The following is a 1104860-nucleotide window of genomic DNA, read 5'->3' as shown; positions in this document are numbered from 1 at the left end:
GTCAGAGGGGCTCTGAAGACTTCGCTCTCCTTCAACTTCAGGTCAGTTGCGCACTGGAGAAGCGATGCGCTTTGTGTAACTTTCATAGCGCCAAGGTTACAAAAGCACTTTCACCTACATTTAGTCTTAACTCTGTGAAGTAATTAGCACTTTATGGATGAGGAAACGGAATTTATGTTGAATGACTTGCCCATGGCCACTAGCAGGAAGATAAGGAGAGCCCTGTACGCTGAGTAAAGACGTTTAGACCTTGTCCTTTCATGATATATATCTAATCGTCAATTAATAGGACATTTATCCCGTAACTGGTGTTTGTTTTTTCTTGAAAAAGTAATTTATGTACATGATTATTTTTTTTAAAACCCAACCTCAGACAATGTATTCATTAAGTCAAGTAATCTGTTGATTGGCTGTTATGCACCAGGCAGTGTTCCAAAAGGGAGTCATACACCAAATAAATGCAAATATTTAGTATGTCAGGTGGTACTAAAGTAAAAGGGTATTAGGGAAAGGAAGGAGTGTATTTACATACAGTATAGTCAGGGCAGTCTCCGTGTTACGGTGCCACTTGAGTAGTGATCTGAGTGAAGTAAGACAGGGAGAGAATCTGGAGGAAGAGTATTCTAGACACTAGAATAGCAAATGCGAAGGGCTTGAATCAGGAGCATACTTTGTAAGTTGGAGGAATAGCAAAAGGACAGTATGGTTGGAGAAGAAAGACCAGGGGGAGAGTAAAATATAAGTACACAGGACAACCTATATTGAAAAATGACTTTTACCCACCCATGCACAACTCCTGGTCCCTCAGCCCCTTGCTCAAAAGCAACTAGTATTAGTTTTTTATACTTTCGGGGGTATTCTATGAAAATGTGTGTGTGTGTGTGTGTATACATATATATATATAGAGAGAGAGACAGACAGGTATATATAATATTCCCTCCCTCCATCTCATTGTTAACACAGATTGAAGCAGCAGTACACACTCTTCCACACCTCAACCACATTTTTCAAAAAGGTGCTAATTGTAAAACAGTAGACATGTGAAGGGTGCGTAAGTCCTCCTCCCTGACCCATAGAAGCAACCAACTTGTAATGAAATCTGGACCTATACTATAATGATAAAACATAGACTCAGATCTTGAAAGGAACTTAAAGATCATCTCAATGAATATTTTTTTATTGTACATTAAAAATATTCAAAAGGCAAAGTTACACAGCCAGTCTGGCAAATTTAAGATCTAGAAACAAACTTCTATTTTAGGGGTCTAGTATTACATAATACCTTCATATAATAGAGAGTGAGATAATTCTGTAGTACAATTATGTAATTCTTTTACCTTTTCAAGGTGCTACACTGAGTGGGGGAGGGGCAAGAAAGGAACTCTTCTTATTGTCTCCATGCTGCCTGTTAGCCCATGTCTATCCAGGTTTTTCTCCAGGAGAGGAGAATGCTCACCCATTTGGTCAGAACTCAGGAAGTTGATTGAACTGATTTATTGGAAGTAGGATCACTGTCCATTATAACGCCTTGTGCATATGATTTCCTTGTCTGCCACAAATTCATTTGCTTGTAAGAAGGCAATGGCAACCCACTCCAGTACTCTTGCCTGGAAAATCCCATAGATGGAGGAGCCTGGTGGGCTGCAGTCCATGGAGTCGCTAAGAGTTGGACACAACTGAGCGACTTCATTTCACTTTTCACTTTCATGCATTGGAGAAGGCAATGGCGACCCACTCCAGTGTTCTTGCCTGGAGAATCCCAGGGACGGCAGAGCCTGGTGGGCTGCCGTCTATGGGGTCGCACAGAGTCGGACACGACTGAAGTGACTTAGCAGCAGCAGCAGCAGATACATTGGAGAAGGCAATGGCACCCCACTCCAGTACTCTTGCCTGGAAAATCCCATGGACAGAGGAGCCTGGTAGGCTGCAGTCCATGGGGTCTTGAAGAGTCAGACACGACTGAGTGACTTCATTTTCACTTTTCACTTTCATGCATTGGAGAAGGAAATAGCAACCCACTCCAGTGCTCTTGCCTGGAGAATCCCAGGGACGGCAGAGCCTGGTGGGCTGCCGTCTATGGGGTCGCACAGAGTCGGACACGACTAAAGTGACTTAGCAGCAGCAGCAGATACATTAAACCAGTCCTGTGCCTCAAGAAAGACTGGCTTTCTCTCTCTCCTATTCTATTTGGCTTTCTTTTTTCATGTGGCTGGTAAATGACGGTTAAATCCTAAGATTAGAATTCTGTCTTCAAAAAGATAGGACCTACTTAGGTCTCCGAACTAACTTCTAAATTTCGACCAGGTCTTACTAGATATGCCTACATGGAAAACAAAGGCTATAGTGTATTGGAGTTTGGTTGTATTTCTGAGTAGTACTGAGGAATCTCTGCTTTCTTGGATTCTCAGACTAAACAGCCAAGGCACTGTTGATTTAGAAGCTGCTTAATGGGAAGAGTTGTTTGGTATGACTGTTAATCAACAATTTGTTATGGTGTTCAGTTTGATTCATGTGCATCCATGTGTGCTAAGTCACTTCAGTCGTGTCCCACTCTTTGCAACCCTATGGACTGCAACCCTCCAGCCTCCTCTGTCCATGGGATTCTCCAGGCAAGAACACCGGAGTGGGTTGCCATGCCCTCCTCCAGGGGATCTTCCTGACTCAGGGATTGAACACGCGTCTCTTATGTCTCCTGCGTTGGCAGGTGGGTTCTTTACCACTAGTGCCACCAGGGAAGCCCCCGATCCATAGAGGACACAAATAAAACATCGAGTCTTTTGAAGTGTGTGAACTCTGGAATGCAGCAAGTTTATACTGAGAAGGAAAACTATATTCTCCTTCCACTAACAGTGAAATGGATTACTTCCTTGGAAGCATTAAAAATGTTAAGGACAATCAACAGATGAATGGATAAAGAAGTTGTGGTACATATACACAATGGAATGTTACTCAGCTATAAAAAGGAATGAATTTGAGTTAATTGTAATGAGGTGGATGAACCTAGAGCCTGTTATTCAGGGTGAAGTAAGTCAGAAAAACAAATTTTGTATATTAAAGCCTATATATGGAATCTAGAAAAACAGTACTGATGAGCCTATTTACAGGGAAGGAATGGAGACACACACACAAAAAATGGACTTGGGACACAGCAGGGAAAGAAGAGGGTGGGACGAACTGAGAAAGTAGCATTGACATATATACACTACCATGTATAAAATAGACAGCTAGACGGAAGGCACTGTATAACACAGGGGGCCCAGCCTGGCACTCTGTGATGACCTAGAGGGGTGGGATGGGGCTCAAGAGGGAAGGGATACATATATATACACACACATAGTTATGACTCATATGTGATGTTGTACAGCAGAAACTAGCACAACACTGTAAAGCAGCTGAAAGTGAAAGTGAAAGTGAAGTCGTTCAGTCGTGTCCTACTCTTTTCGACCCCATGGACTGTAGCCCACCAGGCTCCTCCATTCATGGGATTCTCCAGGCAAGAATACTGGAGTGGGTTGCCATATCCTCCAATAAAAAAATTTTTTTAAATGTTATGTTCAATGACAACCCTGATTGGTTTTATGCTGATTTGTGTTGCACTTCCCTGAAACTATGTTAGACACTGTGCTTAGGGGACCCCCTGTGTGTGAATTCCCCATATAATTCTTTTAATGGAAGACCAAGGCAATACACAGAATTACAAGGTAAATGTGTACAGCTTCTAGTAATGGGCTTTACCAATGAAAAGAAAATGTAAGCTATGCAGAATTAAGGTAATGGGCTGGGGTAAAGATAGTAACCAGAACAAAGCAAATAAACACGGAATCGGGTAGAACTATTTATTTGATCCAAAAAAAAACCAAAAACAAAACAAAACAAAAACCAAACAAACAGAGGGTGAGAATGAGGGGGAGTAAAGAAGCAAGAATTTTGACAGGGACCCTACAGAGAGTTTGGTGGCACATTAACAATGATTGGGAGCAGGGAAACCTACTCTAGCTCCTGTGTCCACCTCACCTAAGTTAACCTAAGTCTGTTCCAGTTATCCCAGCCTAGATGAGTTTAGGGCTAAGGATGCTGAAGATAAGAGGGAAATAAGGTGTGTTTAGCACAGAGAAGTTATTTTATTTCATCTATTAGGATTGTTGGAGAAAAGCACAACTAACTTGAGGGTCAGGAAATCTTCAGTTGACCCCTGGTAGGAGGTCCAAGATTGTATGATGCAGTTGATGTTGAGTGGCAGAGGATAGTGGAAAATCTTTGGGGGATTATCTAACTGTGGTGCAAAATGTACTGTATTATCATCAGGGGAATGGAAGGACAATATTAAGGTACGAAATTGAAATTTGGGACAAATGAAAATGTTATGGTGTGTGCGCACATGCCCAGTCACATCAGTTGTGTCTGACTCTTTGCAACCCCATGGAGTGTAGCCCGCCAGGCTCCTCTGTCCATGGGATTCTCCAGGTAAGAATACTGGAGTGGGTTGCCATGCCCTCCTCCAGGGGATCTTCCTGACCCAGGGATTGAACCCATGTCTCTTATGTCTTCTGCATTGGTAGGTTCTTTACCACTAGCCCCACCTGGGAAGCCCAAGTGTTATGGTAGGCAGCACCAGAATCACAATGAGGCTGAAGCTGGAGAAATAAGGTAGGAACTATCCAGTGCTTGCCATTGCCCGAATCTCTGATTAGAGTGGATGTGATGAAGTGCCTTGTCACTACTAGCTTAAAGCCATTTCTGTCTTTTAAGAGACAGAAATTTGCCCTTTTATGTGTTTTCAATTAAACATACAAAAGGAAAGCCCCGAGGACTGCTCAGACCTCCGTTTGTAGTTAATACCAGGCAGTGTCAGGTTCAGGGAAGACATAGGAAATCTCATCTCTCATTAGAAAATAATGCAAGCAGCAGTGCTAATCTCCACCAATGCCTTTTATTAATCCTCTGTGGTCCATAAGATAAGACCCTTGGAAATAACTGTTAGTGATCATGATTTAAACAAGGTAGCTGGAGAATCCCAGGGACGGGGGAGCCTGGTGGGCTGCCCTCTATGGGGTCGCACAGAGTCGGGACACGACTGAAGCGACTTAGCAGCAGTAGCAGCAGCAGCAGCTGGGACTTCCCTGATGATCCATTGGTAAGACTTCACTTTCCAATTCAGGGGGCGTGGGTTTGATTCCTGGTCAAGGAGCTAAGATCCCATAAGCTTTCAGGGTCAAAAAACCAGAACATAAACAACAGAAGCAATATTTTAACAAATTCAATAAAGACTTTAAAAATGGCCCACATTTAAAAAATGTTAAAAAATCAAAATAACCAAGGTAGTTACCATGATTTAAATTAGTGTCTGTTGTACCAAGTATTTTAAAAAACTATATAAGAGGTTCAACAAATTTTGACTGCAATATTTTTTGTGACATCTATGCAGTCTTCTTTTTTTTAACATTTATTTGACTACAGTTGATTTACAATATTGTGTTAGTTTCAGGTATACAGCTTCAGATTGTTTTCCATATAGGTTATTACAAGATACTGAATATGGTTTCATGTGCTAGACGGTAAATCCTTGTTGTTTATTATATTTAGTGGTGTGTATCTATTAATCACATACTCCTAATTTATTACTACTCTCCTTTTCCCTTTGGTAACCATAAATTTGTTTTCTATATCTGTGAGTCTGTTTTTGTTTTGCAAGTGAGTTGATTTGTGCTTATTTTTAAGATTCCACATATAAGTGATATCATATGATATTTGTCTTTGTCTGACTCACTTTACATAGTGTGATAATCTCCAGGCCCATCCATGTTGTGGTGGATGACATTAGTTTGTTATTTTTTATGGCTGAGTAATATTCCATTGTGTTTATGTACCACATCTTCTTTACCCATTCATCTGTCAGTGGACATTAGGCTGCTTTCATGTGTTGGCTGCTATAAATAGTGCTGCTATGAACATTGGTGTGTATGTAACTTTTTGTTTTCCATTCTTCCAAATGTATGCCCAGGAGTGGTAGTCTTTTTAGGAACCTCCAGACTGTTTTGCATAGTGGGTGCACCAACTGACATTCCCATCAACAGTATAGGAGGGTTCCCTTCACAGCTATGGTATCTTCTTGATCTCACTCTCAGAGTAAGATCAGTTTCCTTGTACAGGAAAAGGAATGTATAATATGTTTATGGTTCTTCCTCAACGACATCTGACCTTGGGGTCTCCAACTCACTGCTAAAATTTGGTGAGACTGTATTTAGAGATGATCACTATCAAAATGAAGTTAATTCATTATACTGATTACATCATGATCATTCCCCACCCTGGAAGGAGATACTCAGGAGATATGAGAGCTGTTACTGGTACATATGATGCACAGAATCAATCCAGTTTAGATTAAGAGCTTAGCTAAATCAGTGAAATTTCTAAAGGTAACTTAGGGCCTCTAGATGTGTTATATAAACAAACAATACATTATTCCCCCTCAAGGACTCTATCAATAAAAAGGAGTTTATTTTTGGAATATTTGACAAGCTATGAAAAATATATAATAGGTACTGGCCCAAGGCAACCCTCAGTTCTAACACACTCATACATAATTTTACATAATTCATACATAAGTTTCTGATACTATAATATATTCAAATTGGAAACTTTGAATTAAATATAACACTGCCACCTCGTGGTGACCACTGGGATTTGGGGCTCAGAAAGTTCCTGATGTTGGCACTAAGAGAGCCAGTCTGCCAGCATGCTGTTTGTGGTCTGGTATAAACAGTTCCCATGGCGCTAGTGGTAAAGAACCTGCTTGCCAGTGCAGGAGATGGAAGAGACATGGGTTTGATCCTTGTGTTGAGAAGATCCCCTGGAGAAAGGCATAGCAACCCACTCCAGTATTCTTGCCTGGAGAATCCCATGGACAGAGGAGTCTGGTGGGCTATAGTCCATAGGATTGAGAGTTAGACATTACTGAAGCAGCTTAGCACACATAAACAGTCCCCATAACTTAAGAGTGGCAAATTATATTAAGGTCTGAACTACCTGTGATATAATATGGGTGATATCAGAAAGAAGCTGCACAACAAAATTCTCAAATAAAATGAAATTCCTATCCTGAGAATTGTCTCTGTGGAGTTATAACACGTAGCAGGCAGCATCTCTGCTTTTAGACTAATTCGAAGTTCACTTCTGTTGCTAAATTGTCTAAACCTCATGACTCTTTCCACTAAAAGGGGACAACTTTCTTGGTTTATCCATAAGAGACCCTGCATAGAACAAAGCTGAATATACAAAGCAGCTACCGTTTGTTTTATAGACAGTAGAAACAGTCAGATGATGTCAAGGTAAGTTCAAGCAATGGGCCAATTGACAGCATAAAAGATGGTGGAGGGAGAACTTAGTTCTTTGCCTCAGGCAATGTTTGGACATGTTAAAAAGAGTTATAGGCAGTAACCAATAAGCGAATCTGGGTGATGCCCCCATTGGTTACTACCTGTAAGTTATATAATACTGTACATTAACTTTGTATCAGTGAAAATAAAAGTGTTTATTCTGGTCCCAGTTTCTTCTCCACACCCTTGCCCCCAATCCCCCAGTGAAATGGAAAGAATTCTAAAACCTGAGAGGAAAAGGGAGCCACACCATGGAAGGGCCTGGAATCCCAAGCAATCACATAGAAAATTGCTGGTCAATTGGTCATTATTTGAGCAAGAACAAAATGTCTACTGTATTAATCCATAGAGGTTTCGAAGTTCATGTGTTCCTGGAGCTGGTTGTTCTTTAATTAATTGGTTGTTAATATGTTTAAATCATCACTATGAAGTAAATAAATAGTGAATATGAAGATAATGTGTTTGGATTTATGACTTAGACTGTATATACATATGTGAATTATAATAGCATACAGTTTATAGTAAAATGTACAGAACTAAGCAGTAAGCTTGCCTTTTCACCATTTGGATCTAAGAGTCTTGATGCAAATACAAAGTGTTTCTACAACCGTCGATTGTATCACACAGAGCCTGGGTGTTTTGAATAAATCCATCATCCTTTTGAGCCTAGCATCATGGCCTCCTTGGGTTTTCCAACAGAGATGAACTATGTGGATAAATTAAAGCACCAGCTCTTTTTCCATAGGATATCCTGATTTGCTCGTTCCAATACCAACAAAAATCTAGTGACATTCAGAAGCATTAAGAGACATTAAGACATTAAGAGCCAAATTTAGAAAGATTCAACAATTAGAAACTCTTGGCTATTAAATCGCTTTCCTTAGTTTAGCAGGATGGAAAATAATCCTAGGACTTTTTTCTGGGCAAATGGACTTGTTCAATTAGGCCTGTTTACAGTGAGGTTTTTCTTTATATAACAGTGATGGCCTTGTAAGTTATCAACATAACTATGCCTACCAAAATTTTGTTGGGCTCTCATTGTACCCTTACCCATGAGGTTTATGTGTACAGGGTTGTTTCAGTATATTTATTGTTTATTTGGGGAAATGAGGCTCTGAAGCAGTTTTTCCTCCTGTGAGTCCCATGGTCTCCTTGGAAACAGGCCTTCAGCTTCTGCCCACAGCCAGCTCTTTTTCTCCCAGGGCTCATCTACATGGTATGGTAAAGAAGCAGGAAGCCCTCTTTTCCCAGGCATCCATGCACAAGTATTCTCTATACCATTAACCTTCTTAACCACTGACATGAATGTCTGGAAGTACATTTCTTAGGAAAATCATCAATTATTCAATCTGCTTTAAATAAATTTCTCCCTTAACCGTGGATATAACTCAGACTCATCTTGGGGATCTCTGCCCCTATAGCAAAATCAAAGGCAGATACCTGATACACTACAAGCATTCAGAGAAGTGGTCTGCTGTAGTCACATTTTGATTCATGAAACACAGAAAACTTGAGACCTTGAGAGGTGGAAAGCAGTTGAACGGTCAGGGAGGAGACTGGGCATCCTGGACTGTGGGTAAATATCAAGAGAAAAGGTACAGAAACAGAAGCGTGAACATGACATGTTCAGGACAGAATAGAGTCTGGCAGGTCCTTAAGGCATGTAAGACAATATCAGGAAATACTCTTGAGAAAGCAGAGAGCAGCCTGATGGATTGAACTTTATCACTAAGGAAGAATGGAGCTACTTAACTAAGACAGTTGACACTAGAGAACTGGTAATCTACTGGAGTAAAAAGTGGACTGCAGAGTGTAGATACTACAGCGTGGGCAGCCTGAGTATCATCATAAGAATATGGCTATTGGGGTAGTGTTAGAGCAACAGAAGTGCAGGTCTGGAAGATGAGACATTTCAAAGGAGGACTGTAAAGATTTATAAATTATGAGGCATAATGAAAAAGAGTAAATTGATCAGGACAACTATGGTGACCTTGACAAAAGTCAAATGACTGTGGGAAGATAGCTAGCTTGGGGAAGAAGTTTGAACATCATCTTTCAGGACATCCAAGAAGTGCTGAGAAGACAGTTAATGAGACACGGGAGCTCAGGTAAGAGAACAATGAAACACTGATTTGGAAATTCCTTTGTGCTGGATAGCTGGGTTCTCCCACTTCAATCTACTCTATATCTTTTCCCACCCTGCTTCATATGTCGGGAGAAAGGGTCGTATAATATAGCATATATAGTACATCAAGCTGAAGTTCCTTTTCTTTTGGTTCCCAGTAGAACTTAGCCAGTAGGAAGCACTGGCAAAAGACTGAAGGGATGCAGGAGAAGAAAGTAGAGGTATTTATTCCTCTGGGCTTCGTCTTTTTTTTTTTTTTTTTTTTTTAGAAACATAACTAGATTTATTTTTAAGCTGTTCTACACATCTTTTATTTGCTTCAACAAGATGGGCTTCCTCTTTTGGCACCTGGGTAGATCACTGCTTAACTGAAGGCCACAACTTCTAGCCTTTCACTCATGAGTAAACGCACCTTAAATAGCATCCTCACGCTGGCTTGTGTTCTAATCTTTCTCCTGTCATGGGGCCAGAAATTAGCCCAACCAGTGGTGCAGTGCTGATTTGAAGTAGCAGTAGAATGATTGCTACCAGACACTGCCAGGGAATCCCAAATAAGAAGAGAGATCAGAGCAGAGAACCCAAAAAACAAACCACATTTAACCTGCCCAGAGAGTATAACCCTACTGATGTTCTCCTAGTGTTTCCCAGTTTTGGGTAAAAATCTGAGAAGCTGATACCTTGAACTTGGCTGAGCCCAGCAAATCTCTCTTGGGCTGTTGCTCATTGTATTTACAACTTTTTTGTTTTGTTTTTTTCCCCCACAAAACTTGACTCCCTGCTCCTTTCTTTGGGGGACGGGGTACCAAAATATTTTAAAATAAAGGTAAGGGGATTAAACTGAATGTCTAGTCTTGGTCACTTCCCACACAAAAATATAAGCCTCCCAAGTCACTTGGGCATTTGACAGTTACTATTTAAGGCTGTGCTGTGTATGTGCTAAGCTGCTCAGTCCTCTGTCCATGGGATTCTCCAGGCAAGAATACTGGAGGGGGTTGCTATGCCCTTCTGCAGGTGATCTTCCCAACCCAGGATCTAACCCTTGCCTCCCACATTGCAGGCGGATTCTGTACCACCTGAGTCACCAGGAAAGTCCATTTAAGGCTAGCAAATTCCAAGTAAAGACACATATTTTCTTTAGGAAATTCTTGTCCATGTACAAAGTTTGTACTTTGTATGAGAAAAAAGGAACCGCTTCCAGCAGTGCAACTTGAAGCAAGTTGCTCAGCATATTAGGCAGATGATGTTATTTTCATTTTATACTTTTAAAAAAAGACTGAGATTTTGTGAGGACTTAATGAGGTCATACATGCAAACTGTTCAGCCCAGAGTTTGGCTAAAGCGACATCTTACAGGACAATAAAGTTATTAAGCACTCACCTGGAGTGGGAGCTTTCGCATAGTTTATTTCATTTAAAAATCAGCAGCCCTGGCAAGCGGTTCAGGATAGAAGGCCAAAACTGCTGCTGGGGGAAGGGAGCTGGATGCGTGTGTGAGTGGGTGTGTGGGTGTGTAGGTGGGTGTGTGGGTGGGTGGGTGGGTGGGTGGGGGTTGGGGGAGCTAGGTTCCTTGCGACGCCGGGGAGGGGCGCAGCGGCGCGCGCCCTGGGGGGCAGGCACAGTGCGTTGCCCATCCTTGGCCGGTGGCGGGGTGGTTGCCGTGTGCACTGCTGTTCTAGCCAAGCTGCGGGTTGTCGCCGCCGTCGAATCAGCACCATGAGGACCAGGCACGTGAACCTGCTCATCACGCTCATCGCTGTCGTGCTCTTCAGCTTCTCCTGCTTCTGCATTTCCAGGATGACTCAAACCAGTAAGCGGCGCCTGGCTTCTCCCGCCTTTTTTTCGGTTCTGGGGCTTCAGGGCTCCAAGATGACTGGAGCGGCCGTGTTGGAGAAAAGTGGGAAGATGTGGGAACATGATGGCTGTCTCTCGCTCTCGTATTAGGGTCTTTCAGATGTGACCCCCACACCCCGCCACCACCACGCCCTTAAACGGCCAGCGGTTAAACTGTAAAGAGCGCCCCTGGCTCACCGGGTGGTCGTGACCCCTGCGGGGCGCGCGCGCTAATGGTCGGTCAGCGGGGTTCCCTGGTCCCCTCACCTCTGCGGGCTGTTTTCCCCACAGAGGTTCAGGGGCCCCTTCCGTGCCCTGCATTCCACACAGTTCGTCGTTCTTTTCCCCATCGTTTTTTTTTTTTTTTTTAAATGTGAATGTCTGACTTCAGGAACTCCTTTTACACAGCCAGCCTCTTTCCTCTTTCGTATTCTATCAAAATGTCAGTTTTGAGTCACACTTCAGGGCTCCCACGCGTTTTTGGTTTTGTTTTGCTTAGGGATGAGGTGACGGGGAGAGAGACTATGAATTTAGAGTACTGGTTTAGCACCTGATCTTTCTCAAATGGACCATGTGTGTTACCACTTTGAAATGCACCAAGGTTTTTAGTTTATGGTTGTCTGTAGGGTTGCCGATTTAGCAAGTGAAAATGGAGGTTGTCCTGTTAAAGTTGAATCTCAGATGAACAATGAATGCATTAATTTGAAGTACAAAAACTGCATGGGATATATTTATACAGAAAATATTATCATTTGTCTGAAATTAAAAGCTAACTAGGTTTCCAGTATTTTTTTCTTTCAACTGTAATCCATAGTGAGTGTGTGTGTGTGTGTGTGTGTGTGTGTATATATATATATATATATAGTTGAATTTTGAATTTAAGACTCAGGAAAACTGCAAATATATTAACTCAGCCTTCCAAGATTATTCTTATATATTAACTCCACCTTCCAAGGTTGTTTTTGGTTAAATTTTAATTCTTCTTATTAAACACATTTATGTATGACTCTGGGTGCACACTAAGTAATCTTGATAGTAACCTGCTGGTTCAGGTTTGGAAGTGGCTTTGGTCCTATAATTAATGTTGATGTAATCTCACTAAAGTTAAAATTTTGTTTGTTTCCTAACGGTAAATTTTGTCATGTACATGCAATATCAACATTTTACCCCGTTTGTTTGAAAAATCAGAAATGTATATTAATTTGATTTATACTGATCTTCAGTCATTTTATACATTTTTTTCTTCTTCATTGCCTGTAAAGAACATTATCCAAATGTGTTTTTATTTATTTTAGAACAGTTAACAATGAGCACTTTCATAACAAAAAAATAGTTACTGTTAATTAGAAAGCAAAATAGAAACTTTGTTTTGTAGTAATTTTGGAAGATAATTTAAATTAGTAACCTCAGAAAGCATTTTAATACAGTTAGCATTCTTATAATGAAATGGTAGCCTTTGACATACATACAATCATTTGGATGTTTTTTTTCCAGTTTTGTCTAGGAAAATGAAGTTTGATTCCTCAAAACATCTATTAATAAATATTCCCATCATTTGTATTTTCAAGTTCAGAAAATGAGATATTGTTCTTGAGAATGCACTACTCTTAAGAGCAGATGAAACAGTTTTTTCATTTTCTAAGTATGTGTCTATATGGAACCTAGCTCTAAAATAATTAGGAAGTCAATTGTAGCACTATAATAAGATGTTCTTACATCAACAGAAGAAAACACAGACTTCACTTATTTGAAATAGTGATTTTTATAGAACACCAAAAATGGTCCCTCTGTCTTTAAACCATGATTTATGGTTATAATTCTTATCAATGAAACTTTGGGAATACTTATTTGAAAAATAGTGACTACCTAGTGCTTTATTCTTCCCTTCTTAAAATTAATTTTTATGTGTAGATAACCTTTTAGTTTCTTTTTGAAAACTCCTAGTATTACTAATTCATTGGTTTGTTCAATAAATATGTAAGTTCCATGAGGAGAGGAATTTTTTCCCTGTTTTTGCCTGTTTGCTTCACTGCTATATCCTCAAAATCTTGAAAAATGTCTGCATATAATAGATATAGGGGCTTTCATCTCATTGATGTTAACTACTCTCCTGAATTATGTGCTTATTGTTTCTTTGCTTTTGAGAATATAGTTTTCATCAATTTATACATGTCCCCTATCTATGCTGTTTAGTTTGCTTTGTTCCTGAGCTTTCTAAAACTCGCATCTGCTGACAGTCTTTATAGGCCCTTCTACATTCTTTGTCATGATCAAAACCAGTAGCCTGTTAGGTGCCCTGGCCAGCTGTGTTCTCATTCCATCTTGCCAGTGGGAGGCATTTGTGCCAGAGGGTGCACAAAGGTGGGAGTCACTTTGCTTTTCGTGGTTCCTCTGCCAAACTACTAGCCCTCACTGGAGTGTAGGGGTTCGGGCAGCAGCAGCAGGTCCAGTATTGTCAGGGATGACAGGCATGGGAGGTAGCTAGCAGATGGCCAGGGGCCCCTGCGGAGGCTGCATCACCCAATAAACACTTTCATGAAAGAGAATCTGGAATTGCTTATTTGCCTTGCTTGGGCCTGAACCCATGTCTCCTGTACTGGTAGGTGGATTCTTCACCATTGAGCCACCAGGGAAGTCCCCAAGACTCCTCTTCTTTAACATCAAGGACTCAGCCAGTGAAAAGCCATGGACTCTTTGTTTACCGTGGCCCTCCCTACTTCCTTTTCCTCTCTATTAAAGAGTGCTTCTTCCTTTGCTGCGGAGGGACTTGGCATATGGCTCACCATGGCTGTGGACTCTGAATTGCAATTCTCTGCTGATACCGAATGAACTCTTTTTTTTTTTTTCGGGAGAAATAACCAGCAATCTATTTGTTTTAGGTCATCAATACTCTTTGTAATGTTAAAATATTTCCCCATAAAACTAGGGCATAGAGGAACCACTCACAGGGAGTTTAAAGAGCATGGTACATAGTATAATTTGATTATTGCAAAGCATACATGGAGGGGTGTAATCTGAAATGTATTTACCATTTTAACTACCTCAAATATTCTTTCCTTGAAACCACAATGGGTATACAAATAAGTGGATAATAAGTTTAAAATGGACCAATACTTGAACTTAATGCTGTTTCTCCTTCTTTTCCTTACTGACTGAATCACTTGCTTTTCCCTCACTATTCATACTATTTTATACTTACGTATTTATGTTGTTGTTTGCTTAGTCTAGAATACCCTTCCCTCTCTTTGCTATATGCAAAATTAAGCACATTCTTCAAATTTTCTAATATTCCCTCTTCTCTGAAACTTTTTCCACTTTCCTCCCCCACTCTTCAGTCCTCCTTAAGAATTAGTCATTAAAAAAAAAAAGAATCATTCTTGCCTTCCTTTCCCTGTAGCACTAAATGATAATTCCATTTTAACAATTAACTTATAATTAGTTGTTTAAATATATGCTCTTTTCCCCAACCAGAGCACCCTGATTGTCAGTTATTTAGGGCAGGAACCTGGCTTTATTTGTGTTTATTTACCTATCACATAGCACAGTGAATGGTACATGGTAAGTATTAAATGGAAGTAAGTATGACTATATCAGCTTGCTTCTCATTACTGGAAATGTTTGGTGAGTGAAATAAGATGGAAAAGTCAGATCGTGGCTATATCGTATTAGACTTCCTATATTAAGATAGGGCTCCCTGGTGGCTCAGCTGATAAAGAATCTGCCTGCAATGCAGGAGACCCCAGTTTGATCCCTGGGTTGGGAAAATCCCCTGGAGAATGGAAAGGCTACCCACTCCAGTATTTTGGCCTGGAGAATTCCTTGGACTGTATAGCACCAAAGAATTGATGCTTTTGAATTGTGCTGAAGAATATTCTTGAGAGTCCCTTGGACTGCAACAAGATCAAACCAGTCAATCCTATAGGAAATCAACCCTGAATATCCATTGGAAGGACTGATGCTGAAGCTGAAGCTCCAACACTTTGGCCACCTAATGTGAAGAGCCTCTGATGCTGGGAAAGATTGAAGGTGAAAAGAGAAGGGAGTGGCAGAAGATGAGAAGGTTAGATAGCATCACTGACTCAAGGGACATGAGTTTGAGCAAAAATTTCAGGAGACAGTGGAGGGCAGAGGAGCCTGGCATGCTGCAGTTCATGGGGTGGCAAAGAGTCAGACACGACTTAGCGACTGAACAACAACGATTTAAATTTAGTAACAGAAACAGTGCAAATTCTTTCTCAATTAAGCAAATTTTGTTGTTAAGACTGCATTTACTGTAACTAATCAAAATTTAGCATCTGAATGGCTTCCCTGGTGGCTCAGACAGTAAAGTGTCTGTCTACAATGTGGGAGACCTGGGTTTGATCCCTGGGTCTGGAAGTTCCCTGGAGAAGGAAATGGCAACCCACTCTAGTACTCTTGCCTAGAAAATCCCATGGATGGAGGAGCCTGGTGTCCATGGGGACACAACTGAGCGACTTCACTTTCTTTCACTTTCTTTAAGGTGTATTGTAAAAGTATAAAATATGCACAGGATTTAGAATACTGAGCACAAAAGAATGCAAAGTATTCCATTAATTGTCAATACTTTTGTGTTGATTACATGTTGAGAAATATTTTAGATATATTGGATTAAATTTTCTATGCTATTTATAAAACTTTTTTCTTTTTAATTTTTTTCAATGTGGCTACTAGAAAGTTTTAAATTACAAATGTGACTTGCATCTTACTGTTCCTGGGGAGCAGTGCCTTGGACCTCTGCTGTACCTCTGCTGTGAGGAGCAAAGTCAGTGGTACTAAGGATTTTACCTGGACTCTTCTTATGGGTGAAGTCACTTTTGCCCAGTGTACGCAGGGACTGATGTTTGTTTTCACAATTTCACCTCAGTTAACTCAAAACATCAAATTATTCAAACTTTTGCAAAGTAATTTTGTAATGGTTCTTCCTCTAAATATGTAACTGAATATGCAGTAACATAAATGTTTTAAATAGAACATTGATGAATTGAATTATCAGGTAAGAATATACAAGGAGCAGATCCAAGAGTAGAGATTATATCCTTTAATATTTCTGTATGGTTGTTTCTAAAACTACTCTTTCCTCTGGAGAAAACTCTTTCGTTTACCAAATTAATCCCTCAAGGACTGACTTACATTGTGGAAGTATAGATATGTTGCATCATCCATGACTCCAAACACAGTATCCATTTTGCAAAGCGTATATTACCCTGGGAATCCCAATGACAGGATTATCCTGGTTAAACCCACATCCATTGTAAACAGTTAAACATCCTCAAATAGTATCCACTGTATGAATATTCAAGATTTATCTGGATAGTGGCAGTTCTTTTGATCAAAGCATAATTCACTTTTAGAGTCACTCAAATTAGTTCCTATGCTGGCCAGTCCATTTATACATTAATTTGTTCATTCATTCATTCAGCATGTGTTTGTGGAAGTGCTATGTGGCAGTCACTGTTTCAGGCATAGAGAATTTAATACTTAAAAAATCCAAAGTTCTTGCACTTCTCAAGCTTTCATTCTATGGAGCTCTAGAGAGAGACATAAAAACAGTGAATAATAACAGTAATAGGAATAATAAACATGAGTAGGAAGTCAATGATAAGTGATTTGAGGGGGGGAAAAAAAAGGACAAGGGGAGAAAGGGATGTGCTATTTCATGAAGGATGTTAGGGTAAGCTGCTCAGAGGAGGCAGCATTTTAGCAGAAAACTGAATGAAATTAGGGAGCTCTGGCCACTCAGTATCTGCAGATGAGCTGAGAAAATTTGCAGGAGTCAAAGTGTAAGGTGGGGAGAGTGGTTTGCACGAGGAACAGCATGGAGGCCAGTGTGTCTGGAGCTGCACCCCAGAATCAGGTGGGAGGGACGGGGATGAGGCCAGAGAGGGAGCCAAGGCCTGACACGTAGGGCTCCGACCTGGTGAAGGTTTGGCTCTTTGTCTGAGTGTGATGAGAAATCTCTGACGGGTTTGGAGCAGGGAAATGGCATTACCCAACCTTTGCCACAGGCTACATATATGTATATTCTTGTTTATAAAAGGCAGACAAGTGAAAAAATATTAAATGTTTCTGTCCAGATATATTACCATTACTTTTATACCTTTGCATTTTACCTTAATTTAAAAAAAAATTCCTCTGGAATTTATTGTCTTCCAAGGGGTGAATTCTCTTTTATTCCACCTCAACTGACAGCCAATTTCTATGCTTTCCTTGCTAATTAAAATATAAAATTTTCCCATATTCTTGTGTTTCTAATAGTTTTCTTATGTATTTTGATATTTGACTATATAACATAAAGACTTTGTTTGTATCATAGATTATGATGAACACATAAGCCTTTTTCAGTGTAAAACAAGCCACTTTAACTTATTGCATTTTCCCCTGTGTGATTGTTTTTGACATTTTATACTGAAGCAAAGGGAAAAAAGTAAGCACAAGTCTAGAGCTATGTAAAGCTAAACACGTAGGGTGGTTCTCTTTAAGCAGTGAAATTACAATGGGTTTTTTCCTTTTCTGTGCCTTTTTCTAAAATGCCAACCTATGTATTGCTTCTCTGTGAAGATGTTTCCATATTTCAGCAAAGTGGCCAAGACTGGAGACCACTTGGTGCCCTCATGCTCTCTGTGCCCTGTGTTTGCCATACATTTGGATGCCTCAGGAGCATCACGACTACCTCTGCCCCGCTACTTTTCCCGTTTCCCAATGCAGATTGAATACCAGGTTAGAAATCTAGGGTCAGGTTGGAATCCTGAGAGGGATTCTGTTCTCTTCTCTCGGAGCAGGCAATGGCACCCCACTCCAGTACTCTTGCCTGGAAAATCCCATGGATGGAGGAGCCTGGTAGGCTGCAGTCCATGGGGTTGCTAGGAGTCGGACACGACTGAGCAACTTCACTTTCACTTTTCATTTTCATGCACTGGAGAAGGAAATGGCAACCCACTCCAGTGTTCTTGCCTGGAGAATCCCAGGGATGGGGGAGCCTGGTGGGCTGCCATCTATGGGGTCGCACAGAGTCGGACACAACTTAAGCGACTTAGCAACAGCAGCATTCTCTTCTCTATCAGTTGAAGGTGAAAGTGAAAGGCACTCAGTCATGTCCCACTCTTTGCAACCCCATGGACTGTACAGTCCATGGAATTCTCTAGGCCAGAATACTGGAGTGAGTAGCCTTTCCCTTCTCCAGGGGATCTTCCTAACTCAGGGATCAAACCCAGGTCTTCCACATTGCGGGTGGATTCTTTACCAGCTGAGCCACAAGGGAAGCCCAAGAATACTGGAGTGGATAGCCTGTCCCTTTTCCAATGGATCTTCCTGATCCAGAAATTGAACCAGGGTCTCCTGTATTGCAGGCGGATTCTTTGCCAACTGAGCTATCAGGGAAGCCCCTCTATCAGTTAAGTCTTTGCAATAAAAGTTCTCAGATATTTCTCATATCCATCTCCTACTTCCTAATCCTTTGTGCTTTGCTGCTGCTGCTGCTAAGTCACTTCAGTCGTGTCCGACTCTGTGCGACCCCATAGACGGCAGCCCACCAAGCTCCCCCGTCCCTGGGATTCTCCAGGCAAGAACACTGGAGTGGGTTGCCATTTCCTTCTCCAATGCATGAAAGTGAAAAGTGAAAGTGAAGTCGCTCAGTCGTGCCCGACTCTTAGCGACCGCATGGACTGCAGCCTACCAGGCTCCTCCATCCATGGGATTTTCCAGGCAAGAGTAGTGGAGTGGGTTGCTATCGCCTTCTCCCTTTGTGCCCTGGTTTATTCTTTATCATCTCTCACTTGAAACTAATATCACTATAGGTTCCTTACTGATAGTTTCTCTGGCATTAGTTTTGCTTTCCTGAAACAATCTTCAATGGGGTCATCAGAATGATCTTTCTAAAACTATTAGGTAGTCATTACCTAATAGTCTTCAGTGATGCTTCACAAATGAGATAGTTGTTCCCATGATAGTCTGTAGTGGTGTTCTAAGATGTATAAAGTTACCCAAAGAAAAATGAGTGATTCCATTATCTTTATATTAAAACAAATATGTGCTGTGGAATGGGCTACACAATTTGCCCACATTTTAAAGAAATGTTACAGAAATTCCATGAATGTTGTGGGCATTTCAAGTTATACCTCCCCCTGTGTCCTTTTTCTTCAAATTCACTGCCATTAGAGGTGTTTTATTTATTTTTTAAAAATATGTATTTTTTGGCTATGTTGCATGGCATGTGGGATCTTAGTTCTCTACTGGGGATCAAACCCATGCCCCTTGTATTAGAAGCTTGGAGTCTTAACCACTGGACCACCAGGGAAGTCCTCTAGAGGTTTTATAGAAGAAAGGTTTGAGAAACACTGGTTCATATGAAAAAGTTCAAGCTCCTTATCATAGCTTGTCAAAAAGACCAGTATAATGAGATCCTTTTTTACCTTCACTATGAATTTTCCCTGTGTTGTCCTGAAATAATGAACAGCTTCTGGGTTTGTAGAGACTGTATTTTTGAATGCCTTGTTGCCTTTTCACACTGCTTTCCAACAGAGTACCTTTCCCTGTTTCCTTAACTGTCTAATAACTCTGGCTCCTTCAAGAGTCTGTGAGCGATCTCATCCTTCAGATCCTTCCCCAGCCTGCTCTCCCCTCCCATCCCTAACCTTCTCACTGCTTTCCTCTGTGCATACTATTGTCATTGCATGCCAGGGGTTGAACTTGTTCTCTGCCCATATTTCCTTAAGGGGATATCTTTCATTTCACCCTCCTAGAGAGGGCATTTGAAAGGGAACCCTTGGAACTTCGCCCAGCAGCTCATTACATTTCTCAGAAGACTGAGGGTTCTCCTGAATGGTGAGATTGTTCAGACCTAGCATCAGTGGGCCAGATTAACAACGTGGCAGAATTGCTTCCTTAAAAAGCCAACTTGGGCTATCTCTGGCTTGTCCTCTTACAATAACTGTCTGAAAGAAGGAATGGGCTTCCTCTCTACTCTTTGCTCCTGAGTAGTAGGCACACGCGGCAAGTCATCCGCTCTGTGGATGTGGCCTGACTGTTGTCCACCTCCTCTTTCAGGAGTGAGGCGAGAGCAGGGGTAACTTGGGTGGGCAAATAGGACATCCCAGCGCATCGTGCAGTATCCCATTGTCAGAGCCACGAATAAAGCTCACAGTCCCTGTTTGGAACTGATATTATCAACGCGTGTGCTTAGTTAGTTAAAATCTAAGGAGAAGAGACTCTATAATATCAGAAATAGCACACTGATTTCAGTCACTAATTTAGTTCTATCAATCAGCCTATAAACTTCCTGAAAGCCAGAGCTGACCATCTCTATTTTATATTTCTGTGGACAAGGAGTACTTGACAAATAAAAGGTGTTTAATTTTTTATTTCTTAATGTTTTGTGTGATTATAGGCACAATGAAAATGCTTTTAAGAACAAAAGAATTTTGTGAAAATAGGAAATAAAAGTGATTCAACAAACCAAAGATTATATATTAACAAAATATAAACTTGTACACTTTTTTTTTACTATATTAATGTACTTTCTTTGCTAAATGGAAATTATCATTTGCACCTGAAGGAACAAAGGCTAACAGAAATTAAGTAGCTTGCCCAGCGTCACACAAATATGCAGCCATGAGAGCCACCAGAACTCTTAAAAGGTATTCTGTAATTTATTTAGGATACTTCCATCCCTGGGTATTATGGTTGTTTTCAGTTTTTTCACAGTGATAAATAATGCTGCCTATGTTCAACATCCTTAGAGCCAAATCTGTGTATGTATTTCTGGTCATTTTCTTCAGAAAAATTCCTAGAAGTGAATTTTTTGCCTTCACTTGCTTTTCCCTCTAAGTTCAAATCTAATACATGCACAAAATGGAAAATTTGGAAAATACAGAAAAGCACAAAATAATAAAGCAAAAACTATTGATAATCTCCCCTTCTAGATATTACCATTTTTAACACTTCATTTTTTTTATGTATACATATACATATATATTATATGTATATAGCACTATATGAGCTTCTCTGGTAACTCAGCTGGTAAAGAATCCGCCTGCATTGCAGGAGACCTGGGTTTGATCCCTGGGTTGGGAAGATCCCCTGCAGGAGGGCATGGCAAGCCACTCTAGTATTCTTGTCTGGAGAACCCCATGGACAGAGGAGCCTGGCGGGCTACAGTTCATGGGGTCACAAGAGTCAGACACGACTGAGCGACTAAGCACAGCACAGCACTATATATGTCGTTACTCTTCAGTAGTTAAGTCGTGTTTGGCTCTTTTGTGATCCATGAAGCCCGCCGGGCTCCTCTGTCCATGAGTTCTCCAGACAAGAACACTGGGGTGGGTTGCCATTTCTTTCTCCAGGGACTATATACACACACACATACATATAAATGTAGTGTTATATATAATTGTATTGAAGTATATACTTTACATTTTGTTATAGAAAATTGTATGATATCGCCTAGGATCGAAACTGCGTCTTTTATGTCTCCTGCTTTGGCAGGTGGGTTCTTTACCACTGGCACCTCCTAGGAAGCCCATATATTATAGAAAATTATATGATATTGCTACATGTATAAATATCTACATGTTTTCTTTGTAGGTAATCAATTAACTAATTGTAGAAACCATATTTCGGAGTTTAAGGAAAGTATACTACGCTTAAAAAACAAAACGGAAAGAAATCGCCAAGAGTTGCTTAATGCCTTCAAGGAAATGAAGCTTGACATTTCAGAGAAAGAACGTGATGCACAAAACGCAGGTTTGCATTGTTTTTGTTTTGTGTATGGTGGTTTGTTGTGTAATGTTTTGTGTTTGGAAATTTAGATTTTATGCTTTCTGATTTTAGGGCATTTCTTTCCAGTAGATATAACTAAATCAGTACTTATTCTTTTACTATGAAATATGCAAAAGTACAGTAAGAGACATCACTGATAAATTTCCTCTCACCTGTACCTCGAAAATGGTCCTCTTCTAGTTTCTGTCTCTGTGAACGGTGCCATCCGTGATCCATCTGACAGAAGCAGCCAGAAACCTGCACATCCTCTCTGAATCCTTCCTCTTCCTCTAGCATACTTCTCCCATGACTGTCAGTGAGCAGTCCTGTTGATTCATAATCCTGTATATCTCACAGATCTATCCACATTTTTCTGTCACCAGCCCTACTACCCAAATCAGGCTCCTTTGATGCTTCATCTGAATGACTGCTAACATCTTTTTCCCCCCTGTCTCTCTCCATTCTTGTCCCCACCTGTTTATGCTCACGTTAGCCAAAGTGAAGGCTACACTGCCCTGCAAATCAACTTTCCGTGGCTCTCCATTTCTTCAGGATGGAAAGTTCTGCCTCCTGCTTCCCCTTCTGTAATCCAGTACCTCCCCTGAACTCAGCCCCTGGCAGCCGCTGATCAAGTCTTCATAGTTTTCCAGAATGCCATACAAATGGAATCACACAGTGTATAAATAACCTTTATGGACCCTTTGACTTAGCATAGATTCATCCAAGTTGTTATGTGACCAATTGTTTGTTGCCTTTTTGTTGCTTAGTAATATTCCACTGCATGGATGTGCAGTGGAGAGTTTGTTTCACCAATTAAGACACATTTGCATTGTTTTTCAGGTTTCTTTGTTTTTTGGTGATTACAGCTACCTGTTGCTATAAGCATTCGTGTACAGATTTTTTTGTATGAAGAGAATTTTCCTTTCTTTAGGATAAATATCTAGGATTGATGGGCATATGATAGGTGGATGTTTAACATTATAAGAAACTGCCAAGATGTGTATCAGAGTGGTTGTGCCATTTTGGATCAATGTATGAGAGTCACAGTCACTCCAGTTAATTATAGCCTTTCTGGTGTCATGGCCTCTCATAGTTTTAAGGTGTATTTCTCTGGTGACTAATGATGTTGAACTTTTTTATGTGCTCCTTGGCCCTCCATATATCTTCTTTGATGAGATGCCTATTCAGATATTTTACATATTTCTAATTGAGTGGTTTTTTCTTATTGTTGAGTTTTGAATATTAAAAAGCAGAAACATTACTTTGCCAATAAAGGTCCATATAGTCAAAGCTATGGTTTTTCCAGTAGTTATGTATGGATGTGAGAGTTGGACTATAAAGAAAGCATCAAGAAAATTGATATTTTGAACTGTGTGGTGTTGGAGAAGACTCTTGAGAGTCCCTTGGACAGCAAGAAGATCAAAACAGTCAATCCTAGAGGAAATCAGTCCTGAATATTCATTGGAAGGACTGATGTTGAAGCTGAAGCTCCAAAACTTTGGCCACCTGATGTGAAGAACTGACTCGTTGGAAAAGACCATGATGCTGGGAAAGATTGAAATTGGGAGGAGAAGGGGATGACAGAGGATGAGATAGTTGGATGGCATCACCCACTTGATGAACATGAGTTTGAGCAAGCTCCGGGAGTTGGTGATGGACGGGGAAGCCTGGCGTGCTGCAGTCCATGGGGTCACAAAGAACAGAACACAACTGAGCGACTGAACTGAATTGTTGAATTTTGAGAGTTGTACATATCCTGGATACATATCTCATGGATGTGTGATTTGGAAATATTTTCTCCCAGGCTGTGATTTGTCTTATTTTCTTTGTGGTGTCCTTCAGAAAGCAAACATTTTTAATTTTGATAAAGTTGAGTTTTCCTTTTATGTATTATGCCTTTGATGTTGTATCTAAGAACTCTTTATCTAACTCAGGGTCATAAAGATTTTCTTTTTTTTTTTTTTAATTTATCATTTTAGATTTTACATTTAGGTCTATGAAACTTTTGAGTTTATTTCTATAAATGGCATGAAGTATAGGTAAAGTTTCAGTTTTTATTCAGTTCAGTTCATTCGCTCAGTCGTTTCCGACTCTTTGCGACTCCACGGAATGCAACACACCAGGCCTCCCTGTCCATCACCAACTCCTGGAGTTTATTCAAATTCATGTCCATTGAGTCGGTGATGCCATCCAACCATCTCATCCTCTGTCGTCCCCTTCTCCTCCCGCCTTCAATCTTTCCCAGCATCAGGGTCTTTTCAAACAAGTCAGCTCTTCACATCAGGTGGCCAAAGTATTGGAGTTTCAGCTTCAACATTAGTCCTTCCAATAGATTTCTTTTCAGATAGACTGGTTGGATCTCCTTGCACTCCAAGGGACTCTTTAAGAGTCTTTTCCAACACCACATTCAAACACCACAGTTTTTATTATTAGAGTATAATTGCTTTACAAAGTTGTGTTAGTTTCAGTTGTTTAACGAAATGTATCAGCTATATGTATACATGTATCCCCTTCCCCTTGGACCTCTCTCCCTCCCCTCCTCCCACCCACTGAGGTTGTCACAGAGCACCAAGCTGAGCTTCCTGTGCTATATAGCGCAGCCTCCCCCTGCTGCTGCTGCTGCTAAGTCGCTTCAGTCGTGTCCGACTCTGTGCAATCCCATAGACGGAAGCCCACCAGGCTCCCCCGTCCCTGGGATTCTCCAGGCAAGAACACTGGAGTGGGCCGCCATTTCCTTCTCCAATGCGTGAAAGGGAAAAGTGAAAGTGAAGTCACTCAGTCGTGTCCGACTCTTAGCGACCCCATGGATTGCAGCCTACCAGGCTCCGCCATCCATGGGATTTTCCAGGCAAGAGTACTGGAGTAGGGTGCCATTGCCTTCTCCAAGCCTCCCCCTAGGTATCTATTTTACACATGGGTGGAAGACTAAATAGACATCTCTCCAAAGGAGATGTACAGCTGTCCAAGAATCACATGAAAAGATGCTCAACATCACTAATTATTAGAGAAATGCAAGGTTCAGTCTTTTTCATGTGAATGCCTAAGTGTTTTAGAACCATATATCAAAAAGGTTTTTCTTTCTGCAATTACCTTTGCATCTTCTTCAAAAATCAATTGGCCATATTTGTGTGGATCTATGTCTGTATCTCTGTTGTTCCATAGGTCTGTGTATCTGTTCTATAGTACTCCACCGCCTTGATTACTGTATTATGTATTATGAATTAAATTGGGTAGTATACGTCCTTCAACTTTGTTCTTTTTCAGAATGATGGGGGAAAGTTTGAATGAGTGGAGTCATTAAATGTTGAGAGGCTTGAAAATAAAGTTATAAAAAGACAGGCTTTAATGATGCGATGTTAAAGTGATAGAGCAGGCCAGTTAAAGCATGTTTCAGTTCTACTTCCTTCAGTTTGGAACCGTCTGTTCTGTTAGCCTCTGGTTGTATCACTCATAGTGTTAGATTTATATTAAATACCTTGAAAATAAATGGGCTTCCCTGGTGGCTTAGATGGTAAAAATCCTCCTGTAATGCAGAAGACCTGGGTTTGATCTCTGGGTTGGGAAGATCCCCTGGAGAAGGGGATGGCAACCTACTCCAGTATTCTTGCCTGGAGAATTCCATGGATAGAGGAGCCTGGTGAGCTACAGTCCATGGGGTCACAAAGAGTCAGACATGACTGAGTGACTAACACTTTCACTTTAAAATAAACATGAATCAATAATCTTTGAGCTGTATTTTATAGCCTTATGATGTTGTTAATTCACAGTTAATAGTATGTATCCTATATATTGAATACTTAATTAATCATGAATTAACTTATTAACTACTATGTTAAAAAATTGTACTGGAAAGAGAAGAATCCCTATAGTTGTGAACTCAAAAACCCTATCTTTTCTCTTTTTCAGTTGAGAAGAAAGTGAATGCCTCGGATACGAATGAAACAGTATCTGATGCATTTGAAGTCTTAAAGTTCTTTTTCCCTCATCTAAGGAAAGTAGATAGAATTTACCCTGATGTAATCATGGGCAGAGAGAAAACAGGCGGTAAGAAAACTTAGCATTGGAAGATCAAATACAGACATTTTGATGATTGGAAACATCCTTTTAAATTTTAAAATGTAATCAACTCATATGATATTCAGACAGACCCCCAGCCTATCTGGCATTCATTTGTATTACTGGAAATCAGTGTATTGTCTTTCAGAAACAAATTGTTCAATAAATATTTGGAGACTTGAATTTAAATCCAAGTTTAATGAAGATGCTTTGAAAATAAGTCAATGTAAGCCAGACATCATTAAGCATCTGTTACATGCTTGGCAACTCTTTTCTCCTTCGGTTTTGATAAATCTATTTCTTATCTGGTTGTCTTCCTATTTCCTCATCTTTCTGGGGAGCAAAGTCAACAAAAGCCTTATAGAAGAGATAATGCTTTAGTTAAGCCCTGAAGAATGGGTTCAATTTCACCAGGTATAGGAGAAGAGAAAAAGTATTTGCATTGGAAGCAGGGATATTAGGTTAAGTCTCAGAACACCTGCCATTCCCACCAATCTCGTTCATTCCAATGAGCGAGTCATTCCAGGTCAGAGGTCAGCAAACCCGCGCCTGCAGGCCAGATTTGCCTGTCTTTAAGAAGCTTTATTGGACCATAGTCATGCTCGTTGTTCACTTGTTGTCTATGACTACTTTTGTGCTGCAGCAGCAGAGATAAGTAGCTTCAGCAGAGATGATATGGCCCAAGAGCTGAAAATTGTACTGTCTGGCCCTTCAATAGAAAAAGTGAGCTGACCTCTGCTCTTGGCAGTTCCTTGGGAATAAACAATGTTGGTCTGTGTCACATGCCTCTAAGAAACCTGTTGTGTTGGGATGGAGGAGCCAGGTGACATTGTTTTCCATCTCCCGAATTCTGTGTCCCATATACCAAGTTAGATGTTTTCTTTCATTATCTCACTTCATTCTCACAATCCATTGCAGGAGGGCCTGTGGTTATCTTTATTTCTTAACTGAGGCCTAGAAAGATGATGGAACTCTCTGAGGTCACACTTGTAAAGGTCTTCACTTGCATCATATTCCTTCCTAGAAGTATTTTAATTGTGGCCTATAAATATGTACATACACATGTGTGAATGTATGAGAGAGTGCACACCAGACAAAACTACATCATACAGAAAGAGGAGGAGTTGAAAGACACAGCGAAGGTAAAATCAGTACCCAGTAACTCTAAGATACTGGATACCAAGGAGAAGCCCAGCCTTGATAAGCATCAGAAAAGATAAACTAAAGCCCATGATATTGAGTGAAAGGAAGGGGAGAGAGAGAGGTTGGTAACTGGGGAGAGCAATGGAATGCCTTGCGTGGGAGCTCGGGGTGTTGAAATAAACCAGTTATCAGTGCTGTATTAAATCCTGAATAATTGTCTAATTCCCCAACTGTTTCCTTCTTTACAACCATTGCTGAATATATTCATCCTTCTTTTGAGAATCCTTTTGTGGATTTCCTAGGTTCTTGGAAGGAGAGGCTTGCATATAAACCTTCATCCCCAGAAGTAATTTAAAGGGAGATTTTAGTTACCTTAAGGATGACATAAAACATTTGCAAGAGTGCTGAAGTCTGTAGCATGGCCTCCTGGGGAACCTGTCATCAGGCTTGTATCTTCTCTATTCTGATATATCTCGGATAATTTCTACTCTCTATAGCCCCTCTGTAACTATTTTTCATTCAGCCTTCTTTTCTTGCCTAGTCTATTGAAATAGACTTGTCATTTTTCTCTTGGCTTTAGTATTGTCAAAGTCAATTCATTCCTAATACTTTGCTCAGAGGTACATACTTAAGTGCATAACTCATCATGCACAACTGTTCCTTAAAATCCTTCAGTAGATGTTCAGTGCATATAGAGTGACATTAACTCCTTGATATGGTATATGCACCAAGACCAAGTGAAGTTGCTCAGTCATGTCTGACTCTTTGCGACCCCATGGACTGTAGCCTACCACGCTCCTCCATCCATGGGATTTTCCAGGCAAGAGTACTGGAGTGGGTTGCCATTTCCTTCTCCAGAGTATCTTCCTGACCCATAGATCGAACCCGGGTCTCCTGCATTGTAGGCAGACGCTTTACTGTCTGAGCCACAAGGGAAGTCCTGTGTATATGCACAGTAGTCTATATCTTTCAAAGTCTTTTAAAGTCTATATCATTCAAATCTTATTTTCTGCCACTTCCTTTTTTTGCAGCAACCCTAGACATTTCCTACAAGTTGATAATTATCAGTTGATAATTGCCTATAAGGAACATATCACCTCCTGTCAACACACAACTAACTTGTCATATCTCTTATCCAATATGACTTTTCAGCTTAACTGACAACTTCTTTGTGAAGTCTTCCACGTTTGCTCCTTTAACAAGCTTCTGCCCAGCACCAAACACTTACTCGGCTCTAGTGAGATAGTGGTGAACAGATGCGGAACTTGTCCTCTTAGAGACAAATGAGGAAACAATTTCGATAGAAATCAGTCAGTGCTCTGACAAGGATATGCAAGGGTAGAGCCAAATCTACTTGGGGATTTAGGGAAGGCCAATCTTTATGACCAACCTAGATAGCATATTAAAAAGCAGAGATATTACTTTGCCAACAAAGGTCCATCTAGTCAAGGCTATGGTTTTTCCAGTGGTCATGTATGGATGTGAGAGTTGGACTATAAAGAAAGCTGAGTGCCAAAGAATCGATGCTTTTGAACTGTGGTGTTGGAGAAGACTCTTGAGAGTCCCTTGGACTGCAAGGAGATCCAACCAGTCCATTCTGAAGGAGATCAGCCCTGGGATTTCTTTGGAAGGACTGATGCTAAAGCTGAAACTCCAGTAGTTTGGCCACCTCATGCGAAGAGTTGACTCATTGGAAAAGACCCTGATGCTGGGAGGGATTAGGGGCAGGAGGAGAAGGGGACGACAGAGGATGAGATGGCTGGATGGCATCACTGACTCGATGGACATGAGTTTGAGTGAACTCCAGGAGTTGGTGATGGACAGGGGCCTGGCGTGCTGCGATTCATGGGGTCACAAAGAGTCAGACACGACTGAGCGACTGAAGTGAACTGAATCTGTACTTGGGGAATTAGGGAAGGCTTTCTGGAGGAGGTGACATCTAAAGTGAGACATAAAGGGTAAAAAGAATTGCAATGGGATGAGTAAGGAAAAGGGCTTCCCAGGTGGTGCTAGTGATAAAGAACCTACCTGCCAATGCAGGTTTTCCTGCATGGGTTCGATGCATGGGGTGGGAAGAACCCCTGGAGGAAGGCATGGCAACCCACTCTAATATTCTTGCATGGAGAATCCCATGGACAGAGGAGCCTGGTGGGCTACACTCCATAGAGTCGCAAAGAGTTGGACGCAACTGAAGCAATTCAGTGACATGCATGCATGCAAGTAGAGAAAAGGCAGATGGTGGATAGCAGAAAAGGAGAAGAAAGAATGTAAAGGTCTAACAGCAAGAGGACTTGGAAAAAAAGATGTGGTTTGTGTGTGCAACTGGGGCTGGTGACTATTGGCAGTAAAATATGAGGCGGAGGCCAGATAATAGAGGAGTTCGGCCATGTGTTTATCCACCCCAGATTTTTGGACATTGTTATGTGGCAGTCATTATGTTAATGCTGGATTCATAATAACGGTGAACAAGAGAAGCAGAGTCTGCCCTCACTCAGCGTGCAGTCTAGGTAGGAAGACAAATGAGTAGCAACAAAAAGGACAAGTTGTATGAGAGGCGAGGTCAGAATCCATTTAGAAAGAGTGAGTAGAACTAGCACAGGCGCCTGCAAAGGAGTGTTCTGGACACCAAGGAATGGTGCGTGCAGATGCCTGGAGAGGAGCGAGGACTGAATGATCAGGCTGGGAAGCTGACAGACACCAAGGAAGACTGGTTTTGAGAGAGGGTAGATGAAACAGAAGAGGTAGGTTGGGACTGGGACACTAAGGGTCTTGCAGACTTTTGTAAATGTATTCCTTATCCTAAGACATGGGAAGCCATTCAAGAAATTGCTTTCAAAAAAAAAAAAAAAAGAAAGAAATTGCTTTCAAGAGTAGATCCCAAAATTTGAAACTTGACTCCTGCTTCACACCATTCATAAAAATCAATTCCAGGTGGATTGTAGATCTAAATATAACAGGCAGATAATAAATCAGTTAGAAGATGATCTGAAAAACATCTTTATGGATTTGAAGATAAGCAAACATTTCTCAGCAGGAATCAAAAAGCACTGGCCATAAAGGAAATGATTGATAAATTGCACACTGCTAAAGTTAAGAGCATCTTTTCTTAATTTTAAGAGGTAAAACATTGAAAAGGAAACCCGTGATGGAAGATGATATTTATAATACACATAACTGACAAAGGATTCATATTCAGAATCTATGAAGAGCATCAGTCCCTCAGTAAGGAAAATACAGACAACTTAATAGAGAAATGGACAAATCTTGAACAGGGATTTCACAAAAGAATATCCAAAGGTCAATAAACATATGAAAATATGCTTAAACACAATAGTAATCAGGGAAATACTGATTCTTACTGCTGTCACTGAAGTTCAGTAATTTTTCTTAAGTAAACACTTCTCAGTGTTTTGTATACCAAGGCTCTGATGGTTTTGACAACTTTGTTTTACAGCTTGATTATTGCTTTTTAGGGAGAGGATTTTTCTGAGTTCTTCACTGAGCCATTCTCGAAGTACTTATCTCCATTATAAAGGTGTAGAAATTAAGGCAGGACAGGACAGAAAAACATCTACTTTTGCTTTATTGACTATGCCAAAGCCTTTGACTGTGTGGATCTCAATAAACTATGGAAAATTCTTCAAGAGATGGGAATACCAAACCACCTGATCTGCCTCCTGAGAAATCTGTATGCAGGTCAGGAAGCAACAGTTAGAACTGGACGTGGAACAACAGACTGGTTCCAAATTGGGAAAGGAGTACGTCAAAGCTGAATATTGTCACCCTGCTTATTTAACTTTTATGCAGAGTACATCATGAGAAACGCTGGGCTGGCTGAAGCACAAGCTGGAATCAAGATTGCCGGGAGAAATATCAATAACCTCAGATATGCAGGTGACACCACACTAATGGCAGAAAGTGAAGAAGAACTAAAGAGCCTCTTGATGAAAGTGAAAGTGGAGAGTGAAAAAGTTGGCTTAAAGCTCAACATTCAGAAAACGAAGATCATGGCATCTGTCCTATCACTTCATGGCAAATAGATGGGGAAACAGTGGCTGACTTTATTTTTTTGGACTCCAAAACCACTACAGATGGTAACCGCAGCCATGAAATTAGAAGACATTTTCTCCTTGGAAGAAAAGCTATGACCAACCTAGACAGCATATTAAAAAGCAGAGACATTACCTTGCCAACAAAGATTCATCTAGTCAAAGCTATGGTTTTTCCAGTAGTCATGTATGGGTGTGAGAGTTGGACTATTAAGAAAGCTAAGCACAGATGAATTGATGCTTTTTAACTGTGGTATACTGCAAGGAAATTCAACCAGTCCACCCTAAAGGAAATCAGTCCTGAATGTTCATTGGAAGGATTGATGCTGAAGCTGAAACTCCAGTGCTTTGGCCACCTGATGCAAAGAACTGACTCATTGGGAAAGACCCTGATGCTGGGAAAGATTGAAGGTAGGAGTAGAAGGGGACAACAGAGGATGAGATGGTTGGATGGCATCACCAATGCGATGGACATGAGTTTGAATAGGCTCTGGAAGTTGGTGATGGACAGGGAAGCCTGGCGTGCTGCAGTCCATGGGGTCGCAAAGAGTCAGACATAACTGAGTGACTGAACTGACTGTATATCTTGACCCAACTCAAATAGCTGAGCACTGGTACAGCAAAGATTGAGTTTGGGTAGACTTCGCTGATAGAATCTTAACATCTATTGGAAATGGGGTCTGTTCTCCTAGTGCGTCAGTCATTAACTTGCAATAAAAGTCACTTAGAGGCATGGATCCATGCCTGATCGATTCCATCAGTCATTTAGAAATTACTTCATACAATTTCTTCACAGGTGAAAATATTTCAAAGTATTTTTCCTATTTTAGGTTCCAGCATCTCCTTGGGAAGAAGAATAGAAAATCAGCCAGTGTATGATGTTTTGTACCCAGTTAGATGAAAGCTGTAATAAATGGAGAATGGCTAGTTTTATTTTTTAGTACATTGAAACTCTTCACATGAGAGCATCATAGAGTCTATTTAATGTGTTTGCTAACAATCCCCTGCAAATCGAAATTTCCTCAAAAAGAAAATATGTGATAAAACTTAACAGCAGTTTGGATTATTTTTGCAATAGAGTTCCAAATACTTTTTTGATGATGACACAAGTAACCCAAACATAGTAATGAGCATACATATTCGTGCTAAAGTATGTTTTTCTCTGTGCTTTGAAATGATACCATATTCCTGTGCCTGCAGTTACCTTTGCACTGGGTATTTCCACTGTCAACAGAGGAAATGACAGTTACCTGAAGCAAACACTGACCTCTGTCCTCTCCAGGATGACTCTTCCAGAAGAGAAGGACTCTGTGGTGATTGTCTCTATCGCAGATGTATGTATGAAAATAAACAGGTCCCCTCACTCCTGACCCGTAGTCTCTAAACACCGTGGTAATCACAGTGGTAATTTCCTCTGTGGTTATCACTGCATCATTTTGAATTTTATCTTAAATTTTAAAAAGCATCTCCTAGATGCCGCCTTTGAATTACACTGTATTTAATACTTGTTTGATACCACCATCAGTTTAAGGGAAATGAAACAATTCTATATGGAGAAATATGATTATATTGTTAAATATGCTACCAGGAACCCTGTATACTATATGGCACAGAAATTATATTTAAAAACAGGACATTTAAATGGATGCTATAGTAATAAAACCTGCCCAGCCCAAGAAAAGGTTGGTATATGAATCAAGAGATAATTTATATTAAGTCACAGTAACTATTATTAATTGAGGGACTCCTTTCTATGTCTGAAGGATTGTGGACAATTTTTATATACATTATTTATAACCTGCATATAACCCTGTAAAGTAGGTATCCAGATGAAAAACCTGGATCTTAAAGAAAGTAAATAGTTTTCCCAGCACTTAGTAGAGCAGATTCAAATCTGCATCTCTCTAGTGGCCCAAAGTTTTCTGTCTTGCCTCTAATGCCATGTAAAATTGTAAAGTGTGGAATAAATATTAACACCATAAAAGGTGTTTCCGAGGGGAATTTGGCAGAAGATATCAGATTTTAAATGTGTCTATCCTTTGAATCAGAAATCTCAAGTCTTGGGAGTTATCCTAAAGAGATAATCAAGCAAGAATTTCAAAATAATCAAAACGTGACAGTAGACAGGGACAATATGTTTGTAGTACATAATATAGTGCAAAATGTGCCGATGTGATTGAGAACAGACTCTGGATCTAGATTGCCGAGGTTCAGATGCCAGCTCCTCCACTTCCTGCCTTGTGAACTTGAACTTCTGCATGCTTCGCTTTCTTTATTTGTGAATCAGTGATGATATTGCCTGTAGTATATGGATGTTTTGGGCATTAAATTAGCTAACATATGGGGAGTATTTACAGTGATGTATGTCACGTAGCAAGTGTTCAGTAAGTGGCAATTTCAAAGATTTTCAGTGCACTGTCGTTTTATAATAGCATATTAGACACAGCCAAAATAGGTATCAGTGAGAGGGTGAGTACTTTTGTCTACATTGCAATAATTTGTAACCACTGAAAGAATGAATATCCATATTCAGTGATATAGAAGATGTCCATATCATATTGTTGACTGAAAAAAGTTGTAAAGTATCATGTTTAACATTATATTATCTATGGAAACTGTGATAGAAGAATCAAGGAAAGAGAGGAAAAATAGAATACATAAAATGATAGAATACATAAAAAAAGACAATGAACAAACCTCGGAATGATGATCTTCAAAATATTAGTAATGGTTATCTCTGGGTATTGGGAGTTAAAAGGATCTCTGCTGTCCTTTAAGTTTTTTTCTCTGTTGTTTGAATTTTCTATGAAAAACATGTCTTAGTCGTTGCTGCTCGGGCTTTTCTCTAGTTTCAGAGATAGGGGCTACTCTCTCATTGTGGTGCAGAAAAACTCAAAACAAGCAGAAGAAGTATTAATAGGAACATAGAAATAAAAGATTAAATAACCATTCTATCCAAGTTTAATTTTTTAATATTGGAAGCATTTACCTAATCTTCAAAATGTTTTATCACATTACCATGTGTTACATATTACAATCTTTATTTCTTTACTGTTGGCACATCTGCCTAAAATGTTTAGACCAATAATAAAATATCAGGGGACAAATTTTAAAATGGAATATAGAATGCTTAAGAGGTATAACTTTAGTACTATGTTTCACATATGTTTCAGTGGGTAAGAAATAGCTGGTGGTTATATTTTTGGCTATCTTAAGAAACCAAAGTACTATAATAGAGTGGTCTGTATCATGGCTGATATTTTTAAACAAGTAGTTTAACTATATGCATTCAAAGTTGCCTTTCAGACTACTCAGATTTGACAGTAGTAGAACTCTAAGTATTCAAATATTCTCACAATTTTGTGTTGGGAATGCTTGTGGGCCCTGAGGCTACATCTTATAAGTGCCATAGGTTATGTTAAAAAAAATTACCTGAAACTATAAGCCATCAAAAGCTACTTACAAATGAATCTGTCACCTAACATAGCAGAGTAGATACAGTTTGCTGATGGAAGAAAATTTGGGAATCAAGCCAACAAATACTGTCTAGAAAAATGTGATGTGATTTTGCAGTAAGCTTCTTGTAGTACAATACTCGTAAAATGAAGACACTTTCAAAAAAGGGCAGTTCTTTGAAATAAGCCATCCCATTTTTAGGACAAAGCTGTTTTAGATACATAAGTTTTTGTGTGCTAATTTCTAATTGTAAATAATGTGTAGTGATATTTCATATTATGACAAAGGGAGAATAAACTGTCTTCAGTATTCCAGTCAGATCTTTCAGATGCATGAATATTTTAAATTCTTTCATAGAAAGTAAAAACACTAGAAATATTAAGACATAGTAACAGTCCACACATAAACTAGGTTTACATGTATTAGTAGAACTATGAGGCATGCTTCTTCATTTTAGTAAAATATTTCTCTCATTTTTAGAGTAACGAAAATTATGTAAAATCTGTGGTTGACATGATTACAAAAAAGTAAGTACTGTGTCATAAATTTAAAAACAACTTTTTTCATTTTTCTGTCCAATTACATGATTTTATTAGTGTCTTATTCTATTCAATGAGTGTAACTGTGCAGAAAAAAACGTGTAGTTCTATCAATGCTGTGATGAAATGTAGCTTATAATTTCCCCCCAATTCTGTACATCTTCTACCTATTAAAGTCCATATTTGTCATGATATTATTTTTATAGTATCTATTCTTCATGAAATCCATGGCCTCCGAGAGAAGCCTGCTGGATTATTTTTAAAGCATTCTTGTGTTCCTTACTGTATGAGGTTACTTCCACAGCTTCTGCTTAGAATCTCCTGCTGCGTGCAGCCCAGGAGATGCAAGCACATGCTGATGAACCAATATGAAATTTTTTATCAAGCAAGATGCTGTGGAATGGACCCAGCCATCCAAATCCTTATGCTTAAGTGGGCCATACAACTGGTGCGAAAAAAAAAAAAAAGCAAGTCCAGCAAAGAAGCTAGTGGAATGGGAAGGGCAATGTGAGAATACACCGAGTAGGAAGGATTTATCTCTAAGTTCACATACCAAGAAGGACTTTCCGGAGAACTTAATAACTGGACTGAGTCGAAGTGTAATTAGACATGTTTTGGGCAGACAGAAGGAGAAGAGAATGCCTGGCAAATAGAATTACTTGGGAAGGCAGAAGGGCCAAAGAGGGAGCATGATACATGTGGGGAAAGGACTCTAAGTACTGGTATCTCCTGAATGTAGTAGATGTTTGGAATTAAGGAGGAAAGATGGATGGAGATGAGGCAGGTCACAATGAGATCATGAAAAGCCTTATGATCGGTGCTATGGCTGTGTGCTGTTTGTGCGACAAGCTAAGGTTGCCTTCAAGCTGAATCTGGCTAACAGACATGTTTGTGTCAGCCAGCAGTGCTTTGTTTTGTTTTTCCCTCACCAAATAGCTCCAGCAGATGAAGCCAACTTATTCTAGTTAAAAGAATTCCAGCCAGTGACTGTGGAATGAATAGAATTAGCAGCTCACCATTTTGAAATGTAAGCAATTCAGGCATATTATGAAGTGACAGTTGGAGGGGAAGCTTTCAAGGAAGGTGTATCAGTCAGCAGCCCAGTCAGCAGCCAAATGGGAAACTCCTGGCGGTTCAGAGAGAGGAAATAGAGACAATTTAATACAAAAAAATTGGCCAAGGGACTCCCCTGGTGGTCCAGTGGCTAAGACTCCTTGCTCCCAATGCAGGGGGTCCAGGTTCAATCCCTGTTCAGGGAACTGTTAATAGATCCTACATACCGTGACGGGACTAAGACCCAGTGCCGCTGAATTAATAAATATAAAAAATAAAATTATAAAATTAGCCAAAAAGGTTTACAAGAGCTGAGAGAAGAAAAAGAAGAAGGAAGGAGGCAGGAGAAACGTAAGGGAAGATGGGGTTGCACCCCGAGGTCTGCGGTTGTGCGCGGGCTGCTGTGCTGTGCTCAACGCTGGGACGCAGCTCTGTCGCTCCTGCCAGCGCTGCCACGGCCCTGCACTCCAGGCCGCTGCTGGAGACTTCTCCAGAAACCAGTCATATGGAGAATCTCCTCCTCCTGCCTTCCAGGCTCTTTCCTCACTGCTTCCCATAGGACTTCCTGGAAGGAGCGGGCAAGAGGTGTTGGAATGGTGGCTTGCAGACCCCTACCCTACAATATCTGGCACAGTGGGAGTGGGGAAATGGGGGCTAAGAACAGAGGGATAATTATCAATAGCGGGAAGGGCTCAAGTTCCCCTTCCTGACCCTCTAATCAGTGGCAATGTCACTGCAAGGTACAGAGTCAGACAATTTTGCCTTCTGTTATGATGCAAAGGAGATGCACCCAGAAATAACTGTAGGCTGTACTTGGTCACCAACCTCAAAACAAAACAAAACGACCTTGAATCTGTCAATGAAAATTCAATTAACACGTTAAGGAAAAAGAGAATTTTAGTAGAGCCAAATTAGGATTAAAACCCTGGAGACAGACTTTCAGAAGCTCTGAGGACTGTTTCTTCCCCCTGGTAGAAGTCAAAGGCACAGTCAGGTACATTTTTGAGACAGAGGATCATACATCAAAATGACAGAGTGATGGTCTACCTAAAGTTCCCCAAAGATACATAGTCCAGGTAAGCACATACAAAGTGAGCAGTAAGTCACTACAAATCCTTACAGGGTTGAGAAAGGATACTAATCTTCTAAGAAATTTACGCCAGAAGAAAGGGGGGAAAAATGGATCTTTATGGATTAGCTGGCACTCCCATCTTTGAGGCGGTCTGGTTAATGTGTATGGAATGCAGAGGCACATGGTGCACTCGGGGAGAGGGTTGGAACAAAGAATTTTCTGCTTAAATTTTCTTGTCCTGCCTTAAAATATAAATTTTATCTCATCAAATTTAATCAAGCCTATGGAGCTAAGCTCCAGTTCAGAGTATACACAGTGAGAGGTGAAAGTAATCTGGAGCAAACCCCCAGGATGTGGGACCTTCTTTAGGACAGCTGACCCACTTCCTTCAAAATGACAGTTGTATGGGGGAAAAGAAAGAAAGAAAAACTAAAGTGACTGGTCTAGGTAATAAGCTTAAAAAAGAAATAGTTCAGTTCAGTTGAGTTCAGTCACTCAGTCGTGTCCGACTCTTTGCGACCCCATGAATCGCAGCACACCAGGCCTCCCTGTCCATCACCAACTCCCGGAGTTCAACCAGACTCACGGCCATCGAGTCAGTGATGCTATCCAGCCATCTCATCCTCTGTCGTCCCCTTCTCCTCCTGCCCCCAATCCCCCCCAGCATCAGAGTCTTTTCCAGTGAGTCAACTCTTCGCATCAAGTGGCCAAAGTATTGGAGTTTCAGCTTTAGCATCATTCCTTCCAAAGAAATCCCAGGGCTGATCTCCTTCAGAATGGACTGGTTGGATCTCCTTGCAGTCCAAGGGACTCTCAAGAGTCTTCTCCAACACCACAGTTCAAAAGCATCAATTCTTTGGCGCTCAGCCTTCTTCACAGTCCAACTCTCACATCCATACATGACCACTGGAAAAACCATAGCCTTGACTAGACGAACCTTTGTTGGCAAAGTAATGTCTCTGCTTTTGAATATGCTATCTAGGGTGGTCATAACTTTCCTTCCAAGGAGTAAGCATCTTTTAATTTCATGGCTGCAGTCACCATCTGCAGTGATTTTGGAGCCCAAAAAAATAAAGTCTGACAGTGTTTCCACTGTTTCCCCATCTATTTCCCATGAAGTGACGGGACCAGATGCCATGATCTTCGTTTTCTGAATGTTGAGCTTTAAGCCAACTTTTCCACTCTCCACTTTCACTTTCATCAAGAGGCTTTTTAGTTCCTCTTCACTTTCTGCCATAAGGGTGGTGTCATCTGCATATCTGAGGTTATTGATATTTCTCCCAGCAATCTTGATTCCAGCTTGTGCTTCTTCCAGCCCAGCGTTTCTCATGATGTACTCTGCATATAAGTTAAATAAGCAGGGTGACAATATACAGCCTTGACGTACTCCTTTTCCTATTTGGAACCAGTCTGTTATTCCATGTCCAGTTCTAACTGTTGCTTCTTGACCTGCATACAAATTTCTCAGGAGGCAGGTCAGGTGGTCTGGTATTCCCATCTCTTTCAGAATTTTCCAGTTTATTGTGAGCCACACAGTCAAAGGCTTTCGCATAATCAATAAAGCAGAAATAGATGTTTTTCTGGAACTCTCTTGCTTTTTCAGTGATCCAGCGGATGTTCGCAATTTGATCTCTGGTTCCTCTGCCTTTTCTGAAACCAGCTTGAACATCAGGAAGTTCACGATTCACATATTGCTGAAGCCTGGCTTGGAGAATTTTGAGCATTACTTTACTAGCGTGTGAGATGAGTGCAATTGTGTGGTAGTTTGAGCATTCCTTGGCATTGCCTTTCTTTGGGATTGGAATGAAAACTGACCTTTTCCAGTCCTGTGGCCACTGCTGAGTTTTCCAAATTTGCTGGCATATTGAGTGCAGCACTTTCACAGCATCATCTTTTAGGATTTGAAATAGCTCAACTGGAATTCCATCATCTCCACTAGCTTTGTTCGTAGTGATGCTTTCTAAGGCCCACTTGACTTCACATTCCAGGATCTCTGGCTCTAGGTCAGTGGTCACACCGTCGTGATTATCTGGGTCATGAAGATCTTTTTTGCACAGTTCTTCTGTGTATTCTTGCCACCTCTTCTTAATATCTTCTGCTTCTGTTAGGTCCATACCATTTCTGTCCTTTATCGAGCCCATCTTTGCATGAAATGTTCCCTTGGTATCTGTAATTTTCTTGAAGAGATCTCTAGTCTTTCCCATTCTGTTGTTTTCCTCTATTTCTTTGCATTGATCGCTGAAGAAGGCTTTCTTATCTCTTCTTGCTATTCTTTGGAACTCTGCATTCAGATGCTTATATCTTTCCTTTTCTCCTTTGCTTTTCACTTCTCTTCTTTTCACAGCTATTTGTAAGGCCTCCCCAGACAGCCATTTTGCTTTTTTGCATTTCTTTTCCATGGGGATGGTCTTGATCCCTGTCTCCTGTACAATGTCATGAACCTCATTCCATAGTTCATCAGGCACTCTATCTATCAGATCTAGGCCCTTAAATCTATTTCTCACTTCCACTGTATAATCATAAGGGATTTGATTTAGGTCATACCTGAATGGTCTAGTGGTTTTCCCTACTTTCTTCAATTTAAGTCTGAATTTGGCAATGAGGAGGTCATGGTCTGAGCCACAGTCAGCTCCTGGTCTTGTTTTTGTTGACTGTATAGAGCTTCTCCATCTTTGGCTGCAAAGAATATAATCAGATAACCAATTATAATGAGAGGATCTCATCCCCACCCCCCACCGTTAGACCCTGTACTTAAACTACTAGGCATTTGTGAATATCCACCAAGTATTATGTGATGTTAAATAATTACTCTTAGTTTTGTGAGATGTGATACTGTCATGTCATTACATAAACAAATGTCCTTTTACAATTTCACACTGAAGAATTTAAGGGTAAAATATGATATCTATGATTTGTTTTAAAATTCTTAAGCAAAGAGTGCGGACTGCATAGATGAACAAGTTAAAAAATTAATGGTTGTTGAAATCAGGTGATTTGGGATTTGCATATTTGGGGTAATTTTCATAATAAATTTTTCAAAAATTAGTCTCTTCTAAATGAGCTTAACTGATGGGGAGAAAAGTTAAAACTAGCTCAAGGGAGACATGTTTGGGGAGTTTTGAGATGGGAGCAACTTGAGTGTTTTTCTGTGTGCTCAGGTGAAGAAGGAGGAAGCTGATAGAGCAAGTACTGCAGAGGATTAGGTGCAAGGTACACATGGACATATAGGCAGGACTAAGTAAAAAAAGAAAAGAATGGGTGAAAGAGTAAGACAAAACTAGTTTGGACAAGGAAGGTGAAATGAAACAGTCCCCTCCCTAAAGGTAGGTCTCTCATTTCTCTATAAGAGAGGTAAAGATCATACGTTGAGAATGAGGAGTTGGCTGGCAGCATATAAACTTGAGAACAGTATGGAAGGCTTGAAAGAGCTGATATGTGTAAAAGGAGACAGAGTTGAGCAATATTAAATAAAACACCATGGATGTCTAGTTTTCCCCAAAGAAGATTTCCCAGGAAAAATGTTGCGTTATACTCAAGTCCTTAAAATGTCCTCATATCCCATGCTATCCTCTCAGTTGCTTTGTTCTGAATAATAAACCACTGTTCAGAGAAGACACGTTATCCTAAAATGACGTTAATCCATGCTAGTTTGATATCCTTATAAGCGATTCTTGACAGAAACAGCTAAAAAGAATACACAGGTTTACAAACATTTCCTGTGGATATGACTACATAATCACAAGCAATTGTTTCATGACCTTTAAACATTGGTCCAAATGTTTAATACTCTCTGACAGCTATAAATGTATAGAAAAATGAAAAATATAGTAAAGCTAATATTCATCTAGTACACTGTAATTTAAAACGTGGAGACATGAAAAATGCTAAACATCACTAATGTCAGAGAAATGCAAATCAAAATCACAATGAAATATCACCTCATGACTGTCAAAATGGCTATCATCAAAAAGTCTACAAATAATAGATATTGTTGAAGGATGTAGAGAAAAGGGAATGCTTGTGCTGTGTTGGTGGGAATGTAAATTCATGCAGCCACTAACTATGGAGAGTCCCCCAAAACTAAAAGTAGAACTGCTGTATGATCCAGCAGTTCCACTGCTGGGTATATATCTGAACAAAACGGAAACACTAATTCGAAGAGAAACATGCATCCCAGTGTTCATAGCTTTGTTTGTAAAAGCCAGGATATGGAAGCAGCCTAAGTGCCCATCAAGAGATGAATGGATGAAGAAGATGTGAGATACATGTATATAATGGAATAGTGGGCTTCCCAGGTGGCTCAGGGATAAAGAATCCACCTGCCAATGCAGGAGATGCAGGTTTGATCCCTGGGTCGGGAAGATCTCTGTGGAGTGGGAAAGGGCAACCCACTCCAGTATTCTTGCCTGGAAAATCCCATAGACAGAGGAGGCTGGTTGAGCTACAGTCCATGGGGTCACAAAGAGTCGGACAAGGCTGAGCACACAACACAACAAATGGAATATTACTCAGCCATAAAAAAAGAATGAAATTCTGCCATTTGCAACAATATGGATGGATTAGAGAGTCTTACACTTAATGAAATAAGTCAGAGAAAGACAATATCCTGTTACCACTTACATGTGGAATCTAAAAAAATAAACACACACATAACAAAACAGATGCACAGATACAGTGGGGGAAGGACAGGGGAGGAGGGAGATGGAGCCATAAACAGCTGTGTATAAAATAAATAAGCAACAAGGAAATGCTGTACAGCACAGGGAAATATAGCCATTATTTTGTAATAATTTTAAATGGACTATAATCTATAAAAATGTTGAATCACTGTGTTGTAAACCAGAAACTAATATGATATTGTAAACCAACTGTGCTTCAATTAAAAAATAAATAAATAAAACCTGGCAATCATTGAGAATAAAGTATTTCATTTAGAAAATTTATTAAGAGTAGTTTAAGCATTGTTTGCCTTTTTCCTGTCCTATAACTTAAAATTCAGAGTGAACATTTTTTTATGCCTTGACAAATTGTCATACTCCTGAGTTTGGATCAGGCACCTACATTTTATCATTTACATTTTCAATGTCATGAAACATATCTGAGTGTTCCTTTAATGTGAAGTTTTTTGCCAGCGTCATATCCTACGGGATATCCTTTCCACTACAAACATTTTCCTCATTTATGTCAGGCGAGTTCACCTTCACTAAGCAGTTGTGGAAGCACATCCCAGGTGTCTCTGGAGAGCGAAGGTGTCAACATTCCCAGGGTCTGTGGTCTTTTAGTTGCATCCAGAGAAAGTTCCGGCGTTATCACTGTCTGCACTTTCATCTGTAAGCCAGTCCCCTCTTTTGGTTATTTTCCTCAGTGTCACGTGGGTTGGTTTATTACTGGGAGACAACGATTGCGTGTTTTGCTGGCTATCAGTGACCTGAAAAACAGACGCACAGTGACCGTCACCAGCAGACTTGGAAAGAAGTGACGAGATGACGTGCATCTGTTATTTATGTAGTGATTTATGAACTGAGGAGTCGGGAAGTGAAGTTTCTACTTTATACTATATTAAGCTAATATTCCATGAAGATTCATATTTGAAAAGTGTTGGGGAAAATGTACATTATTTAATTAACATGTAGTAACTGAAATTCAAAGCGAGTACTGCCTGTTTTGCACCGAATTCAAATCCTGCATATAAATGCTGTCCTGCTTCCATTTTAATAAATAATGCCATACCTAGATTTAAATCTCATTTAAAGTCACATTGTTTTTCTCTTATGGAAAACCATTTAAAATGCTCTACCTGGTCTCTCATTATTTACCTTGATGGTACAAGATATATAGTACAGCTTTTGGAGCAGTATTTTATGCATTTTAATGATGTCCTTGTTGGTCTATAAATATTAACTTTTAAAAATAAAGAGTCTAAAAAATACTCCTCCAAAGAATTGTTGACAAGAGTCACACTTAATCCTTTCTATGACAGTCTGATTTCAGGAGCCACATTGCTATTTGGTAGGACCCTTATTAAATTAAAATTATGCATTTAAATCTTCTAACGTTCTTGCTCTTTTGCAGTTACTATATTGTGCCAACTAGTCGATTAACTTGCATCTGTTAAAGTACATATCTGATTGAAAACTTGAAAAATTCAAAGTACTTATAATTTTTATAAGAGGAAATTAATTTTATATTATATATTGTAATTTTTTACATGTGTCACTGACTTAGAAAAGAACTATTTTGGCTTAAAAAGTATTAGTTTTATGATGTCACTATCAGGTATACCGTGAAGTAATTCAGATCAAAATACTATATGGATATACATAAGGAACTTCTTTTTAATTGTGTGATTTTGGTAAATCAAATTCAATTATACGCCTCCACTTCTGTTTATAGATTCAAAAGGCAGGTGACATCTGGATCCTTAGAAGTCATTTCAATACCTGCTTATTTTTATCCAAACATATCACATGCTGCCCGATCAACTGAGGACTCAGAAAAATTAGAGAGGTATGATATATTGAAAAGTAGTGTCCTTAAATAAGTGGCTTCACCTGATGAAATGTTAGGCTTAGCATATAGTAGTTAGTACTTGATGCGCAGTGGTGTGCTGGAGCCAGCTTCTGTTGGCTGGCACCTAGATTCTATTAATATTCCCAGCTTTTCTATTTGCTGATCATCCGAGGCAGGTAATTCAGCCTTTGTTCCTTAACTTCCTCAACTTTCTAGTATGTATAATAAAATCCACGTTATGTATATGGGAAAGTCATTGTGAAAATACAGTCGTGTTTATGAAAGAATTCTAAAAAAATTAAAAGCTCTATACACATACAAAGGATTGCTATTGTTCGATTATAAATGTGGTATGTATTACAAGAAGTATAATAATTTGGTTCCTCAAAACTCAGTAGAGCAAAAGACATTAAGATTCAGAAAAAGGTCTTATCCAGGAAGCTTATTGGCACTGGGTTCTTTTTTTAAGTAATAAATGGTATGTCCGAATCTAGATACCTTTTAAGGATTTTGTTTTGCTTTTAACGACCCACATTTTACTCACTTCTTAGAGTCCTAAAGCTGGGAGACATTCTAGATCCTTGTTTTCCTTCTGCCCTTTGTGACTCCATCATCATTTCATTTTTAGATTCTCTCTCTACATTATCCCTCTCATCCCCAGTCCTCTGCCTTGGGCTTAGTTCAGACCATTGGAGATCTATTGGCTTCCCTTAATCCTAGCCTAGCCTTGCCTCCAATTCATCCTCCATATTCTAGCCAGAAGAATCCTTTTTCATACGGGATGTATAAAGTTTCCTGCACGTCATGAAAGACCCTTCATGAGCAGGTCCTCGCTGATCTCACTACCCTCCACTTCCTTTCCATCAGCTCACAGTGTTCTCGGAGGCGGCATGCTCCTTCACAATCCATGCCTTTGCAGTACTCCTCCTCCACAGTGGATGTTCTACTTCCTGCTGCTCCGCCCTCCCATCTTATTATAAGTCATCATTGTCAATGTCTTTATGTAGTACTTGTCTAATGGCTCTCGGTTTATGATTTTTCTGTCTTTCATGCTAGATTATGAGACCCAGAAAGGCAAGAACCACGCTGTGTATTGCTCGCCAGAGCTTCAGGACCTGGCCTTGTATCTGTCATTGTTTAGTTGCTATGTCCGACTCTTTGCGACCCCATGAACTGTAGCCCATGAGGGTCCTCTGTCCCTGGGATTTTCCCAGCAAGAATATTGGAGTGTTTTGTCATTTCCTCCTCCAAGGGGATCTTCTCAGCCCAGGGACTGAACCTGCATCTCCTGCACTAGCAGGCAGATTCTTTACTGCTGAGCAACCAGGGAAGCCCAGCTAGTATCTGGTTTAGTATTAAATTAGTATAATGGTTCTTTATACTTTTATTTAAACAAGACCTAAGATCAGGAAGAATATTAACTTTATTATATAGATGGTAATTTGACTAACCAAAACATAAAATAAGTAGATTATGCTTATCCTGGCTTAGCAATGGCAGACACTGTCCACTGAATAAAGTTGGGAAACCTTTTAGTATAACTTTAGTACGAGATATTCAGTTTCACTTAACGTAGATAGTATTTTCTGTGAGTAAAGTGTAAAAAAAAGTTTGTTTTTAATTACTAAGATATGCTTATAAATAAAAATTAAATAAAATTTAAAATGTTAACAAATTTTATTATTTATCTCTAGTTGGAGAATCAAACAAGTATTAGATTTTTGTTTTTTGATGCTATATGCCCAGCCCAAAGCTATGTATTATTTACAGGTAAGACCTTATTTAGATACATAATTGAAAGTGGAAGTATTATATCCTTCTTCTCTCCTTCAGTTACTTCCTTCCTCATTGTAGCCCTCCACTTGACCCTGTACTTAAAAAGTGGAAAATATCCATTATGTTAAAACGCCAAAAGGAAGCTTAACATTGATTCTGTGTCAGTTTTCTTTCTGGGTCACTGTTAACAGAGGAAATTATAATTACATGAAGCAAACTGAAAAAAGTCTCAAATTAGCAAAAAAATAAATTATATTACATTTTTTCTACTCACAAGTATATTAGATTAAGCACACATATTTTGGGCACTTATGTTAGACACTATATATATACACTTATCATTGCTATTCTGTGTTGCCCCGTGAGTAACACAGCTCTACAGTGCCTTATGTGTTTGTGAAATAAATCAACTATATATAATTTGTACCTCCTAAATTCCTGCATGGTGTTAAATAATAATACCACATTTCCCCAAAGTAAGTATATACCACACATGAGAGGGTGCACAGTTGTGACAGGAGTTGGCAGAATATCACTGGAGAATGGAGAGGGAATTTGAAAAAGGCCTGAAGCCAGATCTTCTCTTTTTACTGTAAAAAACCAAAATCCCTTCCGATTCCTGCTGCTGCTGCTGCTAAGTCACTTCAGTCGTGTCCGACTCTGTGTGACCCCATAGACGGCAGCCCACCAGGCTCCCCCTTCCCTGGGATTCTCCAGGCAAGAACACTGGAGTGGGTTGCCGTTTCCTTCTCTAATGCATTAAAGTGAAAAGTGAAAGTGAAGTCACTCAGTCGTGTCCGACTCCTAGTGACCCCATGGACTGCAGCCCAGCAGGCTCCTCCGCCCATGTGGTTTTCCAGGCAAGGGTACTGGAGTGGGGTGCCATTGCCTTCTCCGTTCCAATTCCTAGTTAGAGGCAATGTAATAGAGACATGAGATGCAGCCAATGTACTCATCCCCTTTTGGAAGAGCACGATTCTGTTGTGTGCCCTGGTGTTGTGCCTGAGGACTTGCACATCTTCCCAAATCATGTAGGAGCCCCTCTTCATCTATAGATTCCACATAATACACATTAAACTTAGAAAGGAAATTCTAAGTTCCTTTCCACCCCACCCCCTCATGGACATCTGTGCTTATTGGCACCATACTTCTAACCAGCTAGGTGGGGCCGAGAGTGCCCCTCCCTTTTGTCACCTCTTTGCCAAACACAATATTTAGCACTAGAACATGGCACTTATCAACTAAGCATAAAGCCAGTTAGTCTTAACCAAGAAACTAAATAGTTGTGAGAGTGAAAATGAATCCAGATGAATAGACTCTTCTGAAGAGGATTTAGATCGAATGTTACTTACTAGTATTTAGGAAAGAAACTGATAATCTCTGGTCTCAGAATTAGAAAATGAAAATTGACTAACAGGAAATAACCTCAACATGAATTGAACTAAAAATCAATCTACTACATCATAAAAAAATTTTTTTTCAGTGTATTCTATTGTATTTTCAATTTTCAAGCTAATTTGTTCCAAGGAAGCATCAAAGATACTAACGCCTTTTTTTTTTTTTAAGCTGGAAGATGATATCTTAGCTAACAAGATGTACCTTACAAAAATCACAGATTTTGTACATAACATCACTTCAAATAATTGGCTTTATATTGAGTTTTCAGTTCTTGGATTTATAGGTAAGCAGTGGATCTATTTTTGTGGGGTCAATTTAGTACATAATAATCTTAAAAGTTTTTAAGAACTTATCAAAGAGATTGTTACTCAATGGAAAGGAATGGCATAATTTCTATAAAGATACTATTAGTTTAGCAGAAAAATTAGATCAAGGATCTGAATTTCAGAAAATGTGTTTTTAAACCAAATTTTTTGTAGATAAACAGTATAAATAAGCAGATTGACATATATTCACATGTTATAAAAACATAAGGCAACTACTACTTATTAATGCTAGCTCTGAGTCTGACACATATTAGCACAGTGACTAAGATGTACTTCTGTTTTACGTGAAAAATATTGAAACTCAAAAAATTAAAGTTATAGAGGAAGGAATTTTAACAGGACTATTGTACTCTGAAGTCCTTTCAATTTCTAGTATGCTGAAGCTAACATGCTTAAAAAATGTAAAAACATACGAATTATACCCAGCACAGAAAACTTCCTAAAATTGTGCCCATGGTGTATTGTTTTTATAATTCTTTTATAGACCTTCCTTTTGCTTCCTTCCATTTTTTCCTTCCATCCTTCTCTCCTGTTTTCTTTTATTTAACCCTCACTGCAGGAGGCCAAGTTACCTAACTCGCTTCATATTGCATTTCATCTTTGTTTACAAGCAGGAGCCCTTTTTTATTCCTCTGTTTAAAGCCCACCCCCAACTTCTACCCACTCTCATGATAGGTTTGCACTCAATATATTTCAGTCAGATTATGCATATAAATACCAGATACCATGCAGCAAAGGATTTGGTGTTCATTGTGTTTGTACTTGTTTAAAATTTACATAAATGGTGATTTGATAAACATATTTCTATTCCTTATGTTTTTGTCCACAAAACTAGATTTTATAGCTGTCTATAGGTTGCTTTATGTTCATTTTCCTTATTGTTGCATAAGTGCTACATAATAATCTATTTGACTTGTCCATTCCCAGAGTGGTGGACCTTGACTGCTTCCAGCTGTCTGCTGCCACAAAGAAATGGAGTGATATATATGTGCCCTGGGATGGGATCACTGGGGTGAATGTAGCCAGGTCTCACAAGTACTGCCAGATTGCTCTGCAGGTTGACTGTGTAGTATATACTCTCATATGCAATGCATCTGAGTTCCTGCTTCCCCATATACTTGATAACATTTGATTTTATCCATTAAAATTTTTGTTTGCCATGGGGAGGAGAATAAAGCATTTCTCTGATTGCTAGTAAAATCCGTCTATTCTTCTATATCTACCACTTCATATACTGACCACTTTTCCCCCCAAACTTTCTGTAAAGTGGTGTGGAATCCAATTTTAAAACTCTGAAAGTTTTTTTTTTTTTTCCTCAGCTTTGATTACAATAAAGAGAAAAATTGTAGGTGACAGTAATACCCATTGAAAGCTTGGAGAGATAATTTTGTTGGTTTATTACTTTGAGAATTTTAAATTCTTTTTGCTTTTCTCAGAAAAATCAGGTAGAAGGATAGAGAGTATTCACAAGAGCACATTGAGCAAGAAACACTGTATATATGATAGTGAATTCTTATTTAAGCTTAAATCTATAAAGGCTTCATTTTCTTTGTTATAATAACAATTCTGTTTTTCAGTATTTTCTAAAAATATGCGCTTGCTAAATAGAATTTTCAGAATGCTGGCAGCAGATAAAGAAAACATGTTAAATCAACTATTTCTATCATTAAATCACTTGTTTTGGTTACTATATACATAGGTGCCTAAAATTCAAATACAACCATATACTTGAAGTGACCCATATAGACTCAAGTCCTAGTGAAAAATGAAATGCCTACATCCTAGTATCATATTTATTAGGTGGCTAGATGTGTTTTACACTGTTTAAGGTCAAAATTTACCTGAATCTTATACCTTCAGCTTTATTTTCAAGTTAAAGATGCAATATGTTAGAAATAAATAATTAGATGTAATGAAATCATACTTTAAAATACAGTAAATCTTTAAAAATCATAAATACAAAAAAATAACATTCTTATAAAATAATGTTCAAATATTGAAATAATACTCTATTTTATTCAAAATTAAGCACTAAAAGTAAAAAATGTAGTATGTTGATAATGTTCTATGTAAATAAGCTTACAAATCATAGTTTCTGAAAAACTGAGTGAAAGGTTACAGGTCCTAAACTTTCCATTTTATTTATATATCTTGCAAGTGGTTTAAACAGTTGAGCCTCCTTAGTTATCAAAGTTAATTTCCTGAGAGTATTCACGATTCTAAACTTGCTTCTTACTTGTCCCACCAAAAGTGGTAACTCTTAATACTGAAGCAGATATATGATTTTGCTTCATCATCCTCCAGCTTCATTAATGCTTTAAGCTTTGCAAGGAATAGATATATTTAATTTTTAATATTTTTGTACTCTTTCCCATGTTAATGGAATGAATAACTATATATAAGGGCTATGTTTTGGTGTGTGGTATAAACACTGAGGAGTTATTGGGCTTTGTTTATTTTTTCTCCATAGGAAAGCTATTTAAATCTGAAGATTTAATTGACTTTGTACGTTTTTTTTTAATGTTCTACAAAGATAAACCCATAGATTTGCTCTTGGGGGACATTTTTCTGGTAAAGATGTGTACCCCAGGAGAACCTCTTGTGAGTATTTCTTTACTTTGTATTTTTAGGAAAATACTCTCTGATGTAATTACCTAAATTTTATTTACAAATTTTAGTGCATCAATTTTCTTAAACTGGGTATTTATATATATTTTTAAAAAGAATTGATGTAAACATATACCTGTTACAAATATTATTTCAAAGTATATCACCTAAGTATAAAAGATAAGACTACAAAATTTTTAGAAGAAAACATGGGAAAAAAATCTTTAGGACCCAGGATTAGATGAAGAATTCTTAGACATGACATAGAATGCTTGATCCATTTTTAAAAGTTGATAAATTGGACTTCAATAAAATTAAAACCTTTTGTGTTGCAAAATTTACTGTTAAGAGAAGGCACTGCAGGATAGGAAAAGATATTTGTAAATTCCATGTCTAACAAAGACTTGTATTCAGAATATATAGACAATTTTCAAAACTCAACAACAGGAAAATAATCCAGTTGAAAAATAGGCATAAGACTTGAACGGACTCTTATCAAGGTATTTTCTCCTTTACTGCAGTAAGCAATGAATTCAGCTTTGCTTCATCAACAAGTTATTTGAGTGGTTATTTTGGGCAAGCAAGAATTTGATAATACCATCCTACTGAAACTTTTATTAATAGATTAAAGGTATTACTACATTTCCTATATTTTAAGCCCTCAACTAACTTTATCTGAACTTTAGTTTCAAATTAACTGTACATTATTTAATGACTTTACAGTTTTAAAAACAATTTTAATACAGTATTTTCCTACATGTTAACATCAGTAGAAATGAATTTAAGCCTGCTGTTTAACATTATTATGCACATAAATTTGAGATGTATTTTAATGAATTTTATATGTATACATTACATAAATAATGATAGCAATTATAATAATTTTTAAAACTATTTTATTGATGTATAGTTGATTTACAATGCTGTATTAATTTCTACTGTACAGCAGAATGATTCAGTTATACATATATATATATATATATACACATTCTTTTTCATATTCTTTTTTCATTATGGTTTCTTAAAGGATGTTGAATATAGTTCCCTGTACTATATACAGTGGGACCTTGTTGTTTATCCATTAAATATATAATAGTTTGCATCTGCTAACCCCAAACTCCCAGCCCATCCCTTCCCCACCCCGTCTCCCTCTTGGCAACCACAGGTCTGTAATCCATGTCTAGTGAGCTTGTTTCTTTTTTGTAGATAAGTTCATTTGTGTCATATTTTAGATTCCAGATATAAGTGATCGCATATGACATTTTTCTTTCTCTGTCTGACTCTCTTCCTTGGTATGATACTCTCTAGGTCCATCCATGTTGTTGCAAATGGCATTATTTCATTTTTTATGCCTCAGTCATATTCCATTGTATATATGTACCACATCTTCTCAAATGCTTGTTTTTAATAGGGGTGATAATGTCACAGGCCATCTTTCTTATTTTTATTTTTAAGAAGATTATCCAAATCTTTTTCCATGAATATAATACTGGTTTTTTAAAATCATTTTTGTTTTAAGGAGAAATTGAAGAGGGAGTAATTTAGTTTTGAAATTAATAAATGGGGAGAGAATAATGTAGACCAAGAGAAATGGATAGATGGGAAAATATTGGAAAGTTTATATTACTGGAATAGAGAGGAGAGGAAAATTATAGTTCACACAATAGACGCCTGATTTTCTGAGCTTTCCAGATGACTCAGTGGTAAAGAATCCGCCTATAACATAGGTGACGCACAGGAGACTTGTGTTCCATGCCTGGGTTAGGGAGATCCCCTGGAGTAGGAAATGGCAATCCACTCCACTATTCTTGCCTGGAAAATTTCATGGACAGAGGAGCCTGGCAGGCTATAGTCTGCGGGATCACAAAGAGTTGGATAAGACTGAACAAGCAAGCCTGATTTTCTAGTGAACTAATAGAGTTCATGAAAGAAAATACATGCTTTTGTATCTCGATTTCTTTGTTCCATTATTCTTATAAAGAAAAAGCTAAGAATTTAAATGTTTTGTTTAAATTTTAAAATAGTAATATAGAATCCAGGAAAAAACTAATAAAAGGTTCTGCCACCAGTAAATGCAATAAAAATGAGTATTTGGATTTTTACACAAGATTGTTTTTTCTCTTACAGGAAAAATGTATAGAACGAAATAAGCATATTCGTATTCGATATAAACCTTCTCTTTTCCAGCATGTGGGTATACAGTCATCATACCCTGGAAGAGAACAGTATTTCAAAGTAAGTGTTTTGAAATTTAGTTGTGTAATACACAAGGCTTCATGAGCTTATATTATTTAGAAAAGGAATGATGAGAACATGAGAGGCTATCAAAATTGTCTAAACACAATTCATCTTATGACAGAAGTATTTGTTATGAAGAGCAATCAACTTTACAAGATCCAGGTTATCTATCATAGTTAGAAAAATCCAGCCTATGTAAACTTCTATGCCTTACTCTGCTCAGCTGTATAATTTAAATAATGAAACTAAAAAGGTGTTTTGAAAATTATAGTAAAATTCAGCATTTTAGTTTAATATTCAGAATTATAAAAGAATATTTCAAAAATAAAATGCCTCTGTTATTGAATTTAATGTAGCAGCATTCTTTTTCAGATCACTGTTTACCAAATGAACAAAACTTTAGCATCATTTGATTTTTAATCATTCCTAAGTTTTTCATCATTTTCAAAAACAATGTTATTTATAATTGACTTAGCATCTTGGTGGAGTAGAAAGAGCAAAGACTTCAGAGTCAAAACAATCAATTTTTAGTTGTGATGACTTAACTTATATGCAGAGTACATCATGAGAAACGCTGGACTGGAAGAAGCACAAGCTGGAATCAAGATGCCTGGAGAAATATCAATAACCTCAGATATGCAGGTGACACCACCCTTATGGCAGAAAGTGAAGAGGATCTAAAAAGCCTCTTGATGAAAGTGAAAGTGGACAGTGAAAAAGTTGGCTTAAAGCTCAACATTCAGAAAACGAAGATCATGGCATCCGGTCCCATCACTTCAGGGGAAATAGATGGGGAAACACTGGAAACAGTGTCAGACTTTATTTTTTGGGGCTCCAAAATCACTGCAGATGGTGACTGCAGCCATGAAATTAAAAGACGCTTACTCCTTGGAAGAAAAGTTATGACCAACCTAGATAGCATATTCAAAAGCAGAGACATTACTTTGCCAACAAAGGTTCGTCTAGTCAAGGCTATGGTTTTTCCTGTGGTCATGTATGGATGTTAGAGTTGGACTGTGAAGAAGGCTGAGCGCCGAAAAATTGATGCTTTTGAACTGTGGTGTTGGAGAAGACTCTTGAGAGTCCCTTGGACTGCAAGGAGATCCAACCAGTCCATTCTGAAGGAGATCAGCCCTGGGATTTCTTTGGAAGGAATGATGCTAAAGCTGAAACTCCAATACTTTGGCCACCTCATGCGAAGAGTTGACTCATTGGAAAAGACTCTGATGCTGGGGGGGATTTGGGGCAGGAGGAGAAGGGGACGACAGAGGATGAGATGGCTGGATGGCATCACTGACTCGATGGCCGTGAGTCTGGTTGAACTCCGGGAGTTGGTGATGGATAGGGAGGCCTGGCATGCTGTGATTCATGGGGTTGCAAAGAGTAGGACACAACTGAGCGACTGAACTGAACTGAACTGACCTGTGTACCTGAGACTGGGCAAGCCCTATCACTCTTCTGAGCTTTCTTTGTCTACAGAATGAGGTTGACATGAATGAGCCTTAAGATTTCTTTCACCTCTGCAATGCTGTTGGCATTGCTATCCTTCTTAGCTTCCTCACACAACAAAGCTAATGATTGCTTTAATACTCTCAGTTGAAATGAGACAAATGCACATGTACACCCTCTCATCATTTCATTCATTATTCGTCTGCCCTCTTTCCACCTTTTCTATCATTTTGCCTGTTCATACTGTTCATGGGGTTCTCAAGGCAAGAATACTGAAGTGGTTTGCCATTCCCTTGTCCAGTGGACCACATTCCGTCAGACCTCTCACCATGACCCATCCGTCTTGGGTGGCCCCACATGATATGGCTTAGTTTCACTGAGTTAGACAAGGCTGCGGTCCGCGTATTTATTGTACTGCACCCTTTGAAACAGTACCTTAGAGTGTGAACTCAGTATACATTAGCTGTTAGCCATCAGGCAAGGTGGAATTCAGGATTTAAAGGGTTTGGTAAACAAGTGTCTGGAATAGTGAAAACTTTTATGAATCTTTATCCAGAAAGTAATATCATCAAAATGCATAAAACATAGTCACAGGTGATGCAGACAGAAATTAGTCTAGGCCTTTTTACTTGCTGATACTATTATAAAGGGATTCTTTTTTTCCTTTATATATCTATTTTACAAATAAGATATTTTAACCTATCTTTGTAAATTCATGACAGATTAAGGAGAATATACATCTAATCACTCATAGTTTGATGTTATAATCTTAACTTTTTTTTAATTCTTTATACTGCATAAAACAGAAAGAAATAGCAATTTAATGATGTGTAAAATATGATTGTATTAAATTATTTTAAAAATTTCCAACAGGATATCTATTATTAGGAATTTCAAAATTTAACACCTTCTTTAAAAATGATCAGAATCATTTGGAAAAAATGGCATATTAAGGATTAGACTATTTCTCAACTTTCTTCATAGTGGGTAAGAGATTACATCATATTACAGAAAGTTAAACCATCAATAATAAGGGTAAGTATAAAAATTGATATAAATATATAGAAAATTGTCAGTCATCAATGTGTTATTTTATATCCTTATGTTTGAAATGTTTTTAAATTTTATGCATGTAACTTTCTAACATTCACTAATACTTTGTTTCATAAGGATCAATTTCCTTTTCCCTTTTTATCATGTACTGTAAAGGGGAATATAATATCATGTACTGTAAAAGAGGAACTTCTTTTTCCCTTTTTATCATGCACTGTGGATGTACAATGAATTTGGAGACAATAGATCTGAGTTTGAAGCCACATTCTTTCAAATAGGTGCACCATTATGGATAAATCACTAAAATACTATGCTAACTGAAAAAAGCCAGGTGCAAAAGACTACATATTGTAGGATTCTATTTATATAAAATTCTAAAGCAAGCAAACCTGGCTATCTCATTATGATTTTAATTTATATATCTTTAATGACCAGTGATGTTGAGCATCTTTTCATGTAATCACATGTAATTACATTACATCTTTTTATGTAATTTTATACATAATTATGTATAATGAAATATACTTAGGATATATCCTAAGTATATTTCATTATATGTATTTTATGAAAAATCTGTTCAAATATTTGCCCATTTAAAAAATTTGGTTGTTTGTCTTTTTAGTTTTGAATTGTAATAATTCTGTTTATAGTCTGACCACAAGTCTCAGCTTTGCCTTGTTCTCTCATTTTCTTTTTTTTTTTAAATTTTATTTTATTTTTAAACTTTACAATATTGTATTAGTTTTGCCAAATATCAAAATGAATCCGCCACAGGTATATCTGTGTTCCCCATCCTGAACCCTCTTCCCTCCTCCCCATACCCTTCCTCTGGGTCGTCCCAGTGCCAGCCCCAAGCATCCAGTATCGTGCATCGAACCTGGACTGGCGACTCGTTTCATACATGATATTATACATGTTTCAATGCCATTCTCCCAAATCTCCCCACCCTCTCCCTCTCCCACAGAGTCCATAAGACTGATCTATACATCAGTGTCTCTTTTGCTGTCTCATACACAGGGTTATTGTTACCATCTTTCTAAATTCCATATATATGCGTTAGTATACTGTATTGGTGTTTTTCTTTCTGGCTTACTTCACTCTGTATAATAGGCCAGTTTCATTCACCTCATTAGAACTGATTCAAATGTATTCTTTTTAATGGCTGAGTAATACTCCATTGTGCATATGTACCACAGCTTTCTTACCCATTCATCTGCTGATGGGCATCTAGGTTGCTTCCATGTCCTGGCTATTATAAACAGTGCTGCAATGAACATTGGGGTACACGTGTCTCTTTCCCTTCTGGTTTCCTCAGTGTGTATGCCCAGCAGTGGGATTGCTGGATCATAAGGCAGGTCTATTTCCAGTTTTTTAAGGAATCTCCACACTGTTCTCCAGAGTGGCTGTACTAGTTTGCATTCCCACCAACAGTGTAAGAGGGTTCCCTTTTCTCCACACCCTCTCCAGCATTTATTGCTTGTCGACTTTTGGATCACAGCCATTCTGACTGGTGTGAAATGGTACCTCATAGTGGTTTTGATTTGCATTTCTCTGATAATGAGTGATGTTGAGCATCTTTTCATGTGTTTGTTAGCCATCTGTATGTCTTCTTTGGAGAAATGTCTATTTAGTTCTTTGGCCCATTTTTTGATTGGGTCATTTATTTTTCTGGAGTTGAGCTGTAGGAGTTGCTTGTATATTCTCGAGATTAGTTGTTTGTCAGTTGCTTCATTTGCTATTATCTTCTCCCATTCTGAAGGCTGCCTTTTCACCTTGCTAATAGTTTCCTTTGTTGTGCAGAAGCTTTTAAGTTTAATTAGGTCCCATTTGTTTATTTTTGCTTTTATTTCCAATATTCTGGGAGGTGGGTCATAGAGGATCCTGCTGCGATGTATGTCAGAGAGTGTTTTGCCTATGTTCTCCTCTAGGAGTTTTATAGTTTCTGGTCTTACGTTGAGATCTTTAATCCATTTTGAGTTTATTTTTGTGTACCGTGTTAGAAAGTGTTCTAGTTTCATTCTTTTACAAGTGGTTGACCAGTTTTCCCAGCACCACTTGTTAAAGAGATTGTCTTTAATCCATTGTATATTCTTGCCTCCTTTGTCAAAGATAAGGTGTCCATATGTGCGTGGACTTAACTCTGGGCTTTCTATTTTGTTCCATTGATCAATATTTTTGTCTTTGTGCCAGTACCATACTGTCTTGATAACTGTGGCTTTGTAAGAGAGCCTAAAGTCAGGTAGGTTGATTCCTCCAGTTCCATTCTTCTTTCTCAAGATAGCTTTGGCTATTCGAGGTTTTTTGTATTTCCATACAAATTGTGAAATTATTTGTTCGAGCTCTGTGAAGAATACCATTGGTAGCTTGATAGGGATTGCATTGAATCTATAGATTGCTTTGGGTAGTATACTCATTTTCACTGTATTGATTCTTCCAATCCATGAACATGGTATATTTCTCCATCTATTAGTGTCCTTTTTGATTTCTTTCACCAGTGTTTTACAGTTTTCTATATATAGGTCTTTAGTTTCTTTAGGTAGATATATTTCTAAGTATTTTATTCTCTCCGTTGCAATGGTGAATGGAATTGTTTCCTTAATTTCTCTTTCTGTTTTCTCATTATTAGTGTATAGGAATGCAAGGGATTTCTGGGTGTTGATTTTATATCCTGCAACTTTACTATAGTCATTGATTAGTTCTAGTAATTTTCTGGTGGGGTCTTTAGGGTTTTCTATGTAGAGGATCATGTCATCTGCAAACAGTGAGAGCTTTACTTCTTCTTTTCCAATTTGGATTCCTTTTATTTCTTTTTCTGCTCTGATTGCTGTGGCCAAAACTTCCAAAACTATGTTGAATAGTAATGGCAAAAGTGGGCACCCTTGTCTTGTTCCTGACTTTAGAGGAAATGCTTTCAATTTTTCACCATTGAGGATAATGTTTGCTGTGGGTTTGTCATATATAGCTTTGATTATGTTGAGGTATGTTCCTTCTATTCCTGCTTTCTGGAGAGTTTTTTACCCTAAATGGATGTTGAATTTTGTCAAAGGCTTTCTCTGTATCTATTGAGATAATCATATGGTTTTTATTTTTCAATTTGTTAATGTGGTGTATTACATTGATTGATTTGCGGATATTGAAGAATCCTTGCATCCCTGGGATAAAGCCCATTTGGTCATGGTGTATGATCTTTTTAATGTGTTGTTGGATTCTGATTGCTAGAATTTTGTTAAGGATTTTTGCATCTATGTTCATCAGTGATATTGGCCTGTAGTTTTCTTTTTTTGTGGCATCTTTGTCAGGTTTTGGTATTAGGGTGATGGTGGCCTCATAGAATGAGTTTGGAAGTTTACCTTCCTCTGCAATTTTCTGGAAGAGTTTGAGCAGGATAGGTGTTAGCTCTTCTCTAAATTTTTGGTAGAATTCAGCTGTGAAGCTGTCTGGACCTGGGCTTTTGTTTGCTGGAAGATTTTTGATTACAGTTTCAATTTCCATGCTTGTGATGGGTCTGTTAAGATTTTCTATTTCTTCCTGATTGAGTTTTGGAAAGTTGTACTTTTCTAAGAATTTGTCCATTTCTTCCACGTTGTCCATTTTATTGGCATATAATTGTTGATAGTAGTCTCTTATGATCCTTTGTATTTCTGTGTTGTCTGTTGTGATCTCTCCATTTTCATTTCTAATTTTATTGATTTGATTTTTCTCCCTTTGTTTCTTGATGAGTCTGGCTAATGGTTTGTCAATTTTACTTATCCTTTCAAAGAACCAGCTTTTGGCTTTGTTGATTTTTGCTGTGGTCTCTTTTGTTTCTTTTGCATTTATTTCTGCCCTAATTTTTAAGATTTCTTTCCTTCTACTAACCCTGGGGTTCTTCTTCATTTCTTCCTTTTCTAGTTGCTTTAGGTGTAGGATTAGGTTATTTATTTGACTTTTTTCTTGTTTCTTGAGGTATGCCTGTATTGCTATGAACTTTCCCCTTAGGACTGCTTTTAAAGTGTCCCATAGGTTTTGGGTTGTTGTGTTTTCATTTTCATTCGTTTCTATGCAAATTTTGATTTCTTTTTTGATTTCTTCTGTGATTTGTTGGTTATTCAGCAGCGTGTTGTTCAGCCTCCATATGTTGGAATTTTTTTTTTTAATAGTTTTTCTCCTGTAATTGAGATCTAATCTTACTGCATTGTGGTCAGAAAAGATGCTTGGAATGATTTCTATTTTTTTGAATTTACCAAGGCTAGATTTATGGCCCAGGATGTGATCTATCCTGGAGAAGGTTCCATGTGCACTTGAGAAAAAGGTGAAATTCATTGTTTGGGGATGAAATGTCCTATAGATATCAATTAGGTCTAACTGGTCTATTGTATCGTTTAAAGTTTGTGTTTCTTTGTTAATTTTCTGTTTAGTTGATCTATCCATAGGTGTGAGTGGGGTATTAAAGTCTCCCACTATTATTGTGTTATTGTTCATTTCTCCTTTCATACTTGTTAGCGTTTGTCTTACATATTGCGGCGCTCCCGTGTTGGGTGCATATATATTTATAATTGTTATATCTTCTTCTTGGCTTGATCCTTTGATCATTATGTAGTGACCATCTTTCTTTTCACAGTCTTTGTTTTAAAGTCTATTTTATCTGATATAAGTATTGCTACTCCTGCTTTCTTTTGGTCCCTATTTGCATGGAAAATCTTTTTCCAGCCCTTCACTTTCAGTCTATATGTGTCCCCTGTTTTGAGGTGGGTCTCTTGTAGACAACATATGTAGGGGTCTTGTTTTTGTATCCTTTCAGCCAGTCTTTGTCTTTTGGTTGGGGCATTCAACCCATTTACATTTAAGGTAATTACTGATAAGTATGATCCCGTTGCCATTTACTTTATTGTTTTGGGTTCGATTTTATACACCATTTTTGTGTTTCCTGTCTAGAGAATATCCTTTAGTATTTGTTGGAGAGCTGGTTTGGTGGTGCTGAATTCTCTCAGCTTTTGCTTGTCTGAAAAGCTTTTGATTTCTCCTTCATACTTGAATGAGATCCTTGCTGGGTACAATAATCTGGGCTGTAGGTTATTTTCTTTCATCCTTTTAAGTATGTCTTGCCATTCCCTCCTGGCTTGAAGAGTTTCTATTGAAAGATCAGCTGTTATCCTTATGGGTATTCCCTTGTGTGTTATTTGTTGTTTTTCCCTTGCTGCTTTTAATATTTGTTCTTTGTGTTTGATCTTTGTTAATTTGATTAATATGTGTCTTGGGGTGTTTCGCCTTGGGTTTATCCTGTTTGGGACTCTCTGGGTTTCTTGGACTTGGGTGATTATTTCCTTCCCCATTTTAGGGAAGTTTTCAACTATTATCTCCTCAAGTATTTTCTCATGGTCTTTCTTTTTGTCTTCTTCTGGGACCCCTATGATTCGAATGTTGTAGCGTTTAATATTGTCCTGGAGGTCTCTGAGATTGTCCTCATTTCTTTTAATTCGTTTTTCTTTTGTCCTCTCTGATTCATTTATTTCTACCATTCTATCTTCTAATTCACTAATCCTATCTTCTGCCTCTGTTATTCTACTATTGTTGCCTCCAGAGTGCTTTTAATTTCGTTTATTGCATTATTCATTATATATTGACTCTTTTTTATTTCTTCTAAGTCCTTGTTAAACCTTTCTTGCATCTTCTCAATCCTTGCCTCCAGGCTATTTATCTGTGATTCCATTTTGATTTCAAGATTTTGGATCAATTTCACTATCATTATTCGGAATTCTTTATCAGGTAGATTCCCTATCTCTTCCTCTTTTGTTTGGTTTGGTGGGCATTTATCCTGTTCCTTTATCTGCTGGGTATTCCTCTGTCTCTTCATCTTGTTTAAATTGCTGAGTTTGGGGTGTCCTTTCTGTATTCTGGCAGTTTGTGGAGTTCTCTTTATTGTGGCGTTTCCTCGCTGTGTGTGGGTTTGTACAGGTGGCTTGTCAAGGTTTCTTGGTTAGGGAAGCTTGTGTCGGTGTTCTGGTGGGTGGAGCTGTATTTCTTCTCTCTCCTTTCGAAGAGTTGGGTTGCTTTTCTGGGTGCCTGATGTCCTCTGCCGGCATTCAGAAGTTGTTTTGTGGAATTTACTCGGCATTTAAATGTTCTTTTGATGAATTTGTGGGGGAGAAAGTGTTCTCCCCTTCCTACTCCTCCACCATCTTAGCTCCTCCTCTCTCATTTTCTTAACAGCGTCTTTCAGTGAATAAAATTTCAAGGAACAATTGTTTTTAACTTTTTATTTATATTATGGTATAGCCAGTTTGCAATGATGTGATAGTTTCAGGTGAACAGTGAAGGGACACAGCCATAAGTATACATGTATCTACTCTCCCCGTAACTCCTCTCCCATCCAGGCTGGACACAACATTGAGTTCCCTGTGCTCCATGTATACAGTAGGTCTCAAGGAATAATTTTAATTTTGATAGAATTCTCTCCATTCAAACCTTTACTCTCTCAGTATAGTTGTATCATTCATTAGCTCAGTATTCAATGATTTTATAATTATGAAGATATGTATGTTATTTACACTAAAACTACATTGTGTAATCTTTCTACTCATCCTTTATACACAACTTGTTTTCTTTCTTTTTTTTTTTAATTTTATTTAATTTTTAGACTTTAAATAACTGTATTAGTTTTGCCAAATATCAAAATGAATCCGCCACAGGTATACATGTGTTCCCCATCCCGAACCCCCCTCCCTCCTCCCTCCCCATTCCATCCCTCTGGGTCGTCCCAGTGCACCAGCCCCAAGCATCCAGTATCGTGCATCGAACCTGGACTGGCAACTCGTTTCATACATGATATTTTACATGTTTCAATGCCATTCTCCCAAATCTTCCCACCCTCTCCCTCTCTCACAGAGTCCATAAGACTGTTCTATACATCAGTGTCTCTTTTGCTGTCTCGTACACAGGGTTATTGTTACCCTCTTTCTAAATTCCATATATATGCGTTAGTATACTGTATTGGTGTTTTTCTTTCTGGCTTACTTCACTCTGTATAATAGGCTCCAGTTTCATCCACCTCATTAGAACTGATTCAAATGTATTCTTTTTAATGGCTGAATAATACTCCATTGTGTATATGTACCACAGCTTTCTTATCCATTCGTCTGCTGATGGACATCTAGGTTGCTTCCATGTCCTGGCTATTATAAACAGTGCTGCAATGAACATTGGGGTACACGTGTCTCTTTCCCTTCTGGTTTCCTCAGTGTGTATGCCCAGCAGTGGGATTGCTGGATCATAAGGCAGGTCTATTTCCAGTTTTTTAAGGAATCTCCACACTGTTCTCCAGAGTGGCTGTACTAGTTTGCATTCCCACCAACAGTGTAAGAGGGTTCCCTTTTCTCCACACCCTCTCCAGCATTTATTGCTTGTAGACTTTTGGATCACAGCCATTCTGACTGGTGTGAAATGGTACCTCATAGTGGTTTTGATTTGCATTTCTCTGATAATGAGTGATGTTGAGCATCTTTTCATGTGTTTGTTAGCCATCTGTATGTCTTCTTTGGAGAAATGTCTATTTAGTTCTTTGGCCCATTTTTTGATTGGGTCATTTATTTTTCTGGAGTTGAGCTGTAGGAGTTGCTTGTATATTCTCGAGATTAGTTGTTTGTCAGTTGCTTCATTTGCTATTATCTTCTCCCATTCTGAAGGCTGCCTTTTCACCTTGCTAATAGTTTCCTTTGATGTGCAGAAGCTTTTAAGGTTAATTAGGTCCCATTTGTTTATTTTTGCTTTTATTTCCAATATTCTGGGAGGTGGGTCATAGAGGATCCTGCTGTGATGTATGTCAGAGAGTGTTTTGCCTATGTTCTCCTCTAGGAGTTTTATAGTTTCTGGTCTTACGTTGAGATCTTTAATCCATTTTGAGTTTATTTTTGTGTATGGTGTTAGAAAGTGTTCTAGTTTCATTCTTTTACAAGTGGTTGACCAGATTTCCCAGCACCACTTGTTAAAGAGATTGTCTTTAATCCATTGTATATTCTTGCCTCCTTTGTCAAAGATAAGGTGTCCATATGTGCGTGGATTTATCTCTGGGCTTTCTATTTTGTTCCATTGATCTATATTTCTGTCTTTGTGCCAGTACCATACTGTCTTGATAACTGTGGCTTTGTAGTAGAGCCTGAAGTCAGGTAGGTTGATTCCTCCAGTTCCATTCTTCTTTCTCAAGATAGCTTTGGCTATTCGAGGTTTTTTGTATTTCCATACAAATTGTGAAATTATTTGTTCGAGCTCTGTGAAGAATGCTGTTGGTAGCTTGATAGGGATTGCATTGAATCTATAGATTGCTTTGGGTAGTATACTCATATTCACTGTATTGATTCTTCCAATCCATGAACATGGTATATTTCTCCATCTGTTAGTGTCCTCTTTGATTTCTTTCACCAGTGTTTTACAGTTTTCTATATATAGGTCTTTAGTTTCTTTAGGTAGATATATTCCTAAGTATTTTATTCTTTCTGTTGCAATGGTGAATGGAATTGTTTCCTTAATTTCTCTTTCTGTTTTCTCATTATTAGTGTATAGGAATGCAAGGGATTTCTGGGTGTTGATTTTATATCCTACAACTTTACTATAGTCATTGATTAGTTCTAGTAATTTTCTGGTGGAGTCTTTAGGGTTTTCTATGTAGAGGATCATGTCATCTGCAAACAGTGAGAGCTTTACTTCTTCTTTTCCAATTTGGATTCCTTTTATTTCTTTTTCTGTTCTGATTGCTGTGGCCAAAACTTCCAAAACTTGAGGGGAGGAGCCAAGATGGTGGAGGAGTAGGACGGGGAGAACACTTCTCCCCCAAAAATTCATCAAAAGAGCATTTAAACGTCGAGTAAATTCCACAAAACAACTTCTGAATGCCGGCAGAGGACATCAGGCACCCAGAAAAGCAACCCAACTCTTCGAAAGGAGAGAGAAGAAATACAGCTCCATCCACCAGAACACCGACACAAGCTTCCCTAACCAAGAAACCTTGACAAGCCACCTGTACAAACCCACACACAGCGAGGAAACGCCACAATAAAGAGAACTCCACAAACTGCCAGAATACAGAAAGGACACCCCAAACTCAGCAATTTAAACAAGATGAAGAGACAGAGGAATACCCAGCAGATAAAGGAACAGGATAAATGCCCACCAAACCAAACAAAAGAGGAAGAGATAGGGAATCTACCTGATAAAGAATTCCGAATAATGATAGTGAAATTGATCCAAAATCTTGAAATCAAAATGGAATCACAGATAAATAGCCTGGAGGCAAGGATTGAGAAGATGCAAGAAAGGTTTAACAAGGACTTAGAAGAAATAAAAAAGAGTCAATATATAATGAATAATGCAATAAGTGAAATTAAAAGCACTCTGGAGGCAACAATAGTAGAATAACAGAGGCAGAAGATAGGATTAGTGAATTAGAAGATAGAATGGTAGAAATAAATGAATCAGAGAGGACAAAAGAAAAACGAATTAAAAGAAATGAGGACAATCTCAGAGACCTCCAGGACAATATTAAACGCTACAACATTCGAATCATAGGGGTCCCAGAAGAAGAAGACAAAAAGAAAGACCATGAGAAAATACTTGAGGAGATAATAGTTGAAAACTTCCCTAAAATGGGGAAGGAAATAATCACCCAAGTCCAAGAAACCCAGAGAGTCCCAAACAGGATAAACCCAAGGCGAAACACCCCAAGACACATATTAATCAAATTAACAAAGATCAAACACAAAGAACAAATATTAAAAGCAGCAAGGGAAAAACAACAAATAACACACAAGGGAATACCCATAAGGATAACAGCTGATCTTTCAATAGAAACTCTTCAAGCCAGGAGGGAATGGCAAGACATACTTAAAAGGATGAAAGAAAATAACCTACAGCCCAGATTATTGTACCCAGCAAGGATCTCATTCAAGTATGAAGGAGAAATCAAAAGCTTTTCAGACAAGCAAAAGCTGAGAGAATTCAGCACCACCAAACCAGCTCTCCAACAAATACTAAAGGATATTCTCTAGACAGGAAACACAAAAATGGTGTATAAAATCGAACCCAAAACAATAAAGTAAATGGCAACGGGGTCATACTTATCAGTAATTACCTTAAAAGTAAATGGGTTGAATGCCCCAACCAAAAGATAAAGACTGGCTGAATGGATACAAAAACAAGACCCTTACGTATGTTGTCTACAAGAGACCCACCTCAAAACAGGGGATGCATACAGACTGAAAGTGAAGGGCTGGAAAAAGATTTTCCATGCAAATAGGGACCAAAAGAAAGCAGGAGTAGCAATACTCATATCAGATAAAATAGACTTTAAAACAAAGACTGTGAAAAGAAAGATGGTCACTACATAATGATCAAAGGATCAAGCCAAGAAGAAGATATAACAATTATAAATATATATGCACCCAACACAGGAGTGCCGCAGTATGTAAGACAAACGCTGACAAGTATGAAAGGAGAAATGAACAATAACACAATAATAGTGGGAGACTTTAATACCCCACTCACACCTATGGATAGATCAACTAAACAGAAAATTAACAAAGAAACACAAACTTTAAACGATACAATAGACCAGTTAGACCTAATTGATATCTATAGGACATTTCATCCCAAAACAATGAATTTCACCTTCTTCTCAAGCGCACATGGAACCTTCTCCAGGATAGATCACATCCTGGGCCATAAATCTAGCCTTGGTAAATTCAAAAAAATAGAAATCATTCCAAGCATCTTTTCTGACCACAATGCAGTAAGACTAGATCTCAATTACAGGAGAAAAACTATTAAAAAATCCAACATATGGAGGCTGAACAACACGCTGCTGAATAACCAACAAATCACAGAAGAAATCAAAAAAGAAATCAAAATTTGCATAGAAACGAATGAAAATGAAAACACAACAACCCAAAACCTGTGGGACACTGTAAAAGCAGTCCTAAGGGGAAAGTTCATAGCAATACAGGCACACCTCAAGAAACAAGAAAAAGTCAAATAAATAACCTAACTCTACACCTAAAGCAACTAGAAAAGGAAGAAATGAAGAACCCCAGCATTAGTAGAAGGAAAGAAATCTTAAAGATTAGAGCAGAAATAAATGCAAAAGAAACAAAAGAGACCACAGCAAAAATCAACAAAGCCAAAAGCTGGTTCTTTGAAAGGATAAATAAAATTGACAAACCATTAGCCAGACTCATCAAGAAACAAAGGGAGAAAAATCAAATCAATAAAATTAGAAATGAAAATGGAGAGATCACAACAGACAACACAGAAATACAAAGGGTCATAAAAGACTACTATCAACAATTATATGCCAATAAAATGGACAACGTGGAAGAAATGGACAAATTCTTAGAAAAGTACAACTTTCCAAAATTCGACCAGGAAGAAATAGAAAATCTTAACAGACCCATCACAAGCACAGAAATTGAAACAGTAATCAAAAATCTTCCAGCAAACAAAAGCCCAGGTCCAGACGGCTTCACAGCTGAATTCTACCAAAAATTTAGAGAAGAGCTAACACCTATCCTGCTCAAACTCTTCCAGAAAATTGCAGAGGAAGGTAAACTTCCAAACTCATTCTATGAGGCCACCATCACCCTAATACCAAAACCTGACAAAGATGCCACAAAAAAAGAAAACTACAGGCCAATATCACTGATGAACATAGATGCAAAAATCCTTAACAAAATTCTAGCAATCAGAATCCAACAACACATTAAAAAGATCATACACCATGACCAAATGGGCTTTATCCCAGGGATGCAAGGATTCTTCAATATCCGCAAATCAATCAATGTAATACAACCACATTAACAAATTGAAAAATAAAAACCATATGATTATCTCAATAGATGCAGAGAAAGCCTTTGACAAAATTCAACATCCATTTATGATTTAAAAAAAAAAACCCTCCAGAAAGCAGGAATAGAAGGAACATACCTCAACATAATAAAAGCTATATATGACAAACCCACAGCAAACATTATCCTCAATGGTGAAAAATTGAAAGCATTTCCTTTAAAGTCAGGAACAAGACAAGGGTGCCCACTTTCACAACTTGTTTTCTTTGGGGTTTTAAGTTTGGTTTATTTCAGTGTACTTAAAAACCTCAGATTCTCTGTGAATTATCTAAATCTTTTCTTTATGTATTTGAACATTTCAAAAAATCATGAATGAGGGTTGAATATTGCCAAATGCTTTTCTGCATTTATGTCACTTTCACTTGACAAATTTTTCTCTCCTGGGGCCTTCTGACCGGCTCTGGGAGTTATCTCAGGATCCTCCTCTTTGTCTCTTGAGTTGATTCCCCTATTTTCTGGATTGTGATCTACATCATTCTTCATTTACTTATTTGCTTTTGTGAAGCATGCTGTGGCTGCTGCTAAGCTGCTTCATTCGTGTCCAACTCTGTGCGACCCCACAGACGGCAGCCCATCAGGCTCCCCCGTCCCTGGGATTCTCCAGGCAAGAACACTGGAGTGGGTTGCCATTTCCTTCTCCAATGCATGAAAGTGAAAAGTGAAAGTCAAGCCGCTCAGTCGTGTCTGACTCTTAGAGACCCCATGGACTGTAGCCCACCAGGCTTCTCCATCCATGGGATTTTCCAGGCAACAGTACTGGAGTGGGATGCCATTGAAGTATACCCACCAGTAATTTCTTGAAAAAGATTGTGTGAGATGTAAAGTCTTGGAGAAATAAAACATCTTTAAATGACTTCAGTCTGTTAAACTTAAATGTTAAATTAGCTGGGGAAACAATTCTGAGTTGGAAATGATTCCCCCCATTTTTGAAGGTGTTCAAGGGTATAGCTATTGAAAAGTGGTTAAAGCCATTTTAATTTCTGTTTCTTTATATAAGGTCAATTTCCCCATCTCTAAACCTTTAAAAATGTTCTTGTATTTAAATCTGGTGGGGCTTTTTAATCTGAAAATTCAGGCTTTGATTCTTGGAAAATATTCACAGATTACTCTGTTTATGAATTTTCCCCTTTCCATGATCTTTTTAAGGAACGCGTTTCCTATTTTCTCTATTTGTATTTATTTCTGGGAATGTTTCTAAATTTTATCTTTCATTCTTTGTATTAGAGCGTCTTTTATTTTTTTGCAGGGGAGGGTAGTTTTAATTGGCTGGTTGATTTGGTTGTTTTTTTTGTTTGTTTTGCTAATACACTTTTAATGTCTAAGAACCCCTTTTATTCTCCTAATGTCACTACCTCTTTTTATAACATTTGGTTGTTATTTTGTGATTGAAATTTTAGTAGTTCAACTTAATCCTCTGAGGGCTTCCCTGGTGAAGAATCTGGTGGTAAAGAATTAGGTGGTAAAGAATCTGCCTGCAATGCAGGAGACTGGGGTTCAATCCCTGTGTCAGAAAGTTCCACCTGGAGAAGGGAATGGCAACTCACTTCAGTATTCTTGCCTGAAGAACTCCACAGACAGAGGAGCCTGGCAGCCTTGAGGCTTCCCTGGTGGTTCAGACAGTAAAGAACCTTCCTGCAATGCAGGAGACCCAGGTTTGATCCCTGGGTCATAAAGATCCCGTGGAGAAGGGAATGGCAACCCACTCTAGTATTTTTTCCTGGAGAGGTCCATGGGCCGCAAAGAGTTGGACCCCACTGAGTGACTATCAACTATCTGAGAATTTTAATAGTTTTAAAAAGATTTCTTTTAGAAAATTTTTTATAGTATCTTTTTTTTGGTATAATTTTTGTATAAAATCTTTTTTGTACTTCCTGTATAGTTTCTCTTTCCTCCAGTTTTTTTTTAAAGTAAGTCCCTGTTTTCATGTTAAAGGGTTTTCTCATATATCCAGTGATAGTAGGTAGGTTGTGTGTTCAAATGCAGAGAGCGCTGATTGGAGGATGTAGCACATGGCTGGATTTGTCCCTTTCACTTTGAGAGGAGTGGATAGGTCCTTCTTTTGGGAAGTCTCCCTATGTTAGTATCTTTAGGTCTTGCTTAAATTTCTAGAGAATATGAGAGCCATGTGGGCAAAGACAGATGGAGTTTTCACTGTTCACTTTGTCAGAATTCATTTATTTACCCTGTTTTTCATTACTACCCCTACCCTGGTTTGAGTCTAGGTACCCTGTTTTCCTTTTTAGAGAATTATCCTTCAAGAGTGGAGAAAAGATAGTCACCTAAAATCAAGCGGCCAGAGATGGTCTCTAGAGCTTTAACCACCTCTCAGACAGACTTGCCAGCCACCCCCAGGGTTTTGCCCCACTTTCACCTCCATTTCTAGCAGTACGTGGCGGGTTCTGCCCTGCAGAATGCTTGTCCATTTCCTGCCGGAGGTTTGAGATACAGCTTTCTTAGACATCGTTCATTTTGTTACCTTTGTCTTCTCTCTCACTCTGTAAGATCATGCATTTTCTAAATGGCCTTCAGTGTCGTTTTAAGTGTGAGTTCAAGAAAGAGTGAAAGTACCTGTGTCTGATTCACCATTTTATTAGGCAGACTACTAGTTCATTCTTGCAGCTTTTACTTTTCCATCTCTTCATTTGTTTTTAAACTTCAGAAAACTAAATTTTAATTTCCAGGACTTCCAGTTCATTCTTTTTATGTATTGTTGTTTATTGTTCAGTCGCTCAGTTGTGTCAGACTCGGCAATGCCGTGAACTGCAGCACACCAGGCTTCCCTTTTTATGTACACAAGTATCCTATCTCTCCGAGAAAATTAATTACACTTCAAATTAGTACCTTAGTATAAATGTAATTCGTCATTTCACCTGCTTCCTTTACTTCACATCTGTCATTAATCCTGCATCATCAACCACCCTCTCTCCATTCTCTTCTGTTCTCGGGAAAAACCGAGAAGTATAGCTCACAGAAGGTCTTCAATCCAGAAAGTTCCACGTTAGATTCTGAGAGCAGAGATACTCCCATAGACAAGGAAGACAGCTGAGAAGGCGGCGGTCACCTGTGGAGGATCAGGAATCGAGGTTGCGCTTGGTGCCAGGCAGTGAGATCACTGGGGCCTCTGGCCTCCAGGGTTCCTCCCCACGTGGCCTGCTACTGCTCTGATCATCCTCCATGGCTTCCTCATGACCCGTGCACTTCCAGAGCTCCTCAAAGTGGCTTTCTGTTCCTTGTTTTATATATTATACAACCAAAAGTACGCTTTATTTATCTACAGACCACCACTTTAATGTGGGTACATGTCCATGAGTATAACTCTGCACTGGTGACTTTCAGTTAGATTTGCATCATGATGAAAGGTTTTTTTTTTGTTTTTTTTTGGTTTTTATTTTAAGTGGGACTGAGATCAGGAAAAGCTTGAAGCAAAGATGAGATATGGTAAAGCATATGTGGAGTTTTCAACATTGTAATGTTCAAAGATACCCAAACATACTATAGCTCTAAATATGATAGATCCCCAGCTGCTTTGTGGAAATAAAGTATCAATAGCTCAGGTATTGAATTTCCCAGGCACCTTTATCCATTTTCAAATCAGTCAAGTGTCTGTCTCCTTTCACAGCTCCTTTCTGAATGTTTCCCTTCTTTCATACAAGAACAACAAGCAGACCACCACCACTCCTTTTTCCCTCCCAGTTTAGGAATCTGAAGTGCTTTCAGCATCCTTTAAATCAACTTCAGGGAAATGATGGACTGTTAATTTCCTAGGACGTTTAAATACCTAAGATTAGATGTTTCCAAACTGATGAAAGGTTGCAGAATGGATTATCCCTTCCATTTTCCAAACACGGCATTTCAAAATGGAATAAAATTCAATTATATTTAAGATTCATAGCTTTGTTTCTATTTATCAAGTAATATACACACACATATAGTTAAAAGTTAATAACAAGAACATAATAAAAGGCATCAGTCCCCTCTCCCTACTTCCCCTGCTCTATCTGACTCACCAGCTGCTGCTGCTGCTAAGTCGCTTCAGTCGTGTCCAACTCTGTGTGACCCCATAGACGGCAGCCCACCAGGCTCCCCCGTCCCTGGGATTCTCCAGGCAAGAACACTGGAGTGGGTTGCCATTTCCTTCTCCAATGCATGAAAGTGAAAAGTGAAAGTGAAGACGCTCAGTCGTGTCCGACTCTTAGCAACCCCATGGACTGTAGCCTACCAGGCTCCTCCATCCATGGGATTCTCCAGGCAAGAATACTGGAGTGGGGTGCCATTGCCTTCCAGAGGCAACATTTAATCATTCCTACTTTGAATTCTCGTAGTTATCTTTCTACAGCTAAATAATATACCTGTGCTGCTAATTTTTATTTTTCCACACAATTATTTTTCCTGCAGGATAGATTAATATTAACTCAGATTCTTAGTCATTTTTATTACATCTTAGTTTGGGCTGCTATGCCCAAAAATACCACTGATGGAGTGGCTTAAATAGCAGCAATTTATTTCTGACAGTTTTGGAGGCTGGTAAGTCCAGGATCAGGGTGGCAACATGGCACGTTATGGTCAGGGTCCTCTTTCTGGTTTGCAGATAGCTGTCTTCTGGTTATATCATCACATGGCCAAGAGCAGAGAAAGCTCTGGTTTCCTGGCTCAGAGGGTAAAGCGTCTGCCTACAATGCAGGAGACCTGGGTTCTATCCCTGGGTTGGGAAGATTCCCTGGAGAAGGAAATGGCAACCCACTCCAGTACTCTTGCCTGAAAAATCCCATGGACGGAGAAGTCTGGTAGGCTACAGTCCATGGGGTCGCAAAGAGTCGGACACGACTGAGCAACTTCACTATCACTATAAAGGCACAGATCTCATTCATGAGTATTCCACCCTCATGACCTAATTATCTCCCAAAGAGCCCAGTTTCAAATACACTGGGGATTTACACTTCAAACATACAAATTTAAGAAAGGGTGACACAGATATTTAGTCCAAGGCATATTATTACTTTGATTATTTTGCCTCTCTTTTTTTTTTTTCCTAATTTTCATTTCTGAAAGTCTTAATAATCAGACATTAAACTTAGTTAGCCAATCCTCTATATGTCATAGCTTTTATCTACTATTTCCTATACTTGTTTTCCTATGTACTTGGTGGGTTCCTTGACTAACTTTTCTATTGAAGTTTTTAAAAATGTTCTTCTGTTTTTTCCTAGCATCTTCTTGTTTTGAGGATACAGTTTTCCTCAAATTTCTGAGTATTAGATCTTTTCAGTAAACAATTTTGAAGTTCTCTTCTGCATTCTGAATGAGCTGGGTTTTTTTCTATAATAAAATCAAACTATCTGCCTGTTTATTTTGACCTTTTTTCTGTCTTGTTGCACACTTTCTCAAGTATTTGGTGATTCTTGGTTGCCTGGTGGCAATATAGATAAATTTTATTTCCTTTCCCTCACCCTCAGGCTGACCCTGCATTTATCTTCATATTCCTTTAAAAAACTGAAAAGGATGAGGCTTCCTGGAAGTTTTTGGTACATTTGGAAGAATCTGTTGGTTTGCAAACAATGTTGTAGAGTGTATGAATGCCTTTTCTGTTCATTTACGCTCGCTCATTCCAGTGGAGTCTAGTTCTCCATACCTTAAACAGAGACGTGGGATATTTCATTTCAATTTTTTTCAACTTTTGATTTTGTTAAGTAAAATAAGATTTACATACATGTCCCCAGAGGAGTAAAAGTCTCCGTCTTTTCTTTAATCAAGACCATCATAGCAACACTTTCATTGCTGTGTTTTCCTTAATATTTATTCCTTTTACATCCTTTAAAAACCTTATTGTAAAATTTTTTCCTTAACCAGTTATTTCTTGTACTTCTCATATAATTCTTTTTATAAGATAAATTATATATAGTTTATTAAGCAGAAAAATAATTTAGGTTATCTCTATTCATCTAGCTTATAGTTCAAAAATAATAATCTAGTAAGATAAAAATTCACCTTCGTGATGAATTTTAGTTTGACAAATTTTAAAATTTTACCTATGTCTTCAATTTAAATGTCCTTTATCATTTCATGTTCTACATCTATAATAAACATAAAGAATTTCAACCAAAATGTCTCAGTACTAATAACTTGTGAAAACTCAAAGTACTTAAAGAGTCTCTGTTATTTGATAAGCCAGAGAACAGCGTGTTTGATAATTTGCTAGTGCTTCGTCCTACACGAAAGGTCATCTTCCTTTTACTGCAGTGCCCTGGGCTCAGGGCAGAATGTTTCAATGTGTTGCAGGCAGGGTTGCCAGATTAAATACAGGGTGCCCAAATAACTTTGAATGTCAGTTAAACAATGGCTTTTTGTGTGTGTATGACCCATTTGTTTTGTGTTAGTCCTGGTTGGAGGTGATGGAAGAAGGCATAGAAGAATAGTTCCCATCAAAATACATTAACTGTTGAATAATGACATGCAGCATGTTTGTATTTTCTTCACAATTGTTATGTAAAGTTTTATGTGTCTCTTTTATGTAAAGATAGAGCAGACGGAGGTGGTAGCAAAAGAACAGAATAAGGAAAGAGTACTGTCAAGAAACTGTCATGAAAATAATTACATCCTTATGAATGAATAATATACTATTTCTAGATGTTAACAGATTTCTTATTTTTATTACAGGAAATATGAAAAATGAAGCACAAGAAGAAGAAGCTCTGTAATACTTTAATCTTCGATCACCATGATTTCTAATGGCATCTTTCAGAAATTGTAATATTCAAAACAAATGATTATATATACAAGAGGAAGGAATAATGAACAAGCTTTGAAAATATTTAACTGCCTCTATGTCAAGAAAAATTTGCATATTTGTTTATGATACTTGTATCCTTATTATTACAAATTTTTATAAAAATAAGACAGGGAAGTTTTTAAAAATAAAGAAATCTATTTTGTTGAATTAGATAGTTAAGTAGCTATCTAAGTAGCTAAACATTTTAGCTAAGTAGCTAACATTTCAGAAACTTGCTATCATCCGGGACAGGTCCTGTGTGAACCAGTACATGCTGTTATCTATTGTGTTAAGACACCAAAAATAGAAAGCACAAGGCTGAGCAACTCTGAGGCTGGCGGCGCCACAGTATCTTCCTGTCCTTTTAACAAATGCATTTAAAACTAAAACTTCCAAGTGCCATTTGAGCTGATTAACAAACATCTTGATGTATATGTATTCTGACAGTCATTCAGTTTCTAAAGATTTCATATTTTCTCTTCTTATTGCATTCTTAACTCTTGGGTTATTTGGGAGTGTTTTTTTAATATCTTGGTTTTGCCATCTCTTATTGTTGATTTATAAATTTAATTACCTTGTTGTTAGAGAACTTTGTGTGATAAACTTTGAGAGTTAAGAATTCTTATATTTCATATGAATTACGGAAGAATGTATAGTCTTTACATACTCCCTTTCAAATATGCATTACTCATTTGCATTTTTATTGAGGTATAATTGATTTCCTTTTTTCATTTGTTTTTATAAATGTTAGTTTTGTGCTTTATAAATGTCTTCTTTAAATATTCCTATTCAATGGGTGCTGGTTTCTCTTATATCAGGCTTTTTAATTTATTTGTTAAATGCTTTTAAATCTTTATTAATTCATAAGTTTCTTATAGGAATCTATTAAAATCTATTTTTCCTCTTGTTATTCTATTGAGTTTTACTTTATTTTGAGAAATAATGAGATATTACTTCTTTCTTATCCTTCATAAAATATGAAAATCTTAATTCAAACTGCTGTATTATCCTTGACTAAAAAACTTCACACATTTACATCAATATGAACCGTGTCACATACCAAAGTGAATATGAATGATGAACTGTTCATATGCACCATTTCACTTTCTTCTTTAAAGAAAGGAGCTATATTTCAACTATTATCTCAATAAAGTTGGGAAGAAAAATAAGAATAAAAGACATGTATTTTTAAAATTTGACTTCAGTTTTGAGCTTTTAAATCTACCAGATCATATTCCAGGTTAATATGAAAAATTACAACTAATTCCAGGTAGAGCATTTCTCAAAACGAAGGCACGATTCCTTGTAAAGGTACCCACTAGGACTTCTTAGCTCACCATCCAAGATTGGCACAAAATACCCGAAGGGTTGATACAATAAACTGGAACAGTATGAAAGGAGACTGTCCAACATTCCACTGGCTGTTGTTGAAAGGCCTGAATGATTGCAGATGATTCCAAGGGAACACCGCTGTGACACCCAGAAAGAGGCATTTGAACCCTGACCCATATACCCTGGCGTGGCAGATGCTGGAAGTTATGATAAAGAGAAGGAAGTTAAAAGAGCCTTAAAGATTCAACCCAATGACTGCTGTCCTTAAGGGAATGATTCCAGAACAAGAGTGTTTCAGTGGTCAGCACAAAGCAGTTCTCAAAAATGTTTCTAATGTAGCCGGGAGAGATGCCCCCATCTTCCATTCCCATCCCCACTGCTCCCAAATGGTAGATATTTGGAGGGTCTCGTTCACCACCCACAACCTCTGGTCTAAGTGTATGGGGAAGCGGAGATTTGGAGAATCTTAGACACCTATCTGAAGTATAGCAGAGCAAATAGTGCTCACTGGTTGGTTGGGGCATTCATTTTATAACATACTAATTTTGCTTTTTAAAAATCACTTGTCTTCAAACAAATACATGAAGGCAAATTATGTATTTAAGCACCTGACTCAATATATCAGATAAGTTTGTAGAAGCCACATTCAGAACAGACTTTTTTTTTTTTTTTCAACATTACTTTTAAATGAATAGCTCTGTAAACACGGGAGGCATGGCAAGTGAAAGTCTGTTGCCAGAATGGCTCTCAAGTACTGGTAATAGCCACCATCACCTGCCTTAAATACTGTGGACGTAAATGGTTATATGGTAGTACAATTAATAGTAGTTGTAATAGTAAATGTGGTATACTCCTGGTAGAAGGGAAAGAGACACTCTCTTCTAATGTGTAAAGTATCTAGGGATTTGCTGTGTTCTGTATGGATCTTCCACCTGGTGACAGAATTGAAACAATTATGAACAAATAATGGGAGCTAGATCTGTGCAGGCATTTTCCCAAGAAGACCATCATCTTATGTTGTTTTTGTTTTTTCCTCACTAACCTGCATATATTTTTAGATGCTGTGTTGATATTAGTAGCTACTCATAGGTAATGAATGAATCATGAGATGAAAGATTTTTGTTTTACTGATATTTTCTTTCTGAATGCTTAGATAAAAATGAGTGATTTCTTAGGGTAATACAGTTTACCCAAATTGATAACAAGTAGAGACATAAAATGTCAACCATGATACCAAGAATGCCCACTTCCTTGGCTTTCATAGGGTCCAATAGTACTTCTCTGATGAAACTTTCCTTTAGGAAAAATGAATGGCAACATACTCTGTCCCAGCATTTTGTCCATTCTATTATGTAACTTATACATTATTGAATATTTAATTTGATAATAAAATTATAATGGGGTAATCTTGGATCAGGCGGAGTCATCTTGGATCAGGCATACAAAAATGGAGTTGGGTGGCCAATGAAGACCAGGTCTCAGAGAAGTCTCTGCACCACTGAGAACCTGAACTTTCTTTGAGCTATGCCAGACTCAAGACCACCACCAGCTGTATTCAAAACAACACCTGTCAGCTGCAACCTTATGGTCTCAAGTTCTCCCCTTGTAACTACACAACCATTTGGGACCCCCACCAATCCTCACTTAATAAGCACCCTTACTTCTTGCCAGCTCCAATTATAATTCTTGATAACCACTCAAGTAACTTTAAGCATTCGGTTTTTGCCTTTATAAGCCTCCCTCATTTTGTAGTCCAGCAAAACACAATTCAGGTAGTTCTTGAGTCTGTGTCTCCAGGGTGGAGTCCTAACAGACCCCAGATAAATGCCTTTTTATCTCAGTTGGGTCTCTTTCTAGAATGGTGGTCAACAGATTATATGTCTGTTTTTCTAAATATATTAGCTATTTGAAAGCAGAGCTCATCGAGTTGTGATCTTTGCATTATCAGCATTTTCATAGTTTAGCAGATAGAAGCTAAATATTCAATAAGTGTCTGATAAGCCTCTCAGTACGAGGAACATGGAAACACTTTAGCTTTTCATTCTGAATTCCTATTAAAATAACAAAATAGATAAATAGGTACTCCTTCAAACAACATTCTAAACAGAATAAGTATTAAGCATATATCTGAATCTTGAGTTTTTAAAAATCTTTACATCAATGGATCAGATTAAGGGCTCATTTAGCTCAGATTCCTTGTTCCTAAAGTTTATGCTTTCAGCTTCTTCATTGCAAACTTTGAGTGGATCCTTCAGAAATTCTTTTCTAACAAGTCAAATTCGTTACCGGTCACAGAATTATGTTGAATAACAGAAGTTGCAAAGCCTAAGAAAAGAAGAGCATAATACTGTTAAAAGTACCTGGAATAAAGTTGTCTTAAAAAGTTGTTTAAAAAACCCATAAATACCATCCAAATACCAAAAATACCATCTTTGACACAGAAGATGACAGTGTCAGAAGTCTAGATATAGTGGCCTTATCACGGATGCAATGTGAAAAATGTTCAGTGATCTTTATATCTAGCCAATAATCACATTTTATGCATGGAGCTCCATCAATTCCCTTAATCTGAGACACTTTAATAGAGATATCACAAGTTAAGTATTTTATTATTACAATAAAATTGAAAGCATGATAATACCAAAATCAAAGTCAAAATTTACTACCAAGAATAAGGAGTAAGGGCTGTATGATCCAACATCTATGGGGCGAAGAAAGTTGTGATTCAACCTGGTGGCCATGCAAGGGAGCTGAAAGTGCTCATGTCTGCTTCTTGGGGCCCGTTACCTAGGAGTGACTCAGATATTTTCTGCATTTATTTCCCCTTTCCCATGCTTAGACGGTAAAGCGTCTGCCTACAATGCGGGAGACCCTGGTTCAATCCCTGGGTCAGGAAGACCTCCTGGAGAAGGAAATGGCAACCCACTCTAGTATTCTTGCCTGGAAAATCCCATGGACGGAGAAGCCTGGTGGGCTATAGTCCATGGGGTCGCAAAGAGTCGGACACGACTGAGCAACTTGACTTTACTTTTGACTTTACTATGTTTATGCTATATTTTAACTTTTAGTGAGTTAAAATGACAGGCTTTGGAAAAGATTTGAACTCCATTTACACCATTAATACTTAAAGCCAAAGGCAAGTAATTATCTTCAGTTTTTTTCACCAGGGTTGTTGGGACGTTCGATAACATAATGGAAGTAGAACCGTTTAGAGCGCAGTAAACACAACGAAAGATTAACAATTCTTATCAGCATTTCAGAAAGAAACCATGTAGTACTCTTTATTATGTTAATATTTAATATATCTCTATCATACACTTTCAGGGAAGAATAGCTCCCTGCTGACCACAATGACCTCCCATCAGAACGTCTAGAACCCCGGGGAAGGCCTGGGGTACTAACTGGACGCTGTTAAAATATGATTTACTCAAAATTCAGGGCCCAATTATGTGCATTAGGAGGTTGAACCTCACTGCTCCCAGAGAGCAGGCGCTCTGCGGAAAGGAAGGGTCTTCGGATGGTTAGCGAGGAGTTCCTCCCAGGCCATCCGAGGAGCCGGATGCACGCAACAACCGGCCGGTGGGGGCCGCGCGGCTCGTGGTTGGGAAGGTCCCTCTGCGGCGGTTGAGTCCCTTGGTGCAGGTGCGCGCACCACGCGCCCGCGGCCGCACGCGCACGCGCGGTTAGCAGTCGCTGCTGCGCGGCCGGCGGCTGGATTGAGCTGGGGGAGACGCGGGGACCAAGTGGCAGCAGCTCGGACATCTGAGCTGCCACTCCCGAAAACGGGCCCGCAAGACAGGTGCGTGGGCAGTAGTAGGTCACTTTTCCGCGTCGTTCTGTGCTCCAGCTGGGGGTGAGGAAGCCGAGTCCTAGTTCTTCCTCGCAGGGCGGGGGTTCCTGCTGCGCCCCTTTCTTGGGCGTCCGCTGGGCGGACCGGTAGGGACCCGTGAGGAGGTGGGTGCTGAGTTTGGGGATGGGGACGCGGCCAGCGAGGTTCTCGGGAGGGCTCTCCGGGCCTCGGGGGTAGGGAGGCCGGCCCGGGCGGGCGGCGGGCGGCGGTGGGGTGATGCCCCCCTCGGGGTCGGTTGGGACCCCCGGAACTTCTATGTCCATGTCCACCTGCGGCGCTGGGGCTGGCGCGGGGAAGGCCAGGTGGCCCGTCAGCCCGGCCTGTTCCCGAGGGTTCAGAGGCCCCGGGGAGCCGAGTCCGTTACTCCAGCGGTTGCCATTTCAGCCCCGTTCCACGCTCGAGCCCCGGTGCGCGCTCCCGAGCGATGGAGAGGGGGGCCGGTCTCATTTCAGCGCAGCTCACTCCGCCCGCTACTTCGCACGGAAAGGCGAGTCAACCCCAACTAGGCTCAGTTCACGACCTCCCCGCCTCTATAGAGGCGAAGGGACCTGACCTCTCGGCGCTGGTGGCCCGCGACTCCCGGCCGCTCCCTCGACGCGCCGCCTGGAGCCCGGTGCGCGCCGCTGGGGAGGGAGGGAGAGCGTTGTGGTGAATCCCACGAAGCCCTAATGACTCGAGACTCATTATCGCCGACGGGCTGTTTACGATCAGATACTTTAGCTGATTTTATTTATAGCACCTGCCGGAGCAACAGGGCTCCGAGGCGTTTGCTGTCCAGAAGGGAGAAAGCAGATCATTCGAGAGTGGCCATGGGAAGAACTCTCGAATTAGGAAAGTTAGTTTGTATGGAATCTTTTTGATGCTTTAAAAACATCAAAACCTTGATCTAGCCCTGCGATTTTGTTTGCTTTAAAATTTTTACGTCACTCTAGGTCTTTTAATTACTGAAGGTAACCTTCCTTTTGGCAATTGTTTGACTTCTTTTCAGTTTACAGTTTTGTCTTCACATGCAATTGGTTTGATCTTCCAGTCACATTTGGAACTTAAATGTAAATCCATCGAAGATAGCCCTCATCTAGTTGATAAAGTTGATTATTATGTATGGATGGTGTATGTTAATGGATCTGTAGACACTAAACAGTGCTGTGCTTAGTCACTTCAGTCGTGTTGGATGGACTCTTTGTGACTCGATGGACTATAGCCCGTCAGGCTCCTCTGTCCATGGGATTCTCTAGGCGAGAATACTGGAGTGAGTTGTCAAGTGCTATAAATTAACCTTATTGCTTGTTCCTGATAAGTTTTAGTGCTCAAACTGGAAAGCTAGAATTGCCAACTTTAATAGACCTTAAGATCATCCCGGAGAAGGCAGTGGCACCCCACTCTAGTACTCTTGCCTGGAAAATCCCATGGATGGAGGAGCCTGGTAGGCTGCAGTCCATGGGGTCGCGAAGAGTCGGACACGACTGAGCGACTTCACTTTCACGTTTCACTTTCATGCATTGGAGAAGGAAATGGCAACCCACTCCAGTGTTCTTGCCTGTAGAATCCCAGGGACGGCGGAGCCTGGTGGGCTGCCGTCTCTGGGGTCGCACAGAGTCGGACACGACTGAAGCGACTTAGCAGCAGCAGCAAGATCATCCAGCTTAATCCTTTCACTTGATAGATGGGGGGGAAAAAAAGGTTTAGAACAGTTTTAACCCTTTCCTTTTTAGTAATAGAATATAAAACTTGATATGATGGTGCCAAACTCAGTGTACTTTCTATCATATCACTTTGTAGTTGACCTACTGAAGTTACATGACAACTAAAACTTTAGTGATTTTTCCAGCAGTACTTTTGAGGCTTAGTCGTGCTGGTGAGTCCTCAGTCAGCCATTAAAACTGAATACCAGCAACATCTTATTACAATAGCAGATAGAAAGCACGAATGTGTTAATAGGTGAGCGTCAAGAGTAAGAAATGAGTCTTAAAAGGGCAGAATTTATGCTGAGAACTGTAGACAACTGTTGAACGTTTTTATGAATAGGTAGTACAATTAGACTTGTTCTTTAGAAAATTCATGCTGGAGAGAAGGTGGCAGATAGATTGGGAAGACTGGAAGTGAAGAAGCAAAGTGGGACTTTACTGATGCTTTTCAAAAGTCATGGATTCCTAAATTAAGGCTATGGCATGGATATAGAAAGATACATTCAAAAACACCCAAACAGGTTTAGCTACCAATGATATAGAATATCAGGAAGAATAATCTTAAGATAGTGACAGAGTAACATGGCTGATTTGGTTGACCAAAGGTGCAGTTAATGGAAGAAGGGAACTGAGATTAGAGAGCCGGTTTGGGTGGAAAGATGAGCCTCAAATTAATGGAGGCTTTGATACATCCTTGAAGAAACTAAAGAGTTGTGGCTTCTGTGCTGTGGATAACATTTGGGAGTCTTCAGTTAGTCTTTAGAGGTAGAGGCCAAAAGTATATGAAATGTAAGGAGAAACCTGGGCACAGAACCTGAAGGAACAGCATCATTTACAGGAGATTAGAGAAAGAGCCCATAAAGGTGGCAGAGAAGATGAAGAGAATCAAGACTCAGGAATAGCATCATGGAAATCAAGGAAGGAGAGAGCTTTGAAGAAGCAGTCAGCAAGGTCAAGAGAGAGCAGTAGGCAATAGGACTGAAAAAGCTATTGCATTTACCAAGTAAGATTTGTTTGATGGGAACTGTTTCAAAGAAGCTAGAATCAAGTACAGGAATACTGGAAGTAGTAGTTTTTCATTGTTGCCATCATAAGTTACCATAAACTTATCAGCTTAATGCCACACATTTATTTTCTCACAGTTCTGTAGGTCAGAAGTCTGACACAGGTCTCAGTGCACTGACATCAGGTGTTGACAAGGCATCATTCCTTATTAGAAGCTCTGGGGAGATTCTTCCTTGCTCATTCAGATTGATGACAGAATTCAATTTCTTTTGGTTGTAGGACCGAGGTTCTTGTTTCCTTGTTGATTGTCAGCTGAAGGTTGTGATTTTCAGCTTCTAGAGCCCACTCACAGTCCTTGGCTCATGACCCCCCTTCCACTGTCTTCAAGATCTCTATGGTGGGTGGAGTCCCTCTCACTCTTCAGATCTCTTCTGCCCTCTCTCACTGACTTTTAAGGGCCTGTGTGATTATATTGGGCCCACCTGCATATCCAGAATAATCTATTTTAGGGTCAGCTAGGTAACAACCTCAGAGAAGGCAATGGCACCTCACTCCAGTACTCTTGCCTGGAAAATCCCATGGACGGAGGAGCCTGGAAGGCTGCAGTCCATGGGGTCTCTAAGAGTCAGACACGACTGAGCGACTTCACTTTGACTTTTCACTTTCATGCATTGGAGACGGAAATGGCAACCCACTCCAGTGTTCTTGCCTGGAGAATCCTGGGGACGGGGGAGCCTGGTGGGCTGCCGTCTATGGGGTCGCACAGAGTCGGACACGACTGAAGCGACTTAGCAGCAGCAGGTAACAACCTTAGTTCCATCTGAGAGGCCTCCTTTACCGTGTGAGGTAACACTCACAGGAACCAAGGAATCAGATGTGGACATCTTTGGGGTGGGGGTCATTGTTGTGGCTACCACAGGAAGTTAAAAATGCCAACAGTTAAGACATTCTTTCTAGATGCTTTCATTAAGGTGATACCCAGAAACATTTACATTATCTGTCATGTGATAATTATAGTTCCAATAGTAAGCCTTACTGTTTATCCTTGAGCTTCATAACTGTCTTCTTAAATATCCTGAAATTTGTGTGAACACTGTAAAATTTTAAAATGTCAGAGAAATATAAAGTAATACTATGAAACAAAGGTCTGTCTAGTCAAGGCTATGGTTTTTCCAGTGGTCATGTATGGATGTGAGAGTTGGACTGTGAAGAAAGCTGAGTGCCGAAGAATTGATGCTTTTGAACTGTGGTGTTGAAGACTCTTGAGAGTCCCTTGGACTGCAAGGAGATGCAACCAGTCCATTCTGAAGGAGATCAGCCCTGGGATTTCTTTGGAAGGAATGATGCTAAAGCTGAAACTCCAGTACTTTGGCCACCTCATGCGAAGAGTTGACTCATTGGAAAAGACTCTGATGCTGGGAGGGATTGGGGGCAGGAGAAGGGGACGACAGAGGATGAGATGGCTGGATGGCATCACTGACTCGATGGACATGAGTCTGAGTGAACTCCGGGAGATGGTGATGGACAGGGAGTCCTGGTGTGCTGCGATTCATGGGGTCGCAAAGAGTCGGACACGACTGAGCAACTGAACTGAACTGACTGATGAAGTTGTTAGTTTTTATATTTTTTTGTAGCCTTAAGCTGCTTTAAAATCTTTGCTGGAAAGATTTTAAAGGCCATTTAACCAACTAACTAGATTTGTGTGTATAAATTATAGTTTGGATAGACATCAAAATATGACTTTTAGAATATGAAGCCCACAGAAACTGGAATGGATGTCTAAAGTATGGAACATATTAAAAAAAATACTTAACCTTGTATATATAGGCCTAGAGCCTCAATTTATAGGCCATTTAATGAGCTAAATAGTTAAACCTTCTAACTTTAGAGCTTTAACGAAATGAATATAGAGTTTGAAGCTATACCTATTATAACTTTGGGTCTTACCTTTGCTATTTAGTAGCTTTCTGTATTCTTGAGTAAGTTGCTTCCTTGAGTCTTGCTTTCCTTATGTAGGATGCGGTACCAGTACCTTCATCAGAGAGTAGCTGTAAGGATTGGAATTCATACGCCTGAACAGTGTGTACTCAAACAGCACTTCCTGTTCTCCTCGTTCCACTCTTCTCTTTTCAGTTCTTCCTTTGCCCATGGCCTGGGGAAATTGGTCCTTTCTAACCTTTGTACCTCAGTTTGAATGTAGCTTTCTCAAGGAAGCTTTCTCTACCATGCAAATTTAGTTCCCCGACTACCAACTCTTACAAAGTCCTTACTAGTCGGTCACTTGTCACAATTTACTACGTGTTATACCTGGGTTATTTGTTTAACATCTGCTTTCCATCCCAAACTATAAGCTCTTTGCAGTCAGGGGCCATATGTTTTGCTAATTACTGTAAGTTCAGTAAGTTATTCTAACATCATGCCTGTCATATAATTGACAACCATAGTATTTGTTAAATGAATTCATGAATGATGAATTTTTTTTTTTTAAATCTACTGAATAACCTCTCTTGAATTTCTGGAAACATTAGCTATTACAAAATTTATAAATCCCAGGTGTGACTTATTCTGAAGCATGCTTCTTTGAGAAAGTTTCTGCATTTCAAATGGAGTCTTGCAACTTCTTTGGAAGAAGGCTGCCTCTGTAAGATGCCACTATCAACCCACTCCAGTGTTCTTGCCTGGAGAATCTCAGGGACAGAGGAGCCTGGCGGGCTGCTGTCTATGGGGTCGCACAGAGTCGGACACAACTGAAGTGACTTAGCAGCAGCATTACCTATCTCTCCACCTTATTTGTGATGCTTCAAAGTGAACTATATGCACCATAGCCAGATAATTCCAAAAATACCCTTTAATTTTGGTGAAAATTTGTCCAGTTTTTTTTTTATGACGTGGTAACACTGTTTTCATCTAATTTTTTTTTACTATCTTTTCTAGTAAGTTATGAACTGAGTTGTTAACATGCAGGATGTCTGTAGCAAGATTCTGAAATACCTCACAATGAGGTGTTTCTTCATAGATGTAGAATAGAGTTAAATAATATGTTTAATTTCCCCATATTAAACTAGAGCATAAAACTGCAAAGTTTCTAAATTATTATCTCCTTTATCTATAGGAATACTTTGTGTTACGTTTTAACAATGTTCTAAAAGACTTCAGAGGGCCAGTGTTGGAAGCATTGACATGACCATTTCTGTCTCATAAAACCATAGTTTAAAACATCTACTATATATAAGGTTTCAACCCATGAATTTTTCTAGAAGTTAAATTCTAAAAAAGGATTTTTCCTCCAAGGATCTTGTAGACTTTTATAGACAGTGAAACTCCTTCATTTTATTTCTGGCCTTCCCCTAATTGCCTAGAAATCTTTTTGCTAAATTTACGGTTGCCGTGCTGCTGCAACAATAAAGGCATTCTAGTTGGTTGCTTAGTAACATCTATTTATCTTCCCCGGTAACATTTTTTCCTGTCATTTTTGCATTCATTCATTCTGTGAACATAAATATGTCTCTGTTTATCATGCACTGGCACTCTTTGGCTAGCACTGTGAATACAGAAATGAGAATTCTGGCTGTCAGTGAGCTTATATTTTTGTATGTTTTTTGTTGTTGCAAATTTCCTCACTTTGGAACTATGTAGAAGTACTATAAATCCTCAATAAATACATGAATGTATCATTATAATGTTTATATAACCATTATTTTGAAAATGATGCTGTTTGGTCCACTTTAACTTTAGTGTGTAGCTATGTTTTAAAAGAGCCCAGTGCAGATTTAGTTTATTCTTTCTATAACTACTAAAACCAAACAATATTTACATATCCTGGATTTCAGCTCTGATCACTTCACTACTCTCACATCTTCAGTAGTTTCTGAATTTTATAGGATCAGATCCAGAATTCTTGAAACACTGTAGTTATTTGCCTAAATCATTAGAAAGTTGTATTTTCAACTATTATTTCTGCTATTATGATTCTTTCCCCACTTTTTGCTGTATTTCCTGAGGTATTTTCATTGTTTCTAAGTCCTTGTGATTTAGAAAAATATACCCAGTTTCAGTTAACAGTATGTGTTAGTTAAGGTAATGCTCAAATAATAAAGTAAAAAAATCCCAGGGACCTAACATGATTTCTGGTTGCCGATGTCCTAGGAAGTAGATGGCTGTGATAGTTAATTGTGTGTATCTACTTGATTGAACCCCAGGATACCCAGATATTTGCTCAAATATTATTTTAGGTGTGTTTGTGAGAGTGTTTTTGGATGATTAACATCTGAATGGTAGGCTGAGTAGAGCAGATTGCCCTTCCCCTAGGTGAGTGGCCTTATCCAATCAGTGGAAGGCCAGAATAGGACAATAAAGCTGATACTCCAGTGAGGAAGAGGGACTTCCTCCTGCCTAGCAGGCTGAGCTGGGACTTCAGTTTTTTCCCCTGCCCTTGGACTTGAAGTGAAACACTGGCTCTGCTTGGGTCTTGAGCCTGCTAGAGTTTGTATCATTGGCTGTCCTGGCTCCCAGGCTTTTATACTCAGGCTTTCCTGGGTCTCATCTAACTCCATTCACCTGAGTCATGCTTAACTCTAGAAAAAACACAGTATAGTTACGTCTCCTGGGGAAAAAAGAAAACATCTGCGGCGATCAGCCAGAAATCTCTCCCAGGTATCTCATACTTGGCCAGTTAACTTATACTTCACTTTGTTGTTGAACCAGCACAGAGGCAATGCAGAGAACATACAGGAGGCCAAAGATATATGCAAATGGATGTGCTTCTCCATTGCTTGCTTTCTTCACAAATATTTTGTGATTTCAACAACCTGTATGAAGTGAGGAATACACAGGAAGCTTAGAACCCTGGGCTTTTATATTTTATACATTTGTAAGGAGGGAAGGGGGCAGCATCAGCACTAGAAGTTCTGTATTTATACCATATAAACAAATTCTTGCTTTACTAATCCTGTATATCTTAGGACAACCGTATAGCTCAGTAAGAAATTAGAAGAGGACTAACACTACAGAGCAGTTGGCATTTAATACATATACACAAAACACTTTACCTAACAATAGCAGAAAGAAAAATTAATGCCAGTCTTTCTCAAACTCTTCCAGAAAATTGAACAGGAGGAAATACTTCCAAACTCACTCTATGAGGGTAGCCTTACCCTTGATGCCAAAGGCAGACCAAGACACTAAGAAGACTACAGACCAATATCCCTGATGAGTATTGATAAAAATACATATTTTTCTTAAGTGCACACAGAATATTCTCTAGGATAGACCATATGTTATGCCACAAAACAAATCTTAACAAATTTTTAAGAGTTTGTTTAACCTGGAAAAGATTCAGGGTTATCTTTTCCAGTTGCATTGTGATGAAACTCCAAATCAGTAGCAGAGGGAAAGCAGGGAAAAAAATCCACAAATATGTGACAATTAAACAATACACTTTTAAACAACCAAAGGGTCAAAAAAGAAATCACAAGGAAATTGGAAAAGATCTTGAGATAAATGAAACAACAAACAAACAAAAGAAAGCAGACCAAAACTTATGGTATAGAGTGAAAGCAGTGCTAAGAGGGAAATTTATGGCTGTGAACAGTTACATTAAAAAAGCAAGATCTTACAGTAACAACCTAACTTTGCACCTTAAGGAACTAGAAAAACCCAAAGCTAGAAAAAGGAACATATAATAATGCAGTGGGTAAAATTAAAATAAGTAGCATGGTATAATGTAAAGTTTTGGATTCTCTCCTTGTCTCACATTTCCACTTACGAGAATTTGATCAGGTTTTTAATCTTTCAGTTTTCAGTTTGTAGATTGGGAGTAATAATGCCTTTCATAGTGATGTCCTGGGCTGCAAAGATTAAATTAGCTAGTTCTTTTATGCAAATGAGTGATTATAGTCATAGAACTTTAGAGAAGAAACAAACTTTCCAGATAAAGGGTTTTTAAAATTTTTTCCTGAAGCTTTGGCAACTGTTTCTGAAGGAAAGTTAGGAAGAACTGTGATATAGAAAACAAATAGTAGACATTATTTATATTTAAAATCAAATCAGATCAGATCAGTCACTCAGTCGTGTCCGACTCTTTGCGACCCCATGAATCACAGCACGCCAGGCCTCCCTGTCCATCACCAACTCCCGGAGTTCACTCAGACTCACATCCGTCGAGTCAGTGATGCCATCCAGCCATCTCATCTTCTGTCGTCCCCTTCTCCTCCTGCCCCCAATCCCTCCCAGCATCGGAGTCTTTTCCAATGAGTCAACTCTTCGCATGAGGTGGCCAAAGTACTGGAATTTCAGCTTTAGCATCATTCCTTCCAAAGAAATCCCAGGGCTGATCTCCTTCAGAATGGACTGGTTGGATCTCCTTGCAGTCCAAGGGACTCTCAGGATCTACTGTATAGCACAGGGAACTCTGCTCAATACTCTGTAATAACCTAAATGGTTTCAGCAAATTAATTATTAAACTAAAGTGTGCATTCATTTTGAAGGAGAAGATATGGGGCTAAAATAATATTAGTGTTCATTATTACTGCTGTTGTTCATTTTATGCATTTCTATTTACTCAAATGTTACTGATAGTGTCAAGAAGAACACCTTTTTACTACACTGTATAAGCCATGGAAAGCTCTTTAATTTTTAGAGCAATGAAGCTTTTAGGGTTATTAACAATTGATAAGCAGTTTGCAACTGTACTCATTTCTGTGCCAGTAAATGAAAATTTAAAAAATCTGTACCTTCCTGTTATTGAGTTCAAATCGATCCCTTTACATTTGCTTTCTATCTCAGTTAACCTTTTTTATGACTAGAGAGGTTACACTCTTCCAGTTAAATTGTGAGTAGTATACATCATTTTTGTATTCTTTTCCATAAAAATGGTGATCTTAATACATCTTTTCATATAGAATGTTCATTTTTTTTTTAAAAGATGCATTTTCAAAGTAGACTTTAAAGTTGTAGTCGGTAGCCTTTAGAAGAAAGTAAAGCTAACTGGCCCATACATTCATGTTAAGTTTTGCTCTTATTAAAAAGGGTTATTTGAGCTAACCAGATGGAAGAACGCTTTTTATAGTCTGATGTTTCTTTTTTTAAAACACAACTTTATTGATGTATTATTTGGATACCTACAAGTTGACCTGTTTAATGAGTACAGTTCAGTGAGTTTTAACATATTTAGAGTTACACAGCCATTACCGTATTCCAATTTTAGAACACTTTCCTTACCCTCAAAAGAAACCTTGTAGCAATTAACCCTTTCTTCCCACTCCTTTCCTTAGGCAGTTACTAATCTATTTTCTGATTCTATGGGTTTGCCTATTTAAATGAGGTCATACAATACATGGTTTTTTATGACTGACTTCTTTCACTGAGCATAATGTTTTTGAGATTCATCTATCTTGTAACACTTCAGTACTCCATTCTGTTACATTGTTAGATAATCTTCCAGTTTGAATATTCCACATTTTGTTTATCCATTCATCTGTTGATGAACTTTTGGGTTGTTTACACTTTTTTGGCATTAACAACCATCATTATTTGGCTATCATTATCATTCAGTTCAGTTCAGTTCAGTCGCTCAGTCGTGTCCGACTCTTTGCGACCCCATGAATCGCAGCACACCAGGCCTCCCTGTCCATCACCAACTCCCGGAGTTCACTCAGACTCATGTCCATCGAGTCAGTGATGCCATCCAGCCATCTCATCCTCTGTCGTCCCCTTCTCCTCCTGCCCCCAATCCCTCCCAGCATCAGAGTCTTTTCCAGTGAGTCAACTCTTCGCATTAAGCATTTCTATTCCAAGGTTTTGTTTGGACATCTCTTTTCATTTCTTTTGGGTTAGAGGAGTAGAATTGCTGAATCATAAGGTATTTCTGTTTTTAACATTTTGAAGAACTGCCCTCCTGTTTTCCAAGCTCATTTTGTATTCCTGCCAGCAATGTATGAGGATTTCAGTTTGTCCTCATCCTCCCAACACTTGTTGTTGTCTCTCTTTGGTTATCGCCATTCTTGTGGGTGTAGAGTGCTGTGTCATAAATTCAGTGTTTCTTAGGCAGACCCATGTAGGTCTATAAATATGTTCTGCAGGAGTTAAGAGTTCTCTCAGAATATACTTTTTAAATAGAAACTCTTTCATGTTGATGGTAGTATAACTATACCCTGGATCATCTGAATGACTGACCATCTCCTAATCAATATTGCCACACTATTTCATTATTCATATTTACTTGTTTAAAAGTCCACTGGTACCAAAAAATAAACCCTGAATTTTTAACATGCTAATGGGAAAGAGGAGGGTGTAATTATGTAAATTACATATTTCTGCCAAGAGGCAGTCAAGTAATATTTGTCTTCCACTCATCTCAATTCAGAGAAGGCAATGGCAACCCACTCCAGTACTCTTGCCTGGCAAATCCCATGGACAGAGAAGCCTAGTGGGCTGCAGTCCATGGGGTCGCTAGGAGTCGGACACAACTGAGCGACTTCACTTTCACTTTTCGCTTTCATGCATTGGAGAAGGCAGTGGCAACCCACTCCAGTGCTCTTGCCTGGAGAATCCCAGGGACCGGGGAGCCTGGTGGGCTGCTGTCTCTGGGGTCGCACAGAGTCGGACATGACTGAAGCGACTTAGCAGCAGCAGCAGCAGCATCTCAATTAATCTTATAAGGAACAGAGGTTTTGGAGCTTTTGAGTGGAGAAGTGGTTATGTATGTAATTGAATCATCATAGTGTTCCAGGGATGATAAATGCAAAAGAACTTCATTCACAGCAGTCAGCCTGATTGCAGTAAGTCCTGTATTTATTTGAATTTTCAGCTGTAATTTGTTTTCAGTAAAAGGCTGTCACTTTCAGTTGTGGTAAAATTGTTTTTCTTTTCTTTTTTGGGTGTTTACATATAAATGTATTTTGGCTTTACAGTTATAAAATTTCCAATTGTATGTTTATATACACTTAAGCGACATTATAATAAAAAAGTAACTTGAGTGAACATTTAGGAATCACAATCCTTTTTTTTTTTTTAAAACATATGAGTTTGGTGGTCACTTCTGTATCTTTAGGTTTGTGCCATTGGCTCTTTGCTTTACAAGGCAAGCCTTCAGCTGTAGATGCCTATGGGATTTTGAAGTTTGTAGTAAGCACTTGTTGAAGGCATAATTTAAGTAAGTTTGGTAATGATTTGTTTTAAAAACCATCCTAGAAAAGGGTATTAAAGGAGGACTTATTTCTTGGTAAATATACTTACACTTATTTTTCACGACTTTGTTTTATTTTTACTGATTACTGTCACTTTCACAGATAATCAATATGCGTTTCCAAGGCTTTTGGCTATGTTTGGGTCTTCTTTTCATCTCAATTAATGCAGAATTTATGGATGATAGTGTTGAGATGGAAGACTTTCATGAAAATTCAGAAGAGACTGATGAACTCTCCTCAGAGGTAAGGTTATTGAGAACCAAGCTATCCATTATTCCTTTACATGATACATAAGGCTGACTAATTTCTTAGGATTCCTTTCAATTGGAATAGCCTTTAGTTTCTAAATAAATAGGAAAAAAAAAAACATTGCCTTTTCCGAGCTATTTGTTGCTGTGTTTTTTAGGGTGCCCATGTGCTACAGAAATTTGTGCATGGAGCCTAGCACAGTATTATTACCAGATAAGTATGGGAAAGATTTTTATGATCAAACTAGGAGTTCATTACTAGCTAAAGAGGACTAACTACTTTAACTCTTTTCAAATAAAGGAAAAGGTAGTAATTTTCAGTTCTTCTAAAATTAGAGAAAATGGTGTTTTTTTCATTTCTCTGAGGAAAGAAATGCTGAATAGGAGGATGAATTAGAAAGGAGAGTGATGATGAAATAGGCATTTAGTAAGGCTCCCACTGTTTTGGTCTCAGCATGAAGATGTGTGTTTTGAGGTGGTGACTGACAGGAGTCTGAAAAAGTTTTTAGAGGTTTTTGTGTACTCTTGACAATCCATAAGAACTTTCACATTGAGGAATATTCATATCTAATATTGGGACAATCAAAATTTTTTCAGAAATATTTTTGGTAAGAAAATATGAATTATGGTCTGCTGGCTGCTATTTAAAGGGCTGAGAAGAATAATACATAGTTTTTTTAATGTATTTATTTATTTTAATTGGAGAATAATTACTTTACAATATTGTGATGGCTATAGCCATACATCAACATGAATTGGCCAAGTTGTTATAAATCTCTTTTTAGAATTTTCTTTTAATTTGCAAATGCATGTGTTGTTTAGCTGTTCAAGGTGAATATTCTTTCTCCTGTTAAGTTTGAAGCTCCACAAGCTTCAAACTTAAAATTTTAAATTTCTTTAAAATCTGGTTCTGTGATCCAAAGAAAGTAAGTAGTAATCAAAGTGCTTATGGCTGACTTAAGATACAGCTACTATGAGGGCTTTGGTAGGTTAATACTTTAAAGAAATTGCCAGATACCTGTGACTCTTAACTGTGTGCTGTGCTTAGTCACTCAGTCATGTCTGACTTTTTGTGTATGTGTGTGACCCCATGGACTGTGTAGTCAGCCAGGCTCCTCTGTCCATGGGAATTCTCCAGGCAAGAATACTAGAGTGGGTTGCCATGCCCTCCTCCAGGGGATCTTCCCAACCTAGGGATAGAACCCAGGTCTCCCACATTGCAGATGGATTCTGTACCATCTGAGCCACCAGGGAAGCCCAAGAATCCTGGGGTGGGTAGCCTATCCCTTCTGCAGGGGAACTTCCCGACTCAGGAATTGAAGCAAGGTCTCTTGCGTTGCAAGGCAGATTCTTTACCAGCTGAGCTACCAGGAAAGCCTGTGACTCTTACCTATATTTGATGATAATTTGAAAAGATGGTAAGAAATGGGAGAGAACAATTTTTGATGCTTCTAATTTTATAGCGTGAAAATTCTAGGAATGGTAAAGTATGAATAAAGTATATTGGCCCATTTTTGCCAATGCATAAAAATATAGAGAACAGTAAAGTTGTAATTCATTAAACTTCATAGGAGATGGGCAATTTGGGTAGCAGAATCTTGACCCTGTAGAAGTATCTGGGATTTTGTTTAAGTACTGATTTTCCTCCCTTGAGTAGAAAGTATGCTATTAGGGAAGGCTAAGGACAGTGAAAGTTGGGTCTTCATTGCTAAGCAGGCTCTTCTCTAGTTGCAGGGTGTGGCTTTCTCATTATAGAGGCTGCTTTTGTTGTGGAGCACGGCTCTAGGGGACGTGGGCTTCAGTAACTGAGGCACATAGGCTCAGCAGTTGTGGCTCCAAGGCTCTAGAAGTGAAAGTGAAGTCACTCGGTCACGTCCAACTCGTAGCAACCCCATGGACTGCAGTCTGCCAGGCTCCTCCGCCCATGGGATTTTTCAGGCAAGAGTACTGGAGTGGGGTGCCATCGCCTTCTCACTAAGACTCTAGAGCACATGCTTAATAGTTGTGGTTCACATGTGGCATGTGGGATCTTCCTAGATCAGGGATCAAACCTGTGTCTTCTGCATTGGCAGGTAGATTCTTTACCACTGAGCTACCAGGGAAGCCCAGGAATTAATTTTAAACTAACCTATGTGCTTATTAAATTTTTCATCTTATACATTTATGATCATGCTATTTCTTTTGCTTCTAATAATTTTTATCCCCAAATACTGTCACCTGTTAGAATCCTTTCAAGGCCTTGTCCACTGCATTATGAGACCTTGGGTAAGTACTTCCTCCCATCCCTCCTGTGTTAGAGGGAGTCAGTGTATTCCGTTTGCATAGAGTGTTTTTTTCCATCATGTATCTCTTATGTTCTGTATGTTATTACCAGTAGGATATAAGGTTTTGAGGAGACCATGTAACCTACTATCTCTATTACCTATATGTGCATTCCATACTAGGTTCTTAATTAATGAGATTGTTTAATTAAAGTATTTGTGAAGGTGAATAACTTTAGATTTTTAAAATCTGTTTTCTAGATTAAATATAAGACACCTCAACCTGTAGGAGAAGTGTATTTTACAGAAACTTTTGATAGTGGAAGGCTGGCTGGGTAAGTATTCATTCAGGAGAATTTTTTCCTTGATTTGATTAGCTTTTTTGAAATTATTGGTTGTTAATCTCTGAAAATTGCCTCTACCACACAACTGTAAAAAAAAAAAAGGTTAATGTTCTAGTTAAGGTAAATTAGCACCTTAACACATTTTCATTATTGATAGAAATGTTTAATTTGAATTGTTATTTATTTGTACAAAGAATATATATAAATTATGAATATAAAGTAAAAACTTAGAACATTTCTTCATTCCTTAGGACAAATATTAATAGTTTAATTTCAGATGACAAATTCAAGCTAATGTTTCACCCTAAATAATGATAAAGAAAATAAAGATTACTCTCTGTTGATTATTATATTCCATGTAGGTAAGAACTGTCTTTATCTGCCTTTTACCAGTGAAGAAACTGAGGCTTAGTGTACCTTACCTATGATCATTGCTGTTGTTTAGTCACTAAGTTCAGAGAAGGCAATGGCACCCCACTCCAATACTCTTGCCTGGAAAATCCCATGGATGGAGGAGCCTGGTAGGCTCCAGTCCATGGGGTCGCTGAGTCGGGCACGACTGAGTGACTTCACTTTCACTTTTCACTTTCATGCATTGGAGAAGGAAATGGCAACCCACTCCAGTGTTCTTGCCTGGAGAATCCCAGGGACAGAGGAGCCTAGTGGGCTGCCCTCCCTGGGGTTGCACAGAGTCGGACACGACTGAGGCGACTTAGCAGCAGCAGTCACTAAGTTCTGTCTGACTGTTTTGTGACCCCAAAGATTGTAGTCTACCAGACTTCACCATCTATGGAATTTCCTAGGCAGGAATACTGGAATGGGTTGCCATTCCCTTCTCCAGGGATCAAACCTGCATCTTCTGCATTGCAGGCAGGTTCTCTACCACTGAGCTACCAGGGAAGCTCACCTATGATCATACAGCAAATAAATTGCAGATTCCAAATTTAATTTAACTCTAGTTTTGCAAGATAGTTGGGCTTCCCTGATAGCTCAGTTGGTAAAGAATCTGCCTGCAATGTAGGAGACCCCTGGATTGATTGTTGGGATGGGAAGAACCACTGGAGAAGGGATAAGCTAATCACTCCAGTATTCTTGGGCTTCCCTTGCAGTTCAGCTGGTAGAGAATCTGCCCGCAGTGTGGGAGACCTGGATTCAATCCCTGGGTTGGGAGGATCCCATGGAGAAGGGAAAGGTTACCCACTCCAGTATTCTGGCCTGGAGAATTCCATGGATTATATGGTCCATAGGGTCCCCCACTCCAGTACTCTTGCCTGGAAAATCCCATGGACAGAGGAGCCTGGTAGGCTGCAGTCCATGGGGTCGCTAAGAGTCAGACACGACTGAGTGACTTCACTTTCACTTTTCACTCTCATGCATTGGAGAAGGAAATGGCAACCCACTCCAGTATTCTTGCCTGGAGAATCCCAGGGACAGGGGAGCCTGGTGGGCTCCCGTCTATGGGATCGCACAGAGTCAGACACGACTGAAGCGACTTAGCAGCAGCAGCAGTTAGGGTCACAAAGAGTCGGACACAACTGAGCAACTTTCACTTTCTTTGCAAGATAGTATATAGACATCCTTATTTAGCCTCTAGGGTGAAAAGGGACTATTGGATAATCTTTTATTGTATTTCTGATACACATTTTATCTATAAATTGTTAGTTTTCTTTTAAATGATATATATTTCTTTTGATTTTATTTATAGGTGGGTATTATCAAAAGCAAAGAAAGATGATATAGATGCGGAGATTTCTATATATGATGGTACAGTATTATTTAAATATTCAACATAACAAGGATGACCAAGAGTGCATGAGCTTTTGAGATTATATTTCTGTTAAATATATATATGGGGCCTCAGGATCCATCCTGCTTCACAATAAATGTTCAGTTTTTTGTCTCCTTTCTAGTATTTCTGGAAGTCCAAGTAATCCATACTTAAGCCACCATCCAGGTTTCTAACTCTAAACAGTTGAATTTTCACTCCCTGCAATTAGTCTTTTGCAGATTTCCCAGGCTACTGCTGTTCTCTACTGTTTCATCTCAAGTGTAGGCCCACTTCAGTTAAGTTGTAACTCATGGCATGATCCTCCTAGAGGGTGCAAGACAGGGGGCGTTTATGAGAGCTACAGGAAATGTGGCTGCTCCTGGAGCCACCGTCTCCAGGCCCATAACGTATCTCTGATAGGTTATCTTCAGGCTTACCCTTAGAAAGAAAAGTCCTATTAGCAAGGGTCATCTTTTCTTCCTTAACAGGACTCTCCTGGAGTATGATGAAAGAATTTCTTGCTCCTGTTAGTCTAAAACCAGTCTCCTCAGTTGTTAAATCGTAAAGCAGGATTGAATTTCCTCTCTCACAGACCACCTAAGATCCATAAGGATGTGACCTCCCATTCAGATCCCAGTAGGAGTTACATGAGAATAACAAGAGAACAGATAACAGCACGTGTAGGAGGCCAGCTGTCTCCTTCCCTCTCCCTCTCCGTAGTGTCTGTTAGTGTGAGATACAGATCACACCTGCGTGTCGTCCGTGCTGTGTTCTCCATCCTAGTACATCTGCTTCTCAACTCCAGAAGGAACTCTGCCATACGCACAGAACAAACAACACTGAGTTTAGTCATCTGAATTCGTTTAGAGAAGAGAATGACTGCCCTCAAAGAAGCAGTATTTGCAGAGATAGAACTGTACCTAAAATAATACCCACAGAAATACATGCCATCAAACAGAATGCTTGACTTAAAACATCTATGTTTAGCTTACTTTACAGTTTTTTAGAACAACATTGGGTAGATGTACGCTGTATGTTTTTATTCTAGAAGTATCCACTGATGGAATTTTCCCAAAATTAGGTTATGGTCTATTTTAGAAGTGAGTTTAAGTCTGGACAGAATGACTCTTAGTGCTTAAATGAGTTTTTGCCTCAGCTTAAAATTAGAACTCAAGCAAGCAAGCGAAAAATGAGCTTACTAACAACACCTAAGTTTGGTCCATAGTCTTATTAAACATAATTATCCACAAAATTTTTTAGCATATTAGATTTGGTATGGTTGGTTGACTTTTCAATTTCTTGAAAAGCACCTTTGAAAAATACAGAATCTCTTATTAAAGATTCAGGTCCTGAAAGTGGCATTTTGTATATAAATGTTAGCAATGTCTTTTATATAGTGGTTAGTTGAGACCAGTATCAATTTCTTTGCAGGAATATTTAGTATTTATAGTCATTAATAACCGGAGGAGGCAATGGCACCCCACTCCAGTGCTCTTGCCTGGAAAATCCCATGGATGGAGGAGCCTGGTAGGCTGCAGTCCATGGGGTCGCTAGGAGTTGGACACGACTGAGTGACTTCACTTTCACTTTTCACTTTCATGCATTGGAGAAGGAAATGGCAACCCACTACAGTGTTCTTGCCTGGAGAATCCCAGGGATGGGGGAGCCTGGTGGACTGCCGTTTATGGGGTCGCACAGAGTCAGACACGACTGAAGCGACTTAGCAGCAGCAACAGTAATTAATCACAGCTTCTGTCAAGTGCCCCTTGAGTAAAACTAATTGTTAGATTTTCAGGAGCAATCTGTGAGAAACATTATATGCTGGAGAACAGGGTTTGCATTTGAGGGAGACTTATTTAAATTGTCAGATCAAGTTATTAATAAAAATATAGCTGTTTAAATAATCACCAGTTCTTTAAGTGACTAATTTTCAGGCTATCTTATAAAATTGTTTGAATTCTTTTCTAGATTTTACTTAAATCAGAGTTCACATTGCCTGGCCTTGAGTAAAGATTGGTTAATGAAAAGTTACTACTGATTTGAAGTTAGGAAAAGCTTCTTGTCCTTGAGGAATAATCACCTTGTCACAGGTTTTCTAAAATTAAAGTAGTACTTTTAGAGAGTACGTTTTCATGGCTGATAAATGTATGCACGTAATTACAAAAGAAAGACAACGTAGTTTTAAAAATTCCTTTACTATCAATATCCTAAAATCCCTAAAGATATAGTTGTTACTTCTTAAAAGAAGGCCTTTGTGATTTGGTCAAGCCAAAGGTTAGTAGTGATAATACAGTTGCTCATCAGTGTGAGAAAAGAAAATGAATTCACCTTTTTAAGAAAAGTTTAGTATATCCAAGTTGGGGGACAAAAAGGAAAACAAACCTGAAAAGTTGAAAAAATGAATTTTTGAAAGCCCAAGAAAGTGTGCACAATGATAGACCCCAAAACATCCCTCTCTGACTAGTGAGACTGTTCAGGTTCTTGTCCTGTTGTTTTTTAGAAAGAAAAAAATGTATATAAAGTGCATTGGTAAATTCAGAAGTGCCCATATTTCATGTTGTCACAATTCCGGAAAATAGCCAGTGTTCACTGAATTTTCTTGGAATAGGCAATACATCTAATTTTCAAAACTGGAATGTTTTATACAAACTAATATAAATTAGTTATTTACTGTTTTAAAAGGAGGAAAGTCTAGCCCACAACTTTGAGGCAACAGATGACCCATCCATCTTTGTATTGTATGCATCCCATGATATAATCGCAGGAGCTTCCTGATCTAAGGTGGGGACACTTCCAGCCCAGACGGGGCCTCGCTCAGCGTTGCTCTGCTGCAGCCTAGTGCTAATCCAGCTTATAGGACTTGCTTGGCCAAAAGTTCTGAGAACTGATTGGCTTAGCTCAGAAAGGGTAACTGCAATTTGTGTTCTTTGGGCATACAATTTTTAAAATAAAATTTAAATCACTACAATAACTTCTGCAAAGTAAGCAAAGTAGTTGATGACACCATGAATTTCAAAATACATAGACTGAGGCAAACTCATTTTGTGTTAAAGAGGTATTTTGTCTCCTGTGTCATTTAAAAATAACTCATTTTAAAAATACAATGAGACCCTATGAGACAAACAATTTCTGTGGTTTCAGTGATTACAGTCTTTCAGAGAAATCCAAACTAAACCAGCTTTGGAGGTCCTTTAATTAAATGCTCTAATATCTGTTGTTTATTAGTGAGTTGGTCAAGAAGTTCATTTGGCTTTTTCCATAAGAGGTTACAGAAACACCTGAATGTTTTTGGCCAACCCAATAGTCCCCACAATTTTAGGAGAAAAAAGAGAGCAGACATACATACAAGTGCAGGTACTAGTTCCTGATTTAAGATGGGATTTTATTTTTCCAAAATCAGCCTTCATGGAAAAATCTTATTGGTTACCATTTCTGATAATTTTTAAGTCAGTGTTTTTGGTTTTAGTTTAACTTGCTTGGTTTTGTATTTTAGGAAGATGGGAAATAGAAGAATTGAAAGAAAATCGAATACCTGGTGATCGAGGACTGGTGTTGAAATCTAGAGCAAAGCATCATGCAATATCTGCTGTGTTAGCAAAACCCTTCATCTTTGCTGATAAACCTCTGGTAGTTCAGTGAGTTTTATTATGTTTTGAATACTTTTTCTAACATTTATTTTAGTTTTGTATAATTTGGCTTCTGAATATGGGTATAAAAATTCAGATTTCCCTTTCCCATTTCATTTATTTAAATACACAATGTGTGTATATGCACAAACACCCTGAGGTTTTGAATGAAACAGAGATTTGTTGCAAAATTATATTAATATAACATTTGCTATAATATGCAATATTCCACCAGAATATAGTGCATATTAAAATCATCATTTTTGTTTGAACTCTTTACTTAAAATTGACTTGCTGTTGAGCTATATTAACTTCAATATATTTTAAATAGAACTATAAATATTGCTGTTGAACCAGTGATAAGATTCAAAGGCAGAAAATTTGTTTTAAAGAGGAAATGCCCTTTTCAAGGTCTGTGTTCTCATAGAGTCTTCCTCTCCCCTCCCTCAAAATATGACATACACTAGTTTTGTGGTATTACTTGCATGTGTAACTATTGTAAAATCAAGTATTAATTCCTCAAGCTTGTTTCACCTATACTGGTATAAATCCAAAATAGATCTGTACAAATACAGTTACAAAACAAATGAAATTAATATTAAAACAATGAAAAGGAAATGTAGAAATGTTATTTTCTATCTTATATTGGAAGATTGGGCTGTCCAAAGTTAATTACAGCATAAGAAGTACTACTAACTATAAGCTTACTAACTATAAATTTGTTTTAAACTTTTTGTTAGCATGTTAAATATCTGCCTGTGTGTTATAATTAAAATGCCATTTTGTGTTTTAAAAATGTAAAACAATATGGCATTTGGTACAATTGGTTTAATTTTTTGGCTCTGATGCTTTGATTTAGTTGCATTGTTATTTCAAGAAATTTAAAATATCAAATGTCAAAAGAGTATACAACTATTTAAACAAATGAAGAATATTACCATAAGTATTTGCTGGGATTTAATATTTGAGCTTGATATTATGGCATTATTCAGAGTTTTGTATTTATTTCTTCTTGAAAATTTGAAAGTAATCTTATTCAGTTGAATTTAGGTGAATATAATTTTCTATTTTAATATTTTGTGGCTTAAATGAAAGGTTAAAGGAAAATAATACAAAATTTAATTTCTCCAGAGTAAAATGAATCAAGTTTGGTATTTTCAGAAAGTATAAATCACTGCTAGGCAAGTAAGTGAAAGATAGTTTACAAGACTGGAAGCAAAGATAGTAAGTCTAAAAAATTATTAAAGCAATTGTGAACTGAAAAAAGTAAAGGAGAATCAAAAAGAATTGAATAGTGGTCTTTGATATGCTTGAAAACAATTCAAAGAAGGATAATGTAAAATGAAATAGTATAGATAAAATAAATTTTGTATTAACTATTATAAATACTGTAAAAACTATTATATACTATTTATAACTATTATAAATACTATAAATATAGTATAACTCATAAATATGAACTATTTAAGACATAACTTTAAAACTGCTTTTCCTAAATTATGTATTTATTAATATGCATTATATGGTCATATACGTTTTAGAAACTAAGAATATCTGAACCTTAAAGATAAGGAAGCATATTTGCCCATTAAAGATTTTGAGAGTTCTACATAAAAAACCTGTTCTTAATTTGAACATTGTGTTTCCCAAACATATTTGGCCACAGAAGTTTTTTCCACCCTAAACAATAATTACTATTTCATAGGACAGTTTAGAAAATGGCACCCTAAAGAGAAGAGGGTTAACATATACTCGGCATTTGTCCTCATTTTTCATGTGATTTAAGATTAGCAGCAAGCAGTCCGTCCAGCTCTATGACTTACATTTCACTGATCCTCGAATTCATTGTGAACTGTTTATACTAGGCACAAGTTAATGATTTGAAAAATCTGGAAGTATGCAGCGTATGAAATAGTGATCAAGTCCATGCATAATAAGATAGCAAAACTGTCTTACAGTTATAAAGACAATTTATACAATTGTTATCTCTAGTTCTTTTCCCAGAACCCTCAGATCACCTATATAAAGCTTTAAGAGTCGCAGATATTTACCTTTAGTTCACATTATGCACCATTTCTTTTACTTCATGCTCTTCAAAGGCATGTTTCATGAAGGAAAAGTTTATCAGCTACTGCTAAAATAAAAATATTGATAAGGCCTTGAGGAAAACAAACTCCTTGATTTAAGACGTGAAAAAAGAACAAAACTTTTCTTCTGATCATAACAAGCTAACATTTTTGAGCATTTATTGACCCATCACTGTGCAGGACGACTTCTAGTCAGCATAACAGTCCTTAGAGGTGTAGGTATGGGCAGTGTTCCCTCATGATAGATGAGCAAATGGAGACCAGAGCTTTAGTAATGTGTCTTGAGCCAGGGCCTACCAAAATCAAGAACAAATCTCAGGTCTTTCTGACTCCAGAGTGCTTGCTTGTAACCGCTGTTGTAGAAATCTGGAGAAATAAAGCAGAATACAAAGTAGGAGGGGAAATCACCCAGCAACTCAGAGATTATCACTTAAAACTTTACTGTATTTTCTCTATTCTTTTCTATATAAAATGCATATTACTAATTGGGCTCAAACTGTCAAAGTTTTGTATGCTAGTTTTACTTTGTCACTGAAGTCTCTTCAGAAACATTTTAAACTATATTTTTTTTATTAAAATTATCACTATATCCTGTTACTTCTCTGGTTCTCATCTGCTTTTGCTTTAATTCATTAAAGCAGTCATAACATTTTTGGTTTTCACTGTTTTTCACTTTGATGTCCATTTCTTCATTGACTTTTGTCACACATAATTCACCAATTTACTGAAAATCTCTTCTACATATTGTTCAGTAAGATTGTCTATTGCCTAAACAAGACACCAGAACTTGTGATGAGAATTACAGTGTTGTTAAATCCATGAGAAGACTGCCATGTCAGTTCGCTTTTTTAGGTGTTACACTATATTTCCCCTGCCTCCTGGCTGCTAAGATCTGAAATAGTCCAGGTTTACAAGATCTCTTTGCTGGGGTTATTTAATTAAATGTACAACTTTTTAAACCTGGTTTAGGTGTAGCTGAACTAAAAGACAAATTAGTTATTGAACTGAATAGCTAAGGTCATTAGCAGTTTCCTAGAAACCCGTGCTGTAACTGTGATCCCCGTAGTCTTCGTTTTTCACTTTATAAAGAGTATGTATAGTACGTACCTTATTTTAACTTGAAGTTTCCTGCTAAAAGTTTTAATCAAAGTATCTTATTCTTAATTAAACAGTTTTGATGAAAAAATTTATTTCAGCAAATTAATTGGCTTTTCTATAGTTGTTTATAGTCATTCTATTTTCAATATTTTAAGGATGTTCATGGAAAAGGCCTTTCTTCTTGTTCCTCACAGGTTGTGGATGTACTTTGTGTGAGCTTTCTGGTAATGTAAATGTTTGTGTTTAAATGAATTGAGAGTAATACATTAGATTTTGAAGAGCAATTAGTAATTTTTATTTATCAGCAGTATGATTCTTTTTCCCTTCATTTAGATATGAAGTAAATTTTCAAGATGGTATTGATTGTGGAGGTGCATACATTAAACTCCTAGCAGACACTGATGATTTGAATCTGGTATGATATTTTAATGTTTAAAAAAGCCTTATTAAAGTTAATAAGCATTTCTAAGGAGTAATTGACACAACTGAAATTTTTATTTTCATCTGAAGTCAAAAATAACTTTGAAAATTTTTATCCAAGATGAGCTTTTCCATGTGCCTTCAAGTTTCATACACAGCCGTGTTACTTGATGGCATCAGTTTTGTAATCTTTAGCAATGTGAAAAAGGTTGCCAAGTCTCTAAAATAAAATATAATCTGGTGCTTATAAATGTCACCGAGAGATCAGCTTACAGTTATTTTCTTTACAAAGCAATAATCATAAGTTTGTTAGGAAAAGTAAGATAATGGAGCAAAGCAGTAAAACAAAATGACCAAAGAATCAAATTAAAAAGGCAGGTCAGCTCAGGAGTTAGCAGTCTGCAAAAATTTACTAACTTAAGAATGTTAAGTTCATAATGAAGCAAGTTATATTAGAACCATTTGAAGTTTGGAGACATTTCTTATAGCATCCTCCCACAGGAGGCTGTGTCAGAATTTCTGCATATAACAAATATAAAATGAATGAAATGTTAATGAGATATTTGTCAGAACTCCTGGATACAAAACATTAAAGGATTCGTTTACTTAGATAAGGGCAAGGGGAAGCCATTTGTAGTTTATGGTGCAACTCTTAGGCGTTGTGAGGGACAATCAGCTGAAGGTACAGTGGCAATGATAAAGTCAAATGCCAAGTAGTTTTCTAAACACTTTATCTGGTTAACTCAGTTAATCCTTAGAGAAGGCTTATAAGGTACGTACTATCCCCATCAGAGGTGATGGAATAAGAACTATGGGGAGGTTGGAAGATTTGCTCAGGGCCACACACAGCTGGTTTAAAGGCAACAGTGGGATCTGAACCTCAGTATCTGACACCAGATCCCATGCTCTTAACCAGTAGGCCATGCCAAATGAATCCATGGGATTTTCCAGGCAGGAATACTGGAGTGGGTTGCCATTTCCTTTTCCAGAGGATCCTCCCAACCCAAGGTGTCCCGCATTGCAGGCAGACTCTTTACTGTCTGAGCCACCAGGGAATCCCGAAGAGAAATGACTAGGGGTAAAACAGGGAGCAAGTCACTGTGTCTGTTCTTCACTTTGTGCTTAAAGGGCACCACTTTCTGGTGTCTTACTGAATAGTAGTAGTGCCTAAGTAAGCACTGTAGTCTTCAGTCACAGTACGTTTTTCTCTATGCTTAATTTTCTTAATAAGATATTAATACAGATCTATATAGAGTGAGTAAAGCCTATTATGTTGTTAAAGTGGTTCCAGCTTCTCTCCTACATCTTCAAAATGGAAGTAGTGTGTGCATTTTAAGAAAAAAAAATCTGTTTTGAAATAAACCTTGTCATTTTTCCACATCCTTTATTGTCAATGTGTCAACTAACTCTTTGGTGAATTAGCATTTAATACATTTTTGTGAACTCTACCCAACGGGGTAGAATAGAGAAATTCATTAAGTGTTTCAATTCTGGACTAATCCTAATACTCATCTCTCTTTGAAGGAAAATTTCTATGATAAAACATCCTATACCATTATGTTTGGACCAGATAAATGTGGAGAAGATTATAAACTTCATTTTATCTTCAGACATAAACATCCCAAAACTGGAGTTTTTGAAGAAAAACATGCTAAACCTCCAGATGTAGACCTTAAAAGGTTCTTCACAGACAGGAAGACTCATCTTTATACCCTTGGTATATCCTTTTAATTCATTCATTAATTTAAAAGTATTTGCTGACTACCAGTATTTTCATGGCAAGTGCTTTGGGAGAAGCAAGCAAGGTAATTCTGTTAAGGATTTATCTTTTTGGGAAAATCAGACACACGTACAGCACAGGCATAAAGCAAAGTGCCATATGAGATACAGTTATCTGTATCACATAAAGCAATACTGCTTTCAGTTAAGAAACTTCGGGAAAACCTGGGGAAGGTGATTCTATTTGACCTAATCTTAAGTTTAGGTATACCATGTGGAACATAGGAGAGGAAAGGGATATTTTAGGTACCCTGACATTAGCGATGCTGACAGAATAGAAAACCGAAAAATAAGGTTAAAGAGGAAGAAACCCTTAACATTAGACTGTATTCTATAAGCAGTTGTCATTGTTGGGTCCTGCCTGGGTGGTAGTTAAAGGGAAAGCATTCAGCAACCATCTGTTAACATACTTAGCTTTACTTTTGCAGCTAGGAGTTTGAGTATACATTGACTGGGAAGAACATTATATAGGATAGTTTCTCCTCTTTCCAGGTACAGATGGTTAGGTACTATGATTTCTTAAAATCTGAGCATGTCAGAACCTAACAGGACAACTCCATCCAAGACTAACATGTATCAACTTTCTTCCTCAAAACTGCAGTTACAGAAACATTCCTTTTTGTCTGCCAAGGCAGAGACCAATTTTATTTTTAATGTTAGTATCAAAGACCTTTCTCTGAAATTGGAAAATAGCACTGGACATTTGGGGGAACGTAAGGTAAACTCTTAAAGCATAGAAATAATGAGAAATTATAACTAGAACAGAAAAAAAAAGAATTTTAATTAGACCTTGTATAAACCCAGTCAAAACCAATATGATAATATATATATCAGAGGACACAATTCCACTTTCAGGAATTTTTCCAAAGGAAATAATCCAGAAGGAAGAAAATAACCTGTGTGTGAAAATATACTGTAAATTGCAAGCAGCTCAAATGTTGCAGTAGTGGTTTTCTTTCTATGCAGTACAATACAAAAAGATAACTATGAAAATGTTCAGCTTATACTATTAAAATGGGGGAAGAAAGAAAAGTTGGAGGTGCATTCTGATGGCCACTAGACAAATTATGCAAACAAAACCAAACTTAGAAAAGTCTTAACTTTTATTAATCACCTGATAGGCACCATGCTCTGTGCTAGGCTCTTTGTTTAGAACAGTCATGTGAGGTGAGCAGTTTTTATTTTGCCTTAATTTAAGTAACTTGCCCTAGGAAATAAAAGTAATTGGTAGAGCTGGAATTAAAATTCAAGCAAATTCTTAAAACATTTGCTTTTCTTACTATGATACACAAAAAGTTTGTTGTGTTAGGATTATCCACTTTTAAAGGAATTTCTTCCTTTTAAAAAACCTTTCTGTATTATATTTTCATAACATTATTCTGTAGTTGTTCTAAGAACCTTACAGACTCCCTTAAAAAGAGTTTATAATCCAGTGCCTTTTGTGGTGAATTCATTTAGAATATTTAAAGCCGTTTTCTAAACAGAAAGTTTTTTGGCTAAAGATTTTTGACAAAGATGTCAAAGTGATGTAATTGTCATGTGCTTTTTTTGGATTTACTGTAATTTTAAAATACTTCAGTTGCAAAATTGAGTCAGAAAATACTCTTTCAGGGTTTTTTCTTGAGAAATGCCTTTTTTGAATTAGAGTCTAGTACATTTTTGCATTTAAGATCTTATTATTGTTAGTTGTGCTTTTTTCCTTAGTGTAGTTTTATAGTCTCAGCTGTAATAGAAAATGGTGGAGAAAAAAAGAGAAGGGGGGAAACACTGAGTCTTCATTTGCATTATTTGAATTTGTATATAAATTGCAATATTTGATGTTGATATAAACAATTTGGCATTGTTGTGACTGAAAACCTCTGGAGATTACTTCAGTAATGTTTTTTCAGAAAGTGGTTGTCTACATAGCTAGTTAAGTCAGAATCATCCTGACATTTACTGACAGCTCCTACTTCCTTACTGGGCTTCCCAGGTTGCTCAGCTGGTAAAGAATCAGCCTGCCATGCAGGAGGCCCAGGTCCTGTCCCTGGGTGGGGAAGATCCCTTGGAGAAGGAAGCGGCTTCCCGCTCCAGGGCCAATCGGACACGACCTAGCAGCGAAGCCACCACTGCGCTGCGCCTCCTTAACCTACTTACTAAAGGCAAATGTTAAGCTGTTACTTTTTATCTACCATTCTTTCCAAAGATAAAAATTGGGCTCAGTGACTCCCCACCCCGTGTTTATAGAAGGGGGAGAGAGCTTTCCTTTTGTTTTTATAATCATGGGAGTCCTTACGAAACTTTTGATGTGGTAACTTTTAAAGAGCTAGAGTTTATCTTGAAACAGCATACCAGAGCATGAGCTGGAGTGTTTTCAATCATCCTTAAGATATTTTACACTACAATGTAGGAATGAAATGCCGATGAGTTTAATAGATTTCTAGATCATAGGAATGTGTGAATGTTAAATTCCTGGTTTTGGCGTCTAGATTAAGGTTATATAGAAGGATGTCCTTGTTTATAGGAAATGTGCATTAAAACATTCAGGGATGATATGAACGAGGTCAATAACTTACTCTCAAGTAATTCAAGAAAAAGTGAAGTTCTTTATATGTACTTGCAACTTTTAAAGTTTGAGGTCGTTTCAAAAAATTATTTTAAAATAGTGAAGATTGGGTTGTATTCTGTAACTATAAAAGACTAAATCTGAATGGTTATGTGAGTCCTAAATTCAGTTAGCAATTGGGTATTTTTGTGTTTGAGAAGTAATGGAGCATTTTATTAAATTTTTATTATTAAAATTTTATGTTTGGTTTTAGAAAACATTATATCTAGTGATTTTTGCATATTTTGATTTAATACATTGCTAATTCCTCTATTCTGCTTGAGAGAAAATTTTACCCATGAAGTTTAGGGTAGTTTTTTTATTTAGAAGATTATCTTTAACATGTCTATCATTATGATAAGTGTAATATGTTTAAATTGGTCCCTAGTGATGAATCCAGATGACACATTTGAAGTATTAATTGATCAGATAGTTGTAAACAAAGGAAGCCTACTAGAGGATGTGGTTCCTCCTATCAATCCTCCCAAAGAAATTGAAGATCCCAATGATAAAAAACCTGATGATTGGGATGAAAGAGCAAAAATCCCTGATGCTTCTGCTGTCAAACCAGAAGACTGGTAAGCAAAGAATTCAGTAGCAAAGCACTGTTTGGCACAAAGTAATAAAATGTAACATGTAAGTGACATAATAAAATGTAACATATAAGTGACATTTACAACCAATGAAACATATTCTTTTAAACATCAGAAATACTTATTTTGACTTTTAGAAGAAATACTTCTCTGAAATGGATTTTACACTTCCTACCTTTTAATTATCTTAATTTTAATTAATTTTGTTCCCTTTTCCCATATATATATATATAAAATGTATACTTCCAATATGTATATTTTATTTTGTATTCTTTCAGTGCTGTGGGGAAAAAATGCCATGAGTCTAAAGCACCAGCACTTTAATTTCTATTTCCAGTTTGATCTTTATGTATGTTTGTGCATATTTTACATAGTTGTGGTCGTTGCAGTTAATGATTAGTTGGCTTTAAATAGCCAAATCCTCAGCATCTTATAAAACTATATGGGATGCACTCATCTTCCCAGGAGACACTAGTTACATTACATTACATTAAATAATCTGCTTGCAAAGGCAAAAGACGCAAGAGACAGAAATTCGACCCTTGGATTGGGACGATGCTCTAGAGAAGGAAATAGCGACCCACTCCAGTCTTCCTGCCTGGGAAATCCCATGGACAGAGGAGCCTGGTGGGCTACAGTCCGTGTAGTTGCAGAAGAGTCAGACATGGTGAGCACACGTGCAGCAGCAGCAGGATGCAAACACTGCCTTTCACTCTGGGGCTTGTCATGATTTTTTTACTAGAGAGCAGAAGTTTTAAATTTTTATGAAGTCCGGTTTGTTAATATTTGATAATTCATGGTTTTTGCATCTTCCTAAATCCCATCACTTCATGGGAACTAGATGGGGAAACAGTGGAAACAGTGTCAGACTTTATTTTTTGGGGCTCCAAAATCACTGCAGATGGTGACTACAGCCATGAAATTAAAAGATGCTTACTCCTTGGAAGGAAAGTTATGACCAACCTAGATGGCATATTCAAAAGCAGAGACATTACTTTGCCAACAAAGGTTCATCTAGTCAAGGCTATGGTTTTTCCTGTGGTCATGTATGGATGTGAGAGTTGGACTGTGAAGAAGGCTGAGCGCCGAAGAATTCATGCCTTTGAACTGTGGTGTTGGAGAAGACTCTTGAGAGTCCCTTGGACTGCAAGGAGATCCAACCAGTCCATTCTGAAGGAGATCAGCCCTGGGATTTCTTTGGAAGGAATGATGCTAAAGCTGAAACTCCAGTACTTTGGCCACCTCATGCGAAGTGTTGACTCATTGGAAAAGACTCTGATGCTGGGAGGGATTGGGGGCAGGAGGAGAAGGGGACGACAGAGGATGAGATGGCTGGATGGCATCACTGACTCAATGGCCGTGAGTCTGAGTGAACTCCGGGAGTTGGTGATGGACAGGGAGGCCTGGCGTGCTGCGATTCATGGGGTCACAAAGAGTCGGACACGACTGAGTGACTGAACTGAACTGGAGATATTATGCCTAAATGTGACAAAGATTTTTTGTTTTCTAGACAAATAATTTTGAGTAAAACTCTGTTCAAAGTTTGTTATTACATGTAGTATGAGATATAAATCAAGATTAATTTTCAAAAATATGGATGTCTAATTGTTCTACTCTTGGCATCCATTTAATGTCCATATTTATATCCCCTCTTTCTTTTCTGCATCAAGTTTATCAAGTTTTTTCTTGATACGTTTAGCTACAGGTTTATCAATTTTATTGAGCTGTTTGGAGGACGGGCTTTTGTTTTAGTTTTTGTTGGCATTTTTTCTGTTCTTCTTACTTTGGACTTAATTTGCTTCCCTTTTCTGCTTTTTTAAGGTAGAAAATAATTTCTGATAGAAGCAGCTGTAAATTTTCTCTCAGCACTGCTTTAACTATGTTCCACAAATATCTACTATTTCTGAGAACATTCATTCATACTGTTTTATAATTTCCCTAGTGATTTCTTTTTTGATTCACATATTTTTTAAAGTGTTCTCTTTGCTGTCAATTATTTATGGATTTTCCAGATATAATTTTCACTTTAACTCCCAATATAATTCTGTTGTTGTCAGAAAGCATTTACAAATGTCACTTATATCAGGTTGGTTGATAGTGTTGTTCTAAAGCCTTTATATTCCTAATGGTTTTCAGCCTGTTCTCTTATTGGGAAGAGGAAATAAGTCTTCAACTATGATTGTAGATTTGTCTTTATCTCCTTTGAGTTCTATTTGTTTTGTTTTGTGTAATTTGAAGGTCTAGATCACTAGATCAATTCACAGTGTTTCATGACCTCTTGAGGAACTGACCTTTTTATTATGAAATGTTCTTCTTTGTAAACTCATAAGTACTCTCTGTCTTGGAATCTACTTTATCTGATACTAGATCAGCACTCCCATTCTTTTAATCATAGTTCCACTGAATATTAGTTTCCATTATTTACCTGTAACCTGTACTACTACTGCTGCTGCTAAGTTGCTTCAGTCGTGTCCGACTCCGTGTGACCCCAGAGACGGCAGCCCACCAGGCTCCCCCGTCCCTGGGATTCTCCAGGCAAGAACACTGGAGTGGGTTGCCATTTCCTTCTCCAATGCATGTGAGTGAAAAGTGAAAGTGAAGTCACTCAGTCGTGTCCAACTCCTAGCGACCCCATGGACTGCAGCCTACCAGGCTCCTCCATCCATGGGATTTTCCAGGCAAGAGTACTGGAGTGGGGTGCCATTGCCTTCTCCTGTATGTTGTTGTTATTCAGTTGCTAAGTTGTATCTGACTCTTTGTGACCCCATGGACTGTGGCATGCCAGGCTTCTGGCTCCTTCACTATCCCCCGGAGTTTGATCAAACTCACGTCCATTGAGTCGATGATGCCATCCAGCCATCTCATCCTCTGACACCCCCTTCTCCTCCTCCTGCCTTTCCATCTTTCCCAACAGCAGGGTCTTTTCCAGTGTGTCGGCTCTTCACATCACGTGGCCAAAATATTGGAGCTTCAGCATCAGTCCTTCCAATGATATTCAGGGTTGATTTCCTTTATAATGGATGGGTTTGATCTCCTTGCTATTCAAGGGACTTCTCCAACACCACAGTTCAAAAGCATCGATTCTTCGGCATTCAGCTTTCTTTATGGTTCAGCTCTCACATCCATACATGACTACTGGAAAAACCATAGTTTTGACTATGTAGGCAAAGTCATGTCTCTGCTTTTTAATATGCTGTCTAGGTTTGTCATGGCTTTTCTTCCAAGGAGCAAGCATCTTTTAATTTCATGGCTACAGTCACTGTCCATGGTGATTTCAGAACCCAAGAAAAGAAAACCTGCCACTGTTTCCACTTTTCCCCCACCTATTTGCCATGAAGTGATGGGACTGGATGCCTTGATCTTAATTTTTTGAATGTTGAGTTTCAAGCCAGCTTTTTCACTCTCCTCTTTTACCCACATCATGAGGCTCTTTAGTTCCTCTCTGCTTTCTGCCATTAAAGTGGTATCATCTGCATGTCTTAGGTTGCTGTTATTTCTCCTGTCATCTTGATTCCAGCTTGTGATTCTTCTAGTATGGCATTTCACATGATGTATTCTGCATATCAGTTAAAATAACAGGGTGACAATATACAGCCTTTGATGTACTCTTTTCCCAGTTTTGAACCAGTCCATTGTTCCATGTCCAGTTCTACTTCTTGACCTGCAAAGAGGTTTCTGAGGAGGCAGGTAAAGTGGTCTGGTATTGCCATCTCTTTCAGAATTTTCCAGTTTGTTGTGATCCACACAGTCAAAGGCTTTAGCATAGTCACTGAAGTGGAAGTAGAAGGTTTTCTGGAGCTCTCCTGCTTTTTCTATGATTCAGTGGATGTTGGCAGTTTGATTTCTGGTTCCTTTGCTTTTTATAAATCCAGTTGGTACATCTGGAAGTTTTCGATTCATGTATTGTATAGCCTACCTTGCAGGATTTTAAGCATTACCTGTATATGCCTTTATTTTTCAGGTGATTTTTTTGTAGTCAACTGTATTTGGGTCTTGCCTTTAAATTGGAATGTTTTAAATCATCTACATTTAATGCACTTATTGATACAGTTAGATATAAACCTGCTGTCTTGCTGTTTGTTTTCTCTTTGTCCCATATAGTTTGTGGCTTTTTATAAAATTTTTTTCCTGACTATCTTTGAATTGAGTTAGTTTTTTGAGCCTTCTGTTTTTTCTTTCTATTGGCCTTTTGGCTTTTCCTCTCTAGTCTGTTGTTTTACTGGTTGCTCTAGGTTTTGCAGTGCACGTCTTAAACGTATTTCAGTCTCAGTTCAGTTCAGTTCAGTCGCTCAGTCGTGTCCGACTCTTTGCAACCCCATGAACCGTAGCACGCCAGGCCTCCCTGTCCGTCACCAACTCCCAGAGTCCACCCAAACCCATGTCCATCGACTCGGTGATGCCATCCAGCCATCTCATCCTCTGTCGTCCCCTTCTTCTCCTGCCCTCAATCTTTCCCAGCATCAGGGTCTTTTCCAATGAGTCAGCTCTTCGCATCAGGTGGCCAAAGTATTGGAGATCTCCAGTAGCATATTGGGCACCTACTAACCTGGGGAGTTCCTCTTTCAGTATCCTATCATTTTGCCTTTTCCTACTGTTCATGGGGTTCTCGAGGCAAGAATACTGAAGTGGTTTGCCATTCCCTTCTCCAGTGGACCACATTCTGTCAGACCGCTCCACCATGACTCGCCCCTCTTGGGTGGCCCCAAGGGCATGGCTTAGTTTCATTGAGTTAGACAAGGCTGTGGCCCATGTGATCAGATTGGCTAGTTGTCTGTAATTGTGGTTTCAGTCTGTCTGCCCTCTGATGCCCTCTCTCAGCGCCTACCATCTTACTTGGGTTTCTCTTACCTTGTACATGGGGTATCTCTTCACGGCTGCTCCAGCAAAGCGCAGCCGCTGCTCCTTACCCTGGATGCGGGAGGCTGCGAGGGCGCACAAGCACGGCCAAGAGGAGCTACCCCACGTCAGCCTACTCTCAAATAATGTTATACTGCTAATGGGTAACACTTGGCCACTATTTTTCTAAGTATTTGTGTATGCCTCCCCATCTCTTTTGAGGAGATGGCACTAAAAAATGTGTTAGACTGCTTTACGGTTGTTAAACAAGTCACTGAGGATCTATTCATTGTTTTAAACCAGTTTCTCTCTGTGTACCTCACTTTGGAAAGTGTCTATTCCTATTCAAGTTCTTGTTGTTTGTAAACACTGAGGTTACCACCTATTGAAAGCATAGAATGTTGCTCCTGGAAAACCAAGTGTTACCTTATTAACTCTTGTAAATAAAGAGGGATACTGGTTAGCAATGAAAATGTCTTTACCTTCAGGAAAATAGTAAAAGAGAGAAGTAACTTGTGCAAAATAGGAATAACAGTATCTTTAAAAAAAAGTAGTCACTTACCAGTGTATCACTTCCATGAATTCATGGTGTCAGAAAAGATAGGACTATATTCGTATGTGTGTAGTTTCTAACTGCTTCATATTTGTCTGCCTATAAAGAGTAAGGATGGGACATAGGTTTGCCCTTAAAGAGAAAAACTGTATATACCAGTCTCATTATGATGGGTGAAATCTGTGAGAATTTGTTTTATAAAGTACTAAAAGACCCTTAAATTTTAAACTCAGGTTACTTTGAGCCCTAAGAGACCTTCAGATAATATTGATATCAGGAAAGTACAAGTGTTTCCATGTATACAGTTGATTATTTCAGTTTTGTTACTCAGTTTTCACATATATAAATTATTTCAGTCTATTATTCAAGTTTTGTTTGGAAAAGCATAATGTAAATTCTAGATAAAATTCCTGCTTTTCTGAAAGATGAAAATTATATTAGTAATTCTATTCTGTACTTACTCTGACTATGTTTATATACTTTGGAGCTTACTTTCTAAATGTTATTTTTTAAATGAAAATATAAAAATTACCAGAATATGGGGAGTTTAAAAAAAATAATATTGGAGTAGGGAAGACCTTTCCAAATATAGCATAAAATTGAAGAATCATAAAGGAAAATATTAATAAATTTCAGCTACATGAAAATAAATTACTTTTTATGACAAAAAACCCCACCATAAACTACATAAAAATGCATGAGAAACTGGAAAAAATTTTTAATTCATATAGTTGACAACTAATTTCTTACTAATTTCTAATATATTCCAGGATATTAATTGTAGCATTATTTGTTATAGTAAGTTTTGGGAAACACTAAGTATCCTAGAGAATAGATAAATTATTATTTATTCACAAAGTAGAAAACTATGAAACTGTTAAGAATAAAGCAGATATGTATTTATATAAAACAGAGCTCCTAGAATAGTCTTGACATGTATATGTTTGTTGATGAATGGTTTCTTTTTAATTTTAATAATATATTTTATTTAACTCAATAGAGCCAAAATATTATTACTTCAACAAATAATATAAAAAGATGAATGAGTTTTTAAGTGAACTAAAACAAAGTCTAACATACTCTGTAGTTCAGTTCAGTTCAGTTGCTCAGTCGTGTCTAACCCTTTGTGACCCCATGAATTGCAGCACGCCAGGCCTCCCTGTCCATCACCAACCCCTGGAGTTTACTCAAACTCATGTCCATTGAGTCAGTGATGCCATCCAGCCATCTCATCCTCTGTCATCTCCTTCTTCTCCCACCTTCAATCTTTCCCAGCATCAAGGTCTTTATAACTGAGTCAGCTCTTTGTATCAGGTGGCCAAAGTATTGGAGTTTCACCTTCAACATCAGTCCTTCCAGCACTGGTCTCCTTTAGGATGGACTGGTTGGATCTCCTTGCAGTCCAAGGGACTCTCAAGAGTCTTTTCCAACATGACAGTTCAAAAGCATCAATTCTTCGGTGCTCAGCTTTCTTTATAGTCCAACTCTCACGTGCATACATGACTACCTTACATGACTCTTCTCTCTCCTTGCTATTCTTTGGAACTCTGCATTCAAATGGGAATATCTTTCATTTTCTCCTTTGCTTTTTGCTTCTCTTCTCTTCATGGTTATTTGTAAGGCCTCCTCAGACAGCCATTTTGCTTTTTTGCATTTCTTTTTCTTGGGGATGGTCTTGATCCCTGTCTCCTGTACAATGTCAGGAACCTTCGTCAATCAGGCACTTTGTCTATCAGATCTAGTCCCTTAAATATATTTGTCACTTCCACTGTATAATCGTAAGGGATTTGATTTAGGTCATACCTGAATGGTTTAGTGGTTTCCCCTACTTTCTTCAATTTAAATCTGAATTTGGCAATAAGGAGTTCATGATCAGAGCCACAGTCAGCTCCCGGTCTTGTTTTTGCTGACTGTAGAGAGCTTCTCCATCTTTGGCTGCAAAGAATATAATCAATCTGATTTCGGTGTTGACCATCTGGTGATGTCCATGTGTAGAGTCTTCTCTTGTGTTGTTGGAAGAGGGTGTTTGCTATGATCAGTGCGTTCTCTTGGCAAAACTCTGTTGGCCTTTGCCCTGCTTCATTCCATATTCCAAGGCCAAATTTGCCTGTTACTCCAGGTGTTTTTTGACTTTGTACTTTTGCATTCCAGTCCCCTATAATGATAAGGACATCTTTTTTGGGTGTTAGTTCTAAAAGGTCTTGTAGGTCTTCATAGAACCGTTCAACTTCAGCTTCTTCAGCATTACTGGTCGGGGCATAGACTTGGATTACCATGATATTGAATGGTTTGCCTTAGAAACGAACACAGATCATTCTGTCGTTTTTGAGATTGCATCCAAGTACTGCATTTCGGACTCTTTTGTTGACTATGATGGCTACTCCATTTCTTCTAAGGGATTCTTGCCCACAGTAGTAGATATAATGGTCATCTGAGTTAAATTCACTCATTCCAGTCCATTTTAGTTTACTGATTCCTAAAATGTTGACGTTCACTCTTGCCACCACAGTTAAAAAGCATCAATTCTTCGGTGCTCAGCTTTCTTTATAGTCCAACCCTCACATGAATACATGACCACTGGAAAAACCATAGCCTTGACTAGACGGACCTTTGTTGGCAAAGTAATGTCTCTGCTTTTTAATAGGCTGTCTAGGTAGGTCATAACTTTCCTTCCAAGGAGTTAGTGTCTTTTTATTTCATGGCTGCAATCACCATCTGCAGTGATTTTGGAGCCCCCAAAAATAAAGTCTGCCACTGTTTCCACTGTTTAAAAGAAATGCAAAAAAGCAAAATGGCTGTCTGAGGAGGCCTTACAAATAGCTGTGAAAAGAAGAGAAGCGAAAAGCAAAGGAGAAAAGGAAAGATATAAGCATCTGAATGCAGAGTTCCAAAGAATAGCAAGAAGAGATAAGAAAGCCTTCCTCAGCGATCAATGCAAAGAAATAGAGGAAAACAACAGAATGGGAAAGACTAGGGATCTCTTCAAGAAAATCAGAGATACCGAAGGAACATTTCATGCAAAGATGAGCTCGATAGACAGAAATGGTATGGACCTAACAGAAGCAGAAGATATTAAGAAGAGATGGCAAGAATACACAGAAGAACTGTACAAAAAAGATCTTCATGACCCAGATAATCATGACGGTGTGATCACTGACCTAGAGCCAGAGATCCTGGAATGTGAAGTCAAGTGGGCCTTAGAAAGCATCACTACGAACAAAGCTAGTGGAGGTGATGGAATTCCAGTTGAGCTATTTAAAATCCTAAAAGATGATGCTGTGAAAGTGCTGCACTCAGTATGCCAGCAAATTTGGAAAACTCAGCAGTGGCCACAGGACTGGAAAAGGTCAGTTTTCATTGCAATCCCAAAGAAAGGCAATGCCAAAGAATGCTCAAACTACTGCATAATTGCACTCATCTCACATGCTAGTAAAGTAATGCTCAAAATTCTCCAAGCCAGGCTTCAGCAATATGTGAACCGTGAACTTCTGATGTTCAAGCTGATTTTAGAAAAGGCAGAGGAACCAGAGATCAAATTGCCAACATCCACTGGATCACTGAAAAAGCAAGAGAGTTCCAGAAAAACATCTATTTCTGCTTTATTGACTATGCCAAAGCCTTTGACTGTGTGGATCACAATAAACTGTGGAAAATTCTGAAAGAGATGGGAATACCAGACCACCTGACCTGCCTCTTGAGAAATTTGTATGCAGGTCAGGAAGCAACAGTTAGAACTGGACATGAAACAACAGACTGGTTCCAAATAGGAAAAGGAGTTCGTCAAGGCTGTATATTGTCACCCTGTTTATTTAACTTATATGCAGAGTACATCATGAGAAACGCTGGGCTGGAAGAAGCTCAAGCGGGAATCAAGATTGCCGGGAGAAATATCAATCACCTCAGATATGCAGAAGACACCACCCTTATGGCAGAAAGTGAAGAGGAACTCATAAGCCTCTTGATGAAAGTGAAAGAGGAGAGTGAAAAAGTTGGCTTAAAGCTCAACATTCAGAAAATGAAGATCATGGCATCCAGTCCCACCACTTTATGGGAAATAGATGGGGAAACAGTGGAAACAGTGTCAGACTTTATTTTTTTGGGCTCCAAAATCACTGCAGATGGTGACTGCAGCCATGAAATTAAAAGATGCTTACTCCTTGGAAGGAAAGTTATGACCAACCTAGATAGCATATTCAAAAGCAGAGATACTACTTTGCCAACAAAGGTTTGTCTAGTCAAGGCTATGGTTTTTCCTGTGGTCATGTATGGATGTGAGAGTTGGACTGTGAAGAAGGCTGAGCGCCGAAGAATTGATGCTTTTGAACTGTAGTATTGGAGAAGACTCTTGAGAGTCCCTTGGACTGCAAGGAGATCCAACCAGTCCATTCTGAAGGAGATCAGCTCTGGGATTTCTTTGGAAGGAATGATGCTAAAGCTGAAACTCCACCTCATGCGAAGAGTTGACTCATTGGAAAAGACTCTGATGCTGGGAGGGATTGGGGGCAGGAAGAGAAGGGGACGACAGAGGATGAGATGGCTGGATGGCATCACTGACTCAATGGCCGTGAGTCTGAGTGAACTCCGGGAGTTGGTGATGGACAGGGAGGCCTGGCGTGCTGCAATTCATGGGGTTGCAAAGAGTCAGACACGACTGAGTGACTGATCTGATCTGATAATATCTGAATGGGACTGGGTGCCATGGTCTTAGTTTTCTGAATGTTGAGCTAAAAGCCAACTTTTTCACTCTCCTCTTTCACTTTCATCAAGATGCTCTTTAGTTCTTCCTCACTTTCTGCCATAGTGTAGTGTTATCTGCATATCTGAGGTTATTGATATTTCTCCCGGCAATCATGATTCCAGCTTGTGCTTCATCCAGCCCAGCGTTTCTTATGATGTACTCTGCATATAAGTTAAATAAGCAGGGTGACAATATACAGCCTTGACGTACTCCTTTTCCTATTTGGAACCAGTCTGTTGTTTCATGTCCAGTTCTAACTGTTGCTTCCTGACCTGCATACAGATTTCTCAAGAGGAAGGTCAGGTCGTCTAGTATTCCCATCTCTTTAAGAATTTTCCACAGTTTATTGTGATCCACACAGGCAAAGGCTTTGGCATAGTCAATAAAGAGAAATAGATGTTTTTCTGGAACTCTTCTTGCTTTTTTGATGATCCAGCGGATGTTGGCAATTTGATCTGGTTCCTCTGCCTTTTCTAAAACCAGCTTGAACATCTAGAAGTTCACAGTTCACATGTTGTTAAAGCCTGGCTTGGAGAATTTTGAGCATTACTTTACTAGCGTATGAGATGAGTGCAACTGTACAGTAGTTTGAGCATTCTTTGGCATTGCCTTTCTTAGGGATTGGAATGCGAGCTGACCTTTTCTAGTCCTGTGGCCACTGCTGAGTTTTGCAAATTTGCTAGCATATTGACTGCGGCACTTTCATGGCATCATCTTTTAGGATTTGAAATAGCTCAACTGGAATTCTATCACCTCCACTAGCTTTGTTTGTAGTGATGCTTCCTAAGGCCCACTTGAGTTAACATTTCAGGATGTCTGGATCTAGGTAAGTGATCACACCATCGTGATTATCTGGGTCATGAAGATCTTTTTTGTATAGTTCTTCTGTGTATTCTTGCCATCTCTTCTTAATATCTTCTGCTTCTGTTAATTCCCTGCCATTTCTGTCCTTTATTGTGCCCATCTTTGCATGAAATGTTCCCTTGGAATCTCTAATTTTCTTGAAGAGGTCTCTAGTCTTCCCCATTCTATTGTTTACCTCTATTTCTTTGCACTGATCACTGAGGAAGGCTTTCTTATCTCTCCTTGCTGTTCTTTAGAACTCTGCATTCAAATGGGTGTATCTTTCCTTTTCTCCTTTACTTTTTGCTTCTCTGCTTTTCACAGAGGTAGGAAGTGCCTATTGGTACCTTCTGAATTCTGTAACTTGCATTTTTAACTGTTTGAATAATCAGTAATTAGCATAAAATACTGTATTTACAGGGATGAAAGTGAACCTGCCCAAATAGAAGATTCAAGTGCTGTTAAACCTGATGGCTGGCTTGATAATGAACCAAAATTTATTCCTGATCCTAATGCTGAGAAACCCTTTGACTGGTAAGCATTCTTCACCTTCAGATGTCAGTTTCTTGTTTCTTCCATGTTCTTTCATTACCATTGATATGACTGACAGGAGAGTCTTGAGGTTACTCCATGTGCTTTGTTCTGATACCCTAAGGAATGAAGACATGGATGGAGAATGGGAGGCACCTCATATTTCTAACCCAGCATGTCGGGTTGGGTGTGGTGAATGGAGCCCTCCCATGATAGATAACCCGAAATACAAAGGAATATGGAGACCGCCAATGATAGATAACCCGAACTACCAGGTAATAACCACTTACTCCCATCCCACAGTAAACTTTTTAAAATTCTGTGCCGATTTCTGTTATACATCTAGTTATTAATAATGTTAACTTGAGGAAATTTGATTTGTAATAATGTGCCTTAGCTATCTGAAGTCAAAGAAAATAGACTCCAACCAATTTATGTTTAAAAAGTAAAGTGGGGCTTGCTTCCCTGGCGGCTCAGTGGTAAAGAATCTGCCTGCCAGTGCAGGAGACACAGGTTTGATCCCTGGTTAGGGAAGATCTCATAAGCCGGGGAGCAGCTAAGCCTGTATGCCGCAACTGCCGAGCCTGTGCGCTAGAGCCCGGGACCCACGACTGCTAAAGCCTGTGTGCCCAGGAGCCCGTGCTCTGCAACAGGAGAGGCCACCACAGTGTTCTCTCCACTCTGCACTCTCCAACTAGAGAGTTCTCCCCACCTGCCACATCTAGGGGAAAGTCAGTGCAGCCACAGAGACCTGACGCAGACAATAAATAAATAATTTTTTTTAAGTAAAGCATCTTTTAATTTTCTGGGGTAATAAAACTAATAACTAAAGATAAATCTCTTCATACTATTTTCCTTAGTAATCAGTTGATCACTTTGGAATATTTTATTTTAGGATTAAATATAAGAATTGAGTTCTCATCAAGAGGACTCACACTATACATTTTAGTAATTGAAGTCTGTGCTTAAATAATGTGTTCCTTACTCTCAGGTTTTATTAAAATTGAATTTTTTTTCCTAATATGAAACAGATTTTTTTGATACTTAGCTTTTGGGGTAGAAGTCCTTATGTTGTCCATTTAATGCTATAGTTTTATCTAATTATTCATTGACATTTTCTAACATTTATTTTATATATATACAGTTATAGACTCTCTTTGCTCACTGTAGTTTTTCTTCATAGAATGATTATTTTGGTAACTTTTTTGTTTGAGATCTATCTTTCCTTCATTAGACTTTACACACCATGATGCAGGGACCACGTCTGCCTTGATTATCACAGCAGAGCATATAGCATAGTGCCTGGCACAGAATAGTCGTAGATGATGGCAGAATGAGTCAGTGAGTGAACACATTGTCCAGTTTATTTGATTTGGTTGACTTTAATCATTTAAGACTTAATGGAAGTTCTCTGTTGAATAGTTGTTCTGTGATTCAACCATGAGTGACTATTGATGCCCATCATAAGTGTATGTTAAAAAACATGGTTCCATTTTTGCCATACAGTAATCTCTTTGATTTGAGCAATTTTAATGATATCGTGCCTTGAGTATCTTTACTAAATGTAAAAAAAGAAACTCATCTAATATAGTATCAGTTGTGAAATTTAATTACTCAATTTCCTGTGGGATTGTTCACTCTGCTTTTTCACTGAGTTTAAAGTCAGTATTATTCATAGGTAACATCATATATAGGATAAGAGGAAACAAGATTTTATTTCTAGTGAATTATCAGTTAAAGTTTTCTTTTTCCCAGTTAGTATTGCTAATTTCATTCAACAGCAACTGCTTCTTGAGTAACACTTATAATGAAATTATTGTGTGAAAATGTATTTAAATTATTTTTTTTCCAGGGTATCTGGAGTCCTCGAAAAATTCCTAATCCAGATTATTTTGAAGACAATCACCCATTTCTTCTGACTTCTTTCCGTGCTCTTGGTTTAGAGCTTTGGTCCATGACCTCTGATATCTACTTTGATAATTTTATTATCTGTTCACAAAAGGAAGTAGCAGACCGCTGGGCTGCAGATGGTTGGGGAGTGAAGATACTGATAGAAAACGCTAATGAGGTACACAGTATTTAGCATATGATAATAACAGGGTATGGTCCTGGTTATAGGTTATACAGATGGCCTTTTGATGAGTAAATAGGTACAATAATTACTAAATGATGAAGAAACATATTTAAATCTATGTAGACAGAATATGAGCTTCACCAAATTATGATATAACTTCATTATAAACTATATAGTGAATTATATATATATGTAAGTCTTCATTTCATTTATTAGATTATGATAACATAAATGGATTGAATGCCTTTTGATGTTTATAGAAATGAGACGGTTATTACTACTGTTAGAAATGAGACTTAATACCTTGTCACCTTATCAGTTTAGGGCCTAAGTGGGAACAGAAATCTAAATCTTTATTCATTTTAACTACTTTTCACTTAGAGGAGTACAGAAATTTTTAAAATTTAATTATTATGTTCTAGTTTTTTCCCCCAAATCTTAACACTACTTAGGAAAGCTTAAGCTAAATATTTCAACACAGTACATCTTGGAGAATCTATCTTTAAAACCAATTACCATAAAGAAAAATGTACCTTATATTAGGTTTCTTTGAATATTAGCAAAAACCTCAAAAGAGTAAATAAAGGTAAAAGGATTCTCATTTTGAAACTCTTTTAACTAAAACATTTTAATAAGGAAAACAATTTCCTTCCTGAAGGTTGTGTGTGAAATTTGTTAAGAAATAAGAAAAAACATAGCTATTCTTAGGTTGACTTTTTTTTTTTTAGTACAGAATGAGTTAGAGAATTTACTTGTAAATGAACCAAATAATACATCCATGAAGCATAATACTATCCTGAAACTTACCAGAAAAGGAAACTGTCCTAATTCTTGCTGGAGAATTAGCAATATTCACTTGTATAATATAATGTATCTTCTACTACCAAGTGTCAAACTGCAATGCATGTGAATAATTAAAGATTGTTTAAGGGACTTCCCTGGTGGCTTGTGGCTAGGACTCAGTGCTCTCAGTGCAGGGGCCCTGGGTTTGATCTCTGCTTGGGGAAGTAGATCCCACATGTTACAACTAAGAACTGGCATGCCAGATAAACATTTTTTTTAAAGATTGTTTAAACTTCACAAAGTATAAAATAGAAAATATTTTTTGTCTTATAAATTTGACTCCTTAGTAGAAAACTACCTAGGTGAAATAACTTTTTTTGTTTTTGTAGGCTATATTTATGAATGAAGGTTTATAAAATCTGAATTGCCTTTTTGTGCTTATTTCTTTTTTAGCCTAGTATATTCAAACAATTGATGTCGGCTACTGAAGAGCGCCCGTGGCTTTGGTTCATTTACCTCTTGACAGCAGCGCTTCCAGTAGCATTAATTGGTTCATTTTGTTGGCCAAGAAAAGAAAAGGTAAAGAAAATGAATTTCCTTCAACATTAAAAAAAAAAAAATCTCTTAGTGTTTAGGAGTTCTATAAATGGAGTCAGTGGTTCTTAAAAGTAATAAACTAAATTTCCTATATAAGTTTTTACTGTTCACCATGTATGATATCAGTTCAGTTCAGTTCAGTTGCTCAGTCATGTCTGACTCTTTCCAAACCCATGGACTGCAGCACTCCAGGCTTCCCTGTCCATCACCATCTCCCAGAGCATGATCAAACTCATGTCCATCAAGTCAGTGATGCCATCCAACCATCTCATCCTCTTGTTGTCCCCTTCTCCTTCTGCCTTCAGTCTTTCCCAGCATCAGGGTTTTTTTCAAATAAGTCAGTTCTTCGCATCAGGTGACCAAAATATTGGAATTTCAGCTTCAGCATCAGTCCTTACAATGAATATTCAGGACTGATCTCCTTTAGGATGGATTGGTTTGATCTCCTTGCAGTCCAAGGGACTCTCACGAGTCTCCAACACCACAGTTCAAAAGCATCAGTTCTTCAGTGTGTGTGTGATATCCGTCATTGCAAAAAAAGAAAATGTTTTTTTAAAAAACAGTGCTTTGCTTTTAGTAAAAATAGTTTGTGTTAAACTACCACAGAAAAAATATGAAGATGTGGCTTTCAAAAAACTGGACATATGTAAACCACAAACAAAGGGAGCACTGGAGCAGGAAGTGAAGGAAGAGAAAGCAGCCCTGGAGAAGCCAGTTGACTTGGAAGAGGAAAAAAAGCAAAGTGATGGTGAAATTGTTGAAAAAGGTAGGCCAGTGATGACGATATATAAAGGGGACCCTGGGCAGAGCTCATTAAGAACAGTAGATTAAGAGGGAAACACTAGCTGTTGCACTTGTCTGCTGTCAGATTTATACCATCTGAATCCTCGAGAGTGCATGACTGTGGTGAAGACGAGTACCATCCTTGCCTGGATTGTACCTGAGCAGACATCCAGTGTATGCGTTCTGTCTTCTAGGAAGAAAGAGTTGTCAGAATTGTTCAGTTGCTTCAGAATCTAGCAGCTATCAATCCCATATGTCATAGCTTTTTGCAAGGGTTTTTCTTGCCTCCAGGGATGAGATGGGAGGCACAGATCACAGCTTCTGGGGAAGAGTAATTGGTTTAAGACAGGTGACTGCAGCAACAAAACCCACACCAAGGGCTGTTGTTCATCAGATAGTTTACGTATCAAACCAGTAGTTTAGTCTCTTCAGAGGATTGCTGAATCGTGTGTCCCCTCCTGCCCTCAACTAAACTCCAGGAGATGTTAGAACTGAAGACAACTGCGGCTTTTTGGTACCTCTCCAGTGAGACTTCCTTGTATACATCTAGGTAGCAGTAAAACTATTGATGTTTGCCAGATGTCCCAAGCCAGGCTCCAGAATGAGCCCTTTATAACCTGCATTATATTTTGAGCACTATTTTTAACTTAATCATTGATGGAACAGTTGACTTAAAAACCATGCTCTCTCAAAGCACACATGTATATTTATGTATATACATACACACACATATATTCTTTGATTTTCATTTCACATAGACTGAATGCTTTAAAATTCTTTAAACCTGCCCCTTTCCTCAGATATGATGATATATTTATTGTTGTTGTTCAGTCGCTCAGTCATGTCCGACTCTTGGTGACCCCATGGACTGCAGCACGCCAGGCTTCCCTGTCCTTCACTATCTCCCAGAGCTTACTCAAACTCATGTCCATTGAGTCGATGATGCCATCCAACCATCTCATCCTCTGCTGTCCCCTTCTCCTCACACCCTCAATCTTTCCCCGCATCAGGGTCTTTTCCAGTGAGTTGTGGTAAAATAACAAGTACTTGTATTTAATTTTCAAGAATGTCTAATGGAAGAAATTGCCTTCATATATTGGAATTTAAATGTACTCCTCCACTTTTAATACTTTTAAGTAGAAAAATTCTAATTCATTGAGTATTTTGCGTTGAATAAAATCTGTTTAATAAATTCTAGAAGAGGAAGGTGAACCTGAGGAAAAGAGTGAAGAAGAAATTGAAATTATAGAAGGACAAGAAGAAGGCAATAAATCCAATAAGTCTGGATCAGAGGACGAGGTAAGCATCTCTTTAACAGAAAATAAACTAGTTTCTACGTATGATTGTTAGTCTGTAGAAATATTTTAATAAAAATAGTGATCTCGTTTGTGAAGAATTTTTTGCCATATTTTCTCCCAGCTTTCTTAAGAGCATACATATTGGTATAAAATGTATCCATAAGGAAAGCATGAAAAAACTAATTTATATCCTCCTAATGCCAATGAAATAGTATAAATAAGCCTTTGGTTTGCAAAATAGCTACATCTGTTTAAAAACAAAATTTTATTAAAGTGTTTTGTTGAAAGTTGTAATAAGCAGACCAACTGAATATTTAAGAGGTAATTATGCTTATTATAAGGCAGTCATCTTTATAGACATTGTGAAAACATTCTGTCACATTTATATTTACTGTAAAATTTTAAAGGATTTCATTCATTGGCTAGTGGAGCACTGTGTCTAATAGTGGTGTTTTTCTCAAATCTTTAAGCTCGTTTTTTTCATTAACTTGATATGTCTGCCCTTTTTTCCCACATCCTGATGTATAATAAAACTTTCCACAGTGCCCTTTTTTATAGTCAGTTATGAAATCAGAATCATCCAGGGTATAATTCAGAACCAGAGGTTTCTTTTTTTTTTCTCTTTTTTTTAACCTACTATATACCCCCCAAAAGCCTGTTTTCTCTACTTCTCTGGCCTTTTGAGAGCTGCATAATCTTAACCCGACAGAGTCACTGTCCCCATCACTCTCGTAGCTTAGAGTCAGGCAGGGTAAATGTCCATGATGCCTGGACTGTTGTGTATGATGAAACAAACATTCTGTTTTGTCTGCTTGAAGAAATCACCCAAATATCTGTTTTTATTGTTTTAAATGTTTTCTAAAGCTTATTCTGTACATATGCCTGGTTACTAGTCTTAACTGTCTTGTGAGTTTTTAAATGGGTTTGGGGGATCATTACGAATATCTTTATTGAGAGGGACCTGGGTGAAGAAAGTTTCTTCCAGAACATAGTTTTACATAGTCCTTGTTTCCCTCTGTTATACTTTTAATAATAATACTTGTAGTTATATGTGGAACACTTGTTATATTTTGCTTTGTAAAAAAATATTTTGTGTACCTTTAAAAGCATATTAATTCCATGTTCCAGTCTTTTAATCTTTTATGCATTTGTCAGTGAGCTAAAATAAATCAATTTTTATATAGTATAACCTTGAGAAGTAATTTTAACTTAATAGTTGATGAAACTTAATAGTTGATGAAACAGTTGACTTAAAAACCATGCTCTCTCAAAGCACACATGTATATTTATGTATATACATACACACACATATATGCTTTGATTTTCATTTCATTTTGTATAATACCTCCGTTATTTGTTATACAAGTTGAATTTATGTACAGATGATTATTCTGGAAGGATACGAGTTAAAGAATAGAAAAAACCCAAACCATAAGTTTGATGTTTCCCTTTCCTCTCTCCTAATTCTTATCAAATACAATGTGCCAGAAGTTCTGGAAAAGTCTCTGTAAAACCAGTGCAGCAGTTCATTATTACAGAGACATTGTGATGGTATAGTTAGTGGTTACTATCCACAATGAAAACATTATGCAGCCTTTAATTAACCATGACATTAGATTAAGTTGGAAATCATGAGATAAAATCATGAATTGAGCTGTTAGCATTATCCCTTGTCAGATGCATATCTGACAGGCAGAGTTACTCTAAAAATGCAGTCACGGCAAAAGATGAACAAACTGAAACACATCAGTTTATATACATGTTTTTGACCGATCATTAATTAGTGTAAAGCATTTGATTAGAAACATGTATTTTAGAAATACATGTATTTTAAAATAAGAAATATTTTATATACTACTGTCTACTCATTGCCTACTGTCTGAAAATAAACATTTTCATGTTTTTTCCTAGATGAAAGAGGCAGATGAGAGCACAGGATCTGGAGATGGGCCAATAAAGTCAGTACGCAAAAGAAGAGTACGGAAGGAGTAACCTGTATTCAAGTATTTTTCACTCCTGAGAGAGCAAGTTGGCATTCTCAAGTCCGTGTGCCAGAACTACGCTTGAGTCAACCTGCACACCCCTTTTCTACTATCTAGCAATGTTATTCTTTCAGACATTTCTCTTAATCTTCTTTTTCAGAAATGAAAAACCTTTGAAGTTACCTGGTCTTTGAATTTAGAATAAAAGAAAAGTGGCACGTTACATATCAGATTTTAAGAGATTTTTATCATTAGAGGTTACACAGTTTTCATAGTTTGGAGAAAGTTTTGGTTTCTACAGAACAAAATAAGATGCAGCACGCTGCTTTACTGCTATGGGACAAGTCAGTTGTTGGAATTTCCCCTAAATGGCTATACTACAATATACCTGGTAGTTCTATAGTATAAGTGAGTGTTCTGTTGTACAGAGCTGATCGCAATAAAGCTTCTGTATGGCTGTTTGGTTCTACCAGCGATTGAAAGTGCTGTGTGTGACCCGCGCTTACCCAGTTTGTGTCAAGTTATAATTACGGTCCACTGTTCACTTTAAAGAGGTGCTTTGTTGCCTGCCAGTCAACAAAACAGAAATGTGTCTTATCATTCATAGAATTGCTGGTTAATAGTGCAGCATATTTACATTTGAATACAGAGATGAGGTTTATCAAAATGAAATGGTGTACAGCTATTTTTCAAGTTGTTATAGTTGTTTTATGCCAGAATGGCTTACCCTATTCACAAGATTGCTTATGCCTACATTGCTCTTAAAAACAAAATTTAAGCATTTTTTTTCTTTTTTTAAACAATACCTACTTTAATAGGTAAATTATTATTGGAGTCTGATCAGTAAGAGATTCTAGTGGCTGATAGATATCGATCATCATGTTTTGTATTTTTATCTTTTTTCCAACAAATTCAAATCTATTGTCTTATCTAGCTTTAAAGCTCCCTCTATGGTAGACAGACTATTGCTCCTCTTTTAAAATACTGTTGACCCTTGAACAACACAGGTTTGAACTGCATGGGTCCACTTGTATGTGGATTTTTTCTCCAATTAATTCTGCAGTACTCCACAGTAGGTAGTTGGTTGAATCCTCCGATGCAGAATCTGCAGATAAAGATGGTCAACTGTGGGACTTGAGCATCTGTGAATTTTGATATCTGCCACAGGTCCTGGAACCAATCTCCCATGGACACCAAGGGATGACTGTAAGTACTAGAAGTTACAGAAGTGCATTATAGTAGAACTGTATTATTCCATTTAACATATCTAAGAATTTTTCATGTTTGGGTGATAAACCCTTTGGAAGGTGATCTAAATCTTTGAGGCCATGAAACTACTTTAATACTATCTTGAGAACTCTATACTAGTTGGGCGATATTTTGGATTCCTTCATGAACATACACATCCCATCATTGGGCTAGCCCCACTAATATATTTAGAGCTCGTGTATAAGGAAAATGAGTTTCTAGCTTCTCCTCTGACTGAAGGAAGGAAGCCAAATAGCTAGTGTAGCCACAATTCACTCCTTATTTCAGAGAGTGAATTGAAAGTGAAAATAAGTGCTTTATTCATTGCTGTGTTTTGAATTTTCCATATATTGGTGGTGGACAATCTTAATACATAGCTAACCATGCTTTGTATTTATTTAATACTAACTAAACCTAACACATCTTGCAAAGACTCCTTTTCTTGCTATGTACTTTAAATGAACTAGACACATTGAATGATTCTAGATGAGAATGTTTTTGAAAGTAAACTGCTACTTCATGAGATACATTTTTATGGGAAACTTCTTGCTTGACAAGTGTCTTATATATGATCTTTTTTCCCCTAAAGATTTATTAAAGCTTTTAATTTCTTGATTGCAGATTCATTTAAACTTTAACATTTGGTTAAACTCCACGAGCTCGCAGTGGTAAAATCTGAGCAACCAGTTTTGCCAGTCCTCTGCTCTTTCCTGGGGGTGTCCCCTCTGTGACTGTACCATTGGCTGGTAGGTTTAACCAAAACTTAAAAACCTACGTGCTCCATTCACTCAGTAGACAAAGCATAGAGTTTTCTTTAATAATGAGATCATTTTTTCCTTCTACCACCCCAGTCTGACTCTGTTGTTTTAAATGATTTAAGTTTTATCCTTTTCTCTAATAAAGGAGAAAAATTAATACATTTTGCTCTTTATTTTGGGGGGACTTTTTACCTTGATCAGACTAAAGTAGCTTTCTTTTTCTTGAGGTTTTTTTTTTTTAAGGTAGCCTTGCTTCCATTGGTCATTCCTCTAGAAAGATACAGACTACTAGAACTAAGAGCTTTTTAGATGCATCAGTCCACATTTGCAGGAGACAGAAGATAAAATTCCTTACATGTCAATATTAACTACTAGTAATGAATTTAATGAACCTCAGAAATTTAGAATACTAATTTAGAAAACTAATAGTTTTCAGTGAAAACTATTCAGAATAGTTCAAACATAAATATCTTACTGTAAATTTAAATATACTCTGGGCATCTGTGAAGTTTTTTCTTTTGTCAATTGTGGTTATGTTTTTAACTTCAGGATTTAGAGATGAAATATCAGATGGCTAATGTTGGATAACTCCTTAAGTCTCATGTAAAGAGTTTATTTAAACATATAGTTGACTCATTGGAAAAGACTCTGATGCTGGGAGGGATTGGGGGCAGGAGAAGGGGACAACAGAGGATGAGATGGCTGGATGGCATCACCAACTCGATGGACATGAGTTTGAGTGAACTCCGGGAGTTGGTGATGGACGGGAGGCCTGGCATGCTGCGATTCATGGGGTTGCAAAGAGTCGGACACAACTGAGTGACTGAATAGCATTTCTACATAAATTTTAAGAATATCTTCCCAAATTATAGGTCTCATTTCCATAGTATGGTAGCTGTGAGGAGTTCAGGAAATAAAATTATCTCTAATTGACAGGTCAGATGAAGTAGGTTGATGGGAGAAAAAAATGTGTTTTTGAATATGTTTGGAGTTTGTTCAGAGATCAAAATGGATGGAAGGAAGAGCAATGGTAATTTTAGAAAAAGATGGGCAACAGGGTAATTTTTAAATGATCTTTTAACACCTAACATGGTATCATATCACACATTTTATGTTTCTTAAATGAATATAATTTTACATCCTTTGTAAAATTTTGGAGTAATTTAAAGTTTTAATTACTTAGACTAAGCCATCTATAGATAATATAGAAAATTTAAAACAAGGCAAATACATTATACAGTTGATTACAATGTATTACTTTAGCTTCTGTCATTGCTCCTCAATACCCTTTCCATTGTATGGTAAATTAGGTCCTAAGGCCAACATAAAGTCCTAGTTATAGTAAATATCGTCAAATTTCATTAATCTCTATGATTTAAGTGAAATAGTCTGTAGCTTGTCTTTTGGATAGAGTAGCTAAGAGGCAATTAAGTCAGTCTTCCAATTCTTAACCCCATCATGTTAGACATATTCTCTTTCCTTTCACAATTTACAAGTGGTCCTACCAACCACTGCTGCTGCTGCTGCCGCCAAGTCACTTCAGTGACTTGATGGGGAACTCTAGATGGTCAACTCTGTGCGACCCCACAGACGGCAGCCCACCAGGCTCCCCCGTTCCTGGGGTTCTCTAGGCAAGACCACTGGAGTGGGTTGCCATTTCCTTCTCCAATGCATGAAAGGGAAAAGTGAAAGTGAAGTCACTCAGTCGTGTCCAACTATAGCGACCCCATGGACTGCAGCCTACCAGGCTCCTCCGTCCACGGGATTTTCCAGGCAAGAGTACTGAAGTGGGATGTCATTGCTTATCCGAACTCAAGATAGGGAACTACAAAATTATCAAGAAAGATTGCACTCTAAAGAACTAAGATCAGTTTTGCTTTGTTTTGGATCATAAAAGTCATCCTAGACTATAATTCACTTTCCATTTCTCATTTGGAAAAGATTAGATCAGAGGGAAGAGTAATGAATATAAATGTGACATCATAAACTGGTTGGAGGGCTTCCCTCATGGCTCAAATGGCAAAGAATCTGCCTCCAGTGCAGGAGAGATAGGTTCCATCCCTGGTCGGAAGATCCCTTGGAGAAGAGCATGGCAACCCACTCCAGTGTTCTTGCCTGGAGGATCCCATGGACAGAGGAGCCTGGTGGGCTGCAGTCCATGGAGTCACAAAGAGTTGGACACTACTGATTAAGAAACTGGTTGAAACTGCAAGCTTCGATGATTTTGGTTACTTCACAAATTGTTTCGTTGTTACACGTACAATTCCAAAAATCTGTGAAAATCTGAAGTTTTTTCATGTTTGACATCAAAACTCATTTGGCAGCCAAACCTGACTTCCCTAAAAGACTACCTGTAGTCTTCATTTATCTTAGTATTCATATATTTTGCTACAAAAGTGTTAATATATTTGATTATAAGTACTGCCCCAAGCTGTATTGGTGTATGAGTTACATAATACTTTATCATGTATGAAAAAATTCCAAATTCTGAAACATCTGGTCCCAAGAGTTACAGATAAGGGGTTATGAGCTGTATTAACTTGCTGTAAGTAAAGTTCATAGTGAATATAAAGACAAATTTTGGATGGAACCTAGTGTTAGTATTGAGGGAATTTCTGCTGGAGACCCTGGGGAAGAGGGGTTCCTGCAAGTCATCATTCCACTAGCATTTAGATAGAGCCAGGAAGAATTAAAAATGCATTCTGACACTGGTTAAAACAGTACAGAAGACTTTATTCAGGGCTGTTGCAGCAAGGGCCAAGGCTGTGGTGACAGGGGCAAGAGAATGGGCTCAGCTCCAACTACAGTGAAGACAGCTGAGGATGTATAGTCATTAAGCAGAGTGGAAGTGGGGCATTGGGGGATGGAAAATTACTGAGAAGACACCAAGATAGGGGGATGCTTGCCATGCTGACTTAACAGGATTCTTGCTGAAGGCCAGCAGGGTGATCAGATTCTGAGAGTAGGGGAATTCTTTCCAAAGTGACGCAGCAGGATTTTTACTAACAATGGACTAGTCAGGCTGAAGACAGGACCTAAGTAAGATACAAGGCCTACTGAGAAAGAGGGCTCAGAAGAACCTGGCTAAACTTTGGTTAAATATCAAGCTAGGCACGGTCTCTGCGCACAGTTTACCACCTGTATTTCTAATATAGACACTGACATCCTGAAGATATTGCCATAATTAAGAGTGTGTGTGTGTGCATGCTCAGTCATGTCCAACTCTTTGCAACCCATGGACTGGAGCCCACTAGGCTCCTCTGTGCACTGGTTTACCATCTGTATGGCAAGCGGGTGGGGCATGTATTTCAAGTAATATCTTGTCACCTTCTGGGTTAACAGCTGTAGGATGGCAGTTGGAAAAGGCAGAATATGAAATGAATTGGGTGTGCCCTGATGCTTTTAGCAAGAAGGCATCACAAGAAGGAACTTCGTTTCCAAGCAGAGATGGAAGGGAACAGAAAAATTGTGTATTAGGTACCTCACAACATTAGAAAAGCTAATTGCCTCTGTACCCTGAATGGCAGAAGTTCAGCATTGTTTTATTTGAGGTGTGGGAGGTAGAAGGGGAAGCCCAGTTAAGATTTCTCTGCCAAGTGTTAGGCAAAGGAACCCGGCCCTGCAGTGATACCTGGATGCTGCGATTCCCAGCCCTGTTTTCAGTTGGTTTCACAGTAGCCTCCATCAGAGGAGTCAGGGTCCATTCAGAGGCAGGGTCCTGTGAAGAAGGAAAGCAGGCCAACTTTGGAGAATTTAGTCTAAAGCGCATGATTGTGATTCCCAGCATATGGAACTGAAGCATAGAGACAAGAAGTCTATTTCTGAGGGAACTGTACAGCCCAAGAAATGTAAGCTTGGCCTTCAAACAATGGGCACCAAACTCACACCAGCAAGAAGTGGACTGTTTTCATAACATTAACCTGTGCAGGGGACACCCCCAAACTCTGTTTCAGAGTCCCGGGAAGGGGGTGGGGGGGTGGGGGATGGATAAGGAATAACTTTCCAGCTAGGGGGAGCCATGGAGAGCAAGGAATAAGGTTAGTCCCTTGCCAGAGATTACACTCAGGTCTAATCAAGGAACTTTGTCCACTATGAGAGACAGAATCTTCCAGGGTGTCTCTCCCAGGAGTATTCCACAGCTGACTTTGATGTGTTTCTCTTTGTTTCATTTTCCAAATTGAGAGTTATTTGGGTATTCTGTCCCCACTGCTGCTGCTGCTAAGTCGCTTCAGTCGTGTCCGACTCTGTGCGACCCCATCGACGACAGCCCACCAGGCTCCCCCATCCCTGGGATTCTCCAGGCAAGAACACTGAAGTGGGTTGCCATTTCCTTCTTCAATGCATGAAAGTGAAAAGTGAAAGTGAAGTCGTTTAGTCGTGTCCAACTCTTAGCGACCTCATGGACTGCAGCCTACCTGGCTCCTCCATCCATGGGATTTTCCAGGCAAGAGTACTGGAGTGGGTTGCCATTGCCTTCTCCACCTATCCCTACTACACCATTATAAATGGACAGAGCAAATACAGTAAGTCCCTTACATATGAATGAGTTCCCTTCCAAGAGCTAGTTGCTAAGTCCAACTTGTTCATAACTTCAGAGTTAGCCTATGTACCCAATTAACACAATCTGCTATGTATCACAGCTTTTACACTTGCTTCCTGGGCTTGAAATTAAGATGCTGTAGTACTGTATACAGTAAAGCACACAAAAACACAACCGCTTCTAGAGGGTACACGCAGGTGACAATATACACTAGACCCGTGAACTTACGTGACTGGACAGCACAGGCACATTCGCCTCTTTGAAGGTTCTTATGCAGGGGAGTTATATAATCTGTCATCAGTTTAAAGGTGGTCAGACTATGAGGGGTCACATCTACAACTGACAGACCTTGATAGAGATCCTGGATTTTGCACTGCATCAGAAATGGACAAGGAGAGGCTGAGTATGTTCTACGTATGGGAAGAAGGTTGGGCACAGATACTTCATAGCACGAGAAGAGGGCTGTGGCTAAGGCTGCTACCACCTTATCCTCTGTCTGCTTCCATAATAAAGTTGTAGCTGGAATACGGCTTCCAGCCAGGGGTTACATTTCTCAGCAACTAGATTTAAGTAAATTCCCACACCCTACACCCTTGGGAATGTGCTAAGACATGAGCCATTTCCAGGCAGGCCAAGCCCATAAAACCCTGCATGTGTTCACCAGGCACTTTCTGCTGCAAATCTGAATAGGGAAAACAAATGTGACTTGGAAGCCATGGCTGAAAATGGCAGAGAAATCCCCAGCTCATAAAGCCTTCTACTTTATCATGCTCACCTCAGAACCATTAGCTGGAAGAGAAAACTTCCATATATTTAATCACTGTGTTTCTTGTTAAAAGAGGTTAGCCTAACCTAACCACCTTTCTCCTGGCAATCTTGGATCCTTCTCTTTGAATTCTTTGCTTTTATTTTTTAAATGAATGTATAATATCATTTTTTTAAATATAGTATTCCCTTAAACATCCAGTAAGTAATCCTGTGGCTTGGAACAACCCTGAATATACCACACCACACCACTGTATGTATCCCCGTTACTTAGGCAACTATATCAAAACACACGCAGTTTTTGAAACAGCTTTTTATTAAACAACAAAGCGTAACTGCAACACAATTTTAAATGTTTGAAAATTAGGTCACAAAGAGATGCAAAATGTTTGCAGTATGACTATTATATATTCATACAGCTAAAGTCACCAAATCTTACACCAATACAAACATAAGATTATTCCATGATTAGCCTAAATTTAATAACTATAAACTATATTAGTGGATTTCTTTTCCTATTTAACATTTTAATTAAATACTGATTTCCTTACCAAATGGAATCTACTAAACTAAATTTTAAAAAATGGTTAAATAACTAAAATTCTGCAAACCAGTAGTTGGGTTTGCAGAAACTTCTGGGAGAAGTAGATAAAATACTGAGAAAGCATCAATTAGTTTACATGTAAAACTCTCCCATCTTATTCATGACTCTGATACTAATCCACTCTTAATGGACTTTGCAAAATTGATCTGCTGGTACTACAAATAAACCTGAGACCAAACTCTATTCTCTTCCAGGTTAGCCAAACTTAATCCATTTTTTAAAATGTTCCTTCCAAAATCCAATCTGTGCCAGAGAGAACATAAATCTGGAGTAGAAACATTTGGAGTTGGTTACAGGTACTTACGAAGTACTTTTCCCACCCTATTTCTATTTTTCCTCAAAATTTTCTATTTCAAACACACACACAACCAGAACTCATCTTTTCAGATACCAAGTGGGTTATTTTGTGCAAAGGAAGTTTTTAATAACAAATCTTCCCCATACCATAATTCAAAGAAAAATCTTCATTTTTATAGCCTCCATTTTCAATTAATGTAAGAGAAACCTACTATCCTTACTACTACTAAACATAATAAATAAGCCCTAACTGAGAAAGTATCTTATTTTGGTTAAGTTTCAACAGTTAGAGTTCAGGCTACTCTCCTAGATGATTAGCTACTGAAATTACTTTTTACAAACGTGAAACCAATTTTTTCCCTAGGGGAAGGAAAACCAGGAAGAAAGCAAATGGAAGAGAGGCACACGATGGTAGACAGGGTACATAAAGCTGTGCATTTAGTACATGATTTTGGTTACTTTTTCACAACACGGTAGTTACTTGCTTGTATCTCTATGCCTATAATATAAGACAATGCTAACCCTATAAATCAAAACAAATTTGATAAAACATTCATTTTCAAGTTTCATAAATATATGCATTTCTAATTATAAAGTCTCTACATTTGCACATTTTCATAGACTAACATAATACACAAACTCATGGAAGTCTTCTGTTATGCTCTTAATTTTGCCTAGATCTGACATTATCTTCATAAATACTCAGTGAAGCCACAAACAAAAGTACTGTAACTTTTGGAATCTATCCAAGTTTTAAAGAAAAAAAAAGATCAGCAGCAATTCTGTAAGACGTACGAGATACCAATCCCTTATTTTCTTTTGCTTTTTGTGTCAGTTGTTTGAAAAACACTAGAAGCTGACATGAGGTTTTCTATATATTGTCCAAGAACTTGGTTTTCTGATTTTAGCTTCAGATTTTCTTCCTTAACTGCATCTACTCTTGCAGACAGATCTATATCAAAAATTAAAAAGTGAATTATCAATAAAGTGATGACAATGACTCCATATTACATACCGCTTATTAAGATTTACTCTGAAATACCACAGTCCTTGAATTTTCTGTTTTTAAATTCAGACTACTTTAGATGTAAACAAAGTAAGCTGAGTACGAATCAAGAGCCAAAATTCCTAAAAAGAGATTTCATATTAGATTAAATGTTATACTTTGCAAACAGCATTTTTGTTAAGTAGTTAATTCTTAAAATGGCTATTTTTTAAAAATATTGTTTTTAAAATGTTAAGTTTGGTTCATATCTTAGCATCATAAAACTGTAATTCTTAACTAAAAGTGTTTTAAGAAAATGTAGTAGGTGAACATAACTAAATTTACATACTGGATATAGGCCGTCAGTTTCCAAGCAATTCATCATTTTGTATTTTTGCATTAGCAAGAAATTCAAAAGAGCAGGCCTTGACGATGAAGAGATACTACATCTGTTCAGTCACTCAGCAGCTAAGTTACTCAGCGCCTTCTAGTAGACAAGCACTTTTCCAGTGGCGAAAGTAACAGAAAGGCCCTGCCCTTGCAGAGTTGACACTGTGGTGTGCGTGTGAGCACAGGTGCATGTAGGGGGCTCGGGAGAAGAAGCAAGAAGGATAAGGATCACAGGAAGCAAAGGGAAGTGGTCCTTCTACACAGTGTAGCTAAGGACAGCTGTTTTGATTAAGGAAATTTCACCAGAGACCTAAAGGAAGTGAGGGAACAAGTCACACAGATATGCAAATGACTAAGGGTGAGTCAAACACAGGGAAACAGCAACTGCTAAGACCCTGAGGAGAAGCAAGGAGGCTGGAGTGTCTAAGGTAGGATGATTGAGTCAGGAGTGCGACAGGACTCTGAGAGGTAAAACGGAAATAAGAGACTTCCAGAAAGGGACTTGGTTTTCATTACCCATAAGAAGGGAAGCCACTGGAGTGACATGATCTGCTCAACCTGATTTTAAAAAAACACCACCTTGTAAATTCGTCCAAAACCAAAAGATATTTTGGTGGTGCAATTAACTTTATAGAAGGCATTTAGAAAATGAAAAGACTCAGGTAAGTTCCCTTATAATCTCTGTGGCTAATACACTGTTTTTACTTTCATTTAAACTTTATTGAAGTGGACTTAATAACACCATTCAGGGACTTAAAAGGGGTGCTCCTATTATGTTAGACCTTAAAGAGGGAAGCACAAGAACACTATTTGACTTCCTTATTGAGACAGAACTGTGTTTTAAAAATCACCAGTCAAAGCTACAGGCAGGAGAAACAAACCACTGAAGTAAACTTTGAAGTTTATACATTTTAAAACTGGGCACAGTAACAAAATTTAGCAACATAAATGCTTACAATTTCAATACCTGGATGTTAGTCAAGAAAACTACAAAATGCAAGCTAACCTTCAAGTGTGTGTTGGAGTTCCAATACTTGGTTAATAAGTCGTGTTTTTTCCTCCAGTTCCACCTGATTTTCAGCATCAACTGCTGTAATGAAAAGGTTCAGATTTACTATTATTAACTACCATTTGTGTAGTATAGCACATAAAAGATCTGCACAATGTTTTACATTTATTATCTTCCTTGACTTACACAAAAGCCCTGTAAAATAAAAGATGGATCCTACATCACAGATGACAACACCAAAGTGAAGGTAAAGTGCTTTACCAACATCTTACAGTTAAAGAATGGAAGCTGCCTTAAATTGTTTCTAGAACTAGATAGGATTATAAATAAGTACAACTGGCCAAGATCAAGCCTTCCTTCTAAATACTGCTTCTCTGCTCTTTCCATTGCTTAATAAAGCAATGTGTCTGCCACAAAACATATAAAAAGGAAAACGAAGAACATACCATCCATGTCAGCATTCATCATCTTCAGTAACAAACTTCTGCGCCTTGGATACAAAATTCTTGATGAATGGTCTGCAGTAAGAAGAAACATAGATATCACTCAGTCCAAAAAAGATATTAAACCTCCTCTACACATAGCATTATTAAAGAATTAACTAAATACAAATGGAATAAAAATAATGTTTGATAAAACTACCCCAAGTCTTCCCATGTAGCCAGCATTAGGGCTGTTCTCCCACACATTTTTTACACATGGTTTTAATTCTCTGGTTCTCTGTACTTCAGAGAAAGTTTTAGGTAAGACATGTAGATGGGTATAGATGCACACACACACACACAGATGACCCTTCAACAAGGTTTTGAACCATGCAGGTCCACTTACTCTCAGATTTTTTTTCAATAAACACTATTACAGAACTACTCGACCTGCAGTTGATTCAATCTGCAGATGTGGAATTGGATATACGAAGGGTTGACTATAAAGTTGTATGTGGATTTTCAATTGTGCAGAGGGTCAGTACCCCTGATCCCCTTGTTGTTGAAGGGTCAACTGAATAAAAATGTGTGTATACACACACACACATCTGCTGATACATATATTCAAATAGACTGATCACAAAAATTTTTCTCAAAAATTCTGTAAGTTATTCAATCCTTTATAGTATTTGAAGACCATACAAATTACTCCTCTCCATTTAATCAAAGTGTCTTCATAATCGAAGAGGAAGGGTGTTAGCAGTGAAAACTTGATTCGGCCCTTGCCCAAGAGAAGAGCACTTTCATACCACTTCAACTACTTGTCTGGGAGGGACGACAGAGCTAACAGTCAAAAGCAAAAGTAAGTGATTTTGGGACTACTCAGCAATGACAGCCATCAACTTGGCTATTTCCCCTGTTACATAATACAGGTATCTCCAGGTTTTAAGTTTTACTTAATGCCAGTGCACTTGTATAAAAGACCTACATTAGGACCTGGTTTTGCTAAACAAAAAAAATCTGCGAGGGTTTTCACTTTCATGAAAAAAGGCAAAAAGCAAAAAAAGCCTTCAGTGTTTGTTTAGCAACAGGGTGTTAGAAACAGCGCTCACTGTGAGCGCTCCCGCCCCGAGAACTACACTCAGCATCTCAGCGTCAAGCTGCCGTAGCTCTGAGCCGTGTCTGTGAGCATCTGTCCTTGCTCCCTCTTCTGTGCATCTGTTAGCAAGGTGTGTCCTAAGACAACTGCTTCATCACTTTATGCCATTTCAGCTTCTAAGAGGTAGGAATGGTCTCCTTTCAGACAGTAGGGAGAAACCTGTATATTAAATGCTCCAAATATCTAATATTCAGTCTTTTTAAAAATACACCTGAAATAGGATTTTCATGACAGCTGAAAAGAGATAATACACAAGTCAAAGCAACAGATAAACACAAAATGAATGCACTCGATTTTAAAGTCAGATCTAGCATAGGGATGGGTTATACTTCTTTTGCCTCTGTTTTCATCTAATACTAAAACCAAAAAAGTCTTCCATAAAAGCAAAGTGTTCCAGACCGATTAATGTAGTAGGTAAGGAAAAGAAGCCCGTTTCTGAAATTCTGGCCACATATAACCCAAACAATCGAAAAATCTATGCATGGCTCATCAACAGCTTGACTTTGAAAAAATTTAATAAGGAATAAAATGGGGTGGAGGAGATTTATTAAAGGAAAAATTATTCTCAGAAAAGCACATCAAGATTGGGGAGGAAGAAGAGCACAAAATCAGGGCATGAGTACAGTGCTACAGAATGTATCACATAACCCAGGAGAGCACTACTCACAGCACAGTCCATGTAAGACTGCCCTGAGGGCTGAACAATGCAAAACCTGCCCAACTATACATAGCATCCCTGTGCAAAACAGCATTCCCCTTTAATAAAGCAGACCAGAGCACTACCAGCTGTCTCTACATGACAACAACAAAAAGACAAGTAGCCCATTTTTCTTACTGTGATGTGATCAAATAGATGGGTCTCAAAACACTACTAGTATATATTCTAAGTCTTTCATGAAATTTAGAGTAGTAAACAGATTTACTGTATATATGGGATCAAAAGATTTGTTGAGCTCTTCAAAGCAAAGTATTTCAGCCATGGATTTTATTTCCTTCAAAATAGGACCAATCCTCAAACTTTGCAATGCCTACATTAGCACAGTAGTATGTCATAATATGCACTCAACACAAAATTGACCTTTTCAACCATAAAATTACAGGGAGGCCTGGCATGCTGCGATTCATGGGGTCGCAAAGAGTCGGACACGACTGAGCGACTGACCTGATCTGATCTGATCTGATCGTTACTATCATATCAATCCAATTCTGTCAAGTGTGCTCTTAAAATAGTTCATTTTCAACTCCTGCTCGTACACATAAATCCAAATCTGACATGAAAAGAGAGACTCCACACCAAAGTATCTCAAGTGTGGGAACACTTAAAAACATGAGGTGCTAAGGCTGGTCTGTTCATCGAAAATGTACCTTAGCTCTCCACAATGGATACAATTGTCTGGGATTCCTCAATTCTGACCTAAGCTGAGGTCAGATCTCATAAAACTTTTTCAAAAGTCACAGTAAATTTTGGTGCCTATCTTTACCTAACCTTGGTCAGTAGAAGAGAATGTAGAATTATTTTGATAATTAAGTCCAGGGAGCAGAAGTATGGAGGGAACAAGGGTCTAGAAATGTGGCAAATATTAGTATACAGCCATTTTCCATACCCACACAGTCAGCTGTGTCCAAAGACTATCATCTTACCAAATACACCTCTACTTTCTTTTCTGGCACGGCCAACAGGACCATAACATCCTCTTCATAAGAAGCAATTTGCGTGAGTGCTAAGTCCCTTCAGCCGTATCTGACTCTGTGCAACCCTATGGACTATAGCCCGCCAGGCTCCTCTGTCCACGGGATTCTCCAGGCAAGAATACGGGAGTGGACTGCCAAGCCCTCCTCCAGGGGATCTGACCCATGGATCAAACACACATCTCTTGTGCCTTCTGCACTGGCACATGGGTTCTTTACCACTAGTGCCACCTGGTAAGCTAAAGAGGCAGTTAGCACAGTGATTAAGAGCATGGACTTAGACAGTTAACTGTTGTTCAGTCACCCAGTAGTGTTACAGACTCTGTGACCCCATGGACTACAGCACGCCAGGCCTCCCTGTTCCTCACCATCTCCCCAAGTGTGCCCAAGTTCATGGCCATTGCATCGGTGATGCCATCCAGCCATCTCATCCTCTAATGCCCTCTTCTCCTTCTGCCCTGTAAGTCCCTGCTGGATTTAGATTATAGTGATAGTGAAGTTGCTCAGTCGTGTCCAACTCTTTGTGACCCCGTGGACTGTAGCCTACCAGGCTTCTCCATCCATGGGATTCTCCAGGCAAGAATACTGGGGTGGGTTACCATTTCCTTCTCCAGGGGCTCTTCCCAACCCAGGGATCGAACCCGGGTCTCCCGCATTGGAGGAAGATGCTTTAACCTCTGAGCCACCAGGGAAGCCCGCATTTGGATTCAATTCCCACCTCTCCTACTTATAAGATCTGGAACCTTAGGTAAACATCTCAGTCTCAGGTTCTTCATCTATAAAACGAGGTTAAAAACAGTAGGTACCTCACAGTTTTGTTGTGAGAATTTCATGAGTTGATATATTTAATGTGAGTATTGTTGCAGTCACATTATATATGGAGCCACCTGGGGAGCCCAATATATAATGTAACTGCAACAATACTCATTAATGTTAGCTATTGTCCTTTTCATTATAGGGGACTGGAATGCAAAAGTAGGAAGTCAAGAAATACCTGGAATAACAGGCAAATTTGGCCTTGGAGGACAGAATGAAGCAAGGCAAAGACCAACAGAGTTTTGCCAAGAGCACACACTGGTCATAGCAAACACCCTCTTCCAACAACACAAGAGAAGACTCTATACATGGACATCACGAGATGGTCAATATCAAAATCAGATTGATTATATTCCTTTGCAGCCAAAGATGGAGAAGCTCCATACAGTCAGCAAAAACAAGACTGGGAGCTGACTGTGGCTCAGATCATGAACTCCTTATTGCCAAATTCAGACTTAAACTGAAGAAAGTATGGAAAACCACTAGACATTCAGGTATGACCTAAATCAAATCCCTTACGATTATACAGTAGAAGTGATAAATAGATTCCAGGGATTCGATCTGATAGAGTGCCTGAAGAACTATGGACAGCGGTTCGTGATATTGTACAGGAGGCAGGGAGCAAGACCATCCCCAAGGAAAAGGAATGCAAAATGGTTGTCTAAGGAAGCCTTACAAATGGCTGTGAATAGAAGTGAAAGGCAAAGGAGAAAAGGAAAGACATACCCATTTGAATGCAGAGTTCCAAAGAACAGCAAGGAGAGATAAGAAAGCCTTCCTCAGCCATCAATGCAAAGAAATAGAGGAAAACAATAGAATGGGAAAGTCCAGAGATCTCTTTGGAGAAGGAAATGGCAACCCACTCCAGTGTTCTTGCCTGGAGAATCCCAGGGACAGGGGAGCCTGGTGGGCTGCCGTCTATGGGGTCGCACAGAGTCAGACATGACTGAAGCGACTTAGCAGCAGCAGTAGCAGCAGAGACCTCTTCAAGAAAATTAGAGATACCAAGGGAACATTTCATGCAAAGATGGGCACAATAAAGGACAGAAATGGCAGGGACCTAACAGAAGCAGAAGATATTAAGAAGAGGTGGCAAGAATACACAGAAGAACTGTTTTGTACAAAAAAGATCTTCACAACCCAGATAATCACGATAGTATGATCAATCACCTAGAGCCAGACATCCTGGAATGTGAAGTCAAGTAGGCCTTAGGAAACATCACTATGAACAAAGCTAGTGGAAGTGATGGAATTCCAGTTGAGCTATTTCAAATCCTAAAAGATGATGCTGCGCAAGTGCTGCACTGAATATGTCAGCAAATCTGGAAAACTCAGCAGTGGCCACAGGACTGGAAAAGGTCAGTTTTCATTCCAATCCAAAAAAAAGGCAATGCCAAAGAATAGTCAAACTATTGCACAATTGCACTCATCTCACACACTAGTAAAGTAATGCTCAAAATTCTCCAAGCCAGGCTTCAACAGTATGTGAACCATGAACTTCCAGATGGTCAAGCTGGATTTAGAAAAGGCAGAGGAACCAGAGATCAAATTGCCAATATCTGCTGGATCATGGAAAAAGCAAGAGAGTTCCAGAAAAACATCTACATCTGCTTTATTGACTATGCCAAAGCCTTTAACTGTGTGGACCACAACAAACTCTGGGAAATTCTGAAAGAGATGGGAATACCAGACCACCTGACCTGCCTCTTGAGAAACCTATATGCAGGTCAGGAAGCAACAGCACTGGACAGGGAACAACAGACTGGTTCCAAATAGGGAAAGGAGTATGTCAAGGCTGTATATTGTCACCCTGCTAATTTAACTTGTATGCAGAGTACATCGTGAGAAACGCTGGACTGGATGAAGCACAAGCTGGAATCAAGATTGCCAGGAGAAATATCAATAACCTCAGATATGCAGATGACACCACTGTTATGACAGAAAGTGAAGAACTAAAGAGCCTCTTGATGAAAGTGAAAGAGGAGACTGAAAAAGTTGGCTTAAAACTCAACATTCAGAAAACTAAGATCATGGCATCCAGTTCTATCACTTCATGGCAAATAGATGGGGAAACAGTGACAGACTTTATTTTGGCTCCAAAAATCATTGCAGATGGTGACCGCAGCCATGAAATTAAAGGATGCTTGCTTCTTGGAAGAAAAGTTATGACCAACCTAGACAGCTATTAAAAGCAGAGACATTACTTTGCCAACAAAGGTTCGTCTAGTTAAAGCTATGGTTTTTCCAGTGGTCATGTATGGATGTAAGAGTTGGACTATAAACAAAGTGAAAAGTCAAAGTGAAGTCGCTCAGTCGTGTCCGACTCTTTGCGACCCCATGGACCACAGCCTATCAGGCTCCTCCATCCATGGGATTTTCCAGGCAAGACTGGTGGAGTGGATTGCCATTTCCTTCTCCAGGGGATCTTCCCAACCCAGGAGTCGAACCTGGGTCTCACACATTGCAGGCAGACGCTAAAGCTGAGTGCGAAAGAACTGATGCTTTTGAACTGTGGTGTTGGAGAAGACTCTTGAGAGTCCCTTGGACTGCAAGGAGATCCAACCAGTCCATCCTAAAGGAAATCAGTCCTGAATGTTCATTGGAAGGACTGATGCTGAAGCTGAAACTCCAATACTTGGCCACTTGATGTGAAGAACTGACTCATTTGAAAAGATCCTGATGTTGGGAAAGATTGAAGGCAGGAGGAGAAGGGGGCAACAGAGGATGAGACAGTTGGATGGCATCACCGACTTGATGGACATGAGTTTGAGCAAGCTCTGGGAGCTGGGGATGGGACAGGGAGGCCTGACGTGCTGCAGTTCATGAGGTCACAAAGAGTCGGACGAGACTGAGCGACTGAACTGTATCGTCTCTGCCTTTTAGCTCTAACACAAGTCACAAAAAGATTTTTAGAAAAAAAATCTAAAATCTAAATCTCATTTTCACAAATAAGCCAGGGCCAAGATGATAATGGCTTACCCAAGATCATAGTAGTAGTTACACAGAGCCAAGACTACATATAGTCAACGTCCCAGTCTAGTTTTTCCCACATCACCACTGGTATGCTCACATCTGAGACCTGAGCTTTTGAGACTTTTCTCTGATATCCACAACCACTCATTTTTCTACATCTAAAACTGATTTTCATCATCTATGATCCATTCATTAATGAACTAGTAAGACTACTAAATGGAGAAGGCAGTGGCAACCCACTCCAGTACTCTTGCCTGGAAAATCCCATGGATGGAGGAGCCTGGTGGGCTGCAGTCCATGGGGTCGCTAAGAGTCGGACACGACTGAGTGACTTCACTTTCACTTTTCACTTTCATGCACTGGAGAAGGAAATGGCAACCCACTCCAGTATTCTTGCCTGGAGAATCCCAGGGATAGGGGAGCCTAGTGGGCTGCCATCTACGGGGTCCCACAGAGTCGGAGACGACTGAAGTGACTTAGCAGCAGCAGCAGCAAGACTACTAAAAGTCACTGTGCTTTAATATACTAAATGTTTTACACATATTATTAGTTCATCAAATCAACAGGACATGGCAATTTATAAATGTGGACACAATCTCAGAAAGGATATGTATTTTGTCTTGGATTTCACAGCCAAAGTCTGTATCAAGAATTTGAACTCAGATCTAACTATAAAATCCCTGTATTACACAACAGAAGGCACTTTAACATGGCCTTAATCTAAATTTGCAAAACATTTTACAACCCTTAATGTCAAAATTTCTTGCTATTTCTGCTATCTAAAAACCTAAATGTAAGTTCCATACCTTTCAAGTTGCATCGACTTTCAACAAAGTTTTTTCAGGTACCTTCAAATTCTGACTTGTTCTGGTTAAATAAATCCAATTTTAAATTCTTCAAAATTAAGGGACTGATTGCCCAAACAAGAATTTGCTCATAAACGGGATCCCCAGAGTGGCTAGCTATGCTGGCTTTAATCAATGAATGAGTACAGGCACAGAATATAAAAGCATAGCTTTGGATTCTCAGGTACAGATTCAGCGTTGGAAACACAGCATCTGTCCTTAATATTATTACGTCATAGTACCAGAATCGATACATTAAACAACAAAACCCTGTCTTTCAGGGATGTCCCTTGTTTCTCCTCCAATCCTAACTCCCCTAGATGTGTCTATGAAGACCTTGAGAAAGATGGTCATTGAGAAACTAACCCGAGAGCTCCTTTCAGAGCCTGACAAGATGCCGCCAATCCTGGTTTTACCGCTCTCTTGCCTCCCTCCCCGCCTGGGCGTCCTCTTCCCCCATTTCCGAGTTCTCAGCAGGTCCAGGCGAGCCAGGTCCCATCCCACCCGAACACCCCCTCCCACAGTCCCATTTCAGGGCTGGACAGAGTCCTTAGACTCCGGAGCGGGGGGAACAAGGCGACAGGAAGTCCGCGCGAAGGACCACCGGCGACCCTCAACAAAGGAACCTCTGGGCCCAATACTGAGAGGATGAGAAAGAGAGGTTGCGCAGGAGTTCTCCGGGGAGCCAGGCCTCAGCCGCCCATCAAATGCCTAGGCGCTCTTCCCCGGTCCCCGATGCGCGGGCCAGCGTCCAGCCCACCCCGCCCTCCAGGCCCTCAGCAGTATCGAGGCCGCAATTCCAGCCGCCAAAGCCGGGCCCTTGGAGGACCACGACAACCCTCACCTGCCTTCTGAGGCGCCGGCAGGGGGAGGGTTCGGTAGGACGCCTCAGGCCTGAACCCTTGGACCAACTGGCACCGGCAGCCCCACCCTTTCCGCCCACAGAGCGTGCGCCGAGACAGGAGTCCCGCCCCTGCCTGCCCTGTTGCCAGCCAATCACCACTCAAGAAAACACGCCTGCGCATTAGCTTCCCGACGCCCCAATCTTCCTATCCCAAAGCCTCAGATCCACCTTTTGCCATAACAAAAGGACGGTGGTATCCAATCAGAGTTGAGATCGTTGTAGGCGGGTCCGGGAAGAGCAACAGCCAATGACAGTACATTAGCTAAGGTAAGCGTGTGAAAGGCTGTCAGATAGAGATAGCTTCTCAAGTCTCAGCAGGTCCCTGAAAATGGGGGTCAAGAAATCTGTGGTAAATTCTGACAGCTGTCAGGAATGAGGTCGGTAAAACTGAACTCTGCGCCAGAGAGAGAAATCCTTCAAATTTAAGACAAGGGCATGTCTGGACATAATAGCAGAGAAAGCACGGTGGTTTTCAATTCTAAAAGCAGACTTTGCCATATTTTTAATTTTCCAAATCTGAAAGCTCTGTAAGTGTAACTCTAATGGATAAGTCATCTTCGTATCTTCCCCTATTTAAAATCCATTAGTGCGCCCGACCACTTAATAATATTTTAGAATTGAGAAAATACCTTAATACTACTTTGGTATAGAGCACTTTTGCTCACTTTATAATATTTGATCCTCCCAGCAACCCACAGAAAGAAGCTTAAGAGTACACTCATGTCCTGCTCAAGGTCATAGACACCGTGTGAAATGCTGTGTGCGAGCCTTTGGGATGTAATGTTACCGACTTGATACCAATCACACATACCCAGCACGTGACACAAAGCAGCATCCTGTTTTGTCGTTATTGTTTTTCCAATTCAAATGTGTTTATTGTTTAATTTTTTATTTTTCTTAAGTTATGAATGAAAGTATGATAACACATTTACAGGACACTGGGAAAATACAAAACAAAGTAATATATACTTCCACTATATATTACAATGATTTTTTAAGTAGATGAATTAAAATTTTTGGTTGGAGTTTCAGTATCAAACTCTCAAAAGTTAACAATGAATAGACAGAAAAGTAGAAGGATATAGTAGGCCTGAGAAGCACTATTAACCAATTAAACATAATGAAGATTTATACAATTTTCACACAACAGTAGGATACAAATTCTGTTTGAGTTCCCATAGACTAAAAACCATATCCTGCTCGTTTTTAACATTTGTTATTGTTTTGGCGTTGACACTTTCTCCTGAGTTGTAGAGGTGAGCCTTACATCTACTTGGTTTCTTAACTTTTTACTTCTGGCACAGTTTGCTGACCTTGAGCCTTATTTCCTTTAAGGAATATATAAAAAAATTTTCCATTCAGTGTTAGAGAACTATACCTTCCACTGGAACTAAGATGGACACCATGAGGAAAATTTACTAGACTTCAGTGCAGGAACTAAGTAAATGGGAAATAAGAAAGGTTCAACATAAGTCTAATAGTGTCAAAATGAGAGGCTAGAGAGGATGGGTGTGGGCAGCATTCAAAGAATAATAACTAAGAATTTTTCCGAGTTATGGAGTAGTTGAGTTAGATTCAAGAACACTTATTCTTGAGCAGGAATTCCATACCTGGATACATCATGGTGAAACTGCAGAACACCGAAGACTAAGAGAACTATTAAAAGCAGATTTCCGCCCCCCCCCCCCCCCCCCGATGAACAGGTTTGGGGGGTGTTTTTTCTTTTGGTTTTAAATAGGGTAAAACATACATAAAAGATTTACCACGTAAATAACTGTTTTAAAGTGTACAGTTCAGTATTGCTAAGTATATTCTCATTGTGCAACCAATCCCCAGAACTTTATTCATCTTTCAAAACTGAGACTCTGTGCCCATTAAACAACAACTGCCTGCTTCACCTCTACTGCTAGCCCCTAGCAACCATCACTCTTTCTGTCTCTATCAATTGACTATTTTAGGCACCTTATTTAAGTGGAATCATACAGTATTTGTCTTTTGTGACTAACCTATTTTGCTTAGCATAACATCCTCAAAGTTTATCCATGTTGTATTAGAATTTCTTCTTTAAGGTTGAATATTAGTTCACTATATGTGTATACCACATTTTATCCATTCATCCTTCAGTGGACACTTGAGTTGTTTATAACTTTTAGCTATTATGAATGCTGCTTTGAATGCAATATATGCAAATATCTCTTTGATACTCTGCTTTCAGTTCTTTTGAGTATATAACCACAAGTGGACTTGCTAGATCATATTGAAATTCTATTTTAAAAGCAACTTTTTAAAATGCAGTATTAACACAAGGACAGACAGAAAGGCAAGTGCCTGTAGCTGGAAGTTGGTATCCAATAAAGGTGTTTGGTAAGGAAGAAATGTTAGTGAAGTTGTGGAAAAAACTATTGTTTCCTCTTCTTCATAGTAAAATTGGCACAATAACTTTGTTAATGTCCTATATAAAAGACAGGTTATGGTGGTTTTAGTTAAACTGGCTGTTCATCTAAAAATATGAGATTAGATCCTGATTTCACACCACAAATAAAATTGAATTACAAATGAAATAAATATGCAGTGTGAAGTAAATATGCCTTCTGAACTTTTAGGAAAAAACAGGTATCTTTATGACATCACTGTAAGGAGGAATTTGTTAAACCAGACAAAACAGTACCATTCGTTAGGAAAGATTTTAAATTTTGATTGTTTTATACACAGACGAGAAGACATTTTAAATAAAGTTAAAAGCAAGCCACAGACTGAAAGAATAAAGTTCTGAAAATATAAAGAATCTCAACAAAGATAAAAAATATATTCAAATAACATAAACAGGCAACTCACAAAAGAGGAAAACTTAGTGATCAGAAAGATTTTTTTTTAATGTTTACCTTCACTAGTACCAGGGAGATTGATATTAAAACAAGATAAAGGGATTAGTTCATTAAAAAGATACAAATCCTAACAGCTACAAAATGGCATTGAAGCAAAAACTGATAGAACTGAAATAAGAAACTAGCCCACAACAGTAGTTGGAAAGTTCATGGCTTCCCTCTCTATAATTTGTAAAACAAATGTACAGAAAATCTATAGGGATACAGATCCAGGTCTGAAGCTTACCTTCACATTAGAGTCACCTGGAAATCTCCTAATGACTTCAAAGAGCAAGAGTTATTAAATGATACATCCCACCCTTATTAAAATTTTAGTCTTTAGGGTGGGATACTGGCATTAATACTTTTGGAATTTACAAAGGTGGTTTCAACAGAGTGGGATCTATTGATATAGAAGACCTGAATGAAAATTCTATCAATATATTTAACCTATTTGACATTTCTAGAACATTCCACCCAATAACTAGAACACATGTCTTCTTTTTAAATGCACATGGAATATTCACCAAAATGGAACATAAAACAACCTCAACAAAGTTTAAATGATTGAAGTCATGACAAAATATTTTCTCTGCCCCCAAAGAAATTAAACTAGAAATCAATAACAAAAAGATATTTTTAAAAACCCAAGTAACTGGAAATTAAACTACATGCTTCTAAACAAAATGTGACTCACAAGAGCAGTCACAAGAGAAATTAGAAAATATTTTTAATTAAAATGTAAACATGTCAAGTTTATGAGATGCAATGAAAGCAGCGCTTTGAGATATTTCCTTACCATTAAATGCTTATATGAGAAAACAAGCGAGGTCTCAAAATAAGAATCTAAGTGTTCACTTGAAGAAATTAGGAAAAGAAGGACAAATTAAACTCAAAACAAGCAGTTGGAAAGAAATAGAGTAATAACTAATCATGTAGAAAAACTTTAAAACAGTAGGAAAAAATCAATGAAATCAAAAGATGGTTCTATTAAAGGAACAATAAAATTAAAAGCTCTAGGCAGAGTTATCTAGGAAAAAAGAGAAGACACTATAAATTACAGATATCAAGAATAAAAGAGGGGGCATCATTATAGATTCTATAGACATTAAAAGGCTAATGAGAGACTATTAAGAACAACCTATGCCAATAAGTTTGATAATTTAGATAAAATGGACAAATCCCTGAAAGAAAAATAAATAAATAAAAAGCTCACTCAACAAGAACAGATGATATGAATAGTTCTCTGTCTATATTTTAAAATTTATCTGTATTTTGAAATGTCATTACCAGGTTAATCTTCCCACAAAAGATACTATATATTCAGATGCCGTCACTGGTAAATTCTTCTAATTATTTTCAGAAATTTTATCAATTCTCCGTAAACTCTTCCAGAAAATAAAATAGGAAAGAACACTTCCCAACTCATTTTATAAAAACAGCATTACTCTGATACCAAAAGTAGATGAATACATTAAAAAATATAAAACTGAACATAGACATGAAGTCCTCAACAAATTACTAGGAAATCAAATCGATCAGTTGTCCCTAGACAAACAACTAAGCCTGGGCAATTGTGATGCTGGCCCCATGAGTTTCATTTCTCTCAGTAATCATGTTCTAAAGCTGATTCTAAAATTCATATGGAAATACAAAGAATCCTCAATAGCCAAAATAATTCTGTAAGAACAAAGTTAGAGGACGTATGCTACCTTATTTCAAGCTTTATTATAAAGCTAAAGCAATAAAATAAATGGAGTGTTGCTATAGAGATAGACACATAGATAAATGAAACAATAGCATCTAAGGATAAACCTATACATATTATATATGATCAGTTGATTTTCACTATGATACCAAGATAATTCCCTGAGAAAGGATAGTTCTTTTTTCAACAAATGGTGCCCCCCAAAAAACAGATATCAGTATAGGAAGACAAAGAATCTCAACCCCTACTTACATCATACACAAAACTGTAAATTTAAAATGGATCATAGATGGAAACATAGAGATATAGTTATACAACTTCTAGAAGAAGACAAAAGAAAATCTTTGTCTCCTAGGTGTTAGCAAATTTTTTGAGAAAGGTCACAAAAACAATAATAAAAAAGAAAAGATTAATTGAACTTTATAAGAATTAAAACTCCATGTTCTTTGAAGGATATTTAGAAAATGAAAAGATAATCACAATACATTATCTAACAAAGGTCTTGAATCTGGAATTTCTAAGAACCTTTTAAATCAATAACAGAAAAATTCCCAATGAAATAATGGAATACTTGCATATGTGTGTTAGTTGCTCAGTTGTATCCAACTCTTTGCAACCCCATGGACTGTAGCCCACCTGGCTCCTTTGTCCACAGAATTCTCTAGGCAAGAATACAGGAATGAATTGCTATTCCCTTCTCCAGGGGATCTTCCCAACCCAGGGATCAAACCTGGGTCTCTTGCATTGCAAGAAGATTCTTTACCGTCTGAGCCACCTGGGAAGCTGTATTGCAGGCAGATTCTTTACCACTGAGCCACTAGGGTAGCCCAATGAAATACTAGTCAACAATAAAAAGGAACAAACTGTTAATATAGATGAACCTGAACTATATTGTGCTGAGTGAAAATAGACTAATGGAAAATGTATAGACTGCATGATTTTGTTACTATAGAGTTCTAGAAGAGACAAAACTTATCTACTGTGTAGAAATCAGATCAGCGGTTGCCTCGGGTTGATAATGGGTAGAGGGTTGACTGAGAAGGTGCTGGTGGGAGCTTACTGCTGTAATGGAAATGTTCTATAACATCTTGATTGGGATGGTGGTTACACAGTGTATACAATTCTCAAAAGGTATCTTCTGTAATTTAAAATGTATATATTTGGATATATATTACTTTTCCTCACCAAAGCTGATTTCTTTCTTTAATGAGAATACTAGCCAGGTTTCTTTAAGGTTTGCAGTATGCCTGGTATGTTACATGTGATATTTCACTCAGTCCTCAATCCAGTGATCTAGGGATTATCAACCCCATTTTACAGATAAGGAAATAAAGGCTCAAAGAGTGTCTTGTCCAATATCACACAGCTAGTAATAGACTGAATTAAAACCTATCTTTGTACCTGGAAAATGAGTATCATAATACGTACTCTATTGAATTATTAAGATTGCTAGAACTAAGTAAAACTAAAGCACTGCCAAGACTTTCCAGATTGAAGCGACATTGGAACCACAGCCCAAAGAATGTGGTTTGGAACTTACATCTTCAACCTAACCAACTCAAATTCCTACCAAAACAAAAATATCAGCATTCTCCTTGGTACTTAAACAAGACCCAGGGTCTCATAATGTTATAGACAAAATGTCCAGGATCCAATCCGCAGTTATTCAGCTTATGAAGAACCGTGAAAATCTCACTTTATGTAAAAATAACGCAGCAACTCTGAGATGGCACAAATGTCAAAGTTGTCTTGAAAAGATTTTAACCAGCTATTTAAAAATACTTGAACAAGCAATTATGAAAACTCCTGAAACAAAAGTTATAATCTAAAGTATAAGCAACATAATAAAAGCTATAAATAAGACCCAAATGGAAACTGGGTAACTGAAAAATAAAATAACCAAAATTTAAAACTGTCTCCAAAGATCCAGTGGCAGGATGGAGATGAAAGAGAGAAGAATGAACTGGAGGGTACCTCAGTAGAAATTATCCAGCCTTCAAACAGGGAGAAAAATGGTTGAAGAAAAAAATAACAAACTCAGAATACAAGGACAACAAAAAAGACCTGGCGTTTGTGTCATCAGAATCATAGAAGTAAAGGAAAAAGAGTGTGGGGCTGAAAAACATCTGAAGACATGCTGGCTTTCCAAGTTTGGCAAAAGACAGTTTTCCAGGGGGAGGGGATGATTAGGAAAATAATGTCTAAAAGGCTTTGGGGGTGGGGCACAGTGAAAAAGACTGTTGAGAAACACTGATCTTGTCACTGGGCACCAATATCATTAACAATACACAGAGAACCTAGCAGATAGCATTTATTTCTGTGGTGTAAGAAGACTGCACCACCAATGAAATAGTCTCGCAAAAAAAAATTTTTTTTAATGCAGCCTGACCTGATCAAGCCCATAAACTAGCAATTTAACAGGAAATACAGAGAACAGAGAAATGTGTTAAATCTATTCTCTGGATAAACATCAAAATCTGATAATGGAACAAAACAGCAACAAGTCAAGAACAAATAACATGAAAAAAAAAAGTCCTTTTGTTTAACAAATAAATTGCATTGGATTAAAAAAGAATGGAAAGACTTGTAGATAAGAAGACACTTAAACTACATTTTAAAAAACAGACCCAAAAAAAGCCCCTATGGTTTATTTTGGATACACCCTTGGAAGATAAAACTATTTTTAAAATGAAGGAAAATGATTACTAATAAGTAGGATATGGTAATTCCAGAGCATTCACCTTTTTAAAATTTCAGTATCAAGCATGTATCTTGCTAGAGAATTTGAACTTAGAGGAAATCTTTAGACAAATTATCTGAAGAAGATAGCATACAAAAAGGTAACCATAATGTCACAAGCAACATGTCATTCACAAAAGATTGCAAACTGGCTAAAACAATGTTGCTGATAACTAAGATGTGTCCTCGAAATAACAGGAAAAAAATCTTGAAATGGCAAAAAGTGACCAAAAGGAACAGTACATCCAAGTGAATATAAAAAGGGTATAGAAACCTTGGCAAACTTTGTATGAAGTGAACTTTTGTTATATTGTTTCATTTGCATTACATTTTCAGTTAAAAAAATCGTTTAAAAATAGCGACAAAATTCCCTTCTGAATGAGGAAAACATTCAATAGGGACCACTGAAATTGCATAGACCCCACTCCAGTACTCTTGCCTAGAAAATCCCATGGACGGAGGAGCCTGGTAGGCTGCAGTCCATGGGGTCGCTAAGAGTCAGACACAACTGAGCGACTTCACTTTTCACTTTTCACTTTCATGCATTGGAGAAGGAAATGGCAACCCACTCCAGTGTTCTTGCTTGGAGAATCCCAGGGACGGAGGAGCTTGGTGGGCTGCCGTCTAGGCGGTCGCACAGGGTCGGACATGACTGAAGCAACTTAGCAGCAGCAGCAGCAACTGATCATAAGATGACCATTCATGTGATCTGGAATGTGCATATATTATAAACTATGTAAATAGAAGCATAAATTAAAATATTCTTCATAGAGAATGGGGAACTCCCAAATTGGAAACTATCATTTATCATTACAAGCCAAAGTATTGTGTGAGGAAGAAATGATAAATAATAAAATAGAGAAACTTCCAAATTCATTTGGATGTCCTAGTCTTACATAATCTCATCAAGCTCATAAAAACTCTGAACTTGTTTTTAGTAATTAGAGGGTTCTAAACATACTGTGGATATTTTAAAGTGAAATATGCTAAATGGAACATTTTGATAACTTTCAAGTGTAACCAGGTGTGTTCCTCATACTTTACACTCATTAATTTGCAAAATGCGTTTGATCTCATTCCTAAAAAAGAACTCACATTTTCCTTTTTACTTATTTTTTTTCTCTTGAAAGGTTATTGAATTCATTGGAGAATGAGTGTTGTCCTGAATTTGGTGAGTAAAGAATATATTCTACTTGTTGAAACTTTATTTCAAGACTAGACCTAATACTGATCTGATCTGATCTGATCTGATAGTGGTATTTGGTAAACTGTTTTCATATACTTTTCTGAAGATTATAATTTCCTAATAATAACCGATAGTTGGCTAATTTCATTCATTTGTTCAATACAGAAAAATGTAAGAAATTACCAGTGTGTTTTTAGTGTTACTCAAATAAAAGTTCAGAATTTTAGGGTCTCCATGGAATCAAGATTTGAATTTATCAACAAAAATGAAAATAGTAAGGAATGAGTCTATACAGTCTTGATGCTTATTTTTCTCTAGACTGTCTAATCAGTGTTTCCCAAAGATTGTTGCTTATAGCTCTGGTTGAAAACAATGAGCTTTTTAAATAGTTTTGTATTTTCTTGGGGCTTCCCAGGTGGTGCAGTGGTTAAGAATCTGCCTGTCAATGCAGAACATGGTTTTGTGAGTTGGGAAGATCCCCTTGAGAAGGAAATGGCAATCCATGTTAGTATTCTTACTTGAAAAATCCTATGGACAGAGGAGCCTGGTGGGCTACAATCCAAGGGGTTGCAAAGAGTCAAACATGATTGAGCAACTGAACACACACACACACCTATTCCATAATAATAGAAAAATATGAATAACACAATCCTCAATTTTCAGATATTGTTTTGAACAAAGCTAAGTTTGAAAGTAATGTTAATTGAATGGTTAGATTCAGTTCAGTTCAGTCGCTCAATCGTGTCCAACTCTGCTACCCCATGAATCGCAGCACGCCAGACCTCCCTGTCCATCACCAACTCCCGGAATTCACCTAAACTCACGTCCATCAAGTTGGTGATGCCATCCAACCATCTCATCCTCTGTCGTCCCCTTCTCCTCCTGCCCCCAATCCCTCCCAGCATCAGAGGCTTTTCCAATGAGTCAACTCTTCGCATCAGATGGCCAAAGTATTGGAGTTTCAGCCTCAGCATCAGTCCTTCCAATAAACACCCAGGACTGGTCTCCTTTAGGGTGGACTGGTTGGATCTCCTTGCAGCCCAAGGGACTCTCAAGAGTCTTCTCCAACACCACAGTTCAAAGGCATCAATTCTTTGGCACTCAGCTTTCTTCATAGTCCAACTCTCACATCCATACATGACCACTGGAAAAACCATAGCCTTGACTAGACGGACCTTTGTTGGCAAAGGAATGTCTCTGCTTTTGAATATGCTATCTAAGTTGGTCATAACTTTCCTTCCAAGGAGTAAGCATCTTTTAATTTCATGGCTGCAGTCACCATCTGCAGTGATTTTGGAGCTCCCAAAAATAAAGTCTGACACTGTTTCCCCATCTATTTCCCATGAAGTGATGGCACCAGATGCCATGATCTTCGTTTCCTGAATGTTGAGCTTTAAGCCAACTTTTTCACTCTCCTCTTTCACTTTCATCAAGAGGCTTTTTAGTTCCTCTTCACTTTCTGCCATAGGGGTGGTGTCATCTGCATATCTAAGGTTATTGATATATCTCCCGGCAATCTTAACATGGCAAAAATTGCAATATTGGTATTCAAATGACTGGTTCGGAAAATCAGGTCTATCAACAGGGTAACAAGCACTGGTTTGAAGAAGAGAAAACCCGGATTCAAGATTTGACTCAAGCTGTATGTGTTCATTCAATTCTTCATATAGTCACTAGTTTAAAAGTTTAATGTTCATTAGCGCTAGCTGCTGTAGTTGTTCTTTAGTTGCTCAGTCGTGTCTGACTCTTGTGACCCCATAGGCTGTAACCTGCCAGGCTCCTCCGTCCATGGGATTTTCCAGGAAAGAATACTGGAATCAGTTGCCATTTTTTTCTTCAGGGGATATTCCCAACCCAGGAATCGAACCCGAGTCTCCTGCATTAGCAGATGGATTCTTCACCGCTGAGCCATCTGGGAAGCCCAGATGCTGTAAAATATCCAAATATTTGAAATTGACCGTAAGGCTAGAAGCGATGAGTCACTTTACCATACACCTCTGCTTCCTCAGATGAGAGACTGAGATAAAGTTAATTCTGTTTCTCTGCTGCTGCTGCTAAGTCACTTCAGTCGTGTCCAACTCTGTGCGACCCCATAGACGGAAGCCCACCAGGCTCCCCCGTCCCTGGGATTCTCCAGGCAAGAACACTGGAGCGGGTTGCCATTTCCTTCTCCAATGCATGAAAGTGAAAAGTGAAAGCGAAGTCACTCAGTCGTGTCCGACTCTTAGTGACCCCATAGACTACAGCCTACCAGGCTCCTCCATCCATGGGATTTTCCAGGCAAGAGTACTGGAGTGGGGTGCCATTGCCTTCTCCATCTGTTTCTCTAATATTGTATAAACTAACATTGAGGAATTTTTCAAGTAACACTTTTAGCAGTTGGTTCCCCATGTCTAAGAGTCAGCCTTTGATGCTTTGGTTGTGATGCTCCGTGCTGCCATAAGATCTGAAAGCTTTCCTGGGCTAGTTATCTTCGAGCCACTCCATTTGAGCTTTTATGATTTGGGGTTTCTGTGATTCTCTACACATGAATCTACCATTATCAATCATTTCATAGCTGAGTACCTATTCCACTTAATTTTTATAAAACCAAGACTAATCATCAGGCTCTTGGAGCATAAAAGGGATTCAGTTTAATAAGACAAAGTGATTCTTTGAAGGGCAGAGGAGTCAGGGTGGCAAGGAAATTAGCATTTTATAAAAGAAAGCATGTGAGTTGCTAGCAAGGCTCTAAAATGCTGGGCTGCTGATAGGTTTTCTTAGTTTAGATACACAGACATAATCCTTATAGTTTTCTGTTTCCCTGGAAATCATTTACACTAAATAATCCACTTGGGAGAGTTCCTCTGTCAGACTGTGTCAGGAACTGGGATTCTACACAATTTACAAGCTTAGCCCACTTTGATTTCGTGAAGGCTGGGAGAAGATGTGAGATGTCTATGTCCAAGTCCAAGGACTGTTCCTCATGGCTCACAGCACGTGAGCTTCATGCTGATTTGCTTCCACTTCCCATTCCCGCCCAGCACCACCCCCCCAACCCCCCCGCTGCCCAGACTGGCACACACACAGAGGGCTGTTATGTGGGAAGAATGCTTAGCTCACAGATTGCTTTTAAGGCAAGTGGAAGCAAGCTCACTCTTCAGTCTTTATGAAGAGTAGAAGGCATGACCTTGTCACTTAGAGTTGTTCTCTGCAACCACACCTTCTGAAACGGCCTGGGTAATGGCCAGGCAGGGCCGTGTGCTCTTGGCAGACCATCAAGAATGGGCAGTGACACTCAGGCCCCATGGCAGACTGCCTCAAACCTCTAACCTCTTTAGTGCATGACAAATTCCTAATTTCCTTCCTCCTTCTTTATACAGTTATTTCAAGGGAAACAAACGGGACAGAGAGGACCAAATGTCTCATAAGATGATGGTGCGATGCCTGTCAGTCAAAAAGGAAGCAAACTACACTAGCTGGCATTGAAGAAACGTGAATAGATGTCAATGGCATAGTCAGAGTAAACACATTTTTAAATACATCATTATATTTTGTAGCTCCTCCCACCCTCTCTTTTTTGCTATGTCATCAAACTTTGCAACAATCAGAAAGCAGAATGACCCTGTCTGTAGTTTGTTTTGAAAACAAATGGTTAAAATTATTAATTGCCAGGGTAATTAGTAACACTTATCACAGTAAAAGCAGATCAAGGGTTCCTCAACTTGAAGCAGAGATTTGGCCAACCCCCTTTCTTCTTCTTCTCTAATGAGGGAAGAAAACAAGAGAATGTCTTGCTGCTAAGGGACAGGCGCTTTGCCCGTCCTCCTCAGATATGCCCTTAAAGCTGCCGAAGAAATAACTCCTCAAGTTATCGAAAGAGCTGAATAACTTGACAGAACCCAAAAGTTCCTTTCTGCTCATCCTTGATGGTAGAATTGTGAGTTCTGGCAGACTGAAGTAGGTTTTTTGTATGTACCACATGAAGCAAGGTTATGAGAAAATAGGATGTAAATTTCATTTGGGGAGAAAATTGATACGCCCTTCAAAGGCATCCTGGAGTTCTTTCTTCTCACAGGAGTTTCTTCAGAGGCAAGTGCTATGGATCTTTCTGTTTCAGGGCGTTCATTTCACTTAGGGCATTGTTTCTCTCACTTAAAGAGTTTTATTTCAAAATTAGTTTTCATATGTTTTCTAACAAGCATCACTGGTCACAATCCAACTCAGCATTTTAACATTTCTGGCACGTGTCTCTGCGGTTTAGTTTTGGATTTTATGTAAAAGGTACATAATCTACTCTTAATGTCACCTCAGCAAAATGTCATCAACTTTAAAAAGCCACTGACTTGGCCATGCTGTAAGTGACCACCTGCAGACATGGGAATTCAAGTGCTTGGTGGCCTGTGGGTACTAAGAGTATCTGAACAGAAAGCCTTCTATACCTGATTCCTTAAATTCCTTGAGGAAGAACCAGCTGATTTTCTTAATTCGCATAACCCAATTGCCAGCACAGTGCCTCATACATGTCTGTAAATATTGGTTGAATAAGCAAATGAATGAACCTTCTGTTCTGGGTCCTTCCTTTTTCTATCTCATGAAAAGCAGATGTGTCTGTGCTGCAATAGAGGATGACACAGTATTTCCACAGTGTCTTTTCACTTCAGAGCTCCCATGACTTTCTACCAAATTACCTCCCTGCCTCTTAACACATCCCAGTGGGAAGGGAAAAAAGCCAGTCATTTTCTTTATGGTCCAAGTCATGGCCCTTCACACTTACAGAATATTAGGCACATATGATCCATCACTTATAGCGACAACTGGGGTCACCTCATCATAACTTATGTCTCTGGCAGCTGTTGGGAGATCAGAATACACTAAAAGACAACATGACCAACATTTGGAGCCATAGAGAGGGACATGCTAGTGACTTGATGCCATTTATTCTCTTTGAGATGGTACACTGGTGACCTCTAGTGGTAAAATTGATTCAAGATCAGTTCTATTTCACCACAAAAAATGTTTATTTCAATCCTCCTGTTCTCCTTTCATTTAGTAGCATTTTCTACTTGTAGGATGACCTTAGATACGCACAATGATTTATGTGTAGCTGCTCATACCCAAACATTATTTTTTCATTTCATAAACTCAACTTTTGAGCTGGAAGAGTTCTCAGAAGAAGTTGCCTGTTTTATTTCATTATCTGCAGAAAATGAAACCTAGAAAAATAAAATGACTTGCCTGAAGTCTCCCCTCAGGGGTGGATCTAAAAGTCTACTGAGTCTAAGGCTCTTTCCAGACTTCAGAGGACTGCAGCCCAGCTGACATCCTCCTGCAGCAGCCTCAGGGGTTTTCAAGGGCAAACTGCCCGTCCAACCCCCTGCCCCCTGAATCTCTCAGTCACAAAATAGTGAACAAACAAAATGACTGTTGCCTTACAACATTAAGTTTTCAGATATGTTGTACAGCAATAATAATCAAAACAAAGAATTTATTTAGAAATTTTTGAGTTATAAAAAATACTGAATGAAAAATACAAAATAATGAACACTTGTCAAGTATGAATTAATCTTCTATTAAATATCAGCTATAAAAAAATCAAAGAGCTCTCAGACCAAATGAATACATATTCTAATTGACAGAAATAAGTTCTCCTTCCTCCATGAGACTGCACATTTTAAAGATTATGTACCTGTTTAAACCATGAGCCCAAAGGAAGACATATGTGTTCTGTACCCTATAAAAATAAATAAGTGAATCTCAATCAAAAAGTATACTTTGAACTGCTAATGTGTTGGTCACTTAGAATATAGAAGTCTCTCAAAGAGTTTATAATCTAGTTGTAAGACACATCGAACCAATTATTAGTTGGTTTCAAAATATCCCCTCTTAATACTTGCTAATTAGTAAAAGAAGGAGGAAGACACCACTGTAAGCAAGGGATCAAAGTGAACCTCACTGGTAAAGGGATAAATAGAGAGTATGTACCACCTGGTGCAATGAGCAAAACACAGTATCACTTCCACTATTGCCAAGTGTATCAATGTTGAGGACCCCTTTACAAAATAACTGCCCTATAATCTTTCAACGCATCAGGGTTACAAAAGTCAAGTAAAGACTGAGGAATTGTTCCAGACTGAAGGAGGCTAAAGCGACATGACAACTAAATGCAATGTATGATTCTAACTGGATGCTTTTACTGTCATAAATATAATCAAGAGAACTGGCAAGACTTAAATGCACTTTGAAGATGAGGTGATAGTAATGTACAAATGTCATTCCCCTGACTTTGTTGGTTGTACTGTGATTATGAAGGAGAGAGGCCTTGAGGGTCCTTGTTTGTGGGAAATGCATACTAAAGTATCCGGGGAGGATGGGGCATTAGATTGGCAGCTTACTCTCAAATAGTTCAGGAGAAAGGATCCTTCTCCATGGACTTTCAAATTTTGGTACTTGAGATTATTTCATAATAAAAGTAAAACTTAAATAAGATATGACTCTGCTGAAGGGTGGGCTTCCCTGGTGGCTCAATGGTAAAGAATCCACCTCCCAGTGCAGGAGATGTGAGTTTAATCCCTGGGTCAGGAAGATTCCCCTGAAGAAGGAAACGGCAACCCACTCCAGTATTCTTGCCTGGGAAATCCCATGGACAGAGGAGCCTGGTGGGAGTCCATGGGGTCGCAAAGAGTCAGACAGGACTGAGCAACTAAACAACAAGTGCAGAAGGGTAGTGTTTACAATTTAGGCCTTATCTCCCCTGCTCCCCACCCTCTGTGCCTAGCATGTCCTATAGCCAAATCTACCACTTGCTACATTGTATTTTACTAAGGCAACTGATTGCATGCATCACTAAAAAGGCAGAAGGCAGTAGTGATATTTTGATAGGTGCCCTTAATCCTAGAATCTGAGCAAACTCCAGGAGATAGTGAAGGACAAGGGAAGCCTGGTGTGCTGCAGCCCATGGGGTCACAAAGAGTCGGACACAACTGAGCAACTGAACAGCGACAGTCCGAGCACTGGTGCTTTCACATACTTCTCAAAATCAGCACTCCTGTTAGGATTTGTGTTTCACTTCCATATATCAGAAGAACCTTTTAATTTTATCATTAAGAAAAAAATATTGCATAAATAGAACATGAAAGTGTAATGCTCATAGTCTCTTCACACTACTAAATACATTTTCCCGAGTTTCTCTTCCATCCCAGTCCATATACATAAATTACTTTCACATGGTAATGATCACAACTTGGGTGCAATTTTATACTCTCTTGCCTGAACATACTGCAGTATTGTTAGCAAGCCTCAGGGGTGCTTCTTGCCCTCTGATTCCATGATTACATTTTGAAACACTGACCTCATAACATAACTAGGGGGCCATATTTCATTGTCCAGCACCTGAACTCCTTACTGTTTCCATCTTGTCAGGATAGTGCAGTTATGCTATCTGGTAATCTGTGTCCTGATGCGTTGTCATTTAATGAAGGCTTTGAAGTCACTCAGACATGACTGCTCACCCAGTTCTGTTTTATATTAAGTTGGCCAAAACAGTTGGTTCAATTTCCCCATAAGATGGGTCAGAAAAACCTGAACGAACTTTTTGGCCAACCCAACACAAATTCCTAAACCTTTCTCAGTCCGAGTCTTCAATCTAAAAAAACAGACGTAATAATATCTATTAATATAATATCCATTAATATAATAATATCTGTTACACTATTTGTGAGAATGAAATAAGACAGTGAATGTGAAATTCTTAGCACAGTGCCAGGAATGTGTTAAAGTCTCAATAAATTTTATTATCATTTATTGAAGGATACATGACAAAATGTGGGCCTACTCCAAATACTTAATTTTGTGACTCTCCTAGTTTAATTGTGATGGATGGTGAGTTATTTTTTAGATGACATCACATATCCAAAAGTTCACTAGTATTTCTAAAGAAACCAACTGATTTTCTCAGTTTCTCCAGAATTGAGAACCTATGGGAAAACTAAAGCGACAACTGACTGATGATCTTTCTCCAATGTCTGCTTTAGTTTTTCTGCATCCGTTCCGTTCAGTTCAGTCGCTCAGTCGTGTCCGACTCTTTGCGACCCCATGAATCACAGCACACCAGGCCTCCCTGTCCATCACCATCTCCCAGAGTTCACTCAAGCTCACGTCCATCGAGTCGGTGATGCCATCCAGCCATCTCATCCTCTGTCGTCCCCTTCTCCTCCTGCCCCCAATCCCTGCCAGCATCAGAGTCTTTTCCAATGAGTCAACTCTTCGCATGAGGTGGCCAAAGTACTCGATTTTCAGCTTTAGCATCATTCCTTCCAAAGAACACTCAGGGCCGATCTCCTTTAGAATGGACTGGTTGGATCTCCTTGCAGTCCAAGGGACTCTCAAGAGTCTTCTCCAACACCACAGTTCAAAAGCATCAGTTCTTCGGTGCTCAGCCTTCTTCACAGTCCAACTCTCACATCCATACATGACTACTGGAAAAACCATAGCCCTGACTATAGACTGACCTTTTTTGGCAAAGTAATGTCTCTGCTTTTGAATATGCTATCTAGGTTGGTCATAACTTTTCTTCCAAGGAGTAAGTGTCTTTTAATTTCATGGCTGCAATCACCACCTGCAGTGATTTTGGAGCCCCAAAAGATAAAGTCTGACACTGTTTCCCCTGTTTCCCCATCTATTTCCCATGAAGTGATGGCACCAGATGCCATAATCTTCGTTTTCTGAATGTTGAGCTTTAACCCAACTTTTTCACTCTCCACTTTCACTTTCATCAAGAGGCTTTTTAGTTCCTCTTCATTTTCTGCCATAAGGGTGGTATCATCTGCCTATCTGAGGTTATTGATATTTCTCCCAGCAATCTTGATTCCAGCTTGTGCTTCTTCCAGCCCAGCGTTTCTCATGATGTACTCTGCGTATAAGTTTAAATAAACAGGGTGACAATATACAGCCTTGACGTACTCCTTTTCCTATTTGGAACCAGTCTGTTGTTCCATGTCCAGTTCTAACTGTTGCTTCCTGACCTGCATATAGGTTTCTCAAGAGGCAGGTCAGGTAGTCTGGTATTCCCATCTCTTTCAGAATTTTCTACAGTCTGCATAGTACCCCTCAAAAAAAGTTTTTAAAAAGCCCTTAAAAATGGAGAATGATAGAAGTATTGCGCACAGTTTGCTTTCTAAAGATAACTAGTTCGCTGTGAATTTGCCTAATTTCTTTTATGTCAAATGATTACATACTATGGAAAAAGGATAATGTCTCAACTTAACAAAATGAACCAATAAAAGAGTTACTGCTTTCTTAGCAGAAAAATTCTACAAAATATATACTTTGGGAAATTCCTTGAAATATAGGTAATTGTGTATTTGATGATCACTAAGTATTTCACAGAAAGGCACTGGCTGAGAAATTCAGTCTGCTGAATTATAACTGCCAACTGTTCAGCTGCTCAAATTATACATCAACTATGTTTTATTTAACATAAACATAGAAATTCTGTTCTTACAGTATTTTAAAGCAGAAGGGCTAGGAGTCCACTGTACATTGAGGATCACTGTCCTGGCACAAAGCTCAGGCCATTTAAAATACTAAAATTAAAAAAGGTAAGGAACATTGTTGAAAAAAATCTCTTAAATACTTCTATAAACAAATCTTTCTGAATAGTTATTATAACCTTGGAAAAACGCACTAACCTTGCCACCAGCAATGCAAATGAAGGCTCAATATTCACACAGATGGGCAAGTAAGAGTTGTCTTTTGTCTGTTGGGAAAAGGGAGTGAAGATTCTCAGAATGGATAAGAAAGGACGAATGTGTCTTAAAATGCAAGCTTTCCCCAACAGTTTTTAGAGCGTCATGGTACCAGCAAGGAGAAAACCACGCATATGCACAACCAAAATCATTAAGCTGACAATGAAATACATGTGTGAAAAAACAGGGAAACAATGATTAAATGGGGAAGCAAGCCAGGAAGGGCTAAAAAGAGGCTACTATTGGCTGTGAGCATCCCTGGGAGGCTGGTGGACAGAGGACCCAGGTCATTCTTACAGAAAGGCAGCGAGGGAGGCTCTCTGTTCTCCTGCACCATTCATGTGGGCTGCCACTGAGTCCCTTCTGTTTCCAGTGTCAAGTCCAAGGATGAGAAAGAAGGCTGAAGCCTATCTGTGAAAACACAACATGTCTTTCTGAAACAGCTTTTCCAATAACTGATTCTGTGATTGGAGTACATACTATTTCCTGTAGGGTCACTGAGAGCTTTGGGATCATTCAAAAATTCTATTGCCAAGTGTTGATGAACACAGCTAAAGCTGGTCCCTCCAGTCTGCCCTGTTCTTTTAGAGTTAGCCTCCTTCTCTCTGTACTCCAGATTCTCTTTTCTCAGGATCTCTCAGAGGAACTCCAAGGGCCTCTAAGGAAACCAGGCTCTGACCCTCAAATTCTGAACAGATCAGGCAGGCTGGAGGCCTGTGAGGCAAAGTGGTCCAAAGCTCATCCAGTCTAACTGGGGCCTTTGTGATATGAATGTCTACATAAGGAAAATAGCCACATAGGCCCCCTTCTCAGCAGGAAAAGGACCTAGGGAAGGGCAGCATCTCTTTAACTCATGAGCTCAGGTAAATAAAATTCATCCTTGATCTTTTGAATCTCATCTGGATTTTTCTCTAGGAAATAGAAATTAGCACAATTATGAAGGATTTCATATAAAATTAACATTCTTTCCCCCTTTTTTGTTGTTCATCTAATAAAAGGGCTTCCCTGGTGGCTCAGCAGTAAAGAAGCCACCTGCCAATGCAGAAGATTTGAGTTCGATCCCTGGGTCAGGAAGATCCCTGGAGAAGGGAATGGCAACCCACTCCAGTATTGTTGCCTGGAGAATTCCATGGACAGAAGGGCCTGGCAGGCTACAGTCCATGGGGTCGCAAGAGTCAGACACAACTTAGTGACTAAATCACTGCAATCTAATCTAAGAAAAAACACATTGCTGATGCAGGGCAGTTGATGGGTGGTTTTGTCTTTTAAAGTAATAGTCAAAATACTACTTGTGTTTTAGTAAGAAAATTAGAAAATATTCTAGATTACTGAAAATATTTAGATAGTGTCCTAATATTCCATTTCTTAAGCTTGTTTATTAAAACTAGGTTTTGCATTATGCTAGATTATTACAGTTAAGTAGATTTCCTCTGATGGAAGATTTTTTTCACAGAAAGAGCACTTACGATTTCTAGCAATACATTAGTGATCCCAGAGTCATAGCATTCTCAGAAACTACTGAGAAGCAAAATTAATCTCCTTTTTCTTATTAAATCTCTTCTGCTGAGTCTCTAGGGCATTTTACTGGGCCAGAGAGGTATTTTTAATGTCACTATCTATATTATACTCAGCTTGCAGGAAATGAGACTTCACTCAGCCAATGTCATTATCTCTACTCATACGGATCCCAAATGCCAATTAAGATTTGCTGAAACTTTCTGCCATCGTTGGTACAATGAACACCCTCGTTCAAATCCACAAGAAACATTTCTACTGTACTAGAGATGATCTCTCTTGACATCTCTAAGGATGTCTGAATAATCTTTTAATATTCATGGCCAAATTGGTGGACGGTGTAAACTGAGGCGACATGGGGAGCATATCCAGACCAGCACAAGTGACCAACCCTCTCCTCATCCTTGTGTGCCTACGTAAGGATGCCTCCACTCTGAGACTCTCACCAGCACCAGATCCTCCCATGAGGTCCAGTGTAACCCAGTCGAGCCATTACCAGCAGGGTAGGGGACCTTGGAAAACTACTGGCTGCAAACACTGGCTCCATTCACCATCAGAAAAAGGCCTGCTCCCTTGTCTCAGGCAAGACTCCTGCTATGGCTCAGTGTGTCTCCCAGCTGGGTAGCCACGAGTCTGTTTCCATCTTTAGCCTGCATTATAATGGAGGGTGAGATGAAAAGGAATACAGGCCCTTGATACCTTTTACTTGGAGTGCTAACTAATGCAGGGCCTCATGTCTGATCTGCTGCATGGCTGAGGGGATGGCAGATGGCCTTCAGAAAGCTTTTCAAACCCACCCTCCTTTCAGCAGGGCATGAGGCAGGTATTGTTACATTTTCTGTATGGTGGTAGAAAGCAGCACCAAATAAAAGCACACAACAATTGTGCCACTTCTCTGGGAAGCTTATTACCACTTTACAATGAAGGCTAATTGGCTGATGCCAAAAGCAGACGCAGAAGCAGCTTTGAATATCATCCAGGAGAGTTTTAGCGAGCAGAGTCAGGAAGGAGGCTGAGCCATAAAAGAGGACGGCGTTGAGAAGAACATTGGCAGGGAAAAGGTGAGGGCCAGGATGAAGACGAAAAAGAAGAGCTGTCTTATTTGTATCAGAAAAGAATCATGCTCTTGTTAAAAGAGTTTGTTCATCCACACCTCCCCCTTCTACCACAAGCCTCTTTATCAGGAGGACGTCAACAGTCAGTCCTGGCTTATAGAGCAGTGGCCACAGGATGCTGCTGTTACCATGACAACCAATGTGAACAAATCTTGGAGCCTTTCAAGAAACTTGTGGGTGATCTCCTTGAAGTGGGCAAAGGAGGAACTAAAACATACTGAACACTTACTGTAAACCAGACTGTTTCAGGAAACTTCCTTTATTATTTCATTTAATCTTCAAAACAATTCTGAGACATATTGTTAGGATCATTTCACAGCTGAGGAAACTGAGGCTCAGGGATGTTAAATAACTCGCTCAAAGTCCAACGGACTCAAACCCAGGCATTTCTGACTCCCAAGTTCAAGCCCTTTCTGCCATGCTACTCTGAGCTGATTCTCCAAATAGCCAGGTCCTGTCTACTATCTGGTATGTGATGGTAGTGGTCAAAAAATGTTTTCTGAAAGCAGAACTAAACTGGCCTGGAAGTGGAGATAGGAAAGAAATGATTTAAGAAAGAAATGATTTAAGAAAGTTGACCCTAGGAGTCGATTCTTGGCTAGGGGCCTTCATCCCAGTGTACACAGAAACTCAATCAAAATTATTTGGCAAAAATGTTTTGAGCATCTATTAGGTACCAGACATTGGGTTAGGTGCCAGAAATACACAGTTTAAAACCCAGGTTCCATCTTTTAGCAGCTCACAGTCTCTTGGCAGAGGGTAGAGGGGCTCGTATACATACAAGCTCGTAAAATATGCTATGAAAAAATGTAAGCTTGGAGTTTTCAGGAAGGAGAAAGGAAACCTTAATCAGTATGGGAAGGTCAAGGAAGGCTTCCTGGAGAAAGTGATGCCTGGGTGGGTTCTTAAAGAATAAACAGGAATTAGCCAGGCAAGAAAGGGTGAGTGGTATTATTCCAGGCAAAGAGCAGTGCGAGCAAAGTCCAGAGGCATGAAATAGACAACGTGTCCATAGGACATTAAGTGTTTCCTACTGAGCTAAAGCCATGTGGCAGGAAATGACACTGAAGAGATAGGCAGAGCCAGGAAGAGGGAGACTTTAAATGCCACGTTAAGTGTTTTGAACTTCATCCAGCAGGGGATGCAAGGCATCGATCGGTCTTTGCAGGGAGAGGGAGTGATATGGTCAGTGTGGAGGAGAGATTTGAAGGGATAAGAACTGAAATAGGAAGAACAGTTGGGCAGTTGATGCTGTGGTTTATGTGGGAGATAATGGGGCCTAATCAGGGAAGTGGTGATAGGGGTAGAGAAGGCCAGATTGATTTGAGAAACATTTTCAAGGTCAAGTCAACAGGAATAAGCAATTTGATTGGGTTTTGAGAAATAAAAATGGGACAATGGCATGTGAATTTCTTGCTTAAGGAACCAGGTGGATGATGGGACCATTCATTAAAATTATGAATCAGGAGTGGGAACAGATTAGGGGATGCCCATGGGATAAGATGAGATCATTTGACAACTGGGACATAGCTAGGTATTTAGCAAGCAGTTTGATTATGAATCAGAAGCTCAAAAGAGAGATAAATCATAAAGATTTGAGAAGTCTGAAAATAGATTCTTCTGCGGTCACTTCTGTTCTGAAGATGTGTTTTATTTGGACTTCCATGATATTGTTTTTAAAATCAGGATTAGGTGGAAAACATGGAAGAATCAGGAAGTTGCCCATCCCCCCCAAAACAGAATCTGTATTTTGGGTGTCTCTTGAAAATTCTGCTTTTTTTGCATTTCTGTTCTTTCATGACAATAGTCAGCTAGAAGCAGGAAGAAGCGGGGCTCTCTGAGGAGGGCACATGCTCTGCAAAAGCCTGTCCTCACCTGGCTGGGCCCCTGGCTCAGGGCTCAGCATTGTCTGCTATCTCATCATCACTATCGCTGTTGCCTTTCTTCCAGTAGAGTTAAGAGAAAAGGAAACTTTTCTTGTTCTCTTATCCTAGTTAAATGTAGAAAATTAAATCTAGTCCAAGAGGACTGTGTTTCAAGAAAAAAGGTGTTGAGAAATGAATAATGTTCCCATATATTCGATGTGCAAACAATGCATATCCTTGTTGAAAGAATTAAACTTGAGATATCACTGTGAAATAAACCATGTTAATATTACTGTCTGCTGTATTTAAAAGATGTGTAATGACTTCCCATTTGTTTGTATCTCCTTTAATTTCTTTCATCACTGTTTTGTAAATTTCAGGGTATAAGTCTTTAATATTGTTAAAATGTCCATACCACCCAAAGCAATCTACATACTCAATGCAGTTTTTATCAAAATCTCAAAAGCATTTTTTACAGAAGTAGAAAAAACAATTCTAAAATTAATATGAGACCACAAAAGACCCCAAATAGCCCCAAAAATCTTGAAAGAAAAAAAAAGAACAAAGCTAGAAGTATCACACTTCCTGATTTCAGTGTAATAAAATATATATTACAAAGAAATTAAAATAGTAAAAAAAAAAAAAAAAACTTATGGTACTGACATAAAGACATACACACCACCCTATAGAATACAGAGTCCAGAAATACATCCATACATGTAGGTCAACTAATCTTCAACAGGGTGCCAAGAACATGCAATGGGGAAAGAATAATCTCTTTAATAACTAGTGTTAGGAAAACTGTCCACACACAGAAAAGTGAGGACCTTTATCTTATGCCATACACAAAAGCCAACTCAAAGTGGATTAAAGACTTAAATGTAAGACCAAAAGCTATAAAACTCCTAGAAGAAACTGTAGAGGAAAAGCTTTGTGACACTGGTCTTGGCAATAATTTCACAGATATGACACCAAAAGCATAGGTGACGATGCAAAAACAGACAAGGAAGACTACATCAGTGAAAACACTCCTTCCCAATAAAGGAAACAATCACTGGAATACACAAGAAACCTCAGAATGGGGTGAAATGTTTGCAAATGGTATAACTGGTCATTTAAAAGGCTCATTTATACAAAAATATGTAAGTGAAGTGAAGTCGATCAGTCGTGTCCAACTCTTTGAGACCCATGGACTGTAGCCTACCAGGCTTCTCAGTCTATGGGATTTTCCAGGCAAGAGTACTGGAGTGGGGTGCCATTTCCTTCTCCAAAATATGTAAGGAACTCCTCAATTACAAAAACATTGATAACCCAGTTAAAAATGGCCAAAAGACTTCGATAGACATTTCCGTAGAGAAGACATAAACATGGCCAACAGGTAAGTGAGAAGATGCTCAATGTGACTAATCATCAGTGAAATGCAAATCAAAATCATAATGAGATCTTACCTAACACCTGTTATGATGGCAATCAAAATAAAAAGCCCCCAAAGACTACAAGTGTTCATAAGAATATGGAGAAAGTAAAACACTTTACACTACTGAAGGGAAGCTAACATGATGCAGCCACTATGGAAAACAGTATTGAGATTCCTCAGAAACTTAAAAATGGAACTACCATATGATCAGTAATCCTACTTCTGGATATTTACTCAAAATAATTGAAATCAGGATCTTGAAGAGATATTAGCACTCTCATATCCACTGCTGTACTAGTCACAATAGCTTAGATGTGGAAGCAACCCGAACATCAATCAACAGATGACTGGATAAACAAAAATGTGATATATGTACACAATGGAATATTATTCAGCCTTAAAAAAGAAAGAAGTCCTGCAATATGTCACAATTGGATCAACCCTGTGGACATTATACCAGGTAAAATAAGCCAGCCACAGAAGGACAAATGCTGTATGATTCCACTCATATGAGGTATCTAAAATAGACTCAGAAGCACAAAATAGAGTGATGACTGCAGGGGCTGGGGCGAGAGGAAAGAGGCAATTGCTCGTCAACAGGTATAACATTTCAGGAATGTAAGACTATTCTAGAGATTTCATGAATAGCATTGTGTCTGTGGTTAATGGTACTGTATTGTTAACTTAAAAATGTGTTAGGGAGGACCTCTCTGGTGGTCCAGTGGTTAAGAATCCACCTGCCAATGTAGGGGACACAGGTTCGATCCCTAGTCTGGGAATGATCCTACATGCTGCAGGGCAGCTAAGCCCAAGAGCTGCAACTACTGAAGCCCGGGCACCTAGAGCCTGTGCTCTGCAACTAGAGAAATCGCCAGAGTGAGAAGCCTACAGCCGGAGAGTAGCCCCTGCTCACTGCAACTAGAGAAAGCCCACGCACGGCAAAGAAGCGTGCCCACCCAGCGCGGCCAAAAATAAATAAACAATTTCTTAAAGGAGTATTTTAAAAACCTGTCAAGGAAGTAGATCTCATGTTAAATCTTCTTACCACGTTAAACGTAAGAAGTTTAAAAACAAAAAGATACATAATGGGAAAACCTAGTAAAGTGAAATAAGTATAGAAATTTCAATAGTTTGTTTAGGGAACTGCATGAAATAAACAATGACAGGCCATTGCCTCTTTCCTACAGATACACTGCTTGGCCCTAAAGTTTATTTTACAAGCTCTGTTTTAGGGTCACTGGTATATAGCATGGGCAGTAAGAATGGAACAAGAGAGAGAAGAAAAGCAGGCCAAGAGCGGAATCTTGGGGAAAGACTTAAATAGTACCACTTAGACCAGAGATTCCCAAACTACCTTGGTTCACCATGCCCTTCATTTTAAGTAATTTTTTCAGGGCTCCAAGGCCAAGAGAGATACCAAACAGTTCCAGAAATTAAGTATTCACGTCCAAACACCTTAATAAGTGTTTGTGTCCTTAAAACTTAGTAATCATTTAAAAAAAAAAATACTGCATCTAAGCTGAAAGACATTTCAGTTTCTTTAAAATTTCATTCTTCAGTAACAACTTACCTAATGGGATGTGTGGGCCTTCTGGGCACTTCACAACTTTGCCAGCCTGCTCAAACTGACACCCTTATTACCTGTTCTACATGGATTTTTACACAGAACTTGCTTTTTATCACACCAACAGCAGGAAAGCCAGCATGGAAAGAGATGTTACTGAAAGAAATGCAGTTCAGTCTAATGTGAAATTGTGAACAAGCTGCATTTGTTTCATAATAATTTGTCTTCCTGTTTTTATTTATCAAGCACCAAGAACCTCTTATTAACAATAGTGAACCAGTATCCACACATCAAATTGATACACTTATCTCCAAAAGCCAGAGAACATGGGGTTTCAGTTCTTTCCTGCTACAAGTACAGGAGCAACTTCCATTTTCCATGTTGGAATGTTGAAACAGCAGAATTAGAGCTAGTGCCTCAAGTCCACTGCTGGTTCCCACGCTGGACCACCCCTGAAGGCCCCTAATGCCCTGAGATTCTGTGACGCCTACAACCAGGAATGAGGAGGCTTTGAGTCAGATCCAGGAGCCCTCAAAGCCCTCCCTCCACTGCCACGTCTCACACTAACAGGGGTATCCTGCTTACTCCGTCCCGGTTTATCAGTTTATTCTGAGTCTGTGCCCCTGGCCTCAGACTCGGTTAGCAAGCAACTTCGATGGAGACCCTCTCCATTGGCAGCCGTGAATTGGACACCTGAGTTCAAATCCCCACCCTCCTCTCTTTCAGTCCAGCCGGGAAGTGTGAGGGTGGCAGGGGCTGAGACACAGACGGCAGAGTTGAGGCTGTGCCCTAGGCTGGATGAAAGGCCTCGGTTTCACAAAGACTCCTTCTCCACCTTGCTGACCATCGCTTTCAGGCCCAGCCCACGTTACAGGGGAGAAAGAAGCCTGTCCCGGGATGGGGGGCGAATTCGGAGCAAGCCAGCAGTGTGAAGGAGCTGCACCCGCCCATGGCATATAGGACTCCCCAAGCGCATGCCCAGCGCTCATCGTGCCTTCTAGAAGCTAAGGAGCAAGTTTCCCTGGTCTTTGTTCCCTTCACTGCCTTCTCCAGCCCTGTCATTTTTCTAAAACGCCCTGATGGGAACATGTGAAGGCCAGCGGTATCCCTCTTCTTCGACAAACCTCAGACCTTGTTGTACCTTTCCTCCCATCGTAAAGGCCGAAAATGCTCCTCTTTGATTTTTCAAAGCCCTCAGCATGTTTATGCGGTGCCAGGAGAGGAAGCTGGCTGGCAGTTCGTGCTAATTGTCTGGCCGCACTTTAGAAAGAGGCTTTTTGAATCTGAGCATTTAGGGAGAAAGTGGAGAAGCGTGGCTGTATGAAAGAGCAATTGATGTTAAATATTCATGCTCTGCTCTCCGTTAATCAAAATCAGTAACCCCCATTGCTTAGCTGAGTCTTGCTGGCTTCTATTAATAACTATGATTTTGCTGAGGGAACTTGGATACAAAACAGTGCCACTAATACACATGCACACACACAATGCGTGGGTGCTTATAGGTGTGAAGTCTTTCCAGTTAATATTGTGCAAGGCGCAGGAGATGCGGGTTCAACCCTGGATGTGGAAGACCCCTGGAGGAGGAAATAGCAACCCACTCCAGCAATTCTTGCCTGTAAAATTCATGGACAGAGGAACCTGGCCAGTTACCGTTCATGGGGTCACAGAGTCAGACAGGACTGAGCGACTGAGCATGCACTCCCAAATCAGACAGTGCCTGTTTTCTCACCAGTGTTGAATGAGCTGTAGTTATCCCTTCCATCAGCATATTAGAAACACCACTCCCTTCTTTTTCCTTCTTTCATGTGGAATTCAGCAAACTTTGTCCTTGCTTAAAAACCAGACATATTCTGTGACAGATTTTAAAGCAAATTGCAGAGTATCCTAATTCATTTACCAGAAATGATGAAATTTCACAGAACAGAGAAGAAATGGACTATAATTGAACAAATTCGGGTAATAATATCATAGGTTGCTTTAGTAACAACTTTAAGATCATGTTTCCTGAGCCTCCAGGAAATAAACATTTTATATTTTTATTTGTTGATTGATTTTTAAAGTACATGTAATTCAACCACAGGAGCTTTTAAAATAATCACTGAATTTTAAAGGAAAAAGAAAAATAGCTCTTAAACATTTTTTTGTTTTATTTTTGTAGCTATATTTTTTCTACAATGACTATGTTTTACCATCATAATAAAAACAATAACAATTATTGTTTTACAAAGCTGCTGAGCATTTGCTGAATTTTATGTTTTGGAAGTCATCAGTTTCTTCCTTACCTGTGTCATCTGCAAGAGAAATGTTGGTGAAGGCACGGTCCTCCTCTTCCTCTTCCTCTTTGCTGGACCCATCCATCTTGTTCACTTTCAGGCCTGTTAGTGACAAGTATGAGGGCAGAGGACAATGGCTGTTCCCTTATGTGATCACCCTGGTTAAATCATTAATACATGAGCGTCCACACAGGTGCTATCTGATACTTGTAAGAGCCACCCTCTTCCTGTTTGCCACCTAAGGAGTTCTTACTGAGTATTGCAGATCTAACCGGAAATGGTGAGAGGTTAGGTCTTCAGGTTAAAGAGTTACAACCCTTTACTTGAAGCTGTTGAACTGGCACTCCTGCTGTACTCTGGCTGGGTGCCAAATCCAGTGTCAGCTTTCTTAGACTGAATTGCCCGAGAACATTGCCCCAGAAGCCCTGCAGTGAGGTTGGGGAGGGGGAAATGTATTTTATGTGATCAATACATCTTTTAGACGCCTACATAAAATTCTTAGGGATTTGGGCCAGTGACCTATTAGCATGACTTGGTTCAGTTCAGTTCAGTCACTCAGTCGTGTCCGACTCTTTGCAACCCCATGAATCGCAGCACGCCAGGCCTCCCTGTCCATTACCAACTCCCGGAGTTCACTCAGACTCACGTCCATCGAGTCAGTGATGCCATCCAGCCATCTCATCCTCTGTCGTCCCCTTCTCCTCCTGCCCCCAATCCCTCCCAGCATCGGAGTCTTTTCCAATGAGTCAACTCTTTGCATGAGGTGGCCAAAGTACTGGAGTTTCAGCTTTAGCATCATTTCTTCCAAAGAAATCCCAGGGCTGATCTCCTTCAGAATGGACTGGTTGGATCTCCTTGCAGTCCAAGGGACTCTCAAAAGTCTTCTCCAACACCACAGTTCAAAAGCATCAATTCTTCGGTGCTCAGCTTTCTTCACAGTCCAACCCTCACATCCATACATGACCACTGGAAAAACCATAGCCTTGACTAGACGGACCTTAGTTGGCAAAGTAATGTCTCTGCTTTTGAATATGCTATCTAGGTTGGTCATAACTTTTCTTCCAAGGAGTAAGTGTCTTTTAATTTCGTGGCTGCAGTCACCATCTGCAGTGATTTTGGAGCCCCAAAAAATAAAGTCTGACAGTGTTTCCACTGTTTCCCCATCTATTTCCCATGAAGTGATGGCACCAGATGCCATGATCTTTGTTTTCTGAATGTTGAGCTTTAAGCCATCTTTTTCACTGTCCACTTTCACTTTCATCAAGAGGCTTTTTAGTTCCTCTTCACTTTCTGCCATAAGGGTGGTGTCATCTGCATATCTGAGGTGATTGATATTTCTCCCGTCAATCTTGAGTCCAGCATGTGCTTCTTCCAGCCCAGCGATTCTCATGATGTACTCTGCATATAAGTTAAATAAGCAGGGTGACAATATACAGCTTGACGTACTCCTTTTCCTATTTGGAACCAGTCTGTTGTTCCATGTCCAGTTCTAACTGTTGCTTCCTGATCTGCATACAAATTTCTTAAGAGGCAGGTCAGGTGGTCTGGTATTCACAGAGCCTCAATTTCCTGTCCTTTACCAGAATGTCTTATGTAAGGATTAAACATAAATAAAAAGCATTTGATACGTGTCAACTATAATAATAACCCTAAACGATATGTGAGGGACTAAGATTCTATACATATTAAGCCCATCAATGCCCTTTCATATTACTGTATATGTACCTCACTCCATGAAAGCTTGTTAAAATGTCAGGATCTCCTTTCTCTATTTCTGGAGGGGCCAGCCCTGAAGCCAAGGGCCCTTTGCTAGAGGAGGAAGCCTTTTTTAATAGCTACTTTTCTTTGTCTCTTAATCCCCATTCATATACGTTGGAGAAGGAAATGGAAATCCACTCCAGCACTCTTGCCTGGAAAATCCCATGGACAGAGGAGCCTGATAGGCTACACAGTCCATGGGGTCGCAAAGAGTTGGACACGACTGAGCGACTTCACTTCAGAATTTTACATCATCACTGTTTGAGGGGTGGAAATCAGACAAACTGATGAAGAATTTCAAGCAGATATTAAAACTGAATTACTGCAGGCCGCATTTTGCCCTAAGTGCTTTGATACATGGGATTTTTTTTTAATTCATCTGAGTTCATTGTTGCTTTATCAGGCAAAATGGATGTAAGCTGTTGGAAATCCTGAATACTAAAAGTTAAATTCACTAGAATAGAATTCCCCCTAATTTTCCAATTCTATCCTACACATATTTGTGATTGCTTATTTGATACACCTGGGGGACTTTGGAAGGCTTAAAGTAAGAAATAATTATTGCTGTTAATAAGCTTAGTAAAAAGCTCGAAAGCAAGAGTCCTTGAGGTTTAGAGAAGGTAAAGCTCTTGAAAGGCTTAGAGAAGATGACATTTGAGATGCATGACTGGTGACAAGTGTCATCCAAAAGGCAAAAATGGCCAGATGGTGAGTGCTTTCTTGGTGAAGGGGCATGGGCAAAGGCTCAGAAATGCAGAAGCACAAGGCACATTTGGAAACCAAGAGTGGAAGATACAAGCAGCTAAGAGGTAGGAGATCAAACCAGTCAGTCCTAAAGGAAATCAACCCTGAATATTCATTACAAGGACTGTTGCTAGGCTCCGATACTTTGGCCACCTGATGTGAAGAGCCGATTCACTGGAAAAGACCCTGATGCTGGGAAAGATTGAAGGCGAAAGGAGAAGGGGGAGACAGAGGCTGAGATAGTTAGAAAGCATCACCGACTCAATGAACATGAATTTGAGCAAATTCTGGAAGATAGTGGAGGACAGAGGAACCTGGTGTGCTATAGCCCATGGGGTTGTAAAGAGTCAGACATGACTTAAGTGACTGAACAACCACAAGAGACAGGAGATAAGACTGCAGCATATAGGTTAAGTTCAAAGCTAAGAGAGCTTGAATGCCAGACTGTGTTAGTCCAAGTCCTCTAAGAATCTGACACTAAGGTGAGATTTAAAGGGAAGGAAACAGGAAAGGCTGCAAGAGCCATCAGACCATGATGCAGAACTGACCCAGAGTGAAGACAAAGCAGAATAGGAAGTCTAGCTTGTCCTTCAGAGTAAGGAAATTTCAACAAGGTTGTCAAAGAGTACTTGAGCCAAAGTTGACCATAAGAGGAGTCCTTTGCCTCCCAGGAATGACCTCCCTTAGCATTTCTACAGGCACTTAGTTACTGGCTAGGGGCAGCTGATGGGAAGTGAGACCTTATGCAAATACGGTGTTAGATTTCAGAGCACAGCAGCTGGAGCCCTTCCTCAGTTACACCAAAGTTGAAGGTCTACAAGGCATATGCTAATGGCCACAATATAAGCTGCTTTTTCAAGCAGCTGTATACATAATCATGGAAGCATAGAAATACCTCTTTTGCCTGATCCATCCTCTGTCAGTCCTAGAAATAGTAGCACACACTGAAGTAGTTACTATGTGCTAGGCAACAATCCCATGAAGTAGGCACTAATATTATTTGTGCCTATTTTAAAGGTGAGTGAGCTGAGGCATGGAGAGATTAAGTAAAATAATAAGCAACTAAGAAAGGCTAGGATTGTAATCCAGGCCCTCTGGATCCAGGGTCTGTGCTCTTAATCACTATTATCCTTATTCCTGGCAAAGAATTTAGAAACCAAAAGATGTGTTTGGTTTAACTTGTGTATTTGGGTTTTATAACTCATAGCCAATTGTACTTTTTGTTAGGATTAGCTTAGGCACTTGTTTTTGCTGTGGTTATTGTTTTTGTTTGCTTGTTTTTGCCTTCTTTCTGATTACTTTCAGTGACATTTCTCATGAAGTGTCTATCTTAGTGGACAAAGGAGTGACAGAGATAAAAATTCAAGTCCATCAGCTTTGCTACCATTCCCATAGTCTTTGGGCAAAGTTATGATGGGAAAGATAATCACCATCAACTAGAGTGGAGAATTATCTGTGGCAGATATTTACTCCTATGTTTTCTTCTACTAATTTTATTGTTTTAGCTCTTAAGTTTAGGTTGTTGATCCATTTTGAGTTAATTTTTGTACATAGAGTGAGGTAGGGATGCAGCTTCATTCTTTTGCACTTGGATATCCAGTTGTCCCAACACTATTTGTTGAAGAGAATATTCTTTTCTTTATTGAATGGTCTTGATATCCTTGTCAAAAATCAATTGGCCATAATGTTTGGGTTTAATTTCTGGGATCTCAGTTTTATTCCATTGGTACTTATGCCAGTACCACACTGTTTTGATTACTGTAGCTTTGTGATAAGTCTTGAAATCAGGAAGTATGAGTACTATACCTTTTTCTTCTTTAAATAATGTTTTGACTATTTGGGTCCTTTGCAGTTCCATATGATTTTGAAGATTGTATGAATTTGGCAATGAATTCTTAGATTTGACACAAAAATTATGAGCAACAAAAAATAAATAAGTTGGATCTCATAAAGAGTGAAAATATTTGCCTAATTAAAAACATTATCAAAACTGAAAAAGCAACCTATAGAATGGAAGAAAATATTTGCAAATTGCATAGCTGATAAAGATTTAATGTCGAGTATATAAAGAACTGTTAACAACTCAACCAAAGAGACAAACAACCCAGTTTTTAAAATGGGCAAAGAGCATGAACAGACATTTCTCCAAAAAGATATACAGATGGTCAATAAGCACATGAGAAGATATTCAGTATTAAAAAATAATTAGAAAATGCAAATCAAAACCACAGTGAGATATCACTTCATACCCCCTAGTATTCAGTTCAGTCGCTCAGTCATGTCCAACTCTTCATGACCCCATGAATTGCAGCACGTCAGGCCTCCCTGTCCATCACCAACTCCCAGAGTTCACCCAAACTCACATCCACCGAGTCGGTGATGCCATCCAGCCATCACATCCTCTGTCGTCCCCTTCTCCTCCTGCCCCCAATCCCTCCCAGCATCAGGGTCTTTTCCAATGAGTCAACTCTTCTCATGAGGTGGCCAAAGTACTGGAGTTTCAGCTTCAGCATCATTCCCTCCAAAGAAATCCCAGGGCTGATCTCCTTCAGAATAGCATTAATAAAAACAACAACAAAAATGGAAAGTAAGTATTGGCAAGGATATGAAGGGATAAGTATCTTTGTACATTGCTGGTGGGAATGTACAATGATGCAGTCACCACGGTAAACATTTTGGCAGTTCCTCCAAAAGCTGAACATAGAGTTACCATATAACCCAGCAATTCCACTCCTAGGTATTTACCTATGAGAAATTAAAGCATTTATCCACATAGAAACTTGTATTATAAATATTCATAGCAGCATCCCAAATGCCCATCAATGGATGAATGGAAAAATAGATTGTGATATATGAATACAATGGGATTTTGTTCAATAATAAACAGAAACAAAGTTCTGACACATGATACAACATAAATGGACCTTGAAAACATTATGTTAAGTAAAAGAAGCTAAACAGAAAAAGTCATGTATTATATGATCCCTTTTATATGGTATAACCACAATAGGCAAGTTTACAGAGGTGTAAAACAGGGCATAAAGGAAGGAGGGAATGTGGAGTGATTACCCAATGTGTGTGGGATATTATTATAGGTGATGAAAAAGTTTGAAACTAGAGAGAGGTGGTGGCTGACCACATTGGGAATGCACTAAATGTCCCTGATTTGTATTCTTTATTATGCTTCATTGCTTGTCATGTCAATTTCACCTCATTTTTTTAAAAAAGATTAAGAAAATCCAATCAGGAAAAAAAAAAAGTCTATGGTTTGCCTGTCTCTCCATAATTGGACTTCCCTAAAGGTTCTAAGTTGGCCACCTGATGTGAAGAGCTAACTCATTTGAGAAGACCCTGATGCTGGGAAAGATTGAGGGCAGGAGGAGAAGGGGATGACAGGGGATGAGATGGTTGGATGGCATCACCGACTCGATGGACATGGGTTTGGGTGAACTCTGGGAGTTGGTGATGGACAGGGAGGCCTGGCATACTGCAATTCATGGGGTTGCAAAGAGTCGGACGTGACTGAACTGAACTGAACTGAAGGTTCAGATGGTAAAGAATCTGCCTGCAATGTGGGAGACCTGGGTTTGATCCCTGGGTTGGGAAGATCCCCTGGAGTAGGGCATGGTAACTCACTCCAGTATTCTTGCCTAGACAGAGGAGTCTGGGGGCTACAATCCATGGTGTCACAGAGTCAAACATGACTGAGCAACTAACACTTTCTCTCCATAATAAGAAAGAATGAATTGAATTATTTCCTTAAATCATAACATACTCTACAATTTCAAATTCAACATAAGGCTAGTCTACCACATATCATAGAATTAATAAAGCTAGGATGGACCTTGTATCCTCTCTACCATGTCTCATACAATTAATAAGGCTAGGAAGGAGGTTAAGGTAAGGATGCAGAACTTTATTAAAATACAAATCTTCCCTAAAACAGGATTCAAAAGCATGAACATTAGGGTCAAAATAGTTATATAACAAATCATTTTCACTCATTTTAAACGGGGGCGTGTGGGATATAATTGTGTGTGTATGAGTAGGTATGTGCATATCTGCATGTTAATGGGTGTTGGGATAACAGAGCTGAAGAAAATCTAAACTTAAAAGAATTAGTAAACTAACCAGGATTTTCACACTCTTTGTTATGATCTCAAGATTAAACATCAATAATGAAGCACATTGGAAGCTAGTGTTTATTGTGGGCTTTCTCAGAGCTTTTTCTAAGCAATGACTCAGGACACATCTCTAAGGGCTCTGAGTACCAATTATGACATCTGGAGTATATGTAATCAGGAGATTCCTGGAGAGAAACTGGCATCTCCGAAGGAGGTGCTAAGCATTCCTCTGCTGTATTAAAGGTTTTCTTTCTTTAGGAGTGATTTCACAAGACTATTTGGATATTTTTGACAAATTAGTGCAAATTGGATTAATTCAACCCATTAGCTACAAAGGGGGCTAATGTGATGGCAGAACTTTATTCTCAGGGTATGTAGCTAATAATAATAGATTTATTTGTTGAAAATGCTTATCACTATGCTTATCACTATTCTAAGTGTTTACCTGTAACAAGCCTCATTATTGCTTACAACAACCCTATCAGAAAATGGACACACTTGGATGAGATGGTATGCCCAAGACTCACAACCAAGAAGTGGCAGAGCAAATTCATATCAAGGTAATAAATGTCTAAAACCCACATTCCAACCACCCTGGTGCATGACCTCTATAATCACAGGTATTAAAATACACAATCTGATTAATATTGGATTTGTATTTCTATGCATTGATTTTAAAGATAAAGATCAAATACTAAAATATGTAAGAAAGGAAATAGGAAATTTTAAATTTATACTCTTCTCCAGGCAAGAAGACAAAGTTGTTTGAGGAAGCTTTACAAATAGCTGAGGAAAGAAGAGGAGCAAAAGGTAAGGGAGAAAGGGAAAGATATGCCCAACTGAATGCAAAGTTCCAGAGAAGAGCAAGCAGAGAAGAAAACCTTCTTAAGTGAACAATGCAAAGAAATAGAAGAAAACAATAGAATGGGAAAGTCTAGAGATCTCTTACAGAATATTGGAGATCTCAAGAGAAAATTTTATGCAAGGATGGGCACAATAAAGGACAGAAATGGTAAGGTGCTACCAGAAGCAGAAGAGATTAAGAAGAGGTGGTAAGAATACACCGAACTAAACAAGAAAAGTCTTAATGACCTGGATAACCATGATGATGTGGTTACTCACCTAGAACCAGAAATCCTGGAATGTGAAAGTCAAGTGGGCCTTAGGAAGCATTACTACAAACAAAGCTAGTAGAGGTGATGACATTCCAGCTGAGCTATTTAAATCCTTAAAAAAAAAAAAAAAAAAGATTCTGTTACAGTGCTGCACTCAATATGTCAGCAAATTTGGAAAACACAGCAGTGGCCACAGGACTGGAAAAGGTCAGTTTTCATTCCAATCACAAAGGCAATGCCAAATAATATTCAAATTATCATACAATTGTGCTCATTTCACATGCTAACAAGGATATGCTCAAAATCCTTCAAGCTAGGCTTCAGTAGTACATGAACTGAGAACTTCCAGAGGTACAAGCTGGATTTCAAAGAGGCAGACAAACCAGAGATCAAATTGCCAACATTCGTTGGATCATGATGAAACCAAGGGAGTCCAGGAAAAACATCTACTTCAGATTCATTGTCTATGCTAAAGACTTTGACTGTGTGGACCACAACAAACTGTGGAAAATTCTTCAAGAGATGGGAATACCAGACCACCTTACCTGTCTCCTGAGAAACCTGTATGTGGGTCAGGAAGCAGCAGTTGGAACTGGACATGGAACAATTGACTGGTTCCAAATTGAGAAAGAAGTACATCAAGGCTGTATATTGGCACCTTGCTTATTTAACTTATATGCAGAGTATATCATGTGAAATACTGTACAATGAATTACAAGCTGGAATCAAGATTGTTGGGAGACATACCAGTAACTTCAGATATGCAGATGATCCTACCCTTATGGCAGAAAGTGAAGAGGAACTAAAGAGCCTCTTGATGAAAGTGAAAGAGGCGAGTGAAAAAGCTGGCTTGAAACTCAACATTCAGAAAAGTAAGATCATGGAGGCGGTCCTAAGATGGCAGAGGAATAGGACGGGGAGACCACTTTCTCCCCCACAAATTCATAGAAAGAACATTTGAACACCGAGCAAATTCCACAAAACAACTTCTGAATGCTGGCAGAGGACATCAGGCACCCAGAAAGGTAGCCCATTGTCTTCAAAAGGAGGTAGGACAAAATATAAAAGATAAAAAGAAAGACAAAAGAGGTAGGGACGAAATCCGTCCCAGGAAGGGAGTCTTAAAAAAGAAGTTTTCAAACACCAGGAAACACTCTGTCTGGTGGGTCTGTGGTGAGCCTTGGAATCTCAGAGGGCAAATAACCAGGAGGAAAAATAAATAAATAATTAAAACCCACAGATTACGGGCCTAACAGCAACTCCCAGCAGAGCAGCAGCCCAGATGCTCCCATCCCCCACTAGCAAGCGGGGGCTGGACAGGGAGGCGGGGGCTGGACAGGGAGGTGTGGGCTGCATTGCTTAGGGTAAGGACCGGGCCTGAATGCCCTGAGGGCAATCTGAGGGAACTAGCTTGAGATAGCAACCCAGACTGTGGGATAGCTATCCCACAAAAAACCCTAACCTAAGACACCGCCAGGCCCACTCACAGAGCAAAGGACTGAGCAGAGCTAGCCGGCTGAGGACTGGCCCATCCTCCACCAGACAGGCAGGCAAGGGCAGCCAGAGCCGGAAGGGGGCATTCGAGGCCCCAGAGAGGCATCCTATGCCAAACTGCAAGCAGACTTCGTTGCTAACCAAGACTTCTTGGCATTCTGGATGGTCGACATCCGGCAGGAGGGTCGCAGCCAGAGATCAGCTCCCCAGAAGAGACACATGGCACACCTGAGACGGCGCGCCTGTTGTACACCCAGAAAACTGAGCGGCTGGGATGGGGGAGGTGATAAGTCGCAGCCTTCAACTGGAGGCGACTGTACTCACCAAGCACCTGGTCACCTGAGCTGCTCAGACCTGGGACGGGCACAAAACACAGGCCCAACCAAGTCTGCACCTTTGTGGAGTACTCGAGAACCTGAACCTGAGTGGTTTAGACCTGGGGAGTGCGTGCAACCCAGGGCCAGCATCAGACAGTTCCCGGCAGAGCAAACTAGAGTCTGAGCAGTGTAGACTGGGAAAGCACACATGCCGTGAGCGGGGGCAAACCCAGTGTGGCTGAATCACTGTGAGCACACACCAGTGATATTTGTTTGCAGTGTTCCTCCCTCCCCACAACACGACTGAACAAATGAGCCTTAAAAAAGTGGCTACCACCGCCCCCCTCGTGTTAGGGAAGAAATTAGACACTGAAGAGACCAGTAAAGAGAGGGAACAAACATAACAAACAGCAAACAGAAGAAGCTAAAATAAACAGAGGGAACCACTTTGGAAGTGACAGGTGCAATAGATTAAAACCCTGTAGTTAGCACTGACTACATAGGAAGGGGCCTATAGACCTTGAGAAGTACAAGCTGGACCAAGGAACTGTCTGAAAATGAACTGACCCACACTGTCCACAACAGCTCCAGAGAAAGTCCTAGATATATTTTTACTATTATCATTTTTTAATTAAAAATCTTTTTTTCATTTTAAGTCCCCTATTACTCCTTTAATTTTCATTTTTATAACCTACTGTTACTTTGCAAAAAAAAAAAAGACCCTATTTTAAAACAAACTTTAATATATATATTTTATAATTTTTGTGACTTTAAAACAATATATTGTATTTTTGAGAATCTAACCTCTACTCTAGATTTTTAATCTTTGCTTTTTGGTATTTGTTATCAACTTTGTACCTTTAAGAACCCAATCTTCAGTACCCATTTTTACTTGGGAGCAAGATCACTGGCCTGATTGCTCTCTCCCCCTTTTGACTCTCCTTTTTCTCCACCAAGTCGCCTCTATCTCCCCCCTCCCCCTTTGCTTCTCTACCCAACTCTGTGAATCTCTTTGTATGTTCTGGGTTGTGGAGAACACTTAGGGAACTGATTACTGGCTGGATCTGTCTCTCTCCTTTTGATTCCCCCTTTTATCCTCCTGGCCACCTCTGTCTCCTTCCTCCCTCTTCTCTTCTCTGTGTACCTCTGTGAACATCTCTGAGGGATTCAGACTGTGGAGAGCACATAGGGAAGTGATTACTGGCTAGCTTGCTCTCTACCCTTTTGATTCCCCCTCTTCTCCTCCTGGTCACCTCTAGCTCCCTCCTCCCTCTTCTCTTCTCCATCTAACTTGGTGAACCTCTCTGGGTGTCTCTCACTGTGGAGAAGCTTTTCATCATTAACCTAGATGTTTTCTCATCGGTGCTGTACAGATAGAGAAGTCTTGAGGCTACTCTAAGAATAAGACTGAAAACCAGAGACAGGAGGCTTAAGTCCAAATCCTGAGAACTCCTGAATCCAGGGGACCTTAATCGATAGGAGCTCATCAAACGCCTCCATACCTACACTGAAGCCAAGCACCACCCAAGGGCCAACAAGTTCCAGAGTAAGACATACTATGCAAATTCTCCAGCAATACAGGAACATAGCCCTGAACTTCAATATACAGGCTGCCCAAAGTCACACCAAACCCACTGACATCTCAAAACTCATTGCTGGACACTTCATTGCACTCCAGAGAGAAGAAATCCAGCTCTACCCACCAGAATACTGACACAAGCTTCCCTAAGCAGGAAACCTTGACAAGCCACTCACACAACCCCACCCACAGTGAGGAACCTCCACAATGAAAAAGAACCAAAAGTTGCCAGAATACAGAAAAGCCACCCCAAACACAGCAATATAAACAAGATGAAAAGGCAGAGAAATACCCAGCAGGTAAAGGAACAGGATAAATGCCCACCAAACCAAACAAAAGAGGAAGAGATAGGGAATCTGCCTGATAAAGAATTTCAAATAATGATAGTGAAAATGATCCAAAACCTTGAAAACAAATTGGAGTTACAGATAAATAGCCTGGAGACAAGGATTGAGAAGATGCAAGAAAGGTTTAACAAGGACTTAGAAGAAATAAAAAAGAGTCAATATATAATGAATAATGCAATAAATGAGATCAGAAACACTCTAGAGGGAACCAACAGTAGAATAATGGAGGCAGAAGATAGGATTAGTGAGGTAGAAGATAGAATGGTAGAAATAAATGAAACAGAGAGGAAAAAAGAAACAAGAATGAAAAGAAATGAGGACAACCTCAGAGACCTCTGGGACAATGTTAAACGCCCCAACATTCGAATCATAGGAGTCCCAGAAGAAGAAGACAAAAAGAAAGACCATGAGAAAATACTTGAGGAGATAATACTTGAAAACTTCCCTAACATGGGGAAGGAAATAATCACCCAAGTCCAAGAAACCCAGAGAGTCCCAAACAGGATAAACCCAAGGCAAAACACCCCAAGACACATATTAATCAAATTAACAAAGATCAAACACAAAGAACAAATATTAAAAGCAGCAAGGGGAAAACAACAAATAACACACAAGGGGATTCCCATAAGGATAACAGCTGATCTTTCAATAGAAACTCTTCAGTCCAGAAGGGAATGGCAGGACATACTTAAAATGATGAAAGAAAATAACCTACAGCCCAGATTACTGTACCCAGCAAGGATCTCATTTAAATATGAAGGAGAAATCAAAAGCTTTACAGACAAGCAAAAGCTGAGAGAATTCAGCACCACCAAACCAGCTCTCCAACAAATGCTAAAGGATCTTCTCTAGACAGGAAACAGAAAGGGTGTATAAACTCGAACCCAAAACAATAAAGTAAATGGCAATGGGATCATACTTATCAATAATTACCTTAAATGTATATGGGTTGAATGCCCCAACCAAAAGACAAAGACTGGCTGAATGGATACAAAAACAAGACCCCTATATATGTTGTCTACAAGAGACCCACCTCAAAACAAGGGACACATATAGACTGAAAGTGAAGGGCTGGAAAAAGATATTCCATGCAAACAGAGACCAAAAGAAAGCAGGAGTAGCAGTACTCATATCAGACAAAATAGACTTTAAAACAAAGGCTGTGAAAAGAGACAAAGAAGGACACTACATAATGATCAAAGGATCAATCCAAGAAGAAGATATAATTATAAATATACATACACCCAACATAGGAGCACTGCAATATATAAGACAAATGCTAACAAGTATGAAAGGGGAAGTTAACAATAACACAATAATAGTGGGAGACTTTAATACCCCACTCACAGTTATGGGTAGATCAACTAAACAGAAAATTAACAAGGAAACACAAACTTTAAATGACACAATAGACCAGTTAAACCTAATTGATATCTATAGGACATTTCACCCCAAAACAATGAATTTCACCTTTTTATGAAGTGCACATGGGCCTTCTCCAGGATAGATCACATCCTGGCCATAAATCTAGCCTTGGTAAATTCAAAAAAATTGAAATTCCAAGCATCTTTTCTGACCACAGTGCAGTAAGATTAGATGTCAATTACAGGAGAAAAAACTATTAAAAATTCCAACATATGGAGGCTGAACAACATGCTGCTGAATAACCAACAAATCACAGAAGAAATCAAAAAATTAAAATATGCATAGAAATGCATATGTATGTGCATAGAAAATGAAAACACAACAACACAAAACCTATGGGACACTGTAAAAGCAGTGCTAAGGGGAAGGTTCATAGCAATACAGGCATTCCTCAAGAAACAAGAAAAAAGTCAAATAAATAACCTAACTCTACACCTAAAGCAACTAGAAAAGGAAGAAATGAAGAACCCCAGGGTTAGTAGAAGGAAAGAAATCTTAAAAATTAAGGCAGAAATAAATGCAAAAACAAAACAAAAGAGACCATAGCAAAAACCAACAAAGCCAAAAGCTGGTTCTTTGAGAAGATAAATAAAATTGACAAACCATTAGCCAGACTCCTCAAGAAACAAAGGGAGAAAAATCAAATCAACAAAATTAGAAATGAAAATGGAGAGATCACAACAGACAACACAGAAATACAAAGGATCATAAGAGACTATTATCAGCAACTATATGCAAATAAAATGGAAGAAATGGACAACGTGGAAGAAATGGACAAATTCTTAGAAAAGTACAACTTTCCAAAACTGAACCAGGAAGAAATAGAAAATCTTAACAGACCCATCACAAGCACAGAAATTGAAACTGTAATCAGAAATCTTCCAGCACACAAAAGCCCAGGTCCAGACGGCTTCACAGCTGAATTCTACCAAAAATTTAGAGAAGAGATAACACCTATCCTACTCAAACTCTTCCAGAAAATTGCAGAGGAAGGCAAACTTCCAAACTTATTCTATGAGGCCACCATCACCCTAATACCAAAACCTGACAAAGATCCCACAAAAAAAGAAAACTTCAGGCCAATATCACTGATGAACATAGATGCAAAAATCCTTAACAAAATTCTAGCAATCAGAATCCAAGAACAGATTAAAAAAATCATACATCATGACCAAGTGGGCTTTATCCCAGGGATGCAAGGATTCGTCAATATCCACAAATCAATCAATGTAATACACCACATTAACAAATTGAAAAATAAAAACCATATGATTATCTCAATAGATGCAGAGAAAGCCTTTGACAAAATTCAACATCCATTTATGATTTAAAAAAAAAAAACCCTCCAGAAAGCAGGAATAGAAGGAACATACCTCAACATAATAAAAGCTATATATGACAAACCCACAGCAAACATTATCCTCAATGGTGAAAAATTGAAAGCATTTCCCCTAAAGTCAGGAACAAGACAAGGGTGACCACTCTCACCACTACTATTAAACATAGTTTTGGAAGTTTTGGCCACAGCAATCAGAGCAGAAAAAGAAATAAAAGTAATCTAGATTGGAAAAGAAGAAGTAAAACACTCACTGCAGATGACATGATCCTCTACACAGAAAACCCTAAAGACTCCACCAGAAAATTACTAGAGCTAATCAATGAATATAGTAAAGTTGCAGGATATAAAATCAACACACAGAAATCCCTTGCATTCCTATACACTAACAATGAGAAAACAGAAAGAGAAATTAAGGAAACAATTCCATTCACCATTGCAACGAAAAGAATAAAATACTTAGGAATATATCAACCTAAAGAAATTAAAGACCTATATATAGAAAACTATAAAACACTGGTGAAAGAACTCAAAGAGGACACAAATAGATAGAGAAATATACCGTGTTCATGGATCGGAAGAATCAATATAGTGAAAATGAGTATACTACCCAAAGCAATCTATAGATTCAATGCAATCCCTATCAAGCTAACAACGGTATTTTTCAGAGAACTAGAACAAATAATTTCACAATTTGTATGGAAATACAAAACACCTCGAAGCCAAAGCAATCTTGAGAAAGAAGAATGGAACTGGAGGAATCAACCTGCCTGACTTCAGGCTCTACTACAAAGCCACAGACATCAAGACAGTATGGTACTGGCACAAACACAGAAATAGAGATCAATGGAACAAAATAGAAAGCCCAGAGATAAATCCACGCACATATGGACACCTTATCTTTGACAAAGGAGGCAAGAATATACAATGGAGAAAAGACAATCTCTTTAACAAGTGGTGCTGGGAAAACTGGTCAACCACTTGTAAAAGAATGAAACTAGAACACTTTCTAACACCATACACAAAAATAAACTCAAAATGGATTAAAGATCTAAACGTAAGACCAGAAACTATAAAACTCCTAGAGGAAAACAGGCAAAACACTCTCTGACATAAATCACAGCAGGATCCTCTATGACCCACCTCCCAGAATATTGGAAATAAAAGCAAAAATAAGCACATGGGACCTAAGTAAAATTAAAAGCTTCTGCACAACAAAGGAAACTATAAGCAAGGTGAAAAGACAGCCTTCAGAATGGGAGAAGATAATAGCAAATGAAGCAATGGACAAAGAATTAATCTCAAAAATATACAAGCAACTCCTGCAGCTCAATTCCAGAAAAATAAACGACCCAATCAAAAAGTGGGCCAAAGAACTAAACAGACATTTCTCCAAGAAGACAGACAGATGGCTAACAAACATATGAAAAGATGCTCAACATCACTCATTATCAGAGAAATGCAAATCAAAACCACTATGAGGTACCATTTCATGCCAGGCAGAATGGCTTCTATCCAAATGTCTACAAGCAATAAATGCTGGAGAGGGTGTGGAGAAAAGGGAACCCTCTTACACTGTTGGTGGGAATGCAAACTAGTACAGCCACTATGGAGAACAGTGTGGAGATTCCTTAAAAAACTGGAAATAGAACTGCCGTATGACCCAGCAATCCCACTGCTGGGCATACACACCAAGGAAACCAGAATTGAAAGAGTCACATGTACCCCAATGTTCATCGCAGCACTGTTTATAATAGCCAGGACATGGAAGCAACCTAGATGTCCATCAGCAGACAAATGGATAAGAAAGCTGTGGTACATATACACAATGGAATATTATTCAGCCATTAAAAAGAATACATTTGAATCAGTTCTAATGAGGTGGATGAAACTGGAGCCTATTATACAGAGTGAAGTAAGCCAGAAAGAAAAACACCAATACAGTATACTAATGCATATATATGGAATTTAGAAAGATGGTAATGATAACCCTGTATGTGAGACAGCAAAAGAGACACAGATGTATAGAACAGTCTTTTGGACTCTGTGGGAGAGGGCGAGGGTGGGATGATATGGGAGAATGGCATTGAAACATGTAAATTATCACATGTGAAATGAATCGCTAGTCCAGGTTTGATGCATGATACAGGGTGCTTGAGGCTGGTGCACTGGGATGACCCAGAGGGATGGGATGGGGAGGAAGGTAGGAGGGGGGTTCAGGATGGGGAACACATGTACACCTATGGTGGATTCATGTCAATGTATGGCAAAACCAATACAATATTGTAAAATAAAATAAATAAAACTGAGATTTAAAAAAAAAAAGTAAGATCATGGTATCTGGTTCCATCACTTCATGGCAAATAGAAGGGGGCAAAAGTGAAAGTAGTGACAGATTTTATTTTCTTGGGATCCAAAATTACTGTGGATGGTGACTGCAGCCATATTAGAACATGCTTGCTTCTTGGAAGGAAAGCTATGACAAACCTAGACAGCATATTAAAAGCAGAGACATCACTTTGCTGACAAAGGTCCGTGTAGTCAAGGTTATGGTTTTTCCTGTAGTAATGTACAGATGTGAGAGCTGGACCGTAAAAAAGGCTGAGCACTGAGGAATTGATGCTTTCAGATTGTGGTGCTAGAGAACACTCTTGAGAGTCCCTTGGTTTCAGGGAGTTCAAACCTATCAATCCTAGAGGAAATAACCCTGAATATTGTTTGGAAGGACTGTTGCTGAAGCTCTAGTACTTTGGCCACCTGATATGAAGAGCTGACTCATTGGAAAAGACTCTTATGCTGGGAAAGATTGAAGGCAGAAGGAGAAGGGGGTGGCAGAGGAAGAGATGGTCAGATAGCATCACTGACTCAATGGATATGAATTTGAGCAAACTCTGGGAGATAGTGGAGGACATAGGAGCCTGCAGTCCCTAAGGTCAAAAAGAGTCAGAAATGACTGAGCGACTGAACAACAGCAGCAACTAGTCTACTATTGAATTAGGTTATCTATTAATATAGTATTTTAAGTAAAATTTGTCCCTTAGTTATACCCTGTTTTAAATGAATTTATCATGTGGTTTTCACAAGTATTTTAAAATTATATGTCATTTGAATCATGTATTGAATTTCAGTAAATATATTTTAATATACTAACAGCTCTCATCAAGAAATCTTTAACATACACAATTAGATTTGACAATAGGATGATAGTGAAAATGTTAGTCACTCAATCGTGTCTGACTCTTTGTGACCATATGGACTGCAGCCTGCCAGGCTCCTATGTCCACGGAATTCTCCAGGCAAGAATACTGGAGTGGGTTGCCATGCCCTTCTCCAGCGGATCTTCCCAACCCAGGGATTGAACCCAAATCTCCTGCATTGCAGGCAGATTCTTTACCATCTCAGCCCCAGTAGGATGAGAAATAGAACACAATTCCTGACTTGTCTGATGGATATTTCCTCATAGTACATCAGCCTGGTTCTTCAGCATTTGCAATAGTGAACCATTATATTCATAATATATTCATTTAGTTATATAACATGTATTTAATGATATAATTTAATACTAATTGGTAAAAATGAACAAATATACAGTAAATTTAACGTTTTTTAATTCAACACAAGGCCAACAAGGGATTAAGTAATGTCAGTTAGTAGCTCTGTTCGGCCCAATTATCTTGAGGCAATCTACTCACAGAACACAAAGATGGTGGATTTCAGTCCAGTTCAGTTCATGAAGTCAATGCTTCAGTTCATCAAACATTATATGGTGTCAATGTACTTCAAGAGTAAACACCTTATTTCTTTCTATGCCTTTTAAGATACTCAATTCTGGAAAACTTTAAGGTAAACTTTAATACATTTTATTTTATATATTGCAAGTAACTTTTAGTTGGTGTATAAAATGGCTAGATTCATTCAACATTCATTCAACGAATATGTATTGAACATCTGCTATGTGCTAGGCATTTTTCTAGGTACTGGAGCTGTAACAATGAATGGAACAAAATGCTTTCTATCAGAGAGGTTACTTCCTTGGTGGAGAAGACAGTGATCAAACACACATATCTACACACACACACACACACACACACACACACACACAATGCACGTGTGTACTCAGCCTCTTCAGTCGTGCCTGACTCTGTGGACTGTAGCCCTTTAGGCTCCTCTGTGGAGTGGGTTGCCATTTCCTCCTTCAAAACACAGCTGCCCATGTAGAGCCTTAAAAGGCACTTTCAAGCTCCTTGGTTTCACTGTGGGAGGTGGAACACGTTATCCAGAAGAGAGACATGATCTCACTTAACTTCACTTAGGATCACCCAACTGTGGCAAAGAAATTTGACTCTGGTTGGAGAGTGGGGAGGGGAGGAAGGGCAGAGTCACGGAAATGAATTAGAAGACTGTTACAATAATCCAGGCGAAGGGACTTTCCTGGGGTCCAGTGGTTAAGAGTCCACCTTCCAATGTGGGAGATGTGGGTTTGGTCCCCATTCAGGAAACTAGATCCCACATGCTGTGGGACACCTGAACCTGCACCACAATTAGAGAGAAACCCATGAGCCACAGTGAAGATCCCGTGTACCAGAGCTCAGACCCAGTGCAGCCAAATAAATAAATACTAGAGAAAAAACCCGGCCAAGAGATGATGTTGCCTTCCACCTGAGTGGCAGCTGGTGGTGTGAAGTAGCCCATTTCTGGACATATTCAAATCTGGAGCCAACTGATGTTGCTGATGTGGAGAGTGAGAGGAGGAGATGAGCCAAAGATGATGCCAAGGTTTTCCATATGAGCAACTAAAAAAAGGGGGAGTACCATTTGTCCAGGTGAAAGGCTGTGGGAGGTATGCATGGCAGGCAGAGAAAGAGTTTGCTTTGGGCATGTCAAGTCTGAGCTGCCTTTAAACATCTGAATGGAGATGTTGAGAAGGCAGTTGAATATGAGTCTGAAGTTCAGGGCAGAGACCGAAGGAGATATAAATGTGGGAGTTGTTGTGGATAGATGGTGTGTAAACCCACAGGCCAGGTGAGATCCCCAAGGCAAAGGTGTAGATGGAGCAGGAGAGAGGATGGTTCATGGATGTCAACACCTAGAAATCAGGAATATGAGGAGGAATCAATTCAGGAGACTGAGAAGGAGCAGCCATATAGGAGAAGGAGAATCCAAAGAGCTGTGTCCTAGAAGCCAAATGAAGAAACTTTCCAGAGGACAGAGTGATCCCCGGGGTTAAGAGCTGTTGTGAGGTCAGTTACGGTACGAATTGAGAAGTGGTCAACTGCACGATGTTGAAACACATGCCTACTTTCAGGTTCCCCCTACAATAAATTTCAACCCATGAGAAAAAGTCAGTTACGAAAATGAGGGGCTAGGGAGTGATCAGGAAATGGAGATTATAAAGAAAAAGGCTACTTGGCAAATAACAGCAAAACCTTTCCAGTAGGATAGACTGAAAACAGAGAACAGGATAGGAAAGGTTTCATTTCCAAAGCTTAGTGGGGGATCCAGAATGTTTCTTTAAGGAAGTACTTAAGGTTAGCGTTCTGATCGGAAGGGGACAGGTGGGCAACTTGTCTTGGAACTGCATTTTACAAGAGATAAAAATTATTGTTCTTATCTAATAATTGGGCAGAAAGAGAATTAAAAACTACCCTCAAGCATGCCTTTTCAGTTATTCCTGTGCAGAGCTGCCTGGTAGGAGAAAGTGGGACTTGAAATCCATCCCTTATTCCTGCTCACCAAGCTTTGCCCCAGACTTCACTGATGTGCCTTTTTCTAATTTGCATGTTTGTTTGCTAGCTGTGGTCATCCATGGATCCAGTGGAAACTATTTTTTCATCTCTAATGGGCACCACACACCATATTTATAAATTATATTCACATATTAAGGAGAACAAATGCCAGAACTCACTTCTCTGCCTAACCTGTAAAGCATTAGAGGTAATACAAAGGTAAACTATCCTTATTTCTGTGTCCATCTCCTTATTAGGCATTTATTAGTGTTTATGACATCAAGATGCCTCTTATTATTACAGCATGTCTACTGTTGAGGAGAAAAAATAAACCCATGAATTAAATCTGACTTTAATAAAATTTCATCTGCCTTCCTAGGAACCTAGAAATTGATAACTGCTTGTGTATGGAAAACTGCAGTTCTTGTCTAGAAAGGTTGATAGGTTGGCTTGCTAGGTCAGTGTGTTCTTATGATTCGGGCTGTGTTGGCGCCCTCTGGTGGATAGATTATGTGAACGTTAATTTCAGATGCTCTTTAGCAAAGAGCTTTCATGTTTTGAAGCCTTGAGCATTTTCCTATTCATGGTAAGCTGCAAATTTCATGTAATTTTATATACCGTGTGTACACAGAATGCCTTTGGGAGGTACTAAGGAAAGGACAGTCTGGGTAGCAATGGTGATCTTTTAAACATGTGTCAGACAGAATTTCTACGGATAGGCGAAGGGCCTTTTAAGATTTTGTTTGGAGGTATAACACATGTAGTAAATTGTGCAAATTTTAAGATTATAAGTATGTATTGATAAAGTATATCCAACACCCAAATCACAACCATTTCCAGTACCTTAGAATGAGACTTTTTGAAAATTGGTTAGCATTCAGGTCTATTTTGCAGCAGAGAAAACAACCTTTAGTTACAGAATCCTCTCTGGTAGTCTACCAGAAGGCATTGTGAGAAAAATTCCATTAAATGCGTTGAGATGAAATTATGTTGGTGCAGAGATTGACTCTGGGGTGGCACACAGACATTACTATCCCCCACTCCAGAGTGAAAAGGACTCGTTTCTGTCCCTTACTTGGTTGCAATCTCTTTGCTCTCTCAAACAATTTTCCAATTCTATTCCCTCTCTTCAGTTCAAAACACCTTGACTGAGTGCTGTGTGCTTGGGACCGTGGGAACAGAGGCAAGAAGTTATGGTCCCTACCCTTCCAGAACTCATAGACCAGTTAAGTTTGAAGCAAAAAGTGGAAATGGGTGATTCCAACCTAAGACGCTAAGTGTGGCAATAATAACAGCTAACGTTTATAGATTATGGCCCAGAATCAAGCTTTTCTCTCAGGATGCTATGTGCACCTCCCCATTTCAACCACATCACTATTGCCATCAAAACAGTCAATCCTAAAGGAAATCAACCCTGAATATTCATTGAAAGGACTGATGCTGAAGCTGAAGCTCCAATACTTTGACCACCTGATCCGAAGAGCTGGCTCTTCAGAAAACCGTCTGATGCTGAGAAAGATTGAAGGCAGGAGAAGGGGGCGACAGAGGATGAGATGGTTAGATAGCATCACTGACTCAATGGACATGAATTTGAGCAAACTCTCAGGTGTTGAAGGACAGGGAAGCGTGGCGTGCTGCAGTCCATGGGGTCTCAGAGTTGGACACGACGTAGTGAATGGACAACGACAACGAATGACATTACTTTCCTGATGAGTGAATAGAGCACAAGAGAGGCTGATGATTTGCCCTGCCTCCCCAAAATACGGCTGGTGTGTGTGGTTGCCAGGCTCTGGCTCCATCACCCACACATGTGTCCACTTTCCTGCAGCTGTTTCTCAAGTGTGGTGTTGGGAACACGTGCAGGGCAGGAAGGGATCAGGGAGATCACTGACACTTTTGTCACTGGAGCTACACAATCAGGAGCTGCATTCAGTGCTACTAAAAAAAATCCCGTCAGCATCTTTCTCTGATGCAGCCCTGGTCCAGCCCCTAACTTGCTATCCGGCAAATTCAGTTAAAAGCTGGCCGCCCCATTGCAAAAATTCAAAGGCGTGCTTTATTCTTGTATGACATATAGCAAAAAATGCTCCAGAATTAACACACGACTATTCATTGTTACGGCACAAATTTCCCCAAATCACAGGTTAATCAACAGAATCAGGTATCAAACAATTAAAAAAATTTTTTTCTATTCAAATTGATGAGTTATGAGTGCTGCCCACTTATAAATGATTTACTTTTCGACCTTGAAAGCATTACTGTAACCTTGAGTTCCAAGTCATTCGAAACAGATCAGTGTGGTGGTACAAGATGTTAAAATCCACCTGAGGGTGGCTTCTGCACCTTCCTCTTGTCAGGATCTTCTGAAGCAGGCAGAGACTCAGAACAAAGAGAGCAGAGCCATAATCGCCAAGGTCTTTTCTCCTCAAACACAGACAAACCACGCCCGTGTGAGTCCTCATGATATCTTCACCCTTAGGCTCCTCAGAGGACAAGGACCAAGTTTAACCGGAATTCCATGTCATTGATCACAGGTTAGGTGCAGATGGAAATAGAATAATCTTAACAGAGTCTAGTAGTGGTCGTGATGGTGTTCATGCAGGAAGTGATTTCAGGTTCACCCTCTTCAAGCCATCTTACATGATGTCAGGTGGGCTGTAAAAAAGGAGGTTTGTGATCATCCTTTGTAAACAGAGTAACGGCAGCAACACTGAGTAGTCCTAACAGTCGTCAGGAATGCTTACCTCAGAAGACCCGACAACACTGTGAGCCGCGATTTCGTTTCACCAATTTAAGCTTATTAGATTGAGCTTTACTGGGGTTACAGTTTTCTTTGTATCTGATTTATAAATTTGTTAGTTCATACTGTATATAGAATTGTAAGCAGAAATGGGTATATTTATATGTTTATACATAATCTTAAAACAAGATGGTAAAAGACATCAACATTATGAGTTGACCACACATAAGAAGTTTTAAAAGGAGTGAGTGTGGATTACTCAAGTTGGCGGGACACTGTTCTGTAACCCGCCTGCCTCTAGAGGGAGACACACACAGGCCTTGCTCCTAGGAGCTTCCATTAGCACAGCATTCATCCATTGCTCACAGTGGGCGAAAGTGAGGAGGTTGTGCACCAGTGATTTTGAGGTCGTGACGCTATATTTACTGCTCTTTGTTTTTTTCTGTTCTTCAACATACTTAATAGTTGCCACTCAGCCAATAGTATTTTTCTGCATTCCTTCTCCCAATAAGGATCTCCTTGACATCCTGGTTGATTTTTTCTTTTTTCCATACGCACATAGTAAAGTTCATACTTTGTAGTGCACAGCCGTGTGGAGTTTGACAAATGCAGAGCCATTTTTCCACCCCTGTACCACGTAGAGCATCCTATCACCCTGAGAAATACCAGGTACACCCCTTTGTAGAATACCCCTCCCTTTTGCCTCATCCCCTGGCAACCACTGACCTATTTTCTGTCCCTATAAAGGTGCCTTTTCAATAATTTTCATAAAGATGTAATCATCCAACATGTAGCCTTTTGAGTCTGACTTTTTTCACTTAAAGGATGCATTTAAAATTCATCATCACTGTGTGTGAATCCAAAGTGCATTCATTTTTATGACTGAGTCACAATCCATTGTGTGGACTATACGTTTGTCCATTACCTGGTCGAAGGACGTCTTGGTTGTTTCAGTTTGGGCGACTTTGAATAACGTTATTATAAACATTCTTATATAACTTTTTTTGTGAACATAAATTTTTAAACTCATTTGGAGTTGAGATTTCTAGATTGTTTTATGAGCATATATTTAACTTTATAATAAATGACCAAACTGTCTTCCAATACAGTTGTGCTATTTTGTATACTCGGTCATGAGTAGTGAAAATTCCTGTTGCTCCAAATCTTTGCCAGAATTTGGTACTGTCCAGATTTTTGTTTTGTAATTTTAGCAATTGTAATAAGTTTGTGGCCTCCTTGGTGGCTCAGTGGTGAAGAATCCACCGCCAATGCAGGAGTGTGCGTGGGTGCTTAGTCACTCAGTCGAGTCCAACTCTTTCGACCCCACAGACTGTAGCCTGTCAGGCTCCTCTGTCCATGCGATTTTCCAGGCAAGAGTACTGGGATGGGTTGCCATTTCCTTTTCCAGGGGATCTTCCCAACCCAGGAATTGAACCCAGGTTTCCTGCATTCCAGGCAGACTCTTTACTGATTGAGCTATGAGGGAAGCCAGTGCAGGAGACCCTGGTTCGATCCCTGGGTTGGGAAGGTCTCTTGGAGAAGGAAATGGCAACCCACTCCAGTAATCCCATGGACAGAGGAGCCTGGTGGGTTACAGTCCATGGGGGTTGGAAAAGAGTCAGACACGACTTAGTGACTGAACAACAACAATAAGTATTTAGTGCCATCACATTATGGTTTTCATTTGCATTTTTCTGGTAACAAATGTTGTTGAACATCTTTCATGTGCTTATTTGTCATTGATATTTTCTTTGGTGAAATATCTTTTCAGGTCTTTTGTCCATTTTAAAAATTGGATTGTTTCTTTTCTTTGTTCAGTTTTAACCAATTCTGGATACAAGTTTTTGTGAGATAAATGATTTGTAAAAATTTTTTTCCCAGACTACCTTGTACTTTCTTAACTATATCTAATCATTCCTGTCAAATGTATAAACACACATTTAACTGGTATGTTTACATTATTCACATTAAAAGTGGTTTTTGGTATAGTTGGATTAACTTCTATCATATTACTAGCTACTTTCTATTCTTTTATCTATTTATTTCTTTTAACCTCCTTCTCTGTCTTCTTTCCTTTTCAACATTTAAAAAATATTTTTATTGGTTGCCTTAAGGTTTATAATATACATTAAAAAAGTCTGAATCTACCTTCAGTTCCAGAATCTTCTAACAATATACTCCTAATTTCTTGCTCCCTCTGATGTGTCATTGTTCTCACATATCTCACTTTTATATATGCTATAAGCACATAATATATTGTTAATTTTGTTGCTCTAAAAAGTCAGTTATTTTTAGAGCAATTAAAATAAGACAAAAATGATTTTATAAGCCTTTTATTTGTTCCATTTCTGACATTATTTGTTTCTTAATGCAGGTCCAATGCGCTGACATGTATCTACCTTGAAAAACTTCCTTTAACTTTTCTTGTAAGCTAGGTCTATAGCAGGTAGATAGGTCCCTGCATTTTTGTTTGTCTGAGAAAGTCTTTATTGTTTCTATACTTTAGAAGGACGTTTTTTTTCCGGATGTAGAACTCTGGATCAACATTTTCCTCTCTTTTTGTATATTGAAGATACCAGTCTATTTTACAGTTTCTCACAGGTGGTGCTAGTGGTAGAGAACCTGCCTGCCAATGCAGGAGACATAAGAAACCAGGGATTGATCCCTGGGTCAGGAAGATACCTTGGAGGAGGAAATGGCAACCCAGTCCAGTTTTCTGTCCTGGAGAATCCCATGGACTAAGGAGCCTTCGTGGGCTATAGTCCATAAGGTTGCAAAGAGTTGGACACAACTGAAGTGACTTAGCATACACACACATGCAAGAAGTCTGCTGTAATTCACAAGGGAGATGAAGGAGATGTATCAGAATAGCGTTTGGGCAGTGGCTACTCTTCTCCATACCCAGCTAGCACCTTACAGCCGGGGTCCCCAACCTCTGGGATCTGAGGCCTGATGATCTGTGGTGGAGCTGATGTAATAAGAATAGAAATAATAAGAATAGAAATAATAGAAATATTATTTCTAATAATAGAAATAAAGTGCACAATAAATGTAATTCACTTGAATCATCACAAACCACCCCCACGCCCCTTACTCTATCCATGGAAAAATTTCTACAGAACTGGTCCCTAGTGCCAAAAAGGTTGGGTACCAGTGCCTCAGAGGACATTTTCTTAGGATTCTCCCCATCTTCTTTGGGAGTACATGCTGTTCCTGGAAGAAAAACCTAAAGAGGGTGTGAACCCTCCTACGTCTACAGCTCCCTGGGACTTCACAGCCTCCTGCTGGCCCACACTTGGCCTTTAGCAATTCTTTAAACATTTCTAGTTTAATCTTCTTACCAGCTTTTACACATTTGGCAGCATCTGTCTCAGGTGAGCAAGCACTTGAATCCTGTTTCTCCCTGCAGTCCTTTGTCTTTCTCTTGGTTTTAAGTTAGTTGTTTGCCTGCAATATAGGTTTTCTTATAGGTTCAAGGAAAGTTGTTAGTTTTATGTTTATCCAGCTTTTTTCTTATTGCAAGGATGGCAAAAATGCTTTTTCCAGCTCTTGAATCTCTAAGCTTTAACCAGAACCTTTATTTATATTTTTAAATTTAAATTTCACCAGCATTAATGTGATTTTTGAAAGTTTAGGAGGATTTTTGCAAACAGCCCCCAAAATATCTCTCAAGGTATATATTAGAAAGCTAGAGCTGGGAGTCACCAATGAAGAGTGTATACAAAATATAATGAAATAAGATTTGGTGTCACTAAGTTCTATAGATTTTTCTTTTCTGTTTCTCTCACTCAGACTTGGAGTTGATTCTATGCCTCAAGGGAGGTATATGTTAGGATAGAAAGAAGTAACTTCCAAGAATTTCTGTGTTTTGTTTCTGAAGCCTAAGCCTGTAGAATAACTTAGAAGGTTTGCTGAGAAAGAGCAAATAGGGGTTTGTGAGAAGAGGTAAAGAGGATAGATAGCACAGGGAAAGGAGACTTTTCAAGACTAGAAGAAAGACCAGGGCTAGAGATCAAGGGAGGCCTTGGAATAGAGCAGGAAGAGGCTGTAGGAACTCATATAGGAAGCACTGCATGAGCTATCCAGGCAGTTGGGACCCCCCAAGCCACTAAGAGAGTCTCCTGTCTTAGGTATATATTTAAAAAAATACTTAGGAAAGTATAAAAAAGATAATTGAGCAGATACTCAATTAAAATAGTCAGGAGACCAGAAGGGGGAACTCTCATGCGCTGTGACCATAGCAGAGCCCAACAGGAAGAAGAAAGACTCCTCTTCTTTCCTGGCAAGGACTCAGCCAGTGAAAAGCCAAGACTCTTTGTTTACTGTAGCCTTCCCCGCTTCCTTTTCCTCTACATAAAAGGTTCCTCTCTATTTTGGCTGGGGACTTATTGTTGCAGACTCCAAATTGCATTCTCTGTTGATCCCAAATAAACCCATCATTGCTGGAGAAATATCTGGCAGACTATTTGGTTTAGTTGAACAAAAGTGTCAAAGTGCCACCAGTCCTAAAAAGTCCTTGGAAGCAAAGACAGCGACATCTCCATGGGAACCTGTGAGACAGATGGAAAATACCAGAGTACTTCACCTCCTCAAATACCTTCACACCTCAGAGTGTGCTGGACACCTGATGTGACCTTGAGGGAGGGGAGGGAGGGAAGGTAGGTCATTGGAGTGACTGAGATTATACTTTCTCATGAGCCTAGAGACATCTGGGCTCAAATTTAAATTTAGCTGATTTTTAAATATTTATTTATTTGACTGTGCTAGGTCTTAGTTGTGGCACTTGGAATCTTTAGTTGTGGCATTGGAACTCTTAGTTGGGGCATGTGGGATCTGTTTCCCTGACCAGGGATTGAACCCAGGTCCCTGGCATTGGGAAATCAGAGTCTTAGTCACTGGACCATCAGGGAAGTCCCAAATTTGGCTGATTTCTAGAACTATAGATTTAATATTGCTTGCACACCTTAATTTGTGGACTGAGAGTCATACCTGTCACTTAAAGGATTCCAGTTACCCTTCTGTTGAAAATGTTTTGGATTCTAGTGACCTGAGATTCCTTTTCACTTAGACACATCTGAGGGGTTCAACATGCCCTCAACTGTAAGGATGCCTCCTGGGGTGGGCTGGGTGGGGTGGTGGAGACAGCAGGAGAAAGGCACTTTGAAAGAATCCCCAGGTGCTTCTGAAACCCATTCCTTGCCTGTCCCTTCCCCGAGAATCCCTCTTCTGTCTGAGTCTATGTGCTGTCCTCCACTTAGGACCCTGAAACAAAGCTACAGTTTGACTCTTGCGAGCAGGAGGTGTGTTCTTATAAAGGTGTTAAGTAAAGCAAACATATTTCTGTGAAAATATATAGTGCTATATACATAAGTTGAAATGATGACCCTTATTTGCATTACAAACAACTGAAGAAAAAGTATGAATCTGTGGCTAGAAGAGAAAAAAACCCCTGGGTTTCCTTCTTGGGAAGTAGTTGTTGACTTGGGAAACTGTCCTTCTTCTGACCCAGTCTCCCACCAAGGTTGTAAGAAGTATCCTGTAAAGTACACAGAAGCCTCTGAATGAAGATGTCCCCGAAGTGCACAAGTGAGAAAATTACCACGCTTCTCCCATTTGGTTCTGTTGGCAAATTTGGTCCCCTGGCTCTGGGCATCAGTGAGGGCTTCTGGATGTGAACACAGCAGAGATGTGTGTGTTCTGCTACTGTGTCTGCCAATGGGAACATTGTACTGTATTTTCCAGAGCTTCTGTCCAATGCCATTGTGGAAAAACACATTTAGGGAGCCTGGCCGTGGGACTTACTTTCTACTTTTTGGAAATTTATACCATCACAAAAGACCGCAGCAGCCTGATCTCTTTCAGCTGCTGTACCAGTTGAGTTTATCTCTTTGATCTAATAAACTCGTATTGTAGCCCTACTCTCCTCCGAGCATTGGTGGGAGGAAGGCAAGAACCAGGTAAAGTAGAGGCTTTTAAAAATCTAGGTTAAAGGTTTCAAAAGCCTGATGAGAGAGGAAGATTCCACTAGACAGTGTTCCTTTGATTCCACCAGACAGTGTGGGCATCACTGAAGACATCTGAGGGAACCTGGTTGCTGTCCAGAGAGGTGAGGTGTGGGCTTTACCAGACCTGCTTAATGGAACACTTCCCGGGAACAGAAAATGCCCATCCAGAGACTGGATGGAATGGGTTTTTGAGAGTTTGCTCCTATGACAGGACACTGGTTAGGAGCTCAGGCTCTGAAGTTAAAAATGAGTTTAAGGGGAAAGTTGGGGAGGGGTAGATTAAGAGTTTGAAGTTAACACATAACACACTACTATGTATAAAATTCACAATAAACTGTGGAAAATTCTGAAAGAGTTGGGAATACCAGGCCACCTAACCTGCCTCTTGAGAAACCTATATGCAGGTCAGGAAGCAACAGTTAGAACTGGACATGGAACAACAGACTGGTTCCAAATAGGAAAAGGAGTATGTCAAGGCTGTATACTGTCACTCTGCTTACTTAACTTATATGCAGAGTACATCATGAGAAACACTGGGCTGGAAGAAGCACAAGCTGGAATCAAGATTGCCGGGAAAAATATCAATAACCTCAGATGTGCAGATGACACCACCCTTATGGCAGAAAGTGAAGAGGAACTAAAAAGCCTCTTGATGAAAGTGAAAGAGGAGAGTGAAAAAGTTGGGTTAAAGCTCAACATTCAGAAAACGAAGATCATGGCATCTGGTCCCATCACTTCATGGGAAATAGATGGGGAAACAGGGGAAACAGTGTCAGACTTTATTTTTTGGGGCTCCAAAATCACTGCAGATGGTGATTGCAGCCATGAAATTAAAAGACACTTACTCCTTGGAAGGAAAGTTATGACCAACCTAGATAGCATATTAAAAAGCAGAGACATTCCTTTGCCAACAAAGGTCCATCTAGTCAAGTCTATGGTTTTTCCAGTGGTTATGTATGGATGTAAGAGTTGGACTGTGAAGAAAGCTGAGCACCGAAGAATTGATGCTTTTGAACTGTGGTGTTGGAGAAGACTGTCGAGAGTCCCTTGGACTGCAAGGAGATCCAACCAGTCCATACTAAAGGAGATCAGTCCTGAGTGTTCATTGGAAAGACTGATGCTGAAGCTGAAACTCCAATACTTTGGCCACCTGATGAGAAGAACTGACTCATTGGAAAAGACTCTGATGCCGGGAGGGATTGGGGGCAGGAGGAGAAGGGGACGACAGAGGATGAGATGGCTGGATAGCATCACCAACTCGATGGGCATGAGTTTGGGTGAACTCTGGGAGTTGGTGATGGACAGGGAGGCCTGGTGTGCTGTGATTCATGGGGTTGCAAAGAGTCGGACATGACTTAGCGACTGAACTGAACTGAACTGATGTATATATATCTGAATCACTGCTGTACACCTGAAACTAACACAGCATTGTAAATCAACTATACTCCAGTTTTTAAAAAGAGAGTTTGAATCCCAGTTCTACCACTTGCTAGATGTGTAGCCTCAGGTTAGTCACTAAAATATAAAAAGGGGACAAGCTAACACCCATCTGACAGGGCTGTTGTGAGGGTGAGGTCAAGGCATGCAGTACTAAGCCTAGAGAGCTACACAATAAATGTTAGATACCATTAGCCACATTGTTCCCTTTTAAAATATTTAAGCTCCAGTCTACTACTTTATATCATTACTCAAAGGTCACATCCCCCTGGGAAAGAAATGTCTGTTGACATCCAGGGGAGGAATAGACATTTTGCATTTTTATTATTTCACTGACTGTGAAGAGAGAATACTATACTCTGTTCAGGGGATTTGTTGGGGTCAGATAACCAGGTCCTTTATGTAGAAATCCCAACATATTATGGAGTAGGAGTCAGTGGGGGTCACTGACTTGGCACCTAGCCCTCAGGTTCTTGATAGAAAGTATAACCCAGCATGTGATTCTTTTGGGTTCAAGGGACTCACACCCATTTGGTGGTAGGAGGTTATTGTAAGAGTAGATAGGAAAGTAAAAAAAAAAAAAAAAAAAAAAAAAGGCAGGGAACTATCAGCAACCAACCACATAGCCATGACTCCTGGAGAATTGAAGGGGTGTTCATGGCTATACACAGTCTCAGGTTCAGTGGCTCCTCTGGCTCTGGTCATCTCTTTGTCCTCAGGGACCAACTTCTCATTGCTCCTAAGACTAGTGTGGCCACCAAACTCCTAGTCAGCTTCTCTGCCAACTTCTGCATCTGTGGTTCTTGCTTCCTTGTCTCCTTGAGATTCATATGCAAGAGAAAGAACTGGCCTGGAATATTTTGTTATCCTCTGGTGTATAAGAATCCTGGCATGGTGCTGAGTTGTCATTCATAGGAAGCACTGAAATCCAAGAAGGACATAAAGAACAGGACCCCATTTTTTCAGGAGATAATGGCTTCCTGCCTATACCCTCTCTTGACTTTATAAATTAGCAAGAGAGTCTTGAATTAAATGGCCACCTCCTCCAGGATGGGCTTTCCTGGTGGCTCAGCTGGTAAAAAATCAGCCTGCATTGCGGGAGACCTGGGTTTGATCCCTGGGTTGGGAAGATCCCACGGAGAAGGGAAAGGATACTTCCCTTACTGGAGTGGGTAACTCCAGTATTCTGGCCTGGAGAATTCCTTGGACTGTATAGCCCATGGGGTCGCAAAGAATCGAATACGACTGAACAACTTTAATTTTCACTTTCCTCCAGGATGCTAGCTGAGGCTCTTGGATCTGAGACTCTTGTCCCTTAGGTGAGGCTGGAAGACTTGCAATAAAAGAGAGAAATATTTTGTTCTTATTAGTCACCACACTAGCTCACATGCTCTGTTTAAAATCCACTTTTCCAGTTTGATGTTTTTTGTTTGTAGAAAACTTCAGGTTGGTGACTGTTGGGTTTATTTGTCCAAGTAAAAGTACAATTTATGACAGTGCATCAGATGACCTGAGGATCACTGCCGTGAAAAGTGCAGCATTGACTCAGCGAGAGGCAACCTGGAGAGCCTCTCACCTGGACATTCCAACTCGAGGACAGGAATGGAACTTAATCCACCACCATTTATGATGTCATCTTTATTTAGTTAACTTGTAAAATGTCATCTCAATTTTCTAGAAAACTCAGGTGAAGATGGACATGAACTTCAAATGAATTTCTTTCTTGGTAGTTCTATAGGTTGCAAAATTCCTAGCTGATCAAGTGAATAGCACTTTGAATTTGTGTTAAAAATTGACAAAGAGATGGGACTTCCCTAATGGTCCAGTGGTTAACACCCTGTGCTTCCACAGTAGGGGGCACAGGTTCCATCCCTGGTTGAGGAACTAAGATCCCACATACCATGCCCTGGGCCAAATATTTTTTTAAATAAAACTAAATAAATTTGATGCTTAAAAAGTCAGCAAAGAGGCATTCTGCTCTGTTGCAGTAACAACTCCATGTCTACGAGATGAGACAACAGAAATCCCTAGATCAAAAAGATAATTTTACTCTAAACTACAAACTGGGGCTTCCCACATGGCATTGGTGGTAAAGAACCTGCCTGCCAATGCAGGAGATGCAGGAGACGTGAATTGAATCCCCTGGGTTGGGAAGACCCCCTGGAGGAAGGCATGGTAACCCACTCCAGCATTCTTGCCTGGAGAATCCTGTGGACATAGGAGCCTGGTGGGTTGTGGTCCACAGGGTCACAAAGAGTGGGACATGACTAAAGTGACTTTAGCACACAAACTACAAATTAAATATATAATTATGTAATCGCATATGTAAATTTGAGTCTTCTTTTTACTTTCAGTGCCCCTAGTTCAAACACAAAGGGTATTTTTAGTTCCTGTTTTTCCTTCTTCACCAAGCTTGATCAGTGAACGAGAAAGTCTTATCAATCATCTACTTGTTGGAAAGCATGGCACTTTTGAACCACATAGCTCATTTCAAAATTAGAAATGCCCCATGTAGGGCTCCACATCAACACTTTCAGGAGGCAGTTGTCACTGGATCTTAGGTCTGATATGTGTCTTCATAGGAAAAGCAGTTAAGAAACGTTCCTTGAGATGGTGTGGGTGGAGAAAGCAATAAAAATGGGATTTCTATTTTTTAACAAGTATCCCTTTTGTATTTGTTAGAAAGCTATATAGCTGTTTCTCACTTTCAGTGTTCCTCCTGAAATATTTGAAAAACAAAATTATTTTAAAAGCAAAGCACATTTTCCCAGTGACATATCCTAAAGATGCATCCTCCTGGGATATTTTTGGTGACAGAAAAATATTTTACTGTTGCAACTAATAATCACTAATATTTATTGAAGGCTTACTATCTGCCAGGTATTATTCTAAGATCTTTATATAATTCTCTTATTTTGTTCTTCACAATGATCCTAAGAGATATTGTCCCAATTTCCCAAATAAATAATCTAAAGGAAAAAGAGTTTAAGTGACCAGCCCAAGGTTTTATTGTTGGGGTGGAGAAGGGATGAACTCAAGAACTGGTCCTGGGGTCCCCTTTAACCATGTTACTGTGCTGCTACCAAAGCATCCCAGGCTCACCAGGAGGAGGAGGAGGACAGTTTCATAGTCTACCAGACATCGAGATGAAAATCCACTGGACGTTGGATCATGGGCTTGATACCCTCACCCTTGATATCGTTCTAGGAACTGAATCTAAGATGGCCCTGTCATTTCTCTTCTCCTTAGACTCACTCCTGGTGGACAGTTGTGAAGTGTTAATTGTATGATATAGATTCATTCAATTTAAGAGTGGGCTTCCCAGGTGGCTCAGTGGTAAAGAATCCAGCTGCAATGAGACCTGGGTTCAATCCTTGGGTCAGGAAAGTCCCTGGAGGAGGAAATGGCAGCCAGCTCCAGTGTTCTTACCTGGAAAATCCCATGGACAGAAGATCCTGGTGGGCTACAGTCCATGGAGTTGTAAAGAGTCGGACACGACTGAACAACTGAGCACACCCACACACATGCATTCTAAGGTATGAATTATTGTGCTCCCTCCCTCAGAGTATTTACAGAATTGATAGTTTAATTGAACTGAATTCAGATATTATGGTTTCCCACGTGATACTGAAAAACAATTGCAGAAATAAGACAGATGATTTTAAAAATACATTTTATTAATGCTAAAGCTGGATTGAAGACTAAGGCTTCATTGTGGCCATAGTCAGAATCCTTAATGCCTTTTCCCAAGTCTAAAACTTGGTAACTCTCACTCAAAGAAGGGTTGGCTCTGCAGAACATACACACAGGACAAGATAGCTACATCTGCTGCCTCTCCTGTGCCCCTCCATTGAATTGAAGTGAGAGCCATGTCTTCAGACCTGGCCATAGCAGTGGATGGCCCTGCACCCCTCATGACTGCCATCCAGGAGGCAGGAGGTGAGCAAAACACACCCATCCTCAGATGGGGAGATTTAAGAAGAAAGAGGAAGAAAGGGCTGAGTTTCTCATGCTCAGTCTTTCTAAAGTCACCAAGCAGATAAAGTATGACTTGGCCCTCAGGGAAGAGCAAACAGAGTGAGAAAGGGGTGAAGCTACTTCCCAATGCTTCAAAAGGGAGACAGCTCCTGTGATAGAGTCCAAGACCAGAACCCAGTGAGGGAGAGGAAGTTCAGTTCAGTTCAGTCGCTCAGTTGTGTCTGACTCTTTGTGACCCCATGAATTGAAAGAACCCCTCAAATGCCAGGGCTTGTGTCAGTTGCTCTGAGCATGCTGGTTGCTGCTCCTGCAATGAGTTCTTACTCCATATAAAACAGGGACACAGATCCGTTGCACATAGAGTGATAATAACTGAAAAGCCTATTGTTCTTTTCAATTTATAAAAGATTTGACCAAAACATATGGAAAAGGAGACATGAGTCCAACTGGCAGTAGTTAGGTAGCTGGGAACACATCCACCATCCTAAGAACATTGGCTATTTGTGACTGAGAGGCAGCAGCAGACTATTTGAAGTAACGAAGCATCAGGTTTAGGGAGCCTTGAATTAATACTGTATTACTTCCAGCACTTTAGGAATTCAATAATGGGGCAATCCAACCAAGGACAGTTAGTTGAAGGTCAATTTGACTTGAATTTTCATGTGGCAAAAAGCCATGTAAAAGAATTTACAACCATTCCTCTCCCCACATTTTAAGGACAAATTGTTGTCTCAGTTACTCAGTTCCTATGTCTCTGGTGTGTTGGTCAAGAAAATGGGTAGAAAGGAGAACTGGGAGGAAGTGAAGCAGTTTGATCCACACACGAAAAGTCTTAAAGCCACCGAAGGAAGCAAAAGTTAAAACCATAAAACATTCAGGATCCAAGAAGGATAGCAAGAGAGAGGGGAAAATGAAAGTGACAGGAGAGGCAGCCTGGACTGGGGATTTAGGAAGAGAGAAATTTGAGTAACTATGGTACGCAATGGGATTTGGGGGAGAAAGGGATGAGAAGGGGATTTGTGGCATGTTTGTCATGGGCATTTCTGAGTCACTTCTCTCTCTATCAAGGAAAGCTTGAGTGAAGATCATCACTCCTCAAGATTTAGGAATGGGATTTGTATTTCTCTTGGATAAATTATCATGAGGAGATGGGCTTTAAGAAATGATAAAGAAGCCCAGATCTATTTGCATCTATCTGTTTGGATCTTCCTGGTGCTCAGATGGTAAAGAATCTGCCTGTGATGCAGGAGACCCGGGTTCGATCCCTGGATTGGGAAGATCCCCTGGAGAAGGGAATGGCAACCCACTCCAGTATTCTTGCCTGGAGAATCCCATGGATGGAGGAGCCTGGCAGGCTACACTCCACATGGTCACAAAGAGTCAGACACGATTTGGTGACTAACAACAGTGAGTCACCCTGTGGGTACTGGCACTGAAGGTGTCCACACAGTATAAAGTAGTGAATGTAAAAGTGTGTGTCTGGGGGGTGGCCAGCAGGATGTGACAATGGCTCAAGCACAGAGCGGTGACGGGGTACATTAGATGGTGGCCCTCAGGGGAAGCCAGAGTTCTGAGATAATACAATCACCTCTCCACGCACTTATCACCAATACACTTCTGGTCACCGATCAGCGGGCTTCCCTGACTAACACTTGTGAATGGTCTTTAGCACGTTGTCTTGGAGGCTGACATTCTGAAGGATGTTTGCTGGGGAAGTGAGGTGCCAGCTGCTGGGCACGGGGTGGTAGAAAGTCACTGCTGTGGGATTCAGTAATATAGGCCTTCAAGATCCGTGCCAGTGCTGGATTACTTTTGACCTACTTAGCTTCAGCTTCCTCACCTGCAAAACAACAGTCTTGGGAAGATGACATCCAGGATGCCTTTCAGCGCTAACATTCACCAATACCTTCCCAGGGTCTCTGTCCTTACTGCAGCTATTGCTGCCAACTGGTCCTGCCCCGGGCCTCCCAGCTCCCCTTCCCCGCTATGCAAATGGTGCCCTTCACGACTGGACCTACTTGAGAGTGAGCGCAGACGGGGGCCCTGGCTAGAGCAAGAAAGCAGCAGCCTTCTGAATCATAAACACCAGGCTGGCTAGGGGAGGAGGAGGGTGTCTCTCATTGACCCAGGAGATCCAGGAACCAGGGCCCCTGTCTGTGTGTGCAGACATGTGCACGCACACACACACACACACACACACACACACACACAAGCCGTTAGTGCCTGTCTGTGGAGTTCAGACAGCTTGCATAGCAGGAGGAGGCAGCTTTGTTGTTTTCCAGACACTTCTCAGAGCCACTGAAACAGCAACTGGATAAATATAGGCGGATGACGCATCACTCCGAGTGCGTGTGCGTGTGCTAACAAGTCCGGGAGCTGCAGACTGCCACGTGGCCCCCAACCTCCAGGAATCGACACTCGAGCTCCCAGAGCCAGAAAAATCTGAACGGAATGTGGCCTCATCAAAGCAGTCTGGCAGGAGGGTGAGATGAGGCCGCAGGCGCGGTCCTGCCCTTGGCACCTCTGAATTCTCCGATGTTGCCCTCTGCTCGGCCTTGCCTATATATAGCCCTGCTGACTGCAGTGCACACGCCAGCTTTCTGAATGAAATACCAGAAATCCTTCCAGGCTCTGTGAAAGCAGCAGCTAAGAGGCATTTGAAAGTCCCAGGAAATGAGTAGGGAAAACAGAGCAGGTGTCTTTTTCTTGCAGTGAAAGGCAAACGCTGATTTGGAAGGTTTCAAGGTAGGGGAAGTGGGCCAAACTCAGTACAGCCAATTTTTAATTACCAGCACAATTAGCAGCCTGGCTTCACAACAAGCGTATTTTGTCAAGCTCTGTTTAAGAACCAGTGAATTGCAGCGTTAGCACCAAACAGATGAACAACGCAGTGATCATATCCTTCTCTGGAAAATCAATGCTCTGTCTACAGTCCTGGCCCTGTAGCAGCTCCTGCTACCAGCAAGTACCTGACACCCTCTTCTTGGCCCTGACTAAACTGACGTAAGGGCAGAGACCATGTCTCTATAGGGCCATCTGCCCTGTGGTTGATCAATCCACAGTAAGTGAACTATTCAATATATTAAATCAATGTGATGTACATCTACATTAACTTCTCGAGATAAAACACAGCAGGACTTCTCTGTCCTCTTATTGGCATCCCTAGTGATGACCGTCACTTGAAATAATTTTGAACTATTTCATGTAAAGGCATACAACCCCTAGAAGTTACTAAGTAGCATCTCCTTGGGGACAGGATTTCTATGGGAGACCCAGTGTTCAGGAGTGTCCACAGGGCCTTGGAATTCTTGGCAGAACTTGTATCTGGTTTAATCTGTCATTCAAATCAGGCCTAAGAGACCTATACAGGCCAGGAGTGCTCTTCTGTGATGTGTGAAGTCTCTGAGAAACAAGAGAGACTCAGAAATGGTATTATAGCAGAGGAACTTTTTGAGGAAAGGGAGACTGCAGACACTTCTGGACCTGAGATTGAGTCAGAGAAGGCAGAAACCACAGACTTTGATCAGTTCCCACTCTGCTTTCACTGAGCCTGCAGCCCTTTCATTCCTGGGTCAGACACTCCAGAGCAAACCTTAGGGCAGTCATGGTGGAAGGAATCTCAGATCTCTTGGGAGAGACCTTCCCAATGGTTCTGATTTCAGTTACTCTGCCTTAGGACAGGCAGTGGACTGAGTCATGTTAATTGTAGAGTCATTAAGAACATCTTGCTCCCAAATACTGCCTCACTTGATGCCTCATTCCACCATTTGCAAGAGACAGGCATTGCTTTTCTTCAAGAGTCATCTGCAGATACTGAACAAGGAAATGCCCGTCATTTCCCATCCCTTCCCAGCTGATGCCTACAAATTAGGCCAAAGGGAGGTCCTAGCAGGAAGGGGAGAAGGTATGGGCTATTTCCAGCCCTCTCTTTCTGTCTTGGGCAGCCTCTCCCATGGCGTCCATGTTTCCTTGTGGCCCCAGCTCCTACCAGGCCACTCAGCCATGGCCCTGGTATTTTCTGGACTGTCAAGGCTGTTCACCATTTGTACCTCCAGCCCTAGCTGTTACTAATCTCTGCCTCAGCATCTCCTGGCTGTTCAGCTCTTCCATCTATCTGTAGCTAGATCCCCTCTTAATTCCCTTTATTGAACTAAGGGACCCAGGCTGTTTTCTTATCTCAACCCTGGCTTATTCAGTAAGCTTAATGATAATTTTTTCTCAGCAAGGTCTACAGTAGTAGGGAAGGCTTGGGAAGCTCAAGAAATAAGGACCCAAAGGGGAAAAATGATGAAGATTCCCCACCACCCCCCCCCACCCCCGCCCAGGTCTTGTCTACCCTCCAACAGGCCCCTCCAACTCCAGTGTTGTGTGGGAAGGCCGTAACCCAGCAACCCCCTTCCAGCATCGTGACTTGTCACTCTCTGGCTTTACACCGTGGGATCTCTGCCCCTGCTGACATCTGTTTGCTGGCTCCCATGATTTGTGAGCTCCCAACTGCAGACTTTTGCACACCCATCCTCCTCCCCTACAACCGCATCACTCCTACTCACCTCTCTGTCTGTGTGACTCCTCCTGCTTGGCAACCCTGCTTAAAGCCTAGGATCTAAGCACTCTGTTATGGTTGTATGGCCTTCAGAAAGTTATAGATGCATATGAGCCCCAGTGCTCTTGCCCTCTTTTGTTTGTTTTTGCCAGAGATCTTAGAGTTTTAGTCATATGTATTTTCCTATTTGACCAACAGAATTCTAAGGTCTGTACAGCGATGCAAGCATGTCTACTATTTCTTTTTCTCCCTGCTCCCACCCCTCCTTCCAGCCCTGGCAATTATAACATCTAGCACTGCTCTAGTGTGTTCAACAAATATTGATATGCTGCCTAAACAGATTCCCTCAGCTAGGAAGATAGGCTTATATCTGTTTGTCAGGACAGCATGCTTTCTGTGGTCTGAAAAACCTCAGATCTGTTCTCTCTTTGACAGACCACCCTTGATAGAATGTGGTCTCTGGGCATGAGGTTTACTCAATCATTATTTTTATTCCTCCCTGGGCCTTGTGTGTTCACACTACATTTGCAGCACAGTTGTTTTTTTGTTTGTTTCCCGCACCCCCAGCACAAACCTCCTGAAGGGGATTCTTGCTGATGGCATCTGTGACAGAGACAAGCTCGTGCCTGCAGATATAAATTATTTATGGTGAATGGTGCCCTAATGGATTGTGTGATCAATAAAGCTTATAATAGTACAGCACTGGACAAATCACAGAAGGGCTCGAACGCATGTCTACATCATTCTGAGAATGATGGGTGAATCAGATAGCAAGAGGGGGAAAATGGTACTCGTGACGTCAACCTCAGAACAGCTCTAGATGAGGAGGAAAGTGCACAGTGTTTTTTCATTTAAAGAGACAAATCAGGTTTTAGTCACAGGGATCACTGCACCAAAATGCCCCCAACAGTACCCAGTTACCAAGACCAGCCTTACTGCACTGATCGAGCAAAGAGCCTCCCCGTGCGTCTAAGCTTTTCCAAAAGCTCTGCAGAGGGAAAGCTGAGTTTCTCCCTCTGTGTTGGTAGAGGACCTGCCTGAAAGTAATGAAGACATTAGTATCTGTTGCTTGGAGTGTTAATTGCTTCGCTGTATTGCTTAGCTCCAGTTTCTAGGCAACATCCACTGTCTCAACAGGCCTCTGTGTGCACATGTGATCCCAAGTCTGAACTTTCTCAAAACTCTGCTCTTTCTGTCTGCTGGAAAGCTCCGCTGGGATGTCCAAGTGGAATTTCTTTCTTTTTTTGACCTTGAGGCACGTGGGATCTTAGTTCCCAAACCAGGGATTGAACCCCTGCCCCCTGCAGTGGAAGCATAGAGTCTTAGCCACCACACTGCCAAGGAAGTCCCCCAAAGGGATTTCAAACTCAGCATGTCCAGAGTCAGTCGCATTAGCTCTGTCTTTCCCCATCTCCTACCTGCTACCTCATCGTCCATCACCTCCGGCCAAAATAAATCCCTGTTTTCCCTCTTTACCTACTTTCATCCTGTCAGTGCACTGACATCTTGTGGTTTGCCATGCCAGAACATCACACTCTTCCCTTTCAAGGCCCAGCTCACATATGTCTCCCTCCCTGAAGGCCTTGCTTGAGTCTGAGCTCTCGTGGTGCTGGGTTTCTCCCACAGCACTTAGCACGTTCACGGTGATGTTATGGATATTGGTACATGTGTCACCTTTCAAACTACACAATGAGTTTAGGGCATGGACCATATCTGATCATCTTTGGATGTCCCAAAGAGATTAGCCCAACCAATGGCAGACTTTCAGTTAGCATTTGCTGAAGAAATGAGTGAATGATCTACAAGCATCTGTCTAGTGGAGGTGGCATAGGCAATGCTTGTTTTCTTTATCATCTCTACCCCTAAAAAGTGCCCTAGATGACGGGCAGAAGGGATTAAGAGGAATTCTAGGTGAAAAGTCCCAGAACACTTTCAATTTGATTGAGTTCCACTTCCCTTTCCCCAGCTGCTTGTAGGTGTTTCACGAAGACACAAGTCCAAGATGTTGGTCCCCAGCTGAACTGAGGAGCTCAGGAGATAATCCTGGAGAAAGGGGCGAGGAACCTGGGTTCTTCTGGGCTGGCTTGAGTGTGGAGAAGCTATCCCAGACATCCTCAAGACTCTGGAAAGGCTGTGAAGGAAAGAACCAGATGAGAACCCCAATCATGGCACTGGACCATGCCGTGGCCTTTCTAGTACTTCATGGGCTCCGACAAGCAAGCAAGGTTGGTGGCAGGACCAGATGACCTGAGGCTTCACTTCTACACACTCACGCAGGCTTTGTCTCATCTTTCTGAGTCGTCTGGTAGACAAGGTGTAGGGGACAAAGAAAGACAAAATTATTTTTAGATAAGATTCATACAAACGCCCTGCCAGGAGTAGGACACTTGGTAAGTGGTCATTTCTTTCTCTTCCCTCCTTCAACTGGTGCAACCCAAGATGCATTCTTGAATGTAACTCTCAAGAAAGAGGCTCTTGGCATAATCTCTAAAGAAAACCTTCTTTCCAGCTCTAGGACAAGGCAGTACTGGATTTGCAGGCAGTTTCCCAGTCCTGATTTTAGTACCCACGTCACAGTGAGTTCCAACATGTGGGGTGAAACCTCTCCTTGTTACCAGGCGCTGTGAGACTCAATGGTTGCAGTGAGAACTTTAATTTTGTATTTTCTCACTTGGGTGCAATTAAGTTTTCAAACATAAAACTGAGCTAATGTCATCTTTGAGCATTTCATTTACTTTTTTTTTCCTCATAAAGGAAACCGCCCTTGAATATATTTGGCTGTGTGATTGCAGAGTTAAATAAGGACACATTTAAATATTCAGCTGGGTGACTGCATCTACTTTCATTACTGGCTTCCAGCACTATAGATGGATAGGAACACCTACCCTGAGAATGTCTCTTGATATTCACTTTGGCCTCTTGTGAATGACATAAGCATTACTTAGCTGATTTATTTTCCCTTCTAATCTCATCAAATCACCTGATTACCATTGAGGATCATATCCATTCTAGAGATACCATTTAGGATGACTTTACACTATCTGGCTTATTTTTAGTGCATTTTATCTAAGGATTTTTCATATGAATATGAAAAATGGAATGAAATGAAAACCTTTAGACAGGTAACTAACCCTACACAGTCTTACATTGATTGGTTCAGTGCCCATGCCAAAAATCAAATCCATGATTCCTGATTATTCCTTCAAACCCTCTAATTCTTTAAAGGCAAGAATCTCAAAGCAGCATATCTCTTTAATACCTTTTGTCAGTTAGGTTCTCCTCTCCTGTGTAGGGATTCCCTGGTAGTTCAGCTGGTTAAAAAAAAAAATCCACTACAATGCAGGAGACCCCAGTTCGATTCCTTGGTTGGGAAGATACCCTGGAGAAAGGATAGGCTACCCACTCCAGTATTCTTGGGCTTCCCTGGTGGTTCAGCTGGTAAAGAATCTGGCTGCAGTACAGGAGACCTGGGTTCAATCCCTGGGTTAGGAAGATGCCCTGGAGAAGGGAACGGCTATCCACTCCAGTATCCTGGCCTGGAGAATTCCGTGGACTATGTATAGTCCATGGAGCTGCAAAGAGTGGGACACGACTGAGTGACTTTCACTTCACTTTCTCCTGTGTCACTTACCCTCTGCTCTGTAGGAGGTCTCTAACAGTAATGACTGATGAGAACAGGACAGAAAACATGAAATAAATAAAAGGACAAAGACCCCTTGGCCTTCTGTGGATACAGCGCCTTGCCACTAGTCTTGTGGCCTGAAAAACAAAAATCCAGCCACGATCCAAACCGTGACTAGAGAAATCAAAAGCATGTTGCATGTGTTTTTGATAGTTAGGCTTCCTTTCAGAAACGTACATTTGCAGGAAAAGAGTGATGATGTAGTTCCATGACAGGTCGGTGGTTATGGGAAAATGTGTACTTTGCCATGGGCAACTGTAACTTCACAGCCGAGACCCAGCCTCTCATTTTATTTTCTTAGCTAGGTAGAATTGAGCAAGGATCAATCCTACCAGAAAAAAACTTCTCATGACCCTGGCCTCAGTCCAGTAGCAGATGATGTTGGTGACAGAGTTCTGGGAGACACTTAGCATGAACCTCTGTGGAGCCCACACCCAGTGCACCTGCCATCTCTGAGGAAAGCTGTGATGAAGAGCTTGCCTCTTGGTGGTAAATAAAAGGGGCATGTGGGCCAGTGGTTAAGACTTCGCCTTCCAAAGCAGTGGGTGATGGGTTCGAACCCTGGTCAGGGAGTTAAGATCCTACATGTCTTGCAGCAGTAAAAAAAAAAAAAAAAGAAAGAAAGAAACAATAGGGCAGAAACACTATTGTAACAAATTCAATAAGGACTTAAAATGGTCCTCATTAACTAAAAAGGATTATGAGATTGTATGTAGCAGCAAAGAACTGGTTAAATGACTATGTGAAGCCCATGAGTATAGAAACATCAGAGAGCAGACAGACACTTTCAAATTTTGTATATTTCACACACACCCCCACCAATTCTACAGAAATGAGTTGAAGATAGTTTTTTTTTAAGCTAAAAGGGCCTAGAAAGGAGCATGCAAAAACCTACTGTTTAAGAACTTACTAGAAGTACCAAGGAAAGAACAGAGTTTTTTCTGCTATAAACTCCCCCTCAGATATATTCATGCTTCTCACCTACAACTTTGAATATGCCCCCATCGTGAAGCTGGGAGAAGAGCCCAGATTTGTTCCCCATCATTTTCCATCTGCAATTCCCACTCTAGAGTGATGACTGCCTTTCTCCCTGTCCCTGGACTGTGACCTAAATTTCGCCTCTGCTTTTTTGTAAGCTTAGCTCATTGTGGCAAACATCCCTTCCTCAGGCTCCAGTGTTTTGAGGCATGTATAATGTAAGACGATGGCTGCCTAATCCAGCCAGCTCCTCAAGCTTGATCCATTGATAAAATTGTCACTGCCATTAAGGAGGTGCCAGCCCTCTGTCCCGAGGTAGTGGCTCGTTCCAAAAGAAGGCTGCCTTGCCTGTAGTGTTGGAGGGCAGGAAGTGAAGACTACTTCATCTGAAAACACCAAGTTAATCCATTTCCTTAAAGCCACTTAGATGCTAAAGAGCAAAAGCAGAATTCCCACTAGCGCTGTTGACATTTTCCGCCTCAGAACGATTCCCTTTCAATCAACGAAGTGAGTGCTTTACAGGCCCTGAGTTTGGCTTGAATAGCACAAGAAAGACCAAAATACCTCCCAAGAGTACCCTCCTGGTGCAGACTGGCTTCCATCCACATGCTCAGTAGGTCTGAGGTCCTTCCCCACCCCTCTTGTCTGGAATAGCTACCCAGCTTTCTCTCCAGTGCTCTTCTGAGCTCCTGCCAACATCCAGTGATGAGACCAACATTCACTGGTGCTGCTGATTCATATGCTAAGCTTTCTGATCTGGGGTTGGGCGCTGCGGAGCACCTGGAGGGGCTCTGACCGCGTGCACCTCTGCTTTCTAAAGAAACCTGTAAGGCGCAAGCGTGTGTAAAGACGCAGACTCTAGCTTTGCCAATCTGTCCTTCCACGGAAGGCAGACTGAAGGGGGACTGGGAAGAAGGAAGTGAGGTCACCGGAAGCATCATGCCTCTCTGATATTCCAGTTCTCTCTTCTTTTTTTACACCGATGTGGAAAAGAGATTTACTTCCAGTTTTGTCCAAGGACTATGTGAACTCTTCTATCCTCTTATTTTAATCCAGTCTGAAGAGATCTGGATTGTCTGGACTTCATGAATGAAACTATTCTGATTCTTTGCTAATGAGGTTTTAGACCCTGGGAGCCTCGTTCCGTCAGATAACTTTGCTCACAAATATGGCAGAGAATCAGCAATGTGCTCACCAGACCTGTTGCCTTTTTCTCCTGGGCCCACAGCTAGATGACATCCCCCAGCTCCCTTTGACTAGATGGAGCCATGTAACAGCTGTGGCCAGTGAAAGATGAGCAGAAGTGATGTCATTACCTCTGAGGCAGGCCATCAGACATCCAGCATGACCCTGCGTGCTGTGTCTACCCCATTTGTGGGCTCAATGTTGACACTCAGGATGAACTTGGGAACCATGCATTAAAGGCAGAGGCTGGATCCCCAGATAAGTCTGGCAAATAGTGGACCGTGAAGTGGGTGAAAATTAACCTTTTTGTGCTCAGGCATGGAGATTTTGGGGTAGTTGTTACAGGAGCTAGACTTACCTACTCTGACTAATATGACCATCTCCTTTCACCATAGTCCCCAAACTGTGTGGCCACTGCTCTAAATTTTTAACATTAGTAATAAAGGCTCCAAATACATAGATCTTTAAAGAGGCAAATGACATTACAATTCTAAAGGGGATGTTCAAATCCTTTAGTCTTCAAATTCATTTGTATCTGGTACTGCTCAAAGTAAATTCCAGGGTAAAGCTTTGTTATTTCTAGTTTAATCACAGATTTGAGCTATAGTCATATTTGTTGATACAGAGTCTGACCAGTATTCTGTTTGGCTTCTAACTTTAAGAAATTGCCACTGCCTGTTGAAGAGTCCTAATTCCTTAAAAGGGGAAAAATGAAAAAAAGGAAAAGTGAAATGAAAGTCACTCAGTCATGTCCAACACTTTGCAACCCCATGGACTGTAAATCCACCAGACTCCTCTGTCCATGGATTCTCCAGGCAAGAATACTGGAATGGGTTGCCATGCCCTCCTCCAGAGGAGGCAATTATGAACTGACTTCTTTTTTCCTTATCATGTCATTTAACTCCTGAATTTGTGTTTAGCATTACCTTTATAGGTGTAGGTATAAGACCTATGTATGATTTGCAATACTTTATACCCCCTCGCAGTGCCTAGCACAGCATTTTATAGTTTTCTGGATATTTTATAATAAAATTCTTCTTTGGCCACCTTTTGCTTGCATCCTTTGGATCATTCCTCTATTCAGTCGTTTTGTATTTTTGACCTCAAGAAAAGAATGACACAGCAGAAATTAGAGAAAAGAGGAGAAACTAATTAGCCATGGGGAGGAAGGGAGTCAGAAGAAAATTCCTAGGGCTTAGAGGCTGGTGGGTCCCTGAGAAACATCCCTGTGCCTTCTTCCGGGGGTTGAGCCTGGTGCAGGAGTGAGGAAGAAAGACAGATGCCCTCCTAACACAGCTTGACTGGTTCTACCTAGAGAAGGAAGGGACCTGCATTCAGATTTCCAGGGGCATGCAAACACATGCTCAGTCATGTCTGATTCTCTGCAACCCTATATACTGTAGCCCACCAGGCTCCTCTGTCCATGGGGATTCTCCAGCAACAATAGTGGAGTGGGTTGCCATTTTCTCCTCCACTAAGTTCCACCAAAACCCCCAAAAGCCCAGGAATCAATGTGATCCCCAAAGATAATGCTATTCTCATGCCTCTACATAGATTCACATGAGTGGCCAAGAAATTTGGCAAGGTTTTAGACAGCCTCTTGAAGATTTCTGAGGCCCAGACTAGGGTGACAGAAACAGTTAACACCTACATGCCCAGGTGGTCCTGGAAGGAGCTGAGAGAGAGCTGGATGTGAAGAGTCCCAAGTTCAGAAACGAGGATGACTCAACAGCCCCCTGCTGCTCCAGTAACTGCAGACCAGGTGGCGAGGTGGACAGCTCGGGGGAGGCTGGCATGGACGGAGAGTGATCCGAGGACCAGATGTCCCCTCCCCATACCTGGCACAATGGAAGCCTCCAAAATTTAGATGCAACCCAGGGAGCATGGGGAGGGGAGAAGCCAAATTAATTGAAATTCAAATTTCTGCAACCCCCAGAGGAATGGAGGCTTAGGAGGAAAAAAGGAAAGCAAAGAACTGCATCTCTGACACTCCTGTGGAATGAAACTGATTCCTGTTAGGTGTGATCCAAGAAACAGGAGTTTCTATTAATCTTCATGAAAAGGCTGAGGGATGTTAACTAGATATTGTGACTTCAGAACAGTGAAAACCCCACTTTCCCTGACCTCGGTGAATTTCCACCATTGCCATTTATTCTGCCCTTGGATTTAAGATTTTCCTCTTAAAATACCCATACTATTGGGGGATGTTAACCTTGTTAATCGCTTACTCCTTAATGGGAATTCATTTATCTGATGTGTTTCTGACAGCAGGGTGCAAACAAGGAATGATCTCTAGAGAAGGAGGGAGCCAGAGGATGCAGGATGGAGGGAAAGGCGGAGCATGGAGAAGGGGCAGGAGAGAATGAATAAATCAAGGGACGAATATGTGCAAAAAATCATGAAAGTGGTACCTCTGGATGTGAATTTTGCCTGAGCCATAATTTGGGGGTAGGAGCAACCATGTGGTTGGAGATGATTCTGTAATTTAAAACTGCCCTGCTTCTCGTCAAGGTGGCTGCCCTTCTCAAGGTGGGGGATGGGGATTGTAGGGGGAGGAGGGAGGTAGGGTGCTTTTTGTGATTCATCGCTAAGTTCTGGGTAGGGTACAGCAGCAACATCCCTATCTAGTTACCAGACCCGATTCGCGAGTCTCACAAAATCTTACAAACTAATGAATTCATTCAGCCCGACAGGACACCTGCGAGGCAGGTGCCTATTCAATCAATTAAGCACTGATAAACATTTATTTCAGTATAGAGATGGTGCTCGGAACAGGCAGAAAATATGATTCATGAAAGTCCCAGGACTAGTAAAATAACAGCTTTCTGTTGAGGAGTTAAACCAGCCTTTTGTGCGATGAGGCTGCAGCAGGGCCAGAGCATATAAAGCAGGTGTTGGCTGTGACATGAATCTGAAAAGTTAAGCCAGGGGAGAAACAGGTAAATAACAGCAAATGTAAGATCTAAATCCCACGCTAAGTCCAGTGGCAGGGAGAGAGTCGCTGGGCAACCATGGAAAGATACTATGAAAAAAGAAGAAAACAATGCGGGGTGTTTGTTGGACCAGGATAGTGAATTATGAGGGCTTTTCCTCATTGTGACCTTGTGATATTGAATAGCCTCCATTCAGACAATCAGTGTTGACATCAGCTAGGCTCTCCGATCAATAGACATCTCATAGGATGTTGAGAAACTGTGTTCTCAGAGGCAAAGGCGGCAGCCTTGGTACCTGGTCCACTGCTGCATCACCTGCTTTACCGGGAGATTAGGATGTGGAAATGGGTCAGCATCCTTGAGCAGCCTCTCTGCAAGAGAGGCTTTTCCACTGCACTTCAGGGATGAGCGGGTCTGCGGGTTATTTTCCACTCACCCAGGCACGTGGTCATTCATTAAATCCGGAAATAAATCATGCACAGGGCCCCAGGGGAGCTGTATTTGTTTTGCATGGTTCTAATTCAGCACATCCAGCGAGAGAAGACAGCCGCTAAACCCTTACCAGTTCCAAGGAAATAAATTGTTGCTTAGTTTTCAGCCTTTCTGCCTTAAGAGATTGCCAATTGCTGGCTTAGGATTTCAAACCGACATTTCTCAAGAAGAACAAGCTTGTTAAATCCCATTTTGGATTTGATCCTGGTGAATATCAGGGCCAGTGGGGGTTGTGAAGACATGCCCACCCCCACCGTGATGAGCCTGCCACAATCAGATATGGATTCATGCCTAGGCAGGTGGAAGTCCCCCGTTGGAGTCTGCACAGTATGCCCAGAGCAGTGAGTCTGGCATTTTCATTGTATAAGAATCACCCAGAGAACTTATGAAAATACATGCACATATTCCTGGGATCCCAAAGATGCTGATTAAACAGGTCCATGGCAGGGACCCAGGAACCTGCATCTTTGTAAGCTCCTCAGGTGATTTCCCTGTGGGTGGACTCGTGACCCCAGTTTGAGCCAAGCCCAGCCAGCAGGCAGGACAACTTGGAGGACAGGAGAGTGTCTTTTTCCATCTTGGGTATCACCTCCTCTCCCTGCTGTTCTTGCTGCCTCTCAGCCCTTGCCCTTGAGTCCCTTCCTGCTTGGCCTGATTCTGTTAACTCCATTGCCAGAGCACGCTTGGCCAGCCCAACTCTGACCACTGACTCCTGGAGAGTGAGCGTCTGTGTGACTTCAACCCCAGCGTGGTTGTGAGTGGCAGATGTCATGTTCGCGTGGGGTTGTGGTTAGCCATGGTAGTTAGAGCTTCGGTGATTTTTTAATTTTCATGGTCCAGGCCACCAAGCTTATTGTTTTTTTAACTGTACTCTTCTTTTTTGTAATTTATTATCTATTCATTCTTTTTGGCTATGCTGGGTCTTCATTGCTGTGCATGAGCTTTTCTCTAGTTGCCGTGAGGGGGCTACTCTCTAGTTGCGGTGTGCTGGCTCCTCGCTGAGGTGGCGTCTCGTTGCAGAGCATGGGCCCTAGGCACATGGGCTTCAGTAGTCACAGCACTGGGCTCAGTAGTTGTGGCATGAAGGCTCTAGGACGCACAGGCTTCAGTAGATGAGGCTCCTAGGCTCTAGAGCACAGGCTCAGTAGTTGTAGTGCATGGGCTTCGTTGCCCTGTGGCATGTAGAACCTTCTTGGATTAGGGATTGAACGTGTCCCCTGCATTGGCAGGCAGATTCCCATCCGCTGTACCACCAAGGAAGTCCCCAAGGTTACCTTTTTCTAGTACTTTCCTCCTTACCTGCCAGTTAAAGGTACCACACACAAGTTCCTACAAACTCCCAGCCAGGGTAAATGTCAAGGGCAGGGATCCCCATCATTACATTATAAGTACTTTCTTCAAGAAGGAAGGAAATAGACTGCTAAAATCTCCCAATTATCGGCACTAATGAAGAAAGCCATGGCACAGATAATCCAATTATTTTTTTACTTTGAAATTAATTGCATGGTTTTTTTGGAGCTGCTATGCCTCCTAACTGTGCCTTGTTTTTGCTGGTGTATTTCCTAGGCCATATGCCAGCTGATTGCATGGTGAGGTGGGAGTATGTGGGGTGGCTGGGGGAAATGCGTAGAGAATGTGACTTCAGATTTATTAGGATCACTACACTTTTGCACAGTATGTAAGCTCTCAAGTCACAGGGCCCAGACCTTTGGACACAGAAAACCCTGGACAGCAAACAGTTGTAAGAACCAGAACATGGGCCAGGAGCTACTTTTAACTGTGTCCAGAGCAGCATAAAGGGAGGCAAATGTGGCAGCAGAGTTGACATGGATGACATCACCAGGCTTGACAGTCTCGCCAACATTTCAGGGCATGAGGAGTTGAATAGAATGGTTTGTATGGTCCTTGTATGGTCCTTTCTAACCTTGAAATTCCATGAACTTAGTGGTCAGATATGGTTCTAGAAATGAGAATGACTCTTGATAAAGTCTCTACTAGCCCAAGAAACAAACCTTAGCCACTAAGATTTCCTGCTGTTAGAATTCGGACTCATTTCTTCCAGGTTTTTGATCAAGAGAGTTCAGTCAGTTGGTCAGCAAATCAACACGCACCCAGATGAACTCTCCAGGGTCCAAGTTCCTTCCTGGCAATGGACTGGGTAATTAGATATTAAGCAGAGAATTGCATTCACCAAGGGGCAGGAAACTTTTAAGCACACCCTGAACCAATAATATCTTAAATTGGGGATCACTTGGTCTTCATGTTGGCAAGAAGTGCTTCCATGGGAGGAAAACTGAGAATTGTTTGACGGGTCAATGCCCCTCCCCAATACCTTTCCTTGATATTGACATTGCTTTATTTTCCTATTCATAAATGGAGTCACTTGGAAGTTGGAAAGAGGTGGGCATTCCAAGTGGGATGACCTGGCCTGACACACATGGAATGTGTGTCTGACACGGCCAGCCTCAGCATTGGTGCTTTGGAACCTGTGGTGGTTATCACACCTGCCAGTGTGGGTTTTAGGCTCTAGCTACAGGTGTCTCTATTTTTAGGTTCTTTGGATCTTGAAGGGTCTTCTTTAGCTTCTTCCCAACTTAACCAAAGTGGTAGACTGCTGCTGCTGCTGCTGCTGCTAAGTCGCTTCAGTCGTGTCCAACTCTGTGCAACCCCATAGACCGCAGCCCACCAGGCTCCCCTGTCCCTGGGATTCTCCAGGCAAGAACACTGGAGTGGGTTGCCATTTCCTTCTCCAGTGCCTGAAAGTGAAAAGTGAAAGTGAAGTTGCCCTGTCGTGTCTGACTGTTAGCGACCCCATGGACTGCAGCCTACCAGGCTCCTCCATCCATGGGATTTTCCAGGCAAGAGTGCTGGAGTGGGGTGCCTTCTCCAAAAGTGGTAGACAGTTAAGACTAAATAAGAGAAATCTAAGTTAAGAGTTGGTTTCTGGGGTTGTTGTTGTTCATTCACTAAGTCATGTACAACTCTTTGTGACTCCATGGACTGCAGCACGCCAGGCTTCTCTGTACTCCACTGTCTCCCAGAGTTTGCTCAAATTCATGTCCATTGACTTGATGATGCTATCTATATCACCCTCTGCTGCCCTCTTCTCTTCTCCTCACCTGAATTTTTCTACCACCTGAAAAACTTCCTTTCTGAGAAGCACCCAGAGGCTGGCTCCATCAATCCTGTGAGCAGGGCTGTTCTCCCATTATGGTGACCATGGATGTGCATCACTCAGATCTCCTTTTAAGGGGTCCTGCTATGGGGAGCATAGCTGATTGACAGCCTCTAGCATAATCCAGAGATGTATTGGGTTTGATGAGTAAAGAAGAAGCTTACATTGTGAAGGGGCTGTGAGCATTAGCTATCATGAACGAGCAGGAGCCATGGGAGTACCCCTGGATTAAATTTCTAACATGCTTGGTCAAGATGGTTGAACTTAAGGCTGGGGGAAAAAGAGATGGTCAGCCAGTGAGAGTGCTGATTAATACCTACAGACTGGAGAAGGCATGAACAGAGGAGCAGGAGCAGAGAGTGGTCACTCCAGGAAAAAGTCATCACCATTTGCTTTATTTTCTGGACCTGAGAAGATTTTCAAATCTGGGTCCCAAGGACTAGAGGCAGTCAGATCCCCAGGGAGAATGACACCGCAACGCCGTGGCAAGTACACACCACAGTGATCCCCCGATTCTTTCCCAAAGAGCCCTCATACACTGGGAAAGGAAAAGACCCAGACATTTTAAGGCTGTCAGACACAGAACTGTTGATATTCATTGATACCAGGAGACCTGAAGTGTGGTCACAGTCCCTTTAAAAAAATTTTTTTAATATACTTTTTTCTGTTAATTATTAAAAATTTATTTATTTTTAATTGAAGGGTAATTGCTTTACAGTATTGTGTTGGTTTCTACCAAATATCAACATGAATCAGCTATAGGTTTACCCATGTTCCCTCCCAGCTGAACATCCCTCCCACCTCCCTCCCCATCCCACCTCTCTAAGGTTGTTACTGAGCCCTGGTTTGAGTTCCCTGAGTTACACAGCAAATCCCCATCACAGCCCCTTTTAGAGCTGGAGCTGGCTAAAGTCCTGGCTAAGCCCTGGCTGACTGTGTGCCCTCCGGGTGGTCTGTAGATCCACCCAGTAGTCATGTCTCCTATCTCAATATGAATTGATATTTTCCATCCATGGGGCCTCAGCCAGCACCACTCTCCAGGGGTTTACAGAATGTGTGACCCACTATCTCAGAATCCCTAACATAGCATCCAACAGGGACCCACTTGACAGTGGGAGTAACCTCATGGGATCACTTGTCGTGTCATGTAACATACCATCCAAAGTCTGCCAGCCTCAGAATTCTGGAACCACCTCCTAAAAGCACAGCTGAAATAATCTGCAGATCAGATGCCATTCTTTAGGATGGTATGTGCATTAAGTCAGAAGTCTGTCTATGACGCTGTGTCCCCTAAATTGAAAAATTTATGGGTCTGGGAATTAAGGGACAGGAGCAGTGGTGACCCCATCACATCACTCCCGTTTCCTGTCCCCACAACTCTGAGCTCTGCAAATTCAGTGTGCTCATCCCTGGTGGGGCACTAGCAAGGCACATTCTGTGTGTGCTCATTGTGTGTGGTGCTGGGATGTGTGTGAGGTTATGCATGTTTGTGTGGTAGTGCATGTATGTGTTATGTGTGTGAACACATGAGAAGTTTAAGCATGTGTGTTGTACATGTGCTGTGTGTGGTCAGGGGTGTGGTGTGTGGCATGTGTATTTTGTGTGGCATGTGTATGTCATGGGGCTGTTTATGTATGTATGTAGAGTGGAGGTGTTTGCATGTGTGAATGTATGTGTGTGCTGTGTGTGGGTAGATGTATTACATATGTGTGCACATGTGTGGTATGTGTGTGTGTGGTGTGTGGGTGAATTGGATGATGTATATGTGCTGTATGTGAATATGTGTGATGTATATGGGGTGTGGGAGGATTTCTGTACATGTGTGAGGTACGTTTGTAAGACATATGCATGGCATATGTATAGTGTGTGGGTATATGTGTAGTGTGTGGAAGTGTGTTTTCATGTGAGTGGTGTTGAGTACATCTATGCATTTTGTATGGTGTGTATTTTGTGTATATAGGTCTGTACTGTGAGTGTGATGTGTATATTTGTGTGATATGAAGTATATTTTTGTTGTTCAGCTGCTCAGTTGTGTCCAACTTTTGTAACCCCATGGATTGTAGCCTTCCAGGCTCCTCTGTCCATGGAATTTTCCAGGTAAGAACATTTTTTTCTAGGTAAAAAAATACTGGAGTGAGTTGCCCTTTCCTTCTCCAACGGATCTTCCTGACCCAGGGATCAAACCCACATCTGCTGCTTGGCAGGTGGATTCTTTACCACTGAGCCACCTGGGAAGCCCCAGGAAGTATATATGCTTGTGTGTATGTGTGATAAGTATTGATGCAGTGTGTATGTCTACATGTATGTAGTATGTATGGAACTGTGGGAAGGTGCACAGGTGTGTATGCTGGGGGTATGATCTGGGGCCATTTGTGTGTATGTGTGGTATCAGTGCAGTATGCATGCCTGAGGATAGTGTGGGGTTGATGTGTGTATGTGCGTGACATATGTGGATATATGTATGTGTTGCATAGGTTAGGCACGTGTGTGCTGTGTGTAGCATAGTGTGTGCATGAGTCTGGAGCATGTGGAATATAAACATATGTGTGATGTGTGGTCCACATAGCACATATACATTTGTGTGATATGTGTGTATATGTATCTGTGGCTTGCCTATGGTAGGTATGTGTGCCATGCAAGTACATGTTTGTGATATATATAGAGGGTGCATGCATTAGATGTGTGTGGTGTGCGTATGTGTACATGGGTGTGGTGCTGTGATGTGTGTACACGTGTGTGATGCATGATGTGTGTTTATATGTGGTCTGCCTGTGGCACACACATGTGTGGGGTGTGTGCAGAGTGCCTGTGTGTGTGTGTGTACCTGTGTGGTCTTCCAGCTGAGCAGCAAGCCCTTTGGGGGACCAGCTGCTCTCACCCCCAGAGCACCTCCACTCATTGAGCTCTCAAGAGCTTCCTTGGCTGGCCAGAGTCCATTTCCCAGGTAGCATGAGGGCTGCATGACTCGGGTGGTCGTCCTTGACAACGGCCTCCCACATACATCACCCCGCCCAGCCCTGTGCTGCGCTGGAACTAATCAGCCGTGATATTGGCAGTCACGCTTGTGTGCTCCAACCACCCACGTGCACGTGAGGGGCGCAGGAGACTCCACCCCAACTGGGCCCCTGACAGTACTGCGTTCTTCACAAGCAGGCTAGGCTCATTAGAGGGAGATGTGGGCTGTAATTCCGTGTCACATGGCCTCTTGGCCAGGGTTTGTCTTTGCAGACACCAGGTCTCATCCATTGCAAGCTGCACATGGCTTGTTAAAAGGGCAGAGTTAGAGAGGGGACGGAGTGGGGCTCACCAGCCGGATGCCACAGTTCCCACCCTCCCTCTTTTTCTTTTTCCAGCCTTTAAAATGTCTGTCTCTCTCTCTTAGTTTAGCCTTCTCCCATCCACCCACTAAAAACTATGCACCTGTAATAACTACCATTTATCAAGTACCTACTCTGTGCCAGGTACAATCTTATGCCATCTCTGATCTTCATGACAACCCAGTAAGGTCAGCATTTTCAGCCCACGGTACTAAAAAGGAAATTGAGTCTGTGGGCTTAGGAGCCTGCCTGCATGGAGGAGCAGGATCGGGAGGAGGCCAGGCCTGTGTGGCCCTTCCCACCCACAAGGGCCAGCATTGTCTGAGTCCACCAGAAAGGGGGAGAGGGTTCTTCCCTACCTCACCTTTGTTACAAGGAAAATGCTGCGCTCTCATCTAAATGTCTCCAAAAATTTGGAAAAGCCCTAGTTCCATATTCTTTCTCTTGACATCCCCAGTCCACCAAAAATTAAAATCTAGAGACACCTACAAATGCCCCAGCTTTTCATGACTCCAGCTAAGAGTGCAGTGACCCAGAGCTCCTTTCTGCCAGCCCTGTTCTCAGTCTGTGCCTTGGAAGGACTGGCCCCTGGCCCACTGCTGATCCACTAGGCCAGTAAACCAGGCCCCGCAGCAAATAAGCCCACTCTCTCCGTTTACTCTGTTCAGCCACGTGGGGCCTTCAAAGACGTATTTGTGACAGGGGTGTGCTCTGCCACAGTTTTCCTCCTAGCATCTAAATTGGCTTTTTTCACCTCTGGCTCCTTAAGAAAAACCTGTTCCTGATTGCAAGGATGCATCTGTTGCATGTTGGCAGGAGAAGAAATATAATGTGATGGCTATGGACGGTGCTTTAAAGTTAGACCTCAGAGATTCAAATCGTGTTTACACCGCATATAAACTCTGAGATATAGCTGGAACTCTGCTCAATGTTATGTGGCAGATGGGAGGGGAGTTTGGGGAAGAATGGATACATGTATATGTATGGCTGAGTCCCTTTGCTGTCCACCTGAAACTATCACAACACTGTTAATCAGCTGCACTCCAATACAAAATAAAAAGTTAAAAAAATAAAATAAAAGCAATGGAGCAGATCTGGACAGTGAAAAATAAACTTCAAATCAATGCAATATTATTTCAGCTCCCACAACTAAAACAACTCTTGTTAAGGTCCACTTATTGCTAAATTCCTATGGCCTACTTTCCTTTTTAAATTATGTATTTAGTTATTTATTTTTAATTTTAAATTGATTTTTTATTGAAGTATGGTTGATGTGTATCATGCATGCTAAGTTGCTTCAGTCTTGTCTAACTCATTCGACACTATAGACTGTAGCCCTCCAGGCTCCTCTGTCCATGGGATTCTCCAGGCAAGAATACTACAGTGGGTCACCATGCCCTCCTCCAGGGGATCTTCCTGACCCAGGGATGGAACCCATGTCTCTATATCTTCTGCATTGGCAGGCAGAATTTTTACCACTAACGCCCATTGTTCATTTACAGTATCATGTAAGTTACAGGTATACAGTATAGCAATTCACAAATTTTAAAGGTTATACTCCATTTATAGTTCTTATAAAATATTGGCTACATTCCTCATGTTGTACAATATATCCCTGTAGCTTATTTTATACTTAAAAGAAACTCTGAGATGTGTTAATTTGCTTCAGTCCTCTAAGCCTCAGTTTCCTCATCTGTGGTGTAAGGAGAATATAATACTCAAAGCTCTGAGCATGGTATCTGGCCCCCAGAAAAAGTTCAGGACGTTCACAGTTATCATTAGAGTTTTCAGTTGGAATGAATAGGAGACTAGGTGAAATTTGCATGATTGTACTTTTACAGTAAGCCATTAATGATGCATCCATTTAGTTTTCGACTCTGAAAGAACATAGATTTGATTAATTACAACAGGAATTTAAAATATTTCCATTAGTCAGAAATAACCTACAGAGAGTCCAAGCTCATGCCCCCCTCCTTCCTCCCTTCTTTCCCTTTTTTTTTGAGAGATAAATAGCAATTTTGCTGTCGGATTCACTGGCTTGTCCTTACCCTGGTAACAAGCTAAAGCTTTAACCTTGATTGCTGTTAAGTCACTGCTAAGTCACTTCAGTCGTGTCCGACTCTGTGCGACCCCATAGACGGCAGCCCACCAGGCTCCCCCGTCCCTGGGATTCTCCAGGCAAGAACACTGGAGTGGGTTGCCATTTCCTTCTCCAATGCATGAAAGTGAAAGTGAAGTCGCTCAGTCGTGTCCGACTCTGTGCGACCTCATGGACTGCAGCCTACCAGGCTCCTCCGCCCATGGGATTTTCCAAGCAAGAGTACTGGAGGGGGGTTAACCTTGATTAAGCAACATCAAATCTGATGCAAGTTCTCCCCACCTTCGGCCCAACCCCTGCTTCCCAGGCCCAGCCTCGCCCTGGACTCTCCACCCCTGCTTAGCATCAGAACACTGCCAAGGCTAAGCACCTCAAATTTTTTCTTTGAAACAGTTGTCTGCCTACTTGAAGTTGGAGCATTTTATCTGTTCTGCAGGATGTTCCTGCCCCTCAGAAAATGCTTGAGCACGTTAAGTTGTTTGAAATGCTTCTGAAATGAAGCAGGGTCCAAACCACACCCCTCCCTGTATTTCTCAGCTGAGTTGCCCTGGCATTCTCTCATGGCCCCGAAATGACTTCCACTTACCCTTCCTGTGAATGCAAGGCAGGAAAAATCTCTTGGCACAACAAATTCAGAGGAATGGGGGGGTTTTGCCACTTACTGTGACTCAAGGGAAACATATTTCCAGATGGTAAAGTATGAAAAGAAAGTGACTAGTTTCACACTGAGGGAAATTGAATGTTGATAAATGAATTGCTTTCACTCAGTCTTTCAGACTCTGTCCCTCACACCCACATCCTTAAAGGTACCTATTTCCTGTACATCATCCTTAGGTTACTCTCAATTCAAAAGGATTCACGGACAGCATTGAGTCAGTCATTCTTATTGACAAAGCTCTAGATTCCGCTAAAGTATTAAAATTGAACAATGGACTTCCAATCTGGGACCTAGACCTACTCACTGACAGAGTGACCTCCTTGTTATGGGTGAAGACATATTTGACACTAAATTTGTTGCCAATTTTAACAGTGTTCAACCTTGAGCCCATGAGTTACTGTATCCTACATGCGTTGGTACCTTACTTGGATTGAAAATGTGACAAATCAATGAGAGTCCTTTCACCCAAGGCCATGGCATTCCCTTTACATGAAGGTCATGTATGCACTCATTGGACAAAATATAAATAATCTTTCTTTCAACTTTCAGTTTTAGATCCTGACCTGTTTTGTGTCAAGAAGCCACAGGGAACCCAACTCATGTCATCAGGTTGGCTTGATTTGCTGATGATCTCCTTAAATCACACAGTGATATTGAATGCAGTTCCAAAAAGGAATGTCAAGTTCCAAGGGACATTTGTTTAAAAAGCCTATAATGTTATAGAAAAGGTGATATATTATAATGTTATAGAAAATGCAAACCTTGACTCCATTTGCTTTCCTGTGTCATAGAAGCTTTGAGGACAGGAGAAAAATATAACTCCTGCTGGGAGCACCTGTCATATCCTTCCTGGGAGAGCAGATACAGAAGAACTTGTATCATTTCGATCAGTTTAACAGCTGATTTTGTAACCAAAAGTGGGATCCGGCTGCTCTTTGCTCAAAAGCCATTAAAGAGGCCAAGTTGGTGGAAAAGAAAGCTTGCTTTATCTTGATGCCGGCTACCAGTGGGAGGAGGGGAAGTGGACGCCTGTCCAGAGGCTGACTCCCCACCACCCCCAACCCTGACAGTCAGTGAGCAAGAGCTTCTGTGGGCTGAGGGAAGGGGCTGCGTGAAGACACAGCACAGGCAGTTCTGACAGTCATCTTGAGATTGGTCACCAGCGGTCTGACCAGCATTGTCTGGTGTACAGTAATCTTCAGTTCCAGGGTCGGTTTGTTTCCATTTCTTGAGGCCAGTTCCCAGAACTGTACAGCTTATGTCATGCCTCCAGTCTGGTCATCATATAGTTAAGTCCTTCTACCTGGTGGGGGTTTTAGGATCTATAGGGCAGCTCACAGGATATGACTCAGAATATTATCTGTGGCCCTCAAGAAGAAACCAAAGGTCCTTGACTTTTTTAGTGACTGCACTCACTATTATTGTTTGGTCTCCTTTGACTGTTTTCCTTTGTTTCTGCATTTTCTCACTTCTCTGATTAGACTTATTCTTTGGTTTTTTCCACAGACAAAAGGCAGGCAGAGGACACAGAGGGGGTCCTGCTCTGTTTCACTTTCTCCTTGCTGTAGGATTCATTGATCTGGTCTCTAATTTCTATAAAGCTTAGAATTTTTGACCTTGAGTAAAGTGGGTGGACTCCATTTTTATTTTTCCTGTTAAATATTTATTTTGAAGATGTTAAGAAAAGTGTGCTGGCATAGTTTTCATTCCAAGATGCCCATTCTCTAAACTTAAAAATAAAATAGACATACTCACTGGAAAAAGAAATAGACCAGTCTACTTCCTGAACACAGGGGGATGGGGTGGGGAAGGATGGGTGGGTGGGGGAGTTAGGGGGAGTGCACAGGGCAGTCTCAAGGAGCCTGAACAGAAGCCAGCTTCTTCCACCCTCAGCCTCTTGTCTCCCAAAACACAGGTGCCCCCAAATAAGATTATCAGATAAAATCGGGATGGTCAGTTAAATATGAACTTCAGATAAACAACAAATAATTTTTTACTTGAAAATTTTCCCTAGTATTACATATTGGTTTTCCTTTGCTCAAGCTGGCCACCCTACCCCAAAAGCCTTTAAACAAATGCTCTGCAGCTGTCCTGGGCAGTCAGAGCTAAAGAGACTGATAATCCCCCAGAATCAAAAGCAGGGTGGTACCTAAATGTCACTAAATCAACCTTTCATTTTACAGATGATCAAACAGAGGTCAAAGAGATAAAAACCATTCTCTAAGAACACATAGCTCCTGCTCTTATCTCCCAGGGCAGTGCTGCACCCTCTAAGGAGCCTGCCTTCTACCACTTCTCCGTGAGACTGGATTCTGACTTTAAAGTTAGCACGTGGGCACGTGCATCCGTGTCTCTGTGCCTCTGTCTACTACAGCAATAGGAACATGGCACAAGTAAGTTCCATCACCTCCCAGAGAAGGGAAAAAGGACTGACCGACTGCCTTCTTGGGTAAGGAATGGTGGGGGGGATGAGCAGAGGTAGGGGAGACAAATTACAGAGAACAAAGCACAGATTAGCATCTTAATAAATTATCCTGCCACCTTAGACTCACTGGAGCTAGGCTTTCTCAAAGTGGGGGCACGTTCACGTAGTAACTTGTGATTGCCGTGGTCGGTTACAGAACCTTCCCCTGGAGACCTTTCCAAATCAGACGGAAAACCATTTGTCTTTGTTAGCCAAGTTGCCGCCCTGCCTAGAGATCCACAGGAGGATGAATCTAAATGACTTCCCCAGAACTCTTCTGACCTTGGAATCTATGAAAATTTAAACAACTAATATTATAATGTTCAAATCTAAGACTAGAATAAATGCAAAAGTAGCTTAGTATTATTACAGAGCTTCAATGTTGCTCAAGGCTTTATGGAATCAAAGAAAATCCCTTTAAAGGCCATGGGAATGCCCGGGTCGCTTTCTTGAAGCTTTAGAAGGAAAGTGTAGCTTTGGTTGATGATGATTAAGGATGCTATTTATATGCATATAGAACACTCAATTTCCTTACCATTTGCAAGGGATACATTCTAGAGACTGCCTGAAACAGGAAAATGCATTGTTCAGCATTAAACTGGGATAACCAAGGTCAGAGACCAAGATGCCCAAACTCCCAATTTCCAAGACTCTCCAGTGACTCAAGGGGCTTCATTTCCAGCTCTCCCAGTTCCCATAGCGTCTGCTTTGCCTATGTAAGCTGATTAGGGGGGCAGGGAGAGTGTTCAAAGGAAGCTCCCCAGATTCCTTGTGCCTTTGTTGTTATTTAGTCGCTAACTCCTGTCTCTTTTTTGATCCCATGGACTATAGCCCCACCAGGCTCCTCTGTCCATGGTATTACCCAAGGCAAGAATACTGGAGTGGGGTGCCATTTCCTGCTCCAGGGGATCATCCTGATCCAGGGATCGAATGCTCATCTCCTTCAGAGGCAGATGGATTCTCTACCACTGTGCTACCTAGGAAGCCCCTCTGTGTCTAAAATGGTCCTATACTGGAGATACAGAGAGGCCACCTGCTCCCCAGCCCTGAATGGACTGGATAAAGGACCTGCAAGGTGGAGTCAAGTTCTCTGAGACTCAAGTGACAAAGACTGGGGCTAAAAAGCAGGAAATATAACACTGCCTTTGGAAGCTTCCCACATAACCCAATTCACCCAAAATTTAAGCCATGAATATTATAGTTGGAATTGTTTCACACATTTCAGAGCTGGGAAAGGCTTTGAAGCCTACATAGGCTCAGCTGTTCATTGAACCAGTGAAGAGAGAGGGACTTACGACCAGAAATATTTTTTCAGCCTTTGTTGTTAGGGGAGAATCCTTCTTCCCAGCACCCATGGAAACAGACTCCTTAGCATGAAACCCGTGCCGTCCTCCTACTCGTTACTCCAGGGAAGAAAGAGTGACTTAATATGTTGGGGAGTTTTGGAAGAAGAAGGCTTTCCTGGTAGCTCAGACAGTAAAGAATCTACCAGCAATGCCAGAGACCCAGCTTTGATCCCTGGATCAGGAAGATCCCCTAGAGAAGGGAATGGCAACCCACTCCAGTTTTCTTGCCTGGAGAATCCCATGGACAGAGGAGTCTGGCTGGCTACAGTCTACGGGGTTGTAAAGAGTCAGACACGACTGAGCTACTAACACCTGGTTTGGAAGAAGAGATTGTTCCCCTGGCCTCTTCCTCCTCTGTCTTTCCTGGGAATGCGTTGTCCACGAGAAGCCTTTTCTGCTTGCCTCTTTCAGGGAAGGTGCTCACCTGGTAGGGAGGGGACAAGATGGTCTGCTCAGGTACAAGGCTGTAGAATAAGTCTGATTACATCTGCTGTTCAGCATTTGGAAGACCACTTGTCTTCCAAAACATATATGTCACATTCTTTTTTTTTAAATCGAAGTAGAGTTGATTCACATTGTTGTGCTAGGTGCTAGTTTGAGGCACAGTAAATTAATTATATATATATATATTTTTTCAGATTCTTTTCCATTGTAGGTTATTATAAGATATTGAATATAGTTCCCTGTGCTATTCAGTAGGACCTTTTTGTTTACCTATTTTATATATAGTAGTGTGTATCTGTTAATCCCAAACTCCTAATTCATCCTTCCCTCCCCTTCCAGTTCCCCTTTGGTAATGATAATTTTTTTTTATGTCTATGAGTCTGTTTCTGTTTTGTAAATAAGTTCATTTGTATCATTTTTTTAGGTTTCAGATATAAGTGATATCATATGGTATCATATGTCATATGATAGCATTTGCCTTTGTCTGACTCACTTCACTTAAGTGTGATAATCTCTAGGTCCATCCATGCTGCTGCAAATGGCATTATTTCATTTTTTATGGCCAAGTAATATTCCATCATGTGTATGTGTGTGTGTGTGTGTGTGTATCTCACATCTTCTTTATCCTTTATCTGTTGATGGACATTTAGGTTTCTTTCATACCTTGACTATTGTAAATAATTATTCCACACTCTTGAATACCAACTTTTATAGTAATATAGGTAAAAAAAAATTAGCCTCCATCTACCTTAGTCTTTTGCCTTATTTTTCAATTTGTTCTGAATTCCAGCAGAGGTGCTGGGACACCTCAAATCCCACATTCACACCAGGGGCTCTCAAACATTCTCCAGTTACATCCAGCTTAAAAAAATCTCATGTAGACCCTCTCTCCAGAAAAATGAGTTCTCTGAAGCCAATATATGGGCTTAAACATCACTTGAAACACCCCTAGTTAATTTTCATGATGAATTATAAATGTTGATGTATAGAGCAAGCCAGAAAGATTGATTAAACTTCTAGGAGTTTATAAAAGCACTGGCATTTGACAAACACCTGCCTATCAACATTCAGCTATTCTGAACCCACATCAAGTTTGACTTATTTCACTAATTAAATAAGCAATTACTGAGGGACTGTTACATGGCAGGCTCTCATTTAGGCACTAAGGAGGGACACAAAGAAGGACAAGATAGTATTCATGGCCTCAAAAAACCCAAAGTCTAAAGGAAAATGCACAATAGCAAAATTTCACAATACAATGAACCTTGCATTTGCTGTGGCCATATCTTTCAGCTGTTGTCAAGGGAGTGAAATTGGAAGTGGTATGTACAACCTTCAGTTCATGTCCCTAGAAGGAAGAACCAAAACCTCCCCTTCCATTTTCTTCCTTTCCAATAGCTAGAATGTGGCTGTAATGGGGAAAGCTGGAACATCCAGCCTCTACCTCACGATGAAAGCTATAGAGTGAGATGACAGAGCAAGAAGATGTTAAGAAACCTGGAAGAGGGCGGAGAGGAATTCCCTGTGGTCCAGTGTTTAGGGCTCAGCAATGTCACTGCTGCGGCCTGGGTTCAGCCCCTGGTCACAGAATTAAGATCCCACAAGCCATGCATGTATATGTGCATACTCAGTTGCTAAGTCATACCTGACTCTTTGAGACCCCATGTACTATAGCCCACCAGGCTCCTCCAACCATGGGATATCCCAGAAGACAATACTGGAAAGGGTTGCCATTTTCTTCTCCAGGAGCTCTTCCCAACACAGGAATCAAACCCACATCTCCTGTATCTCCGGCATCACAGGCAGATTCTTTACCAACTGAACCACCTGGGAAGCCTCAAGCGATGCATGGTGCTGCCAGAAATAAAAGAAGAAGCCTGGTGGCTGACACCATTGTGCAAACACACCAGCCCTGGAATGCTTACCTGGGTTTTTCTATGGGAGAGAAATAGAATTCCATCTCGTTTAAGCACTGTAATTTTAGGACGCTTTGTTACAGCAGCTAAACTTGCATTTAAAGTTTGAGTTAATGCAAGCTGCAGAGATGCTGACTCTTTGGAGAATGGTGCATTTGATATGATGAGCCCAGGGGCAGCAGGAATTTTTGTTCCTGTGTTAGAGACATGAAACCAAGGCAAATCAATTATATCTTCTAGCAATCCAGAAGAATAGAATCAGAGCTAGAATTTTCCTCAGATGTTTCTAAGTCTAATACTTACTTTACTTAGTGTATCTCATATACAAGGATAGTCCTTAAAGCAAACTCTTCCAAGAAAGTCTAAGCAGTTGACCAGAGGCTGCTATGTGCCACTTTGTTGAGCACTGAGGATGGAAAGTCAAGCAAAAACAAGGGCCTTGCTTTCATGCCCATAAGTTGGTGATGGGCTTCCCAGATGGTGCTAGTAGTAAAGAATCCACCTGCCAGTGCAGGAGACACAAGAGACACGGGTTCAATCCCTGGGTTGGGAAGATCACCTAGAGTAGGAAATGGCAACCCACTCCAGAATTCTTGCCTGGAAAATCCCATGGACAGAGGAGCCTGGCAGCCTATACAGTCCATGGGGCTGCAGAGTTGGACATGACTGAGAAGTCACTCATAGTTGACTTGGTGATAGGGGTTACTTTATCACAAAAATGAGTGTGTAATTATGTACTCACACTAGATGGCTTAAAGGGAAGGAACATGGACTTAAGGGAACATATCAAAAAGAAATGTGACCAAAATAAGTGTGCCTGGGAAGGCTTTCTTAAAGACATGTGCTTGAGCTGTACTCTGAAGAATAGAAGGATTTAACCAAGTAGAAAATGGGAACAATGGAATGTTCCAGACAGAAGCAACAGCATGTGCAAAGGCCCTGTAGTGAGAGGAAGCTTGGCAGGTGTGAGGAATTGAATGAAGGTCTGAGAGACAGGGAGACAGTGGTACCTCATGAGACAGAAAGATAGTGGAGCCAAGTCATAAAAAGTCTTGAGTACCATGTTAAGGACCTTGGTCTTCAACCTCATAGTATTTCATGCCCAAGGAAGGATTTAAGCAGAGCGTGAGGAGAGAGGGGAGGATGACATGCTCATATATACAGACTAAACACTGCCTCTATTGTGATGAGTAGATGGGCAGGGTGCAGAATGAATGCAGGGAAAATATTGCAGTTGCCTAGATAAGAAATGAGTACCATTAGGACCAGAATTATGTCAGGGAGTGGAGATGACTATTAGCTGAATGTTAATTTCCTGGCATAAAAGGGAATCACAGCCTGGCCAATCAGGTGTAGTTCACATAGAGATCTCAAAAGAGGCAAAATTGAAACCACAAAATTATATAGATGGTATGAATTGCAAATGTACCAAAGTTCCAGAATCCACTATAGTAAAAATTTGCTTTTGCTAGAAGTTTTGTCACCTTTAACAAAATAAAAATTTGGGGTTTAATTTTTGTATCGGTTTCACTGTCTTCCTCTTCTTAGGGGGCCAACAGATCTCTAATCATGTGAGTTACATCCAGGATAATAATTTGAGCCTTTCACTAGAAACAAGTACACATCCACATTTGTTAAGTGACTAATACAGAAATCAATGACCATCACATTCTCTGCATATGTCTCTACTGTTTTCTGTTGTTTCGTCCCAATTGTTTTTACGCTGCTTTTCTACTAAAATAGGAAAATAATAATCTCTTTGTCTAAAAATATCTCTTTGTAAATATTCTTCAGAAGCTCATAGGCTCCTTGAGTGAAACTATTTCCCTCCCTTTTCTGCCAAAAGTGCAAAGATAAGTTATTTCTTGATGAAATTATTGACTGTATCTCCCATAAGAGTCCTTTCAATAGCGAGTAAATATTCCCTCAATAACAATGGATGTGGAAGGGAATAAAAATGGAAGAGTGTGGACAGTATGAAAATTCTTAGATTTAATAAAAGATTTCCAGAGGGATCCAAGGAGGCTGATCTTAAACAGAAGGGACTTGGCAACTCAGAGTGGGCACCTCCCCTCAGTAGGAGGGGCTTGCAGCCTTGACGGGTGTGGCCTCCACCGGAAGGTGAAGGAACATCAATTACTGCTGGAGTCTGTGTTGAGCAGGATAAAAACAATACGTTTTTAAAATTTAATTCTGAAGAGCCTGGATTTTAGGCTTTTTTCCTTGAAATAAGGTTTTCCAAGAAACCTTTTCAAAAGTCGCTTTCTGAAATACAGAAACTCAAATGAAGATTGCAAGAGTGGTCCTTAAAAACCTTTAACTAGGAGGGAGAAAAATAATAACGTTTATGTTGTTGGTATGTACATGAGAACTCTATGCAGACCATCCATCTTGGTTTGCCTGGGACCCAGGGTAACTCCACAGCTTTCCAAGGGGTGCTAATGGTAAAGAATCCACCTGCCAATACGGGAGACCTTAGGAGACAAGAGTTGGATCCCTGGATTGGGAATATACCCTGGAAGAGGGCATGGCATCCCACTCCAGTATTCTTTTCTGGAGAGTCCCAGGGACAGAGGAGCCTGACAGGTTACAGTCCATCGGGTCATAAAGAGTCAAACATGACTGAAGTGACTTAGCATGCACGCAGTCCAGCGAGTTCTCCTGGACACAGAACTCTTTGTTTTAAAACTGGGATGGTTAGGAGAAGACTGATAGAAGTTGGTCACCCTCCCTAATATATATAGTTTATTCATCTTCTGAAAAAGTTTAAGCATCAGTCAATCAGTATATATTTACTGAGTACTGCTCAGTACTTTGCTAGGCATTGTGAGAAAATAAGTCATGGGTATATCTCTTGCCTGAAATTTTGTAGCTCCTTCTTCCCAGGAGTTTATAATCTAATTTCCCTAAAACACTCAATGTGGGCTAAGTCGCTTCAGTCGTGTCCAACCCTGTGCAACCCTATGGACTGCAGCCTGCCAGGCTCCTCCGACCATGGGTTCTCCAGGCAAGTATACTGGGGTGGGTTGCTGTGCCCTCCCCCAGGGGATCTTCCTGACCCAGGATCAAACCAGCGTCTCTTACATCTAACTGCATTGGCAAGCAGGTTCTTTACCACTAGAGCCACCTGGGAAGCTAAAAACAACTCAGTGATTGCTTGCCAAACATTATTTATCAGGCACTGTGGTTGGCCCTTGGAATACAAAGATGAATGAGAAACTGAGTCTGGCCACCAGGCACTTCCTCTTTTTTGAGGAACACAAAACATGGTAAGATACAACACAGTTTGGTAAGGGCTGTTGTAGAGCTGGAACAAAGGCCCAGGCATGCACTCCATAGCAGGACCAGCTGACTGTGGGTGCGGCTGTGTGCACGTACAACCGTGGCACTGAGCGGCATGAGTTATGTTTCGCGCAAGCAGCGGTCTGGACTCAAGCTAATAAATACTGTAATAATTCAAAGGAGAGAAAGAGCCCCCTTAGTGGGGTCATCACGCCTATGTGTACAGATAAAGAGCTTATTGAAAAGACAGAATTTAAGGTAGATTTGGGTCAAATTTTAATATGTACTTCTATGTATTGTACTTATACATTGTAATATGTACAATTCCTCATATTCATGTAAGTATGAATAAATATAAAAGGGGCTCTCGAATGGACCAGTCATGCTAGTGTGTTATAAGAGAAGATGGTGACTTATCCAGTTTTGTGCGCCTGAGGTGCTAAAACTAAGCAGCAACCAGGAAGAAAAGATTAACAGGCAGAGATGACGTAGAGAAGATGCTAGGTAAGTGTAATGGCATCACTAAAGATTTAGACTAGAGGAAAGAAAGATTAATATCCCTTGGTGGTAAACAGATTTAACAAAGGAGGTGAGTTTGTTGGGGATCCCCAGTATTTTTGGCACCGGGGACCAGTTTTGTTGAGGACAGTTTTTCCGTGGACCAGGGTGGGGGATGGTTGGGAATAACTCAAGTGCATTACATTTAGGGTTTGTGCTCCTATGAGAACCTATGATCTGACAGGAGGTGGAGCTCAGTGGTAATGCGAACAATGAGTAGTGGCTGTAAACATAGATGATGCTTCACTCACTTGCCCACCACTCACTTCCTCCTGTGCAGCCTGGTTCCCAATAGGCCATGGACCAATTCCAGTCTGTGGCCTGGGGGCTGGGGACCCCTGATGTGGAAGACAAGGACTAAGAATAATAGGTTAGAAGACATGGAAACAATGTAAGTGTCCATCAACAGATGTATGAAAGGGACGTGGCAGATAGATAGATACATACATAGGTATATATGCAGTGGAATACTACTCTGCCATGAAAAAGGATGACGTTTTGGCATTTGCAGCAACATGGATGGACTTGGAGGGTGTTATGCTAAGTGAAATAAGTCAGTCAGAAAAAGATAAATAGTGATATTGCTTACATGTGGAATCTAAAAAATACAAGAAACTAGTGAATATAACATTTAAGAAGCAGACTCACAGATAGAGAACAAACTAGTGCTTACCAGCGGCAGGGGGAATACAGGGACAGGAGAGTGGGAGTTACAAACTATAGGTGTAAGTAAGGCTCAAATATTTATTGTATAATACAGGGAATATTGCCAATATTTGTAATACCTATAAATGGAAAATAACCTTTCAGTTCAGTTCAGTCGCTCAGTCGTGTCCGACTCTTTGCGACCCCATGAATCGCAGCACACCAGGCACAGTATAAAAGTCTTTAAAAAAATAGATTAGGGTCAGATGATGAAAGATCATGAATTTCTGAGAAGTTTGGAATACCTTCTGTAGATGCTGGAAAGCCATGGAGGCTTTTGGAAAGGAAAGTGCTTGGTGAAAGTTACATTTTTAGAAGCTTACTCTGGCAAAAGTAATAACCCAGGTCTTGCATGAATTAAAAAAGACTCTGAGTTAATGAACTAAAACCAAGCAAGTTTTTTATAACAGGCACTATGGAAAACAGTATGGAGGTTCCCTCAAAAATTACACATCAGGTCAGTTCAGTCACTCAGTTGTGTCTGACTCTTTGTGATCCCATGGACTGCAGCATGCCAGGCCTCCCTGTCCATCACCAATGCCCGGAGCTTACTCAAACTCATGTCCATTGAGTCAGTGATGCCTTCCAACCATCTCATCCTCTGTCATCCCCTTCTCCTCCCGCCTTCAATCTTTCCCAGCATCAGGGTCTTTTCCAATGAGTCAGTTCTTCATATCAGGTGGCCAAAGTATTGGAGTTTCAGCTTCAGCATCAGTCCTTCTAATGAATATTCAGGACTGATTTCCTTTAGGATGGACTGGTTGGATCTAGTCCAAGGGACTAAATTGGATTGCAGTCTAAGGGACTAAATTGGATTGCAGTCCAAGGGACTCTCAATAATCTCCCCCAACACCACAGTTCAAAAGCATCAATTCTTCAGCGCTCAGCTTTCTTTATAGTCCTACTCTCACATCCATACATGACTACTGGAAAAACCATAGCTTTGACGAGACGGACCTTTGTTGGCAAGGTAATGTCTCTGCTTTTTAATACACTGTCTAGGTTGGTTATAACTTTTCTTCCAAGGAGCAAGCGTCTTTGAATTTCATGGCTGCAGTTACCATCTGCAGTGATTTTGGAGCCCAAGAAAATAAAGTCTGTTTCTGTTTCCACTGTTTCCCCATCTATTTGCCGTGAAGTGATGGGCCATCCTAAAGAGATCAGTCCTGGGTGTTCATTGGAAGGACTGATGTTGAAGCTGAAACTCCAATACTTTGGCCACCTGATGCGAAGAGCTGACTCATTTGAAAAGACCCTGATGCTGGGAAAGACTGAGGGCAGGAGAAGAAGGGGACATCAGAGGATGAGATGGTTGGATGGCATCACCGACTCAATGGACATGAGTTTGGGTAGGCTCTGGGAGTTGATGATGGACAGGGAGGCCTGGTGTGCTGTGGTTCATGGGCTCACAGAGTCGGACATGACTGAGCAACTGAACTGAACTGAGCTGAACTGGTGGGACAGGATGCCATGATCTTAGTTTTCTGAATGTTGAGTTTTAAGCCAACTTTTTCACTCTTCTCTTTTACTTTCATCAAGAGGCTCTTTAGTTCTTCTTCGCTTTCTGCCACAAGCATGGTGTCTGAGGTTGTTGATATTTCTCCTGGCAATCTTGATTCCAGCTTGTACTTCATCCAGTCCAGCATTTCTCATGATGTACTCTGCTGCTGCTGCTGCTGCTAAGTCACTTCAGTCGTGTCCGACTCTGTGCGATCCCATACATATAAGTTAAATAAGGAGGGTGACCATATACAGCCTTGTCATACTCCTTTCCTGATTTGGAACTAGTCTATTTTTCCATGTCCAGTTCTAACTTGCTTCCTGACCTGCATACATTCCTTAGAAAACTACACATTGCTATATAATCTGGCAATCCCACTCCTGGGCATATATTCACAGAAAACCATAATTTGTAAAAACACATGCACCCCAGCATTCATTGCAGTGCTATTTACTATAACTAAGACACGGAAGCAACCAAAATGTCAGTCAACAGATGAATGGATAAAGAAGATGTGGTACATATACACAATGAAATATTACTCTCCAAAAAAAAATGAAATGATGCCATTTTCAGCAACATAGGTGGAGCTAGAGCTGATTATGCCAGTTAAGTGAATCAGACAGAGAAAGACAAATATCATATGATATCACTTATAGGTGGAGTCTAAAACCTGGCACAAATAAACTGGGTACAAGCAAACTAATTTACAAACCAGATACAGATTCACAGACTTAGAAAACAAACTTATAGTTGCCAAAGGGGAAATGAAGGGAGGGATAAGTTAGGAGGTTGGGATTAACATATACACACTAATATGTGTGTATATAAAATAGATAATCAACAAGGACCTACTGAATAGCACAGGGAACTGTTCAAAACAGTCTGTAATAACATATATGGGAGCAGAATCTGAAAGAGAATATATATATGTATGTATGAATGAATCAAGTTGCAATACACCTAAAACAAACACAACATTGTAAATCAACTATACTCCAATATAAAATAACAATTCAATTAAAAAAAAAACCAAAGGAGTTATACTGTGCATGGAAAGGTATGTTTTTAAGAGTTCTCCATGTTTACTGTAGAGTGCAGCTGCTGGCTGGAGGGAGGGAGTGGTTCTTGGCATTTTCTTAAGAGGGTTGGGATGTTGATGCACCTACAGAGAGAGGAATTGGTCCTCCTGTACAGAAAGAATCATGGCCACCAGGAATGAGCTCTTCCTCCACTAACAGTGATCTCCCAAGTAGAGATGGTCACCTACAGGGAGAAATCAGGGGCAAAGAATCTTCCAGCTCCAATTTCAAAATAAAAACCAACCAGGAAAATGGTGATACCTATGTCTGTCTAGACTGAATTAAGCCAAAGTAAAGAGAAAGAGCCTCTGTATCATTTTCTAACATAGACTCCTTCAAATTCCTTTCTCACAGTCTATTTCCATTTCTAATTCTACCTGTACAAAATATAATCATGCTGCTTTTAATTACTTATGCATACATGAATACTAGTAAGTTAAACTTGTTCTTCTGTTTACAAAGACAGAGTGATACAGAGTAGCTTAGGAATTGCTTCTTTTCCCAATGATTTTAAATGTGCAGTGAGTTTCTTTCTAAAACACATATTTGCAGATGTCACTTTAAACACTATTTTCTGAGATTATATTTTCCATAGAAAACAGATGTCTGCAATTATCCCTTTTTTGACCTCTGAGACTTATCAAAGTCAAATAGGTAATCATCCAATCAGACGGGCTATCATTATCAGAAGAAAAGTAATTATAATCTGAATATGTTTGAACATGATTATTATAAGCTTTAAACTGTTACACTTTTGATTGGGGCAGAATTGGAAGACATTATCACTTCATAATTCAAATGATGTAACTTCACTTGTTTTTGTCATTTAGAATCTGGAGAGCTAAATTTATTTAACAATATAATTCTTTAAACATGAACAAATTATGCAATAATCTCTTTAAAACCATGAGAATGCTTCTCAAAATCTTGACAGTGAAATTAGGGGATTTTTTTTTTTTTTTAACTAGAGCAAATCAGAGCTTAGCACTGAGCCCCATCAGAGTGGGAAGCTTGAGGCAGACATATTCATTTGACAGACATTTTGTGATCTGCCTGGTTCTGTTAAAACACCAGCTACTTTCCTGCCTACCTCTGGAGGCCCACCCATGGCTGGCCCGAATCAAAAGGAGAACTAGGCCCAGTAGACAGAAATGATGAGTGAGAAGTGTAATAAAAGTGGGAAAAATGGATAAGAAAAAAGTATCTTTCCCAAGAAGATGTGTAAATAGAAGAGTGAATTAGATTTGAAACCAGAACTGAGGATTCTTTCAAGGACATAAGGATTTAAGGGGGGAAAAGCTGGGTTGAAAACCTCACGCCTGATAGACATTGAGTAAAACAGCATTTCCCATTGAAAAGATTTTATGAAACCCTACAACACAGTCCTTCAGCCCAGGTGTTTGATGGGGTGTTTGCCTAACTTGGTGAGACGTCCTGATTTTTCTCTCCATCCTTTCCAAGATCTTCTCCTGTCATACTGCTCTTTCAGGCAGGCATGCCCTTCCTCCCCCTGGAGGGAGGTGGGAAAAGGGAGTGCATTTCTGGACCTGTGCAGGACCTGAATTCACATTGAACTGTATGAGCAGGTGGGGCCTTGAGAGAGAATTCCTGTAGCTTGGAAATGTTGGCATTTGTGGTTTCTGAACAAGGCCTGGGCTGAGGATTAGAAGTAGAAAGATAGAGGAGCCTTTATCAGGTTGGAAAAGTACTGAATAGTCATTGTTCCCTAAGCACAGTGTTTCTTAGAACTATGGCTCAACTTGGAATTTAACTTGGAATTCTAGTTCAGCAGAGTGAAGACCTGTGGTTTTCTCCCCCACGCCAGCAGAACTTTGCTAAAAGCCAGGTTCACACTTAACATCTTTCCACCTCCCTTATTCAGAGTTCCCCTTTCTTCTTGCTGGGTTTTTTTTTTTTTTTTTTTTTTTTTTTCCACTTTTGGCCACAGTTCAAGACATGTGGGATCTTAGTTCCTTGACCAGGCATCGAACCGGCACTCCCTGCAGTGGAAGTATGGAGTCTTAACCATTGGACAGCCAGGGAAGTCCCACTTTTTGTTTTTTCTTGATATAGCTTCTTCCCTTCCCCTACCTCTGCCATGCCTGCACCCCGGTAGGATCCAGGGACATGACTATGTGTCCAATTTCTTCATTCAAGAAAGACCTAGTAAGTATAGAATATGGGCTGGACGGTGTGGATATAGCAGTGAACAAAACAGACAAACATCCCTACCCTTTTCCAGCTTACTTTCTAGTTACATTCTTGCCAAATTCCAGCTGCTGAAATGTTAACTGTTAAGAAAGGGATTGACAGCATTATCAAGGGTTTAAGGTAGTGTTTCCTTATCACCCAGGGAGTCAGCATCTTTGGGGGCGGGACCCGGCGATCGTGTGCATTGTCAGCCCCCCCAGCCCTCAGTGATGTGGACCCATCTGTGATGACGCCAGGGGAGACTGCCCCCAGAGATAGAGGAAGACGTGCTGCCAGCATCTCTGCGGTGCCTCTTGAAATTTCAGCACACAGACAGGTGCCCATTCATCACGCCTTTCCAAGGCTGGGCCGGACCGAAGCCTCCTCTACTCTCTCTGGTGCTGCAGAGACTGGGAGCTCACTGCTTTACCAGGTCTCTCAATGGCAGAGATCCACTTTCATGAACATGGCTAATGATTTCTAATTCCCCATCACCTCGCCCAGAAACATCCACATGAACGAATGGCTGTCAATTCCACCTGCCAGAACCTTTGACACTCTGTTCAGTCCGAACTTTCTTTGTCTGTGTTCTCCCCCTTGGTCACAGATTCCCAGCCTAGCTGATAATCTTGCAAGATGTTGAAGTGGAAATTTCCAGCTTGATTCTGACGCTGCCTTTCATCTTGCCCAGGCATTTAAATGATAGCGCTGTTCCTAGGTGGGAGATATTTCGTTGCTGTCCAGCCCATCACACTGAATGTTTTGTACATGCAGGCACTGCTTCTGATGGATTTAGCTTATTAAAGTGGGTGGCACCCAGCTGCAGCTCCCTTTTCCCTTTCCTTCTAATTGACTTTCAAGTAACCAAGGCAGCCTGTTAACACTTGGGGTTTTCATCAGACCTGGCACGTTACTGCCTTTGAGCTTTGCGATCGCATCATTTCCTGTCTTTTCAGAATAGTCTCCCTCCTCCATTTTGCCCAGCCACATTCTCTCCAACTTCCAAGACCCACCCAGCAAGCCTGATGACCTTGTCATCAATGAGTGGGGGTATCAGCCATCCAAATGACATTTTTTTTCCCCCACAGAATCTTGTTTGACCATTACAATTGATCTCTTCTTCTTCTCATGGCTTAGTGTAATTATTTTATATAGAAATGCTCCTCCTCCTTTGTCAATTATCTTTTTGTATAGTTGTAGATATCCCCATACTTAATTAGCTAGATGAGCAGCAGTATAGCATGGGGGTCAGAGCATGGCTGGAGGGGTCCTGTAGACCTAGGTTTCAATCTGGGTTCTCCCCTTGGCAAGCATGATCTATGGCAGGTTTGGACTTCAGCTCTTTGGACTTCAGCTTTGCCATCTGTAACGAGGTAATTGTGTCTATTTGCATTAAGCATGTTTTTATTTGATTTTGATGCTTTGACATCTGAGGCCTTTGACTCTGGAGAAACTGTCTCTCCCAGTTCAGTTCAGTTCAGTTCAGTCGCTCAGTCATGTCCGACTCTTTGTGACCCCATGAATCGCAGCACGCCAGGCCTCCCTGTCCATCACCAACTCCCGGAGTTCAATTCCTAGAATTGGCAAGGGGCTGGCTGGCAGACACACCTTTCCTATACAAACCAGCCAACCCAGATTCCGTACCGCCGACCACCTCCCTTATGGACTCTCACATTTGTTTGGACCACGAGTACCCTGCCCTAACTGCCCCAGGGCAACTAGACACAGGCCCCAGAGCCCACTAAGATTATTCAAACCATCCAATTCTATGCCTGCTTTCCCTGCTTCACCCCTTTCTTCCCACAGAAGCCATAATAAATGTGCTTGCCCATGATTTCCCCTGTTCCCACTGTCTTCTGACTGACCCCGGTGCTTCCCCAAATGGCCTCCCCTTGGCATGCCAACTACTGTTTCTAGGGAACTGTGAGTAAAATCTTCTTCCTCTATGACAGTCATTTCTATATCTGCATGTCTTTCCATACCTGACTAAAACTAATCCTGGGTATATTTTAAAACACTACCGCATAGGGCTAAGGTCGTGGTTCTCAACAGGAGATGACTTGTAACTCCCAGGAGACATGTGGCAATGTCTGGTGACATCCTTAGTTGTCAGAGCTGGGGAAAGTGGCGCTGCTGGCATCCCGCGAGCAGGGACCAGAGATGTTGCCAAACATCCTGCAGTGCACAGAACAGCCACCCGCAGCGAGAGTTATCTCACCCAGAATGCCAATCAAGATGCCCAGGGTTACAGTGAGGAATTGGAAAGATTAAGTACAGCACTTGCAGTCCTCAGACTATAGCGTGCATTAGAATTACCTGCTGGTCTTATTAAAATACCTGTCACTGGGCCTACCCCTTGAGTTTCTAATTCCATAAGTAGCATGAAAACTTGCATTTCTAACACACTGCAAGGTGAAGCTGACACTGCTGTTTCAGCAGCAACTTTAAGTCATTAGCCTAATTCAAAGCCATCATTTAATAAACGATATCCCATAATTATTATTTTATCAGATCCTGTAGGTCAGAGACTGACCTGTATGCCTCATATTCCACACAGCACTGGGATTTGCAAGAGGCACTCAATAACCGGTGCTGATGGCTGTTTGACATTGAAACATTTAGTACGTGGCAAGCTCTACTTACTAAGATACACTTGGGAGTAGATTTAAAGATTTGTCTTAAAGATTTGTCTGGTTAGGAATATCTTCTACTTAGCTATTGCTGCATGAAAAATTACCACCAAATATAGTGGATTAAAATAACAATCCCTGGTGGCTCAGATGGTAAAGAATCTGCCCACAGTGCAGGAGACCCAGGTTTGAACCCTGGGTGGGGAAGATCCTCTGGAGAAGGGAATGGCTACCAATTCCAGTATTCTTGCCTGGAGAATCCCATGGACAAAGGCTACAGTCCACGGGGTCACAAAGAGTCGGATGCGACTGACGGATGAACAGTTTATTTTCTTGGCTGGTTGATCTACTTCATGGGGTGTTGATGGAAGCCACCCAGAGATATTTACCTGGATGTTAGGCCAATTCCTTCACTTGCCTGGTACCTTGGTTTGAAAGCTAGGTGCCACTGAAACTGTCCATGAGAATGCCTCTAAGTGATCTCTCCATGTAGCTGCTTCGGGGTAAACAGACGCCTGTTTACATGGCAGCTTAAGGTTCTAAGAAAGTGTGTTCCAGTTGACAGGGTGAAAGCTACACGGTCTTTTATGACCCAGCCCCAGAAGTCCCATTTTGCCATTTCTGCTGTACTCTGTTGGTCAAAGCACTTACAAGCGCCTCTCCCACCTCAGGGATAAGAGATAAAGGTCCCCTGTCTTAATGGAAAACGTGTCAGCAAGCTTGTTGGCTGTGTTTTGTTTTTAATTTTAGTAGTGGATTTTAATTAACCCAATATATCCAAATATGATCACTGTGAAAGTTATAAGATTTATGTTCTTTTTATCATATTAGACCTTCACAGTTCAGGGTGTAATTTGCACTTCAGAGACAGCTCAATTCAGGGTCTGTCGGCTGTGTTTTTAAACTGCCACGTTGGTTGCAAGCCTTGTTTCTAGTGAGGGAATGAACAAATAAGCAAACAACCCTCTGACTTTCTAATTTGACTCTGTTAGCCTCTGTTCTGAAGTCTGCTGTGAAGTCCTCTCCCCAAATACATCATTGCAAGCCAAGCAGCTTCCTCACTGCCATCTTCATCTTATGACGGAGTGGGAATAAGTGTCCATATACCTGTCAGAATCGCCTGGTGCAGTAAAACCCACAGTGCAATGCCCTTCCGTGTTGCAGGCTCATTACCCAGCATGAAAAATCGCATCCCCCAAGGACACAATCCCAGATGGTATTTCTCTCTCCCACTGTGGTGCCCCTGAGACAGGTATACGACTGCTGCCGTCCCCAGGGAGGTGATGAGGTCCTGGTTCAGCCCATTCAAACGGGATGCTCACGTTTTCTCTGAATGGATGCACAGGAGACCTGAGCAATGCCCCGTCTCATATCTCCAGGGCCATGCCCCCTCTGAAATCCTGGGCTCTCTGACTGATACCACACATCAGCAGGAGCTCAGTGATAACCTCAGCGGCAGGCCAAGGATTATTTCGGTTGCATCACTCTCTGTGATTATCCAAAAGGGAAAGCGGAAAGTTGTTTAAGCATGCAGCTTGTGCTCTTCCAATGCAACAAAGGATCTCCTGGAAACCTTTTATTTTTTAAAAATGACATTATAATGTACGCTTTGTTTTGTTTTCATCACTTTTATCAACATTTCTTAGCAGAGGCTCAAGTGGCTTGGCTGGGGTAAAGGGAAAAATGATAATGATTCATTTGTATACATGTGTCCTAGTGGGAATGTAATGTGGTAGAAATATTATCAGAATATTAAATTAGAGACACTCAATATTACTCTCTGATCTGTTTGAAACCAGACACAGGGTACAAATATTACATGGGACCAAGAATGCTGTGATAATTCAGTGATTCATCAACCCCCACCAGAGCACTTTTGGTTATTTCCAAACTGACTTGACGTAAGCTGTGTCCTGTCTCTGGGGTCCTTGGTGGCATTGCTTTAGCGAATTCTTTAACTCGTGTCCTCCTCTCTTTGTCCTGTGGGTGCTCAGTCACTTCAGTCATCTCCGACTCTTTGCAATCCTATGGACTGTAGCCTGCCAGGCTCCTCTGACCATGGGGATTCTCCAGGCAAGAATACTGGAGTGGGTTGCCATTCTCTTCTCCAGGGGATCTTCCCAACCCAGGGATTGAAGCCAAGCCTCCTGCACTGCAGGCCGATTCTTTACTGGCTGAGCCAGTGGGGAAGCACCCTCCTCTCCTTATTTCTCTTTAGAGTACCTTCCTTAAGGCAACAGCTCTTGTGGTTCTGGAGGAGACGGGAACAGACAGGCCAGCACACACCCACTTGTTCCGAAGGCCTTGTGCTCGCCAAGAAATCTCTTCCGGCAAAGTGTCCCCGTGCTGGTCCTTAGAAGCTTTCCCCCTGCCTCAGAACTCACCCACTCCTGAGACCACTGCAGGGTATCAGTCAGCATCTAACCAGGAAACAGGAAACCACCAGCTAATTTGAAACAGAGGTCTTGGCTACAGGGATGGATTACACAGGGGGTATAATAGCCCGAGTCCAGCCAGGGGCAGGGGTCACTGAGGCATCCAGAGACTGCAGTGTGGAAAGCTGACACTGCCGCGGGGCAGAGGACAGAGGGGAGGGGGTGCCGGGGCTGGATGGGGGTGCCTTGTCACCAGGTGCAGGCTGGAACCACAGTGGACTGACTCACGGGGCAACCCCTGCAGCCAGGAAGGTTTCAGAGCTGCTGAGAAGGAGAGAAAGAAGTAGCAGCTTCTCCCTCCCTATCTTGCCTTCCATCCACCTATCAATGCCTCCTATCCTCCAGTCTTGGAAAGACCACCAACAAGGGGCAGACTCTGATTCAGAACAAGGCCGAGAAAGGGCAGGCTTCCCTGGTGGCTCAGCAGTAAAGAATCTGCCTGCCATGCTGGAGACACGGGCTCAATCCCTGGGAGGGGAAGATCCCCTGGAGAAGGCAATGGCAACCCACTCCAGTATTCTTGCCTGGAAAATCCCATGGACAGAGGAGCCTGATGGGCTACAGTCCAGGGGTTCACAGAGTTGGACATGACTTAGCAACTATACAAAAACAACAAAAGAAAGGGAAAGGCACAGATCCAGGGAAGGAGCCAGGGAGTGCACTGCAGTGAGTCAGCAGAGCCATTCTCTACCCTCCAGCCCAAGGTCACTGTCAGCTGCTCACAGGTCTCAGCCAATGACGTTTATTCTGACTGCTGCTGCTGCTGCTAAGTCGCTTCAGTCGTGCCCGACTCTGTGCGACCCCATAGACGGCAGCCCACCAGGCTCCTCCGTCCCTGGGATTCTCCAGGCAAGAACACTAGGGTGGGTACACCAATATAATCTGGTCAATAACAGCCTTTCTTGTTAAGGTTCCAACCTAGTCGCCTTTCCAGCTCCAGCTCTGGTCAACCTGCCCCTCCTGCCTCCCACCAGGGTCTCTTCTTCCTGCCTCTTCTCTGATGCTTTCTAGCCCACCGACCCTCACTGACTCACCAGCACTTTACCAATTTGTCTTTACCACTGACCCATTTTTTGCAAGACCCAGTTCCAGCGGGTACAGCCTGGTTTTGGTACCAAATAATCCTCTTTGGTGACTCAGATGGTAACAAATCTGCCTGCAGTGCAGAAGACTCAGGTTTGATCCCTGGGTTGAGAAGATCCCCTGGAGAAGGGAATGGCTACCCACTCCAGTATTCTTGCCTGGAGAATCCCATGGACAGAGGAGCCTGGAAGCCTATGGCCCATTGGGTCACAAAGAGTTGGACACGACTGAGCAACTAACACTCTAGAAATATATTCACATTTTCTCTTCTCCAGCGGAAGGTGGTATTGATATTTTGTTCTCATACTGGGTCTAATTCAAGGGGAAGGGGATGGGACCCTACTCCTTTGCAGAAGAGCTTGTGGGATAGGAAATATTATGGTGACTAACTTTGAAAATATAATGAGCCCCAGCTGAACCTTTGTAGATCTCCTCATATTAATTAATCATTTTCCTCAAAGATTTTCTCCCTCCCTCTGTCTCTCCCTCTCTTCCTTTTCATTTTCTTATCCTTCCTAGAGACAGGAAGACAATCTGTGTGAAATAGTACATCTCTGCATACAGCTTAATCACAGATTAAGATTTAATGGCTCTTTCTTGTTTCTTGATATTGCCAGAACAGACTCTTAACATCTTCACGGTTAACTTATTCTAATATACTAATTAATAGAAAGAAACTGAAATCAGGACCTACCCCCAGAAAACTGACTCTACTTGCTAACTTCCCCACTACTGTCCTATGACAAAACCATCTTCTAGGTATATAGGACCTTCTCAACCACAGCATTTTTCTGCAGCTGTTCCTTTTTTCTCTTTACCCACATCAGGGGAGTAAACAGATCGCCTTATGAAAGGACTTAATAGTGATCAGGCTGGAGGTGGGGCCTCAGATTAATTCTGTCATGTCTACCCCACAGGTAGAACCTCTGGACTATGGTTCTGGTTGGGGACATAGCTCTCAACCTGGCAGCAGGCACCACGATGAAAGGGGGTCCTCCAATCTTTCCTGCCTGCTTGCCTTGGTCTTTTCACAGAGAAGGAGAACAGAAAGCCCAGAAAGAGGTTTTCCTGGAGTGATCTAGCTTTTACAGGAAGAGAGAGAGGTGTTGACATGTGGATAAGAACAGATGGTCTTTCCTCTAGAAGTTAAGTATTCTATAGAAACTTGTCAAATCACACTATCTTAATCATGATGTAGATATCAAGACCCTTGAGGACAGGTGCAGGCTACACACCAAAATGCTCTGACCACTAGAGCATTTAAATACCAAAGAGAGGGCAGAGGCTAATTTAGACCAAGTGAAATGCCTGCTCTTGGCATCCTGACTCCTTTGTCTCAGGGGCAATGTCTGGAAACCACAACTGTGCTGAGTTTGGCTCTAAAAACCTGTGGTTTTCAGACCTATGAGAGCTAACACTAACATCTCTGTTATGGCAAGTGTTTTGCAATGCCCCTTTAATCTCCTGAATAAAATTAATGAACATGTTCAGACACTTCCAAAAGAAATCAACATCATACCTTAACTGATATAAAAGAAAGACATATTATTGATAATAAAATAGTGGGCATTGCTATATATAAATGCTCAAGCACTGTGCACCGTGAGCCCATAAGCCACAGTCAAGTCCTGAGGCTTCACCCCTGTGGAGAGGCCTCAGGAGCATAATAGTCACAGCACCGCAGCCTATACGGGTGGTTGTTTTGCCATCTGCGAGGTGATTTGCTAAAATGCTGAATGACTCTTGACTGCTACAAGGGTTTCCCTTGTAACTCAGCTGGTAAAGAATCCGCCTGCGATGTGGGAGACCTGGGTTCGGTTCCCTGGGTTGGGAAGATCCCTTGGAGAAGGGAAAGGCTACCCATTCCAGTATTCTGGCCTGGAGAATTCCATGGACTGTATAGTCCATGGGGTCACATGGACTATAAAAGTGACCAAAAGTATTTTATAGTCACATGGACTATAAACGTTGCTCAGTATGAGCAACTTTCACTTTCAGTGACTGGTATAGGATACTCTGTTTTATTGCGCTCTGCAAATATTACATTTTATTTTACAAATTGAAGGTGTGACAATCCTGAGTCAAGAAAGTCTATCAGGGCCATTTTGCCAACATTTGCTCACTTCCTGTCCCTGTGCCGCATTTTGGCCATTCTCACTGTATTTCAAACTTTTTCATCATTATTATCTTTGTTATGGTGATTTGTGACAAGTGATCCTTGGTGTTACTGTTGTGGTTGTCTTGGGGGCTCCATGAATTGCGCCCACGTAAAGACAGGGAGCTAAATCAATAAATGTGCGTCTTCTGACGTTGACTATTCCATTAACTGGCTATTCCCCAGTCTCCTTCTCAGGGAATGGGCAGCCCTATTTCCTGAGACACAATAGTATTGAAATTAGGTCAATTAACCCTACAATGTCCTCCAAGTGTTCAAGTGAAAGGAAGCATCACACATCTCTCACTTTAAATCAAAAGCTAGAAATGATTAAACTTGTTGTGTGTAAACCTGAGATAGACTGAAAGCTAGGCCTCTTGCTCCAGATAAGAAGCCAGATTTTGAATGCAAAGTATACGTTCTTTAAGGAAATTAAAAGTGCTCCTCCACTGAACACACAAGTGATAAGAAGGTGAAACAAACTTATTGCTAAAATGGAGAAGGTTTCAGTTCAGTTCAGTTCAGTCGCTCAGTCGTGTCCGACTCTGCGACCCCATGAATCGCAGCATGCCAGGCCTCCCTGTCCATCACCAACTCCCGCAGTTCACTCAGACTCACGTCCATCGAGCCAGTGATGCCATCCAGCCATCTCATCCTCTGTCGTCCCCTTCTCCTCCTGCCCCCAATCCCTCCCAGCATCAGAGTCTTTTCCAATGAGGCAACTCTTCACATGAGGTGGCCAAAGTACTGGAGTATCAGCTTTAGCATCATTCCTTCCAAAGAAATCCCAGGGCTGATCTCCTTCAAAATGGACTGGTTGGATCTCCTTGCAGTCCAAGGGACTTTCAACAGTCTTCTCCAACACCACAGTTCAAAAGCATCAAATCTTCGGCGCTCAGCCTTCTTCACAGTCCAACTCTCACATCCATACATGACCACGGGAAAAACCATAGCCTTGACTAGATGGACCTTTGTTGGCAAAGTAATGTCTCTGCTTTTCAATATGCTATCTAGGTTGGTCATAACTTTCCTTCCAAGGAGTAAGTGTCTTTTAATTTCATGGCTGCAGTCACCATCTGCAGTGATTTTGGAACCCCCAAAAATAAAGTCTGACACTGTTTCCACTGTTTCCCCATCTATTTCCCATGAAGTGATGGGACCGGATGCCATGATCTTTGTTTTCTGAATGTTGAGCTTTAAGTCAACTTTTTCACTCTCCACTTTCACTTTCATCAAGAGGCTTTTTAGTTCCTCTTCACTTTCTGCCATAAGGTTTAGAGGTCCGGATAGAAGATCAAACCAAACGCTTAAGCTAAAGCCTAATTCAGAGCAAGGTCTTAACTCTCTTCAAGGTCAGAATGGTGAGGAAGCTGCAGAAGACGAGTTTGAGGCCTGTAGAGGTTGATTTAGGAGGAGTAAGGAAAGAGGCTATCTCCAAAACATCAAAGAAGCAGCAGGTGCTGATGTAGAGCCTCTAGCAGGTTACCCAGAAGATCTTACTGAGACAATTAAAGAAGGTGGCTACATAAACAACAGATTTTCAGTGTTGACAAAACAGTCATTCATTAGAAGAAGATGCCATCTAGGACTTTCATAGCTAGAGAGGAGAAGTCAGTGCCTGGCATCAGAGCTTCAAAGCACAGACTGACTCTCTTGTTAGGTGAGAATGCAGCTGATGACTTTAAGTTGAAGCCAATACTCATTTACCATTTTGAAAATCCTAGGACTCTTCAGAAATATGCTTGTGCTCTATAAATGGAACAGTAAAGCCTGGATGATAGCACATCTGTTGACAGCATGGTTTACTGAATATTTTAAGCCCACTGTTGAGACCTACTGCCCTTTAAAAATATTCCTGCTCACTGATGGTGCATCTGGTTACCTAAGAGCACTCTTGAAGATAGACAACAAGATTAATGTTGTTTTCATGCCTGCTAACACAGCATCCATTCTGCAGCCCATGGATCAAGGAGTCGTTTCTACTTCCAAGTCTTATTATTTAAGAAATACATTTTTGTAAGGCTATAGCTGTCATAGATAGTGATTCCTCTGATGGATCTGGACACAGTAAATTGAAAAACTAATGAAAAGAATTCACCATTCTAGATACCATTAAGAACTTTTGTGATTCATGAGAAGAGGTCAAAATATCAGTAGTAACAGGACTTTAGAAGAAGTTGATTCCAGCCCTCAGGGATGACTTTGAAAGGTTCAAGATGTCAACAAAGGAAATAACTGCAGATGTAGTGGAAATAGCAAGAGAACTAGAATTAGAAATGGAGCCTGCAGATGCCTGAATCACTGCAATCTTGTGATAAAATTTTAACAGATGAGGAACTGGTTTCTTGGGGTGGAATCTACTCCAGGTGGAGATGCTGTGAAGATGCTGTGAAGAGATGACAGCAAAAGATTTAAAATACTGTGATACATAAGCTTAGTTACTAAAGCTATCAGGGTTTGAAAGGATTGACTCCAATTGTGTAAGAGGTTCTCCTATGAGTAAATGCTATTAAATGCCATTGCAAACGACAAAGGAATTGAAAAGGCATCAAAAAAAATATTATGTTGTAAAGTGTTAATCAGCTAGCCCTTCTGACTGTTTTCTAAGTACTAGCAACAGTTCTAAGAGTTTTGTATGGAAGAAATTAATAGTACTATTATTATTTCCTATCACACATGAAGAAACAGAGGCTCAAAAGGCTAAGTATCTTCCCTAGCTCACAGAACAAGTAGGCGGTCAGGGCAGAAGTCAGACATTAAACTCTTAGTTCCCTGATTGGGGATGGAACTGTGCCTCTGCAGCTTGGAGTCTTAATCACTCCCAGGGAAGTCCCAGCGCTCCCTTTCTTGATTTGCATCTCCAGTTATGAGACTTTTTCCCTCCAGCCTCTTCCCTACTGAGAGGTCTAGGCTCTGATAACATGAGGAAGACCTCCAGACCATCCGAGGGAACTGTGTATTTACTCTTTCCTATTTCTCTTTCTAAGCCTGAGCTTCCAAGTAGCAGCATCTCGGCTGGCCCTTGGAAGTGCCTCAGTCCCTAGCTCACCCCCTGGACCCCATCTGATCTTGCTTTTCAGCCCTGGGTCATGACCCATTTCATCTGTTCTGACAATCTAATAAACCAACCCAAGTGAAAGAGGCATAATTTCCTGCCTTCCCTCTGCTTTTAAGCCCAATCTTTACAAATGGGAGAAGATTTGGAAAGGCAGGAAGGAAAAGGGAAGGGTGTATACAGGAACTGGAATGACATGAGCATATATTGGATGAGAAGGGATAAAATTATTTGATATGGCTGGACGTTTAATAAAGATAGGAAATAGATGAGTAATTTGGAGAGTGGCTTTGTGTGTGGGGGTGGAGAGGGTTTCTGAAGCCATTTCATCAGAATTTTGGACATTTTCCTGTAGGTAAATTAGAGGAGGGAAGGGGTCATGCAGTTTTTTTCAACTAGTATTTTAACAAGATTCATCAGATGGCAGCTTGAAGATGATGTTTAAAGAGAAAAGATGTGATGTAGAATAGACCAGTTAGAATGCTATTACAATGGGCCAGACACATGGTCAGATGACTTGAGCCAAGATGAGAGTATAGGAGGAATGAAAAAAAAAATGATTTCAAGAGATATTGTGAAGTAAGAAAGGGTAACGGAACTCAGTGATCAATGGGAGATGGGGCTGCAAAGGAGAGAGGAAAAACAAACTGAGCAGCCTTTGTCACTGGATAAGTTGTTGTTTAAAATATTTATTATTTGGCTGTGCCAGGTCTTAGTTGTGACCAGGGATGGAACCCAGGCCTCCAGCATTGGGAGTGTGGAGTCAGCTAACTGGACCACCAGGGAGCTCCCACTGGATGAGTATTGATCGCTGGTCAACCTTTCACAGCTGAAGATGTTTCCATAGATGGAAATGCTTTGTCGATGCATTTTCCCATTGACTTTCATCAGCTTTAGTAATAATCCTGTCTTTGTGCCTTTCCAGGCATTTCTCTATTGCATTCTAATGTGAGCTGCTACCAATTCTACTTGTTGAGAGCAAATGGAGAGTCTGACAAAAACCAGGCCACTGTATCAGTGATCAGCCGTATCTGAGCATATCTGCTGTTCGGTGAAAGTACGGTGGGTCAGATATAAGGAAGTAACTAACAAAAAAACTATAGACGATGTTAGATAGAGAGAGAGAGACAGATAGATACAAGAATTATGATTAGGAGGAAATGCTCAGTCCTTATGATGTGCCATCATTTCAAGAACTCTGAACCTGAACCTAGTTTCCACACTGTGTTTGCTTCCTGAGAGAGGAAAGTGCAAGCTATTCTTGGGGCTTACTCAACAGCTCAGAAAGAGAAGAGAAAGCAGACCCTGAATCCCCTGAGGGAGAGCTGGGCTCCAACTCACAAACCATCAAAAGGGGATCTTCCGCTTCTACAGTGAATGAGTGTCTGACCCAGTCAGTAAATAAGGAACTTAAAATAATGAGAGTAAATGACAGAGAGGCGTGTGTGGCACTGGCCTGCTATTCTGGAGAGAAAGGCCAACACCTCCGGGAAGGATAGTCTGATCATACGGATTGTCTTATCCAGCAAGAGGCAGACACTGTCCTAACCTAACCCTCAATCAAAAACTAGAGGTTTGATGGCCATGCAGGTGGAGGTGTCTGAAACAGAAGGTTTCCAAATGATGGCCTCAAGGAGGGGCACGGGAGACCACAGAAAGCGGTCAGGGAGGGTGCACTTCTGGAAAAAGTGAGAAGTTGAGACTGCAGCTATGAGTAAAAACTGGAGGGAACTTAATAAACATCACAGCCAGAAAATGGGGGTAATTTCCACATCTGGGGCCTTCCAGAGCTGTGCAGGAAGAAGGAGAGAAGCCATGGAAGGCCCAGATGAGGAAATTACCGCAGAGGGCAGAGAAAAGGCATCTCCTGCAGGCTGCCTGGGTGAGAGCCCCTCAATGGCACGAGTCTGGCAGCCGAGAGCCATGCGACCCCTGCGAGAGGAGCAGCAGCAGTAGAAATGAGAGGCGGTGCGATCCCTGGACCCCGCTTAGCTTGTCACCACTTCTGCCTGGGCATGTGTGCAGCCCACGGAGCAGAGGCTAATATGGGCAATCCCAGCACCACATCCAGGGCTGTATGATTCTTCCGGCAGCTCCAGGGACGTGCCAGGCAGAAGGCTCTCAGTTGGAAAGAGGATGGAAATAGGAAGGATGATAATGCAGGCAGATACTGAGTGTACTAGGAGGGCTTCCCAGGTGGCTCAGTGGCAAAAAATCCCCCTGCCAAGCAGGAGACTTGGGCTCCATCCCTGGGTTGGGAAGATCCCCTGGAGTAGGAAATGGCAACCCACTCCAGTATTCTTGCCTGGGAAATCCCATGGACAGAGGAGCCAGCTGACCAAAGTCCATAGGGTCACAAAAGAGATGGCCTCAACTGAAGGACTAAACAACAACATTATGTACGAGGTGCTGTACCAAGTGCTCTACACTTTCTGTGGCTCTAAATCCTCCCAATGAATTGATGGGGCCCTGTCATTACACCCAAATGAGGAAACTGAGGCACAGACAAATTAAATAACTCGTCTGTATTTACACAATCTGGGTTCCTCAGCACCGCAAGAGACCTCAGACGGCTCTCCCTTTATCTGTCTGAAAAACAAACTCAGAGGAACCGCAGAGGCACAGATTAACTGATCGTCCCCGCCACAGCACTCTCCTGTAAATGTTTACACTCAGAGGCCTTGAACAATGCCTCTGCTTATCTTCCAGACGACCCCCTGATGCAGGCAAAGGGAGAAAAAAATAAATTTGCTAAGCTTCCGACGTAGGCATCATCCCGATCAGAGACAAGAGCATCTCTGTAATGATGAAGAGCGCTATAATTTTAACCTTATTATTGGACTAAGCACAATTTACACTGGTGATGAAAAAAAAAAAGGAAAAGATTTATGAGATATAAGATAGAAAGATAAACTCTTGTCCCTTAGTGGCTATTAGAAACATTGCCAAAATACCATAAACGTGTGAAGGATGACATGATTATTTTTGCATTTCCACTGGGCATTCCCTACAGTGCAGGAATTTATGGGGACAGAAGTCCGCAGTACAGATGGCAGAGATGGGGGGTGGGTAGAGAGACGCCACACTGACCAAGCCCTGGTCTAAGGCAGCTACGGAGCAGGTGGCCTTAGGCATTGAGAGCGTACACAGTCCCCTAAGGTGCCACACCTGCCTGCATCCTCTTTATCTCCTGGTCCACCCACCTGCTCTTCAACAGCTTTGGTGGCCATTACACTGTCCCATGTTTCATCAGGATTTGGTGTCAGATTCGGATCCACCAAAAAAATCTGGAACCTGAATGGACAAGACAGTCAAGGAGACACAGAGAGAACCAGCTGACACTCATCTACCTGCCTTATAACTACAAAGCTCCATAAACAGAAGCTTCCAAGATGTTAGAGCCACCAACTCGGCCCCAGGGGACCATGAGAAGTTTCCTAAAAGAGAAGGGGACGAGACAGCGGAGTGTGGTTTAACTGAAACCACTTGGGAAATGTTCTTGCAGCTGACCAGTCTAGACTGGAAGGGACTTCGTCAGCATTCACATCTGAAGGTCCAGTCACAGGAAGTTAATCACGGCTGGGTTTGCTGAGTCAGGTTCAGGATGCAGGCTGTATAAAGACCTGGGGTTAAAGCAGGTAATGGGTTCAAAAGTCTGAGGAGCTAGCAGCCAACCTCCTGGGCAGGAAGTAACTTTAGGCATTGACCTCTGGAGAAACTTGAGAGCAGTTTTGGTCTTAGTAAGCTAGAACACGGAGAAGGCAATGGCACCCCACTCCAGTACTCTTGCCTGGAAAATCCCATGGATGGAGGAGCCTGGTGGGCTGCAGTCCATGGGGTCGCGAAGAGTTGGACACGACTGAGCGACTTCACTTTCACTTCTCACTTTCATCCATTGGAGAAGGAAATGGCAACCCACTCCAGTGTTCTTGCCTGGAGAATCCCAGGGACGGGGGAGCCTGGTGGGCTACTGTCTATGGGGTCGCACAGAGCCGGACACGACTGAAGCGACTCAGCAGCAGCAAGCTAGAGCAACTATTGGGGAAATTGGGGTTCCGAGACTTTGTTCATTCTTTGATAACATCACTCATTTCTTCCTGAGCACCTAGTAGAGACCTCTGCACTTCATGGGCCTGTCATACAGAAGCCAACCAATGGGGATGAGGGTTCCCTTTCCTCAAAGTGGGTCTCATCCCAGTCGATCCCTATCACTCCAATACAGATAGTGAGGGAAACAGTTACAGATCATCTACCGGTCAGGACTTCCTTGTGGTCCAGTGGTTAAGAATCTTTGTTCCAATGCAGGGGATGCAGGTTTGCTCCCTGGTTGGGGAACTAAGATCCCACAGGCTGCAGGGTAACTCAGCCCTGGCTCAGCAACTCCTGAGCCCACGCCACAACCAGGGAGAAGCCCGCATGCCACAACTGAGACCTGACACAGCCAGAAATAAACAAATATTCATTAAAAAGAATATCTGCCAGTCACTTGAGATGTCCCAACGAGAGATGCTATGTGAACCGGCATGCTGTGTCGATAGTCTTGTGAAGCATGTACTTGTGAAGTTAGTGATGTGGAGTCCTTCCGTGTGTACAAATGAGCACGTGCCAGAGAGACGGGATTGAATATAACAACTTCTATATCTGACCAAGACAGTACTTTAGTTGCTGTATTCCATATCTAAATTTAAGCTGCAAATGAAAAAAAAACAAAAACAGATTTTACAACTCTAAATACACTCTCTACTACAGAGAACGGTGACTAAAGTGAAAGCAAAAATAACTGCTCACACCACGATTTGAGAAAACCTAAATCTGAAAATAATCATTTTTATTTGTATGCAACCAAATAAGGATATTAGGGAAGCAATGAGTCACCAGCATTCTAGCATTTACCAGATACCAACATGATGTGAGGGAATTCTTTAAGGTCAGATTTGCATATTCTAAAATTTACATTAAACCTTGCCCCTGATGTGCAACCTTAAGCTCCCATCTGAAAAATGGGCCAGTCACAGCTTTACAGAAGAGCTATGGTGCAGCTCCCATGAATGATTTCGATACTTTCAAAACTTCAAACACATGGGAATAAGTCTTCACATCGGAAGAGTGCTTTAGGCTTTTAAAAGCACTTTTACCTACATCATCTCATTTGATCACATTTGATTCTCACAACATCCTTGAGGCAAGGTGTTTGTAGGTGGGTGGTTGTCATAACAAAATATCGTTGAACTGGGGGTCTTTCTGTAGAGACAGGATGAATCACTACTGGGTACAAAAAAAAAAAAAAAAAAAAAAAAAACCAGGTGATAACTAAGAGATGGAGAGAATCTAAACTCCCTGTTAACATGTCACACAGCCTCAGTATGAACCAAAGTGCTTCAAGTGCCACAACTCAGCAGAAAGGTTTAAGAACTGCTTGCAATCCCAGCGTGTTTTTGTCTTCTCTATGCTTTTAGAACACAGTTTAAAGACAGTTAGAGAATGCTCTGGGCTTTTGTTTTGAAACCTCTTCGGATTGTTGCCTATTTGTCTACAGATTGTGAGATTAGTCTATTTGCTTTAAACAGATCGAACAACCTTTCAAATAAGCAGACTTCTATGATGGGTTGACTTATTTTGGATGTGCAAAGATGTTTACTGAGCTTCTCACCTGAGACTCGACAATCCTGTCTCAGTTAGCGTGTCACAGTTAAGAGCTGAAAGGGGAGTGCCGTCTGTTGTAGTGTGTTTTGCAAGATGGCAGAAGAAAAATGTCTCTGTTACAATATGATCAGCTATCTGCATCTCCCCAGGGATTTTTCATGAACCTAAGAAGGAAATTTTAGTCAAGTTCCCAAGGGTAAACCATCTTTGTCAAGAGACCACTGAGAACAATTTCTAAAGATGGAAGACACACCTTCTGTGTTCCCAGCATCTGGGTTAGCGCTGGGGGTGGAATGGAGGGCTGCTTAAGCCTTGCATCTCAGAAAAAGCATCTTCTAGTGAATTGTGGATAATTGTATAGGTTTTACATAGTAACTTATCACAGCAAAAATAACAAAATTAAGGAATGAAGTAATGTCCATATTGCACCCCTCAACCCCTCCTTCATTCTACAGAGGGAAAGGGGTGAGAAGGGAATAAAAGGGTTGCCACCAGTCAAGGAAGTTTACACTTAACCCACCCCTCTCCGGCCTGAGTGCACACAACTCACTGCCTGGGGGGTTGTCCAGGCAGAAAGGACAGGGTGAGAGTCAGGGGGTGCTGGGCATCAGGACATTAAACAGCAGATCATACTAGAAACCAGGGCTCAGGATACAAGCTTTCTCGTCTCGACTGCATCTCTAATCATTTTTATGACTTTGGACAAGGCATTCTGCCCGCTTCCTGTGTACAACTGAGGGGCTTGGTCTAAGTGTTCTCCAAGGCTCCTAACGGCTCCTTAAAATTAGTGTCTTTTTGGTAAAGTGAGTGTAGGGAGGTTGTAAAATGAAGCATGATTATCCCTGTTGGCTGTAAAAGAATAGGCCCTTGAAGGCAGTGCGAAAACAATCCACAAGGAATCCTTGTGATGGGTTAGGCATCTATACAGAAACAGAGAATTGTGTGTCCTGCATAACACCAGTGGAGACACATGAGGCCATGTAAAACGGGGCTCAGGTAAGAAAGCCCACATCTTAACGCAGAAAATCAGGCTTCTGAACCTAAGCTGTGCCCTAGCTTCCTTACAATCTCTCCCCGTGATAATGTAGCACCTTGCGCACACAATTAAATGTCAGCCACAGAAAACATTTCCCTTGGCTTTGTTGTTCCAGAAGGGGATTCTTTTGTCCTCAATATAATGGATATGCAGAAACAATGATAGAACAGACATTTTTTTCTAAAGCGATGACAAACACACTGCTGCTTCCTCCCTCCCTCTTTTCCTCTTATCCCCACCCCCCAAAATAAATCATTGTTTTAAAAAAATCCCATTGTCTATTGTCCACGGAGATCAAGATCTGCCTAGGAACCGCGCTGGCGGGCTCGAAGCTGCCGCGAGCAGCCGGTAGGTGGCGCACGAAGGCAGCGCAGGCTGGAGCTCGGGACCCATCCCGGCGGGGGCGGTGGCGTGCGGGGGAATCTCACCACCCCCACGCCCGCCCGCCGCCGCCTTCCACCCCCTCCTCACGTGCTAATTGCTGAATACTCTACTGGGACTTGGGTTAAGGGAAAAGAAAGCGGGAATGGGAGGTGGGGGAGGAAGGTGGGGAATCCGGTTCCGAATACACAAAGCCTCCGGGTCGACGGCCAAGGAGCAGGGCGTCCCCTCCCTTCCCCCCATCACCCAGCACCGCCCGGCCGCACCCGGCCGGGGCTCCGGCCAGACGGGCAGACAGACCACTGGTGGTGGGAGGCGGGTGGTGCGGGGTGGGGATCGCTGGGGAGAGGGGTCGGGGGGTGTGATCTGGGTTCAGAGCCCCACGCCCTCGTCCTTGGCGCACGCCTAAGCCTGGATACCTCCCTCTCTAGCTCATCTATCCGGAGCACCCCAGTTGCTGTCCAGCCGAGCATGGGGCTGCCTTCCGACTCGGGCAAGGCCAAGGCCCGGACCCGCTGCGGGCCCGGCCCCCAAGCAACAGGGTCCGGTGAGCCCCGGAGTAGCAGGCTCCCATGTGGCTGCCTGAGCCCGGCTGGCGCCATCCGCATGCGTCCCTCAGGAGGATTGGCGACCCTGCCCCTCCCGGGTCGCGGGCTGGCACTGTCAGCCCGCGCTGAAAGGGCCACGCGGTCGTCCACGACCCCCGGCCTCTGTCTAGTAGAACATGGTGTTACATGCTTGATGGCCCTAAAGTCAGACGCCTGGGTTGAAATGTGAGCCTTGACACCTGGGGTCTTTTGATCTTGGGGATGTCCCTAAACCCCCCAATCCTCCTTCTCCCCAACTATTAAAAGTGGCAGTAATACTTACTTTACAATAATGATGTGAGGATTTTTTAAAAGTGATGCTTAACTTAGCAGGAGGCCAGCCTAGAGTAACTTATTAGCAACCCGACTCTCCTTGGAGCTGGAGGAAGATGCACAATTTGTTGCCCCCTGAGACCCATCTGGCATCTTTGTCTCCTAGACTGAGGAGTAGGGGGCCAAGAGATGAGCCGAAGAACATCCTTAGACTCGTCACTCCCAACAGCAGATGCCATCAGTTTGTCCCTCTTCAGCCCTCTGCCTCCATCCGTCTTCCGGCCCCTGATGCTGGGCTGCGGCAGTGTGGGGCCCCTGTCCTCTCCTTCCTCTTTCCTGGGTATATGTTCTCTCTTCTCAGTTGGAAAGGTCTCAGAGAGTGTATAACATGGGCTCTGGGGTCAGACACACTCAGATTGGAAAATTCTGAGCCCACGTCTCCTAGCTGGGACATTGGGTGTGTCATTTAACCTCCCTGAGCTTCAGTTTGCAGCTTTATGAAATGGTGGTCATGATTCGTACCTAAGGGTTCCTCTGAAGATTAAAGGAGATAATGTTTCTAAACAGCCAGGTATGTACTATCTGTTCAGTCGATTTTTAAGTTTACAGTTGAAATTAGGTCAGATTATCTTGCAGATCACTGGAGTTTCTGCAGACAGCCACCAAAGTTGAACCCCAGAACTACTACCGTTGAGCGTCTCGTCTCCCTTCTGAGTCAGCAAGCTTTATTTGCCCTCCAGGAAGAGAGCAGAAATCCAGTGAGGCCACATTCTCCCCAGAGCCTCACAAGCATAACTCAAGACACTTAGATGGGCTTACTCAGTCTTTGGGGCCACCAAAGGCGCATTTTAGAGCAATACTCCATCTAGAAGTTTCTCTGGGGGTGGGCCTTGCTTTCAAGCTGCGTCTAAGCCATGGTGTGTGGCTGGATAGTCAGCGACTGGGTTACTGTCAGCATGTGTCACAAGTGTGCTTGCTGCTACACAGCAGAGATGTGGTGGCTGGGGTGGGGCACTGAACCAGCCCCTACTTGAGGCAGACAGGAGGCCAGGAACTGTTGACTGTTTTCTAGAAAGACATTTGGACATTTCCATCAGCATCAGATTTGTATGGCTCTTGGGAAGAGCTCAGGTATGTGTTTTGTTTTGGGGTTTTTTTGTTTTTTGGCTGTACCAAGTCTTTGTTGCAGCATGTTGGATCTAGTTTCCTGACCGGGAACTGAACCTGGACCCCTGAATTGGGAGCACAGAATCTTAGCCACTGGACTGTGAGGGAAGTCCCAGCACTGGTATTTGTACAGCTCTTGAGAGAAGATCATTTCCCGTGGGCAGCAGTAAAGCCACGAGGCAGCCAAGGTAGCCAGCCTCCAAGGTGGCCCCCAAGGACCCCTGCCTCCCAGTATTCATGTCCGGTGTAGTCCCCTCCCTGTTAAGCAGGGTGACTTGTGTAACTAAGTGTGTGTGACTTCCAAGGCCAGTACATTAGAGACATTGTGACTTCCACTTTGCTGTCTCCTTTCACCATGGGGAAAGCCGGCCACCAGTGTCGTGAGAACACTCAAGCAACGATGTGAGTGGACGTGGTCCACATGTCAAGGAACTGAGGCCTTCTACTGTCAGCCAGCACTGACTTCCCAGGGAAAGTGATGTGAGTGAGCATCTTGGATGAAATGGGTCCTCTTACCCCAGTCAGAACTTTAGGTGACTGCAGCCCAGGCTGATGTCTTAACCTCATGAGAGACCCTGAACCCAAAACACACCCTTAAGCCATCCGCAAATTCCTGATTCAGAAATGCATGCGTGCTGTCTTTTCAGTCTTGTCTGACTCGTAATAACCCCATGAACTGTAGACACAGAAATGCTGTCAGATTTTTTAAAAACTCAGATGGTTTTAAGTGTCCAGAGGCTGCATAGATGACTAATTTAGCAACACTGAAAAGACAGGGTTTCCATGGGCCAAAGCGGGGCTGGGAATGGGGGTCCTGCCCCTTCACCTGGCCGGCTCTGCTCGGTCCGTATACATGTCTGGGGTCTAAAAGCCCCCTTGTTGATCTTAGTTGAGGCCCCATCTCCAAAGGTTCTGGGGGAAAAAAAACACCTTAAGCCAGAGTCTGCCAGCAGCACTCAGTTAATAGTAGTCAAAACCTTTGTTTTTGCAAAGGGTTGCGAGCAGGGCATTCCTGCCGTCCACGCACCTCCGCCCCAGAGCCAGTTTTTATACCCCAGGTATAAAATTGCCGGCACTATCACTGCTTTCTGGTCTTATTATGAGTGTGTCTGTCCTGACACTCTGGTTTCAGCATGTCGTGTGGGAAGTGTGAGCACAGCAAAGGAGGCTGTGTGAGAGCTTTCTCTCTCCTTGCTAGAGCCGGCTGCTTAAAAGCCCATAGGTCAGGTGGGAGGAGACAGGTTATCCTGTCCTGAAGGGCTCAGAGCCCAGCTGCTGCATGGATCAGGTGTGGAAGCTAAAGTGGTCGGCCACTTTGCTTCTTCCTGAAGTTCCCCTGGTCATTTCCATCGGTAATCTGGAGAGAGAAGTGTGCGGCTGAGCCCGTGCCCCTAAACATGGCGAATTCACACTTGTGCACCACCTCTAGTAGGGGTCTCAGATGTGTGCACTGCTAGTCACAGTTGAGAATCGTGTGTTAAATTCAAGCAGAGTGAATTAAAATGCACTAGTAGATCAGAGTTGTGAGCTGACCGAATGCTAATTCAAATCCTGTTCTTTCCTGCAATATCTGCCAATGAGTGTAGTCAACTCATAGTTCTGTGAAGTCTAAGCAGATCTCAAATATTCTCCTGGGCGTCCGCACCATTCAGCTATATGTCTAGGGCTGAGATCCTCATGGATCTAGAACTGTAAACAGAGCTGGCTTGTCAGGAAACCTCAGCGGCTTGAAAACCATCCTGATCCCCTAAAAATCCATTTCTCATTTTTGATGTGATTCTGAGTATCAGCTTTTTTATTTTTTTCAGAAAGTTTTATTTCTGCTTATATTTTTAGATTCAAAAGTATTTATTTAAGGTGAACAAATGATACAGCATACACAACTGCTGGGACTGCTTTTTAATTGAGAACAAAAAGGAAATACCTGGGACAAGAATATGCAATTACCACCGCTTATTGTTCTCGGTGAATTTTTGTCAAGTTTGTTTATCTTATTGTTAATGTGATGATACAGCAATCCTTGGCAGAAGAATAACATTTTGTGTTGAAACACAAATCTAGATAAAAAGGGAAAATGGAGTTAGCCACAACCCACAAGGCCTTCTTTGGGAAGAACTCTTGAAGAAAAACTGACGCGCACTTCACAGAAGAATATGGCACTGCCGTCTTTCCCTTTATAGTACCAGAGTGTTCCTGAACAAAGGCCTCAAGGCATTATCAACTCGTCATCTATTTTTTGACGTGATTTCTATTTTCAGGACCCTGCTTCCCTGCCTCTCTGTTCCTAATGCATCTGGTCATTGGTGCCTTGGTCCTATTAAACTTAGTGTGACCAGCCGCCACCTGGAGAGTTTGCCATGGACACCACGAATCAGAGCAGCTGGGTCACTGTCCACCCACGGAGCCAGAGAAAGACCTCAAGGATACACCCTCTGCATTCAGACTAGCTGGAGACCTGAAAGACGGTGAAGGATGATCAGGCGATTCCAAACCATTTGTAAAGAAACCAATAGACTATCCAGATGTATGCAAGCCCAGGGTATTGTTTAACAAACAAGCAAAACAGAAAACCTTGTTTTTTCTTTTGCTGGATTTCTGATGGTACAGGACACAAGTTCCAGTGTGCAACCCAATCAAAGATAGCTATAGAGTGCTTGGGAATTTTCATAGCATCAACCTTGCAGAAAACAAGAAATTGAGGCTATTTATACTTTACTGGTAAACAATGGCATAGATAGTCTCTGAACATGTCTTCCAGCTCAAAAGTTCTGCAGCTTAGATTCTGTAAATGACTTTAATCTGCTTTTACTATTCATTCATTCAGTCGACAGTTATATAAATGCCTGTTACGTGCTGTGTACAGTTGTAACATTAATGACTAAACCAGAAGTGTATTTCCCCTTACAGTCTACAGACAACCAACCCACAAACAACTGTAGAGAGGCCCACATGCTGCATACATTTGGGTAGAAAATTAAATGGATTCAGAAATAAGAATAACATAGTCTACCTCCATAGATAGAGGTATTAGAAATGGCCTAAGAAGAAAGTATTTATATCAACATGTTAACAATAAAAAAAAGAAAATGGTCAACTTTGTGTCAACAGCCATGTGTTGACATTCCAGGGAAAAAATACCAGGTGGGCAATGACCCTAAGAAGAAGAAAGTGTGATGTGTTCAAAGAGAGGAATATTGTGAATACAGAACTTTGCAGATTAGAGAACATGCTAAATCTTAACCTGTCTAGGTTTGACTGGGTAATTTAGTGTGGCCACTGGGCCAGTTCTTAAACCCCCTTCACAATAGTCTCAATAGCCAGTCGTCCTGTGCTTGAGTGTCCCCATGAGAAGGAATGTTCTACCTCTTGAAGCATCCATGCCAAATTAGGTTAAAAATATGAATTTGTTCCCTGGATTCCAGCTCCAGGAAGCTGGAGTCATGAATTATGATCATGGGTCTGCATCTGAAGAAAATTTTAGGTTGAAACAGAAGGCGTGGGACTTCCCTGGTGGTCCAAGGGTTGACCCCGTGTTTCCAGTGTCAGGGGGCCAGGGTTCGATCCCTGGTCAGGGAACTAGATCCTCCATGCAGTAAATTAAGGACCAGTGCAGCCAGAGAGAGCTCAGGACCCTGAGAGCACAAAGGGTATTGTGTTGGGGGCTAATCTTAGGGGGAAAAAAAAAGAGAAGTAGAAGAAGTTACTTAGATAGCTGTATTTACTTATCTTTGTTATGTAGAGTGCCGAGAACACACAGGAGGACTCTAGATTCATTACCCTTTTTGAGAAGAAAACTCTATGAGAATGTTAAGACAGCTCTCACAAACTTCCAACAGTTTTCTATTGCAGCACAATTCATGTCAATATCCTTGCAAACCAGTGGTTGCACAATAAGGTCAGCTGTACTCTTGAAAGACAACCGTGAGTTTGGGCTTCAGTGTGAGGTGGGAGTGACTTTCCTGTGGTATTTGTGGCATATCATGTAGAGGAAGTGCAGTGTATCCACCAGTTTTACAAAAGTCTTTGATAATAGGAGTTGACTTACACAAGATCTGTTATTGACTTGACTAAAAAATCTCAGTGGGATTCCCTGAAGATTCCACCATTTATATACTGGTATTCCCCACAGCCACTTCACACCACTGACAGTGTGAGACTGGCTTGAGAATTTATTTGTTCCAAAGTACATTAAGAAACCTATGTTTCAAAGTCTCAGGGAGGCACTTCCAACTTCACAACCCACAGGCCATTCTCTGTTAAAGCCATTTATGAGCTGTTATATGGTAACTGGGCTTCCCTGGTAGCTCAGGTGGTAAAGAATCTGCCTGCAATGCAAGAGACCCTGGTTCTATTTCTGGGTCAGGAAGTTCCCCTGGAGAAGGGATCAGCTACCCACCCCAGTGTTTTTGGGTTTCCCTGGTGGCACAGATAGTAAAGAATCCACCTGCAATGTGGGAGACCTGGGTTTGATCCCTGGGTTGGGAAGATCCCCTGGAGGAGGACATGGCAACCCACTCCAGTATTTTTGCCTGGAGAATCCCATGGACAGAGCAGTCTGGCAGGCAACAGTCCATGGGGTTGCAAAGAGTCAGATACAGCTGAGCGACTAAGCATAGCACAGCATCTGGTGACTGCTAAGCCACACTGGGGCTTCCCACGTGGCTCTATTGGTAAAGAACCTGCCTGCCAATGCAGGAGACACAAGAGATATGGATTCCATCCCTGGGTAGGGAAGAGCCACTGGAGTAGGAAATAGCAACCCACTCCAATATTCTTGCCTGGGAAATTCCATGGACAGAGGAGCCTGGCGGGCTACAACGCATGGGGTCTCAAAGAGTTGGACACAGCTGAGCAACTGAGTGACTGAAGCCACCCTACTTGAAACAGCCTCCAAAAGATTTTGGACCGTCTTGCAAGTTATAATACTGTTAAGGGTGTGAGAAGTCAAAAAGTTGACCACAATTGAATGCTAACCCATGCAATGAGAATCCCGTTAGTAGTCAAAGAAAGTTCACCTCTGAAATACAAAAGAAACACCCTCCATTGAATTTTTCTTCTCAGTGGTAATGCTCTGAAAGTATCAAGGCAATAGGAAAATTAAGCAAAAATCAATCAGGATATCTTGATGAGGCTGGTAGATGGAGTTTGTACTTGTACTCATATGTACAAGTACATACTCCTGGTTCTAGACCAGAGTAAATAAAAATCTACAAACGAGTACCATAAATATCACAGCCAACTTCTTGAGTCAGCTCATGAGGATCGTCTCTTGTTCAGCAGCTAAGTCGTGTCTGACTCTTTGCGACCCCATGGACCACAGAATGCCAGGCTTCCCTGTCCTTTGCCGTCTCCCAGAGTTCAGTCAAACTCATGTCCATGGAGTCAGTGATGTAACCAAGCATCTCATTCTCTGTCATCCCCTTCTCCTCTTGCCTTAAATCTTTCCCAGCATCAGGGTCTTTTCCAGTGAGTTGGCTCTTCACATCACACTAACGCTTCAGCATTAGTCCTTCCAGTGAGTAGGGTTGATGTCCTGAACCCTGAGGATCGTTGAGATCATCTGGTAGAACTTTAATTTAAAGGGTAAGACAGATTCACCACCATGTCTGGAGTTCAGCCAGTATGCCAGGACTGAAAGGATGTCAGTTGGGCCAACCAAACGTCAAACAGGAATGTCAACAGGATGTTCTTGAAATTGCCCCATATTGAGCTGAGGTGGGACACCTCCAAGGAATAGGACAAAGGCCTGTTTTCAAGACTTGCTTGAGCATGACTTTCGTGATGACTTCTAGCCATGACAGCTTGGCATAGAAGCTTGTAGGCCAGAAGTAAGAAGGGGAGCCAAGCCTTCTGAGCAGAGGCAGATGACAGCTGGCTTCATCAGCTAGCCCATCTGGAAAGAGCCACCAGCCCTGTGAACCAGGACTGGACTTGTAAGCTGCCGCTTGGTCCTTGCCTTCTATATAACACAGAAGCAGCAGCCACTTGCTTATCAGTATGGTGTGGTGATTTGGCACCCAGCTTCTCGACTCAGACTTCTTGAGTTTAAATTCCCTGTTCATCATTTACTAGCTGCTTGCCATTAGGACAGTTTCTTAACCTCTCTAAATTCATTTCTTTATGGGAATAATGAGCATGCCTACCTTATAGAGGATTCAATGAAATTGTATGTGTTAACTGTTAGAACAGTGCCTGGCATATAGTCTGTGCTTAGTAAATGTTAGTTTTATTATCAGTCTTTATGGCTCCTCCCAGGAAACTAGAGCTCACATTATAGTCTGTTATTAACAAGTCTGTGTTCATGTTTCTGCCATTTACGAGTAAACCTAAAGGTCAAATTATTAAAAATTTTAATATCAGTTCCTTCCTCTGTCAAATGCAAATAATACTAATTCATTAGGTTATATGAAGATGAATGAGAATAGTCATAAAACACCAACAATAAGGTCTGTATGCTGCTGTGTGTGCTGCGTGTGTGCTTAGTCGCTCAGTCATGTCTGACTCTTTGCAACCCTCTGGGCTATAGCCCGCCAGGCTCCTCTGTCCAAGGGATTCTCCAGGCAAGAATACCGGAGTGGTTTGCCATTCCCTTCTCCAGGGGATCTTCCCGACCCAGGGATCAAGCCCAGGTCTCCTGCATTGCAGGTAGATTCTTTACCATCTGAGCCACCAGGGAAGCCCCTGTATGCTGCTGGGACTCAGCAAATGATAGTTACTCCTATTAAACCCTGATGCCTAGTGTCTGGTCGAGCAGAGCTATGCCATAGAGGTTTCCATGATGAGAGCAATGCTCCATATCCCAGTATGCCCAATGTCGCAGCCACAAGCCACTTGTGGCTATTGTTTGAAAGGTGAAGACATAAAGAACTAGACTTCTAATTCTATTTAATTGTAATTAATTTGCATTAACATTGCACACAAGGCTGGTGACCAGTGTATTGAGCAGCACAGGCTGGGTTCTTCAGTCCTCATCTTGTCCTCCCATACCCTGTCTGGGCTCATGTCATGTCCATCTTGTTTCCATTAGTATCTATCTCTCCCAGGCTTAGACAAGGATATAAAACCTAATGTCGGCAGGTTGGTGGTGTGGCATCATAGAAAAAAGAACAGTCAGTGGGTCTGTGGGGACCGTCCCATTCCAACTCTGCCTGCTATTCTTGGGCAAGTCACTCAAGCTCATATTCAGAAGGAGAGTTGATACTGGCATGACTTCAAAGCTCCCACCCATCACATGATCACCACGGGGCAAAAGTAAGAAATAGCACACAAACTTAGGTTACTTTTTTGGGGCTATGGATTGTAGTTATCTGTGTTTAGTGTCTCCCACATTTAAAGGTGGTGTATTTAAGTGTTTGCATACGAACTAATATAAGTGAATGCTGCTGTTACTGCTGCTAAGTCACTTCAGTCGTGTCCAACTCTGTGCGACCCCATAAACGGAAGCCCACCAGGCTCCCCCGTCCCTGGGATTCTCAAGGCAAGAACACTGGAGTGGGCTGCCATTTCCTTCTCCAATGTGTGAAAGTGAAAAGTGAAAGTGAAGTCGCTCAGTCGTGTCCGACTCTTATCGAGCCCATGGACCGCAGCCTACCAGGCTCCTCCACCCATGGGATTTTCCAGGCAAGAGTACTGAAGTGGATTGCCATTGCCTTCTCTGAATATAAGTGAATAGACAGGGGTAAAAAGGAAATTGAGGACAAAGAGAAATTAACCTTGGAGCAAAGAAAAAGGTTGTAAAAAAAACAGTTGTTGTGTGCCTGTATGTATTCCTGCTATATCCTTATGCAGATATATGCCTTCCAACAGTGGGGGTGAAAGTGAAATGCTGGGGAATGTCTGACTGATAAGGACTTTGGGTACATACACCCATAATATGATTTCTTGTCTCCGGCTGAGTACAAAGTGGAAAGGAAGTTCTGCAAAACAGATCTCCTAGAATCCACCTGAGTAGAAAGAGCGCGGAACAAGGAGCCTAGAAGCCCAAGTTCCTTCTCTGGCTCTGTGGTTAACCAGCTGGGTGACCACACTTATTCTGGTTTACTTCTCTGGTCCACAGTTTAATCATCTGTGCAGTGAATTGGTTGGACTCTACTCCTACAAGGTTGGAAAATCTATGATCACGGTTAGAACCCTAGAAATCTCCAAGATGCTTTTCTTTACCAGGAGCCCAAAGTATAAGAAATAACAGCAGCTAAAGAAGAAAATAACCCCTTCCCCCAAAACACACACACACACAGAAACATAATTTTTAATCTGTTAAAGATCAAGGCCATGCCTTATTGGATATGATTTCTCAGTGTCTATCTGAAGCAACTACTTGTGAACCATAGGTTATAGCATAATTCTGACTGATTAGCCTTGACAGTTCCCAAAGAATTTTCTAGATTTTTTTTTTAAAGAGACAGAGCACAGTAATTCCTCAGAGTATCAGGCTCATGGTGGTTGGACTTCTCTGGTCATCCAGTGGTTAAGATTATGTACTTCCAATACAGCGGGGCATGGGTTCCATCCCTGGTCAGGGAAGTTCAACATGCCTCGAGGTGTGACCAAAACAATGTGGCCAAAAAAGAGAGAACTCATTTCAGAGCAGGATGATGGTGTGTGTGTGTGTGTGTGTGTGTGCCTGTGTGTGAAGGAAAGTGAGAAACCTCACCCCCTGCTTCTAAAAATGGCGAAATATAGAATACACACAGTGGTCAGCTGGAACCAGCTAGTTATTAGCAAGAAAAAACACTGAAGTTCAGAATAGGAAAACCAGCGCTAAAGAAAACCATTCAGGATAATCAAGTTTATTATTAATCTATCTGACTTTAAATCATCTTGCCTCCACCATTGTTATAGTCTCTTAAGTCCGCAAGTTGTTTTGAAACTCGGCCCCTCCTCCTCTACTCCTCTCCCAAGGCTGCTGCGAGATAAATAGCTTTCGTTGCTCTCCCCTCCCCCCATTTCTTCTCACATTCCTCTCTAGCCACGTCGATTCTTTCTGAGAGGAGGGTGGGAATCTCTGCCCCACCGGTCCACTTGCCTGGAACCTGTGTCTAACAACAGGAAGTACTGGTTTTAGAGCCACTCAGAGCGATTCCTGCACACACACAAACAACTTTCTCAGACCAGAAGTCCCCTGGAGGCCGTACTAGCTGGACCTTGACCTCTAATAACATCAGGATGAAAGCGAAGAGACTATAAAGCCAACCAAGTCCGCTCTCCACGTTAAGTCCTGCTGCTTGGCAGCTTTGCAGACTCCTCTGCATCCAGGCTGACTACAGGGGACACCAGAACAGTCTTCCCTGCAGTTTCTGCTTCCTGGTGATAGCCTGTCCCACTGACCTCCCTTGTTAGGAGAGGATCCTTTGCCTTTGTTGGGACCCTTGTGACCAAATTTATGGCTCTTTTATGAGGTTGGCAGGTGCTTTAAGTGAGGGAGGGAAGAAGTGGCCTGATTTGCATAGAGTTTCAGTTCAGGAAACAGGGAAGTGGAAGAATTTATCCACGGTCATTTTCTGCTAAAAGCTTGCAAAATTCTTCAGCCACCATTGAGAAGAAACCTTCTCCCTGCTTCAAGCCTAGATTTCTGGTACCTCATGGCTAGAAGGGATTTTGAGATCATGAAAACTATTGGTAGGAGAGGGGGCCTACAGAGAGAGAGGTTAAATAACAGGACCCAAAGATCATGGATTTCCCCAGGGCTCACCTCTCTCTCCCTTTGTCTCCTTGATCATCTTCAAAAGGAATCTTCTTCGGTGGGCCTAGAAGAAAACAGTACGTGTCTGAAAGACATGGAGGAGACTGGCAATCTGTCTGCTGGCATCCCTTTCTTTCTTTCAAAATATTCAGTATTCTGATTTTGACCAGGAAATGGAGATGAAGAGAAGAGCATCAGATATCATTTTGAACAAAACAAAGCAAATAAAGAAAACTGCTTTTAAAAGAAAAGTGTGTGTGTGTGTGTGTGTGTCCAGGGCCATATATCTTTTTGGAGTTAGCTAAATAAAAATGTAAGTGGCCTTCTCATTAAGTGAAACATATAGAACAAGACCTTCTTTCCCTATTTCAGCCTTTAAAAACCTTAAAAATCACTGCGGGGACAAATAATTTACTCTGCCTCACACCCTGAGTCTCTGTTCCGCCCTACATTCTTCAGGATCATCCAGTCTCCTCTAGGCTCCTCTCGGTTCTCCCCAACACTTGTCAAGTCGTCTTCCTTCCATTATTAGTCACTCTAATAAATACTCCTAATAAACACAAATTCAGGGTGCTGCTTTAGGAAAGACCTGCATTAACTTTGTCATCTGTCCTGGGGAAACCCAGCTGAGATCTCGAACACATTCTGTTGAAAGCTGCAGTATAATGGACAGATTTAGTGTGTATTTTCCTGTTAAATGGAATCTGCATTCCTAAGTGAACTAAAAATGCTTAATTATTAATAAGTCCCCCAGGGATTGGTGACATTTGGAATGATTTTATCATGCTGTAGATATTTAACAATATAATGTGTGTGGTAGTATTGAATGCAACTTCTTTCATTTAAAAGAACATTCCCTCCCAATTAGTTCTGACTTATATGCCGCATGGGTGAGTCCCTGAATATCCAACCCCAGGTGGAGGCAGAGGGAAATTCCTGAGGGACAGGATGGGATTGAAGCTGGGGCCTACAGTGCAGGGGAGACCTGGGAAGGGGTGCCAAGGAGTTACCCCCTGAGAATAGAAATTAGTTTGGGATAGATGACAGATGAAGGGCTTCTGTTGGGTAGAGGCAATGGTCACCATGGATGGAAGCTTCTGGAAAGATCTCAGGTCTAGGGAATCACAGGACTAGTGGCAGGCTTCCAGTTTTGTGCCAATTTGCTGTGTGGCTCTGAGCACATTACTTAACTTCTCTGAAACAGAGTTTTCTCATATATTTGGCAAGGATAATTATATACCTCTGAGCTGCCTTCAGAGAAGGCAATGGCACCCCACTCCAGTACTCTTGCCTGGAAAATCCCATGGACGGAGGAGCCTGGTAGGCTACAGTCCGTGGAGTCGCTAGAGTCGGACACGACTGAGTGACTTCACTTTCGCTTTTCTCTTTCATGCATTGGAGAAGGTAATGGCAACCCACTCCAGTGTTCTTGCCTGGAGAATCCCAGGGACGGGGAAGCCTGGTGGGCTGCCATCTATGGGGTCGCACAGAGTCGGACACGACTGAAGCAACTTAGCAGCAGCAGCAGCAGCAGAGCTGCCTTACTGAATTGTATGTATGGAATAAACATGAAAGTACTTCCAACAATTAAAGCACCTTAAGGAAAAGATTAGAAGACAGGGAGGAAGGAAATATCATTTACTAAGCACTCTTTCTGTACCAGGGCTTGTGTTCAATACCTTTACTAACCGGAAATCAATTAGTATTAGCAAAAAAATAAAATCAGAGATAGGCCTGATTACCCATTTACAGAGGAGAAATTTGAGGCTCAGAGCTTTTGCCTAAGGTCACAAAGCTTGTGAGTGGTGGAGCCATTCAGAAAACCTAAAGAGATATGGTATGTATTTGAGTACGCAGTACGTAAATGGAAAATGGGTCACAACCTTAAAGCTTAAGTAGAAATATCCATTCAAACATTTGGTTGACTTATATGTAATGACATGCATTATCATAACATATGAACATTGACATGAAATTTTAATTATTTTGTCATCAGTCTATTTCTCTGCACAGTTCTGATACCAAGGAAGAAAAATCTCTAAGTATAGTGTCCAAAATAGGTGGTTAAATAAATGTTTAGGAGGTCTTGCCATTAGGTTTATATGATCTTTGTTAGTACAAATGGGCCAATCATGTGCAGCTTTCCACCCATCACTTCCCTGTTCCAGGAGCATCACTCTGAGTGGTCTGTCTGCCTCCAGTGGTAACACTTGTCTCTCTTTCCTTTCTGCTCAGATCTTGGCTTTGCTCAGGACGCTGGAGATCCCGTTTGCACACTGTGGGTCCTGGTTGGCAGTGTTTGGCCTGGAGATGAAATTATCAATAGCTGTTTATGAGAGAGACAAAGTGGAGCAGGGCTTAGAGAAAGAGACCAGAAGCCAGTCCATCACCTGCTCCCTCGGTGACCTCGCTTTACCTCTTCATGCTTCAGTTTTTCCATCTGTTGGTGGAAAGAGTGACACATGATACCTAGCTCTCAGAGTGTCAGGAACATCTTTGTAAAGTACCAGGAGATGCTTGAAGGGGCCTGAGAGACTGCTTCTCTTTATGTGGTCAAATAAAACTCCATCGGATGGGCAAAAAGTTACAGACCCCATATATCTTTTTAATTGAAAGAGGTTTTTGTACCTGAAAAAGTACTTGTATTTCTTTATTTATCAGTGGATGTTGTCCCATGAAACCCACTGCAATGGCAGGACCTAAATATTCATTTAAATAATAAATAAGCCTAAGCATATGCAAGATACACATATGGCTGCTAAGATCTAATGTTTTTAATTTTCTGTGAACTTATGAGTTTATTTTCTTTTTTACATAAATTCCAGTATACCTGTCAGATACTATCAGTATTTTTCCCAGTGTTCAGATAATCTGTTAATTTAAAATTTTATTTATTTATATATATTTGACTATGATGGGTGATAGTTATGGGATGCAGGATTTAGTTGCCTGACCAGGGATCAAACTCAGGCCCCCTGCATTGGGAGAGTGGAGTCTTAACCACTGGACTATCAGGAAAGTCCCTGGCTGCTAATACTTATATTAGTTTACTGGCGGTTCTAGTGGTAAGGAACCTGCCTACCAGCGCAGGAGACATAAGAGATAGGTTCGATTCCTGGGTGAAGATACCCTGGAGGAGGGCATGGCAACACACTCACTCCAGTATTTTTGCTCAGAGAATCCCATGGACAGAGGAACCTGGCAGGCTACAACCTATGGGGTTGCAAAGAGTCCAACACAACTGAAGCGACTTAGCACACACACACGACTACACAATGCATTTCTACTGCTTTTAACATTCTTAGTGTGCTTGTTCTCACCACACACACACACGATAGATTAGCAGTGAGATGGTATCACCACCCCTATTTTATAGATGAGAAAACTTAAGCCAGGAGAAGTAAATAGATCGTCAAGTCCACATGGATAATTAGGGGCCGAGTAAGAAAAATAAGTCTCCTGTCTTCAAAATCTGGCACTTGTCCCTCTCAACCTCACTTTGATCATTCTGGGGACTATTTTCTCTTCCTGTTCTTGTACATCTTTTGTTCTCCACTTACTGATAGAACAGGGCTCTAGGTGCCTTCTCCTGCTTCTCCTCTGGGAACAGAGCCCTTTAAAGCTCTGAAGTCCTCAAGCAAGGTTTGTGGTGAAGTGAGAACTCAGACATGACTGCTTGTTAAGCTGGTTCCTCATCGAAAGGCACCAAAGAAAAACCTGCCCCAAATCACATTACTCAGTCCCTGGGACTTCCCAGCTGCTCTAGGTGGAGGAGCCGGTCAAGCTGCATCAGTCATATCCGGGCTGAAAGAGCCGAGCCGTGATGCTCTCAAAGACTGGAGTTTGCTTTGTATGTGCTTCTAAAGGGTATCGAGGCTCAAGAATCCGAAGGGAAAGTGTGGGTTGAACATCGAAAGAACACTTTAAGTGGTATTGTTTTCTTCCTGTGGGGAATTAAATTGCAAAGGTTAGCAGAGACTGTTGAAGACACACGGAAAAGTCACAGCTGGCGAGGCACTTACCCCACTGTGCACACACGTTCAAGCGTGATTGGTTCTTCGCATGCCCTTTGCCAACCCAGGCTGCTTTAAAATTCCTTCCAAGGAAGTACTCCCTGCCTGGTACCACTCTGCAAACAAAGTTCTACTAAGGTTTTAAAACAATGAGACAAAGAAGGCTGCGAAGGCGAACCCCAACACGACAGCCCCGCTGCTGCCTGTGGTCTGGCTGCTGAAGGTCAGAGAGGACAAGCGGTCTCGAAGATGCTGCCGTCTGCACCACTCCTGCCAGGGCCAGCAGCCCTGGGAAATCGCCCTGTAAAATGAGCAGCTCCTGTTCAACAGCACACTCCCAGCTGCTCCCCACCTCCATGGCTGCCGTTGGACATGACAGAGCAGCAGGCCCAGCCCGGCTCGGCTCTCACTGCTGAAGGCCTGGCGGGAGCCCAGGCTGTCAGGCACAGTGGGCAGAAGCCTCATGGGCAGCCCAGGGTGGCATCACCATGCTCCTACCTGCACTGTCTCCTCCGCCTTTGGCTGGATGAAGTGAGTGATTTGAGGTTTGGATGCCCTTCCCAAGCATATCAGTTTCCCCTCTACTTCCTGAATAGCCCACGTGCCTTCACCCATCCTAAAACCCTGCCTGGAAACAGAACAAGACAGAACACCCAGGCCAGCCCTTCCCCCAGGAGCCTGAAGGGCCAGCTCTGGCCGGGAGCCAGGCTCTGAAGAAACGGCAGAGGGCAGAGAGAGGCGGTGGGTGGGGCAGGGAGCCTGGCGTTACACATCCAAAGCCTAATTTTGGATCCGAGTCATACTTGTAGTCAAGCCTGAAAAATCACTGGTCCCCGAATGAACCCACAGCTCTGAGGTGGGTCCGGGGCGATTCCTCAGCTCTCACATGCTCACTCGCTGCTCTCCCTAGTTCCAGAGACTAAGTCAGGCTTGTTTGGATTTTCACTGGCATCCTTTTAAAGCAACCTCAATTGTCTCTTTGCCTCCTGCTAGCTGAGAGCAAAGCAAATTTCCCACCTCCTTCTCTCTGTGTTCGCCTTAGCTGAAATGCTGACCGAAAGTCAGGGTCCCTGGTGCTCCTGTTTCCTGAGTCAGACCTAGGACACGCCACCTGCTTTATTAAAATTAAAAAAATTAAAAATTTTTTGGCCACATGTGGCCTGTGGAATCTTAGTTCCTCCACCAGGGATCAAACCCCCGCCGCCTGCAGTGGAAGTAGGGAAGAGTCTTAACCCCTGGACAGCCAGTCCCACACCATCCTGCTTCGAGGTGACACCAGAAGGCTAGGGAGAGGGCAGCAGCGGGTGACCGACCGAGCAGACACCTTCCCCTGAGCAGTGGAAACGACCCTCTCTGACTCAGTGGAGAAGAGAGGAGGCAGCTGGCCTCTGGGAGCCAGAGAGGGACGCGGGCTGCTCGCTCGTCTTCCGAGGGCGTGGGCACGGCCTTCGGTGGATTTGCTGCTGCCAGGAGCCGGCTGTGGCCCCCGGGGAACTCCGGGTATCAGGACGCTTGTTTGCAGAGCCGGCCGGCCAGCCGCCCGGAGCAGGAGCAGCTGGTTGTAATTATGCATCGCAGCTTCAGAGGAAGTTGCTGGCTGCGGATCCAATGCTGGGCCCGGCTGCACACTGGCTGCTGGGCTTCAGGGAACAATGGAGATAGAAACTCGCGGCAGCAGGGGAAGGGGAGGAGGAGCAGGACGAGGGTGAAGACGGGCAGAGAGAAAGCGCGCGAGCTGTTCCCACCGCTCCCCGGGCTGAATCCGGAGAAACCCGAGTCTGCACTCCTAGGACCCCCGCTCTCATTGCCAGACTCACAACCGGAGTCTGCGCCCCTCTGGGAGCAGCTTCCTGACTCTTTTTTCTTTTTTAAAAGCTGTACCTGCTGAACACCGGATTTCAAGAAGTGTGCCTGGCTGACATATCGAATAGCACTCCTCAGCCTGTTTAATCTAAATTGACTGCATCTTTGTAGCAGCTGGCCACAGAGAAAAACAAAAGAATTCTTAATGAAAAAAGGCACTTCTCTCCTGACTCGAAAGTACGGCAGCAACAGCAGCAGCTAAACATTTCATAGCATGCTACACACTGCTGTTCAGATGTGGACATTGGGAGGGAAGGAAAAAATGAACTTTACAGAAGTGAAATGTGCGTTAATTAACAAGTTAGGGTTTTCTCCCCCACCCCGGATGGAGAGAAACGAGAAACGTATTAATGTCTGGTTCTTTATACTTTCCAAGATTTCTTCAGCGTTTCCTAATTAAAATGTAGCTGGAAAATGAACACAGGGGAGAGGGTGGTAAACGGGTGGGGGTCTGTCTTCCTGGTGCTTTGTCTGGAGCCCCCAGCCTCCCACCAGCAGGGATCTGCCCTCCCAAACGCAGACACTCCCATCCATGTCTGTTCCTGTTTCCTTCCTCGAGTCCGTTAGAAGGTTGCCCGCATCATCTGCACGGCTTGGAGTGCCCAACAAACCACTCAGCATCCTCTGTTTTTGCCAGCTCAGGGAACAACTCTAAGGCCCACAGCAGACCAGCAGACACACTTGAGATTCCTGTGGCCTCTGGATCACCCCTCTCCACTCACAGCTCCTGACGTACGTCACTTTAAAAGGGGTGGGGGATGTCCTACCTGATCTTGGACACCCTTGATGTGTAAAAGCCACAGCTCCACACAATAACCCATGATTGGCTTGGGCTGGTGAATGACAAGGGCGTTCTGATACCTTTCCCCCTTGTCCACTGCCTTGCTCACGATGGCTGGAAGTGCTATCAATCAGGAGGCATGAATGCAGAGCAGTGCCAGCCTGTGTGTGGGCATGGCAGCCTTGCTCCCAAGTGATTAATGGAACCTCATGATGACGCTGTTCTCTTTGGGCCTGATTGCTAGGAACTCCTTATTGCCTGGGTGGAGATCGTATAGCAACGGTGGGAAGAATTTTTCTAGTAGAATCCAAGTAAGCCATATTTTTTCTTCCTTTTCCTTCTCTTTCTCTCACATGAGGTTCGACATTTTGTAAACACAAACACTGTTGATTCCTAGAGCCAAGCCGGTCAGTTCAGTAGCCCTTAGCCATTGATGGCAATTTAAATTAATTAAAATTAAAGAAAATTGAAAATTTAGTTCTTCAGTCATTCTAGGAATATTTTGAATGCTCTGCAGCCACGTGGGCTGGAGGCTACTATAATGGACAACACTGAGTTACAGAAAATGCATGCGTGCCAAGTCATTTCCATTGTGTCTGATTTTGTGCAACCCCATGGACAGCAGCCCGCCAGGCTCCTCTGTCCGTGGGGATTCTCCAGGCAAGAATACTGGAGTGGGTTGCCATGCTCTCCTCCAGAGGATCTTCTGGACCCAGGGATTGAAACCAGGTCTTCTGCATCTCCTGTATTAGCAGGCAGGTCCTCTATCACTGCTGCTGCTGCTGCTAAGTCGCTTCAGTCGTGTCTGACTCTGTGCGACCCCATAGACGGCAGCCTACCAGGCCCTGCCCTCCCTGGGGTTCTCCAGGCTAGCCACCTGGAAAGCTTCCATCATCGCAGAAAGGTCTATCAAGCAACCTTTCCTAGAGCATCTATTTCCTCTTGTATCTTAAGCATTCCTATGCCTTTCAGAGTCCTCTACCAATAATTTTTACAAAGTGAAACTTTTATTTTCTTTAACGACAACTTAACTCAAAACTAATGAACTCCCTTTAGGCTCCTAAGAGAAAGTTCCCCAGCTACTGTACTGATTGATAGAGCCTTTTCAAATAGTTGAGCAGGATGTGGCATATTAGACACTGGAAAGGACCTCAGGTCAGCAGGATTAGTCTCAGGCAGTCCTGACCCTTACCTATTCCTGTAGATAATTTTCCTAGGCAGTCCTAATTCTAGGTAGAAGAAGATAGTTTTTGTTTAGTCGTTAAGTGGTGTCCAACTCTTTGTGACCCCATGGACTGCAGCACGCCAGGCTTCCCTGTCCTTTACCATCTCCTGGAGTTTGCTCAAACTCCTGTCCATTCAGTCAGTGATGCCGTCCAACCATCTCATCCTCTGTCACCCCCTTCTCCTCCTGCCCTCAATCTAAGAAGCTACTACAGGCTAAGCTGTGAGTCAAGAAAGATACCAGGGCATCTCCATAAAAATTTGCACAATAAATAGGGAGTAATAGCTCCTTTAGAACTACAAGGTAGACCACAGAACGAGTTCCTGGCGGTGGGGCTTTGAAGTTGGGCGGGAGATGCAGGGGGCAGTGAAGCAGTATGATGCAGCTGGAAGCACCTTCAAAGCCTCTAAGGGGAGAGATTATAGCAACTACCTGTAAGGATTGTTCAGGTCCTTTGTGTGTGTGTTGGTGGGGGCAGGGACTGGACCACACAAAAAGTAAACAAATAAACTGAAAGAAAGCTCAGCTTGAAGCACTGTCCCCAAAATAAAAACAACCAAAGGAAACGATAGAATATGTAATTGAATGCTTTTGCTGGAAAATTAAAAATTCCACCCAAACTTTTATTTGTTTTATTTGCTGCCTTAGAATAGAACCTTGGTGGCAACTAGTAAATCCTTTCAATATCTAAATATCTGTCATCAGTTCTTTTTTGCAAAATTTCCCAATCCTTTTTCTTCTCATCTTTCATAGGAAGGATACCCTTTGCATCTGATGAACAAGTTAGACAGCATGAATACAGGCTTTATCCTGAGCCCCTCTCAATTTAATTTAAGATGGAGGCGTTCACAGCGCAGGCTTCATGACCATATTATTCACAAATTCTTATGAACTTTTCTTCTGCTCCATTGTGGTGAGGGTATGGATGGGTGAAGCACATTCCTGGAAGCAGATGAACAGGATATTACCAAAGTCGCTTTCTGAGTCCAAGCTGCTTTGTCACAAAGCACCTGTGAGCTGTTATAGTTACAAAGCTGGGCTACCAAAGACCCGATATTTCCCATTTTTCAAGGAGTAAATGTGGACATGGCCTTGATCGAAAGTGAAAGCTGAATCAGGGAGGGAGAGTGAAAAGAGCCAAGGCTCATCGACTTTCCAGTTGGAAAGTTCCAGAGGGTAGTGGTTAGAAATGTCTTAGAGTAAGAGATCCTGTGGCTTCCCTGGTGGCTCAGACAATGAAGAATCTGCCTGCAATGCAGGAGACCTGGGTTTGATCCCTGGGTCGGAAAGATCCCCTGGAGAAGGGAATGGCTACCTACTCCAGTATTCTTGCCTGGAGAATCCCATGGACTCTCTACAGTGCCTATCGCTACATTCCATAGGATTCCAAAGAGTTGGACATGACTGAGTGACTAACACACACACAAGAGACCCCAGCCCTTCTTTTTCTGACCCACCATGTTGGGGGAGTATGGATGGGACTGGGGAAAGGAGTTCTGTTAAGGTTATCTCTCCTGAACAGGGATGCCAGGAGACCGTCCAACAGAAGCTGCCAGCCTGGGTACAAATAAAACTTGGTCCCTCTTCAACCTTCTCGCATGTCCTGAGCTGCAGACATTGTCTGGAGAGAAGCAATTCCAGGTCTAAGTAACACCTCTGATAGGATGCTCTGGCCCCTTTCAGAGTCACTAAACCTCCTTCAGTGACTGGCAGCTGAAGACCCTTGTTCTTGGGGCTACAACTCTGACCTCTTCTTACACAGAAAAGTGCAAAGTGGAAGTGTTAACTGCCCAATTCTGTCCGACTCTTTGCAACCCCATGAAGCCTGCCAGACTCCTCTATCCATGGGATACTTCAGGCAAGAATACTGGAGGGGGTAGCCATTCCTTTCTGCAGGAGATCTTCCTGACCCAGGGATCACACCCAGGTCTCCTGCATTGCAGTCAGGTTCTTTACCATCTGAGCCACCAGGGAAGTCCTTCTTACACTGCAGACATCCTCATTTAAGCTGGAGATGGGGCAGGGGTGGCGGGAGGGGAGAGCTGGAAGCTGTCCTTGAGCTCCTTGCTGGTGGAGGCAGCCCCACTGTGTCACTCAGAGAACAAGAAATGGTACCTGATCTTGGATGAACAAATCCCCTGAAAGTGAAGCTCCTTCATAATGAAGCTGGCTGTTTTCTTTTTCTTTAGGTCTCCATAAATCATATGCACCAGTGTTGGCATGAGTCATATGGCTCGGCAGCAAAGCTCCTGCTAAGCCACACAGCTGCACAGGACAAAAATACCTCGGTGAATAGAGCTTGTTTGTCCTGCATGGTTTATGGTATAAATACAAAATCAGCAAAAATGCAGGGGTTCCCCAGCCTCTGAGTCTCACAGTCCCTTGGCTGGCTTCTCTGTCCCTTCTGCTGCTCTGTGTCAACCCACTTCCCCACTTCCTTGCTTTTGGCAGGAAAGAGAAGGCTCTGATCAGACTGATTGTCTGATTTATCGATGAGCAACACTTGGGTGCGTGTATGCTCAGTCACTCAGTAGTGTTCAACTCTGCCACCCCATGGACAGCAGCCCGCCAGGCTCCTCAGTCCATTTTCCAGGCATCACTCCTGGAGTAGGTTGCCATTTCCTCCTGGTATCGTCCCGACCCAGGGATCGAACCCACATATCCTGAATTGGCAGGCGGATTCTTTACCCCTACACCACCTGGGAAGTCCTGGTCAACACTTTAAGAGAGTTTTAATATAGAACCTAGGTAAGTGTACTTGGTCTTTTCATTCTAATGGAAACATGGCAGACGTGTCCCGTTGTGAGAGGACTTGCAGGTGGATGGGATGACATGGATGCAATTCAGTCATGTAACCCCAACGATGAGTTTACCCTTGGTGGATTTGGGGGCCCCTGGGGCATCAGAGATGCTGTCTCTCTGTTGTAGATAGCTGTGTCCTTTCAGAGACTTGTCTGGTCAGGCTCAGTTCCAGCCCCTCCAGGCCTGATCTGGGACTGCTGGAGTGACCAAGTCAGTGGAATCCTTTCTGCTATCACCCAGGCTTCGCCCCCCACCTCCCCGCCCCAGGTTTTTCCTCCAGACCTCTCCCCCACTTCTCTGGAGCAGCATAGATTGGCCCTGAGGGTCCTTCTCCCTCTTTATAGCCTCTGTTTTAGAGCTGCCAGAATCTTGTTTTCAGGCAACCTGTTTGTATTCCTCTGGTTCATATTGAATAGTTTTACACTATCACCACTTCTCTGTCCTCCTTGTATGGGTCCTTATGACGTCTGTGTCATTGTCTCGCTGGATAATGACGTTTCTGACACTAACATGTGCCACTGGAATGCATTTGCCTCCTTAATGGAGACTGTACTGAATGTAGGTCATAATATCTGTTAGGTGGCATGTCTCGTTTACCTTCAGATTACGGTACCATTTAATATGTATTTAGGGCTTTGGTTTTAAGAGATGTATTTTTTTAATTAAACACATATTTTGAGTCCTGACATCTGATATGTTGGGCTTATATATAAAGTGTTTATATAATTTGCCTAAGTTTAGCGAAATATAAAATACACTAATGAATGATAGTAAATCACTCTACACATATAAACCTCTGTTTATTTGTGGCTAGACTAGAAACAGCCTAAGAGACTTTTTATTTTCAGTGCAGGAATAGAGAACAGACATGTGGGCACAGGGGAGGAAGGACAGGGTCGGAGGACAAATTGGGAGAATAGAACTGACACATATACACTACGAAGGGCTCCCCAGTTGGCTCTAGTAGTAAAGAATCCACCTGCCAAAGCAGGGGATGCAGGAGACTCAGGTGAGATCCCAGGGTCGGGAAGATCCCCTGGAGGAGAAAACGGCAACCCACTCCAGTATTCTTGCCTGGACAATTTCGTGGAGCCAGACGGGTTGCAAAGAGCCTGACACAACTAAGTGCCTGCACGCGCACACGTGCACACACACACACACACACACTACCATGTGTGAAATAGATAGCTAGTGGGGAGCTGCTGTACAGCATAGGGAGCTCAGCTTGGTGCTCTGTGATGACCTAGAGGAGGGGGATGGGAGGGGGAGGGAGGGAGGCTCAAGAGGGAGGAGATATATGTATACAGATAGCTGATTCACTTAGTTGTACAGCAAGAACTAACATAACATTGTAAATCAATTATACTCCAGAAAAAAAAAATAAGTGGAAAAAAAAGACTTCATAGGTAGACACATAAAAGAACACCCATTAAAATTTTCTATTTGTATGTATTTAAGAAAAAAGAGTTTTCTTTTTCTAACATTCCAAGTACTATTGCTTCTGAATTTGCTTCCCCCACACACAGAGGATAAATTCCTGCCTTTAGGACAGATTTCTAGCCACGTTTCTGCTTTGGGGCTTTAGAGGTGGAAACCAAGGAGAAAAGTAAGAGACAAGATGTTTTTAGTGATCATCTTTTCTCTTTGAACTATCCGCTGACTTCCTCAGGGAAACCATCAACTTACGTGGTGAGAGAGAATGGATCTCAATGTCAAAGGGAACTGGATTTGAATCTATTAGTTTGTGACCTTGAACAAGCTGCCTAACCTTTCGCTGGATGATGAGATATATTTCCTAGGTTGGTTGTGAAATGAAAATGCTTAGCCCAATCTCTATCTAAAAGGATATTCGATAAGTGCCAGTTCTCCTCCTATTTGGATCTTAGCTTAGACAACAGTATCAGATAAGTCATATTCAGAAGATTATAGGAGGAAGTATTTCTGTCCTGTCCCCATCACTGGGTAAGGTAATCAAGTTAAGTCATTAATTAGAACGTGCATCTAAAAAGTTACATTCATCTCACACTGTGGATGCCCCAGCCCTAAGCCATTGCCCTAAGCCTCTTCTCTACTTACCACCCCTGGTCACATGGAGTCAGCCCTGTGGGGACGTGGGCAATAAGAGTACCAGTGAGGCTTCCTGTTGGAGGAGGACCATGTGAGGTGTACACATACCTGTCACAACCAACTCCATTGTGGACTATGTTTTGAAGACTATGGAGAACTATCTGCCACCCACCCACACACATCCACCAAATTTCTATTTAAGTGGCTTCCCAGGTGGTGCTAGTGGTGAAGAACCGACCTGCCAAGGCAGGAAAGGTAAGAGACGTGGGTTTGATCCCCGGGTTGGGAAGATCCTTTGGAGGAAGAAATGGCAACCCACTCCAGTATTCTTGCTGAAAAATCCCATGGACAGAGGAGCCTGGAGGGCTACAGCCCATGGGGTTGCAAAGGGTTGGACCTTTTAAACTGGGAATTTCAAAAGGTGACATTGATCCCATGTCTATCTGGAGCACATGTGTTCATACTAAGTCATTTCAGTAGGGTCCGACTCTTTGTGACACTATGGACTATAGCCCGTCAGGTTCCTCTGTCCATGGATTCTCCAGGCAAGAATACTGGAGTGGGCTGCCATATCCTTTCCTACTCCAGGGGATTTTCCTGACCCAGGGATTGAAGCCATGTCTCCTTGTCTCCTGCATTAGCAGGCAGGTTCTTTACCACTACTGCCACCTGGGATGTCCACCTGCTAAACCCATCACTCTGGCTGGGGCACACAAAAATTGCTTTGGTTAGACTTGGGTCACAAGCCTTCTCCTGGAGCAAGGGGTAGAGATTGTCCTACCTAAACTACAGGGACAGAGAATGAATTTGGGGAGGCTTGCCAAGATAAAAAGATGGTTTCTGAGCAGACAAATGCAATAGATGCTGACTGCAAGCTACTATAGAACAGAAGATATTGTGGGAGTGTTAACACATGTGTCCAGCTGTGTATCAGTCAGGAGACAGAAACTCCCCTACTTATTTTAACAGAGAGAATTTAATATAAGGAATTTATAACTAAGTGATACAAGATAACTAAGTGTAAAAAAAGGATATTAAGTTCCTAGGGTTGCAGGGGGTGGGTGGTGAAAGGAAAGAAGATGGAATTATAAAAATCTAGAAGCTTGGAGATGCCATATAGAGCTAAAACTCAGACCCCTGAGGATGGGGTGTGCTTGGCTGGCGCTGGTTACTAGGGATGTACACGTGTCTGGTTCTGCGTGGTCGGACCACCTAAACACTGGTTGTACTGGCTGCCATGGGAAAGAACTGCTTCTGCGAAGTGGAGAAGGGTAACTGAGGAGCTGCTCCAGGACATGGCAAACAGACCTGAAGCCAGTAGGGAGCACGTGGGAAGGAGTTAGTCTCTTCTCCTCCTCCAGTTTTGCAGGCTTCCTCTCATACCCACAATTCTCAGAACCTAATGTAGAGCTGTAGGCAAAGAAGAAACATGGTTTGTAGACTCCATATCCAGCCTGATAAAGCCAGGTGTACAAAGGTGGGGCTTCCCTGGCAGCTCACCTGGTAAAGAATCCGTCTGCAGTGGAAGAGACCCCAGTTCAATTCCTGGGTCGGGAAGATCCCCTGGAGAAGGGATAGGCTACTCACTCCAGTACTCATAGGCTTCCCTGGTGGCTCAGACGGGAAAGAATCTGCTTGCAATGCGGGAGACCTGGGTTTGATCCCTGGGTGGGAAGATCCCCTGGGGGGATCTGGAGGCAACCCACTCCAGTATTTTCGCTTGGGGAATCCCATGGACAGAGAAGCCTGGTGGGCTACAGTTCATGGGATTGCAAAGAGCTGGACACGACTGAGTGACTAAGCATATTGGGTGTGGAGTAGAGGGACAAAGACTGCCTAACTTGGAGGTCATCACTTGAGCGCGCGGTGTTTCCTTGCTTAAAGATGAGCAGACAGTAAATGGACCAAAGACATGGAAGTTTGGGTGGCGTTGAACAAGCCTCAGGAGCTCCTATTTCACAGATCCTACTTCCTTGGGCAGAGCAGCCCCGGTATCAGGCAGACTTTACCAGGTGTGACCGTCAAATAAAGGGATGGCATAAAGCATTTTGTTAACTCGAGTTATTCTTTCAGGTATCCAGGCTACAAGTAGGTCAGGGTTTCCCGTTTCTCTCTAGGCTGTAGGTAGTCAATGTCTTAGTAATTACTGAGTCATGTTGATCAAAGTTCAGCTGAAACTTTCCTAATGACTAAGCATACACAGCCTTGCCAGAGGACGGAGCCCGTGTGTTCATACAAAATGTCGGCCTTTTTCCTAAGGTAAGATTCTTCTCTTGGTCAAAATTTCTCACTAACGCTGTTGCTTGAGATTGGCTCTAAAACCCTGAAGTTTTAGACAAATTGAATTTCTCTAGTTATTCTCACCATACTAGTAGGGCTACTTTGGTCCAAGAAAGTTTCGCGTGTGTTTATGTGCTTAATAAGACCAGGTAGAGAACTCACATTCTGTGTAAGCAAGAAATGTCAGAACATCAGGTACAATTTGATGAACTTTAGAAGAACAGTTATTAAGCAATACAGCCCTTCTCTTTGCTGCAACAAATTATGAAGACTTCACTCTTCAAAAAAGGAGAAAAGCTGAACAGCACTATGAAACCGTGAATCCATTTTTGGTTTATTGTTAGCAAAAGGCTGTCATCAAAACTGTTTTTATGCCTATTAATAAATGAGTCATAAATAACAATTGTTCCCAATCAGAATATACTTTCAAGGAAAAAAAATTATGGAGAAAGAAATTTATCGTCGTGACTTGGAGCCTAAAAAAAAAAAAAAAAAAAAAAAAAAAAACAGTGAAAAAAAGTATCCTAATTTATTTCAAATAAGTGCTTTATAGTTTTCAAAACGCTTTCATGTCTATCTTCCTATTCAGCCCTCACAGGAACTGGATGAGGTAGGTAAGATTTATCTTTCAGTTTTACAGGCTGGAAAAACAACAAACAAAACAAGTGAGGCTCAGAGAGGCTTAGTAATTTGCTTAAGTGGTGAATTGTGGAGCCGGGTCACAAACCAGGTGTTCTGAATCCTGCATCAGCCCTCTTTACTGCTTCTTTAACTGCATGGTCAGGTTTCAAAAATATGTATAAAAGGAAATGATCATAGCCTGCTATTTCCTATGTATGTCAAGTAGACAAGATCTAAACAAGATCTATCCTATTAGATACACCTACAAAATTTAACTTACTGGTAATTGGGAAGCAAGGTTTGGCATTTGAGAAGAATACTAAAGCTAACATTTGTTGCTGTTGTTTAGGTGCTAAGTTGTCTCCAACTCTTTGTGACCCCATGGACTGTATCCTGCCAGGCTCCTCTGTCCATGGCATTTCCCAGGCAAGAATACTGGAGTGGGTTGCCATTTCCTTCTCCAGTGAATCTTGCCCCCTCAGGGATCAAACCCATGTCTCCTGCATTGCAGGAGTCGCCAGGGGAGGCCTAACACTTATTGCCGCTGCTAAGTCGCTTCAGTAGTGTCCGACTCTGTGTGACCCCATAGACGGCAGCCAACCAGGCTCCCCCGTCTCTGGGATTCTCCAGGCAAGAACACTGGAGTGGGTTGCCATTTCCTTCTCCAATGCATGAAAGTGAAAAGTGAAAGTGAATTTGCTCAGTCGTGTCCGACTATTAGCAACCCCATGGACTGCAGCCTACCAGGCTCCTCCGTCCATGGGATTTTCCAGGCAAGAGTACTGGAGTGGGGTGCCATTGCCTTCTCCAACACTTATTATTAGTACTTGCCAAACTCTCTTCCTTATACAAGCCCTAAAACTACCAAAAGGTATGTGTTTTTTTTTTAGCCTCATCTTACAGAGAATAGACAGAGTCTCAGAGAACTCTCCAAAGTCACTTAACCAGTAAGTTACAGAACAAGGCTCAAATCGAGATTTGTCTGATCCAAAACCCACACTGGTCCCTGCTCTTTGGTGCAGGCTCAGATCCCCGGTACAACTGCCCCAGGAATAAACACTGATCCATCTTGTTCTCCCAGACCTGCCCAAATGCACAGTATCTAAATAAAGAGGATGAAACCACAGTCTAACACAATGCAAGTATAGCCTCATCTGGGAAAGACATGAACTTCAGCTTTGATTTGCTGAGTCATCTTGGTTAAGACCCTCCTTCACATTCTTTCTCTGTTAACAGGAAATGGCAGTGTCAGGGCTGCCTTAATGGCCATCAGCACCAGATTTCTTGCCATCAGGGCTGTCATTACAAGGACACCCCATTGACCAGAAAAGCGGGCCTTTCTTCCCTTACTTTGTCCAATATCCTAGCATGCAAGATGTCAGCTGTTATGCCCGTTACAACCTAATTGACAATAGTGGATAATATTTTTTTATACTGCAGCCCCAAAGGCAGACAGCAAAATTCAATGTCGACATGAGCAGTGGTGTTTTTTGAAATATTCAGGCACAACATATTTCCCAACAAATAGTTCAGTTGTTTTTGCTAGCTTTGTATTGTCTTCAAAACATACCACAGGCATTAATCCATATTATGGACTTGGAGCTTTGTTTTTCCTGCTTAAAGTCTAACTTATTTTTAAATAATAAAACTTAAAAGTGCCTGAAACCAGAAAACTTATTTTTTTTTCTGGCACTCATAACTGAAAAAGAGCTGAATTTTCTTTTTCCCTAAGATTTTTTTTATAAGGGATTTGCTCTTAGGCGGATGCTTGTTAACTGCAGCGTTTTTTTTTTTTTCTGACCAACTTTTAATGTTCTGAAAATCGGGGCTTATGATATGAAGAAGGCATTAACAAGTCCTAATCTGGGATAATGAGCTGGATGGATAAATGAGTACATGGCCACCACCAAAAGATCATCACGGCCATAGGTTTGCCCCCCTAAATTAAGTATAGATGTGATTACCTGAACAGGCAGCAGTATTCCCTTAGTGCTAGACTAACAGTCTGAATTTATTTTATGTAATATTCTTTTCAATAGCAATGTCTATTAAAGACATCTGGTGAACGTCTGTAATGTTTATTCCATGGATAGGCAGCATAAGAGGGTGCTTTAAGAATTCTGTTTTCAGTTTAATGTTATGGGCTGTTAAGGAGAAGGTTTATGGGTGTCACATTATTAGTTGAAATTTGACTCAAATTGAAATCGGCCCCAAGAATTTACTTATCCATAATATTATGAAGGGCTTTTAAAAATATTAAAAAGTTTCACTAAACAAGAATATTAGTATAACTTAATGTTTTACCTGCAGTTCTCAAGCCCATTCAAAACACTTCCTAATCACCAGATTTCAAATTCATTTGTTAGCTTGTCTCTCATACTACAAGGCTTTCAAAAATCAGAATTTTATTACATCAGGTCAATATTTTAACCACAAGAAAAAAAAAAGAGATATATATTTGCTGAAATGTTTGTGTACAGATGAAAAAGAAAAAAATCCCATATGCCATGGACCCTTCTTTAGGGTTTGATGTGCCGGCTTGAGCCACAGGGGAGGTGAAGGGCAGGGAGGCCTGGCCTGGACAGAAGCTGCCGTATTTACACCACTGCAAAGTAGAAATGAATCACTCTGCCCATTGGCCAGGCTTAGCATCCCTGTAATTTCATTTTAAAATCTCAATGATCAAGATGAAAAGAAAGCAATAAAACATATCAAAGTTCTCCTCGTGCACTTTGAAGAGCCCCCTATTCCGCCTGCCTGTGGCCTTGACACCTCTTTTGGCATCACTAATAGTAACACAAGGAGTCATTCACCACTGTCAGGGAATTTGGCTATTTCATCACCTACATGGGAGACCTGCATAACTCCATGGTGATTGCTGTCTAGATGAATTATGTGGCTCCTTCGTGCACTTTTTGATTGAACAGTGATAACTCAGATAATGCATTATCCCGAGCCTCTCTTGGAGAGGAACCTGCTCTTTTTTCCCAGAGCAGTGAAAGAAAGACCGAGGCATTTAAAGTGACATCACCATGCCGATTCCCCCCTCCTTAGAGTCAGTGAGAAGCAATTGCTGGGCTGGATTAAATATAGTAAAGGTAAATCTCCGTGACAACTCTTTCAGCTGTTTAGAGCTGGTGCTAATTGTTCATCAAGCTCTTACAAAAGAGTAGATGAAGCAATGCCCAAAATGTAGCTGATAATATTTATTTTATAATCTCATATTCATATCTGCCAGGGAATCCACTGGCTTTGCCATTTATTCCTTCATCTGTCCATTCATCCATCAATACATCCATCCATCAGACCCTCCATTCATCATCCATTCATTCACTATTTTAAAATATTTTATTTATTTATTTATTTTTGACTGTGCCGGATCTGCATTACTGCACTCAGGCCTTTCTAGTTGCAGCGAGCCAAGGCTACTGTTCATTGTGATGTGCGGGCTTCTCACTGCAGAGATTTCTCTTGCTGAAGACCACCAGCTCTAAAGCACAGGCTCAGTAGTTGTGGCACATGGGCTTAGTTGCCCAGAGGCATGTGGAATCTTCCTGGACCAGGGATCAAACTTGCGTCCCCTGCATTGACCGGTGAATTCTTAACCACTGGACCATCAGGGAAGTCCCCATTCGTTCACCATTCATTCAACACATACTGTGGCATGCTCACTGGATGCTCAAGCTAGGCACTAGTGATTCAGTAGTAAGCCAAACAGATGGTGTTGCTTTTCTAGGAATTACTGTCTATTGCGAAGATAGAAATTAAGTATTTACAAGTGTGATGAATATTGGGAAGGACATACGCAGGATACTGTAGAAAGCATGTCACAGAAGAACCCAACCTCTTCAGAGGAGACAGAAAGACTTCCTGAAAGAAATGATGCTTCACTGGAGACCTAAAGAATGAAAGACTGGGGATGGAGCCCCTTTGGCAGAGGAACAGCAGGTGCAAAGTGTCTGAGGCAGGCAAGAAGTGCAGGGCAACCACGAGAAATTATGATGTCCATAATGGATGAAACGCGGACAGGGAGGGCCAAACTGGTATAAGAGAAGGCTTACTAATGGTCCACACTGACCCATGAACAACAAACTGAGAAAAAAAATAAAGTCAATAAGATTTTATTAGAACATGATTCTAGAGGCATAAGTAAGTAAGTGAAGTCATTCAGTCGTGTCCAACTCTTTGCAACCCCAAGGACGGTAGCCCACAAGGCTTCTCTGTCCATGGGATTCTCCAGGTAAGAATACTGGAGTGGGCTGCCATTTCCTTCTCCAGGGGATCTTCCCAACCCAGGGATCAAACCTGGGTCTCCTGTATTGCAGGCAGATGCTTTGAATCTTAAATAATATTTTATTATGCATATAATATATACTGAGTATATGTATGTCTATTAAATATGTATATATATACTATATGGTGTCTGTGTCTGTAGACATATAGGTTCTGACACATACAGTTTTGATGACTATATTCTTATTAAGCTATTCTCAAACTATGATCATTAAACTATAGTTTAAGTGAAAATAATAAAATGATCATATTTGTATCCACCACCCAGATTAAGGAATGCCTCTCTATAACGTGTTTGTTTTTTTTTTGCCATACCATGCAGCTTGTGGGATCTTAGTTCCCCAGCCAGGAAACTGGGTCCTATCCCCTGGACCACTAGGGAAGTCCTATATCTCTATAACTTTTAAGACACACTTTTTACCCTCTCCAACACATTCCCTCTCCTTCACATTTGTTTATTATTTTACCACATAAGTGCATATCACAAAACACCATATTGGTGTGTGTATTTCCCTGAATTTTATATAAATGCAATTATATTCTATGTATTTTTCTGACATGTTGAGAGTCATTTATGTTGATGTATAAACATTTCCTGGCAATAGAATAGAACTTCAATTTGGAGCTAAACTTCATGATGAGAGGCAAAGAAGTATGCATTTTGCAAATCTATAGGCAATTCTCAGATTTTTTTTTTATTCATTAGTTATCTCTGGCCTTCCTCACCCATCTTCATTAAGTAGCAGTGAAGCCAGTAATGAGCAATATATTTACTGGATGCTACCTGATATTTTCAAAAAGCTCTGTACTTTATGCCATGCAAGCATATCATCGCATTTAATCCTTACCACAATGGTAGGAGGTACACATGCCCCAAATTTCCAGTTTGACGAGTGAGGGAATTGAGGTCTAGAGAGATTAGGTGACTTGGTGAGGTGTCCCTTTAGGTGGCAGAGAAGTACAAAATCCAGTGTTTTCGTCTCTCTTCTTCATTGCCAAACTGGGCCATTCAAGCCTTTAGGCCTGCCTTTCTTCCTGCCAAACTGGGAACAGGGTGATCCTAAAGGCTTGAATGATTGGAAAACTCCATGAACAATTTTTCCTAATAGTTTATCTCATTTTAACCTCTGGGTGTGAGTCAAAGACAAACCCATTCTGATTCAATCCCAAGTCTTAAACTTACCCTTGCTTCTAGACTTGTAAGATTTTAGAGAAAAGCAACATCACAACCTACACTGATCAAGTATTGATCTCAAGGAAACCTACATTCAATACCTACTCTCTACACTCTTGCCTGGAAAATCCCAAGGACAGAGGAGCCTGGTAGGCTGCAGTCTATGGGGTTGCTAGGAGTCGGAGACAACTGAGCAACTTCACTTTCACTTTTCACTTTCATGCATTGGAGAAGGAAATGGCAACCCACTCCAGTGTTCTTGCCTGGAAAATCCCATGGACAGAGGAGCCTGGTGGGCTGCAGTCCATGGGGTCGCACAGAGTCGGACACGACTGGAGTAACTTAGCAGCAGCAGCAGCAGCAACACTGTGTATAAATTTGGAGTACATTGCAGTGATTTAATGATGAGACAAATTTGCCACAAATACCTTGCATTCTAAAGCTTTCAAAGCTTATTTTCATTAATTTCTCGTAACCCAGTATCCCTCACAGATGGTATTGGCTCCGCAGGCACACTTGTGCTTGTCAGGAGTTGAATGATTGTTCAGGGAGACGAAGTGATCAGGAGCAAAGATCTTGTCACTCCTGATCCAGTTTTCTCTCACATGCTCTGTCTACACCCAAGACTACTTTCAGCTGTGGCACTGCCTGGGATCATCTTCAGAGTGTCTCTGAGGGCCTGAATCTAAGTGGACCGTTGAGCTCAGCCTTGAGCAGAAACTATTTGCCATAGTTTCTGTGCTGAGGGTGAGTTTTCCAGGCTGGTTTTGTAGTCCAGGGCTGGGTCACCACAGGACAAGCTTTCCGAGCCTTGGAGCTGATGTGAAACATCAGGTATTGGTGTGTAACTTGCACACCAACCTCTAAATTTGCAACTGTATTTTTTTAAATCACACCATTCTACCCCATTAGCTCTACTTTGAAATATGTTTATCTATAAAACAAACCACTTTAAAAAAGTTTTTATTTTATATTGGGGTATAGTTGATTAATAATGTTGTGTTAGTTTTAAACCACTTTAAAAATACTTAGGTCTCATGGTCTTTTCTGGGGCTTGCCTGTTGGCTCAGTGGTAAAGACTCTGCCTGCCAATGAGGGAGCCACAGGAGATTTGGGTTCAATCCATGGGTTGGGAAGATCCCCTGGAGAAACCCACTCCAGTATTCTTGTCTGGGAAATCTCATGGAAAGAGGAGCCTGGTGGGCCACAAAAAGAGTAGCATATGACCAATCACACAGGCACATATGGTCTTATCTTGCATAAATGAATGCCTAATTAGGCTTTAACCCTGGAATAGCTCCTGGACCTCCATTCTACTCCAAGGACTGTCACACCTGCACCCACGCCCTGAAGTCCACATAGTCCCTTGGCATTTAGAGAGTTTAGATTCACTGTTTGAATCACTCCAGAGAAACCCAGGAGAACCTTGACCTGTACTGATTTGTAGTTGAGGTGAGACAAATTTGATTAAAGTGAGCTGCAAGGTTGGAGAGTGAACACTCAGATACTTTAGCTACTGAATGAACATGATCAACTGCTTGTAATCTGAGTTTGGGAGCAGCTTCACTTTTCTCTCTCCATTCTCAAGCTCAATTATGGGAGAAGTTATGTGCTAAAGTGGTATTTGCCAATTTGAGGATATACAAAGGTCTGGGGTATCCTTCTTAAATGCCAGGAGTCTTTTCTAGTCATCTGTAACATTCCTTGAATGAAACATTCCACATATGTATACATATATGTTGTTGTTGTTCAGTTGCTCAGTCATCTCCAACTCTTTGCAACCCCATGGACTGCAGCACTCCAGGCTTCCCTGTCCATCACCAACTCTCAGAGCCCGTTCAAACTCATGTCCATCAAGCCAGTGATGTCATACAACAATCTCATCCTCCATCATCCCCTTCTCCTTCTTCTCCTGCTTTCAATCTTTCCCAGCACCAGGGTGTTTTCCAGTAAGTCAGTTCTTCGCATCAGGTGGCCAGAGTATTGGAGTTTCAGCTTCAGCATCAGTCCTTCCAATGAACATTCAGGACTGATTTCCTTTAGGATGGACTCGTTGGATCTCCTTGCAGTCCAAGGGACTCTCAAGAGTCTTCTCCAACACCACAGTTCAAAAGCATCAATTCTTTGGTGCTCAGCTTTCTCTATAGTCCAACTCTCACATCCATACATGACTACTGGAAAAACCATAGCTTTTACTAGATGGATCTTTGTTGGCAAAGTAATGTCTCTGCTTTTTAATATGCTGTCTAGGTTGGTAATAGCTTTTCTTCCAAGGAGCAAGCGTCTTTGAATTTCATGGCTGCAGTCACCATCTGCAGTGATTTTGGAGCCCCCAAAAATAAAGTCACTGTTTCCATTGTTTCCCCATCTATTTCCCATGAAGTGATGGGACCAGATGCCATGATCTTAGTTTTCTGAATGTTGAGTTTTAAGCCAACTTTTTCACTCTCCTCTTTCTCTTTCATCAAGAGGCTCTTTAGTTCTTTGCTTTCTGCCATGAAGGTGTTCTTCTTTGCTTTCTGCCTTAAGGGTGGTGTCATCTGCGTATCTGAGGTTATTGATATCTTTCCTGACGATCTTGATTCCAGTTTGTGCTTCGTCTAGCCTGGCATTTTGCATTATGTACTCTGCATATAAGTTAAATAAACAGGGTGATAATATACAGCCTTGACATACTCCTTTCCCAATTTGGAAAATTCTATTGTTCCATGTCCAGTTCTAACTGTTGCTTCTTGACCTGCATACAGATTTATCAGGAAGCAAGTAAGGTGGTCTGGTATTCCCACCTCTTGAAGAATTTTCCATAGTTTGTTGTAGTCCACACAGTCAAAGGCTTTGGCATAGTCAATAAAACATAAGTAGATGTTTTTCTGGAATTCTCTTGCTTTTTTGATGATCCAATGGATATCGGCAATTTGATAGGACCTATGAAAAAGTTTCAAATATGAAAGAAATGGTATTTACTTCATATGGTTAGAACAGTGGTTCCCAGCTAGGGTTGCTTCTTGCTCCCTGGGGGCTTTTGGCAATATTTTGTTGTTGTTGTTTAGTCACTAAGTTGTGTCTGACTTTTGCAACCACATGAACTATATAGCCTGCCTGACTCTGCTGTTCATGGAATTCTCCAGGCAAGAATATTGGAATGGGTTGCTATTTCCTCCTCCAGGAGATCTTCGCAACCCACAAATCGAACCTGCATCTCCTGCAGCTCCTACATTGGCAGGTGGGTCCTTTACCACTGAGCCACCTGGGAAACCCCCTTTGGCAATATTTAGAGATATTTTTGATTGCTGCAACTGGCCAGAGGGAGTGTGCGGGGTTTGGGGTTGGGGTTGCTTCTGCATTTACTGGGCAGAGGTCAGAGATACTGCTAATCCTCCTATAGTGCTTAGTGCGGCTCTCCATGACAAATCACTGTCCAGTACAAAATGTCAATAGTGCCAGTGTTGAGAACCTAGGATTAGAGTGGTATTTTCTCTCTTGTTCTAAAATTTCATGACATTTTTATAATTCAGGCATAGCTCAGAGATATTACGGGCTGAGCTCCAGACCACCACAATACAATGAATATCGCAATAAAGTGAGTGACACAAGTATTTTGGTTTCTCATTGCGTATAAAAATTACATTTATGCTATACTATAGTATATTAAGTACACAATAATAGCATTATGTCTAAAACCCAATGTTTATACGGGGTTGGCCAAAAAGGTCTTCTGAGTTTTTCCATAAGATATGACAGAAAAATCCAAATGAACTTTTTGGCTAACCCACTGCCTTAATTTGGAGAAGGAAATGGCAACCCACTCCAGTATTCTTGCCTGGGACATCCCATGGACAGAGGAGTCTGGTGGGCTACAGTCCATGGGGTCGCAGAAAGGTTGGACATAACTTAGTGACTAAAACAGCGAAAAATACCTTAATTAAAAATACTTTAGTGCTAAAAGATGCTAACCATCGTTGAAGTCTTCATTGAGTCATAGCAGTAACATCAAAGATTGTTGACCACATGTCAACAGAACAAATATAATAATGATGAAAAAGTTTCAAGTATGTTGAGAATTACCAGAATATGATAAACCTGTATGTATGATATTTCATAATGTCATTGTGCTTAGGTTTTCCTTTTTTTTCTTCTAGTAAGTTTTGTCACCCCAGATTCTAAACGATCATCATTCTCTTTCTGGAGAATTTCTTTTATGATTTAAATTGTGTCCTCCCCTTTTATTAAGGGCTGACCAATCAAAAGCCATGTGTGAAATCTCTGTATTTTGGGTAAATCTATTGTTTAGGATAGAGTTCACAATGATACTCAGTTCATTTTATGCTTTCAGAATATACTTTTCTTAGAGCTCAGGGCTGGAAACGTTTCACCTTTGTAGGTTATATTCGTTGACTTTGGGGCCATAAGCACAGTGGGTTCCTCACTTTGCCTTCGCTGCTAGGAAACTTAGGTGCTACGTTTTCTCCTCCTATCTTCCTCATCCCTTCACCCTCTTTCCTTGTTGATTCTTCCTGTCTTCTTAGATCTTGTTCACTTTTCTATCTGTACATAACATTATTTATAAACCTTTTAGAGTTAATTAATTTCTTAACTAAAATTGTCCCCTCCTCTCTCAATGTCTCCCCTTCCACAAATTCTTTGTGGAATTTTTCCCCCAGAGATTTTTTTCCCCCGTGAGTTTTTATTCCATATCTTATCTCTTTCATAATTTTAAATGTAGCTAATTTATTAGTTCAGAATGTTGCATTAGCTCATGTCCCTGTTTAATGTTCCTGCTGTCTCTCTTCACAGCAGATTGCTGCCTTTGTGTGATTTGTAAATTTTGTGGTGAATTTGTGATCAGTGGAAAATACGGTTTGTTTGTTGTCATTGGAATCCCATGCATCTTTGTTGGTCAAGTGATGAGTATATACACATTCTTTTTGAAAGTTATTAGTAGTGATTTTTAAATATACACATATGCTATATTTCATAGTAAAATTTACTAGTATAGTAAAAGTAGAAAATTATTTGAAATTTTTGTTACATCACCATATAAACAATAGGAAAATGAACTCGGTGTCATATAGCTGGGTATTATCAAATAAAAGCATGTAGAATGTTAAAATATAAAAGTTGAGTCTATGATTTTTTTTAAAAGTCCTGGCCTAGAAGTAACATCCATCACTGGTCTTCCTATTCCCTTGGCAACCATTCCAGTGGCCCCGCTTAGATGCAAAGGGAACTAGAGTCTCTGGTTGAGCCGCTGTTTCTCTGCGTAGAGGGAAGTGTGAATTTCAGTGATCAGCTTGCCATTTCCACCACAGTGGGCCTGATCCCAGCATAAAGGTAGTTCTCTTCCTTTCTCTTGCTAGTCTCCCTATGATTGAGCCTTTTGTATGTTACAGGGTCTGCTCATCACACCCTCACTCCCACTTACTGCTTTTCTAAAGATAGCATCAGCAATTGGGGGAAAGATCTGTGTACCCAGCTGAGTGCTAATGAACTCAGCCCTTCCCTAACCATGGAGAAATAGCAGTGATGAGCTATGCTGTATCCAAAGAGAGCCACAAGAAAGGTAACTCTGTGAGGGCAAAGAATCTGCTGATCTTGTTCACCATTGTGTCCTCAGTACTTGAAGAGTACTTGGCATGGATTCTTGCTAGAAAAAAATGAATGATTAAATAAATACATCGTTTTCTATCCTCTTTCTCACCTGGTTAGAATCTCTCTCTATCCCCCTCTATCTGTCCTAGAGCCTCACTCTCAGAAGCTGCCCTGCCTCCTCTCTGGTTGACAAACTCATAACTAGGGTTACCTTCCTAGTAGACCTGGCTAGGAATGTGCTGTGCCTGAAAGGGAAGAAAGAGATTATTCACTAAAGGTGTTATAAGAATTAGCCTGAATGTACCAGCAGAAGCAAGGGAAGTACCCCTGGAATTGAAATTTTGAGGGTGCTTGATCAATAGGGTCAAATGTAAGGAATGATAAACAAGATTTTATTGTTTTAGAGGTATTTTCTCAGGACACCAGTTTAAAACCCTAGCAAGGGCCCTGGGAAGCACGGTGGTTCTTAGAAGCCTGGAGACATCGCTGGATGATGCAGAGCAAAGTGCAGTGCCTAAGATACCCTGGCTGATGGTTGAGGAAGGAATAAGAAGACTGAAGGAAGTGGGCATGACGGAATGGATGGATATATTGTGTAAGGTCAGAAAATTCATCAGAAGACTATGTTGGGTTGGAGGGTCCAGAGGACTCACTGTTTAAAAGATCAAGCTAGTTATTGTTGCCTGTGAATGTCCAACCTGTCAGCAATAGAGGCTAGTTCTGAGCCCCAATATGGAACTATTCCTTGAGGAGAATGTCTGTCCACTTGGTGGCATGTCAGCCACATGGGGACCCTTTTACCCTAGAAGAGCCTGGGTGGCTTCAACAAACATTTATTGCTCACAGTTCTGGAGGCTGCGAAGTCCAAGATCAAGGTAGCAGGAGGTTCAGGATCTTGTGAGAGCCCACTTCTTGGCATCCAGAGGGTAAACTTCTTGCTGTATCCTTACATGATGGAGAGGAGGAGAGACAGAGGGAAGAAGGGAGGGAGACAGTGAGTGCTCTGGTCTCTTCCTCTTCTTCTATGAGTTAATCCCATCATGGAGCTCTACTCTCTCAAGACATCATCTAAACCTAATATCCCCCCAAGGGTCCTACCTCTGAATTTCATCATAATGGGGGTGAGGATTTTAACATATGAGTTTGGGCTTCCCTAGTGGCTCAGTGGTAAAGAATCTGCCTGTAATGCAGGAGACCCAGGTTCAATCCCTGGGTCAGGTCTTGCCTGCAGAATCCCATGGACAGAGGAGCCTGGTAGGCTACAGCCCATGGGGTTGCAAAAGAATTGGACATGACTGAGCAACTAACGCTTGGGAGGGATACAAATATCCAGTTCATTGCATCCGATAACCATGAAAATGCACTTCTCAGATGATTAACTGTGGGAAGTGTACATGACAGGTGCTCCCAGCTTCTGCCCTTCTAGACCTCCCGTTGGGTTTGCACCAAGGTCAAACCTGTGGGCTCCTAACCTATAACCAAGCATGGTAGGGGTGCTAATGAAAGCCTGTGCCTTCAACAGCTAGGATTCCTCCAGTAGGGGACTTTGGTTGGAAGATTTCCCATAGGCCTGGCTAAAACTTTCCCTGAACTGTGCTGCACTTCACGACTCTTCCTCTCCAACTCTCCTTCCTTCACGCTCCCTTTCAGGGCTGTCAGACCTGCAGCTGGTGGCTCTCCTCACTTCCTCTTGCTCCCTCCTCCCTTTATCCATCCCAGCCAATTCTCCCAGTAAATCTCTTGCATGTTTAATCCCATCTAGGCATCTGCTTCTCAGCAGATAAGAACTAAAATAGTCCATAAAATATATAGAATGCTGAATGCTGTGGTGGAAAATAACATGGTGGTGATGGGGGTGGGAAGGTGATGACTCGACGAAGAGCAAGCGGAAGAGGCTCTGCAGAGACTGGTCTCAGGTTCTAAGCAAGTGACTGCTGAGTTGGGATGTAAAGTAAGAAGAAGACAAGAACCAGGCAGAGAGCCAGAGGCTTTGGTTTCTGGCATAGGGAAGACCAGGAAGGCTGGAGTGTAGTGGGTGAGGGAAGGTGGCAAGAAGAAGATGAAGAGGTTGACACCGATCAGCTCCTGGGGTCTGTTGATCATCTGGATCAGACGGTCAACTAGATACAAGGGAGGCGCAAGCTCATGCGTGAAAATAACACAGTGATGCAGAGTTTATAGTTCTGGATGGCAGCTCCTCCTAGAACTAATGTGTTCATTCATCCATCCACTTATTCATTCATGTTGAAGTTTTAATTCTCCAAAACAGAAAACTGCTTTCCCTCCATTCACATTAGAGCTAGAGCACAAAAGCTCATTTGCAGGGGATGGTAAAGTTCTGGGGTTCTAGGGTCCAGACCTCAGCTTCTCGATCCAAAAACTGTCTACTGTCTGCCTGGATGAGATCAGACCATTAAAGATCCTCACACAAACCAAACTTGAGAGGTTGATGTCTACATGAGAATAATCCACGTAAAGGTGGTAGTTAGTTGGAGTAGCACTTTTTGTTGTTGTTCAGTCACTCAGTCATGTCTGACTCTTCGCGACCCCATGGACTGCAGCATGCCAAGCTTCCCTGTCCTTCACCACCTCCCAGAATTTGCTCAAACTCACATCCATTGAATCGGTAACGCCAGCCAACCATCTCATCCTCTGTCATCCCCTTCTCCTCCTGTCTTTGAGTAATACTCTTGCTATGTGACAAAATCTATCCAGAGAGTTAAGATTTAACCCCAGGGTTGTTTTATCAGCATGTATCTCTCAACAGATCAAACCCTTTCTCATTTCTCCTAATATATCCTTTTGTAGTTTCCATACAGATCATACTCTTAGGTCCATCAGCACATTCTTTCTTCCATCAGAGCATAATGCAATTGATTCAGTTAATGCTTTCCAGATTATAACAACCCTTTTCTCTGAACCTAAGGTCAGGGTATTCTGAAAGAATTTGGAGTGTTCTTGTAACTTCTCCACTGATCTCCAGTAGCATATTGGGCACCTACCAACCTGGGGAGTTCATCTTTCAGTGTCCTATCTTTTTGCCTTTTCATACTGTTCATGGGGTTCTCAAGGCAAGAATACTGAAGTGGTTTACCATTCCCTTCTCCAGTGAACCCCGTTTTGTCAGAACTCTCCACCATGACCAGTCCATCTTGGGTGGCCCTACACGGCATGGCTCATAGTTTCATTGAGATAGACAAGGCTGTGGTCCATGTGATCAGTTTGGTTAGTTTTCTGTGATTGTGATTTTCAGTCTGTCTGCCCTCTGATGGAGAAGGATAAGAGACTTATTGCACATTTCTTGAAACATTTCTTGGACTATGAATAGTAGTAACTAGGAGTGTGCATGTGTGCATTAGTCACTTAATCATATCTGACTCTTTGTGATCTCATAGACTGTAACTCGCCAGGCTCCCCGGTCCATGGGATTCTCCAGGCAAGTGACAGGAGATGGCAAGAATGAACATAGACATTTTAGAAATCAGTGAACTAAAATGGACTGGAATGGGTGAATTTAACTCAGATGACCATTATATCTACTACTGTGGGCAAGATTCCCTTAGAAGAAATGGAGTAGGCATCATAGTCAACAAAAGAGTCTGAAATGCAGTACTTGGATGCAATCTCAAAAATGAAAGAATAACCTCTGTTTGTTTCCAAGGCAAACCATTCAACGCCATGTAATCCAAGTCTATGCCCTTACCAGTAGTGCTAAAGAAGCTGAAGTTGAATGGTTCTATGAAGATCTACAAGACCTTCTAGAACTAACACCCAAAAAAGATATCCTTTTCATTATAGGGGACTGGAATGCAAAAGTAGGAAGTCAAGAGATAACCTGGAGTAACAGGCAAATTTGGCCTTGGAGTACAGAATGAAGCAGGGCAAAGGCTAACAGACTTTTGCCAAGAGAACACACTGGTCATAGCAAACACCCTCTTCCAACAACACAAGAGAAGACTCTACACATGGACATCATGAGATGGTCAATATCGTAATCAGATTGATTATATTCTTTGCAGCCAAAGATGGAGAAGCTCTATATAGTGAGCAAAAACAAGACTGGGAGCTGATTGTGGCTCAGTTATGAACTCCTTATTGCCAAATTCAGACTTAAATCGAAGAAAGTAGAGAAAACCAGTAGACCATTCAGGTATGACGTAAATCAAATCCCTTATGATTATACAGTGGAAGTGACGAATAGATTCAAGGAATTAGATCTGATAGAGTGCCTGAGGAACTATGGACGGAGGTTCGTGACATTGTACAGGAGGCAGGGATCAAGACCATCCCCAAGAAAAATAAATGCAAAAAGGAAAAATGGCTCTCTGAGGAGGCCTTACAAATAGCTGTTGAAAGAAGAGAAGAGAAAAGCAAAGGAAAAAGGAAAGATATGCCAATTTGAATGCAGAGTTTCAAAGAATAGTGAGGAGAGATAAGAAAGCCTTCCTCAGTGATCAATGCAAAGAAATAGAGGAAAACAATAGAATGGGAAAGACTAGAGATCTCTTCAAGAAAATTAGAGATACCAAGGGAACATTTCATGCAAAGATGGGCTTGATAAAGGACAGAAATGGTATGGACCTAACTGAAGCAGAAGATATTAAGAAGAGGTGGCAAGAATATACAGAAGAACTATATGAAAAAGATCTTCATGACCCAGATAATCACGATGGTATGATCACTCACCTAGAGCCAGACATCCTGGAATGTGAAGTCAAGTGAGCCTTAGAAAGCATCACTACGAACAAAGCTAGTGGAGGTGATGGAATTCCAGTGGAGCTATTTCAAATCCTGGAAGATGATTCTGTGAAAGTGCTGCAGTCAATATGCCAGCTAATTTGGAAAACTCAGCAGAGGCCACAGGACTGGAAAAGGTCACTTTTCATTTCTAATCCCTAAGAAAGGCAATGCCAAAGAATGCTCAAACTACTGCACAATTGCACTCATCTCACATGCTAGTAAAGTAATGCTCAAAATTCTCCAAGCCAGGCTTTAACAGTACATGAACCGTGAACTTCCAGATGTTCAAGCTGGATTTAGAAAAGGAAGAGGAACCAGAGATCGAATTGCCAATATCCATTGGATCATCGAAAAAGCAAGAGAGCTCCAGAAAAACATCTATTTCTGCTTTATTGACTATGCCAAAGTCTTTGACTGTGTGGATCACAACAAACTGGAAAATTCTTCAAGAGGTGGGAATACCAGACCACCTGACCTGCCTCCTGAGAAATCTGTATGCAGGTCAGGAAGTAACAGTTAAAACTGGATGGGGAACAACAGACTGGTTACAAATCAGGAAAGGAGTACATCAGGGCTGTATATTGTCACCCTGCTTATTTAACTTATATGAAGAGTACATCATGAGAAATTCTGGGCTGGATGAAACATAAGGTGGAATCAAGATTGCCAGGAGAGATATCAATAACCTCAAATATGCAGATAACACCACCTTCATGGCAGAAAGCAAAGAACTAAAGAGCCTCTTGATGAAAGTGAAAGAGGAGAGTGAAAAGTTGGCTTAAAGCTCAACATTCAGAAAACTAAGATCATGGTATCTGGTCCCATCACTTCCTGGCAAATAGATGGGGAAACAGTGGAAATAGTGACAGACTTTATTTTGGGGGGGCTCCAAAATCACTGCAGATGTTGACTGCAGCCATGAAATTCAAAGACACTTGCTCCTTGGAGGAAAAGTTATGACCAACCTAGATAGCATATTAAGAAGCAGAGACATTAGTTTGCCAACAAAGGTCTGTCTAGTCAAAGCTGTGGTTTTTCCAGTAGTCTTGTATGGATGTGAGAGTTGGACTATAAAGAAAGCCGAGTGCTGAAGAATTGATGCTTTTGAACTGTGGTGTTGGAGAAGACTCTTGAGAGTCCCTTGGACTGCAAGGAGATCCAACCAGTCCATCCTAAAGGAAATCAGTCCTGAATATTCATTGGAAGGACTGATGCTGAAGCTGAAACTCCAATACTTTGGCCACCTGATGTGAAGAACTGACTCATTGGAAAAGACCCTGAGCTGGGAAAGATTGAAGGCAGGAGGAGAAGGGGATGACATCACTGACACAATGGACATGAGTCTGAGTAAACTCTGGGAGTTGGTGATGGACAGGGAGGCCTAGTGTGCTGCAGTCCATGGAGTTGCAAAGGGTCAGACATGACTGACTAACTGAACTGAACTGAACATCTTTATCATATTTTGTCTTGCTATGTAAAACCAAAAAGTGCACAGTTTAGCCGGGAAAACAGTTTTTAAAAGAAATAATCACAAGAGAATATAGGAGTGTTAAAGCGGCCCAAGTACACAGTGTTACAGAAGTGTGGGAAGGGAGGATAGGAGATGCACTTCACCAAGCTTCCGAGTTCACTTTAGATTGAAGTCCACCTCCCAGGAAATATCCTGGCAGTTTGGTGGTTAGGACTGTGTGCTTCCACTGCCAGGGACCTGGGTTCAATCCCTGGTCAGGGAACTAAGATGCCCCAAGCTATGTGGTGTGATCAAAAAATAACAATAATAAAATAAAACCCATCTTCCAGCCATCAGCTAAAACTGAGGGGTTTTACTTTTACAAAATGTGTTTAATTTTCAGGTCTCTTAAAACGTCTACCCACTAAACATTAGACTTTTTACCCATTTCTTATCTCTTGTAAGACATCAACCTCTTAAATTATGGGCCCCAGAATAGACTGCAGTAGGACCTTGGCCTATGAGAATTTAAAATTTGCAGTTTTAAGAATCTGCGTGAAGTTTCATTTGTGTGAAGTTTCGTGTGACCAATTGTTTTCTGAAGGTACAAATTTGAAACATATAGGCTTCAGTGAAGGAATATCTTCATTTATCCATCCATCCATTCATTCAGCAAATACTTAGTTGACATTTGTGCAGGAATCACTCTTGAATGAGTCTAGCTGATTTTCTTTTTAAAACTTATTTAGTTTTTAAACTTTTGGCTGCACCCTGGGGCATGCGGGATCTTTGTTCCCCCATGAGGGATTGAATCTACAGTCCCTGCTTTGGAAAGTGGAGTCTTAACCACTGGACCACAGGGAAGTCCCTAGTCTAGCTGATTTTCAGTCATCTACGTATGAGTCCGCCTTCCTGTTGTCTACACTAAAGCACACGTGCATCTCCAGCAGAAGTGGGTGAGGATTCCAGGTGAGGGGTACCATGACGCTATCAAATATCTTGCTTTGCATGCTCTATTTCTTTCCTTTTTAAAATGGTTCTATTGAGGTATAATTAGTGTACAATGCATTACACATTTTTAGTTGTAAATTTTATTAGCCTTTGCATGCATAGAAATCTATAAAATGCTCACAATCAAAATAATGAACATGTTCATCATTCCTTAAAGTTTGTTCATGCCCCTTGGTGTGGATCCCATCCCTTGGAAACCACTGATTTGCTTTCTGTCGCCCCAGGTCAGTTTGCCTCGTGTAGAATTTTACACAGGTGGAATGAAATGCTTGTATTTTTTGGTCTGACTTCTTTCATTCAGGATAATTATTTTGAGATTCAGAGATGGTATTGGATGTATCAGTATTTCATTCTTTTTACTGCTGAATTGTATTCCATCATATGTATATAGCACTTTTTAAAAATGAATTAATTAATGTTTTGGCTGCACTGGGTCTTCGTTGCTGTGCATGGGCTTTCTCCAGTTGCAGCGAGCAGGGGCTACTCTAGTTAAGTACATAGCCTTCTCGTGGTGGTGGCTTCTCTTTTTTCAGAGCACAGGCTCTAGAGCGTGGGCTCAGTAGCTGTGGCGCGTGGGCTTAATTATCCTGCGGCATGTGGAATGTTCCTGGAGCTGGGATTGAACCCATGCCCCTGCATTAGCAGACAGATTCTCAACCACTGGACCACCAGGGAAGTCCAATATAGCACTTTTTATGTATCCATCCATCTGTTGATGGACAAGTGGTTTGTTTCCAAGTTTTGGCTTGCTTGGAGAATTCCATGGACAGAGGAGCCTGGAGGGCTACAGTCCATGGGGGTCTCAAAGAGTCAGACACAACTGAGCAACTGAGCACCTTTCTTTTCTTTTCCGTAAAAATGTTATGGCAACATTGAAGAATTTTAGAAAAAATAATTTAAGATTTCATTCTATTGATACTGTTTTCATTGCTGCCTTATTTTCTTCAAATTTTGCCTGTATGTATACCAATTTTTATATCTCTATCCATATGCATATACATTTTTTTACTTTTAACTTTTACTAACTTTTTTAAAATTGAAGAATAACTGATTTACAATGTTATGTTTATTTCTGCTGTACAGCAAAGTGATTCAGTTATATATATATATATATATTTTCATATTCTTTTCCATTATGGTTTATCACAGGATACTGAATAGAGTTCCCTGTGCTATGCAGTAGGACCTTATCATTTATCCACCCTGTGTCTAATAGCTTGCATCTGCTAATCCCAAACTCTCAATCTATCTGTCCCTCCTGCATCCACCTCCTCCTGCAACCGCAAGTCTGTTCTCTATGTCTATGAGTCTGTTTTGTAGATAAATTCATTAGTGTCATATTTTAGATTCCACATATAAGTGATATAGACTTCCCTGGTGGCTCAGATGGTAAAGAGGCTGCCTGCAGTGTGGGAGACGCAGGTTCGATCCCTGGGTCAAGAAAATCCCCTGGAGAAGGAAATGGCAACCCACTTCAGTATCTTTGCCTGGAAAATTCCATAGACAGAGGAGTCTGGTAGTCTACAATCCATGGGGTCACAAAGAATTGGACATGGCTGAGTGATTTCACTTTCTTTCTTTATAAGTGATATCATATGGTATTTGTCTTTCTCTGGCTTACTTCATTTAGTATGATAATCTCTAGGTCCATCCAGGTTGCTGCACATGGCATTATTTCATTCTTTTTTATGGTTGAGCAGTATTCCCTTATATATGTGCCACACCTTCTGTATCCATTCATCTATTCACAGACATTTAGGTTGTTTCCATATCCTTGCTATTGTGAATATCGCTGCTATAAACATAGGGGTACGTGTATCTTTCAAAATTATAGGTATGTCCAGATATATGCCCAGAAGTGAGATTGCTGAATCATATGGCAACTCTATTTTTAGTTTTTTTAGGAACCTCTATACTGTTTTCCATAGTGGCTGTACCAACTTACATTCCCACCAACAACATAGGAGAGATCCCTTTTCTCCACATCCTCTCTAACATTTATTATTTGTAGACTTTTTAATGATAGCCATTCTGACTGGTGTGAAGTGGTGTCTTATAGTTTTGATGTGCATTTCTCTAGTAATTAGCGATGTTGAGCCTCTTTTCATGTGCCTGTTGGCCGTCTGTATGTCTTCTTTGGATAAACGTCTATTAGTTCTTCTGCCCATTTTTCTATTGGGTGGTTTGCTTTTTGTTGTTGAGTTGTATGAGCTGTTTGTATATTTTCAAAATGAAGCCCTTGCCAGTTACATCATTTGCAAGTATTTTCTTCCAGCCTGTAAGTTGTCTTTTTGTTTTGTTTATGGTTTCCTTTGTTGTACAAAAGCTTGTAAGTTTGATTAGATCCCATTTGTTTAGTTTTGCTTTTATTTCTATTGCCTTGGGAGACTGACCTGAGAAAACACTGGTATGATTTATGTCAGAGAATGTTTTGCTTATGTTCTCTTCTAGGAGTTTTATGGTGTCATGTCTTTTTTTTTTTTGGCCGCAGCATGTAGGATCTTGGTTCCCTAACCTTAGTAGCACAGAGCCTTAATCACTAGACCACCAGGGAAGTCCTGTATAGTGTCATGTCTTATATTTGTCTTTAAGCCATTTTGAGTATACTTGTGTGTATGGCATGAGGGTGTGTTCTAATTTCATTGATTTATATGCGACACTCCAACTTTCCCAACACCATTTGCTGAAGAGACTGCTTTCCCCATTGTATATTCTTGTCTCATATACTTTTACATTTTATTCTTTTTACTGAATATTGTATATTACACATTGTTCGACACTAGGGATAAGGCTCTGTTGCCAATTTGACTTTGTGAATTTTCTGAAGGGTGCACATTTAGGAATGGAATTACAGAGTCACAAGATACATTTATTTAAAATGCAATACGTATTGCTATAGAGCTTTCTGAAAGAGTTGCATTGACTTATAATGTTACTGAAGTCCATGAGTATATGAGGTTCTCCAGTAATAAAACTGCTGACTCTGCAGCGGTAATATGACCCAGGCTTTTCTCATTTTCTTGTCTTTGATAACTGCCACCGGTGCTCATTGAACCCACAAGGAAGCCGTGGGTGGGGCAGTAGAAAGAAGTGAGGGGGGGTCATTACTTTTCTGGCCCAGTCTCCATGTCTGGGATTGTGAAACCACAGCCTGATGTACCTGCCCCTTCCCTGGAACTCCTGAGAGTCCCACCAAAAGCATCTCCTTTGCTGATAGCTACTTCCAGTCTGGCTCCACATCTTGGGGCCTGGGTCTTCATGCCTTCCTCCCCCTCCACTGACTGTCCCCTCTTCCTCTGTCCTCGGCCTTGTTGACTAATAGCCACTCCTCCCTTCTGTGCCTCCAAGGTCAGGCTGCCGAAGTGCAGACAGTTCCCACCATCTGCCCAGACACTTACCTTTGCTGCAAAGAGTGCTTCCTGGTGAGCTCAGTTTTCTTACAGAGAGTCAAAGCCATTCATACATCCAACTACTAATTATTCAGCAGTGTATTCGTCAAAATCCCAGCAGGAAACAGATGGCACACTCAAACTGGGCAACTGAAAAGAGTTTAATAAAGGGATTATTTGCAAATATAAGCAGGAGTTGAGGAAACCAACAAAGGCTGATAGAGTGCCTAGGGGCTTGCAACAAACAGGAGCAATGTCCACCTAAATGGACAAGAAGAGAGTGGTTACAGAAACTCAGAGATAGATAGATAGATAGAGAGGGCTGCCCGGTAGAATCTAGGACCTTAGGAAGAAGGATGCGGCAATCCATGGTAACTCAATGATGAGGACATCAGGGGAATACACACCTAAGCTCACTCTCCTCCTGCCCCTGGTATCCTGCCCCGGCGTCCATTGATTGAATCCAATCAGAGGCCATAGAGTCAAAGAGCCTGTTTATGGAGGCAGGAGGTGGAGACAAAGCAGTGCAGTACTGCGCATGAGAATAAGACTGGTAGGGATGAAGTGTGTTCTGAGCATCCTGTGATGACTGAAGCAGACAGGAATAAAGGCCATGATGGGGTTGTTCCAGACTGTCTCAAGGCAAATACTGAGGCTACCAGTGTTCGGAAGGGGTTAGAAAGAAGGGTGAGGGTCTTGCCAGGAGCGGGCAAAGTTCTTGTGCCATCTCTTAACTTTCTAACAATGAGGATATATTGGGGAGGGGCAGTATTTTCCTGAAAACAGGAGATCCAAGGGTTGCTCTTAGACTCACAGCATGGAAGTGTGGGGGCCTGTTCATATTTTTACCCACTCTGTAATTTGCTGTGTTCAGTTACCCCATGTCTTTCCATGACACGCTGTCTCTCTATCAGGAATGTGGATGCTAACTTACTTCATAATTACTAAGTATTGGTGACTATCATGGTGCTGGAAATACAAAGATACTTGCTATGTTTCCTTCACTCAAGACGAGGAGATCTAGCACGTGAGCATGTGGTATTTAGAACAGAAAGTAACAAGCACGCCTAGAGAAATACACAAAGGAAACCCATAGGAGCACAAAGGATGTCAGAGAGTGACGTCACCTGACTTCACCTTCTTCTGTTGGTGGGGATTCTCTGTTGAGAGTCCTGCATCCATTATTAAGACAGACCTTCAGAGACTTCCCTGGTGGTCCAGTGGTTAAGACTTCATGCTTCCAGGGCAGGGTGCATGAGTTTGATCCCACGTGCCAAGCAGTGCAGCTAAAAAATAGAAATAAAGAAAAAATTTCTATAAAGACAGATCTTCAGTTGGATAGAGATACCAAGAAACTCTCTGAGACCTCACTGCTCTGCAAAGTATGAACTTTCATCCTGTGAGTGTGTCTTTTGAATATGTTATGTATTTCCTCTTTGGTGAATTATTATTTTTATTCATCATCTTTTTTTCTTATAAATTTAAATCCAGTTTTTTTAGTATTATAGATGTTATTCTGTCATAATTGATGCAGATCTTTTTGACAGCCTGATTTTTTCCCTTTTAATATTAGTAATGTTATTCTACATTGTATGGATGTCTTAAAAGTCTGCTCATTCAAACCTGTCATTTGTCAGTCTTTTCTGTTGATATTGTTTATGTTTCTTTAGAGCTGAGAATATTACCATTTCTCTACAGATCTACATGCATTTTAGTCTATTTTCTACCAGACTTTCATGTAATTTTCTACCAGACAATTCATGTAACTTTGAATTCTAAGCACTTTTAATCTATTTGAGAATGATTTTGTGTGTTCTTTAATATATGCACCTACATTAATTCTCCTCCCAAATATTACACATATATTATCTATACTATATATTATGTATTCACTTCAGTTCAGTTGCTCAGTCATGTCCAACTCTTTGCGACCCCATGAATCACAGCATGCCAGGCCTCCCTGTCCATCACCAAATCCCAGAGTTCACTCAAACTCACGTCCATCCAGTCAGTGATGCCATCCAGCCATCTCATCCTCTGTCGTCCCCTTCTCCTCCTGCCCCCAATCCCTCCCAGCATCAGAGTCTTTTCCAATGAGTCAACTCTTTGCGTGAGATGGCCAAAGTACTGGAGTTTCAGCTTCAGTATCAGTCCTTCCAATGAACACCAATATATTATGTATAGTATATTGCATTATCATCCAATTTACCGAGAAAACTTTGGGAAAGTCCAGAGCAAAGTCTGCCGCACAAAGCACTAGAAGGTTCCTTTTGGGCTTATACTAATCCACTAGTCAATATTCTTGGTGACTCCCCCTGTGGATTACCTGTTTCAGTGTGTGTATTCTGCCTGGTAATTGTCTGTTTCTGCCATAGATGATAAGTTCCATAAAAGCAAGAATCATCTATATATCTTCTCACTTAACAAGTACCTTACCCATTGTTTATTTGGCACCATAAACATTTGCTGAATGAGTGAATAAATAAAAGAATGAATTAAATCCACCCACTGTTTTAATATTCATCTTCCTGTAAGTCCACAAGGAGCAAGTCAAAGACTCTGAGATGCTACTTCCACCACCTGGTTTATATTATTTCCTGGATCCATTAGTCTCATAACCTTCTCGAAAGAGAAAATTATGTTAGGTGTGCCACATGCCTAGCGGATGCATACTGACTCCCAGTCATCACTGCCTTTTGGTCTAAGCGCTCACAAAACATCTGCTCCATAATCTTTTCCTAAATTTTGTCGGAAACCGTCAGCAAGCCTCCTGACTTCCAGTCTCCATTCTCGCCTTGCCCTAATCCCTTTTTGAAAAAGAGGACAGGGACCATGACTTAACTTGGCTTGGTTTCTTCTTTGCTGAGCAATATGCTGAAAAATAAAAAGTAGTTGCTTAATAAATGTTTCATGAATGAATGGACATATAAACAAATAGGAAAAAACTAATTATTTATTATCCAGCTCCCTGATACCTCAGTTGATAAAGAATCTGCCTGCAATGCAGGAGACCTGGGTTCAATCCCTGGGTTGGGAAGATCCTCTGGAGAAGGGAAAGGCTACCCACTCTAGTATTCTGACCTGGAGAATTCCATGGACTATACAGTCCATGTGGTCACAAAGAGTTGGACACAACTGAGAGACTTTCACTAAACCTTCTAGACAGCTTAAATGAAACTGTCTAAATAAACAGGTGATGTTAGGAAATGCATACCAACAGCTCCCCTCTGTTCTGTGCTGCTTCTGGGTGTGATGTGGGGGCAGCTGGAAAGTGTTGACTGCGTTGGAAGGAATTCACAGAGAAGCAGACCGATGAGCTAGCCCCTGCCATCAGGGCAAAGCACTTCCTGGTCAACATGGAAATTCTCAAGCGTAGGTCCTTTGATCAAGATGTGACTCAGACTGAGAAAAGTTTGTAGACATGTGACTTCAATTCCAGTTTGCAACTGTTAGAACTTTTATTTCTTTGTCAATAAAACAAGAAAGTGGGGTTTCCCTGGTGGCTCAGTGGTGAAGAATCTGCCTGCCAATGCAGGAGACACAGGTTTAATCCCTGGTCTGGGAAGATCTCAAAGGCTAAGGAACAAGTAAGCCCATGCACCACAGCTATTGAGCCTGTGCCCTAGAGCTTGGGAGCTGCAACTGCTGAGCCCATGTGCTGCAACTACCGAAGGCCGAGCACCCTAAAGCCCGCGCTCCGCGACAAGAGAAGCCCTTGCACTGCAGCTTCAGAAAAGCCCGCACGCAGCAACAAAGACCCAGCATAGCCAAAAATAAATAAATAAAACTAAAAAAAAAAAAACAAGAAAGAAAGCAAATCTATGTGTCACGGTTTCTTCTCTGGTCTCATCACTTGTGCAGTGTCCAAGCTGGATCACTAGTTTTGGTGTGTGTGGCAGGAATATGAAAAAGCAAGCCAAGTGTACTCTAAGTCATCTGCTTCAAATATCTCACTCAAATCTTTAATGTTATTACGCACCAATGGTGCTTAGTTCCATTTGTCGTAAAGCAGAATCAAGCTAATCTTTCTGAAGGTCAGGCTGAAAGTCCTCTGGTTTAGGGACACATCGATATTAAATTGAAATGAATGCATTTTGTGTTGAAGTAGCTGATAAGCGAAGCCCAATCAAAGAAGAGAATGAATGCAAGGCTAAGGCTACATTGGGTATTGATGTGTTCCAATCAGGGTCATCAGGCCCCTCTGCTGGCCTGGAGACTTGTCAGTTCAGATGAAGAGAAAGAGTGGATAGCCGGAGTTAGCCTCACCCTGCACGTGAGCAGCAGCACGAGTCAAGGGAGAGTCCTCCTTGCTCACTTGCTGCCTGCCACACCTCTCTGCAAGACTGTTACTAAAACAGGGGACACATGGCTGTAGTTTGCTGACACCTGCCCTCTATTCTCAGCCTCCTCAAAGAAGAATGTTTCTTGACCTTCTCCTGGCTGACATCTGGCTCCCTCAGAGGGCAAGACCCTCTCAGATGGTCTGCTACTTATTTCCTCTTCACACAGTAGAGCCAGGGTGGAGCAGGTATTTTCCATGTTTTACTGTGCTGAGACTGCCCTCCTTCCCTCCTTCCTAACAATACTCTGCTTTGAATCTCACGCATCAGATGACTCCATCCCCAATTTCAGCTCCCTACTGATCCCTACTGCTGCAGTCCACAGGGTCCCAAAAAGTTGGACACGACTGAGTGACCGAACAACAACTGATCCCTCAGCCACTACCCTTCACTCCTTGAAAATTTTAGCAACCAATACAATATCGCTGTTTTCAAAATCAGTGTGATTATTATTCATGTAATTTCAATAGCCAGATATTCTTTCCAATGCCCTGGTCTTTCAGTCTTTCATCTCCTTTTTCCAATGGCCTCATCCTCTCTGCTGCTCACTTGATGACCATATCTTTGAGCTTTTCATTCTTAAGAAATTCAACACTTCTAAAATCTTAATTTTAAACATTCTACTCTCTTACCACTATTATCTTTCAAACTTGTATCTCAACATGGACAATTCTTCTGTACCAGGACTTTAATCCAATGCTCCTCTCACCTTCTCCTTGTTTCACCCCCTGACACTGTCTCTTTCCTGCCCAATTTAAATTCCACAGCTAATCATCCCTTTGCATAGACTCGATTCTCTTGCCCCTCTCTCCCTGGTACTGGCTTCACCAAACCAAGGCTCTCATTAAATTTCGACTCTGCCTCCTGGACCAGCACACATCATACCCTCCAAGCATGGCCAGACAAACACCCAAACTTGCTGAGTGATTTCACTTTAGATTTACAGTCACTATCCTCGGGTGGTCCTGGATATTGCCTGGAATTCACCCTGATTCCATCACTTTGCCATGTTCCTAGGCAGCCAGATCATGCCTGCTGTCTCTTCAAACCTCCAGCATCTCTTCCACCACTTTTGTTCTCAGCTGATGGTGTGCTTCCTATTTAAGTGAGGAAACAGAAGTGATGCTCCCAATATCCACAACCAACCACCACCTCCCCGTGCCCATTTACTCTACCCTTGGGTCCCATCCTCTCTGACCTACTCAAGGATGTTGCTGCAGCAAGTATCCCCTTTCTCCTCCAGTATCATCAAGTGTTCCTCCTCTGTTGGATAAATGTCATGATCGTCAAGCATGTTGTTATTATCCCATTAGAAAAAAGTCCCTCTTGACTCCACTGAATCCCATTTATCCCTTTCTCTTGACAGCAGAACTTCAGAACTGTCTGTTCCCACCATTTGCAATCTCTCTTCTCCCTGAAACCCACACCAGTCAAGACTTCACCACCACTCCACCAAAACTGCTCAAATCACCAAGGACTTCACATGGCTCAGCTCCATCAGGCAGTGCACGGACCTCATCTGATGGCTCTCTCAGCACCTTTTCTCTCTGTGTGTGCCTGCAGGGTCCACAGCACACTGTGCTCCTAAAGAATGGACGAGTTCTGGTTTGATGAAATTCAATGTGTGGGATATGAACGAACCAATAGACAAAAGTATGTCTTATAGCTACTCGCCCACCTGCCTTCTCTGAGTTAACAATGATTGATGACCGAGCAGTAGTAAGGAATGTTAATTGGTTTCATTTTGGCACACTTGGGGTTCTTGCCAGGGACTGTGGGTTGATGGGGGGAAAGTCTGAGGGAACCCTGTACTTTTTGTTTTCCAGCTGAAACTGAGCGTCCTCTCTTCCATCTCCATATCTGAATCGCAGAATACTGTTAGATTTGGAATGTGTCTTACGGAACACCTAACCAAAAACTTCATTAGTCCAGAGAGGCTGAATGACCTTCCCAAAGTCTCATGGCCAGTTAGTGATTCATTTGAAATAGGACCTTAACTTCTCAGTCAAGAGTCCAACATCCTCTCTACACACTTACTGTTTCTCTACTTCCTTATGGTTCTTTCGATGTCCACATTCTGCAGTGATGCTTTCAATTTACTTTGCGAGGAATCCTTTTATTCTCCTGGACTGTGCAGGGTCTGTATGTCCAGCATCTTTCCCAAACACACTTGGGGATGATAGGTTTCTAACAGTATTTCAGTGTGGGCATTCTTTTATAAAATTTAAGAACAATTAATTTACAATGTGTTAGTTTCAGGTGTACAGCAAAGTGATTCAGTTATACATGCACATATATATATATATATATATACACATATATACATATATATATATATACACATACACACACCAGATTCTTTTCCATCATAGGTTTTTAAAAAATATTTTAATTTAATTTTTTATTTTATTTTATTTTATTTTTTACCTGGACCTGATTTATTTTTTTTTAATTTTATTTTATTTTTAAACTTTACATAATTGTATTAGTTTTGCCAAATATCAAAATGAATCTGCCACAGGTATACATGTGTTCCCCATCCTGAACCCTCCTCCCTCCTCCCTCCCCATACCATCCCTCTGGGTCGTCCCAGTGCACCAGCCCCAAGCATCCAGGCCTTTCATTCCCTGTTTGAGGAGTCCTGCTGTCCTCATGGATGGTTTGGAATCTTTGGTTCCATCAAAGAACATGACTTCACTTATCAGCGATAAATCTGACAGCAGCTTTGATTTGTAGCTTTGCCCCCAAGTTGTAAGAGAGACACTCTTGGCAGAACCCCAGAGAGCATTCCAGGGCCAAATACTTAAAGATGTTCTCGATTGTGCAACATTTGAAAACACCATTCTAACCTAAAACCTTAGACTCACTGCTTGTTCAGTTACCAGTCCCATGCGATCGCTCCAGTTCCATTCCTCAGTCAGTCCTCTGGCCTCTGAACCTCCGAGCACTTTCTGAAAGTCTCCTGAGCTCTGCCCACGTTGTTCTGCCACTGAGCTGTCCCTGTCTTTATACGGATAGTGAGGACAACGGGAGGAAAATAAAGCCATCCCTCTCCCCTGCACGCAAATGACAGACCTTTTAGGACAATAAGCAAGGACACCTTCATGAGATAAACTGGTTTCAAGAACAGAGTCAAACTTGTTGAAAGCTACTGCCATACCTAAGGAAGACTGGGTCAGTTTAAAGGTGGGGAGGGCAGCCTGAACAACAGCTATCGTGATAGCTAACACTTCCTTTCATACCCAAAACTAGTCGGGGTTCTTTCTGTGCATTATATTAGATGTATTACATTTAAACCTTACAACTGTATAAAACAGGTACTGTTTGGATGAGAAATCTGAGGCCCAGAGAGATTAAATAGCTGCCAAGGCCGCATAGCTAGTACAGTGGGAGGATGATTAGAGTCAGGTCCTGACTCTGGGGGTCTTCACTCAACCATGGTATATTTTTAGAAGTCACAAATAGGAGAGCTAACATCCATTCTTGGCAAAGCCAGTTGGGGACTTGAAGTCAAACTGTTCCTCTCTAACCATACTCGTGAGGTCATCCCTTCAGTAGGTAAGAGGTCCTCAAACTATGTCTGTTAAGGAGCCATTTCTAACAGCATCCATATCTCTGAATCTCCATTTTAAAATCCACTTTAAGATTATAATGTAAGCTTTCCTGGAGCTCAGCCTACAGAGAGAAAATGCAAATCAACACATGGAATTTGAGTTTTTTGCTCAGACTCTGCGGCTCCCCAGGTGGCTTAGTGGGTAAAAAAGCCACCTGCAATGCAGGAAATGCAGGAGACACGGGTTCAATCCCTGAGTCAAAAAGATTCCCTGGAGGAGGACATGGCAACCCACTCCAGTGTTCTTGCCTGGAGAATCCCATGAACAGAGGAGCCTGGAGGGTTACAGTCCATCAGATCGCAGGGTTGGACATGACTGAAGTGACGGAGCACGCACTGTGGGTCTTTCTTTTTTTTTTTTTTTTAACTTTACAATATTGTATTGGTTTTGTCTGGCAGCTCCTCTGAATCCGCGCCATGGGTGCTGACGGATCAGGTGCCGGGCTGGGAGCCAGAGCCCGGATGCGCAGAGCACTGCCCTGGGGAGATCCAGGTGCTGATTTCGCCTGGAGTCTTCAGACATCATGGCATCACAAACCTTTTCCTTTGAAGTTTCGACCTGCCTATCTTCCTTATTTGATTGGTGGTTTCACGATGGAAACTATCGTGATTTAGATGTCTAGTTATTCCCCTACTGGGTCTGTCATTGCCCCGCCTGCTTCCTCAAGATATGTCAAATCGCTTCAGCTGACTTCCAGCTACCAGAATTGCATGTCTGTGCTGAGAACTTTCCCCCAGAACAACAGAAGGCACACAGCAAAGGGAAATTGCCTGGCACACAATCTATTCCTCTCCCAGTAGTCTTCAACCAATGAGTCTTAGGACGAGGTGTATAAATACCCCAGCTCTCTCCTCCCTCAGGTGGGATAATGCTGAAGTTCTGTGTTGCACTGTTTACCTGTGGGATTAAGTTCCAGTCATCTACACAGGTGTGCATCTTAAATAACACATCCTACTGACTGCTTCCCAATCCCTGTCTCACTTCTCCACTCCTCTGGGAGCATCCATACCCCAGAAATTTTCTCTCAGGGTCTGCTGAGGGGTGTGTGTGAGAGAGAGAGAGAGAGAGAGTCACTCAGTCATGTCTGACTCTTGCAACCCCATGGACTGTAGCCCACCAGGCTTCTCTGTCCATGGAATTCTCCAGGAAGAATACTGGAGTGGGTTGCCATTCCTTTTGCCAGGGGGAGCTTCCTGACCCAGGGATCAAACCCACGTCTCCCATATTGCAGGTGGATTCTTTACCATCTGAGCCACCAAGGAAGCCCCTGCTGTGGCGGGAACCTCAAGTAAGACAAAGGGTGAAGGCAAGGAACAATGATAGAACAGCTACAGTTTCCTGCATCATGTCAAGACTGTTACAGGCATGATCTTATTTCATCCTCTCTACAGCCATAGGCTATAAGGGGTTATCTTACAGAGGATAATCTGAAGCGCAGGAGGAGGTATAACTTGCTTATGGTCACGTCGCTGCTCAGCAGATAAGCTGGATGCTGAACACTCACTGTTCTCTTTGGCCCCATGGCCATCCTGGTTCCACCCTACCCTGTGGGCCCAGGTCAGTGTTCCATATTCCAGATTAAAGACTCAAGAATACATGGAATCAATCTTGAGTTTGATTATTCTGGAATAACCTCTGATGATTTGTCGTCCTATTACCTATTCCGTGGATAGATCAGCAGCGATAAAACATGTGGCAACCTAAGCAAGTGTTTTCAAAACACCTTTTCCTCCTCTGCTGTGTTTCCCTTCGTGGAGACTGAGGCTGTGCCAAAGTGAAGGCAGGAAGCAGGCGTGACTCACAAACAGCCTGCTTGGCGGACTGCTTTGTAATACTCTTCGCAGACAACTGATGACACAACCACGGAGCTGAGAGAAGACAAAACCGGCTGCGGTGTAAAGACGCCATCTCTTTACATCTCTGTGCCTGGCTTCATTCCTGCAAACGTGTTCCTAGGCTTTGTGTGGACAAAGCCTGAATAACTCCACAAAGAGAGATTTGGTGTCTTCTCATATTTGGCAAATAAGTGACCAGATTTTGTTCTTGTTGTATGTTTTAGCCTCAGAGGAAAACTACAGTTTTGTTTTGTTTTCTTTTTGGTCAAAGATCTCTCTAGAGTCAGACCGTAAGTCTTTCCTGAGCACACACAGAATATAAATTTAGCAACAAGCTCTTGTCCTCAAAAACATTAGGGTCTCATAGCAGAATTGACCAACCTAATCCTTCCGTGGAACTGGAAGTCCCCGCTCTCTCTGTTGTCATGCCTCACCCGGACACCTGGATCTCAGGGCTAGGAGCGACATGCTCAGTCACCCCAGGACAGAACATTGTCAGTTCTGTTACTTTCTCAGGGATCCTCTGTGAGAGTCTAGCTTCCGGACAGTCCTCCGTTCTGCAGGTAAGACAAGCAGGGTTGAACCGGGGCTGTCCATCCTGATCACCTGTAAAGACCCTCCCTCTCGGGATGTCGAGATGGATGGTCTGTGAGGGAGTAATTGTCCTAGGGCCACTATTGATTAAACGCTGAGAAACATGCTTAGGTTGCACATGCCGTCAGCCGAACCAGTGACAGTTCTGTGTCTTCCTATAAATTCTTCTTTTCCAGCTGGGCTTTTTCTGTGGTTTCATATTAAAATAGACACTTCCTAATTAGATGGATCTCTGTCGTGAGGATCCATCTGAGAACTTCGGTGGTATTTTCCTATTAGATATCTCTTCACAAATCAGCCCTGTGCTTTCCAGCTTTTCTAAATCATAACTCACTGAATAGCTCCTTGAGCAGGCAACAGCCCCATAACTAGTAATTAGTGTCCTGTCAGCTGATATCAGCAGCATTAGTTTTTAGCTGCTGACATCAGCAAGTCATTCATATATTTAAAGCCATAGCGACTCATAATTGCAATGAATACATCTGAACTATCTGATGAATAAGAAGATCTTTTTTTTTTTTTTAAATAAAGCAAACCATGTTTGGGTGAAAATATATAAAACAAATTAAAGTTAAGAATTACAAGACAGATTTCAGCATGAAAACAAGTCTGTGAAGAGCCCACAGTCCTAGACAGTCTTCCCAGGTCTGACACAGACATCTATCATAAATCCACAAACAAGTCTGCTCCTTTCTGATTAGAGGATGGTTTGGTCAAGGTTATAGAGAACATCTGTTTTAATGACAGAAGTCAGTAGAATGGCAATACTTTGAGCCCTTCCATTTTTGTATTCACTAATTGTTCATAAAGGAGTCAGTGATTTTTTTCAAGTACATTCTGATTAAAAAATAAGGCCAAATAAATACTTGACTCTTATTCTGAAGGGAAAAACTGTGTAAAGTTTCCTTTTATTATGTGAACCCTATATGAACAATACCTATATAGGTTTTTAGAAAACTTAGAAAAATTACTATGATCGAAATACATAATAGGAAAATAAGAATCATTTTAAATAAATTAAATATGAATAAAAATTCCTATTTTGTTGGAAAAGCTATATTATGCTTAGGAAATCATCAGAGAAATAACAATTTTCTTTAAGGAATGTACTTTGTCTATTACTTAACTTCTTCTAGCCCCTCAAAAGACTATCAAAGTAACATCTGTTTTTAGATTTTGTTCTGAGGTTTTGCACCAAATTGATGATTGCTACACCTGCAAAGCCTCACCTATCAAATTGAGTTAAGCACGAAACAGATCGCAATTGCAACTCATCTTATCAACCTCCAGAAAACTCAAAATACAAGAGCTCCGATTTAATAAAGGAATTCTAAACAGGTAATATTTTTCTTTCTTCACAATTTGAGACAGCATTTGTTCATCATATAGAAATGCCAAATATGCAAGTTAGAAATTCAGAAAACAAATATGTCAGGAAGCATTTTATGCATCATTTAAAATTATATTTAAACAGTTCCCCAGCTGTAAATTAAAGAAGAGAAAAATTATGTGCCTAAGCTTTCATAAATGTCATATAGCAAATTCATAGAAATTAATAAATACAAATCAAGTACAGTTTATCTTTTTCTCCTTCATTGAATGAAACTGTCACTCACCAAGTCCAAATCAGAGTTACAGACACTTCCACATTACTAAAGGGAACAATGATACTGTATTGCCAGAAATGTTAGTAACACATTAGGTATGTCGCTCCAACTGAACAGGAATAAATTAGAAATAGCATGCGTGTTTTATGACATACAGGTAGTTTTTCTTCCTCGCTTAATCCTTTTCTCATAGTTTAACCCTTCCCCTGGGGCAACAAATGCTATCCGTTCATGTCACAAACAAGTTCAGGGCGATGGAATGGCTATTAACCCAGGAGCAAAGGATAATAAGGAATATTTATATACTTGGGCAAGATTGGGGTATAAAATGTTGATCTTTCACTAACTTTTCTCGTTTGTTGACCTGCAGAGGCGTTTTCATTTTTGCAAACAGAGTCTGGACAAGGGGGGCAATTTATCATGGTGGCTCGTAATTCCCTGCGGTGGGTTGTAACCCGGGAGGTCTGTGTGCCTTGTAGTCTAATACCAATTGGACTGGAGAGGGAGATGTACTGAGACAATAAAGGGGGGAGAGATGAGGGCTATTTTCAGATCAGAACATTGCTATTTACTATATGATTTAGAAAATACAGAAATCAATTAAAAAGTAGAAATCACTGGTCATTTAACTTCTTAGAGGTGATCAGGGTTAAATTTTGATGTGTTGTTTCCTGGTTGTTTAAAAATATATATATGACAAAAATTTGAAGTGTATCTTTTATTTGTGAGCATATTTCATCTTACTAGGTATTCCTCAAAGATGTACTTTTTATTGGCAACATAATATTTCCTTGTATGTACTTTCATCTATTGAGCCATCCCCTGTTGTGGGACATCTAGGCTGTTTCCAATTCTCTAATGCTCTGAATAATGTTGTAACAAAAATGTCCTTGCCTGTACATTTTTGTGGCATGTTTGATTCTCTCCTTGGGATAATTACCTGTTATAAGTGTGTTCTTGTTCCATACTGCCAAATTACTTTTTAGATAATGTGATACTGATTCACACAGCTAATGTTTATGATTAAGGGTAGAATTTAACTGTGGCCTGGCCAGGACTCAATGTAAATTTAAAAAAAAAGGTGAAAATTTAAACTACTGAAAACTGTTGTTTCTCTTTCATTTTGGCCTCCATAGTTTATTGACAGAGCCCCTGACACCAGAGAGGAAGAGGAACTTCTCTGGGCAGAGGTGGACCTAGAAGCTAAGTCTGCTGGCTCCCAAATCTTTTCCCAACTAGATCCTGCCTCTTCCCTGCCATTCTTTTCCATTTTAATTTATATTTCTATGGTAGGTGACTTCTGAAGAACTGTATCAGTAGTTTTATTATGTTTATAAAAGTACACATGATCATTAAGAAATAGAGAAAATAGCAAAGAATATCTACTATATAAATATAACCAGAGAAAAATCATTTAGAATTTTTTATTTAACATTTCTGATATAAATATGGACATTATGTACATATAAAATTATGCTGTATATACTATTTTGTAACTTTTTTCATCCAATAAAATATTTAGATATTGTCCCATATTGTATAAAGCATCATTTTAAGTGTTTGCATGGTAATTCATTATGTACTAACGTTTGTACTAACTAAAGTACTAGCATTAACTAGTTCCCTATTCATGGATATTTAGGTGATTTTGAAGAAACTGGACATTTTGATAATTTTCCTTTTTCTTGATTTTAAAATAAAATATCTTAAATTTTAAATGTTTTAGATAAAATGCTTCAAACATATATGCAATGTAAATAATAATATAATAAACACTTCTATGTCTAGCACAGAGCTTTAACAAATCCCAGCCATTTGTCATAGTTAAATCAAAATTTTTTAAAAAAAAACAACATATCATTAAAGCCTCCTGTGTAGCCCTTTCCAGTCATATCTGCTCCATTCCTTCCCTAAAAGGAAGTTGCTACATAGTATTTCCATGAATGGTTTTATATGGATTATATCTGTAAGTGTATAATATATCCATAAACAGCAGATAACATAGTATTTTTGTTCTTAAACTTTAAATAAATATTATCATACTCTATAGGGCTCCCCTGGTGGCTCAGTGATAAAGAATCCACCTGCCAATGCAGGAGACCCAGGTTCGATCCCTGTGTTGAGAAGATCCCCTGGAGAAGGGAATGGCAACCCACTCCAGTGTTCTTGCCTGGGAAATCCCATGGACAGCGGAGTCTGGGGGGCTGCAGGCCATGTGGTCACAAAAGAATCTCACGACTTATTGATTAAAACACACAAAACCCATCGTACTCTATATACTCTCCAACTTACTTTTTCCAGAATTGTACTTTTTTAAGCTTTATCCACATGCAAACATGTAGTTTTAGGTCATTCATTTTCACAGCTGCACAGTATTTTGCTATATGACTGTATTTGACAATGTATTCCTGTATATTGAAGTGCATTTAGGTCATTTCCAATATTTTGCTATGACAAATTACGCAGCTGTGAATATTGTTCCTTGTGTAAGTGTTTATCTTGAGTAGAGACTATTTCCTCGGAGAAGGCGATGGCACCCCACTCCAGTACTCTTGCCTGGAAAATCCCATGGACAGAGGAGCCTGGTAGGCTGCAGTCCATGGGGTCACGAAGAGTCAGACACGACTGAGTGACTTCACTTTCATTTTTCATTTTCATGCATTGGAGAAGGAAATGGCAAGCCACTCCAGTGTTCTTGCCTGGAGAATCCCAGGGACGGGGGAGCCTGGTGGGCCGCCGTCTATGGGGTCGCACAGAGTTGGACACGACTGAAGCGACTTAGCAGCAGCAGTAGCAGCAGCAGAGACTATTTCCTAAAAGTGAAATCACTGGGTGGTAAAACGTATAAGGATCTTAATTTTGCTATTTCAATTGTCCTTCCAAGTTGTTCTACCAATTTATATCCCCAATAGCACATAGAAGTCCCTGTTTACTAAAGTCAGGCTTTTTATTATTTACAATCCAATAGATATGAAATGGTATCTCATTTTTATTTTTACTTCCCTGATTGTTAGTAAGGTTGACCATCTTAACATATGCTTTTTGACCATTCATTTTTCTTCTATAAATTGCCTGTTCATATTTTTTGTTCATTGGTCTATTAATTGTCTATTTTACGAATCCTTTGTTAGTTCAACACATAGTGAATGTCTTCTAGTCTGTAGCTTGTCATTTTACATCTTTGGGGGTTTGGTTTTTTTGTCATATGGTTGAATGTTGAATTCTTAATGTTGAATTTTAAGATTATGATGTCATCACATTTGTCAACATTTCTTTGTGGGTTGGGACCTCATATCTTACCTAATAAATTCTTCCCTACACTGATTTGTTATGATTAAAATTGTATTTTCTTTGAAAAGTTTTGTTTTTCACATTTGATTCTGTAATCCATCTGAATTTTTTTGGTGTGATGTGAGGTATGACTCATTTCTTTTTCATATAAATTTTTTTAGCATGACTTATCAATATTGATATTGGTTTGTGCTGTGACCTCTGTCTTATACTAAGTTTATAGTCCACTTTCTGAGTTTTTGTGTTTGCCTTATTGGTTTGTTTCTCCTTTTCCTGAAGTCACACTGCCTTAAATATTCCCCTGTGATACTGAGTCAGGACTATATTAGTTTTTTCTGTTTCAGAAATTTTTGGCTAATTTTTGCCCTTTACAAAAAATGAATTTTAGGATTAGCTTGTCGAGTTCTGTGAAAAATTCCATTGTGGTTTTCACACAATGGAGTTGTATTTACTTTTAAGACTAATTTGGAGTCAACAGGCTTCTTAATCTATGAAGTCTTTTTATCAATGATCATAGCATTACACTTCATTTTTTCAAGGCATCTTCATCAATATGTTTTTGAAAACTTTCAAAAACTCTCATGAATTTTTGTTAGACTTATTCTTAAGTAGTTAATAGTTTTATTACACTTATAAATTATCTTTCATTTAGTATGTTTTCAGATTAATTATTACTGATACATAGAAATGTTACAGAGCTCTAGACTATGTGGGTGTGTGTGCATGTGTCAGTCGCTCAGTCGTGTCTGACTCTATGAGACCCCATCGACTGCAGCCCGCCAAGCTCCTCTGTCCATGGAATTTTCCAGACAAGAATACTGGAGTGGGTTGTTATTCCCTTCTCCAGGGGAATCTTCCTGACCCAGGGATCAAATCTGGGTCTCCTGCACTGCAGGCAGACTCTTTACCATCTGAGCCACCAGGGAAGCCCAAACTTTCATCTTATTTGGCATAAACCAAATTTTCTTAATTTTACTAACCGATTATCTGAACACATTTTTTGGGGGGGGAAACAATCCTATAGCTTACATATAAAGATAATCTTGTTTCTTCCTTTCCAGTTCTTATCCCTCTGATCACTATTTTCGTCTTATCACATTGTTGAACAGTGGGATAGTATCAGATATCCTTGTTCTTCTCCTTAAAGTTCTAAAACTGCACAGAGAGAATGGTGTCTATTGTTTTTAATAGTTGATGTCCATCTTCAAGTTTATTGAGCCTTTCCCTTAGTGCATTTTTACTCAGAGCTTACTCTGTGTCAGGACCTTTTCTAAGGGGACAGAGTAGTGAATATGAAAAAGTTCTTCATAGGGCTTACAAGATAAAAAGGAAAACACACGCACATATTCAGAAATTGATACATGATATAAAGGAAAAAAAAAAAAAGGATTTCCAGGTGGTGCTAGTGGTAAAGAACCCACCTGCAATGCAGGAGACTCAGGAGATGAGGTTTGATCCCTGGGTTGGGAAGATCCCCTGGAGAAGGAAATGGCAATCCACTCCAGTTCTGTTTGGAGAATCTCATGGACACAGGGGCCTGGTCGGCTACCCACAGGGTTGCTAAGAGTCGCACACAAATGAGCAACTAACACACACACAAAGAAAAATAAAGAGTGACAGGGGAATGCTTATTGTAGATACTGTCTTCACAAAAAGGCCTCTCTGAGAGATTAGCATGTAGCAGAGAACTGAATAATTGAGGTGGGTCATGTGCTGCAGGCTCTGAGGTGGAATTCAGCATTCAGGTGTGCATTAGGAAGAGAGAAAGGAGGTGAGAAGTGTGGGCAGAGGAGGAAGTGGAGCTGCGGAAACTTCACCTTTACACTCTTGCAGGGATCAGACGTTAGATGCAGCTACCCCAGGAAGCAGCATAACCGTGAACAAGGTGGCTTTCTTCAGTGAGGGTGGAAAAAGACATCCATTCAGGCTGTCCACTGAGATTCTAGGTGAGGCAATGAGACCTCTAAAGGGGATCTGTAGAGCATTAGAAGCCATATGACGATCTGGAAGAAAAGCAGTTCATGCAAGGGGGCTATGAAAGTTGTACCTGAGTTAGGTGTCAGCCTAGGATGTCTTGGGCTTCTCTGGTAACTCATAGGTAAAGAATCTGCCTGCAATGCAGGAGACCATGGTTCTATTCCTGGGTAGGGAAGATCCCCTGGAGAAGGGATAGGCTATCCATTCCAGTATTCTTGGGCTTCCCTGGTGACTTGGACGATAAAGAATCCGCCCACAGTTCAGGAGACCTGGGGTTGACCCCTGGGTTGGGAAGATCCCCTGGAGTGGGGCATGGCAACCCACTCCAGTGTTCTTGCCTGGAGAATCCCATGTCCATGGACAGAGGAGCCTGGTGGGCTACAATCCATTGGGTCACCAGGGGTTGGACATGACTGAGTGACTAAGCACAGCACACAAACAGCTAGTAAGTCTAAGAAGCAGATGAAGAGCGGTGCAACCAGAAGGAAGCAAACAGGGAGAACAGGAGTGGGAGCTGAGTCACTGAGGTAGCATTGTCAGGCCACGTAGGTGATGGCAAGAAGCTTGGAATTTACTCTGAGTACCAACAAAAGGCTTTGAGGAGTCATGAGGAGGGACACAATCTGAATGGATTACAGTTTAAGAAATTCTCTCTGACCTACTGTATGGCACAGAGAACTCTGCTCAATGTTATGTGGCAGTCTGGTTGGGAAGGGAGTTTGGAGGAGAATGGGTACATGTATATGTGTGTCTGAGTCCCTTTGTTGCAGACCCAAAGCTATCACAACATTGTTAATCGGCTATATTTCAATATAAAATACAAACTTAAAAAAAAAAAAAGAAGTTCTCTCTAGCTGCTGTTGGGAGAATCGCCTGTAGGGAACAAGAGTGGGAGCTGAGAGACCAGTTGGGAGGTAACTGCAGTCAACTGTGCAAGAGGTTATGCTGGCTTGTACTGTGTTGGTAGCTGTGAAGGAAGTAAGATCGGCTCACATTAAGGACGTATTTGAAGAAGAAATCAACAAGGTATAATGGTGGCTTCGATATATAGTAGATGAAAGGCGAGCAGTCAAGGATGACCCTATGTTACAGCCTGAGCAACAGTAAATGAAGTTGCCTTTACAGACTTAAGAAGGTCCTGGAGGGGAAAACGTTGTGTGCTGGCAAAAGATAAAGGGAAGCCAAGAGTTTTACTTTGGACAAGTTAGGTTTGAGACATTTGTGTTATATTCAGTGAATGTCAACTGGAGGGTCGGAGCTAGATATGCCTGTGGGTGTTATCAGTGGGCACTGGTATTTAAAGTCACAGGAATGAATAAGATCATTAGGATGGCAAATATAAACAGAGGAGGGTAGGGACTTCCCTGATGGTCCAGTGCTAAGATGCTGTACTCCCAGTGGAGGGGGTCTGGGTTCAGTCCCTGGCCAGGAAACTAGATCCCACAGGCCACACCTAAGAATTTACATGCCCCAACCAAACATCCCCTCACTGCAACTATACCTGATGCAGCCAAATAAATAAATATTTTTTTAATAGAGAGGAGGGAAAAACAAAGAGGGTGAAGGGCTGAACTTCAGAGAACTTTGGTGTTTACATACTACAAAGCTACAGGGGTGCCAGTGAATAAGAGTGAGAATGGATGACCATTGATCCAGGAGGGAAATCAGGAGAGCAGAGGGTCATAGCAGCCAAGGAAGGAGAGTATTGCAAGAAGGAGGGAAAGATTTGGGGTGTCAAAAGCTGCTTGCTGTATATCTCAGGAAACTCAAACAGGGGCTCTGTTTCAACCTAGAGGGGTGGAATGGGGAGGGAGATGGGAGGGAGTTTCAAAAGGGAGGGGATATATGTATGCTGCTGCTGCTGCTGCTAAGTTGCTTCAGTCGTGTCCGATGCTGTGTGACTCCATAGACGGCAGCCCACCAGGCTCCGCCATCCCTGGGATTCTCCAGGCAAGAACACTGGAGTGGGTTGCCATTTCCTTCTCCAATGCATGAAAGTGAAACGTGAAAGTGAAGTCGTTCAGTCGTGTCCAACTCTTAGCGACCCCATGGACTGCAGCCCACTAGGCTCCTCCATCCATGGCATTCTCTAGACAAAAGTACTGAAGTGGCTTGCCATTGCCTTCTCCAGTATATATGTATACCTAAGGTTGATTCATGGTGAAGTTGAACAGAAAACAGCAAAATTCTGTAAAGCAATTATCCTTCAACAAAAACTAAATTAATATTTAAAAAGCTGCAGAGAACACAATAATAATTTTCCATTAAACTTGGTAGTGAAATGGTGATGGTTATAGCCTGATTTAGTTGGGCTCAGGAGAAAATATTAGGTGATAGAGTGGAAACAGTGAATCTAGAAATAAGATTAAGGGAATTCTGTTCTATTCAAAATTTACTAAGATTTTTAAAAATCTTAACTATTTAATTTTATCCCAACAGTTTTTTGCATCTGTTGAGAATGACTTTTCTCTTTCACTGACCATGCTGATTACATTCATATACCAATATTTTATGATGTTGAAACATCTTTGCATGATGGGGAAATTCCATTTAATTATGGTGTATTATAAATTCTAGAACACCCCAAAAAATGTACTCTTCATTATAGGGGAAAGAAAGAAAGCCAAAGTGAGGTCACTCAGTCGTGTCTGACTCTTTTTGACCCCATGAACTACAGCCTACTAGGTTCCTCCATCCATGTGATTTTCCAGACAAGAATACTGGAGTGGGTTGCCATTTCCATCTCCAGGTGATCTTCCCAACCTAGGGAATGAACCTGGTATCCCGCATTATAGGCAGATGCTTTACCGTCTGAGCCACCAGGGAAGTCATTACAGGGGACTGGAATGCAAAAGTAGGAAGTCAAGAGATACCTGGAGTAACAAGCAAATTTGGCCTTGGAATACAAAATGAAATAGGTCAAAGGCTAACAGAGTTTTGCCAAAAGAACGTACTGGTCATAGCAAACGCCCTCTTCCAACAACACAAGAGAAGACTCTACACATGGACATCACGAGATGGTCAAAATCGAAATCAGATTGATTATATTCTTTCCAGTCAAAGATGGAGAAACTCTATACAGTCAGCAAAAACAAGACTGGGAGCTAACTGTGGCTCAGATCATGAACTCCTTATTGCCAAATTCAGACTTAAATTGAGAGAAAGTAGAGAAAACCACTAGACCATTCAGGTATGGCCTAAATAAAATCCCTTACAATTATACAGTGGAAGTGACAAATAGATTCAAGGGATTAGATCTGATAGACAGAGTGCCTGAAGAACTACGGATGGAAGTTCGTGACATTGTACAGGAGGCATGGATCAAGACCATCCCCAAGAAAAAGAAATGCAAAAAGGCAAAATGGTTGTCTGAGGAGGCCTTACAAATAGCTATGAAAAGAAGAGAAGCGAAAAGCAAAGGAGAAAAGGAAAGATATACCGATTTGAAATAGAGGGAAACAACAGAATGGGAAAGACTAGAGATCTCTTCAAGAAAATTAGAGATACCAAGGGAACATTTCATGCAAAGATGGGCTTGATAAAGGACAGAAATGGTATGGACCTGACAGAAGCAGAAGATATTAAGAAGAGGTGGCAAGAATACACCAAAGAACTGTACAAAAAAGATCCTCATGACCCAGATAATCATGATGGTGTGATCACTCACCTAGAGCCAGACATCCTGGAATGCAAAGTCAAGTGGGCCTCAGGAAGCATCACTATGAAAAAAGCTAGTGGAGGTGATGGAATTCCAGTTGAGCTATTTCAAACCCTAAAAGTTGATGCTGTGAAAGAGCTGCATCAATATGCCAGCAAATCTGGAAAACTCAGCAGTGGCCACAGGACTGGAAAAGGTCACTTTTCACTTCCAATCCCAAAGAAAGGCAATGCCAAAGAATGTTCAAACTACTGCACAATTGTGCTAATCTCACACACTAGTAAAAGTAATGCTCAAAATTCCCCAAGCCAGGCTTCAACAGTACATGAACCGTGAACTTCCAGATGTTCAAGCTGGATTTAGAAAAGGAAGAGGAACCAAAGATCAAATTGCCAACATCAGTTGAATCATCAAAAAAGCAAGACAGTTCCAGAAAAACATCTACTTTTGCTTTACTGACTATGCCAAAGCTTTTGATTGTATGGATCACAAAAACTGTGGAAAATTCTGAAAGAGATGGGAATACCAGACCACCTGATCTGCCTCAGAAATCTGTATTTAGGTCAAGAAGCAATAGTTAAAACTGGACAGGGAACAACAGACTGGTTACAAATCAGGAAAGGGGTACGTCAAGGCTGTATATTGTCACCCTGCTTATTTAACTTATATGCAGAGTACATCATGTGAAATGCTGGTCTGGATGAAGCACAAGCTGGAATCAAGATTGCTGGGAGAAATGTCAATAACCTCAGACACACAGATGACACCACCCTTATGGCAGAAAGCGAAGAAGAACTAAAGAGCCTCTTGATGAAAGTGAAGGAGGAGAGTGAAAAAGTTGGCTTAAAGGTCAACATTCAGAAAACTAAGATCATGACATCTGGTCCCATCACTTCAAGGCAAATAGAGGGGAAAACAATGGAAACAGTGACAGACTTTATTTTGGGGGGCTCCAAAATCACTGCAGATGGTGACTGCAGCCATGAAATTCAAAGACACTTGCTCATTGGAAGAAAAGTTATGACCAACCTAGACAGCATATTAAAAAGCAGAGACTTTACCTTGCCAACAAAGGTCCATCTAGTCAAAGCTATGGTTTCTCTAGTAGTCATGTATGGATGTGAGAGTTGGACTATAAAGAAAGCTGAAAAGTGAAGAATTGATGCTTTTGAACTGTAGTTCAATAGTGTTGGAGAAGACTCTTGAGAGTCCCTTGGACTGTAAGGAGATCCAACCAGTCCATCCTAAAGGAAATCTGTCCTGAATATTCATTGGAAGGACTGATTTGAAGCTGAAACTCCAATACTTGGCCACCTAATGGGAAGAACCGACTCACTTAAGACCCTGATGCTGGGAAAGATTGAAGGTGGGAGGAGAAAGGGACGACAGAGGATGAGATGGTTGGATGACATCACTGACAGGATGAACATGAGCTTGAGTAAGCTCCGGGAGTTGATGGACAGGAAAGCCTGATGTGCTGCAGACCATGCTGCAGACCATGGGGTCGCAAAGAGTGGGACACAACTGAGCAACTGAACTGAACTGAACTGATATATATTATATGTACACACACACACATATATATATGGTGTATTATATATATTATATATATATTCAATTTTTGTTCTTTTTTATGTAGGATATTCCTATGTTCATAAATGAGATACAATTGTTTTATACCTTTTCTTATGCTATCTCTTTCTAGTTTTAATTTCAAACTTATGCTGCTTGCTGCTGCTAAGTCGCTTCAGTCGCGTCCAACTCTGTGCGACCCCAGAGATGGCAGCCCACCAGGCTCCTCCATCCATGGGATTCTCCAGGCAAGAACACTGGAGTGAGTTGCCATTTCCTTCTCCAATGCATGAAAGAGAAAAGTGAAGGTGAAGTCGCTCAGTCGTGTCCAACTCCTAGCGACCCCATGGACTGCAGCCTACCAGGCTCCTCCATCCATGGATTTTCCAGGCAAGAGTACTGGAGTGGGGGGCCATTGCCTTCTCCAAAACTTACACTAGCCTCAAAAAATAATTTGGGTAGCTTTTCTACTTTTCTAAGATATTTATATAATATTAGGATTATCTGTTTTAATTCCAATCAAACTCTCTGGGTCCAAGGTCTTTGGCAGTTAGGAAGTTAGGGAGGTACTGAGAATATTTTATTTGTGTATGGTTGCAGGTTTATCGTTGTTGGTTCTTTTTTTTTTTTTTTTCTTCTTAAGTCTGTTTTAAGAATGCCATTTCTTTTTTTTTTATGTGTATTTTTTTATTTTATTTTATTTTTAAACTTTACATAATTGTATTAGTTTCTTTCCTATTTGCTCTCAGATGATTTCTCTGCCTTCCTGCTGCAAAGTTCAATTAGCCAGTTGGTCAATGGTGAGAACCAGCAGAGAACTGTGGGGCAGGAGTCGGGGTGAAGCCAAGCCATTTTCCCCCGTCCTCTGACTCCAGCAGTGACTGTCTCTTCTGGGGTTCTAGCTCCCACTACAAAGCTTTGCTCCAACTCCCTTTCAGCCCCTTGTCACAAATCCAGGTACCACTGGTGATTCTGGGTCTTACCCCTCAGTAATACCAGTTCCCCACCATGATCCCTCCAAGTCCTGGCGCTGGTAACAGCTTCCCGATGGTGCAAGTTTCAGTGTTGGCTTACCACCTGCTTCTTCACATTAAAGTTTTCCCTTTGAAGTCAATCTCTTGCATTAAATCCCTGTTATTGGACTACCTGGAGAGGCTCTCTTTTCATGACTGAACACTGATTAACCCAGATAGCTTATATTTTTCTGATAAATTATCTACCTCCTTTGAGTTTTCTAGTTTATTGGCATACATATGAAAAATGAGTGGCATAATATTTAACTAGGATGCTTAAAATCTTTGCCATATCCATAGTTATGTCCTTTTTTTTTTTATTCCCATTATTGTTTGTGTCTTCTCTCTCTCCCTGTCTCTTATGTCAGTCTTGTTAAAGATCTGTTTATCCAGTTCACCATTTGCTAAAAAAAAGGAAATGTCTACTATCTATTACACTGGCTTCGTGTATAAAAGTTACCACTGAAAAGATGAGAAAGGAAATAATACTGGTTGTCTATGGGAAGAAAATTTAATGGCTAGGTTAAAAAAAAGTAAAAAAAGCTTTTAGTTGCATACTCGTCATACATTTAAAATTTTGATCCATATGGATGATTTATCTAATCAAAGAATTAGGTTTAAAATAGTTTTTAAAAGCAGATTTTGGATTTGCTTGCCTTCTTCATTTCTATTTTATCAATTTCTACATCATTATTATTATTTTCTACTTTTACTTTATTCAGGTTTACTCTGTTCTTCTAGCGCTCTTATTTTCAGTTTTCATGTCTTTTCAATAAACAAATTTAAAGCTACAATTTATCTTTAAAATACCATTTTAGCCTATTTCAGTTTTGACAGGTGGTAATTTCATACCATTTATTTCTAAATATTTTATTATTTCCATTGTGATTTCCTACTTACTCATTGGATTACTTAAGTGTATCTTTAATATTCAAAATATATGTGTCTTTTTGTTTTCCTTTTTATTGTTGGCTTTAATTTAAATGGACCATAAGAGATTTGGTCTATATGGCAACTTTATCTTGATATTTGTAACCTCATTTGGATGGTTCGTTTTTTACAATTTCCACTAGTACTTGAAATTAAAGGATATATTATATTCAGTTCAGTTCAGTCCAGTCATTCAGTCATGTCCGACTCTTTGTGACCCCATCGCAGCACGCCAGGCCTCCCTGTCCATCACCAACTCCCGGAGTTCACTCAGACTCACGTCCATTGAGTCAGTGATGCCATCCAGCCATCTCATCTTCTGTCGTCCCCTTCTCCTCCTGCCCCCAATCCCTCCCAGCATCAGAGTCTTTTCCAGTGAGTCAACTCTTCGCATGAGGTGGCCAAAGTACTGGAGTTTCAGCTTCAGCATCATTCCTTCCAAAGAAATCCCAGGGCTGATCTCCTTCAGAATGGACTGGTTGGATCTCCCTGCGGTCCAAGGGACTCTCAAGAGTCTTCTCCAAAACCACAGTTCAAAAGCATTAATTTTTTGGCGCTCAGCCTTCTTCACAGTCCAGCTCTCACATCCATACATGACCACAGGAAAAACCATAGCCTTGACTAGACGGACTTTTGTTGGCAAAGTAACGTCTCTGCTTTTGAATATGCTATCTAGGTTGGTCATAATGTTCCTTCCAAGGAGTAAGCATCTTTTAATTTCATGGCTGCAGTCACAATCTGCAGTGATTTTGGAGCCCCAAAAAATAAAGTCTGACATTGTTTCCACTGTTTCCCCATCTATTTCCCATGAAGTGATGGGACCAGATGCCATGATCTTCATTTTCTGAATGTTGAGCTTTAAGCCAACTTTTTCACTCTCCACTTTCACTTTCATCAAGAGGCTTTTTAGTTCCTCTTCACTTTCTGCCATAAGGGTGGTGTCATCTGCATATCTGAGGTTATTGATATTTCTCCCGGTTGGATATAAAATGTGTGTGCATGAACAAATACTAACTCAAACTTGATTTTTTATATTTTAATTTTCTTATGGTTTTTTTCTGAGTGATCAATTAGTTTTTAATGTGTGTCAAATTACTCACCATATTTTGCAAAATTGTCTTTATAATTGTCAGTTTTTGCTTTACTAATATCAATACCATGTTGTTAGTTGCATAGAGAATTATGTATTCTTGGTAGATTGATACTTTTATTATGCAGTGTCTCATTTTTATCTTGCTGCTGCTGCTAAGTCGCTTCAGTCGTGTCCGACTCTGTGCGACTCCATAGACGGCAGCCCACCAGGCTCCCCCATCCCTGAGATTCTCCAGGCAAGAATTTTTTTATCTTACTGAGGCTTATATTCTAATCTTTCTGATATTACTAAGTCTTTACAATCTGTTGTGTGTGTGTGTGTGTGTGTATTTGCCTGGTGTATCTTATTCCATTCTTTGTTTTAAAATTTTAAGAATCTTTTAAAGCTATATATCTTGAAGGAAACAAATAACTTTTGAAAATACAAAATGATGACTGAAAAAGATAAAACTGTCTCTATTTTCAAGTAACATGATTGTTTAACTAGAAAATTTGAAGGGCTCCAATAATACCACCAACAAAACTTGTCCTAGAAATCACAAGTGAGTTCAGCAGGTTCACAGACATAAGATCAAAAGCTAAAATCAATTGCATTTCTACATACTAACAACAAACAAGTGGACAACAACATTTTAAAAAATGCAATACCACTTACAGTTGCTCCAAAGAATATTAAGCATTTAAGTATAAATCTAACAAAAATGTATAGAATCTGTATGATGAAAACTACAAGATGAAAGAAATCTAAGGTGATCTGATTAAGTGAAGAGACATACTGTGTTCATGGATTGGAAGACTCAATAAAGATGTCAATTTTCCTAATTGATTAGTTTAGTTTAATTCCTAGGAAAATATTTGTAAGATTTTTTGTAGACATAGTTAAGATTATTCTAGAATTTATGTGAAATAGCAAAAAAACTAGAATAGGTAAAGCAGTGTTGAAAAAGAATAAAATAGGCGGAGTCAGTGTATCTGATCTCAAAACATGTAGCTACAGTAATTGAGACTATATAGCCCTGATGGAAGGACAGACTGATAGATCAGTGGAACAGACAGAGAACCCAGAGAGGGACCCACACAAATATGCTCAACTTATTTTTGACAGAAGTACAAAAACAGAAGGAAGGACAGCCTTTCATATCCATAGGCAAAAAACAAGCCAGAAAGCAAACCCCACCCCAACCTAACACTATATATAAAAATTAACTAAATGGGGACTTCCCTGGTGGCATAGTGGATAGGAATCCGCCTGCCAATGCAGGGGACAGGGGTTTGATCCACATGCCTGGGAGCAACTAAGCCCGTGCAAGTCAACTACTAAGCCTGTGAGCCGCAACCACTGAAGCTCACGCGCATAGAGGCTGTGTGAGTGTAGCTCTGCTTGCAGCAACTAGAGAAAGCCCTGGAAAGCAACCAAGACCCATGGCAGCCAAAAAAAATATATGTATATATTTTTAATTAACTAAATGGACTCAAAGTGAATCACAGACTTAAATGTAAAATGCAAAACTATAAAAATTTAGGGAAAAACATAAGAGAAAAATCTCTGGGACCTAGGGTTAGGCAGAATTCTTAAATTTGATACCAAAAGCACAAATCCCTAAAAGGAAAGGCTAATAAATTGGACTTCATCACAAGTAAAAACTTTATTTCTGGGGAAGACTCTTTTAAAAGGATGAAAAGAAAAAGTACAACTTGGAAGAAAAATATTTGCAAAATGCATACTGGCCAAATGATTTGTTTCTAGAAAATACAATGAATTTTCAAACTATAATTAGCAAATAAGCAGTCAAATTAGAAAAGTGGGCCAAAGACATGAACCCATGCTCAAAGAGAATGTACAAATGGCAAATAAGTCCATTAAGTGATATTCAACTGCATTAGCCATCTAGGAAATGGAAATTAAAACCACGATTGAGTTATCATTTACACCTATCAGTATGGCTAAAATTAAAAACAGTGACTACACCAAATGCTGGCAAGAATGCAGAAAAACTGGTTCACTCATACAATGCTGGTAGGAATTTTAAATGGTACAGCCACTCTGGAAAATAGTTTGGCAGTTGCTTTTAAAAGTAAATGTGTATTTACCATATGATTCAGCAATTGTACTCCTGAGCATTAACCATAGAGAAATGAAAACTTATGTTCATGCAGAAGCTTGTACCTGAATGTTCAAAACAGTTCTATTCATAATAGCCAAAACCTGGAAATTATCCAATTTTCCTTTGATGGGTGAATGGATAAGCAAACTGTGGTATATCCATGCCGAAGAAAGTACTCAGCAATAGAAAGAATGAAATATTGATAAATGAAACAACTTGGATGAAACTCGAGGGAACAATGATAAATGGAGAAAAAAAAAGTCACATACTGAATGACTGTCTGTATACAACCCTCTTGAAATAACAAAATTATAGATATAGAGAAAATACCCGTGATTGCCAGGGGTTAAGGTGGGGGAGGGAGAGGAGGTTGCCTTGTGCTGATGGTACAGTTTTCTGTCTTGACCGTGACGGAGGCATATAGGAGGCTCTCTGTACGCACTTTATTAGTTCAGGAATCTTTTGCACTTTGCAATCAAAAAGGAAAGATGCTGGTAACCTGAAAACTTTTTGAGAATGTTGTGACAATTGATAAGTAGTTTCCATGGAAGATGCAGAAATTAATTTACTTGGAATTAATCATGACATGAAATCTACAGTATTGATCAAGGAGAATTACAGTTTAATGCCATACACACCAGAGAAGGCAATGGCACCCCACTCCAGTACTCTTGCCTGGAAAATCCCATGGATGGAGGAGCCTGGTAGGCTGCAGTCCATGGGGTCGCTAAGAGTCGGACACGACTGAGCAACTTCACTTTCACTTTTCACTTTCATGCATTGGAGAAGGAAATGGCAAGCCACACCAATGTTCTTGCCTGGAGAATCCCAGGGACGGGGGAGCCTGGTGGGCTGCCGTCTATGGGGTTGCACAGAGTCGGACACGACTGAAGTGACTTAGCAGCAGCAGCAGCAGCAGCCACAGACACACAATGGACAATAAAAATTATCCCTTCTGGTTCAATATGTTAAATGCTAGAGACCATCTGGATACATTAAAAATCATTCAACTTTTAAGAAGTATGTAGATATTTAGCCTTTTATTAATTAGAAGATTTCCTGTAATATTGATTGGAAAATCATTCTGATAGCTATCCTTCTAAAGTGTTAGGAGGTGAAAGATTAAAGATTGCTAAATGTTTTCCTTTTGACTTACTCTGGATTACAATTAGGAAAAAATGTAGTTCTGAAACAATTGTTCTCCAGTTAAAGAAGGTGTTGGAAAGGACTTAGTTCAAGGCCTTTCTTGAAATACCAGTTTTTATAAATATCCATCTGTTTGGGTTATAATTTCCCTTATCATCATAGTTACATAAATACATGTCTCAGTTTTTAAATATGGGTTGTTAAATAAGAAATGCAAGATACTTCTCTTGAATGTTCTCAATATATCATCTATTAAAATGATACTAATCTGTAGGAGGCAGATATAAAACACGGATAATAAAATTTCTTAGCTAATTAAAAATACAGTAGATCAGTAAATTCTTTTAATAATTAAATTTCATTTCACCATTATTTATTGTGATTAGTGACATAATTTAATGTATCTTTACTGCGGTCTATTTTCTTTTTACCTTCCTTTCCCTTTTTATAATTTTTCTTCTTGTTTTCTGCTGAATTGATAAATGCCTTTATTCCATTAAATTTTCTTCTGCTAATTTTGAAACTGTAAATTACATTTCTATCCTTGCTGGGGTTACCCCTATATTTTTAACTATGTGACTATAAATTTTCATTGTAAGTTTTAAGTTATTCTTTACCACCATTCTCCTAAACACGCTGAGAGTCTTGACACGATTTAGCCACTTATGGAACTTGATAGTGTTATTACATAGAGTTAGTTTTCCTCCTATTTAAAGTAAAAAATTAATACTGTCAGTGAGCAATTAAAATATATCCACTTATTTTGTCAATTTCTTTGCTTATTACTATTTCTTGCATCCAATATCTTCCCAGACCACCTAGTTCAAATCCTCATTCTTAGAAGCTGGGAGGTCTTACCATTTCTGTTCCTCAGTTTCTTCCTTTTAAAACTAGGTTTAAAATATGGCTTCCCAGTTGGCATAGTGGTAAAGAATCCCCTGGCCAATGCAGGAAACACATGTGGGTTCCATACTTGGGTCGGGAAGATCCCCTGGAGGAGGGCATGGCAACCCACTCCAGTCTTCTTGCCTGGAGAATCCCATGGACAGAGGAGCCTGGCAGGCTACAGTCCGTAGGTTTGCAAAGAGTCAGACACAGAAAAAAATGTATCTACCCCGTAGTATTATTGTGAGGATTAAAAGTAATTGAGGTATGTAAAGCGTTAGCTATTGTTATCATTGTTATGAGGCTCTTTTCTTTATATTCAAATCAATCCTTTAACGGATCTATGAGGGGTAAACTTCCCATGGGTGAAATGTCTCTATTTTGTGTCGTTTTTGAATGCTAGTTTAGTTTTGGCAGGAGAATCTAGCTAGATGGGAAGTTATTTTCCTTCAGCAGTCGGGATAATTATTTCATCTACCAGTGCTGATGAGAAGTGAGCTGCCAGCCCAACTGTTACTCTTCTGTCAGTGAAAGTGAAAGTGTTAGTCGCTCATTCGTGTCTGACTCTTTGCGGCCCCATGGACTGTAGCCCACCAGGCTCCTCTGTTCATGGAGTTTTCCAGGCACGAGTACTGGAGTGGGTTGCCATTGCCTTCTCCAGGGGATCTTCCCCACCCAGGGATGGAACCCCGGTCTCTGGCATTGCAGGCAGATTCTTTACTGTCTGAGCCACCAGGGAAATCCTATTTGCCCTTGATGTTTTTATAGTTTGCCTACAATATGGATATATTTTTGTTTATGTTGTTAACTTTTAGTTGGAGGACTTGTCTTCAATCCTGGACATTTCTTAGCCTCCTCTTTTCAAATGTTGTTCCTCCGTGTTTCTCTTTCATCTATTTTCCCCTGGAGCTCCTGAATATTTGCTTTGGAGCATCTCCATCTATTATTCATGACTCTTAACTTCTCTTAAGTAGTTTTTGTCTTCAGGTGCTGTGTTCTGTGTGAATTCCTCAGCATTATTTTCCAACTCTCTCTTTGGCTGATTTCAATCTAGACTTTATTCCATCTATTGAGATTTTTAATTTCAAAGAGTGCCTTTCTCCAAAATTCCTAATCAGTTCTTTTTCATATCTGCTTGTTCTTGAGGATGTTCGTTTTTGTTGGCGGTTGTAGTTTCTATAAATAACTACTCAACTGTGGAAATATCCACAGTCATGCAATGAAGTAAGGAAAATTCATTACCTTGACCAGCTAAATTTTCAGCAGGGTAAATGCTTTAAATTCATTCTATATTATTTAGTTATAATTATTCATGAATCAAATGCTGATTTTATGTAATAATTACTCCACTGCCATGACAAGGATTCTTAAAATATCTTATTTTCTACTTGTGTTTTGTATGCTAAGTCACCTCAGTTGTGTCTGCCTCTTTGCGACCCTATGGACTGTAGCCCGCCAGGCTCCTCTGTCATGGGATTCTCCAGGCAAGAGTACTGGAGTGCGTTGCCTTGCCCTCCTCCAGGGGATCTTCCTGACCCAGGGACTGAACCTCTGTCTCTTACGTCTCCTGCATTGGCAGGCGGGCTATTTACCACTAGTGCCATCCGAGTTCAGAGAATCAAAAATGTGTCTAGATGCATCAAAACTACTCACACTGCACACACATTGCCAGGAAAATCAAACTGAAGGGTAACAAGCATGTAAAAATGCAGTATCATGGCCCCCCTGCCCCCACCCCTGCTTTCAACTGCTTCCTTATTTCTTCTCAGGCAGTGCAATGGGCCAAGGCTAATTTGCCTGGCTCACAGAGGGCAGCAATTAGTAGCCCCATGGATTCAGAACATTACTAGCTTAGCCACTATTCTGAAAACCTGTCTGTGACCTCCCAAAGTCTCCCAAGACTCGTTCCTCTATGCAAAGACGTCCAACTAGAATCAGAGGAATGTTAAGGAACATTTTCCTTGCCAAGAGGATGTTAGCACCACCAAAGCATTTACTCAATGGTCCCTTTCAATCTGCAAAATACACCCAGTTGTCCTGGATGAGCTTTACTCTTTCCCAAAGGTAAGGACATTTTGTTAATTCTGTTTCTTCAGGAGTTCAGCCTAAAAGTGTATTTTTATCTCAAAGTACTCTAAAGTCCTCAAAAAGTTACATAATAACTCCTAATGTGAAGAGCAGCCTCCTCTGAAGAGCTGGTCTGGACTGAACCTCAAATGTAATACTGACTCTAACTAAACATGCAGAAGGGTTTCCCAGGTGGCTCAGTGGTAAAGAATCTGCCTACTTATGCAGGAGATCCAGGTTCAATCCCCGGGTTGGGAAGATGCCCTGGAGAAGGAAATGGCAACCCACTCCAGTATTCTTGCCTGGGAAACCCCATGGACAGAGGAGCCTGGCAGGCTACAGGGGGTCTCAAAGAGTTGGATGGGACTTAACAACTAAACAACAATGACAAAAACATTTCATGGAGTTGGCTAGGATCAGTGCACGATGGATGAAGAACATTTTAGTTTTCAACTTTTTATGCATGGTATTAGCTATGTCAACATTTGCATTTTCAAATAAGTTAAAAAATTTTTTTGGCTGCATCAGGTCTTAGCTGCGGCAGGTGGGATCTTCTCTGTTGTGGTGCGAAGGCTCCAGAACTTGCAGGGTCAGCAGTTGTAGTGAGCGGGTTTAGTTGCTCCCTGGCGTGTGGAATCTTCGTTCCCCAACCAAGTATCAAATCTGCTTCCCCTGCATTGGAAGGTGGATTCTTAACCACTGGACCTCAGGGAAGTCCCTCAAATAAGTTTTTAATGTTTGATTTTTTTTTCAAGGAAGTGAATGTAACCATTACATATCTTTATGTTTTTTTTAAAAAATGTATATTATTGCTTTACCTTTTATCACTATCCTACTGTATGGCTGTAACAGGGTTTACAACGTGAAATACAAGAGCTCTTGCAGAGAACAGGAGCTTCTCTGTTCCTTTATAAGTCCTATTCTCATATTCAGTTCCAAGTATCAAGTAGGATAGATTTCTGGCGGATGAGTTTTATTTAAGGATGATTGTAGAATTTTAGATTTGGAAGATGATGTAGACATTAACCTTCTGATACAGATACATAAAGTAACAAAGCACCAGAAAAGTCAGGTCACTAGTATCAGGTCTAGAATTAGCATTTATGGTTCCTGACTCCTGGTCTTACCTGTGGTCATGTATGGATGTGAGAGTTGGACTGTGAAGAAGGCTGAGCGCCGAAGAATTGATGCTTTTGAACTGTGGTGTTGGAGAAGACTCTTGAGAGTCCCTTGGACTGCAAGGAGATCCAACCAGTCCATTCCGAAGGAGATCAGCCCTGGGATTTCTTTGGAAGGAATGATGCTAAAGCTGAAACTCCAGTCCTTTGGCCACCTCATGCGAAGAGTTGACTCATTGGAAAAGACTCTGATGCTGGGAGGATTTGGGGGCAAGAGGAGAAGGGGACAACAAAGAATGAGATGGCTGGATGGCATCACTGACTCGATGGACGTGAGTCTGAGTGAACTCTGGGAGTTGGTGATGGACAGGGAGGCCTGGCGATTCAAGGGGTCGCAAAGAGTCGGACACGACTGAGCGACTGATCTGATCTGATCTGACTCCTGGTCTAATGCCAAGAAGACAGAAGGGTCTATAAATAAATATAAATTTTTGGTCCATTCAAAAACCACCTGAGATATCCCTTCTACCTCGTAGTGAGTCCATTAGTAGTATAAAAATTGTTACTTCTGACATGTTACAAACAAAATCAACAGTCTCCTGGACTCATTACAAGGTACTTAAGAACTTTTTTCAAGGGCTTTGAAACGCAAAGGAAGATGGCCAAAGGAGCTCTCTGCAAATGGGCAGTGTTCCCAGATAAACCCAGAAGGAAAAAAGAATGAACAAATTAGTGAATCAGAGTTCTTTTAATAGATCTATTAGGCTGTCTAATTGTGGGCATAAGACCCCCATGACTTAAGCACAAAGTTTAGCACTCTGGTTGAAAATCTGGAGAAAGCCTGAATTCTTTTTGTTTTTTTTTAATATATACTTTTATTTGTTTCATTGTTGGCTGTGCTGGGTCTTCGGTGCTGCACTTGGACTTTTCTCTAGTTGAAGCGAGTGGCGGCCACTCTCTGGTTGTGGGGCGTGGGTTTTCTCACTGTAGTGGTTTCTCCTGTTGTGGAGCAGGGCTCTAGGGCCCTTGGGCTTCGGTTGTTGGGGCACACGGGCTCAGGAGTTGTGCTCCGGGGCTCTAGAGCACAAGACCAATTGTGGCACACGGGCTTAGTGGCTTTGCGGCATGTGGGATCTTCCTGAATCAGGGATCGAATCTGTGTCTCCTGCATTGGATTCTTTACCACTGAGTCACGTTCAAGCACCAAACCTGCATTCTTTCAAGCCACTAAAAGTCCGACAAACTCTTGTCCCTTAAATGAAGAGACACCACCAAAACTCTAAGTTCATCGTTTGTGCAGAACCATACTCAAAATCACAGAAACCATCTTTATAGGTAGGGTAGTTCTGAATGCTTAGTGTGTATCAGGCCGTTTTATTTAATTCACTAAGTAAGCCGGTGTGGTAGATCTTAGAATCGATAGAGCCTCCATTTTATAAACAAAGAAACAGAGATTTAGATAAGTTATTTGACTTGCCAGAAGTCATGCAGCCAGTAACAGCAAAGCTAGGATTTGTACGCAAGTCTCTCTGACTGCAGAGTTTAGCTCCAAATCACTCTAAGCTCCATTTTGTTACACGTGGAAATGAGAGTTCATGGGAGAAAGTATTTCCATACCACCCCCACCCCGTGCCTAGAGCTGTGCCTGACACCTAATGCTGCTGCTGCTGCTGCTAAGTCGCTTCAGTCGTGTCCGATTCTGTGCGACCCCATAGATGGCAGCCCATCAGGCTCCCCCGTCCCTGGGATTCTCCAGGCAAGAACACCGGAGCAGGTTGCCATTTCCTTCTCCAATGCGTGAAAGTGAAAAGTGAAAGTGAAGTCGCTCAGTCGTGTCCGACTCTTAGCGACCCCATGCACTGCAGCCTACCAGGCTCCTCCGTCCATGGGATTTTCCAGGCAAGAGTACTGGAGTGGGGTTGATTGGATCCACAAAGGAATCAATTCACAAGGGTGAGAAGGACTGCCAGCATCTTCAAATAGGTTTGTAAAGCTACAAGGTATGTGTGACCCAAGAAAGGGTTTCAAACAAGTCTTTCCTGTTACTCTGTTAATCTCTGCCAAATTGCTTCAACGATGTCATGGTGTAAACTACAAGGGAGTCCCAGGAGCTTTCCACTGTCTGCTTACTCTCTGCTGAGCTGTTTAGCTGTAAGCTGGTACAGACACTATGTAGAAGGAAATATGTTTATGCCTGGAAAATAAATTTAGGGAATAAGCCTTTTTTCAATCCTTGCTGTTCTTCAGTACCTCTTAATGAATTTACAAGAAAGGTATTGTGGAACAGGGCTTCCCAGGTAGCTCAGCTGGTAAAGAATCTGCCTGCAATGCAGGAGACCCCTGTTTGATTCCTGGGTCGGGAAGTTACCCTGGATAAGGGGTAGGCTATCCACTCTAGTATTCTTGGGCTTCCCTGGTGGCCCAGATGTTAAGGAATCCACCTGCAATGTGGGAAACCTGGGTTCGATCCCTGGGTTGGGAAGATCCCCTGGAGGAGAGAGCATGGCAACCCACTCCAGTATTCTTGCCTGGAGAATCAGCATGGACAGAGGAAAGGTTACATGTTGCAATGGCTTCCCTGGTAGCTCAGTGGTAAAAACCCACCTGCTGATGCAAGAGACACAGGTTCGATTCTTGAGTTAGGAAGATACCCTGGAGAAGGAAACGGCAACCCCCTCCCAACTGAGGGACTAAGCACACACACATATTGTGGAACTGGAATTGGTCTGGGCTGGAAGTCAGGCTCCATCCTTTATCAGCTGTGTGGTATTGGCAGAATTACCTCTGCCTCGGTTTACTCATTCAGAAAATGCTAGGGTTGTGGCAATGAAATGAGTTCTTTTATAGCATCCCCATATCAGAAACATGGCCTAGCGCCACGTAGACTGTGCTCTGTGTGTAGTCATGTCCAGCTGTTTGCGACCCATGGGCTGTAGCCCACCCAGGCAAGAATACTGGAGTGAGTTGCCATTCCCTTCTCCAGGGATCTTCCTGACCAGGGATCAAACCCAGGTCTCCTGCATTGCAAGTAGATTCTCTACCATCTGAGCCACCAGGGAAGCCCATGTGCTCTATAAATGTTAGCTGTTATTATATCAGAAGTATCTTGTTTAGTTCAGTGTACAGAAAGAAACCTCATTCATTCATCAACAAACAGGTATTGACTGCCCCCCCAGGTGCCAACCTCTGCTCCATATTCAGAACTCAGAGAAACAAGGAAACAATCTACTTTCATGGGTCTCACGTGCCAGAGGGGGACTTGGAAGATAAATTAAATAAGACATACTGTATGCCTGGTGGTGAAATATGGCTCAAAAAAAGATCAGATGCTGGGGGAGAATTGTTTCGCACGGGGAAGTCTCTGAGGGACATGCCTAAGGGAAATTTAGGAAGACCCTATGAATAATTGGGGCTTCCCGGGGGGCTGCTAGTGGTAACAATGCAGGAGACATAAGACACACAAGTTCGATCCCTGGGTCACGAAGATCCCCTGGAGGAGGGCATGGCAGCCCATTCCAGTATTCCTGCCTGGAGAATCCCCATGGACAGAAGACCCTGGCTGGTTACTGCCCATAGGGTTGCAAAGAGTCGGACACAACAGAAGTGACTTAGCAGGCAGGCAGGTATGGGTACTTGAGAATAGGACATTTCAGAGAGGGAATTTCTGGCCTGTTAAAACGAAGAAGAAGAAAGGCAAGGAGGCCAGAAAGCAGAGTGAACAAGGAGTGCTGGGAGACAGAGCCAGTGAGGAAGAAGGAGCAGCCAGACCCTGCAGGGACTGGCAAGCCATGGTGAAGACTTTGGATTTCACCCCAAATGAGAATATTTGACTGACACATTTGAGAAGGGATCGTCTGGTTGCTGCAGAGATAGTTGGCTATAAAGGAGCATGGGTGGACGCAGGGAGACTAGTTAAGACACCACTGCATTTGCCCAGGTGAGGGGAGACAGAAGTTCAGCCTATGATGGTGGCAAGAGGCAAATAAGTTTCAGTCAGGTTCTGGATATACTTGAAATGTAGACCTGACATGATTTGCTTTGCATTGAATCTTAGGTGTGGAAGAAAGAGGATAGGCAAGGATGACCCCAAGGTCTTTACACCAAGGCCTTGGTAGATTGATTTTGCCTTTTTTTTTTTTCCTGTTACTGGGACACTGGAAAAGAAGAAATATTAGCTAAGGCTCTCCAGAGAAACAGAACCAATAGCATGTATGTATGTATACACACACACACACACACACATATATGTATGTATATACACACACACACACATATGTATGTATATATACATACATATACACATCTATGGTGTTGATGGCTTAGATGCTAAGTCATGTCTGACTCTTTGAGACCCTATGGACTGTAACCCGCCAGGCTCCTCTCTCCATTGGGTTTTCCAAGCAAGAATACTGGAATGGGTTGCCATTCCCTACTCCAGGGGATCTTCTTGACCCAGGGATTGAACCCGTGTCTCCTGCTTGGCAGGTGGATTCTTTACAACTGAGCCACATGAGAAGTCCCTGTTGGAGATATTATTAGATCTCAAAGGAGAGATGTGCTTAATCTGCTGGGTGCAGAGACCAGTGTTCTTGAGATATAGTATTTTTCTCATCCCTTGTATCTTTCGTATGCAATTCCAACATGAATTTCCTTGTATTAACATTGACTTTAATTGATCCTGCCCTAGTTTTTAGGGTTAAATGCTAGTTTACTAATACTGATTTAGCTGAATCAGAAAATTTATTTCTTAACATATCATGGCTTCTTACTTCTCTGAACTCCTTCACCTTTGCTGTTTCTTCTTTTCGGATGTCCTCTTCTTCATCTCTCCATCTGGAAAATACCTTTTGAAGATTCGTGAGAAGGTATCACCTCTGCTTTGAATATTTTCCTAAATCATTTAGGCAAACCTCAGGCTACAGACATTCCCATTCTTCCTTCTCTTCAGATCCTCCTTCCGTTCCTTTCTCTAATTCTCTTTATTTCTAGAAAATAGAAAGTTTTCATGTTATCTCCTTATAATATAAACACACACAATTAAAGCAATAAAGAAAAGAAATCACCAAACATCCCCAAATAATAACGAAGAGCTTTCTAGAGTTTGCTAGATTTATATACACAAAATTACATAATTTTATAAAATAAGAGCATTTTTATAAAATGCTCTTACTTTCACTGTGGATGATGACTACAGCCATGAAATTTAAAGATGCTTGCTCCTTGGAAGAAAAACTATGATCAAACTAGACAGCGTATTAAAAAGCAGAGACATTACTTTGTGTACAAATGTCTGTATAATCAAAGCTATGGTTTTTCCCATAGTCATGTATGAATGTGAAAGTTGGACCATAAAGAAGGCTAAGTGCTGAAGAATTTATGCCTACGAACCATGGTGCTGGACATGATTCTTGAGAGTCCCTTGGAGAGCAAGGAGATCAAACCAGTCAATCCTAAAGGAAATCAACCTTGAATATTCATTGCAAGGACTGATGCTGAAGCTCCAATACTCTGGCCACCTGATGCAAACAGCCAACTCATTAGAAAAGATCCTAATGCTGGGAAAGATTGAGGGCAAAAGGAGAAGGGGGCAACAGAGGATGAGATGGTTAGATGGCATCACCAACTCAATGGACATGAGTTCGAGCAAACTCCATGAGATAATGCAGGACAGGGAAGCCTGGCATGCTGCAGTCCACGGAGTCACAAAGAGTTGTACATGACTGAGTGACTGATCAACAACAGGAGCATTTTTATAACTTGTTTTATAAACTGCTTTTTAAAATCAATAATATGTCATAAAGATCTGTTAACATCAATCAATATAGCTGAATATGACTCATTTTTAACAGTTGCACTTGAATATGTGGGTGTAATATACTTTTCCCATCCCCTAGTAGTGGTTTTGAGTTGTTTTCACTTTTTTTGCTATGATAAGTAATGAAATAATTCATGTGTAGCTATACACAAGTCCTTTAAATTGCATATAATTCATTGTTTGGATATAATATAATTTATTTAACCCACACGCACGGGCTTCCCTGATGGCTCAGACTGTAAAGAATCCACTTGCAATGTGAGAGACCTGGGTTCTATCCCTGGGTTGGGAAGATCCCCTGGAGGAGGGCAAAGCAACCCACCCCAGTATTCTTGCCTGGAGAATCCCCAAGGACAGAGGAACCTGGTGGGCTACAGTCCATGGGGTTGCAAAGAGTTGGACATGACTGAGTGACTAAGCAATTAAGCACAGAGTATACACACACACACACACGGTTGAAAGAAATGGAAGGAAGAGAGGTAGGGAGAGACAGAATAAGAGAGGAAAATGTAAGAAAAGGGAGAATTGTTGGCTTATATAATTGAGCCTTCTAGGGCATCTTGGCTTTAGGCCCACCTGGATCCAGAGCAGAAATGGTGTCACAAGCACTGTCTCCATTTCTTGGCTGTTTTCCTCTGAGTTGGCTTTGTTTTCAAACAGGCTTTGTCCTTGTTAAATCAAAGCTGGCCCCAGGCAGCTTTGGGCTCTTATGGTCGTTAACTTCCATGATTCCTGGAGGGGAAGATGTTCCTTTTCTGGTATTTCCAGCAAAATTCCCAGAGAGAGCTTTAACTGGACCTGTCTGAGTCACATGTCGGTCTTTGTATCAGTTACCGTGGTCAAGAGGAAGGTGATCTGGGTGAGTGCCATGCCCCTGGAACCAGGGCACGTTCAGTGCCTGCCCTGCTACAAACCGCATGGCCTGGGAATGCACGCAGGAGAGTTCTGAAAGGCTGTACAGGTGTTCTGTTACTGTATAACATGGCCATGGTAATTGAGAAGCCAAAAGCAACAATACTTAAGGGGGATTAATGTAGCTTTAAAAAAAAACACCAATGCTTGTGCCAAAAAAAACACTTTTCAGTGACTACAAATCTGTATAATGTCCATGGCTGGAACTTCATTTTAACCAACAGATGCCATGTTGCTTCTGCTTTAAGGTTGGGCGACCCCTGCCCTGTGCCAATCAGCCTTTTCCTTCTTGTCTTTTCTTTTAAATATTAATTTTTAAAGATTTATTCTATTATTTATATTTTTTGGCTGCATTGGGACTTCGTTGTGGCACACAAGGTCTTTGTTGCTGCGAGTGGGGACTATTCTCTAGTCGTGGTGTTCGGGCTTCTCATAGCAGTGGTTTCTCTTATTGCGGACCATGGGCTCTGGAGCACATGGGCTCAGTAGTTATGGCATGGGGGCTTGCTTGCCTCATGGCATATGGGATCTTAGTTCCTCGACCAGGGATTGAACCAGTATCCCCTGCATTGCAACGTGGATTCTTAACCATGGGACCACCGGGAAAGTCCCTTCTTCTTGTCTTTTTTGCAGCATCTTTCTCAGTTACTAATCCACAGAAGGTGAGCAGGATTGGATCAGTAAACCTCCTCTGTCCTGGACAGCCATCACTTCATCCCTATGCTTGGTCTATTGTTTATGGCACCTGAGGTATTACAGACTTCTTCCTTCTTCCATGCTGAAGGTTTTCTTTAACAGAGAATTGGCAGAAGGGGATGCAGAAGAAATGAAAAGTGTGGCCGCCAAAACTGAGACCTTTATTTCATTTATTTTATTTGTTTTTGGCTGTGCTGGGTCTTTGTTGCTGCATGGGCTGTTCTCTAGCTACAGAGAGCAAAAGCTATTCTTTGTTACAGCTCGAGGGCTTCTCAAGTCTGGCAGTTTCTCTTGTTGCGGAGCGCAGGCTCTAGAGCATGGGGGCTTCGGTATTTACAGCACGTGGGGTCAGTAGTGTGGCAGCTGGGCTCTAGATCACAGACTCAATAGTTGTGGCTCACAGTCTCAGTTGCTCTGAGGCAGGTGGGATCTTCCCAGGTCAGGGATCAAACCCATGTCTCCTGCATTGGCAGGCAGTTTCTTTACCGATGAGCCACCAGGGAAGTCTTGAGGCCTTTATTTTAAATCTTATGGGTGTTGACTAATACACTGATCCTAAAATGGTCGCATTTCACGTCTGATGATTTTCTGGCCGCCCCCAAAACCAACATGGAGGCATGACTGGACCAAGGCGTGTGGATGCCTGGATACGTTTATTGTTTGGAGACCTTGAAATCACTCTGTTTGGCATTTAATCAAAGGAGAAATTGAGGGTAGGAGAAGGGGCTCCATCTGTAATAGCTGTTCCTGGTCTGTAGTCCCAAACCTGTCCCACCCAGCAAGACAAAACCCCTGTAGTACCAAGACATTCCCCTGTGAGCAGGCAGAATTTCCACCTTTGCATGATTCTGCTGCTGCTGCTGCTAAGTCACTTCAGTCGTGTCCGACTCTGTGAGACCCCATAGACGGCAGCCCACCAGGCTCCCCCGAGCCTGGGATTCTCCAGGCAAGAACACTGGAGTGGGTTGCCAGTTCCTTTTCCAATGCATGAAAATGAAAAGTGAAAGTGAAGTTGCTCAGTTGTGTCCGACTCCTAGAGACCCCATGGACTACAGCCTACCAGGCTCCTCCATCCATGGGATTTTCCAGGCAAGAGTACTGGAGTGGGGTGCCATTGCCTTCTCCTTGCATGATTCTAGGGTCTTGCAAACCCTACCCCACCACTACACCAGGCAGTTGATGCTAGCATACTTTCTAAACATGCACAGTCCTCCCCAGTGGATTTCTAGACAATGTGGTTTTCTTCTTTTCATCACATACTTAGTTGGGTCATCCTTACACCTGCCCAGATCAAAGAAGAGAAATCTGAGGAAGCTGATACTAACAAGTGGATCACTAAATGCGGGGGCCAAAGTTAACCAGTTCTGAGCCGGTATGAACCAGAACTTAGTGACATCAAGAAGAATGAAATGATACATGTGTGATGGAGGGAGAAGATTGTGTGGGGGAGAGACAGAGAGTTTGCCAGGAAAAACAAGACGAAACATAGAACTATTTTTGAATATGTTTTAGCTGTGGAACCTTTTCTTCAAAGGCAATCTTACTCCAGTATGAGCTGAGTTGAAGAGCAGCCAAGACCCAACCAATCCTTTTCCCCACCAGGCACAGCCCCTGAGGCCCCTCCCAGGGAATTTTTAGGGCTCTGTGTGGCTTGAAAACCGCTGACTTAGACTGTCTAACAGAGTAACAGTGAAGAATGCAGTTTGCTCAGAGACAAACTGATGTTGCTTCGGCTTTGTTCCAATGTTAAAAAGGGAGGGCTCGGCTAAGAAACAGACAGTATCAAACCATTAAACAGATACCTTTGGGTGATTTTTCATCAGACAATGAGAGCGATGTTTTGTTAACTTAAATGATTGTTATCTTATTATTTTTTTACCTTTTGAATGACGATGGTAAACCTTCCCTTAAACTAAGCTTATGTTAATTGTTTTTTCTAATCCCTTTCTCACTGCTTTTAATTGTGACAAACCCATTCCTCTGCGGCCTCAAACTCTGGTCATTCAAGAGCTGACTGCAGTTCGCTTCTGTTAGACCGCTGTTATTATCTTTCCTTCTCCCCACTAGATTATTAAGCTCCTTTGGGGAGGAAACTCTTTCTGTTCAAGCGTGCATCCCTTGCAGCTAACTCAGGACTTGTCAATAGTTAATAAATATTTGCTGAATGGGTGACGATAGCAGCAACAGAGTGGCTCCAAGGCCCCAATGACAACAGAACAACGACCAAACACAGAGGGGAATCCAGGCAGGTGCATAAGGCAGAGGCTTTGGAGGGGATTTGGATGCAAGTTATGGAAACTCTTAAATCTTCATTTTCTCATCTGAAAAATGGGAGTAATAATATGATGGAGTTACAGCTTTCTCAGGAGTGTAGTATTAACAGTTGTAATCACCTTAAAACCTTTATATCATCCATGAAGTGAAATAAATTTACATGATGGGGTACCTTCCTCTGCTTCCTTTGTGGCTTAGCTGGTAAAGAAACCGCCTGCAGTTTAGGAAACCTGGGTTTGATCCTTGGGTTGGGAAGATCCCCTGGAGAAGGGAAAGGCTACCCACTCCAGTATTCTGGCCTGGAGAATTCCATGGACTGTACAGTCCATCGGGTCACAAAGACAGACATGACTGAGCGACTTTCACTTTCTACTGACTCTGAGCGACTTCAAAACAGTCCCCTTAGCTCCCTCCCTTGTTTATTTTTGAGCACAGATGAAGTAGATGAACGCACACACACACACATAAAGCTGAGAGCATGTAGTTGAATTTCGGCCAACTCTGGTTTGCATACCTCCTGGTGTTGTTGGCATTATTAAGTTGGTTAACACAGGGAAAACTCCTGCCTGAAATCTGACCATGGCCCTGGGTCTACAATAAATGTGAGTCCTTCCCCTTGATGACAGGCAGCTGATGCTCTGAGAAGCTGCCTCTCCTTCACCTCATGCACTTCTCCAAGCCAATTTATAGATCCCCTCAAACGCCTGTTCATCTTGGGTTTGGGAAAGTGACTTAAACTTTCTGTGCCTCGGTTTCTTCACCAGTGAAGTGGAGGCTAATAATAGAATCTAGAATAGAGGAACTTTATCCTGAACGTTGACCATGAAAATTAAATCCTAGGCGATTGCTGATTACCAGTAAATGTTTACAGCAAAGAAAGCACAATTTTTCAGTTCTTCAATTCTTTGTTAAATAGTTAGTTCTGAAGTTAGCAGTTTGGCTGCTGATAGGCCTCAAGGAATAAGACATTTTACAAATATCTTCCCCAAATTTCAGAGATCTTCGACATCTTACATGGAAGCCCAACCTTGTTCAAGGCAGATGCCTTATTATTTCAAATTACTTAGCACTGGGAATGGAGATATATGTGAAACAGAATGAAGGGCTTTAAAAAAAATCTGTCTGCCTTGGACTTTAGATAACCTTTTTCCTAATAATCATAAAACTATTATATACCTATTAAAATACATGAATAAGAAAATAAACCCCATTAATTCATATTCCTCTCAAAATTTATGACATGGTTGAGAGCTAAGTTAACTCCTTCTTATAAAAAGTGGAAGTCATGTAAATAGGCTCTTGCTACTGCTGCTAAGTCGCTTCAGTCATGTCGAAATCTGTGCTACCCAATAGACAGCAGCCCACCAGGCTCCTCTGTCCACGGGATTCTCTAGGCAAAAATACTGCAGTGGATTGCCATTTCCTTCTCCCAGGCTCTTGCGAGGAATATTTAAATACTTGCGGAAACAAACCTTTGAAACACCCCTTGTCCATGGGGATGTCATCTATATATAGTTGGTTTACTAGGTAGAAGGAGCTCATCTAAATAGCTCCAAGAGTCCAGGAACTGTTAGACTAGACAGAGCACATGCTTCAGAAGTTATGTGCGTGAGTGCTAAGTCACTTCAGTCATGCCAACTCTTTGTGACCCCATGGACTGTAGCCCATCAGGCTCTTCTGTCCATGGGTTTCTCCAGGCAAGAATACTGGAGTGGGTTGCCATGCCCTCCTCCAAGGGATCTTACTGATCCAGGGATCAAACATGTGTCTTTTATGTCTCCTGCATTGGCAGGCTGGTTCCCTACTACTAGTGCCACTTGGAAAGCCCTGCTTAAGAAGTTATGAAACTCTAAATCTTTAAAGGTATTACATAATTAAGATATTCAGTTAAATATGACTGACCTTTCCCCTAATAAGGAGGTTTCATTATACAGAGATGGACATTAACATGACATACTCCAAGTACAAATGCTGAAAAAGGCAAGCCAAATTCACCATTCTGGGATTTTCACCTTTGTATTGCTGCTCCCTACTGCTTCAAGGTCAGAATTCAACATATCCACTTAAAGTTAGAGAAGGATTTTGAGGGTCTTCCCTGGTGGCTCAGTCGGTAAAGAATCCACCGGCAATGCAGGAGATCCCAAATCAATCCCTGGGTCAGGAAGATCCCCTGGAGAAGGAAATGGCAACCCACTGCAGTATTCTTGCCTGAGAAACCCCATGGATAGAGGAGCCTGGTGGGCTACAGCCCATGGGGTCACACAGAATCGGACACGACTGAGAGACTAAACCATCTGCAAGGATTTTGATCCCTGGGTACTGGTGATTCTGACAAAGCAGATAGTAAGAGGAGGGTCTTTGTCACAAACGACCTGCCCAAGCAATTGTGAACTTAAATAGATTTACAACTGCCTTCGATTTGTACTCTCTCCTACACAGAGCTTTCTAGAATGTGTTTCAGTCTGTGGAACGTAACAGGATCTTGGCAACACTAGGTTAAACAAAGTTAAACATGCTTTGTGGCAAGATTTCTTGTGGCCTTCACCATGGTGATGAATTTTCTAGACAGAGATGCAGTACAGATCATCTCCTAAGCTTACTTGACTCAGGAGACTTTCTGTTGAAACATAGGACCGGGTTCTTCAGAACACGCTCTAGAAAACAGTATAATAATACATGCATTGCATCACCAAAGTAAAATGTATAAATCAGTTTGAATCCTTCTAATGGCAGCCTGATCCCAAGGATATAGTCTAGACTGCTGGATGGCCTTGCACGACCTGGCTTGTGCTTTTCTTTCAACCTCCGCCTCTTTTCTCATCATGCCCTCTCATGTCCATGCTCCTGTGAGAGGGAACGACTGTGGATTCGCTGGAACAATGGGCCTCAGAGCCTGGCTCCACTTTCTCCTGGTTCCCCACTTCGTATCCCCAAAACGCGCTCCCCCAGCACCTGCCTGCCAGCCTTAGCTCGGCTCACTTCTGCCCAGTTATGAGAGTGAGTTCTGGAGAAGCCTGCTTAGACTCCCAAGCATGCACTTGAGGCCTCTTTTGTGCGTTCTCACACTCACTTCATGCTAGTCCCATGCCTGCATCTACTGTCCTGAGTCTAGGGGCCTAGATCTGATAGATAGAGTGCCTGATGAACTATAGAATGAGGTTCGTGACATTGTACAGGAGACAGGGATCAAGACCATCCCCATGGAAAATAAATGCAAAAAAAGCAAAATGGCTGTCTGGAGAGGCCTTACAAATAGCTGTGAAAAGAAGAGAAGCGAAAAGCAAAGGAGAAAAGGAAAGATATAAACATCTGAATGCAGAGTTCCAAAGAATAGCAAGAAGAGATAAGAAAGCCTCCTTCAGCGATCAATGCAAAGAAATAGAGGAAAACAACAGAATGGGAAAGACTAGGGATCTCTTCAAGAAAATCAGAGATACCAAAGGAACATTTCATGCAAAGATGGGCTTGATAAAGGACAGAAATGGAATGGACCTAACAGAAGCAGAAGATATTAAGAAGAGATGGCAAGAATACACAGAAGAACTGTACAAAAAAGATCTTCACGACCCAGATAATCATGATGGTGTGATCACTGACCTAGAGCCAGACATCCTGGAATGTGAAGTCAAGTGGGCCTTAGAAAGCATCACTACGAACAAAGCTAGTGGAGGTGATGGAATTCCAGTTGAGCTCTTTCATATCCTGAAAGATGATGCTGTGAAAATGCTGCACTCAATGTGCCAGCAAATTTGGAAAATTCAGCTGTGGCCACAGGACTGGAAAAGGTCAGTTTTCATTCCAATCCCAAAGAAAGGCAATGCCAAAGAATGCTCAAACTACCACACAATTGCACTCATCTCACATGCTAGTAAAGTAATGCTCAAAATTCTCCAAGCCAGGCTTCAGCAATACGTGAATTGTGAACTTCCAGATGTTCAAGCTGGTTTTAGAAAAGGCAGAGGAACCAGAGATCAAATTGCCAACATCCGCTGGATCATGGAAAAAGCAAGAGAGTTCTAGAAAAGCATCTATTTCTGCTTTATTGACTATGCCAAAGCCTTTGACTGTGTGGATCACAATCAACTGTGGAAAATTCTGAAAGAGATGGGAATATCAGACCACCTGATCTGCCTCTTGAGAAATTTGTATGCAGATCAGGAAGCAACAGTTAGAACTGGACATGGAACAACAGACTGGTTCCAAATAGGAAAAGGAGTTGGTCAAGGCTGTATATTGTCACCCTGCTTATTTAACTTCTATGCAGAATACATCATGAGAAATGCTGGACTGGAAGAAGCACAAGCTGGAATCAAGATTGCCGGGAGAAATATCAATAAGCTCAGATATGCAGATGACACCACCCTTATGGCAGAAAGTGAAGAGGAACTCAAAAGCCTCTTGATGAAAGTGAAAGTGGAGAGTGAAAAAGTTGGCTTGAAGCTCAACATTCAGAAAACGAAGATCATGGCATCTGGTCCCATCACTTCATGGGAAATAGATGGGGAAACAGTGAAAACAGTGTCAGACTTTATTTTTCTGGGCTCCCAAATCACTGCAGATGGTGACTGCAGCCATGAAATTCAAAGACGCTTACTCCTTGGAAGGAAAGTTATGACCAACCTAGATAGCAAATTCAAAAGCAGAGACATTACTTTGCCAACAAAGGTTCGTCTAGTCAAGGCTATGGTTTTTCCTGTGGTCATGTATGGATGTGAGAGTTGGACTGTGAAGAAGGCTGAGCACTGAAGAATTGATGCTTTTGAACTGTGGTGTTGGAGAAGACTCTTCAGAGTTGCTTGGACTTCAAGGAGATCCAACCAGTCCATTCTGAAGGAGATCAGCCCTGGGATTTCTTTGGAAGGAATGATGCTGAGGCTGAAACTCCAGTACTTTGGCCACCTCATGCAAAGAGTTGACTCATTGGAAAAGACTCTGATGCTGGGAGGGATTGGGAGCAGGAGGAGAAGGAGACGACAGAGGATGAGATGGCTGGATGGCATCACTGACTCGATGGACGTGAGTCTCAGTGAACTCCGGGAGTTGGTGATGGACAGGGAGGCCTGGTGTGCTGTGATTCGTGGGGTTGCAAAGAGTTGGACACAACTGAGCAACTGATCTGATCTGATCTGATTTATTATATGGCTGCACTGGGTTAGTTCTGGTATGTGGGACATTCCATTTTTGTTGTGGCACGTGGCATCTTTGGGGCTTCCCAGGTAGCGCTAGTGATAAAGAACCTGCCTGCCAATGCAGGAGACATAAGATATGTGAGTTCGACCCCTGGGTTGGGAAGATCTCCTGGAGAAGGGAATGGCAACCCACTCCAGTATTCTTGCCTGGAGAATCCCATGTAGCCTGGAAGATACAGTCCGAGGGATCACAGAGAGCAGGACACGACTGAAGGGACTGAGCACTCACATGGGGTCTTCAGCTGGATCACTCGTAGTTGTGGCAAGTGAGAACCAGCTCCCTGACCAGGGATTGAACCCCAGCCCTCTGCCATGAGAACTCGGAGTGCTGGCCATTGAACTACTCACCAGGGAAGTCCCTCGTTGCCAATCACTGAAGTTGGACTGCGTTCTTTTATTTCTCTTCACTGAGGTATAGTTGATTTATGATATTGTGTAAGTTTCAAGTGTATAGCAAAGTGGTTCGGTTATATGTGTGTGTGTCTGTATTTTGTTTTATTCTTTTCACCATCGTTTATTACAAGGTATTGAATATAGGTCTTGTGCTATACAGTAGGTTCCTGTTGCTCATTTGTTTGATATATGGTCGTGTGTATCTGTTAATTTCATACTCCCAGTTTTTCCCTTTCCCCTCCTGCCTCTTTGGTAACCATGTTTGTTTTTACCATAAGTTTGTTTTCTGTCTGTGAGTCTATTTCTGTTTTGTAAATAAGTTCATTTGTATACTATTTTTTAAATTCCACATATATGTGGTATCATATGATATTTGTCTTTGTCTGATTTACTTTCCTTAGTACACTGACCTCCAGGACCTTAGGGACTGTGTTCTATACACTGTCCATGCTGTATTCCCAGGGCCTACTACTCCGGTGACTGACACATGGCAGGCCATAATTTGTAGAATTACTGAAGTGATAGTTCTTGTGAGATGGTTGAGGGCAACCCCGTGTGGTTAGTACTTTGGGACTGCCTGGGCCCACTCTGTGGACACATAAAAAGGTTGACTTTCATATAGGTAGGCAGTGGAGGATTCCTGCTTTACCCTGGTCACCAAGTATTCTCTAGGGGACAATTATGAAGCTATTGATCTATGATAAATTAGGACCTATTGATCTACATTAATAGGGATGCAGAAGTGGCACATATACTGGAGTTTCTACACAAAGCCCTCTTTCTTGACTCTGAGACACTGAACCCTATCAGATGGATGTGGGAGCATGATGCAGAGATGACCTAAAGAAAAGGGAATCTGGTTCAACACCTTAGAGCCAGTTTTGGCTCAGTGCCATAGCCTCAGGACAGCCTGGCACAGGTCCTTCTTCATCGAGCCCTTCTTCTCTTTGGCATCCCGGGAGATAACATCAACATATCGGGATACACCATGTAATTTCTTTCTCGTCACTGCTATAACGTCTCAGACTTCTTTGCCATTCTAGAGCAACAGCACTGATGATGTGTCCATAGCTCCCATCCAGAAGTTTGGCTTTGTAGCAGGCTTCAGTTCAGTTCAGTGCTCAGTCGTGTCCGACTCTTTGCAACCCCATGAATCGCAGCACGCCAGGCCTCCCTGTCCATCACCAGCTCCTGGAGTTCACTGAGACTCACATCCATCGAGTCAGTGATGCCATCCAGCCATCTCATCCTCTGTCGTCTCCTTCTCCTCCTGCCCCCAATCTCTCCCAGCATCAGAGACTTTTCCAATGAGTCAACTCTTCGCATGAGGTGGCCAAAGTACTGGAGTTTCAGCTTTAGCATCATTCCTTCCAAAGAAATCCCAGGGCTGATCTCCTTCAGAATGGACTGGTTGGATCTCCTTGCAGTCCAAGGGACTCTCAACAGTCTTCTCCAACACCACAGTCCAAAAGCATCAATTCTTCGGTGCTCAGCCTTCTTCACAGTCCAACTCTCACATCCATACATGACCACAGGAAAAACCATAGCCTTGACTAGACGGACTTTTGTTGGCAAAGTAATGTCTCTGCTTTGGAATATGCTATCTAGGTTGGTCATAACTTTCCTTCCAAGGAGTAAGCGTCTTTTAATTTCATGGCTGCAGTCACTATCTATAGTGATTTTGGAGCCCAGAGAAATAAAGTCTGACACTGTTTCCCCATCTATTTGCCATGAAGTGATGGGACCGGATGCCATGATCTTCATTTATTGAATGTTGAGCTTTAAGCCAACTTTTTCACTCTCCTCTTTCACTTTCATCAAGAGGCTTTTGAGTTCCTCTTCACTTTCTGCCATAAGGGTGTTGACATCTGCATATCTGAGGTTATTGATACTTCTCCTGGCAATCTTGATTCCAGCTTGTGCTTCTTCCAGCCCAGCATTTCTCATGATGTACTCTGCATAGAAGTTAAATAAGCAGGGTGACAATATACAGCCTTGACGAGCTCCTTTTCCTATTTGGAACCAGTCTGTTGTTCCATGTCCAGTTCTAACTGTTGCTTCCTGACCTGCATACAAATTTCTCAAGAGGCAGATCAGGTGGTCTGATATTCCCATCTCTTTCAGAATTTTCCACAGTTGATTGTGATCCACACAGTCAAAGGCTTTGGCACAGTCAATAAAGCAGAAATAGATGTTTTTCTAGAACTCTCTTGCTTTTTCCATGATCCAGCGGATGTTGGCAATTTGATCTCTGGTTCCTCTGCCTTTTCTAAAACCAGCTTGAACATCAGGAAGTTCATGGTTCACGTATTGCTGAAGCCTGGCTTGGAGAATTTTGAGCATTGCTTTACTAGCGTGTGAGATGAGTGCAATTGTGCAGTAGTTTGAGCATTCTTTGGCATTGCTTTCTTTTTTTTTTTTAATTTTTTATTATTTTTTTTATTTTTTACTTTACAATATTGTATTGGTTTTCTCTGGGATTGGAATGAAAACTGACCTTTTCCAGCCCTGTGGCCACTGCTGAGTTTTCCAAATTTGCTGGCAGATTGAGTGCAGCACTTTCACAGCATCATCTTTCAGGATTTGAAAGAGCTCAACTGGAATTCCATCACCTCCACTAGCTTTGTTCATAGTGATGCTTTCTAAGGCCCACTTGACTTCACATTCCAGGATGTCTGGCTCTAGGTCAGTGATCACACCATCGTGATTATCTTCGTTGTGAAGATCTTTTTTTTATGTAGCAGGCTTACATAATAGATAAATCTGGTCACACCATCAGAGTGTGCGGTAGTCCTTTAGGAAGGGACTAAAATCACTTCCCCAGAACTTGGACTTCTCTATGACTTCTGAGCAGATCTTCAGGATGGTGACCAGAAAAGCTGGCAGTCTGGTAGGAAGATATCATGCAAACCTCGGGGTGGCTGGTAAAGAAGGCTTTGCTTCTTCTAAAGTCACTGGAGTAGAGGGACACCTGTAATTCAGGGTATGCCTAGGTTGTTGAAGACTCACATCTTGTTCACTTCTTGCTCCTTTCTTCTAATCGTCCTGCAGTAAGGATGGGGTTTCTGACCTCACGTGTGCCACAGTAGAAGACTTACTGCACATGTCAGTTTCCTTAAAGGCTCTGCCCACATAGGCCATCACACAGTTTCACAGTCCTTCTTTCCCCACACATTGGTCTTAGAGCTTCTGGCAGCCACTCCCACTATCTTGATGAGAAGAAAGATGGGTGCAGTATGTGTATGTGTGTACATATACTCACGAACAGCCAGCCAGCCATTTTTTTGTGTTGTAGTCCACTCATGCACTAAAGCCAGGCAACAGACTATACTGTGGTTGTGCAAGAGTAGCTCTACCGGCCTTGGAGGGCCTCTGGGATAAAGCCACAAAGCGTTCCTCCTCCACCAGCTGATGCCCCAAAGGGAAGGATACAAATTCTTGTGTATTTGTTGGGTTCCTTTCATCACAGGAGAGGTGAACAACTTGATGGGAATGCATCTTGCTGCTATTGTTGGGATTTTTTTTTTTTTTTTTTTTTCAGAATGACAAACTCTCAATGAAAAGTTAAATTCCGAGGCATAGGAAAAAAAGCTAGAATTAGAATCCAAGTCTCCAGACAGAAGCCTCAATGCTCAAGACTCTCAAACTCACTGCCTCTGTTAATCAAATTGTAGTCTTGTATGGGTGGGGTAGGAGGAGGGGTAAGAATGAGACACCCGTGCAGAGAGCACAGAGTGAATGAATGCGGAGTCATAGCTTCCTCTCCCCAATGAAGCCATATGTTTCCTGAATTAATAGAGATACTATTTACTGCACATGTAAAATAGACAAAGGCCACTTTGTGATGTCATTTTCCTACAATTTCTTACAATTTTCTCTATGTTTTAGAATTATGACTGACTTTTTTGCTACAGAACTTAAGTTTAATTTCCTAACAGATGTGAAGGAGGGGCAGTTAGTTATGATACAGAAGATTATATGTTAAATAACTAGCCCTCTGAAAAAGTATGGGAACTTCAGTGAAAGCTACTCTTTTACATTGGTTTCCCTACTTAGAGGGAACCTCACAACATGCTAATCAGTATTTTGCTGCCCATTTTACCATATAATCCAAAGGATGGTAAAGATAAAGTTCACCATATAGATCTGATTAATTGAAGAAAAATATTGGTTCTTATTGCTGACATTATGAGGTTAGAAATAGCATCCTATGCTAATCTGCAATGCCAAGAAATGAAGATGGTTTAAATCAGATCTCATGATTAATGCATGAGATCCAAAGTTCTTTTATTCCTGGCTATTTTAGAAAACTGGGGTGTATTTTTACCCAAAAAACTAATTCCGTAAGATTTATTGAGATAATACAAAATGCCTTATTACAAACAGCTCACAATCAAGATCTTGTCCTACTGATGATCACAGAAACTGTTCCTCAATTTTAATTGTTTCAAAATTATGTATATACGCAATGGGTTAAGTCCAGGTTACTTTCTGTGGGTGCTATTCCATTTTAATTGTACTTTATTGTAAGTTCATTTAAACAGAAAGAAATATATCTAGCAATAAAGTGTGCCTGTTATTTTTGCTTGTTTTTGTTTTACGACAAACTGTGAAATGCTGTGTGTTTCCTATAGTTTTGGTCCATGAAATCCGCAATCTTTCCACTTCATTTAGGAAGGACCCTTAATTACTGCTGTCATTAGCACCTAGTGTTCAAAACAGTCTGTTAAAATGTACTGTTAGTCTCACCTCTAAGTCCCTGCTTGCTTTATTTCAATTTTTTTCCAAGGGTAAGTAAAACAATAATTGCCCTAATAACAACAATCATGCACAGCGAATCAAATAACATACCAAGTTTTTTGTTGCCTATTTCTTTTTCTTCAGAATTCCGCTTTTATGTGTTAAGATTGGCCTAGAGTTTGAAAAAGTGTCCATAAGTAGGGTTACTACTACCGAGGACTTATTACTGGGGTTTTAAAAACAAGCCAGTATTTGCCTTTTTCTTTCCACATGGATAAGGATGACAGACAACTGCTGCGAAGCTTTAATGTTTCTGCCTGGTCATGCACAGTTCTGCAATATATGTATAAATGTATATCAACAACTTGGGATCGCTTGATACCTCGCTCAGAATAAGGAAATCCAGCCAGGCGCGTCCACGCGGCCGTCCGCGCGTGCACACACGCACACATACACCCAGGCGCGCGCACTCGCGCGCGCGCACACACAGAAACACACACACACACACTCACAGGTCAAAAGTTGATTAATTCCCGAGATCCCCCAGAATCTTTTTCTCTTTTCTGCCAGCGCCGACTTCCCAGGCCGGGTGGCAGTGAAGTTAGGGGCGTGCGAGGGGCGGGGAGGAAGAGCAGAGGGAGGCGGGAGCTGGGTGCCGGGCGCCGGTGCGCGCCGCGCCCGCTCCTGCCGGGTGAGAGTCCGGGCCGGGTTTTGCGCCGTGTCCCCGGGCTTGTCTCACGGCCTCCAGCCGCCGCCGCTGCCGTGTTTACTGAGCTCGCGCGTCCTGATATCACTCCGCTGGCATGGAGGAGGAGGAGGAGGTGGAGGAGCGAGAGGAGGAGGAGGAGGCGGCGGCGGCGGCGGCGAGCAGTTGATCATTGTGATGGTGGCAGGAGCAGCGGCGGCAGCGGCAGCCCAGCCGAGCGTTAGGGGCTGCTCTCCGCGCGGCGTTTTGCAAAGGACTTCACCGATCTACTTTTGCAGTCGCCTCGGACTGTCCATGTGTTTACTTCCCCCAGCCCGAGGATTCGATATCTAGGTTCCTGTGAAATGCAACTGAGCAGCCAAAGTACTTTGAGAACACGGGGCGGCATAAACACCAAAACTTTTTTGTGGAAGGAAAATGCAATAAGCAAGCTTGCCGTTTTCCGATGCGGTGTGGAGTGAGTGTGTGTCGCGCGTGTCCGCACTGGAGGCATATGCTTGTGTGTGTACATGGGTTGTGTTTTTCGGTACGTAGGGAGAAAATGCTTGCCAACCACCGGAAATCTCTTGGAATTTATTAGAAAATAATGGATTATGAAAAGAAGGCAGGCGAAGAGCGGATCTTCCCTTGAGTTGCAACCCGATTTGCTGCTGGCTCAGTTTGTTGTGATTCTTTTTGTTGATAGGTGTCTGATGGTATTCTGATAACACCCCCCCCCCTTTTTTCCCCTCGAGCTTTACAGTTTAAAAAAAGGAAACAAAAAACCACCCCAAAATCTACCCCCCCCTTTTTTTTTCGCCCGGTCGGGATCGCTGTTTCCATCCATGTGCTTGCGTCTCCCCCGCGTTCCACTTAAACTATTTTAATCCTTGGACCCAAGGAGGAGGCTGATAGGGGGTGGATAAAAAAAGTTCTTCCAAAATAGTGTGCCCGGGGAGCAGGATGGGGGATTTCGCAGCCCCCGCTGCTGCCGCGAATGGCAGTAGTATTTGCATCAACAGTAGCCTGAACAGCAGCCTCGGCGGGGCCGGGATCGGTGTGAATAATACTCCCAATAGTACTCCCGCTGCTCCGTGTAGCAATCACCCGGCTGCCGGCTGCGGCACCGGCGGCTCCGGGGGCCCGGGCGGCGGATCGGCGGCCGTCCCCAAGCACAGCACGGTGGTGGAGCGGCTCCGCCAGCGCATCGAGGGCTGCCGGCGGCACCACGTCAACTGCGAGAACAGGTACCAGCAGGCTCAGGTGGAGCAGCTGGAGCTGGAGCGCCGGGACACCGTGAACCTCTACCAGCGGACCTTGGAACAGAGGGCCAAGAAATCGGGCGCCGGCACCGGCAAGCAACAGCACCAGAGCAAACCCCAGCAAGATGCGGAGGCTGCCTCGGCGGAGCAGAGGAACCACACGCTGATCATGGTGAGGGCGCGCTGGCAGCGGGCACGGGGCGCGCGCATGAAGGGGGGGGCGCGCGTGGAGCTTCTTAACAAGGGGGCGCGGGGATCTGATTTGCACGGCGGGCGAGGTGGGCTGAAGCCGAAGGGTTAACGTCAACTTTTTTGAGGTAAAAGCTGCCGTCGCCGCTACCTGTTAATCTGTCAGGGTTGTCAGATTTAGGGAAGAGGGGGCGAGAGGAGGGGAAGGCAGTCACGACTGCAAGGGGCGGAGGGAGCCTAGAGGAGCGTCGGAGTAAGGCACTGGAAAAGTTTTACCCCCCTCTCCCTTTCTTAGATACCGATGTGAAAGAGTGTACCGAGTTGAAACCTCGCTCCTCCTCCTCACCGCTCCCTACCCCATCCCTCACCTCGCCTCCTGGGCTCCCCAGACCCGTCCCCCTTCGCCCACCCCGCTCAGCACATCCGCCGGGTGTAGGGAGGAATTGATGCTGTCGCAGATTCTGGGCGGGCACCAGGCTCTCGAACCCCGTGGGGAGGAGGAGGGACGGAGATGCTCTCGCCTCCTCTCCCCGGCTCACCCACTTTGGGCTGAGAAAGTCTAAGAGTTTTGTGAATGAACTTTGAAGTGGGTGAGAAACGAGCGAGGGTGGACGCGTGCCCGCGCGCGCGTCGGTGAGGGCGCGCGCGGATGCGGGGCGCGGGTGCGCTCCCTCACGGTTCGAGACCCCCAGCTGGCCCGGCAGGTGGAGCGGCCCCGAGGGTCGAGGCAGGAGCGGCTCGCCGGGGCGGGAGGGGAGAGAGACTCCCTGGGCTTGCGCCGAGAGTCCCCGCCACGCAACTTCGCAGGGGATTCTCTCCCCTCCTCCTTTTAAACTTGCTTGCACGGAGCTTTCTCCGCTTCTGTCTCCCGCCCTGTTCCCCACCAACTTTCAGGGCCAGTCTGATAAGCCTGGAGGAGTGGAAGGTAGTGGGGAGGTGAAAGAGGCTTAAATGGCTGGGTGGGTGGGTTCGAGGTAGGAGGAGCAGCCAATGGCTTAACTTCTCGGGAGGAAGGGGCAGTTCCCACCCCCTAACCCTGAGGGTAGAATCCTTTCTCCTATCTCCACTCTCCGGTTCTTTGGCTTTCCTTTCGGGGTTGGGGCGGGGGGGTTGGGAGCCGGAAGTTTGGGAAAGGTGTCTGCAGCCCCCTCCCCCGCCGCGCCGCCCTGGTTTGGGTTGCGCGCGTGTGCGGGGTGGGGCGGGCGGTGGGAACCAAGGAGCGCAGCGGGGCCGCGCGCCTTCGCCCGTTTACCCCGCAGACCGCACCTCGATCGGCGGTGCGGGAGGCCCTGTCGGTGTGCGGCGTATCAATAGCGCACGTCCCCGGTCTGAGGGTCGTAGGCGCCCGGGGTGGTACGGGTGCTGGCGCTGGCTTTCACCGGGCGTTCCGTGACAAAGAGCCTGCTGGGGGGAGGGGAAGAGGAGAGGCCACTGCGCTCACTCCCCACCTCCCCCCACCCCGCACGTGAAGAGGAACAATTTGTTTATCTTGGGCTTCAAGAATCCTTCCCTCCTCCGGGTTCTGCGAGGCCGCCCAGCCCCTCCTCCCTCCCCTCCCTCCTCGGCGCGATCCTGCCCAGTCCCGCCGGCAGCACCTTCCCTCCTCCTTTTCCTTTGCCTCCCCCCCCTTTTCCTCCTCCCACCTTCCTCGAGCCCGCCTCCCCCCTCCCTTCTGGAACGCGGCCGTGGGGGAGGGAGCGGGAGGCGCTTTGTCCGCTTCGCGGCCGGGCTCGGCTCGGGAGGCCGCCAGGCTGGGAGGGGCGCTGCGCCTGGCGGCCCTGCCCCTCCCCTGGGGACCCGCGCTCCCCCCGCGCCCGTGCGCGAAGAGGCGGACACGGTGGGGAGGAAGAACGACGGTCACAGAGTCAGGGAGGGAGGTTCTCGCTTTACAAACAGGAAGCCGAAAACCACTGACACCCTAGCTTTTCTGATTGTACCCGGAGGCGGGGCGGACCTGCATCTCGACTGTATCTCGCGTGCCCTGGTGGTACCCATTTCTCTCCGGGTCCGCGCCGTCTGCCACTCCCCGCCCCCTTTAGCGCCCTTCCACGGACGAAGAGACTCACTTTTGTACCTAAGACTCAAGTAGCATTTGAAAGGCACTGGGAATGTCACCCTTGCCTGCTACACGCCCTCTTTTCCTGTGTGTTTTGTTTTTTTTTTTTGTAAGCCCCACGCGCTCGGATTGCGTAGGAATGGGCTTCTTTTGGGAGGTTCCAAAATCTTAGTACCACCGCCTCTCTGCCGACCTTTCGGGATTGGAGGACTACCGCGCCAGCTGGGCAACGCGGGAACAAAAGCCGGTGCCCGGTCGCTTTTGATCGCAGGCGAGAGCAGTAGAGTTTGCAGCCAGAAAGTTTTAGCGTTTGGGTTGTGTTCCCTCGTGGGGGCCATATGGGCCCTGGGAGGGGTAGAGAGGGGGGGACTCCTGGTGCGCGCGCCTGGGTTACGATACACCCGCAGGTGGGAGACAGTACAGGGTCCTGATGTTATCTGGAAGGACACAGCAAGCCCAAACCAGAGCTTGCTTTTGAAAATGAAAAGATAGAGCTTACTTGAATAGACGAGTCGTAAGCTGTACATTTCATGGCGAATCCCAGTTCAGCAAGTTAACAGCTAAACTTGAAAAATGATTGCCTGAAAATAAGATTTTTCTGTCAATTTTATGACAATAATTTAGCTTATTGATGAGACTGATGTACAGGAGTATATTTTAGCTTTAAGTGTATTTCATACGTGCATCTCCCATTGATACGTGGCACAAGTTTGTGTGATGAGTGTAATGAAAATCAACAGCCTCCAATCTTAAGCCGAGTTGCATGTAAATTCTATGTACCATATAAAATAAAGGGGAACAAATTAACATCCTCCTCTACAAGTTATTTTTGCTTTAAAGATAATTAGTTCAAAATTTTACATAGATCCCTGAAATGAAAGAGTATTTCAACTTGACCTGTTTATGAGGTAAAAATCTTGAAAGAACAGGTTGCAAAGAAAATGTTGATCTTGAATTAGCAGCTGGATTTTAGTTGGGCTCTAGGAGAGGGGGCACAGAGCAATTATATTTTGTTCTCAGATTGAGCTCTCTATTTGGAAGGCCTTAAAGAAAAGCAACAGTCAACCAGAGTCAGATAATAATAATGGTGATGATAAAAATAAAGATGAATAGGATTTTTTTTCTGTTTTATTGCTATTGTTTACCTTCTTAGGGCCAATATGTCTAAAGTACTAAATATCGATTAGTTCTCTTTCTGCTTGATTTGGGTTCAGAAGGCAGTCTAATAATCAAGGCTTACCTCTTTTGATTTGTTTTCTTACCTTTCACATTTACAAGCATAGACATGAAAAACAAGCAAGCAATCCAGAAGCAGGGTGGGTGAGGAGACAGAAATCTTCCTTGGCTCCAGGCTCCTGGAAAGGGCTTAGGTTTTTGTATGGGTCCATAATAGCCCCTTTGGGCTTCCCAGGTGGCATAGTGGTAAAGAATCCACCTGCAAGAGAGGCAGGAGATGTGGGTTTGATCCCTGGGTTGGGAAGATCCCCTGGAAAAGGAAATGGCAACCCACTCCAGTATTCTTGCTTGGGAAATGCCATGGACAGAGGAGCATGGCGGTCTACAGTCCATGGGGTTGCAAACAGCAGGACATGACTGAGCACACACATCATAGCCTGTTAGAGAGTAGATGGCCCAGGCCTGGGTTTGAAGCTGCATTCCCTCAGGTGAAAGATAGTTTCTAGACATGTAGTTAAATGACTTTCTCTACACACTATTTATTCAGAAGGGTCTCACCCCCACGCCCCCACGCCCAAGAGTTGCTGGTAAGAACAATGCAGTTGAAAAGATGCCTTTTCCTGAAGTAGTTTTGTTTGTTGTAGCAGAATGAGACGTTGTTCATTTTCTATACTTGAAACTGAACCTCTGGATAAAATTTTAAGATAAATTCCAATTGACAAGTTCATTCTCATTCAGGCATACCAAATGCTGCATGAGGATGCAGCCTTCAGAATCTCAAATGGTGGTAGTTTACTTGACCTGGATAAATTCTGTTTTCATGACCTTTCTACTTATCAGCACTATCATAACTTCCACAGTGTGCTTAATTTATACACAGCTTAGAGACTGCATAAATCTATGTGATTCCTGCTCTTAAGAGTTTATCACGTTATTTGATAATAAGCAGATTAAATGCTGAGTTTTAGAGAAAACTACAGTCTATCCAAAGTGTTTGGATTTCTAGTCTTTTCTTTGGAAAAGACCCTGATGCTGGGAAAGATTGAAGGCAGGGGGAGAATGGGACAACAGAGGATGATACGGTTGGATGGCATCGATGGACATGAGTTTGAGCAAGCTCTGGGAGTTGGTGATCGACAGAGGTCTGTAGTGCTGCCGTCCATGGGGTTGCAAAGAATCGGACATGACTGAGTGACTGAACTGATCCAAAGTGTTCTTTCTCATCACCTCCTGGAAGAGATATAGGAAATATTAATATACTAGTCCAGGGCTAGCCCTCCTTATAAATGAAGCTGGTTTGCCTTTGTTTATCCTGTTGAAGGTAAATTGTTGGCTTTGTAGTCAAGTGTTTTTGCAAGCCTATTATGTCAAACCATTTCTGAAACTCTTATGAACCTTTCTCTGGCTTATCCTGTTCTACTGCTCTTCTGGGTGGTAGGATTTGACAGTATTTCTTGAAAAACTTTCCATAGCCCACACAGGGTGTGCCTTAAGTTTGTGAAAAACTTTTTGAAATTTCATTTCTCTTCACAAGTGTTTGTCTTTTAATTCTCAAGAAGCATTAAAAAAGAAGAAGACGAAGAAGCACCAATACATACTTAATTGTGTTATGTATGTTCTTTAGTTGTGGTACATTTTATTTAGTAATGGGTAGCCAATGATCAGAAAAGTAAAAGCATAGTTAGTCATTTATCATAATCTAAAATGCTCTTCAGGCTGAGTTTCTTATCAGGGGAAGCTGAGTTTTCAGGGGGATAGCATGTTTGATGCTTTCTATCCTGCCTCGTTAGAATCTTTGGAGGTTTTCTGCCACCTGATACGAAGAAAATAAACAGTCCATGGATATGGTGTACTGACATTTCTGAAAGCAGGATGAGAATTTTAAACAGTGAAATGGAGCTGTACAGGGTTGTTTCCTACATATCTCTCTGAGACTGATAGCCAACCCTTGTGAAAAAGGTTTCCTGATTGGGTTTTCCCATTTGGTTGAGATATGAATGCAGGACTCTTTCTCTCTCTCTCATTAGTGCTGCTACCAGAGAAGGAATCCAGTATAATAAACCATTCTGTACACTACACAGTAATTTTTGAAGACATCTCTAGTACTTATGTTTTATTTAATGTCATGGAGTTTTACTTGTGATCAGTGCTCCTTGTGTGTTAATTAACACTTCTGTGCTACATTCCTGAGCTTAAGATGGCTAACTTCTGTCATCTCTTTCCACATTACCCATCATAGAGAACTGTGACATCAATCAGACATCAAAATCTTATAAAAAAGGACATATTTAAAACTCAGTCCCAAGGTTTTCATAATATTTGCGTTTTAATTCTCCCAAATAGCTTTGCATTTTCAGAGGCTGATTACTGAGTTTTTGGATCCAGCTGTTTGCTTTGTTTTTCTTTTCTCCGCCTGCTGCCAACCTTTTGGTCTTTTCACTGATCTTTCGCACTTTTACCAAAGGTTGGGAAGAAGCGAGAATAAGACGATTTTAGTGCTTCCTCCTAAGTAATGAATTGGATAAGATACCAATTATTTTGGATTAATTATGGGTTTAGTTTAGTATACCATTTATTCTTCATTAGTGCAAATCATAGAGAATAGACTGAATTTTTAAATGTCATTCATACATTTTACGATACTGGTACCCAGTTCATAGTGCTTCATAGAAGTGAAAATGCTAAATCACACTCTTGCATCCAAGACTTTGACAATGTAGTATTTTTTTGGTATATTTTCAGTATTATTTAAGCTAGGTTTAAGGGAATAACAGGTCTTTGTTATTTAGTCACCATTAGCCTTGATGCCAGTTCACAACAGTTTCAGGCTGTTATTCCTCTTTTGCATGACATTTTAAGTAAAATAATATGCTTATTTGCCTGTTGTTTCAAACTAATTTGACACTACAAAAAAAGTTGATTTACAGATGACCGTGCTGGAGTTATTGGATCCCCCAAATTAAATTTTCATTAAAAAATACAAACACATTCTTTTCAGACAAAAACATTCCAAAAATTCATTGATTCATGTTTGTGAGATGGAAATGGAACTTTTGGAAAATTGACTAATTAATTTTCCTAAACTTAGAAAAACAAAACACTTTTTTGTTGTTGTTTAGCAAAGCTTTCATTCCAATCCCAAAGAAAGGCAATGCCAAAGAATGCTCAAACTACCGCACAATTGCACTCATCTCACATGCTAGTAAAGTAATGCTTAAAATTCTCCAAGCCAGGCTTCAGCAATATGTGAACCATGAACTTCCTGATGTTCAAGCTGATTTTAGAAAAGGCAGAGGAACCAGAGATCAAATTGCCAACATCCGCTGGATCATGGAAAAAGCAAGAGAGTTCCAGAAAAACATCTATTTCTGCTTTATTGACTATGCCAAAGCCTTTGACTGTGTGGATCACAATCAACTGTGGAAAATTCTGAAAGAGATGGGAATACCAGACCACCTGACCTGCCTCTTAAGAAACCTATATGCAGGTCAGGAAGCAACAGTTAGAACTGGACATGGAACAACAGACTGGTTCCAAATAGGAAAAGGAGTTCGTCAAGGCTGTATATTGTCACCCTGTTTATTTAACTTATATGCAGAGTACATCATGAGAAACGCTGGACTGGAAGAAGCACAAGCTGGAATCAAGATTGCCAGGAGAAGTATCAATAACCTCAGATATGCAGATGTCAACACCCTTATGGCAGAAAGTGAAGAGGAACTAAAAAGCCTCTTGTTGAAAGTGAAAGAGGAGAGTGAAAAAGTTGGCTTAAAGCTCAACATTCAGAAAACAAAGATCATGGCATCCGGTCCCATCACTTCATGGGAACTAGATGGGGAAACAGTGGAAACAGTGTCAGACTTTATTTTTTGGGGCTCCAAAATCACTACAGATGGTGACTGCAGCCATGAAATTAAAAGACGCTTACTCCTTGGAAGGAAAGTTATGACCAACCTAGATAGCATATTGAAAAGCAGAGGCATTACTTTGCCAACAAAGGTCCGTCTAGTCAAGGCTATGGTTTTTCCTGTGGTCATGTATGGATGTGAGAGTTGGACTGTGAAGAAGGCTGAGCGCCGAAGAATTGATGCTTTTGAACTGTGGTGTTGGAGAAGGCTGTTGAGAGTCCCTTGGACTGCAAGGAGATCCAACCAGTCCATTCTGAAGGAGATCAGCCCTGGGATTTCTTTGGAAGGAATGATGCTAAAGCTGAAACTCCAGTACTTTGGGTACCTCATGCAAAGAGTTGACTCATTGGAAAAGTCTCTGATGCTGGGAGGGATTGGGGGCAAGAGGAGAAGGGGATGACAGAGGATGAGATGGCTGGATGGCATCACTGACTCGATGGATGTGAGTCTCAGTGAACTCCGGGAGTTGGTGATGGACAGGGAGGCCTGGCGTGCTGTGATTCATGGGGTCGCAAAGAGTCGGACACGACTGAGTGACTGATCTGATCTGATCTGATCTGAGCAAAGCTTAAAGAACTAAAGGAATAATACTGGATAAACTTACTCAGAAGATGGAGTTGAGGGCCTGCCATATAATGAATACTTAAAGATCATAGTGTTCCATCCCATGGATCGGAGAAGATGCACAGTTTTGTTGTTTTTAAATATACCTGGCTATTCCATCTGTTAAACAGTTGAGGGGCTTTTTAGCTATGGATAAGCAACTCCATTTGGGAAAGAAGCACAGTGTTCCTTTAGGGCCACGGAACATATTTGCATAGAAAAAGCCATTACTACTATGGTTCAGGGGGTTTTTTTAAGGGCAAGCTGTGCCTACTATTCTTGGGGGAATTTAATAAAAATCTCAAAAGACCTGCAGTACTTCCTCTGACATAAGGAAAGTGATTTCTTAAAAATAATTTAGACACCTCTCCTTAATTATTTGGACCTTCCATTGGTTAGAATGACTTTTATGCTGAAGTTGTTTAGTCACAAAGTAGTATCTGACTTTTTGCCACCCCATAGACAGCAGCCCACCAGGCTCCTCTGTCTCTGGGATTCTCCAGGCAAGAATACTGGAGTGGGTTGCCAATTCCATCTCCAATGCATGCAAGCATGCTAAGTCGCTTCAGTCGTGTTTGACTCTGTGCAACCCCATGGACAGCAGCCCTCCAGGCTCCTCTGTCCACAGGATTCTCCAGGCAAGAATACTGGAGTGGGTTGCCATTTCCTTCTCCCCTCTACTAACTATCTCCCAGATACTGTTTATGTCCATTGAGTCAGTGATGCTCTCTAACCATTTTATCCTCTGCTGCTGCTTTCTCCTTTTGCCTTCAATCTTTTCCAGCATCAGGGTCTTTTCCAGTGAGTCGGCTCTTTGCATCAGATGCTGAAGTAGAATCTTTTAAAGTAAGAGTAACTAACACTCATCTTCCTTGAGCAGTGGCTTAACAACCATAGACAACTTGAATGAAATATTTAAACTAACAGCCTCCAGAATGTCTTAACTCCTAAGTCCCCATTCTATTGGGTAGAATCTAGTTTTGTAATGTTTCATATTACGGACTCTCTGATCCTTAACACGGTCACTTGTGCTTGTGAAGACGTTAGAACCATTACCGTATCTCTCTAACAGTATCTCTCTCCACCTCCAGAAAACACATGTCAGGACAGGGGCTTCTTTTCCTTCAAAAGAAAAGGCTGAAATGCTGAGTGTATTTGTGCAGATTCAACCTGGGTTGTAACTCTGACTCAAAAGGATTGCACAGCTCTAAAGACAAGCTCTGCTAGTGCCCTTCCTTCTCACAGTGGTGGGTTATTTTTCCTTCTTTGATTGTTTGTTAGATGCTGAAAGTAACTCGATGATTGAGAGTGAATCTAAAGGGACTGGTTCCCAGTAAAAGGCTTTAAGAAACTGTAGTGGTAAGAGAGAGAGGCAAGAGGTGGGTGAGGATTTTGGAGGCATCTCCTGGAATGGGTGGCAAGAGAGGTTTTGCTCACTGGGGGTAAAGAGTATCCTGGAGCCTTGGGAGTTTATGGCAGTAACATATGATTTTAGCAGTCTATTCTGAACCTGCAGACATTGCTAAAACTCAAATATATATTTTTCCGAGTTAATGTTAAAATCATTTGTATCTGAAAAAAAAAATTTCCTGAAATATTTCCCTGCTTCCTTAAATGACTACCTCTGCCATTTAAGTGGGTTTACCACAGGATTCCTTGAAATCAGAGAGTCTCCTGTAGTGGATATTTTGCCCCCAAGCTGAACATTTGGCAGTGTTGGGAGACAGTTTCAGTTGTCACAGTTGGAGTGGTGTTACTGGTGTCTAGTCGGTAGAAGCCAGAGATGCTGTTAAACCTCCTAAATACAACCGCAACAAAGAATCACCGTGTCCAAAGGATCAGTGTTGCTGCTACTGAGAAACCATGCCTTAAACAAGGAGCTCCCTTAGAATGTTGAAAATACAGTGAGGCTTTCTTTACAGCTTTTCAAAAACACTCTTACTACTTGCAGGGTGGAGAGGGGAGCGGTGTTGCCATGAGATAGACAGCCAGTCCCTGGGAAGAAGGTAACCTTGACCCGGTCATGCTGGTTTCCTCCATCAGCTTCTTTACAGCCAAGATTTCTTAAGTAGAACAAACACCAAAAAGCCTGGCCCGCTCCTATCTGGATGAGTTGCCTAGCATCTCTGAGCATTTTCCCATTTCCCTGCCGGAGCGGTTGTTTGGCTCAAATGAATTAATATATGTAAGACTTCCAAAGATTTTATGGTGCTACGTAAATGCTGGGCTTGTTTTTATGAATTACTTTCCTGTCACTTTTTGCCTCCTGCTGAAGGCAATGGCACCCCACTCCAGTACTCTTGCCTGGAAAATCCCATAGATGGAGAAGCCTGGTAGGCTGCAGTCCATGGGGTCGCTGAGGGTCGGACACAACTGAGCGACTTCACTTTCACTTTTCACTTTCATGCAATGGAGAAGGAAATGGCAACCCACTCCAGTGTTCTTGCCTGGAGAATCCCAGGGACGGGGGAGCCTGGTGGGCTGCCGTCTATGGGGTCGCACAGAGTCGGACATGACTGAAGTGACTTAGCAGTAGTAGCAGTAAGTGCAGACTTAGAGTGATCTGAGGCTTATTTCACTCATGGGGAAGCCGGGGTGTCACGGCAAGGTCCTGAACAACTGCTACATATTGGATACTGTTTCTAGGTGCAGGGGATTCATAATGAACCCAGGTCCTTACTGTCATTGTATTCACAGCAGAGCATCATTTATGTTTCAGATGAGCTGGGTAAAACAGTCTTTGTGGTTTGATGAGAACATGTTAATGGAAATCGTTAACAAGCTAACAGGGATTCCCAAGTGGCTCAGCAGTCAAGAATCTGCCTGCTACTGCAGGAGACACAGGAAATGTGGGTTCCATCCCTGGGTCAGAAAGATCCCCTGGAGGAGGAAATGGCAACCCACCCCAATATTCTTGGGCTTCCTTGGTGACTCAGACGGTAAAGAATCCACTTGCAATGCAGGAGACCTGGGTTCAATCCCTGGGGCAGGAGGATCCCTAGGAGAAGGAAATGGCAACCCACTCCAGTATTCTTGCCTGGACAGAGGAGCCTGGCAGGCTACAGAATGTGGGGTTGCAAAGAGTCAGACATGACTGAGCAACTGAGAATGCACAGGCCATAAGCTCACATTTAAGGAAATCCTAACGATACTAGATGCTTTGTATCTTCTTGCAAGTTTTCTATAGTTTCTGGCACTGCTTTCTGTAGCAACATTTATTTCACTGTTTTTCAAATAAAATCACTTTGTGGAGGGGAGAGGATTAGTTGGTGTGGTGGAGAATAAGATTAAAGGGTGGTTGTTAAAAACAAGGCTTTAAAAACAAGAAAGATCAGTTTTCTTTCTTTTTTTTTTTTTTGGAGTAGATGCCCCTGGCGGGCTACAATCCGTGGGGTTGCAAAGAGTCAGACACGACTGAATGACTAAGCACACACACACACACACACTGGCACCATAACCACGGCTTGACGTCAGGCTTTTAGAAGAAATTAGAGAGAGAGAGAGCATTTGGAAGGGAACAAGCAGGAAGGCACAGGGACTTGAAACCATGTCACATGAAGAGCAGTTGGAAGACCTGGAGGTGTTTAGTCTGATTTGGGGCATGATATGATTGCTTTCTTAAAATATTTGAAGGGCTGTCATGTGATGAAGAAAGGATTAGAGCACTCTTTGTGGCCTCCAGGGGATAAAGTTAGGATCAGTGGCTGGCGATTATTTGAATCAAAGTTTGGTTTAATATATTAAAAAAGCAATTATGAAAATAGAAACTGTTCACAGATGAAATGGGCTGTGTTGATGAGCCAGAATGTTCCAGCAGAAGTTGTTCAGTTAGCTGAAATGTTGGCGATGACAACATCCTTCTTTTTTTAATGATAAAACTTTTATTAAACAATATGAAAATAAAATACCAGTTATTAGAGGATAGGGCCTTTGTCTCTTTCTTCCTCTTCATATCCTCATGATAGAAAAAGAACTACCTGGGAATTCCCTGGCAGTTCAGTGGCTAAAACTCTATACTTTCACTGCCAACGATCTGGGTTTGATCCCAGGTCAGGGAGCTAAGATCTCACAAGCCACTTGGTGCAGCCAGAAAAAAAAAAAAAAAAGTTGTGTCTGACTTTGTGACCCCATGGACTATAGCCCCGCAGGCTCCTCTGTCCATGGGATTCTCCAGGCAAGAAAACTGGAGTGGGTTGCCATCCTCCTCCAAAGGATCTTCCTGACCCAGGGATTGAACTCACATCTCCAGAATCTCCTGTATTGGCCAGGTGGATTCTTTAGCATTGTGGCACCTGGGAAGCCCCCGATTCCAGAATAAAATATCGCAAAATTGATTGAGTGATCCCATACTTTGAGAGACCGATAGTTTCTCATTTTCTGCCAATTAAGCCTTACTTAATTGCAATGGACGTCCTTATCCATTTATCCTTGTACATATGTGAGATTTCTGTAACACAAATTTGGACTTGCTTCCATATATGTAATATGGATAAACAGAAGAAGTCTGTTTCTTCTGAAGAAGCCAAATCTCTTAATCTAATATTGTTTAACATGGATCCTGGATCTTATTTATTACAATCCATTTTAGGGCAAGTGATAATTGTGTCTCCTGAAAAATATGGCTTTAAAAAAAAAAGTGTCAGCTGTAGCGCTTGGTGTGTGTCACTGCAGTCTGCGTCAACACTGTTAATTTTTAAAGGCTGTATATCTGGTCATACATCTTACAGAAATGACTTTCTTTCTTTTCATCTGGTCCCAGTGGCGAAGTGAGTAGGAGTCTAGTTAACCAGTGCTGGTTCAGGCTGTGAACATGGGGAATTCACTGTCTTGAACAACTTTTGTAGTTCTCTGTACCTTTCTTGAGCTTGGTGTTCCCCAGGCCTGCATGGCTTTATATGTAAAATATCTTTCTGTGGGTGGCACGGTACCTGGGGTGGCCGTGCGTGCAGGTTTGAGTGGTCATAAAAATCACAGGTCTGTGAGTTGCCACTTCCTCCAGGCTCAATTACCCTGACTAATCCAGTCATCTGTGTAACATGGTAATAACAACCTGCTGACCTGGCCAGCTGAAGAAAATGCATCAAAATGGACTTGCCTCGACAGTTGCTCTCCAGTGTTTGTTTAGACAGGAGAAATCCTATCACTTTTCAGCATACAGGTGAGGTGGTCTCAAAACTGCCCTTCTTTGCCATTTTCATTTACCTTTGGCATGGCAGCTGCCCTCCAGTAAGATTCTCAGAACTATAGTCTGTATTTCTACAAGAGCTGGAGCAGTTTGGCTCCAAAATCTATACTCTTGGCTACAATGTTGTTCTGCCTTTGCCAGACTGAAGAGTTCTGTCTTGAAAAGATGGTGTGAGCGGCTGCCTTTTCAAAAGAACCATGCTCTCCGCAGAAGCAGTCCTCACCTGCCATTAGGTTTTCAGATCTGTTTGAACAGGAGCCCAGCATGAAGATCCCTGGACGTGTTGGTCCTTGGTTAGCTCTGCTGTTTCATTTTTATAAGATTTTTATTTTTTCGATGTGGACCATTTAAAAAGTTTCGGTGGTAAAGAATCCGTCTGCCAATGTAGGAGGTGCGGGAGATGCGGGTTGGAGTCCTGGGTTGGGGAGATCCCCTTGTAATAGGAAATGACAAGCAACTCCAGGATTCTTGCCTGGAGAATCCCATGGACAGGGAAGCCTGGTGGGCTGCAGTCCATGGGGCTGTAAAGAGTCGGACACAACTGAGCACTCACTCGTTGAATTGGTTACCATATTGCTTCTGTTTTATGTTTTGGGTGTTTGGCCTTCAGGCATGAGGGACCTCAGCTCCCCAACCAGGGATTGAATCCCTGGTAGCACCCTCATTGGAAGGCCAAGTCTTTGCTGTCTCCTCTTTGCTGTCTCCTGGCCCCACATACCTCTGGCCTTGGTGACCCTCTTTGCTGTCTCCTGGCCCCACATACCTCTGGCCTTGGTGACCCTCTCTCCTCATCTCCTTTACCACCAACTCAGGTTTTACCTCTGTCACAGTGGCAGTGGGGCCTGGAGAGTTGTACAGAATGTCGGTGGCGGTGATTTGAACCACAGAAGTAAACCAAAGGTGGAGCTGTAGGTGACTGGCCTCCACTTTTGAGGTCATGCTCTCCCCAGTGATTCCAATAAACCAGATGTTCTGCTTCAGTTGTTGATCTAGACACTAACTAGTGACAGCCATTTTCTATGCTTCTATTTCCTTTAGCCGCACTGCACAGCATCTTGGTGAGAAAAGCCCCTTTGGCCAGCTAAGCTAATGCAGCTGTGTGCACAATGCAGACTTTAGGGGAGGGGCTTCAGTCTAAAGACAGCTAGATATCTTCTGCCCCAGTAGCTTACATAGCAAGAGCTGATTAGGCACATGAAGTAAGGACCTTGCTCCTGATCCTGAAACTGGGCCAGCCAGGACGATCCACGAAGACATCCTTCAAGTTGCTGGTCGGATCATGCAATGCAACTTCAACCTCTGACTCTTCTGCTGACCGTCAAGTTTAAACAGTCGAGTTTCGTTTTTGCTAGTCTACTCTCCCTCTGAGGAGTGTCATCTGACTTTCTCTGTGTTTGTTTCTGATTTTTCCTGGATCTGTTTCTTTCATTTCTAGCACCCAGATGTCTTCTTTGAAGGATGACTTCCATGTATGTAAAAGGTGGACAGCTGCCTTGCATTTTGCCCCAAGTATAACATTATACCTTTACACTGATGGCGGACAGTATAAATGGTTCTCTCTTTTGAATATTAGTTATTTCATAGATTTCTGACTATAGCTGTTAGGTAAAAACTACTTTCTAAAGGCTGGTAATATTATAGCAGTGCTGCAATAAACTTTTAATTTCTAGTTCCTTTAAAAAGCATTTTCTTATTTCCTTTTGAAAGAGCCCAGAGGTGATTTGTGATAGATAAGAAATGCTCAGAATCAGGTCTTATCTCATTATGGTGTTTTTTAAAAAACATACCTTATCAAAAGTATGTTTCAGACTTATTTTTTTTTTAAGAAAGTCAAATTACTATGGCTGTAATTCCTGCAGAGGAATATCTGGAGGTTAACATTAACATTTATGCAAAGAAATCGGACATATGTCCGAGCTCTACAAAATTTTCTGGATAGTACGTGAAAGAAACACAACTGTTGTAATGGTTTGACCTTGAGTTTTGGCTGCAGAATGGCTACGTGATAATAACGCCAGAGTTCCCCTAGGGGGTAAAACATAGATCCCCTATGCTGTGTAGTCGCTAAGCTGTGTCCAACTCTTTGTGACCCTGTGGACTGTAGCCCGCCAGGCTCTTCTGTCCATGGGATTTTCCAGGCAAGAATACTGGAGTGGGCTGCCATTTCCTTCTCCAGGGGATCTTCCCAACCCAGGGATCGAACCCGGGTCTCCCGAATTACAGGCAGATTCTTGACTGTCTGAGCCACCAGGTAACTGCTGGCATATTCTGTTTTGGCACCTTTGCCCCCAGTTCTAATCCACTGTGGGATTTCAGCCCCCCCTTTCTCCTGGCCACCATGAGGACATGGTTGGCTGGAGCAGTGGTCCGCGTCACAGAATCTGCAGGTGGTATTTATCTTTAATCACTTCGGGTATTTCCTTACAGGGGGGTCTGCAGTTCAGCACCTCTCCAGTTGTAACACTCCCTTACTATTCACATCCTGCAGTAGCCCTTTCCCGGGAGAGCCTCTGAAGTTGGGTAAACAGAGGTGGTTTATATAAAGAAGCAACTTTCTCAGTTTAGGAGTTGTTATAGCTAAAAGGTTGAAAACGTCTTTTTCTGTGTAACTGGGAATTCCTAAATGGTTTGCAGCTGCTATTGGATTTTTTGAAGACACGTTCGTTTTTCGTCACTGAAGCACAGAAACGACGCCTTTAGATTTTGGATTTCACGCAGCTTACTTCTTAGAACCTGTTGAAGGACTATTGGGAAAAGCTATTTGTCACGACATTGAATAACTATCCTGGAAAAAAAATTTTTTTGGCAGGTATGGACTAGGTCTGGAGACGCTGATGAACTTGGTCCATGCCACGGTAACTTGGAGGGTGGCAGAGTAGTACATACACTGGTACTTTGTAGGTCTGGGATAGCTCTCTTCTTGGCTGTTGAAATTCAAATAGACTTGCTTTTTTTTTTTTCAACCTTTGATTCTGTTCTTAGATTGAAAGAACTGATATGAATCATTCAGGGGCATTTTCTTTTAACTTGAAGTTTGTGGTCTGAGATTGGAATTGGAACACTTGGAAATGTGTAACAATAGTTTTAAGGAAGGGAGCTTAATGACGGTGTGTGCAGGGCAGGCTGTGTCTTTGTTCCGTCTGCTGAGGTGCCGGTTGTCTGTGTTACTGGTTTGGTAGGCTCCGTGTTTATCTGTGGTCTGGAATGTCAAAGGACTGCCAACCTAAGAATTTTGCTTCCCTCTTTACCCTAAAGTGATGGTGTAGGAGTTTCTGGTATTGGCTCATGGGGGTGGGGACAGCCATATATGGAAGAGGGAAGGGGGATTGGCTGGCTTCGGCATTCTCATCCATTCTTCCTAATGCCATTTTCATTACTCTATTAACAGAGAGTGGATACTCTGAATAATTATTTGTCTGTCTTTTCCTTCACAGTGTAATGCACACTTCACTTGTTTTCTTCAACTTTTTGTAATCTATGTGTTTATGATACACTGAAGAGCAATAAATTAGAGAAGAGAGATAATTAGCTTTGACAGCCTTACAGAACTGATACTGTAAGAGGAGGGAGCAAGAGGGTTGCTTTAGCAAAGGATTCCATGACTGGGTTTGAGTGAAATTATCCAGATAAATTAATCAGCTGTCTGGGTGGCCTGGGACATAGGAAGAAGTGGGTTATGGTGTGATTTTTTTAAGAATTTAAATATTTTTCATAGTTTAAAAAATATTTTGTATTCCCAACATAGATTTTTTAAAACCATTTTTAATTGAAGTGTAGTTAATTTTCCTTGTTAGTTTTAGATGTAAAGTGATTCAGATATATTAGATACCTTTCCATTATAGGTTATTACAAAAGATACTGAATATAGTTCCCTGTGCTATTTGGTAGGTCCTTGTTGTTTAGATGTTTTATATATAATAGTGTGTATAACAATGTAGGATTTTTAGATGGAGAAATTCAAGATACTGAGCAGTGAAATGGGAGGAAGAAACAGCAACTTGGCCACTGGTGTTAAAAATTCCTAATGTTCTCAGTGCCTCTTAATCTCTCTCTGAGCATGAGTCTGTGTCGTTTTTTGAGAAACCTTTGTTTAATAGCCCTCTTACATTAAAGGAAAGAGTTCCTCTCACTTTGGTGACTTGCCCATTGGGGGATGTGGCCTTTAAGAAACATGGTTCATTTGGCATATTAACTTGAGTTGGTAGTCCCTCCCAATTTGGGGATGCTTTGCGTAGGAGACCTGTCTCAGTGTCTATAGGGAAGGAGATTAACCATGGGTTGGCTTAAATTATTCCTACTATTGTACTTATTTTCTTTTTTTTGGATTGGAAAGAAAACGTGGAACAGAGTGTGAGCTTGACTTGGGCAAAAAGGGAGGGGAGGTGGGTAAAATTCACAGCATCTAATAAAAGAAATGAGCAAATAAGGCTCCTGTGTCACCATTATTCCTACGGCTCTTCCTCCCTGGGCCGGATCAAGCCCTCATCCACAGTGGAGGTCATGTGATACGGAAAAAAAGGGGTCTGTCTAGAATGTTCTGAGATATACCTGGTTAGTGCTCACAAGAGAGGAGAGAAGGCTGTGCAGAGGAGTTTCACTGGGAAAGAAAGTGTTGATCCAGGTCACTGTCAACTCTATGCCATGAGTTACTTTCAGTCACTGTGAGCTCTTAGCCACAGGGTCTCTAAGCATTGACTTAGGACTAGCTTGAAGGTGGGAGCTTGGAAAGGTTTGGCTTTTCCTGCACACAGAACCCCGTGTCACTGGAGATCAGCAGGAAGAGCTCCTTTAAAACGTCCAGCTTTTCTCCTCTCCACACCCAGGAATGGCTTCTGCTTCCCTCCACCCCCTCCATCCCTCTGTCTTTTGTTCCATGAATAAATATTATGTGGTTTGGTGCTCATTACTCTTTGATATGAAAAAAGGCAATTCATTAGGTTGAAGGAGGAGGGGGGAGGGAGACACCATTTTTCACCCGGCGCATCAAGCGCGGTTACACTGATTTGAATTCCCAGAAAAGTAATAAAACAGTGAAAATAATGATAAAACAGCGCCTGGGCTGACAGCTGCGCAGCACACAGGAGCCCGGCGCACAGGCCCCCGTGCTGCAGGAGGACAATATTGCCGAGCATATGGTGCCTGGCAACCCAGTTGCTGGACTCGGTGACCAGCTTTTGTCCGAGTGACTCGAGGCATCGGGCCTGTGGTGGCTCTTCAGAAACTTCTAGTCTCCTTGGCAGGAGGGCTTGGCTCCAGGCCAGCCAGGCTGTACTGCGGCTGACTCAGACTTGGGCAGCGTTCACGCCTCCTTCCTTTGGTCACTAATCAGATCATTTGTTCCGCAAGGAGAAACTAGGATCTTTTTTTTCCATCGCAGCCCAGTGGCTCCATAACCAAAGGGAAATTTCCTGCAGGAATGCCAGTGAGTTATTAGAGACGCATTAATTCACCGGGGCTCACTTCTGGTGAGAGTGAACAAGGCTTTGTTTTGTGTTTAGTACTTTTCAGATGCGCCTTGCATGTTCCCTCTTGATTCTTAAGACTAGGATAGCGAAAGCCAGCTAGTACCTTAGGGCCAGGGTTGCTGCTCCAAGGGAGCGTGTATACCCGTCTATCTAGTTTTTACAAGACACTGCTAAAATAGGCCCTTTGCTTAGCATGGGTGTATTTTTTAGATGTGTGAGGCTGGCATGTGTGTGTGCATAAAAAGACTAATTAACTCTACTTTGCTCAGAGGGTTCTCCTTGGCTGTGCCGTGACCATGCCCCACACCGGCCAGAGTTGTACCAGCATCCTGAATCCTTTACGACTTCAGCTTCTATGGAGTCAGGGTCACTCATTCTGGTTCCTTTCTTCTTGACTCCAGAGTGCAAGGAAAGACCCAGAAAGGCCACATGGTCCTGGGAGAGTGGTTCCTGCAAACGTAGCAGAAGGCGAGTTTCAGAGAGAATCACACTCCATGAGGAAGAGCAGTAGCCTGTGCTATTGTGCTGTGTGCCGGAGAATATTTTTATTTCAGGAGCTGAAAGGAGAAGACGGGTGGCATTGATACCCTGATTGAGGAGCACCAAATGTCACCATATTCTTGATCTCTGTGTGCATATGTGCTAAGTCAATTCAGTCGTGTCTCTTTGCAACCTTATGGACTGTAGCTCTCCAGGCCCCTCTGACCTTGGGATTCTCCAGGCAAGAATACTGGAGTGGGTTGCCATGTCTTCCTCCAGGGGTTCTTCCTGACCCAGGGATCGAACCCAGGCCTCCTGTCTTCTGCATTGGCAGGTGGATTCTTTACCACTAGCGGCGCTTGGGAAGCCCATTCTTGAAGTCTAGAGAACTTCTTTTTTTTTTTTTTTTTGGCAGAACACCCATAAAGGTTTCGTTTTGGTGTTGGAATGAGTGAATTTCTTTTTCTCCTGAACAAATGTCATTCCAAGGCCGAATCTGCTGGGAAAAAAAATATACATATGTATGTGTATGTATATTTATTTATTTCTGTGATGTTCTACTAATGACTAATCAGAGATTACATTGGAGCGCTCTGCGGGAACTGATACTTTTTCAGGCCTTTAGTTTTACATTTGTGATCACTGGCCTTGAAGAAAATGTTTCTATTTGAAGGAAAATAGATCTCTTCTATAAATTTGGTGTGAGTAATGAGGCCCTTGCTGTAGCCCTGGGGGGCTGGGACAGTCCCTGTCTGTGCCCCAGATGAGAGTCAGAGCCTCCTGAAGAATGAGGGGTTCCTGTTTGCTATTTACTAGCTGGGTTGGTTCTAGAAGCTCCCTGATGGTGGGAACATGCTTTCAACCTTGCCTTAATGGTGTATTTTCACAAGTCATGTTCTGGGAGAGATATTTCAGCTTTTACTTTCCTGAGTTTCCTGAGTTAGGGGGACAATCTTTACCTTCTATCCTTTTAAAAGATGGAAGCAAGAAAATGACTAAAACGACCCACACTTAACTCTTCGTCTTCCTTGTCCTGAGCACCGTGGAGGTACCCACAGCCACTGGGGAGGTTTTACTACAACTCTCACAGCCTCCCCCAGGGAGCGCTAGTGGAGAAGTTGGAAGGGATGAATAGGGGAGAAAGAAAGAGAGCTGGAAAGAAACGCGGGAGACAAGAGGAAGAAGGCAAGGGTAAGAAATAAGACGTTTTGGGGTATTAAGAGTAGGTGAATATTTAGATAGACAAAGGATCCTTGGTTCCACTGAATTAAACTTGTGGATTCTCTTTGGCCATTTTATATTTGCACAATAATATTAGACATTCTGTTATGCAGCACATTTATGGGATAAGCAGAGCTACAGTGAGACTCAGCTCACTTATCAGGTCACTCAGTGAGGAGGAGGCAAAGCAAAAGTAGAAACAGCCTATTGACATTCTGCGTTTGGTACAGCTTTTCCAGTTGGATGAAGAACCGTGAATCTGAAATTCCAGCTGTGTTGTTTTTCCGAACTATTAAGAAATAGAAATCTGCAGGGGCTATGGGGACAGTTCAATTAAAAAAACACTTGCCCCCCCCCAATGTGATTTGTATTATAATTATTTAATACCTAAAGGACTCTTATAATTGAATTTCAGGGTGCTTCATTTACATTCTAGCTGGCAAGAGTTAGAAACAGTATCACTTTGTGGTCCTCTGATCGCCATCCCAAACATTCACAGAATGCCCCGTGATTCGATTATAAGTATCTTCTGGGGACTGTGTAACTCTGTACTTTCTAGTTATCATTATAAAGCACCAGGGGATGGTGAGCCAGTCACACACTGTCAGTGGCTGGTTGTTCATAACCCTGCTGTGGATAGTGCAAGGTGCTCTGGGCATAACCACACGTTTTATAAGGGGGAATGATCTAGCTGTAGGGGCAGAAAAGGGTTACATACTCATTTTTAACTTATACCAACAGAACTTTTGAAGTAAAAACTTGCTGGTGATATTAAACAATTGACAATTTTGTTGCGAGTAAATGAAACACAGAGTCTAAAGATGTAGACCAAAAACCCTATAGCAGCAAGAGAATGGAGAGGATACGGTTGTGTACATAAAGCTGTGTCTTTGTAAAATGAAAATTAAACAAAGAACACTATAAGAAAATATGCCACGTGGAGGAAAGAATTACTGGATATGAGTATCTAGTAATCTTGGAATTAAAAAATGGAGCATGAATATTTTCAAGGATGTTGGTGCAGAATAAGGAGGCTTCAGCCTGCTCCTCCCAGGGCACCATGGAGTCATCTACGTGCAGACCTCGCCAGAGCTCTTTAAAGTGGTCGCCAGCTCTCGACAGCAATTGCTTCTGAGTAGTGTTCAAACAGCCCTGACACGAGTCCCTTGGTATGTCATTATCGAGTCTCATATTTAACCTTTTTCTAATAGCCTCCCCGAAGTCCAGAGTTCTCAGTGAGCGCCAGAGGAAGTTAGAAAAGGTGTTTTTCCTCCTCTTGACTGCACAGCTGTGAGGAGCATAGTTATCTGGAAGTCATCTTTGTTTTTCCTATTTTTTTTTTTTTAGTCTTAGGAGGGGAGCAGGTGGATGCAAACAGAAAGTGGCTTATTGAGATAGGCCAGACTTTGTGGCGAGTGTCAATACATTAATAAGACCATCTCTTTCTCCAGTTTTGTTTTATTTTAACTGAGTCTCTTGCTCAGTGAAAGAACTCTGTTCTTCTGGGAGAGGACTAGGGAGCACAGGCATTCATGGAGTATGTGGCTCTCCTCTTTTTCGCTCTCCTAAGCTTGTTATTAGTGACGCAGGCATGACGCTGAGAGATCAGGGACACGCTGCAGAGTGTGGACAAGAGTGTGGACAAGAACACAGCTGATGGTTACACTGGTACAGGACTCCCCGTGGCCCCTGCTTACCGGAGATAAAACGAAACCTGTTTGCTCAGCTGTTAAACCATCTCATCAATCTCATGACCACTGTGCCTTTAGAAGGATGGTCCTTTTTTTTTTAAAGTGATTTGTTTGTTTGGCCACATTGCACAACTTGCGGTATCTTACTTCCCCGACCAGGGATCAAACCTGTGTCCCCTACAGTGGAAGCTCAGCATCCTAACCACTGGATCGCCAGGGAAGTTCCAGTCCTTTCTTATTAAGAGAAGCATATGGACTTGGTGACATCTCTGATGTCCTAGAAATCAGAGAGAGTATTCCTGATTTTAGGAGGGTGGGGAACGCCCCGCAGTTCTTGTCCTAAGAGGAGACTGGAGGCAGAGATCCAAAGAAACTTCCCCTTTGCTACTTTCCAGCCTCTGGCCCTGGGGCAGTGGGCGACTGCAGATGCTCTGGCCTGTGGTCACCATCAGTGGACGTGAAGGAGAATGGGCCAGGGGAAGAGAGCTGGAGAGAAGAAGGAGGCGGAAATGAGGCAGAGAGGGCAAGGACCGCTAGAGATGTGTGGATGCAGACCCGTCATGACCTAGAGCTGCTTTGTGCAATAGACAGAAAGTCTGTGCAGGTGCTTGGAGACACGTGGAACGTCTGGTGAAAGCCCTGTTCTGACTGTCCTTCCTGGCTTGTTCCCTACTGATGCATCGTTTTCGATCTGCACAAATTCCCAGGCGCCTTCTGCCTCTGAGTCCTCAAGCAGAGCAGCTTGTGGTTTGGGGGGTAGAAGTGAGGTCACCTCTTGAAAGGGTCTCCTCCCTCTAGCCCCTTACCCAGGGTGTCCCCTCCTTCCCCTGATGAGGGCTCTGCCCTGTGCCCTGTGGGTGCTGGGTGCTGAGAACAAGGGAATGCTCCCTCAGCAGCTGATGTCTGCTGCTTTTAGGGGGTTTTCTCCTGGCCTAGGACTTCCCTGGTGGCTCAGACCTAAAGAATCCACCTGCAATGTGGGAGACCTGGATTTGATCCATGGGTTGGGAAGATCCCATGGAGGAGGTCATGGCAACCCACTCCAGTATTCTTGCCTGGAGAATCCCCCTGGACAGAGGAGCCTGGTGGGCTACAAAGTCGGGCAAAGAGTCAGACTCAGCTGAGTGACTAAGCACACACATTCTGTCGGCTAAGTCAGCACCAAGCCAGTAAGTTCCTCTGGGTGGCTGTATAATCTTTATTCTGTGTCTAATATAGACAGAATTTCTGATAATCAAATATAACAAATGCTCCCACCACCCTCTGTCTCTCATCCCCATGATTGGGGTGCAGTTGGTTTAACTCAAAGAATATTACGTTGAGAGCCAGGAAATCTGGTCTAGTTCAAGCTTTCCCCCCAACAAACTGTATGACCTTGAGTGAATCACTGAATATCTTAGGACCACAAAACTCATGGTTTCATTTAGTGGATTTGTAAGGACACTTCCCAGTAGGAAGGAAATATTTCTACTATGCTAGCGTTTAGTCCACTTTGTGTAGCCATGCTGGTACTGACTTAAATCCTAGGAATATCTGCATCCTTCTTTCTGGTTACTAAGAGGCCCCCACCACCACAGAAGCAAGAGAGCTCAGCCTTCGCTGGAATGACTGGAGGGTTTTGTCTAACAGATCATAAGTAAGTAAATAAGTGAAGTCGTTCAGTCGTGTCTGACTCTTTGCGACCCTATGGGCTGTAGCCTACCAGGCTCCTCTGTCCATGGGATTTTCCAGGCAAGAGTACTGGAGTGGGGTGCCATTTCCTTCTCCAGGGGATCTTCCTGACTCAGGGATCAAACCCGGGTCTCCTGCATTGCAGGCAGACGCTTTACCCTCTGAGCCACCAGGGAAGCCCCTAAATATAGTTTATAGATTTAATGCACATGGACATGAGCCCTGCTTGGAAATAGGGTGTGTAAAATTTATTAAGTCCGCAGAGCGTGAAGGAGTGTTTTCTAATTCTGTCGGTGCTCTCCGTTTAGAACCCTTGGCCCCTCCTTTTCTCATCATGTTCTCCTAGCGCCATATACATCAGTGGTCCTTGTCTTGTGTGGCTTCCACACTGTGTGGTGAGCCTCTTTAGAAGAGAGATTGGGCCTGATGTATAGGAGGAACTCCACAGATATCTCTTGGTTGGACCTGAACTATGATGTTGGCTGAGGTATTTCATCCCATCCTTATTATTTATGGCATGGGTCCTAAACTTCAGGGCTAGAGTCTTCAAATGTGGCTAGAAAACTCAACTTTGTTTTTCTAGTTGGTTGAAACCATGTTCCTCTTCTCTTTCAATCAGCCATCTGCCATCTAATAGTGAAACCAAGGTGCCTTTTTTGTACCACTTCTTAATGATTTGTAAATTTACAAATCATTGTGTGCATGCTCAGTCATGTCCAACTCTTTGCAACCCCATGGACTGTAGCCCACCAAGCTCCCCTGTCCATGAAATTTTCCAGGTAAGAATACTGGAGTGGGTTGCCATTTCCTTCTCCAGGGGTCTTCCTCACCCAGGGATTGAACTGGTGTCTCTTGTGTCTCCTGCACTGGCAGGTAGATTCTTTACCACTGATTTTAACCTTCTTTTGATAAGCCCAAATAATATCCCGAGGCTCTTAGTCAGTTTCTGAAAATCAGTGTATAAAATTTCAGTTTATAGGCTTTTGTAGCACATTTGTATAGTTGACCTTCAGAGTGATTCTTTTAGACTCTCAATTTCTTACTGGTAGACTATCTTGAACAGTATAATACAGTATTTTAGCTGAATTTCCTTTAGAAACATGAGTTTGGAGGATGAGCAGTGGGTCGATTTATGAGACAATCTGTGCAAATAATGAGGACACAATCTGTAAACAGAGATATTGTTTCTTCAGTTCCAAAGAAGTTTGCTTTGTAGTAGGTTTGCCAGCATATTTTATAAGTAAAGAATTTCATAAATTAGACTCCTTGGATGGTCTCAATAGAGCAAGAAAAATAACAAAAACTTTCCAGGTGGAGTACACTATCAGGCAGATTCTTGGGTCCAAAGCCATTTTTCTGTCCTCTGCATCCTCCCTTTTGGGCAAGCACACTTTCTCTCTGGTTTCTGTCTGAATAGTTTTGACAAGCATATGAAAAAACAGAAGGCCCCAGAATTAAGTCACATTCAGATTGTTTTGCTAACAACTCGTATTCTTTTATCATTCCAAGGTGAAAGATAAAAGTCACTCCAGTCCGATTAAAGGGCAAGAGATGAACTTGGTTGAGTCTAATGTTTATTTTAGACTTGGGATTCACACAGGTGATTCAGTTGCTATGATGCACTGATAGACTTCTTGTCCCATGCCACAGTTAAGAAGGAAAACAAATGGGCTTCCCCAGTGGGTCAGTGGTTAAGACTCTGTACTTCCAACGCAGAGGGTATAGGTTCAATCTCTGGTTGGGAAATTAAGATCCCACATGATACACAGTGTAGCAAAAAAAAGGCTAAACTGAAAATGAGAACAAAACAAGCAAAACAAAAAATCTGTAAAACAAACCAAAAACCTTACCTACTTGGTTTTAAGTTTGCAGATAGGCTTTTTTTTTTTTAGTTAACTTTTTCTCCTCTATCTCTTGTGTCTCTGCTTTAGCTAATACCTGCTTAGACTTATTGAGACCCTTTCCACCACTGCAGATATTAGAATAGTCACAAATCATGGAGTGTTTTGATTGTACATGACCGCCTACACTTTGGCTCTTTTAGTAGCAACGCTGATTGGCCATCAGCTTGGAAACTCCTCTTGTTTCCATTTTCTTTTTTGTTTCAACTTTCCGTCTGTCCTTCAGAGAGCCAGGGGCAATTATTATTCTTTTCAATTAATTTTTATTGGAGTGTGGTTGCTTTAAAATGTTGTTGTACTTTTTGCTATACAGAAAAGTGAATCAGCCGTACATGTATACATATATCTTCTCGTTTTTGGATTTCCTTTCCATTTAGGTCGCCACAGAGCTTTGAGGAGAGTTCCCTGTGCTGTACCAGAGGTTCTCATTAGCTATCTATTTTATGCATAGTATTAATAGTGTATATTTGTCAGTCCCAATCTCCCAATTCATCCCAATCTCCTCTTCTGTCCTTGGTAACTGTAAGTTTGTTCTCTACATCTGTGATTCTATTTCTGCTTTGCAAATAAGTTTATCTATACCATTTCAGGGGCAGTTACTAAAGAAGGAAAAAAATCTACCCTTAGTTTGGTCTTCACCTTTTGAAAACAGGTACTGCAGTCAAAATCAGTTTTGACTTAATATGATTTAAAAAAATATCTTAGAGAAAGAAGGCATGCTTAAGAATTGTGTGTTTGTGTGTGTGTTTAGAAATTTGGTTGAATTTTTGTTTTACTTCAGAATGGGACAGCTCATGCTTCTAAGCTATTCATTTATGTCATGAACTATGTGGCTTCCAGGATTTGCCATGGCTTGGAAGGGGGTCTCTGTGATCCTATTGATGGAAAAAGGAATAATAGTAACAGCTCACATTTCCTGAGTGCCAGACACTTTTAAATGCTTTACATATTATATATTATCATCTCTTTTCATGTTCACAACCATCCTATGAGGTTGTTGTAATTATTGTTTCCATTTAAGAGATGAAGTGACTGAGTCCCAAAGTTTTGACTACTTGCCAAGGTTAATGAGTGGTAGGACAGGGATTCAAATCCAGAGCATGTTGCTCCAGAGTATATGTGACTAATGAATGTGTCTAATGACTTTTCCGTGTTGGTCCTCGGAGGAGAATGATGGGGTTAGCACTGTGGAATGCTCTTAATAGTTGCTTGTGCTGTGGACCATGGTTGAAGGGAAATCTTGAGGGTCCACACCCAGATGCTGTTCTTCACCATTTTTTCCCTGATTGGCTTTCTCCACTCTGCCCTGACCTGGGTTCTGGTTACTAGGGGTCTGCTCTGGGTTGCTTGGCCCCCGTGTTTAGCCTGGTAACCATAGCTGTTCTCACAATGTACTGTGTACTTTTATTAACTTGCTTCTCTCCCAGATTGCCAAACTCAAAAATCTTATTTGGGCTCTAGCACAAATTTAAAGGACTAGCATAGCTGCCTTTGGAACTATCTCTGATGAGAGCCTGTGTATGTGTGCACCTTATTATAATTATTATTGCTGAAATATTGTGGCTCAAACCATTAGGTATAAAATGTGACTCTTTAATTTTTTGTTTTAATTTCTTGGCTGTGCTGAGTCTTCGCTGCTGTGTGGGTTTTTCTCTCGTTGCTCCATGTGGGCTCCGTAGTCGCGGCTCCCGGGCTGTAGAGCACAGACTCAGTGGTTATGTGGTGCATAGACTTAGTTGCTCCTCAGCATGTGGAATTTTCCTGGATCTGGGATCAAACCCATGCCTCCTGCATTGGCAAGCAGATTCTTTACCACTGAGCCGTCAGGGAAGCCCTAAAACATGCCTTTTTTTGACAGGCTACAGAGAGAATGTTTTCCAAGAACCTCAAGGTCCTAGGTGGCAGCGTCTGCTCCACAAACCAGTCTACCTGACAGAAACAGCTAGTGGTCAGAGCTTGAGGCTCCAAAACGCAGGGCTTTTTGTCTCTTGTATTCCTTGTTTTCTGGGCCCAGAATAGTGCTTTGGACAGAGTAGGTGCTCCGTCCACACCTGTGGACTTAATTAATCTCCTAGCCAAGTTCGGCTGTCCCCTGGGCCAAGGTTTCCTCTCTGGGTTTCAAACTTCCTGTTCCATCCTTCCCTTTTTACAAACCACTAGTTTTCTCATCCATAACTTTATATAAATCCTTCTTTGTGAATATTTTTTGCATCTGTACCTCCTGAGGCGACGAGCATTCTGATTTTATGAAGAAGAGATCTTGCCTCCTGTATGTTCTAAAGCAACCTGAGTAATCAAAGGTGGGAGGAGAAGTTGGGAGCAAAGCAGAGAAGAATATGGACAGATGAGGGGGCAAGGGGCCTCACTCTGGAGGAGAGGAAGCTGTCTCGTCACGGAGGTCTTGATGTGTTGATGACAGTGTCTGTGAGGCTCTGGGTGAAGGCACGATTCTGTCAATTAGCAAAGTGACTATTTGGTGGGAGCAGTGGCTTAGAGGGTAGATGACACGTTCTTTCATCCTTTCATTCAGGGTCAATTCTTGATACCCACGTAGTTTTGGAAACTAAGTGAAATATATATGGAGGTTTGGCTTGCATTCCACTCAACAGTAGAATAGTCAACATTGATAGTCAATGAATAGTCAATGAATAAATGCCTTGAGTGCCTTAATCGTTTCTCTGGTGGCTTAGATGGTAGAGAAATCTGTCTGCAATGAGGGCGACCTGGGTCAGGAAGATCCCCTGGAGAAGGGAATGGCTACCTACTCTAGTATTCTTGCCTGGAGAATTTCATGAACAGAGGAGCCTGGTGGGCCACAGTCCATGGGGTTGCAAGAGTTGGACATGACTGAGCGACTAATATTGAGTGCCTTAATAGTCAACGTCTGTGCCTTGAGTGAAGTTACTTAACACGTGGGCCTCAGTTTCCCTACCTGTCAAGCAGGGATAACAGTAGTTCCATCCTCACAGTGCTGATGTGAAGACTGAGAGGTGTAATTCATGTAGAATTTTCAGAGAAGTTAGAGATAACACCATAAACATTCTATAATTGTCAGCGGTTGTTATTGGCACATCACCAAGGTGCCCACTCTTATGCCTCGTGATGGTAGGCTCAGTGGGTAGCCAACATGTTTTCTCTAAAAAATATTAGAGCATGACTCCAGGTGTGAGGTGGGTGTTGAGGAGGAGTTGAGCTCCTACAAGCTCTCTTGCACTTCTTGTGTGGAAAGTATTAAGTACATGTAGACCCCATCGCAATGACTTTCAACATGAGTTTGAATTCCTTTAATACTTTCTACCTGTGTCATTCATTTTGGACCTACTCTCCTATGTCTTCTGTTATTTATTCCTGACCATTCATATGGCACCGTTAATGAGCCAAATGCTGGGTTAAGCAATGAAACAACAGCCCAGTTGGACTACCGCCCCTGCCCTGGAGGAGCTTGAAGAAGACTGGGGCGGATGAAGGATGGAGGTGTGAAAAACGGCATTGGCATAAAATCACAAGTTACTTAGTGTTGTTGAGATGGAAGTTTCAGGGTATAAAATGGTGGGAGAAGAGGCTGGTAAGTTAGGCAGGTATGAGGAAGCAGAGGGCATTATATGCCATGCTCAAGAGCTTAAATCCAATGATACAGGTGAAGAGAAACCAGTGATATAGGTGAAGAGCTTAAATCCAGTGATATAGTTGGAGAGAGAGGGTTGCAAACAAGGGAGTGATATGGCCAGCCAACTTTAGATAAAGCATTGTGTCCACTGTGTGAAGGATGGGTTTGAGACAAGGGCTGGAGGCAGGGAAGTCAGTTAGGAGATTACGGAATATTCTGGCAGGAGATGTTGAAGAGCTTGAAGTAGGAGAGTGGCAGGTAAAGATGGAGACATGAGACTATTTTTGAAAAATATTGAGGAAGTAATTCATTGAGTGCTGTGCTGTGCTTAGTCACTCAGTCGTGTCCGACTCTTTGTAACCCCAAGGACTGTAGCCCACCAGGTTCCTCTGTCCACTGGGATTCTCCAGGCAAGAATTCATTGAGAGACAGGGATTATTGAGAACAATGAGAGATAACGTCTAGATTTCTGGCTTGGCTGGTTGTTGCTGTTCAATCACTAAGGGATGTTTGACTCTTTGTGACCCCATGGACTGTAGCCTGCCAGGCTCCTTTGTCCGTGAGATTTCCCAGGCAAGAATACTAGAGTGGGTTGCCATTTGCTCCTCAAGGGGATCTTCCCAGTCCAGGAATTGAACCCACGTCTCCTGTATTGGCAAGCGGATTCTTTACCACTGAGCCACCTGGGAAGCTGTGACTGATGGTATCATTACCCAATATAGGAGATGCCTTAGGTTTTGGAGGGAAGATGATCAGTTCATCTTTGTATTTGCAAAGTTTAAAGAGGCTATGGTCCATCCTGCAAGGATGTCCAGCAGTCATTTGGATATGTAGGCCCTAGAGTGGAGCCCAGAGGTCTGAATGTAGGTGGAGACATTGAAGATAGCTAAAACATCAGAGTGGATGAGATTGGGTGAGGGTATACAGCATTAAGAAAAGAGAATGAGGTCAGGAACCTGGGAAAACAACATTCAGTGTATTTTTAGAAGGCCATGCAGCCACAGCGTCCCCTCATTTGGGCTTCCCTGGCAGCTCAGCTGGTAAAGAATCCTCCTGCCATGCAGGAGACCCCGGTTCGATTCCAGGGTCAGGAAGATCCCCTGGAGGAGGGACAGCCTACCCACTCCAGTATTCCTGGGCTTCCCTGGTGGCTTAGCTGGTAAAGAATCCACCTGCAGTGCGAGAGACCTGGGTTCGATCCCTGGGTTGGGAAGATCCCCCGGAGAAGAGAACAGCTACACACTCCAGTATTCTGGCCTAGAGAGTTCCATGGACTGTATAGTCCATGGAGTTGCAAAGAGTCAGACATGACAGAGCAGTTTTCACTTAGAGAGGGACATCCTCAAAAGGAGATGAAAAAGGAATAGTGCAGTTGGTGAAGAGTGGTGTGTAAACTAAGGAGAGTGTAGTATCACATGTAGCAAGATAAGGACTGAACAGTACCCTGAGATTTGGCAACTGGAAGTCCCTGGCTTTTTGTCAAAGTTGTTACAGGGGGATGGTGTGCGTAGAGGCAGTGAGTGAGATGGTGGAAGAGGAGAGGCTGGCTGGACAGGAAAAAACAGCATGCATGGGAAAGTAGGAAGGTGGCCAGGAGGTCTCACATTCTAGAGAGGGGCCCCTTTACGTAGCTGGTAAGTCTATTGGAGATTAGGGTTTCTTTAGTGCTTGTAGTTCTGTAGTCGCTATCGTTGTTCTTACAATGCATGCGCTCTGCGTACTGTCATTATGTCCGACTGTTTGCGACCCCATGGGCTGTAGCCCACTAGGCTCCTCTGTCCATGGGATTTCCCAGGCAAGAATACTGGAGTGGCTTGCCATTTCCTTCTCCTTACAATTCATAGTATGGTCTAATAATAATAGTAATTATTATTACTATTTTTTAAAGAGTCTATGAAATTGAATTATGGTGTTGCCTCTTTAAAACCTATACATTTTCCTCTACATAAGAGTGATATGATCAGTGGGTTTGCCTTGTGTATGAGTAAGCATATGTGTATAATATAAATTGAATTCTTGTGAAGGACAAATAGGAAATAAAGCCATGTGATTACCAATACATTTTTTTGTGGTGAATTCTTAATTGTTTCTAAATATACACATTTAATGGCTTTTATTTTGCAGAAAAATGTTCCTTTTATTGAGTATGTATCAGTTTATATACATTAATATTAATTTCTGTTCTGATATGAGTTGGAGTGTCTTTTAATAGAATCTATACGAATTGAACGTCAAAACCTCAGGATATTGAAAAATTAAGCAAAAGTAGGGCTTAATTAAAAAACCAAAGTCGTTGTCCAGCTTCTTTAATTAGAGAACATTAGAGAACAATTAATTTCTATGAATCATTTCTTTTGGAAGAATTTGCCTCTTCTGCGTTATAGACGTGACTGTTTGTATTGGACATAGGGCATTTGTAGACTGGGTATCAGCCTCTTTTGTGGGATTTTCCGACGCTGGACAAAAGTTACTCTGTTCATGATTCTAATCCTAGAATTTAAGGTGCTTGGGGCTCTGTCGCTTGCATCACGGGCTTGTCTGTAGTAAGGACATGGTGTAATTCTTGTACTCTTAGGAGTTTACAAGCTAGAAGACTGTGAAGAAAGGTCCAACTCAAGACTAATAAGAGCTGGAAGTAGACCTGGTAGCCTTGAAAGTCTAAAAACTAAATCCGCCTTCCCTGGTTATTCTGCTTTTTTTTTCAGCCATGCCTCGAAGCTTCCAGGATCTCAGTTCCCTGACCAGGGATTGAACCTGGCCATGGCTGTCAGCTTCTGTTGTTTCATCTAGATTTTATTGTGCTTTTCAGGGATAACTTGTGCAGGGTTCCCAAGGCCCTTGAGAGAGCACTTCCTGAAGATTCTTATTTCTCTCCAAATTAAGAGTGACTCGGAAATGCCTGAGTGTTTTTCTCTCCTAGAGACTTTCCCTCCAGACTTAGTAAGAGAGTTGAAGGAGACTGCATCATTACAGATGGTGTCAGAGCAGTGTCCTCGGCACCTGCTAGGAGCTGCAAAAAGAAATCAACGTGGGCTTGGGCTTGGCATTTAGGGGCTGATCACGAAGGTCGGATCTTGGCCTTGTTTCAGATGAGTCATCATTTTTAGCCTTCTGGTCAAGATGCTGCCATGTACCTGGCAGTGTGGAAGGTGGTGGATGAAGATTAGATGTACAGGAAGTCCATAGAAACTTTGGAGAGAAAAAGCAGAAAAAGTGATGGTCTAAAACCTCAGAGAAAGGGGTGGAAGGAGGCTTGTTGGAAGGAAAAGCATTTTGACTGCTCAGGTTAGAATAAGAGAGAAAATGAGTTAAGTGGTTACTGGTAACCACTTGGAAATTTTGGGGGGAAATCGGATGGGATTTTTCCGAAAAACTGGAGTAAACCTTAGGGATTTACATCTCAAACCTTATTCACTTCACGGTTTGCAGTGAAAAGTGACACATGAGTGTTTACTTGTCTTGAAGCTGATTAAAAAAAGACCTTACTTTGGTGTAGCCCAAAGACCTTACAAAGATTTTCCCCCCTGTCCCTTTCCCCCTTTTAAAATTTATAAATGAGTTTTCTGTCACCTCCTCATCTTCATTATTCAGAGGGTCTATGCAGAACCTCACTGCGCAGAAAGAAATCAGTCATCCTTTAACAATGTTGCACCACAAAATTGAATTTAAATGTTTTTTACTCGTTTGATACTTCATCTCACTCAGATCTAAGTTGTAAGGAGTAATAACAGACGTCAAACATGATTCTTTTGATGGGGTGGACTGCGTGTGCTGTGTCTTTTTTTTTTTTTCCAGGGCCAAAGAGGGGATTCCTCTGAACCCATCAGATTTAGGAAACAGGAAACAGAGATCAAGCAAAAGTGATATTTGAGAAAATATGGAAGTATGTGCAAGGATGAGACAGTAAGAGAAGTATTTCAGAAAAGTTCACACCTTATCAGTACGATAGAAACTCTAAGCACTTGAAGCACTTTGCAGATATTTACTTGATAGTTACCTAAATGTTGCTGTGTTTTAAGAAACGATACTTTCAGTTTTACAAAATGGTTTTCCTTAGTGGATTCAAGGTTGATTATTCCTGTCACTGAAGTGTTTTTCTTGAGATACATCTTTTGCCTCGGCACCTTTTAAGTACAAATACTTCTGGTATATTTTCTAAATTTTGTTTTGGTTTATTAAAACGACTAGATGCTACCTTGAAGGAACAAAGTCTATTCATTGAATAAAGTCTATCTGGAAAACTCTATTTTTTGCTTTGCCATATTGAGACTCTATCAACACAAGTAAATCATGGGTTAATACATAAAAATAGAGGCTTTCCCTTCACCTCCAGAGACTACGTGGCCTGTCACCTCCTATTCCCTTTCAAAGTGGCAAACTAGTCATGATTGCCAGCTGAAGAATATTTCTGATTGGTTTCAGGAGAGCATTGGAACTTATTTACCATTAGAATCAAGGGAAAAACATGTTGTATTGTAAAGTGGCCAAGACAGGTTTCTAAGGCACGAAGGTCGGATTATTTCTGTGAACATAAGGAGTCTTTAACATTTTAAATTGTACCTGGGCCCTGGTAAGTCCCAGTGAGACATTACTATTTGAGCCTCCTTGGCACAGCTATAAACAGACAACTTTCTTGGCTTCAGAGACCACTGTGCAAAAATAAAACAAACAAAAGCTTTAAGAAGCCAAGAAATTGAGTCTGACCTCATCACAGTTTATGTGCCTGAGTGAAAATGACTTTGCCTTTTGATGTTTCTCTCCACAGCATATCCAATGGTGGGATTTTCCATAAAATAGCTCTTCTGTAAACTTAGAAAAATGCAGACTACTTTAAAAGCTTAATGTTAAGTCTGTTCCTTAGTCTGGATTCAGAGTTTTTAGCCCCAAAGATTTGCTTTGATACAGGAAGTACATTTTCTCTAAAACTACACCCCCCCTTTTTTTCTTTAAAGTAATAAAGATCATCATAATGTGACCCATTCCTAAGGATACTGTTGAGGTGCAAACTGAATATTACTGATTCTTTTTCTCTGGGAACAAGAGGTGAAAGACACCTTTCCCTCCATGTCAGTGGGTAATTTCAAAATAAAAAGTGAGAGTCAAAGAAACAGTTAATAACATAATCCATATGTTTCTCCATGAGCAGGGGAAAAAAAAGATTAAGGAGAAACTATTAGATCTTAGCTATGACCAGTCTTTCTATGGGAAAAGATTAATTCGAGTGGACTAACTATATCTAAAATTAGAACTGTGGGAAAAGGATTATATGCAACAAAATGCAAAAGATTAATGTGGAAGCATGAAGCCTAAGGATTAGATACCTTTAAAATATTAATCTACATTAGACAGAGTCACAAAGTTCCGTGTTATCAATAAGGAAATAGAGAAACAAGAATATCAGTTGAGCCAAAAGTTTTGTTAATTAGTCTTCAGTTAATAACTAGTTTTGTAAGACACCATCTAGCTTGGATGTGCGACTTTTTGTATAAGGTATCGGTGGTAACCTGTAATTTCCGGCTGCTCCTTACTCATTAGGAGAGGCGCTTAGATTCATGTGGTAGGCGTCACACTTTGGTTAGCTTTTAACCTTAGAAGGCGAACTTGATTGTGACTGGAAGGTTTTTTTTCAAGCCCACAATAATTATTAATTGCTTCTCTGGAATAGCTACTAGTAGTGGACTAAATGGTGAGATTAAGAGATGTTTGACCACAGAAGGGAGCCTGTCTTGAAATGTGTAAATACTCCCCAAGTCCCTTTAGGGAAAACTGTTAAGGAAGTCTGTAATGGCTATGAATGAACCTAAATGAACCACCAGTTCATACCCAAGTGTGGATTGTGGGGCGTGAGGAAGGTGCGAAAAACATATCCATCGAATTAGTTAAATTGATTTTTGTAGACTGTAATATAAGACTTTAATGGCCAAATCTAGGTTCTTTTCATGTCATCTGAAATGAGTAGACAGATGTTTACAATTCCATCTCAAGCGTATCTGTTAAACATTGTTCATTTTACAGTAACATCTTTTCAAATGGTCTCTAGGATGGAGTAGGAGATTGGAGCCGAGGACCTTGCGGTTGACCTTCTCAGGGTGGATTTTGAAAGCCCCCTTACACCACCCCGAACTTCTGTCTTGAATCCTGTGGGACATGCTGTCCTATAAGAACTGCTATTAGCTCCTTTGCCTGTAGCAACAGGCCTACATTCATTTCCCAATCTCTTGTCAAACAGTAATTTGGTTGGTTTGGATGACTGCGTTTCGAACACAGGCCCCTGTGCCCTTCCCCTGTGCCATCAGAGGCCTGGACCGGAGGGAGAAAATCTAGTCCACCTGGACAGGTCGGTCGGAAGTGGCTCTTATGTGTGTTATTTTTGTAGTAGGAGTGTTCTGCTCTCTTCCCCTGCTACAGCTTGTTCACTTCCAATGGGCTGGGATATAAGTATTGACCAGAGGAACAAATCAGGGCTGTGCAAAATATTTTCAGTGTTACATACTTCTGTCTTGTTAGGAACTCATTCCCCGTCCCCCCCACACTTGAGTATAGAAGCCATTCAAAGATAGTCAGTGTTAAGGTTGTGGTTTCACTACCAGATCCTTCGCTGTTCAGTCACTCAGTGGATCTGACTCTTTGCAACCCCACGGACTGCAGCACACCAGGCTTCCCTGTCCTTCACCAACTTCTGGAGCTTGCTCAAACGCATGTCCTTTGAGTCGGTGATGCCATCCAACTGTCTCATCCTCTGTCTCCCACTTCTCCACCTGCTCTCAATCTTTTCCAGCATCAGGGTCTTTTCCAATGAGTTGGCTCTTCACGTAAGGTGGCCAAAGTAGTGAAGTTTCAGCTTCCTTATACAAATATATTTTATACACACACACATACATATAATTATTATTAACTAATAATACTTGTATGGCACTTAACTATTTACCAGACACTAAGCATTTTACACTTACTAGCTCATTTAATCTTCAGAGTAACCAATGAAGTTGGGGTATTTACAGATGAAGAAGCTGTGAGTGACTAAGTGCCTTAACCAAGGTCAGATAGCTAAGGGTAGAGCTGTGGTGTGAACTCAGGCAGGCAGCTCCCAGAGTCTGTGTCATGACTATTATCTTTTTAAAAACTGAACATACATATATATATATATATATATTTTTTTTTTTTTTTTTAAACAGGAAAAACCCTTCTTTAATTTGTAGGTGGTATTAGAGAGAAAATGTTTTGTGGCAAATGTCTAGCTATAGACGCTGAAGAAACGCTTTCTGTGGATATAGTGATTCTTATTTTAGATCATTTAAAAAATTGAATTTAGTGTGCTCTTTTAGGGTTTGGCTTCTTTTGTATATTTGCGTATTACTGGGCATGTTTATCTCAGAGAAGCCTTAAAAACATGAACACACAAAATGCCCAGAGAGTTACTAGACAAAATTAGCCTCTTTAATCTGAGCTGTGGACATCTCCCATGTCTGATATTCTTAGAGAACATGTTTTTCTCCTTGGATAATCTCAGGCTTTTGTAACTTCATGAAAAATATAACCATTATTTAGAAACTTTTAATTTGTATTTTAATGAAACCTGGGAGGGTGGCATCTGATTAGACTAATGTCTCTATTCTCTACTTATTTTCTTAATGTATTTCATGATTTAAAAAAAAAACTGTATATCTTACAAAGGATTTCTGATTTGCAGTATACCTTGCTTTGTCACTGGTGGATCATTTGAATTTTTTTTTATAGAAATAAGTATTCTATAAATCATACCTTTTAAGTTTTATGTTTAGGATATGCTTAAAAACAACGTTGCATTCAAATTTAACTTTATTTTTAGAGATTTGATTTTTAAGTGGCCACTAGCCCTAAGTTAAAAGTAAATATAGAAATTCTCTTCATTGCATTGCAGGCAGATTCCGTACCATCTGAACTATAGGGAAGTCCCCTGTATTGAAAACACTTTTAAAAAGTCTTACTTGATAATGAATATGTGGTTAAGGAAATATGAGCAAAGTATTTGAATCAATCTAATTAGGAGCCCCAAATATTCACCTTGAGGTTATAGTGAAAAAGATATAATAATGGCCTTTCCTATAATTAAGATTTTATTTGTATTAAGACTCTAAAAATCACCACAAATCACACTAAAGATAAAAGAGGAGATAACAGCAAGGTCCTATTGTTTAGCACAGGGGACTAGATTCAATATCCTGTAATAAATCATAATGGAAAAGAATATGAAAAAGAATGTATTTATACATAAGTGTTAGTCGCTCAGTCATTTTCGACTCTTTACAACCCCAGGGACTGTAGCCCGCCAGGCTCCTCTGTCCGTGGGATTCTCCAGGCAAGAATACTGGAGTGGGTTGCCATTCCTCTCTCCAGGGGATCTTCCCAACCTAGGGATCAAACCCGGGTCTGAATCACATTGAATCATTCATATAACTGTATCACATTGCTGTATACCAGCTTTATAAATCAACTATAATTTTTCTTAAAAAGAGGAGACAAATAAACCTGTATTTTGAGAACAAAAAGTAGAAGTTTTTTATTCTGCGGAGGAAGAGGCAAGATGGTCCAGACAGGCACTAGGCTTGCTCTGCAAGTGGAGATTCCATCACTGAGGTGCCTGGGTTGTTAACGAAAGCAGTCTGAGCGCTGATACTGAAGAGGTGGTCTTAGGAGCTGGGCTCTGTGTGTGGGGGTGAAATGCCCCTGCTTTTTAAAGTCTCATCTGCCAGGGGAGATGTAAATCCAAAGTGCTAATCCTTTGTCATCAATAACAATCCCATGACACTGCTTTACAAGATAAGTGTCACTGATTCAATTTGGCTGGCTGTGTTGAGCTTTCTAAAACCTGCTGCACTTTCAGTTGAGTAACGCGTGATCCCTTCCTGCCCCGTGGGGTATTAAGCAGCTCTCTTGGTTGGGTCTGGAAATGGCCAAAGCCCCGGAGGGTGGAGGGAATGCGACTTTGGAAGCAGTGGGTTGGCCCCTGGAGTGAGAGTGGCAGTTTCTAAGTGACTTTCTGAAGGAATTGAATCCTTCCAGACACCCAAAAGGCAGTTGGCGCCACCTGACTTGTGTTTTCTTTTGAGTTTCTTTGTCAGCCTCCATGTCCTTGTATTGAAGTAGAATAGACACCCTCTTGATTTCTGACGGCAGGCAATAGCTCTGAACACACCGATGCGATGTTCTGTGTGTAAATGTCTTCCCCAGGAGACTCATGAGCAACACTTAAGGGCCAGCGATGGGTAAGGAGCTCCCTGAATCATAAAGTACAAAAGGGCCCATTCTCTGGGGACCCTGGATACAGGATCAGGTTTGATACACATGAAAAAAAGGAAAAATTCAGAATATAGGAATGCAGTATGACTTGATTAACTTGAACCTGGATGTTCAGAATTTGTATTAATGGTAATATGACTTTTTACCATATATAAATGAGTATCAGTACACAAGTTAACTGAGTAACACAGAAATAGGGGAGGATATTTAACCCCTTAAATAAAATAAACTGCTTTTATTTAGAGTCATTTATTTTTTTTAAACAGGGAAAACAGTAATTACAAATAAAATCACTGCAATGAGGATCTAAAAGGGCATGTGTTTAGCAAATATTTGTAGCCTATAAAGTTGTATCTATTTCAGAATAATTCCTAACTTTTTGCTAGTCCATATCAGCTCATCATCAGTTAGTGTGAAGTACTAAGTATTTTCTGTGTTTAACTGCATTTCTAGTGACTTTGTGGTTTTGGTGGGAAGCCTTCTGTATTAAAACCTAAATTTTAAAAGGATGATGTTTGCATTATAGAAAAGAATCTTAATATCTCAAAGTCTCTGCCTTAGTATTCACTTAATGGCAAGATTGTTTGCAGGTAAATGTTTGGTTATTTGCATTCAGTTTTTCATTTCAGTTGCATAAATTAAGTGCATGTACTTTGTGCTTTTCGTGCATCAGCTTCCGATCCCAAATCAAGAAATATACACTATGTGTCCAGGGTCATCAAGACATGAATTTAGGGAACTGTTCTTAAATCTTCCGCTTGCTTCTGAATACCCCTGTAGTCTTAGGTTCTGCCTGAAGAGACCGATTACTTCCCCGATTTTTCCTGGTCTTGGTCTTCTGTACTCACAGACTTGTTGTTATTGTGGATGTAAACATTTTGTATTAGTGCGCATGCCCACGTGAAACTTATACGAGATAGTTTATGGGTTTGCATTCTTTACCTTTGAATTGTTCTTGAGGGCATTTTTTTTTTAACCATAGTTTTATTTTAAAAGTGAAAGTTTAGTGTGAAAGCACGTGTGTTAATTAAGAGCGAATACTTGAGTTTCAGGAAGAGGAAAAACTTAGGCTTTAAGATTTAAAAAATAAAATGTATTGTCATGGTCCCTAAATAACTCAAAAGTAGTGCTAACTCAAGTGGAAATCTTTGTGGAGTAAAATCTTTGAGTAAGAAGGTAATGAACTGAAAACAAATTATTTTCCGTATCTGTATAGGACAAATGTTTAACGAAATTTCACAGTATAATTAATGCATTACAATGAAGTGAGGTTTCATGAGTCTTGTGGCGTGTTATGGCTCTGTAGGACACGAGTTTGGGACTTTTTTGTTTCAGTAGTACAATTTGTTTATGAGTTGTGTGAAGTAGCAGTATATTTTCCCTGTTAAAAATCTAGTAGAAAGGATTGAGACAATTGGAAATTTTAACAGTAACTGAATATTTGATGAAATTGTTGTTGTCATTTAGTCACTAAGTCGTGTCTGACTCTTTTGTGACCCCATGGACTGTAGCCTGCCAGGCTCCTCTGTCTATGGGATTCCCCAGGCAAGAATACTGGAATGGGTTGCCATTTCCTTCTCCAGGGGATCTTCCCAACCCAAGGATTGAACCTGCATCTTCTATTGGCAGGCGGATTCTTTATTACTGAGCCACCTGGGGAAGTAGTTTGATAAAATTAAGGGATCATTCTTAAGTACTTTTTAGATGTGATAAAGGTATTATGGCTATGCTTTTGTAAAAAGAGACAATAACATTTAAAAATACATTCTGAAATATTTACCAATATATGATGGCTTGGATTTGCTTTAAGATATAGGAAGAAAAAGTAGGTGTGATAGTCTGTTTGAGCTGCTCTAGCAAATTGCCACAGACCAGGTGGCTTATAAGCAGCTTATTATAAGAAACTTATTGCTCAAAGTTTCGGAACCTGGAAGTATGAAATCAAGGTGCCAGCATGGTCTTGGTGAGGGTCTTCTCCTTGGTTGCTGACTTCTAGTCAAAAGGGCTAGGGATTTCTCTGGATCCTCTTTGATAAGGCACTGACCCCATTCATGAGGACTTCACTCACGTGACATAAGCATCTCCCAGAGGTCCTACTGCTAATTAATACCATCACTTCTAGGGGTTAGGATTTTAAAATATAAATTTTGAAGGGGAAAAACACAAGCATTCAGACCAGAGTATAGAGTATGAGGAATAGTTGAAACAGGACAGGCCAAGGGTTGAAGCTGGGCACTGGGAATTCATGACATTCTGAGTGCCTTTGTATGTTTGAAATTTTTGATGATAAAAGTTTTTAAAAGGGGAAAAAACACATACACGCACAGAACTTATACAGTGGAAATGCACTGATATTTTGTCAAAGGTAACTAAGGAGGGTTTCAAGGGAAAGAGATGCCTAAAAATATCAGCGCTTTGATTATGTTGCAATTATATACAACTACATACAGCTTACATGATTTTAAAGCCCAATAATATTGTAGTTTTATTTCAGTTAAGATCAGCCTTTAAAAATAAAAGAACACTTGCAGTTTTGGCAACAGTCTTTAATTCAGCAAACATTTTTTTAAAGCCCCACTGTATTAGGTACAGTAGAGATTGTTGGAAATTCAAAGAACAACATGGATATTGTACTAATGTAGCTGTTAAGAATTTTACATGTCATTCCCCAGTATAATGTGATCAGGGCTCTAATAGACTTATTAAAAAAAAACTATTATAGGAACACAAAGGTTGGAATGATTTAATTCTGCCTTTTGTAGGTCAAGGAGACCAGGTAAGAAGCATATCAGGGGAGACAGTGCGAGAAGCTGGCCTCTGATCTGGGCCTTAAGGGGAATGAGCAGGGTTTTTCCAGGCAGAGAAGATGGGAAAGCTTTTGCAAGCGTAGAAAGCAGCACAATCAATAGCAGGGAGCTGTGAGAATGAATTCACCCAATGGTAATAGGCTCAGGGAACATGAAGTGCCAGATAAAATGGGGTGAGCACGGTGGTGGAGGAGGCAGACACAAGAGCAGGAAAATCTGACCCACACTGTGAGTTCTCCCCACGGCCTGAAGAGCTGCATCCCTTAGTCTCTCTTAGATCTATCTGTTGGCCTGAATTTCCAGGTCCAGTTTCAAGCTATACCTATGACTTTAGGTAGGACTTGTCACCTGAGCTTGACTGAGGGGTTCTAGGTGCCTCGCTGTGTTTGTCACTTTACCTGCGGAGGACAGACTGGCATCTGTGGACAGATGAAGTTGGCTAACAAACAGCCAACAAGACCCTTCACTCCTCTGCCAAAGAGATAGCTCTCAGGCTTTCATGGGGCTTCTGCTTACTTTCCTGTTTAACACTGGATAATACTGGTGGGTTTGAAGCCCATCTCATAGATGTGTCCTTGGTTCCATCTCCTGGAGTAGAGCCTGGAGGCTGACTCTCTCAGACCATTGGAGGGCTGTCTGACTGGCCACGCTGCACAATTATTCCCCTACTGCTAGACCTTAGGGTCTGAAGCAGGAAGCTGAAATCACTTTTGAGCAGAGGTGAATTTTTACAATGAAGCAAATGAAACTTACGTATCTGGTCCCCTCCTTTGCACAGCCCTTTGCAGAGTTCTGGGAAGGGCCTGAGAAATTTTCATATAGGCATGCTTTATTTGATATTAGTAATTTCACTATTAAAGAGTTAAATGTTACAGGCTTCAGGCTCCACAAACCTGAAATGCTCTTGCTCCTGAGCATCTGGTAAAAGGGTCTCTGCTTTATTTTTTCCTTTCTGAAGAGAACAGATCATAGGATCTTTCCCCTCACAAATCGGTCAGAGATTGCTAAGCTATTGTATGGAAAATGGAGCCAGAAGCTATTTCCTGAGCGAGTGAAATGTGATGAGTAATTTGGTGCTAAGGAAACAGGGAAGAGCCTCCTCCTTGTAGGTTTCCTGGGTAAGTGCTCCTGGTCCGTCAGAGAATCTTCACGGAATTTGGCCCTGCCCAGGGGTCGCTAAGAGTCGGGCACGACTGAGCGACTTCACTTTCACTTTCACTTTCATGCATTGGAGAAGGCAATGGCAACCCACTCCAGTGTTCTTGCCTGGAGAATCCCAGGGACAGGGGAGCCTGGTGGGCTGCCGTCTATGGGGTCACACAGAGTCGGACACGACTGAAGTGACTTAGCAGCAGCAGCAGCAGGGCAGAGTGGCTGGCATGCCATGCCTTGTCTTCACCGTCCTTCACTATTGCTTTGGAACTCTGATCTGTGTTGTCACTTTTCTCCTCTCTGCCCTACAGCTGCCCCATGACTCTCATAGCCCAGCTGTGTGTAGCCAGATGCAAAGCCAGTTCTGATGTTCCTGGCAGTGAAGAACACGAAAAAAGTCCTTGAGCCAGAAAGAAGGGACCAATGGTCAGATAATCAAGAGTCAAAGGATCTGCTTGATGGGCTCCCGCTGGCCAAATTGGGAGAAGCTGAACATCAAAATAAGCATGGCAGTGGGTTATAACTAATTGAGTAAAATGAGAATCCATAAGTCCATACTGATACAGGAATTGAGTCAATAAACAGATGAGTCGGGGAAGGGAAAGCACAACTCGAATTTAGAATGTCAACCACTAAATACAAAAGACGGATGGAGTTGCAAAATCACCAGTGTATTGTAAAAGCAGTAACTGGTGAAAGTGTGATGTGGAACTGTAAACTTGGGTAGTCTCAGAGTATCTCCCCACACATTGCTTGTTAATTACAAAGGCAAATAGTAACTTTATATTTGAGAAACCTAGGGAATATCCCTCTAACCAGATGATCTAAGTTAATATTGCCAGTAGAGAGACAAACCAACATCATGTGCTTCCTAGTATGAGGCATGGAGAACACACAGTGTTATTCTAAAGAAAGAATCGCCCGAATCTAATCATGAGGAAACATCAGACATACCCACACTAAGGATCATTCTGTAAAGGAATGAATGGGCCTGTAATCTTCAGAAACATCATGATCAAGAAGACAGAGAACTGCTGAGGAGGGCTAGGCAAGCAACCACAGGAATGGACAGGCTGGAAAGAGGAAGACAGACACTTCCAGTCTTTGGGTTGGTGATGAGAGTTTCTGACTTCCTCAAGAACAGGTTTCCAAACCAGTTTTCAGAGTTCCTTCTTCAGATAAGGTGGTGTAGGAGAGAGGATCCTTTAAGTGACGGTTACAAAAGACTTCAGAGAAGGCTCTTACAAGTTGGATCTCCTCCCACGGCCGGGGAGTGGGGGGAGTGAAGGATGGTGTGGTTGGCGGTGACAGACAGGAAATTTTTTGCTGATGGCAACTTGAGTTTACAGGCTCTAGTCTGTCCAGACCTTTATATTTATCTGGTTCTTGTTATCTAAATGATGTTTTCCAAATTCCACCATAAGGGGGAGGGGACAAAGCTAGGATGACTAAGTGAAATCCACAAACAATTACGTAAAAGTGTTTCATCCTTTCAGCGATGGTGAAGCTGGGGAGATCTCAGCTGGGAAAAGGACGTTGGGTCTCGTGGTCCTCCCAGCCCTAAGATTGTCCCCCGAAGCTCCTCAACAAGATGGCTTGATCTCTCTGCCTCCCCTCAAAAAAGTTCCATCCAAGTGTTTCACGTTGTCTGAATTGATCGGAGTGTTCTGGTCATGGGTTGGTTGTTTTGACTATAGATTTACTGAAAACCCCAGTGTTTGCTGGCATCTGTATCTATGATGTCCTATGGAAAATTATACAAACTATTGAATTTTTCCATTAGATGGCTCAGCCTCAGTTTCCTCTCAGACCATCTTTTTTTGGTCTTCAATGAGGACTGATAATGAATAGTGTCCTGTGGCCAAAATTCTTTGGGAATTAGTTTTCAAGGGAAGCTTAGAAGGCCTGTCTACCAACCACCAAATAATTACAGTGGCTATAATTACAGAAGCCTTTGGCTAGCCAGGCTTTCCATGTTTGTTGTAAAATGTATATAATCCCATGTTTAATACACAGTATAGTTTATGTTGGTTCATAACTATAATGTTTTTACAGCTGGCTAAATGTTTCATGGCTGTGGTTTTTAGGATTTAGCCTAAATAAAACATTTCAGGTTCATTCTGACAGGTGTACAAATACTAACCTCAGAATTAACTCTTTTATACATAAACATCGCATTACTTTCATTCTTTTGTGGATTGGTATTTGTTCCATCATTTGAAAATGCTTATTATCTCTTAATGGGAGTATTTTTTGTTGACCATGAGGCTAGGCATCACTTCATATATGGTGGTGGGGCACCACTCCCCATTTTGGGAGGAGTTAATGAGTACTTGATGGGCATGATTTTATTTCTGTGAAAACGATGGAAGTTAAGGAAGGTGGCGTGGTCTTACCAAGAGTTGAGTGCCTTGCCCCCAAACGGTTAGGTTTCTCTGTTCCCTTTTGTCCATTTTCTGTTCTCAGTAGTTTGCTTTTCAAGTCACGTGACTTTTGACCTTGTCTTTCCATTTAATGACCTTCCCGTAAGTGCTTTCCTCCACAAGATTTTTCCACAAAAGTGTTTGCTGGTCAGAGTTCACTTTTTAATACTGTAAGAATGAGACTTTTCTCCAAGATGGTGTTGTACCCGCCCCTGAGAATGTACAGCACTGAATCCAGAAATCGGACAGTCACTCACTCGTTTTTATTCCTGGAGTGTGAAGGAGAGGGGTTAGAGAGTACAGGGGGAATATGGCTATACAGAAGCATCCAGACCGAGGGCCTCTGCTTCTTCCTCATCTCCACCCTTGTGAGCTGTTCCGTGCCACCCTGACTCCCATGAACTGTATGGGGATCCTCATACCTGCCTAACAGCTGCAGTGGTAGCAATCAAATGCCTTTAGAACAGGCCAAAATTGGGAATTTTTACCAACTTCCTTACTCTGTTTTTTAAAAATCTTAAGATGGTATCCAGTGAACTCACCTGCTTCTGTGTACCGCTTGCTGGCTGGTGCATTCTTTCGCGGTAAAGGGACAGTTCACACAGTCAGCTCCGTTTGTACCAGTCACAGCCGTCTCTTTCTCCCACCCACCCCCCTTTCCCACTTAAGGTTTTCTTTTAGTTTTTGCTAAGCAGCCATGTGAAAGGAATAAAATAATTTTGAAGAGCATTATATGGTGGGAATTTTGACAATGAGTGGAAGATGGTAATTACTCTCTTCCATTAGACTCAGTGGCTTTGGACAGATAAGCTGTATTGAAACGTGTGACCAGGGCCTGGGATCATGGATTGTCTTTCACTGTTGTCATGGCGACGGTGATGCAGGTGGCCTATAACTGCCGGGCTGTCAGATCTTATACATCAAACTGGTGCTAAGTGAAAATATGTTAGAGGCATTGGGGGAAAAAAATTGCCAGCAGTGTTTATAGGATCAGCTGGAGAAAAGCGAGCCTAGTTGAGAAAAGATTTCCATTAAAAGCTCTAGGTGGTTCTGAAGAAATCAGAGTTTTTACTTTTTATTAATAAAAGGAAATCGGACTATTAAAAGAAAAAAAATTGCTTCCTGGATGTGGCACTGCTGTCTGCGTACACATAATTAGCACAATGCGTTTCTGCTTCCCTCTTGAGCTAATGGGATAATGTAGTGGCTTCCGAAGAGGCAAGGAGACACTGTGTGGTCTAGAAGCTTTGCTGGGGGGCTAGGGAGCCAGTTGTACACATTGCAAGAGCTTGAGTGTTTCTTTTTCTAGGGAGCCTCACTGAATTTTTGTTAGTAACAAGTAGTAAATAAGTCATTGTTGCAGAATTCTAATACAGCCCTTTAAGTAGTCTGTAGAAGTAGACACAGTTATGCATATTGGACTAAATCTGTTTGAATCTAGAGGGATACATTTAAATGTGGGGAGAGTCCTCTTTGGCAAATGCTGTTACCACATCTATTTTTCCTCTTTCTTTCTTTCTTCTTCTCTCCTTGTCTCCTCTTTTCTTAGTATTTTCTGCCTTTCCTTAAATATTTATAAGTGTCTTGAACTGAAACCCTCAAGGGCCAAGCAGCAATGAATATTGTGTGTGTGTGTGTGTGTAAGTGTGGTGCCTTGACTTAAGAAGTTGAAACTAGCTTTATAGTTCTCATTTAATCATACTTATCTTGGTAAATAGGAAGAAGAAAATCACCTATGTTTCCATTTCCATGTTGTATTTGAGGGAAAAGAGGTTCTGTGTAAGTTTAAAAAAAAGTATTCCTGGCCAGCACAGTTTGTTGGTGAGTCAGGCATAATAGATGGGGCAGCAGGTCGTTCCTGGTGGGCCCCTGAGTTAGGCAGTGTGGCCCCAGCTTCTGACTTTTTATTTGGAATATCTTCTTTGGTATATTCTTCAATGTTGAAATCTAAGTTAACATCAGTAGATGAAATTACCTTTGTATGCCATTGGCATATAACTGACCAGTCAGAGTAACAGAGATTCAGTTTAACCCACACGCCTGTACTGGACAGGTACCAAATCACAGTTATTTCGCTTGTGTTGATGTTCAGAAGGAAGTAGCGCTAACATTTGTTGAGGGTCTACTATGTGCAAAGTAAATTATTTAATTCTCACAGTATTCTTGAAAAGTAGATATATCATCATTTTGTAGATAAGAGCCTTGGCAAAATCATGTCTCTGCATTTTGTTTTCTTGATTTCATAAAATCAACACTCTGAAGAGTCTGATTGTAGACTCCATGGATTTATTTCTATCATGTGGTTTCAAGAGATGTACAAGACCAGCTTGTTTAATTTCTATTTTTTCCCTCTGTGCCTTCTCTTTTCTGAGAGTATTTTTTGCCAACCCCACTTTTTCTTCCATCTTTCTGGTTGAGGGTTCGCTTCTTTCTCTGCTGCTGCTGCTAAGTCGCTTCAGTCATGTCTGACTCTGTGCGACCCCATAGACGGAAGCCCACCAGGCTCCCCTGCCCCCGGGATTCTCCAGGCAAGAACACTGGAGTGGGTTGCCATTGCCTTCTCCAATGCATGAAAGTGAAAGTGAAAGTGAAGTCGCTCAGTCGTGTCCAACTCTTAGACCCTATAGACTACAGCCTACCAGGCTCCTCCATCCATGGGATTTTCCAGGCAAGAATACTGGAGTGGGGTGCCATTGCCTTCTCCGGCTTCTTTCTCTAAAGAAACCTAAATAGAAAGAGCTAGTAGGCTGCAGTCCATGGGGTCTCTAAGAGTCGGCATGATTGAGTGACTTCACTTTCACTTTTCACTTTCATGCATTGGAGAAGGCAATGGCAACCCACTCCGTGTTCTTGCCTGGAGAATCCCAGGGATGGAGGAGCCTGGCGGGCTGCCGTCTATGGGGTCGCACAGAGTCCGACACGACTGAATCGACTTAGCAGCAGCAGCAGCAATAGGCAGAAGACGTAGACAGACAAATGATGTTAATAATTAAGATGAGGAAAATTTGTACATTCAAAGGACTCAATGATGATAGTTCTTCAGCTTTTAAGTCCCAAGCAGCTGATTGAAAACCAAATTCAGATTTAGTCTCTGTACTATTGACCAATATATTTTCATCACATAGTTTATATACATAATGGAGATTTTAGTCCTCCATTCAACAATGTTCGTAAGTTCTCTGCTTTTGGTTTTCTTGTTTTCATAAAGTTTCTGCTCCTTTTAAACCTAACTTCTTGGTTAATAAGATTTTATTCTGAAATTAATCTCAGGATTTTGTTAAGCATTGTCTTTTTTTGTTGTTATTTTTAATTTTTTCATTTTTTTAAAAAAGTTTTAAATTTGTATATGTGTAGCTTGTGGGATGTTAGTTCCCTGGCCAGGAATTGAACCCATGCCCTCGGTAGTGAAAGCATAGAGTCCTAACCACTGGACCACCAGGGAAATTCACAAAGCTTTGTCTATTTTAGATCAAAGAAGAAAAATAACGACTTTTTCTCAGGTTCCGATCGTCAGTAACTTACAGGTCATCCTGACAATTATGATACCAGTGATTAAGGAAAAAGGTGAATATTTAAGCCATAAAAAGTGATGAAATTTGAGTGCTGGTATATATCGGTATCCATGCCACACTAAACTAGTTTGTTAATATAAGATTTCAAATTCCGGTATTTTAGAGGTATTTGGAACTATCAATTTGATTTGTTCAAAGAAACCAGAGTCTAAGGTCTTAGTCGCATGAGGAAGAGTCTTCTTGACTTTCACAGCTTGCTTGTCTGTGGATGCACACACGCAAATGTTTACTTCTGTTGAATTGATATGCTGAAAATTATAGCAGTTTAATAGTGTATTATGTAAGGATATTTACTCATAGAGCTATACATCCATTGACCAGAGCTGAGGCTTTTGATGGGCTTCCCAGGTGGCTCAGTGGTAAAGTATCCATCTGTCAATGTAGGAGACTCAGGTTCGATCCCTGGCTCGGAAAAATCCCTTGGAGAAGGAAATGGCAACCCACTCCAGTATTCTTGCAAGGCTTTTGATAGTTGGGAGCAATTGGAGGGAAGAGTATTTCTGTGAAACCCAGGGCTGGATAGATGGATTAGTCAATCCACCCTTGGCTCCAAGCAGGGAGTGTCTAATCAAAGAGGGCAGTTTTGGAAACAACAGGAAATGGTAAGTTAATTTAAGCCTCCTCTCCCTCAATCTTTTTACATGTCTCTAGAGTGGTTCTTCTTTTTTTTTCCAAGAAAAGTCAGTTTTTACAAAGAAATATCCTGAACTATTGATGCCAAATGATTCGTTCACTTTAGAATGACTGTCCCTAGTGGTATAGCATACTGCAGAGTTATGGGATTCGTAAAGAGTCTTAAAAATGGGATTAGGAGCATTGAGGTGGAAAAACCATGCTAGCTCATTTCAGATCTTTATTGAATTTGGAATCATATTCGGTTATAATTTCTTCAAGGACAGAAATGTTTCCCTAGTTATTCCTTTGGGTGTTTGCACACCAGGATCTCAGGATTTCATCACTGGTGGTTCAGTATGCCCATCCCTCTACTGGTATTCATGGATATATTGATGAGACTGTGGAAGAGGGTATCATTTTTTTCCCCTCCATGTTCCTCACAAATAACTTCTTAGAGTTACATGCTGACTTATTAATTTGTCATTTAAGCTATTTAAACAGGTAACTGTTTGTTATACTTTATCAACACTTTGCTTTGTAAATAAGAAAAATGGATGTGATCAAACTTGAAGAGGCACTACAGGGAATAATCCTGTTTTGTGAGACAGAGGTTGGGCTGACCTCTTGGGTCTTTGCATGTTTCATTCCTGTTTTTCATTCCACAAAGTAGTAAGAGGTTCTGTAGGAATCCTTGACACTAAGTAACCGCACTTAGGTTAGCTCTGAATAAATAGAACAGGAGATGTAGACGTGATGAGAACTTGAAAAAGGAGTGTCAGGCTAAGAGAATGATAGTCTAGTTCCATATGAAACCTCTGGGTCCACCCTCATTAAACATAGTGTCATGATTATTTGATAGCTCAGTTGGTAAAGAATCTGCCTGCAATGCAGGAGACCCCGGTTCAATTCCTGGGTCAGGGAGGTCCCCTGGAGAAGGGATAGTCTACCCAGTCCAGTATTCTTGGGCTTCCCTTGTGGCTCAGCTGGTAAAGAATCCACCTGCAATGTGGGAGACCTGGGTTCAATCCCTGGGTTGGGAAGATCCCCTGGAGAAGGGAAAGGCTACCTACTCCAGTATTTTGGCCTGGAGAATGCCATGGACTGTATAGTCCATGGAGTTGCAAAGAGTCGGACATGACTGAGTGACTTTCACTTTCATGATTATTTTGATCACCATTTTAAAGTGCTTTTTCTCTAGTTATGAATAAAATGCTTTACACTTTATTTTACACATCTTTTTTTTTTTGGCTGTATGGCTTGTAGGATCTTAGTTCCTTGACCATGGTTTGAACCAAGACCTCCAGAAGTGAAAGCAGAATTCTTAGCCTTTGGACCGCCAGGGAATTCCCACACAACATCTTTGTGTGTGTGTGTGATAGGACACAAGGCATACGGAAGTTCCATGCTTGTGGTGATGGCTTTGAAGAGAGTGGAAGATTTTCTATGGTTGGGGAGCTTCAACATGAGGATCTTACTAAGAAGAGGATCCAGGTAGAAATGCTAGGATTATCTTTTACTCCTTACATAAGCACTCTGGACCCTCCATACCCATTCAGAAAGTTTAGAGAAAAAGCTGAGGAGGCATTGAATTAATATCTCAGATGACAATGTTGCTATTATACTGTTAAAATATACACATTAAATATATATATATATATATAAAATTTAAAATCCTTTTGGCTAGTAAGAAGCATTTTATCATGATGCCTTAATTCTCTAAAAAAATTTTTATTGACATATAGTTGATTTACAATGTTTTGTTAGTTTCAGGTATGCAACAAAATGATTCATTTATGTGTATATATTTTCATATTTTTTCCATTATGATTTATTGCAGGATATTAATGTAGATCCCAGTACTATACAGTAGGATCTTGTTTATCCATCCTATGTATACTAGTTTGCCTCTGCTAATTCCAAACTCTAATTCCCAACTCCCCTCGCCTTTGTAGAGATGCCTTAATTCTTTTATTTAAGATGTGGTTTTATTGGTTTGGGGGCTCCCAGCTGGTTCAGTAGTAAAGAATCTGCCTGCCAAAGCAGGAGGTGCACGTTTGATTACTGGGTTGGGAGGATCACCTGCAAAAGGAAATGGCAACTCACTCCAATATTCTTGCCTGGAAAGTCCCATGAACAGAGGAGCCTGGCAGGCTACAGTCCTTGGGCTCACAGAGTTGAACATGACAGAGTGACTGAGTACATAGGCATTGTTGGTTTCTAGTGATGACGCCCCACTCCAGTACTCTTGCTTGGAAAATCCCATGGACAGAGGAGCCTGATAGGCTGCAGTCCATGGGGTTGCTAGGAGTCGGACACGACTGAGCGACTTCACTTTCACTTTTCGCTTTCATGCATTGGAGAAGGAAATGGCAACCCACTCCAGTCTTTTTGCCTGGAGAATCCCAGGGACAGGGAGCCTGGTGGGCTGCCGTCTATGGGGTTGCACAGAGTCGGACACAACCGAAGTGACTTAGCAGCAGCAGTAGTACCAAATGAGCAACTGTATTCGAGAACAGAGGTTACTTATATGATGTGTGCAACTGTACATACTGTGTATTTCCTGGGGGGAACATAGTGAAGAAATATCATTGTTAGAGTCATTTCCTGGACCAATGGGATAGGTTGCTCTCTAAACCAAAATTTGATCTCTGCCATGGTGAAGCTGACGATGTGGATTTGATGTTGATGTGCTAGTTAGTAGCCAGACTGAGGATGAGGTGGAACTTGTACCTTAGTAACCATTCTTGGGTAAGCTGGTAAGGCTAGGTTGTCTTGCAAAGCCCAGGAAAGTGGTCTTATGAGGACAGGTAATGGGCAACACAGATGTCGTTTCATTTCAAATTACATCAGCCTTGCTGTGTCTCATGTTTGTTATAGAATGATTCACACAGGAAAACGATTTTGATTCTTCATATCTTTTTAAAACAATATTTTCAGCATGTCTTAATGCTTTGTATAAAGCTGTATCTCCAATAGGCCGGTTTAATTTGGTATGAAACTGGAATTTCAGATGAAAGGCTTCTTAATGCACAAAAGAACCTCAGCTTTCCCTCAGAAGCAAAACAAACACATACATAAACAACAACAATGAAAGAGTTTCAATTAAGATTTTCAGAACACAAATACCCATTTAAATGCACCTAATTCTCTGCTAGCAGCCACTTTAAATTATTGTTTTTTTTTAAAGGAAAATCCAATATAGTTGAAAGCATGTGCTTTTTTGAATATAAGATGCTTCCTTGCATTATCTGACAGAAGGAGAAAAGCATGTTTAGCTTTTTCGGATTTAACATGTTCTAGCTAATCAGAAAATCTTTATTAATTACATTTCTGAACTCTATAGCAGTGGAAGAGGGTCTTTGTTTGTTTGGTTGGGTTTTTTTTGGTTACAAAAATATGATGAAAAAAGTTAAACCATATATTATCGTGTAATTTTGGAAAGAGCATGTTATTGGGTCATTTCAGTCTAGAGGCTTTTAGTAGGAGAGCAAACACTGGTCCCCAAGACCTTCCTTACCATCTGAGAGGATGAGAGAATTTCCTACTGTTAAAGCAAAACCAGGGTCATGGGGGCGGGAGGAGACTCTTGGCCATGGAAGAATAAGTTTGGGCGTAAGCTGTATTTCCTGTTTTGCAAAGAGTCACTTTCTCTGCATTTTCTGCATTTCAGCTTCCTTTCTCTCCTTTATAGCCTCCCCATAGCCTTCATGTCCTTAGCTTTTGTATCATGGGCCATTTTCTGTGTACACAGAACAAGGAGGTGGTGGACAGCAAAGTGACTAAGACAGCAATTGAGTGGATCATGGGGAGGGAGTCAAGAGGCACACCCCAGCTCCACCAGTGACTGGCTTTGTGATGTGGGGAGATGTTATAGACTCACTATGTCCCCCAAATTCATAGGTTGAAGCCCCAACCTCCAGTGTGATTGTATTTGGAGATAGTTCCTTTAGGGAGATAATTAAAGTTAAATGAGGTTAAAGGGTGGGGCCCCTAATTCAGTATGAGTGGTGTCCTTATAAGGAGTCAGTGAGACACCAGGAGTGACTGTATACAGGGAAAGGGCCACGTGAGGACGTAGTGAGAGGGCAGCTGCCTGCAAGCCTAGGAGAGAGGCCTCTGGTGACACCAGACCTGCCAGCCCCTTGATCTTGGACCCTCAGCCTCCAGAGCTAGGAGAAAATTAATTTTTGTCATTTAAGCCACTCAGTCTGTGGTATTTAGTTATGGCAGCAATAGAAACGAATCTACGAATTTAGAGTTATAAAATCTCTAGGCTTTCATATCCCCATCTACATTAGAGATGGAGCTGGAAATCATTCTTACATTGTAGGGTTTTGGTATGAGAATAAAGGATACCGTGTGATCCGTATAGTGCCTCGTGGATACTATCTCATATGCGGAGGGAACGAGGCCCACAAGAACAGGCTGGTGTTCGTTTTCTCATGGCCTAGGCTTTTTCCTGAATACTTAGCATTGCAGCAAACAACACAAATCATTACTCATGTAAGTTTGAAGTTTCCTGCCACGGTTTGCCTGGCTGATGTCTTATAGAAGACCCAGACTTAGGGCACGAATGATTCTTTTTGCTTCCAACACATGTTGTATCTCCTTCAAAAGTTAGTTGAATCCTCCCTGTACATTTGAATGTTGCTTTATTTACTATACTTTAAAGACAATAAAGGGGAAATCTAGTAAATGTGAAAGAAATGCTCTGCTGACCCAGCACATGGAATTGCGTCTACTAATTCAGGCTGTTTGATATACCAGAATCACGTATATGTGCAGAGTGATGATAGTAAATTGAGTTTACCCATCATTGTTTGGTCAAGGAACTGAAGGTGTTTTCAGTCCTTAGTAGTAGTCGTGGTAGTGTTAGTCACTCAGTTGTATCCAGCTGTTTGTGACTCCATGGACTGTAGCCTGCCAGGCTCCTCTGACCATGGGAACCTGGTCATTTCTAACTTACAGTGATCTGAGAGATACCAGATATGGTTCTGCCATCAGATAATTAGACAGATGAAGGCACAGAGGTTTCTTCCTCACGAGCATAAGAGCTTGGGCTCGTTAAGAAGTGGATGGGGGTGTCTCCTAGCTCCCTCTACCATGTTCCACTGAGTTGTTCCTAAAGTTCTCTATTAACTGCACCTTTTCAAATATGGGTGAACACGTCTGTCTTTTCCCTTTTCACAGCAAAGTACAAGATTAGGTGCTGTACCTCCAGGGCTTCTAATACAATGCTCTTTATCAAGCTAAAGCTGAAACTCCAGTACTTTGGCCACCTCATGTGAAGAGTTGACTCATTGGAAAAGACTCTGATGCTGGGAGGGATTGGGGGCAGGAGGAGAAGGGGACGACAGAGGATGAGATGGCTGGATGGCATCACTGACTCGATGGACGTGAGTCTGAGTGAACTCCGGGAGTTGGTGATGGACAGGGAGGCCTGGCGTGCTGCGATTCATGGGGTCACAAAGAGTCGGACACGACTGAGCGACTGAACTGAACTGAACTGACTTACCAAGCTGGCAGTCAATAAATCAGATTCAGATAGGATTGAACACCTGCTGAGTATGGCACTAGTGGTAAAGAACCAGCTTGCCAATTCAGGAGATGTAAGAGATGCAGGTTTGATCCCTGGGTGGGGATGATCCCCTGGAGGAGGGCATGGCAACCCACTCCAGTATTGTAGCCTGGAGAATCCTATGGATAGAGGAGACTGGTGGGCTACCATCCATACGGTCAGAAAGAGTTGGACACCTCTGACGCGACTTAGTACACTGTGTACCTTCATCCTGTGGAATCAAGATGTCATGTAAGACATGGGTGCTGCCCTCGAGTTGCTGATTATCTCATTGAAGAGATGAAAGCTCTAACAAGGTCCAAGGCAGTTGGGCTTGTTTGTTTTTATCAGTGTATAATTGCTTTACAGTGTTGTGTTAAGTTTCTGCTGCACAAAGAAGTGAATCAGCTTTATATATACATATAACCCTTTTCACTTCGACTTCACGCACCTCCCGCCATCCCACCCCTCTAGGTCATCACAGAGCACAAGGCTGAGCTCCCTGTGTTACACAGCCTCTTCCTGCTGGCTAGCTGCTCTGCGCACGGTAGTGTGTATATGTGTGTTACACAGCAGCTTCCCGCTGGCTGGCTGCTCTACACACAGTAGTGTATGTATGTGTGTTACAGAGCCTCTTCCCACTGGCTGGCTGCTCTACGCACGGTAGTGTATGTATGTGTGTTACACAGCCTCTTCCTGCTGGCTGGCTGCTCTACACACAGTAGTGTGTATGTGTTAGTGCTGCTCTCTCACTTTGTCCCGCCTTCCCATTCTCCCCTGTGTCCACATGTCTCTTCTGTACACCTGCTTGTTTATTCCTGCCTGGAAATAGGTTTCTTTGTACCATTTTTCTAGATTCCACATACGTGCGATAATATACAGTATTTGGTCATGCGTTAATATACAGCATTTTCTCTATTTCAGTCCATATGACAGACTCTAGGCCCATCCACATCTCTACAAATGACCCAATTTTGTCCCTTTTATGGCTGAGTAATATTCCATTGTATATGCATCTTCTCTATCCATTGAGAAGATATGTTGGACATTTATGTTGTTCCCACGTCTTGGCTATTGTACATAGTGTTGCAATGAATTTGGGAGGATAGCTGGGCTTATAATAGACAAATGTAATGTGTAATGCACATTTCTTAAAGATACATTCAGTTTCCCCCAACTATTCTATTTATTAATATATAAGTATTCCCTCTGGAGGAAACGTATTCCAATGGTTAGGCTGGGATGCTGGAGACAAAATTGATGAAGATGGTGTTTCAGCTACATCTTGCTGCTAGAAAACCACATCAACACTTGGTGGCTTTAAACAACCACCATTTTAATGGGATCTGTGATTTTATTGATCGTGAATTCTGGCAGGCATCAGCCAGGTAACCCTTCTGTTCCCTGAAGTGTATCACAGGTCACTCAGTGCTATTCAGTTCCTGGTTGGTCTGGTCTGGAGGGTCCAAAACGACTTCACTCACTGCCTGGCACCACACCAAGGGTTCCCAGAAGGCTGATCTCCCCTGGATCCCTGACCTCTCCATATAGACTCAGGGCCTCTTCATGAAGTTTCTCCTTTAGGGTAATCAGATTTCTCAAAGTGATGCTCACGGTTCCCAGAGACCAAGGCCAAAGCTATTAGTCACAGGAAATGCTAGACTTGGAAATGTCATAATGTCATTATATTGCTCAAACTGGGTTAAAGGCAGTTCCTACTCAATGGCAGGGAAACAGACTCACCTGTTGGTAGAGGAAGGCGCAAAGAACTTGTGACCATCTTTTTTCCCTTTGAATATTTATTTATTTGGCTGCGCCGGGTCTTAGTTTGGGCATGCAAAAACTCTTTATTTGCATCGTGTGGGATCTAGTTCCCTGACTTGGGATCAAACCCAGGCTCCCTGCACTGGGAGCTCAGAGTCTTAGCCACTGGACCACCAGGGAGGTCCAAAGATGGCATACACCTTTGTGGTTTGCTGGGGTTTTAAAAAAATCGTTTTCTTTTTTCCTGAATACACCTAAGATTTCATTTCCAATGTACTTCAGGGTTTGTAGGGGTTTTTTTTTTGCCAGAATTTGAAGCACCTTGGGAATGTCTTGCCCCGTTTTTATTTTTTGGTTCTATCTTCCTGTGAGGAACGATAAAACTTGAGGATTCTTTTTTAAAATGTATCAAATATGGTCTCTAGCACAGAAGAACTAACAATCTAGTGGAGAAGGACTCATGGATGCGGGTAAATTTAGAACACAAAACTTAATAAAAATTAAGAAAGCCCAGTCACCCAGGATATCAGGGAGGGTTTCAGAGGGGAAGTGGCATTTGAGCAGAGCCTTGTGGAGGGTGGTGGTCTCTACAGATGGGAGGGGTGGAGTGGAGATTGCATCTTGGAGGAGGGGCAGGGAGCACAGCCCACAGAACAGATGGTGGGACCCTGGAACGAGTAGAGGTGGGATGGCATGGAGGGTGAGGCTGAGCAGGTGTGGCGGGGGGCATGAGGACTTGGCTCTGATCGCCGAGTTGTTCTGCAGGTAATGGTCATGCAGGGATTTATGGCAGAGGCATGCCATGATCTGATTTCTGATTCTAAATGCTATTTCTAACAGCAGTTTCAGGATGGATTGGAGGAATTACAGATAGGAGGCCACGAAGCAAGAGGGCAGGTAATCCAGGAGAGTATTCACTGGGCAATGGAATGGAAGAAACAGGTTTTGAGAGTGATGTGTTGGGGAGCAAGGTAGTAGAACAACTTTTTTTTTTTTACTTATATCCCTTGTTGTTGTTGTCAGTCGCTGTCGTGTTGAACTCTTTGCGACCCCATGGACTGCAGCATGCCAGGCTTCTGACCCCATGGACTGCAGCACGCCAGGCTTCCCTGTCCTTCACCATCTTCCAGAGTTTGCTCAAACTCATGTCCATTGAGTCAGCGATGCCATCCAACCATCTCATCCTCTTTTGCCTCCTTCTCCTCCTGCCTTCAATCTTTCCCAGCATCAGGGTCTTTTCTAGTGAGTCGGCTCTTCACATCAGGTGGCCAGAGTACTGGAGCTTCAGCTTCAACATCAGTCCTTTCAATGCATATTCAGGGTTGATTTCCTTTAGGATTTACTGGTTTGATCTCCTCGCAGTCCAAGGGACTCTCAAGCGTCTTCTCCAACACCACAGTTGGAAAGCCTTGATTCTTTGGCACTCAGCCTTCTTTATGGTCCAGCTCTCACATCCATACATGACTACTGGCTTATATCCCTTACCTAATTTATTTCTCTCAGAAATCGATTTTTCAGATAGGGCACTGAAACTTAGAAACATTTTAGAACCTCTTTGACATGAAATAGCTAGAAATGAGGAGGGTTGAGTTTCAAAGCCAATTATCTCTGACTTCCCACAAAACCTCATTGTCTCACCCATTGAAAATAACTGAAACTTTCTTACTAGGTGATTGGTTGTGCCAGTAACAAAAATAGAGCACACCGATTTCCTTAAAGGCTTTTATAAATATGTCTTCCCCTGAGTTGTAGATCTGTATGTCCCTGTATCTGTATCAAGCACATACGTCCTTGAATATAGTTTTAAATGTTTAAAGTTTTCAGCTAGTGTCTTTATCGGTTTTATCGACTTGAATGCTATCAGTAAGAAAATAAAGTACACAATTCATGTCAGTTTACCTGATACTCTCTTTTTTTGTGTGTGCCTAAATGATTCTGGGCTTATTAACAGATTTTATTGCATATTAGAATCTTGTACACAAAAAATGTATTGTTGCCACAGACAGAGCTGGGAAGGAAAAGTCAAAATGAGTCAGAGAGTGTGAGAGACAATGTCGCAGTTCATTTGGGAACTTCCTCTGTATAAACCTGCAGCCCCCCATAAGTCACCTTGCTCATTTTAAAACAAGGGGGACAACAGTCTGTCTCTAAAGTTCCATTTCTGCCTAAACCCTGAAGGCCAGGGATGGGTTGCCCCCAGCCCTTTGTGGTTCGGTTCCCCGGTGAATGGCCTCACATGGACCAGGAACCACAGAGCCTTTGTGTCTGAGTGCTCAGGACTCAGGGCTGCAAGTGGAATCTCACCTAAAAATGCAATTCTTGGCACAGATCAAAATGGGACATCGAAAGTCATGACATCTGGAATATTGGTATGGCATCCTCTTGGTTTCACGGTCACAGGTTTTCAGGGTTCTGTTACGTCCTGGTGACGACATGTGGAAGGTGAGGGGAAAAGAGGGATCTCACTTCTCTTTTTTGTTGCTGGGACTGCATGGCTGGATCAGAGCCTGCATGTAGTGATGAATATTCACTGAATGAATGCCTGCTTAAATGCCAGGTGCCATGTTCTGCTAGGTGCTTGACATCCCATGTTTCATTTAATCTCCCCCAAACAAGGAAACCTGGCCTTCCTTTCAACAGATGAAGAGATGGGTGCCTAGAGGAGTTAAGTTACTGTGGCCAAGGACAAGCACCTTGCTTGCAACAGAGCTGGAATTCAAGCCTGCATTTGTGTAGCCTTTCAACCTCTGCCTTTTGTGTATGCTCTATTCTTACTATTTTGGGGGGACGGTGCAGCATTGTGTATTTATTGCAGTGAGCACGGCTTTTTTTTCTCTCTCTAGTTGTGATGCACAGACTTGGTTGCCCTGAGGCAAGTGGGATCTTAGTTCCCTGACCAGGGATCGAACCCTAATCCCCTGATTGGCAGGCAGATTCTTAACCATAGGGCCACCAGGGAAGTCCCTGTATTATTATATTCTTTATCAGAATATTGTTTGCGTGTCAGTCAACACACTTCATGCAGCAAAGTAGAAGTTAGCCCAGTTTGGAAATTTGAGAACTCTCACTCACTGGATCAGGCACACAGTAACTGCTGCATGAATGTTGACCCAACGCATGACTAGTGTTTATTTCTCTCTAGTCTATGACTTTGTCATTCACTGTTGTGGAGAAAAATACGGAAGACTGGAAGGTTTTCAGCCTTCAAAATGTTATTTTAAAGATAAGTTTCCTAACATAGGGGATTTGAGAAAATGCCAAACCAATCGGAGATAGCTAGTTAATGCCTTCTTTCCTATGCCAGCTTGCCAACATTTGGTAGAAACCCAATACTGGGACTATTGTAGTAATTTCTCCCACCTTGTTAAGAGTGATCACCTCTCTCTTGTTACCCGGAAGGGAAGAAACAGTGAGCTGGGAGATGCAGTTGTGAAATCTCTGGTTTTTCAGGAATGGTCAGATGAGTGGCCAAACGTCACCTTCTTTCCCATCATTCTCTTTACTTAACTCTTTGATATTGTTCTTGGGATTAACCCATTACTCCTTCTGGTCACCCTCCACCCTTTCTTTCTCCTCAACACATTCCTTCTTGCAACATCCTGTTTCTGAAAGAGCCCCTCCTTTCATATTTTCTAATCCAACAGCCTTTTCTTTTAATCCCATTTCAAACTCCTGTCTTTTGTGGAAAAAGAACCAGGTATCCCCAAGCCCTCCCCTTTTGTGGATTTACCTGGGTCATACCAGCTGAACCAACTGAGGAAACGATGACCATGTGACTGGCCTGAAGCAAACAGAACCTAGTCTTCACCTTTTCCCTCATCTGAGCTGCTCCTGTATGTCTGAAGGTCTGAGAAAAGGTGGGGAAAGGCCATGGCAGAGAGGAGAGGAGGGGAGAGATATTTATCTGCGGGGGACACCATGATCACCAGAGAGGAGAGTGACAGAGGAAAGAGCATTATCGTGACCTAAAGAAAATTGTTTCGGAAATGAGACCTGCCTTGAAATAGTTCCATCTTTGTGCTCTTGACCTGAATTTAAATCTTAGTCCATGAGTGTTTTGCATGGAAGGGGAGGTGTGGGACCTACTATATTTGGTAGTTTTTTTGGCAGATAGGATTTCCTGTTTCATTGTGTTTTAAAATAAAGCTGTCTGTGCAGATGAATTCTCTAGGGTGCTAAGTTGTTTTAGGTCGTATACTCTGGGTGGGCAAGGCTTGGGACGTGGCTGCTTAACAGTTCCAACCAGGTGAAGGTAAGTAATCGTTCACTTGTTGGGTACCTCAGTGTTAACCTTACAGATAAAGTCGACCCCAGTAAGTGCTAAAACTTGAAACAAGAAAACAAAAACAAAAACAAAAAAAAGCCCCCACCACACACTGATAGAAATCGTTCTTAAAATATTTCACATTTCCTTCTCCCTGAAAGTTGAGAAAACTGGAAAGAATTGGAGTCTCTTTTGCTGTATCCGTCATTATCATGAAGGTAAATCTTGTCTTTGTGTTGTGAGATGGTACCATCAGAGTCTGTTCATACCAGTAGGACTCATTGTCCCTAAATATGAAATGTCCCCAGACTGCTCTGTACTCTGTTCATTTTCTAAAATTAAAAAACAAAAAAATTTTTTTCAATACAGTTTTTGCTTTTAAGTCTTTATTGAATTTGTTACCATATTGCTTCTGTTTTATGTTTTGGATTTTTGGCCATGAGACACGTGGGATCTTGGCTCCCGTACCAGGGATTGAACCCACACCCCTTGCATTGGAAGGCACAGCTCCAACCACTGGACTGCCAAGGATGTCCCTCTCCGTCTTCTTTTAAAGTCTGTCTTCTCTTTTGTACCTGGTTGTACTCCTACCACGATGTCAGCCCCTGGGAACCCCTTTCTACCCCTACACCCCCTCATATTTTGCATCTAACTAGCCCTGCCTGGGGAATGAGATCCCACAGATTATTGGAGGGGGAAGTTAAATGGGGAACAAATAGGCCATGAGTGCAGACCAGATACCTTCTAGAAAGTTCTCTCTTTAAGCTCTGCTGGGCGAATTCTCTGATATTTTGGCTTCTCCAGAGTGTGTCTCACTGGGGTTCCAGCCCGTACTCTGGTTCGTTAAGGTTTCAAGACAAGTGAGCTGTCATCTTGTGACTCATCGTGTACTGTTTTAAGCAACGACCCGGCCTCCGAGGATAAAAGGCTGTCTAATCATCTCCAGTTTCCTGCCATGGCTGACGTCACTGCCATCGTCATCACCTTCAGGTCCATCACATTATTAAGTCCCCACAGTAGATAAGTTGCCAGACTAAACATGTTACATAGACACCATCCTTGGTGTCTCGGCGTCTGTCTTCTTTAAATAGATAACACGAAAATGGATCTAATTTGGACCAAGGTATTGACTGCCCTGGGGTAATGGATGACCTTCACCAGCCATCTGAAAACACCAATTGCTGAGGACCTGCTGTGTGCAGCAGGTGTCTACTGTGTGAACTGGATGATGAGACCACAAGCAGAAATGTTCCACATGCCTTCCCCGCCCCAAGGTACCCCTAAGGAACTGGATGCAGTGACAGAAATGTGCGTGAACGTGATGGGGGCCCAGAGGAGCAGTATGTAACCTACTTGGGAGGCGGAGAAGCCAAAGAAAGATGAAGCCTGGGCAAAGTCATAGTTATTAGCTGGGTAAAGCGAGAAGGGGCCGTTCTCAAGGGAGCCTGGGCAAGAGGGGAGGCAGGAAGCACGCTGCGGGGGCAGGTCCTGTTGCAGGGTGACTGCAGCGAGAGCAGCGTGGAAGCCAGGTTCTGCATGTCATTCTGGGGCCCTTGGTGGACAGAGCTGAGGAGCACTGGACAATAGTGTTTTGGATAGGTCCTTCCCGGGGAGGTGGGGGTTATGAGCAGGATGGATATGTGCCTGAACAAGAGCTGTGGCCTCATTTCTGGATACTGGGAGTTGGATTTGAGAAATGTCTGTGAATGTAAAATTCAAAAAGCATGCTGATGGACGTCAGCGGTGAGGAGAGTGTGCGGTAAAGCACGAGCCCTAGTCCTGAGGGCAGGCGGCGGTACAAATGGAAGGGTCACAGTGGAGGAGAAGATAATGGATTCAGCTTTGTGAAGATGGCTGGGGAAGCACTGACGGCCCAGGCTGAGGTCTCACTATGATCTCAGGGAATCTGGGGTTGGTGGGGGCGGGGAGTTGGGGGGGTCCCACGGATTTGCTCTGTGAAAGCTGGAGACAGCAGCTGCCATTGCTGGGAATAAATAAGGTAGGGGCAAAGGTTCTTCTCATTCAAAGTCAAACCTGACAAAAGAAGGGTATGTATGTTGCATCCCAACTGCAGGGGACTCTGTGATGCTTTGAGAAAGGCGGGGCTCCTGGCTTAGCCCTACCTCCCCAAGCCCAGGGGTGGCTCTGGGGACGGTGGGTGGCAGCAGACCAGGCTCTGGCCAGGCAGTTACTCTCCAGACCGGCTCAGGAGATTGGTGTGGGTTTTGTTCTAGGCAATAAGTGGGAGGCTTCCATACCTCTCCAGGGCTGCCACTCACCAGGGTAGGGCCGGAGAAGAGGAACTTGTTTCTCTGTAAAGTAACTTCTGGCTTTGAGACCAAAAAAGAAAGAGCAGTTTACTGCATACTTCATAACCCAGAGAGAGGCTATGGATCAGCTGAGAGAAAGAGACAGGGGAAAGAGGGAGGGAGAGAGGGGGAATAGATCTGAATAGTTTGTTCAGCTTGAAATACAGCTGTAAGGAAGAGAAAGTTACTTTTGTGCAGATCCTTCATTAGCAAGTTCACACTCTGGCCAGCAGCTCTCTTAGGAACCAAGCTCTTTATCTTTTGAAGTGCTTTCTCGCTTGTCTGAGATGGGTCAGGGTGATGACTGAAAAGGAGCAAGAAAGGTGCAAACTGGCTCCTTGTTTAAGGTTTTCCTAATTAGAAGAGCAGAGAGAAGGTGAGTGAGGGCCATCCGAGTCTCCCCCAGTGTGGCTGGCCATGGTCAGCACTGTTGGGGGTGGGGGGCGGTCAGGGAGTTCCCTGGTTAGCTTTCTGTGACTTGTGATTTTTCTTTGTTATGCACTGAACAGATTCCCTTCTCTGGTATTCAGTGGGGAGCACGTAGCCTGAGGATGGCAATTAGCTAGAGCTAGGCCATCTCTTCTTTGCACAGCCCAAGATGAGACATACAATTACTTTGGCAGCTCACCAGCCCTTTCAGCCCCTCTCAATACGCACAGCAGGAGGACAGGTTCATCCTCCCGCGCCCGCCCCCCTTCCTCCTCCCAAATTCCTCCTTACCTGGATGAAATCCTGGTATACACTGACTTTGCCTGCAAATAGAACTGCCGGCGCCTCTGACGTCATTAGGCTGCGCGAAGCTCATTGGCGGAGAAGTTAAGAGTCTTATTTTAGACCCAGAGACTGGGCCCCCTGGATCCAGCTAGAGCAGGTCTCTTCCAGCCTCAGCTGCCCGCCCTCCTCCCCTCCCTTGGTTGCTGGGGCTTCTGAAGATGGAATGTCAGAGGCGGCTTGCTGCTAACTGCAGGGTGAGCAGGACAAGCTCACTGCTACTCAGCTGGGAGAAGGAAGATGCTGACAACCCAGAGATGGCTTACCACCCAGCTCGCCGGTGCGCTGCCCTCCACATTGGCACACGCTGGCTGCCTTCCTCGTTGCCACCATCCTTTGTATATCGGGCAGCAGCCAGTGGTAAAAGACTTGAGCTGTTTCTCAACCTCTCATCCTGTCCCCCTTGCTTCCTGGAGTCAAGATTTAAAACATGTGCTTTTATATCGTAAGTGGATCAAGTGCATTCCAAAGGGTGTCTCAAGCTAGGTTAATACATTTCAGCCAAGATGCTTCCTCTGCAAGCGGGAGGTTTAAACCTTCCGGGATAAAAGCTTTAATGCAGTGAACAGTGGTGTAGATTTGATCCAGGAAGACTGAGTAAATAAATATTTGAAAAGATAAGGCTTCACTTCTGTGGTTAGGACCCACTGAGCAACCAGAAAGGGCTTTTTTTTTTTTTTTTTCCAGAAATTGAAAATCTGGACACATCACCTGGCAAAGCCTTTTTTCTTTTCCCTGATTTAATTATAAAAATTCACATCTGGTTGTGCCTTTGAGAAATCTTTTTTTTTTTTAATCAAATTTTGTGACAAAGTACAAATCTATCACAAACCTATAATAGGACGGTAGGCTACAAAGAGAATTTTTAGGTGCAACTCACTGTTGCCTCAGAGAATTCACGTTCCCTACACTTTAGGGCCCAGTTATAGACGGATAACCTCCTTGGGTGGAAATCTGAGTGCAAAAAAACAGCAGTGAGAACGGAATTAAGATCTTGCTGTCTTCACGTTTGGCGACTGTGCGGGCCTTGATTCCACAATAATCTATTGCAGTCATACTTGCCATGCTTCTCTGCTGTCACACAGCTACTGCTCTAGTGATGTTTAATATCACCATCGCTGTTATTGACTTTGGATTCTTGAGGATCAGACATCCCTCTTGCTGGTGGCCTCGGTGTAGACCAGGCTGAGAACAAAACCAGAGTGGCGGAGGAGACTGGGGTCCCCCTGGAGCGGTTTTGTGGGCGTCTTTGCTGAACACCTCTGCAGCTCCCACAGGGAAGCCAGCGTCCAGTCCCGGGGTTTCCTGTTCCTGCGCCTGGGCCGGGCCCCAGACACATTGAAACGCAAATGACAGCAGTAATTGGCTGAGAGATAAACCAGGACGAGCTAGCGAGCAGTGCAGCGGGGAGTTAAGTAGCTAAGTGACAATTACCGCACTGCAGCCTCCGGGATCACGAGCTGCCGGCCGGCCCGTTTGTTCTCGGTTTTAAAGGAGCAATAACATTAATTGGAGGAGGGCGTCCCGGTTACCGTGGCCTCACCCCGGTTCTCCTCTGATTCTCTTTGGAGGAGGGGGAGTAGGTGGCCTGGGGAAGGATGGCTGTGTTGACTGCCCCTCCCAAACCTGCCTCCCCCTCCCCCCCCCGCCCCCACCTCCTAGCAGATGAGAATTTTGGAAATGTATGTCGTTGATTCCAGTAAACCGATAGTTGGTTTAGTTTGAAGATGACTCGCTGGGAGGGGTGGGTTTTCTCTCCGTCACAAGATTCTGGTGTCTACAGCAAGGAAAGGGTCAGTGTCGCTCAGTCCTATCGGACTCTTTACTACCCCGGTGGACTGTAGCCCTCCAGGCTCCTCTGTCTATGGGATTCTCCAGCCACGAGTACTGGAGTGGGAAAATAGGGCCTTAAAATCCATCCAAATTGCCCTCTTTCCCTCCGAGAAGTCCCATTTCCCCTCTGATTTTTTTTTTTTTTTTTACGTTTTATTGCAAAAGCGATCAATTGGCAGATATAGCAATGAAAGACAAAGAAGGCCCAGCCTTTTTGGAGCTTATAGTCTTGTTTGAAGAGGGTAAGTTGTGAATAAAACTATGGTCTGCTATTCTACTTGCTCTGAGTGGAGATCCTTAATAAGTTTGGGGTCCTGCAGGAGTTGGGAGGGGGTGGGGAAAGGGGAAGTTTTTTTCTGGTGGAGACTGGGCGTGGCCTGCCCTGCTTTCTTTGAAAGGCCATTTTAACCCTCTTCTGGTCATAAACAACCATTAGGATGATTAGCTTGGACTGTAAGTAAGCAGACTAAACAAACCCAGGAACTAGTTAAAGAGTCCTTTCTCAGTATAATCTGCGTTTCTACTCTATTCTCAGGGTCTAAATACCTTACAAGTACTGTCTAATGGACTTGTTTGGGGTGGGTTGGTTTCCTTCAGCCTGGGCTAAATTTTCCCAGCCCTCCCCTCTGATTGAAGGCTGCTTTTGCCTTGCACAGAGAACTGCTTCAGGAATAGGCACATGTCTGCTTTTGGGATTATTTCTACATGAAGGCCCAGTCTACAAAAACCAGCAAAATGATGAAAGGAAAAGTAGATCCTGTCTAATGGCAGGGAGAAGCACAACCTTCTTTTGCCTAGTCTTGGAAGGTCTCAAGAAAAGCTTGCCTCTCGGCAGAGGCCAAATTTGTTGCAGGCCCTGAGGGTGGACTAGAAAGAGGCAGCTGGGTTTTTGCTCTGCCCACTTCTTTGTGAACTCACCTGGTGGAGGCGAACATATTGACTTGTCTAATTAGAAAAGGCCTTCTGTTCAATTTCTGAAGAAAGCCTGGTTAAGAATCGGTGGAATCGTATAGTAGAAGCAGACTGGTTCCAAATAGGAAAAGGAGTACGTCAAGGCTATATATTGTTACCTTGCTTATTTAACTTATATGCAGAGTACATCATGAGAAATGCTGGGCTGGATGAAGCACAAGCTGGAATCAAGATTGCTGGGAGAAATATCAATAACTTGAGATATGCAGATGACACCACCCTTATGGCAGAAAGTGAAGAAGAAGAACTAAAGAGCCTCTTAATGAAAGAGAAGAGTGAAAAAGTTGGCTTAAAGCTCAACGTTCAGAAAACTAAGATCTTGGCATCTGGTCCTATCACTACATGGGAAATAGATGGGGAAACAGTGTCAGACTTTATTTTTTGGGGCTCCAAAATCACTGCAGATGGTGACTGCAGCCATGAAATTAAAAGACGCTTACTCCTTGGAAGGAAAGTTATGACCAACCTAGATAGCATATTCAAAAGCAGAGACATTACTTTGCCAGCAAAGGTCCGTCTAGTCAAGGCTATGGTTTTTCCAGTGGTCATGTATGGATATGAGAGTTGGACTATAAAGAAAGCTGAGTGCTGAAGAATTGATGCTTTTGAACTGTGGTGTTGGAGAAGACTCTTGAGAGTCCCTTGGATTCAAGGCGATCCAACCAGTCACTTCTAAAGGAAATCAGTCCTGAATGTTCATTGGAAGGACTGAAGTTGAAGCTGAGGCTGCAATACTTTGGCCACCTGATACGAAAAGCTGACTCATTTGAAAAGACCCTGATGCTGGGAAAGATTGAAGGCAGGAAGAGAAGGGGACAACAGGGGATGAGATTGTTGGATGTCATCACTGACTCAAAGGGCATGAGTTTGAGTAATTGGTGATGGACAGGGAGGCTTGGTGTGCTGAAGTCCATGGGGTCACAAAGAGTCAGACATGACTGAGCAACTAAACTGAACTGATAGACTGTGCAAGAAGATGAGTAAATTGCTCCTTTAAATAAACTTTTCTACACAGGATCTTAGTGCGGTGGTAAGAATTAGGCTGTCTAGGTTGGACCTCTGACTCTGCCACCTGCCTAGCCATTTGACCTTGAGAAATTGTTGAATCTCTCGGTTTTGCTGGACCTATTTCAGGATTATTCTGAGAAGTAGATGAGTTACTATAGCACTTAGTAAGGCTGTGTGTGAGCACTGCAAGCAGGGCCTGGAACATAGTAAGTGCTCATTAAATGTCAGCTGCAGTTGTTGCTGCTGTGTTGTTATTATTAGGCATGTGCTGTCCCTCATATCTTTGGTATGAATCACAAGAGTAATAACAACATTCTGACATTCTCTGAACGCCATTGTGGGGCCTGGGCAGCCCAAGAATCGTTCCTGCTTGGGTTCATTTGACTTTTTCATTGTCAAAAGCTCACTGGAAAAGGAAAGAAAGAAAAATCTTTTCTTCCATGAGAAAGGATTCCGTAGACTGTTTGTCTACAGGTTAAAAGCAACAATAACGCCACAGAAAGAAGCAGTGGATTATTTGGATACAAACTTAGCTCATCAGTCTTGGGACAAAATGTTATTAGCAGATACTGAAAGTCCATATTAACTTCTTAGGGGAAACTGTTCACGATGTCAAAAATTGCATTGGATTAGAGGAATATATATATTTTTAGTTTTATTGATTTGTATATTTTTGGCTGTGCTGAGTCTTCATTGCTGTGTGGGCTTTCTGTGGTTGAGAAGAGCAGGGGCTACTCCCTAGTTGCAATGTGTGGGCTTCTCAGTGCGGAGCATGGGCTCTGGGGTGGCTGGGTTTCAGTAGTTGAGGCATGTGGGCTCAGTAGCTGCCGTTCCTGGGCTCTAGATCTAGAGCACAGGCTCTGTGGTTGCGGCACACAGGCTTTGTTGCTCCCCAGCATGTGGGATCTTCCCAACCAGGGGCTGAACCTGTGTCTCCTGCATCAGTAGATGGATTCTTTAACCACTGAGCCACCAGGGAAGCCTGAAATGCGTTTTTTTTAATGTCTTAAATCATGTGATTCACGTACAGCAAAATTCTCTCTTTTTGATGTAATGTTCTGTGAATTTTGGCAAAGGCATAGAGAGTCCTATAATCATGACAATTAAGACACAGAACAATTTTTATACCTCCAAAGAAAATTTCTTCATACTACCCTTTTGTAGTCAAACCCTCCCCCTTACCTTTAATCTCTGGGAACCACTGATCTCATGACTCCTAGTTTTGCCTTTTCCAGAATGTCATGTGAAGGTAATCCTAGAATATGTAACCCTTTGGCACAATGCGTTTGAGATTCATTCATGCTGCTGTGTGTATCAGTGAAAAGCTTATTTTTAACTCACAGATCATTGAATTGAACTCCAGAGCTGGATGCAATCCTAATGACCAGAGCCAGACAGTCTTACTTCCCAGGTGAAAAAACAGAGACCCCTGGGGTGAAGTGACTTGCCCAAGGTCATGAAGCTAATTAAAGAAAGAGCACAAATTGGAATTCTTTACTATTAGTCCAGGCAGCATCTGTTAAATCATGCTGGGATTAAGAAAAGTAGCTGATGTCAGGGGGAATTCCATTCTTCTTATTTTTGGTCAGAAGCTGATCAAGAAACTGAGCCTTATGAAACTAACAGTTTTGGAAGGAATGCATTCTAAGTGGTGTCATTTATTTGGAAAGTATATGTATTAATGTCTTGGTAACACGTTTCTTTCCATAGCACATCTATATATTAATTATGATCTGGTAATGGAACTTAGCCTGAAGGCCCATTATTTTTTTTTTATGTTTACAATGTGTTATTTTCAATGTCTAATTTATAGGAGTATTCTGAATATTACTATCTTCCTTTCAGTGGACCTCTTAAATACCAATGTGTTTCTAGGTGGCTTTTTCTAGAGCACACAGCTAGTGGATCCACGTTGGAATTAAGAGCTAGAAATTCCTTAATTCATTTATTAAACCATTATTTGTGTAAATTCTACTGTGTAGAAGCACTGGACCATGGGCGATATAAAGACACTGTTTTTAAGAAGTTTACATTTGACTCGGTAATAAGAACTGGGTTACAGGAGAAACTGTAATTCAAATTAGTTCTTTTGAGTACATGGCAGAAAGCGAAGAAGAACTAAAGAGCCTCTTTATGAAAGTGAAAGAGGAGAGTGAAAAAGTGGCTTAAAACTCAACACACAGAAAACTAAGATCATGGCATCTGGTCCCCTAATTTCATCACAAATGGATGGGGAAACAATGGAAACAGTGACAGACTTTATTTTTGGGAGCTCCAAAATCACTGCAGATGGTGATTGCAGCCATGAAATTAAAAGACACTTGCTCCTTGGAAGAAAAGCTATGACAAACCCGTGTAGTTCAGTCGCTCAGTCGTGTCCGACTCTTTGCGACCCCATGGACCGCAGCACGCCAGGCTTCTCTGTCCATCACCAACTCCCAGAGCTTACTCAAACTCATGTCCATCTAGTTGGTGATGCCATCCAGCCATCTCATCCTCTGTCGTCTCCTTCTCCTCCCACCTTCAATCTTTTCCAGCATCAGGGTCTTTTCCAGTGAGTCAGTTCTTCGCATGAGGGGGCCAAAGTATTGGAGTTTGAGCTTCAGCATCAGTCCTTCCAATGAATATTCAGGACTGATTTCCTCTAGGATGGACAGACCTAGATAGCATATTAAAAAGCAGGGACGTTACTTTGCTGACAAAGGTCCGTCTAGTCAAAGCTATGGTTTTCCCAGTAGTCATGTATGGATGTGAGAGTTGGACTGTAAAGAAAGCTGAGCACCAAAGAATTGATGCTTTTGAACTGTGGTGTTGGAGAAGACTCTTGAGAGTCTCTTGGACTGCAAGGAGATCAAACCAGTCAATTCTAAAGGAAATCAGTCCTGAATATTCATTGGAAGAACTGATGTTGAAGCTGAAGCTCTAATACTTTGGCTACCTGCTGTGAAGAACTGACTCATTAGAAAAGACCCTGATGCTGGGAAGGATTGAAGGTGGGAGGAGAAGGGGACGACAGAGGATGAGATGGTTGGATGGCATCACCTGCTGGATGCACATGGGTTTGAGTAAGCTCCGGGAGTTGGTGATGGACAGGGAAGCCTGGCATGCTACGGTCCATGGGGTCACAAAGAATCGTACACGACTGAGCTACTGAACTGAACTGAACTGAAAATCTTATGAAGCACTATGAAGATATGAGGGACTTCCCAGGTGGTGCTAGTGGTAAAGAATCTGCCTGCCAGTGCAGGAAATGCAGGAGACAGGGGTTTGATCCCTGGGTCAGGAAGATCCCTTGGAGTAGGAAATGGCAACCCACTCCAGTATTCTTGCCTGGAAAATTCCTTGGACAGAGGAGCCTGGTGGGCTACAGTGCATGGAGTTGCAAAGAGTTGGACATGACTAAGCATATACACACACACACACACACACACACACACAGATACAAAGATGATGATGCACACTCTTTTCTCAAGAAATTTAACACATTCCAAAGAGAGGTACAAAGAGAGTGCTATTGGAAATGTAGTTTCTTGCCTGGGAACCAGCTGGGATATATTCTAGTGATTCATAAAATCCCCCAGAAATCAGGGATGGACAAGTCAGTTCTGTGCTACAGGAGGTTTCGCTGGTAGCAGCACATGGGATGGATGGAGGAGCAGAGCCTGGGAGCCGGAGAGCAGGTTTGCTGGAAAATGCATTGGTCTGGGGAAAAGTGAGGAAAGCCAACCAAAGGGGCACTGAGAATGGAAAGAAAAAGGTGTTTTGAGGGAAGAAGAACTGATTGAAAGAAAGAGTAGTCAAAGCAGATTACGAAATTGTGCCCTGGGTGACTGGAGGCATTGTCCTGGCATGATGGAGATGTTGGGGTATGTCTGGGAAAAGGGGGCAGGTGATAAGTGGATGGTGGAGAATAGTAAGAAGCGGGGGGGGGGGAAGACTCTCCCTTTGACTAGATGAATTGTGTGGGAACAGAATTTTGCGGGAACTGTTTTTGCATACGTGGGAACTGATAAATATTTTTGATCGATTGTTACTCATTTCTAGAAGGCTAAATATTTCCCATTTTTCCTTAATTCCTTAAGAACTGTGTTTTTTTTTGTTTTTTTTTTTTTGTTTTTTTGTCCTCAGCAGTTGATGGCATGGTTAGTTACGACTAGACAATGACTTTTGACCCCTTTTCCCACCTATGGCATGATTCATTGCTTAAAAAGAGGCAGCCTGAGTAGTGAAGGAGACGGTTTACATAGGGTGGAAAGAGACCATAATTTATCACTCTGAAAAGGGCACACCTTAGTCAGGAGTTAAAGGAACATGTATCAAGACAACTTTAGTGCAGTTGCATACCTAGAAGACTAAAGACATAAGTAAAAGTTTTAAACCTAGTGTTGATCAAAATGTGGGAAACCATCTCCACTTATGTTTTGTTGATGTTTCTGTAAATGGATACCATCTCTGCAAAGAATCTGGCATGAAGCAAAAAGAGCTGAAACATGATTTTCTCTAGCCTAATAGGAAACCCCCAGTACTTGTAAAGAATGGAGTTTCTCGTGGCAGCATTATTTACAATGGTGAGGGACTAAGAACAGTACAGATCTCCAAATAACAGGATGTCGAGGCAAAGACTGCTTAACGGCATATTTTATTTGGCTTAGAATGGGTTGCTATGACAGACACAAGTGTCTAAAATAATATTCAGTGGCAAGATGTACATGATAGATGGACCCTCTGCTGACAAGCGGAGAACGTGATTGCTAAAAGAATCCAGAGTCACACAGCAAATGGAAATTTGTAATACAGGGAAGGGATTGGTGGAAGTGTCCATTTTGTATTTTCATTTTCTTCCCCCCCTGAGTTAAATGGGGCATAGTCAAAAACAGGAAGAAGATTTCTAGTGAAGTAGTTTACTGTTCATTACTTCGTCTCCCCCCTTTTCTCTCTCTCTCCCTCCCCTTCCCCTCTTTAAGTGTTTTAAATTCCACTTATATTTACTATATATTCACAAGACCGAGGCCTATGACAAATTAACCCTGTCGGCAAGAGTCTGAAAGCTGGTGCTTTAGTTCTGATTCCATCTAACTTGTGCGATCTGGAGCCAGTCACGTAGTTTTTGATATTTTAAATTTCCTGGTCTTCTCTGTCTCACATTGATGTAGACGACCATTGAAATAAAACAGGTAAAAGCACTCGAAGCATTTTTGACAGAATATTGTTTAACTCTTTTGTAAGATAAAAGAAATGGATACTGGAGCTGAACTGGCAAGAGTTGGAGTCCAACAATGTGTGTTTACCAAAGAGGAATTAAAGAAGGAAAAATCGCAGGTGACAAGGTCTTAGGGCCATCCTGGTGAGGCAGAGTCCACGTGGGGGACATTAGAATCTCTGCGAAGATCAGCTAGTCTCAGCTTAGAGTGACTTTGGACACCTCCGTGAAGCTCTTAATGTTTTATGTATGTGCAGAAAGATGCTCTTACTTTGGAAAACGAACACGCGTGGAGGGCCTTTAATAGCCGTAACTTAGATTCAGAAAAGACTTATGCTGAATCCCCGAAGAGCATCCTGGTGAAATGGAGAGTTTATATGAGTTTCATTAGGGCCAGAATTTCCTTTAGTAAAGTAAATTTAGACCGGTAGTAGTTAAAGGAGAAAGCATAAATTTTGACAAGAATGTTAGAGGCCTAAGAAGCCGTCTGTCAGACAAATGGCCACAAATGTAAAATAACCTAAAATGAGGGCTTTCAGTACACCTGGAGCTGGAGTTTCTGGGAAAATGTGACTGTTAATGAAGGCAGCAGCTCTGCCCAGCCACTAGGATTTTGCGTGTTTCTAAACAACCTGGGAGCCTCATTTTTAGTTTTGCAACTGCATTGTAAATTAAAACTGCAAGGTACCTGTTGGCTAAGCATGCTTTTGCGTGAAAAGACAAGAAATCGAAAGTATTTTCAGAATTGCTCACTTAATACAATGTGTCGCCTGCTTTGGCCAAACAGCTCTGAAAACATGATTTCTCTAAGTATCGATAGCTGTGTCCAGGCACAGAGAGCGGGGGACAGTAAGAAGTGGTGGCGGGGAATCATGGCAGGCACCCAGTTTCTCTTTACCTTTTCCAGAGAGTCTAATAGAGCCAAGCAGGGAACCCTTTTGGCTCATGAGCGGGGAGTGGTAACTGTTGCCTGGGTGCCGTGTGCCCCAGGTAGCTAGGGGCAAGGAATAAACTCATGGTTCTGAGTTTTATGAGCCCCCCTCCTTCCCGGGCATGGGCTCTGTCCCTTGTGAAACTGATCCAGACTAGGGGTGTCCTTTGAAGTTCCTGGCTGCTCTGCCAGGACCAGCCCTGTGACTGTAAAACAAGCTGAGTAACTCGTCCCAAATGTTTAATTCCCCATTACCTGTTTGTTGAGAGCTTGGGAAGAAATAAGCAAAGGCAGGAACAGGTTGGACCACACTAGTTAGATCTTTTGGCTTCTCTCTGCTGTGGCTGGAATGAAAAATCCTTGACTTTGTGAAGTTGTTCACAGCCTGCTGACAGCTTCACCGTGGTCCTGGGAGCAGCTCCTTAGCTGCAGAGAACTTTAGAAGGGATTTTGAAGGGAAGCATTTCCAAATGGTCGCTTAGCAACTGCAGCCCCCCAAACAGTAGCAGTCCCACAACACCACACTGTGTGAACTGTCCTTTTAAAAATAATATTTTCTGAGGTTACTATTGGACGATGTGGTTATTAATGTAGGGGGAAAAAAATCATAGCATGTTAAACATTAGACCTTTGTCTTTTCCCCATCTTATGGTAAAACCTTGAACCTAGTGTGTTCAAGGCATGTTTTAGTCCTCAAAGTAGGTTAAAGGATTCTCTCTCTCTGGAAAGCTAAGCCTTGTTTATGGGGTCCAAAAATAGTCGCTAAAAACTTCCTCTTTTTTCTTGTTTGTGAGTCTTTTGCGTTTTGGAGGTCAGGAAATAAATGCTGGCTTGGGGTCATGCTTCATAGTAACTTGAAGTGAAAAGCAGAATATTAGGAATAAACTGATGGGAAAGGAGGTGATGGGGGAAATCTGAGACATAAACACTCAGGAACAGGAATCTGGAGGATTTAGGAAGAAATAAATGTCAAAATGGCTGATCTACTAGTAAAAATGTATAATGAAATCAATGACATTTCAATTTTCTTTGAGGAATCTGATCTTTAGAGCTAGAGTGTGCCAGCATTACACACTTTACTGGTGTATATACACATACTGACATACTGTATTGCTCATATGACAGCAAATTATCAAAAATAGCTGAGAAGAGTTTTGTAAACAAGTGAAACATTGAAATGGTTGTAACAAGACAAACAGGACTTTAAAGTTGTGTCTACGACTAACGGGTAAATATCTGCGTGGTCATTAACCCTTAGCTTGTCCAGCAATTTATATTTTAAGTAAGAGCTTGGAAAAATTTTTCTTAAGCAGATATTACAGGATAATCGTAGTCATTCATTCAGTCTTACTGAGTGCTGAGTGATGGTGATCTATCTACAGAATAGGGGAGGTCAGTTTAGCTGTTCTTTGCTGGCAGCAAAGTTAATGGTTGCACCTGGTATTCCTGGGGCCGAGTTCCACTATCAGTAGGTTGGTTTTTTAAAAAACATAGTGTTTCTTTTGCCACTGGGCTCCTTTGAAGCCTGTAGGAGCCAGTGTGTGGGAGAGAACTTGGGCCTGGAGGAGGCGTGGAAGGGACCAAATGCCCAGTTAACAGCCTGGGACAGGCAGGGAATGGCAAGTTGATTTTAAAACAAAGCCAAATCCCTAAACCCTGCCGTTAACAAAACATCATTTGGCTTAGTTAAAACAGAGAAAACTTTGCAAAACCTTCTGGTAGAACTGAGAAGTAAAACTAAAGAATAACTGGAGATTCCAGAGGTGGATGGTGTAACTTTTCCAGGCTGATCTGCATTTGAGGAAAAGAACTTGATTCAGGAAAGTCTTACGTGTTGGGTCTGAGGAGCCCAGATGACCTGTATGTGCAGACAAGGATCATATTCATCTGTATTTCTTCTTGTTTTTCTGTTAGGATTCCATATGCAACACATGTGCATGTACACGCTCAGTTGCTCAGTTGTGTCCAACTTTTTGCTACTCATGGACTCCTCTGGCAATTTTCCAGGCAGGGATACTGAAGTAGGTTGCCATTTCCTCCTCCAGGGGATCTTCCTGACCCAGGGATCAAATCTGTATCTCCTGCATCGGCAGGCAGATTCTTTACCACTGAGCCACCTACACGGATGTCCCTAAATCTGGCCCAGGGCAGGAAGGAGGAAGGTATATTGAAATGGCTTGTAGTGGGTCTGATTCTGTTGGATTTTAGGGCTATTGGTACGAAGTGAGTCCCAGTGGGGCTCAAGAGTCTCACTCTGTTCTCTAACTTTAGGGGATATTTGTAGTAGTTTTAACAAGTCCTCAATTCAATTTCTTTTGTAAAATCCCTAAGTGGTTTAGTTCTGATCTGGGGAAAGCCCGGTGGGTGCTTCGCATTTGAACTTGCATGTCCAGACATCCATCACTGAGACGAATTGGTCTGTGAGGCTGCATGCCGCATGCAGGGGACTCTGAGGCCTTGCATTGATGTGGGCTAGTGGCCATGGTAACCATACCGACTGTAGCTAGAGCCCCATGCTAGGCCCAGGAGGCTACAGGTGAGGGGGAAGTACAGTGGGATGCGAATGGAAGGAAACCCTTCTTCATATTCTGTTGGGGCGATTCCTTCCTTCTTAGCGTGAGCATCACTGCTTTACCCTGTACTGTCTCTGTGTGGTTTGTTTTAAATTAGACCAGGGCTGCAAAATGAAAGGAAAGCAAGGGAAGAATTTTGCTTTCAGAACATATGGAGATGACCAAACTCGTCCCACTTGGGCCCCCGGGCAGAATAAACTTGCCCTACAAGTGGTGAACAGCAGCGTGCCATAAAACATTCTTTTCTTGAACCCCTTTGACTGGGAAGGAGGCACAAGGGGAGGACACAGCAGGAATTCTTTCTCTTCAGCTGCTTCCCACTCTGTTGCTTACATTCACTCAACAGATCTTATTGGGCCGCTACTGTGTGAGAGAGAGAGAGAGCGAGCGCCTGTATTTTATGGATGAGGCTGATCAGCTTGGGCCCCGTTTTTGTTGTCGTTGGTGGGGCTATGGATCCTCTTTTATGCTTACTGCCCCTTGACATCTCTTAAAAGGAGTCTTCAAAGCACAAAGTCCTATTCTGATGACAGGTTTCTGGGCAGTAAAGCTGACGGAGTTTAATCTCGGGAAAGTAAACCTCATAGAAAAAGAAAGCAGGATAAAAAACTCCAGCTCCATTCCTCGAAGGCCTTTGATGGGAAAAGGGCCTGGGTATGAAGTTCTGGGGAAAGGTCTGCACTGTTCCCATCCTTAGTGGTGTCGGGCACAAAGTGTGTTTCTTACCTTCCTGGTAGGTGACCCCTGTGCGCAGGAATGGCTGAACAATAAAGCTATGAGTAAGATCATGCCAGGGAGACTTCAGTGTTTACTAACAGGGCTTCTCAGATTGAGTCCCTGTTGAATTGTTTCCACCTCCCCATCTATTTCTCCCTCGACTTACCCAGTCACAGGGTCCCTCTCTTGTTCAGTCAACCACTGCCTGTGTGTTTAGTGCCATTTTGTGTTTACGTACAGAACTTGAACCTGACTTGCTAAATATCATGGAGGCAATAGCTAAAAGGTTTTATTTTCGGTAATCACTTAGTGTTGATAAATAAAGGTCCCTGGACATACTGTTTTTCTTCTCAGTGATGAGACAGTGACTCAGGAAGGATTTTTGCTGCTGGGACTTCAGGAGGGGGTTGTAGATCTGGTTTTGCACTTGCGCTCATGTACAAATGTGTATGTATATTATGGTTTCTTTGATGTGTTTAATGTTATGACAGGGACATCTTTTATGCCCACACCTCCTCATAAACAGGATTCTAAGGGAAAAAATATCTACGCAGAAGAAACCTCAAATATTTTTAGAAGATAAAAATGATATTGCTATAACCACAGAGGGTAAAACAAAAAGAAGAGGTCGGGAATGTAAAACAGTCCAGATACTGTAACACATTCCTTTACAGTAAGACATGGGGGAGAAATGAACCCACCTATCTGTTCATGTATTTTGTGTTTAATGATGTATAAATATTTGGCTCTGCTTAATCATTAAAACTCTTAATTCCTTTTCCTCTGGAGTAGAATGTTGAGTTCAGAAGTCCTTTTTGCATACAGACAAACAAAAAGATTATATGGGGTTTTGCCTTATGTGGAATAGATCAACAGTTCGAAACCAGGGCTGGGTTTGAGAGGAATCAGTGTCTTCAGCTAAAGTCGCCATCACATCTCACTTCTGTCATCATTCTCTGCACCAACCGGGCAGCCTTCTGCATCAGGGAAACAAATCACAGGTAGAAACTGAACAATGGAAAATTTTCATGTATTTTCTTAACTCAGTGTTGAGAGCTTCCCATCTGCAATTTTAGGTTTTAGGTTTTTAGCAGGTTCTGCAAACTGCCTCTGGTGGAAGATGGATTTCTTCTTCTCCTTCCATTTCCAATCCATGGTGTACCAATACACTGAGAAAACACAGTAAAAATGAATCCCTAGGAAAGTGATCACCTGTTTGGATGTTCCTCCAGTTACAGATTGCTAACTGTGCACTCGCAAAGCTGGAACTTATCCTGGCAGCGTTGAACGTTATCAGTTTGGGGACTAGCACTAGGTCTGGAGACTATAGTTTGAATAACACTGTCTTGGGTTACGCTGACCCATGACTTACATGCTTCATGTAAGAAGCAGAGGGCAGATCGGTGATGGTCAAGCAAATGCCTGTCTGTGACAGTTAAAGGAGGAAACGAGCTGAAGAAGCAGTATTTCAGCCATGTGTCACTTCTGCATGTACTTCTGTGCTGGCTCATTCTGGCTCCTTCCTTAGTCCTCTACTTTCCATTCTTTACATTGTGTACCTTGGGGTTAATTACACATATCTTAACTTCCTGCTTCCTGCAGATTAACCTTTACTTCAGAAAAGTTACATGATTACATGCACCTCTTTTTCCCCAAATCAACTACCACAGGCTCTGCTTTTCTTTGTGCAAGGGAGTACTGTGTATCTTTTTTTTTTTTTTTTTTAATACTTTTGAAATAAATCCAAACAACTGTCTTGTATTTTGTAAACATGGATTTCAGAATGAATTACACCTTCTGGAATGCCGGACATTTTAAGGGTCAGTCTGAGACTTTTCCATAACAATTAAAAAATGAATATTCTGATGACTTCCTGTCTTTTAGCTTTGAATGCCTAATGCGGAGTCTGGATTTGGTGAGGGGACATCTGGGAAATTTCAGCTACTTTTATGTATGGCTTAACCTCGACTAAACATTTTTTTAGGATTCAGAGGAAACTTTCTTTTGGAGATAGGAGTTGTTTATTCTTTAGTTTCCCAATGAAAGGAGGACAAGTACAGATATGTAGATCTATCATTTGCTTCTTACATGAACTGCATTCATTCATAAATTCCATTTCCCCCAGTTTTCTTCCATTTTAAAAGCCCATCCTGGGAGTTCCCTGGAGGTCCAGTAGTTAGGGCTTGGGGCTCTCACTGCCAATGACCCAAGTTCAATCCCTGAGCCGGGGACTAAGATCCCACAAGCCGCCCGATGTGGCAAAAAAAAAAAAAAAAAAAAAAAGTCCATTTTGCTGAGGTTGGCTTCCTCTTTGGAGAGTGATGTAGGGGTTTCCTGGCCAGTGGCAAACCCCAGAAGAGAGAAGGCACTAAACTCCTAGTCCCTATTTTCCTGGTTTTCGTCAGGACCCCAGAATGGGATTCAGAAGTCAGAGTCTCCATGTCCGAATGAGCAGAGTCCTCTGGGTCTTTCGTGGACATAGTTTGGTAACAGCGCCCACCCAGACTTTTCTCTCTCCTGCCTGTCTTTCTTCCAGTGATAGTGATAGTCTCCAGCAGGACCAGCCCTGGTGAACTGTCCTGAGTTAGGAAATTGTCTACCCTTGCGCTGAGCACGAAGCAGCTCCTGGCATCAGGCAGTGGATGCTGGAGTCAGAGCTGAACGTACTCGACTCTAGCTGCCTTTCCACTTTTATGCCCTGCTCATCTCTTCTTGCTCGACTCTCTCCTTTCCTTGAATCTTTCATTTTCCCCCTTTAAAACCTTCTTCTAAAGACACAAATGGCTCATCGAGTCTGGGGAGGCCTCAGGACTGGGCTTCTTCTAAAAGTAAAGTTTCAAGTGGCCTCCCCATCCCTTCGGCAGAGCTGGTGTCCCATTACCAGCCGTGAGCTCTTGTTTTCCCGGTGTGGGAGGCACAGTGGTGTAATAAAAACGGTAATGATTAAAAGAGTCCTCCTTTTCTCTAGGGTTCTTCTGCCATTTCTAAACTAAACAGGGGTCGTAAGGCTAATGCTTGACAGTCTGATCAAGCTGCAAATGATTGGTGTGGGAGTGGGTGATACATATTTTTTAAAACCCCAATATTTTATTTCTGTTCCTTGGTGCTGGAGTGGTGCCTGTCGTTCCTTCTTGTCTTTTGCTTCACTTTATCCCTGTTGTTTTCAAGCCTCTTGGAAAGAATGGAGGGAGGGACAGCCCTGAATTCTAGTAAGGACTGTTGATTGCAACTGATTCAATTGCAAAAGTATACAGGGACCAAAGATCGGGCTTGTTTTTAACTCTGCTTTGCTCAGGAGATAGTAGCTACTGTGATAAATACTACTAGTCCGCTGTGCAAGGATCTGATATGCATCATCCCTTGTAAATATCATGGGAACCATAGGATAGCTGTTATCATCAGCCCCACTTTGAGGACTACGTACACTGAGGTTTGGAGCATTTTAATGACCTGCCTGATGTCACAGAGCTTTGTATTAGGTTTGGAATTCGAATTCAAATCCATCTGACTCCACAACCCAGGAGCGTATGGGAAGATACGGTGGGTTAAAAACATGACCTCCGCAATGGAGGGGCGCTTCAGGGCTGCCTTTGACGTGAGGCCTCTAGAGCTTGTTGGGTGTGGAGGGAGCAGAGTCTGTAAGGCCTTTCATGGAAGTGCTGACCGGGGAAGGTTCCTATGAAGTGGAGACATCTGTGTTACAAAATGTATCAATGAGGTGTCCGCTCTAGAAGGGGAGAGACAAAGAGAAGACACTTTGGGGTGTTTTCAGTGAAGGAACTTGCCCAAGTTGTTGAGGATGAGGACATGATCTCTGTCTTCATGACAGCGGGAGCCGTGGCCCAGTCAGGACAGCCCAGCTTCAGGAAGAACAGACTCTGCAGTGGACGTTGGAAGGGGGACAGAAAAGATAAAGCCAGGCTTCGGGGGCAAGACGACCCCAGTGCAGAGGCCACGGGTGTGGAAATGCTAGGTCAGAATAAACGACAAAGAGAAAGAGCTTTGGGGAAGGTTAGAAAGCCTCAACAAAGTCAGAGGAGCCGAAGGCCACCAAGAGAAGTGGGGCGCAGGTGAAGGAAGACTGCCCGGAGCCCAGAGCCTGAGGCCTTGAGGAGGCAGAGAAGAGAACCGCGAAGCCAGGCCCGAGTGACTGGAGACTTTTCTGTATCTGACCACAAATCTCATTTTCATGTGTGCCCTTCATCCTAAGATCTCCACCCACCAAGGAGATGAGTTCGTCTTATTTCTGTTGTTTGTTTTGTAAAAGCAATTGACCTGTATTTTCATTTTGAAGATACCAAGTTTAAATGTTAAATATCCTTTTTCTTTAGATTTGCGCCCAAAAACAATCTAAAGTGGAATCCTCAGTCACAATATCTCATGTGATCCACAGAGACCTTGGGTTGGGGGATAGAGCAAGAGTATTCCTTGAGAGAATAAATAATAGCTGGCAACCCATTCCAGTACTCTTGCCGGAAAATCCCATGGATGGAGGAGCCTGGTAGGCTGTAGTCCATGGGATCACTAAGAGTCGGACACGACTGAGCGACTTCACTTTCACTTTTCACTTTCATGTGTTGGAGAAGGAAATGGCAACCCACTCCAGTGTTCTTGCTTGGAGAATCCCAGGGACAGAGGAGCCTGGTGGGCTGCCGTCTATGGGGTCGCACAGAGTTGGACACGACTGAAGTGACTTAGCAGCAGCAGCAGCTTTGCTATTGTGTTGAAAATATGTAAAGCTTATGCACATGTATTATATGTCCCTCCTAACACCCTTGGAGGAAAATTGGCTGGCAAACTTATTCATTGACAGACATTTAGATTTTGATGTTTAAGAGCACAAGAAAGAAACTTGTATTTTAACATTTTTTCTTTGAATTTATAGTTTTTTTTTTTCCTTAATTCTTCAGTAAGTTTCATTTTGGAAAAATCTCAGCCATGTCTTGGCTGAGAGTATAGGAAAGACCTTATAGTGAAGTGGTTAGGAGCCCTGACACTAGAAGGCAAAACCTACCTGGATCTGGTTCCTGCCACTGTCCCCTGCTAGTCATGTGGCCTTGAGCAAGTCATTTAACCTCTTCAAGCCTCAGTTTTCTCATCTGTACATTGGCAGTGATAGCAACCTCAGAGAATATGAGCATTAAATGTTATGATGTTATGAGCATCTATGTGGTGATAGATCTCAAGCACTGAACAGATGCCGAGTCTACAGTAAGCACTCAACCTGGGAAACAATTACGGTTATTGTCGTTGCTACTAGTTTTCTCCCCTTTAGAGGTCATTGCGGTGGAGGCTGAGGATTCTGCCCCAGGTGCTTTCTAAGAGCCAAGGAAAGCTGGCAGACAGCAGGAAAAGGGAGAGAAGCAGGGGCCAGCTGGGGATGAATAGTGACCCTCTCCCCATCCTTCTTTTTCTGACTTCTTTGCTTCCTGCTTTGAACCTGGCTTTCTGTTTGGCTGGGACCCTCAAGTTTTTCTCACTGATATCCTAGATCTGTCCAATCAAAGTACCAGTGTGACTCGCTGGCAGAAAGAAATATATGAGGGATTTTGAAGACTAGTTTTTTCAGCTTCAGAAGCTATGAATATTGATTGATGTCCACTCTGCCCCCCCAAATGGCACCCCAAATCTGCCACCACCAAATGGCACTCCCCAAAACGGCAGGCTGGGGACCCCCCTTCTCTTGTGCTCCTTGTGTATTCCTAGCAGAGCACCTCATCCCCAGTAGGTGTTAATGCCTGGGGGGAAGACAGAGCCAAAGGGCCAAGGAACTCCCCTATCCTGTTAGTACCAACCAGAGTCCCTCTGACGGAAGTTCGTAAAAGATAAAGCTGAAATGGTAGATAAAAATCGGTACAGAAAAAAAAAATCGGTACAGAAAGCCAGACAGTCGCAGATCTGTTGATTTCTGGTCTCTCGTTGTCATCTTCTGCTTCCCCTTGTCCCAGTGACACACACACACACACACACACACACTCTCTTTCTGTTACCCAGGTGGAGTGGTGACTTAAATTTAGAGATATTTTACCCTGGAATCCCTGTGGTCGAGATGAACACATCAGACCCTCTTCTTCTTCTGACATCTTCCGGATGAACCCAGAAGATATGGCAAAGAAGGGACAGTTTCAGCCAGCATGTCTTCCTCTGTGTCTCTCCATGTTTTTCCGATGGAGAGGTACTTACGTCTACAGAAGGAGGGATTGTTGGCAGCTACGGGGACCTCTAAATGGTTTTCTTCACTATTAATACTGTCAGGGGAGCGGGCTGGGGGGAATGGAAGCCGGAAGTGTCTGGGTAACCAACTGCCACTGAGGTGTTCGTGGTTGCTGTTCGGATCACAACGGGCCGTGTGTTCCTCCCCTTCCTCCCCCACGTCTCCAGCGCTGACTTCGTATCTCAGACACACACACATTCTTCGGATATCACATTCTGGGACATTCTTGCCCCCTACACCAGCCTGCCCGAGGGACTTTTAGATAATGAATGAGAGCTTTCTTAACTAATGATATTCTTGACCATCTGTCCAGCTGGTCACAGAGACCATAAGGCAGATGCTGGTCTTTTTTTTTTTTTTTTTAATCCCCATCCTTATCAAACTATAAATGTAAAAATTTCTGTCATTGGATCTGAAAGAGTATGTCTGCTAATCCATTTTCATTTTTTTTTTAAATGATTACTGTGAAGCTGTGGGCCTAAGAAATGAAGCAATTTTTTTTTTATGAAGTCCTGAGTTAGTGTGTGTATTGATATTTATTCTCTGCCGCTTTGAATTTCTCAGTGTTCAAAAAGTGGGCATTCATATCACTCTGTTGTTAATATTTAAAGTTCACAGGAGCAATGGGAATGTCGGGGTAGGGGGTGGGTCTCACCTCCGTGTAAAAGCTGTAAACTTAGAAAGCCCAACAAGTGTTGGTTCCCACCTGGCTTCCTGGAGGCTCAGGAATGTACGTCCAGGAAAAGGGTGGCAGGGTAAGTGGAATGGAGCGGCTTCAGCGCAGCCTGCAGCCTGTGTGGATGGTGTTCCGAAGGGAGGGAGGGGAGTGTGCGTGCGGCTGTGCGCACGCGTGTCCTCTGCGGCAGCTCTTGCAGACAGCTGTTGAGAGACTGTCGGTTGTATTTGTCCTGCCCAACAATGACAAGGCCTGGTGCGCATCCCCCGAAACTGAGAGACAAAGGAGGCTGCAGGAAAGGAGACTTAGGGAGGCAATCCCGGAAGCTGGAGCTGGGGGAAGAAGGATGCCACCCTCCGATTTCTGTGGCACGCTGTAGTCTGTTGTAGGAAGTTTGGCAGTTCTTTCCCAGACCCTGGGCTGGCCAGGAGGCAGGGCGGCCAGACCCTGCTGTGAGGTTATTAGCATGAAGGACTTTCCCCCAGGGAGAGGGAAGGGGCTTTTTTACTTCCCAGTGATTTTTAAATGGTGACTATGTTCACCAGATGCAGGGGGAAGAATCATTTGTGTGGACCAACAAGGCTGAGTCAAGTTGAAATGCAGATAATAATGAGCCAAAGCCTGAAGTTGCCTTTGGGAGGTGCCCCCCGCCCCCTCGGCCACCAAGGGGCTCAGTAGAAGGCCTTTGCTCCCTCTGTGTTGAGGCTTTAAAGATTGTTCATCATGGCAGAGGTACCCTTTTTATTTCAAGAATTTGTTTTTCAAGATTCTGCTTTAGGCTTTGCTAGTGTAACTTGCTCAGTCATATCTGACTCTTTGTGATTCCATGGACAGTAGCCCACCGGGCTCCTCTGTCCATTGAATTCTCCAGGCAAGAATACTGGAGTGGGTTGCCATTCCCTTCTCCAGGGGATCTTTCCTACCCCAGGGATTGAACCCAGGTCTCCAATATTACAGGCAGATTCTTTTACCAGCTGAGCCACCAGGGAAGCCCTTGGCTTTGCTAGGCAAAGGTCAATTTCCTTTTGATGCTTGGGTGTCCACTGAAGAGCTGCCGGGCAGTTTGTTTGCTTGTTTTGGGGGTGCAGTCTTTACTTTTGAGGCTTGCCTTTTTCTCCCGTCCACACTGTGTTCCACTTTATTCTGATTATCTTCATCAGAGAACTGAAAAAGTAAGCTCCCTTTCAAAAGGGAGAAACGTTTTCATAATGGAAAAACAAGATTGTAGCAGATTAAAACAAGATGCTCTGTAGGCTCAAAGTTGAAGTACTTACTTAAGTTGAAACATTTAGAGGGCTCCTTTCACAGGCATTTGTTTTATTAACATAAATGTGTGCAACTCATTCAGCAAATACTTCTGAGGCCTTTGCTTAGTGCCAAGTATTGAAGTGAGTTTCAGAAATGCAGCAGGGAACTGGACAGATGTCACAGAACTTAAGCGCCTGGCTTGTCTTTAGTTTGGTTTTAAAGAAAAAACGAACAACTAGCTGCACTATCGCAATAGCCAAGACATAGGAGCAACTTAAATGTGCATCAGCAGTTGAATGGATGAAGAGGATGTGGTGCATACATACAATGGAATATTATTCGGCCATAAAAAGAACTATATAATGCCATTTGTAGCAACATGGATGGACTTAGATATTATCATACTAAGTGAAGTAAGTCAAACAAAGACAAACGTCATATGATATCTCTTACACGTGGAATCTAAAAAGACAAGATCAAATGAACTTATTTACAAAACAAAAAAACCCATAGAATGACATAACCCTGGAGAAGGAAATGGCAACCCACTCTAGTATTCTTGCCTGGAGAATTCCGTGGACAGAGGAACCTGGCGGAACCTACAGTCCATGGGGTCACAAAGCGTTGGACACAACTGAGCGTGAGCCTCTCTCCTCTACTAAGAAATAGACAACCACGCTACGGTGAAACCTTTTCTAAAGAAAAGGACTCCATGCTTTGCCTTCTGCAGGATGATAACATTCTGAAGTTGTGATATTCAAGGGGAAAATTGTTCTCTTAGATCAAATCCAAGACGATCAGCCTGATCTTTCTTAAAGTTACCCATCTGTGGGCATTTCATTGTTCTTTTTGACATTTTTCAGAACATAAAGGAGGAAGACAGGAAGTTCTGAAAGTCTAATCCATCAAATTGTGAATTTTGTCGACTTCTCCCAAATGTTTGGGTATAAGGAGGAAGGTAGAGGGGGGATAGAAACTGGACAAGATGAGGGTTACAGGGGTTATCATTATATTAAAAGTGAACATTTATAGAGTGCTTGCCATGTACTATGGAGTAGTCTAAGAATTTTTGAATAGCAAATAATGATTGAAAAACCACACATATTTATTGAGTGCCAACTATGTGTCTGGTCCTGTTCTTGGATTCTGTAGAGATTTACACATTTAATTCTCACACCAGCACTATAAGACAGAATTTTTTCTTATTGGTTTAAAAATCAGAGAAAGGTTTTAGAGGGGGTGAAGTCATGCATTTTAAAGTCTGGTTTGTAAGTGTTAGGGTCAATATTCTGCTGCACACTTTTCTAACTTGAGAGCTGATGGAGTGAGCTCCTGGTTGAGTTCTCTTTGCTGAAGATGCTTGTTTGCATTCCCTTACAAATTTTAGAACAGGCCCAGTTAGTCTCTACCTACAGAGACCCTTGGTTAAACAGGCAGATACATGCCACGTTTTTGACCACTCCTACTGTGATTATTATTACAGTATTAATATCATACCGTTATTGTATGATCTTTATTCTTCAACTTATTCTTCCTTTCCTGTTCACCAAAAGTGGATAAAATCAGGGTGAGATTGACATGTGTATATTACCCGAAGTGTACATTTTAAATGTTTAAAAACTAAATACAGCAAAAACTTCAGTATTGTATTATATTTATTATTACAAATAGAATAGCACCTGGTCTTGGCAGCTGAGTAGAATAGTAGAGACAAGACAGAAAACTGTGTTGTTTTAGGAATTTAATACTTTCAACTGCACCCTCTCTCCTTGAATGACTTTTATATTCTAGGACATTGTAATTAAATAGTTAATATGGGTAGTGTGTGCATGCTGTGTGCTCAGTCACTCAGTCGTCTCCAACTCTTGTGACCCCATGGAGTGTAGCCCGCCAGGCTTCCTCTGTCCATGGGATTCTCCAGGCAAGAATACTGGAGTGGGTTGCCATTTCCTCCTCCAGGGGATCTTCCTGATTGAATGCCTGTCTCCTGTGTCTCCTGCATTGGCAGGTGGATTCTTTACCACTGAGTCACCCGGGAAGGAACCATTAGCAAGTTTTATGGTAAATACCACTCATGCTGTCTCCCTCCCCCAACATTGTGGCTGTCCCTGGCACATCTCTAAGGATCTGTGTGACAGATTTGCAAACTTTTGGCCACTTTGATGACTGGGCTCAAGTGATCTACCTGACCAGAAGAAGGTACTGAACCATTTCTGAGAGACTTGAGCCTCTTTTTCTCTGTTCCCTTTCTTCTTTTTTTCTTCTCCTTTTTTGTATTCTGTCCTCTCTGTCTCTCCCATGCACACACTTCCCATGATCCACTGAGACTGTAATAGTCTATGATTTCCTTCATTACTATCCCAAGTCCCTCTCCCAGCTTCCAAACTAGTGAAAATATTCCAGAAAGCCTTGAGATAGGAGAAGAAGCATGCCAAATGCATCACTCAGGGATTCATAGGTGAATTTGTTGTTGCGGTGGCTTATGGAAGGGATGCTGGTGCTAACCCAATTACATAAAAGATTGGATGTCTCTGAGATTAAAAAATAACCTGTCTGGTATAAAATTCCCTTTCGTGTCTGAATAATGGATTGATAAAAAAGATTTGTGGTTCATCTCTCAATACTGATCTAAAGACATTAAGTTCAAAGTGATACTAATCAAGACTTAAATTGGATGGGATCATCCAGAAAGGAAGCGGCAGCTGGGAGGATTGGAGAGTCTGGGGCAGTTCTGACCCTGCCGGCCAAGTGCTCAGCCATTCCAGACCAGGTCAGGCTGTAGCTTTCTGTAGTAGCTCCTATATAAGCCTCCAGTGTCATCCATAGTCCCTGCCTCTGGTGACCTTGAGGGAAATGCAAATGGGATTTGTGCTTAGCACTTAGTGTGATAAGTCACTTCAGTCGTGTCCAACTGTTTTCGACCCCATGGACTGTAGTCCACCAGGCTCCTCTGTCCATGGAATTCTCCAGGCAGGAATACTGGAGCGGGTTGCTGTGCCCTCTTCCACGGGATCTTCCATCTTCCATGGTGGGATTCACTTACCACCGTTTATTATTTTGGAATTATCCAGCTTTGAATCACCAAACTTCACATTGGTCATTTTCAGCAATATGATTTTTTCCCCTTTCTCCTATTCTTATGGATATACTTGTACCCTGCCCTAATGTGGAACTCCTAACTCTTAGATTAATTCCCAGGACACACCTATCCACACACACGTCAAATTGGGCAAACCACCGATCTGTGTGGTCTGAGAAGTGTGTATTTGAGAGAGAACTCTGCAAGTGTCAGGATGATACTTTGTAAAACCTCTGTTCTGGATAGCAAGCAAAGATGCAGACATTACTTAGGGAACCAGTGCATATTAGGAGGTGGCCTTTCTTGCATGTCTTTATTGTTACCTACTTCACAGTTCATTTACTCCTCACAGCAACTTCAAAGGATAGTAGCCCCACTTCCACTGTTAAAGTAGTCACAGTCCTGCCCAATAAGACAGTTGTGATTCAAGCTCAGGTGTGTTTGCTGCTCAAATCCATGCCCTTGAATTTCCCTGATGGTCCAGTGGCTGAGATTTCACACTCCCAGTGAAGGGGGCTGGGGCTCGACCCTGGTCAGGGAACTGGATCCCACACGCTGCGACTAACACCTGCTGGGTCAAATAAAGAAATAAGTTGTAAAAATCTATGCCTTGTCCGGATTCTGATTCTAACACTCCAGTCTTGAAAACCAAAGGTCTAATCGGGGATGCTTCGTATGTCTGTTATATGTATCTTTGCCGATCCCTTTTGGACTGCCTGGTGCATGAGACACATGGGCATGTCCTGGAAAAATGTGGGTAAATCAATCATTGCTAACAGTGTGCGCTAAGAGGGCTGACTTTTACACTCTTACAATGAGGAAGATCTTGATTAAATCCTTCTGTGAAGTTAGGATGCCATTCATTGATAGAGCTGCTTCTTCATGCCAGGATCTCAGCTTTGGCATGCTTCCACCTGGAGATTCTGTCTGGTGGAAGTGCCAAGAATGTGGTGGCGAGGGAACTGGGCACAGAAGAATGCTCTTTATGATGAGAATAATCTCACAGGGATCCAGTTGATCGATCGTTTTGGATTTTCACAGGTTAGATTACTTTTTAAAAAGGGAGTGAAACCTACAATGGCTGTGTAGTCTAGGAGAGACCTTTCAGGCAGGGCTCTGCCAAGGTTTCAAAAATCTTAAAATGGATGAGTCAAGGCCCAAATTCTCAACACCAAACGCTGTTAAGCTGTTCAAGGCTGATGATTTGTGAAGGTCAGCAGAGACTGTCTGGACTGAGTTTAATCCAGAAGGTCTTGAAGATGGGAAAGCCAAGAGACATTGATTTTGAAAAGTTACAGCTCTGTGGGTGAAAGGCAGCTTCTGATTTCCAAAGGCAGAAGGAGTCAGCTGCATTTTATATGAGAAACAGTACAGTCAGTAGGGCCAACTGATATGAACAGTTACATTATTTTCCTTCTGCTTCAGTAAAATATACATTAGCAATGTGAATCAGAAAAAAAAATTAAAAAGAGACATGGGATTCTAAAATAATGAAATTTTAACAAAGGAAAGTCAAAGCAAATCATAGTTCCAAACACAACTGAGAATTTAATGTCAATTTGTACTTTCACTTCTGTATATGTACCCGTCACAAAATGGCTTTTGGATTTTGCTGGTAAAACCCTCTATTGTAAAGCAAGTCTTACTTCTGTTTCCTTATGAGGTCTTGGCATTTAATGGTGGTGATGCCTTCACAGATCAGGAGTTCCAACCTATCAATCTTTACGTGTCAACGAAAGATAAAGACAACCTCTATGCAGATGGAAGGGACCTGGTTATCTATCTATTTGATAATAGTAGTTTGTATCTGCTAATCCCAAACTCCTAATTTACCCACCACCCCCACCTTTCCCCTTTGGTAACCGTAAGTTTGTTTCCTAAGTCTGTGAGTTGGTTTCTGTTTTGTAAATAAGTTCATTTGTGTCATTTTTTAGATTCCACATATAAGTGATATCATATATTTGTCTTTTTCTGACTTACTTCCCTTAGTATGATAATCTCTAGGTCCATCCGTGTTGCTGCAGATGTCATTATTTCATTCTTTTTATGGCTAACACTCCATTGTGTGTGTATATATACACACCTCGCGTCTTCCTTATCCATTCATCTGTTGATGGACGCTTTGGTTGCTTCCAGGTCTTGGCTACTGTGAATTGTGCTGCTGTGAACACCAGGGTGCATGTAGCTTTTGAATTATCGTTTTGCCAAGATATATGCCCAGGAGTGAGGTTGTTGGATCATATGGTCGCTCTGTTTTTAGTTTTGTAAGGAACCTCCATACTGTTCTCCATAGTGACTGTACCAATTTACATTCCCATTGACCGTGTTGGAAGCTTCCCTTTTCTCCTTGCCCTCTCCAGGATTTATTGTTGTAAATTTTCAAGTAATTGTCATTCTTTAAAAAAAATTTTTTGTTTAGTTTTTAAATTATTTTTTGGCTGCATCTGGTCTTTGTTGCTTTGCACAGGCTTTCTAGTTGTGGTGAGCAGGGGCTACTCTTTGTTGTGTTGCTCTGGCTTCTCATTGTGGTGCCTTCTCTTGTTGTGGAGTGCAAGCTCTGGGGTGCTCAGGCTTCGGTAGCTGTGGCTTGTGGCCTTACTTGTTCCATGGCAGGTGGATTCTTATCTGCTGCACCACCAGAGAAGTCCCTAAATAATGGCATTCTGACTGGTCATGACACACGTTCTTACATGAGCTCTCCTTTCAACATGCCCAATGTGTCTTATTCCACCGGTATCCACTCACAGCATCTGTTTGCACATTAAATATTTCAGAGAGCCCTGGAAAGAACACAGTGCTGCTATATGTTTAGCAGAATCGTAGGCTAAGAGAAAGAGAATTTTCCTTTTCCTTTCCCTTTCCTTTTACTTTTTAAGGAAAGTGAGTAAGTAAACAAAGAAGTCAACAGGACCTTTTGATTTATATCATTCTGGATGGTCTGCTGCTGCTAAGTCACTTCAGTCGTGTCCGACTCTGTGCAACCCCATAGACGGCAGCCCACCAGGCTTCCCCGTCCCTGGGATTCTCCAGGCAAGAACACTGGAGTGGGTTGCCATTTCCTTCTCCAATGCATGAAAGTGAAAAGTGAAAGTGAAGTCGCTTAGTCGTGTCCGACTCTAGCGACCCCATGGACTGCAGCCTACCAGGCTCCTCCATCCATGGAATTTTCTAGGCAAAAGTACTGGAGTGGGATGGTCAGTTATTATCAATTACAGTCTCTCAGCCCTGGACCAGAAGATTCTGACCTCATGATGTTTATGAATATAAAGATTATATATGCTTTAAACAAGCTTAAATAATAACTGTCAGGACCCCAAAGTAGAATATAAAAGGGAATCTGGATCCTTGTGGAAAACAGATCAGGAGACTTTCTTACTGTGGACAGTGATAGGTTTTGACTTTCCAGATAGGATGGCATGACTTGAATCTTTTGCCTTCCTTGATTCCTTCCTAGGAAGGGCATTTCTATTCCTTTACTGAATGTGAACCATTTATCACAGTCCTCTCCTGCTTTTGAGTTTCATCCCCAACCCTACTCCACCCCCTTTTTCTAAGCTTTGGGTTCACACCTGGCTGCCTCCGTGCTACATAGCCCAATGACTGTTGTTTTTTTTTTTTTTTTTTATAAAAAAAAGAAGGAGAAGACGAGGAAAAAGAAAATAGGTGGATTTGGAATGCAGCTAACCTGAATTCCGGTTATGTTTCTTAATAGTCCTGTGATCTTAGGCAGGTTTCTGAATACCTCTGTGCTTCTTGTTTTCTCATCTGCTGCTGCTGCTGCTAAGTCTCGTCAGTCGTGCCCGACTCGGTGCGACCCCAGAGACGGCAGCCCACCAGGCTCCGCCGTCCCTGGGATTCTCCAAGGCAAGAGTACTGGAGTGGGTTGCCATTGCCTTCTCTGGTTTTCTCATCTAGAATGAGGTTAATAATACCTACTTCAAGGCCTGAGGATCTAATTAAATAATGTATATAAAATGCAGCTAGCACACTGCCTGCCACATAGCAAATGTTTAATGAATGACAGTTATTACAGTTATGGTAGAAAGACTAAGATGAACGTTCCAGTGACTCACTAGTAAACCACAGAAACATTTCATTTTCTGGAACTCAAGTTATTTAGCAACCTCTCCTACTGATCAGGAATAAAAACAAGTAAATATTGTACAATTGAGGAAGTAAGCAGAAAAGCCTCTGAATGACCAATGTCTACCCAGAACTTTATGTCCTAGAACTATGCATTCCCTTCACAGGGGTGCGTTCCCAGTTTGTATGCACTTCTTGTCCTGTTTGATCCTATGTATCTATATTTTACACATGATTTTTAAGAACTGTGACAACTGATTTCTAAGCCTGTGGCAGATTAGATACAAACTGGAAAGGAGCAAACTGGAAGGGAAAAGAACCAATAGAGGCAGATCCATGTTAGGCAGACTCAGTAACTTTCCGTAAAAGGAAAGCCCATTGAAAGCAGGCAGAAAACTCTTAAGAGCGCAGAAATTCAGAGCTATGTAGTGGATGGCAGTGGTCCTTAAACCCTAGTGTGTGTCAAACTCACCCTGTTAAAACACAGATTGCTCGGCCTTTCCCCAGGAGTGTCTTAAGTTAGAAAGATATTATATTCGAAATAATGAATTTAAAAAAAAAACTCGTTTTTGTCTGTAAAGAGGGGACATTCAACTCTCCAGAAGAGCTGGCTGTCCACAGTGATGCATTGCCCGAGACTCTGGGATAGCCCCGCCTGCTGGGTGTTGTTACAGTGGGAGTGGGGGAAGGTATCTGTTCCCACTTGACAATGCTATTTATGATTTTGGGGAGATATTTGTGTTTGTGTGATTGCTCTGCTTCTTCCTCCTCGTCTTAGTGACTTTCTAGACAAAAAGACTTCACAGATGTTTTTTCTGCCACACCAACTGTTTGATTCAACTTAGCTCTCATAAATAGTTGAGCGTGTTTCAGTAACAGTGTCAAAACACTGGGCTCTGTGGCAGTTGCAATATACAGGCACCATATTGTCCTGCTCTTTTCAGCTCCTCTTGCCAGTTAGTGGCACTTTCTGCCAACACCAAATAAAGTCTAAGGAACAAGTCGTGGACTAAGGTGACTGTGAAAGAGGCAACCGCCTTTCTCTTGAGTCTCACGTGCATTCTGAACATGAGATTTTTAAATTTTTCATTAAATAGGAGGAAGAGAAGTCTTTGTTGGCAAAGGTTATTACTGGCCACGGTTGCATTTCAGTGCCTGAGTCTTGTTACTTCCCTTGAACTGACATTTTGGAACTCTTACGTGGTGGTGCACGTTGATCACATTTCGATTACAGCCCTTGTTTGGAATTCTCTCATAGCAGACCTTTGAGAGCAGCAGTTTGTTTTCTTGCTGATCTTAGAGGTGTCTGAGTGCTGACTTCTTCCTATGTCAGGGTAGTGTGTTTTTTAACTAGAGAGAGAATGCAGTCTTCCGTGTCGTGGTCAGGGGATTACTCTCGTTAGGCAGATCTCTCTGTATGATAAATCTCCCTGGTGCACTGAGCTGTTTAACTTACTTAGGGACGGTGTTTTCTTTTGGGTCCTGTTCTGGGGGAAGGTGATGACTGTTCCCAGGGTGTTCACTGAGAAATGAAATATAGCTCTAGAGTTTGGTGCTGATGGTTGAAGGAGTAGGGGGAAAAGAGGGGGAGATGAGTAGAGCTCTGAAAATTCTCTCTGCATGTGAGTGCCACGTAGGTATCCCCTTCAGATGTGCATGCCATATTGTTACTATTGAGGACACAAAATCTGAGCTGTCATCTTCCTTGATGATAACTTGGAATAAAGACAAAAATTTCTGGGACCACAGTTGCTTATTCTCCTTACTTGTTTAGCTGAGCAGATTATTCTCTGCTGATATCATTGAATTTCAGCTAGAACCTGAACCTTCTGGCTGAAATCCAGTGCCATGTGGAGTTAGATTTCTATTTACACGTGATCACACAGATCGTTGCATTAATACTGTAATTACGAATAGGTCAGACCTTTTGCTTCCATTATGAATAGCACAAAATATTCAGTATCTGAATTTAAATAGATTCTATATATTTAAGAATGCCGGAATATCATTTGTAACAGTGATAGTTAGGCAGTGGCTATTCAGAATTGTTTCATAACATTAACATAGGATTGGACCCTCTCTGTAGCAGAAATCCATAAAATAAGGAAGACTTTCATTTTCCTTTTAATTTAGTATCTGGCTTTGAAATGGCTTTCTTTGCATTTACTGTGACTGGCCATGTCAGCACTGATCTAATGTCTGCCCAAAGAAATCTTTATAATGTTTTCTAGGATCTGTGTTACTGAGCTGTATCAGAGGCAGGGTCTGAGTGTTAAGTTCTCCCATTTTGGTTCACAGTTTTTACTTTGATTTTAGTCTTGTGCTAATGATGTCTGTGACTTCTAATGGCTTTTCTGTCCCTTTTCTTTGAAGCCCTTGCAAATCCAAGCTAGACTCTTCCAGACTTAATATACATAAAAATTGATATTGCTTCATAGATCACATCATGTATCAAAATTTGAGTTCTAAATATAGTAAATATGTTGTTGGAGAAAAACACTTTTATCTATGTTTTAAATGCTTCTTACCTTTCAGTTTGAAGAGGTGTATATTTGATTTTGCCATTGCAGTGCCACAGAAACCATGACAATTTCTGCAAAACAAACAAATCCTTTTTTTTTCTTTTCTCTTTAGCAGATCTTTAATTCTTACAGACACATATAAGATCACCAAGGTCCACTTTTACTCCACCCTTCCTTATAAAGGTTGACTCCTTTCGTGAGGAATATACTCATACAAATTTATAAAATTGAACCCGTATCAGACGGTCTTCTGGTTCAGATGTAGTATTCTCTGTATTTATTATTCATCCAGTTCTTTATGCTTTTATTTTATAATACGGATTTATATTATTTCCTTAATAATCAGATCCTGAGAATGTCAGGGCATTTCTTTTCTCCTTTGATCTGCATCCCATCCCTGTTGGCAAATGCTCAGAAACTATGCATTGTTTTGGAACTATGCATTATCAGATTTTAGACTTCTCCATCCATAAGCATGCTATGGAGTAGGGCAAAGTGATTTCCTTCGGGGAGAGGAATACAACTCTGCCACCCACCATTCAGAAAGTGTTGACTGCGTTCCTGACTCTATTCCCATGATTGTGCTTATCAGCTACCTACTATGTTCCTGTGAATGTGCAAGGGGTACTACAGCAATTCAGAAGGTTGTTTTTCTTTATTTGCAAGCTTAAAATCACCCTTAAAGCTTTTTTATAAAATAATGATAACTATTTCTTTGTAGTCGCCAACTCCTTTTTTGTCGTTCAGTTGCTCAGTCATATCCAACTCTTGGCAACCCCATGGATTGCAGCACTCCCAGGTATCCCTGTCTCCTTGTCCAACTCCTTTTAGACAAATTTAAACAGTGAAAATGTGAGCTTCCCAGGTGGCGCTAGTGATAAAGAACCCGCCTACCAATGCAGGTGCTGCTGCTGCTGCTGCTAAGTCGCTTCAGTCGTGTCCGACTCTGTGGGACCCCATAGCAGATGATGCAGGTACAATTGCTGATCAGGAAGATGCCCTGGAGAAGAGAATGGCAACCCACTCCAGTATTCTTGCCTGGAGAGCTCCATGCACAGAGGAGCCTGGTGGGCTATAGGCCATAGGGTCACAAAGAGTCGGACACAACTGAAGCAACTTAGCATGCACGCACAGAAATAATGGCAGTTGTTCTAGAAAGCACTGAATCCTAATTCTGCTCTCCAGTTAGAATTTCTAGGCAATAAGTCAAATCACAGTGAGGAGAGTAATCTTTACCTGGATCGTAGTGTCGTTCAGCATTTGAAGTAGAATGGGTGATATAACCAGCGTTTTACATACAAGAGGCAGCCTTCTCCAGACAAAACACATCCCCAGACTCTTCTTTCATTTCTCTCAAACCTGTTCTCATTTTTTCTTCTGTTTGTCTTTCCTAACTGTACTTGGATTTTTTTTTTTAATCGAGTCAATAACACGAAGATCCATGTTTAAACACAAAGGATTAATTTAGAAGAACAAGTCGTTTTTATGAAAATATCCACTGTCTTTTTTTTTTAAACCACAACAAAATTGTAAAGCAAATAAAATGCTCAGTAATAGGGGAATGGGAAAACTAAAATAACAGAATTCCAGAAAGCTATGACATGGTAGATTGGGTACTATGCTGAAACAGGGAAACATGAAATAACATAAAAGTGACAGGCAGAATACAAATTCCGTGAATATATATATTATCAACAATGCCATATGTATGTGTATATATGTATTTGTATATATTATATATAATCCATTTCATGTCTAATATCTATCTACCCATTCATTGACCAAAATCAAGCAGAAATAATGAAAGAATTACATTAAATATTAGATTATTTTTCTTACCAAAGTAACTTAAATCAGTAAAAAAATACCCTAAAGTTGAAGTATCACTTCCAACACATGAAGTGTTTTAGGGAAAACAAAAGTCTATTTTACTTTTTAAAAGAATCATACTTTTCCCCTTTTCTTTTCCACTGTATGTTGATATTTAATTTTAAAAGGTATGGTTCTGATTTCTCAGATGAATAAAATAAAGCTTCTCCAGAAATCCATACTCTGGTTTTTAAGAAAGATATTAAAAAAAAAAAATCAGAGTAACTTTACCTTTAATTGGAGGTTAGGCTTCCATCAACCTCAACCATCTGGAACTGGGAAGAGAGTTTAAAAAAAAAACAAAAATAAACATTGCAAATAAAAAACTCAGGGAGTGGTAGTAGGGGGAAACCCTTTACAATTAACCCTGGAGATGGTATAAAGCCACCCTGAGATCCTCAGCAAACCAGCCAAGTGGAAAATAAGAAAGCAAACTGGAAACAACGTGAAAGCAGGAAGTGCAGAAAGGAGGAAAAGAAGAAATATAAAAGGACCTGGAGGTGTGGCAGTTTGGAGTCATCTCATGGGAGGTCATTTAATATGGAGTCACCTGATGCAGGGGCAGAGAGCGCAAGTGAGTTTAACACTCCCCTCAAAGGTAATTGAATAGCAACCTGTTATTACTAACAATATTCATGCTGCTAAGTCACTTCAGTCGTGTCTGACTCTGTGCAACCCCATAGACGGCAGCCCACTAGGCTCCTCTGTCCCTGGGATTCTCCAGGCAAGAATACTGGAGTGGGTTGCCATAATGAGTATCCTATAAAAGAAACATCAAGGAAATGATATTTTCTGTTTAAGAATATGTAAATGTAAGTATGTCATGCTTTAGAAAGATTTCCATCAAAACAGCTTTTACTTCAATGACTCAGCTTCACTCTCTGATAATTCAACTATGTGGGATACCGTATTTTTTAAAAGCAAGATAAAATCCCATGGGAAGAGGAGCCTGGCAGGTTATAGTCCATGGAGTTGCAAAGAGGCGGATACAACTGAGCATGCACCCACAAACACACACACACACAGTGTTATCTTAACTATTACCTTAGAACATTCTTTTGCTGACCAAGAGGATGTTCCTTAGACTTCTTGTCTTAATGCCAATAAATTCACCAATTTTTCCTCTTCCTATAATTTCAGGGAGAAAAAGCTTCTGGCAAATTGTCCCTGGAAACTGCATCAGTCTTCTGGGGGCACGTTTTGTTTTGGTTTTCTAGGACATGGTTTTTATTCATTGTGGTTTCTTTTTTCAAGAGAAGAACTTTTCAATTGGACTTTTATTAACATGTAGTTTTACCATCTCATGCTCTGATATTCGAATATTAAATAGCTCCTGCATGGCCTGAAGGTGAGAAGGCTGCTGATGTTGAAAAAGCAAGTCAAGGAGATATTCTAGATATCTTACCACATCCTAACTCTGTGTTGAAGAGCCCTGAATTTCGAGCCAGATCTCTTGGGTTTAAATCCTGGATCTGTTACTTACTAGCCTTAGGATCCTGGGGTAAGTTTCTAATTTCTTTAATCGCTAGTTTCTACATACAAAAAACAGGCCTTATGTAGTAGGAGTGTTGGGATAATCCATTTATTTTTTTAAAAAACTTTTTATTTTTAAAATATTTATGTTTATTTATTTATTTGGCTGAGCCGGGTCTTCGTGGCGCATGCGGCATCTTTAGTTGTGGCACGTGGGATCTAGTTCCCTGACCAGGAATCAAGCCCAGGCCTCCTGCTTTGGGAGTGCAGGCTCTTAGCCAGTGAACCACTAGGGAAGCCGGTAATCCATTCAAAGTGCTTAGCTTTGTGTCTGCACATAGTCAGCTCGCAATAATCAGAAGCTCTTACTAGTACTCTGAAGTGGAAACCCACTCTAGGATTCTTGCCTGAGAAATCCCATGGACGGAGGAGTCTGATGAGCTGCAGTCCATGGGGTCGCAAAGAGTCAGACACGAATTAGCCACTAAACCACCACTACCACCAATATTACTCCCTGGTTTGTTTCTATGGCCACAACATGATTGAATTTTTTTCTTAATGACCCAAGAAGACTTTGAAAAGAAAACCAACATTAGCTGAAGGTGTACTGTGTGTGCCAGGCTTTCTAGGACTTGGGTCAGAACACTCAGAGAGTTCTTGGGAAGCGCAGGTTTAGAGAAGTGATCTCTGATTATGAGCACAGTTTGTTTGCTGAAGTGAAGGCATCATGTAGCACTGGAAGCTGTGGACACCTGGAGTAGATGCCCCAGTGATTTCCAGAAGTTTCCGTATTACCCTTCAAATAGCATCTTGGGTCCCCTTTCTTTTCTGTCAGAGTCTCCTTACTTTTTTTTGAGGGGGGGTTGGTGATGAGTATATGGGATTGTAGTTCCCCCACCAGGGCTGGAACCTGCATCCCCTGCAATGGAAGCTTGGAGTCTCGGCCGCTGGACCACCAGGGAAGTTCCATCATCTCCTCACTTCTAATGCCACGTGGACCTGCTGCTGCAACTGATTCTGATTCTCCTTTTCTCCCTGCCTTGTCCCTTTCTGTCTCCTCTGCTCTTTTTCCTGTCACCAGCTCTCAGTTCCTAGGCTTTTCAATAAAAGGGTTGGTCTCTGATAGACACTGGAAGCCAGTCAATGGATTCCTTTCTATTCTACAGCTAACTGGGCCTCTGGGTGACAGTAAAAGGCTTTGGGCTAGGGCTTGTCCCTGGTACTTAGTGCCCTGCCTGGCCCAGGCTGGGTGTTCAGCAGCAGCTTGATGAAAGAGCCCATGACATGTAATTTTGGAACTTTGTTTACATGTCATGGAGGGCTCAGAGGTTATAATTTTTTTTTTTTTCCTCCAAGGAGGTGGTGGGGTATGTGTGTCATAAGTTCCTTTTGAATCTGAGATTTTCCCAGAATTCTAAAGGATCTAGAAAGCTGGGATGCAGGATAAGCAAAATATAGGTGTTGTTCTGATTTATAGGTTGTCATTCAGACAGCTGATCAGTGACCAAAACCCAACAACCTTAAAAAAAAAAACAATAAACAAACAAGTGGGTAAACAAAACAATAAGAAAACCATTCCCAGGGGGCTATCTAAATAAGAGACAAAAATTCTCATGACTCTGGGATCTCTCACATTAGTATTGATGGTTTATCAAAAGTATACTAAGCCTGCCTGCTGCTGCTGCTAAGTCGCTTCAGTCGTGTCCGACTCTGTGCGACCCCATAGACGGAAGCCCACCAGGCTCCCCCGTCCCTGGGATTCTCCAGGCAAGAACACTGGAGTGGGTTGCCATTTCCTTCTCCAATGCATGAAAGTGAAAAGTGAAAGGAAAGTCGCTCAGTCCTGTCCGACTCTTAGCGACCCCATGGACTGCAGCCTACCAGGCTCCTCCGTCTATGGGATTTTCCAGGCAAGAGTACTGGAGTGGGGTGCCATTGCCTTCTCCGAAGCCTGCCTAGAACAAGCCAATTAATATCATCCTAATATACCCACCGACTTACAGCATTTTTGATGATCTGAGTTGTGAACATGCCACCCCTCTTACTTTAAATCACTTAATTTTAACGAATAAATGAGGTATGTGGCGGGGAGGGGGGTGGTAAGGACAGAATGTCAATAAGAATAACAAATTCTTGAGTGAGAAGGGACTTTAGAGCCCATGTGGTCTGACCTAAATAATACAGGAATTCCTTCCACAGAATCCTTGACAGATGGTCATCCACTTGTGTTTTGAATACTTTTTAGTGTCAGGAAATGTGTTATTTTAAGAGGCAGTGTATTTCATTGTTGGACAGGTTTAAAAGTTAGAAAATAATGTTTTCACACATCAAGCCAACATTTCTATCTTTCTAACTTCTATCCACTGATCCTAAAATATTTATTTGATATTATACTGTTGTATTTTAGCTTGGATTGACTAAAAAGCTGTCAAGTATTTGTTGAACACCTAAGTGGATACTTCTTACTGGTTGGTGCTGCAAGGACCCTGAAGGTTCCCAGGTGGCCCCTGCCTGTGGGGAACCCAAGACAAACACATACTAAAGTAACTGACAAGTGATCGTCAGAGAACTCAAGTTTTCCCTTTACTGTCTTGGGTATGGACGTCTTAAGGAAAGACGTTAAGGCAAGCAAGTAAGCGTTGAAATACAAGTGTGAGGTTCCCAGGCAGCAAAGGCATGAAAACAGGAGAGAGACATAGAAGGTTAGACGAAAAAAGAGATACAGAGGATAATAATGGAAATTAAGTTAAATAAGGAGGTTATGGAGGAACTTGAAAGCTCTAAAAAGCTCTTGAAAGCTCTAAAGGAGTCTAGACTTCTAATTAATCACATCACATCTTCCACGACTTTTTCAAATCATAAAAGCAATAACACGCCTGTAATGAAAAGGAAAATAATACAGAAATGTCTTAATTAAAACTTGGTGGTGGTGGCGGGGGAGGGAAGGACTTATCTTTCTACTCTCCTGCCCTTTCCCTCAACCTAGCCACAGCTTTCACTGCTTGGTGTGTATTCCAGGACTTGCAAACCATGGACCATGAGCTAAAATGGCCCCACCATCTGTTTTGGCGTGGCACATAAGGCTAAGAATTATTTTTACGTATTTAAGAGGTTGAAAAGAACTCAAAAGAAGAATGGTATTTTATGAGAAGTGAAAACTGTCTGAAATTCAGATGTTAGTGTCCACAAATAAAGTGCTGAATTTTGTCAATAAGAAGTTTCTGGAAAATTTTCTCTCTCATTGTATAAGTTTCTACAAAAGAGCCTTGCTCTTTCTTTTTGGTCCCCCAAACCTAGACTGTTTACTAAATGCCCTTTTGCTGGTCCTGGTGTATACTTTCAAAAAAGTTTATAAATGTAGTTTATGGTGTTCTGTTTTGTTTATAAAAGTAGGTTCGCAGGAGCCATTTATGGCAAATCTTAGATATGAAACAAGTAAATAAATAAGAAACACTGTTGGTGGTGAGGGCCAAGGACAGACAGGGTCTCGAAGCTACATGGCCAAGAGGAGAACCCAAGGATCCGGGAGTGTGGTCCCTTCAGTGATACAGGGAGAAAGGGATGTGCTCCCAGCCTGGACTACCTGAATTCAGTCAGGGATGGAAGCCAGATGGAGCCAGAAGAACAGTCCAGGGGGCAGGTCAACGGAAGGAAGCAAGGTGGGGAGCAGTCAGAGGTGCCCCCACCTCTAGGTTGGTGCCGTGGAACATGTGAAGGATGTTGAAGAGGACTTTTTGCAAAGCTGAGGGTCAGACTTGCTGACTTTGGGGCACTGCGTCCAACTCTAACAACCAGGAGCGCTGGCGGTTGGTGCCGACAGCTCATGTTGCTGTCTGAAGCATGTGTTATCCCTCACTGGGCATTTGCGTCTGGCACAATTGATGTGGTAAGATAAAACTTTCACATTTTGAGTGAGGGGTGTTCTAATTGCCTCTTTATAGCTATCTGTATACAACTCACAGATGATGTCCATTAAGTTGATCCTGGATATTTGGGTTCATGTTAAAACATCGACTGGAAAAGAATTGGGACAAATTGATCATCAGTTTCTTCTCTATGATGGGGAAATAGTTGTAGGTTTAAGAATATTATGAGGGAAGGAACCTCTCATTATAGAAAAAAAAAGTGTGTGAGATTTTTAAGGGACGCTTGTAGATGTCACTTCTAGCACCCTTACCCCACTGACCAGATTTTTGCACACAGGGTAGGGTGATTCATGGCAGAGTTGTAGGTAGAGCTTTAGTGCCCATGCACAACACAGGTGTGTTCTGTCAGTGTGAACTTCTGGGAAAAAAGGCAAAGTCTCCCTGTTGTGCTCTAATGAGAGTAGCAGCCGGATGCCCCATAGCAGCTCCACCTTGTGGATTGTATCTTGGTGGTGAGTCCCTACAACTACTTTTCAGAGTATCCTCAGCTAATACTCATTTCTGTGTCAAAATGCTAGACACGTAGTTAGAGATGGGTATATTTAGCCTTTCATTTGATGTAAGTTTGAACCATTTCTGTTTTTTTTTTTTGATGGGTTTTACTCCTGCCTCCCAATACTAATTTTTTCCCTTAACCCATTTGGTGAAAAACACCAGATAAAGGGATCACAAAGTAAGAGGAATGTCAGTAGAATGACATTTCAACTCTGAGACGGTAGCAGAAATTAACACACAACGATGAGGCATCCATAAATATATGAGGGAGACCTCACTGTTACTCGCTGTTACTCAGAGAATTGCTTGGTTCTAGAGGCCCAATGGTGAAGCTCTGGACTTGAAATCAGGAAGCCTGGTTCTCATTTCATCACGTCCACTGGCTTGCTCTGTGACCTTGTGTAAGCTGGGAGACTCCACTGTTTCCCAGTTCTGCAATAAGAATATCACAGTTTAACATTCCAAGTGGTTAGTTTGGGAATAAAAAGCAGACTATTTGGAAAACACTTTTGAGCATCCTTGAAAATGAGCAGTATTTGAATTTTCAGCATTACTAGTGTTCTGTTCGGAGAAGGCAATGGCACCCCACTCCAGTACTCTTGCCTGGAAAATCCCATGGACGGAGGAGCCTGGTAGGCTGCAGTCCATGGGGTCAAAAAGAGTCGGACAGGACTGAGCGACTTCCCTTTCACTTTTCACTTTCATGCATTGTAGAAGGAAATGGCAACCCACTCTAGTGTTCTTGCCTGGAGAATCCCAGGGGCGGTGGAGCCTGGTGGGCTGCCGTCTATGGGGTCACACAGAGTCGGACACGACTGAAGCGACTTAGCAGCAGCAGCAGCAGTGTTCTGTTCAATGTGTGAAGACTTGGTGAAGACTCACTAGATATTTTTTGCCTAAAACGAATCAAGCTATACCGCCTGACCCATTGCTTTTATAATCATCCTGGCACCTTTAATATGGTTTTTAACTTAGTGCCTATTTGGGGAGAAACCATGGATTTTGTTAGTGACATTGTTTCTTGGCCTTGCTGTAGAAAAGAATAATAACATAGATATTTTCGTCATTAACATAGCATTTTTGCTATGCTTTCAGAAAAGTATAACTTTAACTTTCATTAATTGTATGGACTTTTTTTTCCCAATGAAAGGGAATTTCTGGGATCTGACTGAACACCCAGAGTAAAAGAAATGTGGATTGGTAAAATGCTATTCTATACCAGGTGGCTCAGTAAAGAATCTACCTGCAATGCAGGAGATACAGGAGATGCAGGTTCGATCCCTGAGTTGGGAAGATCCCTTGGAAAAGGAATGACAAGCCAGTCCAGTGTTCTGGCCTGGGAAATCCCATGGATAGAGAAGCCCGGCGGGCTGCAGTCCATGGGGTCACAAAGAGTCAGACACAACTTACCGACCAAGCACAGCACACACACCACACTAGTCCTTCACTGTCAGGTTTTTCCCGTGTAGAGTAAAATTCCATGGATACTGGATAAAAGTTTCGTTTTCCCCGGGATAATGTAATCAAGTGTCAAAGAGGATTGTTAATAAAGGCGATTTTACCTTAACAGTGATTCTGAATGAGTTGTGGGCTCTTAATCAGACTATGCTTTCTCTCCCTCGTGTGTAGAATCACTGCTAAATGGTCCGTTTATACCTGGGAGCTTTTGTAACCCAGGGCTGAGGATCCCTAGACCCTGAGGTGTCCTGAGTTACAGATGCTGAGGTCAGCCCAAGAAGGAGAAGCTGAAAATGTCCTCATGCAGCTATTAGGAGAGAGAGGTGTGTTCAGAGGAGCCCACGCCAGTGGAGCAGATTTTGAGAACCTGGCTGGTGATAGGAGATTGTACAGCTGCACCCCGAGCAGTAGGTGTCACTCTAGTCAGTGGCTTTTACTGCTCAGAGCTGAAGGGGTTAATTGGGTCTGGTTTATTTGGGTGGATAGAGGTCCATCTGTGTCCTCTGGGCTGCGTGTCCTTGTCTCTAGGGGCCTGGGTTGACACCAGTGAAAGGCTCCAGTCCATGCTGAAAGGCACCATTTTTCTCTAAGAAGGAAAGAAAGACACTCTCCCATCTGTAGTTTCGAGGCTGTTTGATATGATGGGGTGGGTTGAGTTTATATGGGTAAGGAGGTGAGATAATCCTTCTAAAGTCTGGTGGGGGACCTGGGATGGAGGGGAAGGGAAAATTCTATTAAGAGAAATGAAAGAAGGGACAGCGGAATACATTTCCTTGTTGTTATTGGCCCTGGGCCCTGTTATATCCAGGCAGTGTGAGCTTTCAGAACTTCTATCGGCATCCTTCTCAGAAATTTCCCTTTTACCACAAAGGAAGCAAAGCAAAAAAAAAAAATCTCTTTCTAGCAGAGATGTACTTCTCTTTTGCCACTTACCACTCCAGAAAGTTAATTCTCAAATGCTAAAATGGAATTTAGGATTTAGAAAGAGCTACTGTTGACTAATTAAAAAAAAAAATTCCTGGGATTACACAGCCAATTGCTTTTTCAAGTACACCCAATTTTCCTTTTCCTTTTCTAGTAGCACCCTGGTGTGAAAACAAAATAAAACCGAGGAAACCCACTGGACAGTTTTAGATTTCTCTTATCTCTTTTTTTTTTTTTTTTTTTGCCTAGAGAACCCCATCTATCTCCCCACCCACCACCCAGGCAGCACAGTGTCGTTTGTCCTTTTAAAAAAATACATGAAGGCTTTCTGTATATGATTTATATCCAGATATTCATTAAAAATAACTCCTGTCCAGTCTCCGCTCTCCCCGCCCCGTGCCTGCCGGTTGGTTGTAGTTAACACCCCGATTAAGCCTTGCTCCTAATGGTGCAATACGTTAAGCTCAGACTGCTCTCTTTCTCTCCACCCCCCTCCCCCCTTTTCTGTCTCCCTCTGAGCTAGTGGCTTGTTTTAAACCATCCGCACGCTCGCAGGAGCCAGGTGGCGTCGCTTCCTGCCTCCCCTGCTCGCTGTTGCTAAGTGAGAGGCACCAGATCACACGTAAAGCTGAACCAATAGCATCCTGACCCCCATAGGCTGGTAAAAGCCGAAGAAAAGAGACTCCCACCGTGTTGTCGGTGGCCGGCGGGTCCTCCTCCCCCTCCCACTCCCCTCCCACCTTTTCTTTTCCAACAGGAAGGGGAGGCGGTGAGGGAGCCGAGCCGGCAGGAGGAAGAGGGAAGAAAGAGGATGGGGGAGGTGAAGCCTCCTATGCCTCGCTGTACTTGAGATAAATGCCATTTTTTTCTTTGTGGAGAAAAGGAACGGGCGCTTCTCTTGAGCAATCACAGACGGGCAGTTATGCGGCTTTCTGCCCCCAAACTGCCTGTGTTGTCAAAGCTCAAACTCTGAATAAGACGTCCGTCGAACTGAGTATCTGCCCCGCTTCCTCCTCTGTCTCTCCCCATCTCTCCATCACTGCGAATCTTTTAATCCCGACAGTTTTGCAGATCTTGGCACCCTCTGTTTATTCTTCCTCTTCACCTCTCCGTTTCCTGTCTCCCAGGATTCTCCCAGTCCAGAATGCCTTTCCCTCAATGTACAAGTGAGCAGAGGATATTTTATCAGATCGTCCTAGGGAACAAGCAAGAGAGAAGGAATATTTATAAAGGCAATTAAAATGAAAATCCGCCCCCTCCCTCCCCGCCCCGTTAAGAATGTCATCGTCTTTGGCAAGGTCTGTACAAGCACAAAGTGAAATGAAAGGCTGCTCTTAACTGGATAACTGCCAGTGGAGACACGCAGAGGTATAGTTGCCAGTATAGAGAGGAAATGACCTTTCTCCTATAATTACCTAGATATTTTGGGCAGCATCAGACCCAAGTTACCTGGGTAATTATGGCTTTGTAGATCTGACCTCAGAACAAAACAGATTCCAGTGAAGTTCTCCGTGGAAATTTTTGCTGTCTTTGGTGATAAGAATGGCAAAGGCATCCATTGCTTTTGCAACCAGGTGAAGTCCAGATACAGGGGGGACTTCCTTTGGTTCTTTTGTCTGATAGGTTCTAATTTCTCCCGACCTTTTGGAGGTGGCTTATTATTTGGGTGCTCATGTGCCTTTGGAAAAAATAACCTGTGTTTATTTCTCAGTCAAGAGTGTTGTGGTTTCCTGTAAGCTATTCTTGGATCTGCTTGTGTTTTAGGGGGATATCAAAAGGACGATACTCGTGGTTAAAACTGCCCATTTCCCTCAAGAAATGGTCCTTTCATACTTGAAATACTTTCTGGGCCAGAAATCCAGCCTCCTTATTCAGTATCATACAGAAAAGTGATCATTATCCTCCCACTCCACCTGCTTTTTTCCAGCCTTTCTACTAATTTTTGGCTATGTGTCTTTTTTTTTTTCTTTGAAACAATGCTAAATGGTTTCATAAAGGGCAGCATGGGAGATCAGATTAACCAAAAGGGAATTATCAGTGAAAAACCTTCACGAATGCCAAATAACTGCAGTGTTTTTTTCTTTTCAAGAGTTTACCTTTTTCTTATTATCATGAGGTAAAAAACAGTCTATACATTCCCACGTATCCTATTTAAAGCTACAATTCCTAGATAATCTGCAGACATCATTTCACTCACTTTCAGTCTCCTTCAGGCTTTCCTAGTAGCAGGAGAAGGCAATGGCACCCCACTCCAGTACTCCTGCCTGGAAAATCCCATGGATGGAGGAGCCTGGAAGGCTGCAGTCCATGGGGTCGCTGAGGGTTGGACACGACTGAGCGACTTCACTTTCACGCATTGGAGAAGGAAATGGCAACCCACTCCAGTGTTCTTGCCTGGAGAATCCCAGGGACGGGGCACCCTGGTGGGCTGCCGTCTATGGGATCGCACAGAGTTGAACACGACTGAAGTGACTCAACAGCAATAGCGCAGAAGGTAAAGCATCTGCCTGCAATGCAGAAGACCTGGGTTTGATCCCTGCATTGGGAAGATCCGCCTGGAGAAAGAAATGGTAACCCACTCCGGTATTCTTATCTGGAGAGTTCCATGGCAAACTACAGCCCATGGGGTCGCAAAGAGTTGGACACGACTAAGCGACTAACACACACACCAGGTTAAATTAGAACTATTTACAGGTAGCCCAAGGCTCAGATCTGAGTGAAACCTTGGTCTTTGTGCCCAGTTTTGGAAGGGAGACACAGTGACAAAGCTTCAAAAGTGGCCAGAGGTGTTAAAAGCGGGTGGGGGAACAGGCCAGCCTGTCCTGTAGAACTGCCTTGCCCCTCATTTGGTCAGTGAGTTAATATTGTTAGCTGCTATTCAGTTACTGCTTGCCTGTTTTATGTTCAGTCCTGTGCTGAGAGTTTTGAGCTGGGAACAGCGCCCGCCAGGTCCATCTCGGTGCCTCCCGCTCTGGGTTGCAGCCCCCTTGGCTTTAGCACCTTCATTGTTCAGACACAGGCGGCATGCTTCAGCCATGTCAACCTGCCAGGGACCAGTGCTTCCGCTTCCTGCTTCCCTCCTCTTTGATCCTGCTCTTCACATCCCTGGGTCCCCGCCCACCTGCCCCGAATTCCCTGACTGAGCCATTGGAGCACAAATGCGTGTCAGCCACTCAGTGGTCACTCCCCAAATCTGCACATATCTAACGAACTTTCTAGACCTTAGTTATGACTTCTCTCTGCCCTGGATAACTTTCTAGATATGTCTTCTGTTTTCTCTCCCCTGTGCCTCTGCTTATGCTAGGCTTTCCTTCTGCCTGGCTTCTCTGCCTCCAGTCTCTCCCTGTGGAAATCCGGGCTCCAAAGCTCATCTCAAATACGGTGTTCTCAGTGAACATTTTCTCTCGTGTCTCCCACTCAGACTGTGTCTTCCAGTCCTCTGAACATCACAGCCTCTTTCTTTAGAAGCTCTCCACAATCTGCTTTGAGTTGTCCTTGCTGTATCCTTGATGGTGCCAAGGTCAGCTCAGAGAAGGGCATTAGATACTTTACAGTATTGCTCCTCAGCCTCCCTGCAAAGCCACTTCAAATAAATATATAATTACACACTGACTGTGTTGGCTATGCAAACACAGCTTCAAGCTAGTCTCCCAAGTGCCCTTTGCATCCCAATTGCTAACCCTAAATTCCTCCTTTATAGAAATTCTGAAACTGTATCCTTCCCTCTTTATTTTAGGCTTCTCAGGGCTGCAGCTGTGTCTTCAACTTTCCCAAAGCATGTAACGTAAGTGCCTGGCACCCAAAAGGCACTAGAAATACCAACCTTGAACCATCACATCATAAAGCCCAGGAAACCGTAAAGATTAGGTCTGTGACTCTCCAGGTTTTCAAATTATATGTGTAGAAAAGAATGGAGTTTCATGTGATTATTTTAAATCAGATCATGAGACAATGAAATTAGGTAAAACAGTTATTGTATTTATTCATCATGAGAGGGTGGGTGGTGATATAGTAACAAATGGCCCCCAAATCTTAGGCTTTGAAGCAACAAAACTTTAATTCTTGCTCATGTTTGTTATTGGGGGAGGGGCGTGGGGGAAGAGAGACTGTTTATCATCGTCATTCAGGGACTCATACTTGATGAAACTACTTGCTATCTCACGCCAGTGGTTGTGCCAAAGGAAAGAGAGTTTTCCAGAGGGTTTAACATCAGCAATTTAGTGTTCCAGCCCAGAAATGGTACCTGGCACTCTGCTCTCAGTTTATTGGTCAGAACTACTCACATGATCCCGTCTAACCAGAGGAGGGCCAGGAAGTGCAGTTCTGCTGAGTGCCTGAAAAATAGCAAGTTAGACATACTTGGAAAACAGTGTAAAATAACTCCCATATTGTATTATTAGTCATTCAAAGATTTTTGTGGCTCAGTGGAAAAGAATCTGCCTGCCGGTGTAGGAGACTTGGGTTCGATTCCTGGATGGGAAAGATCCCCTGGAGAAGGAAATGGCTACCCACTCCAGTATTCTTGCCTGGGAAATCCCATGGGCAGAGGAGCCTGGCGGGCTATAGTCCATGGGGTCGCAAAAGAGTTGGACACGACTTAGTGACTGAACACAGCAAAGGCTTTTTAAAGGACCTTTCTATTTAATGTTGAGCTTGGAAGCATGTAGAATATTCACGTAATTCCTCTCCCTTCACATACAGTCTTCTTTCCCTCACCTGCCAAGACAGATTGCTTTGCTTAACTCTAGAAGGCTTGGGCACAGCTATTAAGGGATAAGTGGTTCTGTTGTCTCGACATGTAAAATGAAGACCTTGCCCATTGTTTAAACCTCTTCAGCTACTCTCATCAGTGCTTCAGAGGCTCTTATGATGGGTAAATTATGCTCTAGACACCTTTCCAAGGACTTCCCCCAGGTTCCTGTTGAGTGTTGTCAGTCAGGATCATGGAGAATCGGTACATGTTTTTATAAATTTATTCCAAGAAATTAGAGAGTATACACATTTTACATAATAGCTGTGTTGTGCTTCATAGTAAAAAGTTGGAAGCAGCCTAAATACTCAGCAGTAGCAGATTAGCTCTGTGAAATCACAGTGTATGTAGAAAATGGACTATGTGTCGCCATTCAAATTATATTTTAGAGGAATATTTAATGAGATTGGGAAGATGTTCACAATATATTGATTGCTGAGTTTTAAAAAAGCGGGCATTCGAACAGAACAAAGGGCAGATTCTGCTTTTTAAAAAGGCATTATCCCTGGAAAGAGAAATACCATGCTGTGAGTGTGACCAGGGCTCATCTTTTTGTGGTAATACTTTTGAGTGGTTTCTGTGCGTCTTCCCTTGCCTTCTTGTTTTAAGTAAGCAAGAATGACTTTTCTAGCATATAAGGAGATAATGTAAATAACTCTGCCCTCTGACGTGTGTTAATGTCAAGTGACATACATGGTGTTAGGTCTTTCAGCAGAATGAGAAGCCCTCAGTGGAAGGAGGCCGGTGCCAAGACGGAGGTTCAGAAACAGTGCGGATCAGGAGACAGCTTGACGTCAGCTCACACTTGTCCGGGCATCAGCATGTTACCGTTTCTTGCCCTTTCTTCTGCCGAGGCGCCGTATAGATCTTTCGTGGCATTTTGACTTGACATTTCACAGCTGCTGCAAATCCACTGAGCAGGGACGTGCCACTGGCACTTTGAGGCCACGGGTAGCACATGGTTTTGTCAAGGGATGCTAAATTTGCTGAGATAGTGAAGCACTGGCATGTGTTTATTTGGGGTGGATACAAACTCCCGCGAAACAGGCACCCATGCTGGAAGAACACTCGTAACCCTCATTCATCTTGTGTTGTTCGCTGCGCTCTGAGGCTACAGCCGTCGTCCGCTCTCGGTGGAGGATTGTCATATTGTCAATCCACAGTAATAACGGGACAATTGTCACTCCCCGTGTTGAAGTATTGCCATTGTGATATAATTCAGTTCATATTAACAGTGCTTTGATGACAACTCCCTCCCATTCCACCCTTTCAGCCCTCCCTCTCTCCTTTTCTTAACCAGAAGGAAATGTATTTTGACAATATCTCCAGTGTTAACGGTTTTCTGCTTTTAAAACATTTTGGGCCCCATAGCCCTCATTGAAACGTCAGAGAACACACCAGTCTTTTTTTTTTTTTTAATCCTTATAGAACTATCTTGCGATTTGGGATTAGGTAGTGCCTTGCCTAGAAGAACTAAAAGCATTTTTCACCCCTTTGTCTTACTTATCCTTAAGACATTCCCTTGGAAAAAGAACATATATTATGATTCCCAGTTTATAAGGGAGCACAATTAGAACTCAGCTGTATTCACTTCAGGGTCTACAGTGTGTTCATTAGAAAAGGCTGCTTATTTTTCCAAGTATTAACAGTGACGTCAGGAACTGCTTACATGGTGGAATTAACTACCATAATGAATTTATATTCTCTGATTTTCCCTAGAGGGGAACTTGGTTCTATGTATGAGTCTTCACCAATTTTCAAGGTACTTTCCTGTCACAATAGACTATTTTAAACTGATTGAGAGTCTTGTCTTTGTTAGAATTTTCCCAAGAGCTAAATCTAGGTGGGCACAGTTGGTATGATTAAAATGTACGATGCATACCTGTGAAGCTGTTCCAGCTACACTGGTGCAATTTTAAGAGAAAAAAAAAAAATTTGCTGTGACCGTTGGATGTTTTCACTTTTCTGTTTTTAATTCTTCACTCATCCAAATACTTGCCCCCAAACATGTGACAGAAGGTGGGGAGAGGGAGAGAGTTCGCAGAAGGAAGGAAGTTGGATGTCAAAAACCACCAGAAATTTTTGTAAGGTCACAAATCCCCCAGATGACTGTTTGGAAAATGTTACAGTATTGCCTTCTGGGGGCCTCTTCCTCAGCATTCTTATAAGCTAAAAATCAGGACTTTCTTTTTTCTTCTTTTCAAACCTGTCTTTTATTTATCTATTTCAAAAAATTATTTATTTATTTATTTATTTTTGGCTGTGCTGGGTCTTCACTGCTGCACAGGCTTTTTCTCTAGTTGTGGCAAGTGGGGGCTACTCTCTAGTTTTGGCACTCTGGCTTATTGCTGTGGCTTCTCTTGTAGCGAAATACGGGCTCTAGGATGCGAGGGCTTCCATAGTTGTGGCACGTGGGCTCAATAGTTGTGGCCCGTGGGCTTAATTGCTCCGCAGCAGGTGAGATCTTCCTGGAACAGGGATTGAACCCATGTCTTTTGCATTGGCTGGCGGATTCTTTACCACTGAGCCACCAGGGAAGTCCCCCAAATCAGGACTTTTGAAGCAGCACATTCTCAAAGGAAACAAAGTTGACGCTGAGGAAGGAAAAGAATGCTGCACGGGATCTGAAAGTTGAACAGAGCTAAAGGTAAATGAGTCTAGAAATGTCTCCTATTGGCCTCCATAAATGGAGACTCGAGAAATAAAGAGAAGAGGGGTGAAAAGCAGAGGGAAAGGGAAAAATGCATTAAAACACGCGTGTCATGTTCAAATCGTCATATGCTTAGTGTTCTGATTCAGATTGGGACGGTCCAGAATATGAAGCTTTTATCTCTTCGTCCCCATGTCGAGGGAGACCTGTTTATGAGCCTCTCAAGGTCTTCACCATGCAAGCGGAGACACCTCAGGGCCGTGAGGTACACGATTGTTACTCAACAGCGTGGAACAGGAAGTGGAGACCCTGCCACTAACTGAAACTTTAGACTTTGTGTGAAGTTGTGTGCCCGCTTGGGATGTTGCCAGAGCACAAGGACCCAGCTCTGTTCTCCAGCAGGAAGTGCCATGGAGCCCACAGGAAGCCCCCCAGTCACTCTTGAGTGAGGCTCTGCCTTCTCGCATGTTCCTCACGTACAGGGTCAGACAAGGGAGACGTCAACCTTCCTTCCAACTTTGCCCCTTTGGAAAAGGAGGACCAGGTCGGGATGGGGATGCAGTGAGGGTGTGTGTGAAGCACGGTTTCGGTGACCCGTGTTTAGAAGCCAACTGTTTGTGGTACCAACAAGCCCTGCCAGCAGCCATTAAAGCCACAAGTTAGGAACCATTGGCATGACTTTTGCATTCATTCATTCATTCCCCCCCACCCCCTCACGAAATGGTTAATAGTGCTGGATCTGTAGTTAGACCACTGGGTTTGAATCCCAGCTCTGCCATTTCCTGGCTGTGTGATTTGGGTGTGCTCCTTACTTGTTACTAGTAAAATGTGAATAATAATAGTTATTATTATATTAATATAATAATGGGAAGCTCCACTTCCCCGGAGCTTTCTGAGGATTCAGTGAGTTAATATGATCTCCAGTCAGCACCTTTCACTTAGTAAGACCTTGGTCAAGGTTAGCTATCGTATTCATTTATCTCATGAATGAGAGATGTCTACCCACCTAGTCTCACTGAGATATCCTCTAGTTAGAGGTCTCTCCTGAAATACCCTCCCTGGATGATGGAATTGCAACTTTCCCTTTATATCCTAGTTTGGTTTTTCTTTGCTTATCTCATTGTCTGAATCATGTTTTAAAATGTTCTCCCATTTTAAACAGTGCTAGAGGTGAGATAACACCTTTGATTGTTTGAGGGAAGAGTGATGGATTTAATTCCATTTCTCCAGTTTTGAATAGTTATGTACCTACCTCACTCCCTCTTCTTCTCTTCTGTTTTTTCTGTTCTCCTTCCTCTTGCCTCTTTTTTATCATCATTCCTACCTCTGCCCCACTCTATGGAACCTAAAGGTGTAGTTCCAAGTAGTAGGTGTATAACCATGTTCATTCATAGTTGGTGCTTCAAGACTTTCTCCCCAAACAGTGTAGTTTGCCTCTCTAAAATTAAGGTAACTCAATATGCATCTCTATAGAAATGCTTGCATATTATTGGACATTAAATAACTCCTACCTAAAGAAAATAAAGTCTTATTTTAAACATCAGGCGTATAAAAGCTTAAAAAATATTCACGGTGTGTCATACAACATTGATTCCATGAAAGTTTCGTGGAATGTATTTGGAGGCAAGCAGAACAGATCCAGCACTTGCTAAATAGTAATTGTAGTTCTGAATTCGGGGACTTGAGTTGAATTAAATGTATTAGCTCAGATTGTCATAACGTCTCCAGAATGGAAGGAGGGTAATATTTTATGTTTATGTAATAGTGGAAGAAGACTGTTATTATGTGTAATATATATATTTGAATCCTATTTGAATCAGTGAAGGGTTCATTCCTGACACTGATTCCCATACTCTGGCAAGATGAGGTCAGCATGAAAGACATAAATATGGCAATTACTCTGTGCATAGTTTAACATGTGCATTTTTCACCAAATTATGTTGTCCTTTTGTTAAGCACTTTACCCTGGGTATGGTTGGTTGGTTTTTTTATTTTATTTTTTTAGGGGGTGGGCATTGGAGTTTCTAATTCCTGTTGATCATCATGTTAGATGTCATAGGGTACCCAGGGGTTAGAGGAAGGAGGGCTGGACACATTAGTAGATGTCAACTGTATTCACCTTGTATGGGAGAGAATGGGGCTCGTGAATTGTACACATTCATGTGGAAGGGCCACCTGAGATGAAGTGCCATCTCTTCCGCCTAGAGATGAATTCCTTCTGTGAATTCTGTGTCGTGGTTGAGAACCACACGAGGCATACCTTGCTCTTGGGAGTTTTGAAGTGTCTCCCAAGTTCAAGATACATTTCTTTGACTCCTATCCAAATGTCAGCTCATTCATTCAGATGATTGCAGACGTCCTCAACACTATGATGGACTAGAAATGAGAATGAGAAGGCAGCCATTTCTCCTTCCCCACTCCCTCCCTCTCCCTCTCCCTTGGTTTTTCTCATGTGAGACTCCATATTCATACTCTGTAGGCTTCCCTGGTGGCTCAGTGGTAAAGAATCCACCTGCATTGCAGGAGATGACGGTTCAATCCCTGGGTCAGGAAGATCCCCTGGAGGAGGAAATGGCAACCCACTCCAGTATTCTCACCTGGGAAATCCCCGTGGACAGAGGAGCCTGGTGGGGTACAGACCATAGGGTTGCAAAAGAAAAAGAACACAACTTGGCGACTAAACAACATTCATGCTCTATAAAGGGAGAGAGTCAGAAGTCAGGGGGCGTCCCTCCCTTTCCCATTCTTGTCCTAAATGTTCAGTCCACATGTGCGTGGTGGTCTCTTGTGCATCCACCTGTGTCTCCATGTGCTTCCTCTCCCTGCTTCTCCTGTTTAGCTTCTGTGAGCGTCTGGGTGTGTTTGTGGTTTCTCTCCGTACCCCAGCAGTGGCAGAAGAGTTTGCCTTTGCTCTCCTGTGTGTCTTCTTTATCTTTTTGGGGGGGGGGGCAGTGTTGGTAGGTGCGATAGTAGAGTTGCTTTGCTGTGAAAAGATAAAAGAGAAAAGTCTCAGATGCGTTTTCTGCCGGTGCGTTAGCACTCCAGATCAGAGTAGCTCTTGTTGCTGGGTGTCGGTGACACTGGGCCAATCCAGTGAAGGGGCCCCTTTTGTCAAGTTCTTGCCTGACCTTGAGTTCAGGAAGCACTCCTGGGGAGTAGGAAATTCAGAAATGGAAAGAGTGGGGGAGTCATGGTAGTCAGCCCACGGTGACAGTGCAGTGTGATGAGTGCAGGGCAGGGGGCCAGTCAGAGGAGCAGGTGAAGGAAGCCTCATGGAAGAGGTGACGTCACCTCCAAGGTCAGGCCCTGGAGACTCCACGAAGGGGAATGTTTCTGACCAAGGTGTGTTGGGACTCTCAGACCTCTTCAGTGCTCAGGAGTCAAGCTCATCATGAAAGACCGCCTGGAACAGGGCCCCTTGGCTAGTGGGCTGCAGGAGTGAGCGGATACACACATTCCCCCCAGGCAGGTCATCATCATCCGAAGCTTCAGTGATGCTTTGACAGGTAGCCGTCTCAATCGCACCAGCCCCACCTTGGCTCTGCCTTTGGAATGTAACTCTTCTTCCCATCATGCCCTCAGCCATCATCCTAAAGAAGGTTATGGAATTTACTTTGGTCTAATTTACCACAGCGTTATGCCTGTACACACAGAGGTTACCACAGATGTCATCCCAGGAGCACCTTCCCGAATAACAGCAGAGCTTGCACGTATCAGTTCTTTGTGTTTTGTGTAGACTAATTCCTTTACTCCTGATAACAATCCTGAAGGGTAGGTAGTAGTATTATCCCCCGTTTTATAGATGGGGAAACTGAGGTACAAGGTGTGCAGTGCTTGCCCGAGGCCACACATCTAGTCGGTGGCTGAACCGGTGTTCATGGACTCAGACGGTATGGCTTAGAAGTCATTGCCCTAAATACATAGGATGCTTCCTCAAGATACCATGTGAAGTCATTGTGCTTAGCCCTAGGAAGTCCAGGAAGTAAAATGCAAGATCCTTGCCCCCAGCAGAGACAAAAGATGGATATCAAAATATCACGGTTGTCAGGGGTAGGGCATCTTGCATTTCTGGGAGGATGTGTGTTGGTGGTGGAGTGAGTGTATCTCTACCTTAGGTGCGCTCTGCCTGGGTCACCAGATGGAATGGGAGGACAGCGCTGAGGACTCGCCTCCACCTCACCTCTGTATGACCTGGGGGAGGGTTGGCTAAAATAACCAAAAAAAAAAAAAAAAATCGGAAGCCCTGTGTAGGTTGTGTTGTCTTTGATTTACTTGTTTTCAGCATCCTTCAATTTTTTATTTAGGGCACTGAGGGGTACACCTCTGCCAGTCAGCTGTGTGACCTTGGATGAGTCATTTTGTTCCCTGCCTTATCTGTAAAACCAGGGAGTTGGATCACATTATGTCCAAGGTCGCTTCCAGCTCTGAAGTCTTTTGGTTCTGTGTTTCCCGTGTTTTCACGTAGAGCACTGGCGGCACAGAAGACATCGAGCGCCTCCGAGTGCATTGCCCTCTGATTTTCTTCTTCACCGCATAGAATTTCTGAAGCATCCTGTGATCTTTATTAATCACACAGAGACTGTCATCTTCTCAGACTCCAGTGGAATGGCTAAGGTGCCCTTTGCAGAAGATACCGCGGCTAATGTTCTCATTACTGACTAATTGGCTAAAGAGACTTCTCTCACATTGCATTTAGCCTGATTGATAGTTTTCTATCACCTGATGGGTGGAATGGACAGCCAAACCAATTATCCCCTCAAAGAGAGCCCCATCCGGCAGAGCGGCGCCGCCCTGAGACAAAAGGCCCTTACAGGTGATGTCGAGTCAGGGTGCCTGACTAGAGTTTGTTAAATGAAATGGTTTTCTGAAAAGTAGTTTGACGTGCCCTGGAATCCATGTGCCTTGGGTCACCCCTAAGCTCCCTGGGCCTTGTCTTACTGAAGAAGGGTGAGTTTCTGGGTGTGTTTCAAACCTGGAGAGCTGGGCTGTCTGGTTAGCACGAAGCTGTTGCTGCTTTGCTTTGTGCGGAGGGAAACAGAGCAGCCGTTCAGAACTGAAGCTTCAGGCCTCTCAAGAGTCATGCCACAGGGAGAGGTGTGCTTACTCAGACACAGTCTTGTAGACACCCAGCATTACTCAGATTTCCTTTTCAGATTCGTTTTCTTTTTATGTTGCTCAGGCTGTTGAGAGAAAATAATATTCAGGTCACTTGCTTAGTCATTTCAATGCAGGCCATTTCTTTTTAGCTGATTTATCAAAATCTCTGGTTAAAGCGCCAACTCTGGTTTCAGAACGGAGTGATCCTCATGTGGTAAGGATTCACGTGCAAACTAAGTCAGGAAACTTCTTCCTCACGTCTTAGTTCTATTTATTTTTTGTAAAAAAAAAAAAAAAAAAAAAAGCAGAGGGTCAGAAAGCATTTCTAGTACTTCATGGTAAACAGCCTTGATTTTTAAGATGTTCCAGGGAAAGAAGAATCGGGGTTCTTAGCACCTCATTTTCCAGGTAATGTACTGAATTGTGTTACCCAATCAGCAGCAGAATAAGGGATACCAGTGAAATAATACAATGTCTTCTACTTCGGTCTCCCCCCCCAGGTAGGGCCACTATGATGTCAGCTTCTGCTTGGAACCAACTTGTGCCGATATTGGTATGATATAAAGCTTTGTGGTTGAAGCCAGGGTCAGTCCATGTTGGGAAGGAAGATGGAGGAGCCCAGGAGAAGGGCTGTAATTGCAGCGTGAAGCACATTGTTCGGGCTTCCCTGCTGGCTCAGACGATAAAGAATCTCCCCACAGTGCAAGAGACCTGGGTTCAATCCTTAGGTCAGGAAGCTGCCCCGGAGAAAGGAATGGCAACCCAGTCCAGTACTCTTGCCTGGAGAATTCCATGGACAGAGGAACCTGGCGGGCTACTGTCCATGAGGTTGCAAAGAGTCGGACACGACTGAGGGTCTAACACTAGCACTAGCATGTGCTCTTGAGCCTTGTTGCCTTCCAGGGCTCTTCTTTGCTGTTTCTTTCCCTTTAAAGCCACTTTATTGAGGTCTGACTGACAGCCTAAAAAATTTCTGCATGTAATGTACGCAACTTGCTGAGTTTGGAGGTACAAATACACCTATGAGATCATCACCACAGTCAAGACCTTCGACTTACCCATCCCCTCCAAAATTTTCCTCCTGCCCCCTTTATTTTTTAAAAGATTAACTTTTTTCCCTCCAAGGTACGAACACAACATAAGATCTACCCTCTTACAAATAGGTATGCAATTCAGCATTGTTCATTCTAGGCCCCTTGTGCAATTCATCTTCAGAATTAATTCAGCTTGCATGTTGAAGCTTTGTAGCCTTAGACTAGCCCCTTCCACATCCCCCTCCCCATTCTTAGATGCTTTAAGATACACACCAAGGGTTTGACTCTCGAGATCAGCTCTAGTGGACCAACTGCCGGGAAAAGAAATGAAAGAGGGGAGCATGATTATTTTTGTAACCTAACAACTTTTCAGTAAATTATCCTTGTGTGACTATTAAATAGGGAGAGGAAGGAAGGATATTTCCCTTGGAGTGGGAAGAGGAAGGCTGAAAGTGTGTTTGAGGCAGGAAATGGGACCCGTTCCTTCTCAGCATCTCTGTTCCTTCTGCCCAAGGAGATCCTGCTACTGTGGCTGTCCTGGGATCAGGGGTGTGCCATGCAGTCTGCACTGAGCTGCGGAAGGGGCTGAGACCAAGGCGCCAACTTGAAAGGGTCATTGTGTGGTACAGCAGCAGCATAGCCATTTCAAGAGGGGTAGGTTTGGAATTTGGAGAAGGCAGTGGCAACCCACTCCAGTACTCTTGCCTGGAAACTCCCGTGGATGGAGGAGCCTGGTAGGCTGCAGTCCATGGGGTCACTAAGACTTAGACACGACTGAAGCGACTTAGCAGCAGCAGCAGGTTTGGAATTGCTGTAGCTCTTTCATCCTCCATGTAGTATTCCCTGACAATGCAGATGCAGTCGATAAATACACACATTCCTGCACGTTCGGTGACTGAGGTCTCTGCAGCTCCCTCCCTGATTGCTGTATCCACCTGTACTGCAAGCTGGAACCTGGGCAATTGGTAGCTTCTCCTCTTGCCTCACATTAGCACATGCTGTGGCGGAGTGGGCCTCAAATGCATTAGGAAAACATACACGCTTGGTATTTAATGAAAACCTTGACCAGCAGGGTATGTAAGCAGAAACACTATGAACAGCATAAGGCTGTGGTATAACAAGTCATTTAGAAAAGAGATATGTCCTGATCTGTACTTTCCTTTGCCATTTCCTGTTGGAGGCATGCTTTGTTTCTGGTTTGAGTTCATCTTCCTCCATTCCCAGCTCTGCTGTTATATCTGTGAGCGCCTCAATGAGAAAGACAGTAGGGAAAACCTCTAACAAAAAAACAAACAGCTATGCATAGAAAACAGACTTATGGTTACCAAAGGGGAATGAGGAGATAAATCAGGAGTTTGAGATGAACAGATACACAATATGGACCTACCGTATAGCACAGGGGACTGTACTCAAGATCCCATGACAACCTATAAAGAAAACGAATCTGAAAAAGAGCACATGTATAGCAGATATATATTTAAAATATATATTTTTTTCAGAAACATATATCTGAATCACTCTGCTGTACACCTGAAACAAACACAGCATTGTAGATCAACTACACGTGAATTTAAAAAATTAAAAATAAAATAAAAAATAACGGTGGTGAGAATGGAGGAAAGAAAGTAAACGGCAAGTTCTGAAAAGAAATAAACTAAAGTTTCATCCCTCAACCTTAAATGGAACAATTTGGTGTTAAACTTTGTTGTTCTGTTGGGCTTCCCTGGTGGCTCAGATGGTAAAGAATCTGTCTACAATTCAGGAGACCTGGGTTCAATCCCTGGGTCGAGAAGATCTGCTGGAGAAGGGAATGGCAACTCACTCCAGTATTCGTGCCTGGAGAATTCTACGGCCAGAGGAGCCGGGTGGGCTGCAGTCTATGGGATTGCAAAGACTTGCACACGACTGAGTGACTATTTCACTGTATTGTTCTATTAGCATTTTAAGGGAAAGACTTCATACATTCCCTAGAGATAAAGACACAGTTTATCTCTTAAAAACTGTATTTTATTAAGTGATGATTTCATTAGTAGTGCTGTTGGATAAAAACAGGAAAGAAAACCTGGTCTTGAGTTCAAACTTCAGCTCAGAAAATGACTGTATTGATCTCAGTCATTTGGAGCATGGACCCTTCATCTCTGAGGCTTTAACTTTATATCTTCCTGGACTCATATTGTTGAACAGCTAAACACATTTTGACTTGTGTCTGATCAGTTGCCTTCCAGTGGGATTTGTGAACACTTCCCTGCCTTCTACCCATAAAGAACCCCCACCATTTCTTGCTTTGATTTGGTTGTACATCATTAAGTGAAATTTCTTGGAATCAGACAAGGAGGGCATCACCTACAACCAAATAATATTAATAGCAATCCCTTTGTTAATGTTGTTCTTCAGTCGCTAAGTTGTGCCTCACTCTTTGAAGCCCCGTGGATGGCAGCACCAGGCTTTCTTGTCCTTTGCCATCTCCCAGAGCCTGCTCACTCATGTCCATTGAATTGGTGATGCCATCCAACCGTCTCATCCTCTGTTGTCCCCTTCTCCTCCCGCCTTCAATCTTTCCCAGCATCAGGGTCTTTTCCAGTGAATCTTCTCTTCACATAAGGTGGCCAAAATATTGGAGCTTCAGCTTCAGCATCAGTCCTTCCAATTCAGGGTTGATTCACGGTTGATTTTATTATTAAAATCAGGGTGATTCAGGATTGATTTCCTTTAGGATTGACTGGTTTGATCTCCTTGCTGTCCAAGGGCCTTTCAAGAGTCTTCTCCAGCACCACAATTCAAAAGCATCAATTCTTTGGGGCTCAGCTTTCTTTATGGTCCAACTCGCTGGAAAAACCATAGCTTTAACTGTACAGACCTTTAAACCCAAAGCAAAACAGAACTTTGTTCAGTTACTGAGTAGTTGAATTCATAGATGTTTGAACATTGGACAATAAAACCTCAACAAATTTGTAAAGGTTGACTTTTTTTGGTCAAAAGTTTCTGTCAAAGTCAAATCACAAACATATTATCACACATCAGATGTTCTTTTATAAGGAATGAACTTTCTACTTTGTGGCTTGAGACCAGGTTGTATTCAGTCCCTTCTCTTCCATGAGGCCACTGGGTAAGCAATAGGAGCCCTGGCAAGTACATGGAAACTCTGGGTCCTAGCCTGACCTCTTTCATGACACTTGGCTGGCTTACCTCACAGGATTCTTGTGAAAGGTATCTCATGAACATTTGGGTGCTATACAAAGCTGTTGTTGTTTGCACTGTGGGAAGAAGGGCTTTCCAGGTGTTGCAGTGGTAAAGATTCACCTGCCAATGCCCATGATGCGGGTTCAATCGCTGGATCAGGAAGATGCCTTGGAGAAGAGAATGGCAACCCACTCCAGTATTCTTGCCTGGAGAGCTCCATGAACAGAGGAGCCTGGTGGGCTACAATCCTGACTGAGCGTGCGCGCGTGCACACACACACACACACACACATACACACACACACACACACATACGCACACACACACACACACACACACTGTGGGAAGAGCTGTATATAGGGATGACTCTGAGAGACCCATTGTAAGATGATTAGTGATCAAAAAACCAATTTATATTCAGGCAGCTGTGTTTTCAAAAGCAGGTAAATCATTTCATCTATCTCATGAAGGTTTAAAAATAAGAAGTGAAGAAAGTTTTTGAAGGCTTCTGTCTCTGCGTAACACAGGCAGACTCTGTTCCATTTTATGCTCAGTCCCTGGTCAATGCGCCGCACTTACCCCTTCTCAGTAATAAATGATTGACTCTTCCTCACGACCCTGGGCGATGGGGCACTCTCATCCTACCCATTTCACATGCCTGGAAGTTGACACCTCAAGAGATTAGTGACTTATCCAGGATCACAGAGCCTGGAGGCATCAGAGCTGCTTTCAGTCCGGGTCCTCAGTGCTCTTCAGCACTGTGCGGTATGCCTCATGTAGTATCTTGCACAAAATAGACCCCTGGTGAGTGTTTGCTCACTGATGGTCGCATGCCATTAGAGACTCAAGGTACCCTGCAGGCTGGACCCAGCCAGCTTTTCCCTCTGACTCATAGTCTACCCCTCAAAACCAGTAAAACCTTTTTCACCCTGTCCTCCACTCTTCACTATTACTTATATTTACTCATTCTTTCACGTACTCTTTTGACAAAAAATGTTTTTTACATTCTCCTCAAGACTAATAATACAAAGTCTGGGAAATGAAGTACTACATCATCCCTTGTGCCGGTGGAGTTCATTGTCAAAAGTGGGTGGCAGAATCCTAAACAGAGTCATTATGGTTCTTTATAGAAAGAAGCAATAATAAAAGCATGATGGTGTCACGAACAGTGTGAACAACGAGGGGAAGGCTTCATGGGGCAGCTGACATTTGGACTGGACTTTAAAATATGTAGGAATTTACAGGAAAAGAAATAAGGAAAACAGAGGGAACAGCATATGGCAAGGCAAGGAACCAAAACTGGAAGGAAATTCAGTTCAGCAGGGAGCACTGAAGCTAGAGGTTTGGTTGAGATTGGGAAGGGCTCTCTGTGCCACTGGGCTTTAACTTCATCCTGTAGGTGAAACTTCTGAAATGTCTCATGAACTCGAGGTGCTGTATACCTTTTTGAAATTTTAAGTATAATTGATTTACATTAACACGTTAGTTTCAGGTGTACTGCAAAGTGATTCAGTTATATATGTTTTTCCAGACTATATTCCATTATAGGTATTAGAAGATAGTGAATATAGCTCCCTGTGCTAGATGGTAAATCCTTGTTGCCTGTCTATTTTATGTATAGTGGTTTGCATCTGTTAATTTCATATTCCTAATTTGTTTCTCCTTCCTTCCCTCTCCCTTTTGGTGCCCATATGTCTCTTTCCTGAACACCTTTATTTATTTCACTGCACCTCCTAGGTCGGCCCTTTCCCAGACATTGCCTCCATCTCTTTTTTGAGGCTTGAATCCTTCCTGCTCTGCAAAGCCTGTCTGCATCATGTATCGGTTTGACCAAAAAGTTTGTTGGGTTTTCTGTAACATCTTATGGAAAAATCCAAATGATAGTTCCCTGCCTGAGTGTCTCCCTTTTCTAAATTCCTCCATTTTGTATTTGGAAATTTATTGTGTCTCTCATTCACGGTCATCTTTTCATGGGTTTATGTCATTGTTTGGGGATTCCCTGGTGGCTCAGACAGCAAAGAATCTGCCTGCTGTGCAGGAGACCCAGGTTCAATCCCTGGTTCAGGAAGATCCCCTGGAGAAGGGCATGGCAACCCACTCCTGTATATTCTTGTCTGGAGTATTCCATGGACAGAGGAGCCTGGGGGGCTACAGTTCATGGGGTCGCAAAGAATTGGACACAACTGAGCAACTAACAACATATCATTGCTTCAAGGCGGAGATAGAGTCATGAAGAGCAAGGAAGTGCTCATGAGGTGTGTTTCTACAGTGCTCGCAGTGCCGTGCTGGTCATAGGTTGTGTTCAATGAGTATTTTTAGGTCTATTGATTGTGTGAAATCCATGCGAGAAGAAGAGTTTCAGCTGGATCCTTGTTCTGTAGCTTTTCAAAAATTCAGACACTAACTAGTGTTCCAAACACCTGTTCACAGTTACAAGTTGGTGACCTCTTCCAGAAAACACAGTTTTTCGCTTTCTATAACATTTTGACCAGGAAGAAATCCTCAAGCACAGCCTGCGAGAGCTAAAAGTGACCTTGGAGGGTCAGCAACCAGTTCCATCACTTCATTCTTTATGAGAGTTTTTTTTTTCCTCTAACGACAGAAATGACATAAATTCATTGTAAGAAATCTTGGAACATCTCACCAAGTGTAAAAGAAGCATAAAAATTGATCATATTTCTAGATCTCCAGTGAATTTTCCTTAAAATAAATTTTTAGAGGCAAATTTGACAGGTTGAAGAGGATTCACATGTTCAAAGTCTTTTATAAAATTTGGCTAAATGTGCTTCAGTAAGATTATACCCATTTACCTTGTGTGAGTCTAGTACTCTTATTTTTGTGTAATGTGCAATAGACATTATTCTCAGATGACTAACAGCTTTTATAGTCAAAAGACTTTGAGCTTGCTGAGGCTTGGTGAGGAACTGAATGGAGAAGTGAGATGATTTTATTTTATTTAGATTTTGACTTCACTGGATCATCATTACAGCATGCGGGCTTTCTCTAGTTGTGACACACAGGCTTCTCTTCTTGTGGTGCACGGGTTTCTAGAACTCATGGTCTCTCTGGTTGCCATTGCGCAGGTTTAATTGCTCTGTGGCATGTGGGATCTTAGTTCCCCAACAGGGGGTCGAACTCATGTCCGCTGCATTGGAAGGTGAATTCTTAACTGCTAGACCACCAGGGAAGTCTTGAAGTAAGATGATTTTAAAATTTCTGCTCTAACTGTAACTAGTTGACAATTTCAGTCTCCCTGAGAACAGAATAATTTCATGTCTGAAATTTTCATTCAGATTAAACTCATTCTGCATTCAATGCTAGCGTGCATGTGTGCTAAGTCGCTTCAGTCGTGTCTGATTGTTTGTAACCCTGTGGACTGTAGCCCACCAAGCTCCTCTGTCCATGGGATTCTCTAGGCAAGAATACTGGTGTGGGTTGCCATGCCCTCCTCCAGGGGATCTCCCTGACCCTGGGATCAAACCTGCATCTCTTATGTCCCCTGCATTGACAGGTGGGTTCTTCACCACTACAGCCACCTGGGAAGAAGTCTAAGCAATTCCAAGACCAGGTCTTCTGCTGCAAAAATAATCTAGAGCAGCTCTTTGCAGTTTGGTCTGAATTTACCACCAACTCTGATAAAAGGAACACTTAACCTCTTCAAGCTTCCCTTGTCTTGTCTTTGAAAGCGAGTGTGTTGAATGAAACACCTAGAACCATCTCCATGGATGGAAACCCCTGGAGTTATGGCAGCACTATTTGTAGGGTGGGGGAAGTGAGATCTAGCTCAAAGCTAAGGCAAATCTGAAGCAGAGCTAGAGTTAGGATCCAAAATCCCACATTTCCACCGGACAGTTTTTATTTATTTAGTACTTGCCACTGCAGAAGGCACTTGGCCAGTCAGCCAGAGCAGGGGTTGCAAAGTTAGTTCTAGTTGCTGATACGATTGCTTCCAGAAAGGCATGGGAGTGGGGATAAAGTGGAGCTGGAAATAGACCCCGAAGAGAATTTGAGCTCAGTTCAGAGGGTGGAGAGATCACCTAATTGGGAGAGAAGGCAAATCTTTGTGAAAGAAGAAACTTTTCAGATGTGTCTTGGCAAGTGAAGATGGTGGAAGGCAGTTTTGAGGAAACTTGTCATTTCCAAAATATCATGATGACTAACCCTATGAAAGATGAAAATTTATGAAGAAAAGTTTCCATGCCACTACTACGGGATTATTATAAAATTTATTTAAATTCCACTTCGACACTGTCATTCACTGAAAATCTTTGTATAACCAATATTGCGAAGCCTTTGCCAATGGATTACTTATTTGAATCAAAATTTAATATCGCAAAATTTCAGCAAAAGTACTGTGTCAGGCTTGTTGGGTTTGTTGTCTATCCCCTAATAAATTTTTAGTCCCCTCACATACAGCTATAGACTTTCTCAGAGTTTGAACTAGTGTGAAACTTTTTGTTCTCTGTGGGAGTCTATAAGAAAAAAATAACTTAGTTCACTTTTAAATATTTATTCTTTCTATAATAATATTATATACACACAATCTCAGCGTTGCCTGTCAGAGGAGAGTTAAAGGTCTGGTGTTCTGACGTTTCTCTCGGACACTCACTGGCCATATATGAGGAATAAATATTTAAACCATAGAATGAGTAAACGTTGGAAGGATAATGGACAACTGTTCTCTTTTGTTCATCTATTTGTGCTCCAATGTCTTTTAAATGCCCATTTTCTTTTCCTTTCTTCTCCCCACCCCACCCACCCCCTTTCCCCCTTGGTATGCATACATTTGTTCTCTATGCTTTTTTTTTAATGCCCAATTTAAAATTTTTCCAATGTAATAGACTAGCAAGAATAATCCCAACTAGTGGCAATATTGAAGGAGGGGCTGATTTAGTGCAGAAGCTCAGTATCGCTAGATTCTGCCACTGTTTCTGGTTGGGTTTTCATCTCTGCTGTCGTCGTTATCGTGAGATAACCAGAGCTTGAGTTATGGTATTATAACTCAATATGGCATTATAACTCAGATGGTATTATATGCTGATGCTGTGTTACTAACCTATGTAATTTCTGAGTTTCTCTTTATCAAAGGTGGCAGCCTTAATCTCTGTCTAATGCTGCAGCGCCTGGAGAGGTAATAATGATGATGATTTTTACCATCCCTGGGGTTTAAACTGTCTCCTCTGTTATGAGGCTGGCCCGGTGGCAGGGGGTAACCTCAGCACTCTCTCCTCCCTAAGCTCTTAGCTGTCAGCATTGGAAGCCCGCATTTGTATCTCATCAAGCTGGGAGTCCAGGATGGAGAGCCAGAAAAGGATGGGGGTGGGGATTAAATGCCTGAGATTAGGAGGAAAAGAAGCTGCGATAATGTAAAGAACCTGTGGCTTTAAGGAAATATAGAAGCGAAAAAGGATGGGAAAGGAAGAAACCATTAGGAGACAAGAAGATGGTGGAAGTGGAAGGGATACGGGTGACAAGCTTGCAAAGAACTGTCAAGCCTGCCCTTGTTTTTGTTGTTGTTGTTGTTATTGTTGTCTAGTCGCTAAATCATGTCTGACTCTTTGCAACCCCAGGGTCTGCAGCCCACCAGGCTCCTTTGTCCATGGGATTTTCCCAGGCGAGAATACTGGAGTGGGTTAGCGATTTCCTTTTCCAGGGGATCTTCCCTACGCAGAGATCGAACACAAGTCTCTTGCTTGACAGGCAGATTCTTACCCCTTACTACTACTACTAAGTCACTTCAGTCGTGTCCGACTCTGTGCGACCCCATAGACGGCAGCCCACCAGGCTCCACTGTCCCTGGGATTCTCCAGGCAAGAACACTGGAGTGGGTTGCCATTTCCTTCTCCAATGCATGAAAATGAAAAGTGAAAGTGAAGTCGCTCGGTCCTGTCCGACTCTTAGCGACCCCATGGACTGCAGCCCACCAGGCTCCTCTGTCCATGGGATTTTCCAGGCAAGAGTACTGGAGTGGGGTGCCATTGCCATGCAGTAAAAGCCGACTTTGTCTTCCTATGTCGCGTCTTCACCGCGCCGTCTGGCCGCTGGGAAGCGGTCTTTCCGTCGCGTGTGGTGTGGACAGCTGAGGATGAGCCCCTGCCATAGCTGCCCTTTGTCGTGTCGTGTCCTGTGCATTAGTTTATCAATAAATGGTTGTAATATGAAAATTTGACCTGCTGTCTCCAAAGAAGTTGCCGTGAAGTTACTGCTGTGTGGTTGGCGTGGCATTTAAAGGAGCAGAATGCAATTATCCTAAAATTGGGAGGGGAGGGGTGGAGTGACCTGTGAACAGGTTCAGTGAGCTAACTGACAAGAAAAAAAGAATCGTGGGGGATGTAAGTCGGGGGCCATAAGGACACAGAGAAACCAGGATGGGCAAAGAGAAAGATGTGGTGGGGAAAAAAGATCCACGCTTCACTTTATTCATTTCTTCTTGTTATCGCTCAGTCATGTCCAGCGCTTTGTGAGCCCATGGACTGCAGCACACCAGGCTTCCCTGTCCTTCACTGTCTCCCGGAGTTTGCGCATTTCTTCTTTTCTTCTTATAGAAATGCTATATCCATGCCCAAATTTAAAAAAATATAAATATGTGAGTAGCTCTTGCTCAGATAGAGGAGGGAAAGAAGTCAATTTATTTTGTCTTTATCACCTTCTTTTGCCAAACCGAGCAAAAAGTCCTCTTTAAATTATCCATAATAACTGTAGTCAAACATACAGATTTGGGACTCAAAAATTTAGAGTGGTTAATTTGGTGTGAATTTTTAAGAACATCATAAATTGACACCTTGACTTTTTTTGGTTTTGAAACAAAAATGCACACCTTTGCTAAGTTGATATAACAAATGGTATTTATATAATAATTATGGGTGTCTTATTTTGGTCTTTTAAAAATCATATAATTGAAGGGAAATGTTTGCAAATAGAATTATACTTACTAATATAGTTATAAGCCTTCTTTTTTCTTTAGTCTGTGATTTCCTTCTTGTTAGACTGTTTAAAATGAATCTTTTTCTTAAAATTTCCCTATTTTTTAAGAAACATATTTCGTGCTATAATACAAGGTGAAAACGAGATGGTAATTAATCTAGCCTAGCAATGAACAGCCACAAATTGAGATAGCACCCAAACAAATAAAAAAAAGAGAGTGAATATCTAAAGTCAAATATAATCATGGATATTATCCAGAAAGGAAAGAATAATTTAGTATTTCTCTTGGTTTGTGGTCTTTGAGACATAATTGATAAATAAGGGAGATAATTAAATTGTCCTGGTTGCAATGCCAGTTTTGAAGAGAAGGGACTGTGGCTGGAAGTGGCTCAGTCTGCTGTTTTGACGGGGAGACTCACAAATAGAGATGTGTCCCTTTTCCCCAGTTGAATCAGCTCCACTGTGCTGGGAGAGTTTGGTTTTACCTAGAAGATGGACTCTGGCCGCTGGGGGCAGGAGCTTGTGTATCTAAGCAGTCTCTGACCCCTGAGCTCCTCCCTGTGGTTCCACAGCACTTGTCACCTTGTAAAATTGGGGCAAGGGCTTCACCTGGGGTCAGTGGTTTCACCACAAAGGCCAGAGGTCGTAGGGAAAACCAGAAGCAATATCCAAATGACAATGACAAGTGTGTGCAAAAACGGGGCCGGGGGGGGGGGGCGGTGGAGAGAAACCTGTGAGTTGATAAAGTTCATCTGTAGGACTCTCACAGGAGAGCATGAATCATCAGAGAGGTTCCTGAGTTACAACCAAGAAATATTTATGGTGATCAGTGGTGCAAAGGGTGATCATACAAACATAATAAAGAAGAGAAAGGAAGGCACGCCAGACATAAAGGAGGCCTTGCTTTAAATGAATAGGGAGATAGGCTTAATGATCATGCTCAAATGACTGAGCTATTGATGGCAAAATGGCCAAGCTTCTCAACTGCTTTTTAAAACTGGCCTTTAAGAAGATAAATAAGGATAATTAAACAGTAATGAAGACCTGTTTCATTAAAAAAAGAAGAAAACAAATAAATAGGCAAGGTCTTGGAGGATGTGTTAACCCGTGTTAATGGAAGTAGTAATGAATTCATCAAAATATGGATGCTCTCCTTTGGAAATCATGAAGAATAATGAGGGAGAGAGAGAGGAAAAAAAAAAAAAGAGGAGCTGATGCTGCATGATTATTCAGTGTCCAAGAATGTATATCCAATTGTTGGCAGAGATAGCATAGATAAAGCACAGATTCATTCTAATATCTTATTTCAGCTTTTTTTTTTTCCCCAGAATTCTTACACCAGGAACCTATTTATCATACCTTCCAATAAGACTTCAAACTCAGATTTCTGTCTTCTTTCTGCCCCATCTATAACAGTTTAAGAGAGTGTTGTCCTACGTGTTTCACAGAACAAGAGACCCTTAATAATTTATTTCTAAATAGCTACTACTACCACTACTACTAAGCCACTTCAGTCGTGTCTGACTCTGTGCGACCCCATAGACGGCAGCCCACCAGGCTCCCCCATCCTGGGATTCTCCAGGCAAGAACCCTGGAGTGGGTTGCCATTTCCTTCTCCAGTGCATGAAAGTGAAAAGTGAAAGTGAAGTCACTCAGTCATGTCCAACCCTCAGTGACCCCATGGACTGCAGCCTTCCAGGCTTCGCCGTCCATGGGATTTTCCAGGCAAGAGTACTGGAGTGGGGTGCCATTGCCTTCTCTGATTTCTAAATAGAATTAGTTTTAAACCTGTTCTAGGCACAGTGCCTACCGATGGTAAGTTCAGTGATCCCTCAGCATCCATGAGGTGTTAGTTCCAGGAACCAGCAGGGAGACCAGGATCTGAGGATGCTTCAGTCCCATGGTTGGCCCTCATACCTGCAGTTCCACAACCGCATATCCTGTAGTTCTATAGTATTTATTGAAAAAATCCACCTTGTGTAAGTGGACCCATACAGTCCAAACCTGTGTTGCTCAACGATCAATGTGTTCCATAGACAGTTGTGGAATAAGTAAATGAATTAGGAAAACCACGTTGTTAACAAATAGAGTATTTGAATGAGTAAATCTATGAACATCTAGGGGATATTAGAGCCATGAGCCACAAACAGTATAGATTTATCAAGCTTTTTATGTTAGACCAACTTAATTGATTTTGGGGGAAAATCTGCGAACAAGTGGAGAAAAAGAATGCACTGGATATATTATTATTTCTAAATACATCCAGATGTGAATGGAAGAATTGATACCAGGTCCCATAAAATCTAGTTCGGAAAATGAGTTCAAATTGACTCGAATGTGTCAAATTGATTGAAAATTGCCTGGAGGACTGCAAGCATAATGATAAACGGCAATGCATTGAGTCTAGGGGAGGGGGGGAGTCTGTTCAGCAAGGTCTTACTGAGCATCTTCATTAATTATCCAAGAAAAGATGTAAACAGCACATTCATTAAATGTATAGAAGAAGGGAAATAGAGAGGCATTTTAAGCACTGGGTAGGGCTGCAGATAATACAAAGGGAGCCAACCTGCTAAGGAGTAGAATGATGCTAATAATCAGATTGAAATAAGCTAATGACCCAGCTTCCCTGGTGGCTCAGGCGGTAAAGAATCTGCCTGCAATGCAGGAGACCTAGGTTCGAACCCTGGGTCTGGAAGATCCCCTGGAGAAGGGACTGACTACCCACTCCAGAATTCCATGGGCAGAGGAGCCTGGCGGGCTACAGTCCATTGGGTCACAAAAGAGTCAGACATGATTTAGTGACTAAACAGCAGAAAGAATTAAAAGACTCAGCAGATGGACGATGCAAACAACTGACTATAGAGTGAGGGAGAATGAAGGAAGTGCAAGGTTGCAGGCGCAGCAGACTGCTGTGGGAGTGAAGAAGGATGATGAAACTCTAGACAGAGCAGCCGGGACTGCAGACTCAGGTTGTTACAGTGTAAGAAAAACAAGGGGGCAAGAGGCATTTAGGGGAAGTAGCCAGTGTCCAGGCAAGATTAACACAGTGAGCAATAAGGAACCACTGGGACAGAGTGACATATTTCTTCAAGCACACAGTGCAAGCTACCAGTTAATGGAGTCAGGATGTTAGGGCTTGTCTAGTACAAACTCACCTCTCAGTGGGATCTTTTAAAAATTATTATTTTTTTTTCTTGTGTTAAGGGAAATTACTAGATATTATTCTTAATTTCATTTTTTATTATGCTCTGAGGATCAATTCTATAGAAATACATATAATTATGCAAGAAAGTATTGCACATAAAGATGTTCATTAGAGTATTATTTATAAATTGAACCAGTGGCAACACCCTGATGTCGCATAGTTGGGGAAAAAATTTAAGTTTCCCATCGTCACTTGATGGGATATTCTCCAGCCACTCATGGGTATTTTTGAAGAGTTAGAACAGAAAAATGTTCGTCTTTTAATGTTAAGTGAGAAACTAGGGTGCAAAATTTACCTTGAGTTTAATTAAAAGCAACAAGCTAGTGTATCCTTAGAAACAAAATAAATCAGTGCTTGTCTTTGTCGAGGGGGAGGAGGATGCTAGAAAATGTAGTATTTGTTGAGTCTGACCAACTAATTTGTTCAGAGTGTTTATTCCTGTCTCTGAAGGTTTTTATTGGTATTTTAATATGTTTTGATGAGCCTCCAGTAAAGGTACTTAAGGACAGTACAGTGATTTTAGCTGTGTGGTTTTTCTTTGGGGAAAAAAGCCCTATTTCCTAATTATTGAGAGGGTATTAGCTTTCCTGAAGATGGATGTTCAGTAAGTACACCTGGAATGCCAAATGGAGACGTGGCTCTTCGTCTCATAATAAAGATGAAACCCAATGGGTGAAAGACAAGGATGTGTATTATCACCACCATGATAAAGGATGGGTCATCACACACACACACACACACACACACACACCCTCTCAATGATTAAGCCAGTTACTCTTAAGAACTGAGGGCCAGTCAGTGGATGAGATTATAAACACCAGACACTCAAGGTGAACAGGGAAACCAGGCTCATTTTATTCAATATTATTCCAAGTAGCATATTAAAAAGCAGACATTACTTTACCAACAAATGTCCATGTAGTCAGAGCTATGGTTTTTCCAGTAGTCATGTATGGATGTGAGAGTTGGACCACAGAAAGCTGAGCACTGAAGAAATGGATGCTTTTGAACTGTGGTGTTGGAGAAGACTCCTGAGAGTCCTTTGGACTGCAAGGAGCTCCAACCAGTCCATCCTAAAGGAAATCAGTGCTGAATATTCATTGGAAGGATTGATGTTAAAGCTGAAGCTCCAATACTTTGGCCACCTGATGTGAAGAACCAACTCATTTGAAAAGGCCCTGATGCTGGGAAAGATTGAAGGCGGGAGGAGAAGGGGACAACAGAGGATGAGATGGTTGGATGGCATCACCGACACGATGGACACGAGTTTGAGTAGGCTCCAAGAGTTGGTGATGGACAGGGAAGTCTGGCGTGCTACAGTTCATGGGGTCACAAGGAGTTGGACATGACTGAGAGACTGAACTGAACTGAACTGAGTTGATAGTACTGGGTGAGAAGTCCATTTCCAGAGAAAGTCTTAAGAAGAACTGGTAAAACTAGAGCTGGCAGGCTAGTCCTCTAAAATCTCCCGGAAACAATGGAGCGACTCTTCTTTCTTCCTGTCTCTTTTTATTCTGTAGTCACCCCATGCTCTTCCCTTTCATTCTCATTTGTGGCCTTAGTCTTACAAGACCTGAAATATATACCTAGATGTGCATCTGGCCAGTGCTAAAGTAACTGGGCCCGTTTCAGTTTCTGTGAAAATTCTGCGAGAATATTTCAGATGCTTCTCTCACTTTTATTGTTAAGCACTTGAGAGGGAGGTTTCCCAGCCTCCTTAGGTAAGCCAGTCTCATATCACTGAGAAGGCAGAGCATGTTTTTGTATTTGTAACCAGTACCCTTCCTAATATAGGTCAGGCCTTTCCCCTTGGTCTGACTTCAGTAGCACTGGGAGGTCTTTAGTTACTATCGTGGAGTTCATGTTGTTGTGTTCTGTTAGTCGCTCAGGCGTGTCTGACTCTGCGACACTATGAACTGTAGCCCGCCAGGCTCTTCTGTCCATGGGATTCTCCAGGCAAGAATACTGGAATGAGTTGCCATGCTAACCCCAGATTATGTCCCCCAGTGATTTATAAATATTTTTATGGCAGTGGTTCTATTGTTTTATGCATTTAAGCAAGAGTTCCTATAGGGTAGTGATTAAGAACACAGATTTGCCAAGAGGGAGGGGATATACGTATACATATAGCTGATTCACTTTGTTGTACAGCAGAAACTAACATGACATTGCAAAGCAGTTATTCTCCAGTGGAAAAAACCCGCAGATTACTGGATTCAAATCTCACCTCTGCCACTTCCTAGCAGTACATGAGCTTGGAAAGTCACTTATCCTCTTGACACCTCAGTTTCCACTTCTGTAAAATTGGGATAACAATAGTACCTACCTTATAGGATTGTTGCTAAAATTAATGCACACATGCACACGTTGCTTAGAATGAAGACTGTCACATACTGGACACTTACAGAAGTATTAGTTATTCCTGTTATAGCATTAGTATGCTGCTGCTGCTGCTAAGTCACTTCAGTCATGTCTGACTCTGTGCGACCCCATAGACGGCAGCCCATCAGGCTCCCTTGTCCCTGGGATTCTCTAGGCAAGAACACTGGAGTGGGTTGCCATTTCCTTCTCCAATAGCATTAGTATGGCCTTGTCATAAAACAAGAAAGTCAGTCAACCTCAACTTGCAGACAGTTAACCCTTAGTTTTCTTTAGTCTGTTTTAAAGGGGAAAGACATGTAAATAAAAAGAAAAGGCGAATAATTTGTGAAACTATATAAAAGTTATATTTTCAGTATTAGGAACCATTCTCTGGATCCTGATCATTTTTTCCCCCAGAGAAGTTGAAATGTCAGGTTAAGAGCATTTCAAGTGAAATCAGCTGAGAATAGCGCCTAAGAACTTAGGCCTGAAGAATCAGTTGTAAGAGTTTGCCTCATTTCTCTCTTTTGAATGAATAATGTTTATTAAACTTGCATATTTAAATGAAAAAGCACAAGAAACTATTTTAACAGCCACTTCTGAATGCCAGCAAATGTTTCAAAGAACAACTGTAAGCTTGTTTTAACAATTCCCTACAAATTTCACCCCCCGCTCCCCACTTATCCCCCCAAAGCAGCTTTTGCAATGTTAGCCTGAGCATAAAGGGCCAAATGTGAAGGGTGTAAAAGAGCCCATTGTCTAGGCTGCTCCTGGGTGACGTGAGGGCCCCGGAGGTGTGGGCCCAGCTGGAGGAGCTGGCTGGTCCACAGCGGCCTTGCCAGAGCCCAGCCGCCATGCTGCTGAGCAAGGCCACTTAGGAAGCTGCGTTGAAGATACTCTTAGAACCTTGTGACTGGACAGACTGAAGTCCTTGGGAAGTTAAGTGACTCAGGTCTCACAGGAAGCAAAGAGGGGAACTCAGTTTACCCTCCTCCTGGTCTAGAGTTCTGCACTGATATATTAATAGGGAGTAAGAGAAAAGGATGACATAGCACAGGGCTTGGGAGACACCGGGTTACCTCTGTGAAGCAGCTGTCTTTCCTGAAAGACTCTGAGCCCTCAATATCTTTTTTAAATGTATTTATTTATTTGGCTGCACTGAGTCTTAGTTGCAGCAAACAGGATCTTACTTAGATGCTGAAGCTAGTTCCCTGACCAGGGATAGAACCCTGGGCCCCCTGCATTGGGAGCTCAGAGTCTTAGCCACTGGACCACCAGGGAAGTCCCCCTCAATATCTTAAAAGGGGGTTATCATGCAACATTTCTCAGATTTACATGGAACTCCTTTTTTATTGAATATGCTTTGGCTAAAAACTCCCCTGTTCAGTCCTTTACTTAAATAGAGTACACCACACAAGAACAGAGGGAGAAGGTGATAACATAAGCTCGGAATATTTATTCTAGTCATCCTGACCTGTGTTTGAACTAGGGTCATACATTCTCCTATTGAGCCAGCGGTGGCAGATGAAGACAGGGAGGGAAAGGTAGAAATTGATTAAAGTGCTTATTTAGTAGGTAGAGCCAAAAGAGATGAGCATGTTTTATTGTCTGTTCTCAATTCCTTGAATCATACAAGGAAGAGACGAATTTCTCCTCTGACTGCGCCTCTTGTCTCGTGCCTTCCTTCCTGGCCTGCATGAATTTTGCTATTTCTAGAACCAAGTTAATCCATTGTCTTTTGCTAGGCATCTTATTGATCTTCTGTGTTATTAATATTCACTTTTGGCTGCCAGATTAGCTCTAACAAACCATTTATGTTTATTTTTAGTGCACTTAGAAAGCTGGGATGTATTATCCAGATTGCATTCTGAATTGTGGCTACTAGGGACTTGAAGTGTCTCCTTTCTCCTCTTTCCCTAGGAATTTTATCCTAAATGGAAATTAAGGAAATCTACAATTATGAATAGGCTGATCCAATAGTGCTTTTTTTTTTTTTTTTTGAAATCTCAGTACTTCTGTTCCCATAAAAACAATGTTCCTAGGCTAGCCCACTACAAAATAATTTTATCCCTAGTGATTTTTTTAAAAAGTATTTAATTATTTATTTATTTTTGGTTGCACTGAGTCTTCATTACTGGATGTGGGCTTTTTCTAGTTGTGGCGAGTGGGGGCCACTCTCTAGCTGTATGCAGGCTTCTCACTGTCGTGGCTTCTCCTGTTGCAGAGCACGGGCTTTAGGGTGCTGGGCTTCGGTGGTGGTGACCGCTCGTAGACTTAGTTGCCCTGCAGCATGTGAAATCTTCCCAGACCAGAGATTAAATCCGTGTCCCCTGCATTAGTAGGCAGATTCTTAACTGCTGGACCACCAGGGAAGTCCATCCATAGTGATTTTTTTAAAATGCACTTTTATAGCAAAAAGGAAGCAATTTTATTTCAAACCTCATAAAATGTATTTACCCAGGTCTTAAACAGGTACCCCTCTCTCCTGCTCAGACTTGCTTGATGGAATCAGGGATATACTTTGGGTTACTCCAGGGCTATGGAAGCAGGGTAGTGTAGGATTAGATGAAGAACTTTGGAGCTAGACTGCTGAGGTTGGTACTCCATCTCTGCCCCCTACTCTGGGCTCCCGGTAGGTAGGCTACTTACCTCTTCAATGACCCAGTTTCCACACCTCTAAAATGGGGATAATGATTGTAACTATCTCACAAGGTGTCCAGTACTTAGAAAAGTGCTAAATAAGTGTCTGCTCTCATTGTGATGGTGATGCAGATGGTGGAGATGGATCTAATAGGAGCAGTGGGGTTGAGGACAGGGCTCCAGCCAAACTAAATTAGGTAAAAGTCCTGGGATCAGTGGTTCCAGAAAGTAAGCATGCAATGTTAGGAGAGTTAAACCGGCCAGCAAAGGGAAAGAAGAAAGGCTGTCAGTGTAGTTGTGACCTGCAGCAGCATTAGGAAAAAAGGACTTAGGGAGGGAAGGAAATTCATGGGTCATTTTTTAAAAATGATGTAGGTAAATGACTTTGCTATTTTTCAGTTTTGAGACCAAGTCTAATTCCTTGACGTGAAGTGAAGTGAAATGAAGTCGCTCAGTCGTGTCCGACTCTTTGCGACCCCATGGCCTGTAGTCCATCAGGCTCCTCTGTCCATGGGATTTTCCAGGCAAGAGTGCTGGAGTGGATTGCCATTTCTTAGCTACTTTAAATTTGAGTTTTCTTATTTTATAAACTGAAAATAATAGTGTTAACCTTGCAGAACTATATAAAGTTTAGAATGATGTATCTGACATGCCTGGGACGTGTGAGACCTATTCTTATGCAAAAGTTATCTTGTAAGGTACTTCTGGCAAAATCACTGTTTTTGTTTTTGTTTTTTCAGCCCTAGTTCGTCTCTTTTATATCAGTAATCCATAGTCACTTTTGAAAAATAGAAAATTAAAAACAGTTAGGTCATTTGTCCAAGATCGCACAGCTACAAAATGGTTAAATTGGAATTTAAAGCTTGCAAGTGTAGCTCTAAAGCCCTTGCTCTAAACAGCACACAAATTTGTTAATCCCGATGGAAATAGTATCACTGTTTCATTTCTTAAGACTCCTGGCACAGAAAAGAAACAGACTTCTGTTCTCCTCACCTTGTTTGTTTTGATCTCTATGTAACTGCTTGGGTACTGAAAAAAAATCAAAAGGTGACCCACACCTTTGCTTTCCATGCACCACATCTTGTCCAGGAAACCTCGTGGATCTGGCTTCGGTTTGTTTCACTGGCGGTGTGTTCCCTGCATTTGCTTCAAGGATGGAATTTTGCCTTGTCATCTGACCCAAGCCTAAACTTAGGGAAATTAATGAGAGTGAGCCAGTTTTTACAGAAAAGCTGACTCTAGTGAAACGTTTGTCCCCTCAGTCAGTTTTTTATTTGTATTTGATCTCTTCTGAGTGGTGTTTGGCCCTCCTCTGTGCAAGTTTTGCAGTTTCACTGTCCAACAAGCAGTATCTGGTAGGAGTTTTAATCAAAGTCTTCGCCCTTCTTTGTGCTCAAGTAAATCTGGTCAGCTTTCTTCATCCCCTCAGAAACAGGCCCCTACCCACCTCAGCATAGCTGCCCCACACCGGAAACCAAACACACAAACCTAAGCAAAGACTCCAATGCCAAGGCTTATTTCTTTTCTCTTTATTCTGTGAAATATTTACACACCATTTACTCAATAGAAAACTGAAGCCATTATAAACAAACCCAGAAATAGGTGCTTTATAACCCCTGTGTGCAAGCTAGGTCGCTTCAGTCCTGTCCGACTCTTTGCAACTCCATGGACTGTAGCCCACGGGGCTCTTCTGTCCATGGGATACTCCAGACAAGTGTACTGGAGTCGTTGCCATTTCCTCCTCCAGGGGATCTTCCCCACCCAGGCATCAAACTCACGTCTCTTATGTCTCCTGCATTATTAGCAGGTGATTTCTTTACCACTAGCTCCACTTTAGCAAAAACATTAAGTGGCCAAACACACAGACAAAAAACCAGCCACGAACAAGACTTCATTGTGCAGTTATTTTATGTGTACCTGGAAATGACGTTTTTAACAGCTCCTATTTCCTTCTATCCTTTCAGTTGTCTCCAAGTCTTCTCCCCACCCCCACTTAGCAAAAGATAAGGCTCCTGTTTGCACGAGGGCATTTACATAGGCACGTCTTTCCTGGAGAAATATGGCAGCAGCTGAGACAGCACAGGCCTTGTTAATACTTAACATTGAATAAACAGGGCAGGTAATGACCACTGTGAATACTTCCCAATGCAGTACAGCAACACAGTTGACAAAGATCAGGAAGGAAAAAAAATGGCACTGCTTTTTTTTTTGCAGGGGGAAGAACTTTCTGAAATGAGACGTGAAAAAACAAGGGGCTGGCATACATCCTGTGTCTTAAGGCCTTTGTCCCTGGGAGCACTGCCGAGCTCTCGCAGAGCTGCTGTTTAAGGATTTGCAGTCTCAGTACTGAGAAAGATGAGAACTTAGTGGCAGACTCTGTAGTACCAGGAAACCCTCTCTTTAAAGTACACAGACCTTTAATATTTCTCCAAGAAAATGAAGCAGTCAGATTAAGCTACCTCAGTATTATATTGCAGGCAGCCTTTTATGCCACCTTCACTGGGGACACTCCTAGCTGCCCATTGCACGCTGAAGCTGTGTGATGTGTCTTTTAGAGGACCTTGAAATATTTGCTGTAAAGGACTTTGGTACTTCCAAGAGTAACTCATGGGAAACACCTGTTAGATTAGGTCGGGTTTTCTGAAAAGATGCTGAAGGGTCCAGTTTGTGTGCAGTAGAATGATGAAGCTCTAAGATAGAGTCAGGGTATCTCCAGGAAGCTTGCTTATCCTGTTGATCGTCTTCATAAGCGGGAACCGATCATCTGGGTGACCAAGGAGTTGCCCATCTTCCTATGCGAGAGATTTAAGAATCTTTTTGTTCATTCATTTGTTCTCATTCTTTCATCACTCTTGGATATTCCCTGAGCATCTGCTATGGATCAGGCCATTTTCCTTAGTGCTGGCAATGAAATAGTGAACAAAATATCATCCCTGCCTCAAAGAGCTTTAGATCCTTTGGGCAGACAGACAAATAAAGGGCTAATTACAGTATGGTGAAACAGTTACAAGACACATGAGATATGCTTCACCTAGACTTCTAAGGGATCTGGGAAGATTTTGCAAAAGAAATGTCTTAGAAACCCATTGATTTAGTAGGAGATAGTTAGTCAAAGGGCTTCCCAGGTGGCGCTAGTGGGAACAACCCTCCTGTCAATGAAGAAAATGTAAGAAATTCAGATTCCATCCCTGGGTTAGGAAGATCCCCTGGAGGAAGCATGGTAATCCACTCTGGTATTCTTGCCTGGAGAATCCCATGGACAGGGAAGCCTAGTAGGCAACAGTCCATAGGGTCGTGAAGAGTTTGACATGACTGAAATGACTTAGCACACACTCACGGTCAAAATGTTGAGTGGGGAAGTTTTCTAGACTGAGAAAATACACCAGATCCGTGGAAAAGAACATAGGCAATTCGGGGAATTGAAAATATTTCAGCATGGCTGCAGGGTAGAGTTCAAGGGTAACTTAAAATGAGTCAACAGAAACCACTTGGAACTCGAGTTGATTAAGAAGTTGAGGTTTAAATAACAATTTAGAAGAGAAAAAAAAAATCACCCTCCAGTGACTAACTTTTCATGTTAACTATTTAAGTTGAGAGGTGAAGATTTCATGTTTCTTTAAGTAAATTTTTATCTTTTAGTTTTTGGTCTTTTAAACTTTTTTATTTATTGTCAGTTATGACTACTCTTTGTTTATTACAATCATAAAAGTTGAGAAAACGTATAGATGCCCAACATTAAAGGATTAATTACATTAATTGGTAGCAAGCTAAAACACACTTTACAGTATGAAAAAAAAATATAAAAAGGCATTGAGGAATGATTCAGTTTTTTCAACCCATTTTTTTAAAGTTATTAAGACATGAGTAGGACTTCTCTGGTGGTCCAGTGGTTAAGAATCTGTCTTGTAATGCTGAGGATATGGGTTCGATCCCTGGTTGGGGAACTAAGATCTTACATGCCACAGAGCAACTAAGCCTGTGCATCGCAACGACTGAACTTTCATGCCACAACTAGAGAGCCTGTGTGTTGCAATGAAAGATCCCTCGTGATGCAACCAGGATCCTGTGTGCTGCAGCAAAGGCCCACTGCAGGCAAATAAATAAACATTTAAAGAAACATGAGTAGCAGAGACCATTTCTAATTCATCTTCCTGCCTCCTTCAGTACCAAGCAGTACTTGATAACAGACTATCAAAAATGCTTGTGGACACATTAACGGATGAGTGGGGAAGACTAAGTGTGGCCACAGAGACTGTTGGATATTTCATTTCACAAAAAAATTAACCACAGAAAATGAATTGCATGAAGTTGGACAAAACTATTTTGATTAATATCATATTTGAAATTGGTAATCTAGGGCCAAATAAATGCCCAATGTGAAATTAGTATAATTTAGTGAAATTAGACATAGAAAGGAATGAAACAATGCCATTTGCAGTGACATAGCTGGACCTAGAGACCATCATAGATAGTGAAATAAGTTAGAAGGAGAAAGATAAATATCGTATAATATCACTTATATGTGGCATCTAGAAAAATGATAAAGATGAACTTATTTTCAAAGCAGAAATAGAGTCACAGATACAGAAAACAAATTTATGGTTATCAGTGGGACAGGGTCAGTGGGATGAATTAGAAGATTGGGATTGACATATATATGCTACTATGAATTAAATAGATAAGTAATGAGAACCTACTGGATAGCACAGAGAACTCTATTCAGTGCTCTGTGGGTGACCTAAATTGGAAGGAAATCTAAAAAAGAGGGGATATATGTATCCATATAACTGATTCACTATGCCGTACAGCAGAAACTAACACAACAATGTAAGACTTCTATACGCCGAAAAAAATTAGTTAAAGATAAACAAGACAAAACAAAAAAAGAAAAACAAGATTGTTTTCCTTATTTAGAAATTTATCACTGTTATAAAAATATTGAAGTATACTTTTGTTTGACTTATCATATATCATAAGGAGATAGGTGGAATTCACTCACTTTCCACTTTAGTACTTTTGTATGAAGACTTTTGATTTTTTTATGGTGTCTTATACATTATTGATGCTTTTGAACTATGGTGTTGGAGAAGACTCTTGAGAGTCCCTTGGACTGCAAGGAGATCCAACCAGTCCATCTAAAGGAGATCAGCCCTGGGTGTTCTTTGGAAGGAATGATGCTAAAGCTGAAACTCCAGTACTTTGGCCACCTCATGCGAAGAGTTGACTCATTGGAAAAGACTCTGATGCTGGGAGGGATTGGGGGCAGGAGGAGAAGGGGACGACAGAGGATGAGGTGGCTGAATAACATCACCGACTTGATGGACATGAGTCTGAGTGAACTCTGGGAGATGGTGATGGACAGGGAGGCCTGGCGTGCTGCAATTCATGGGGTCGCAAAGAGTTGGACACGACTGAGTGACTGAACTGATAGATTTTTTTTGGTTTGCATTCAGTACATATATCAGCAGCATTGACTGCGTGGGAGAAAGGGAAAGCTAGAGGTTTTAAATTAGAATCAGGATTAGTTCCTAAATTAAAATTTTACTTGAACTTGGGATATCTATACCCCAGAACTTGTCTGTTAGACATCCTCTTAAATTTGGTAGGAAGTTAACTGACTCTAACTCTGATCTGCATTTCTGTTTTGATTTTTCAAATTAAAGTTTTAAGATGATTGTAGATTCACATGTAGCTGTAAGACATGATACAGAGGGATCCCATGTATTCTTAGCCCTGTATTATAATATCACAACCAAGATATTGACATCGATACATTCAAGAGAAGGAACATTTCCATCACCATCAGAACCCCTCATATCTTTTTATAGCCACACCTTTTTTAATACTGGCAAGCATTAGTCTGTTCTCCATTTCTATAATATTGTCATTTCAAGAGTGTTATATAATTGAACTCATATACTCTGTAACCTTGTAGCCTTTGGGGACTGGCTATTTTCACTCAGCTTAAATCTCTGAGGATTTGTCAAATTCGTATGTATCCATCAATAATTCATTCCTTTTTATTGCTTAGTAGTATTCCATGCTATGGATAGACCACATAATTTTAACCACTTATTTTTTGAAGGACATTTAAGTTATTTCCACACTGTGAATAAAGCTACTGTGAACAGCCATGCACAGGTTTTATGTGGTCATAATTTTCATTTCTCTGGGATAAATGGCCAGATTACAATTGCTTGACGGTATGGTAGTCACATGTTTAGTTGTTTTTTTTTTTTAAAGAATCTGCCAAACTGTTTTCCATGGCAGCTGTATTACTTTACCTTTCCACTGGCAATGTGTGAATGATCTATATTCCCTGTATCTTTGTTAGCTGTGTTTTGAGAATTCCTAACTGCTGTGTTTTGAGAGGGGTTTACCAGGTGGCATAGTAGTAAAGAATCTGCCTGCCAATGCAGGAGACACAGGAGATGCTTGTTCGATCCCTGGGGTGCGAACATCCCCTGGAGTAGGCAATGGCAGCCCGTTCCAGTATTCTTGCCTGGAAAGTCCCATGGACACAGGAGCCTGGTGGCCACAGTTCATGGTCTCACAGAGAGTTAGACACAACGGAGCACATGTTTTGAGAATTCTTTACATATTTTAGATAGAATTCTTTTGTCAAATAGGTGGTTTGCAGTTATTTTCTCCCAGCCTATAATTTGTCTTTTTTCCCCTCTCTTTTAAGAGTCTTTCACAAAACAGAAGCTTTTAGTTTGGTGAAGTCTAGCTTATTAATTTTTCTTTTACTTATTCTGCTTCTGGTATGAAGTTTACAAACATTTTTGCCTAGCTCTAGATCTCAAAGATTTTTCTCTTTCCTGAAAGAAATAAAAATCTTTTCTCTAAGATTTACTTTGACATTTTATATTTAAATCTGTGACTCATTTTGAGTTAATTTTTATATAAGGTGTGAGGTTTGGGTCAAAGTTCTTTTTTATCCCTTACCTATACAAGGTTCATCTAGTCAAGGCTATGGTTTTTCCAGTGGTCATGTATGGATGTGAGAGTTGGACTGTAAAGAAAGCTGAGCACCAAAGAATTGATGCTTTTGAACTGTGGTGTTGGAGAAGACTCTTAAGAGTCCCTTGGACTGCAAGGAGATCCAACCAGTCCATTCTGAAGCAGATCAGCCCTGGGATTTCTTTGGAAGGAATGATGCTAAAGCTGAAACTCCAGTACTTTGACCACCTCATGTGAAGTGTTGACTCATTGGAAAAGACTCTGATGCTGGGAGGGATTGGGGGCAGGAGGAGAAGGGGACGACAGAGGATGAGATGGCTGGATGGCATCTCCAACTCGATGGACATGAGTTTGGATGAACTCCGGGAGATAGTGATGGACAGGGAGGCCTGGCGTGCTGCGATTCATAGGGTCGCAGAGAGTCGGACACGACTGAGCAACTGAACTGAGCTGAACTGATGCAAGTTCAGTTGCTCCAGCCCATTTGTTGAATAAGTTATTCTTCCTACATGAAATTGTTTTGAACCTTTGTGAAAAATCATTTGAACATATTTGTATCATGTAGATGTATTTTGGATACATCTGTTCTGTTCCATTGAAATCCTGTTGATTTCTCTACTACTACTGTGGTCTTGATTACTGTCAAGTCTTGGGATTAGGTAATTGATTCTTTCCATGTCATTCTTCTTTTAAAAAATAATTTTGGCTGTTTTGGTTTCTTTCTATTTTTATACAAAGTTTGGGATGTTCTTGTCTTTAAAAAAAAGAACTTGCTGAGATTTTGATAGATGTTGTATTAAACTTTTATACCAATTTGAGGAAATTGACATTTTTATTGAAAACTATGTTGAATATTTCAGTCCATGAATTCAGCAAGTCTCTCCATTTTATTTAGAACTTCATTGATTTCATTTATCAGTATTTTTAGTTTTCAGCATATAAGTCCTTACGTTTTGTTAGCTTACATCTTTTTTCAGTGATTGTAAATGGCATTGTAGTTTTAATTATGGTGCCCACATTTTTTGCTGGTGTATAAAAATATAACTGTATTTTGAATGTTAATCTGGTATCTTGCTACCTTGCTGGTCTTACTTAAAGTTGGAGGAACTTTTTCCTAGCTTCCTTACTATTTTCTACATAGATTAGTCATGTCCTCTGCAAATAGAAACAGATCCTTTCTCATCTCTATACCTGCTATTTCCTCTTCCTGCCTTATAGCCCTGGCTAACACTTCTAACACTGTACTTTATTGAATAACAGTGGTGAGAGCAGACATTCTTGATTTGTTCCTGATTTTAGGGAGAAAGTAGTCAGTCTTTCAGCATTTAGGATATAATATTTTATAGATGCTCTTTATCAACTTGAAGTTTCCCTCTGTTCCTGAAAATTAAGTATTTTCAAGAGTAAAGAGGTTTGAATATTAAAAATCGTATGTAGATTATTATTGTTTAGCTTAAGATACTCTTATAGAGTTTATCTTCTTGGTATATATACCTTTAAGACTTATGCAAAACCAGACAACCCAGAGAGGCAGATTTTTTAAATTGCCATTTCATAAGCTATTTAAAATTTCATTTCTTTTTGCTCTTTGTATTTGACTTTGATTCCTTTCTCTTTCTGTTTTTTTTTAACATCAATAGATGATACATTTACAACATAATTGACATAGAAGCCCTTTAATTTATAATTTAATATATATTTATAATGAGCATATAAAATATTTTTTTAAAGTATCCTAAAATTAATTTCAGTTGAGAGTCAAATTAATCTTTATTTGATTTGTGCTTGCCTTGTTTTCACTCAAAGTTTTGTTGAGAATATGCAGTTTTACTTTATCCTATAACATTAAATAGCGCCAGACCTACTCATGAAAACATCTATTTCTTCAAGGCAGGCTATGAACATAGAACAAGTATATCTTCAAATTATGAAAAACTATAACAACAAAATGTTTTTTTTTAAATTTTATTTTATTTTTAAACTTTACAAAATTGTATTAGTTTTGCCAAATATCAAAATGAATCCGTCACAGGTATACATGTGTTCCCCATCCTGAACCCTCCTCCCTCCTCCTTCCCCATACCATCCCTCTGGGTCGTCCCAGTGCACCAGCCCCAAGCATCCAGTATCGTGCATTGAACCTGGACTGGAAACTCGTTTCATACATGCTATTTTACATGTTTCAATGCCATTCTCCCAAATCTTCCCACCCTCTCCCTCTCCCACAGAGTCCATAAGACTGTTCTATACATCAGTGTCTCTTTTGCTGTCTCGTACACAGGGTTATTGTTACCATCTTTCTAAATTCCATATATATGCATTAGTATACTGTATTGGTGTTTTTCTTTCTGGCTTACTTCACTCTGTGTAATAGGCTCCAGTTTCATCCACCTCATTAGAACTGATTCAAATGTATTCTTTTTAATGGCTGAGTAATACTCCATTGTGTATATGTACCACCGCTTTCTTATCCATTCATCTGCTGATGGACATCTAGGTTGCTTCTATGTCCTGGCTATTATAAACAGTGCTGCGATGAACATTGGGGTACATGTGTCTCTTTCCCTTCTGGTTTCCTCAGTGTGTATGCCCAGCAGTGGGATTGCTGGATCATAAGGCAGTTCTATTTCCAGTTTTTTAAGGAATCTCCACACTGTTCTCCATAGTGGCTGTACTAGTTTGCATTCCCACCAATGGTGTAAGAGGGTTCCCTTTTCTCCACACCCTCTCCAGCATTTATTACTTGTAGACTTTTGGATCGCAGCCATTCTGACTGGTGTGAAATGGTACCTCATAGTGGTTTTGATTTGCATTTCTCTGATAATGAGTGATGTTGAGCATCTTTTCATGTGTTTGTGAGCCATCTGTATGTCTTCTTTGGAGAAATGTCTATTTAGTTCTTTGGCCCATTTTTTGATTGGGTCATTTATTTTTCTGGAGTTGAGCTGTAGGAGTTGCTTGTATATTCTCGAGATTAGTTGTTTGTCAGTTGCTTCGTTTGCTATTATCTTCTCCCATTCTGAAGGCTGTCTTTTCACCTTGCTAATAGTTTCCTTTGATGTGCAGAAGCTTTTAAGGTTAATTAGGTCCCATTTGTTTATTTTTGCTTTTATTTCCAATATTCTGGGAGGTGGGTCATAGAGGATCCTGCTGTGATGTATGACAGAGAGTGTTTTGCCTATGTTCTCCTCTAGGAGTTTTATAGTTTCTGGTCTTACGTTGAGATCTTTAATCCATTTTGAGTTTATTTTTGTGTATGGTGTTAGAAAGTGTTCTAGTTTCATTCTTTTACAAGTGGTTGACCAGATTTCCCAGCACCACTTGTTAAAGATATTGTCTTTAATCCATTGTATATTCTTGCCTCCTTTGTCAAAGATAAGGTGTCCATATGTGCGTGGCTTTATCTCTGGGCTTTCTATTTTGTTCCATTGATCTATATTTCTGTCTTTGTGCCAGTACCATACTGTCTTGATAACTGTGGCTTTGTAGTAGAGCCTGAAGTCAGGTAGGTTGATTCCTCCAGTTCCATTCTTCTTTCTCAAGATCGCTTTGGCTATTCGAGGTTTTTTGTATTTCCATACAAATTGGGAAATTATTTGTTCTAGCTCTGTGAAGAATACTGTTGGTAGCTTGATAGGGATTGCATTGAATCTATAAATTGCTTTGGGTAGTATACTCATTTTCACTATATTGATTCTTCCAATCCATGAACATGGTATATTTCTCCATCTGTTAGTGTCCTCTTTGATTTCTTTCACCAGTGTTTTATAGTTTTCTATATATAGGTCTTTAGTTTCTTTAGGTAGATATATTCCTAAGTATTTTATTCTTTCCGTTGCAATGGTGAATGGAATTGTTTTCTTAATTTCTCTTTCTGTTTTCTCATTATTAGTGTATAGGAATGCAAGGGATTTCTGTGTGTTGATTTTATATCCTGCAACTTTACTATAGTCATTGATTAGTTTTAGTAATTTTCTGGTGGAGTCTTTAGGGTTTTCTATGTAGAGGATCATGTCATCTGCAAATAGTGAGAGCTTTACTTCTTCTTTTCCAATTTGGATTCCTTTTATCTCGTATAAATTATATTCTATTGCAACCTACTGAGTCACTCAACAACATAAAAATTTTTCCCTTACATATTCTTCTACATTGTCATCTAGACTCTAAGCACTGCAAGGGATATTATCATTTCTTTCCTGTTTATCTTGTACAGTGAGGCACTCGTTTGTATTTGTTGAATGACTGAATAATTTCTAATGGCTGTGATTCACCATTGTTTATTTAAGCTGTTCCTCTATGTTGGACATTTAAGCTGTTCCCAATTTGGGTGAAAATGATAAATATAAAACTAAATCTTTGTACTCCCTCCTGCTTTGATGAGTCATCTCATTTCAAAGTAAGTTAGATCTGCATTAGACTTTTGGACATCCATCCAAAGTCTGGTCATTTTGATGACTCCACTCTCGGGTTGGTTGGATACTCATGTCAAGCTGCTTAACAGATGAGGATATGGCATTACTTCATTGTTCTACAGTTGGGAAGTCAGAACAGTGTTGAATGGTGAGTTCTTGAACTGAGAAAGAGGTTGACCTGGAAAGATTAAAAACCTGTGGCTAAAAGACTGATTTAGCAGAAGATGATGGAAAGGTGGTTTCAAGTTGTGTAGCTTCTGTGGTGCTGGTCCTGTAGAGATTGGCTTTGCCTACACAACCAAAGGAAGCCCCCTCATATGCTGGAAAGTTGAAGATGTAGTGGAGTATACACATCATTCCTCTCAGAAGAGGCAAGGAGCCCTAACACTATTTGCTGACATACATTTATTGACGACACCTGATGGTCAAGAAGGGGTCTCTTTGGGGGACTGTAGAGAGGTACAGAGATACCAAAAATATGATGCTTGCCCTCAAGTAACTTAAACTGGGTAGGTCAGACTGAAGTTCTGTGGTAAGAGCGCAGCCTCCAGAATTAGGTAATCTAATTTAAACTATGCCCATTCCTGGGTATATGACTGTGAGAAAGTTATCTAAGTTCAACAAACCTCAGTTTACTCATGTGTAAAATAGAATAAAGATACCATTCAAGGCTATTTTGAAAAAGAAAAGAAAAAATGCATATAAGACTCTTAGAACAGGACTTAGCATGAAGTCGGTATAAATTTTTTCTCAATTGGCACAGAAGACAATACAGCATTGTGTCAGAGATAATATAGAATTTCAGACGACAGAAGGATTGCTTATGGCTAGATTAAAGGGGCTTCCCTGGTAACTCAGTTGGTAAAGAATCTGCCTGCAATGTAGGAGACCCCAGTTTGATTCCTGGTTTGGGAAGATCCACTGGAGAAGGGATAGGCTACCCACTCCAGTTTTCTCAGGCTTTCTTGGTGACTCAGATGGTAAAGAATCTGCCTGCAGTACAGGAGACCTGGGTTCGATCTCTGGGTTAGGAAGATCCCCTGGAAAAGTGAACAGCTACCCACTCCTGTATTCTGGCCTGGAGAATTTCAAGGACAGAGGAGCCTGGTGGGCTACAGTCCATGGGGTCTCAAAGAGTCGGGAATGACTGAGCGAGTTTCATTGTCACTGTCAGTAAGATTAAGGAAGATGCCACAGAAAATGTAGAATCTTAAAGGACAGTTGGAATTGCAGGTGGCTGAGAAAAAATGTAAGGGAGGTACTCCAGATAAAGAGATGACATGAGCCCAGGAAAGAGGAAGAATGGTACGGTGTGTCTGTTCTGTTGGAGGTAGCCCAGGTGAAAGGGTGAAGATAAACTGAACTATGCGGGTGTCCCTGGCAAGCTAAGTATCTGGCTCCTGAATATTGTTGAACATTTCCTAGTGGGATAGTAAGGGGGAAATGATTTTCTATTAATAAGATTAGTATACCTTTCTCCAGGGCTTCTCCTGTGCTCAGCAGTAAAGACTCCACCTGCAAGGCAGGAGACATGTGTTTGATCCCTGGCTGGGGAAGATCCCCTGGAGGAGGGCATGGCAAGCCACTCCAGTTTTCTTGCCTGGAGAACCCCATGGACAGAGGAGCTTGGTGGGCTACAGTCCATAGGGTCACAAAAAGTCAGACACAACTGAAGTGACCTAGCACACATGCATACCTTTCTCCTTGTTTCTTTATGTTCAAAAGAAGATGTCTATTACATGCTTTGAATGCAACATGATATTGTAACTTATTTGGACTTGCATTGCATATTACAGTCTTCTTTAATCACTCACAACTGGATACGGTTGATTGTCCTCACCACAGACAAAGGTAATCTTGGAGGATACAGTCACGTGGTTTCTTTGCACGGGACATTGTTTCCTTTGATGTTAGTTGGTCTGGTTTACATTTCACTAGTGAGTAAGGAATTTGAGGGTAGAAACCTGAGTTAACTGGCTCTGTGTTTCTGATTTATTAGTAATGTTTCAGTGCCCCCTATGGGATCTCATTAGGTGTCCACATCATTGGAGAATGAAGATGAAGGATGGAAATAGAACCCAGAGCTGGAAAGGTAGACTAGAGCCAGATTCTCAGGAAACTTGACTCACTGGTTTAAAAGGTAGGGATTTTATTTGTTAATCCAAGAGGTCTCTTGGAAGACTGCTAAACAAGTGCCCACATGGAATATAGGAACATTTTTTTTTTGGTGGTGAAGGGTGTCGGTGACAGAAGGTGGAAAGCTCCCTTGGTGGTAACTTCAGAAATGTAGGTCTGAGGTCATACATGCTGCCTTTGGATGGCAGGACAGCATCTGGAAGGAAACTGAGAGCTGGGGCAGGATGGAAAAAGAGCGGATGGGCTGGATGGCTGAAGATAGAGAGGAGGCTGGGGGAGGGAGTGAGCGGGGACAGTGGAGCCCTTAAGTCACATCGACCTTCCAGGCGTGTCTGTCACCACAGCCTATAACACTCGCGATTTATGTCCTCTGGCAAATACAGAGGATAGATTGTCATACATCAGGGGGACTGAAGCTTAGATTTCAGAAGCAAAACTCGTCTTTGAATCTAAACAGCACCCCTTTTATCTCCTTTTCCTCATTGAATTAGCTCCAAAGTAAAAGTTTTTTGGTTGCCAAACTTGCAAAAATTCTGTTTCTCAAAACTTTCCATTTTAAGGTTCCTTTCTCATGAGAAAATTTGTCTGATGGAAGAGGTATTACATAATAAGTAAGTGAAAACCCCTATAGACCTTTCTTTGCGGTTTATATTACTTCTCTAATATATGTAAAAATTAATTTAGACTTACTAATCTAGAAATTTTTGTAATTCAGACAAGTAGAAATTTTCCTTGTGGTTCTCCATGAAAAAGGTTTTCTTCCCTTTCCCCTTATTTTTCAGAGGTAGAATGTTTAAGATGGGTTGAATAAGAGAATAAATTGTTTATAGCACTTTGGGAAAATGATTAAGAGCTAATAAAAGCATCTCTTCTCCACATATAGAAACTTGCCAAGCTACAGATGGACAGAGAAGTTAGAAGTATATAGCCAAACATTAAGCACTAAGAAAAATCATTAGGACTCTGTGTACATGACCCAAAAAGGCGGAAAAAAAAAAACACCCCTCTTCGGAGTATAACTAAATGAATGGCCTTTCTCTACTTTTCAAAATCACCAAAGTGTAATATGTAGGGCCTATATGCCTCATATATTGTTGTTTGACTCATTACTTCATTAGTTTCCCTTATTTCAAAATAGAAATAGCTTCATGTTTTTTATTGTGTGGTTCTAGTGGTAAATAACCTGCCTGCCAATGCAGGAGACGTAAGATATGAGGGTTCTATCCCTGGGATGGGAAGATCCTCTGGAGAAGGAAATGGCAGCCCACTCCAGTATTCTTGCCTGAGAATCCCAGGGACAGAGGAGCCTAGTAGGCTATGGTCCGTAGAGTCGCAAACAGAGAGAACTGAAGCGACTTAGCACGCACACAGGCCCTGTTCAAAATATTTTGACATTTACTTTCTTTTGATTGATCCTAAAGGATTTTTTCTAACATGAGTGGATCTTAATGAAACTGCTGTGGATATGTGAATATACTCAACAAAATGCATTCAAGGAGGTACCTTAAGGACTTACTACCCTTGGCAATAGTTATGTTTTATTAATTTAGTTCTAGTTAGTTATGGGCTTGAAAACAAATAGCATTTTTTTGAATGAAAAATTCCTAATTCTAATTTTTGAATGGTGCAGACTTATCTTCCCCCTACAAAGAGAATGAATTAAAGAGCAAATATGACTTTACTAGCAAATAAGTATATATTTACATATTCAGTTTGAATGAATGCTAACATTTAGAAAACACTTCTGCCATATGGCACAAACATAGATGTGTGTGTGTATATATATAGGTGTACTTATCAGTGGTACAAATTTCCAATCACCCCAGTCAAAACATCTGATTTAAATTTGTTCCTGATGCTGAATGCCATATATGCAGTTTGGAATCAAGTGAAATGAGCCTTTTTAAGAAAGGTCTAGGAGAAGGCAATGGCAACCCACTCCAGTACTCTTACCTGGAAAATCCCATGGATGGAGGAACCTGGTAGGCTGCAGTCCATGGGGTCGCTAAGAGTCCGACACGACTGAGTGACTTCACTTTCACTTTTCACTTTCATGCACCGGAGGAGGAAATGGCAACCCACTCCAGTGTTCTTGCCTGGAGAATCCCAGGGACGGTGGGGCCTGGTGGGCTGCCGTCTATGGGGTCGCAAAGAGTCAGACATGACTGAAGCGACTTAGCAGCAGCAGCAGCAGCAGAACTAACTTCTAAACAGGGCCCTAGTATTTGTAGCTAACATTAATGCTTTTTTTTTTTTTTTTTTAAGTGGGGCATGGTGGAAAATAAAGGATGAAGTTTTTCTGATGCTTCTTCACTTTAGTTAGTATATTCTGTGCCATTTTCATACATGGGAGGGTAAAGCTACCTTTTTCGCTGGGAAACAAAATTTTTAGAATGTAGAGGAAGCCAGTGAAAGCAGTGCCGATTTCCACACCATCTTAATTGAAAGCAATTTCTCTGAATAGCCAGAAGTTCATTCATTTTCTATAGCATCCAGCCATCCACTCAACAAATGGTAAGCCCAGCCTCAGGATGTTTAAGTAATAGTATTTTGCTAATAGGGCTTCTCTTATGACTCAGCTGGTAAAGAATCTGCCTGCAATGCGGGAGACCTGGGTTCAATCCCTGGGTTAGGAAGATCCCATTGAGAAGGGAAAGGCTACCCACTCCAGTATTCTGGCCTGGAGAATTCCATGGACCGTATAGTCCATGGGGTAGCAAAGGGACGTACATTCTGTCTCAAATGAGTTTAGCTTCAAGTGATAAAATTCCTTGATTTTAGACCTTCCTTTGTTACTCAGGACATTTTTGTTGAGTGAAATAAACAACCAACTCTTGGGCCTGGATTACTGAGATTGGTTTCTTTGATTTAAGAACTTCTTAGTGAAGTGATATTTCAGGTATATTATTATTATACATGTTGGAGGAAGAAATGGCAATCTACTGCAGTAATCTTGCCTGGGACATCCCATGCAAGGAGCCTGGTGGGCTACGGTCCATGGGGTCTCAAAGAGTCGGACACGACTGAGTGACTGAGCATGTGCGCACACACAGCACACATAATACGTTACTATTGAGTAAGAGAATACACTCATGTAAAGACATTAAACATTGATCAGCATAGTTGATTGAGAACAGAACACCTTATAGGAAAAGATGTCTTGCTAACCAGAATAAGAGACCTAGGAATTTGCTGGGGGAACACATTGTATTTTGGCTTCACTGGTGGCTCAGATGGTATAGAATTCTCCTGCAATGCAGGAGAACCAGGTTCAATCCCTGGGAGGTGGGGAGATGCTCTCGAGAAGAGAATGTCAGCCCACTCCAGTATTCTTGCCTGGAGAATTCCATGGAAAGAGGAGTCTGGCAGGTTACAGTTTATGGGATCACAAAGAGTTGGACACCACTGAGTGACTAACACACACACACACACACACACACACGTTATCTAAGCTGAACTGTGGCACGGACTAGGGAAGTGGGTCAGGATTGGCAACATTTGTGATGAGACGGCTGCGGGAAATCTTACTCTAAAAAAGTGAGACAGTCTGGCAACTGTGGGCTTGTTGATTCCTGACTTTGACCCCCCTCTGTGTCTTCTGGCAATTCCCAGTTGGTAAACCCAAATTCTAGGGACTGAGAAGCTCATCACGTGTTAACAACAGGCACGGGCTCATGTTCTAGCCCAATATTCGCTGTTGTTGGACTTGAGCAGATAGAAGCCTACAGATGTAGGGTGGTGTTACACAGACTGTGCTTTGGGTATCAGTCATGATGTTATACTAAGAACTCAAATTCACAGGAGCAACTATCATCGAGTCAAGGTTTGGAAGGCATTACAATTTTCAGGAAAACTGAATGTTTTAGATGTTCAGAGAACTCCAGCTTAAGCCAAATAAATATACAAATTATAATTTATGAGCAGTTTCAGTGTCCCCTTCTGTCAAATCCACTGGTAAGGAGCTTGTGGCATGGGGAAGCATACAGTGGGTCTATATCCCTGTGAAGAGGGGGCACAGTTTGGGTCCGACAGGAAAATCTGTTCTGTAGCCGGATCAGTTGTAAATCAAGTTAATGAATGTGTGTGTGTGCATATGTGTGCATGTGTGTGTGTGTGTAAAGGTTGTTTACAGATATGGATCCATCTCTTTTTTCCATTCTCATAAATTTTATTTGCTTATTAGAATAAGACACATTGAGATTATCTGGAAGATGAACTACGTATATTCAGTATCTGAAAATCAATATAAAGGCAGGCTTTTAACTTGTGAGAAAAAAAAAGAATAAGATTTGTCGTTTGCCTTTTCATCTCTTGTCTGCCCAAAGTTTCTCTTTGGGGTTCCTTTAGGCTCCATGGCCATAAGGGAATAATAGGTGGTAAACTATTTCTAATAAACCTCCTTTATTTGAGAAAATATTTGGTCAGAAAATGTTTAGTCCTCACCATGTGATATGATTTTAAAAGGTCAGGAACCTGTAAACACCATGTGAAAACATTTAAAAAAATATTCTAACTCTAGAGTAAATATCACAAATATTAATCCTAGACATTGGAATCTCTTTTCTCAGCAGTCCAAATTGACTTAACAACACCCAACAATGCCATTTCTTACTGATGAAAAATTCTCTTTGATAGTAGGGCCAAATGAATGACTGTGAGTTTTTGAATTAATGTGGCCGAAAGGGCCATGTCCCTAAAGAGGCAGGCTTTGCGGAGATGTTAGTCAAAGAGCAGAGAAGCAGTGTTGGTTGGTGGGTGGAAGCCAATGGCTTCTCTAGGGTGGGATGAGAAAGGTGGAGGGTCAAGAATTGGAATCTGGTAAGACTAGTATTCGGAGAAGGCAATGGCACCCACTCCAGTACTTTTGCCTAGAAAATCCCATGGAAGGAGGAGCCTGGTAGGCTGCAGTCCGTGGGGTCAATAGAGTCGGACATGACTGAGCGACTTCACTTTCACTTTTCACTCTCATGCATTGGAGAAGGAAATGGCAACCCACTCCAGTGTTCTTGCCTGGAGAATCCCAGGGATGGGGGAGCCTGGTGGACTGCCGTCTATGGGGTCGCACAGAGTTGGACACGACTGAAGCGACACAGCAGCAAGACTAGTATTTCCCCCCAGCTTTCTCAGTTAGCTATTGATGGAAGAGAGTGATCAGCCTGGTCTTCCAAGGCTTTTCTGGGCCAGTGACTTTGGAATACAACCTATACATAATCTTTTGTCCCAAAGATTTTAAATGGATTGAAAACGGTTGAGAAGGCAATAGTAATTGATACAGGAACACCTTTTCAATTGTTATTTATTTTTCTTCTTTCTTTCTAGATCGCCCAGGCTTCCTTGCCCTGCTCCCAAATGTAATAGAATTCATAAACATTTCTTATCCTCCTTTTGCTTCCTTTTCTGTATCTTTATTATATTTTAGCGACTAGGAATTGGCATTAGGACGCATCTGAGGAAGTGGAAGCTGATTATGATTTCTAAGAAGACCCACCCAGTTTTCTCTGGAGATTTTCTTTGGCCCTTTAAGTGAGTGTAGACAATTTTCCTCAAGTTGATGGCAGATTTGTAGCTTCTGTGAAGTCTTTTCACCCTTCCATTACATATCTTTTTTTCCTAATCTTTTTAAAATCTTACTTTTCTAGTAGAGATTAGTTTTCCCTTCAGTGGAAGCTTCTGAGCTAGGCTATTTAAACGAAATGTAGCTGAAAGATTCCTTTGTGTTTTCTTTGTGTAACATCTGGCCCCAGCAGTATACAGGGCAATGTCCTATGTTATAGGATGCGTGGAATTCAGAGATTCCTTTTGAAAATTATTACCCGCCTCTATCTCATTACACCACCACCACTGTGAAGCTTTTTTGTTTCTCATGTGTAACCAAGTTTATGTTCCTGTGTATACAGTACCTACCTCGGGGGTTGTTGGGAGGTTTAAAGGAGTCAATAATACATGCAAGTACTTAGAACAGTGTCTGACATAGGGTAAGATATATTCAATATTTGCTGTTAGTATAACTACCTGTTTTACTGTTTTAACTTGATAGAAAAATATAGAATATCAATTTCAATCCATCGCCACCTGTGGTTGGATGCAAAGTTGGCCCAGAAATTGTTGGCTCATGAGAGGTCAACAGAACGACTTCGGCTGAATGAGAAAACATGCCAGCCACCTTTTTCTCCATTTTGATCAGGGGTTTTGAAATGTTTCCTAACTTGTTCACTCTAAAACCAGTTGAGGAGGGGAGGGCTAAAGGTCTCTCTGCTTCCATTCTCTTTCTCCCTCTCTCCCTTATTAGAATTAAGGACAGGAGAGGAGAATCTTTGTTCTGTTGATGCCTCATTTGTTCTGACAAAGAAGAGTCAGCTTATTTTATCAAGCCCACTTAAATTTGGAAAACCTGTACCTAGCACATGATCTCAAGTGGCAGCCTCTAAGCAACAGATGAGTATACAACCCCTGAAATTCAAGGTCAGGCGATTAAATAAGGACTGTTTGCCCACCTGGTGCTTTAAGACTGACCTGTGTTTCCCACAGGATATCTTGAGGTTGAATTATGTCATAGCAGCAACATGTTTAGCACCGTAGGGTGAGATGATTTTAGAGAGATCAGGCTTCATCAGGTGAGTGACAAGACTAACTCCCTCTGGCAGTGTATAAAAACAATTAAACATTAAATGCATTTTACAGAAGTGTTTGACTTACATGTGCATATTAAAACATTTTTTTCCAAGATCTGTGAAATACGAACCTGTCTTCCTATGAATGTTTATAGCGCTCATTACCAAAATTCATCTCCAAGACGTATGTTTTTCTGTTTTCTCCTTCTAATCTCCTTTCAGGAGAGTGGAGGGTGGGTGGAAGTCAATTTTCCCAGCTAGATCTGCATTCTTCCAGTTAGAAGAGATGTTTCCTTTTAATTTGTTGTTTGATGGTATTGAAATATTTTTTCCCAATCTGTTGTTATTTAAAAGAGCAAACCCTATTCCTGTCATCATGTACTACCTGGGGGATTATTTGGTAAGTGCTTTGTTTGTAAACAGATAGTGGGTTTTAAAAGATTGAGCTGTGCAGTGATCATCTTTTCAGCATCCTAGACTATAGGAGCTGCAGTTGTTGGATTTCCTCTCCTCCAGGTTTTAGTTTTAGATCTCAGTTCTGCATTGATTTTTTTTTTTTCCCTAATGTTTTCTAGGTTAAGGAAGATTTTACACATATTACTTGTGAAATCCCCAATTCTTTTTCTGTCGAGGATGACTAGGGCTCTGGAGTGAATTAACCTGTTCTAGATCTTTCTGGGGAAAGAGGAGCATTGAAATTTGAAAAACTTGACTCCTCTGCATTGTCTACAGCTGAACAGGACAAAGGGCGCTGATAGCATCAGGCTCATTTCCTGGCATTAACAGCCCCGGTCTCCCAAACCCTATTCCACTTAGGACCCCAATTTTTCTACCCGTGGTTTTCAAACCAGCACAGATTTGAACTACTTTGTTGAACTTCTTTTTTCCCCCTTAATTATTTATTTCACGAGCAATTCTCAACCCTTCCAGAAACCCAAATTGTTGTTTGTTCTTTGGATAGTTGAAAATACAGCTGTGTCTGGGGAATGTAGGGATGAAGAGGTGTTATTTCTTATCTTAAAAAAAAAAAAAAAAGCAGACGTAATTAAAACAGTAGAAATCCTTTCAGCCAGGAAATGACTGTACGAGGCTCTCTGCACTGGAGCAGCTGCTAGGAGCCGGTCAGCTGGCACCAAGCTAGCCTGGCTTTCGGATCTGGGGAGCCCCTTGGCCGGCAGCCCCAGCCCACTCTGCGTTTGCTCTGAGCTGTCGTTGCCTCCCTTCCGGCGCCTGGGGTTCTTTGTCTGCGGTGTCACACACTCCACTCCGTAGCCAGCCTCCCTCAGCCTCTGTTCATCCCATTTTCTTTCTTTCTTTTCCCACTACTCGCTACCCTCCCACCCGCCCTGTCCTCTCTTTACTGGTTTTATGCTTCACGTGATTGGAGAAGATTTTAGTGAAGTAGATGCTCTAACGATGCAGCTTCTAATGAGCTTCCAAGAAGTGAAGACATAAGATATGATGCCTTTAAAATGGACAGTGTGCCTGTGTGTAGTTGAGAGTTACATGTTCTTGATGTAGTAGTTTCTAGTGAAAAATACAAGGGGCGGGAGGAGGAGGGAGGGAGCTGAATGAGAGAGTGGGGCTTGTCCTTAAGTAGCTTAACAATAATAAGTAAAGGGCATTGCTGCTAACATACCTCACCCAATATTCTAGGGGTATGGAGAGACCTGTCAGTATGCCCTGGCTTCTGGGCCATTGTTAATAAGGAACGAAATGTGACAACAAATGCCTTATGAATTTAAATGGTCAGGTACATGTTTAGAATGGCTTCTGCATGCGTCCCCATTCTGGCTAGTGTAAGGCATTAATAATGGCTTGGTGGGGCTTGACTCTAAAAAGCTCATTTACAGTCTCTCTCTTCCCTTCTGCCTGTTACCTGTAGCTAACAATGCTTTTTAAGTGATGCTTTTGCTTGTGCTGAGGAGAACAGGGATGGGAGAAAGACGGAATTGACAAGGCTCTTAAAGCCATTTGTAATTGACAAAAAAACTTGCCTTGCGGGAACTTCAAGCACTCCACATGTAGAAATCTTATACCTGGGACAGACTTAATTCAAAGAGTCAGATCCTGATGGTTAGAGACACAGAAACTGAGCTTAGAGGATGCTGCAGGTCGGTTCCTAGGACACAGACCCCGTATGGGACCACACCAGGGCTTGAATCTGGTGCGCTTTCAAGACTTTCAGGGGCACAGGCTCATGTTTTGGTCCTCTTTGAAGGATGTCACTGGCAAAATGTCATTATCCCCAGACACAGAAAGAGCATTTCCTGGTGGTAACCCTCCATGCCAAAGCCAGTGAGATCAGACCCTGTGTTTCTCTCTACTTTCCTGAGCTGTCTGAAATTAACCATATTGTCCTTACAGGCATCAGGCCCTTGACTCCAGCCATCTCAGAGCTCTTGTTTCTGCCTCTCTTCCCTGCACTGCCCCCTGACCTATTCTCTACCCATCAACACCAGTCAGCATCTTTTCTCTTTATACCCAACGTGTGTCGTGTATTTTTCTTACACTCGGTGTTCCCCTCTCAGTATATTTGGAATTCTGTCCAAGAGCTCCTCCTGAAATTTTCTCTTAGGTAACCCAGGCCTGGCCCCAAGAAGCACTGCTGGTATCATTTCCAAATGGGCCCCAGCCTAGCATGGCAGGGTCAACACAGGACAGGCTCAGGGGCTGGAGATCAAGTCCTGGCTGGCAGCAGTTCAGGAACGTGTGTTAACTCCCTGTGGACTCCCCTGCAGAGGTCCCTCCAGCTCTAGAATTCTAAATCCTCTTATACTGGGTTGGCCAAAAATTCGTTTGGGCTTTTCCCTAACATATTACAGAAAAACCCAAACGAACTGTTTGGCCAACCCAATACATTTACAGAGAGGGATTTTGAGAAAGAATTGGTCAACTGAAGCATCAACCCAGTCCAACTGTTATTAAAAGCTCAGGCTTCTGGAGCCCAGATCTTTAGTCCCAGGTTGGAGCTGAGTGCCTTGTCCCAGCACTGCTCTCCTGCTGCCTCCGTGGGCACATCTCCACCTGGCTCTGCCAGCTCTCACTCGAGGGACCAGTGGTGAAGGACAAGGACAAGGGATGCTGTGTAATTGGAGAAGAATTCTCATGCACACAAGTTCCTTTTCTGCCAAGATGGTTTGGGTATATCTAGTAAACAAATCACGGAGAAGGTGATGGCACCCCGCTCCAGTACTCTTGCCTAGAAAATCCCATGGATGGAGGGGCCTGGTGGGCTGCAGTCCATGGGGTCGCTAGGAGTCGGACACGACTGAGCGACTTCACTTTCACTTTTCACTTTCATACATTGGAGAAGGAAATGGCAACCCACTCCAGTGTTCTTGCCTGGAGAATCCCAGGGACGGGGGAGCCTGGTGGGCTGCCGTCCATGGGGTCGCACAGAGTCGGACACGACTAAAGCGACTTGGCGGCAGCAGCAGTAAATAAATCAAGGAATGGGGGTAACCGTGTTCATGTAATTTTTTTTTTTTTCTGTGTTGTGTGAATGTTCTGATTCTGTTCCAGAATGTAAGCTCCTTACAGGCAAGCCATGTAATGACACAGTGTTAGGAGTCTGTGGCTTGTTCTTGTTTAGTTGCTAAGTTGTGTCCGACTCTTTGCAACCCCATGGACCGTAGTCCGCCAGGCTCCTCTTACCCTGGGATTTCCCAGGCAAGAATGCTGGAGCGGGTTGCCATTTCCTTCTCCAGGGATCTTCCCAACCCAGGGATTGAATTCACATCTCCTGTTTGGCAGGCGGATTCTTTACCACTGAGCCATCTGGGAAGTCTCTAAGTAATTAGTGATAGTAACAGTAAGTCCTGGGTATTCTGATTTTAAGTCTAGTACTTCGAACCTCTAGTCTGATGGAATCTGAAGTCATTATTGTCTTCTGAATATTTGTGAATGTATCATGAAAATGAATTTGATAGAAAGTTGACTAATCTTACTCTTTCCCATTGTGACATTAAAAATCATGATTTGTGTTTTCTGCTTCTGCTTCTGTGTAAGTTTTCCCACTTCAGACCTCAACTTGAATATCTTTTCAGATTTTTATATTTATTCTAAATGTAATCAGAAGTTCAACAGAACAGAAGTTCAAGTAGAGAAAAAGCAATAGTGTTCATATGAATGGTTTGGTTTTCATCTTTCTATGTTGCTGTCAAAAAGGCATGGTAGTCCAGGTGTGAATCTAGTTTTGTTGGGGGTATTCTGAAAAGGAAAATGTCTCCCAGTGTATATGGATAGTATCTGTTAAGCCAAGGCTGTGAATAAATAATGAGGCAAATATAGATTTCGTTATCCAAATAAGTTTGAGTATATGGGGAAAGGCTCATTCTGTTTTTTGTACAATCATCTGGATAAATTGTGAAGCATTGTTGGGTTAATTAATACACAAAATAATACCTTTGATGCATGAATGAAGGTGTTCATATGAATGGATGTGCAAACAGGTGAGAGTATTCATCTAGCTCTTGTATTCGCCTGTAATTTTGACTCATTTCCTATGAGGACTCAGAATAGGGGTCAGCTTACTTTTTAAGCACAGCTCTGTACCAGAGCTTCAGTGACTTTGGCTTGTCACTTTGCTGTTTATGAACTCTGAGACCTCTTGGGGGCATTCTTTAAGCACTTGGCTTTCCTTTCGCTGGTATTATAATACCTGCTCCCTAACTTTCTTAAATGAGTATTAGAACAGTTATCAGGATATATAGGGTAACATCCTCCATGAGAAAGCAATTTGGAACCTTCGAAGTGGTTTCATTGTAGAGAAGAAGCTCTGAAAATGTGTTTTAACATGGTAAGAACTGACGGTGGCCAAAACTGCAACAGCTCATGGGGAAAATTGGAGAAGGATGTTGCAAATGTTGCAGACATCTATTCCATTCTGGACTGAAACAGCAAAATCAATCTGTGCTTTGTTAGTTTATTTGAGATCCGGTTTTGTGATCATACTTTGCTGGTGGCTCAGATGATTAAGAATCTGCCTGCAGTGTGGGAGACCTGGATTTGAACCCTGGGTCCGGAAGATCCCCTGGAGAAGGGAATGGCTACCCACTCCAGGGTACTTGCCTGGAAGATTCCAAGCACAGAGGAGCCTGGTGGGCTACAGTCCATGGGGTTGCAAAGAGTCAGACATGACTGAGCGACTAACGTGCCTTGGAGCATGCCTCTGAGATCATACTTGCAGTTCATTTGAAGGGACGGATGGCCACATCCTTCATTTTTAGGAAAACTCTCAAGCAGAAGGGGTGCTGGGATAAAGATTTGGGTAGCTGGCCCTTTAGTTTGGTTTTGATGTAAATAGAGGGAGACCAGGTTGTGGTGATGAAAGGACAAGCATTCTGGTCTACTTTTCTGGCTGTTGTACCAGTTTGTTACATGATCTTAGGCAGATGCATTTATGTTCCTTTAAGGGGCTGGTATTGATTTGAACTTCACTAGCTGTGGGGAGTTTTAGTTGATGTTGGCAAAACACTCTGTGTTCCCAGGTTGACACACGCTATAGGAAGTGCTGTGTTGTTTTATTTCAGAGACAGGAACTAGAGGTTCTGAATCTCCTCCTGCTTTTCTGGCTCTGTCTTATAATTTCAGACATAGAACAGTAAAGCCCCGCTGAAAGGAATGAACAGTCTTTACTGAGGTAAAGGAAGATGACCCCGACAGTTTCAATATATTAATCGAATGATATTGCTGTTTTAACCACATCTCAATCAGATGGTTCCTTGAGATTAAATGGAAAAACCCACTATGACTTTCAACAGGAAGATCATGTGAAAAAGTAAAATGTAGCTATTCTTGGATGTTTTTAGGGAAGGTATTTTTAAAGTAATCCTTAATTATATCCTTCATATGGCATTTTTTATAAATGCTTGATGAAACACTGTAGGCAGAAATATTGTAAAAATAGGGGGAAATAAGCACATTTCTCCTCAAAATATACGTGGTAATCCACATCTATGAACCAAGGGGTCATTCACTGAGTTTCTACTATATATCCAAAATTGGAACCCGAAATGGTTTGACTTAAATCTTTAATTTATCAAAGGTGGGTGTTTTTATTCCACAATTTCCAGTTAGACCTTATTCACTTGAAAAGATAAATGTTTTATCAGACCTACGGAGAACTATGTACCATTTGCCATTGTAAAAATCCACAATGGATGGGTTATAAATAATTTGGAGTACCAAGTTTTGCGTAGTATCCACAGCATTCAAAAATAAATCCTGGGGCAGGACTTCTGGCTATGGCCAAGTAAGGAGGTCAGCAAACCCTGTCTTTAAAAAAGCAAATATAAAATTGAACAGAATGAACAAAAACAATCATTTCATGTCCAGTGCACTAGAAATTGAATAAATGCATAAAACAATCTGAGAAATGTTTATACTAGAACAACTGCTGAACTTCTATTAAGAATAGTGGGCGTTTGTGGAATGCTTGCCTGGGGCTCTGCACCCATTCCTTGCCCCAGTTGTCGTGGAGGTTCTGAGGGTGGGAAGACTGTCATCCATAAAAGACTGGCAGAATGCTGCTGTGGTCAAAGAGAACTCACTTGATTTGGAATGGTGGGCAACACTCATGACCAGTGGTGGGCATAATGATTTTGGTGGCTGGCGACTGGGGAGGGCCAGTGACTCTGTTTTCTTGAGGTTGCAGTCATAGTTGGGATAGGCATATTTCTAGATGAGACTGCCCACATATGCAGCAGACAACCGAGAGCCAAGCTAACTCTGCACTCCTGGCCAATCCTGAGGCTGAGCACATGCATAGAGGAAGTGAGGGGCAGGTGGAGAGCCAAAGCTGAGATCCTCTTGGAGATGGCCTGGACTCTGAGGGTACTCTAGTCCACAGTCTACCTCTATCCACAGACAGATCCATCAGCAGAGAATGGAAGTCTTACTGGGTTGGGCTGTTTGATCACAGTATCGGTCAAATCATTGGCCAGTCATTAAGCTGTGCAGACACAAGGGTGACAACTAGGAAGTCAAGATTAAAAATAAAAGCAAGAATTAAAAAAGAAAACAAAACAGAAAGGAGACATCATTGACTTCACCCTACAGAGGTGGTAGATTTCACAGAATTAATCCAGGAAAATTACTAAACAAGAAATAAACAGAAACAAACAAAAAAATGTTCAGGGGGAAAATATAACAATCCAGAATTGCTACAATAAATCCATCTCTGATGTTCATTTTCAACAAAATATTGTGGGATATGCAAAGAAAGAAGAAAGTGTGACCTATACTCAAGAGTAAAAGCAGTTCATCAAAAGTGTCCCAATTATAGTAAAGTTGAAATTAATTGATGTAATATACTACATTAATAGAAGCATTTTCATCTCAATAAATGTGGACAAAAAACTTTTGGCCACTTGATGCAAAAAGCCAACTCATTGGAAAAGACTCTGATGCTGGGAAAGATTGAGGGCAAAAGGAGAAGGGGCAACAGAAGATGAGATGGTTGCATGGCATCACTGACTCCATGAACATGAGTTTGAGCAAATTCCAGGAGATAGTGAAGGACAAGGAAGCCTGGCGTGCTGCAGTCCATGGAATCACAAAGCGTCAGACACGACTGAGTGACTGAACAACAAGAGCATGTAGAAAACGCATTTGACAAAACCCAGGACCCAGCCATGATAAGGACTGTCAACAAACTAGGAATGAAAGAGAACTTCCTCACCTGATAAAAAGCACCCACAAAAAACCTGCAGCTAATAACCTCATACAGAAGAGTGAAAGATGAGATGCTTTCCCACTAACATAGAGACAAGGCAAAGATGTTTGCTCTTGCCACTTCTATTCGGTATTGAATATTGAATATCAATATTATTGAATATTTTAATCAACGATTATTCAGTAAGTTCTAGGCGACGCAGCAAGGCAAAAATAAGGGCATCAAAAATGGAGAATTTATTTGCAGATTACTTGATCCTGTAAGTAGAAAACCTACAAAAATCCATGGAATCCACGAAAAAACCATTAGAATTTATAAAAGAGTTCAATGAGGTTGCAGAGTACAGCAGTAATATATAAAAAACTTTCAATTTCTCTTATAAGCAGCAAATAGTTTTAAAATTAAATTGATACTATTCCCAATAGTATAAAAAATGAAAAGTCTTAGAAATACAGCTAATAGAAGTTTAAGACTTGTGCACTGAAAACTATAAAATATGACTGAAAGAAATTAAAGACCTTCATAAATGGAGAGCATTCCAGTTCATACACTAGGAGACTAAATATTGTCAAGATGGCAGTTCTCCCAAATTGATCCATAAATTCAGTGCAATCCCTATATGAAAATCCCAGCTAGATTTTTTTTTGTAGAAATTGACAAGCTGACTCTCAAATTTATAGGGAAATGTAATGGACCTATGATAGCTAAAACTGTTTTGAAAAAGATGAACAAAGCTGGATGACTTACTCTATTCCATACAGTATTTCAAAATGTACTATAAAGTCAGAATATTCAAGAAGATGTGTTATTGGTGTAATAATAGGTATATGGAACAGAACTGAGAATCCAGAAATAAATTCTTATATTCCAAACTTCCAGTACTACTATTTTCAAGGACAAGATTTATGTTGTCAATACAGTAATTGATATTAATATTACCATTTAAAGCTAGTGAATGTCATTCTTACTATACATACATCTTTTAGCACATGTGAGTCATAATCATTAAAAATGACCAGATTTTATTATTTATTATATGTGATTTTTAGGTCTGTCCAGGTAAGTAAATACTAAGATTTCTGGGCTGTGGGGTTAGTTACTCATATAACTATAGAAGTTGTAGTTAATAGAACTTCAGACTGTGAAAAGTATGAAACAAAATGGAAACAAATATTTAATTACTTCATGTTAGAGCAAAATCAGTCCTGGGTGTTCTTTGGAAGGAATGATGCTAAAGCTGAAACTCCAGTACTTTGGCCACCTCATGCGAAGAGTTGACTCATTGGAAAAGACCCTGATGCTGGGAGGGATTGGGGGCAGGAGGAGAAGGGGACGACAGAGGATGAGATGGCTGGATGGCATCACTGACTCGATGGACATGAGTTTGAGTGAACTCCAGGAGTTGGCGATGGACAGGGAGGCCTGGCGTGCTGCAATTCATGGGGTTGCAAAGAGTCGGACATGACTGAGCGACTGAACTGAACCGAACAGAGAGCAAAATAATTAATACCTTCTAACTCTGTCCTGTTTATTTTCTGACAGTCCTGATTTTCTTTGCTTTTACCTGCCAATTTTCTTAAAATATTAGCATTTAAAATATTTATTCTTTTTTTAACATTTCATTGAAGTATACATTCAGAAAAGTGCATGATCTTAATTTATAATTTAATGAATTTTCATGTAATGAACACAGCATTGTCACTCACACCAAGATTCAGGAATAGAGTATTACCGGAAACCCAGAAGTTCTACTTATGCCCCTTTTCCAGTACTTACTACATCCCCCCAAAAATAACCACCATCAAAACTTTAAAACATTTTTTTATTTTACTGTGAGTAGAATGCTTAATATGACATCCATCTCTTAACAAAATTTTTAGTGTATCATGCAGTATTGTTAACCATAAGCACATTGTTGTATACCAGATCTATAGAATTTATTCATCTTGTTTAATTGAAGCTTTGCCCTCTTTGAATAGCAACTCCCCATATTCCTCCCCACTCCCAGTTCCTAACAACCACCATTCCATTCATTATTCTAAAAATCTCTTTTAGATACCTCATATAAGTGAAATTAAGAAGTATTTTTCCTTTTATGCCTGGCTTATTCCACTTGGCTTAAGGGTTTCCAGGCTTATTCATAATGTCACATGTTGCAGAATGTCCTTCTTTTTAGAGGCCGAATAATTCTCCATTGTATTATACACCACATTTCCTTTATACATGTATCCACTGATGGACCTTTAGGTTGCTTCCACATCTTGGCTGTTGTGAAAATACTGCAATGAACATGAAAATGCTAATAGATCTCCAAGAGCCTAATTTCAGTTCTTTTGGATAAATGTCCAGAGGTGGGATTGCTGATTGTATGAAAGTGTGTATTTTTATCTCTGGGGGAACTTTCATACTGTTTTCCATAGCATCTGCACAATTTTTAATCCCACCAACAGTGTGAAAAAGTTCGTTTCCCCATATCATTGTCAACACTTGTCTTTTGTTTTTTTTGATAAGAGGCATCCTCACAGGCATCAGGTGATATCTCACTGTGGTTTGAATTTGTGTTGTTCAGATGAGTATATTGAATGTCTTTTTTAGGTATCTGTTGGCTATTTGCAGGTTTTCTAAGGAGAAATGTCTATTCATGTGTTTAGCCCATTTTAAAACTGTTATTAGTATTTTTTCTGTCAAGTTGTAGGAGTTCCCTATATATTTTAGAAATTAACCCCTTATCTGATATGTGGTTTGCAGATATATTCTCATATCCTGCAGGTTGCCTTTTCACTCTTTTGATTGTCTTTTATGCTGTGCGGAAGCTTTTTAATTTCATGTCATCCCACTTGTCTATGTTTGATTTTGTTACCTGTTCGTTTAGTGTCAGATCCATGAAATCACTACCAAGACTAATGTCATGAAGATTTTCCCCTATGTTTTCTTCTAGAAGGTTTATAGTTTCAAGTATTTAAGTCTTTAATCCATTTTGAGTTGTTTTTTTTTTTTTTGCATATAAGAGAAAGGTCCAATTTCATTCTTTTCACATGGATATCCAATTTTCTCAATGCCATTTGTTGGAATAGACTATCTCTTCCCCCATTGGGTATTCTTGGCACCCTTCTTGAATGCCAGTTGTTGACTGTATATGTATGAATTTATTTCTAGGCTGTTTATTCCATTGGTCTGTATGTATATCTTATGCCAGTACCATACTGTTTTTATTATTGTAGCTTTGTAAGATATTTTGAAATGAGGAAGTAAGATGCCTCCAGCTTTGTTCTTTCTCAAGATTGATATGGCTATTCAAGGTCTGTTGTGGTTCCATAGGAGTTTTAGGATTCTATATCCCTAAGAGATGCCGTTGGAATTTTGATAGAGTTTGTTTTGAATTTATAGATTGCTTTGAGCAGTTAAATTATCCTTGAAGTAAATACTTTGTGTGTGTGTGTGTGTGTAGGCAGGAAGTAGTGATGCTGAGTGCAGGAGTGAGATAAAATTATTAAAATACCAGACTCAGAGTTATAGCAGTAACATGTTCATGTGTTGTCTGCTGTGATCTAGCTCCCTAAAGGCCTTGGACTGTTAATTTTCAGAGAAAATGAGTACCTGCGCGTGCCCATAGCATCTGGATGGAAAGCCAGTCAGATTATGTGTCCTTTGTATAACAGCAGGAGGAAGCTTGGCACAAATCACTTAGTGAAACTGGTGGGATAGGAAGTAGGTAGAGTCTCTCAGTTTCTTAGCGGGTCCTGTGGGCTCCGTTGGAGAAGGCAATGGCACCCCACTCCAGTACTCTTGCCTGGAAAATCCCATGGATGGAGGAGCCTGGTAGGCTGCAGTCCATGGGGTCGTGAAGAGTTGGACACGACTGAGCGACTTCACTTTCACTTTTATGCATGGGGGAAGGAAATGGCAACCCACTCCAGTGTTCTTGCTTGGAGAATCCCAGGGATGGGGGAGCCTGGTGGGCTGCCATCTATGGGGTCGCACAGAGTCTGACATGACTGAAGTAACTTAGCAGCAGTGGGCTCCATGACTCATGGACATATAATAACATCCCAAACTGTAGAAAGTTCAGCTGAAAAGTTATATACATTCAGTGACAAGTTCAACAGAATCTTTGGGCAGGTTTGCATAATAGAATTACCATAATAGGGATGGAGAACAGGGAAAAGGCAGTTAAAGTCATTGCAGTTAAAGCCATCGAAGTATTTTGTCCTTAAATGCTGGCTCAAGGGAAGCTGATGGTTCCGATTTGCCTCTCATTCTCTCTGGGAAAGTACTCTAGAGGGCTCATTATTTCATTAATTCTCACAACGCCCTTGTGGCATAGGAAGGTGGTGTATACTATTAGGAACAATCTTGGTAATAGGACATTAATGAATCCATTCCCAACGTTCTTTTGTTGGAGGGCAGCACCTTTGGTGGTCCTGGGAGATTTGTGTCCTTGGCCAAGATTCTTGTTTCTTTCCCCTCCTCTGGGCTGTGCTCTTGGATGGACAGAGTTCATAAATCCCAGGGAGGAGGCAGTTCTGCCGATGGAGGCGACTTGCAGCTTAGTAAATCTGTACCCAGCAGCTGCATCCAAGAGGAAGTCAGCAAAGCAGCAGGTTCAGTGAGCACCACTGCTCTGAGAGCAGAGCAGAGCTGGGTCATTCTCCAAGGAATGCACAGGATTTGAAAATGATCACCCTCGGTTTAATAGAGGGTAAGACAAGGACATGTTTATCTCACTTCCCCATCCAAGAATCTGACTCCTTAGTTGGGAATTGCTTGCCAGTCAAGAGTTCTTAACTCAATTTTCTTGAGATAAAAATTACATACAAGCAATCTACCAATTTTAAGTGTCCAGTTTGAGCTTTGACAAATGCATACACTCATGTAGCCACTTACACTACCCACAATATATACTATTTCCACTATCTCAAAATGCTCTTTCTTGCCTCTTCCTGTCCTTGTTTTGTGTAAGTTTAAGCCAGGACAGCTAAAGAATTGAAGTGATTTGTAAATAGCAGTTTAATGGAAGCCTTTAATGGACTCAGACTTTGCTATTCTCTCCAGCTCATGAAAAGGGAATTTATACTTGTCTGGCAAAAACTGTTAAAACACAGCAAAAATAAACCTTAAGAATTAAGTGTGGGACAACTCTTCGAAGGCTCCCTGCTCCCCACCCTCCACACTGGCCTTTTAATTAGCTGCCATTTTTGTCAAGCCAAAAGTTCTCTCAATGTAGTAACTGTAGGACAGCCCACCATTTCACAGAAGTCTGACTCTGAGCCAAGAGTCCACAGAAGAGAAGGCTCCAGAAGCCCGGTGAGGGTTGGAGAAGACTCCATCAACTTATGACTCTGCGTTTCTTCCTGAGAACTTCCATGTTGCAAATGAAGATGACCATGAAGGGAGGCAAAATGATTCCCAAGCCAGAGAGGAGAGGAACTGACTCATAATTCTGACATGCTAGGAACACAGGCTGATTTCTTTTTCAGCTTCTTGTGGACAACATAAAGAACAGAAAGAGCCTTCTGGGCATACAGAGGTGATGCGTGGCATTTCCATCACAGAACAAACAGGGAGTGACATCATAGCAGCAGAGCTCCGTGGTGACTGACGGGATCCAGAGGCAACAGGCTGACTGTTTTTCCTGTTTGACCACAGCTCCCGTCCAGTCATGTTCTTCGAGGTCATTGGCTCATATGAAACTGCTGACCAGGATACCTCAAATTATGCCCACGTGTTTATAAATGGCCATCCCCTTGGGAGCGAGAGAGAAAGGGAAAATAGTGCTTGTTTTAAAAAAAAACCTTAATGTAGTGCAGACAAGTGGCTAATTTATCCATTTATCTTTTAACATGAAGGGAAAGAAGCCTATCCCCCCGTCCCCGCCGCTGCCCGAAGACTCCACAGCGTCTGCCTCACATATCACTTCTCAGCCTTTTCAAACTGGCAGGTCGGCAACCCTCGGGTTGATAGTGCAGAAGTGCTAAGTGCGTTTGATTGGTATCATTACTGGTCCCTAGTAATTGATTACTGTCCATGGTGAAATATGCTGGGCAAGCACACAGCCAATAGCAATCACTTAATCCATCACGGCTGTTTGTTCCTCATCTCCGGAGACCTACCAGCCCCGTGCTATTCGACCCCACCAGGCAAATTGCTGAAGACTGCTTTGTGTGTGCAATTGACTGTGTATTCACGGTGTTTCCTGTGTTAACCAAAACCACGAGCGTTAGTGAACAGGGAAATACAGGGGGTGGTTCTCGCTTGGCAGTGTCAAGTTCACTCTCTGGTTAACCTCTTTGGCCTCCTTTCCATGGAGCTTTGTGATTCATTGGCCTTGGTTTTGTTGCTTTAAAAAAAAAGAAAGAGTCGAATGGCATAGTGGTTGTATTAGGAATATTAATTGTAAAACTGGAGATAGGTTGATTAGAGAAAGATCCCGGAGGGTTGTTTGTAATGCAGATTTTTTAGAAACAAGAAGTGGAGAATAATGAATAACAACCAGAACTAATCAGTTTTGTGCATGTGTGCGTGCGCGTGTGTTTAATCCAGTGATAATGACGAAAAGTAGTTATAGGAAGAGGTAGGAATTCAGTGGCTGCACCATTTTCTCGGCTTCTTTCCAAGATGCTTTATCCTTGGATCTTGGCAAATATGCCTGTTCGTGATATATACTAAGGAACTTTGATACTCAAGCCAAGGGGACAATGATAGGAGGGGTAGGAGTTCAGCTGGGAGGAGAAGAATAAAGAAATGACTGTCACGTGTGACAGTACTCTGATGACAAGTGATAATGCTGCCTGTGACCAAAATCAGAGAAAGCACAGTTTATACTCAGCAGTCTCTAGGCAAATAAATGAGAGCCAGGGAGGGTAGAAAGTGCACATTGGTCTGCTCTTCGGACTCATCCTGATGCTGCTTTCAGTCAAGCTGGAAGGAACGACATGATAGGTGCTACTAGGTCCAAGAGTGAGCTTGGGAAGCCAACAGAGGTGAGACTGGAAAGAGCATGAAGTGTTACCTTCGAGACAGCACAGAGATCCAGTCTATTTCTATAGCAACCCTGCAAGAGCTTGTATTCTGAGATGCACAGAAATTGTTGCAAGGATCTCTGCGTAGATATTTGTTGCCTTTTTGGGTGTTTTTTGTTTGTTTGTTTCAACACTTCTTGGGGAAGTCATGCTAATTCCTGCTAGGGCAAATATGTGCATGTGTGCTGTGCTCCCGAATGAGGCTTTTTAGGACCCACCTCCCAACACATGGTCATTTCTAGAGAGCATGGAATCCTAGTCCTTGTACATATTCATTCCTCATTTGGGGCCTCTTAGCTGAATGACATGGCCAGCTGGTTTAAGTGATTCCCAAGTTAGACAGGCATGTTTCACTGTTGATCACAATTCATTTTAGCTCAAATAAATAGATGAAACACATCTAAAAGCACTGACATTTTAGTGTGTGCTGCAAGACTTGAGTCATTGCAAAGTACTGGCTCATCCTTCTCCTTATTATCTGACATGTGAGGTTGTCGATGATTTGAGGATCTTTGAGACTTGATCTTTCTTTCTCCAGAGCTCTGTTCCATGACAAGATTTCCCTTTCCTGGAGTCTAGTGGTATAGTCCTTCTTCTCACTCTTGAGTCACTTGACATTGAGAACCAAAATAGCAATCAGTAACTTCAGCTCTATTGCTGGAAACTTCTAGATCAAGCCTGTGCTCTGCTAATACCAGTCACTGTTCTGTACTTACCACTCTGCAGCAGTGAACGCTGTTAACCAGTCCCTCTCTATAAAAACATTGGTGTTCGACCTGGTTTGAAAAGGTTACATACTGTATGATTCTATGACAGCCTGTAAAAAGCGAAACTATAAACAGAATAGTGGTTGCCAAGTATGTGAGGGGAAGAGAGATTGAATAGGTGTGACATAGGGGATTTTTTAGGGTGGTGAGCTATTCTTTCTCTGATGCTGGAATGATGGATACTTGACACTGAATTTGTGACAACCTATTGAACTTTTCAGCACAAAGAGTGAAGCTTAATGTATACAAATTATATACACATATATGTATTTAGGGAGTCACAGGATCCAAGGATAGAATGCAGATTGTGGCAAAAGAATCTGTGTCAAATATATGAAATAAGTTCACTGAAGGGAGTGGAGGATAAGGTGCTGAGCAAGTAGCTTGATAAATGAGTGAAGAATGCAACACTCAAGGCGCTACATGTAAGCACTGTACTCTGATAGTTTTCTCCTAGATTAACGATCTGAAACAACTATCGTTGAATAGTTAAGTAAGTGAATGGTGGATTGTGGGAGGCAGAGTTCTCACTGTTGAAGTGGAGGGTTATAGTGAAGTAAGAGAAGGCTGCTGCTGCTAAGTCACTTCAGTTGTGTCCAACTCTGTGCGACCCCATGGACGGCAGCCCACCAGGCTCTCCCGTCCCTGGGATTCTCCAGGAAAGAACACTGGAGTGGGTTGCCATTTCCTTCTCCAATGCATGAAAGTGAAAAGTGAAAGTGAAGTCGCTCAGTCGTGTCCGACTCCTAGCGACCCCATGGACTGCAGCCCACCAGGCCCCTCTGTCCATGGGATTTTCCAGGCAAGAGTACTGGAGTGGGGTGCAATGATCCATATGATAATAGAGATGGACATTTGTATGAATTCATGTTGGGCTTACCATAGATACATTTGCATACAAATAGAAACATTTATAGATGTGTGTATATACACCTTGGGCTTCCCTTGTGGCTCAGCTGGTAAAGAATCTGCCTGTAATGCTGGAGACCTGGTTTCGATCCCTGGGTTGGGAAGATCCCCTAGAGAAGGGAAAGGCTACTCATTCCAGTATTCTGGCCTGGAGAATTCCATGGACAGTCCATGGGGTCACAAAGAGTCGGACATGACTGAGCGACTTAAAAAAATATATATCTATATATACACCTTACTATACTAACTTAAAGTCCTTTGCTCTATCCGTTGAGAGGGCCTAGAAATGACACCCTAGTTAACAATGAGCACATCTGGTGCTCCGATCTTGGTTTCTAATACCAGTCTCCAGTCAGAGGAACCATGGCTTCTTGAAGAAGTGGCTGATTCTAGGGCTGGAGCAGAAAGTATAGAAGATGAGCCTGGAAATTTTTGTAATGTTAAGAGTAAGAAAGTGTTAAAAAAAAAAAATAATAACCACAATAGTGGGGATATGCCAGAGGGACACAGGAGCCAACCAAAAGAGCTCCAAATGGCCAACACTGGCACAATCTGAGCAACAAAATAAATAAAATAGCATTGGATTATAACCCAAAGTATAAAATAAACATTCACGAGTTCATACTGATATAAATAAATGATTGAATAAATAAATAAATGGGGAGAAAGACAGATCTCCTGCACGGAGGAATTCCAAATCATTTATGGAAACACCCCACTGACAAGGAAGTGGAACATAACCTCCTACTCGGTAGCTGTGCTCACTGAGTCACATAGTGACCTCTCCCTGAGGAGAAAGAGGGAAGAAAGAGCGACTCTACAGTGAGGAACTCTGGCAAACACTGCCTCAGCCAGACGATGCCGACTCACGTCAGCAGAGATGCATCAGGTTGGTACCACACGCTCTCGATGAGATGTGATGAAAATGGCATCTCACCTCTGTGGACTTTCTCCCGAAGACCTATCATGCCAGGGTGGCCATGAGCAAAGCATCACACAAACCCCAAATAGTGGATCAGTCCTCTCCAAACCAGTCATAAAAAACGAAAGAAGTCAGAGAAACAATCACAGCCAAGAGGAGCCTGAGGCGACATCACAGATGAGTGGAATGTGGTATCCTGGATGGCATCCTGGAATCAAAAATTAGATGAAAATTGAGGAAATCTGTATGAAGTATGAAGCTTAGTTAATGCTAATGAATTAGTATGGCTTCACTAGTTGTGACAATGTACCGTACTAATATGTTAATAATAGAGGACAAGGCAGATGGGAATTCTCTGTACTGTCTTTGCAACTTTCCTATAAATTTAAAACTCTTTCTTGTGAGCTGAATTGTGTCCCTCCCTAAACCCTGAGCACATCAGAACAGAACAGTATTTGGAGACCAAAGGTCTTTAAAGAAGGGATTGAATGAAAATTAGGCCAGTAGAGTGGGCCCTTAATCCAGTATGACTGGTGTCCTTCTAAGGTAGGAATCCCCAACCCCTGGGGTATAGACTGGTACTGGTCCATGTCCTGTTAGGAACTGGGCTGCACAGGAGGAGGTGAATGGAGGCGAGCAAGCAAAGCTTTTTCTGTGTTTATAGCCGTTCTTCATCACTAGTATTACACCTGAGCTCCACCTCCACTCAGATCAGCAGTGGCATAACAAATATAATTTGCTTGTTGTTGTTCAGTCAATAAGTTGTGTCCGACTCTTTGTGACCTCAGGGACTACAGCGCACCAGACTCCCCTGTTCTTCACTATCTCCCTGAGTTTGCTCAAACTCATGTGCATTGAGTCTGTGATGCCATCCTACCATCTCACCCTCTGTCGCCCCCTTCTCCTCCTGCCCTCAATCTTTCCCAGCATCAAGATCTTTTCCAATGAGTCAGTTCTTCACATCAGGTGACCAAAGTATTGGAACTTCACCTTCAGCATCAGTCTTTCCAATGAATATTCAGGGTTGATTTCCTTTAGGATGGACTGGCTTGATCTCCTTGCTCTCCAAGGGACTCTGAAGAGTCTTCTACACCACAACAGTTCTTTGGCACTTAGCCTTCCTTATGGTCCATCTCTCACATCCGTACATGACTACTAAAAAAACCAAAGCTTTGACTAGATGGACCTTTGTTGGCAAAATGATGTCTCTTTTTTTTAATACACTCTCTAGGTTTGTCATAACTTTTCTTCCAAGGAGCAAGTGTCTTTTAATTTCACAAATCGTCCCCAAACCAAACCCCTGACCTGGTCCATGGAAAAAGTATCTTCCACAAAACCAGTTCCTGGTGCCAAAAAGTTTGGGGACCACTGTTCTAAGAAAAGGAAGAACCACCGGCAGTACACATGCCCAGAAGGATGGCTATATGAAAAGATCACTGTAAGACAGTGGCCTCCTGCCTGCCAGAGGAGAGAGCTTTGGAAGAACCCAACTGCTGGCACCTTAGTCTTGAACCTTTAGCCTCTAGAATTGAGAAGAGGTACATTTCTGTTGTTCAAGCCACCAGGCTGTGGTATTCTGTAAGAGTGGCCCCAGCAAACTATTAATAACACTCTTTTCTAAAGTAAAAGGTTGCTTTTAAGATGACACTGGCATTCTTCTGTTCCCAACCCAGGCCCTTTGCCTGGATTATTTTCGTGTTCATTCAGATCTCAGCTCAAGGTCACCCACAGAGGAGCCTACTCTGACCACACCATTGCATTACCCTATTTTACTTCCTTGTATGGGGCTTACCACCAATGGCTATTTTTCTCATTTGTTTATTCATTTATCACCAGTCTTCCTGCAATAGAATACGAGGTCCTTGAGAAGAGGAACCTCTGCTGTGTCTTGCATAGTTGAATCCTCCTCACAGAAACCCCAGGACCAGTGCTGGCTACATAGTAGACACTCAGTAACTATTTGTTGAGGGGATAATGAATCCCCCTGGAGTGGGGGCACTCTTGATGAGAACTACTGATTCACTTCAACTAGACTAAAAGCACCTCCAAACTTCTTTCTAAGTTTCTGGGATCTAGAAGGTGAGCAGAGTATAAACCCAAGGTGTTTGACTTTTGATGTTCTCCTGTCTGAGAAGCAGCCTGAATCTGAACAAGGAATGGAGGGCAAGGGATGCTGACTGGGCCAGAGTCCCTCATCAGCCCTCAGAGACTGGGACAAAATCAAGTCAAAATAAGGCAGTGGTAACAGCCAAGGGAGGTACGTATGTGGGCAGGGGGAGGGAGTCTCAAAGGGAGCAGAATGGAGGGGGACATCTGATGCTAAGGGCAGGCCTGCTCTTTATCAGCGATGTGCAGATGTGTTGAAAGGCAGAGAAGCCCTTCAAGATGAGGGCTTCTGACATAAAGAGACTGGCAGGAACTAGGGCCCTCAGCCCAAAGCTGGGTCCTGAGGGAAACTGAATGGGTGGGGAACCATCTGCCAGAAGCTCTGTGTCAGGCCAGCCAAGCAGGTAGCAGGATGGTCCAGGGAATCCAAGCTCAAGGCTCAGTCAGGCCCTGGGACTCTGTCCACACCCACCTAGACTCCTGTGTGCGAATGGATAGTCTCAGGTCCCGTGTATAAAGGGTGGTACTCCAGACCCCATGTGTTAATGATGCCTAATCCAGCTGTTGGCAGCTGGACCTGGCCAGAGCTGAGATAACAGATGGAGAAGACCGTTGCGTGTTATGTGGAAGGGACCCAGCAGATGGGGCAGACGGGATGGTGGAGAAGCTGGTCTGCACAGAGCAGAGGATGGTTGAGCTTGGCCTATAGGCACAAAATGTCAGAAGCCAAGTCTCAGTGCGTGTGTGCGTGCTAAGTCGCTCAGTTGTGTCCCACTCTTTGCGACCCCATGGGCTGTAGCCCACCAGGCTCCTCTGTCCTTGGGATTCTCCAGGCAAGACTACTGGAGTGGGTTGCTGTGCCCTCCTCCAGGGGATCTTCCCAACCCAGGGATGGAACTTGCAACTCTCATGTCTCTTGCATTGGCAGATGGATTCTTTACCACTAGTGCCACCTCGGAAGTGAACACAAGGAAAACGCTTTAATGAGCCAGACAAGGCTACACTCATTTATAGCACATTGAAGTGAAAGCCAACTTAGGCTAAAATGTTTTAAAATTTTTTTTACTGGCTCTGTGATCTCACCATCATCCTGATCCTTAGTTCCTCCACCTTTAAAATGAGAGTAAAACTACCCATGTTCCAGGGTTGTTGAAAGGTTTGGGGCTGCTATAGGAGTAACTCTAGCATGGGGCCAGACACATACAAGATGCCTGATAAACAGGGGCCGATGTGATGTTTGACTGATTCCACACAGGAAGGGTCGTGGCTTTTGTTCCTGTAAGTTTGTCTAAAAGTAACTAGTCATGAAGCCCTTGGAAAGTGAAAGGGGAATGTGTCTTTGTTTCAGTGTCATCTGGAGATGGAGAAGTCACCGGCCTGCTTCCTATTCTACCGCTCTGTGGGTGAAGGCCAGGTGGTGGCGGCTGGAGAGGGGCAGACCCGCCAGGGCTTGCAGGAAGGTCGTGTGTGGAGGCACCGGAGCCACCAGGGAGAGGGGGGCGTGGAGAGGCAGGGAGGACCCTGGTTCTTAGACAGCCCCCCAGGGCCGAGATGGGAGACCTGGGAGGGCGAGAGTGTTGCAGGCGCTCAGGGTGCTTGTGTGGTCTCTCCTGTCTTAGGATGTGGCTGGTCCGGGAAGTCATGGCAAGCATCTGGAGCGGGTGGCGAGGGCCAGTTGCCCCTGATCCAGGAAGAATCAGAGCAGAGAGCCCACCATCCTAGGCTGCTGGGTTTGAAAGTGTTCCCAGACCTTCATGTTTTGGTAGAACTTTCCCTTCAGAGACAAGTGGTGCTTGAGAGGCTGCCCTTGACATCTGTTGGGTTTGTTCCGTGCTCAGGTTAACAAGCCCCCTCCAGACGTCCTAGCTGATGCGGGCCGGGCCTGGGGAGAGGTCCGCAGTCAGAGCGGTGCCATTCCTCCTCTGCTTGGATGGCTCGCCGCTCCTGGGGGTGGAGAGCCTGGCATGCCTTGAGGCTTGGGCTTCCCAGGTGGCACTAGTGGTAAAGAACTCGCCTGCCACTGCAGGAAACATAAGAGATGTGGGTTCGATTCCTGAGTTGGGAAGATCCCCTGGAGAAAGACATGGCAACCCACTCTGGTATTCTTGCCTGGAGAATCCCATGGACAGAGGAGCCTGGTGGGCTTTGGTCTATAGGGTCATAAAGAGTCAGACACGACTGAAGCAACTTAGCATGCACGCGGGAGCTCATTGCCTTTGAGGCTGGCATCAGAGGTGGACTTTGGCCCTAGGATTTTCTTGTAACCTCCTGGGGCTCCACTGTTCCCATCTGCTTCTCAGGTAAGTAGGAGGAGCACAGACCTGCGGGATGAGGTGAATTCCAGTCCAGACAGTAAACCATGAGCCTGGAAGCAAGTGCCCCGAGCTTCACTGGGCATCGCCTCCGTCGCCATCTCCCACCCGCATGGGTAGGATGAGAGAGTTCGCTTGATAAACTCTAAGGGCTCTTCACTTTGTCTGTTTCCCGATTCCGTGATGATACATTTCTCTGAATTTCTGTGTAAGAACAGAAGAGAGCACAGAATATCCTTTTAATGCTTATCTGGAGATTTAATCTAAATGTTCCTAATTAGCATTACCAAATGGAACCGAATGTTCCAAAGCAGAGCTGGACTGCATTTTTAAATAATAGAAGTCCAGGGTTTTGGCTTTTCTGCTTAATCTTATGTGAAAGATACACTTAGACTGAAAAAGCTATTACTCTTTCATAATTTGGTGATCTCTGTCAGAGATGATTTGTTGTTGTTCTTGTTGTTTAGTTGCTAAGTTGTATCCAACTCTTTGAGACCCCAAGGACTGTAGCCCACCAGGCTCCTCTGTCTATGGGATTCTCCAAGCAAGAGTACTGGGGTGGGTTGCCATTTCCTTCTCCAAGGGATCTTTCCAATCCAGGGATCAAAGAGATGTATCTCCTGCATTTCCTGCACTGACAGGCAGATTCTTTACCACTGAGCCACACGGGAAGCCCCTAGATTTAGGACAGAGTTTTTCACCTTCAACACTGGTGACATTTGGGGGTCAGATAACTCTTTGCTGTGGGGGCTCTTCTGTGTATTTGTAGCATCTCTGGACTCTGGTCTTTTGGAGGCAAGTAGCTCCCCCCAGCATCCCACACTTGCAACAACTAACATGTCTTTAAACGTTGCCAAATGCGGCCAGGCGAGGGGGGGACATGGGAAGACAAAATCACCCCCAAATGAGAACCACTGATTGAGAGCTGATTTGTGGTGTGTGTTTAAAAGGCAGAAAAATAAATATAGAAACAAACTTAATTATGCAAATACCTCTGGGAAAAAAGACTGAATTTCTAAAGAGGTAATAGTAAAATCTGAGTTAGCAGAAGTGTAGGGCTTTCGTGTACAGCTCCTTTCCTACATATATACCGTCTGTATATACCTTCTCAACTGCACTTGAGAAATCATTTCAAGAAAGAGAACCATCCAACTTTTTTCTCTTCTGAAGATATCACATATGATTCCAAATAATATTAGATGACTGAATGTTACTATACCGTTGTTTAATAATTTCTTAAAGAAGATATGAATAAGACATCAACTTCACATATATAGTGTTTTCTTGCTGTGAGTCTAGTCAGATCCTCCCACCTGCACAAACTGTTAATGGCTCTGTCACAAGCCCTCTTGCTTTTGCCAGTTCCAGTATGTTTAATTACACCAAAGCCGATGTTTGAAAGATTTATTATCATCCGCATCGATCACTATTTTATGGGAGGAGAAAACACAATAAAGAGAAAAGGAAAACCCCAGAAGAACCGGCTCTGTCTTTCCTGCATTATATTTTGTGTTCCTGAGAGCTGATGAGGAAGAAATTGTGAAATGCGGGGTGAGGTTTGCCTTGTCATTCAGGCTGAAGTTGCCCTAAAAGGAAAACGTGGCATGCTGTATGTATTTCTCCCTTCCTTCTCTTTTATTTTCCTTTCAGTCATTCTCAGAATTAAGAGAGAATGTAAGCAGGAAGAAAATTGCCATCAATTATGTTGAGAAACAACTGAAGTCAAATCCAGCTGATATTTGTTTGTACAACTATGCACCATTTTATTTTCAGTGCGTTTCCGGTTCCTCTTTTGCTCTTGAACATTCTCCAAACTCCCATGGTGAATATCTTTCCTTTAATCCATGCCTGGATGTTGAATTCATGAACAGTCCCTTTTGGTTATGATCTGATCCCTCAAAGTCAGCCCTTTCACTCTTCCCATGGCCCTTCTTTTTTTTTTTTAAGGAAGTAATTATTTTATTAGTTTTGGCTGCACCGGGTCTTGTTTGTTGCTTTGCATGGGCTTCTCTCTAGTTGCGGGGCACAGGCTTCTCATTGCGGTGGCATCTCTTGTTTCAGAGCACAGGCTCTAGGCGTGCAGGCTTCAGTAGCTGTGGCTCTCAGATTTAGTTGCTCCATGGCATGTGGAATCTTCCCGGACCAGGGATCGAACTAGTGTCCCTTGCACTAGCAGATGAATTCTTATCTACTCCACCACCAGGAAAGTCCCCCATGGCTCTTCTTTAGTTTCCATTTTCATAACTTCACCCTCCCACAATGATAATAACCTCATAAAACCTACTCCCCCAGCCCCGGCCTTGCAGTTCAACCTGTGAGATTCATTGGCCTCACACTTTTCCCTTGTATTTGTGCATTTATCCATGCAGGTCCCATTTGGGGCCAGACATTGTTCTAGACTCTGGAAATGCATCCATGAGTAAAGTAGACAAAAATCCCTGCCCTTATGGAGTTTACATTCCACTCAGGGCAAGCAGGGAGGGCTGCATATGGAGACAGACATTTATAAAATGAATAAATGATAGCATGTGATAGAATATGATAGATGCTATGGAAAAACAAAGTGGGAAGGGTAATAGGGAGTGTGTGTCTGTGTGCATGTGTGAAAGTGAGTGTGTGTATGTTTCTGTATATGGAAAGAGTGGGCTTGGTTTAAAATGTGAGGGACTTCTCTGGTGGTCCAATGGTTAAGACTTTGCCTTCCAATGAAGGGGGTGGCAGTCCAATCCCTGGTTGGAAAGCTAAGATCCCACATGCCTCCTGGTGAAAAACCCAAAACATGAAACAGAGACAATATTGTCACAAATTCAATAAAGACTTTAAAAGTGACCCACATTAAAAAAAAAAAAAACTTTCAAAAATTAAAACAATTTAAAAAAATGTTATAGGGAAGGCTTCACTGAGAAAAATGACTTTTAGGCAAATACACGAACAGGTAGCCCAACATGTAGATACCCAGGGAAAGAGCTTTCCAGGCAGAAGGAAGGCATGTGTAAGAGCTCAAAGCATGTTAGGTGTTTGAGGAAAGGTCTGAGAAGGCTGGTGTGGGGGAGAAGTAGGAGGTATGGTGAGAGAGTTCACGGCGTTGGGGAAAAACAGATGATGCAAGGCCGTGTGGATCACTGCAGGGACTTCAGCCTTTATCTAGAGAGACGGGTTGCTGGATAATCTGAGAAGTATAGTGTGTTCTCTGTGTGTGTGTGTGTGTGTGTGTGTGTGTGTGTGTTAGTCACTCAGCTGTCTCTGACTCTTTGGGACCCCATGGACTGTAGCCCACCAGGCCCCTCTGTCCATGGGATTTCCCAGGAAAGAACACTGGAAAGAAAGATAGTGCCAAGTTGTGTCCGACTCTTGCAATCCCGTGAACTGTCGCCTGCCAGGCTCTTCTGTCCATGGAATTCTCCAGGCAAGAATACTGGAGTGGGTTGCCATTTCCTTCTCCAAAGAATACTGGAGTGAGTTGCTATTTCTTCCTCCAGGGGATCCTCCAGACCCAGGGATCGAATTCTGTCTCTTGCGTCTCCTGCATTTGCAGGCAGTTTCTTTACCACTAGCGCCCCCTGGACCAGGAGACAGGGTGGTCTGACTTACAGGTTAATAGCATCGTGTCATCAAGTCAGTACTTGCCCTGCTTAAACCCAGCACTTGACAGCATATAATCCCATTATCCACAAACTCCTCAATCTCTTGGCCTTACTCACAAATTGTCCCACTCATCCTGCAAAAGCCCTCTGCACTCTCAGTAAAAAGAATGATCCCCACCTTCTTCAAATTCTACTCGTCCTTCAAGTCCAAGCTGAAGTTTCTGCTTTCCCAGAAAACCTTTGCACCCCAAAATTGATCTCTCTCTGCTCTTTCTTCCTGTGGTACTTGATCATTTGTGTGCATCTGGACTTGATCGTTTACTGTCTTGCCTTATTTTCAAAGCAGGTCTCATAGGTATTATACCAAAAGATCTAAGGAACCGAAGACCTGGAAGGGCCTTAGGAATCCTCTGTTCTGACCCCTTCATCTTGCAAATGAGGAAACCGAGGCTCAGCAGAGTTTAGGACATTTCTCAGATTCACTTAACTGATGGTTAATGTGTAGGAAACAGCCTTTTGTAATGGCATTATACACTCATTAGTGAATGACACCATGGCATGCACTTCTCCAAAGTCCCCTATAATAGTAGCTAATATAGTACTTATATAACAGATGCTTATTAAGTTCAAGTCAATATAAAAGTAAATTGATTTTTTGTTTCTTTGTTTTTAAAGGACCAATATAGCCCCCTAATTCATCAACCACATCTTGAACTCACAGACATTCTGATGCAGAAAGCCATGTAAAATGCTTGTGTATTTTCAGCTGTGGATTTTAAGGATTTGCTTGTGAATGTAGTTAGATGAAAGAATGAAAAATGTTGCCTTTCTTGTAGGTGTTTATTCTGATGAAATGGTATCATCCCTACATGATACAGCTATTTTCAATATTTGAATAAGATTGATCAAAGCAATTGAGATTAAAAATAATTTTTAAAAAATCATTCTTTATCCAAAAGGGAAAGACTAATCATGGCTGAGTCCCATCCACTGAGCTATTTCTTTGGATAATTATTGGTTTTGATAGCAGACATGAACTTTCAATGTGTATAGATGTTGATCTGTTAGGGCAATTTCAGGAGACCTAGTTCATCCTGTCACCCAGAAGGGTCTTTGTGAAGCACAGAGTTTTCTTGAAAATATGCCTCCATGTGAGGGCAATGCTTAAACCCTGTTTCAGTAATAAGTGAAGTGGTTTCCAGGAGTCTGTTGTCCAAAACATAGACTGGTTACACTTAACCTTACACACCCGCCCAAACAAATCAGTAATGATTTTCCAGTGTTACAGCCTTTGCCAATATGTTTAGCACTGTTTTGAGTTTGACGTACGTATGATCAAAACAAAAGACAGAAGTATGGAAGGTGAATTCAGTTGCTATTCATGCGCAGCAGCCAAAGCAAAGCTCCTGAGGTTTGAAATAACTTGTGGAGAAATCCTTCTGGTTTTGGAGAACTCTTTTAAAGCCTGGTATTCTAGTATTAGCGACCCATGGTCCAACGTTATGACTCGGTCAGTTAACTTAGGTGACCATATCATGATGACAGTAATCTGTCATCATGATATGATGGAGGAATCTAAGAAGGAGGAAATTCTTGGTTGAGCCAAGTAGCTTGATTTATGGCTAGACTCTTAACTAGTCATCTAATAATGAATATCAGTGGTCAAAAATCCAAGATAAAATATAAATGGCATGATCAAAACAAATGACAGAAGTATGGAAAGTGTCTTACAGTCTTGCTGGAGGAGAACCCAGATATATTGGGTTGGCCAAAAAATTTATTTGGGATTTCCATAACATCTTATGGAAAATCCAAACATTTTGGCCAACTCAATATATTCATATAAGAGATAAAATGAAATTCCTGGCATTTTGTGCATATTCTAGGGAAAATATTCTTTGTGGTCTTGCCCTGTATGTTTATGTATCTCTATCTATAGTTCTCTGCTGCTGCTGCTGCTGCTAAGTCACTTCAGTTGTGTCTGACTCTGTGCAACTCCACAGACAGCAGCCCACCAGGCTCCCCTGTCCCTGGGATTCTCCAGGCTAGAACACGGGAGTGGGTTGCCATTTCCTTCTCCAACGCATGCAAACATGCTAAGTCACTTCAGTCATGTCCGATTCTGTGCGACCCCAGGGACAGCGGCCCACCAGGCTCCTCTGTCCACGGGATTCTCCAGGCAAGAAAACTGGAGTGGGTTGCCATTTCCTTCTCCCCATAGTTGTCTAAATACTGTAATTGAATGTTGTTCCTTTAGGATTGTCAAAAGCTTCATACATTTATCTTTATCCTTAGGATATAGACAATTCCTCTTTGGAAATTTTCTTCAGAGTTCATATTTGTTTCCATTTTTTAAATTGAGATATCATTTACATAAAATAAAATTCATGACTTTTTAGGGTACATTTCTATGAGTTTAGATAATGCATGTATTTGTATAACTACTTCCACAATGATGATATAGAACATTTCCATCTTTCCCCGAAGTTCTCTCATTTTAGTACCTTTGTGACTATTTTTTTTTTTTTTTTTTTTTGGTGGCACTACTTTAGTGGATTAGACTTTTGTAGGAACTGAAAAGTATAAGGAGCTATATCCAGTGGCTGAGAGTTAGGAGATCACATGGAGTGATTTCACTTTGAGTCAGAAACAAGATGTGACTATAGAATCGTGGCATCTGCTTTCTGACGAGGCTTGTAAACTGGTTCTGACAGTCACTTCAGAGATGAATTCCAAAACCATTTTGAGCAATGGATTACATCTATCTTGTCATAAACGCTGATGTCTCCCAGTGTAGCTGCTGCTATAAAGGATAACGCTTGTTTGGTTCCTTAATAGACCCCTGGTATTTACAGACTGAACATATTGTGTATTTTAAAGAGAGAGGAAGAAATTTGTAACTCTGCAAGGCACAGGTTTGAGTCTCAACTCTCTGAGCTGGATGGGTACAAGAGTAAGTGGGTTCCCTAGTGAGTGAGCCCACTGCAAATCACCCCTATTGCACAAAACTGACCATTGTAAGGATGTCTTCTGAGTTTGAAGGAGGTAATTTTCATAGAGTGATAGAAACATGGTGTCTTTATGAGAAATGACTCCCCAAAGAAAGTTAAATGTAGTATTGGACATGGAAATGGAGAGGGCTAAGAAAGTAATTTTTCTTAACCAGTAAAATGGAAGTGTGGATGGCCATTAATGAATTTATTATATGCAAGTAAAAAAATTTTAATAGTCTCAGAGAACAATTGGGCTATGCAAAAAATAACTCCTTAAAAGAGAAACAATTCAATAGGGATTGAAGAGATCCCTTACGTTTTTGGTCATGTTTATATTACCGTGAAGCACAAGGCAAATGATATGCTATTGTATTTCCGAATTTTGGGATTCGTGAAGATTGAGGGTTTCTTCTGTAGGCTCTGTTGTGTAGTTTAGATACCAGCATCATTGTCATTTTTGTTTAGTCACTAACTCACGTCTGACTCTTTTGTGGCCCCGTAGACTATAGCCCACCAGGCTCCTTGTCCATGGGATTTCCTAGGGAAAAACACTGAAGTGGGTTGTTGTTTCCTTCCTTAGGGGATTTTCTGGGTCCAGGGGTTGAATCCGAGCCTTTCTACATTGGCAGGCAGGTTCTGTACTACTGAACCACCAGGGCAACCCATCAGCATCATTTAACATGGTTGTATCTCTTGTGTCCAAGAATAGGGGGTAAGTTGACATTTGAAATATAATCTGTTGCCCTAGGGATGAAGAGAGTCCTTTGGGTACTTTTGGTGGATTAGTGTATCAATACAGTCATTGGATTGACAGTTGATCAACAGAGACCCAGTAGGCTGGTGGTGAGTCAGATCTACAGTGCCACTTAATTCACCCAGAGGGTGTGGTGGGGAGTGTTCATAACTGGGAGGGTTCATTCAAAAGGAGTGGAGGCTGGTGGCAGTCCTTCTGAGGACTAGAGAGGAAAACAGATTTGAAGAAATGCAAACTAACCCCAAGGTCCTTAAAACATAGATGTAGATTCGAAGGCTGCCTTAGCATCAGTATGACAGTTTCTAATGACTAGTATAAAGCCAAGATAGAGATTCTTATTTTCTCAATGATCATGGGACATTCCGTGTCTTTATCTGGAAACTGGAAATTGCAGAGTAATTTAGATGTTCAACTGCATACTGTGTACGTAGTCCCCTTCTAGGCCTCTAGAAATAGAGTGAAAAGGCACAGGTTCTGCTCATAAGGCAGTTGTGATGGTGAAAAGACAGCCACGAAAGTGAACCACAAGAATTCCATGCAAGTTGCTATTATGAGGACAGGTACCAGGCACAGTTAGAACCCAGGAGAACCAGCCCATAAGACTGTCTCTGTTTTTATTCTGTTCCGTGAAGAGTATGCAGACTTTTAAAAAATTACTTCATAAGCAGAACAAGTTACTCTAAAACCAAAAAGATACCTTTTCCATGAAGCTCTGGAAAAGGCAGAACTATTGGGATAGAAACCAAATCAGTGGTTGTCTGGGGCTGTGACATCCTTCTGGTGTGATAGAAATGTTCTGTATCTTGATATTCATGGAATAACAAGGGTGGATATGACTATATCAAACTCCAGATAAGGAGAGTGTTCAGTTCAGTTCAGTCACTCAGTCATGTCTGACTCTCTGCGACCCCATGGACCGCAGCACGCCAGACTTCCCTGTCCATCACCAACTCCCAGAGCTTACCCAAACTCATGTCCATTGCGTCAGTGATGCCATCCAACGATCTCATCCTCTGTCATCCCCTTCTCCTCCTGCCTTCAATCTTTCCCAGCATCAGGGTCTTTTCCAATGAGTCAGTTCTTCGCATCAGGTAGCCAAATTGTTGGAATCTTCAGCTCCGGCATCAGTCCTTCCAATGAATATTCAGGACTTACTCTGTGTGAATTATACCTCAATAAGCCTGACTTAAAGTAAAAGGGAAAAAAAGACTGTCTCAGGATACTTAGCATCACCTATACCATGATAGATAGAGTGCCTGATGAACTATGGAATGAGGTTCGTGACATTGTACAGGAGACAGGGATCGAGACCATTCCCATAGAAAAGAAATGCAAAAGAGCAAAAGGGCTGTCTGGGGAGGCCTTACAAATAGCTGTGAAAAGAAGAGAAGCTAAAAGCAAAGGAGAAAAGGAAAGATATAAACATCTGAATGCAGAGTTCCAAAGAATAGCAAGAAGAGATAAGAAAGCCTTCTTCAGCGATCAATGCAAAGAAATAGAGGAAAACAACAGAATGGGAAAGACTAGGGATCTCTTCAAGAAAATCAGAGATACCAAAGGAACATTTCATGCAAAGATGAGCTCGATAAAGGACAGAAATGGTATGGACCTAACAGAAGCAGAAGATATTAAGAAAAGATGGCAAGAATACACAGAAGAACTGTACAAAAAAGATCTTCACGACCCAGATAATCACGATGGTGTGATCACTGACCTAGAGCCAGACATCCTGGAATGTGAAGTCAAGTGGGCCTTAGAAAGCATCACTACAAACAAAGCTAGTGAAGGTGATGGAATTCCAGTTGAGCTATTCCAAATCCTGAAAGATGATGCTGTGAAAGTGCTGCACTCAATATGCCAGCAAATTTGGAAAACTCAGCAGTGGCCACACAACTGGAAAAGGTCAGTTTTCATTCCAATCCCTAAGAAAGGCAACGCCAAAGAATGCTCAAACTACTGCACAATTGCACTCATCTCACATGCTAGTAATGCTCAGAATTCTCCAAGCCAGGCTTCAGCAATATGTGAACCGTGAACTTCCTGATGTTCAAGCTGGTTTTAGAAAAGGCAGAGGAACCAGAGATCAAATTGCCAACATCCCCTGGATCATCAAAAAAGCAAGAGAGTTCCAGAAAAACATCTATTTCTGCTTTATTGACTATGCCAAAGCCTTTGACTGTGTGGATCACAATCAACTGTGGAAAATTCTGAAAGAGATGGGAATACCAGACCACCTGACCTGCCTCTTGAGAAATTTGTATGCAGGTCAGGAAGCAACAGTTAGAACTGGACATGGAACAACAGACTGGTTCCAAATAGGAAAAGGAGTTGGTCAAGGCTGTATATTGTCACCCTGTTTATTTAACTTATATGCAGAGTACATCATGAGAAACGCTGGACTGGAAGAAACACAAACTGGAATCAAGATTGCCGGGAGAAATATCAATAAGCTCAGATATGCAGATGTCAACACCCTTATGGTAGAAAGTGAAAAGGAACTCAAAAGCCTCTTGATGAAAGTGAAAATGGAGAGTGAAAAAGTTGGCTTAAAGCTCAACATTCAGAAAACGAAGATCATGGCATCCGGTCCCACCACTTCATGGGAAATAGATGGGGAAACAGTGGAAACAGTGTCAGACTTTATTTTTCTGGGCTCCAAAATCACTGTAGATGGTGACTGCAGCCATAAAATTAAAAGACACTTACTCCTTGGAAGGAAAGTTACGACCAACCTAGATAGCATGTTCAAAAACAGAGACATTACTTTGCCAACAAAGGTTCGTCTAGTCAAGGCTATGGTTTTTCCATATGGATGTGAGAGTTGGACTGTGAAGAAGGCTGAGTGCCAAAGAATTGATGCTTTTGAACTGTGGTGTTGGAGAAGACTCTTGAGAGTCCCTTGGACTGCAAGGAGATCCAACCAGTTCATTCTGAAGGAGATCAGCCCTGGGATTTCTTTGGAAGGAATGATTCTGAGGCTGAAACTCCAGTACTTTGGCCACCTCATGCGAAGAGTTGACTCATTGGAAAAGTTTCTGATGCTGGGAGGGATTGGGGGCAGGAGGAGAAGGGGACGACAGAGGATGAGATGGCTGGATGGCATCACTGACTCGATGGATGTGAGTCTGAGCAAACTCCAGGAGTTGGTGATGGACAGGGAGGCCTGGAGTGCTGCGATTCATGGGGTCGCAAAAAGTCGGACATGACTGAGCGACTGATCTGATCTGATCTGATACCATGATAGACCTTTTCCCTGCATTTGGAGAAAAAAATGATACTAAGACCCTGAGCAATTAAATGACTTTCCTAGTCATCTGTCATCTAAACTTCTTGGGCATCTTCCTAACCTCCCTCTGCTTCTAATCTCTTGATTGTCTCATCCATTCTTAAAACCATTGCTCCGTTTTCCTCTTCCAACTCTGAGGGGAACCTTATTGCCTACAGAGTGAGTCCAGAGTCCCTCCCGTATCTCAGAGCCACTGTCTCCTTTCCTCCTGCCGCGTTCCTCCACAAACTAGGGTCAGTACCCTGCCCCCTCTCCAGCCTTCGCTTCGTGTGGCCAGCATTTCCTGCTTCCAGCTTTTGCTCATGTTCCTTCTTGCCTAGTTTCTTTCCACCTGTCCAAATCAATGAATGCCTTCAAAGCTCAGCTCAAATGCTACCTGGTCACCCAAGCCTGCTCTGATTCTCCCAGTTCAATTTTTGATTCCTTGCATCTCCACAGTGCCCATTTGCAGACCGCTCCTGTAACAATGGTTGCATTCTGCTTTGATTATGCTTAGTGTTTATAGTTCTAGCTCTTTCCCTAAATTCGAAATCCCTGAAAGACTTAGGCTGGGATTGCATCCCTCATTATCCATTTACCTCAGAGCCCAGAGTTAATAAATAAACCTTCACCCATCACTGCTAACTATTGCCCATAGTCAGATGTTAGCAGAAGATCCATTCTAAAAACCTGGTTCTTCTGATCTATATCAGGATTTTAGGAACTCCAAGACATTTACCTGGCATATATCCAGTCCATCAGTGGCTTAATCCTGCAGAAACTTCTTTGTGACTCCGTGGTGCAAAATTGCCTGTGTTGTCATGGCTCCCGACATTTCCAGGGGCAGTCAGGTTGTGGGGTAGTCAGGATGGATGTGTTTCTGTTGAGTGTAATTTCCCTGTCTACAGTACACCCTATGAATATTTGAAGGAGAGTCTGGAAGCTGTTTCCTGTGAGGGCAGTTAAGTTGAAATGCAAGAAGTAAAGATTAAGGAATATTAACATAAAATCTGTATTGTGAATTCTTTTACATAAATATGTTACCATTGTAGGGAGAAGTGGTGTCAGGGAGCTTTTCAGATGTCTACATTTTCATACCCAAATGAAAAGTTTGTTATAAATTATGAAATGTGGAAATTCTTCATCCTTATAAAGGTCCTTGACTAAAGAATGTGCTGAAAGGAGATACTGTGTGTGTGTGTGTGTGTGTGTGTGTGTGTGTGGTTCATTTTTCCAAGTATAATTTTCTGATGCAAGAATGTGGGGCAGCAAAAGGAAGCAGAGGTGAAGTGAGGAGTGACCGCATCCACCTCTCATCTATCTATCTGAACTGTGTTATGAGAACTGTGCACAAGTCAGTCCATTATCATCATCATACTGGGGGGTCTGGAAGCAGGAAGGGGGTTGCAGCCATCCCCCCTTACACTCTGCAGGTCAGGGAAGGATCCCAGTCATTAGCATGTTATCATGGTCTGTGCTGTGGGTTCACGGAGCTTTCACCTTAGGATTCCCTTTTGCTGATCGGCTGGCTCTTCTCCCTCCACCTCCCTGCTCACCTGGGCTCAGGCCACCCAACATCCTTTACCCGTTTCTCTTGCCCAAGTTGGCAGTCTGGTCTGGTTTAGAGTCACGTGTCTGAACACTTCCAGACAAGTCTTGGGCCACACACTGGTCGGCTTGCTTTCCCAGAATAGGAAAATGCTAGTAGATGAAAGCATGGGCAGCTTCCTTGTTCTCCAGTCTTCAGCAGGAGGGCTTTGCTTTCTGTAATCCCCACAACCACTAAATATTTGAAAATGAAGGCATTTAAAAAGTCCTCATTGCTGAAAGAAGTTCCTACCGAGAGGGAGTAGTTAAGGCCAACCTTAGCAGGTCTTTTTGAGTCTTAGTGTCTCCATCTGTGAAATGGGGGGTAATAAAACCCACTTCATAGGGAATTTTTGAGGATTAAGCAAGTCAATGTAGATACAGCACTTAGAAGAATATTTAAGAATGTCTAATAAGAGTGTCTGATAAGCTTTATATAAGTATCAAGCTATGGTTGCTGTAAGAATGGTTTTGCCTGCTGCTCAAGAATTCAGTTTATGCTAGTTGAAATGAACTTGTCAAGAGGGATCAGCAGCCTTCTTAACTGGAGGAGAAACTGAGGCGCTGAGAAGAAGTAGCCAGGTTATGGAAGTCAGATTAAGTTTGTATCGCCTGACTTAAAATGCATATAAACTCAGCTTGGGCCTCTGCCCAGCCTCTGTGTATGCTTAAGGAAACACAGACACATTAATGTGAACCTAAAATCAGAGAGAGCTCAGGGAGTGGTGTGTCTGCTGGGGTGTCTGTTGGGAAAGAGCAGTTGAATTTAGATGAGAGCATAGCAAGGAAGCAAATAGAGCAATGAACCCTGAATGCAGTTCAAGGCCGGCCACGAGGCAGGGAGGCTCCATTCCCCTTTGCCCAGGTGTTTGAAAAAATGATCGCCACACCTTTGCCAAGTGGAATCCAGTCCCGCACACACTGTGATTTTGCAATTTGCTTGCATTGGTGTTTTGCTAAAAGCTTTCACTTTTAGATGCCCTCCAGAACCTTTCAGACCTGGCAGAGAGAACCTCTCTCTCATCGCCTTCCACATGCAGCCTCAGAACATCAGGTTTCATTTGAGAAACTGCCGGAGATAAAGAACTGTGTGTGTGTCCATTACGTTTAAAGAGGCATGGGCTCCGGGCTGTACAGGAGTATAGAGTAAGATTGTACTGTATTCTAATGCCAGCTTACGTCTCTTCCTTCTAGTGTTTCCCAGATGCTACCAACAGGAAGGGCACAAATGCAAAGGCAGATAGGTGACCTCAGGGAAAGAACTGGACATTGAACAGGGGTGACCCTTTCACCTAATGTCTCTAAGTGTCTCCCTTCCATCTCCTCTCCTTCTCCTCTTACTCAGCAGCGAAGAATCCCCAAATATCAGTGAAGCTTCCCTCACAGAGTTCTTTGCCATTGCTGCTATATTTTTGTCTGTTTGGGTTTTTTCCTCTGACAGAGAATCTAAGGATTTTGCTCTTAAATGAAACAGAATTGAATTTATTCCCAATTGTTTAAAATGGCACAGACAGTCATTTGTTTACTGGATAGATCTATGTCCCATCTGTTTCCGTGTCCATGTTCACTCCACATGTAGTCCTCCCATAGAACTTGTATTCTTCACGTCTCTTGTTTCGTGTCTTTATGAAGCATGGCTACTGTACTTGATGAGTGGTGAGTTGAGAAGTCTCTGTCATAATCATTCAAGAACACCGGATATAGGCAATACTTTTTCTTTCATGATGAACATTTTTGTCACTGTGAAAGTGTGTTAGCCAGTCTTCTGATTGATGTAAAAATTTCTGTTAAAAAAAAGAAAAAACACCTAGGTCTAATTTGGTGGTAATAAGTTTGCCCGTCTGACTCTGTTACACAGTGATCATCGGCCAGAAATCTCTAGTTAATGCGAAGCTTAGCTGGCAGTCATCAGACACTGGTAAGAAACATCCAAGATAGTAAAAGGCTTTCCGTGGCTAACAGATTCATCCACAGGAGTGGTAAGCCCATCCCATTAATAATCCTGTCAAACTAGAGATGAGCCCGGTGCATTTAAATGCATTTTAGGAAAAGGAAAGGCATGGACGGATTCTGCTGTTTTACCTTTGATGAGCTGACTTCCACCATTTTTCTAACATGAAAAATCCTTGCGTGTTTCTAGGAGCTAACATCTGGCGAATGGCAGGGGGCATACTGTACTGCGTTCTGCATGTGTTATAACCTAATGCGTTCCTCCTAAACGGGGTTCTCAGTAAAAAGAGAATTTTAAAAGTTCCAAACCTAGGAAGGCTTGGCAACCTATATTTTTGAGGACTTAATAGGTGCCCAGGGTACACAATTCAAAAGACACAAAGTGAGCAGGATGGAGGCAAGCAGGAACACTCGATTAGAAGCAGTGTCTTTCCCCTGATTTATTTCAAGCAGTATTTTTTCATGTCGGCTGCTCTGCCAAAGTCATTTGTGCTCAGGGTGGTGGGCAAGTGGTGGTGGCTTTTTGTTTGCTTGGTTTTGGCTTCCGCTGATGGAAAAAGACATGAGTGTAGTCCTGATGCAAATGTTTTTCTTCAAGTTAATTACATTACTTGGTTAGATATTTTTCACCAATTCCTCCCTCCCCTCATCCGGTGAGCTGTAGCCTTCTCTGCTTTTGTTTTCTTATAAGAAGCTCATTGGCAATAAGCAGGTGAATGTGGGTAAAAATATGAAGCAGTTATGTAAAGAATCTCAGGTGGACTAAAAGCAGAAGGAAGGAATGATATATTAGAAAGAGTTGTGTACATTAAATGTGCAAAAAACACATCTATGTTACAAATTTTTGTTTAAAAATGCAGTTTTCTCAGTCTAGAGTCCTTTTTAATATAGAATAGTTTTTTTTTAACTCTTTATTGAATTTGATATAATATTGCTTCTGTTTTTTATGTTTTGAGTTTTTGGCTATAAGACATGTTGGATCTTAGCCCCCTGACCAGGGATTGAACCTGCACACTCTGCATTGGAAGGCAAAGTCTTAACCACTGGACCACCAGGGACGTCCCTAAAATAGTCTTTAAATTTGAAGAAAATAATTTTGGATATAGGGGAGGAAATAAAACATGAAGTTGTTGTCAGTCTCAGAAGTAGTGGTGCTGTGCTAAGTCGTGTCAGTTGTGACCAACTCTGCAACCCCAAGAACTGTAGCCCATCAGGCTCCTCTGTCCATGGGATTCTCCAGGAAAGAATACTGGAGTGGGCTGCCATTTCCTTCTCCAGTGGGTCTTCCCGCCCCAGGGATCAAACCTGCATCTCTTATCTCTCCTTCATTGGCAGGCGGGGTCTTTGCCTCTAGCGCCACCTGGGAAGCCCATCAGAAGTAGTTAGTGGTAGGGGACAATCAAAACCATGAGGATGGTGAGTTCAGCCTTTTCTGCAGATGCATTGGCCATAGAGGCCGACTGAGCTGTGTGCCTTATAGTCCATGAAAGGAAGAGCTTGGAATGAGCCAAAAACGGGAGAGTTCAACTCTCAAGGTCATATAGAAGAATTCTGAACTTTCAGCATGTTTGTGTCATTAAAATCCAAATGGCTTGCTTTATAAGATTTTGTGGTGATTATACAGATTGCGAGACTGTCATTAAAAAAAACAAAACTAGCAGGGAGTTATTTTTGGTGTATAAAGACACAAGTATATATTTGGTATATAAAGACACTTATGGCCTTCTTCTGTAAAACTGTAAAAACATTTTAAGAAACAAGCTATTTTGGAATGATAGAATACTTTTAGCCCTCCTAGATTTTTACAATTTAATTATGAAAACAACAGTGATTTCTGTTTTTAGGGTTACTTGTTATCGTGTACCAAAGCTGACTCATAGGTTTGTGATTACTCACATTTCTTTCTAGTATTTTTCTTCAGTAAAGTCAGGTTGGTACTTGAAATCGGCCATAGTGGTTGTATTTACACCATAAATGTTGGCAAAAGCTACATACCCGGGCTTTTTTTTTTTTTTTTTCCTGAAGAGCTGATTATTAAATATTTACCAGCATATCACTGGATATAAAGCCTAATTGAGTTGCATTAGTCAAGATATGGAAGAAATCCAAAATCAGTAGAATCACAGAATCAAAGTTTGAAATTCAAAAAATGTCTTAAAGGGGTAACAAACTTAGTGGAATAGAACCAGAAATGTGGTGTTTGGGGCAGTTACCACAATACTTTCCACCAGTTGTAAGAAATATGTTTTTTGCTATTCAAAGTAGCTGATGGCCTGGTCTTCGCTTTAAAAAAAAAAAAAATTAGAGTATAGTTGCTTTACAATGTTACATTAGTTTCTGCTGTACAGCAAAGTGAATTGGCTCTTTGTGTATATATATATCCCCTCCTTCCTGGGTATCCTTCCTATTTCAGCCACCACTGCACATCGAGTAGAATTCCGTGTTATACAGCGGGTTCTCTTTAGTTATCTATTTTATGTGTGTGTGCGTGTGAGTGTGTGTTCAGTCTCTCAGTTGTGTCTGACTCTCTGTGACCCCATGTACTGTAGCCTGCCAGGCTCCTCTGTCCGTGGGATTTCCCAGGCAAGAATACTGGAATGGGTTGCCATTCCAGTGGATCTTCAGGGGATCTTCCCAACCCAGGATTGAACCTGTGTCTCCTGCATTAGCAGGTGGATTCTTTACAACTGCACCACCTGGGAAGCCCCACGTAGTAGTATATAGATGTCAATCCCAATCTCCCAGTCCATTCCACCCTCATCCCTGCCTTGGTATCTATACATTTGTTGTCTGCATCTGTGTCTCTTATTTCTACTTTGGAAATAGGTTCATCTCTGCCATTTTCTAGATGCTGCATATATTCATTAATATATGATATTTTATGTATTTCTCTTTCTGATTTACTTCGCTCTGTATTGCAGTCTCTAGGTCTTGCCACATCTCCCCAAATGTGGGCTTTACCATTTGGGATGGAGTCACGTGAACTATACCTTCGTCAAGTGACTATCAGCCACAGGGCAGGGAGACCTCCATTCTATAACAGGAGCTAAAATCTAGCTCTGGGCTAGATGGTGCCTCTGAGGAGGCTCTAACAGTTACATGACATTTTTTCCCTAACCTCAAAATATTACTAGTTATAATAGCTAATATTTTATAAATATAGAATTTGAAGTATGAGGAGACATATAGAGTCAAAATAATGAAAATTAGATCACTGCACACACACACACACATGCACCCCGACCACCACTTACCTATTTTCCCTGATGCCTCCCTATCACGTCTGAGGCACTTTGAAGGAGAATAGTTACTTCTATTATTGGGATTCTTTGAGCTAATGGACAAACTGACTCCTGGTATAATGCCATTCTACTAATGTATTTCAGATGTTTTACACAAGGGGTTATTGGCCAAGGAAAGTAGAAAATGTATATCCGTTTTGTTGGCAATTGGTTCCTGCAGACTTCTCGTTGTCAGTCATGTAGTCAAGATATTGTGGTTCTTGCTTTTGGCCAAGTGCAATCACTCTCCCAATCACTAGTCCTTATACCCTTGCTACTCAGAGTACGATCTGTAGACCAGCAGTTTTGGCACCAACCAGTAGCTTGCTACAAATACAGAATCTTGGGGACCATTCTAGATCTACCGAGTGAGGGTGATTCACAAGATTCCCAGGTGATTTGTGTGAACATTAAAGTTTAGGGAACACTGCCTCCCCTGCTCACTATCTGAAGAGCTCTTTGAAGACTTTTTGAAAGTCATGGTGGATTTAAGACACACAGAGAAACAAACTAGAAGTTTGGGTAAATGGTGGAAGGATCAATTTTATTCCCTTCACCTGGTTCTAGTCTCGCATCACAAACTTACTCGCAGAGGTGAAAAAGAAAAGAGCACAGCAGTACCCCAGCATAGAGAGAGAATAACCCGGAATTTCCAGAGGGAACCATATTTTTTGGACTATTTGAAAATTTCTAAAGCTTGATTTTACCTGCTATCCTGCTAAGATGGCAGATTTACATTAAGTAGCACTTCTCGTTCTCATTTCTTCTTCCCTGTTTCTTGATTTTTAAAATTAAAGTCTTTATTTTGGAACAGTTTCAGATTTACAGAAAAGTTACAAAGATAGCACAGAGTTCCCAGTTACCTCATGCCCATCCATGTCTCTGGATCTTTGACCAGAGTTGTATTTCTGCTTCTCCCTGATTGGCAGAGTTTCCTGGCTGAGGAAGCTAAGTTACAGCACCTAACACAAATAGTATTTGATTAAGGCTAATTACAGTGTTGTCACATACAAAGGGGAGAAAAGAAAGCTGGCTTTTTCAACCAGCAATGAAATAACCTGCTGTCTATCTACTGACTTAATAGCTTTAATTGCCAGAACATAATCAAGATCTGGTGAATTTGTTTGAACATATCAGCAGGCACCAAATATTTCCATGAGATCAAGTTGTATAACTAGTTGTGCTCTAACTCAAGCAGAAATTACTCTGACAAAGTGAGCTTTGTAGCCTAAAAGGCAACAGCTGTTGGGAGAGGCCCTATGTTCTGATGATCTGTTATTAACACTCTCTGGATTAAGAAAGTTGTAGATTTCAGAGGGCTGCCTGAGATGAGCAATAACTCTCCAGCACGTTTGACTTCTTAGTTTGCAGGATGAATTCAATCAGGAGTGTATTTACACTTCATTAGGGCTTCCCTGGTGGCTCAGTCGGTAAAGAGTCTGCCTGCAATGCAGGAGAGCCAGGTTCCATCCCTGGGTTGGGAAGATCTCTTGGAGAAGGGAATGGCTACCCACTTCTGTATTCTTGCCTGGGGAAACCCCATGGACAGAGGAGCTACAGTCTGTGAGGTTACAAAGAGTCAGACATGACTGAGGGACTAACATTTTCACTTTGGAGACTCATGAAACTTCCCATTTATTGAGAACTATTTTCTAACAAGACATAGCAAAAGTGGGCAACTCTTTTAACAGACTTGGTTACTACACTTCAGACCATCAGTAAGAGTCATACATGAAAGTAACCGTTCTTCCACATTTTATTGACTTCTACTTTCTCGTTCTTAGAAATGTAGAACCAGAAATTAAGACTCCTGTAAGGTAGTCTGCTTCCAGGAAGCCAGACCAGGAAGTGACTCTAACACATGATTTTGAAAAAGGGAGTCCCAGGCTGGGTCCATCTGGAGAACTTGCAGAGTCAATCGCATCTGATGGGTTCCTCCCTACCCTGTTCAGATACTTAGTACCTGCTTCAGGATAATCCAGAGGGTTGTCTGTTAGTGGCTAAATATGTGCACCCTTGAGCTTTCTGAAAATAAGATGTTCAAGTGAAAAGAACCCCTTTTGTGTAATAGTAAGAATAATTCCTCTCCTATTTAGTAATTGAATTCCTCGGAGGAATTGAAACTTTTTACCAAAAAGCACCCAGCCAAAAATGGTCTCAGAAAAAGGTAAAGGTGGGTGGTGTTTTCTTTTTTTTTTAATCTATTTTATTTTATTTTTTAAATCTATTTTATTTATTTGGCTGTGTGGGGTCTTCATTGCAGCATGCAGGGTCTTCGATCTTCATTGCCATGTGTGGGATCTTTCGTTGTGGCATGCGGAATCTAGCTCTCCAACCAGGGATGGAACCCAGACCCCACCCAACCCCCGCCTCAAGACACACGCATGCGTGCATGTGCGTGCACACACACACACACACACACACTGGACGTGCAGAGTCTTAGCCACTGGACCACCAGGGAAGTCCCTAGGTAGTGTTTTCTTAACCTCTAGAAACAGAGATGAAATTGCAGAGGCAACAAGCAAACCCAGTCACTTTCCCAGAGACATTCTTTTTCAGGAAGGTGGTTGTTGTTAGGGGATGGGTCAGTGGAGAGGTGACAGTCTCTGTCACCCTGCAACCTCAGTTCTGGGCTGGCGTTAGTGACAACTGCCCTCTAAGAAGGTCGCGTGCCTACAACAGACCTGTCTGCTGGCACTCCTGGGTAACTAGTAGACTGAGCCACAGGACTTGAATAAAAAGACTTGGGCTGGGGAGGAATCCCCCCCATTTCTTCTCCTCTTCCTTCTTTCTCAGCTAGGCTCTTCTGATCTCTCTGCCTCTGGCCTTTCCTCACAGGCCCTGAGAGGTTGTGGCTCCTGTGTGAAGCTGCTAAGGGACTAAGAAGGCTTCCTGTGGCTCACGCTCACACATGCAAAGAGCCTGGCGTGTTGGGAGGCAGGGCCGTAGGAAGGGGCAAAGTCTGAGGGTTTGGCTTTTCAAGTTCCTACTGTTACTTTTTTTTTTTCCATTTTCCTTTGCCTCATCTACTAACTCTTTGAGGCTGAAGAGGCCCAAAGTGAAGTCTGTCCTAATTTTAAACTTGCCTCTGTGACTGCCCTGTAATTTTCATTCCACAGCCTAAATTGGAACATGTCTCCGTAGGTTGGGCTCAGAGCATCTCTTTCAGTGAAGGCTTAACAAATTATCCTTGATACAGCAGAGGAATTTCAGCATCAAAAGCCAGGATTCAGTCTTTGTCAGAAGACCACCTTGGGAAGAGCTTTGTCCAGTTCTAGGAGGTCGTGGGGGAAGAGGGGTTAATACACCCATTGGCTACTGCCGGTCATCTCTTAAAATAGACACATTTCAGCAGATGCCCACAGAACAACGTGATTGTATTCCTTCTTTGGCAGGAGGAAATTTGAGAAAATTTTTACTGAGATTATCTGACCCAGATTCTTTGCACAAGTACTTCCAAGGTTTGAGCTGTGACTGCCCATGAAGATTATGTAGCTCTCATTTTCTGTGGAACTCAACTCCTTATCTTCCTTCCCCTATGTGGGCCTCTTGGAGTGACCTCGGACCACTGTGAGCTCTCCTTTCCTCTGAATTTCCAGAACAAGCATAACTTGGATCTCTGTGCAGTTATCTCCAAATAAATGATGCTCTCTTTCCCTTTTGTATGTGTCCATTACCTGCCAGGGGCTTCCCAGGCGGCACTAGTGGTAAAGAACTCACCTGCCAATACAAGAGACATAAAAGATGTGGCTTCAGTTCCTGGGTCTAGAAGATCCCCTGGAGGAGGAAATGGCAACCCACTCCAGTATTCTTGCCTGGGAAATCCCATGGACAAAGGAGTCAGGAGGGCTATAGTCCATGGGGCCTCAAAGAGTCAGACGCAACTGAGCACATACCTGCCAACCAGGAGTGGGTTGCGATTTATAACACAATCTTAGTGAATGATGCTTCAATTAAGTAATTATTATCCACTGTAATGATATAAGAGTCAGGAATTTTCTTAGCATTTTAATCATGGGTACTAATGGCCTTAAAAAGTTCTTCCATTACAAAGATGGAATATTTATACTTCCTCGACATAAATCTGCCTTACAAATAGAAGATAGATTTCTGTTTACCAAGGAGCATGGAAGAAATCAGCAGTCATTATCCTACTTTTTCTCCAATAACAGTCAATGTTTTTCCAGATTAGTCCAATACAAGTAACTTGTTCATTTCCTTCAGGACCCAGACTGCCTCAGAAACTTCAATACCTGCCAATGGCTGAGGCCCAAGAGACTCAGACAGTCATGAAAACTACTGCTGACCACTTAGTTTTCTAATTCTATGAGCACACCTGAGCTCTGATCTTGAGGGTTGCCTTCCTTTCTGCCATGGAATGGTACCCAATATGAAGAAGATGTCTTTTTTTCACGTTTTTTTAAAAAAATGATTTGTAATTTAATTGGAAGATGGTTGTCTTACAATGTTGTGTTGGTTTCTGCCACATGTCAACATGAATCAGCCATAGGTACACATATGTCCCCTCCCTCTTGAAACTCCCTCCCAAGGAGGTATCTTGAATCCTCTTTTGCTATGGAGGCCTCAGAATAAGGATTTCAGCCTGAAGGCAGCCCGACAAACTGAATCCCTGTGGATGCAGCCTCAATAAAGCTATGAAAGGCCCATGTTCTGGGCATTGATCTATGGGCTACCTGGTTTCTACAGGTAGATGTCAAAAACTGGAGCTGAGATTTCACCTTATTTGCAAGTTACCCAGTTGACCGTCTTTCTTCATATAGGTGATTTTGTTAAAATTCTCTCATTCTGCTGAAAAAGACCACCAGTGAAATACATGTGTGGTTGCTGTACTCAGATGGTAATAGTCTGGTCCCCAAAAGGCCAAGCTCTTCCTTTCAGTCCTCACAGAGACTTGTTAGCTCCATCCTGGGGGAGAAAATGGTCTAAGAACTGTGAATTCCAGCTCTCGAGCAGGATAGCCATCTTACAAAAGTGAGCCACTGGTCCCAAGAGGAGTCAATAGAGGACGATGGATATGCTGGCATGGATCCAGCACTGCAGCAAGGAAAACAACGCACACACAGCCCAGTGAAGTGATTAGGATCATTGTCATCTGTGTGAAGGACAACAGAGTGTTACTCTTATCGTGCTCCTGATACTGGAGGTTTTCCAGGGCCCCAAAGCAATAGGTACTTTAGTCACATTGGGCAAAGACCAATGAGCAAAGACCTCCAGGAAGCGCTTTGTGCCCAGGCCTGGAAGCCCAGTTCACGGCATTCGGGGAAACGAGCCTCCTTTGGGGGAGAAGAGGCGCATTGGGGAAATGGAGGAGTGGCCCTATCGGCTACAGAACTAGCAAGATGCAAGACCTGAATGTGACGCCAGACGTCAATTCACCTCTAGTTTCGCCAGCAAGTGACTCTCTTGACCAAACTTTGTCAGATCCGCTTCTTCTACATCTTCCGTTTGTCCTGTTTACATGCCACTTTCTCTGTGAAGCATTCACCGATCCTCCCCCTGCCTGAAGGAGTCTGCTCTTCTTTTGAGTCAGATTGATACTCTCTGGCAGTGTAATTCTCTACCTTAACATGTTACTTTTATGTGTACACTTAGTTTTTTTAATATTTGTTTATTCTGCTGGGTCAGGTCTTAGTTGCGACGCACGGACTTCTCTACTTGTGGTGTGCAGGCTCTAGAGTGCACAGTTTTGGCGTCCCTGTGGCATGTGGGATCCTCGTTCCTTGACCAGGGATCGAACCCACGTCCCCCTGCGCTGGAAGGCAGACTCCCAACCACTGGCCCACCGGGGAAGTCCCTACGTGTCTATTTTATGTCTCGTCTTTCATGCTCGACTGTAAAGTCCCTGAGAGTAGAAATGCTGCCGTGTGCGTGTACATATGCTCCACGTTGTCTTCAGTACAGAAATCACACCCCATAAACCTGTAGTGAAAGAATAAAGGGATGAACAATGGCAGAATACAGACGTAGGTAAAGCATCTCTAGAATCAGCGGTGGTAGCGACGTGTCTAAAGCTTTGCTGACAGAAAAGGGTCCACACACAGCTCCCAACAGGTGGAGCCGCCAGAAATACACACGAGGGGAAAGACACAGATGAAGATACTGACAGATGAAGGGTTGTAACATCATTTGACTCCTTCCACTGTGTCCGGTTCTTCTCACAGAAGCTTTTCTCTTCATGTTATTTTTGTGATCAGGGTTGGGTATTGTTTGTGGAAGTTGCTCAGGAAAACTTAGTAATTTTCCAACATAGTTAATATTCAGATATGAAAAAAAAACTCTTACAGTTTAAATGGTGAATAGATGCTAATTTATACATATATACTTATGCTCAGAATGCCTAATTAATGATCTTCTGTGTCAGTCATGGGTATGTTAATGAGCTTCTTTTGCTCCTGTGTCATAATTACATTGCGCCTCTCTAGCTTGAGGTTGGAAGAACATTTTCTCTGTGGGTTAGCAAATGATGCAAAATAACAACAACAAAACAACTAACAATTACTCAGTGATTCGTAAGTTTAGGGAATGTGGAAGTATATGATCATAACAATTTAGTATGAGATGATGTAAAGACAGCCAAAAAAAGATATTGGCTATTTTCGTAGTAACTCTCCGTTTGCTGAATTAAGAAAAGGTTTGCTTGATGTGCGGGACTGTCTTTCTTTGGTCCGGTCAACTGACCATCTTTCTTACTCTGAGGACAAAAAGCCTCTGTGATAAAGGGAACTCCGTCCATAGGTGTTATCCTATATTTAGCTCTGTTCTATTTCTCGGGACCCAGAAGTGCCAGCTTCTGCCTCCCTTCCATGGTGTTTCTTTTGTCTGCCTTATTATTGTATTTGGTTTCTTCCCCAAACTCTGGCATATTTTTCAGCCACAAACCTTCCTACTTTAATCCAACAGAATAAGGTTGGACTTGGTGCCTAACTTCACTTTTTGGCTCTGTGACTTTCAGTTCAGTTCAGTTCAGTCGCTCAGTCGTGTCCGACTCTTTGCGACCCCATGAATCACAGCACGCCAGGCCTCCCTGTCCATCACCAACCCCTGGAGTTCACTCAGACTCACATCCATCGAGTCGGTGATGCCATCCAGCCATCTCATCCTCTGTCGTCCCCTTCTCCTCCTGCCCCCAATCCCTCCCAGCATCAGGGTCTTTTCCAATGAGTCAACTCTTCGCATGAGGTGGCCAAAGTATTGGAGTTTCAGCTTCAGCATCAGTTCTTCCAATGAATACCCAGGACTGATCTCCTTTAGTATGGACTGGTTGGATCTCCTTGCAGTCCAAGGGACTCCCAAGAGTCTTCTCCAACTTTAGGTGAGTTAATTGACCTCTCTGAGCCCCTGTTTCGTCACTTGGAAATGAGGTAAGAATACTAATTGTTAGAAAAGATAAGACGATGTATGGCAGAAACCAGCACAATGAAAAGTGAAAGGGTTAGTTGCTCAGTCATGTCCAACTCTTCGGGACCCCATGGACTATAGCCCTCCAGGCTCTTCTGTCCATGGGATTCTCTAGGCAAGAATACTGGAGTGGGTTGCCATGCCCTTCTCCCGGGGATCTTCCTGCCCCGGGGATAGAACCTAGGTCTTTGCCATTGCAAGCGGATTCTTTGCCATCTGAATCACCAGGAAAGCCCAAGCAGCATAATATTGTAAAGCAATTATCCTTCAATTAAAAATAAATATGTATTTTTAAAAGTTAAGGACACCTAACTCTGAACCCTTTCTGCAATATATAAAAAATGAAGAAATAGGACAATGAAGTGAGTTAAAGTGTCTGGAGCCCATTGCGAGGCATGTAGGAGGCAACAGGATTGCCCCTGTTTTCCTTCCTGTTTGCCCTCCCACCCTGAGCAATGCAGTGGTTAAGACTACGGCATCTGGAGGTAGACTGTTGGGGTTGAACTCCCCAGTTCTGCTGTATCCCTGTTCTGTGACCTCAGACCGGTGACTTAGCCTTGCTGTGCCTGAGTTTCTGGGTATCTCAAATGTCAGCACTTGGCATTTAGTGAGTGCTCACAAAAAGGCAGCTGTTACTATCTGACAGTCTGAGCAGCTGGGTGAAAACAGCCCTCTGTGAATCCGTCTTTGGATCGGTGTCATCCCCTGTCAGGATCAGGAAGCCCTTCTCCTGCGTTAAAAGCAGGGTGCCTCAGCCCTTTGTCAGGGCCGGTGGGGTGCACAGACGCGGGCCCTGCTTCTAGATCTTCTCTGTGTGGAGGCCATCTCCTCCGTTTCCCCTCTCCTCTGGGGAGAAATCTGTCTTCTTTGTGAGAGGAACACAAGAACAGGTTTGTGCTACCCTCCTGAGTGTGCACGGCGCTCCCTGTCTCTTTGTGCAGGGGTGGAGTGTGGAATGCCCAAGCTCTGCGTTCCTCCCCTGTGTGCTCCCCCGCTCCTCCCCTGACAGGCTGTGAGAGGAATCAAGGGCTTTGTGCCAAGCCTTTCACTTGGGGCCTCTATTTTTCCTTTCTTTTTATGCCAGAGGCAACTAGTTGAGTTTGCTTGCTGGAAGGGAGGCTTCTGAAACCATTCAGCTAGCCCTGACATTTTTAAGATAATGAATTATTCTCCAAGTGGTATCAGAATCTGACTTTTCATGATCTAGATCTATCGGTGGAATGTATTGCTTGGCTCTTTAAGGATGACGAAGCTGCGAATACAAATTGCTGACCCCCCAAATAAGCAGTCACATTTAGCCTCTTAAGCTGTCCAGACAGACCCACAGCAGCCAGGCTGGCACTTTACATCTCGGCTTGTGATTTACAGATTTCAGAAGACTTTCAGAAAAACTCATCTGATCCTCAAATATCCCTGACTGGTAAAAATGCCGGAATATGTTATCACTATTTTACAGTTAAAAAACAAAACAAACCAAACAAACAAAAAGCCAGAAGCTCCAAAAGATTAGGTGACTTGTCTACTAATGACATCAATATGAAGTCCAGTGTCCTGATTAGAACCCAGAGATTTTCAGCCAGTAGCTTTGATGAATCAGAAAAGGCAAGATTAACTTGCAGTATCCGCTTGTAACTGCCCCCTATCACCCGTTGGCCCCACTGGCCTAACACAACAAATGTTGCTCCTGCCACACTTCCAGCTTGAGGTTTGTGGGGGCGGGTGTGCATGTGGAGGCTCTGCTCCCCCTGGTCACTCACGGATCCAGGCTGACAGAGGCTCCAGCAGCTTCCGACACTGCCATCTCCACATGTGACCTCAAGGTTTGCTGCAGCAAGGGAAGAAAAGGTGCAGAATTCATAGCAGCTTTTCTCTGCTTGTAGCTCATTGGTCGGATTAGCTGCATGGTCTCAAATTAACTACATGGGAGCCTGGGAAATCCTCCCGTACACTTAGAAAGACAGCAGAGCCCCAGAAATCTCCACTACAGGCTTTTAGGTGGTCGGTCCATTTAAAGACTGTGCAGTGCAGGGGCCCCATTTTGAATTAATGATGCTTTCTAATAAATGCATCTTCCCTGGTGGCTCAGATGGTAAAGAATATGCCTGCAATGCAAGAGACCCCAGTTTGATCCCTGGGTCAGGAAGATCCCCTGGAGAAGGAAATGGCAACCCACTCCAGTATTCTTGTCTGGAGAATTAACGGAATTCTCCAAAGGAGCCTGGCAAGCTAAATACTGTAACTTGGGCATTTCATTTCTTTGAGAAGGATGGAAAGAGATAAAGCAAATTTAAACAGCATCTGATGTATGAGGCAGTTGACAAAAAGAAAAATGAAATAATTTGTAGTCACAACAGGTTATGCTAACATTTCTCTTTGTTTTAAATTTTAGCTTTATTGAGGTACAATTAACAAATAAAATTATAAGGTATTTAAAGTGTATATCGTGGTGATATGATATACATATATATACATTGTGAAGGGCTTTCCTGGTAGCTCAGCTGGTAAAGAATCTGCCTGCAATGTGGGAAACCCCGGTTCGATTCCTGGGTTGGAAAGATCCCCTGGAGAAAGGATAGTCTACCCACTCCAGTATTCTTGGGCTTCCCTGATGGCTCAGACGGTTAAGAATCCACCTGCAATGTGGGAGACCTGGGTTCGATCCCTGGGTTGGGAAGATGCCCTGGAGGAGGGCATAGCAACCCACACCAATATTCTTGCCTGGAGAATCCCCGTGGACAGAGGAACCTGGTGGGCTATAGTCCATGGGGTCGCAAAGAGTTAGACACAACTGAGCTAAGTGCAGCACATAGATAGTGAAAGGATTCCACTCATCTAGTTAATTAACATCCATCCCTTTACATTTTCATCTCTCTTTTTGGTGAATATGCTTTCCCTTTTGGGACCTGATATTTTAAAAATTAGAATGTTCTCCAGAAAGTAAGCAGAAAACTTGTGATCTAAATGTATTGGTCTCCCTCCACTCCCCTCTATTTTATAGAGAAACTTTCAGATTAAAAGAATTCTTCAAATTATTCCTTAGAAAATATCAAGATTTACTTCTAAGATATTTTAGAAAACTCGTGATATCATTCAAACAAGTTTTCTTAACTACTCAGATTATTTCCCAGGAAATAAGCCTCTCCATGGTTTGCCCTGTCTTTGTTTGATTATGGATATAGAGGGAAATACTCTATGTGTTTGGATAATGGATATAGAGGAAAATTGCAATCAGGGACAAGCAGCAGTTTGACTTTTGAGTTACATAGAGGGCTTGGCTGTAGTTGGCATTTTGGTGTGAAAGATTTTAGAATATTCAGAGAGAAGGATGGGACCTGTGAGCTGAACAGAAAATAAAATGGTGCAGAGCCAGCTGGACTGCGTAAGATAGTTCTCATGCAAAGTGAATCTCTTGCATCCATCCCCGTTCCATATGGTAATCTGCCACAGACCCAGTTGCTGCCTGAATATCCTTGTGTTTAAGTTGCCCTCACCTCTAGCTAGTGGACTCACCTGTGGAGCTTCCCTGTGGCTCCTGCCCTGCTCTCTGCTTTCTGGAAGCAGCCATACTTGTCATGGGTGGAGGGTCAGCTCAGTGTGAGCTCCCTGCTAAACACCCATCAGCACAGCAGAAATTCTTAGAAAAGCTTTCCAAGGAAACATAGAACTTGCTTTTCACCCCCACCCTCCCCTTTTAAAATGAAGTGGGTTTGTTTTTGTTTTTATAAAGTCAATTTTAAAACATAAAATAGCAATCCAGAACACACATGCTAACAGTAATTAATTGTCATCATTGGGGCTTGTATATAAATCTCATGATGTAAGGAGTTTAGCTGTTTTCATGGGCATCACCTTCGTCTCAGCAGACATTTGTTTCATAGATCATAAATTTTATCCTTTGTATTCCAGGGAGATAAAATGTGAAAGTGAAGCAGCTTATCCAGGATAGCAAGTAGGACATCTGGACAGACGAGGGTGGGGTCTCCCAGGACTCCCAGGCATGGGAGTCCACTGACATTTGTTAACAATGTGGATCCTAGGTTGCTCCTTAGAACTACTGACTCAGAATTTTCAGGAAAGAGGCCCAGGAATCCTTCTTTTTACCAAGCACTACGAATGACTTGTGTGAGGCACAGTTAGCAGTAACCCGATCCAGCAGAACGGACAACTCCTCTCTCATTTCAGCCTCCTGTCACCACCGCAAGGAAAGGAAAGTCTCTGAGAGGATGAGAAGGTTAACCCCTAGAATTCAGGTACACTGTGGGAATAGCAGCTACATCTGCCCATCCCTGGAGTTTTCAAGAAAAGTACAGTTTTATGGATTTTTAAATGTCAACACTTCGTACCACTGCTTTTCAGAAAAGGCCCTAGGGACGAATAGTCGTGTCTGTAAGCATTCTCTGGGTGCTTGGAAAATAGGATGCTTTCAGAATTTGTGTTTTTTAAATGTAACATTTGACTGGGTGATAAATGCACAAAGTACAGAATTCAAAAGGTTAAAAACAGTATATGGTAGACGATAAATCTCTTTTCCACCCCCCTGTTCCCATTTCCCAGTTCCTTTTCTTAAAAGCAACCATCATTACCATTTTCTTATGTTTCCTTCTAGTGACAGCCCAAGCATATAGAAGTGTATGTGAGCGAATATTTATTTTTTAACCCAAATGGTATCCATGTTTAACATCTATGTCCTTGTGTCTAATTAAATTGATACTTTTTTTCTGGTATCACACTGATATTGTGTCATTGCTTTTGTGATGTGAAGTCACTCAGTCCTGTCTGACTCTTTGCGACCCCATGGACTGTAGCCTACCAGGCTCCTCCATCCATGGGATTTTCCAGGCAAGAGTACTGGAGTGGGGTGCCATTGCCTTTTCCAGGGGATCTCCCTGACCCAGGGATTGAACCCAAGTCTCCCGCATTGCGGATAGACGCTTTACCATCTGAGCCAGCAGGGCTTTTGTGATAGAGAACACTAAAATCCCCAGTGGCTTACCAATAACAAAAAGTTCATTTCTCTCTTGTGCAATAGTCCAGTGTGGGAATTCAATGGACAAGCAGCCAGCTCCTTCCATCTTGAAGTTTGTCCATGGGATTTAGAACCTACTGCGTCCAGCTGGTGGGGAGAAAAGAGAGCCTAGAAGATGGAGAATCTTGCTGGAGGTTTTTATGGGTTATCCCTAGAAATGGCAACATCATTTCTGCCCACAATCTTTTGGCAAGAACTAAGTCAAATATCCCCATCTAGCTGCAAGGAGACCTGGGAAATGTAGTTCTTTACTGGGCAACCAATCATCAGTACCCGATTCAGACAGGCCAAGGGCTGCACACATCTTTGGTGGACAGCTGGTCATTCTTTCTGGCTATGCTTTTATCCCCAAATGTACATGGTTTTCTTATAATTACAGGGAGTGGGGTTTTTGACCCTCAGCGTGTGGGAGTACAGTAGGGAAGTTGGTAAGAGATTTTCATACCGCAGATGTGACCTGTGAGAGTTTGGGAACCACTGCTTTATCCAGGAGGCCAAAGGTCCAGTTCAACTTTTGCCCCTGCTAGTAGATGAGCCCGGGTTCCAGAAATGCCCCCATGGCATCTGTCTGTGAACAGGGAAATCCATTGCCTACCTGAACACTCTATTGGACCTCCTCAAACTAAATGGTTTTCGTCTTATCTAACCCAGACAGAGCCAAGAATAGAGGGATTCTGGAATTCCCAATGTGGCTATAAAACATTCTAGCAATATTCTAATTGTCCTTTCCAAGCATTAATTTAGCAGTCCTTCCCCACCCCCTCCTCTCATGCTAGACTTGTTACACAGCAATTTTCCGACACCCTTTTTGCTTACAAAATTTTCTTTGCCCCTAGAGGGGAAAAAATGAACAAAAACACATCAGCAATATAAAGAACTTTTGTAAGTTAGGTGCTGGAAAGGGAGAAGTCCTGAAGCTGCTGGGAACCTCACAACCTGACCCCCGTCCCCTGTCCTGTCCATGGGATGAGATGGCGCCCTCCTGCAGGGCTCTGCCTGCGTCAGCCCCCAGAATAGAAACCTTGGGATGAAGCTGTGATGGAAGGAAAAAGCAGAATGAGGTGAGCGTCTTCTCTCCCCACCATGCATCCGGCATCTGTGAGCCGGGGGCCTCACGGGCGGACCTCGGCCATCCTGGGGAGGAGCGATGCCTCACGTCCCGCTGAGCCCTTCCGCCTGGGGTTTCTCTTCCTTGCTGGTTTGTGCGGACTCTGCGGTCACTGTTCTCCATGTCAGCACATTTGAAATTGCTGACTGTAAACACTGAAGGCAGCGTGCCTGCTCCCGAAGAAGCCACAAGGAAAACAGCTCTGGGCAACTCTAGATGTTCTCAGTGGGACCAGCTCCCAGCTGTGGTCCTTTATCGAGTCCAGGGCTCTGTGGTTTGGGTGGGATGGGGGAGAAAGACAGAAGAAGCGGGGGAAAGAAGGACATCGGCCTTTGGAGGTCTCTTCTTAAGGAAATAGATACTGGTTTTCTTCTGGTCCTTTCTTTGGGAGCTGCCATAGGAGAGGAATTCCGACGGCTAGAATGGGAGGGTTGCCAGGTAGCAACAGGAGAGGATAACGGCCGACCCCACGTGCAGATGGAAACTGGGAGCCATGAGGATCATGAGGGAGTTGGCCGTGATCTTGGGAGGAAATGGTTACAAAACACCATTGTAAACCAAGCAGCCTCCTCAGGTCTCTGGGGCTGGCCCAGAGGGGCACCCAGCGCGCCGCGATGGTGGCCGGTGTCCTTCCCACAGGGCGGGACTTGGCTGGACTCTGAGCCTGGCAGGCAGCGGGTCTCTGGGGCCCTGTGTGGGGACTTCCACAGACCCGGGTGTGTGTCCCTGTAGAATGTCAAACCACAACCATTCTCAGAGGCTTGTGGATTAGACGGTTTTGTGGTCCAACCAGGAAGAGTGTGTGACCCAGCTCCAGAAAGTGTGTTAGTCTGAGTGCTTGTGTTTAAAACAGCCAGCTCCATCTTTTCTTCTTAGAATTAGAATGGGAAACCAGGAAGGAGGCTTTACCTAGAACCATTTATGACTCTGTGTTGAGAGCCTTCTATGTAAAAGTGATTGAGGCTGGGTTCTGGGGTGAACGAGTCAATGCTTCAGAGAAAAAGAACCAGGAGGATATATATATATATATGTCTATGCTATGTATGTTGTTTGTTTCGGTGGCTAAGTCATCTCTGACTCCTTTGCCGCCCCCATGCACTGTAGCCCGCCAGGCTCATCTGCCCGTGGGATTTCCCAGGCACCAGTACTGGAGTGGGCTATTTCCTCCTCCAGGGCATCTTCCCCACCCAGGGACTGAACCCAGCGTCTCCTGTGTCTCCTTCATTGGCAGGTGGATTCTCTACCACTGAGCCACCTGGGAAGTCCATGGTATGTATATGAGGATATATAGATATATTTATCTATATATCCAACAGGATATATATGCCAGAAGATGTGAATGTGTATATATGTGTGGTGTGTATATATATGTTAATAGGATATATATATATTTCTCTTATATATGAGACAGACATATATATGCATATTATATATATCATATATATCCTGTATATCTCTTATACATCCTATATGTCTACAATATGTGTGTGTGTGTGTGTGTATACACATATAAGGGGATGTGTATTTTATATACACATATGTAAAATATGCATCCCTGTATATGTATACACATATTGTAGACAAATAGAATATATATGGAGATATATAGGATATATGTGATATATATAATATGTATATATGAGTGTGTGTATATATGTCGAGAGAGAGATTTATTTTAAGAAGTTGGCTCACCTGATTGTGGGGACTGGCAAGCCCACAATCAGTAGAGTAGGCTGGCAACCTGGAGATTCAGGTAAGAGTTGATGCTACAGTTTTGAGTCCTCAATCTGCAGGCTGGAAACCCAGGCAGGGTTTCTGTGTTGCAGTCTAAAGGCAGAATTGCTTATTCAGAAACCTCAGTCTTGCTTTCAAGGCCTTCTGGTGTTTGGATGAGACCTACTCACATTAAGAAGGGTAATCTGCTTTACTCAAAGTCTACTGATTTAAATGTTAATCACATCTAAAGAAATAACCTTCACAGCCACATATAGACTGGAGTTTAACCAAAGAACTGGGCACCGTGGCCTAGTCAAGTTGACACTTAAAATTCAACATCACATGGGGAATTTCTACACTGAAAGTGGAACATTTTATTCAGATGCCCATACATCAAATGATAGAAATTTCTTTAGAGTAAAACGTGGTATGAGCCAGGCTGTCTCAGGGATATGCTTTCTGGTTTTCTTGTGACAGATTGTGCTTGGTGTAATCTCTGATCTCATGGGCATTCACTGGAGATAGTTCTTTTCACCTTGATGTCAGAGGAGTAGCACATGGGCTAGTGCAGATCTCTGAAAAGAGCAGTGTTCATTTCCTGATCCTGCCTCTGTCTTATAAGAGCCTGCTTGGTCCCTTCAGTCGTATCTGACGCTGTGCGACCCCACTGACTGTAGTCCGCCAGGCTCCTCTGTCCATGGGATTCTCCAGGCAAGAATACTGGAGTGGGTTGCTGTGCCTTCCTTCAGGGGATCTTCCCGACTCAGGGATCCAACTCGTGTCTCTTAGGTCTCCTGCATTGGCAGGCGGGTTCTTTACCACTAGCACCACCTGGGAAGCCTCTATAATAAGAACCTGAGAGTAATTAATTTCTACACCACTTCTGTATTTTGAGAAATGTGTCGATAAGGCACAGAGGCTCCATCGCCAGAGGGGAGAGTTCGAACGATGGGATAAAACTGCCCAGGTTCAGCTCCCAGCTCTGCCATGTTGTTTAACCCACCTGAGCCTCAGTTTCCTCATAGGTACAAGGGGGACAATACCACTAGTTTTTACCTCATAGGGTTTTGAAGTGAAGTGAAATCGCTCAGTCATGTCTGACTCTTTGCAACCCCATGTACTGTAGTCTACCCGGCTCCTCCGTCCATGGGATTTTCTAGGCAAGAGTACTGGAATGGGGTGCCATTTCCTTCTCCAGGGAATCTTCCCGACCCAGGGATCGAAGCCAGGTCTCCCGCATTGTAGACAGACGCTTTACCGTCTGAGCCACCAGGGAAGTCTCCATAGGGTTTTAGGACAATTAAATGTATTAACATATGTAAGCATCTGCACATAGGTAGTGCCACATAAATGTTTGCTGTTATAATGATTACTCCCTGGGAATATGAAGAGAGGAAGTATGAGTAGAGGATGGAGGTGGTTGAAGAAAAGGTTTTAGAAATAGATTATATATGAGAACTTTGCTCTGATTCTGTGCATCTTTGAGACTACTTTCCAGTGTTGTCCTTTAAGGAATTCCTTTCGTAATCCTGTTAGATGAATTGGCACCAAAATGGAGACTCCTTGTATCCAGTTTGCTGCTGTAGTTAATATTGTCATGGAGAACTTCCAGGGTATTAATAATGAGCTAATACACCTATGAATGTTAAATGTGTTGGAAGCAGTTTCCTGATGAGCAAATAGCAGATGTGGCAATAACCATGGTCTAATTGCCTGAGAGGCAATTAAATATAGCTTTTAGTCCTTTTCTAAGAAGATATTTGAAAGTTGAAGTGTTTGCCACCAAAGGCCTTTCAGTTGTTCTTAGCGAGATAAAGTGTAGTGCAGAGTAGGGATGCTTCAGAGTGTGTTTCCTTTCTATACATCTAATCTATCTCTGTAAATTGTAGAGTTTTCTACATAGGTTTTTGGTTTACATACTTCCATGTTTGACTTTTTGGTGTAGAGTGGTAGCTTTCATTGTCCTACAAATTCTAATGAAAAATAATACTAGTTACCTTTTGTTAAGATCCTCTGTGTGTCAAGCACCGTAGTGAAGGTTTTATATGTATCAGCATACATCGTCTTCACAATAATATAATAAAGTTACTATGATTATCACTGTTTTCCATTTGAAAAAACTGAGGACTTCCCAGGTGGTGCAGTGGTAAAGAATCTGCCTGCCAATGCAGGAGATGCAGGACAGGCAGGTTTGATTCCTGGTTTGGGAAGATCCCCTGGAGAAGGGCATGGCAAGTCACTCCAGTATTCTTGCCTGGAGAATCTCATAGACAGAGAAGCCTGGTGGGCTACTGTCCATAAGGTTCCAAAGAGTCGGACATGACTGAAGCAACTTTGCAGACACGCACACACAAGGCTTAGGGGGTGAGCTTGCTCCAGGTTCATCAGAGGTAGCTGGATTCCAAGCGACAAGAATAGGAAAGCCCAAATACTTAACCACGACCCTCTAATGTTCTTTAAGTTTCATCAACTTAAATCAGCCCTACCCCCTGCTAGGGGCTTGGAGGTGTTTTACAAAGTGTGCTTTGAACTGCCCTTGTGTCTGAAATTCTTTTTATGAGACAGTACTGAGTCCGGTCTGGTATGTTGGGAAGTTGGCGTTTTCACGCCAGTATTGTTGGTGTGTTTCAAACTGAGCAGGGCTTAGCCTGGGTGCTTGACAGCTGCTCTGTGTGTGTAGGTTCTCCGCTGAGGACAAGTTTCATTTCTGGAGGAGACCTGGAAACAGTGTTCATGAAACACTGAGACCTAGGACTTGAGTCTGGCCAGCTGCTGCTGCTGCTGCTGCTAAGTCGCTTCAGTCGTGTCCAACTCTGTGCGACCCCAGAGATGGCAGCCCACCAGGCTCCCCCGTCCCTGGGACTCTCCAGGCAAGAACACTGGAGTGGGTTGCCATTTCCTTCTCCAATGCAGGAAAGTGAAAAGTGAAAGTGAAGTCGCTCAGTCATGTCCGACTCTTAGCGACCCCATGAACTGCAGCCTACCTGTCTCCTCTGTCCATGGATTTTCCAGGCAAGAGTACTGGAGTGGGGTGCCTTTGCCTTCTCCGAGTCTGGCCAGTGCTCGTGTCCATTTAGCAAACAGCCCTTCACTGCCTTCTGAGAACGAGAAGGAAAATGCCATTTAAATAGCGGTTTAGAGCTAGAAGCGGGGCAAAGAAGGAAAGAAATTTACCAGAGATGTTAACAAAATCTCCAGTGCAAATAAAAAATAAAAAAGTGGTACAGCTTTTACATCTACTGTGTGTGTATTTTCAGAAAGAATGATTCTTTTTTGCAACAGAGATGCTGACATATCCATGACAAGTTTTACAGCAACCATTAGAGAGGTTGTGCCATGTGAAGAGTCTTCCTCTAAATTTAGAATAAAGCTTTGTGTCTTTTATTGTCAGGATGTGAGCTTAATTATAGCATGTTGCAGACTTTCCCTTTGTAAAGCACCTGTGTGTGTCTGTGTGCACACACACGCACACATGTATGTCTGAAGAAGTTCAGGTGCTATTTTTGTTTTCCTTTTGAAGCATCAGTAGGAGTCAATGTATGATAGTTTAAGAAATATGCTATTTCTTGACCCTCAGTGAATTGATAAGCTCCCTGAGGGCAGGAAGCATGGTTTTTCCTGTTGTAGCTCTTACTATACTACTTAATAATATTTGTTTCCTTGAATAAAACCAAGAGTGTCAACTTAGGGTGTTTGGAAGGCTTTCAATTTGATTTTTACTTAAGTACTAATTTTTCTACTGGAAATAAATTTTTTCCAGCACAAAAACTTACATTAAAAAAATCTCTAATTATTTATCATATTATCCCCCACATTAGCAGTTATGTGTTTGGTTTAGTTATCTTTTGACTATTTAAGAATTACTTTCCCCCCTGTGTGTTTAGCATCAAATTTTTCTTTTTATTGCATTGAGATTATTATTCACATTATCAGGGTCATTACCCAGACTGAAAAGTACTTGATTCTGGCCACCAGTCCTTCATATCAACCATGAAAATTTGCTCCAACGCACATTCCCTGAGTCTGAAAGAATCAGCCTTGATGGTTTACCTAGAAAAATAATAAATTCCACTTTGCCTTTAAAGACTTTAGTATGAATCTTATGCATATATTATCTTTAGCTTCTGAACATAAGATTTGCCTCACTTCGCACACTGTAAGTTCTCCCTATTGTGTGTATTGAATGATGAATTCAAAAGACTTCAAGATGAAACTAGCCCACATTTTGGGGGGTATAGTGTTCACAAGATTTTATTGGTATTTTCCATTCTGTTTCTACCATCATATCATTTGGGAAACTTAGCATTTTCTCATTAGAAGACGTCTGGTGCTAAAATAGAATGTAGTTAATCAGGACAGAGGAGATGTGCGGTGCATACACTTATTAGGGAGCAATCCGCTGGCTCCTTATTATGGCCGTTAGTTCCCAGGCAACACCTTCCCCCTTTTTTCATTTGTTTCGTACAATGGCTTATTAAAAACCACTGCCTGATTAAACACTTTTGGTATGCGGTACCTGGGTAGGTAGAGGAACCTGTGCTGATGACCTAGAGAAATTAAAACATTTTAACGATTGAAATAAAACTTTGATTTAGTTTTGTTAAATGTAGGGGAAAAATCTGCCTAGGACAAACATTTATGAAATATCTATCTAGTATCAGGCTGTCTAAATGAAATCAAGTTGGTGAAGCTAAAGTTAAATGATGATTTGTTAACCTTTAAATATCTCTATGCAGTTAAAACTTTGACTTTCAATTGTCTCTAAAAGAGTGTTATAGAAAATGCTGTCTTGTGTATGTTTAGTTTTCATATTAAGTATAAATATTTGACTATAAAAAAAGGAATTAACATCCAGCAATCATTAATCCATAATACTGGGTATGGAACTTTGGGGCTTAAGGATACATCTTTTTAAAAATGTTTCTTTACAAGGTTTTAGACAATAGTCACTTCAGTGTATTGCTGGAAGTTGTTTAAACCTCTGAATTAATTAGAAGTAAATAAAATAGATAATTTGCAGGAATAGAAAGAGTTCTTTGTTTTGGAATAGTTTAGCCTTTTTAAAAAAAAAATCCGGAATCAGCCATTCTTCCCAGGAGCCTTTCTTCATTTTAGCAGAAAGTAGTTTTTGGAGGCCACAGACTGGGCCATAAGGATGCTCATTGTTACAGGACTGTCTTGTTAGGCCTTTCAGTTGACAGAGCTAGGAAATGTGTTGTGTGTTTTAAGAAAAACTGTCATGGGTTTAGACTGATATTTTAAATTCAAATTTAACATTACATAATTTTTTACTTTATAAATTATTTTGATAAATTCAGGATTTAATATGCAAGTATTAAAGATGCTTTCATTGAGGTATCATTGATATACATTATATTAATTTCAGATGTGCAAAATAATATTCAATATTTGTATATGCTGTGAAATGATCTCCATGTTAAGTCTAGTTAACATCCATCACCATGCCTTACAGAATTTCTTTTTCTGGGGATGAGAGTATTTTAAGATTTACTCTCATAGCAACTTCCAGATATGCAGTTAAATATTATTAACTTTAGTCGCCATGCTGTGCCCTACAGGAAGAGTTACTTGCCTTGGAATAATTCAGTTTTAATTGAGAAACTAAAATTTAACTAGCAGAGAAGCAAAGCTCCCCTTAATTGCCCAAGAAAATAAGGAGGAAAAGGGGAAGCCTGGGAGAGTGAATGGAACTGCTCAGAGCTGACCTCAAATCAGAACTTCCTGGAAATCGCCTTTATCCTTGCCTAGGGCTTGAGGTGGAGAAGGCAATGGCACCCCCACTCCAGTACTCTTGCCTGGAAAATCCCATGGATGGAGGAGCCTAGTAGGCTGCAGTCCATGGGGTCGCTAAGAGTTGGACACAACTGAGCGACTTCACTTTCACTTTTCACTTTCATGCATTGGAGAAGGAAATGGCAACCCACTCCAGTGTTCTTGCCTGGAGAATCTCACGGACAGTGGAGCCTGGTGGGCTGCCATCTATGGGGTTGCACAGAGTCGGACACAACTGACGCGACTTAGCAGCAGCAGCAGCAGGGCTTGAGGAGAGGGAATCTTCTGTCTTTTAAACTTTTGCTTTTAAGTTGCAACCTATCCTTTAGTACCCTGTTGTGTTTCAAATTTTTGTAATGAATATTCAACAGATTGTAGATAATCAACAAAAGGGAGCTATTTAGCATATAAAACCTATTGCATTCTATTGCAAGAACACCTCCACTGAACATTTTCTAAACAAGTAAATTACATACGTTCAGTGTAGGTATTAAATACACCTTGATCCACATCCATGTTTAGTTCTGTTTCTTTCTATTTGCATTTTAGCCCAAATAATATGCTGCATGGGCTTCCCAGGTAGCACCAGTGGTAAAGAATCCACCTGCCAATGCAGGAGGTGCAAGAGACTCGTGTTCGATTGCTGGGTTGGGAAGATCCCCTAGAGTAGGAAATGGCAACCCCTTCCAGTATTCTTGCCTGGAAACCTCCATGGACAGAGGAGCCTGGTGGGCTACAGTCCATGGGGTCACAAAGAGTCAGACACTACTGAGCGACAGAGCTCATATGCTGCATAATTACTTGGACCCAGAGCTGGTCATTTCCTGGAATTCCAGGTTTGCTGCAGCGAGCTTATCTCCTTAAATAAACCCCAGACATCCTCCTGTGTCCCTCCTTCACCCCCACCTGCCACCCCAGGGCTCTAGTTCCGCTGACTTCCTTTTCTTCTTCCCTAAGGTTCAGTTTGTTTCTTCCCTACTTCTTTTCTCTATTTTCAAAGCAGGGACACTTTCCTTTCCCAGCCCCTGGCAGTTTCTGACCTCTCTAGAGCCCTCTCCAGGCCCCTTCAATTGTGGGTCCTCTTTATTCTTTTCCTGTCAATCATACCTGGCTTCTCCAATATCTTCTTTTACCTCCATAGGCTGTAAAGATTATAAACATTTTTTTCTCTAATAGAAGAAGCTTTCCCTTCTTTTGATGTTATATGATTGGAGGGGCACAATGCTATTCAAAACAATCCTCTATTTTAAGTGTTCTATTTTGGAAGAATCCTTTTAAATAAAAGTGAAACATTCTTTTTTATTTTTACCAGCACCCCATTTCACAGGTATCAGTAAGATAAGTTCTGATTTTACATTTTTGTTAAAAAACTATGTTTTATTGAAGAAAAAGATTAGAAGAGAAACACATTTATATAAACATTTTACATTGGCACAAACTTAATGTCAGTTTTCTGAGTTATGTTGGTTGTTATTCTAATACAGCAGAGCAAAAGAATGTTGCCCAAATTAACCTGTCAAATTGAAAATGCTTTGTCTCACTGTAACATCACAGAAACCTGCTTTATTTAGCTTTGAGGAATAAACTAACCAAATCACAATTCAGTTTTCTAATGTAACTGTCCAACATGGTTTCTATGTAGTTTACATATATAATGTATACTGTTTTTACATGGAGAACCAGAAATCTGGGTTTTTTTCCTCACTAACAATGGCAATATGTACAACAGGAGGCATACCTTGGTAAGAAAAAAAAAAGAGTCATGAAACCGTACCTTCTTAAAGTTTGATTTAAGTCATCTTTCTGAGTGATTTAAGTAAGATACAACATAAGACAAAGGGGACCCAGGGGCCTCATGTCATAATTATAAAGTGGTGTCTCTCAGATGAGATATCTGACTGCATTCTTGTGGTCAGTGTTGAGTCCAGATTGATCACAGAGAACTGGCCTCAGTAATCACACAGCGGTTCCAACATGTTTGTAGCAGGGCAGAGGAAAGGAAAGAGCAAACTGCAACGCTTTGTTTGTGCTCAGCAGCCCACCGTTAAGCGGGCATGGACTCCTGAGTCTCTTAGCTTGGCCATTAAAGAAGGTAATGAAATCCTCTGGGTTGTGTCCTCCTTGATGTTAAGCCTCTTTGTTTGGTATTAAAAGTTTCTAATGGGAAGTAAGAGAGGACTGAGTAATTCACTCAGTTGTATGTTCATACTGAAATATGAAGGCATATTAGATCAAAGGGCCCAAGGGCAGACCGTGTGTCTGTGTCTTGCCGCTAGTGAGGTTTAGCATGTATCTCAACTCTCTATACATGCACACATGCACACAACATGCTGAGACTCATACATACACATATCACACATAAATGCACATGCCTGGTTAATGTCTGGTCATTATTACCATTCTTTCTGCCTCCAGAATTCTTCGCAACCCTCAAAAAACAAACAAAAAGACTGCAATACCACCACTAGAAACAATGGCAAATTAGGATTACTCTAGTTTCATGCACTGGAAGGAGGCTATAGCCTGACACTTGAGGAGAAAACTTCTTAACAAACAGAATACAAGTTGAAAGTTTTATACCTAATTCATCAACCCACCTCTGTATATTGATGGCTTTGTTTCAGACTTACAGTGATAAATTCCTGACTCCATGGATTATTTTGCAGAATCTACAATATGTAGGAAAACCAAAGTTTCAACACATATAACAACTTAGACTAGAAAATCTTACACCCTGAAAAGAATTTTCAAAGATAGTATAAGTTATTACCAAATTCTGTAATGTGGGCAGCATGTGTTGCCAATAATGTACAGCTCAGTCTAGAAATAGAAAGCAAAATAAAAAAGCCAGCATGTCTTTATGAAAATGAAAGGAATATTATGTCATCATAATGGAACCCCACACCAAATCTACATAGTAGGGGTAGAGAACATTTTAATATATGATTAAAATGAACTAACACAAATGTGGCATTCAACTCATTCATCAGCATCGCTCATGATCTATATTTAACATAGATTATAGGACAATATCATTAATAACAAAGTCTGAGAATTGAGCCAACTCCTAAGCTATGTAAGTAAATCTTAATGAGCAGCAGTTCCCTGGTATTGTATCTCTGTGCACTGGGACACAGCAGAAATGGAGACTGAGCTCTGCTGTGCTCTTAAAGTGAAAGGTGACACATGCCCAGCGTTGTGTTATACATGGGAGGAGACATAAGTAATGGCTCCCATGTGAAGGAACTCAGGGGAAAAAAAAAAAAATATATATATATATATATACATACACACACACACACACACATATATATATATCTTTAAGCCACCTTTATCAAGGAAAAAATAGCCTTTGTTGACTTGAATGAAATATTTTTGTTTTAATTTAGAGTTTTGTCTTTTTTGAAAAAATTTATTAAAGTGTAATTGATCTACAATGTTGTATTAATTTCTGCTGTACAGCAAAGTGATTCAGTTTACACACACACATATATATGTGAGAAAGAGAGAGAGAGAGGCATCCCAGGGGGTGCTAGTGGCAAAGAACCTGCCTGCCAATGCAGGAGATGTAAGAGACGTGGAGATGTAAGAGACACAGGTTTGATCCCTGGGTTGGGAAGATCCCCTGGAGAAGGGCATGGCAACCCACTCCAGTATTCTTGCCTGGAGAAACCCATGAACAGAGCAGCCTGCGGGGCTACAGTCCATGGGATCACGCAGAGTCAGACACCACTGAAGCGACTTAGAACACACACATATATATACATATATGTATATATACATTCTTTTTGAGTCTAACTTACCTTTATTGTGATAATCATTTCACAGTGTATACATATGTCAAAATATTACATTGTACACTGTAAATATATACAATGTTTACTTGTCAATTATACTTCATTAAAGTTGGAAAAAGAATCTCTTGGCCTTGGAAACCACACAAAGCCCTTGGGATCAGACTCTGAGGGATGTGAGAGTGTCCACACTGGCACAGGAGACAGGAAAAATGGGGAGTGCTGTGTGTGTGGCATCAAAGAGGTGCTTTTACCTAGCAGACAACCACAAGATCAGCATTTGTCTGTCTAGCCTCAGAATCCAGCAGGGATATCAAGTTGAAGTCTGTGTGTCTTAATCTGTCTGGCTCCTGAAATTTTGAAGTCTGGCAAAATTGCATGAAGGCAGGAAAGGTGTAATATAATTGATGGAGGCAGTTCTCCTAAATTCATCAGCCAAAAGCACATCTGTGTGCAGAAAAGCAAAGAAAAAAAGGGGCCAACGAAGCTATAGGAGTGGCCGACATAAAGTTGAGTTCTGTTATTGTTGCCTTTCAGGTTAAGTAATAAAAATGTCCCTTGACGTAGCATTGTCTAGACTAGACTTTTGCTGTTAACCCTTACTTCGCTGTAAGTTGTCAGTGACATGAATGCTGTCGGGGTTTGTGATAGCAGGTTCAATCTATGACTGAGGTTAAGAGTAAAATATTTAGTTCTAAGAAACAAGAGTGCAGTAATCATTACATTTCCAGGAAGGGCGATACTTGATGAAATTATGCAGATTTTAATTTAGTACTTAAAGAAAAGTATCTCTACAAAACATTTTACTGAGTGTTTCTTTTTTTTTTTAATTTACAATATTGTATTTTTGGAAATTATAGCTAATTAGAAATAAAAGTTGGAGGATGGCATTTTAGCCTCTCTTTCCTTCTCATTCCCCTTGTTTAAAAACAAAAATAAAAATAAACAAATGGTTTCTGACTTATTTTTAGAAGTCCCTATGATACAGTTGTTTGACAGCTGGTAGGAACTTGACTTTCCCTTGTGTGTGTGTGTGCTTGCTAAGTTGCTTCAGTCACGTCCAAGTCTTTGCAACCCCATGGACTATGTAGCCCGCCAGGCTCCTCTGTCCATGGGATTCTCCAGGCAAGAGTACTGGAGTGGGTTGCCATGTGCTGCTCCAGGCGATCTTCCCAACCCAGGGATCGAACCCATGATCGATCCCTAAAGTCTAGTCTAGACTAGATCCCTACATCTCATGCTTTGGCAGATGGTTCTTTATCACTAGCGCAACTTGAGAAGCCCCACTTCCATGTAAGCCCCAACTTATTTTCGTCAAATATTAGAACTGACTGCTGGCTCCTGACCAGCCTCTTTGCTTTTACGAACAAGATGAGTTTCTAATGTTTTGGGTTCTTGAAAAACTCAACTGAAACCATGATTTCAACAGGATTTCCTTTAGAGGGGTTGCTTTTTAAAAGTTATTCAATCTTAGGCATACAGTATAGAGTGGGAAATAAAACTCCCTAAAGACCACTTAAAGTATGATCCTCCTTTGATAAATTATAAAAAATAAGCAAAACTTCATAGATAAATAAAGAGACAAGATACTTTCAAGTTCAGGGTATGTCTGTTCTTTGGGTAGAACAGGTCAGTGTTCTTCTTTAGGTTAGTGGTAAAGCCCAATCTAAATCCTGAAATAGTTTCTTGACGGAGACTTTTCAATAGGGAATGAGGTCCTAAGGATCCTTCTGGTATAGTCTTATCAGATCATATCCAAAACGTAAGGTTCAATAAAAGAGCCTAAATGTTTATACAAAACAATTCATTGAATAAAACCGTGTTCCATAACTCAATACTTCATTACCACAAATGCCATATCTTCATTACTTAGTAAGGGTAAAATTTGATGTGCTATTACTTACCTGCAACACATTGCTTGTAAAGGATAGAAAAAAACTGAACACTGTGTCTTGTATATATCTGAATGTGTTTGAGCAGACTCTAGGAGATAGAGAAGGACAGGGAAGCTTGGCACACTGCTGTTCATGGGGTTGCAAGGAGTCAGACCTGACTTAGCGATGAAGAATAACATACATGTGTAATAAAACTGTTATATAAAAATAAAGAAAATAATATTTAGAAAGGCTATTCAAATGGCATTGTTGGAGGAGCTGGGGGACCAGATAAAGAGGAGGCAGTGGGAGCAAATATATCTTGGAAGATCTCTAAACTACTGTTTTAAAACAACAAGGCAGCTGAAGCATTGAATGAGTGTTAGAAAAAGGAAGCACACGGTTTTTGCTAAGAAAGGAATGACCCCAATATTGCGTGCAGTGGATTTATGGTCTTACCAGAAAGGAAGGACAGGGAATGTTGGGGTGGGGTGGAGGGGTCTATTAACAAGATACTGCCGAAATCGCCTGTGCTTGATGAACAGAAAGCTTCCTGAGTATTGTTTGTGGAGTATATGTTTATTGCTTAAATCTATTTCATGTAGATTATTTATTTATAACTTTAAAGATAATTTAATATGTAAAACCTCCTCTCCAGAAATGTGGGTATTAATTTACAAGCATCATTTATTGCACTTATGGCTGATGGATTGTTATGAGTCAGAACCAATAAACTTGCAAGAATTCATAGAATATCTGTCTGGGGAAAAAAAAGGAGTGTCTTCATGGTTGCCATGTAACTGCGTCTGCCGGGAAAACTGAAGACTGCTGGGCCCATGTCTTGCTGAGCTGGGGGTGGGGGGTGGTGAGCAGTAGGGAGAATGGTAAAATGGATGATGAATACCTGCTAATTGAGTGGATATTGGCAGCAGTACATTGCCCAGGACAATGTCTGGCAAAGCGGAGAGCTTTGGCTAAACCCGGTTACACCCACATGGAAGTGCCTGTTTTATAGAATAAGCCAGGTGATGCTAAGGAAACGGGGTTTTGTTGAAACAAACCAGGCACAAGATTCAACAAGCAGAAAATTGCTATAGGCTTCAGGGTCTGTTTTCTCTCGGTAGGTAAAGAATCTTGTCTCTGTGTTCCAAAGTGGTGTTAGGCCAAGGATGTTTAGAGAAACAAGAGCGGCAGCCCACCAGTTTTCCCGGACACAGAGAGAACACGTCGAGTTGAGTTGGGTGTTTGCCCCAAGCCCTTTGGAAGATGAGGTCGTTCTCTCTGCATGCTCTTAAGTGAGGCGTGCGGAGAACCACGTGGTTCGTATTTGTCTTTGAGAAGAAATAGGAGCGCTGAAGAGTCCCTGCCAACTCCCCCACCCCTTTCCAAGAGAATGATGGGCAAGCATGAAGGCAAGGGGTATCCGCCTTCTGATGAAGGGAGAGTGACATCACGGCTGCCTGGAAGGCAGATTCACATTTGAATCTGTATTTCCAGTTGAGAGAGGAGGATTTCCATGTGCCTTTTCACATAGCCTTCTATTTCTTCTTCTTCTTTTTTTTTTTTTTTGGCTTTTTTCCTCCATTTCTTCCCTTCCTTCTCCCTTCCGCCTCTACAAACACTCACACACACATACACACTCGCACTCACACACCAACATGTTCACAACACAGTCACTCTCTTACCTTCTCTCTCTGGGTTCCCCCTTGCTGCTTTGCTAGATCCTGGTTTTCAAACAAAACCCCAGGCTGACCAGGAGACAGAAGGGACTGTGGGTTAAGAGCTGCCTGTTACTGTAATCATTTATTAGACCTGAAGTTTGATTGGCCAAATTGGATTAAATGAATATTTAGCAGGCAGAAGCTGTCCTGCCTGGGAACATCAAAGCAGTGTGACAGACCCCATGACCCACCCTGGTATCAGGCCTGACATCAGCGGCCACTGATGGCTTTTACAAGCAGGACCCAGGCCTTAACCATCCTCGCAAAAGACCTTTTTGTGATTGTGTACCTGCGAAGACATACATATGGGTAATAACCTAACTGGGAAGAGAATTTGAAAGAGGGTAGGTACATGTACATTATAGCTGAATCTCTTTGCTATACACCTGAAAGTGACCAACACTGTTAATCAACTATGCTCCAATATAAAATAAGATTTTAAAAAATTCACATCTATAGGAAGGAAGGCTCTTCCAGTGTAAAATGTATTCTATGTTGGATGTCTGTTTTGTCCCATAGCCACAGACACCACCCCTCCTCAGGCCCCTGACTTTGTTCCTATTACGAAGATGTTTGAGGGCATTTCAGTTCATCTCTGGCAGCAAGCTACAGAATAAGGAACAGCAACACATTCGATTTATTTCAGAAGATAAAGAGGTTCACTCTAAGGATGCTTATGGGCCAGGCCTGAGTGGAAAAGTCAATGAGGAAATCTCCAGGCGCAAACCATGCCCTCTCAAGGGTCACGTGGTCTATCTGTCATCTGTCTTGTCTGTGTATGTATGGCTTTCATTTTATTCCTTCCCTTCCTTTCTCCCTGTTCCCTCCCTCCTCCCTCCTTCCCTCCATCTCTCCCTCCTCCTTCTTTCCCCCTCCCTCCCTTCTTCCCTCCCTACCTCCCTCAACATCTCTGTTTCCTCAAACCACTCAACTTTGGCAACTCAACCTTTGCACATGGCTCACCTCTGCTCCTGGCCTCCTCTCTTAACTGCCATCCTTCTAGTTCTGGGGCCACCGTTAGCCGCATCTCTTTCTCTTGTGTTCCCAACACATTTCCCAGAGTCAGAAGCTGATGGAGGAATTTCATCTTTCAAGCCAGCCTGTGTCGTACAGAGAGCAGGTTTTCCCTGGATCAAGGGCTCCTCCCTGGCTCCATCAGCTGTGACCGAAGGCAGATGGCCTCGTGAACAAATCTTGTAGAGTTTGGTCAGTTCCCTTAAAATGGGGACATAGGAGATCAGCACTGCTGGTGGACGAGTGTGAGCCTCGATTAGGTCTACATCACTGTTTCTTTTCCAGTGGTTTTTCACCTATGCAAACCTACTTTAAAAGGACTTCAGATAACATTTTTCTAGAAATGAAGATTATTAGTTGACAGTACTTATTTGGAATTTGTGGTTTAGCCAGTATTTCCTTGGCCTGGCGGAGACCTGCTTGGAAAATAGTGTCTATTAGTACTGAAATAAATGATGTGTGTGGGGAGGGGGGATTTGGAACTCTTCACAAGCTGTTCTGTTGATCCCCTCAAGCACTTTAGAAGCAACTGGTTTATGTGTAAATAATCAATATGCTAATTACAAATAAAGCCTTAACTACTAATTAAAGCCCTTAACTGACACCCGTCACTGTTAACTAAGCAACATTTTGTTACTCTTAGTTAGCTTGAGGTGTTGCACAATCCTGAGCTCAATGAAACTCCTTTAAAACATTTTATAATTTATTCTTCCCCCACAATGACATTTCTCCATTTTCTGTGGTTCGGCATCTGTAGATTTATCAACAATGGATCATGGGGTCCTGTGACACTTACTGAAAAAAATTCACACAGAAGTAGACCCCTGTATTTCAGCAGCTCAAATCCATTGTTCAAGGGTCAACAGTATTTATGTAGCACTTACTCATTAAGTATTATAAGTAATCTAGAGATGACACGCATACAGGAGGATGTGCATAGGTTTTAATGAAATACTACACCATTTTATTTAAGGGACTTGAGCATTTTGGTATCTACAGGTGTTGTGAACCAATCCTCTGTGAATATTAAGGATGACTGTAAAAATTAAGCAATAAAAATCTCATCACAGGGACAGAGAGTTTGTGGGAAATCTCTGCACCTTCCCCTTCAATTTTGCTCTGAACCTTAAACCGCTCCAAAAAAAATAAATAAAATTGTAACACTTTGTTAAAGGAGATCAAACAAAAAAAATGCAAGCATAATAGAAAATTAATGCCCTGATATGAGAAACAAGAAGAGAATACCTTTTATTTACATCATATTTTTCTAAAGTTTGGTCAAAGGAAGGCAGTCAAAACAGCACTATTCAATGAACAAAGCAAATCAGGATATTATTTCTCAAGTACTTTTTAAGTTCTTTTAACTCTTCAGAAAGTGATTCCAAAAAACAGAGATTACTAAAGAAGACCATACAGGAGGGTTGCTGACATTGTGAAAATGTTTAGATGGCAGGAAGAATGCCTTCCACTGACCTACCCAAACATCCAGGACTGCAGTTTGGTAGGAAAAAATTAGGGCAGGCATGGGGATATGCTCCAGAATATGTTATTCAAACGGGCTTCCCTCATAGCTCAGTTGGTAAAGAATCCACCTTCAATGCAGAAGACCCCGCTTCGATTCCTGGGTCGGGAAGATCCCCTGGAGAAGGGATAGGCTACCACTCCAGTATTCTTAGGCTTCCCTTGTGGCTCAAACTGTAAAGAATCTGCCTGCAATGTAGGAGACCTGGGTTTGATGCCTGGGTTGGGAAGATCCCCTGGAGAAGGGAAAGGCTACCCATTCCAGTATTCTGGCCTGGAGAATTCCATGGACTACACTGTCCATGGGGTCACAAAGAGTCAGACACGACTGAGTGACTTTCACTTTCTTGTTCTTCAAAAGTGAATACAAAATGAACTGTTGCATAAAATAACAAAATATAAAGTGGAAAACTTTTTTTAATAATTTTATTTATTTATTCAGTTTTGGCTATGCTGGGTCTTCATTGCTGCATGGGCTTTCTCCACTTGTGGTGAGCAGACTTCTCCTTGCAGTGGCTTCTCGTTGAGGAGCATGGGCTCTAGGGCACGTGGCTTCGGTAGTTGTGACTCTCGGGCTCTAGAGCACAGCCTCAGTAGTTGTGGCTCATGGGCTTAGCTGCTCCGAGGTATGTGGGATCTTCCCAGACCAGGGATCGAACACCTGTCTCCTGCATTGGCCAGGCAGAGTCTTTACCACTGAGCCACCAGGGAAACCTGAAATCATTTTAGTATGTTTCTGCAGTTCTGGGTGGTATAAGGTCCAAAGAAGAAATGGCAGATGAAACCTGGTCATGATCAAATAGTGTCTTGGCATGTTGGTGAGTTTTAGTGTCAAGAATGACAGACTTGCTCAGTAAAGAGGAGCTTGAAGGCAGAACAGCAGGATTTTGTGGCTTCTGGAACTTGAGCATGGGTTAGTGCTCTGCGGTTGCCATCTGAGAATGTTTATTTTGGAGTAAGGAGTCCTGCATTTTCATTTCGCACTGGGTCCTACAGGTTGTAGAGTCAGTCTCCCTGGCAGTGTTTCCTTCACAGCATCTTGGAACACAAGAACCATAACCTAAGTGGTTCCAGGATAACAAAGGAAACACGGACTCCATGTTTCTTCCAGTTCTGCCACCTCACTTCTTTAGAGAACTAAAAATGGGATCATATGGCCCTTCTGAGTGCTCAATTCATACAGCCCACAACTGGCCGAGGCCTGAAATTCCTATAGCAGTGACAAAGCCTTCAATTTCATAATTATAAACCAAAATTTTAAAAGTCATGGACTCAATTAGTAACATAATAACCTAAGCAACCAACATAGTACAGTGTCATTAATCAATAAATAGTTTAAAGGTCTAGTGTGCCATTACTCCATATTTAAACACAGAGGAAGGGACCTTGAAGGACAGAGAAGGGGGACAGTGGCATGAAGGGGAAGGAGGATATTGCGGGGAGGGGGCAGTGCACGATGACAGGTGTCTTCATCACTTCACAGTTTTTGCCTCTAATTCTTTCTCGCTGATGCATTCAGTTCTGCCAACCTTGCTTGCCTTAACTGATAAAGAAGTCTTTTAACATAGCAGTTTCATAAAGGGGGGAGCTTGATCTCCATTACAACGGTTGTTTCATATCTTCAAAGCTGCTGTCTCCCTAATGGTGGGACTGCCCTTTTTGACCTCCTGTGTGTCTGTGTATTTGTCTCTTAGTCTTGTCCAACTCCTTGCGACCTCATGGACTGTAGCCCACTAGGCTCCTCTGTCCGTGGAATTCTCCAGACAAGAATACTGGAGCGGATTGGCATTCCTTTCTCCAGGGGCTCTTTCTGGCCCAGGGCTTGAACCGGGGTTTCACGCATTGCAAGCAGATTCTTTACCATCTGAGCCACCAGGGAAGCCTCAACCTATCTTTGTACTCGTGAAGGTCCAGTGCAAGGTTGTCCTCACGCCCCCTGTCCACTCAGGGTATGAATCTGGGTGCACAGACTCTGCCTGGAAGTGTGTGCTGGTTGGTGATGGACAACTCTTGTGGTCACAGAGCTCTCTTAACAGGTGATAACATAGACTCTGTCCGGTGTGACTGCTTTGATTCCACTGAATAATAGCCTCTGTTCCACTTGATTAGAAGGCTCTGCATTTCTACTGGAAGAATGTCTGTTTTCTAAATCATTCTAGCAGCTTCATCCTGTGAGAGCCATTAGGATAGCAGAGACACCTTGTCTAAGAAGGTGAAGGCCCTCCACCTGAAGTCCTTTCATCTCTACAACCAGGGGGAGGACAAGCAGGCCATTGTGGATAGTGGGTGCTGGCCCATCCAGACGTGGTCACCTGGCTGTGGCCAGACTGAGCATCCATGCCAGACTTCCTTACAGCCGATAGGTCTGCAGTCCCTTCTTCATCACAATCTAGCAGAAGGAAAGTGTGTGCTCTTTTCCTCCACTTCTGTCTTCTCTGTTGCCCTATAGCATGATTAAGTGTCTAGCACCTTGCAAAACAAATGAGCAAACACAGTTCATTCCTTTATTCCTCTAAACGAACACAGTCAACAAAGACTGTGACATGACAATAACTGACTTGTAGTTGCTTCTCGAACCTGAAAGTCAAATATTCTCCAGCAAACCCAGCCCATGCCTGTACATTATGTACTGATTAATAAGTGCTCTCGTGGTTGTCTGTGCTGTGCTGTGCTGGGTCGTGTCAGTCGTGTCCAGCTCTTTGTGACCCTATGGTCTGTAGCCTACCAGGCTCCTCTATTCATAGGATTCTCTAGGCAAGAATACTCGAATGGGTTTCCATGCCCTCCTCCAAGGGATCTTCCCAACCCAGGGAGCAAACCTTCATTGAAAGATAGGTTCTTTACCACCAACGCCACCTGGGAAGCCCCATGGTTGTATAGATGCTAATATATTTGAGTTTCAGCTGTTCCCTGAGGTAAACCATCACATTTGAATAGTGATACATCATTAATAGAGGAGCTATTATAGTTTCATTCTAACTTCAGTGTTCTAAAACTCCCTGGTGACTGGAGTTATATGGCTCTGTTTTACTAGTCTCCAAGTCATTATGGATAAAATGTTGGCAATTTCTAGTTTAGAGAGTGCTAACTATCTAACTTCAAAGAAAATACTCCTTTGTGGTGATTATCAATGCTAGTAGTTAAGCAGCATCATGGGCAAATGAAATTTCATTATCATCTTGAAATTTCATTTTCCTTTTCAGTGTGGGTTTTTTTTTTCTTTTTTACTATATGACATTTAGCATTGCTGCTAGGAAGTAACATCACTGCTTGATATAATGTGTGATTTTCTCTCCTTTCCTGTCCACTCATAACCAAGCACCAGGATGATTACATGGGAAGTGATCTACCTCAACTCTGCATTTTGGCAGCTGTTGGACAGTTTCCCACTATGTTGCCTATATCCTAGTTTCTAACTTTAATAGCTTTTTAATATATCTCCTTAAAATCCAGAAGTTACCTTTGACTCCTTCCTGACTTTCCTCATCTAAGCTATTGTCAATTGTTATTGACTATGCTCAACTTTGCTCCTCATAAATAATGCCTCCTTGCCATACCTGTTGTTCTTGCCGGAGTTCAGACCATCTCTGCTTCCATAACCGGTGTCAGTAGCTTCTAGACTGATTTCTCTCCTGCGTAAATCTTCCCTGGTTCACAGATTCCCCCTCCACTCTGAGTCCCACTACATCCTGTCTGGTCCTGTCTTGCTCACAAAACCTCGGGAGCTCTCCATGGCCCATGAGCAGAGCGCAGATTCCACCATAGCCACCTGTCAATGGTGCTCTGTGATCCAGCTCCAGCCACCATGCTCCCTTCATAGTCCTGGACTCCAGCCAGACACAGGTACTCTTTTTCCATGCCTTGCCTCCACAGCCTTCTTCCAGTGCTTCTGTTCAAGCTCTTTCCTTTTTCTGAAGCCACTGTTGTTGTTCAGTCACCAAGTCGTATCCGACTCTTCGAGACCCCAGGAACTGCAGCAGGCCAGGCTTCCCTGTCCCTCACTATCTCCCGGAGTTTGCCCAAATTCATGTACATTGACTCGGTGATACCATCCAGTCATCTCTGGAGTGCTTTCCCCTAATCATCACAGATCCCATCCTGCCTGCTCTTAAGATCCATAGCTTCTTCAGGAGCCTTCCCTGCTTCTCCAATAGGAATGCATTTCTCTTTCCTCTGCACGCCCATCACCATTTATTTGTTTCTCCAGACACTTCTTACTATCTGTATTATTTTTATATATTTCCTGATAGCCCATAAATGACCTGAAGGTAGGGTCTATGATTATCTCCATTCCACCCAGAGTTCTTTATTCGGGGCCTTAAACAAACACAATACTTGCCAATTCATATTTGCTAAATTAATAACTCCATTTCCAGTCTATGAATGGCTTTGGAGTTGATTAAATTTAATGGTTTTAAGTTAAAAGAAAGCTATTATGGGCATCACAGTGACGGAGAAAAAGGTATCAATAAAGAGAAAAGTGAAAGTGTTATTCACTCAGTTGTGTCTGACTGTTTGCAATCTCATGGACTGTATGTAGCCCACCAGGCTCCTCTGTCCCTGGAATTCTCCAGACAAGAATACTGGAGAGGGTTGCCATTTCCTCCTTCAGGGGATCTTCCTGACCCAGGGATCAAACCCTGGTCTCCCTCATTGCAGGCAGATTCTTTACTGACTGAGCCACCAGGGAAGCCCCTCAATAAACAGACAGGGAGGCTAAAAAGAACCCTATTGGATTAGGATCAGAGTAGTAGTATAAACTACTATCCACACACACACAGAGATACAAAAATATACATATCTGTATATAAATGGGTTAGTATGCATGCATATATTACTAATACCTAGCTCCATCTGCTGAGAAGGCTAGAAGCAAGAAGCTCACTCAGCATCCATATCTTGTTTCTAAACTCTATTCTCCAATAAAGGGAACCAAGCCTCCTTGGAGAAGCAGTTGTGTTTCAGGGCTCAGGCAGGGAAAACATAAAACAAACCTGGAACATCTTCTAGTGCCAAGAAATAAGGAAACATTCCTTCCAAAAGACAAGAGCTTGTCGAAAGAACACAGGAGTCGATGTAAATGTGTTCCTAGTGACCAAAGCTGGTACAAGTTGGGCAGAAAGATAAAGATAGTACTGAACTTTAACCTGTAGAATAAAATAAATATCAAGGATTCCATACTGACTATAAAAAAACATGGAGAAGTGACAACTCTTCTTTAAGTAGAATTCCAGATAATAAATGTGGAAGGAAACTGGAAAACAGAATCACCATTAGGCAAACACCATAGTAATGATTGTTTAAGGCAAGATCCACAGATGTATGCTAAAATTAGTGGGTAACATCTAAGGAGAAATGGGATTTGTATAGTGTCAGCATATCTCCTTCAAGACACTTTTTCACCATTAAGGGAAAGACAGTGAAACTTTACACTGGAAAAAAAAGACACCATTTTAACCAAGTGATCATGGGAAACAGCACCAGTGATAAGCCATATTGACATCATGAACCCCTTGATATGATGCACCAAGAATAACACGACGTCATTTTTGTAGTATTCTTGCTAAAAAGGCATAAGTTCATTCCAATCATGAAAAAAAATGTTCAGTTCAGTTCAGTCGCTCAGTCGTGTCTGACTCTTTGCAACTCCATGAATCGCAGCACACCAGGCCTCCCTGTCCATCACCAACTCCCGGAGTTCACTCAGACTCATGTCCATCGAGTCAGTGATGCCATCCAGCCATCTCATCCTCTGTCGTCCCCTTCTCCTCCTGCCCCCAATCCCTCCCAGCATCAGAGTCTTTTCCAATGAGTCAGCTCTTCGCATGAGGTGGCCAAAGTACTGGAGTTTCAGCTTTAGCATCATTTCTTCCAAAGAACACCCAGGACTGATCTCCTTTAGAATGGACTGGTTAGATCTCCTTGCAGTCCCAGGGACTCTCAGAAGTCTTCTCCAACACCACAGTTCAAAAGCATCAATTCTTCGGCGCTCAGCTTTCTTCACAGTCCAACTCTCGCATCCATACATGACCACTGGAAAAATCATAGCCTTGACTAGATGAACCTTTGTTGGCAAAGTAATGTCTCTGCTTTTGAATATGCTATCTAGGTTGGTTAGACAAGCCCAAAATGAGGGACCTTCAACAGAATGACTGTTCAGTACTCTTCAAAAGTGTCAAGGCCAAGAAAGACATGGGAAGAAGAAGACTAAGGAAAGATAACAACTCATTGCATTGTGGGATCATTCTGGATGGGATCCTGCAAGAGGAAAAGGATATTAGTGTAAAAAATGGTGAAATTCAAAGAAGGTCTATAGTTTAATTAATAATATAGCATGGATATTAATTTCCTGTTCCTGATAATTGTGCTATGGTTAAGTAAGACATGAACATTAAGGAAAGCAATGTAAAAGATAAGAAGGGCTTTGTACTATTTTTGCCACTTTTCTGTAGGTCAAAAATAGTTTAAAATTAAAGAAACTTTTTAAAGGGAGACTATTAGTAATTAATATTGTAAACACTTTTTAATCAAAGATGATCCAAACTGCCTTTAATCAAAGTTGAGCAGTCAAACATCCTTTGTAGCCTTTCTAATTGTCACTCTTTTCCTTGTCTTACATCTCGTTTCCACTTTTTTTTTTTTTTTTTGATATGTAGGTCTAGCAGCCTGTGCAAAAAGCTATTTCCTTCTGGTCAGACACTATAGAACATATGCCATCTCTGTATGTGGATGCTTGGGTTTTTGAGTTGACTGAGGCTCTGTCTGAAATCTCTTCTGACAACATGATGTCAACAGCAGCCTTTTCTCCACTGCCTGGACCTTCCCATCACCCTGGGGAGTTCTCTGAGCAAGAACAGAGGCTGCCCTCTGTGCTCCTGTGCTTTCTGCATCCTCCTGTTTCTTCTTGCACTATGGCTTGGCAGAGAGCTCAGGATCTCCATCCGAAGATGACCGAACTGATACAGTACTCACTTCCTTTGCCGTCTGTGCATGCTTCTTTTCCAGTGAACCAGTCGACATGTTTTTTTCAAAACATTTTGTTTTGGGTACGTTCAAACATAGGGAAGAAATAGAGAGAACATAATAAAACCTTTGTCAACTTGTTCTTCACCAGACGGGTACTGTTTGCAAGCGTGTCATCAGTGGTCTCTCCCGCATGGTGAGGATGAAGGCGACTGCCCTGGCTCCAGTTCTTACGCTTTGTTCATACTTATTTTCATACTCTTGGTTTTGGGACTGTGCCTTGTATCTTGGCCACTTTATCATAACACTGCTTCAGTGCAGGAACTCACAAAAATTCTCTCTCTGACCTTTTTACACAGTGCAGATTGAGGTCATTTCTGTGGAGGCTAATAAAAGAGGGACCACTAACTATCTGCTTGCGTGCATGTGTGCTAAGTTGCTTCAGTCCAGTTCAGTTCAGTTCAGTCGCTCAGTCATGTCCGACTCTTTGCGACCCCATGAATCACAGCACGCCAGCCTCCCTGTCCATCACCAACTCAAACTTATGTCCATTGAGTTCGTGATGCCATCCAGCCATCTCATCCTCTGTCGTCCCCTTCTCCTCCTGCCCCCAATCCCTCCCAGCATCATGGTCTTTTCCAGTGCGTCAACTCTTTGCAGGAGGTGGCCAAAGTATTGGAGTTTCAGCTTCAGCATCAGTCCTTCCAATGAACACCCAGAACTGATCTCCTTTAGAATGGACTGGTTGGATCTCCTTGCAGTCCAAGGGACTCTCAAGAGTCTTCTCCAACACCACAGTTCAAAAGCATCAATGCTTCAGCACTCAGCTTTCTTCACAGTCCAACTCTCACATTCACTTCAGTCATGTCCAATTCTTTGTGACTCCATGGACTACAGCCCACCAGACCTCTCTGTTCACGGGATTTTCCAGGCTAAAATACTAGAGTGGGTTGCCATGCCCTTCTCCAGGGTATCTTCCCCACCGAGGTATCAACCCCCGTCTCTTATGTCTCTTGTATTGGCAAGCAGGTTCTTTACCACTGGCACCACCTGGGAAGCCCAAATATTTGCTTAGGGGCCCAAATTTAATTTATGCTTTTACTCTAATCTCAAAGTCACTTTTTGGTCTAAAGGTTTAATTCTTCTAACAGAAACTAAAATCGTGTTTTGCTGATTGTGTTATTAAACACGGAAGGAAAAGGGGTAATGAAAGGTCACGTGACCAGGGCTCTTCCAGTTGTTAATCTGAGTTTTTCCATCATCAATAACTCGGGTTTAAGAATCTTGGGTTTTGGGACGACCCAGAGCGATGGTACGGGGAGGGAAGTGGGAGGAGGGTTCAGGATGGGGAACACGTGTATACCTGTGGCAGATTCATGTTGATATATGGTAAAACCAATACAATATTGTGAAGTTAAAAAATTAAAAAAAAAAAAGAATCTTGGGTTTTATTCTGAACACAGCATTCTAGCAATTTTTGGTAATCAGAAAGTGATGATATAAATGGATACTGAAATGAGATAAATAAGATGCTCCTTCCCTGAGTATAAGAGATTTTTACATCTGTATCCAAGTATGATATCAAAGGGTGAAAGCTACACCTCTTTGAGAAAAGTAGATTTGGGAGTGAAGCCTGCCAGATGATGAAAGTACACTTTGGGATAACTGACTTCAATGGTTTTCATAATCGTCTAACAGTTTTACAATAGGATATGAGCTTTATTTCATGGCAGTGAGAAGGAATACCATGTCTTGGGTTGGGATAACAAAATTCAAGATGTTTGCATGGAGAGAAAATTTCATGTGTTACAAATTAGGGGAAAAAGAGAAAATGTTGTTATGTAAATAGTAGGAAAGGTAGAGATTTCAGAGATTATTCTTTATATATTTAAGTTAAAACAGCCTCGATGTACACACAAAGAAGCAATCAAAAGAAGAGGAAAATCCTTATGTCCACCTGTAATTATTGTCTCTACTTTGATCATCTCAGAGTTGCTACCAACAGGATGTTCTCTTTTACCATACTTCTCCTTATTTGCAGCAGACTTTCTTTCTGTGATTTTAGTACACTTCAGCTGCTGTCTCTGGATGAGAGTGACACTATGGGAGCCCAGGGATTTTGTGAGTTTCTGTGTCTGGGGAGAGAATAAAAGAGCAGGTTGAAAATGTTTGGGGTCAGTATCACTTTTTAAAAATTTCATGATGATATTCAAACACCAAGAAGAAAAAAGAAAACGTAATGTTTCTGCTGAATGGGGATAGTTCAGCAAGGTGATATCTCAAGACAGATCATAAGTGAGCCTCCTAAATGTATTGGCCTATTATCTTTTGCAAGGTTCTCTTCTTTCCTAATAAACGGTGATAATCAACTAACTACCTTTTTTTTTCCCTAACCAAAGAAATTGAGCAGCCAACTGATAACCAATAACAAGGTTGGCAACGTAAGACACTATGAGTTATCAAAAAAATTATCTACTCAATGAATTTATTTACTAAGAAGAAACAAAATCACAGACCTAGAGAACAAACTCATGGTTGGGGATGGGGTAAAGAGGGGTAGAGAGATAGTTAGGGAGTTCATGACTGACATATACACTGTTCGGTTCAGTCACTCAGTCGTGTCCGACTCTTTGCAACCCCATGGACTGCAGCACACCAGGCCTCCCTGTCCATCACCAACTCCCAGAGTTTACCCAAATCCATTGAGTCAGTGATGCCATCCAACCATCATCCTCTGTTGTCCCCTTCTCCTCCACCTTCAGTCGTTCCCAGCATCAGGGTCTTTTCCAATGAGTCAGTTCTTCACATCAGGTGGCCAAAGGATTGAAGTTTCAACTTCAACATCAGTCCTTCCAGTGAACACTCAGTACTGATCTTCTTTAGGATGGACTGGTTGGATCTCCTTGCAGTCCAAGGGACTCTGAAGAGTCTTCTCCAACACCACAGTTCAAAAGCATCAATTCTTCAGCACTCAGCTTTCTTTACGGTCCAACTCTCAGATCCATACATGACCACTGGAAAAACCATAGCCTTGACTAGATGGACCTTTGTTGGCAAAGTACTGTCTCTGCTTTTTAATATGCTGACTAGGTTGGTCATAACTTCCCTTCCAAGGAGTAAGTGTCTTTTAATTTCATGGCTGCAATCACCATCTGCAGTGATTTTGGAGCCCCCAAAAATAAACTCAGCCACTGTTTCTCCATCTGTTTGCCATGAAGTGATGGGACTAGATGCCATGATCTTAGTTTTCTGAATGTTGAGCTTTAAGCCAACTTTTTCACTCTTCTCTTTCACTTTCATCAAGAGGCTCTTTAGTTCTTCTTCACTTTCTGCCATAAGGGTGGTGTCATCTGCATATCTGAGGTTATTGATAGTCTAACCGGCAGTCTTGATCCCAGCTTGTGCTTCATCCAACCCAGCATTTCTCATGATGTACTTTGCATATAAGTTAAATAAGCATGGTGACAATATACAGCCTTGACGTACTCCTTTTCCTATTTGGAACCAGTCTGTTGTTCATGTCCACTTCTAACTGTTGCTTCCTGACCTGCATATAGATTTCTCAAGAGTCAGGTCAGCTGGTCTGATATTCCCATCTCTTTCAGAATTTTCCACAGTTTATTGTGATCCACACAGTCAAAAGCTTTGGCATAGTCAATAAAGCAAAAATAAATATTTTTCTGGATCTCTCTTGCTTTTTCAGTGATCCAACAGATGTTGGCAGTTTGATCTCTGGTTCCTCTGCCTTTTCTAAAACCAGCTTGAACATATGGAAGTTCACAGTATTGCATAACATGGATAACCAACAAGGACCCATCTTATAGCACAGGGAATTAACTATATTCAGTATCCTGTGATAAACCATAATGGAAAAGATGAAAAACAAAGTGTGTATGTATAACTAAATCACTTTGCTGTAACATTTAAAACTAACACAACATTGTTAATCAACTATACACCAATATAAAATAGAAAAGAACATATTACAGTTTTCCATTAAAAGTTATTAATATCTACCTTTTAATAAACTAGGGAAGCACCTAAATATTTCTAGAAAGTTTTTCATCACAAATTTTTGAAATCTTTAAAAATTACTTTGGCACTTAAAGGATGTAGCGTCTGTGTGTGTGTGTGTGTGTGTGTGTGTGTGTGTATCTTAAGTGGAACACTTCATTCCCCGAAGTGCAAGATAAGCAAGGCATTTTCTGTAATTTTTGGAAGGGTTTTACCATAGTGCTCTCCCCCATATTTTCAGGCGTGAGATAAGGCGGCAATTGTGTGAATGTTAAGTCAGAAAGCCAAGGAGAAGGCAAGCACCAAATACACCGGCTGTGGCTTATGTAATATCAGTAGCAGTTGACCTGGTGTCAACAGTTATGGACATTGAAGGCTACTGTCTTCCTGAGTTGCCATGACTGTTCCCGGTCAATGGCAGAGAGGAGTTCAGGGCTGCGTCCCGCTCTGCAGTCGGGTAGGGCAGCCACGCTGCTGGCCTTCTGGACCTTTAGTACCTGGTTCCCTGCCACCTGGAGCCCGGGGGTGTGGCAGTTAGAGTTTTTTCTATAGCAAGTGCAGTGGGTAACAAAGAGGCAAGTCAGGGGTGCAAGGCCGGGGCCTCTGTTGTTCTGGGAACTAAGTGTGTGCTGGTCTGGAGGCTGCGTAAAGACTCTTGTGGATGAACTACTTTTCACTGTGTTATCCATAATTACCTGTCTGGAACCTTGTGGTGATTAGAGCTCACTAAGACCACAGACTCCCTTTAGCACTCTGGCCCCATCAGCCTTGAAAGGACAGCGTTATCCTTCCACGCATTGCATTGGGCTGCTGCTGCCTGAGGCTGACCCCAGCTCAGCTCCATCTTGGCTGTATCCCTTGTGCCAGGAACCTCGGGGAACAGACAGGGATTTGGCAAAACTCCTGGCAAATGGACGGTACCCCAGTGAGCTCTGTGTGTAGCGTTTCTTAGCATTGCCGGGCACACCCGCTGCTGCCTTCTCCCGGAAACAAGGGCCATTGCGGGGCAGATTTTAAATGAAAAGCAGAGAAAAGTAAAAAGAAACCGAAGTCCAGAACTTAATAGAGGGCTTTCCAAAACTTTTGCTTTACATCTTGTGTTCCCTTCCCTTACTCTCTCCGACTTAGCCAAGGCAGAAAAACAATCCATTGCCTTATCGACTGATACCATTAGCCAGAGGTTAGGGACCCACCGACCTCTCTGAAGCCCAGCCTTCTCTTTGCTGGTGTATTATCCCTCTAAGATTTTTGCGTGTGCTCTCTTTCTGTCGCCTTTGATATGGTAATGATCTAGCACAAGAAAAGCCTTTTTTTTTTTTTAATATGAGTGCTTACGGAATTAAAGGTGAACGAGAGGTGCAGGGTGTTAAGAAGGATGGCAGTTTGTCATTAAAAAATAAATAAGTATACCCCTTGGAATAAAAAAAAAAGAAAAGAAGGAAGATAAAGGGAGCCAAAGTGGCAGGACAGGCGGGTGTCTCCGCAGAGGCAGGAGCCGGGGTTCCTAACAGGCTGGCTCCGGGCGCCTTAACGTGGCGCACGTGCTCCCTTCGGCCCCTCATTGATTTCCCTCTGCCCTCCACAGACCTGGCTGCCGTTAAGCCTTGTGTCCTCCACGTGATGCTGAGCCGAATCAGATTTTCCTTTTAGTTGTTCGATCAAATTTTCCTTCCTAGAGCTTCGAAGGCACACTTGGGAACATCTCCTAATTGCCTCCCCGCACTGAACTGCTGATACCTTTATTGGATTGGCATAGGGTTTCAGAGGACTGTGTTTAACATGCAGTGAGCCGCAGCAATGCAAACAGCCCCAGTGTTTAAACAAGCATCCATTAGGCCAGGAAACAAGGCGGTGCCAACCCATTTGGTGCTCTGTAGCGCTGGCAGCTTGAGGTGCGCGGTGTGGCGGGGGTGTCCGGGTGGGAGAGGAGAAGGGGGACAAATCGCAATGTCAGAAAAACAGCAGATTCTGCGCGGAAGAGGGGGTGCGGGGTGGGGGGAGGGGGAGAGAAATGTTGTAGCTGGGGACATGTGCAAAACTCATTAATATCTCATTATGTTAGAATTGCAATCTCCCCGCAGATAGGCGTTAACATGTGCAGTGCCAGAGGAAGGGCTTTGGGAAAGCAGCTAACCACCCCCCACCTCCGCCTTTTTTGCAAGCCCCAGCAAGCTCTCCACGCTTGTTTTGCACTGAGGGAGTGGTGGTGTTGAATTTGTGAGGGAAGGCTGTGAGCAAACCCCAAAGGGGTGATAGAGAACGGTGATGCAGTAGAGTGAAGTGAGAGGGAGAACTGGATAGTTTGTAAATAACAAAGTGACCCGCCTTCCAAGGCGCTGCGGGGCCAGGGATGGAAAGGGAGGGGCGTTGACCGGAAGCCTGGAAAGGAAGCCCTGGGTCTTCAGTAGGAGCTGTCCCAGAGCCTAGGTGTGAGGAATGGTAGATAGACGAGGTCCAGATTGAGACCCTCCCAGAGAAGGTGGCACTTGCCCCCCGTGCGCAGTGCTCCCTGGGATCAACTAGGACAGCATAAGACAGGAGAGAGGAGACAGAGGAGGAATAAAGAGAAGAAAATGGGGCAGGGGGATTCAGCCTGTGGGATTTGGGAGGCTGCATTCTCAGATGCTGAAGGAGGAAATGACAACCCACTCCAGTATTCTTGTCTGGGAAATCCCATGGACAGAGGATTCTGGTGGGCTGCAGTCCATGGGGTCACAAGACCTAACCTCTAAAGTACCACCATCATTCTCGGGCAGCAGCCATCTGCTCCTTTTGGTATGGGTGGAGCAAATAGAAGGTGACAAAGCAGATAGAAAGAAGATTGGAGGGGGGAGGCTTGCTTTGTTCAGATCTGACCTAGCTGGGCCCAAACCCATCCAGGCTTCAACCCAGGGATTAAATCCTGGTATGCTAGGCTCTGTAACCCTGGCCCAAACTGGACCCTGGCCCTCTGCAGTAACCCCAGGGGCTCCAGCAGCCAGACAGCTGCCTCATGGGAGGACAAGCTGGAGCCACGTTCTGCAGAAACTACAACTTTCCTGCTGACACTTAATCCTATTCTGTTAAAGGATCAGGTGTTTCTCTCAGCCCTGAACCCATATGTGTCCTCTGTCCAGAAGTGAAAGGTGGTGACCGCCCCTCTAGCAAAGACTTACACAACAGAATGGGCCAAAATACAACCATGTGTGGGTTTTGTATCACTGGGGCCGCCCAAAGTAATTCATGTTCCCGTCCTTTGAGAATATCCCATTTCTGCCTTTTTGTTTTGCTTTCCTCTTATTTCTACCTTAGAAGTTTCTTTCTGCAAACATCTGCCATTCAGATTCTGTTTCTAGTATAAGTGGGCACAGGCACACCCAGAGGTCCACAGGGATGTCTCCCACGTGGACATTCTGGAAACAGTGAGCAGATGAAGGAGCACATGACCTTGATGGATGTCCTGTGAAGTGACAGGGCCGGCTTTCAAGTATGGTTTAGGAAGACCTTTATGGTCGCACTTCATTCTGGCTTAACACAATGTTCCATAAAAGTATGGATTATCCACTAACTTAAAGGTGAAAGAGTTAATTTCATCACTGAAAGCTGTTTGTGTTCCTTTTGGAAGAAAGAAAAAACAAAACCACAGTCCTGTTGGCCATTAGTTTGTTATGTACTATGGTGCCTGTAATGAACATTTAAAAATAAATGTATTTGATCATCACAACCAGGTTTATTTAGGTTAGAAATACAGTTATGGCTACAAATGTTGCTGAGGAACATTAAGCAAGGCTTTTTATGGTGTGGCCTCTGTAGTAAAAATAGTCAAATTCAGACTCTTGTGTATTAAAATCTATTATTCTTTCGACTACACAGCTTTGACAAACCAAGCAAGAGTCATAAGAATAGAGCTCAGAAACAGTTCAACTGCTGTAAATTTCATAGCCAAATGTAAGAAAAAAATATGCCTTATGCTGTTTACATGTTGACTTCCCCAAACTTGATTCCATTAAAAAAAAAAAAAAAAACAGGACAAAAAATGAATTGTTACGAACAGCAGATGAGGCTTCTCGACTTAATGTCTGTGTGTAAGCATGGCAGGTCCCTGTCATGGGATGCGAAGCATTCCACAAGGTCTTGCCTGTTTTCATCTGGGCTACTTCTCCCCCTGTATTGTTTTCAGTGGTGGTAGCAAGACCCACGCGGATCTGTGCTCTTCACGCTGTCATTTCTCAACATCTAAACTCCTCTATTTCAGATTCCTTTGCTTCCCTTTCAGGAAGAAAGAGAATGGAAGTTAAGTGTCATCTAAACTTTCTACCTAACCAAAAAACTATGACACCCAAATTGCCCATTTGAGGAGAAAAGGAGAATGATACAGCAGAATTGCAGCTCAAAGAAAAATGGGATTTCACTTTCTGTTAACAAGAAAAAGTGAATTCCTAGCTCCTTTCAGGCTTTTGCCATGCATAAAAGCTTAAAGTGAAATATCAGAAAATCAAGGATGAGATGGAACTTAGAGAGATCTTTCCTTTCCATCCCCCTTCTTCAATAGAGACCATATCTAAATCATCCCAGATGGCTGTTCTATTTTTAAAGATCTCCAGAAAAGGAGATTCTGCCACCTCCTCAGTAACCCATTCCAGCATTTCTTGCTCCTCTCAGCCAGAATAGTTTTTCCTGAGAGCCCAAGGAGGAAGAAAAAACATGCTATCCTAGGTTTAGGGACTTGGGTTGTTTCTCTCTAGGATTGTACCCCTCAGTGGACACTCCATGGCATGGATAATGTCTTTTACTGTCTTCAGTAAAAAAAAAGATGATTTTTTCTAATCTTTGACTTTATATTTGTGAGCTTCTTGGGTAGGGCATGGAAAATTCTTTGAGGACCTGCTGTGTACACAACCCTGTCCTAGGTAAGAGGATGAACAACAAGGAAGCATATTTGTTTTAGTCTAATACAACAAGGTCACCCACAGCCTCAGATCCGACCATCTGTACTGATCAGACTTGTTCCTACAGTCACTCACCCGTGCATCCATTCTTTGATTCTAAAAGTACTTACTGACCTCAACCATGGCCCAGTCCCTGTGCTAGACACTGGGCACAAACACATCAGTCAACAACAGGGACTAGGTACACTCAGTGAGCTACACGAAGATGGGGGAAGAATACCAAGCCAAAAGTAAGAAGAAGGATGGTGCTAAGTTGTGATAAGAAGTACAAAGGAAGTAAAACAGCAGTATGCTCAAGTGTAGGCGGGCTGCAGCTAACTGAGACACCGTGGCCAGGGACAGCCTTTCTGAGTTGGTACTTGCGCTGGGCTCTGAAGCACGAACAAGATCTGAGAGGAGCAGCTTCAAGGTGGAGAGGGAGCAGGTACAGATGCAGAGGAGAAGAGCAGGAGGAGAGGCCCATGTGGCCGGAGCTCAGGTAGAGAAGGGAGGCTGGCCTAACATGAGCGTGGAGGCACCAGGTCATCTAAAACCTTCCAGGTCATGACCCTGAGCATAACTTTAAGAGAATGGGAATCTGTAGAAAGACTTTAGACAGCAAGACCAACCTAGACAGCATATTAAAAAACAGAGACATTACTTTGTCAACAAAGATCTGTCTAGTCAACACTATGGTTTTTCCAGTAGTCATGTATGGATGTGAGAGTTGGACTATAAAAAAAGCTGAGCGCCGAAGAATTGATGCTTTTGAACTGTGGTGTTGGAGAAGACTCTTGAGTCCCTTGGACTGCAAGGAGATCCAACCAGTCCATCCTAAGGAGATCAGTCCTGGGTGTTCATTGGAAGGACTGAAGCTGAAACTCCAGTACTTTGGCCACCTGATGCGAAGAGCTGACTCATTGGAAAAGACCCTGATGCTGGGAGGGATTGGGGGCAGGAGGAGAAGGGGATGACAGAGATGAGATGGTTGGATGGCATCACCAACTCGATGGACATGGGTTTGGGTAAACTCCGGGAATTGGTGATGGACAGGGAGGCCTGGTGTGCTGCGATTCATGGGGTTGTAAAGAGTGCGACACGACTGAGTTACTGAACTGAAATGAGACAGCAAGACATCCTCTGATGAGTACTTTTTTTTTTTTTTAATTTTAATTTTATTTTATTTTTTAAACTTTACATAATTGTATTAGTTTTAAACTATTCCTCTAGTTGCTCGTGGCAAATACACTGGAAAGACCATAGGTGGGAAGCAAGGTTACAGTTAGGCAGAGAGCCCAAGAGTCCCAGGGAGAAGGCTCGTGGGAGTAGGGCAGACTCAGACAAGGAGGTAGATGGGCGAGGTTTTGCTGAAAAAAACAGACACAGCATTCTGGGCACAGGTTTACCCCATTTTAAGGCAACAAAATACGTAGAAATTAAAAGTTTTAAAAAAGACTGATTATCCTCCTTATAAAATGATTCACCATAAAGATCTATTATATGAAGGAAGGGAACATGTGTATGCATCTTTGACTATAAATTTTAATAAGAGATATAAAATCTTAATAGATCATGGAATTAGAAGGACTCACGGAGGTCATTATCTCCTACCTTCCACCCAATAAAGAGTCCCTTTTACAAATCCCTGGCAGATGAACATGCAACATGGTATGAAAACTGAAGGGACAGGAGGATCTTAGCCTCACAGGGAAGCCCTTTCTATTTTCAATCTCTCTAATCATTTTTAAAAGTTCCTCCTTGCAGAGAGGCTGATTTCTTTTTCCCAGTAATTTCCAATGCTTGACCTTAGTGCCATATTCTGGAGTTACATAGATTAAACTAATCCATTTCCTACATAGCAATGGTCACCCATTTAAAGAGGAGCTCTGGCATTCCTACTCCCCAGTTCTTCTCCTTCTCTGGCAAAAATTACTTGGTTCCTTCATCTGTTTCTCACATGATATGGTTTCTGGGACCTTCTCTGCCCTGGTCATGTCCTCTTGCTGCTCAATGAGAATGAGGACTCTGGAACCAAGCCCAGTCTTCCAGCTGCCATGAGTGTAGAATAAGCACAGCCTCCCTGGATCTGGAGAACATACATTCATTAATGCAACCTGGAAATGCAAAAGCACATGGTTTGAATTTTGAAGAAATCGAAGTTGCTTACAAGGCAGGCTCTCCTTGACCTTATCTGTTACTGTACACTTTTGGAGGATCTTAAACCACACTGAGAATGTAATGAAAGTTTTAAATCCTCTCTCCTAAAATAAAGGCGTATAACCACAGGATTCTGCATATAATTTTGGGGGGTTGTCAGAAATCCTAAAATCCACTTTTATGTTAGTTCAGTTCAGTTCAGTCTCTCAGTCAGGTCCAACTCTTTGCAACCCCATGGACTGCAACATGCCAGGCCTCCCTGTCCATCACTAACTCCCAGAGTTTACTCAGACTCATGTCCACTGAGTTGGTGATGCCATCCAACCATCTCATTCTCTATCGTCCCCTTCTCCTCCCACCTTCAGTCCTTCCCAGCATCAGGGTCTTTTCCAGTGAGTTAGTTCTTCCCCTCAGGTGGCCAAAGTTTTAGAGCTTCAGATTCAGCATCAGTCCTTCCAATGAATATTCAGGACTGGTTTCCTTTAGGACTGACTGCTTGGATCTCCTTGCTGTCCAGGGGACTCTCAAGAGTCTTTTCCAACACCACAGTTCAAAAGCATCAATTCTTCAGCGCTCAGCTTTCTTTATAGTCCAACTCTCACACTGATACATGACTACTGGAAAAACCATGGCTCTGACTAGACGGACCTTTGTTGACAAAGTAATGTCTTTGCTTTTTAATATGCTATCTAAGTTGATAATAACTTTTCTTCCAAGGAGCAAGTGTCGTTTAATTTCATGGCTGCAGTCACCATCTGCAGTGATTTTGGAGCCCCGAAAAATAAAGTCAGCCACTGTTTCCACTGTTTCTCCATCTATTTGCCATGAAGTGATGGGACCAGATGCCATGATCTTATTTTTCTGAATGTTGAGTTTTAAGTCAATTTTTTCACTCTCCTCTTTCACTTTCATCAAGAGGCTCTTTAGTTCCTCTTCACTTTCTGCCATAAGGGTGGTGTCATCTGCATATCTGAAGTTATTGATATTTCTCCCGGCAATCTTGATTCCAGCTTGTGCTTCATCCAATCCAGCATTTCTCATGATATACTCTGCATATAAGTTAAATAAGCAGAGTGACAATTAGTAGCCCTGACATACTCCTTTCCTGATTTGGAACCAATCCTGTGTTCCATGTCCAGTTCTAACTGTTCCTTCCTGACCTGCATACACATTTCTCAGGAGGCAGGTCATCTAGTCTGATATTCCCATCTCTTTCAGAATTTTCCACAGTTTGTTGTGATCCACACAGTCAAAGGCTTTGGCGTAGTCAATAAAGCAGATGTTTTTCTGGAACTCTCTTGCTTTTTTGATGATCCAGTGGATGTTGGCAATTTGATCTCTGGTTCCTCTGCCTTTTCTAAATCCAGCTTCACGGTTCAGTACTGTTAAAGCCTGGCTTGAACAATTTTGACCATTACTTTGCTAGTATGTGAGATGAGTGCAGTTGTGCAGTAGTTAGAGCATTCTTTGGCATTGCCTTTCTTTGGGTTTCCATGGTGGCTCAGATGGTAAAGTGTCTGTCTGTAATGCAGGAGACACAGGTTCGATCCCTGGGTTGGGAAGATCCCCTGGAGAAGGAAATGGCAGCCCACTCCAGTATTCTTGCCTAGAAAATCCCATGGACGGCAGAGCCTGGTAGGCTACTGTCCATGGGGTTGCAAAGAGTCGGACACAACTGAGCAACTTCACTTCACTTCTTTGAGATTGGAATGAAAACTGACTTTTCCCAGTTCTGTGGCCACTGCTGAGTTTTCCAAATTTGCTGGCATATTGAGTGCAGCACTTTCACAGCATCATCTTTTAGGGTTTAAAATAGTTCAACTGGAATTCTACCACCTCCACTAGCTTTGTTCATAGTGATGCTTCCTGAGGCCCACTTGACTTTGCATTCCAGGATGTCTGGCTCTAGGTGAGTGATCACACCATGTGATTATCTGGGTTGTGAAGATCTTTTTTGTATAGTTCTTCTGTGTATTCTTGCCACCTCTTCTTAATATTTTCTGCTTCTGTTAGGTGCATACCATTTCTGTCCTTTATTGTGCCCATCTTTGCATGAAATGTCCCCTTGGTATCTCTCATTTTCTTGAAGAGATCTCTAATCTTTCCCATTCTATTGTTTTCCTCTATTTTCTTGCATTGATCCCTGAGGAAGGCTTTCTTATTTCTCCTCACTATTCTTTGGAACTTTGCATTCAAATGCATATATCTTTCCTTTTGTCCTTTGCCTTTTGCTTCTCATCATAGCTATTTGTAAGGCCTCCTCAGACAACCATTTTGCCTTTTTGCATTTCTTTTTCTTGGGGATGGTCTTGATCCCTGCCTCCTATACAGTGTCACGAACCTCCATCCATAGTTCTTCAAGCACTCTGTTTGTCAGATCTAATCCCTTGAATCTATTGATCACTTCCACTGTATAAGTAAGGGATTTGATTTAGGTCATATCTAAATGGTCTAGTGGTTTTCCCTACTTTCTTCAATTTCAGTCTGAATTTGGCAATAAGGAGTTCATGATCTGAGCCCCAGTCAGCTCCCAGTCTTGTTTTTGCTGACTGTATAGAGCGTCTCCATCTTTGGCTGCCAAGAATATAATCAATCTGATTTCGATATTGACCATCTCATGATGTCCATGTATAGACTTCTCTTTTGTTGTTGGAAGAGTGTGTTTTCTAGGACCAGTGCATTCTCTTGGGAAGACTCTATTAGCCTTTGCTCTGCTTTGTTTTTACTCCAAGGCCAAATTTGCCTGTTACTCCAGATATCTCTTGACTTCCTACTTTTGCATTCCAGTCCCCTATAATAAGGACATCTTTTTTGGGTGTTAGTTCTAAAAGGTCTTGTAGGTCTTCATGGAAACGTTCAATTTCAGCTTCTTCAGAGTTACTGGTCGTGGCGTAGGCTTGGATTACCGTGATATTGAATGGTTTGCCTTGGAAACAAACAGAGGTCATTCTGTTGTTTTTGAGATTGCATCCAAGTACTGCATTTCAGACTCTCTTGTTGACTATGATGGCTTCTCCATTTCTTCTAAGGGATTCCTGCCCACAGTAGTAGATATAATGGTCATCTGAGTTAAATTCACCCATTCCGGTCCATCTTAGTTCTCTGATTCCTAGAATGTCAATGTTCACTCTTGCCATCTCCTGTTTGACCACTTCCAATTTGCCTTGATTCATGGACCTAACATTCCAGGTTCCTATGCAATATTGTTCTTTACTGCATCGGGCTTTACTTCCATCACCAGTCACATCCACAACTGGGTGCTATTTTTGTTTTGGCTCTGTCTCTTCAATCTTTCTGGAATTATTTCTCCCCTGATCTCCAGTAGCATATTGGGAACATACTGACCTGGGGAGTTCATCTTTTAGTGTCGTATCTTTTTGCCTTTTCATACTGTTCATAGATGTAAACCTCAAGTTTTAAAAATTGGCAGTATTCATATCGTGGAACCTTGCTTCTGTCATCTAAAACTGTATATTTGTGTTATCCTTACACTTGATAACAGCATTAACAGGGTGTTAAGGGACATCTGCTTGGAAATCCCCACCAGGTTACTATGAAGTCGTTAATGGAAGAGGAAAGTTACAAGAAGTCTTCAAGTGGCCTTGTTGAATACATTGCCTCATTTGGCGTATATAGTCATCTTCTGAACTAGAGAACATTAACCCTGTCTTATGAGGACAGTGAAACTGAAGGGAAGGACAGTCATAAAGAAAAATAAAGAAAATTACAGAGATCCAAGTGAAGGCAGTGCCAGTGTTGTGTGAGTTTTTACTGCTCCAGTGATGAGCCGTGGTTGATGAGCGGGTTTGGTTTCCTGGGAAACGTGTTCTTGTGTTGGTGCCTTTGCAGTGATGTTCCTGGAGAGTGGTCGTCAATGTGGTTGGCCATTCCTGTGACCCATGTGGGTGGTGTGCCGGCCGTTGCTGACACTATTCTTTTCTAGGATCAGACAGCTTTGGGTTAGTGGCTGGTATGTATTTATACCTGTGCAGCTCAGACAGCTGAAGAGCTGTTCTGAGAACATCTGAAACAGCCCTTTTTGGAAATCCCATTTCAGATAGTATGTCCTTATGTGCCAGGCAACCACTGCAGAGAGAGAGTGGTTCCGAAGATGCCTCCCCTCTCTTCCTGTCTCTTTCAGAGCAACACTCATTGCAGAATAATTTGGAAATAAACACATTCCATTCACAAGTGGATAAGCATGGAATGGAAAAGCACAGACTTTAGAATTCAAACCTCGACTCCCTCCCATGAGCTGTGTGACCTTGGGCAATCTATTTAATCTCCCTGAGCCCTAGTTTCCTCATTTGTAGGAATGATATGTATCATCTTGCAGAGTTGGTGTGGGAATGAAGAGATTTTGGATTTGCTTGGCATAGGAGGGTATACATGGTGAACGGTGGCTATTTGCTGGTAACTTCAAGGAGGGTTTCAGTTGTTGGGGCTGTCTGGGTAACAGTTGGCTCAGCAATACCATCAGGTTTATCCTGGTTTGGACCTGGATCCCTGGGCCATTCCAGCGGAATTCCTGTCCCTGTCCACACCCCTCATCACCACCAAAATTTTGCTTAAGATAAAGAGGAAGTCAGAGTGTATCCACCATAAGCTTACCCTGCATGAGAGGTGACATGTGACGGGGATTCAGAGGATTCCCCAATACTACTTAGTCCCCAAACTCACAAGGTATATGTCATGGTACTTTGGGTGCAGACACACGCACATCAGAGAGATGAAACAGTACGTGAATTTAGCAGTTAGCAGACCTCAGGGGTAGTTCACATGGACATTTCTGAGAGAATCCTTGGTTCCACAGTCACAAAAGCAGAACTAAATACTGGGTAGGGCTAATGCTGCCTATACGAGTGCTAGGAGACTCAGTCTAAAAGTCAAGTTTAAATGTAGAGATGCAGCTAGCTAGCCTCATCATTCTGTGAGTCATTAGATGTGGACTAGCCTGGTCTTCTCCCTTTGCTAATAAGGAAACCGGTTTAATTAACTGAAGGAGAGTAACTTAATTTTGCAGCATGAGTCTGTTTCCAGAGAGGGGGCTGAATTCTTCCCTTTGCTGAGAGCTGATGCACATACAGCAGTCAATTCAAGAGGCTGTGTTGGCATGCTGTTGCTGCCAATTGACAAATGTAGTATTTTCCTGATCAAGCTCTCAAGCCTTTCTCCTTGTTCCTTGAACAACTGAGCACAGAGTAATAAACCATCCAGAATGATTTTGCTACATGGGAGTCATTTGCTTGTCTATGTAATATGGGAGTCAAATGCCTATTCTCAGTAAATATAAGCCTCCCAATTGACTTAAGGTAATTGAATGATTTTAGATTTATTGTGTATATACTCTTCTCTGCAGCCTCTGAATCTAAGCAGGCGTAAAACCACATGAGAAAAATCTGAGTTTGGATGTTCACGTGGGCTCATCTGAGTTAAAACCAAAATATGTAGAAGCTGGGTTATCAATTCCAGACTTGGGTGAATTTGTCTGTGAAACCTCACGCTTCCAGTGGAGCTGAAGGTAATGTCTTTCTTCGGATGTAATTCTGGGGGCAATTCTGCAAAGGACAAGGAGAGAAAGATGCTTTTGAGTCTCTGCCAGTTGGTTTTGTTTTCCTTTTTAGCTCATTTTTACACTGTGTATGATTTTCTTTCCCCATTACTTTTGAATTTCTCTCATTTAGTTCCAGGTGCTTGTCATGGTTGGGTCTGATACAGTTTGCTTAGGTCTTTGACTGTGTTCTTTCCTCTCCCTCCCCTTTGTTCAAAGGAGGTCTAAGCTCACAGAGTAGCTATATTTCTAGAGAGACCTGCCACCTTCGCAGGATTTACTGTGGTCATTTTCTTTTTTTTCCCCCCTCTCCCCACAATATGGTTCTTTGTGAATTAAAATCAAGGTTCCTGAAGCTGGAGCTGGAGGTAGGAACAGGGCATGGGAAGCCTGGCCACATTGTGATGAATAATAATGACCGTCTCCCTGTGCTGTGAGCTCTTCCAGACCAATCATGGCCTATTCATCTCTGTATCCCCAGCTTCTCATGTAGGGCCCAGTGCATAAATGATGCTCAGTGAGTGTCTGTTGAAGGAACAAACTAATTTTTGCAAATGCCTTTCCAATTTATAAAGATATTTCATAGAGCAACATGGGGTGATTGTTTTCAAGACTTCAACAAGAACCATTTCCTCCCTCATTTCATTAGGATTGTGAAATTGCTTTGGAATTTTGGAACAGTGATACTTTTACTGTGGGCTTTTCATGAAAAGCCAAAGCATATAATTGCTTTTTTTTTTTTTTAATGCAAGGGGCCATAGAAGGGAGGGAGAGAGGAGGGAAAGAGTTTGTTAACTGGATACGTTGCTTGTCAAGAAATTTAAATACTGAGTTCTCTCTGGATTTTTTTCTTTGTAACTACAGTTTGCAGCTCTTTTCTTCCTTTTTTACTGGGATGTAGTGAATTTTCAACAAAAGCAAGAGGTATGTTTTCAAGGGAAAAGGACAAGCAGGCAGCAGGGGAAAGACTTTATTTTTATGACCTATGTCTTGACTTGGCAAACACTCAAGATTATCCAGCTCAACCAAATAATCCAGATTGCTTCCACATCAGCCATTGCTGAGCTCCCCTTCCAGGGTGCAGCAGCACAACTCTCCTCTTAGGACATTTGAGGGGTCTCGACTCTTGTTTTGTACTGCAGGAAATGGCAGAGCTGACCCCGCACCCCTCAGCTCCCACAGCCACTGTACATCCGCCTCCGGCAGAGACTCACCCAAGATTCATAACCAAGCAGCTTTTTCTTTTTCTTAAATTGAAGTATAGTTGATTTATAATGTTGTGTTAATTTCCGCTATACAGTTATTCATATTCAGTTATACCTATACATATATATTCCCTTTTTATATATTTTTTTAATTATGGCTTATCATAAGATACTGAATATAGTTCCCTATGCTATACAGTAGGAGCTTGTTGTTTACCTCTTCCATATATAAAATAGTTTGTATGTGTATCTGATGGTGGAATCAAGATTGCTGGGAGAAATATCAATAACCTCAGATACCCAGATGACACCACCCTTATGGCAGAAAGTGAAGAGGATCTAAAGAGCCTCTTGATGACAGTGAAAGAAGAGAGTGAAAAAGCTGGCTTAAAACTCAACATTCAGAAAACTAAGGTCATGGCATCTGGTTCCATTGCGTCATGGCAAAAAGATGGGGAAACAATGGAAACAGTGACAGGCTGTATTTTCTTGGGCTCCGAAATCACTGTAGATGTTATCTGCAGCCATGAAATTAAAAAACACTTGCTTCTTGGAAAAAAAAAGTTATGACCAACCTAGACAGCATATTAAAAAGCAGAGACATTACTATGCTGACAAAGGTCCATCTGGTTAAAGCTGTGGTTTTTCCAGGAGTCATGTGTGGATATAAGAGTTAGACCATAAAGAAAGCTGAGCACCAAAGAATTGATGCTTTTGAACTGTGGTGTTGGATAAGACTCTTGAGAGTCCCTTGGACAGCAAGGAAATCAAACCAGTCAGTCCTAAAGGAGATCAGTCCTGAAAATTCATTGGAAGGACTGATGCTGAAGCTGAAGCTCCAATACTTTGGCTACCTGAGGTGAAGAACTGACTCATTGAAAAAGACCCTGATGCTGGGAAAGATTGAAGGCAGGAGGAGAAGGGGATGACAGAGGGTGAGATGGTTGGATGGTATCAGTCCTTTGGTATTCAGCTTTCTCTATGGTCCAACTCTCACAACCATACATGACTACTGGAAAAGTCATAACTTTGACTAGATGGAACTTTGGTGGCAAAGTAATGTCTCTGCTTTTTAATCTGCTGTCTAAGTTGGTCATAGGTTTTCTTCCAAGGATCAAGCGTCTTTTTTAACTTCATGGCTGCAGACACCATCTGCAGTAATTTTGGAGCTGAAGAAAATAAAGTCTGAATTTATCCACCTATACATATCAGGCAGCTTTTTCTTAAATGACTTAATCTCTAGACTCGCATCACCTTAATGCTGACTTTTTCCATAAAACTCAAGTGTAAAAGTAGGAATATAACTGTATTACTAGTTCCCCAAAATCACTGAAATCATTCCCTGAAATCATGGACACTTAAAGTCCAAAGTCAGCAAAAGCAGACAAACTTAAGAATTTGAGAAAGTGGATTTTTACAGGTGAAGCAAGCTCCAGACTCAGACCAATAACCCAGAAAAGAAATCAGGAGTCAGATGTAAGTGAATTAAACTCAGAACAGTGTCCAGGTAATGACAGTCACAGGTATTGTCTGTACACACTAGTCCACATGCTTCTGCTCTGAGATTTCTTTCCTCCCTTGGTTCTTAGAAGCGTACAGTTTATGCGCGTGAGCTATTTGTTCTTGTGAAAGACAGGCAGGAAGAAAATCTTTTAGCAAGTTTGATGATTCAAAATATAGGTTACATTGACTGATAATCTGTCTCATCACAGTGTATCAGGAAGCATACTGCTGGTACATTGGATGCACAGTAATTTGTAAATACTTACTTTGGCCTTGGCATGGGATGACCTTGGCCTATTGCAGATTCATATTCTGCAGCTCCTAGGGCTGCCATAATGAAGCACCACAGACCAGGTGGCTTAAAACACCAGAGATTTATTGTCTCACAGCCCCAGAGGCTGGAAGTCCAAAATCCAGGTGTCAGCAGAGCCCTGCTCCCTCTGAGACTCTGCTTGGAATCTTGCCTTGCCATGTCCTAGCCTCTTGTGGTTTGCTAGCATTCTTCGGCGCTCCCTGACTTGCAGCTACCTAGCTCCATTCTCTGCCTCTGCCATCACCTGGCACTCTCTCTGTGCATCTCCATGCCATCACATCTTCGTCGTCTTGTAAGAATGACACCACGCATGTTGGATTAGGAGCCCAGTCTATTCCAGCATGACCTCATTTTAATGAATTATATCTATAACTTGCTTTCCAAATAGAGTCACATTCTAAGGTCCTGTGGGTAGGACTTCAGCACACTTTTATGGGGAAGCACAATTATATCCTGTAACAGTCCTGGCTGTACTTCTACCCCAGAGATCTGGGAATGTTCCCTGTTTTTCTCTTATTTATTTAAATTTTTTAGTAAAGTATAGTTGGTTTCCCATGAAGTGATGGTACCGGATGCCATGATCTTAGTTTTCTGAATGTTGAGCTTTAAGCCAACTTTTTCACTCTCCACTTTCACTTTCATCAACAGGCTTTTGAGTTCCTCTTCACTTTCTGCCATAAGGGTGGTGTCATCTGCATATCTGAGGTTATTGATATTTCTCCCAGCAATCTTGATTCCAGCTTGTGTTTCTTCCAGTCCAGCGTTTCTCATGATGTACTCTGCATATAAGTTAAATAACCAGGGTGACAATATACAGCCTTGACATACTCCTTTTCCTATTTGGAACCAGTCTGTTGTTCCATGTCCAGTTCTAACTGTTGCTTCCTGACCTGCATACAGATTTCTCAAGAGGCAGGTCAGGTAGTCTGGTATTCCCATCTCTTTCAGAATTTTCCACAGTTTATTGTGATCCACACAGTCAAAGGCTTTGGCATAGTCAATAAAGCAGAAATAGATGTTTTTCTGGAACTCTCTTGCTTTTTCCATGATCCAGCGGATGTTGGCAGTTTGATCTCTGGTTCCTCTGCCTTTTCTAAAACCAGCTTGAACATCAGGAAGTTCACGGTTCACATATTGCTGAAGCCTGGCTTGGAGAATTTTGAGCATTACTTTACTAGCATGTGAGATGAGTGTAATTGTGTGGTAGTTTGAGCTTCTTTGGCATTCACTTCATGGGAAATAGATGGGGAAACAGTGGAAACAGTGTCAGACTTTATTTTTGGGGGCTCTAAAATCACTGCAGATAGTGATTGCAGCCATGAAATGAAAAGACGCTTACTCCTTGGAAGGAAAGTTATGACCAACCTAGATAGCATATTCAAAAGCAGAGACATTACTTTGCCAACAAAGGTCCGTCTAGTCAAGGCTATGGTTTTTCCTGTGGTCATGTATGGATGTGAGAGTTGGGACTGTGAAGAAGGCTGAGCGCCGAAGAATTGATGCTTTTGAACTGTGTTGGAGAAGACTCTTGAGAGTCCCTTGGACTGCAAGGAGATCCAATCAGTCCATTCTGAAGGAGATCAGCCCTGGGATTTCTTTGGAGGGAATGATGCTGAAGCTGAAACTCCAGTACTTTGGCCACCTCATGCAAAGAGCTGACTCATTGGAAAAGACTCTGATGCTGGGAGGGATTGAGGGCAGGAGGAGAAGGGTTCGCCAGAGGATGAGATGGCTGGATGGCATCACTGACTCGATGGATTTGAGTCTGAGTGAACTTTGGGAGTTTGTGATGGACAGGGAGGCCTGACGTGCTGCGCTTCATGGGGTCGCAAAGAGTCGGACATGACTGAGCAACTGAACCGAACCGACCGATAGTTGTTTTACAGAGTTTAAGGTGTACAGCAAAATTATTGAGTTATATATATATTCTTTTTTAGATTCTTTTCCATTATAGGTTATTACAAGATATTGAATATATTTCCCTTTGCAATGTAGTACATCTTTGTTGCTTCCTTGTTTTATATATAATAATGTATATCTCCCAAATTATCCTAATTTATCCCTACTTTATCCTAATTTATCCCTCCCTTCACCTTTGATAATCATCACTTTATTTTCTATATCTATGAGTCTACTGCTGTTTTGTAAGTCAGGTAATTTGTATTGATTCTTAGATTCTACATATAAACAATATTGTATGATATTTCTTTTTATGTCTGGTTTACTTCACTTAATATGATAATCTCTAGGTCCACATATGTTGCTGCAAATGATGTTATTTTATTCTCTTTTATGACTGAGTAGTATTCCATTGCATGTGTATGTATGTGTGTGTGTGTGTGTGTGTGTGTGTGTGTATGCATGTGTATGCTGAGTCGCTTCAGTCATGTCTGATTCTTTGCAACCCTATGGACTGTGGCCCACCAGGCTCCTCTGTCCATGGGATTCTCCAAGCAAGAATACTGGAGTGGGTTGCCATGCCCTCCTCCAGGATATCTTGCCAACCCAGGGATCAAACCCATGTCTCCTGCAGCTCCTACATTGCAGGTAGATTCTTTATCACTGAGTCACCAGCCTTGTCCACCTGCCCCCACCCCATACACACACACACACACACGTCTATCTCAACATACTTCTTCCCCATATTTGCCTTTAGAATCATCTTTCAGTGGCTCTGACGTGCCATTCTTCATTGGTTCAAAAGCAGATATCTCAATGGGAATGTGAACTAGTATAGCTCTATGTGAAACAGTATGGTAGTTCCTCAAAAAATTAAAAATAGGACTACTGTATGATCCAACAATTCCATTTCTGGGTATTTACCCAAAGGAACTGAAAGTAAGGTCTTGATACATCTATGAACCCATCTTCATAGCAGTACTATTCACAGTAACCAAAAGATGGAAGCAACCCAAATGCCCTTGGACAGATGAGTGAGATATATATATATATATATAATTCAGCCTGAAAAAGGAAGGAAATTCTGACACATACTATAGTGTGGATGAACTTTGAAAGTATTATACTAAATGAAATAGTCCAGTCACGCACAAAAAACCAAATACACTATGATTCTACTTATGTGAGGTATTTAGAATAAATTAGTAGAGACAGAAAGAAGAATGGTGCTTGCCAGGGCCTGAGGAGGTGGGATAATAAGAGGTTATAGTTTAATGGGTATAGAGTTTCAGTTTTGCAGGATGAAAAGAGTTCTGGAGATGGATGGTGAAGATGATTGTACAACAACATGAATGTACTTAATACCACTGAGCTGTACACTTAAAAATGGTTAAAATGGTAAACTTTCTATTATGGATATTTTACCACAGTTAGACATTTCCTACACAATTTTTCACGTGTCCCTCCTATCTTTTTTTTAAAAATTAATCTACTTATTTTAACTGGAGGCTAGTTACTTTGTGATGTTGTGGTGGCTTTTGCCATACGTTGACATGAATCAGCCACAGGTTGTCCCTCCCTCTTAATGTCCACCTCTCCTGCTCTCTGACTTCCTTCACCTCTGAAACCATCCAGGCCTTCCTTTTCCTGAAAAACCTTGACTTCACCTCCTGGCCTAGAAGCCATGATGCCTTTTCTCTCCTGCTTTTCCGAATGATATTTTATCTATAGAAGAGTCCATGCCAGCATCTCCATTCTTCACCATTTGCTTCTCTTACTGACCCAAAACCTGGTATCCATTCACAGCAGAATTCTAGAATTTTGCTATCCTACAGAGTTGCTGCTAGTTGCATGCAGCGATTTTAAATTTAACTAAAACGAATGAAATGTAGAAATTGGTTCCTTAGTAGGGCTAGCCACATTTCCAGTACTGAATAGCCACATACAGCCCAAGGCTAATGTATTGGAAAATGTAGATACAGAAGATCTTCATCACCTCAGTAAGTTCTGTTGAACAGACAGCACTGTTCTTGATGTGGACCATTTTTTTAAAAGTCATTATTGAATGTGTTACAGTATTGGTTCTGTTTTATGTTTTCATTTTTTGGTCACAAGGCATGTGGGATCTTAGTTCCCTGACCAGGGATCGAACCTGCACCCCCTGTAGTGGAAGGCTAAGTCTTAACCACTGGACCACCAGGGAAGTCCCAGACAGCACTGTTCTTGAATACGGATTCTCAAATCAGGAGAATCACTTGTTTCGAGGAGGGGGACAGACTGGTTATAACACAGATTCTGGGCCCCACCTTTCGAGTTTCTGGTTCGGAAGTCTGGAGACCTGACCGAGAGTTTGCATGTCTGAGTTCCTTGGTGATATTGATGCTGTTGGGTGTCCTAGAGGAACCCTCTCAGATTCCCACTGAACTACTCTGATACTAATTTAGTGGACTCTTACTTCTTATTTCAGAGCCACAACGGGCATGACAAATCTGACCACAAATTGTTTTTCTTTGCTTTGTCCTACTTTCATGATGATGTTTTATTTTAGTCTCTCACTGATACTGTTTGTCTCTTTGCTGGCTTCTGTCATCTAATTAAGAGGACCCGTCTCCAACCGTGTGCTCACCTCCTTTGGGAATTTTTGCTCTCACGTGTAGGCCATCTCAAATGTATGGGTGGCTGACTCGCGAATAAACATCCCCTTATTTCTAAGGCCGTATCTTCAGGTTTGTAGGATAACTGGATCTGGATGTTTAATTCCTCTGGAACACCCTGATATTAGAAACAAAGCTTCTGTATCTCTACCCTCTCTGGCCCGTGAGCTCATCTTCTGCGGTCTCTGATAATTGTTGCCATGCATTTCTTTAAGTGATGTAAAAATGCTTGCCTGAAAAGCTCCATAGAAATGTCAAGTATTATGTGTACCTGGTCCTTAAATATTCATGCAGTTGGAGAAGTCACCACTGTTGTGTGCTGAGTAATTTCCTTAATGCCTTTCCTCCTGGTGACCTACTGTTTATAGGCCTAATCTGCTTAATCCTTTCTATGAGGTATAGCAGGGGTCATGCACGAATATGCCCATTTTCAAATTAGACGTTAAGGTGCAGAAGAGTTTCAAAGAGAGTCCAGAGGCACAAAGCTGGTGATGCCTCTGCCCAGGAACTGCAGCTCATGTGCATGACTCCCATGCCAAGCCCCCTATTCCCCCGCAAAGCCCCCAACTCTTTTTGCAAAGCCCCAACTTCCATGCAAAGCTCCAACTATTAGAGAACACTAAGCCTCAGGGTCTTGAACATAAAAAGAAATGGCTAAGTTTGATTCAACGTGTACTTCACATAATGCATTTCTGTGACACTTCATAGTAATGAGATAATTACCATGGGTACAGTATTAGAGTATACATATTCTGATAAGTTACAGCTGTAAGAAATCAGTAATGGCCATTAATCATTCCATGTTCATTCTTTACGAGGCTCAGACTAAATGGTAAGCTGCAGAGTTCCAACAAAGCTAAGACAGATTTTATAGTCATCATTTCTGCCATTTAGATGAGGCGTTGATGGGCACAATAGACTCTCCCTAATTTAAACTAATTTGGGCAAACTGCTGCCCAAATTGAGAAAAATCTGAATTGAAGTATAGCAGTAAATATATACTACCTGAGATATTTGAAAGTAACAACTGCAATCCAAACTAGACCATCAAAGGGTTAATAAATAAACATCTTCAGGAACTACCTTAATTAATATATGGGAAGGAATCATAGTACCTGTATCAAGGACTCGAGTCCTTGAGTCCATGAAACCTATTTCTATCTTAAGTAAGTTAAGCATTTCCGCTTATAATCATTATACCTATTCTTTTACATAGTGAGGTGTTTTTTTTTTTTTTTACATCAGGATAAACAGCAGGTTGGCCCTTAGCCAATTTACAGGTGAAGGCAAAGTTAGCAGGAATTAAATTAATCAAGTTTTACTACACAGTGTAGAAACAGTGATTGATGCAGACTTTTTCATTCTTTCAAATTTAGGAATTAGTTGCATATTTTAGAAAAGAACCACAAGGTTGAGAGGAAGCCTAAAGTGCCAGTTGGTTCATCATTCAACCGTATCCAAGCTGACTTAGAGATTTTAAAATTCTAGGCTGTTGGATCTGCGAGGGATTTTGGAGATTATTTTGTCCAGGAAAAAAGGGAGGATGAGAATAGACACCTGACCTCCATAGAACACACAGCCTGGTCATGAGAGAAGTAATTCTAGCACCCCGTGCCTGTGACTCTAACCTTGTGACTATTAGACTCATACCCATCTGCATCTTCTAGGTGACACACGCAATGATCCACACGCAGCAAAGCTGGACAGCTCCTACCTGTAACCTGGTGGAGTAGCCAGTTAACCAGCAGGCACATTTAGACTCTTCATGTAATTTAAGGTCATTTAGTCAAAACCACTCATGGTGGAGGTAAAGAGACAACTATGCACCACTCTATAAATTAGCGAAGTTAGCCAAGATATGGTCACCAGCTGGAAACATCACTGTTGTTAGCATCAGACAGATGCTAACTAAGCATAACAGGAACACTCTCCCAAAGTATCCATTAGATACTAAGAGCAAAAGGAAAATGTGCACAAGCTCTGAGTTTCTGCACCTTTCCTGTCTTCTACCCCGAGCTCAGCACCTGACACCAAGCAGACCATCAGAAAGTGAGAAATTCTTTTAAATGATCCATGTGATTTACACCCTTGGGTTTCTAGTTTTTTTTTTAAAAAAAGATCTTGGTGATTAGGATTTAGTTTAATTTTTCTTTCCGATTTACTAAAGCTGGGGAAGGGTGTAGTGCCTTCCTGCTCTCTGACTTAAAATGAAGCTCTTAGTTACTCAGTAACTACCTGCCAAATACAGCTACCCTTCTGAGTTAACAGAGCCTCCAGGGTGATTTTGAAAGTGAGTCATTGATTTGAATCTAGAGTCCAAACAGCTGGGACAAGCCTTGGCGATCAGGTAGTCCAGCCCTCTCCTTTTATAATTGAGGAAACGGAGGTCCGGAGGGGTTAAGTCACTGTGGCCTGATCACATAATTAAGTTTGTTTATTTGCTGTGCTTTGGGGCAATCTGGAAAACGCCATGTGCCTAGTTTGGCTTTTCAACTTCCTGACGTTTTCAGTTGTGTGCACTCAGGGTGTTTCTAAAATACTGATAATGATATGTGAATGCAAATCTCATTTAGTGAAATCTGGCAATGTGGGCAGTCTTCAGTGAAATCTATTACTCCACCTTGCTTGATCCTTTTATGTTCAGCTCTTTTTTGATTTGTGGTGTTTGATTAGACAAAAGGTAACAAAATATTCATTGCAGTAAAAAAAAAAAAATCCTCCTTTCTTTTACATCCACATAACTTCAAAATAGCCCCAAAGTCATCATCTGTCGTTACCAAAAACATGTACTTCGGAACTGAAACCGAGGTGAAAAAAATTCTGTCCCAGGGGAGTTTTAGAGAGCCATAACCATGCAAAAAGTACATGGTAACAGAAAATATTATGCAAACTTCACTGTGGCATTATAATGGAAACTGCATCAATAATGGAAACTGCATCAATAATATCTGGATGGCTAGGTAAGAAAGATAAAACCACTGAAATACATACTCTTCACTGTGCGCTGTTACAGTACATTTACAACGCACCACAATTTGAACAGAAAGTTGACAAACTCTGAATTTGTTACAGGCAGAGTAATTTATAGCATGGGGCTGGAGCGGGAATTCTATCATTCCTTGTGCTTTCTCTGAATAGGTTGTGGCCCCTGTCTCTTGGTGCCTCCATTTTCCCTCCGGGTGTCTCTATGAAGTCAGATAAATTATCAATGTAATGTAACATTTACTAAGCTTCAGGGAACAGCTGGTCATTATTCAGAGGCTTCTAAATCATGACAGGCTCCTTCTGAGGCTTTGCTTGGAGTCAGTCATCTCTGAGGGCTTCCTTGGTTGCTCAGCTGGTAAAAAATCAGCCTGCAATGCAGGAAGACCCTGGTTCAATTTCTGGATCGAGAAGATCCCCTGGAGAAGGAATAGGCTACCCACTACAGTTTTCTTGGGCTTCCCTGGTGGCTCAGATGGTAAAGAATATGCCTGCAGTACAAGAGATCTGGGTTCAATCCCTGGGTTGGGAAGATCCCCTGGAGGAGGGCATGACAACCTACTCCAGTATTCTTGCCTGGAGAATCCCATGGACAGAGGAACCTGGTGGGCTACAGTCCATGGGGTTGCAAAGAGTCGGAGATGACTGAATGACTAAGCACAGCACAGTCATCTCTGACTATGCTCCTTTGCTAATGGTTCAGGGGCTAATATGAAGTCCCTTTTGAATTTGAGACTAAAACTGGGAGACAAACACTTTTTGAAAAAACAGAGTGTTCAGCTCTGTACCAGATAAAATTGTTGAGGTTCTTGCTTCAAGACCAAGTGTGTGCTCTATAGGTGTGTGAGTTAAGGGTGACTTTAGCCATTGGCATAGTCAGACATGCAGGGAATAATATTGGATCCTCTTATGGGCTGCAATGGTGTCGTCTCTCAAACTTCATATGTTGAAGCCTTGGGATGGGACTGTATTTGGAGATAGGGCCTTATGCTGCTAAGTCACTTCAGTCGTGTCTGACTCTGTGCGACCCCATAGACGGCAGCCCACCAGGCTCCCCCGTCCCTGGGATTCTCCAGGCAAGAACACTGGAGTGGGTTGCCATTTCCTTTTCCAATGCATGAGAGTGAAAAGTGAAAGTCAAGTCACCCAGTCGTGTCCGACTCTTAGTGATCCCATGGACTGCAGCCTACCAGGCTCCTCCGTCCATGGGATTTTCCAGGCGAGAGTACTGGAGTGGGCTGCCATTGAAGTTCAAATGAGGCTGTTAGGATAGGCCTTCATCCAATCTAATGAAGGTGTCCTTCTAAGAAGAGAAAATCTGGACACACAGAAAGACACCAGAGATGCACACAAACAGGAGGAAAGGCCATGTGAGGACGTAGAAGGTAGCCACCTGCAAGCCAAGGAGAGAGGCCTTGGGAGAAACCCAGCCTGCCAGTTCCTTCATTGGACTTCCAGAACTATTAGACAATACATTTCTGCTGTTTAAGCCTCCCAGTCTGTGGTGTTGTGTTATGGCAGCCATAGCATCTTAACTTCACATTACCAATCACTTCAAATATCTGACGTTTGCAACCAATGTTTATCACTGTAGAATCAGAAGTTAGCATTCCAAAGGATCCCTTCTCCTCCAGTGCCTCTCAAAGCCTCTGGATCAAGTCCAAACTTTTTTTTTTTTTTAATTAATAACCATGTATTGATTTCACACATAGTTGAAATAAAACCTTTTACAATCCACGGTATTATCCATGATTAAATACACATCAAAAGTATAGAGAAAGATATTCATTTTTTGATATAATGATGTGAGATTTGTGACTTTTACAGCTTAACAAACAAAGCCTAGGAAGCACTTAGCAAGCATGATATACACTAATTCCATGCCTTTTCCAGGAAGGGTTTCTAATACGTTTCTAGGTTGCTGCTAAGTCTCTTCAGTCGTGTCCGACTCTGTGCGACCCCATAGACGGCAGCCCACCAGGCTCCCCCGTCCCTGGGATTCTCCAGGCAAGAACACTGGAGTGGGTTGCCATCTCCTTCTCCAATGCATGAAAGTGAAAAGTGAAAGTCAAGTCACCCAGTCGTGTCTGACTCTTAGCGACCCCATGGACTGCAGCCTACCAGGCTCCTCCATCCATGGGATTTTCCAGGCAAGAGTACTGGAGTAGGGTGCCATTGCCTTCTCTGGGGGCTAGGACTAGGCTATCATATTGGGAGTTCCACACCCCCAAGGATAAAATCCCAGAGGATGAAAGTAATAAAGCAGTTTAGAATGTGGTGGTGATGGCCAATGTTACCAGACTCACTGGAAATTCTCATTGTGAAACAGCTAGTACTTGGGGAACCCCAGAAAATTCAGTGGTCGTGTGTCCAGTTCCCTACCCAAGAGATGAAAACATCAGATGTGAAGGCTTTTCTCTGATCTTCCCTGTTTGTTGACTCTCAGGACTGGGAGAGCTCTGTGAAACATGAGGGTCTGGTCTTTTAGCTTTAGATTGGAATAGAGGATTTAGGCTTCCACTCCTTAAAGGGCAAAGAAAGGGTCCACCCCGGCTCAGCCGTGGTCACTCCCTGTGCATAACTAAAATCGCTGCCCAGGAAGTCAGAGTGAGGTTGTGGGAAAGAGGCTGTGTAAGTGACTCTGACTGTTGCTATAACAACAGTACCTTGGTCTAATTTCGTTTGAAAAATGAATTTCAGCTGGTGGGATGAAGCTGAGCAGCTTCTCCCCACAGATGACAGCCTCCGGAGCTCTGCTGTTTATGGGCTGAGTGCGTGGTGCCCTGCCTGCCTCTGCCCACTGGAACATCCTCAGAGCCGCTTAAATCATGCCCACGTTTGCCTGAAAGTGAGAAAGCGCCTGTCTACACATGGACCTCGCCACCCCCGGGAGATTCATCCTGGAGAGAAAAACCCTTTCCTTCTTCCTGCCTTGTCTCCTATTTGTGGACAAAGTTACTCTGAAGACATAAATAATGGTGATCTCTTTGCTGGCAACTGAAGGAGAGCCCTTAGCTTTCAGCTTTGGGGCAAAAACCTGCTAAGAAAGGGAGGTGTGGGAGTCAGACGCCATCCAGGAATAAGAATAACGTCCTGTCTGCTCACTGAGATGGGGTGTGTGTGTGTGTGTGAGAGAGAGAGAGAGAGGGAAGAATTCTCTTCCTTTGCTGTCTGTAAACTCCAACTTACAAGGAAGAGCAATGTCTGACCTCGTTGAGGGAAACAAGAGGCTTTTAATAGACTCAGAGATCTTATTTCAATACTTTTGTTTTCCAAAGGGAGATAAACACGTGCTTGGATTTTTATTCAAAAGCAGTGTCAGGACCAGGCGCTGGGGGCTGTTTGCATCCCATGAGCTGTGGGACAGAACGTCAGTACGATGGAGGCACTCCTGGAAGGAGCTATAAACAAAAAGGAGAATTTCTCATTAAAAAGAAGGGACATGTTGAGTAAACAGTGAAATAAAAATATTCTTGATTCCTACCCAAGGGAGAGAAAAGTACTCAGCCTCCCTCAAGTATTTCTCCTGCTGCCTCCCTCCTCCCAGAAAATAAACAGATTGAAACCTCATGCTTCGTTCCAACATGCCTGTTCTTTGGTCTGTGTTGTTGGTGTAAGTCTCCAGCTGTGAAGGACGCAGATAAGATCTGATCTTTCCATTTGCCCTCTTCCTCCCTACGGTTTTCCCTTCTTCTTCCCCGACCTCCTTTGCTGTCATTTCTTTACAGCTCTAAATAAAATCCCATTAGGAATTTCAGATTGTAATACAAGGTCATGCACACCGGCATGTTTGAGTAGCTAATGTATGCAAGACGTTCTAGGAGGAGATATTCCTAAGGAAATTGTTTCTTGTCCTTAGATGTAGTGTCGTGTGTGTGTGTGTGTGTGTGTGTGTGTGTGTGTTTATGTATCTGAAAAGACAGAGCTGTGCGGCGTTCAGACTGTAGAATTCTGATGGCAACTGCAGATCTCAGCGGAGCTTTTCCTACAGAAAGCTACTGAGCAAAGGAAGCTGCCAAGGGATGCACACATCTGCTCCCTCCTGAAGTTTTCAAGGCTACATCTATCATCACTTCTCAAACACATGCTAAATTTGCAGAGTAACATCTTTCCTCATAGAGGAGCACAATGCTTTTCTGTGAATCAGGCAGCTCTGACTCAAAACACGTGAACACGTCCTCCTTAGCCCGTCACGACACCAGTGTCGAAAACATTTTCGCAGAATTTCTGAGCCAGGTTTGCTCGTGTTTGATCAGGACAGGAGTCATCATACGCAGAGCAGTGCAGTAAGTGAAAATGCAGATTTGAGAGGCAGATGCAACGAAGTAAGGCTCTGCCGTGTGTCCTGGGACAAATGACCACAGTCTCTGAGCCCACTCCTCATCCTCATAGGGGTATTGTGAGGGTTAACAATCGGGCTTCCCTGGTGGCTCCATTGATAAAAGAATCTGTCTGCAGTGCAGGAGACCCAGGTTCAATCTCTGGCTGGGGAAGACCCTGGAGAAGGAAATGGCAACCCACTCCAGTATACTTGCCTGGAGAATTCCATGGACAGAGGAGCCTGGTGGGCTACACAGTCCATGGGATCACAAAGAGTCAGACACAACTTAGCGACTAAACCACCATCACCAGCAATATACATAAATCATGTGGTGTGATGCCTGGTACATTGCAAGGTCTCAGCCAATTAGAAGATTAAATGACAATAATGTCTTCAGTGAACCCGATTTTCTAATAAAAACTTACTAGTTAGGTCTTTCTACTGAAAACTATGTGAGGAGATTTGAAAGTTGGCATTTGCAGAGATAGTCTCCGTTTCAACAAATAGTTTAATAAATTCACTGAAATACCAATTTGAACTACATATATGGAGCTTGTGAAAAACTTCATTACTTCAGATATAAAGAGTACACACAATTCACCTGACTTGCGATGAAAATATGTTATTTGTTTAATCGAGAGAAAGCCAAGAGCCTCTACCAACATTCATGTATTTGGAAATATGGACATTTGAGGACATCTTGAGACGGCATTTCTCAGGGTTAGGGGCCTTGACTGCCACTGCTCCTGATGTTTTATGATCCATTCTCAATGTGTTGCTGTGGATTCAGGTGGTGCAGGTTAGGCATACCTGAAGGATAAAAGGGTACCTAAAAATTCAGCCACACACAAAAGATTTAAAATGCTTTTAAAGAATGTCTTAATTTAGCAGCTTGCAGCTGGAATTGGGTGGGCATCCACATTCCAAACACTGAAAAGAGGCACCACCGCTCTTGTGTGTACATATCTAAGATGACTTGGGAATAGAGTTTGCTTCCCAGATGGCACTAGTGATAAAGAATACACCTGCCGACGCAGGAGATGCGAGTTCGATCCCTGGGTCACCTAGATCCCCTGGAGAAGGAAATGGCTGCCCACACAGTATTCCTGCCTGGAGAATTCCAGGGACAGAGGAGCCTGGTGGGCTACCGTGCATGGGGTTACAAAGAATCGGATATGACTGAGTGACTGAGCAATACAATATATAATAGCAAAAAGGTAAAAGATCATGGTCATTTCTAAAGCTAAACTCAAAGTCTCCCAGAATGTTCTGCCTGGTCCTCTTCCTTTGGGCTGGGGGCTCAGCAATGCCCCAGCATCCCCTTGGGCCTATGTAGTTGAGGTTTCAGATGCTTTCTGGGAGGGCGAGGCTACTTTTAAGGTGATCCATTTCTTCCCAGAGCATTTCAGAACACAGATTTTTTTTTCTCTTCTTTTTTGGCTGTGCTGCCCTTGTGGGATCTTAGTTCCTAGACCAGGGATTGAACCCTGGGCTAAGACATTGAAAGCGCTGATTCCCAACAACTGGACTGGGACCAGAGGAGATGTCAGGTTTTTAACTGACATCCCCTCCAAAGGCCCAAATTTCCTCTTGATTAGGTCCAAAGAAGCTGTATCCTGGAATGGTCACAGGTAGAGGTTTTAAACTCTTGGCTCTCAAGCAAATTTTCTGTGTGTCTATATTTAAACTCATATGAATTTTGTTAGGTAATAAAGTTGTTTTCTCTCTAAAATAATGTTAGGAGTGTAAAAGCTGACAAAGCAGATTTCAGACGTTTTGATAAGATTTATCTTTTTCATGTGGGTTGCTCTACCCTTCAAGTTGTTGCTGTTCAGTCGCTAAGTCACGTCCGACTCTTTGCAGCCACAGAGACTGCAGCACGCCCTGCTTCCCCATCCTGCACTGTCTCCTGGAGTTTGCTCAAGTTCATGTCCACTGAGTTGGTGATGCTATCTGGACATGTCGACTCTTCACGTAGATTCCCTTAAAACAAACATATTTGACTTTTCTCAACATACATCTGACATACATTCGCTTTCTGACGTGGTCTTTGTTCTGGGGATGAACCCACCCATCAGGCATACAACACACCCTCAGTTCGTGAGGAATGAAAATGAAGGTAAGTATGTATAATATGGAGGGAGAAAATGATCTAGGATATTATCCTACTCAGAGAAACCTCAAATATAAAAAATAAACATTTTCATGTAAAGTCTTGTAGAAATTCAGCAAGCTCCTACAGGACTCAAGCTCCCCTGCGCTTGGAAATATCTCCATCTAGAGCTTTGTTTCTTGATCTTGTGTATGAGCTATCCCAGAGCATCTCCAGTCAACTCAGGAACATATGATATTTTACTGGGGTTTTTTTGTTTATTGTTTTTTTTTGGTTTTTTTTTTTTTTTTTTTTTTTTTCTGCCACTCTGTTTCTTGTGGGATCTTTGTTCCCTGACCAGGGACCAAACCCAGGCCCACAGCAGTGAGAGCACTGAGTCCTAACCACAGGATACCAGGGGATTCCCAGGAACATCTGATACTGATATTCATTAGCTTTGTGTGCGTATACATTTTTACTCAAACGGACAACTTCAGAATTTCAGGACTCTGACAGAATTGTTAGTCTAGATAGGAATTTCTAAAAACTGGGAATGTTGGACGAACTCAGAGAAATCGGAGTTTTTATTACGTTTCTTTAGATGCCTGTGGCACCAGCCTGTGTCCCAATCTGGGCCCCACCTTGGGGGATAAAATCAAACTGAGGACGTGGGACCAAGAAACCTGCATTTTTAATAGCTTCCCAAGTCACTGTAAAGTCACTGATCTAGAAAACTGATCCTCTAAATAAACCTCAAAAGATCCTTTCTAAGGATACTTGAATCTAGAAGACAGTTCTGGAAATGTTTTCTACTCTATCTGTATTCTACTAATTAATATATCTAACACATGAATATTCTGGGTCATTCATCAATATATTAAATAAGCAAGTCAGATTTATCCATGTGTTCATAGCTTATTATATACTGATAGAATGAGAAGAAAATAACCATATGAAAACTGATTCTGTGAGTCATCTTCTGGTTTGACCGGAGCAGATTACAATAACCAGAATATTCTCTTGGAGCCTCTAAATTACTTATAGCACCTGCAATTCACCTTTAATTCTTGTATGCTTATATCTCTACTATTTGGTGAAGGAAGTTCACCCACACTTTTGGTTGGAAAGAGCACGTTGGTGGGTGAAAACCACTCAAAACCTGTGTAAGGAAATTTAAAATTTTCAACTATGAAAATATCCAGCATTTTGAGTTCACAAACATGTCAAAACCTATGAACCTGGTAATGTTATGTAAAGTCTCTGGGTTTCAAATTCACTTTTCCTCACCATGATGCTGTTCATATGCTCTCAAGTTGTTCTCAACATAGGTTTCCTGGACCCATAGAGTTCTCCAACATCTTAAGGAAGGGACAGTCTGTGGGCCATTTCCAGACTTTTAAAATAACCAAAATAAATCATACATTTACTTCAGTTCAGTCACTCAGTCATGTCTGACTCTTTGTGACCTCATGAATCGCAGCACACCAGGCCTCCCTGTCGATCGCCAACTCCTGGAGTTCACCAAACTCATGACCATCAAGTCAGTGATGCCATCCAGCCATCTCATCCTCTGTCGTCCCCTTTTCCTCCTGCCCCCAATCCCTCCCAGCATCAGTCTTTTCCAATGAGTCAACTCTTCTCATGAGGTGGCCAAAGTACTGGAGTTTCAGCTTTAGCATCATTCCTTCCAAAGAACACCCACGACTGATCTCCTTTAGGATGGACTGGTTGGATCTCCTTGCAGTCCAAGGGACTCTCAAGAGTCTTCTCCAACACCACAGTTCAAAAGCATCAATTCTTCGGCGCTCAGCTTTCTTCACAGTCCAACTCTCACTTCCATACATGACCACAGGAAAAACCATAGCCTTGACTAGACGAACCTTTGTTGGCAAAGTAATGTCTCTGCTTTTGAATATGCTCTCTAGGTTGGTCATAACTTTCCTTCCAAGGAGTAAGCGTCTTTTAATTTCATGGCTGCAGTCACCATCTGCAGTGATTTTGGAGCCCCAAAAAATACATTTACTTACTTGTCATTAAAACATCATACAGGCCAACATTTTCAAGTGCCTGCTTTAGGGATCAGTTACACAAACTGAGTGTGGTTATTTGAGAAATCTTTCTAGTTTTCATTCATTCCTACAGTCTTATGAAGGAAAAGGCAAGCTGTTACAGTATGATGTGTATTAGGTGCTGTGGAAGCACATCAAGGGTCTCCAAGATCAGGACGTGTGCAGAGGGGCTGTCATGAGAGACTGTATAGAACCTAACCTGTATGGTGATGGGCAAACAGAATCGGTCAGGTGAAGAAGTTGGCTGAGAGTATAACATATGCAAAGACTCAGAGAGACAGAGAACAAACACCATGCGTCCTGAGAATGGAAATAATTAAGTTGAGCTGAAGGTTTAGATTTGCTTAGAGTTGGAGGGCCAGTGGAGGGGAAGAAGGGTCAAGGTGATAGCTGAGACTGGAGAGGTGAGCAGAGGTAAAGATCAAGTTGTGGAGGGCTGTTGTGGGAGGCTTAGATGATGCTGATGACAGCAGACAGCCCCAAAGGAGCTGCAAGTGAAGAATGGGTTCACGTTTTATAAGGAAAAATCACAGCCCCAACAGAGAGAATCAGTGGAGAAGAGGTAAGACCGGAGCAGAGAGGCTAGTCAGGAGCTGCTGCCGAAATGAGAGCAGTGTTGATGATCTGAACTACGGGAGTGGCAATGGGAGTGGAAGATGAGATAAAAATCATTTATTAAGATACAAATCTCCAGTGATAAGAACAGATGTACTTGAGGTGCAGTTGGCTTTAGGTGGTGGGGAGAAGGTGGAATAAGGATGAGTCCTGAAAATGTCTGAAAACGCTTCATCATGTTAGCATTGGATCCCAGGGTCACTGATGAAGGCGTGGCTGTGCTTCACCACCTGCGGGAGGGGAAGTGCTTATGCAGTCACCTGAGTCTGAATTTGAATCCAGGTTGAGTGCCCCACTTTGCCCCCCACCCCAGGCTCTGGGACACAGTGCTAACCTCACTATGCCTAAATCTCCTCCTCTGTAAGGTGGTTCAAGTGAATCCTTCCCGCCTTTTAGACTCTGTAGGAGAAGGAGACAGGAATCTGATGGTTACCCCCAATATCGTCCATCTTAAAATCTTCATCATCTTAATAGCAGGATCATCATTTTTATTCCAGGCTCCCAGATCCTCCCCAATTTCATGCAAAGTCAGAGACAGTCCATAAGAGTTGAGTTTGGTTTTGTTTTGCTTTGTTTAAGCATCCTGGCACTGCTAAAAGTCTACAGGAAGAAAGAATATCTTTCTCATGGACCGTTTAGAATCTGCTGGAAATGTCAGCAGAGGTCCAGTCATCTCAGCCATGTTCCTCCTTGTTCTGGGTATCATCCGCCCTCTCCATTTCACCTCCTGTAGACCCATCAGACCAGCACACGCATGACCTTCCCCAGAGGTTTGCTATGTGGATAATATATGATCCTGCATAAAAGTGCTTTATAACCCCAAAGGCTTCGCTGTTCTTATTACTACTGGTTTGGATGTCATACCACTGATCCCAAACCATTCTGTCTCTCCCTGTTTCAACTCTCTCTATCACACACACACACACACACACACACACACACAGAGTTTCACAGAAACACAGCCATCAGGCCACACTGTAGGCGAGAGACCTATGCTGAACCCACTGTGGAGGAGGATTTGTTTCCTTCAGAGTAACTGACACGCAAGACAGACCCCCACTGTCACAGGCAGTGGGTGACTTCAGCCCCGGGCCCCGCAGTGTCCCTAAATGGGAGAAGACGTGCACGTGTAATAAGCGAGAACAGCGGAACAAGGAAGCCGACACTCGGCGAAGAGTTCCTGTGATTCTTCCAGGAGGGCACAAATCATACTAAGAGGCTTCCATCTTTGGGAAGCAGAAGGGCCAGGGACTTCCTGTTCAGTTTAGTTCAGTCACTCAGTCATGTCCAGCTCTTTGCGACCCCATGGACTGAAGCACGCCAGGCTTCCCTGTCCATCACCAACTCCTAGAACTTGCTCAAACTCATGTCCATTGAGTCAGTGATGCCATCCAACCATCTCATCCTCTGTCATCCCCTTCTCCTCCTACCTTCAGTCTTTCCCAGTATCGGGGTCTTTTCCAATGAGTCGCTTCTTTACATCAGGTGGCCAAAGTATTGGAACTTCAGCTTAGGCATCAGTCCTTTCAATGAATATTTCCTTTAGGATGGACTGGTTTGATCTCCTTGCAGTCCAGGGGACTCTCAAGAGCCTTCTCCAACACCACAGTTCAAAAGCATCAATTCTTCAGCACTCAGCTTTCTCATGGTCCAACTCTCATATCCATACATGACTACTGGAAAAACTATAGCTTTGACTAAACGGATCTTTGTCGGCAAAGTAATGTCTCTGCTTTATAATATGCTGTCTAGGTTGATCGTAGCTTTTCTTCCAAGGAGCAAGCATCTTTTAATTTCATGGCTGCAGTCACCATCTGCAGTGATTTTGGAACCCAAGAAAATAAAGGCTCTCACTGTTTCCATGGTTTCCCTAGGGATTTCCTGAGATAGGTTATTAGGGAGGAGACCCTGACCTGAGTCCTTGGGGCGTGGGGAGTCCCCAGTACATTTCCATGTGTAGACAGTTGTGAGCATGAGAGTTGCTGCTTGCGAGTTCCTCAGCCTACAGGTCCTGTCTCCTCCTGCCCACTCTCCTTCCATCCCCCAAGAGGGACATAAGGAGGGAGTCAGACTCTCATACCACCTTGCTGTCTAGCAAAGATGGGACACAGGAGGGATGCTTAGATGGCTCTGCTGTTCTGGACACAACTAAAACCCTGATACTGGGAAAGACTGAAGATAAAAGGAGAAGGGGGCAGTAGAGGACCGATGGTTAGATAGCATCACCAAGTCAATGGACATGCGTTTGAGCAAGTTCCAGGAGATAGTGAAGGACAGGGAAGCCTGGCGTCTGCAGTCCATGGGGTCACAAAGAGTCAGACACAACTGAGTGACTGAACAACAACAAAAGAAAAACTGTAACATGTTTCTTCTATAATATCTTTCTTCCATTCCCAATTCTGGTACAGGAAATATATGTCAAGATTTGGCTTAAAGGGGCCAGCAGTGGGGAACTCTAGGCCCTCAAGGAAAAGGAAATACTCAGTGGCTTCATTCGGGTCACATCCTGGAAATGTATTTGATTTGAGCCCCAACCATGCAGCGCTGTTCTACAATCTAGGACATGAATGCATTAGCACTTGGACTCAGGCTTGAATTGCAAATTTGATTTTTGTTGTTTATATTTAAAAAGTTATACAGGATGCTTGGAAAACATTAGGCTATTGCAAGCTAGAGAACAAAAATATATCATTGTACCTACATGTATTTAGAGATTCAGAAACTAATCTAAGTTACAATTGTTTCAGTGGGTATCACTGCATTTTTTAATAAACTTTTTAATCACATTTTTAAGATAATAATAGCTAAGGCTTAGTGGGTGCTTACAGGATACCAGGCATGAAACTAAGTGCTTTCCATTTTATTTCATTTAAGTTCATCCTCACACTAACTGTATGATCTAGATATTATTGACCCATTTTGCAGATGAAGAAACCAAAGTTTAGGAGAGTTTAAGTTTTCCAGGATTCATTCATCTGACATGTATTTACTGAGTATGTACTGTGAGCCCCTGGGGGTCCAGTAGTGGAAAAAAGCAGAAAAATCCCTACCTTCATGTAACTCTCTGTTTTGGTTTTTTTTTTAATTATTTATTTATGGCTGCACTGGGTCTTCACTGCCGCGCACAGGCTTTCTCTAGTTGCGGTGCGTGGGGTCTGCTCTTCCTTGCAGCGCACAGGCTTCTCATTGCCGTGGCTTCTCTCGTTGTGACTTGCAAGCTCCGGAGCACGGGCTCAGTAGTTGTGGTTCATGGACTTAGTTGCCTCTCGGCATGTGGGATCTTCCCAGGCCAGGGATCACACCTGTGCTCCCTGCGTTGGTGGGTGGATTCTTAACCACTGGACCACCAGGAAGTCCCTCTAACTCATTTTCCAGTGGAGGGTATCTTGTGTGTGCTTAGTCGCTCGGTTGTGTCCTAATATTTGTGACCCCACGGACTGTAGCTTGCCAGGCTTCTCTGTCCACGGGGATTTTCCAGGCAAGACTCCTGGAGTGGGTTGCCATGCCCTCTTCTAGGGGATCTTCCCAACCCAGGGATAGAACCCAGTCTCCTGCATTGCAGGCGGATTCTTTACCATCTGAGCCACCAGGGATGCTCAGAGGGTAACAATCATAGCTAATATTTATTGAGTACCAGATAACATGTATACATAATAACTCCTAGAGGCAGTTCTTGGGGTTGAAGCCAGGCATTCTGATTCCAAGGCCAACAAGGCTGTTTCTATGTTTTTGCCATGTTCTGCCTCACCCACCACCCCCGCCTCCACCCCCCGCCAGGCCTGCTCTGCTGGTAAGAGGTGAGCCTTGGGGTTCCCAGCCAGACTTGTCTGTCTCCATGGTCTCGGTCGCCACTGTTCCCAGAGGAGTAAATAAAGCATTTGTCTTCATTTCTCCATCTTGCCCTGTCCATTTCATGGCCTAGAACAGAATCCTGGATCTGTACCTTTAAATACAAAGTCAGGTTCATTTTTAAGTTGCTATCGTTGTTCAGTCACTAAGTTGTGTCCAAGTCCTTGTGACCCCATGAACTGTTATCCCACTGGCTCCTCTGTCCATGGGATTTTCCAAGCAAGAATACTGGAGTGGGTTACCATTTCTTTCTCCAAGTTATCTTCCAACCCAGGGATTGAACCTGCTCTCCTCCATTGGCAGACAGCTCCTTTACTACTGAGCTACCTGGGAAGCCCTCATCTTTAAGACAAGTGCTTACTTTTTTAAGGTTAACATCCCTTCAAGAAGTCCCGAGGCCCCAAGTTTTACTTTAGATTCTGCACCTGTCATTTCTGACCTTGCCGCTGTGTGTTGGAGCTACATTCAAGTGTCTGCCATTCCTAAGATCAGAACCACAGTTTCCCGGTTTGTTCAATAAATAGCTTCATTCTCTCAAAGTTTCTGCCTTGTATGACAGATGAAGCCAGTATCTTCCTTGAAGTCAAATTCCAGTGTGTCTTAGTTATGGCCTGATTTCAAGCAATTCAGGAGTGTCTACCAAGCAACTACAGAATATATGGTGTTGTGATTCAAAAAGGAAAGTGTAGGAGCAAAGGTTAGACTGGATTTTTACTTAAAGACCTCTTCTGTTTCCTTTTAAAATGGAATTCTCTACTTATGAGATGATAGCAATAAAGTGGCACTTCTTAGAACCCCTCATGTCACCTCCAGGTTGGTTTTATTACACGTGTGCCTCCCTGTGTGTATGTGGGGCCAGAGGGAAGACTGTCCCTCTCTTGCCTTGATCCTGGGATGCTCTGCCAAGAGTTGGAGAGGGCCCAGATCGGGGCTGCTCTGCTTCCCACTCCCTCCCCAGGTCTCTCTGCCTTGTGCCTTCAACTCTGCAAAGTTACTAGAGCCTCCTTCTAACCCAACCTAGTCTTCCTTTTGTCATCATCCAGCACATGTTTCCCCACGACCTCCTCTGTGTCAGCCTCCTTCCCTAGAGCCCTATGAACTGGCCCTTGCAGAAAGGAAAGGGACAGACAGGTGAATTAGGTTTATACTTACTAAATCCACAGTTAGCAAGACTTTTCTTAACTGGACTTTGCAGATAAGTCCAGTTAAACAGACACAGCACTCTCCAGGGTTAGATATCCCATTACCAGGAATGTAGAAGTTCAAAGTCAAGCATTCCTTCATGTCAGTGGGGTTGCCTCCCGCTCTGATCCAAACTCACCTCCTTCAGCACCTGTGAATTAGGCAATAGAATCATTCATCTTTGCTGTCACCTGTTAACCACTGCTGTGAACCTGAACTGAACACTATCTGCAGCCCCACAAATGCATAGTAAGCAAGTCAGCCATAGCCCTGACCTTCTTGGAGCTTGCTAAACAGACACTTAAGCAACTGTCCCAGTGTATAGTAAAACCTATGATGGGGAAGGAGAGGTTGCTTGGAAAAACTTATTCCAGAATTTCCATCCCAGTACAGGTGGGTGGAAAGAGGTGCTTGTTGTAGTTGGGGTAGGGAGGGGATGTGAGAGATTTCCTGGAGGAAGTGAAATCTAAGATCCAACCAGGAAGATGAGTAGCTATTACCAGGGAAGGGGCGAGAGAGGGGGAGGAGTGTTTTCCAAGAGAAGATAACAACAGATACAGTGCCCTGGAAGCCAAAGTAAGCTTAAGACCAAACAACGAAGAATGCCATCATTTAGGAGAACCAAAGAATACAAAAGAGAACAAGGGAAAGAAAGAAGGAAATCCAGGAAAGTGTGATATCAGGGGACCCTTGCATGCCTGCTTTTAGAACAGAGCAGGCTACTATGTCATGAGATGCTGGGAAGTCAAGTACAATAAGAACCAAAAAGAAGTTTTGGGTTATATTAACCATTAATCTTCATTTCTGTGCTATTCAGTAAATGTGTTAAATGCCATATTCTTCAAGGATTTTCAGTGTGCTTTGTAGTATTGTTAATTCCTTGATGTCCTCAGTTAAGCTGTGACAAGAATTTAAGATAGGTATCAACACCTTTCTTGAGTATGGCACATTTTGGCCTTAGACTTACATGTAGCATTCATTTGAAAAATACTCCTAGATGATTCTTCCCAGTGAGACAAGCGTTGATTGCCTTAACTGTTTCTTTTCTTTTGTTCCACCCTTCAATCTTTGGTTTGCTTACTATCTCTTAGTCCTGTGGACTCTGCTTTTGGATAAAAGCTCTTTGCAAAGAATTTGAATCGAAGGCTGGGCAGTTTTGAAATTAGATATATAACATCTTTCTGATATGTTCTAAATAATTTAACAATTCATTCATAGCGATGCATACTGCCATGCTTGAAGAGTCAACTGTGACTTGGAGATTTAGTCATTCTCTTTCCTGTTTCTTTTGCAGCTCCAAGAGACTGTGAAAAGGAAGTTGGAAGGAGCCCGATCACCACTTAATGGAGACCAGCAGAATGGGGCTTGCGATGGAAGCTTTTCTCCAACTAGCAAGCGGATACGAAAGGACATTCCCACGGGGATGGAAGCCATCAACAATTTACCCAACAGCATACCACTGCCTTCAGCTTCTCCACTTCACCAACTTGACCTGAAGCCTTCTTTGCCCTTGCAGAATAGCGGGACTCACACTCCTGGGCTTCTGGAAGACCTGAGTAAGAATGGGAGACTCCCAGAACTTAAACTTCCTGTGAATGGTTGCAGTGACCTGGAGGACAGCTTCACCATCTTGCAGAGCAAAGACCTCAAACAAGAACCTCTCGACGACCCTACTTGCATAGACACATCAGAAACCTCTCTTTCCAATCAGAACAAGCTGTTCTCGGACATTAACCTGAACGATCAGGAGTGGCAGGAGTTAATAGATGAACTGGCCAACACCGTTCCTGAAGACGACATACAGGACCTGTTCAATGAAGACTTTGAAGAGAAGAAGGAGCCGGAATTCTCGCAACCGGCCACAGAGACCCCGCTATCCCAGGAGAGCGCCAGCGTGAAGAGCGACCCGTCTCACTCTCCTTTCGCTCACGTCTCTCTGGGCTCCCCCCAGGCCAGGCCTTCTTCTTCCGGTCCTCCCTTCTCCACCGTGTCCGCGGCCACCAACTTACCTTCTGTGGCCACCACTCCCGTGGCGCCTAACCCTGCCAGTTCCCCAGCGAACTGTGCGGTCCAGTCCCCTCAAACTCCGAACCCTTCTCACACGCCAGGCCAGGCTCCGTCTCGGCCCGGAAATGGTTATCTCCTTAATCCTGCAGCCGTGCCGGTGGCTGCTGGGGGCTCGGGCCCTGGGGCCATGCCTGGCTCTGACCTGTCCCCCGCCGAGCAGCTCAAGCAGATGGCCGCGCAGCAGCAGCAAAGGGCCAAACTCATGCAGCAGAAGCAGCAGCAGCACTCAAATCAGACTTCCAGTTGGTCTCCCTTAGGGCCTCCATCCAGTCCCTACGGAGCAGCTTTCACGGCGGAAAAACCAAATAGCCCCATGATGTACCCCCAAGCCTTTAACAACCAAAATCCTATAGTGCCTCCCATGGCCAACAACCTGCAGAAGACGACAATGAATAACTACCTCCCTCAGAATCACCTGAATATGATCAATCAGCAGCCAAATAACATGGGTACAAACTCCTTAAACAAACAGCACAATATTCTGACTTATGGCAACACTAAGCCTCTGACCCACTTTAATGCCGACTTGAGTCAGAGGATGACGCCCCCGATGGCCAATCCCAACAAAACCCCCCTCACGCCCTACATCCAGCAGCAGCCCCCGCAGCCGCAGCCCCCGCAGCAGCCCCCACCTCAGCTCCAGGCCCCCAGGGCACACCTGAGTGAGGACCAGAAACGCGTGCTCCTCATCAAGCAGAAAGGAGTGATGAGTCAGCCCATGGCTTACCCGGCGCTGCCATCCCACGGTCAGGTAAGTGTGAAAGTGAGACACTTGGAGATGCTCTCGGGGTGCGTTTCAGACCGTCGACATGCGATGCTCTGCTTGCTTCTGCCATAAGGGGGTTAATTACCTTCAGACATCCTTCCTACACATCCTTGTGTTATTACTAGGTTTGTTGAGAGTTTTTTTTCTCTTCTTTCTAAGACATGGGACAAGGTGGCAGAGTATACTTTCCTGTGTTTGAATGCTTGGGGATCGAACTTCTTTTATTCTGGACGGCAGATAAGAAACCAAAAGTGGCGTAAGATGCTCACTCGATGGGAGGCTGTAGAGGTCACGTGACACAGCGTGTTGCTTCTCCTGTAGCTTCTCTCCCAGGTCATGTGTGGTCCAAGACTGGGGAGGCAGGAAGGTCGGAGCCTTTCGGGATCTCTACAGCCGTCTTAGGAGGTCCTGAACATGCTCAGCCTGTCTTCCCTGTATTATGAATTATGGAAATTTGGATTCTGGATAGTCAAAGGTGGGAGCATTTTCTGTGTTTTCAAAGTGAAGTGGAGGATAGATTTTTGTAGGACCATGCAGCGTGTCAATACTTGTTGCTATACACATGCACTGAGCAGCTGTTTCCACCTTGTGACTTGAGAGTGTACTAAAACCATCTCCGATTCATCAGCTATAATTCAGGAGAATTTGATGATGACTGTCTCTTAGTGCTGTGTCCAAGTCTCCTCTTTCCTGCTGTCTTTCTTCATGGTATCATGGTTATCAGATGTAGGGATCCATGGTAAGAGTGAGTGCCAACCACTGGGGAGTGAATGAATACTCATTGACAAGCATCAACTCTCTCCTCACCCTGATCAATGTGGCCAGCAGCCAACACTCCTTTAATTTAACACTTTATCTGCCTCAAAGGGGAGAAGAAGTGGGAAAAAGCACCATCCTACTGACCTTACCCCTACACGGGTGACTTCATAAGCCATCATTTTATTGCCAGTTGATGTGAATTGTGGTGGCACAGTTCTGTTCTCTGGTCCTCTCTGGATGCCCACATTTGATGGCAGTTGGAGATTTTGCAGAAAAGTCTTTGCTTTAGGGGCCCTCGTGTGCAAACAGGTCTTAACTAGCACTTGGATACGCATCCACAGTGGGATGCTTTAGAAACACCGGGAATTAAGGTGGGCAGATCTTGCATCACTGGGTGCTGTTTGTATATGCCTCTCCTGGTATGTCCCACCCCACCCCCACCCCACCTCCCCAAGCTTGATGGAGACTGCAGGGCTGAGGGTGGTGCTGGCCTGCAGAGACAGGCCTGAGCTCTGTGGCTTGATGCTTGTCCTTCACAGCACTTCCAACCCAAAGCCCCACAGTAGTTTCTTGTCTGCACATGCAAACCAGCTCTAAAGAAATTCTGTCTGGAGAAATAAAAATATAGCTTGGTTGACATAAACTGCCATCAGTGGCTGGTAGAAAAACATCATTGAAATGGGAACTTTTTTGTTTTATCCTGGTTTCATTAAAACTATACTATTGGAAAATGCAGCATTTGATACATTTCAGTGTTAAGTTCTGAAGCGTGCAGAAATATAGGTGATACACAGAGGTGTTTGCTGTAGTTCAGAGGTTTATGAGATGGCAGGCTGTCAGCATGGTCATCCGCTGCTGATGACAAATACAAATTGTGCTTCTCCCTCCACTGTTGTTGCTTTTTTTCCCCTCCTTCCTCCAAGCCAGACCAAAAGTGATTAATTCCAGCTCTGCACACGTGTGGGTACAATATGAGCCAACCTCCCTCCCCACCCTCACTGAATGTCTTTTGAAATTTGCTAGCTTGGGATGAAGCTCCTGTCTTTGCTGGAACATGAATCTTAAAGATGCTATTTCAGGTCCTTATGCTTGCCTAGCTGTGAGTAACTGAAGCCTTGGACCACAGAGGTCATGTTTAGAAAGGACTCTGTCAAGTGATGAAGAAACAAAAGTGATGGTTTTCTGGATTAAATCTATGGGTTTTCCTCTCCTCCTTCCATCTGATGAGGTACTTTTAGGATGGACAGAATCTTCCTCATTAAAATAATCATTTCTTAACCTCATAAAGAACCATCAAGCAAAATCATGCTTTTTAATGAAATATTAACTCACCACTGAAACAAGCTTCAACATACATATATAAACATGGGAATATCTTTCTGCAAACATACCATTTATTTCGTGCTTTTATCTGATTGTGGAGAAGTATTGACACAGCTCTCAGAGTAGTTAATTACACTCTATGCGAGTACTCAGCACAAATATGAGCATGAATTACAGGTAAGATATAAAGTATAGTTATACATAGGTGTAGTTCAAATTTGTTTTCTGCTGTTGCTAGTGAAAATTCATTTTATTCTTTGTTGGCCACAAGGACCGCAATGAACACTTAGTTTTAATGAATAACTTGAGCACCAAAGCCAATAACACTAGAACATATATTTTGAGATAATTTTCTTGTACAGATGTTTACTTATTTGGGACATTAGCAACAAATGCCATTTCTCCTAGGAACAAATAGAAATCCACTTTGTTCCTGAAGGTTTCAAGAAGGAGGGACCCAAAAATTGAGAAAAACAAAAAATAATTTATTCCAAAATTTTGAATATGGTTTACCTGATAGCTCCAGTTCTCAGAATTTTCATATTATTCCTTGCAATACAAAAATTGAGCAACGATTTGTATACAAAGGTTATGCTCTTGGTGTTACTTGGGATTGAGAAAATTAGGACCATAATAAGCATTTTGGAAAAATAAATAATATACCTGAAAATCGTGCTACTGATGAATAATCGATTGATCACATGGGAATGCTCATAGTAAAAGTGAAATAAGCAGATGAGATTACAGTTTGTATGTCACAATCCAAATTGTGTTTTTTAATATGTATAGAAAAATACTGAATAACTAAAACATTAAGAATGATATTTCTGATTGGTAAAATTATGAGCACTTATTGTTTTCCTCTTTATACTTTACTCGGTTTTTTAAAATGTTCCATCATACATGCATATATGTATGTATATATTCTATCATTAGGGAAAAAAAAACTTTTTTAAGGGAAGAAATATTCTATATTTTAGAAGTTTACACTTTACTTATTCAAAGAATCCTTATCCAATTTGCCAGTAGAACTGAGGTGATATCATTACTTTCTATTTGTTTATATATATGAGTTGTGAATCCCTGCTTATAGAGGTAGTTCAGAACCCTTCTCCCCACCCTTCACTCTCTTTTCCTTTCTCTTCTCACATCACCTTTCACTTCTTAAAATCTTAATTCATCAGCTAAAACAGTGACAATGAGAGTATTAATAACATTTCTACTAGTATAATCCTTCAACTCTTCTCCAGCTTGTGCTCTTGCATTATTTCTTTGATCATCTCTCCCTTCCTTTTTCTCCTTTTCCAAACTTCTCTTCAACAAAACTTCTGTTTTGCTTTCTAATTTTTAAAATATGCGTTTCTGTGATGGAATAACACTTTGGTCATGTCTAATTATCTTTTCCTGATCTTGTTTTTCAAGGACAGGATCTCTCATCATGCTCTCTTTTTTTTTTTTTTTGCTAGTTTTTGCATAGCACCTAACACTATGCCTTAAATATAGGGATGTTTCATAAGTCATTTGATGGCAGTGATCAATGTTTAGGCCAAAAATATATTTGCAGTTGATGATCGGCTCCAACAGGGAGAGTGTTAGCACAAATAACACAGAGCTGTTATTGAGATCCAACAGAAGACCTGGAAAGGCAAGTCAAAAAAGAATCCTTGGCTAGGAGGTGGTTATCTTGAACCTATGGAACAACAACAAGATTGCTAAGACAGCAAACTCTGTCTCTGTGTGTGACAAGCAGAAAAACAACAGAGCAGCTATGGCCGAAGAAAAAGCAAAAGCCAGTGGCTACTTGGCTGGTCTAGGAGGGGGACAGCGATAGCCAGAGCCCCAGAATAATTCTTACAGGGAAGAGCGGAAAGTGAATAATTTCCAAAATGGGATGTTAATTTTTACTCGTTGCAATTATAGGACTAGATGCATCATAAGCACTTGGCTACAGTATTCTTCATATGTGTGTTTTCTGTGCGTGGCTGTGTCTATCCTAATGAGTCCATATATGCGTATATCTTACAGAATGTTTTCCCTTTTCAATGTGATTTTACTGAAATCTATTGGGCCTCTTGTGAGGTATATTATTAATATTATAAGCTTGTAGCCATCAAATCTGCACACAAGGAACAGAGCTCTGATATTCACAGACATCATGGAAGTCTCTTTGAAGACACATTTTTTCTTAACTTCAAAAACTTGGTGCCCCTTTGTTTAGTTTCTGTAAATATATATATATATATTGTTGATTTTTTCCAAATGATACATGACCTAGTTCAGAAAGTCAAGCATACTCTAAGGCTTAGGATAAGAAAGAGCAGTCCCTTGTATTACCCCTCCATTCTATTCTGCTTCCCAAAGGTGGTTGCTTCAACTCATTCAGTTATTTTCTCTTATTTATCTCCATAAACTGCTGTTCCTTAGCATTTCAGTTATTCGACTCAATACAAGGATTTAATTCAGTTGCACAACCTCCTCACAAACAACCTCCGCCTCACACTGTCTCTCTTTTTCTCTTCCCATACTCTCAGTAGAACTAGATAGATCACAAATTATGACTTTGAAACTATTCCATATTTACATGACTGATTTTTGCATAGTGTCTCAGAGTTTAGCGATGCAGTATGCTATGGTTATATTTCCTTTCTTATGTAACTTTTTGTTTTCCCTGGCATTTATAACTGTCTCTGTTTTTAATTGGTGTTATTTCTGCTCCCTGGGCTTCTCTGGTGGCTCAGATGATAAAGAGTCTGCCTGCAATGCAGGAGACAGAGGTTTGATCCCTGGGTCTGGAATATCAGCTGGATAAGGAAATGGCAGCTCACTCCAGTATCCTTGTCTGGAGAATTCCAGGGACGGAGGAGCCTGGTGGGCTATATAGCCCATGTGGTCACAAAGAGTCAGACACGACTGAGCAACGAACACTTTTTTTTTTTTTTTTTTTTGTCTTTGCTTCTACTTTCAATGTGTCCTCAACCTTTCTGACCCTGTAAAACTTTTAATAGGATCAAGCACTTCAACTGATCTTATTATTTTCTTTCATTTTTTTTCTCTCTCTCCCTCTTTCTCTCCTTCCCTCCTCCTCCTCCCACCTCCTACTTCCCACTCTCTCTCAATCTCTTTCTCCTTCTCTCTGTCTCCCTCTGTTTCTTTCTCTTCTTCAGTGTCTCTCCTGAAGACTTACAGACTTTCATTCCAGTTTTCTGTCCTACACGTTTCTTGGCCGGCTGCTTAACTGAAGTCATGCAGCTGGCCTTCACCCTTCACTATCATTCTTGAACTATTTCCTCCCCTCCTGTGCTGCGCTGTTTTCTTGATCCCTCCTCTTCTTTCTTGGCTTAGCCCTGCACATTGGTAGAGCACGTTCTCCATGCTTAAGAAAGGGTGTATAGGACATTGGTTTTTATTTCAAAAATTCTTTATTCATTTTTAGTCTTATTGTTCTCTTAAAGCTCATTACAGGTGAGAAGCAGTGATTTATTTCATTGTTCAATGTAGCTCTGATGATAATTTTTATTAATTTTTATTGGAGTACACTTGCTTTACAATGTTGTATTAGTTTCTGCTGTACAGCAAAGTGACTCAGTTATACGTATGCATAGATCCCCTCTTTTCAAGATTTCCTTCCCACTTAGGTCACCACAGAGCACTGAGTAGAGTCCTATAGTTCTCATTAGTTACCTATTTTATGCATGTAATGTATATACGTCAAATCCTATCTCCCAATTCAGGGAGATTGTTTTTATGAAAATGATTTTTTTTAATTTTATTTTATTGTTAAACTTTACATAATTGTATTAGTTTTGCCAAATATCAAAATGAATCCACCACAGGTATACATGTGTTCCCCATCCTGAACCCTCCTCCCTCCTCCCTCCCCATTCCATCCCTCTGGGTCGTCCCAGTGCACCAGCCCCAATCATCCAGTATGATTTTTGAGAATGTCTTTATCCTCACATTTGATTCAGAGTTTGCCAGATGTAGAATTATAGTGAAGAAAACATATTCCATCAGAACTGAAAAGGCATTTTTTCATGGTCCTGTGGCTTTCATACTGGTGAGAAGTCCAGTGACATTTGGATTTCCCACTCTATGTGTATAATCTGTTTTTTCACTTTGAGAACTTTTCAAATCTTACTTTATCCTTGAAATTTCATGACAATATGCCTTAATGTAGCTATTTTTCATCCACTATGTCTGGTACTGTGACCTTTTTCTTTTTTTGGAAATGTGTCTTTAAGATATGTTCTTATATGATTTCTTTGATCGTTTCTTCCTTCTCTTTTCTCTCTTTCTTTCTAACTTTCTGGAACTTTTATTCATCATGTAGCAGACCTCCTGATTGTTCTCTAATTTTTTTATGTTTTCAGTTTTCCATATCTTTGCCCTTTCACAAAATGTGTTCTGTGGGATTTTCTTAACTTTACATTCCAACTCTAAAATTAACCATTTTATTTTATTTATCACATTTTGTGCTTCCCCGATAGCTCAGTTGGTAAAGAATCCACCTGCAATGTAGGAGACACCAGTTCAATTCCTGGGTCGGGAAGATCCCCTGGAGAAGGGATAGGCTACCACTCCAATATTCTTGGGCTTCCCTGGTGGCTCAGCTGGTAAAGAATCCGTTTTAAATTTTCATAAGCTCTTCTTTGTTCTCTGACTTATCCCTTTCAACCTAAGGATATTAATTCTCATTTAAAAATTAATTTTCCTTGTACTCCCTGCTTTGCCTTTGTTTCTCCTAAGCACCCTTTTTCCATATGCTCATTTTATTTTTCTTTCTTTCATGTTAGAAGCTTTTCTCTTTGTTTATTTAAAGAGTGAGGCACAATAAAGCTCATTCATTGCTCTGTGCACTTCGACAGGGCTTGTCAAATGTGGGGCTTCACTGTAGAGGGATTGAGCTAGAAACCCAGCCGCGTCACTGGGTCAGTGTCTGCAGATTTTTACCGCAGTGGCCAGTCAGAAAAGACTCTCTCAACCTCATCACAGAGAGTTGTGAATCTCGAGGCTGGCTTTCTGGAACTAAGCAGAGGAAGGGAATCGGCAGGTGGTGGTGGTGGGCAAAGCGTATTTCACTAACTTTTCTGTAGGCTTTCAATTTATCTCCCAGTTTTGTGCGGCTTCTCAGTTCACTCTCAGCCAGAACTGGGACGTAGGATTCCAGAGTCTTGTGGCTTCACCTCTCCAGACTCCTTCTTCTGGAGTTATGTAGCTGGTCCACCGCTTCACAAAACACAAATGTAGCCCATGTTCCTTTTGTGTGCGCTCTGGCATTCAGAAGTGCTTCTGCTACCTGAGACTTTACAATATCCCTTACCCTGACCCATCTTGTTGATTTTCGGCTTCCTCTACCAGCAGCAGCAGCAGCAGCTACCAAGAGTAAGGGTTAGCTTTCTCTAAAGAACTCAGTTATCACCACTCAGCCATCTGATTTTCAGCTTCCAAAATTTCGTTGACACCCTTGATGGCTATTTCCATCTCCCATGCTCTTTTGTTTTTGGATGCTTATATCATTTTTATTCCTTTATTGTCACCTATGCCAGGGAGTTGGAGAAATCCAAGATGAATGAGGATGGTCCATTTACCAGAGGCTTGCTCAGTGACTTTCTAAATATTGAATATTGTCCAATGTTGAAATGTATGTGTTACAACGTATTTCACATTATTACTTCTAACATATTGGACTTTAACGGTGCTGGTTTCAGCAATGCTAAAGTACGCTCTTGACGTGAAATTTACATGTCAAATACATACGTTCAGAAGGACAGGGAAGAGTCACATGATCATCATGCTATTTTAGAATAAGAGCTGGTGATTATAACCGTTGGGTAGCTTTTAGGATCTCGAAAGTATCGACTGGCTTCAAGGACTAGAAAAACAATTTAAGTTCCATGACCCTGACTAAGCCAATAGAATCTGGCAAGTCAGGTGCAAGGTACAATATTGACAGAACCCTCATCACAGATTGAATGCAGGGCCTCCCAGCGGAGGGGAAACCTACGGGCAGAAGCACTACCAAACTCCGTACAGTAAATGGAACGTTCCAACTGATGGGTATGATAGGCCATTTCCATCCACATACTGGCATATTTTGAAAATCCTGATTGATATTCTGTCAGAGTCTTAGAAATATGAGGCTAAGAGTAAACAGCTGAAAAAGAGAAGTTTTAGGAAAGGAATTCATTTTCTAATAGTATTGTGGAAGAAAGAGGTTTTAATTAGCCCCCTATGAGAATACTCTGTAAAGGTTTTGTGGAATGAGAATATTCTTGTTTACTGAGAGAGCTTACACCCCATCAAAAAGTCGTTATGAAACTTCGGGCGGGGTAGGGGGGCTCCCGAGGATCATCTAGGGAAATTGTTCAAGATATAGGGAATCAGATTCCACTGCTAAGGACTCGGAATCAGTAGGTCTGGGATGAGGCTTGGAAGGGTGCATTTTAAAGCAATCCACCACCATTTTCTAATGGAGAAGTGGTGCATAAGATAACTCTGAACTGCAATTAAAGCAACCTGTGTTTATTTCATTGCTCAATATTTGCATATGCTTAAATTATTATCTGTGAAACTATAAGTTCTTCAAGGTCTCAGACTTGTATCATTTAAAGTAAGATGGAAAAATTAGGCTACTCTGCTTACCAGATTTCTTTTTTAGGATATAGCAAGTTTTTAAAACATTTCTTTTTTCTGGAGTACAGTTGCTTTACTGTATTATTTTCTGCAGGATAGCAAAGTGAATCAGCTATTCGTATACTTATATCCCCTCCTTTTTGGATTTCTTTCCCATTTAGGTCACCACAGAGCACCGAACAGAGTGCCTTGTGCTATGCAACACGTTCTCGTTAGTTATAGGATAAGAGAGTTTTTTTAAGCGATGAAATCTTGTCGATCCTGGCTATGTTTTTTTAAATTATGGAACTGCTCCTATTGATTCTCTTAATAAGACAAAACAGTTCATTCTCCATGCCGCCCCCCAACCATGGTGAAGAGTGGAATTTCCCCTTGTTTCCCAGAGAGAGGGCTGGTTATCCAGTCCTCTGTTTTATTAATAGGCATACCGAGGCCCCTGCCTTGTGTGTCAAGTAGCATTTTTCAAGATCTGTGGGAAGAGAGACTACCATGACATGGAAAGTATGCAGATTAGGGGAGACATAAGGCTTACTGAGGACCTCTTTGGAGACATCCTCCTCAGGGCAAGACTGCTGGCAGGCATGTCAGTAGGACCGCAGTTTGGGGTTCTGTGTTTTGACACCGTTACATCAAGAACAGCATCCAAGCACCTTTCCCAGATGTTCCAGGGCTCTGAGAGAGGTGTTGACTTAGCCAGATGCTCAATTTCATTCTACTTCCAGAGTCACAGCTTCCCAGGTGGCGCTGGTGGTAAAGAACCTGCCTGCTAATGCAGGAGATGTAAGAGACACAGGTTCAATCCCTGGGTTGGGAAGGTCCTCTGGAGAAGGAAATGGCAACCCACTCCAGTATTCTTGCATGGAGAACCCCATGGACAGAGGAGCCTGGCAAGCTGATGTCCACAGTGTCGCAAAGAGTCAGATATGACAACCACGGCATAACACTAGAGTCATAGATCTCCTTCCTTGCAAGGCCATTCACTGACTCCTAAGCCCCAGCCCTGGAGAAGGCAGTGGCACCCCACTCCAGTACTCTTGCCTGGAAAATCCCATGGACGGAGGAGCCTGGTGGGCTGCAGTCCATGAGGTCGCTAAGAGTCAGACACGACTGAGTGACTTCACTTTCCCTTTTCACTTTCATGCCTTGGAGAAGGAAATGGCAACCCACTCCAGTATTCTTGCCTGGAGAATCCCAGGGACGGTGGAGCCTGGTGGGCTGCCGTCTATGGGGTGGCACAGAGTCGGACACGACTGAAGCGACTTAACAGCAACAGCAGCAGCAAGCCCCAGCCCAGTGATGTTCTCTGCATTCACATGTAAGAGAGTAGATCTGGCTTTATTTTTACGCTGACAGGAGCCTACTAGCCTGAAGGTCTATCACAAGTATATAAAATTGTGAAACCTGACCAGGCATACTCTCCCCAAGTGTATTCACTTCTGAAATTCTTAGAATTCCAAATTTAGACGAAGAAGAGATACCAAAATAAAGTCACCTACAGTGTCTGGCAGTATGTAGTCTGGTTGGGGAGATGAGAAGGCTTATGATGCCAGTCAATCTGTGTAGTTGCTAAGTCGTGTCGGACTCTTTCTTTGAGACCCCATGGACTCTAGCCTGCCAGGTTCCCCTGTCCGTGGGATTCTCCAGGCAAAAATACTGAAGTGGGTTGCCATTTCCTCCTCCAGGGGATCATCCTGACCCAGGGATCGAACACACATCTCCTGCGTTGGCGGGCAGGTTCTTTATCAGTGAGCCGCCGGTGAAACCCCTAAATCTGAGTTTGTTTCTATTTTTTGCATATGTTTTCATTGGTTAAGTGCCATCTTACTAGGTTCTTCATTAAGGCTTACAGGCAGAGAGAGGGCAAGGGTCAGGAGTGCAAGGAGTAGAAAGGAGAAGCCTCCAAGGGGGAGGTAAGCTTGAGTTAGGAGTCAGATGGGTAGAGGGTGGGTGGAAAGACATTCTGGGGCAGGTAAGGAATTTTTCCTTAAGAGATGATACAGATGATGGCCAGGCTGTTAGAGAATAGTGAGGTGAAATGCATGGGATAACAGCTAGGGTACTTTCTACTCTTTGAAGTAGGAGACAGTAAGAATCTCCATCAGGATGTGGCATTTAAATTTTAAGGAAAAACAGTGCATTTAGAGGGAAGGAATAATAGAACTTGGTGAGTGAATTTATGATAAGAGGAAAGGGAAATGAATCATATATTTATGACCATTAAGTTAAATATTAGGTGGTATAATAGTTTCTGAAAGATGACAGACTTGTTATATATATATATCTAAACATCAAAACTTATTTGTATACAAAGCAACTCAAACAGTTGTTATTATTTATCTTATTCTGCTGGCTTGTATTTCTTGTTTGCTAAGGTACAGGTTCCACACTCAGTAAAAGATGTAAAGCAAGCTCACAGCACCTTTTAAAAAGTTTGTGTTAAACTGAGCCACAAATAGCTCCTCCTGTGTTTTAGAGTTGGGTTTTTTGTTTTAACAAGCATTTAATTGTCAATAAATTCATATTATTTTGAAAATGGTTGTTTTCATTATTTAGAATAGTGTTAGACTATCATATTGGAGAAGGAAATGGCAACCCACTCCAGTGTTCTTGCCTGGAGAATCCCAGGGATGGCGGAGCCTGGTGGGCTGCCGTCTATGGGGTCGCACAGTCGGACATGACTGAAGCAACTTAGCAGCAGGAGCAGCAGACTATCATATGTTCCTTTTGCTTAATATTTTTATCATAAGGATTTACTTGGTCACATCTGTGACTTGAAGAAAGTACTCTAGAAAATAGATAGTCATTATGTAAGAATACCAGACGAACAGAGTTCCAAGCTTTCACACATAATACATCATCATTCATTAACTAGTTATGGCAACTCTGGACTTTTATTTGGGGAAAAAAAAAACTTTTTTCCTGTACAAAGATATTCTATAATATCTTGGTTCCTGAGCAAGTTTCTGTGGAATTAATCTTTTTTACACACCAAATGGTTTGCATCTGACCCAGTGCATAAAGAATCAAAATACCTTTCATGAGTTAATTACGTTGCTAATACATTGTCATGATTAGTTAATATGATTCATGAGATTATGCAGCATACGTATACATTTTCATTTACTAAAGAGTAAGTATCGACCCCATGTAGTATCCAAACTGATAACTCTCATTTATTAATATTATGATTTTCTAGAAGAGGTTTTACCAACATACCTGTATTCCCTAATTGCTTTTGCATCTGAGATGTTTGAAAGTTTATCTGGGCTTTTTTTCTGCAATGAGCTTCAGCCAGTTCATACAAAAGACATTAACGAGCTTGTCAGGCCACCAATGCTTGCAGTACCAAACTGAAGTTAGACAGTGTTTCAAAGGAAAAGGTCATCTCTGGGGTGCCTGGGAAGTGGTTGGGAAGTGGTCAGGAAGTGGTCAGTCCCTCTGAGCAGATGGACTGAAGCTGCAGCCTCCCAGGCACCCCAGGTGTGATGGCAGCCCCCTTGCACACTCCACTGGACGCCGTTGCACTATTAAATTCTGTAACCACAGATGAGGGCTCTGACACACCTTCTCATTCCTGAAAAGCCATGAGGCACAGAGCAGAGAGGCAGCTTCTCAGGCCCATGCAATAAGAATCAAGAGTTCCGTGTGTCCCCCAGTGCCAGGCTGTGCTGTGGCCTGGCGGGGCCTGGAGTGTGACGCTATCAGGCTGAAGGGTGACCACAGGCCTTGGGATGCAGGGTGGGTCATGTCCAACTGTAGAGAAGCCTTCATGGCAGATAATGCTAGTTTCCAGTATCACCTCTAAGATATTCATAATTCATTTCAATAGTTGGATTTTCATAGCTAATTTCAATATCACTTCTGAGATTGCTCTGGCAGAAAAGGCCAGAGAAAATCAGTCTCTTAGAGCTGTGACAGGTTTGGATGTACCAAACTCGAGAGCAGCACCACCCATTGAAATAGTGTCCACATCACAAATACAAGCCATGGAATTTTAAAATTCCTATTCATCACATCATGAAAGGCCCAAAGAAACAAAATTAAGTTAAATATATATTTTTTATTTTTAATAAAATTGTTTTAGAAAATATTTTAATTTTAATATATTTATATTTTAATGTTTTATAATATAACATTATGATGTAATAGAAAATATATTGCATCTGAAACGATCACAACATTGTTAATTGGCTATACTCTAACATAAAATATAAAGTTAAATAATACATATCATATATATTATTATATAATTTTAATATAATTTTATTTACTAGTATATGTTATTTAATACATTCTTATTTTTTTCAATATATGAAAATATGAGGTTATATTGATGTGTAATCAATATAAAAATTATTGGTGAGACATTTGACATTGTCTTTTTAGACCAAGTCTTTGAAATCAGATGTGTCTATTGTATTTACAGCACAGCTCAATTTGCGCAGGCCACGTCTTTATAGCCACACGTGCCTAGTGGCCACAGTATGGGACGGACAGGTCTAAAATAACAACAGCAAAAGTCTGCTCAGTGATCAGAAAGGTGACTGGCAGTATGAAAGCTGTGAAGCAGGAGGAATATGTTTTGGCTGTTTCAGAGACGCCGATTCTTTTTGTCACCTCTTAACAGCTCTGTGACCCTAAACTGGACAGAATAGACTAGTGCCCCCTGTTGCCCTCCAGCCATCCAGCCATCCACACGCAGCAGGCTCTGTGTCCTCGTCATTAGAATTCACCTGCTCTGTGTGGCCCACAACCCTTAGATACTTCTGCAGCCGTGTGTGTGTGTGTGTGTGTGTGTGTAACACGGGGACGTCCCCTTATTCATCCAAACCCCATCATCAGTGTATAACGTTTGTGAGCAGCAGCCTTGGGGCCGTATAAACATCCTGCAGGGGGTCAGGAGCCCCTGACCCCTTATTAACATGTCAATGAGAGTGGCTGGTGCTCTGGGCTTGTTTTCTAGGGTTTTGATGAGCTTCATTAATTATGTCGAGAGAAAAAGGTGTGCAGCTGGAGAAGAACCCACTTAGCGCCACGTGAATATGAATAATTGGACAGTTGGCAGAGTGTTAAATCAGCGGTCTAGGGAGAGAAACTCGTGAATAAACACAATTCCCCCAAACGCCACAGAGCAGGCACCGTTGCCTGGCCCACCACCTCCACCTTCTCCGGACTTGAGAACTGGCTGGTGTGAACTAGTGTGAAGTCAAGAGCAGACTGGAGCCAGGACAGATACTCAGACCCTGCCTTCATCGTTTCGTAATCTGTGGATCTTGGGCAGGTTACATAAACTCTGAGCTCCTTGGACAGGTTGCGTAAGCTCTCTCTGAGCTCTAGTTTTTTCATCTAGAAAATGGGGACTGTGATAATAGGATTGTTACAATGATTCCGTGTCTTAATTTATGTGACGCATTAGAATAGCATCAGATCCACAGTATATACTATCTGCATTTTTTAATTTAAAATATTAATCTATCATAAGCTATTCACACCTTTTTAATCCTCTAGGAGAGTATAACTGTCTTTCAGTTTTCTTCTAAGCTAACTTCATTCATTCCTTCATTCAATAGACATTTATTATATTCCTGAAATACTTAGGATCTGGGCATACAAAGATGGAAAGAGTCTGGGAGAAACATTATCATATATATGAAAATTATGTGGACAGAGACTGCAAACAAAATGGCAAAAGTGTATTAATATTCTCTTTTAAAAGCCCACTGTTAGCAAGTTTTAAGTGCTGATAAAAAGAATTTTCCTTCATCCTGGCCATGACAAGATTGTTCCTCCTGCAATTACCCCTGTTTAAAACTAGAATTACTTGTCATATTTTAACACATGAATATGTATACTTTTTGTTCATTTCTATAAAATGAGCAAAAACACCTCAAGAGAAAATCTATTTCCCCATCCCTTAACTTAAAAAGATCTCTTAGACTATTTGAGGCCTATTTCTGAAATCTTAGGATATGAGAAAAATCATTTGTCTTTGTAAAATTCAGAAGCTTAAAAGGAGATGAGATTTAATTCAAATGAAACACAGAACAGCTAACCTTCTCGTGTCTTAGGAGCAAGTAAACAAGTATTCCCAAAATAATGAAAGCTATGATTACTTTAAAGCCTCTCTCTCTCTCTCTCTCTCTGGGGAGTTATTAAAACAGGCATTTTAGTAAAACTTTTAAAACTTCACTCCAAAATAAATAAAAGCACTATTGGAAATTTTATAATATGAGTTTATCTATCAGTGTGTAACATATTACACCCGAAATTTTGCAGCTTAAAACAGGAAGCAGTTCTGAGGAAATCCAGGAGCTGCTTAGCTGGGTGGGTCTGACTCAGAATCTCTCATAAGGTTGCAGTTGTGTTGTGGCCCTGGACTGCAGTCATCTGAAGGCTGGAGCAGGGCCAGAGAATCTGCTCCCCGGGACTCCCTCACATGGCAGCTGGCTAGAGGCCTCAGCCCCTCACCACATAGATCTCTCCAAAGGGCTGCTTGAGTGTTCTCACAGCTGGGCTTCCCCAGAGTGAGTGATTCAGGAAGAAGCAAGGAGGATGTCACAATACCTTTTATGACACAGTATGGAAGTCATACGCCTACACCTCTTCATTATTCTGTGCCTTTGAGGCAAATCATTAAGTCCAGTCACACTCTAGGGGAAGGGAATTCTACCCTCTGAGTGGAGCGTCACAAATTTGGGGCATATTTGTGGGCACCATAATTACCATGAAAGGCTTTTGACATTTCATAAAGTGCTTCAGTGGCGTTGGCACAGAGATGCTTAGGTTGGGGAAAACAGAGCTGGCAAAGATGAGCAGACTCATCTAGGGGATATGTGGGTTGGCATGGTGTGCCAGAGTCAGGAGGGGAGGGGAGTGAGGAGGCAGGAAATCATAGACTCCAGCGCACCAGGAATTTGTTTCTTTTTTACTTTGCAGTCCCAGATCTAATGTCAAATATCCCTAGTGGCAGAGAATGAATGTAGAATTCTGTAGTCTAATGCAAAGAAGCCTCTGCTTTTATTTAAAGCAGGAAATACAATTTTAGAAGACCTAGAGTCTGAGCTATTATCTCATTGACACTAAACCCAACCTTGTTAGTTAAGTGATTTGGTCACTTCTGCTTTAAGAATTCTTTCCTCATCTTTTCACTTGAAAGCGTTTATTGTTTTTATCCCGTGGCTTCTGTCCTTCCCTTAGTCCCCTGTGCTGGGTTTCCTCCTTGAAGTACCTGAAAGGCAGCGCCCACTGAAGCTGCAATTCCAGGGCATCTTAGACTTCCTCCAGCACATCCTCTGGTTCCTTCGTCTTCCCTATCTCGATCTGGGTGCAGTCACACTGTAACTTCCTATTATTGCATATTTCAGGGGTGAAAACCCTCCATGCCCCATGCTGTCCACTTAGTCATCTCTCTCCACATTTGATTATTCACAGCAAGATGCATGCACGCAAATCCTTTAAGTCCTTCAGGCTTTTCTTTCCATCTCCCCTTCAAGTATGAATCACCTAACAAAATTTACTGAGGACCAATTGCACAAGAATGAAGCTGAAGTTCCATTACTGTGAGCATCACAAAGGATGTAAAAGGCATGGTCCCTGCCCTTAAGAAGTTCATCCTCTAGTAAAAGCTAGATTTTTTAAAAAAACATTTAAGTAATAACAGCATACATATTCCTATTTATATTTAACAGAGTGACATGTTGTCCAAGTTACAATGATGAAATTCAAAGGTTATTCTTTTGCATACCTTTTAATAGAGAAAACTAGCTGTCTTTTGGATTAAGTAAATGCATGTGCCTTGATGAGAAATACCGCTACAAGAAAATCATTTAATGGAGTTGACTTCCTAGGATTATAAATACATTCCACCAAAACTGGTGAAACGTGTTTTTGAAACTAAAAGAAAGAAAGCATATACGAACAACCTGTAAAAAAGATACACCTATTAATGTAATAAATAATTACCTACAACTGGTAACTGAAACAGAAGCATAGGATGACTTATTAACATTCTCGTTTTTCTTCTATTTTGAAAGACATCAGCCCTGTGCTTTGATACACTTTACTTTTAATGGACTGTTGCTCAGGAAAGGGAGTCAGGGAACTGTGGGCTGTGAAGACTTGATAAGGAGTAAAATGTGTAAGCTGAGAAGCAGGAAAAGATGAGGCCTTGGGAAGGACCGAGGCAATGATGAAGCCCCTTGGAGTCCGTTATTAAGATCTAACCTGTGATACAAGAAGCAATGGGTAGTCATTGTAGGTTTCTGAAAAGAGGAGAGTGCTATCTTGATCCAAGTGATTGGCAGGACTGATGCTATGAAACAGCATACCTGGAACAAAATAATTAGGACCTGACTGATAAGACCCAAGAAACAGAGTCAAAGAAAAGGTATGAGATGAGTGGAAGTGACCACGGGCATGACTTGGGACAAATAAGGAATGCAGAAATCAAATTTCACATCCAAGTCTCTAACTTAAAAAATAGAGGAGAGCCATCCGTTACTGGGAGAGAGAGTCGTCCAAAGGGGATAGGTTGGCACTATTTAGTATAGGTATCAGTTGGACATTCAATTAAAGATGTCTTTCAGTGGAAGAGTACAGGACTAAAGCTGTGAGTTTTAGATTTCTTTACACCCAGGTGCTACTTGAAAGTATGAAGTGACTAACCACTTCTTGAGGGAAGTTTTACAGGAGAAGAAATATATAATGTCTAGTGCTAGGTCTGGAGATAGCTAGAAATAGAGACTGGAAAGTATGACAAGCATATAAGAAATACCTGTGTGTGTGTTGTATGAATGTACATGTACATGTGTGTTTGTGTATATACACAAATATATATTTAATTGAAAAATATGTAAAAACCCATTCATCCTAATGTTAACCCTAGTTAGTTCTAACTGCTGGAATTATAAATGGTATTTGTTTTTTTTCTCCCTTCTTTCTTTTTCCCTTATTTGTATTTCCTGGTTTTTCCAGTTGAAGATGTAGCACTTATATATGTTTCCTCACATACATTTCCTCATTTTTAAGTCCTTGGTGAAATGAAAAAGACAGGAATACAATTTTCAAGGTCAGAATAAAAGGAAATCTTGAAATGATCGTCTTAGGATGAGAAAAGTAAGACCCCCTCCCCCCCCTCCGCCCCACCAATCATTAAGTGATTCATGACTGGCTTTCAAAATAAGAGTATGAATTTTTTAAAGCTGGGGCTTAAATATGTGCATGTTTAGGAGGAGAACTGAGTTATCCTCATCTTCTAGAACCTGAATTGATCCAAAGCGGTGGTTCTCAACTAGAAATAATTTTGTTCCCGTGTTCCCCACTGGACAGTTGGCAATATCAGGAGACATTTTTGGTTGTCACAACTAGGGCAGGGGAGGGCTACTCCTGGCATCTGGTAGGTGGAGAGCAAGGATGCTGTTAAATATCCTATAATGCACAGAACAGCCTCCCACGATGAAGAATTCTCCCGTTCAAGATGTCAATAATGCTGCGGTTGAGAAGCTCTGATCTAAGGGTTGATATATCTACCATCCATGGAATGCCTTGTGTGCCGAGATCTGTACAGTGCTAAGCCCTTCACATGAATCATTTCATGTCATCTTCAAATGACCTGAAAACTCAGACATGTAAAGTTAAGTAGCCTATTCAAGCTAACACAGTAGGCATTGGAACTAGGAACTAAAATTAAGTCTGTATGAACCCAAACCTGAGCTCTTAAGTGTTATGGAGTCTGGCCTCCACATTAACATTCACAGAGTGAAATGGGAACAAAAAAGCCATCTGAAGAGCGTTTCTGACAGTCTGGTCTCATTTTGTCCTGCCATTGCCAAAGCAGTGGCTTAGAACCACTTTTATTCCCCTGGAATGTACTAACTGGTAAAACAGATTGAAACTCTTTCCTGTGTCTCTTTCCCTTCACCCCTCCCCCACCCTGTTTTCCAGAGAGGTGTTTCTTTTGTGTGAGTGTTGTGTGCCTTTTGTTGGAGCTGAGAGTGGGAGGTGGTTTTGGTTGGTTGTGGTTTTGGTTCGGTTGGTTGTGAAACTGCTGTATTTCTGGTCTGCCGGCCTTTGGGTCATGGAGCAAGAATCTGAAAATAACTTGAGAATTCCTACTTTGTAGCATCATTTAAACACACTGCAGCAGTGTGCAAGCTGACCTTTTTATATTATTCTCACCCAGCTTCCTGGGTCTCTTCGTCTTTATCTCTGGATAAAGAATTCTGATCTCCAGAAGTCTACAGATACCTCAACCCCCTTGTCACTTTCACCGAAGGACACGGCATATGAAAAACAAAAATTGCATCACTTGTAAAAAGCTGCCTTCCTTGGGTCCTTGAAAACATAGATCACCAACTCGGTGGATCTAATTGGCTTGCCTGTGGGCTGGGACAGAAGAGAAGAGTTCCCACTGTTGTGTGCACTCATATAGCTCCACTCTGCTGCCAGCAATCACCACTTCTTTTCTAACTGAAAATTAGGTTTTTTAGGAACTTTTGTCTTACATATACTGAATTACTATATAAACAAGAATTAGGAAGACCCAATAAGGCTCTTCAATCTCTATTTCTTTTGCCTTGTTTCCCACACCAGCATGGGATAGAAATAGAGTCATCCCTTGGAATCCAAGGGGACTGTTTCCATTGTTCCCTATGGATGCCAAAATCCGAGGATGCTCAAGTTCCTTCTATAAAATAGCATCGTATTTGTCTGTAACCTGTGTACATCCTCCCCGATATTTTTAATCAACTCTACGTTACTTATGATACCTGTTGTTAAGTCATGTCAGACTCTTTGCAACCCCATGGGCTGTAGCTTGTCAGGCTCCTCTGTCCATGGAATTTTCCAGGCAAGAATACTGGAGTGGGTAGCCATTTCCTTCTCCAGGGGATCTTCCTGACCCAGGGATCAAACTTGAGTCTCCTGCACTGTAGGCAGATTCTTTCCTGCCTGAGCCACCACCAGGGAACTCCTTATAATACCTCTGCAATGTATATGCTATGTAAACAGTTGCTGCAAGGCAAATGCTTTTGCTTTGGGGAACTTTATGGAATTTTTTTTTTTTCAAATATTTTTGATCCTCAGTTGGTTGAATCCGCAGATGTGGAACCAACCCTCAGATACACTGTAATTAGTTCCAACGTTGACTTTTACTGAAAGACCATAACACATTTTAGCGTGCCCCACCCATCTCTGTGGGTCTTTCTGGATCACTCAAGATTATTTTAAGTAATAAAATGTCAACAGTAATAAATATAATTAGGAAGGAAATTTGGTTAAACCTATGCACAGGAAAAGACTTATTTTAGAATCTTTTCCTGTGAACTTTTTTTTGGTCAGGATTGAGTTTCTTTTTAATACCAGTGCTATCGCTGGAAGAGAAGAATTTATTTGTATCCTTTATCCTGTTTTGGTTTTGAGGGAGAAATTCTACAAATTCCTTATCCTATTTCTTTAGACATGAAGTCAAAAAACCAAAATGCTACCTCTTTTAAAAGTGAATACAATATTTCAAACATTGTTTTCCGTAACCTAGCTACACGTCTTCATTTAATCTTCACAAAGCTTGTCATACTGTATAATTATTTCCCTTTATATGTGAGAAGGCTGAGGCTTGGAAAGGTCAAGAGATTTTTTTTTTCCTAAGGGCACATAGCTGGTCAGTGGGAGGGTAGAGATTTGAACTCAAATCTCTTTGAATTCAGGGCCCAGGCTTTGATTACTGTGCAAAACTGCCTTCCAGGTTACATATTAAACCTGAATTTCAATATTATTTTCTCTCAAAGAGCTAACAGTGCTTTCATGTATTAATCTGCTTTCATTGTATCAGGCTGAGTAGCTAAGTGGAATGAATTCATAATATCAAATGAATCGTGGATGGTCCTGTGGCCAACCTTCCATATGTACCCAGTATCAACAGTACTGTCTCTGCTGCTGCTGCTGCTGGTGAGTCGCTTCAGTCGTGTTGGACTCTGCACGATCCCATAGACGGCAGCCCACCAGGCTCCCCCGTCCCTGGATTCTCCAGGCAAGAACACTGGAGTGGGTTGCCATTTCCCTTTCCAATGCATGAAAGTGAAAAGTGAAAGTGAAGTCGCTCAGTCGTGTCCGACTCTTAGCGACCCCATGGACTGCAGCCCACCAGGCTCCTCCGTCCATGGGATTTTCCAGGCAAGAATACTGGAGTGGGTTGCCATTTCCTTCCCCAATATGTCAGCGCTACTCTCCCAATTCATCCCACCCTCCCCTTCCCCCTCTTTGTTCACATGTCGGTTCTCATATGTATTTCTTAACTTCAGCTTTCCCATCTGTGAAGTGGGGACAACAGTAATCTATCCAAAGTTAATGTATTTATTATCATCATGATTAATATTTTAGGTAGGGCATCAGAGTGAGACAGAAACAGTTTATGAAAATTTTCCTATTTTGGAATTCAACAGATCCTGTTTCAAATCTCACTTTGGATGTTTAATAACTGTGCCTGGACAGGTCTCTTCAGTTTCTTCATCTATAAAATGAGCTGATAATGCCTACCTTGCAAGGAAGATGAACTATGGTGAATATCAAATGTTTGGTGTGGAACAGAGACTCAACAGATGTTAGCTCTAGTTAGTATTTTCTGCATACCAAAGCTGCTGAATTATTTTCCCAGAAGCTTAGACCAACTTCCTTAATACCTTCCAAGCTCAGATTTTAACGTGTTTTTTTTTCTTTTTAAGTAGCACATCCCTCTGAGAATACAGTGAAAGCTCCAACAATATCACCAGAAAAATACACATTCACAAAACAAATGTGGATACAATTACAGGGAATTCATAGGCACTCACCTCCCCCACCCCCAGTATAAGATTCCCTGGTTTAGGCTCAAGAATTTACAAATATATGACAACCCAAATGGAATGATGATCTGCTTTGTAAAAGAATTTATCATTGTATTCCCATTGCAAATGTAGCAGCATTAAAATGGAATTCTCTTTACCAAAAACTCACTCGATTCAGAACACTTGAAGAACACATTTATTTCATTAATGGAGACAAGCCTCTTTTAACAAAACATATTTATCAAATGCCTGTTATGTGCCTAATAAGGTGGTGGGTGTTCTGGGGAACAAAGGCAGCTTAACATGTGGTCCCTGCCCTCCGAGTTCTCTTCTAATTGGAGAGGCAAGTGAACACGGCAGCCTGAGATGTATTAGTGTTATATGCTGATATAATCAAGCACTAAATTGTGTGTGCTTGTGTGGGTGGGCGCACAAGCCTCACATATCATTCTCTGACCTTGAATTGTACACAAATCATTAGCGTCAAACTGGAGTTGCCCACTGCTCCCCCACCCTCTATCCTTGCTTGGCCGACTTCCATCACAGCCGCTCCCTCTGCGTCTGAAACACGTTTTAGAAATGAGGGGAATGAAATAACACAGTGAGGAGGGAGGAAAATCCGTAAAGAAAAAGGGGGTCACCTGTCTGTGATTATCACTGCACGCAGGTTCCAGGTTGGAAAGGGGCTGACCCAGGAGGACCCAGGCTTCACAAAAACCTCCCAGTGGGACGTACCGCAGCTTCTCTTCCCTGTTTATGAATTAACTCGAGGGCCTTCTGTCAGGAACTGAATCTGAATAGGGAGAAGAATGGTGTGAAGGGGCTTCAGACAGTAAAGTGTCTGCCTGCAATGCGGGAGAGACCCAGGTTCGAGGGTCAGGAAGATCCCCTGGAGAAAGAAATGGCAACCCAGTCCAGTACTCTTGCCTGGAAAATTCCATGGATGGAGGAGCCTGGTAGGCTACAGTCCATGGGGTCGCAAAGAGTCGGATACAACTGAGCGACTTCACTTTCACTTTCATAGTGTGAAGAAGGAGGCCTGGTTGGCAGGACAGGAAATAAAAACATGAAAGTTCCAGACTCTGTATAGTCATCATAGCAGACATGGCACGGGCATTGGCAGGAGATCTGCAGGAGGACTGTTAGGTGAGGAGAAAGAGGCCTGCCCCTAACATTTGTGGGCCCAGGACAAGAGCATAGAGGTGGACCTACATACCATATTATTGTTTATTATTGTTCAGTTGCTGAGTTGTATCAGACTCTTTGAGACCCCATGAACTGCAGCATGCCAGGCTCCCTGTCCTTCACTAGCTCCCAGAGTTTACTCAAACTCATGTCCATTGATTGAGTTGGTGATGCCATCCAACCTCTCATCCTCTGTCACCCCCTTCTCCTTCTGCCCTCAATCTTTCCCAGCATTGGGGTATTTTCCAATGTATGTTTCATATTTATTTGTTCTAACTAGCTGTTAAGTAAAATATGGTCCATCCTCTGGCTTTGACAACTGTAACTTCCTAGCGACTGGGACAGTCAGGTTTAAATGCAGTTGGTTCTGCAGTGTGGGTTCCCTGGACTACCCTCTTCTCTCCCCATCCTTGGCTCCGTGCTATATCAGAGTGGCCTCCCACACTTAGAGGACTTTCCAGCCCCACCTCCATGCACACTTGTCCACTCTTTGGGCCTGAGGGTACACACAGGTGTGTGTCCACCTTCCAGAGCAAAGACCTGGGAAAGCAGACTGAGACTCTCTGGGGAGGGAAGATGAGGGTTCCAGGTATCCTGAACACAGTTTGGAAGGGAAGACATGGGCTCTTCTCACCTTGGCCCTGCCAAATACCTGCCCTGGTAGGTAGGGGTGGCCAAAGGAAGACCCCAGCGGGCCTGTAAAGCTGGGAATCATGGCTGGAGCCCCTAATGCGTGTGTCTAAGGGCATAAGTGAAGAGGAGGTGGACTCAGGGAGGAGTGAGTTTAAGTCACTGTTATTAATCTTGCTCATTTCACTTGGCAGAGGGGGTGTTGGGAGAAGCCAAAAAGATGCAAGAGGGGTTGATGAAAAGATGGGAAAAGGCCAGACCTCTAACAAAGATAGGGACTCAATTTATTATTGTGTTTAGTTAGAGAATTGACGAAAAAACTGCTTTTCCAGAAGCCAAAGGGCTCTATAATTCAGTGACAAGAGATATGAAAGGCAAAAGAATGATGGTTTTGGAGCTAAAAGCAAGGACTGGAAATGATTTCTCCTCAAGGTCACCTGGCCGCATCTCAATTCTGTACCTTGTGGCGACTGCCTGCTGTATACTGGCATCTGAACCCTTGCAGAATGAAGCAGTCCATTGTGCTCCTCAGAAGAGAACAAAATTAGAGGTTAATTCTGATTCCCCAAGAAGAAAAAAAAAATTACTTTTTAGAATATTGAATATTGAGAAATAACTTACGTAGATGATTCAGTATAAATATTGAAGATTTAGCTAGACCAAGAGAGGACAGTTGCTGTATTTGAAATCGCACTATTTTCAGAATTAAAGATGAAAACATATTTTGAATTTCACAGAAATATAGTTTGTAGAATTGAAGAAAATGCTAATGATATTTATCATTTGTCTCTATTTCACAAATCCTTTTTCTGTTTCTGAATAAAATATTTGAGTGATTTAAGAGGGAAGAAAATGAATAATAAGTTATCTTTACAGCAAAAAAAAAAAAAACCAACAAAATTAAGACGCAACTTTGTATTACTATTGTCCAAAACACTAAAGTATTTTTATCCGTACTTAGCTCTATTCCTGATCAAGTTAGTAAGCAGGGAATTGGAGGGACCTTGCATCCTTCAGCCCCACCTAGCATTGTCCCTTTGCCTGGAAACATGTTGATGTCCACTGTAGGGCAAGAGTGAATGACCATAGTTGACTTCCAGCATTAGGAATATTATTCAGGATTTTTACTCATCACAATAAAGCCAAAGAACTATAGTATCAGTATTAATATGCTGGTGTATGAATTTTTTTAGACCGTCTTTTGAAAATTTATTTGGCTGTGCCATCTCTTATTGCAGCATATAGGATCTAGTTCCCTGACCAAGGATCAAACCCAGGCCCCTTCATTGGGCGTGCAGAATGAAGGCCCCACCTTCATTCTGGACCACCAGGGAAGTCCCTGGAGTATGAATTTGAAGCCACTATGAGGAACAAGCAGATGAGAGTTAGTGAATGAGCCCAGAATGGCCCAAGTCCGAATCTTCTTTCCACCTCTGTGTTCCTGTTTGTAATCTACCTCAAAGTAATGCTCATGAGATGAGAATGTTATGATCCATCTCTACTGTTTAGCTTTTACAAATCTGGTTGAGTTCATGTCTGATGTTACACTGTAAGAGTGATGCCACTGACACCTGTGTTAGGAAATTATTTTTGTGGCAGATATTATTTTAAAAGCTGTAAAAAAGTTCTTTGGTCCTGTTTTGGTCAAATCATTATGGATCTGAAGGTGTGACCCTTATGAAATATTTGGTCATAGTTGGTTGAATTTTCTGGGGAAATGTGTCTGTTCTGGTAGTATTTGCAAATTTGGGTGTATGGATGTTTCTGGATATATTCCCCTTGCATGTCAAGGGTTTGTGGTACAAGAAAAATGCTTTCTCTGGTATTATCACAGAAGGTAGAAGAAAGAACAGAAATTAGGAAGTAAATACGAACATGGTGCACTTGTGGAACAATTGTAACTCTTTCAGTGAAGACTTTCACCTTCCTTTTGAGAGAGAAATATTACCATGCACATTTCATAGATGAGAAAAAGACACAGAAAAAGTATGTAGTGTTCCAAAAATCCCACAGCACACAAATGAACAAACCAAGGTTAGTGAGGTAATAATAAAGCTAACATTTTTTAATACTTGAGGGGAGACATTATGCTGAGCATTTCACAAATACCAGTGTCTACCTTCCCCTTCCCAATAATGAAGGTATAACTATTATTATTTTCATTTTGCTATAGAGGAAACTGAAATTCCATGTATTTCAACAGCCTAAGAATCACATAGCTTGTATCTAGAGCCTGTGTTCAAATTCATGTCTATACTGCTCCACACCCCAAGCTTTTTCATTCCATGTTGCAACCTAGATTTTGGTCTCCAGAGTATGACAGTCCAAAAGTATGATTTTTTTTAAATTAATTTTATTGGAGTATAGTTGCCTTACAATGTCGTATTAGCTTCCCCTGTACAGGAAAGTCAATCAGCTATGTGCATGCATGCTAAGTTGCCTCAGTCATGTCCAATTTTTTGTGATCCTATGGACTGTAGCCCGTCAGACCCCTCTGTCCATGGGATTCTCCAGACGAGAGTACTGGAGTGGGTGCCACATATTCTCCAGGGGATCGCCCCGACCCTGGGATTGCGCCTGCATCTCTTGCGTCTCCTGCACTGGCAGGTGGGTTCTTCACCACTAGTGCCTCCTGGGTACTTAAACGTATATCCCCTCCTCCTTGGCTTTTCTTCCACTTAGGTGACCACAGACTCCTAAGTAGGGTTCCCTGAGTGCTACAGGAGGCTCTCATTAGTTATTTATTTTACATATAGTATCAGTAGTGTATATATGTCAATCCCAATCTCCCAATTCATCCCGCCCTCCCATCCCCCCTTGGTGTTCTTACATTTGCTCCCTGTGACTATGTCTCTGTCTCTACTTTGCAAATAGGTTCATCTGTACCATTTTTCTAGATTCCACAGATATGCGTTAATATACAACATTTGTTTTTCTCTTTCTGACTTACTCTGTATGACAGCCTCTAGGTCCGTCCACATCTCTACAAATGACCCTTTCCACTTCCTGTATAGGTATTTACTGACTCGCTCATCCATCCGTTCATGCACAGAGCACCTCCTGGGCACTGTGTTCTGGAAGGAGATACAAAGAGGTGAGAAGGAGTATCCACCCTTACCTGCACACATGTGGGGAAACTGCTGGGTAAACAACTAGATTGCAGGGGAGTGTGCGTGGCTGGTGACGGAAGCAAAGTGCAGAAGGGTGGTCAGGGCAGAGAAGCTCAAAGGCACGTTTGAGCTGAATGTCAAAGGATGGAGAAGTTGGTCAAAGAGAGAAAGGACCTCAGGACAGAGAGCTGGATGGTTAAATCCACAGCAGGGTTTGAAGCTGAGGGCATCCATAGTTGCTGAAGAGTTAGGAAAGAGTCAAAACGGAAGGGCCATTGGTTCCTAACTCAGTGGTTTCCGAACTTGCTTGTCCATTAGAATGACCTGGGATTTTATGAAACAAACGTCAAAACCCGGCCACTTTCCAGACCAATGAATCCACATCCTCTGGGGGTGGGAAGCGGGCATCAGTGGTTTTCAAAACTCCCCAGGTGATTCCAATGTTCAAACAAGCCTGGTAACCACTGGCCAAACCAGCTAGTAAGGACTTAATTGTGGAGTATAATCAACAGAGGCTTCTAGAAAAGAAGAGACATGGTCATACTCATTTCTGGAAAAGGTAATTCTGTCCACGCCCATGGTGCCCCAAGCAGGGAGTGTCTGGAGGCCCTCGCTGGGCAGAAGAACCAAGTGTTTCGGGGGTGGGGGCGGGGTGGGGGTGCTAATGGTGAGCTGCCGGGGAGCCTGCTCTTTGGAGCTTGAGACCTCGATTCAAAGTAAAGACCCTTCTTGACCAAATTTAAATTCTAGGCCATGAGCTAAATCTCTGTGAGTTCAGTTTCCCTATCTGACAAGCAATTTATAGGATTTTTTTTGGTTGATTGCTGTAAGGCTTGTGAAATAATATACATAAAACACCTGACCGATTGTGTGGCATTGGACAGACATTCACATGTATTAGTAAGCTTAACTCAGTGAAATAGTGATGGGGAGGCGATTTTATGATAGGTTGGTTGGAGTTTTGATGGTAGGACAATGTCGCAGGGGACAAGAGGAAAAACTATAAGGAGGAGCCAAGGCTGCCTGCAGTTTCTGGTGGGGAGAGTGGATGAAATCCCATGGTGAGAAAGTACATGCGGAGAGGAGAACCAGCCAAGGTTAAGCCTTTGGGAGCACCAATATTTAAGGATTAGTCAAGTAAAGAGGAAAAGAGAATGAAGAAGCTGGGATTCCAGGGGGTCTGAAGACAGCTAGGAATGACATCCTGAGGTCCAAGGGTGGCCAGCACGCAACACCACAGAGAGGTCAGGAGATCAAGGGCTGGAAAATGAGAGATGACTTGCATTGTGGCTTCCGGTCTGCCAGGGAAAAGGGAGGGCTTCAGCTTTAGTTCCGGCTGGTTTGTATGCGTATGTGTATATTGTGTACATTTCTGTGTGTTCAGGGATATATACATGCAGGTAGACAACAAAGCGTCACTGGGTGTGTGTGACCCGTGCACACGGGCTGGGCTGGAGCCAGAGCTCAGGAGATGCAGGAGGAAGTGGTGCCTGACCCAGCCCTGATAGGGTGGGTGCAGGGCAGCAGCCAGAGTGAGCAGGTGAGCCCGACTCTCCTCAGGTTCCAACAAAACACCGACAGTGGATCTTCACACTTTATTTTGTGGGAGAGCAATGGTTGGCTTGATGGAACAAGAGAAAAATATGAGAAAGAGAAGATTAAAGGGCTGTGCGTTAGCAGCATCTGCTCAGCCAGAAGCCATCCCTGGGACTCTCCCACTTATTTCCATGATATCCACGCGTAGCAAATCCTCTCTGGGAACTTTCTAGAATATGGCCATGAGAAACCCCCTCTCCCAAATGATTTACAGAGAATCCGGGAAATCATCTGCAGAAGAACATACTTTGGAAGCAGAGAGATTAGCCTGAAGGGAGTCTGTTCCAGATGCTGGGAGGAAACAAAGTCCATCCTCTTTTCCCAGGACCCAGGGTCCCGCTAAGACTCCCACGGGTCACGTCCCTCTGCTTCCGCGGCCTGAGAGTTCGTGATTCCAGCCGCTCAGGCTGTGGGTGTTGAGACGTCTTCACTGACAAACGACAACCCTTCTGATGCGACTTCCATTTTACACTTAAGAGCAGACTGAGGGCCTCTCTCCTGAGGCCTCCTGGAGGCAGCATGAGAGCCTGTGTCTGGCTGACCTTGAACTGGAGTTCAAGGCTCTGCTGTTTGGGCTCCACCATTGCTTTCCTGCAGAGGCCGCTTCCACCCAAACATGGACTGACCTTCCCCGGCTCCCCCAGCTCCCCCCATCACAGGGCTCCTCTGACAGCTGACAGGACTCGGGGGCTCCCCAGATGGTGAGGTTAAGACCCTCCCACTGACCTCTAATCTTCACCTGGGGGCACCTGGCATTGCCATCTGACCCCTCTCTCCCCATTCTCTCCCATGCAAGTGTTTTCCCTTTTAAAAAATTATTGACACCTTTAATACCATCTTGGTGTCTATTTCTTGGAAGACCTGGACTAACACCTACTGTATTTAAAAGGGTAAGTGTTCAACAGTGCTGGAGTCAAGCTTCAGCGTTCTGCTAATTACAAGGAAGGTAATTAACCTCTCTCTGCCTCCGTTTACTTATCTGTAAATTGGGAATAATTTTCGTATATTTTTCATAAAGTTGTTGTGACCATTAAAGGAGACAATGTGTGTTAGTTAACATTGTTCCTGACGCTTATGAAGTACCCAATGCTTGTTATCATTTTTGAAGTTAACATTATATTCAGGATTCTTTAATCCAGTGTACTTCAAGGTATTTCATGTAAACTAGAAGAGAGACTTTGATAACATTGGTGTCAAAAGACAAGATTTTTCAAGGTAAAATCAGAGCTGTTCCTCCTGTGACTGCACATCTGGGGATAAGCTTTGGCCTCCCGCATTAGCACGTGGAGATGGATGGTGGTTCTCAGACCAGGGCTGCCCTCTGGTATTGTGGGGTTATTATGTTCTGAGAACTGGAGTAGGAATAATGCATGATGGCATCCTCAGAGGTGACGGGTATGCCTCCAACGCCTCTTTACTTCTACTCTAGCTTCTAGATTCCTGTTTTGTCGTGGTGGACAGATAGCTTCTCATCATGACTTTATTACAGATGACCTGACTTCTGAGCCAGTTTTAATAAATTCAGTTGTAAACATGGTTCATATTCTAAAATTCTCCTTGTCCTGTTAGGCCTCCCGTCGTAAGGCATTCCATCCCAGATCTCTTCACTGCTCTTATGGCTTGTGGAAAGCACGAAAGAGCCACAGGGCGAGGCTGGGAGGATGACCAAACAGCCGGTAGTGGAGAAACTGTTGGCCTGTTAACTCTGGAGCTGCAGGCGGTGTGTGAGCCACCCCCCTTGAGCCCTCCCTCGGGCTTCATATTTCAGAACACTGTACTTCTTTCAACGATTTTTACCGAGTATTAACTAGCTGTGTGGGATGCAAAGAAATATGTGACAAGCATTCAAGGGACTTACAATGAATTCATTTTTAAAATAAAGCCCCATAATTTGGTCGAATGGAATAATTTCCACTGTCATTGCAAAAAAAAAAAGGAGCCAAGAGTCATTAGGCAACCAAGCCATTGTTCTGTCCCGGTCAAAATTTTATGAATGACTTGGATGAAGTTATAAAGGGCACGTTTATTGAGTTGGATATTGCATGGGGCTGGGAGGAATGATGAATACAGTACGTTGAAGGAAGGAATGGAGGTCTAAAAAGAGCGCCACACTTTGGAATGTTGGACAGCGTCAATCAAAATATAGTGTATCAGGACTCAGTGGATGGCTTGCCAGTTACTCTGTGACTTTAAACAAGTTAATTAACCTCTCTGTGTCTTTGGGCCCTTCGGTGTGAAACAGGAAGTGTGGCAGCCCTGACACACAGGCTAGTTCTCAGAACTTAACTCAGTGTATATAAAGTGCTCCTGTGCCCATCCCATCATAGATGTCCGCTCAGTACATGTGACCAGTACTCCTTCCAGCCTGCAGCTGCCTGATCAAACCGTATAGTAATCCCAAGATACTTCGATACTTTGGCCACCTGATGTGAAGAGCCGACTCTTTGGAAAAGACCCTGATGCTGGGAAAGATTGAGGGCAGAAGGAGAAGGGGGCGACAGAGGATGAGATGGTTGGATGGCATCACCAACTCAATGGACATGAATCTGAGCAAGCTCTGGGAGACAGTGAAGGACAGGGGAAGCCTGGCGTGCTGCAGTTTGTGGGGTCGCAGAGAGTCAGACGCGACTAAGCCACTGAACAATGAACAACAACAATCACAAAAAACATGGGGATGGTTCACGGTGACTGGTGCTTGCCAAACCACAGTATGTGACATATGTCCAGTGAGTATGTTGAGAGGTAGAAAACAAACTGGACTGAGTTCAGAGAAAAGTAGCCACAATAGTGAGAAAGCTTAAAATCATATGATGAAAGGTTAAAAGAACAAAGTATATTTAGCCTGTAGTAGAAAAGACTGGACTAGTACATAATAGTGTTTTCTAATGTTTGAAAGGTTCTCATATTGTAGACGGCGTAGATTTATTATCTCCCCAGGGACCAAAGGTGGATATTTCAGAAAGACAAATTTTAGCTCCATCTAAGGAAGAATTTGCTGATCATCAGAACTGCTCAAGGATGGTAACAACTGCTTCAGGAAGAAATGAGGTCCTTGTCACTAGACGTGATGATAGACCAGATGGCCACTTGATGGGTGGACTCAGTGACCTTTAACGTCCAACCTCCGAAGTTTGGTCATTTTGAGAATAAACAGGGATATTTTAATTAAGACAATAGGCCAGAAAAATTATTATTGATATGTTGGGTTTATTTTTGTTTTTTTTTAATGCACTAAAGAAGAAGATCCAGGAATGATCAGATTGGAGTCTGACGGTGGCAGTTTTCTTTCATGCTCACTGGGTAGGCATGAGGTGGGAGCGGTGGGGTCTGGAACTTCCATCAGGCTCTAGGGCAAGTGCTCCCCCATCCTCTGTCCTCCTGGCTTCCTTGGCTGTATGTGAGCTCACTAGCTCAAACACAGACCTTCCACTTGGCTGGATGCATGCAGCCAAATAAAGAGTAGCTCGACAGACTGCTTATTGTTTATCTTTCTTAATCTCCTTTAAACCTCTTCCTGCCACAGCCAGCAGTAAACCCCTTGCAGAGGTTAAGCTGACTCCCACTCCTCTTGCTTTTTGGTGTTTAATGTCACTGATATTTGGGTTTCCTGTTTGCTTTGGGTTCTCTTTGTGGTTTAAAATTACAAAACTTCCTTACGCCTATGCTAATTAATTATCTTCTTTTATGTTGTGTTTTCGTTTCTTTCTTATTTGGATATTCCTTCATTTTTCCACTACTAAATTTTAAAATTTGAAACCTCATGGATACTCATGAGCTTCCCCAGTGGCTCAGGGGTAAAGAATATGCCTGCAATGCAGGAGACCTGGGTTCAATCCCTGGGTCAAGAAGATTCCCAGGAGGAGGGAATGGCAACCCACTCCAGTATTCTTGCCTGGAGGATTCCATGGACAGAGGAACCTCGTGGGCTATGTAGTTCATAGCGTTGCAAAGAGTCAAATACAACTGAGGCAACTTAGCAGGCACGTAAGGATACTCATACACAGTTTTGCCTCCCCTTGGTGTATATATATTATTGTCTTGAAAATCTGTTAATGTTAAAAAAATAGCGTGTAGGTACAATTTATTTATTGCTGTCTCCTGAGAGTTACAAATAATGCTCTTCAATGATAGCAAAGATTATAATCGTTTATTTACTTTCTTTTGGTGAGAGGGTTGGGCCAGCAGAGCTCCCCTGTACTCTTCTGGGAATCACAAAGTTGAGAGGTGAAAGATGGCCATCTTTCGTAAAAGCACAAACTCCTCCCAGCTTCCGTGTAACCTTAGTTCAGACTTCAGCACTTCATGGAATTTAGACAAGAGGCTTTACTCCAGCCTTAACTGCCTGGGTATAAGGCATCAGGAGGAAGCCATTCATTTGCTTTCTGATACCTGTCGTTAACTTCAGGCTATGGTAGTTTAAATTTAAAGGCTCCTCTATTCTGGGAGAGGGAATGGCAATCCACTCCAGTATTCCTGCCTGGAGAATCCCCATGGACAGAGAGTGTGGCAGGGCTACAGTCCATGGGGTCGCAAAGAGTCAGACACAACTCAGCGACTGACACTGGCTGACTTAGCATTTGACTCCGCACTGCTGACTCATTCTCTTTCCCCCGTTGTCTTTCTATCCTGACAACTTCTGGAAGCTAGAAGAGGAGCGTTAACGTCAGTCACTGCTGTGTCCTTCCAGGTTCCCTATGCTGTAAGTCCTTGTAATTGTCCTTTCTCTAACAGGGGAATCTTTTTCGTGAGCCTTCTCCTGTGTCGTATTTGAATTTGACTTCATAAGTGATAAAAGCTGTATTCAGCTTACTGCTTCAGAAGATTCTTTGACTCCACCAGCTCATGCTCACACTCTCTGTAAGGTACCAGTTGGCCATGGACTTTTCTGACCCTTCATTCCATATATACTAAATCCCTCGCGGTGCCTCGCCCTGTAAGAACAGGAAAGATAAAAGACAAAGACATTGGGGACTGGTGGTCCGATGGTTAAGTCTTCACCTTCCCATGCAGGGGGGTGTGGGTTCAATCCCTGGTCCGGCAGCTAAGATCCCACATGCCTTGTGGTCAAAAAGCCAAAACATATAACCAAAACAATATTGTAGCAAACTCAATAAAGGCTTTAAAAATGATCCATGTCCAAAAAAAACCCCTAAAAAACCAAGACATTGGCATTGCCGTCAGGGAGCCTGTGGTCCATAGAAGGGGAGTGTAGGTGAATGGGCCAGGATACCAGCAGAGGTGGGAGCATGTGGAGTTGAAGGAAAAGTGCGCATCCAGGGGAAGACCAAGGGGTCAGTGGCTGCCCTGAAAGGAGTGAGACCTTCGCGGTTCCCAGGGTGAGTGGGCGTTTTGCAGAGCCAACATTTGGAACAGGACAATTCTCCTGAAGAATTGTGATAAGGAAACCTGTAGTGGTTTCCTCATCATGCGTCTATTTTGTTCTCCTGTACACTCATGAAACTCTTGGTTGTCATGTGAAAATTAAAACTTAGAAAGAAGGGGTTTGTAAAACAGCCCCATACAGACCTGAACTAGTCTCCTGCTCTCTGCATGGCATCAAACCTTCAATGCCCATGAGAAAGATGAGAAAACATACAGAAAAGCATTTCATGAAGTAAAGGGAGCTGTACAATGTAAGGGTTTCTGTTTAGGTTTATCAAATCACCTTTTGGGAATATTTTTCACTCCTTCTAAGTTCCCTGGTGATTTTAAATCTGAAGAACGGAAATCCTTTGGAAATAGGAAGCAAAGAACACTCTGCAATGCATATAGATATGCCACTAGGGTGATAAATCTTGTACATGTGTTGAAAACCAGGGAGCGAGAGAGAAGGCTTGGTGCTTTTTAAAATTGCTTTAACTGTACACATCCCCAAAGCCGTTTGATTTGGACAGGTTTTTTTTTTTTTTTTCCTCTAACATACACGTTGATAAACTTTTTATTCTGACATTGGTTCATCTCTTTGCATGAAACACTTTTTATCTGGCAGCAGCTTCATTCCCTCAGACCTCCAAAGGTGTCAGACCCCGAGATTTATGATTCACCAGCAAGTAGCAGAGGATGAAGTTCACATTCAAATAAGGGGAGAACAGGATTGCTTACCATCTGACACCTGCTCGTACGACACCCCATTCATCCTCTGGCGAGTCTTCTAGAAACCTCAGACGTCCAAACAGACCCAGCTGTAGGGATGAAAGACAGATTTTAAGGCACAGAGCAATCCTAGGAACAAGTCTGTTGACTAGAAGTTGAAAGTAGACAGAGGTTGATGATTAAACAAGCTTCGTTTCCCTTTCTCCAGGATGAGAGCACATAGATGATTTAGAAAACAGAGGGATGGTATTGAGTCATTTGTAGAGATGTGGATGGACCTAGAGTCTGTCCTACAGACTGAAGTAAGTCAGAAAGAGAAAAACACATATCATATAATTACACAATAATTATGGAAATCTAGAAAAATGGTATTGATGGGCCTATTTGCAGGACAGGAATAGAGACACAGACATAGACAACAGATGTGTGGATGCAGAAAGAAAAGGGGAGGGTGGAATGAATTGGGAAAGTAACACTGAAACATGTACGCTGCTGCTGCTGCTGCAAGTCGCTTCAGTCGTGTCCGCCTCTGTGCGACCCCATAGACGGCAGCCCACCAGGCTCCGCCGTCCCTGGGATTCTCCAGGCAAGAACACTGGAGTGGGGTGCCATTTCCTTCTCCAATGCCTGAAAGTGAAAAGTGAAAGTGAAGACGCTCAGTCCTGTCCGACTCTTCACGACCCCATGGACTGCAGCCCATCAGGCTACTCCATCCATGGGATTTTCCAGGCAAGAGTACTGGAGTGGGGTGCCATTGCCTTCTCCACTTATGTACGCTACCATGTGTAAAATAGGTAGCTAGTGGGGAGCTGCCGTATAGCACAGAGAACTCAGCTCGGTGCTCTGTGATGACCTAGAAGAGAATTGGGGGGAGGCTCAAGAGGGAAGAGACATAGGTATACATATAGCTGGTTCACTTCATTGTATAGCAGAAGCTAATGCAACATTGTAAAGCAATTATAGTCCAATGATAAAATTAAATTTTAAAAAGAAAGTAGAGAGAAGCTGAATGGGGCATTAAGAAGGATCAGAGTGAGCCTTAAGAGGGGAATCTAAGGCTCAGATTCTACAACCTGGCTGGGACCGTCACAGAGGAGGTCGTGGGCTCCAGCGAAAGTGGCCTGACGGCTGTCATGCTGCTAAAGACAGCTCTAGATGACCTGAGTGCCTGACACCATGCCCTGCGGGAAAGGGCCGGCCTTAATCCTTAAACTGCACTCAGCTCTGAGAGCTAGTCACCCTCAGGACACAGATGCCCTGCACTGGAGACCATGGCTTTGCTCTCTGCTGTCGCCACCAAACCCACGTCAGCCCCGAGTGGATCATCTGCAGCCTGGGGTCCTTCATGAACGTATTCCTTACCATTCACACCGAACGTTGAGAAATGGTTGTGTGCGCTAGTCTGTCATTTAACGTCACTGATTCCGTAGACCTAGAAGGGACCTCAGAGCCCATCAGCAGATGACCAACCCTGGGGCACAATGGGCATCAACATGGAACATGGAAGAGAATGTACTGGAACGTCGGCAGAAAGATTTGGTGTGTAGTCCATATTTTGCCATCAATCTGAACCTTGTGGATTTGGGCAAGCCACCAATACCCTCTGGCCCTCAGTTTTCTCACAAGGAACTTAAGAAACTTAATTCATAGCAAAAGCAGCTGACATTTCTAGAACTTACTATATACCCAGCACTGAGGTGAATGCTTCATAGACGTCAGATTTAATTCTCAAAGAACCTATGAGGTTATTTTTCTCTTGTTTTCAGGTGAGGACACAGAAGGGATAAGAAACTTACCCAGAGTCTCAGCTGCTAACAGGCAGAGATGGTATTTGAACTGCATCCTGCTCCCTTAAGCTTGGGGATACTGAGGTCTCTTCCATCCTCCGATTTTCTGACTGGGGTGTCTAAAGACTTTATTGGTAAGGGAATAAACAGGGTTATTACCAGCTTCGCTGCTGCTCTCCAGACATCATTTACCTCCTGAAGAGCCTTTTGTGTTCCCGTCACCCAGCTTTTAAAACTCTGCCCCTTGGAGACCCCCAGACCATATCCATAATCCTCAAAGCATCCTTCCAGCCTCACTCCCTCATCATACTCAGCAAACATACCTGCAGGCCCCCAGCTTGCTCCTCTTTGACTCTGTGTATTTGATAATACAAAGACTATATATTCTGGATCTAGAATATATGGGCACCCTCAGCAAGATTAGCAGGCTTGTTCTTTATCATTTTCAAAGTGGGGAATGCACTGTATTATAAAGAAAGAAGCAACTATGTCGATGGTACCATTTGAAACTGATTAGTGGATTAGTGGGCTTCCCTGATAGCTTCCTCAGTTGATAAAGAATCCGCCTGCAATGCGGGAGACCCCGGTTTGATTCTTGGGTCAGGAAGATCTGCTGGAGAAGGGATAGGCTACCCAATCCAGTACTCTTGGGCTTCCCTTGTGGCTCAGCTGGTAAAGAATCTGCCTGTAATGCAGGAGACCCGGGTTCGATCCCTGGGTTGGGGAGATCCCCTGAGAAGGGAAAGGCTACCCACTCCGGTATTCTGGCCTAAAGGTTGCAAAGAGTTGGACACAACTGAGTGCCTTGCACTTCACTTCAGTGGATTAGCAGCCCGTCCTTCGTCTGTGTGTATGGGTGGAAGCAGAAATAAGAGAGTCCTCAGTCCCCTGGGTGTGTGGGTGCTGGCTGAGTGTGGGGCTCGTGATGGACTCGCCACATGCTTCTGGTCAGTTCGTTGTCCTAGTTTTTCGGTGTCAATTCTTCATCTGTAACACGAGAGGACAGGATAGCATGTGTGCTGTGCATCCCCATTTACAGGTTATTTTTACCTGTAAAATGTTCATGTATTATATCTCTCACTCATCACCTGCAAGGGCAAGTATTTCATAAGTAAGGAAACTGAGGCCCGTAGAGTGTTCAAGACTTGGCCAAGATCATCAACTCATAAAGGGCAGAGCCAGGAGGCAAGCGTCACGTGCTCTATTTCACAATCAGTCAGTTCAGTTCAGTCACTCAGTCATGTCCAACTGTTTGCGACCCCATGGACTGCAGCATGCCAGGCTTCCCTGTCCATCATCACCAACTCCCAGGGCTTGCTCAAACTCATGTCCATCAAGTTGGTGATGCCATCCAACCATCTCATCTTCTTCTCCTGCCTTCAATCTTTCCCAGCATCAGGGTCTTTTCCAGTGAGTCCATTCTTTGCATCAGGTGGCCAAAGTTTCAGCTTCAGCATCAGTCCTTCTAGTGCTTACAATATTCAGGACTGATTTCCTTTAGGATGGACTGGTTGGATCTCCTTGCAGTCCAAGGGACTCTGAAGAGTCCTCTCCACACCACAGTTCAAAAGCATCAATTCTTTGGCGCTCAGCTTTCTTTATGGATCCAACTGCCACATCCATACAGGACTACTGGAAAAACCATAGCTTTGACTTTGTCAGCAAAGTAATGTCTCTGCTTTTTAATGTGGTATCTATGTTGGTTATAACTTTTCTTCCAAGGAGCAAGTGTCTTTTAATTTCATGGCTACAATCACAATCTGCAGTGATTTTGGAGCCCCAAAAGATAAAAATCTCTCACTGTTTCTATTGTTTCCCCATCTATTTGCTATGAAGTGATGGGACCGGATGCTGAATCTATAAGAAAGGCAGAGACAGTGATCCAGAATGCTTCTCATGCACTTTGAGAAAGGTAAAGTTCTAGAAATGGATCACTACCAGTCCAGAACTGGGAAAAGTGTCATACAACAAAAGATGTGTGTGTGTGTGTGTGTGTGTGTGTGTGTTAGTCACTCAGTTGTGTCTGACTCTTGTGACTTCATAGACTGTAGCCCACCAGGCTCCTCCCATGGAATTCTCCAGGCAAGAATACTGGAGTGGGTAGCCATTCCCTCCTCTGAGGAAGCCCTAACTAAAGATATACAGCTTCTCTGAATCTTTGTGAATACTAGGAACAAAATTAAGCTATTGATGATGGTTTTACACATCTATAGACCTGGGGTGATTTCTAGATCTTTTACGATTTACTCTGTGACGGTGACATGGACATAAGTTGATTTACAGAGAAGTTTAAAAAATATGAAGCTTCTCCCTAAAACTATTATGCTTTGCAAAGTTTCCATCAGGCTTTGTTCAATAACATAGGGATGATACACTTGATTAAATGATCTTTAGAAGTATAGAACAAGTGTCCCAAAATGTGTTTTCAATAATTCCAAAATCTGAGGACTTCCCTGGTGGTCCAGTGGCTAAGGGTCCTTGTTCCCAATGCAGGGGGCTCAGATTCGATCCCTGGTCAGGAGCTAGATCCCAGATGCTGCAACTGAGAGTTTGCATGCCCAGCTAAAGATCCCACATGCCACAGGGAAGGTCGAAGAGCCCACACACCACAACTGTGACCCAGCACAGACAAATTAATAAAATAAAATTTAAAAAGTAATAATTCCAAAATTTGTACCTCCTTTGAACCTGATTCCTATAGGTGGTGAATCTATGAATCTCTTAGAGTGGTTAGTATAGCCTGTGACGTAGCTGGTAGAACCAGGGTGGAGATTGCTATGTTGCCAGCCCCAACTCAAAATTCAAGTTCCAAGGTCATCAGGCTCTTAAGAACCCTTTTCTTTGTTAGAGACCAAGTACAGAATTAGAAAGGCGGCTTTCGCTTCTCTACTTCCCCATTAGTGACCCCTAGCTATTCCACTCAAGGAGTTGAAAGGTCAGTTTCATACAGAAACACTTCACCATCCTTGGATGATCAGCCGTTCGCAAGTAGCCATTGTTTTAATATGAGAACATCTGTGTACAAGCCAACATGATTACAATCTGCAAACCTGACCATACTTTCCTATTTCTTTTGCAATCTCAAGAGGAGTCCTGAAGTCATGTACCCCAAATCCGCTTTCTGCATAAGGGCCTAGGCCAGTCTGCCCACTCAGCTTAGTTCACTCATTGTTTCCATCAGCTTCATATTGCCCAGAATCAACATGGTTCCTCTGTATGAAAAAAAGGAATAATGAACTATTTATATGTTGGCTGTCAGCGTTTGAGAAGAGAAAAATCCTGAAGACATTATATATTCTAAAAACAATTTGGTTGCCCTTTCTAGCTCTTTTTCTTCCGCATTTCTCCTCAAGCATTTACAGCCTTGGGCACTGACAATATAAATCAGATTTTCAGTGTGAAGGGAAGCTGTCCTTCTTTTGAGGAGTCTCAGAATACCCTGGAGAAGAATGAAGGCATCCAAGTGGCATATTAAGTCTGTGATACACATGCCAGCCAGTAGCAGACCTAGGCCATAGATAAACAGCACCCAAAAAGCTGGATTACCATAACTGTGATGCTCTGTATCTGAGAAGAGGTTGACTTTCTGGTTCTGGTTAGCTAGCTGTCAGAGCCCCAAAGGGCAATCTGCAAGATTATAGAGCCATTAATACCTTCATAAAAAAGTCACCTATAGGACAGTCTCTGAAATGGAATTAGACAAAGTTCTGGAATGTAAGACACCCAAAGAGTGAATGTTTAAAAAAACAAAGAAATTTCATCTAAAACTGCTATAATTTCCCACTTTTCTGGAAAAAGGCTCTTAAAATATGAGTAATCTTCTAGGGCTGACTATATTCTAAACATATTTGGTAAAATGTTCTCTTTACTTCCTTTCATCTTGCAAATAGTCCTGTCTCTCTAATCATAAGTGTCTGTGTACAGCAAAAGCTTTATTCTCAAACATCCTTTTGGAAGCAAAGAAAATGTTTGACGTTGAGGTTTGCACCAGTGCTAGATGTTGACAACACAACCTAGCTTATCCTGTGGACTCGTAGAAAACCTTGGACAATTCCATCGAATTTTTCATCCAAACCAGGACACTTTTGAAAGTGAAAAGGGGCACTAGCCAAACGGGTCACCAGGACAGTGCTGTAAGCCAGAGACGTTCTGAGCAGATCAGGAAATATCATCATCATAATTTTGCCTAGTGAGGTTAATTGAATGAGCAGAGAGGGCTAAGGCAGTAATAATGACTTGATCTTTTAGGATTTTGTCTTGCCGTTGTTTAAATGTTTAATTTCTTTTATGCAGAACCACCTTGAAGCTTAAATTTCATAAAATACTACTTGCTCTTTTCTTGTTTCTTTTGTTCTGATACAAGCTAAAGATCAACTAGCTCCATATACTACAGGGTCTAGAAGAAAAACACAAACAAACAAACAAAAAACACTGAATCTAAATAAATTGGATTTTAGGCAATCGAGAATTTTAAGCAAACTGAAAAGATAAGGTCCAGAAAACCCGGAGTTCTGTTCATCTGTAAACCTCATAGAAGTCATGGAACACGAGGTTTTTTAATATAGTGAAAATGTCTCTGTGTCATTTTGTTTCTAGTAAGTATCCTAACCATGTTTTCCTTTAAGATGGTTCTCTGTATAACTTCTCTAAATAACAAATGCTATTTAAAATGCAAACAATTATAGAAAAATAACTTTTCAGAATTTTATGTAAAATTTCAAAGAAATGAACTGCACCGCAAATGAACTGTAAAGGGATATTTTGATAGGATGGAGCACGTGTGACACATTAAAAGCTGAATGGTTAACTTACAGTGGGTCTCATTTGGATTGGTAACTAATCTGTACGTGATGATGTTATGGCCACCAAGCTCAGTATTTTCAGGACGCAAGTGATTTTCAAACTCAAGATTTTAAGCTGTTCTTTCCAATGAGGCTGCTTTTGCCTTCGCGGGTTTTCATCCCTGCTGGTCCTCCTCCTTCTGCTTAGACTCGTGGTGTAACCTCTTAACGGGGAGCCAGACACAGTTGTACAGTTTAACCTGCATATCAGCCACAAGGTCAGACCTCGTCTTATTTTTTTCCCCCTGTGTTTCTTGTAGACACAGAATCTAGACCCTGCTTTCAACGCATTTGCTCTAATTCTTTTCTACAGGAAGTTTCTAGGGACCAATCAGAGCCAAGCGGTTGATATAGTTTTCCTTTTAACCACTTAGTCACTGGTCTGGAGAACTAATGGAATCCTATTACAGAATGACAAGCCTGAGTGTTTGCTCGCCCACATAGAGCAGTCAAGTGTGTCTGGCTTTCTCTCTCTGATACCTGTGTTTGTTCATTATTTTTCCCTTTTCCTGTGATCCAGGTAGTCATATATGCTATTAAATAGGTGTCCATTTGGAGAAGATGGTCTGAATGTAACAGTGCAAGGAACAATGAGATTTAATGGTGTTTATGTGTATGAGGAAGATTTCCAGAAAAGAACAGTAAGAAGGGATCACAGATATTAAGGAAAAAACAGGGGTTCATCCTAGCAGATTGAAAACACCAGCATTTTTCAGTTCAGCTAATTATTCTTAGTTGTTCTTAGTCTCAGCCACAAAAGTGGTCAAAGAATACATTTGGTGTAATTTCATCTCAAAAAAATGTATCCCTTTTCAGATCACTATATCCCTTCTATTGAATTTCCTCTGAAAATTGACTTGCATTTTCCCTATTCATAGAGGAAAATTAGGTCCTATTTCCCACTCAGTTCGTAGTTAAAACTTAGACAAAACTTATTCTCATCTCTTCTTCTGTCTGTATTTTTATAACCTATAACTGCTTAGTTCTCCATGAGGAACTTTTTTAATTAATCAAAATTTTATTGTAACACTGTCATTTTTCTTGGCATGGGATTTTTAAGTTATCTTTTATCTAATTGCAAAAATAATTTGCATTTATTATAGAAAATGTTTTTGAAAAATAAGATAAGCAAAAATAAGAAAAATTAAAATCACTGAAAAATCGAAATGACCCCAAATCACCACTATCAAAATTGCTGGTGTGTTTAGTGGGGATTTTTTTTTTTTTAATAATTAAAGGGCTGTTTTTGAGGGAAGCATTCTACCTGTATCCACAGTGTATATTTTCAGACATGTGTATCTCCTACATTAATGCTGCTGGATCTATAGAATAATTTTTTTAATGACAGGAATATTTAACCAGAAAATGTCTGACATATGCAGCTTCTGCTCAGCTTTAACGGTGCCCTGGTGAGAAGCAGCCATCGATGTGTCATTTCTGTGCACACACACAGACATCCATCCATCATGAATATTTAAAATTCAATCATTAGGTGCAGCAGCAGCGGCAGTGGCAGCATATTTGTTGCAACTGATCAGCCACTAATGGTTTAAAAACTTAGAAATTGGGGGCTGCTTTTGTCAACTGAAGGGGATTATTCCAAGCCACTGAAGCTTCTTGTCAGAATGGAAAAGTGTATTAAAAGAGATGGGATTGCACACCCCAGGGTCGCCAACAATGTATAATTCACTAAACACACATGCTTAGGAGCAAACTAGATCAAACGGATGCAACTGGAGATTCCTAAAACAGTCTCCTGCCCAAATCAAACGTACTCCCAAATAAACAAACAAATATTCCCAATTCTGTTTCTTCCTGGGTCCCAAGCAGACAGAGTTTGCTGCTTACGGGGGCCCTGGGTTTGGTGACCTACGTTTGGCACCCCGCTCATTCATTTGCTCCAGATTAACTTTCCTTTTCAAGCGAGCCTTTCACAACAGTGGAAGCAGCGGTGTATTCTGGCATCACAGTTATCAGGTGAAGTCTGTTCTCTGTCATTATCGGGAGCTTGGTGACCAGCAGCGAGGCATGGTTGGAAAGTATTTTTGAAGCTTCTATGTTTTATGCTTAATTTGAACAGTTTGCCACTATCCCCCACTTGCTAGCGCTAGCTACAGCGCTTTTTTTGTTTGTTTCTTAATCATTCTCAACTCTGTAAATCAGATTTAGGAGGCTTTGTAGGGAGGCACAGAAAAGATGTTCCTGCTTCCCTATCACTTCCTGATAACCTGAGCTGTCAGAAGTCCTTGAGAGAGAATGACAGGATCAGGGATGCGTGGAAACACGTTTAAAACAAGCATTCTGTAATTCCCGATGACTCTGGCCGCAACCGGGCTTCCAGGTGGCTCAGTGGTAAAAAAAAAAATTCCACTTGCCAGTGCAGGAGACATGGGTTTGATCCCTGGGTTGGGAAAATACCCTGGAGAAGGAAATGGCAACACACTCCAGTATTCTTGCCTGGAGAATCCCATGGACAGAGGAGCCTCGCGGGCTACAGTTCATGGGGTTGCAGAGCTGGACACGACTGAGCACGCACGCACGCGCGCTGGCAACAACCACTTAAGGGTTTTATGATTTGCTCCATAGACTGAATCAGTGCGTGATCTTGTTCTTTCCACGCTGTCCTCAGCCCCCAATTTAACACACTCACCTAGACCAACCGTGATCTGTACTAACCCAGCAGGAAAGGACAGTATGTGTGTGGTGTTTTTTTTTTAATGTTGTAATTTTACACAACCTGAATAATGGAGAAAGACTGAGAAAGGGAAGGGAGAGGGAAGTTCCATTACCCTTTAGCTGGCCTGCCTAGATTCAGAAAATCCTGAGTGTGAACTGTGAAATCTCGTTGAATGATGTGAGAAAAAGCAGATCCATCCAGTCTCATGATGTTGTTTTGGGTCCTCCTGCCCCACTGCCTTTCCAGAGCTGTGACATGGATCGGTAGCTTCTCAGGGGAACCACACAATTTTTCAGCAAAATATCAAAATGAATCACCTTGACTTTCTAAATTATAGGATATCCTGAGAAAGCTACACGAAAGGTATTTTTAAGTACAGGGGAGAAGCAAAAATGTTTAAAAATGGAGCTGCTTTAAGGACTGTGACTCTATAGAGAAAGGCTCTGTCTGCCACCAACAGTCATCAACTAGTAACTTATAAAATACATCTTGGAATATAAAATAATACTTCAACTATTATTCAAAGATGATTTACTTCTTAAACTCTTCCCCTCATAGACAGAAATGCTTAGTTTGGTGAGGGAATCTGACGAGTCAAATAAAAATAAGGTGCAGTGCTAGCTGGTTATAATCTGTAGCTTAGTCAACAAGGCTCCCGGCAGTCTGCAAGAAGGGAAATTAAGGCACAAAATAATCTGAGGAAGACTGCATAAAAATTGAGCCACAAAGTTGGGGAGAAAGCATTCTAGCACCTGATGTTTTTGTCACTGACAAGCTGTCACCAATAACTTTAAGAAAGTCTGCTTGGGTCATTTCACACTCTGAATTCTCTGTTTATATGGATGTTAGGATTTCCTCCTACTCCTAAAAATATATTCTAGGACCTAAGGATTAAAGATCAACATTACCCTGATACACCTTACTCTGACTCAAGATTTACTTAACCAACTGTAATTTTACTACTGCCCAGATTCAATCTGTTGAGCAAATAAAAATCACTTTGAAAATGACCTACCTATGTATTTATCCAGTTTGTATTTTAGAATTATAATGGTGGGCATAGGAGATGGTGGTGCCAATGAAACTAGTATATACCGCTTGCTGTAGATTTGTAAATGGGCCTGCAAAGGAGAACATAAGAAATCACAAAGGCCTGCATTCAGATAAGCATCTGTTTCAAATCCAAACACACTGAGTTAAGTAAAATTACATTCAAAGTAGCTTCCTGCTTTGTTTTGGTCTCAAGCCAGTCTAATTCCTGGTATCACTTACTGTGTGAGATCTCGGCATAGTCATGAAGAGGGTATGGACATGAACTGAAATTTTCTGACATCTCTGTGTTCAGAAATAGACTTGCCGTGCAACAAAAATGTGATTTATTTGCTCTTACTTCGTTTTTCTAACTTCAGTTCCTACCTCTGTATTTCTGCCAATTTGATCTCATTCAGACACCTTGACCTTGGATAAAGACATTCAACCTTGGGCAGAGGGATAAAATTAGGAGTTTGAGATTAACATAGACACACTGCTACATATAAAATAGATTAACAGTGCAGACCTACTTTGTAGCACAGGGAACTATACTCAGTATTTTATAATAACCTATAAGGGAAAAACCTGATATATCTGAATCACTCTGCTATACATGTGAAGCTAACACAACATTATAAATCAAGTATACGTCAAAAAAAAGACACTCATTCTTAATTTATGTCTTTTCCCATTTCTGTGTTGGCACACCCTCTCCACATTCTCTGTCTCATACAGACATATGTACAATTCCTACTAACTTTCTCTCACCCTCCCTGCTTCTATCTTCCCATCTTCTCCTCTTTTTTACTTTTAATTTTATTGGAATATAGCTGATTTACAGTGTTGTGTTAGTTTCAAGTGTACAGCAAAGTGATTCAATTACACATATAAATATATTCACTTTTTAAAATTCTTTTCTCATATGGGTCATCACAGAATATTGAGTAGACTTCCCTGTGCTATACAGCAGGTCCTTGTTGGTTATTTGTCTTATATATTGTGGTGTGTGTAAGTTCATCCCAAGCGTCAGATGTGTCCCTCTCCCCCACTGCCATCTTTCCCTTTTGGTAACCATAAGTTGGTTTTCAATATCTGTAAGTCTGTCTCTGTTTTGTAAAAGTTTGTATCTTTTAAAAATTATATTCCACGTATAAGTGATACCATATGATATTTGTCTTTGACTTACTTCACTTAGTATGATCATCTCTAGGTCCATCTATGCTGCTATAAATGGCAGTATTGCATTCTTCTTTATGGCTGAATAGTATCCCATCATATGTATATACACACCATTTAGGTTGCTTCCATGTTTTAGCTATTGTAAACAGTGCTGCAGTGAACACTGGGGTACATGTATCCTTTTGGATTATGGTTTTCTCCAGATATAGGCCCAGGAGTGAGATTGCTGGATCATATTGTAGTTCTATTTGAAGTTTTTAAAGGAACCTCCATACTGTTCTCTATAGTGGTTATACCAGTTTACATTCTACCAGCAGCGTAGAAGAGTTCCCTTCTTTCCACACCCTCTCCAGCATTTACTGTATGTAGATTTTTTAGTGACGGCCATTCTGATCCGTGTGACATGATACCTCATTTTAGTTTTGATTTGCATTCCTCTGGTAATCAGTGCTGAACATCTTTTTGTGTGCTTTTTGGTCATCTATATGTCCTCTTTGGGAAAATGTCTACTTAGATTTTTCTGCCCACTTTTTTGATTGGGTTGTTTGTTTTTTTTAAAACAAACACAAACTTTTTTTAAAGCTACACAAGCTGTTTGTATATTTTGGAGATTAATCCCTTGTCTGTTGCTTCATTTGCAAATGTTGTCTCCTGTCCTGTGGCTTGTCTTTTCTTTTCTTTTTTTTTTTTTGTGTGTGTGGCTCGTCTTTTCATTTTCGTGATGGTTTCCTTTGCTGTGCAGAAGCTTTTAAGTTTAACTAGGTCCCATTTGATTATTTTTATTTTTATTTTCATTATTCTAGGAGGTGGGTCAAAAAAGATATTCCTTCCATCTTCTTCTTTGGTGTGTCCTCTCCGTTGGGCATTGTACCACTTCTGATTCCTCCCGACATTCTCTCTCCTTGATATCTGACCTCAGGATTCAATTCTGAGAGCCATTAGGCATTTAGTGACTATTTGACTGAAAAATCGACACCCATTATCTCTTCTTAAAAAGAAAAAGAGACCCCTCCAGGAGAAAAAGCTTGCAAAAACCACACTGACTCTATAAAAAAAGGAAAGGAGGGTAAATAGTGTGAGCCAAATTCCCCCTAAACCACTGATAGGCTTTGGCCTCTGAACAGTGTTCTCCACGTCTCCGCTCACCAGGTCCCCAGTCTGTGCTGCCTTGCTTTCTAGCCTGACTCTATGTCATTCCACTACTGGGGTCCTGCACACTTGGGCTGTTTTCTCATAGTTCCTCTTTCACACGCACACTGCCAATGCCATCCCCTCAACAACATGTGAAGCAAAGCAGTGGCTGGATGATGGGTAGGGGGGTACTGTCTATAATGGAGAAATGGCGATTTCACAAGGCACCAAGGAGATGCTTAAGAGCAGTACAAAGGCTCTGGGCTCTGGGGTGTGGCTCAGCGATAAAGAATCTGCCTGCCAATGCAAGAGGTGCGGGTTCAATCCCTGGGTCAGGAAGATCCCCTGAAGAAGGAAATGGCAACCTGCTCCTGGCGGGCCACAGTCTTTGGGGTTGCAAAGAGTTGGACACGACTTAGCAACTAAACAACAACAAGCTGCTCTGATAGCCTAATTGTCATGACCAATTTCAAATGTGTTGGCAGTGATTCTGAAACCTGCTAGAAAAAGTAGCTAGTCTTAAGAGATTGAAGAGTTTACTAATGACCTACTCTCTTTGCCAAGGACTGTGCCCAGCCTGGTATTGTGTGCCCCACATCATATCTGTGCCTAATGAACAAGATAAAGACACCAGAATGCCCCTAACATCTAAACGGTGGCAACTAATTGATTTTAATCTTAGTTCAACAGTGTGACTGGAAGGATGTTTCAATTACTATCACCATATGGGACACTAAGTGTCTGATGAGTAAGGATGGCCCTGTTCTTCATTCTTTCAAGCAACCACTCATTATTCCGTAAGTTGTTGTCTTGGTTGATGAAATTGTGCCCCAATGGACTCAAATGGTACGCACAGATGCTTGAAGATGGTTGTTAGCTTACAGTCAGGGAGCAGCAGAAGGTTTTGGAACAAGCTGGGTCCTACGTACGTGGTTCCTCCTAAAGCCAGCGGTATAGCAGCTGCAGACTCCCACTCTTACCCACCTCACATATTAGTTGCGAATTTGATAAATGCCATTCTGAAGAGCAGTTGATTTATTAATTAGCTGATTCAGAATGTTCTTAGGACTCATTTGGGATATGGAGACATTATAATTTAAAAATGTCAGTGCCGTGCAATAGAAGACGAAAATGGCTCCTCCCAGGGGCCCTGTGGGCACAGCTTTTCCCTGGATGGGTGGGGTGTTCACCCTTGCCATGATGCTGCCCACTGTGGGTAGGCATCATCAGGCCTTTGAATGAGGTCTCCAGAAATGGGGGAAATTCCCACCATGAACAGTTGAGATTAGGACTAGGACAGGACCAGACCAAGCAGGATAGTTCTGTCTCTTAAACTGGGTATAGTAGCCATTTCATTAGAAAATACAAATAAATCAAGGTACTTCAGAAGTAACTTCTAGAAAAACCCAAGCTGTATATAATTGTGTGCATGCATGCTAAGTCATTTCAGGCATGTCCAGCTCTTTGCAACCCCATGGACCGTAGCCTGCCAGCCTCCTCTGTCCATGGGATTCTCCAGACAAGAATACTGGAATGGGTTGCCATGCCCTCCTTCTTCCTGACCTAGGGATCAAACCCGCCTCTCTTATGTCTCCTGCATTGGCAGGCAGGTTCTTTACCACTAGTGCCACCTGGGAAGCCTGTATATAATTACTTATATCTATGAATGTGTACTTGGTCGCTCAGTCATTTCCAACTCTTTGTGACCCCATGGACTGCAGCCTGTGAGGCTCCTCTGTCCATGGGGATTCTCCAGGCAAGAATACTGCAGGAGGTTGCCATGCCCTCTTCATGTCTATGAATAGGGAGTCCATAAATTTCTTTCCAACAAAAGACTTGATGAGCTGAGAAGGTAAAAAATATGGGTTAGATTAAATTATCATGAATGTTAACTAACAGGTTTTTATTTTTGCGTTGTCTTTAAACATGGGTAATTAAGACTTGACAGTAAGTTGGCATTTTAGTTCTTAGTGTTTGAAACATCCTACTTCCCTGTACCGGGAACCTGGTAGTAAATCTAAAATTGCAATGTATCAAGTTATTGTCTGGTGTGGTTTTAAATGTGACCCATGTGATCTGGAAAGGTGATGTGTCTTAGTAACATACTCACCTTTGGGCAAAAGACAGGCCTGTTCTTTCTGTTGAATGCTAAGTTCTACAGTAGACTGAGGAGTTGGGTTGGGGGAACTCGGTAACTCCCAGAGCCCCATTATCAGATGGATACACATAGAGTTTCGGGGAAGATCAGATGTCATAAGTTATAATTTTACTCTTCCCTTTTCTTTAGACGGAGAAGGAGTTGAAAAACACATCTTCAGCTAACAAAAGGAGCCATGCTTGTTTTCCTTGTTACTATCTTAAAGCTTTGTTGGTGGAACAGGGCCACAGACACACAGGAAGCTTCCTAAAGGCCTCTGTGGCTTTCAAAAGTATTTGAATAACTCCCCAAGTCAGATCACCTGGCCTCTTGCACACGGGTTCAGGGGCCAAAATGACCTTGAGGAGCTTGGAGTGAGATGAGACTCGTCTCACTCCAAAGTCGGATGGATCAAATTGTGAATCAGCCCTTTTGGTTGTTCAGTCGCTCAGTCATGTCTGACTGTTGGTGACCCCATGGACTGCAGCACAGCAGGCTTCCCTGTCCTTCACCATCTCCTGGAGCCTGCTCAGACTCATGTCCATTGAGTTGGTGGTGCCATCCAACCATCTCATCCTCTGTCGTCCCCTTCTCCTCCTGCCTTCAGCTTTTCCTAGTAGCTGGTTCTTTTCCAGTGAGTTGGTTCTTCACATCAGGTGGCCAAAGTATTGGAGCTTCAACTTCAGCATCAGTCCTTCCAATAAATATCAGGGTTGATTTCCTTTAGGACGGACTGGTTTCGATCTCCTTGCTGTCCAAGGGACTCTCAAGACTAGGCGAGTGACTTTGAGCAAGTTGATTCATCTCCTTCAGCCTCAGTTTCCTCGGGAGGGGGTGGGTGTGTGTCTGCATGTCCCTGTGTGAGTGTGTCTGTCCCGCTGCCTAGGATGGTGGAAGTGACTCAACTAGAAAATATATCTGAAAATAACTGACACATAGTGGGTGCTCAGTAAACGCCAGTTCTCTTCCTTTTTTCGGACCTCATCTGTCCTTTAGTTTCCTTGTATATGAAGTGAGGGATGATCATGTCAACATATGTTTATCTGTTTACAGCTCTTCTATTGTAAAGCCACTACCATCGGGAAATGAGCCCTCTCTTCTTTTCAGCTCCCCTTCCTTATTTGACATCTTTCAAACCTCTCAGCTTTCTTTTTTTTTTTTAATGCAAAACTTATCAAAAGGAGTGTAAATAGTCTTTGCTTTATTATTATAACTTAAGATACAGAGTGTGTATCCTTTCTATGCCTTGGAGAGTATCATACTCTTTACTAAGTTTGGATTAGCTTCTAACATTTCAGCTTTTGCACTTTCTTTTTATTTATTTATTTATTTATTTTTTACTGTACAATATTGTATTGGTTTTGCCATACATCAACGTGCATCCGCCACGGTTGTACACGTGTTCTTAAAGGAGAACTTTGCCCCGAGTCCGGACCCAGCACACGGGCCAGGCTATACCTGCTGAGCGTGCATGCGTCCTGGCCGCTGAGGTTGGAATTCCCCCCAGCCTCCCTGGGGACTCCTTGTCTGCAGGTACTGCCCCCAGCCTGCAGTGAACCCAGGACCTTTTATTGATCTTGTGTTCCTCTGGCTCCACTGTGATACCAGGAAGAATGGAGGTTGCTGGCCCTGGACTTAGTCCTGGACAAATAAATGTGTTTGTCAGAGCCCTTTCCTGACATCGGTTGTCTCAAGCCCAGGTGGCATTGTGGAGGGTAATTAGTTCTCTTTATTGAAGGGAACATCAGGAGCCCCGGACTGCTTACCGTGGACACATGCAAAAAGAGTCTGTGAATGCAGCTGTTACTTGCTCTTTCATCATGCTAATGGGTCCCCGCAAGAAATTTGACTTCCTATTCCTGGCACCAAGCAACCGCTATCAAACAAAGCATTGTTTCTTCTCACCGTTGATAAGTGTGACTTGTGGAGGCCGGCGATAGCATGCTCATTTTTATCTGCTAAGTGCACAGCACTTGTAAAAAACCCACGGTGGCCTTGTTACCACTTGACATGACACTGGGTTTAGCTGTTTACATTGACACACTGCCGCACCCTTTTAGAGCTGCAGGCGGGGGTCAGATTCATTAGCGAGCGTCAGCGCCCATAGGGAGGCAGCGTGCAGAAGGACTGTCTTTGCTCCTCCGTAGGGAGCAGCAAAGCCTGGAGACTATGTCTTGGAATGGGTGGCTTTTCATTCTTTGTTCTGACTGTTCGAGAACCCCTGTTTATTCTCCAAGCAGCCACGGAGAAGAGGAGAGAGAAAGAAAGGTCTGGGACTGGCATCCACCCCCCAGTGATGAAGGAAAGGGACGCTGGGACCTGCCCGGTGTTGCTTTTCTCTTTGCTAACCGCGCGGCTTTTTGTTGCCCAGGAGAACTGCAGAGAGGGAGTAAGATGCACGTGTCTTTCTTGCCACAACAAACAAGGCTGAAAAGCGGTGGTAAATGGAGCGGAACTTTATCCTTCATCCTCTGTCCCCTCTTTTTTCCTCTCAGTTTTATGAACATCCCCTGGACAAATTTGGGGACCAGACTGCCTTTGTAATGCCTGAAGCCACCAATTTTTTGCGCCTAGTTTTGTTATTCCTTTGAACATACAGGAAATGGGGAGGTGCATTCTGGAATCCTTGGTTTATTTTGCAATCCCTGTGAGCAGACAAGTTGCTGATGACCTAGAATAGCTAGAGTGCCCGTTGCATCACGAGCTGAAGAGCAGGCCTTCGCTCTCGCCCCACATAACTCTCATCCAGGTCACGCGCAGGAGGATGCGCGTGACCGACGAGACGCCGCTTCGCAGCGCCGTCAGTGTTGTGTGAGACCGTGCTGCCTGCAAAGGGCAGGCAGACCAGAGCAACTGCCCTCTGTGAGTTCAGGGACCTCTGGCGTTACTGCATGGAGCAAACAGATCTAATGCCCTGTCACAGCTTCTTTGTTTGACAGGCAGCAGAAGTGCCTTTCTACCTCCACCTTTCCGGAAGGATGTAAGGATAATTAATGCATTTCCTGGGGTTAAATAATACACCCATTTAAAAAAGCAACTGCCCTTACCATTCTGCCCTGGCCCTCAGAGGCTGGATCACCACATTTGTCAAGAATATTCCTTGCCAGGCCTTTTCTTCTAGCTGCTGCTGCTAACACTGCACAGTGGATTCTTCTGTCTGAATGATTCTTAGGTCTTGCCAGGAGATATTTGGGCATTTTTCTAAAGTGTGTCATATGATGTCATAATGCCCCTGAGTCCTGAGGTTCTGACGGGTGGTATCAGGATGTGTCATGGCTTTCTCTGTTTAAGCATCCTGATATCCAGTCTGCAAGTCCATTGTCAATCCATTCAGAATTCACCAGCTGCCCTGGGGAGTGATCCCATCCCATGAACTGTATTTATATCTGCACCTTCTTTTCCCATATGCCTAGTACACAGTCACTAAGGCAGGATCCCAGGGGTCTTGGCGCCATTTAATGGCTTAGCATGGTTTGCACGTCATTGCCATTTGCATCTCAGGTCCTGAGATACTGCCAAGGACTTGCATGCACAGGAGGAGAGAGGTGTTCATGGTGGTATAAGAACTTTTACACAAGATGCCTTTTGATACCTTCCTGTTCACCTGTATTGACTCAGAGTAAGTCCTGTGCTCTGCTGGGGGACTTGGTCACAAAAGCAGGGGGAGTTGACTTCGGGTGCCATGTCCACCCCCTGCCCCCAAGGGCAGCAGCCCCCACCCGCAGCTCCCCCAGCCCCTCCCCTTCCTCTCCACCGTCTCCTGTCTCTTTGCAGGTCATTTATAATCAGCAGTCATGGTGTACAGGCCTCATTAGCGATATAGCCATTCCTTCAGTGCTTCAGAAATAATCATTTAGAAAAAAATGCACGGTTTCCTTCCCTTGAGAGCCCATGAGTGATGAATTTATTTCAGTTTGGCTGGCTTGGCTGTCTTGCTCAGCCTTATTTCCATATTTATTTCAACAAACAATATAGGGTGGGAATGAGGAAACGCATGCTGGGTGTACACACGCACTGCATCTCTGCTCCCCAATGCTGTTCCTCTTGAGGGAGGTGTACAAGGCATGTCAACAGAAGTACCCTCCTTTTTAAAAAAAGAATAAAAGCTGTTGGCCAGGATGGGATACCAGGTAGCAGAAGATGAGCTAGTTCATCCTGGTTTATATTTGAAAAAATGTGGGTAATGTGTCAAAAGCAATTGATTCTTGGTTTCCATCCTAGTAAAGCCAGTGTCCCGGGAGTGCTGAAGCCCTTGACCCCTTATTCTTATAGGGTCTGATTTCTGTGACAGTGGACAGCGATGAACTTTGGATGCCGACTGAGCATCAGATGCCTAGGTCCCCGGGAGGAGTGGGGAGGGGTGTGTGGGGGGATTGCAGGTTGCTCTGATGAGGAGCAATGCCAGCAGGTTCTTGATGGCAAATGGTGTCTCAAGCCAGACTTGCAGATGTGCAAGCCACCTGGCTTCCAGAAATCCCTGCCCTGCAAACTTTTTTCCAATGTATTGAGAAAGTGGCTCAGGCTTGCACTTATCCCACCTGAATGTTTTCGGGTGAGTGTTTTCATGTGACCTCAGCCGTGGGTCAGGAACGAAGATGTCAGAAATCTGTTGAGAGCTTTGTCACTGACACTGTGCCGAGTGCCAGACAGGCCCCCGCACCATCATTAACCTCACCATTACAGCCAAGGAAGAGAAGTGCATACCATGTCTTGATTCTACAGAGATGCTTTAAAAGTGGCAGTTAGTGGATAATAATAATAATGGGTTTTCTGTTCCAGGGTGAAAAGCCTGGAATGTGCAAAACCTTGTCTTATCCTAAGCATAACGTAATACCATTTTCCTACAGTAAATTTCCACAATTCACCCATTTTACAAGAGAAAGAATGGAAAAAGCAAATGAGTTAAAGAACCAAGAATAAAAAATTTTGATTCAGGGACCTCAACAGCAATACTTTCAGAGTTTCCTTTTCTTAAAAATGCATTTTACGAAGCTTACAGTTCCTTTTTTTAAGAATGACATCTTGACTTCCCCAATCTAGTTCAGTGGACAAAGCAGGAGTGCTCAGGGGTGAAGAAAAAGATGAAATTAGACAATATTTAAATGATACTCCATCCTCCCCCAAATTAGACTTCAAATGATACTAGACAGGAGGAAGTATCTATAGGGTAGGTAAATATCTGTAAGGTAAGGAAATACTGCTGAAATGCAGTTGTGTTTTTTTTTGTTTGTTTGTTTTTTCAGGAATAATTCCCAAAAAGAAAGTTTAAAATCTAATGCCTGGTTGAAAATTAATAGAAGAGTCATATACATGCTAATATTACTGTTAAGAGTAGCCTTGGAACCAAAAGAAGATATCCTTTATTAACAGAGGGAGTTGGGTAGGATGGCATGTATAGGGCAGCCTCCATCCAACACCTTGCATGAGCCCAGTAATTACAGCCTAGGAAAATGCATTCCAAACTAGTCTCTGCTAATCCAGACATTCCCTTACTCGGAGTATAATCTAGCATGGCAGATCTCTCCACCAGCTTATCTTCCATCCTTTTCATCTCATACACACAGTACAGCATGATTTTTATTTATTCAGTCAGAATAGTTTTTACTATCCTTACAATGAAATGAAATAATTGTTGGAGTATATATAATTAATGTAATACATATTGGGGCTTCCCAAGTGGCAGTAGCGGTAAAGAACCTGCCTGCCAATGCAGGAGATGTAAAAGACAGGTTCAATCCCTGGGTTGGGAAGATCCCCTGAAGGAGGGCATGGCAACCCACTCTAGTATTCTTGCCTGGAGAATCACCTGGACAGAGGAACCTGGCAGGCTATGGTACATAGGGTTGCAAAGAGTCAGACATGACTCAAGTGACTTAGCATCAACAATAGCATAATATATGTAACTGTTCTATAAAATAATGTATTATAAAAAAATGGTGGGAAAAGTACCTTCTCTTACCCTATTTGAGAGACCTGAACTGGATCTTGTGGGAAAAGAGATGGTATTGAGGTTGGTATTGGGGTTGGTAACTCTAGCAAATTAAAGGTGGTCTGTAAGCATGCCATACCTTCTTGGAAAAATAGTTGAATCATAATAAAACAGTATTGTTTTATAAGGGGGAATAATGATGTATTCAGCCAAGAATACAGTCGCCAATGTTCTTCGGCATTCCTTAGTCTTTGCAGCTGAGAAGGGCCTTTTGCCATGCTATCAAAGGAGTGCTCTGTCACTTTGCTAACCCCCTGAGGAACTGTGGTATTCCATTTCTAATTTATAATCTGACCACCTCTAAACCTGGCAGTAAGACAGCAGAAGCTGATAACTGAATGAAGTTGATCATCTTTGTTGTTTTGCATTGGAAGTAGTTCTCATAACAGCCCTCCGAGGGTACTTCCTATCACCAACCAAACTCCTGCTCATGGAATCTTCTCCTGTAGACGTCTGTGATTTTTATTGTATTGCTTGATTTTTCTCAACTGCCCTTTCTAGATTCTTCTCTTGTACTGATGAGTTGGCAGACGGTAGGTATGTAAAGCAGACAGGTTGATTGAGTGGCTAAAATGTAGATGTTTGGTCTCTATAACACTTTCCTCCTCCTATTTGTATTTATCTGTTTATATGTGTACTATTTTGGTGCATTTTATAATGCAATCTCTGTGTAGAAATGACTATGGAAGTACAGAGCCAGAAGGATGAGTCTTACACCTTCTTACACATTTCGGGCCTAGGGAGCCCAGGGTCACATGGGTCACCACCTCCACTGTCTTCCCTGATAAGGTTCATCTGCACCCTCTGGTGCAGCCCCCAGACACCCTTACTTGTGGCTCCCTTACCTTTAAGGATGAGCATAAAAACATACTCCTGAATATCAGTTCCCTGAATTATAAAGTTATTCTCTTCTATTACATAAGTGGAATTTCACTTCTGATTTTGCGTTTAGATTTGCTTCTTTTGAATCACAATAAGTTCCATCCCTCTTCGTGGAAATAATATTGGACTCTTCTGTTATTGTATAAAGGGAATGAAGGACTTCTTTGGAAAAGATATCTTAAAATTTGGGTGAACGGCATCAAGATGTGATAGACAAAGCTTCCACTGAGAATTAAGAGGGTTGGATTCAAGTCCAGGAGCTGACATGACTCAGTCACTCATTTTCCCTTAGCGACTGCAGGTCATTGAGTGAAAATGGGGAGAGTTCCCACTGCTAAAATGGGGAGGTCGAATTAGATCACTTCTAGCCTCAGTTCAGCCTTTAAACTATTTTCCAGTCTGTGAACATTTATTAAATAATAATATTCTGGGTATCTCTATGTTAATAGCCTGCGCTGGATGGACGTATAAACCCAACCACAGGCTTTCTGGTTCATGGAAACCTATGGGCTCAGAGCCTGCAAAGAATATGGCAAGAACTAAAATGAAATCAGTGTTAGGACACCTCAAATGATAAATGAAAGTTCACCTCACACATCTTAAGTGGTCAGCAATGTTTACCAAACACTTTGAATTTGCAGCGTAGTATCAGGTGTCCTGTGGAGAAGGCAATGGCACCCCACTCAGGTACTTTTGCCTGGAAAATCCCATGGATGGAGGAGCCTGGTGGGCTGCAGTCCATGGGGTCGCTGGGAGTCGGACACGACTGAGCGACTTCACTTTCACTTTTCACTTTCATGCATTGGAGAAGGAAATGGCAACCCACTCCAGTGTTCTTGCCTGGAGAATCCCAGGGACGGGGGAGCCTGGTGGCTGCCGTCTATGGGGTCACACAGAGTCGGACACGACTGAAGTGACTTAGCACAGCATAGCATAGCATCAGGTGTCCTGGGGCACGAGCCAAAACTCATTCACTGTCAACACAGGACAGAGCTACGCCCGTGGCCACAGCCAAGGGTGCTGTGCACACTGGACACACAGGCCATCTGTCATCTGGGACAAAGGGGTGACCCCTCTCCCTTAGCGTCCGCTCATTATGAAAACATTTACTTTAGTTTAACTTTGTTAAATCCAAATCACTATGTGAGAACACGTAGCAGAAGGGAGATACGCTTTTCTTATCCCCGGTCCCTGTAACTGGGATTTTTGCTAGAGCTGATTGCTTCTTCGTCTTCTTCACTGCTTCTTCTTCTTCATTGCTTCTTCATATGGGAAACATATTGGTGGAAAGTGAGTAAGAGGCCAGGACTCCTTTAAGATGACTTTTCCCTCGAGAACTGAACATTATTCACTTCCTGGGGTTCGCATAAAATCAGGGCGTGTTTCATGTTTTGCACCCACTCTCTACCTGGTCTTAATTCCCCTCCCCTTAGCCCCAGGAAGGGGTGGTCACCCTTTCATGATCTCTGTAGTCAGTCCAGAGTTGAGATTACTTTGACTTAAAATTAGTAAAATTCCCAGAGCAGTTCTATGCAGTGCTTCATGTTCAAGAAATTCTCCTTTATTCCACCTTTCCCTGACACTGCTGCTGCTGCTGCTGCTAAGTCGCTTCAGTCGTGTCCGACTCTGTGCGACCCCATAGACGGCAGCCCACCAGGCTCCCCCGTCCCTGGGATTCTCCAGGCAAGAACACTGGAGTGGGTTGCCATTTCCTTCTCCAATGCATGAAAGTGAAAAGTGAAAGTGAAGTCGCTCAGTCGTGTCCGACTCCCAGCGACCCCATGGACTGCAGCCCACCAGGCTCCTCCGCCCATGGGATTTTCCAGGCAAGAGTATTGGAGTGGGGTGCCATTGCCTTCTCCCTGACACTAGCCCAACTATTACTGCACAGACGTGGGGGTGGGGGGTATGGTGTGGTGGGGGTGGGTAATTTTAGAGCTCTGCTGCTCTCCAGAAAGCTAGCAACATCCACTTCTCTTAGGACCTTGTTAGAAATGCAGGAGTTCAGGACCTACTGAATGAACTCGGCAGTTTACCGCAGTTTCAGTGACTGCTGTGCACGTCCAAGCTTGAAAAGCACTGTTTTAATTACAGATGGCACGCAGGAAACCCCAGGCCTTGTAGAGGGGTTGCAGTTGGGATTTTCAAGGCTGCTACTTCCAGTGGTAGCGGCAAGCAGAAGCTATGGGGTAACCCTCCCTCCAGAGAACTACCAACTCTTTCAAGCTGGTGATCTTTCTTCCAAAGGGAAGAAAGATCGATGTTTAACCACACTAGATAGCCCTAAATATAGATTTCCCCAGAAGTGTGTAAATCCTCTACAGACAACTTTTGTGTGGGAATGAAGGTAAGTTTCCCATGAAAACCCACAGTGGGTTGAAGTCTAATTCCAAAATGCTAGTGTGCTATATTTTCCATTTCTGTTTCCCTTGTACCTGTCACCAAGTTACCCAAGTGATTTTGGATCTTTGCTAGGATAGTTTTTATGTCAACCGAAAGCATGAGGGACCATCTTTTATTTTTTTCCCCCAGCTTCTTAAACTGATTTTTTTCCTCTTAAAAATCCTCGCTGTAGCTTTCTTCCCACTCTTCAGGAAACCCGCCCCACACTCAGTCTGTCAAAGAGGCTGCACTCTGAGGCGGCGTCCCTGTGTGAGCAAGGATACAGCTATTCACTTTTCTAAAAAGCTTCCAGGAGAACTCCCAGCCCCCACTCCATCAGCAGCTTTACCCTGCTTCCAACCAGCTGCGCCTCTTTACAAGCCCCTGGGGACTCAAGCAAATGGGCAAGTCGGTTTGTCCGCATGCCGCATCCCAAGGAGATGGTGACAGAGGACTGTCCCCACCAGCCCCGGGCACTGTGGTTCTTGAACGGGAAGGAATAGCAACAGCTGCATAAACAGATTCTTCCCTCAAACTTGTGGCATCAGAACACTCTATTTCTCCTCGTCGTCTTTCCACCATGATCGTCTTGCCAGAAAACCTTATTTCTTGGGCTTTCTCCCATCTTTTCTCTTTCCCCTTGCCTGCTCCCCTTGCCTCCCACTCCAGCCTCCACGCCCTGCTCTCCATTCCCCAAATCGAACATGTACAGATTTTACGGTTCACTGGAGAATAAGTGGCTGTCATTTCACAGACAGGCCAGGATGTAATTAGCCACAATGCATTGGAGTAATGGAACAGATGTCTCTTTGTAAACTGAGTTTGCTGCCGAGCGCCGCGTGTGTGTGTGACCTACCGACTGCTCCAGGCAATTCCTCGCGGCTCCCCTCCCCCTGGCCTTCTCTGCCTTCCTCCAGCCCCTCTCTGGCTTCCTGAGCCAGAGGCTGGGCTGACTTGACTGTTTGTGTCTTAACTGTTGTTGTTGTTGTTGGTTTTCCCCTCTATGCGGTCCTGGCATATTTCTGTGGCTGAAAAGCTGCTGGTGACATGAAGAAGAGTGAGTGCGCTGAACCTACATTTATTGATGGAGTCATTGAGAAGGGAAAAGGTGATACCCCTCTTATGAGATAATTGGCAGTTTCAAGTTGCACTTATTACTGGATGATAATACACCAGCAAAATCATAAATGACTGTTACACTCTCTGGCCTGTTGTTTTTTCTTAACTAAAAATAAAGGAGATGCGTCTCCTCTCTTCTGAGGTTATGATTTAAAATTTAAGAGGAAGAACCCATGCTGGTCACACAAGGATGATACATCCAAATATCAGACACTTAAGCTTACTGCCTCGTAACCTCGAAGACCATTCATTTACACAGACTTTGATCACATGGGCCTCTGCTTTTCTATGGGTTTCACTTTAATCTAAAGGTCTTCTCTTTTAAAAAAATATATATTTTTTTTAGTAATAACTTTTGCACATCCTTCCTTTTGAGGCTCTAAGTTTCATAAAAATGTGCCGGGCAAAATTCCTGCTGTATTTACTGTCTCTTCTCTTTCCATGGGGAGGTTAAAGGTACAGAGAGTAACTACACCAACTCCTCCCTCAAACCTCCTGCACATTTGGAGAAAAACAATTCTGATTAAAATATCTGGGGACATCAACTCCCTGGGATGGTGCTGGCCTTTGTTCCTCAGGATATCATATTCGGTTTGATTGATTTTTTTTGTCTCCTGGCCACACACATGCTCAGAATCTTGGCTTTGGCCATCCTCGGGAAAAGGTGATCCTGGACTTGAGTCTGAGGCTATTTTCCAGTGTGTACATGTATTTGATACCTTTGTCAGGTGAGAAATGCTCTTCTGACTGTCACCTTGGTCCCTGGGATCAGGAAGGCCACAGCCTCTTGGTCGGTGATAGAATTTACTATATAACATACCTGTAGCATGTGCTTAGTCACTCAGTCATGTCCAGCTCTTTGCAACCCATGAACTGTAGCCCACCAGGCTCCTCTGGACATGGGATTCTCCAGGCAAGAATCCTGGAGTGGGTTGCCATTCCCTTCTCCAGGGGATCATCCCAACCCAGGGATCGAACCCAGGTCTCCTGCCTCGCAGGCATCCATTCTTTACCACCTGAGCCACCGGGGAAGCCCATCTGTAACATGCTATGTAATTAATAAGCAGGGAATGGTGTATTTATCATATAGGAAAATTGACCACAGTGAAATGGGAGTGGATAATTCTAAAGGCTCTAGTCAGGACCTTAGATTTAGGTTTGGAACTTGGTGTCATTAATCTTAAAATGTTTGGCAAACTCAGATTTTTCATTTTAAGATTTTAAACGTTGATTATTTTTTCCTCAGCAGAATCAAAGACCTTCATTTGGGCTTTTAAAAAAAATCATTAAAAAATTGAAAACAGGAATCTAAAGTTAATTTTTACCCTGAGGAGTTTATAATAAATAATAGGTGGAAATCGATCTCTGATGTATGAAATTGATACTTCTACTGGTTTAGCAACAAGTAATTGGAAACCTCCTCACCATGACCTCACTGATGGTCCCTTTCTTATGGAAGTTGAAACCTTCCCATCCTCTGAGGGATTTTGATGATCACGATTGTGTCATTGGTACAAATTTGGAAAAGAAAGCTTCTCAACTGTTTGATAATCTCCTTATATTAGTAGCATAGCAGCCAGAATGTGGAGTCCTGATACACTCTTTCAATATCACTTTTATTGTTCCAGTTTTGTAACTCAATGGTAAAAATCTGCCTGCAATGCAGGAGATCCGAGTTCAGTCCCTGGGTGGGCAAGATCCCCCGGAGAAGGAAATGGCTATGCACTCCAATATTCTTGGCTGGGAAATCCCATGGACAGAGGAGCCTGATGGGCTTTAGTGCATGGGCCCACAAAGAGTCAGACACGACTAAACAACTAACTTTCACTTTATAACTCAAAAGAACCCTTCATATCCTCAAAATGCATTATAAGCACCATTGTTAATAAGACTACTTCTAAATGATTTCTACTTCCAGACTAATGGCAAGCTGGGATCAGGCCCCAGTTTCATAAAAGGTCATTGTTTGTACATAGAATCATGCTGTGTGCCCCGAGGACAGGAGAGGTGATAGGATCATGTCTTATTGTTCTATTCTCCTGGCACAGAAACAGTGGTAATTATTTTAACATGAACTAAATTTTCAGAGATGTAAACTGTGTGGGATCTTTGGTTATTTTGAAATTACAGATATCATAGAGCCAGGATATATTGCCAAGTTTTATAGAATCTGTGGAGAGAAAGGACTGTCAGATTGATCCAGCTCAGACTCTGGCCAAGAGCAGGAATCTCCTCTGAAACCCTTCTTTGTCAGGATAACTGTCGAGTCCCAGCTTGTCATCATTTTCATTTTTGGGATATGAAATGATTTGGAAGTCCTTCCTTGCATTCAGCTGAAATCTGTCTCCATAAAACTGCCATTAAACCTACACTTCTTTTCATATACAACTAACTTTAAAAAACTAACAAAAAGTTTTCATATTTTTCTATATTCTCTTTCCCAACTTGGACATTCCCAGTCCCTTTCACTCTTCCTTATATAGCATGATGATCTGACCCTTTGTCACCAAGACTGTCCTCTTTCTGACATGCTATCTTTTTAAAAATGGAATTCCCAGATCTGTGCACAAAACCCAGATGTCATTTGACCAACACAGGGATCAATAAAAATCATCACATCTTGTTTGCAGCCTAAAGGTGCTTGCATCAATTCTAACTTTTAAATCTTGTCACTTAAACCACATTTAGACAAGAGTACCCTAGTTCAGGACAAGAGAAATTAGTGTTTGTGAATCTGTATTTTCAAGTATTAATACTTAACCTTTTGTGGTCCGGTAAGATGTATTCTTTTTTCCTTGTCGTTATCATTCTTCCTGCTTACTACTAGGCCAGTATACAAATCACTAATGTAAACAGAGAGTAAAATTCCTTCAGGGGTTGTCCATCACCACACAGAAGAATCCAGACCCCTCACATCATCCAACTCCATCACCTGCCCTCTGTCAACCTTGGCGGCCTCATCTCCTCCCCACTCCATCGTCGTACATTCCCTGGGACCCACTGCCGCAGTTCCTCAAACACACATGTCCTTCCTGTCTTCACACAGGCTAGTTCTCTGCCTAGAAGGCTTTGGCCACATTTTCCCTGACTCACAAAATTCTACTCATCCTTTTGAAACTTAACTCAAGAATTACCTCTTAGACCAGACTTGTGGTTACCAGAGGTGGATATGAGATCTCAGGGGTGGGCTGGGGATTGCACGAAGGTGGTCAAAGGTACAAACTTCCAATTATAGATACCCATCACTTCATGGGAAATAGATGGGGAAACAGTGGAAACAAGTGTCAGACTTAATTTTTGGGGGCTCCAAAATCACTGCAGATGGTGACTGCAGCCATGAAATTAAAAGACGCTTACTCCTTGGAAGGAAAGTTATGACCAACCTAGATAGCATATTCAAAAGCAGAGACGTTACTTTGCCAACAAAGGTCCGTCTAGTCAAGGCTATGGTTTTTCCTGTGGTCATGTATGGATGTGAGAGTTGGACTGTGAAGAAGGCTGAGCACCGAAGAATTGATGCTTTTGAACTGTGGTGTTGGAGAAGACTCTTGAGAGTCCCTTGGACTGCAAGGAGATCCAACCAGTCCATTCTGAAGGAGATCAGCCGTGGGATTTCTTTGGAAGGAATGATGCTAAAGCTGAAACTCCAGTCCTTTGGCCACCTCATGCGAAGTGTTGACTCATTGGAAAAGACTCTGATGCTGGGAGGGATTGGGGGCAAGAGGAGAAGGGGACGACAGAGGATGAGATGGCTGGATGTCATCACTGACTCGATGGACATGGGTCTGAGTGAACTCTGGGAGTTAGTGATGGACAGGGAGGCCTGGCGTGCTGTGGTTCATGGGGTCGCAAAGAGTCGGACATGACTGAGCGACTGATCTGATCTGATCTGATCTGAAGTACTAGGAATGTGATGGAGAACATGATGGCTATGCTTCTTATTTAAGAAGGACTTTTTAATTTACTTTGTATTTCTTAAAGTGATTTTATTAGAGTTGATTTATAATGTTGTGTTAATTTCTGCTGTACAGCAAAGTGAATCAGTTATACACATATCTACTCTCTTTTGGATTCTATTCCCATATAGATCATTAAAGGGTGTTGAGTAGCACTTCCTGTGCTATACAGTCAGTTCTTATTAGTTATCTATTTCATATACATAGCAGTGTGTATATGTCAATCCCAGTCTCTCAATTTATCCCTCCTCCTTCCTTTCCCCCTCGGTAACCATGTTTCTTTTCTACATCTGCGACTCTATTTCTGTTTTGTAAATAGATTGATTTGTACAGTTTTTTTAAGTTCTACCTCTAAGCGATATCATGTGATAGCTGTCTTTCTTGGTCTGGCTGACTTCACTCGGTATCACAATCTTTAGGTCCATCCATGTCAGTGCAAATGGCATTATTATGAAGACTATAATCAACATAGCTGTATGATAATGTGAAAGGTAAGAGCATAGATCCCAAGAGTTCTCATTACAAGGAAAAAAACTGTTGTCTTTTTTGTGTCCATATGAGATGACAGATATTAACTAAATTTTTTATAATAGTAGTTTCCACAATATATGAAAGTTAAATCATTATGCTATATATTGTAATAATCCCATACAGTGGGGGATACCAGTTATATCTCAATGAAACTGGAGGAAAAAAGAAAAGAAAAAATGTGTGCACAAATGAACAGACTTAAGAATAAAAACAAAAATAAAAGTATTTCTGGTGAAAAGAAGAAAGAATCACCTCTGAAGCTCAGTCAGAATCATGAAGGGGAGGCACACCAAAGCTAACCTTGAAGCCAGCATCCCGTGTCTATTTCTGTTTTGTTTTACTTCAACATTATAAATAAAGACCACAATTTATCGGCAATTAAAATAAACTTAAAAAAAAAGAGAGACTTGCCTCTTCTGCAAAGCCTTCTCTGGCCCACTTTCAGCTTTCATCTTCTTGAAGCTCCCGCTTCACATAATCACTGCAACATGTATCACTGATTATCTTTCATTTAACTGCCTGTTCATGTTTTCACCCCTCTAGACTTTCTACCCCTTGGTGGACAGGGTTCTGTTTTTTCTGTGGCTTTCCACCGCCTTGGGCAGCGCCCGGTGTTTCCTAAGATTATATGTGAATATGCTATTCTGCAGGTCTGCTGGTGTACTTAGCTGTCTTTGTTCAGAGGACAGTGAAAGAAGTTACATCCAATGCTTTGTTCAAATCAAGACACTCTGACCTGTTAGTGGAGTAATATCATTAATGAAGTGAGCTTCAGTGGTTTGTTTTCTTCCCTCCTTATAAAAGGCTCAGGCTAGATCCTCTGCCCCCAGTGTGAAGACTTTCTCACCATGCTGAACATCCACTTAACTGATGATTACAAACACCATTATGGCTCTATCCTGAACCATACTATAATTGTTTTTTTCCTAAATGTTAATGGGTTTATGATTAACTATAATTGCATATAGGATCCCACATTGAGGAATAATTATAGGTACTTACTCACTCTCACCTTTTCTGTCCCTACTATGTGCAGGTATGTCAGACAGATAACATTTTGACAGCACTTGTAATGACAGTGTAATCAGCAGACAAGATGATGCTGGATTCTTCAGTTACATGCTCACTTTTTCAGGAGTTGACATACCACCACTATATTTATCATCAATTAAATTTCCCTATATTAGTTACTTGCAGTAATTTTTGAGGCAATCACCTCAGCTCAAATTGCCATAGCAAACCACGTAATCTCACCAAATAGAATTATTATCAGCAGTCATCATCCTCATCAATTCTTTATTAAAGACTCATTTCTCAAACCATTTTAAATTGTGGCTTAGAGTAAGTCATTTATAACCACATTTTGGAAATAGGCACATTATATTTCCATTTCATAAATATGTTTTATTAGTAATGAGTAGTATAGTATGAGATGACTATTAGTATTCTCAGCAGAGGTTGGGAAATGCTTAATTAAGAAAGATACTGGATTGGAAAAAAATGACTCGGGGCATATTTCTTCTTGACCAAATTATTGTCTATTTTTTTTCCCTCTAGTCGTTGGTCATTTTTAATTGCATGCACCTATCCCAGAGAGAATATCTCCAAGGGTCTGTGTAGAGAAGCCAAAACCCAGCAGAAGCAGATTTTCTGAAGACTTCGAAGTTCCTGTGTCAGCATGTCTCAGTCCCTTCACCTGAACTCCACTCCCAGTTCCTTTTTAGAAACCATCATCAGTCAGTCTTTGTTCCTGAAGGGCATTGATGGGAATCTTTTACAAATCATAGAGCAGCTCGATTTCTGTTCTGATTGTGGTAACCTTAAACTGGTTTTTGAAACCCAGAGCCATTTTTTTCCATCACCCTCCGGGTGTCTTTCATTCTGAGAACATGAAACTCCCTATTTTCCTTGCTCTTATTCAGCCTCAGTTTTTAGAAGAGCTGCGAGCATCAGCAGATTCACCATGTTAGGGAAACCATGGAGATGCCGATACCAGACTGTCAGGCACAGAAATTGTACTGTGCATGCGCGCTCAGTCGCTTCAGTTGTGTCTAACGCTTTGGGACCCCATGCACTGTAGCCCACCAGGCTCCTCTGTCCATGGGATTTTCTTGGCACGAATACTAGAGTGGGTTGCCATGTCCTCCTGCAAGGAATCTTCCTGACCCAGGGATCAAACCTGCGTCTCTTGAGACTCCTGCACTGCAGGCAGGTTCTTTACCGCTGAGCCACCAGGGAAGCCCACAACTGTACTAATCTTGGACAAATACAGGTCTGCTGTTGCCAAAACCTTTTCTTCACTGTTGTTGTTTTTCATTAGAGCTTCTGTTTTGCTTTCTTTTTTGTCCTCAGCTCTTGTTGGGATTCTTCCACTGGTTTTATTTCCTTTTTATTTTATAGATGGCATCTTTAGCATCCTTTTATTATCTCATATGGAGAAGGCAATGGCACCCCACTCCAGTACTCTTGCCTTGAAAAATCCCATGGATGGAGGAGCCTGGTGGGCTGTGGTCCATGGGGTCGCTGGGAGTCGGATACGACTGAGCGACTTCACTTTCACTCTTCACTTTCATGCATTGGAGAAGGAAATGGCAACCCACTCCAGTATTCTTGCCTGGAGAGTCCCAGGGACGGGGGAGCCTGGTGGGCTGCTGTCTGTGGGGTCACACAGAATTAGACATGACTGAAGTGACTTAGCAGCATTATCTCATAGGAGATGTGTTTTCTTATTTCCCATTATTGTTTTTCCAAAGGATAGGAGTCTTTTTGTGATGGTGTAATATATTCCTACAAAGACATGGATGCATTCGCTGAAAAAACAATCTGATGGATGCATGTATGGATGCTTTGCTAACACACAAGGGCAGGAGTTTATGTTTCAGCCCAAATACGGAAGTTGTGGATGGCTTAAGCCTGAAGTAGCTTGCTGGTTCCCTAACAGCAGGCAATTATATTATACTTGGGGAGCCTCACGCAGGCTGTTCCTATGCAGATAGTTGTCTGAGGGAACAGGAAAAGCGGTGGATATATGTGAGAAACACGTGATTTCTCCTTAGCGATTGATTGCCCACAACTGTGTCCTAATTGCTGAGGACACTGCTCTATTCATACTTAATGTTTTGTTCAGATATCTTTCCCAAGGTCCCTAGTTATGGGGTTCATGTTCATAAAAGCTTCTAATATGGCCCTTCTGTTCACCCAGCAGTCGAATAATCCCCAAGTTAATAAAAAGGTAAGCACTCCTATGAAGACAGCATTCAAAGACTCTGCCCAATGGATGTTCCTACTGTGAGGGAAAAGGTAACCTTTCCTGACATCCCTTGTGATGTAAACAAACGAGCTAGCTCACAAATCTTGCCTAAAATGATGTGGAAGGACTTCCCTAGTTGTCCAGTGGTTGGAATTCTGCGTTTCCAATGCAGAGAGGGCACAGATTCCATCCCAGGTGGGGTAAGTTCCGCATGCTGGGAAGTGTGGCCAAGAATAAGTAAAAAAAAAAAAAAAAAATGATGTGAAAGAGGGCATTGGAACTTCCTTGGTGTTCCAGTGGTTAAAAATCTACCTTCCAAAGCAGAGGGTGCAGGTTCAATCCCTAGTTGTGAAATTAAGATCCCAAATGCCTAGCAGCCAAAGAAACGAAACATAAAATGAAAGCAATGTTGTAACAGATTCAATAAAGACTTTGAAAGAAAGAGGGCACTGACTTGGGATACTCAAGTGGAGAGCTGGGATCGGAGGGTCTTAAAGTGGCTTCCTGGGAAAGGTGCTTAAGAACAACAAAGAAACTGACACCACATGCCCTTCTCAGATGGCGAGGAAACGCTTCTCAGTCCAACGGCCCTGTTCTTTGAATCAGAGCCCTGCCCTACACATAAAAAGAACAGCCTTGCTTAGCCAGGCAGACCCATGGCACATGCCCCCTTCCCGTGGCAGGGCTGCTGGGGGTCGGGGGAGGGGGGAAAGCTACCAGGGACACAAAACCAGTCCCAGAGGGATACTGAGACCCCAGGTTACAAATGAGGATTGATGCTAAGCTGAGCAACTGTAATGGCCTTATCACAGCAATCATTCTAGAACACCCTTCTCTCCCCTTCTCTCTTCACATCTGACTGGTTATCTATTGTTCTTCATTGCCAGTGCTTGTTTGAAGAGCTCTGCAGCGTTTGCAGGTATAAAAGAATGTGCAACTTTTTTTCCCCCTTGAAGTCATTGTCTATATTTAGGTCAGTGACGTGATGAGGGATGTTGATGTGTTTGGTACCTCGAGCTGAAAAATGCCTCCCCAGGCCTGAGCACAGCAGAGGCGCAGGCGGCCCAGCCCACCTGAGCTGCCGGCAAGCAGCCTGAGCTCTCTGCCCTCCGCCAAGCCGCTGCCCAGGGTCGCAGAAGTCTTGCCCTGGCCTCCCCGATCTTCTGTGACAGAGGGGAGTGTCTTATAAAAAGGTGAGAGGAAAGGGCCAGGGAAGTCGCTTTATCCTTCACGGGGCATCCTGCTCTGTCAAGTAGGAAATGCATCCCAGATAAATCCACAAAGTAACTGCGCCTTTTTAACATGCAAATATTCAGTCGTGGAAAGTAAATAGACATCTCCTGCTTCAGGGAACTCGGAGACAGTCGTGGCCAGCCCCCTGCCCCACCCCCAACACCATTCCCACTTCCTCTTCCCATCCTAAGAGAACAATGTTCTGATTTTTTTCCCCCATTATTTTTTTTAAGGGAGGGAGGGGCTTGCATTGAATTGTTCTGAAGCCACTGTCTTCTATCCCAACTTCCTCCCGTCTAGATAGGTTTCATTAATTTGATAAGCCGACACCAAAAGCAAGGGGTGGCAGAGAGCTGGGGGAGGGGGATTGTAGAGGGGCTGCCTAGGGGCTGCCCTGAGGTTTTAGAAGATGAACTGCTAATGATGTTGAAGACGTACATTTTCAGACTGCCTGGTCCCTCTGGAAAATCAGGCTCCTCTTTCACTTATTCTGATTGTGCTGGAAGAACTGAGAACTAGGGGCCTGGGTGGAGCAGAGGAGGGGGCTTCATGCTGGAGGGGTGGTAAGACAGACAGGCCTGGGAGGAGGAAATCAGAACGCTGTTACACAGCCTGTGCTTTAGCAGAGTGTCTGATATTGTCATGCTCAAGAGTCAGAAACTAATGGGGGGAAAGAGATTAATTCACTAGGTCATTTATTGAACAGTCTTGCCTGATACTTACAAACTAGTGAAATTAGTGTGAATTGGCAATATGAATATTTTTATCAACATCTGTGACCCTTGAATTCAAATGGACTGGGACGCAAACCACAATGCTTTTGACATTTCAAACGCATTCATCTTTGCTGACCCTTTCCCATCTTCTAAAGTGACAGAAGCCAATTATACCTAAAATAATCATAAGTAGAATCTGCCCAAGAAATCCAGGTCATGCCACTCAATCCTGGTTTGAGCAAAAAAATTATTTATTTACCCTAATTATACCTCTCAGCAACTGGGAAAACTTGAAAGACACCCAGCTTCCGTATGATCTTTATTTTTAATTCTCTGTTCTGTTGCATACTTTTAAGATCATGCTCAAACATTTACTGAAAACAAAGGCGTGAGACCTTCCGAGGATGGAAAGCCATTTAGCAAGGATCTTTTCTCATTTGAGTTAGTAGCAAAGTAAGCAGTTTGCAGATTTAACAGAAATCTAGAATATTCTTGAATCACAGACCAAAATCCTACACTGGCCTGTTTACTTCTAAAATAAATACCAAGCTGGGGAGTGGGAAGTCAATAGACATCATTAGGTAAGTGAAGACAACCCAGACTGCTGACCACCCCCTCACCCCACCAAGTTTTATGCTTCAGTAAATATTTTACTTCCTCCTCAGTTTTGCCAAGTGACAGAGATTGTTTGGTGGTGTCGAGCTCACAGCTCTGTGGATACCAGAAATAGTTTTGAGCCTGAGGGGTGGGGGGTAGAGGTAAATATTTCAAATAAACAAACAGGTCTTGGACTGTGGAGTTAGTAAATGTTTAACTAGAATCTGAATTCTAATTCGATTCTGTGTGTGTGTTCGTAGCTCAGTCGGTGTCCGGCTCTTTGTGACCCTATGGACTGTAGCACACCAGGCTCTTCTGTCCGTGGAATTCCAGGCAATAATACTGTAGTAAATAGCCATTCCCATCTCCAGGGGATCTTCCTAACCCAGGGACAGAACCCAGGTCTCCTGCACTGTAGGAGGATTCTTTACCGTCTAAACTACCAGGGAAGGCCTTTCTACAGAAAAGGCAGAGGCAAAGCAAGGAAATTATTTGACTGGCTAGAGCCTCCGTGTTTTTTATTTGGGAAATCCTAGTTGACTGTGATCAGTTGTGCTTAGGTTTTGACTTCATAACCTTGAGGCATCACAAGCTTAGGTTTCAGGTTGCTTTGCAAAGGCTACTAAGGCATCAGAACATCTCAATTTAATGGTCTCTTTGTGTAATTAATTCAACCACAGGTAGAGTGAAGGTTCTGCCTGGGCGATGGGTATATCAGCTGGTGAAGCCATAAATCCCAGCCCTGTATGACGGCAGCCTACCAGAGCAGGCCCACACCAAACACCAAGGACAGGGGAGGCCAACACTCACACACATGAATCTTTAGACCCACGTGACATAGGCAACAGCGGCTGTAGTTGGGTACCTTAGTTGCACGAGCTGGGGCTACCATTGACAGTGGTACCCTGTGCGTGTGTGTCTATGAGAGAGTTAGAAGATGGGTGAAATGGTCCAGACTTTCCCATTGGGGTGGAAACCTGGCTGTAGCAGTCCTGGCTCAGCTCAGGATTCCCAGATAGAGTTTTGGGTTCCTTTCCGTCAGTGTTTCATCACATAACCTGCGGCATGAAACTTAATCTTTTCCTGACAATGGGCATGTTCATAGAATCACAAGCGTACAGTTAAAAATACTAAAATGTGGCTGACCTGGCTGATGAGAAGTTATTTATTGATGTTCTAAGAAGGACTAAGCCAGTATTTTGAGTTCCTCAACACCCAAAGACAAAACTATAAAACATCCAAGTGTCCCTATGTTTGGTCCATTTTATTCATTTAAAAACTATGGTTTTTTTCCGTTCCCTGCTTGTGTTCTCTGTCAGTTTAGTCGCTCAGTTCAGTTCGGTCGCTCACTTGTGTCCGACTCTTTGCGACCCCATGAATCGCAGCACGCCAGGCCTCCCTGTCCATCACCATCTCCCGGAGTTCACTCAGACTCACGTACATTGAGTCAGTGATGCCATCCAGTCATCTCATCCTCTGTCATCCCCTTCTCCTCCTGCCCCCAATCCCTCCCAGCATCAGAATCTTTTCCAATGAGTCAAGTCTTCGCATGAGGTGGCCAAAGGACTGGAGTTTCAGCTTTAGCATCATTCCTTCCAAAGAAATCCCAGGGCTGATCTCCTTCAGAATGGACTGGTTGGATCTCCTTGCAGTCCAAGGGACTCTCAAGAGTCTTCTCCAACACCACAGTTCAAAAGCATCAATTCTTCGGCACTCAGCCTTCTTCACAGTCCAACTCTCACATCCATACATGACCACTGGGAAAACCTAGTCGCTCAGTCGTGTGCAACTCTGTGACCCCATGGACTGCAGCAGGCCAGGCTTCCCTGTCCATCACCAACTCCCAAAGCTTGCTCAAACTCCTGTCCATCAAGTCGGTGAGGCCATCCAACCATCTCACCCCCTATCGTCCCCTTCTCCTCCTGCCTTCAGTCTGTCCCAGCATCAGGGTCTTTTCCAATGAGTCAGTTCTTCACATCAGGTGGCCAAAGTATTGGAGCTTCAGCTTCGGCCTGTCTTCTCTACCTGCAACTAAATAGGAAAGGTCAAGGCAAATAGGCCCACAAAGCTCACCCTGCCTGATTTCAGGGAGAGGTATAGATGATCATTTCTTCTGTTCTTCAGAGTCAGTGCTGTGCTTCCTGCATCACTGTGAAGATGACATGATGGCATCGATAGTTGAAAAGCAAAGCAGATAGAGTTCTGGTCTATTCTTTATCATTCGTTCTCTGGGACTGAAATTAGGACTCCTGGCCTCCTGCTTGATTAAGGCTTGCGATGTACAGTTAGAAGATAGGCACAATGGTTCAGACCCTCTCTTTGGGATGGAAGGCTGACTTTAGCTGAGAATTGGAGCAGATCACTGAAGTGGGTCCACATTCCCCAGCACTGGCCATCATCCTGATGTCTGTCTGCAGCTGGCTTTTTTGTGTTTGGGGCCAACACAGGGAAGGAATGGTTTCACAGGAAGCCCCACCTCTGATGGAGCAGATGCTGTGCTTAAGTGTGGGAAAACACTCACCCTGGCAGAAATGCCCTGCCCATATGTCTAGGGCCCATAATGGGACTCCTGAGACTGAAAAGCATGAGGCCTGATTCCTCCTGCAGCAAACCTGTTGCCCAGAGAAGCAGACTGGGGCTGGCAGGAGGCCCGAGGACCAGAACTCACACTAGAAACTCAGTAGTGGGCACCTAGTGGAAGACACAGCCCAGCTGCAGCCCTTTCAGCTGTCTGTAGGGCCCCCACTCCCTTTGGCTCCTCAGTGATGATGCTGATGATGACAGTCTGACTTTCAACTGCCTTACAAAGGACAAAGAGAGCTGTGGGGGCCTTCCCTGGTGGCTCAGTGGTGGAGAATCCTGCCAGTGAAGGGGACACGGTTTGATCCCTGAACCAGAAAGATCCCACATGCTGCGGCACAACTAAGCCCATATGCCACAACTGCTGATCCTGTGCCCTAGAACCCAGGAACCGCAACTACTGAAGCCTGTGTGCCCCAGAGGCTCTGCTCCACAACAAGAGAAGCCCCCGCAATGAGAAGCCGGAGCACCGCAACTACAGAGTAGCCCCCGCTTGCCACAACTAGTGAGAAGCCTGCGCAGCAGTGAAGACCAGACACAGCCAAAAAATAAACAAATGCAATTTTTAAAAAAGAAAGAAAGCTGTGTGAACTTTAGAAACTTTGGGTCCCAAATAGATAGTTTATTTCTGGTTCTATTTCCAAATAGATAGTTGCATAGGTAGTTGTGAACACAGAATTAATAATTTTGAAAAATAAGTATTTCCTAGATGCTTGCAATTCAGCTGGTACTGGGATAAGTATCTTATCTCACTTAATCCTCATGAAGCTTTTGAATTTAGGCACTGTTATCCACCTTACAGAGATGAGGAAAATGAGCCTGACTCAGGTATCCAGCTACCGGGTACAGAGTCAGGCTTTGAACTCAGAAAGGTGGGTTCTAACTTAGAAAGGGTTCTAACAACCAAGGCCAAGTTCTCTGACCCTTCTGTTCTCCTGATTGGTGTGTGGTAGAAAGACATGCCCTGCAGCTGGGCCCTGCTTACTTAGATTATCTTACTGCCTAATACATGTGTCTGAAAACCTTTGCAACAGACAGTTCATCTAATTAATGAATCTGAAACTCAGTGATCAGCTACGGGCAAGCAAACAAAATAATGCATTCCTATAATGATAACAGTAGATGTACTCAGATCAGAGGGTGCTGCTTCCAGTCAGTCTGACGATGGGTTTTCTCACAGGACTCTTCAATCAGTGTCACCAAATATCTGGCACGTGGGAAATGGGCACGGAACACTCTCACAGCGTGCAGTGCGCACGTGCTCAGTCTCTCAGTCGTGTCTGACTTTGCGACCCCATGCACTTAGCCCACCAGGCTCCTCTGCTCATGGAATTTTCCAGGCAAGAATACTGGAATGGGGTGCCATTTCTACTCCAGGAGATCATCCCAGCCCAGAGATGGAACCTGAGTCTCTTGGGTCTTCTGCATTGGCAAGTGGATTCCTTACCACTGGTGCCACCTGGGAAGCCCATTAGCAGTGTGTCATGAAGTGTTAGTCGCTCGGTCGTGACCCCATGGACTGTGGCCCACCAGTCTTCTCCATCCATGGAATTCTCCAGGCAAGAATACTGGAGTGAGTTGTACTCCTGTCCCCTGAACCAGCAATTCTCCTTCTATATATAATGAGGTTCACTGCAGCATTATTTATAGTGATGAAAATTGGAGGAAAAGCATGGTATGACCAAAAGTAGAGGACTAGTTTAAAAAAATATGATACATTCAACTGAAAGATTATTTCAAAGCTGTTGTTTTAGAAGAATGTTTAATAACATGAAGAAGTGGCCATAATATAATAAATGAAATAAGGTAGAATATAAAACTGGCTTAAAAGCTGGCTTAACACTCAACATTTAGAAAACTAAGATCATGGCATCCAGTCCCATCACTTCATGGCAAATAGATGGGGAAACAATGAAAACAGTGACAGACTTGATTTTATTGGGCTCCAAAATCACTGCAGATGGTGACTGCAGCCATGAAATTAAAAGACACTTGCTCCTTGGAAGAAAAGCTATGACAAACCTAGACAGCATTTTAAAAAGCAGAGACATTCCTTTGCCAACAAAGATCTTTCTAGTCAAAGCTATGGTTTTTTTAGTAGTTATGTATGAATGTAAGAGTTGGACCATAAAGAAGATTGAATGCCGAAGAATTGATGCTTTTGAGCTGTGGTGTTGGAGAAGACTCTTGAGAGTCCCTTGGACTGCAAGGAGATCAAACCAGTCAATCCTAAAGGAAATCAGTTCTGAATATTCATTTGGAAGGAATGACGCTGAAGCTGAAACTCCAATACTTTGGCCACCTGATGCGAAGAGCCAACTCATTAGAAAAGACCCTGATGCTGGGAAAGATTGAGGGCAGGAGGAGAAGGGGACGACAGAGGATGAGATGGTTGGATGGCATCACCGACTCAATGGACATGAGTTTGAGCAAGCTCCAGGAGGGAGATGGTGAAGGACAGGGAAGCCTGGGGTGCTGCAGTCCATGGGGTCCCAAAGAGTCGGACATGACTGAGGACTAAACAGCAACAACAAGAATATAAAACTACCTGTGATCCCAGCATTTTAAGAAGAGTGAGAATGTAAACAACTTGAGATTGGGTTTTTGGCTTGGTGAAATGGAAACTAAGTATTAGGATTTTTTTTCCCAAAAATGAAATCTGGAGGAAAGGTTGGAAGAAATAACATAGAGAAAAGTGTAACTCTGGAAGAAATACTTTCTCTCCTAAGTTCCCAGTGACATGACTGATTGGATAGCTCAGCATCAGTCTTAAAACTACTTTATGTTTCTCTTCAGCTTTTTCTTTTCTTTAAAACACATTTAACCTGAAGTTACATTTGATCAAAGCTAACATTTTTGCAATTTTGCATTCCTTCAAAAGCAGCCTCTTTCAAAGAAGTGGGGATCTCTGTGCCATGGGTATAACAGTTGCTTCATTGCCAGGTTCTTCAGATAAGTTGATGAAGTGGCTAACAAACTGTTTCCTGACCTGAAAAATGGCAGGTGGAGATCTACAGCGAACGCATAGAGGCACGAGTCGTACCTGCCGCCTTCTCGTGTGGCAGTCGTTTGGGTGGAAAGAGGGCAGTTTCTCCATTATCCTAGAGGTGAAAGAGAGGGAGAAAGTTTGAGTATTGGAGTGCTGAGCACAGCACCACTGATCAAATGAGAAAGCCCAAGTTATCAAAATCCTATCTCACTAGACGTGTCAGAGCGGAAGAAAATGAACAGGTTCTTCAACACGTGAGAAAACAGCTATAGAGGAGGACTCTGTATCTCCCAGTTTTGACCAAATGTAAACCAACCATTCAGAACTAAGTGAAGAAACTCTTTGCATCTTGCACGGGTTAGCATGGAGAAAAATCTGAGTCAAGAATTTGTAAAAAAGCTACCCTATTATATCTAGATATTTGAGCTCATCTGGCTTTCACAGTTAATCATATCTCTGAGAACCCTTAGGTGTTGAGAAAATAAAGTTATGATTACTACCTGTGATCCCTAACCTGTTGGCAATGTAGCCCAATTGGGGAAAAAATACCCTAAATACTCCAAAAGGCAAATGGAGGATTAGCCTTGCAAGTCTATCCAAAGGACTGTAGACAACATACCTGTTTACTCTAAGCCAAACCAGAGAAAAAATGTATCATATGAAGGCAGCATAGAGGAGGCAGTTGGAACCAAATTACTCATGGAACAAAATACTAGCTCCTTAGCCTTGCATTCAAGATTGCAAGATTATATATAATGTGACAGGGGACTATATTCAATATCCTGTGATGAGCCATAATGGAAAAGAATATGAAAAAAAATATATATATATGCGTATATATATGCATATACATATATTATATACACGTATGTATATATATACGTGTGTGTGTGTGTGTATATATATATATATATATATATATATATATATATGGACTTCCCTGGTAGTTCAGCTGGTAAAGAATCCTCCTGCAATGCAGGAGACCCCTGTTCAATTCATGGGTTGGGAAGTTCCTCTGAAGAAGGGATAGACTACCCACTCTAGTATTCTTGGGCTTCCCTGGTGGCTCAGATGCTAAAAAATCCGCCTGCAACGTGGGAGACCTGGGTTTGACCCCTGGGTTAGGAAGATCCTCTGGAGGAGGGCATGGCAACCCACTCCAGTATTTTTGCCTGGAGAATCCCCATGGACAGAGGAGCCTGGTGGGCTACAGTGCATGGGGTTGCAAAGAGTTGGACACGACTGAGGGACTAAGCATAGTATATGTGTGTATGTGTGTGTGTGTATATATATATGAATCACTTTGCTGTACAGGAGAAATAACCCAACACTGTAAATCACTATATTTCAATAAAAATTTTAAACAAAGATTATATATAATCTGGACTTTCCTGATAGCTCAGTTGGTAAAGAATCTGCCTACAGTGTGGGAGACCTGGGTTTGATCCCTGGGTTGGGAAGATCCTCTGGAGAAGGGAAAGGCTACCCACTCCAGTATTCTGGCCTGGAGAACTCCATGGACTGTGTAGTCCATGGGGTCACAAAGAGTCAGACATGACTGAGCAACTTTCACTATGTCATATATAACCTGACCTCAAATATCTTTCCAGCTTTCTCTCCTCTCACTGTGTCTCTCATTTCTGCAGGCACAGTATTCTTTTCTCTTTCCCATGAGTGAGCCACACACTTCAAGGAGTCGGACCCTCAGCCAGTGATGTTCCCTCGGCCCCAGATGGCCCGAAACACCCTCCTTCATTGCTCACCAGGATCATTCTCTACTTTCCAGGTCCAATCAGATACTACCTCAGTCAGAAATGATCTGACCTTCCTTTCTATACCTGTGTACTTTTATAGGTGCTTTCATCTCATGTTTATTTCATTCTGCCTTACATTTTAGCCAGTGATTTATGATTCTCTTCTCCATCAGATTGCTACTCATCTGTAAATGCCTCTGATGGATGCCAAGCCAGATGACCTCATACAGTAGTCACTTAATACATATTTGCTGAAATCAGGCAAACACAAAATAGTATATGAATATTAAGATATGTGCGACCATGTTTTCTGGACCAAAAATATCAAGCAGTGTGACCCTGGGACAGAATATTGGAAATTAGACTAGTCCTAAAAGACCCAGATTGCCAAGGCTAACTGAAATACCAGCCCATATGTATTCATCCACTTATTTATTCATTCTACCTGTTATGCCCTTTCAGGAGCATGGAAACCTTTGAGGTAGAGGAAGATTAGTAGGTAGGATGGGGACCATCTAGGACAGATCTTGAATTCTGAGCCAATAATTTTGGGCCACCATTGAAGGTAGGCAGGGTTACATCATATAGGTAGGTATGTCTGGGGAAGCTGAACCTAGCAGTGTTATATATAGGCAAGAAACTAGAGGAAAGCCATCACATAATTCTAAGGGTGCTGCCACACTGCCTCGCTCTTCCGGACTGACATATAAAATTAGCATTTGGGGACCACAGTCAAGTTCATATACATTCATTCATTATGTTCCATGGATATGACTAGATATCTTTAACCTATCTCTCCATTATAGGTTTGGGAATAGGAAAAGAGAAACTTTGAGAGTGTGGATACTAGGTCTTTTTCTTGGTTCCGTTTTCCATAACCAAGCAGAGGTAAGATGTTTTTCATGGAAGTTAATGTTAATCAGAAGTGAAAGACCTACAGGTAGGAGGCACTTAAAAAGAGCTCTTAAATGGAACTGGACTGGCCCGCAGGGAGCTGTGAGAGAAGACGCAGCTCCCCACTGGACCCCTCAAGGGCAAAGGGGAGAGCATGGGGCCCTTGCATGAGAATTAGGACCTTGGTGACCCCCATCTGTTCCTCCATCCGTCTCTCCCTTCCCCACGGCTGCCATGGCGACATGTCTGGAATCACAGTAAGCCTTATACCCCAGAGAAAACAATACTCTGTTTGAACACTGTCAGTTGGCCTCCGAGGCTCCCAGTCTGCATGCCCCATCCCCCACAAACAGGGGCTTCTTACAAAAGGCAGCATTTTACCAGAGGGTCAGCTGCGCTGCCGATCATCGATTTGAGCCCACTTTATCCCCTGGCACTTGCCACTTGTTTGTTTTTGAAGTCACACCACAGCCTCAATGCTGTTGGTCTCCTCCTGGAGTGAAGTTAACTGATGTGGCTGCTTGCATCCGCCTGCATCCCGTCCGCTCGGCCCCACAGAGCATCGTGCTTCTTTCTTTCTCGTCTTCTTGTCGCTGCCGTTGACTCACCAGGCTGGGCTGTTGGAGCTAAATGGAATTAGTAACAATGCAATCAACATCCCTATTTTTATCTTTGCTCCCCTCACCCTTTCTCCCGTCCGGATTGACTCACCATTTCTAGGTCTTAGAGCTTGGCAGTCTTAGAAGAATTATATTGGGGCTGAGGCGAATATATGCACAGATGTGATATTTCTACCATGTGATAAGATTTTTTTTTTCCTTCTGGTGACACAAGGGTTCAAACGTTATAAGTATTTATTATGTCCTACTTATTGTTGCCGTCTTGCTGCTCCAGCTACTGTTTATCTCTGGAGGTCTAAGATGAATTGTAAACAAGGGAGAGAGCCCAGATCTGATTTCTGAAACTCATCTGAAAAGAGAAGTTCAGTTTTGAACTGAAACTTTTTACTTTATCCCAGTTGAATTCTGGAAACCTGAGCTGGAATCCATACATATAAAGAGAATATGACCTGTAAAAAAGATTACCTGTAAAGAATTTACTCTTAATGCAAAATCTCTTTTCCTACCTAGTCCTCTAATTGTCATTTTATTATTTGTTTTATCATGCACTTATCATTCAATGTTATCATTTATAGACGATACAAATTAAGAGCCTGGGTTTTTGGAATCTCCATTTGAATTCCACTCTGCCACTCACTACCTGTAGTCTTGTGGTAGTTATTTAATTCCTTTGTATCTTAATTTTCCTTTCTATTCATATAAAATGGATACTTTTTACCTCTCAAACGTACATCATGTACACATCTCACAGAAGAGTCTTGAGAATTAAGTAAGCCTATATTTAAAGCAGAGTTTGCATGCATGCATGCCAAGTCACTTCAGTCATGTCCAACGCTTTATGACCCTATGGACTGTACATAGCCTGCCAGGCTCCTCTGTCCATGGGATTCTCCAGGCAAGAATACCAGAGTGGGTTGCCATGCTCTCCTCCAAGGGATCTTCCCAACCCAGGGATGGAACCCACGTCTCTTATGTCTCCTGCATTGGCAGGCAGGTTCTTTACCACTACTGCCACCTGGGAAGCCCTAAAACAGAGTCTAGCACATTATAAAGTCTCAATGTGAAGTGAAAGGTGCTCAGTCATGTCTGACTCTTTGCGACCCCATGAACTGTACAGTTCGTGGAATTCTTCAGGCCAGAATACTGGAGTGGGTAGCCGTTTTCTTCTCCAGGTGATCTTCCCGACCCAGGGATTGAACCAAGGTCTCTCACATTGCAGGCATATTCTTTACCAACTGAGCCACCAGGAAAGCCCAAAAAGTCTCAATAAATGTTGCCTATTATTACTCTACAGGCTATATTTACCTTTTTTAAGAGAAATGGTTGAGTTCTTCAAAGAGTTCTCTTTTAGCAAGCATAGTATATAAATCTGCCAAATCTAAGGGGACTGCTTCCCTGATAGCTCAGTTGGTAAAGAACCCACCTGCAATGTGGGAGACCTGGGTTTGATCCCTGGGTTGGGAAGATCCCCTGGAGAAAGGAAAGGCTACCCTCTCCAGTATTCTGGCCTAGAGAATTCCATGGACTATATAGTCCATGGGGTCACAAAAAGTCAAACATGACTGAGAAACTTTCACTTTCACTAAGGGGGCTACCTCACATACCTTTCAGCTTTCAGAGCTATAACAAAAATTATCTGAAGCACAGTTCATTGCAACGAGGTCATATCTACACAATAGCCACAGATTAGGACCCCAAGAAGGCAATGGCACCCCACTCCAGTACTCTTGCCTGGAAAATCCCATGGATGGAGGAGCCTGGTAGGCTGCAGTCCATGGGGTCGCTAAGAGTAGGACACGACTGAGCGACTTCACTTTCACTTTTCACTTTCACGCATTGGAGAAGGAAATGGCAACCCACTCCAGTGTTCTTGCCTGGAGAATCCCAGGGACGGGGGAGCCTGGTGGGCTGGCGTCTATGGGGTCGCACAGAGTCGGACACGACTGAAGCGACTTAGCAGCAGCAGCAGTCATCTTCAATCTGTGTAAGTGCTCAGTAATAACTAGTCAGTTCTTTGTTTTTCAACAGTACCTTTATCACAGTATTTGGGTTCATAATTTGAGGGGCCACATAGCTCTCTACCACTGATATGATGGCAAATAACCCCCATGGCCTACCCTTCTTCCCTTCTTTATGGCTGTTCCCCAAAGTTTTAACATATTCTGGCTGTTTCTGCCAGTTTGAATCTCTGCTTCTAAATAACACATTTCTACAGTTCTCTCTCTCTCTCTTTTAAAAAAATTTTTTTTGCTGTGCTCAATCTTTGTTTCTGTAGTTTCAGGCATGAGCTTAGTTGCCCCAAGGCATGTGGGATCTTAGTTCCTGACCAGGGGTCAAACCAGCATCCCCTGCATTGGAAGGTGGGGTCAACCCCTGAACCACCAGGGGAGTCCCTCTACAGTTACCTCTTAACTATCGCGCTTTAGATATTTACCCGTTGACACATTCCAATGGAAAATGTGAATGTAGCGCACTTTCTCCTTCCACTTCTTAAACATGCTTGGTTTTTCTCCCTCTTCCCAGTTACCCTTCTGTCACAACTTTTGGTAAAATCAGTTTTGTGTGTGTGTGTGTGTGTATTATGGCTCAAAAAATGTTCACAACTGGGCCAAATGGTGGACTCTGATCACATTTTTATCTCATGCACTCTTGCTCTTCCTGCAGTTACTGGCTCTGTTGCTTTATTTGCTTGCTCAGTGTTTTGTGTTCTTGTCCATTAAGTCATTCACACAATCTTCATCAGCAGTGTAGATCTCCTTTTGATGCATTTACAGACACCAGGGAGTCCGTCCACTTCGTGGAGTCACTCCTCCTGGAGTTCTGCACCCTTCTGCCGCCACCTGAGTTGGTGCTGAGACTGCTGCAGAGCTGGCTTCTCTCGCCTTCACTTGCGTTTCACCTCACTCCCTTGTTGGATCCTCGGTTCAAGGATCCCAAGTCTTCTCTCGCTTGATTTGTCTTCATTTTACTGGAGTGTGGTCCCTGCTTGTCCACTGAGCTGGGGATGCCATCCAACCATCTCATTCTCAGCCACCCTCTTCTTCTTTTGCCTTCACTCTTTCCAGCATCAGGGTCTCTTCCAGTGAGTCAGCTCAACATGGACATGAACTTGGGCAAACTCCGGGAGATAGGGACAGGAAGGCCTGGCATGCTGCAGTCTGTGGAGCTGCAAAAAGTCAGACACCACTTAGTGACTGAAAAACAACAATCCTGTAATTACTGCCTAAGGATTCATGAATTTACATGAGAGATACATTTTTGAGGTCTTGTATGTATGAAGACAGCTTTGTTCTTCTCTCATATCTGATTGGATATAAGGTCCTAGACTATAAATAACTCTCAGAAAGAATTCTGAAGCACTGAATGCATTTTTTTTCTAGCTTTGAAGATCACTGTCAAAATGTCCACAACCATTCTAATTTCCCAATCTTAGGACACTTATAGCATTTTAAAAAATTCTTGACTTTATTAAATTTCATAGTGATGTGCCCTACTATGGCTATCTTTGTATTCATTGTTCAGGAAATTTTCTAGGCTCTTTTAATATGGAACCCATGTCCTTCAGTTCTGAGAAATTTTCTTGTATGATTTCATTGATAATTTCCTTCACTGTGTTTTCTTCTTTTCTTCTGGACTTATTTAGATGTTGTACCCTCTAGATGGATCACCGATTTTCTTATCTTTTTTCTCCTGTTTTCCATCTGACTTTTGTTTTACTTTTCAAAAGATTCCTTAACTTTACCTCTCTACTCTTTACTTTGATATTATCTCTGCTACTATATTTTTTAATTTATAAAATTCTGTTTTAATTTCTAAATGTTTATTCTTACACTATTCTGTTCTTAATTCATAGGTTCGGTGCATTTTTTTCCCAAGAATATATAAACAATTTTTAAGTATTCTCCTTTTTGCCTCTGTTTTCTCTTTTTCAGTTGTTTGTTTGGACTCTGGATTTTGTGTTAGGGGCTTTCCTCAAATGTGTGGGTATTCTTGTCTGTATATTCATTGTCAGAAAGAGTTAACAGTCTAACTGGGAGTCCAGTGTTTATATGTGAAAACTTTCAAGTGGTGGTGATGGGCCTGGAACCCAGCCATGGGGCATGCAGGATCTAGTCATTTCTCTTGGTCTGGTTAATTTCCCTAGAGGAGTCTGCTGACCTTCTGTCTAGAAGATGTTAAGACTGGCTGCCATGGTTCTTTTCTTTAATCATATTTATTTTTTTAATTGACATGTAGTTGATTTAAAATGTTGTGCCAATCTCTGCTGTACAGCAAAGTGACTCAGTTATATACATATATACATTATTTTTTATCTTCATTTCCATTATGGTTTATCAGAGGATATTGAATATAGTTCCCTGTACTAGACATTAGGACCTTGTCGTTTATCCATTCTAAATGTAATAGTTTTTATCTACCAAGCCCAAACTCACAGTCCATCCCTCTGCTTCCTCCCCCTTGGCAACCACCAGTCTGTTCTTTATGAGCCACGTAGATAGGTTGATTTGTGTCATATTTTATATTCTACATGTAAGTGATATCATATGCTATTTGACTTTCTCTTTCTGACTTACTTAGTATGATAATTTCTAGTTGCATCCATGTTGCTGCAAATGGCCCTATTTTGTTCTTTTTTATGACTGAATAGTATTCCATTTTGGAGAAGGAAATGGCACCCAACTCCAGTATTCTTGCCTGGGAAATCTCATGGACAGAGGATCTTGGCAGGCTGCTGTCCATGGCGTCACAAAGAGTCGGACGCAGTTGAGCATGAGCATGAGTATTCCATTATCTATATCTTCTTTACCCATGCGTCTGTTGGTGCACATTTAAGTGGTGTCCGTGCTTTGCCTATTGTGAATAGTGCTGCTACAAAGGTAGGGATGCATGTATCTTTGTGAATGATAGCTTTGTCTGGGTATATGCCCAGGAGTGGGATTGCTGGATCATATGGTTATTCTATTTTTAGTTTTCTGAGGGACCTCCATAGTGTTCTCCACTATGGCTGTACAACTTTACATTCCCACCAACAGTATAGGAAGGTTCCCTTTTCTCCCCCACCCTCTCCGGCATTTGTTATTTATAGACTTTTCAATGATGCTGCCAGGGTTCTTGAAGGCAAATGGAGGAAAGGTTTGGAGTTGGGTAAGGTTGTCTCACCAGTAACTTGGAGATTTCCACTCATTTCCCTTGTTTCCAGGACAGCAACCCCACTTTCAACTTAAACTTTGTGTCCATGTGCTAGACCCATCTGCTTCTGCTTCTTCAGAGAGTAAACCACCAACCCTTTCAGGCTGGAGAAGAAGTAGTTGCATGGCCGTGTGCAGTGGGAAAAGGGTCTCAGAACCTAATGCTTCTTTATACAGATGTTTGACCATCCCTCCTGTGTTTAGCCCCGTGTGCACCCCATTATCAGAAGTATCTGGTTCCTCCAATTTCTGAGCTTTTTAAGGTTCTTAACATGTACTGGCTTTCTTCTCTTTAGCTTTCCCCCAGTGAAAGTTTAGATTTCAGCTTTTTCTGCTCAGCTAAATTGGTTACCACTCATTCATCTGCTTTCCAGTATCTGAAATCATGTCAACATCTCATATCTGCTTTTGGCTCCTTTCCTATCTGCTCTATGTAGAGTCTTGTTCTTTTAAAACAATCTCTTTTGTCATTTTTGTGGAGTGTAAGGAGGCAAGGTAGAAAAGGAGTGGAGATAAACGTGTATTCAGTCTGCCATGCTTAAGGGCAATCCGTGAGTCGACCCTTTGTTTCTAAGGGATATGCTGTTTCTCTATGCATCAAAATAAAACTGTCTGAGTTACTTAGCAAGTCCCACATCCTGGACTATTTCCACTTCAGGATACAGTAGTAATTTGAGTGTGCATCAGAATACTCCTAAGAAACGCACTGAGATCTACAACTTTCCAGGGTAGTAGAAGTGCGATTTCCCACAGAAGATTAGAGCAGACTCCAGAGCAGAGTGGCCTAAAGAACCATAAGTCCCTAAGCTATAAGTCCCATTATGAACTGACGAAATTCAGCCATCCCATTGTCCAGGCTTTTCTAAACTGTGCGAATGTGCTACGTTGCTTCAGTCATGTCTGACTCTTTGCTACCCCATGGGCTGTAGCCTGCCAGGCTCCTCTGTCCATGGGATTCTCCAGGCCAGAATACTGGAGTGGGTTGCCATGCCCTCCCCCAGTGGATCTTCCCAATCCAGGGACTGAACCGTGTCTCATATCTCCTGCATTGGCAGGCAGACTGTTGACCACTAGCGCCACCTGGGAGTAAGCACTCTGGAAGCAGTGTATCATAGTACTAGTGTTCTTGTACAACCAGTGTCCTTAGGGACACTTAGAGCCTTAGGGAGGCTCTATTTGGCTTCCAACTCTAGCCCTGACCCTTAGTAGGGTGTTGGTGTGGATCACATTTGTCTGTATTCAAGAAGCACTAGATGTTTCATTTTCCTTATGTAATAAGCTAGGTGAGATGAAATGCAATCCTGATTCAGGATGTCAGATGTCAGATATTTCCCACCTCCTTCACTCTTTTTGAGCTTCCCTGATGGCTCAGTGGGTGAAGAATCCGCCTGCAATGCAGGAGACAGAAGTCCCATCCTTGGGTTGGGAAGATCCTCTGGAGGAGGAAATGGCAACCTGCTACAGTATTCTTGCCTGAAAAAATCCCATGGACCGAAGAGTCTGGTGGGTTATAGTCCAAAGGGTAGAAAAGAGTCGGACACAAGAGGACTAAGCACGCATGTTACTCTTTCTACCCCGGTCTGTGGCTTTCATCCTCATACTTGGTATTTCACATCACAGGATGGTATCTTCACCAGCAGCCAGACACCTGCACTCTAGGGCTGAAGAAAAAAAGAAAGAGATAAGGAGAGGGGCAGGGCCAAACACAAATTCCCAGCACGCTTTCTGTGCATCTCATTGGCCAGCAGTACATTACATAACCATGCCCAACTGCAAGGGAAGCTGGGAAGTCCCCCCTCAAACACAATCAGGATTTTAATGAAGAAAGTAAAAAGAATATTAGCAGAGCAGCCAACAGTGTCTGCCACACTGGGTGTACCTTCTTGAGCAAGTTATTTCACCTCCCTTGGCATCAATAGCTTTATTTGTGAAGTGAGAATGAAAATACTTACCTCACAGAGTTCCAGGGATAAATAAAGGAGAAAATATTTAGAACACACAGAGCACCATGCCAGACACATAATCTGCCCTTGATAAATGTTAGTTCCTTCCCTGTGATCCCTAATATCAGTCTGGTCTCTGAACACACCACACTGTTAGCATATGTTGCCAAGACCTATACGGATGTATGCTACTTGATAAAAATTGTTTGCTTTGATCCTTACATAGTACCTGTTGGCAGGGCATTTAGTAAGAATGAGATTTGGGGGTCACAAGTCAAAAAAAAAGTATATTTTTAGCACAGGTTGTCTGCATAGAAGATACAGAGAACACAAGACTATAAAGATGATTTTACAGTCCATGTCTTTTATTATAATCCTTAATCTTCCTCTATGTCCCTTCCTTTTACAGCTCTCCCCACCGCCCATCACCATCTTTTCACCATACTCTTCCGTGTCTCTTGGGAGGTTCTTTATTTGTATTTATTATTATTTATCTACAAAGCTTTATTACGCAGTCATTGGACCACCATTCTCTGTGTGTTTCTTTATCCGTCCCCATGACCGACTGCACCTTTGCTCCCTTCACCCAGCAAAGCGGTGGGAAGCCCTTATAAACCAGGTTGGGTCGAGGAGGTGGGGAAGTTAATGTGAGGGGAGGGCTGTGGCCAGCCAAGCCACAACTGAGGATTTATGAAACCTGCAGTGGTCTGTTAGTTCGGGAGCCAGAGGGGGAGAACATACACGGCTTCTGTCGTTTTACGTTCAGGGAATTTTTCCTGCCCGCTTGTACGTTGAGTGCTTTGCGTTCTGTCTTGCTTTACACCGCAGATCTATCACCTGTCACACCCCAGGCCCTGTCACCATGCTCTGCCCCAGCATCGGACAGTGACCGGGGTGACGTTTAATAACCTCCGTTGGAAGGGACCTTTATTTTCCTCGCTCCAGCTAAATGAGCACCGGAAACGGAGAGCGGCTTGGTGCTGTGGGTATTTCTATACAGCGAAAAAAAAGAATATTCCAAGCCACACGAGCCAGACTGCCTCCTAAAATCAGCAGCGACAAACACATCCTCTCAAGATAAATACAGAAGGGAGGGCAAAGCCCCTCCTGTTGAAAAACGTTTCCCTTCCCTCGAGGCCCTTTCCTAGCTGGTCTTCGCCCTCATTGAGCTCCGGCTGTCTGTGTAGAAACCAAGCGCCACAGTCCAAAGGAGAAGCTCTTTCACGGGGAAAACAAAAGGCAGCTGTCAGTTTAATCCCAAGCTCCCTGATAACATTCCAGCAGAGTTCCTTTTTCTGGAGATGAAATAAGAACCCTGGCAGGCCCTCTTGACTGGCCACATAAATCATTTGTAGTAATTGCTCTGAGAAGGGAGTGCCTCTCAGACTCCGCAGTTAGAAAGAGGGGGGAAATCACACACTGACATTCTATTTCTCTCCCTCTCTCTCTCTCACACACACACACGCACAGACATGCACACATGCATGCACACACACACGTGCATACACTCACACTGTGCCATTGCCTCTGGCTCATCCACCACGCAAGCACTTGCACCCAGATGGACGCCCCCTCTGTCCAGGAGTTGTTCACACCAGGGTGGGCTCAGCGATCCATATTTAAAAAAAAAAAAAAGCATGGCACAGAATATAATGAATAGTCAGTTTTATGTTTCCTCCTCTTTGAGCTTGAGCCAATTTAAATTCTTCTGGAGTATGGTTTGGGAGGGGGTTTCAGGAGGGTTGACAGGGAAAGTGGGAGGGACAGGACACAAAGGTAAGAGGGGGATGGTGAGGATTTGGCTTTGTTGGGCTTCTCCATTGCTGTGTATTCTGTGATGTGTCATCTGCTTCCTCCTTTCTGCCTTTTCTGGTGAGAACTGAGATGTGGTCATAAAAATCCCCCACAGTGTGATCTGGGAGCTGCTGCTGAGGCTTGGCAGTTCACTAAGGACCTTACTCTCAAAAGCCACAAAGCTATAATATCCCTTCCCCTCTGTGGCCAATAAAGATGGTGATAATCAAATAACAGGGCTCAGAAGTGGTGTGGTGCCTGCAGCGGTTGGCCACAGGCCGGTGATATACACCCTTCCTTTGTACCCTGATGTACGTTCATTGAAACTATTGAGGCCACCAGAGATTGCAGGAGGGGCTGCAGGCACGCACAGCTGTTTGAAGAATGAATGGATGGAATGAATAAATAAATGAATGGATAGATGGATGAATGAGTGATGGATGAGTGGAGTTCAGTGTCCTGTTAGGAACAGCTTGAAAAGCTAAAAAGCCAGGAAAACTGCAGAGCCTCTGTGACAGATGGATGCCTTGTCCCTTTCCACGTACTATACAATGAAGCGATCCTCAGCCGTACACCCGTGGACAGAGGAGAAAGTGAGGGAAAGGAATTGCTGGACGTGAGTGGAGAAGGGTACCTTGCCCCCCACCGCCCTTCAACCCTGACTGCCCCCTAGCCCAAGTTGTAAATCAGAGCAGTCTAACCTCACCACGAATGTTGGAACCTGCTAAGCTAGAACTCACCGTCATTGTTTAATTTGGTAAGAAAAAGTATCAAACTTGGAATGCATCCTTTATGCCCAGAGTCCATTTCACCTTCATCAGGCTAATCATCAACGTTCTGTATTTATTTCTCAGTTTATTAGACACTAACTTTCTCACTTTGAAAGGAGAACTAAATGTGGGCCGAGAACTGCATTCCACCTGCTGGACTCCACACCAAGCACCAGGTGTGCTCCACCCCAAGTCACTTCAGTCATGAAGGCGAGGGGTGTTTTAGGGTGATGTATCCTGTGGAGTCTGAGCTCAGCCCTTCCTAGGTTGGATCTTTCTCTTATCTTCTCTACCCATAACCCTTGAAGTGATCAGTCATTTCTTTGCCAGCTGCAAAGCCAGTAGATACAAATCAGCTTGTACACAGAACAAAAGATCACTCCTGTTTATGAGGCAACAAGTATGTACATTTCACTTTGAGATTTTTCACGACGGAGGCTTCTCAGATATAGGCTAGCACATTTTTGCTTTAATCTGCAAGGTCCATTTAGGTTGGAGCTTTAAATTCAGTCACACACACACACACACAACTAATAATAATAGCCTCTATGTGTGCAATGGTTTATAGTTTGCAAGGCAGCTTTCCCTATGGCAGATCTTGTTGGTAGCTATTTGTAAGCTGAAGAAACCAAAGCTTAAAGAGAGATAAGGAACTTATTTAGGGTCACGGAGCAAATAAGTGGCAGAAACAGGTTTGGAAGGCAGCTGATGAAAAACATTTTCATTGCCATTAAGCATATATTGTCTCTCTAAATTATTGTGGCAAATTTTAGCAAATTATTTTTACATCATATTTTAGTACTAAAAAAGATGTTTATTTTAGAATTTTTTTAATATACATGGTATGTTTTACAAATCATGCATAATTGTACCAGCCAAGATGGTCGCTCCAGCATCATTTGAAGCAATTCATACTAGTCATTTCTATGCATGTAAGACTAATATAAGGCTTTGATATATTCAGCCTTATGTCAAGCAGCATTTGGTTTTATATCTTACTTTTTTCACTTATTTTATTGAAAATTTATTCTTCAATATTAAATATTATTTATAAAACATGATTTTTAATTCCTGCATAATTTCCCCTGGAATGACTATACCAAAAATTATTCAAAATTTAATCTCTCTCCAATTGTTGAACATTTTATTTGTTTACCTTTTCTTGTTTACGAACCTTCTTGTAAATAACCTTCAGTGGATTTGTGATTATATTTATAGTATAGATTCCTAGAAGATTTGCTGGGTTGGAAGTTACTAACAACTTTTTAGGATCTTGTCATGTGCTGCATAATCGGTTTTCAGAAAGATATTATCAATTTATACCAGCCATTTGAGTGAGCTCTCTCTTCATACTCTTTCCTGTTTTACAAACTATGTATTTAAAAATATTTTGGCAATATAATAGTGAAAATATATTTTGATATTTCAATTTGCATTTATATGATCATTGTTTTTGTTGTTCAGTCACTAAGTCACGTCCAGCTCTTTGCCACCCCATGAACTGCAGCACACTAGGCTTCCCTGTTTTTGTCTCCAGGAGTTTGCTCAAACTCCTGTCCATCAAATCAGTGATGCTATCTAACCATCTTATCCTACGCTGCTCCCTTCTCCTCTTGCCCTCAGTCTTTCCCAGCATCAGAGATTAAACATCTCTATTAAGAATTATTGACTAAATTGTAGTTTTCATTCATAAACTCTCTTCTATTCATGTCTATTCCTCATTTTTAGAATGAGATATTTCTTTTTTAAAACGTACATACTGCAGTTTGCATTTTTTGCAAATATTTTATCCCAGTTTTTACTTTGTCTCTTAATTTTTAAGGTTTTTCTATGTGCAGTTTTAAATTTTTTATGTAAGGAAAACTGTTAACCTCTTCTTTTGTAATTTCTAGTTATTTTTATACTTAGACTTAATGCCAAAATCATTAAATATTGACTTTTAAGACATTTTTTGGAGTTCAGTTTTTACAGTTAATTATATGTTTCCCAGAAAATGAACTTTGGTGTAATTGTGAGGTCCAGACCTAGCTTCAAATTTTTCTGTTAACTCTTACCTATTTATTTAATAAACTTTCTTTCCCCATATTTCAACATGTAAGTTCTTAAGATCTGCTTTTGGACTATCATTTCTCTTCCATTGATCCATCATTCCTACCTCAGTAGCACAATTCTCAATTACTCTGGCTTTATACCAGGTTTTAATATCTCACATTGCTTATCTTTAGCTGCCTTAGCTCTCCCTCCTAGTTTGTTTTTCCAGAATAACTATAAAAAAATTTTCATTAGATTCATAAATTAATTCCTCTGGAATGTTGATTTGAATTACATTCATTCTGTAGAATAATTTGGGAAGAATTGACATCTTCACAATATACAGTCTTTCCATTCAGGAATATGAAATTTTTCTCCATTCATTCAAGTCTTAACGAGTCTCTAATTTTCTTCATAGAGTTTTTATTCATTTCTTATTCAGGTTATTCCTAGGTAACTCAAGTGTTTAATTATTTCTGTTTCTGAAATCACTGCAAAGTGACATTTTTAAAAGGAGGGTCCTGATTAGCTAAATTGGGGTTACACTATGAGAACACCCAACAGAACTTGACAAGCTAAAAGCCATTAGTAATTAAATAATTTTCATCTGAAAACTAATTGGATTAAATTAACCCATTTTAAGGTATCGTTTCTCAGATAAGAAGCGTCGGACTACTATTCTTATATTATCATCAGTGACTGTCCCTAATAGCACACCACTCTTAGTCAATGGGTAAGTGAGAAATAAATGAACTTCACACCTATAATAAATTCATTTTTAAACACATTGCTATTTGTCATTGTGTGTGTTAGTTGCTCAATCATGTCCGACTCTTTGTGACACCTGTGTAGCCCACCAGGCTCCTCTGTCAGGGAATTTTCCAGGCAAGAATACGGAAGTGGGTAGCCATTTCCTTCTCCAGAGGATCTTCCCAACCCAGGGATTGAACCTGGGTCCCCTGCATTGCAGGTGGATTCTTTACCATCTGAACCACCAGCTGCTAAATTCCTTCAGTCATGCCCAACTCTTTTTGACCCCCTGGACTGTAGCCCTCCAGGCTCCTCTGTCTATGGGATTCTCCAGGCAAGAATACTGGAATGGCTTGCCATGCCCTCCTCCAGGGGATCTTCCCAACCCAGGGATAGAACCCGCATCTCGGTCTCTTATGTCTGTTGCATTGGCAAGCAGGTTCTTTACCACTAGGGCCACTTGGGAAGTCTGCTATTTGTCCTTACTAAATGGCAATGTTCTAGACCCATTATTCCCTGCTTCTAAAATAACACTTCTTCCTAAGTCAAATCTCAGGCATTCCCTTAGTAAAACTTTTGATTTCCAAGAGGATGCATTTTTCCAGGATGGAAGTAAACTTGTAAGTATAGTAATACTTCACTTCTCACACACAGATGAGACTATGTGCATATATTAAATTGCTGTTTGTAGAAAGAGGATGTGTTACAGAATTCTAGAGCACAAACAGACCCTAAAAATCAACTAGCCAAAGGCCAGCTACTCTTCCTAGGATCCATGAATTTCCTGAAATTGTTAATGAGATGTGTGTGTGTGTGTGTGTGCATGTGCATTTTTCTGAAAGAAGAGTCTATAGCTGGATCTCATGTGCTTGCCAACTCTCCAAGACTCCAGAAACCGTTGACAATGATCCTAAGCCTCTCATTCTAGTCTAAGCCTCTCACTCGTCAGGTGAGAAAGCAAAGACCCACATGGTTGAGACGACATACCCGTGGGCACACAGCTTTTCTGGGCCAGGGCCAAGGCAGGAAGTCAGGCCTCCTGACCCCCAGCTTTCTCTGTGACACCTTTCCTCACACCTTATGGAGATTCTATCAGATCCCCGCACACCGCTTGTACGCATGTTACGTGACCTGGGTGCAATGGAACCAGTGTGGAAGTTGGAGTCCAGACCTCAAATGGAGATTTGGATCTGAACACACCAGAGGGAGCTTATAGGAGGCTTCTCTTCTATTTCTCATGTATCCATTTATGCTTTCACCTTGAGAATTCTTCAAGCTGCTCACTTACAATGTGTCCTCTTTTTAAAAATTTAACTTTCAAATAGAAAAGGAAGCCAGTATCTGAATCCTAGGTTTTTGTATTTTCTATAATGCATATCTAATTGTGCACCAAGGAGACAGAAGTAGTTGATGGACCTTGGATGTTCAGTAAGGTGTTCTGTGCTGGCTTGTTTCCTCTTCTATGAAATTGTGAAGAATAAGACCTGCTCACCGATTTTAGAGAGGATATAATGGGATGCTGTGTGTGTGCACATCTATACCCAGGTACTCTATAACCTATAAAGGACTTGGGAGTGTTCGTTATTATTTTCATCATGGCTCTGGGGGAACTGTAGTAAGGAGGAGTGGGTACAGTGGAAGCTCATGGCAGCTTTGGTAATGTTCAGCTGCCACCTTGTATGCACCAAACCTCTCAGACTCCACCAGAGCCAACCTTTCAGTGCTAATTAGCCCTCTCCACTGCTTTGATAGTGAAACACGGTCATTAACTTAACACGTCTCCCAAGCACCTGCTGACAGAAATTCTCTTTATGATGATATGCCTAGGAAAAAGAACATATAACTCTTAGAACTTCATAATAGGGGTCCTGTTTTTATTTTGTTTTGCTTTATGAAATCTTTATTTCCACCCCCCCAAAAAAAGATGGTAAGCTGTATAATATATAAAGGATGGTGGTAAATTACAGCTTTAAAAAAAAGGTTTTGAAACTGTTTTTTGGGAAACTGCCTAGTAGCACTGCATTTTAAATTGGTCCCCAAACTCCATGGAGTGTTCACTAGTTCATAGTGTGAGGCATCTTGGAAAAGCCACAGAGGAGTAGTTGTAAACTTTGTAATATAAATTCGTTTAACAGTACTTGCTATAGAGTACAATGAGGCATAAGACATTTTTGTCATTTAGGTAATAACACCTTACTGTTGGGGCGTCACAGATGGCTCAGCGGTAGTGAATCCGCCTGCCGAGCAGGAGACGTGGGTTCAATCCCTGGGTCGGGAAGATCCCCTGGAGAAGGAAATGACAACCCACTCCAGTATTCTTACCTGGGAAATCCCATGGACAGAGGAGCCTGGGGGGCTACAGTCCATGGGGGTGCAAAGAGTCAGACACGACTGAGCAACTGAAAAACAACAACAGTATTTGACCTGGCAACTCTCCTCAGGAGGGTGTTCAGTGCCACCCCAGGGAGAGGCCTGGTGATGGACAGAACCTTGGCGCTAAAGGTGGCCTTTGCCATGGAAACTGGCCTATGGCACAGTGGGCTCCTATGGCATAGTGGGCTCCTAGGTTCCTTGGAAGCCTGCTTATTTCTAAGAACTAAGCAGATTCCACTTGATCTGTTGGTCAGGCCTAGGCGCATCTGAAGCCCCATAAGCACCAAACCAGATCCCTGAAAAAAAACCTTCCCACCTGGATGCAGCTCTTTACAAGCATCGAAATGTCATTTTATTTTTCTCACAGCCAGGATTTCCTCTAACTTTCCAAATAAGGGCCAGAAACACTGCAGATAATTCACACAATTTGCCAGCCCTGTCTCTCCTCAACTGCATCACTGGTTGCAAAATAAATGAAATCAGTGCTGTTTACAATTCATCATCCAAAATTATTATTCATTTTGGGCAAATGGCTGTTTGTAAAGCTAGGCTGCCATATTTTGAGTCATCATCTCCCATCCCTTTCAAAAAGTAAAGCTGACTTTGAGTTTTCAAATGAAAACAAATTAGAGGCCTGTGGGATTCTTTCTGTTTTGTCTTATGTGTGCAGAGTCATCAGAGAAGGAAGCCTGCTTGGTTACTAAGGTCCAGCTAAAGAGGTGTGGCACTTTCCTTTTCTCTCTTCTTTAAATCCCGCTCTGACCCATAAAAGTTTCAAACAGAAGCTTTATATTTTTCAGTGAACTATGTATTTCCCATTCCTTTTCATCTTTATTTATTCTTACATCGTCAAATCAAATACTAAATACCTATGTGTTCCCATCTTTATAAATCTGCTTTTGCCAGGATCACACGCACATAGGCTTCTGTGCGACTCCTTCTGGGAGCTCTGGGACTCTGCCTTTCCAAGGAAGATGGCACAGGTGATCATTAAGCAAATCAAGGCATAGAAGGGGCCTTCCTCCATTTCTCTTCTCCAGGGGATCTTCCCAACCCAGGGATCAAACCCAGGTCTCCTGCATCGCAGGCGGATTCTTTACCAGCTGAGCCACAAGGGAAGCCCAAGAATACTGGAGTGGGTAGCCTATCCCTTCTCCAGCAGATCTTCCCAACCCAGGAATTGAACCAGGGTCTCCTGCATTGCAGGCGGATTCTTTACCAACTGAGCTATGAGGAAAGACCTTCCTCCATTTCTGCTGCTGCTGCTGCTGCTGCTAAATCACTTCAGTCGTGTCCGACTCTGTGCGACCCCATAGACTGCAGCCCACCAGGCTCTGCCGTCCCTGGGATTCTCCAGGCAAGAACACTGGAGTGAATTGCCATTTCCTTCTCCAATGCATGAAAGTGAAAAATGAAAGTGAAGTCGTTCAGTCGTGTCCAAGTCCCAGCGACCCCATGGACTGCAGCCTACCAGGCTCCTCTGTCCGTGAGATTTTCCAGGCAAGAGTACTAGAGTAGGGTGCCATTGCCTTCTCCATCCTCCATTTCTAATGACTCCTAAAACCTTGCACTCATCAACTTGCACGGAAAACATTGAAGAATATGTGGGTGGTACAGTTAGTGTTGGTTGTTCAGTTGTGTCCAACTCTGCAACCCCATAGACTGTAGCCCACCAGGCTCCTCTGTCCACGGAATTCTCCAGGCAAGAATACTGGAGTGGGTTGCCCTTCCCTTCTCCAGGGGATCTTCCCCACCGAGAGATCAAACCCAGGTCTCCTGCATTGCAGGTGGATTCTTTACCATCTGAGCCAGCAGGGAAGCCCAAGGGTGGTGCAAGTAACATTTTAAAAAGTACAAGCTGTTAGAGTCTAAAAGAAATAGCCTGGCTATTCTTTTTCAAAATGAAAATAATGTTTGGCATCGATTTCATACTGTAATAATTTAGTTTTTTTAGTATGGTGGAAGCAGGAATACAACCTTTTACAATGCAGTTAGGTTTTATACAAAGATTTACACTTTTTCCTTGATAGTATAAATATTTGGTCTCATATTCCCCCTTTTCTCCTATTTCCCTTACTTCTCCTGAAACTTGAGATGGTAAATATTAAAGTGCATTTGCTTCTGTTTATATATGAGTCATGGGACTTACCAGGAGCCCTCCCTCTGGAAAAATAATTGTAAAGTACCACAGTTGAAATCAGCTGTAGGCATGCTCAGTCCTCCCTTGATGTAGCAGGGGACGGCCTGATTCAGAAGTCCAGTCTTTAGAGAACAGAAGACATGAATGACTTCAGCCTGGAGAAAAGAGGAGACCCAAGCTCCTTCCTGTCGTCCTTCCCTTCCCCCACCCCAGTCTCATCCTGCTTCTAGTTTATAAGCTTCATTTCATTTCTTTACATGAATCTCATAGTACTGTGTCATATGAGGACAAAAAGAGTTTAGTTCTGTGCCTTTCTTGGATTTTTGAGTTTCCCTCCCACTGTCCAGGGTTTAAATTAACTATCTGTTTCCTTAACACACACACACAAACACACGCATTTATCTGTGAACATTTGTCTAGTTACTCTCTGAGTTTGGTTGCTTTCACCTTGAAAGTAGAATGGCCACCTTTATCATTAGACAATTTGTAACATTAGGTTGATGTAGTAGCATCTGTGGGGGCTTCCTTGCAAGACTCACTTGAAGAATTGTTGATCTCAAACACATAGAAATGGTTATAACTCATGAAGGTGATTCACTTTAGAAGAAGATGGACATTTAATTGTTACTTCACACACAAAAATGGCCCTACTCACCTACAGACAGTAAAGGTCATGCTTTTGAATGTTCTCGCCTGATCTTTAAACCTAAGGGAGCAGGGATTATACAAGGTTGGCTGGAGTTGGAATGCTCTTATTAGCCATAGTAAAGAGAAGAAAGCTCTGAAAACAAACTCAAAACCTTACCCATAGTTTAGGCTACGTTAACTGCCTAAGCTAATTATCAATACTTATAGGCTTCCCTGGTGGTTCAGACGGTAAAGAATCTGCCTGCAATTCAGGAGACTGGGGTTTGACCCCTGGGTCGGGAAGATCCCCTAGAGAAGGGAATGGCAACCCCTCCACTATTATTGCCTGGAGAATTCTGTGGACAGAGAAGCCTGGCAGGCTACAGTCCATGGGATCGCATAGTCAAACACAACTGAGCAACTAACTCACTAACACACAGGCCAAGAGATTCAGCTGCTTTTAATATGCCCCGTTTTGATAAAGAGATAAACATATTAGGTATTAAAAATTACAAAATGTAATAGATGAAAGTCACAGGTGGGCCTGCCAGCTAGAGGATTGGGATTTAAAAGTAAATGTTTCTACATCCTAGTTAAACTGGGTAGCTTTCCCTATTTTAAAGTACATTACCCAAAGTAGTTTATTTTCTTTAATTTTGGAGGTGAGACCTAGACTAAATTTGAAAATTGGCAGAATGTCAGTCTCTGGGAGCTCCTACTTTCTGTGCTTGGAGGAAGCAGTATTTTGGTGGGACTGGCCCTCGTCTGTCTTACCTCACAGATGATGAGCAATGTGCTACTGGTACTAAGGCAATACCCGGGATAAATAACGTCAGGAAAGTTCTTCATGACCAGTGGGTAGTGGGCTTGACCACAAAAAGCCAAGGCAGGTCACAGCTATGGGTTTTGGGCTGATTTTGTCTTTCCCTTACACTTTCTGATAAGGAAGATGTGGGCTACAAAAGGCTAGGAGATTTTTGCTTTTTATTTATCTTTCATACCCTGTGTTTAGTATTTCTGAGAGGTTTTAAAAAGCAATTTTGAACCGACCCTTTTAAAATATTCACTATGGTTTAAACTGTTGTTCCATGTTTAAACCATAGTGAATATTTTAAAAGGGTCGGTTCAAAATTGCTTTTGGACATGGAACAACAGACTGGTTCCAGATAGGAAAAGGAGTACGTCAAGGCTGTATATTGTCACCCTGCTTATTTAACTTATATGCAGAGTACATCATGAGAAACGCTGGTCTAGAAGAAACACAAGCTGGAATCAAGATTGCTGGGAAAAATATCAATAACCTCAGATATGCAAATGACACCACCTTTATGGCAGAAAGTGAAGAGGAACTAAAAAGCCTATTGATGAAAGTGAAAGTGGAGAGTGAAAAAGTTGGCTTAAAGCTCAACATTCAGAAAACGAAGATCATGGCATCTGGTCCCATCACTTCATGGGAAATAGATGGGGAAACAGTGGAAACAGTGTCAGACTTTATTTTGGGGGGCTCCAAAATCACTGCAGATGGTGACTACAGCCATGAAATTAAAAGACGCTTACTCCTTGGAAGGAAAGTTATGACCAACCTAGATGGCATATTGAAAAGCAGAGACATTACTTTGCCAACAAAGGTCCGTCTAGTCAAGGCTATGGTTTTTCCTGTGGTCATGTATGGATGTGAGAGTTGGACTGTGAAGAAGGCTGAGTGCCGAAGAATTGATGCTTTTGAACTGTGGTGTTGGAGAAGACTCTTGAGAGTCCCCTGGACTGCAAGGAGATCCAACCAGTCAGTTCTGAAGGAGATCAGCCCTGGGATTTCTTTGGAAGGAATGATGCTAAAGCTGAAACTCCAGTACTTTGGCCACCTCATGCGAAGAGTTGACTCACTGGAAAAGACTCTGATGCTGGGAGGGATTGGGGGCAGGAGGAGAAGGGGATGACAGAGGATGAGATGGCTGGATGGCATCACTGACTCGATGGACGTGAGTCTGGGTGAACTCCGGGAGTTGGTGATGGACAGGGAGGCCTGGAGTGCTGCGCTTCATGGGGTCGCAAAGAGTCGGACACGACTGAGAGACTGAACTGAACTGAACTGATGGTTTAAACTACTTTATGAACAAAGTAGCATTGCTATCCCCATTTTAAGGTAGATATGGAGGTTCTTGGTGGTAAAGAACTCACCTGCCAATGCAGGAGACTTAAGAGATGCTAGTTCGATCCCTGGCCGGGGAAGATACCTTGGAGAAGGGAATGGCAACCCACTCCAGTATTTTTGCCTGGAGAATCCCATGGACAGAGGAGCCTGGTGGGCTACAGTCCATGGGGTCACAAACAGTCTGACACGTCTGAAGCAACTTAGCATCTGTGCACAGAGGCAGATAAACACTTTCCACATGACAGAACTAAGGAAAATTCTAAAACTTTGTTCCAGAATTTGTCTGGTTGGACCCATGTGTTTCAATATTAACCACTACAATACAGTTATAATAGAAGCAGTTCTTGAAGGTGGTTAACAAATATCTAACTTTTTTTTGGCCCATCCCTGGAATGTCCAGCACCTTTGGGTCCTGAGCTGCATGTAGAATTTCACTGTGTCTAGGATTAGGGATAGTCTGTCAGAGAACCAGGACCACCTCTTCACTGGTCTCTAATTATAAACATCAGCATGTGTGTGTGCGCGCGCACGTATCTGTTGTGGTTTTTATGACTTTAATGTTAATTTAGTTGAAGTAAACTATAAAACGGTAAAGATTCACAAGATATAGATATTATTTTCTTCACTTGCAAGAACAGATTGAAAGCTGCAGTTTCAGAAAGCAGTCTCTCCTAGAGCGCCTGCACTGGGCCAGGCCCTCGGACGTTACACTTTGAGGTATCACAACAACCCCGTGAATTGTCAGCCTCTCATTACGGATGAGGAAGTTGAGTGTAAGGGAAATTAGATAATCTACCTAAGGTTTTTTTCAATCCAAGTCCAGTGCTCAGGTGTAAAGTAAGATCTGGGAAACCTAACTCCTGAGTCTTTGTGCTAATCACTATTCATTCAGTCATTCATTTAGATTTATACATTCATTCTTGCTCTGCCCCAGGCATTAAGCTTGACTTTGGTTAATATCCTTCCTCTTTTGATTCTTTTTAATGTTTTAATCTCTTTTTTATTGAGATATAGTTGATTTATAGTAGTGTGTTAGTTTCAGGTATATAGATAAGTGATTACGTTTTTTAGATTATTTTTCATTATAGGTTATTATAAGATATTGACTATAGTTCCCTGTGTTATATAGTAGGTCCTTGTTGCTTATCTATTTTATATATAGTAGTGAGTATATGTTAATCCCAGGCTCCTAATTTATCCCCCTCTTTTGATTTGTATCGCTTTAAAGCATATACATTGTAACCTTTTTATCATTGCTATAGAGAATTATAGAACTAGCCTCTGCCTTAAGTCTCATTATTCTATTAAGTATTTGCTATAGTTTCTGGAAGGGTGAGCTAAACCATGACTTGTAAATCCATGATGGTCTGTTTTTTAACACAGTCATATAACCAGATTTCCCAGCATAATGGACTAATTCCTCTAGAGGCTGAGTGTTGAGCCCAGAACTCTGATAGAGTCCTCTAGCCTGGAGGACTTTTAACTGCCTCTGAAAAGCCTGGGAAGAAAGGTTTTGTTGTTGTTTAGTCGCTAAGTCATGTTCGACTCTTTGCCACCCCATGGACTGTAGCACCCCCCACCCCCAGGCGCCTCTGTCCATGGGATTCTCCAGGCAAGAATACTGGAGTGGGTTGCCATTCCTTCTCCAGGAGATCTTCCCAACCCAGGGTTCAAACCCACGTTTCCTGCATCGCAGGCAGATTCTTTACCACTGAGCCACTGGGAAACCCTGGGAGGAAGGTAGTGTTTCTTAAAAGTCCACGTAGGATCTTTGTACCAGCTGGGCTTCATTTCAGAATCTACTGCTGTCATTACAAAATAGCTGTTTTTTCTTTAATCTCTGTGCCACATTGCAGCAATTTTCATCAAAAATATATTAAGCCCCTGCTGTAAATTGGCCCCACACACCCTTGTCAGACACATGAAGCGTAAAATATCTTTTTTCAAAGTTTTTCCTCTCTCTAAAGCCCTAGCAGATATCAGCACTTCCTAAAGCCTCATAATAGCCCGTCATGTCTGTAAGCCAAGGATTATAATGCGTAACGAATCTGATTGAATGTCAGAGACAGATCTTATCCTTTGTTGATAAAAAAATGATAGAAAATGCTTTCTAGAATTAAACAAAAATAAAGCCCCTACATTTCAACGTCTGATAACTCTTACCTCAAACTGTCTGCCCAAAAGAAACTAGTTTCCAACCTCAGAGAAGAAATTTCCATGTGGTACCTAAAACTTACCCTACCAAATGCCAGTGTTGTATACACCTATGCCCAAGAAATACTCATACTGATAGGAGCAGGTAGGTAAGTGCATAGAGGGGGCGTGTCTACCTGTGAAGGGCAGAAGGGGAGATGGATTTGTGGGTCCACTTCTGCACACACACAAGCGTGGGAATGCAGTGGACCACTCTCTCCTAAAGTAACTCAGGAACCTCCGAAAGTGTTTACATCCCAACAGAAATACCACCACAAGTCATAAGTGGAATCAGCTTGAAACTTCATTCAAGAGGGTCCTCTGAAAAGACAGAAGCTCCTTCCTGACCTGCAGCTTTCAAGACAATACGTCTCTGTAGTAGGGAGATTTGTCAACCTGATGACTAGAAGTCTGTGTTATGGAGAAAAAGAACAGAGTCCGTTCCTTCCTGGAAACTCTGAATTTCTCTTCAACTTTTTTCACTTTCTTATAGAAAAGAACACAAGAACTTCGGTGACTTAAACACTCCCCAGAAGCTCCTAGGACAAATTAGCTTTGACAATTTAACAGGAAATTGCCTCCGATTTTTAAGCCTTTCTAATTTCACCCTTAACACTTACTAAAATGCATTCAAAGACATTTCATGTATAAGATGCATGACACACAAAGCATGACCCGTTTCACTGAATTCAAATGCAATTGACATCCTTGTTTATTTGTTTTTAAAAAATGAGACCCAGAAGTCCACATTTTAAGGGGCATACCCATTTACTTGCTTGTTTTCCTCCTCAATAAAATGTCTATGAAATTCAGCACAATGTTAGGGTTGTTTGGAGCTAGTCTTTTTTTTTATTATTATTACTACCATTAACGAAATTTCAAGTTAGACAGTTTCCCCGGCTTGCCTGAATTTCAGGATGGATTCTTGACATACATGACAGGTGTGATGCCAGTCTTCCATCACTTCCCCTGTGCTGTCTCGCCTAACTTTGTGGAGTAGCCCTTTCTGAGCCCTGGGGAAGAAGCCAAATACCTTCAGTCTCAGTCACTTTTTAAGAGAGATAACTTTATTGTCAAGGCAATGATTGTTTCCCTCAAAAACCTCAGCTATTTGGGAGTTTCCAGACATCACTGCCACCAATTCTTAGCTTCCTGCAGGAAAGAAGCCTTCAGGGCAGGCAACCTCTTGGAACCTGACCCCCAGTCTATTAAGCGGTGTGAAGACAGGAATAATCTTGGCCGGCTCCACAGAGGAGCAAAGGCTGTTTGGCAGTACCAGCAGTCAGTGTGGAATAGAGATGTGTTCCTCCAGCATAGAATCCAGAGGTGCTCCCCCAAACCACATTTCTGCCACTGAACTGGGAGCAGAGAGGGCTAGCATTTTTCCAATAGGAAGTACTTTGGAAAACTTAGTTCCAGGAGCAGAATTGCCTTGGTCACCATGCCTGAAACTTAGCAAGTGCTCAATAAATGACTGAACTGAATTCATTTGTTTAAAGTGACACTGTTTGTATTAAGGCTTCTCTAGCCTACAGCATGCATTGGCCCCAATACTGCAAAACTCTGAGTTCAGAGATGCCAGTGTATTCAGCACTTCCCAGTAGACAGAGCCTGTGGAATCGCTGTGTCCATCCGTCATCAGTGGCTGCTTTGGGAAGGAACACCTTCTATAACAGTCCAGCAAGCTGGCTGTTAACAGTACCTTAGGTTGGTGAGGAAGCAATACAGAACATGTGGCTAGAGTACAGGGCACTGGGAACACTGTAAAATGTGCTCAAGGTTTGGGAATATTATTAGTTTGGAATAATATGCCTTGTGGCCAAACAGCTCCATGTAACCTTCAGGAGGTGCGTTTCCCAGTACTATGAGCAAGCTGCCTTGGCTCTCATCTTGAAATTAAGAGTGTTAAAACATAAGTAAATGCACTGACGGGAATACTTTTATTATGAAACTTCAGAGAAAATTCATCTATAACTTTGTAAGTCAATGACATAGTCTGTTTGGATAAAAGATACCTTTATCTTCAAGGATATGGAGAAGAATATGCTTTATAAACTTTAAAGATTTTTGTAACAATAAGGTTCCATTATAAAGCTTTTGAAATTCAGTACATGTTAAGAGTTAAAAGAAACTTAAGTGAAATTTCTAGCAGGATTGTCTTTAAGCTTGACTTAATATCATGAAATCAGCTTAGTTTTCTATTCAAAAATTCTGTTTAATGTTTTTCAATATGGTCATTTAAAATGACATAATCTCCTCTGGTAAACTTCCAGAACAAAAAAGAGGGGACACTATAAAATTTTCAGGTTTCACCCTGTTGCTGTGGGGACTTAGTCAAAAGCTGGTTGGTTGAGATTTTAATGTAAGATTACTCAGGTACAGCATTACTCATAAAACAGCCAAAAGATGGTAACAACCCAAATGTCCATCAGCAGATGCGTGGATAATTCAAATGGTATATGACGGAGTTATTATTCAGCCTTAAGAAGGAATGATCCCCCTTCTTGTACATGCTACCACATGGATGAAAACTTTGAAAACATGGTACTATATGAAATAATTCAGACACAAAGGAACAAGTATTGTACAATTCCATTCATATGAGGTACCCAGAATAGGCAAATTTATGAGCCAGAAAGTCAAATAGTGGTTCCTAGTTCACTAGAGAGAATGAGCAGAAGTTTAATGAGTACCAAGTTTCTATTTGGGATGATGAAAAGGTTCCAGAAATGTATACTGGTGATGGATGCATATCATTGCTACTGATTTGTACACTTAAAAGTGGTTCAAAGCATGAATTTTGTTATGTATATTTTTCACAATTTAAAAAAGTGGTTTTATCTACACATCAAGAGAAAAATGATTATTATGGTAATTTTTTTAAAAAGTGGAGAATAATATATTGTTGAAGTTATCATTATTTGATTAGTTTGTTTTCCTTGTTACCATACTTGCATTCCTTGTTACCATAATTCTTCTACTAAGCTTTTTACAGTTCTCACCACACCCTGAAAAGTTAGTATTTATAGAATCGCAATTTTATACACAATGAAATTGAAACACCTAAATACACTTAGTAACTTCCAAAATCTCTTCTCGATCTTTTTTTTTTCTTTAATCTTTATTGGAGTATAGTGGCTTTACAATGTAACGTTCGTTTCTTGCAGTCCAGCAAAGTGAATCGGTCATATGTACACATATATCCCCTCTTTCTTAGATCTCCTCCCCATTTAGGTCCCCACAGAGCACTGAGTAGAGTTCCCTGTGCTGCACAGTAGGTTCTCACTGGTTACCTATTTTATACATAGTAGTGTATATATGTCAGTCCCAATTTATCCCACCCTTGCTTCTCAAACTTCAAGAGATTGTTTAGGAACTAGTATTTCTTGAGAGAAGAAAAAAGTTATTGGAGTTTTAGCAGTTCTTTCCACTTCAATTTTGTTTTCTGTGAAATCAGTTATTTTCTTCTATGAAATTCAAGTGAAATTAAATCAAATACTGTTATTTTTTTGATAGTAAAGGAGCCTTAATATGAAACGATGTTACATCCATGGAGTTAGGACAATACAGGAGAATATTAAATACTATTGATTACCCCCTTTGAAAAATGTATGTTTGGGCTTCCCTGATGGTTCAGTGGTTAAGAGTCCACCTACCAGTGCAGGGAACATGGGTTTGATCCCTGATCCAGGAGGATACCACATGCAGAGGGATGATTAAGCCCATGCTTCACAACCACTGAGCCAGCGAGCCACAGCTGCTGAGCCCAAGAGGCCAACTACTGAAGCCTGTGCACAGAGCCTGTGCTCCACACCAGTGAGAAGCCCATGCACTGCAACCCAGAGTAGTCCCCTGCTCACCGCAACCAGAGAAAGCCCTCACATAGCAATGAAGACCCAGCCCAGCCATACATTAAAAAAATAATAATAATTTTAAAGATTTAAAAGAAAAAAGCAAAACCGTGATCTGCAGAGTTCACCTAAATTTCCTGAGGTCACCCAAGCACAAAACAGTGAAACTCCTGAGTCTGTGGTCCAGACGCTCTCTAACAGCCAGCACAGTTTCTGCTGGGAAGTCATCTTCCACCACGTTCCTCATTCTCTTCCTGCCGCTCCAGCCACTTGTTCTTGGTCTTCCTCATTGATCTCTTCTTGCTGGACCTACTCCTTAAAGCATATATGAAACGTGAGTTTGCCAAAGGCCTGCCTGCTGTTTGCTTTTCTTCCCACCATTCAGCTGCTCCATCACCTGCTGACGTGTGTGTTCAGTCGTCACTTGGGGACCATGCCATCCAGGTTTCTTCTGTCCCCCGAGCTCTCTGCTTCATTCCAGATCTGGACGTTCTCTTCCTTATTGGTCACTAGAGTCGAGTCAACTAATCGTTCAGATGAGGTGGGTGGCCCCTTTATCCCTCACCGCTCCCTGCCAGCCTCCAGCATCCTCAGGGATGTTAAGCTGAGAGAGTCTGAATAATTACCTGACCTTCCAAACAAGGTCTGAATGTCCCATGTGCCTAACCTTATTCCCACAGTCAGCTGGACTTCTGAGAATATCATTCCAGCACCTCAATCTCACAATGTTTCAAAGTCTAGTTAATAGCATCAAAGCCTTTCAGTCACTCACATTCAGTGAGCCTCAACCCCCAGGTCCAGATCCTGCCATGCCCTTTCCATCACCTTCTTCCTTTTTGAACAACGTTGCCCTCACTGATGTTGTGAAATATCTCTGGAGTAACCTCGTCTCTGATCGCCAATACTTTCCTATTCCCAAGACTACCTTAAAAAACTAATTATATATCACTTCTCTGGTCAGAAAACTTTGATGGCTTCCCAGTACTTACAGATTAAAATAAAAACTTCTTAGGAATTCCCTGGTGGTCCAGTGATTAAGACTCCACACTCCCATTGCAGGGTGCTGGGTTCGATCCCTGATCAGGGAACTAGATCCTACATGCTACAACTAAAAAAGATCCCAGACATGGCATCAAAGATCCTGACTGCCTCAATTAAGACCTCAAAGATCCTGAATGCCTCAATTAAGACCTCGTTCAGCCAAATAAACAAATAAAAAAATTTTTAAATAAATACCGAAAGCAAACTTCTTACATGACATTCAAGGCTCAGATTCCAAGCTCCCATCCAGGCCTTACCCCAGCTACATCCTTACACCCCACTGCATCTGCTCATTCTGCAATACCGATCCTCGCCCTAACTGGATTCACCTGCTCTTCACCTTTCTTTGCTCACAAGGCTCCCTCTGTCTAGACTGTGTTTCTCTCTCTGCCCTTGCTATGACATCCTACCCCTCTTCGAGGCACAGTGCAAACACCTTTCGTGAAGCCATCCCTGGTTCAGGGCTGCTCACGCTGCCCCCTCATCACTTGTAATCCTCTTAATGTTTCGGCGGCACACTCGGGGTTCCTGCCCTACGAGGTCTGACATATTCTGCCTTATGTTATTTTCAGCTGTGTTCAACCCTCCCTTAAGGGAAAAGCTGTATTTCACTGCATTTTGCCTCTGTGGCGTTTAGTGTACTTTCACATTAAGTGGACTCAACAGATGAAATAAATTGGACTGTATTTAAAAGGATCGTACTTGATCTCTAAGGCCACTCTCTAGTGTTAAAAGGTCTTGGTTAAATGAAATGAACCTAAACCAGCTCTTTCTGAATTGGTAAAAATTAGACGCAGTTGCAAAAACAGAGGTTCCCCACTCCCACCCTCACCATCCCACTCCCAAGATAGTGACTTTAAAAAGAGCATAGTTTATTTTTCTTTCTTATACAGGAAGTACAGGAGTATGCAGATCAGGGCTATTGCGGCAGCTCCACAAAGTCCTCAGAAACTCAGCCTTCTTCCAACTGTCTACCCTGCCTTTCCTAAGTGGTGGCCCTCATGGTCCATAATTGCTTCCAGAGCCCCAGTCATCTCATGAGAGTTCCAGGCAGAAACTCTTTCCAGGAACAGGAGAAAGCATGTCTTCCTTGAAGGAAATCTCCAAGAAGATATACCCAAACTTCCATCTATATCCTACTTACTTACATCAGTTACATCACTTAGTTTCTTGACCACCTTTATCAGTAAGAAATGTTGGGGGTTGTAACCTTTCAGTGGGATCGCAGTGGGCCCAGTTAAAAATGGGAGCAATGGGAACTTGATAGGCAATTAATAGTCTCAGCTGCTTTCTTCTTTTTCCAGCTTTATTGAGATAAAGTTGACAGATAACATGTGTAAGATGAAGGTGTACAACATGTTGCTTTGATCAATTTATATACTGCCAAGAGTCATCACCATAGCATTAGCTAACACCTCTATCACCTCAGGTAATTACCATTTCTCTTTTGTGGTAAAGACATTGAAGATTACTCTCTTAGCAACTTTCAAGTATATAATATAGCATTATTACCTATAATCACCAAGCTGTCCATTAGATCCACAGAACTTATTAATCTTATGTTAAATAACTGGAAGTTTGTATCCTTTGGTCAGTAATTCCTTATTCCCTCACTGCCCACCCTTCTCTGTTTGTTCAAGTTGAGCTTTTTTAGATTTCACACATAAGTGAGATCATACAGTATTTGTCTTTCTCTGTCTGACTTATTTCACTTAGCATAATGCCCTCCAGGCTCGTCTGCATTGCTGCAAATAGCCAGATTTCCTTCTTTCTCGTGGCTGAACAATATTCCATATACTGCAACATCTTTATCCATTCATCCATTGATGGACACTCTGGTTTTTACCATATGAGCAGCATTCTGAACAGTAATTTTAGAGGTGGAGAATTTCCCTTTGTCAGTTCCTCTTCCGCCTGTGTAGGGAAAAATAATTGGAGACAACTTGGAGCAAAAAGTTGGTGCCAAGATGCAACATGTTCATCTTTCTCTTAATATCTAAGAAAAGAAAGAACCATGGACGAGCACCTAGTGAACTCACTGGTCCTTGTTTCCATTCAATTGAAAGAAATACCACCATGAAGAAAAGGGCCAGGAAGACAAGAGTTTGGCAGGCTCCCTGCTGCCCCACAAAGAAAACCAGAATATAGGGGCTAACTCTACAGGAAAATCAGCCACCTGCTTGGATTCCCATCTGAGTTTTTAATGTAATATCCCAGAGAAGGGGGAAGCATTTTAGGATCATTTCTTCTCAGCACAGGAATGAAAGTGCTTCTTAGAGTTGAACTTGGCTCTGGAGCCTCGCCTTCAAGTGTGTTGTCATTCATTTGTTGGGCTCTTTTCTGGATCCCCTAGCATAGCATCTTCTGAAATACTGCTTCACTCCACACCTCTTAAAATTCATCGATTTCCCAAAGTGTGAAGGGAGTGGAGGGCAAAAGCTCTAAAGCAGGAAGTTAAGTAGAAAGCTTTGAATTGGCACAGTTAAAAAATTAAGGATTGCTATGAGACACTTCAGGCAAAGCTAAGCAAACTAGGGGATTGGGTAGCATGAAAGCAGATGAAATTTAATTTGGTTAAGTGTAACATAATGCACTTTGGGAAAAATAATCTAAACTTCTCATAATCTCTGATAGGCTCTGAACTCATAGTAAAATAATTGAAGAGTCATGACTGATAACTTGGGGAAAATATCTGTCTGGTATCCAACAGCAATTTAAAAAGCCAATAGGATGCTTTGGGGGATGGTAAAAGGAAAAATAAATAATATAGAGAATTTAAAATAGCATAGAAAACATTAGTGCTATTCTGTGTCCAGTTTTGGTTATCATAGGAGATATTAACTCCCAGAAAAGGGACTTGAAAATAGTTTAGAAAAATAGTGTGACTTGGGGTATGTATAAGCTTACTGACTTGGAGAATGGCATTTTGGAAGAAAGAAGAGGAGGTGTAATACAGAGAAGAGGAAGAACAGTTTAGAAATGATGCTTCTTCCTTGGCTGTGGTGTCTTACCTTATGAAAAGGCAACACAGTGAATTCAACAAAAAAGAATATTAAACAAAGATATCCGATGTTCTTTAACCAGTGTTCCTTTAAGCTGTAGATCTTCCTGTTCCAGGAGGGGACTTGTATTTGATTAAGGGGCACAGAATTACATTAACATTTGTGTCTGTTCGACTGAGAATGAGTAAGTGAAGTGTAAGGAAATTCCCTGCAGGGTTCCGGCCAGAGTGGGGCTGCAGAATGGGGAGGGCTCAGCCTGAGAGACAAAACTCAGCTAAGAGACTTGGCAGCCAAACCCAATTAAATCATGTCCCTGTTCCTCTTAGACATAGAAGACATATTTTTCCTCTGACTGTGCTCTCATGATTCAGCACTTCCTGCAGCAACAATTGGCAGGGACGCTTCCAGAAGGCAGAGGGTGTTCAGACTCTGCTGAAGGACGGCCCTGGACGGATGAGAAGCAGGACTGGAAAGCAAGGCTGGGAACACATATCATTTCCCTGAAATCAATATATGGTGTTCTCTTTCTCCAGTGGAAACTGTGCTAGCATTAACCTGGCCCTTGACCCCACTTTAACCTCACCTCCTGAAACACATAATCCTGGGTTATCCATTTTCCAAATATAAGTAACTGCTGAGCCGTGCTTCCTGCCGGGAACACAACCTGCCCGGGGACTGCAGGACTGTCGTATTGACAGATATGTCTGTTACCAGCTGACATGTTGGAGAACCGATTGATTGGTTCACACAAAAATCTCGAGATTTATTTGAAGGGCCGGTGAGGTCCTTCACAGCATTTTCTCAGTTCAAGATGTCAGTTCTGCCTTAAGAACAGGAAGCCGAAATGCAGCCACTCTCTTGCAGGTATCCTGCTGATGGAAAACAGCCCGATTTCCACCTGATCTCTGTGAAATTAGTATCTAGGTTGAGACTTAGGGTCTTCTTAAAATAGATCAGCTAAAATGATGCTTGAGATCCCCAAAATACTATGAAACTCTCCTTTCCTCCTTCCATTGTTTCTCATCTCCTGGAGATACCTTAGTACTCATGGCCCCAAGTGTTCATTTGCATGGGATTCTGTGACAATGGACCACAGACCGAGTGGTCCAGGATTTATTTCCTCGTGGTTCTGGAGGCTGGGAGTCCAAGCTCAAGGTGTTGGCAGAATTCCTTTCTTCTGAGAGGCATTCTCCTGGATTGCAGATGGCCATCTTCTTCCACTGTCTTTGTAAGGTCTTCCCTGTGTGTGTGTCCTAACTCGGTTGCTTACAAGGACACCAGTCATATTGGATTAGGACCCACGCTAATGGTCTCCTGTAACCTTAATTACCTCTTTAAAAAATCCTGTGTCAGATACAGTCGCATTCTGAGGTCCTAGGGGTTAGGACTTCTGTGATCTGACTGTGGTGGGGGACACAGTGCAGCCCATTTTACCACCACCAACTTGAAATTCAAGATTTGGTGACTTTCCCTGCCCCATATGGCAAGGAACTATGGGAACCGAAACCCACAGCCCTCTTTTCACAGGTCTGAGAAGCTTGCAAACCCCAAGTTGGCCCCTGCTCATTTGTCAATCAAGGAGCTTGCTTTCTTTTCTTTTGTAACAAATGTTTGAGTTTGTTACAATTTTGCTAATGTTTTTTGTTTTGGTCACTAAGGCATGTGGGATCTTAGTTCCCCACCAGGGATTGAACCCACACCTCCTGCACTGGAAGACGAAGTCTTAACCCCTGGACCACCAGGAAGTCCCTCAAGGAGTTTTCTTAAAACCCAGAGTAGTTCCAGGACCAAAACCCTCAGTAGTGTTTTAAAATATGGAAATCCATTTGTTTTATCCCCGGAAAAAAAAAAAAAAATAAGAGTGAGGAAGCATGTGAATGAGGCAGCAGAGCTCTCCACACACCGCCTCAGGGCTGGGTAGCCATATTGTTCTTGCTGGGTGATATCTTTCCAAACAATGCTCTACAGAGTGACACCAGCTGAGCAACAGCCCAGCAACCACATGCAACCTGTTCTTGTCAGTGGGGAATCACCATAGTCCGTACAAAAATAAAAAGCCGCGTTTACTGCCCAATGCACTCATCAGGAGCTTTCTGGTCCAGCGCAGGCATCAGTAACCATTTTATTCCCGCTCACAGCCTTTCCAGGGGAATTAGGAATACAGTTCTGCTGTCAGTTTTATTTTCTGGCCGGAGCCCTACTAAAATGAACTCTGCTCTTTCATACTTTAAACACGTAAATAGCAAACCTTCAAACACGCTCTTGAGATCAGGATCAGGCAACGCCTGGCAAGACTCAGAAGCTGAGGGGGCAGGCTGGTGTTTGGACAATGGGCCCCCGGGAAGGCGTGTGGCAGGGTGACTGTGGTTTAGGAAGGCAGCTGTCAGTCTTGGGTGTGTAAGCTTTTGTGTCCAATCTAGCCTTCTACCCTGTCTAGGATCTCTCTCTCTGGTGGCAACAAAGAAATGAAGCAGGAGAGCCCCTCAAGCCCCGATTTTGGCAGCCCCTACTGATCGGAGGTGAAAGAAGGGTGCTGCTGCCTTGGCCAAGGCATACCCGAGGTGAAGGTAGAAGGCCCTAGAAAAATGGAGAAAATACCACACTGAGAGACTAAATAGGAACAGGTGCGATTTTAAGAAGCAATGCAAACATGATTCCTTTTAAGGAAGGGAGAGAGATCCTTGAAAAAGGGCATACACACACATGCATATATACAAATGCACATATGCACGTACTCATGCACGCAGGAAAACAGCAGTGTTCATGCCGTAGCAGCCTAGGGCCACGGAGAAATATTCATAACAAGTGGAAGTAAATCGCACTAGAAAAAATAGAGGGGAGGGGTGACAAGGGGGGCCCGAGCCTCCCGGTAACCCCAGAGCCACCTAACCAGACCCAGTGCTCTCACACCCTGGGTCAACTTCTCCAGACACCCACCAGGGTTGTCGAATGCCATTGGAGATGCAGGACAGTTTTAGAAACAGGAAATAGAAGTGTGCTGCTTAAAATGCTTCAGACTGCGTGTGTGACAGAGAAAGAGGGGGGTCTGTGTGTCGATAAGAGAAGGGCTTGTGTGGAGGCACCCAGGAGGGCTAGTGGCCAGCCAGGCTGGCATCAGACTGGCTTGGCCTAGCTGGCTGCTTTCTGCAACAAAGGCTTCTTGTTTTGCATGACCGTTTCGCGGGAATGGCAGGACCAAGGTCTTGTCTCTTCTTCCCTCGCTGCTCGCTCTTGCATCAGGGAAAGCGGTTGTGAGCGGATGCTCAGGCAAGTAAACATATGCATTTTAATATCGGCAGCTCCCTCGCAGCCAGTGAGCTACTTCCTCCACCCAGGTGGAAAAAGGACGGCGGGCCTCTCTGACATGCTGGTTAGTCTGAAAACAGACCGCTAAATGCATAATGAAGAGCCTCAGAGGAGTCAATCTGCATGTTAAAATGGTGTTCAGCAGCCCGGGCTGTCACACAACATAATTTGAAGACGAATGTGCATCCAATGAGACGGCCAATCGCTGGAGGCCAAGGTCCCAGGCTCGGAGGTTTACTTGTCTGCTTGCGGCAGCCGGGCTTCCAAGGGGCCACTCTTTCACACCGCCACCCCCAGCCTGTGACGAGCCTTCTCCCGGCCCTGCCCAAATTTGCATGGTCAAAAGGATGCCAAGAGACTATGAGCAAACAAGGAGCAGTTAGGAGGTGGCTATTGATCCCAACAGAAAGACACGGGGCTTTGAGCACGCCGGGGCCCAGGGGCTGCAGGCGCTAACAAAGGGCAGTGTTCCACTTGACACTTAGAAGCAGAAAAGCCGGCTCTGAGCAGCTGGGCCCTGGCAGGTGCTGCCCACCACGCACGCAGCCTGGGTCTCAGCCGCTGCAGCCGCCCCCACAGCTCCCAGCCAGTAGCAGCCCTCACAGGAATGATGCATGGATGCCACTTTCCTCTCTGAACATTTGACAGCCATTAGGATCTGACTCCAGGGGCAGGACATCACACAAACACAGAAACACTGGAGAAATGAGGTTAGAGCGGAGAAATTAGCCATCTGCCCGGTAAAGAGTGCATCCTCAAGGCAGCATTGGTATAGGGACAACAGGCTACACGTGTCCATATCCATCGTCCTGTACCACAGCTAGATGGGGCACAAAAGGGCTTGCAAGGACCACATTGTCTTTAAGGCCCCTGGACTGTGGGAGGCTGCGTGTGCCTTTTTATTTTTCAATTCTAAATGCGTGATGAAACTGCAGCTAAATGCCAAGCCCTGGGAAAAGATTTATATTAGCTGAAGGTTTTTATGCGTTGCTCCCTTCTGGGGGTTCCCAGACACTGAAAATAGGCAGCCTACAGCTAAATTTGGAGCCTAGGAAAGAGCAGCAAATAAAACTGGAAGGCCTTCCTTGAGATGATGCAAATCCTTATCTGAACGACGGAGGGGAAGGCTGCTTTTAGGGGAGGAGTGATTCAAAATTGAGCCACATACATGTTCCAGACACCCAGAGCTGAGGGTTGACAGCAGAGACTCTGTTTAAAGTGAAGCCTCACCCCCAGATGCTGTGGGTTCCAAGCACACACACCCCAGGCTCCCGGCCATTTCAGCCCACAGATGCTCCAGGGCTGGGCTTTTCCATTCTGTATAGACCGACAGAAAGAGATGCAAAGGAGGCTCTCCTGCACTGAGTGCGTGTCCTTCCTGAGATGTTAACACGGGGAGGGCTGTCCAAGTCCTTTCTACAGAGGTGTGAGAGCCCACATTTGTCTCTGTGTCCACATGAACACATGAGGCACAGTCCTCTTAAGTTTCACTGTCCTTGGTGGGCCCACAAGTCATTTAAATTCTTTAAAAAACATTTTGGCTGATTTTTTAAAGCTGATTTGATTAAATATGATTTATGAGTTGGGCATATAGATTTAGCCTTAATTTGGAACATCATCCTTTCCTCTCCCTTAATTTGGAACATCATCCTTTCCTCTCCCTTCCATATCCCACATGTTGTCTACATGCTCATGCAGTTCTCCCTGGTACCCAGTATCCCTCTCCATCCCATCAGATTCATCTTGTGTTGGACCAAGAGAAGTGAAGTGAAGTGAAAGTTGCTCAGTCGTGTCCGACTCTTTGCAACCCCATGGACTATACAGTCCATGGAATTCTCTAGGCCAGAATACTGGAGTGGGTAGCCTTTCCCTTCTCCAGGGGATCTTCCCAACCCAGGGACCAAACAGACAATCAAATGTATGATCTAATCAAATGACATAAACAGGGTGCTTGCCCATGGGGGGAAATGTTGTAAAGGGATTTTTGACATCCTTACCATTTTACACTATTCATTTTACTCAGTTGGCTTGACTTTAGGATACCAGATATTTTCCCAAGTTTTGTAGAAAAGAAGTAGCATCACCACGCATGGAGTACTGAGTGACGAAACCAGTGCCCCCGTGGTCTAGACATGAAATAAGCTTGGCTGTGTTCAGTGTCCTGGAGGTAAAACCACACTTCACTGCCTATGGGAGGTGTTAGCCTTTTTTTTAATTGAAATATAATCGCTTGACGAGGTTGTGTTAGTGTGTGCTGTACAACAACATCAATCAGCCATATGTGTACTTATATCCCCTCCCTCTTGAGCCTGCCTCCCACCCTCTCCATCCCACCCCTCTAGGTCATTACAGAGCACCAGGCTAAGCTCGCTGTGCCATACAACAGCTTCCCACCAGCTATTTATTTTACACATGGCAGTTTTATATATGTCAGGGCTGCTCTCTCAATTCATCCCACCCTATCCCTCCACTTTCTTTGTCGACAAGTCTGTTCTCTACATCTCCGCCTATTTTCCTGCCCTGAAAATAGGTTTATCAGTACCATTTTTCTAGATTGTATATATATGCATTAATATACAATGTTTGTTTCCTCTTTCTGACTTATTTCAGCTGTGTGACAGGCTCTAGGCTCACCACATCACTACAACCGATTCAATTTAGTTCCTTTTTATGACTAAGTAATATCCCATTGTATATATGTACTATATCCTTTTTATCCATTCATCTGTTGATGGGCATCTAGGTTGCTTCCATGTCCTAGCTCTTGTAAATAATGCTGCAATGATCACTGGGGTACATGTCTCTTTTTGAGTTATGGCTTTCTCAAAGCCATATGGCCCAGTAGTGGGATTGCTGGGTCATGTGGTAGTTCTGTTTAGTTTTTTAAGGAACCTCCATACTGTTCTCAGTAGTGAAGTGAAGTGAAGTCGCTCAGTTGTGTCCGACTCTTTGTGACCCCATGGACTGTAGCCTACCAGGTTCCTCTGTCCATGGGATTTTCCAGGCAAGAGTACTGGAGTGGGGTGCCATTTTGTCAATTTACATTCCCACCAACAGTGTAAGAGAGCTCCCTTTTCTCCACACTCTCTCCAGCATTTATTATTTGTAGATTTGTTGATGATGACCATTCAGCCAGTATGAAGTGATATCTCATTGTAGCTTTGATTTGCATTTCTCTAATAATTAGTGATGTTGAGCATCTTTTCATGTGCCTCTTGGCCATCTGTATGTCTTCATTGGAGAGATATCTATTTGGGTCTTCTGCCTGTTTTTTGATTGGATTGCTTACTGTTGTTTTTTTTAATATATATTGAGCTCCATGAGCTGTTTGTTTGTTTTAGAGATTAATCATTTGTCTATTGCTTCATTTGTAACTATTTTCTCCCATTCTGAAAGTTGTCTTTTCATCTTGTTTATAGTTAGTCTTTACCTCTGTTTTGCCCACCTATGACATTAGAATAATAATAGCTAATCCTGCTTAATGCAGGAAAACAAATGAGGTTAGTGCAGAGAAAGTAGCCATAATGGATGTGCAGTACCGCTTATATGGATGAGTGCTTCAAAATCATTAGAATCAAGCTCTTACCGTAAATCCAACCTAATAGTAGAATTGGGACTTTGAAGTTTATCAAACGTCAAGACCCTGAAGTTTACCAAATTTAATCACCACACCCCAACCTTTCAAACCGTAGCACTCTCCAGTTTTATTTCCACTTGTAAGTATAAAGGGGTTTCCCGTTTATTGTTCACACCCCAAAAGTTCAGCAACTGAGTTGTACAGCATAAGTTCTGATCCACATTGGAAAGGGTAGGTTATACTGCTTCATGTTTTGGTGTGTTTCTAGGTTTCCTCCTGAAATTTTATTCTTCACTAATGATGTACAAGTTATGTTGAGGGCAGTAAATGAATTAAGAACTTAAGATTCATGAGACTTCCCTGGCAGTTCAGTGGTTGAGGTGCCACACTTCAACTGCAGGAAGTACAAGTTCAATCCCGGGTCGGGAAACTGAGATCCCACATGCCAAGCGACATGGTGAAAAAATAAGGGTGAAAAGAAGAAGAAGAACTTGGAATTGATAATATGTATGTAATGCAAGCAGCATCCAGAGACTATGGCATTGTGGGTAACAAGTTAGTTGAATCAGTCGTAGCGATTGTTGAGCATTGAAGTTATGATTTCAGTGACTGCCCTAGAAGCAAAGATAAATTTTCAGAGTCTCTGTAATTCTTTGTCATCAGAAATGAGAGACACACGCAGCGTCCCATAAAGGAAGAGCTGTAGCTCTGCCAGGCAACACAGGTAAGGTGCAGTGTAAAGGCAGCAAGTACAGGGGAGCGCGTTCCACGTGCCTTTCACAGTTTGGTAGGATAAAAGCCCAGGGTGGGCTTCCACTGAGAAATCTGAGGTTCTCTCAGATTTGAGATTCCTTGAGCTGTGTCACAGATTTGTGGTACCCACATTTTACGTGGATGCTCGGCACCCAGAAAATTCTCAAATACTAAGAGACCCAATTCCCTTCATCCCCACAAAGGTGTGATGATCTCAGAAGCTGTGAACAGAGAAAGGAAGGGCCTCTTGGCACCAAGTGAGTTTTCAGGATGAGGGCCTTCCCATCCATCTTTCGGGGGTTGTCAAAGATGTCATTTATCTGCACTGACCCATGCAGTCACCACTAACCACATGTGGCTATGAACACTTGCAAAGTGGCCAGTGCCACTGAGAAACTGAATTTTTTTTTATTTAATTTAAATGTGAATAGTGGTACTGCGCTGGACAGCCAGGCTCCCGATCTTAAGGAGCCTGGAAGTCAGAAGCAGCAGCACCTGCTTCTGGAGGCACAAGAACAGCAGAGTCCAGGTGACAGAAAACGCACTCTACACGGGTGACATATGGTTCGTGCCCTCCAAAATAAACTAAGACTGATCTGTGACAGAGGAGGGGGAATGTCGTTCCTTGTCGGCCTCCCCTCCTCCACTCATTCTAATTGCAGAGAGTGGAGAAGGGGCCTGTGTAGTCAGGCCTGGTTATTGTCAAGCTCAATTTGCCATGACTTTTATTTTCCAATAAGCAATCTGGCCAGCTGTGGCTGAAAATGAAATCACCAAAGCGGACAGTCCCTCGTCCCTCCTCTAGTTATTGATTTATAAAGAATCCAGCTCATGTTCCCGTCTGTCATCATATCCTGGGCTTATATGTATCATGGCAAATCCTGGGATACAAACAGAGCTCAAGAAATACTTCTTGAAATAGACAGCAGATATTAACTTGTATTTCTAAGTTTAAGGAGATTTCCTGGCCTTTCTTAAACATTTTAGAAACAATGTTTAATATAACCAATTGGGGCCATAAACCTTAAAAAAACAAAATTCAAATTGTGACCACTTGGGTTTTTTCTGGCGGGGGGCAGGAGAGAATCATAAAATATTTTTTAAATTAAGTTTCTAGATTTATTTCAATTATCTTCACTTATTGTCAGCCACCTGATAACACTTTGAGATTTTGAACTGAAGGGCAGCAAAGCCTACAAGAAACCCACTAGAGTCTGCATTCTGTGAGGTCTATGAGTCAATCAATCATTAACATTTATGGAGCCTCCACTCCCTCGCCCCCCACCCTGTCAAAGGCTGCCCTTGGCTCTTTGGGGAAATTAAGGGCAAAAATAAAATAGAAGCTAGTGACCCTGATCTCAAAGCCTTGGCTAACTGGTTGGGGTGATGAAGAGTCATTGCATACAAAGCCTATAGGAATCTTGCAGCCTTGTCTTCCAATGGTCCTTCTCATCCCTCCTTAGTCCAATTCTGAATCAAAGTGGGTGATGTAGAGGGATAAATTGAGAAATTGGAATTGACATATACACACCTCTATATATAAAATAGATAAGTGATAAGAACCTGCCACATAGCACAGAAAACCCTACTCAAGACTTTGTAATACCCTATATGGGCAAAGAATCTAAAAAAAAAGTGGATATAAGTATGTGTATAACTGATGAGCTTTGCTGTACACCTGAAACTGACACAACATTGTAAATCAACTATATTCCAATCGAAGTTTTTAAAAAGTAGACTATGTGAAAAGATAAACTGGGAGATTGGGGCTGACATATACCCACTACTATATATAAAACAGATAAGAAGGGTCTACCATAGAGCACAGGGAACTCTACTCAATACTCTGTAATGACTTATATGGGAAAAGAATCTAAAAAAGAGTGGGTACGTGTATATATATAACTGATAGATACATATACATATATCAGTTATATATGGATCTATATGTAAGTGGATATGTGTGTATATATATGTAGATGCATATGTACTCACTTTGCTGTACACCTGAAACTAACACAACACTGTAAATCAACTATACTCCAATAAAAAATTTTTTAAAGTAGGCACTGTGACCCAGGTTTAGGTTGACTCAACATTCCCTAGGGGACTGTAAAACTACGAGGGCCTTATAAATGTTCTGGAAGCAGAGCCATGGAGCAACTTTCAGGAAGAGTAAGAGAGCAGCCCAGCCTCTCATGTCTCTTTATAAAATAGACAATAGACACCTCAGTTCATCCTAACAGATGATCCAGCTCAATGGTTTTTGAGTAGCATAGTGGGTCTTATATCTCCTTCCTCCTCTCCTTCCACTGTGACTGTCCTCTAAACCCAAGGACAGCCCTCGGTGCTTTTTCCTTTGCTCAAGGAGAGTGAAGTCACTCAGTCATGTCCGACTCTTTGCGACCCCCTGGACTGTAGCCCGCCAGGCTCCTCCGCCCATGGGGTTCTCCAGGCAAGAATACTGGAGTGGGTTGCCATTTCCTTCTCCAGGGCATCTTCCCAACCCAGGGATCGAACCCAGGTCTCCTGCATTGCAGGCAGATGCTTGCTCAAGGAAACACTACCCAAATTCCCTGACTCTAGCCAGGATGATGCGCCAGTGGGTTTTACTGTCCTCTAGAACTTCAATGGAGTAAGCTTGACCCCCTCCCCACTTCAAAAGTACACAGCCCTGTGAATCTCTGCCCAAAGGATCACCTAGTCCATTCACAGCAGTTTCTCTTTCTCATCTCCAGCTCTCTGGGGATATAACAACCTTCTTTTACAGTCAACCTATTCTTTATTCAACCAGTATTTATTGCATTACCTGTAGTGCGTCAGGTACCTGTTTGAGGCTTGAGGACACCATTGGGAAAAAGATAAAGTCACCACTCTCAGATTGTTCACGTACAGTCCCCTCCTGTGGCTGGAGGAGGCCTGCAGAGATGACCCTTGAGCTGAGACCCCGATTGAGGAGAAGGTGCCAGCCGAATGAAGAGGTCAGACAAGAGCGTACCAGGCCAAGGAGGCAGAAGGTCCAAAGATGGAGCAAGGCTGACTTGTTCAGGCACATCCAGGAAGTAGGTGTGGCTAAAGTGAGCAGAGGGAGTGAGGGAGAAGGTGAGGAGGACCCAGCAGTAGGCAGGAGGCTAATGATGCCGGGCCCTGAAGACTGTGGTAAAGAGCATGAATTGTATTCCAAGTGTGATGGAAAGTCTTTGGGAGTTGAGCAGAGGAGCAACATGGTCTGATTTACGCTCTAAAAAGCAGCCCTAAGGAGAATGGATTGTATCCTCCTTGCTCGGATCCAAGCAAGTGAAGCTATGGGCTTGGATGGGGAAGGTGGTAGTGCAGATTAAAAAGTGATCCAGTTCAGACTTTGCTCTGCAGGTCGAGCTGACAAGATCTGCTGAAGGACAGGATTGGGGTGGGTAGGGAAAGGAAGGACTCGTGAATGATTCCTGGGACTTTTTCTTTGGCCAGCAGAGTGGATATTGGCATTGTTTACTGAAATAGAGAAGACTTCATGAATGTCAGGGTCAAGGGGAAAAAGGAACCAGAAATTCTGTTCTAAACATATTAAGTCCAAGATGCGTATTGACCTGAATATAGTTTTTATTATCCCACCTTTCCCTGAGTTCTTCCTTCAGCCACCTGAACTTGCTCCAGTGTTCTGTTTAAGGCTCGTTTCTTCTCATCAGTCTCCCTGCACGTGAAGGATCTGGTCAGTGCCCCTCCAAAACCCTTCCTGTATTTGAATACAGCCGCTGTCACCCCTTAACCTTTTGTGCTCCAGTTCCTTTCATCTCACTTTGAGAGCCTTTTTCTACCCTTTTAATCATGGCCATTGCTGGTCTCTGGGTCATCACCGCTTTTCTCCGTGGTCATTTTGTAAATACCACAGCCAAAGTATAGGACACAGAATATCAGTCTAATACTGGTCAAGCACAAGAATTCTTTCCTGCCCTTTGTAAGTCACTTTTTTTAGCCTCCCCACACCTGTTTTCCCAAACCCCTTGACTTGGTTCCTTGGTCCACCTGTGAGCTCTGCCCCCTCGCTTCAGTCTTTGCCTGTGTTTTGTTATCCACTGTTTGTATCTTTTGTTTGGGGATTTAAGGGCCCACTTTGCAGATAGCTGCTTCGGGCATATTTCTATGCTGCTTTTGTAGGAGTCATTCAAACAGTTCAGGGAAAGATTCTACTTGAGAATCTCTACCGAATGTCTTGTAGCCCGGCTCCACCTTGTGTGTTTTTCCAATAGCAGCCAGTACCTTCATTATTTTTCTTTCATTTATCAGTGTCCATCTTCAAACTGCTTTCTGAAGTGTTATCTGCATTGTCACTTCCTCGGCCCTCTCAAGAAAGGTTCAAAAGAAAACCAAAAAACAGAAGAGCATGTGGGGTTTTAGGGTCCTGTGTCAAGACAGTGGCCTTGATCTGTGATCAGATATGGCCTTGGATGTGATCAGACCTCAAGTAGATCTCTTTAAACATGTCAGAATGTTTTAGTTCTTGCAAGACAAATTGCAACACTTCTGCCACAAAATACAGCACAAATTAGTATTCCAAAATAAAACGAGAGCAAAATACCATAAATTAACTGCAATTGATATCAAAGAACTGTTGATTTATAAAATAATCATTTTTTCAACCTAGATGAATTGGAAAATTGTTTATGCAGATACATTTATCATTTTGCCCAGGGTTAATACTTTCATATTTGGCATGCTATTTGGTGGGAAATATTTATATAAGATTTTCATCTCCCATAAATAAGTTAAATGGCAGAGGTAGAAACAGAGCTTCTCATATTCTCTTTGGCTCTGCCCTTCTTTCCCTGAGATGAGGGAAGGTCTTCCAACAGCTGCAAGTTGTACCTTCAGCATGAAAGAAAACCAAAATATTTTCCTGAGCAGTTGGAACCATAAAACAATGTTTTCTACTAAGCTGAAGGTAACAGACTTTTGAGGGAACCCTGAGTACAGTGGAAAACAGAATGTTCACTGTACCTTTCACAGAGTCAACAGATGATAACAACTGTTTGATTTGATATCAGGGGAGGATGTAAACTGTCACAGTGAAACCAGGATGTGTTGGAAAATAGCATGCAAACTGGAAATCAAACAGAAATTGAACAGGAATCATTGTATCCTCGGAAGCACTTTGGTTGGCTATGGACTGTCCCTTCTTTGGTTTTCCAGACTCACAGCCCACGGTTTCACCTGGGAGATTGCTAACTCCAGTTCATTCCTCATCCTTAATTTAGCTAGACAGAGCTTCGAAATGGCAAGTAAATTACCTTTTGGTGAAATCAAATCTTCCCTACTAGCATCAAGCAGAGAGAAAACCAGACCACGAGAGCCAGTTAATGCACGCTGGCAGAGCCCAGAGAGGGTGCAGGCCATTAAAAGGGTTACTCACATCCTTTGTCCCCTGCAGTTTATCCTGTGGGGGCTTACTCTCTGCACAGGCTTTTCTCTTCCCGCTGCCTGCCTAGCAGAGGGCTGCTTAGGGCAGTAAAATGTTTATTACCTGTTTATTGTGTGAGTAACTGCAGTCCAGGAGGAGAAAATATTTCCCAGTTTACCTAGGGCAATGAAAATAGGATTAAGAGTTCTCAGGGCTGAGGAAGGACCAGTATAAAGCCCAGAGAATCATCTACCGTGCTGCCAGGAGAAGCCCAAGTCCCCCTGCATTATCCTTTCATTCTAGTCATGGTGACTTTTCACTTTATTTTCAGACCCGTGTAATTCACCACTATGGATTTTGAGATTGCCAGTATTCTAAAATTAAGTCTTCCCCCCAAAGAGATGGTGGCTCGTATCCCAGGTGGAGCTATCAAATTGCACCAAAAGACAGGTCATCGACCTGATTAACATCTACATGCACATTTATTTCTCTTTCGTCCAAAGTCATTTACAAACAGCTTAATTTCCACCAATTTTGCAGTGTGAAGATTCAATAAAATATCATGTAACAGCTCAAGCCATCCTACAGCCACCATTTACACTAAATTCAGTTATCATGGTTTAGATGATTTATGTCTGAGATTTACAAATTACGAGTATAAATCTTCAATTAGCTCTTAAGCATGATTTTCCTCCTGCCGTCCTCCCCTCCCTCACCTCTTTTCACTTCTTAGGAGTCTCTCTGTCTTGATCATTCATGGAGCAAAGCAGAATTGAAACCCTATTCATACCTCACAAATTTATAGTGATCCGTGAATCTAAACTGCCAGGATCTTCGAACATTCTGTCATTCGCAAAAGTGGACTACAGGATTGAGCCCTAATACTTTGGGAATCTATTCTTATCTCTCCATTCACTCATTCACTTATTTATTCACTCACTTGTTCTTTCATCCTTTTGACAGCTATGGATTGAACTCTTATTATGCACCAATCACATAATGTGCTTGGTTTAGGTGTAGCTTTAGGTTCCAAAACTTGAAAACTGTTTCAGAAGTAAAGCACACCATTGGAAAGAATCCACGTATGTGACTTAACAGTCATTGTCATTTCTCATCAAATTGAACATTTCTCTTCTCAACCATCACCTCAAAATGCTCTTTTCAAGTCTGAGGTCCAGATCTGTCAAGGTGTTTGCAAATCCATACAACACAAACCCAAGGGTGGGTGATTTGGCAATCATTTTATCAATATGATACTTGTAAACGGTTTTACCAGGTAATTCAGGCTCCCCAAATGCACTCTGCACTCAATCTGAATTGATGATATTTAATAATTGAGGAACTACAGGATCCCCATTTTCTGTTGTTTGGCACAAACCCATCTTCTGTTCCTTTTAGCACTGAGCCTTTTAATAATATGCTAAGTGCAATTCTACCTTTACTCCCATCTCTGCTGGAATTCTTTTTCTTCAGTGGTAATGATCCATGCACACACACACGTTCTTGACCAGTGAAGACTAAACTCTAGGGTGGTAGAAAACAGCCACAGCAACCGGCACCGGCAGGCATTTATCCTTTTGAGGATTGTGATTCCCTGGTCCTTTAGTGATAGCCTCCTTCGGGGTTGAAGAACCTAAAGCCCTGGAAGGGATTTTAAGGTCTATGATCTGATGAACACCAAACTGAAGGGCAAAAAGTCTCAACAGTCATTTCCGTGCCATCCGATAGCAGGATGCTTGAGGTGTGGGGCCACCGTGAAGACGACACACTCTTTGCCCTTTATCTGCTTGTCGCCATGAGCGTACGGCCAGCCAATAAGTTTCAGAGCTGGAATTAAAGCTAAGAATCCCCAAGTTCATTGTTGGGTCTGTCCTCAGCTTCTGGACTTCAGATTTATAGACTGGTTTTCTCGCTGCTTTTACAAGCTTTTAATAATAATAAAATTTCTGAGTGTACGCTCAGATTTTTGAAAATGTAGTACTTGATATATTAAAGCTGATTTTGTTGTAATATTATCCTAGGATCATAGAACTGGAGAAATGTCCTACCTTAGTAGAGGGTTGGGACCCTCTCCTGACACTTGAATCCTTTCTATGGTATCCTTGCTAAGTGGTTTTCCAATCTCCGTTTGAATACCTCCAGTGATGGAAAATTCACTAATCATTCCATTATCGGACAGCTCATTCTTTAAGTCTTGCCATAATACATGTAAAAGTTAATGGAGGGCCAATAATGTTATTGGAGAAGGCAATGGCAACCCACTCCAGTATTCTTGCCTGGAAAATCCCATGGATGGAGGAGCCTGGTGGGCTGCAGTCCATGGGGTTGTGAAGAGTCGGACATGACTGAGCGACTTCACTTTCAATTTTCGCTTTCACGCGTTGGAGAAGGCAATGGACACCCACTCCAGTGTTCTTGCCTGGAGAATCCCAGGGACGGGGGAGCCCTGGGGGGTTCCCATCTATGGGGTCACACAGAGTTGGACACAACTGAAGCGACTTAGCAGCAGCAGCAGCAATAATGTTATGATAACTTCTTTAAAATGTCTGTGAATTGAGTGAGCCAGAACTATACCTGAAGAACGGTTATGTCCTTTTTTGTTTGCTTGTTTTAAAGAGTAGGAGGAGGTTAAAGACATAGCAATGACTCCTAAACTTCAGTGTGCTAAAGAATCACCAGGTGAGCTTGCTCAAAATGAAGATTCTCAGGCCCCATTTCTGAGATCCAAGTCTGGGATGGGCCCCTGGAACCTCTGAAGCACCTACAGCTGATGCAGCTATGAGTGGTCACTCTGGACCACCTAATGAAGAAACTCTAACCTAGGTTAGAAAATTTGGACTCTGATGAACTAAAGAGTCCCTGAGAAATCTTTTACATCTTCTGTTTCCTCAACCAGAAAATTATTTCCAACAGCTGCACTCTGGAGGCATAGTATGTAAATTAACTAGTGGGTTTGCTCATTATTTTACACCCTATAGCCCCAGCCACTTATATAGGAAGTAATGACTGAGGTTTGAGTGACCCTTCTTCCCAGTGCTTCCTGAAGGGCAAAATGTTCTGGAGCATGAGTGCCCATGCTCACAGAATCTTTTTCCTCTTCCAGAGAAGAGGAAAAGAGGAAGATAGGGAAGGTCTTCTTCACTATCTGACATTCTATTTATGCATTTAGCCTTAAAGCGGCTGACAATGGGATGGTTAGGGCAGACACTGCAAAAAGGGCCCCTTTGGGTTTTGGTTTGTTTTTTTGTTTGTTTTCGGTCATATCTCACCGTATGTGGGACACAACTAGGACTCAAAGCTGTGCCCCCTGCTGTGAAAGTGCAGGGTCTTAACCACTGGACCACCAGGAAAGTCCATCCCTTTGGGCTGGGAAAGCTCTTTGTACACAGGACTATCAGCCCATCACATGAGATTCAGTCTTGGAAGAGCTCAGAGAAATGGCTTCAATTCTTGGACCCGTCACCGTGTGTAGTCGGTCTAGACAATGGATGCCCCAAACCTTCCCCAAATAGAGCTTCTTCAGAGGAGAGGGATTGTGGTCCTTCTATTTGCTAGATATGCAGCATCATACACCACTGTCCTTTATTCATCAAAGCTCTAACTTTGGGTGAAGACTTCATGAATGGAGAACTCTCTAGAAGGAAAGTATGGTATGGATTCTACATTGGAGGCCTTTCTATGAGGCATCTTTGCCACCAGCACTCCTTGAGAATTTTCTACTTGGTGCAATCTATTTCCCCAACATCTCTTTTTCCGACCGTGCCATGTGGCATTCAGAATCTTGGTGCTATTGGGGGATAACCTATCTTTCCCATGTCTCATGCAGGATCTCAGTTCCCCAACCAGGGATGGAAGGCCCCCTGCAATGACAGTGTAGAGTCGTGACCACCGCACCACCAGGAAAGTCCCCATAGAGGATTTTCTAAAGCACACTGCTCATCCAGTCATTAGTCCCTGTCACCCGACCCAGTTTTCTCTTCCTACTCCTGCCCACTCACCCTTTCTGCTGAGCCTTTTTTTTTTTTTTTTTTTTTTTTTTTTTTTGGCTGAGCCTATTTTGCTTTGCAACTATACACTGCAGCCATATCCTTTCAAGAGAAACTGACATCATGTACTTTATTGTGGAGCATTTTAGGAGGAGCCAGAATATCTTAAGGGTCTTTGGAGTTCACCTTTGGGCTGAGGGCTATTGAGCTAAGCCTAAAAAGGGGCCAGCAGTTGGCTGTCTTCATCCCAGGGAAGAATCCAAAAAGGGAGGCTCAGACATTTTATTTTTAGGAACAAAGAGTGATTTTCCAACTGAGTGCCTGCCTGGGCCTCTGACATCAGGACCCTATTCTGTCCTGCTTCAACCCAACCACGACCAACCTCTCCTCCTCCACCCTCTCTACCAGCTCCCTTAGGAGCTCGGGAGAGGCTTGTTACCAGGGACACAAACAGATTGTCCTTAGGAAGTTCTGTACTACACTAAAATGAGGGCTCTCTTTCCCTTCCTCACCCTTGGGAATAACTGCTAGACTCTAAGAGCTTCCACTCTAAGCCTGTTTAAACTAGAAGGGTCCAAAGGTTTTTTTCCCAGTGCTATTATTTACCTTATTCATATTCAGAGAGAATGAAAATATTTCTCAGGATGTCTCTGATTCTGAAAAAAGGAGCGTTGGCATGGAAGGCCTTCTCATCATTCAGATCTTCTCACTAGTTGATAAGCATCGTATCCACATGTGAATTTTCCTGGGGCTTATACTATTAAGTCTTGCAGCCTCTTGTACCTGTTACAGTACTCTATAGCCAATTGTGTTAGTTGCATACCTAGGCTAACTTTGTTGGACTTACGAACAAACTGGACTTATGAACACAGTCTCAGAACAGACCTTGTTCATATGAAGGGGACTTACATACAGGAAACACTGGAGGTAGTGGACACGTTCCTCCCTTCTTCACCATAGGCTACATAGTACTGTACGTAATAGGTTTATAATATTTTGCACACAAATAATACATGACAAACACAAACGATAAACAATCTTAAAACTTACAGTCAGTGTCTTGAAAAGTACAGTAGTAAAGTATAACAGCTGGCATACAGGGGCTGGCATCAAGTGAACAGACAAGACTGGAGGAGGGAGAGGAGGTGGGAAATGATGGAGCTGAAGGACTGTCCACAATAGGAGATGGAGGGCAAGCTGTAATTTCACTCATGACTGAATGCACATTCACATCTTTGAAAGTTCACAACTTGAAGTTTTCTATGTAGGGGGCTTACTGTACTGAAATATGGAGAGTAAGTAACTAGCTCAACGTCACACATAAAATCTTGTGAAGCTCACCAGCTCCACTGGTTACAGAGCCAGGGTTCAGGGAGACAACCTTGGTTGTCTCTAACAGCAAACCTTGGTTCTTTGCTCCATTCTGCTCCTCATCTGCAGGGGGCCCTGAAGCCAGAACCTTCACCTCGTCTTATCTCCATGCACCTCCTTGTCAAACAGAGTGAATGATTTCCAAACTCAAGGTTGAGAAAACGGTGAGCTTGAAGTCATCTGGAGAAAAATCAGAGAGGCTGAGCAGTTGCCCTTTCTATTGTCCCCTGAAAAAACAGCTTAGGTCTGCCTAGGTGCCAGAACTTATTTTATCATGGTTTATGGTTGTTGATTAAATGAACCCCAAGTTATTAAGACGCTCCCTCACTGCCATTATCTTGGCACCTACAAGTTAAAAAAAAAATCACACATGAAGCAAGATGACCACTGAGTGCCTTGCAAAACAACCAGTAATGATCCCTTCATGGTAGAATAGGGGAAAAGAGGAACAAAGAGGAAATACACAACACTTGGCCCAGTGTTCAGCCCATAGGAGGTGCTCGATAAATACTTCCTCCTTCATTAATTGAAAGATTGTAGATCTTGAAGCATTTTCCTAGTTAAAAAGCTATGATATGATTTCCAATTTGTAAACCCCTCACTCCCTTCGCCATTTACGCATACTCCAAAAAATACCATGAAATGAAGGAGGCCACTGTTAAAATATTTTGGAGGCTGAAAATATAATTATTACATTGAAATACTTCTCATCTCTGTGGCATTTCTTCAACTTTGCACTTTCAGGTCCCGTAAAGGCAAAACCAGGACAACCAGCTGCCATTTTATAAATTGTTACACTCCAATTACAGTTCCTTTCCTTCTTTATTTTAAAGACTTTTTAACAACATTAAGATACTGTAGGAAAGGAGCTTCCCTGGTGGTTCAGTGGTTAAGACTTCCGGCTTCGACTGCAGAGAGCGTGGGTTTGATACCTGGTTGAGGATCTAAGATCCCATGTGCTGCGTGGTGCAATCAAAAAAAAAAAAAAACAGTGTGGAAAAGAGGCAAGGGAAGCATTCATAAGCACACCATCCTAACACAACAAATAATTCCACTTTTTAATATTCCCTTCTGGATTTAGACAACACAAGTGCATGTTTATAATCATCTCGGTTAAGTGATGGCCAAACAGCAACTGTTAGAGGTGCTGCCTAAGAGAAGATGGGCATCTCTACACCTCCCAGCTGGAGCTCACCAGTCTGGGGACCAGTCCCAAGGGAGGCCCTGGGGATACCCTGACTCCACTCACAAGGCCAGACCCACCTCTGCCTCGGTCCCTGCTTCCCAACGACTTGAGGCCCAGCCCCGCTTTGCCAGCTGCCCCGAAGAGGAGCGGCTACTGCAACAGAGTAGAGACAGCCGTTATGACAAGGAACCAAGCTGAGAGTGAGAGCAGGCCTGTGCTCTCTGCTGCTCTGAGCTGGGATGTGGACATGGCTTTTAGCTGCCTGAGATACTGCCGATCCCACAAGAGAACATAGACTATGGTGTATGTGCCCAGCGCTTTCTAATCCCCTGACAGTGACCACAACAGCCTCCACAGGCTCCAGCTGTCCAGAGTCACAAAACGCTCTTGCCCGCGTTAACCTGTTCTTTCCCCACGACACCCTTAGAAGGTCTTCAGGATGCGCTTTATTAGCTCCACATTCCAGGAAAGGGAAATTGAGACTCTAGAACCTACTGATTAACACAGGGAACCCTACTCAGTGCTTTAGGGAAGGAAATCCGAAAAGAGAGGGAAGATATGTATACATATAGCTGATTCACCTTGCTGTACAGCAGAAGCTAATGCATTGTAAAACAACCGTACTCATAAAAATCAGTTTTAAAAAAGCAAAAGAAAAGCAATTGAAGTCTGGGAAGATGGAGGCCGTGTCCTAGGAATGAAGGTCTTCAAAGAATGAAAGTGAACTTGAGCTTGGGTCCACTGACCATTCTGGAAGGAGTGGTAGCCTGCTCTGTCTGCCCACATCCCATCACACACACTCACCCTTGTCTTTTCTCAAGCAAGTGGCTTTGCCAGGCATGTGACACAAGTAAGTAGGGACCTTTCCAGTTGGGCATTAGTGAGCAAAGGCACGGGGTTGCTGAAAAGGGAGTCCAGCAAAATGATGTTTAAAAATAAACAGTTTCTGACCAAGATGGAAAAGGTTTGCTTGTCAGCCAGATGGCTTGTCAGCAGGACCACAGATCCAGGTCTTTTTGGTGCTACCATTTCTGTCTTCAGTTACCAAAAAATAACATGTCGATTACTTAGGGAAGCCATTTATTCTTGAAAAGGGGCAAAGGTAGGAAATTACCTCCTTCACTTTGGCATGGTTTCTCATCCTCTTTGGGGGAAATCTCAGAGCCTACCCTCTCCCCCCTCACCCATTTCTTTTTTTATTTCTTATTGCTTTACAATATTGTGTTGGTTTCTGTCGAACATCAACATGAATCAGACATAGGTATACATGTGTCCCCTCCCTCTTGAACCTCCCTCCCTTCTCTCTCCCCATCCCACCCCTCTAGGTTGTCACAGAGCCCCAGTTTGAGTTCCCTGAGCCATACAGCAAATTCCCATTGGCCATCTATTTTACTTATGATAATGTATGTTTCCATGTCACTCTCTCCATACATTCCACCCTCTCCTTCCTCTCCCCACCCCCACAGTGTCCATAAGACTGTTCTTTATGTCTGTGTCTTCACCTGTTTCTCTGTAGGCTTAGAAAAGGAGAAAAGAATATCCGTTCAGTATTTTTTTAGCAACAGAAGCACTGCCACTTTGGCTTTTTTTTGCCTGTCGTGTGCACTCTGCCTACCATGAACTTGGTATATTAGAGTGTTTAATTCCGCGGCCTCTCTCATTTAAAAGAAGGCTATTCCAGCCCCCTGACCACCATAGCCCCTCTGTTACGACTGCTCGTCAATTTCTGAACATGCAGAGGTATCTTGAGCGGTGACTGGACTTTCCCGTTGAGCTGTGAGATGCAGTCCTGTGAACACACTGAGCCTCAATATACCTCTCCGCCCAGCACTCAGCCAGATAAACAGGGGCTGGATTAACAGGACTTTTCTTAATCTAGTGCTGAACAGGTTCTTTCAGTCAGATCAATTAAGTAATTTCGTTGATTTGGGCAAGTGAAGTCATTTCACCTAGCCCTCAACTTTGAACATCTAAGATTCATTTTCTCTCTCTTTTTTTTAGAGGGCGAGGACTTTTTTTTGTAGGGCAGGGACTTTTTGAAATATTTATTTATTTGGCTGTGCCGGGGCTTAGTCGCAGCACTCCGGTTCTTCGATCTTCTCTGTGGCATGCGAACTCTTAGTTGTGGCATGTGGAATCTAGTTCTCTGAGCCAGGATCGAACTGGTGCCCCCCGCATTGGGAGCACGGAGTCTTAGCCACTGGACCACCAAGGAAGTCCCCATTTTCCCTCCTGATTCAAGATCCGACCACAAGTCCACAAACAGGCACCTACCCCAGCTGTGCTTCACTTCTGTACACCTCTTAGCCCAGAACTTGGTTAAACAGATGGCCCTGCAGCAGCCAAACAGCAGCATCATATAGGTTCTCACAGAATCCAGGCTCTTCTACAACCTTGCCTGGGGCCTAAGTCATCAGGGGGAAGAAAGAGACGCCAGGATTTGCTTTAAGGAATGTATCCTTTGAGACTTGAGAAAGGATGTTAAATTCCTCCCGGGTCTCATAGGAGCCCTGTGGTAGGAAAAATCCCCTCTCTGGAGTTAACTTCTTGTCCACAAGGGATGCACTGACCTTTTGTGTGTACGCCCAGTGGCGTCCAACTCTTTGCGACTCTGTGGACTGTAGCCCGCCAGGCTCCTCTGTCCATGGGATTTCCCAGGCAGGAATACTGGAGAGAACTGCTTTTCCTTCTCCAGCACTGACGTTTTTATCAGACCCTAAAAAGTTAAAGTGTTGTTCCTGGCTAAGACTGGATTCTCAGGGAAAGTGATGTTTCTTCTGAATCTTCAGAAGCAGTCTCGTACGTCAAACAGCCCAGGTCAGCTTCCCTGTAACCAAGATCAGCCAATCCTAGGCCAGGAAGACACTACACCCTGAGAAGCCAGAGGAATGTGAGGAAGGCTGGATTTGGGCTTTGGACCACCAAGCACACACACCCCCAACTCCTGCCCTCCTTATGGAGGTTATGGGGTGATGCCTGCCCTCACCCCACCAAATCAAACTCCCTTCAAAAGGTTGCTAGAGTTACATGGGGTCTCCAGGTGCCCATCTGTTCCCGCAATGTCCCATCTGCCTCTTATCCAGTGGTCATTGGGGGCACACATTTTGGCCATTAGTCTGACAACGGAGCCGTCTCTGACCCATGCACCTTCTCTTCAAGAGATGCAGAGACAGACTTGAGGTTCCCACAGAGGAAACAGTCTCTCAGCCGTCTCCTTCGAATGTCATCTTCTGGTTATGATGCTGAATACTTCCATAACTCTCTGTGCTTTGAAGATTTCTTTTCAGGCTGTTATTGTTTGACAAACACCATTACTCATCAAACTGTATTAAGCAAGGGTGGCCACAAAAGCAGCGGGCTTGCAAAACCAACCAGACAGGAGAACAAGAAACACTAATTAATAATAATAACTCTCCTTTATTAGTGCGTACTAGGGCCAGGGGCTGCTCAAAGCAAGATATATATAGTAACATAGAGAAACTCAACAGTCTTCTGAGGTTGCATCCTTTCTTTCCCCAATATTTCAGTGAAAATGTACAGTATTTATTGGGCACCTACTGTGTGTGGGGTACTGGGCTAAACACTGGGAATATAACAGTGAAGAAGATAAACAAGGTTTCTGCCATCAGGGAGCAAAGCAGACATATGGTAATGAAATTAACAATTGTACTATAATTTCTAGAGGGCAGGGACCAATTGGGACCCTGCAGCTTGAGGAAGAGTCCTGAGTGGTGCAAGTGTGTGCATGTGGCCTGTGAACCCTTGGAAACCCACGAGGGGGCTGTCTGGGCTCAGCTCGCCAGCCCAGTTTCCTCCTGAACCATGCTCTGCACTTCCCAGTCCAGTGATACATGAAATGTTGCATCTTACCTCCATCTCTCTCTCTCTCTCTTTTAAATATTTATTTATTTGGCCATGCCAGGATGTGGCATGCAGGATCTTTAGCTGTGGCATGTAAATTCTTAGTTGCAGCATGTGGGATAGGAATCAATCCTGGGCTCCCTGCATTGGGAGTGCAGACTCTTAGCCACTGGACCACCTGCAAAGTGCCTTATCTCCATGTCTTTGCTCCTCATGTTCCTGCTGCCTCTGTTTCTTTCCTTGGCCAGTCTCTACACAGCTTCCAGAGTCTACTCCCCTGAAAGATTCTCCTTGACCCTCCTCCCCCAGTCCATCTGGGTTAGTGGAACTCCCTTTGTGCCTCCTGGGCCCGTTGTGCTGATTATCCCTTCCTTTAGCCTCACCACTTCCCCAACATCTTCCCCAACATATGGTCTGTTTTCTAACAAGCCTGGCTTCCCCCTGGGCACACATTGGCTCCATCTTTGTTGCCTCTGTCAAGTAGCACAGGTCCTGACCTGTAGACGGCTACCAATGAACACTTGTGGGATGCATATGCACCTATCCATGAGAATGTCCCTTCTCTGCCCTAGTGGGAAAGGATGGGGGTCAGGAGGCTCTTAATTTTGTTGTTGTTTAGTTGCTAAGTCTTGCCTGAATCTTTGGGACCCCATGGACTGTAGCCCACCAGGTTCCTCTGTCCCTGAGATTTCCTAGGCAAAATACTGGAGTGGGTTGCCATTCACTTCTCCAGGGGCTCTTCCTGACCCAGGGATCAAACTCGCATCTCCTGCGTTGCAGGTGGATTCTTTACCACTCAGCAACCTGGGAAGCCCTAGACTCTTCATTTACCTGGTAGTGATTGATGGGACAGAAGGGAGCCTGGTGAGGGGAGCGGTCAAGTTGGTTACTGCAGGAGTCGTCAGGGAAGGAAGGGGAGCAGTGATGAAACCCTCCCCATCTCCCTTAAGGGATGCCCACCCAGACCCTTTCTGAACAGTTGCAGTGACGGAGAACTTGCTGCTTCATCAAGCAATCCGTTCCCCTGTCACATCTGTCGAAAAGCTCTCCCTTTCGTTGAGCAAATTCTGCTGAAGACTTTCAGAACCTTGTCCTCTGGAACAGCAGAGTAACTCAATTCTCTCTTCTGTGGAAGAACACTTCAGGTATCAGAAGAATGTTAGCGTGACACGTTAGATTTGGTTTTTCCTTATGAAATAATCCTAGGGCCTTCCGCTATTTTTCACTGTTGTGTCACACAGCAGGACACCCTCCAGCCTCTTGATGTCCCTCTTCAGACATGGTGTCCTGAGCTAAACAGTGTATTCCAGAGGGCTTCTGGTCCATGTGGGCTACAGGGATACGATTTCAAATGCCTTTGTTTTACAGCCTCATCACTTTGTCAGTTCTTACTGCTCTTGTAGGCAGTGAAACACCTCATGTTCTATGTGGGACAAACTCCTCAGACCACGTTTAATAATTATGTTAATAGCAGCTGCAGTTATCGAGCATGTCCTGTGCCCAGGAGCCAGGCACCATTTGGACTGTTGTACGATTACTACCTCCCAGCATTCTCCCATCTTCCCTGAAGTTGAGTGAGGTTCAGTAATTTACCCAAAGTATTGGGATTTGAACTCAGCAGATTGTCTGACTCCAAAGCCCACTGCCCTGCCTCCCATCGTAAACTTGTGCAGCTGATTGTTCTCCCTCCAAATGCCAGATTTAGCTCTAAGTTGGATCTGAGTTTCTACTCAAGTTTCCAGCATCTCAGAAACTACACACACAGAGTTTTGAGATCATCTTTTCAGATTTCTGTCGTCATCTCTGCTACAGTATTCCAGATCAACGACAGTGCCCACGGCTCCCTGTCAGAAAACCCTTTCTGGGTTGACATCACCTGGGGCCAGTGGGGCCCAGGATTTCCATCAGCTTTCAAGCAACCTACCTTTGAATTTTCTGCCCCTTTCCCCATGTGTCCAAAAGTCATCATGAGACAGACTGTTAGAGATTACATTGGTTTGAGACGTGTTATGTACGAAGCATGTCTTCACTGTAGCAGATTAACAACTAACATGCTAAGGAATAATGCAGAAGGTGTCTCCTTTGTTGTATGTATTTTCACTATAAAAATTTTGCCAGAAATCAATATCATGTTCACCTTTACCTCCTGTGAGAAAGTGAGCTGTTGCCTTGACTGTAGGCTTCATTATCCACTCTCAGCTTACATTATTCATCCATTCATTTCAACATTAGCAGTGTTTCTACCACCACAGAGCAAAAAAGCATTTTATCTTTCATCATTTTCCTTTTCCCCAAATATAAAATAATGCATACTTCTTGTGAAAATATGGGCAGTATAAATATAGGTAAAGAAAACTCAAAATAATATGGTCCAGCAATCTTAGAGATAAACTCTGACATCTACTCCTTCTTTCTAAAATCTAGAAGGCCATTTGCCTATGTGCTAACATAATTTGTGGCAAGACCTGGTTTCCCATGTCTAGAGCAGGAACTATAGCCTCAGAGCTGCAAGAAAATGAGTGAGAGAGACATGCTGCTGGTTCAAGGTGAGGAGGAAGGCTGGACCCCCAGGTGGAATGAAACGGATGATGGAGTGGTGGGAGGCAGGGGTCTCCCCATCGTGTGAGCCCCCAGGCATCTCCCTGTGCAGCCAAGCGTGTTCTGTTGCTACTGATGTTCAAGGCAGCACATTGATGTCCCCAAACCTCTTGATGTTGTTTCCCGGAGGAATTACTTGACTGCTCTCCGGCTGTGGATTTTCTCATTCTGTCATAACTATAGTGCTCCGTACGACACAGCTTGAGAGTTTCATCTGGACACGTTTCTCTCTTCCCCTCAAACGTCAGTGTGAACATCAGAGATTAGAAGAGGAATCTTACGGGCGAGAAGGTTCCCTCTGGGTGACTGTTCCATGTTGGACATCTGTCTCCAAATACATTAGGTTCAGTTTAGAACCAATCTCGCAGTCAATCACTGTGATTTTTCACAGATGGATGGATGGACAAACATCTAACAAAATGTCTTGTAGAGTCTCATCATGAGAAGTTCAGGTGCAGCGTTGCCCAGAGGTCCCTTCCAGCTCAGTGATTCTTTGAATGTGTGATTGATATTTTGGAAACAGGGATATCACTTGGTATATTTGTCAGTGGCTGGTGATCTTCATGAAAATTCAGTACAGTCTAGGGAAAACCTCAAGGAAATATGAGTCGTATGGAGGAGTTTGGGGAAGAGACAAGCTAGTCATCAGATGGCCTAGGTAAGAATGTGGAAAAGCCTGTTCTGAGAAAGATGCTGATGGAAATAAAGGGGGAAAACAAGAGAGGACCAAAACAAGTGTTTGCAAACACCCCAACCCAACCCTGCGTGGCAGGAGAGGATAAAGGAAAATTACAATAACCATCATGTCAAGAACTTCACCCCAGAAGGCAAGAGTAGGTCATACAAATAGAGGTTTCAAACACAGGTCAAATTATGTGTCTGGTATCAAATGAACAGTTGGGCAAACATCAGTCTTTCTGGCCCCTTCTGAACACACAGATGGATAACCATCAGTTGTAGTAGCCACATCTTAAAATATTGTCAAAGAAAAAAAAATTAGAAGATGTATTCAGGCCCTACAGTGCCGCCTCAGTTCTTTTCTTTTATATAGTGATATGTACACAGACTACATCTGCCAAGTAGGAAAACACACCATCTCTTCCATACACACTAAGAACTGTAGTTTAGATAGGAGCTCAGGAAGAGCAGATGGCTCTCTCCCAAGATGAAAAACTCAAGATGAGTTGACCTGAGGAGGAGGCATGAGGGAATTTAGAAGGTTATATGAAGCAGCTAATCACGGACCTATTTTCTGTCGTTCATTCATTCATTGAGTCCCTACCATGTGACAGGTACTGCAAGAAGCAGATGAGTACAAAGATAGAAGCCTGGCTGGTGAGGGACTCACAGGCTAACAGGGGAGATGGACGGGTAAGCACATGGCTGGGATCCAGACAACGAGGAGGCCAGTGGAGAAAAAGCAAAGGGTGCTTTTTCAGCAACCAGCCAAGCTAATGACAAAGGAATGCTTCCTGTGTGTGATATAGGAGTTCAGCGTTCAAGGATAAGTAGATGGAGTTTGCCAGGTGACGAATGAAAGTAGGAGGGTTGGAGGGAGAGAAAATAGATAGGGAGCACAAGACACATTTAACGAAATGGAAGTAATTTGGTAGGGCCAGAGTTATCATGGGGGTGGAACTCCAATGGGGCTGGAGAGCTTGGACATGAAGCATGCTGGCTAAGGAATATGATTTCTACCCTGTGTGTGGGTAAGAGCCTGGCTGGGATGAAGAGTAGAAACATCGTCAGAGACCTCAGCCTCATATCTAGGTGGCTGGAGGATGTTGGAGGGCAACAAGAGAGGAAAATGGAAACCAGTGAGGACTAGCAGAGTGACCCAAGGGAAGCGCTGACAACCTGGACCAATGAAATAATAGGAGATAGAAGCTGCTAGATTCTAGAATGGAGTAGACCCAGAGAACGAGAGGGGTAAGGAAGAGTCTAGAATGACTCCCTGGCCCAGACATCAGGCTAGCAAGATGGCAGCACCGTATTCAGAGTCTAAGGTTGGAGTGGAGGGGGCAGGGGAACATCAGGTGGATTTCATTCTGGTCCCACTGTATCTGTTTGCTGTGAGAATTTGCTTCCAAGCTGTTGATGGGAGAGCTGTACAGGCAGGAGAGTTAGTCACACATTCATATTATGTCCTGCAAACCTGGAGAGCCTACCCCTGGGGGAAAAAAATATATATCTTAGGGAAAAGGGCAGGGGGTTTGGGCTTTGCAAAAAAAAGAAAAAAAAAAAAAAAAAGATGTTTCCTTAGGGAACAATTTAGTTCTAAATTACCTGGTTCTCAAAATTACTTTGATTCTCAAGAATACTGTGTGCTGATATTCCTAGTCATAACTGTTTCATGGGTGCCAAGCTGTCAGATACTGACTGAGTCCAGAGGAAAACTGTAGGCGGGGTGGGGGCAGGTAGGGGAGGCATGTGCAATGAGCAAAGAGCTAGACCATGCTGGTGGAACCTACACCAGCTTAGCACAGCCTAACTGCTAAGATGCATCCAAGCCATTTCCAAGAATATTTTATTACCAGCAGCCTGAATTTGCACACCGCCTTCTCAGAGGCAGCTTCCTTATGAGGTCAAAGTTACCTGATGCTTCTGGGTTCATGGCAGCTTCCTTATGAGGTCAAAGTTACCTGATGCTTCTGGGTTCATGGCAGCTTCCTTATGAGGTCAAAGTTACCTGATGCCTCTGGGTTCATTTAAGGTCTTGTAGCTTCTAGTGTTTTTCTCCCAGGTATAGTTTTGGGCTCTTCTACGAGAATGTTGAGGGATGAGGTTTTAAGGCCATTTTTCTCTCTTCAGCCAAATGTGACTCTGTTACATAAACTCACATACTTCTGGCATTAGTTTGTATTGTGCTAAGATGCTTCAGTCGTGTCCAACTCTTTGCGACCCCATGGACCATAGCCCATCAGGCTCCTCTGTCCATGGGATTCTCCAGGCAAGAATACTGGAGTAGGTTGCCATTTCCTTCTCCAAGGGATCTTCCCAACCCAGGGATTGAACCAGCATCTCTTATGTCTCCTGCATTGGCAGGCGGGTCTTTAAGTTTGTATTGAAAGTGAAAGTGAAGTCGTGACCGACTCTTTGCAACCCCTTGGACTTGTAGCCCACCAGGCTCCTCCATCCATGGGATTTTCCAGGCAAGAAAACTGGAGTGGGTTGCCATTTTCTTCTCCAGGAGATCTTCCCGACCCAGGGATTGAACCTGGGTCTCCCGCATTGTAGGCAGACGCTTTACCGTCTGAGTCACCAGAGAAGTTTGTATTGAGGGATATTAAAAAAAACTTCTCAAAATTAGAGAACCATTTCATTCAACACCATGGTAGACTTTAAGGTGAATAACCCTTATCAACACACATAGTTTTCAAAATCATCAGCTTTTTCATGATGGAGGAGTATTACTTTTAAAACATACTAAAATAGCTAATACATTGGGATTAGAAATTCAAAGAACATTGTTTTGCAGAGAACCCACTTGCTTCAACTATCTGCAAAATGCTGCTTTTCTTCCCTTCTATTACATACAGCTTTTCTAATGAATTATGTAGATGACCGAATAACTTTTTTTTGGTGGGGATATTTTTTTTTGGCCACATCTTGAGTGACATGCAGGGTCTTAGTTCCCCAACCAGGGATCAAACCCATGCTCCCTGCAGTGGAAGTACAGATCCTTAACCACTGGACGTCCAGGGAAGTCCCTCAAATAACTTTCAGTCAACTTTCCATTTCCCTCTCTCATACTTAGTTTTGTTCTCAGACCACTAAAGTTATCCCAGAATGAGTTCTAAAGAGTAGAAATTTAATTTCAAATTTGCAAAAATTGTTCTTAACCAGCTTTGGGCCCCACAGTGCCCATTAGACATATTGACTGATAAATTACAGAGTTAGAGTTTTTAGGTTTTTCTTTTCCTACTTTAATTATTTTCATATCCTGATGCACTGCCTAAACTTCAGACAAACAGAAATTTCGGTAGAACTTCCTATCCTCTAGTATTAATAGTTTCATCAGCAGAGGTACCCAGAGTCTCTTTGTTATGTGCACTGATGTTTATCTAATAATAACATGCAAAAGCTTACTCTCTTTTTTTCACAATTGTTGTAAACCTCGTATGGGGAACCAAAAAAGTCATTTGAAACCCTGAGTCAAGTCAACTGCAGTTGTAACCGAGCAGTAGACTCTAACTTGATTGGTTGCCCTCATTACTGGCTTAGTTATCTTGGATCCAAGATGCTAAAGTGGCGTGAGGTCCAAACCAGATAACAAAAGCATCCTGTCTCCAGTGTCATTCCAGGCACTTTTCATTTCCAGAGCCTACAGGTGTTATCCTGGCTCAGGGCTGTTGAAATATGGAACAGTGAACCAGCTGTCATTTTAAGAATTGGTACTGGCCAGCTGGCCACGCCAACTCCAGGAATAAAGACGTGCCTTTTCACACTAATACCCGGGGACCTTGCCTCTGATCAGAGAGCTGAGGAATCTCAGGTGACAGGCCCAAGGGAATAGTGTTCGTGGCACCCAGGTATTTACCACCCTGAAGAGGCCGGGCAGGAGACACCAGCCGCCAGCATGCTGGTGAAGGAAAGCACAGCCTCACCAGGCCTACTCCCCAGGCTTGGGTAGAGGAAGAGGAACTGAGAGAAAAGCTGACATGACTACCTTATCAATTCGTCTTATTTGGAGTGTCTTCCATTGTATTCCTTAGGAAGGAAACATGCAGAATCATATTCGCACTGGGGCAGTTGGTCGTTTTTAAAAACTGAGCATAACATGGAATATAGAGAGATCCTTGTGTGTTCCTGATGTGCGTGCAAGTATGTTAAATCTTTCTGGAAGGCTATTTGGCAATATGTGCCAAAACAGGAGCCTTAAAAATGTTCATGCTCTTTGTCACAGAACTTGTACTTCTAGGAAGTCATCCTAAGAAAATAATCAGGAATATGCATAAACGTTTATGGACAAAAGTGTTAATTTCAACATGAATTAAAATGGTGAAAAACTGAAAATGGTTCACATGACCAACAATAGACAGTTGGTTAAATAAATGATAACACAATGGAATAATATAATCCTTGTTTTATTTGACTGAATTTGGAAGGAAATTTACCAAGTGATTACCATTTTTTTATAATGATTTCCAGTGCTTTTGCTTTCTTGTTTTATATTTTTCTGTGTTTTCTAATTTTTCGGTGGTAAGTGAATTTATAATCAAAAAGAAAAGCAATTTAAAGAAATTAATATTATATCATATATTAATATAATATAGCATATTATTGTAGAATATATTATTAATAGCATGTTTTATTATAATATAAGATTAGTAATAATATTGATAAATTATTTATAATTTGTTGTTGTTGTTTAGTTGCTAAATCACTTCCAACTCTTTTGTGAGCCGATGGACCATAGCCCACCAGGCTCCTCTGTCCATGGGATTCTTCAGGCAAGAATACTGGAGTGGGTTGCCATTCCCTTCTCCAGGGGATCTTCCCAACCCAGGGATTGAACCCGGGTCTCCTGCCTTGCAGGCAGATTCTTTACCCCTGAGACACCAGGGAAGCCCATTATTAATACTATATAATAGTATATACTCATATATATATACTATAATAATATATATTATTAATAATATATATACTATAATATTATAATATAAGCACATGTTTACATTTCTAAATTTAAAAAACACCAAATTCATCAACCTAACACAACGTATTTTTATTTTTCACATATACACAAAGTTTTAAAACAGTAGCAGTCAATGGGCATACACAAAGTTTGAACACAGTAGCAGTCATTTTATAGTCTGCTTTTCAACTAACATTATAGTTTCATATTATACATAGTATATAAATCCATAACTTTATGACATTATAAAATATTAATATGTAATCACACAGGAAGTAGATTAAGTCTCCCGTGAGTGGAAAGGGTTTTCATTCCCACCTCCTGCCCCCACCCCAGTCCTAGGACTGAATTATTCATTCCCTTATCTGTGTTTTACTCGTTATATAATTCTTTGTTTCCGTGTTTGTCTCCCTCGTGATGTAGGAGTTACTTGGGGGCAGGCCATTACCTGTGCCTCTTCAGAGCCAAGGGGCCTAGCATGGGCCTACCTGTGTGCATCAAGCTGCTCACTAAAGGTGGACAGGTGAAATGAGGGAGAGAGGGAGCAGCAGAGAGACAGAAGCGAACAGGTTTAGGATTTGATGATGTCATATCTGTCTGGCTCAAGGGGCCATGCAAACCTACCCATTCTGACCTGGGCTCAGGGAATTGTGTAGGTCAGTAGCCTAAAGGGCCTGCAACTGCCCTAATACAGATTTTTCCCTTTAGTCATTTTATAAAATCGTAATTTATTTTCACAATAAGTTTTAGACCCTGGGTTATAAAGGCCTGGTTATAAAAGTTCTCTTACCAGCTTCGAAAACTCATCTTCAACTTGTTGTTCAGGACTTTTCCCGTGTTGCCTTTGTCACATTCCTTTCCAGATTTGTATCGATACCCATAACAGCAGTTAAAATGCTCATAGCAAAAAAGACAGAATAACCAGAAAAGAACAAAGAAGGCTGTTTAATGAGTACAGCGATTCTTCCTGGGATGATGAACAAATTCTGGAATAGTGTGATGAATACACACTGTTGTGACTGTAATTAAGGCCACTGCATTGTCCTTTTGGTTTTGGTTTTTTTTTTTTTTTTTTTTTGGCCACGAGGCATCGAGGATCTTAGTTCCCTGACCAGGGATCGAACTCACCTCCACCCCCTACCCCGCCCACATTGGAAGGGCAGAATCTTCACCACTGGACCACCAAGGTGGTCCAAGTTGTACATTTTTAAAAGTGAAAGTGAAACGGTTAGTCGCTCTGTTGAGTCCAACTCTTTGCAACCCCATGCACTGATGGACCACCGCCCATCAGGCTTCTCTGTCCATGGGATTCTCCAGGCAAGATTACTGAAAGGGGTTACCCTTCCCTTCTCCAGGGGATCTTCCCAACCCAGGGATCGAACCTGGGTCACCTGCATTGCAGCTGAATTCTTTACTGTCTGAGCCACCAGGCAAGCCCACATTTTTAAATTATAAATGCTGTATACATTTTACCACAATTAATAAAAGAAGGAAAGGAATTTGATTAATAAAGAAGGAAACAAAAGATGAAGAAAAGAGGGAAGGAAGGAAAATAGAAATTGAGTCGTGTGGCACCCACTCCTTCTATAAATCTGTTTTTTATTAGTTGAGCCCCTTCCCGAATAAGATTCAAGACTGCAGTAAGTCTTTTCGAAGACAGGAAGAATAAATTCCTCAGGTTTGTATTGTATCCTATTATCTTGACCTGGCAGATAGGTCCAAAAAAAAATCACCCCAGCCTGCAAAACCTTTTCTGCCCCATTTTCTTTCTTCCTCTTAGCTCTTCCCAGTGTCAACACAAGGAAGCCGCTGATGACCATAAGCATTAGCAGCCGGAAGAACTATGGTTATAAACGTGGGGGCTCATTTTTTTCCTTTAAAATTATTGCCTGCTCCTAGCCTTTTTTCTTCTAGAATCAAACTAAAGTTATTTCAGTGCTGGCTCCGGGTTTATTTGAGTGGTCCTGCTACGTCTTATCTGTACACATGCTATCTTAGAAGAAATATTTGCAGTGCTGTGTGGTAAAGATTTTTTCTTAACTATCATTTAGAAAAACACAGAAGGTGTTTGTGCCAGGTCTTGCTCTGAATGAAGCCATGAGAGGGAAACACTGGCTTCCAAAGCTCCGGTGCCCCGGGGTCACTTTCCCCAGCCATCACCTCATTGTTCCCCAGAAGAGGATGGGGGTGGGGGGTCCTCACTCACCCCGTTTTCAGAGGTGGGGCCATGAGCACAGAGAGAGCATAGCTGGGTCCAGGGTGGACGCCACTTGTGGGCAGAGGAGTGGTCACCACTCTGGGCCTACTCGGTCCTGCGTGGGTGCTGACATTTCAGTCGTGTCCAACTCTTTGCCACCCCATGGACTGTAGCCCACCAGGCTCCTCTGTCCATGGGATTCTCCAGGCCAAGGATACTGGAGTGGGTTGCTATTCTCTTCTCCAGGGAATCGTCCCAACCCAGGGATCAAATCGGGGTCTCCTGCATTGCGGGCAGTTTCTTTACCATCTGAGCCACCAGGGAAGCTGGATCTCTGGGTTGCCCTCTCTGAGGTCACCCCACCCCACTTAAGACTTGTCCTTTGCCTATACTGCTTGCCAGATCCAGAGTGAAAGCCTGAAGACTCAGGCTGATTTTCAGGTCTAAAAGTCTTTAATATGGCAAAAGGAGTGACTGGATCACAGGAGACAACTGCTGGCTGTCCCAACCAGAAGACACTTCCGCCCCTACTGCTCATAAAAGGATAATCACTTTCAAGTGAAAGTTGAAGGCTGAAGTCAGAAATGTGAAAACAAAACAAAAACGCTTCTTCTCCTCTCACTTCCATTAAAAAAAAAAAAAAAAAGACTGGGGTAATGAGATTTTTCTATGAGAAATGCTGGGATGAAAATGTATCTCTGACTTTTGAAATTCAAAATACAGTAGTCTCAGACCATTGTTAGGTGAAGCAGAAAAAGAAGTGAATGGAACCTAAAGAGAACCTAACTCCTTCTTTAAATGTCTGTTTTTCTCGGCCTCACCAGTGTAGGTCTGCACTGAGGTCAGACGGAGTGAACAATGGAGGAGGGAACCCAGGGTGTCAGATTTCACCACGTGATGTGATATGGTTCAGACACAGCCCCATTGGTAACTCACAGTCAAAGAGGATTTAAGGCTTAGTATCTCCAAGGAACAAAGGGGGAGAAAACCCACAGCCGCACCAAAGGCTATTTCTAGAGGCAGCCTGACTTGTATTTAGTGCAGATGCAGCAAATGCTGGATGGTCTGCAGAAGCAGAACCCAGTGGCCCTCCACACGGACGGCCTCTCCTTCCCTCTGAATCCATCGATTTCATTGGAGATGGAGAGTAGCCCACAGGAGAGCGCCCGGCTCAGGTTAAGTTTCTCAAGCTTCTAATGCCACCTAGGAAGGGGCTAGAGAATTGTCACTTTCCCTTCTCTTTCTGATATGGGGGGCACCCAGGGAATCTTAACTCTCTCTTCGTTCCCACTTAGCAATAACACATACCACGTGGGCCCTGAGGTGCCTTAACTAGGAGACCTGGGATTCTTGCAGATGAATTCCAAAGCATGCTACCATCCCGAGTTTCTTGTGTTTTTTCACGGCTGCATTTGGCATCCTATTGGCACTTAAGGGCAAAATCAGATTCACTGTCACTCTAGTGACATGAATAATCCATCCATATTAATGAAATGATGGCTGTTCCTTGCCATGTCTTTTCCTATTCTTAAACGTATTTCAAATAACATGAATCTCACTTTTGGTGGGGGTGGGGGATGGGTGTGGATTTTCTGATTCAATTCCACCACTGTGGTGGGGGTGATGGGACAAAGAGATAATGGAATGCCGGTGATGCAAAATAACTGTAAAATAATTACCACGTTGCTCAAAACTCTGTATTATTCATCCATGTAGCGAGAGCCCCTGTTCAGTACCACACTTGAGTGGCAACCTCACCAATTAGCACTGCCGCTGCGGGCCTGTGAATTGCATGTGAAAACAGAATTTGTCCAGAAGTGTTCATGCAAATTGTGCAACATGAACGTGGCCTCTGTGTCAAGTCCTTTCACGTGTTCTGACAGACTTGTGTCTTTCCAGATTTCTCTGATTGGTCCCCCCACCTCTTGACAGTTACCAGAGCTCAGAAGCCAAAGAAAACAGCTCCTGTTGCCATGAGGACTATGTCTGTGGTGAGGTTTACGAGTTGCTCCTGCAGCTGGGCTTCTGCCTCAAAAAAAAAAAAAAAAAACTAAACAAAAATCAAATTTTCACTCAGATCTATGAGAAAAACAGATTAGGAATGGAATACATGCAAGTATCTATGTGAAGGCCACCAAAGTTATATACCCTGGCCTCATGGTGCCTGAGTAGACATTTTTCTTTTTTCTTTTTTTTTTTTTTTTTTGACATTTTTCTTAATGGAAACATTTTTAGTATTTTAGCACGGATATATGTTTCATATCTTAAAAATTGGCATGAAGGCAAAAAGCCAGAAAAGCAAAAGGGTCAGGTCAACCATAAACTTTGCTTTTATTTGATGTAATCAGGGCATAGCGTATCATTATAAATACAATAACTATACATTTATGAGACATTCTTTATTTTTCCCCAATATGAAGAAATTCCTAATGTTTCCTGAAGAAGAGATTATTTATTCCCTTTGAGCTCTGTTTAGAACATGGGTTGTGTTTGATCACAGTCTGGAGGGCCTAGATGGGAAGAAGAAGGCGCCCTCTGGGGCTTCAAGGGCTTCAGCAGTCACAGATCGTGGCCACTCTGTTGACCAGTGGCACACGATCTTCTGAATGTCGCTCGCACAAAGGGAGGCCCCCAAGACAGGCTGTCGTCTGAGGCCGGCACACAAAGTGAGGGTGGGCACACAGGCCTGGCAGATGGCTGCCTGCAGAGTGTCTGGTCAGACTGGGACCTTCCTGCTTCTCTTCCTGCCCTGCCACCATCCAGAGCCTCAGAAGCACTCACTTGCAATTGCTCAGCTCTCCAAAGATACTTCCACTGGGAGTAAAAGAAAAATAAGCACTGTTACCCCAATAGCGCTTTACCCCCAAAAGGTATAGGCAACAGAAAGCACATCTTTGGATAAGAAGTCCTCCAAGACAAGCCTCATCCTGTTTTTGGGAACAAGGATGGAGGTGTCTGCCAGCCAGGGTCTCACCCTGATTCTTCTCCAGCTGCATCCTGTTCCCTCAGTTTCAAAACTTCCCCATGCTCTGCACCCCTCCCCTCAATACACAAAGTCCCCAGGTTTTATATTTTGCTTCTTAGTAGTGCAGATAGTATGAATTTGGTAGGAAGTTTTAAGGGTTTCAATGAATTTTTTTAAGGGTTGCAGTGGATTTTTTTAAGGGTTTCGATGGATTTTTCTCCCCACCTACCAACTTCCTTTATTATTTTTTAATTAATTTATTTATTTATTTGTCCACACTGGGTCTTAGTTGTGGGATCTAGTTGCCCACCAGTGGTGAAACCCTGGCCCCTGCATTGGGAGCATGGAGTCTTAGCCACTGGACCACCGGGGAAGTCCCCTAACTTCCATCAAAAGCAGCCCATTCTACAGACATATTTAAGTGCTGACTTCCCTGCCCATCTGGAGGGCAGGCCCTTCCTCTCTTTTCACTCCCTTCCCTTCCCCCCAGAACACAGGCCAAAAGGGCTGCGTGCTGCAGAGACTCAGCTGTCAGGATACAGATACCATGAGAGACTGCTGTGGCCGACCTCTGGCCCCTTAGTAAAATCGGGAGTCACCCAGAATTCTTTCAGATGAACCCCCAACAAGAGCTGGACTAGCCCAGGACAGCAGACCCCCAGCCGCCCCCTCTCCCACTCTGCTTTCCCTGGGCCTTGGATTACCTTTACTTGGTCAAATGAAGGAAAGCAATCTGTCTCTCGTCTATTTGTTTAAATAAAAGAGAACCTAATCGTAGTCTGACGCATTACTCTTGGTGGGTGCACAGGAAGAATCTCCTGCATTCGAAAGGGAGAGCGGAGGGGCAGGGGCCCTCGAAAGGAAAACAAATTGGCTGCTTGTGGAGATCCAGTGTCAGACGTCAGAGGAATCTTGTTCCTTCAGACCCTGTGGGAAGGACCATGGCAACGAGGGGCCCAGTGGGCGAGCGAGCGAAGGAGACAGATGGGGAGATGGGCCCCCCCACCTCAGATGAGAAGACAGAACAAATAGGTAGAAGCCGTCATTTTCCAAAGCCCCGTGGAGAGTTCCGAGTGCTGTAGACAGAGGGCCTCAGCGTTGTCTCTATAAGGGATAAGAAGATTTTTTTCCCAAAGAGCAGATTTTTTTCATTTGTTCAAAGGATTCACCTAATTTCCCAGTTGCTGGTAAATAAAGCACGTTTTTTGCCTGGGACCACCAACGTATTCTTCAATCATGAATTTGCAAAGGCCTGACTGGTTTTTTAGAGACTAACTATTTTCTTAGAAATTCTACTGTATAGCGCAGAAAATCTACTCAATGCTCTGGGCTGTGCTGTGCTTAGTCGCTCAGTCGTGTCCGACTCTTTGCAGCCCCGTGGACTGTAGCCCACCAGGCTCCTCTGTCCCTGGGATTCTCCAGGCAAGGATACTGGAATGGTTGCCATGCCCTCGTCCAGGGGATCTTCCCAACCCAGGGATCAAACTGGGGTCTCCTGCCTTGCAGGCAGATTCTTCACCAGCTGAGCTACCAGGGAAGCCCACTAAATGCTCTCTGGTGACCCAAATGGAAAGGATATCCAAAAAAGAGGGGATATATGTATAGCTGATTCACGTTGCTGTACAGGAGAAACTAACACAACATTGCAAAGCAACTATACTCCAATAAAAATTAATTTTTTATACAAAAGGTTAAAAAAAATTTTTTAACTGCCGTCTCTAGTGGAGATTTAAAAGATTGGTGGAATAAGTGTAATATTAACTATCTTGTGAAACAATGTGGCACAACTTCTGTTGTAGACAAGGTTTGGCACGAAAGCTGAGAATGATTTTTCTGACTTTTTAAAAAGTCCATTAGAGAGCATAAGCCCACGAACAGCCGTGGTGGAAATGCTTAATCATGTTTGTTATGAATTCTACTTGTCATTAAAATCCTTTAATTGTGTTACCATTTAACTTTCCTTGGGCTTCCCAGGTAAAGAACCTGCCTGCCAAAGCAGGAGACATAAGAGACACAGGTTCCATCCCTGGGTTGGGAGGATCCCCTGGAGGAGGGCATGGCAACCCATTCCAGTATTCTTGCCTGGAGAATCCCATGGACAGAGGAGCCTTGCCGGCTTACCAGTCCATAGGGTGCCAAGAGTCAGACACGACTGAAGTGACTTAGCACGCTAACTTTCCTTATTCTTTGTCAGATCTGCTTGAAAAAAGTTAAATGAAACACGTAGCAGGAAGTATAAAGTTGGGGGAACCAGAGAAGGAAATACAAAAATGAAAAGGTTTCTTCTTCTCAGAGTAGTTTGGGGCGTATTTCCTGTTATTGTTTGGCATCTTCATCCCCAGGATATATTGTCAGAGCTTCAAAAATATTCAAGGTATACACCTACCATCCTCCTCCCGCTTAAACAAGTGGCATGTTTAAAATACCCTCTACTAAATTCAGATGTAAATAAATTCAGTTTTTAAAAAGTAGGGAGGACAAGGGAAACTGGAATGATTTACACTCAAATTTTAAGCAGGGATCAATGTCTCTGCCAGACTTCCAGAGTCATGTGAGGGCAGAGGGAGAAAGAGGTCTGGGAGCGAACGGGAGGGGCTGGGAACCAGTGGACCAGGGAGTAACCCACACTTCTGCCCACGGCAAAGAACGTGTGCATTCTTATTCTTGCCAACATGAACCTTGCTGTTAAATTTGACTCTTTTTAAAAATATTTATGTGTTCATTTGGCTGTGTGAGGTCTTTGTTGCAGCTCACAGGATCTCCCTCGCTGCGTACAGGCTTAGTAGCTACGGCACCCGGGCTTAGTTGCCCCATGGCATTTGGGATCTTAGTTCCCCGCTCAGGGATCAGACTGGCATTCCCTGCATTGCAAGGCAGATCCTTAACCACTGGACCACCAGGGAAGTCCTCTGACTCTTTACTCTCATTCCCACTATCAGTAATGGAGTCTTGGCCACCACCTCCCCTTCAGGTCCTGGATGGATTCCCCCCAACCCTGCCTCCCCACTTCTCTCCTTCTGATCCATCCCCATTCTGATCTCCACTCTACCTGACACCAGCTTGATCATATTACAGTAATCCTTCTATCGTTTTAGTGCCTCTAAGAGCCTCCTGTGTCTCCCTGGCTGTTGACTGAGTCAGCTGTCTGTGCCGCTGTCGTATCCGTCGGTGGTCAGACCCACCCTGCCCCACGTGGCTCTTCTCCCTTTTGCCCCAACACACACCTCCCTCCTCGTGCCTGACTGCTCCTTTCTTCTCCTTCTCTGCCCCCTCAAATCCAAGTCTACACCAACATCGAAGCTCCCAGTCAAGTCCTCGCTTTATCCATGAAGTTCTTCTCTGAGAATTTTAGGGCAGGTGGGTCCTGGGAGATCACCTGGGCAGGTGCTCTGATTTTATAAAGGAGAACATGAAGCTCAGAGATGTTCAGTGACTTGTCCTGAGTCAGACGATCCTTAGAAACCCGTGCATCCCCTGCCTCCTGTCCCTGCCCCTTTCTACCTTGTAACTGACCATCCCAGGTGTGGCCAGTCGGGCTTTATGGAAATCCTGCAGAACCAGGGCGCCCGCCACAGTTTCACCCTCGACAGGCTGGGATCGTCCTGGAGGTTTTCAGTGAAAGGGAGCTTTGTCCATCCGCTGGGACTTCAGTAGCCCTCCAGGAGTGAGGCCATGGCTGCCTTTCTCTTTAGATTCCACCCACAACACCTGCCATTAGCTGGGGCCCATGGGGACTCCTGGAGCATGCAACACTATTTTAAAAGTGGGATGTCATATCTGAATTGAAAGAAAACTTTAATGGCAAACTATGCATTCCACACATGATGTTTTAGCACTTGGGCTGCGGATGGAGGGTCTGTGGCACATGCTTGCTTTCTGAGTGGGTTTCCATTTTGGTCATGGAGCAGTAATGTCTTACTGTGCGTACCATCAAAGCGCAGTTGTAAACACAACCTGTACCCGTGTATTGGGGGTATTTGATTAAGAAGTCAGTTGTTGGCTCTTTTGTACTGTTGGTTGGTTTGTTGGTTTTACCTGGATACTCTAGGAATAATGAAATCTGAGACTGGGAATTGAACTGAACATGCCCTTCAGGGTTGTGCGGTGTTGCCTAGTGACAGGCGTAAGGCTCCACGTTCTTGAACCAGATCCTTGAACTTCCCTTAGGTTAGCAGCCTTGGCCATATGTCTTACTGACCTCATCACCCTTCCTTATCCGAGTCCGTTAGCAGAAAGTGAATCAGAGCGGTCCAGAGCTCTCTTGCTTCCTACCCAGGGTGTGTGTGTGTCTAACTGTAGGATATATTTGGACTCTGTCCTCAGCGAGCCTCTGGGATGTGCTGAGAGGGAGGGGCACCTGGCAACTGCCCCAGATGCTTCCACGGTGATGTGGCTGGGCCCAGAGGCAGGGGGATGGCATCCCCCACCCCCATGTTGTGAGTTATCTCTCACCATCCCTTATAGTCAGGCCTCTGAATCCACGGGTTCAGAATCCAGAGACTCAACCAACCACAGAACAGAAATCTTTGGAGAAAAAAATCCAGGAAATTCCAAAAAGCTTTTGCTTTCAGGTTTTCCTGAATTTACTGTGCCTGGAAATTTTTGACACAGTGCTTATGTTGTCTTTGCAACTGTTTACATAGCATTTACATTGTGTTCGGTATTGTAAGTCATCTAGAGATGATTTAAAGTATAGGGGAGGATTTAAAATACAGGTTATATGCAGCTACTGCACCATTTTATGTAAGGACTTGAGCATCCATGGATTTGGGTATCCGCAGGGGATCCTGGCAACCCCGGAATACCCAGGGATGACTGGGTGCATGGACTTCTACTCTTGAGGGCTTATGTTGACTGACTAATGAGGACTCAGGGGCTTCTGTGCTTGGAAATTTTCTGCAACTGCATCCAAAAAGGATTGAAAGATTGGCCTTCTCAGCCTTTTTTACAAGCTTCTAAATATGAATTAAGAGGTAGTGTTCCCTGGGCCTTACATAAAAAGTAATCTTCAGTTAAAAAAAAAAATAAGCCCTAAGAACCTAAGACACATAAGGGAATCTCCATCTTACTGGCTTTTCCTGTGTGTCACATAATGGGGACATCAGACAGACGGAAAGTTGGATTCAGAGGTTTGCCACCCCTACCTCCCCACTATATAGAAAGGTTTCCAACCATTCATACTTCATCTCAGCTCCCAGAAAACATTTGGTTGGCTTGGGAAGGATTTCATCATTTCTGATTGAGAAATACTGTTAGTTTTTTTTGTTTGTTTGTTTTTTTAATGTTGAACCAAGATGTGGGGTTTTATTTTATTATGTATTTATTTTTGGCTGTGCTGGGCCTCCATTACTGCACGTGGGCTTTCCCTAGTTGCGGCGAGCACGGGCTCCTCTCTAGTGGCGGTACACAGGCTCCTCCCCATTGCAGTAGCTTCTCTTGTTGCAGAGCACTGGCTTTAGGGCACGCAGGCCTCGGGAGATGGAACACTCAGGTTTAGTTGCCCCACCAGGGATTGAACGCATGTTCCCTGTATTGGAAGGCAGATTCTCAACCGCTGGACCACCAGGGAAGTCTGAGAAATTCTTTATGAAGACAGAGGGGGGATAAAGAGGAAGAAGTAAAATAATTAGTTGGACCAATGTAAAAGAAACTAAGCTTGTATATTAGAGAAATGATCAAAAGGTTAGGTAAGTCCAGAAATAGGCTTCTTAGTTTCCAGGCTGATAAATACCCTAAGTAGCAGGTTAGATCATCCTGTCCTACTTGAGCATCCATCAGCCCGATCCTCCTGCTCTGATTTTAACCTCCTACAAGCAGACAACTTGGAGAGAAGACGCAGTTGTGAAAGCTCTTAAAAGAGCCATGCGGGTTTAGGTGACGTGTGTGCAAGAATCACATGTATGCTTTAAAGGAACTGACCCAGATCTGGGAAGGGTAGGTGAAGGGGATATTAAGTCAGCTAAGCTAGAGGAAGAATTAGCACAAGATACTTAGGGGGAAAGTGGGAAGGGGATGGGCAATTGCGATGATAGTAAGGTAAGGGGCTCAGACCAGACTTTAGCTTCTGGTAGGAAAGAGTAAGGGCTTCCCAGGTGGCCCTAGTGGTAAAGAACCTGCTTGCCAACGCAAGAGACATAAGAAACGTGGGTTTGATCCCTGAGTCAGAAAGATCCCCTGGAGGAGGGCATGGCAACCCACTCCAGTATTCTTGCCTGAACAATGCCAGGAGATGAGCCTGGTGGGCTACAGTCCATAGGATCACAAAGAGTTGGATACAACTGAAGCGACTTAACAGACACACACTCAAGAAAGAGTAGGAAACTGGTGATACATACCAGATGTTGAAGCAAAAATACTTAGGCTTTTACAGGGGATGTGCAGCCCATGACCCCCATCTTAGAATGCTTCTGTAGCTGTTGCCAATTCAAATGGATTTACTCCTCACTAAAATGAAAGTTTCACATAAACTTCAACCTCATGCTAGTTTCTGCTTCCATGTTTAGTTGTCAACGTAATTTTTATCCTAAGCGAAAGGTAGCCATTTGTGAACACGGATTTCTTCCCTCTGTAAGGCTGGGGAACTGATCTGACCATTAAGAAAGAACAAAATATGAGCTGAACATATAGGCGCCTCACTGTTACTCATATTGATGATAATGATGGCAGAAATTTATCAGCACTTGCTTTGCCGAGAACTGTTGAATCATACTGCCTGGAGAAGTTTTGGTGAAATGGGTAAAAGTCTAAGAACTGTGGAAAGGATGAATTCTAATTGCTTCCAGATTCCTTTATCCAGGTTACTGTGTGTGTGTGTCGAGTCAGGGGCTGCATTCACTGTGAGGGACGAAACTCCCTTTGAGGCCCATATTTCTTCTAAGACTATTTTTATCCCAGTCTGTCCCCAACTCTTCTCAAAGTTAACAGAATACCTGGACCACTTTTAATTTTTGGAGTCATCAGTTACATTTACAAACTGAAGAAACACCAATAAGGTTTTTTTCTTTTAAAAAAGAAACTAATGTTTGTTTGTTTGTTTAAAATTCTGGACAGTGTAATTATACCATTCACAAGATAAACACAGGACTGATGAAGACTATTAATTCATAATGGACTTAGTGCAGTGTGATCTAGTTACAGGATACAACTTCAGCCGTAAAATACGAGGCATCTTTCAATCATATCAGGGTTTCTCAGTGCCCCCCTGTAAAACCTTGTATGAAAACTGTATCTCAGGCTCCTGGGCACTTCCCTGGTGGTTCAGTGGTTTAGACTCCACACTTCCACTACAGGGGCACAGGTTCAATCCCTGGTAAGGGAACCAACATTCCACATGCCTCACAGAGTAGCCAGAAAAAAAAGAAAAACTATATCTAAGGCTCTAAACTCGAGGATCATGGTGGATGTAAGACCCAGGGCCCAATGGCCCCCATGCCCACCTGCCTGTTGCCCTCCGTGACCCTGCATGAGCCCCCTCCTAGACTTGCTTCCTCTAAGAACCTGGTTCTCAGCTCGAATCTCTAAGTGTGTAAAGTACCAACCCCAGATTTCTAATGTGCCTCCTCTTTCTTCTCCTTTCCCATGGCCTCCCATAACCCCACCGTGGCAGCTGGCCTGGCTCTGCTCTCAGGAGTGTAGCAAGGGCCATCCTCCCCAGAGCCTTGCTGTGATCACACCTGGTTTGCCCAGAGACAGGTTGGACCGTGAGAAACCCAGCAGAGGGGGCTGACACAGACCTTTCCTCCCATCCTGGGGAGGGGAGAGACCAGGGGACGGCTTCATAGAAGTGGCTCTTCCCAGGCATCCTCATCTAGCAGCCCCGAGCGCCCCCTCCCATGGCTGCGGGGAGGACAGGGAAGACAGAGGACGTGACCAAGCCTCCTCTGCATGGCGAGCCCTCCAGTTCCAAGCCTTCCTTCCCTTCTTCCTGTCTTGTAGTGGCTGCCGCAGAGAGCGCCATTTGGCAGCGTGGTGGTACTGCTGTCTATAAATGGAAACACTGGCCTGACTCCCAGTATAACACAAGATAGGTCTCTGCAGCGGTTATGCAATCTGAGCTCTGATGACTTCATCAGAAGAGGGTGGGGGCAATGAAAGAGAAAGGTACAGGATCGGGGAACAGTAGCTTGGGAGGAAAATTTCCCCAGGAGCTCACCTGAAGACAATGGAGACTTCTTTTTCCTCCCCTCTCGATTTTTAAATCAAGGAAACAAAGGCAGCAGACAAACGGGTAAAAAACCTTCTTCCTGGAGCCACTGACAAACCACTTGCAGTCCATGCAGCCCCTTGGATACAGGCGGTGTCCCCTGCTGTGGAGCCGGTCTCAAGCCCCTGGGCTGGGTTTTCTGACAGCCCCGAGGAGGAGATAGCCTGTAGAGGTCAACAGTGACGTTCACTCATCTCTCTGAGTTCTTAAATTCTAAAGGCTGGGCTGGTTCTGGCCATGCTCTGTGGTCTCGAGCCTAGAATGGGGAAAAAAAAAAACCCCGAAAGCAGGGTGGTGCCCCAAAGGAAAGTTTATCCAGGTGCATCAGAGAATTCTTGCAAGATGTCAGTCCCCTTGGAGCCTTCTCTGGGACTTGAAGGCTCTTTGTTGAAGCAACGAAAACCTGGCTTACTTGCTGAACCTGTAGCCAAAGCCAGTCTGCCCATGTTCATGCCACGTCCAGGTCTAGACAGGAGACCTGCCCATTAACAATGTCTGTTGCACACCCCAGAGTGTGAGGTGGGCTCTGGTGGAAATAGACACTAGAGCCCCTCTCAAACTCACTATACTCCTGGTCTGTTTAGCCTAAATAATCTTTTTTTTTTTTTTTTAATTGGAGGATAACTCCTTTCCAGTGTTGCACTGGTTTCTGCCATACACCAACATGAATCAGCTATACGTGTCCCTCCCTCTTAAGCCTCCCTCCCACCGCCCATCCAGTCCCACCGCTCTGGGTCATCACAGAGCACCAGGCTGAGCTCCCTGCACTATTCAGCAACTTCCCATTAGCTATCTGTTTTACACATGGTAATGTATATATTTCAATGCTACTCTCTCAACTCGTCCCACCCTCTCTTTCCTCTGTTGTGTCCATAAATCTGTCTCTATTCCTGCCCTGCAAACAGGTTCATCAGTATATTTTTCTAGATTCCATATGTATGTGTTAATATACAATATTTGCTTCTTTCTGACTTACTTCACTCTGTATGTGCGTGCGTGCATGCATGCTCAGCCGCTTCAGTCGTATCCAGCTCTTTGTAACAGTGTGGACTATAGCCCTCCAGGCTCCTCTGTCCATGGGATTCTCCAGGCAAGAATACTGGAGTGGGTTGCTGTGCCCTCCTCCAGGGGATCCTCCCGACCCAGGGATTGAACCTGTGTCTCCTGCCTCTCCTGCATTGCAGACAGATTTTTTACCACTGAGCCACCGAAGAAGCCCCTTCACCCTGTATAACATAGCCTGCTGCTAAGTCACTTCAGTCATGTCCGACTCTGTGCGACCCATAAACAGCAGCCCACCAGGCTCTGCCGTCCCTGGGATTCTCCAGGCAAGAACATTGGAGTGGGTTGCCATTACCTTCTCCAGTATAACATAGCCTAAATAGTCTTAATGAGGTTTAGTTATTTTGGGGGAGGCAAAGAAGGTATATTATAGTTTAATGAATCCTCTAAATATTGGCCATTTATGTTGTTCCTTTTTCTTTTTTGCTACTCAAAACCATGTGTGCTATTTAAGATAAATCTTTGCACAAAGCTATGAATATTTCCAGGAAATGAGTCCTTTGAATTGGAATTTATGAATCTGATATACTCAAGTCTTTGATCACTCTGTCCCTCCACTCTGTAACCCATTCCCCTGTTGGCTAGCTGAGGCCTGCCGAGACATCGCTTCCTCCAGGAAGTCTTCAGTCCCCTCCCAGGCAGTCGGGTGTTCCCTGGTGAAAGGCCCAGAATTGTGGCTTATGCCACCTCCTCTTCAATGATGTCATGAGTGGCTCAGGATCTAAGGGCTCCTCCCTCCCCACCAGAATTGTAGACTGCTTGAAAACAAGCAGAGACCCTTTTTTTCTTTGCTCTTTTAGGTCAATTTAAATACTTTATTTCTTTACAGCATGAGGCTTTATAATATTTATTTGAAGCAATATGTTCATAATAGAAAATTTGAAAGAGTTTAAAAACAAAAATCACTTATAATCCCCATATAACATGATCGTTCTGTGGCCAGTAACTGCTTTTTCTTCCCCTTTTCAGTATATATTGTAAGAGTTTGTATTATGTGATTAGATAGCCTGAGAATGCATGATTTTTATTGGCTGCCTAGTATTCATGGTATGGATGTACCATAATTTATTTAATCAAGCTCCTATTGTTGCACACTAATGAACATTTAACCAATTTAGAGTTGCTTTGGTGGTGGAATTAATTACAACACAGGGATCAAAAGGACTCTATAATTTACATCAAAGGCAGAGGAAAAGCATAACTCTCAAAGTTGTGTTTCCACCGGAGGAATCTATGGTAACTATGTTCAAAGTACCGATAAGGACAAATGGTATTTTTGTTGTTTTTACCTCCAAGTAAGTCCTTGAAAGTCTGACCTTCTTATGGCTGATGGCACTCTCCCATCTTGCTCAGGATCGCCAACTCTAACCCTTTCTTTCATCTTCAGCGAAAGGTCCGGTAGCCTGGAGAAGCAGTGTGTGACAGGGTTATCTTTTTCCCTCCTCTCTAGTTATATGTGACCTTGATCACATACAACTCACCACAGACAATCAGTTCAGTTTAGCAAATACTCTGTTGCAGCTGGACCTAGTTCTGTGCTGATGCTGGAAACGTGTGTGTGTGCGTGCGTGCTCAGACACTTCAGTCATGTCCAACTCTTTGTGACCCGATGGACTTTAGCCCACCAGGCACCTTAATCCATGGGATTCTCCAGGCGAGTATACTGGAATGGGTTGCCATGCCCTCCTTCAGGGGATCTTCCTGACCCAGAGATTGAATCCTGGTCTCCTGCATTGCAAGCAGATTCTTTACCGCTAAGCCACTGGGGAAGCCCCAATGCTGGGAGACCCATAATGAAATCTGTAGACCTTGAAGGAGAGTTGCCATAAGGTAATATCCTACCAGAAAATTCCCGCTTATAAGCATTTAAAAGGGCTTCCCTAGTGGTTCAGCCAGAGAAGGCAATGGCACCCCACTCTAGTACTCTTGCCTGGAGAATCCCATGGATGGAGGGGCCTGGTGGGCTGCAGTCCATGGGGTCGCTAAGAGTCGGACACAACTGAGCGACTTCACTTTCACTTTTCACTTTCATGCACTAGAGAAGGAAATGGCAACCCACTCCAGTATTCTTGCCTGGAGAATCCCAGGGATGGGGGAGCCTGGTGGGCTGCCGTCTATGGGGTCGCACAGAGTCGGACACGACTGAAGCGACTTAGCAGCAGCAGCCGCAGCAGTGGTTCCGCAGTACAGAACCCGCCTACCGGTGCAGGAGACCCAGGATATGTGGGTTCCATCTCTGGGTCGAGAAGATCCCCTGCAGAAGGAAATGGCAACCCACTCCAATATTCTTGCCTGGGGAAATCCTGTGGACAGAAGAGCCCGGCAGGCTATAGTTCATGGGAGTCACAAAGAGTCAGACACAACTTAGCAACAACAACAAAGCATGTGGAAAGTTGGAACTTGCTACCTCTCCACCAGTTAGTTAGTAAAAAATAGTGGTACAATCATGTATATATACCATGATTGTGAGCATGGAAAATATATTATTGTACTGGGCTGGAAGCTGGGAAGAAACATAGAAACACATCAAAACATGGTTGCCTGTGAGTGTTAAAAATGAAAGTTGCCTTTTAAAAATACTTTTAGACGATACATTTTTTAATACTTATTTATCTGGCTGCACTCTTTGTTGCAACAGGCAGGATCTTAGCTGCAGCATGTGAACTGTTAGTCGTGGCACGTGGGATCTAGTTCTCTGTCCAGGGATGGAACCCGGGCCCCCTGCATTGAGAGCATGGAGTTTTAGCCACTGGACCACCAGGGAAGTCCCCTTTCAGACATTATTTTTAAATTTTCCCAATGATTGTGGGGAGGATGAAAATCGGCAAAACATGTGTTTGTTAAAGAGTCAAAAGTCTGAGTAGGAATGCCATCCTGCTCACTGAGAACTTAGAAAATCAAGTTTAAAGTCTTAGACCTCATTATACTAGGAATTAAGCTAGAGCCAGAGACACAGCACTTCCTTCACCCTGACTTTCTAAAGCTGCATGATCAAGAAGTCATAGCAATAATAGTGATAACAAGCTATGTGTTGTGTGGTCAGGACATGCCAGTCACTGGACCCTCGAGTTTCTACCCAAGCCTATTGGGTTCCTCCACTGCTCCTTCTTAAAAGTGGAACAAAGAACTTTCCTGCACCCACTTAAACAGACTTAGCATTGCACCCCCAAGTTACTGTCCTGCGCATGATAAGCTTGCTAAATTGGTAAACTACCTCAAAACTCAGTCATCTTGGTGACACAGCCACATCACAAAACAAACTTTTTTATCCAAACTTCCTCAGTAATCTGCTGAAACAGAGACGTTTATACGGGGTGGGTCTATTGGGGGACTGCTATGAATTTATTACAAGCAACTCTCCAAACCTACAGTGAAAAATTATTCTGGACAAGAACAAAGAAAGTCTTTAAAAGAAGCCACCATCCTGAAACCAAGTTTCTGCCCTGACACTTGATCAACTTCAAAGAGAATTCTAAGGTTTTATTTTATTTTGTTTCTTCCTTCCATTTCTGGTTGAATGGGCTAATCTTATGCCCTTTCTTTAAATGTCAAAGTTGATACCACAAAGGCATCCTAATTTTGGATATCAGGCAACATATAAAACATGATGTATATTTTTGTGCTCTTTCAGCTTCATCCTTTGATCCCAATAGAGTGTCTACCTTTTTCTTCTATTCCCATCCCTCTCCCCCACCCCCACCCCCCCTTCCCATTTCTCTTTACTCCAGAGCCCTCTTGGGTGGTCTGCTCAATTTAGACCAGATGCACATTCTGGTCAGTGGAAGAGTCAGAATCCCAAAGACTGTGGGACATCAGGCAAGTTACTTAACCTCTCAGAGACTCAGATTTTTTGTTTTAATCAACAAAATGAGTTTGATTACACAGATGAAAACACTCCTACAGTAAGGTACCCCATACATGCTAGTTGTCTTCTGTTGTTGCTTTGGGCCTTTTTCATGTCTGAAGAGGGAACTTTCCTCAAATCTTAGCTTTCCTACTGTATATCAGATCAGGAGACAGGAAGCCGAGAGGCGTTTGATGCTTTCTCCCTGAGCAAAGGAGTTGAACTGGCCTCACCCATTCCTGGATCTTGGCTGCTCCTCAGCCTTCACAGCAGAGCTGCAGGAACACTGACCTTTCTGGAAGAATCACAGCATAGGCTTTTTCCAGAATTCTTAAGCCTATACTGCCTGCACAGCCCTCTGAAAATTAGATCTGTTCCAACTGCAGAAGAATTTGCAATAGAAAGCTAAGTAGCTCGGCTTTCTGACTTGCTTTGGAAAGTGCAGCGTTTGTCATCTAATCAGGGCACAGACAGTGCTGATACCCCAGGTTGCAGTCAGTGCTCATACACCAGGGTTATTTGCCCCCGTGAGTCTCAAAATATGGGGCACTGTGATGATCGGTGTGTGTGGTCAGTCGCTCAGTTGTGTCTGAGTCTTTGCGACCCCGTGGACTGTTGCTGGCCAGGCTCCTCTGTCCATGGGATTCTCCAGGCAAGAATGTAGGAGTGGGTAGTCATTCCCTTCTCTAGGGCATTTTCCTGACCCACGGATCAGACTCAGGTCTCCTGCATTGCAGGTGGATTCTTTAACATCTGGGCCACCAGGGAAGCCCTGTGGTTATCCTGGGAAGTGTTAAATTGCACCCAGAGACTCTTGATCTGGAGACCTGAAGTAGAGTCTGAAAATTTGCATTTCTAACAAGCTCCCAGGTTATGCTAATTATGCTGGTCCTAGAACCACACTTTGAGAACCCCTGGTTTAGCCCATCATGGTTCCCCAACAGCCCACCCCACACTGAAAGTGAAGGAGGTTTTAGCACCTTCTTAGCCATTTTCTCTCTATAGCTCATTCATCCCCAGAGTTTCCTTTGTCGAGGGAGGAGTCCTACTGGATATGATTTCCATTTGAGGAGGTGGGGGTAGAGACCAAGCAGTCAGGTGGCCTCCTGAGCCTGAGAATGCCAACTCACCACCCTGAGCCCCAGGGAGTCCACCGAGCTCTGCAGTGGGTGTCGGATTCTGACACGAAACTGCTGAACTCCTTCCCAGCAAGTGTGGTGTTCTGCGTGAAACGTCAGCTTCCACCTTTGAAAAGACTCTCTCTTTCTGAAACTTAAAACTTGACCAGTACCTTTGCAGGAGAAAGCACCCCGAGAGTGGTGATAGGTTGGACATAGAAGCGGCGTGACATATAAAATCTAGACAAAATTCCATTTGGGCTGTATTTTTTTTTTTTAATTACTTGACACGCTTAAGTGTGTGTGTGTGAAAAGCACAGATTTGTTTTCTGAGACACGCTTTTTGTTTCTATATTAATTTTACTTTTCCCTACCGTTAACAATCCTCCTGTCTCCCCCCATTTCCTCCGGCACCCACTTCCTTCCCAATGACGCTCGGCTAGGAGAGGGTGGCGAAATGCGCCCCGGAGCGCGTAGCGACTCTCAGGCGAAGGACCTGGGGGGCCCTGGGCGGCTCTCCCGGTCCCCTCGGCCCCCCGCGCTGCCCCTGCCCGCGCCCGGACCTCCCGGTCGCTTTCTTTGTTAAGAACGCCTGCGCAGAGAGGCATCTTCGGCCCTTCAGGGGCGCACGGGTTCCACTCCTGACTTCTCAGTCCCCTAAGGGCTTGTAAGCACAGAGGCTCGAGTCGAGAGGCTAAATTACGCCCCAGGGGGCTTCTTAAGTAAAATCCTAAATTTCATTTAGGTTCTTCGTAAGCCCTTCGATGGCGAAGCCACTAAGCCCAGGCTCGCCCGCCCCCAGCGCTTCCCTCCCCACGCCGGCTTCCTGCAGACTGGGTTACGGGGGAACCCTGTCCCTCTCAGATGGTCCGCCCCTGGGTCTGGGGTAAGCCACTGTCCCTCCCTCTCGGGTCGCCACCGCTCCCATCACCTCCCCCAGCTCCCGGCCCTTCCGTTTCCTTACATAGCCTCCCCCACCCCCCACTTGAAATCTCCCTCCCCTCGGGCTGGAAGCAAAGTCGGTAATAAGAAACCAGTTCAGTGTCAGTCGGATAGAGGGGGGAGATAACCCCAGAGATACACGGCAATGGAGAGAGAACTCGTTTTGTGTAAAGAGGGCCTCGAGTCACCAGGGAATTCCTGGATTGTCTCGGGCTGTCGTGTGTGATGTCCATCACGCCGTGCGAACACCATCTGCTCGGTATTATGCTCTCAGTTGCCAGGCTACCTGCTGTACGCAGTAACACTTGACTGCCTGGCTCCACGCTCGCAGCGTTAGCCCAGACGCGCCGGGCGGGGGGACCGGTGGGGGAGAAAGGCGAGTCATGATTAAGCCATCTGCAGGCTGGGGGCGGGGGGACACGCCGCGCGGGCGGAGCGGGCGGGCTGGCAGCGAGGACCGGGCTGACACCACCATCTGCTGGGGCAGAGGCAGAACAGCAGCTGTTCCTTGGTCCCCCCCGTCCCACCAGAACACCTGAAAAAAGGCTGAAGCCCTGAGCACCCTCCAGCCAGTTCTCCTCTGAGCGCCCCCCACCCCAGTCTCCATCATCACCCGCAGCCTCCCTTCCAAGGAGTCGGCAGTCTTTCGTTCACTGCCAGCAACCCCAGCCCTTCTCACCCGAACAGTATGCATTTCTTGAAAACACATAAGAGACATAAAGCTTTCCTGTGCATAGATTTATAAATAAACAGCTGGCTGCTCTTAAGAGATATTTTTACCACAGCTGTTTTTTGACGTAGAAAACGGCCTCTTGGGGGGGGGAATGTAGGGTGTTTTTTATAACTTCTACCTTTCTCTCCAGCCCATAGAAAATTGCTAAGATTTTTTTTTCCTGGAGGAGAAGATACGTAAAATAGATTCATTGGTTTTGATGCCCCCCCCTCCTGTATTTTACTGAAGAGTGAGAGCTTTGGGAAATAATGAAGATCTATGTAGTCAATTGGATTTCTGAGAGGAAGAGATGGAATTAAGATTCTGGGTGGAAGGCAAGGGAGGTCGTTGGGCAGGGGATGGAGTGGAGAACAAGCTAGTAATTAAAACTAAAAATACTGCATCATTTGGCTTCAAGGCATTACATTTCTGGTGACGAAAGCTCAGCCTGGTTTTCTCTAATTGCACACACAGTGTGTGCCCTCCTTAGAAACAAGAGCTGTGGCTTGAAATCCTGAAATTCGACAGACTATTGCTCATTAAGAACTCTTAGGCTGGAGGTTAAAAGCCACCATGTCATGTGAAACAGCTAATGGCCTCAGCCAGCTCAATTTGTAAGGTGAGTCACTTGGCGCAGCTTCACACTTGGCATACACACCTAAGGCTGGGGCCCTAGCGTCACTCACCCACTGTTGAATGCAGCAGAACTGGTTGGGAGAGGTGTATCCACCTAGGCTTACAGATGTTTTCAATGGAAGGGAGTCCTTTAAAAATGCACACAGCCCTCCTGCCTCTCGGGGTTCCATTCAAGTCGCTGCAGGGAAATCGGTCTTCAGGTCTTCAGTGAGAAACCTGAAGGCAAAATCTTTGAGAGGGAATCATTTGGGGAAATACATAATCCTGGGAGGTAATAACCAAACTTTCCCTTTGGGAAGGGTTTTTCCCACTGTGCTTTTGAAGTACAGCACCACCCCCAGCCCCATCTGAAAGTACAGCATTCCTATGAAATCTTTCCTAAGCCAAAATGGCCTGCAGTGAGTAAGCAAACACCTTAGGACACCTCTTGCCAAGAGTGTGCAGAATAAATAGAGATAAAACACAGATGCTCACAGAGTTCAAAGCTGTGGCGACTTGATGCTGAGATGCTGAGTGTAGTTCCTGGGGGAGGAGCTTGGTGGCGCCACTCTCACAGCTGGGGGTGCCTGCTGTCTCTATAATGACTTGCCGAAAAATGAACTCTGATGATATTTTAGATTTTCACCTTTTTCTATAAACTCTAAAATCCTCTTCAGATGTCTCCTGGTTAGCAAAACCAGGTACTAGCGTAGGTCTTCTGTAAAAGCTAAGTGGCATAAAGTGAACTTTTGAAAAGTGGGTGATACCTATATTTATTTTTGGTCCAGGAAGACAGGGACTAGAAGTGCTGAGATGAATCTACATCCTCACCTCATTCGCCTCTCCCTTTCTTTCTGGGTGGAGAGAAGGCTGGGAAAGCAACTCATCACTACTTACCACTTCTGGGCAAGCTCACCAGGTACTTGCGGGCTGATGTCATAGGACAAGAATATCTCAAAGTGCACAAAGATAAACGGGCCCACACCAGACGTCTCATAAAATCAAGCTGAAGAAAACTTGATCTCCCCTTGGGTCTCATTTTCTTTTCCCACTGTCTCCTCCTTATCAAAACTGGAGATTTCAAATATGCTTAAATACTCAGAAAAAAAAAAGCTGTATATCTGTATTTTCGCTGATTGCTTAAACTGTCTGTTGTGTGAATTCCTTTGTTAAAGTGTTAAGTCAGTTGGCCATTTGTCTCCAAGGTGGCAAGAAACAGATTTATCCCACTGGAAGAAAGGGTTTGGGAAACAGGCAGCAAGTTTAGGGGGAAAAGAAAAGAGTAAAATATCTTGATCTCTGCAGGGATTAGTCTTAAAGTAAACTTTTTGGGAGCGTCAAGTTTCAGGCATTTTGAATATGCCGTATTTTTATTAACATAAATATTTCATAACTCTCTACCTTTTCATTGTCTATGTACAGAGAAAATACACAAGGACAATAAGTTTTAACTTCAGCAATATCACACTTACATTTGAAAACTAGAACACAGTGTATTTGTGGCACAGATACTGTATATTTAGTTTACAAGCAATTCTTAGGTGCGCTCTTGACACCATGGACCCATCGTCCAGGAAAAACCTGTGCTTATGGAAAGAATACTGAATTTAGTCTCAGAATCAATGTTTCAGTTCTGTGAGTGCTGATTCTTCCATTTATTAACTGTGTGGCCTGGGCCACCACACTAACCAGAGCTTTTTTAAAAATATATTTTTTTTAATTTTATAGAAGTATAATTGATTTACATTGTTGTATTTCATTTCTGCTGTATAGCAAAGTGACATATATATATATATATGTATTCACACACACATTCTTTTCATATTCTTTTCCATTCTTTTCCATAGTTCTATAGCATACTGTGCTATACAGTAGGACTTTATGTATATATATGCTTATCCATCCTATATATAATAGTTTGCATCTGCTAATCCCAAACTCCCAGGCCCTCCCTCCTCAACCACTCTCCCCTTGGCAACCACAAGTCTGCTCTCTGTATCTGTAAATCTGTTTTTGTTTCATAAATATTTTATTTATGTCACATTTTAGATCCTACATATAAGTGATATGATGTTATTTGTCTTTCTCTGCCTGACTTACTTAGTATGATAATCTCTTGGTCCATCCATGTTGCTGCAGGGGCAATATTTCAGTCCTTTTTGTCACTGAAGGAAATGGCAACCCACTCCAGTGTTCTTGTCTGGAGAATCCCAGGGGTGGGGGAGCCTGGTGGGCTGCCGTCTCTTGGGTCGTGCAGAGTCGGACATGATTGAAGTGACTTAGCAGTAGCAGCAGCATTCTATTGTATATATGTGCCGCATCTTTATCCATTCATCCGTTGATTTAGGTTGTTTAGATTTGGGTTGCTTCCATGTCCAGGCGAGTGTGAATAGTGCTGCTATGATCACAGGGTTGCATGTATCTTTTCAAATTACAGTTTTATCTGGGTATATGTCCAGGAGTGGGATTGCTTGATCATCAGTTCAGTTCAATCCCTCAGTCGTGTCCGACTCTTTTCAACCCCATGAATCGCAGCACGCCAGGCCTCCCTGTCCATCACCAACTCCCAGAGTTCACTCAGACTCATGTCCATCAAGTCAGTGATGCCATCGGGCCATCTCATCCTCTGTCGTCCCCTTCTCCTCCTGCCCCCAATCCTTCCCAGCATCAGAGTCTTTTCCAATGAGTCAACACTTCGCATGAGGTGGCCAGAGTACTGGAGTTTCAGCTTTAGCATCATTCCTTCCAAAGAAATCCCAGGGCTGATCTCCTTCAGAATGAACTGGTTGGATCTCCTTGCAGTCCAAGGGACTCTCAAGAGTCTTCTCCAACACCACAGTTCAAAAGCATCAATTCTTCGGCACTCAGCCTTCTTCACAGTCCAACTCTCACATCCATACATGACCACAGGAAAAAACATAGCCTTGACTAGATGGATCTTAGTTGGCAAAGTAATGTCTCTGCTTTTGAATATGCTATCTAGGTTGGTCATAACTTTCCTTCCAAGGAGTAAGCATCCTTTAATTTCATGGCTGCAGTCACCATCTGCAGTGATTTTGGAGCCCAGAAAAATAAAGTCTGACACTGTTTCCACTGTTTCCCCATCTATTTCCCATGAAGTGGTGGGACCGGATGCCATGATCTTTGTTTTCTGAATGTTGAGCTTTAAGCCAACTTTTTCACTCTCCTCTTTCACTTTCATCAAGAGGCTTTTTCGTTCCTCTTCACTTTCTGCCATTAGGGTGGTATCATCTGCATATCTGAGGTTATTGATATTTCTCCCTGCAATCTTGATTCCAGCTTGTGCTTCTTCCAGTCCAGCGTTTCTCATGATGTACTCTGCATATAAGTTAAATAAGCAGGGTGACAATATACAGCCTTGACGTACTCCTTTTCCTATTTGATCATATGGCAACTCTATTGTTAGTTTAGCGCTACTAACTCAACCTTCTTGAGCTGTTGTTACCTGGGTGAGAGGAGGAGTAGGTTTTTGTTTGGTTTTTTGTTGCTTGTTTTGGTTTGTTTGGATACTGGAGGGAGGGAAGAAGATCCAACACAATTCTATATTTTGAGAGGAAACTCCCCTCAGGGTTGACTGTATTGACACTGAAGAGGAAGAAAAGTGAAAAGAGGACAAATATTAAAATCCAATTTGCAGTTTTTCATTTAGGATGGCTCATAGGAGGCAGATAAAATTCATGTTGTTCACAAAGAAGGCTTGTTGAAAGCATTAATGAAGGAATGCATTAATAATGATGGAAATACCATGGCAAATAGAAGTAATATATAAAATTTGATAACTACTAAGCATCCATTTAAGGTAGTCACTTTTGTGTATACATCTTTATAACCTTAATTTCCTTCACCACGTATAAATGGGACTAATAACCAGCGTGAAAAACTGAGTATCTAGATTTTACAATGAGGAAGTCTTTCTTAAAAATCCAGTCTAACTGCCTAAAAAATGTTTGATGTAGATTTATTCACATTTGTCTCTCCTAATCTAAGTCTCATAACTGTCCCTCACAAAATGACTGTGTATGTCCTTAAACGTGTATCCATTTAATTTGTATACTTCTCAGACAGCGGCTTCTCTTTGTTCAGATTAATTACTTGAAACTTGAATGAATTAAAGGGAATCTTTCTGCAGAATGGGCTTCCCTTGTGGCTCAGAGGGTAAAGCGTCTGCCCGAAATGCGGGAGACCAGAGTTCGATCCCTGGGTCGGGAAGATTCCCTGGAGAAGGAAATGGCAACCCACTCCAGTATTGTTGCCTGGAGAATCCCTTGGATGGAGGAGCCTGATGGGCTACAGTCCATAGGGTCGCAAATAGTTGGACACAATTCAGCGACTTCACTTCACTTCACACTTTTCTGCAAAATGATCAGATAATACTTTGCCATTACGAGGTGTGCTTGGTAGAATGAACAGGAAAGGAAGCATCAAGAAACTACGTCTTATGGCCGCACACCTACTTTTCCCATCAGCTGTTTTTTCCCAGTGGTCTACACCATTGGGTTGTTACTTCCCCTTGAGCACAGTCTCGGAGGAGTCACCTGGGCTGTGTATGAGGGGTTCCCTATCTCCTGTTCCTTAAGGACTGGTCCTTAAAAGTTGACATCCTTTGACTGACATAATTATTGAATCTAGAGACCCAGTTCAACCCCCAACATTTAAATTATCTCAGACACCTGAGACTCAATTCTGTTTTTAAAGATGTTGCTGCTGCAGCTAAGTCGCTTCAGTCGTGTCTGACTCTGTGCGACCCCATAGATGGCAGCCCACCAGGCTCCTCCATCCCTGGGATTCTCCAGGCAAGAACACTGGAGTGGGTTGCCATTTCCTTCTCCAATGCATGAAAGTGAAAAGTGAAAGTGAAGTCGCTCAGTCGTGTCTGACTCTTAGCGACCCCATGGACTGCAGCCTACCAGGCTCCTCTGTCCATGGGATTTTCCAGGCAAGAGTACTGGAGTGGGGTGCCATTGCTTTAAAGATGTTAGGAGATTCCATATCTTTGGTCAGTGTAACACATTCCTAATTCTCCCCATCAACAATTCTCACTAACAGGATTTTTTTTTTTTGCATATGTCAGAGCTTTCAAATGTCACAATTAATTAGAATTTCATCAAATAGCAGTTCTGCTGATTAATCAATTCCAGCAGCATTCTATAAATGTCTCTCCTACTAACTAAGTAGCCCATTTTTGCCAGACAGGCAGTAAGGATGAAGAGGTGGTCAGGCTGCCTCCTATTAGACTGAAAATGAGCCCCACCTGAAGGCTTATTCCCTTTCCTTTGGAGGAACACCGATGGTTAGCTGAAAATGCAATTCTTATTCTTTAGCCAATCCTATCAGAAACAGGGGCTTCCCAGGTGGCTCAGTGGTAAAGAATCTGCCTGCAATGCAGGAGATTTAAGAAACATGGGTTCCATTCCCCAGTTGGCAAGATCCCCCTGGAGCAGGAAATGGCAACCCACTCCAGTATTCTTGCCTGGAAAAAGATCCCATGGACAGAAGAGCCTGGGTGGCTACAGTCCCTGGGATCGTAAACAGTTGACTCGACTTAGTGACTAAGCAGCAACATCAGAAACAGACTGGACCTGGCCTCAGATTCTGCAGAGCCATTACTGGCCCCCTTTAGCCTCTCCAGCCCCACTGTGTTAACAGATTGGAGGACCGCTGTGTTCTCTTTATGGAAATATAATATGTGCCACTAGGGATCCCATAGGGAGGGAATACCCCATGCCCCATCCCCCTGTGCTTTCGTTCAGATGTGAAGTCACCACATTCACTTCTTTTCTCTCTTCTCTTCCCTTCTCTCCCTGTCCTCCCAGGAGCAGCACCCAGTGGGGCTTCCCCGGAGCACGGGCCCCATGCAGTCCTCTGTGCCCCCGGGCTCAGGGGGCATGGTCTCTGGAGCGGGGCCCGCGGGGCCAGGCTTCCTGGGCAGCCAGCCCCAGACAGTCCTCATGAAGCAGATGCTCATTGACCAGCGGGCCCAGCTGATGGAGCAGCAGAAACAACAGTTCCTGCGGGAGCAGAGGCAGCAGCAGCAGCAACAGCAACAGCAGCAGCAGATTCTCACGGAGCAGGTAACTCACGCGTATCGTGGGCTTCATGTGATTCGCAAACAGTTCTTCAGGGCCTGGTGTCTGTGAACGAGTCTCAGGTCTCGTCCTCCAGCAAGAAAGTCACTGGCCAGCACTTCCCAAGACTACAGAAGAGCCTGCAGAATGTAGACCTTTCCATTAGTTAGGTTTTTTCCTTAGAATGAATTGGTTTGTTCTGAAAAGACAGGCTTCAGCCATGCATTTGAAGACCCCCTTGCCAGAGACCTGTCTTCAAGTCTGGCTTTTTGCTTCTTGCTTCTGGTACCGGGGTCTGTGGAATCAGCATGGGGGTGGCGAGGGTAGAAGGGAGCTGGCTTACATTCTTCATAAATTCTGATATTCCCAGCAGGAAGAAAAAAGAAAATAATTCAGAGAACTTTGTTTCTTGGAGGAAAGAGTCAGAAGGGGGGATTGAGAAGAATTCTCACAGCGTTGGTCATGAACAATGAAACGGGAACAATTGCAGAATAATAGGGCCCACAGAACTACTTGGAAACCTGAACTCTGGGTCACAGAAAGGGTGCAAACTTGAGAAAAATTCCCAGCAGCTTTGAAAACAGCTCAGGAAATCTTTGAGTTAAAGGCCTAACACAGAGAAAGCTTTACCTGAGGCGTCTTTGACCACCGTTGACACATAATTCCTCCAGCTTTGAAAGGAAGCCTTGCTGTGGGCTGCTCCTCTGAGTTTCAGTGTGTTTTGTTTTTCAAGAGGCCCTTGCCTTATTTCGTGTTATCCTGAGAGAGGCCGAAGGTCTTCCATCTAGGCCGTCCCTAGATGGCTCCAGTGGGGGGTCTGACCCATGCATCTTGCCCTTCTGTTATAGGAGCCGTGAGGTTATCGTCTAAGGCTCAAGGTCCAATTACCCTTCTAGAATGTTCCTAATAGGATCAGAATTTTGGACATGTATCAAGCATCCTCCACCACACCATAACTATACAAGATGCTGTGTAGGACCAGAGGCACGTTGAGGTCCTTAGTGACCAAGAGCAGCATTCAAAGTAACACCAGTCATCCCCCCAAACAGAAAAATTGTACTGTTGAGCACAGTTCACTTAGCTTCCCTTTTTCACTTTTGTTCTTGAACAGCTGTGTAATTATCTCCCTTTTCACCAAGGTCAGTCAGCCACCTGGCAGCTCTTGTACAAACAAACCTCTGTCCCTCTCACCCTGCAGAAGGTGTGTGACAAGCAACCACACTCATGTCTCTCAGACAGTGATAAACGGGGCTACCGAGGGGAACGAGGGGAAGCTGGGCTTTGCAAATCCTCCCCTCAGCCAAGCCTAGGCAATTTCAGATGTGCCTGATCCTTTAAGTGACTGTCTTTGATGGGTGTGCTGTGACCATGGCACAAAGGGGAGTTGGGGTAACCAGGCCAAACTTGGCTGTGCCAGGCCAGGCGTGTCCCCACTCCGTGAGACCAGCCAAGCCCAGGAATGAGGAAGGAGGTGGAAGGAAGAAGAGCCACCGAGGATGGTGCCCACAGACCACTGGGTGAGAGAGTGCGGGACCCTTCAGAACCCAGGACACAGAAGACAGACACAGGGCTCCTCAGAAAAGCTGGGAAATGAGAAGTTGCAAGAAAAAGAGAGAGAGAGAGAGAGAGAGTGTGTGTGTAATTCCTTAATGACTGTGTGTACCAAGAGCTGAAGAGGGACCAAAAGAACAATTTACGCTGGGCCACATCTTTTGCTCGTGGTATGATTCTGGCAAAAAAAACCACTTCACCTCTCTCATCTGCCAGATAGATTTCCCTATTTCCCAGCCTTCTTCCCGATGTTCTCATGAGTCACGTGTATAAAATCCTTAGGAAACAGCACAAGGTGGGGCTCTGTCACATGACCCTGGTGTCACGGAATGTGACGTAAGAGCTGCAGCCACAGGAGCCAGCCGTCCTGTGGGACTGGCCAGAACTGAGGCAGAGGGATGGAGCATGCCGCCTGCACCTGGGGACAGTGCTTATTGATGCACCTACCTGGGGGTCTACACTCTTGAGGATAGATGTGGCCATATCAACGTCAAGCTGATTTTCTTGGTCCCTACAGCAGCAGAGAAAGTATCCTGCTGCTGCTGCTAAGTCACTTCAGTCGTGTCCAACTCTGTGCAACCCCACAGACGGCAGCCCACCAGGCTTCCCTGTCCCTGGGATTCTCAAGGCAAGAACACTGGAGTGGGTTGCCATTTCCTTCTGCAATGCATGAAAGTGAAGTCGCTCAGTCGTGTCCGACTCTTAGAAACCCCATGGACTGCAGCCTACCAGGCTCCTCCATCCATGGGATTTTCTAGGCAAGAGTACTGGAGTGGGTGCCATCGCCTTCTCTGAGAAAGCATCCTAACATTTTCAACTTTGCCAGCAGCATACTGGGAACACATGGGTTTCCCTGAAAGGACATGGGAGGGAAAACAGAAAGATTGGGGATCTTGCATATTTTTGGGAACATTCAGATGGTTCTCAGTGGACTTAGAAATCAGAACAGAGCAAGTAGAAACCAGGCGTGAATTAACATTTAATGCATTTTTCTCAGAGCGCAGAGCGTGTCAGCTGCCATCCGTTCACTAAGGTTCAGTGGAACCTGGAATTGTAGATCTGAAAGAAATGTTAATCATGAAGTCTCTTTATTTTACACATGAGGAAAACTGAGGCAGGGGAAGCTTACATGATTTTTTTTTTTTAGAGATCGCAGAGCTAGAGAGAGCCAGAGACTGGACTGGCACCTTGGGCCCCCTGATTCCTGACCCAGAACCCACCACCCCAGGCTACTTCAGGGCTTATATCCATTTGTAGATGGGACACTAAAATTCTTACATAATATGGGAAGTTTGGCTTCAGAGAAGCTTTTAAATGCTCAGCTTACTTTCAATAATGTTCTTAGATTGCTGCCTAAAAGATTAGCATGGTTTCTTGTCTATGCTGTGTCTACACAATTAATTCATCTCAACAGCAAAACACCACGGTAGGCACTACAGGACAAGGTGAACAGAGGCCGTTCTTTTCTTCAGTTGCCAGACTGCTGGCTGGCCTTGTCAACAAAAAGGAAAAAAGAAAATAAAGAAAAAGAAAATTATAGAGCTGCCCAGGAACAAAAACAAGAGAAAAAAAATAGAAATAAACACATGTGTTAAGAAGTGGTCAACGTGTGTTATTTTTATAATGAACACTCTAAAGAGCAGAGCCCTGGCTGTTTGTTTTTCTAGCCCTTGCAGATGAAAGGTGCTTAATGAATATTCCACGGCTACAGAGGAGGTTAAATGACACCCCGAAGGTCACCCAGCTACTTGACATTAGACCCAGAACGAAAACCCCTTTCTTTGCTCTTTCCACCTCATTCTTATTTTCTCTCCCTTTTCACATTCAGCATGATAATGATACACAGTAGCCTCCCCAGTATATGGGTAAGAACACTGGCAGTACAGAAGCCCCTTGACTGCAAGAAGAAAAACTAAAACAGACCTCATGGTTCCTGGTGTATGCGGAATTCCACGCGCTTCCCTCAAGGCATTAGATGCTGTATTTTTGACTCATGGAGATGTATTTTGCAGGCAGTGTGACACCCTGGGACTAAAATGAGGCTTTTTTTAAAATAGTCCCTGAGAATCCCATCGTCCTATACCCGAAGCATCTATTTTAGGTCATTAAAAATTAGTTGCTTGTCTGTTTGAGCTCAGTCCCCACGATGCTGAGAAAGGCATGCAGCTGATACTGAAAAAGCAAAGTCAGAACTGCCTCCCTGGGCTCCCTTGGTGGCTCAGTGGTAAAGAATCTGCCTGCCGATGCAGGAGACATGGGTTTGATCATGGAGCAACTAAGCCTGTGCGTTGCAACTATTGAACCTGTGCCCTAGAGCCCAGGTGCTGCAGCTACTGAAGCCCTCTTGCCCAAGAGCCTGTGCTCTGCAACAAGAGAAACCGCTGCCATGAGGAGCCCGCTCACCAAAACTAGAGAGAAGCCAATGCAGCAACGCCAACCAAGCACCACCAGAAATAAGTAAAATTATTTTTTAAAAAAACTGCCTGGGTGACTACACATCCCTTTTAAGCCAGCAAGACCACACAGCAGACATGCCACAGAGGTTCACCAAGGATGTGGATGGTAGAAGTGGCTCTGATGGCCAAAAACCGCAAACACCCTAAACAGCCATCCCTTGCAGCACAGATAAAGACACGGAGGTATGTTCTTTGGGGGGAATACTCCTCAGCAGTGAGGATGAACAGCCCACTCTTCAGGCATCGACCTGGATGAAGCTCAAAATGCAACAAATGCAAGAAGACAGACACAAAAGCCAGACTCAAATACGATGCCTAAAACCCACGTCTATGAAGTACAGAAGCTGGCATAACTAACATGTAGTTGGGTTGGGGGTGCTCCCCAGGGGTCAGGGGAAGGGACAGGGGGGCTCCTGGCAACATTCTGCATCTTGATCCAGAGGCTGGTTCCCAAAAGTGTGTCCATTTGGGAGGATCCCTCGCACTGTATACAGGTGCTGCACGCCTGGGTGCTTACCTATATGTGCTATTCTTCAATACAAAGTTTAGTTTGTAAAACCCGCCTTCCTCAGACCGGCTGGGATATTTAATTGCACGTTCTCTCCCTTCTCACCTCCTGGCCCTCCTTGTCCTCTGTCGTTTCAGCAGCTGCAGCAGCCACACTTGCCCCGGCAGCACCTGCAGCAGCAGCAGCGGAATCCATACCCAGTGCAGCAGGTCGCCCAGTTTCAAGGTGAGGCGGGTACACACCTCTGCCACTGTATTCCTTCCAGGGGGGAAGTTAAAGTGAACGTCACCCAGAGACAGTGCCGTGGGTGCTGTGTTTGGTGTCCAAGTAATAGGGAAAATATTTAAGACCTGATGGTACCAACCAGTCAGAATACCAGGCATTAACCTTTCAGCCACTGGGCCCCAGAGAGGTCCTGGTGGGCCCAGGGTGGGGTCATGGTGACTTTGGGGGTAGGACCGGAGCAGCTATTCTTTACCAAAAGTACAGAAGTATTTCAATATTTTAACAACCAGGGCTTCCCTGGTGGCTCAGATGGTAAAGAATCTGCTTGCAATGCAAGAGACCCAGGTTCAATTCCTGGATTGGGAAGATCCCTTGGAGTATGAAATGGCAGCCCACTCCAGGGAGAATCCCATGGACAGAGGAGCCTGGTGGGCTACAGACCATGGGGTCGCAAAGTGTTGGACACAACTGAGAGACAAACATTCCCACTTTCCAAAGACATACAGGTTCCTATTGACCCAATATCAGCCTTGTTGGTATCTAGATCACATCTCAGTGACGACAGTGGGGAAAATCCTGTGTCACATTTTTCTTACTAATCCTAGCAGGTCTGCTGACCAAAGCCTTAACTTTCAGCACCTGCAGTGGAAGAATCTAGCTTTTAGCAACCACTAATCTCTGCTGAACATAGAAGACAAATAGGGACTTGAGCTTGATTGGACTGTCTTGATCCTGTTGCCCTTTGCACAAATCCTGAATCATGGCCCCAGGAGGAATGGCTGCACTGTCCAGGGTTGCCATTCCTTTGTAGATTGTTGTTGTTCAGTCGCTCAGTCATGTCTGACTCTTTGCGACCCCATGGACTGCAGCACGCCAGGCTTCCCTGTCCTTCACTATCTACTGGAGTTTGATCAAACTCATATCCATAGAGTCAGTGACACTATGTAATCTTCTCATCCTCTGTTACCTCCTTCTCCTCCTGCCTTCAATCTTTCCCAGCATCAGGATCTTTTCTAATGAGTTGTCAGCTCTCCGCAACAGGTGGCCAAAGTATTGGAGCTTCAGCTTCAGCATCAGTCCTTCCAATGAATATCCAGGGTTGATTTCCTTTAGGATGGACTAATTTGATCTCCTTGCAGTCCAAGGGACTCTTAAGCATCTTCTCCAGCACCACAGATTGATCCCCTCAAATATCAATCCCTTCAATCTCCAATAGAGGGAACCCCTATGTGTCTTATATGATGGTGGAGGATGAGTCTGAGGATCCTCCCCAGTCTCATCCACAGGAGTTTTCGGGGGGCCACAGGAGTCATGAAGCAGCAGAAATCCTAGTTCTTGTCCTCTATCCTCTTGGAGGACCTAGATCAATGCATCCTCATTTCTCAAATGTTATCTCTCACTTTGACAATCTGCCAGAAGCCAGGAAGTCCCTTGCACAGAAGTATGCATATATAGTAAATAAATACAAACTTTATGGATCATTTCACAAGACTTACCCTTTTCCATAGACTGCGGATGAAAAATTTATGATCTGGGGTAGCATTTTTCACTCTTCGGGTTGCAACACCCAAGTAGTTTGTGTCCAACTCGTTGTGACCCCGTGGACTGTAGCCCACCCAGGCTCCTCTGTCTGTGGGGATTCTCCAGGCAAGAATCCTGGAGTAGGTTGTCATGCACTCCTCCAGGGAATCTTGCCAAGCCAGGGATCAAACCCAGGTCTTCCGCACTGCAGGTGGATTCTTTACTGTCTGAGCCAACAGGAAAGCCCATCGAAGATAATTTAGTGGGCCACAACCAGCATTTTTAAAATGAAATAATAGGAAAAAATGATTCGAGTGTATCATAACGAGGGCAGCTTTTGTTTCTGTCCTGAGCCCATGTGTGTGTGTACTGTGAGTTGTGGCTCAGAGTCTGAAAGCTGCTGGTGTTCACGGCCAGATCTTCCTGAGGATAGCCTATGGACCCCTGGGGCTTGAGTAGCTACCACCCTTAAATCTGTGGGACAGTTATATCACTTCAGATCCTTTGGGGCCCCACACAGGGAAGGACAAAGGGAATTGGGCTGTCGGTGGAAGTGCTGTGCAGTAAATTTGTGCCACTATTCTTTGAAGAATTCTCTTTCTCACTTGGCCATGGGTGTAGAAGAGTGGGAAATAGTTACTGTTACAGGCGTGGGTTTTGTTGCAGACACGGAGCCCTCCTTTTATACCTGTAGTTCTCAGACTTGAGCCTGCATCGGGTCACCAGCGGAACTGGTTCAAAAAATAGACGGCCCGCTCTCGTTCCCACAATCTCTGATTCAGGAGATCTGGAGCTGGATCTGTATTTGCATCTGTATTTACATCTGTAACAAGTTCCCCAGAGATGCTGCTGCTGCTGCTGACCCAGGGGCCACACTTTGGGAACTGGTGCTTTATATTATGAACTAATTTAAACCGTTGAATCTGATAAACCCGGCACCATGTCCTTTGAGTTTTCTAGATTCATAACTCATTATTTTTTAGACTAAAAAGACCCACCAAAGTTTAATAACTCCTCTCTGAGTTATTCTAGATGGTTTGGCTCCTATTTAAAAGTTCTCCTCTGAACTTTTCTAAAGCCCCAAATTACAGGCAGTCAACCTAAAAATTTCATACACTTAAGCTGAACAATCAGTTATATTTGAGGGTTCCTGAGCTGATTGATACAATTTTTTTTTTTACTCTCTTCAGTATTTTCACATATTTGACTAACATCCTAGATATCATAATGTTATGTACCTGAGAAAATAGCAAATTGATAAGAAAGTTTGTCGTTGGACAGAGGTTCTGTTCGGATTAATTTGTCTGAGACCTACAGGTCCACCCACCACTATACTTTTCAAAGGTCTTAAAGATGATCTATCGCTTATTGAGTTCTGTGCCTCTGGGCAGTGTTACATGCCTATGGGGAAGTGCTTATTTTTCGTAACTAGGGACTTCCTATGAGTGAAAACAGAACATAGATCCTTTTAGGGGAAAAATTGCATGTTACTGTCTCTTTTTGAATATGGAAATTTTTCTTTGACATTGTGATGTTAACCGATAGACAAGAAAATTAATTTGACTATAATGTCTCACAGTAACACCTATTTTAGACAAAAATTTCAAGAAAGCCTGTTGTTTAACACATGCAGTAATCTGACTCACAAAATTATTGCAGACAAAACCTAATCCTTCAACATATTAATTCTAAAGAGACAACAAAAATATTCAGAATACGAAAGTCCTTTCATCCATTTCCAGCAGCCTGTTTATGTAATTTGGGTCTGTTCAATCAATCTGAGTCAGCAATATTTTTCCCTTAAATTTTTTTATAAGCAACCCAATCAGCCACTTCACCCCAGTTTATCAGGCTGGCTGTGCTGTTGATACAAATTTAGTCGTTAAGGTCACAAAACTTCATAACAAGATCGCAAGCTGCAAGATATACTACCGACCAGTGTTTAATTAGGAACTTTTTAATATCTTCATTATATCTAAATCCACTTAGCTATCATTAAGCTCAAAACAAAAGATTGAAATGCTTCTAGGGATTTCCCCCAGATCTTTCTGGTTTCCTCACAGTAACCATTTCATTTTTCAATGCAGCCTGATACTGACCTCAAGCCACAAAAACTTAAGTCATAACCAAAATTCCCATAATTTTCTTTCTTGAAAGAAAATATAGAGACATGGTTGCTGCCCAGAAATCAATAACCCTATCAGAAAGACAAAAACACACTCCTCTTATCTGCCAAGGTGCCAGGATTGACAAGGTTATACACTATTCTCATCTGATTTCTCATCCCACTCCCAGGAATGATCAAATTTGCCTATAATATTGATTGGCTCCCATGCTGCACCTATTTTAAATGTCCAGGGAAAAACTATTTTTCTTTTTTTCATAAACTTCATCATTAGCAGAGAGACAGAAAAATCCATTTTTGTGCACCTCCTAGCCCTTGAATGTTGACTGGGATTCTAGGGGTGACATTTTTACTCTCTTGGCTGGTTTAGAAATTTCCTGGAAACATGTAAAGAAGGACTCACTCAAACGTCAAATAGAGTTGAATGACTGGGCGTTGGTACTCTGGTCAGCTTTTAAGTAGCATCATTGCTCTGCCTTAGTGGTCATTGCTGATTTGAAGGTGTGGCCTTTGCATCGGTGCATCTGGTTCATTGCCAGGTAGCAAGTAGGAGGATGTCTTCTTTCTCTAATTCAGGAAGCTGGCAGGTTCGCACTGACATGTTATGATTCAGAGAATCCGGAGTATGTGGAAATCTACAGAGGGGATCCAAACAATGTCCCATCTGCCAAAATAGCTTCTTAGCAGAAGCAGGGGCCTTTAACCTCTCAAATCCAGCTCAAATCTCCAGGGAAATTAGTCTAATGGTCTTTACTGATAGTATTCTCTACTGAGCCATATTCCATGTCACAAAAGGATGTGCAAAGTGAGCCACCATTTCTTAATTTAGCTCAGGAGGTGAATTTCCTCTCACCTCCAAAAAGATGCTATCTTATTGGTTGAGGATCATATGAAGAAGTGGTGGTTTGGTCGCTAAGTCGTGTCCGACTCTTTCAACCTCATGGACTGTAGCCCACCAGGCTCCTCTGTCTATGGCATTCTCCAGGCAAGAATACTGGAGTGGGTTGCCATTTCCTTCTCCAGGAGATCTTCCCGACCCAGGAATTGAACCCAGGTCTCCTACATTGCAGGCAGGTTCTCTACTGATTGAGCCATGAGGGAAAGAAACAATTGCTTCTGTAATAGGAGCAAAAATAATATCATGGTACATCAAATAGAAAAGTCAACTACTGTGTGATCCCAATTTTCATGTGTATTTTTATATATTAAGATAAGTTAGCAGTGGTCATCTCTGGATGGTGGGAATTTGGGTGACTTTCATTTTCATTTTTGTGCTTTCCCTATTTTCCAAATTTTTCACAATCAGTGTATGTTATAGTCAGAAAATTAATCATCTCTCTTTAAAGGATTTATTATCAGAGTAGATCCTTTCATCTGTTAATCAAAGCATTTTTGTCATTCCCAAAGAAAAGTCCAGCTACATGTCACTGTGCACCGCTTATGGAGATGAGTGAAGAGGTGTGTCCTTTTTTCTCTGCAGGGTCTCCCCAGGATATAGCAGCTGTGAGGAGCCAGGCTGCCCTCCAGAGCATGCGAACTTCACGGCTGATGGCACAGAACGCAGGCATGATGGGAATGGGACCCTCCCAGAACCCAGGGACAATGGCCACAGCGGCCACCCAGTCAGAGATGGGACTGGCCCCTTACAGCAACACACCCACCAGCCAACCGGGAATGTACATGAGCACAGGAATGACCCAAGTGTTGCAGCACCCAAACCAAAGCGGTATGAGTATCACACACAACCAAGCCCAGGGGCCGAGGCAGCCCACCTCGGGGCAAGGGGTTGGGATGGTGAGTGGGTTTGGTCAGAGCATGCTGGTGAACTCGCCCATGACCCAGCAGCGCCAGCAGATGAAGGTAGGCCAGTCCTTGCCCAGGCCCCAGGGCCCACCGAGGCTGCAAAGCATCATGGGAACGGTCCAGCAGGGAAGCCAGAGCTGGCAACAGAGGGGCTTACAGGGGATGCCTGGGAGGACTAGTGGAGAGTTAGCATCATTCAGCAATGGCGCCAGCTACCCGCTGCAAGCCGGCCAACCGAGGCTGACCAAGCAGCACTTCCCCCAGGGACTGAGCCAGGTGGTGGATGCGAACACTGGCGGGGTGAGAACACTCAACCCGGCCGCCATGGGTCGGCAGATGATGCCGCCGCTCCCGGGGCAGCAAGGCACCAGCCAGGCCAGGCCCATGGTCATGTCGGGCCTGAACCAGGGCGTTCCCGGCATGCCAGCCTTCAGCCAGCCCCCAGCACAGCCGCCGATGCCCAGTGCCAGCTTTGCCTCCAGCAGCCAGAGCCAAGGCTACGAGCGGAACCCCCCTCAGGACATGTCGTACAATTACAGTGGCGACACAGCCGGGGCGTCCTTCCCCGGCCTCTCGGACGGTGCCGACCTTGTGGACTCCATCATCAAAGGTGGACCAGGGGACGAGTGGATGCAGGAGCTCGATGAATTGTTTGGAAACCCCTAGTTAGGAGAGGCCCAGGCCACCACAACTCCAGTGGTTTAAAGCTCCAGCCATGAAAAAGAAACAGGATGTCACCGCATCCTTGTTTTTTTTGTGTTGTTTTTTTGACCCACGTGATCTGAGCAAAGCTGCAGCCAGCTGACTGTGCAAGATCCAGGCGCCAATCCACAGCCCCACCGGGCCCCGTTTCACCTGATTTTCACACAGCAATGGAGACAGACGCCCTGAGGATCCTGCTGCAAGAGAGGGGGACACACCAGAGATGGGCAGGGAAGATGATTCCAGAGCCCTCAGCTTGGCCCTCCCTGTGATCACCAGGCCCAACAAGAGCCACTCCAGCCAAGACAGACTGCTGCCCAAAGTGAGGTGGCCATCAGTGCTTCCTGGCCTTGGCCCGGGTCTACAGCTTTGGAGACCCAGAGGGGAGAGAGCCTGGGGCTGAGAGTCCCACGGAGGCTGCTGGGTGGTGATGCAGGCCAAGAGCACAGGTCAGATATGCGCTGAACTCTGGCTGCAGAGAGATGTCACAGGAAGACAGGAGACCCTACAGGCCTGTATCCTGTTCACGATGACCTGCAGGAATTTTAGAGCTTGGAGAAGGGTCCTGGCAGTCCTGGGCGGGCAGCCCTCTGCTGATGACCCTGGTGGCTTTTACTTCGGGGAGTTGGCCTGGCGCTTCCTGGGGGCCCGGTACGACCCGATACATCTCAGCCGGTCCCATCTACTCCGGGAGGCCGAGGATGGGGAGGCCCGGGGTGGACGCTGTGTGTCTGTCAGTGTGGCCACCTTCCCCTCAACTGGTCCCTGCCCCCGTTCCTCCTCACCTCCGCTCCAGCCTGCCTGTGCTGGTCCTTGCAGACTATCCAAGAAGAAATGAAGCTTTTGTCTTTAGGGAGCCTGGGCGGAGGGAAAATAAGAGCAAGAAGAACTTAGACAATGCCTGAAATGCAAAGGCCACACTGGAGTTTTTCTTTCTCTGCCTGGAACCGAGCGGGTTGTTCTGCTGCTTGGGGGTGGGTTTCCATGAGCTGCATCTGATGTTTCTGGGACACTAGGGAGGACCAGCCTGGACATCACTGGCTCTGGTTCCCTTTGGGAAAATCCCAGGGGTGATGCTCTTAAAGCAGCCTGACCCTTCATCCCTGCTCACCGGAAAGACAACTCTCAAGCCCTGAAAGCTGAGGAACTGAAAAACCCATTGCTCCACTTCACCCATTTTGGTAATGAAAAGAGGGAAGGTATGGTTCCTTTCCTTGGGCAAAGCGATACCCTCTTGAAGTTCTGTACAGTTGTTCTTTGTGTAATTCACGCAGATCTGTCCTAAGTGAAGTCTGTTGGAAGGGATCCACAATCTCTGCTGCTGGAGGGCTGGTCTCATCTGCCGTCCCCTCCCCTCCCACTGGCCTGTTTCGGAGGCCACGGGACATAGCTCTTGTCCTAAGCGAGTGAGCATGGCATAAGCTTTTCTCCTGCCATCCCTTCCCTCCATGTCCAAAAGGCAGGCTAGCTTCTGTGCACTCACATGTCACTTGCCACACCAGAGCCCCGGCCCAGCCTGGGGGGTCACACTGGGGGCAGGTCCTGGGACTGAAGCAGGTAAAAATGAAGAGCTGGGACAGAGGATATAGAGAGGCAGCAGGCAGGCAAGCACTGCCCGGGGCCTGCTCGCCAAGTACCAAGGTCATAGCTCTCCTTGGCAAGGTGCAGGCTGGAGACCAGAGGGGGCCACATGGGTGAGGACCCAGGTCAGGGCTGTGGTCCCTGGGGGAAGAGGTGGTGGCAGGCTGACCATGAACTCCTTGCGTGAGGAGGGCCACCACCAGGGGAGGTCTCGAATAGAAGCAGATGAAAACCAAAAACAAGGGAAAGTGAAGAAACGAGAAGACACAGAAATATATATTTACCTTTTTCTGAAAGGTACAGGAAATAAATATATAAGCAATGATGAGGAACTGGAGGTGGCTGATGGAGGGGGAGAGGGGCCCTCTGTTCTCTCTTGAACGCTTCCTCCAAATGCTCAATACTGGGACCAACTACATAGAGAGGTAGATTTTAATAAGGTGGCTTCGTTTTGTTTTTTGTTTTTACTACGGTGCTGATGTATATGTAATGTCTAAAAAAAAAGTTATTTGTAAATAAGTTTTTACAATACTACAGATATCACTGGGTCTACTATCTGTAAAAAAAAATATACATATAAATATATATATACTGTTTGTTTAAAATAGAGTATTTTTATTTCATTCCTTAACTCATCATCCCAGCAGTGGTATTGCACTTCAGATGATATCAAATTACTAATTTGTACTGTATGATCTATGGCAACTCCCTCCATTTGATTCAGATTTTTCTAGTTTTCTGGTTTTACTTTGTACATTGAGCATTGCTTCTTTCCTTTTGAGAAATGTACAGAACTCAGAAATGTAGAAATGAAGTGATGTTGGCATACCACTTTTAAAGAAAAAAAATAATAAAAGATCGTTATCTGAACCAATCCAAAGTTTAGTTTATTTTAGGGAATTCCCTGGCAGTCCAGTGGTTAGGACTCCACACTTTGACTGCCAAGAGGCACAGGGTTCGGTCCCTGGTCGGGGAACTAAGATCCCACAAGCCTCACAGCATGGCCAAAGGAAAACAAAAAGAAACATTACTTTAAAAAAAAAGTCTCTTTTAGGACTGTCACAGGCGCTCCAGCCCTAATTAAGCAGATAAACGTTTTATGCCTGGGTTTTAACTGATTAACTGTAGTTGTTGTCTCGAAATTTTGATATCACTATTTAAACATTTAAGTAACAGTGGAGATCAATCAGTCATTCCCAGCCTTTTGAATTCCACCACACTGTTAAAACGTTCCAAATTTGCTCTCCGGGGGAATGTGGCAAAAGTGAAAGAAGAGAGTCATCTATGAAAGGAGTATACTGGATCCATCTGGGATTCAGAACCAAGACAGCTCAGCTTCTGCCTGGTTCACTCAGGGAACTTGGAAAACTGATAGTACACGTTTCATTTGAGAAGGAAGAAAACTCAAGGAATATATTAGGTGGGAGAGTAACAGTAGGCCTCGCCCCACTTTAATGGACACTGTAGTTAGGCGCATGCACACACACATACACCATGGGTGCCTTACCAAAGAGCTGCGTCTCTTTGGAGGGCGGTCTTCCGCCAGAGCCCGGCTCAGCCAACAGCACCCACAGAGTTGAACGTGCTTGGACGTTTCCATCCCTCCAGACTCAGGCACACACACACACACCATGGGTGCCTTACCTCCAACTGCGTCTCCTTGGAGGGCAGTCTCCCGCCAGAGCCCGGCTCAGCCAACAGCACCCACAGAGTTGAACGTGCTTAGACATTTACATCCCTCCAGACTCACGGAGCCAATGGCCTGCTGGTGCAGGAGCGTGAAAACCCAGTTAACTTGCCTGGACAAACCCTGAGACAGCATTTCTATCCTGAGCTCCCCTGCAGGAGCTGGCAGAGGTTGGGACTTCTCCAGAAGGTACCTCCTTGCTGGGCTTCCTGCCTTTTTCTTCCCTGTTCCCCCTCTCCCCAACTCCCTCAGCTTCCCCCTCCTGGGAGCCCTTCGTTAACAAATCACTCACATGTGAATCCACTCCACTTCTAGAAGACCTGACCTAAGGCTTTCCATCAGACTTTAAAAGGCATGGTAAAGGATCATGTGTCAAAACTGTCTGGATGAATGAAGCAGAAGAGGCCACAAGAACAGAATAAGGTCATCATCAAAAATAGATCCAAACCAAAGGTGCGTTTTAATACATATAAACCAAGAGAAAGAATGAACTCGACTATGGAAGAAAAGTCCCTTCCGTGGGTAGGGACTGACCCCTACCCGTGGCGGGCTGTGGTTCCAGACCAGCTGAAAAATAAGAGCATGGAGAAAAAAGCAGTGTGACACTGGGCCTTGTCCCAGTGATACAGACTTAGTGACATGCGATCAAAATTCAACTGATTTGGGGGTGGGGATGGGAAGGCTGGCAACCGAATAAATCATGAAGCCTGAGAAGGGCTGAGTACTTCTCCTGGTCTGGATTAGTTAAACCACATGTTTTTACTTACTGCCCTGGATGGATGGAATACCTTTCTCCTTTAAAATGATTCCTTATTTGTACTCATGTTGACCTTTGTAAAATCTCAGTACAACAAGTGTGTAACAGGGAAAGAAGGAGGGAGAGAATAAACATTTTTCCAAGAAGTCACTGGGCATCTGCCCCCGTGAGGAGGTATTTTACTGCTGAAAGTTAAGGAACATTCAGAAGCATTAAAGGAGCTATTTCTGCCTTTAATCCATCTTTTCAAGGAAGGTTCTATTAATATCTAGAGAAATGGGGTTAAAGAAAACAAAGACTTGATGTTTTTCCTTATAATGACATTTTAGCCACACCTCATCCTCCAAAGAAAAGAAGGGGAGGAAAAATACCTTGGGAGAGAGCAGGGCTACTTGTTCGCGGAACTAGTCCTTTATCTAACTTCTTTTTAAGTTGTAAGGACATTAGATTTCATGCTGCTGTCCTCTGGACAAGTTACCACAGACACGTGTCTCATTTCATAACAAGCAGAGGTAATTAGGGCATCATTCCCACGCTTGGGGCTTCCTGGGTGGTGCTCGTGGTCAAGAACCCACCTGCCAATGCAGGAGACTTAAGAGACCAGGTTTGATCCCTGGGTTGGGAAGATCCCCTGGAGGAGAGCAGGGCAACCCACTCTGGTATTATTCCCTAGAGAATCCCATGGACAGAGGAGCCTGGCAGGCTACAGTCCACAGGGTCCCACAGAATCGGACACGAATGAAGTGACTTAGCCCACAGCACTCACACACTTGGGCCATGTCCAGGACAGCTGCCGAGCTACAGCTGATGCTATGACTCCATTCCTAACGCTGATCCCAAGTCAAGCATGCAGCTCTCAACATTAAAAAAATCTACAGAGCTACCAAGAACCTGCCTTTAGCTTTTAACTTTGCTTCAGATTTTTTAACTTTTCTGTTATGAACCTTTTCCAACAGTCAGAAAAATAGAATAATGCAATGAAGAGCTACACACTTACCAACTCAATTTGATACTTATTAACACCTCGCCACATATGCTTCACATATATATTCTGTGGAACTATTTCAAAGCTATACACAACGGGTCACTTCACCCTACAACCTCCCAGCATACAACGCCAAAGAATTAGGGCATTTTCTTCCCTAGCCACAACAACATTATTGCCCTGAACACACAATTCCCTAATACTGAATTCTTATTCTTTATTCTAATTGTGCCAATTCCCATAGCTTTTTTTTTTCCTAACTAGGCTTTGATCAAGGACCCCACATTACCAGTTTATGCTTTTGAAGGCTCTATTAATAGAGAAAATTTCTTCTCCCTTTGTTTATAACATTGACTTTTTGAGATAAGGAATCTGATTTCTAAAAATAAAATTAAAAAACAAAACAAAACAGGGACTTCCCTGGCAGTCCAGTGGTTAAGATTCTGCACTTCCAATGCAGAAGGGCACAGGTTCGATCCCCGGTTGGGGAACTAAGATCCCACATGCACCACCCGGCCAAAACAAAGGGAAATAAAATCAATCAACTTACTAATACACAAAAAATATGTATGTCAAACATCTGAGAAACTTGTGTCTCTCTGGCCAGCACATTTACTCCCTGTAGCCAAATTTATATGAATTAAAATCATCAAGTGGTTGCCTTGGTGACAACAGAATTAGAACAAAGGGAATAAGTTCTAGTTCAGATACTGTAGAGATACAAAGTTTTGATATGCTGGTGGGCCCATCTTCATTTTCTACATGTGTGGTTTAACCAAACTGTGTGTGTATGTTTTCAGTTTACATATTTCAACAGTTCCAATTTAAATGCAAAATTCAAAGTGTTTACAAAGCCTGGAGAGTAAGATGTGGAAAAGTTGTGGGTTTTTTCTCACTTCCAAAGGATATGAGTCTGCAGAAATTGTGCTTTCAGGTCAAAAATTTGCACTCTCTTCCTTTATTGTCTTCAATGCACAAAACAATTAAAATGTCACAATACGAGTCACTATAAATGATCAGAATACTAAAAAGTAAAAAGACCATAGAATCACGGCACTGTAAGACAGCAATCCCATTATACCCGAGGAAAAAAACTGAGGCAGAGAGCTACCAGGGCTGCGGTAGGATAGCCAGCGAGTGGTGGAACAGGATTAGCGTTGACTGGCTCTGGTGTCTTCAGTTCTTTGCTGCACGACCTCCACTGCGAGCTGCCTTAGCCAGAGTCAGAGAGAGAGCTAGTGATCCCAGGCTGATGGTTCTCAGCGTGCTCTGGGCTATTCACACTGCCCTCTGGGATGCAAGAGGTGCTCGTGTCTTCTCCCCTTCTATTCTGGAAACACTAGTGTTTTAATACCTTTATTTTTCTCTATTACTCATGGTCTCTGTAACTGCCTTTGTACCAGCACACCAAAAAAGTCCCAATAAAAAGTGCTTGAAGATTCAGGCTGTCACTTTCTTTAGAAAAATTACAGAGAGTCCTTCTCCTGATACTAAAAAAGTGTTATATATGCTCACAATTCCATTTCCCTAAGGTTCCTGAAGACTCATGCCCATTTTCCAGATGAAGAAAGTGAAGGTCATCAGTCTTGTGCCAGACCGTGACTGCACGTCAGGGTCCAACAGCAGCAGGCCCCCAGCCCCGCAGGACAGGGGGTGTGCAGTGGAACCCAGCCTAGGTTCTCCAGTCATGACCATGACCTCTCTCTCCCCTATCCAGGGGCAAGGTATTCTCCAGGCACTCATCTCTGGATGGTTTCTTGAAAATGACAGATTTTTTTTTCTTTTTACTTTGTAAAGTCCATTTTCACAGCCAGCTGTGTCTTGTGCCATTAGTTGATGACTCTCTTCTCTGGCTACTTTATGTGTTTGCTGACTTCCTCCACCATCTGTGGCATTCCTGCAACCAATGAAATGGGCTCAGAGCCTTTTCAGCACCTGTCTGGAACTCCCCATCACGAGAGAAGCAATCTTAGAGGCAAGTGATGGAGGTGGTAGATGGAAAGCCCCAGGCACAGACAGGTCAGGTTGCTTTCTACCCACATGAGCAGCCATGACTTCAGCATGTGCTTCTAAAACCAGGGCTCAGCACACATCCACTGGTGTTAGGATACTTGCCCTCAGAGCAAATTTCAGGAAATCTAAAAGGTATGTTTCTATAAAGCCATTTCAAAAAAGAAAGAGAATTTTATTTCTTTTAATGGAACAAGTGGCACTGTCTAACCTTGAGAGTGGAAACATCTCCTATAAGCATTTGCACAAAGGAAGGTGAAATGTTAGAAGTGCCTCAGTTTCTTGGCAATATCGATGTCCAGGTATTCATCCAGAAAACTGTTCAGAATCCCCACGGCACCTAGGACAGTCAACAAGGCCAAAACCCCCAGACTCAGCCGGAAACCAGTGACCCTGTGGGCAGATATGAGAGAGACAAAGGTGATGAATAAACGGGGTTACAGGGAGGAAGCCGGGGAGCCTGGAGCAGACCTCTCCTATGAACACTGCCCAGAACTTCCGTGCTGTTGCACTTGAACATTTTGATTCATCAAATAAATTAGAGAAGATGCCTAGCTCCTTTGAACATTCAAAGAATCATCAACGCTGGGCAGGATTATTTCCTTGGCAACTTTGGGGAGATAGGGCAAAATGTTTGCAAGGATTTAAAGTGCAGTGGTCAAAGGGTGCACACTTAGAGCACAGCTTTACCCCTCCAGTGCTCTGCCTCACACCTAAGTGTGGAGGCCTGGGCAGGCGGCGTGCGCAGCACGTGCAGCTTTTTTGTCATCACGGCCATCGGTGTTACACCACAGGAACAGGGAGCTAAGACAGACCATCCTGCGACCTTCTGTCCAAATACACAATCCTTGGGTGCTCCCTACCTTTTTTTAGCAGCTTCTGCGTATCCCCAGAAATACTGGTGACGGGAATAGATGTACACCAGACCCAGACAAGTAGCAAAAACTAGAGAGAGAGAGAGAGAAAAAAAAAAATAGCAAAGACACAGAACATGATGGCAGACTCTCAAAACGTGGTGTGAAAACTGAGGCAACGCTCACGAAACGTGTATCTGACAAAGGCTTGTGTGTGGAATGTATAGAGAACTCAGACAATTCAATAATGAAAGAAAAACCATTTTTTAATGGGGAAAATACTTGAATAGAAAATTCACATAGCAATATAAGCAAGTGTACCAATAAGCACATGAAAAAATTTTTAACGTTATTCAACATCATTTGATATCAGCAAAACTGCAATTTAAAACCACAATGAGGGGACTTCTCTGGTGATCCAGTAACCGGCTAAGACTCCATGCTCCCAATACCAGGGGCCAGTGTTTGATCCCTGCTCAAGAACTAGATCCTGCATGCTGCAACCAAGACCCAGATCAGCCAAAAATAAAAAAAAACTTAAAAAAAATGTTCCCTCTTATTTAAAAATAAAGCCACAAGGAGATGATACCACTGCACACCTACCAGGGTGGCAAAAGTTTCAGAAGACAGACAGCACAAAATGTTGGGGATGTTAGAATCCTCATACATTATTGGTGGGAAAGCAAAACAGTACAGCTGCTCTGGGAAAAGATCTGGTAGTTTCTTAAAACACCAAACATTACTTTTTGACCCAGCAAGTCCTTCCTTTCCTGTGTATTTACCCAAGAGAAATGAAAGCACATATCCATAAAAAGACCTGTTCAGAATATTCACTGCAGCTGTATTCATCACAGCCAAACACTGGAAACAGCTGGGAATCCATACACAGGAGAATGGATAGCCGAACCGTGATAAGCATACAATACGGAACCCCACTGTCGATGAAAAGAAACGGACAACTTGCAACAGCATGGAGAATCCAAAAAACATTTTGCTGAGTGAATGAAGCATTATCTAAGAGTACATACTATATGATTCCAATTATGGACAGTTCTAAAATAGGCGAAACTAAACTAGGATGAAGAGCATCAGAGCACTCTTTGCCTCTGAAAGGGACGGGGAAGAACCTGAGGAAACTCTCTGAGTGGTAGTCATGTTCCACATCTTGATAGGGATCTGAGTGAGACAGGTTTACACATTTGTCAAAACTCATTAAATGGTACCCTTGAGATTTGTGCGTTTAACCAAATACACATTTTACCTAAAAGAAATGTGGAATGCAGGGTGATGTTCCACCATCTTGTCCAATAAAAAACAATCTCCGTATCTTTCTTGTACTAGGGACCCTCTCTTTTCCTCAGCAAGTCACAGATGCAAAATGCCAGAGCCCTCTTGAAAACACTAGAAGTCTGTTTGTGGGACTCTGGTATGATGGATAAAATTAAATTCATAATTTTATTACATCACAAACTTTTTGTTTGTTTGTTTCTACTGCATACTGTACCAAGTATCCTTATTGTAAGGTTTGAGGTTTGCAGTAAAAAAGACATAAGCTCCCTGCCCTTATGGGTTTATCAGCAAAGACAAAGGGAGAAGTACAGACTTGAATATGCTGTGAAGGAAACAAAGGGGGGTGGGCCAGGGGGAACAGGGGGCTCACCTTTAGGAAGGGGTCAGGGAGGGCCCCTCTGAGGGGTGCTGTTTGTGCTGGGCCCTGAAGGATGAGAAGGACAGGATCCAGCAAAGAGCTGGAGGAGAAGGGCTGATAGGGCCACCTGGCCTGTGAGGAAGGGGAGATCCTGAGCGCACCGTGGTTCTTGAAACTCCCTTTCTAAGCAACTGCTCCCACAAAGTCAAAGAGAACTGGTCAAGGCAGTAATAGGCCACCTAACTCTGGATGAGAAAGAATGAAAGTTACAACGAGATACCCAAGAAACCCTTCCCTGACAGGCAGGCAGCCTCATTCAGCCCATCCAGTGAAATCCAAAGGGTCAAATGGCACAGGCCGAGTGCCATCGCCAAAAGGCTCTTTTCTCATTAGTTGTGAATGTGGTCTCACCGGACAAGAAACGACCCTTCTTGCCCTTAAGGGGTAAAAAAAAAAAAGGTGACTTGGAATAGAGTTAAGTCTTTCTCTGCAGGATATTTTATCTGAAATTTCTCAGTTGACAGTAAAAAAAATTGTGACAGGGTTGTTGGCTCAGAGGTTAAAGTGTCTGCCTGCGATGCGGGAGACCTGGGTTTGATCCCTGGGTCGGGAAGATCCCCTGGAGAAGGAAATGGCAACCCATTCCAGTATTCTTGCCTGAAGAATCCCACGGACGGAGGAGCCTGGTGGGCTGCAGTCCACGGGGTCGCAAAGAGTCGGACACAACTGAGCGACTTTACCTTGCCTTTGAAAAGCAGCTGAATTTTGGTTGATTTAAATCTTAACAATCAAATGTCAAATGCAAATAAGGCCATGAGAGTTATCAGAGAAAAAAGAGATTGAATTTCTCCAAAAAGGTAGTTGGTGCTAATCTGACCTGTGAAAGGGCTAGGCAGAGTTTCAGTAAAGCCCTCAGCTCCCCAAGGATCCCCCATTCAAATAGAAAATGGATATTTACAAAGTTTCTCCATCCAGTAGACCACATTCTTGGAAACTCCTAAGAAAAAGCACATGGGTCGTTGGTCAAATACCTATAAACCCTGCTCTGAACTTGAAAGCTAATTTTCTCCTATACTGGTGAAAGCTAAGGTGGACAAAACACTTAACCACTCTGTACTTCAGTTTCCTCACCTATAAAGCAGAAATTATGGAACCTACCTCATAAGAGGTTTTTAATCCTATAAGTGCTACATAAGAGATAATATATGCGTGACACCTAAAAACGAAGCTTGGCAGGGACTTCTCTGGTGGTTCAGTGGTTAAGAATGTGCCTTCCAATGCAGGGGACATGGGTTTGATCCCTGGGGAACTAAGATTCCACATTACATCAAGGCTTCTGAGCCTGCATGCCACAACTACTCAAGCCTACGACTACTCAAGAGCCTGTGCTCCACAACAAGAGAAGCCCACGTGCCACAACTGGAGAGAAGCTCCCACACACCACAGCTGAGACCCCAAGCAGCCAATTTAACTAAAAAAAAAAAGTACCTGGCATGAAGTAAGTACTCAATAAATATTAGCTATAATAACTAGCTGCTACTGCTAAGTCGCTTCAGTTGTGTCCAACTCTGTACGACCCCATGGACTGCAGCCCACCAGGCTCCCCTGTCTCTGGGATTCTCCAGGTAAGAACACTGGAGTGGGTTGCCATTTCCTTCTCCAATGCATGAAAGTGAAAAGTCAAAGTGAAGTCCCTCAGTCGTGTCGGACTCCTAGCGACCCCATGGACTGCAGCCTACCAGGCCCCTCCGTCCATGGGATTTTCCAGGCAAGATTACTGGAGTGGGGTGCCATTGCCTTCTCCGATAATAACTAGGGTAAACTGTTAATTCTGTGTTCTGTTCCTGCAGATAAATTAGAATTTATAGAGTATTAGACTTGAAGCCAAAATCACATGTCATCTTCATTCTGGAGTCCCCCACATCTGGTTTGTTCCAAGTTTTTATTAAAAAAAAAAAAAAATCACTGAATTAAATTGAATGAAGCCAAAGTTAGCCTATCTGTAGCACACTGCTCTTTGATGCAAACAGACAGTGCTTCTTTTGCTTAAAACAATTTCCAGGATCCATAGATGTGTAGGTGAATATTTGCTACTTAATGGCTGTAAGGACCACAGGCATCATGAGAACAGAGTTGTCTTTTAAACTTACCTTGGTTGAAATACCATCCAGCCATCCACAATGTGATTATGAATATTGGGTAAAACTCCACACAGTTTTGCCTGCAGGAAAAAAATAAAGATGTAGGTTATTCTATGAGAAAACTATACACCAAAGCAGTGAGTTTTCACCTAGAGGTAAATGTCCAGCCTCTTCTTACAAAAATAATACAAGAATTAACCTAAAGAGCATAAGTGTCCTTATAGGTAAAATTAGTCTTTCAAGTGAATGAGTGAGTCACTTAATTGTATCCAATTCTTTGGAATCCATGGACTGTAGCCCGCCAGCCTCCTCTGTCCATGGAATTCTCCAGAGAAGAATACTGGAGTGGGTAGCCATTCCCTTCTCCAGGAGATCTTCCTGATCCAGGGATCAAACCCAGCTCTCCTGCGTTACCAGCAGATTCTTTATCATCTGCACCTCTAGTGTTTCAAGGTTAGACTCAAACATTTTTCAAACCTCAGAGCGGGGCCAAGAATCACTCTTCTACATGTAAGTTGCCAGCAGTAGAATTATAGCTCTTTTCCAAAAGACAGGCCTAGAGATGGTTCCAATTCTGAGCCTAAAGATCATTCTGTATCTTGTCTAAATAACCCAGTAAATAGCTCATTCATATTAAATGGATTTCTTGCCCAGAATTCTCTTGCATCCAGTGCCTTCCATTTGAGTTGCTCATCGTATTAAATGGTTTTCAAAGAAATCCCCTAAAACCTCCTGAAACAAATGAAGCATATTTCATTCCCATTTTATGGAGGAAAAAACTAAAGAGTGAGAACCCAAGCTGACGATGCCTCCCAGAGAATCAGAGGAAGTCTGTGTCATCTCCAGACCCCAAAGCTCTGTCCTAATGTCAAGTCAAATTGCTTCTATTCATAGAAGACTTGGGTGGAAATTTTGATACTATTTTAAGCAAAAGGGAATCATTATCTGGGAACTATAATTAATTCGTCTGCACCTAGCAAAAGGAAAAAAGATGAATTATATTCATCTTCCTTCCTGTGCTATGCCCCCAAGTGATCTTGGTTAGGTTAGCTGAGCTCTCTGCTGACAATATCACAACGAGGTAAAAGAAAACTTCAATGTAATGTGTAATAAGGTCTTGAGTCTATCCTGGTGGAAGAGTCATAGTCTACAGGATTAGAAATGATCCTACATCCTTCCTTTAAGGATGGATGTAGGATCCTTAAGCCTTAAAGCTTGAGTATGTAAGGTTACGAGGCAAACGACCAAGAAACAGTTGATCCTTGTTCTTAAAGGCTGAGTCTTCTAACCCAGGTCACCTTGAATGATTCTTTTTTTTCTCTCTCTCTTTTTTCCCTCTTCTTTCCTCAATGTGGGCAGGGGGGAAGTGTTTTGTTTTGGTTTGTTTTCTTTTGTGACCAAGATGCTAACATGGGAGGCTCTTAAACTTCCCTCCTTCTGCAGGTGCAATGAATGTGTAGACACACACAGAGCAACTCCCTCTGCAAGAAATCCTGAAACCAGCTGAATGACTCCTACACATCAGGCCAATATGAAAGCAGCCATAGTGGGAGTTCCCTGGTGGCCTAGTGGTTAGGATTCCAGGCTTTCACTGCTATGGCCCAGGTTCAGTGCCTCGTCAGGGAACTGAGATCCTGCAAGCTGAGTGGTGTGGCCAAAAAAAGGCCACACTGAAACAAGCAAAAGAAGCTGAGACACACTCTCCTCACCCCTATCACAGCATCATACGTTCAGGAGGAAATCCTCAACCCCAAGCTTCTCCCTGAGGAGCAAAGGGGTTAGACTGCACATCTCGCACTCCAAGTTTAAAGACTTCTGCCTGAGGGCTGATTTCCCCAAAATGCAACCCCACAGGGTTTGCATCCATGAGACCTACAGGACTGTAGCAAGCAAAGAAGCATTTCTTAACAGAATGCATGAACACTCAGTACAGCTAACCATCTGGGGCTCAGTGCAGAGGAAGCAGGCAAAAAGTCATGTCTCCAGTCTTCCTCTAGAGAGGGTCTGCCTCCATACTTACAAGCTGATGCCTGGAGACCCTGCTTCTAGTTTAGCACATATCCAGGGGCTAGATGAGATCCTCCCTGGTGCCCATGGGAGCTGATGGGCACTTCCCTTACCTACTGCCTTCAATTCACTCCATTGATAAAACGAGATTGCCAGCATCGGTCCAGAAGGAGTTTGCACACACATCTGGCACCCTAGCTTTTGCTGTTGCTCCCTAAGGGACAGGCCCCCAAACTACTCAGCTCTGATAGCCAATGAGGCTTGCATTCACAGGTCCTACAGGACCATCACAATCAATGAAACAGTTCTAAACTTGGTGGGCCAGAAGCGGGTGGGAAGATATATTCAAAGTGTTGGGGGAAAAAAAAAAAAAACTGCCAACTAAGAAAACTCTACCCTGCAAAGATATTCTTCAAAATTGAGGCAGAGATAAAGAATTTCAGAAACAAAATCTGAGGGAGTTCATCACCACTAGACATGTAAGAGATGTTAAAGGGAGGTCTTCAGAAAAAAACAAATACTATATGATATCACTTATGGGGGGAATCTAAAAAAGTACAACAAACCAGTGAATATAACAACAACAACAAAAACCATAGACCTCATATAAGAAGACTAAGGGGAAAATATCCTTGACATTAGCCTTGGTAATTATTTTTTTGGATTTGGCACTAGAAGCAAAGGCAACAAAAACAAAAATAAACAAGTGGGACTAAATCAAACTAAAAAGCTTCTTCACAGCAAGGATGTCGCCAACAAAATGAAAAGGCAATCTGTAGAATGGGAAAAAAATACATGCAAACCACAAATTCGATAAGGGGTTACAACCCAAAATATAGAAAGAACACATACAACTCAATAGCAGAGAAAACCAAACAACCCAATTTAAAAATGGGCAGAGAACCTGAACAGACATTTGTCCAAAGACGTAAATGACCAACAGGTACATGAAAAAGTGCTCAACATTGCTAATCATCAGCAAAATGCAAACCAAAACCATAATGAGATATCACCTCACACTTCTTTAAATGGCTATTATCAGAAAGACAAGGAACAAGTGCTGGCAAGAACTTGGAGAAAAGAGAACCCTTATACACTGTTAGTGAGAATGTAAATTGATGCGACCACTATGGAAAACAGCATGGAGATTCCTCAAAAAATTAAAACTAGAACTGCCATATGATCCAGCAATCCCACTGCCAGGCAAATATCCAAAGGAAATGAAATCACTATCTTGAAAAGATATCAGTATTCTCATCTTGATTACAGTGTTACTCACAGTAGCCAGTATGGAAACAATCTAAGGGTCCAGCAGTGGATGAATGGATAAAGAAATATGATATATTTACACACAATGGAATATTATTCAATCTTTAAAAAGAAGGAAATCCTGCCATTTGCCACAACCTAGGCAAACCAGCAGGGCATTATGCTAAGTGCGATAACCCAGACAGAGAAAGACAAATAGTCCCTGGTACCACTTACATGTGGAATCTTAAAAAAAAAAAAAAAAAAAAGGTGATCTCACAGAAACAGAAAACAGAATGATGAGTGCCAAGGCCTGAGGGTGGACAAAATAGGGAGAGTCAAATAAAAGGGTACAAACTTTCAGTTATTAAGGTCAGAGTGAAAGAGGAGAGTGAAAAAGTTGGCTTAAAACTCAATATTCAGAAAATTAAGATCATGGCATCTGGTCCCATCACTTCATGGGAACTAGATGGGGAAACAATGGAAACAGTGTCAGACTTTATTTTTGGGGGCTCCAAAATCACTGCAGATGGTGACTGCAGCCATGAAATTAAAAGACGCTTACTCCTTGGAAGGAAAGTTATGACCAACCTAGATAGCATATTCAAAAGCAGAGACATTATTTTGCCAACAAAGATCCGTCTAGTCAAGGCTATGGTTTTTCCAGTGGTCATGTATGGAGTTGGACTGTGAAGAAGGCTGAGTGCCGAAGAATTGATGCTTTTGAACTGTGGTGTTGGAGAAGACTCTTGAGAGTCCCTTGGACTGCAAGGAGATCCAACCAGTCCATTCTGAAGGAGATCAGCCCTGGGTGTTCTTTGGAAGGAATGATGCTAAAGCTGAAACTCTAGTACTCTGGCCATTTCATGCGAAGGGTTGACTCATTGGAAAAGACTCTGATGCTGGGAGGGATTGGGGGCAGGAGGAGAAGGGGATGACAGAGGATGAGATGGCTGGATGGCATCACTGACTCGATGGATGTGTGTCTGAGTGAACTCCAGGAGTTGATGATGAAAGGGAGGCCTGGCGTGCTGCGATTCATGGGGTCGCAAAGAGTCGGACATGACTGAGTGACTGAATTGAACTGAACTGAACTGAGGATCTAATATGTAACATGGTGACTCTAGCTGATAACATTTTATTGTATCATTGAAGTCTGCTAAGAAAGTAAAACTTTGGCCACCTGATGCAAACAGCCAACTCACTAGAAAATACCCTGATGCTGGGAAAGATTGAAGGCAGGAGGAGAAGGGGACCACAGAGGAGGAGATGGTGGGATGGCATCACTGACTCAATGCACATGAGTTTGAGCAAGCTCCAGGAGATGGTGAAGGACAGGGAAGCCTGGTGTGCTGCAGTCCATGGGGTCGCAAAGAGTCAGACCCAACTGAGTGACTGAACAACCACAAAAGAAAGTAAAACTTCAGTGTTTTCACAAAAAGAGTAAATATGTAAAGGGTAAGAGATGTGTTAATTAACTCAATGGGGGAAATTCTTTCACAAATTATGTGTGTGTCAAATCATCACGTTGTGTACTTTAAATATCATAGAATTTTAATTTGTCAGTTATACCTCAATAAATCTGAAAAGAAAACCTCTAACAAAAAAAGAAGAAAGCATAATTATAAAGTGTAATTCCTTCCTCATTCTCCATGAAATCTACAGGAAATTGCAGATGGGTCAACTCAACCTTATTAGTTTTTGACTCAACTACATGAGAAAAAACTCCCTGATAATCATTCAACCATCTCTAAAAAAAGCTGGGTAAGAAAGCTGCATAATTAAGTGCATAACTCAGTGCTCATATAAAGCCCACGGCTGGTGCAGAGTCAGAAGCGTGAGTGGACCTTTCTAAGCCCTCACCGGCAGTGACGACAGTGAGTCACCCACTCAACTCGCAAAGCCAGGGGAGCAATCGTCAGACCCCTGGCGCATCAGAAATGCGGAATACAAATGTCAAAAGCTTTCCTCTTCATTGTCTACTGCTGCCTTTAAAGTCTCGAAAGACCAACAGAATGACCTAAGGAATGTCTCGTCCAGAGTCTGACACTGACACCCTCACAAATCCTTGCCACAACTTTCTCACACTCGGGGAGAGACAAGAGATTTGCCTTTCTGCCCGTTCCCCTCCCTGGTACTATTTTGCTTGTGATGATTGCTTTTTCACTAATGTAGGTTGCTGCAGGAGTTTAAACAAGAAGACACTTTATAAATGCGAATGGTCAGAATAATTACAACTATGTTAAAAGTCACTTCCTTTTCCTCAGCTAAATCCATGGACCTGTCTCCGTGAAGCAGAAGAGAATAATAGCAGAAGAATGCTCTATTTTCCACACTCGTTGGATGTTTCTGTGATCCTTTTTGGAAACAAAACACAATGGTCCTTTTATCTAGAACCTTCCCTGGTGGCTCAGTCGGTAAAGAATCTACCTGCAATACAGATCCAAGTTCAATCCCTGGGTTGGGAAGATCCCCTGGAGAAGGAAATGGCAACCCACTCCAGCATTCCTGCGTGGAAAATCCTATGGACAGAAGAGCCTGGTGGGTTACAGTGCTTTTATAGTTCTTCTATCTAGTCTTGTAAAACACCTTGCTGTGCTGTGCTTAGTCGCTCAGTAGTGTCCGACTCTCTGTGGCCCCATGGACTGTAGCCTGCCAGGCTTCTCTGTCCATAGGATTCTCCAGGCAAGAATAGTGGAGTGGGTTGCCATGCCCTCCTCCAAGGGAGTAAAACACCTTATGATATTCCAAATTTAATGGTTAAGTTTTTCCACAACACAACTCAAAATTAGCCACAATGAGATTTTTTTTTTTAAATCACCCTTGAAAGCAGTCCATTTTATTCTTCATAAAAATCTCAACTATTTAGAAGGGTTTTTTTTTTCCCACTGCACTGGTGGTCCTGGCTGGGCACGTGAGGTAGAGTGATGGTGTTATATAAAAGCATCCCAGCCAAGCCCAGGCTACGCTGTAGAGACAGAACCTCTCGGGTCTGCGGCTCCTGTGGGCATCCTTCCACACGTGCTGAGATGTACCAGCACTTTCGTGTGTCATCTACAAGAGGAAGAGGGCCTCTGAGCAAGAAGGGGTGAGCAAAGAGGAAAACAAACATATGTTCAAGGGTCTCCCGCACACCCACCCAAGCCAGGAAACCAGTTTCACCCCTGAGTGGAGACCAGGCTGAAAGCTGAAGGACGGTCTTCATGAAGGACTGCTGAGACTCCAGACACCGGCAGCGCTGTGCCGCAGATGACAGGAGTGGCAAAGAGCCGGGGAGAGCCGCCGCCCCACCCTCCCCGCCCCAGACCACAGAGCACCCAAGAGCAGTCACGGAAGGCTCTAGAGCCTGGGAGGGGTCCCGCCCTCACAGGACGGGGGGCCTGGGACACGGCAGTGGAACGGCCCCTCCCGTCAAACACCAGCCAGCAGGGCTGACCCCGCCCACAGCCCTGGAGCTCCAGGGAGCAACCAAGACGATGGGGAAAGGGGTGCTGAGGCCCAGAGGAGCAGGGGCGACGGGCAGGCATGTGAGAGTCACTGCGTCAGTGCTCCCGGAGGGCAGAGCCTGGAGCATTGGGGCACCTTATCCCTGCACCCTCCTCTCCTAAGGAATGAGACTTGGCAGTGAATCACTGCTGGGCTCGCCCTGACCCCATGTCCCAGGTGCGCTCATCGTACTTTTCTCCTGGTCCCTCCTTTCAGACTTGCCCTAAGCCCCGAGGCTTTGTCCACATCCACTATCACCTTTCAGATTGAAAAGAACTTTCTGCCAGCCAGCCTCAGCTGTGTGCATGCAGTCATATCCGACTCTGTGCGACCCCATGGACTGTAGCCCTCCAGGCTCCACTGTCCATGGGATTCCCCAGGCAAGAAGAGTGGAGTAGGCTGCCATTTCCTTCTCCAGGGGATCTTCCTGACCCACGAATCCAGCTCGACTCCCCTGTGTCTCCTGCATTGGCAGGCAGATTCTTGACCACTAGCGCCACCTTTGATAGCCAGCCTGGGAGCCCGCTATTTCTAACAGTTGCTGCCTGCTGAAGACACCAGGTATTGCTTGGCCCTAAAATAACTGGAATCCCATTCTAGCTGCTCGGTCTGACTTCTCGCATCCCCTTCACCATGTGACCACATCCTTGACTACCAGCACGTGCAGGCCTCCGCAGACCCCACAGCTAGGTTAAGTGGTCCATGCCTGGATGTGTGCCGGGACAGCTCATTCACGGTGAGCCGTCCACAGACGTTGTTTAACTCAGGGGGACCAAGCTCTGAAAATGTGTTCTTTGCAATCCTATCGGTGACTAATTACAGTCACATTGACAGGAAAACCAAAATGAAAATAATTGATGGTCTCTTTTTGGACACAAAGCCAGATCTATTATTACAGGAGATTCTCAGGAAAAACTCCTTATGGACAGAAATGGGGCAGAAATCAGCTGGCAGCAGCTGTGTCAGTTTCCCTTTGCATGGGAGCAGAGTGGTTCTGACCGTTCCTGGGCTGCCTCTCTTCCAGTGCATCCACTCTACGGGAAGACACATGTGTCCACTATATTCCCTGCTGAGAGTCCTTTTTGCACTATAATCCTGTGTGCTTTGATATTTAGTTCAGTTCAGTTCAGTTGCTCAGTCTTTGCGACCCCATGAACCACAGTACGCCAGGCTTCCCTGTCCATCACCAACTCCCAGAGTTCACCCAACCCCATGTCCATTGTGTTGGTGATGCCATCTAACCATCTCATCCTCTGTTGTCCCCTTCTCCTGTGGCCCTCAACCTTTCCCAGCATCAGGGTCTTTTCCAATGAGTCAGCTCTCCACATCAGGTGGCCAAAGTACTGGAGTTTCAGCTTCAACATCAGTCCCTCCAATGAACACCCAGAACTGATCTCCTTTAGGATGGACTGGTTGGATCTCCTTGAAGTCCAAGGGACTCTCAAGAGTCTTCTCCTACACCACAGTTCAAAAGCATCAATTCTTCAGCACTCAGCTTTCTTTATAGTCCAATTCTCACATCCATACATGACCACAGGAAAAACCATAGCCTTGACTAGATGGACCTTTGTTGGCAAAGTAATGTCTCTGCTTTTGAATATGCTGTCTAGGTTGGTCATAACTTTCCTTCCAAGGAGTAAGCATCTTTTAATTTCATGGCTGCAATCACCATCTGCAGTGATTTTGGAACCCAGAAAAATAAAGTCAGCTACTGTTTCCCCATCTACTTGCCATGAAGTGATGGGACCAGATGCCATGATTTTAGTTTTCTGAATGTTGAGCTTGATATTTAAGCATCCCACAGAAAGACGAGGGACGAGGTTCCAGGCAGATGTCACCCTGAGCCTCAGATCCCACCTGGGGTAATAACAGAAAGAGTCTTTGCTGGAAGGACAGTAGGGTGACCAGCCATCCTGGTGTGCCTCCCACCGAAGAAGTTTTCAGAACACAGGTCTTTGATTTTAAAACCAGGACAATCCCAGCTAAATTGTCCTGGTTTGCCTGGAACTAAGGGATTTCCTGGGACACAGAAACAGGAGTGCTAAAATTGGGGAAGTCCTGGGCAAACTGGAAAGAGTTGGTCACCCTAGAGGATGGGCCGATGGAGTCTGTGGAGATTGAATGGTCAAAGCCACTGAAAGTTCTCATGGTCCATCCCCAGCTTCAAGGGGTTCTGGACCTGGGACCTCAGGACACATGACCACTGCAGATCACTGCCTGGACCCAAGGGCTGGGAACAATGAACATAGATCTGAAGTAAGGACTGTTTGGGCCCTGTCTCCATCATCATGTGTAGTTACTACAAAGCTCACCACATATTGGGTTCTGGCACAGTGCCTAAAACCCCAGTCTCTGACTTTTTCAAATTGCACAACCCTGATCAAATAAAAATATCCACATGTCCTGCAAGAGCAGAGAGCGCTGGCTGACAACAAGGATGGTACAACATTGGTGCTATGTGGTAGCTGCCTGGTCAAGGATACACTTTCCAGCTTCCTGGGATTTTGATGGGGCCACTTCTTGCCAATGGAAAGAAATTAAAATAAAATATATCACTCCTGAGCCAGATGGCCAAGTAGATGGTATGCCAAGCCCCCTTGCCCCACACACTGGTTGAAGGGAGAGAACTCTTGAGCACCTGGACAGAGACAAAACCCTTGGATGGAAGAAGCCTTGGCCCTTAAATGACCATGTGCAAAGCCACCCAACCAGGAACACCCATGGAGGCTTTGACAGTGAGCAAGACGTAAAGTTCCGTTACATTAAACCACTGGGAATATGGGACTGATCCACCAGCACAGCTAATACATTCGACTGGAAAAGAGTATCACACACATTATAAAACACATAGAAATTAAAAGATGGTATTTTAAGAGCAAATATAAATAGGAGCTCCAATATTTTCCTCACTCCCACAGCAGATCCCTCACTGCGCCCCCTCAGTGTATATACATCACTTGGGAAATCTCTGGCCTCAAACACTTCTGAATATTTCTACTGTTTGAGAGATTTCTCATGAACACTCAATGTGAATCTTTGCCTATGACAAACTTGTTCCTAGAAAAATCGGAACCATTTGCAAAGGGGAAAACTTGAACAGTCAAGAGAACATTTCTAATTCCATGCTTACAATGTGTGTGTCTTAGTCATCAGTCGTGCCTGACTCTTTGCAACCCTGTGGACTGTAGCCCACCAGGCTCCTCTATCCATGGGACTGTCCAGACAAGCATACTGGAGTGGGTTGCCATGCCCTTCTCTAGGGGATCTTCCCAACCCAGGGAGCAAACCCAGGTCTCCCACATTGTGGGCAGATTCTTTTACCATCTGAGCCACAAGGGAAGCCCTTATGCTTAAAGTATTTTTATTTTAAAAAATAAAAGGCAGACAAGGCAACTTAAAGGCGGCTTCCCTCGTTCAAGATTTTTGCTGCTCCTCTTTATCCTTCTTTCGTTTTGATGACTTGTTCTGAAACTTCAGTAGGTTGCACACTGCCATAAGCTACTTGCGCTATTAATAGATGATCCAGCCTGGCAATGGCACCTCACTCCAGTACTCTTTCCTGGAAAATCCCATAGATGGAGGAGCCTGGTGGGCTACAGTCCGTGGGGTCGCTAAGAGTCGGACATGACTGAGCGACTTCACTTTCACTTTTCACTTTCATGCATTGGAGAAGGAAATGGCAACCCACTCCAGTGTTCTTGCCTGGAGAATCCCAGGGATGGGGGAGCCTGGTGGGTTGCCGTCTATGGGGTTGCACAGAGTCAGACACGACTGAAGCAACTTAGCAGCAGCAGCAGTAGCAGCCTTGATCTGCTGGCTTTTGACCACAGCAACAGGTCAATATGCTCAGAAAAGATTTGGGAATGAGAGGTTGTCAGAGACATCTTTTTATCTAGATCTATAACTATCTAAATTGTCACTTGTCAAGTAACTGCTGATATGGGGACCCCAGAGGGAGACTGTTGCTGATGGCAGCAGGGCATGGATCCTACCATCCCTTCAGTGCTGCTAAGGAACAGCATGGGGAGATGCGGAGTGAGGCTTGCTTTCATCCAAATTCTAGCTGCCACTTATCCCTTGGGGCTTCCCTTGTGGCTCAGCTGGTTAAGAATCGGCCTGCTATGAGGGAGACATGGGTTTGATCCCTGGGTTGGGAAGATCCCCTGGAGAAGGGAAAGGCTACCCACAGTATTCCGGCCTGGAAAATTCCATGGACTGTATAATCCATGGGGTCACAAAGAGTCGGACACGACTGAGCAGCTTTCACTTTCTCTTCCCCTGACTGCCTGAGAATCACCCAGCTTGTGGGACAGAAGCTGTTTGTCTGCTGGTAGTATGGACTAAATGTTTGTGTCTTTCCAAAGATTACATGCTGAAGCCCTAAACCCCTAGGGTGCTGTATTTGAAGTAAGGAAGTAATTAAAGTTAAATGAGGTCCAAAGGTGGCATCCTGATTCAATGGGATTGCTGTCCTTATAAGAAGAAACACCAGAGAGCTCTCTGACACCAGCAGACTCTCTCCCTCTCGCTCTCTCTAATAAAGAAAGGCCATGTGAGGACACATCAAGCCAAGAGAAGAAAGCTCTCAGCAGAAACAGAAGCAGCCAGAACCTCAATCTTAGACTTGCAGCCTCCATCACTGTAAAAAATAAATACCTGTTACTGAAGCCACCCAGCCTGTGGCATTTTGTTTTACCGTGGCCCCTGGTGACAAATACAGGTAGGCTTTAGAGGAGGATGGAGTTTGAAAAGCTCCTCATGTAGTCATTCTCTCATCTCGGAGATCTCGAGCCCTTTATAACTCAGTGGATAAGTACAGCTTGTGCTTTCAGCTAATGTCTAAGATCAGTACACTTCTAAGGAGGATGGAAGTGTGTTTATTGCCTATTATGTATCATTTTTGTCATTCCTACCAAAGAGCTGACTCATTACTAAAATCTTATTGTTACAGAATATTTGAAAAATTACTATTTTGTGATTTTCCTTTTTCCCATGGTTTTTAGACAAGCATTATAATCAATAATTTTAATTTTTAAATTTCAGGTTTAGAATTCAAAGTGACTACAAGCAGTTAATAAAATGGCAAAAAAAAAAAAAAGAGAGAGAGAGAGAACTGTAACAGAGTATGAAAAGAATAATATTTCTAAAGAATTCTCAGGTTCATGATGATTGGGTTTACTCTTGTCTTATAGCCAGTTAATCTGGGAATAGGAACTGAATAATTCAGCATTTAGGCAAATAGTGGTATATATAAGACGGAAATAAGAGGTAATTCTTCTGCCTTATGCAGAACTGATGGAATCATTGCTGGAATACTACATACGTTCCTAGGCTCTAGGTTTAGAAACAATATGAAAATTTTTTCGGTCTAAAGAGAACAACCAAATTTTTTAATGATTGAAAAAAAGCTGAATTTGTGCTACCTAGCTTCAAAATATAGAAGATGAAAGACATTTAATAATGATCCTCGAGTGTATGAAAAAGAATGAGGTCATCAGCAGCTGTTCTTCTCTTCCAGTGAGGATAGAATCAGAGAAAATATATTTAAATTACAAGATTAATTTATTATTTGGATCTACTTTTTAGATTTAGAAAAGCCTTTAATCTAAAGGGATCAAGGTGCTCAAATTAGACTAGAAAGACTTTTCTAAGCTTGGCAATAACATGAATAAATGGCCCTCGGTGAAATTATAGTTGCTATTTTCACAATTTCAAAGAATGTATTCTGACAAAAGGCTGCAAAACTCTAGAGTCACCCCGAATGCCCTCCCTCGAGGAAGGGAAGAGGAAATGAAGGGGGTCTCTAGAGAAGGGGTTAGTAACTGGTCTAGTGACGTGTGTAAACTGGCTCCATAATAATCATCTCTACTTGACAAATATTCAATCTGAGGTGACCCTCGGACAGGAAACAGGCACTTCAGGGGTGGTCAGAGGAACCATGAAGTAGTTGCTATGAGATGTTGTCAAGTTCCACTCAAAGAAGACTTAGTCATAATTCTTCTTGGCTACACTTAAGGCAAAGCAGCAAGAGGAAGAGTGGGAGAAAGGCAGCATTTCTGTTACTGACGAGCCCATGAGACCTTCAAGGGAGACTGAAGGGACTCCAGTGCTTTTGTCCAGAAGCACCAGAAAAGAACATGCATACCCTCGTGGGGATTTGCAGAGCTCAAGGGAGACTGCCCTGATAAAGAGAGCAGGTAGCCAAGTAGGCTTGGGAATGAACTGGTTACCCAAGAGGCTTCTGCCCTAACCACCTCAGATAAAAGCTGAAATGGCTTCACTAGCAATGAGACTACTCTTATCTGGCCAAGTTCATCCTAAACCTTAGAACCTAAGGCAAGAACTGGGCTACTGCTCTGAAATATCCAAGAAGAAATTCAGGGAAGGGAGTAAGACCAATCTCATTCACCCTTCCAAGAGAGCCCAGGGCAGCTATCTGTTGTTGTTCAGTCACCTGGTCATGTCCCACTCTTTGCGAACCCATGAACTGCAATGCATTACTGTGCCCGTAATGGTATTTCATGGATCCAAATCTCCCATCCTCACTCTAATATTATCTATTATTTTTTGTTGCTGTTTAGTCGCTAAGTCATGTCCAATGCTTTGCAACCCCAAGGACTGCAGCATGCCAGGTTCCCTGTCCTTCAGTACCTCCCCGAGTTTGCCCAAATTCATATCCATTGAGTCAGTGATACTACCTACCCATGGCATCCTCTGCCGCCCCCTTCTCCTTTTACCTACAATCTTTCCCAGCATCAGGCAGCCAAAGTATTGGAGCTTAAGCATCATTCCTTGCAATGAATATTCAGGGTTGATCTCCTTTATGATTGACTGATTTGATCTCCTTGCAGTCCAAGAGACTCTCAAGAGTCTTCTCCAGCACCACAATTCAAAAGCATCAGTTCTTCAGCACGCAGCCTTCTTTATGGTCCAACTCTCACATCCATACATGACTACTGGAAAAACCACAGCTTTGACTAGATGGACCTTTGTTGGCAAAGTGATGTCTCTACTTTTAAATATGCCGTTTAGGTCTGTCATAACTTTCCTTCCAAGGAGCAAGCATCTTTTAATTTCATGGCTGCAGTCACTGTCTGCAGTGATTGGGAGCCCAACAAAATAAAATCTACCACTGCTTCCACTTTTTCCCCTTCTATTTGCCATGATTATTTTTTAACCCCTTTCTGTGCTGCAATGATTAATCAAACAAAACACTTCTGACAAGGAAACTGAATTTGGATACTTATTTTATAAACAGCAACTTAAGAGAAATATCTGGAAATGGTGTCCAGCTTTTATTTCTAGGACAAGAGTAGTACAGACACAGAAAAGCAAGAAGAGAGAAATAACCTGAAAGAAAGTCAAATTTGTGAAAACTGTGTGAACAAACATAGAACCAGAAGTGGCCCAAGAATTTAACCTGCTGAAAATCTAACCCCAACAGGAAGTTCTTAGGTCATGAAAGACAAAATGGGAAGATGCAGAAGTTCCTCCTGTGATCATTTTATAAATAGTATCTCCCAAAATTCAAACATTAATATATTACTGTCAAAAATTTAGCCTATCCATATTCTCTTACCAGCGTCCCTGGTGGCTCAGTTGGTAAAGAATCCACCTGTAATGCAAGAGACTGGCTGCGATGCAGGAGACCTGGGTTTGATCCCTGGGTTGGGAAGATCCCCTGGAGAAGGAAATGGCAACCCACTCCAGTACTCTTGCCTGGAGAATCCCATGGACGGAGGCGCCTGGTGGGCTACAGTCCACGGGGTCACAAGAACTGGACACGACTTAGCAACTAAACCACTACTATACTCGTTATTTTTCTATGAATCAACTTTTTAAATTTTATTTATTTTTAATTGAAGGAAAGCTGCTTTACAATATGTTGGTTTCTGCCATACTTCTCAACTTTTTTACTCAAACCAATGAGGAAAAAATGAAATTGTTCCCATTTGTGATAGTGATGTAAGAATACCACTTTCTAAATAAAAGATAAGTATAAAACAAATTAAGTATGAAATAATAAGTAATTGTATGAAAATTAAAAGTTGTCAGATTCTCATCAGATGCTGTTAACTGATTGAGAACCCCATGAACAGTATGAAAAGGCAAAAAGATATGACACTGAAAGATGAACTCCCCAGGTTGGTAGGTACCCAATATGCTACTGGAGAAGAGTGGAAAAATAACTCCAGAAAGAATGAAGAGACAGAACCAAAGCAAAAACAACACCCAGTTGTGGATGTGACAAGTGATGAAAGTAAAGTCTGATGCTATAAAGAGCAATACTGCATAGGAACCTGGAATGTTAGGTCCATGAATCAAGGCAAATTGGAAGTAGTCAAACAGGAGACGGCAAGAGTGAGCATTGACATTTTAGGAATCAGTGAACTAAAATGGACTGGAATGGGTGAATTTAACTCAGATGACCATTATATCTACCACTGTAGTAGTAGGCAAGAATCCCTTCGAAGAAATGGAGTAGCCATCAGAGTCAACAAGAGTCCAAAATGCAGTACTTGGATGCAGTCTCAAAAATGACAGGATGATCTCTATCCGTGTCCAAGGCAAACCATTCAATATCACAGTAATCCAAGTCTAGGCCTCAACGAGTAATGCCAAAGAAGCTAAAGCTGAACACCTATGTTCAGCTATGAAGGTCTATGAAGGTAGGTCTATGAAGACCAACAAGGCCTTCTAGAACTAACACCCAAAAAGATATCCACTTCATTATAGGGGACTGGAATGCAAAAGTAGGAAGTCAAGAGCTTCCTGGAGTAACAGGAAAATTTGGCCTTGGAGTACAAAACGAAGCAGGTCAGAGGCTAACAGAGTTTTGCCAAGAGAATGCACTGGTCATAGCAAACATCTTCTTTGCACAAGAGAAGACACAACACAAGAGAAGACTCTACACGTGGACATCACCAGATGGTCAATCCCCAAATCAGATTGATTATATTCTTTGCAACCAAAGATGGAGAAGCTATACAGTCAGCAAAAACAAGACCATGAGCTCACTGTGGCTCAGATCATGAACTCCTTATTGCAAAATTCAGACAAATTGAAGAAAGTAGGGAAAACCACTAGACCATTCAGGTATGACCTAAATCAAACCCCTTACGATTATACAGTGGAAGTGATAAATAGATTCAAGGGATTAGATCTGATAGACAGAGTGCCTAAAGAACTATGGATGGAGGTTTGTAACATTGTACAGGAGGCAGCGATCAAGACCATCCCCAAGAAGAAGAAATGCAAAAAGGCAAAATAGTTGTCTGACGAGACCTTACAAATAGCTGAGAAAAGAAGAGAAGCTAAAGGCAAAGGAGAAAAGGAAAGATATAAGCATCTGAATGCAGAGTTCCAAAGAATTGCAAGGAAAGATAAGAAAGCCTTCCTCAGCAATCACTGCAAAGAAACAGAGGAAAATAATAGAATGGGAAAGACTGGGGATCTCTTCAAGAAAATGAGAGATACCAAGGGAACATTTCATGCAAAGATAACCACAATAAAGGATGGAAATGGTATGGACCTAATAGAAGCAGAAGATATTAAGAAGAGGTGGCAAAAATACACAGAAAGTGAAAGTGAAAGTGAAGTCGCTCAGTCGTGTCCGACTCTTTGCAACCCCATGGACTGTAGTCTATCAGGCTCCTCTGTCCATGGGATTTTCCTGGCAAGAGTGCTGGAGTGGATTGCCAAAATACACAGAAGAAGTGTACAAAAAAGATCTTCATGACCCAGATAACCACAGTGGTGTGATCACTCACCTACAGCCAGACATCCTGGAATGCAAAGTCAAGTGGGCCTTAGGAAGCATCACTACAAACAAAGCTAGTGGAGGTGATGAAATTCCAGTTGAGCTATTTCAAATCCTGAAAGATGATGCTGTGAAAGTGCTGCACTCAATATGCCAGCAAATCTGGAAAACTCAGCAGTGGCCACAGGACTGGAAAAGGTCAGTTTTCATTCCAATCCCAAAGAAAGGCAATGCCAAAGAATATTCAGACTACTGCATAATTGCACTCATCTCACATGCTAGCAAAGCATGCTCAAAATTCTCCAAGCCAGGCTTCAACAATACGTGAACTGTGAACTTCCAGATGTTCAAGCTGGATTTAGAAAAGGCAAAGGAACCAGAGATCAAATTGCCAACATCCGTTGGATCATGGAAAAAGCAAGAGAGTTCCAGAAAAACATCTATTTCTGCTTTATTGACTATGCCAAAGCTTTTGACTGTGTGCATCACAACAAACTGTGGGAAATTCTGAAAGAGATGGGAATACCAGACCACCTGACCTGCCTCCTGAGAAATCTGTATGCAGGTCAAGAAGCAACAGTTAGAACTGGATGTGGAACAACAGACTGGTTCCAAATAGAGAAAGCAGTACATCAAGGCTGTATATTGTCACCCTGTGTATTTAACTTATATGCAGAGTACATCATGCGAAATGCCAGGCTGGATGAAGCACAACCTGGAATCAAGATCACCAGGAGAAATATCGATAACCTCAGATATTCAGATGATACCACCCTTATGGCAGAAAGCAAAGAACTAAACAGCCTCTTGATGAACATGAAAGTGGAGAGTGAAAAGGTTGGCTTAAAGCTCAACATTCAGAAAACAAAGATCATGGCACCCGGGCCCATCACTTCATGGCAAATAGATGGGGAAACAGTGGCAGACTTTGTTTTTTGGGCTCCAAAATGACTGCAGATGGTGACTGCAGCCATGAAATTAAAAGACGCTTGCTCCTTGGAAGAAAAGCTATGACCAACCTAGGCAGCAGATTAAGAAGCAGAGACATTGCTTTGCCAACAAAGGTCCATCTAGTCAAAGCTATGGTCTTTCCAGTAGTCATGTATGGATGTGAGAGTTGGACTATAAAGAAAGCTGAGCGCTGAAGAATTGATGCTTTTGAACTGTGGTGTTGGAGAAGACCCTTGAGAGTCCCTTAGACTCAAGGAGATCCAGCCAGTCAATCCTAAAGGAAATCAGTCCTGAATATTCACTGGAAGGACTGATGCTGAAGCTGAAACTCCAATAATTTGGCCACTTGATGCGAAAAACCGACTCAATGGAAAAGACCCTATGCTGGGAAAGATTGAAGGTGGGAGGAGAAGGGGATGACAGAGGATGAGATGGTTGGATGGCATCACCAACATGACTGACATGAGTTTGAGTAGGTTCTGGGAGTTGGTGATGGACAGGGAAGCCTGGCATGCTGCAGTCCATGGGGTTGCAAAGAGTTGGACACAACCGAGTGACTGAACTGACTGAGCATGAGACGCTTTTTCTGCTGAGTGGGGGAAACGGTTGTCCAGAAGGGGTCAGGAACATGTCATGAGGACTTCCTGCTAAAATGGCAGACTGAACCCATGTTTATTTCTTCTCCCTCCTGAAACCTCACTAACATGCCAATTAAGGAATCAAAAAACAGATATAAAATCTTCAATAATAGGGAGCATGGGAGCAAACACAGCAGTGGAAGAAAGATGGAAGCACATTTCTGAAGGAAAACCAGCATGAGGGGAAGAGCAGCTGAGTGGGCCGGTGTAGAAAGTAAACTAAGAGCCTGCAGGAGAAAGAACCAATGAGGACTGAGACAATCCTTGTCCCAGGATCCCAGAGGCTCAGGAAGTGGGGCCCACGTCCCTTGGAGGTCAAAGGCCGAAACAGAAGAACTGGCTGAAAGACTGTAGAAGGTGGGCTTCAGTTCCCCTCCACCTGAGACCCACCCCCACTGCTCCATCACAGGATTTGTTGTTCAGTCGCTAAGTTGCATCTGACTCTTTGCGACCGCATGGACTGCAGCACACCAGGCTTCCCTGTCCTCCACCATCTCCCAGAGTTTGCTCAAACTCACGTCCATTGAGTCACTGATGCCATCCAACCATCTCATCCTCTGTTGTCCCCTTCTCCTCTTGCCCTTAATCTTTCGCAGGATTCGGGAAGATTATTGCCTGGAGAAACTGAACCAGGGATTCTCCGGGCGTTCCCAGGAACAGCGGAAGGTGGGGATGAAGCTCTGTGTTGATCACGGTGCAAATTCATATACTGTACCATGGAAGAAGTGTCCTTCCTTCACCAGCCACACTGTCAGACTGCTAGCAGGCAGGCCGATTATACCCACCCTCCCCTGTCACCCCTTAGTCCCTCCTACCCCTAAGGAAGGTTAAGGGTTTTCTTCCTAAGAGAAAATAAATGGTCCCATAATGATGACCTACAGATACTGACATCTGGGGTTCCCCCCAAGAAGAAAGCTGCCTCGTGACCCATCACCCTTTAGTGAAGCTGCACGCTCAGTAAGCCCTGCCCATGCACACAGAGCCTCCAGCTCACTCCCAAGTGAACTGAATTGCATAGACAGCCAATCAAGAATGACCTGACATTTGAGTAAGGCCTCTAGGATCTCTTTTGCTTAGATCACTTGGCAGGACCCTTGTTTTCTTGGCCTCATCAGGCCAGAGGACACCAGGTTCAGTCCTTGGTCCTCTCCTCTTCATTACCTACACCCACTCCCTTAAAGATGTCATCCAGTGTCCTGACTTGAAATCATCTTCATGTGCCAATGACTCCGGAATTTGTATTTCCAGCTCTCTGCTACAATGCAGATTGGTATGTCCAACTATCTACTCTCTATGTCTGCTTGGATGTGTAAGCAACAATGTATTAGCCAGTTTATGATGCAATAAAAAATGACCCATACAGCTTAGTAGAGCGTTATGTCTAACGCCTCTCTGTGGCTGCCGCGTTAAGTCTCATCTGGTGTTCCCCCCAAAACAGCTCCTCCTGCAGCCCCCTTTCTCTTAGTTCATCACAAGTCCATCCTTTAGGATGCTCAGGCCAAAACTCTGAAAGCTGTTCTTGACTCTTCTCATACTCCATATTTGTTATTTCAGGAAATCCTATTGGCTCTACCCTCAAAATATACCCAGCGTCTGTCATATCTCATCATCTCTACTCTATCTTCCTGATTCAAGTCACTGTCACCCTTTGCCTGAATCTTTGCAGTGGCTTCCTAACTGAATTTCCTGCGTCTACCAATGCCCAAGATAGTCTTGGCAAAACAAAGAGATCCTTTTAAAATATAAGTTAGTCTTCTGCTTAAAACCCTTCAGTGACTTTCCATTTCACTTAAAAAAGCCAAAGTCCTAGCACTGGCCTTCCGTGGATGCCTGGCCTAGCCATCCGCCACCTCTCTGGCTTTCCCGCTGACCACTCTCTGCTGCCTCCCTCTCTCAGCCACACTAACTTCCTTGCTAACCCACCAGACACATTCCCACTTAGAGGCTTTGCATTCGCTATTTCTTCTGTCTCAAAAGCATCTTCCCTACATGTTAACGCGGCTAACTCCTTCATGTGCTTAAGTCTTTGCTCAAGCCCCACCTTATCAGTCGGGTCTACACTGTCCACCCTATTCAAATTGCAACCCACCCCAGCAACCCACACCCATGTGCCCATGTGAGGCTTTTTCTTGTATTTCTTAACACTTAACCACTCTCTTGCGCAACATATTCTTTTCTTAAGTTACTATCTCTTTATTGTTTATTTTCTGTCTTCCTTGGCTATAAGGTAAACTTCAAAAGGGCAAGGGTCTTTGTCTGAGTATCATATCCCAAGCTACTAAAACAGTACCTAATACATAGAGGTGTTTGAAAGATACTTAATGATTGAATAACAAATAAAAATTAAAGACAAAAGTCAAAATAGACAAATAAGAAGGAACTTGGAAGAAACAGTAATGATAAAGGAAAAATTTTTTAAACAATATCATTAAAATCCTCAGATATAAGAGAATAAACTGCATCTATGAAACAAGAAAGGAATGATATAACTGCAATAACAACAAGAACTAAAGGTCAAAGGATGAAAATTAATTCTTAAGAATTAAATTCATATCTGAATTTTTTTTTAAATCAATTAAGAGTTGGAAGTTCAAGATATTCCCAGAAAGAATAAAAGCACAAGAAGATGACAAACTCAAGATAAAAGAAAACTAAAGGAACAGTCCAGGAGGTCAATTTACAACTTATATATATTTTAAGAATGAAAGAACGGGAAAAGACGACGACAAAATTTAGGGGTAAATAATATTAAAGAATATTCAAGAACAGAAGGGCATGAGTTTTCAGGCTACAGAGAGTCTCCTCTCAGGTTCAGCATAAGGGCTTCCGTGGTGGCTTAGGTGGTAAATTATCTGTCTGCAACACGGGAGACTGGGGTTCAATCCCTGGTTCTGGAAGATCCTCTGGAGAAGGGAATGGCAACCCACTCCAGTATTCTTGCCTGGAGAATTCCACGGACAGAGGAGCCTTGAGGGCTACAGTCCATGGGGTCACAAAGAGTCAGACATGACTGAGCAACTAACTGTGAAGAAAAATACCTCTGGCTGAGTCAGCACAGCACCATAAGCTCTCAGGACAGGGATCAGGCCAAGACCCTCAAGCTTCTACAGTTTCCAAACAAAGGATCAGAACAGCACAGAGCACCTCAACAACATCAGTGGAAATCAGATAACAGTGAAACAAGGTTTTTGAAATTCTGAGGGTAAGGATTTTTTTTTAAGGTAAGGATTTTTAACATAGAAATATATGCCTAACAAAGTCATCAATCAACTATGAGGCAGAATAAAAGCATATTCAGAAATGTCAAGACCTACCATTTCCCTTCTCTCAGAAAGTGCCTAAAGCGTATACTCCACCAAAATGAGAAATAAAAAATAAATAGCCTAATAGGAAATCCAGGAAACGGGGGATCCAAATCAGTAGTGGGTGTGCTAAGTCACTTTAGTCGTGTCTGACTCTTTGCGACTCTACGGACTGTAGCCCGGCAGGGTCCTGTGTCCGTGGGATTCTCCAGGCAAGAACACTAGAGTGGGTTGCCATGCCCTCCTCCAGAGGATCTTCCCAACCCAGGGACAGAGCCAGTGTCTCTTACGTCTCTTGCATCGCCAGGCGGGTTCTTTACCACTAGCACCACCTGGGAAGCCCCCACATCAGTAGAGTACAAGGGAAGTTCCTAGGACAATGACAGAAAATCCTGGGATGACAGCTATGTAACAGACCTAAAGTGTAACCTCCAGATTGGAGCCGAAAAATGGAAGATCCAAGCAGAAATGACTCCAAGCACAAATTCAAGCACAAATGACTTAAAAAAAAAAAAAAAAAAAAAAACACTCCAAGGTATTACTAGCTTACTTCAGATCAGATCAGTCGCTCAGTCATGTCTGACTCTTTGCGACCCCATGAATCGCAGCACGCGAGGCCTCCCTGTCCATCACCAACTCCCGGAGTTCACTCAGACTCACGTCCATCGAGTCAGTGATGCCATCCAGCCATCTCACCCTCTGTCGTCCCCTTCTCCTCCTGCCCCCAATCCCTCCCAGCATCAGAGTCTTTTCCAATGAGTCAACTCTTCGCATGAGGTGGCCAAAGTACTGGAGTTTCAGCTTTAGCATCATTCCTTCCAAAGAAATCCCAGGGCTGATCTCCTTCAGAATGGACTGGTTGGATCTCCTTGCAGTCCAAGGGACTCTCAAGAGTCTTCTCCAACACCACAGTTCAAAAGCATCAATTCTTCGGCACTCAGCCTTCTTCACAGTCCAACTCTCACATCCATACATGACCACAGGAAAAACCATAGCCTTGACTAGACAGACCTTTGTTGGCAAAGTAATGTCTCTGCTTTTGAATATGCTATCTAGATTGGTCATAACTTTCCTTCCAAGGAGTAACCGTCTTTTAATTTCATGGCTTGCAGTCACCATCTATAGTGATTTTGGAGCCCAGAAAAATAAAGTCTGACACTGTTTCCACTGTTTCCCCATCTATTTCCCATGAAGTGATGGGACCAGATGCCATGATCTTTGTTTTCTGAATGTTGAGCTTTAAGCCAACCTTTTCACTCTCCACTTTCACTTTCATTAAGAGGCTTTTTAGTTCCTCTTCACTTTCTGCCATAAGGGTGGTGTCATCTGCATATCTGAGGTGATTGATATTTCTCCCTGCAATCTTGATTCCAGCTTGTGTTTCTTCCAGTCCAGCGTTTCTCATGATGTACTCTGCATATAAGTTAAATAAGCAGGGTGACAATATACAGCCTTGACGTACTCCTTTTCCTATTTGGAACCAGTCTGCTGTTCCATGTCCAGTTCTAACTGTTGCTTCCTGACCTGCATACAGATTTCTCAAGAGGCAGGTCAGGTGGTCTGGTATTCCCATCTCTTTCAGAATTTTCCACAGTTGATTGTGATCCACACAGTCAAAGCCTTTGGCATAGTCAATAAAGCAGAAATAGATGTTTTTCTGGAACTCTCTTACTTTTTCCTTACTTAAATGTATTTAAATGTATTAGAGTATTTTCAGCTCTGCTAAAGATATGAAGATGAAACTAAGCAAGCAAATAAAGAGGCAAATATTAACCCCAGATAAACAAAAAGCTACACAAGAAGGAAAGGTAATCATAGTAAACTACTTGATTCAGCTTTGAACATTATTTACTTAATCACAATAACATAAACATTGGCTATTGATTTAACTCGATGGAGTGATATAACTTTACAGGAAGGATGAGGTAAGGAAAGGAAGAATCAGAGGAGCATGAAATTTTTTCTTCCATAAAAGGAAGTCAATTGATAATGTCTAAAATTTCTGAGTCAATAAATAGCAGTGAACACATAGTATTCAGAAATATGGAAATAAATACCAAAAGTAGTAAAAAAAAAAAAAAAAGAAAGAAAGAAAAAAAAAAGGAGTGCTAATGGCTATCTCTGAGCATGGATTGGGGGTAAGGAGAATTATTTCTTGTTATAAGGTTTGTAACCTCACTTTATCTTTAGACTACAAACATGTATTACCTTGCTAAAAAAAAAAATAAATATTATTTTTGGGATGTGGGACATATCAGCACCAAATCCGTACTCTCCACTTGATATAAAGATTCAAAGGTAATGGAAATGACTTCCTTATCATGTGGTTCGATGTTATTTAAAATCATACTTTGGGTATAAAATTTCAGCCATGTTAAATTAATAACTCTAGAAATCTAGAGTTGTACACCATTGTACCTCTAGTCAACAGTAACATACTATATACTCAACATTTTGCTAACAGGGTAGAGCTCATGTTACACATTCTTACCACATTAAAAAAAATGTAAGCATGTCTATGCACCTCTTATACTACCAGTGGTATTCATCATACTTTTAAGCCTAGGGAATAGTGTGTACCATCCTCGCTGGGGCAATTTGATGGACAAGAGACCAATGTTGTCAGCTCAAGGGCCAAGTCTGACCCAAACTGATTCAAGACACAATAAAAAGCCTCAATGATTCCATTATCATTATACAAATCAAATCTCATAGTTTAAATTTTTTTTCACACACACAAAAAATTAGGTCTAGATCATTTTACAGGCAAATTCTAACAACTTTGAAGGAATACATGCTTCCAATCCTATTCAAATTCTTTAAGAAAATAATTCTCTCATTCATTCTGTGAGACTAGTATAATCTTGATATCAAAATGAGCAAGGACCATACCAAAAAAAAAAAAGAAAAATTATAGTCCATCCTCACTTATGAACAAAGATGAAAATTCCCAAGGTATTAACAAAAGGGCCATGCAATGCATAAGTGGTGATATGTGTAACGGTTTTAAAAGCACTTGGTTGGGGGAATTAAATATAAAGGGAGACCTGGCATCTTGCATCAGGCAGAGTCATGGTGGAACATTCTGTGTGGATCTGAAAATATAAGGAGCACAAGATGATGTTTTAAAAAAACACTATGAATACAATGAAATAGCCTCCTTATTATTACAGGTTTCTGGGTTTAGGAAATGGTCCATTGGCAGAGGATAATACTGACTTGCCTCTGCTTCAAAGTGGATAAGAAGAGATAAAGATTTTAGATGGCAAGTGGACAGCATAAGTAATCCAACAGGAGGCTACTGAACTCTCAGGGGGACCCCTCCAGGCTCTTGGACCAAACTGCCAGGTTTAGAGACATACAGCAGTCCCTCCTCCAAGATTCCAGCCTTGTCTATGAATGGATCCTCTGAATTTGTACTATGGGTGGGTGGAAACCCCATGCACTGACTACTTCAAGCCTCAAGGATCCTGAGAAGGGTCTTGGCTGTAAGGAGTAGCTTGTTCTAACGGCATATCGTCTCTGCGCATCTTTCCCCTAATTAGGAATTGTGTGTATGTGGCAGGTCCACATTCCAGAAGGGAAAAGCATTACTCACTGTGCACGAAATATTCTCTCAAAATCTGGCGACCCAGAGACTGATGGGGGTGTAACTTTGTATTTCGATCTCGCCTTTCCTACCTGCATAGCAAAATAACCTGCAAGTAAAAAGGAATGAACGTTAAAAATGTGGCACATCATTATTCATTAGTAAAATGCACTACATACCTAAATGTATGTATCTAAAATGTCTAAAATTTAAAAAGTCAGATCGTACCAACTGAAAAAGACAGACAGATGAGGATGCAAAAACAACTGAAATTCTCATACATTACTGGCGGGAATGTAAAATGGTACAACCACCTTGGAAAACCATTTGGAATTTTTTAGTTGGACATATATTGACCATATGATTCAGTCAGTCCATGACTCGACATTTTCCCAAGAGAAATGAAATCATAGAAACACCTGTACACAAATGTTCACAACAGCTTTATTTGTAATAGCTAAAAATCAGGAACAACTTGCTGACGATTAACTTTATATGTCAACAAGGCTAACCACGGTGCCCAGTTGTTTGGTCAACACCAGTCCAGATACTGCTGTGAAGATAATTTTTCAGAGGTGATGAACATTTACATCAGTAGACTTTGAATAAAGCAAATTTTCCTGCCTATTGTGCATGGGCCTTACCCATTCAGTTGAAAGCCCTAAGGAAAAAGCTTGAGGTCCCCCACAGTGGAAGAGAATTTTGCCTTCCTTTGGACCAAGGCTGCAATATCAGTTCTTTTTTTTCTGCCACACCATGTGATATGTGGGATCTTAATTCCTCGACCAGGGATCAAACCCATGTCCCCTGCATTGGAGCACAGATTCTTAACTACTGGACCACCAGAGAAGTCCCAGCAACACCAATTCTTGTTGCAATATCCAGTCTTGCAACAGACCCTGCAAATTTCAGACTTTCCAGATCCAATTGTTATAAGAGCCAATCTTTTAAAACAGATGTGTGAGAGTGTGTATGTGTATCCTGTTGGTTCTGTTTCTCTGGAGAACCCTAACATAAATGTCTATCAACAAGTGAGTGGATAAACAATTTGTGGTGTATCCATACAATAAGATACCACTCAACAATAAAAAATAATGAACTAGTAATAAACAAAACAACATGGGTGAATCTCAGAACAGTTACACAGGATGAAGCACGTGCAGATGGCATCACGTGGAGCTTGAGCAGCTGCACGAGAATCTGAGTGGCCAAGGACAAACTAAGAGAGCAGAAGTCCAGGCATGTATTCCACACGGTCAACCAAAAAAGCTTTCAGGTTAAAGATAAAGCAAAACTAGTTACCACTGATCTTAAGGAGATAAACACTGTGAATGATGAAAAAGTTAACAGAGTGAATAAAGCTTTTGTGGATATACAAAAGGAAGTTCCACACACGTCTCAAAGGGCCTTTCTCCTGAACCTCTGCAGAAACAGCTGATTCCTCAGCAAGGTCATGAAAACAAACCAGTTAATGTCGATGAAGCTACAAGGGCGCAAGTGTAATACACTGGTAATGCATCAAATTCCCCCAAATGAATGTTTAAATGTTTTATATCAAAAAAAGTATGCTGAATGAAAGAGGCAAGACCCCGCCCGCTCAAAAAAAGGTACTATTGTATAAGATTATTTGTATAAAATTCTCAGGAATGCAAATGAATTTGCAGTGACATAAAGCAGATCAGTAATTGCCTGGAGATGAGGAAGGCGGAAGGTGAGGGGGGTCACAAGAAAACTTGAGGATGATGGTTTCCTATATGACTCAGTTTCCCTATTGTGAAATAATTATGATTTTTCTCATCCTTCATTTGCTGCATGGAAAATGCATTAGATTATCAAGCCCTAATGCCTGGAATCACCTGCCTCTGATGATCAGTTCTGTAACCCTCTTTCCTTTAGACCTACACTTCCTCCTTGTCGACAGTTCTCACCTCTTGTCCTCTCTCTCTCTCTTTTTACCCCTGAACTGACTTCTGGGGTCTCTTTTTTCTCTTCAGATTATTTCCTCGAGATTATTTCAGTTTCTCATTAGTTTTCTCCAACACTACACTGGCCTCCCTTACTTCAGTACCTCAATATCCCTTTCCTACCTGCTAATGTTCTAAAAATAATTTCCTTTTCCACACCAAGTGTGCAACTTCCGTGTCTCACTGTGTGACAGTCTTAGGGACCATGTGTTTCAGTAAGTATTGGACCTGGTCAAGTAAGGCTCTCACAGCTGGCCATTCCCCTTCGCCTTCATTCCCCTCAGAATAACCCTATAGCTTCTAAGTCCTGACAACCCTGCAAATAAAGAGTTGATCAGGATTTTAAAGCTATAGCTGAACATCTAAGGGTGTCAACACTTAGGACTGGCATCTTTCTCCTTCAGACTGTAGTCATATCACTGAAGTCTAGGACAGCAGAGTAAAAATAAAGCGGGATTGGGCATTAATGGTTTTCGACTCTGGGCTAAGCCTTGTGAAGGCATCATAAATCTGGAGAGACCAATGGCTCATGGCATCAGCTGGATATCTATCTATGGAGGAGAAAACTGAGACTTGGCCATCCTGGACCTTATTACTGGTGCTTTTAACTCAGTCCACAGCCTCAGAGAAAATAGCAGTCAAGGCTCTTTTCCACGTGTAAAATGGAAACAAAGAAAGAAGTGTGCTCCTAGATTTATATATCAGCAATCATTTCCCATGGCTCAGAAGGTAAAGAATCTGCCTGCAATATGGGAGACCTGAAGTCGATCCCTAGGTTGGGAAGATCCCCTGGAGGAGGGCATGGCAACCCACTCCAGTGTTCTTGCCTGGAGAATCCCATGGATAGAGGAGCCTGGCAGGTTACAGTCCACGGGGTCGAAAAACCCCGCCCATCCTCAGGAAGGAGGACCCCGTTGCACCAGCTCCAGTCCCAGGGGTCTCATGTCAGGGCCTTCAGAGACCAAGGCTGTCACTGAGCAACATAACAAGGGTGAAAAGGCTATTTCACCCCCTTTTCTGGAGCGCCTCCATTTCTTCCCCTTTCCATGAGTTGATTAAAAGCTACTGAAAATGAGCTCCTTTGGCTTTGACTGTCTTTTCCCTTCCCTCGCTCTCTCCCGTGTGCTGAGGAAAGTAAATCAAGAGCTCTCATCCTGCGCTGCCGGCCACAGCCGGACTCCTTCTGCTGCCTCTCAATCCAGCAGAAACTCCTTCTGTGGGGAAGCAGCCAAGGAAACAACCACGCTGAGTGCCAACTCTGGGCCAAGCACCCTGGTGGGCACTCCCTACCAGTGTCCTGTCTAGTCCTGTTTCCTGAAGACACTGAAGGACAGGATTTCCTGGCCAAGGGCACCCAGCTGGTAAGTGGCTGGACCAGATGATGTGAGTCTGCCTGTTTTCAAGCCTTCCGCTGCTTCTACTACAGCACAGTGGTGTCCCATCTCCATAAACACCAGACTTCTGCTAAGCAACGAGTTCTGGTTCTTCATGCCAACTCCCTCTCTCCCTTCCTCCTTTTTCTCTCTCCCACCCCTCACCACTTGTCCACCATTATTAAACATTCACAGTCCACCACCAACCACCACTGGCCCAGTGTCCTCTTCCCAGCCAGCTGCCTGAACTTCATACTGCAATTCACACTGTCCCTGGCACCCACCAGCAAACAGAGCCCCTCTGTGGGGAAGGCAGAGGCTGAGTCAGCCTGGGGACACCCATGGACCTGCCCCTGCGCCCCCTTCAGGGCCAGGACCTGGGCACGCGCGGGGTAGACAGTGCCTATGTGTGGGTGGCTCTATGTGAACCAGAGGGTCAGCACAGGGAGCTTCAGACCTAAGTGATGCTTAGTTGGCAATGAGCATTCTACTTTACTGTAGAAAAGAGGTTAATCAAACCACAAACTGTGTCTTAGGTATAATGTTTTCGTAAATTCACAAAAACAGACTTGCTGGCAAGTTTTTCCGTTGAGTGTGTGTGCAGGCTGGACTATGTCCTAAACCCACGTGCCTCCGGTGCCCAGGGCAGAGCAGCCCACAGCTCCGCCCCATTTCCTGGTACAAGCACACTGGGGGAAATTAACAAACGTGCACTTGATAAAGAAGTCTCGCTCGGCCAAGATTCAGACACTTTCCCCCAATTTGCATGCCAAGGAAGCATGCTCCTAAAATAATAGGAATTGAGCAAAAGTGACCCCAGAAGAGAAAAAGCCTCTATTCAACCAGGCAATCAGGATACTGAATAATCCTAATGGGAAGGCGCTTTAAAATTTAGAATGAATTGCTTAATCTGAAGCTTATATTTTTGCAGGAACTTTTTTATTTTTTGTACCTGATAATCATACCTGCCCTAGGCAGCTTATTTAGGAAACACAGGGTTCAAGAAATCACAGCCATGATTTGCAAGCAAGGTACAATGTTCCCTTTGGAACACTCCTAATTAATATTTAGAGCCCATTTGGCCCAGGTTCAGTCAAAGAGGGCTGTGGGTTGTAACCACAGATGATGCAGACTCTCTGGGCTTGGAGGGCCCACCACGGCCCCATAGGGAGAACTTAGGGAGAACTAACCCCTAGAATTTTCTAAATCTCTGCCTGTCTCCTGATGACCCTGAGTGCTCTGCAGAGCCCACAGGCCACCAGGAAGTGAGTACAAACCGCAAACCCTCCCCACTCCCTCTAACACACACACACACACACACACACACACACGCACACCAGGACACTTACGAACCCCAAACCCTCTCCCCTCCCTGTAGCGCATACACATACACACAAACACACACTAGGAAGCTTACAAACCCAAACCCTCCCCCCTGCCTGTAACACACACACACACACACACACACACACCAGGACGCTTACAAACCCAAACCCTCCCCACTCCCTGTAACACACACACACACACACACACACACACACACACACCAGGACACTTACAAACCCAAACCCTCCCCCCTCACTGTAACACACACACACACACCAGGACGCTTACAAACCCAAACCCTCCCCCCTCACTGTAACACACACACACCAGGACACTTATAAACCCAAACCCTCCCCCTCACTGTAACACACACACACACCAGGACATTTATAAACCCAAACCCTCCCCCCTCACTGTAACACACACACACACCAGGACATTTATAAACCCAAACCCTCCCCCCTCACTGTAACACACACACGCGCACACACACACACACACACACACACCAGGACACTTATAAACCCAAACCCTCCCCCTCCCTGTAACACACACACACCAGGACATTTATAAACCCAAACCCTCCCCCCTCACTGTAACACACACACGCACACACACACACACACACACCAGGACACTTATAAACCCAAACCCTCCCCCTCCCTGTAACACACACACACCAGGACGCTTACAAACCCAAACCCTCTGGCTCCCTGTAACACACACACACCAGGACGCTTACAAACCCAAACCCTCTGGCTCCCTGTAACACACACACACTGGCCCACTTCAGAACGCTTACTTTGCTGACAGGCTGAGAGGACAGAGAGTGCAGCCAGCAATATCGAATTCCCTGCCATCTTTCCCAGGGAATGTTCTGGTTCACAGAACTATTTGCAGAATAGTTCCTGTTAGGGGAAGAGCGACTTTCGATTTGGCAACGCTGACCTTCCTTATAGGTTCATCTGAGCTCAGAAAGGAAAAGGGAAAAAAAAAAAAAGGAGGTTCAAACTGGCTGCGTGACCTTTGCTCTGGAAGAGGAATCAGGAAGGCAGGCGGGTCCAGGCTGTCAATCAAAGAGCAAAGATCTTCACCTGGATCGGGCACGGCTTCCCAAACCTGTTTCCCGTCCCCTGAGCTCAGACCTCTGCCTTTAGCCCTCAAGCAGCAGCAGCAGAACCCTGAGTCAAACCACCTTCTCGGCCAATTCAAAAACAATTCACAGTCCCTCTCTTTCAACCTCTGCGCCCCTTAGTCCCCACCCTGGATCAAAGGCCTTCCTAAGATTGTTCACACCTCCTGTGGAAAAAGAGAGGAGGTGTAAGATTTTATTTAATCCCATTGAAATTTACACAGTAATTTAAACTGGTTGTAACTTTATTCCCTAGTAAACGACAGATCCAGGATTTGAACTCACGCGCAGTTTCCAAAGGTGGCCTAAACCCTGAACCAGGCTGCCTCCCACTGTCACCTAACTCTCCCGTGATCATGCTGACCTTAAAATTTTTTAATTGAGTCATAATTGACATATAGCGGTATTAGTTTCTGATGTAGGACATAGATTTGATACATGTGTATATTGCAAAATTATCTCCATAATAAACTTTATGTTCAGTTCAGCTGCTTAGTCGTGTCCGGCTCTTTGCGACCCCATGGACTGCAGCACGCCAGGCTTCCCTGTCCATCACCTACTCCCGGAGCTTGCTCAAACTCATGTCCATAGAGTCAGTGATACCATCCAACCATCTCATCCTCTGTCATCCCCTTCTCTTCCCGCCTTCACTCTTCCCAGCATCAGGGTCTTTTCAAATGAGTCCATTCTTCACATCAGGTGGCCAAAGTATTGGAGTTTCAGAGGTTAGCATCCATTATGTTGAAACCGCACAACCCAGATTGGGACTTGAATCCCCTGTCTTTTCACTGGGCTCACACACCTGGTCCCAGGACTCAATGAAGCTCAGGTTCTTTGTGTCTTGTTGCAGAAAGAATTCATTGAGAGATAAAATGATAGGTAAGAAGTGGATTTATTTGGACATCTCATGGTCAGTATGCAGTCCATTTCAGAAGGTGAGAACGGCTTTGGGAGAAACACACTCCATAGTGAAAGTGTGGGCCATCTCAGAAGACAAGAGGCCCTGAAACACGCAGTGATTAGTTATCATGGGCTGGGTAATTTCATAGGCTAATGAGTGAGAGGATTATTCCAACTATTTTGAAGGAACTGGGTCAGAACCCATTTTTGGCCTTTCATGGTTGGCCTCAGACCTGTCATGGCACTGGGGGTGTGTCATTTAGCATATGCTAATATACTACAACAAGCATGTAATTGAGGCTCAAAGTCTATAATGAGTCCCCTACATACAAACCTTCAAGTTGTGAACTTTCAAACATGAGAACATGGAGCTTACTAATAAAGACCCAGTGAAATTGGAGGCCGAGAGAAGAGAGACAAGAGGAAGAAGAAGGAGCAGAAGAACCCAAGAGATTCATGGTGCAGGGAAGGGCCAGGAGAATTTTTTTATTTGAGGAGGTATTGTTAATTTCTGAGGCACAAGACCTGACTGTAGAGCAGTCCACGAAGGTTTCAGCAGCTGTTCAGCAAGCAATCTGCTGCTACTGTGTCATCTATGATGAGAGAAAAGAGCTACTACCCAGACGTCACTGGATCATTTTCCCAAGAGAGTAGATACCGTTGAACCCAGCAAGGAACCAGGGCCTGTGCCATCAACATCAGGTGTGAATGAAATTGCCGCTCACCCTCCGTCTCCTATTACTGATGACCCTTCAGCTCCACCATCTCCCTCCTCCTCTCCCTCCTCCAGTCAGTAACTCTTCTTGCCTGTTCACTCGATGCCAGCCCCTGTATGCCAGCTGTTGTCCTATACTATTGTACTTTTTGAGTTTGTACTATAAGATTTAAAATATTTTCTTTAGTTTTTGTGTGATTAATGTATTATTTCTATGAAAAGGATTATAAACCTATTACAGTGCAGTATCATATAACTGATTGTGTTAGGTACCTAGACCAACTTTGTGGGACTTACAAACAAATTGGACTTATGAATGCACTCTCAGAATGGAACTCGTTCACATGCAAGGGACTTACTGTACTGGAAGTCAAATCTTCTGCCATGTTGGGCCTCGTTGGTTCTAATCAGTTTCTGCATATCCAACGGCTACGTTGTTTTTCTAAAGATTATTCCCTGCCCCCTTCCCTCCTGCTTCAACCTCAGATAATTACAGTTTTTTCTTGTGCTGAGAACTTTGATAGTCTACTTTCTTAGCAACTTTCAAATATACAGAACAGAATTATTACCTATAGTCATCATTCTGTCCATTACATCCCCCAGGACTTATTTATGTTATAACTGGAAGTTTGTACCACTGGGATATACAATCTGAGAAGGAAAAGGGCCCTTGAGGGGAAAAGTAGGTCAATATTTTTATATAGTAAACACAGCACACACGGTCTCCACGCCAATCCAGGGCCTCTCCATTGCCGGAGCAACATCCCACACCACCCACTAGCGCTGTCCTCCCACAACTGGTGGCTTCTGCAGAGCCTGTTCATCACAGCTCCTCCTCTCTGTCAACACAACTATTTTATTCTCTTCTTATAAATATGTTTTAAATATTAATTTATTATTTATTTGGCTGCACTGGGTCTTAGTTGTGGCATGCAGGACCTTAAGTTGCCACATATGGACTCTTAGTTACAGTTTGTGCAATCTAGTTTGTTTACCAAGGATCGAACCCAGGCCCCTTGCATTGGGAGTATGGAGTCTTAGCCACTGGACCGCCAGGGAAGTCCCTTGTTTTGCCCTTTAAAGATTTAGCTTCCCTATTAGTCGGCCATAAAAAGGAACACATTTGAGTTAGTTGTAGTGAGGTGGATGAACCTAGAGCTTTTTACATAGAGTGAAGTAAGTCAGAAAGAGAAAAATAAATATCGGATATTAATGCATATATATGGAATCTTGAAAGATGGTACTGATAAACCTACTTGCAAGGTAGGAAGAGAGACACAGACACAGAGAAACAGACTGCTGGACACAGTGGAGAAAGAAGAGGGTGGGACAAATCGAGAGAGTAGCACTGAAACCTACACATTAATAATGTTAATGCCAGTCGCTCAGTGGTGTCCTGCTCTCTGCCACCCCATGGACTGTAGCCCACCGGGCTCCTCTGTCCATGGCATTCTCCAGGCAAGGAAACTGGAGTGGGTTGCCATTTCCTCCTCCAGGGGATCTTCCTGACCCAGGGATTGAACCTGGGTCTCCTGGATGGCAGGCAGATTCTTTACCATCTAGAGCTACCAGAGAAGCCAAAACATATACATTACCATGTATAAAATAGACAGCTAGCGGGAAGTTGCTGTGTAACACCGGGAGCTCAATCCAGTGCTCTTTAACAACCTAGAGGGATAAGATGGGGTGGAGGGGGTGGGAGAGAGGAATAAGAGGGAGGGGATATATGTACACTTATGACTGATTCATGTTGTGTGCCAGAAACCAACACAACATTGTGAAGCAATTAAAAGTAAAAAAAGTAAAAAAAAAAAGATTCAGCTTCCCATGAAACAAAGATGAGGCCCCTTCCTTGTCCCATGCTTCAGCTCACTTAGAGGGAGCTCAGCGCCCGTGGGAAAGCTGGTGTGTCTCAGCCCCACAGAAGCCGACACCTGGGCTCCCAGCCCAGACGCTTAGGGACGACACACCCTCGGTCAGGAGTTGAAACTCACTTCGATAAGATGGGCTAATGAGGTCTGAAGGGAAATTTAAATGAGATAGGGCCGCCTCAAGGATTGATTTATTAATAGGTAACATTTATAAAGTATTTGGAGAAGGAAATGGCACCCCACTCCAGTACTCTTGCCTGGAAAATCCCATGGACGGAGGAGCCTGGTAGGCTACAGTCTGTGGGGTCGCTAGGAGTCGGACACGACTGAGCGACTTCACTCACTCACTCAATCATAAAGTACTTAAAAACAGCACATGGTGGGCTCCTGCCGGCATTAGAGCCGGCCTTCTCTGATACCAACAAGCCCGCAGCAGAGACAGAAAACATACCAGCATCCCACGGATGCCCAGAAACAGAATGATCACAATTATCAAGGACCGTAATACTCCTGACGGAAAACCAGCCCAGGTAAGGATTTCTACATGCTTGGTGTTTATTACGTTCTCTTGCTGAAAGTCCTGACTGATTGAAAACATACGTTAACAACTCAGCAATACTTCAAAGCTCAGATAAACCACACTTGAGAAGTTATGCCCCGACCTACACTTTGCAAACATCTAGGGAACTGTAGGCTGTCCTGCAAAACATTTTCTCCCCTTCAGAAGCTGGAGACTGCTCTGTGGCCCTGGGTGTGGAAACCAAACTACAGAGGGTGGTGGCATTTCCCTGTCGAGGAGACCTTTGCCCTGGGATGGGCAGGGCGCGGGCAGAGGGTTACAATCACTTACATCAAGCCTGGGGCAGAAACTGCCAGATATCCAGCACCTGGATATCCCATCCAGGCTCAACGACAGAGACAAAAGGGGAGCAGAAAGGAGAGGAAACTAAAGACCAGTCTCCAGGGTGAAAGTGAAAGTGAAGTCACTCAGTCGTGTCCGACTCTTTGTGACCCTGTGGACTGTAGCTCCTCCGCCCATGGGATTCTCCAGGCAAGAGTACTGGAGTGGGCTGCCATTGCCTTCTCCAGGGGATCTTCCCGACCCAGGGATCGAACCTGGGTCTCCTGCATTGCAGACAGACGCTTTACCCTCTGAGCCATCAGGGAAGTCTCCAGGGTAATACAGTGAAAAGAACACAAACTTTGAGCTAGTGATCTAGGCTCACGTCCCTGTATGGTGTTGGTGAGTTGCTAACGGTTCCCCAGCCTGTTTTCTCAAAGGGAAACAATAGGCCCAACCACACAGGTCCCTCAGACCGCTTAACGAAATAATGTGCAGGAAGCAAATAGCTTAGAACCTGGCACGTGGTAGGATGCCCATGAGGTCTCTCTGGCACCCCGTCCACACCCTCAGGCCTGGTAGACTCACAAGAGACAAGATCTATTTGTCGGGAAGGCTTCGGTTTAAAGCAGCGATGATCACAGAATACTGTTATAATTTCCCAGAAGAATGGAAACAGCACTTGAATTGCTTCAAAAATAGCTTTGACAGTAACAGGAGGTCTGAACCTGAGTTGTCCTAAGTTTACATAGAGCTTGGGAAAGGATAAAGTAACGCAGAATCTAGAGACTGGGGAGGGGAGTTGGAAATTCCCACAGACAATCCCCAGCACAGGCAGCCCTTCTCACGCTCACACACACACACAGACAATCATGCTCCTACACACCCACATACTCATAAATACACACTAACACACACATGTAATCAAAGACTCATATATACCCATGCATATTAACATACAGGCACATTCTACCCTCATGTCCCCAAAGGGAATTTGTAAACTGAATGTTTGGACCCAAGGGCACACATGCTTGCAAAAACAGCAAGTGGCGTTATTCTCAAGTGGCCGCAAGTTAAAGAAAATTTTAACCCATAAGTGAAAAATTTAACCTATAACCCCAAATTTTAATCCGTGCTGCATACTGGCAATTGAACAACAGCCACAGAAGGAACTAACATTGTTCATTTGCCTCTTTTGTTTAGTAGTTATTAATTCTTAAAAACCTAAATAGTATTTGAAATGAAGTACATTAAAAAAGGGCTGTTGGCATAAACTCCCTGCCCTACCCCGTGGAGAGAAGTCAGGCTCCCTGTGGGCTCAGAGCTGGGCTCATCAACTTGCTGGGATCAGAGCAGCAAGAGGTAGGGGGGCCCTGGGCCCAGACGGCTGGTGTGGGCCTTGGTGTGATGGGGGCTCTGATGTCCTCCGTCCCAGATCCCAGTTCCACTCAACAGAAAGGAAGTTTTGAGCAGGTTCCCGGCCCCATGTAGAACTGTGTCTTAATTACTCTTAACTTGCTTTGCTTAATCAGCAATGAAGCACATGTCTTGTTGCCATTTTTCAGATGGAGAAACTGAGGCTTGGGGGTGAGTGACTTGCTCAGGCTCAGTACAACCCAGCCCTGTTGCTCCCAAAGCCTTTGCATTTCACTTTGGCTGCACACTGGAATCACCTGGGGGTCATTAAAAACACTGGCCCTTAGCTCTCCCCTCACACAACGATTCTGATTTCACTGGTCTCTGGTTTGCCCTGGGCACCTGAACTTTATATCTATATATATTTTACTATATAATTTATTTATTTGGCTGCACCAGGTCTTAGCTGTGGCACTCGGGATCTTCAGTCTTCATGCAGCATGCAGGATCTTTCAGTTGGGCATGCAGACTCTTAGTTGCAGCATGTGGGATCTAGATCCCAGACCAGGGATTGAACCCAGACCCCCCTGCATTGGAAGCAGGAGTCTTAGCCACTGGACCACCAGGGAAGTCCTGTGCCTGAACTTTTCAAAAGCTCCCCAGATGATTCCAATGCACAGCCAAGATGGAGAACCATGGTCTCAAACACTGTGGTCCTTACCACCCACTACCATCACCTGAGGTGATATGAACATGCAGATTTCTAGGCCTCTCCCAGGATCCATTATTGAGCAAGGATTTCATGTTGGTTAAGCAGGCATGGCCTCGTATGCTTTACACAATACTGCTACAAAGATGTAAATTATTCTCAGTTCACAGATAAGGACACTGACACCCAGAGAGCTTTGAGAACTGGTCTAATCGCCCCATCTCACTGCCTTCTAGGGAGGAATGATCACACTGCCTCTTGGAGTGGGTCTGGGGGAGTGAACAAGCTGGGGGAAGCCAAAGTGAGTGTCCTTGGAGCCCAGGAAGGAAGAGGAACTGGAAGGATCTGGATTGGCAAGAGGGAAGAGGTGAGAGTAGGAGAACAGGATCTAGGGGTCTTCAGGGTGCAGCCCAGGAGAAACGGAGGGAGATTTCCACCAGAGGACCTTCTGCAGTGCCTGGGTGGAGGAAGGAGGAAAGACAGACACAGGAGAAAAATCAAGGCTGAGATGGGGGAGAAGGGGTATTCCCAGCAGAGAGTGGTCTGGCCGGAGCCTGTGTCTCAGCGAATTCCTTACCAGGTCCATCGGCTTTGTTGTTTAGTCACTAACTCGTGTCCAACTCTTTTTCACCTCCGTCGTGGACTGTAGCCCACTGCGCTCTTCTGTCCATGGGATTCTGCAGGCAAGAATACTGGAGTGGGTTCCCATTTCTGCCTCCAGGGGATCTTCCAGACCCAGGGATTGAACCCATGTCTCCCGCATTGGCAGGCGAGCTCTTTATCACTGAGCCATCACAGGTCCACCAGTATTTGCCCGCTAACTGGTTTTGATGTTCAGAGACTTGGCAGTTCTCACCTCAGAACCACCAAGGGCACTTTTGAAATAGACACAAATGTGACTGAGAAATCTCTCAGACACTGTGACACCAGTGTGGCCAGCTACTGACTCCGAGAAATTACTGAGATTTCTACACATGGAGAGAGGAAGGTGCACCTCTTCTGAACTGAAAACATTCGGCATTTCTCTTCAGCTTGTCCCTGAGGTGGAAATGTCAGTCTGTCTCTCGTGTGTTGCCCGGTTGCTTCACTAGGCGTCCAGGGCAAGCAGGACAGAAGCCCAGCACAGAGGATGCAGGGTGTTGGGCTACGTAAGGCAGAGGGGATCCGTGGCTTCCCTTTCTGTCTCTCTGGGGCTTGTTAAGGCCAAAGGAATGGGCAACTCTTCACCCTCTTGAGGAGAAAGGTTGCAGCTTAAGAGCAAACAGTTAAAAGCAGCTCAGGCTTTGAAATGTGGCGCTGAACTCAAAATAGGGCTGGCACACCAAACCACAGCCATTGCCCCACAGCCCAGCCTGGGCCAACCTGACTCACAAAGCACCCACCCATCAGATCCCGGACTCAGTCAGGTCCTGCAGAAGAAGAGACATAGCAAGATAAATTAAGAGCTTCGGATTAACAGACAGACTGCTGCTGCTAAGTTGCGTCAGTCGTGTCCTACTCTGTGCGACCCCACAGATGGCAGCCCACCAGGCTCCCCCATCCTTGGGATTCTTCAGGCAAGAACACTGAAGTGGGTTGCCATTTCCTTCTCCAATGCATGAAAGTGAAAAGTCAAAGTGAAGCTGCACAGTCATGTCTGACTCTTCGTGACCCCATGGACTGTATGTAGCCTACCAGGCTCCTCTGTCCATGGGATTTTCCAGGCAAGAGTACTGGAGTGGGGTGCCATTGCCTTCTCCAACAGACACACTACTATATATAAAATAAACAACAAGGATCTACTGTGTAGCACAGGGAACTATATTCAACACCTTGAAAAAATCTACAATGGAAAAGCATCTGAAAAATATAGAGATATGAATCACTTTGCTATACACTAGAAACACAACATTGTAAATCAACTATAAATTTAATATACATATATGTGTGTGTGTATATATATATATATTAAGTGCTTTTGCTTAACCCCTCGCGGGGGTCCTCAGTTTGTCCTGGCTTTTCTGCTGCAAAGGCAGCCACTGACAAGTAGCCCCTTGTTTCTCCACTGTTCCTTTTTGCCTGAACCCGGTCCCTCCTAGTTGGCCCTCCAAAACTGTTATGGAACCAGGTTCATTTTATCAGATGCATGACAAGCCAAAAGGCCAACACGCCGAGGCTGGCAGCAAAGAGGATTCATCTGCAAAGCGGCCAAATGTAGAGATGGGAGAGCAAGCCTCAACTCCATCTCCATCTGTCGTAACTCCTTGTACACGGCCACGAGCTGTTTCTCCATCCCACTAAATCGTTACTCTGCCCCCTCCCACAGCCGGGAAACTCAAGGGTCCTCTGATTATTTTGCTGTTGCCACAGGTCCCAACCAAACCCTTCTGGGTAACTGGCCACGCCTAATTTGCAAGCCAGTCCCTGAGTTAATATCTCTAAAGCCTGTGTCTATCATTGCTTAGGGATGGTGGATTGGACCCAGGGTATGTTTCCAATTTGTAGATGATCCAGGCCTTGTGTTTGGCTGTATTCACCAGCCGTTCCCATGCAGTCAGCAAGCAAGGAGCTGCTACTTTTAAACTGGAAAGAAACACAGAGGTTAACAGCCTAACACCAGTATAATGGGGGAGAGAGAGACATCTCTCATGATAGTCAGCTGCCACAAGGTTCCACATGCTAGTGGATGGCCACTTCAGGATTGTCCCCAAACAGGAAAACTCTATGTGACACGAACCTAGGCAGGAAATTCTGTGACTGTTTTGTTCCACTACCTTAGCAAGAGGATAAGGAATTTCAAAGACTGATGCCTGGTTTTCTCTTTCCTTTTCTTTTCCTTTCTTTCTTCTCATTTCTCTCTCTTGCTTCCCCTTAGACAATGTTTGGTTCTCAAGTATGTTTCTGGAACTCCATCAGCAAAACATCCTCGGGATTTCTGTCTCCGTTTTTCTGGGACCAGAATTCCAGACAAAAGAGCTTCATCTGCCCTCGTGTTCATGGTGCCCTCCAGGTCCATGAGCCCGTTTCATATCCTTTTCTCAGAGGACCCACCAGCTTATTACCTCTTTTCACCCCTAATGTGCAATCTGAAGATTCTGAACAGGCATACATTCAGACCAGGGAGCTGTAGCTTAAACTTAGTCCATCAGGAGATGTTATATTTCATCAAGCCACTAGAGGGAGTAGATTCCAGGGTTACCAGAAATCAGGGCTGCAACAACTCGGGAAGGACGTTGGAGCTTCAGGGACCGGCCAGTCTCCAGGCCCAGTTACAGCTTTCTCCTCCAGCCTTCCAGACACTATGAGCATGCACATCAGTGGAACAAGAACGAGTCAGTTAACAGAAACTGTTGGCCAGAATCATTCCCAAACAATGTCCTAAAAAATGTCAGGTTTTCAGAAATCAATATTGACCATTTCCAGCAAGAAACTTGTGATAGCAAAATTCCTCAATGCTTAGACGTAAAATGACCAGGATTTAACCCTTCAACCTGACCCACTCAAATCTAGACACAGGCCAAACACAGACTCTGCCCTAAAGGCTTACATTCCATTGAATGAATGAGTGAATGTGAAGTTGCTCAGTCGTGTCCGACTCTTTGCCACCCTATGGACTGTAGCCTACCAGGCTCCTCTGTCCGTGGGATTTTCCAGGCAAGAGTACTGGAGTGGGTTGCCATTTGGGTTCAAAAAGGACATGACATTCAAATTGGGCAGCCCTGCAGGAGGCAGTCAGCAGTGAGAGGTGAGACAAGATACAAGAAGTCCCATTTAGGGGACACAGCAGCCAAGAGAGGAGAGTCCATCTATTGGTAAATATTTTGAGGGCTCAAATTCCATATCTTGAACTTCAATTGGCTCCTTCATTGTACCTCTGGCTTCTAGAGTAGTTTAGTAAAATTAAAAAGTACTTCACAAAATACTTTACATAAATTCTTTTTAAAGGAGAAGTTCAAAGAGCTGGGCAGAGTCTGGAAAGATTCTCAGGATCAGGCATACAGTTTGGTTGGTAAAACATCAGAAAATGGGGCAACTTCCCTGTGGTCCAGTGGCTAGAACCCCAGGGGCCCAATTCAGGGAACCTGGGTTCGATCCCTGGTGAGGGAACTAGATCCCACATGCTGCAACTAAGACTTACTGCAGCCAAATAAATCATATATTAAAAAAAAAAATCAGAGAATGAGGCCTTTGCCCACACATGCAGTGAGGGTCCCACTTCAGAGTAATAGAGAAAAATGTGAAGCAAGAAAAGGAAGGAATCTGAAGATTCTTAAGAACACAGGTTGTTGTTGTTCAGTCACTTAGTCATGTCTGACTATTTGCAACCCCATGGACTGCAGCACACCAGGCTTCCCTGCCCTTCGCTGTCTCCCAGAGTTTGCTCAAATTCATGTCCAATGACTCGACTCGGTGATGCCATCCAACCATCTTGTCCTCTGTTGCCCGCTTCTCCTCTTGCCCTCAATCTTTCCCAGCAACAGGGTCTTTCCCAATGAATCGGCTTTTTGCATCAGGTGGTCAAAGTATTGGAGCTTTCGCTTCAGCCTCAGTCCTTCCAAAGAATACAGGTAAATAGTATTTGTCCGTTCATTCATTCCCAAATGCACTGAGCACCTCGCGCTTGCCAAGCTCTGTGCTGAGTACTGGGATGGATGCAGGGCTGGGCAAGATAACAGCATCCCACTCTAGTGGTTCACAGAGGCTTCAGGACAAGCATTAACAGGGCTTCCCAAGGCTAATTAATTCACCATCACTGTTATGAATACTGTGAGAAGTCACTGATGCCGTGTGAGCAGGTATCAGGGGACTCACCTAGTCTGGGAGGCTAAAAAAGCCTTCACAAAAGTGATGTTTTAGCTGAGGACTGATAATAAAATGTTAGCTAGGTGAGTGGTGTGCAGGTGTGTATGACGAGAATGGACAGGCAGGAGAAAAGGGAATGTTCCAGGCTGAGGAACAGCAGTAAAAAGGCCTGAAAAGGGAGAGGCCATGGCATGGTCAAAGGATGCTGAGAAAAGTCTAGCATGGCTGTTGCACAAAGACCTGGGAGAGCGGGTGCATCTGGTGAGCCAGGGCCGGGCCAGGCAGGGCCATGTCAAGGATGCTTACTTGAGACCAGAAGTTCTCGGCCAGGAAGACTTTGCCTCCCTGCCCTCCAGGGATATTTGGCAATGTCCAGAGACATTTTTACTTGTCATAACTAGGGAATAAGCTGCTACTGGCATTTGGTGAGTAGAGACCAGTGCATGCATGCTAAGTCGCTTCAGCCGTGTCTGACTGTGCAACGGCAGCCTGCCAGGCTCCTCTGTCCATGGGATTCTCCATGCAAGAATATTGGAGTGGGTTGCCATGACCTTCTCCTGCATCTTCCTGACCCAGGGATCGAACCCTCATCTCTTATGTCTCCTGCATTGGCAGGCAGGTTCTTTACCACTAGTGCCACCTAGGAAGCCCCAGGTAGAGCCCAGGGATGTTGCTAAATATACTGTGTGGCACAGAGTGGCCTCACAATGAAGATTCCCCCACTCCAGATGTCAACAATGCTGAGGTAGAGAAGCCCTGTTTTATAATGAGGATCAGGAGCCACCCAAGGGTTTTAGGCTGGGAGGTTTTGTGACGAGATTTCTTTCAAAAAGATCACTCTGACTGCAGTGTGGACTGGTGAGGGAGAATCAGTAGTGGAGATCCAAAGGGATCTGTTGGGAAGATCTATTATGATCTGGGCAAGACGTGTGGCCCAGCCTTGGGGAATGTTGGTGAGGATGGAGAAAAGTGAATGGATGAGAAAGATGCTTAAAAGAATAAATCAGTGGGACTGGGTGACAGATTGGCTGCGACGAGTATCTTAGCCCATGCTCTCTAATTCAACAGAGCCCGAGGCAAGTCTTAAATGATGATGCTTCATTTGGGCCGCACGGTACTAGGGCAGGAAGAGTGAAGGAAAGGGAAGTAAGGCAGAATGATGGGAAGCAGTGTTTCCACCCGAACCCCTGCTTCAGATAAGCAGTGATGAGACACAGCTAGTCACTGAACTGGCACCCAGCCAGCCACCCAGGATAACACTGGATGGGCTGCTGGAGTAACTACATCTCAAAACAGTTCACTGGAGGGACAGAAGAGAATGCATCATCTATCTCCTATCTCTCAGTGGTCAGTTTCTCCTGTGGCCGTTTTGAAACATACCTGCAAATTCTCCCATTGAAACATATCTGCAAATTTCTCCCCTCAAGGGTGGAGACTACATCCTCTATCATGAATCTGGGCCTTAATAACTCACTCACAGCCAAGAGAACACAGCAGAAGTGATGCTATAGGACTTCCTAAGCTAGGTCATAAAAAGACACAACTTCTGCCTTGCTCACTGGAGCAGCTGTGTGTGCTTGGAGCCCTTGGCGTTAGGACCGACTGTAAAGCCACTGAGCTGGAATGAAGTCCAAGCCACACAGAGAGCCTGGGGGTAGCGGGAAGGGCTCCACTCACCAGCTCCAATCACAGACCCAACCAACAGCCAGTGCGAACTGCCCACCCTCGGAGTGAAGGTACTTCCAGATGATTCTAGCGCACGAGCATAGAGTCGCTCACAGTCATGAGTCTCCCAGCTCTGGCCTCAGACAGAACAGCAGAGACAAGCCAGTCCTTCTGCGCCCTACTGACCCACATAATCCACGAGCCTAAGTAAAGGATTGTTTTAAGCTCCCGAACTTCAGGGTAATTTGTCATACCCAAAGCCACTGGACACACTTGTTACAAGTTCAGGACTCAGCCTTCCAGGTTGCATCATTTGGCATTCTGATACCACCCCGTACCCTGCAATGTGGCACTTCAGACAGGAGCCAGGGACACCAGGAGTATGACTGAGGGGCCCCAGATGGCAGATTACGGGTACCCTGCAGGGAGTCAGTCAGCCACAGCAGCATCTAGGAGATCACAGGGCTGAGGGTTCAGGAGAGACACGAGGTCAAAGGGCATTGGGCATGGTGCACTCATATGTCTGATACAGAGGGGAGGTGGGGACAGGCAGGAGGTAAGGATTCTCACACTTCTGTTTAGACCTAAGCAACCAGGTAGAGTAATGCTTTTAATTTAAACCATTAGTGCAATTTACTGAGAGAGGAGCTGGATAAAAGAGAGGGCTCAGTTTGAAGTGCCTGTGTGTTCGTCAGATATGGCAAGAAGTAGGAGCCCAAAACAGTCTTCCCTGGTGGCTCAGACAGTAGAGAATCTGCTTGCAATGCAGGAAACCCGAGTTCAATCCCTGGGTCAGGAAGATCCCCTGGAGAAGAGAATGGCTATCCACTCCTGTATTCTTGCCTGGAGAATCCCATGGACAAAGGAGCTTGGCAGGCTACTGTCCATGGGGTCACAAAGAATGGGATATGACTGAGTGATTCACACACACACATACACACACACACACACACACACACACACACACACACGAGCTCAGGATACGAAAGACGGTCAAGGTCATTGATCCAGAGCCCCCAGAGGGCTTGAAAGCCTGTTCCTGAATCTTCTTTCCTATGCAAAGAATATTTTCCAGGTATTTGCTTGGGACCTTTGTCCGAGGGTCCCAAGGCTAATGAGTTAGAGAAATCAGAAGGAGCCTCTGGGAGAGAACATGCCATCTGCAGGTGCCCCCATATATAAACACATGCCCACTAGCCCAGTGCCAGCAGCAGAGATACCATCAGATTTACTTATTTTTTTTAATGTGTGGGGAAAATATTTTAGCTACCTTCAGATATGTTGGAATCCTTTTTCAGCATACAACGCTCCTCTTTCTCCTCCCTATCACTCTTAACCTAAATTGCAAATGCTCCATGTATGCATAATGCTAGTCTCTTTTGCATTGTGTGTTTAGATCATTGGTGCGTTTGACTGATTTCTTGTCAATGGTGCTTTAGTTCATGGACTTATAATATTTCTAGGCCTGAGGTGGTGGGAGCCTGCCACCTCCTGTCCCTGATCATTGGTAGGCAGGGTCCTCTTCTGAAATGAAAAGTCAAGATTAGGTCCAAGGACACCAGGTCTGACTCCTGCGAAGGCAGAACCTGGGTGTCTCCCATCGCACCTGGGACTCCCTGGACCCACTCCCTCCTGCTCTCCCAACTCATAGTTTCAGGTCCTTCCAGACCCCCCCCCCCCCCACCTCCACCGTTAAAATTTACAAGGCAGTGCCTACAGCAACAAAAACATTTGATTATTCACAAAATCATGTAGAGGAGGGAAAATACAAGGAAGACTGAAGAAAAGAAGGGATGAAGCATTTGCTGAGGCTTTCCTGTTCTGGGGGTCTTTATTGCGGTGAATCCTTTACAAGATCTTGTTGGTATCGGTCATTCATATTTATTCCATGAAGAAACTGAGGCACAAAAAGGTTCATTAATTTGCTCAAGATGATGCAACGAATAAGATGCAAAGCTAGAGTCCACTTTTAACTCCAGTCCAGGGCTCTTTGCACTATTGCTTTCTTCCCCAGAGTATCTGTATCCACCCTTCTATTTATTACTCTTGAACAACAGAAGGCGTTTCTCCAAGTTTTGGGGAGGTCTTTGTGCGCAAGAACCACTGTACCGCTCCCTGAGCGCCACTAGGTGGCGCCACGAGAGGCGCAAGTTCTGCTGCTTCTATCGGTTCACTTGGCGAGACAGACAAGCGTGGGGGAGAGCAGCTGCAGGGAGAGTGTCAAAACAGAGCTCTATTTAGGAACGCGGAGCCTTCTGCCTGGCCCCGTTTCCCACTGGGATCCTTGCTTGGCTCTTTACAGACTATAAATGAATTTGCTTTTTTTCTTCCTTCCCCATCCTACTGCTAACCCACATCTCTGATTCTATTTTCTCTCCACCCCTGACACCAGGGTAGGAATCCCACCCATATCAGGCTATAGTGTGTCCTGAAGAGTGAGGGCAGCAGGCAGGCGGGGTGCTGCGCAGAGTCCAGGTCTGCAGCCAGTCCCCATAGCGACTGGTGGGTCGTTTCCCACAGACCCTTCCCGCCCACTGGCCCAACATGCTAGCACATCACAGCACTGCCAGGACCCACACGTGCCCCCGATCTAAAGGACCTGTCTTAGTCTGCTGGCGGCCCTAACAAAGGATCAGAGTTCTGAGGGCTGGAGGTCCAAGATCAAGGTGAAGACAGTTTGTTTACTTCTGAGGTTTCTTTCCAGGCTCACTGTGTCTTCACGCGACCATTTCCCTGTGTGCACATCCCTGGTCTCTCTGCGTGTCCTACCCTCGCTTCTTATAAGGACACCAGTCAGACTGAATGAGGACCACACAAACAGCCTCCTTTTATTTTTATTTTATTTTATTTTATTTATTTATATAGGTGTGTTACTATTCTTTTTTTTAATTTAAATATGCTGCTGCTGCTAAGTCACTTCAGTCGTGTCCAACTCTGTGCGACCCCATAGACAGCAGCCCACCAGGCTTCCCGTCCCTGGGAGTCTCCAGGCAAGAACACTGGAGTGGGTTGCCATTTCCTTCTCCAATGCATGAAAGTGAAAAGTGAAAGTGAAGTTGCTCAGTCATGTCTGACTTTTAGCGACCCCATAGACTGCAGCCTACCAGGCTCCTCCGTCCATGGGGTTTTCCAGGCAAGAGTACTGGAGTGGGGTGCCATTGCCTAGTTGACTACAATATTGTATTAGTGGCAAGTGTTTCAACAAAGTGATTGGGTTACACTTTTTTCCAATTCCTTTCCATTACAGATTATTACAAGATACTGACTATAATTCCCTGTGCTATACAGTAAATCCTGTTATTTATCTATTTGATGTATAATAGTTTGTATCAGTCAACCTCATACTCCTAATTTATGCACCCCCCCCACTTTCTCCTTTTGTAACCACAAGTTTGTTTTCTGTCTGTGAGTCTATATCTGTTTTGCATGTTGATTCATTTATATGATTTTTTGGATTTTTCATGTGAGTGATGTCATGTAATATTTGTCTTTCTCTGTCTGACTTACTTCACTTAGTATGATTATCTCCAGGTCCATTCATGTTGCTGCAAATGGTATTATTTCATTCTTTTTTATGGCTGAATAGTACTCTATTGGGGAGTTGGGGGGGGGGGCTACCTCCACGTCTTGGCTATTGTAAATAGTGCTGCTCTGAATGCTGAGGTGTATGTATCTTTTCAAATTAGAGTTTTCATCTAGTTCCCACTCAGGAGTGGGGTTGCTGGACCATATGGATATTTTTTTGGTTTGTTTTCTGAGGCACTTCCATGCTGTTTTCCACAGTCAACCTCATTTTATTTTAATTGCCTCTTTAAAGGTCCTCTCTCCAAATACAGTCACCTTCTGAAGTTCTGGGGATTAGGGCTTCAATATACGAATCCGGGGGGGTGGGGACACAAGTCAGTCCATAACAGGATCCAATCACTAATGGATAGGGGCAGAGGGCAGCATTTTGTGCCTAATTTTAGCCCCAAGAGGTCACAGGAAAAGTCGTGGTCACAACGTGCTCATGAAGTTCAGTTGTGTGATGTTAAGGATAAACAAAGCTGAAAGAATCCAAGTAATTGTAAAAAAAAAAAAAAAAGAACAGTCCATTCTGGGGCTCATGTGGTAGCTCTGATGAATCTGGTTTGGGATCTCTAACTGATGAACTGATTAGAACATCAGTAACTATTTATTCCCTGTGAAAATCAGCTTCCCCTCATCTCTCTCCTTTGTAGGCCCTGACTGCAGCACGCTCCTGGAGATCACAGAGCTCCCTCGTTCTCTGGGGCCTGCCTCCCTGGAAGCCAGCTCTTGGGTGGCAGCCTGGATGTGCCTGACTCACCCTGAGTGGCTGGAGGGTTGGCAGGGCTGTCCCAGGTTGCAAGATTAGGCCAGAGGGTCTGTTCAATCTGGGAATGCATGCAGGTCAGGCTCCATGGAGACGAAATTTAGAAGAAATTTATAGAGAAGTAAGAAATCCCAAAGAAGTCGTCCCTTTCTGGAGGGAAAATTGTAGAGGAGAGACAAGAGAAATGCCTAGCTGGAGAGTAGAGAAGGCAGCTCCTGTTGGAGATCGTGGCTGGCGGCTGGGGACCGGGTTGCCCTCTGCTGGGGAAATGATCGAGTGGCCATTCGACGCCTCTGGATCTCCAGCACCTGCTTTTTTTTCAGGCTGCTCCGCTGTTCCCTTAGTGAGAAAACTAGCAGTGGTTTGATAACCTAAGTCCTTCTCAACCCAGCCCCGATGCAGTCTTCTCAAGGGCACCTTGTCTTCTTCAAGATGTCAGATTTCTGTATTGGCGTGTTGCCTCATGGTCCAGGGAGTTATAGGATGCAGGAGCCGTAAGTGAGTATATGTGGTAGTTGTGAGCCCAGCCTCGTAGCCCAGCTGTGGTTTGTGCAGACGTATCTCAGGCAGAGAAGGCAAATCTGTATCCAGAAAAGTGTCTAATTTAGAGAGAACCAACTCTTCCCCCTTCCATTATGGAAGCTATCTTATAATCAACCTGCTACCACGAGACTGGGCTTCCCAGGTGGCTCAGCAGTAAAGAACCTGCCTAGCAATGCAGGAGACTCAAGTTCGATCACTGAGCTTGGGAAGATTTCCCCCGGAGGAGGAAATGCCAACCCACTCTAGTATTCCACTCTAGTATTCCGGCCTAGAGAATCCCATGGACAGAGGAGCCTGGCGGGCTACAGTCCCTGGGGTCTCACAGAGTCGTACCCGACTTAGCTACTAACCAACAGCCAGGAAACCAGCTGATGATTGGAGAGGGATGACATTCTCTGGGGAAGTTTCGCTTCCTATCCCTGCAACGTGAGGCTCTGTTAAGCTAGACATGTTAGTTCCATCAGTGGATACAGCAATGGTTCCTGAAATTGGAAGTTTAGACTGCCATCTGGTCGCTTTGGGATCCTCAGGCCAGGGACGTCAACAGACAAAGAAGGCAGTGATGTACTAGCTGAAGCGATAGGCCGTCAAGGGGAACTCGGGACCTGGGGGAGTGTATCTTGAATGGAGGGGGACACCCAGGCCATCTCTTAGTCCCCTCACCCCTGGACTGGAGTCCGTGGAGCTATAGTATCAGGACTGATGATCACCCAGATCTTTCAGGAATGAAGGTTCAGGTCATCCACTACCATGTCCAGTCAGATTTGCTAAGGGCAAAGGAAATATGAGGTAAGTAGTGGAAGAAAGTGTGAAAGCGTTAGTCACTCAGTCGTGTCCGACTCTTCACGACCCCAAGGACTGTGGCCCGTGAAACTCCACTGTCCAAGGAATTCTCCAGGCAAGAATACTGGAGTGGGTTGTCAATCCCTTCTCCAGGGGATCTTCCTGACCAAGGGGTTGAACCTGGGTCTCCTGCATTGCAGGCAGATTCTTTACCGTCTGAGCCGCCAGCGATGGAAGGAAACAGTCACGAATACCAGCTAAGACCATGTGATCACCTGGAAAAACAAAAACCAAAATCATTATGAGTCTTTCTTTCTTATTTCAATATGAATTTGTTTCTATATTAACTTTTTTCCCTTTTCCCCTCTTCCATTCACCTACCATCTAACGTATGGGTACTCGTAGTATTCAACTTTCTATCTCACAGAGACAGTGGGGCCCTAAGAAGACAAATAATCATCACCCAAAGAGGGGAAAAGGATTTGGGTCCTCTTTTGGAGGAAGATTATATTTTCAGTTGTATGAGGGACAGTTCCATTGTGTAAGTGGAAGCATTATTTTACTATTTTCTCAATTTGGAGGTAAATCTTGTTGTTGTTCAGCCACTAAGTCACGTCTGACTCTTTGCACCCCCATGGACTGCAGCATGCCAGGCTTCCCTGTCCTTCATTGTCTCCCAGAGTTTCCTCAAACAAAATCTAAGTATCATTAAAAGGATACAGATTCCATATCAGTGTGGGCTCTGGTGGATTTGTATGTGTCAACTTAGTTAGGAGAGATAAGAAAGCCTTCCTCAGCAATCAATGCAAAGAAATAGAGGAAAACAACAGAATAGGAAAGACTAGAGATCTCTTCAAGAAAATTAGAGATACCAAGGGAACATTTCATGCAAAGATGGGCTCAATAAAGGATAGAAATGGTATGGACCTAACAGAAGCAGAAGACATCAAGAAGAGGTGGCAAGAATACACAGAAGAACTGTACAAAAAAGATCTTCACGTCCCAGATAATCACGATGGTGTGATCACTCACCTAGAGCCAGACATCCTGGAATGTGAAGTCAAGTGGGCCTTTGAAAGCATCACTACGAACAAAGCTAGTGGAGGTGATGGAATTCCAGTTGAGCTATTTCAAATCCTGGAAGATGATGCTGTGAAAGTGCTACACTCAATACACCAGCAAATTTGGAAAACTCAGCAGTGGCCACAGGACTAGAAAAGGTCAGTTTTCATTCCAATCCCAAAGAAAGGCAATGCCAAAGAATGCTCAAACTACTGCACAATTGCACTCATCTCACACGCTAGTAAAGTAATGCTCAAAATTCTCCAAGCCAGGCTTCAGCAATACATGAACTGTGAACTTCCAAATGTTCAAGCTGGTTTTAGAAAAGGCAGAGGAACCAGAGATCAAATTACTAACATCCACTGGATCATCTAAAAAGCAAGAGAGTTCCAGAAAAACATCTACTTCTGCTTTCTTGACTATGCCAAAGCCTTTGACTGTGTGGATCACAATAAACTGGAAAATTCTGAAAGAGATGGGAATACCAGACGACCCGACTTGCCTCTTGAGAAACCTATATGCAGGTCAGGAAGCAACAGTTAGAACTGGACATGGAACAACAGACTGGTTCCAAATAGGAAAAGGAGTACGTCAAGGCTGTATATTGTCAGCCTGCTTATTTAACTTATATGCAGAGTACATCATGAGAAACGCTGGGCTGGAAGAAGCACAAGCTGGAATCAAGATTGCCGGGAGAAATATCAATAACCTCAGATATGCAGATGACACCACCCTTATGGCAGAAAGTGAAGAGGAACTCAAAAGCCTCTTGATGAAAGTGAAAGAGGAGAGTGAAAAAGTTGGCTTAAAGCTCAACATTCAGAAAACGAAGATCATGGCATCCGGTCCCATCACTTCATGGGAAATAGATGGGGAAACAGTGGAAACAGTGTCAGACTTTATTTTTCTGGGCTCCAAAATCACTGCAGATGGTGACTGCAGCCATGAAATTAAAAGACGCTTACTCCTGGGAAGGAAAGTTATGACCAACCTAGACAGCATATTGAAAAGCAGGGACATTACTTTGCCAACAAAGGTTCATCTAGTCAAGGCAATGGTTTTTCCTGTGGTCATGTATGGATGTGAGAGTTGGACTGTGAAGAAGGCTGAGTGCTGAAGAATTGATGCTTTTGAACTGTGGTGATGGAGAAGACTCTTGAGAGTCCCTTGGACTGCAAGGAGATCCAACGAGTCCATTCTAAAAGAGATCAGTCCTGGGTGTTCTTTGAAAGGACTGATGCTAAAGCTGAAACTCCAATACTTTGGCCACCTCATGCGAAGTGTTGACTCATTGGAAAAGACTCTGATGCTGGGAGGGATTGGGGGCAGGAGGAGAAGGGCATGACAGAGGATGAGATGACTGGATGGCATCACCGACTCGATGGACATGAGTTTGAGTGAACTCCGGGAGTTGGTGATGGACAGGGAGGCCTGGTGTGCTGCGCTTCATGGGGTTGCAAAGAGTCGGACACGACTGAGCGACTGAACTGAACTGAACTTAGTTTAACTAGAAATTCATCCCCTTCCTAAGAAGTTCTGTGTTTGTGGAGGCTGCAAGAGTCATTTTGTGTAGGACTTAGAAGACAGAAGTGAAGCAGTGGTCTTCTTTTTATACTAGACGGTCAGCACCGAACACACGGTGCTGTGGTCACCCAGGCCCATGGGCGTGCATGTGCTGGCTTTGGGCACTGGTGTGAGGCAGCCTCAGACCTGCTCCCTTGAACCTGCTCCCTCAGTGCCTTGGACTCCAGCCCAGGTGTCTATTTCACTCTATGACCAAGGCCACCAGATTCTACTGTAGATCATGGCCCTCACCAATGTGGGAGGTGGGAAGAGACAAGAGACTAACGTGAGTTTTAGTCCTTCCTCTCACCTCCAGCCCATCCTTGGAGGTTCTAATATGCACCTGCTACCTCCCTTCACATCCACCTGTCCCCCCTAACTGCCTGCCTTACTGACCTCAGGCCCTGGAGACCAAAGCAACAGCCACCTACAGAAGGCATAACCAGCTCCCCCAGCTGCACAAGTCAAACTCCTATAAAAATCCCTTAAAATGTTTGTGTGCTGCCAATGACTGAATGTTTGTGTCCCACCCCCCACCCCAGTTTATGTCCTGAGATCCTAAGCCCCAGTGTGATGGTATTAAGAGGTAGAGCTTTGTGGGGAGTGGGGGTGATTAAGTCATGAGGATGGAGCCCACTTGAATAGCATCAGTGCCCTTTTAAAAGAGGCCCCAGAGGGCTTCCTCCCTCTTTCCTCCATGTGAGGACATTTTAAAAAAGGGCCATCTATGAACCAAGAAGCAAGCCCTCACTGAACACCAAATCTGCAAGCCCACTGATCTTGGCCTTCCCAGATGAAGAGCTGTGAGAAACAAATTTCTTTTGTTTATGATGTACTCATAAGATATTATGTTATATTAATAGTAGTCTGAACTAAGAACTATATATGTGTGTATATATATGTATATATGTATGTGTGAGAGTATGTGTGTTTCTGCTTCTCTGATTCTGAGTAACGGAGGGAAGAACTTTACCAGCCTGTTTCTCCTTAATCTCTTCCTTGCCCTCTCCCTGCTCCGCTCTGCACTGCAGAGGACTGACCCACTCAGGTGGTGTCATCTCGTCTTGGCCCTCTCTGGCCATGCTCACGGTGGTTTCACCTCTCACCCAGTGACTTTGGTCCTGGGCCCTGGCCATAGTCTCCATCTTTGTCTCCAACCTCAGGCTGGTAGAGCTCCACGCTACTGCTAAGCTCTCTGGTGACCTTGATTTCTTAGATCAACCATCACTTACAGAACCAATTCCCTGTATCAGATTCCCACTGTTTTAAACACTTAGTTTCTTTTTGCCTGGTTGGACCCAGACCGATAGCAGCCCATTTGAAGTTTGAGTTCATAAATTTAAAGTGAGACCAGGGAATTCCCTGGCAGTCCAGTGGTTCGGACTCCACACTTTCACTGCCAAGGGCATGGGTTCAGTCCCTGGTCAGGAAACTGTCACACGCGGCACAGCGTGGCCAAAATAATAAAAAACAAAATAAAACTTTTTAAAAACGAGACCAATCCAAACAGCATGTGACTGTTCCAAGTAGCCTTCCGCTTTTCAGGAGTCGGTAGAGAATTGGATTTAAGTAGGGCTGGAGCCTTGCAGGAAAAAGTGATAGGAGGAGGAGCTGATGGTGATTTTCAGGATAACCCAAAGACTCTCAGCTGGGTTAAGAAATAAGTAAGGTGATGAAAGGGTGGACAGAAATGCAAAGATGGGAAAGTCAGTGGGTTAAAAATCCAAGTGTGGCTGATCATTTTTAGAGCAGAGGTGCCATAGGGAGGAGCAGAAAGGGTATGTAAGGATGATCAGGGATTAGGATGCTTGAAATCAAAATTTTGGAAGAGATGCAGCAACTGATAAGATCATGAGAGTGAGTGACAGGCTGGAGGACAAGATCAATGGAAATGAGGAGATAAAGGAACTAGAGGTCATAGTGTTGAGTGGATTATCTATGTGGATATTAAGAATCACTCTAGGATTTCTAAAGGATCTGGGTCTCTCCTCTCTTGCTTAAACCTTGGAGAGCGGGAATCAGCTTATTCTCTCTTCTCTCTCCTCTGCCTTCTCCCTCACCATGACCCTCCACGTGTGGCCACGGTTACTCTTTCCTTCCTCAAGCCCCACCAGCACAAAGCTGTTACATGTGATAGACATTTACCAACTATTCATGGATAAAAGAGGAGACCACAGCACAGCATATGGCTAGAAAGAAAACTGAACATCACCTATGAAGTCTTTGTGAAATAAAATTCTTATTTATGTCAAGACAAGAAAAATTTAAACATAAAAATTCTTCCCTGACATTTGGCCTCCCCTCATCACCCACTCTGCGTTGTGTACCTGCAGTATGCACCAACCACCCTCCCCATCAGCAGGAATACCTGCTCAACCATACACAGCAACATTCTCCTAGCATCAAGTTGTTGTCTAGTTGCTAAGTGGTATCTGACTCTTTTGCAACCCCCTGGGCTGCAGTCCACCAGGCTCCTCTGTCTATGGGATTTCCCAGGCAAGAATACTGGAGTGGTTTGCCACTTACTTCTCCAGGGGGTCTTCCTGACCCAGGGATTGTACCTGTGTCTCCTGCATTGGCAGGTGGATTCTTTACCACTGAGCCACCAGGGAAGCCCCACCCAAACTGTTCTAATCAACTGTTCTAACATTCCTGGAATTCCCTGGTGGTCCAGTGAGGGGACTCTGCACTTTCGCAGCTGAGGCCTGAGTTCAATCCCTGATCTGGGAACTAGGATCTAAGATCCTCTAAATGAACAGTGTCACGAGCAGACAAACAACCTTCTTGATCTTATAAAGGTCACACGATGTGCCATGGTGGCGCTTAAATCTGCATTATGTAAACTCAATAATATGTCAATATACAGCCCTCTGTCTTAAAAAGAAAATAAACTGTATCTTGATTTCAATGTGGAACAGTTCTCAGGGCTTTCTGGGATGCTGTTCCCAGGTTACAATCCTTGAATTTGGCTCAAGTAAAATTTTCCAATTTTAGATTGACTAATTCTTGGTCAATACCTTCGAGTCCTCAATCGGAATTTCTCAAGGACAAGTTTTCCCGCTGGGTGCTAACTCTGGCAGTTTTGCTCATGTCATCTCTCTCTATAGAGACCCTTCGCCACTTTGCATCCTCTTTAGGTCTGGTCCCCCAACCTCCCTATATTGCAAGCCTCCATGATAATGCTCTTAAATTCATATACAGGGAGAGTACATGCAATGACACAGTTCTTTCACAACCCTTGTCTCCATGGTTGTCCCACCTTTTATTTCCATAAGGCCTGTCAAGGTAAAGAAAAAAGCCATCAACCTCTAAGAGGAATTCTGCTCCTTCCCCAAAATACAGAATTGCAACAGGCATGGAATTATTCTAATAAAGCAACTTTTTCACTTTTCCATTACTCAAGTTAAAATGACATCATGAACACCACAGTGTTTAAAATCTGAAAAGCACTTTTCTAACTCAAATATAAGAGGAGAGGAATATTATGTACAACCTCATTACTTAGTCTAATAAGGAGAGGATCAAGAACCAAAACTCCATTTGTCCACAAGGCCCCACATACGCAAACTCAGGACAAACTTGGGTTGGGACCAAATGCAGTATTCAGTTGAATGCATGCTTAAATTAATAAAGTGTACATAGGTGTATATCGGAGAAGGCAATGGCACCCCACTCCAGTACTGTTGCCTGGAAAATCCCATGGATGGAGGAGCCTGGTAGGCTGCAGTCCATGGAGTCACGAAGATTCGGACACGACTGAGCGACTTCACTTTCACTTTCCACTTTCATGCCTTGGAGAAGGAAATGGCAACCCGCTCCAGTGTTCTTGCCTGGAGACTCCCATGGATGGAGAAGCCTGGTAGGCTGCAGTCCATGTGGTTGCACAGAGTCGGACACGACAGAAGCGACTTAGCAGCAGCAGCAACATAGGTATATATAATATGATGACTTATAATAACAAATATATATTTGGTCGGGCTTCCCAGGAGGTAGTAGTTGTGAAGAACCTGCCTGCCAGTGCAGGATACACAAGAGACACAGGTTCAGTCCCTGGGCCTGGAAGATCCCCTGGAGGAGGGCATGGCAACCCACTCCAGTATTCTTTCCTGGAGAATCCCATGGACAGAGGAGCCTGGCAGGCTACAGTTCATAGGGTCACAAAGAGTCAGACATGACTGAAGCGACTGCTTGTATACATTTGGTCTTCCAGTAGAGAGCTCCTAAAACCCTTGGAATTTCCAAAGTGATAAGAGAATGGGAGCATCTTTTGTTATAAAATTTGCCTTTTGGCCTTGGATCCTGAAATAGCTCCAGAGCCATAAAAGTGAAAGCTGCTGCTGCTGCTGCTGAGTTGCTTCAGTCATGTCCGACTCTGTGCGACCCCATAGACGGCAGCCCACCAGGCCCCCCCGTCCCTGGGATTCTCCAGGCAAGAACACTGGAGTGGGTTGCCATTTCCTTCTCCAATGCAGGAAAGTGAAAAGTGAAAGTGAAGTCGCTCAGTCGTGTCCGACCCTCAGCAACCCCATGGATTGCAGCCTACCAGGCTCCTCCGTCCATGGGATTTTCCAGGCAAGAGTACTGGAGTGGGGTGCCATAGAGGGTCTCATTATTCATATCAAATCCTTTTCAACTGCACTGGAATTTATATTAATAAGGTGGCTTTTGGAAAGCCTCTAAGGATGAGAAAGGAGTACGTCAAGGCTGTGTATTGTCACCCTGTTTATTTAACTTATATGCAGAGTACATCATGCCAAATGCCAGGCTGGATGAAGCACAAGCTGGAATCAAGATTGCCAGGAGAAATATCATAATCTCGGATACACAGATGACACCACATTTATGGCAGAAAGTGAAGACGTAAAGAGCCTCTTGAAGAAAGTGAAAGAGGAGAGTGAAAAAGTTGGCTTAAAACTCAACATTCAGAAAACTAAGATTATGGCATCCAGTCCCATCACTTCATGGCAAATAGATGGGAAAACAGTGGGAACAGTGAGAGACTTTATTTTGGAGGACTCCAAAATCACTGCAGATGGTGACTGCAGCCATGAAATTAAAAGACGCTTGCTCCTTTGAAGAAAAGCTATGACCAACCTAGACAGCAGATTAAAAAGCAGAGACATTGCTTTGCCAACAAAGGTCTGTCTAGTCAAAGCTATGGTTTTTCAAGTAGTCATGTATGGATGTGAGAGTTGGACTATAAAGAAAGCTGAGAGCCGAAGAATTGATGCTTTTGAACTGTGATGTTGGAGAAGACTTGAGAGTCCCTTGGACTGCAAAGAGATCCAACCAGTCAATCCTAAAGGAAATCAGTCCTGAATAATCATTGGAAGGACTGATGCTGGAGCTGAAACTCCAATACTTTGGCCACCTGAAGCAAAGAACTGACTCACTGGAAAAGACCCTGATGCTGGGAAAGATTGAAGGTGGGAGAAGGGGATGATAGAGAATGAGATGGTTGCATGGCATCACAGACTCTATAGACATGAGTTTGAGCAAGCTCTGGGAGTTGATGATGGACAGGGAAGCCTGGCGAGCTGCAGTCCATGGGGTCGCAAATAGTCGGATACAACTGAGCGACTGAACTGAAGTGAACTGAAGGATGGGAGCTGGTTGCCAGGAGAACCCACCACGTGATTAGAGAGTTGGAACTTTCAGCCCTCCCCAGTTCTGCAACCTCTGGGGAGATGAGAGTCAGTTGCCAGTGGCCAATGATTTAATCAGCCATGCCTATGTCATAAAGCCTACCTAACAACTCAAAGGATGGGGGCTTCCCTGGTGGTCCAGTGGTTAAGGATCTGCCTTGCAATGCAGAGGACACCAATTCAATGAAGATACCACATGCCTTGGGGCAACTAAGCCCATGTACCACAGCTACTGAAGCCCGAGCACTCTCTTGAGCCCGTGCTCGGCTACAAGAGAAGCCACAACAAGGAGAGGCCCAAGCACTGCAAGGAAAAGTAGCCCCCGATCTTGGCAACTAGAGAAAGCCTGTGTGCAGCAATGAAGACCCAGTGCAGCCAAAAATAAATAAAGTTTTTTAAAATTCAAAGGATGGGGTCAGGGAGCTTGTGGGTTGGTGAACATATGGCCGTGCAGGGAGAATGGCTCCATCCCCCTTCCTACATACTTTGCCTTATGCACCTTTTCCATCTGGCTGCTTCTGACGTACCTTCTTCTAATAAATCGGTAACCTAGTAAGGCAACTGTTTTCCTGAGTTCTGTCAGCTGCACCAGCAAGTTAATTAAACTGGAGCAGGAGGTCATGGGAATCTCTGACTTACAACTGGTAGGTCAAAAGCATAAGGAACTTGCAATTGGCATCTAGGGGTGGGGAAAGCCTTGAGGGACCGAGGGCTCTGATGCTAGCTCTAAGTAGGGAGTGTCAGAACCAAACTGAACTGCAAGACACCCAGCTAGTGTTGCTGAATTGGCCAGTGTGGGAATAAACCACATCTTGTGCCAGAAATGTGAAATTAGAGATCCACAGGTCAAGTTTTCCCCTTTACAGTGTGATGCAAGGAGATGGTTAGCAGGCACTTTTTGGAAAGTGAAAGTGTTAGTCACTCAGTTGTGTCTGATTCTTTGGGACCCCATGGACTATATCCCACCAGGCCCCTCTGTCCATGGAATTCTCCAGGCAAGAATACTGGAGTGGGGTGCCATCCTTCTCCAGGGGATCTTTCCGGCCCAGGGATCGAACCTGGCTCTCCTGCATTGCAGGCAGACTCTTTACCATCTGAGCCACCAGGGAAGCCCCACCCAAACTGTTCTAATCAACTGTTCTAACATTCCTGGAATTCCCTGGTGGTCCAGTGAGGGGACTCTGCACTTTCGCAGCTGAGGCCTGAGTTCAATCCCTGATCTGGGAACTAGGATCTAAGATCCTCTAAATGAACAGTGTCACGAGCAGACAAACAACCTTCTTGATCTTATAAAGGTCACACGATGTGCCATGGTGGCGCTTAAATCTGCATTATGTAAACTCAATAATATGTCAATATACAGCCCTCTGTCTTAAAAGAAAATAAACTGTATCTTGATTTCAATGTGGAACAGTTCTCAGGGCTTTCTGGGATGCTGTTCCCAGGTTACAATCCTTGAATTTGGCTCAAGTAAAATTTTCCAATTTTAGATTGACTAATTCTTGGTCAATACCTTCGAGTCCTCAATCGGAATTTCTCAAGGACAAGTTTTCCCGCTGGGTGCTAACTCTGGCAGTTTTGCTCATGTCATCTCTCTCTATAGAGACCCTTCGCCACTTTGCATCCTCTTTAGGTCTGGTCCCCCAACCTCCCTATATTGCAAGCCTCCATGATAATGCTCTTAAATTCATATACAGGGAGAGTACATGCAATGACACAGTTCTTTCACAACCCTTGTCTCCATGGTTGTCCCACCTTTTATTTCCATAAGGCCTGTCAAGGTAAAGAAAAAAGCCATCAACCTCTAAGAGGAATTCTGCTCCTTCCCCAAAATACAGAATTGCAACAGGCATGGAATTATTCTAATAAAGCAACTTTTTCACTTTTCCATTACTCAAGTTAAAATGACATCATGAACACCACAGTGTTTAAAATCTGAAAAGCACTTTTCTAACTCAAATATAAGAGGAGAGGAATATTATGTACAACCTCATTACTTAGTCTAATAAGGAGAGGATCAAGAACCAAAACTCCATTTGTCCACAAGGCCCCACATACGCAAACTCAGGACAAACTTGGGTTGGGACCAAATGCAGTATTCAGTTGAATGCATGCTTAAATTAATAAAGTGTACATAGGTGTATATCGGAGAAGGCAATGGCACCCCACTCCAGTACTGTTGCCTGGAAAATCCCATGGATGGAGGAGCCTGGTAGGCTGCAGTCCATGGAGTCACGAAGATTCGGACACGACTGAGCGACTTCACTTTCACTTTCCACTTTCATGCCTTGGAGAAGGAAATGGCAACCCGCTCCAGTGTTCTTGCCTGGAGACTCCCATGGATGGAGAAGCCTGGTAGGCTGCAGTCCATGTGGTTGCACAGAGTCGGACACGACAGAAGCGACTTAGCAGCAGCAGCAACATAGGTATATATAATATGATGACTTATAATAACAAATATATATTTGGTCGGGCTTCCCAGGAGGTAGTAGTTGTGAAGAACCTGCCTGCCAGTGCAGGATACACAAGAGACACAGGTTCAGTCCCTGGGCCTGGAAGATCCCCTGGAGGAGGGCATGGCAACCCACTCCAGTATTCTTTCCTGGAGAATCCCATGGACAGAGGAGCCTGGCAGGCTACAGTTCATAGGGTCACAAAGAGTCAGACATGACTGAAGCGACTGCTTGTATACATTTGGTCTTCCAGTAGAGAGCTCCTAAAACCCTTGGAATTTCCAAAGTGATAAGAGAATGGGAGCATCTTTTGTTATAAAATTTGCCTTTTGGCCTTGGATCCTGAAATAGCTCCAGAGCCATAAAAGTGAAAGCTGCTGCTGCTGCTGCTGAGTTGCTTCAGTCATGTCCGACTCTGTGCGACCCCATAGACGGCAGCCCACCAGGCCCCCCCGTCCCTGGGATTCTCCAGGCAAGAACACTGGAGTGGGTTGCCATTTCCTTCTCCAATGCAGGAAAGTGAAAAGTGAAAGTGAAGTCGCTCAGTCGTGTCCGACCCTCAGCAACCCCATGGATTGCAGCCTACCAGGCTCCTCCGTCCATGGGATTTTCCAGGCAAGAGTACTGGAGTGGGGTGCCATAGAGGGTCTCATTATTCATATCAAATCCTTTTCAACTGCACTGGAATTTATATTAATAAGGTGGCTTTTGGAAAGCCTCTAAGGATGAGAAAGGAGTACGTCAAGGCTGTGTATTGTCACCCTGTTTATTTAACTTATATGCAGAGTACATCATGCCAAATGCCAGGCTGGATGAAGCACAAGCTGGAATCAAGATTGCCAGGAGAAATATCATAATCTCGGATACACAGATGACACCACATTTATGGCAGAAAGTGAAGACGTAAAGAGCCTCTTGAAGAAAGTGAAAGAGGAGAGTGAAAAAGTTGGCTTAAAACTCAACATTCAGAAAACTAAGATTATGGCATCCAGTCCCATCACTTCATGGCAAATAGATGGGAAAACAGTGGGAACAGTGAGAGACTTTATTTTGGAGGACTCCAAAATCACTGCAGATGGTGACTGCAGCCATGAAATTAAAAGACGCTTGCTCCTTTGAAGAAAAGCTATGACCAACCTAGACAGCAGATTAAAAAGCAGAGACATTGCTTTGCCAACAAAGGTCTGTCTAGTCAAAGCTATGGTTTTTCAAGTAGTCATGTATGGATGTGAGAGTTGGACTATAAAGAAAGCTGAGAGCCGAAGAATTGATGCTTTTGAACTGTGATGTTGGAGAAGACTTGAGAGTCCCTTGGACTGCAAAGAGATCCAACCAGTCAATCCTAAAGGAAATCAGTCCTGAATAATCATTGGAAGGACTGATGCTGGAGCTGAAACTCCAATACTTTGGCCACCTGAAGCAAAGAACTGACTCACTGGAAAAGACCCTGATGCTGGGAAAGATTGAAGGTGGGAGAAGGGGATGATAGAGAATGAGATGGTTGCATGGCATCACAGACTCTATAGACATGAGTTTGAGCAAGCTCTGGGAGTTGATGATGGACAGGGAAGCCTGGCGAGCTGCAGTCCATGGGGTCGCAAATAGTCGGATACAACTGAGCGACTGAACTGAAGTGAACTGAAGGATGGGAGCTGGTTGCCAGGAGAACCCACCACGTGATTAGAGAGTTGGAACTTTCAGCCCTCCCCAGTTCTGCAACCTCTGGGGAGATGAGAGTCAGTTGCCAGTGGCCAATGATTTAATCAGCCATGCCTATGTCATAAAGCCTACCTAACAACTCAAAGGATGGGGGCTTCCCTGGTGGTCCAGTGGTTAAGGATCTGCCTTGCAATGCAGAGGACACCAATTCAATGAAGATACCACATGCCTTGGGGCAACTAAGCCCATGTACCACAGCTACTGAAGCCCGAGCACTCTCTTGAGCCCGTGCTCGGCTACAAGAGAAGCCACAACAAGGAGAGGCCCAAGCACTGCAAGGAAAAGTAGCCCCCGATCTTGGCAACTAGAGAAAGCCTGTGTGCAGCAATGAAGACCCAGTGCAGCCAAAAATAAATAAAGTTTTTTAAAATTCAAAGGATGGGGTCAGGGAGCTTGTGGGTTGGTGAACATATGGCCGTGCAGGGAGAATGGCTCCATCCCCCTTCCTACATACTTTGCCTTATGCACCTTTTCCATCTGGCTGCTTCTGACGTACCTTCTTCTAATAAATCGGTAACCTAGTAAGGCAACTGTTTTCCTGAGTTCTGTCAGCTGCACCAGCAAGTTAATTAAACTGGAGCAGGAGGTCATGGGAATCTCTGACTTACAACTGGTAGGTCAAAAGCATAAGGAACTTGCAATTGGCATCTAGGGGTGGGGAAAGCCTTGAGGGACCGAGGGCTCTGATGCTAGCTCTAAGTAGGGAGTGTCAGAACCAAACTGAACTGCAAGACACCCAGCTAGTGTTGCTGAATTGGCCAGTGTGGGAATAAACCACATCTTGTGCCAGAAATGTGAAATTAGAGATCCACAGGTCAAGTTTTCCCCTTTACAGTGTGATGCAAGGAGATGGTTAGCAGGCACTTTTTGGAAAGTGAAAGTGTTAGTCACTCAGTTGTGTCTGATTCTTTGGGACCCCATGGACTATATCCCACCAGGCCCCTCTGTCCATGGAATTCTCCAGGCAAGAATACTGGAGTGGGGTGCCATCCTTCTCCAGGGGATCTTTCCGGCCCAGGGATCGAACCTGGCTCTCCTGCATTGCAGGCAGACTCTTTACCATCTGAGCCACCAGGGAAGCCCCACCCAAACTGTTCTAATCAACTGTTCTAACATTCCTGGAATTCCCTGGTGGTCCAGTGAGGGGACTCTGCACTTTCGCAGCTGAGGCCTGAGTTCAATCCCTGATCTGGGAACTAGGATCTAAGATCCTCTAAATGAACAGTGTCACGAGCAGACAAACAACCTTCTTGATCTTATAAAGGTCACACGATGTGCCATGGTGGCGCTTAAATCTGCATTATGTAAACTCAATAATATGTCAATATACAGCCCTCTGTCTTAAAAAGAAAATAAACTGTATCTTGATTTCAATGTGGAACAGTTCTCAGGGCTTTCTGGGATGCTGTTCCCAGGTTACAATCCTTGAATTTGGCTCAAGTAAAATTTTCCAATTTTAGATTGACTAATTCTTGGTCAATACCTTCGAGTCCTCAATCGGAATTTCTCAAGGACAAGTTTTCCCGCTGGGTGCTAACTCTGGCAGTTTTGCTCATGTCATCTCTCTCTATAGAGACCCTTCGCCACTTTGCATCCTCTTTAGGTCTGGTCCCCCAACCTCCCTATATTGCAAGCCTCCATGATAATGCTCTTAAATTCATATACAGGGAGAGTACATGCAATGACACAGTTCTTTCACAACCCTTGTCTCCATGGTTGTCCCACCTTTTATTTCCATAAGGCCTGTCAAGGTAAAGAAAAAAGCCATCAACCTCTAAGAGGAATTCTGCTCCTTCCCCAAAATACAGAATTGCAACAGGCATGGAATTATTCTAATAAAGCAACTTTTTCACTTTTCCATTACTCAAGTTAAAATGACATCATGAACACCACAGTGTTTAAAATCTGAAAAGCACTTTTCTAACTCAAATATAAGAGGAGAGGAATATTATGTACAACCTCATTACTTAGTCTAATAAGGAGAGGATCAAGAACCAAAACTCCATTTGTCCACAAGGCCCCACATACGCAAACTCAGGACAAACTTGGGTTGGGACCAAATGCAGTATTCAGTTGAATGCATGCTTAAATTAATAAAGTGTACATAGGTGTATATCGGAGAAGGCAATGGCACCCCACTCCAGTACTGTTGCCTGGAAAATCCCATGGATGGAGGAGCCTGGTAGGCTGCAGTCCATGGAGTCACGAAGATTCGGACACGACTGAGCGACTTCACTTTCACTTTCCACTTTCATGCCTTGGAGAAGGAAATGGCAACCCGCTCCAGTGTTCTTGCCTGGAGACTCCCATGGATGGAGAAGCCTGGTAGGCTGCAGTCCATGTGGTTGCACAGAGTCGGACACGACAGAAGCGACTTAGCAGCAGCAGCAACATAGGTATATATAATATGATGACTTATAATAACAAATATATATTTGGTCGGGCTTCCCAGGAGGTAGTAGTTGTGAAGAACCTGCCTGCCAGTGCAGGATACACAAGAGACACAGGTTCAGTCCCTGGGCCTGGAAGATCCCCTGGAGGAGGGCATGGCAACCCACTCCAGTATTCTTTCCTGGAGAATCCCATGGACAGAGGAGCCTGGCAGGCTACAGTTCATAGGGTCACAAAGAGTCAGACATGACTGAAGCGACTGCTTGTATACATTTGGTCTTCCAGTAGAGAGCTCCTAAAACCCTTGGAATTTCCAAAGTGATAAGAGAATGGGAGCATCTTTTGTTATAAAATTTGCCTTTTGGCCTTGGATCCTGAAATAGCTCCAGAGCCATAAAAGTGAAAGCTGCTGCTGCTGCTGCTGAGTTGCTTCAGTCATGTCCGACTCTGTGCGACCCCATAGACGGCAGCCCACCAGGCCCCCCCGTCCCTGGGATTCTCCAGGCAAGAACACTGGAGTGGGTTGCCATTTCCTTCTCCAATGCAGGAAAGTGAAAAGTGAAAGTGAAGTCGCTCAGTCGTGTCCGACCCTCAGCAACCCCATGGATTGCAGCCTACCAGGCTCCTCCGTCCATGGGATTTTCCAGGCAAGAGTACTGGAGTGGGGTGCCATAGAGGGTCTCATTATTCATATCAAATCCTTTTCAACTGCACTGGAATTTATATTAATAAGGTGGCTTTTGGAAAGCCTCTAAGGATGAGAAAGGAGTACGTCAAGGCTGTGTATTGTCACCCTGTTTATTTAACTTATATGCAGAGTACATCATGCCAAATGCCAGGCTGGATGAAGCACAAGCTGGAATCAAGATTGCCAGGAGAAATATCATAATCTCGGATACACAGATGACACCACATTTATGGCAGAAAGTGAAGACGTAAAGAGCCTCTTGAAGAAAGTGAAAGAGGAGAGTGAAAAAGTTGGCTTAAAACTCAACATTCAGAAAACTAAGATTATGGCATCCAGTCCCATCACTTCATGGCAAATAGATGGGAAAACAGTGGGAACAGTGAGAGACTTTATTTTGGAGGACTCCAAAATCACTGCAGATGGTGACTGCAGCCATGAAATTAAAAGACGCTTGCTCCTTTGAAGAAAAGCTATGACCAACCTAGACAGCAGATTAAAAAGCAGAGACATTGCTTTGCCAACAAAGGTCTGTCTAGTCAAAGCTATGGTTTTTCAAGTAGTCATGTATGGATGTGAGAGTTGGACTATAAAGAAAGCTGAGAGCCGAAGAATTGATGCTTTTGAACTGTGATGTTGGAGAAGACTTGAGAGTCCCTTGGACTGCAAAGAGATCCAACCAGTCAATCCTAAAGGAAATCAGTCCTGAATAATCATTGGAAGGACTGATGCTGGAGCTGAAACTCCAATACTTTGGCCACCTGAAGCAAAGAACTGACTCACTGGAAAAGACCCTGATGCTGGGAAAGATTGAAGGTGGGAGAAGGGGATGATAGAGAATGAGATGGTTGCATGGCATCACAGACTCTATAGACATGAGTTTGAGCAAGCTCTGGGAGTTGATGATGGACAGGGAAGCCTGGCGAGCTGCAGTCCATGGGGTCGCAAATAGTCGGATACAACTGAGCGACTGAACTGAAGTGAACTGAAGGATGGGAGCTGGTTGCCAGGAGAACCCACCACGTGATTAGAGAGTTGGAACTTTCAGCCCTCCCCAGTTCTGCAACCTCTGGGGAGATGAGAGTCAGTTGCCAGTGGCCAATGATTTAATCAGCCATGCCTATGTCATAAAGCCTACCTAACAACTCAAAGGATGGGGGCTTCCCTGGTGGTCCAGTGGTTAAGGATCTGCCTTGCAATGCAGAGGACACCAATTCAATGAAGATACCACATGCCTTGGGGCAACTAAGCCCATGTACCACAGCTACTGAAGCCCGAGCACTCTCTTGAGCCCGTGCTCGGCTACAAGAGAAGCCACAACAAGGAGAGGCCCAAGCACTGCAAGGAAAAGTAGCCCCCGATCTTGGCAACTAGAGAAAGCCTGTGTGCAGCAATGAAGACCCAGTGCAGCCAAAAATAAATAAAGTTTTTTAAAATTCAAAGGATGGGGTCAGGGAGCTTGTGGGTTGGTGAACATATGGCCGTGCAGGGAGAATGGCTCCATCCCCCTTCCTACATACTTTGCCTTATGCACCTTTTCCATCTGGCTGCTTCTGACGTACCTTCTTCTAATAAATCGGTAACCTAGTAAGGCAACTGTTTTCCTGAGTTCTGTCAGCTGCACCAGCAAGTTAATTAAACTGGAGCAGGAGGTCATGGGAATCTCTGACTTACAACTGGTAGGTCAAAAGCATAAGGAACTTGCAATTGGCATCTAGGGGTGGGGAAAGCCTTGAGGGACCGAGGGCTCTGATGCTAGCTCTAAGTAGGGAGTGTCAGAACCAAACTGAACTGCAAGACACCCAGCTAGTGTTGCTGAATTGGCCAGTGTGGGAATAAACCACATCTTGTGCCAGAAATGTGAAATTAGAGATCCACAGGTCAAGTTTTCCCCTTTACAGTGTGATGCAAGGAGATGGTTAGCAGGCACTTTTTGGAAAGTGAAAGTGTTAGTCACTCAGTTGTGTCTGATTCTTTGGGACCCCATGGACTATATCCCACCAGGCCCCTCTGTCCATGGAATTCTCCAGGCAAGAATACTGGAGTGGGGTGCCATCCTTCTCCAGGGGATCTTTCCGGCCCAGGGATCGAACCTGGCTCTCCTGCATTGCAGGCAGACTCTTTACCATCTGAGCCACCAGGGAAGCACTTTTTTGCCATCTCAATAAAGAACATTTCAGAATTGTGGTGGAAGACAAGCTAGGTTGGAAATAAAGTGGAATAATGAATAAAATAAGCATGACTCTTTTTCTAGAAGCTAAATACGAAAAGGAGAAAGACAGTGTAGTAACCACTTAGTTCCAGCACTCCATGTCCCAGTCCATACTCTGCAGTCTAGTTGTTTGACACTCTTGGTATCTTGAGGCACGTCCCAACCATCCAACTGTCCATCCCACCCCCAACCCCTATATTCCTAGGGCAGTGCCAACTATGCCCTTTCTGGAGTGAATATTTTGATAAGAGTTTTGGGGACAGAAGTAAAAAGGACAGTCTTACTAAAACGGAAAAGAAGAGGGAGGAGATGTACTACGAACTGAATTCTATGTCCCTTAAATCCATATGTTGAAGCACTGACCCCTCACTGTGACTCAACCTGGAGCTAGAGCCTGTAAGTAGGCAATTAAGGTAAAGGAGGTCATCAGGGTGGGCCCCTAATTCAATAGGACTCACCTCCTCCTAAGAAGAGAAAGAGAATGGAGGAACTGACAGGCAGAGGAAAGGCCATGTGAACACACAAGAGAAGGTGACTCTCTGCAAGCCAGGAAGGAAGGCTTCCCCAGAAACGAGCCCTGCCAGCGCCTTGATCTTGAATCAAGCCTCCAGACCCATGAGAAAATTCATCTCAGTTGTTTAAGTCACCAAGCCTGTGGCTACATGGTTATGGCAGCCCAAGCAGACTAGCACAAGAAAATATTAATAGGAATAAGTAAATAGTAATAAAGCAGGGAGGTTTGTCTAGGATGTTTCTTCATGTCTAGATGTCTAGAGTTCTCGTCACGATGCTGCAAAGGTCTGGCTCTCGTGGCATAAATGCAGAGGGAGGGGCAGGCAGGTGACAAATGTGGATTAGTCACACAAGGAGACGTTGACTCTCACCTGACCAGCCCACCCACCTCCCCCACATCCTCCCCCAGGCCCATTCATCGTCCTCCATTCTCTGGATTTCTGGAGCCGGCTGTCAGACTGAGGAAAATCCTCTGCCTCCAACAAAAGCGATTGTTTGAGTTGGGAGCCCTCTGCCTTCATCTTGGGTCACTTCACAGTCCTCTCAAAGGGTTGCTGAGTTTTTAAATATCCCAGTTTAGATAACTAAAGTTCTGTGGTGGGAGGTGTGGAATTTTTTTTTTTTTTTTCCTTCTGATTTATGCCAGGATCAAAAGCAGCTTTAGCGTCTTTCCTGTGGTTATCAACCCATTGAGAGCCACGCTGCAGCCAAAGGCCTCGCTGTGATGGAGGGACCGCTGGGGATAAGGGAGGGTTCCTCCAGAAGCTTGAAAAGCCGCCCACAGCGAGGACACCTCGCCTCTTTCGCTGCAAGCACAGAATGGACCCAGAGTGGTGGATCGCTCACAAATGCATTCCCCACTTGCTTCATTTCTAACCTTAGCGGGAAAACCACATTTATTAAACAGCTGAGCGACTCAAAGCCTTCTTTTCAGCTTCAACTCTCACGTGGCCACCTCTTTCATCGCTGGCAGGTTCCTGCTGCCAAGGGTGGGCGACGGTGGGCGCCCTTGCTAGGACCTCTTGTTTAAACAAGGCCGCTTTCCAGCCTACTTTGCACGCAAATGCTTACAAAAGCATGCCGGCTTGCTCCTTAAAATTAGATGAAATAAAGACACTTGGAAGGGATATGGCTTGGTGCATTTCCAACCTTTTACTCTTCTGGCTAAAACCAGTTTCTCCGGATCGTCCTTTAGTTTTGCACTGTTGAGAATTTTTCATAAGGAAAATTACTTTGTTCTTCAATACCACAGGTTTAAAATGGAAACCATTTAATGTTTTTTGTTGTTTTGGTTGGTTTGTCTGTTGTGGGGTTTTTTTGGGCCATACCTTCCCTTCTGGGATCCTAGTTCCCTTCAGTTCAGTTCAGTTCAGTCACTCGTTGTGTCCAACTCTTTGCGACCCCATGAACCGCAGCACACCAGGCCTCCCTGTCCATCACCAACTCCCGGAGTCCACCCAAATCCATATGCATGGAGTTGGTGATGCCATCCAACCATCTCATCCTCTGTCGTCCCTTTCTCCTCCTGCCCCCAATCCCTCCCAGCATCAGGGTCTTTTCCAATGAGTCAACTCTTTGCATGAGGTGGCCAAAGTATTGGAGTTTCAGCTTTAGCATCAGTCCTTCCAAAGAAATCCCAGGGCTGATCTCTTTTAGAATGGACTGGTTGGATCTCCTTGCAGTCCAAGGGACTCTCAAGAGTTTTCTCCAACACCACAGTTCAAAAGCGTTAATTCTTCAGTCCTCAGCTTTTTTCACAGTCCAACTCTCACTTCCATACATGACCATAGGAAAAACCATAGGCTTGACTAGACAGACGTTTGTTGGCAAAGTAATGTCTCTGCTTTTGAATATGCTGTCTAGGTTGGTCATAACTTTCCTTCCAAGGAGTAAGGGTCTTTTAATTTCATGGCTGCAGTCACCATCTGCAGTGATTTTGGAGCCCAAAAAAATAAAGTCTGACACTGTTTCCACTGTTTCCCCATCTATTTCCCATGAAATGATGGGACCAGATGCCATGATCTTCGTTTTCTGAATGTTGAGCTTTAAGCCAACTTTTTCACTCTCCTCTTTCACTTTCATCAAGAGGCTTTTGAGTTCCTCTTCACTTTCTGCCATAAGGGTGGTGTCATCTGCATATCTGAGGTTATTGATATTTCTCCCGGCAATCTTGATTCCAGCTTGTGCTTCTTCCAGCCCAGCGTTTCTCACGATGTACTCTGCATATAAGTTAAATAAGCAGGCTGACAATATACAGCCTTGACATACTCCTTTTCCTATTTGGAACCAGTCTGTTGTTCCATGTCCAGTTCTAACTGTTGCTTCCTGACCTGCATACAGATTTCTCAAGAGGCAGGTCAGGTGGTCTGGTATTCCCATCTCTTTCAGAATTTTCCATTTTTTTGTGATCCACACAGTCAATGGCTTTGGCATAGTCAAGAAAGCAGAAGTAGATGTTTTTCTGGAACTCTCTTGCTTTTTCGATGATCCAGCGGATGTTGGTAATTTGATCTCTGGTTCTTCTGCCTTTTCTAAAACCAGCTTGAACATCTGGAAATTCACGGTTCACGTACTGCTGAAGCCTGGCTTGGAAAATTTTGAGCATTACTTTACTAGCGTGTGAGATGAGTGCAATTGTGTGGTAGTTCGAGCATTCTTTGGCATTGCCTTTCTTTGGGATTGGAATGAAAACTGACCTTTTCTAGTCCTGTGGCCACTGCTGAGTTTTCCAAATTTGCTGGCATATTGAGTGCAGCACTTTCACAGCATCATCTTTCAGAATTTGAAATAGCTCAACTGGAATTCCATCACCTCTACTTGCTAGTTCCCTTGCTGCTGCGTTGCTTTAGTTGTGTCCGACTCTGTGCGACCCTATAGACGGCAGCCCACCATGCTTCCCGTCCCTGGGATTCTCCAGGCAAGAACACTGGAGTGGGTTGCCATTTCCTTCTCCAATGCATGAAAGTGAAAAGTGAAAGTGAAGTCGCTCAGTCGTATCCGACTCTAGGGACCCCATGGACTGCAGCCTACCAGGCTCCTCCGTCCATGGGATTCTCCAGGCAAGAGTACTGGAGTGGGGTGCCATTGCTAGTTCCCTTACCAGGGATCAAATCTGAGCCCACCACAATGAAAGCTCCAAGTCTTAACCATTGGGCAGCCAGAGAATTCCCAGGAACACTTCAATGTTGTTGTTTTAAATTTATTTAGAATAGTGTCTTTTAAAACCATCTGCTTTGGAAATGTTTTGTTCTGTTAATTTTTAATTTTAATTTTGGTTGCACCCCATGGCATGAAATATCTTAGCTCCCAACCATGGATCTAACCCATGCTTCTTGCCTTGGAAGCTTGGAGTCTTAACCATTGGACAGCCAGTGAAGTCCCAGAAACGTTATTTTTAGGTGCACAATTTCAGGCTCCCTGAGGTTCTTTCTTGGCCATCAGGGCACCTTGCTTACAGAAACCTGCAGGAGGTAAATGTGGTCTTAGCATTTCTGTGGCTGGTGAGGTACCTGTTGTGCACACGGTAAATATTCACTAAATAACTTCCTTGATGAATTATTTATGGTGTGGTTGCATTAATCTTTTGTCTTAGACTAATCCACACTCCCAAATGTTGGTTTGGCTATTTTTGTAAGTCATTCCACAAACAGGCATTTCCCCTGCATTCACTGGGTCTTCAGCAGTTCAGTCAAAAAGTGTTAACGTTTGCTAGATGATATTCTTCTCAGGTTAACTTAGTTTTTTTTTTTTTTTTTAAATTAATACCCAGTATTACCAAGATTGCCGATCTACTTATAGTTCTTCCGGCAGCAATTTTCAAACTCTTAAGAATGGTGAGGTAAACACAGTTTTGTTTTGTTTTGTCTCTCAAAAACATTTTTATGGGTGAAATAAAAGATGGTAAGAGACTGGCAGCACTATTTACAATAGCCAAGACATGGAAGCAACCTAAGTGTCCAACAACAGATGACTAGATAAAGAGGATTTGGTATAGATATATAATGGAATACTACTCAGCCATAAAAAGGATGAATTAATGCCATTCATAGCAATATGGATGAGCCTAGAGATTACCATACTAAGTGAAGTAAGTCAGACGGAGAAAGACAAATACCATATATCACTTATATATGGAATCTAAAAAATAAATCTAGTGAATATAACAAGCAACAAACAGACCCACAGATACAGAGAACAAACTAACGGTCATCAGTGAGGACGGGGGGAGGGGGAAGGACAACCTAGGGATAAGGGATTAAGAGGTATAAACTACCATGTGTGAAATAAACAAGCTACAGGGATACATTGTACAACACAGGATAGCCAATATTTTGTCATAACTATAAATAAAACTTTTAAAATTGTGAATCACTGTGTTGTATGCCTGTAATCAACTATACTTCAATAAAAAAAATAATTTAAAAAAAACCCAGAAAAATAGAAGGAAAAAAAAAGAAGGAAATGGGCAACCACAGAGTGGACAAAGGGAGTCCTGGGGCCTCCCATTTATCCTTTTACTCACATATCAACACAGGCATTCACTGAGGGTTAGTTAGCCCTGTCTTGAGAAGCCCACAGTCTAGTGATACAAATAAGCCAGTGAGTACAGGGTAAAATGATAATGATGAACACTTTCATAGCTCATTTATTTATTTATTTCATTTATATATATAAAATTTTTTGGCCATGCCATGTGTCTTGGAAGATCTCAGCTCCCTGACTGGGGATTAAACCCCAGCCTTCAGCAATGAAAGCCCAGAGTCCTAATCACTGGACTACCAGGGAATTCCCAGCATTTTTATTTCTTAAATATCACCATTTGGTTGTCCCAGGAGCATCTTCTTCATGGATGGACTGTGGCAGACATTAGTATGCAGCTGAACCTATTGTTTTCTTTTCCATTATATTGTTTACAGAATATTGAATATAGTTCCCTGTGCTGTGCTGCAGGACCTTGTTGTTCACCCACCGTGCGTATACTAGTTTGCATCTGCTGATCTTAACCTCCCAGTCTGTCCTTCCCCCACCCACCCTCCCGCTTGGCCACCACAGCCTCTTCTCTCTATCTGTAATCTGTCTCTGGTTTGTCAAAAAGTCCATTTGTGTCATACTTCAGATTGCACAGAGAAGTGATGTCATATGGTATTCATCTTTCTCTTTCAGACTTACTTAGTGTGATAATCTCTAGGTCAATCTGAGAGGGTAACAGGCAGGAAGGCCAGGGGTCTCCAAATGGAGGAAATAGCCTGCAAGTGTCAGACATTTTTATCTCTCTTAAGCGGCAGGAGGAAACAAACTAGCAATATTTTTTTCCTTCTCTATACAAATTTAAAGAGAGGTTTCTCTTAAAATACTGTGTTGCCATAATGACACCTGATTTCTCCTGAAGTTAGCTATTCTTGAGCCTAGAGATAACCAATGCCTTTTTCTTATGGAAATGTTTGTCTTAAGCTATGCTAATGTACTACGCCTTTACCCCAAACTCTGTCTCCAAGTCGGTTCCGCCTCTTGGCCCAAAACCTACTTGACAAACCAGTATGTTATACTCAGATATTGTTCCCCTAATCTATGTAAATGAAACTATTTGTATGGTGGTCTGCCCTTCTTTAAGATTCAAGTTAATTATTTTATGGCCCAAGATAAACCATTTGGTGCCATTCTGAATTTTAAGACATTCCTTTCTTTCATTAACAGACTGGTAGTGACTATATAACATCCAGCTGAAGACTAGCAGGGGGGTGCTCTTTCTGCCCCCTTCTGATGCCTATGTCAGAAGCTTTCTCTATCTCCTTTATACTTAAATAAAACTTTATTACACAAAAGCTCTGAGCGATCAAGCCTCGTCTATGGCCCCGGATTGAATTCTTCTCCTCCGGGGGCCAAGAATCCCGGTGTATTCGCGTGATTCAACAACAACCTTTCAAATCCATGTTGCTACAAAGGGCACTCTTTCATTCTTTTTTATGACTAATAGTCCACCATTGTATATATGTGGACTATATATATATATATCCATTATGTATATATATAATATATATATCCATTCCTCTGTGGATGGACACTTAGGTTGCTTTCATGTCTTGGCTACTGTAAATAATGCTGCTATGAACATGGGGGTGCATATGTCTTTGAGCTGACCCAACATTAGGCCCCAGAGGCCTTGGCCCTGTGGCCTCACCCTCTGTTCTGTGCAGGAGGCAGGTTTGCTGAGCCTGGTGCTGTGAGGGGCTACACAGCACCCCACAAAACACTAGTCAAACTTTCATGCCTGGCCTTGGTTTGACTTCCAGGAACATCTGCCTCCTTACCTTTCTGAGCAAAAGAAAAAAAAAAAAGGAGGGAGGCATGGGCCAGTTTATCTAAAAGGTCACTAGTGACAGCCTTTTTGCCCTTTGGAGCAGTTCAACCCTGATCAGTGCTGCGTGCTCAGTTACCAGCGATATGGAAGAAGCATAGCCACAGCAGACAATGCGGGTGGGAAGCAAGCCAGCCCTTCTGGCAGGACTTCTAATGCTCAAAGACGAGAGTAGTCATACCTCCCAGGAATCCCATGGTTAGAGGTGCAGAGTCTTCCAGTAAATCTATCATGGAAGGCAATTCATCTTGTCTGTGTCCCTCAGAGGTAGGTCTATGGGGAGTTACAATCACTGGTGCAGCAGTAAGACCTAGCTTAAGTTGGGAAGGACAGCCATGGGTTTGTTATCTTAACCACAGACAATTGGCTCCAGGCAAATATTATCAGTTCTTCAGAAAACCTTTTGAGAGAATCTGGCAAATCAAGCCCAAGCTGCCTTCCCTGCCTGTGTGCCCTTTGTCTGGTTTCCCATGAAAGAAATGAAACCAGCAGCGACAACAAGAGAAGACACTCTGCACCGGCTGCTTTTGTCCCTCCCCCTCTCCCTCCATCACTCCATCTCTCCCTCCCTCCATCATCCTGAAGAGGTCTCCTTCTGGAGACCTGCCTTTCATCCCTGTCATCTTCAATATGGCTCCAAGAATGTCCTTCTCTAGGACCTGGGGACCTTTGGAAAGGTAATCATCAGAAGAGACAGCTCCTCTATCTCAGCCTCTAGCCTAACAGTAGAGAACACCTTGCTTCTGATCGTAAAGCTGCCTTCTGCCATAAAGACAGGAGAAGCTTATGAACACAGATGGCATTTGACAGCACCCTAACACTGTCCAATAGTTTTCTGCTAGCTCACCCCCAAATTTAAAAACCCTTCTGGGGACCTCCCTGGTGGTCCAGTGACTGGGACTCAGTTCCCAGTGCAGGAGGCCTGGGGTTCCATCCCTGGTAGGGAACTAGATCTCACAAGCCACAACTAAGACCTGGAGCAGCCAAATAAGAATTTAAAATGAAAAACAAATTAAAAAATAAAATCCTTCTGCCCTCTGATCCAGGGGAGTTAAGTCTGAGCACTGGCCTCTCTCCATTATTGCAATAGCCTTGAATGAAATTTTCCCTGACTGTTTGACTTTACACAGTGCCATCTTTGTCAGGCCCCTGCCCACTCTCCAAAATCTTCTTGTTCCATTGCAGCAGTGACTCTCAAACTGGTGTGCTTCTGAATCACCTGAAGGATTGTTAGAACACAGTTACTGAAGCAGTGGGCCTGAATCTGGGCTTGACATGTTCCAACTAGTTTCTAGATTTGGCTGGTCCAAAGAGCATACTTTTTAACCTGCTTTTTTTTTTTTTTTTTTTTTTTGCATAGAGTGTCTTAACCTTCTGAAGGCCCTGGAGTTCATGATGGCCCCAATACATTGTCTTGTGATAGGGTCATTTCCCGAGTTGATGGAGATGCTTTCTTTCCCACAATCTTCTTCCTCACTCTTTTGCTCCCCCATGAGACTTCCCTGGTGGTCCAGTGGGTAAGACTCACATTTCCAATGCAGAGGGCATGGGTTTGATCCCTGGTCAGGGAACTAAATCCCACATGCTGTGCGGCACAGCTGAAAGAAACCCAAAACCAAACACACAGCTTGCTCTCCCTTTACTCTCTGGCCTTTTCCCTCCCTTTTCTTCCCTCTCCTTGGACGCCCAGGTCACAGTAATTCTCTTCTGATTAGCCTTCCCCTTCTGGAAAAAAAAAAAGTATCCTGCTACTTCGTAGGGTAGCAGTTAATCTTTCCATGTTTGAGGCTATAGTTGTTTTGTCTGTTTTTTAACTGACATATCCTTATTGGAGCCCCCTTGTCTCTCTGCTTCCCTGGGGATGGGGGAGGGGCTTCCCTCGTACTCCCTGGTTACCTAGCAACTTGTCTGCTTTCTGACAAGTCACTGCCCCTAAGGAGAAGCCAGCTGATGTGCACGCAACAAAGGGAAAGTGGCACCACTGCTCCGGTTCCCCTCTTAGAAGGCCTCCCTGTTCATTAGCACTGCCATAAGTGGCTTGCTATGGGCAGGCCCCCCTCATGCCCTCTCCTCTATTAAGCCAGCCTCATTGCTCCTCCCAGGGATCTTGGAGAGATGGCAGCTTGTCAAGTTCCGGAGACACTGGATATGTACTGGGAATTTCAGTTTAATCCTTAATTACATCCAGCCCATCACCTGGTAATAGGAGCCATAAAAGCCTTTTCATTGTTGTCTTCAAGTCAGCGGGGCTGGGTGGAAAACTGCATCCATATTCCGCCTGTGTTTTCTGTTTTGCTACTACATCCTCTCCTGACACTTCAGAATGAAGGGGGTTTTGCTTTTCTCCTGCAAGAGCCTTTATGAAAGAAGCTGTTTGTTTTATACCCTTCAAGCCTCTGACCCTACCATCTTTGTTTCTTCACATTCATGAATTAATTGGGCCCGTTAAGTTGGTAACCAACTTTATCGATGAAGACATAGATGCTCCTAGGTAGTGCTTGTAGAGTGGAAAAGTGGTTGATCCTGGACCAGCTGAGGAAGGACGGTCTCTCAATCTCACTTTGTTTAATCCTGAAAAAGACATAGAATAGGGGGAAAAGGAGAGAGAAAGAAAGGGGGAAAAAATTCCACTCTAAAAAAAAGTCATTCACAACAGTAACAGAGAAAAATGGTAAATTACTCAGATGTCCAATAGATGAATGCCCAAAAGTCAGTATCATAACACAACAGAAGATTATTAGATGGATTTTGAAAATGGTAGGCCATTTATGTGGATCATACCAGTCATATGGATAAATATATATTATATATTTCAATATGCATGGTGCATATGTGACATGCATTTGTACACAGTAATTCAGGGGTAAAGAATGCAAGAGTGTGAGTAACTGGTTAGATACATGAAAAAAACACATATAACTGTTCAGAAAAATTAGAAGAATATATGAAAAGATGTGAATAGTATAGAGCTGCACAGTCCAGTGTGGTAGCCAATAGCCACATATTACTAGTGAGTACTGGAAAATTGACATGTGATAAGCATAAAACTGGATTCAAAGACTTAATATAAAGAAACATATAAAATATCTCATCAAAAAATTTATGTTGATTACCTGTTGAAATGACTGTATTTTTAATATGTTGTGTTAAATAAATATATTATTAAAATCAATTCCACTTGTTACTTTCTGCTTACTGTGGTTACCAGAAATTTTTAAATTACATATGTGGCTCATATTGTATTTTTACTAGACAGTGCTGTTTACAGTTAAAGTTTATTAGGTGCTTTTTCTATGAAATTGTGAAATTTCTTGTTCTGTTTATATTTATAAGGTGTATGAAGTCTGGAATAGAGAGTATTTGGAAGCAATATTTTCACAAAGACTAGTTCCGTGGTTTTCTACATTCTATTCCAGACTTTAGGCACATAATGGAAATTGTGGCTTCCCTGGGAAGATATATGAGAGAACATAGAAAAATCAAAATATTTAATAATTTGTCTAGATAGTAAGATTTGACCAGAAGAAAGATATGACCAAAAGAACTTGTTTGGATTTTAAGATTCTGGGGGAGGGGGAAGGAAGAGGGAAGGAAGTTGAAGAGGTGGTGACATCTTAGCATGAGGTCACCTACTTGTACTTCCAATACTTAGTCACCTCAGTGACCCTATCACCTCTGAAGTATTTGGCCTTCCTTCTTTCTTCTCCAGGCCTTATATCTTCCCTTCCTTTGGGAAGAAAGACTTCCTTTCCAAATGAACTCTTTCATGCTGGCCTGTCAGCTTGACCTCTTAGAGTTGAGAAGCATGCTTCTGTCCACTGTCCTCAAAGGAAGAACACATTGATTAAACTATGAGTCAATTACATGATGTGTGTGCATTCCCAGTTATATCCAACTCTTTGCAACCCCATGGACTGTAGCCTCCTAGGCTCTTCTGTCCATGGGATTTTCCGGGCAAGAATATTGGAGTGGGTTGCCATTTCCTACTCCAGGGAGGGGATCCTCCAGAACCAGGATCAAACCCACATCTCCAGCATCTCCTGTACTGGCAGGCAAATTCTTTACCACTGAGCCACCTGAGAAGCCAGTTACATAACTTGGTGTGCAATTCATGATTTTTGTCATTATGCATTTGATTTCATGGTTAGAATTCTTTCCTTCAGGACAGTTTGTTGACCACAGGTTTTAATGGGGAGCAGGCAGGTGGAAGAATGGTGAGCAGAGCACCACTGGGGCTGAGGATGGGACAGAGGCATGGGAGGGCCCATAGGGAACGGTGACACAGCACAGAAATGAGACACTCACTTCCCTGACCAGACTTTCAGTTCAGTCACTCAGTTGTGTCCAACTCTTTGTGACCCCATGGACAGAAGCTCGCCAGGCTTCCCTGTCCATCACCAACTCCCAGAGCTTGCTCAAACTCATGGAGTCGGTGATGTCATCCGACCATCTCATCCTCTGTTGTTCCCTTCTCCTCCTGCCTTTAGGTACCAGTAATCAACCTAGCTAACCAACCTTTAGCTATAAATAATCATGGGTGTGTGACCAGGATGTTCTAGTAGCCAGAATTATCCTAGTATGTGCTCTAACAAACCATTTGGGAGAAGAGATGATAGACAAAACTAAGGGTATTCTACATTTCAGAGACTGTCCAATGAAATATAGCACCACTCCCTGGCTGGACCTCAGAGGGGTTGCCAAGCCATGCCCCATGGGGGACAGCTCACCCTAATTAAATGAATCATCCTTTTTAATGGGTATCAGAAGACTTAAGAAGGCAGATTGATTTAATGGGGGTCAGGAAACCTAAGGGGGTTGATTAATTTAATCAGGATTAAGAAACCTAAGGTGTTGGTTTAATGGACATCAGGAGATTTAAGTAGGGTTGATTTAATCAATAGGAGCCATGTGGTTTAGGGGCCTGATCGGATCAACGGAGTCACAAGATAGAGGGGCCTGATTGAATCATTGGCAGCCCAGTGATTTACGGGGAGTGATAGAATCAAAGGTAATCACCTGATTTAAGAGGGCTTATTGTTTTAAGGGCTGTCAGGAGATTAAGAAGGGTGATTGATTTAATTGGGGTTCAGGAGAATTAAAAAGGCAGAATGACTTAATTAATGGATATCTAGAGAGTTAAGAAGACAGATTGATTTTTAGGGTATTGTCAGGAAACCTAGGGGATTTGATTGGTATAATGGGTGTCAGGAGATTTAAGACAGATGACTGATTCAATGGAGGCCAAGATATTTAACGGGGCTGATTTAATAAATTGGAGCAGATAATTTAGAAGGCTGGTTTAAAGGATGCTGAATAATCCTTGTATTCAAGCCTGATCCTATTGGTAGCTGTTTTGGGGGCCACACTTATTAACATGGAAAAAATGTCCCCTGAAATGACCTATGGTTACAGAACCTCATTAAACTTGGAAGAACTACTTTTTCCCCAACAGAAATAATATCAAAGTATAACATTCCTTCTTAAGTAAAAGTAATTGTTATTCAACTGCTACATCCCACTTGATCAATAAACATTCATTAAACTTGTATCAGGTAGCATTGACCCATCAAATAATACTAAGCCTCCACTATGTAGAATATTGTGTAGTTGAGATGCTAGACTTTGAAGACTGCATAGATTCAAATCCTGTCTCTACTACTTCCTATTGGGATGACCTTGGATATACTTTTTAATATCTCTAAGCCTCTTTCTTCATCTGTAAAGTAGAAAAATACAATAGGGTCGTTGTGACAATTAAATGAGTGAGTACAGTTAAATGAGTTTTAAAATACATGAAAAATATTTAGTAGGTGAAAAACACAGACACAAAGTAGATGATATGTAAGTATTTGCTGCTATATGCTGGCCATTGTGTGATAGAAATTACAAAGATGAGCACAACACAATATGTGCTCTCGAGGGTACTCCATCCGATGGCCTTTCAAACACGTTGTTTCATTTAACCTTCATAATTAGCCCATTTTCTTGGGCTCCGAAATCACTGTGGACTGTGACTGCAGGCATGAAATTAAAAGACGCTTGCTCCTGGGAAGAAAAGCAATGACAAACCTAGGCAGCATATTTTAAAAACCAGAGAAACTGCCTACAAAGGTCATATAGTCCAAGTTATGGTATTTCCAGTAGTCATGTATGGATATGAGAGCTGGACAGTAAAAAAGACTGGGCACCAAAGAATTGATGCCTTCGAACTGTAGTCCTGGAGAAGACTCTTGAGAGTCCCTTGGACATCAAGGAGATCAAACCAGTCCATCCTAAAGAAAATCAACCCTGAATATTCATTGGAAGGACTGATGCTGAAGCTGAAGCTCTAATACTTTGGCCACCTGATTTGAAGAGCCGACTTATTGGAAAAGACCCTGATGCTGAGAAAGACTGAGGGCATAGAAATATTTTCTTTGTTGCAATAGGGTGTCTGAGTTGAGGAGCCAAGTAACGGAAAGTCCTGACTGAATTTGGCTTACACATTAAAAAAAAAAAAAAAAAAAAAAACTCACATTTTTAAAACCTCAGTGTAGGTTGTTTCAGAGTTTGATGGTTTCATGATACCATGAAGGGTCCAGATTCACTCCGTCTCTCTGCTCTCACTGTCAAGGAAAACGGGATGATCATGACTGGTTCAACAAGATGGTGATTTATCCCCCCAGGTAGGAAGCAGGGTGACCTTCACAGAACACATTAGGGCTGATACAACCGCAGAATCAGAGCTTCTGCTGTTGGTTGCGTAGGCCATCAACAATGTTTGCTGAAGGTGACACCGAGTGTCATCAAGTAGCATTACTTTTACAACTAATAGAATCCTCATCTCAGTTCAGAAAGAAAATTCAAAATCGAAGTAGACTACAGATAAATTAAATGGGGGCATCTACCATGCTATGGTAATGAGATTTTTAGTTTTGCCCAAATATTTTTTATTTTAAGAGCATGGTTGGGATCATGAAAATATCTAAGTTGTTCTAGCCAGTTCGAATTTTTTTAAACGTTATTTGTGGGGGGGGGGGGGGAACTTATCTTTTTATCTTTAGGAGGTGCCTTTTTTAAACCACAAAAAGAGATGGTAGAACAACCAGGACCTACAGTATAACAGGGAACTATATTAAATACCTTGTATAACCTATAATGGAAAGGGACCTAAAAAAGAACATATATATATATATTTATATATGTATAACTGAATCATTTTGCTATTCATCTGAAACTAGCAGTGTATTGTAAATCAACCATACTTCAATTTTTAAAAAATTAAAATCGAAAAAAACAAAAGAGTAGAAGATAGTAAAATATTCAAAAGGATGTGTAGCAACCAAAGGGAAATGTAATCTTTCCTAGGAGACAGGATTTTATAGGATTCTTGGATTTTTTTTTGTATCTGATTGTTGAGGTCTTGACAGCTTTTCAATTGAAAAATACGGTCATGTCTGTTAAACTAATTGTAGCTGTTCACTCCACTATATAATTTTACAACATTTCAGCTTCAAATAGAATGGCTTCAATAAACATAGAGCAGACTGACACATCCCAGATTTCTGCAGTTTATTTTACACCAAGAGATTACATTTAGAGATTTTCAGACACATGCTATAAATGAAAATCCAACAGGAAGTTTCTTTCACTTCCTCTAGATCTGACCTACATTTCAAAAATATGTGAGTGGGCTATAACCAAGAACTTCTCTTGCTGCCATTATTCATGCTGTGTTTTCTGAAGACTTTTTTTTTTTCTTCTCAGTGACTCTAATGGCCGATAAGGGAACTATAGATCTCAGGAGTCTTTACACAGCCCTATGTGAAATGGCAAATGTTTTCCACAGGGACGACCAGATGGTACAGCCCTGAGCTACCTACATCTATCAGATTAACCAGAAAATTCGGTCCTCTGTGCTCTTTTCACAGAATAGTTGAAACCTATGGCTTTTTCAGCTATACAACCTTAGATATTTGTCTTTTGATTTTTGGCTGCACAGCATGTAGGATCTTAGTTCCTCGACCAGGGATCAAACCCACACCCCCTGCATTGAAAGCATGGAGTCTTGACCACTGGACCACCAGGGAAGTCCCAACCTTAGATATTTTTAATGTGAGCAGCCACTTGGTAGCTACATTTTCCCCTAATCTATGCCACCCACCTATCTTCTCTAAAGGAATCAGTGTGGTGATGAATTATATCCAGTATGTGCAAGATTGCTAGCTTTTTAGAGAATGGTGCCATACAAATTTAAGATCTTGTTAAAAATGAGCTAAAGCCCATAATACACCAACTTACGTATATTTTATTGTACTCTAGGCTGCAATATGAACACAGAATATTCCCATAGCTCCTCTACCTGCCATCGCAGAAGTTCTGGAATTCAGTCCAGGAGTCTCGTGAGGTCCCTAGATGGATGTGCGTGGCTTTGTGCCTGGCAACATATGCGCTTCACAGAAGTTTTCTTTCCATTTCAGAGTGGCTCCCGCAAGGTAGCTTGGTGAGATGCTTACAGCAGAGCAACCTACCCTGTGCCTCTCAGGTGAAATGCCAGGAGACGTGGAAGACAGGGGACAGCCCCGTTAAGTAATAACATGTTAATTCAGTTTAAAGATCTGAAGCTGAAAAGCAGCTAAGTGCAGAGTAAGGAAGTTTTAGGCGCTTCAATCTTGAGAAGGGATTTAAAAGGCAAATGCATTGAGGGATCAGACAAGTTAATATAAATTGTCAGATGACTTTAGCCAGTAGGAAGTGATAAGGACTGAGGTAATTTTTTTTTTAACTGTTCCATCTCCTTTTATTGCAATCCTATCCTTGTGTTCCAGAATGAATGGCTATTTAATACACAACCCAAGGCATTCCTAAAATTAATCTTAACCTTTCAATTTCTTTTTCAGTATATTAAATCAAAAGGCAGGTTTCATGCATTCTAGGAAGAACATCTTTACTAAACAGAGGAAACAAAACATGTCAGGAATCTGACCAAATATATAAAGCAGCAGGTGAGATTTCTGATAGTAAAGAATGACCCCCAATGGAAAATAAACAGATCCCCTCAAAGTACATGTATTTCACAAGTGTGTATGTATATATGTAATATATTAAAGCAAATTTGGTTTCTGCCACGAGAAGCTACTTGGGGAGTTCAAGTTTTAAAAGTTAAAAAAAAAAAAAAAACAGAAACAAACAAAAAAACACTGCATGCCCAAATAAAGAGTGCCCCCAGTTACTGTGTATGATCTTATGTAGAAGAACATCTAGGGAGATGGTTGGTTTTTAAGCCATTGGGTGTTCCTGCCAACAGAAGTCAGATAGGCAGACTCTACTTCAAATAAGGTATAAAGTATTGCATGTGCTGAAACTCTTGGTCTTAGGTTAAATAAGACAATGTCTATGTATTCCCCCCCACAGGGCTCATCATGTAACAACAGCAACAAAAATAACAATAATAATCACGGATACTCATATAGTCTTTACTATGTGCCTGGCACTCTTCTAAGCACTTTATATATAGTAATTCATTTTTAATACTCGGAACAACTTTCTAAAGTGGATACTACTATTATTCCATCTTATACATAAGGAAAGAAAGGCCCAGAGTCAGGCTGTTAGGAAGTGGTAGAGGCTGGATTTGAACCAAGAAAGACGTTCACTCAATGCTTCTCTGCTAAACTCAGAAGGATTTGAGCTTCAGAGGGATTTCGGTGGCTTATTCATGACATGGGAATCATGAACATACCAATCCAATTGCTTCATTCACTCAAAGTTTGAACTTAAACTTTTCAGGGACTTCGTGGCAGTCCAAAAGTTACGACTCCAATGCAGGGAGCAGGGGTTCAAGCCCTGGTTACGGAATTAAGATCCCACATGCTACTTGGTGTGGCCAAAACAAAACGGTTTCACAATTAGAAATGCATCTTACCTCTTCATCCAGTAAACGCGTATATGATGCAACACTCACCCTCATAGCACACAGGGCACTCTGATGTGTTTGATTCTTCCCTGTTCTGTAGAACTTTTCTTTTTTTTTTAATTGCTGGTCACAAAAAATTAGGTTGATTTCTGCAATTTGGAAATCACTAATATAAGGCTCTGTGCTCAGCCCCAATCCGCATAGGGTCAAATATTGACATGGATGTCCAGAAAAGAAATCTTCATGAAACTTCTTGCCACTGCCATCGTGTGCACCTCCCCCAAAACGAGGAGTGAATTAATGTCGCTCTTTGCAAGCACAAATGCCTCTTTCACAATTGTCATAGCCGAAAAACCATTAGTGCACACACACAGAACACAAAAGTGAAACGATTTGTCCCTGGAGACTGTGTGCACGAGTGTGCTCAGTTGCTCAAACCTGTCTGACTCTTTGCGACCCTGTGGACTGTAACCCACCAGGCTCCTCTGTCCATGGAATTCTTCAGACAAAAATACTAGAGTGGGTTGCCATTTCTTCCTCCATGGGCTCTTCCCAACCCAGGGATGGAACCTAAGTTTCCTGTGTCTCCTGCGTTGCAGGCAGATTCTTTACCTCTCAGCCATCTGGGAAGCCTAGTCTTACATTATTATCCTCTATTCAACTACTGCTCCTGAATAAAGAGAGTCTACTTTCTTTTCTTCTCTCGGTTTCTTTTCTTCCTTTCTTCCATCCTTTATTTCTTGTCTTTTTTCTTCCTTTACATCCTTCTTTCTTTCTCTCATCCTTTAATTCAACAAACAGCTATTGAGCATCACCAAGACAGAGACATACTTCCACCTCATGAAACTTCAGTTCAGTTCAGTTCAGCCGCTCAGCCGTGTCCGACTCTTTGCGACCCCATGAATCACAGCATGCTGGGCCTCCCTGTCCATCACCAACTCCCGGAGTTCACTCAGACTCACGTCCATCGAGTCAGTGATGCCATCCAGCCATCTCATCCTCTGTTGTCCCCTTCTCCTCCTGCCCCCAATCCCTCCCAGCATCAGAGTCTTTTCCAATGAGTCAACTCTTCGCATGAGGTGGCCAAAGTACTGGAGTTTCAGCTTTAGCATCATTCCTTCCAAAGAAATCGCAGGGCTGATCTCCTTCAGAATGGACTGGTTGGATCTCCTTGCAGTCCAAGGGACTCTCAAGAGTTGTCTCCAGTATCACAGTTCAAAAGCATCAATTCTTCAGCACTCAGCTTTCTTTACAGTCCAACTCTCATATCCATACATGATCACTGGAAAAACCATAGCCTCGACTAGATGGACCTTTGTTGGCAAAGTAATGTCTCTGCTTTTGAATATGCTGTCTAGGTTGGTCATAACTTTTCTTCCAAGGAGTAAGTGTCTTTTAATTTCATGGCTGCAGTCACCATCTGCAGTGATTTTGGAGTCCCAAAAAATAAAAGTCTGACACTGTTTCCACTGTTTCCCCATGAAACTTACAATCTCATAAAGATTGAAACAAACTTCATACTCAACCCAGACATGTATATATCAATGCCAATTTAATTCCTTTTTGTTTTTGGAATGTGACCTACAAAAATATTTCTCAAATGCAGTTCAATAAGTATTTTATGTCGAGACACCAGGCAGGCATCTAAAATGAAAACAAAAACAAATCCTCAGTACTTCTCATGTCTTATGCCATTTTCCCTGGAAAAATGTTTGCCTGACAACAAAAGCCAGAGAGGAAACAGGTGTTCGGTCTTACTTTTCAGTAGCTTTTCTTCTTTTTCTCTGTCAGTTCCCTGTGATGTTTATCTTGCCCCTGAATTTTATAGATGTCCTTGTAGTAAAGTCAATATATGTACATGAATCAAATATACTGGAGTAGGGGGATCTCTGTTTTCATCTAGTGTCCAAATAATCGAGGCTGTTGTTGTTTAGACACTAAGTTGCATCCAACTCTTTGTGACCCCATGGACTGTAGCCAGCCAGGCTCCTCTGTCCATGGGATTCTCTAGGCAAGAATACCAGAGTGGGTTGCCGTGCCCTCCTCCAGGGGGTCTTCCCAATCCAGGGATCAAACCCAGGTATTCTGCTTGGCAGGCAGATTCTTTACCATTGAGCCACCAGGGAAGCCCAAGCTATATATATATATTATTAGCTACACTTTTCAGTAACTTGATAATCTAAGTTTGAGCCCCCTGCTTGATGAGAATTCCAAGGAGTCTATAGGTGGTATGGTAAATACAATGTTATCATCTAGATAGGAGGTGCAGATATTATTCTGGTTTAAATTTCACTGAGAAAGATTTACAAATGTAGAAGATGATTGGATAGGAATCCTAAGAACTCCCTCTTCTCCTTGAATCCGTGCTCAACACCACCCTCTCAGTGAAGCCCATCCACATACACCCACTCCCTACCCCCACTCCCTTCGCTCTATTTCTTTCTTTCATTGTATTTAATACCTTCCAACACACTTTACCACCGACTTGTTTACTATGTTTGGTATATTAATTGTTGGTTGTTTATTGTCATGGCCCTCACTGGAAGGAAAACCTCTAATATAGGACAGAAAGTTTTCCTGTTTTGTTTATTGATATATACTAAGCCCAATATGCCACTTATGGCAGAAGGTGAAGAGGAACTAAAGGGCCTCTTGATGAAGGTGAAAGTGGAGAGTGAAAAAGTTAGCTTAAAGCTCAACATTCAGAAAACGAAAATCATGGCATCTGGTCCCATCAGTTCATGGGAAATAGATGGGGAAACAGTGGAAACAGTGTCAGACTTTATTTTTTTGGGCTCCAAAATCACTGCAGATGGTGACTGCAGCCATGAAATTAAAAGACGCTTACTCCTTGGAAGGAAAGTTATGACCAACCTAGATAGCATATTCAAAAGAAGAGACACTACTTTGCCAACAAAGGTCCGTCTAGTCAAGGCTATGGTTTTTCCTGTGGTCATGTATGGATGTGAGAGTTGGACTGTGAAGAAAGCTGAGTGCTGAAGAATTGATGCTTTTGAACTGTGGTGTTGGAGAAGACTCTTGAGAGTCCCTTGGACTGCAAGGAGATTCAACCAGTCCATTCTGAAGGAGATCAGCCCTGCGATTTCTTTGGAAGGAATGATGCTAAAGCTGAAACTCCAGTACTTTGGCCACCTCATGCAAAGAGTTGACTCATTGGAAAAGACTCTGATGCTGGGAGGGATTGGGGGCAGGAGGAGAAGGGGACGACAGAGGATGAGATGGCTGGATGGCATCACTGACTCGATGGACGTGAGTCTGAGTGAACTCCGGGAGTTGGTGATGGACAGGGAGGCCTGGCGTGCTGCGATTCATGGGGTCGCAAAGAGTCGGACACGACTGAGCAACTGAACTGAACTGAACTGAAGCCCAATAAAAGGACTTCCCTCATAGCTAGGTTGGTAAAGAATCTGCCTGAAATGCAGGAGATCCTGGTTCAATCCCTGGGTCGGGAAGATCCCCTGGAGAAGGAAATGGCAGCCCACTCCAGTAATTGCCTGGAAATCCCATGTACAGAGGAGCCTGGCGGGCTACAGTCCATGGAGTCTCAAGAGTCAAACAGGACTTCTCGACTAAAGTACAACGAAGCCCAATCAATGAACAAACACCCACTGACTCACTGACTGGATAAATAAATTAAAGGAGGAATGCATCCATTGATTATCTATTGTAATCCATAATGCAAAGTATGGGCTTTGGAATAGAATTGTCTGTGTTCGACTCTCAGAAACTCTTTATTAGCTGCTAGCATAGGGCAAGTTATTTATTCCCCCTCGTTTCCTCAACAGTAATAGTCAGGCCTAGCTTTCAAAGATGGTGTCAGAGCTAATTAGGAAAATTTCCCCCATCCAGAACATACTAAATCCTCAACAAATGTTAGTTATATTAGTGCGCACCTGGCATCTTCACACAATGTATTTCATTTTTTAAAAATTGATTTATTTGTCTGTGCCAGGTCTTAGTTATGGCATATGGGATTTTTAATTTCGACATGTGAACTCTTAGTTGCGGCATGTAGGATCTAGTTTCTTGACCAGGGATTGAATACGGGCCCCCTGCATTGGGAGCTCCGAGTCTCTGCCACCGGACCACCAGGTAAGTCCATGTATATCACTCAGATACGGGACACTGACACTGTACCTGTGAAGTTTCCCTAAGAATCATAAAAACACTCTTGGCCAATCTGAATATAACCCCTGATTGGAAGATCCTTGCTAAAGCCAAGAGTCAAAGAACAGTCTTAGAAACACGGTGCATTTTGCTGGAAAAAAAGAGGTATTGATTTTTCATCCCTCCAAACAGGAAGGAATGAATCAACTAATCATTTTCCCTATATGCTACCACCCCAAATCAGGGGTTCCAAATTCCTACAGAGACCAAGAGAAATAAGATGGTGAATACAAGGAAAAATTTTCTTATACTAAAAATAAATTGATCAAGAGCACATTCCAGAAATACTGTCCTTGAAAGTCTCTGTTTAGACAGTTGATGAGAAAGTCACATGCATCTAGCCAGCCACTGTCCATTCTCAGTGGGCCAACACACAGAGGCCAAAATCCAAGTATTGCTACCAACTAGCAACCTACTGAGTTGCACAGCCCAATAAAATGTAAAGATTATAATCATTTATTAGCATGCTTAAGTATTAGACTTTATATTTTCTTTTCTATTGCCCACATTTAAAACTTCACGTTAAACAGTCGAAACTCAGGATAACCAGAAAAATAACCTGTTCCAGTATTTTAAAATTTGTGTGTAAAATATGAATGAGAGCTGTTATCTGGGTGTTTTACCCCAGTCCCTGTGTATCTACTTATGAAGAACTGGCTATTCTGAGCATGTGGTAGACTGTGCTGTGCTCCCCTGGGAATGTGAATTATTGTGGCTTTGCAAAAGGTCAGCCTAGGGAAAAATACACACACTTTTTTACCCAAGAACCACATTTCTAGGATTTGTTCTGGACGTGTCATCTGAGATATGCCCAATGAACTGCCCACAAGAATGTTCACTGGAACATTATTTATTGTAATTTAAAAATGGAGACAAACCTACATCTCCAAACTGGAGATTATATAGAATAGAGGTATGTATACGAGGCTATTCCAGAGGTCAGAAAGCTATTGTCCATGGACCAAATCCAGCCTGTCTGTTTTTGTAAATAAAGTTTTATTGGAACACAGACACATCTGCTCATATATATATTATCTACAACAGCTTTTACTACAACAGCAAAGTCCAGGAGTTACGACAGAAACTGATATTTCATTTTCTGTATGTTGCTGCTGTAACAAATGACCATAAATGAGTGACTTAAATCATACAAATTTATTTTCTTACAGTTCTGGAAGTCAGAAATCCTAAAAATCAAGGTATCAGCTAGACTCCATTCCTTCTGGAGGCCCTAGGGGATAATCTGTTTCCTTGTCTTTTCTAGCTTCTAGAGGGCTTCCCGGGTAGTTCAGATGGTAAAGAATCCACCTGCAATACAGGAGACTCAGGTTTGATTCCCTGGGTCAGAAAGATTCCCTGGAGAAGGAAATGGCAACCCATTCCAGTATTCTTGCCTGGAGAATTCCATGAACAGAGGAGCCTGGTGGTCTATACAGTCCATGGGGTCACAAAGAGCTGGACATGACTAACATTTTCACTTTTCATTTTCATGGAAAACCCACAGCTAGCATTATACTTAGTGGTGAAAACCTGAATGCTTTCCCTCTGAGATCAGGAACAAGACAAGGATGTCTGTTCTCACCACTTCTATTCAACATTTGTACTGTAGGTTCTAGCCAAGGCAAGTAGGCAAGAAAATGGGATCAGTTCATTTCAGTTCAGTCATGTCTGACTCTTTGCGACCCCACAGACTGCAGCACTCCAGGCTTACCTGCCCATCACCATCTCCCAGAGCTTGCTCAAACTCATGGCCATCAAGTCAGTGATGCCATCCAACCGTCTCATCCTCTGTCGCCCCCTTCTCCTCCTCCCTTCAATCTTTCCGAGCATCAGCAGCTTCTCCAGTGAGTCAGTTCTTTGAATCAAAGCCAAAGTTTTGGAGTTTCAGCTTCAGCATCAGTCCTTCCAGTGAATATTCAGGACTGATTTCCTTTAGGAAAATGGGATAAATGTTGGAAAAGAAGAAGTAAAACTATCTCTACTTGTATATGACAAAATCTTTTTATAGTAAATCCTGATCAATCCATGAAAAAAAAATAATAGAATTAATAAACAAATTCAGTAAGATGTCAGGATACAATATCAACATACAAAAATCAGTTGTATTTCTACATATGAACAATGAACAATCCAGAAGTAAAATTAAGAGAGCAATTTCATTTACAATAGCATTAAAAAGAATAAATATTGAGGAATAAATTTTACAAAAGAAATGTAAGACTTACTGAAAGGTTTGGGGTCTGACTGCTCACCACACAAAAGCCAATAAACAGGCTAAGTTGGTGGAAAGGAAAGTTTGCTTTATTTCAGATGCCAGCAACTGGTGGGGGAGAATGGACATCTATCCAAAGGCGGACCCCCCCCCCCCACCCATTGGCAACAAGTGGGGCAAGAGCTTTTTTAGGAATAAGGAAGGAGCTACATGAAGAAAGAGCACAGTCAGCTCTGACAGTCATCTTCAAATTGGTCATTGGAGGTCTGACCAGCATCTTGGTTGTTTTAGGTACAGTTAATTTTCAGTTCCGGAGTCTGTTTCCATTTCTTTGAGGCTAGTTCTCAGAACTGTGGCAGCTTATGCCATGGCTACAGTCTGGTCATCATGTAGTTAATTTCACTTGGTGGGTGGGGCTTTTGGTGTCTGCAAAGCAACTCACAGGATATGACTCAGAATATTATCTATAGCCCTTGAGAAAGGAATAAAGCTCCTTGACTACGCTAAGTGAGTACCTTATTATTATTTGGTCTTCTTTGACTGTTTTCCTTTGTTTTTGCATGTTCTCACTTCTCTGATTAAACTTACTCTTTGACTAAAGATTTCCACAGACAAAAGGCAGGCAGAGGACATGGGGTACAGGCAAGGACCATAGGGTCCTGCTCTGTTTCAAGACATGGACACTGCAGACTACACAGGATCACTGAAAGAGATACTGAAAGACGTAAGTAAGTGGAAAAGCTTCCTGAATTCATGGATTGGAAGATAATGTTAAGGTGGCAACAATCCCCAAACTGATCTACAGACTCAATACAATTTTTTATCAAAATTATAGCTGCCTTCTTGTACAAAAATACATGAATAAGTTGGTCCTAAAATTCATACGGAAAGGCAAGGGACCCAGAACAACAAAAGAAATCTTGGAAAATAAGAGCCAAGTAGGAGGAGTCAGAGTTCTCAATTTTAAAGCTTATTCCAAAGCAACAACAATCAAGACTGTAATACTGGAAAAAGGGAAAACATATAGGTCAAGGAAACAGAACCAAGAGTGCAATTTTTTTCAAAATAATATTTATTTTTATTTATTTATTTGACTGGGCAGGGTCTTAGTTGCAGCATGTGGAATCTATTTCCTTGACCAGGGATTGAACCCTGGGCCCCCTGCATTGGGAGCATGGAGCCTTAGCCACTGGACAACCAAGAAGTCCCAAGAGTGCATTTAAACTCCAAGACTAAATAGCAACACTGTGGTGGAGAATTCTGATGAGGACCTACCCCAGGGATGAGATGGCACAACTGAGTCAAATCCCAAAGTAAGACGAGCATCTGACCAGAGTCAGAACATCTAAACTGGAGCCACTTGTCTGCTCCCAGGCTGAAAGAAGGCAGAGCTACCGATTACAGTCCTCCCACGCAAGAAGAAGAGACGATCCCAGATAAGAGAACTAGAAGAGTATTAAGAAATGTATTCTAGGGAATTCCCTGGTGGTCCAGTGGTTGCATGCATGTGCATGCTAAGTCGCTTCAATCGTGTCCAATTCTACGTGACCCTATGGTCTGTAGCCTGCCAGGCTCCTCTGTCCATGGGATTCTCCAGGTAAGAAAACCAGAGTGGGTTGCCATGCCCTCCTCCAGGGGATCTTCCCCACCCAGGGATTGAACCCAGGTCTCCTGCAGGCAGATTCTTTACCATCTGAGCCACCAGGGAAGCTCAAGAATACTAGAATGGGTAGCCTATTCCTTCTCCAGGGGATCTTTCTGACCCAGGAATTGAACCAAGTTCTCCTGCATTGCAAGCAGATTCTTTACCAGCTGAGCTACCGGGAAGTCCAGTGGTTAGGGCTCCGCGTTTTTACTGCCGAGGGCCTGGGTTCGATCAATGACGGGAATTGCAATGACTGCAAGCCAGCAGTGTGGCAAAAAAAAAAACAAAAACAAAAAACAGATGAAGAAAGTTTACTCTAGGCTGTTTCTATTACAGATTTCCGTAGAGTAAAAGAGTGAAAAAGCATATTCTTAAAGGAACAAAGGTTTCCCACACCTGATTTTGGAGTTTTGATATTAAAAAACACATTAAATTTTTTTCTTAGTTCTGATGTTTCTCTTTATTTACATATATATTTTTATTTATTGCCACACTCTATTCTCTCCATTCAGAGAAGGCAATGGCACCCCACTCCAGTACTCTTGCTTGGAAAATCCCATGGACGGAGGAGCCTGTTAGGCTGCAGTCCATGGGGTCGCTAAGAGTCGGACATGACTGAGCGACTTCACTTTCACTGTTCACTTTTCACTTTCATGCATTGGAGAAGGAAATGGCAGCCCACTCCAGTGTTCTTGCCTGGAGAATCCCAGGGACAGGGGAACCTGGTGGGCTGCTGTCTATGGGGTCGGACACGACTGAAGTGACTTAGCATTCTCTCCATTTATGCCAGTCCCTGCCCCTCCCCCAACATCTTTGCCGCCACCAACCTCTCTCTCTCTCCCTCTCACTTTCTCTCTTTCTAATACACACACACACACCCACAGGCATGCACATTCATCCTGCATTCTCATCACAGCAGCAAAAGTTCATTAATCACAAGGATTTTGGATTTAAACTGATCTTTGAATTCAGGTTTTGCTCTTTATTGATTTGTGCCATCTCAGGCATATACCTGAACTCTAAGCTTGTTTCCTTATCCATAAAAGGGAAATAATACAAATATTAACCTCTTAGGGAGTTTGTGATGCTTAAATGTGGTGTATTGGTTAGGATTCTGGGTTTTGAGATTCTGGGTTTTCACTGCTGTGGCCAGGGTTCAATCTCTCTTTGGGGAACTGAAATCTCACAAATCGAGCGGCCAAAAAGAAAAAAAAAAAAAAAGAAAGAAAGACTAAGTCACTTCAGTCATGTCCGATTCAGTCCGACTCCAGGACAGAGTAGTCTGCCAGATTGTCTGTCCATGGGATTCTCCAGGCAAGAATACTGGAGGGGTTCTTCCTGACCAGAAGATCGAACTCACATCTGTCTGCGACTCCCTCATTGCAGGCAGATTCTTTACCCACTGAGCCACCAGGGAAGTCCTAACAGTAGAGACGTTTGTAAAAAGAAACTCCTCCAGGATAGGTTTTGTTCTGCTGAAGATCAGAGGAGACACCCTGGCTGACCCATAGGATGCAAAAATTATATAGGCAAAAAAATAATAATAATTTATTGTTAACAGTAGAAATTTTTTTAGACATCATATCTCTAGTATCCATGTACTGACCTGTCTTTGGATACACTTAATAAAAGTACATGGTTCTAACAAATCTGTTGCATTTTTTAAAGGAGGATTTTTAGACTTAAATATAAAATTATTAAGGGGTAAAGAAATATGCACTGTGAAAGAGACACCAGGCACAGGATTTAGCTTGGAAAAAAGGAAGGCAAGAGTGTGTGAAATTAATAGCTGTCTTCAATAAGGATATTAAAAGCTATTATGATGAGTCTAGTGGTCAGCTCCGTCCCATTGCCACTAAGACAGAAATGAATTATGAGGCTTAACTGTGGCATTTAAAGTACAGATTTAGCCAACTCTGGATTAAACACACTTAGCAAAGGGAATCCAGGAATGGATAATGCAAACCAGTGAATAATGGAAAAAAACTGTTTGGCTTTGAAGTCATTGACACGTATTAAGGGAATGTCTTTATTAAGACCACTATTAACTGCTTTGCAGATTTTTTTTCTCCTGCTGCATTCATTCATTGCACAAGTGACTGGACCAGTTGGTTGATCTGGCAATTTTTTCTGCTAGGACATTCTAACTGGCTTTCACCACAGTTTGAAACTCTTCGCGCTCCCCTGCTGCAGTCCATGGGGTCACAAAGAGTCAGGCAGGACTTAGCGACTGAAGAACAACAGTTTGGAAAAAAAAAAACCAAGCCACCCTTACACTGGTCTGTAGACCTTAATCAGCCAGAGGACCACTACTTTTAAAGTCCTGGCTCCAGGACTCCTCACCTTCAAAGCCCTGCTCCACACGGGCTCCTCTCTTCCAGCGAAGATTCTGGCTCTGATTTTAAGCTCTTCTCTCCATTCTGAGACCTGTCAATATCTTAGGTGACCTCAAGATCCACCACGATGAACAGAGCTCTTCACTTCATGGTCCCACCCTTGACCAGATCCATTCCTCCTCAGAAATCATACCTAACACAGTAATTTCATACTCCTCCTCCTAAGTCACTTCAGTTGTGTCCGACTCTGTGCGACCCCATAGATGGCAGCCCACCAGGATCCCCCGTCCCTGGGATTCTCCAGGCAAGAACACTGGAGTGGGTTGCCATTTCCTTCTCCAATGCATGAAAGTGAAAAGAGAAAGTTAAGTCGCTCAGTCGTGCCTGACTCTTAGCGACCCCATGGACTGCAGCCCACCAGGCTCCTCCGTCCATGGGATTTTCCAGGCAAGAGTACTGGAGTGGGGTGCCATTGCCTTCTCCAAATTTCATACTAGCTTCCTCAATTGCTTGCCTTCCAACTAGCTCATTCAGTTACTGTCCAGGTAACATCTCTTTGATGTCTCAGCCCCACTTGTTTCCTGAATCAGCTCTCCTGACCTCCAAGGTGACTCTGCTGCAAACCTGCAATCTCATCTCTTCTACGGCACCTCCAGCAGATCATTGCACCCTGCTTCCTCCAGAAGAAAGTAGATGCTTCCAGAAAAGAGCACCTGTAACATGTGCCACCAAAACACCACCCCCGCCTTCTTCCACTGTCCCCTCCCTCTGGTTACAGTGGACAGGTCACCCTTGGGCCTCCTGTTCTCCTGGACCCTGAACCCCTCCTCAACCACCTTCTCAGGGACAAATTAGCTTCTTTTTATTTTCAGTCTCTTTCCCAGTCTCTTCTGCAGACTCTTCCCCTTCGCATTTAAATATCCTCATTTTCTCTTATAAAATCAGGGACTTCCCTGGTGGTCCAGTGGCTAAGACTCCATGCTCCCAGTGCAGAGGGCCTGGGTTCGATCCTTAGTCGGGGAACTAGATCCCACATGCCACAACTAATGATCCCACATGCCACAGTGAAGATCAAAGGTCCCATGTGCCACTTCTAAGACCAGCACGGTCAAATAAATAAATAAATATGAAAATAAGTAAGTAAAATCAAAGCTCACCCTCAGTCAGCATTTCTAACCTGTCTCTTTCCTCTCCATGAATGACCTCTGCTTTCTGCATCCACACCCTCCACTCATCCCACTCCAGCTGACCTCTGGCTCCCATTGCACCAAAATAGCTTTCACCCCTTCTGACCCAGAGAAAGCTTTCTGCCCTTAAGCTTTGGTTCTGCTTTTCTTGACCTCCAGGCACCATTTGCCCCTCAGACCGCAGCCTAGTCTCCTTTCTTCCCTCTCTCTCTCCCCTCCTTTCCAGTCTCCTTTCAAGACCATCCACAAAGGACGTGTCTTGTTCTGTACTTGTCCTTAAGTCTCTGTTCAAAGCCCTTTTCTATTTCTACTCTTAAAATTCCCCCTGGACGAGCTTGCTTACTCTCAAGATGTCATTTACTATCTAAAGTCTAATGATGCTCAAGCCTTTTTCATCTTGTCTAGATTTTTCATCTGAGCTCCAGGTGGCTGCGCAACCCCTGGACACCTCCGGTTGAATCTATCTCTTATGAACCCCTCAAGTTCATTATGCCCCTAACTTGACTCATGACTCTCCCTTCTTCCTCCCATCTCATGACTCTGGCAGGTTCCCCTGCTCACAGGAATGCTCCCACTCTTTACCCTGGTGCTGCTGCCGGGAACTCAGACTTTATTCTTGAAGCTTCCCTCTCTCAACTCCTCACATCAAGTTAATAGTCAAGTCTTCCAATTGTCCAACCTAAAAATCTATCCATCTAGCTCCGTCTTTCCATCCTCACTGCCATTTCTTGTCCAGGCACCAGCCTCTGCTTAGGGTGTTCAGCAAAACCCTCTTGGCTGGTCCCCCTGGTTCCTGTCTTCATCCTTGCAAACAGCTTTGACTGATCTAAGATGTTCATCAGATTGTGTCCTGTACCTCCTCCCCTTCCTCATTATTTCTATAAGATTTCTCATAGGCCATGAGATAAAACGCAGACTCTCTGACACACTCCCAAGACTCTCACTTCTCTGCCTCTCCCCCTTGCTCCCGGCAGCTCACCCAGACAGTCCTGCAACACACCTCTCCTTCCCCCAACTAGTCTTCTGGTCTCAGCTTAAATGTCACTTTCTCAGGAGGGAAGGAGGCCCTCCATGATGAGTTGAGTAGTGCCCCTATCCAAAAAAGGCTATCCCCATCCTATTTCCTGGAACCTGTAACTATTACCCTACATGGCAAAAGATGTGATTAAGCTAGGCATCTCCAGATTTCCTGGATTGCTCAGGGCAGGGGGTGGGGGAGCACTGGGCTGCCATACAAAATTCCCCAGACTGGGTAGCATAAACAACAGGAATTTATTTTCTCATAGTCCTGGAAGCTAGAAGTCCAAGATCAAGATGCTGGCAGGGTTGGTTTCTGGTAAGACCTCTCTACCTGGCCTGCAGATGGCCGAATTCTCATTCTCATCACGTGGTCTTTCCTTGGAGAGAGGGTTCCAATGTCTCCTTCCCTTCTTTTTGTTTGTTGTTGTCATTTAATTTTTTGGCCATGCTGCACAGCATAAAGAATCTTCGTTCCCCAACCAAGGATCAAACCTGAGCCCCCTGCAGTAGAAGTTCAGGGTCTTAACCACTGGTCCACTAGAAAAGTCTCACCTTCTTTTAAGGCAGCCAGTCAGTCCTATTGAAGCGGGTTCACCTTTATGACCTCATTTAACCTTATTCCCAAATAGGTTCTGTCTCCAAATATAGTCATGTTGGGAGTAGGGCTTCAGAATATGGATTTGAGGGGCACACATAGTCCGGTCCACAACAGGCCTAAATGCAATCACATGTGTGCGTGCTAAGTCACTTCAGTCATGTCCAATTCTTTGCGACCCTGTGGACTGTAACCCGCCAAGCTCCTCTGTCCATGGGGATTCTCCAGGCAAGAACACCGGAATGGGTTGCCATGCCCTCCTCCAGGGGATCTTCCCAACCCAGGGATGGAACCTGTGTCTCTTATGTCTCCTGCATTGGCAGTCGGGTTCTTTACCACTAGCGCCACCTGGGAAGCCCAAATGCAATCACGTTTCCTTATAGTGTAGACACACAGAGGAGACAGGAATGTAACCCTAGAGACAGAGATTGGGGAAATTCAGCCACAAACCCGAGATGCCTGGAGCCCCTAGAACATGGATGGACAGACACTGGGAGCTCTGAGAGGGAGTATGGCCCTCCCAGAACTGAGTTTCTGCTTCTGGCTTCCCGAACTGCAAGAGAATGACTTTGTGTTGTTCTCAGCCACTCCATGTGTGATCATTTGTTACAGAAATGACCACTTTCGTGACCTCGAAGATAAGTGAGGAGGGCATCTCGCTGCCCCCACGGCCCCTCTCTGCCCTCTTCATCACCCACACCACACTGAACTGTAAGAGTGGGTTTAGAGGCAGTCTTCCCTTCTAGCTTTTTGCGACACTGTGGACTGTAGCCCGCCAGGTTTACGAAGGCAGAAATGGCCTTTCTTATCCACAACTGCTCCCCAGGGTGTGGTACATAGTACGGACTCAGTAAATATATATGAGATGGATGAGTAAATGAGCTGATGTTGAGAATTTCTTGGCTGGGAGAGTTTATGAATAATAGACTGCTCTATGACAACAAGCTAGGGAAGTTGTTCCTTATCGGAGACACTGGCAGTCCTTTGAAATAACTAGGTAAGGTCTTGTCCAGTACATCAGGGGTTTTCTAGTCCGACCGCTGTGTCCTTGTGGGTTGCAGTTTTCCTGGCAGCTTGGGCTTTGGTGCCCTCTGGTGACAGAAGTAAATTGTCTCTTGTTGTTACTCTGTCAAGACTGACACACATCTAGTTCCTGCCGTTGGATGGGATTTTCTCATGAAGAAATTGAATTTTCTCCTTACTGTTAAAAGAAATCAACTGGAAAGGTGTATTTAACCATGAAATCGACAAAAGTTACATAAACCACATAACTTTCAAAGCCTTTGCAGAGGTCGCTTTGGGTGTTCAGTTTTGAATATTAAGATTTCCTCATGAAACATGACATTTTCAGGTTGCGTTTACTACAACACTTTCTCTTGAAATAGCCATGGTTTTAAATGGTTGAATTCAATTATCATTTGGAAAACGAACGCTCTAGTGTATGTGGCTGCTTATGATGACGATGGCTTACAGTGCTTTCCAAGGCCCTTAAACCTTTACTGAGTTTGAAAATCAAGTTGCTATTTTTTTTTTTAACAAACCACACACATAAAACAATCGTGTGTGTGCTGCTTGTAAATGAGAAGTTATGGGTCTGGCTGCCTCTCTGTAAACAGACTTACTTTTTATCCCCTGATCTTGTAAAACCGCTGACAGCTACAGTCTTCCAATTTGGATTCTGTGTGAGTTGCGATGCCAGACAGTTCCACATGGCAAATGCAAGTATGACTGCGCTTAGCTTCATGTCAAGAATGTATTTTCCAAAGTGTCATTTGAAGATGATTTGGGTGGATGGAGTAAATACACTTTTTTTCTCACCAATTACACCATCATGTTAGGTCTAACTTACCATCATTTCCAATGATTTTCAAAGGATCTTGCTGACCTGCTAACATATGAGTTTGAAGTGTTCCTGACCTCGAGCATTTAGTCAAATAAACAAGCACTTACTTGCAGAGGGAGCTGCTATTTATAGGCACTCAACGCTGGTTTCCTTTCTAAATTAAGAGTCCTTCGGTAATGTAAACAACCACACTCTGACTTTGTTTTTAATATTCCTAGTCTCACTTTCCCATTTTTTCAAAGCACTGTATATCTGTATAAACCCATGAGACGCTACTGTCCCCAAGGTACTTCTTACAAAGAGCCAGAAATAAGCAATATGATGCAAATGCTTTCTGGAAGATGCAACTGTTTGGAAGATGATTCTTCAGTTGGTGAGATTTTATAGCTTGTTTTTTCTAGAGAAAAATGGGTTAAATATATATTTTTAAATATGTAAAAAAATACATAAATATATCCATAGGGATCTCACCTTCGAGCAGATGGAGAAAAACAACAAATAAAATAAACAAGTAAGATATACAGTATTTATATCATAATATGAGTATGGAGGATCTTCCCTGGTGGCTCGGTAGTAAAGAATTTGCCTGCAATGCAGGAGACATGGGTTTAATCCCTGGGTCAGGAAGATCCCCTGGAGGAGGGCATGGCAACACACTCCAGTATTATTGCCTGGAGAATCCCATGGACAGAGGAGCCTGGTGGGGTCTCAAAGAGTCAGACATGACTGAAGCGACTGAGCACACACGCATGCTTGAGCATGGAGAGGGTTGATGGAGCATATATTAGGGTTGTTATTTTAAATAGAATTGTCAGAGAAGACTTCACTGAAGAAATATATAAGACTTGAATAAGACAAGGGATTTAGCCATGGTGATATCTGGAAGAAGAGTGTTGTAGGCAGAAGGAAAGTCAGTGCAAAGGCCCTGAGGCAGACACATGATCGATACATACGAGGAAAAGCAAAGGGGCTATGGTGGCTGGAGCAGAGTAAGCAAGGGAGACGTAGTCTAAGGTGAATTAGAGACTCAGAGAAGCCGGCCCAGATTATGAAAGCCATGGCAGCCCCTTGTTAGTAAGACTTTGGCTCTTACTCTGAGGTGGAGCTAGAGAAGTAACATGATCTGACTTCATGTTGAAAGGATTTGGCGTGGGGTGGGGTGGGGGTGGTGGTGCAAGGGCAGAACCAGGAAGATGGGATTGCAATATTCCATGTAAGAGATGTAAGAGCGCAAACCAGGTGGATACCAATGGAGCTGGTAAGAAGTGGTCAGATTCTGGGCCTATTTTGGAGAAAGGGCCAACAGGATTTACTGGGAGTTTGGCTCAAGAAAAAGAAAGAAGGGAACGGTTAAACACTCCATTAGTTTTCTGTGGCTGCTGAAACACAGAGCCACAAACTTGGCAGCTTAAAGTGACAGAAAATTATTCTGTCACAATTCTGGAGGCCAGAAGGCTGAAATAAAGGAGTTGTCAGGGGTGCCTGTCCCCAGAAGCTCTAGGGGATATTCTTTCTTGCCTTTTCCAGTTTCTGGGGGATCTGGGCATTCCTTAGGTTGAGGCTACATGACTCCAATCTCTGCCTCCATCCTCACATGGACTTCTCCTCTGTGTCTATGTCATCTCTTATCTCTCATAAGGACACTTGTCCTTGGATTTAGGACCTGCCCAGATAATTCAGCATGATCTCACCTAAAGAAGCTTAGTTATAACTGCCAACAACTTCCCCCCCAATTAAGGTCACATTCACATAATGGGGGTTAGGACGCCATATCTTTTGGGGAGACATCATTTCAATTCACTGCAGTGACTCCAAGTTCTTTTAACACAAGCAACTGGGAGGATGTAATCACCATTCATTGAGATGGTGAAGATGTGGGTTGAACAGAGTTGGGAGAGGAGTCTAGGACCTCAGTGTTGGACATGTTGGGTTTGAGAGGCTTATTTGACATTTAGTAGAGATGTCAAGCTGGCATCTGGGTGAACAAGACTGGAGCTCAGGGCACAGTGCAGGGCTTGAGAAATAAGTTTGGCAGTATGGCAAGGTACAGGACCGGTGATATAACCAGGGGAGGGAAGGAGACAGGAGAGGGAAGCTGTGCCAGCCTTCGCTGGACCCAGCGGAGAGCTGAGAGGAGTAGCCAGGCGGGAAGGAGGAGAAACAGGAGAGTGTCAAGGCCTAGAAGCTGAATGGAAGAATTGCTTCAGGAGGAATTCAAAGGAAGGAGCGATAGGCTCCACCTTCTGGCTGTGTCATTGTTGCAAATTCTCAGGCCTAGGGTTTCAGGTAAAAGCTGACGTTTCCTCTGCAGTTCCCTATAACAAGATGGCGCATTTTCATGTAACTCTTATGATGTTGAAAAGCCAGGGACATCTTGATTGAAATCATGAATACCCTGAAGTGACTTAGAGTGAAGTATGTTTTTAAGGTATTGAGTTATTTTGATCAGCAAAGCCTTCTCAGTGGGTCAGTGTCTAGTGTATTTGACTCAGAAGGGAAAGAAAGGCATCTATCTTAACCCCACACAAGGTGGGAGAAACCATCAAGAGGGATTGCTGCCTAGGATCACACCATTTCCCTCACTTTCAGCTCCTGAGGTAAAGGCCTTGTTATCCTTAATAGAACTGTGAGGGAAATCACTGAGAGAAACTGTTTTAAAAGGTTCTACACTATGTCTAGAAAATTGTGCAGTCACCTCAGGTACCAAGACAGCAATCAGACAAGTGGAAACAGTCCACCATTTTGACTGAAACCTGCTACATGATGCCAAACATCTGGTCAAATCAATCAAGGCAGTTAAGCAAGTTGTTTGTCATTCGCAGGGGAAAGCAGAGTGAGGTGATGGATTGGATTTTCCACCAAATGGGCGTCCCAAAGACACAGCTTCAATCTTGAGCCATTTTCTGGGTTTTTCATGAATATGGTAATAAATGGTTAAATTAGAGAATCGAGGGCTAAATCCTAAAAAGTACATCTTGTGGAAATTGCTTCGGTGTCTCTGTGGCCAAAATATCTGAGGCCTCACTGGCCTGTGACCACAAATGGGATTTCATCAATATTAATATCCAGATCTCCATGACTCACAGCCTCCACCAGCTTGACATCCAAATTCCCCTCTCGAGTGTACTTGGGAATCCCCAGGGTATGTATTTATAGTATCCCTATCGTTGCAAGCTTGGCTGAGAGGGCACCTCCACCCTGACCCCAGAAGAGCCCCTCCAAGCTGGAGGTTGCCTCCCTGGGTGCCCGCAGGGCTGGTACAGCTCTGAAACTCTGCAGGCAACAAGACTCCTCTCTCTCATGAAGTCAGAACATTTCCGGTTACACTCAGTTAGAGGGCTGACAACACACGGGTCCTTGAACCTCAGAATGTCACAAGACTTAGTCACAAGCCCTTTCAGGCATGAAGCCCTTTTCTCTCCGCGGGGGATGAAGTCATGCTGCCTGGGTGGGAGGCAGTTCAGGAAATAGTCCTCCCTCAGCCCTTGACAGTAAGTTGTCCTCAAGTTTGGTAGGAACCTGCGTTCCCGGGAGGCTCCTCAGCCCTGGGGAGTCCGTGGTTGTGAACAGACTGATGGGAGAAAAGACCATTATCACCAGGATCATCTGAGTCTCCGCTCTGTGCCAAGAGACTTCTTCAGAAAGATTTTTTTAAGGATTGGAAATGTTCTGTCCTCTAAAACACAGTAGACTGTTTCCAATTCCAGCAAAAGACAGAAATTATCAGGAACAGTTAGAGCCCTTTGGCAGAGAAGGCAATGGCAACCCACTCCAGTACTCTTGCTTGGAAAATCCCATGGACGGAGGAGCCTGGTAGGCTGCAGTCCATAGGGTCGCTAAGAGTCAGGCACGACTAAGCAACTTCACTTTCACTTTTCACTTTCATGCATTGGAGAAGGAAATGGCAACCCACTCCAGTGTTCTTGCCTGGAGAATCCCAGGGACAGGGGAGCCTGGTGGGCTGCCGTCTATGGGGTGGCACAGAGTCAGACACGACTGAAGCGACTTAGCAGCAGCAGCAGCAGCAGCAGCAGAGTCCTTTGGAAGAGGGATCCAGTCCGTGGCTCCTCTACAGACCTCCATATCCTTGTACCTGACAGAAAAGTCTCAGCTTGCTCAGGGTGGCGCTGGAGATACCAGGGAAACTGACCCACCCTGGAGCCTCCCAGAACCAAGGAAAGAGAGGGACACCTTACAAGGGGACCAGAAGTACTTCTTTCTCTACCCTAGTTCACCAGAGTCACACTGTCAGTTTATCTTACAGAGAGAAAAGAATTCAGCGATCTGGAACTCTTGAACAAAGGATCAGATCTATAAAAGTAAAGTTAGTAAGAAGAAATCAAATTACTTTGAGTGTTTACATGTGCTGGGTATTGTGCTAAGCACTGTATACATAAATTTGTATATTATAAAGTATTATATATGTATACACGCATTGAATCTTATCTAATCCACACATCAAGTTTATGATGTAGATTTTGTATCCCAGTTTTACAGAAAAGTAAACTGAGGCTCAGAAATTTTCCATTTAAAAGGCCACACAGCGAATGAATGTTGAATCCAGGGGCCCAACCCAGCATAACTCTTAAGCCTGAAATTTGAATTACAATATTGCATTAATTGGGGCTTCTCTGATGGTTCAAGTGGTAGAGAACCCACCTGCCAATGCAGGAGACATAAGATACCTGCGTTTGATCCTTGGGTCAGGAAGATCCCTTGGAGGAGGACATGGTGACCCACACCAGTATTCTTGCCTGGGGAATCCCATGGACAGAGGAACCTGATGGGCTACAGTCCATGGAGTCACAGAGTCAGACACGACTGAGCATGCACACAAGACAACGATGACTGCTTTAATTCTTAATATTCAGATATAAACCATCCCAAACCCTCTCTGATATCAGAAAAACCCTTCACAAAACAGCCTTTTATTGAAGGTTTCCTTCGGACATCACTGCAGTGAATTTGATACATGTTCCAGAAAAACAAGGGTAAGTAAGAGAGGGAGAAAAAACAGCATCTCCCCCGTCTGATACTCCATCTCTGAAACCATGAAGTCGTGGGGTGTGTAACTCTGGAAGAGCTATATATGCATGCAAGGGCTCTGTCCAGGAGCCCTCAGGCCTCAGTTTCACTTGAAAAGTTACAAGTTATGGCCCATTCCAGGGCCTCCTCACCCACACATCTGAAAGACCAGGAGAACCTCCATCCCCTCCAGCCTCATCAGCCCTGAGGGACTGAATGTGCCTGGGATGGGGCAAGCCTAGTTAGAGGCAGCTGTAAGTTCCTGAGAAACAGTCTAAATCACCAAAGGATGCTACTTGCTGTTATTTCAGAAACAAAGGACTTTTGTCTCCGAGGCCATCACTCTGGCTCTATTCACCTCCAAGCAATTTCACTAAAGACAAGCACAGAAATGAAAAATAAAACAGCTATTAAAAGTTTTATTACAGTACGTGCCCAGTGGTTATTTTTAAATCCAATCCCTTTGAAATTTTATTCTTGACATTTTTTATAGACTGATTGGGACTGTTGGATAGATTAAGTGAAATTTCACTTTAGAATTATGTTGCTTTTTAACTGCTCCCAAAACTGAGACATTCATTTTAACTCCTCGCATCCAAAAGGAATATCAAATTCAAGTCTGGAGAAAAGAAATTGTGACCATTGCTCCCTTTTCTTCAACATAATTATATAAGACTTTTTTAAAAATCAGTTCAATTATTAACCTGCAAATGAAAGCTGAGATGGCACCTGAAACTCATCTGCACGTGGACAGCAATCCTTGTAGGAATTGTAGGTGGAAGCTTTGTGATAAAATGCTCCCACAGAACCAATTCATTTGCATCCCATTTTGCAAGACACTAAATAGAAGAGCTAGCGTCACAATTTCCTTATCCCTGTCCCTCATGCATATTGCATTATGAATTAATGTAGCGACGCAAAGTGGAAAGTGACCTTAAAGGGGAAAACTGGAGGCTCAGAACAGCCTCCCCAAGGTGCATCACACTGTCAACTAAAATTTACCATCACTGTGTTCTCTCAGTCTCTTGCCATAACCTATGACATCAGAGGCATTGCATCTGGAAACTGAAGTGACAGGACATGACTCTGCTCTGCACATAATACTTAGGAGAACTAAGCGACTGGAAAGAGAACCCGCCCCTTGGGGAATGGACAGCCAATAAGAGCGTGCTTCGATGATGCAATGCCTTTTCTCCCTGGAGAGCCATTGGTTAAATGGAAACAAAGAAAACAATAAGGTGCTCCAGGAGTTGGTGAATTCCTTTCGCCTGAACAACTCCTGGCATTTGCAGGCTTCTCATTGATCTCAGGAGGTGGGCTCCAGACTTAGGGAATGGCCAAGACTTCAAAGAAGCCCGACGCAACAGATGGACATAGCTGCCTCCAAACATGACTCTCTCTATCCCTAGGGTTTGCTAGCCTCCCTGGATTGGGTGGACAATGTCCTGGGTTGGGTGGTCTGGAATGTTTTCCAACACCACCAAGCAGTTCTCTGATTCTCAGCAGATACTGACTAGGTATCCTACAAATTTAACTCAGTTCTGACACTCAGATTTCACTGGCTCAGGGCTGAAGTCCCATGGTCCCCATTTCAGACACCAATCACAAGTCTAGGTTGTCACCTGTGCTTCTGACCAACTGGCTGTAAATAGGAAGTTCCCACAACCCACTCCCTAGGTTCAGTAGTTTGCTAGAGCAGCTCACAGAATTCAGAAAACACTTACGTTTGTCAGTTATTGTAGGGGATATTTATAAAAGATACAGCCAGTTGAAGAGATGCATAGGGTGAGTCTGGAAAGGTTCTGACTACAGGAGCTTCTGTCCCCGGGGACTCGGGAGTACCACCTTCCTGGCACCTGGATGCATTCACCAATCCAAAGCTCATCCAATTATGTGTGAGGTTTGATACAGCTCATCTGCAGTGTTCCATCCCCTCCCAGGGGTTGGTGTGTGGAGCTGAAAGTTCCAGCCTTCTAACCCCTTGGTCTTTCAGGTGACCAGTCCCATCTGAGGGAACCTAGGAGCCCCACATTAAGTCGCCTCATTAGCATGAACTCAGATGGGCGCAAAGGGGGCTTCTTATGAAAAACAAAAGACACTCTGTCACTCAGGGAATCCCAAGGAATTGAGGAGTTCTGTGCCAGGAACCAGGGAGAAAGTCCAAATACACTTCTGATACACCAGTGGGCATCACCTGTACTTTTCAGTGAGGGTGGACAAGGACCACTCCAGCTAAGAGACGGTGGTGACCCTCCTGGGTTTCATTGCTGCCTGCCTCTCCCACCTGATCTCTGTCAGACTCTTTCCATAAAAGCACATGTCTGACCGCATCTTTCTCCTGCTCAAAATGAAGTCCTGGCATCACTGCAGTCTTGTCTTTCCAGATTTACTTGAAATAAATAAATAAATTTAAATAAATTTTCTTTGCCGTGTTCTCCTGTCTCATGCCTGTCCAAATCCTTTCCTGTTTCTATGTGAAACCATCCTCAACACGTGTCCCGACCCAGTAATTCCTCTTCAGAAGAAACCTCTCTTTAGCTTAAACATACAAGAGGTACAGGGTCTGGTGTGTGTGTGTGCATGTGTGTGTGTGTGTCAGTCACTCAGTTGTGTCTGACTCTTTGTGACCCCATGGATTGTAGCCCACCAGGCTCCTCTGTCCATGGGATTTCCCAGACAAGAATACTGCACTGGATTGCCGTTTCCTCCTCCAGGGGATCTTCCCCACCCAGGGGTCCAACCCTAGTCTCCTGCATTGCAGGCAGATTCTTTACCATCTGAGCCCCCAGGGAACCCCACAGGGTCTGGTGCAGTGGCCTTCAAACACTTTTGCTTGTGTTTGCCTCAAATAATTTTTTATAAGACCATGTGTCCCTTCACACATTTTAAATTGACATTTTAAAAGTTTCTATTATAACTTCAAGTACCTGCAAAAGCAGTAACAGATGGTACAGTGGGTCTCACACTTGAGCAGGCATCAGAATCACCTGGAGGGCAGGTGAAAACACAGAATACCAGGGCCTGTCCTCAAGAGGTTCTGACTCAGTGGGTCTCGGGAAGGGTCTGGGAATTTGCATTTCTGTAAAGTTTCCAGGTGATCCCAGGGGTGAGGGCTCTGGAACTACACTGGGTGAGGGCTCTGGAACTACACTCTGAGAACTGCTATTCTGATGTACTGTAAATATTGACATTTTAAGTAAAATCGTCACATCACTCCCTTAAATATATTCAGTGGAATCTAAATGCAAATCATCCAACTTTTAAAAAGACAAGAATAAGCTCCTCTTGACAACTGGAAACTTTATATTGCTCTTTTTTCCCTTTGAGCTTTTATTTCCATCCTATTTCCTCCATTGACTTTTATGCTAATGTAATATGTTTTATTCTTAAAAGTATTTTATTGATCACTTTTTCACATATCTGTCATAAATGTATGTTAGAAGACGAAATTGAAATGTACTTAAATTTCCTATAATTATTAGGCTCTGAGTATTTAAGATTTTTATTTTGGATTAAATATTATAGTTTTTTGCTGTTATACTAACAATATTATAGTTAGTAGTAATATATAACTGAACAAAACAACCTATATATTTGTTAAAGATGAAAAATGGAATTTTATTGGAAATGTACCATAATAAGATGGGACTATTTTTTAAATTAGTTCTTGTACTTTTAATTAATATTACTTAATTCCAGAATGATACAGGCTTCTATATAAATTCTATTCCTATTTTTCTTTTTTATAGACACAGCACCAAAGAATATTGTTGATGTTGAAAATGGAGTAAATTACATAACTGCAATTTTACTTAATTCTCTGAATGCCTTCCAAGTTATGGACCAACAATCTCACAGTGATCTAACACCTAGAATTATTTTTTTATGATCTACCAGCTAAAAATGTGATTATGTCTCCTTTGTACAGTTGAAAGCAAAGAATTAGAAACCACCTGCTTTGCAAAAGGGTTTATTACCAAATATTTGAGTTATTCTCTTTTTTCAGTACTGACACCATTATTTCAAACTATCCCTTCCTTTGCTGCACTGGAGGTTTTGTTTTGTTTGCCGAGTTTTGCTTTTTTAATTATCTAGGACAGGGGTTGGCAAACGATGGCCAGCTGATGCTGGCCAAATTCTGCCATCCTGTTTCTGTACAGCCCTCAAGCTAAGCATGGTTTTTACATTTTTAAAAGATTGTAACACACACACAAAGAAGAACATTCAGAGATGGTATGTGGCCCACATTTTCTGAAATATCTGCCATCTGACCCTTTTCAGGTAAAGTTTTCTGAATCCTAATCTAGGACAAAGCAACTTCCTGCTGAAGTCAGGAGGATGACGCCACACCTTAATTTGTGCAGTGAAGACGGGCCATGGTGAAAGGGTCTGTCATGATGCTGGATTCTCAAGATGATTCTTTTTTTTTTTATTGAACTTTTTATTTTGTATTGGGGTATAGCCAACTAACAATGTTGTGACAGTTTCAGATAGAACAGCGAAGGAACTAGGATGATCAATTTTCACAGAGGACGTATGGAACATTCAAATTGGCAAACGATTCCCTGTGTATTGCTGCATAACCAATACCCCAAACTCTGTAGCTTAAACTGAGAACAGTCATTTAATTTGCTCTTGAATCTGTACCTTGAGTGGGACTGGGAGGGGAAAGCTCGCCTGTGCTTCATGGGACTTAGCTAAGGGCTAGGAGATGTGTTTCCTAGATGACCTCTCACATGGATGTCAAGTCGTCCACAGCTGTCACCTGGGAGCTCAGAGGATGGAAGCCAGGGGCTTCCTGTGCAGGCTGGTCCTTGACTGGTATTTGGGTATTTGGATGTGGGGAGAGGGTCTCACCTCCCTAACTGGTGAGAGTGGCTCTCTGCGCTTAAATTGTTTATACAAGCAATGGACTTTATGCTAAATACCAGTTTCCTTCTGAGGTTCTAGAATCTTGGGACATACTAGGCAGGGAGTGCCTACAAGCCCAGCCCACCATAAAAGCCTTGGGCAGTTTGTCTCTTAGCCCTTCTTGACAATGACAATAAATTTTAGCTGCTCAGTCGTGTCCAACTCTTTGTAACCTCATGGACCCTCCAGGCTCCACTGTCCATGGGATTTTCCAGGTAAGAAAATTGAAGTGGGTAGCCATTCCCTTTTCCAGAGGATCATCCCAAGCCAGGGATTGAATCCAGGTTAGCCGCATCACAGGCAGCTCCTTTACTGTCTGAGCCACCAGAGAAGGCCATAAGCCCTTCTTGGTAGACGTCATTTCACACGCATGGTCACACGTGTGGTCACACAAGTTTCAGGAAGAATTCAGCGCATCCTGTGTGACTCCCAAAGGCGAGGACTCCAGAGGCTTGTGCCTGTCTCTCCTGACTTTGCCCCATGCACCTTTTCCCATTGTGATTTTGCATTGTACCCTTGCATATAATAATAAATCTTAGCTGGGGGTACAAGCTCACAGTGAATCATCAAACCTGGGGATGGTCTTGGGCGCCCCCCACAGCTCCTCTTCATGTGAGCTGCTCCATGACATCTGGGCTTCCTCACAGCATGGCGGCTGGGTCCCAAATCAAGTGACCTGAGAGAATGCGCCAGGTGGACCTCACCTCAGAAGTCACGTAGCATCACTTCTGCCCACTCTGTGAGTTGAGATATTCATAAAAGCCCACCCAGGTTCAAATGGAAGATACACAGACTCCTCCTTCTGGTGAGGGTGTGGCAAGGTTCCAGAAAATATGGATGGGAAATATTGTTTAAGCTAACCTTGAAAAATAAAATCAGTCATACCCTTAAATTCACCTGAACCTACATTCCCTTTGAAATGTCTCTGAATACCTTCAGGATGGGTTTCCCAGTTTGAGACTACTGGCACAGTGACTAAAACATTTACTTTTGAGTTAGAGAGACTGAGTTTGAATCCTGGCTCTGTAACGTCCTATCAAGAAAGCAATGCCCATTAGTAATTTCCAAACATGCAAACCTGTTGATGGTTCTGAGGGTTCAGGAGCAATTGCTTGAGGCCCAGAGACCAGCTATGAAGCCTTGAGAAGTTACTAATCTATTCATTCGACAAATATGTATCGAGTCCCTTTTATGAGTCAGCACTGAGTGAATCCTAGATGTGCAATGCTTAGCCAAATTGACCCAGTCCTCATGGACCTTGCAGAAGAGGAAAAAACCAAATCAAATGATCACACAAATGAATAACAACACGTTGTGTGAAGCTCCATAAAAGGAGACTCCAAGGGTGAATTCCACCAGAATATAAGCTCCATGAGGGTTTTGCATACTTTGTTCTCTGATGGATCTCTATCACCTAGAAGGTGGCCTGGCACAGATCAAGTGCTAAGTAAATACTTGTTGAATGAATGAGTGCATGAATGAATGAAATCTATGAGATTACTTCTTGAAGGGCTAGTGTAAATCCTTATAGGAAATGCTATTTTGGCTGGTGTTAAAGATAAACTCCATTTTCTTAGTTCGATTTCTACTGAATGAATTTGTATTAACCCAATTCTCAAGAGACTAATTTATGCACCAGAATATACTTATTATTTTTGTAGTGGGAGACATATCTGATTTAGTATTTCCCTAGAAAGCACCCAAAAAACTCCAAAGGGAACTGTCTTTGGTTTTACTACAATTCTGCTGTGTTGAGCAGTAGTTAGAGACCTCTTGGGGAGCCAAATTAATTATCAGAAAGCTAATATAGAAGGACCTGGAATCAGTAAAATGGAAACCACACAGATTTAAGGGACATTCACTCAAATCACCCATACAACTTACATAAAACCACTTTCCTACCAGGAACACTCCTGTGTACATCACATTCTTCCTTTCTTGGTGGTGCTTAGGAATCATAGCAAATCACATTGTTAGAATTACTCCTTTTCCTAGATTTCAAGCTAGGAACCAGACTGATATGAAATTCCAGGGCCTTATTCTTCTGCTTGGAGTCATCTCCAAGTCAATGAACCTAGTCTCATCAAGGCAGCTGTCTTCTCGAGCTTAAGCCAATGTGACCTTCCTCCTAGTTCCTGCTGCTGCTAAGTCACTTCAGTCGTGTCCGACTCTGTGCGACCCCATAGATGGCAGCCCACCAGGCTCCCCCATCCCTGGGATTCTCCAGGCAAGAACACTGAAGTGGGCTGCCATTTCCTTCTCCAATGCATGAAAGCGAAAAGTGAAAGTGAAGTCGTTCAGTCGTGTCCGACCCTCAGCAACCCCATGGACTGCAGCCCACCAGGCTCCTCCGTCCATGGGATTTTCCAGGCAAGAGTACTGGAGTGGGGTGCCATCTCCTAGTTCTTGGCATCCTTTAAAATCAAGGGTCTATGAAGGTACTTGCTTGTGTAGAGGAGCAAATTCACCACCCGCAAAATGTCTCTTTGGTATGTGGATTATATCAAACTGAAAACAATCAAAGCCTCAAAGACTCGTGAAGAACCTTTGACCTTCCGTCTATCTGCCTAAAGATTGTAGACAGAGGACAGTTCCAGGAAAGGCGTTTCATCGCAGGTAACTCTAGAATGAACTAGGCGTGTAGACAAGAAGAAACCTAGCAAAGTTTGTTTAAATTCCTCTTGTCACACTGTCTCTGAGTGGCCCAGCAAACATTTGTTCACCAAACATTTGCTTTTCTATCTCCATGTCAATTGTTTCCTCCCCCTTAACATTCCAAACCACTTCTCGCAACATCCTCTTTTGTCTTTGAAGATGGTCTTTAACGTGAGGGTTTTGGCCGTTTTGGAGAGTTACTCACTTCTGGGTCTCTCCCTGTGTATGCATGTTAACAAACTTTTGTTTGATTTTCTTCTGTTCATCTGTCTCATGTAAGTGTGCAAAGTCACTTCAGTCATGTCCAATTCTTTGTGACCCTGTGGACTGTAGCCCACCAGGCTTCTCTGTCCATGGGATTTTCCAGGCAAGAATCCTGGAGTGGGTTGCCACACCCTCCTCCAAGGGATCTTCCCGACCCAGGGATCGAACCCGAGTCTCTTACATCTCCTGCATTGGCAGGTGGGTTCTTCACCACTAGAGCCACCTCATCTGTCTCACATCAATTTAATTCTTAGACCAGCCAGAAGAACCTAGCAGAGTAGAGGAAAATTTCTTCCTTCCCAACATATACCTCTTACAGGAAGTCCTCCATGCATCCATCTGCTCTCTCCGGGTAGTGTACCTCTGTCTGTATGGATAAGTGCAGTGTTTCTGTGTGACTCTCCGTGCACCTCCATTCAGGTGTAACAGCAAAGTCTTGTGCTTTACTTCACAAGCCCAGTGAGACCATTCCCCTCACGGTTTCAGCACATCACCCAGAAAGGAAGTATACACGTGTATATCTGGGTATTGAGAGGGTAGACACATATTTGCTATCAGAAGTCCCTAAGGGGCATTTGAAGACTGCTGAGTCTGCTTAAACCAAATGACAGGTGAGTCAAGGGAGAATCTAGAAGACTGGGCCCTGCTCGGACCCCAGAGAAGCTGTCACGCGCTGAACCACGAAGAAGAGAAGGGAATGAGTTAACATGAGCGCTGGCAAGTCTCAGAAGAGGATTTTGCTCACAAAAACTGAAAATAGCACGTGGAAGTAGGACATTTGAGCCTCATGGAAAAGAATTAAAGGATATTCTATAACAAAATGCTGTTAGGAAGGTGGGGGATCTACACAGAACCACGGGGGTCTGCAGTGCTGTGGATTCAAAGGGTCATTTCTAGCTCATGAAACATAATAAAGTTAATTTCCTAAAAATGAAGGTTTCCCCCCATCTGCCTTTATAAAACGAATGTTCCTAGATACACTCTTTCATGTCACCAGGAGGACAACAAATTAGGTTTTTTAAGCAGCAGTGCCTTGGAACTATCATAGCCGCTAGAGCGTTGAGTAATTTTACTATAAGATCTTCAAAATCATCAACAGAGCAGCAAAAGGAAAGCAGGGGCTGTGACCCTGAATGTCTGGCCTCAGGACCACAGAGGTCAATGTATTGGGTTTCCTGAAACACCACTTCTGGCCTTGCCCTCCCTCTCTCCTCTCTCTGAGACTGGGCTTTGCATTTTCAGGAATGCTGAATGCATCTTGAATTGAACCTTTCTTTAAAAAAAAAAAATTCATTCCCATGTTCCCTCCTAGGACATAGTCAGGTTACATCACAGTTGCTGCTTGTCCACATGGTGCTTTTGGACAAATTAGAAAAGGCATCATTTACACTTTATCTTAATCTATTTTTAAAAATTGTCTGGGAAGTTCCCTGGTGGTCCAATGGCTAAGACTCCATGGTTCCAGTGCAGGGGGCCCAGGTTTGATCCCTAGTGAGGGAACTAGATCCCACACACTGGGACTAAGAGTTCATATGCCACAACTAAAGATCCCATGTGCCACAGTAAAATAAACATTTTTAAAATAAATTGATTTTTTTTTTAATACTGATTAAAAAAAAAAAAATAAGACCATTTCTCACCAGCTGCAGGAAAATTGTGTGTGATGTCTAGGATGGGAATGGCATCCTTTTAGAGTTAAAAGCCAGACCTGAAAAACAAACTATTTGGATTCAAACTCTAGCTCTGCCTCTTCCAGAAAATTGCTCAACTTTTCTGGGCACTGGATTTCCCCCATTTGTAAAATGGGGGTAATATACCTCACAAACTCCTCATAGGAATTAAATAAAATGCTGTATGTAAAGCACTTATTATGATGCTCATCAAATAGTGTGGGTTGTACAAAAAGGACAGGAGCACACATTAATAACATACATGATGCAAATTAAAAATAGGATTTATCAGGGGGAAACTTACAAGCCTAGAAGCAACATGTGGTCATGAGATTCTGAGGTCCTGTTATAACCTGGAAACGTATGTGGGACTCAGCATAGGCAATAAGAACATCACAGAAAGATCCCAGGAGAGGAGGGCTGTGTCTTCAGTGCTCTATACACAGTCAGAGAAAGGCACACGGGAACATCTAGGTAATTTCGTAGTCATGGAGCTTCCTGAGTCACCAGCCAGCCTTGCTAGCGTGAGGAGGCTCCCGGGCTCATCCTCCAGGATCAGACTCTTCCTCCCTTAGCTAACTCTGACCAGGCTGGCTTCTTGCCACAAAAGGGGAGGAAATAAGCTGTGAGGGCCATGTGATTTTCTTTCCTGTGAGAGTGTCACACAAGAAAACATGCGAGGAAACAAGCATTTTGCTGCCCATGGCAAGGGGTGAACTCTGCTTTTCCAGTTTCCAAGGCCAGAGATCTTTCCACTTGGCCGTGTTGCGTCTGCTAACAAGTCAGCCTAGAAATCATCCAACCAGTTTAATTGAAACTAATTCCAAATCTCTTAGAGTCATAAATTGAAAAGGACAGGAGAGATAATGTAATTCAATCCAACACTGGTGGACAAAAGTGAAATTCAAAATGGGCATTTATTGGGTTACCAGTACGAAGTGGCAGAGTCAGGCTTGGATTTTCATCTTCCAAATCCCATTTCCTCTTAAATTGCAATAAAGTACAATGTAACCTTGTTTATCACACAAGTCACAGAGATGCCATTAAAAAACGGCTTTATGGCTTTAATCTACAAAGGTTTAGGAAAAGACAGAGGCTCCCCGAGCACACTGGCAGCAGCAGAGCCAAAGATGATTGCTTCATTTTATTCAAACCCTTGGAACTTTGTAAGAAAGAGAAGTTAGATAATTTAGCAAACAATGATCAAGAGAACACTGCTTATTAACATCTATGAGATGTAGTCAAAAATTTATTCAGAGGAAAAGTCATTATCTTAAAACCTTTTAAGCTTAAGAATAAATATGGTACTTCCCTGGTGGTAGAGGGGTTAAGAATCCACCTGCCAGCGCAGGGGACACGGGTTCAATCCCTGGTCCACGAAGCTTCCGCATGCTGTGGAGCAACTAAAGCCTGTGTGTCGCAACTGGGCTTAGAGCCTGTGCTCCGCAGCAAAAGAAGCCACCGCGATGAGAAGCCCGGGCACCGCAAGGAAGAGCAGCCCCACTTGCTGCATCAACCCCCAGCATCAGCACCGTTCAGAGAATATGTTAGAAATGTACTTTCTGGAGCCCCACCCCAGAAGCTACTGAGTCACAGACTCTAGGGATGGTGCCCAACAAACCCGGGTTCCAACAAGCCCTCTGGGTGATTCTGATGCATCGTCAGGCTGGAGAAGCGCTGTAGTAGATCTCATTCATGTCATCCAGTTTAGCATCTATTAGAGCCCGCTTCCTGTTGGTTGCATCACAAATGACTCCACAGGAAAAAAAATTCCATTCCTTCGCAGCCCCTCTATTGCTATAAATAGGGAACACTTGCTCACCAGCAGCTGGAGTTCCGGCCCATCCCTGTTGGAGCTCTCCATCTCCTTCAGACAGCTGCTGCAGAACGCCAGTAGCCAAGAGCACAAGGATACTCAGCCGTGCTGGGGGAAATTCGACTGTCTTTAGGTCTTGCCCAATAAAGTCACAACGCAGTTTTGAGGCCTGGAAAGCAAGAGTTGCCCCACTTTTTCTTTTTTAATGAACAAAGTTAAGGCGGAACTGATAGCTTCCCTCGTGGCTCAGTGAGAAATAATTTGCCTGTCATTTCAGGAGACAGGTTCAATCTCTGAGCTGGGAAGATCCCCTGGAGAAGAGAATGGCTACCCACTCCAGTGTTCTCACCTGGAGAATGCCATGGACAGAGCAGACTGGCGGGCTACAGTCCATCGGGTCACAAAAGAGTCAGACACGGCTTAGCAACTAAACCAACAATGCATACACAGCTACAGACCCTAATCCTAACTACATGTGAAATATAAAGAGACAGCGAGGTCTAATGCTGAGGCAACAAAACTGGAAGAACCAGAAACCCGAATCCTTTCCCTGTCTCGGTTACTAACTCACCACATGACCTTGGGAGCATGACTTGCGCATTTTACTCTTTACTATTCCTGTCTGTGAAATATGAGAGATAATAACCCCTCCATACCCCATCACAGACTGATGGGGAGATTCCTTCCAACATCTAGAAAAGAGGTTTTTAAGAGAAAAGAACCATAGGCAGAGCTGATCCTAAGGTACCACAGTCCCGTCTCACCCACCTCCTCCCAAACTCAAGGAGTGGGGATGATGGGGAAGAACTAGGATTTTAAAGATCCCCTAGCTCATGCACAGGAATAACCTGAGCTTCTAACTCAGCACCAACACTCCCAACCAGGCGGACTGGGCCACTTCAGAACCTTGGCTTGTCCCTCTGTTGAAGAGGGTGGGGAGAAGTAGAGGGTGTTTTGTTTGCTTGCTTGTTTTTGTTTTTTTAATATTTTGTTTTATTTTTTATTATTATTTTATTTTTGACTATGCCGTGTGGCATGTGGGGCCTTCATTCTCCAACCAGGGATCAAGCCTGTGCCCCCGCAGTGGAAGCTCAGAGCCTTCACCATTGGACCACTAGGGAAGTCCCCTGACTTGCTCTTTGTAGATGGAACAGCTGCACCAGGCCACTGAGGAACTTGACTACTTTGAGTTTGTGTGGACAACCTGCCAATCTGTGGCTTTGCAGGGAGGAGAGTGACTTCCTGCCTCATGCCCACAAGATAGGGCTCTGGACCCATTTGCACTTCCAGGATTATATTTGCCCAAGTCTCGGTTGGGGGTGTCAAGCGCCACAATTTAAATGAGTTACAACCCCATGAGTTCCTCGACCTCACCCTCACCTACAGTGTGCACTCGTCTGAGACTTCAGTTGCGCCTTAGAGGGACAGGCGCCATGGTGATGATGGCTGCTGCTTTCCCGGGATACGGGAAATCCGCTGGTTGTCCATCATCAATCCCACGGTGCTTGTGCTCTTTCTGGTGGGTTTCATAGCTGTCATTCTCACGTGTGCTTCGAAATGACCTGCCTCCATACAACTTGACCGAAGAGGCAGCGTCTGGAGGTTCTGGCGATGACTTCGACCAAGGTGACAACGGCTGGGAAATTATCCACACAGATGTCTTCCGCTTCCTCCATACTGAAGTCTGCTATATGCTGATCTTGGTGTGGGTGCCCAGTTCCTGGCCCTTGGCACTGGGGAGGGGATGCAAATTAATCAGGGATTTGCTCAAGGGGTAGAAGTAAGTAGGTGGTTTGTTCAGTAAAATATCTGCAGATCTCTCTCTTCCATCCAGGTAAAAGGCAGACTTCAGGGGTGGGAAGTCTCTAGCAAGGATGTGTGAATCTTATTATGCTGTTCTGACCCACAGACTACTGAGCACGGGCTGCCAGGGTGCTTTTTTCTTTCACTGAAGTACAGTTGATTTACAATGTTTTGTTTTTCAGGTAGATAGACAGATAGATATGTATATATACATGAATATATTCTTTTTTCAGATTCTTTTCCACTATGGTTTACTACAAGATATTGAATATGGTTCCCTGAGCTATTCAGTAGGTCCTTGTTGTCTGTTAATCCCAAAATTATAATTTATCCCTCCCCCACTCTTTCCCCTTTGGTAACCATCAATTTATTTTCTGTGTCTGTGAGTGTATTTCTGTTTTGTAAGTTCATTTGTATCATTCTTTTTAAATTCCACATATAAGTGCTATCAGATGACATTTGTGGAGGGTGCTTTTTCATAATTCTCTCTTACCCCATAGCTACTCTGATCAAATATTTTGAGCCCCAAATAGGGGTACACGCCTCATAAATGAAGGGGGACCTATGGGAAATGAGGTGGGATTTCCTAAACCAGAAGGTAAAGATTATAGTCCCTATCACCACCTGGACAACCTCTCCCCCTGCAGTCTGGAAAATAGAGTCGATGCCTTTTGGCTCTTACAAATTTGTCTGAATCCCTTCAAGGGTTAGAGACTGCCCTTTCCAAAGTCCTAGAGGAGAAGAAAGGTGCCCTAAAGAGTCTCTCTCTTTTTTTTAAATTGAAATACAGCTGATTTACAGTGTTGTGTTAGTTTCAGATGTACAATAAAGTAATTCAGATAGATTTACTATATATAAATTCTCATTCATATTCTTTTCACTATGGTTTCTTATAGTACATTGAATATAATTCCCTATTATACAGCAGGTCCTTGTTGTTTACTCTATATATAGTAGTTTACATCTGCTAATCCCAAACTCCTAATTTATCCCTCCCTCATCTCCTTCCCTCTTTGGTAACCATAAGTTTGTTCTCTGTGTCTCTGAATTGGTTTCTGTTTTGTTGATAAACTCATTTGTGTTATATTTTAGATTCCACGTACAAGTAATATCGTATGGTATTTGTCTTTGTCTGACTTCACTTAGTATAATAATCTCTAGGTCCATCCATGTTGCTTCAGATGGCATTATCTCATTCTTCTTTATGGCCGAGTAGTACTCCATCGTGTGTGTGTAAAACATCTTTATCCGTTCATCTGTTGATGAATACTGGGGTTACTTCCGTGTCTTGGCTATTGTAAGTGGTGCTGCTATGAACTTGAGGGTGCACATATCTTTCAGATGAGAGTTTTCTCTGGATAGATACCCAAGAGTAGGCTTGTTGGATCATATGTCAATTTTAGTTTTAGTTTTTTAAGGAAACTCCACACCGTTTTTCATAGCGGCTGCACCAATTTACATTCCCACTAACAGTGTAGGAGGGGTTCCCTCAAGGGTCTTTTTAAATGTATCCCTTAAGGAATATAATCAAGACTTTTTAAGCTGTTCTGATCTCTCCTTACATTCTAATCAATGCATGAGGGAGGCCTTGGGTTTTGTCCATCCTAGAGATGAAAAAGTTGGGGCATGGGGACAAGCATCCTGCCCAGGTGGACCAGTCACAATCAAGGGAGGAATTCAAAGCTTAAAATGAAGCCCACCCAGGATGGGAAGCCTGCGTGGAATCCTAAGATTCAGAAGCCTGTCCCATCTTTGTCATCTCCCCTCTCTAAGCTCCCTCTTGTTGTCTTACTTTCTTTGTAGATGTTGTCTCCTCAGCCTCAAGCCTGCCCAACACCCCAGTGTTTACCCTCTCTTGCCTGAGTCCACGTCCTCTCCAGAACCAACTACATTTTTTCACACAAGGTCTTTCCTGTGGTCTCCACTCCCAGAGAAAACTTGCTTCTTCTTCATGGACTCATTTTTGCAAAGTAAAAGATTGCTAGTTCAGATCCAGCAACAGTAGACCAGAAAGTGGACAGACGGCCAGAGACAGTGCCTCCTTCCTCTGATTGCAAGGTGGGGCCACATTCAAATCATGCCCCACGTACTTTGCTAAAGTGGCATGTTTTCCCTTGGAAAGATATATGCAGAAGGCCTCAAGCAAGGAACAGAAAAATGTCCCTGCAAGTCCCCCAAGTGTAACTCTTCAATGATCATAGCATCGACATTTGAACACTCTCTACCAGGTATCAGACATCCCAAATCTCACCCCGACCCTATGAGGTGTTACTACCTCAGTGTTACAGATGTGAAAACTAAGGCTCAGAGACATTAGTAAATGGCTCAGTGGCGAGAGAGCTTGAATCTGAACCCAGGTCTGCTTGACTTAAAAGCTTGGCTTCCTGATTTCTATGTTCTTCCACATTCAGCTTGACTCTGAGACGGCTGACTCATACCAAGCTGCACTGAGAGCCAGACAGTGTCCTAACATGCAGAGCTGGGTCATGCTTCTCTTGTCCTCCTTGTTTGCATCCCAAACTCTCACCCCTAGGGGAAGCAGATTTCCTGCAGTTTTTCTCTCCACCCTGCCCCCACTCCCTTTAAGCTCTCTACCGTTCATGGGTGGTTTCTGATGAAAAGGTATTGACAACTCTTTATAACTATCCTTTAAGTTCTCCTTTAAAAAAAACACACACATTCATATCTTAAAATGAGAAAATATGGCTCAGTGGTGTAAAAAATTATGTTGGAACAAATAACATAAAAGACAGGACCTTCAGAAGGAGGCCTACCAGCCTGTACAACCTGTTGCAAAGCTATTTTACATATCAAAAAAAAATCACAAATGCTCCAAGACCTGCTGTGCCCTGGAAATGCTCTCTGGAACAAGCAGCAGTGAGAGAATCTTTGTGTTCACCTTGCAAACATCACCAGAATTAAAGCCCTGGCTCTGGAACTTCCCTGGCAGTCCAGTGGCTGAGACTCTGGGCTTCCAGAGCAGGGGTTGTGGGTTCAATACTTGGTTGGGGAACTAAGATCTCACATGCACAGCCGGGGAAGAAAAAAAAAAAAAAAAAAAAAGGTCCTGGCATCATAGGAGAAGAAAGTTGGAGCATGGAACCAGCCCTTAACTAGGAGTCGGTCAACTATTTAACGCCAACCAAGCATGAGGAGTCATGCAGCCTCTTTGGGCCTCATTTGGAGGGCTTTTTTAAGGTTCCTCTCTCCCCTACCATTCTGATTGAATATCTCTCAGATGAGGCCTCAGAACTGCCATATTTTAAAATTTCCCTGAGTGACCCTTCAGTTCAGTTCAGTTCAATTCAGTCGCTCAGTCGTGTCTGACTCTTTGCGACCTCATGAACCGCAGCACGCCAGGCCTCCCTGTCCATCACCATCTCCTGGAGTTCACTCAGACTCATGTCCATCGAGTCAGTGATGCCATCCAGCCATCTCATCCCCTGTCGTCCCCTTCTCCTCCTGCCCCCAATCCCTCCCAGCATCAGAGTCTTTTCCAATGAGTCAGCTCTTTGCATCAGGTGGCCAAAATATTGGAGTTTCAGCTTCAACATCAGTCCTTCCAATGAACACCCAGGACTGATTTCCTTTAGATGGACTGGTTGGATCTCCTTGCAGTCCAAGGGACTCTCAAGAGTCTTCTCCAACACCACCGTTCAAAAGCATCAATTCTTCTGCACTCAGCTTTCTTTAGAGTCCAACTCTCACCCAGCCAGATTTGGGAACAACTAAACAAGATGATCTCTGAGAGATCTTCCAACTCTAAGAACTTATGATAGTTTCCCTTACTCCACCAAGGGCAACTTGATAACACACCCACAGTCCCGGCACTGCCAAGTACGTTCCAAATGTCACATGAAACAGGGACACCGGTCTCTGTTGCAGACCAGAGTCTGCGAGGATGGATTTGGATGACCATTTGAAATCAAGACCTAGGGAGGGGCTTGGCGACCACCCAAGGGAGAATGGGTTTGGGTTCTTGCCTGTCTGGATGGAAGGCAGTGAATAGGGTACTGGTGACGTGTACTGAACAGAATTCTGCTAGAAAGAATACCTCCCTCTTTAAACAAAGCAAATCCCTTACTTTCAAATTGATTGACCAACAGAACCAACTTAAGAGTTTATGTCTTTATATCTAAACCTCCCTGATGAGCAAAATCTCAGTGATAATAAAATCTTGTGAGGAAAGATTTTAGACATGTGAGACATTACTTCTTACTCTGGAGAATTTTTTTTTTTTTTAACTTACATTACTGTTATGAGTTGAATTATGTCTCCACCTCTCCGACCTCCACCAAAGAAAAAGATATGCTGAAGTCTGAATTCCAGGACCTCAGAATGTAACATCATTTAGAAACAAGATCTTTGCAGAAGTCAAACTGAAATGAGGTCATGAATGTGGGCCCTAATCCAGTATGACAGGGTCCTTACAAAAGGGAGAAATTTACACATAGAGATAGACATGCGTTCTGGGAAGGCCATGTAAAGCACAAATGGAGAAAATGCCTCATGCCTGGAGTGATATACCTAGAAGCCAAAGCACTAGAAGCCAGGAAGAGACAAAGGATTCTCCTACTCGTTTCAGAGGGAGCAGGCCCCTGCTAACAACCTGATTTCAAACTTCTAAGTCTCGAGAATTGTGAGACAATATATTTCTGTTATTTTAAGCCACTCAGTGTATGGTACTTTGTTACAGCAACCCTTGAAGATTAATACAATTACCAGCCTATATTTTAAAATAATAATAATAGAACAATAATGGCCACCATCTATTGCTGGGTTTTACATTCATGATCTCATTTAATCCTCTCAATAACCAATGAAGTAGATTCATCCCTGCCTGTGTGCTAAGTCACTTCAGTCATGTCTGACTCTTTGTGACCCCATGGGCTGTAGCCCACTAGGCTCTTCTGTCCATGGGATTCTCCAGGCAAGAATACTGGAGTGGGTTGCCATGCCCTCCTCCAGGGGATCTTCCCAACCCAGGGATCGAACACAAGTCTCTAATGTCTAACCTGCATTGGCAGGCAGGTTCTTTACCACTAGCACCACCTGGGAAGCCCAGATTCATTCCTACTTTTATTTTATTCTCATCTCCATTTTAAAAAAATAAAGGACAGGTATGACCAAGTAAGAGTAAGAATTTTGCTGAAGATCAGATGGCTCTATAAAAGAAAGGGACTTGAACTTGATCTCAGACTATCTGACCCCAAAGCCTTCCACATTATACTGCTGCTGAGCCTTCAGTAGCCTCTGTGGAAGGACTAAACCTAGAAAAGAAAGCCTAAGCAGTTCCTCAACTACCGATGCTAATATTTAGGATCTAGTGTCATTGTTTTGTTTAAAGTAAAATGCCAGGCCAGATACCTACAATTAGGTAAATACCAAAGCACATTAAGTAAAAGTCCTGAGTGTTCATTGGAAGGACTGATGTTGAAGGTGAAACTCCAATACTTTGGCCACCTCATGCGAAGAGCTGACTCATTTGAAAAGACCCTGATGATGGGAAAGATTGAAGGCAGGAGAAGGGGACAACAGAGGATGAGATGGTTGGATAGAATCACCGACTCAATGGACATGAGTTTGGGTAAACTCCAGGAGTTGGTGATGGACAGGGAGTCCTGGTGTGCTGTGGTCTATGGGGTCACAAAGAGTCAGACACGACTGAGTGACTGAATTGAACTGAACTGAAAATGGCTTTAAATTACATCATCCGAGATTTAAATCAAGTAAACAGGGATAAAGATCCTGCTTCTAGTAGTATAAATTAATCAATGATTAAATCTACATATTTATAAGAAAAGGGACAAAAAACAGTGATGTAAGAAGTGACTGTTTTTATTTTGTAGTTGATGAAACAGCTACTTCAGAGAGCGAAGCTTTGATCTCTGAGAGGCTCTGTCTACAAACTTTCAGAATTAGAGTTGATTGAAGTTGTTTCAGCTTAATAGGTCTTCCCCAAATGGAACACTTTATTATGCAAAATAATACACAACATTTCAGAAGAACTGCCATCAAAGGAGCCCCCCCTGCTTTCTGGGGCTTAATTTTCAGGCAATAAAAGCTTTGGCCTTAAAGTGGCAGCACAAAGATCACATACAGGAAAAAACATGCTTGAAATTAACTCGTGGTAATTTCAATGATGAAATGGTGATCTTCGGTGATGAAACCAACACTGAACTTACTCTTTTTTAAGCTGTATTGTCATGTAACTCAGGCAGAAATTTTCTGAGAAAGCTCATGGACCACCAGAACAACAGCTTTACGGGAACTTGGTCTTATGGGAGAACTCTCACATGTTGACTTTAGTCTCTAGAGTTCAGTGTGTGGAAGACAGACTAGGTGTCAGCCTCGCCAGCCCTCTGTTGGCACCCAGGCCTGCAGGAATGTTCCCTCAGACAGGCTCGGACCTGTCCGCTCCTAGGAGACGTGGCTTTTGTCAACCTCCTGGGTCCATCAGACGCAGGACTTTGGCATCCGAGTCCTCTACAACCTTCACTTACAGCTCCATTCTCCTTTGTTGGACGCGGCTTCTCTGCAGGCTCTAGTACTCAAGAGAAACGTCTAAACTGTATTTCTTATTCATTTTCCTTGCTTTGTTTCCTAGATTTTAAACGTATTTTTTTTTCCCCTACTGAGCATGGTAGGTTAAATAGGCTTTTGTGGGCTAGTCTGGGAACATTGTTTTCAGTGAAAAATGCATTCTGTGTTGGAAACAAACAACATACACAGAGAAATGTTGGGAACACGACCTCTTTTGTAGAGTGGGGACTGCCTGTCCAGTCTCATGCATCAGAGCAAAAGCCTCTAAGGGGTTCTCCTTTCAAACCTGGACAGCTCTTTTTTTTTTAAGTCTCACTCTAGGTTGGAAAGCATGAATCTAGCCACATGTGGGAGACCCTAAGAAATAAACGGTTTTGATGTTTGTATCATCTGTTTTCTAACTGGGAGAAGGGTTAGAAATAAAATGGGGACTTCCCTGGTGATCCAGTGGTTGAGACTCCGTGCTTTCAATGCAGGGGGCGCAGGCTCAGTCTCCATGCCAAGTGACTCAGCCAAAACAAATACGAAAAAAAAAAGTGATATGTCTGCCACTGCCTTCTTCCTCTTTAGGAAAACACCAGCCATCTGAAGAGAAGGTGGTGGGAAGTGATTGAACTGCTCAAAGATAATTTTCACTTAACAAGGATAATTTACTTAGTTAATTAAATCATCCAGCAACTATATATTGAGTGTTTACAACCAGCTGGACACTGTGGTAGGTGTTCTAGAGGAAATTCTGACATAAAGAAGAACGTCTATGGGTAGACCTACACTAGGGGTAATAGTGTGACAGAGTAATGGGGTTGCAAAGAGTCGGGCACGACTGAGCAACTGAACTGAACTGAACTGAGTAATACAAATAAGCAAGAACGTGTTGTTGCAAATGCTAAGAGGAAAAGGAAACAGAGGAAGAATTAAACAGGAGAGGTGTGCCCAGGCAGCTCCTTTTGGTTGAGTGGCCAGGAAGGCTTCCCTGAAGAGGGACTAATTATACTAACACCAAAACCCAGCTACGAATGAGAATTGACCTATATATTCTACCTAGTAAAATAGCTAGTGGGAACCTTCTGTATATCACAGGGAACTCAGCTTGGTGTTCTGCGATGACCTAGAGGGGTGCAATGGGAAGCGGGGTTGGGAGAGAGATCCAAGAGAGAGGGGATATATGTATACATGTAGCTGATTCACTTCGTGGTACAGCAGAAACAATATTGTAAAGCAATTTTACTCCGATTTAAAAAAAAAAAACAAACAAACAAAATGAAAACCAGCTGTGAGAGGCTATAGGGAAGAGAATTCCAAGTAAAGGGAACAGTGAGTGCAAAGGCCCTGAGGCAGGAGGGAACTTGATTTTTATCCCAGGAACAAGAGAGTCAGGGAAGGAAGAAGGATGTGGGAGTTGCTTGCAGATCTGATCAGGAACCACATCCTGCAGGGCCTTGCAACCAGGGTAAGCTGTTTAGATCTGATCTCAAGTACACAGGCAACAGTGGGAGGCTGTAAGCAGGGCGATGGTGTATGTGAACTCACTTGAAGGGTCACCCTCCTACTCCATGAGAAGACAAGAGTAGAAGAAGCTGAAGCTTTGACTCATACAATGACAGTCGGGACAGTCGTGGCCAACAGGTACAGTGTACTCACCATGTGCCTGGACTCTTTAAAAGTGCTTTACCTGCATTACTTTGATGAATCCACTCTGTGGAACGGAAATTATTAGAAATTATTAGAATTTCCATATGACACATAAAGCCTAAAAAAGTAAAGAAACTTGCCTCCAGCTAGTAGTTTTTTTTTTTAATAACCTCCTTTTATAATTATATGTTAATAATAGTCACTATAAGGAAACTATTTTAAGTCAGCAAAAAGAAAAAAACTAAAACACTTGAGACACATAGCCCTGAGATAACTGCTGTTAACATTTTAGCTTATGTTTTTCCAGTCGCTGTGCTATGCAAATACATTGTCTGGTGGTGGTGGTAGTGGTTTAGTTGAAATACGTCCAGCTCTTTGCTGCTGCTAAGTCGCTTCAGTCGTGTCCGACTCTGTGCGACCCCATATACAGTAGCCCACCAGGCTCCCCCGTCCCTGGGATTCTCCAGGCAAGAACACTGGAGTGGGTTGCCATTTCCTTCTCCAATGCATGAAAGTGAAAAGTGAAAGTGAAGTCGCTCAGTCGTGTCTGACCCTCAGCGACCCCATGGACTGCAGCCTACGAGGCTCCTCCGTCCATGGGATTTTCCAGGCAAGAGTACTGGAGTGGGGTGCCATTGCCTTCTCCGCCAGCTCTTTGCAGTCCATGGATTGTAGCCTACCAGGCTCCTCTGTCCATGGGATTTTCCCAGGCAAGAGTACTGGAGTGGGTTGCCATGCCTTCCTCCAGCAGATCTCCCCACCCAGGGATCACACTCATGTCTCCTGCTTGGCAAGCAGATTCTTTACCACTGAGCCACCAGGGCAGCCCCAAATACATTGTCTACTGCTCTCAAAAGCATAGGACTGCTTACTTCTATACAGGACATAATTCCTAGATTACAGAGCTTTTTAAAAACATTTTTATTACTACTTTTAAGATTACTGTCACAAATCCATTTTGAATGACAGTATGAAAAAATGTGAAATTATAATAAACAGAATCAAGTATACTATTGGATAGTCAACCATTATGAAATATTAATTAAGAATAGTGTTAATTGGGGGAAGGATAAATTAAGAGTTCGGGATTAACATGTACACGCTACTATATATAAAATAGATAAACAACAAAGACGTATGTATAGCACAGGGAACTATATTCAATATCTTATAATAACCTGTAACAGAAAAGAATTTGAAAAAGTATATATGTAAATGTATGTATGTATATGTGTAACTGAGTCACTTTGCTCTACAGCTGAAACTAAAATAACATTGTAAATCAACTATGACCTGCTCAGTAGCTCAATCGCATATGACTCTTGGCAGCCCCATGGACTGCAGCTCACCAGGCTCAGTCCACAGGATTCTCTGGGCAAGAATACAAGAAGATCCGCCTCCAGGGGATCTTCCTTGGTTTGGGAAGATCCCAAGTCTCGAACCTAAGTCTCCTGCGTCTCCTGCATTACAGGTGGATTCTTTACTGCTGAGCCACTGGGGAAGCCAACTGTGCTTCTATATTTTTAGAAAGTGTCTGAAAGAGTATACGTGTTTAGTCACTCAGTCGTGTCTGACTCTTTGCAACCTCCTGGACTGTAGCCCTCCAGGCTCCTCTGTCCATGAGATTCTCCAGGCAAGAATACTGGAGTAAGTTGCCATTTCCTCCTTCAGAGGATCTTCCCAACTCAGGGATGGAACCCACACTGCAGGCAGATTCTTTACTGTTTGAGCCGCCATATACCACACTGTTTTTTTATAAGTTACTTATTGTTTGTTATTGGTTGTTAGAATTTCAAGTGAGTTTTTTATTGGTTGTTAGGATTTCAAGTGAGTTTCACTTTCTTCTTTTTGATATTTTACTTTTCTAATATCTCTACAATGAGTGTTTTGCTTCTAAAAGTAACAAAGTAAATGGTGATCTAAAATTATAGATTAAGATTGGTTTATCTTTGGGAATTCCCTGGCTGTCCAGTGGTTAGGACTTGGCACTCTCATTGCTGGAGCCCCAGGTTTGATTCCTGGTCGGGGAACTAAGATCCCACACGACACAGCCAAAAAAAGACAGACTAGATCGTTTTTAACTTGATGACGTTCTCCAAAAAACATTTTTCAGTCTTCTGCCACATCCCTGACTCAAAAGTCATCTGTCCGACATAAGTTGCTCCCAAGATGGCCATTCCCAGCAACAGGCTCTTGGTGGGCTTGTTAGAATCAGTCCCTCAATGGTAGAGAGTGCCTCTGGACAACAAGCACACATCTCAAGGCCTACGTGCCCAAATGTACGAGACACCACGCAGCCTAGCACAGCAGCAGCAGCAGACATCATTTCTGCCCTCCATCTCAGCCACCATCACCAGAAAGACAAACTGAGTAATGTGGGCCCAAGTAGCAGGCCATCTCAAATAGATGAAGGTCACCTAGGCCACCTCCATAAAAGCATACCTCCAAAGGTGGTAGAAAGGTACAAACCCTCAGTTATAAGGTAAGTAAGGACTAAAGATGCCATGGACATGATGACTATGGTTAACACTGCTGTATGACATACAGGAATATTGTTAAGAGAGTAAAACCTAAGGGTCATCGTCACAAGAAAAACTTTTTTTGCTTTTTTTTATTGATCTATATGAGATGACAGATGCTAACTAGCCACACTGTGGTAATCATTTCATAATGTATCTAAGTCAAACCACTATGCTGTACACCTTAAACTTATGCAGTGATGTATGTCAGTTATGTCTCAATAAAATTCGGAAGGGTGAGCATACCTTCAGAGATAAAGTCAAAGCTTTCCTCTGCTATCCAAGGTCAACCATGTATATGCTCCTGTGGTTTTATTCCCGTAAATCCATCTTGCAAGACACAATGAAAACTGATGTACTTTTCCTTTACTCAATCAGCTTCTACAATTGTTTCTCCACCACTATCCTGTCACTTCCCTTTCCTCCGTTTGTGGCTCTTCATGGTTTGGATATCTTGGACTCCAGCCCCCAAACCGCTACAGATATGACTGTACACAAGTTATTTAGAGTTTCAGGTTTCCTCATCTCCATATGGAGATAATATTCAATAAGGTCATTTCAGGATTAAATGAAGTCACATGGGTCAAGGTCCTGGGACATAGCAGACTGTCTCTAAGGACTGTTCTTTCTCACTCGTCTCCTGCCCTCCTATGCCTATCCTCTGAAGGGTCTCACCACTCTGCATGAGATGTGTGGCATGATTGAAGGTCCAATGGACCTTGATTTGAGCTCCATTAAGCCATGTTTTTGTTGTGGGATCCTGGGCAAGTCTTTATCATCATGGTCTTGAGGATTATTTTGAGATACTGGGCTTCCCTGATGGCTCAGTAAAGAATGGTAAAGAATCTGCCTACTATGCAGGAGACCTGGGTTTGATCCTTGGGTTGGAAAGATTCCCTGGAGAATGGAATTGGCCTGGAGAATTCCATGGACTGTATAGTCCATGGGGTCACAAAGAGTCAGACATGACTGAGCGAGTTTCGTTTTCTTTCTTTGAGATACTAATGAGATCATAGATAACAAATTGCTTTCTATTCAACATAAAATTCTCCATATGCTAGAAGAGTATGGTAATAAAAGGGCTTCCCAGGTGACTCAATGGTAAAGAATCCGCCTGCCAAGCAGAAGACGCAGAAGATGTGGGTTCAGTCCCTGGGTTGGGAAGATCCCATGGAGGAGGAAATGGCAACCCACTCCAGTAGTCTTGCCTGGGAAACCCCATGGACTGAGGAGCCTGGTGGGCCACAATCCACAGGGTAGCAACGAGTCAGTCACAACTTATTGATTAAGCAATGACAACAACATGGTAACAAGAGAAATAGGCCCTTAGAAAAATGAATCTATAAATGAGATACATCCATTTTATAACCCGAAATTTTTCAGTAAGTATTTTCAGAAGGATTCTTTTGAAATAGGAAAGTTAATTAGAAAATACCCAAATTATATAGGATTGGTGGGAGGGAAAATAAAATTGACCTCCTCATCTCTCTTATATACAACTTACAAAGAAACTAGCCTGCTTTATATCACAATGTTTTGTCACTCCTGAATGGGTAGAGAAGCCCAGGAGAAGCCAGTCCAGAGATGGGGAGCATAGGCAATGTGGAGGACATGCCCTGGCTTCCTGCTGCTGCTGCTGAGTCACTTCAGTCGTGTCCAACTCTGTGTGACCCCATAGACGGCAGCCCACCAGGCTCCCCCATCCCTGGGATTCTCCAGGCAAGAACACTGGAATGGGTTGCCATTTCCTTCTCCAATGCATGAAAGTGAAAAGTGAAAGTGAAGTCGCTCAGTCGTGTCTGACCCTCAGCGACCCCATGGACTGCAGCCTACGAGGCTCCTCCATCCATGGGATTTTCCAGGCAAGAGTACTGGAGTGGGGTGCCATTGCCTTCTCCGTCCCTGGCTTCCTAGCTGAGCAATAATAACTAGACAGCCCACCTCCATAGTGAACTGATGCCCAGCCCAGGCGTGAGGCACCACCCAGATGCCAGGTTGGAAAAAGATGCTCAGGGCTTATGGAAGACCGGCCCCCACAACACAGCTGCTCAGCTAGCATTGCTCTCCAAAGGGACACTACAGGGCCTGCCACTGGGCTTCTCCTCTGTGTTCCTCTATCTTGAGCACAAGAGTATTTGAGCTGGGCTCTTTAAGTTGGACCAAAAGATATTTCAAAATTTGGCCACAGCATCTCTTCCTGGGACTTGATTTATGGGCTCAGCAAGGAGGATCAACAGGACCTTAAGTGACCTGAAGGGACACTCTACATTCAAAAGGACTGCAAGGCAGGTAGCAGTAGAGTCCATCTCAACAACGGATGGCTTAGCATCTAGCTCCTCTGGGTGGACATTTATGGGTCAAGGATGTCATTTCAATGCCAGATTTCAGAAACACTTTGTCAATCTGCCCTTGTTTGTAACTTGAGTTAGTGAGGCCACGTGAATATTTTCATTTCTGAATACTGAGCTCAAGAATCAGAGTCCTGTTTGCTCTCCATCTATGCTAGAGTAGATAGAACCTGCACCCTCAAGGTGGAATTCTGCAGCCTAAGTCATCATGGAAAAAGGCTAGTCTCTTCCACACAGAAGAGGAAAAATAGCCTTCAGTTGGGTGCCCAGGATCATATCAGATCAGATCAGTCGCTCAGTCGTGTCCGACTCTTTGCAACCCCATGAATCACAGCACGCCAGGCCTCCCTGTCCATCACCAACTCCCGGAGTTCACTCAGACTCACGTCCATTGAGTCGGTGATGCCATCTAGCCATCTCATCCTCTGTCATCCCCTTCTCCTCCTGCCCCCAGTCCCTCCCAGCATCAGAGTCTTTTCCAATGACTCAACTCTTCGCATCAGGTGGCCAAAGTACTGGAGTTTCAGCTTTAGCATCATTCCTTCTAAAGAAATCCCAGGGCTGATCTCCTTCAGAATGGACTGGTTGGATCTCCTTGCAGTCCAAGGGACTCTTAAGAGTCTTCTCCAACACCACAGTTCAAAAGCATCAATTCTTCAGTGCTCAGCCTTCTTCACAGTCCAACTCTCACATCCATACATGACCACAGGAAAAAACATAGCCTTGACTAGACGAACCTTTGTTGGCAAAGTAATGTCTCTGCTTTTGAATATGCTATCTAGGTTGGTCATAACTTTCCTTCCAAGGAGTAAGCATCTTTTAATTTCATGGCTGCAATCACCATCTGCAGTGATTTTGGAGCCCAGAAAAATAAAGTCTGGCACTGTTTCCACTGTTTCCCCATCTATTTCCCAAGAAGTGATGGGACTGGATGGCCATGATCTTCGTTTTCTGAATGTTGAGCTTTAAGCCAACTTTTTCACTCTCCACTTTCACTTTCATCAAGAGGCTTTTTAGTTCCTCTTCACTTTCTGCCATAAGGGCGGTGTCATCTGCATATCTGAGGTGATTGATATTTCTCCCTGCAATCTTGATTCCAGCTTGTGTTTCTTCCAGTCCAGCGTTTCTCATGATGTACTCTGCATAGAAGTTAAATAAGCAGGCTGACAATATACAGCCTTGACGTACTCCTTTTCCTATTTGGAACCAGTCTGTTGTTCCAAGATGGACAACTCTATCACATCCCAGGACCTCTGGACCTTAATAAGCCTGATACCTTTATTGAAAGTTATCCAAAGGAAGGTTAGGTCACTGTCAGTACCCCATGAAGCAAAAATGAGCTGCTTCTCCAAGAACTTGTAAACCAGGTCACCCTCAGAAAGTCAGACTAGCAAAATCTACATATATGGTGGATTTGACTAGAATTCAGCCAGAGTAATCCAAGACGCTGACTGAATTTGTGACTGAAGAATTTGTGGCCCAAATTCCCATCGAAGTGACTTGACCATAATATCAGGAAGGTAGACACGGAATGGTCATCTGAGTTAAATCCACCCATTCCACTCCATTTCAGTTTGCTGATTCCTAGACAAAAGAGTCCGAAATGCAGTACTTGGATGCAATCTCAAAAACGACAGAATGATCTCTTCATTTCCAAGGCAAACCATTCAATATCACAGTAATCCAAGCCTATGCCCCAACCAGTAATGCCTAAGAAGCTGAAGTTGAATGGTTCTCTGAAGACCTACAAGACCTTTTAGAACTAACACCCAAAAAAGATGTCCTTTTCATTATAGGGGACTGGAATGCAAAAGTAGGAAGTCAAGAAACACCTGGGGTAACAGGCAAATTTGGCTTTGGAATACGGAATGAAGCAGGGCAAAAGCTAATAGAGTTTTCCCAAGAGAACACACTGGTCATAGCAAACACCCTCTTCCAACAACACAAAAGAAGACTCTACACATGGACATCACCAGATGGTCAACACTGAAATCAGACTGATTATATTCTTTGCAGCCAAAGATGGAGAAGCTCTATACAGTCAGCGAAAACAAGACTGGGAGCTGACTGTGGCTCAGATCCTGAACTCGCTATTGCCAAATTCAAACTTAAACTGAAGAAAGTAGGGAAAACCACTAGACCATTCAGGTATGACCTAAATCAAATCCCCTATGATTATACAGTGGAAGTAGATATAAATTTAAGGGACTAGATCTGATAGATAGAGTGCCTGATGAACTATGGATGGAGGTTCGTGGCATTGTACAGGAGACAGGGATCAAGACCATCCCCATGGAAAAGAAATGCAAAAAAGCAAAATGGCTGTCTGGGGAGGCCTTACAAATAGCTGTCAAAAGAAGAGAAGTGAAAACCAAAGGAGAAAAGGAAAGATATAAGCATCTGAATGCAGAGTTCCAAAGAATAGCAAGGAGAGAGAAGAAAGCCTTCCTCAGTGATCAATACAAAGAAATAGAGGGAAACAACAGAATGGGAAAGACTAGAGATCTCTCCAAGAAAATCAGAGATACCAAGGGAACATTTCATGCAAAGATGGGCTCGATAAAGGACACAAATGGTATGGACCTAATAGAAGCAGAAGATATTAAGAAGAGATGGCAGGAATACACAGAAGAACTGTACAAAAAAAAGCTTCACGACCGAGATAATCACAATGGTGTGATCACTCACCTAGAGCCAGACATCCTGGAATGTGAAGTCAAGTGGGCCTTAGAAAGCATCACTACGAACAAAGCCAGTGGAGGCGATGGAATTCCAGTGGAGCTCTTTCAAATCCTGAAACATGATACTGTGAAAGTGCTGCACTCAATACTCCAGCATATTTGGAAAACTCAGCAGAGGCCACAGGACTGGAGAATGTCAGTTTTCATTCCAATCCCAAAGAAAGACAATGCCAAAGAATGCTCAAACTACCGCACAATTGCACTCATCTCACACGCTAGTAAAGGAATGCTCAAAATTCTCCAAGCCAGGCTTCAGCAATATGTGAACCGTGAACTTCCAGATGTTCAAGCTGGTTTTAAAAAAGGCAGAGGAACCAGAGATCAAATTGCCAACATCCGCTGGATCATCGAAAAAGCAAGAGAGTTACAGAAAAACATCTATTTCTGCTTTAGTGACTATGCCAAAGCCTTTGACTGTGTGGATCACAATCAACTGTGGAAAATTCTGAAAGAGATGGGAATACCAGATCACCTGACCTGCCTCTTGAGAAACCTATATGCAGGTCAGGAAGCAACAGTTAGAACTGGACATGGAACAACAGACTGGTTCCAAATAGCAAAAGGAGTACGTCAAGGCTTTATATTGTCAGCCTGCTTATTTAACTTCTATGCAGAGTACATCATGAGAAACGCTGGGCTGGAAGAAGCACAACCTGGAATCAAGATTGCCGGGAGAAATATCCATCACCTCAGATATGCAGATGACACCCTTATGGCAGAAAGTGAAGAGGAACTAAAAAGCCTCTTGATGAAAGTGAAAGAGGAGAGTGAAAAAGTTGGCTTAAAGCTCAACATTCAGAAAACGAAGATCATGGCATCAGGTCCCATCACTTCATGGGAAATAGATGGGGGTCAAACAGTGGAAACAGTGCCAGACTTTATTTTTCTGGGCTCCAAAATCACTGCAGATGGTGATTGCAGCCATGAAATTAAAAGATGCTTACTCCTTGGAAGAAAAGTTATGACCAACCTAGATAGCACATTCAAAAGCACATACATTACTTTGCTAACAAACGTCTGTCTAGTCAAGGCTATGGTTTTTCCAGTGGTCACGTATGGATGTGAGAGTTGGACTGTGAAGAAAGCTGAGCGTCAAAGAATTGATGCTTTTGAACTGTGGTGTTGGAGAAGACTCTTGAGAGTCCCTTGGACTGCAAGGAGATCCAACCAGTCCTTCCTAAAGAAGATCAGTCCTGGGTGTTCATTGGAAAGACTGATGCTAAAGCTGAAACTCCAGTACTTTGGCCACCTGATGCGAAGAGTTGAGTCATTGGAAAAGACTCTGATGCTGGGAGGGACTGGGGGCAGGAGGAGAAGGGGATGACAGAGGATGAGATGGCTGGATGGCATCACAGACTCGATGGATGTGAGTCTGAGTGAACTCCGGGAGTTGGTGATGGACAGGGAGGCCTGGCGTGCTGCGATTTATGGGATTGCAAAGAGTCGGATACGACTGAGCGACTGAACTGAACTGAGACACGGAATGTGATTATGACTTTAAAAGTGTGACTCCGCCTAGTTGGCCATATAGGATGTTGTGTGGGAGAAACTGGTTTGAAGAGACATGTAGATATGGAAAGGAAGACTAAACTCTCAGAAGCTGGCAGGCCCATCTAAGCAAGTATGGGTGGAGTGGGTGTGCTGCCTCAGGCTTTCAGGGACTTGTGTCAGGGGTATTTCTCTATGGACCATACAACTAATTTCATTTATTCTAAATCCAGTTTAAGCAAACATCTGGATAGAATTTGTCTCCTCAAGTACCTTTATTTGTAGACTATGCTTGCCATGGCAGCATGAGTATTCTGGTCTGTTGACCATAATTCAGGTATGTACATCAGTCTCTGGGGGTCTGTTTAATGTGAGCTTATTTGAGGAATTTCAGAATCTGGGCCTTGATAAATGTTGTTACATTTGTGGTAAATAAGACAACTGGAAATGCCGTTCCATTCACTCTGTGGACAGTAATGTCAAAAGATACACAAGGTACCCACCCCCTGCAATGTTAGCATTTGTACATGACTGATTACAGGACCCAATAACCTTAACTGCAGCCCACTAAAATATTTTTTAAAAAGCAACACAATAACATGATACTTAAGAAAACACATTTGGTTTTGATGGTCGTTATTTTTCAAATTCCTGCACCTTATTGATTTTTCTAAAGTATTTTCTAAAGCAGTCACCTCTTTGAAATCGTTTCCTTTTTTTTTTTTTAATTATGTCATTCACCAGCTTCACAGAACCCAAGACTGACAAGAGTTTTCATAACCCATAATGCAAAGGCCAAAAGAACCAGGCACACGGCATAGGAAGAACATGTGTTCAGAGTGGACCCAGACAGGGAGACCTGGCCTTCATCTTCCCTTCCTCCATGCTCCAAAGATCTAAATTTAGTTTACTGTATCTACTGCAATGACATTAACATGTTGCAAGAACAAGAATCAAGCCAAAGAGTGAAGAAGAAGCATAATGTGGTGCGAGATATTTAAATGCCATGGCAACAATGTCTTCTCCATTATTTAATTCACTTCCTCGGGTCAGGTTATCCTGCCTTCTCTCCCCTGCACTTCCTGTTGCAGTGATCAAATCAGGTCACCCTGAATCTGTGAGTCCTCCTCACGACTGCAGTCATGTCTATTTCCAGCAGAATGAATTTTCTCCATCTCTTCCTTTGCTCCCAGACCTTTATTTTGGTGCCCTTGATGTTCCCAGTTGCTCTTCGCTGAGCTCCACACGCTGTAAATGCTTCCCTTTCATCCACATCTCCTCCCCCACACCCTTCCCCCCGCACTGCTCTCTGCCCCTCCCTCCAGCTTCTGCAGTTATCACTAACACAGTTAGCCACTTGATTAGCAACTCAGTGATTCAGAAGCCAAGAACCTTAGCCCTCCGCAAAGGCCCCTGCTTCTCTTTTCAGAGTCAGATCAAGTCCATCACCCCCAGATCTCTGTACCATTCAGTATAGAAGACCGGGGGCCTTGAATATTCCATTTGCCAAGTTTAGTCCCCACCCCCCACTTCTTCCCTTTTCTTCTTCTATGTGTGTCCCTGGAGCTCTTCATGCTCTATTTAACTTTTCCCCAGGAAAGGTGGACAGAGAAGGTTTAAGTTTAGGATTTCGGTGGACGACCAACCTCCTCGTTTACAGATGGGAAAACCAAGGTCCAGAGAGTTTAACTGAGCAGCTGCATGGCTAACCCTTGGAGGAACCAAAACATATGGGATGAAAACTCAAGTACAGTGGCAGATTTGGTGCGGAAAAAAATCTTATTAAGGGGTGAGCAGTGCCAAGACCTGACTTGATGATTACCTAAGAGTTCCTTCACTCATTCTGCTCTTGTCTCCCTGCCAGCTGTGCAAGCAAAAGATCAAAGCAGAGCATGCATACCAGTCATAGATCCACCAGGACACCTGGGGAGGCTCCGCCTCCTAGGAGCTTGGAGACCCTGAAGACCGCCTGGGCCCCTCCAGCCCGGGTCAGCGGGACAAGACGAGGGTTCAGAGACAGCCAGGCTAATGAACTCCGCTCGAGTCCCACATCACTAGGGTTTTCACTATTAGCCAGCACACACAGTGGTGAATTGACAGAAAATCTCCCCCTCAGTGTAGGAAGATGCATAAAATACATGATGCCTGTGAAAATATATTTATTGCAAAAGTTATATCAGTCTTGTAAGAAAGCACCAGCCTTCTTTGGGGAAAGGCATGGGTGGGAAAATGAATAAAATAACTTAGTATTTTGACTGTTTGCTGCAGTGGAAGAGGGACTTCTGTTTCTCAAGCTGAGTGGGAAGAGAGGGATTTATCCTTGGATGCCTAGGAACAAGGCAGAGTAGCGTAGAAAAGTCACTCCTTGGTGTGAGCATGGGGGCAAGTCCCCACCCCTACCCCCAGGCCTAGTCGCTGGTCATTCCGAGCCAGCCATTCCTCCCGGGTCGGGCTTGTTCCGGCCCATTGGGATCTGCTGAGTGAGGCACTGAGCCTGGCTGCTGCCGCTGCTGCCCAGCACTGTGATTAAGAGCTCAATGATTGATTTTCTAGCCCATGACCACATTGGTGGGGACAGAGTATGGCAGAGGAGGCTGGCGGGAAGCCAAGTGGAAAGAGGGTTTATGAAATGAGCTCTCAATGAAGAAAACTGTGGGAAAGAATGCGATGGGAGCAGATCTGGGACCAGTAGATGTGGGAAAGCAGACAACTCAAAAATGCTCTTCAAACTCGAACTAAAAACACAGCATTTTGCCAAACACAGGAAGGATCTGGTGTGTGAGAAAGGCTCAGCACTGTTTATATAAAACAAACTATTCCTCTCTGCACAACCATCGTGGACAAGGCTTAACCTCCCTTCTGTACTGGGCACTGTGCTGGGTTCTGAGGCTAGAAAGAAGAATCAGTCAGTCTAGAGAAGGGGATTGAAAACACACGGAATGAGGTGTTAAAAATGCAAATGGCTCTTAAGGGAGGCATCAAAACATTTTGCCTAAACTTTGGGCCCAGAGCCAGCAGGCAGGAGTGGGGCAGGGAGGGCCTGGGACTGTGCCCTGGCTGCTGCCTGCCTCCCGTGCAAACCTGAGGAAGGTTCTAGCAGGAAGACCCTGGTTGCTTCCCCCCGCACCCCACCCCCGTTACATCCAGAGGAGGTCTGCTGAAGTTATGGGAGCTGGGAAAACCTCCCAGTACCAAGGGGCAGTTAGACATCCTCTTTATAAGCCTCAAGTTGTGGACACTTGTGACATGATTCCTTTCCCTCCCCTCACACACACCCCCACCCACCTCGAACTTGGGTCTCAGTTGACTCCCCATGTGTGTTTTGAGGGAAGATTTAACCTACTATGCCCCTGTTTCAACCCCCTTTGAGTAAAGAAATAAATTATTTGTGTTTCGTTTAGCTTTCAGCATCTTTTTTTTTTTTTTTTTGCCCTGTAAAATAAACTGGAAACTGAAGAAGATGAGTATCTGTGTGTTTTTGTGCATCAGTGTTTAATATGTAAGAGAGGAGATGATATGTTTTAAAGGGGGAAATAAGAAAAAAATATCATACAACTCAAAACTAATGCTTGACCAAGCTCAGTACCTGATGGTTTTATTTTTTTAATATCTGAAATAAAATTCTATTTCTGCAGTTCATGTCTGAAAATGGTGTAATCCAAAGTGGCTCTTTCACCTTCCACTGCAGGAACTGGTTCTTTTTGTAGCTTTGGAGCCCAGGTGTCTGCCCTGGAGGACTTTAAGGAGGTTATATTTAAGCCAGAAGACTTTAGAAAAGTATAGACTAGGCTGGAGGACCTCTGAGCAGTCTAGCCTGAGCTGGCAGACCTGATACCAGTGTAGCCTAAGCCTCTTATCTCCTAGGGGAGGAATTCAAGCTGTGAAAAGGTGGCCTGCCCAGGCCCTTCTGCAGGTGAGCATCACCAGGACACAACCTTCTTAACCCCTGCGCAGGGGCCTTCCCGCTCTTTCTCAGTCAAAACTGAAATTTCTGGCAGTGCTGAGACACATGTCCCTAACATTGTGCTCTTTTTCACAGAATAAAAACTGAGTCTAAGAAGAAACACAGTACTCGATTAAAAAAAAAATACCTGGCATTTAAGCACAAAGCCCCAAAACAAGGCGTGGTCTCCCGGGTACTGGAAGTACTCCGAAATCCGCAAAGTCTCATTCGTGGTTCAGAAAACAGAATAGAACAACTTTCTCTGCTCCCTCCTCTCCTCTCCTCTCCCCGCCCTCACCCGCTCGCTCCGTGCAGTAGCTGTTCTTGGCAGATGCCCAAAGCGGCACCCGGTAATTCCACGGTACATTGTGTACATTTGCATCCATTTAACCAGCTATTTACAGCCGCCCTTTACCGCCACCTGTAAGAGGCAACGCCGTAATGACACTAAGTGGCGGGGCCGGGAAGCGGGGGCCCCGTGATGTTCTACACTTCAAGAGCAGGAATCTGTGAAGGGCTGGCACTTGGAGAAACCAGGAGACGGCTGGGGACATCACACGTACTGGGCGGGAGGCGACAGGAGGAGGCGCGCCAGACGGAGGGTCCTTCCTCGGGAGCTCCACTCGTTGGCTTTTCCGTTACCACCACCGCGAGGAGGGACCTGCCGGGCCTTCCGCGCGGCTTATTTCCTGCCTGATAAAGAGCCCGCTGCCATTTGGATTTGCTGAAGCTCTGAATCACTCGAGACGAGACGCCTGATGGTCCCGAGGAGGGTGGGGACGCAGCGCGCTAGGGTGGGAGCCGCAGTCCGGCGGCATCCGGGCTGGATGTCACCCCCTGGCGCCTGGGAAACCTGCTCGCGGATGTGATGCGGCAACGCGGGGACACCTGCGCTCCCGTGCGTGCCGCACTCGTGCAGCTCCGGGTGGCAAACGGGATGAAGTGGGGGCGAGGGCGAGAGGAAGTTGAGGCGCTGGAGTATCAGGAACGCTGCCTTAGCTTGCCCGGCTCTTTGGAGGCTGTCCCGAGGAGCCGGGGCGGGGAGGGGAGGGCTGCTGCGGCTGGCGAACACTGAACGCGGACTTCCAAGGGGTCCCTGGCATAGTTGGAGGTCGAGCGTTCTGAGCCCTCCCCACCCCCAAGGGTGGCTACCCGGAGGTCCCAAGTGCCGCGAGGAGCGCTCTCGGAGCGCACCCAGCCTCACAGAAGCAAAAGCTAAACCCGTGATGGGCCGGGGGACTGGCGGGGTGGGGCGCAGAGCCAGCGCGGACCGGGAGCGCCTTTCGTTTTAAGGAGCCTTACTTCTGGGAAGGGACAGGGAACTGTCAATCAGCGAGGGAGGGAGCGCACCGGCGCTGGGTGATGTCAGCGGATCAGCTGCTCGATAACAAAGAGGGGGTATTACAGGAGAAAGTTGCAGCGGCGGCGGCGGCGGCCACGGCAGCACCCCGGAGCCTGGGAGGCAAGGGGGCAAGTGGGCGAAGGGAGGAGGGACGGCTGCCGACGGAGCAGCTTAAGGCCAAGGAATTGAAAGGGCTGTAGGGGGAGGCAGTGCGAGCCAGCCCCGACTGCTCCTCCTCTTCCTCCTCCTCCAAACTCGCAGGGTTCAGCCCCAGCGCTCGCTCAGCCGCCGCGAGCACCCGGAGGGACGCGAGGCAGCCGCGCGGCCCCGAGCTGGGCAGGGTCCCCAGCCGCCATGGATAGCGACGATGAGATGGTGGAAGAGGCGGTGGAAGGTACAAGCATCTCTGTGGGGCCCTGGGAGGAGGCGCCGGAGGGGGCACGGGACGCGGAAGGAGTGGCGGGCTGCGACCGGCGCGGCTCCGGGCCCCCAGCGGCCGCCACTGTCCCCTACGCGGGTGGCCGGGTTCGCGCAGGGGCCGGACGGCCACGGCCACGCCACTGGGAGCGCGCAGGGAGCGGCAGGGCGCAGGCCGGGAACGGGGCTCAGCTGGGTCGGGGTCCCCGGGGGGTCAGGAGAGGGGCACGGCTGCTCCATCCTGCCCGGCCACCGCCTGCATCCGCCCTAGGAGTTGCAAAACCTGCCCCGCACTCCGGCCTTCCCCTTTTCGGGGATGGGAGATGGAGGTGCGCAGGAGGACAGACCACCCCCCCGCCCCCGCTCCCCCGCCGCCGCTAGCGATCTCGGCGGAGCAATCCCGAGCCCCTCTCCCGGCGCCAGCCCTTTCGTTCGGCTTGCCGCTGCGACCCGCGGTGACCGCGGTCGCGTCCGGGTCCGTCCCCCGGCGCAGCGCACAGGGCTGGACCAGGCACGTGGCAGCCGCGGCTCGCGCGGTCGCTCCTCCGAAAAGATGAAATCATTGCAGGGCCGGGGATAAAGCTCCCAACCCGGGGCTTGAACGCACGCCGACCTGGCCTTCGCTGCCCCGGAGCGCGTCGGCCAAACCGCCCCTCCCCCTTCCTGCTTCCCCGGCGGGTGCCGCCGCCGCCACGCTGTGCAGGCGCCCCGCAAGCCCGGACCCAAATTGCTGGGTGACACTTAACTTTCTGAATTCCATGCAGTTGGCTGTGGGTGATATCACCGCCTCTGTGTCGTGTTTCTCCGCCCCTTCGCTTCCAGTGCCCCTCCCCCGACTTTTCTCGCCACTTTGTTTTGCTGAGTTTCTCCACCTCTTTTTTTTTTTTTGGCTAGTTCTAAAAAAACGAGGTGGGGACGTTATACAATCTAGTTGTTTGTATCATGAGACGTTATGATTTTGTAACAGTGAATACTGGAAAATACACGTTAGCGTTATTTATTTCTATGATTCTACCCTGGACGGTACGTCGTGATGTTTTGCAGTGTTTCGTGGTATTATTCCAGAATATTTTAACCAAACAGCTAAGTAAACATTTTTTAGCTTTTGGTTGAATCTGCTTTCTATCTAATTTGTATTAACAAGTTCTTAGAAATGGTAAAGAAAGACAAAGTGACAAGGCTTACAGATGCATGAGAATGCAGTTACTGCTACTTTGGGAGGAAAAAAAATCAATTTTTATATCAACATAATTGACTCCGTTTGCAATGCTCGCAAGGTCTTAGGGAGAGATTAAGTTGAATAATATTTTTGAATTCTCTAAAATCTGTCTTCATGTAACTGTTGAAACTTATTTCTTTATCGTGCTTCAAGGAGTGTTGGTTTTGTTTTAAATTCACAATGCCCTGAACTATTTCTAAGTAAAGCCAATGCTGGGACTTCCTGGGGCCCAAAGACGTTGATTGGTAATCTTCTTTAAACTTAAATTATTGACTACGTGTGCCTTCATGTTATGAAAGATAATTGAAAAATGCTACTCTCAAATTGTTAGGACTTGCTCTCAAAGTTTACTTAGACTCGTAAAAATAATGCAAACCCTTGATCCCAGGCAGTGCTCCCAAGGTTAAACTACCTTACCCTTTGAAGCTGTTTGGAAACCTAAGGCTCAGTTGTCCACAGTCCCAGGCTCCTTGCAGAATGTGAACAAGCAGCTTTAGAAATATATGGATGCTTTTGAGATTGCTTAATGGGTAGAAGCAGAGAAACTTCTTTATATAAGCAAGGAAGTTTCTGTTATATAGAGTGTGAGGGTATGTTCATATACATTATTATCCAAAGTCAGAATATACTTGAGAAGGGTCACTATTTAATACTTAGGCTGGCACAACTGGCTTAAACCTTGAATGTCTGGAGGAATCCAGGACACATGGTTACTCAGTAATACCAACAGTAAACAAAGTAACGCAGAGTCTTTAAGTCCTTAGAGGCACACAAGGCGCAGACTCACACAGTGTCTAGAGCATGCATGTGTAAAAGCAGGCTTTTTCCCAGCCATTCTTGGCCTTTTAAAGTACTGTCTGTAATAGTGTCAAGATCTAACACATGCATGGGGGACTGGTAAAAGGCTAGTCTGAGCATCTTGGTGTTGAAGTACCAGCTAACCTACTTCTGTCCATATACAGAGCGTGTGTTCTCTGCAGTTTCATTGTCTTAGCTATCATTATTGCTGTAATTATTTAGTTCTTACTATGTGCAGGCTCTGTGCTAAGTATTTCACACACACGTTATGCATTCAGTCTCATGATGTGAGTACTCATATTATCCTAATTTTACAGAGGAGGAAGCCAAGGCTTAGAGAAGTTAAGAACTGATCCAAGGACCCTCAGCCATGCAGGGGACAGGCTTGGACCCCAGTGTGTGTGTGAATTGCTCAGTCATGTCTGACTCTTGGCAACACCTCCCCCCCCCCCCGCCCCAAATTGTAGCCTGCCAGCCTCCTCTGTCCATGGAGTTCTCCAGGCAAGAATACTGGAGTGGATTGCCATTCGCTTCTCCAGTAGTCTCCCTACACCCTTCTTATTTTTTATTTCTTAATGAGCCAGTCACATATAGGAAACAGTTGGTAGCTGAGTTTGAAAGCAACCATTAAATGCTGTGTCAGTGTCATTCTTTATCAGTGTCCCTCTTTAGAGGCTGGTTCTGAAAGAGTTCAGTGACTCTCAGAAAAAAATATATTTGGGGAAAGAGAATTTAACTTATAGCCTCTGCTACCGACATCCTTTTCCTTCCTCCTTAGAAATTTACTCTGGGGAAGAAACTGGTCCCTTCAGGACTTAAGTTTGAGTGTTGATTGTCACATCATGTATCTTTTGGTTACCTCTCTGTTAGGGTGGAACTGCAGCTTGGTTGGCGTTCTAAGCTCTGGTGGAGGAATCCCTGAGGGCAGGTGGGTGGAGGGGAGGGAGTTTCTGTTTTTGATGTTGGCTGGGCTTCCTTGGGAGGGCAGCCCTGGGCCTCAGCAGGCCTGCAAACATCACCTGAGCTCCCGCTGTGGTTTTTATTCTTTTATATTATTATTATTTTAAAGGTTTTCTTGGCTGCCCTGCACAGCATGTGGGAATCTTAGTTCCTACAAGGGATCGAATCCATGCCCTTGGCATTGGAAGCACAGAGTCTCAACCACTGGATGGCCAAGGAAGTCCCCTTGCAGTGGTTTTTTTTCTTTGAGGCTCATTGGTTCAGCGAAGGGTGATGTTTAACTTTGGGAATAGAAGTTTTTATTACATCTATTTCTTTGCCTACCAGTAGACACAGAGATGAATACAAGGTTTTCCCTAATGTAATTTGAAATAAATATATCATATCTAATCAGATGAGTGATGGTGGTTGAGAGGAAGTGGAAATTGCATACAGCTTGTGGAAGTAGTTGGGGAAGGAATTCCTGGAAGAGTTGGCGTGGAATTGAGTCCAGTTGAGAGAGGTACTTTGCGAGAAAAGAGAGGTGTGGAATGAAACAACAATTCACAGGGAAAAAGAAAACAAATGACCAATAAGCATTTGAAAAGAAACAACTTCACTAAATAAATACAAATGCAAATGCTGAGATAAAGGTTTTCTCTAATTAGGTTGGCAAAATTCAATAAGACTAATATCATCCTGCAAAGAAGGGGACATTCTTACGTATGATTCATTAGTATCATCAAGGAATTTCAGCTAATCAAAGGTTAACCCAGGTACATCAAAACATAAAAAAGGAAAAGAAAAAAAAGGGGGAGAGTGGAATTATTGCAGGCACATTCAGAGACAAACTGCTGGCTTCTACTATAACAGAGGGTCGAGGAGGAGAAAAGTGGAGGGTAACACAGGGAATGGAGTCTTGTCACAGGCCAGACCGTGAAGTGTCCTAGAGGCTCTTTAGAGCTCAGAGTGGAAGGATGGGGGCTCTGCTCTGGGAGGATGAACAGGCAGTGGGGAGCAGGTGAGGTGATCATCTAGAAGGCTCTTTGAAGTAGAAGTTATGAGGGCAGGAAAAATCAGACAGCCCTGGAAACATAAAGGCGACATGGAGGAAGAAAAAAAGGGGAAAGAGCAGCATCACTAGAACGAAGAAGCCAGAATGAAAACAAGAATCTCCATGTTTCACTGCCCCAGTCCCCTCAAATAGTAAGAGGACTTTTTTTCCCCTTAAAATATTTTTATTTATTTTTAATTGATTGATGATTGCCTTACAATATTGGTTTGATTTATGCCATACATCAAAATGAATTAGCCATAGGTGTACACATATCCCTTCCATCTTAAACCTCCCTCCCACCTCCCACCCTTTCGCACCCGTCTAGGTCATGACAGAGCCCAGGTTTGAGTTCCCTGAGTCATACAGCGAATTTCTATTTGCTATCTATCTTACATATGTTAATGTATATGCTTCCATGCTCTGTGTGTGTGCTTAGTCACTCAGTCGTGTCATGGACTGTAGCCTGCCAGGCTCCTCTGTCCATGGAATTCTCCAGGCAAGAATATTGCAGTGGGTTGCCATGCCCTCTTTCAGGGGATTTTCCCGATCCAGGGATTGAACCCAGGTCTTCCACATTGCTGGTGGATTCTTTACCGTCTGAGCCACCATGGGAAGCCCCATGCTTCCATGCTACTCTCTCTCAAATATTAAGAGTATTTTTACTGTCCTCCTAATTACTTATCCTACCTGTCTCTAATACGACTGCTGATGCTCTGAACTTAGGAAGAATACAGGCGAGGTGTTCTGGTAACACCCTTTGTATGTGGGCTTCACATTAAAACTATTAACCCTCACAACTAATAACTGAGCTCTTGCAAAGGATGACTTTCAAAAATCAAACTGTGTTTTTAACCACAAGCATAAGTGCTTCATCATGAAGGCACATTCTTGCACTAAACAGAATAAGTTTGCCTTTTTTATGATTATTACCTTTTTAAAAATAATTCTGTTCTACAAAACCAACAATGCATGTAAGGGTCTCTGGTTCTGAGAGGAACACACACACATTCTCTCAGACACACACACACTCAGATCTCCTGTGAGTAAGCCTGAGGCTGTACGCAGCAGAGTGTCTGATCCAGAGGGAATTTCCTCTGCTGAGAAGAACCATCACTGCACAAAATACAGCCCTCGCTCTCATCAGGTTCAGGAAAAAAACAGGAGGGAACCCAAGGGGAAAAAAAAATTGAACTTCTGTCTGTTCAGTAGATAATGATCTTGAGAGCAAAGTGAAAAAGTAGATTTGTGAGACGGTTCTTTTTTTTCCCCTTTCTCTAACTTCTGTCAATATTTGAACACCGTGCCGCAGACAGATGTACGACACAAGAGCTGGGGCAGCTCTCCCAACACACGACCGTCATTCGAGTGGGTTTTCCTTGTTTGGGTCTGGCCCTCAACCTCTGTGGAGTGGGAACTGGCCTGGAAGGCTGTTGGCTGACTTGGCACATTGCACAGGCTGACCTCGATCTGAGCGGGCAGGACTGGTGTTGCTCTTTGCGTTGGTAACACGTGGAAGAGGCAGGCATTTGCCGTCAGGATATGCTGGTGCTGTGAGAACTCTCTGAACTCTGAAGGCCTCTTCCATTTCTCTGCCTGGGACCTGAGATCACCTCTCTTTAGAGGTCACTTATCCTGCCATCAGCAGGAAAGGATACCCTGCCAGTTTGCTCTTATCCTAGGATTGAAAGAGTGGGGGAAGGTGTTCTTAGCCTCCATTAGCTCATTCAGGGTAGCTGTTAATGTGTTTCTTGGGCAATAGGGATGACTTTCTCAGCTGTAAGACTGGAATTTGAGGGATGGTTGTGAGGTTTAATTTAGATAATAGGAAATTACATAACTCAGTGCCTGATGCATAGTAGGTAGACAGATGTTTTTTTCTTCTCTGTGGTTCAGTCTCCCTCTCCATTAAATTGACTTACTGGCAAAATAAATATTACATGATCTTATTGTCCAAATGGCTTTGGAACAAGAGTTGTACCAGAAGCTCCGGTAGCACTAGTCGGTAGGAGATGTGAGGTCATAGCAACCCAGTCTCTTCTCTTCCTGACATTTCTTTTCTTGGAAAGTCTCTTAGCTGTTATTGTTTTGGTTGTGGGTGTTGTTTTAAATATAAAGTTCTGCTGCCAGAAACACCACCCCAGGCTATTAAATATTCAGGATGGAAGTCTTGAATGATCATAAGCCGTATTAACTTTTAGCTCCTTTTCATTGATCCTGGTCATTGATCACATCCTGGTCATTGATCACATCGTCCTGCTTTTGGAAGGATGAGAAGAGAACAGACAAGCCAACCAGAGGACCCTGCTGTGATCTGATAGAAGGCGATTTCAGAGATTTCTCGCAGCATACAACCTGAACACCTGTGGAAAGGCAGTAAAGGGTCACCCATCCCAGCCTTCTTCCTAGACACGTGGTGTCACCAGAAAAACGGCCAACATTCAGCAGCCCCTCTGTTCCTTTCTCCCTAGAGACTAAGAAGGTGATGGGACTTCTCTCCACTGGCCTGTACAGAGGCAAGCATCCTTCATGGAGCAGGGTTGATACTACCGCTTTCATCTCAGTAGGATTCAGGATTGTCCCTCAAGTGTTTTTATTGTGTTCTGTGATGCTTCCCATTTTCTCCAGTATCTAAATGCTGCTGCTGAGGGTGTACCTGTGGTGTTTTGCTCAGAAATAGGGCAGGACCGTTGCAACTGAGGAAAGGTGGGAATGAATTTACATTGCGTTTCTTTTCCCCTTAGGGTTCATATTTATCATAATACTTCTCTTGATCCAAAGTAGAATAGGGACTTCCCCAGTGGTCCAGTGACTCTGTGCTCCCAATACAGAGGGCCCAGGTTTGATCCTTGGTCAGGGAACTATTACTAGATCCCACACGCTACAGCTAAGACCTGGCATGGCCAAATAAATTTTTTAAATATTTAAAAAAAAAAAAAAAAGAGGCAGAATCACTAATTTCATCAAACATTAGATTTATAAAGTCTGAAATATGTGAACTGTTTTCTATGGAGAAAGCATTTTCAACAGATTAGTAGGTACTTCAATATAAGGCTAAAATGGTTATTCTGATAGTTATACCTAAATCAGAAGTGGGATGCTACATTCATAGGAATGCTAACAGCTAAATTTAATTTGATCTGAGCAACATTTCATTAGAAAAAGCTTTTAACTATACACTGAGTGGGTTTTTTATGAAAAAAGAAAAAGACTTAATTTATTTCAATGAGAAAAATGTCATCAGTAGATATTTAGGAAATAATTGTCCAAATTATTTCATATGATTCAAGTGTCATTGAATCATGTCACATACAGTTTTTGGTTTTTGAGCAAGGAAGCAAATGTGGTCTAGTTCCCTCCTAACCATTAACTTCCTGGCCCTTGGTGAAAAAAAATTGTGTTAAGAGAAAAGGATCCTTATTGACTGTGATTTATTTAAGTAGCCATGTTTTCTTGTGATATATTCTAGGTAATTCATTCTATACAGAATGAGATATAGCAATAAAACAGTCTTTGTTCATTTGTATTTTATGTTTATGTAGTCAATAATACAAATAAACAGGTTTTTTGTTCTTCATAAGAGTGCTTGCTTACTATCCCTTCTAAGGGATGATACTGTTTTACCACTTTAGAAGAAATTATTTTAGGAGAGTAAAGCATTCATTGTGGTGTTGTGGTCTGTGTTCCTTTTTTTTTTTTTTTTTTTTATGTCTGTGAGCCATCTGGAAGCCATATTTAAGTGTTTAATGTCCCTGCATTGCACAGTATTTAATTATTTTATACCTTTTCATCCATGACTCAGGTCATTAACCCAGGAAAAAGTCAGCAGATTAACTGCTGCCTTTATTTTCAACCCAACTCTGCAAAATTAGCTCAGCAAAATGACTGGGGAGACACCAAGGAGGTGACTCCTGGGTTTTGTGAAATATGTAGATAATAATAAGAAACCTAAATGTTGACTGGAAACATAAATATTAAAATATACCAGTTGGTGACGTGAGAAGAACCAGCAATTTAAAGATCCCAGTGTAATCATGGCTACTGATGTTCAAAATCACTGCTTAAATGGTCATGTGGATACTTCTGGCTACATTTAAAGTACAAACCCTCTGAACCCAATGGGCAGAAGGTATATGACAAGGTTATTACTGAACATTGAAAGCTGAAAGGTTTTTATAAAGTAAAACAGTAAGTTCAAGCTTAGAAGGACTCTGAGTTTGTGTGTTTGTACAATGAGGTGCGGACGTTAGGGCAGTTGTAGAGAGAGGTGGGTCGAGCTCTTGTTGTCAGAAGGTAACAAAGAGCAGGGGGGTTTTCAGAGTGTGCCTGGCCAGCAGAGCTCCACATCAGACCGCATCAGTTCAGTTTAGTCACTCAGTCGTGTCTGACTCTTTGCAGCCCCATGAACTGCAGCACGCCAGGCCTCCCTGTCCATCACCAACTCCCAGAGTCCACCCAAACCCATGTCCACTGAGTCGGTGATGCCATCCAACCATCTCATCCTCTGTCATCCTCTTCTCCTCCTGCCCTTAATCCCTCCCAGCATCAGAGTCTTTTCCAATGAGTCAACTCTTTGCATCAGGTGGCCAAAGCCTTAGAGTTTCAGCTTCAACATCAGTCCTTCCAGTGAACACCCAGAACTGATCTCCTTTAGGATGGATTGATTGGATCTCCTTGCAATCCAAGGGACTGTCAAGAGTCTTCTCCAACACCACAGTTCAAAAGCATCAATTCTTCTGCTTTCAGCTTTCTTTATGGTCCAACTGTCACATCCATACATGACCACTGGAAAAACCATAGCCATATAATGATGTATAAAATTGTATTGTGCTTGGTTCTAGAACCACATCACATATTGTCAAGACAGTGTGCCATCTCAACCACATTTCGGTTAAGCGTGACCTGTCAGGGGCATTAATTCCAAACCTGAGGAGTACCATGTGGTTTGGTACTAAGTCAATTGAAACTCACACTGCAGATGTTATTATTGAGAATAACTTTCAGTCCCTAGTAAAATATGAGTGTGGCTTGGGTTCCTATTCTTACATGCGTCTAAGGTGCTCTATCGTGGACCCGTCCTTTTGAAAGAGTATTTGAGTGGAACTGATGCAGGCAGAGAAAGCTTGGCATTCGCCCTTCCCTGAGCAAGGAAGGGACCCCCAGGCTGCTCAGGGCACTTGCTGGCAGCATCTAAGCACAGACCTGAGGGTGGGGGAGCATGGAAGACGTTAAGGTTTGCCTTGTGTTTCCCTTTCCCCAGGGCACCTGGACGACGATGGATTGCCTCACGGCTTCTGCACAGTCACCTACTCCTCCACGGACAGATTTGAGGGCAACTTCATTCACGGAGAAAAGAACGGACGGGGCAAGTTCTTCTTCTTTGATGGCAGGTAGCACTCACGGTTTGGTTTTGTTTCGTTCTGGGGGTAGGAGGTAGGTACCAAACTATTTGGAAGAATGATATGAATGAGAGAATTTCAGTATTTTAGTACAATGTATAGAAAAGGTCAGGGTAAGCCCAACATGCATGTACTGCTTTGGGGCCCAGGGAATTCGGCCCCTGTTACAGAACTCAAGTGGCCCGCACACAGGGAAGCCAGTCTGCTGACACCAGGTGGTGGTGAGGGAAAGTGTTCAGTGCAGGGCCCCAGGCAAGGAGTCCAGGGCACCTAGTGCTGCCTGTTACACTCCTGCACGGGCTTCAGGAAAGCATTTTTAAAGACAAGGTAAGGGCGGGGCATCCCAGGATATGTAATGCGCTTGTGTACAATTCTCTGATTGACGGTGAGGTAACAGGGCAGAGTCATGGGGGTTAGCTTTACCAACCCAGAGGCGCCAGTAAGTCTGGGGGCTACTCGCTCATGGTCATCAAGGGGTCAGTTTCTTCCATTTGGCGAGGGATTTAGCATCTGTAAGTCAACCTGGGAAATGTGCATCAGTACTGTTATCTAGGTACTTCAGAGGGGAGGTACCGCAGAGGATATGGGGGAGGGGTCTGTCCTGGGAAGATCCCGTAGCCATCATCACCTCCGAGGGTGTACTTGTCAAAGACACCCTCTGCCGTGCCAGATTCAGGGGCCCTCATCTTGCACAAGTTGGTGGGTCTTTGATGGATTTCACCTGCTTGTTCAGGTAATGTGCCTCCATAAAGTTACACAAGTGGGGATCGTTCTTCATCAAGGACCAGTGTGTGCAATCCCAGTAGTGACTGATCCACGCTCTTTTTCGAGTGTAATGCACACTTACTCCATTGCATTCAGCCCATTCTCAGACATCATGGTCCAGTTTCTTGATTTCCTGAAAGAAGCTTCAGCCACCCCACTGTTCCTGCAGCTTCATCATTTTCTCAGCATATTCTCTCTCCTCCTGAGATTAGTCAAGAGAATATTTAGCAGAGGTCCTCAAAGCCCCGTCATCACGGTTCACACAGTAAGACGGGTGAACATAGGTGGGGCCAGCTCCAGGCCCAGTGTTGTAAACGCTTGTCTTTGGGGTGATCAGACACTGCATGTGATACCTTAATGCTGACATTTTAATAGTGTTTCCTGTGTTCTCCCTCTAGTTAAAATATTTTTCACAGCAGGATTCTTTTACTTGGCTTTCACCTCCTGTATGAGAACACCATAAGGCAGAAGTTCTTCACCCTCTTGAGATAGGTGGGAATAGCTAGGACTGCTGCTGCTGCTGCTAAGTCGCTTCAGTCATGTCCGACTCTGTGCGACCCCATAGACTGCAGCCCACCAGGCTCCCCTGTCCCTGGGATTCTCCAGGCAAGAACACTGGAGTGGGTTGCCATTTCCTTCTCCAATGCATGAAAGTGAAAAAATAAAGTGAAGTCGTTCAGTAGTATCCGACTCCTAGCGACCCCATGGACTGCAGCCCACCAGGCCCCTCTGTCCATGGGATTTTCCAGGCAAGAGTACTGGAGTGGGGTGCCATTGCCTTCTCCGATAGCTAGGACTAGTCTCTTTCAAAAGAGATGGGTTACACAGGCCCAGCTTGCTGGTAGTGACTTTTAAGCCATGTTGTCTTCAGAAATGAGGAGTGGCTGGGTGAATTTCTCCAGCAATTAGAGGAATTCAGGGGCACAGAAGAACTGGCTCTTTTCATACCACTTGACTGAGTAATACAGAAATGGATTTTTCTTTTGGCCACATGTAGGATCTTAGTTGCCTGAACAGGGATCCAACCCACGTCCCCCTGAGTGGAAGCACAGAGTCCTAACCACTGGACTTCCAGGGAAGACCCCAGAAATGGATTTAGCTAAAAGCAGATTATAGAATTCTGTGGGACAAGATGCTGAAAGCTCAGCTTCTCTGTACACCAGTGCTGAATCAAATCTTGGAGACATAGTTTTGGGTGAACTAGAAAAGAGTAGCTTTATTGCTTTGCCAGGCAGAGGGGAACACAGCAGGCTAATGCCCTCAAAACCAAGTGTCCCAGCTTGGGGAAGACAGTGACAAGTTTTATAGTAATTGTTCACATAGGGCGTGACCAACTCATGGATATCCTTCTGATGGGTTGGCAGTGAGATAAGTAGGAGTCTATATGGTCAACCTTCAGGTTCAACTGGTCTGGGGTCTACATTGCTTCTGGGCAGCATACCGTCATTAATCGCTAACTTCTCCCACCTGGAGGGAGTTTCAGTCTCTGCAGAATGGCTCAAAGATATTGTCTGTCACCTGTATCTGTTGATGGGAAAATAGGACTTTGCCCCAAGGCTGCTCTGGACTGTTTCTCCCTGGTCTTGCATCCCCTCCCTTCCCTAATTAACAATTGCTTGAATCTGCCCCTTGAAACTCAGGAGAGGTCATGGAGACTGAATGAAGTTTGTCGCCTATAATCAAAGAAATGGGAGCACAGAAAGGCCTTCTGCCCAGGAGCCCCACAGGGTCCTGCTCAGTATCAGGCATAGCACCACTTGCTAAATTCTTGACACTGGTAATAAACTGAAGCTTCCACAAACCTTGAAATTTCTTCAGGAGAGAGATTGTCTAAGCTGATAGCTGAAGGGTGATCATAGGCACTGGCTTGTGACCCAGCATCCCATCCCTTTTCTGTAGGTGGAGTGAGTTGCTTTTAAAAAAAAATATTAATACGTCTTCAGGCTCTCAATTATCTAAAATAAGGAGGGGTGAGGAAAGCAATAAAAGCCTCAGAGAACTTTTGTAAACTTTTAACTCCAACCTTCTCTTTCCCATTGTCCCCAACCCCACACTCAACCTCATTTTAGCAGAAACTGGCTTCCAAACTATTCATGTTCATCAGTATTCTACTTCCTTTTTTCTGCCCTGGTGGATACCCAAGGCCTGTAGTGGCCTCTTACTGGATTTGGTATCAGCGCTTTTCTCTCTCACAACCCCTTTAAGCCATCCAGAGGGAGATTTTTCCTGCCTCGTTTATTTAAAAATAAAATAAATACAAATAAAAGAGTTTATAACTCTTTTTTGGAAAGTGTCACTATTTACCTCATGCAGTTATTCTTTTACTCATTCAATAAATATATATTTATAGGAATGTCTTATTTCCAAGGACTTCCCTGGCAGTCCAGGGGTTAAGACTCCTCACTTCCAATGCACGGCGTGCAGGTTCAGTCCCTGGTTGGGGACTGAGATCCCACAAGCAACAAGTGCAGCCAAAAATGAGTCTTATTTCCCCTACAGAAGTGAGGTTTCCTTGAGGGCAAAATCTGTGTCTGTTTCATCTTCTATGCTTAATAGCACTTTCTCTTAATTTGGTACTAAAAAAAAGTTCTTGCTGAATGAGGATAGGAGATGAAAAAGAGGGTAGAATTCTCACACACGTAGACACACACACACAAGTATTTAAAGAGCACCTTAAATCTCTTACTTTGAAGGTCATACCTAATTAATTGATTGACTCTGGGAAAACAGTCCAGCAGGTTTGGTTGAATTTAGTGTTGGTTGTGGGCTTGCTTTGGGCTTCCCAGGTGGCTCAGTGGTAAAGAATCCACCTGCCAACACAGGAGACTTGGCTTTGATCCCTGGGGATCCAGGAGATCTTCTTGACAATGGCACCCTGCTTCAGTATTTTTGCCTGGAGAATTCCACAGACAGAAGAGCTTGATGGGCTACAGTCCATGGGGTCACAAAGAGTCTAACATGACAGAGTGACTGAGCATATGGGCTTGCTCTGTACTCAAGAGTTGGGCTAAGCTTCCCAACCAGTGTGCCAGGAATGAGGCCTGGGGTGCTGAGTGGGACCTTGAGACTTCCAAATGCATCCCTCCTTCTGCCAAGCTAGTCACATCCAGCTCTGACCAGCTTCATCCAGTTCCTCCAGTGTGCCTTACTAATGCAGCGATCTGCCTATGGGTCAAGACCAGGGCAAACTGGAGCACCAGGTAAGGCTGAAGCATTAGGTCAGTAACCATCTCAGGAATAGAAAGAAATTCACTTTTTTTCTTTTGGGGACACAAACTCACTGGTTTTTATACCTACCACTCAAACACCTGAAGAGACTTAGGTCCAATGGGAGACTCAAGGAATGATGGAATTAGCAAGGACCTGAAAAGCTCACCCTTGTTAGCCTTGTGCGCATGGCAGGTAATCCCTTGAGGGAAGAAGATCAGTCTCACTGCTTTTGTGACATGGGATGAAGTTGTGTGGTGACAGGTTCTCAAAAGGTCGCAATCACCTTCTCTCTTAAGCCCAATAACGATCATGTTGTGAGACATCTATTAGAAGGATTTGTGAAAGAATAGATTTATGGTCACGGTGGGGGAGGGAAAGGGTGGGATGACTTGAGAGAGTAGTCCTGCAACATACATTACCATATGTGAAGTGGACAGCCAGTGGGAATTTGCTGTATGATCCAGGGAACTGAAAGCTGGTGACTTGGAGCGGGCGATGGGGAGAGAGGTGGGAGGGTGCTTTAGGAGACGGGCTGGAGGGGCGTATGTATCCTATGACTGATTCATGTTAATGTATGGCGGATACCATCCCAATATTGTACTAATAGAATAATTATTCTCCAGTTAAAAGTAAAATTAAAAAAAAAGAATTTGTGGAAAAATTAGTGACTCTTATGACTGAAATAAAATGCTATGTAATCTGTTAGATCTAACGGGGAGGTGCAGGAAGTGGTCATAGAGAAGTCAGTTTCTACATGAAGCAGCACCTTAGTTTACATTGCTTTATTAATTTTTCTCCCTATTACTGCTTCCAATTTTGAGGGGGTCTGATGTATTGAGTAAAATAAAGTGGGCATTCATGGTTTTTTACTAGCAGTCAGGAGGCTTTAGTCTGGAAAAATTCCTCCAAAAAGGGTGAAATTAAGGTTTTGAAATAACCATTGAGGAAACAAAAGGTTTCTGATTAAGTTTTTTAAAGTTGTGCGAACCTGTAGCGCTAGCTTATGTTGCCATCAAAGGCTTTGTTTGCAGTTACAGGAGCCTGTGTTTGGAAAATTCCAGGGTAGTGACAGAAGACTTGGCTTGATGCATTTTTAATCTTATATAAAACCTGAACCTGAGTGTATGATTTTTTTTTTAACTTGAGGCATGATTCATATACAAAAATCTGTACATGTTTAACGTACACAACTTGAATTTGGCGTAGTCTGCATCCATGAAACCATCACCACAATCTGTGCCATAGACTGGGTGTGTGATTTATAAGAAGGTTTCAAACAAATAAAAACTTATATCAAGAAAGGTCTGGAATCAGTTTTTCCCTTACACTGCTGCTGCTGCTGCTAAGTCGCTTCAGTCGTGTCCGACTCTGCGCAGAATATGATAAATCTGAATAAGAATTTTAAATATGCAGATCGCCAGGAAAGATGGCCTGGAAAAATAGAAGCAGAATATTTTATTTTGATTTTAAATTACATAGGTAGCAAATACTTGGTAGAAAAAGGCACTTCAAGAAATACAGAAATGTAAAAAGTGAATATGCTCAGTGCTTCAGTCATGCTGACCCTATGGGCTGTAGCCCGCCAGGCTCCTCTGCCCATGGGAATTCCCAGGCAAGAATACTGGAGTGGGTTGCCATTCCCTTCTCCAGGGACTCTTCCCAACTCAGGGATCGAACCCAGGTCTACCACATTGCAGGCAGATTCTTTACCGTCTGAGCCATCAGGAACTAGTTATCTATTTCTAAATCAGTATAAATAGCCAACATGTACATTTTTACTGCTGTCTTAGCTTCAGAGGCTTCAGAATTGTCGCCAGTTTTGAGATCTTAACAGTTGACCTGTCTTCTTAAGTTAAATCTGGCTTATTATGTCAGAAACGTAAAGTCTGACCAACCAGATAGTTTATCCCACAAATGAGGAATGAATGAGAAAATTGACCTGATTTTTTAAATTGTCTTTTTAAGCCTTTTTTTTTTGCCACATCATGCTACTTGCAGGATCTTAGTTCCCTGACCAGGGATTAAACTCAAGCCCTGCCGTGAAAGCACCAAGTCCTAACCACTGGGCTACCAAGCAGTTCCCCATTTTTCCCCCTTTCTAATGCAAAGAAGAGGATTGTCCTTAAGATTAGGTAATTGGGACTCCCTAACATCTGCTCTCGTCCTGATATAATGGTATTTATGTGGTGAGGAGAGAGGAATCTTGAGGCTTTGTTGGTGTGGTTCTGGAGTCTCTCTGGCACTAGTAATTCACTGGAGTACTGTAGGGGATTACAAAATGTGTAGTATGCAAAATGCTTCAATATACACATCTCTGATTTTTATACAGTAATAATCCCAGATTCTGGGACATGTTAATATCCTAATTGTTCTCATCTCAGCCAAGATTTGTGGATGTAAAGACAATTTAGCAGGACTTCTCGAAATCTTAGAACGGTAACAAGAAAAAGGTATTTCAATGTAGAGGGGCTTTGGGCTGTGTGATATTAGGGCATCATGTGGTTTTTAGCCTGATTATGAAATAGAGATAAGTGAATTCATTCAGGTTTTTTTTTTTTTAAACATTATTGATGCTTCCTCCTGACCTGCCAATTAGATTTCAAAGTATTATTTGTTACTCCATGACTTCATCCTCCTCTGCCCAAGACATTTTCTGATGTTGATTTGTTCCTAATGAATCTAGTTAAGAGGACTCCTTGTAGTTAATCACTGACCAGATAACTTAAGAGAAGCTGCCCATCTGATGAGCCACTGAGAAGGGTGATATTTTCCAGGTGACAGGTCCACAGAGGAGTTCTTTTGTTGGGTTTTTAGAAAGCGCTTGGTTGCATTTCAGAGAAACTGGAGTTGGAACAGACTTCTGAAGTCATGTATCCCAACCTCCTACACAAGGCAAAAGTCCCTTCTATGTTGCTTTTGTTGGAACCAGGCTCAACAAATACATTCATCTGTATCCTAAGGAACAGTTCTGGCTGAGGCAGAGTTTTGTGATGGATGAGAAGAAAGGGAGAGGGAATGAGATGGAGAACTTTGAATACCTACCATTTGTTCAGCACTGGGCATACAGCCTTCACAGCAATCTGTGAAGTGGGTTTCATAGTCCTTTTTTACTTGTGAAGAAACTAAGGCACAGAGAGGTGAAGTGACCTGCCCCACGTGACCTCACCGGTAGGAGCTGGAGCTGAGAGTCAAGCCAAGGTGAGTTCAATTCCAAAGCCACCCCTCTTCTCCCTGAATCTGCTCCCTTCCTCTCACAGGAAGCAAGGATATAGCTCCAAACTTCCCTGGCAGTCCAGTGGTTAAGGCTTCGCACTTCCACTGCAGGGAGCCCAGGTTCAATCCCTGGTCAGGGAACTAAGATCCCACATGCCAAGGGAAAAAAAAAAAAAAAGCTCTGATCCTGACCTTCTGTTTCATGCCTTCATTTTACTTGAGGTTACTCATTAGCTTTAACTGTGGAAAATTCAAAGGAGTCCTGGGGTGAATTCAGTTACTTTCTTGTAGGAGCTTAAACAACTTGGGAGCTTGGCACATTGACGGGAGATTTTCCAGAGGAATCAGTTCAGAAGAGCCCTGCCCTAGCGAGTTGGCCTCCCTAAACTTGTTTCCTCATTTGAAAAATGGGGATAATTATTATCAACTTCTCCTAGTTGTCAAGACTGAGTGAAAAAGCCTGTAAAGACCTTAGAGTGGAGGGTACCTAGAAGGAGCTCTACTAGTAATTTTGTAAAAACTAGATCACCAGTCTGTTAAAAAAAGGATATAACTCAGTTTAGGATATAACCCTTTATAACGGGTTTCCCTGGTGGCTCAGTCAATAAAGAATCCACCTGCAATGCAGGAGATCTGGGTACAGTCCCTGGGTCGGGAAGATCCCCTGGAGCAGGAAATGGCAATCCACTCCAATATTCTTGCCTGGAAAATTCCATGGACAGAGGAGCCTGGCAGGCAACAGTCCATGGGGTCGCAAAGAGTCAGACACGACTTAGCAACCAAACTCAGGAGCAGCCAGATGAAAGAGATGCACTGAGCAAAGAAAGAGGAAGGGGCATGCGGCTCCCAGACCCCCTCCAAGGGCATCACTCCCCCAGCGTCTTCACAAGTTCACCAACCCAGAAGCTCCCTGCTTTTTTCCTATTACTCTGTCTGCATTTTTTCCCACACAATCAGATAAACACCTCCATTTCCCCACATCATTGCCTTTTGTGTATGTGTGTGTGGTGATAATACTTAAGATCTAACTCTCTTGGGAGTTCCCTGGTGGCCTAGTGCTTAAGATTCCAGACTTTCACTGTCAAGACCCAGGTTCAATCCCTGGTCAGGGAACTGAGAGCCCATAGCTATGTGGCATAGGCAAGAAAAAAGATCTTCTCTCTTAGCAACTTTCGAGTATAAAAGTATTGTGAATTATAGTCACTATGCTGTATATCCTCAGAACTTACTCATCTTATAACTGGAAGTTTGTACCCTTTGACCAACATATCCACATTTCCCCACCCTCCAGCCCCTGGAGTCCACTACTCTTTACTAGTCTGTTTCAAGGAGTTAGACTTTTCTTTTTTTATTTCAAATTTTTTGGCCATGCCAAAAGGCATGTGGGATCCTAGCTCCCCAACCAGGGATTGAACCCTCACCCCCTGCCTTGGAAGTGAGGGGTCCTAACCCCTGGACTGCCAGAGAAGTCCCAAGTTAAGCTTTTTTAGGTTTCTCATATGAGTGGGGACATAGAATATTTGTCTTTGTCTGACTTACTTGACTTAACACAATGCCCTCAAGAGCAAGGATGGATTATTATTGTTATGATTTTTTTACTATTATATTTTATTACTGATGTTACTATTATCAGTTAACAGGGGCCAGCAGGGTTTTCCCAGGGCTTATTTTTACAGAGCAAAACTCAATTTCACTGATTGCTCTTCACATATCCTACTGTTATCTTGAAACTTTATAACAATCAGAAACTGCAGACTCATAGATCTTCTATTAAAAGGTAAGAAATTTTGAAGATAGAACACAGGATTACATGGAAGCATGACAGAGCTCCGTTCAGTTTGCTTGTCACATCCTGGAGGAAGTTGGCATTTCTGGTTGGATAGAGCCCTAGCAGATGACTTGGGTTTTTTATTGCTGTTCTTCTTTACTTAGTTCTCAATATTTTAAGAGATAATATGTAATATACTGTTGTATGCTGATGATATCTCAATTTTTTTAAAAAGAGCATTTAAAAAAATAGATATTGTCATGCAGCAAATTTGGCCTTGGCATACAGATGAAGTAGGGCAAAGGCTAAGAGAGTTTTGCCAAGAGAACACACTGGTCATAGCAAACACCCTCTTCCAACAATACATCTCTAAGTCGCTTCAGTTGTGTCCGACTCTGCGAGACCCCATAGACGGCAGCCCACCAGTCTCCCCCATCCCTGGGATTCTCTAGGCAAGAATACTGGAGTGGGTTGCCATTTCCTTCTCCAATGCATGAAAGTGAAAAGTGAAAGTGAAGTCGCTCAGTCATGTCTGACTCAGTGACGTCATGGACTGCAGCCTACCAGGCTCCTCCATCAATGGGATTTTCCAGGCAAGGGTATTGGAGTAGGGTGCCATTGCCTTCTCCTGCACTCATCTCACACGCTAGTAAAGGAATGCTCAAAATTCTCCAAGCCAGGCTTCAGCAATACGTGAACCATGAACTTCCAGATGTTCAAGCTGGTTTTAGAAAAGGCAGAGGAACCAGAGATCAAATTGCCAACATCCGCTGGATCATCGAAAAAGCAAGACAGTTACAGAAAAACATCTATTTCTGCTTTAGTGACTACGCCAAAGCCTTTGACTGTGTGGATCACAATAAACTGTGGAAAATTCTGAAAGAGATGGGAATACCAGACCACCTGACCTGCCTCTTGAGAAACCTATATGCAGGTCAGGAAGCAACAGTTAGAACTGGACATGGAACAACAGACTGGTTCCAAATAGGAAAAGGAGTACGTCAAGGCTGTATATTGTCAGCCTGCTTATTTAACTTCTATGCAGAGTACATCATGAGAAACGCTGGGCTGGAAGAAGCACGGCTGGAATCAAGATTGCCAAGAGACATATCAGTAACCTCAGATATGCAGATGACACCACCCTTATGGCAGAAAGTGAAGAGGAACTCAAAAGCCTCTTGATGAAAGTGAAAGAGGAAAGTGAAAAAGTTGGCTTAAAGCTCAACATTCAGAAAATGAAGATCATGGCATCTGGTCCCATCACTTCATGGGAAATAGATGGGGAAACAGTGTAAGACTTTATTTTTTTTATATAAAATAAAATCACTCCAAAATCACTGTAGATGGTGATTGCAGCCATGAAATTAAAAGACGCTTACTCCTTGGAAGGAAAGTTATGACCAACCTAGATAGCATATTCAAAAGCAGAGACATTACTTTGCCAACAAAGGTCCGTCTAGTCAAGGCTATGGTTTTTCCAGTAGTCATGTATGGATGCAAGAGTTGGACTGTGAAGAAAGCTGAGTGCTGAGGAATTGATGCTTTTGAACTGTGGTGTTGGAGAAGACTCTTGAGAGTCCCTTGGACTGCAAGGAGAGCCAACCAGTCCATTCTGAAGGAGATCAGCCCTGGGATTTCTTTGGAAGGAATGATGCTAAAGCTGAAACTCCAGTACTTTGGCCACCTGATGCGAAGAGTTGACTCATTGGAAAAGACTCTGATGCTGGGAGGGATTGGGGGCAAGAGGAGAAGGGGATGACAGAGGATGAGATGGCTGGATGGCATCACTGATTTGATGGATGTGAGTCTGAGTGAACTCCAGGAGATGGTGATGGACAGGGAGGCCTGGCATGCTGCGATTCATGGGGTCGCAAAGAGTTGGACACGACTGAGCGACTGAACTGAACTGAACTGAACAATGTTTTAAACTTAGTCAAAATTTAATTTGGCTAGAGATAGGAGTTTAAAGTAGAATTACCCTTCATTTAAAATATCTTTCTTGTGTCTTCCCTGGTTGTGCGGTGGTTGCCCAATGGAGGGGTACTAGATTTGGTCCCGAGTCAGGGAACTGGATCCCACATTCTGCAACTGAAGAGCCCATGTGCTGCAACTAAGACCCAGCATGGCCAATAAATAAATAAATAAATAATTTTAAAATAAAATTTCCCTCTCCAGTCAGAATGGCTGTGATCCAAAAGTCTATAAGCAATAAATGCTGGAGAGGGTGTGGAGAAAAGGGAACCCTCTTACACTGTTGGTGGGAATGCAAACTAGTACAGCCACTGTGGAGAACAGTGTGGAGATTCCTTAAAAAACTGGAAATAGAACTGCCTTTTGATCCAGCAATCCCACTGCTGGGCATACACACTGAGGAAACCAGAATGGAAAGAGACACGTGTACCCCAATGTTCATCGCAGCACTGTTTATAATAGCCAGGACATGGAAGCAACCTAGATGTCCATCAGCAGATGAATGGATAAGAAAGCAGTGGTACATATACACAATGGAGTATTACTCAGCCATTAAAAAGAATACATTTGAATCAGTTCTAATGAGGTGGATGAAACTGGAGCCTATTATACAGAGTGAAGTAAGCCAGAAAGAAAAACACCAATACAGTATACTAACGCATATATATGGAATTTAGAAAGATGGTAACAATAACCCTGTATACGAGACAGCAAAAGAGACACTGATGTATAGAACAGTCTTTTGGACTCTGTGGGAGAGGGAGAGGGTGGGATGATTTGGGAGAATGGCATTGAAATACGTATAATATATATGGAACGAGTCGCCAGTCCAGGTTCAATGCATGATACTGGATGCTTGGGGCTGGTGCACTGGAACGACCCAGAGGGATGGTATGGGGAGGGAGGAGGGAGGAGGGTTCAGGATGGAGAACACATGTATACCTGTGGCAGATTCATTTCGATATTTGGCAAAACCAATACAATATTGAAAAGTTTAAAAATTATATAAAAATTAAAAAAAAAAAAAAATCTCCCTCTAGATTCCGTACCAGACAGAAGGAAGGGAACACGGTGCTGGAGGGAGCAGAGCTTATGCCTCAGGAGCTGGAAAGCCCCAAACCTTCTAGAGCCCAAAATGTGAAGGAAAAGCCAAAGCTGTTTAGTCTCCTTAAAACACTTTTGTGTATTCAGATATTAAAGAGAATTCTTCAGTGAAAATAGTTGAATAGATTGCAGATGTATCTGCCTAGGTAAACAACTATAAAATTTTTTCATTTCTTTGTAAGTTAGGTTTTCTCATTTAACTTAATACTGGAAAATTAAGTACAAGAGCTTTGATAAAACAGATAAAAATGGTCTGTGTGTATATGGGAAGAAAGAAATCTAATTAAAACTCATTTTTAAATTTTCTCTATGTTTTCAAGTTATTTGATTCAAGTGCTGGTACTGGAAAAATCAAACCATTTTTTGTAGCTTCTTAACATACTAAAATATCTGCCAAGTGTTGAAAGAAATTTTAAGAAAATACAAGTCAAGAACATTGGGTATGGTATGATCCCATTTTTGTTAAAACAGCCAACATGCAAGGTTGGAAAATGCATAATGTATTAATGGAGAAAAAAGTCTTAAATGATATATGCCAAACTGAGTAAGAGTACAGGGGGGTTCTGCTTTCCACATCTTTGTAGTGTTTGATTTGCTTTATGTTTGTTCATTTTACAATGAATATGTTTTACTTTTTTCACTTAAAGAAGCATTTATTCCATCCTTCCCTCAGAGAGGAATCTTTCTAGCTGGGTTTTTTAAAAGTAAATCTAGAGTAGTGTTGTTAATTTCTTTGTCTACTCCAGGGTCTCATAACCAGTTCCCTAGTGCTGCTGTTTTAAGCTAAGTTTCTCAGTAAAAAGCTCACCGTCATATACATGAAGGTGTGTGCTTAATAATAACAGTTGTTATTCAAGTTGTCGTTATGTCCTAACATCTTCTGAGCACTTGCTGTGTATTAAACCTTGTAATCCTGAATAGCCTCATTAGTAGCTGCCATTTACAAATGGAGAAATAAAGCACAGAGTTTAAGAAACTTTCCTCACTTGCTATTGAGTGGCTACAAGATAATGCCATTTTCTCACAGTTGATTTCTTTTTTTTTTTTTTTTTTTTTTATGCCCTCCCCTGTTGATTTCTTTTTTAAATGCACATACACTTCATATAAAAAATTCTCCCTGCGCTTGAGAAATACTCTTAACATGGTTATGTTCCCTCTCAATTGCCTCTTCTCAGAGCAAGATTATCCCAGTTTCACTCTTTCATTTAGGAAATAGCGCTTGAAGATATGCTGTGTTTATATGTGAGGGGAGAAATACATAATGCCCGATTTGTTCCTGTAAAGGGCTTACAATCTATTTAGAGAAACGGGGCCCATAAGCTGATCATGGATAAAGACGTGGCACTTCCTGTACCAGTCCATGACTAGGCTCCGGTGACTGCGGTTGCCGAGGTCAAGGTAGCCTCCTTTGGAAGCAGGGCTCCATGTGGGGGAAGGGTAGGCTCCCGGAGGCCGATGATCAGCACCCTTCTCTATAGCATAACTCCCTGTGCCATTTCAGCAAGAAAAAGATTAGAAAGTTTTCCCTCCATAGCTACTTCTCAAATATGACTGGATACTAACAATTGAGTGCAACATAATGCCATTTTCTCATAGTTGATTTCTTTTTTAAATAGAAAAAGACCAGAGGTTGGAGAATATTCATTCTTTTCCCAAAGTTATTTTTGTTTTGAATGATAAAAAGGCAAATGTGACCCATAACTTTTTTTTTTTTTCCTGAAGGCATCCTCAGGAATTTAAAAAGTTTAGTTACGTATGTTTTAAGGGAAGAAGCAGGGAAAACAGAGTATAGAAGCTAAGATACGTAGAGGTGTGATTGAGGCAAGTGAATAATGTAAGCAGGGGCTTCTAGAGCAGAAGTCGGGCAAACCTTTTCTGCCCAGGGGGAGATAATAAATATTTTAGGCTTTGGGGGCCACATATGGCCTCTGTTGCAACTATTCAACTCTGCTGTTGTGATATGAAAGCAGCCACAGAGGATACGGAAAGGAATGTTCGTGGCCGTGTTCCAGTAAAACTGTATTTACAAAAACAGGCAGCCAGCTACGGTTTGCCAACCTCTTCGGGAGGAAAAAGTTAGAGAAAGAAGTGGTGCCTTTAACACCAGACTAAGAAGGTTTTTTTATTTTATTTCCTCAGTGACAGAAGACTTCAGAGCCTTATCATTTTTTATTGCCTTGGAGATCACAGTTCCTATGCTAACATGTCCCTTTTTTGTTATCAGATTCCACCCAAGTTACCAAAACAATTTACCAAGGAAGCTAAGCTGTTTCCTCAGGCAGGGGCTGGAAAACAATGCAGTAAGTTTTGCTCTCCAAAGTCTTAAGACTTTGCATTTGGGAATCTTAGGTTTATTGAGCTATAGGAAATAGCAGTTTGTTCTTAGGATTATGATACTAATAAGGGTGGGCTCTGCTGGAAGGGAGGGGGAGACAAGCTACTGGACATGACCAGGGGGAAATATGTGCAAATCCACATGATCGTTTAACTGATTCTTGAGAGCCATGCCTTGTAGATTTCATCATAAACCTAAGAAATATTGGCAGTCTAGTCTGTCAGGGGATAATTCTGCCCAAACACACACAGTAACATTTTGAATGCCACTGAGAATTCAGTCAATAGGGTTGCCAGGTTTAACAAATAAAAATCCAGGCTATCCAGTTAAAATGGTATTCCAAGTGGCTCACTGGTAAAGAATCTGCCTGCAAGACAGGAGACCTGGGTTCAATCCCTGAGTTGGGAAGATCCCCTGGAATAGGAAATGGTGACCCATCCCAAAATTCTTGCCTGGAAAATTCCATGGACAGAGGAACCTGGCAGGCTACAATCCATGGGGTCGCAAAGAGTCAGACATGACTGAGCACACACACACACAGATAAGCAACAAAAAATGTTTTAGTATAACTATGTCCTGTTCAATATTTGGGACATAATTATGCTAAAAAAGTTATTTGTTATTTATCTGAAACTCCACTGAGCATCCTGTATTTTATCTGGTAATTCCCCAAGTCAAAATGGATAATTAAATAGTTTTTTGTCCTGTCTGTTGTGTCATTATATCGGTTGATTGGTTATCCTTCACCAAGATTGTTCTTTTCTTTTTTTTTTTTCGTGGTTGAAATCTAATGACAGTGTAATCTCATTAATTCCAACCTCCCTAATTTAGACTTTTGATTATTGATGCAAGGGCTTTGCTGAAGTACACCTTCATCTCTACATGAATTTACTAGGCCTATGTATCATCGATCGTACAAACAAAACTGAAAGAGAATGATTGATCTCTTTGGGAGACTACAGATAGTCTAATTACACTGTAATCAGAGGGTATCGTTATTTCAACTGTTGCTTTTCTTTTAATAATTACAGATCGTTCTGTCATTCATTAACAGCAAGATAAGACTGTTCCAGGCAGAGTCAGGTGCAGCCACATCCGTCCCCATGGCTCCCTCCTGTCCCCAGTACCTGTCTCCTGGTTTTGTGGCTGTCTTGTTCATAATGCTTCCTAGATCCTCATACAACTGTACTCACTACTTGAAGGCATCCTATAAATATCTGTTAGTTGAATTAATGAATGAGTGTTATCTGTGCATGTTAAGATAATCAAACTGTTTGTTGCTAAGCATCTTATGTTTTAATTGTAAAAAAAAAAAATAATAATTTGAGTTGGTCTTTCCCTTTATTCCAAATTTCAGTTCATGAAGGAATTTTTGGATAAAGTTAGCTTTGTTGCATAATGGCCTTTGCAAGGCTGACACTCAAAATATGTTATGAAATCCAAAAAAGTGTTTTATGAGGAGAGAAAAAAAGGTTCTTATAAAATCACCATAAACACCCCTGTGAGCTTTCTTCAGTTTTGGGACTATGGGTCTCAAACTTTCTATCAGGCTACTAATGAATCCACCTACAATGCAGGAGACTCAAATAACTGGATTTGATCTCTGGATTAGGAAGATCCCCTGGAGAACGAAACATCAACCCACTCCAGTATTCTTACTTTGAGAATCCCATGGACAGACGAGCCTGGCAAGCTACAGTCTATGGGGTCACAAAGGAGCTGGACATGACTAAAGTGACTAAACAACAGCAATTGATGTTAGTCAGGTTTAGCCTGCCATCTTCCATACGTTACCCCCATTGCCCATGATTACACACACATCACACATAGACACACACACAAGTACCTCCCCAGATATCTTCCGAAGAGATGGAAGGGGATACTTTTGAATGGATACTAACTGTGGTTGTCACCAATAAATAATGCATTAATAGTGTAAGACAGATAGGTAGACATCTACACGTTCTAAACCACGTTTCTATTATTGGAGACCACTCTATACAAGCCATCTAAAGACCCTTGAGAACTCCCAGTGAGTTCTGGACCACTCTTGAGGGAAGTTAAGCAGGAGTGGTTTATGTGTGGAAAGGGTAACACCAGCATTTCTGTTGCCTGGTATTGGTCAGCATCTAGCCTTGGAAATGTGTGCTTAGTCACTCAGTTGTATCCAATTCTTTGTGACCCCATGAACTGTAGCTCACCAGGCTCCTCTGTCCAAGGGGATTCTCCAGGCAAGAATACTGGAGTGGGTTGCCATGCATTCCTCCAGCAGATCTTCCCAACCCAGGGATCAAACCCGTGTCTCCTGCATTGCAGGCGGATTCTTTACCATCTGAGCCCCCAGGGAAGCCCCAGGAAACATAACTTAGATGAGGCTTATTCTGTTTCCACTTGTGGTTTCTTTCTCTTGTATTTCTTTCAGTAGAGAAACTGGATTTAATAGGAGCTAGGAGATTAGGAATTAAATCTTCCTCTGTTTCTAATCCTACTCATATCTCAGGAGTATTTTTCCCTAGCAGTCTCAGAGAACTCAGGAGGATATATTGAGTACAGGTGGGCATTGGAACAGAGGTGGGCATGATACGGTCCTTTCTTTTAGGAGAGTGGAGTCGCGGTCTCACTCTCCTCTTCTGTTCTCCCTTCTCTCACAGCACCCTGGAGGGATATTATGTGGACGATGCCCTGCAGGGCCAGGGAGTTTACACTTACGAGGATGGAGGAGTTCTCCAGGGCACGTATGTAGACGGAGAGCTGAATGGACCGGCCCAGGAGTACGACACAGACGGGAGGCTGATCTTCAAGGGACAATACAAAGATAACATTCGGCATGGAGTGTGCTGGATATACTACCCAGTAAGTCTTGTCACTGCTCATTTTGCTGAAAAATAGCATGTTTTAAGACAAGGCTTTGAGTCTTCCCAATGAAGAATAAAATGTATTCTCTATGTTAGAAAACGTGGGACTGTGAAAACTTGAGAGCCAGTAGCTGAAGCCAACAACTTAGGGGGGTTGTCCTCTCACTGTGAAACAGTTGACTTAAATTGTCCTCCGATCTGCTGTAAATTCCTCTTCAGGGTGGCTTTGGAAAGAAATGAGTAGTCAAAATTAAAACAAAGTGAAGGAGACTTCCCTGGTGGTCAAGTGGCCAAGACTCCATGCTCCCAATTCAGGGGGCCTGGGTTTGATCCCACGGTAAATATCTTTTAAAAAATTAAAAGAAAACCAAACTGAGACAAACTGGCTTGATTGTACCACCAATAAAAACAAAAATACATTGATTTTAAAAAATATTTCTTTGGGATATAGAAAGAATGTTGGAATGTTTCATTGTTGCAATTAATTTTATTCTCTCTCATATGTAAGAATGATTCCAACAATTTCACATCTTTTTGGACTTATTACACTATTGTTACTTGACTTTCCAATCCCCCTCCCCATTTTTTGGTTTATATTGCTTAAATCAAGGTGATTAAAATTAACTAGCCTTTGAATATTTGATAACATTTTATGATCTTTCTGGAGTTGACTAGAGCAGAAAGATGCAGCAAAAACCCATGGCTGGGAATTAATGCTGTAATTTTTGTTTGCATTTCAAATACCCCATCTGTTCTTAGTGAGTTTCCAGAAAATGTTTCAGAAAATAGACCTGCAAAAATATTTTATCTAATATTTTATTTTGTCCGGAGCTTAAGTCAAAGTATGTTTTTTCTTAGTCTTAATCCTTTCCTTTTATGATTTAAAAGTATCAATAAAAACAAAGTCTCTATTATATGTGTAACAAGAAAAGTAATACCAGGAAAATCTACTTACACATTATTGTTGCTGAAAAATAAGTTATACTCTAGCCAAATAAAAAAACTGTGAAACATTTTTTAAAATAATTATTAAAGCATTTACACATTCTCTTGGTAGGATCTGCAGTAGCTCAGAAGTTTCTGTTACAGAGGGAGAAGAGGTGGAGGTCCTTACCAGATTAGGAAGCCTGAAACTTCTATTGCTTCGTCACTAGGCAGGATAAGCTTCCTACTGCCCCATGCTAGGGAGCTGCCCATAGTACAGTGAATCTTGAAGTCAGGGAAAGTGGCATTCCTCCTGGGGGTTGAAATGAGGGAAATGCAATTGATTACAAGATTCTCCCACTACTTGTAATTTTACTTGTAACTATGATCAATTTAAGTCCCTAGAGGAGATCAAAGATGCACTGAGGTGAATGGACCTGAGTCACTCAATGTAGTTGCAGTTTGAAACCTAAAATGCGCAGCTGCATTTTAGCCTTCAGCTTGAATTAGTGTCCTTTTAAACACCAAGAGAGGACTTCACCTTAGAAAGGAAGAAGCACTGGGGAGTTACAAGCTGTCAAAATTAACTTGGTTGATGACATTTTGTATATAGTATCTGTTGGCATTGGGGCCAGGCGTGAGGCTGGTGATCACATCCCACTGCTCTGATCTCCAGGTTGAGAATCAATTAATAAGTGGGCTTCCCTGATGGGTCAGACAGTAAAGGGTCTGCCTGCAATGCAGGAGATCCGGATTCGGTCCCTGGGTATGGCAACCCACTGCAGTATTCTTACCTGGAGAATTCCATAGACAGAGGAGCCCAAAGGGCTACAGCCCATAAGGTCACAAAGAGTCAGACTCAACTGAGCAATTAAGAAATGGACATAGGTGTCAGGGATCAGGACTTCATTATGGCAGAGTTAGAATGCAGAGGTGTCATGGGTTTCTACTTCTGCCCCTCTGAACTAAACAGATGGGCCAGGTGCCCACAGAGCAGCTAGAAAGCTGCAGGTTTCCCTTGGGGAGTAGGGCTGCCTGGGGGAGCTTCCCCAAGGAGAAGAGAGGGTGAGAGGGGAGCAGGTGCAGCCCATGGGTGCTGCCAGTTCTCAGAACAGGTGAGTGAAAATGCAGAACATGTGACAGCAGTCTTTATCCTGTTAACCCCAACCTGGTAGAGATGGGTGTCAGATCCTGCCTTCTCACCGATCAAGTGAAGGATTCCTCTTCCCATAGGGGGAGCCACTGAGCAGAGGAGAGAGGGGAGCAGCTTTCCCTTTGCTCCCCCAGTACAGCCAACAAGGAAGTGTTTTGTGACTTGAGGTCAAAGTAGGAACAAAGCGAGGCAAAAAATAATGATCCTCCATACAGGATTTGTAAGCTCATTCTAAGGGTGCTGCTGCTGCTGCTAAGGGTAGTTTATTTCTTTCAAAAGTTTACCTTGGAACAGTGATGGAGAGTTTTCATTAAAAACTCATATTTCTTTCCCTGGTAGCTCAGTCGGTAAAGAATCTGCCTGCAGCAATGCAGGAGACCCGAGTTCAATCCATGGGTGAGGAAGATCCCCTGGAGAAGGAAATGGCATTCCACTCCAGTATTCTTGCCTGGAGAATCCCATGGACAGAGGAGCCTGGAGGGCTACAGACCATGGGGTCATGAAGTCGGACATGACTTAGCAACTAAAACCACCAACTCCTTTCTAAAATAAAAGAAGAATCTCTGCTTTATTGTTCTGGACAAATAAAATCACTTGCCCCCAAAACGAAGTTTAAAGCACGTAAGGGGGAAGAAAACCTGAGACCCTAGAAAGACAGAATGCTGAATAAATAGTAATCTTGATGGCTTAATTAGTTACAGTGTGTGAGGAGCACATGTGCTCTAACACCACTCAGCTGTCTTCATCACTGCAAGTCTGAAGGCAGATCTTGCAGAAAATACATCTCTATTCAGGCTGGGTTATTAAGAATTAACTCAGGGAGGAGGAAGAGCAGTAATACATCCCTAATGTCCTCTCTCGGAGAAGGCAGTGGCACCCCACTCCAGTACTCTTGCCTGGAAAATCCCATGGACGGAGGAGCCTGGTAGGCTGCAGTCCATGGGGTCGCTGAGGGTCAGACACGACTGAGGAACTTCACTTTCACTTTTCACTTTCATGCATTGGAGAAGGAAATGGCAACCCACTCCAGTGTTCTTGCCTTGAGAATCCCTGGGACGGGGGAGCCTGGTGGGCTGCCGTCTATGGGGTCACACAGAGTCGGACACGACTGAAGCGACTTAGCAGCAGTAGCAATGTCCTCTCTATCTGGGAAAAATGCTTCCAAGTATTTTGCTTTCTATGGAAGTTCTGTGATTCATTTTTAAATTTATAACTTCTTTTTTCTCCAAAGAGCAATTAGACTACAGTGAACTGTGGAGATCCTATACCTGGTGGTTATTTCTTCCTGCTGTCTCTCAGTAAACAGCATTTGAAATCACTCAGAAGTCGTCCCACATCACTGACTCTGAGTAGCTACTTCTAGAACCTTTCAGTTGAGGAAATAGCCAAGCTTTTAGAAGATGTCATGGCCTTACTAGTCTTAGGTCAAACCCACAAAGGTCTTAGATTTCTATTTATACCATGAGGACCTCCTAGATGGGAAGGAAAAAAAGGAAACATATCTTATACCCTAGATTCGATTTTTTTAAATTAATTCTTTTTATTTAATAATATGTAATATTTAGTTATATAATTTAATAATATTTAATAATAATTAACTATTGGTTTATTTTTAATGTCCCAATGCAATTTACAAAGTATTTATATCACCTCCTGTGTCCCTAGCACTGGTACCAGGATAGAGAATTCTATGATAGCCTCTGCCCTAAAGCATTTAAGGACCCTTGGGAATGAAGCAAGTGACAGTAAAACAGGAAGCACAGCTGGCTCCTCTCCTGGAAGGAGGCAGAAGGGAGCAGTAAATAAAGAAGAGTGGGAAGAGAGAAGTGATGGGCAAAGGAGCAGAATTTAGTTGTTCTTTTTTCACTTTGCATTCTAGCTCAAAAAAATAAAAAGCCATGGTATAGGACTCTCAGAAAGACAGTATCTCAAAGTTCTTTTGTTTATTCCTTAGAAAACACAGACAACTCTCTACTCATGTACATTGAACTAATTCTTAAGTATCTTTGGACTAAAGATTTTCTTAATAGACCAGAAATTCAGAATTCAATATTTGAAAAGCGAATTTCTAAGCATAGTGAGTAAGACTGTTTTGCTACAGATCCTCATCACATTTGATATTGGCCCAGAGAAACCCTTGTTACATTTCCTTTCAGTGTTTATGACATATTACAAATGGGTGGCTCAGTGAGTAAAGAATCCGCCTGCAACGCAGGAGACATAGGTTCCGTCCCTGGGCAGGAAAGAGCTGGAGGAGGGCATAGCAACCCAGTCCAGTATTCTTGCCTGGAGAATCCCAGGGACAGAGGAGCCTGGTGGGCGACAGTCCATGGGGTCGCAAAGAGTCAGACACGACTGAAGGGACTGAATACACATGCACACACAAATACAGCATGTTTGTTTCTTAGGTAAGAAACCAAGTTAGAATCAGTAACTTGTCCAGGATTATAAAGTACAGCTCCATCTCTGACTCTATAAATCAGGTTTATACGCTCCCTGTGCATATAGCCTATAGGAGACTGGGTGGGGAGGGATGATATGCCTCATGCTGTTCATGCTCATGTGAAAAGCTGAGTTCTTAAACTGTTATGATCCATATTAGTGCTACTAACAGTGGGCATGCACAAGAGAAATATCTTGAACTCGTGTCATATGAGTGAGTAAGAGCCGCTCAGTCGTGTCTGACTCTTTGGGACCCCATGGCCTATACAGTCCGTGGAATTCTCCAGGCCAGAATACTGGAGTGGGTAGCCGCTCTCCAGGGGATCTTCCTAACCCAGGGATCAAACTCAGGTCTCCCGCATTGCAGGCAGATTCTTTACCAGCTAAGCCACCAGGGAAGCCCAAGAATACTAGTCATGTCATATAGATAAATACTATAATATAATATTTTCTGGTTTTGGGTTTCTCCCATCAGGATGGAGGCAGCCTTGTAGGAGAAGTAAATGAAGATGGGGAGATGACAGGAGAGAAGATAGCCTACGTGTACCCTGATGAAAGGACGGCCCTGTATGGAAAATTCATCGATGGAGAGATGATAGAAGGGAAGCTGGCTACTCTTCTGTCCACTGAAGAAGGCAGGCCTCACTTTGAACTGATGCCTGGAAGTAAGTTGAATCTGCTTCGGATGGGTTGCTTTAATTCCAAAACAGGTCAGGGCTTATTGGGGAGAAGTTTATTTCCTTGTCTTGTCTGGTGTATCAGCTTGGCCACTTAGGAGACACCTCAGCATCTCAGTGGTTTACAACAGCAAACACAGGTCTGATAAGCAGCTGTATTCAACTGGTGGGGCGTGGCCAGGCCAGGTGGGACTCGAGGCTTCTAGTCAGCTCGGTGGTGGCGATGGTGGTTTAGTGGCTAAGGCATGTCCGACTCTTTGCGACCCCATGGACTGAAGTCCAACCAGGCCCTTCTGTCCATGGGATTTCCCAGGCAAGAATACTGGAGTCAGTAGCCATTCCCTTCTCCAGGGGATCTTCCCAACCCAGGAATCAAACCAGCGTCTCCTACTGATTGGCAGGCAGATTCTTTAGCACGGAACCACCATTCTCTAACGCTAGGGAAGCCCTGGTCACCTCAGAGCCTGTGCTGTGTCTTAATTCCGGGCCCTGTCAGTCGGTTTTCTCAGGTGACCACAGGAAGCCAGAGCATGAGCAGACACCTGCGATGCCTCTTGAAGCCTCAGTGTGTAACTGACACAAAGCCCCTTTCACCCACTTGTCATTGGTCAAAGCAAGTCACACGCCCAGGCCAAGCATCAGTGAGACCTACACCAGGCACTTTAGTAGCAGATACTGAAAATCACCTGGCAAGGGCATAGCTGTATAATTCTAACGCACAGAAGGAGTGAAGAAATGACAACAGTAATTTAATCCATTTTAAATATTATATCTCGGGGAGGGGAACAACCCTACAGTTTAATGAGTTAATTGATAAAGAATCAAATTAGGTAGATCTCCAAGTTGTAACGCTGAATCAACCTGAGTTCCGATTGGGGAAGATAAATGCACATTGGCACCTGGGCTCTCTTCAAAGTCTAACATTGAGACTTTCCTGGTGATCTGTGGTTAAGACGCAGGGCCTCCACTGCAGCGAGCATGGGTTCAGCCCCTGATTGGCTAAGATCTCACATGCCGAGCGATGCGAGCGGTGGGAGGGGAAAGTCTAGCATCTTCTTGGAGGACATACTCCACGCACAAATGAGCCTGTTGGTCTCCATGTTAGAAAAAGTCCTGTTTCCTTAAGTACAGGATGGCACCAAACTTTTTTTCTTATTACAAAATTATTTACTGTAGAAAATCTGGAAAATATACAAAGAAAAAAAATCAAGGTTTTGTATTCTGAGTGGCACAATATTAAGAAAGCTAAATTGGTCTGATTCCTGAGAAAACAATGTATGAAAGTGAAAGTCAAGTGCTCAGTCGTGTCTGATTCTTTGCGACCCCATGGACTGTAGCCCACCGGACTCCTCTGTCCATGGGATTTTCCAGGCAAGAATACTGGAGTGGGTTGCTATTTCCTTCTCCAGGGGATCTTCCCGACATATATGTATTTCCAATCTAAGTTAAGGTATAAGAAGAATAAAGTAGAAAAGATAGTGCATCTAGGCATTGCTAGGCCTAGATAATATTTAGCTCTGTGGATTGGAAGGAGATTCTCCAAAGGGTGGTTGTCCAAAAATAAGAAACCTAGCACTTTACATTTAGCTCCAACTTGGGTTGTTATAAATGTCTCCGTTTTTGTTTTTTTAAGTTAAAAACTGAGGCATTTTAAATGCAGTATGGGAATCTGGATTGGATCCTGGAACAGAAAAAGGACATTCGTGGAAAAACTGGTGAAGTCTGAATAAAGTCTGGAGTTCACTCAATAGTAACGCTATGTGGGTTTCTTAATTTGGACAAATGTACCATGTAACATAAGAAATTAACAGGAGAACAGTGAGGGGCATCGGGAGCTCTCTGTACCATGTTTGCAACTTTTCTGTAAATTTTAAGTCATTCCACAATGAAGTGTTTGTTTTTTTTTTAAGTGTAAAGGTAATCTTTGAACTTTAAACTCTAATATCTGCACTCTTCATGTCCATTTCAATAGCAGACAGTAATTACAATGTTTAGAAATGAGGAGACTCCAGCCAGGGGGAGATCCCAGTTGGTGATGCAGATTTTAAAACTTCAAAAATGGCAACACTTCTGGCAGCAAGAGTCTTGAACTTGAGAGTCACCTCTTTGGAGTCTTGGCTCCAGCATTTACTGTATTGTGGCTTGGGGGGCAGGTTACTTATCCTTTTAGAACCTGTTTCTTCCTTATAAAATACAGATATTGGCACCTACCATAAAGCCCCATCAGGGAAGTTACTGTGGTTATTACACTCTTCTTGGTATAAGTATGAAACGCATTTTGGAAAGTGAGAGTGATCAGTCTCAGGGGAATTATGGTTTTTCTTAGAACTCCTGGATGCAAATAGCAAGCACCCTCTTCAAACTCACTTAAGACCAGAAAAGGAGGGGTGGATCTATTGGCAAGATTCCAGCAGGCCTCAGTTCTTTTAAGGCTGGGTTGAACAATTTGGGTCTCAAAGGGGTCAGAAGACATAGTTGCTCTGGGTGGCTGGGAGGAACCAGGCCCGGTCTTTGCTCTGTGTTCCGCCCCTTTTGTTTCTGTCTCCTTCCTCTTCCATTTGCAAGTACTGCGCCACTGACTGGCTGACAGATGAGGGCTTTTGGGGTCATGTGGCTTCTGGCCCAATGGTTGGTGGAGGAGCAAACAGAACGCAAGGGTCTCACCTAAAACCCTCCTGACTGCCTTCTCCTGACTCTCTGTGCTCTTGGATCAACAAACTGCTTCTCTCTCTCCATGCTTCTTGCGGAGGTTCCTTGTGCCTCTGCCTGGAGTTTCTTCTCTCCTCATTTCTTCTTCGCCTCTTTACATGGCAATTCCATGCCCTGGCTAATGCCTAGTCCGTCTCTTTTTTAGTGCAATTATCAGCATCACTTGAATGTTTCCTAGAAATGCAGGTTGTCAGGCCCCCTTCAGGACGATTCAATTGAAGTTGCATTTTCTAAATTTAATTCTTTAAATGTTTATCGGAGTATAGTTGATTTACAATGTTGTGTTAGGTTCAGGTGTACAATAAAGTGAATCAGTTATGCCCACACGTATATCCACACGTTTTTAGATTGTTTTGCCATATAGGCCATTAGAGTATTGAGTAGAGTTCCCTGCGATATGCAATAGGTCCTTATTAGTTTGTTTTTTTTTTGGCCGTGCCATGCAGCTTGCAGGATCTTAGTTCCCCAACCAGGGGTTGAACCTGGGCCCTCGGCAGTGGAAGTGCAGAGTCCCAACCACTGGACTGCAAGGGAAATCCTTGCCTGTTCCATCCTTATGGCTTGGCTCCCCTCTTAGAAGTAACGTTTGTCAACTGAATGGATGAATTGCAGACCCAGGTCATAGTACCAATGACAGGGGAATAGAGGGAGGAGAGGGTGCCTTCAGCCTGTCTAAGGGAGCAGAGGGAGGGACGGTCAGCGTTGGAGAAGACATGTTGACTCATTGAAAGCAGGAAGAGATATGACACGACTCCTGCTTGTATCTGCACAGCCCCCAACGTGGTGTTTTATGTGTAGTTGGCACTTAGCACATTTGTGAGGAAAGTTTTAGTCTAAGGAAAGGAGATGGGCGCTCTTAGGAGAATTTGTGCACAATAGGATGTCTATTCCACAGAAATGTTTGGTTGGGGAATGTGGGGTTTTTGGGGTTTGTTTTTTTTCTTATTTGAACTTCCTTTAATCGCTTGTGTGCTGGTTCTCAGCCTTCCCTGCCCTGCTTTACTGCAGGTGGGGGTGTCTGCCCCTTGCCTGGTACATTTCCCAGGCTCTGTGCCTCCAGCTTCTGTCTGGGCTTGGCCACAGACCAGGGACAGGAGCAGGGAGAAGCCCTTGGTGTGTCCCGTAGAGTCCCCAGCAGGGGCTTGTCTCCTGATTCCACTACCTAGCAGGACGGTTCCCCTTGGATCCAGCTTCCCTGGGCTCCCCCAGCTCCAGAGGTCCAGGAATGTCTCTGTGGCTCAGACGGTAAAGAATCTGCCTGCCAGTGCAGGAGACCTGGGTTTGATCCCTGGGTGGGGAAGATCCCCTGAAGAAGGGCATGGCAACCCACTCCAGTATTCTTGCCTGGAGAATTTCATGGACAGAGGAGCCTGCCAGGCTACAGTCCGTGGGGTCACAAAGTGTCGAACACGACTGAGTGACTAACACTGCTTCTATGACTCAGGGTTATAGCTTTCTGCTCTTGACAGTTTCTGAGCTCTTCATTGCCGCCTTTGGCTTCTCAGCTCTTCTATCTTCTGTGTAACCAATTCCCTGTATTAAATTCTCTCTCTTGAAAATACTCAAATGGTCTGTGACGTGGACTGATCTGGATTGAGACATGGACTGATCTCAGACTTTTAGTCTGAGACATTAATTTGGGTTTTGATTGTATTAGAAAGAAAGAAAGAGGACCTGGTAACCATTGGTAACTACTTAGGAACTGCTTAATGGATAATTTATGATGCCTTAGTGCCTAAAATGTTGACTTTTCAGGTGTAAACTTGTTTCTTTACTTATTAGCCTTTGGAACACCTTATGTCTTCCTCGTGCTCTGGGAGGGTTCTTGGAGGCTAATTTTTTGCAGAGAAGTAATGTTAAGTCTCGGAGAAGGCAATGGGACCCCACTCCAGTACTCTTGCCTGGAAAATCCCATGGACGGAGGAGCCTGGTAGGCTGCAGTCCATGGGATCGCTAAGGGTCGGACACGACTGAGCGACTTCATTTTCACTTTTCACTTTCATGCATTGGAGAAGGAAATGGCAACCCACTCCAGTGTTCTTGCCTGGAGAATCCCAGGGACGGGGGAGCCTGGTGGGCTGCCGTCTATGGGGTGGCACAGGGTCGGACACGACTGAAGCGACTTAGCAGCTTAGCAGCAATGTTAATTCTAGAGTGGCTGTGTGCCTTCATTTCTGAAATAAATTACTAATTGGTTTCTGAACCACTTTAATAGAAATAAGATGACTTTGTTAATGCTTTATCAAAAGCAGTCTGTTCTCCTTAATTCTAGTGAGGCTGAATGTTTATTTTTAGTGAAGGAGACAATTGCCAAGGGTGGGTGGTTGGATTCTACAGACTGTGTCTAGTGTGAAAAAAAACCACAAGGAAAATTTAAAACTATTATCCAATCTTATCCAACCAGAGAGAGATCTCAAGTTTTCATGACAAAGCCTTTTCTCGATTAAAATTTTTAGTTACACAAGCAGCTTTTAAATCATGTGAGTAAAGAAAAATGTGAATCAAAAGCAAAAATGGAATTTTAGGAGATATTCCTGATGGCTGTGAAGACCTGATAACAAAACTCCAGAGCAAATCAGAAAACTAACCATTTATATTTTGCACAGCAGTCTGTAATTACCAGTGCAAACCTGCTTGTAAGAAGCATGTTATCTAGCCAGCCAGCAACTATTTCATCCGAGCACCTATTTTAATTAGAATTAACATTATCACCTGGTACCCATGCCCTCTACTAAGCACCCAATTGCTGTATTCAATAATAACCTAAAAATATCTTTTAGCAACTCAATTCAACATCACAAAGTTCAACAAATGAACCATCAGATTTTAATCCCCTAGTATAAGAATATTTGATGTTATGACCATATTTGTTATACTTACGATTCTCAAATCAGGAATGATCTTAGAAGTATAACGTGAGTTCTACCAATGGGTTGGATGATGCTTAGATGTAGGTCACTCATGTAATTCCAGATATTTAAAGAATGAAAGAGTGAAAGTAAATTATGCTTTGCAACATGGTATCCAACTTCATTATTATATTCCTGAACATAGTGAAAGCATCTCAGGAGTAATAAAAAATTGTTACTTTAGATTAACTTTTTCCTAAGTGTCTCTCTGTATTTTTTCCACTTGGATATTCAGCAAAAGAAAGAAACCCCATATGTGTATCTTTTACTAGGTGACAAAATGGGTTGGGATTTATGTATTCACTAATAAATTCTCTTAAAAATAATGAATGTTATTATAGTCACAAGAGACGCATAATGAATATGATGGAGAATGAAGCTAAAAATTTTATTGTGTTTGCACACTCAGAATAAGTAAACTTTCTTATCATGGAAAAAGTATTATTAAAAAAAGCTCTCCATTTATACTGAAGAATTTCATTCTAGTTGGTTTAACTTGAGTAACATTTTGCATTATTTAACTTATGCTGGTCCCATTGATGAGAGAAATGTTTTTGATGCACTTCCCTAACTCTGGGCCTATACTGAAATTTTTGTTTGCTTTTTAGGTTCGGTGTACCACTTTGATAAGTCAACTTCATCTTGCATTTCTACCAATGCTCTTCTTCCAGACCCATATGAATCAGAGAGGTAATTGTTCCCTTGTGGTTTTAATGACATCATTTATGTGAGATTAAATAACTCTTGTGGTGGGAATTATTGCTCCTTGGTGGCCCTCTAGTCAGGCTGAGTTCCCTAACAGAAAAAAAATGTATATTCTGAGAAAGAGCGTTTTTATGGTCATACAGCATCTGTCCCTGTAAGAGAGTTTCTCTGCCCATAAAGCACAGAATAGCCTGTGTGTCGGTCCCAGAATGAAGCTTCTACAAAGGGACAGCAGTTGGGTCAGGCAGCCCGTTATACCCTGCCCAGGTGTCCGCTTTCTTGGGGCCCTTGGCATGGCAGCCTCTATTAGCCCCTCAGGAGCATTTCACACTCTTGAAAGCTCTAGTCGAGGCAGGACCAGATGTCTGCTGCTTTACTTAGCCCAGCTGAGAGGGTCTGGAGCACAAGATAATTTCTTTATTCACTAAGGGAAGACAGGAGTAAATAAAATGTAAGAAGCATAAAAACATTCCAGCTTACAAATTACAGGTTTCTGATTCTATAAGCTCCATTCCAGAGTGTCAAGCCCCATTCCATTTGACATCCTAGCTAAATTCTAGCTCTAGATTCCTGGAATGGCTTTCTCTGGTCTCTTGACTGGGGTTCGTATCCCCCAGTTACTGGCCTGTTTGTGGGTAAGAGTGCCATCTGCAGTTGACTTTCTCTTGGCCTCACTCTGTAATCATGGCTTCCATTTCTCTTCTGTCCGCATCTGAGAAAAGGCCTCTTCCCTGGTTTAACTGACGGGGCTGACACTACAGTGTCACAATGAATGAATGTCCCCTTTCTTGAGATGAGGCTCTGGCCTGTTTGCAGAGAGAAAAATTTGGTCTTTGTTAGCCCCCAAACACAACAGTCCCCTAACCATATGTATCTGTCTTTTTTTTTGTTACTGTCATTGTGATAATGCCACATAAAAGTAGCCTCAGACTACCAGCGATTTATGAAAGCAAATATTTTCTTTTGCACTCATACTTCTGTAGATTGGCTGAGGCTCAGCCACTTTCAACTGGGTTCCACTCGGCCCAGCTGGACTAGGCTGTGCTCCAGGTTTCAAGTTGGGTTCCAGTCTGTCTCACATGCCTTCATTCCAAGACTCAGGCTAAGCAAACAACAGCCCCCTGGGGCATCTTTTCCTTGTGGAGATGAATGGAAGCTCAAGGAAGCTGGCAGAAACTTGCCATGCTTCTTAACACCCGAGACCTAGCTTTGCAGTCACTTCTGCCTAGTGGCAAAGCAGATCACACAGCCAGGACCAAGTCAGTTGGGCAGGGACGTTATCCTCCATGCAAGCTGAAGGGCAGTCACATGACCAAGAATCAGAATGACTCTGTCCCAGGGAGAGAGTCAGGAGGTGGAAGCAGTAATTCAGCCTTCCAGCCCATCAAATAAGCAGAAGATCTATATAACAGAAATCCCAAATGACCATTTCCACCAGACTTTTTATCCACCACAGGGGCTGGAATAACTGAAATTATGTGATTGGGGCATGTATTCTCCTAATAGGGACTTCCCTGGTGGCTCAGATGGTAAAGCATCTGCCTACAATGCGGGAGACCCAGGTTCAGTCCCTGGGTTGGGAAGATCTCCTGGAGAAGGAAATGGCAACCCACTCCAGTATTCTTGCTTGGAAAATCCCATGGACGGAGGAGCCTGTAGGCTACAGTCCATGAGGTCGCAAAGAGTTGGACACGACTGAGCCACTTCACTTCACTTCACTTCAGGTGGTGCAGGGGTAAAGAATCTGCCTGCCAATTCAGGAGCCATAGGAGATGTGAGTTTGATTCCTGGATCGGGAAGATCCTCTAGAAAAGGAAATGGCAACCCAGTCTACTATTCTTACCTGGGAAATCCTGTGGACAGGGGAGCCTGGCAGGCTACAGTCCTTGGGGTCATGAAAAGTCAGACACAACTGAGCGACTTAACATGCACGCCCTCACTCTCTTAATAAATCTTGTTCTATAATCATGAGTTCTATCTTCTTAAAACCAGCACTTGGCAAACCTGTTTTGTAAAGGACCACGTGGTCAATATTTTAGGCTTTGTGAGTTTCTACAGCAGCTACTCAAGTCAGCCTTTGTAACCCCAAAGCAGTCATAGACAATACTGAACAAATAGGTGTGGGTGTGTCCCAATAAAACTTTATTTACAAAAACAGACAACAGCCAGACTTGATCCTTGGGCCAGAGTTAGCTAATTTGTTACAAACTCCTTTGTTGGGAAGTACTTATTGAGTATCTTTTATTAATTATTTGTCACTCTTTTATGTAGAAGATTCATCTCAGGGTTGAGAACCTTGGGTATAGCTTTAATTAGCTTTGGGAAGTGTTTGCCTAGTCCAAGAAGACAGTGGAAATTGTCATTAATTAAAACATACAAATTTTTAAAAACCTTATATTAAGCCCTGAGGTACTTTGTGAATATATACTAATAATCCTTTTATCAGAGAGCAATGAGAGTCATAAGTATACACCAATCTCCAGTTTTCAGTGCCAAAATCTGTATTTCACTTTTTCTTTCTTCCTCATTGGATTACTATGAACTCACATTTTGGATTCTGTAGCCATGACGGCATTTGGGTGGTTAGTAAAGGATGATATGTCAAACTAAAACAAAGCATTTGCCTTTTTTTTTCTTTTTAGGGTTTATGTTGCTGAATCTCTCATTTCCAGTGCTGGAGAAGGACTATTTTCAAAGGTAGCTGCGGGACCCAATACTGTTATGTCTTTTTACAATGGAGTCCGAATTACACACCAAGAGGTGAGTGGGGCAGAAGTGGGAACTCAGTTTGATTGGTGAAAGGGCTTTGTTTCAGACACCCTTGATTTTCTCATTAGTCCTTTTACTTTAATGCTCACTAAGAATATAAAGGAACAAAAGACTAGGCTTTTTTACAAAATTGTTCAGATATCGTTCTACAGCCAACCTCAGACTGCTATAGTAAAGACATCATAGATTAGGTAGCTTATGAACAACAGAAACTTCTTTCTCACAGTTCTAGAAGCCAGGAAGTCAAAGATCAAGGTGCCAACACATTCAGTGTCTGGTGAGAGCCTGCTTCCTGCTTCACTCATGTCCCTTTTTTTGCTGTAACTACACAATGCAGGAGGGATGAGGGAGTCTCAGGGGTCTTTTATAAGAACTCTGGTCTTATTCATAAGGGCTCTACCTGCCCCCATGGCCTAAATATCTTTCGAATTCTTTTTTTATATAAGATAGGGGAAAGTTAATTAGTAAGTTGAAGGCTTCTCTGATGGCTCGTAGGCTTCCCTGTAGCTCAGATGGTAAAGAATCTGCCTGCAATGCAGGAGATCCAGGTTTGATCCCTGGGTGGGGAAGATCCCCTGGAGAAGGGATTGGCAACCCATTCCAGCATTCTGGCCTGGGAAATTCACATGGACAGAGGAGCCTGGTGGGTTACAGTCCATGGAGTCGCAAAGAGTCAGACACGACTGAGAAACTAACACTTTCACTTTTCACTTTCTGGTGGCTCAGGGGTAAAGAACCCACCTGCCAATGCAGGAGGCATAGGTTCTATCCCTGATCTGGGAAGATCCCACATGCCACAGAATAACTAAGCCTAGGTGCCACAACCACTGAGCCTGTGCTCCAGAGTTCAGGAGCCGCAACTACTGAGCCCATGTGCCTACCTGCTGAAGTCTGCTTGCCTTAGAGCCTGTGCTCAGGAAAAAGAGAAGCCACCACAACGAGAAGCCTGCACACCACAGCTGGAGAGTAGCCCCTGCTCACTGCAGCTAGAGAAAAGCCCACACAGCAACAAAGACCCAGCACAGCCAAAAATCAATCAATCAATTAAATTACTTGAAAAATAAATAGTAAGTTGAGCTGCCCTGCACTGCTCATATATGCCCTTCCCACCATCAGTGTGTGGAGTATGCAGCATCAAAGTGCAAGGGGTGCCTTAGGCCAGGGGTCCCCAACCGCCAGGGTCTATTGCCTGATGATCTGCGGTGGAGCTGATGCAATAATGACAGAAATAAAGTGCACAATACACTTGAATCATCCTGAAACCATCCCCCCACTCTGACCCATGGAAAGATTGTCTTCCACAAAACTGGTCCCCGTTGCCAGAAAGGTTGGGGACCGCTGCCTTGGGCTTTTGCCATATACCTGACACTCAAACCATGAGGTTAGGGATAAATGAGTTAATATCTTCGGTGTCCTTTGAGTTCCTGGGAGGAAGCTCGTTTCCAACACTCACTTTCTTGTTTTCTGCAGGTTGACAGCAGGGACTGGGCTCTCAATGGGAACACCCTCTCCCTCGACGAGGAAACGGTCATTGACGTGCCTGAGCCCTACAACCATGTATCCAAGTACTGTGCCTCCTTGGGACACAAGGCAAATCACTCCTTCACTCCAAACTGTGTCTATGACATGTGAGTAGGACACCAAGCTGCCAGAGCCGCAGGGCCCCGGGAATGAGGAGGGCACCTCAGAGGCGTATCCTGCCCCAAGGAAGGTGGCTCCCTTAGAATATCAGAGGGTCCTCTGCCAGGGGACTGCTCAGGCTTATTACTTGAAACTCAGAAATAGAAAAGGGCTTTGAAGAGTAGACATGCTGTGGAAATATTATACTTTGTGGTTGCTATTTTATTGTGGCTTTTTCTGTTCTTCAGCACTCTCATTCTGAAAAATTAAGGCCAGTGTCATTGGAAGTAACAGTACAAATTGAAACTGCACTGCAGAGATTAGGGAATCCTTTTATGATGTGAAAGGAAGGAGGACTGTAAAATCCTACACCTAGGGCGTGAGGTCTGGGTGTTAGAAAAGAAAGAAGCCTATAAAGTCAGAGTCCCTATCATTTGACAGCCAAGAGGAATGAAATGCTGACACAGGCGACAACACGGATGAGCCTGTGAAAACACGCAAGGAGCCAGTCACTAAAGACCGTGTGATGTGTGATTCCATTTCTATGAACAGTCCTCTATCGCCCCAGACACAGAATACCCATCAGTGCTTGCCTAGAGCTGGGGGCCGGGCTTGGGGGAGCGAAAGTTGATGGCTAATGAGCGTGGAAGTTCCTTTTTATAATTTTATATTGGAGTATCGCTGATTAACAGGTTGCGGTAGTTTCAATTGGGCAGCAAAGGGACTCAGCCATACATACACATGTATCCATTCTCCCCCAAAGTCCCCTCCATCCAGGCTGCCACATAACCTTGAGCAGAGTTCCATGTGCTATACAGCAGGTCCTTGTTGGTTATCCACTTAAAATACAGCAGTGTGTACATGGCCATCTCCACCTCCCTAACTATCCCTTCCCCTCACCTTTCCCCTCTGGTAACCGTAAGTTCATTCTCTAAGTCCGGGAGTCCATTTCTGTTTTGTAAATAAGTTTTCATTTGTATCACCTGTTTAGATTTCATGCGTAAGTGATATCATATTATATTCCTCTTCCTCTGACTTACTTCACTCACTCTGACAATCTCTAGGCCACCCATGTTGCTACAAATGACCTTATTTCATTCTTTTTCAACAGCCCATTGTATATATGTACCGTGTCTTCTTTATTCATCCCTCTGTTGATAGACATTTAGGTTGTGGGAAGTTCCTTTTGAGGCTTCCCAAGTTAGTGGCTGTAGCTGCACAACTGAAAACCACTGAATTGTACACATTAAATGGACGCATTTTATGAAGCCTGAATTACATCCCATCACAGTCATTAGTTTTAAAAAATCAAATAATCTGTTTCAGTTTGAGCCTCCCCTTCCAATGGCACACTGAACCTCTTGGAAACCTCCATGGATGAGAACCTTACCGTTATCCACAAAGGCAGCTGTCTGGACAAACAAATACATACTATGGAGTTGGCTGTTGGGCTCTGGTGACTAGAAAGTTCTTTCTGTTGTGCCCCAGTGGGTTTCCCTGTACTCTCCAGCCCTTGGCCCTGATTATCCCTTTTCTTCTTGTGTACAACGTCAGTCTCTCTTCCACATAGTAGTCCTGCACATATCATAGTAGTTTTCATGCACTCCCAAACTGTCTTCCCAAAGTCAAGCATCTCTGACTATTCCTTAAAGGGATAGCTGAGATTCCATGTCACTGCTGTCCTTAGCTCAGCCTGAGGATGACAGTTCCTCCTAGCAGCCAGGAGCCGTGTGCAGTCTTTCCTGCTCATCTGTAGTTTGCTGTTGCTTGGTTCTCTTGCTTGTGAACATAAGCGGGATCAGATCGTGTGCGTTTAATCTGTAGGAGAAGTGCCAGGATTCGCGTGTCCCTTCTTGCATCCCTGAGATGGCTTTAAAATTGTTCTGGCAGTCGCTTGCTCTCCTTGGCAGCCAGTACCAAGTACTGAAGCTACAACTTCTGTTTAAAGGGCGAGCAGAAATGGCAAAGGACATGTGTCATGTGAAATGAAACTGACACTGTTATTAACTCCAAGGCTTTTGTGGCCAATGTAAATTAGGCCAAAGCATCATTCCAGGCTGCACACAGCTGAACAACAACCATTTAAACCCATGGTAACAAAGGATTATAAATGCTACTTGCTGCTGCTGCTGCTGCTAAGTCGCTTCAGTCGTGTCTGACTCTATGCGACCCCATAGACGGCAGCCCACCAGGCTCCCCAGTCCCTGGGATTCTCCAGGCAAGAATACTGGAGTGGGTTGCCATTTCCTTCTCCAATGCATGAAAGTGAAAAGTGAAAGTGAAGTCACTCAGTCGTGTCCGATTCTTCACGACCCCATGGACTGCAGCCTACCAGGCTCCTCCGTCCATGGGATTTTCCAGACGAGTACTGGAGTGGGTTGCCATTGCCTTCTCCGATAAATGCTACTTAGGCTGCCCCTTAAAACGAATGAGTTTTGTGATTTAATGGCAAGGATATGATTTTTCTCATCAAAAGTAAGAGAGCACAGGAGAAAAGAGAAGGAACCATTTGTGAAAAATTAAGTCCCTCCTCAGAAATTTTTTTTCAAGCCCAATGTGAATGATTAATTACTTGGGGTCATGGAGAGACTGTGCCAAGTCACTTCAGGTGTGTCCAACTCTGCGACCCTGTGGACTGTAGCCCGCCAGGCTCCTCTGTCCATGGGCTTCTCCAGGCAAGAACACTGGAGTGGGTTGCCATGCCCTCCTGCAGGGGATCTGACCCAGGGATCAAACCCACATCTCTTATGTCTCCTGCCTTAGCAGGTGGGTTCTTTACCACAAGCTTCAGAGAAGCCCCAGGAGAGACTAGCTGAATAATAATCAGACAGAACATTCAGATACCAGTCCATGGGATTCCTTTGTTTCTAAAATCATTGGTACTGTTATGCACACTTTAACACAGAACAACAATGTCTGCAAGCTGTTTTAACTGTAGTCCAGTACAGTGTGCCAAATGACAGACAGGAACTGCTTCCCTTGCTATAGATATAGATTACTCATCAACAAGGAGCCGAACTGCATGCTCAGAGGTTTGGTCTGAGGGCTGATCTTGCCCAGTGTTTCCTGAGCGCTTTCTCCAGGCCAGTTCTGTGGTACACGCTTCTGTGCACGATGTCATTCAATCTTCCCAGTAACTCCGTGGGGCCACCAGTATTACTGGTGATTATTACCAGTATCCCAGATCAGGGACAAGAAACACAGGGCTCTTGTCAAAGAGAAGTGCTCTAAACCTCTGTGCTTTAGGGCTGCCTTGAAGAATCGGCACGTTTCTTTTCAGTCGGTCTATTTTCTACTCTGAAAATAATGAAAATGAATAGGAAAATGAAAATGCAAGAGGATAATAAGAGAAATCTTAGGCTTCTTGTGGGATTTTTTTTTGTTTTTTTTTGGTGTACCACAAGGTTAACTAGAGCTCCATTTCAAGAGTAATTTTTTTTTTTGAAGTATCTGATTTATAATATTGTGTTAGATTCAGGTGTACGACAAAATGATTCAGATATATATATATGTCTTCTTTTTCAGATGCTTTTCTTTTGTAGGTTATTATAAGATATTAAATATAGTTCCCTGTAGTGTACAGTAGGTTCTTATTGTTTATTTTCTACATAGTAGTGTGTATCTATTAATATTAATCCCATACTCCTAATTTATCCCTCTTCCCTCCCCACCTTTCCCCTTTGGCAGCCATAAGTTTGTTTTTCTTATGTCTGTGAGTCTGTGTTTTGTAAATTAAGTTCATTTGTATCATTTTTTTCAATTCTATGTATAAGCGATATCATATGATATTTATCTTTGTCTGACTTACTTCACTTAGTATGATAATCTCTAGGTCTGTCTACATGCTGCAAATGGCAATATTTCTTCCTTTTTATGGCTGAGTAATATTCTACTGTAAGGAGTATTGTTTTTTTAGTGAAATATTTTAGAGACCAAGAGTTGTGATTTTCGCAAGTAATTCCCAAATCCCTGGTCCAGGAATATCTTTTGTGCCAGAGCACATTTGAGAATTCTGTGCATGCGCACAATCTCACACACCCACAGGCTTGCTTACGTGCTTAGTCACTGATGAGAGTCTTCAGTTGTGCCAGGGACACGGTGGTGGTCAGGAACCTACCTGCCTGCCAGTGCAAGAGACACAACAGATGCAGGTTCAATCCCTGGGTCAGGAAGATCCCCTGGAGAAGGAAATGGCAACCCACTCCAGTATTCTTGCCTGGAGAATCCCATGGACAGAGGAGCCTGGCGGGCTACATAGGGTCGCAAAGAGACAGCTATGACTGAAGTGACTGAGCAGAGCACAGCACTTTGTCACCGCGGGAACTCTTGGAGGATAAAAATCACTAGTCTCATGATTGCAGAGGAGGAAAGTGAGATTCAGAGGTGCAGAGGTGAGTTTCCAGAAGGAGACAGTAACAACATGCGGAACCAGGGCTCACACCAGAGTCTCCAACCCCAAATTAAGTGTGCTTGCCACGGCGCAGGACACCCAGGACGGGTAGACATTGAGGCCCCTTGAAGTAAGGGTGCGATTGTTCCTCTTCATCCCGCACAAAGTACGTCCATACGCCGCAGACACACCTCTCCCACCAAGTGCTTGCCATCATGCACCATGTGCCGTCTAACTTAGGATCTAGGACCTTCTGTGATGTTTCAGTGCCCTTTGTTCAAAATGTAAATGAACCAGACAGATTCAAAATGTAAATGAACCAGACAGATTCAATCATATGCATACAAAAATATAAGATTTTTTCTGGCCATGCCTTCCATATATCTGCAGCCCTCCAGGCTCCTCTGTCCATGGGATTCTCCAGGCAAGAATACTGGACTGGACTGCCATGCCCTCCTCCAGGGGATCTTCCCAACACAGGAATCAAACCCAGGTCTCTTACATCTCCTGCATTGGCAGGCAGGTTCTTTACCACTAGCACCACTTGGGAATCCCTTGTTAGAGGAGACAAATCTATTAATACTTATTTAGCCCCTGCTCTCCTGCAGGGAGCTGTGCAGGTGAGCCGGGCTGGGAGCCTTCGGCAGATGAGCATAATCCTAGCATGAGCCCAGCCTCTCCCTTCACAGCATGGGTCAGCGGGAAATCTGAAAGAAGCAGGGTAGCAGGGCTTCCCTCTTGGAAAGAAATCTTCATTTACTTTCAAAACTAGAAAATAACGCTTCCTCAAGAAGTACAGGATGGAATACAGCATTTTTTGCTTTTGAAAATCCACAGGGCTCTCTCTTAAAACTCCAGAAGTGCCCTTGCCCTGAGACACAGTCAGGTAATCTGATGCTACAGGCCGGATGAGCTGAAATGCTGACAGGCTACACTGAATCTGATTTCTCACTAAAGACAGATTTTGGGGGTAGATCTGGCTATTGATTTATAAATACAGAGTGCCAAATATGCTCAAAAAGAAAGATAGGGCCATACTTTTTATTTACTTACTTACTTATTTTGGCCATCCCAAATGGCAGGTGGGCTCTTAGTTGGAACCAGGGATCCAACCCAGCCTCTTGCATTGGAAGCAGAGAGTCTTAACAACTGGACCACCAGGGAAGTCCCAGGGCCATGCTTTTTAAGCCGCAATGCAGTGGTAAAGAATCTGCCTGCAGTGCAGGAGGCAGGAGATGAGGGTTCAATCCCTGGATCAGGAAGATCCCCTGGAGGAAGAAATGTCAACCCACTCCAGTATTCTTGCCTGGAGAAGCCCAAGGACAGAGGACACTGGCGGGCTACGGTTCATGGGGCCACAGAGAGTCAGACATGACTGAGCAACTGAGCATGCACACATGAGTCCCCTGGGGGAGGGGGAAGTGGTGTTCAAATGCAGACTCCGCTGCCACGTCTGGGTGGGGTAGCCTAAGCGTCACCGTGAGCACCAGGCTCCCAGGGAACGCTGATGCTGGCTCCTCTGTGACCCTCACCCTGAGGACCTGCCCCTGGTGTCTAGGCCACAGCATGTGGGTGATTCCTGTCTCAGCCCTTCTAGCCTTTGCATCTGACCTTCTGGTCCACCTGGGAATGACTGTGTGCCTTTTGATGTCTAGGTTTGTCCACCCCCGGTTCGGGCCCATCAAATGCATCCGCACCCTCCGAGCCGTGGAGGCCAACGAGGAACTCACCGTTGCCTATGGCTACGACCACAGCCCCCCAGGGAAGAGCGGGCCAGAAGCCCCCGAGTGGTACCAGGTGGAGCTGAAGGCCTTCCAGGCCACCCAGCAGAAGTGAAAGACCTGGCTCCGGGCTTCAGGGGACCTGGAATAGAAACTTGGATCTATGCACTACGTTTATCCGACAACGGGACAACCAGGGACTGCTCATGCTGTGACATCACACCCTCTCTGCGTTCGCTACGACTTTCTCGAATACTAACTAGGTCTGACTGTATTACTCATACCAGATTTAAAATTAGCTAGCCTCGCAACAACGCCCTCCTGAGAGGTACTGTCGAGCACTTGACAGAAGACAGCATGATGTTCTTGGGTGGTTCAAGTCTAAATCTGTACCACTTCAGAGATGCCAAATGATTAGACTGAAAAAAGGGAAAATAAGGGGGTTTTTCAGTCATTTTTAGTCAGTGGTTTTTCCATGAGATTTATTTCTATGGCCAATGCAAACTGTGGTGTCACACTTGCATGTGCGCCATACGAAGGGGAGAATTACTACATTTTTATTCTCTAAATGTAGTATAATTTGCCTTTTAACCTTTGATCTGTCTCTTGCAATAGAATGGCTTTGTTTTTTGCCCCCTAGCGAACAGAACCCCACTTTTTGAGTCAGTTCACCCCTTAGTCCTCTTCTCTCTCTTAGGTATCTTTCACAAGAGAAAACTTCCAAACAGATTTCGTGTCCGCGCCAGCGTGTAGGTCTCTCTGGCTCTTTCTATCGATCTGTCATTGTTTCATTATTATGTCCTAATATAAAGACCTGGCTTCTAGGGCCAGGCTATTATTATAGAATTATTATTCTCGCATGTAAACAAAGATATCTTTGCTTTAAGATGTGAGAAGAAATGAATTTACTTTGTTTGCATTAAGTTATGGAAGAGTTGTAATATATACTTTAAGAAAGAAGAGAGGGAAATTAGTATTTCTAAGCAGTAACTGTGGCAATTTTGTAGTATCTTCAATAGTGCTAGTCATTTTTTTTCTCCTTAGATACACATTAAATGTACATAACATAGAGCAGTCTGGCTTGTGGCGCAGTGCATTGAATTCAAAAGTCAAATAGCAAACTTGAATTCTAATCCAGAATTTGAAAGTCCTTTGTTTTGTTTCTTTTTAAATCGCTACTATTAAGAGAGACGTACTGATCACTAGTTACAAATCAAACCTTAACTGCTAAAACTAACTTTTCATCATTGTAATTTCAAAGCATTTAGCTGCTTCAAAGCCTTGTGAATTAAGATTAACACCTGTATAGTTTAAAAGCAACCGTATCGATAGCATTTCAGTCATTTTGCTAGCCATGTGTAATCACAACTGCAGAAATAAAGAGAAACCCCCCTGTTTTTTAGTTTAGCTAATTAGGTATGTAATTTAACTGGGATTGCTCTGAATGGATTCTGAGAGTTTGGGGGTCATGGCAAGCGCCCTAGCCACATGCCACAGCTATGCCTTCCCTAGATGCCTCGCTTGGAGCTGGGCGTCTAGAGATTAACATTTGTTCCAAGTCCCAGCTGTCAGCAAAGCACCTGTCACCAAGTCAGTCTGGTCTTGAAAGCTGAAGCCTTCCACACTGTAGCTCCTGTAACTAGGGGAGGCTCAGAAAGGAGAAAAGAAACAGGCAGGGGGAAGTTGGCTATTTTGTGTCAGTTACACGTGCTCTGGGAAGAACTTCACAGAAGTGCTTGATCCAGGGCTGCTCGCAGCTTTCAGTTCTGGCAGTTGGCTCCAGGCACAGGATTCAGCCTTTCCCTTGGCTAGACTTTCCCAGAGCCCCTGTGTGCCCCCGGCAGAGTGGCTAAGTGGCCTTGGTTTCAGGGAGATATGCTGCTGGTTCGCTTGTGAGAAGTTCTGAGGGCTGCCAGAAAGATCTTCCAGGAAGGGAACTGAGACGTTTTCAGATTAAAAGGCACCAGGATAGGATCGCTTCTATTCTGTAGAAAGAGACCGTTCAGTGAACTGTGACAGACGACAGAGTCTTGGGACTTGTATTCCGACAGGTGCTTTCCTTCAAACGTGTCCCAAAGTGAGTGACTGTCTCCAGAGAAAGATGGCTTGAACTAACCCTGGTCGGTGGCGTTGGGAGTGAGGTCAGGGGGAAGACTGGCACAGGACCCCACAGCAAGGACTTCAGGCTGCCCTGGGGTGTCATTTCTATACCAATGGGCTACCCCATTCAAATGGAATTTCTCTTTTCTTTTGATAAAAGTGATTGAAATGAATTAAATAGTAGTGATTAACCAGCACAAATCCATTTTTCAGATGAGATCATGAATGACAACACTGAGTTCAGAGCCCGGCAGTGTGTCTGTGACAGTCAGACACATCAGAGGAGGCAGTGCCCTCAACCCGAGCTTCTCTGCATCTCCGGGCTCTTCTTTCTCCTGCCCTCCGCTTTCTTCTCTCTCTCTGTCATCTGTGAGAATGCCCCGGTGTGCCTACATAGCAACCTACCAGCTGATCCCCCCTCCCACCAGCTGATCCCCCGCTCCCGCTCCTTCTGTGTGCTCCCCTGGGGCCCTGTCTGTCTTTCCCTCCGGGAGTACCTCTCTCCATCACTCTGCATCCATGTCTGAATCTACTGCTCCTCCTGTCCCCTGCCCTCCCCTGACACTCCTAAATTTAAGACTTCGTCACAGGGTGGGGTTAGAGGGCACCCTAAGATTCACTGTGTTCTGTAGGTAGACAAAACCGCCAAGGGGGTCGGGGTCCCCTGAGGAATGAACTGCTGAGGGAATAAGGGTGTTTTTTCCCTGTTTGAGCCAAAGCTGAGGGATGTATTTTTCTACTGAGTCTTGATATCCGCTGTGGAAGGAGCTGTGTCAGGAAGCAGGTAGTTTCATGAGCAACAGCACAGAAATGTGAAAGAATCCATGTAGTGGGGATACAGGAGTAACTTTCTGGCTCCCCAAAAAGGGCCAGTGCTGAGATGGGTATGTGATGCCATGGTCCCCAGGAAATTCAATCAGAGCCATCTCAGTTCAACTCCTGCATGACTAGATTTTTCCTTAGCAGCTTTTCTATGACAAAATATTATCTTGTGTTAGAGTTAGGAATAGGAACTAATCTGTAGGAGTATGTCCCCAAACGGGCATTTGAATGGACTCAGAAAAAAACAAACGTAAGGATTGAATTTCTGAAAAAGGAATGATGAGATTAAAAAGCAACTGGCATAGAAGACTTGAGTTTTGCAGTACCTATTCTTATTTTAACCTGCTTCATCCCTGGTCTGCCTGAGACACTGAGAAGAAAATTTGTTGTTGAAGACCCCTTTGAACCTGTCTGAGGCTGTCTTTAAACTTATCTGCCCTCTGGGGGTTCTTCACACTTGAAAAACCGTTTCCTCATCACCAACAAACCTGAAAAAGGCCAGCGTGAAGGCCAAGTGTAACCATTGACGATATTTAGTTGTAACCATAAAATTGCAGTAACTGTGAATAGTGAGTTCAAGGGTTGTCTTCTCCGTGAGTCGTATGTGGCACTTTAGTAACTTTCCTTTAATCTATGAAATTCTAAATCACTCACTGCAAACTGCATTTAAGATCTTCCAGGAAGGTATCGTTTTTCTGTTGTGCTTTGTTTTAAAACAATTGCCTCAAGTTTCTGTCTTAAGAGTAGTGATTTAGAATCCAGACATCTTCTGTTTTAGAAAAACAAGCAAAACTATGTTGCAAGACTGATAGTGGTAATGTTTATTTGCCGCAGATCAAAGGTTCACAAAATATATGAAATTTTTACATCTACTTGAGGTACCTTGATAGTTTGTTGGTTTTTTTTTTTCTGTTTTTTCAGGAATTTGGAACTTCGGTGTCTATTTTTATTTAAAAAATACTAAATTGTTAAGGTTTTATTTTGCCAAATGTGTGCAGACATATTCAAAGCAATGAAAACTATTTCAAGCCATACAACCACAGGGATGGAAACCCTTTTCACAAATTTTAATGTGTTTGTATGTAAATAGATGTTTGTATGAACTATTTTCATGGTAGAATGAATATATTTAAATGAAGTTGAATTATTCCAGTGCTATTTAAACAAATTGCAAAAATTTTTGGTGAGAATTCTGAGTCTATTGAGATATAATGCAGATCAATTTTGATTTTTAAAGAATCAAAAGCCTACAAATAACTCTGACACGTGGCAACTTCCCCACGTTGTTGCCCCCGACGTGGAGAGAGCTTGTAGGCTTCCCCAGTGCCTCAGCCGCTTCCTGGTGGAAGTCAGGTGCTCGTGGAGTTGTGTCCACCCTTTAGTGACATCACTCCAGGCCTTCAGGGGCCGGGGAGTGACTCAGAGGCATTAGAGACACCGGTGCAGTTATCTGGAGCACAATTTCTTTGCAGGGCAGCAGAATCAGAAGCCAGACATGGCCGTGGGAACCTTGGAACGGGTTTTCTGGCCGCCATCCACCGCCACCCTTACTGCCTAGTCACACACGTCAGGGAGGCTGCCCTGAGTGGAGTTGGGATTCAGATCCCCCGGGTGGGGCTTCTTTGGTTTTGCCAGCAGTCCCTGCCTCCGGGCCTTCACCTCGAGAGAGGATGGAGGAGGGTCCTGCTGGCAAGGCAGGGCCCATTTCTCAGCACAGTCCACTTCCTGTCTCAGCTCTGGGCGACTATGCACCCAAGCACCGAACTTTCCACCAGAGAGAGACATCCTTGGATAACGCAGATCATTGCTTCCTCTGTCTGTGACTTGACACACCGTTGTTAGAAGTCGTTTTAACATCAAGACCAGTCACCTCCCTAGGACATACCTCCCAACTGCCCTGACTCTTACTAGAACACTCCTTTGTAATGATAGTCAACTTGAGTGGGTTTTGTTTTTTTCCACTTTGGTCCTGGATGAAATGAAATGATAAATATGATGACAGATTTTCACTGTGTATACTAGCAATATGTACACACGTACTGATGTATCTTAATATACAACTTGGTTACATTTTGGATGACTGTCACTCATCTCGATTCATGCATTGGGAAGCTACAGGGACTACGTCGTGTCTGCTTATCATAGAAGAGAGTTGGATTCATGGTTCCGAGCTCCCTACTTCAAGAGTTTTTTCTCCTGCGTTTTCTGTGTTCTCTTTTTATCCTGAAACAAATCAATTAGGTTGTGAGGTATGTTTAAGGATTGGAAGCCAAGGGAATGCTTTCAGCATTTATTGCAACCAAAAGTTAACCTCATCACAGTTAATGAGCATCTTTGATTGGTCTTTTGTGGAATTTGAACTAAATCTATGAGCCTTATTCAATATCTATAATTCTATGGTTTTTTTAAATTATGGGAAATTAATGAAAGATGTTTACATGAATAATGTTTGCCCTTACTGTGTTATGAATGAGTTTTTTGTAGTGTGTCTGGGTGCATGTGCAAGAGAGTAGGAAAAATGTTTCTGAAACAAAACTTGACAAATATTTGTAATGAGAAGTCAATTTAAAGATTGCTATAATTGCGCTATAGAAACAATGCAAGTATTAAACAAAATATACAATCACCTGTCATTGTCTTCCTTTGGTTTCCTGAGACAGAAAAGCAGTAACATTTCTCATGCCATGTCTATCTATATATTTAAATTACTATGCAAACTTTACATTTGAACTAGTTTCAAAATGGTATTCACCTTTTACCATTTTCAAAGCATTATAGTAAGAACTGAGAGAGGGCTATGGAAAGATTAGAAGCATCCTGTATATTTGGCATAATACCACATACACCCATGAATCTAGAAAAATTAGCAACATCGGCCAAATATATCTGATCGACTCCATAAGTGTTAAGAGTATTGAACGGAAAAGAGAAAAATCAGGGAAAAGGTAAAAAGAATGGGAAACTCATGGTTAAGATACAGGAACGTTGTTAGATGTCATGATAGATATTGGTGATCTTAGGATAGCTTTGAGCCAAGGAAGCCAGGAGCCCCTTATTGCTTTAAAAAAAAAAAAAGAGAAGTTTTATTTTAAATTGGAGTATAGCCAATTAACAATGTTGTTGTGATAATTTCATGTGACCAGCAAAGGGATTCAGCCATACATATACATGTATCAAAACTCCCCTCCCATCCAGGCTGCCACGTAACATTGAGCAGAGTTCCCTGTGCTGTACCACAGGCCCTTGCTGGTTGCCCATTTTAAATGTAGCAGTGTATACATGTCCGTCTCAGACTCCCTAACTGTTCTCCCTGCCCACCCCCCCAAACAACCATAAATCATTTTCTACATCTGTGAATCTGTTCCTGTTTGTAAATAAGTTCATTTGTATCATATCTTTTCAGATTCTACATATGAGGGATGTCATACAATAGTTCTCCTTCTCTGTCTGACTTATTTCACTCAGTTGGAACCCCTTATTTTTGCCTAATCATAATCAACTTCCCCAAATTCTCCCCTACAACATTTCCAAAGCACAAAAGCCAGTGACAAAGAGGATAAAAATAGTACTTCGCTATCGACTGCACCATCTGCCCAGGGTCCCGAAGCAGTGAATTCCAGGGAGTTGGGCCAAGCTATGTGAGTCAGCTGGGTGTCAAACCAGAGCAATCCATGAGCACGCCTGCTTTCTCTTAGCCCCCTTGGCTGCCCATTCCTAGCTCTTATCACACTTCCTTCCATTGAAGCAAGTGAGATGACAGTCCAAACCAGCCCTGTACCAGCTTTACCACTCGGATGAAGACACATCCATACCCTGGATCCTTAAGGCAGAGTTTCACTCACCAATGCACAGTATTCTTCCTACTTGTGAGGAAGAGGAGTATGAGATTAAAATGAATAAAACTGGAATAAATCTAAGAAGCTAAACTCTCAAAAGTGAAGGATCAGGCAATTTTTTTCTGGGTTAAGATGGAGTGGGCTAAAGGGTTGTAGAATAAGGGATTGTGAGGAAGATCGAGACCAAATTGTTTTATGCTCAGTAATCGCCCCACATATACTGCTTATAAAATATCTGCCTTTGGACTTTAATGTTCCAGATCACTTAGGCTGATAATTCATACTCAATTTGAAATTATTTCAGGGGTCATCTCTAGAATTAGAATTAGATAATAGTCATTCAGAAGATTGGGGGTTGGGGTTGTTCAACTAGAAAGTTTTGCCCCAAGTATTTTAGAAAGCAACAGTTGCCTTCCATATAAAAAGATGTTGCAAACTCTGCTGCAACGTATTGGTGTGAAACCAAAAGCCATGATTTTTTATTTAGAGCTTCACTTCTTACAATATACATACAAAAGGATGAATGGCTCCATCTACATTGCTACCAAATTTTTACTTTTGCAAGTATCAGAATGTTTCTAGCTTCAAGAAACATAAAAACCTGCCTCAATATAGCTGAAGCAATTAAGATTTACTCTTTCACATAACAAGAAGTATTGAGTGACCCTGGAGTTGGTTAATTCTAACAAGATTTCTTTCTATCTTTCTGCTTTGCAATTCTTAGCAGGTCAGTTTGCCTTTAGGGTCCAGTTCACCCCACAGTCACAAAGTGGCTGTCACAGTTCCAGACATCACAGCCAGATTTTGCAATATACAGTGGGTGAAAAGGTAAGTCTCTTGTACGGTCTCTACCATGGAGGAAACCTTGGTCCTTCATGGGAGGACCCTGGGAGCACCATTAGTATCTGAGGGAAGCATATAGCTGTGAGGGGAAGGATAGCAGGGCCTGAACAAAGCTGAGATTCTCCCAGCAAGGAAGGAAAGAGAAATAAGGGTTGGGCTGACCACCCACAGTGTCTGTCTCTTTTGCAACATAGATTTTTGTCTTATTTTCTTCCGAGAAGAAAGGAGGTTAGTCTCTACAAGTAAATGGGTTTTCTTTGCTTTTTTTTTTTTTTTAAATTATTTGGCTGCACCTGGTCTTAGTTGCAGCACATGGGATCTTTACTTGAATGTGGGAACTAGTTCTCTGGCCAGAAATCAAACCCTCACTGCCTGCATTAGGAGCACATTTTCTTAGCCACTGGACCAGTAGGGAAATCCCCAAATGGATTTTCTAATTAATCAAATCAACTCAGAATTTTCCAGTGACTGGTGTGGGAGAGGTTCTACAAAGATACATGTAGGTCAAGTTTATAAGGCAGTTTTAAATGTTTAGGTTATTCATTTATTTCTCAAACAGCCATGTGTATAGGTACTGCCATCACCCCATTTTAGAGAAGGAAAGACCGAGGCATAGAGATGTTACCTTGACATCTCTATGTCACGAGATGTTACTTAACTGCAGTAAGTAACCAGTCACAGAACTAACAAGGAAGAAGCAGAGGCAAAGCATGAAGCCAGAGAGCTGGGCTCCAGGCTGCTTTCCAGACCATACTTATGGGAGCTCCTCTCTCCTTCTGCCCTTCATTTCTTCATGCTCTCCACAGGGTAAAGCCAGCTTCTATCCCCTTGATCATTTACTTAGCCTCCCGAGGAACTGATGTCCCAGGCCCCAGGCCCTACTTGGTCCAATTCATGCAATAGTGAAACCAGGTTGGGGCCCTATGGGGCTCCCAGGCACGGAGGCCTTTTTTTGTAGGCAGTACTCCAGCCACCATGACCTCCCCTGTGTTCCAAAGGGCAGATTCAAACCATTACTAATCAAGGAAGAAGCAGCCACTTGAGGAGAGATTAAAGGACTCTGAGAAGCTCATCAAGACTAGGAGGCCAACCACCTGAGACCCTGCACACACCCTAATCTTGTCAGCAACCCCACCCTTGAACTATTGCTGTACAACTCCTCATGTCGTCTTGGATTGGGACACGTGATTTTCAAAGACAGGAATCCACTGTATCCCCCTTCACCTGGCAAAGCAATAAAACTATCCTTTTTTGCTTCACCTAAAACTCTTGTCTCTGATTTGATTCAGCACTGGTGTGCAGAGAAGCTGAGCTCTCGGCATCAATACCCGGACCAACTTCCCATAGTTTTGCGCACATCACCTTCTGCCCTGATCCAGAACTTCCACATCCTCTGCCTGGATTCCAGTCGTAGCTTCTCCACCCCAGCCTATTTCTCATTCCTCACCTTTACTACCTGAAGCTCCCTTAGGGATATTTCACTATTCCCGCCTCTCTGTGTTGGCACCGGGGAGAGTTATGAGGTTGGGGGGGACCTGGCTCTGGAGTCAGACTGGTTTGTATCAGCTCTGCCCGTAGGACAGTGGACTTTAGATTGCTGTCTAGCAAAAGTGGATAACACCCGTGGCACAGGGTTGCTCGGGGGTTGTGAAGACTGAACCTTTGCAAGCTCTCTTCTTTCTCTGACCCTCTTGCTTCCTTTCCAGCCACTCTCACTGTCTTCCAGTTCTATAGGGGCCCCCAAAGCCATTTTAAGGACTTGGTTTTTAACTCAGAATGGATGAAAAGTCAACCAATGACATAAACTACTTCTGTGTGTTTTTTTAAGAAAAACAAACCAGCTTTATCCAATCTTAGTTTTCTGAAGGTTCTATCAATTAAAAGATTCGCAACTTGAGAGTTGCAAATTAAGTTCTCCTCCAGGCAAGATGAGGACTGCAGCCTGGGAGACAGCACCTCAGATGACTCTGAGAGACTGCTCCAAAGAGGCAGTGGGGGAAGGTCAATATATAAGGTTTTTGAGAAAGAGGAGTTCAAAGCAGTCAAGTGCTTACTTTACAAAAGGTTTTCTGCTAGTCACAAGGAGCTGATGTCACCAAGAAGGGATTTAGTGATTTTCTAGATATGAGGAGATGCAAGGATTGGGATCATGAAATCAGTTCCCGAAAATATCTAACTATCCGTTTCCCCGAGCACAGAGTGCCTCGCTCTCCTCCCTGAATCCCCCTGAGGGGGGTCAAAGGTCAGCAGGCGAAGCAGCACAGGACTCAGTCTCGGCAGAGGCAGATGGAAGTGCCCTCGTTGTTGTTCAGCGTCTGGCAACGATCTTGGCAGGCGCCCATTTGTAGCCGACAGTTCCAAAAATGCTGTTGAAACTGTAATTGCTGTTAGCCCTTCAGCTGGAGGGCTCCGAAGAGAAGAGTGATAAGACTGGCCTTACCTGTGTAACAGGTTCACCTTGACTGCACACAGGGGTGGGGAATAGACTGGGGCGGGGGGACCCAGGTGGAAGCTGGAAGAACAAGACACAGAAGGGGCGCTGGCGATGAGGAGGGGTTGACCCGGGGGTATGCCGTAAAGGCAGCGACAGTAGGTCTTGCTGAGATGTGGGTTCGAGATTTTAAGGCGTTGGTTTTATTATCACTCAGGTGATAAGGCCCACAGATCAGAGCTGTCAGCCAGGCAGTTCATTACTCACAGTTCCCAAGGGGAGGGGTACCAAGCCATGGTGTGTGTGTGTGGCTGGGGGACCCAGGGTGGATCAGGAGGCAGAGAGGACCAGGGAAAACGGGGACTAGAGGCTGGACTGTGGTTTCTGGGGGAAGGAACAGGCACGGAAGGTTTAGAATTAACTATTTTGAATAATTTCAGTGGGCTCTGGGGTGTGGCTCATCGGTAAAGAATCTGCCTGCCAATGCGAGAGACACATGGGGTGGGACAAGTAACCCAGATTTAGGAAGATCAAGGACTGCTTCGTGGAGGAAGTGCTGAATAAGCTGAGACCTTACATATACGAGTGAATTATGAGGAGAGGGGACAAAAAGCAAGGGAAGAGAGAGTATTTTAGACAGGGAATGGCATATTCAAAGTCTGAGAAGCAGAGTAAGAAAGGTGGAGACATTGAAAAAAGGCTGCTTCCTATCTTATACGGTTGTTGTGAGATTTAGCTCTTAGAATAGTGTCTGTCACCGAGTATTCCATAAATGGGGCTTCCCTGGTGGCTCAGTTGATAAAGAATCTGCCTGCAATGCAGGACACCCAGGTTTGATCCTTGGGTCAGGAAGATCCCCTGGAGAAGGAAATGGCAACCCACTCCAGTATTCTTGCCAGGAGAATCCCAGGGACAGAGGAGCCTGGTGGGCCACAGTCCATGGGGTCACAAACAGTCAGACACAACAACTAAACAAGTTTGAATAATTTCAACAGGCTCCGGAGTGTAGGGGGTGCTTTTAGTTACTCAGTACCTGGCCCTGGGGTGATGGAGGTCTGGAGTGTAAGAGCCAAAAAGAAAGCTGGTTTGTAAAGCAACTATACTCCAATAAAAATGAATTTAAATAAAATTTTACAATAACATATATCATAAATATATTTCCATTGAAAAATTGGGATTCTAGGCTTCCCAGATGGTGCTAGTGGTAAAGAACACACCTCCCAGTGCAGGAAACTTAAGAAACCCAGGTTTGATCCCTGGGTGGGGAAGAACCCCTGGATGAGGGCATGGCTACCCACTCCAGTATTCTTGCCTGGAGAATCCCATGGATAGAGGAGCCTGGTGGGCTACAGTCCATGAGATCACAAAGAGTCAGATACGACTGAAGTGGCTTAGCGCGCAGGCATAATTTTTAAAAGCTATACTGTACTATATTATATGACAGTACCATGATTTCTTTAACCTATCCCCTATTGAATATTCAAGTTGCTTAGCACTATGGAATCATAAATAACACTGCAATGAGCATCTTTATGGATTAAAAAAGAAGACAAAGAAGCGGGTTGCAGGATGGGCTCTGGACGGGTTGGTTTGCATATGAAAGGACAAATCGTTTGCTAAAGAAATTGGTGGCCCAGCTCAGCAAGGCCTCAGATGTCAAAGCATCAGAAGAGAAAGACAGGCTTAACTCTTTGGGAAGTAAGGAATCAAGGACCACTCTGCTCTTGGTCTGAACCACTACAAGAAAGAAATAATCGCTTGTGAAAATCGCTTCTGTCACCACTGCTGATGCTGACGGTCTTGCCGTGAAACACCAGCACTCTCCCAGTTTTTATTTCTATTTCCAAAACAACATGTTAGTTTCTTCGTGATCCAGCTCCCTCTTGTGGTAAGGATTTATTCTCATACTGTTTCTGACATGAGGCTGTAGAACAGAAAGAACTTAAGCAAGAAGATGATTTAATACATTTTGAAAACAAACATGAAAACTGAGCTGATATTTATTCCCATTATCAGGTTGAACTTTGAACAGACAAATGAAGACACAATTTCCAGGGCTTTTTTTATTTTTTAAATACACCCAAATTACAAAAGGGCTTCCCTGGTGGCTCAGATGGTAAAGAATCTGCCTGCAATGCTGGAGTCTTGGGTTTGATCATGGAAACCCACTCCAGTATTCTTGTCTGGAAAATCCGCATGGACAGAGGAGCCTGGCGAGCTACAGTCCTTGGGGTCACAAAGAGTCAGACATGACTAAGTGACTAAGCAAAGAAGAGCACTTTTGGAACTTGCAATAAACTATGCTGAACAAAGCTTGTTTTCCTTTCAAACTAAAACAAAATCTAAAAAGCATTTTAAGGTCATGTAGCTCTTTAAAAGCACTGTTTTCTGCAAAATATGGGTTGTGAGTTCATTAGTGCTAAACCAATCTTATCTTGTACTTTCCTGACATATCTCTTTATTTTTTTTAATGAGTCACCCCATGGTCTCACAAGAGGGTCATGGATCAGCAGGGGAAGTTATCTCCCAGCCATCCACATGCACAAACTACACTCTTTTTGAGACCCCATGGACTGTAGCCCACCAGGCTCCTCTGTCCATGTGATTTCCCAGGTAAAATTACTGAAGTGAGTTGCCATTTTCTCCTCAAGGGGATTTTTCCAACTCAGGGATCAAACCTGAGTCTCCTGCATTGCAGGCGGATTCTTTACCACTGAGCCACCAGGGAGTCCGCAGAGGAATATATTTTCTCTAAAACAAGGAAATCTTAAGCAGCTTGAAATAAAAAACAGAGTCAGGCCTGGGATGAACACTGCGGGGAGTATGAGTGTTCATCCCATGCTACTGAACCTGGTCACTCAAAGGAAAATTTATCCCAGGAGAACTGAGATATTAGAGAAATTTCTCAAAAAGGTGCTATATAGGAGAACCATTCAAAATATAACGCTCTAGTAGCATAAGATCCAGAAATCCCACTCCTGGGCAAGACTCGAATTTGAAAAGATACATGCACCCCAATGTTCATAGCGACACTATTTACAATAGCCAAGATGTCCATCGACAGAGGAATGGATAAGAAGATGTGGTACATGTGTATAATAGAATGTTACTTAGCCATAAAAAAGAATAAGATGATGCCACTGGCAGCAACATGGATAGACCTAGAGATTCTCATACTCGGTGAAGCACATCGACAGAGACAGGCAAATATCATACGATATCACTTATAGGTGGGATCTTAAAGAATGATACAAGTCAACTTACTTACAAAATGCAAACAGCCTCACAGACATCGAAAACAAATCTATGATTTCAAAGGGGAAAGGTGAGGGGCTGAAGGGAGAGATAAATTAGGAGTGTGGGATTAGCTGATACACACTACTAAATAGAAAATAGATAAACAACAAGGACCTATAGCACAGGGAGATATATTCGTCTTTCAATGTCTTATAGTAAACTATAATGGAAAATAAAGGGGAAAGAATATAGCCGAATCGCTTTGCTGTACACCTGAAACTAACTCAACATTTTAAATCAACAATACTTCAATTTTTTAAAAAAGCAAATCTAGTACTCAGCCTGTGTGTGTTTGTGTGTGTATTCAGTTGCTCAGTCATGTCCGACTCTGCGACTTCATGGACTGTAGTGTGCCAGGCTCCTCTGTCCACGGGCTTCTCCTCCAGGAGATCTTCCCAACCCAGGGATCGAACCCGGGTCTCTTGCATTGACAGGCAATACTTTACCACCACTGCCATCTGTGAAGCCCATAATAACACCACTTCCCTAGGTAAGACCTACAGCACCCACAGCTATGTAGGACACAGCCAGGAACTTGAAATCAAGGGACTTCTAAGCAGCCAATCACTATTGCGAAGTTCACGCACTTTGCTCTGCAGAACTACCTTGGCACAGCCACCAAGGAATAGGTTCCAGCCTCAGGGCCTCTGACCCAAGAGGTGTGAAACAGAAGGAAGAAGGAAGCACCAGAAAAATGCAGCTGGTTTTCTAAAAGTCTCTTTCAGTTTTTCAGCACCATGGCTGGAAACCTAAGTACTTTGAAACCCTAGCAAACTCTGACAACATTCTCCAACCTCAGGGGCAGAGTCACCTGGGAATTCATTACGGATGCAGTTTCTTGGACCCAGCTCTCGGAGACCCTGCATGTGGATCAAGTCCCCCGGGGGCAGAGCACAGAAGTCTGGCATGTCTGCTTTGCCATGCAGTCCAGTAAGTGATGCTCAGAGTGATCAGTTCAGTTCACTTCAGTCACTCAGTCATGTCCAACTCTTTGTGACCCCATGGACTGCAGCAGGCCAGGCCTCCCTGTCCATCACCAACTCCCAGAGCTTACTCAAATTCATGTCCATTGAGTCGGTGATGCTGTCCAACCACCTCATCCTCCGTCATCCCCATCTCCTCTGCCTTTAATCTTTCCCAGCATCAGGGTCTTTTCCAATGAGTCAGTTCTTTGCATCAGGTGGCCAAAGGATCAGAGCTTCGGCTTCAGCATCAGTCCTTTCAATGAATATTCAGGACTGATTTCCTTTAGGATTGACTGGTTTGATCTCCTTGCAGTTGAAGGAACTCTCAAGAGTCTTCTCCAGCACCACAGTTCAAAAGCATCAATTCTTCTGCTTTCAGCTTTCTTTATGGTCCAATTCTCACATCCATACATGACTACCGGAAAAACCATAGCTTTGACTAAATGGACCTTTGTCGGCAAAGTAATGTCTCTGCTCTTTAATATGCTGTCTAGGTTGGTCATAGCTTTTCTTTCAAGGAGCAAGCATCATTTAATTTCATGGCTGCAGTCACCATCTGCAGTGATCTTGAAACCCAAGAAAATAAAATCTGTCACTGTTTCCATTGTTTCCCCATCTATTTGCCACAAAGTGATGGGACCAGACACCATGATCTTAGTTTTTTGAATGCTAAGTTTTAAGCCAGCTTTTTCACTCTCCTCTTTCATTTTCATCAAGAGACTCTTTACTTCTTCTTCACTTTCTGCCATAAGGGTGTTATCATGTGTATATCTGAGGTTATTGATATTTCTCCCTGAAATCTTGATTCCATCTTGTGCTTCATCCAGCCCGGCATTTCACCTAATGTACTCTGCATATAAGTTAAATAAGCAGGGTGACAATATTCAGCCTTATCATACTCTTTTCCCAATTTGGAACCAGTCCATTGTTCCATGTCTGGTTCTAACTGTTCCTTCTTGACCTGCATACAGATTTCTCAAGAGGCAGGTAAGGTGGTCTGGTTTTTCCTTCTCTTTAAGAATTTTCCACAGCTTGTTGTGATCCACACAGTCAAAGACTTCGGTGTAGTCTATAAAGCAGAAGTAGACATTTTTCTGGAACTGTCTTGCTTTTTCTATACTCCAGCAGATGTTGGCAATTTGATCTCTGGTACCTCTGCCTTTTCTAAATCCAGCTCGAACATCTGGAAGTTCATGGTTCACGTACTGTTGAAGCCCAGCTTGGAGAATTTTGAGCATTACTTTGCTAGCGTGTGAGACGAGTACAATTGTGAGATAGTTTGAACATTCTTTGGCATTGCCTTTCTTTGGGATTGGAATGAAAATTTACCTTTTCCAGTCCTGTGGCCACTGCTGAGTTTTCCAGATTTGCTGGCATATTGAAAGCAGCACTTTAACAGCATCATCTTTTAGGATTTGCATAAGATCCTGGAATGTTAGGTCCATGAATCAAGGTAAATTGGAAATGGTCAAACAGGAGACGGCAAGAGTGAACATAGACATTTTAGGAATCAGTGAACTAAAATGGACCAGAATGGGGAAATTTAATTCAGATGACCATTACATCTACTACTGTGGGCAAGAATCCTTTAGAAGAAAAGGAGTAGCCCTCAGAATCAACAAAAGAGTCTGAAATGCAGTACTTGGGTGCAATCTCAAAAACGACAGAATGATCTCTGTTCATTTCCAAGGCAAACCTTTCCATGTCACAGTAATCCTAGTCTATGCCCCAACCACTAATGCCACAGAAGCTGAAGTTGAACAGTTCTGTGATGACCTACAAGACCTTCTAGAACTAACACCAAGAAAAGATGCACTTTTCATCATAGGGGACTGGAATGCAAAAGTAGGAAGTCAAGAGCTAGCTGGAGTAACAGGCGAGTTTGGCCTTGGAGTACAAAATGAAGCAGGGCAAAGGTTAACAGAGTTTTGCCAAGAGAACGTACTAGTCATAGCAAACACCAACACCCTCTTCCAACTACACAAGAGACGACTCTACACATGGACATCGCCAGATGGTCAATGCTGAAATCAGATTGATTATATTCTTTCCAGCCAAAGATGGAGACGCTCCATACAGTCAGCAAAAACAAGACCGGGAGCTGACTGTGGTTCAGATCATGAACTCCTTATTGCAAAATTCAGACTTAAATTGAAGAAAGTAGGGAAAACCACTAGGCCATTCAGGTATACATAAATCAAATCCCTTATGATTATACAGTGGAAGTGACAAATAGATTCAAGGGATTAGATCTGATAGACAGTGCCTGAAGAACTATGGACAGAGGTTCGTGACATTGTACAGGAGGCAGTGATCAAGACCATCCCTAAGAAAAAGAAATGCAAAAAGGTGAATGGTTGTCTGAGGAGGCCTTACAAATAGCTGAGAAAAGAAGAGAAGATAATGGCAAAGGAGAAAAGGAAAGATAAATCCATTTGAATGCAGAGTTCCAAAGAATAGCAAGGAGAGATAAGAAAGCATTCCTCAGAGATCAATGCAAAGAAATAGAGGAAAACAATAGAATGGGAAAGACTAGGGATCTCTTCAAGAAAGTTAGAGATACCAAGGGAACATTTCATGCAAAGAAGAGCACAATAAAGGATAGAAATGGTATGGACCTAACAGAAGCAGAAGATATTAAGAAGAGGTGGCAAGAATACACAGAAGAACTGTACAAAAAGGAGCTTCATGACCCAGATAACCACAATGGTGTGATCACTCACCTACAGCCAGACATCAGTTCAGTTCAGTTCAGTTCAGTTGCTCAGTCGGGTCCGACTCTTTGAGACCCCATGAATTGCAGCACGCCAGGCCTCCCTGTCCATCACCAACTCCCAGAGTTCACTCAGACTCGTGTCCATCGAGTCCATGATGCCATCCAGCCATCGCATCCTCTGTCGTCCCCTTCTCCTCCTGCCCCCAATCCCTCCCAGCATCAGAGTCTTTTCAAATGAGTCAACTCTTCTCATGAGGCGGCCAAAGTACTGGAGTTTCAGCCTTAGCATCATTCCTTCCAAAGAACACCCAGGACTGATCTCCTTTAGAATGGACTGGTTGGATCTCCTTGCAGTCCAAGGGACTCTCAAGAGTCTTCTCCAACACCACAGTTCAAAAGCATCAATTCTGCAGCGCTCAGCCTTCTTCACAGTCCAACTCTCACATCCATACATGACCACAGGAAAAACCATAGCCTTGACTAGACGGACTTTGGCTGGCAAAGTAATCTCACTGCTTTTCAGTATGCTATCTAGGTTGGTCATTACTTTCCTCCCAAGGAGTAAGCGTCTTTTAATTTCATGAGACAGACATCTTGGAGTGCAAAGCCAAATGGGCCTTAGGAAGCATCACAAGGAACAAAGCTAGTGGAGGTGATGAAATTCCAGTTGAGCTATTTCAGATCCTAAAAGATGATGCTCAGAGTGGTATCCCGGGGTAATTAAGGAAAGATAAAAGTAAGTGGAATGTACCCTGCCTAATGATAATGGTAATTGTTTTCAGAACCATAGGCTTCCCTTGAGAACTAAACACTCACTCTCTGGGAAGCACTTTAAGATCGGAGCAGAGATAGCTAAAGTCACCAGAAAAAGAAAAAAAATATAAACGGTGCTCAAACCAGCAGGACTTGATTCAATAACATATCTTTAAAACTAATCAGGATGTTTAGAATTTTCTTCAAATTCCAATACAGAAGGGTAGGAGATGTGGGTGAGGATGTAAATAAAACCAGACTGACTGAGCATGTGTGAATTGGGATTATAGTCAGGTGATGGGTACATGGGGCTCATTAACTTACACTGTGTATGTTTCAGAATCTCCATAATAAAGAGTTAAAGGAGAAAAAAGGAACTGAAAAAGAGAATGTTATTAATCATAAACAAATTGTCAAGGAGGAAGAAATCTTCCTCTATCCTTCTAGGTTCTTCTGGCTGGTCTAAAGAATAAAATTGACATGAGACAGTAACAGGAGAAAAAATCAATCAAACAAGTTTAATAGCATGTATACACGGGGACTTCCCAGGTGTCTGAGTAGTAAAGAATCCACCTGCCAATGCAGGAGGGTTAAGAGACACAGGTTCCGTCCCTGGCTCTGGAAGATCCCCTGGAGGAGGGCATGGCAGCCCACTCCAGTATTCTTGCCTGGAAAATTCCATGGACACAGGTGCCTGGTGGGCTACAGTTCAGGGGGTCACAAAGAGTCAGACACAACTGAGCGACTGAGCAGGCATGTACATGGGAGAGACCCAGGGGGACTGAGTGACTTATCAAAAGAAGTGGCTGAACCCCTCACCTTAAATATCATCCTTGCTAAAGACTAGAGGGTGGAAAGAGTCAGTTATGAAGAGTTAACTGGAAAAGCACAGTAAGCGAGTGTAAGGTTCTTATGCAGATTTAAGTCGTTGTCTTCTCCATTCATCAAAGTGTCTAGAGATCTGGTCATTCTCTTCCTGGTACAGTCAGGGAGACACCCTTACACATGGAGGTTTCTCTTACAAATCTGTGTGTTTCTTACCAAAGGGTAACTTCTACTTGGTTTTCAGAGTTTTTCCTATGTCTGATGTTTCCTAGAAAATAACCAATTTAATATAATGAATATACCAAAGAGACATGTTTGGGGTGGGGGGGGGGGGATATCCTGCTCTCCTACAATAGCAAAATCAAGTGTCACAGAGGGAAACACATTACCTGCCCTGATTCTGTCCAAGGAATTGCCTGCCTTGAATTTCCTGAGTGTATTGACAAATTAATCCCTATTGTGAAACAGATCTGTCAGAGGGCATTAAACAGGACATGTGTATAAGTGAAAGCTCCCCTTGTTCTTCACCAAGCACTGTCTGATTGCCAGTCCACCTTCAGGGAGAACATATTCTGATCATGCTAGCATCGCTTCACAATCCGTATGACAGTCGTATTACCCATCACTAAACTCGGATTCAAGAGATGCAAGAAACACAAGGTTCGATCCCTGGGTCAGGAAGATCCCCTGGAGGAGGTCATGGCAACCCACTCCAGTATTCTTGCCTCGAGAATCCCATGGACAGAGGAGCCTGGTGGGCTACAGTGCATGGGGTTGCAAAAAGTCGGACATGACTTAGCGACTGAGCATGTAAGCAAACTCAGATTCTGGGTTTGATTCTGGTCTTGTAAGTTTGATTAATGAATCTGTCCTGAAAGGTGAAGCTATTAATAATGTGCTTTCCAGGGTCTGAACCCAGGAAAAGCATTAAGCCAAGGAAAACTTCCCAAGGAATATCTCCTGATGTAACCACTCAGAGGCCAGCCAGGTGAATAACACTCTCGCCAGTTTGTGATTGTTTTTCTTGATTAATTGAATGTTTACGAAAATACATACGGCAGGCATTGTACTAGGTGCTTTCTGTTAGCTGTCTTAATTTTCATAGTAGAAAACACTGTGCTACGTAATTACATTCATACCTATGTATATAACACACCTATGTTGAATTCTTACTGCATATAATCCATAATGATTGTCTGGCTATATGTGACTATATATATATATATATATATGACTATATATATATATGTATATATATGTAATGATTGTTAGGCATTGTTCTTCTAAGTATAATTTCACTGAAACTCTCCATCTCATTGTAAAAAAAATTATAAAGAGTTTACCATTTAAGATAACATTACTAGGAAATCCACATAATCAGGCACTTGGCAACCCCTATTGCCACAATCCATTGAGAGGGAATAAATAAATAGTGAGAGTACTGCTGTTAACCTCACCATGGTATAGACTGTAGGATAAGGATATGATTTGAATCCCACACGTGTCAGGCATATGCCTGTCTGATACCCAGTGTCAGTCCATGTATTAAATGTTAGCGATGCTGGGACTTCCCTGGTAGTACAGTGGTTAAGACTCTATGCTCCCAGTGCAGGGGGCCTGGGCTCAATCCCTGAGCTAGAGCCACGTGCTGCAACTAAGAGCCAGCGCAGCCTGATAAAAATAAATAACCATTAGCAACGCTGAGCTTCCATGTCTATAGCTGTATCGTCTATATCCATGCAAACACAAAATTCTCAGTGTCCGTCCCACACTCCAGGGGACTGTCTCCCACATCTCCCAGGTGTGTGCTCTTTCCACCTGATCATTCTGTTTGGTGGGACAATTTTTCCTAATATAACAGAAGACATTATTTATTATTTTATTTTTCTTTCTTCTTTTTTAGAAGGCTTCTTTCCATTTCAAAAATTTGTTTTGCTGAACTGATCTCCCTCCAGTGTCCATTCAGCTGTGATAATTGCTCAGGGACAATGGACATTGAGATGCAACAGGACGTGTGGTGACTAGGTTCAGTCATTTATGGGGCTCAGAAAAATGAAAAGTAGTGAAAACAACACATTCAATTTGAGGTCAAAAGATCGAGATCCAAGCCTTTTGAACTTTGTGCTTTTTAATGCTGTCTTCCTTTTATAAATGAGTCCAATAAAAATTGGCCTACCTAGGGACTTCCCTTGGAGAAGGCGATGGCACCCCACTCCAGTACTCTTGCCTGGAAAATCCCATGGACGGAGGAGCCTGGTTGGCTGCAGTCCATGGGGTCGCTAGGAGTCGGACAGGACTGAGCGACTTCACTTTCACTTTTCACTTTCATGCACTAGAGAAGGAAATGGCAACCCACTCCAGTGTTCCTGCCTGGAGAATCCCAGGGACGGGGGAGCCTGGTGGGCTGCCATCTATGAGGTCACACAGAGTTGGACACGACTGAAGTGACTTAGCAGCAGCAGCAGCAGCAGAGACTTCCCTGGTGGTCCAGTGGCTAAGACTCTTGATGCAGAAGACACAGGTTCCGTCCCTGGTTAGGGAACGAAGATCCCGAGTGTTGTGTGGTGTGATAAATAAAGAAAGAATGTCTACCACATTTATTAAAAAAAAATTTGCCCCACCTATTTCTCAGGCTCTTTTTAGGAATAATACAGATGACCCTAGTGACAGACTAGAATGGCTACCAAAAAAGTAATTTACAAGCCATTTCCCTCCTTGCCTTCCTGTGCCTAAAATATTCACATTTTAAGAATTCCTTTGCACCTTAATGTTTACAGTAGCACTATTTACAATTGCCAAGATGTGGAAGCAAGCTAAATGTCCATACGCCAATGAATGGATAAAGAACTTGTAGTATATGTATAAACAATGGGATACAACTCAGTCATAAAAAGAGAATGAAAGTTTGCCATTTGCAACAACATGGATGAACTTGGAGGGTATTATGCTAAGTGAAATAAGTCAGAGAAAAACAAATACTGTATAATATCAATTATATTTGGAACCTTAAAAGTAAAACACTCAATCATAACAATACAGACACAAACTTACAGATATAGAGAACAAAGGTGGTTACCAGTGGGGAGATGGAAGGAGAAGGAAAATAGGGGTAGGAGGCCTAAGAGGTAGAAACTCTTGTGTATAAAATAAATAATAAGGATTATATTACTAGTATAATCCTTATTATTTATAAAATAAATAATAAGGATTATACTATGCATCACAGAAAATACAGCCAATATTTTGTTGGAATATAACCTTCAAATGTTTGTAACTGAGTCAATTCTTAGGTAGACTGATAAGAAGTCTGGGGTCCCCAAAGAGGAGAAAGTGGTCTGGGGCTCTCAAGGGGGACACAGGGGTCTGGAGTTCTCAAGGAGGAGAAAAGGACAAACTTTTTTTTTTTTTTTTAAAGCCCAGAGCTGATGATTGCACAACAAAACAACTCATCTTGCTCAAAGAGATGTTTTTCCTTAAACTCTGTACCAATGATTATATAACAACAATGTATACTGCTTGAGGACATGTTTCTCCTTCTTGAGAACTTTCTGACCAATCCTGTCATCTTAAAATGTATATTATGTGAATGGGTCTGGTGAAAGTGAAGTCGCTCAGTCGTGTCCGACTCTTTGCGACCCCATAGACTGTAGCCTATCAGGTTCCTCTGTCCATGGGATTTTCCAGGCAAGAGTGATGGAGTGGATTGCCATTTCCATCTCCAGGGGATCTTCCCTACCCAGGAATCAAACCCGGGTCTCCCACATTGAAGGCAGATACTTTACCATCTGAGCCACCAGGGAAGTCCAAGATCTTTCTATTGTTATTTTTAATCCCATTATCTTAAAATGTAAATTGTGGGAGTGGGTGTGGTAAGACCTTTACAACCTTGAGACATTCTTTTGATTTACTGTAATAACCAATTGAAAAAGCATATAGCTCCCTTGCTAAGACCAGCAAGGGGGGCACTCTCTGTCCTTCTTCTGATGTCGGTGTCAGAAGCTTTCTCTGTCTCTTTTCATACTTTGATAAAACTCTGCTACACAAAAGCTCTTGAGTGATCAAGACTGGTCCCTGGTCCCGAAGCTAAATCTTCTTCTTTGGAGATCACAAATCCGACACCTTTCACCGTAAGCTATCATAACCTTTAAACATTATTATGCTGTACACTTGAAACATAATATTGTACATCAACTATACCTCAATAAAACAAAAATTAAAAAATTAGAATGCTCTATTATGGCAATTCCAAAAGAAAAAAGGAAATAATCCTTCAAAGACATAGAGAACATATTTACAGTTGCTAACGGGGAGGAATGGAATGGGAGTTTGGAAATAGCAGATGCAAACTATTATATATACAATGGAAAAGCAACAAGGTCCTATTATATAGCACAGGGAACTGTATTCAATATTCTCTAATAAACCATGATGGAAAATAATACAAAATACATAGATAGAGTGGTAAAGAATCCACGGGCTAATGCAGGAGATGCAGGTTGGATCCCAGGGTCAGGAAGATCCCCTGGAGAAGGGAATGGCAACCCACTCCAGTATTCTTGCCTGGGAAATCCCATGAACAGAGGCGCCTGGAGGGCTGTAGCCCATGGGATCACAAAAGTGTTGGATACGACTTAGTGACTAAACAATACTTAGAATACAGTAGATATGTATACCATTCACTTTGCTGCACACCAGAAACCAACACAACATTGTAAATCAACTACATTTCAATTAAAAAAAAAAAAAAAAGAATCCCTTGCAGCTAGGGCTGGCCAGAAGACCCAGTTCTGGCCCAAGAGATGCTGGCGGTGAGTGGTGAGTGGTGAGCCGGTGAGTCAAGCCTCTGGGAAACTATGTGAGAGAGAGACTCCAGCAGGCATGCTGCCTTCATCTCCGGAAGGTGAAAGTGAAGTCCCTCACTCGTGTCTGACTCTGTGACCCCATGGACTGTAGCCCTGAAGGCTTCTCCGTCCACGGGATTTTCCAGGCAAGAGTACTGGAGTGGGTTGCCATTTTCTTCTCCAGGGGATCATCCTGACCCAGGGATTGAACTCAGGCCTCCAACATTGCAGGCAGACTCTTTACCCTCTGAGCCACATTCTCCACTTTTCACCCAGCAACCAGAGACGAGCTTTTCAAGCAGTGACGTGGATCATTCCATTGCCTTATTGAATCCCTTTCCATTGTGTTTAGAATAAAATCCGAACTATGCACACTGGCGTGGCTCCCTCTGCATCCCCAGTATCAGTCAGCCCATTCCCCCGCCCCCATCCTCCAGTCGGACCGTCTGTCCCTCAGACTTGCCAAGTGTAGCCCTGGCTCGAGGCCTTGACACCTGCTGATTCTTCTGCCCGTTGCTCTGCTCCAGGTCTCTGCGCGGCTGGTGTCACCTGTCAGCCCTTCACTCATGAGTCCGCCTTTGAGATGCCTTCCTGACCGTCCTCCACTCAGCCTCTCTATCTCCCGACTCAGCCTCTCTATCCCCGGACCCAATTTGTTTCATTGTTAACTAGTATCCCAACCCAGTTATGTTGTTTCTTTGCTTAGAAACTTTGGTTAGTTGTCTGTCTTCTATCACTAGAATAAAGGCATTCCTGAGGTTCAGCCTTTTGTCTCATTTATTGCTGTGTCTTTAGCTCCTTGCCTGGTACATGAAATATAGCAGACACTCATTCAGTACTTGCTGAATAAGTGAATGGGTTTTGCCTATACATCTCCATCTTCTGTTCATTTCTTGTTGGTGTTCAGTCCCTAAGTCGTGTCTGACTCTTTGTGACCCCATGGACTGCAGCACGCCAGGCTTCCCTAACTTTCACTGTCTTCCAGTGTTTGCTCAAACTCATGTCCATTGAGTCATGGGACTAACAATTCATAGTGGGAATAACAAGTGCCTAACACAGAACATGTATAACTCCAGGAACGGATAATCAGGGAAGCCAATTTGGTAGCAAAAAACCCCCAAAACTATAAGGAAACAATTGCGATTGGCCAAGAATGGAATGTAGTAAAAAAAACACTGTGTTACTCTCATTGTCCAATAGCTGTTTGGGTTTTTTGATTGCTGTTTGATTTTGGTTTTTCACTTTTGTAAAAAAGTATGGATGGTTTACAGTGTTGCCCAATAGCTGTGTGGATTGCCACAGCTCTGAGCACCGCAGGGGTTCTTGGGAGGAGACATTTGGAAGTGAAGGTGACCCGACCAGTCAAAAGGAAATGCCTGCTTCTGGCAAACTTAGCATCACATGCCTGTGAGGTGTCTTTCACTGTCCGTTTAAATTTCCATTCCTCTTTACTTCCCCTCCTAATAGGCCTCCTTTGTTCAAACCAACTGCTCTGATTCATCTCATTAGGATTCCCTGTACTGAATAAATTTCAACCCAAGAATAAGGTAGCAAAGATTTCTGGGACGAAAAGAGCCTGCAAAGTTAGACAAGCTTCGATCAATCCCCTTGTAGCATATAGTTTTAGGAAAGTTACTTCTCTAAGAGAAGCAATAATACCTACCTCATAAGGGTTATTCTCAAGATTGAAAGAAATAATACTTAAAGCACCTGGCCCAGGATGGACCAGAGTAATAAAGTTATAAACTGAAAACAAACAGGTGAGTTTGGAGGCAATTTAATGAGGAAAAGAAGGGGGAAAACATGTGATGTTTGACTTATAACAAGAAATGTATATCCGGTCTTCATTCCCAGTTCCTGGCTCACAGATCCCCAAACTCTTGGGATTTCCTAAGTGATAAAAACATAGGGAGCATCTTTTGTTATAATATTTGATCTTTTGCCCTCAGTTCCTAAACAACAAAGGTAAAATTGGGGTCTTGTTATTAATAACAAGTCTCTTTTAACCACATGTATGTTTACATCTATGCAAGGTGACTTCTGGACACCTGGAGGTCATCTAAGGATGGAGGCTGGTTCCCAGTGGAAAGAGCCAGGTGATTAGAGGGTTGGAACTTTCCGGCCGATCCCCTCACCTCCAGGGAGGACACAGTGGCTGACTGATTCATCATCAATCACCCATGGTCCACTATTTAATCAATCATGCTTATGTAATTAGGCCTTCATAAAATTTCCTAAACTATGGGGTTCAGGGAGCTTCAGGGTTGGCGAATCAGAATGGATCCATGTGACCGGAGGGTGGCCAACCTCTAACTCCGCAGGACAGAAGCTCCTGTGTTCAAGAACACTCCAGACCTCACCCCATGTATCTCTTCATTCCTTTAAGATCCTGTCATAAACTAGAAAGTAATCTAGAAAGTAAAATGGTTTTCCTGAGTTCTATGAGTGTCTCTAGCGAATTAATTGAAGCTGAGGAGGGGTCACGGGAACGTCTAGTTTATCGCCAGTATGTCAGAAGCACAGATAACAACCTGGACTTGTTTCTGATTGGCATGTGAAGTGGGGGCTGTCTTCAGAGACTGAGCTCCTAACCTGTGAGACCTATCTCCAGGTTGAGAGTGTCAGAATTTAGTTAAATTTGTAGGACAACTTGTCAGTATCTGCCGAGAACTGGAGAATTGCTTGGTGGTGTTGGAAAACACACGTTAGAAAAGGTTTCCGTGAAAAACCTACAGCAGACCTCATATTCTGTGAAATGCCTGAAGCGTTTTCTTTCAGATCAGGAATAAGACATATATGTCAGCTGTCACCTCCCTCTTTAATATTGTGTTGGACATCTCGGTCAGTGCAATAAAAAAAGATAAAGGTAGAACACATATGCTGCTGCTACTGCTAAGTCGCTTCAGTCGTGTCCGACTCTGTGCGACCCCATAGACGGCAGCCCACCAGGCTCCGCCATCCCTGGGATTCTCCAGGCAAGAACACTGGAGTGGGTTGCCATTTCCTTCTCCAGTGCATGAAAGTGAAAAGTGAAAGTGAAGACACTCCTTAGCGACCCCATGGACTGCAGCCCACCAGGCTCCTCCGTCCATGGGATTTTCCAGGCAAGAGTACTGGAGTGGGGTGCCATTGCCTTCTCCAAAACATGTATAAGAATTGGAAATAATGATAAAGGTTGTTCTCATTTGCAAGTTATTATTTATGTAAAACACCAAAAAGAATCTACAATAATTAGAATTATTGTTTTACCTGGTTCCTAGATAAAATCAATACACAGATATCAGTTGCATTTTCATACAATAGCAAAAAACAATTAGAAGCTGTGTAAAGATAACCTTCAAAAAAGAACAAAAAAATGAAGTTCTTAGAACTGTCAAGTCCTTTAAGAAAAAAATTATAAATTATTGAAAGACTAAAGAAAAATCTGGGGACTTCCCTGGTGGTTAAGTGGTTAAGAATCTGCCTTCTAATGCAGGGGGCACAAGTTCAATCCCTGGTCAGGGAACTAAGACCCCACGTGCCTTGGAGCAGCTATGCTGGTGTGCCACGACACTAAGCCCACACGCCACAACTTGGAGAGAAGCCTGCCAGCTGCAAGGAAGGGCCCCCACGCAGCAACCACAGATCCAATGCAGCCAAATAAGTGAATAAATTTTTAAAAAATTAAAAAACCTAAATAAATAGAAAGATGTACCATACTGAAGACTCAACACTGTTAAGATGTCAATTCCCTTAAGTTCAGAACATTCCAATCAAAATCCCAAACAGAGGTTTTCATAGAACTTGGCAAGTTGAACGGAAATTTTAGGTAGAAGAACAAAGGTCAAAAAATAACCAAGACTCTGCATAAAGGCAAGGGACTTGCCTCACCAAATATCAAGACATAAAGCTCTAGCAATTAAGACAGGTAGTATTGGTCCAGTAACAGCCAAATAGATGAATGGAATAAAATTAGCCCAGAAACAGATCCAAGAATATATGGAGCCCTTATAGACAAAGAGTGACCACTACAGATCATTAGGGAGAGAGTGGCTACTTGATACATGGTGCCAGAAAAAGTAGATACTCAATATGGAAAAAAATACAAAAGTGGGTTCTCACCTTATACTGTATAAAAATCAATTTTAGGTGGATTAAAGACATCAGTGTGAAAAACGATCATAAAACATTTAGAGTAGCTTAATGGGACATCTTTTTTCACTTCAGGGTAAGAAAAATGGTCTTAATTAAGACACAAAAATGCACACCATAAATAAAATGACTGATAAACTCAATGGAATTAAAATTAATAGCACCTATTCCTTGAAAGACACCCTAAAAAGACAGAAAAGAGGATCCATAAATAGGAAGAAGATAATTGCCAAACATATAATGGGTAAAGGAGTCATTATCCAGAATATAAGGACTATAGATCAATAAGAAAAAGACAACCCAATAGAACAATAAACAAAGATAAGAATTTCACAAAAAATGAAGCACACATAAAAAATAAATATACTAAAAATTTCTTATTAGTAAACAGGGAAATACAAATTTAAAATAATTAAAGTCTATTTTACTGTCATTAGATTAACAACAGCAAAAAATTTGTTTGACAGTATCAGGTGTTTTGAAGTCCTGCCTCAGGGCCTTTGCATATGCCTAACAAATACTTCTGGAGAAGGCAATGGCACCCCACTCCAGTACTCTTGCCTGCAAAATCCCATGGATGAAGGAGCCTGGTAGGCTGCAGTCCATGAGGTTGCTAAGAGTCAGACACGACTGAGCAACTTCACTTTGACTTTTCACTTGCATGCATTGGAGAAGGAAATGGCAACCCACTCCAGTGTTCTTGCCTGGAGAATCCCAGGGACAGGGGAGCCTGGTGGGCTGCCGTCTGTGGGGTCGCACAGAGTTGGACATGACTGAAGTGACTTAGCAGCAGCAGCAGCAGCAACAAATACTTCCTTCAAATCTTCATATATCTTGCTCATTCATATCTGACTCAGATCCAGTTCAGATGTTACTCCTCCCAAAGGCTTCCTGATTGTGCTATCCAAACAATGCCCCTTGGCTTCCATCATTCTTATTCCTCTAACCTGCTTTACTAGTCTTCAGAACACTTGTTAACATTTCACCACATTTATCCTGTACATGTGTGTTATATGAACACACATATATTTGCTATTATCATTTTGCAGAAACTTTTGAAAGCGGGTGACTGACATGCTGAGTAATTTTCAAATGACAAACACTTAAGAGAAAAGGATGACTGTGTAGGAAACAAATGACATAAACAGAAGAAATAGAATTAGTGCTTCCTTCTTTCCATCATATAGTTATTATTTTTCAGTACACTTTGATGGCAAGTTGCTAATATCAAGGTACTTTACCCCTAAATATACTTCCATAAGTAGCTCCTCAGATTCTTCCACTTAATCTCAATATCATTATCACAACTAAGAAAATTAACAATCATTCTGTAATGCCATCTGGTATATATATATACAGTCTTCATTCAAATTCCCAAGCCCTCTACATCATATCAAATATATTAAAATGCACCTACAGTACTGTTTTCCTGAAATAAAAAAGTTCTAACAATTTAGCTACAAGTCAGCCGTTTCATTTGTAATCAGTTTCTCAGCAAGCATGGTACATGATCCTTTTGAAGGGGAAAAATTTAACCTCCTTTTTTAAAAAACTATTATGATTTTTGAATATTAACATTTTGCTAATAATAGCCTAATTATTAGTTTGTAGACATTTAATTAAATGATTCTTAGTTGTGTCTTATTTTCATATTTTGGGGTCAATTCCTTTTTTTTCTAGGTCTCAAAAATTGTCATCGGTCTTCAGAAAGCTCTTTGTCCTAGGCTCCATTTAGTGGCTGCCTAAAGAATAAAGAGCCTGTGGAGGCAGGAGTTAGAAATGGGTGACTCAGTGAAGGGTCTCCAAAACAGAGATCCATTTAAGCCTCCCTGGGAAGTCCCTCTTTCTGAGACAGCTGCCATTGCACAAGTTCCAAAACTTGGGCTGAAGTAAGAAGTCCTGAGTTTCCAAGGGCAGCAAGGATGAGAGATTCCTGCCTATGCAGTCCAGTGTTAACGGGCCACCTCCGAGGAAAACAGCCTTTAAGACAGTAGCCAAATAGAGCAAATTCCCATTGGCTATCTAGTTTCACATGCAGTAATGTGTGTTTCAGTGGTGGTTTGCTGTATGCCACAGGAAGCTCAAATCTGGTGCTCTGTGACAACCTAGAGGGATGGGATGGGTGGGAAGTGGGAGGGAGGTTCAAGAGGGAGGGGACATATATATTATCTATGGCTGATTCATGATGATGTGTGGCAGAAATCAACACAATATTGTAAAGCAATTATCCTCCAGTTAAAAATAAATAATTTTTTAATTAAAAAATAAATGCCATATACACTAAAAAAAAAAAACAAAAAACAGTAACCAGATATAATCTGAGCAAGGCTCTGTGCTGGTCGGGAACTCCAGACTGGCACAACCAGTTTGGAAGAGTCTGATGGCTTTTTGTTTGTTTCATTTCATTTCTGCAGTGGAGGATATCCATTGCAGAAATCAAGAGGATCTGATCTAAATTCAATTCATAAGGCTAAAAGAGACTCTGGCTGTAGGAAATGTGGGGACAATGGCTCCCACCAGACAAAACACAATACAAAGCAGAGAAGTTTGTATTAGAAACAACTTTGTCAACAGCAGAAGAAAGAAGTCTTACGCTTCTAAGAGGATTTCATTAGCATAAATTGATTTAATAATAACTATGTTAAGGCATAAAAGGGAGCAGGTATTATTATAGACTGTTAATGGCCCCATTTTACAGATGGGGAAACTGAGGCTGAGGGACATGTAACACGGCTTGTAGGGTCTTGCCCAGGTTCAGCTGGCAGAACCTGATCTCACTTGCCATCACGATACAAGAGAAAAACATGAGGACCTCAGTGTTTTAAGTTTATTAATATTAAGAAAGCCTGCTTTGATTTTTTGTTTTTTTAAGCTTGGCAAAGGAGTTAAAAGCAGAGTGACTTCATTTTTACTTTCATGTAACAGAATTCCCAGAAGACACATGTTCTCGCCAAAATCTGAATGTAGTATTGCTCTAGCATTGTGAAGGCCTTGAACTGCTCATTTCACCAAGCAGGACTCAACTATCGTATCAGGAATATTTTTTCCTTTTGAAAGCCCTTGGAATCAAATCATTAACGAATCAAGAAGAATTGCTTAAATACGAGTGATTTTCAAATGGCAAACACTTTGGGAAAGTGGGTGACTGTAGAGTAAACAAATGACATTCAAAGACTAGATGCTGACTGTGAAAATATGGAGATTATTATAGATAATCAAGGCTACCATCAGCAGAATTAAGGCAAGTGGTTCCTTCTCGTTCCCCCGTGATATCCTAGGGAGGGATCAATTAAGGGGAGTATGTCTAGCACAAATCCCCAAGCAGTGGCTCCTGCCTCTTCCCACGTCGTTAAGAGTTTCTGCTGTTCAGTCACTAAGTCATGTCCAACTCTGTGACTCCATGAACTGCAGCACACCAGGCTTCTCTGTCCTCCACTATCTTCCAGAGTTTGCTCAAATTCTTGTCCATTGAGTCGTGATGCCATCCACACATCTCATCCTCTGTTGCCCCCTTCTCTCCCTGCCCTCAATCTTTCCCAGCTGCTGCTGCTGCTAAGTCGCTTCAGTTGTGTCTGACTCTGTGTGACCCCATAGACGGCAGCCCACCTTGCTCCCCCTGTCCATGGGATTCTCCAGGCAAGAACACTGGAGTGGTTTGCCATTTCCTTCTCCAATGCATGAAAGTGAAAAGTGAAAGTGAAGTCTCTCAGTCATGTCCGACTCTTAGTAACCCCATGGACTGCAGCCTACCAGGCTCCTCCATCCATGGGATTTTCCAGGCAAGAGTACTGGAGTGGGGTGCCATTGCTTTCTCTGATCTTTCCCAGCATTAGGGTTTTTTCCCAATGATTATCTCTTTGCATCAGGTGGCCAAAAAGGATCGGAGCTTCAGCATCAGTCCATCCAATGAATATTCAGCGTTATTTCCTTTAGGATTGACTGGTTTGATCTCCTGGCTGTCCAAGGGACTTTCAAGAGTTTTCTCCACACCACAATTCAAAAGCATTAATTCCTCGGTGTTCAGCCTTCTTTCATAAAGAGACACAGCCCAAATCCACAAAGTGCAGGAGGACATGCATGCCAACAGCTCAGGGTGTTTCACAGACGTTGATGGAAGTGTGCACCTCAGTGGTCTTCAAACTCTTCAGACCAGACACTCTTATCAGAAAAAGTGTGTGACCAGCACTTCTGTAACTAAGCAGGACCCTCTGAGGCCTTCCCAAAATAGATTTCCCCCCATGTCCTCCACTGACCTTCTGTCTGTATAAAAACACTTTAGTCAAAGGAAAACTTCATCAGAGAAGTAAGAAAATGCAGGGGGAAAAAAAGGAAAACAGTCAAGGAAGGCAAAAAAAAATTTTTTTTAGCCATTAAGCCAAGCCAAAGGACTTTTAGTTCCTCCTCAAGGGTTATAAACAATATTCTGAGTCATGTCCTTTGGGGTGTTTTGCAGATACTGAAACCCCCACCAGGGGGAAGAAGTAAACTGAGCCCAGACAAAGAACACAGATCCCAGACCAGTTGGAACCAGAAGGTTGATGACGTTGTCTCTCTTACCACCAATCAGAAGGATGTCCATAAGTTGATCAAAACCCCACAATCCCCTCTCACGCTGTCTTTAAAAATCTCGAAAGCCTTTGGGGAGTTTGAGTCTTTCAAATACTAGCTGCCCTGAACTCCACGCTTGGCGCCCTGCACTAAACACTGCATTTTCTTCACCACAGCCTTGTATTGATAAATTGGCTTTACTGTGCACTTGGGCGAGCAGACCCAAGATTGGTTTGGTAACACTTCCAGTGACTATCCATTGGTTCATCTAAAACTACAGCCACGATCAAGGGACTTCCCTGGCAGTCCAGCGGTTATAACTCCATGCTCCCACTGCTGTGGGTACAGGTTCAATTCCTGGTCAGGGAACAAAGATCCTTCACACCACATGGTCAAAAAATAATAAATGAATAAATAAAAATGTTAAAAATAAAAAACAAAGGAATTTGCAACTATTTAATAAAAAAAACTATAACTACAATCTGTACTGACAACCTTAAGTAGATTAAGAAACATACACAAAATAGAAATTTAAGAGATGAGATGAAGTATAGTTTTAAATAATTATTATATTTTCACATAGTCTTAAAGAGCCTTTTTATTCTATCTCTCACACAGCCCTATTTAGCTGAAACTAATTTTCAGTGAAAGTGGTAGGATTAAATATGCTTAATTATTTTGAAAATCTTTAATACTTCAACATAAAGCATGGCAAAAGTCTATTTATAAACTGTTTACATTGATACTAGCATTTAATTACCACCAAAGTTAAGAAAAAAATAAAAAGATCCTTAGGTCCAAATAGAAGAACATCATTCACAGGCCAAATTAAACCTTGATGCTGAGTTCTCAATTCCACCTACCAGATATGCAAAGGTTTTTACTGGAAACCATTTGCTAGAGATCCATCTCCCCAATTCATTCTTGCAAACTAATTGTTTCATTTTAACAAACAGATCCAAAGTCTAGTATTAAGTCTTAGTTTGGAAGAACTTTAAACAGAATGGAAAATTCTAACTTTCAGAATGCTCAGATAGAATTTTTATAGGTGACACAGACTTTAGAAATAAAAGCGTGTCAGATAAAAACATTTTCAGACGCCCACCGGGAAGCAATAGTGCTTTTCTAAAAATAACTATTAAGGTAGCATATTCTTTAGTATGAAACACACTCCAGACACTCATCATTATAGAAATGGCCAGTAATTTGAATCATATCTTTTTGTGAAAGAAAAACGTGCAGCACATCTTAGTTCCAGTCTTTCAATAAAACCGCCATGAGATAAGCTGTGAGTCATCTGACTGGTACAAAACATTCTCATGGTCACTCTCTGTGATGGCTTTAAGAAAGGTCCACAAGTGTTCCGACAGGCCTCATGCAGAGTTTATGTCTCCCCACTTTCAATCCTGGCAGGTTTTTTGTGGGGTTTTTGTTTCTTTGATTCATCGTTTTATCCTCTATATTTGTCCTTTAGGATTCCTATTATTCCCTTCCCAGCCCCCCTTTTATTCTCTTTGCTGTTGTTCAGTTACTAAGTTGTGTCCAACTCTTTGTGAGCCCATGGACTGCAGCACACCAGGCTTCCCTGTCCTTCACTGTCTCCCGGAGTTTGCTCAAACTCATGTTCACTGAGTCAGTGATGCCATTCAGCCATCTCATCCTCTTGCCCTCAATCTTTCCTGGCATCAAGTTCCCTTCCAATGAGTCAGCGCTTATTCTAATCCATCTTCATTCTTTCTCTTTCTTTAGATCTTCTTTCCCCTGCAGGTTTTCCTCGATCAAGACAATAGAGCAAGACTTCTGAGCTAAGTGAGGAAAGACCCTGGGGCATCTGCAGGTGTATCTGTGGCTGTTGCTCAGGGTACCTCCAGCCATCCTAGCAGAAGTCTGGTTACCTCGAGGCCACCATGTGGGGATACCAGACAGAAGGATATGCCTGGGGAGTGCCAGCTGTTCCAGCCCCAGCTGTTAGATGACTACAGCCTCATGAGAGACCCAAGCCAGAACTGCCTTGCTGGACAGCTCCCCAACTCCTAACTCACTGCAACAGTGAGAGGTAACACAAGAGTGTGGTTTTATCTATTAAGTTGTGGAAATATTTGTTATGCAACACTGGAGAACATGCATATTAACTCATTTAATTCTCACAATAACCCTATGAATTATTGTCAGTCCCCTTTAAAAATGAGAGGTCCCCGGCAGTCCAGTGGTTGAGACTTCACCTTCCAAAGCAGGATCAGGGAACTAAGATCCCACATGCCTCCCAGTCAAAAAACTAAAATATAAAATGGAAGCAATACTATAACAAATTCAATAAAGACTTTAACAAAATGAGAGGATATTGAAGCCCTGAGAGATTTTATTGTTAGATTCGGTCCGCCTGTAGCTAGACCTCAGAGACTATGTGCAGTGTCCACGGCCTCTCAGAAAGAGGACAGATGCAAGGATCAGAAGCAGTGGAAGCAATGGATCCTGATGGGAGACCAGATATGGGAGGTGCAGGAAGGGAAGCCTCAAACAGAGTCTAGGGGTTTTGAGGAAACATGGAGGGGGGGGGGAGTTTAGGACAGAGAATTATAAGTTTGGATTTTGACATATCTAGTTGTGTGTGTCACTGGTACCCTAAAAGGAAGATGGCCCACAGGAATTCAGGGGCCAAGTCAAGGCCCTGGAAGCGGGTTGGGGAATCAAGAGCCTTCTGAAGATGAGCTCATAAAGGGAAAGGGTGTTCAGCTAGAAGAGAAGTGGAAGAAGGACAAAGGCTTAGGGAGTGCCTCCTTGTCCAGTTTATGATACACATGACCTTCTGGGATTAAGTTCCCAGAGTTTTCAGAACATTTAAATGTGTGCTATACAGCGTCTGTGGATATACAACGAACTAATAGACTCCACAAAGCAGATACCATTTACTAATCTTATATTTGCTTAAGAAGTTTGTGAATTGCGGGCCTGAGAAACTGGAGGCTCTCTGTCAGTAACCAAACCTAGGGCACGGGTGAAGGCACGGGGACCGGCAGACATAAATGCCAGGAACACTGATGAACCACTTGTGTGTTCTCAAGCACCCCGCAGAGTGAATACACCACTTCAGATGAATATTCGGGTTTGGGGAGACCTGATTCCTTTTTGGTGGATTTTACTTTGGTCGACCTTTTCTTTAACAAAATGACTACATGACAACAAAAGCAAAAATAAGCGGGTGGGACTCCGTGAAACTAAACAGCTTCTGTACAGCAAAGGAAACCATAAACAAATCAAAAGACAACCTGTGGAATGGCAGAAACGTTACACATCACATACCCTATAAGGAGTTATATCCAAAATACACAAGAATCTCATGCAACTCAATAGCAAGTAAGTAAATAGTGTAAAAGTAGGAGAAGAGCCTGAACATGCTTCCAAAGAAGAAATACCAGAGGCTGGCAGGTACCTGAGAAGGTGCTCAATAACACGAATCAGCCGGGAAATGCAAATCAAAACCACAATGAGATATCACCTCACATCTCTTAGGATGACTATCATAAAAAAGAAGGATGTGGAGAAAAGAGAGCCTTTGTGTAATGCTGCTGGGAATGTAAACTGGTACAGCTACTATGGACAACAGTATGGAGCTATCTCAAGAAATTAAACATGGACCTACCATATGATCCAACAATCCCACTTCTGGGTATACAAAGCAAAAAAATCACTATCTCAAAAGGATCTGTACTACCATACTCATTGGATCCTTAATTCACAATAGCCAAGGTATGGAAACACCCCCCATGCAGGAATATTATTGTCTTAGAAAGATGGAAATCCCGACATTTGAGACAACGTGGATAAATCTGGAGGGCCTCATGCTAAGTGAAATAAGCCAGCCAGAGGAAGACAAGTGCTGTATGGCATATTGTTCTGTCAACATCCCAGTTGAAAGTTCTTTCTTCTAGGCTATTACAGTAAACTGGCCCCCATGTCTCCATTCTCAACCTTCCCCTTGCCAATGGAACTTTAGGCATAAATCTGATTATTTTACTTACTTCCTTGCTAAAATGCTTGCACACTTTCTCAAGCATTTCATGTTTAAATGCTTTATCTAGCCATATAATCGCCAACTCAATGGACGTGAGTTTGAGCAAACTCTGGGAGATAGTGAAGGACAGGGAAGCCTAGCATGCTACAGTCCATGGGGTCACAAGGAGTTAGACACGACTTAGCAACTGAACAACCCATTGTCTAAACAGTAAAGCTCAAATGATTTTGTGTGGCTTTTTCCCTTCCATTACCCAAGATTCCTTCTTCCCCAAACATGGAAATTTGGTAATTGATCTTTTCTTAGCTATTGGTCTTATGCTGGGCACCTGAATCTAGCCAAGTCATTCTAGACATTTTGACTTGGGACTGACAGTCAGTTTCTCTTTGGATTTCTGCAGCATGTAAATGCTCAGAAGCGGTCAGTGGCCATGTTTTCTGCCAAGTGAACCAGAAAAGTGGAGAAATCCAGTAACAAAGGAGAGAGAGAATGAAGGTGTGCAGCAAGTTGAGCCCACAGGTAGGAAACTGCTCCATCCCAGCTCTTCTTTAGACTCCAGGACAAGGATGCAGCTTGACCCAAAGTCAGACAGGTCAGACTCTGGCAATAAATGCCCCCTTATAGGCTGACGTGAACTGAGCTTCTGATACCTGCACCCAAGTCAGTCCTAATTCCACTACATACAGCAACTTGGAGGTTCAACCACACCCTGCCTTGCTGGTTTCATTTCCCAGTGTTCTGACCACCCCTTCATTTCACCACACACTCACTCCTCTGCATCAGAGCCACAAGGTCATGCCATTTCTGTGCTCATCGTCCTTTGTATCTGCCTCTTTAATTACATCTACCACATGACATTGTAGAATTCCTACTGGTTTATGTACTATTTTCTAAGTTCTTCAAGGACAATCTTGTTCATCTATGCAGCTCACCGCCTAACGCAACTGGAAAGTACATAGCAGGTACCTGACAAATGTTTGATAAATCAGGTTATTTCAGCAAACGCAGTGAATTAGCGTTTGCCACAGAGGCTTCCCAGGTGGCGCAGTGGTAAAGAATCAGCTTGGAAATGCAGGAGAGGCAGGAGACTCAGGTTTGATCCCTGGTCGGGAAGACTGATCCCTTAGAAGAGGAAATGGCACCCCACTCCAGTATTCTTGCCTGGAAAATTCCATGGGCAGAGGTGCTTGGCAGGCTGCAGTCCAGGGGGTCGCAAAGAGTTAGACACGACTGAGCGACTGAACATGCACGTACGCAGGCTCTAGTAAATCTGACCCCCAAAAACCAACCTATTGTCTTATTATTCAACTAAAAAAGCAGTCTTTCATGAATAATGCAATTTTGTGTTTGAACAGAAGAGGAATGTATATGAGATAAACTGGAAAGCAGTATGAACTTCAGAGGCCCCAGGCCCCAGTCCACATTCTCCTAAACCAGTCATCTGAATACAGAGACTGTAATTTTACATTTGCCACATCTTCTTTCTCACACATTTTATAGTTATTCATTTCTAAATCCTTTGACCTCTAAATCTAGAATAGAAATGTCAATCACTCTTGTGGTACCTGCCAATTGCACTGAAGTGTTTGTTCTTAAACAAGGGGGACTACTCAACCTCACAAATAAAAAAGCTACCCTATCAGCTCATTTTAAAATTTAGGGTTTTTACCTGAAACCTTCTTTAACCTTGAATGTATGTCCAAATAAATTTTCAAATGAGTGTTTTTGTTTGTTTAGTATATTACACATTACCTAGAAGCCAAGGGAAAAAAAGAAACTTTTTTTTTGTTTCATTTTCTACTCAGCCAAAGAAAGAAAATAAGCTACAATTTCCTTATGTCAAAGCTGGTTTATTGAACTTCATGAGGGCAAAATTACAGTGATGCTATTTCACAACAAAATTATTTAACTCTGGTTTAGATTTCATGAAGAAATGTATTAGCAACATACTGTCGATAAAGCACTGTCATTAAGAACTATATTACAGCCTGGATTAGCTTCCTTTGGTGTTCTCCCAAACTATGACTTTTCCAAAACGTATCTGAAGTTTTCAACTAAAGGACACAGTTAAAATAAACTCACACAGAAGTTATAAAACTTGTGACTTGTGCTTTAAAAATTAATAACAGCCACCATTTTGGAAGTGATTTGTCAATAGTTGGTGAAGTGTTTTATAAATATTTTGGAAAATATCTAAAAGCTTCATCCCCATTCAACTGATAAGTATGTTCTTTTTAAAAATGAAAACATGTATCGAGAAAATTAAAACAACAAATCACCACAAACGGGATACAAATATTTTTAAATTAATAAATATTAAAGTGGAAAAAATAAGTCCTTTTAGAGAACTTTAAAGGATACTTACTACTAACTCCTGACAAAAAGAAATAAAGTTAAATTACTTTTTAAAAAATTATTAATAAACAGCACTGAAAAAACATAAATGTGCTTGGAAAGTCTGTAAACTTTCTTCCCCCACTTTAGAAAATGTTTTGATAAGCAATAAACAGATTCCCTTCTTTAAAAAACTGTCAACACCCACAACAATTGTAACAGCTGTCATTGTTTTGCTATAAAAATAGTTACAAATTAGTATCAATTTAGATAAAGTCAAACCACTTTTAATTCTAGCATGATAAGAAAAATGGATTAATCTCATTAAAAACAAAGACAATTTCTCTTTCCTTAAGGTCTCGTGTTTAAAATAGAGTAACTATTTCCTCTAATTATTATCTTCAGTTAATTTATGTAATAGAATTATCTTGTTTTTATAACTAAATTACTCAGCCAGGACCACCATGATGATTAAGGAAAAAACTCTAGATTAGATCACATATTTCATTGGTTTCCCACATTCTGAAAATATTTTAAGTATAATCACCTTTCAGCTTAATTTCCTCTAAAATGGTAAATTCAGCAATCTTTCAGAATTGGTGAATGTGCACACTTCAGTTAGAGTTCATGGCTTACAATCCATTCATATAATAGCTTCATATGCAAGCTTATTATTTCCTATGTGCAAAGTCTTACATTCAGAACAAAAGTATTTAGGGTAAAATACTTTCTGAAATATTCCTTCCATCACTGAGGGATTGGCTAGATATTTTTTAATACCTAATTTATTTTTCATACGAGGAGGAGTAGTTTGTTGTGACCATAAAATTTAAAGATTATAGATTATGACACAATTCTATTACAGAAACAAATGTAGACTCACAGCAATTATAGGTATGCCCTCAGAGTTACAATCCAAATGGAAGAGAGGATGAATGCATTTAGGCGTCAAGTTGACTGGGGATGGGGGGCGCATGAGATCCTATGTCAGACACACAGCTTGAAATGACTGAAAGCCAGGGGTTGGAAGGTCTCTTGTGGCGGCCAGGAGCCACGTCCACTTATTTCCCCTAAACTGTAACTTCTCAAATCTTTCAGTTCGTTTTTACTATTTAAATATATCAAAGTAAAGTATAAAGCACCTTATGACATCATTTCATTTGCATTATAATCTGATTTACTTCTGTATATTTTGTAGAATTACTCTTTTTAAAACTACCAATGATATTTTTATAGACCTGACTGACACTGATTACAAAGATCAAACATCTAGGACTGTTGGGAAAGTCATTCTTTCTGGGCTGAGAACCAGAAAACATTCTAGGTCTTCTGCCACCAGATCTGAAGTCTTGGCTCTTAAAATGTACCAATAATAATGCAGTTAATATACTAACAATACAAAGAAAGAACTCTATGGAGAGGCAAATACCAGTTTTTATCCTATTGAGAATACTTCCTATTCAAAGGACATACCAGTAAGTGTCCTAAACCCTTAATATATTTTTTTCAATTTCAGGAACACAGGATTAAACAACCACTGACTCTTAAAAATCCCATTATGCTCTCATATGAAGCCTCCTCCTTGAGCTCTCAATGCAAAGACGTTCTGATTCATCCTAATATTGCTTCATTTCAACCCCACCTGAAAACTTTTTCCTTGTGGTGTCACAGTGACAAACTTGATTAAGTAGACACAAAATACAAAAATAAGCATAACAATGATAAACAGTAACGTGTCAGGATGATCCATTGTATCTGAGATTAAATTCTATGACTTATCACTGTCATACTTCAGAAGTATTTCTTTAGTCAATATTAGATACTGTAATAAAGACTGTGATTTAGCACCAGCATGTCATTGCAGGCTTTGGTTCAAGCTTCAGGGTAATTCCGTTATCAGGGGGTTGACTAAGCATTAAGGGTTTGTGGCTCTTAAGCTTATGAGCCAAGGTCATAAATATAGCTTCCACATGGTCATTATCATTGGGGTTTTTAGCAGAGGTTTCAAACAAAGGCATACTGTGTGTGTCAGCAAACTTTTGTGCCAAGTCTGTGGGTACCTGAATGGCACTTCTCAAGTCACATTTATTTCCAACAAGAATCCGTGGTATATCGGTGGCTAACAAATGCTGTTTGCATTCTTCTATCCAAGACGGCAGGCTGTGGAAACTCGCCATGTTGGTCATATCATACACGAAGACCACAGCGTGCACGTTTCTGTAGTAGTGCTGGACCATGCTTTTTCTGAACCGTTCTTGTCCCGCCGTGTCCCATAACTGGATCTGAAAGTGGAAAAAAGAAGAGAAAAACTCAAAATTTCATCCAGTTACACACATAGAAAAATTTCACTACCTTTGCATGGCCCTTTGTGCTTCTTCACTTATACTCCTTTGCTCCCTTCTAAAGTGCCCTTTTGGTGTTATTTATGTGATTTAAATGTCATGATACTAGTCCAGTCACTTCATGATTAACACAAGTGTCAGAACAAGTACTTCAGTTTAGCACTTGAATTCAGTAAGTCAAGTTTGTTTGGAAAAATCATACCTCAAAAATTGATTTTAAAATGCTAAAAGAAACAGATATCAGATATTAAAAACAAGTGTCTAATTTCCACAAATTCAATATGCCCTTCCCTGCCTTTCACTCATGTAATTTAAAATAGTAGAATTAGGATAGATGTGAAAAGTCATGAGGTCTAGCCCCCACATGAATATATATATCAGTTCAGTTCAGTCGCTCAGTCGTGTCTGACTCTTTGCGACCCTATGAATCGTAGCACATCAGGCCTCCCTGTCCATCACCAACTCCCGGAGTTCACCCAGATTCACGTCCATGGAGTCAGTGATGCCATCCAGCCATCTCACCCTTGTCGTCCCCTTCTCCTCCTGCCCCCAATCCCTCCCAGCATCAGACTCTTTTCCGATGAGTCAACTCTTCGCATGAGGTGGCCAAAGTACTGGAGTTTCAGCTTTACCATCATTGCTTCCAAAGAAATCCCAGGGCTGATCTCCTTCAGAATGGACTGGTTGGCTCTCCTTGCGGTCCAAGGGACTCTCAAGAGTCTTCTCCAACACCACAGTTCAAAAGCATCAATTCTTCGGCGCTCAGCTTTCTTCACAGTCCAACTCTCACATCCATACATGACCACAGGAAAAACCATAGCCTTGACTAGACACAGCGCGGGTGGCTGCGACAGCGCACAGAGCGCAGCCGAGAGGAGCTACCCCACGCCCGAGGTCAGGGGCAGAAGCCGGGAGGACCCCATGCCCGAGGGGCGGCGGTTAAGAGGAGTTACCCCACGTCCGAGGTCACGGGCGGCAGCCGAGAGTACCAGGCTGAGACAGCGCAGGAGCAGCCGAGAGGAGCTGCCCCCCGCCCGAGGCCAGGGGCAGCGGCTGGGAGGAGCAACCCCACGTCCAAGGAGCGGTGGCTGCGCGGGCGCAGAAGGGCCTAGAGGAGCTATTCCACATTCAAGGTCAGGAGGGGCGGCGGTGAGGAGATACCCCTCGTCTAAGGTAAGGAGCAGGGGCTGCACTTTGCTGGAGCAGCCGTGAAGAGATACTCCACGTCCAAGGTAAGAGAAACCCAAGTAAGAAGGTAGGTGCTGCAAGAGGGCATCAGAGGGCAGACACACTGAAACCATAATCACAGAAAACTAGCCAATCTGATCACACTAGGACCACAGCCTTGTCTAACATATATATACATCTGACAAAATCCAGGCCCCTTTTAAAAAATTTAAATGACTAGGAAATCACTTATCTATTCTAAACATCTCTACCATCTACCTAAACATCTCTACCAATAAAAATATTCCAATACCTCCCAATGGAAATACGGGGTGGTGGTGGGGAATGATATCTAAAGCTAAATACAAGTCATGTGTTATGATTCTCTTCAAACATGGAATTTATTGTGTCTCTGCTTAGTTCCTGAGAAATATTAAATGATGAGAGTACTAATCACAATGGAAAAGACCAGGGACAGAGATGCTCAGATAGCTTTTTTTTTTTTTTAATTTTTGGTTGTGCTGGGTTATCATTACACATGGGCTTTCTCTAGTTTCAGCAAGTGGGGGCTTCTTGTTGCGGAGCATGGGCTCTAGGTAAGCGGGCTTCAGTAATTGCGGCACATGGGCTTAGCTGCTCTGACCCACGTAGGATCTTCCAGCACCAGGGATCGAACCTGTATCTCCAGCACTGGCTGGAGGATTCTTATCCACTCTGCCACCAGAGAAGTCCCCTAGATAATTTTTAACTGAAAGATTTGTATTATTTATAGATACTCCGAGTATGGAAGCCTAAATAGATGACTTCTATAGAGAATATCAATAATCTCAGATATGCAGATGACACCACCCTCAGGGCAGAAAGCAAAGCAGAACTAAAGAGCCTCTTGATGAAAGTGAAAGAGAAGAGTGAAAAAGCTGGCTTAAAACTCAACATTCAAAAAACTAAGATCATGGCATCTGGTCCCATCACTTCATGGGAAATAGATGGGAAAACAATGGAAACGGGCAGACTTTATTTTCTCGGGCTCCAAAATCACTGCAGATGGGGACTGCAGTCATGAAATTAAAAGACGCTTGCTCCTTAGAAGAAAAGGTATGATCAACCTAGACAGCAGATTAAAAAGCAGATTAACAAAGCTCCATCTAATCAAAGCTATGGTTTTTCCAGTGGTCATGTATGGATGTGAGAGTTGGACTGTGAAGAAAGCTGAGCACCGAAGAATTGATGCTTTTGAACTGTGGTGTTGGAGAAGACTCTTGAGAGGCCCTTGGACTGCAAGGAGATCCAACCAGTCAATCCTAAAGGAAATCAGTCCTGAATATTCATTGGAAGGACTGATGTTGAAGCTGAAACTCCAATACTTTGGCTACCTGATGGGAAGAACTGACTCATTAGAAAAGACCCTGATGTTGGGAAAGATTGAGGGCAGAAGGAGAAGGGGACAACAGAGGATGAGATGGTTGGATGGCATCACCGACTCTATGGATATGAGTTTGAGAAAGCTCCAGGAGTTGGTGATGGATAGGGAAGCCCAGCATTCTGCAGTCCATGGAATGGCAAAGAGTCAGACATGACTGAGTGAGTGAACTGAAAGCAATACCAAAGGAGAGGAAAACTGAGGGGATACTGTAGATGGCCCCCAAAGTAAGTAGTATATAAAAGAGGAAGTGCTGAAACATGGCAGTAAGTGCTTAATTAAAATGTAATGAATTAATGAATACACTTTAAACATGTAGTTAGAGATGGAAATATTGATCACCACTCTCAGGCTATCTTAATTTTTCAGTTCTGATTTTTTTTCATCCTTTTTTTTTTTTATGGTAGCTCCTCTTAGTCCATGTGTATCCATTTTTGAAATAGTCTCCCTTTCTTCCTAAGTCTAAGTTTGTTCAAGGTAGAAATATAATATAAGGCATATCCTGGAGATATTGCAGATTCAGTTCCAGACCACTGCAATAAAGCAAATATCACAATAAAGCAAGTCACATTAATTTTTTGGTTTCCTACTGAATTTTTTATTCCTACATGTATAAAAGTTATGTTTACACTATACTGGTAAAGAATCCACCTGCAATGCAGGAGACCCTGGCTCAATCCCTGGGTTGGAAAAATCCCCTGGAGAAGGGAATGGCAACCTGCTCCAGTATTCCTGCCTGGAGAATTCCATGGACAGAGAAGCCTGGCAGGTTTCAGTCCATGGGGTTGCTAAGAGTCGGACACAACTGAGCGACCAACATGTTGAACTTTCAAAAGGTGGAAGCAATCCAAATACCCACCAACTTATGAATGGGCAAATAAAATATATATCCATATAATGGAACATTATTCAGCCATAAAAAGGAATGAAATATCGACACATGCTACAACATGGATGAAGAAGCCAGACACAAAAGACCACACGTCATAAGATTCCATGTGTATGATACGTCCACTATAAGGCAAGTCTCCAGAGAGAGTAAACAGATTCGTGGTTGCCAGGGTCCGAGGGAATGGGAAGAATGAGGAGTGACTGATAATGGGTAAGTGGTTTCTTTCTGGTGAGATGTTCTGGAATTCATAAGTGATGATGTGACACAGGCTTGTGAATACACTAAAAACTACTGAATGGTCTATTTTCAAAGCACAAATCTTAAATATCTCAGTTTTTTAGAATGAAAAAAAAAAAATCCCACTTCAAACTATCTTTAACATTCAGAAAGATATTTTGGGAATAATTTGGATGGTCTACATAAAAGCTGTCCAAAGAACTGGAACTGACTTCTTCCTCTTTTAATAATGTTTTCCCAGCTCAAGTATTCAAAATTCATTTCATCGATGAAGAATAATGATTTATAATGTTTTAAGCAGAGGACATATTTAAGTTAAAAAAATTAAAAGTACACAAGAAGGTAACAGACCAAAACATGAACAATGGTTGTCTTTTGTAGAGAATAGACCATGCAGGGGAAGGAGAGGGTGGGAGGAATTGGGAGAGCAGGATTGAAATATACTGAAATATATACATTACCACGTGTGAGACAGAGAGCTAGTGGGAAGTCAATGTATAGTGCAGGGAGCTCAGCCTAGTACACTGTGACAACCTAGAGAGGGGGATGGGGTGGGAGGTGGGAGGGAGGTTCAAGAGGGAGGGGGCATATATATTACCTATGGCTGTTTCATACTGATAAAAGGCAGAAAAAAACACAATACTGTAAAACAATTATCCTCCAGTTAAAAGTAATTTTTTAAATGGTTGCATTTAAGGCAAATTTCCCCCTTTATTTCTACTTTTCCGTTTTCCGTAACAAACATACATTTGTTTTAACAAACTAAAGTAAAAAAAAAAAAAATCATGCAGAATTTAGACCTGTCTCAAAGAACTGTGAAAATCCTCAATAAATGCAAGTGGTGATGATGAGTATATTCAGCCTTAAGAAAACTGTTTGTTTAAGCTAGGATTGACTCAACAATAAGCCTCCTCCCATCAATCTTACTCAAAACATTCTGATCATATCAAGACTTCCAGGAAACAAGAAGTATGGGATAATAATATCTCACACTTTACCGGAGAGCCTTAAAAGTATATACTATGTTAGTGAGTCACTTACAAAGAAATACCGCTGTTTCTCAGTATCCATGGGGGATTGGTTCCAGGAACCCCCACCAAAATCTAACACCAAAATCCACGGATGCTCAAGTCCTTTACATAAAATGGCATCGTATTTGCCTTTAACTTACATCTGTATACTTTAAGTCATCGCTAAATTACTTATAATACCTAATGCAATGTAAATACTATGTAAACAGTTGCCAGCAGTGGACAAATTCAAGTTTTGCTTTAGGGAATTTTTTTTCCCCAAATATTCTCCCATAGATACAGAGGGTCAACTGAATTGAAAAGGAAGCTTCACAACCTAGATGTCCATCAGCAGATGAATGGATAAGAAAGCTATGGTACATATACACAATGGAGTATTACTCAGCCATTAAAAAGAATACATTTGAATCAGTTCTAATGAGGTGGATGAAACTGGAGCCTATTATACAGAGTGAAGTAAGCCAGAAAGAAAAACACCAATACAGTATACCAACGCATATATATGGAATTTAGAAAGAGGGTAACAATAACCCTGTGTACGAGACAGCAAAAGAGACACTGATGTATAGAACAGTCTTATGGACTCTGTGGGAGAGGGAGAGGGTGGGAAGATTTGGGAGAATGGCATTGAAACATGTAAAATATCATGTATGAAACGAGTTGCCAGTCCAGGTTCGATGCACGATACTGGATGCTTGGGGCTGGTGCACTGGGACGACCCAGAGGGATGGTATGGGGAGGGAGGAGGGAGGAGGGTTCAGGATGGGGAACACATGTATACCTGTGGCGGATTCATTTTGATATTTGGCTAAACTAATACAATTATGTAAAGTTTAAAAATAAAATAAAATTTTTAAAAAAATAAAAATAAAATAAAAGGAAGCTTCAAAATTTCACTCACTGAATTACTAGAACAAGTGAAAGCCTAGGACACACTTAGGCTGTCTGCTGCCTCTCAGGTCTGCACTGAGGTGAGGGCCAAGAGCCTCGGCAAAGGCAGGACAGCACAACTGATAAAAACTGTCAGCCACGAAGGTAGAGAGAACTATCACTGAAAGAGAGGCAGATACAGCTCCCCAGTGGGCCAATGGGGAACAAACCTATGATAACCTAGGAAAATCTCTAGGTTTAGCCCTGAGTGCAGTGGTTCACAATGCTTAGAAAAGAAGAGAAAATGACATTTTGGAAACTAAGCAAGTGACATGCTTTTGTCTGGCAGATGTTAAGTTAGGAAGTGTTTTCAGAGCAATTTTTCCCAATTTAATACCTAATATCTTAGGAAAGAGAATGGCTCAAAGGTGCTTTTACAAGATATTCTCCCATTTGAGACACTATAAAGACAACATAAAATATACTTTAAAAATATTTCATGAATCCCTACTTTAAATCCAAGTATCAAGTTCCAATACAAATGGCAACCTGTTTGCTAAATCTTAAGAGAAGTTTCTTACTATTCGTGAAAGCTCTTTTTAGTAGTTTTATTACCAAAATGAGAAATGATCTGGCAAACTGATTTAATACTTTTTTGCTTGACTAAAGAAGATACAGTATTAGCCCAAATGATCTTTCTTTCTTTGATCAGCTATCAAATTCCCTCTTCCCCTATTCTTTCAAAGACCACATTTTTATTGTAGCTCAGCTGGTAACAGCTCAGTTGGTAAAGAATCCGCCTGCAATGCAGGAGACCCCAGTTTGATTCCTGACTTGGAAGATCTGCTGGAGAAGGGATAGGCTATCCACTCCAGTATTCTTGGGCTTCCCTTGGGGCTCAACTGGTAAAGAATCTGCCCACAATGCAGGAGACCTGGGTTCGATACCTGGGTTGGGAAGATCCCCTGGAGAAGGGAAAGGCTACCCACTCCCGTATTCTAGCCTGGGGAATTCCATGCACTATATAGTCCATGGGGTCGCAAAATCGGACACGACTGAGTGACCTTCACTTTCAGCTAGTAAAGAATCCGCCTGCAATGCAAGGGACCCCGGTTTGATTCCTGGGTCAGGAAGATCCCCTGGAGAAGGGACAGGCTACCCAGTCTTGGCTCAGATGATAAAGAATCTGCCTGCAATGCAGGAAGATTCCCCCAGAGGAGGGCATGGCAACCCCCTCCAGTATTCTTGCCTGGAGAATTCCCAAGGACAGTGGAGCCTGGCAGGCTATACAGTCCATGGGGTCGCAAAGAGTAAGACACAACTGAGTGACTAAGCATGGAACTGTTCTTTCAAAGAACACATTTTTATTATTTTTGCTTCTAAGCAGCCTATATGAGAGATCATCTGATGATTACATAAAAGCTTCTATTAATAACTTGATGATGTAAATCAACATCATAACTAGTATTAGTAACACTGTAACAGAACTCTTTTTCCTTTTAGCATACTGTACAGAGTAGTAATATGTGCATCTGACATATAGATCCACATGGCAAATTTTAAAAATAAATTTTAGCTTCCCTAACAAGGAGAAGTGACACATTTTGTGTGACTAGAAATACTTTAAAGGAAGAATTTAATTATAGCATAATGCAAGAGATAGGAAGTCAGCAAGGAGAGAAAGGAAGCAAGAGCTGGGCTGTAAATTCCAGCCCAGCCACCAATTTGTGGGACCTTGATCCAGTCATTCACCTTTTCAAAAGCCTGTTTTAACCTTAAAATCAGGGCTAATTTACGTAACATAATGAGCTCATCTTCTTTTCTTTTCATTAGCTGTGGTCTTAAGAGTAAAGAATACACATAATTTGGAAACAGCAATCTTAGCTATCTTCCCTCCCTATTCTTTCTCTGTTTATTTATGCATTTTCCATTATTACCATCTCTCCCGAAGGTATTAGTGTTCACTCAAAGAATTGATGCTTTTGAACTGCGGTGTTGGAGAAGACTCTTGGGAGTCCCTTGGACCGCAACGAGATTAAACCAGTCAATCCTAAAGGAAATCAGTCCTGAATATTCACTGGAAGGACTGATGCTGAAGTTGAAGCTCCAATACTTTAGCCACCTGATGTGAAGAACTGACTCACTGGAAAAGACCCTGATGCTGCGAAAGATTGAAGGCAGGAGAAGAAGGGAACAACAGAGGATGGGATGGTTGGATGGCATCACCAACTCGACAGACATGAGTCTGAGCAAGCGCCGTCAGTTGGTGATTGACAGGGAAGCCTGGCGTGCTGGAGTCCATGAGGTTGCAAAGAGTCAGACACGACTGAGCAGCTGAACTGAACTTAAACTACTCATATTTACTTGGGGTTTGCACAGCCCAAGCATGTTCCAGGCACTATGCTAAGTCCTTTACAAGCACTATCTTATTTAATCAAGCAGAGACATTACTTTGCCAACAAAGGTCTGTCTAGTCAAGGCTATGGTTTTTCCTGTGGTCATGTATGGATGTGAGAGTTGGACTGTGAAGAAGGCTGAGTGCCGAAGAATTGATGCTTTTGAACTGTGGTGTTGGAGAAGACTCTTGAGAGTCCCTCGGACTGCAAGGAGAGCCAACCAGTCCATTCTGAAGGAGATCAGTCCTGGGATTTCTTTGGAGGGAATGATGCTGAAGCTGAAACTCCAGTACTTTGGCCACCTCATGCAAAGAGTTGACTCATTGGAAAAGACCCTGATGCTGGGAGGGATTAGGAGCAGGAGGAGAAGGGGATGACAGAGGATGAGATGGCTGGATGGCATCACTGACTCAATGGACATGAGTCTGAGTGAACTCCGGGAGTTGGTGATGGACAGGGAGGCCTGGCGTGCTGCGATTCATGGGGTCACAAAGAGTCGGACATGACTGAGCAACTGAACTGAACTGAACTGAATGTAACAATTACTCAAACTTGCAGATGAGCAATTTGAGGTTTACTAAGGCTGTGTAACTCACCTGAGGACACAAAGAGACTATGAAGTCTTTTTTTTTAATTGAAGTACAGTTTACAGTTTAATTGGTTTACAAAATTGTATTAGTTTCAGGTGTACACCACAGTGATTCAGTTATGCTACAAAGCCTTTTTTTTTTTTTTTAAACAAATCCACACTTTTACTTTCTGTTCGATAAATTTAAATCCTTGATGGCATCACAGGGATTCTGCATGCAATGACCTTAACAGGAAGGTTGCTTCAGAATTTGATACAAGCCATGCCACTGTTTCCACAAGAGCCACTTACCTTTCCCCACATAACTCTGCTTTTCTTAGGTTTTCCACCAGAAGTTACGTTGTTTTTGCTTTGTACACATAAGTACATCTCTTGCCTAGACAGACTTCAGTTTCATCTTGAGCACAAACATCTTCAATTTTACAAAGGGCTGTATGATCCCTCTGGGTCCGGAGACCCTGCTTACAGCCGGCAAATCTGGCCTTGGATCATAGTCTTCCAGACATATTATTAAGAGCTGTGCTAGAAGTCCTGTTCCCAGCAGGCCTCCACAGGTTCCAAGATGGTTGAAAGAGCTGTACTACCACGGTCTTAACAGCCAGGATTTAAATCTGGGCTGAGGGACTCTATTACAGATGAGTGTTGGTTTTCCCAGTCTAGCATACAACCCCAATTCTGTTTATTGTTGTTTGCTTTTCAGTCTTTATGTCCAACTCTCTGCGACCCGTGGACTGTAGTACACCAGGCTTCCCTGTTCTTCACCATCTTTGCTCAAACTCATGTCTTTTGAGTCAGTGATGCCATCCAACCACCTCATCCTGCTTCGCCTTCTTCTCCTGCCCTCAACCTTTCCCACCATCAGGGTCTTTTCCAGTGAGTTGGCTCTTCACCGGCTACTGTTAATAGCACCTCATTTTCCTTGGGGAACCACCCCTCCCCTGCCTTCAGTTCACATGGACCCCCAGCCAGGCACGTGACCCAGCCCCACACCCATGTCACCACCACAGTTTGGGGATGGGCATATGTCACAGTCCCCAAGCAGAATCTCTGAGTCTCCATTTTAGTACTGGTGTTAGAACTGACAGAAAAAGAAGTACTTTCTTCTGAGTTTTCAGCTATGTGGGGGGAAAAAAAAATCTCATTTTGCTTAAGCTAATTTGAGTACAGAAATCTGACACAGACTCTAAAACAAAAGATCTTAACTACTGATGAAAGATCCCTGGAAAATTAATAATTCCATCCCATCTCACATCTGAGTACAAACACCAATGTTGCTACTTTTCAAAGAAGAGCTGTAAGAATCACAGGCTTCTGATCAGGCTGGAAGAACAATGGGAGCTCTGGCCTGGTTCCAGAGATCCTTCAGATAGTGGAATGGCTTGGGTCTGTGAAAATGGAGACTGCTTATACCATACAGGACTCAAGACCAAACCACTCCAGACTCAAATATCCCAGTTTTCTGAGCTAAGGAGTCATAGATTAAGATTCCTTTTTAGGGCACCCCAACTGTGAATACTCCCATTCACTGAATTCCAGTGCAAATCAAATGAAGAGGACCAATTTGGTATCTTGCTAACCACCATCACCACTTTTTTTTTTAATTGTTTTAAATTTTAATTGGAGGCTAATTACTTTATAATACTGCACCATCACCACTTCTAAGATGAATTCTCAATTTAATTCTAGTTAGGTAAGGTGTAAGATGTCTTATAAAATAAAATATTCTTTGACTTATAAACATTGGATTACTTTTAATAAAGATTAAGGCAAAACAATGGAGAAGGGTAAATAATCTGATTTCTATTTGGGTTCAGCATTCATGGTATATCCTCTTCATTACACTCTGAAGCCAAGTTCTAGTCCACTCTCTAAGCATGTTAACTACACTGGGCATTTTGTCTTTATCTACCTATGCTCCCCAACTTCATCTTCATAGTCATGATTATTTCCTCCAGTTCCACACTTCTAGCTGCCAATCCAACATTTCCATTTGAATATAACACCACCTCAACAAAGAAATGATTAACACAAAATTTTTTTTACAGAGCCTCTCAAAAATCAATTTTCCATGAAAGTGAAGTCACTCAGTCATGTCCGACTCTTTGGGACCCCGTGGACTGTAGCCTATCAGGCTCCTCCGTCCATGGGGTTTTCCAGGCAAGAATACTGGAGAGGGTTGCCATTTCCTTCTCCAGGAGATCTTCCTGACCCAGGGATTGAACCCAGGTCTCCCACATTGTAGGCAGACGCTTTACCGTCTGAGCCCACCAGGGAAGTCTATATTCCTTATCCCTACTAAAGATACTACCTGCTGCTGCTGCTGCTGCTAAGTCGAGTCAGTCGTGTCCGACTCTATGCGATCTACCTTCAGTCAATCAGATCCACAACCTCAGCCATCTGAGTCCTCCTCCTCCTCTTCACAAAAAGCCAGTTACTGAAGCCTTTTGGCTTTATCATCAAAATATTTCTTGTGTCATCTGTTTCTTTCCATTAGCTTCCCTCATCACCCCAATTCTGGATTTCTGGAGCAGGCTACCAACTGATCTCCCGTTTCCAATATATGCAACACTTATCTGAACCCTATATAGTTTAGAACTGAGCTGGACTCCGGAAAATGTCTATGGAATTATCAGACATGGACTCTGTCCTGAATAAAACTGAGTAAGACCTAATAAAGGAGGCAGACACACATATAGTACAAACAGCAGAGATTTAAAAACAGGTAAGGTGCTAAAGGAAGCTGAGAGAAAGAAGAAATAGAAAGGAGAATGAGAGGTAGGGAGACTCCTGACAGAGACACACTGAGGTGAAATCAGGAAGAATTACACGTGGTGAAATATGGAAAGGGAGGTTATTCCAGGCAAAGAGTGGGAAATGCAACAGGAAAACATAGGGATAAGCAAATAACTGGCTGGACCATAGGGTACTCAAAGGGAATTAATGGTGGGGGGAGTTAAGTTAGAAAAGCAGTCTGGAGCAAGAGAAGGAAGGTCTTATGTTAATTTTAAAAGTTGGAACTTTTTACAATACAATGGAGAACTACTCTGGGCATCTGAGGCAGGGGAGATTACTCTCCCTAAAGAGCAACATTAATCTGGCATTTTGGCAAGAATGTATACAACAAATTAATTGAGGGCTGGAGTTGGGAGATGAGTTGAACTGCTACAATAGAGCAGAGCATAATAAATCCCCATCTGCTTTGCATATAGGTTCATCTGTACCATTTTTCTGGATTCCACATATATGTGTTAATATATGTTATTTGTTTTTCTCTTTCTGACTTACTTCATACTGTATGACAGTCTTCAGGTCCATCCACGTCTCAGCAAATGGCACAATTTTGTTCCTTTTTATGGCTGAGGAGTATTCCATTGTATAGGGAGTGAAAAAAATGAACTAAGATTTTGAAAGAAGAATGGATGAGAGAAATCATCCATGTAGAAAACTAACTGGATTTAGGGAGCAAAGGAGAATGGTGAGGCCTCTGGGATGAGGAGGACAACATCTGGACCGTGTAGGTCACATAGAGGAGCAACAGAAGAGGCAGATTTGAGAGGAAAGACGAACCCACCTCAGAATTTTGAGGTGAGGAAGGGCTTATCCAAATAGCCATGTCTACAAAACAATAGCGGAGAAGGCGATGGCACCCCACTCCAGTACTCTTGCCTAGAAAATCCCATGGATGGAGGAGCCTGGAAGGCTGCAGTCCATGGGGTCGCTGAGGGTCAGACATGACTGAGCAACTTCACTTTGACTTTTCACTTTCATGCATTGGAGAAGGAAATGGCAACCCACTCCAGTGTTCTTGCCTGGAGAATCCCAGGTAGGCTGTCGTCTATCCGGTCACACAGAGTCCGACACGACTGAAGCGACTTAGCAGACTTAGCAGACAAAACAATAGGGAACACAGAGGGACAGATGAGGAGTGAGGGCTGGGCCAAACAAAGCTTTGGAAGTTATCTTCATAGAAGTGATACCCAAAGTCAAGAGTCTACTAGAGGAAAGCATGCAGACAGAAAACCAGTTCATCAAGGGGAAGAATCAGGCTCACTCAGGATTCATCCTCAATAGCTGCCCCATTTATCTTCCTAAAACACTTGGACTTTTTAGCACACATACAAAATGAAATCTAGATTCTAGCTGTTCAGAAACTCTTCAGAAATGTTGCTACCAACACCTATGCAATTCTTCTCACTTGCCACTTTTCCAGAGGAACCTTTAATCCTGCTGGAGCATCCTGCTAATGTTACTCATCAAAATATCCTTCCAGTGAGAATGAGCCCTCCACTAACATCCAAAAATAACTTGGCAGTCACCTACTGCCTGGTTTTGCTAGTCATCTTTCTGTTGTGGTTGTTGTTCAGTCCCTCAGTCGTGTCCAACTCTTTGGGACCCCATGGACTGCAGCACACGAGGCTTCCCTGTCCTTTGCTATCTCCCAGAGTTTGCTCATGTCCAGTGAGTCAATGATGCTATCCAATCATCTCATCCTCTGTTGCCCCCTTCTCCTCCTGCCCTCAATCATCTTTTTAGGTATATAAATTTTATCCCTATGTAGGACAGCAAATCATCTATGCAGTGTATCAGGGTCAGCAAACTTTTCCTGTAAAGGGTCAGAGTACTAAGTATCTAAGGCTTCACAGTCCTAACGGTCTCTGTCACAACTACTCAACTCAGCCACTGTGGTGCAAAAGCAAGCACAATATATAAACAAATGAGCCAGGTTGTGTTTCAATACAACTTTATTATTTATGGACACTGAAATTTAAATTTCATGTAACCTTCACTTGTCATGAAATCTTATTCTTTTGGTTCTTTTTTCCCCAGTCATCTGCAAATGTAAAACTCAGCTTGCAGGCCACAGAGAAACAGACGGCAGGGCACAGACGGTTTCTGGACTTACAGTGGTGATCATTTCATAATGTATGCAAATAGCAAATGACCATGTAGGACCCTTGAAACTAACATAATATTGTATATCAACCATATTTCACTTAAAAAAAAAAAAAAAAACAGAAAAATAAATTAAAAAACCAGGCAGCAGGCCGTAGTTAGCCCTCAAGCATGGTTTGCTGATTCCTGCACTGTATCATAATTATTTTTGTCTAACAAAATGTCTTCTTTCCATTAAACGTTTACTCATTAAATGTTTGTTTTACCTATGGAGGGAGAGGCCCTGATTATTTTTCTCTAGTTAATATTAACATCTTGCATTTAACATGTAAAATCTCATTCACTACAAATGACAGGTAAGCTATCCCAATATTCAAATAGGAACTGAGGATCCCTAGTGAGAGACAGAGATCAAATCCAACACTAGGTTTTAATGATTCTGTTGGTGTCTGACATTGTCACGTGCTGATATGAAGGGAAAATAGCTTCCATGGTGAGGATACACAGAGACAGAAGGAGCATAAGGATTAAATACCTTGATTTAAATACCAAATGTATTTTTATTTAAGGAATTAACTATATAATTTTATCCAACTTTCAAAATTCTCCAAACAAGATTTTACACTTTCCATTATACATATATAGTACTTAAGAACAGAATAGCAAACAGACTTTATCACATTTTATAAAACATTTTAAGTGATTCTGAAACAGTACTGCTATAAGATACGCTTTCTGAACAATTTACACAAAAGTCCACAAAACATTTAACACAACCTCTCACTTTTACCAAACATGTAAAAATAATGTCTACTTACTAATAAATAATAAAGTAACAGAGCTTTCCAGCTTTCACTTCAAGATGAAAAGTTAGAAGAAATGTCGTTTCAGGTTAGGCTTACAATGCTCCAAAGAGATAATATGAACATCTCAGCAGCACTTAAAACATAATATAGGTTAACAAAAAAGCAGCAGCAATATATGGAATAAAGCTGTTCTATATCACTTTATTTTTTTTAAGACACCAAAAAAACACCTTAAACTTTTCCCCCACCAAAATACTCATATCTTTTTCTATTACAGAAATCTCTGTAATCTTTTTGACCACAATAAAAACCTCTCAAGTCTTACAGTTGGAAGTACAAGTCAACAGATAAGGCCTTAGAGAGAAGAAAAAGAAATCCAGCCTCTCTACCAACTAGGATACCAACTCAGGGGCCCTATCAACATATGAGGTCAGGCTAAAGCTCAGGAAGGACAATCACAGAGAAAAATGTTTTCTCCTTGCTCCTCTCAACCAGAAGGATCAACTCTGTGCTCCCAGATTCATCCCATCTGAGGTTCTGCTTCACTTATCACCGCCGGCACCAATCTTGAAAGCTAAGCCTTCGATGTCACACACTGGACATAGTTCATATGTTTAATATGCTGTAAGTCTCTCTTAAATTTGCACCTGATTCATCTGTGATCTAAAGTATAAATGGCAACCTGGAGGCAGGTAAAGGGTCACTGAACCCCAGCTCCTCGCCTGCCTCCAGTTCCTCTACTTTGTTACTATCCTGCTTCCATTGGGCTTCCCTGGTGGCTCAGAGATTAAAGCGTCTGCCTGCAATGCGGGAGACCTGGGTTCAATCCCTGGGTTGGGAAGATTCCCTGGAGAAGGAAATGGCAACCCACTCCAGTATTCTTGCCTAGAGAATCCCATTGATGGAGGAGCTTGGTTGGCTACAGTCCACGGATTGCAAAGAGTCAGACACAACTGAGTGACTTCATTTTCACTTTCACTTTCACCTTCCCTTCAGCTGTCTGCCTATGCCCTAGTCTATCTCTGTTTCACTCTGGTTGTGCAATCACAGAATTGATGGTGCCAAAGAGAAATCATGATGTTAAACCACCAGGGGAGAAGAATCTTCTCAAGATCACTGACTCTGAGCCAAGTACCTTCTATCTGTTCTCATCTAACCCTCATGTGAGCCTGATGGGGTACTATGATCCCAATTTTTCAGATGAGAAAAATAGACTCTGAAAGATTAAAGAAACTGCCTAACCACCAGACTAGCCAACCACACCAATTCGCCTAAGACTGAGACGGTTCCTGGGATGTGAGACTTTATACTGAAAACTAGGTAATGCTGATCTCCCTACGAAGGACACGTAGCCCTTTCATAGGTTCAGATTTGAGCCAGGCCAACTGGGCTTCAAAACCCAGGCAATTTCTCTCAGAACTCCTTCTGCCAAACAAACTCCCCCTCTAACCTCAGAAATCCTATTATTTTCCTCCCCCAGAGGTTCCTGGGCCTAACTTAATTCTGATGGAAAATAGTCAGCCTTTTATTCTACCCTTTTCTTTGCAATGTATGCAGATCTTTCTTAACTCCCTAATACAGTGCATCCAAAAGACCACCATTCCCAGCTTGAATGGGACAATGAAAAATTAAAGCTAAGATTAATAGGCAAAAGGGCCTACAGAGGACTGATGCCTTTTCAACCCTATTTCTCCTTTACTATCATTGGTAGTAAAGCCCCTTTGGGGGTGGGGAGATGGGCCAGAGATTCTGCTATGCTATGCTACACCGCTTCAGTCGTGTCAGACTCTTTGTGACCCCATGGACTGTAGCCCACCAGGCTGCTCAGTCCATGGGATTCTCTAGGCATGAATACTGGAGTGGGTTGCCATGTCCTTCTCTAGGGGCTCTTCCTGACACAGGGATCGATCCCAACTCTCATTATGTCTCCTTCATTGGCAGGTGGGTTCTTTACCACTAGCACCACCGGGGAAGCCCCTAGATTGGGGAACCAAAAACTAAATTGTTCATGTCTGAAGAATGTGGGTGTGGGAATGAAGTGAGCCTATTTTTTTTCCCCCCACAGTGGACTGAGGTAAAGATGAACATCCTAATTTAAAGCAAAAAATAAATAAATAAATAAACACAGTATAAGGAAGGCAGAGTAGTTCCTCGAGTCCACCTGTTTTAAGGGATTGTATCAGCAGGTGGCTGAACATCAGTCAGAGTGAAGAAGTGTGTCTAAGGTGCCTCAGTCTGGTCACTGATGCCTTATTCTCCAATGTTTCCATTTCAATCCCTGAGAATCCCAGGCTTGGCCCTGAGCTTACTACCTTCTCCACTTTTACTGTGTTCTCCAGTCTCAGGAGCCACCAGTAAGACTTAAGACTTAAAAGAGGGTGGCACCAAGAATGTGGCAACCCACTGAGGAACCAAGTACAAACTACAGAATGTTTCAACAGGAAAACATAATTTTCTAAACAACTCAGTGTCATCTGGAAACTACTGTAACAAAACTGCATGCAAGAGAATACCTAGGTACTTCCTCAAAGGCAACGGGGGTTTTACTTCCACAAAACCTAGGGCAGTGTTCAAATGAATGTTTAACAAATAATATTTACTAAATGAAATTCCCATGCCTGAGAAATTTCACTATATTTCCTCTGGCCTTACTTCACTAACTCCCAACACGTGAGAACCCGGCTCATAAGTCAATCCTACACGCTTGCTACTCGATGTGTGCTCCACTGACTAGCTGATGTGCAACACCGCAGACCTGACCAAATCAGAATCTTTACTTGGGGAAAAACAAACAAACAAACCCAGGTAGATCTCATGCACAATAAAGTTTGAGAAACACTGCCTTACAAGTTTGCTATATACAAATCCTTCCAATCTCCAACTCCCGTCTTCACATCAGCGTGAGAAAAGATGAAGCGCACGCCCTACACCGGGCCCCAGCAATTAACCCACGAAGGGGTTGGCACACGTGTCATCCCGGGATAACCTTCCTCCCGAGTCTCCCATCCGCTCACCTTGATACGCTCCCCATCAATCTCCACCGCTCGTTCTCGGAAATCCACCCCGATCGTAGCCTCGGTGCGGTCGGGGAAGCGGCCGGCGCAGAAGCGGTAGGTCAGGCACGTCTTGCCCACATTGGAGTCGCCAATCACGATTATCTTGAAGATGCGGGAGCGAGCCGGTGGCAGAAACCCTGAGCCCCCTGACACTGCACCGCTGGATGAGAAGCTCGCCTCGAGCGACGACTCTATGTCCGAAGCCATTCTCCTGACCCGCCCCAAACTGAGGCGGAGGGAAGGAGACCCTGAGAAGCTGCGAGATTACGCCACCGCCACCCAGCGCGCCCAGCCCGTGGGTTTCGCTGCTCAGCGTCCCCGGAGCCACCGCCCTCCCGCAGGCAGCGCGCGTGCGCACCTTCCTGCCGGCCTCCGCCCGCGCAGGTGTGGTGCCCACCAGCCCAGGCTCGCTGACCCTTCCGCCCGGCCTACGGCTCCACCGCAGCGTCAGTCAGGCCGGGGCCCGTCTACCTGCGAAGGCACTGGGCCTGTCGGGGTCTTGTCGGTGGCGCGGAAGGCCGGCTGCTGAGAAGCCGAGCAGACCGCCTCGGGCCCGGCACCCTGGCTGGCCCGGCCCCGCCACGTCCAAGGCTCCCGCCCCCGGGAGGAAGCCGCGCGAGCACTCTGGGGGCGGGGAGAGAAAGCTGAAAGGAAGGAGGTACCACCAGGCACTCTCTCGCGAGAGGGCGGGAGAGCCGCTTCGACGCTGGCGTGGGCCCTACGGGGACGTGTGAGGTCTCCGGAAGGTCCGACGCTGTCCTTGGCTTCCCGTTTGGGCTCCCCGGACTTGGAAGTGGAGGCGGGTCCCCTCGGCTTGCAACTGGGGGCCGACTCCGCGTTCACTGCTCCCTCCGGACTCTCGGGATCGCGGGAGATGAGACAGCGACCGGGGCTGAGGGGCGCTGGGCGCCGCCAGAAGCCCACGCCTTGGGAGCGGGAAACCCTTAGAGGCGAGCTCCGGCCGCGCGGAACTTGTGTCTTGGCTGGAGCAGGGCTGTCAGTGAGCAGGCCGGAGTTCGAGGCCGCCTGCCGCCTTCGCGCGGAGAATTTCATTAGGCGCCGAAGCAATGTTCCGATATCCGCGGGACTCAGGTGCCCAAGGCCCGCGCCCAGATCACAGGAGGGCCACTTGGTGGCATTGAACCCAGGAGCTGGTACTAGATGGCCTCTCTCATGAGAGTATATAACCTACTGTGCCCAAGTTACGTCCTCGTGCCTGGGTGACGATGATGTAGCCGTTGAATATTACGGAGCACACACAGTTGTCTTCCGCCATATATCTCAGGAAAATATTAATAGACGAGATCACCCAGCCTTAAAGAGGATTCTCCGGATCACTGAGAGTTTTCCGAGGAAACCTACCATACACTAAGTCATAGAATAGTCCCAAAATGTCCCAAAATATTGCTTTTTGTGAGGAGTTTTGTTTTCTGATAACAAGACTGGAGTTTGGGGGTGTTTTGTTTTCTGTTTGAGCGCATAGTTTGCAAATTCAAGGACTATGGCGAGGAAGACATGGCATGCCTTAAATAGTATGAGGGGAACAACAGAGAACCAAAAGCCCTAGGAAAGGAGATAAACTGCTCATTTCAGTCCATAAAATGAAAATGAGGTCAGAGCAAATTAGTAGTAAAAGCTGAGTATGCCGAGCTGCAGCAATTTGCAAAAGCCTTTAATAGACAATAATTTCTGTTGCAGTAGAAAAACTTTATACAGTTACTGATATACCAAGTTATGTTAGCCAGGGAAAAGATGGTTACGCACCTGAATGTGTGTACCAGGTAGGTAAAATACATTTAGTCAGTTTCCTGTTATAGAAATCAGAACATGGCCTGGAAAATCCTAATGGTTTACCTGTGACTCTACTTCCATAAAGATAAATCATCCCAGAGACTATTAGAGAGCCTTGGAAATATTCCTCTAATCTACTCTACTTATCCCATTTAAAGGATAGCATCTGAAGATTTAATAACAAAAAAAGTTAAAGAATTCAAAGCTGGATAATCAGGTAATTTTAAAGGATCGTGAAAAAGCATCATTGTCTCTCCACCACAAAACCCTTGCTCTATTTTTTTGTATTCTGTTTTTTTTGGTTTAGTCTTTTTCTTGTCTGTTTATTTAGATCCTATTCACATTTCATATCCTAGTTCAAAAGTCTCATCTCTGAGAAGCTACTCCTGATTACTTCAGCTCAAAATGTTCTTGACTTATTCTAAATCTAGTACACTTTTGGGGTATAGCTCTTTGGTCTCAGCAGTACTGTCTTCGCTGTTTGTTTCATGGTTATGTCTTGTGCCTTCCAACTAGAATGTCAGCGCTTGACTACTGACGGAGAGCTCATTGTTACTCAGCAAATGATAAATAAATGAGTTTAGTGAGAAATTTCTTGTGTAAGCATTGTCAGTTTATACACAGTTCAGCACCGCTTGGATGGAAAAGACCCTTGATATTGTTACGAAGAGTTTTGTATTTTCAGTCTGCAGTTTGAGAGATTCCTTATGTGAGTAAAGTGTATGTTACTCTTTTTTTTTAATTGAATAATCCCAGAACCTCCAGGTTTGACTCTTGAAGAAGATGCTACTGTTGGGAAGAGTGGATGGATTATGCAGCCCTGTTTTCTGAGAATTCATTTGTTCTTGGAGTTTTTCACTGCTTGTCACCACTACCACTTGGCCTCAAAGAACAAGCATGTAACCCTTCCTTTCCTTCATATTTTACTACACAGCTGAGAAGAGACTGAATTTGGATCCTTTAGTGGTACAACTGGAATATTACACAGTTTAGAGTAAGATGGCTTATTTAAAAGTATTTTTCTAATAGGAGATAGAAACTGGATATTAACAAAATAAGGGTACTCTCATGTACAAAATACAACTACTTATGGTCAACTTTTATTTAAGAGATGCCACCACCCTGTGGCAGAGGCCATTTTTTAACTGGTCTTAACCAAGGAGTAGCTCCTAGAAAACTTCACTGTTTAAGTTCAGGCCTGAGTACAAAGGACAAAATAGAGTTTACCTGCTTGCCTTTATTGGCACTACTGACATTTTGCACCAGATAATTCTTTTTTTGTAAATATTTGAAGTATGGTTGACTTATTATGTTAGTTTCAAGTATATAGCATAGTGATTCAGTACTTTTGCAGATTAAACTTCATTATAGGTTATTACAAGATAATGGCTATAATTCACTGTGCTATAGTGTATCCTTACTGTTTATTTTATAAACATAGTAGTTTGTCCCTAACTTGTCCCTCTATCTTTTGGTGACCACAGGTTTGTTTTCTATATCTGTGAGTCTGTTTCTGTTTTGGATATACAGTCAGTTGTATTATGTTAGATTCCACATATAAGTGATATCAAGCAGTATTTGTCCATAAGCCAGACAATTCCTTGTTGTGGGCAGCTGTCCTGTGCATTATAAGATGTTTAGTGGCATACTTGGCTTCTACCCACTACCTGCCAGTAATACCCCACCCCTACTTGGAACAACCCAAATCAACTCTAGACATGGCCAAATGCCCCTGAGGGGTGTTATGTCCCTTTCCCACTTTCACTGAGAATCACTGGCCTATATAAGGGCTTTTCTGCTAATTCTGGTTTCCTGTCCATCCCATTTGACAGCAGGAATCATCTCTCCCTTAAAGACAGAATTCCAGTTCCCCAGAGAAGTATAGCTTTGGTCTTGTTGGCCTCCACCAGATTACCAAATCACTGGTTAATAGTAACCCCAAATATTTTATGAGAGATACTACATTATAAATAACAAGGACTTTAGTTTTAGCATCTAAGTAGCAAATTACCATCAACACTTTATAGGTAAATTTCAGAATTCTACATTTCAGAATTCTTCAAGTTACATCTTCATGAGCTGGATCACTGAGGATTTATGAAATTTAACTATTCTGTATATCTCCACTGTGCTTGTGGTTGGGGCAGGGGCAAAGACTGTAGAAATTCTAGATGTGTTCAAGTGTGGAGGCGGTCAAGGAGCTAGGATGGAAGGCCTTCTTGTAGTGGACAATAAGTTAAAGGTGAGTGTGCCTGTGTAGTGCCATTCTTCTCTATAATAAACTCAAATTATGAGTAAGCAAGACTTACAAATATTTGATATATGCAAAATGCAGTCATGGTGGTCTTTGCTGTTTCCTTTATTTCATTCGCTTTCTCCCTCCTCACCTTTAGAATGTTTGATTATATAGCATTCCCTGTATTTGATATAACAAAGGCAACTGATAATTCTGAAGATGATCTAAGTAACTAGGAGATTTAAAATTAAACTTTCTGGAGAAGGAAATGGCAACCCACTCCAGTGTTCTTGCCTGGAGAGTCCCAGGGATGGGGGAGCCTGGTGGGCTGCCGTCTATGGGGTCGCACAGAGTCGGACACGACTGAAGCGACTTAGCAGCAGTTTTATCTTCTTTCTGTCCAAAGGAGAAGACCAGTACTTTGCTGCCTTGGTTTCCCTGATTACAACAAGGGAGTATGCCTTGGTCTCTGAGGCATGCTGCCTTTCTTCTTCCAGAGTCCACAGCAGATGTAAGAAGTTTGATCACAGCCTTTTTATTCCTCCTTTGGGCTCAGTTATAACTTCATTTCTCCCCAGCACCCCAAGCAGTCACTCTTCTCAGATGATGCCTATACATGCAGTGAAACTTATCGGTGAGCCCTGGACTGGATAATCCAAAAGAGCACTTTAATAACTGACATCTTAGGGTTCTGTAACTTTACCAACAGCTGTGAACTTAGGAAGGGTCAGTATGTTCGCTCTGGAATGCCATTCCCCCTCCCTTGTCACTATGACTGGGAAGAGGTGAAACATCCATCTGAATTTTAAACTTAGGTTCTAGCACAACACAGACCAAAAGCTTTAGGAATCTTTTGAGCTTTGAAGTCATGTTTTATGAATTTAGCACATTCATCTGCACAGAGAGAATCAATGAATTGTCTTTCTATTTATGAAACCTCTTGCACTCCCCACTGAAGATTGATTGAGATATAATTGACATCTAATATTGTGTGAATTTAAGGTGTACAGTGTGATGGCTTGATACATTTATGTGCTATAAAACATTTACCACAATAGGGTTGGTTAACAACTCTGTCATCTCATATAACTATCATTTCTTTTTTGTGTTGAGAACATTTAAGATTTACTCCCTTAGCAACTTTCAAGTATGTAATACAGTATTGTAACTATAGACATGCATGCAGTACATTAGCAACCCAAACTTGTATCTGTTATCAAGTTTATACCCTGTGACAAACATCTTCCCATTTTACCCACCCCTCAGCCCCTGGCAACCACCATTCTATCCTGTTTCTATGGGTTAATTAAATTAATTAATCTTTAAAAAAAAATAAATAAATAAAATTAAACTTTCTACCTTGAAGGTGATGTACTTTTTTAATGTCCATATTTATAAACATTTATTTCTAAATAACACAGAAAAATCTCAATTTTAAGTTATACTGTCTGATACCAAAGCAATAAAAACAAGCTATTCGTTCTTTCTCTTTTTTCTTTAAGTAGAAGGAAAAAAGAAAATTTATCTACTATACAGTATGGAAGCTAAGAGGAAAATCTCTAATTCTGGTTCAGGAGAAAAATCACAATCACTGATTTACAAACTATTTAGAAAGTAATGACAATGAGAACAATAAAACAACATAAGTATTCAGCTGAAGTAGTACATAAAGGAAAATCACAGATCAATGTTTTAATACTAACCAATATAGAAAAATATTAGTAAATCATATTAGTAAATATTAGTAAAATCATAGTAAAAATATGGTTTACCTATCACTTATATAGTACTTAATGTGTCAGACACTGTTGTGTTCTATAAAAATTAACTCATATGAAGCAAGTAACATTCTCCCTTTTTTATCAATAAAGAATCTGAGGCTCGGAGAGTTTACTGTTTTCCTGAAGTTCACTCAGCTAATAAGTGATAAAGTCAATAACCAAACCCAGTTCTTTGACCACTACATTACACTGCCTCTTATCTTAAATGAGAAAAACACAAAGTTTTAAGGCACAGCAGGCAAAATAATAATAGTAGACTGCAGTGAATTAGAATCCAGAAATACAGAACAGATCATAACAGGAAAGAGCTGGTTATTTGATATGTTCAACAAAATAAATATGGCAAAATAAAAGCAAAGATTTTAAAACAGGAGAGACGATGTTAGACATGAAAAAGGAGGGACTTCCCTGGTAGTCCGGTGGTTGAGAATCGACCTTCCAGTGCAGGAGACTCAGTTTCAATTCCTGGTCGGGAAACTAAGATCTCACATGCTGCAGGTCAACTAAGCCCGCGTGCCACAACTAGAGAAGCCTGTGCACCACAGTGAAGACCCAGAGCAGTCAAGAAGAATAAAGGAAAAAGGAGATAGACTCTGATAACGGAAACTGTAAATATGAAAGAATACAAGCCCATGTATTCATAAAAATATTTTGTTGAGCACCTACCACATAACATGCCGGCTCTATACATGTGGCTAAGGATATCGTGGAGAAGGCAATGGCACCCCACTCCAGTACTCTTGCCTGGAAAATCCCATGGACGGAGGAGCCTGGAAGGCTGCAGTCCATGGGGTCGCTGAGGGTCGGACACGACTGAGCGACTTCCCTTTCAGTTTTCACTTTCATGCATCGGAGAAGGAAATCGCAACCCACTCCAGTGTTCTTGCCTGGAGAATCCCAGGGACGGGGGAGCCTGGTGGGCTGCCGTCTATGGGGTTGCACAGAGTCGGACACGACTGAAGTGACTTAGCAGTAGCAAGGATATCGTGGTTAGCAAAAAGATGCAATTTGTGGAATTTGCTTGACAGAATACTGGAGAAAAAGGAATCTTAATCTTCTTTACTCCGAGAAAATGTACAGAAATCTTGAGTCTTTGGCTGACTGCTTGTGACTACACATGCTAAATCTGAACATGTGTAGAGTAATACTGTGCAAGGCCAAGCAAAGATCAACCACCAAGAAAAGAACAATTACCAGGGAGCTATAAATGGAAAAATTCCCAGAGCTCATAATGGACTGGATGACTTCAGAGTTACCAGCTGGAGTAAATACCTCACTGAACACTGAGCAATTAAGTACAGACACCTGAAGGCTTATATGTTAGTAGTAGGGCTACATTAGCCCTAGATTAAAAGCTACTCTAGATGTAACCTAGTAACATCTTGAAAAGATCAAGCTGATCCACAAGTAACTTAATTTCCTCCCAAAACAAGACTCAATACTTACACACACACACACACACAAGACAATCAGCAATATAATGTTTACAATGACCAGTATATGAAAAATTACTAGATATGTGAAGCTTCAGCAAAATTTGACCCATAACCAAGACAAAAATCAGTTGACAGAACTAGAGATGACAGAGATCACAGAATTAGCAATAAGACATTTAAAAAGCTATATGAATATAATGAAGAATTTATAATTAAAAATATGAACATTATGATAAAAATGGAAGATATGTAGAAGAATGAAATCCAACTTCTGGAGATGAAAAATACAATATATGAAAAAATTTTTAAATCACTGTAGAACCTTAACAGCAAATTAGATGCTGTAGAAGATTGGTGAACTTGAAGCCAGCAGTAGAAGCTATTCAAACTATAGCACAATTTAAAAAAAACTATAACACATAGTTACAAAGGCAAGAGTTTAAGCTTCATGGGGAACAATATGACATGCTCCAATATGCAGGGCTTCCTTGATAGCTCAATTGGTAAAGAATCCGCCTGCAATGCAGGACACCCCAGTTTGATTCCTGGGTCGGGAAGATCCTTGGAAAAGGGAAAGGCTACCCACTCCAGTACTCTTGGGCTTCCCTTGTGGCTCAGATGGTAAAGAATATGCCCACAATGTGGGAGACCTGGGTTCGATCCCTGGGTTAGGAAGATCCCCTGCAGAAGGGAAAGGCTACCCACTCCAATATTCTGGCCTGAAGAATTCCATGGTGTATAGTCCGTGGGGTCACAGAGTTGGACATGACTGAGCAACCTTCACTTTCACTTCAATATAGAGATAATTGGAGTACCCCTGAGAGAGGGCAGTATTTGAAAAAACAATGCCGCAAATATTTCCAAATTTGATGAAAACTATACTGTCATAGATCTAAGGAGCTCCATGAACCCCAAGTAGGATAAACAAAAAGAAAACATCAAAGCACTTTATGATCAATTGCTGAAAACCAGTGAGAAGAGACACTCTTAAAAGCAGCCAGAAAAAAAACAAACAAACAATAAATACATAAGAACAAAGAATTGTCACTTACTATATATCAGAAACAGAAAAAACAAGACAGTATCTCTAAAGTGCTGAAAGAAAAAAAAGTCAACCTAGAATTTTTTTATGGAGCAAACTTTTCTTTCAAAACTTAAGGCAAAATAAGGACATTTTCAAATAAAAGCCAAGAGAATGTGTCACAACAGACCTATGCTATGTAAAATATTAAAGGAAGTTCTTGAGATCGAAGGCAAATAATATCAGGTGGAAATGCAGAACTACACAAAGGGATGAAAAGCACCAGAAATGGTAAATATCTGGATAAATTTTAAACGACTCCTTTCTCATTTTATAATTTCTTTCAGAGTTGACTGTTTAAAGCAAAAATAATAGCAGTATACTATGGGGATTATAACATATAGAAAGAAAATATATGCCCATAATATCACAAAGAATGAGAGGGAAAAACAGAAGTAAACATACATATATATTATACTATGTATTATAGTATGATTAATAAAAATAGACTATGATGCGTTCAAGATGCACATTGTAAAACTTAGAACAACAGAAATGATGAAAGAAGCATAGCTAAGGCAGTCAATAGAGTAATTAAATGGAATATTCTACATATTACTCAAAAAGGAAGACAAGAAAGAAAAAAATTTTAAATGTAGATTGGACAAATAGAAAATAAATATCAACTATATCAATAATTCATTGTAAGTAGTTTAAACCAGGCAATTAAAAAGACAAGCCTCTCCAAATAAAAAAGCAAGGTTCAATTATGTATTGTTTACAAAATATGATGTAGTTCTTACAAAAAAGTCACCATCAACATAAAGACACAGGTAAGTTCAAAGTAAAATGATAAAAGATGTGCAAATACAGTAAAGCTGGAATACCTATATTATTGTCAGACAAAATAGACTTTAGGAAAAAGAATTTGGCCTATCCTCAAGACCAGGGATAAACAGGGATGTTTCATAATAATAAAATGGTCAATTCATCAAGAAGGTACAGTAACAAAGCTTCAAATTACATGAATTAAAAACTGGCAACAGAAAAGAGAAATAGACAAATCCACAATTATAACAGATTTCAACGTTCACCTCACAGTTTTTGATAGATAAGTTGATTTAAAAAATCAGCAATGATATGGAAGTCTCAAACAATTTTATCAACCAATTTGACCTAATCAATATGTATAGAATTCTACATCAAACAATGGCAGAGTACACATTTATTTCAAAATGTATATGGAATGTTCCACCAAGATACACCATAAACTGGAAGATATTTTTTCTAATTTTCAGTAAATTTAGAAATGACTGAAAGTACTAGTCAAGGTCCAATCAGGAAACAGAAACCACAGTAATTTGACCATGTAGTTTAATATAGAGAATTATAACTACGATGAGACTGGGATAACAACGGGTTCGCTAATAGAAAGTAAAGAGAACTCTAAATATAATAGGAATATCAGATAAAAGAATAATTACTACCCCCTAGGGCTAAGATAGATTCCCCATGGTACTCCTGGGCCATGCCCCAACTCCAGGCTGAGATGCAGACCTTGCAAGAGGACAAGTTGTTGTGTTGTTGTTTAGTTGCTAAGTTGTGTCCAACTCTTCTGCGACTGCATGGTCTGTAGCCCGCCAGTCTCCTCTGTCCATGTGATTTCCCAGGTAAAGATCCTGGAGTGGGCTGCCATTTCCTTCTCCAGGGGATCTTCCTGGCCCAGGGATCAAACCCGTATCTCCTGCATTAGAAGCACTCTTCACCACTGAGCCACCAGGGAAGCCCATAGAGGACAAGGCCATGGCTTGCCTACTGACAAGCAATTTGCTTTACTTCTGTACCAGTGAGGCATGCTGGAAATCCATCTTCTGGAATTTATTGAAAATGTACCCTCTTGGGTGCAGAGAAAGTTGTTCATGGGTAGGAGTCTTGTGGGAGCCACTCTGCTCCAAAATAGCCTGAAGGTAGGGGATCTAGGGAAGCTGCTGAGTGCTGGAGAAATTGCCCATATTGCAGGAGCCTGGTGCTAGGGGACACACTTGTACTGCAGGAGTCAGGAGCTAGGAAGCCACCGAGACTGCAGGAGCCAGGCAAAGGAAAAGCTGCAGGCACTGCAAGATGAGGGGTGCAAGAGAAGCTATGTGTGGTCCAAGTGCCAAACAACAAAGCAAGCAAGAATTAAGAAAGAAAATTCTTTCCAGCACTCTCTACTGACATAGCTTAACACTGTACCAACTGGCAAATGAGAAATATTTAAAGAGCATAGTTCCAGTTTTAGAACAGGCAATGAATCTAGGAGATAAAACAGTTCTTAACACTACTGGTTAAAGAAGAAAAATCTTATCTGTCTTCTCAACAAATACTGAGAAGGCATTTGATATTAAAATTTAACACCCATTTTTAATTTAAAAATCTTTGATAAATTAGGAGTTGAATACATCCTTTACTAATAAAATCAAATATTTTCTTCTAGAAGCATGGCTGGTAACGTTCTTAGAGGGGCCCTTCTCCTATAGAATGGGTATAATCTGCCTAAGACATGCTCTATTATTCTCAAGAGGTTAAGAAAGTCCTAAGGAATTTCTTCTACCACCACACATGCTTAGCCCAGGCTAATCAGCAAGCAGATATGAGGACCTATGCTGATATCAGCTGCGATGCTAATACACTACCCTGGCCCAGTTGCCAGGTGGAAAGCCAAGCATGCGAGTCCCTACTGAAACAAGATTCTCTAAGGGAGCTGAATTCATTTTAAGTCTGTGTTGTTCTCTGGCTATGAGCAGAAAAAGCAAAACTTTCTGAAAGTAAAGATCCCCAGTTTAGGTTAAGAGGACTCCCAAAATTAAGGTCAAGAAATGAGGTGAAGGGAGCTTTCTGGCAGTCCAGTGGTTTAAGATTCCACTCTTTCACTGCCAAGTCGCCAGGTTCTATCCCTGGTTGAGGAACTAAGATCCTAAAGCCAAGTGGCATGGCCAGAAAAAAAAAAAAAAAAAAAAAACCCAGAAGAGTTTACAATCAAAGAACTACAAGCACCAAGAAGCCAACCTTTTATGAGTGAGTATATGCAGAAATAATATTCAATAGACATATAACTCCAAAGGCCATAGTAGTAGAACTGATAAAGTATAGAATATCTATGTTCCAAATGTTTAAAAAAGTGAGGGATCTTCATGTTGCTGTACTGCTGAAACCAACACAACACTGTAAAGCAATTATCCGCCAACTATTTTTTTTTAAGGGACATAATCTGACTTTGGTATTGACCATCTGGTGATATCCATGTGTAGAGTCTTCTCTTGTGTTGTTGGAAGACGGTATTTGCTACAACCAGTGCATTCTGTTGGCAAAACTCTACTAGCCTTTACCCTGCTTCATTCTGTACTCCAAAGCCAAATTTCCCTCTTACTCTAGGTATTTCTTGACTTCCTACTTTAGCATTCCAGTCGTCTATAATGAAAAGGACAAATTTTGGAGGTGTTAGTTCTAGAAGGTCTTGTAGGTCTTGATAGAACCGTTTACCTTCAGCTTCTTCAGCATTACTGGTCAGGGCATAGACTTGGATTACTGTAATATTGAATGGTTTGCCTTGGAAATGAACAGAGATCATTCTGTCATTTTTGAGATAGCATCCAAGTACTGCATTTTGGACTCTTTTGTTGACTATGATGGCTACTCTATTCTTCTAAGGGATTCTTGCCCAACTAAAAATAACTAAAATATGAAACTTAACTAAAATATAAAATGTAAAAATATAAAAATAACTAAAAATATGAAAGAGATAATTAAGAGATGGAGGCTAGGATGAGAGGGTCAGTCGTTTAACTAACAGTAGTCTCAGAACAGAGTAGAATCAAGAAGAGGCAGTAGTCTCCCCTAACATTTTACAAAACTTTTCAAATACACAGAAAAGTTAAAAGAATTGTGGAGTGAACACTCATATATACCACCTAAATTCTATTTAATATTTTGTTACATTTGCTATATCATTTAAAGAATCTGCCTGCCAATGCAAGAGATGCAAGAGACACCAGTTTGATCCCTGGGTCAGGAAGATCCCCTGGAATATGAAATGGCAACCCACTCCAGTATTGTTGCCTGGAGGGCTACAGTCCATGGGGTCGCAAAGAGTCAGACACAACTGAGCAACTAACACACACACACACACACACAGCTATAACACAAAATCATATCAAAAAACAGAACATATTCGTCACCCCAGAAAGTTCCCTCAGGCCTCCTGTCAGTCAACCCCTGCCCTCTGTCTTCACTGGTTACTAGTGTCCTAATGAGATTAAAATTTTAATACTTAGTAAATATTTAATATTTATTAAATTAATTAAATATTTATATAAAATATGTAATATCAAATATTATAATATATGGTATTTGAATAAATATATACATATTTACCTTTTGCAGAAAGGATGAAAACAGGTACTTGCTGTTTTAAGAATCACAACATAACCAAAGCAGGATAAATAAAAAGAAATGCATAATGACACATAGTAAATGAATGAAGAACTCTTAAGACTTTAAAAGCAGCCAAAGGACAGACCACTAGCAGAAGAACAATTAAAATGACAATGGATTTCTCAGCATCAATGGAAGCCAAAAATTAATGGAATAATAGCTCTCAAGTGCTGAAAGAAAATAGGTCAGCTAGAATTGTGTACTTACCCAAGCTATTGTTCAAGAACAAGAGTAAAAAAGAAATACTTAAGATAAATGAGAAATGAGAGTTTACCTCAGAGACCTGCATTAAAGGAACTCCTAAATGATACAAGGGAAGGGAATCAGTGTTTCAAACAGGTTAAGAGTATTTACTTTGGAGACTGACTGGTGTGAATCCCTGTTCAGCCATTTGCTAGTTGTGGGACATTAGGCAAGTGAGTTAACATCTCTGTGCTTCAGTTTTCTCATTTGTAAAATGTTGACCTCATGGACTTGCTATGAGAATTGAATGAGTTAGTAGAAAATAGCAATTAGAACAAAGCCTGGCATAAAGTGAGAACTTTAAAAAAAATTTACAAGGGAATTATCCTAGAATAGTCTGAGATGCAAGACAGAACTGAGAGTGAATCAAAGGTAAACAAACTTGTCAATCTAGTTCAGTTCAGTTGCTCAGGTGTGTCCAACTCTTTGCGACCCCATGGACTGCAGCATATCAGGCTAAACACTGTCTAAAAAATGTGTAATCTGTGAGGTTTAAAAAATGGACAGAATTAGTATTTTGAATAAATAATAATAGCATGTAGGTGTTGGGAGGAAGAGTAGTCAATAGAGTTAAAATGATTCTAAGATCATTGTTTTGTTTAGAAGAAGGGTTAATATACTGTTTACATTTTGTTAAATTAGAGGTACAAGAAAACATCTAAAAAGAACAAATATAGAGTGTACCAATTCTAAATAAAGAGATAAAAATGGAATTTTAAAACTGAACAAAAGTTAATTAAAAAAAAATCCCCCCAAAAAAGGGCAAAAAAAAAAAAAAAAAAAAAAAAAACAGCTCAGAAAAAGGTAAACATAAAAGATGTAGAAATAAATTCAAATACATCAAGAATCAAAATAAATATATATGTATTAAAATTGCTTTCACTCCAATCCCAAAGAAAGGCAATACTGGAGAATGTTCAAACTTCTGTACAACTGCACTCATTTCACATGCCAGCAAGGTTATGCTCAGCTGGTTTCAGCAGTATGTGAACCAAAAACTTCCAGACATACAAGCTGAATTTAGAAAAGACAGAAGAACCAGAAATCAAATTGCCAACATTCATTGGATCATGGAAAAGCAAGGGAGTTTCAGAAAAACAACTATTTCTGCTTCATTGACTACACTAAAGTGTCATTGACTATGTGGATTCCAACAAACTGTGGAAAAATCTTAAAGAGATGGGAATACCAGACCACTTTACCCATCTTCTGAGAAAGTTGTATTATGGGTCAAGAACCAACAGAACCAGACATGGAACAACGGACTGGTTCAAAATTGGGAAAGGAGTATGACAAGGCTGTATATTGTCACCGTGCTTATTTAACATCTATGCAGAATACATCATGCAAAATGCCAGGCTGAATGAGAATTACAAGCTGCAATCAAGATTGCTGGGAAAATACCAACAACTTCAGATACGCAGAGTGAAAAAGCTGGCTTGAAACTCAACATTCAAAAAACAAAGAACATGGCATCCTGTCCCATCACTTCATGGCAAATAGAAGAAGAAAAATTGGAAGCAGTGACAGATTTCATTTCTTGGCTCCAAAATCACTGTGGACAGTGAGTAACTGCAACCGTGAAATTAAAAGACACTTGCTCCTTGGAAGGAAAGTTATGACAAATCTAGACAATGTATTCAAAAGTAGAGGTATCACTTTGCTACAAAAGTCCATATAGTCAAAGCTATGGTTTTTCCAGTAGTCATGTATGGATGTGAGAGTTGGACCATAAAGAAGGCTGAGCACCAAAGAATTGATGCTTTTGAACTGTGGTGTTGGAGAAGACTCTTGAGAGTCCCTTGGACTGCAAGGAAATTAAACCAGTCAGTCCTAAAGGAAATCAACCCTGAATATTCACTGGAAGAACTGTTGCTAAAGCTGAAGCTCCAGTACTTTAGCTACCTGATTCGAACAGCCGACTCACTGGAAAAGACCCTGATACTGGGAAAGACTGAAGGCAAAAGGAGAAGGGGGCAACAGAGGATGAGATGGTTTAGATAGCATCACTGACTCAATGGAAGTGCATCTGAGTAAACTCTGGGAGATAGTAGAGGACAGAGAAGCCTGGCATGCTACAGTCCATGGGGTTGCAAAGAGTCAGACATAACTTAGTGACTCAACAACAACAATTAAAATTACCAAAGATAGAAATTTTTAAGAAATCTAGCTATATGCCACATAAAAAACACTCTCAATTTCAGGGAACTGTTTCCAGGATCCCCTGAGGATACCAAAATCCATAAATGCTCAGTGCCCATATATAAAATGGAGTTGTACTTGTATTTAACCTAATACATACATTCTCCCATATACTTTAAATCATCTCCAGATTACATATAATATCTAACAGAATGTTAATGCTATGTAAGTAGTTGTTAGCACGTGGCAAATTCAAGTTTTGCTCCTTGGAACTTTCTGAAAATTTTTTTCCAAAGATTTTCGATCTGAGGTTGGTTGACTCCACCAATGCAGAGCCCTCAGATAGGGAGGGCTGACAGTCTATATAAGGAAATGGTTTTTCAGACACAGGAAAAAACAGCTGCAAAGCCCTTGAAGCAAAAACAAAGTTCAAGGAAGGCAAATATTAAAACTTTTAAAATTTGTATAGAATCAATGTTGTTTTTTTTTTTCAAGTGAAATACAGAACCCTTACCACCACATAGGCCCATTGATCTTCTCCCCTGTATGTTCTAGTTGTCATCAATTACATCTACATGTGTCCCAGGTGGCACTAGTAGTAAAGAAGCCATCTGCCAATGCAGGAGACGTAAGAGACACAGGTTGAATCCCAGGGTCAGGAAGATCCCCTGGAGGAGGGCATGGCAACCCACTCCAGTATTCTTGCCTGGAGAATACCATGGACAGAGGAGCCTGGTGGGCTAGGGTCCATAGCGTAGCAGAGTCGGACACAACTGAAGCGACTTTAGCACACGTCAAAAAAACCCTTCAGACAAAAGTGTAATTTTTGCTTTTAACATCAAATACGTTTTATAAACTCAAGAATAATCTACCATATTTATACAAATATTTACCATTTCTCGTGCTCTTTCTTCATTCCCGATGTTCCAGGTTCTCTCCTGTATCATTTCTCTTCTGTCTGAAGAACTTCTTCTAGCAATTCTTTTAGAACAGACCAACTGGCAATGAGTTCTTTTAGTTTTCCTTCATCTGAGAAGGAGGCCTTTATTTCACCTTAGTTTCTGAAACATATTTTTACTGCATATATTATTATGTGTTGACCATTCTTCTACTGCAGCACTTTAAAAACATGTTACTTCCTTCTGGACTGCATGGTTCCTGATGAGAAATCTATAGTAATTCAAACTGATGTTACCCTGTAGTAATATGTTGCATTTCTCTGGCTGTTTTCAAGACTTTTTTTTTTGTCCTTTTCAGCATTTTGATGAAGATGTGTCTGGATACAAATTTATGTTCATTATGTTTGGGCTTTGTTGAGCTTCTTGAATCGATAGGCTTATATCTTTTGCCAAACTTGAGACTTTTCATTCATTATATATTCAAAAAATTTTCAACACCTTTTGCTATTATCCCACAGGTCCCTGAGAGTCTATTCATTATTTATCCAATTTTCCCCTACTCTGTTGTTCAGATTGGATAATTTGTATTGATGTTTTCAATTTCACTGACACTTTCCTCTGTCATCTCCTCTGCTACTGAGACCATATGGTGAATTTTTATAATTAATTTTGGCTATTACACTTTTCAATTTTAAACTAAATATTTGTTTCTTTATATTTTCTGTTTTTTGCTGATACTTTATATTTTTCCATTGGTTTCAAAAGTGCTTTTTTTTATTGCTTGTTAAGAGAATTTTTATAACAGAATTCGGAATTTTGAAAGGTCTGGCATTTTACTTTACTTAGAAGTTAACAAGTTAGGCTGTTGCAGTTTAATGCATAGTGGTGAAGTTGTGAGTCTCCTGAATCAGAGACAAAGGACAATTTATCACTCACTGCAGTAGTGGGAAGTAGAATATCAGGATTTCTGACAGTTTCCTGAGTCCCAGTTCCTACCAAGTAACGCCAGGAGGACCAGGTAATACCTGTGTATGCAGTGAGTTTCCTGATAGGAGAGGAACTTCATGGGGAAACTCCAGTTTGTAATAAAGGACTCACAAACCTATCCAACTGAGTAATGGAGAGAAACGCATCTTTTTTATTCTAGACAGCAAACAAATCTCCCCTTGGGCCCAGAGGAAGACATTATCTCTGTCTTCTAAGGATGTTTGCTACACAGACATCCCTGAAAAAATCAGGAAAAAGCTGTTAATGCCCTTGCCTAGAAGACATGCAGAAATACAAGAGATTAATGGAGAGCTGTCTTCCCACAAATGACTGCTTCAGAGCCTTTGTCAGGTAAGTCCACTATCTGTGTTCTCTCAGCGCTGACATCTTTTTTTCCCATGTGAATTGCGATTATCCTGGTTCTTTGTATGGTTAGTAATTTTAGATTGTATCCTGGACATTTTGATTCTTCTGTTTTGAACCTCTGTGTATTGCTTACATTCTATTGAGAATGTTTACATTTTTGTTTTAGCAGGCTTCCCAGGTATTGCTAGTGGTAAAGAACCCACCTGCCAATGCAGGAGACCTAAGAGAAATGGGATCGATCTCTGGGCAAGAAAATCCCCTGGGGAAGGGAATGGCAACCCACTCCAATATTCTTCCCTGGAGAATCCCATAGACGGAGGAGCCTGGCGGGCTACAGTCCATGGGGTCGCAAATAGTCAGAGATGACTAAAGTGAGCACACAGACACAACCTGGGTAGATTCAGGCTGTAGTGTAATGGTGTGCACCTCAAAGGAACTAGGATTTTTGAAGGAAGGGGAAACGTTTGGAATTGGGAGCAAGCAGGACCTGAAGGATTTAAAGCAGAACAAAACAGCTACAACTTGAGAGTACTGCAAGGAAACAGTATTACAGGAGACGACTAGGTTTGGGGTTAGAGTAAAGGGAATGTTTAGAAAAGCTGTTAAGGATAATAGGGGATTTGACTGATAACAGCACAATGAAAGAATCAAAACAGATTAAGAAAAGTGGGAAGTTAGGCTAGATTAAAACAAAGCATTATGGGGTTAAGGTCTATATGTCAGGGCTTCCCTGGTGGCTCAGTGATAAAGAATCCGCCTGCCAACATGGATTTGATCCCTCATTCGGGAAGATCTCGCATGCTTTGGAGCAACTAAAGCCTGAGTGCCACAACTATTGAGCCTGTTTTCTAGAGCCTGGGAGCCTCAACTACTGAAGCCTGCAGACCCCAGAGCCTGTGCTCCACAAGAGAAGCCACCGCAGTGAGAAGCCCTCACACCACAACTGGAGAGCAGCCACTGCTCACCTCAACTAGAGAAAAGCCCACACGCCAACCAACTCCCAGCACAGCCAACAAATACATCAAAGTATTACTTGAAAACTTGATGTGATGAACCTGACCTGTTAAAAAAGGCAATGAGTTATGATGGAATTATTTCTAATTTTTTTAAAAGGGAAATTATAGCCAGTTGGGATTGTTCTTTCAAACAGCTTGTAGCCGGTAATAATGGTCTCTTGGGATTGTCCCTTTAGGCAGTTTGTACTGGTGAAGCAGGTGGATCCCGTGATTTGGGAGGAAAGGGAAAAGAGGACTGACCAGCCGCACACTGAACTCTGGGAACCTCTAAAATCCACGTGGGGTTGCGGCTGCAAAGACTGCAGAGCCATTATTTAAATCTTTGAACACTGACAGTGTTTCAGCGCTGTCACTGAAAACCCTAGAAGCCTCCTTTACAGGCTAAATCTTTGGTGTCACTGCCACTGGACAGTCTTCCAGGAGCATGGAGACCCTGCTGCGGGGTGGGATGGGGGCACATATGATGATATAAATATCTACTGGGAAAACCCAAGAAAAACAACATCATTTTAGGTCTCTCCTCAAAGTTCAACTTATCAGAGGGGGCTTATTTAAACGCATTATCCAAAATCGAGTTTTTTGTGGTCAGTTTCCCTCCTCTTACTATGCTTTCCCACCTTCTTAGCACTTAGCACCACCTGTCGTATATTTATTTGTTTAGTATTTTCTTTCAGTAGAATGTAAAGATCTTGAGAACAGATTTTTTTTTAACTACTTATTTCCAAGGCCTAGAATAGTGCATTGCACACTGTAAGCACTCAATGAGTGTTTACAAAATGAGTGAAAGGATAGACAAGAGTATTAAACCCGATAAGTGAGTTCAGTAACATGGCCAACTACAGAATCAATAACCCTGCAATTAATAGAGTTTCTACATGCCAGCAAAAGCCATTAGAAAAATATCTTTACAGATAGTGTTTATTAACAGCAGCAACAACAAAAATATCCTGAAGTAAGCTAAATGAAAACTAAATAACATTGACATTTTTCTGACAGAATTGAGTGACTAGAGAAGTATACCATACTGCTGGATGGAAAGACAAAATATTGGAATGATGCAGATTCCACCACCCCCCCAAAATTAATCTGTAAATTTAACACAGTATCAATCAAAATCCCAGTGACATTTTTAGGGGAGACAGAGGGTCAGAATTTGATTAAAAGATTTAAAATTTCATCAAGAAGAATAAAGGTTTTAGATAGTCAATTAAATTCTGAAGGAAGGCTCTAATAAGGGACCTTGCTCTACCAGATGCAAAAACAAAAAACAGAGAAAAGGGGTGCACAGCCCAGGCATTTCACTTCTGGAAATTTTTCCAATCAGTGTTTGCTAAGTAGAGGATAGTTCAAACAAATCATGGTTTAAACACATACCTGTGGAAAATACCATGGAACTTTTAAGAATGATGATTTAGAACTACATCAATTGCTATGGAAAATGTTCACCATATAATTTTGTGTTAAAAAATAAACTGATTACAGAACAATATATGGTACCCCATTTCTCATAAAATTGAAAAATAATAATTTACATGTATATGTGAAGAAATAACCTGGATGGAAGGTTATACATCAAAATTTTATTGGTATTTCCTTGGGAATAGAGGTTATGAGTGATTAAACTTTTTTTGTTGTTTACTGAAAAAATTGGGAAGTTCCCCCCCAAAGTGGGACAGCCATAAAACTCACTACCGCCACCTGGTGGCTACCATGGGAAGATTTCTTACTTTTTTCCTATCACCCTAAGAAACAACATACATAACAAAGGTCGTAACTATAAAGTTGTAAAGAAATCTGCAGTATCACCTAGTTCTATCGATCACTGTACAGCTGAGGAAATAAAAGGCAAAAAAGTTTAAGTTGTCTGTCTAGAGTCACACTGATAGTGAAACTTATTAATAGTAACACTCTCTTGTGGAGCCCTTTGGCTAAGTACTTTATAGACTGACTCATTTTAGTCTCATAGGAACCTATGAGGTAGTTCCTATTTTTACTCTCATTTATCCCTATTTAACAAATGAGGATCCTAAGGCTCAGAGAAAATGACCTACTTGAGGTTGCCCATTTGGGGCAGCGCAGGCATTCTGAGGTCCACATTCCTCTCCCGCACCTCCGCTAAGGTGCCATCTTAGTCTCTGAATTGCCCTTGCCCCTTCCACTATATCCCACTGCCTCTTCCTTCAGTGATTTTGGTGAGAACTCTTAAATATGTCCAGGGTTAAATTCCTCCAGGTTAAAAAGAGTATAAACATTAAGGGAGAGCAATATAAAGAAACAAAGTAGCCCTGCCCCAGCTGCTTGTAAGAATCTTGTCCAGATAGAAACAGACTTACTCTGCATTGTTCCGGTGTCCAGATGCTAAGTAATCTTGGGACTATAGATAGGCTTCCCTGGGTTCCCCTGCTCCAGCTTTCTCCACGGTATGCTCCCCCACTTAAGTTTTCATTCCCCAGAGCTGAACAGTTACCATCACAACATGCACGTGTTCATGAACTTCTTCCCCTCTCCTAGCTCTTGCCCAAATTCTTAGGAGAAATGGTCTCTAGCTCTGGATCTATCTTTGTGCATCAAAAAAAAAAAAAAAAAAAAAAGGCATATGTCCTAATAAGTGCAAAAATTGTACTAGGGATGATTCTTCAGAAAGTGAGATTAGAAATGAGAAATAACTAGTGCCATTAGCTTCTGAGAGCCTTGAAAACCTAAACAGTATTTCAGAACTGCTCCCAAAATGATACATACCTTTGAATCATCATCTAATTAAAGCTGACTTTTCTTAAGTACCATAGATTAAATATTTTAATTTGATTAAACTTAATACTAGTGCTATAAAAGCATT

The 1104860-nt window shown here is 42.6% G+C and overlaps 7 protein-coding genes, 11 long non-coding RNA genes and 2 pseudogenes across 34 annotated transcripts; 8 read left to right on the top strand and 12 right to left on the bottom strand.

Moving 5' to 3' along the window:
- The first annotated feature begins 11044 nt into the window (after positions 1–11044).
- On the top strand, positions 11045–52498 carry MGAT4D (MGAT4 family member D). The gene is made up of 10 exons (XM_025268090.3): positions 11045–11307; positions 21930–22088; positions 26010–26147; positions 32552–32685; positions 35288–35334; positions 43865–43978; positions 45676–45751; positions 47324–47438; positions 49952–50082; positions 52216–52498. Exons 1-10 carry the CDS (start codon positions 11214–11216, stop codon positions 52366–52368), a joined length of 1161 nt encoding a protein of 386 aa, XP_025123875.1. The 5' UTR covers positions 11045–11213; the 3' UTR covers positions 52369–52498.
- Positions 52499–78450: 25952 nt separating this feature from the next.
- Positions 78451–126810, top strand: CLGN (calmegin). Of its 2 annotated transcripts, none has more exons than XM_006079253.3 (15): positions 78451–78589; positions 90618–90758; positions 93286–93359; positions 95074–95132; positions 98630–98771; positions 102281–102362; positions 103892–104084; positions 107119–107308; positions 118714–118827; positions 118949–119099; positions 120677–120892; positions 122135–122260; positions 122885–123044; positions 124260–124360; positions 126271–126810. In XM_006079253.3, the coding sequence occupies exons 2-15, from the start codon at positions 90627–90629 to the stop codon at positions 126349–126351; spliced, it is 1821 nt and encodes a 606-aa protein (XP_006079315.2). In that variant the 5' UTR covers positions 78451–78589; positions 90618–90626; the 3' UTR covers positions 126352–126810. The 2 variants fall into 2 exon arrangements, with proteins under 2 accessions (XP_006079315.2, XP_044786386.1); XM_044930451.1 differs by lacking the exon at positions 78451–78589 and adding an exon at positions 79478–79590.
- A 7140-nt stretch (positions 126811–133950) lies between these two features.
- On the bottom strand, positions 133951–173850 carry SCOC (short coiled-coil protein). 6 transcript variants are annotated; one of them, XM_006079258.3, is made up of 4 exons: positions 173726–173850; positions 137384–137455; positions 136935–137015; positions 133951–135505 (listed from the first exon to the last, which is right to left on the bottom strand). In XM_006079258.3, the coding sequence occupies exons 1-4, from the start codon at positions 173799–173801 to the stop codon at positions 135363–135365; spliced, it is 372 nt and encodes a 123-aa protein (XP_006079320.2). In that variant the 5' UTR covers positions 173802–173850; the 3' UTR covers positions 133951–135362. The 6 variants fall into 6 exon arrangements, with proteins under 6 accessions (XP_006079320.2, XP_006079319.2, XP_006079316.1 ...); XM_006079257.3 differs by having other exon boundaries at positions 136935–137018; positions 173726–173843; XM_006079254.3 differs by lacking the exon at positions 173726–173850 and adding an exon at positions 145686–145881 and having other exon boundaries at positions 136935–137018.
- LOC112579968 lies at positions 145901–158247 on the top strand. Its single transcript, XR_003104324.2, has 3 exons — positions 145901–146012; positions 154187–154227; positions 157605–158247. It is a non-coding gene; the product is annotated as an uncharacterized LOC112579968 (long non-coding RNA).
- Positions 173851–277982: 104132 nt separating the features above from the next.
- Positions 277983–282419, bottom strand: LOC102393493. Of its 2 annotated transcripts, XR_006545658.1 has the most exons (5): positions 281029–282419; positions 280540–280831; positions 280078–280461; positions 278908–278957; positions 277983–278821 (listed from the first exon to the last, which is right to left on the bottom strand). It is a non-coding gene; the product is annotated as an uncharacterized LOC102393493 (long non-coding RNA). The 2 variants fall into 2 exon arrangements; XR_329407.3 differs by having other exon boundaries at positions 280540–282419.
- Positions 282420–290978: 8559 nt separating this feature from the next.
- LOC112579967 lies at positions 290979–319824 on the top strand. The gene is made up of 2 exons (XR_003104322.3): positions 290979–291527; positions 319522–319824. It is a non-coding gene; the product is annotated as an uncharacterized LOC112579967 (long non-coding RNA).
- Positions 319825–367471: 47647 nt separating this feature from the next.
- On the top strand, positions 367472–827713 carry MAML3 (mastermind like transcriptional coactivator 3). Of its 3 annotated transcripts, none has more exons than XM_025267081.3 (5): positions 367472–368797; positions 645138–646661; positions 814116–814373; positions 819023–819107; positions 824234–827713. In XM_025267081.3, exons 1-5 carry the CDS (start codon positions 368327–368329, stop codon positions 825220–825222), a joined length of 3327 nt encoding a protein of 1108 aa, XP_025122866.3. In that variant the 5' UTR covers positions 367472–368326; the 3' UTR covers positions 825223–827713. The 3 variants fall into 3 exon arrangements, with proteins under 3 accessions (XP_025122866.3, XP_025122865.3, XP_044786381.2); XM_025267080.3 differs by having other exon boundaries at positions 367473–368797; positions 819020–819107; XM_044930446.2 differs by lacking the exon at positions 367472–368797 and adding an exon at positions 368887–368942 and having other exon boundaries at positions 819020–819107.
- LOC123329990 lies at positions 382287–382609 on the bottom strand. Its single transcript, XR_006545657.2, has 2 exons — positions 382506–382609; positions 382287–382460 (listed from the first exon to the last, which is right to left on the bottom strand). It is a non-coding gene; the product is annotated as an uncharacterized LOC123329990 (long non-coding RNA).
- Positions 431548–432329, bottom strand: LOC123329989. The gene is made up of 2 exons (XR_006545656.2): positions 432241–432329; positions 431548–431873 (listed from the first exon to the last, which is right to left on the bottom strand). It is a non-coding gene; the product is annotated as an uncharacterized LOC123329989 (long non-coding RNA).
- Positions 457175–465583, bottom strand: LOC102394251. Its single transcript, XR_006545653.2, has 3 exons — positions 465448–465583; positions 463354–463418; positions 457175–457310 (listed from the first exon to the last, which is right to left on the bottom strand). It is a non-coding gene; the product is annotated as an uncharacterized LOC102394251 (long non-coding RNA).
- Positions 638944–643930, bottom strand: LOC123329988. Its single transcript, XR_006545655.1, has 3 exons — positions 643814–643930; positions 639147–639211; positions 638944–639042 (listed from the first exon to the last, which is right to left on the bottom strand). It is a non-coding gene; the product is annotated as an uncharacterized LOC123329988 (long non-coding RNA).
- Positions 791263–802712, bottom strand: LOC123329987. The gene is made up of 3 exons (XR_006545654.1): positions 802340–802712; positions 799938–800244; positions 791263–791634 (listed from the first exon to the last, which is right to left on the bottom strand). It is a non-coding gene; the product is annotated as an uncharacterized LOC123329987 (long non-coding RNA).
- On the bottom strand, positions 811580–816568 carry LOC123465042. Its single transcript, XR_006640117.1, has 3 exons — positions 814998–816568; positions 814383–814507; positions 811580–811887 (listed from the first exon to the last, which is right to left on the bottom strand). It is a non-coding gene; the product is annotated as an uncharacterized LOC123465042 (long non-coding RNA).
- Positions 827714–831210: 3497 nt separating the features above from the next.
- MGST2 (microsomal glutathione S-transferase 2) lies at positions 831211–867609 on the bottom strand. Of its 4 annotated transcripts, XR_329408.4 has the most exons (6): positions 867368–867579; positions 861912–862011; positions 836931–837001; positions 833142–833223; positions 832490–832671; positions 831211–832165 (listed from the first exon to the last, which is right to left on the bottom strand). XR_329408.4 is itself a non-coding variant. In XM_006079260.4 (5 exons), exons 1-5 carry the CDS (start codon positions 867423–867425, stop codon positions 832542–832544), a joined length of 441 nt encoding a protein of 146 aa, XP_006079322.1. In that variant the 5' UTR covers positions 867426–867576; the 3' UTR covers positions 831211–832541. The 4 variants fall into 4 exon arrangements, 3 of the variants coding, with proteins under 3 accessions (XP_006079322.1, XP_044786383.1, XP_045019104.1); XM_006079260.4 differs by having other exon boundaries at positions 831211–832671; positions 867368–867576; XM_044930448.2 differs by lacking the exon at positions 867368–867579 and adding an exon at positions 861361–861408 and having other exon boundaries at positions 831211–832671.
- On the top strand, positions 863022–863405 carry LOC102407864 (annotated as a pseudogene).
- Positions 867610–975453: 107844 nt separating the features above from the next.
- SETD7 (SET domain containing 7, histone lysine methyltransferase) lies at positions 975454–1031028 on the top strand. 2 transcript variants are annotated; one of them, XM_006079261.4, is made up of 9 exons: positions 975454–975970; positions 976676–976808; positions 986102–986231; positions 1003258–1003459; positions 1008456–1008645; positions 1014884–1014965; positions 1017623–1017740; positions 1019220–1019377; positions 1025415–1031028. In XM_006079261.4, exons 1-9 carry the CDS (start codon positions 975941–975943, stop codon positions 1025593–1025595), a joined length of 1224 nt encoding a protein of 407 aa, XP_006079323.2. In that variant the 5' UTR covers positions 975454–975940; the 3' UTR covers positions 1025596–1031028. The 2 variants fall into 2 exon arrangements, with proteins under 2 accessions (XP_006079323.2, XP_044786380.1); XM_044930445.2 differs by lacking the exon at positions 975454–975970 and adding an exon at positions 976019–976534.
- LOC123329986 lies at positions 987673–1003251 on the top strand. Its single transcript, XR_006545652.2, has 3 exons — positions 987673–993413; positions 1000496–1000571; positions 1001638–1003251. It is a non-coding gene; the product is annotated as an uncharacterized LOC123329986 (long non-coding RNA).
- LOC123329985 lies at positions 1003523–1005941 on the bottom strand. Of its 2 annotated transcripts, none has more exons than XR_006545650.2 (3): positions 1005823–1005941; positions 1004576–1004698; positions 1003523–1003685 (listed from the first exon to the last, which is right to left on the bottom strand). It is a non-coding gene; the product is annotated as an uncharacterized LOC123329985 (long non-coding RNA). The 2 variants fall into 2 exon arrangements; XR_006545651.2 differs by lacking the exon at positions 1005823–1005941 and adding an exon at positions 1005180–1005310.
- Positions 1031029–1063429: 32401 nt separating the features above from the next.
- RAB33B (RAB33B, member RAS oncogene family) lies at positions 1063430–1084240 on the bottom strand. 3 transcript variants are annotated; one of them, XM_006079264.4, is made up of 3 exons: positions 1084105–1084240; positions 1083592–1083859; positions 1063430–1066216 (listed from the first exon to the last, which is right to left on the bottom strand). In XM_006079264.4, exons 2-3 carry the CDS (start codon positions 1083838–1083840, stop codon positions 1065776–1065778), a joined length of 690 nt encoding a protein of 229 aa, XP_006079326.2. In that variant the 5' UTR covers positions 1083841–1083859; positions 1084105–1084240; the 3' UTR covers positions 1063430–1065775. The 3 variants fall into 3 exon arrangements, with proteins under 3 accessions (XP_006079326.2, XP_006079325.2, XP_006079324.2); XM_006079263.4 differs by having other exon boundaries at positions 1084049–1084207; XM_006079262.4 differs by having other exon boundaries at positions 1083992–1084205.
- Positions 1074733–1075384, bottom strand: LOC123465041 (annotated as a pseudogene).
- Positions 1084241–1104860: the final 20620 nt, after the last annotated feature.

The sequence above is a fragment of the Bubalus bubalis genome, chromosome 17 (assembly GCF_019923935.1).
Source record: "Bubalus bubalis isolate 160015118507 breed Murrah chromosome 17, NDDB_SH_1, whole genome shotgun sequence".
In the NCBI taxonomy this organism is placed as follows: Eukaryota; Metazoa; Chordata; class Mammalia; order Artiodactyla; family Bovidae; genus Bubalus; species Bubalus bubalis.
Note: the sequence above shows the minus strand (reverse complement) of the source record. Positions and strands in the feature narration are given on the sequence as shown.

Coding starts and splice junctions, on each gene's coding strand:
- CLGN (XM_006079253.3), top strand. CDS start 90,627: ATGCGTTTCCAAGGCTTTTGGCTATGTTTGGGTCTTCTTTTCATCTCA. Junction 119,100..120,676: donor TAGATAACCCGAACTACCAG/GTAATAACCACT, acceptor TTTTTTTTCCAG/GGTATCTGGAGTCCTCGAAA. Junction 124,361..126,270: donor AGTCTGGATCAGAGGACGAG/GTAAGCATCTCT, acceptor GTTTTTTCCTAG/ATGAAAGAGGCAGATGAGAG.
- MAML3 (XM_025267080.3), top strand. CDS start 368,327: ATGGGGGATTTCGCAGCCCCCGCTGCTGCCGCGAATGGCAGTAGTATT. Junction 646,662..814,115: donor CGCTGCCATCCCACGGTCAG/GTAAGTGTGAAA, acceptor CTGTCCTCCCAG/GAGCAGCACCCAGTGGGGCT. Junction 814,374..819,019: donor AGCAGATTCTCACGGAGCAG/GTAACTCACGCG, acceptor CTGTCGTTTCAG/CAGCTGCAGCAGCCACACTT.
- MGST2 (XM_006079260.4), bottom strand. CDS start 867,425: ATGGCAGGGAATTCGATATTGCTGGCTGCACTCTCTGTCCTCTCAGCC. Junction 862,012..867,367: donor CCTCTCAGCCTGTCAGCAAA/GTAAGCGTTCTG, acceptor TTTTACTTGCAG/GTTATTTTGCTATGCAGGTA. Junction 832,672..833,141: donor GCAGAAGCTGCTAAAAAAAG/GTAGGGAGCACC, acceptor ATCTGCCCACAG/GGTCACTGGTTTCCGGCTGA.
- RAB33B (XM_006079264.4), bottom strand. CDS start 1,083,840: ATGGCTTCGGACATAGAGTCGTCGCTCGAGGCGAGCTTCTCATCCAGC. Junction 1,066,217..1,083,591: donor TTGATGGGGAGCGTATCAAG/GTGAGCGGATGG, acceptor TTCCACTTTCAG/ATCCAGTTATGGGACACGGC.
- SETD7 (XM_006079261.4), top strand. CDS start 975,941: ATGCGGCAACGCGGGGACACCTGCGCTCCC. Junction 975,971..976,675: donor GCGGGGACACCTGCGCTCCC/GTGCGTGCCGCA, acceptor CCAAACTCGCAG/GGTTCAGCCCCAGCGCTCGC. Junction 1,008,646..1,014,883: donor CTTTGAACTGATGCCTGGAA/GTAAGTTGAATC, acceptor TTTGCTTTTTAG/GTTCGGTGTACCACTTTGAT.
- SCOC (XM_006079254.3), bottom strand. CDS start 145,866: ATGCGCAGGCGTGTTTTCTTGAGTGGTGATTGGCTGGCAACAGGGCAG. Junction 137,456..145,685: donor GCCGGCGCCTCAGAAGGCAG/GTGAGGGTTGTC, acceptor TTCTTACTGCAG/ACCATTCATCAAGAATTTTG. Junction 135,506..136,934: donor ACTCCAACACACACTTGAAG/GTTAGCTTGCAT, acceptor TTTTTGATATAG/ATCTGTCTGCAAGAGTAGAT.
- MGAT4D (XM_025268090.3), top strand. CDS start 11,214: ATGAGGACCAGGCACGTGAACCTGCTCATCACGCTCATCGCTGTCGTG. Junction 32,686..35,287: donor TGATTGTCTCTATCGCAGAT/GTATGTATGAAA, acceptor TCTCATTTTTAG/AGTAACGAAAATTATGTAAA. Junction 47,439..49,951: donor TTCAGTTCTTGGATTTATAG/GTAAGCAGTGGA, acceptor TTTTCTCCATAG/GAAAGCTATTTAAATCTGAA.